Source organism: Meleagris gallopavo, chromosome 12, assembly GCF_905368555.1.
Source record: "Meleagris gallopavo chromosome 12, MGAL_WU_HG_1.1, whole genome shotgun sequence".
In the NCBI taxonomy this organism is placed as follows: Eukaryota; Metazoa; Chordata; class Aves; order Galliformes; family Phasianidae; genus Meleagris; species Meleagris gallopavo.
The window spans coordinates 15,493,102-16,532,627 of NC_139415.1; the positions used below are offsets into that span (position 1 = coordinate 15,493,102).

General features: G+C 40.8%; 9 protein-coding genes and 1 long non-coding RNA gene across 41 annotated transcripts; 6 read left to right on the top strand and 4 right to left on the bottom strand.

Moving 5' to 3' along the window:
* Positions 1–285,472: 285,472 nt before the first annotated feature.
* LOC116217103 (uncharacterized) lies at positions 285,473–370,565 on the top strand. The gene is made up of 4 exons (XR_014885832.1): positions 285,473–285,647; positions 359,428–359,562; positions 359,747–359,937; positions 368,481–370,565. It is a non-coding gene; the product is annotated as an uncharacterized LOC116217103 (long non-coding RNA).
* LOC109369662 (uncharacterized) lies at positions 341,798–401,872 on the bottom strand. 7 transcript variants are annotated; one of them, XR_014885827.1, is made up of 7 exons: positions 401,527–401,872; positions 400,236–400,287; positions 399,207–399,463; positions 377,835–377,929; positions 361,992–362,079; positions 359,205–359,339; positions 341,798–351,515 (listed from the first exon to the last, which is right to left on the bottom strand). XR_014885827.1 is itself a non-coding variant. In XM_085233867.1 (7 exons), the coding sequence occupies exons 3-7, from the start codon at positions 378,241–378,243 to the stop codon at positions 350,335–350,337; spliced, it is 528 nt and encodes a 175-aa protein (XP_085089993.1). In that variant the 5' UTR covers positions 378,244–378,246; positions 397,236–397,386; positions 397,980–398,113; the 3' UTR covers positions 341,800–350,334. The 7 variants fall into 7 exon arrangements, 1 of the variants encoding a protein (XP_085089993.1); XM_085233867.1 differs by lacking the exons at positions 359,205–359,339; positions 399,207–399,463; positions 400,236–400,287; positions 401,527–401,872 and adding exons at positions 378,143–378,246; positions 397,236–397,386; positions 397,980–398,113 and having other exon boundaries at positions 341,800–350,462; positions 351,400–351,515; XR_014885828.1 differs by lacking the exon at positions 361,992–362,079.
* On the top strand, positions 398,083–407,143 carry ARRDC4 (arrestin domain containing 4). The gene is made up of 8 exons (XM_085233856.1): positions 398,083–398,566; positions 399,751–399,817; positions 400,099–400,246; positions 401,937–402,039; positions 402,622–402,878; positions 403,430–403,592; positions 404,139–404,293; positions 404,459–407,143. The coding sequence occupies exons 1-8, from the start codon at positions 398,098–398,100 to the stop codon at positions 404,513–404,515; spliced, it is 1,419 nt and encodes a 472-aa protein (XP_085089982.1). The 5' UTR covers positions 398,083–398,097; the 3' UTR covers positions 404,516–407,143.
* Positions 407,144–409,084: 1,941 nt separating this feature from the next.
* On the bottom strand, positions 409,085–618,913 carry FAM169B (Protein). 11 transcript variants are annotated; one of them, XR_014885823.1, is made up of 13 exons: positions 618,346–618,913; positions 616,740–616,917; positions 615,474–615,538; positions 614,165–614,240; positions 591,628–591,761; positions 588,747–588,846; positions 584,307–584,392; positions 582,872–583,046; positions 576,698–576,880; positions 542,692–542,813; positions 541,420–541,624; positions 485,518–485,688; positions 409,085–409,181 (listed from the first exon to the last, which is right to left on the bottom strand). XR_014885823.1 is itself a non-coding variant. In XM_085233860.1 (12 exons), the coding sequence occupies exons 4-12, from the start codon at positions 614,184–614,186 to the stop codon at positions 570,275–570,277; spliced, it is 957 nt and encodes a 318-aa protein (XP_085089986.1). In that variant the 5' UTR covers positions 614,187–614,238; positions 615,473–615,538; positions 616,740–616,917; positions 618,346–618,913; the 3' UTR covers positions 570,236–570,274. The 11 variants fall into 11 exon arrangements, 9 of the variants coding, with proteins under 9 accessions (XP_085089986.1, XP_085089991.1, XP_085089988.1 ...); XR_014885824.1 differs by lacking the exons at positions 409,085–409,181; positions 485,518–485,688 and adding an exon at positions 505,933–505,949; XM_085233860.1 differs by lacking the exons at positions 409,085–409,181; positions 485,518–485,688; positions 541,420–541,624; positions 542,692–542,813 and adding exons at positions 570,236–570,331; positions 573,816–573,886; positions 574,296–574,424 and having other exon boundaries at positions 614,165–614,238; positions 615,473–615,538.
* PGPEP1L (pyroglutamyl-peptidase I like) lies at positions 604,564–620,585 on the top strand. The gene is made up of 6 exons (XM_085233866.1): positions 604,564–604,704; positions 608,120–608,274; positions 610,691–610,743; positions 617,108–617,224; positions 617,733–617,962; positions 618,909–620,585. The coding sequence occupies exons 2-6, from the start codon at positions 608,187–608,189 to the stop codon at positions 619,075–619,077; spliced, it is 657 nt and encodes a 218-aa protein (XP_085089992.1). The 5' UTR covers positions 604,564–604,704; positions 608,120–608,186; the 3' UTR covers positions 619,078–620,585.
* Positions 620,586–620,801: 216 nt separating this feature from the next.
* On the bottom strand, positions 620,802–771,088 carry IGF1R (insulin like growth factor 1 receptor). 3 transcript variants are annotated; one of them, XM_085233854.1, is made up of 21 exons: positions 769,804–771,088; positions 746,568–747,113; positions 667,011–667,323; positions 664,435–664,580; positions 662,655–662,799; positions 657,382–657,596; positions 655,297–655,423; positions 654,288–654,526; positions 653,983–654,150; positions 653,603–653,807; positions 648,812–649,098; positions 647,226–647,362; positions 646,052–646,211; positions 644,972–645,074; positions 643,555–643,625; positions 641,756–641,985; positions 641,359–641,469; positions 640,200–640,359; positions 638,126–638,255; positions 633,787–633,921; positions 620,802–628,427 (listed from the first exon to the last, which is right to left on the bottom strand). In XM_085233854.1, the coding sequence occupies exons 1-21, from the start codon at positions 769,895–769,897 to the stop codon at positions 628,061–628,063; spliced, it is 4,089 nt and encodes a 1,362-aa protein (XP_085089980.1). In that variant the 5' UTR covers positions 769,898–771,088; the 3' UTR covers positions 620,802–628,060. The 3 variants fall into 3 exon arrangements, with proteins under 3 accessions (XP_085089980.1, XP_085089979.1, XP_085089981.1); XM_085233853.1 differs by having other exon boundaries at positions 644,972–645,077; positions 769,804–771,087; XM_085233855.1 differs by lacking the exons at positions 746,568–747,113; positions 769,804–771,088 and adding an exon at positions 702,135–702,150 and having other exon boundaries at positions 644,972–645,077.
* Positions 771,089–808,543: 37,455 nt separating this feature from the next.
* On the top strand, positions 808,544–829,461 carry SYNM (synemin). Its single transcript, XM_010717648.3, has 4 exons — positions 808,544–809,902; positions 815,056–815,180; positions 820,430–820,503; positions 821,981–829,461. Exons 1-4 carry the CDS (start codon positions 809,117–809,119, stop codon positions 825,802–825,804), a joined length of 4,809 nt encoding a protein of 1,602 aa, XP_010715950.3. The 5' UTR covers positions 808,544–809,116; the 3' UTR covers positions 825,805–829,461.
* A 20,878-nt stretch (positions 829,462–850,339) lies between these two features.
* LRRC28 (leucine rich repeat containing 28) lies at positions 850,340–901,189 on the top strand. 4 transcript variants are annotated; one of them, XM_010717539.4, is made up of 11 exons: positions 850,340–850,440; positions 852,067–852,295; positions 856,191–856,231; positions 858,813–858,850; positions 859,593–859,730; positions 881,962–882,168; positions 888,651–888,753; positions 891,936–892,111; positions 893,611–893,770; positions 894,619–894,681; positions 896,889–901,189. In XM_010717539.4, the coding sequence occupies exons 2-10, from the start codon at positions 852,128–852,130 to the stop codon at positions 894,674–894,676; spliced, it is 1,089 nt and encodes a 362-aa protein (XP_010715841.1). In that variant the 5' UTR covers positions 850,340–850,440; positions 852,067–852,127; the 3' UTR covers positions 894,677–894,681; positions 896,889–901,189. The 4 variants fall into 4 exon arrangements, with proteins under 4 accessions (XP_010715841.1, XP_010715837.1, XP_010715839.1 ...); XM_010717535.4 differs by lacking the exon at positions 894,619–894,681 and having other exon boundaries at positions 850,344–850,440; XM_010717537.4 differs by lacking the exons at positions 850,340–850,440; positions 894,619–894,681 and adding an exon at positions 850,454–850,699.
* Positions 901,190–945,374: 44,185 nt separating this feature from the next.
* On the top strand, positions 945,375–1,022,354 carry MEF2A (myocyte enhancer factor 2A). 9 transcript variants are annotated; one of them, XM_085234383.1, is made up of 12 exons: positions 945,375–945,704; positions 972,859–973,057; positions 978,724–978,927; positions 994,057–994,188; positions 994,254–994,403; positions 997,497–997,716; positions 997,828–997,887; positions 1,008,784–1,008,974; positions 1,010,541–1,010,564; positions 1,013,751–1,013,877; positions 1,017,760–1,017,886; positions 1,018,378–1,022,354. In XM_085234383.1, the coding sequence occupies exons 2-12, from the start codon at positions 973,004–973,006 to the stop codon at positions 1,018,736–1,018,738; spliced, it is 1,650 nt and encodes a 549-aa protein (XP_085090509.1). In that variant the 5' UTR covers positions 945,375–945,704; positions 972,859–973,003; the 3' UTR covers positions 1,018,739–1,022,354. The 9 variants fall into 9 exon arrangements, with proteins under 9 accessions (XP_085090509.1, XP_085090510.1, XP_085090511.1 ...); XM_085234384.1 differs by lacking the exon at positions 945,375–945,704 and adding an exon at positions 945,983–946,033; XM_085234385.1 differs by lacking the exon at positions 945,375–945,704 and having other exon boundaries at positions 994,254–994,391.
* A 495-nt stretch (positions 1,022,355–1,022,849) lies between these two features.
* On the bottom strand, positions 1,022,850–1,032,280 carry LYSMD4 (LysM domain containing 4). 3 transcript variants are annotated; one of them, XM_010717542.4, is made up of 4 exons: positions 1,031,998–1,032,280; positions 1,031,526–1,031,682; positions 1,029,194–1,029,478; positions 1,022,850–1,025,564 (listed from the first exon to the last, which is right to left on the bottom strand). In XM_010717542.4, the coding sequence occupies exons 3-4, from the start codon at positions 1,029,461–1,029,463 to the stop codon at positions 1,024,920–1,024,922; spliced, it is 915 nt and encodes a 304-aa protein (XP_010715844.1). In that variant the 5' UTR covers positions 1,029,464–1,029,478; positions 1,031,526–1,031,682; positions 1,031,998–1,032,280; the 3' UTR covers positions 1,022,850–1,024,919. The 3 variants fall into 3 exon arrangements, with proteins under 3 accessions (XP_010715844.1, XP_085090525.1, XP_010715843.1); XM_085234399.1 differs by lacking the exons at positions 1,031,526–1,031,682; positions 1,031,998–1,032,280 and adding an exon at positions 1,030,172–1,030,309; XM_010717541.4 differs by lacking the exons at positions 1,031,526–1,031,682; positions 1,031,998–1,032,280 and adding an exon at positions 1,029,798–1,029,937.
* Between the last annotated feature and the right edge of the window lie 7,246 nt (positions 1,032,281–1,039,526).

The window sequence follows — 1,039,526 nt, forward strand, 5'->3', positions numbered from 1 at the left end:
CAACCAAATATCAACGTGTTGTCTAATGTTCCTTACCACTTGCGGAAGTTAGAGCTTGAAGATAGTTTAGTTGATTTAGACTCCACAAAGCTTTACTCGTATAAATGGTCAATCTAAACCCATGCGATTACCTTCACTGAGGTCAATGAATGTTTGTTGGTAAGAAGACTTGGAAATTAATGGAAGTGTTTACCCAAGCCAAATTCCTCATGTGAGAGAGTTTTCAGAAGAAATAGGATTCTATTTCCAAGTCCTCTGGCACTGAGAAACTCAAGGTTTGAATCCTGTACAGATAGAAATTGCAAAAGACAGGTTTTTTTGTTTGTTTTTAAATTGAATTGCATCTGTAACAACAAAGCATTTCTTGAAAGTCACTTGACCATTGCTGCGTGTTATATATCTATATAGAACACTTCCAGTATTTTTCTATCAAATTTCAGTGGATCTGAAATCTTCCTCTGCCATTGGACAATATTCCAGCTAACGGTTTTAATAGGCTTGTAGCTCAAAGAGCTACACCAAACATAGGTTGCTTTTTACAGTTTGCTAAACGCTTTTGATACGCTGTTCTGTTAAACTAACTTATTTGAGTACATTCAATGAGTGTGTGATCTGGCATCATCATGTTATATCAAAATCTGAAAAGTCACTACTATAGAAAGCACTATCTGCGTTCAAAACAGTGAAAACTGAGAAGGTTGCAGTGGTCTGAAAGAGGTAAAAAGGAGAGTGGCATCATGATAAAGGCGTTAGGCTGGGCCTCAGCAGAGCTATTTGTTCCTGACTTGGAAGAGATCTTCTGCATGGATCACCATGACTCAGCTCACCATCTTTAAAATAACAATAGCGTTTTTTGAAGTCTTTGTTTAAAGCATGTCATTTTCTACAAGGACAATTTCTCATGAAGGCATCTGGAATACTCAGTAAATCAATCTGGTGATATTAATGAGTGTTTAAAAAAAATCTCAGGAATTAGCTTAATTCTACCCAGGAAAAGGTCTCTGGCATTCTGCAAAACATTTAGGTGTGTGCTACTGTAATTTCCTTCACCATTCACTTCTCTTTTCATGGAGGAAATACAGGAGACAAATAGTACTGAAAAAGTAATTCAACGTAGAATTATAAACAACAGATAAGTCTGAGTAAAGTTTACATAGACCTGTGTTGGCAGCATGGCTTGTTTTCCACCTTTCCAAAAAGTCTGTTATGCTAGCAGTGTTCCAAGCCTTCCTCTTACTGAAGCAGTGCTTTGGGTAATGGTTAACATTATTCCACATTTGCTGGTTCCTTTTTTAAAAAAACAACCCACAATGTAAAGTTAGTTGTCAAAGCTTATTATGGACTTGCGCCAGAAGTGAGATCTTCCTTATTTTCCTAATCAGCTTCCTCCATATCTGCATGCTCATTTTCTGATATCTGATGAGGCGACAAGGTCATTGGACGTACAAGTACTTATTTAAAAACCGACATGAGAGTGAGATAGAGGTTAGTTGGGTCTATCAGAGCTGTCAATCAATTAATGAAAATTATTGAGCAAGGACACCGTGGGGGAAGTGAACAGAAGGAATGAAAATGACCATGGAGATGCAACATAGGGAAAACGACAGAACTGACTAAATGTGCTCACGTGAGTACTGAAACCAGACATGCTCACATAGCAAATTAAAGACAGCACTGGGAGACACAAGGGCCAGAATATATGCCATTATATGGACCAAAAGACTGACAGATTACTTCAGCCTTTTGTCCAAAAGAGCACTGAATGCTGCATTTGCTAAGTGAAGAATAAAGTTGAGCAGTCCCCAGTGCATTCTGAATGGCTTTTGTTAAGGTTCTGCAGACTTACAGCAGATTTGTAGAATGTAAAAATGAAATGTCTAGGGCTAGGCTAGAGTTTGCTGTTAAGGTCTGGAATTTGAAATTAGTCGAGGGGGTATAGAATAGATTCCTACCTGTAAATAAACTGTAGATATAAATAGCAAAATAGGGCAGCACTGACAGAGCCTCACAAAAGCTCACTTAAAAGCTGCACTATCACTACAGTACATGGTGTACTGGCACAAGACAAGAGTATACTGTTTATCGGTACAAAAAAGAAATAATTTATAACTTGATCCTTAGGGGGAAAATGGAGAAATAAAAAATAGACAAAAAAAAAAAAAAGAAACAAGAGAGGAGAAAAATTGCCAATATGTTTGTGTGAATGAAAGATAGTGAGGGGAAAAATGAAAAGAGTGAAGTCAGAAGCAGGGAGATACTGACACCAAATCTCTGCAAAGCGTTCAAAATTCTCCAGCTGCCACGCTTTTAATTTGCTACCATTCTAATTAAAATGCAAATTAAATTTATAATTAGCATCAGCGCTTTCTAAAGAAACCTCCTTGTGTGCAGCACAAACATATGGGATGATGGTATAGTGTAAAGTTTGTAAAAACAGAAGGAGAGGCATAAATGGAAGGACAGAAATGTTGCTACCAAAGAAGTTTCTGAGCAGGAAGGGGTGAGGAGAAAAGGGAGATAGGGTAGGTTTTAGAGGATGGAATTGGGTAAGTGTCCCAGTGTAACAAAGAGATTGCTGAATATGAAAGATCTGTCAGGGAGTTACTTTTTGTTGAATCAGGTGTCAGAGGTCATGCTGCATGTCATTGCTGTTGTATAGAGCATGCCAAAAAGGCATAAAGGGTCACAGCTTCTAATCAAGAAGTCCATGACCAAAAATGAACCGCTGCTTGCTTCCAGATAATTAATTTAAAAATTGATGGGAAACAAAGTACTAAAATCACATCATGATTTGAGCACATATACCATTTTAAAGCTTGCCACATCCCATGTGAGACTTGAAACAGAACAGCCAGAGTCAATGACATGGAACTTGAAAAACCTGTGTGCCTTAATTTATCTCTATACCTCTGGTAAAATTTTATTGTATGCAAAGGTCCGATTTTCTTAAAATTAAGAAATTTTATTTTATAACTGATTGTGGTTTAAAAGTTAGAGTCCATTTACAGTACAAATACCTTTGCAGCACCAAATAAAAGAAAGGAAATGCTGTCGTGTGATATACCAGGCATCATCACTGACATGCTATCCCAAATTAAAACGTTAATTAGAACAAGTCATGGCATACACGCTCTTTCTCTTAAGACTAGCATTACTATTCCATTTGTGGAAAGCCTGTGGTTATTTCGTGATGCAGCAAAAGCAGCTGCATTAATCTGATAAATGATTTTTTGCAATTTTTTCCTTCATCTCTCCTGAGAATGCAATTGGGTGCTAGTGCTTTTCTGTTTCTACGTTCACTGTATACTAAGCAGCTAATATGTTATTAAAGGTTTGATAGAACTACTAAGGACAAAATTGGTTTCATTATAATAGTGTTTGGTTGTAGGGTGCCTTTGAGTTCTCAGGGGAAGGGATGGAGATGAAACAAGTCTGATCTCAAAAGCAGAAAATTTTTTATTTATTTTTCTACTACGGATCCTTGCAAAAGCTTGAGTGCTTTTAATATTCTGGGAACTCTGCTTTATCTATTAGCCAGGCTCTCCGTCAGCTATTGTAAAATCTGAATGTAACAGGAATGAATATTTCATAACTGTGTGTTAAGCTGTTTCTAAACTGATGTAAAGCAGGATTGTAGGAATATTTTTATAAGTCATGAAGTCAATTAAAAATGATAAGCTTGTAATTTTGTCATTGTGATAGTACAGGAATTCATTTTGCATATGCTGTCTTGGGCATGAAGACAAATTGTGGCAAACAAGTTTTGCTGTTGAAACTCACTAGTATTTCTTTAGTTTACTTCAAATCTGGGGATGAAAGGAAAGGCTGGTGCATGCTGGCAGCAAGAGGTCTAACGGCATTAGCGAAATGTGTTGCACTAGTTGTGGTTTAGACTCTATCTTTTGATAAAGATTAGAAAACTACACCATTATCTCTCTTATTTTCATTAATATTGAAAAGTATATCTGAGTGAGCATGTAATATCTATTCAAGGATGCCTTTGTTTTACAACATACCTTGTAAGGAGAGATACAGCAGTTCCATTTTTTTTAATCCAGGAGTGGCTCAGTTTCTGGGAGTTCGAAATACTTGCAGCTCCTACTAATTTCATTGAAAATCTTATTACTTTAATCTGGCTGAAGATCCCATTGCCCATATGGATGATATCATTATCCTCTTCTGTATCAATATCTTTCTATCAAAAAAATAAGGAATTGTGATCAACTGAAATAAGGGGGAACACAGCACGTTAAATAGCAATGAGACAGAATACATGGTAACAGTATGTAGTTTCTGGGAGAGGTTATTTTGTTCTTCATGAGCTGTGGGCAAATCTGACTCTGTGCCTCTATACATAACTTGTTTTGTGCTACTGTATGCATCTGTCACCACTACTTGTATGTTTCTCTTGTGAGGAGCATGAACGACTGCACAACTGCTTGTGTTGAAAGGGTGAAGTTAAGGGTTTGGAAGGTATTGTAGAACTAGCTCAACTAAATTTGTCTCGGCATAGGACCTGACGCCAGGGTAGTGAGAACACTTAAGTAAATATTTAAGAGACTTAGCAACAAAACTTTGTTTTGCTCTATGATCATTAGAGATGGGTAAAAAGCTCTGTCTACCTAGGAAATGAATTTGGAAATAAATATTTTGATTGGGGTCCAACTTAAGATAAGAGAGATGCAAGACATAATGCTTCAGCACTTCTGAAAATTGTAAGTTAACAGAAACCCACAATTTGGAATGGACTTTGGTTGTGTACAAGTTTGCAAATATTTAAAATAACTCATTCATTTTCTAGAAACTGACAGCATGCAGTTAATTGAGGATTTTTCTAGCAGCAAAATACCAGTGCTATGATTTAGGAAGTATTGTCTTCTGCACAGAATTTAAGTTCTGGGTATTTGAGAAGGGAGGCAATGAGCCTAAATAAAGTCTTCTGTTCAACAGACAAAGGGTGAAAACCAAAAAGGCATAAAAGGATTGCTTTGTGTAATTTTTAATTGTTGTCCTTTTCTTATTCAGTAAATGAAGTCACCTTTGTCGTGGTTTCATGAACCGCTGGGTAATCAAAATTATTATGCTGCCACCTGTTGTCCGTTAATTATTCTGAGAAGATACTCATAAATCATAACACTGGACAATAAATCAAACTGTCAGGACCCGGGTCAAAGGTTATGCATGAAAAGTTATAGGTCACCAACAGGGTGTGAAAGATCAGGGTTGTGGAGCATCACTCATTGTCAAGTAATGTTGGGAGAAGTGCCACTGGAACAAAAGAAAAACTAAAGTACAGAAGAATTCAGGCCCAAAGATAGGCTCCAAGCTCAGGCACAAAAGGAATCAAATTGACATGTCATTACACTGCAGATCTGACAACCAGCAAGATTATCTAGCAATGCCCTGACTGAAATACTTTTGCCTCGAATGATCCTTGTCTTTTGAAATGTTTCATGTATCTGGCCAAATTCTGCTCCTACATAAGAAAATGAGTGTCTTACCTTCTTAAGTGTACCTGGTAACTGAAAGCAACGTTAACTTTTTTGCATGAAGAAGCTTGCGTTGCTTTGTACCCTCTAGAGCTAACATTCCTCAGTGTCTTAAGTCTGAGTGATTGGGAAAGCAGGGTTTATCTTATTTTGGAAGAATTGGGTGTTACAGAAGAGTTCTTGCTCAAGCCTCTGCAATCAGGCCCACGTATCGCTCTGAAAAGGCATCATCAAATGGGCGACATCTAACTTTCCTTAAGCCAAGATAGCAGGCTTTGATGCTGCTTCAACTGTCACATTCTTGACGGGAGAAGCAAAGTGCCAGGGTCACCTTTCCTACTGGATCTGTGCTGATGTCAAGAGATCAGCCTTCTGAGAAAAGATAAAGGAATGCATGTCAGCAGTTTCCCGGAAGTGATTCTTTTCCTGCTTTTTCCTCCTGTTCTTTCAGCCCTGTGTATGGGGAGGCTGTCCCATTCCCCACGTTATTGGCAGTGTAGGCGCACCTTAGAGCAAACTCGCAGACACTGAGCAGTGAGTGCGGTTCATCCGGTCTGCATCTTCCCTTGTTGTCTCGGCTTTATGCAGGCATTTGCAGAATCCAGATCCATCAGCCTAGATTGTGCTTATCCCAGCATAACCAGCAGTAGGGAAAAATGTATTTCCTTCTCTTGAAGGAGAGGCGGGATAGCATTCTTGAAGTTCAGGTCTGTGCTTTCCTAGTTGCAGAAGTGGAAATGGGGTCTTGCTGGAGGGGAGTTATGGTTGGAGGTCTGTGACTTGGATTCTGAAGCAATGGGTGAGTTCAGTCCTTTTTTATATTATAAATGAAAGTTTTTAGGCTTTCATCAAAGGTGCTTAGCATGCTGGCATGATCTTAAGACATGCATTATGGTGTGTGCTTACTCTTAAAACCTTGAGATTCTTATCTTCAACTTTTTTAAATTCAATCAAATGTATTTAAAATAAAATAATTACTTGAAATCAAATGCTTATTGATAGTAAATCACTGATTTGAAACTTGGCTAGAAGTAAATTCTTTCTGGTTTGCAAGACAAGACTTTAGGAAAAAATATTAAAATAAACAAATGAAAACACCAAACAAAAATTAACCAGAAAACTGCCCAATAGCAAGAAGGCTGCTGGAAACAGCTGTGATGTGTTAGCAGTGTGATGGACTTTCTATTGCCTTCCCTTTGAGTTAACTTTCTCTTAGCATCATCTGTAGAAATTCCAGCTCATGAGCAAGCAGCTTCAAAATAAAACCACGAGTTATTGCGAGGAAGTAGTATGACGTGGGTTTTCTTTAAGGGGGTGTTCTCTGTTCAGTTAATCAGTATTTTGCTTTCTTTAGCAAAACAAAAAAGTACAAGCCCACCAATAGCATAAAGCTTCAGCACTGACTGGGTCTTGATCTCTTTATGAGCTCAAAACTGGGTAAATATTTTCATTGTCGTTCTTGGGGTATCACTGAAGGAGTGAGACATAAATAGAGAAAAAATAGTAAATTTGAAGCAACTAAGGTTTTGATTAGACCTGTTCATTTCCCTTTAGTACTAGTTCCAGAACATTTACATAAGCAGAATTCTAAGAAATGAGCAGAGTTTTTTTTGAAGATTTTTTAGAAGGATGCAGAATTTATTGTTGATGCAAACTTTACAAGTATTAAAAACACCTGGGGCTTTGCCTTTGTGTTTCACTCTGAATTCTTATTTGTGGAAAAGAGTAAATTAATATATTTTTAAAGAGAGGAAGAAGCCAGAGCAGACTCTGGGCAACGTGTCAGGCGCACACATTCACTATTTCTCTGTGTTCAGTTTACAACCCAGTGGTGCCTCTTGGCCTGTGAACCTTTACATACTTAGATTTCCCAGGGTGCACAAGACCACAGAATAAACCTTGCAATTATTGTTCTGTATCTTTTGGGTTCGAGCAATTATCATATGAATGTGTGATCTCTGCATGCAAAATGAGAATGCTGAGTGAAGGTCCATGGTTATCAAAAAAGTTACGAGCTTTCCACTCCAAAAGTGAGATTTCACTTTCTTGCATGTTTAACTTTCTTTTCTTGTTATACATATAAGTAATTTGTTTATTTATTTTTCATTGGTACAAATGAACAATTTAGACACCTACTGTATTTTCAGTTCACGTTAAAGTGATTTCTAGCAATGCAGAAAAGTTCAGTGAATAATATCCAGTACTTTGTTATGAATCCCAGGCCTCAGAACTTTTTATAGAATTAGTTCGCAGTGTTCTTATGACACTTTGCCTCTATCAGGAAAAGACAACTGTAGTTTAGTATAGCTGTATCTTCTTTTCTGGTGAGATTTGTGATCAAAAGGGATTGAAATTAAAACTTTGCAAAAGTTGTTAGCAAAATGACATTTAATTTTGATAGAGAGGCAATGAGGCAGAACATTTTGCGTGTTTGCAAAATAAGTTTCATTTTGATGTGTTTGGCATTACTGATTATATTAATTAACTTAACAGCAAGTGTGAAGATTATTTATGATGCATTAAAAATGATTGGATCTTAATTGCTTCACTGTAAGAACAAGGAAGTTGAATTTCTGGTTGTAGACAACTTCACTGTTAGTCACTGCAATGACTTTTTTTCCTTCAGAAGCAAAGTAATTGACATAAAATCAGCCCATACTGTGGTAGTGAGTGGTTGGATCAGTACTATCACCATAAACTCCTCAAGCACAAAGTATTTTTTTTTCTGATAAGCCTGTTACTTCTCCCAGACCCCATTTTTAAAGATCTCCATCTGATACACAGAATTATTAGAGTAGGAAGGATCTTGCAGTCAAACTTGAGAAATGGTTTCCTTCGTGGAGGTGCTTCATAGAATCATAGAATTGTTTGAGTTGGAAGAGGCCTTTAAAGGTCATGTAGTCCAAGAGCCCTGCAATGAACAGGAACAGCTACAGCTCAGTCAGGTGCTCAGAGCCCCATCCAGCCTGACTTGGAATGGCACTGGGGACAGAGCATCCATCACCTCTCTGAGCAGCCTGTGCTGGTGCTGCACTCAGTTACTGACAATGAATTCCATTTTTGGAAATGTGATTCTAAACCAAAATGTTGATGACCTCAATTCCTTTAAGGGTATGTTTATACAATAAGCTTTTTGGTGTTCTGATATTGCATCTGTTGTATTAAGGTGAAAGTACTCCCTTTTAACACATTTTAAAAGGACTGAAATAAGTTAATTTAGTTTTCAGCTCTTTTAATCAAAACTTATTTCTGCGTCTAACACGAGGCAGATGCTGCCTTAGACCTAAAGTGGGAAAGATTCATAACCTAAGCAATGGCTTGACAAACAGAGGTGCTTCAGATCATAATTATTATAACCACAAAAAGCAGGTTTGTTGATACCTTTTTATCCTTAATATATTTTAAATTGTTTAGTTGATAGCATACTTGCTATGAGAGCATGTGTAATATCTGTTTGATAAGTGTCTTCTCACACCCTGAGGTCTTTTGTAGGCAATTTGCATTCTACAATGAAAGAAATCAGCTGGAGAGGGTTTATTGTTTTGAATAATAGAAAGGAGTGTGAAAATATTCCAGTCTTGCAGATGGTGTTGCTCGTTAGCCCTGAACACACACTAGAAATATTGTTTCCCCTTAAGAAATAGGGGCTCCCCATCTTTCCTTCACACAGTATATTTATAGAGGGGAAATCATAATTTGGTTGTAGTGTAATCAGTAGTTACTGTTGAAAGAAAAACTAATGGATAAAGTCCTCCTTTGAACTTCAGTATGCTGGCTAGTTTAGAGGTGGCATAAAGAAAATGCCTCCTTCTATGGCTCTTGTTTGAATACTGTCCTAGATGTCTCTATCAAAACCTGCTTTTCTACGAAGAGAAAAATATAAATCTCAACTTTTTCACATAACAGCAAATAAAATCTGTTCTGATAAAACTTTGAACATATAGAAAGAGGTAGACTGTTGCAAATGTTGGTCTAAAATTTGGCATACATAGGTTTCATGTGTGTCAAAAAATTGAAGATGCTGAATGGCGAGTGTGGTATGAGAATCAAAGTCCATTTGAAGTCTCTCTAGTGTATTCAAGGTTCCCTTTGACTTTCATGGCCTTTGGATTGCTTACATCAGAGACTGAAATATGACTTTAATTACTTCCCCAACAGCCATCAGTAAGAACACAGAAAGTACTTAGTTTTATTGATGGAGGACACCATGCACAAAATAGTTCAAAGAGAACAAAGAAGAGTGTTCAAGATCATACAAATTCAAAATTAAGATTTTGTGCTCTCGTGACCTTGAAAAACTCAAAAGGTAGGCCCATGTGAACCTAATGATATTCAACAAAGCAAAGTGCCAGGCTTTGCTTTACTTGGGTTGGGGTAATCCCAGATATGCATACAGACGGGAAGAAGAAATCCTTGAGAGTAGCCCAGCAGGAAAAGACTTGGGGGTCCTGGTAGATGAAAATCTTAACTTGAGCCAGCAGTGTGCACTTGTAGCCCAGTATCCTGGGCTGCATCAGAAGAGGGGTGGCCAGCAGGGAGAAAGAGGTGATGTGCCCTCTCTATTCTGCCGTTGTGAAGCCCCATCTGGAGTACTGCAACCAGGTCCAACAGTGGAAAAGTGGTCGAGCTTTTGGAGAGGATCCAGAGGAGGGCCACAAAGCTGATCAGAGAGTTGGAACACGTCTCCTGTGAAGACAGGCTGAAAGAGCTGGGCTTGTTCAGACTGGAGAAGAGAAGGCTGTGGGAAGACCTCGTTATGACTCTCCAGTGTTTAAAGAGAAATTATAAATGGGAGAGAAATCAACTTTTTACATGGGTAGATAGGACAAGGGCAAATGTAAAAAAAAAAAAAACAAAAAAAAAAGACAACCCAAAGATTTTAAGCTAAAGGAGAGAGGATTTAGATTAGATGTTGGAGTTTTTCACTGAGAGAGTGGTGAGGTGCTGCCCAGACAGGTTGTGGATGCCCCATCCTTGGAGTGTTCGAGGCCAGGTGGGATGGGGCTGGAGGCAGCCTGATCTAGAACTTGATCTAGTTGTTGGAAATTCTGCCTGTGGCAGGGATGTTGGAACTTGATGATCTTTGAGGTCCCTTCCAACCTAAGCCAGTCCACGATCCATGAGTCTGTGCCTGACCTGTAGGAAAAAAAAGAACCTCCTAACTGTTAATGCCTGTTGCTAGATGCAGCAGCTGATAACAGAGGTTTTTCACTTCGAACTTCTGATTGAACACTTTGTCTACAGCCTCCTACAGTATCAATGGTGACTTCCTGGTGCTTTCTATTTTGGACAACACTGTAAATATCATAACACCAGTTGCTTTCTTATACTATACCCATGCTTGTGGCTTTTGCCCAAGTTAGTCATTATTCCTAGAAGTTGAGGATGGCAAAACAATCAGTTGCATAAAATGATTGAAATTAGGGATGTTTGATTAAATTACTTCCAGTTAAGCAGTCGTTTTCATATTATTATGATAATTGATAGTATTCTGTACCTAATCTTGGTTCACAGCAGATCTAGTCCCAAGTTTGCACTCATAGAAAGTGTTCTGGGAAATCTCACTGGAATTGAGAATGGCCATAATGTCTTTACACTGCTCTATCTCTGACCCTTTCTCCTTATTCAGTGAAAAGGAGTCTTTGCAGATATGGATGCATGTATCTAAAAATTCCACACTGAGTAATTGGAGGTGGACAGATATGGTAGGAGTAAGCATAATAAAAGAACTGAGAGAAAGAATCTTTCTTTCTTCATGGCCTTCTAGGTCTTCTGTGTGCTCTGTTGAATATCACCTACTTGTCAAAACCTGTCACAACACAAGGAATTAAAAGAAATCAGTCTTGCAATACATGCAAATTGGAATGAGCTACAGATTTCTAGAAGAGATTAAAAAAAAAAACAACACACACAAAAAAACCAAACTTCAAATGACGGTGCTCTTATTAAATTTAGGCATTGAAAACCTGTTATGGAATTACAACCACTCAATACCAATTGCATTATAGCCTTGTATGATTTATAGACTTATTTTGAAAATAGTAAGAGGAAGTACCATACCTGACTTCCTGAAACTTCACAGAATTGTGCATAATGGAGTTATCTAATTTGTCTCTTTTATAAAACTGCATTTCATGGGTGGTGCTGAGAATTATTTATGTCAATTAAGTATTATTACTAAGGGACTGGAGTGTAGAGGGCATTAAGCATTTGAAGTGTAGGAAAAAAATAAAATACTGCTTGTGTGAGAGACTTTTGGCCTTTGATTGTATCTATCAAATTATATGTTTTTTATTTTCTATCCTTTATATGATGCTGATAGATTTATGGAGGACAGTTCCACCTTCCTTTCTAATGCCCAGCTTTTTGTATTTTGGAATAGCTTACTATAGTGGCAATGTCCAGTCCCTTTCCCCCAGCTTACCCATATTTTTAGTTTAATCTATGGGCAAATGTCTTTGGGATTGCTCCCACTGGCTATTGAAGTTACTTCTAGTCACTGAGTTTTTTACATATTAGGCATGTATCTAATGCTGGTTCAGAAATAAATCCCTAGTTGCCAAAGACTCTTTCAGTTCAATTTCTGCTTCATCACTTGGCATTCTGAATGAAAGCACTGTAAACAAGTCTGGCGAAGTGAATGCTTGTAGAATGTATAATTCTAAAGCCTCAAAGTCTTCATAATTTAGGGCTGAGATATGACAAGGACAATACGGTATGGAAGAAACTGTACTGTGTGTATGGCATTGTGTTTTTTCTACAAATATCTGGCTTAACTTCAATGGTGGAAGCAGGAGATAGAGCTGGATAGGCTCAAATCTGTTCTCAAATAGCCGCGCCAATTGCATATTCCTGTGGAACAGTCACTCTGCTTAATAACCTCCAATGGCTGGTGGTTCATCAAGATATTGATTTTAAAGCTTTATTGATTGTTTATAAAACACTGCACAGCCACTTTCCAAGCTATTTAAGTGATTTGTTTGTCCCATATATTTTACAATGACGAGACTATTGAAAATCCCTGTGCAGATTCACTCAGACCATTACACATTATTAGTTTGCTCTTGCAGAATTTCCCCTCCTCCAGGGATTCAGAATGTGAAGCACCTTGCTATTGCAAGGTCTTCTATGGGGTGTTTGCTTTATATATGCTCATAACAGGATAATTACATTGCTACCTGAAACACTTTGGCATGCATGCAGGGAGCGGGCTCTATGTAATAGTGATTGATAGTTTGGGTTTAAAAATAGTTACGGTGCATTAAAAATATACTGACATTTATTAATTTCTACAAGGTTACAAGCGTTGAGATTACAGTGGAGGCTTCAGGAGCTAGCACAAGTCTTCAGATCAAACCAGGCACAGTTGGTGCTCTTCCCATCATATTTCTCTTTGCACCTGTTTTTTTCTGGGTAGACTGCCACCTTTGAGCCAACTTATTCTTTATTTTTAGTAGCAACCATCTAATTAAAAACAAAAATCAAGAAAGAAAGTCTCTAAAGTTCCAGTTCTAAAAATATATGTATAAGGATTTTAAAACTTCCTAAATCTCAATGTACAAAACCATTCGGCAGCTTTGAAAGCTCATGAGTCAGGGTTGTCTTCCTTTCTATGACAGTGGCATGAAAACCAGAACAAACTTCAGTTTTCTGCACTTGGCTTTGGCATATTGTTTTTGGGATGTTCTTTAGCTTTTTGATACATTCAGATCATACTTCTTTATTTTATGGTACTGAATGAAACTGATAGGCGACTGTGTCCAGATAATGAAAAGTTTCAGAACTGGCCATGCTGAGTGAATGCATGCCTATGTGTCAGACTTGAAGACCTCCCTATGTATCCTGGAATAATGAGTTAAGTTGATGGAACCAGTTATGCCTGATTGTGTCAAAAATGGCATCTGATATTGAAATAAATGAGAGATGCTCCTTGCAGTAAATATTTGATTTCTCCTCCATTCTAAAATAATCCTCATCTTCCATTGTTATGTTTAGATGACAAACTATATTGTATTCATTATTATAGGGTCCATGGGAATGGATTAAAAAACAAACAAACAAAAAAAAAACCTGATTTTTTTGTGCTGTTTCAAAGTCCTTTTACAGTATAAACCAATGCTGCACCTACGATTCTGGTGGTAAATATATTGTCCAGTGAAAAAAGAATAATTTGCTCCCAAACTTTCAGTGACTAATGTGATGTGTGTAGCACTTCATAATACTTACACATTCCACAGTCCTAGCTATCTGCAGGTTAGACCTAAGGGATACACTTCAGAAAAGTTACATAAATAACTCTGAACCTTCGGCTGAGAAAATGTATACTTTGAACATGTTGAAACTATCCATATTAAGTCAGTTTAGCACTTTGATTAAAGAGTTTAATCAATCACCATCCTAAGCTGTTTATTAATCACTTTATCAAGCAGTTGATGCATTGCTGGTTTTAATAGAATCCATTTATTTTGATTTCTACCTACTTCATCTTTCCAAAGGGCTTTCTGAATCAGCTGTGATAAAAAAGAAAAAAAAAAAAAAAAAAAAAAAAGAAAAGCAAAAAAGAAAAAAAAAGCTTGGTTGCATCTAAACACGGAAAGGTAGGAGCTCAGACCCGCTCTGCACATACTTCATTATCAACATTCTACACTGACTTAGACAATTTATTAAGGGTAAAAAAAAAAAAAAAAACAGCAAAAAACCTGCTTAGAGTGAGTCTTCTGGTGAACCACACGGTTTAGCTCAGATAAACAGAGGCCATTCGTTTGCTTTCACACCTGACAACCTCATGATATACGATCCTAATAAGATTAATCTCCTACCTCCACCTCCCCCCATACCAACACTTTTGTTTTGTTTAGTGGCCTGACTTCGTGATCTTCTCTTATTCCCCTCATTGGGTACTTGTAATGCTTTTGGTTTCAGTTGATGGTTAGAAGTAAAACAAACAAACAATCAATCCCCCACCCCACTTACAAGGACTTTCTCATTCCAAGGGAACGAGATTAATATAATAAAGAATACAAAGTAAGCAAGGAAATATTTGTCACAAAGCAGAATGTACATTGAACAAATTCCTCCTTCATGCAATTACCTTGAAAAGCATTAAGTATGTGGATGATCCATATCATCAAATACATACTTGGTAAATTATGCAGAGAGGAAACAAACAATCCCTGAACAAACAAAAGCACCGAAGGAGAATCCACAACTTAGGCCAGAGTTTACTTCTATTTTGCTGCCTTTCAGGAGGTATCACTTACCTCTTGTTGTCTGATCTCTGAATTTCAGAAACCTAGGGAGAAGTAATCTTAACAGTTTTGCCTGACTTGCTTTCAGTAAAAAGCATTAATGCATGGCTTTGAAATATGACATGCCTTAGCACCTACACAAACTTTATTTTGAGCTTCATGCTATGTTAATAGTAATAGAAGCTTTTTTTTCTTATTTTTTTCCAGTAAACGTTTTGGAAGTCTTTAGAAATATGAATTCTTTGGTGGGAATATAAAAGTACACATGTAGTTTGAAGTTCCACTGTGTTATTTACATCCCTTGCTTAATAAGATGGTGCAGCAGGAAGACCCAAGAGTCAAAATTCCTATAATGCATTTTCCCATTTGAAACTCCCATGAAAATTGCCAGGCACGCATTATTAATATTGTCTTAACTGTGTCAGTTGAAGAATCTCTATTCTTTCTGTGGAAGACCAAGTCCCCCTTTTCTAAATGAGTTGATAATACATATTTTACACATGTACAGATATGTTTACACAGTGGGCTGGTAGTGTCTTAGGTTTTACTGACTTGTGTAGTTACAGGAACTTTTCAAACCTCTCGTACAAGCAGATTTGCTGAGGCACAGAGGGCAAGTTGGAGAGAAGATAGACCTGATCCATCAAGTTGATAGGAGTGTTGCAATCCCCAGACAGGGGGACTGGGAACTTGTTGCTGCCTTGCAGAGGAGTAGATGCTGGTGAGATTGTTACACAAATCTTTATTTCATGGGTAAGGCTTTGCTAATAACGTCTAATTTTACAGGCTTGCTGTCAACTATAAGGTAACAGTGATATGCTGGAAGTGACCTGGAGGGATATCAAAATAGTGACTTGTGGCAGCATTGAATCTCTGTGCTGGTGCAAGCACCAGGTTAGAGCTCAGTACAAGCACAGGATCCAGCTGGCTATCGAGTGAGACAGCACGGTCACTGAGCTGCGTAGCGGTAGTTCCAGAAATATTAATTATGGTTGTAAACAGCACTGCAAAATTAGGGATATGGTGGCCTCCCTGGGCAATGGATCGGCAGCCCAGCTGTGAAAACCACTTCCAGTCAGCTATCAATTGAGATGGAATGGCCATACAGCTGAATTGCAGCGTTTCCAAAAATGTTAATTAAGAATGGGCTGCTGCTGCGAAGCGGCAGCTTTGTAGCCCTTTTGAAGCCGTATTGCAGTTGTTAAATGCAGTAAGCATGGTGCTGGTGAAACTTGTAAGCCTCCTCCTTGCATCATCCACCAAAGTAAACTGCTAGTGGTTTGAAATCAGAAGATCCTTTTCAGAAATTCAGAGGTTAATCCTGGTGCTATCAGTTCCTTTTTATATTTTTATTTCTTTACAACACTGTCCAACTTCTTGCAGTTTGTCCTTTGAGAAAATGAGGTGTTGCTTAGGAGCTAAGTTGGAGCATCGAGACTTTATCCTGGATTTACTTTCCATTTCCATTTTGAATCCCCAATTCTTCAGACTCCTGATAAGAACTCCTTCCCTGGGCAGCCTGATGTAGTGCGTGGCAACCCTTCCTATAGCAGAGTGGTTGGAAATAGATGATCTTTAAGACCTCTTCAAACCCAAGCTGTTCTATGATTCTATAGGTAACTGTACAGCACCACATTGCTGACATTGGGGTGCAGAAGTGTATCACGCTGTAGTTCAAACCTTTTATTTGAGAGAAAATAGAGCTGTCTGTGTGTGCTGGTATTCAGTTCTCGAGCAAAGGAGAGCTTTTTATTAATTTTTGAAATAGAGTCAACCTAATAAGCTTGAACATGTTTTTACTATTCAAAATGGATAACATGGGAAACATGTATTTGTAAACAAATATGTTTAACATGGACTTAAATATCTTTGGATAATTTATTAATGAATTTGTTGAAGTATAGATAGGACATTACTATCTGAAATATGACCAGCCAAGCACAGTAACCACCCTCTGAAAACACTTCAGCAAGTCATGAATTAAACCTAATACATGTGAAGATGTGTTAAATGCTATTAATGGAAAGACAGCATGATTTAATAATAAAGAAATAAAAATCAGAACTAGGAGTTCAAGTTCTATTCATGGCTTTTACTACTCACTGCGCTGAGAGAAGTCATTTCACATCTTCTTGCCTTTTCTCCTGTCAGCTGTTACCACCTAGACATACATAGCTTGCTCCAGAAGTAATGCCTCCTATTTATTTCCAAGGAAACTACAAGAGCTACAAAGAATACAAACACAATTATTTATGTAGCAAATTCTCAGATACAAAAGAGTGATTTTGCAACATAGTCACCACCATTAGCTGTGTGTTTTCACCAGTGGTGAACAGGAATCTCCAAGCTGAACTCATCATTATCTACACAGCAGAGGTAATGCAGTGTCACTACTGCTGAAGTGCAGTGCCCACTGCCTCAGTGTGCCAGCATCCACTGTTTGGTCTCCCTAAACATTCAGTGAACACTGATGCATGTCAATGGGTGCAATTTTTTCTGTGTGGAGGGATTCAGAAGCACACCGTTCTTCATGTATGCTTCCATATTAGATGTCATTTTGTCAGACTGCCTCTCTGCTACCATCTGTAGCACAGAAACAAAATCTAATCGAATACTGGTGGGAAGATTCAACCTTTGCTGCTATACCACCAACATCCACCTTTGATATGAAGTGGCAACATAATAAAATAGAAGGCATTACTTTTGGAGCAGCATCCATGGTTATTTCAGAACAAGGAATTTCTCATTTATTCAGAAGCTTATTAACATGATGCTGTGGAAACTGTGGCTAAGGTAGGATTGTATTTTATAGGCTGAATGCTTATATTGTGCTGTGTATTGGCTCGTCACTTCTTAGTGTTTGAGTTTCGCGTAGTGATAAAATAGGTTGTTATTACTTCTAGCTTTATCAGTTTGGTTCCAAAAAAAAGTAGTTTAAACATTTGATTTTCAGTAAGAATCAAAAGAATCAAAACAAGAAAGAGGCTAAATAGTCACAGAAATCACTGCAAAAAACTACTTTTTTCCCCTCACCAGTTGTTCTGACTAGAAAAAAAAGAGTATGTCGATGAACCTTTGGGGAATGTCATGAGATGAGATTTTCCTGAAAAATTGCCAATAGTTCCAGTTGAATGCAGCCAGAACGAGCCAGTTGTAAGATCTCTGGGGTGGTATGAGAGCACGTTTTTTTCTTGTTTTGCTTTGTTTTGCCCTTTTCACTTTTGGACAGGCTGTATGTAATTCTTTGCACAAGTCTAACAGCTTATATGCAACAGATGGTAAGAACAGAAATAACTGCTCAATATTAGGTTTTAACTGGTACTTAGGTGGGTTTACAGAAGATGGTGGTGAAACAGTAGGATAATTTTACTTAATGAGATCATTGTTAGAAGGGATGAACGAGGTATTTGGAGGTTAATTGTAGAAAAAGCTACCATCATCAGCTGATCTGTGGTAACTAATCATGTGGCATACTGGTAGTTTTAGTGAAGTAAATTCTTAAATTAATATGGGCCAAACTTCTCGAGTCAAGCCAACTTTAATTTATGTGTATTTTCCTGAACCTTGAAGATTGTTGGGACAATTATCACAGGTCAGCATGCTGAGCCTTGCTGATGTGGGTTCTTTCTGGGGTGGGGTTTATGCACTTTCCCCTCAGTGAAAATTTGGAGATGTGCTTTGGAAGAAAACAAAGCTGTTAACAAAATAGCACTGCTCTCAGAAAATAAACAATCCCTGGAGAAAAACAAAAAACAAAAAACACCTAAAAGATCAGAGAAGGAAAAATACGCAAACAAGGAAATCCCTCATATCTTTCTTTTATTTTTTTTAAATGACGAAGAAAAAAGGCAGCTCCAGGAACTAATTTGGAAGTTGAGAGGCAGAACCAGGACCTGCTGATTTTGCATGTCCTGGAATTTAACTTCATAACTGTTTAGTAGTATCATATTTTCAGCGCTTCCAATGATTTTCACATTAATGCGTTAAAATTTATGGGCATGTGGTTATCTGGTGCTTTCTGGCGAGTATCAGGGAGGTAACAGCAAGGTCTAAACTTCGGTAGATAACTGGATCTCTACAAGAGGGGGGGAGGACAATACAAGTTTTCAGATGAAGTTTCAGTGAACACAGTGTTCACAAATATGTCATTAACAGGTACGTGTTTATTCTCCCTGTGTTCAAAATCTTTCAATATAGGGCAAAGCATTTAGCATCGATTGTCTGGTGACTGAGGCTGTTGTTTTAGTCGAGGAGAAGTAAATCCTAGAGCTGCAGGTGATGATGGTTCATTGACAATTTATTGAAAAAGTTATTCATTCTTTGGAAAAATTGTCTTAAAGGATAGTTGATGCTTTACATGGTAATATAGAACCTTAAATGTGATTTATTTATCTGTATGTGTGCCTTTGCACATTCCAATTCGATGTTGCATTTTGCTCCAAATGTTACACAAATCACAGCTGCGTACCTTCCCTTCCAAGGAGAAATGACAGCTTGTAGGTATAATGCTACAGAAAATGAATACCAGCATATTTTGAAAGGCACTCATCTTACGAAGAAGTTTCAGTATGGAAAATATTTTTCAGTACTAACTATTGTTCATAATTACTCAATTAATTGCTAATTATTGGCTGCATTTTTATGAGAGATTGCATGTAGTTACTGCGTTAGACAGCATCAGTGAAAAAATAATGTATATTGGAAAATGTACCATCCTTAAAAAGTAACTTGTTTGGCCTAAAATGTGCTGAGTTCTGCTGAGGTTCTTTGGATTAATAACTGTAAGAGTTGGTGGGAGCAAAATGTAGATGTATGGCCATGGTCTGAAAAGGTCTATAAGTCAAAAAAGACAAATTCAATGTAGAATTAGTGGAAAAATATTTTTTAGTAATATTATTATTATTTTTTCTTTTTAGAAAGTAAAATATTTGATATACATATTCATAAAACTGACACAACTAAAAAAGAAAATGATCATGAACATTTAAAACTTGAAGAAAAAGCACCAATTCCATAGAATCTCCACCCACATCCCTTTCTCAGCAGGGCACTACAACAGTCTTAACAAGTAAAGTGCAAGATGGAAACATGACATCATTAAAACACTCTAATTAGCTTCTAATTTGTTCCAGAAAGGTATCTGGTTACCAACTAATTGATGTAAACTGATTAATCCTTTCTCCAACATCCCATTCGCCACTTTTTTTTTTTTTTTTTTTTTACTTCCATAGAATGTACTAAGGGTCAAGACTTTGTTGTGCTACGCACTGTGCAAACACAAATCAAAAAGACAATTCTTACTTCAAAGAGCTTGCAACGTAATGTGTTACAGGGGAGGTTTTACCTGCACACAAAAAGGATTTGGAATGAATGGCTTAACACCAACTAGCATGTTTGGCAGTGGTCTTATCCTAGCAGCAGCTGGACAGTTCTGAGGTCTTTTAGAGACCTCAGAGGAAAAAATATATATATATATGTATATTTGAAGGCACATAATGAAGTATCTGTAGATTTTTCATACTAAGTGTGAAGAGAAGATGTGTGACAGGAGAAGGGTGATTGAAATATATAAGAAGTGTGCACTGGAAGTTGGTGCTACTGGTTCTGTGGAGATGGGGTTCATCATATTGACAAAGAAAAAGAGTTGGTTGGTGGCATGGACATGATCTCTGAAGGGCTTGGAAGTGTAGACAAGTAGCTTGTGTTTGATGCAATTTGACAGGGGAGAGAGCAGAGAGTTGTGAAGAAAAGAGGGGATGTGGTCAAAGCTATGAGCTAAGAAAAGTGATTTGTATGGAAATATTCTGAATAAATATGAGTGGAGCAAGGTTGTATTCCTCAAAGGTAAGGAGAAAGGTTTCTTTAATCACAATGCAAGGTGTTAACACTTTCAGTCAGACTAGACAAAGCTTTATTTATTTATTTGTTTTAAGAAGCAATTAGAACAAGGTTGTCTTCAGAGGTAAAGGCTAGGTTACGTGTCTGAGGAGTAGGCAAGCTATTAATTATTTCTGTGGTAAAACGGAACAGAGGGGACACTTGGTGCTCTGTTTGTTACGCTGCGCTTCAGGTGGCTCCTAGATCTGTGAGGACGTAATGAAAATAGATTTAATTTGAACAGTAGGGACATCTGGAGTAAAGACAGGAGTCATTGACATGAGGGTGACAGTTGAATTTCTCAGCTGAGTTGGCTCGGAAGTGAGAGTAGGAGAAAAATGGGTCCTGCTGAGATAGCTCAACAAAAAGTTGAGTGGTGTCAAGATCTGGAAGATGAGAGGAGAATATGAAAGCTCAATGTCATGAGAGTCAATGGCAAAATATCACTAAGGACACCATATAAAACTGTGTCAGAAGAACTTTGATATGTGGCATGGTTGGAGCTTTGGCAAAGGGGACACCAGAGACCGGTGAAAACTGTGCCAATTGACTGGGCCGAAATTAGTTTAGAAACACTTTAGGACAAAATGGAAGGAGAAATGATGGAGATATAAACAGCTTGTGCAATGAAAATGAGGGAAAGCAGTGATTGCAAAGACAGGAGTGGGCTAGAGTGTTTATGTTTTCATTTTTAGATGAAAGACACTACAGCATGCCCATATTGTGATGGGAAGAAATCAGGACAGTGAGAGCAGAGAAAGTCTGACAAGTTTGGAGTTTCTCTGAGTGAAGTCTGGTAGGGGAAACTCAGTGCAGTTCCAACATCTCTGGCCCTTACATCAAAATGTGCACATGGCAACACATGATTTTCTGTGTGATTTAGAATGTACTTAATGTTGTACAAAGCAGAAGTTGTAATATTCATGTGCCCTTCTATTTTCTCCTGGTTATGTTGTAAGCAAGTAAAGCCTATGCGTGCCACAGTTTGATAGTAAAGGAGCAAATTTAATCATAATTAACCCTGAATTTGTTACATGAATGTGGTCATTAGATACTGTATGTATATCAGTTTTGCATTTTCTTCAACAAGCACTTCAAAGAAAATTGCGTTTTGAGATTTTCCTGTCTTTTTCATGGAGAAATTGCTCTGATATGTCAAAATAAAATGTCGCATTTTATGGTAACTGAAGGTTTTTATTGAAAAATATCAGTTCAACTGCTTCTATGGTAGAAGTAGCTGAAACATTTTCTCTCATTTTTCTGCTTTTCATCATATTTTACTTGAAGTTAAAGGTTTTATTTGATTTCACCCTTATTATTTTTACTGAGCACAAGATTTTAAATTAAATCTGTTGATTCACATTGACTTTCTTTCCTTGTACATTTTTTTTTTCTTTTGACTATTTTCCATGTTACCTGTACAAATTTTAGCTTTATAAAAGTTGAATGGTGATGCAAGAGGATCTGGATTCATCTCCATGAGCCAGAGGTTGCGTGCTTAAATTCATCTCCATCACGCTGTGAATAAATCCTTTTGTTTATGCAACAGTCTGTGCAACCACAACACACTTACAGCTGAGCACCAGTTGGTTTACAGCTTTCTGTACCACTCTCACTTCTGGGTGGGAGGCTGAGTGCACTGAACCCCAAAGCTGGTAAAACCAGTCCAGCGCAAGGTTATTCGCATCTGGAAAACCCTGGTTCCAAGTGTGCTGTGGCTCTGCTTGCACTTGCAAGCAGTGTAGGTTACAAAGCACAGCCTAAGTGTGCGTGCTTTTTGAGCGCTAGTGCTTGGTCATGCAAATGACAAAATGTGAAGAAACTTACTGAGCTTCTGCTGAAACCCGAGCAAAGACTTCCATTGGTGTCTCTGAGTGATGGCATCATTCCTAAACATTAGAACATTTGTGTACACGTTTTCAGCGTGGGTATTCATAATGGTTTCTCCATTTTTCTTTTAGAATTGGCTGTTTTATTGCAAGCAATAAATGGCATTTCTCATATGATCAAGTAAAGGAAAGAATGGCAAGAAGCATGATCTCCCTTCTCTTTGTGCTGGTTTCACAAGGGCTCACTCAGAGAATGAATGAGTTTTGCTTTTGACCCACAGAAATACAAAGGCAGTGCTTTTTGAAGGGAGAATGTAGATAGAGTAAACACTGTTTTGGTAGAATTGTTTTCAATCCAGTACTTTGGCTGCTTTAAATAGATGGTGGGTCTACTTTTATGGTATCTTAACATGCAAAGGTTTGTGAGTTGAGAATGAATCCTTCAGCTCGATCAGATGCAGTTTGTGGGTGTTGAGAATGCAGACCTGTTTGGCTATCTATGAAGATCTGCAAATGGAGAAGCAAAAAGCGGTTTCTCGTTGGGGTCCGAGACATGTTTCTGGTTTTCTGTGGAATCTTGCCTTCCTTGCCAAGCAGCCACAACTGAGCAGATCTCTTGGTGCTGTGTTGACAAAATGTTTGTGAATCTGCACAATTTCACATCCCTCTCTTCGCTCCAAACTGATGCTTGAGGCTCACTGTGCTTAAAATGTAAAGTCCTCAGACAATCCTAATCATATTGTCAGTCAGATAGTCATCTTCTGAAAGGGGATCCTTCACCTTTAAGAATGCATGTACAATAGTGATATGTAAGCAGCTCAAAGACTCAATACCCCTTTTTTCTGCAAAGCAAGGCTGGGTTAGGAAAAAATCAATATGTTAGAAGTAAAGGTCATACAAGGAAAAGTGACATGAAACAGTCTTCATGAAGGATATTGTTCCCTTAGTTCTGTTTGAAGTTTTCTTTACCCTTGTGCTAGCCTTCGAACAAATATATTTTGTCCTAGAATAGAAACATACTTTTATTCACCTTTAAAAATCTGTATTTTAAATATTTGTCTATTAGGGCATGTTCACATTTTAGCTTGTTTTGTTTTTTCATCCTATAGGTGAAGTAATCCTTGGAGAAAAGAATATTGTATGTATGCCACCCCAGTGCATTTGCTGGTCAGGGTTCCTTTAGAAATGGAAGTATATAATGCACACAAATGTATTTGCCTATCTTTTTAACAGTTCTCAATTTACTTTTCAAGTGGGCCAGATGCACTACTATAGCTCTTAAAAGGGTCAGGAACATCTCCTTATTTCCCCACACTCTGTACTTATTGCTTGGGTATAGTTTTAAAGTAGTCCATGAACCCTTTTCACTCTTGCAACACATTTGCCCACAATTAACAATCAAACCATCCTTACTTCATTCAGGCTCCCATTCTCTCTCTGCCTCATTTTCTCTGCCTCTCTCTTGATCTGCCATTGTGCCGAAAGCTGTTTGTGCCATCGCAATCTGCCCTCCTTACCAGCCACGCAACGATGGGGAGGGGGGAGAGAAAAAGCACACAGCATTCAGGCACTGAATAGCAAATTGCTCTTGAGTGTCCTTGCTTCCCCCATCTCTCCCCCTTCGCTCAGAAGGACAAGGGGGCCCCTGAAAGCAACTATACATTTTGCTTAGTGCTCTTGAAAACAAGCGTTTCACACCTGAAGCCTTTCACGGCAGCCCAGAAGCACCCCTTCAAACCACTTAATTGCCAATTGCTTCTGAGCTTGTTGTAAAAGTCCATTATGTCAGCCAGCTCTATGGCAAGTGACAAAGTATGGGAAATGAAAGAGTCCTCCTCGCGGGGCCAATGCAGTCTTAAAAATCCCCAGTTCATTGGTTTGCTTGCTGTTAACAGACAGTTACTGGCCACAGCCAAAGGTATGCCAAAACCTCTATCTTGTGTTGTTATTATTTGTTAAATGAAAGATGCTGTATTCCTTATGTTCTTTCTGTATACAGACATATAAGTAAATTTTGAATATGGCTGAGGAAAATATGTTGATGCTGACCTCATCTGTATTCGTGCACCTCAGACTGTAGCCTTGCCACTATTGTTCTGTTCACATTTTTTTTTACTTTTTTTGCGTTAGGTGAAATAACCATGATAAAAGTGATGATATTTTCAAGGCTGAAGCTATGTTCCTTCAACATTAACAAACATGCAAGTAAGCGGTCAAAGGAAGAAGGGAGATGATCTAGAGAAATGAAATAGATCATTAGAAACAAAATCTTACCCAGACTGAATCTTAGCTATGAAGAATCATTTTGAAATTGTATAAGCTTTCCCTGTGACTGAGCAGCTGGGTTTGGGTAGTTTTGGAATGAGCCAAAGTTTGTATGTAGAATTGTATATGGCAAGGTACATGTTGCAAACATTTCTCGTTTCTATTTGAATATTTAACGTTTGTTTTTTTTTATGATCCAGTCTGACTTTTGTGGATCTCCCTCTCACTTTCAGGAGTTCATGATTTTGTATTCATAGCAGGGGGAAGTTCCAGTGGACCAGTTTACTTAATTGTGAAAGAATTTCAAGTGAATGCTCGAGAGTGTTTTCAGGGGGAAAAAAAAAGAGAGAGAGAGAGAAAGCTTGTGTACACAGTATAAAATCTGATTGTGAAAGCATTTCTCTGATCTATGATGAAATAGAAATAACGTCATATGACATGGTGTCAGATCATGAATATCCAATGCTACTCTCAATCAGACTATTAAGTATGGCTAACTGATTACTGAGGAGTTGTGAATCAGAAGAAATAATTTTAATATTTTTTCAATAACCAGTTTAAGAAGATTGCTCTTTGCATAAAGACAATTCATGGGTCAGAAAAGGGGTAGCATTAATTGCTTAAACTGTTCATTATGGACTAATCACCCAGTTTTAATTAACACCTTTTAGTGGATTTTAAAGAAAAACATTACATAAACAGATGCTAAGTTACTTGACAAAACAGAGTACTTTTAAAGACAAGCACAGTCTTAGAAATGTTTCATAGCACAGCTAAACATATTTATAAATTTGTATTCAGTTTAAGATCACATTAATGAAATGTGGGAAGACAGACATCTCCAGTTTGTTAAGCCATAAAGTAAGTTCTACACCACCGTAAATTCAGATTATTGCACGCGCTCCCCCCACCCCAGGTAGGATTTACTTCAGAAAAAGTGTAGGCAGTCTTGCTTTTTGACTGGATTTGGAGATCATTTTCACTTGTGGTGTTCTAACCGATGCTTTAGGTGGACTTATTAGATATGTTAACAAATGTTTAAAGACAGACTGATTTTCATACATGGAAGTAATTCCCCTCACTTAGTATTGCAGTCCAAAGGCAGTAAACTAGCTTAGCAAACTTCACTAATACAAATCTTTCACTAAAGCAAAGCTATCAGATATTCATTCAAAAAGTTTTATTGAAACTGTTAGCTATTGAATAATAATTATTTTTTTTTTATCCTAACAAACTCTGTAACTGCAAAGTTCACTTATCCATAAAACTTGGTAGCTGCTTTCATCTGGGCAGTGTAGGACTCCTGGAAGTTCTGTTGTCCAGCATTTGAGACAAGCTTTCAAAGGCCCCTCTACAACAGCGTAACAGAACAGCTTTTAACAATGTACGTTTAGTTTTCTCTTGAGTCTGTAAGAAAAACACTCAGTTTAGTAAAGAAATCATTGAGAAGCTCCTCCAGAATCCTTCTTGCAAACCTCCCCCCTCCCACTGTTTCTCAAGGTGCAAATCAGAGGACATATAATGTGATTTTTTTCTGAGCAGAGATGGCTTCTCAAACAGAATTATCTTCCCTTGCTGCAAGAACATATTCATCACTTCTTTTTATCGTGCTCTTTATAGCAATTAGACATTTTCCTATATATTTCACACTGCTATGTAATTTTTCCTGACAGCTCATCAGCCTCTTTGACTCATGACCTGTAATGCCATCCTTGTTTTTTGAGATGTTTGTTTGTTTTTTTCTCACCAGAAGATATGAGCACAGATTATCATAGATGCATAAGGCCTATCAGTCATTTTTTCAGAAGGTATCCAGTAATAGAGCAATACTGTTCCCTCTCCGCCCACTTGTGATTTTTTCTTACTGATTTCCCTCAACTCCCTGAAAATAGCAGGTGCTTCTCTTCATTCACCTCCGCTTCATCCAGCCCATCTGTCTGATTCTTCTATGAGAAAGATTAATGGGACATAACTCACTTCATCTCATGGTTTTTAACAGATCAGGGTGGAGGGGTAGGTGGACATTCTATCCAATTTTAGATAGATGTTTCATGATGAAGACCTGATGATGATATCGCAGCAGTAAATTTGGGATCTTTCGTACTGTTGGTCTGTTTCCAAAGTATTTCACAGGCTTATATTTTGAATGTCACCATAAGTAAGTTTCTTTCAACCTGTTTATCTCAAAAGCCACCACTACTGTATGAATTAGGTGTCTTAAGTGTAGTTTTGATAACGTTGCTTTAGCTTTGTAAGGCTGAGTACACATCGATCCCCTAGTTGGGCTACATCCTTATGCTGGATCCATCTTGGCCGAGGTGTTTGTGGCAGCTGCTGAGATTGTTTGCTTTGAAACATATTTTCAAGTAGCCTGATAAAGTCCTTTTCCCCCTTTCTAACATACTTCTATTTTCCTTCTTATTGTAAACTTCACAATGTAAGGCTTTTTTTGAAGTATTGTGCGTCTAGTTTTTTTTATTTCATAGTTAGAAATTGTGACTCTGAGTACTATTTTTTCTGATTGTGGTCGTTTTGAAATAGCTGAAGGCGCATCAGTAGGAAGATGCTTCATGCACAACACCATGAAATGCCCTGGCATCTGTTTCTTTCCAAATCTATACCGGGTTTCTCTTCGAGGACTTAGCATTTTTGAGTTATGCAATGCAGCTCTTTTCTGTCCCACTCTAGTGGATACTCAGTAATATTACAAGTAGTGCACCTTGTCCTGAGGATCTGACCAGTTGACTTCTACTTTTTGTTTGTGTTTGCTGCACGCCCATGTATCAAACCCAAGTCAAATGGTTTATTCTGAAGGTGAAACTTTGCCTTCTCTTGATGCATGTGTCAGCTACTGAAGCTGGCAGCTTTGCATATAAATGGCAATTCTGAAGAGCTTAGGTTTGCCTAGAAAATGAGTATGGTCATGTGTAAACACACTGCATTTGCAAGTGCAGAATGAGTACAAGCACCCACTTTGGAAGCTGTAATGATCATACCTGCATTTTTAAGACATTGCTATTTAGATGCTCCCTTGAGAATTTAGCCCTAAAATTCTCACTGCATGACAGTTTCACAATGACAAAGTCTAATTTTCTATTCTGTACTTCCATCAGTTTTATTTACAAGAAGGAAAATAGTCTGCATATATAGCATAAAATATATTGAAATCTTTACTCTTTCAGGGTGTTGCCCAGGAGCGTAAACCAATGCAAAATTTGGCTTTAATGTTTTGACTGTTTACATCCACTAGGATCATTGTTTTTGTGCCATGTCGTGAACAAAGCTGCTGTAAAAGATGGTTACAGAGTGTTCTAACCTAAGAGAATCCTTTAGGTAGTTCACTGTCTGCACAGAGTTCTTGAGGGGTTGGTTGTAGTCTACAATGCCAAACCAATGTCTCAAATAAATTTTGATTTAACATAGGGTGAGGTCTTAAGAAGAAGGGAATAAGCAGCTGTCTGAGGGCTGCTCTTCCTCTCACGTTATTCTAATAAGCCTAGGAGTTTTTTCCTTCATATTCCTGATTCCAAGCCCACAGCTCTTATGCTTCCTATGAGATCTTTTAGTGTTATTCTTAGTCTTGTATCTTTCTGTCTAAGGATATGTTTCACTTTAGGTTGATAATGAAGGCATAGCAATATGCTGATTTTTTTATTTTCTTTTTCCAAAATGATGCTGTGTGATAATAAAGGTTTGAGACCTTTACATTGTGGGGGAAGAGAAAATTTTTAGTGTACAGATATACCATTTGTGGCACCTCCTTGCTTTGAATCTTCATGCACAGTTTTCTCAAGCATTAAGATACTAAACATTTTTCAGTTCTCTGCTTCTAAAAAGTAAACAATGGGAAATAAAGCACTCTTTCAAATAAGTAGGTGTTAGAGAAAAACAAGATCTGCTTTATTAAGAAGCAATGCAAGTAGTGATGACAGTGCGCTTGTGTCTATCTTTGTATCTCAAATTCTCTTCTACTTTCAAGTTGGCTCTTGAAACAAAACATGTGCTGCATATGTTGTATAGAGCACTGCCTACTTTTTATGTTATTTTTCTGTTAAGAAAGTACAGGCACCAAATCTTTGCAGTAAAGAAACTTCGAAATTCCATCAATTCCCTCTTGTCATTCCAAGATGCAATGAATTTTGGTATTCACTGATCTTATCTAAGAGGCCGAACAGGCCAAAGCTCTAAAATAATGTACGCAGGAAAAGAAGAATTATGTCCTTCAGAATCTCAGTGGTCCCGTGTAACCGTGGGACATGCTGCAAATTGTCTGACCTTCCGAGACCTTAGTACCCACAATGTAAATAGAACATACCAATTTATTGACATAAATGTGCATTTGGCATGCTGGCAAGAACATGCAACTTTGATAAACAAGCCTTCTGATTTGTGCCAAGCTTAGAAAATGGCACGCTTTCTATCAGTGCATCGCGTTATTGGGGGACATCATGATAGGCTGCACTGCTACAGGACCGGGACCAAAGGTAGCTGGCTTACCGTACAGAATTAAGGTAGTGTCAATTCAGAAATCATTCTTCTGATTAAAAATGTGTGTTCTGGGGTAATTGCTTTGCCACTAAAGCTATAAAATATATATTTATATCTTTCTCTTTTATCTGGAATCAAATCATTTAATTATGTAGACAAATAAGAAGGAAATAGGATGTATATCTGCATCCTAGAGTTAAGTAGATTTTTACAGTGTGCTCCAAATGCAAATACCTGCTGTAACAGGCTTTGTTGGAGAAGTTTGTGGTTTTAAATTTAAAACTATAGAGGAAAAGCAAACATTTAAGATCCTGAATTTGTCCTGGTTGTTTTACTGCAGTGGATACCAGGTTATACCACTGCCATAACTTGTGTTACAAGTCAAGTTCTGAAACTATCTGTGCTCATTTCAATATATATATAATGTGGAACAAAAAGCAGTCCTCCTGTTTTTGTGTGGAGAAAAAATTCTTCTCAATGGAAATCTTTGCTCTGGATACTCTTTAACATCAGGTGATACTTAATTATGAATATAGGGCTTCAAAAACTATCATGTAGCAAAACTACTCTTCCAGAGATACAGTAATGCTGTAAAATAAATGCTGCAAATCCAGTATTTGTTCCTCTGGGAAATGAGTACAGAGATTAACAAGTAAAGAGCTGTGTAAAAGAACGAATTCAAGTCGTACAGAACTGACCTATTGCCATGAGATCTTCTCATTTTAAATAAAGGAGATATTCTTCACATCAGCAAGTCCTTAAAAGTGCTTTAAGCTCTGTTTTAAGCTCATAGCCCAGCACATCATGTTCCTTCATAGCAATGCTCAACTTCTACCTGAATGTAAATCAAGTCTTCAGCTGTTAGTTAACTCCTGCAACTGATAGAAACAACTGCAAGGGCTCTGCTCCAAGTCACAGCAGTAACTGTGTACATCAGTAAAGCTTGATTGGAGTGTTCCTAGAAGTTCCTATGAGTCTGTTGAAACATATGTTTGAAAAGTGTAATGATTGTCTTCAAAAAAAAAAAAAAAAAAAAAAAAAAAAAAAAAAAAAAAAAGGCTTATCAGGAGAGGGCTTTTACTTCATTGCTTTTTCCACCACCTCAAATCTACTTTGTAGAGAATTTCCAATACCAAAAATGTTGGTTGAAATGTTTGTTTATTTTCTGAGTTCCTTGCTGAAAACATTTCGTATCATATTTAAAAACCTGTTTACCTACTAAAATTTTACAAATATGAACATGAAAGAAAATCTTTGTGAGGAAGTATTATAGCTGTAGTTAGACTTAAGATTAAACTTTGTCTGGGATTTTGCTCTGTTTTGGCATCTAATAGATATTTTCTTTTAAAATCTTGGTCGTTTCTTCAACTCAGCAATATGACTTTGGTTTTCCAGTCAGTGAACTACAGGTCTGTAATTTTAACTTGCTGTTACATCATTTGTGTATGTGTTAAGAAATATGGATCTGTTGCCTGTAGAAGAATAGTGAAACTTGTCAGATATTGTAGATTGCTACTCTATTGGCAATTAAAATGTTTGGAGGAATAAGAGCTAGAATCATACAAATCAATTTAAGGCATGGAGAACAGTTGTCAAAGAATAGAGCATATTTTCTTTGAAATATTTGCTTTCAGCACAAAATATTTGGTCAAAGGTACACAATTTATTTTTTCCTTCATTCTCCACCCATCAATTTTTCTTCCTTTATTTCTTAATCTGAGCTTAACTGCTGCTATCTGTTTTGTACAGTCTTTCCGACCTGTGCAGCAGCTCAATAAGTATGGTACAAGTTCTTCATGCTTTATAGGGGAAAATATAGTTAGAAAACTAATCATCTTCCTTGTAATGGAGGGGGGGGAAAAAAAAAAAAAAAGGGTTGGGGGACTTAACATGCATGATAGAACATGCATGGACCACCAGAAAAGCGTGGTGAGGTAGGAAGGTGGTGAAGCTCTATTAGAACAATCTGATCAGAAGGCAAATGTCTAAAAGGAAAAGGAATCCAAAAGAGTGTTGAAGTGCCAGAATACACCAGCTAATAACTTTAAATAGTTCATTGAGTCTTCCGGAATTTTTTTTGTTCTTCTTCAGAAATAATCTGCTTACATCGTTAAGACCTCAGCTAAGCTCAGTAACACAAATTACCAGATGTTGTATCCCCCAGTTTTTTCCATCAAAAGACCAACCACCAAGCTTGTTGAAAGAGAGAGGTCATTGTCCTTCCATGGCAATAAAACTATTTTTGCAACTCCTAACAAATGAAATGAGAATACCTTTCAGCTGTAGAGGGGATCCTATCTCCTGCTTCTTCCAAGTTTCCCTGTTTGGCTTTGTTATTTTCTAATAATGCACTCATGTGTAAGCTAATAATGTGAACAGAGGGAAAATGAAGAGTTTAAAAAAAAAAAAGAAAGAAAGAAAAAAAAGCAGAATGAATTAGGGCAATTGAGGTCGCTCTCTTTCATTTTTGCTGGGAGGATTTTAGCCCTAGTTTTTACCTTATCGCTTATTACACAATTTATGATAAAATGAGATGTGATTCCATTCTTATTGTTGTGCTATAGCCTATTGAACATGCATATATAGAATTCATTTCAAATTTAAACACTATCTTAATTATAAATTGAATAAAATGGACAACCTATCAGATTCCCTAAATTGCATTCTAACAAATAATTTCATTTCCCATTACTTTTCCACCAATGATATCCTGGACATAACAATATTGAGCTTACACCCTGTTCCTTTACTTTAATTGTGCCAGAGATTTTGCTGAATGACAACTGTTCCTCTGTGGGCATGTGTATTGCTTGCCATTTGTTCCCTAAACTGTTTTTTAGTTTTTTAGCAAGGCTATATAAAACCCTGGAAAAGACTTGTATGGGTTTTATTCTGCTTTGTCTTTTAAGTCTTAATCTACCACGTGCACTGCAATTCATCGCTCGTACTTTTAAATGCACAACTTGGGTATGTTATTCAGTTTAACAATGTGTGTGCAGCTTGGATTTTCAATTTTTTGGGATCTGAGATCAGAATGGAGTCCGTAATCTTAACCAGAATTTGAAATAGCAGCAAAGCAGATCTAAGAAAATAGCTGATGTGTATTTATCACCATAATTTGGAATTTAGATAGTATTTTCTTTAGATTCAGCTGGCATAATTAAAAAAAAAAAAAAAGAAGAAAAAAGAAAAAAAGGAAAATAGGCTTTAAACATTTTAGTGAAGTTTGCTACTAACTTTCTAGAAATATTTAAGGAATTTGTTTGTGGAGGAAAGTATGATAAGGAGCAAACGCACACGCTGAAACCAACACAGCACCAGTGGTGGAAAGGGTAGGAATATGGGGAACAAGTGTAAGTCCTGACTGTTTGGTAAGACCTGTGAATCATTAATTCTGTATGGAAACCTCTGTTCAGATTTAAACTCAAGTTCACTGTTTGTTTGATTCATAAAATCTCTCAAATTACAGTAATGAAATTATGAAAGTTTTACCTAGTTTCATTATATAGCTTTTACTTTCTAAAAAAAAACCCAAAAACTTGTGTGCATTTTAAGGCTTCACAAGGAAGTCAGCCAAATTTAAATTATTTTTATATGTAGCAAATGACTGATTTTATTGAAAAATAGCCAAATGCATTTTTTAAAATATAGTTTAATGTTTATTTTTTTAAGTGCAGTTTATAATCCTGATTTTAGTGTTTCTTTTGGCTTCAGATTTGCTGCTGAATCCTTTTTCACAAAGAATTCTTAAATGCTGACATTCTTTTCATTTTATTTCTATATAATATTAAATGTGATTGAAATGATAAATTCAGAAGTAGCAATGCTAATTTGTTACTTTTCTTTTTGCATCCAGATAAAGGTGAGGCTCTTAGAAAGACTGAGACTTCTGTTGGGAGAAACAGAGCTGTACAAAATGAACCTTTGTTATTAATTTAACGTTTTTCTCATGTCATAAATACTGCATAAATAACATTATATCCAATTCCTCTTCCTTTCAACTTTCTTTTAAAAGTATCTTTTATTTTTATTTGAATTCCTTCAGCTTTCTTGTAGCATAAATTACTTACAGATCTGTGAAGTGTTACACTGGCAAAAATAAACAAATTAAATACTTGTTGCATCCCACAGGATAATCGCTGCCTTCTGAAGTTTTTGGATAGGGCACAAAATCCAAGGGTATCTAAAAAATTCTGGGAACAAGTTGAAGTATCCCAGCAATGTAGCGAGGAAGATACGCCTGAGCACACAACTATTTCCTTTCGTTCCATATTTTGTACTTTAAGAGTTTATTCAACACAAAACCTACATTTTTTTTTTAGCCATTTTCCCCAGTTGAAATGATTTGCTATCACAGGAACTCGATCTTTTATCTCCCAAATAGTTTCAACTGTGTTAATGTGTGCATGTACTTTTTTTTTTCCTTATCAGGCTCTCGGCAGCATTTGTGATTCATAGCAGTCATCAAAGTGATAATAAACTCATTCACAATACTAACAAACATGGGGCTCCCAGTTATTTACGAGGCAAATTCACTGCAATGCTGGGCAGTGGAACAGGGGAGAATCAAGATGGTGTTGATTGATAAATTGACAGGTTAATTTACAAGTGGATAATAGGAGTTAGACCCAGAGGGAGCGACTGCCGGCCCGTGCTCTAGCTTGGTTGCACTGCCATCTGTCTCGTGCCTGGGAATCTGCAGGAGCAGCGCCAGTTGGGATGAGATGCGCGCCTGCTCTTCCGAAATCGAAGACAAAGATCCCTATTTACAGCAATTTTAATTTGTTTGCTGTTTCGGCACAGCGCGGAGGACACCCCCCCATTGCTCCCTTTCACCTCCCTGCCACCCAAATGCTGCAGCCCTAAGAAATGCCAGCAATATTTCCTGACTTTAAAACATGGAGTGTTTCTAGGCTCCTGCAGTAGTTTTGCCTTGATTTTTATAGAGGAGAAGAAAAATATTTTTGTAGGATATAGTGGTGTGTAGGGGTCTGTGCTGTTTTTTCTTTGCTTCAACTTTGCTTAAAAAGGGATCGTGTTGTAACTTTTCTATTTAAAATCCACGTGAATTATATTTTAAAATAATTTTTAAAGAAATAAGACGTTTTTCTCACTTTTTAATGTATTTTCCTTCCTGAAAATATATACGTTTCACTGATCCCTGTCTGGCTGACGGTAACCTAGCTTTGCAGCCAAGTATTTCTTGTGTTTAATTGGCAACATTGAATAACTTCTGTGAGTCTTCTCATTTTTGTAATCCCTAAGAGCCATTTTAATAGCAATCAATCACTGTTTTTATGTCATTAAGCATTTAACTAAACTGGTTGTTGCCTTTCCCACAGTGACCTGAAATTTCATGGAATTTGAGATCAAGGAACAGTTGCCCTTTTGTATATTGAAGTTAATATGTTCCAGTCTTGCATTTTAACATTAAGAAAGTTTTATTGGGAAAATAAAAGAGGTGATCAGAAATACAGTTTTATTTTTATAGTAAGTGTTAAACACTGGAAGAAAGTGGTGTGTTTTAAATACCTAACATGTCTGAGCTCTGGTTGCCAAATACATATCAGCTGCCCCATGCCTCCAGCACGGGATGTGCAGAGCTCAGGCAGTGCGTGCTTACGTCTCCTATCATTAGCCTGCAGAAGCAAGTGTGGCATGCTGATTGAGTGCAAGCTTCTGAGAGTGCAAGTTCTGCAGTGCCTGGTGATACCACGAGCCCAGGCTTCCATTCTGGAGTTCCAGATCTAAGTAGGTTAAAGGCATCGGCACATGAATGGTTGTGTATTTTGTTTGCTCTTAAACAGTTGTTAAATTAGGGGATTTCTAGCACACCTCCCAGACTTGGGTTTGTCTCCCTTGTTGTTCTTGGAGACACAGCAGAGAGGAGTAGATGCTGCTGGGCTTGCACAGAATGTAAATCATTGCTGCTTGTATCTGCTGAACTGGCTGTTTGTAGTGCTCTAAATGAAGTTGTGAAGACGTTCAGGGGCAAATCCTTTCCTGCTCGCCTAGCCCAAATGTAGAGGCTTGATATGAGGAAAGTATAAAGAGCGGGGGAGGGAATAAAACCCTTCTTCACAGAGGTCATGGAGCAGCTTGGCAATGGAGTCTCTGAGTTACAGGGCCCCTCCTCTGGGTGCTGCCTGTCTGTCAGCGGGTGAGTCACTGGTGGGTCTGCAAAGGGACAGAGATCCAGGCTCTGCCACTGCTCACTCCAGCTCCCGTGTCAGCAAAGAGGACCCTGCACACACTGACAGAGAAAATTATGTCCTGATATTATGCTGAAACTGTGAGACAGTGTCATTTTTTGATGCTGCATCTATAGTCAACACTAATGTTTGCCTTTAAAACAAGCCCTGTATCAGTGAAAACCTGCAAGAATCTGAGTAATGGCAGAAATGATGTAGTCTGGGAAGGAGAACAAATTCTAAAGCAGCAGGTGATGTGAAGGTTCCCATCACAGAAGTTCATACAAGTTAGTGCCAATCATCCTGATCCTCTGCTTTACCTGATGGGATTTCCTGATCTTCCAGCATGGATTTAGTGCCCTCCTCACCTGCTTTGTACTGATTTTGGTCTGATTCTTCTGTGGTAGCTTGCTAACTTGTGGTACTTTTTTTTCTTTATTTATGATGATTTTATTTTATGGATTTTTTTTATTTTTCCATGTCTTTGATTTCTGTTGAGCCATATGGACATGGCCAGGTTTGTAGGGTCATAAATTACAATGGCAATTAACCTTATAAATTAAGTGTAAAGCATTATTATAAAATGCTTTTTGCAGAAATTGACAGTAGCAGGATCCTGTGTTTTATAACACCGTGTGAGAACTGGGGGCATTTTAGAAATTTCTGTGAGTGCACAAGGAACACTTGGGTGTTGCTAGTTTTCAAATGAGTTCAGTAGACTTTTTAGTGCTTCAGCACAGGCCTACAAACCAAATGAAATGAGAAAGGTGCAGATGCATTTAATTCCTTCTCTTGGACTCACACATAACCATAGGGAATGACAGGTGAGTTACAAGTAGAGAATATTTAGACTCATTGATTTTCATTATTACTTTCTTCTCATTCCATATGTCACATCAAAGCATGGTGGTATTCTACTTGGAAAAGAGATCAATGCGAGGGGATAGGACTGATCTTTGCTATTCAAGAGGAGTTTCCAAATTCAGTTGGTGACAGAGAATAAAAGTGACCCTGGATTTGCTGTGACTGTTTTCTTAAGTTTAGCCAGGCAGACTGCACAAAAAGGAAGAAATACATAGATTCTGGCTTTGTGCAAAATTATTCTCTTAATTGAAGCTTATTTAAAAACTTAGGTATTCTTTTCAACGACAGTGCCAGGAGATTGTCTTGAGTTCTCTTTATGATTCAGAACCATTTCAAGTAAAAGTGCACATCTCTTCTCAGTAAACATATTTTATGAATCAATCCATGCAAATAATGCTTTCTTCAATTGTGCACTTCCTAAAATAACATGTTGACATAAAATCATCCTTTTTTGAAGAGTTTGTAATAATAAATAATAATCAATGCTGCGGACTGAAGGATGCATCAATTGTATTTATTTTACTCACAGTTGAGACTCTCTCAGTTGTATATTTTTCCCCCAATAATTTTGCACATTTCATTGTAAAGTGTACTTCAGTCTAATTGGCAATGTGGCTACTGACTGCTGATTGAGACAAAATTACACTTTGCCTGAAACAAAAACCGAGTTCCATTATGTGAAATCTCAAATATTGCCATAGTCTTGCAGGATTACTCTAGAATGGTGTTTATCACAGACAAAAGAGGATCGAAGAACAGGTAGTGGCAGGAAATACAACTTGACGCAACAATTGGAAAACGTTGCTTGAAATAAAATTGAAATCACTGTATTTTGGATATCATCAACATTATGGAGTAAAATTCAGGTTTTGAAACTATTTTCAATTTAGCAGTTTTTGGAAACAGCCCACAGATTTAGTGACTAGAACATTATTTTAACCTTTAGCATGAATGTGTGAGAGAGACTGAAAATTTTAGGCTATTTAGGATCGGTGTATTCTCCATGAAAGATTGTTTTATAGAGTTTTTGGTTCTTTTCAAAGCTGCAGTACATAATTAGCGTGGTATTTCAGAAAAGGGGACTGCAGATTTAATAGGTGCATCCTCAGTTAAGAATATTTCTGGAGACCTTTTGAGGAAAGATCGGATGTCATCAGAAATGAACAAAAGAAATTCCTTTTCAGAGGGTATAATATTTCCCTCCCGTCTATGTCCTATATTGAGCCTTTTAGAAGCAGCGTTTGAGCCCATGGGGAGAGACTGCTAGCTAACTTGTAATTTCATATGATTTGAAATGTGGCACCTGCCGGCCTCCTGTGTGGGATCACTTAAGAGAAACAGTAACTATCTGTAGGACTGGGCTGTCTAGCCGGTTTTCTTCAGCTAAAATCCTTTTTCGCATTTGTCTTACATACGTGGTGTAGATAGGGGGTTATTTTAGTATTGGCTGCTGATATGTAGATGTTATTTTGGTATAGGGAAGTCAAAGTTCCTGTAGTAGCTTATTCAACTAAAGCAAATGTTAGAAATAAGTACCAGATCATAATATTATCTGCTTAGCCTCGTGGAGCAGTTGGCTAAGGTAAGAAAGATGCAAAAACAAGTTATCAAATCAGACAAAGGGACCTAATTAAAGCATGATTGCTGAGGTCTACGAAAAATACAATTAAGTTGTAAGCTAAAGAAAATGAGGTGGTAAAGTTAATGTATTTGCCATTTATCTCTTGAGATCTCAGTTCAAAGACTCGCTTTCAAATCCTACAGGATCAGCTCTTTCAGATCCTACAGCAGTCAAATAGATTTAAAATTAGATTGGACTCATCCAAAGAGATCACGTGTGAATCTAACAAAGCCACTCTGAAAATAAAAATAGTACGCTGGCAGTCTTTGCTTAACAAATTTCCTGCTGTCAGTGTTGCCTCAACTGAGTAAAACTGAAGCAAGTAAAGCTGAGTACAATTTGCAATTCTACTTGCAAAGATAAAGTCCTTTTTTTAGACATCCTGTCTTGTAAAGGAAGCCACTCTTGGTTTCTTCTCCACCCCCACCCCTTCCTATTATAGTTGACTTGATTATACTTGATACTTTGCTGCAGACCAGTTGTATTATTTTCAATGTACGTATTGAAGAGTATTTTGTGTCTGTCCTTTAGGGTTTTTGCTTTATTGTGTTTTGTTTTTTAACTGGTGAATTGAAGCCTTTCTGTTTCACATGTTCCCAATGGATTAAAATTGGGATGTGTTTGAGCCACTTTATCCTGAATGTTTTGAGCTGAGGAAAAAGGGTCTTACTCTGCTTTCATTCACCTAATCCTTAGAGCAGCAGTGTTACAAGAGCCGTCACCTGGCATGTTTCTCTAGTCATGCTGGTTTGTTTAGGCTTGTGACTTGTCCCATGAAGATATGGGGTAGCACTTGTTATCTGCTGAATCACTGGGTTCAGCAGCTCACTGCCCCGTGGTGCTGGGCACGCAGTGCAGCACCTCTCCCAGGGGCAGCTATTTCACAACTGATGTGTATTTCTTTTTCAGTGTTTTATGGTGCTGGTGTGAAATTGGGCAAAACATAAACCAAAGTAGAAAATGTTCCTTTCAAGCAAAGCTGACAGCCTCACAGAATCACGGAATCACAGAAACCTCCTTCCTCCCAAAAATCAAAGAACAGTCTGATTCCTGGCTTTATATTCTTCTTCCTATTAATGTATGGAAATGTTTCTCCTCAAGATGAAAGTTACCATTTTATCACTTGCAGTGCTCTGTCAGTTCCATTCTAAGGAATTAAATACACCGTGGATTGGTAGGAACAACTAACTTCACTCTTTCTATTAGCTGTCCACAAAAACTTTTTATTATTCTTGTTTTGTGGAAGCATACGAGGTGATTTTACCTTTACCTTTAATGACTTTTTTGTACCCTGGTTGTTACGATATTTGAAGCAGTAAGTCATGAATATGTGAAACTGAACAAATCTCTCTGTTTACATGAGCCTTCTTATTGTAGAAGCAGAATTGATTTTAGAGAAAAAAAAGCTAAACCTCATAGGGCAGAAGTGAGAGAACCGCAGAATGCGTTGTGTTCTTTTCCCAGTCTTCCAGTTTACTTTTCAGTGGAAAGTAAAATTTGCATTCTGCCTGGCACCATGCAGCCCTGCAGCTCTGACTGATTTATTTCCTATCACTACGCAGCCTCCATTCCTATGAATTCAAACCTAAAAGAGAAATTTTCCTCGTGAGTAACCTTGCACTTTTCCTCCTGTTGCCTAGAGGAGAGCAAGATCAGTGAGCAATGCTTGATGGCACTCATCGCACTCCTGTTCCTTGCTACCTCTCCACCCCAACCACTACAGATTGTAAAATCACATATCCGTAATCAGTGATTAAAAAATAAATTCTGTACTAGGAAGTAAGTGCTTTCCCTCTGTTGCATTTTGAAAGACCACTTTGAAATGTTGGACACGCAGATGAAAGTGTGGCATCTGTGGAGTATGCTGAAGTTGAGAGATTGATGTTTGGTTAGGCTCTTGACTTTGAACTCCAGTGGCTTTTTGTAGTTCTTGCAATTTTCTATGTATATATCGCATAAAATAGTTAAAAACAAGGCACAGTTTTATTACAGAGAGAAAAGCTGTGTGTTGAGCAAGAATGAACACTGCACTAGAGCAAGGGCAGGAGGCAGAAGCATAGGTATGTTCTGTTGTTTCCTTTGAGAAGAGGTGAAGGCAAAGGGGAGATTTAGCAGCTGTTTCTTGTGGCAGAAAATCATCCTTGATTGTTTGTAGAACAGAGGCATATGAGTGTCAAACAGATACCATAGATCCACAAAGATGCATGCTGACCTGCATGCCTGCTGGATGCGCATGTCATGACTGTAATTTTGTCATGGTAAAAATGTCAGAAGTCATGAAAACCTAGTAAAAATGAAAAAGCAAAGTCACTGACAAGTTTTGAAGTAATCAGGTGACCCCTGTAGACCTGGATCTCTCTAATCTAATTCTCTTAAGGTCTGAAGGGTGGCTCATACACTTTCTTTTAGGCAGTATCTAACCCTTTGAGTTCTCGTGTACATTGAGTCCATTGGGAATAGCTGTGCTTAGAATACTGTGCTGTACAACCTCTGCAAAAGTAACATTTGAGTATGAAATTCTCCTTCCGTGCTTGGGCCAACTGTCTTGTCACTGTTAAACTGGTATTGTCACAATGTGCTGATGTTCTGATCCATTAGTCTACATAGATAGACTCCAGTGTTTGTGTACTTGGTGTACTGCTGTATCATATGTGTCCTCTGTTTAAAGAAGGTCTTGTGGCTTCTGGATTTTTTTGGAGTTTTGGAGTCCTTTTTCACACTGATTCTCAGCGTTTAACTCCTGCTTTTTATCTTGAGGTTGTAAATCAGATCAAATGCACAATGTGCAGTAATGTAGCAAAAAGGAAGGAACACCCACTGTTGACTCTCTGTATTGAAAATAGTTCTTCTAACAAGAAAGCTGTCTTGTGTGGTGTATCCTGGATGTTCAAATACATCCCTAAAGCTATTAACTATCCTGCATTACTCTTAGCTTGTAGTATATGTTATCTAAATAGGCCATTTTCAGGCTAGTATGCATTAAAGCCTTCATTCACCCTTCTTGTCTGAACGAAACTGGCCGTTTTTCAGGTTCAGATCAGATCACATCAATCTCCCCTCCAAACATGCCCCCAGCTTCCTCTTTCTCATGCCCTACAGCTTCTCCCATATTAGGAGATCAGGTGGCAAGTTGTCAGCAAAGCCCAGCTGCTGCTCATCTTGAAATTCACGCTTGCTCTGAGCTCCCCCATTAGTTTTGCCCTAGAGAGCATTGCTGTTTGCTGCTAACAGGGAAGCCCAGAGCCCTTCACATTTTTTGCCAGCTCTCCAACTTCAGAGAGCTGGAGGCTCTAGTGTAACTAATAAGGAAGTCTGGAAGCAATGGGAGATTTGAATGTAATGACAGCCTGGGGCCCAAGCCAGTGGTCTGTCACTACCATTCCTTCTCATGCTGCTTTTAGAAATAGAAAGTGGACCCCGTAACCTCCAACAAACAAACTGCTTGTATAGAAGCTGTGGCTTCAGTAAAGACAGGCAAACAGATTGCTAATGATAAAATGTATCCTGAAAGTAAAGAGTAGACAAAGAAGAGCTGGAAAAAGTGTAAAGAGTCACCTCAAAAACTGTACATAGTGTGTTGTGGAGGGGGGTTACCGAATCGAGAGACTGCAAGCATGTTTCTCCTTCACAAAGCTACCCAGAAATGTGTGAGGTGCCCCTTTTGTGGGCATGGAAATCCGCAACAGAACTCAAGTGTTCCCACACAGTAATGTGGTGGAAAGGAGCAACATCTCTGTAATTTTCCCCAAGAAGGTTTGTCTTTCCACACGCTGAGAAAGGCAACACGGAGTGGATTATTTTTCCACAGGACTACTTTTGCACTACTGGGCAGAACAACATTTGCCTAGCTTTGGACAGCCTTTGTGATAAACATCTGTGTGAATGTGTATGGCTGTGAACAGTGCCAAACCAAGAAGCTACTCTATTTTGATGCCCTCTATTTTAATGTTTTTCCTTTAGCTGTTTGTAAAACTGATCGCATCATCTGTTCCAAATTACTGCTGTGAAACAATAACTTGTACAGAAATGATCAAAACCCAGATAAATGAAAACTTGGAGTTCAAAGACTGTTTTCACATGAATATTCTCTTATCATGCAAGTGTTCTCTGGAGCCTGTTTACCAACTGACTGTATTGGTGTTCTGCAGTTAACCAAAAGGTGACATCTTTTGGGTAGTGATATTTGTGTGCTGAATGTGAATATTAAATTTCTTCTTAATATGGCAGAATGGGAAAGAAGAGTGTAAGTAACCTTTCACCACAGTAATAAATTTTTCTGCAACGACATAAGTACGTAAGATAATTGTAGTTTAATTATCTACACATACAGTGCTGCAGTGTTCTTACATATAGGGTTTACTTTTATCCTCATGCCAGTTATGAACTGGTTTAAAACTACTGTGTAGTGGAGTTAGTGTTGATTAACACTGAAGTAACAGAATAGAATCACACTTTTGTAATTGATTCAGTTCAGAAAATTAACTTAGTTTTGAAAATTCTGTATTTTTCTGTAGAAGTCAACAAGATGATCATAAATGCATGCTGTTGTATATTTTTTTCCTCCTTGTGGCATTTAATAGAATATAATTCAGGGAAATAATTATATTTTGTGCATTTAGAGAAGATTTTAAAGTTTAAATATTGAATCAAGTGTTATTTAGATGACAAAGCAATGATTGAAAGAAAATGTCGTTATTTTCTGAGTTTTCTCGGTATCAGATTTTCTCCCTCCGCTCTTTCACTCTGTGCTGTCCTCCTCCTCCTCTTTTAAACCTGCAAAAATTGTACTTTGCAAGGTCTCTGCACTTATAGGTAGATGACAATCCGTGAGTGCTATATTCCTGAGAAAGTCCAATCGCTATAGAAGAGAGGGGGAAAGAATGAGGTCAGTGATTGATTAATATGAGTCTTGAGGCTGCTACATACAGCTATTTCCATCTGTGATGTGCCAGTCCTTCTGTCATAAGAAACTATACTACTCTTGCTGTATGGTGGTTCTCTGAAAGCCCAAGTGTCTGCTCCTCAAATTTCCTTGAGTAACTTCCTTCTCCTGCTGAAAGTTGAATTTCTTTGTTGTGGAGAAACCTTCTGTTCAAACAGAAGGATGTCAGCTCTGCATTTTTACACTTCTTCCTAATCATTAATCTGAGTTACAGATGTAAGTAAGTGGTTTGTGTGCCAAGGAAAATTGATTGGTTCAGTCCCTTTCACATTTGTATTTTATGTTCTCCCTCTTCTGCACCACTGTGTCTCTTATATTTCTGTGATAATCCCTACAAATTAGAAAATCTTACTAGATGTGTCTAGATAAATCCCAGTCGAGAGAAGGCAGTGAAGGACCTTTATAGAGGTGATGCTATTAGAGTGATAGAATGAGAAGTCAGACAGAGTGAAAGTACTCTACCCAGCATTGCAAGCATTATCTAGATATCGAAGTTAAAATGGACTTCCTATTCCTCTTTTCAAACTGGAAAAGGCTTTTATGATCATATTCTATGGCTAGTGTAAGTGAAAAATAGTAAATGTATATGGCTGCTTGGACAGATATATTCTAAAATATCAATTTCATGCTATAGATAGTTGTAATATAAATTCTTGACCCAGGAGATGATAATGCATTTCTCAAAGCATTTGGTGGCAAGACATTCTTTCTATTTAGATTAATGAGTAATGAGCAAAAGAAGAAAGTTTTGCACTAGTGAAGGCAAACACTTGTTTAGGTGATTTTTTGTGTCCGTCTGTATATTGAAGACAAATGCCACTTAATTTCTTGTGCTTGTAAATGAGCTGCTTGGAGACTGGTCTAATGGGTTACTACTTTCAACGGTGTATTTTATTTTCCTTTAATTTTCCTTTAGAGGATAGGTTTCAGCGCCCAAATAGAGGGCCTATGACATATCTTTAACAGTGAGGGTGGTGAGGCATTGGAACAGGTTACCTAGTGTTGTGGTTGATGCCCTGTTGATGCTGGGGGCTTTCAAGGCAAGGCTGGATCAGGCCCTGGGCAACCTGATCTAGCTGTTTTTCCTGTTCATTGCAGGGGAGTTGGACTGGATGGCCCTCAGAGGTCCCTTCCAGCTCTAAGGGTTCCATGATTATATGATTGTATTTTATGTTTTCACCTGTAGTGATGCTTCGTCTTGGTGGGAAGGTTATCAAAATAAGATTGGCAGATATTCACCACACTGATTGTCCAGGGTTCTGTTTGTCTCAAATTCAGATTTGAACCAGAGATGGTCAAAGTGTCTCAGCTGTCAATTATCAACTTACTAGTGATCTTTTGAGCTCAAGACTTTGTAGAATTAGCCGACACTCTGCAAAGAGCAAAGATCCTGTAGTCTGTGGCTTGCGGTCTCAGGCACCACTGAAATGCATGTTGTAACAACAGTAGTTTAGTGAAAGTGCTAGAAGGTTATTATAATTTTCTCTCTGTTTTTCTTTCTTTTTCTTTTTTCTTTTCTTTCTTTTTTTTCTTTTTTTTTTTTTTTTTTTTTGGTCTGACCAAAGCTCCTCAATTAGGAGGCAAACCATTTCTGCTGAAATAAATGCTAAATGACTTGAGTTCACATTTGTATGTGTTGAAGTCTGGAGGAGACCTATTTCTGTGCTGAATATAATGTCAGTTTCCCAATAATGATCCCCTGAATGTCTCCATTTATCCAGGAAAATTATTTTACTGCTTTTAAAGGAAGCTGTTGTATTTATGAATTCCAGCAACTTAAATCCACCGTTAATGGGAGTGAAGAAGCAATAGTCAGATTAATGTACTTTTTCCTTTATGCATTATGCTGTTTACCTAATCACAAGTTCATCAAGAAATATAATTCAGAAAAGAGTATATCACATGAATTTTGGATGACAGCCTGAATTCCCATAGCTGGCTAACTAACATTAACGCTGAAATTGTGTTTTTTGATGAGAAAAATCTAAAAAAAAACTATGCACAATAGAGGCATTGCTTGTTATGGTCTAACTGACACCTTTCTCAGGATCCTGGAGGGGTAATCACAGGCACTTGGCAGTAATGGTGTAAGCCTGACTGGGCAATGTGCTGTATCTCTGTGACTGCTAATGAGTCACACAGCCAGTTCTTATTTCTGCCTTTGTGCTAGAGATGTGAGCAGATCATTGTCAACCTATGTAATATAGTGATAGGGCCCGATCCTGCAAATCTCACTTGTGGGAAGAGCTCCAATGACTTGTCAAACTTGACTTCATCTGTGATCATATAAATAATAGCTTCAGAACTGGCGTGGTGTTTGTAAGAGACATTACTTCCCAGCTGTCTAGGTCTCTTCTAGCCATTTTACAATTTAAAGGAAAAGCACCCTTCCTCTTTTCCTTCCTAGAATAATACCTTCATATAACAGTCTTCTGATGACTTAAAATTGTTCCAGTTGAAACAACTGACTCATTCTGGACAACAGGGAATAATCTCAACATATTTTGATACGCCTCATCTTCATTTTCTATTTCCTCAGAAACTTGTAACACTGTGGCTAAAGGGAAAACTTCCAGAGGACTGAAAAAATAAGGGGCCTCTTAGACAAACTTAAGTGAGAATGTATAGCTCCTGACACAATAGTTCTCAAAATAAATGCTTGAACAGAAATAATTTCTGTGTACAGGTGAAATCTGCATGACATAAAGCAGCCTTGTCTACGGTTGTGTGCACATGTGTGTAGTGTTGTGTAATCATCATCTAAAATATGATAAACAGTGAATAAATTAAGAATCTGTTTGTTAAACTGTGTATATATTTAAGCACAAAATTAAGTTGTGTATATTTTATTGAGATAAAATATGGAAATGTTTTTATCAAATAAGCATGGCTCTTCCATTCCCCTCCAATCCCTTTCAAAACAATCTTTCTAATGTAGATTTTTTTTGCCCTTCACTGACATTTGTTTCAGAAGAAGCATGGTTACTTGTCCATGTCTATACCCCTTGTCATGCACCTTCATTTCTAGGATCTGTTCAGCTTCTTACCTATAGCCCCAGGCATTGCTGTCTGCTCAATAGTTTCCAAGCCCTGTAAAGAAGAAACAAGATGACGTACTACTTTTTAAACATAAACCACACATGACTAAGACCCAATAATTCACTCGCTCCCGCTAGGATGCTGAATGATTAAGTCTGACATCAGTCAGTGCCAGTAGTGTATTTTTGATAAACCACAGTTGTCTGCTGCATGCTCCAACATCTGTATTTTTCACACCAGAGGCATCTGTCTTGCTCAAGAAAATGAGAGACATGTAGCACACTGCTTGTGCAAGTAGTAAAACTGATAGAAACCGTACCAGTTATCATTCTACATAGAGCTCCTTTCTTCAGTGATAGCAAATGACATATTTGGACCAGTTTTTATAGAAATCATTTCAGGGAACGTACTTCTGTGACCTACTATGAAACTTGAGAAGATTCATCCTCAGATCCAATAGCATCTACAAGTGGCAGAAAAAAAGAACACAAGGCTTAATTAAGTTTGACATTAGTATTTATCGTACAATAAAAACTTAACTTTTCACACGCCATTGTATTTCTATGCCTTTCAAAATTTATTTTATTGAAGGAGATCTCAGGTGCAACTTTCTTTGGAGCCCACAGAACTGAATTTATTATATGACAGAAAATATCTATACTATAAATACCTGAAAAGATAGGTTGAACCTTGACTCTTTGCCAGTGGTGTAGGAGAAGTGACACTTTATCAAAAGTGAATTTGTACTGGTATTCTTTGAGAAAGTAATCATTCTAATCCTGTTCATCTTGTTTTTTTTTTTTTTTTTTTTTTTTTTTGTCTTTATGTCATAGGCCGTGGATCATAAATCATTGAAGTTTTGTAGATTTCATGCCTATGATTGCAAAGTTACCACAGACGGCTACCGGTCTCTCAATGTTCTTCTTGCGCACAGTAGCAATATTTTTTTTCACTAGACAACTTCATTGCAATTTCATATTTACTTTTCAACTATTGTCAGCATTTAGGATACTTAATTCAGGTTAATTTGAAATAAACTTCCAAAAATGACTTTCTGGATCTAAGGTGATAAAGAAGAGATGCTAATATCATGTTAACAAGAACAGAATAGGGGCAAGAGAAGAGATTTTTATATTAAAAATAATATATGTTAGAAAGCAAAATAAGTCAATGCTGTGACTTAGCACTGTTACCTCCAGCACTACATTTGCAGTATTTAGCAGTGTCAGCACACACACTATCTCGACAAGAGATTGTGTAAAGCAGTCTTTTTCAGGTTTTGCAGTAAAGGAATCTTTGACTTTGATCACAGTTAAAATGATGGCGTTCTCGGTAGACAAAATACTGCAGATGGTTCGAAAAGGCAACTGCTTCAGAGTACGTCCTTTAAACTCTAATGGATCAGTTAATTCTCCAGAATATTTACTGGGGGAAGTCCTAAAAGGGTTAAGAAGCTGCCATAAGAAAGGCTAAAAATGATGGACTGGAAGAAAAAGAGGTAGTAAAAATTGAGGGATATAAAAAAGCAGAGGAATGTGGCTGGGGAATAATAAAATAAGAGAGAGAAGTTAAACCAGTGACCCTTGTCGGCAGTGAAAAGCGGGAGATTAGAAAATGTTTCATGCTAATTTCCATGGAGATTTCTTTAATTTATCGAAAATTACTTTCTTCTGCTTTGATTTGTCCAACTGCCTGCCCCCTCGCAGCTTTTTCGGGGTGGTCCTACCCGTCACGCCATGCTGAATATGGGCCTCATTTGCCCGCACACTGGGCCAAAGCGTCGTGAGATTACTGAAGCGTCTCTGACGTCTCTATCAGCTTGTGCCACCACAATGCCTTATTCCATTTTTTTTCTTTTTCTCTCGCTCACTCGCTCGCTCTCCCCTTCGTAACAGAGTCTTAGGATTTCTGTCACATGATGGCTTCATCGGGGGCCCCTTGCTGAAGCATTTTCACTCTTCTCTTGATCCGTTCAGCTTGGTTCTCTCTCCTGCCTGGCATATCAAAGGAGATTTGTGGGTCATTGAGCCATGGACACAGAATATAAAGTCATCAGCCTGCTTGGCAGCATCAAAACAACAACAAAAAAAATCCAGCCATCATTTACCATCTTCGCTCTTCAAGTGGCAGGAGATTGTTAGTCTCTCTTACAAATGTATATTGAAAGCATTTAATTTCTAAAGGATAATCAGGATGTAGAGGTACTAGCTAAAAGACCTTAAATATTACAGCTCCTTATATGGTACATCGGATTATAGCATGATGTAGTTAGAAAGATGAAGAAGCTGCTTATATCTCTGAATTTGAAGACAGAGGCTAATATTAATGACAAGCTGGTATTTTGCAGAATAATAAAGTAATTTGTCTAACATCTCCAACCTTGTCACAGATAATAAATGGACGTATTTGACTACAAGCATTCTGGGCCAATGGAAATTGATATCACTTCCTCAGTGTAGCCTAGATGAGGATTTGTTCCGTTTCTTTATTTGGGGAAGCAAAGAAAGATTCATTACAGTAATGTTTCCAAACGTAGCTTGTTTGATCTTTGCCAAAGTTTCCTTCTGAGTGGTAAGGCTGTTTAGCCCTGAAGTGAGTGACTGTGGATGAGAATGCCAGGACTGAGTCTGTATCCTAGACAGTCTCCAAAGTGGGGGGACTCTTTGCAAAAAGTACTGTACAAAAGTGAGGAGTACAATACAGCACTAATGTTAAGAATATATGTCTTGAAATGTCTGTTGCACCTCAATTAGTAAGATGTTCATTTGAAGTGATTTGGAACTGTTGGGGGGTGGGGTTCTGAGCACCTTTCAAATGAGTTCTCATTAGTCTCTTCATAACCAGTCTTTAAACTATAGTCTCAAATGTCTCCCTCAGATCCCTCTGGACAGTGAACTTGCATATTAAAAACCTTCTTTATCTTGTAACTAAGCCTACTAAGTATTCTGCTAAGCTTAAGGCTCTTGCTGCAAGGTGACTCACCTACATCAGTTGATTTACTAGGAGGTATTTTGACTTGGGGCGATGGATATTTGGCTGTGACTACCCAAGGTACTCCCTGAAATAAGACCTCAGGTCAGGTTCTGGGAAAATAATCCTGAGGGAAGACAGCTAATGGATAATGCCACAAACACTGGAGGGGAAAGTAAGAGTGATATCAGAAATTCATTGTGGCTGGCCAACAAATTCTGACAAACTACGGACTACTGTGGTTACTCTGACCATTGCCTTGTATGTACTAGAGAGAAGGTGAAGAATACAAATATTTCTTCCCAAATTTCAGAGCAGGGAGGTGTACGTAGAGATGCAGTGCAAACCCTGTGCTGGATTCAGTACTATGCTCTGTCGCTTTTTATTTAATATACCTATCATGTCCTAAATTTGTTTACTTCTTGTGTCTGACACAACTGATGGACCAGCAAAGTCCCCTAATATACAACAATATCTCTACATATTTCCTGTATAAATAAAAATTTCCCAATTTTTTTATACAACTATACCTTTCCATGGACAAATTTTCTTGTGAAGCCTGTATTGGCTTTTTGATATTCATTCAGCTTGGTTTGTCACTTTACATATTCATGCTTCTCTTTCTAGTCATCACCATCTCTGCTTCCTCTTGTATTTAAACCTTGGCTACATAAATGATTTTAAATTCCCTCATGATCAAACATGATCATGCAGAGCTTGAAGTTAGAGAGAATGTTAAGTGTTCTCTAATTAATTGCATAAATGTGGAATGCAAAAGTTGAATGTTAACTGGTAATTTCTCTGTGCAGTAGGCTTCCTCAGTATGTGCTAGGTTATAACTCACATGTGCTGTACTAACAATTCACACGGCACTCATTTTCCAAGAGTGACCATCATGTTTCTTCAGTGATTATAAAGGTTGCCAATATATTGATAGAAGAATATCTAGATTTTCATTTTGTTGTGTCTATTGCCTGTATACTTGCCTTTTTCCTTTAGGCATATGTACAAGTGTGCACATAAATGTGTCATATGTGTACTAAATCATGTTAGTATATCACCGAGAGAGAAGTAGCATTTACACAGTCATGGTTCATTACTTAGTTCATTTGGAATATAAACAATGTACTTCTAAAAACAGTTTACAACTGTGTGCACGCTTCTCTTTCAAAACTGACGGACTACAGAGATTGCTGCGCTTGATTTTAAAAGACATACCTTTGTAGCATGTGCCATTTTGTTACTTGTGCCAGAGAGGAATGCTTTAATTCCCTTAGAAGTTAACCTTAAAGGGGAAACATCTACCTTATTGTGGTGTTGACCTTGTTCTGGTAAATTGCCATGTTTTCCTTTACCTACATTGCAATATCAGAGTGAGATGTTTACATCAGGGATAAGGTTAAATGTTTCTTTTCTGAGGTCACTTACTCTAGTTATTCCTATGTATATCTGAAAAAAAAAAGAGAGCAATCAGCCTGACTAACAAAGCAAACGAATGAGCTGTATCAAATGTATCAATTTGTTTGTGTAAATGTTACCCTAACTTTGACATTGGTGTCTGAACAACACTCAAATGAAAAGCAACTTGTGCTTAAATCTGGTGAGTTTTTCCACACAAGTTTATGAAAACTTACATTCTATATGGTCTGTGTATTTAAAGTTCCCTGTTTCACCTTAAATCTCTTTAAGATGTTAGATGTCCATTCAGGTTTGAATAAAAGCCTCCAAAAGATGAAGACTTGAAAACTGATTTACATTGGCTGTGGAAAACCAGAGAAATAAGAATTAGCAGGCAAACTGAGAAATTATTGGTGAAAATTTTAGGTGTCTGAAAGTAGTTAATGAAGTATGAAGTTGCTTCAAGTTCTCTAGAATAGCCCCATCTCTGCTCATCTTAGCTACGTCAGACTCATAGCAGGAAACAGGAAAGGTTTCAGAAAAGAATAAGTTTGTGGAACAGCTATATTATCACTTTGTTGTTCTTTAGATGGAATTTTATACTCCTTGGAGACGAAATCATGCTGAAGGTCTGTACTGGACTTCAGATTTCCATAACAGTGCTGAATACCCATAACTGAATTTCAATTTCCAAATAGCAAATGGATATAAATAGAGCAAATTCTATTTCTTTAGATGTCTTTAATTACAGAAATCTTATTGAGCTGTGTCTGAATAATTCAGGGTAAATCCTGTAGGAGCACAGAGTTGAAAAGACACAGAGAGGAATCAAAAAGCATATTTACTTCAGTAAATCTGGATTTCTCCCAGCAAAGATGTGTACCATGATATAGTGTTCTCTATAAAATAGTAGTCTCTATTTTATTCCCAGAGCATGAAAACAAACTGGAGGACGAAGTTTTCTGAATTTAATTTAACATAGTGAAATGTAGTACTGTATTACCCCTATAGCTAAGTTGAAATCTCATCGGACAATGTTTGTAACCGATTTCACTCTCTGAAATATGATATTAAAAACAATATGTTGAAGTTTGTAGATAAAGGGTCTTGCACCATACCTATGCCAGCCGCTTTCTGTGCATCTATTTTAATCTAACATAAACACAGTTAAATTGAGTCTTTACTTCCTCTGGGGTCTTAGCATAGCAGCACCTAATAATAGAGTCCTGTGTTTCGTCAAAATTTTGGATGTGAGGTTGCAGAATTTACAGGGAGCATCAAGTCAACAGCTAGGAGAAAGTCAGCAGAGCTTATTACCTACAGCAATGCTTCCGTGTATTTTATGAGTACGTACTTGACCAATTATTCCTAATTTAGTCAATGAGCTGAGTTAATTTTTAATTTTTTAATTCAAAAAATATCACTTTTTTTTTTTTGTGCTTCTGCTTTCATCAGCTCCATTTCACAATTGAGAGCTTTGATATGGAGAAGCATATTGTCTCTCCCTGTCCCTTATGCTCTAGGATTTGTGTGAGAAACATGGCAGAGAAGGTAGCTAGGACTCCCTGACCTGCAGTGCACTGCCTCATAAGGACTTGATTGATAGTAGTGGAGGAAGGTAAGATAGTTTCAGGAACGTGGCTACTGACACTCCAAATAACTTCTGTAGTGGAGTTTGAGGGGTTACTGCAGTACAAGAACTTCAGTAATAATGAAAGAATGTATTTGGTGAAGCAGAAAAAGGGTTGTCACCTCACAGTCCCTCTGCAGGAAGCCTGTTATTTACTAGGGTCTTACCTGAGGGAAGAGACATAAGACAGCACAGTAGAGAGCATGAATGTTTGCTGCAACTATCACACCAGGAGAGCGGGAATTGGATTCTCAAGTAGATGGCAATCTTTTGTGTCACAGCTATGGACTGAGAGTGGGCTCGTGGCAAGAAGTGTTGTATGTTCACATCTTGTCCCTGTTGCTGCAGCCTCATCTGGGGAGCCACAACTGGGGAATGTTCAGAATCAGGCTCAATAAATCCAATCAACAAAACATTTTCATTGATTTTCAATTCCACATAAGCTATTTCTACTGAAAGTCAAGAACCGAAGTGCCTTTTCTGGCACTAAAGTGCTTTTTATTTACCTATCTGTATAAAAAGCTTTGGAAAATAACTTTATCTGCGTTGTTTGCAGGAAAATAAGCTAGGCCAAATAAGACACTACATTTGGCAGAAGTGTTCTTAATTAGGTCGAAATGTATGTTGCAAGAATGATACGCCCATCAATCAGTGAAAACTGACAGATTTTTAGGACTGCATTGCTGAAAAGATGTATAATCCAGCTAACCTGATAGCTGTGAAAATTCTCATTGTTTAGTGTGCCCTACTATCTGTGTTATGTCCTGATGCTTCTCTCTTTTAAAATCTAGAACAATGAATGATTGAAAGGTGCAAGTCAGTAATTAGTTACTATGAGTGTGCAGAATATTTGGTGTTTTTTAATAGCAGTGAGGCAGGTGAATGAGGCAGGAAAATAAATGAATTTGAAAGTGTTTGAAAACTTTTTCCTATTTGTTTCATTGATTTTGAGATGACAGAGAAAACTGTGTACTCATGCTTGCAAAAGTCTGAAGTAATGGCAGTAAAAGAAGAACCTTCATGTGATTTAAATTAAATATAAAAAGAATTGCATTCTAATTCCACATTGTTTTAGGAAGATTTCAATTTGCGTGTTTCCTCTTTCAGTTTGAATCATCAAACAAAAACACTTTTTTTTTTCTCTCACGCTCAGGTTCTGTGCTTTCTGTTAGTTGCAGGCAGTAATATATTCTTCTCAGCATTTAAAATGTGAACAAAGGAAAAAAGCAGTGTTTGACTCTGGAGAACATTTTTTTAAAAACAGATTTTTTTGTGTGTAACCCAAAGGCAGTAAAGCAGTACAGCAAGCTACCTATCGGAAGCATTTCAGGAAAAAACAAAAAATCCAACAATAAGAACCTTGAAGTTGCTCCAGCTGCAAAATCTGGTCCCAGGAAAGTAGGGCAGTATATTCCTTAAGCTCTGCTCTTGGACTGACCAAGGAAACTTGAGATTTATTATTTTGAACTTTAGCTCTCTTGGGTTGATGCTCTGTGTCCCTGTCTAGGTGAATGGAGGCCATATCCATAAATCAGATCTTACGAAATGCACTGTGTCACAAATGTTCCTCTGAACAGTAGTGACTTCTATTCTAGTGCTGGCTTCCTCAGTGCTCTTGCATACTTGGCTCGCTGAGAAGCCTCGGCAGAGATCACTTGTATGTAAACAAGAAATTTGGCAGGAACTCAATCCCTTTCAGCGAAGTTTTCATGATATATTATTACCCATAAGGGAACTTTACTTCCTTTACTAGAGGAGTGTGGCATCTCATATTATTCAGTTCTTGTCTTCATTCTGCCCCTTCTCTCTCTTTTACCATTTTCATATGCTGTTGTCTCTCAGCTTTCATGGGAAGATTGCTGTTTCAGAAGATTAAGATGAATCTAATTTTATGTTTCAAATCCACATAAAACACGGATAGTTATGGAAGCTTGGACTCATTGTGACAGCAAATTCAGCCTCGAATGCCCTGCAGGGAATTATGTCTTAACATGTTGTATCTCTTTTTCAATGCCTGCAAGGCTATTTCTTCATCACCATGTAAACTGCATGGTGGGGAATGCCAACAAAAAATAAGATGCACTGGGAGATAAAAATTCAGTGTAAATAAGGTGTAAGATAGGCAGTAAGCTAGAAATGGCTTATTCTATTTAAAACTACTGGATGGAAAACACAAACGAGGGACACATTTCTGGTTTTCTTGCAGACTAAAAAAATTCTATTTAGTATTTGTTGACCATATCAGTAACTCAGTTTGTTTGGCATCTGATGCGGTTAAAAAACAGAAAATACACAGTGTAAGCCAGCACTGCATTTGTGTGTGATGGTAAATGTTTGTTTCTAGCATGAGTCCTTTTGGGAGAGACGGGGGATGGGAGATGGTATATCATTCTGCTTTTTCATTTGCAGCAATCACTGATTTCATATGAGTTGTTAGACCACACGCGAGTAATTTTCCTAAACAATGGCTTCAATTAGTGGTCAGATCCAGCTTGTTGGTGTTTGAGGCTGTTTTCTCACCCTGGTCTGTACAATAGACATTTTGCAGATGCCATGTAGTGTTCTTACAACAGCTGTGTGAGATTTCCTTCTGAAGAAAGTGTTCAAAAAAGGGAAGTTGGGGGGCCCATTTGCAGAAACGCGTGTCTGTGTTTGAATGTTTAATTACAGAGATTGCTAGGCAGGGCTCTTGCTGCCTGCCACTGCTTAGCACTTACACTGAGGGCTGAGTGAGTAGTGGGGCAATGTATTTCAGAACATGTTTGTTAAGACTAACTTACAATTCACTCTGTCATTATTTATAAAGCTGGATGGGATTCGTCCTCATGTGCACTAAAAAGGGAATTTTTATCCCAGAAAAAAGAAGAAAATACATCTTTGGATATTAACGAAAGCAATTCTTTTTAAAAATTACTTCAAATAATATGCTGCTATTAATTATTTTAACCAATTCTAATGGTTAAAATCCCCAAATATTTTATGATTGGCTTATGACTTTATTAGGTAAGAGTGGAGATCACTTCAGACAGAGCTTCAGAACAGTGCAAATCCAGAGAATAGAAACATGTCAGATGGGAGCCGTAGCTATATGAATGGGGGAGGTGTGGCTTATTGATATGGATCTATGCATGTATGCTTGAATTAGTGTATTTGAGGCAACAAGTGATTTTGTGCTGGACAGGATATATACACAAAATTATTTCTCTTGTGACAAGAGAAAATGGAACATAAAATCTAATAGACAATAAATCTGGTTTATATCTTCCTGTCTCTTTAATCAGGAAAGAATCTGGCTATTTTTAACTATAAGGTCCAATTATAAAGTGAAATGTAATGTTCTTTCTTTATCAAACATGTCAGGAAAAGATTTTAAGGGTCAAATCCTCAGCCAGTGTAAATGAGGGGACTGCGTTGATTTATACCAGCTGAAGATCTGACTTTGTGTCCTTAAGTTTTCAGATTTGTCTAGCACTTGAAGTGTGTGCACACACTTGCTTGGCTCCAAAGATTCATTCTTTCTGATTATCAGCTTATTGTTCAGAGGCAGAAGATCGTAAAAGGCATTGTCAACTTCTGATATGTTTCATGGATGCACTTTGTCAAAGTTATATATATGAGTAATATTGAAAATAAGTGTTAAAACTAATAGGTCCACAGACATTAATAAATACCGTTGTTAATTAAGCATGTGCTAATTGAAGATATGTTAGCAAGTTGGTTAACTGGATCGTGAAAGAGTTGAAAAATGGAACTAAAGAAGGGGGACAAGGTCTGAGAAGGCCGACTAAAATGGATACTTTCTGCTTGCCGAAGTTCTCCTGTTGTTGCTATGGGGTAGAAAGCCAAAGTTGTATGCGTACGGATTCTCTTAATTAACAAAGACTTAGGGCAAACAGTTATGTCTGCTAAGCGTTGTACACAGCCATCATGATTTAAAAAAACAAATAAACGTGGATATCAAACACCAAGTATCTTGTTACTCTGTAGCCGTATCGCAATGTGCCACAATCAGACATATCAGACCTCACAGTCTGAGCAGCACTGACAAGCTCAGTTCTTCAAGAGAATATTTTAAAAATGCAGAAGAGATAGTAGTAGCTTAGTTGAGTCACTTGGTAATACTTTTTGCTCAGCAGTAGCCCAGAACACAAGAAACCCGTTTTCTGCTGAAGGCATCGTCTTTTAGACGATGGGCATGAGTACTCGTGGTTATTAATGATTGCCTGGCACTTCCATAAGAGCCTTAGACCATTTCCATTCCACCGGGTAACCTATGCTCATCTGGAAAGCCACTGCTTGCTTCCTGAGGGTACAGCTTTTCAGATGCTGGAAGCAGGGCAATCTCATTAGCAAGACTACACCTTTGAAATTGACTCCCAGTGTATATACACTTAAATGTGAATCTAATCATCAGTTGAGCTCTAAGAGCTTGTTCTCCCTGCAGCCAGTATCAGGAAGGCTGGTTTATTTTCAATCTCGTTAGAACAATTCAGATTTCAGTATGGGCAGCTAGATGCTATGGTGATGAGTACCATATATTTATCCATCATAGTAATGGCAGCGATTGTTTTTATTATACCTTCTGAAGTTCCAATTGTAATGAGAACTGGGTAATTTCAAGAGTGAGCTCGTTCTTGTGGTTTCCCAACCCCATGTTTCTGGGATTTGTTCAGCTGAAGACATCTGCTAAGGTCCTGCCACCTCTGGAAATTTGCTTGAGTTGTTAGGAGGGCTTAAAATAGTTTGCTGGCATTTTGATGCTTTTCTTAAGGAAGGAAGAACTCAAAATGAAGAATGCTTGTTTGTACTGGTGCATTTTGATCAGATTACACTCAAAGTGTGTTCCATCTTCTTTAGCAATATAATTCAAGGGACCAACAGAAGTCCTTTGTCCCAGTTACTATTATACAATTCTGATACAGGTTTAAGAGATTACTGTTTTCTGTGAGGTTTGGTGCAGTGAACATGCCAAGGTATTCTCGAGGCTTGCTCAACAACAGCAAGCCTTCAGGAGAAGTGTGGTAAGGATTCCTGCTCCCCTTTTCCCTTCTGCATTCTATCAGCTTTTTGGGCAGCAGGGATCAGCAGCAAACTTTGCACAATTATACAGGTACATCTTAGCAAAGAGAAATCACTTGCAGACTGTTGATTTCTCTGAAATATTTTAAACGTAAAAAAACCCTGAAGTAATTTCATTTGCAGAGATGAGCTAAGTTGCAGGCAAGCTTTTACAACAAATTTTAAAATTCAGTCGGTTCATCTGTAAAATTGATCACTTTTCACACAAGTGTAAAAAATAGGCTCTTGACTGAAAAGCACTCCTGTTTGTCCTAGCCCTGCCTACAGATGCTCTTACAGAACATTAAAGTAATGTTTTCTATACACAAAGACAGGATATGTTTTTTTTTTTTTTTTTTTTTTTCCATACTTTTAGCAAGTGGCACTTAAAGTTCTGTAGATGGAACCGGAGCCATAGTGTCTAGGAGGCCAACCATTCTGATGGTCTTGCTTAAGTGCAGCAATTCAAGTTTCATAACTAGCTACCCAAGGGGACTGTGCACTAACAGCATCCTCCTATCTTGGCGCTGCATGTTGGGAAAGTCATAGGAAATCTAAGTGAAATGGCCAAATACCCTCAGGCCACAGACCTATATGGTGGCATCACTGCTGAAAAATAATAAAAATGATGCTAAAAAGCACTATCCTCAGTGAACCGAATAGTCAATAAGCAACAGGATCTGCACAGAATTGATTGTATTTATAGTGAGATTTTGTCTACTTACAGCATCAATTAGAGCTGTATTAATTGTACTGTTTCGACGTTACACTGGCATTAATTTTAATGGCGAAGGTTACCAGTTAAAAAATAAAACAAAGATAATTGCTGCAACGGTTTCATGATCTGGATCTTCCTTAAGGTAGAGCAATGCACTCACTTTCAAATGGATCGTCAGCTCAGAAATTACTTTTCTGTACTGTGCTCCTGGAGCATGGCTTGCTGGAACATGGCTCTGGGTACGTGCAGAACTGCCTCATGAGGCTTCGCACTGCAGCCCATGGGTCAGATGTTCTCAGCCTCTCCTGTGCCCTGTACGTGCTTCACTTCTGATGGTACATTTTGGCTGAATTTTTTATTTTTTTTATTTTTTATTTTTTTTATTTTTTTGGAGGAAGCTGTGATTGGGAGCTTTTAAAAATCGAATCATGGCAAATTCTCAGCTGAAAACACTTTTATTTTTATTTTTTATTTTTTTTAAAGTTCATTATACACTGTAGCTCCCCTCCCAAATGAAGAGCAATAAAGAAAGCTCTGTTTGAACCCCCTGCATGGGATTTTTCAAACCAGAATACACATGATTTATACAGTGCTATAACAGAAGAAAATAGGAGGTTATTTTAATGAAATGGGAATAGAAGAGAATGGAGTTTGGTTTCAGATGTTGTATGTATTGTGAGTCATCCCAATGCTTTTATGTTAGATTCCTGAGTTACACCAATCAATGAAATTGGTCTGTGCTTTTCTCTCCCTTTCTTCATTTAAACGTCAAAGTGAAATTCAAAGGCTTGTGCAGAACTACTTGAGTCATTCAGAAGATCACTGCCCCACTGGGGATTCTCTTTGTTTCAGCACTTGAACACTATTGGTTTTATTATCTCCATTCAGGTTTTGTGATTATTCTCATCCATGGTCTCCTAGCAGTCATTAGAGATGCAGACAGAGAAAGAGTTCTGCCTTTGCATTGCATGAATAAATATAAATACTATTTTGTGACTTGTCAACAATATCCACTAGTGACGCGATGTAGTAGCACACTCTGGATACTAACAGCCCCATTTGTGAGATATTAAGCCCCCTTCACTCCTCTTGGTTTCACTGGCATTAACAATGCTCAAGACCAGATGGTTTTTCACTACACTAGAAGATACAGAGGAACAATAATAATGATGATCAATGAAGTTACAAAGTGTTTTAGCTGAGCTCCACAACAGCTGCTAATTGCTTCAGCTCTAAATTTGTGTAAGGTGTGGTTCCACATTGCAAATCCTTTGATGGCAAAGCTGATATAAATCACTGTTCTTATCTGGGCAAATTTAGATCTTTTGGGATCAATGCACAGTACAGATTTGTGAAATGCTCTCTTCATTGTTTTTTTATTTTTTTTTCCAAATGACATCTTATGACAGATTCCTTTAGCATAAGTAAGGGACTTACTGGGGAGCGTGAAAAATGGCAGCAGAGAGAGAATGGGGCGAGGATCTCTTAAACCAGCTCTTACATTGAAGCATTCATAGCAAGGAAATGCAGAAGAAAGTGCTTAATTAGGAAGGCCTTCAGAATTGTTTAATGTGTAGTCCCCACATTGAGTTGCTTTTTTTTTTTTTTTTTTTTTTAAACAAGCACAATGTTGGAATTGCATTCAGATATCCTGGATTGTGGCAGCTTTTCGTTACAGTGTTATTCGTAGTCTGCGGGTGTTACTGAAAAGTTGTTTCTTACTTTATAGAGTCTAAAATTCTGCATAACCTGTTGATGAGGAATGAAAAGCTCATTCACAGAAATGAGCAAATGAATGAGAAGAATACTGATAGTGTTGCATAACTTCTGTAAGATTTTATAAAGTTAAGCCGGTGGTTTTTTTTACGGTGATATAAGTATGATGCATGTGCAAGTCTGAGCCACTTCAGCCACTGCTGGTAGTTGCTAGTACGTTTATGTGGAAGCAGGTGGGAATAAGGCTGTTCCATATTTAGCATGGAAAGCAGGCTGGCTTTTGGTTCTTTTCTGGCAGTAGTGTGACATTGTCTGGGTGGTCTCTCCATTGCTCATCAATATCATATCAGATCACCTGTAAAAAAAAAACCTTTTAATTTGTAGCTGTATTTGAGACAGATGACCTTGGCAGGAGAGCACTTAGGCAGTGCCAACGAATTTTGAATTGAATTCAGGAGGAGCGTAATGTTTTCACTGAAGTAAATTCGGGTTTTCAGGTCCTACTACTAACTGCTGGGAAAACCAAACCCTGTCTCCTTCACATCCAGCATCCGGCTAAACAGAACTTTCTGTGGAACATCACAGTTATGGGTAGGATGGAAATTATCAAGTCACTGGAGAAAGGATAGCACAAAAACAGAAAACAGACCACTGAGCTGATTAGGGTGTGACATATATGTCAACTAAACAGATAGAATTGATTTAGAAAACAGAGCTATTTCAGTCAGGATTTAATTTTGTCCAGACCAGGTGAGTAGTGGTGGTGTTCAGTGGAGTGGTAATTTGTTGCTTCATGTTTTAAATAAGGAGTAGACTCACACTTCTGATTTTGGTTGCACATCTCTCTTGTCCAAGGAGAAGGGATGTTGCAGGTCAGCTCCAGAGCTGGAGAGTACTTCCCCTTTTCTGCTGTCAGGGTGTGAAATAACACAGTTAAAGCTCCATTGCCCTTTTTTATTTGGCTTTCTCTTGGTAGGGTAAACTGCAGGCAGAAGAACAGTCTTTTGTCTCCCTCCTAGTATGTGTGAAGTGAATGAAAACATTACTGATGCTGAGTAATGAATGTAAGTTTGGAAGGAAATAACACTTAGCAACAGTGGCAATTCCAGATGCATACTGCAATATGCCTGCCATTTTTTAGGCAATGCAAGGTTATAGTCCATTCAGTGTTAATTTAAATGGGGACAAGTGCTACAGCAGACACAGCTATTACGTTTTTTTGCTATTTCCACTTGAAATTTGCTTGCTAGTGTCAATTCGAAATACAATAGCCATTAACCCTCATTAACCCTATAGCAATATTATAAAGACAGGTATTCCCAGTAGGACAAATAGGAGAGAGGTCTCATGCAGTAGGCCATGAAGTAAATTGAAAGTGATCTTAAAATAAATCTTAAAGATGAAATTAAATAAAAAAGGTACAATATAGGAATGAGAGCAAGGTAGTGCTGAGGCAAGCAGTAATTTATTAATGTTTGTCTGCAGAAAAGTAAAGAAACTGTGCATCTCTGTTTTTCTTAATTATCTGGTTGACCTCAGTGAAAAGAAAAGCTGAAGTTAAATGTGTAACGTTTCTCTTTACAATGTTTTTTTCAAAGTTCCTTTCTTGTGAGTACCCATGTGGTTTCTCTGCTTCTAAGCTGAGTGATAGCTCCAGTCATTTTAATAACCTCTCAGAAAGTGCTTCAGGACATATTTGCAGAGATGAGGTTGCCATGCCACAGCCTTGTCTCCTTACCATGCTGCAGATATTGAACCTTCCCGTAACTACAATTACAACATAGACCACAAAATGTAGATTTACAGATTGTTTTCAACAACACCCATTCAAATTTACTTATATTTACACTAGAAAAATTAGGGTAAGTGCTATTGTGACCAGAGACATAGACCGAGATCAATAACCAACCAATTCTTGGCTAATAAAGCACTTCTCTAAGGTCTATGGTTGCTTTATTCTGACTTTGAGGTTGGCCTCTAATGTCTTATCCATTGACTTTTCCCGTAAATATGTCTAATCGAGACTAAGCTGAACCCTGAGAAGAAAAGATACACTCTGTTTGGTAAGAATTGCTAATTAACTTGGTATGTAAAATCTGTAGCTACTCTTTGCTTTTAGCTTGTCTTTGGTGGCAAATATGCATATAACATAGATAACATAGGTATAAAAATCAAACATGAATTCCTGTGATACAGGTAGAGGTTTCCTAAAGAAAAAATCTTTTTTTTTCTTTTTTTTTTTTTGTATGAGAGCCTTGTGCAATTGGAAAATGACTGCTGCAGCACACATTTGAAGCAGTGTAACAGGATATCTTTGCACTGGCTTTGTCATATATATTTTAGATGCCTTGATTAAAAGATAAAAGGGGTTTACTTGCTTTGTTTTTTGAAAGAGAAATGTGTTAGTGTTTCGTAATTCATACGAGTTTTTAGATTAAAATGTAAGGCTTCTGTTGGTTGGAAACTGTCTTCTTTGTTTGACTCTGAAAACTGAAAATATCATTTACAATCATATTTTAGGTCCTTGGGGCCTGGCTGTGCGGCAGGTTGACAAATCTGGTCCAGTTAAGTCTTTTAACACGTACTTTGAAGATTGTGACTTGTGTCCTTTTTTTTTATACACACACTTCTCTAGTTTCTTAGAAAAAAACAGCAGAAACCTTACTTTGTAAGTAATATGTATATGTTGGTAAGGCAAACTACAGCTTATAACTTAATCTTTTTTAGGAGGATGAGAGTATCACCAAAGATAGCCTATGCTTCTTATCAAGTACAGGCTTTTGATAGGGTGAGTTAGAAGGGCTGTTTTCCTTTGGTAGTTCTTCATGGTGCAGATGATGTGACAACACTATCAGAGATGGGTATACCCCCTTCTTACATGTACCTGGTACTGAGTACCCGTGCATTTCTGTATCTGCCTCTGGAGCATCTAATATTTGGTCATTAGAAAATTCTGATACAATTTGGGAGCAGATAGAATCCAGATGATGTTGGAGATTACACCCCCCTAGACTTGTGAGTCTGATCCAGTTTTCTTGGTTCCCGCTACTTTGTCTGAGTGGATCCCTCAGTAGAGAAGCCGACTGTTGACCTCCAGATGAAAATACTCTGCCCCAAATCATCTGTATTTACTACCAAGAAGTGCCAGTTTGTTCAGCTACATTCATTTTGGGAGTTGCAGCCTTTAAGTGATGCGACTCTGACAGAATTAGTTGTGCTTACATGAGAAGATCTCTGTACTGTTACAGTGAACAAAGCAATTAATATGTCTTTAATTTGCACCTAACAGAACAGAAAGGATGAGTTTATTCTCTGTGACATGTAGACAAATTTTTCTTTAAAAACAAAGTTTCATGCTGTGACTACAATTAGTGTAATTGTCAGCTCTTCTCTAAAAAACAAATATGTATTAAGAGAAAAGCCAGTATTGTGCCCTCCTCTGGTGTGAAAATGAGACAATCAAAATCTATTGTAATTACCTCAGTGATATTATAATTAGCAACGATTAAGTTATTCCATGCTGTTTTTTTCCTCTTGGCTACAATTAAAAAAGTATATATCTTTCTGTTGCACATTACCACTGATCATTTTACCTCCATACATGCCTCGTAAGTGGATAAATGAGAAGTAATTTTAAAGCACAACTCTGTTAAAACATATATCTTTCTATTTAATTATGTTAACCCTTTGCATGTTTCCTACATCTTTTAACATCTGTACTGAATAGCCTTGTTTATTTCTTTTAAATACTCTCTAGGCCATTAAACCAAGGGCATAAAAATGTGGAGAGTACCCTACTTATTTGTAATAGATGATCTAGATTTTCAAAAGTCATTACTCTAAGTGACAAAACAGAAATTTTGGAGATATTTTGTAAGGAGGAGCTCTGCAACACACCAAAATCCCATTAGGATTCATGTGTCTCCATCTGTACCCTCAGCAGGGTTCTTTTTGGAAGATGTGCTCCAGACAGTCTTAAGTTACATTTTTTCAGAACAGTCTCAATTCAAAATGATTTCCACTTTTTTTTTGTTTCTTTGTTTCAATGGAGAAGGAGGAAACATTACAGAATGTCTTATTATCAGATAGCCTAGGTGTTAGTGGTTCCTATACATACTTACAGGGTGCAGAAAACTCAGGTTTATCTTCCTTTTCTGCCTGAATGCCTGTTCATCCATGAGTTGTCCTTATTTTAGGTCTGAAGTACTCTCAGTCCTTTTTTTGCTGTACGTTTCATCTTACAAGAAAGAACGTGGTTCAAGAAGAGAGGGAGAGACTGGTATTTCAGACCCTCTCATCTGAGGGAGGAGACCAATGTTCTCAAAACACAGTATATTTATGTTACCATAAATGATTGCAAGATAATCCACAAGCATCTGTGTCCCAGTCATCAAAACAAAGTCACTTCCAACTCACTAATGCAAACACATTCAAATTCAGTATCTTTACTTTGATTCTGTTTGATGTAGCTATAAAATATATGACCTCCACACTCAAGAATGAGGGGATAGTTAAAACAGGTAGGTATTAAGAAATATAGCCTATTTACAATGGAAATTAAAAAGGACAAATTAAAAACCAAAACAGAAATTCAGTCACATCATTTTCCCTAAATAAACATTCGTACTGTTGACCTGAAGGATGCAGTAAAGCAGGATAAGATTTGCATGAACTGTTCATCTGGTCCATCAGCTCTGGGAGTGAATTCTCATCTTTAGAAATTCTCTGTTCTGTTTACAGCCGCAGTATCTTGCAAAAGTTAGCTTTCAATCCTGATGTTATCACATTTCAAATCTCGCTCTCTCACTGATCATCTCGTTTAGCAGTGCTTATTTTGGCAGCACTCCAAGACTAAATATGGCAAGTCCTGGACCTTGGGCCAGTGTAATTTTCGTTCCCTGCTAAGTGCTTACATTTTTAACCACACAGAGGCAGAGCTCTGAGCCTCTGACTTCCTTTGTGTGTATGTCAGTGATGTTAATAATGTCTCTATTGGTATCTTGTCTCTGAAGTGAGCTCTGAAGTCTTTCATTCTGTGAGCAGAGATCTTTTCCAAAATTCCTTCTTAGGCCCTGTATGGGGTACTGCAATCTAGTCTCATTACAGACAGAAAAAGGTGTTAGGTCAGCTATGCAAAGACAGGAGGAAACTTTATTTCATCTAACTTTACTCCAAAATGAATCAAATTTACTTATTATTTAGTCATTAAATGGCTGTTTTCAGATCTCATACTGAACAGGCCCTATCCTGTGAGTTTCAGAATAAAATTTATTTGGCAAGAATTTATGATGTTCTTTACCTTGTAGGATGATAATGCTAGAAAGAAAATTCTGAACACAATGAGGAGCTACTGCTCAGTTCCTGAATACCAACACTTCCTACTTTTAACTTTGGTGTAGAGAAGAGAATGTCCAAAAACAGAGCTTCTGGCTGAGCCTTGGGATAGAAGTTATACAATGCATAGACTCAGCTGCAACACCTTTGTGATAGAAGATGCAGTTTTAACTCCTGTGACAGATGACTAATATTGTTTTTAACTTGCAACTTATTATTTTATCTCTATCCAGAACAGGCAGGGACATTTTTAGAAAACTGTTTGTACTTGGCATGGTAGAAGACACAATCACATAAAATAGAGAAGTAAGTTGGCCTTTGTTACATTGGAGCATGTCTGTAGTACATTCATGAACATCGAATTTTGGTTGAAAGTCTTTCTGTAAGTGATGTCTGAGATGTGACATGTGGGAGTTGGAAAGCATCTGAATGCTGCTGGGACACTTTGGTGCCTTTGTTTATGTAGCCTTTCTCTGTTAAACATACTTAATGCTCCGCTAGTTTCGGATGCCCTGGCTTCACTCCTGTGTTCACTCAGGTACCTTTTAGATTTTCCTTTTATTGGTAAATGATTTTTACATGCTACTCATTTAGTAATATGCTGACTGTTCATTCAAGATCGAGCACTTTGTAGGAGAGAAACAGCTCAGGTGTCCTGATGTTTCTGCCTTATAGAGATTTTAAAGGCACTTTCAGTGTCCAATATGACACATGTGCTAGCAGTTATTTGTATATACCATGTAGTTGCAAGGCTTCATTATTGGCTTTGAGATCACTTCATAAATGTCTTTAGCAACAGGTTAAAATCAAACCTCTATGCTACATCAAAAATAGTGATTCTTGCAAATTTGTTAGAAATAGAACATTTTGTAATACTGCAATGGATACAGAACAGTCCTTTGCATCTTTCTGGGGGAGTTAGTCTGACCTTAGGAGAACCACTACCATAGCTCACGGTTCTTTTGGTTCATTAGCACCAAGACTTTCCTCTGGCAGCATATAAGCAGGTCTAACAAGCAGCAGAGATGGCTAATTATTCAAGCTGGGAACATGCTGCGTGGCTGCAGAGGCACTTACTTAGGGATATCGTACTGATGTTGACATATAAGGCTCGCTGGATTCTAGGAGCACATGGGGAGTCTTCATCCTTAAGCCCTCTAAGGATTCTCTCCTCACTTTAATGTGGAGGACTGAGTCTGTGCCACTTCGCTGACAGTAATACAGAATTAGTAAACTAATCTCGTTCCTCACTGGTGATCAAAGGTAAGGCCTTCTAAAATGAGAAAGGAAAAATGCGCAGACTAGAATGACAAAAATAAACTGAGAGTAACTCAGCTATTGCTCTGATTTCTGCTAAAATGCTCAGTGTCTCTCTGACAATGCAGAGCAAAGCCAGAATGAACGCTTTCCCGTTAGCATGACTGTAGCCCACGTCCTTAGAATACAGAAATGATTTTAAGTAGACTGAGCTGTGCTGCCTTTTGTACACAAAAAAAGCTAATCCCATTAAAAGTAATGGTCTGATTGCTCACTCCAAGTACTGTTAATGAGTTAAGTTTTTTTCTATGTGTAATGAGTCCTCGGTGTTCTTTATGTCCTCTTTGCTGATGAACTGCATAACAGAAGCTGTCACAAGCTTAATTATGAACATTTTTATGAGAGAAAACTATCATTTTAAGAAGCAAGGATAAATAAATGGCAATTGTGTCTCAATATGTAGGGCACAGGCCTGATTTTCTAGTGGTTGCAGCAGTACAGCAGAACTCTTCAGTTTCTTGACTGAAATCTTAATGTCAGACCTAGAAAGCCATTTAAAAAATATCATTGTATTATAGATACTGCAACACAAAATCAGAGCAATCCTCTTTTAACACGTATTTTCCTTTAGTCTGTTAAAGGTTTTGAAACATATGAAACTGTTGGCATCCGTTGTTTTCTCTCTTATCAACTTGATTATAGGATTTTGTGAGATTTCAACAGTTCCACGTTATGTCTGTATTCATTTAAATCCACTTCATTTTGACTTAGGTGTAAGCATCACCTGTACACTCATTTCACTGTCACAGTAACAAGGACCAAACAGGGCCAGTTCTTCACATGAGGAATTTGACCAGCCCAGGAAAGATGTAGGGCAAGCTTGCCACAGCATTTTATATGTGCTGGCAACAAGGAAGTGTTTGGAGGATCAAGTCCGAACATAGACTGAATCATTATGCAATGTTTTTTCACAACATGAAAATACTGAAAATAATTATATTGATTAGGGCACCTTGGAAGAGACAGAAAAGCCTCTTATGCATATGCAGTAGTGTAACAGTTTAGAATTTCCTATCTTTTTAAATATTGAACAGGAATGTTTGATCAGCTATATAAATGCTCCTTGGCAAAGAACGTTGACTGTATCAGACAACATATGGTTCTAGAGTACACATTTGCAAATTAAGTGTTATCTGGTCACAAAATATGTTCACTTTTTATCTTAAAACACAACTCTCCTTCCCTCCTTTTGCAGTCTCAGCCCATTTTATTTGTGAATAAATTATTAAAAAACACTACGCTTGGATGTAAGTGGGATCAGATTCAATAGTAATAAAAAAAAATCCTAACAGTGACATTAGTAACCTCAGTTTCTAGCTCAGAACTTGTTAGCCAGATCAGCCTCCAGCACAGTATTAATGCGTCCATGAAAAAGAGGAAAGGAAATGTAGATACTTTTGTTTTATATGCATCACCAAGCTCCTTTGCTGGTGGCAGCCACTTTAAAGGAGTCAGTGCTGGGGACTGGGTTGTTTTTGTTTTTCTATAATGGGATTTTTCAAGGCATGGTGGCTGTTCTGTTAATTGCAATACCATTTGTAAGACCTTGAGACCTGACTCTAATAATGAAAAAAAATTATCAAATTTTATGATCAAGGATACAATATTGAAACCTGCATATTGAGGGAAATGTCTGACTGAGTTCAAGTTTAGCCTATTCCTAAAATATTACACTAAAATTTACTTGCAAAATTTTCCCAAGCCTCTGGCATATGAAAAAAGCATGCATGAATTTGGCCAAGCCTTGTAGACTGCATTTGCTTTCACTGGGTTGAACTTTCCCCTTCATGACATTTTACTCTGTAACTAAAGAATCTTCTCCCTTCATTGCTCTCTTGCAGCTCTTTCTTCTTTGTGTTGCCATCCATTTCCTACCAAGGTTGCAGGAGAGCAATATCAGAGCTTTGCTTTTTGCTTAGTTTGTAAGTGTTCTGGGCTCTCTTACAGTTTCTGTTAATTTCATTATTATTACACAGAGTTGATGGAGTGGCAAATGTCACACTAGCCCACTGTAGCCAAAGCAAACCTGATGCTTGAGTATTACAGTGACAGTCAAATAACTGAGGTTCTCGCAGTGTCAGAGGTGCTGTCATGGCCACCACTCCCAACAACACAGAACTTGGTGGTGACACTGCTGTCTTTTTCTAGTAAATTTTTATCCATTTCTTTTAAATTCAAAAGCCTGGTGACTATGAAGTAAGGATGAATGGGTGCTGAATGGTCTCTGAAAGCAATAGGTGTTGAACAAGTTGTTAAACAAGAAAATTGGATGTCTTTTTCCATTATTCTGTATGTAACATTGATTGATTGGAGTTTGAATAGGTATTGGTTTTAGATAAACAAGATAAAGTGAAAGATCATCAGGCTGAGAGGATGGATGTTAGAAAAGGCCTGTAATGAGAATATCTTGTGAGAATCTGACTAGACATAATTTTGCTCTTTTTTTCACTATTTTAAATCTAAAATTGCTTCATAGTGACCACAGATTTAATGCAGTAGTGCAGTAGCACCAGGGAGATCAAAACTGAGCTTAAGAAAGAGGAAGTGGAGATAGTTTAGGATGGTAGAATGGTTGGAAGCCAAGTTTCACTCACCAAGGTTTTGTACACCATTTTTGAAGTTCCATGTGTATTGGGCGTGCCTTACATTCCCTGTCACAAATTTCTGTTTAAAATGAGTTTAAAAACTTAAACAGAAGTTCAGCTAATGGATTAGCTTTTGCTTAGCTTCCTCTGTAAGAAGGAAGACCAAAAGGTCTTCCTAAATCTTGCGCAGAATAGACTGATGACCATTCTCCACCAATGTTGGAATCATTCCCTCAGTGCTGTTCTCAAAGAGCTTCTGAGGATCTCCATGTATTAAAAGTGCAAAATTGTTTTCCCAGTACCATTTGGCTTTGAGAGCTTTGCACTTCCAGCAGAGAGGTAACGTGGTCTTTCTTCAACCTGGTAACAGAGATCAGAGTAGACCTGGAGTTTCTCATGTCCCAGAGATGTTCTGACTAAATTACACTTCAGCCATCTCACAAAAAACTTGTTTTAAATGTGGTTGTAACTTGAGAATATACACCAAACTTGTCACGTAACATGTTTTACAACATCAGTATTCAGAAGGTTACGCAGTAAGCAGATACTGTATAAACAGGTAGAGGTGAGCATTTCTCATGGGAACAGTGGAGGAAAATAATCTATTTGTTACTGTGCATTCTGTAGGTTTCTGCGTAGCTCTTGGAGTATCTTTCAAGTATTTATCTATAGTCTCTCAGAAACATGAAGGTTCCTGTAGTGAGTGAAGCTTTGGGTGAGAGATGGCTATAATCCATTGGTGAGACCCTAAAATTGGCAATAGGAGATATTGATTTAGGTCTGTCTTGTTTACAAACCACGAAGGTTTGTTTCAGTTACACCAGCCTTTTCAAGCTGTTTTTTTTGTTTTGTTTTGTTTTGTCTTTCCTATTCTTTGTGGTTTCTTTTAGTCCCAAGCTGAAGGGAGCCTTGATTTTAAGTGGAGTAATTTGCATTTGTTCAGTAATTAAGAAATCAAATTAGCAGAAGTGCAGAAATCACCCATCCACTCCATATCTGTAGGACATGAAAGTAATTAATTGGTAGTCTCTGTGAACCAAATGAGATCCAAAGATGGATTCAGAAGACCTTGGAAGGGTAATTGCAAAAGTAAAACACTTAAAAAGAAGGAAGTTTGTAAGTGTAATGCTGCTCTATAAAAATGAAAGCAAATATCAAAGCTCTCTGAGGATCACAATGTGATCTGTGGTGTATGATGGGAGTCTTACCTTTTTGCAGATTAAAATCATATTAATGTTAAAATAACTCCTCAATAAGTATCAGAAATGGCCTCAACTGTCAGCACAAAATAAACACGTTGAGCCAGATACAGATCTTTTATCAACATAAATGTAGGAAATACAGCTTAGAAGATACTGAAGCTACTGCTGTACTTCACTTGCTGCTCTGTAAGCGATGTCAGTCCCATCCTCTCCAGCTCAATCAGCCTTTTGTTTTTCTTTATACTACAGTTAGAAAGTAGAGCATTAACTTTTGAATATTCAGTCCTTTGCTGTATTAAGTCACAACCTTTAATGTTACAAAAGGCACTCCTTTTACTTAAGCATTTAATTCAATCTTTACTGTGCAAATTATGCTTACCCACGCAGTACTGCTTAATTGATTAATAAATTACCATTGACTGTCTATGTTCTTGGATTTCCTCTCTGTGATATTGGAAGCACAGCTGACAGTAATTAAATAATCATTTTATCACCACTGATGATTGAGTTTATCTAATTCAGTAGCTCTCTTATGTAACTAGAGTTAAGTTTGAACTGTTATAGGATTATATTGATTGATGGAGAAATATCGGAAAAAATCCTATCGTGTGTTGTTCCTTGCTTTCAGAAGAGCAGGTACGAAGAATTGTCCTGATTACCTGATCTGACACACAAATAAACAGGCTTTTTATTAGACCCTTAAGCAAAAGGTATAGTGCCATAACAAGGCTCTTCTAAAGTTCAGCTCATAGTACTCAGTGTTTAAGAAAATTAATTTGTTTTCTAACTCATTTGGAAAAATGTGTTATAGAAATAATTATTCTTCTGGTAAAAAGCAACAACAAACCAAAACAGAGTGAAATCTAGCTTAAGCATGTTAGTTTAACTCTTAAGTAAACCTTTTAAAAAATCTGTGTGTGAATGTCTGTTCACATATGTAAGTATTCATTCAAACACTCAGTGTGTCTCATCAAGTAGATAGCCATGCACTCAAATTACCCTTCTTATTTCGTACACTTCCTAAGTAACATCTTGTAAATCTCAGGATACGTTCTGATTTCAGTAACTAATTGAAGTGTGTCCCATTCAAAATAGAAACAAGGTCATCCTATCTCCTCAGAGGTAGAATTTTGTAATGTGACAATTGGCTGGAAGAACTTAGGAAATTTTCTGTAGGAAAGTTGCAAGTGCGCAATTCAAAGCTGATCCATTAGGGATGGTTTTAGAAAAATGAAATTAATTCTGCCATCATAACAGGAGGCAGAGTAGATGGAAGGCTAGAAACTGAGCTACATGTTGCCCTGCCTTAGAGACCTTTCAGAGGAAAAAATGTACTTCACAGTCAAACGTCAGTCCTTTGTCATTTTAAGATGAACATATTGTTTCAGAAGAAACTACAGCCTATCATCTGAGGAGAATTGTGGCTGGTCACCAGTTTCAATTTTTTTTTTTTTTTTTTTTTTTTTAGTTAAGGCTGGGACTAAATTTTCGCTGTACAGTGTGCCATAAGTAAGTGTGATTGCTGGGAAAGTGGGAAAATCAGAGATTAAGCATGAAGTGCTGAATGGTCAGTCCTTCACAAAGGATGATCTCAGGGACATCAGTGTTTAAGGGTACACAGTAGTTTCTGTGTCTGTCCACAGAAGGAATGTCTGTGGAAGATGCTCTGTTTTAACAAAGGGAAGCCAGTTTCTTCACCACACGCATTATATGTGGCGTTTAAAACGAAGGCCTGAGTCATATATGGAAAGTTCCTTGTTCAAAAGAACCAGGTTCTGAGTCTTAATTTAATGAGAGTAACATACCTTGAAACTGAGCAGATGAAACACTCACTCAGGTTTTCTGACAATGATAAACCATCCAAGCTCTGCACTTTTTGCTTTATGATGCTTCTGTCACCTCCTCAATGAAAATGCCATCTTATTATGTACAGTGGGTCTACATTATTCTATATATATTCTAAATCATTTGACTATTTTGGCTCTCCATTAATAGCAAATTACAGTAAAACTCTAAAGGAAATGTCTGTGATAACTCTGCGAACATTGAAAGAATTAATTATGATTGATTTTGTTAATTAAGTTCAGTGGCTAATGTCTTTACATTAATGGGATACTTAAAAGACAGAGGCAACATTAAGTGTTGCACCTAGAGATGAGTTGAAGGGGTTCGGTGCGATGCAGGTATCCATCTTTGTGCCAGACAGGCTGTCAGGGAGTTGCTTTTATTCTAGGCTCATGTACTGTAGATGAAACTTGGCTGATAAACCATTATCAAGTAAATCTTCCTTGTTTACATGGCATAGGATACATTACTTTAAAATGATATTTTCCCAGTAAGTCTAAGGGTTTAGGCTAGATTCCTGATGTCTTAGCTCTCTGGTTTACTTTCTGCCACTCATGGCCAGCTGTTCTAGCACATCTGCCTGGAGATGCCTACATCCTTTCCAATCAAAACTGGCTTCCTAGAATCTTTTGCAATCAGGAGACACTCAATAGTTAATCCTCATGTAAGGTATCTTTGCCCTCTGCCGACTGTCTTCAGTCCTCATTCCCTGTTCTTTTTTTTTTCCTTCTCCCTCTTTTGATTTTAAGTTAGGAGAATAGGAAATGGCTAAACCCACACACTGAGCTCATTCTGTATGAGTGTAGATACACACATATGTGCGTTTGGCTTCCATCAGCTAAGAAGCAGTAGAAGAAAGGATTTGTAATTAAAACGTATTTTTGCTTCAAAATCCAAAACCAATTTAGCATCAAGAGACTCATGCATCTGGATGGTGTAAGCTGACTTTGTCCTCATGATAGACACACTTCAGATAAAATGCCTCAACACATAGATTATTCTGATGCATTATGTATCGTTTTGAACAGTCATTCTAATACCCCATATAGACTTGGCCTTGATTTATTTTTTTTCTTGTAGCTGGATATGTGTTGCTTTAAAAGAAAGCTGCCACTTGCTATCCTCGTATCCTTGCAGAATCTTGCCAAAAAAGGTTTCCTCCTTTTTCCTGCAGAATTATTTGTTTTTCCTGACACAAAGGAGAGTGCTTTGTCATTGTTTTCTGTATAACATTGATGGATTTCATGTTGAATGGGTATTGGGTTTTAGTTAAACATGACAGGGGAAGAGATTTATAGGCAGCGGCCACAGAGGTTGTTTGAAAGGCCCAATAATGCTTCACTGCACAGATGTGTTTTCAGTGTTCTCTGATGGTAAAGAACCAGCCAGCTCATATACACTCCACCCTCATTACGGAGCTATCCTTGAAAAGCCGAGTGTTAACAACTATATAGGTTTTCTTTCTTTGGAGTTTCAAAGTAAACAGGATTCAAGGAGCGGCCTTATGTCAGGAATGCTGTGCTAATGAGGACAAATTATATTCTAATCAGGTTTCTCCATTATTAATTCACTGTTATTCTGCTCTCTTTTTTCCCCTCTCCTCCTCTTTGTGTCCAATTTAAAGTTGCAGAAGAAACATGGGGTGGAGTGTTTTTCTTTTGGTGCTTGTTATTCATATTAAGTAGTCTATTCTGCCTTTGGTGTGATGGTGGGTGTTAAGAATTTAAATCCCCCCTAATGCATTGATAGGATAATGTGAATCACCACCTAGAAAAAAAATCTTATATGGACCTTAACAGCTCAGGGATGCTAAACTGGTTACCTATATTTCCACACACAAATAAAAGTCATTCTGATTCATGATGGTCTTACATGATTTCAGGGTTTTCCTAGGCAGATTTTTGTTTTTTCCTTTGGAAAATTTGAATAAGCAATTGAACATATATATGAATAATTATAATTGCATTGTTCTTTGTTCTACTATAGCTTTTATACATTTTCTTAAACCAAATCCTAAAATGATCTTTAAAGTATCATTAAAATGTAGGTGTGATAATGTAATAGCATGAATCTCACTTGCATGCATTGCATCTTTTTTATTTTGTCTACCTACTTTGATGTTGGATGGCTTACTATTAGATATTCCATCAGAAAATACATACCAGCTCAGCTATAATGGTGAATAAGTAGTGAAACAGGTGCTTATTCAATTTCTACTGCAGATTCTCATGAATCCCCACTATCTCTAGCCAGTTTGAGGCACTCAGGGCCCCATTGGCAGCTTGCCAGGAGCTGGAGGGCTGCAATTAATACAGAAACATCATACTAGAAGGAGCTGCCTGGTCACTGGGTCCAGTCCTCTAGCATTGCAGACTACCACGTTATGTAATTCCTTTCATTAAGTGATTAAGCTACATCTTAACAGAAATCTATTATATATAGCACTATCTTTATTATTAGGAACTTCCTTATTCCTAGCCTGAGTATGTTGCCCATTGATACAGCTTTCTTACACCAGCATTGCCCACAAGTTGAAATTATTGTTTCTTTACCCCCATCCCACTTACTATCAATGATCATCTCCTTTCATTTCACAAGTCTCAGTTGACCAACATTTTTCAGTCACCTCTTGAAGAGACCATTTTTCCTCCTGTTATAATCTGATTAGTAGGGTCTTCTCCCCAGTTTGTAAATTTATCTCATGAATATCAGTGATCAAGTTTGCATAATGTAATCTGGTTGAGGCCTCACTAGAAACAGTTATCATCACTATCCTAACCTTAACTAGAGAAATCTAACCTGATGAATAGGAAGAAATTGCTTTTTACCTAGCTATGCTTTATTGATGGCTTACAGCAAGAACACTGACTTCTGTCCTCATTCATTTCCAGCTGATGAGATCACATGTTCTAGCAGAGATTCTTATTAGTTCTCACAGTCTTGCAGTTGGAATTTTTGAACTGAACCCCTTTTCTTCCCTAAGGTCAACAAATTAGTAGGATCCTTTCCTCTCTTTAGGATGAAGAGGATATGCACGTATCTGCATCTGTTTAAAAACTATTCCCAAACCCAAACAGTTTGTTATGTGATGTTTCTTATTCTTATGTCAGAGTTAGAAACTAATTGCTTGTTAATTGCAGCTTCATCTAAATCAAAAACACATTGTAAAGAAAGCTGTTACAGTAACTGAGAAATCACAATGCATTTGGGTTTAAATTTTGGAAGAAGGTGAATGGATTTGATTGCCTTATTTGAGTGCATAATAATAGCTACAATTCCACATACAGATAATGAGGTGTGCTAGCTTCAATTCAGGCAATCTGTAGATGCCATTCCAGAAGTACACTGTCAAGGAGAGCATCAGGCTTATTCCTTCACATCTTCTGTTACATACCTGATTATAAAGTATCCCTGGGATAAATGGATGCCTCACTCACTTTGTCAACTCTGTCCTGAGCATTTGAGGTGATCACATAAGAATTGTTTGGTAAAACAGAACAATCCTGGAGCCTGGCTTATTCATGAGTGAATTAACCCTCAGGAATGTCTTCTCCATCCCCACTGGCTGTACAGGCTTCTGTAACTACTTGCAAGTTGTGCTTACCTTCCATTTCCTCACACTCAAACTTCTTCCCCAGTCTTACAGAAAAAGTGTCACAACTCAGTCCCTGCAGCTTGTCTAGGTAGAAAGGTTCACACCTGTTCTAGCATCTCTCACAGTAACCAGTGCAACTTGCACTTAATTCTTGCTTTAATCCCTTTCTTGGTGTTTCTTTGTCTTGTCATGTGCTTGGGCATCTTTAATTGAAAAGAGGTTGCAAAGCAGTTATGTAAGGCCCTCACATTTTTGAAGAAGGCCCCTCTTGCAGTGCAAGTCAACATGGGGCTCATTGCAAGACTGGAGCTGCTTTTGAGATACAACTAACCTGAATTGTATCTGCCTTTAGTTCTTAAATTTCTATCCTAAATCTGTGGTCTTCACTATTATAAATATTTAAATATTTTTATTCCTATTAATGTTTCATAATATTATTTATTAAATACTAGAGTTTAGAGTAATTTGTCATCTGAATAAAAATAGTGCATTTCATTTAAAGGCCAGCTTGTGCTGCGAAGTATCAATGTAATACAATGTGTTCAGGATGCTTATGCTTTAATGCTTATTTCGCCCCTTAAATTGGATGCTGGCTTTCAATTTGAATATTGAGCTACCTGAACTGAATTATTTATCAACTTTAATTGGATTTGCAGACAAGTCATATTTGCACATCTTTTCTAGGAAAAATGGAATTCTTTCTGGGAACTTTTTAAAAACACCAATTTGAGGACATAAAGTTAATTAACATCACATTTCCTGTCAGATTATTTCCTTTTCTATTTCTCTTTCTCCTCCTTTCTTTTTCTGTCCCCTCCTTTTCTTTTTGTCTAGAAAACTAAAGTGTGTGAAATGATATTGTAGCTCAATGACTACAAACTAAAACATTTCACAGCATCCATTTTCTATGTGAAGTTAAGTAAGTTTTGAAAATATTATTATTTGTGTTGCTGTATTGCTTGGATTCTCTAGCTAAGTTAGGAATCTTGAGTCACTACCTCAACTGTAGGATTATGTCTTGTCCCGTTTTTCCACTTTCTATCCATTCCAGTTGTTTACAAATAATGCTAAAAGCCTGGATTTTATTTTAGCTGTCCTGGTTGTACTTTCCATAAAATTAATCCAGCTGTATAATTTTTATGACCATTTTTTCTGGCTTCTCCAGTATGTACGGTGCCAAAGTTGAAAAAAAAACACGTGATGGAATTTCTAGTGTGTCAGCATAGAAACTGATGGAGAGTTTTAGAAAGGTGTCTTTGGCCAGTGGGCATCCTTTATTGCTGATAATGTGAGGATTGGGTTGTAAACATTACTTGGAGGTATAGGAGATTTCTTTCTGATTTCTAAATATAGTTTATGCTGTTTATGATTTATACTAACTTATGTTAATACATTAATTGAAAAGAACATAAATTTTATGCAGTTACTCATGCTCTGTACAGTGATTACATGTAACTACATTGATACTACAGTCTCAAAAGTACGGTATAATTACATTTAGTTAATTCCAAAAACAATTGCTGTGTGGACAGAATTCATTTGTACAAACCTAGACTCAGGTCTGAATTGACTGGGAAAGTGAGCTAAATCTAATTGAGATAGATTGCGCAAACCTAATCAACAGAGATATTTAATGGCAAAGAGAAGAAAAAATTAAATAAAGCAAAGCAAATGCTATTCAGTAGAGTGGATATATGAGAAAATAGACTTCTCCATCTCTGATGTCATCTATGTGATTCAGTGACTCATTCCCTGGTATTTTGTTGGTCCGCTGCTTGTTTGCATTCTATCTAAAGATGTATGCACTCATGTATATACAAGGGACATATTTTATGCTAAGTTTTACTCTAGTGTCACACATCCCATGTCCAAACACCTTATTTTGCTAAAATAAGGTGAATGATTAAAGGCTTGCTTATCATTCCCATCGTACCTGTAATTATTATGCTTCTATGAGAAAACCATGATGAACAAAGGCAAGTTCAAATTCTCTAAGGACTCAATTCAGTTGCCTGCAGAAGGGAACCTGGTGTCATTAGAGATATCTTTGGATATTTGAGACCTGCATGAGGCTGGAAAATACAACATGGGATCTGCAAGGCCTTCACATTCTTCTGAAGAGGTATGAGAAGGCCAGGTGTGAAATCCAGAGCATCTTAAAATACTGTTAGATGACAATAGGTAAATTAAACAGCTGAATCAAACTGTAGGATATGTTGACAGAAAGAAAGCTGAAGAGCATCTCTGCATTTCCTACTCTAAGTCTGATCTCCTAGGAGCTGATAGGGAGCCTGAGGGTTGTGCTTAGGATGAATGTTATTATATCAGCTGATAATTTCCAGTGTGCAGAACATAGGTTAGTTCTGACCTCATCCCTTGATTGCATGCTTTGATTACATCTCTTGAACCAGCTGTAGAGAAAATGAGGGTCCCATCAAAAAGAGACCCTGCATATCAGGATATTAAAATGGTTCTAATATAGGGCAGGATTTGAAGTAAATAGTATATAATGATTTTTTTAAGTAGGAAATTTGAAAAATCAGCTTGTTTAGGTAGGTGACTTCAACTTCTAGATACTCTGAGTTCATACTAATCCTAACGTTAGCACACACGCGATGTCTGTAGCCTAACAAATCCTCAGATTGGTGTGTTACTTTGTTTTCTTTGCTTTTATTTTGATTTGTTGTTCTGACACTTTACCTTATAAAATACCTAATTTCAGTGAGTCACCACACAGATTTTAGATGATCTTTCGGCTTTTAATTACATTGCTGAATGCTGGCTGATATTTCTAAAACACTAAAGCAAAACTTTTCTGGTTTTGTATAACACTGTAAAAATTATGAACTCAAACATCTTATATTTCAGGTAATATGATTGCACTGTTAAATAATACTTCCAAACACTTTGTTAGTGAGAATATGGTGGGCTGGAATTTAATCCAAAATTAATATGTGACGGAGCAGAAAACAGTGGAAGTCCTGTTTATAATTGCAGAAGCTGAAGCAGCGAAGTGGTGAGTCTAAGATAGAGGCAGATGGGTAGAGCAGATGATAGAACAAAGGAAGTCAGATACTCACATTTTCTAATAAATACAAAGAACATACAATTTCTCTGATGTTCGTTATCAGTTATGAGTTAGAATTGCTGACCATCAAGCCAGATGAAGGCTTACAACCCTGGTTAAAGATACAATGAAGTTCAAGCTGATTAGTTCAGAAGCTGTGAAGTTCTGATTCTGGAACTGCACCATAAGCAGAATGAGCATAACCCTGCCTTTGAAAGAAAAAATATTGATCAAAAAACAAATGTCTTATTACTTTGAATTATATACATATCCTGAAATTTGACCTCCCGTGGATGTGTGGAGAGAAAGCAGCAGCTTAAAAAAGTTGTATTGATGTTTAGGGGGATTATTTTGGCTATATGAACACCGATCAATGGGTCTACATGTTGTAGAAGACAAGGTTGCATTTGCAGTAAAATAAGAACTGAGATACAGTGTATATGGTAAAATTTCGCAAGCATTCAGAGATATCCAGCAAATTAACCTTTAACTGCTACTAACCTGTAGCAAAATACTTGGTGGATGATAGCACAGTGCTTTGCATGGTGATTTAGGATTTCTCTAGATTATTCATTCAAAAGGTTCATTTCTTTATTTCCCATCTACTGTTTATCCACCAGGCCCTGAGGAGGAGCTGAAAACAAGTGCTTTAGGAACTTTGAGTACATATTCCTCAAGGGTGGCAAAATGAATTGAAAAAGTCTTGAGAAACACATCTAAGCAGCACACCATGCTGTATCAATGCACGATATTTTCACGTTTCTAATATCTAGACCACTGACTTATTACAGTTATGGTCTATGTAGTCAAACAGTGGTGCAGAATAGTGATGGGAATGGTTAATAATTTCAGCAGAGTCATTACAACATACACTGTCAACATGTGCTGCTAGGAAACTTAATCCTTTGACCACTTTTGTTACACTGATGTTCATTACTAATGTAATGAAATTGAGTGTTTCTAGTCGAAATGTACCACTAGCCACGTTGTACTCATCACTGCAATCAAAAGTCAGAACTGTGAAACTTTCTGGATTACCATCCTAATATTTGGTAACACTCAGATAGTATTAAATAAAAGTTAGATACAGAGAAGTAGTGACAGCACAGGCACAGTTAGCTAAGGGCAGGGCTACATACTTCAGGCATGAAAAAAAGCCTTTATGCAAGTCACCCGCTGCTCTGAAATGATTTGTACAAACAACTCTTTGGTGCAAAGGAATATAGGTTGAATAATGGCTAGTAGTTTCAAATGTTATGCTGTGTTACCTGAAAAAAAAAAAAAAGAAAAGAAAAAAAAACCACAAAAATGAGCCCCAATTAACCATTCTATCTTACAAACTTATTGTATCTATGGATTACAAGGATGTCACTGAGAGTTGTCAAATCTGACACAATATAGGTCAAGAATGCCTAGATGACATTTTAAACAGTCCCAAAACCTCCTGTTTGTCTTCCATGTCAGAAATAAAAGACCTTTAAATCTTGGCCCAGCACCAATGGTAGTCAGTGACTGTATGCAATGGTAAATGCTGAAGTGCAGATTTATGGCCTCTGTCAGTAGCTCTCTCCCAGTGTTGGTGTTAGCCCCTTGGCAGACTTTAAGTGCCACAGGGCTGAAGGAACAAAGGTTCACAACAGTGGATTTAGTTCTAAGGATTTCCCCGCTGAAGCCTGAGCATCTGCGGCTACTGTTTCTTTGAAGTAGAGTTTTGGGGTGCTTAACATAGATATAAATCAAACACTTACTGTTCTTGTTTTCCATGACTTTCTCTCATGGTACCACAGGGGTAAACATGAAGTAATTCCAGCAGCTCCAGTGTAGTTGCTTTAGATTTATACCCACATAAACAAGAGCCCCATTTGCTCATTGTTTTTAAAATATGGTGCTTCTCTTTTGCTTCAAACTTCAGTGGCTTATTTTAGATTCCCTTACATCACATTTTGTCACAGACAATCCAGGAATATTGTTTTTCAGAGTAATAAAATTGTTCTTTACTGCATGACCAGAGTAAGGGATATTGTGTCTTTTAGACATCACGTATAGACAAGAAGATATAAATGAGAGTTAATAACCATCAAATGTGTCTATTTCCTTTTCCTATAAATTAGAGTATGCTTTCCTACTGAATTTTGCAAGAAGGAAAACAGACTCCCTCCTGCTGATGTGGGGAAGCATTGCTAAATCTCCCTGAAGATTCACTCTGGCTTCTTACAGCTGTATGTTAGTACCTTTTTATATGCAATTTTACTTCATTTAGACTTTAAGGTTGTGCCTGAGGTTAGTTTAAAAGGTTAGTTAAATGTTAATGGATGTTAATGCTGCAATTAAATTGTTAAATCAATTGAAAACTGTGGCTCCATCTCTATCTGTGTTAGTGCCGGCCTGAGTTGCATTGGCGTATAAATTAAAAGCTGTAAATCTAGTGAAGTCTAATTAGAGACCAAATTTCTCATTTATCTTATTTTCACAGGACTGTAAGCACTGATAGATAATCAACGAAGGGCTAAAACTTTTTAACATTAAAAACTATTTTATCTATTTCAGGACTCAGGTGACTGATTATAATTCAGATCCAATTACTGTAAAAGGTCATATGTGAAATGAAGTTCTTACAGACACTACAAGTTTTATTCTACAAGTTTGCATACACTGCTGCAACATCTACATCCTAAAAAGCAAAAGTAAATACACTGCACAGGATTATAGAAAAGCACTCTTCAGTTATCCTCGCTCTTGTAACTCTTTTTGTTTGTGATCTTAACACATTAATACATCTAGTCTCCAATACGGCAGCCAACACTTAAGCTTGCTGGGTTATGTATGTATATAAGTAAGTTGTTGGTCTTGCCTTTGATGACTAAAACCAATTAGCTGTGCAGTTAAATGCATTGGCCAGTGTTACAGATTCTTGAAATGATGAGAATGACTATTTCCATTCTTATATTAAATTAGTTACCGGCATTCTGCCATTTAGAGAAAAAGAAGGGAAAGACCAACAATAAACAAATCCAACAGCAACAAAAAAATCCAAGCTATATTGTCTAGAAGGGCCTTGAGGAAAAGGACCTGGTGATCTTAATCCATCTTGCAGTTCCACAGTTTTGGGGATGCTTTCATGCAATAAGAACACATGCTACTTGATCTCAGTTCCTCGGAAGTTAGAAGAGAAATTTGATCATGCTGCTTCTGTTGGATTATTTTTCCAGCACCCCCTGTGAATCTACAAAATGTAGATCTTAAAGCTGCAAAAAGGCCAACAACAGATTGCAGCACGAGCATAGGGAGCAGCATCAAGACTCATTAGTTTACAAATAAACCACAAGACAAATGTTTAAAATGTTTATAGGTTCCAAATCACAGTTCTAATATTGCATCCTTTTGGTCATGTAGGAGAGTTAGAAATGTTACAGTTTTACATGGTGATTTCTTTTTTAGTGACTGTTCTTAGAGCACTCAGGAAACATGTTTTGCTTTGGGAAAAAATAAATCCTCTGTCCTAAGCAATTAAGACTTCAGGAGAAGAAGTCATAAAGCAGTATTCTGCTAGAAGGCCTTCTTCCAAAGAAGTGTCAGCGCGTGTCCTTTCTAGTGACTTCAGCTAAACTTCAACATTTGTTAAAATACAGAGAGATCAAATCAGAAAATGAATAGATACACTTCCCTGTTTTCTAATTTTTCTAGAGACTCAGATCTTCTAAAAACATCTTGATCACAGATTGTGTAGGAAAAATGCCACACTAGGTTGTGTGTCTCCTGGAGCAACTGAAAGATGTTCTGGTTTTATTCTAAAAGGTGCGCAGATGTCTTAACAGCATTTTCTTTATTTGCATCAGTTTCAATACTCAAACGTGATGTATAAAATTGCACACACAAAAAATGTTGTAAGTGAATGATAAATGGATATCTGTGGTGATTTAAGTGGGAAGTTGTATTCAGATTTCAGTAGTGCATTTCCAAAGAGTTTGTTCCCTGCTTACTTTATCTTTTCGATAATTATGTATTTTTGTATCATGGAAACTCTGCATCTTCATAAGAAATTAACAGAACCATTGCTAACAGTGATCATAAATCACTGCTATTAAAAGTATTCCCTTAAAAAAAAATTAAGTTCTTTTCATTTCTTTGCCAAAAAAATAACCAGCAAAGAATATAATTGTTTTTATTAAGTGTTCAGGGTAGTAAATAGCTGCCTTAAAGTATGACATGATGTCATCAACATATAAAACTAATAATGGTTAAATAGCAAGTTAACTCAAGAATTAGAGAGATCCAAGTATTTCTCTGTAGTAGATCTAAGGCCTGTTGAATTAATAGGAAATACCTTTAATTGCAGGTTGGGCAGGCTTTTGTCCATCAGCGTAACCTGAGAGATTTTCACTGTTGACAAAATACATGAGTTGTGGGTTCCCTGAATGGACTGTAGGAAGGAATTCCACTTTCCTTGAGCGGTGTTGAGAGGTCGCATGCTGACATGAATCCCAGCATTTGCCACTTGAAGTGCTTGTGAAGTCAAGAATATAGGATTAAGGGACAAAGTATTGAGTTATAAACTTGCCCTACTTGCCGTCTATATTTTGAATGTTTTATGGCAGATCTACAACAGTGAGAAAGAAACGAAGCTTTTTGAGTGAAAGCATCTGAATTTCTGAATTAAAGTCCTGGCAAGAGAAAATATTTACAAGTCTAAGTTTGTTCCCCTGTGGGTGATGGGTAATATGCTTGGAGGCAGATAAAATCATCGCGCAGCCTTTCACGACTGGCAGTGTCTGGTAACACAGCAATGAGTGCTGGATGTGTAGATAAAAGAGGAGGCACTGGAATAGCAGGGTGTGCTGCAGATCAGCGCTGAAGTACGTTGATAGAATTACTGCCTGTAAAGGGAACTTATACCACATCTGCCTGGAGATATCTGACACTCGTCAGCATCGGCATTGTGTTGCTTTCATGGGAATCAGATATTAATTTTAAAAAGCCTAGATGCAAGCTGAAAACAAAAGAGATAAGCATGTTTTAAGCTGTTGCACTTAGCCTTATGAAACTAGCAGCAGTGCTTAGCTGGGACCTCTGCAGCTGTGTTGTTTGCTTCAGTAATTACGTGAGAATGACAAGGGACAAACTGAGTAAAGCAGAAAGCATAAGTAGAGGGAGTAGGATGCATCCATTAGGAGTTGGTGGTGGGGTGGCTCCTGGGAGAGATTCTAGTCTGTGGCTATCTGACCTGAAAGCTGTGACGGTCAACAACAGAACCTGAGAGCAAGGCAGGTGACATCGCGTGCCTGATTCTGGAGATAGCAGCTCCACGTGAAAGTCAGTCATTTTTCTCTCCTGCCTTCCAGGAAATACAGGGAAATGCAGTATCTCAGCAGCTCCCTTCAAGGGGAACTCCTTTTTCCTTTTTTTTTTTTCTCCTGAATTTTGGTGTTTTTCCGAATGAGAGCTACATGCAGTGTGATCATCACGAGTTCCCCTTTCCTGCATCCCTTCATCTTCCTGCTGCTGTGCAAGCAGGAGCTCTCCTCTCTGACAACAGGGGCTGAGGTGGCTGCTTGCAACAGGGAGGTTCAAACATTTCTGCAGTCTGCCTGTTTTCAAACAATTCAGGCTCCTGCAAGCCTTACCAGCTGTGACTAATAGTGAAGGGAAGGGGAAAGAAAGCTTCTTGGGCCTGCAGGCTTCAGACAGGCAGGCTCTAGGGGAAACAAGAGAAAGCCATTAACTAACCACAGTATTATCTTGATTCTCTCAGAGAAACGAGCTAGGGACGGCTAATGAACTAGCCTTAACGTTTCAAACTGAATGCACCTCTGGGAGCTCTGCTAGAACAAACAGTGTGACAGATCAATGCCTGATGCCTATATCAAGAGAAAAGGTTATTTGCTTCTCCAAGGAATTATAGGATTAGTATATCGCTATGATACACTTTGTATCCTTTTTAAAATATGGTTTTATGTGTTGTGCTTGTTTTTATTTTCTAAGTTGTAAACTCCATTAGCATGAGCAATGAAAATGAAAGGAAACTCTTACTCTAATGCCTCTTTCTCATACTGAGAGCTCCCAGGGTCTTTTATGGGAGTCTAAACACACATCGTTTGATTCCTGTGTATAGCCTTGCCCCAGGATCGAATCACCTTTACAGAGTTTTTTTGCATTCAGCTTAGAGCAGTGTCACCTGGCAGGAGCCCCCTGAAAATTCCTGACAGAGGACGGGTTCTCAATAAAAGGGACCTTGTTTTGGGAAGGACTGGTGCAATATTGTGTGCTGCCACTGGTGTCTTCTGTGTCTTTGGGTAGGTTGATCTGTATGAGCTTTGCCTGTCTCTAAAATGCATCAGTAAACCTTTCTTTCCACTGCTGTTTGTCTGACTTCAATTTCAATTTCGTTAATAAAACAGTCACCTTGAAGTGTAACACACTTCAATCTCCAACTCCCCTGCCACATGCAGGGCCACCAACCTTCCCATTTCCAACCTGGCCTTGAACACCTCCAGGGACGGGGCATCCACAGCCTCTCTGGGCAGCCGTTTCCAGCACCTCTCCACTCATTCTGTAAAGATCTTCCCCCTGACATACAACCTAAATCTTCCCTCCCTCAACTTAAAACCATTTCCCCTTGTCCTGCTGTGTGTCCTTGCCTATAGCAGAGGGGTTGGAACTAGATGATCTTGAAGCCCTTTCAACCCAAACTATTCAGTGATTCTATGACTGCAACAATTAGACATTGTACACAAGGAATGGTTTTCAGTGTGAGGAGACTCAGAAAGACAGAAAGTTTCATGCGTACATATGATTTACTTACACTCTTCACTGAGCATCTAATAATTAGTCTTTATGAAGATAAGAAAAGGGGCTAAGTAATCCAAATGTAGCAGTCTTACATTCTCAAAAGAAGGCAGAGTTGTTTTTAGCTGCTGTGTATGACTTCACTGAATCCTTTGATATTGATGTTTTTCTTTAAAGCTAAAGCTCTTAAAAACTATTTTGATCAATTACCTAATTCAGGAAGCTGCTGTACATATTTGACCATTGATACAAGCTTTGGTCAAGCTATCTAAGTCATTTTCACTTTTACAAATTATTACTTTAATGGGAATTAGATGATGAGTGAGTTATTGTTTCTTAAAAAAAGAAAAAATTTGCAGGTGATTTGTCAAGAGATAATTGTCTGAGTATCAGCATTTAGAGAGGTCTGCATTTCCTTGTAGGAAGGAAAAATGTTAAATGCTTAAATTAAAATAATGTTGTAACGTAGGAAATGGGACAAAATTAGCTTTATCTCCCCCCAGATGTACGTAGGAATTAAGTCATAAAATGATACATATATCCCAACTTAATTGCTTTATGTCAAATTCTGATATCTTTATTCTGGTTTGTAGCTTTTACTTCATCCATACTTGTACTGATGTCAGTGGAGCTGCACGAAACAGAGAATGATTCAGTGTGAGTAAAGCCGTCAGAATTTGGCCTTTTGAAGTTAATGTGAGCTTTGCTATTGACTTCATTGGAGATGAGAAATTGTTCTTTGATCATCTTCTGAAAACCACAGTTGAACTTTGTAGGTTTTAACCAAACATAACACGTTATTGTTTGGTTCAGGACAGACAGAACAGAATTTTTCATGTGAGATACAAAGTAATTTCTACTGAGTCTTGCACTGTCGTAGGAGCTAGTATTGGGTTTTATAAACTAATGTGTACTTTAAAAATTAATTTTCTAATTCAGAGTTTCTGCAGTAAGTTGAAAATAAAAAAGTAATCATTATTGCTGAAAAGGAAAGTTACCAGTTTCTTCAATAGCTCTGCTTTATTTATGTGTTTTTAATCATGATGATGACCTTTCTACAGCCATTATGAATTGCGAAAAGGAAAATATGATTAAGGAGGCCATAAGATCCGAATTTCCTCTTTGTGTAAGGGAGAAAGTTGACTATTTCAGGGGATAAGAAATATAATATTGTGTTTTCAGTCTACTTCTGTGTGCACTTAGGCAAAGCTCTCATTCAGAGCTGAGTAGAGAGTTGGGCCAGTCATAAAAAACATGTGGAATCTTCTAGTCACAGAAACTCAAGTAGTATGAACGTTAAAGGAGGAAAAAATGTTTAAAAACAATATAATGTTTTGTAAAATGTTGATATCCTGGAAAGAGATGTGGAGGAATTCATTTGTGTTTGCCAATTTCTTTCTTTGTTTAATCTTGTGTAAAGCATTGGTATTTCAGTGCAAGACACAAACTAAATTTATTTTAATATTTACATCGGAGACTGACTGAATGTTGCTTATTTCACTCAGATAAACTGCCCCGAAGAAATAATTTGTAGTACTCCCTCTCTTGTCTCATTGAAGGCAGCCCAACCGGTTGTGTGAGTTAATCAATGTAGAACTAGAAACAAATTTCATGTCGTTCTGCTTGTGTTTGTCACTGATAGACAGCCATGACTACTTCAGACTTGATGTCTCACTGTACTTTACTCACAAGGTTATCATAGCTGAACCTGTCTGAAGATAGGATCACGGCAAGTTTTGCAAGGAGGGAGTTTAAAGATATTGCTGCTCCCCACAAACTTTGTCATAGTGACTTAAGGAAACAGAAAATTCCTTTGTCGTTGTACGCATACTGCCTTGTTAAAGATGATACTTGTTTCCAAATCTTGGTAAAAGAAACTGTTGATAATAACAATAGTTTGGGAACAATGCTGGGTTATTGTTTCAGCTTAACTCTTGCATTATGTGCTTTCTAACTGTTCGCTCTTCCTGGAGCTTCCCAGTAAGGCACAAAGAAGCATGCAAAATCTTCCAGAATCAGTATGGTGTTCAGAATGAGGTTTCCATGTGGATTAACTGAATCAAAATTTGGTCCAGATTTCCACTGGACTTGGAGTGCACTTAGGTGCTTGTGTTGTCTCTTTAGTTGCATTTTAATTTTATTTTGTTTTTATAACCACTAGTGGCATTTAATGCAGATGAGAAGCTTGTTTTCCAACAAAAAGACTTTCTTTTTCTCTCCAGATGTTCAAATGCCTCTTTTAATGCAATTTAAACAAATCTACAGTTTTTACCAAGCAGAGCTTTGGCGATTTGTAAAATTAAAAAACAACTTAATTAAACTTCACCTTATACCAAATACATAAAATATACATTTTAACATAGGGCAAAGATTCGGTAACATTTCAAGGTATTACAACTTGTGTTTATACATTCTTTTCCTGTCTCTTAGCTTAGCTTGGACAAGGTCAGTTCAAAAGTCCTTGTTTATATATTTTTCAGTGGTCTCATCTTACTTTTAAGTGTGTGACGCATCAAGGGAAAGGTTACCCAGTGAGACCATTTGCTGTATGGTTGAACTTGTAGACGATGGCATATCAGGGAGCTTCTAAAGGAAATATTATATGGTCTATCAAGGCAATCTCAAATTTCCTGATTGCATATATTTAAATAGGATAAGCTCCAGTTACCTAAGCATTTGTTTTGGCTTTAATGGAAAATAGGAGACTAATGTGGCCTATAATGCCTATCTCATCCCAGCCCATCAGTGTATTTGAAAATAAATCTAGATGTCTATTATTGGAAGAGTAGGACAGGGACAGAAATCCAGTCTATTCAACTATGGACAGAAAAAAAAAAAATAACTTGTTTAGCTGCATTTGGTTTAAGATTATAGCTGTTCATTGAATACATTCATCAGTGTCTGGTTTTGTATTTCTTCTTCCTCATGATACCCCAGATAAGAAGTGGTAACTAAGTCTTAATGGTTTTAAAACTTTCTGTCTGTAACCATAAAGTGACCATTTACAAATTGGAATGCATTGTTGAGTGGGGATCCAGTTCCTTTCTCCTGCCAGACCTGTTTGTGCAGGTAGATCTTGCAGTTAAGACAACAGCAGGCTGTTGAAAAGGTAGATGTGTGTGTGTGTGTGTCTGTTTTTAAGCAGTATGCATGTTAGGATTTTTATCAGAAGACAGCTGCTTAGAACAGCTGTCTGCTTATGTGCCCATCTTAAGAGAGAATGATTAATGAATTCACTTGGGCAGTGAGAAACTCAGTTCACTGATCCATAGTTTCAGCACAGGTATTGATGTGAAACTAATGAGAAATTTGATGCTCAAATTTAAATGTTTATTCCAATTACCAAACAACAGATCTAAATTAAAAAATAGCTTGAAACCGTAACCTTTTATTAGCAATGTAGCAAGCTGAACTGTGGCTTTGCACCATGTGATGCAGCCTGAAGGCTCGATGCTTTACTACCTGTGTTGTTTTGGGGAAGGGAGAAAGAATGGCCTCTCCTGATTGACTCTGCTCAAACTACCTGATAATTGGAATCTTCTTCCTTCTGATGCACCCTCCCCAGTTTTTAACTTGCATGTTTTTTTTCCCCACAAATTAGACACAACAAGGAACTGAAGTGTAGGCATTCTCTGTAGATCACTTAAAATACTGCATTTATTAAATGCAGCTCAGAACTATGCTTGCTATCTGATTGGGGTGTAGAAAATGAGAGTCCTGGGCAAGGTCTGCTTTGAAATGCTTAGAGTTTCTATAAGCAAAGAGTAAAAAAAAAGGTAGATATTAGCTTTAGGTCATATGTGAAGAGTCAAAAAATGGGGAAGCTAACTTGTCAAAAGCTATATACAAAGTTCGTGGCAAAATTTTCAGTTGTCCTTTTATAAGCTGCATTTTCAGTCCTGTACGCTTTGCTTTAGGTGTCTGCTGCGTTAGCTTTTTCTTATTTCATGTAGGTATTCAGAAATGTGATGACAGTTCTAATAGAAAAAAGACAAGGCCCTAAAGATGGACAACAAACTTTGCAAAGCAGTGCTAGTGCAGATGTTGCTACTTAATCTAGATGACTGACTTTTGAACTGTAAATTCACTGGCATTATTATGCCACTTTCCTACATAGCTGTGATCAGGTTATGATGATGCCTTTCGTAGTACCCTGCTGTTATCTCCCTCCTCTGAAATGTCCCCAAAGCTGCTGTTGATATGTGTCTTCGTGGCATCTGTCCTGTGTGTTCAACCATGTTAAACTTACAGTGCAGAGCTTACAACTGAGATATATTATTTCTCATAGTAGACTTTAGGTCAAGATGTGTAAAAATAAGCTGATGTTTGTAAAGCAAACATTACAATAAAAGGTCCATACACTTCTGAAAAACCTTCATAGGTTTGGGTGAAGTTAAAATGGAATGTGCAAGCATTATTTTTGGGTTCAAATGATTATCAATTAACCGTAATACTTTTCAACTTTAGATGTAGTGGAGCAATGTGTTATAAGCTAGATTAATTTCTCTTTTCTATTTAATTTAAGGAAAATACTTTGTGAAATGGCTGACGTTAACAATTTATCTTGTCAGTGAGCCCACTTTTGTTGAAATTCATTCATAGTTTTGGGATCAGGGAAGGGCCTCGCCTCATTGCAAGACTCTTGGCCTTGGGAGACACTAACGGTGAACAGATGCATAGGGGCTCAAAGACAGCTGACTTGGAGGACAGGTGTGCTAACTGGTCAGCATTCATGCAGATTTGTAGTCCCTGCACTTCTAGAAATAACTGCTCACGGACTGCCCAGGCCGCTGGGACAGTTCAAGCCTGCACTTTTTTGTAATTGGCACGGGGTTGAACTTGCACAGGCAGTACCCTCCTTGCTGTATCTGCAGCTATGTGTGCAGACTGTATGATTCTGTTCCTTTTCTCTGAAGCCCCCATTCATTTTGTTGTACTGTAGCCACTGGGAGGATTAGAACACAATTTCCATCTTGTTCCCCTTAGTTATTTGTATTCCAACATCAGCTGGAGACCTTTGTCAGGAGCTAGACCTTGTTGTACTTGGTGCTATGTATATCTGTAGCAGAAGGCAATTCTTTCCTTACAGACATCACAGTTTATAAACCTCGAGGTGTAGAGATATTTGCCTTATGACATATGTAGTGACAAACTTCATTATTATTTTGAATCTAAATCTAACTGATGCCTAGAAAAGTGCTGCTGGATCAGTCAGAATAAGGTCTTGAATTCCCCTGCTGGGTGTCTCTCTGTTGTATGAAATATCTGTGAAGATGAAATATTCCTGATTTTTATTTTGTTTTGTTTTGTTTGTTTTTCCTTTTTAATCTACTCTTCTAAAACTGAAGGTTTGAAGCTTCTTGGAGTAATAAATAAATAAATAAATAAATGAAGCCTTTGTAAAGGAAAGAAAACTTAGAAAAGAATTGACCCAGTCCCTTCTTTGGTTCACACCTATCTGGTCAAAGAGTTCAGCTCTCCGTGGAGGCTCCCAGACCTAACAGCAGTCATGCGGAACCTGTTTGCTGGCTTTCAGGCTCAGCACTTTCCAGGGTGCCCCATCTCAACACGCCTGACATTCCCGGCCTGGCAGCCAAGAGGAATAAAACCTTTGGGGAGTACCTAAAATTAAATAACTCCTTTTGGTCAGATCAAGGTTGTTCACTTCAGTAACTCTGCTGCAACTATGTCCTTTCATTTAGTGGCTGTGGAAAAACCTATTTTCTCCGTTGCCTTTTTTTTTTTTTTTTACCTTTAAGGATTTTAAATACAGCACTTGAATTTTTCTTAGAATGCCTTCCTATAAAGAAAAAGAGGGAAAAAGAATCAGAACCTTTTTAGGTTTCTCTCCTTGTTATAAAATATAGTTTGTACTTGCTTTCTTGAGTGGGTATCAGAGGCAGCAGAGCATCCTCTTTGTTTATATAAAGCAGTCTCTTGATCCACCACTTCTTTAACACGAAATAAATTAAGAACAAACGGTGTTCTGGTCCTTGTCCTGTAGCTTTCACAAACCTCTCAGATTGTTTGTTTTTTGGGGGTGGGAACACCAGGCAGGCAGAGCATGCTTCTCCCCATGAGCTTCCACTTCAATAGCACTTACACCTCCTACTTTAACACCTAGCAATTTATATGTGTATTTTTATCAAGGGGATTTTCAAAATGATCTCTTAGCTGGAGGAAAGGCTTGGCTCTTCGACTTCGGTTCTGTAAAGTACTTGAGTGTGAGCCTAACTAATTGACTTTAGCAGGGCTGATACCTTAAAACTAGGCGTGTGCTTAAATAAGTTGCTTGTTTGGAATTCACATTTGAGTTGCAAGAAACAATTGATGTGTGAGTGGCTGTGCTGACTACTTCTGAGCAGTAGGATATTTTTTCTCTTCCTGAGCGTTTTTCTCTCTTCACTGCCACCATTTATTTTCCTTTGCCACCTGGCTTCATTTTTCACCATTTTTCCTCTCTCCTCTCACCCTTCTGATAAATTCTTTCTTCTTCTTTTTATCCTTTATGGATCTTTAGAGTGGAACTGAATCCAGTAATATTTACACATGAATTTAATTTTTGAAGCCTGTTTTTTTTTTTTTTTTTTTCAAATGAGAAAGAATAAGCTTTTCCAATCTTAGTTTTAAACATTCCACATAAAAATCTGCGTTTAATCAAAATTATCTGAAAAGTAATACAATAAAATGAAAATATTCATTAGCGTGTGTCGTTAGCTGGCTTTTTCTGCAGCTTTGTACCTTGATGCTAATCAAGCTTGTAAGGCAGAGCTATGCATTCTTGTAAAGATCAGGGGCCAAACTTTAAATTTATTTTCAAAACTAAAGATTAAGCTCACTGCTAGAAGGTCGTTGGATGTGGGCTGCATCCCTGTATGAGGCAGCATTGCTCTTTCTGCATTCTAAACTGGGAGAGACTGGGAACCTTTTGCAAATGTGTCCCTCGGTATGCTGCAGGTGCCAGCCAGAGCTACCTCTGCTTTATGCCATTTTGTGCTTCCACCAAGCTGCACACTGGTGGCTCTTGCTGAAAGAATCCCAGCTGATAGCAGATTGTGATGCTATTTTGGGATATTAGCTTACATTTCTGTCTGACTGAGTTCCTCCAGTTTGGATGAGAAGCTCTTGCTATGGCCTGTTAATCTTTAGCAGTCTTCAGAGTGCATTGCTTTCTGAGGATGAATAACATTTCCCTGATGGATCAAGGGATCCAGATTTTCTCTGCTTTACAGCTGACCCAACATTCCCAAATCTCATTTACTAATTACTTTGTGGGTGCTGTTACTTGGATTCAAGGAGCTAAAGAATCCCCCTGAATTAATAATGAGTGTGGGGTTTTTTTTAGAATGGGCAGAAGAGTTGTTCCATCATTGTCATAACAGAATCTACCTTGCCCTGGTGCTTGGTTGTCTTTCCCAGTCTTGTTCTTCAAGATGTGGAAATCTGGCATTCAGACCCTTCATTCTTTTATCCATGTGAGGTTATCTTGAGGATACCAGCCTCTGTAGGAAAACAAGGGTGCCAGGACATCTGCAGCTGCTCTTTTCATTGATCCCTTCTCTAAACAAACAATATTCAGCCTGTGCATAGGCTATGAAATTAGGAAGGTGTTATACTTTTGTTGCTGTGCTTTACAGATATTAGTAGCAGAAAGGAATCCCATTTTAGGAAGGAATTGTTTTCTTTCCTCCTATCTCTTGATTGAGAAATGGTCTAGAAATTAAAAAAGAAAAATTTTTCATGTTGTGTACAAAGAAAAACAAAATGAACCTGAGAGCAATTAGGCTAGACAGTTGAATAAGCTGTCTAGTGAGGTAGCTGAGTCACCATCATTAGAGGTGTTCAAAAAACAGGCTAGATAAAATCCTTGAGGGGGTCAGAGTGTATGGGAAAATCCTGCTCGATAGAGAAAGCTGACCTGGCTGACCCAGGAGGTCTGCTGCTGCTTCTGCATCTCTTTATTTAAAAACAGTGTTGAATTCAGAGAGTAAAAGAGGAAAACAAAACCCAAGCCAGGTGCCCATGTCTGGTAAACAGTTTTCTTTTGTTCTCAGTGATGAGAGTTGCAGAAAAAACAGAAAAAAGAAAAAAAAAAAAAAAAACAACAAAAAACTAAGCCCTAAAATAAAAAATGTATGCGCAGTTTGCAGAAGTGATGTGATAAAAGATTTGTGTCTGCTTAGTAAAAAAGCTGGAGCATCTTTCAGCAGACCTAACAGAGCCTGAAGGGGAAATTCTTTCAGTGTGAAGAGATGGGGCATGCAGGTGAGGTTATGTACCTGTGCAAGAGAGAGAAAACAGGCAATAGTTCTCTCGAGGGCCTTCTTGTGAGTGGGCTCATGCAGTCCAGCAGTAATCCTGTTGGAAATTCATTGCCTTCATGATTTGTGAAAAATTGACCCAGTAACTGTGGTTCTCAGCTGTGCATAAAAACAAGAAGATGGAAGCCAGGACTCCCAGGAGCAAGGTCCAGTGTTGGCACATGGGGAAATCCTGAGGCTGAGTTGTGTCCAGGGTCAAGCTGATGATTGGAATCGGTCAAGAAGAGTTTCATGCTTAAGGCAATAAAAGTTCAAGGAATCCCCAGATGTCTTCAGCAAGACCACAAAACAGAAACCAAACCAAAACTCACAAAAGACAACAAAATCTCGCAGAAGGTGCTTCGGTTCCTCTTTGCCAACTTAGATTTTGAGGTTGGACTGGGAGAGAGCAGGAGACAACTGCTGAAGACTCCATCTGGCACATTGCTTCTTGCACCACACTCGGCTTTGTAGCACTCCTTGGAGCATTTAACAATCCATTATATCTTCGTAGTTTGTCTGCCTGAAGTTTGTACTCTTATTTCTTTTCTCCCTACATGTCTGTAATCTTCTGGTGTAACTGGTGGTAAGCCATGCTGTGACTAGCAAGGGGAGATACTGAAGCTGAAGACTTTTGAAATGCTGATATATGCTGGCCTTTTTTTCCTCCCTTAGTTATTGACATGAATTTTACTTCTCCAGGACAATATTGCTCTTGGAACTCAGAGTACGAATGCTTTGTTTTGAATGGTTGGATGTTACAGATCCTAATGATTCAACTGATAGGCAAGAAAATAAATAGGGGATGTGTTTTCTAATCTTTAACAAAAATTTAGAAAGTCTTTTGTCTTCCCAAACCATTATGGTGAATGGTAAATGGGAATGACAACTGGTTTGTTAAATTCAGAGCTTTAGGTTATTCAGGTTTTACGTTGTGGACAATGCTATTTTTCTGCTACAAACAAAGACAGCATTGGTATTGCATATGTATTGTTATCTGCATGATGGGAGCTGTGTGTAGGATAGAGCTGTGCTATTTTGCAACAGTTTGCTTTCAGAGCTGGTGGACTGGTGTCAGTGTTTATCACTAAGTTACTTCTCAGGAACTGGGCCAGATCAATACTGTATTCTTTCAGACCTCTCTAAACCCAGCAGGGAAGGCAATCACAGTGGTGCAGAACTCTGCACCTTCTGGAACAGATCAATACCCTGACAGTGCTAAGCTTTGTTCTTTCACCAGCTTTAAGATGTTCTGCATGCTCTACATGATTGCTTAAAGGTTTGTTTTCTCTTCTTCCTATATGACAACACTGCTCCCTCCCTTATCTTTCCTAATAACGTGACTGTAATTGCCTTGACATGAAATAGCAGCACAGATATGCTTTGCTTTGAGGTGTTTTATCTCTTCGTGAACATCTCTATTGGTTGAGGGTGTTGATTTTTCTTTAATATGAAATCAGAGCATTTACGTACACCTTTTCTTATTTACAGTGTTTTACTAAACTTAACTAATTGATTTTGCCCCTGCAGATTACGTGTAGGGATTTCATTGCAGGGTGAGGTAGATAAAATAATCTATGAATCTTTGCAGAGTAAAGAACATTATATTAAACTCTGCATTACTGAAGTGAATTATAATTCATAGTCTAACCACACTCAGCCACACCATCTTGTTTGTCTCAGAAATATGCAGAGCGCAATTACCTTTCAAACAAGTCTACGTGGAATAAATCAGATTTTACTTTGTCTGAACTGGATCTAGAACTCCTGCTACTATTTCCTCTTTTCTGATGCCTGCTGTCATCTGAAGCTGCAGAAGTTGTGCTTTTCCCTCAAATTCCCCAGCTGTTTTCCATGCAAAAGGTTGCATGATACTGTTAGACAATTTGAAAGACAATGTTAGCCACTGCAAATTATCGAACTTTTCTTCTAGGTCTGGAAAATGTCTCTAGTAACAGAACTGGGCTAGGAAAAGTCTAATTTTTAGTGGCTTTTCATATGTATGTAGCTATTTACAATCTCCAACATGTATGCATTCATACAATACCAGTAAGATATTTGCTGATAAAACAAGGAAAGCAGAGGGCTGCTCAACGCATGAGATCAAGTGGTCTGAAGGATGCTCTGAACTGCAAGTGACTTGAAGGTTTCTTTGCTGCTGTGCTTGCAAGGACCGAGGCCAGGCTGTGTATGGAATGAAACAAGGAAAGTGTGGTTCAGAGAATCCTTATTGGTTTTAGGCAGTTTAAATCCCTTGGAAGTCCTTTGTCAAGGATCTGTGTCTTCAGAGTTGAAGTTGTTGAATTTTTGTCCTAGATGCCAGTAGAGATGGAAGATGGTTTTTAAAGTGGACACTCAGTTTGTCAAGCAAGAAGCTCAGCAGAGCCCTGTGCTCTTTAGAGAGGGTTGGATGAGATGATCACACTGATCCCTTCAGTCTTTATTATCTCTCAATTTGTAGCTCTTGTTGGGCAGACACATGAAGGGAATTCTCAATACAAATTGTCCTCATACTTTGAACTGAATTACCACTTCATCACATGAAAACCTCCAGCCCTTAAGACTGGACCGGAGACTGTTGCTATTTTTCTTTGATAGTTGACTTCCCCTCCATTTACCAGGTAAAGCATTAATCCTTCACAGCCCTCTTCCCATTTTAAGTCTTTAGCTGCAGTTCTCTGTTATGCTTTGAAAAGCGTGTTGTAAGGAGTACAAATTGGAGATATGCTGCCTTCAAAACAGCTGCTGCCCACTTCTGCATATGTGTAAAGTAGGATAAGATATGCAATTTGTAGGTACTATGATTACTGGCTTAAGGAGAAGATACAGTATTTCTCAACATTTTTGAGACGTTAATACAATTCAGCCAGGCCTTTTTCTGTAATATGTGGTTCACTGTATCTGATGTATACTTTTTTCATCTCAGACATAAAGGTAAATCCTTTTCATTTACATAAGCAGGCACTATAAACCAGATTACCCGAATTAATCATAGATATTTAAGCATATTACATCGCTCTGTACCACGAGCTAGCATTCCTAGAAGGTGGATCAGAGATAAGGGTCCCATAAATTACTGACCAAATCCTTTAGTCCATCAGGCTTTATTTCCACTAAAATCAGTTCCTCTAAGACCTCCAGCATTTGGACCAATTCACTTCTATATTCATAGACCTTTCAGATACAAAGAAGATTTCATGAAGTAATTGTAGCTTTTTCTTATTGTTATTAAATTCACTGTTTCAAATGAAAGTATAAAAATAGGCTATTTCTTACTAATGGTGCTTTTAATAATAAACATATATGTTATATCTCTATCATGCTTCGTTTTTATTAGCCTAGTAGATTTTATTTAACATCTCTATTATGTTATTTTCAGTAAATAGATTAAATCATGAAATGTGGAAAGCTGGCTATTGTACCCATGGTAGAAATATAGATTTCCATAAAGTAGTTTTCTGGTGTTTTGTCTCTCTGCTTCCTAGAAAGCTCTAAGATTCGTGTGTCATTTGGAAATAGGCAGCTAGCATACTGAATGTACAAAAATATAGGGACTGTTCCTACTCCCACTCCACTCTTCTTTTACCCTAATCAAACATTACAGATGCATCTTGTCAAGAGAATGCACCTCATCCTCAGAAATCAAAGGAAAGTGACTTCAAGGAGGACATAGTAGCACAGCAGCAGCTGACCCCACACCAGACCCCACAGGCAGGTCTGTCAGCAAAGCCAAGGAGGAGGCTAGGGAAGATGAGCTGACACCCCGTGACACCGCTGCAGAGATTCGTCCTGGAGCTGGGCATCTGGGTCCTTCAGCTGCCAAGGTCACTGGAGCAGCCAGCTCCTGTGCTGGAGCAGTGAATGCTGTGCACATCTCAGCACTCACAGAAGGACTGAGGAGTTAGGAAAGCTTGCAAAGGTCTGGATGTGCATGGCAGTGAGACAGATGGAGGATCTGATACCAAAGTATTTTTCTTACCAACTTTGTTCCTCCTGTAAATAAGATTCCTCCCTTTTCTCCTTCTTATTTACTTACTTTCTATCTCTATTTTTGTATCTCATCCAGCCAAAAAAGGTTTCCAGCAGAGAATGTGTCAACTTTTACTGCACAGATAGAGGTATATTTTTTTAAAGTTATTTTAATTTCAAGCTCCCCTTAAAAAAGAATTTGTCAGTACCTGATATAGCCCTTACTCAAGGAGTTTGTTAATGATTTCAGCAGGATTTTCTATGAGAGCAACTAGCTTTCATCATGTACTGGAATAGCAGCAGGGTACAGCAGCATCTTTATTTCAACAAATCAGCAGGCTGCAGTTCATAAGAGGTTAATAGAACAAGTACCATTAAGTGTGTTTAAAAGGTGGAAGGAAAAGACACGCACACACAAAAAATCATTTTCCATAATAGTTTGTACTCTCACTCTTCCCTTCCTGTTTCAGAAGAGCTCCAAGAGCCTGTAACAGTCCATTCTCCTCTGCTCTCTCTTGAGATCCTGCAATTCTGACTTTGCATTTGGACTAGAAGTAGGTTTTCTCAAACCGAGCTTGCTAAACCAAAATCCCATGTGAGGAATCGAACTCCTTTTTTGCATGTGGATGACTCACAGCTTATAGACACAATCTTCTCTCTCTTCTGGTTTTTCTTTTTATTGCCACACTCCACTGCTCACTTAAGAATGGCGTGTTACAACAGACAGAGATTTTGGGTTGTCCCAGATGGGCTTCTATTTGTTTTGTAATCTATTTTGTCCAGCACTTTCTTTAAGTTCATCCTGTAATAAATACTGTGATTCTTAGGTGGCCACATCCATTGCTGTGGGATACAGTGCAAGGATAAGACGCACAGTGTAGTGGTACATAAACCACATTGTATCAATTTAATCTCTTAATTATATGAATCCATTTTATCTCTTAATTATGCTCTACGAGGGATAGCATGTTGTGTATAGTTAGACAGCATGTCTCCTGAATTATTCTGAGTTGGGTCTATTTTTCTTCCTCATTTTGTTTTAGTTCCTTTCCTCTTCATTAGCTTTTCATTAGGAGGAAAAGACCTACTATAGAACCATGTTTGACCAAGGAATTGAGAGGAACAGTGAGCTCCTCCTACACAAGCACAGACAGCTTCTACACAGTCAGGTTTCCCTTTGGAAAAGGCTATGTTGCAAACCAGGGTGCTGGCTGCACAGTCACCCCAGCCTGCTTCCATAGTCACCTTTCCTGGACTAAAGGCACAACACCCTCGCTTTGGAATGGTGGCAACCATCATGTTTCCAGGACATTTCTGTCTCTTGTGATGTGGTCAGCAAAAACTGCAGGGTGAACCCTCTTAACTGTGGGATTTCTGTGCCTGTGGACAGCACGTGTTGCTTTCAAACTCTCCTAACAGAAAATGTCCTTGAAAACTGTTTTCTGTTCTAGTCTCACTTTTATCTGTGAACTAGTGGATGTTAAGTGGTCCTGAGAATGTTTGTGAGGAAACAAAGCAAGCATCCCATAAAGAGGAAAAAAATGTGTTCTCAGAATTAGCCTAGTGCTTGCAAATCCTTGGGACTACTGTTAAAAACGGAAGATGGACATGAAGTGAGTTCTCCAGTGCTAATCTAATACAGCAGCTTCTGTGATGATCTGGATTGTTTTGTACAGGAGGCATCCACAAATGATGAAACAAATGCTTCTGTCATTACTGTAGTTTGTAATTTCAGGCTTTTATTTTAATCCAGTTTTCCACTGTGGCTTAGAAATATGCCTGACCACTGTATTGTTGAACAGGCCTCCCCAGAAAGAGAAATCTGACAACTCACTGTATTCTAATAAGTTTTCTCTTAATTAGTGTCTCATTTCTCTTGGCTGTTTCAGCTCTTTAAAGGCAAAGAGAGTGCCCACTATGTTAAATTATTTTGTCTTTGTCTGATATTGTATTCTGGCATGCCCAAGATGCTGAAGAGAACTTATGACAGTTCTGACGGGCCAAGTTAACTTGGGATATTTAGCTAAGGAAAGGAAGAACTAGTAATGAGCAGAAATTTAGGGATGTTAAAACCGTCATAATAAAATAGTAGACAGGAAATCAGTAGATTGTGGCCTGACAGTTCGTGGTTCTCCTAACACCTGCTGGAAAGTGCAAGAGCGTGACCTATAGTGCATTTCTAAGGTATCCTGACACATCTTTTCCCACTGGAAAAGAGGCAGAATTAGCAAGGCCTTAAGTTGTGTGACTGTGCACAGTCTTGCCCTAACACGATAGTTCTGCATCTCACAGTGCACTAAGAGCTCTGGCCTTCTGTACTTGAACATTTTCTCGTATATAATCCTAATTTATTAGTAGCATCAAGAGATTTTTTTGGGGGGGCAGATTTAATTGCTATTTAATCAGCCCCAGGTTTTTAATTTAAGTGATCTAGACTGCTGATTTAAGGCAGCCTGGTTACCTGGTGAGTGATTTGCTGGGACTCTGAAGTCAGGTGGGAACATAAAGCTACCTGAACAGTATCAATGCTCACTACAAAATGAAATCTGTAGCACTAGCTAAACATCAGCCATTAGATGCCATCACTGGGATTTGAAATTAAATTAAGCAGCTGGAATATCTACTATCCTGGTAACATCATCAACCATATCAAAGATAATCACTGCTTTTATTACTGCAAGCACAGGATACTGCTGGAAGTAAAACTGCCGATTATCAGATCTCAGTTTAGCCAATTTCAACTTCCAGATCAGAGCTCTGAGTTGTCAAAAGGGACATTTAAAAAGAGATCAGTGCCTTTGAAGTGATAACATGCAGGAGCCTGGGGGGCAGAGTCACAGAACTTCTGTACACGGTGTGTACTAAACTCACAGAAAATGTTTCCTGTTTCATAGGGGAGCAGGGAGAAAATTAAAACTGCAAAAGCTGCTCTGACTATAGGACATGGACAGCTTGGTAGTGCCAAGCCTTATCATCATCTCCTCTGTCTTAATACTTTAATAATGTTTTTGTTGTTGGTGGTGGTGGGTTTTTTTTTGTTTTGTTTTGTTTTGTTTTTCCTGGGAATACAAGGGTACAGAGAAAGCAGAAGTTCCAATTACTAATTATCTTCATATTCACATTGCTGGACTTTACATTTTTAGCTCTGTTCTGATTTACTGTGTGTTGTTGTGAATCACCACGAGTTTCAAGAAAAACAACTGCTGTTATTGTGCTTGAGATATGCAACAAAATGTGGGCTGGAGCTGGAGCAGCAATGGGGGGAAGGTCACTGAGCCCATGGTTAGTCAGGTTCTGTAGCACAGCTTCTATGAGGTTCAGAATAGATCCAGGCATAAGAATTGCAGTGCATGTAGCAATCTGTAGTCTTGGTAGTAAAGACCTCAAGCAGAAACCGTAAAGAAGATGGCTGCACCTTAATTACAAGGTGAGGTTATGAAAGAAAACTGAGCAAAGCAGGGATAATATCCTTCACATCTACTTCAGTTGCTCAAACGGCTCTCAAATTCACAGAAGGCTCCCAAAACTTCGTAACAGCTTGTTCAGATCTGATGTCTACATCAGATTTAGGAGAAATATTTGCAAAGTGCACCAAACAGTGTTGTATTGACAATTAAGCATAGCATAAAAAATGTTAAATTTTTCTCTTTGTATTAGTTTATGTTTGTAAGTGTTTGCTTAGTTTCTGATGAGAATTTCTTTTTCAGAGGGAAAATTAATGCTCCTTTTTTGAGAGAATTTTATACCATGATCTGGTTAGGTGCAGGCCTTTAAGAGGCTGGTTGGTGGAGACTGCAAGGCTCTACTCCTTTGATCTGTAGCTGACTGTCACTTCATACTAAGAAAAGCCTCTTAGCTTTATCATTTCTTAATCCCCCAAAAGGAATTCTCCTTGTCTTTGACAAAAAGAAAAAAAAAAAAACAAAAAACAAAACCCTAAAAAAACCCAAACCTAAAAACCAACCCCAGCTGATTCATCGTCTTCACTGCACAGGCACAGTAAGGATGGCCAAGTGGAGGGTGTGCATTGAAACTCCTTGAGTACCTCTTAAACCCAAGGTTCCCTTGTTGTGTCCAGCTAGTCAGATAGATACCCACTGTGCAGGAAGGCACAGGCTCAAACAAAGTCAGGAGAGACCTTTAAAAAGCAAGTTTAGTTCATCAGTGGCCCTCTTACTAGCTTAGAAGGTCAGCTGTTTCTAGACTGCATAGCATCCTTGGAGAGCCAGTTAAAGAAAATAATATCATGTGTCTTTTACAGACAGAAAGGAGCAAATCCACTGCCCTCTGAAGCTTATTCAAAGTTGCCAGTTGATATGAGCTGGCATTGCACCACGTCATTCCTGTATTGAAGCTGTGCATATTTACTATGCTAGAATCCACATGGAAGAAATGATTTTGTCATCTTTCAGTGCAATCCCCTTAAATCCTAAGCCCAACTGAGAAGGCTTTGTGTTCTGTAACTTAATGGTCTCAGAATGAACAGAGTCCTTGCCCACTTACAGCTAATGGTTTTTCATTTTTAGTAATGACCTCAAGCCTTTCTGCTTTCATCACCCCAAATAGCTTTATATTGCTCAGCAGACAGTTTCACTGCCCACACCATGAATGCTAGGAGGAATCAATGCAAAAGAGCCGCGAACAAGAAAAAAAAAAATAAAATCCAGATGTCCCATAGTAGTTTTTCCCAGAGTTCGCCCAATTCTATGTGGGTATTTGGCTGCATAGAGGCACTGGGGTTGTATCCTAGGCAACACTGGGCCGATACGCAGCTCTCTTAAGAAAGAAGGCAAATTTCCAGTTTGATTGTCCAATTTGTTTTTTTAATAATTGAGACAGATTGCTTTTTGCCTTTGAGAATGGGCTCTTGTGTGCAGTCAGGTGAGCTGTTTGCCATCGGTGTCTGCACTGGTATCAGATAAGTAGAAAACCCCCTCAACCTGACAATTCACTTGAGAATAATCTGATCTGGTTTGCTTTGCTGTTTCCTCTTGAAGTGGACAATGGCTTTTCCCCTGTTAAAAAGTTGACACAATGAGACAAGTGTGTGATTATTGTATTCCTTTATGTCATTTGAGTAACTTGAGATAGCCTGGTGTAATGTGAGTAATCTGTGTTCATCACCCCATGAATCTATCTAGAGTTGATTGGCATATCTGTGCATTTTAACTTGTCTGGAAGGCTCTTATCTCCTCACTGCACAGCATCAGTTGCAAATTTTAAACCTTTCTGTTCAACTTTATGTTTAAATATGTTACTCTTCCCCTTTTCTCTTCAAGAACCATAGCAAGGAGCTGTTTCTGCTTTGTTTCAGTTGCTGCATTTGTTTGAAGTAAACCCACTGACTCCTTTAAAACAAAGGAATTGGGGGAAACCAGGTAATGAAGCTGACAGACAGGTGATCCTGATAATTCTGTCTGGTGCCTGATAGACTGCCCTTGAACATCTGAGCCATTCACACCATTTTAGACAGTTAACACTGGTTCTCCACTACTGAGCAAATCATTACTTTCCATCCTGACCCATTAGAGTTAAGACCTCTGTGTGCCCTTCAGGTACAGCCTGTGGCTAGGGGGTGATGCTGAGAAGCCACCCCCTGAGAAGTGCTGCAGGCACTGCACCTCACGCTCCAAGCATGCTTGGGAACAGGACTGCAGTGCCAGCCTCAGGCAGTTGCCAAAGCAACACATTTATATATACATACACACATATATGCATATATATATATATATTTAACCTGTGCTTCCCTTTGAAAAGACTCAGACTAAAAGTGAATCTTGAGAATAGCTTTTCATTTAGTGGTGTTGCACTGTGAATGTCACTTCCTTTATTTTGAGAGAAGGTGACAGAAAAACATGGTCTAAAGGAATGAACGTGATGCTCCAGGGGGGTGGAGGGAGGAAATGAGATGTTCTAGAGGAAGATGCGACTTTGATACTAAATTTGCTGCATTGTTGTAAACTTAGTTTAAAACCTTACCAGCTGCCTCCTTTGCTCCATTATGATGAATCCTGTCCTGTGCTTAGTGATTTTCAGGCTTTAAACTAGCAGAAATCCTCAGGTAGATGGGAAAGGTCTATTTTCCTACCTTGTCTTCGTGTAAACTTCAGCAGTCCTTCTCAGCCCTCAAAATGAATCAGATCAGTTTGGGGCTCCTAGCTTTTAGTAAAAGAGAATATAGTTCTGCAGTGCGAAACAGTGATCTCATATAACTTCACTAATCTGGTCAAAAGTTATACAACAGTGACATTGTAATGACAGGCTTTGTCTTAGCATAAAAGCATCAAGTCATAAATTCTGTATTATAGGCTCTGTACCGTTCAGTAGAAATGTGATCTTTTGGCCACACTTAACTTGGATCAAATTTGTACATATCTGGGAATGTTCAGAGTGACACAAGCACTTAGGAACCTCAGCAGTGGCCAGGAAATTCTTTTTGCTCTTCTCTCAGGATTCTGTCCTGCCTCCTCCCAGTGGCTGGGACAAGGCTGGAGGCAGGTGGGTATCTTTCCCCTTGTCCTCAGCCATAAGACCAGAAGCACTTACACTGTCTGCCCCATAGTGAGCTCCACACTAACTCTCCTTCTTGGGTACAAGAGTATCAGTTATCTGATCTAGGATTCCATCTCACCCGTTTTCTTGCTATTCTGTTGTTTAATGGAAGTTTTCTTCCTTTGTGGAGCAGTCCACTCAGCTGGATGAGCACCAGGCTGTCCTGGTAATGCTCTTCAGGGCTGCTTTCCCACCTACTGCTCCTCCACAATGTCATCCTGGAAGGATGTAGGCTACACCTGGGAGAGGGGAAGCATTTAGGGTCAGCTTCCCCAAAACTACTGCCTCCCAGACCTCTTCAGCAGCATCTCTTTTTTGGAAAGTTTCTTAAAATAGAAGAGACAATGCTGGATGAGGTACTGCAGCTCTTGCTAACTGTCAGAAAATGTGACTGCATAACGATTTCGTGTCATTCAGTTCAGGTTAGGATGAGACACTAATAAACCCAGCCCTCTGAAACCATTCTGTCTCTATCTATTTAAACTCCTGAGCCTTTCTTTGGCTCTTATTCTCTTTGCATTGTACACAATGGGATCATAAGATTCACAAATGAGAAATAAACTGAGAATACTGTGATTAAAAATGTACAATACATAGTATAACCTTGCACAACAAAATTAGCACTTTGCTAATTTAGTCCCAAAGCATATTGATTAAATGCGTTTTACCACTTCAGTGTATACTGGAAAATCCAATTAATATTAAAAAAAAAGAAAATGAAAACATCCAAGTCACTGAACTTTGGATCATAAATGTTAATCCATCCTACAATATCTTTTGAGCAGAACACACACTAATTTTCTCTCATTGTCACAGAACAGATTTCACTAAAATAATGCTGTAATTGTTTGAAAAAGAAAGTATTTGCCATTTGGTGTTTCTGTCAGCTTCTCTCAGTTGAATTCATTTAAAAAAGGATTTTTTTTCTATCAACAACAATTTTCAGGAAAGTCTCCTTAGTGATAAACTTTTAGTACCAAAAATGTCTAAATGTGTTTCAGTCAATTAGTGACTTACCCACAGGTATAGAATTTGACCAAGTTTAGGATTTTGTTCAAACTATGCACGCATTAGGAAAGATGGAAAAATAATGAATCTGTCTCTGTATGCTGGAGTCCAAGAGGTCAGCTTTTCTTTGGGAAGAACAAACTTCTGGCCAGTGGTACCTACAGATAGTGCATTTTAGTTGGTAGCTGCACTGGAGCAAAATCTCAAGCATCTCCAGGAGCCAGCAACATTGAAATTCCTGTGTCCTTGGACTTGATTTATTTTGCACTGGAATTTATAAAGCTTACACTCAGGTGTGCAGGTTACTTACTGAGGAGGAAGAAATTTTACAGCAAATTTCTGCACTTTCAGCAAGGTTTGGTGCAATGACTGGAACTGGGCATCAGGAATCTCTAGTGGGAAATGAAGCCAATGCACATGAACTGGGGAGTCTTTCTCAGCACAGTGTTACCACCAAGGGACCGAAATTGCAACACACACCAGATGAGTGGAGTGGTAGGAAGTAAAGATTTCCACTGCTCTTGAACTCCTGTAATTAGTGATGTTGTGATAGGTTTATGAATGTAATGATAGCTGTGCATTGAGTATGAGGAGTGGGGGGAGATCGTACTTAAAGAACTATTTCCACAGACAGCACTTTTACAATTTTAGCAGTATTGCATTCATAAGGTACCTATTAGAATGTTGCTGTCAGAGGGAATATTGGTGAGGAGGCATCCCTTTTGGAGCCGTGTCTGCAGGGAGACATGTGCAGATGTCTTTATTAGTTTCATGTCTAAGCTGCTTCCCTGGAGGGTGTGCTGGCTGTTGGGTATTAGCAATTTCAGAGACAATCCATGGAGAAGCCCATGTGCTCTTCACTCTGCTGGTTGTGGGTGGTCTCAAAAGGAAGGCATTCCTCCCCCCACCTCCCCTTTTTGTGTGTGTGTGCGTGTGTGAAGAATAACTAAATTACTATAAAAATGAAACATTGCTCTCAAATGGGCATTCATTCAGTCTTGCTTAACAAATATTTTTCATCCTCGAGCAGGACAGGATTTACAAGGTTAGCCTGGTAAAATTCTTATGAATTTAATCACAACTTATCTTACATTTATGTAAGTATGTTCAGCTAAATTCTAATGTATGAGATATTTGGATTTATCATAGGCTTTTTCATGAGATTGATATTTCTGTTTTACACGGCCAAGCTTTGCTACCAGTACTTTACTCACCAAAAAGTCCATTTGATTTCTTGTATCATAAAATATAGTAAAAGAGTGAGGAACAGGGCATTTCAGACTATTATCTGTTTGAATATATTTCAGAAGTATTTTATATGCAATTGAAAATAGGATATATACCTGTCAGTATACGTAGTTGTGTTTTGTGTGAAAAGAAACACTTAGTATTAGAAGAATTTATTTGGTGTAGCATAGTCACAAAATAATTTCTACATTTAAATAACTGGCATTAGGAAATACTCTCTCCCCCAGAATGATGCAGTGCCCAATTCAGATCAAGTGAGCTGAGCTGAATTTTCAGTGTCCTTCATTTCCTTCCTCTGCTGTCTAAAGAAAACCTAGTTTTGCTATCCTATACATGACAAGAAATAACCTGGAAATTGAATGTATCTGAGAAGATAGGAATTGGACTAACAGCACTGAAAGAAAAAAAGAAGAATCTGATTCAATTTCTGTATTCTGAGTAGGAGAGTTACGGTTATGCTATCAAACATTTTTATTTTTTGACTTTTATTTTTTATTTTTCAAACTAAAGCCATCTAATTTGCTGTTCAGCAATTGTTCATTTCATTTCTCTGCTCAGCACTGCAGAACACCTCACAGTAGTACCTTGCTGAGAGTCAGATATACTCCATTCCTGCAGCCCAACAAGGACTCTTATTTCAGATGTTTTGCAGTCCCATTCTGATGCAACGGACTGCATTTATCCATTTAGAAGGCCAGATCTTCAGCAGGTAAAAGCTGACATAATTCAACGGACGTTTATGTAGCTATGTTAATTGAAGATCAGGCTCACAGAATTTCTAATCCTGATAATAATAAGTATATAATTTTGCATTATTTTCCTTGCTTTTTTTTTTTAATTTAACTAAAACCCATACAAATTTTTCTTATTTTGAGATGAATGTGTGTGCAGAATATTTGATATTAATTTTTTAAAAAGTATTCATACATACAGTAGCACATAGGAAGTTAAACAGAAAATGATAAAAAAAAAAAAAAAAAAAAGAGAGAGAGAGAGAGAAAATAATTAATCCATTCTTTGCTTATAGCCGTGATTAGCTGTCATACAAAAAGCCACTGGTGAGGCCACATCAGGTTATTCCAGTTTGCTTTCTTCCATCAGCTTGTGCCCAAAGAGAGTTATTAGCTCATTTTGATTGTTCATTGGCAGTCCCGATGCAATATGGGAAGTGTCTGCCAGCAAATGTCCTTAATATACATGATTTGAAGGAAAAAAAAAAGACTACAAAAAGCACACATTTGCCTCATCCTGCTGAAATGCAAAACGTCTTCAAGTGCCACTGAGGATTTAATATATTTTGTAAAATTGGCTGTGGTGTTTGCATGTTTATTCCTTCTCCATCACTACAGGCATACACAGATATCACATAGATGTGCAGAAAATGTATGCATATGTACCTATAATGTTGTCTGTGATGTTTAGAGGTTTTAATACTTCAGACTGAAATTTTGTGTGTGTGTGCGTTTTAACATACTGAATTTGGTGTTTTGTGCATTGAAATATTTCTCTTTTGGAATACTGTGTATGTACATGCATTATGCACACCCTCTAGGAAGTTCCCTTCAGTATTACACTTGCAAAATTAATGCTTGCAAAACTAATTTATATCAGAAAAGTGCAAAGAGGAAACAAAGACTGCAAATTTCCTTTTCTAAGTGTAAATCATGACATTTTGCCAAATATTTTTCCTTGAAATCTACTGCATGAAAGAAATAATGGTGATAGATAATAACATCCAACCTTTAGTAATTCCATGCTGAGGTGAGTAACTTTGGAGAGTCACTGTACATTGTTATATACCTGCTGTTTTACAGTTCAGAGCTGTCGGTATTTTGCAGCAGGATAAAGGGATTATCAACTTGTATTATGAGCCTTAAGGAACAAATTTTGTAACGTCTGATTTGTTCTTACTAAGAACAGTGCTAGCCAATTTTGAGTTTTGGCTGAGAGGTCAGATGTCCAAATCTGGCACTGAGGTAATGGCATACTGTGTGTGAATGCAACAATTTTCAGCATGTTGCATGTATTTTTTCACCACCCCTGAGAAGCTAGATTAAGGCAGGGGCATCGGTCTGGACTTGGGCAATGCTCACCTCTTTGTGCTTAACCACATCTTGGGACAAGACATGAAAAAACAACATCCATTTGAAACCATATAAAAAATTAAGGCGGGTAGGGACCTAACTGTGTGATCTGAGTCGGTTCTCCTATGGTAAGAAAATGTGGCATTGAATTTTTTTTTTTTTTTTTTTGTTTTGTTTTTAATTAGTAGAAATACTTAATGCTTGTTTCTTAGCTTATCAACAACATGTTGTAGCTGTGTCACATAGAAACGTTAGCTTGTGAATTAGCCCTGAGGCAGTGTCCTATATACTGCTAGGAGAGCGCCGGGTGTAGGATCCACTGACTCAGAGGAAGAGTGCCTCCTACTGATTCAGTCTTCAATCCAAGTACTGACCTTGCTCCTCTGATGGGATTTGACAGGTTTACAGCCCACGGGTGTGGCTGTCATAGCATCATTTTTCCTCCCTTTAGCTTCTTCTCTAATAAACTTGTTAAACGTTTCACATTAATAGAGAAACTTATGCAATGCATGTCTTACTGTCTTTGACAACTCATTCAATGTCAACCATCAACAATTTTCATTTAATGGACACGTAACATCCCTGGTGTGACTTTTTTTTATAACTTCTGATGTCAAATTGATAAGTCTGTGAAATAGAATAGATACACATAATGCAGCCTTATCCTCACAATTGTCAGTGAGGCAGCGAAGCAGAACCTCAAGAAAAGCGACCCAGTTCTGCATGCTTAACCACAAGAGAACCCAGACTGGTCCCCAGTCCCACCTAACATTGCAGCTTCATGACATCCAAGCATATAATAGGCAGAGAGCGTGAGCTTGCTAAGGTAATTATATAAAGCTGATGGCAGGGGACAAAAAGAAGTGGGATAGGGGAGAAAACGAGCAGTTTCACCACTTTGACAATGTCCACAGCTGTGATGTCATAGGCACAAAGATGATAATAAAATTTGGCCAATGTGGTGTCAACTACACCTTGCTCCTTTTGTCTTTTTCCTCCTATAATTTTGTATCCATGTGTGAATCGGCTCATTAGTGGAGGAGAGTGAAAATTGAGGTCAGGGTATTTAAACCTGACCTGTTCAAAGGCCATGCAATGCCTAAGCCCACCGGGGGTTTCACTTCAGAGCTCCGGACCACCCTTGAAGGTGACACCAATTCAAGCCTCATTTTATAAAGGCCTTATTAATTATTGTCTTTATAAGAAGGAGAAGCCATATAAAGAAATGTGTCATTCTTAGAGTAGGAGTAGGCAGGGAAAAAAAAAAAAGAGAGAGAGAGAGAAAGAAACAGAAGATCAAAAGAGAGCTTTTTTTTTCCCTTTTGCTTTTCATGCCTCAGAACCTCAAAGGAGGTCGGGGAACAATCAGGCTTAGGGGTCTCGTGTGCTTTCTGGCAATTAGACTCAGCTGATGGGCTGAAAGGGATTGAATGGCAGGGTTCAAGGCCCTTCTCCAGAGCTTCAGACAACAGGCTTTTCCAAAGCAGCAGAGCAGCAGACACCACTGAAATCATTTCAAATGGAGACTTACAGCCAGGGATTCATTAATTCACCGGCCTAAACAATTACTGGAACATATAATGTCTCTATATACACTTTGATAAAGACTGTCATCCTAGACCTTCATTTTCCCCATTTTTATTAGAGATTTTTAATGTCAGGTTTAAAAAGAACCTTTTATTTCTTCAATTATCAAATTAAACCTTTTAGGTTTTTTTTTACAAGGCGGGGGGAAGGGTGTTGGGGGGGGGTAAAGGGAGGAATATAAATTCCAGAATTTTTGTTTTATGGCTACAATTGATTTGAATTACAAGAGGAGACTGAGAAAGTTTTGTAAAGCATCCTTAAACATTCAGTATAAATAGGATGGGAGCCTGAGTAGCAAGAGATCCCATCCTCCTCCTTCCATGTTTTAAAGAGGGTGGTCTGGCACAAATAGATTTAAATGAACTTGATGTGAGAGAATTAGCTAATAAGGGACATGCCTCTATAGATGCAGGCAGCATTTGCTGCTAGGATGGTTATAACTGAACAAACCAAATTAGAATTTGTAGTACAGCTGAAGTATTTTTAAAATAAGCAGAGAACAACGGAGGTTTTTTTTTTGTCTGTTTGTTTTCCTGGTATAACGTTAGATGTACGCTAGGGTGAAAAGTTTTGGTGCAGAACTTGGTTCATTTCAAAGCATACCCGAGTTTCCCAATGAAGATCAGGTAGGTGTGCTGATAGGTCCCTCTAGAGCACTTCTGGCAGAGACTAGGTGTGATTGTAGAGAAAGCACAGAAAAAAATAGTCCTTTTCTGAGGTAGATATAAAGCCTAATTAAAGACAATCAAAAGTAATTTTCAACAGAAAATTGGATTTTTGACTAAATTATGTTTTGTGTCTTTGTTCGTCAGACTTTTTTCTTTGGGAGAAAGCTGCAAAAAAATGTGCACGTTTTAACAGAAAATAATTTTCTGTGAAAATATTTTTTATTTGAAAGTATTCTCAGAGTGCCATAGAAGTAGTGGTTCCACAGCCTTATTCTGTCCTCTGGAGCAGCACCCCGTCAGACACCCATCCAACTCTCTGTTAGTAGAGCTGTGAGAGTTATGTCCAACTGGGTAATTCAGTTCCTAGAGAAATGTGAAGATTTTCCTTTGCTTTGCAAAAAGTCACTAACTTGTTCACCATGCCAGGTGCTGTGTTAGAGGAATCCTGCATCCTAAGGCACCCCACACATTTGCCTGTCATAGGTGCGCTCCTTGTGTCATTCCCGTGCTGGTGCTTGATAATCCCAACCACATGCAAATATATCCTGTGCAGAAAAACAGGGCTGGGAGGAAATCCTAACTATTATGTGATTCAGGTAGTCTCTGCGTCTCTGTTTTAACGGATTGTGCCTAACTCATCCCTTTGTTTTACTGCTTTGGAGGTGTAACTCAGCTTGGGTAAGAGGTAGGGCTCTACAGTTAGGACAAAGCACTCTCTTGGGAAGAGCAGCACTCTTAACTCTAGGAAGCTGTTTCATGCTTTCTGCCTAATCAGGAAGATGACACCAGAAAATTATACGGGCCTTGAATTATCATTCTTTCAAAAATCTTCATTTTATTTAATTGAAAAAATTAATTTGCATGCTGTCAAAAGATTCAAGGCACTGAGAACCGCAGCACAGGCCTGTAGTTACTTGACTTAATTCTACTTCCACCTTAATCCTTTTTGAGAACTTCAGAGAATAGCTAAACCAAAGCAGATAGATCTAAAAAGATGCATTTGGAATTAATATAATTCTTGAAGCTGTGGTACCTGTAGAGGTATCTAAGAAGATAATGGTGTGAATCTATTGGATATCTGCTACACACCTAATTCACCTGCGGATGCGGAGCTGTTTTGTATTCCTTTGTTTGCAGAAGGGGAAGGATAGAGAAAGGAAGGGTGGATTAAAGTGAGCCACTGAGAGTTTTGTGAATAAGTGCCCTTTCCATTACAACAAATGAGGGCTGTAATGAAATTCATTGAGAGATGTTGTAGCTCTATTGTACCACCAGTCTTACTTGATAGATGAAGCTAACAAGATGAGAGATTGGAATTGTCTGTCCTGTGTGTCTGTATCATATCCGGGCCACAGGATTTTCTTCCACTGCACTGTGTGTGATTTACAGTTTAAGTTGTCTTGTTATCAGAAGCAAATAATTTCTACTTATATTTTGTAACTGCAATCTTAGGTATTTATTGGCCATTGCTTTTGTGTTTGCCATGGGAATAGCAGTACTGTGCAGTATTAGCTTGCATTAGAAGTAATTTGGGACTATTCATTTATCTGTGACACACTTCCACCTTGACCAGACTATAATGATGATATTTCCTATGTCTCTGTGTCAGTCACCTGTTGAACTTGTTTTTGTGAACTCCTCTCAGCTTCTTTGTTCTAAGTACAGGCTTTCCCTCTACCAATGGCCCATTGTTGAAACTCCGCTGTGGTCATTGTGTCTCTGTTTCCTGAAATATTAATGCTCTTCATTTGCTGCAAGGCTAGAGGACAGCACTCTTCTATAATTGCATTTTTGTACATCTCTGCTCTCCCCCTGTGGATGCATTCTTGCATACTTCAGCCTTCTGGGCTTAAATTGCATTTTTAATACAAACTAATCAGCGTGCTACCTCAAAATGTGGGGAAGATCTCAAAGAGGGAGGATGCAAAATCCTATTTAGTCACCTCTGTGTTTAATGATGCGGCAGACCAGTGGCCCTAGGTAACGCAAATGTTATCAGTAGATACTTGTCATGACCATTCTGCTCCCTGTCTGCCTCACAGTATGAGACATGAGTGAAATCATCTTCCCTGAAATGTCTCTCCCTGTGTTTTTTTGAGACTATTGTTTCAGCTCAACACACCAGTCACCTTCAGCTGTAATCTGTCTCTTCCCCACCATTCTGCCTCATTCCCAAAACAAGCCTCTTTGTCCTTGCCCACTGCCCATTTATACTATTCTCAATCAATCTTCATTGAATGCAGTGGTACATCATTAACTTGTCTTCCGGCAAGCCACTTAACCCCCTAAACCCTGGAGCAGATTCATTACATTGCCATCTTCCAGTGAACAGTCACATCCACACTTGACTTAGGCTATTACTTAGTCACACGATTCATCATCCACATGGGTAGTTTTTTGCTCCTGATAAGATTGGTGTGACAGTATCTGGAGCGTATTACAAAGAGACATCCCAAGAAAAAGGCCCTGATCAGTAAGTTTGTCTACACATGTAACTCTTACTGCCGCTGCTCTTCTCCATTATTACCTATAAGGGCGGGAGCCATTATGCAGCCCTTCCTTCTTTGTGGTTGTGGGAGCTTTTGACATACTCTGAACCAGGGCTGAGCTTTGTGTAAGGGACATGATGCAGAATTCACAGAAGTTTTATATTAATTCTTGATTTTCCATGTTTTCTACTATTTTCTGAGTTACAGTATCTTATCCTGACATTTGTATGATAAAGCTATAATGCACAGGATTTTTATACCTGGATTCGAATCAGGCTTGAAATTCAGAAAAGCTATTTGTCAGTCTTGTGAGCAAATAAATATTATAACTATTCTTTTTTCCCCAGTGATTCTAGGAGCCTTATTTTACTCATCCTTTGCCTTTTGTGTCCTTCATGCAAGTTTGAAAGGGAATTAAGCTGCTGAGGTAGTTCCTTTATTGCTGAAACCCCCTCAATAATTTTGAGCTTATAATCCACTGTACAATCACCAGTCTGAGTTTGGTAATCGCACATCGCAGTATGATTACCCAGAAATAACTGAAGAATGATTATGCAAATCCTGGACTTCTAATTGGTTAATAATGTCTTTAAGATAGTGCAGTGATTCATATGTTGTGTGTTTTTGAGGGAAAAAAAAAATCTGAAGTAATTATGTAAGGCAGTTGCCTGTAAAAACTAGTCCGATGCAAAGCTTTGTGTGGTTAGGAATAGTGCTCAGTAATGTGTCGAAACTGTGGGGCATCTCTGCACTTCAATGTGCAGAGGTATTTCCACTTCCAGATACAATTTGCTGTATTGTGTATAGCTTCTGTGATTTTTTTCCTTCTAGCCAAGTATTCTTCACACTATCCTCTAGGAAGCTAAAACAACCCTCAAAGCTTACGTATATGTTTAAGGTGATTGTTTAGCCCAGGAGACAAATGGGCAAGAAAAATCCCATTTTCCAAGAAAAGATTAAAGAGAGATAATTTAGTCCTCTTTCCTTTTTAAGATTGTGTCACAGCCAAAATTATTCACTACTGAAGATAGTCTTCATTAGTAACCTTAGAATAAAAGCTTCTCATTACCTTTTCTCCTACCATGATGTTATGGGGTTTCTATGCTATCTTCATAAATTATATATGTTATTCTTATTAACTCAGTTTCTATTTTTTAATATTATTTCTCACATAAGAAAGTACATTTTCTGAAATTCATTAAATAAATCCTGACCCACCTTTCTTGCACTGAATACGATAATAGGATTTAATTGATCAACAAGATTTGATACAAAAATACAAAATTTTCCCATCACAGCTGCCCTGGGAAACATGTCTGGAGCACAGAGTTGATGAGAAACTCTTTGCATTCACCACAATGAGAAATATTTCAGTCCCAGTCCTATGAGCCAACCAAGGCCCTACTGCCCAGTCTTTGACATCCATCAAATGTATTTCAAAAATTTTCAATAGGAATATCCTTTATACAGGCCTTGAAATGAGTTTGTTTCTGCTGACTTCTGTGGTACACAATGAAGCTGACTCAGTGTAAAGTCAGCCTCATAATCCTATTGACCTCGTGGCTCACCAGAGCAGAGTGGTTCAGACCACAGACCTGTGATGTGTTGGGGTGCATGGGACAAGCAGGAGAAACAAAGTCACTGTGTGTTCAGTGTGTCTTCTGAGCAGGTGTTTGCCTTGCTTTTATGTTTCTCCTACAGCCCATTTTGGTTCTCTAAAGAATAAGAATGACTTTAGAACTTCTATCCACAGTTTCCAACATAGGAATTTTCCTATAATAAATCAGACACATAGATCTGAGCCCATAGAGGAGCAGATTAGTTTATACATATGAAGGCTGGTAGCATTTTAATTTTTCTGATGCATTGTTATAAAGGGTAATGAATGTGAGAAGGATACAAGGAAGGGAGAAGGGGAAATAGAAGGCACAGGGAACAGACTTTCAATGTCTGAAGAACTATTGAAGGAGAAGAAAAGGAACAATAAAGAGAGAGAGCTGAAGAGAGGGAGATCCTGACACTGTTGCAAAGCCACTTAAAATGGGTTGTTTCCAGTGAAGAATTTTGCTATGATTAATTGCAGTATCCTTAAAATGAGTCCTCTGTCATCACAACATGCAGACCTGATGATGCTAAAACATTTTCCAGATATATTTCTCCTTTGCTGAATTGATTGTATTGGAATGTCATTTGCTGGGGGTTGTTGGGTGTCAAATTTTAGTCTAAAATTTCCATTTTTTACATGAAAAGAAAATCCAACTAACCCTACATAGTGATTGTAAGGGGATTCAAAATTTATGTGCGTTTTCAGATTTACCCATACATTCTGCAGTTGGAAATCAAATGCCTGTGAAATTTTATAGAACTTCCATTTTTTAATTGAGTGATCCTTGTCTTTTCAGTGTTTAGTGATAGTGGATAAACAGAGGGATTTGAGAGCTTATTGTTGTGCAGACAGTGTATAATCAAGTGTTATGCCTGTTGTTGGATCATGAGAGCAGCAGCACAGGATACACATCCCATCATCTTCCTATAATGACTTCCATAATTGCAATGCCCATAGGTTCTCTAAGATCATACTCCACTCTTCCTCTCAGAAACACTGCTTCACTCCATTTTCTTTATGTTCCTGATGTTTATTTTCTCTTCCACTAAGTAAATTACTTTTAATGAAGAGAACTAAGTTCCTTATAACGATTTGAGCGCTGAGTCCTGATTTCTTCTAGCTTGTGCCGTGTTGGTGAAGGTTGGTGTGAATGTTCCAGTTGGGAGTGGCAGGGCTCTGTGCAAGTCTGCTTGGCATGGGTGTGAGCAGATGTGCAAATGGACTATGCTGATGTGCCTAGATGGTGTACTCCCCTCCCAAAATATCCAAATATACAAGACATCAATCTTCTAGATTTTCTAAAACAAGAACAGAATGAAATGCCAGGACCCTGAAGGGTTGCTAATGCATTTCTGTACTGTTCCTCCACATAAGCAAATCACAATTGTTTGATTAAGCCATGCAGCCATGCCCAAGTAACTGTCTGTTGAGTCCAATTCATTGCTCTGTGTGACTCTGTCCTCTGAAAATTGTGGCCTAAAAATGATAAATTAAAAAAAAAAATTAAAAGTACATCTTAAAAGCTGAGGGAAAAAAAGTAAAAAAAAAAAGCTTTTCAATAAAATTGTAGTTGATATTTTGTTTGTTATTTTTTTAGGGTAGACAGTTTAGTTTTGACAAAAGTCTACCTTTAGGATAAAAAATATTCGCTTTTCCAACCATCGAAGAGTTGTGGTGGCATTGGGAGTTCATTTCAAATATAAACAAAGCAAAAAATGGAGTTAAGAGATGAATCTGAGAGAAGCAGAAGAGCTGCCTATTTCATTATAGTAAGATGGGAGAAGATGACAGGGCTCAGGTGGAAATTCTCCTCACAAGTACTTTTCCCTTACATGTTCCCCAGATGTGCCCCATGTATTTCCCACACCCTCCTTCCCAAAGCTGGTCCTGCGACAGGCTGTGCTGCTGTGTGTCCCCTTATTGTGCTGAGCTTTGCTCCAGTAAGGCTTTATGTCTCTGGCTTGAAAATGTCTTTGGATGAAAGTCACAGTCTCAATTGCTGTTTTTTTCAGCTTGCCTCTTAAAATACGATCAAGCATATGGGTGAGCTGCACAAAATTTTTCAGCAACATTTGAAATCAGAGCGAAACCTGATTGTTCTGTCTTATTAGCCACGTCTTGTTTGATGTAGCGTGTTTTTCTAACCCGATATCACTTCCATCTGAAGCTGCACCACAGAGAACACAAAGGTTTCAGTATTGAAGCTGAAGGAGCACTGAAGGGCATCTTACAAATGCTACTTTGTCACCTAGCAGGAGTTCTTGGAAATTTTTCAATGTTTTTCTTTTCTTTTGTGAACGGACATAAAGTGCTTCTTTCAAACCCAGCTAGGGTTTCATTCCTGCTTCTGTGATTCTCTGAGGTGCATTAGTTGAGGCTGGCAAACTTTTAGACTCTGGGGAATACAAAGCGAGATAATCAGTGCAAACTCAGTCCCCACAGCAGCTCTGTTTGGGTGGCAGCTTCCCGGCAGGGACGGGGCTGGGGGAGGAGAGCAGTCGCTCTAAAAATCTACAGGAGCGACTAAACTGAAGCAAGAAGAAATCCTTTGGTTTTTGTGTTATTTTTTCTTATTAAGTCAGAATAAAAACAGAAAATGATTCCCAGCCATCCAGACTGGTAGGAGCTGAGAAAGACATTTATGCGGGTTTGCTTCCCAGATTTTTGCTTCGCTCTAAACTTTTATTTATGTGCCTTTTCCTGTGCCACTTTTACCAATGTTTCTCGACAACACATTAACTTCCCTCCCGGTACAATAATCGACTCCAATCTGCTATTATCACGGAAATAGAAGAGGTAAAGTGCCTGTAATAGGATCCAAATCAAATCACTTTCACTTCAGCCGGCTTTTGCTGTGAAGCCGAAGATTCCCCAGGGAGATTCAATACAGAGAAACACCTGCAGACACAGGCTGAGGCCCAGAGATTGTATAGAACACGACAGGCCGAGCTTTGCACTAGCATTTCCTTAGTTACAAGATGGTACATTGGCAGTAATAACCAGAGGCAGGACCTGATAAAGTTGTGACTCATTGGCAAAGCCAGGATCTGACTTTCAGCTGATTTGACCCATCCTGAAGCAACACATCAGCCGACAATTTACTGCAGAACAGCTATAGTTTTTCTTTTCCCACCCTGAAGCACTTACCTTAGTCTTGAATGGTTCTGCACGAGTCGCCAGTCGTGTTTAAGAGCAGTTCAGCCTGAAGAGAAAAAAATACATCGTTCTTCCCCAGTGGCTAGGAAAGGCCAGACTAAATTGAATTTAATAAGGCTCTGGCTTAGGGGAAAATAATCCTAGAATCTTTCCCGTGGCATAGGAGACAACTTCAACAAGGATTGAAGTTAGGATCAAAATACATGGTTGCAACCAGCTCATGGTTACAGTTCCGTTGCCTTGTGCTCTAATTCAAATGCTTTTTCCCCCATCTGTGCATTTTCATGTAATACCTTTTAGAAGTGCTAAGAGACTCTATGCCAATTGCATGTTAGTATTTAACTTCGTATTTATCTCAGGAAACTAATCCAGTCTTATTGGGATGAAAGCACATAAAATCCTTTCTATTTTTGTTGCCTAATATTTGACAGGGTTGGCCTTCATGGAAAAATAGCAATAGTGGTTTAAAAAAATAATTACAGAAAGAAAATCATTTGTTCCTCAAATTTAAAAATCTGCAGGGAATTTTTCACAGCCGAGTTCAGTGTGGAGTTCAGCTCCTGTTTTCACTTTCAAATATCTGCTCCAAAGTATCCCAGCAGCTCTATTGCTGCAGCAAACACAGTTCAGTGACCAGCAGGATGCTGAGCTCCTCGCACAGTACTTGTGTGGCTTTGGTAAGTACACACCAACCCACCAAAATGCAGCATGCACTATTGGTGCCCTGAGCTTGTACTCCAATGTAATTGTTACTGAATGACTTAGGAAAAGAAATTTGTTTAAAAATTAATTTCAACGGATTGGTATGAAAGGCAAAAGCAGCAGACCTAGGAAAAAGCGTGTGGAAGTCTGAGGAGCTTTGTGAGAGCTGTGTTTTTATGAAAGCTGAAATAATAGTACAAGTCATCATTTTCTGCAACTTGCTTTTTCTGATAAGCATTACAGTGTCATCTCCTGCACCCAGCTGTCTGGTTCCCATCGCCATCCAGTCTGAGCACCACAGTGCATTATGTAAAGGAGGAGAGAGATCTTGTGCAGAGCTTGCTCTTAGGTTTTCCTTTTTTTTCCTTATTAAGAGAAATGTATTTATACTAAATGTCTGTTAGGTAAAGTTTAGTCAAAGCATTTGCTATTTGATGGAGCGGCAAGTGAAAACAACAATTTCCCCTCTTCTTTAAGGTTTGCTCACAAGTTTTGGTACCAAGCCTTATCAGAATAAGGCAAACCTTCAGAAAGAAAGAAGATAAGTTTGGACAGGTTTTGACTGCACATTACGGTGCATTACAATCCCATTAATGTAATGTATAAAAAAAACATATGTTGAACACTAACATGGGATCAGAGCTCCTGCTGCGAGAGATATGGAAATCATATTATCTTGTCAACTCAATGCACATTCTTAATTGCTAAATATGAACCAGAATCCCAAGTCCAAACATTTGTTCATTGAAAACCAAACCCTAATTTTACAGTTCATTTGCAGCTGCAAGGCTAAAGGAGTTTGGACACATCTAACAGTAGGAAAGGAGCAAAGTATTTGAATTATGGGGCATCAGAATTTGAGATGCTCGTTTTTGTAAGTCCAAAACTGAAAATACAGCATCAACCCAGTGGTATGGTATAATGAGAATAAGTCAAACAGCGTTGTTCAGCTTCCCTATTTAGATATGGGACAGAGTAAGGCATTCTAAAGCAAAATAAGGGAAAGATTGAGGGATACCTAAGTATCTGAGGAAGGAGTATTAAATGGTGCAAGGTTTTTATGCTAAATAATTGCTTTTTCAGCTCTTAGGCAAAAGAAAGCTTTATCTGCATGAGAACAGAGGTGAGGAGAAGCTGGGGGCGAAGGGGGGAATTAGGGCACTGTCAAAGCATCTTTAGCTCTGCCTGATGAGGAAATTTTAAAGATTACAACAATAATCATTCTTTATATAAAACTATATCAATTCAATTGCCTGAAATTAAGTATCTCCTTTAATTTTCAGGGTTTCTTTCTATCTATAAATAAATAAATAAATAAATAAATAAATAAAAAAGAAAAGGGAAAAGATTTCAGGTAGAATGTAAATGCAGTCTCACTGAGAAATTACAACCCCGTTCTGTTTTCTTTTAGCGTTAAAGCATCTGACATATTCAGTGAGATTTTGTCAGAGTTTCAGTGAATGAAACATTCCTTCTGTGACATTAAAAAAATATAATAATAAATTTTCAACGTCATTTGTTTATTGTAGTCACCTTCTGAGGAGAGCAGCTTTGGTTTGCAACTATGCTGTATCAGTTACAATCTAGTATTTCGTTTTGGAAAAACAGGAAGCCTGGAGCAAGGCGTGCAAATGGGTGCTCCTAGCAGTGCTGTACGGAGGCTGCTGCTTGGGTGGGAGCCCCTGCAGAAGCCCTTCTGTTCAGCATTGCATTAAGATACACCTTGATCTGCTGACTGAAAAAAAGCAGAAGTACTGGCTGGAAAAACAAGAGATTTTTAGTGCTTACTATATGTTTTTTACCAAGGAGAGGAGCAGTGCTAGTCTTACTTTTAGTCTTTTTTGGGTGTTTAGAGGCTAAAGCCTGTAGGATTTGAAGCTGTGATCTTTGACATTGCTTTCAAGAAATGCAGGGGCCTCTCTCTCCTGTGTTTCCAGGTGTAGATGTGTCTCAGGTGTTGGTTCATCAGTTTCATTTATAGGAAGCTTCAGGGTTGAGTGTGCGGAGAATGAAAATGTCTCTTACTGCTGACAAAAAGTTACTCTGCCTTTTTCTAGGACCTTCAGCATAGCACTGAGCAGTTTGCTTAAACACAGAGGGGAGAAAATGATTTCTCTATACTTATCTGTCCAGGCAGTAGCTTCCAAAAAACCCTAATTCACCTGATGCAGTAATAGGAAAACTGCATCTCCTGACAGCATGCCTTTCATTCTACGGATATTTTTGAATTTCTTGAAACTTCTTTTTGAACAAACAGCTGACTCTCCTCACATTGCATTACTCAACACAGCATTTATATTATTGGAAAATTAAACCAGTGACTGAGAGATTTTGACTAATTAGGTTTCTTGGATAATAAGAGCTTTTTAATAAGGTACATATCACTTACAATATTGCTAATGAAATGTGAAAGCGATTCAGTTCTCTGTAAGATAATGGCTAACTTGTTTTAATTGTTAACATTTTTTCTTGCCTGCAATGACACAGTCATTATTTCGCAGTCACCACTTATCGTGAAATCCAAGAGGATTAATGGTTTCACTTATACTGGCGAAAATGTTTAAGCTGTCCCGATTATCAGTGCAGTTGGAAAGAATAATGGTTATTTGTCATTGCGTTTAGCTGTAGAATGAATTGTCCTCCAGCCAAGAGAATCATTAACCCTTTGAACAACAGTAATAGAGTTTTGCAATTAAAAACTAAGAAGCAAAGATTTATGACTGGATATATTTTTTTCTGTAGGTAGTTTATTAGCTTATGAGTTCCACTAAAACTAAGTATATTTCTCTGGAAAAATAAACCACGTAATATATCTTATTCTCTTGGAGAACACTTCTGCAGTTTGCAATTAGATTGCTCTGATACATTTTTTTGGTGAATGAGCAAATCTCCCAACAAAATTCCCCAAAAGGAAAAAAAGAAAAAGAAAGAAAGAAAAAGGTTGCACATGTATTCTGGAGGGAAAAAAAGAACAAACATTCATGTTGCTTTCTTTTTTCTTACTAGATTGCAAGATTTGTTTAGTACTGAATTAAAGAGAGATTTCTGTCTATAATTCAAACCATTTACTCTGTGCAAACAACTTAAAAAAAAACAACCAGAAAGTAACACTGCTTAACAAAGTAGTTAATACTGTTAGTTTGGTTTAGCTGGGAAGAGTTTAAAATTGCATTTAATGAATAAGAATTCTTAAAATTCTGTAATGACGCTGAACTAGCTGAGATTTCAATGCTGAAACAATAAAAGGCATCATAAAACAAACAGTTGAGTGTTTAAGTTTTGGATATAAAAGGGTAATATAAAAAAAAGAGAGAGAGAGAGAAACAAAAACATTACTTGGGAAGTCATTTTAAATCGGGAGGGAAAATCCGTTCTCAGTTTGGCTGTTAAAGCTTTCTGGTTTTTAGCACTGTTGTTTTGTATTTGTGACTTTATATTGGCTTAGTGTAACATCATATGGAGAGTGGTGGACAGCCCTTGGTTAGACTATGCAGCATTTTGGGTTTCATTTGTAATGAACTATCGCTGATTTACAGCTGCAGAGGATCTCACAGGATAAGGAATGGTTAGGAAGACAACAGTTAAGAGAAAAGATTTGTTGTAGGAGACACAGGTTGGCTGCTTTGCCTGGCTGCTGAGAAGGATAAAACACAAAGCATCCCATCTTTTCCTAGTGCTAATGTAGCTGGGCTGGGGCAGAAGAGGCTCACAGCCGTCCCCCTGCACCAGCACTCAGATGGGATCCACAAGCTTGGCTTGCTTTTCTGGGCAGAAATCCTCTCCAAGACTTCTATGAACTCTTTTCTTAAGAAAGAAAGGGTAGCTACTCCCTCCGGCTGTAATAGTAATTATAAACGGACTCAAACAAGAACAGACACCTTGTTTGCCACTGGAGAGGCCACAGTAATGAAGGCAGCAGTGGGCAGCACACCTCCACATAGGTAGCTGAGGCATGAATAGAAATGGTATTATTCCACAATTATTTTTTAAACAGATGTTTCCTCGGGTGCTCCTTGAGACTGTATCGTGAAGATCAGTGCGTATGAGCTTGGAGCATGATCATTATCATTACCATGTGTGATATATTGACAAAAATGGGGCTTCTATGAGACGGGCAAACAACAGTTTCTGCAGAAGCCCCCTGAGGTATGCTGGAACTGCACACCCCAGCAGTTTTAGATGGGAGAGGTCAGGAGAAACAGCTGCCATCAGACAAAAAGACATAGCAAATGCCAACCCCCAGCCCCTCCACCCCCAAAAATCGCATACGCACAAACCCAAATGCATATTAATGACTCCTGCTACATGAAACTATTGTAGCCTCTGGAGATGCAGGAGTGTCAAGCTATAGATGTGGATGCTGGAATTTAGCTCTACTTTGGAATTTATGATTGACAGCATTGAGAAACCACTATTAACCGTCCCTATGACTTTAATGAAAACGGGTGATGTGATCACAGGCTTTGTTCCTTTTGGTTTTCTTTTGCAGCAAGGCTTGTGCATATGTTATATGTAAGTCCCTCCCCCATCCCAAAAATGTTGATAATGGCAGCTATTTTGGGGAAGACAATTACTGATGAAAAGGACTGAATGGATTCTCTCTCCTCACTGGATAGAGGTTCATGCTCTTTTCAAAAAGCACGAAGCAAAAATGCTGCTGCACCTCTGCAGCTTGTTGGGCGCATTTGTTGTATTTTGGCTCCAGCTGAAATTTAGGGCTTGCAGAGGCCAGCTGGGAATGTCAGCTCCATTCCCCCTTTTTATATTTTAATTACAAATGAAGTAGCCTACAAAAAAGAAATAAAATGCAGTGTGCAAATGGTGAATGGCCCATTTATTAAATGTAAGCAGGAGTTCAGAGACTTAATGTGCAAGAGGTGGGCAGGAGCTAACATCGTGCAGCAAAACTGTTGGAGAAAAAAATCTTTTTTGTTCTGACCACGTGAATAAATAAATGCTCGATGTGAAAAATTCAGACATTTGCTGAGGTTAATGGTAAAAATCTCTTCCAGGTCCTTGGGCCTATTTCTTAAAGGCCTCTGATGAGGTCTGTGGTTGCAAAGGGACATTCAGACATTCCCCTCCAACAACAGTCCTGTGCTGTAGGCACGCACTGGGAGGGCTGTAATGATCAAATGTGAGTGTGTGGCTCTTAGATTTTATAATTTCTGGTGCATTTACAGTTTAAATATTGGTTGTAAAAGACGCACGAAGATCTGAACTGTTTGGGGATTTCACTCTGAGTAAGTCAAACACAGGAAAAGCAATGAGTGGAGCACTGATCAGCTTTCATTTTATTATAGTTGCAGTAATTTAGAATCATAGAATCATAGACAGGCTTAGATTGGAAGAGACTTCGGGGATCATCAAGTTCCAACCCCCCAGTTACATGCAGGGTTCTCAGCAACTAGATCAAGTTCTAGGTCAGGCTGCACGCAGCCCCATCCCACCTGGCCTTGAACACTCCAAGGATGGGGCATCCACAGCCTGTCTGGGCAGCACCTCACCACTCTCTCAGTGAAAAATCTTCTCTCTTTACCTTAAAGCTGTTTCCCCTTCTTCTATCACTATCTACCCATGTAAAAAGTTGATTTCTCTCCTGTTTATAATTTCTCTTTAAATATTGGAAGTCTCCCCACAGCTTTCTCTTTTCCAGGCTGTACAAGCTCAGCTTTCAGCCTGTCCTCAAGGAGAGGCGTACCAGCCCTTTGATCACCTTTGTGGCCCTCTTCTGGACCCTCTCCAAAAGTCAGAGCCCTAGCCCCAGATGCAGCACTCCATCTGGGGCCTCACAAGGGCCTCTCCCTGCTGGCCATCCCTCATCTAATGTGTTGAACTGTAGTTATGGAAAGACCTTATCTATATTATAGAAAAATAAGCTGCTATACAAGCTGCTATACATAAAATGTGCCATTTTCAAAAGTCTTTTTTTTTCTTTCTCATTTAAGTACTCCATATTGGAAAGGGGGACCAAAATCATAAATTATAGATAGCCTGAATGGATGCTGATGCTATTCTGTCTCCAGCTCCTATACTCTCCTTTTATTAAAAGAAATGAGAGTTGGACTATGTAAAAAATGAAAATCTCACAATTAACTTAGACAAGTTAGTTCCTAATTCTGTGAGTCTGGGAGAGTTTACTTTTTTCTCTCTTTCTCTTTTTTTCTTTTCCTTTTTTTTCTTTCTCTTTCTTTCTTTCTTTCTTTCTTTCTTTCTTTCTTTTTTTCTTTCTTTCTTTCTTTCTTTCTTTTCTTTTCTTTTCTTTTCTTTCTTTTCTTTTCTTTTCTTTTCTTTTCTTTTCTTTTCTTTTCTTTTCTTTTCTTTTCTTTTCTTTTCTTTTCTTTTCTTTTCTTTTCTTTTCTTTTCTTTTCTTTTCTTTTCTTTTCTTTTCTTTTCTTTTCTTTCCTTCTTTCTGTATTATTACTAATTATTATTATTATTTGTTGGCATCTTCATTTCTTTATAATTTTACTCTGTCTTAGTGTGCCAGCTGGAAACCAATATTCTGATTTTATTCCCAGTATTTAATAGCCTCGATTTCGTAGTTTTTCCCCTCCTCTTCCAAAAGGCTAAAATTTTAATTGACACATTCCTGGAAATGTCATTTATGCAGTGTGTGGAGTCTTAGTTTTTGTGTAAAATACTCTTCTTAATTGCTTATCATGTACATGAATTTTCTGCATCATTTACACTTACAAATGTGCATGGCACAATAAATCTCAGAGGTTTAAATATTAACATTTTCTCCCCTTTGTGTTATTAGCAGAGAAATCAGCCCTAGAGACTGGCAAACTGTTGCTCATGAGTACCCTTTCCAAACACAGGGATTTCTTTGTCACATAAATGGTTCAATTGGAGTAAATAACTATATATGACCAACATCAATAGCATAACTCGGGAGAAGGAAAGCTGCTCGTGTGTGAGCTGACTTGGAGCTCCACGTCACTGTTCTGCTCTTAGTGTGCTTCTGAGAAGAGATGGCAAAACACCTGTGTGTGCAGCAGGACAGAGGAATTGTCTGTACTATCAAAATATTCCCACCCTGGGTTAAGACTGGTAAGCACAAACAGAAGAGCAGGACACTGTCCAAACTGCGCACAGTGCAGCTCCAAAAAATGTTTCAGTGCTCTCCTCTACTTCAGCAGTGCTCTGGTGAAGGGCAGTAGTATCCCCACTTCTAAATGAGCACAAATCTGCATTGCTGGATGTTTGAGACGTGCAGATGCTCACAGCCATGGAGTTGTGCCCTCACCGCTCTGCAGCAGGAGTGAGAGACTTTGGGGCTTTCTGAGCCCCTTGTTGGTGTTCCAGGGAGCTAAAATGTGAGCTACTGAAACTACCCAGAGCTATTGAACCCCGCATAGCTATTTTCTGTTATCTGCCTTTGTGAATGTTTGTCTTGGGAAAGCAGGATTTTCACTTGTCTTCTTGCTGAATTGCGCAGATCTGAGCAGCACATCCCTACATCCTCAGACTTGCAGCTATTTCTAACTAAAAGGGGAGGATTTGGTTCAGATATCCATTTTTTTTTAAACTAAAAATGCAGTTCCACTTGGAATAAAACTATTTGTGAGTCTACTTCTACTTTGCCAAATCTTTTCCAATAGAAAAAAAAAAAAGTCCAGATTAAATATAGGTATAAAAACATGTAATGCATGTCCGTATATATATCATTTAAAAAGGTGAAATAGATAATTTATTTCCAGGTTCAAGATTTAAGTAGAGAGGTACATACCGATGTGTATTTATATTTTTAAAATAATTTATTTTCATTAATGTGGCAGAATTATTTTGTCTGATGCCAACTCTCAGCAATTGCTAGTCTTGCTCTTGTTTTAGTATGTTATATTCTTTGTATAATTTAGACAGGTCCCTGAAAATCAATTATCCATACCAGAGGTCCACTCAATTGACATTTCTGGTGTGAAATGATGGATACAACTTCAAAGAGCTAGCTGCTTAGAGAAGGGCTAGTTAGGAACATCTTTAGGCTTGCACCCTGATGATATAACATGACATTTCAACTTGTCCATTATCCCTAGAAAATCCTGCATTATATGCTAGAGTGAAACAACTTTGCATTCTTACAGCAATGCAGGGTAGCTCCCATTTCTCCTCTCTTTTTTTTCAGAATTGCACATTATCCTCCAACTTTTGCCTGTGTTACGTGAAGATCTCCAAAGTAAAAAGTAAAGTGAAAGAGGTGGGAGCAAAGGCACTTGCTGGAAAGGACGGAAAGAGGAGGGCAGTGGAAGCACAGGGGAATGGTGATACCACAAGGACTCTGTTTTGCTGTTTCTGGAAATAGAAAGGATATCCTTTAAGAGCAAGTCCTTGTTAGCCCTATTAGAGGTGCAGCTAGCTGCTCTGCAAGCCCTAGTCCGAATTTCATACAGTGTTTGATCGCACAATCTAGATAGGTGCCTGAAAGTGCTTGGCTTTGCCTTACTGATTGGCATTGCTGTATTCAGTGGTTGTGTTGCATCAAATCTGCTGCATTTTGCACCAGAGGTAGCTCTGCTTTATGAGTGGGAATACTGATTTCTTTTGCGTATACCTGCTTCCTGCTTTCTTGCCAAGTCCTCCTTCTTTCTTTCTTTTCCTTTTTTTTTTTTTAAATTCTCCCTAATTAAGCCATTAGTAAATAAAATGGGTATTTAAATATCTCATGTTCCTGATCCATATTAGATGTATAATTTATAGAAATTTTTTCACTGGACAGAATTGTTGAACCATCCTGGGCCTGAAAAATAGTTTTCTCTAACAGCATATAAAAGAAAGGGAAGAAAGCTTTATTTCTTAGTTTTTCACTCAAAGGCACACAGAGAAATGGAGATGTTGCTTTGCTTGTGTGTTTGACCATCAGTTAGAAAATTCTAACCCTAATGGAAACTGAGGATTAGACATGTTTATAGAGGAAGTAGAATTATGCCCCTTAAAATGGATGCTTGCTTAGGATCACTGCCGTATGAATCACTGGGACTGTGGCCAAAGGTGGGAAAGAACACGGCTGACATTCGCAACCCTCCCAGCTATCAGTAAGTACAGCCAAAATAATTACCCCAAGGCATCTGGATAACCCAGCCTAATTAGCAGTGCCTGAAAACGAGTGGGTTGCGTGTTTATACCTGAAGAAATCAAATTACCCTCATACATTTCACCAGGGGCTCTTCCAATTCATTGCTCTGTTGATGAAAGAGGTAGCTATTTACCATAAAGTCACAACCCTGCAGCCTGTGGCTATTCGCCACGTTGAAGAGTGTTACTACCCTGCAGGGAAATTATTCCTTTTACTGGAGTTGAAGGCAATATTCTGTGCACTGATGAGCTCTAATACTTTTATGGTAGGTGGCATGGACTGTAGAATATACACAAACATAGTAACATGCATTTAATTAGATTACTTGTTAATATTGTACATTCGTTTAATTTGGGCAAAACTGCTGCAGCCAAATGTTCACATTGAGCTGCAAATCTCAGTTACCAGATCTGAGACCAAGATTTAGGGAGAATTTTAACATCCTTACTGATAGTCAGAATATCCGTAATTAAAATATTTGATGCTATTATGCACTTCGAAAGGAGCACAAAACCTCATGTTTCATGCAATTCATGAAAAGAAAAATAAGATTGTGGAGTGATTAAGTTACTCCGAACCATCACAATTTCTTGCATCTTCTTTTTGAAACATCTCTAACTGTGCATTTAAAGAGCTCTTAGGCTAGTGTCTATCAAGTTCTAGACTTGATCAAGTCTGATTAATGCTTAGTTCATAAATTTAGCATAAATTCCCTCTGTTATGACCAAATGGGGAAACTTCAAGCAGTACTTCTGCACAATTCTGCGTTAGAAAGTTGCTATTTAGCAACAAAGGCCCAGATCTAATTTGTACATAAAACCTAAGAAAGGAAGATCTAGGCAGATCATTAATACACTTAAGAATGGTTTTATTTCTTTCTTACTGATTATTGTAAGTACTATAATATATTGTATGAATACCATTTCAAGCAACAACAATAGTAAAAATGTTGAGATTGGAATTTGGTTCATGTTAAAAATTCAGTGACTTACAAATTGACTTCTGTTACTATTATGCTCAGAGCAAATTTGGCAGGTCCTGCAGCCCCATTCTGGAATTTCATCCTGAGTAGTGATGCATGCACAATAAGCCCACTTGCACAAGAAGTTCTTCTTTGTACAGTCTGTACCAGTGCTTAAAACCCAAAATTCTCAGGATCACAGAAAGGTCTGAAAGGAAAAGTCACAAAGCCCAGTCATACTCTGTTCTGAATTGGATATTTAGAATTGGATGCAGATTTTTTGCATCTTTTTGATGAGTGAATGAAGTACAAAGGAGATGGGGCTTGTAAAATGGTGCCTGGGTTTATTAAACAAGCTCTTCACCTCCGGAAGGGTTCAGACTGGAGTTTAGTGGCCTCAGCCTAGTCACTAGTGGGCAGTTGCCCACATTGCTAAGCATAACACAATTTAGCTGAAATCAGAACAATTGACAGTTTCTTCTCAAGAGATGTTGTAGACTCATTACTGGAATTGAAGGGGTGTTGGAGGTCAGAACTGAAGTGTACTGGCAGATTCTGTGTGGAGGAAGTTTGCAGAGCTCTGTGTGGTAGGCCAGATGGTGCTATTAGAGTCTAACTTCTATGAGTACTAAAATTCACCAAATATCCCTCTTGCCCCAAACCAAAAAGCCATGCGCGCTCACAGACGTGCACAAATAGTCCCACACAGTTTAGGGCAGCCAGTGTCTCTGGCATCCTTACCAACTTTCCTACTCATTTAACACCACCACAGATTAGAGGACACAATAACGCAACACTCTGGGCTATTTGCTGAATGTTGCTCGTAATGATTGACACGCTTGCCTGTGTCCCGACTTTGAACTACATCTTGTATATTATTTTTTGTTATTGTCCTTTAAAATGCTCTGAGATATAACATATGGCAAGTGCCAGTGCACCACAGTGCAATGTAATTTAGTCAAATATCAGAAGCATAGACATTGCAAGTGGAAAGCAGGCAAAATATCTGATCCAAGTGCCTACTGGTGTAATTGACTCAGTCGAGCCAGCCTGTGTCATTAGTCCAATAAACAGTTGCATTTACAACAATAAAACTGAAAAGCATGGAAATTAAAAGCTGTTAGAATTTCCTCTTGTGTGCATTTATCTGCACGAATGCTGTGTACTCCCTGCACAGTTTTGTAATCTGTTTGGTAAAGTGGCATTACAGTAACCTGTGTCAGCCCTGTACTGTATATCAAACAATATCGCACTCCAAAGGAGGATTAATCAAAGTAACGGATGCGCTGCTTTAGCACACCATGTCTGTTGTCAATTACACATGCAGGAAGAACTCAAATTCAAGTCGCCAAACAGAATAAAATAAAGGTTTTTTTTTTTCGCTTCCTATCACTGAGGAGGTTAAAAAAAGGGAAAAGAAAATAAAGAGAAGAAAAAAAACGACAACAACAAAAAACAATTAACCTGTAAATTTTGCCATGGGTTTCCAGGCGGGTGAAACGTCTCCAGAACTAGGCAGTGAGACAGTGAATGTTTGTGTTTGGCCTCAGTGCTGAGTGCCAAAGGCAGTTGACGGACAAGTGTACCCCAACAATGTTTCACTTATTAAAGAAGCCTTGTCAAACAAGCTGAAAGCCCTGCATATAACTGACCTTTCTGTTCACCTCCCATTACAATGAAGATTTGAGCATTCCTTTCGAGCCTTCCAGTGTCGACATTAAAGAATCAGTGTCTTTCCATCTTTGCTGATGTGCCACTAGACCACTTAACAGAAAATTGAGAGAGTATATTACGGGGTGAAAGAGCAGGGTTCAGAGGTCACTATCATTCTCATTAAGAGATGTTTCTATGCAGTGCCCATAGGTGGGTAAATCAATACTTTCTGTCTGAAAATGATCACGCTTGGTAAAGAGCTCTTTAATTGGGCTGTTACTGTTTATGGGGAGTAAGTATTTATGGGGCTTCATGACAATAAACAGCAGAGTGGATGATGGCTTCCATGTTTCTTTGTGGGATGTGATATGACAAGTGGGATGACAGAAGATTTTGACATTTCCGACCTCCCCTGAGTGGGGAGAGTTTGAAGTCTTAGCAGTTGGCCAGGAACTCCCAAAGTCCCAAACTGGGATCCGTTGTTTGATGCATGCATTGTTTGAATGGAAAGGCCTTTATTACAGGTAGCTTTCTGAATGTTATCCACTAAACAAACTAAGCATTTGTGGTCTGATAGTTTAAGACAATCTTTTTTCCCCTTTTCTCTCCCTGTCCTTCATAGTGACACTGGGAGCGTGTGTTGCCTTTTTTACTGTCAGACTGGAGAGAGGATGCAAGAGTTACAGCAGAAAGGAGAGACATCTCTCATTCTCTAAACAAAAGAAGAAAACAAAAATAAGAGAAATGGAAAACAAAAGCAGTTCTGGCTGTGGTGGATGAGGACATTAAACCCAAAGAGAATGAGCCTTTAAATGAAAGGCATGAAATTCTGCTCGGTGTTTAAGACTGCTGGATAGTTACTTGGTGCAATCCAATGGAGATGTGAATCCGGGAGCACAAGGCAGACTTGGAGCTTCAGACAACCTCATTCTTTCTGAAAGAGAAGTGTTAAACTCATCTTCAATAAATCTTACCAATTCAGATGTAGTGTACACATCCTGACAAGTTATTTATTTTGAACATGTTTTAGTTGAGATTCCTGGGTAGGTTTGGCGGTCTCACAGTGTTGTATCTCTGCTTTTCCATTTTGAAATGTGTATATTTTACAACTCTTTCTAAGGAAGTCCAGGCATTTGAGGTAAGCTGTATGTGGAGAAAATCTGAGAAAGTTTTAGAGAATCTGCCGTGAATTAAACCAGCTGTCAGGATTTTAACTGAGGCATGGAAAAATCATTGTGCTGCATTAAAATTAGCGTGATGTTTTTCCAAAATCTCGTACTTTGGAAGTAGTCTGATGAAAATGTGTTGTCCCCATTATTGGCTCTGGTCTGGCAGTGTATGAATGGGAATTAGACCCTAAGGATGTGGCTGGGCTCGAGTCCTTGCAGTGTCTGTGCCTCCAGTAGACATACCCAAGGGAACTTCACATGTGCCTTTTTGAATACCTCTATCAGAGTATCCTCAATAATTGTATCTCAGGCTCATCATTCAAACTCTGCCCAAATATTCTTCTACATGAAGATTTCCAATGAGATTCAGATATTATATGTCCCTAAAGGACAATGATTGAAGACAGGATGCAAACTGATTAATATGAGGATTCAAATACGGTTGCGTTACTGTTGAGATCATCCTGAGCCATTGTGCCAGACAGCTTGCAGAGCTGAGGATCTGTAATTTCGGATAGAGAGATCCAGGCACATTGATTTAGGTTATTTATTGTCCTGCTTTTCATGTTGCATGGAGAACTTTTTATTGTGATGCTGTTTGTCCTTCAGGAGTATTGCTGACGTACCGAATTGTTGTTAGAGGAAAGTCCATTTAAGCTTAGGAAAATGCTGCTTCCTCTGAGGGTGAGCAAATAGTGGAACAGGTTGCATAGAGATTCTCTGCTCTTGGAAAACCAGCTGGGCACAGGCTTGAGCAGCCTGCTCTGCTGGCCACTGCTTTGAGCAGGGACTGTTGGATGAAAAGGCACTGGGATGCCTTCCCTCTGCCTCAGCAGTTCTGACACTCTTCGATTCCACTGTATTGCAATTTGAAGTTGATTGCGTAAGTTAGCACATAAAAGGAAGTTCAGAAGTTGATCCTCCCTAACTGAAGTTTTTCTATGGTCCTTGCTACTGTATCTGAAAGCCTGAATTTAATCAATTGTTCTTTATAACTACCCTTTCGCTTACAAGGCACACAGTTTTGTACCGGATTTGCTGGCGAAAACCTGAGGCATGGAGACCACCCCTCAGAGCCCCAGCAGCATTTAGCTGACCAGCTCTTCTTGCTTCTAATGGAGCTAAGCACTATGTCTTTGTAGGCTTGTGTACTAATGACTTGCTTAAGGTTATGTAGGCATTTTGACGTGAGCTCTGTGGGCTGCACCATCCCTCCTCAGGTCACCCATAAGCAAACTGAACTGAACTCCAACTGCTCGATCTTTTCTCAGTAAATCCCGCCTCCAGGTTGTGCCACACCTCTCTTCTGGCCATCGGTCACAGGCCAGATATTTAGACATCTGCATCGCTGTCTCTTGAAGAGCCAAGAGTGCTGCAGCTTAGAAGCTTCAGTAAAAGCTGATTAATAAACACATCTCAGATGGTTTTCTCTAGCAAACAGAAATGCTGTATTTTCCAGCTGCAAAGGCCAACAGTTCTGTGATTTCAGCATAAGAGAAGTACAGGCTTTAGCTTTATAAAGTCCATTACGGATTGAATTATCTTTTCAGGGGTTGTGCACGCAGGTTTGCAAATTATGTATGAATGAAGGCAAGGTATTTAGGAAAGCATGTGTTGTTAGGAAAAAAATAACAACAGCAAAAACCCTAGGCTCCAGTTTTGATGGGAAATAATATTTCTGGTTATTGTTTCATCAGTAATCCATAATAACTCCAAGGGAACTGCTGCAGTCTGTCATCTCTTGGACAGCTTGAAAAAATGGCATGCTATAGAACTGGTAGGCCCTAAGGGAACTTTTGAATAACTGATACCCTATTTGTGCAATAGATATTTTCCTTGATAACTGGAAATTAAGCTTGCCTGGAAGAAATGTAAATATCATCTCTAATTTGCACTCTGAATTACCATTAAAAATTATGTGTGCACATAATCATATCAAACATTTCAGAGCTTAGAAACCATGATAACACTTGGCACTCAGCATCTTCAAAGCGCTTTACAAATATTATGGCTGCATCCTTCCACCACCCCATATTGTTATCCCTACTTTGCAGATGAGGCAAGAGGGGTCAGTGAGGTTCCTTAGTGCCTTGGCATCATGCAGAGCACGAGTAACATTCTGGGGAGAGGAACTCAAGAATTTGCCCAGTCCAATGATTAAGCTCCTATAAATAGATTGCTTATAGGTGCTAATTTACCTACAAGTTGGCAAAAATAACATATGTACTGACAGAAGGGCATATGATATTACATAGCCATGGTGCCTTCCAACATAGTTAAGATATAGCTGCAGGACAAAGATTTTGTTTACATCAAAAGAATGGCTGGAAAAAGAATGGAGTTTTCCTATATAGGTGCCAGTAAATATCTTGAATTAGAACCAGACTGATGCATGACTTTAAATGTAAACAGGCCAAATGAAAGCAAACTCATTCAGATTAAATCCTGTTCCTAACATGTTCTTAATCATTGTTATTGCAATTGGAGGGGGAAAAAAAAAGTAAAAGCTGTACACTGTAGAGACTCAGCCTAAATTGACCTTGACCATAGTTAATGTCATGCAAAAGCAGTTCGTTCTGTTAAACCTCTTACTGTCTTGTTTTTTGATTTTTTTTTCTGTGTGAATTCCCAGGTGCTAGACAGTGCTGTGATAAATATTTGATCACACATTTGCAGTCTGGAGTTTTTTATAATAGGCTGTGTTCTTATATTTTGAGTCTGATTCTGGCCTATGGAAGCCAGGAAGAAATTTTGTGATTTTATGGTGGCAAATGACATTTGGAAGGCAGGTTTTCTGCAGAAATCCCTGCCTCATCTCTGTGCAAGTCAGTACTACACGCTTTTATAAGTCATCTGTAAAAATCCATCCTCAAGAGAAATTCCATCCTGGGGGGTTCTCTTTAAATGGGCCAAAGGAAATAAGCAATATTTGCTAAAAGTGGTGATAGTCAGTGAAGGAGCTCTCAGCTCTTGTAGCTGCATTTAGGAGCATTAATCATATGTCTCTTGCTCAAGCACTAGCCTTAGCCAGGTTGTAGGGTGAAGCTGCCTTCAAACTAATCTGAAGGATGTCAGGTAAATTCTGTGATGTGGTGAAGGAATTGCGGCCTTCTCTTTTGTGGGGTGGATCCAGATGGGGCCAGATCTCACCGCTCAGTGTGGGTTTCCCTAAGGGTCCTGCCTTCCTTCATGTCCCAGGCGATGTCTGAAGCTGACCTTTGACTCATGGACAAGTTTTTGCATTGCCATGGAAGGGCCTCAGTGGTTCTCAGTGACTGTCACTGCTGTTTTTACAACAGTGCTGATCCTTTGGTGAAAATTCATCTTCCTGCTACCTTTCAGCATTGCGTGATTGTTTGGGCTGCACTACAGGCGTGTGTTCTTAGCAAGCTTTACAGAGATTGTAGTTAAACATATGGTACAGATTCCATACAGATTCTATATCTTGGGATCATAAACTGATATAAGGGAGCCACAATTCCCTCCCCTTCCTAAATCATAAGATAAAAGGCAGCTTTGGTTTGATGAGCAAGTATGAATGTTTTATAAGAAAGATGTTCCTGATGAGGGAAATTTGACATCCTAACAGGAAGAATGAGCAGCCTTAAGAGTGTGAGAGGCCTTTACAGTGGCATACATTTAAAATGTGATCGGTAGTAAAGCCATCCTAAAAGACATTCGTTAGGAACTTAATGCAAGAGCCCAACACAACTGTAAGCTGTTCATCTGCAATTGGTGCAGACTGCTCTTTGATAGGCAGGATTTATCCCAGCATATGCTTCTTCCTGCATAGTCTTTAATGTCACTTCCGCAGTTCAAAATACATCATAACGCACTGCTGGAAATCCCAGATGTCCCCTCCAAATAACTAGACTTCCAGAGGTTTGGTAGAAAAGTTACAGCTGCTGAGAAGCAACACTTACAGCAACCTCCAAACTTTTAGTGATGTTATAAAAAAAAAGTAATAATTGTTCTTTGAGCCCCCCATATTCCACAATTTTTGTGGCCTCTTTCAGATAAATAGTTTTGAAAAATTGTCAGGAACAGAATAGCATAGTTTCAGAAATTGCATGTTTTCATGACAAAATTTTGAGTGATTTCGAAGGGGCTAGGATTGTGATTTTGTTAAATGGAAAAACAATGTTGATAATTAGTTAAAGTGTAGAAACATCCTATTTACAGTACACAAACAGTACAGCGATTGAATTTGAAAGGAAAAAAATACCAGCCAACATTGCAAGGATATGAGCTTGGATTCAGTAGCTGCAATTCACTAATCACAGGATAATTCAGTAGTGCTGAACAAAAAAAGGCATTTTTTTTATCACCATCTCCTCCCAGTTTGCAAGTGACATTGTCTGCCCCGCCGTTTTGTGTCAGAAAAGAAGGAATTTTAGCAAATGTTTGATTTATTAGAAAGTGAATGATTCTTTGCAGCCATGTGGGGCTAGCCCATGTTTCAATAAGACAAATTGCATTGTAGCATTCCACTGGCAGCCAATGATAACTCATGATCCAGACAGAGTCGGTTATACCAGAATGGATGAAAAGTGGGAGCAAAAGGACACACAGCAGAAGAAAAGAAAACACTCCAAGAGCTGTTCTTTTTTTTAGAAAATCCAGCCCAAAACATTGCTTAAGACACTGTTTTCAAATAATTCAATTAATATTCTGCAGCATTGCAAACAGAGCATGGCAGAATAAAGAGGATCGTGCTATCTTCTCTAGTAGTAAATTATCGTATTTATACTCAAAAACACACCACTGTCAACTTCAGTCATTTGCGTAATTGGAAAAAGGTAAATGATGTAGTAAATGAGACCTACTGTCAGGTTTTGTTTAAAAATACATATAGTGGCAAATGGTACTGGTTTAAAATGAATTAATGTCAATTGCGCAAAGCAAAACCCAAGACAAACAAAAGCTGACTGTTCCTGACCTTTAGTTAATATTGATAGTTTATCACCGGAGAACTCATTGATTTTTTTTCACTTCATATCTGATTATCACTTCAAAATAGCTCTGAATATTTTAAAATAGCACAGCCGCCCACGTCTCAGTTTCCACTCTTCCAGATTACACATAAATGTTTCTTTATTTCCGAACGACATAACACTGCTTTTCAAATGGGTGACCTGGCAGGAGCAGCCCCCAAGGTGATGGGTTGCTTCCTGATTGCAGATCTGCGTGTCACGAAGCGCCGCGCTCTGCCCGTCGGCTTTGTTCTGCGGGATGCGCGGAGCAGGAGGGCTATTGAAATATACAGGAATCGTGTTCCCAGGGAGCTGACAGGCAGACCTGAGGGACAGTGCGAAGTGCATACCTGGTAGGTCTAATTTTAGGCCTGCCAGCTCTGACAGTGTCCCCAGAAAAAAAAATCTATACTAATTTCTCTGTGACATATAGAGCTGTAAGCTGCAGCATTTTTCATTCCGCTACCAAAATGTTCTTGTGCATTTTTTCAGTATTATTTAAAGGAACTGTCAAGCCTTCAGCATTTAACAAGTATTTTTAAACCGTGTTTTTCAGTGTAAATCTGCCGTGCGTTCAAGGTATTGTTGCATGAAAAAGCATGAAATAAAGTCTCAGATTAGAAAAGAAGTCAACGTTAGATATAAAACCGACTTCTTTTTATTGCTTAGCACTGGTATTGCTCCCCACGGGAAAAGCGTTGCGGTGTGAAAGGTTCTGGGGGCCCTGCATGTGCTGGTGTAAATCAGGAATGCCCTCTGCATTTTGATGAGACTCTGCAATTTTACATCAGCTCGGGATTTTAGAATGCATGTTTCAGTGTGTACACTGTGTCGAAATAAAGGCGCAGTCATTTTTAATATAATTGAGTAGGCTCATAAGAGGTTCCACTTAGAAGGTAAATTATGGTAACAAGTCAAGAGTGTACTCTGTGTAGTTTTCATTTCAAGTGTATGGTCTTCTGTATTCACTTAACTAGACACACAAATCTAAGCAGACAGATGAGATAGAGGCAATCAAAGAGAAAAGCTTTATTTGGAGCTTATGGTAGTATTGAAGTTTTATTTTGTAACGTTTCCCCATGAGGCAATCTCAGAAAGAGATGAAGTGGTGGATCACAAAAAATTTAATATCTGAATCACTGGCTGTTGATCAACTGAATTTTGGACTCCTCCCCATGTAATTCTGAAAATCTTTTTCCAATTTGAATATTTAGCAAAAGGGCTGAGAAGGGAATTGCTCTGGAGATTTACTGAGTATTCTCTTCTCTTAATTGCCCCATCTCACGTCCGGAGGAGAGGAGTAGTGTTGTTGCCTTTCAGATACTGCCAGATAATGCTTTTGGCCTTGTTCTTTCCAAAAGACAGTTTCTGCTGCAGGGAATGATGAAGCCCTAAAAAAATATTCTCATAATATGAGAAAAAGTGGCAAAAGATGCATTACAGGACTTCACTGTAATGGCGTATGTTAACAGTGCAATACCATTTAATGTTTTTGTTGTAGTACATTTTTATAGCCTCCATGGGCTGCATGGTTTTGAGCTGAAAAACAGCTCTTTTAGTGAGTTCCCACCACTGGGTCACTTAGTGTTCACATGCCCACCTACGGGTACTCTGGGGTCACTTGTATCAATGTGCGTGCATAAATAAGTAACTATCACTTAACTACAAATTTCACGTGTAACTATTGGAAGGAATAGACTCCTAGCCAAAATGAGGAAGCCTCTGCTTCCTCCAGAAATGTAATCCCTAAACTTCTTCCTCCATACAGAAATTTTTAGTAACCTGGATAAGGTAGCTTTTTCTCACTGTGGATTGGCTTATTTCCTCACAGTATGTCTTTAACGAAACAAAAAATAATTCTGCTTAGACTGTGTTGTAGCTTCAGAAATGGGCACCGTGCAGTCATTGAATTTAGGGTACCTGACCAGCGCATCACTAAACTTCCAGAACTGATGTGTGTTTTGAAAATGAATTGGATCGATGGAGTTATCTGTGGCATAAGCACAGATCAGCTTGTGTGTGTGTGTGCATTGAGGAGGTGTGTGCTGCCCTGATGTGTAATAGTTCATTTCTGGCACTAGGTATGGAGGTTTCAGAGAGAGGATTTTTACTCAAAAAACAGACTTTTAAACCAACAGCGTGATCACTAGATCCCTGTATTCCCCCCAGAAGCCCAGGGAGAGTCATTCACTCTTACTTCATTTGTGAGATGATTGCCCTCTAAGGCAATGTACCATCTTATTTTTGTGCAAGAAACTAGAAAAAAAGAAAGGCAGCAGATAAATGTTGGATCAGGAAATATTTGACTTTCTTATATGTACCTCTGCTTCCCTTAGTCACCTGTCGATACCACCTTTCTTCTACCACTGAGAGAGAAATACCAGGCAAAGTACAGCAAGAAGCAGTGCTGCAGGCCTGCTGTGGTGTATGTGATGATGCTTTCCAGTTGGCCTCGGGTGTTTCTTTTTACTCTGGAACATCTGAGTTAATTTCTGTCTCCATGAGGCTGGAAGATGTTTTGCAAGGGGCATTGGAAAGGTTCTTATGCTCTGCCAATAAGGATGTCATTTGGTTTGCAGAGGTTTGTGGACAAAACCCAAACCAAATCACAACTGTTCGCTTAAATATGTAATTGCTCACATTTGTGGGGATTTTGCAGCATTCAAAATCTCCTGTCCAAAACACAAGTGGAAAGTTCCGGACAGCTTGAAGTAAGAGCTATTAAAAACCAGAAAATCAATGCAAAAACATGTATATTTGTTTACTACTGCACAAAACAGCCTTTACTTCAAATGCTCCATGAACTGCAATTTTATTTTAATTGTTTGAAGTTTGAGATTAGCTGAATGGGAATCTTCTAACAGAGCAGGTGAGCTGAGTGCAGATTCTTTGGAAATATTTCACATTGCTCCAAGCCTGGATCTACTTTTGCTTTACTTGAGTAAAGGGGAAGTACACTGCTCAGCATTTAGGGCTTCCTAAAGACATTAGTGTGTTAAAAGCTAAGGTGTGAAGTTTCACACAATAAAGAGTGTGTACTCTTGCATGCAGCGTTTATTAGAGATGCTAGCTGAAGGGCTTATCACTGAATTCACGTATAGCTCCAGAACACTGCCCCAAAGCAGAGCTGACCACATCTGAAAAAGGCTCAGGAATGACCACGCCAGCACTTCAGTGGGCAGTAAATCATTAGAGGAATTAATTCCGAGAAAAAACAGATCAAGATGAGCAGCTATTAACTGTATAAATAAACCTGTATGCCTTGCAGAAATAGAAAAGAACTCAAAGAAATCCATTCCCACTACCGCTTTTGCGCAGTAATATTTCTCAGCATACTCGAACCTCATTTTTCATAGAAATCCTTATGTGAGCTCTTTGCTTTACTAAAATCTACTTTCTCAGAAAATGAATGAATCCTCAGGCTGTGATCTCACTCCTACTAGTGCCGATGACAGCGGTCCCAGGGGCTTCACTGTAAATTAGATACCCTGGAAAGAGACGGAGCGTCAGAATGGACCCGACCTCCCTGCCATTTCTGGGAGCAAACTCACTCTCCTTGCCATCTCCGCTTTGCCTCTGACAACTTTCCCAGTAAGATCTCCCCTCCTCACGCTCGCGCTCTCCCCTTTTCATCCCGCTTCACAAAAGAAGTTCAGTACAGGTATCAAATGCTCTGATGAGCTTCTCCTAAAAGACAGCCTCTGGGAGCTCTCGGGGGGCTATTCCCATTCTGTGGGTGCCGGAGGTTATTTTCCAAAGTATGTTTTGTTTTAATTCTCTTTTTTTTCGGGCTCTGTTCTCATAATTCCATCCTGTCACTCTTTTGATCAGTTATACACCAAGTGTAACATAACTCTGTGATTTCATTTGGTACCGCTTACTTCATACAAAAAGGAACTCACTCTTCAAAGAAAACTTTTATTTCATTGTCTGCTGCATATGCAAGTATTCCCTAAGGAACGGGGTTATTTATTATTTCGCTCCCCCTCTTTGCTTTCCCCATTCCTCTCCAAAAGACTAACAGACACTAATCTCCTTTCATCAGGTTCCCTTCTTCCTAATTTTTTCTTTTTGCACAAAATGCTCACCACTACCTTTAACACCTTATTGTGTCTGGAGTGATAATTACTTTCAGTTGCCACAGCTGGTGCGTGGAGAGGCGTGCGGGGCCCTGTAAATTGGGAATGGGCAACCTGGGTGGGATTGCAGGAAAATACAGAGATCTGCCCTGCAAAATCAGAAACCACAATTAAAGGAGGGATAGTTTTGCTTTTCAAATCTTATTCTTTTTTTCTTTCTTCTTCTTCTTCTTTTTTTTTTTTTTATTTAATTCATATCTGGGACATACGTCTATGGAGTCACCCTGCAGCAATCTGTGATTCCTGTGTTAAAGAAAGGGATCAGCTGTAGGGCATTGATGCATGTGTCAGAAAGCAGGAAAAATATGAGGTACTAACCTGAGTCCTGTGAAGCTCAGATTTGGAAACAGCACACAGACGTAGCTGAGAGGAGCCTAGCAGAACAGGGGAAACATGGGTCTGTCAACAGGTTTTAGGGTCCTCTAGGGCCCTATTACAGCTTACATTGACATCAACAGTATTGGTCTGAAGTCCAGGAGTCTTAATTCAGTTTTTTGCATTTCTTCTGTTTAAAATGTTGAGTTGATAAGGGAATTTGGAGTCATCGTACCAGTGAATGTGAAGGCTGGGTTATAACCTTCCAAAAAATAACATTTGCTAACATATATTTCCCCTTTCATTCTTTAGTTCTTCTGTAAGCAGCATTCAGAAATCATTTATAGTGTTATCAGTGTGTTTTTGTATGTATTTTGACTGCTTCGGTTCCTCGTGGCATGTTATGATCTGGTTTATTCTCCAGCTAACAGTGACAAATTGGCATACACTGTTCACTCCATTAAAATTAGTGTTATCTGAGGCTAGTTTGAGCCTGCTTTCTTAGACTTCCTAAAGTGAGGACTACTAAATTATTTAATAGGCTTTCTGAAAGGCTTTTAATAAAATGTTTACCATAAGTATCACTGCTTTGGGCATGCTGGCTTGAAAACCCTGTATTTTGCCTGTTGCCTGCTCTCTCACCGTGTGTTTCAGGCTGTCAGAGGCTCCCATGCCTATGGAAGGTCGGGAAAAGTGGGGTCGGTAGTGCAAGAGTGACTCAGTCCCCTGCAACTTTCAGACAGGTGAACAAAAAGCATGAATAAGCTGTCCATCTTTATTCAGTTCCCATGCTTCCTTAGGTTAGAGTTAGGATTAGGGTCAGGAGAAGTGTTAAGTGTCACAAGCTGTGGTATGCTGGGTTTTCGGGTGGGAAACCTTATGCGGTTTTCCTTTTTAAGCTGCAGTTCTGCGAGTCAGAAAACAGGGAGAGATCAGTCAAGATGAGTGTGGTACTTCGCAATTGTGGAGCTAAAACAAGCAAAATATCACTAGCTTTGAGGTAAGTATTCTTTTTGATTTGCAGGCAGTGCTGAATTCCCAGGCATCTTTGGAGTCAGGGTCCAGGTCTGGGTGAAGGTTATGGCTAGGATTAGGAAGAGTTAGAGCTTTTAGCTTTGATGGACCGTGGTATTTTGCTATTTCCAGAAAAGTAAATTGAGGGACAGTATCACTATCTTCAAATTCATTATTCATTATTTGTGGGCGCTATGGGTACTCGCGCATGTTTTCACTAAGAGATACTGTTACAGTTAGGTTAAGTAAATAAGGGAAGGTAGGGCCAGAAGTGGGTACCCATATACCAGCAGATAAACTGAATTGGTATCTTGAAATGTATCATTCCTTACTTCCAGCCATTATTAGCATTAGAAGCAGAAAAAAACAGTTATTTTAATATCCTGGCATGCAAATCTTTCTGGGGGCATTGGGATGAGGCTGTAAGAGGCATCACTAATGGAAAGAATTGAGCTGTGAGCGGTCCAAGATCACTGATGGATGTGATTTCGATTTCATGTCAGAAATTTTGAAAAATAAATAGGGTTATTTCTATTGGACTTGGAAAGTCTAACTCTTCCCACACTTATCATAGAATCATAGAATCTATGCAGTACCTCCTTTCTCTACGTGATGACTGTTGGCTTTCTACCTTCTTTGAGAAAAAAATATTCTTTTTTCTATGGTAGGTTTACATAGTGTCATTTTTGCTGATTTAGCCCCATGTGAGTAGTTCTCTAGCTGATAAATGCTTACAGAGTTTCAAGATTTCATCACTGCATTTAGACAAATCCCAGGTTCAAATGTCACTTTCAGCGTAGCAATGACTTTTTTGTGAAAGAAATTGCAATGTTTTTCTCATAGCAAGTTGCTCCATTAGAATTTCCATATAAGCATGACAATACTGAGTTGCAGCCAATGTCTTTGCTAGAGTTGAACAAGAATCCCAGGCACTTGACCAAAGCAGTATTTCAAGAATATATCGTATTTATTTTAAAGAAGATAATGCAATGCGGTCATCTTCTGCTTCACTACAGGTATAAATCCTCTAAAACCATTGCAGATGTGGCAGGGATATTGCAACCCATTAACCTAACCAAACATAGCTGTTTTTCTCTTACAGGACTTGTCTTTTTTTTTTTTTTTTTTTTGCTGCAAGCTGTATGTGTTAGGTATGTGTATATAATCTGTGTGCATTGTGGCATCGAGTTCCTCTGTCTAGACCATCTCTCTGTGAATTAATACTGAAAGAGGGTGACTTACATCCTCCTCTCCCCACCTTTCATATGCTTCAAGTACTTGGATATAACTCAGCAGGAATGTGAATGGGAGATTCTGCCCCTAACAAAATTGCTGTTATTTAATATGGTATGTTAACATGTATTTAAGATTCCTCCCCGTTGCTGCGTTTGTGTCCAAAACAGAGCGGCTATGGTGCATTTTGCTGATTGTGAATATGTCCATGAGGCTGAATTTCAGATGTACGCATTTATGAATCTGGCTTATATGCTGAATGCAGCATTTTGTGCAGGTCACGTGTTGTATACAAAACATCTGAGAAAATGCTGCTCACAGTCTTACAGATCTTAGAAATCCTTTCCATATGTCTAATCTTAAATCCTTTCCATATGTCTCCATCTATACATGAGCACCAATTAGTCAATTAATCTGCCACCTTTATTTAATTAGGTAATAAAGAAGAACTTTTTGAAGTTAAATCTTATTTCATTTTTCCGGGAATCAAAAATGACAACTAGTAGCAGCAACAAATTACAAGATAAATTTCATAATCCACTTGGTGAATACATTAATATTACAGTATTTGCCAAGTTAAAACAAGTCCAACATTCAATATTCTCCTTTGCAAACAAACCACATTTACATGAATCCAAGCAAGATTTTTTTAAATACAGAAGTGGCTCTTTGTAGCAGTCCTGGAAGGATTGCAAGACATTTTGACTTTTCAGCGTCCTTAGAAATTAACCCTGTGTTAATGAAAGTTCATAAGCAAGAATCCCTATGCAATGGAAATCCTCCCATGCCCCCTTTAGAGTAGCTATCCAGCCGCTTTGCAGTGCCTGAGCAGCACAGGGTAACCAGACCAGGGGCTAAGGTGCTGGCCCAGTATGTCTATCTCCATTGAACCTAGCTCATTAGCATGCCTGTGTGTTCCCTGAAGACATTCCATTTCATGTGAAAGCAAAATATAACAGAAACTGGATGTTTCTGAGTTTGCTGCTGGCAGCTGTTACCTTTCTGGGAGGGTGGGGGGGGAAAATTACTTTGCTGGGTCCAGACCTAGAATAAATGAAAATAGTGATGTGGAAGCCCGCAGAGCAATATCACTTTGCACCTAGGGAGGATTTGTCCCATGTATTTCTTACTTCAACAGCAAATAAACTCAATATAGAAGGCATTAATATTTTTAAAGGGTAGAAGGGATGCTATTTGCCTTTTGCTTCTAGCAGTACAAGAAAATTATTTTTTTCACAAGAAAATAGTTTTCTAATAATAACCCAGTATTAAGTGTCAGGTAATTGCTTTATGATTTTCAGTGCGTTATTGCAGCCAGCTATTGGGAACGGGGTCAGATTTCCAACGCGCTGCTGAAGAGATGCTTTTATTGGGTTGAGCATTGTTATTTTCTGTCAATGAATTATCAATGACTTTGAAGACTGAGGATCACTTCCTTGCCCAACTTTCGGATGGCATTTGAAGCCTTATTAGCACACGGCTCATTGGATATAGGACAGTGATTTGGAAACTGGCTTTATTTTATGTTTGGATTTTTTCTCTGAATCCAAGGTGAGCAAAACATTAAAAATGTTAAAGGGTTGTGTTTTTCTTCTCCTCACAAGCAAAAAAAAAAAATAATATATATATATATATATATATGTATGTATATGTATATATATTTGAAGATTTCTTTACGAAATTATTATAAAATTATCAAATCACAAAATGATCAATTATGTGTATAAAAACTGGTATATAAATTAACTGTCCTCCAGCAGGTTTTCCATGTGAACTCCTATCTGGAAAAAAAGCCCTCTCAACTCTGGAACAACTAATGTGTAAAGAAAGCCATTTCTCCTGCATGTTTTCAAAAGTGAAAAAGAGATTTTAAATGATTCATTTCCCAACATGTAGATCGTAGTTTGATACAGCAGTGGAAGCAGTTTATCAGAATGTTTCTATTTAGACAGATGCAATAATAACATAATATTTATTTTATAAGTGATGGAAAAGAGTGAACAAGACGGGAAAAACACAGCTAATATTTCCAGTTACAAAATAGACTTTAGGTTTTATCAGAGTGAATATTGTCACGTATATTAGTGTTCCCAACTTGAGTGAAGAAGGACTGCTTGTGGTGGTAAAATAAAGCACGGAGGTTTTTTTTAGGATGTGGGCCTTAGAGATTTTAAAGTTGAGCAAAAGAGATTAGGATTCTATTTTTTTCTCCTGCTCCTAGTTTTTCATATTTATGTATTAAGCTGCTTGTATTAAGCTCTTCACTAAGTAGTATTTCTGATCTATGCTGCAATTTGTCATGACATTTCTCTAGGCAGCTATTATAAAGATGTCTGCTTCCCTTTTTTTCTTGAACAAGAAAGTAGACTGCAAATAAGTCACTTGATTTTTAAATTACTATCAATTAAGAAAATGAAGTGTCAAGGTCCAGAAAATTGATAGCTGAATTCTGATCTTGGATCTGGAAAATACTGAGCCATAAAATATTCATCTACCAAAAAAAAAAAAAAAAAAAAAAAAAAGAAAAGCTGCTGTTATGTTCATCTGACCAACACACATTGTTTGTGAATGTCACTGGAGTCCCATTTTTAACAATATTGGAAAACAGGTGTTTGAGGGAAACAGGCAAGCGTGCACATGATCTGGTGATCACCTAAGCAGGTTTTAGTTTAGAGGCTGTTGGTGCTGAAGCTGATTTTCAGATCTATTCAGTGCAAGTTACCGAAACTCTGACTCCATCAGATCTCGGATGTTTGCTGCCAGCCCTTCCCAGCAAGGCACAGCAGCAGCCGGCACCGCGTCCAGCCCCAGAGGAGCAGCACCTGCTTGTGTGGGTCCTTCTGTGGCCTCCTGGCAGAAAATCTGCTCTCCAGACAACAGTGCCCCTGAGTAAGACAGAACTGACATCAGCTTTGTGAAAGGAGCTGGGGGCCAGGGAAGCTCACCTTGCTCAGGAACACGGGTGGCACGGCCAGAGCCCGAGCCAGGCCATGGGCAGGCACAGTGCTGTAGCTCTGATGTCAGCCCTCAGCCGGCTTTTCTGTGGTTTTGTGAATTCAACATACTTGACATCTAGCTTTTAGGATGTCTGAGCACATTCTGACCCAGTGTTGGGCTGCTTCTGCAAATGAGCGTTTTCTGACCGGTCTCCTCCAGCTGGCATTGCAAGCCTGCTGCTTCCGCAGAGCCCACGGGGAGCAGGGACAGTTTGCTGGTCTGCATCCGAATGTGGGCAGAAAAAGGGGAGCACTTCATGGATGGTCAATTTGCTAAGGGGGTGTTCTATAAATGATCAGAATGAGATGAGAATCATTTTTGCAATCTAATTAAAAGTCTAATTGAGCCTTTCACATTCTTGCAAATGATACAAAAAGGAAAAATAAAACAGAAACTGAAATCCTGTCGTGCAAATGGTGGTGATGAGTTTGATCGAGTCTACTGAATTTCATAGGAACTTCACTGTGCAATTCAGCTGGCTTTGGGTCAGGACACAGCACCATTTTCTCTACCCGAGCTCTTTTCTCTTACTTTTCTTTTTCTTTTTTTGAGGTCAAGATATTGTATATGCTTTGTCTATGTGTACATCTTCACGACTTCTTTAATTAGTTGGGTTTTAGGTAGTTAGGCAAAAGGGTGATCATTTTTGTAATGCATGCATTTCATTTATTGTTAAATCAAAAGATTTGTCAGCTAGTTTATGTAGCTGATCGTTTTCTCCTATAGCAATATATTCGCTGAGATGGTGCCCTTTCTATTATTTGAATTTGATGTGATGGCCAGAGTAAAAATTTTCAAAAAAAGAAAAGAAAAGAAAAGAAAAGAAAAGAAAAGAAAAGAAAAGAAAAGAAAAGAAAAGAAAAGAAAAGAAAAGAAAAGAAAAGAAAAGAAAAGAAAAGAAAAGAAAAGAAAAATGAAAAAAAAACAGAAAAAAAAAGGAAGGAGGAGTGTAAGCTTTGTAAAATTTACTTTTTTATTCTTAGGTATCACAAAAATATCGTCAGAGCACTGAACTTATATTGTTTCATTAAGGAAAAAGCCAGTGGTTTGATTTATAATTAAGAGCTGCTGATTTACATTTTATTTAACTATAGTCTGAACAGACAATGAGCTTTTCCCAGCTCTCCTGAATCTGCAACTGAGCATTAGAAAGGAATCCAATCAGGGCTTGAAGGTTACAAAACTGTGTAGTCTGCAACATCCTATCATTAACAAACTTTACCTGTTTTATCTCCATTCTCAGTAGCTAATCCACAGTTCCCTTTCTTTGCAAATGAATTCCACTACAGCCCTGCACTAAATACCAGGTGGGGAATCTTTACTTACTGAAATATTAATGGAGCTGACTTTTTTTTTTTTTTTTTCCATGAGCCAGACTGGATTTTTCAGTGGTTCGTTCCCCCTCCATCTAACAAAGGTCCCTCCTCGTCAGCCGGCTTTGTGAGAGCCGAGGAAGCACTGAACACGTTAGAAACTGAGATATGAGAGAACCCAACAAAAAACCTTCTTCAAAAAAAATACTTTTGAACTTCAGAGAGGATGCAGCGCTTGCTTTGCAGAGAACACAGGGTTGGAGGGTTTTTTTTTTTCTTTTTAACAGACATATGTAGCGCATTTGTTTCAGTTTTATACCCGCTGTCATAACGTGATGGTTTTATTCAGGTTTTAAACATGCTTCGGCTGGAAACCCTACATCTTTAAATTAGGCAACCTCGGTGCCTTTGCGATTTCCCTCGCTGCACTCTCTCACCTTACCCAGGTGCATGTTAAATCAGTATTAATGACAATATCATTCTTCTGCAGTCATCTCCTGCCTGCAATTTGGTTTTAATTACCCACCACGTTGTCTTTCCCCCTCACTGACAGCCATTAAATAGGGAATGACACCAGAGCCGTGGTGGTGTCGAATAGACACTTCACCAGGGTGGCTGGGTCTTTTCTCCTCTCCTCTTCTCTTTCTTGTTTTCTTTTTTCTAAATAATTAAAAAAAAAAAAAAAAAAAAAAAAAATCCTTCCATAAAGCAGGCTGCAGTGCCTCCTCGTGGCAACCACGAGAAAAAAAAAAGAGCTTTCACTCACGCTTGCTCTGGGAGACCAGTGCTGCTTTCTTTGGCTAATTTAGAGCTCCTGAAGAGAGGGAGGGGGGAAGTGAGAGTAGGAAAAATAACACTTAAGGATTAAGGGATAGGGGTATTTTGAAGTGTCTTCTCATTAAAATCTGACAGTAACTTCAGTGTACTCTTGGCTATGTGATGTGCTGCCTCGTAGTGCAGCCCTGTCCGTCTGTCTGTCCAGGACCCTAATCCTGGGGGTGAGGTGCTTGCAGAGTGACCCTGAGGCAGGCATGAGGCTCAGGGAAGGTTAACAGCCTCTGCTCTTGCCCCTAGAATAGACAGGAGTGTGGCTGAGTACAGCTATGTGGGATCACACATAAACACATGCGCTCGGTAGTTTTTGTACCAGACGTAATCTTTTAGGAGGTCTCAAAAATCTTCTAAATTCCTTTCCCTTTTGCCAGTGGTTTGAGGTAGTCTCGCCCTGCACACCCCGCTCCATTATCTGTGACTTTCACTATGTGAACCCAATTCCTGTTGAAATGATTTAAATCTCAAATCATTGCACTAAACTTGGTGGCCTTAATCTTGATTTATAGTGCTGTAACTGATGGTGGAACCCAGTCCAGGATATTTCCCCAGTCTGCCTGGTCCCATCCTGATCTCTGTGCAACTTCACATCTCAGCAAGGTCCAGTGAAAGGGAAAAGGGGAGTGGGCAGAGATTAGCAGAGCAGAATTAGGGGAAATATCTGCCTGCTGGGATACAAGGGGGAGGAAAACAGGCATTTTAGAGGAGTAAACAAAACTTTTAAGTTGAGAAAATTCTTATTCATATTTTTCTGTCAGAGTATTAGGTAAAAAAAATACTGCTTATTAGAAGGGAAAAAAATCTGAACACACAGGCAATTAAGCTGGTGAAGAAGGTTTGCAAAGGATAAGGACGATCAGTGCCCATCCACATTCTGTTTCTAACGTGGATAGTATTTGATCTTCTTAAATGTCAGCTGCATTGATTTGATTTGAGGGGCCTAGATTGCGAATCATTAAATACTTGCTCTGTAAATTTGTTGTCTCCCTAACAAGAAAATTTGTGACTGAAATTCAAGGCTTGTAGCAGCGAGCCTACCAGGAAGGTTTAATCTCTGATAGCGCTTTTATGTATTGGTTTACAGCTATATAGAGCCCAGTTAGAATGATTTTTTTTTTCTTGCTTTGCTAATATGAAACTTGATGCTTGGAAAATCTGATAAGTGAGTTTCATTTCCCTGGAAATTTATTGCTTCTATTTCCAAGTGCACGGAAATAAAACAAGTAAAAACAATAAGCAGTCTGTAAGGAGGGTATTAATGAGGGGTCACTCTTTTCTCATGTAGGCTCAAACTCAGGAGAAAAGGAGAAAGGAGTTGCTTTGGGGGCAATCTAAATAGCTGGCGCTGTATATTTTGTGTTATTTATTTGGTAGGAACAGTTCTTTTCTATTCCCTCTTTAAAACCTGCTCTCCAAATCCTAACAGGATATTTATGACAAGAAATAAAGAATCTTTTCTTCAGGTGACGTGAATCCCTTTGACTTCAGCTCAGGGACTGGCCAGTCTTTAGTTGACAAAAGACTATTTATGCCACATCTCCGAAATTCAGAAGAGCCCATTTGTATATGGAAAAAAAGATCCTATAGAATTCCAGTGTCCCATCCTTAGTGGAAAATTGCATTATGTTTATCTAATTCCATGTTCTTTCATTTGGAAATGATGGTGTTCTTCACTTCTTTGTAGTTATTGCAACACAATGCTAAAAAGCTGCCAAGTTCCACTCCAGAACTCATTATATTCAGTAATGGTGGAAAAAATTGCTATCTATAGAGCATTATATATTGGAAACGAACTGGGCTTCACAGCAATGCAGATGTGCATCCTTGTGGATCCAGTTGCTGAATCAACTCCTAAATGACACAGGCTGTCCATTCCAAATGCAGGATGGAGCGCTAAGAGGATAAACATGAAGTGAGATCTAAGGCAGACGACAAAATATGCTGGAACATGACAGTAAGAGACTCTATTGGAGGAAAATGTCATTGCTAACAATGTCAGTTAAATGTTCAGATTTCTTTTGCAACAATTCCCTGTTGTTCCTCTTGTTTGCTAAGGGAAGCTGTATGCATTTTAACTCTCTTAATTTTTCATAATGTGCAGGAGTGACTTAGTTACATGTTCTAAATGTGATTCCTTTTTTAGATTCCATAAGAGGTTTATTTTTAATTTTATTTTCTCTAGGGAAAGGTGTAAAGTTTACTCACAATTTACCATATGCTTTACATCTCCAGTAAGATTACTGTGATAATATATATACTGTATTCTGCAGTTTAAATCTCGTGAGTCGTGAAGAATCAGAGAGAGGACTGCTGAAGAACACGAGTTAAAAAGATAGATACTTGGAAACTCTTTTCCTTCCTAAAGCAAGCTGCTTCCAAGAAGTAGCTGAAGAGGAACTGTGGAAAACGTTGTTTTTCATATTATAGGCCTTGAACCTACAAACATTTGTACATGTAGAAACCTAAGGTAGGTAAGTAAATGCTTTGAACTCACAAGAACTACTTGCATATGGGAAGTTTTTTTATGTGCTTAAGTGCCTGAAAGATTAAAACTGTAGCTAGTGTTTGATTAATGCTTTAATCCTCCATAGTGGTGCAGTCCTATGGAGCTTCAGATAACTTCACCTCAGGAGCTGAGTGTGCAAATGAAATTTTGGTTCATTAGGTAGGCTGCCTTTATATTTTTATTTTCAAAACGATTGAAATATTTAATTAAAAGTATTACAAGATTAAAATCAAACCCACTTCATTCTATACCGGACATTTTAGCTTATGATACGTGCAGTTTTTGTTTATTTTTCCTACATGTAAACAGGTCTGTCATTTAAGTCCTCAAATTTAAACTTTTCTGTTCTACTTATTCCAGCTCTAACATAGAAGTGCAAACAAATGAAACGTAGAAATACAATATTGTCTTTCTAAAAATAATACAGATTTTCCTTCTCTCATTCAGTGTTTTACTAAAATCACAATCAATTTGCAGAGCGCTTTGATGAACTTAACATCACTGCTTATTATAACAGGCTGTAGGACTCAACTCACATTCCACAGAAGGTACTGAAAGGATTTTTTTAGCTCTACTGAAAGCGGATTTAAATCTTATACAAATTATAGAATTCCTAACTACAGGCATTATAGGAATTTTTCTGTGTCTGTAGGACCACACAATCTACAATTGCTGTAGGCTTTTTCAGCAAGCTATTACTCATCCCTTGAACAGAGTAGGGAAGTATATGACAGTCCTGGCAAACATTGGATTTAATGAATGTTTTGGGGAAGTGTCTATGTTTATGTAGGAATTAGTGGATGGGCATGGAGAAGACATTATGAAAAACTAAGACAGGAAAGTACATCCTGCAGGACTGGTGAAGCAAAGGAAGAGCTGGGAGAGCTGAGCTTTTACACCCAGGGATCAGTCATGATTGTTTTTGTCCAGAGAAGTCAGGTTCTGTCGTAGCCGTTGGGAATGGGCTGGGAGAAGACTGCACTGAGCTTCTGGTTCATCCAGCTAATTGCACTGTGTGCAAGCAAGGACATTCCTGGTGATCTTCTTGGTTTATTTGATTCTGAACCACCTTTCCTCTTCTCTCTTTATGCACACACTGTTCTAATGAAATCCTTAAAGCACTCTTTGTCATCTAGTGCCTCTTTGACACTGTTTCTTTGTGCATAAAATAGAAATACCACTGTGCTAACCTGCTACTCTGAGAGACTTACCATGGAGCGTGGGTCTGTTTATTTTGCTTGATTCCATGTGTGCACTTGGAGGACAGGCAAGTAACCATGGGTGAAACTCACCTCTGTGCTGGGTAAACATTTAAACTTTATGATCCTTGTACTAGCCCTGTACATCAGAAGGAATTTCATCCTCCATAAATGTAAAGTCTTGCTGTGTTATTATGGTTGTCTCTCCCTATTTACCATTATCTTTGAACCCCCTCTCCATCATTAAGCTTTCTTTTAGGGTCCAGGCAAATGTCATTCTCTTTTCCTCTTTCTCTGACTGGCCTCTGGTTATATTAGGAAATAAAATTAATCTCAAGGGGAAAATAGCACTTAAAATTATTACTACTGTTTAGCTTACCAAAGTGATTTGCTCTCTGTGACCTGTCTCAGGCTGATCCTTGTACAAATCAAATCAGCACACAAAATAGCACTTAGAAACTGTTTCCAGACTCGGAATTTCACAGCTCCTGAACCTTTAGAATGTGACAGGCAAATCAAAAATGAAAATGTTGGTTTATCTGTCTCTTTAGATCCCAGACAGTGCCTCTGTGTTTTTTTTTAAAGGCATGTGATTCTCCCATGCTCTGTATTAAGTATATGAACAGGCTAGTTGACTGTAATGCTTCTAGGTGAGCACGTACTTAAATGTTTTGCTGTGTGGGGGCAGGAGGAAGTTTCCAGCCATTTCCAAGCCTATTCTTATGTTGGGGATTAATGTCACTCTGACCTCAAGCAGTTTCTCATTAAGCTGTCTAAAAATATTAACTCTTAGCAAGTCCTTCTTCTTCACTATTATTCAATGGATCTCATCAGTGGGCTGGAGACAGCTTGCAGATATACTCAAGTGCTGTCTTATTTCTCTGAGACCTAGCTGCATCCCATCTGGGGACATGTGCAGAGCTCAGCACCATGCTTTGTGCTACACCCTGAGGGCCAGGAGCTGTGTGCCCACATGGTGTGGTCAAAGACACCAGCAAGGCATGGCTGCAACATGGTCATCTTCATCAGTTCTGTGTCTTACCAGAAAATTAAGGTGGTTATTGTGCTTATATGCAAGTGATGTTGTAGGTCACACCTAGCCCACACCATATGACTTCAGGCATCTGCCTGGCGTACAGCTTCACACAGTGCAGTTGGATCTTCAGAGCAAAAACTCCACCTGTGACACAAGGCAGTTCCTGTGACACACAGGGAACATCACTCACCAGCACAATTCCTTGCACAAATAGGCTCTAACACCGCCGCTTTTCCAACCTAGCACAAGGATGACATATGCTGCATTTTCACTTGAACTCCTTCCTGTACTTATTGTGGATACATACTAACGTCTGTGAAATTTAAGCAGCATTACAGAATCGACGACAATTTGCTCGTCTTCTGGTGACCTCTTGTGGAGTCATTTAGAAATTAGGCTTGATTTGTTGTGTACAGTATTCTCCAGGGAGAGAAAGACCAGAGCTATGATCCAGAGCACTCCTGGACACGGGCAGCTGAAGGACACACAGCCTGCTGCTGGCTTGCCACAATGGGTTTGCTTGTGTTTTTGTACGCAACCATTTCAAACTTTGTGCTTCATAAAAACCAACCTGTCCTTGACTCTCAAGGCTTACCTTTAAAGAATTAGTGTTAAAATCCAGAGTATGTTATAGAAATATACCTGTACCTTATGAGAAAGATCCGAGTTTTGTGTCACCCCATTTTTTAAATTGTCATTCTGCACATGTGGTAGACATCAGTGTGATTTCTAAGCTTTCAAGGTGCGACTAGGTGTGAATTGTTTAAAACAGGACTGCCACCAAGTTAATATCAAAGTTTGTATTTGGAAAATCTAAAAGTGATTGTTCTTCACCCCCTGCCCAAATATAATGCATAAAATTGAAACTTTCCATGCCATTCACATTATCTTTTGTGCCGATTCTGCTCAAAGCCAACCTCTATTTTTCATTAATTCTCACAGGGCTTGAAGCTGTTCCCAATGAAACCAATTGCCAAACTGACTGTGGAAGCCAGATCAAATCTGTAGTGTAATTTCCCCCCTGCTTTTTTATTGTCCTTGCTCCAAGTCATTCCTGTCTCATGCAAACTACAATAACTATGGCAAGCATTTACTTATAGAAAAAATTATCTCAACTTCCTCTCTGTGCATATAATATCTAGCAACGCACGGTGCTGAATAGCATATTGAGAAATGTTATTGATTATTTGGAGTTTAACATGATAAGCCATTCCATTCTTCTCTTCATTGAGAGCAATTTATTCTTACACTCAGATAATGTTATAGTACTCAAGAAATAAAGAAATAAAACCAATGACCTATTATCAGAAGTATCTCCCTTGCAAAGATAGCTTAGAAAACACCCACTCAGGTCAAAGGTTGGGTTATTATTTTTTTTTCCCCTCATTTGTTTTGTTTTTCATTTTTTTTTAGCGTTATTATTTGGTCAGAAAGCAAAAGGTTTGCTGTTCTTTGTAGGCTTGAGGGAGAATATGAATGTCATAAGTATTTCATTTTCATAGCACATCTTGCATTGTTCCTCACTTTCAGACCTTGCCAGCAGTCAACACAGTAGTAAATTTCAGCACCTGTGGACCCTTTTCAGTAATTTATGATTTCCATTAGATTTCCATTAGAGATGGACTAAAATGGTTTAGAAAAGTGCTAGCACCTTCAGCCATACGGATTTTGCCTGTCTTTGAGGAGGGTGTGTGCTATGTGCTGCTGTCTATGCTTATGCCTGCTGCCAAAGGTTCAGGCTCTCAGTGTAAGCTGCCTGATATCAATGCCAGCCAAGATGTCTGTTGGAAGAGGAGGCACCATATTTGAGAGAAAAAATAAAAGGGCAGGTAGAAGATATAAAAGCAGACTATTTTATAAAAATGTGACTGTTTCTCTTGTTCTATTCCTGCAGGATTAAGAGTACAACTTATGCTCAGTAATTAGCAATTTGTGTTGCTACAAGCATCTGCATTTTCTACAGACCCAATAGCAATACTTTTTCTGTCTTTATCCTGAGCCTTGTGGTTGCCTTTCCCCACATCCCTTGCTATTGCTATTATACACTTGTGGTATGTTACAGGGTTTGTTACTGTTGGATGTTTTGGTTGTTGTTGTTTTAACATGACCAAGAAATTTTTCGGAGGGAGGCCTTAAGGAATCTAGGTAAGAAGTTTGGTTTTCCTGTGATTAAGAAATTGGCTTTATATTCCCCCCAGGTCTAATGTGAGCTAACTGGCAGCCCTTGTTGGTTCCAAAACCAGTTTTGAACCTGGAAAACCTGCCAGCTTTCAGCTCTCTATGCTTGCCACAAGCTGAGTTACGGTTGCAAATGAATCACAGCGAATAACTTAGTCATGAATTGTCCACTGGCATTGTATCATAGCTTGAATATATTTCTCATAACAGCTCACGATAGTCCCATTGACATCCACTTGACTTTATTAAGTTTTGCAGATTTCACTCTCATATGAACAGCTCTGACTGGCATGCGATTCTAGCAGCTGATTCAAGAATTGAATATTAGACAAGATATTGGATGAAATGTTGTAATCATGACATTTTCTGGAAGCCGTTGTTGGGGCAGGATTGGAATTTTGGTCATTCTCTCAGTTCTGTGTTTATTAATTATTTTAACCAGCTCTAGTATATCCATCCACCATCCCTATGTAAAGCTTTTCTTCTGTTGCCATCTTCCTACCACCTTTCAGCATCATCATTTAAGCAGTCAGGCACTCCAGGGTGCATGGATCATGCTGAAATAATGTCACACTCTGAGTGCACTTCACAATGGTTTTCAGCATGCTGAGGAGTGACATTACCTCAGCAGGACACCTGCCCTTCACATTCCATATAGGGACCCACCTCTGAAAGGTTAACACTTGCAATTTGAAACAAAATTTTAGCCATTCCTATTTGGAATTCAAAGTAGAGTAAATGTCAGATAGCCAATCATAGAACCCGCTCCTCCCCCAAAAAATGAATGGCCTGAGACACACTTTGAACATAGTTTCATTTATGCTTTAAATATACTTTTCTAGAAAGAACATTCTACAGGCTATTTCAATGTGTAGCCCAAATGTGAGAGGAGTATTAATTTTTATTATAAGTTATTTGTTTAAAAAAAGACATTGGTGAATTACCACTTTGAGAACTATATCTTACCTTTTTTACTTTTCTTACTGTTACCTTCCTTTCTGTCTGATGTCTGTTAGTGTAGAGTGTGTTTGAAAATAGCAATAGATCTTATTAAAATACGTGCAGGCACTGTCTTGGATGGAGCTAAGAAAACTTCTTGAACCAGCGGATGAATCTGATCAGAATAGTGAATCTTTCCGCCAGTGCTGCATTTATCATCCATTTTTGGTTAGCCTTATTTATGAAATTATTATTTTCTTAAATCTTACTTACTTTCTATTCCATAATGTAAAACTGAGAACTCATTTTGTGATGTTAGAAACGGTCAGGCAAGTCACAGAATTCCTTTTCTTTTCCTTTGTTTGAAGAACGTGACTCCTGCAGGCCAGTTCTTGAAACTAACACTGTGTGTGGAAAATTAAACAGCTTCCACATATGCTTGATGGTATTAAATTTGCTCTTTTTTACCATTTACACTTCTAAAGCTTAGTAGCAGAGATGGTGGCATAGGCAAAATAAATAAATAAATCAGATTTATCTCTGCTTCTCTTGACTTCACTGCTGATGCAATTCCAGCAAAATTAGTGGAGTCCCACCAGCATGAGTCATGCAGTGCAGAGCCATGCTGAGGCACTTAGCTTGGAGAAACAGGCTGAGTACTTCTGGGAAATGTTTCTCAATAGCAGCTCAGCATGAGTAGGGCTTCAACAGGCTTGTGGGTAGGAGTGTATCTTCAGTGGATAGACATACCTTTGATTTGCTGAATAGCCTTTCATATATTTGATGCAACAGCAAATGGAAGGCAGTCATTCTGGCAAACACATTTAAGAAGTGTCTGGGGGAGCAACTTAGCTGTACATATACAGATACCACCTTTAGCAGATTTTTTCCAATCAAAGTTTTGTTATTTTGTCCAGTATTGTATATCTTGAGATTTTGCAGATTCTGAAAGAAAATTGCAAGAATTTTTGCTTCACTGTTATCACAGGATTCCTCGATTTGGCCAAAGAAGTAAAGTTGATTTTACTAGACTTTTGGCTCAGTCATTAAGCCAAAGGGAGTTCCCTGTGCTCTGCTGAGTGCCTTCTCTTAACACTCCCAAAGAAACAGAAACAATTGTTGAAGAGACATTTAAAGATAGTTGTCAAAACAGCATTGTCTTAGATAAGGATTGAAAAAAGAAAAGACTTATATATATATGCATACTGAAACTAGAGCTATTTCCATTTACAGAGTCCCTGTGTTCTGGGTTATTTTTTAGCAGTTAACATTCATATTGTAAGTATTCATCATATACATCATGTATTTAATGTATATCATAGTTAAGTACTGCCTTTCCTACCATGGGTTGAAACCTTATGGAATATGTCAATTAAAACTCACAAAATATAAGCCAGTGGCTGAAAGCATGCAATTAGTCAAGCTATGAAGGTGCAAAGGGTTGGTTTTTTTTTTTTTTTTTTTTCAGGAATAAAATACCTTTAGGGTAGGGGCTGTATTGTATGTGCATGAAGTACAGCATGCTTTGGCCCTGCTGCAATGTGTCCAGGTCCAGGCATAAGGACTGATTTCTCTGCTGTACACTTTGTCCTGGACAGAAGGCAGGCCGTGTCACATCCCTGTACAGTCTTTCTTCAGGCAAGTTTTCTTCCTCTGTTTTCTATGAAACTGTTTAATTCACAGAGCTTTGATGTTTAAACTAGCCCTGACCTTCTGTGAGTACTTCAAAAGGGAAAATTAGCTGCTTGGAAAAATATAATGACTTAAATCTAGCAATTTGGGACACACATGTTAAAGTCCCACTGAACTTGTGTTGACTTCATTTCTTTTGGAGATTATTTCCTGATTGACTTATAGCTAGAGAAAGGTGTTAATCTTCAAGACTTTAGGATTTTGTTTATTGATCTGTCTTTGAAACATTGTTCCTTACACAAGAAGAATTCATCAAGACACAGGGAGCTGCTCTAAACACAGGCTATAAAAGACTTTGATTAACTTTATTTTGGCTTTTACTTATCTCTAATGAGTAAAATGATTAATTGAATAACACTCCCTGGCTTCCCTATAGTTGATGGTCCATAACAACTCCCCTGGTTCTCATAGTTTATAATTTAGCTGTCAAAATATTCTCTAGGTTAGATCTTGGCAAGAAAGGTCTTGACTTTGCTTTTTTTTTTTTTTAATGAAGCAAATCTACTTCAACTATTTGTAAGTTATTGAAGTCAGTTGAAAACATTCCACTTTGAAATATGTGACCAATCAATGAGATGTTGTTATTATTTTGGGAGGATTACAATGTAAGGAATCATTTCAGAATATTGCTATGATTTTATATGGATTGGAATATGCACACACTGATTTTCAGAATGTTTTCAGGGAACGTCTGTACTGTGTACCAATGATACATTTAGAAATAGTTGGATTTAGTAAACTTGTTTTGTGATCAACGTCTCCCTAATATTTTGAAACATTTTTAACACAGTAATGTTTTAAATCTTGTCCTTTTAAAATGGCTTTTACTTTAAGAAATCTAGTATATTAAAATACATTTTGGCCCTGCAAGCACAAAGACATACACTTCAAGGAGGGCTTCAGTTTTAATAATGCAGGACTCCTTTTTTGATCCTAGAAGTCGTGTTCCTCTCACATCCCTGAAGAACACTCTTTTCTTTTCCTGGGGACAGCACATCTTTCCCACGTGTCCTAACTCTGTTTCATCCCATCAGTTTTGAGGCCTTTTCAGTGATTAAATTCAGACAGCTGTTCCTGGCAATCCTATTTTCAAGTGGGTTTTTCCCATTCAGATCCCATTGAAGTTGTTTGTTTCAGTTCCTAATAGACAGATACAGTTCCTTGAGCACTACAACTATGGCTAATACTTCCTCCAAAATGGGAACCTTCCTTCACGTTTACAAGCTTGCAGGAGGTCCAGGGCACCTGATGCCTGTGGCAGAGGTGACAGGAAAAGTTCTTGCCCCAGCTGTGTGCTCTGAGCAGATGGTGGTATGGGATAAGAGGCATCCATCTCTTGAGGAGTCCTACCCAGCAAAGGGCACCTTGTGAGAGCAACGCTCGTTCTGCCATTTTTGATGTTCCTCATAAAATACTTTTAAAAGCAGACCTAAAGCTAAGTTAGTCCACATAATGATTGCTTGGCTAGATGTGATTTTTCTTTTTATTGTAATTAAAAAGATGTGATGAATTCTGTTAGGAATATTCCCTTCCAATACTATACCCTTTCATTATTGTTCCAAAACAAAAAACAAAAAAACAAAACAAAAAGCAAAAAACCCCACAATATTAAAAAATCACAAATTAAGTTCACTTCTTTAATCTGTTACACCTGCCTTTAAGCAAAACAATTTCCTACAATGTTAATTTTGGAAGTAAATATCTCAATTCCTATTTTCACATATTAAGCATGTGTATGTTCAACATTCCTTATTTTGTTATTATTTCCAGTGGAATTTTGGCATAGTTTCTAGGCTTCAAAGGGAATATGCAGTTAAATGTGAAGACTTCATTGTTTTTATTAAGATAAATTCTTTAAGATACTAACTCCTCTCAGACCATATAATTTTACTTATATCAGAAGGTACTTGTAGACCTCTGTGCCTTCCTGGGTCTTGTATTCATTGAGATTACTAAGATACTATTCCAAGAATATCCCAACAGTAAAATTAAATGGAAGAAAAGGTCCTTCAAAAATGCAAAACCTTGTTATTACTTTTCTACAAAAAATAATAGCAACAAAAAAAAATCCCTAAATTTCCAACTAAAAAATGGTTCTATAAAGTCATATACAAGTTTCTACATACGTCCCAAAACCCTAGCCAGCTAAAATTAATATTTATATGGCACTGGTATTATTAAAGTAATGGAAAGTGCTGCATAGACATTGCATGTTAAAGAAATCCTTCTTAGGACGATAATAAAACATGAAATAAAACTGTCTGTACTTCAGAAACACCCTTTCTGTTAAACACCACTCCTTAAAAAGGAGGTCTGACCGTTGTCTCTGTAAAACTGTTTTATGAGAAGATAATCCAAAAGTGTGCAGAGATTGTTGGTAGGAGAGGACTGCTGATAGCAAAACCGCATGGTGAGACACTCGGCCATTTTTTACCTCACAATGGCAGGTATGTTGTAGATGGACACTTGAATGTCCTGGAACAAAACTGAATGGAAATCTGCTTTCTTAAGTTACAGTGAGAATTTTAAAACAGTATCTGAATTACCAGGTTTTATCTTTAGGTTTAAGAAAAGTTTCCTTGAGGAATTCTTTTAATGGAGTTTAAGGTTTAAAGTGAGCCCGATGTGATCAAGCTATAATGCAAGTTTAGACTCAAGTTTCTTAGGGTAATTCATGGTGACGTTACATTTCTTTCCTCATCAGCAACATTTTCCAAAGCAGTTTATGGTTTCTCCCAAGGACTGGCACTTAGCCATGCCAAATCATGTAAGATACAGAAACTCTGGGATCTAGGATGATGCAAGCTGTGGGACATGGATTTTCCAAAGTTCATCAGTTCATTTCATGTATGGATATGAAAACTTGACTGTACCTTAAGCTGTACCTCTCCCAGTTCTCAATTTAAAATATTTAAATATTCAGGAGCTACAAACTGAGCTGTCTCATCTGGTTAGGTGAAGAAGTTCACATAGGGTTGGTTTGATTTGTACTGTTGTTGGGATGAAATAAAAGAAGTCTGTGAACTTTGCAGTTAATAACTTTGGGCAGTATAGGAGTTATTTAGCCAGTAATTAAGTGTAGGAGTCAGTATTTAAGTCCAAGAAGAAGTCTTGCGAATCCTAATGTTGTTAGCTCCAATCTCAATTACATGATCAAAGACACTGCAAGTATTTTTCTATAAGACTTTGTGAGTATCGTTTTCAAAGTCACTGATTTTTCTTTCACAGGGAGTTTGATTATTGACTTCAATTGAAGTCAGTTTAGATCAACACTGAGTTATTTTGAAAGATCCTCCCTGATACTTTATCTGAGTTGAGGCATGTGAGTCTTTTGTGGTCAACCCATCCTTGCCTTCGAACTATCACCAAGTTTTGCAGCTCCTCTTCTGACTGTTCTCAGCTGTGCATTTCAAACAGGAGAGGGAAAAAAAAGTAGTATCTTTTTAGCAATGGATTTTATAAAGATCACATTTGTACAGTAAGACGTACTGTCTGTGTGAGGGATACCAGGTTGGAAACAGCCTCAGAGACTGTTTTCTTATTTTGAATATTATTTTACTATATGCAAAAAGTTCAGAGTTCCAGTAGTGTAAGTGGTGTGCAGAAATGGAGAAACTTTAGCAAGTTTAGAAAATCCATATTATTGGTATTAATTTAATTTTATTGGTATTAATGGCTGCACTCACTGAGTTGCCTGGTTGGTGTTCATTCAGTTGGAAACAATTCTTGCTATTAGAACCATTGGGGGGCGGGGAATATTTTGTGGCTGGATTTTTGGCTTGATAAACTTGTATAACTCTTCTAGTTTCAAATATTGGAAATTGACAGTGCTAAGCATATTGTGAAAACAGAATCTGAAAAATGCCATCTAAACATACAAAATAGCTGCTCCATTTTCATATAGCATAGTACAAGCTTTATAAACCTGAAATGCTTACATCTAGCAAGAATTTTGATCAATAATGTGCCTTCAGTGTTCTTTCTCTGTTGTTTTTAAAATAAAAACCCACTTCAACTGAATACTGCTTACTGAACTACTCTTTTCACCAGAGCTCTCTTTTCCTAGAATTTCATTCAACCAAACTCCTACTCATGTTTTTCTTGTCATTTTTTATGTTTCTCTTTATGTTACTTAAATGATAAGATGTACCTGTCTCCTATCCTGTTAATCAAGCTCCTAGTAAAACAGTTGTACTAATACTAAAAATGCTACAATAGTGTTTACCTTGGAAAAAGTTCACTTTCATGTTTCTATCAGAGTTTACATCCTTATTTTTTTACGATTTGTTTTTAAATAATTTCTTATGTGCAAATGGATATTTGTGGTTAGCTTATGTTTTTAGGAATTATAAATAATTACATGAAAATGATGCTCTGCTTAGATAGGCCAAGAATTTTTTTTTAGTGTGCAATTCTAAGTTAAGAATTTGTTTTATGACAGCAGATATCCTTGAAAATTATATTTTTTGGCTTCCAGAAGATATTTGGGGGAGCTGTAATCTACTGTGCATTATGCAAATTATCAGCATCCTCTTATCTTCTTTTTTCTCTATTTGTAGCATGCTTCACTGGTGCTTCTTGGGTATGTGTAGGTGAAGGATAATTTGACTGCCCTCCAGCACTCCAGTGTCTGGTATTGCACAATCAGGGAATCTGGTGTCACATTAAGGCAATTCTTATAATATAATCAAAGTTCTGATGTTGTACCGTCCTTTAGATGAAACAAACTAATGAAATGTATTGACCCTTCTTGCGCACTTCTGAAGCAAAATGACTAAGCGGTATTGAAACTACATGAAATACATTGACATTGATTGTGAAGTCTGCATTCCCAGAGTCACTTTGGTAGCTGATTAAAGTGTCACATTGACAATATAGCCCCTTTTGAACAGGAAATTAATACCAGCCTGGTGGCAAGGAACGTTCTTCCAGACTGTAGCATGCACTATCGCCAGTGCTCAGAAATGAATCAGAGGCTCAGCTATTCCAGTGTGGCACACTGCTTTTGCTGATTACAACAAATATATTGAAAGTGCAACTACCATGAGGAAAAAAAAAAGCTCATGATTCAATATGCTTATTACTGATAGGAGTTTTAACAAAGACTTAGCAAGAACTGTCTGTTTTCAGTCAGTTAAAACTCCACTGAAAGTACAGGTCGCATGAACTATCTTTCTAATTCATCTATCATCAACTTGAATACGTGAAGGCCTTTCTTTTACTATGTGGGTGATATAGGTATAAGTTGGATTATATTCTATACACTGGGATACATCAGTATAGAAAGAATGTGTGTATTTGACAGGGTGAGAGAAAATTGCCTATTCAGTGCATTGTGTCGTACTGGAAGGAACGAAGCAGGTGGAGCAGCAGTAGGAGGTTAAAGATGGGATCGTCTCCAAGATCCCAAGGCCTGCTTTTGTGTCCCAGGAGCATCCTTTACAAACTACCTGATGTAGAAGAAGTCGAAGGAATGGAAGAAGAGCTGTGGCAGAAGAAACAAATATTTATTCATTACTAAGTGAGAATCTAAAAGAGAAAATTATGCTGATGTAGAAAAGAGACTGCAGTCTTATCCTGGAAAGATCACATTCTAGGCCGATCACCACCTTGTAGCGCAGTTCATCCCTTTTTATATAAAAGTAAGATTCATTTCTGACCAATGTATTATCCAGCCATTGTTTTATTTCTTGCAATGAATTTTGCTTCATGGTTTTAGAGAACAGAGCTAGACTGGTTTCTACCAGCTGAGACCCCAGGCATGCACGTCCCCTTACACCTATTCCCAGTTCTCAGCTGCCTTGAACAGCTGCCTTTCCTTCAGCCTCCACAGTCCACCAGAGCTCTTTACCTTATAAAACTCTCACTCTGAGCGCAGCAGGTCACAGTTTCCTTTTCTAGGTCTTAGACTGGCCACTCAATTCACGTGAGCCAGCTGTAGGCCAGATTTCCTTCAAGTCTGCACAGAGTTATGGAGGGAATATGAAATGGGAAGGAACAGCTCTCATCTCACACAAGAGATGTGTGAGTTTGATGCTGGTGAAAAGATTATCCAAAGAAAACCGGTCAGGGCTGGAGCAAATAGGCGAAAAAGAAGTAGAAAAAAATTCCTTTCTTTCACAACAGCAGGGAAGCTTATTTAGGTCATTAACTTGCAAAAAGGTTTGCAGGCTTTCTGGAAGGTATCACAGAAGAGCAAGGCAACAATATGACCATTAGAAGTAGTTTTATTACAAGTTAGCTGTACAGATAATTCCAGTATATTTCTTCCACGTCCAGATTGCAGCCGTCTCTCAGTGCATACAGCTGCTCCGAGCTAGGGCTGCTCGGTACCGCATGGCAAGATCATAAGCAGGATCACACAAGGGTTTCTTGCAGAGCAATCTGCAGCTTGCCTCACCTGCAAGCTGATTTCTGCAGGACCCGCAGCCCCCGAGCCATCCCCAGCTCCATCCCTGACCAGCATCCCACCACCTACCCTGCGTTCAGCCTGGGAGATTTGCTGGAGGGATCAGGAGGGTGGGAAGCCCCTTTCTAACTCACCCCTTCTGGAGTCTGTGCTCCTTGTTCAGGAACGTTGTTGTTACTTCCAGTGCTCCTCCTGCTGTTGATCTTGGCCTTTGCTTCTGTGATTTCTGTTCCCTGCTGCACTACTTAGGTGAACAATAAGTTCCATTTCCAGCAGTGGTCGGCCTCCTCTCTTACCCCTTGCCTGCAGGAATTTCTTTTGTTTGGTTTGATATTTTTAGTCACGCTGTGTTGTAATAATAAGAACAAGACCATGGGTATGCTAGATTCCAGCCTTCCTTCAGTTGCCATGGCTTGCCTTCATGCGTTGTTATTGCTTTGGATGAGCTACTGCTGCTGCAGCCCTGCTCCTTGATATCTGCTGCTTTAATACCGTTCCCTGCCTTACTACAAAGTGAGCAGCGGTGCTCGTTCTCTCTATCTGACATCTTGAATCCACCCACAGACCCATTATTTTCTGTTGCAGCCAAAACCAGGGTGCGTGTGGGGAGAAATGAAAAAAAAATTTACAGATAGAGATGAAATAATAAAACTGTGTGCATGTTGGAGCTATTCTCAGCAGTGCAGGAAGTGCTTGGGCCCCCATTTGGGCACACTGATCAGGATGTAATCATAAGATCCACATTTACATCACCCCCAGAACACTGTGCCAAGAATGCAAGCACTGAGGAGCTCTGAAGGCCAGAGTAAGTTGAAATCTTTGGGCTGTAAGAAATTACTTCCTGTGGTTGCCTTAAAGGCTGAATGAAGCTATATTGGTGGAACCAAGTCATGCTCTTGAGGGCAATGTACATGTGAAGACCAAGTCCTAGGGAAAATAAATGAACAACGTACCACTCTGCTGGACATTCTATAGCCACTGAAGCACTTAGTGGGACATAAACTTGAGAGAGGCAGCCAGGGGTTAAGAAAAACTTTGCTGGTGGCTTTGGTGAGGCTTTGCTATTTGACAGTATTTCAAACTGCTCTGTGGCAGCTGGGGTGCAGCGAACCCTCATCGTTTTTGTGACCACTCACTTCATGCTATTGGTAAAACTCATTTAGTATGTTTTTATAGTATTATTTCATTTGTATTTCTTTCTACTTTCTATCCAATTTTCCTCCCTGCGTCAATCTCATAGAAGGGAAAGTGTAATAAGAATTTGTCCACTCCACATATAAGAAAGTTCCCACAAAGCACTGCTTCTCAAAAATTTCCTCTGTGATTTTGCATTAAAAAAATGAAAAGAAAGCCTGGTACCTGCTCCAAAGTAAAGAAGCTGCAGTAACCTTTGTCTTCCTAAATTGCAGATTGATAATGGTTAATTTTATGACATGAGTAGTTTGTTTTTTCTTTTTCTACACTATGTTTTCTGTACTCATGAAGAACTTTGAATACTTCAGTAGAAGGGAACAGGTAAACAAAACCCACAGTTGTGATCGCGTTCATAGGACTCACTGTGTGCGATCTAGATCATGTCCTCCACCCTTCTCCACGAGCGGGTCTTTTGTGAGTTATTTTAAAAACAGAGAACTGACTCTTATTTTGTGAACAAGTAAACCAACCCATACGTATACAAAAGTAGAAAAATATCTATGTATTTCTTATATATGTATGTGTGTATATATGCATACCCACAAAAGAAGTAACTACCATCTGATTTTTCCAGCTGTGGTTTGTCATTCACTGTACAGCACAGAGGCTGTACAGAGGCTGTACAGATGTAGGTGCAGGCTCCTATAAGTCTTTGGCTCTGTTTTTATGATGGCTGGCACAAAAGGGTAGCTATTTTGTCTGTGTAATTCTTCACCTTTTGCACTCAGGGAGCTTTCTCAGAGAAGACTGTAACATTTTACTGATTGCTCCTGTAAGCAATCCAAAAATCAAGGAATCTTATGTAGTTTTCTTTAATGCAGTCTGGATGATGAATTTACATCTATATATCAGAAACACTGTCTTCTGCCCTACATTACTAATGTCAGAAAATTGCCACTAGATAATTCATCAAAGTATTTCTATAGACTCCCCCTTTATTATCTCTTCTCTTGCAAATGGTATAATTTGCCTTCACTCTGTGTCAATGAGAGGAACTTTAATCTTGGATACTGCTGTATAAGGTGCTGTACACATTAAAAGAATGACAAGGTAAGGAAAGGACAGGCCTGGATAAAAAATATAGATTAGGAGCAATTTATTAGCAACTGCAAACATGGCAACAAAATTCTGTTTTAAAACAGCTTGAAAGTTTTGCTTTAATGTGTCAAATATCGGAAGCCTTTTTGCACTGTTTTGATCAAAATTATTTCCTAAATTTTCTTTTACACTAAGGAGTTTTTGATGATTCCTAAGTTTCACTGCTCTAGAGAAGTACAGAGCCATAAAGAGAATTTAACTGTGAGAAAAGTCTCAGTATCTCATAGTCACATTGTACCTTTCACCCTAGAATATCCTAAAGTACTTTTCACTATTAAAAAACGGATATGTAATTGCACCTGCTTCAGATATGAAATGCAGCAGTTGTTTAATGGTGCATGGAAGCACTAGACCAGGGTACAGGGCCAGAAATTGAAGCATACTATATCCAACTAAAAATCCAAGTGGGACTTCGGATGGGAGGATGTAATTTCTTCAATTAGAATTTTGTGAGACTAATATATTTAATAGGAGCAATTCCTGGCCCTGTCAAAGTATTGAGAATGTTGCTGTGGATTACAAATGAGGTTGGAATTTCTCTCATATCTCTACCTTTATAAAAAAATTCAATGGAATACTGTAGTGAGGAAGGTTTGTAGGATCTTGAGGTTTTTTTCATTTTCTCCAGAAGAATCTGCTTGGTCCTCAGTTCAGCATTATAGCTATGAAATCTTGCTAAGCACCTGTTTTACACCCATTAAAGTGAGAGGAGAATTGGATCTAGCATCTCCTGTGGCTTTTCCCACCAGTGTGGAATATTGGTTCATTCCAGCTCAGATAGAAATGTCAGCTGCAGAATCAGCCTGACTCACACAGCTGTTCCATGGAGGTTTCTGGTAAAGAAGTAATTTCCCATACAAGTTTCTAGGCTGATAACTGCTATGCTGTGCTGATCCTGTCAATCTCACATGGTGAGGCTTTATGACTGTAGGCCTTGTTTTAAAATATCAAATGTTTCTATTTGGTTACTGCAAAGTGCTAATAGGCAATGGAGAGGAAAGAACTGTGACTGCATAGACATGGAGGAAATATCAGCAGTGAAACAACATACTTCTGTCATGAAAAAGGAAAATATTCATTCATTTCTCTTTCCCCTTCCCTCACTCCTTTTTCCTCTCAGCTCATTGTTTGGATGGGTTTAATGCTCATCTTTATGAAAATCTTCTATTGATTAGCTTTGAATACTGATCTACGTAATGCAGACAGCAAAGTGTGACCTGTTCACTTCATTTTAGAGATGCATGCAGCATAAAGTGTGGGGGACAAAAGGTACAAAATGTATATCTAGGTCTTCCACTTCACCAAGTACATATCTGTAGGCAGGTACTCTTGCTTTCTCCCATGTAGACTATGGTATAGTATTGCCTTATTCCAGTTACATGGTTTTTGAGACAAACTCTCCAAACCTGCACTGCACTCAGGCCAGGCAATGGACAGGGTGCCTGGGTATTTGTGCCTGTTGCTGAGTGCGCTTGGCACAGCTGAGGTGGTGTGATGGGAGTCTGAGCCTTCCTGAGTGAGTAGCTACTGAACCCCATGCTTTGGGGCCTTCCTTGCACAACAGCAACTGGGTATATTGGCTCAGAGTTCACCTTCAAGTGTCACCTTGTTGTGCATGAATCTGAGTGGAGCAGGTGTATGTAAAGTGCATTGTTCTTATATGACATCTCTGGGGGTAGGATTTCCATGCACAGAAAAAGGCAGAAAATTTCTCTGAGCAGGCTTCAGTTAGAGACAGCCAAATATGTTTGCATTGCTTTCTCCCCTTGCAACGTTGCAGGAAAGTGAGGTCATACCAGAGAAACTGCTTTAGCTTTCCAGGTGTGCTGGACTAAAGCTCCAACCAGTTCCTCAAAAGAGATCCAGCAATATCCCATCCAGACCCTCTAGCGAAGTCTTCCTGCTCTCATGATACATGAGCAGAGCCAGAGGCTTTCATCGCTTGTACTGCAGCGAGCAGAATCTGTTAGTCATTGGGAGATCAGCATCCCTCCCTATTTCCCACTGCTCAGCCCTGACCTCTGCCAGCCCCTGTTCCTGAGCACAGCCACAAAGCCCTGTTGTTGCTTGAGGGAAAAGACATATTCTTTCTTCCCCTCTAAGGTAAACAAAAAATTTTAAAAAGTGATTTACTTGAAAGCTGCTACTTATTTTTTTCACATTTCATGCCCCAGCTTGCTTCTAGGTTGTTGCTGTGATTTTATTTTATTTTGTTTTTGAAACTCGTAACACATGGGCTCTCTCAAAAACACAGGGTATTTGAGATAAAACTGCTCTCAGCCTACGGCATAAAATGTAGGGCTACATGAAAGTAAAGAAGGATGAGAGCTTTTCAATCAATTTGATGAAAAATTTAAGTTAATTAAAAGAATGCTCAATTTTTCCCTAGAAGGCGACACTGATCTTTATTATTAATGCATACCAGTGTTTCATAACTGTGCATAATAATGGCCTGTAACATCAGGCACAGCTTCATCTCCAGCTTAATTTGTTACAAAATCTTTTTTGGTATTCTTAAAGCATGCCCTTTGCCACTGTATCCCTCATGCTCTTGGGCTAATTCCCAACTCCTAAAGGACATCTTATGTTATGCTCATACCTGAGAATTAATTTATCAGATTGTTTCATCAGTTTAAAGCTTTAAAAAACAAAAAAAATTAAAAAAAATCAAAAGACATGTAGGGACCCTTTACTGCTTGGCTTTTGTGTTACTTTTTAGTATTCAGATTCAGTTAGTGGAAATAGCAGTACAGGGCCAAATCTTAAAGACTGGAGATGTGGTGTAGGAAAAAAACAAGAGAAACTGGTCTTTGGTCATTAAAGACATAATGTTTCCTTTCTACCAGGTAGTACATGGCTTTTTGAATCTATTTATCCCTAGAACACTTCCATGTATATAAGCGAAGGAAGTGTGATCATTCCAAGGAGTATCAAGGATTAAGAGCCCTCTTATCTTGCATAAATGTCTCCCTTTTTTCCCCACAGTCCTTAGACATTTCTTTAAAGGACCAAGCTAAAGAACCACAAGGGAGGTTAATGCTCTCCACATTAATTGTGGTAGATGCAAACTGTATTTTTTATTTTATATGAGTTGAGAAGCCATCTTGTTTGGGGATGATGAAACCTTCCAGCTGGAGGTCTACAGGAGGAGGAGGAGAGAAACTATGCCATGCTACAAATCTGAACTGATCTACGTGTGGCATGCAGATATCCACTTTGTACTAGGAGAAGAGAGGAGAGGTAGACTCAGCTGACAGGTAGAAACAGATCCACAGCCTATAGCTGTTACTCGGTATTCAGCTCATCATCCAACAGGGCAGAGCTCGCACCACCTTGAAAGCCCGTAATTATCATGGCTGCATCTGTCTTCATAGACAAACAGGATTATTTTGATCTGGGAAGCCATTACCTTGCCTGCTTCCTGAGCTACATTTCCAGCGTGCTGGCTGCAGGCATTGACAAGTGATAATGGCCAGGTAAATGATCAGTGGTGACTTGTGAACCCCTGTCTAATTTGCCTGTCTATACTTCTTAGAAGAGCAACCACCATCTCTGCACCTATTGAGATCTAGGTTGAAATATTAGCACATTGACATGCGCAGGAGGGACCAGTCTCCTGAAAAAGCAATGTACAAGTAGACACGAGGCACAAAAGGTGCTATCACTGAATGGGAACATAAAATGAAATCCTCTGAATGAAGGAAAGGAGGAATGTTTGAAACTTCATGTTCTAAAGAACTAAACTAAAGACTGTTCTCTTTCCTGAGTATTCCTTTTAGTGCATTTAAACTGTAAGAAATATAGAGGAGAAAAATACTAGGTATTTTTCCCACATTAATAAATATAAAACAGATGTGCAAGCCCTGAATGGGACAGACAACTTAAGGAAGGAGAGTGTAAGTTAAAATAAATTCTAGGTTGTATAGCATTTATCAAGCTGGTGGAAAAAGCCAAGTTGGGAGTTGAAACCGAGATTTAGCGACAAGAAATGGTGATAAAAATTTCATAGTAGAGTTTTATGGTAAGGCTTTTAATCAAGAGTCCTCTGGCCAACTGTCTAGTTGTTTCTGGCTATATGTCAAAACACTGAGGGCCTTGCTCTGACCCTTGCTTGCTATTGTAGAAAAGCCTAGGAGTCACAGCAGGGAGAAGGAATTCTCATCCATGAGGAAGAATTCTCACACTTCACAAGTTGCATCCATAGTGTAAGTTGTGCCTTGCTTCTCCCTAGAGAGCATAAAGGGCAAACAAGAAAGTGGGGAGTAGTAGAATGAGCTTGCAAAAAGGACTAGCTGAAGTGCCCACTCACTCCAGCTAGAACTTGAGTTGGAAACTTGCCACTTAACAAAAAAAAAAAAAAAAAAAAAAGCTGTCTCTTCCAGGGAAGAACTTCTGGTTAGGCCAAAGACTCAAATTTATCAACCTTCTCCATCCCTAATGACTGTTCTGACCCTAAATTGGTAGCTATTCTGGGATGAGCTTCCTCAATCTGTTCTGATGGGGCTTTCCACTTTGCATAAATAATTGAGCATTCATTAGAGCAAGGTCTTGGGCTTGGGTTTCCCACAGGCGAGGTGAGTGCCCTGGCCACCACACTATTGATTTTCCTATTCCAACTGATCGATACTTAATTGTTCTCATTGGCACTAATTGGCATGGGGGGTACACACAGAATGCCCAGACATAAGTAACCCCTACGAAGATGATACTGAATATTATCCAGTAGCAATGGGAATCCAGTGCTCAGTGAGAGATGTGTGCGTCTGCATAGCTTCATATATCCAATCTTGTATGTGATCAAACAACCTCACTTTAACTTTCCAATGGAAATGGCATTGTCATTCGACATGATAAGTAATAATTGTATGTCTTCAGTAAGGACAGCATTTCTGCCTAATCATGAAAAGCACAGTTGAGCGACAATCTGAACTGACTCAATTTATGTAACAAGATTCTGCTGTGTTTGCCCAAATTGACACAGTTCCTCTCCAAGGGACTGAAAAATGATGGCAAATCCAGCATGAAGCCCGTTGTTACTGGAAGTGTAGGGAGTAGCACAAGTTTATTGTCAGCCTTCAAGTGTGCCTTCAGGTGGTCACCACATCCTGAGATGTTGCTGATAGAACTAGATTACATATTTCTGAAGGGCTGCCAAAAGATTCAAACAGACAATATTGAAGACTCTTACTCTGCTTTTCTTAGCGGTTTACTATTTCCCTTCAGAACGAATGTGCAATTATACTGCTGTGAAGAAACCCACAGTGTAATGAGGGACACTGAAAAAGATTAGCCAAGGCAGATAATGTCTTGTAAAGGCTATCTCTTTGGCATCTTTGATACCAATTATACCATGACTTCTCAAAAGGAAGTCACCTGTCTTAGGCAAGTTATTCAAGGAAATCTAACAAGTTTGGGGTTTTTTTTTTTTTTTTTTTTGTTGTTGTTCATTGTGCATATGCAGTGACATAATAATCATTTCCCTGCTATAGCAAGAAAAAATTAAGTAAAATTAGCTTCTCAACATGAAATCATTATGAGCTGTAATTTATTTCACAAAGTGGAAAGTGTTAAGGAGAAAAGGGAAAAAAAAAAAAAAAAAGCTTTTGCTGATAATTTGTTATGTTCTGGACCTAGTAAATGACCTTATACATATGGACTTAAGTATACTCAGCGGGTACAATATATCTAAAATGACATAGAGGATTGAGCCTAATTGATATCATTAGAGCCCTGGTCCTTTTACACTTGGCCTTTGAGATGTTGGTGTTACCAAGAAAGCTGCTTTTGATTTATTTTGCTTTTCTTCTTCATCCTTTTGCTCTCTCTCTCTCTTCTTCTCTCTCTCATTCCACCCCCGCCTCTCTCAAGTTCTGCTCAAAGGCCAGACGTGGAGGTTAGGAGCTCATGAGCTGATCCAAGGACTTCAATGCTACAGCTTGCAAATTCATTTCTAAAGTGATAACTTCTAACAAGAGGCACTTGGTATATTTGACCTGTTTGCTCCTTAAGGAAAAACAACAACAACAAAAAAAACAACAATAAAAAACCACAACTGTATGTTTAAGAATCAGCAACATTTATTCTAGTTAGCTCTTCAAGAGGCTTAACATGATCTTCACCTGTGAACAGAATATTCTTTTCTAACCTGTAACAGAAGACCATATGAACTTGTTAAAAAGCCAATGCATCGGGTTCAGATAAAATACTCTCTTCTGCTTTAATAAATCACAGTATGCTTGTATATTGCAAACAAGTTGAACGAGGTAGTTGTACAGAATGAAAGAAAACCTGACAAGTTTATTTTGACACCCTTATGCACAGCTTAAAAGGTCTAGTTTGAAATTAAATGACAGATTTGATGTTAATTTAAAATTTGCTCATCTATCAAAAAAAAAAAAAAAAAAAAAAAAGCACAGAGACCAGGCAAGTACAGGACAATCTCAGTCCTGAGAAATGAAGTAATGTTTATTTGGAATAACAGAGATTGGTGTGAGTTACAAATTTTTGAATGCTCTTCATTTTTAACCAGCGAATTACATGAGAAACAAAATCATATGCTCTTCCCTTAAAAATACTATAGTAAATATGAAAAAAATATTCTTGTTATTTTACAGACACTCTTATTTATATGCACCCTGAAAGCTGTCACTAACTTTGGACATCTTCTTTATGCATACACAAAATACATATGTGTATCTACCAGTATCCAAGAATGTTTATGTACAAAAGAATAATGATGGAGCACAAGAGAGAAGTGACATATCATGCTGTACCTAGAAAGCTAGGAATTCTCAAAGTTGGAAGGTATTCTTCATTAATTGACTTCTGTGCATCTATGCTGAAATTCATGGAATATATTCTGGCCCTGAAGTATATTTTAATGCAACAACGACAATTCTGGAAACAGACTATAACTGTATAAGTAGTTATACAAAGGTTTTATTATGTGTAAAAAACAAACCAAACAAACACAAAAAACAACAACAACAACAACAAAAAACCTTGCTCCAGTTGCCTTTTACTCTATTCACAGGGCATATATGTATCAGGCAAAACTACCTGTTCAGCTTTAGCATATTTTTTTCCATACTGATATAATGTAGGTTTAGCTGGGACTCAATTAAAATGTATCATCAGATATTCATTGAAAAGAAATGCAACTTAACCATAGAGTCATAGAATGGCTTGGGCTGGAAGGGACCTCAAGGATCATCTAGTTCCAAACCCCTGCCGTGGTCAGGATTGCCAACTGCTAGATCAAGCTGCTAGGTCAGGCTGCCTATCATCTAAATGCACTTTTATTAATCAAGAGGAAAAAAAGAGAAAATATATTAAAATCTTTGAAATCTATTTAGTTACGTTGGGTGTGATCCAGTGATCTCTTCAGTTAGTGGATCCTAAGTTATGACTGTTACTTCAACTCAAAATAAAAAGATATAGGTTCTAGACTGCTCTAAGGCAGCAATTTCTTTTCTTTGATGACAGGACTGGAAAACACAATCACAGCAAGCATCTGTGTTTTGTGATCTTATAATGGCGAGTAACTGGCTCACCTTGGGAAGGAGTGCTACAGGGTATTGAGGAGTGGTGTTCAAGTGACCTTGCATCTTTGAGCCAGCATCCCCACTTGCTGATGATTATCAGAGCTGTAGATGCCTGTAATGCAGTTGTTCCACCAAATCCAGAGGGGATTAGTGCAAGCACTGGAGCTGGAAGGACTGTATAATAGTGTGAGTGTGGGTTCAGTATATCAGAACTTATCAGAAAGGGGGAAAAAAAAAAAAAGATAAGAGATTTTAATTAAAAAAGTGCAGTCAAAAATAAAACCATGTTATACATTTTTTATTCATCTACTAATTGAAAAGGGGAAACTTGTGAACCCAGAGTTCTTATAAACCCTTGCCTTCTCAGTGCTGTCCTCACACAGGCAGAATGCTGTGGCACACACTGCGAGTGGAGAGCAAAAGGGCAGAACAATTAGAAGGAAAAATGCAAAGTACAGTTCTTGAAATGTCATGCACGTTAGCAGCACAAAATGCCACTTGGGTTCCTCACCATATTCTCAAGGTGCTTCTTTTCTATTTCTTATTTTTGCCTCCTGATTTTGCTACTTGTGCATGTTGGAAGGTGACTGCAGAAGCAGGGCACACAGCTGTAAGCACGACTTCACCGCCTGCAGCCTTTTGTTGCATTTACCCCACTATCATCTCACTTCCCGAACGTCTGCCCTCGCCACCCCCCAGTGTCTAACTCAGTAAAATCACCCTGCACCATTAGGAGCCATTACCGGCGAGTGCGTTTTTACGGTCAGGGAGCATTCTTGCTTAGGCCTCCCTCTGGGCTCAGATCACATAACTATAAATTTACTCTTGAGCCTCTCTTTCCTTGCTGTTCTGTTGCATCCTCGGGCCTTCCCTTCTCCTGCTCTTTTCCCCTGCCTTTCTCACATTGGCATATGCACCTTGACCCAAACAACCTTGCGCATATGCAAGATACAAAAAGTTCACCAGCTGCGATCAACAGTAAATAAATCTTGATGCCAGTATTAAGTTACAGCAATTTTATCCTCTCTCTTCCTTTCCCTACCCCTTCATCGATGGGAAAAGAATATGAACTTGACATTTGCTCACTGAAAGCAGATGGATGAGGTAGGTCAGCATTAGGTGTAACCCTAGCACTGTTTCTCTGGGTTTCCTGAAGGATGGAGCTAAAAGAATTCTCCTGATGGGTCAAAGGCCACATTAGTCATTTGCTTAAAGAAGAACTGTGCAGAATTAATCAAAATGAAACACAGGTTTTCATGTCTCTCTCTTATTCAGAATCTCTCGGTCCTTTTTTCCATTCCTCTTAGAGGAAGCAATATATTTTATCCTTTTACACCTTGTCCTGCAGAGGTTTTGTTCGGAGTGGTGTCACAGGCCTTCCCCTTCTGTGTAGAAAACCATTTTAATCAGGATAAAGCCTCCATGTGATACTTGTAAAGGTCATCTGAAGCTGGTGTGTTAGTACCAGTGCAACCATAAAAAAAAAGACTCAACCCTTCATGAAGAAGTTTTGAGTTGAAAAGAATGATTCTATTCACTGCATTTTTCCAACTTAAAAGGAAAGTTAAAAGAGCAGCTCTAACACTCAGAAGCAAAAAACTTTACATATTTTGTTTCACTATAACCTGAGGAGAGCAAACTATTCAGGGAGAAAGTCTTTCATTCTCGTTTCAAGAGCTATACCCCAATAACTGATTAAGAGCCTGACCTTACCATAAAACAGGTCACAGTAATATTTTTAGGGGTTTCTTTTTTTTTTTTTTTTTTTTTTTGAGGTTGTTATCTTGGTCAGGGAGGTACCGGAGTATTTATGGTTTACAGTTTAAATCATCTCACAGAGGAAAAAGTTTCTTTGGACTGAAAGCTTTCGGCAGCAAACTTTCACCTGCTATGTGAACTGTTCCCTCTATTTGACACAGCTTGCCTATAAAAGCTTAAAATAGCACATCAAGATTCTGGTTTCTCTTTTTTTTCCTTCTTTTCTTCTCCTGTATTTCAAGTGCTAGAACTTCCTATGCGTGATTCGTGAAAACAAGCTAATATCTTAGTTGGGATTTGTGAGATTTGCATACAGAAAATGGCAAAAAGTCATTAGTCCACAAGAAGTTCCATGTACCTTAACTTCTTCCCCCAACATGCCCAGCAGTAATTAAATGTGCTTCTTTATCCAGCGCTGCAATAAAATCATCACAGCCATTCTAGAAACTGGCTTCTCCTTGTTAACTGAGCTGTTACCCAGTTGAATTTTTACCGTCCTGCAGAATAAACCAGTTTATTCAGAAGTATTTAGAAAGCAAACAGCAAAACCACCCACTGTCAGTTGCTCACACATCGGCATATGCATGCACAGACACCTTCAGCAGCCCATATAGCACTGACAGTATGCACAGCTGTTATATTTTACGCTATGTGATGCTCAATAATTAGCGCCTGTTAAAGAAAAAAAGAGAGATGCCACACTACCTTGCAACAAATAGCAGGAATCAGTATGTCCAATTTATCAAGACCTACTGCTGAAAGGAATATCTCTGCTATAATTTTATATGATGTTGCTGTCACTATTACACTTGTCAGCACTATGATATCAACAAAAGACTTCTCGTATATCTAAGAAGGAGTGACTCTTCTCCAAAGTGACTGAAAGGGGACAAGAAAACTAGGCAGGTTGCTTGCGATTATCTTATTAATTAATTCACTATTTTTATTTCTTTTTTTTGTTATTGGTTTCACTGTTGGCATTTTCATTGAATCTTTTGGTAAGAAAAACAAATGGACTGAGGATCGAACTCTCCATTTACTTTCAGCAAAAATGTTGTGAAAACAGCTCAAAACTCAGTCATGTCCTTGGGGATGTCCAAGGAGTAACCAGCCTGGCTGCAGAGAGATTCTGTAGGCTGTATAAACTGATTTGTTACTCTCTTATGGCTGCATTTCTACCAAGAAAAATAGGAGTGTTGCCAGAAGCTATCCATATTAACCTCCAGAGCTTCAAGACAACCCAAGAGTACATGTCAGAGGAATGTCCTATCTTCTTTAAGCTTTTTCATCTCTTCAAGGAAGGCAGCTCTTCAAGGAAGGCAGGGCAGACAAAGAGTGCTACACTAAATATGCCTATCAGAGATCCTCAAGAGAATGGTGGGAAGGCAAAGAGTCATTAGGATTAGGATGTCCCCAGCACCAACTAGTGCTTCCCAAACCTCAGGTAGTGCCCGCATGAGAGAAGGTGAATCATGGGTAAGGCAGCCTTTCACCAGTAGGTCCATATGAACCTTTTAGAACAGAGGAAAGGATCCAATCACTGGCATATCCAGAGACCAATAAATAAGTATGCACTCACTGGATTATGAAAACCAGAAGTGAGATCCTGACCATGTGTCTGTTAAGGACGTAATCTGCAGACAGGCTAGATTTTATTTGTGCACATTCCTTGCAGACAAATGACATTCTAGTATGCATGAATTCTATTGGATAATTCTGATGGAAAACAGACATGTATTTATTAACGTGCATTATCCGCATTTAAGCCCCAGTGGTTCGGTATCAATTAGATGTTCTTAAGTCTCTCTAGCAGCAAAATCTTTCTGATCAACCAGAGTAACACCTTCCTGTTCTTCTCTTTTGCTTTGATCCCCCTGTTATTATATTTCTCACTGTTGTATTTTAATGTGCAGTGATGTTATAGGTTACTGTACGCATAATTATTTCTTAGTGACAATCTAAAAGTTTAGTGCTCTGGTTCTACAGCTGTACTTGTATCAGAGCAATACTGTTCAGTGTGGTATTTGCAAATTGCTGTAAGAACATTGCCAATCCTAAACTTCCAAAAAATCATGAGGTTGGCTTTGAAATGACCGGTCTTTTTTTAAGGCAATTAGTCTTGTAATTTTTGGTACAAAATAACCACTTAGTTCCTTATGATTTGGTTTTTATAATTGATTGGCAGTTTCAACAGATTTTCCTGTAGCTGTTGTTTCTTTGGTGGATGCTCTAGTGCCTAGTACTGCTGTATGTGTGTGTCCCCATGATTGTGTTTTTCCTTTAGGCCACTGGTAGGAGGAACATAGACAGTCACTTCTATGCAGCCACCTGTTTTCATAATGTTTGTTTGAACTGATCACTTTTATCAAATATGTCCTCTTCTTTCTCCAACATAAACACCTTCGGATCACATTCTTTTTCTCTTCAGAAAGTAGGCTATAAAATTAACAGATGTCATAGTCATCTTTTTTTTTCCTTTTTTTTTGCCCTGTGGATTCTGAATCTTACATTTAAACTTGATTGATGTTTTCAGATCTGATGTTTTCAGTTACCTTTGTAGCTGTAAGGACTATTAAAGTAGGTTTTGATCTTTCAAAATCAACCTGAAAATTCTATGATTCTCTGACTTGAGTACTTTCTCTGTGCTTCTGTACTTTTAAAGGAAACACTAACAGTGATAAGATTTGTAAGCCTGCAGTTCTGAGCTCTATGTAGGTATATGGTTCACCATCCAAATTGATGTGATTCACTGGTATTACCGTGTAAATCAATGATATTTTGTTGTTGGGAGACAGCCTCTCTTTTGGTATACATAATCTATCAATATGCAGATCGTGACAGGTTATTTCTATGCTGTACACTAGTTCAATTTCTTCCTTGTGTATAGGAAAAATTCTATCCTTATGTTGTAGAGCAACAATAGGACACTGGTCACCACGTAGGTTTCTGAATGGCCTTTTTAGCAGACTTGCCAATGCCTCGTAGCTAACTGAAGCTCTGTATTTGTGGGCTATGTTTCATGTGCATTTTGTGGTGGCAGCAGCTAGCTCTTTCCTCAAGCAAATGTTACAGATGGCACTTTTTATGCTTGGAGTGGAGTAAGAGATGTAGTCACCCCCTTGGCTAGCACACAGTGTTCCCTTGAAGCCGCAGAGCACAAGGCAACATGAATGGAGAGAAGAGCATTATTCCCTTGTTTGTCTCACAACGAAGCAGTGCTTCCTTTAGTCTTGCACTGTATAGTCAAGGTTTGGTGATCTAGGGCAGGAGTTAGTCTGTGTCACTTGAAATATGTCTTGCATTTCGTATTTTACGTGAAAATATCCTACGTATTGACCAAGGATATATACATCAGTGAATCAGTAATTTTGGGAGTCATACTGGCAAACCTTGCATCTAGATTTACTGCAGACCTTTCATTTCCAGCATGCAGGCCCTCGTTCCCACTCCTGATGTATTACAGCATGAAGAGACTATGGTCCTCTTGAGATGTTGTGCGATTTTTTTGTCACAGAATATTCCTGAATGTTTTCTTCCTTTTGTTTGCAATCTCACTGCAAATTCATGCCACTTTTGGTTTCATTTCAAGATGAAATTTTGGCCTTGAACCTGCTAAATGTGCTAACACTTAGGTAGTCTGTAAATCCCTGGGGGGAGAGCTCACCCAAAAGGAACAGAAGGCCATGAAGTTTCCATTAAGTTTTTCATCCGCTCACCTCAGAAAGCAACCCGCCCTCTAAATTAGGGACCAAGTCATTCTGTCCACATTCATCATCTGTGTTTTTCCATCTCCACATCACAATTGAAGATATATATATATAAGTTACAAAATACAGCTGATAATTATAATTGAGTCAGAAGATGTTAGCAGACATTGGTTAAGAATTATATATCTAAGCAACCATCCGTCACTCCGGTGATTTCAGCATTAAAAAAAAAAATCAATGAATTCTAAACATCTAAGTACTGTTGCTGAGCATATGACTGTGCAATGACCTATTTGCAAAGTCACATTAAGAGAAATATATGAGCAGTGCACTCCTTAGGGAATGGCATTACAATAAAATGTGGATATTTGTATAAAAGCTAATCCTCCCACAGAGTTGTGTCAATTAAGTACAGTTCAGTGTAATAAAGAAAATATAGTGTTATCTGGGCCATATATTACTATCCCTTCATTTAAAAAAATTGCACCTAGGTCACTTATTTTAGTACTTGTTACTTAGTGCTAAAGTGCTCCTTGAGTCTTGCTGTCTGTGTGTATGCATGTCTGTGTCTCTTTTTCTTTTTCGGTGGCCTGTAGTGGCCTTTGAGCCACAAAAAGGGGGTGAAAAGAATCAATAATGCCACTTCTTTAAATACTGAAGTGAATTTAGTGTGTGTGAATAGTGCCGGATTGACAGCCTGGAGAGCTGAAGGCTGACTGTTACCTGCCATGTGCAGCCAGGAGCCCTACAAGGCACCCCAGATTGCCTTGTCACATTACTTCGACTCTGACCTATCTAGCAAATGTCTTCCCTGCTCATAACTGAACATTTTCCTTCTTTTCTGAGGCTACCAGCAAATTAGTTCCAGTTGCAGTGGCAGTATTTTACTGGAGAGGGGAGGCATGGTTTGGTTTTCATTTTAAGGCATCCATTTTCCAATAAGAAATGGATATTTTAATTTGCTTCTCTGTGTTGTAGTAGTGAGTTGCTTATTTTTATTAACAGAAAAAAGCCAAACAACAGGCAAATAAGAGGGACTGGCTTCTTATGCTTGCAACTATATATCTTTTTTACAGGAATAAACAAAGACTGAGTTCTTATTGCCCAGGTCATATGTAGTTTTTTTCATGAATGATTGGACCTATTAGTACCAATTTAAGTTTATTTTTTTCTTTTAATGGGAAGAACCTCCAAAGGAAAAGCTACAGGCAAAAGGAACTCTTACAGTTGTCAGAAGAGAGTCTCAGACCCCAGCATTTTACTGAGAAAAATAGAGGAGCTTCGTGTAACAGAGCAGTTCTTCATGCTGCTCCTAGCAAGGCCTTTCCTTCTTGTGTTTAATTCTCCAGTGCTCAGTGTTAGCACTGACTGTCAGGGAGGACCCTGTGGGTGCCAGGTCGCTCAGATGCTACTGCTTGAGTGGCATACCCAAGCTCTTTATTTGGAGTGGATTAAGCCATAAAACGGGGATGTTCAGAAATTGCATAAAGGCTTTTTTGTGATGAACAACTGGAAGTCTGTTTAATGCAAACCAGCTCCCAACAATAACTTTGAGATCTCGGGCCTATTCATAATCTGCCAGTGCATACCTACCTCCTTACCTCTAGTCTTACGTATTGAATAGTACGTGGAGGATGGGAAGTCTTGGATTTTGATCTTGGCTATGCTCCTACAGTAGGTATTATTTTACCTACATAGAGCTCTATGTCAGAAAAAGCATAGAGGTTAATTCTGAGCACATGCTTAAAACCTATTGAAGTAAAACAGATATTTTAAATACAGATGTCGGAAATATGTTTACGGGTGTTGTTGAATAAGGGCCTTAAATGTATTAACAGTTTGTCACTTTATGTTACTAGCCAATAATACTTTGCACTTTGGCTCTGTTAAAAATAACAGTGAAATAGTTCTGTGTTCTTCCTGCCATGACAGAACAATACTGCCTTGTGATTCTGCCCAACCTCATGAGCCAGATAACACCACATACATCTTGACAGCCTCCCATCAGTCTGCCATTGTACCTAAATTAGTGGGTATTAGAGCACTTACGATGAAAAAAGTATAAATATTGGAATTGCTGAATAAATCTTCTGGCAGCAACGGTCCGTAACCACTCATGCCTTGCTAAAGAGTCTTGGAGAGTCTGTGCTTCTGATTTGCACTGGGCTATACTCCCTTTTTACATCAGAAGTAGATGGCAAATTGTTCAGGGTGAGGGTGATTGGAATCTATTAGTGGGATATGCAAAAAATAATAATAATAATAAATCTTAAATAGTTTTAGAAAGACAACGTTAAAAAATCACTTTCTGGAGCACATTAGATACTTTGGCTTGCAAGATCCAATCTTACAGGGTGGAGCCTATGACTTACAAGACCATCCTGACCAGATAATAGCAATTTCTCTTCCAGACATTTCTGGAGGTCAGATGTGTTCACAGGGGAGAGTTATCCACAGTGCCCAGCTAAAATTGGCTTTCTTCTCTGATAACTAAACAGCTCAAAATAAAAAATAGAAAAGAGGTTGTCAAAGTACAGCCAGGTGCAAGCATTACAAAGTCACTATATTGATTTGATGGCATTATTGCAAAAGGAACTTCCAACGACCCCTAGCCCAGTGCCATCAATAGCAAGGGCCTATGTACCATGAAAGAGAGAACACTGAGTAAGCATTTCCTTAGGCAAAAGTGTAGTTCACACTCACTGAATTCCCAACGATTATAAGGGAATAAAACAATATGAGAAACATTAAAAAAAAAAAAAAAAAAAAAAAAAACGTGGGGATGGAAAATACTGAAATAAGAAAGTGAGGAAAAGTGGCTTCTTTCTGTTTTCTCCTGCAGACAGAAGTGGCAGGACAAACCAGCAGGTCTTCAGGTGAATCTTCTGGTTACAGTAGATGAAGTATTCCATGGGCCAATTTGACATATTGTTAACGTTAGTTGGGCTGAGTGTGATGAAGATGGCTGCTGCGTTGGTGACAAGGAGGAAAAGGTTCTGCTAGAGCCGAGCAGAGGTGACTCTCCCCGAGTTGGTGGGAGCAGCACAGCCGGGCACAGTGAGGGGCTCGGAGCAGGGGAAGTGCGAAACGGAGTCATGGCAGCTTCCCAGCTGTGGGCTCCTGGATCAAAGAAAGGGGTCGCTGATTTGAAATGAAAAATTGGGGGCTTCCTTAATGTGAGCTGGCACAGAGACCAATTGATATGGGGTTTTCCTTCCCCCACCCTTGATGCAGGGGAAAAAATGGATCCGGATGTGAGCAAATAGTACAAAGGGAAGAGAAAGCTGCTAAGCTACATATTTTTATGCAATTTTCAAATGTGTGAGCTGTCAGGTTTAAAAATAATAAAAATACAGGGTCATTCCTTGGCCTGCTAACAGATGTGTCCAACATTTGGATCCTAGCACAAGGACTTTGCCTTAACTGAAATGAATACATCTAATATATTGACAGTAAATCTCTCAGCACGGTTAAAATATAACTCGACTAATAAATGAGAAAGAGAAGACATCTGAGAAACTGCAAGTGTCTGTTTAAAATATATAGAGTTAATATCAGCAAATGGTGAGTGAAGTCAAAGCACTCTGAACATTCAGCTCGGCAGAAACCGGACCTGAAGGCAAATTCACATCTTGTGTTAGCACAGCACACAGCAGTAAAGCTCCATTGATTTCAGAGTAGTTATTAGTGATTTTCAGCCATTTAAGGGAGAAAAACAGAAGATCTGTCTGCTCTGTGCATCTGTGTGGCAAAGGCAGCAAAGCGCTCTCCTCCTGTGTCTGGTCACTCCAGAGCTAGAGCCAACATAACTTCTACTTCTTTGCCAATAAACAGCTGCTACTAACGCCACCTTAAAGGGTGGTCACTTCATATTTTTAGACAGCAGCAACCTGGGGAGATGCATGATTGCATGATTAGCTGTGAGGTGCTGGGATTAGATGTGCAGAATACGGAACTCTGGAGTAACTGTGGAAATAGACTTAATAGTACAAAGGATGCACAACTCAAAGAGCAGAAACAAAAATATGTTGTGGTTAGTTGTTAACAAGACTAATGTTTTCCTGCAAAACAATAGCTGCAGGTTTTATTTGCTATCCTTTCTGGCAAACAGACTTGTTTGAGAACTAATATAATGTACTCTAGTTTACTCTAAGTATATAGTTCTATAATATAACCATCTCTAACTTGCTAGAAATTTTTGATTCTGAAGATCACATAAGCATACAGAACAAAGACATTCTGCTTACTATTAAGAAAAACAGTCTTGAAAATCCTATAGTTTTTAGCTGTAGAAACTCACATTTCCAACTCTTCCATGACTCTTCCAATTCCCTTTGAAATCAGTCAGCTTCCTTCTGCGTCCTTGGTAAGAATTGGGCTGAGAGATAGAGCAAGGATTTTGGAAATAAAGGTTTTTCAGGACTTGAGAGGGCTTGATCATGTTTCCACTATTCCATCCTCAGGAGCAACCATCTTGGTTGCTGCAAGAACATTCTCATTCCTTGCTGAGTTGGGCTACAGTGGCTGAAGAGATGACTTCCAACAGAGTAACCCTGAAGATAAGAGGGAGCAGAGAGCGGGGCAGTACTCTTTTGCACCACCATAGTTAATTCAGTATGGTTATGAATCAAAGCTTCAAGTCATCAGAGACTTGTCAGTCAGCATGTCTGTAGTCCAGAATTCCTGCTGCCCTTTCATCCAGGCTTGCAGGAATGGCAGCGACAAGCAAAGGATTAGGTGGACAGTAAACCACTGCAGTTAAATCCATGGAGAATTTAAACTTTTCTAGCAATCATTGCTGAGTAAAAAAAAAAACATAATGGTTGTTGAAGCAGGGAGCTTTGGAATTTGCAAAACAGAATGAGATCATTATAGTGGTAATTGAGCAAAGCAAATAAAAACATACTTAGCTCTGAGCAGTTGAATAATCCCAATCTTTCTGCCCAGAATCTAACGAAGGACATAAGACTATACTTAATGTTCAACATGTGAGAAGTTGACTTCTCAGGGTCTTAAACATATGCTTATTTTTTTTCTCTTTACTGAGTTAGGGCCATATGAATGAAAATGATATTCGTAGTTGGTACTGAGGCTAAACCAAACTGCATGCCTCAGGGTGCAGAATAGCTATCAGATAGAGACAGTACTGTAGTGTTCTCACTGTAGAACACTCACCAGAGAATTACATTTCACAGGTAAGTTCATAGCAGTTAGCTTGGAAATCAAGTTATTAAGCTTATTTATTAAGGACTTTTTTTTTAATATGAGGTTTCAAAGCATCCTTCTTCACTTCAATAACCAAATGAACAGTAAATAATTTCTTCAATTACATTTTCATATTTTTTTTCTGTTTCCTGATTCTTTAACAACAGATCACAGCATTAATTAGTCTAATGGTTACTTGAAATCATTTGTAAATATTTGCAGCACATAGTTCTCGATTTGCAGATCTGTCCACAGACTCTCCACTATGCTGGTGATGTGGCTGTAGGCAAGCCACTCAATCTGGACAGGGATAGTTCTTTCTGCCTTTGGTCACATATGACTTAAATTCATTTTCTAATGGGCAATTTCCTGAGTTGCTCTAAACTTACAATATGCAAGGGAAAATAAGATTTTATTCCTTTCAATAATAATACAAATTTGGCAGAATTTTTTTTAATTACTTTGGCTCAATCTTTTATTAAAACGTGTCCTAACTTTAGCTAAATGCTTTTGTTACGCCTTATAACTTTTGTCTGTGTCCTGGTAGTTATATGGTGTCTAGTTCTAATTCAGATAAAAGTAAGTGCCTTCTTAATATGGTGTTTGCTTACCTGATTAATCCAGTTTATTGTCATTCACTTCCTAATGTCAGCTAATAAAACAACATTTTGAAGCACACTGAGGGAAGGGAAAAATATCTTGGTAAGACTGGTATCACCTCTTGCAAGTTGAATTAACTGGGAAAAAATAAACAGAACAAATTAAAATAGCTCCTTAAAGAAATGAGCTTACAGTTGGCCTAAATGGTGGTTTTGGTGGAAATTGCTATAGCTTCCAAATATCTATTTTAGATCTAAGGAGGCAATGGACTTGGATGCAATTGAGAAATATTTACTACATAGACATTATGCTAGTAAGATTTTGTTTTTAATATTGTGGATTGTTTTCAAATATATAGAAGTTTATTTCTATTTGTCCCACTCTTTTATCTTTGTATTTGGACCCAAATGGAAGGAGATAAGGCTCACAGTTGTTTAGTTACGGTGCCAAAACAAACAACACATCATTTCCTTTTTCTACCACTTGTTCTCCATTCCATGCATTATCATGCTTTGAGCTGGTGTGCCTCTATGTGTAGCCATGCAGTAAGCTGACTGAAGGAACTGGTTTGCTTGAAAAAGCCGTAAAAAAGAAGAGTTGAGGTTTGGTTTCCTTCTTGATGGATCAATTCCCTGATCCCATTCACCGTGCACTTTTAAACAACCATGGTGCAAAAAAAAGAAAGGAAGAAAGGAAAGAAAGGAAAGAAAGGAAGAAAGGAAGAAAGGAAGAAAGGAAGAAAGGAAGGAAGAAAGAAGGAAGGAAGGAAGGAAGGAAGGAAGGAAGGAAGGAAGGAAGAAAAGAAAGAAAGAAAGAAAGAAAGAAAAGAAGGAAAGGAAGAAAGAAGGAAAGAAAGAAAGAAAGAAAGAATGAAAGAAAGAAAGAAAGAAGAAGGAAGGAAGAAAAGGAAGGAAGGAAGAAAAGTGGTGAACAAGTTCTGTATAAGCCATTACTGTGAAACCACAGCCACAGAAAAAAATGACTATAAAAAGATAATAATTTTTGAAAATAGGCTGAAGTTTTACTAGCTAGGGAATTATCTTCATTCTTTACAGAGAGAGTGGTGAGGTACTGGAACAGGCTGCCCAGAGAGATTGTGGATGCCCTGTCCCTGGAGGTGTTCAAGGCCAGATTGGATGGAGCCCTGGGCAGCCTGGTCTAGCATTGAATGGGGAGGTTGGTGGCCCTGCATGTGGCAGGGGGTTGGAGATCCATGATCCTTGAGGTCCCTTCCAACCCTGGCCATTCTGTGATTCTGTGATTCACTAGCTTCTTCAGCTGGTATAAATTAATGTCAACTCACTTCTACTTGTATACTATATACCACTGAGGTGTTTTCTCAAATACTGAGACGTGTGTGGATCTTCCACGGTTAGATGTGAGTGCTGGGTCTTATCAAGATCATGAGAGTTTTTCTCCCTAGCAAAAGAAATACCCTACATCTGACCATTCAGAGCCATTCAAAGCACTTTTGAGAGCTACAGCAATTAGCTGCAGAGTAGCTTTCACTGTTTAGAGTGAATCTTGGTTTGCTCAGCCTTAGATACACTTTACTTTAGTGAGAGATTTTGCAGATAAAAAAGAAATGGAATATTAGGGCTAGTTGTAAGTCTGTAAATACAGATATTTCTAACCTGAACAAAACCCAGTGCAACTTCTGCAACACAAAAGCGTACGTAATGCAAATAAGTATTAATCACCTCAATTACCAGTTTACACTGAGGATAACCAGAGTGGCAGTATTGTAGCAATGGACTATTCTACACTGGAGCTACCTCTTTGAGGTTACCTATTTGTCCCTTGGGAGTTGAGGACTCAATTCATTAAAAGGCGCTGGCTTTGGAAAAAAAGCAATCAATGACCTCTTCTCCTGGTCAGGCAGCATTTCTAGTGTGTCAGAGGAGGAAGCCAAACGAAAAACAAGAGAACAGGGCTGGGGAGTGGAGGAGAGTTCTGCAGTTTTACAAATGTGTAAAATGAACTATCTCTGTTATTGTTGATGGGATAAGTAACAGATTAGCATATTGATACCTAAGACCTGACCATTGGCTATAATCCACATCCAGTGTCTGTTTCTCAAATGGATGTGTCTGATTTGCTAATAGAAGACACTGTTCTATTGAATCCAATTTACAAATATGGGGAACTGAATCAGTTAACAGTAGTTGAGAGTCTCATGCAGAATTTTTAGAGAGTTTTGGATGGACGTGCTTTTTCTAATTAGAAAAATAATGCAAACATTTCTTCAACATCAGCTATTTCTGAGACATGAAATGATAGTTGTTTACAATCCATTTTTTTTTCCATATCAGCAGAAGTCATTGTGATTGTACTTTGTGTTCATAACGTACTGACCAGTGTCATGTGCTTTAAATGTGCACTTTGGTTTGATAACAAAACATTTCATTAACATATCAGGATCGAATTGTTGTCAGTGTTGTGGAAGCATATCTAGCTCACCCCAGAGGTTTTGAGAATTTGGCCACTCCCCTTTAGTCATTATAGAAAGAGACCTGCCAAGATGAGAAATTACACCAGGAGGGTTGAATATTAGGATTAATTGTCTTGAACCAGTGCAGTGGAGCAGGTAGGCAAGTCAAATCGAGGTGGGGATAATGAGGGCCAATAGGCAGCCTTTATTGTCTTCTTTCATAAAGAAAAGTATTTAAAAGAAACTATTTTCCATCTTCTAGCACAACTAAAATTGGAATTTAAAGTTTCTGCATTTTTAACCATGTGAAAATAATAGTGTTCAGTAAAAAAAGAGGATTTCTTCTTAAACTGAACCTTGTTAGAACAAAATTCATGTGCGGGACATTAGCTATTTCTTTCTTTGATGGTAGCTCAGCACCAGGTTTTCTGTGAAGCTGATAGGATTGGTCTAACCTTTTAGACCTTCAATATTGATCTTCAGCCTTTTCAATTGGACGTTTTTACTGTGCTTAAACTGTACCTCCTGGCTGCTTCAAACACTTAATTGTGCTGAAAAGTAGTAATTTATTAACGCTAATAGTAAAGTGGGCTAAAGAGGGGAAGGTAATATAATTGGTAACATAACAAAGACAGTCGTTTAATAAACTGGAACACATTGCCTCCTTCTACAGACTGAAGATTATTGTTTAAAAGCATGAATTGGAATTATCAAGGCGTAATGCTCATCTACTTATTATCCTTACTGCCTTCTGTCATTGCAGAAGACTCACCAGATAGTGCTGCAGAGTCTCAGTATCTCTGAAATGGGTAAAGGTCCCAAACCTTTCCTTTTCTGTAACAGCTGTGCTGTGCCCCCATTTCAAAAGATTCCCATTGCTATCTAAAACTTAGAGAGACCTTCAAACAGGGCTTTGTTTTGGCTTTAATCCTTTAACCAGCTGTTTTTTTCAGTTGTCTCTCCAACATGGTTCCAGCAGACTGCTTTGTGTTTCCTTGTCGAGTTTATGTTTCATCACAGAAATATCACAGACCTTTGAAAACAGAAGCCATCCATTCCTGTGAGATAGTGGTTCAGCGCAGTGAACAATCCGTTCAGATTAACTTTTCAGCAGATTTCCGCCTTTCATTGCCAAATGCCTGTGAGCATTACTGATGTCAAAGTTACTTGGCCTTAACCCACTGTTTCTTCTCTGCTCAAGGAAGTTCAATTTGAGAGTAAGAGGATTTCAGCCTAAGGAACAACACAAAATCCAGATTTGGCCTCTAGTCCAAGTGAGTGTTCTTCCACTTCTCTGAGTCCCTAATACAAATTGAAGATTTTTATTTTGTATGCAAAATTTTCATCAGTCAATTCCAAACAAGATTCTTCACCAATACCTTAGATAGATTCCAGGATACATTGGAAGGCATTTTTGCCCATTTTCCATGCACACACATACTTACACATACTTTCAAAAGTCTCATGAACTTTAGCTGTGTCTCTATTTCCTGTCACTACCAACAAAAGTACACTGGGCTTTGCATATAACTTGCATGATCTAAATCTGCTTTCCGTGATGAGAGAAAGCACTATTTTTCCATTTTCCTTTTTCATGATTTAAAGATTGTATCTACAAAGCACCTTTGTATCACTGTACTCAAATTTTTCCATCCCAAATGAATTTTTTGTATACCATCTAAGAGCTGAGTGTAATGAATAGAAAAGGCAGCTCTCTATCTTACCAATTATGAAAGAGTACTTCACTTCCCAGAAGAAATATAGTGGGAGGCTGCATGTTTATTTCTCCTGGAAACTACTCCAGGATTTCACAAAGGAAGTGTATCAACATTGCATTCACTAGATACCCTTCAGCTCTGTATCTGGTAATTTCCCTGATCAAGCTTTTTTAATATTTTGATGTCCCAGTTCTTATGATGTTCAAGACAGATCTGTATGCACTTGAGTGAAGGAGGATTTGAAGCCACCTTGAAATTCTGGCCCACTGTTATTATTGCTTTTCATACACATTAACTTAAGGTGTTTTGCTTTATAAAAGATTGAAGTATTATGTTCTGAATGCAGAACATTAGTTAGCACAGTCCTGTAAATTTTATTTCCTATCCTAAATTGGCAGCACCTTGTCTTGTGCCTGTTTATATTCATAAATTTCCATTAGCTCTAATAAAAGTTAAAAAGTTCTATGAAATACAACAGTTGTCTTCACAAAAGTGAATTCAAGCTGACCATGACAAAATCCTGTAAAATGCTGTATTCTCAGCAGATAGTACAATTAACAGCAACTGTAATGCACTCTGTAATGGTGTAAGTCGGGAATAATGGTACCACCATTAAATACACATATGCTAACAAGATCACAAGAAATGAAAGAGCATTCTCATTTGCGATATCCATTAATGTCTCAGCTTTGCCATCTACAAAGGGCCTGTACTAGTGATCTTATGTTAATATGGTGTGTATCGCTTGGAAGGAATGTAAAATAGAGCACGAACTGTTGTAAGCAGGGAATCAAGTTTTTGCACTCCATTAATTAATTGCAAAGATCCTCATTACCTTAGAATATCTAAATCTTCAAAAATAAATGCATGTTATAGGTGAGGCGAATTTCCATCCAAAGAAGGGCAGCTTTGTTTCCCCAGGAATTACAGGAGAAAAAAAAAAAGAAACATAAGAGTGAAATTCACTCTTTTTGTAGAATACTGGATAATGCTATCTGTGCTTTCCAGTGCAGCTGAGTGTAGGACATACACAGCGTAATACACAGAACAAAATTCTTAATGTCAGTGGCAAGGCATGTAGGTGGTGGTTCTTCCTCCAGTGTCTCCCAGATAAGACTTTTGAAAGAATGCTCAGGTTAATCTCGGTGGGGTGCAGGTCAGTTACTACAGAGAATATCTCTGCTGCAGCTGCCCAGATTTGCAAGTGTTTGCATTGTTTGACTCTCTGCAGACACTGATGACATGGTAGTGCCATCTTTGTAGCTCAGTGTCAGCCCTGTGGTTCAGCTGTTCATTTCAAAACTGCAAGCCTACATAAAATAGGGAAAAATGGAGGTGTGCAAAGATGACAAGTATTCTTGGAACTATCTTTCGATCTTTCTAAGAAAAACTGAATTTCTGTGAAACCTATTGTATGGCTATTTACTTAAAGTACTTAAGTGCTTGTGTACTTTCAGTTCAGGGAGAGAAGGCATTTTATCATAATTTCATCTAAACCACAAAGAGCATTGAAATATATTGACATATTTCCAAAAGCATTTATAGATGTGAGGATTTCTTTAATTTCTCTGTTGTTCTTTAGTTAGTTTGTTTTTACTTACCCATAGAGTATAGGAGGGACATTCTGTGTGGATCACTGGTTATATACGAGAAGCAGCAGTTCCTCCACATATGGATTTACTATTTAAACACGATATAAGAATGTTGGATTATTATATTTGAACCTCCTTTCTCCTTAGCACTTACATGCTGTGACAGAAACACGCTTGCCTTTGATGGGGTATGATTCCCCATGGTTTATCTTCATTCAGCAGTTTATGCAAAGTAACTTTTTAGCTTTAGGAGTTCTCCAAAGACTCTTCTCAAGGCCTTTGGCTCTCTAAGCATCGAAATCTAGATAAGGAGATATTGCAGTTTGTAAGTAACTTTAAAAGAAAAAAAGAAAACTCTAAACTCGTCATACTAGTGGTCTAACTGGACAGGAGTCCCTCCAGTGGCCGGGTGTTTCATTAACCAGAAGAGACATATGCTGAGATAAATCCGACCTGACTTCTGCTCGTGTTTTCTAAGAGTGGAATAGCAGGCTGTGAGGGAATATTTTGCTGGATTTTTCTTGATAGAAAATGAGGGTTGATTTTTTTTTTTTTTTTTTTTTTTTTTGCTTCCCCCTCATCTCCATCTCTGAAATCTTTTGTGAATTAATTTTCTATTTCCTGTGATCAGAGTTTTTCTCATACCTCATTCATACCAAACATTGCATTGAAAAATGGCAAAGATTAGGACAAAGGACGAAAGAACTGTGCACCTCCCATCTGGGCAGCATAAGTAATGACAGGGTCAAGATTGAAGTCCATGAATCCCTCCATTACCTCACTCTCTCACTTTCTATTTCATTTTTAAGGATGCCCTGAAATATGAAGACTTCTTTTAATGCCTTATGAGAGTTACTGTGAGAAAGGTGATCAAAAGGACTCTGCTGGCTTGGGTGCCCTTTATCTCCGAGGAAGGTGATGCACAGCATCTGGAGATGATGGAACGCATGATTAACATTACCACAGAGAATGATTAATATCTTCTTAAAGCACCTACTTCCAGATTATCCATCATTTCATTAGAGTGAAAAAAGTTCTTTTTGAAAGGGGGCTGTGCCCCTGAACCATGAATAACTAACCCACCTCTTGACATGTTTACTAATTGAGTAGCAGAGTATGCTTAATATTATGTTGAACAAATAGTGATGCCCCCTCTTCATGCAGAAACAAAAGAGAAAAAAAAAAGAACAAAGTAAATTTGAAACTGTAAGTTAATAAAGCAGTCACATGATTTTCATTTCATGGAAACTATCTTTAAATATTGTAGCCAGCTTTATTTGACTTCCTTTTTTTGTTTCTTTGGTTTTGTTTTCTTCTTTTGTATAATGGGATATTACAGTTTTCTGGATTGTATAATTTTCAAAAATTATATATTTCTCAAAATTCTCTTAGATAGCAATGCTGTTTCTGTAGAAATAGAAGTGAGTCCTTGGGGACTTTGTAGGCTGTGTGACAGTCAGGGACTGATCCTTCAAATACAATGAGGGAAAAAGGCTTTGTGCATGCACTGAATGGTCTGGTGTGAGTTATAGTGAGTTGACCAGGGAAATGCAGCTGGTGATTCTTGAATCTGATTGAAGAGATGAGGAATTTGCAAGAGGATAAAATAATGACTTTATTTTCGTCAACCATTCTTTTTATAAGCTCCTGCATTCTTTTTGTTTTTGTTAATGGCACTGTACAGCTCTGAAGTTCAGATCAATACAGTGCTACCTTTGTGCCTTGCTCACATGTGTAATATCTTCTTATATTAATCCTGTTTCCAGGGAAGTGTGACAGGCAGTGGTGATGCAGAATACTAAACTGGTGATTATTAATCACTGTCTTTCAGATCAATAATTCACTGGAACTTTTCCTTTCCCCAGTCCTGTGGGTTTTTTGTTGTTGGGTTGTTGTGTTTTTTTGTTTGTTTGTGTGTGTGTGTGTGCGCGTCACTTGAAGTTAAACTGTAGTATATACTTGTGTGTACAGCAGCATTGTGTGTTTAACAACACGTGTATCCTTCTGTTCAGCACCAGTCTCCTGTCTGCAGCTTTTGCAGAACCTCCCTGATGACTGGAGACTGATTGCCTCAGGCATTCGTCCCCACCCAAGGCTTCCAGGGGAGACCCTGAGATATTCATTGTGGATGCAAGACAGTAGATAATACACATTACTGGTAATATATTGCTTACTTGGTGTTACTTGCAAACCAAGAAAGGCAGGGATCAGTGCCCTAAGAAATAAAGCCATCCGTAGCCCTCTGCCTTTGTTTGATTTCAGGAGCATTAGTTACATTATACTGTATTCAGATTCTGATGTCGAGAATTTGAGCTCTGGACAGTCTCCCCTGAGTGCTGTGACAACAGATGCATGAAAGGATGTTTTCTTAGAATTTTTGAGAATTCCTTGAAAATGATATAGTGTGAAAACCTCTCTTGACGCACTCCTGACTTTTTCAGGAAATCACAGTTAGCTGCAGAAAAAAAAATAAAAAAAAGGGATGCTTTTTTGGTTTATTTTTAATGTTCTTAGTCTTCCACCTGCTTCTTTGTGATGTACAGGCTTTTCAGGGGGGCAGGCTTGGAGAGAAGAATGGCTCCTTGAAAGCCACCTCTGGCACGGCTATTACGAGAGACAATGAACTCGAACATGCTTCTTTCCCTTTTTTCCTCCAAAGATCACGAACTCAAAACTCAGTTGTGCATGCATGAAAGTTCTATAAACATTACTTAAACAGCAGCCAAAAGACCTTTGCCAGCTCCGGCCTACTTCTCCCCTTGTTGGGGCTCAGCACTCCCACTCAGTTGACTACTTGTCCTACTCTTTGCCCTCTCTGCTCTGCTGCAATTGTCCTGGAATTTTCCTCTATGCAACTGCTGTCCAAACCAGCTGCACCCACTACATCTTCAGCAGTGGACCGAGGAGGGTATTAATCATATTTTTGAGGAGGACACTCTGCTATTTATCTCCCTGACACCTCCAGCGTTTGGGAGCCCACTGCTGCACACAGCCCATTGACTAGTAATATTACACATTACCGTGCTCCATTGCCTCTCCCTGCCCTCTTCATTGAGTGGCTGTTCAACAGTGGAGTTGTGTTTGTTCAATCAGACATAATTTATACCTTTTTTGTTCCTTCTGGAGAGCTCTTGCTAATTTTAAGTCTAAGCACCGTGTTTTCCATATAATTCTAGCTCCAGCATCACTGGAACTAAAGATAGTCAAATAGACCTAACTCCAGACTTGCTCAAACTCGTTGGTTTTAAATCAGCAAATAGATGATTTAAAAACAAAGTGTCAGGGGAGATCATCTCATACGTACTTTAAAGATCCGAGTTTTATTGCATGTCTAAGAATATATATGTCTTCCATCTCTAAGGGGAATACCTGCAACAGCACATTGTACTGTGATCCCTTGGCTATTGTCCAACACACAAAGTCTGCAAAGGACAAGAGATTAATAATTCAGCTAATTTATAGCAAGCGGGCTTTTTGTTTTCATTTTTTAAAAGAAATTTATAAGAAGAGGAGAGAGTAAAGGAAGAAAGCTGTTGTAAGACTAAATGACTAATCATTCATCCTGGAGTTTGTTACCCTTTTGGATTCATCAAACTGTGTAATGAGAGCAGCTAGTTTAAGAACTGCCTAATTTTATACTACTGAGACAACACAAAGAGAGTGCTCCACTCCTAGATCTTTGGGGGAAAAGATTACTCATTGCAGGACGTAGGTATTATTTCACATAGGAGGGCATAAAATAAATGCAGAATTCATTTAAAAAAAAGAAAAGACAAGCATCCTTTTCTCTAGATGAAATTTCTGAGGAGTATAAGCAGACAAAGTTTCTGGAAGAACTGAACAAATTTAGCCCTGTTAAGGATTTAGCTTATCAGGTCCCAGTAAATGGTTTGGTGGATGAATAGATCCCTCTGATGCCAATCACTGCAGTGTATAAGAATAATACTATAATACTCTGTATTTCATTCTAGCTTCTGTTCTCTCCACTCCACTGAAACTGCTTCTGCCAAGATCTCTAGTAACCTCTTCGGGGCCAAATCTCAAGGCCATTATTCCATTCATATGTTCCTTGACATTTTGGCTAGATCTGACAGATCTGATTATAATCTCTGTCTTCAAATCCTGGTTTAAAGGCTCTGTCTTGGAACCTGTTCCTACTCTGAACTTCCTGTTTGCTCCTTCAATGACCTCTTAGAATGCCTTTTTTTTTCTTTTTTTTTTTTTTTTTATTTTAATTCTTTGAGACAGTGTTCTCTGACCTTATCTTCATCTGAATCCAAATCATTTTCATTGTGATAATAATTTTGGCTTTTATCTCCTCAGCTACTTTCCTGATTGAGATACTGCTGCACTGACATGCCTCAGAGCAGCCAAGCCTAGACATCTGCTTGTCTCTTTGACATCTCATTCCAGATGCTTTATCACCAGGCAAAATTAATGTGGCAAAATAGTTTATTACCATCTTAATCTCTTATTCAAACATTTAACATGAACACCATGCTAACTGCACCTTCTTTATTTCCTTGTACTTTATCTCCTTGTTCTTGTTATGTCTAGAACTTGTCTCCTCTTGTTCCATTACAGGTCTCAAGTTCTGGAAATATCCTCTTTTTGAATTGTGTGTAAACCTAAGCAGAACCGCAGCCATTCCTGAGGTACAGTTCAGGGAAGAATCTAGGTCAGTGGCTGAGGTGGGCATGGAGCAGGCCCATGTGGTTGGCATGCAGCCCTGTGGGAGATATGGCATGTATGCAATTAAGACAGAATGCTCTGGGAATTGTGCTGCTAGCCTCTAACAAACCTCTACTGAGCATATGCAGATGGTGATTTGCAGAGGATTACAATTTGGCCACATTTTGTTGAATATTCATAAGGACAGTGAACGATACCTCTCTGTTCCTGCATTGGCCTCTACCACGTTTTAAGACAGTCCCCCAATGCACATTAGCGGACTTTCAGTAAAAACAGTCTAAGCTTTTCCAAACAACTGGTGCATTTGTTCTTCCTGAAGCTTATTCCTAGAAATGGCTGAAATGTTCTGTAGAAGCTTCTCAGTGCTTTTAATAAAAAGCCCAACAGCTCAAACTTTTAGGCATTAAAAAGTAGTAGCAGAAGTAATGTCCCCTTTCTCACCTGAAATCTAGCCTGTTTTTCAAAGCTGGGTGTGATTAGTCATAAATGTGTTTGTCATAGAAATGGCAAAGAAAAATATAAAAGCTTTGTTATGTAACGGAAGGTTTGCATTATATTTCCTGGTCAACTGCAGGCTTGGAGTGGGATTCCTTTCCTTTTCACTAAGCTTTTCTAATAATGTTAAGGGTACCCATCTTTTTTTTATGTACCTTTGTATTCTTGATGGTTCGCTATCAGCCTGCCTTGATTAGTGTTCACAAGTTCAGAGAGATGATTTCATTGAACCACGTACATTTTTAATACCTGACTTTGAAGTTGGCCTGGCTTAGAGCCAGGAGTTGGACCATATGACCTCCAATGTCCCTTGTAGACTAAATTACTCTATAGTTCTGTGATCAGTGTTCTAAGCATAAGCAGCTCTGACGAGATCCTAAAGGTTTAGAACAGGTATGGTCATAGGAAAATGAAAGAAGTTCGTCTAAACTGTTAGAAGTCACTCAGATTTCCCTTCTCAGTGAGGGGCTGTGATGCATTGTGTCTAAACTCAGACACTGATCCTGCCTCAGACTTTACAAGCAAACCAGACCAAACAAGGTATTGTTGTTTGTACCAGTTACCATAGTCTTCCTTAAATGAGAAGAAAATAAACAGTTGTCATTATTCACAAGTCTGCCACTTATGGGCTTTTTCTGCCTTTGTATGGAACTATTACAGCTGAAAGGAAAAGGAGATACTGGTTGCACTGCAGTTGTTCTGTAATAAGAGAGTTTTATAACATTTAATAATTTTATAATAAAGGACCAGTTCACAGTTTGAAACTGAAAAGTTTCCTCTATACTTAAGTCAGTGACATATAATTGAAAAAAAAAAAGAAAGAAAAAAAAAAAAGATAAGGAAAAATAAAACTGGAGGCAAAGAAAGCTTTAGCATAGCTAAACACATCACAGCTGGACAGCATGCAGGGTTTGCAGCTGGGGTGGGATGGGCTAACTGTGCAAGACAGGTGATCTTGTTTCAGAGGCAAAGGACAAGACAAGGAGTCTCTCTAGATTCAGATGAAGAACAAAACCCTTGACCTCAAGGTCTGTGCCAGCCTATGTGAAATTCAGATCTCAGGACTAAGTAAGAGCTGATTGAGCAGAAGATAGAGCTTGTCTATTACATCCTCACTTTTTAATTAGATCTTCTAGCTGCATGTCCTTTGATCCTGAGCTGTACGTGACAATAAACTTATTGACAATGGGAACTACGTCAGGAATAAGTTTGAGCTGCTGTCTCTTTCAGCTGAGTGAGGGTGTTTCTTTTGCGCAGGAACCTGTCTATGAAAAAAAAAAAAAAAAGGGATAACAGCATGATCTGAAGAGGTTTTAAACTGAGATAGTTAAGCTGAATAAGAGGCAGTATGGATACTCTTGCTTTGGTATAATGGCAACTTACTCAAAGTTCATTAAATCCATTCCTAATTAAGTAATTCAAATTAAGCCTCTATTACACTGCAATAAACACGTCCACATAGCTTTGTGAGCCAGTCTAACTCCACTTCAAATTCTCACCTTCAGCTATGTAGATATAGCTTTCTCGGGAGCTCAGCTGAGTACATGGGCAGAGAGTGTAACAGATGACAGCATCCAGGAACAATATCGCTGTGCTGCCATCTTTAATTTTCTCCTTTCTTTTTCTGTCTAAATAAGATAGAGCAAGGGAGCCTGTTTACATAGTTGTTTGCTGACAACTGCATGTTGCTTTGCCACGTTCAGTAGTTCTTAATTTTAAGTGTTTTTCACACTGACTTTCCCTTTGTGGAGCATTTTGATGTGTGTATCTTTCATAACTGGAAAGCTCTTACTGCCTTCACCAGGCAGAGTGAAGCTCACCAGCAGTGCTAATGTTTGGAATAACAAAGCTGGTGGGTTTACTGCAGTTCGGTGTTGCCTGGTGCTGTTGGAGCTCACAGCTGCCCTGTAACACCCTTGTTTGTGAAGTTGTGCACATGGAAAGATCCGGGTGTGGTTTGGGGGTGTGATGAGGTGGAGTTGAAATAATTGTTATTTTAATAAACATTTGGTCTGAAAGAATCCATCAGTAGTTTTTGAAAATAACAGCCTTGCTACCAGTGGGTAACCAGAAATGCAGTCTTAAATGTAGAGATGAGCTGGTTGGAGTTTTTTTTTCTGAAGACAAATCCCACAAGACTGCCAAACAATTACAGCTTAATTTACAAAAACATTTAAATGTATATTGTCTTGTAAGCCATTTAGTCCTATTGTCTTCAAATGGAATCTTATTCATGTGCTTAACTCTAAACTGCAGCTGAAAGGCTTCATTGAGCCAACCCCTGAGACACGAAGGAGACCTTTGCAAGAGTAACTATTGATAAACACAGGTAAAACTTGGAAAAAAGCTAAGAGCAATAAATCTGCCTGTATAGCTAGGGTGGTAGAAATTACATTGGAGCCTGAACTGTCTAGGACAGCCATTAGAGTGACCACTTGGGAAGATATCAGGATGAAAGATTTCTTAATAGTAATTAGGGTAGACATGTAGGAATTGATAAAGTAGATACTGGAATTCTTCATTTCTGAACACTTTGGTGATGATGATACTGACAAAAGAAAATCGAGCAAATAAGGAAATAAATAGATCAGGAAGATTGAGACAATGTCTTACAAAGAATGAACAAAACATGAAGTAATATGCACTGGCCAAATGATGTCTGCTATGGAATATGAGCACCTTGCTGATGCCGGAAGGGTGTAAACACCAAGATGAAAGGATTGTTCCAGGTGTGAAGACGCACAGTGACATGAAAATAAATTAGAAAATGAATACTGAGGTTTAAAGTCAGCAAGGTTGTGCTGAAAAAAATGTATAATAGCCAAACCTGGAGGATTTTGGAGCAAAGTGAGGCAGGGAAGTGGAGGGAAGCTCTCTGCCTTGATGAACAGCAGAAGGAAAGGTACCTCTCTGTGGTGTTTTTAATATCTAGCCCCACCAACCAGGATCCATCACAGCGCTAATGATAGCATGGAATCTCCTGGTACGATCTGTGACACCAGCATGCACATATTGGAGGGGAGTGGAGAAAATACTGCTGTGTAAGGCACAAACCAGTATTTACCTGAACTAAGAATGCAGTAGAAGAGATGAAGGTGATTGTTTCTTTCATCCCTAATCCTTCTGCATTGTAACAGCCTGCATCAGTAGTGATATTTTCAGTAGCTTTTTGTTTTAAATGCTGGTAGCACCTTGCAAGCAGTGACAGATCCCAAGGCCCACCCCTCCTGTAGCTGCAGGTAACATCCTGATGTTCCCTGCGTGGTGTTGGCAGATACTGTATATTTTAGCACATTTTGACAGGCTTTTACAGCATCTTTGAGTCAATCAAGTTCTGCTAAGTCAAATAAAAAATTACCATTAACTTTTAAATAATAGTTAGAAAACAGTAAAAGGAGAATGGTAACAGTCCTGCTGTCTCAGTTTTAGGAAGCTTTTCCTAATAGCTTATTCCTTTTACATGCTTCTCTGTCAATCTAAGATCTTTTAGATCACAAGTACCTGTCAGAAATTCAGTAACCCTCTCCCTTCCAGACACACACTTGTTACCTCAGCATCCCTGTAGCCACAGTATCAACGGTAGTACACAAGGTGGGCTGCTTGGACTCATCTGCTTCCAGCTCTATGCCCTCTGATTGTCAGAGCTGATGAGAATTATTACTTACTATTTTAATTTATTACTTTATAATACAGTCAGAGATTTAGCGTGGGAGTGGCAGGGAAACCCCTTTCTGCAAATAGCATCCACTGCTGCAGGTACGTGGTATAAGTTGGGTATAGGGCACGTGTGCAAATCAACCTGCCTCTGATTAAGCCATAGCAGGACAGTCTTTGTCCATTAGTATTCTGGTGTTTGATATCTGAAACCACGGTCAGTGTGAGAGTAAGATTTGAAATGCCCGTATGTAAAAGCTGGGAGAAGACAATTCTTGTTCTGATAGTAATGGAGGTATTTCTTCCATCTTACTGTCCACAGAGCAGTGCTGCTGCCTGATGGTAACCCAAAGAGGAATGGAGGTGCCATAGTGATGAATGAATGCAGTCACAGACGTTGTCGTTTCCTGATTTTTGTGCATGGCAATTCATAACCTTACATTTTATGGCTGGAGGGCAGCCTTGTTCCCCTCTCTTGTTTGCAGTAGAGGCCTGATGTGGTGTCTTCTAAGGGAAATCTGAAGATTTCCAGTGACTTAAATAAAATTTTGAATCAAGGCTGTAGTTTGCATAGGTATGCACATGCTTAGAAAATGCAATATGTTGTATATAGACACATTATAAGATCACACATACGCATTTGTATATACTGTTTACATGCATCAATGTTATGCTGTATGTGTTTTTATTATCATGGTTTGTAATCCCGCCATCATTCAAAGTCTTACCAAATAGCACTGTGGGCAGCATGCCAGCTTCTTTCACATTCCTGCTAAAGTCACTTGGAATATATCTGAATGTGGCAAAACACATTTGCCAAGTTATGTGCATAAAAACATCCTTTGATCTTTCAGACTCATAAATATGTAATAAAGTACATGATTGCCCTACTGATCTGTCCTACATCAATCTTACGTCTCCCTTTTATTGATTCATCAAAATAAGATACGATCAAGGTACAAAAGAGTTAAAGAAGCTATTTATTTTAATGTTTCCTTGGAGAGCTTGCATGTTATTTTGAGTACAAATTATATATATAATATTTCATGAATGATGTTTGAAGCATTAAAAATCACCTCTGCACTTCAAGTTAACACAAAATTCTGGCAGTCAGCCATCTTTTATTTTCCTTTCTTTTTTCTTTTCTTCCCTGTTTTAAAGGAACATTGCAAGACGTCGTGTCATTTTTCTGTGGCCACACTTCTGTTTTTTTTCCTTCTCTTTTAAAATCATGTAGTCAACTGATATTGTAATCCATCTTTGAAATGTTCAGGAAATCATACTTTGCAATAGATTTAGTATATGAGCTGTTTGGGTTGGGTAGTGAGTCTTGTCCAAAACCAGGGATTATCCTAATTTGTACTGAGGGTGAAATGACAGTTCTGAACGCCCAGGGAGGTATTCTACAAGTAATAACAGAGGCAAAAACTTGACCTAAAAATATCCATGACAACAAGCCTTACCTCTGCCTTGTGCTTTCTGAGACATCTCTAGATGACACAGTTCAGACTTTGGCTCTATCAGGTGTAAAGCCCCTGAAGCTGATAAAAGTGAATGTGTCTGGAAAGTGGAAAAATTATGCAAACTATAAATAAAGTGAGTTATATAGTAGGCAATAAAATCTACATTTTGTTTCACAAGGGAGAAATCAGGTGGAGTCTTTACATGTTTGATCTGTTATTCCTGCTTGCTGGGAAAAGAATGCACTTTTCCCCATGATGCCACATCTAGTGAGTTAAAGAACCATCTGAGTTTGCTTTGACATATTTAGTGCATCCAGCAGAGGCTGGTTTATATCAGCCAACGCATTTTTCACAATTTCATTTCATTTTATGGCGCTTACTCTTTGGCAGTGTAAAAGCAGCCAGTTCTGAAAATGTACTGATAATGAATGAAATAATTTCTGAGCAAGACCTGCCAACCAGGTAGCAGGCAGTGAAGTTCAGCACGCTTCTCGAAGCTGTAAAATATGGGGAAAAGTGACATGGGTGCAGAGGAGTTTGCCTCTTTGTCAGGCTCTGTCTTGGCCTGCCATCTGAGTTGTAGAGTCTGGGAAAGTGGAATCATTTTTTTTCCGTTCTTGTCATGAATCCACTAGCAATAACAGGCAGAAAGGCACAGATTATTGTGTGATTTTATGATAATCAAGATGCTTAGCTGACTTGGAGGCTGTGAGAGAAAAAGAGGTGCCAAGTGCTTTGTGGTGTTTGGCATCTCCCCGTTGAGGATCATCACACATAGCAAACATTAATTAAGTTTCTAGTCACCCTACAACCGAGAATGCTGTTACCCTTTTCTTTCACCAGTGAGAACTGAGTCCAAGCAGCGTGATCACAAGTGTGGAGCCAACCACTGGTGGAGTTGAGCTGGGAAAATTATTCATGCTCCCAAATCCCAGTTCTGTGGTTCAGCCAGCAGAAAGCATTGGCTCTTCCTCACTTCCAGTCAGCAGCAGATTATGGCTTCATATTACGCTAGAAAATGCTGTCAGTACAGTAACCTTTGGAGACAGCGAGCCATATGCTGATTTCAGTGATGTGGCTATAACAAGAGAAGTAGTTTTGCACCAAGGAAAGAGACCATGGCCTCTTCCACCAGCCACACACCAAGAAGCCCATGTGAGGATTCGATCCATCTGGGCAGGTTGTCTTGTCTCCCACCCTGCTTCCTGGAGACTGCTTGTCCTCCCCTGACCGCCTGCAGTTCACACTGAGGTCCCTGCTGCTTATCTTGCCAGTATTTGTCTTCTGTGTTGTGAGCCTCCAGCCTCATACCTCCCCTCTTAAAGAAGGAAACCCCTTTGTTCCTCCCCACTCACTCTTAATGTATTGTCCTTGCATAGACCTGAAGGTAAAGCAGGTCATAGTACCTGGTAAAGCCCAGGCACTAAAAAGAGAAAGGTGAAAATTTTCCTGAGCTTTTGTGCAAATTTCTAACTTCGTTCTAATCCCAGATTTGTTCTGCTGCTCCTGTCCAGGTGGCAGCTGCAGGCTTTGTATGCAGCTGGATTACTTTCATATGGGTAACCACTCCACTGGCACCCTTCAGCCGGGAACGTCCCAGTACAGCAGGAACCAAGCACAGCTGCAAGGAGAAGACATGGTGGCTCACTTGCACTGAAGGGAAATAACAGATTGAAATTGTCACAGGACCTGGTGAGCTTCAGGCCAGCCATCGGTTAGAGCTGGAATTAGAGATTAGATTTGGAATTGTTAGAATCAGAATCTGTGTGGTGAGACTTCTCACCAGAGACACCACATTAGGTTTTTGCCAAGGCTTACTTTGTCTGCTCTACGTTACTGAAACATCATCTTTTGGTGTCCAAAACAAACAAAGCAACAATAACAACAACAAAACAACAACAACAAGATTTGCTGATTGTTCTTTATTATCTAGTTCTCAAAATATTTCCAAAGAAAAGTTTGGATCAGAACATCTCTGTTTCCAGTAATACAGAGGTAAATCTGTTTGTCCTCTGCCTGACACCCTCTCTGTGGAAGAAGCTGGGCTTCTGGTTACTATTAATTAAACTATTGTAGGACTGTTTATGTTACTAGATAAAAGGGCTGGAGGATTAAAATCTGTCATTACATTTTCATTATCTGGTTAAGAAGGGAACCATTAAAGAAGAGTTTTCTAAAGCACTTCAAGAGTCCTTACAGCCAACAGCCCTAACCAGAGTATGTAAACAAATATATTTTAATATGTTTTATATTTCTCGTTCTATTATGTGTTACAATTTTAATTTCAGCGATGGCTCTATATTCCTTTCTATTTTTATTTATTATTTATCTTATTTATTTTCCTTTTGGAAAGCCTTTTTACTAAACATAAATCCAGCTTACTGAAACTTTCTTCCACTTTTCCCAGTGTAACCATTCAGCAAGAGTAATTAAATCTGGCAATTTCATTTCTTCTGGTGACCTTAAGAAACCAACAGGTGAGACGGCAGTGACACACGAGGAGTCTGGTTAAAATACCTCAGATATGAACCTCTGATCCTAATTTAATATTTGCCACATCTTAAAATGGAAGAGGAAATTGAAACAGGTTTTGTTTCCATAATTGTTTTTTAAAGCTGGTGTATTAAATCCTGGTGAATTATTTAGTAGGAACGATAACTCTGTACCTTTGATTTGTAGGTGGAATTTTTATTCTTAGCTGCTTTTCCCTGGAAGGATTAAATACCAAGTCCTCAGCTCTCTGTGGAATTAGTAAGACCTGTGATAGATACTATATTAAATGAAACTGCAATTGAGAGAAGACAGTGTTATAGGTTTGTTTTCTCAGGTTCCCTTGGTAAACTTTTCCATGGTACATTTTTCCACCATTTACAAAAATGTGCTCTTTCTTCACTCACCTCAGAAAAAAAAAAAAAAAGATTGAAACAGTCAAAAGACTTGGGCAGGACAGTGAAACTGCTGTGATTTATGTCTGCTGAAATTCTGCTGCAGGGTTTGGTGCCAGGTGTGCACTAAGGCAGGTTCCCAAGAAAAGGAAAATGACATTTCTGGTAAAGAATTTTCACCTTGTGGTTGGAGGAATTCAGAGGAGCTGGGCAGTGAGGATGTGTGGCATGCCTTCGCCAAAGCTGGAACAGTAATTCAGGGTAGCTTGGGTCTTACCCTATAGGAACTGGAGCTTACATAAGGTGATATTTCTAAGTTAGTTATAAAAAATGAGAGGGAATGAAAAAAATATTTGCCTTGTCTCCCTTTGCTGGCTATAGACAAACCTCGATAACTTACTAAGATTTCCAGATATATAAGCTTATGGAGATGGCTGAAATGTAATTGACTAATCTTATTCTTTGTATTGCTGTTTTTTCTCTAGGAAACAAAAGAAGGTGAACAATTTTTCCCTTCCTACTGTATAATTTCAGTGAGAGATGTTAAGAACCTCTATTGGCTAAGGCTTTTTAGGAATTCCTGAGCTTTTCATGTATTAGGACTTAAGAGAGGGTTTGAACTTACTGCATACTGGTGTACCGAATGTTGATAAATACTGGTGCACACACTTTACATGATGTCAAATATTGGATCGTTTCTGCAAATGGCCCTACCTCAATACCTACCATGTATTCCTACATGAAATGCACATTTTTCTTACATACAAAAATTTCTGACTTCCAGAGCATTTCTTGTAGCAGTTCTCTAATATTTTGGCCCATCTTTATGCCTCAAGTTTTGCTTTTCTTTTCATAGCAGAGAGAGGGAGAGGGGGTGTGATAGGCAGTACCTTCGAGGAGATCTTTTTCGCTTCTCCTTCCTCTTCTTCACGTTTTTGTCCTGAAAGAGTTATCACCATGTGGGTACCTTCCAGGGTTTACAAGTAAGTTTGTAAAGGAAAAAAAAGGGTACTTTGGACTTCAATAGTACAAATGTTGTGGGAGGGAAAGTAGTTTGCTTATTTTCCCAACACTGAATTCAGGATGGGGGGTGGAGAGGGGTGAGGGGAATGTTGCAGGGAGATGGATTAGGACAAAATTAACGGGCCAGCCCCCTTCAGTTATAGTTGAATTCATTTGTGCCCTTTCAGCTCTCAAATAGCTGAAGAGGAAATAATTATAATATTCTCCTTACTGCAATTGGGCATGAGTAAATGCAGACTTCTAAGCTGGCTTACTAATAGTATGCATTCCAAAGGGTCTGTGCGTGTTTCCAATTTAAAGCTGTAAATTAGATTTTATCCTCAACTTGGCATCCATAAAAGACCTTCATGGAATACACCTGCATAAAAGGTCCTTATTCATTTCTCTCATCCCTGTTTAGAGTTGGTTTCAGGCATTATAATATACAACAGAACCAGACTTTGCCTGTGACATCCACGTTGTGGATGAAAGAATGGCAGTACTACCTTCCAGGTTCACATTCCTTTGTGGTTTAATTGAAATTTAAACAGTGAGCACAAAATGACAACATTTTATTTATTTTATTTATCAAGTTCAAGTATGTTCATTTAATGTTTTTATGCCTTGAAAAGGGACGTAAGATGGTTTTGATACAGAAAAGACTGGATTCGTCCTTCTTGCTACATTATTTATGCCACTCTCATCACCATGGTATCAGAATGCCTTAAAAAAGTATGTCATTTCTCTGTAGCTTCCCTACATGTCTGTTTTCCACTAAACTGTTACAAAAATTCTCATGACAACGTCTTTCATGAGGCTAACATCAGCTTTCTCTACCTGCTGGAACAATTAGGAATCCACAGAGCAGTCTGCAGCCGTTGTTTTCACTGCTAGAGGAGAACTTCTGGCACAGGGGCTGAAAGCAGAGTGGACCTTTGTGTGAACACAGTGACAGAACTGAAGTCGTTCCTCTGGGAAACTGGTGGTCTGTCCCTCTTCTGAGCAGTTATCCCCTCTGTCAGTCAGTGGGGTTGGTATCACTCTGTGCCTATTCCTGCTGTAGCTACCTGCTCCCTGTCATTACAGGCTGATGTCCTGGTACTCAAAGAAACCTGCTTTAATCACAGTTCCTAAGCTCAGGAAAAGAAAAAAAACAAAACACAAAAGCAAGTCTTCCTGAGCACATTCAGGTGGGCTGCAGTGTTCTGCACCGTGCTGTCTGCTCCTAGAGCTGAGCGTCCCAGCAAAACCGAGCTGCATTACACTGCATCCCTGGGGCAGCGCGGCATCGTCGGCTCATTACTCTGAGCTGTGCCCATCAGATACAATCCATCTTGAGAGGAATGCTTTTGGCTCAGGGGGGGTGGATTTTCTGAGAGCCGTGTGTGGGTTTCAGCCACATGGCTCCTATTGACTTTAATGGAAGTCACGCAGCTAGAAACCCATGCACTCCCGTTGGGGTTATGCTCTCCCCTGATGTGTGTGGACTGCTCCACGCATTAGCTTCAAGGGGGAAAGTACACCTCTGCCCTCCTTGTCAGAAAGAAGCCAGGTTCCCTCTCCACCCTTACCCCCACCCCTTTGGCCTTGTGTGTTTATGGATGAGCAACAATGGAGACACTTTATGGCAAGTTAGCAAGCTTTATACTATAAATATTACATTACAAGGTTCAGACATGGTGCTATTTTCAAACATGCCCACACTTTGCTGCAGATCAGTGTGTCACTGAAATATTTCCTTTGAAGAGTAAGTTTTGAAACAGATCTAAAAAATTCTAGCATTGAGATTTCTGCACTAGCACCACTACAGTGCATGTCAAAATGTCTTTATTAAAATAAGATATTAAAAAGTTATAGGTTTGACTTTGGGCAGGAGGGAGGATTCGATGAGGGATTCAGAAAACAGGCAGCATAGCTTAAATTGAAGGAGACAGTGTTGTCAGTATACGTGTTCCTACAGTTATAAAGCCCAGCAGTATAGTATTCATCAAGTCTGATTCCACCTGACACTTGACTGAAAGCATTTTGCACTAATTTGCTTTGTGCTTGTCTAGTAAATCTAAAAAGAATGAGTGAAGGGGTGATAGGTGGCCATTAAACAGAATAAACAGCCTCTGGCAAGTGAATGAGTTTTACAGACTTGTTGCTTTTGGGAGGGGGAGGGTGGAAGGGGAGAAGATTATAGGTCTTTGAATCAGCATGTGGCTGCCTCTATCACTCTGTAATCACAACTGTTTTCTTTGGCCCGGAGACCCGTGTGCACCTCCAGAGAGGCTACTATGGTGAAGGAGGAAGCTCTGCCCCCAAACCTCTGCAGGAGACCCCTCCAGACATATGATTCATATTCCGAGTGTGATAGAGGCCTAAATAGCAATTATTTTATCATATAAACACCAGTGAGATAGATTTCAGTCTGGAGCTGATTGCTTTCCTCGGATAATCCTTTTCAAATTTTCCCCTACATAAAATATAACAGCTTTAGGGTGTTTTCAGGTCCCCACTTATGGTTCGACTTACGGTAAAAACCTTGGGCTTGTTGTCATCTTTGTCTAACTTTGCTGATAGCAGGCAGGAAATAGCTGTGTAAAGGCAGGAGGGGGTAAATAGCTGACTCTGTGGTCTGTAATTGGTTCATAGTTTTGGACTATGAAGAATAGAAAAGAAGGCAGAGGAGGGCTGGAAGACAGCCTAACAAGGAACACATGGGCATCTGAAAACTAAACACAGCTGGACCAAGAAGTACATTTGACCGCCTGTTCCCTGCTCTCAGGCTTCTTAGCGTTGTTGTTGTTAGTGATGAAGAATATATAGCACCGGATTTCAAGGAGGTGGATGGGAACTTTGCTGTGATAAAAGGCTCAATATCATGACTAACAAGAAATCAAAACAAAAACTTCCTTTCTCTATGTACTTATTTATTTAGTTGCTTGCTGGCTTGAGGTTCTCTTATCTTGGCAACCTCTTTGCTGTTGTTTTGCTGGAGGATGGTGTCAGCCACAGAGTTTTAGGATTTCACTCCCTGGAAAAGGGCGTTCAGCTTCAGGGGGCTTCTTTTTCCTTCCCCTTTTCCTTGTTCTCCCTCCCTGGCTCCATTCAAACATAAGTGTGGATAGAAACTCATGAACTGAGAGAGGACATAACAAGCCTGGAAAGGAAGATGCTGTGATGAAAACCTCTACCTGTCGATACAGCGTCAAACAGAGGAAGGTTTTACCCACCCCTTCTGACCTCTCCTGAAAGGAGGGAAGGGATCACACCAGCCCTCAGCTGTGTGTTGAAGCCAGGCAGAGATTCAGTGAGGTTTGCAGACTGCTCCTGTGTCTGGGATAAGTCAGATTTGTTTTGGCTGCTTCCAGGACAGGGGAGAACTTTTCCTCTTGCTGTCCCTGAATTAAGGGCTCTCATTACTTGGACCTCATTAAAATAATCTCTCATCTGTACTTGTGTCACAAGGAAATGACTGTTCCTCCTCCCCTCCTTCCTCTCTCCTGATATCTGCACAAATGTATTTTTCTTTTCTAAATTAAAAAAGATCCTGCTGCTGCGACGCTGGGCTATTTACATTCTTTCAGGGAAAAAAAAAATTATCTGAAAACCCTGACTGCAGAGCTGCCATTAGCGTTGATTGTGTCCAGCAATGCACAGTCCACTTCAAGCAAGGCAACATCCTCTATTTTTTAAGCCAAATGTTGTGCACTGCAGCAAGAACAAACAAGAGCGACTTTCATCCTTCAAACACTGAAGCAGCTTTGCAAAGCCTGACATGAAAGGGCCTCCCTTGCTCTCTTGTCCATGTAGGCCTGGAAATGGAGCTGAAATGGCTAACAACATTGGTAATAATAGGGGCCTGCCTGGCATCAAGAGGTGAGCCGAAAGACTTCAAAAGCTGGCTTGAGCATGGCTGCAGGAGCATTTGCTCTGGGATTCAGGCTCTAACTTTTATTCTCTCCCTTTGAAGAGCTTACAATTGGGTGGAGGGTGGAAACCAAGCATTTTTGACATGAACTCTGCCATGGAAAATTATGAGAAAGAAGGAGATGAAAAGGAATGTGTCCTGATTGTGCTGGGCATTTTTTTATTTTATTTTATTTTAAAAAGTCTACAAAACAAGGGGCTACTCTAATCATTGATCCTAAAAAGGTTCTTCAGAGATTAGTGCTATCAGTGCAATGTGAACCTCAAGGCTGAGAGGCAGAGTGGAGGAGAGAGACCCTTTTGCACTAAAATAACACACGGTTTTAAAGGAATAGGGTACTCTGCTGGAAAAAAAAGATAAATAAAGGAAAAAAAAAAAAAAGAGAGAGAAGAAATCACCTGTGCTTGAAAACAAACAGAATAAACCAACAATAAATGACGAGCTTGGCATACCTCCAAATTTTGTAGTCACTGGAGGGTCCCAGGTGTTTGAGTGTAGATCCCTCAGAGCACCCAGACTCCTGTTTATTTTGTAAACTAAGATTACTCTGCAGGACTCTCATGTTGTTTTTCCTGCCGTAAACACAGAATAATTTCGCTAAACCTGGAGAAGCTACTAGGGATTTACAGCAGTATGAGTAGCTACATGGATATCTAAAGGATTACTAAATATTTAAACAGATTTGCCTTATTGTTTCATCCTTTCTATTTTTTGGCAGAGCTTCATTAGTATCAAATAAGCAACAGGCAACGCTGTGAAAGGTCACCTGTCATTTCCTATTGCAGAGCTCTTATGCCAACTTAGCTAACCTTTAGTCACTGGGGCAGTGGGTTAGGAAGGGAGAAAGAGTGAAGCTGGAGGTTCGTAGGAAAACAGGAGGGAAAGAGGGCATGGTGACTGCAAGAAGAAACAGACCCAGAGACCAGACCTGGGGTGAGATTTTGTGAAGCACAGAGTGGAAACGCACTGCTATATAGATAGAGAATCACTGTACACAGAGAGAACCTTTGCAAGGCCTGAAATGAATGGCCAAAGTTTGTTGGGCATTAGAGCCCTTGTTAGCTGAATGAACACTTCCCCAACCTGAGATTATCACTGTAAGCCTGAATCAATTGGACATTTTAAGATGAATATGCTGTATTCATGGCCCTCAGCCTTTACTTTTGGCACTTTCCAGTGGTCCTGAGTGCTCCTTCTGAGTGCAACTTGTTTTGCTTCTCTTGTTTGCAATCATACTATAAGGGAGCTGTGCACATACAACACATTTACCCATTTTTCTCTAAGAGCAGAGCGGTGGAGTGGCTGCTGTACGTGATTGCCTGTCAGGCACCAATTAGCAATCCATTCAGAACCTCTGAAGCTGTGATCCACAGACAGGAGAGAGTCTGAGAACACTCGTTTTGAATTATCCTGCATAAATCTCATGCCATAAAATGAAATAATATCCCTGTGTCTTTTAAATATCAAGACATCCAGATATGCCTGCTTTTGAACAAACAAAATAAAACTCACAGTGAAGGTTTTTGTATAAAGCAGTTTCCATGACAGTATGTCTTAAAAATGAATACACCTTCATCTAAAATATGATTTGCTATTATCTCTCAAGTTACAATGACATGAGTATTTCAGTTGTAAATTTATAAAACTTACATTGTTGGTTGCTGACTTCTTAAATAAATTACTGACATAAGTCTTTCACTTGCCTTTTCCAAGCTCTTTTCTCAAAAGGTAGGAAAAGCCACTCAGCATTTCTGAAGCTCAAATTGCCAGTCTTTTGCTGTTGCTGAAGTTAATGTGTTAAATCTTTGAATCAATACTGACACTTCTTAACTCACCAGTTCTCCAAATTTAGGGAGGGAGCAAAAGAAGAAAGCAAAGTCCCTGAACTATGGGGACTGCAGGTGGGGAGTAAAGCTATGCTGATGTGCTGTGAAAGCTGAGTGCTTAAAGCAATCAAAGATAGGAGGAGTCTAAAATTATGCCTTCAGTACAAATCTGTTAATCTGCAAGGACGAAGGAAAGAGCAATCCTTAGTTGTATTGCTAAGTTTAAGAAATTTGCAAAACGCCAAAGCAAGAGGGATTCCAGCAGCAATTCCCCGGGCTCCCAGCTCACTCACTAGCTGACTTGATGAGTCTCTTTGATCTGGTATTGACATCATATCAGATCTCTTGCACTGTTTTGCCCACTTGCCAAAGCCAGCTTCCCAGAAGCAAAAATGTGCATTCCTTTCCTTGGGGTAATTTGAAACACTGACATGAAACAGACCTCTCACTCTTCCTTCACTGTGGTCTGCCTTTCTAGTCGTGCCTTCGCTGGTATCTCCTTAAGAACTTTTGGAGGTCAGTGCCAGGTTTGAATCACAGCATTCTCATATATTTAAGTGATGCGATGATTAGGTAATATGTGTATGAATACCAAGAAGAGAAAAGAGAATATGTAAGTTAATTTGAGAGCCTGGGATTCACAAACATCCAATTCTTTTAGGACATTTTCTGTAATAAACATGAGCTTCATTAACCATGTTTAGCTACCCACAGAAAGCTATAATACAAAATACTGGCTGGCAGTTTAGTGGCATATAGGATTTGCATGATGAGAAAGATATTGAAAGTCTCCAGTACAGTGTGACGCATGGAAAGATGCCAAGGCAAAACTTTCCTCTTCTCTCTACAAAGGAATTTTTTACTAAGAATAAAACTACAAGCTAAGTTAATGGCCAGCTTGAGCACCATGTCTACACAGGTGCAAAAACAGCATGAGAAATGTGCTCTCTGTTCCCAACTGGGCATTCTGGGTCTACTTATTACAGAGTACATCAGCCTCTCTTAAGCTCCTTAAACTGTAATTCTGACCCCGATTCTATTTGATCCATGAGTTCTAGTCATGTTTAGATCCCAAATTTTCCATACACATTGCTGGATGCCATAGTCCATTCATGGGAATACTAGACAGATGATTCACAGGAATTATTGGTGCCCCAAATTGAGCTCCCCCATACGAATGTGCATAAAGAGACTTCTGCTTTGAGCAGAACATGCATCAAATACAGGTATGTTGGGAATGTGGGGGCAGGGGCTGGGTTTCTTGAACTCTTCTGCCTTACTTTTGTACATCAGTTGTTCATGACTTCTCTTATTTGTTGGTGTATGCTTCTCTCTCATTGAGTTAGGGAGGAAATATGGCTGGAAAAATAGCATGCCACTGCTTTTAAAAGTTACAATGGCAAAACTGTCCTTAGCCCAGCAGCTAGCCATTAATCTTAAATACAAGTGGATTGAGTATCAGGAGGAGAAGAAAAAATCACTGTTGGAAGTCAGAAGGGAAGAAAAGCATCCAGGTTGTTTGTGAAATAGACAAAGGTGGAGTTCACTGGAAATCTGTCTTGTGTATTTTAATTATGTCTCTGTGAACCTGAACTCTGTGGGCCGCTCAGCAATCCCTGCTCAGTTGTGCTGGCTCACAAAGTTCAAAGCTAGGTTGTAAGTTGTTTTTATTTAGCGCCTAGTGACAGCAAGAACTGGAGGTGGAGGAACATTAAGTACCACTTAAATCTGTTCCTGAACATCTTGTTAGAAATACACGGGAATGATAGTCTGGCTCTGACTTCATTGAGATCCATTATAAAGTCCCCCTTGGCCTTTTCTAACGCACACCTGACTATGCCATTGGAGAATCCTCAGTTCTTTGAGTGAGTGAACTCTAATTCTCCCATCCAGCACTCAGCAGTTACTGCTCAAATCCAAAATCAACACACCACAAAGTAGGTGCTACCACACTATCAGTACAGAAAACCTCGGTATTCTTGACTGTGTCAACACAGAAATCAAGGGTGACGCTGACTTGGAATCAGAAAGTGAGTGTCTAAGAAGGGCTGCTGAAGTTGAATGCAGCTGTGCTTTCTGAGAGCATGTCTCAACTCAATCAGAGTGCAAAAGGTGCCAGGTTGGGATGCACGGAGAAGAGCCTGCTGCTCTCTGTCAGGACTCGCTCCCTTTGGAAGCAGTGTGAATCTTATCTCCAGCTTCCCTTGGAGATTTGTCCAAAACATTAGGAAACAAACAAATACCAGAGGTATGCTTTTCTTCGGTGACTTTGCTCATAGAAAGAGAATGTTAGCATTGATGAGAGCAATTGCCCACAGCTTGCTGCTGCTGCAGCGTAGCTCAACACAAGTATTTGCTATTGCAGTATCAAAGGAGGCAGTAATGCTTTGCCACTTATTATAAAATGTTTCCATGTAGTGGAAATTAATGCTCCTTTCTGAATGCACAGGGGATCACGGAGCTGAGGGGTTGTTTTCATTATACCATTAACAGGGCAAATTGCTTACTTTCTTTCCCCTATCTTGTCCCTCTTCAAAAAGCTGGGGCTTGAGGAATTTCAATCTGGGTTCCTTCTCCAGGTCGGCTGTACAAGAGCATGTGTTCCCTGCCCATCAGGGCAGTAAATCCCACTGTTGTTCTCAAATGCATCCCCTACCCCAGGCCCAGCAGAAATCCATCCTTTGTCATACCAGCTGCACTTTCTCTGCAGGGAGACGGCAGTCACCCATTTGGCGAGGAGGGGCAAGCTGTAATGTCTAGCCAGAAACTTCGACCATAAACCATCGCTTCCTGTTATGACACTCGTGTGTCTAAACTTATTGATTTATTTAGGTCGAACTGTCTAACCTGCTTGAGTAAGACTGGAATCAGCAGGTACTAAGTCATGTAACAATAAGAAGTCCCAAAATACTGCTTGCAGTATTGTATCTTAGAGTGAATTCCAGTTTTATTTTTTAGAACTACCCCACTTGTTATTCAGAAGCATCTTTCACTTTCTTTTCTGTTTTAATTTTTTCCTTCCATCTTAATAATTATTAGTAGTACTATCGTCATCTTTTTCTGACCCGGCCAGAACTATTTTCAATCTGTATTTACCTGCATAGAAATGCTAGAAATTGCAAAACTTGAACTTGGGCCACCAAGGATAAAAGAGAGTGTTTTCTGTTTTGATTTGTGCTTCTGTCTTGATTAGGGAATTGTTTCTTTGTCTGAAAGCAACATGATCTTGTTAGAAAAGGGACAACAGACCTTGGGGATACCTGAGATCTTTCCTGATTCGGTCACTCAGTAGCTTCTTTACACCTAAATCAACACTTTGTCTTTATTAGTGGGCATAAGAACATCTAACTAGCTTGCCAACGAGCTGTGAAAAAGAATTAATTTATATTTTTAAAGCTCTTAACATTTGTTGCATAGGAGACTGTGAATAAAGCTCGTAAGTGCTGATTTTGAAAGTCATAAATAAGTTTTCCCTCCTATTTACATTAATTGCAGTTGTGTGCATTTCGGGAACAGCACTCATAAGGTATTTCCTTCTACGAAATGTTGCATTTAGAACTTGAATTACATCTTTACACCTGTAAATAACAATATCTTTTATCTGTGAGCATTCATGCGTGTGGCCCTGTGCGTATGTATATATTTATATACGCGTGTTTATATACACGCGCAAACAAGAGAAGAGATAGTCTTTCCAAATAGTCTGGAAAATCTCTGGGACTCCACAGCTGGCAGTGCATTACTTTTATTTAAAGAAAAGTTACGCAAAAAGCTTATGTGCAGTCAAAAACTTCCCGGCTCTAATTAATATATATATATGAAGTGTAAACAGATCATGAAATATTTTTTAGTGCTTAATACATAGAAACGTCCTGTGTTGATGCTAATGAAAACGTAATGCCTGGTATATTTCACATTGCAGGGCCTGGGGACACAGATCCATGGAAAAGCAATTCATACCAAACTGCTTTACAAGTGCAAAAATTCTGTTAGCCTAAAGCTACAGCTCTGCGTAATTGTACAGGGAAAAACAACAACACCAAAAGCCAGGAGAAAAAAAACAACGCAAAACAAACCCCTAGAACAGCCCTCCTTTGCCCTGTGTTTGCAGCACATTTATTTCCACCGCTGGTAATGGGTCGTTGTTTCAGAAAAGATGATACCAGTATTTCAACAGTGAGGATTTTTAATCCACCATATACTCAGTCTGGTCCAGACAGCTCGTCATTACCTGCCTGAATAGTTTGTCATTCCAGCAGGCTCAGGATGTGATCGTTGTGAGGGAAGTTAAGGAAATGTGTAAAGACCACGAAAAGCCAACCCTCTACCCTGGAGAATAGATTCTTAATTGTAATAGCTCATTTTAATCATTGTGATTGTTTAAAATATTATAAACAGAGGGAAATAAGGAAGATGATTGTGCTTCAGCAGTCACAATCTTTTGTTATCACCTAATCTTGTTCGAGATTTAGCTGTGTATAGCCCCAGTACTTCCTTCACATATCAAGTGGCCTTAATTATGTGGACAGCTAGAATCCCTCTTGAGAGAAAGGCTTGGATAACAAAACAGCAGGTAAGAAATGCCTCTTCCTTACTTCTTTGTTTCTTCCCAATCCCCTGTAGCTAAGGCTGCATATGTGGCTGTCTCTGTCTTTGTGACACTTTAAATGTGAAACAAGTAATTTAGTTGAAAATTTTCTGTTATTTTTTTTACATGCTTCATATGCTGGGTTAAAATCCATTAGCATATAACAAAAATCAGAGCAGATGTAGTGCAACAGATTCCTTAAGGGAGTCCATATTTTTACATATTTTGTAATAAGGAAACTGTCACTCCCAGATGGTATCTAGCTAATACTGGTGGTTTGCTTGCTGATAACATACTAAAAAATAAAATTAATTGTATTCTATTTGATGACAATGAAGCCATTATCATATATAATTCACTCTTAAAGGAAACGTCCAAATGATGGTCTCTTGCATTAACTAGGCTTTCTCAGTCTCTGGGCCTTCTACCATCCCTTCTACCTCTAAAATTCTTTCAAAATTTGCTGCAGTAGAAACCTCCAGCTGCAAAGTATAACAGCCATTCATTAGCAAAGCTGGAAACCAGTGTTAATTTGTACAGGGAATTTGGGCTGGCAGTACCTCAATACTCTTACCATAAGCTTCATCCTTCACCAGTGATTCCCTGACTGCGCTGTTTAAGATGTCACTATTATTTACCAAAGCAAAAGGAAGCAATTAACCACATCCGTGATGATACTAATCGGTACCTGTTTGGTAACTCATTTGGTTATTGCAGGAAGTATCCAGAGCTGATTCTTTCTGCAGAAATGAAATTCAGGGCAACTCTTTGCTTCTTACACAGATGCACTACAGTGAACTCTAGACTTTTTTCAGAATAAAATAAAAATATTCAGAACCTTTCTGAAAAAAGTTCTTTTTTTATCTGGTATAAAACTAATCAATTCCTTCTGTCTTAGGACATTTGTGAAAATTCCAGATTTGTTACAGGTTGTTTGGCTGTGACCTAATGAGATGTGGATGGTTGAACTCACATGAGCGAAGGTTTTCAGCGAGGTTTATTGACCTGAAGAGCTTAGAAGGACATTCTTCTTCTCCATGTGTACTACCACAAAAAATATCCAGGTTTCTGGGAAACCCTTGAAGGAACTCCCATATAGTAGAGAGGAATAGGGAAATAAAGATTTTTCCATCTCAAAACTGACCATGGGTAGCAAGTGTTGGCCATTGTGACACCTCCTCAGGGCCACAGCATTGATTTCCCAGGCCAAAGGCAACGTGTAGCGGCTGGCAACAATTTGCAAGTGTAAAAACTGGAAAGGAGTGAGGTGACTTTTAACAATTTGTAATATAACATAGTGCTAACCCAGGAACAACCCACATTCCCAGTTCATTCTGTCTTTTGGGTCCTGCCTTTGCACTGAGAGCAGAGTGAAGAAGGGGAGAGATTTCTTCCATTGGCGCAGGGTGGGGAAATACAAAACTACCTTGTGAAAGAGAGGCTTTTGCAGGATTAACCAGTTTAAATAACTATTCAAGCAAACTTCTAACCTGATAACAATAATTTCCCCATCTTTGAATGACAATACAGAGAAATGATGAGGCATACTCTCTGAAGGGTCTAAAATGTGTCTAGCTCTGTTCATTCCAGGTTATTTATGCATTTTGTGTAATTTCCCTTGTGGCATAAGGAAAAAATGATATGAAGAGGAAAATATGACTGTTTTTTCATTTGGAGATTCAGTTGAGAAGGTCAGTGCTGTCGCCATCTCTGTCACATTGGTCAGAGTAGCTTGGGGACTATGGGAAGTCTGTGTATATGCTGAGGCTGTTGCCCTACCTTGCAACCTCACAGCCAGCGTATTCTTCTCTAAAACCACCTGAAGCTATCAGCAGATGTTGTAGAGGAAACACCTCTTAACTTGCACATAGCCTTGATTAAAATATTATTGTTTTAAAGAAATCATGGATCACGTCTTGGAAAGTACAGTGTATATATCTTAGCAACTTGTAGTCCTCAGGCATCTGTTACAAAGTTCTTAACTATCAGCTATCATTATTTTATTTCATTTTATCTTATATTATTTTGCTGTCTTTTATTCTACTCTAGAAATGAAACATCCTCGTGAATGTTATGAGAGGGCAGTGAATTTTCAGTCCCTGAGTGGAATTTGTCCCAAGCTTTCATCTTCTTTTTCAATTCAAAAAGAGAATAGTCTTTCCTTTCTATGCCTAGAACATCACAAAGCTTATTTTCATGAGGTTGCAGCCTCAAATGGCAGAACTCCCATGAAATAGCAGCTCCCATCACATCTCAGTTGTTTTGGTGACTAGAGCACTTTAGAGACAGTCATTGAATCTCAGAGAGTCATTGAGAATTCTGGGGTTTGGGTAACAGTTGTTTTACCAAAACTCTTTATCTAGCTTTGAATACTCTGAATTCACTTTGTAATCCTTGTGTTCACCAGTATCAGACATTACTTCTTTGCCCTGTTTCTAATGTGTTAAGTGCTAAACAACAGTAAGATTTTATTTAGCATGATTGGATTTAATCTTCAAATACCTATTGACTATTAGAATATACACATCTTCAAACTTTATTATTACATGTTAGCTAACATATAGCCAGCTGACATTATGAGGTGTATGTAAAGAAGAAGCATGCCCCAAAAAAACGAACATTATTTTATGATGATGTGCCTTTTTTCTCTCTCAGCCTTCCTCATTAAGATATCACAGCTGATATGTTTCCTCCTCTGTGTTTTAATGCCTAAGCAGAAGATGTATTTTATTCATTATTTGGTAGGGAATGTGTCTGGTGGGAAGGAATTTGGACACCATTAATGCAACGTGAAATTCCACTGTGGACGCTGGGAGGGAGCTCCTCCTCTTTGCTGTATAAAGCATCTGCTTAAATTCTCAAGTGTGGAAGATGCAGACTTGTTAGGCAATATTTTTAACAGACTGTTTGGCACTGACTGTAATTTTCCCAAAGACCTGGCAGTGGAAATAGTTTAAATAATAGTTTGTCAAATTCTTTTCAAGAGAAATGCTAATTGAAGTCTCATCTGAATCAAGCTCTGCGAAATACCAGAAAGGGAATGGGCATTTCCTGTTTCTTTCCTACTCCATAAAAAGAGAAGTTTTTTGAAAGACTGTTAGTGTTAAATTAGATATATCCACTTACTGGATTATAATGTGATGTAGATTAATTCATACAAGTACTTATGAAACGCATTTTATTTCTTAAGTAATTTACTGAGTTCCACAAACATCTTGTATATCCTTAGCTTTGGTGTTGCTAGATGTCTTTTTTCCAAATGATATCTTAAACCCCACACTGACTTTTGTATTCTGATGTCTAACTTTTCATTGCTCCTGAAGTTTCTGTGTTCAGGCTGCGGCTTCAAATTGTCAGTGGGAACATGAGGAGTAAACATGGATGTGACTGTGGGACTGGAATGCCAGCTGGGCTGGACATGGTGCTGCAGCAGCATTGCTGGGTAAAGCAAATCTGACCTCTTCAATAAATATTAGAGACTTTGAGTGCATTTGGAATCTGAAACCAGAAATCAGGTCAGAATGGGTCTCTATCTGCAGACTAAACTGAACTGAATGTTCAGCACCCAGCTTTGGCAAAAAAAGCAAACCTGTAAATCCAAATTGCTTTCCATATTTCAGACAGACTCATAATGCTAATAATATTTTGCCCTTTCACAGTCTTCAATAGTTTAGGAACTTTGAAATTTTTATCAAATTAATCATATTTCCCAGTTGGACTCACATGAACCCAGAAGCAAGGCAGAATCAGGCTGTGGCTGAATCTGTGTTCTCTTTGTAGCGGTGTACAGATACTGAGGCTGTAAGGTTTCATCTGCATCTCTCTAATTCTTCCACAGCAATATCAGTAGCCCCAGCTTCATGTATCTTGGATCCTATAACTTCTTAGGTGTGTTTTACACATCTTCGTGTTGACTCATTCCCAATTACTTCTTAAAAGCTTTGACAGAGAAAAGGAGAAAGTGGTGGATGTTCTTGGTGTAACCAACCAAGTCAAGCTTTGCTCTGTCTGACCAGCTGCCACATGGTTAGGAGTTTTAAATGATTTGTCCAAATCTTAAAGAGGAGCGAGTGACAGAGCTGAGACTGCAGCACAGAACTGCTGAATCTCCACGTGCCTCTGAGCAGCTGTGTGCTTTTACATTCAGAGAATAGGATCATTTAGCATCGAAGATGCCACTAGCTGATACAGGACAGCTTCCTTCATCATGAATAATGCCTTTAGTGAGAAATATTAGTATTCCTTAGTCTTGATGATAATATACAGAGCACTAGCAAAGCCTTCCGCTAAGAGAGTTATCTAGTGAAATGAAGTGAATTATGGAATTTTCTACCTGAGTACAAGGACTGATAGAAACGATTGGCTCCGTGGCAATGAGTTGATTTTAAAAGGTTTCATAAGAAATTGCCTAATGCTCATAAATTAATATTAAATATGAGATGGGTTATCTAATCACACACTTTCAAGCAAATTCCTTTTTAATATGTATGTACACTGCTACTGGAAATATAGAAGATATATCAGAGGAAATATTTCCTGCCATAAATGGCCACTCTTGATAATTCCATATTATTTTCATAGATTTTGTCAGTAACAAAATTTCTTACTTTATCATCAAAATTTCTGCATAGAATCCATGTTAAAAAAAGGAGGAAAAAAGAAAAGGATTTAGCAGCACCTTAACCCTACATATGCTTATGGCTTCAAACTAAGGCTGGGATTTCAATTTTTCAGTTCAGTTTTTAAAGTCTAAGTGAACTTGAGTCACTGAACTGCTGCAAACGGCTGAGGCTCAGGAATCCCATGGTGTTTCCATTGCAGCTCTTGGTGTATTTGATAAGCTATACCCCTGGTCACCACCCATCAAAAATACTGCTGACAGGATGTGTCAAATTCACCAGAAGCTCTTCTGAGCTATCTTTATGCTGGGGCAAATAGACCTTACTCAGATAACAGAGGGAGAGCAGAAGGCCAGAAAGGCAAATTTCTGCTTTTCTGTTCTCTTTACTTACAAGGTAAGAGAACACATACATGGAGCACCAGGCTAATTGTAATTTTTTTCGTGTAGCTCATAACTCTGCCTTATGGACACTGCCAGAATGGAAAGCATTCACTCTGTTCTTTATTCTAAACTCTAAACAGTGACAATTACTTTATGATGCCTGTGGCACAAACGATTCCTTCTCAACCTAACAGAGGACATACACAGTTCAAAACTGCTTCCACCTGTTGGAGCAGTTTGCATTTTAAGCAGGGTTAACTACAGAGCACCATTTGGAAACAGTTTGTGAAATGCTTGAATCCTCTGGGGGTGGCTCTGTTGTACACCTTGTAGTTGCTGAGCATTTCAGGACTTAAACTTTATCTGTAAGTCCATCAACTGGGGATCAAGGAAGAGAACTGGATAACAGTTTTGCTAATCGAAACAATTTTTTGAACATTGTTGAGTTGCAGGGAGTTTTCCCCGCCATCTGAAAGCACAATGAGAGGATGCTGAGAGCAAAATTATAAAACAGGCTCTTTAAATCATGTTGTACTTGGGTTTGATTTCCTAGACTTTACAGGGAGCAATAATAAACTAATTATGATTAAACTGATAAGGAAAACTCTTAAGAGCCAGCCAAGAAAGTCTTTAATAAATAACCAACAAGGAATGCTTGGACTCATAGTTGACAGGTATGGGGAAAGCTTGTTTTTGCCTTCTCAAACTCAGTCTTAAAAAAACAACAAAACAAGCAAACAAAGAAAACCAACCAAACCCGTGGAATAAGATATATACTGCTAGCAATAAAGAAGTCCCATTTCATCTTAAATCACATTGTCTTTCCGACCCCAAAGAACTGGCCCTGAGTCATACTGAAGCAGTGTTATTACTGTTGCTGTTTTGTAGCAAAGTTTGAATTTGGACTCTGAGATCCTAAAAGATCCAGAGTTGGGATGTGTAGGTTTCTGTGTTTGGCCTATTTCAAATAGTATTTGGGTTTCACAGTTATAACCAGGCAGAATTTCTTCTCCTTGATACATGAACATTTCTTCCCAATGGGTTAGGTCAGCTGTGAGGTTTAATCAGTGTTCAGATATCTGACATACTGCTCAAGGGCATGTAATCTGAGCAAACAAACAGGCAAGGAAATGCCTGCATACGACAGAGATGATGTAGGATTGCGGGCGATCGTTTCCACTCAGGTGTTTATGGTGGTAGTGTCTTTTCATGGCAGATAAGAGATGACATTCAGTATTACACTCTGTATGGCACCAATATGTTTAAAATAAATAGTTATTGTTATTTCCCCTTTGGAGCACTGTTGTCTAAAGGACTGAACTGAATATGTTTGCTCCTCTTTGAAGCATGCAGCTACTTCCCACTAACATTACAAAGAATCGATGTCTTTTACAAAGGGAACATATTTTCAACTCTTTCCTTCATTTTGCTTTAAAGAGAATGATCCTGCCTCAGGGTACGGGTTGTTCTAGTTCTCTTTTCCTAGGGTTATAGCTCCACATTAAGGCTTCTGATTTCCACTAGTACAATATGACAAGAGCAGTAGTGAGGACCAGAATCTTCTTTTTCCCATGCTGTCCTACTCACACTTGACAGTATTTTGGAGAAGAAGAGGCGTTCAGCCAAGGAACAAAACTTAAAGGCAACCGTATCAGCCTCAAAGATTTATTTATATAATTAAGTCATCAGCATGATGGAAAAATACTCTCAATTGCCAAAGAGCAATGTTCCAAGAACGATGGGGGGAGGGGGAAGGTTAAAGTGAATGCTTGAAAGTTATATGTTACCAGGACCTGATTGTGAAGCTTCACAAAATACTGCCCATTGGTCTAGAGTAAATCATTTCCTTTAGGGGGTGCACTGGCTATCCAAGAGGAGAGGGAGAAGGTCTGGGAAATTTATTAGTTTATCCTCCCACTAGAGTAATTCTACCTTAGAAGCAGGCTCACTTGGCAACTATTTTGATGTCAAGTGGCATAACTAGACATGTTTATACAGCAGGGATAGAAAACACAGGAGGGTAGGAGTGAACAGAACCTTTTCAGACAAAGGGAGCAGCCTCCTGCTATAGCAGACATCCACATGATCCACAGTGTCCTTCAGGAGCTCCTGTTATTTTTGCACAGCTTGCCAAGGGAGTGAGTAGGGAAACAGAATCATAACTCCAGGCGTTTCATCCAGCTGCAGAAATTTCTGCTGCTGAGCTACCAGAGGTACAAAAAGAATCTTTAATCTCTTTATCAGCAAAGCCCCAAGAGGGCTTGAGTGGGGGCTTTGCAGTCTGTGGGGCTGGAACCACAGCCCAGTACCACCAGGCTGCCCCTGCAAGTTGGCTTTTCATCTGGTATAAATTGGCCTCCTTCTTCTGATCTGGCCCTGTGCTAAACATTTCTGCTGTACACCATTTGCTGTCATTTTAGATAGGACTAAACGGTTTTAAGAAGGATTTGGGAAGTAAGGCTTGCTTTAGACTACTTCTGGAAAACAGCTCATATTTGCTGTTCTTTCCCAGTGGGACTGCTTATGAACTTGAGAGACAAGAAGTCCAATGGCGGGAGCAATTTAGCAGAGATGAGGATATATTTGTGAGGCCTCTTAACTTTCCAGTAGGTTTAGTTGATTTTTAAGTAAGTGCTGCAAGATTCACCATCATCCTTTTAATGCTCATCTGATTGGCTTCATTTTTCTCTTAGAGAGGTACTTTGCTGCAATATTTTGCTATTCCAAGATCTTACTGATTTCTCAGGCAAATTGCACCTCTAAATCACCCTTGGGACAGCCATATAGTCCTGTGCTCAGTTTTCTTTGCTCAAAGAAACACACAAAATTTCTCTCAAAACATACAAAAAATTTTCAGTTCTCAGTTCAGGCCAGACCTGTTGATCTCAGTTGGACAAGTTTATGATTTTCAAAGGGAAAAATGGCTGCTTCCTCAAAAGTGAACCCCCCCCATGCAATTCATCCTTACGGGTTCCTCTTATGACCTGTTGAACTCTCAGCCTGAAGAATGGCACCAAGTGGAGCAAGTGTGATTTTGCTCTTGGATGATATCGTATAAAAATGTCAGCCAGCACTTGAATGTGGCAGTCCAGCTGAAAAGACACTTTGGTTTTGTTCCAGAGTGCAGAAAATAAATAACTAAAATTTCCCGTGAATTATCAGTGAGGTAGATCGTTGTTTTGCTTGAAAACCATAAGAATTGGCTTCAAAATTTGCTATTCTCATCCAGTCTCAGTTCTGATGATCTTCCCAGACACTGGTCTTATTTTATTTTTTTTATTTGCTTTATATTCTCTCTGGCTCTAGCCAAAGTCATTACTTTCCCCTTTGTCATACTGAGACTCAATAGCATTGTAATTATTTCTGACATATGGTGTCATCTATCCACCTCTTCCTCCAATATGTGCAAATAAAAGAGGAATGCTGCTGCAGCCACTAGCCCACAGTTTCCATTAGTTAGTAGTGCGTGGGTCCATTCATGGAGTGGATGGACCTAAAGCTTGCATGTAGGCCAAGGTGCTATGCTTGGAGACCTGACGTTTTGAAGTCACATTTCAGCTCTCACAAAACTGGAAATTACAGCTCCAGTTAGTTCTCTGGTTTCTGTGGCAGGAGGCCAATGACTCTATCTGAGAGTTTTTCCTTTACCTTCGTTAACCCCCAAATGTTGCTATATTCAAAACATCCACAGAGAGTGTATTTATCATTCATTTTCTGTTCATGTTGATGTGGGAAAACACGTGCAATCAATACTGAATCTCATTCAAAACAACTTAAAATGGTAATACATATTGGTCTAATCTAAAACTAATCATGATGATAAACGATGAAAAATATGCCAAAAAGTGGAAATCCTGTTATTAGAAGTTCTTTAGTTACAGGTATTTGAAATTACATGCATGTATACATTGCTTAACAAGCAATTAGATCTCAAATCAGAATGGAAAAAATTGTTTATAATATTTCAATTTGTGCTCATATCTACGTGGGTCTGATTTTTTTTGCTTCCACTATCTATTTAAATGCAGTCTGGTCATATATTCTATTTATCTGTATAAAAAATGACCACAAATGTATGTTAAGAAAAAGGAAAAGTTAGATTCAACCTTCTTAGGTTCTCTTCAATGGTTCCAACTAGTCTGCTGTCCTCCTTTCCATCTAAAGGTACACACTATTGGCTTATTGGACAAGTGAGTACTGTTACAGGAGAATGTGATTTGGTGAACATCTTAAATCGATACAGACCAGCTCTGCTAGCAAAAGAAGTCGTGCCTGCACTGAACAGCCTGCTGTGCTTGTGGCTGCAGGAGCCATGCAGTGAGTGCAGGGCTGACCCAGCACAGCCTCATCTATCAGACACAGCCACGGCTTTTCCCAGCAGTTTTCTGCCTGAGCACAAGTGGGAAGCCAGAAGTTGGAAGAGAGGGCTGCACTGCTCCCCAAAACCAGAGTGACCGATGCTCAGGAATCAATGGCTCTGGTATCTCCGGGAATTCTTTAGGGAGAAAAAGGAGTTTCTGATGTATCTGCATACCCAGAATGTTTCCAGGATCTGTGGGAAATCAAATGCTTTTGGCCATGAATAATTCTCATTAAAAGGTGGCTTTTTATAGGAGGAATTACTTTTTCAGAATAACTGATTTTACTTGGATTCCCTCACAGAGAACAAAATGTTTACTTACTTCTTAAAATTTATCCAAAAAGATAATCCCTATAAACAGTAAATTTGCAAATTTCTGAAGTTCACAGTAATGCTTTTTGTCCCAAGATAAGAGGAAAAGGCATGAGAGCTGCTAAAACATTCAGTGGTTCAGTCCTGCACGTTTCGATAGAGAGGAATATCAGCATCTGACCCAAGTACAGCTACTCACAGTGCATAAAGTTAAACAGCCCTACATGGCTTTGCCTCATTAGGTCAGCAGCACCCGCCATCAACACCGCAGCTGGCTTCTGTGATATTAGCAAAGGAACTGTAAATACATGCACACACGCTTGTAGCATCAGGCCCCAAATGAAGACATAAGATCAGAGAATAGTTGGGAGGAGGTTGGAATCAGTAACGTGGATTGTAGTAACAACGTGGTGACTTAATTTGGGGCTGTAAATACCCTGTTTTTCTGTTATGGTTTCAATCTTTATTAAAACCAAATGATTCTTATTTAATTTAGTTCACATATGCATAGGCTTCACTACGCAGTTTATGTCTGACTACAACATATTTTGCAAAGCCTTCTAAGCCATAAGTAGTGGTAGTACAGATCTGTATGGAAGAAAACACAGACACACACTTACATTTTAATAAGTTTTTTTAATATATGTGTATATTTACAATGGCAAACCATCCACATTGTTTTTTTAAAAATGCATACTCCCCCCCCTTTTTTTTTTTCTTTTTTAAGAATTTAAAACTTCTTTTTGCCTTCTATACTTTCGCCTGCTACTTTTCATCCAGACTCAGTATTTGAACATACACTTAGCAAACGGCTGTTTTCTTTGTTGCTTGTAATTACTGAATAAGTCAGAATCACAGCCAAGGAATTCGGTGTGGTGTTACATCTGGAGTAGCGTGCTATAGCAACATCGTGCTTTGCAGCACTTCTGCTCTCAGATCTGATCCTAATGATGGGCTACACTTTCATCTTTTTCCTCAACCTACTGCTTTTTATACCTTGTCTTGAAAATGCTGTTTATTGTTCAGTTTCTCTTGCATACAGTTGTTTGTATCTATAATTGAAACTTAAAAGCTAAGAGCTTGAATAATTCAATCAGAAAACATATTGTTTTTACTGTTCTCAGTATGAATCCAAACGATCACATTATTGTGATGTTATAATATCACAATGTATTTATTTTTTACTTGCACAGTCATAGCGTTCTCGCTTCAAGAAGAAAAAAAAAAAAGCCAAGTAGAAAAAATAATAAAAAAAAAAGGAGAAAAAAAGCCGAGCTTTCTTCTCTGGTCTAACTTAAGCAAATGAGATATCGTGTCCCCTCCAGCAAAAGGCTGATCTGTCGCTCAGGCTCTTTCTATCAGCAGTGTGGCATGCACTGAGCTGCCCGAAGGCTGTGTGATCCCGTTGGGTAGAAGCTGCATACCCTCCTCTTCTGGAGGCACCTCAGCTACCCAGTGTGTCACTGATACCGCGCTCCTGGCTGCTCGGTGTCAGCTCGGGGAGGGAGAGAGAAAAAGCATCCCTGCTTTCTCTGCTACAAAAATGCCTGGTGGAATTACAAAGAGAGAACAGCCCCGTTGATGCCTCTGGACGCCCCTTTCACCCCAGAATTAGTGGTTTACTGTAGAACAAATTGAGGTTTGTGTGTCGTGTGTTTATGGCGTTTTGTTTATTTGTTTGTTTGTTTGTGGACGTAAAAGATAACAGAAAAAAACGCCAAAATGCTTTAGTTAAAGTATTGGCTTCCAAATAATCTCTGAATTATCTCTGTCAATGGAAGCACAAGCTAAAAGCAGTGAAAACAGAGTAGATAAAACTGCAGTACCCAGTAGAAGCATCGTGTGTTTTATCCCACCTGAACTACAGAGCAGTTTTTTTGAATAGTAAAACATTTTGTGAAGTATCACACGAGGCCTTTGGCTTAGTATGGCTGAAGCAAGTGGTAAGAATTACCAGTGATATGGAATGGATACATATTTTCCTTCTTCTTATGTTGGGATAAATCATTATTTATAATCATGTACTCTTAGATAGTGCTGTAACTGTAGAAATAGGCCCAGGGAGAAAAACTGTCCTTGCTCCCATAACTGCGAGTCTGAAATTTTCTGATTTATATAGATTTTCATTATGTCCTTAGCATAATTTCAGCACAAACGAAGGGCTTAGCCAGACTCCCATGGTGTGTCCTCCGGCTACTGAACAGCTTAACATCTTTTTCTCTGCTCACCAAGCTTAGCGCCTGTAAATCAACCACTCCATTATGCAATAATACCCCTTATTCTTAATTCAGAATAACAAAGTTAGCAGCAGAATTTGTATAATGAGAAACAATATAGTTTTGGCCCACAGATGATCCTCATTCATTGTCTTTTCTTATTTCCTTTTTTTTTTTTTTTTTTTTTTTTAAGGAAATAAAAACCCTTTTATTTTCAAATCCATCCATATCACTTTATAAGACACACTATTAAGAAATAGCATGATTTATTGAACTGGGGAATTTCAGTAAGGCCTCAATGATATAGACTGCTAAGAAATTTGTTTTTTCAGGATGAGAGCAGATCATCGGGGTAACACCAGGAGCTCCCTGCCCAGAAAACATGTGGTAATAAACTCACACAAAGCTCTCACTGCTGCCTATCACTGCTGATGGCTTCCCCTTCGCTAACCTCCAGCATTGCCCAAATGGGGATGTGTGAGCATCTCCCAACTGGCTGTCTTGTGAGGTAAAATGAAGAAAGCCTTAAACTTCACAATTGCCAATAATGAGCAATCATTACTCAAATTACACCAAGCACTGATTAGGTTTAAAGTAATGAAGAAAACAACACGATCAATCATCATCAACCCAAAAGAAGTCAATCTGTGCTAGAGATACAGCAAGATCTTAGTGGAGGGCTCCATCTACAGGGTTTGGAAGATGAGAGAGAAAATCCTCCGCATGACAACATCTTGAAAAGACACTCCATGCCCTCCACTCTGCTCATATATTTTTCTTCCCAATCTCCAAAAGCACATAAGGAATTTGTGGATTTTTTTTTCGTTTGGTTATAGTTGGGTTTTTATGCGTTAAGTTGTTTTTCTCTTTAGCTGCACAAAAATAGAACGTGCCTTAACAAAACATTAAGGTAGGAAAAGTTTTCAGAAGGGTATTTTATTGCTCTTGGACTTCAATGCCTGCTAAAAAAAATCCTTTGTTAAATACCTGACGTCTATCGAATAGTAACATTATCCTGAACGCTCTGACTGTGCTAATAGCATCAATGAAGCTGAGGTTTTTAAGGCAATTTATATAAACAGGCTTTAGCCACATAAATAATGCTGGAAAAGTACAAATTTCATGGGAAATTCCCATTTTCATCAGCTGCTAAATAGAAAGTTACAAATTAACACTAAGTTTATTTTGAAAATAAAGAGCAAATTCATGCAATACTACATTTCTTAGGCAAAGAATATGATTTTTTCTGCCAACTACAAGCTCTGATAAAAAATAAAAATATATACATTTAAAAAATAAGAAAATTAAAAATAGGGCATGTTACTATTCTATGCACATATATTATACATGTTTGTGTAAAATTTATCCTACTCATACGTATAACAATAATGTATGCATTTTATAGTGGACATATAAAGACAATATTATCCTTCAGAAATAATTTCAATTCAAATACATCCCCTGCCTGTGTGTTCAAATCATTAAATAACAGTTATTTTAAAAGAAAGTTCATTAAAATACAAAATTAACATCCCGATTCAATATCTGCTGAACATAACAGAAGTTTCTCTGTTGACATAAATCAATTTATGCATATTCTCCATAAATAGTCAGATAGAAATAACAGCCTAATATAAAAACCACGACTGGGGGAGATAAAATACAATACACAGGTATTATAGTATCTGTTTACATTTTAAGCTCCTTGTTGAGCAGTCCTAGAAATGTGAGGGAAAATGTCTGTTCTGCTTTGAACCAGTCAGTACAGCACGGATGGTCTGTCTCCTGCTGAGTCTGTGTCATGAAATCATCTGTAGGGAAGGGTATCATCACCACCAGAACTTCACATTTGCTTGGGGTAATTTCTGTAAAAATATTTTTGGCAGTAAATTTAACAGAGCTTACATGAAATTCTTAATGGTCAATTTATTGTTTGTCAGAAAATGATGAATCGGTTGAGGACTTTTGGTAGTATAGTCTACTTTTCTGGATGAGACAAGGACAAGCATGCGTGGCTATGTGGCTGGCTAAGTGTGAATCTGAGTGCTTCCTTAACAGAGCTTTTGTGACCTTCATGTCTATAGGTTTCTTACTTCTTTTTTTTAATTATTATTTGCCTTATTTTTCGGACTAAGACTTAGAGGAAAGTAAGTTGCTTTGGGCAGACCCTGGTATTTATTGTATCTTCAGTAGCAATCGGTGAAGTATTGGCCATTTTTGGGTAGTCTCCACAATGATGTTTGTTTTCTATCCCATACTGGGGAATTTTACTGGACAAACTTCTCAAGTAATTATATATAGAAATTTATAGAGATTATGATGTTGGCTTTTTTTTTTTTTTTTTAATTTTTTAATTACTGGATCCTGGATCACTGAGCTGGGAAACGCACCCATTATGCAGCCCTGCAGCTGAGTCCAGCCAGCATGTCCCAGCCAGATGTGCAGGACTCCCTCTAAAAAGCTTAGAGCATCAGGATATAGAGCCTTACTGTGGGGTCAGGCACTCTGTGGAGCTTTGCAAGGATAATAAGTAGATGGAAAGTTCAGGTATTTGTTAAAATGTTTTGGAAATGGGTGAATCTTTTGAGATTCTGATGTCTATGCTCCTGATAGCCCCAATTTTGGAAGTACATAGCCTTCATGCAAGTAATTGTACTGTGCACTTGCAGAACAGTGATGGATAATGTGACCCTATAAATATTAAATTGCAATAAATTCCTTATAAAGAAAAAATTATTACGTTGTTTATTAAAATTTTTATTTACTTAAATGAGTTTTGATTAATATTGATTAGCTTTTTCCCCTTCCATACTGCAAAAGGGAAAAAATGTCATATTGTCGTATATACCAAAGAGACCAAAATTTATTTTCTTCTGAAATTTAATCCTCTAAAGCAGTTTCCCCATTCGTAAGGATGTAGCGATAATACTTTCTTGTAACATCACTGCTAATTTAATGCCTACATTGAAGCTGCTTATTTAAAAAAAGAAAGAAAGAAAACCTTGTTGGGATAAGTTGACAGCTACAAGTACTTTTTGCAAAGATTTTACATTATATTTCTGTAAAATATATTTGGATTGTCTATCCTTGAGAATAATAAACTATTTCCATGGAAACTCAAGGGAGAACACAGTGAAAATCTCATCAGCAGAGCAGTGCAGGTAGCAATGTTGACTACCAAAGGGATGACTTGTCAGAGCAAGGTAAAGCAGGCCTTTTGTTAAGGTGTTAAAACAAAAATAGATCTTTTTGTTCTGACTGATCGCTTTCAGACCATTGAGAAAAAAATTTGTAGGGTGCAGAGAGAAAAAGTATGCCTGTAGTGAAAGCAGAAGGTAGAGCTAATTGTGGAAGGCTCCCAAGGACTCTGTGCAGCAGGGCATCCGTGGCTTTGTGGAGTGTGGTGACAGCAAGTAGTTCTGCTCAACAGGCAGAAACAGCATCCCTTTGGCACTTCCATTGAGAGAGTCTTGGACACTGCTCTCCTAATTAGAGAATAAATAGCCAGGCTCTTAATAAGATATTGTAATCACGGCTGAGAACTGTATTTAAGCTTTCATTATGTTCTCAGATAACAATTGGTTTGCTCTGCACTAGTAGAAAACAAGGGTCAGTAGCATCTTTAAAGTAATCTCTCATAAATTTCCTCTAATCCTTCCGTGACCTCAGTGCAGTGCAGAGCAACATCTTAAAGCATCACTTGGAGAGGGAGAGCAGCGTATTGATTGTGCAGTATATGGTTTCATCTGGCACAGAGACTTCAAAAGAGAGACCCTGCTCCAACACATTGTCCAGAGGCAATAAACCCCAGGTACACATGGATCTCTGTGTGAAGGAAAAGTGGCCTTCACAGCGCCTTTCATGCTTTGTGTCTCCTGCAGACCTGCTGGGCACCATCCTGCCCTTCTTGGATCTGACATTTTTGTTCACTGGGAAGTTGAAGGAAATTTTCTAAACTTTGTTAGGGGTGAAGCTTTGGTATAAGAGTTCCAGGAGCCATTTATTCCTCTATACAGATCACCTAAGAGGTCTGAGGGCCATCCTTGTCTTCCTTCCACAGGGATCAATGGAAGGATGCTCCCTCCATTTTCTGAACTGGGGGAAATCTATAGGAAGGATAGAAGGAAAATGAACCTGGGGAAGCTGGTATTGCTAGACTCCAGCCATTGTGTTCAGGCAAGAGCATATTAAGCAAGGGAATAAGGAATTAAAGCTGTGGGCAGTGGACTGGGAAATGCAAAAGAATCAGCTGGGAATTTCTGAGAAAACATCACAGTTCAGACTCTATTGAAGCCAACCTCAGGACTGGCAAAACCGTTTTAATGAAGAGTTCTGTGTTTCACAAAAAGCCTGTGGTCAAAGCCCCTCTCCAAAAGTAGGAGAGGAAGAAGGTGTGATCCACTTTCAGGAATAGCTATTTACAAAACATACAGTAGCAGAGGAGCTTGGTGCCTTTCTAGTCTGATGCCTAAGTCATTTATGTTAGGCATAGAATTCTTCCCCAGCCTTGCATCAGAGACAGCCCATACTGGTGCCTTCAGTGTTCAGAGGAGGAATTACTTTTGTACTGATATATTTGTTTTCAGACCAAGTGTTCAAGAAGATAGGTCATGAGATAGTGAAAGAGGTTTAAAGAGATCATCTTAAGAAAACTGTAATCACCCAAACACTCGTTATAAGGAAGACTAATAATGTTGTGAATTTCTTAAAATAATTACATTAGAAATGGGAAAACATGAGCACATGTGGATTGAGCCAAAGATGGAATTCTGCTGATGCTAAACCTGGTGGTCTTGTGGGTAGGCAACATACATAAGCAATTGCCCAAGGCAACAACATTCTTTATTAGATTGATTAAGCACCAGGTTTACTTATTGTCGTTAGTAATAGATGCCAGATTTCTGCTTTGCCTGTGGTAATAGGAACCAGCAGAGAGGAAGGATTGTTACTACGAGCACTGGTCCTGCTAGTTCTGGAGGATTTTCACACCTATGTTGTTTTAATGTGGAAACATAACCACAAATGGTCCTTATCCAGCGCTTGCTGCACATTTCATTGTTCTTTCAACCTAAAACTGAGATTTGTGTAAGCCAAAACAAGGTAAAATAAGAAGCACATGCTCTTTGTCTTACCATCCATGTTATTTCTAGGCTTCCTTTACACTACTGCCTGAGATTTCATCAAGGTGAATCATTCTTGGGTGGAGCTAACAAAGAAAAGGTGCAATTGTTTGCAAAGGAGATGTAGTGTTGAACACAATATTGCACACACAAAGCTACTTCTAATACTCAGATTAGCCAAAAAAAGATCCATGTGATGAATTCTCTCACTAGAGCCATTCCTACCCCAACGAGTCACAACACTTCATCACTGCAGCCTATAAGCTGTGGGAATCATCGAGTGTACCTTAACAAGATATAGATCTAAGGCAGCTGAAGGAAGTGCAAATCTTTCCATTGACTTCACGTTGTTATCTGTGCTCTGGAGCAGATCCCAGCTACAAAAACCGCTTAAAAGGTTTTCTTTGAAAATCAGTCAGACTTAAACTCCTAAGTCATTTAAGTGCTCTTGAAAATGCTACCAAGACACTCTGCATCTATGTCTCCAACTCTTCAACTATCAACAGTGCTGATGTGTTCTCACAAAATTCTGCTATTGCATTTCTTTTTAAAACATATGTTGCGATATAAAATTGATGAATTCTTAGTTGACTGATAACTGTCCTTTTTTCCTATTGGTTGTTAACATAAATGTTATCACACGGTTTAGATTTTTGTTTATTGCATATCATCTAATATAGAAGATGCAACATATTTTATCAATAAAATCAGTGCTTTAAATGTAATATATTCAATCAAGACCTCATGTTTCTGTTCTTGCTCAGCTGGTAAGCTTCTATTTCCAATAGTTTTCATACAAATGTGACCAGAATCTTTTTATTGTTATTACATGCTAAATCTCTCTGGTACGTACATTTTTCACTCCAGCAAATAGTACTCAATATGAATTATTTGCAGCTTGAAGCTTCACTGCGTTAACACTGAAATTTTAAAATGATCAGCAGAAGTTGCCATTATAAATACTCTTTCATTATCAGGATCTTTTTTCAGAGATTGTATATGTACATAAGAATATATATGTGCATAAACATGTATGTAACATTCTTTTCAGTTTTTTTTTTTTTGCTATATTGATATAATGTTTTTATATAGGCAGATAAACATAACTGAGTACTATGATTATTATGAAGTTTAATAAATTATGTCCGATCTCTAAATTGAAAGAAAAAGAACTATTTTCTTGAGAAAAATGCTAAAACAAAAAGTAAAAGGGATCTTAAGAAAAAAAAATCTCCTTTAGCGTTAGGTTATTTGTTTTGTATATTTACTATAGACGCAGTTCTGAGACTCAAGAAACATTTAAAAAAATATTCTAGTTTGTGGAATTGTTAGGTATTTCCTGTATTTATTTTTTTTTTTTCTTCTCAATTTTTAGTTACTTTATCTAAATTTAATAGATTTTTCAAAAAATGGTACAGAACAAAGGTCCCAATGCTGTGTTACTCTTATGAAATATAACATACAGGACAATGATGAAGAACAGGTTTTGCAGCCCAAGGAAGGCAGTAACTCACTGTGGAAAGCGATCTCACAGCAAATAAATAAATACTTAGCTACACGATCATCTCCCACAATCAACTTTCTTCTAGAATTAAATGCATCCAGCTATTCTTCTGTGCTAAACTCGAGTCATATTTAGGGACTGTGCTACCCAGAGGCCTGTGTCTATGTGAAGGTAAGCCCTAGTCTTTGGCTCCATCAAAACGAGCAGGACAAGGAATAGGTGCAGGGAAGATCTGTGCCAATTCATTATGCAGGATTCACACAATGTTTTGTTTTAATTGCCGACAAGAAGTTTGAATAGGGCTGCCACTGAAGAATAGCAATAACTGCTTAATTAAAGAAGGAAAAAAATAGCTATTTCACAAACAAAGCTAAACATAACATTGTAGAGAGGTGAATGGTAACTTGAGTCACAGCCTGAACCACTGATTGAGCACCTGGGAAAGGACCCAGTCGGTCCTGGGAGCACAAGAGAAGGCAATTCAGCTGTGTGACCAAAAGGGATGGAGCCTGGCTATTCTTCTGTTAGACCTCGCTGAAAGGCTGACTGCCACTAAGGAAGGATCTCTGGTTGGTGATCCCTCCCCTGTGGAGTTTTCCTTGTATGCCTGGATCTTTGGAGATGGGTGAGAGCCTTTCCTTTGTAACACTTTCCATTTGCAGTTGTTGCTTTGTTATTGCATCTCCTGTACTATTCTTCTATTGTGCTGATCTTTCTGATTGTAATAGGAGGAAAACAGACTTTATAACACTTAGGAACTCTTCATAATCTTTTGATACATGCCAGTAGGAAGTGATCATTGTATCTTAGTTTTCTAGTTTGATGAAGTTCTTGGTTTTCAAGGAATGACCTGTGATAATTTCAGTTGAAGAAATTCCTAGTTTTCTCCAATAAAATCAGGAGATGACTTTAATAGGCCCTTATGATACGCAGTAAATATTTAAAAAATTCCTTATCCACTGAAGTCTGTGACAACTTGGCCACTGATTTCTGTTGTGACAAGATTTTATGTGTACTTTTCATGTCAGTTAACACGGTTTTCATTCTATGTAGTGTTTTGAGGTACTTAGTGTGTTCTTTAAGATAAAATAGGTTGTTGGGCAGTAGTAGGATGTTCATTTGTTTTACATCTTTTAAAAGTGCAGAGAACTCTTAAAAAACTCAACTGAAAGAAGTGATCTTTCCAGTAGTTATATTTCATGGTGATACAGGAAGAGTTATTAGTTCTAGGAGACAAACAAGACATGTATAAAAAAAAGGTCAGTTCAGTGATATAGGTGCAAAAGAGATTCTATTTTCTTCTTTCTGAGGATGATGTCAATAGAGTCCTCATTTCCACAGAAATGTGTCTGACAATAACCTGTGAAGCTGTTTTTCTTTAATTATTGTAATTTATTGAGCTTTGTTGTAAGTGTTATGGTGCCAAATCCTAACAGCAGATGAAGTGTATGGACTGTTGAAAATCTTCAAGGTGCAAGCAATATTTTATGAAATAATCAAACAAAAATGCACATACTTGTGTGAGATTATATAATATAACAAGAGCTGTCAGTTTTGTATGTGTAATCAGGTGAAAATCACTGATGGCCACATGGCCACCAACAAAGAGCTATCTAGAAACTACAATTTGTTTGTTTGTTTGTTTTTTGGCATATTTAAAAAAAAAAAGAAAAGAATGAAGAAAGCTAGAGACATTGAGCAAAAGAGGAAGGACAGCGTTTTCTGATTCTCCACATACGAATGGGGGTTGAAAATCCTGGATTCTGGGTGGGATTTCTTTAACTTTTATTTGAAATTTGAACCTGTATTTTTGAACAGGTATAATTCATTTGAGCATTTGTGTGGATTATGGTACAGCAAATTCCCTGCCCGTTTTTGTAATAGCTTAAAATAGTTTGGGGTACATCTTGATAGCATAAAGGTGAATTGTGTTTTAAATGAATGTTTGATAACATGTAGAAATAGCTCTGCTGCTCCTGGTTCAAGTTGACTCACATAGGGATGAGAATGTGATGCTTTCAACAGCCCATGTAGCACCACTGGGAAAACGTGTAGGGCTAAGCAGGCTGCCTTTCAAACTATAGCTAGGACCTTTCTGTGCTCATCTGGGAGTGTTTAATTCTGATTCTTGGAAAAAATCAGAATGAGGTGGGCAGCCAAAAATCCAGACACTCAGATCCAATTTACTACTTGAACATTCGGTAAACATTTGGAAACAGAAGTCATTTTGTAGCTTTATGTTATCATAATCCAGATTGATGCATACTTTATAGACTACTAAACCATGCAGAAGATTTTATGAGAACACAAGATAGAGCATATGCCTTTGTATTTAAAAAAAAAAAAGTACAATATATATGTATTATATATTTACATACATGTGCACATATGAAATACACATACCACATATATGTAAGATGAGAACCCAAGTGCCATATATTCATACTTGTTTTTTCTATGTGGAGTTGTGAATTTTGTACTAATTTTAGCTGAGCAATAGAGAAGAGGACTTCTAAGTTCACTTACCTGTTGTCAATTACTGACGCCTCATTACACAAATTGCTCGGAAAGCTGATGAGGTTTTATCTAACATAGAGGCCAGGTCAATCAATCGTCATCAGACCTGTGGATCTTCAATGGACATTGAAAGGTTAACCCAGTTCTTATGGCCTCCATCATGTCAGCAGAAATTAGCAAGAAGGTGGCCAAGCTGTCAATAGAGCACAGAGACAATTAGTTAATGATTAGAATGCTAGCACTTGGGGAATTGATAACAAAATGAGCCATCTTGGGTACATTTGCATGCATTTAGAAAATCTATACAGCTTGGTGGAATGGGAGGGAAGCTTGTGCATATGTCACAGAAGGAGTGTTATGAAGCAGAATTATGTACATCTGAGGGTACGTATGGCTGTGCTAAATCACCATATCAAAAAACTTGTGCATTTCAGCTTATCAGTTCAGGTACTTGGCTGCACTGTTCTACTTAGTAGCCAGCAGTAGCAGTGACTCTGCTGCCCTGTCATCGTAACCCCATTTCAGCTAAATGATTATGGATTTGATATGTTTTACAGTAAGCACTAGCCCTATGAGGTGGGATTAAATTTGGTACTTGATAAATTAGGGACAAGGTAAAGTTAAGTCTGCCTTCTGTTTAGGATTTCATCACTTAATTTCATTCTTGACTTCTTTTATAAGAGTATTTTGTAAAACTTCCCCCTGCAATTAGCATTTTACTTTTATATCCTTTGTTATAACATGAAATCCTCTGTCCATATCACTAGGCCAGAGTTCTTCCTTGTGTTGGCTGAGGCTTCTTAACTAGTTTAGGTGTGAAAAGTAAATGTTAGAGATTGTCCACATAATTAGCTGACAAGTGGTTTTTGATAGTTTCAAGGTCTCCTTTACCTTTTTGCTCTCCATTAGGTTCAGATACATTTCTGATACTCATGACTATGTTCAAAAATTGCTCAAATGTTCTGTCACTGAAGTATAGCAGGGATTTATTTTAGGCTATTAGGCGTCTTTCCAGCTTTGATGGAAGACTAGTGCAGGCTCTATATCTGAATTGCATTGTCCGCCATTATAAACACCCCCTTAATAAGAGGCATCCACTCAGTTTCTAACAAAAGAATTCCTTGGATTCTGAGAACAGCCTTAAGAAGATATATCATATATACTGTAGGTTATCTTGTGACCCAATTGCCTTCCTATTGATGTGCTGATACTTGGATTTATGTCTCTGAGTGCTTTGACATACAAGTACCCAATTATATTCAATTTAGATTCAGGTAGCAAAGACCTTTGCTTTTATTTAGCAGGCACAGATTTCGTAAGTTTTAAAGAAAATGCCATGAAGGGAGAGGGAAGATTTTTAGATGGCTGATTCCTGCTTTGTTTTCTACCTTCCCACTCCCCCCCCCCCCCCCCTTCCAATGACCATTCACAAACAATAACAATTTAAGTAAAAATCATATTTATATGAGATTCAGTGAGAAAAGGGCATGAGATGACCAAGTGGTGGTTTCTGCAACAGTGAAACCAAGACATTATGGTCTCCAGCATCTGTTCAGACAGTTTTCAGCCCTACATTTTATAAAGGAAAAAGGCATCTCTTTTCCTCCTGTGAGCAATAAAGGGGATGAAAATGTGCTTTAAAGACATCCGCATTTGAATTGTCCCATTTGAAGCAGAAAGCCTAATTGTCTGGAATATTAGTCCTCCATGCCATTGTGATGAGCCTTTATGAGTATCTTCCTCCAAGTGTATTGAAAAACTCAAGTGTGCTTGACACTGAGCGCTAATGTTTCTCTCTACACGTTGATGTTGCCATCACAAAAATGTGTCGTGCCTTAGAGCTGTAACTTCCAAAGCAATTACGCTCAGGAAATCTTTGGGATTAAGTGAAAATAAAAATATCACGGCCAGTAAATGCTGTTTCATTACCAGGCTTGTGATCATTGTTGGTTTTTTAAGTCATAGTCATATTGTTCTTCCTCGATTCTTTCATTATTTCAATTCAAAGGATTTTCTTTCTATCCATTAAGTTCAGGTTGAAATATATAATGGGACAGATTCCACATTAGCACCTCCAGAGTTATTCAGCTATAAGCAATAGATCTGCACAAGGGTAACCAGGAGTAAGCTTTCACCCATAGTGTCATACTGATAGTCAAAAAGACTTTTTTTTCTGTGAAACACTGCACACCCACACTGCTGGATGGTACCCAGACTTCTGGAACCAGCTGCATCCCTCCTTTTCACCTGCTTTTCATGTCTTGCAGAGGAGGCCTTTTCCTCCTGGGATGCTTTGTCAGCTCGCCTCTTTGACCCCTAAAATGACAGAAATGGTTAAACTTCCTTGACGTAGGTTTTCTTCTTGGCATCTTGTTGAAATCTTGCTCACGCTCTAAAGCCACCATATAGATTCTTTAAGGATGGTTTCTGGTTCCCTAAAAATTTTCCCTGTAGCTGTTGAGCTGTTGAAATCGTTGCCTTTCTTGTTTCTCATTTCTTTCTTAGGCTTTGATCAGAAGCTTCGTTGAAATGCGTTGGTGTTAGTCCAAGGAAGTTTTCTTTTTTCTCTTATGCCAGCTATGCTGAAGTATATTTCTGAGACAAAGAATGGACTAAGCAGGGAGCTCTGCTTGGGGAATGTAAATGCTGTTGTGGGCAGTATATTAAGAAATATCCTGAAGTAAAAGGCAAAACTTGTATCTAGAAGTGGAGAGGTACCCTTAGTAAAATAAAAAACACTCTGAGGATTTCAGCTGAAATATTTATTGGTATCTGTGTAATCACCAATCTTGAGATTGTTTATATATGAAAACAGTGGAGAAATCTTTAGTAAGTAGTTTTTACTAGAAGTGAAACAAACAAACAAGTGAAAAACTGGCAAAGGCCTCTTTTATGTTACCTTCCCCACAGGTAAAAAAAAAACAAAACAACTTAGCATGAAAGATGTTCCCTTGAGATCTCTCTGTTAGGAAGACCCACGAGCTTAACGTACGTTTGGATAATAACAGCAACTCTGAGTTCTTTGAAATTATACCTTTCAGTACTAAGCTTATTTCATTCAAAAGAGAAGTTCAGGATGATATTTATAAGGGTTTGCAGTTTCACCGTTGTTTTGATCCGTAACAGATGGTGTCTCTGAAACAATTAAGAGAACTTTTGTTTAGAAGCAGCCCACACATAATTGACTGTTCGATGTAGACATCATAGCATTTGATAATGGGGAGGGAAACTTGGAAATTGAATAAAAGCTTGTTGTGCCAGGACATCAGCAGGGGTCAGGTGGCATGGCTTCTGGTAACCATGTCAGATCATAAGCTGAAGAGCCTGGCCTGCAGTCCCTCTCAAATGAGCAGTCATCTTTTTAGAAAATGACCATAATCTTTCCCTTTCCAAAGACTAATTTCACAGAACATGCACCAGTTCTTAGTTAGGATCTTGCTACTAAACATCTGTCTGTAAGAGTTCAGAAGCTATGAGTTAATGTAAAGGAGAAGGACAGACATAGGAGTAAACGCAGGAGTCTTCTCATCATGGCTGGAGACTTTCATGGGTGGCAGAAACTTAGATGTGCAGCTGTGTGGATGGTGAAAATAGGAGAACACCAGCCATGGAGACTCATGTCTGCTCTTGAAACTGTTGGTGATTATGTTCCTGTAAACTCTGGTGTTACACAGCATTTCCTCCTTGAGGGTGATATTTACAAGAGAGCCACATGAGGAACATAGAAGTTTCTTCAGTCACATCTTGTGGGTTTTCATTGCCAGGAGAAATTACCTTGCTCCTAAAACTCAGTATAAGGCAATAAAGTTCATGTGTGCTTGTGTGCATGTGTGTTCTCTGTAGCTTTCTATGGATATTGAGAAAAGGCCAAACAGAATCTTCTGGTCACTTAGTAAGTTCACCTTATGACACCACAGAATTATACGTAGAATTTAACATAGTGTTCTGGTAGAACCAGTCTTCCAAAGGCAATACGACATAATTTCAGCAGGAGCATAATTAGACACACGCTGAGCACTCTGGAGCATCTTCCTATATATACCCAAAGCTGATTGTCTTGAATTAAATACTGTTGAACAAACTGTCATTTTCATTAAGCTCTCTTTTTGCACTCCACTTGTAATGGGATGAAAATATATGTAATAGGCCAAGGTACGAACAGCAAACACTGAAGCCATGTAAGACTCTTGTAAATGTAGCGTACAGTGCCTTGAGACCAATAGGCAAAATGAGACAGGCCTGTACATAAAAAATATTTTCACACAACCCTCGGGTTTATGACACCTAACTTTAGACTCTTAAGTAAGGCACTTAAGAATATGCTCTCCTGTGGCTGTCCATGTAGTCAATGGAGTGCGAGAGGCAATTTAATCTGTCTGCGATCTGAATTGTCCTTATGAGATTCCTGTTTTCCTCCAACACCTATTTAGCTATTTGTAGGGTAACAAAGCTTTTACGGGAGTGAGCTTTCATTGAGCTGCCTCATACAGGGAGATAAATCTTGACCAAACAGATTGCATGTTGGAAGTAATTGCTTACATTGTACTGTTGCTGTGACTTCTTTTGAAGTTAAGAACATTCCCTCAGGAATCTGATTTAAAAAAAATAAAAAAAAAGATTTAAAGATAAACTGAAATCTTTCAAATTTCTTTAACTGTTTACAACAGACTTGGCTTCCTCATGCGGTATTCATAGCGCAAAATACACTGTAATGAACCAGATCCTCAGCATACTCTGCTTTTCTTCAGTACCTCAGTTCTCCAAGTAGGAAGATCTGATTGCTTGACTCAAAGGCAACAAAAAGTGATTTTAGAAAACATTTGGCTGTTTGGATTACTATTAATAGTTTTCATGACTTGCTGTAAGTGTGTAATGAGTGTAAAAGTCAACAAAAATTGTTTTTTTAACCAGAACTAAATTTGCTCCTTGCCAAAGTAAACACCATCACAATTCTGTTTATAAAGAAAATTCATCCTACCTTGAGCAATCATTGTTCCCTTCAATGTGAGAATAAAAAGAACATTTATCCTGGAATAATAGTACAGATGGTTAAGGAGGCATACATTTTTCTCACTGCTTAAAATGATTTTAAATGCATCTCGAACAAAACTGTCTAGAAGGTATTATTTTTCTTTTCTGAATGTGTGTATTAATTCTTCTAAGTCTAATTTGGATAGCTATATCTTTTCTGCCAGATTTTCCTATAATAACAGTGGACAGTATTTCATTTCTCCTTGTGTATAAACTTGTTGCCCATCACTGAGGTGTAGCTGCTTGTTACCCCAGAGGTGGTTCTGTTTGGTTATAAGTGAATGCACTGATAGAGGGTTAGAGCCATTTCATCCATACCCACAGGCTGAACCTGCAGAGGAAAGAACCTGATGCTTCACAGTAGGGTGCAAGAAACTCCCAAATAAACAATACAGCATAGTCTACTCATTATGGTATGTTATTTCCTTCTTGTATGGAGATTAAGGACCATTTAGGTACTTAATTTTCTGTAATTGAATCAAGAGTGTTAGAATATGTGTTTATTAGTTTTTATCTCTTCCTGAAGTTTTCTCATCAATAAATGTGTTGTGGCCTAGAGCGCCAACAGATTAATTTCTGAATTCTGCTGGAAGTATTTTCAGATGCATGTTGTCTTTCACAGAATATCCCTTCTCTTTTTGTGATAACTTCTCTGACTCGGGATCTATCTATCTTCTGTTATTTAATTATGGCATCTTCAGAAACTGAAAGGTAATAATTCATTTTTATATGGAATTCCTGAAGGGCTTCCAGTTCATTCTGAATAAAGACAAATAATTAAATAAGTCATTAACGTTGTTGCTAGTTCCCTTTGCTGCTAGCCTCCAAAATACCTTCAGCATTAAGAAAGGACTGGCGCTTTTTTTGAAGTGAAGTCTACTGCAATATCCCCACTCATTTCCAAAAATCTGTGCAGAAATCTGTTTCTCTGCTTTCAGATTGTCATATTCTTTGAAATACTTGTTTTGGGGGAAAAAAGCCTTCAGTATAAAATATCTTCATGAAAAATTAAAGCTTTCAGAACAGTCTATCTTATAAGGAATGGAAAAAATAAAGAGGATTTCTAACAGATTAAATAGGAGAAGTATGTCTTCTTAAATTCTTCTAGCCTAGAAAATGGTTTGATTTGTGTAATTGTATCCTGGCCTGTGAGACTGCCGGATTGCAAGAGGCAGGTGACAGACATTGAACTATTTCCTCATTTTCTTGTGAGTTAAGAAATGGGATAAGTGTAATAAGTGAAATTAGGAACTGGATTCACCTCTGTAGGGGTAGAAGTGTCTTTCTTTGGACTTAATGAGAACTCAGCTCAGAACTCTTGTCAAATATTGCAATAAAATAGATTTTAAGTTTTGATAAATGTCAATGAAATGTTGTAGTTCACTTTCTCATTGTTTATCAGTTTGCATTAAGGCTGGGACCAGAGAGCCAGTGAGTGATTGGGACCCAAAACCTAAATCTAATCCCATGGATTTAAGTAGTCCCCATTGGCTTGTTTGCATGACAAGTGACAACAATAAACCCCAGATTTAGGGGAGTAGCACACAGTAATACTTAAATGACTGTTGGTATTTGGTTCTATTTCTGCTTTACCATAGTAATTGAGGTTCTTTTTTCTTTCAGTTTCTATCCCATAGTAGTTGCCTAAAAAACTATCGTAGTTTCAACAGTGCCGAAGTAGGTGATTTTGATTAAAAAATAATAATAATAAAATTGAGCTGTAAATCTTGATTGGGAAACTTACTTTTGGGAAAGAATGGCCTGCAAGATAAATGAAAGAGTGAATGTAGACACTTATGAGGAAGGATGCAGAACTACGTTGTACTTCACATGTTTAGACTTGCCAATAGGTACTCACATTTATTCTAGCAAAAATGACCTCAGAGAGATAATATCAAATAAATGTTAGGGCAGGTCTGTACAATTTTGGAAATCTGTTAAGCTTTCCAAGATTGTCGATCTCTCCAGCCCAAAAGGGCTACAAATTTGGATGCTGTGTATTGGAGCAATACTTTTCCAAGAATTAATTTGAACATGTCATTACATGTGAGCATTTCAGAAATATCCAGGAGTAGATATTACACACCATTTTCACTTGTGGGTTGTATAAACCAGCAATAGCTTTATAGATATTTTGGCACTGGTACAGAGCCAAAATCAATCAGCAGTGTGGTATAAGAGGAGCTTCTTTAGACACTAAAAACAATGAGGTTCAAAGAAGTCAGCACACTTACATTTAAGGGAACACATCACAAGCGAATTGGGTCATCTCAGGGAAATATAAAAGCATTATTCCTCTGAGATTTGAAAAAAATACATAATTACTTCTTCCACCAAGCATGATTCTTTTAAATAACCTTCATTTTTGTCCCTTGGAAATGAAAAGAGGTTTACATTAAAAAGGCATTTCCTCTGACTCTCTGTCCTTGAGCAGCACAAAATGTAAACTATACCCTTCCCTTCTTCCTTTGAAGAAAAAGGAGTTTCAATCTTCTCTGAACACGGTCCATTTAAATAAGGAGATGGAGTCCCATCTTTTCGATCAGCTTTCTTTGTTTGACTTGTCAGTAATAACACTTGAGCTGAAATTGTACAGGCGTCCTGCTAATTTAGTAATTATTGACACGGTGCTGGGCAAGAAATGATAGCAAACACAGGGAACTGTTAAGAAGAAATGAAATAAAAGATCTTCATATTATTGTTGAATAATGGTTGAGATCATTTTGTGCACTAAGTAGGCCCAAGACACCTTTTTCCATTTTCTCGACACATTTATAATTTATGCTTTGTAATAGTTCCAAATATTTTTAGGACTCCACACTTTGTTTGAGAATCCAGAAGAACTGAATGAGAATCACGAAATGCACACACGGATGAGTGAGCAGTGTGACCTGCCATAGCTTTTGATTTAAGAATGATCCCTCATTTCTTCATATCCTCCTCTTTTGTTTCTCAATTTACATTTGTATTTAGAGCTGCCTTAGCTCTGGCTGAGATTGGTATTGCCTATGCAGTTGACCCCTTTGTATGTGGCTGGACTCAGAGATTGCTTTTGGATTTTGCCCTGTGGATAACATCATGGCATCTTTACTCAGTTTAAATAGCTTTTTAGTGGCCTGGTGTGCAGAACTTTCAGTGCCGTTACAAGGAATGCTGAGAGGTTTCCACCACATTGATTTGGCACTCTGTTCTTTGTGTTGAGGGTATGTAAGAGAAAGTACCTGGTAATTAGTTTACTTTGCACTTGCTGGATGATCAAGCTTGTTAATATTAAAACTCCCTGTGGAGGGGAAAAAAAGTCACAGTTAACTTGTACATTCTTTATTCTCCTTTTGATTCTTTTTTTTTTTTTCATCTCCTCTCACTAAACTTGGTTAGAGTAATCTTCTAGACCCACAAGACTTCAAACTTTTATAAACTGTATTAAAACTGCCTATGTTTCAAAGCAGTAAATAGGACACCCTGTGAGCTTGCTCTTTATTAAAGCCAACCAGTAGGTATCTCAGTTGCAGGCGAAAGGTATTTTCCTTCGTGGAAGTCACGTCCATAAAAGCAGAGTTATTTCTTTCCCTTAAAATTTAAACTCAGCCCAGTTATTAACAGAGCAATGTGAGGTGTGGGTTAGCAGTATTTAATCAGATGGAGGAGGCTAGGATATTTGTGAAACAGAGTAATGATAGAAGATTTACACGTTCTTTTGTATGAAAAGCCATTGCACAGATAGTCCTGGTTACTCCAATATACTGATTATTCCCTCCTGTATTGCACATCTTAAAATGGAAGCTAGTATTGAGCACTGGGGGATCTTTGGAGAAAAAGCCTTACTAGGAAATAGGGTTATGCCTTAACGAAAAGATTATAACAGTGCCTGTGCATTGTATTAAATTTCAATACAGTTGTATATACATGTATATGCAGTTGTTTTATACATGAACTAAAATAACAGCTGTTCTTTTACATATTGGTCCATATGCTCCTAATGCATGAGAAACACAGGATCCTGCAGCACTGAGGAAAGGTGTATTAATATCCAAGCCCGTAATTGCTTCTCTTCCATGATCAGTTCAGAGGCTTTTGAGGCCATCTGGGAAAGGGAAAAGAAAAACAAAACAAAACAACAAACTGTTTACATGAAGGAATTGGGGGTTGGACTCCCTGATCTCTTGAGGTCCCTTCCAAGCCCTGCAATTCTGTGGATTTCGTGGAGGAAAAGACTAGAGGAAAAAAAAAAACACATCTGTACTCAAGCAAAACATCCTAAAAGGATGCATTGGGTTTTAATGGTGTATGTGGCATTATGTGTGTATGAGGCTGTTAACAAGCTCCCATTTATTCCCACCCTCTTCTAAACTCTATTATTTTTTTAATCATTCCAATAGACTACAAACTTCACTTGAGTGTTTCAGAATGAATTTTGTTTGTTTCATTTATGTGCGTTAAGTCCAATACAATATTTAGCAGAGCTTGGTTACAAATTGGAAATGGCCTCATCACTGAATGGAAACAGTGGATGTAGCGAAGAATCATATTAAAGAAAAATTTGTATAATTTTCAGACAAAAACTGAAATGAAATCTGTTTACTAACCCACCAGCTGTCACTGCTACTTCTAGTTGCAATGTATTGCATACACTGAGCTATATACTTGCAGTCACAGGCATTACTGTAAGGTTTCTGCTGGGAAACTGAGCCTAATGCCTTTTCGACTTCTATTTTTCTTTCAGAATGGGAAACAATTTTAGTGGGTGTGTGCCTCCTGATTTGTAGCAGCATTGCTTTTTTTTTTGTTTGCTTGTTCTAAATTTTAAAGTAGATTTTATTTAAAGCAAATCCAAAACTGGGGTTCGACATATTAAAGAGTTGCAGCCAGTGAAAAAGTTCAGGCTTACAAAATAGAGGTAGATCTTAGCTTAGATTCCTTCTCACTGGAAGTGCAATGTGACTACTACTTATCCACGTATTCACTGCCCAGGACCAAATTCATCAACCTGCAATGGACACTACAGAGTTAGTGCCTCACAGTATTTGTATTCACAAAAGAAACACTAAAGAGATTTTTACTTGTATCAGTGAAAAAGTACCAAGTAAACAAAGTACTGGGGGTATTTTAGGCACACACTTAGAGCTGCACTGAGCTGAAGCACACGAGTCACTGCACAAAGCACTGTGGTGAGGATTTAGTGGCAAAATGAAGAGCTAAATGCAGACCTTCTGCCTGTCTGTGCTAATGCCTGCTGATGAGACAAAATCCAGAAAAGAAACGCTTCTGTTTGTGCTTGAAAATCCTTTTCTTGAGACTTTAGATATTTTTTTTCTAAGAAAAAAAAAAATGATTTGAAATGTAAAAGTTTTTAAGTTGCAAAATTAAAATAATTTTGTTTTGGCACTGTCAAAATGAAACACACTGACTTGATTTCAGTATCTTTTCAAATGTTTTTGGTGAACAAAACATTCAGCTAAACCAGGGAGAATGTGCAGGATCTCTATTTTTTTGTCAAACAGTTTTGCTTGCCTGCTCTTCTATTCTGCTACTTTTATTCCATACTCAAGTTTCTGATTCAGAGACAACCTAAGCCAAACCAGAGCTTAACATCGCCTCCAGCTCATTCAAATCAAACTCCTTGAGAAAAATGAAATTTTCTGGGCTGTTACAGTGGTCTCTTTTCCCAAGAATACTTTCATGCTACGGGAAAAACTTCATAAAGTCTTTCATTTATGTGCATGCAATTTTATGTGCTGAGACAAATGTGCTCTTTAAACAGGGTGCATGGTGTAATCAAACACACTTGCTGGAAGCTACGTTTGGGCCGTCTGTGCCTACATCTTTTTCCCACTGCGGAAAACCAACCGCATCCCCTGCCCACATGGGCAGCTAACAGTGTACCAGCAGTGCAGCATAATAGCGTTTGCACCCACACAGGCAGGCTGCTTTTAAAAAAACACAAATTTATTTATTTATTTTTTCTCCCCCCTCAACTCTAAAATAAAATTGCTTGGGTACCAGTGTGGATACTTGCCATGTTTAATGTGTGGCAGATCAGTTATGGACACAGCTGAACTTCCTGACCCCAGGGATGGAGCACAAACACACAGAAAGAAGCAGAGGAAATCAGCAGACTTAATTGTTTATATCCCCAATGTAAATATCCATATATAAAAACATCCCCTAAACCCGTAACTCACACGTACCGACTGGTCCTTTTTAATCTTAATTTTGAACAGTTGCTACTCCAATTAAATTCTACCACCTAGCATTTTCAAACAGCTCTTAGTTGTTTCAGCAAACTCTTTTAATGGACAGCTGTTTTTGACAGCTCCTCCTGATTTGCCAGCGCTGTGTCATCTGCCAGAGCAGGAGGACCCATTTTGTATTCTGCTGCTGGCACTGAGGGGATATGTAAATGTACACATGAATCAGTTGTCACCAGCACAGACACACTGTGGTGAGATGATCAGAATGTGTTGGGAGTTTAGTTGGCTTAAAGTGGGAGGAAAAAAAAAAAAAAAAACCCACAGAAAAAAACCCACCACGCTTAGATTTCTTGAAGTGATTTTTATTTCAAGTCTCTCCAGTTTATTTTCACTTTGTGGCGCTTGTTAGATTTAGTTCAGGGGAGTGCAATCTGGTGCTCGCAAATCACCAACCTGAAACTCAAAAGTTTAGGAATTATAGAAGCATTTCAGGTAAACAGCATCAGAACTTCAGCTGCACAAACAGAATTTTATATAGGGCTCCACTTTTCAAGCATTTTAACCTCTGAGAGAGAAAACTTCAAGTTCCCATGAGCGCAGCATGGAAAGAAAGTTTGTTTAGCTTCCCAAGGCATTCTGGTAAAAGGTCTGCACTGTTACAGCCAGCAAACTCTCCATTTAATGGCTGAATTTTTCACCTTGTATATGGTCAATTTATAAATTATTGAGGAAATTACTATTGGGATTAGCTTTATAAGATTTACTGCTATGTTCCCAAATGCCCTGATGCTATAGCATGTGGCAATCCTCCTCTGTGCCAATAAGAGATGGGACAACCTGCTGACAGTACTGCTGTTCACCTTTGTTCCTTTCACCAGTACAGCATGCTGACAGAATCGATGCTTTTCCAGTTAAGCAGAGCAGATGTGGGATGCATCTTTAGGAGATACTTTGAGGTTGGCTGTTGCTGAGGTTTAGGATCTTTTGGCCAATATCTGCAATTCTGAGTAACTAATGTGAGGCTGGGCTCACCTTAAACACCCAAAGGAATTGGCAGGATAATTTGAAGACCTGTAGACATCCAACTTGTACTGAAGTCTGAATAAAAGTAGCCTTTGGTGCTTAAGTATTCTGCTTATGCTGTTAGAACACCTGCACATTTAAAAATCTGCTACTGATGCAAGACTATGTTGCGCTATTGAGATTCCAATACCAAAGCCAAAACCAAATTCACAAATCCTTCTGAGAGATGCAAACCTAAGAGACATGATTGATGGTAAATCTTATTTCTAAATGTGGAGTCCAATGAACAAAAGACCTTACAGTGCAGAATTTTTTTATTATGAAAGAATTAGATGTAGACCATGTCATAGCTGGTAATTTCAGCTCTGTTTTGCAGTATTTTTTAGTCTTTACTTTTGTAGATTGCAATGTAAATATGACTTGGGTCACACATGAAGTGAGTTTTGAGTATCTCAGGCTGATGTTGCTCTATGTAGACTATCACTCTTGAATAGCTTTTCAATGTCAGTTCAGTGGCTGGAGGATCTTTGGGCAGAACAAGAACTGGGCTGGTGTCTGTTGGCAGAGCTAAATAATCATCATCCTGAGTTTTGCAGTTCACTGGGAATGGTGTACTGGCTCCTTTCAAAACTTCTGATTATCTCTTAAAAGCCTCAATGCTGTGCTCAGAAAGAAAGGCAAAACTTGTTGAACAGTCCAGTTTGAAAGGGAAATGAGTATATGCTATCACTATTATATAAGAAATGGAGAAAAGGTAAATTGATAACACAACATGGTGCAGATACTGTGGAAAATAAAATAACATTAAAAAAAAAAAAAAAAACAGAAAAAAATGATGAGAACTAAAGTACAGAAGGAGAATTTGTGGTCCAGGTGCATGCACTGCTGAGTAGGAGTTAAGTACCCGAGCAACATGCTAGTCCTAGGTAGATATGGTAGAATATTTAATAGCGAAGAAGAAAAAGCAGAAGAACTCACGTTCTGTAGATGAAGGAAAGCCCAGCTATGTAGTCATATTTTATTATTATGCTGCTGCAGTTGTTTCTTTTCCAAAATGCCAAAATTGATAATTTTGATAACACTGTAACTGAACAACCTGCTTCCAATAATTTTAACAGAGGTGGCCAAGGAACTGTCCAGGTATTTACTTGTTGATTTTTAATGCCTTGATCACTGGAGAGTTTCCAGAGGAATAGAAGAAATCTAATATTGTGCCAATATTTAGAGTGTGAATGGAGTGACCCAGGTATCAGGCTTAAGAAGGGCAACGTTGCAAATGCCAGTCAATGTAGGATCGTGGGAAATACACTGCTGAGCTAACAAGGAGAGTTTTGGTGAGATTAAAAGTTTGGTAGATAAAGCAACAATGTTGATATCATATTGGGACTGCATAATCACTCAGTGATTATTGTAAGGGTATCCCTCTGGCTTTGACTTAGAGGATCTGCAAGTACCTTTGAAAACATAGTTCAATATTTTTAATCTATAAATCTGCATGATAATATTCGAGCTCTTTAAAACATATCCAGTCCTCTAATGTCTGCCAGCTATACGTTACGTTATATGAATGGGGGCTGTCTGGCTGTAAATAAATAGTACTTAGTTTTCTTATAAAAATGCAGTAAGACTAAGGTTTTGTGTTTCATGTAAAATGGCATTTTTACTTTAAAGAATATAATTTAGCTTGACACAGCTCTGCTGAGCTTTACAGTGTCTTAATCAAATACAGCACTGCTTTAAAAGTACGGGTTGCTTCAAACAGGGGATTAAGTTATTGGTCTTTCACGTCTCGAGTGCTGAAGCTCATTAGGTCTTGGGGTGAGAGTGAAAAGCAATGTTGTTTTAGCTCAGATCACGTGTAGTAGGAGTTAACTTATGCCTCTGTCAAGTGCACAGTTGGGTGGGGTTTCTCATTTAAGGTTAAGGCCATGTTTGATGCAGAACTTCACAGTTCTGCAGTGGCTCATTCAGGTTTGCCTAAGTGTGAAGAACTTGCTCATAACAAATTTGGTGTTACTGAATAAACAGAAAGGTTTGTCATTCAGCACTTACAGGATCTTCAGCATCTCAGAAGATCAAATACTTTCTCAGCTGTCCAGCTCACTCTCTCAACTTGAACATTCTATTGTAGCGATGTAACAGTGTGGTTTTAGCTACTCCTGAAAAACACCTAATTAAGCAAAGGACAGAGGTGAGATCCCACGGAGAATCTTTGACATGAAGCTATTGATTGGCAAATGTAGCATCTGAAAAATATTTTCATATCCTCCTGTCTGCCAAAGGTTGGGCCTCCGTAATCTCCAAGACAAAGCTCCTCACATGATTCTTGGGTCTGTGCTAATGAAGTTTGTGCTTCCTGAACAAAGTGCCTCTTCACAGAAAATACACCTTTTGAACAAGATTAAACTGGGTTTCTTTGTACACAGTACTCATCCTGTACCTCTTTGCTTACTTATACACTGATCAATTGCTGATCGATGCTAATGGCTGCAATGTCTGTTTTTCATCAGTGTGCCTTCCTTCTTCTTTGGCACTTAAGCATGTCACCGTGTTCTTCACGAAAGGCTTGTTGAAAGCAAAATAATGTAAATCAATTGGTCTCCGTGTCATAAACAAAGGCTCTGTGATGATAAGAGACAGTCCTGGAGTGCTGGATGGCAGCGCATTTTAGTTTTATCTCCAGCTTGCTGTATTTCTGAAGGCTGTTAAAAACCCAAGCTTTCTTCTTCCAACCAAATACCTCTGCAGAGGTGTGATGGACCTATTCATCCCTCCAAGCTGAGCCACTGCAGAACTGTGAAGCTCTGCATCAAACATGGCCCCGTCCTGTTTAGATGTAAGGCACAGGCAATGCTCTATGAGATATGCTTGGCAAAACAAAAAAACGCCCCATACAACAGAACCTGTGTATAGCTGTGACCTGTCTAAGTCCAGTCTTCAGTACGTAAAGAACATACTGACTGCATGAGAGGTGTTAATATTGGGTCCTTACAGCTAATTATAGGCAAGGCACCCGGGGCTTAGGTGTTTGGTGTTTTCATTAGTAGGTAAATCCTGTGTAGTTATGCTTGGGTTTAAATGCATGTAGCTAAGGAAAAAATCAGTAGTGTGAATAGGAATAAAGAAATCTAATACCAAGTCATTATTAAGAAAAGCTGACAATCTTTGTTCTAATGTATAATATACAATTTGACTTTCTATAACAGTACTTCAATTAAATGCAGATTTATGCAGGTGTTGTTATGATTATTTATTACAGGAAAAGCATTGGTATGTTATAAGTAGATATGAAGTATTTTAGATGGTGAGTAAATACAGTTTCTGTTCAGTTGCTGTCAGGTAGGTCAACCATCATATGTTACTCATGCTATCTTGATTTGGAGAACAATGACTGGATTGCTTGTTGCTCTCCATATTCGTGTCAATAAACCCCCCTTGAAATGGTAGAACATTTCTAACTGGAGGACATTACAGTGCATCCGGGCACATACAGTGATTATTTTATGATGTTCTTCTAGCGAATACAGCAGAAAACCCTTACCACGGCTGTAGAAACCAACGACATAGAAAATAAAACAAATACAGAATGAAAAAGCCTCTACCATTCGCTCAGAAAAGCCAAGTGATGTTTTCTGTTGCCAGCACCAAGAATGCTTCATTTCATACTCCTACAGTCTGGGAGCTTCCTTCTCATTCTGGAATATCCTGAGATATTTTATCTTATTATCTTAAATAATTATATATTAAATGGCTAATTAAAGGAGGTGCTTTTTTTTTTTTTTTTTTAAGAATTCTAAAATGCATTCCCCTTACTTCGTGTCTGGAGAATTGAACTCTTGGCAAGTTAGGGTAGATTGATTTTGCAAGTTGAAAAAGAAAAGGCAGCATAAGCGATTATTTTCAAAATGTTGAACTACTTTTCAAATAGTTTGCTGTTAAACATGTGCCAGGCTTGGATTTGCCAGAAATCCTCTACAGAAAGCTCACATATTCATGACTTTTGTTTTTGCCGTATGTGTGTAGAAACGAGAAAGTTGCAGGTAGGTTTGTGTTACCAAAGTGATGTTGACTGGATAAAAAGAGTGTGGCTGAGGCAGTGGAGACGAGGATGGCTTTCAGCTAATGTGCAGTGCCAGGCCTCAGCTTGATCTAATGAGAGCAGGAGGAAGCAACAGCTGCTCACCAAGTCAAGGACAGTCTAGGGTAACATCTGAAAGCAGAACTTTTTAAAAAGTACAATTATTTCCAGTAACTGATTCATGAGCAGTGATTTTTATAGCGCCTCTACCAAACTGGATTACGTCATCTCCAGCACAGACATGAAGTTTATGGACAGAATGGTACAATACTTGGTATTGATACAAGCTGAGAACATCCTTACAATGCAGGTGGCACTGGAATAGAACATCAAAATTGTATGAGCATCTTGAGGGCTCTGGGGTTATGCTGAACACCAGCCTTCCACTAGCTTCACTGATGCAGAAGAAAACAAAGTCTGTTGCTGGCGTGCCTCAACTACACAGAGCCAATAGGCCATGGAGGCTAACGAAAAGCTGTGATTGACCCTGACACAATACATCCTCACAAACTCCAGCCAGCGTGTGAAAGTAGACACAAACAATGGAAGTTAGAGAGGCCTGTGGTTATTTTACATTAACTTACATTACAGAACAGTACGACAGCTTTTATCGTAGCATGCTGTTTCAACTTTCAGCTGAGGACTGAGGCCAGCATGGCTGCAGGCAGTATAAAAGTTTTCTCTGTAAAAATCCTATAATTGATAATCTCAAAGCATTTTAGAGGCATTAATAAATAAAGCCTCAAACACAGCTACCAGTATTTCAATCCCTAACGTTCAACAGTGCTTGTAAGTGCTATTATAATAATAGCAGTCACATCAGATGCTCTTGCAATTCCAGAAATATTAATGGCATCTTCTCTGTCAACAACCTCCCCTCTTTCAGGTCGTGCTCTTTCATAGACAAGAACCAAAATTTTGCAAGGCAGAGAGCCTGGTAGAGAGTTTTAGCTGTTTGGGATTTTGCTTTTGTGGGTTTTTGTGTGCCAAAAACAGGACATCAACAATGTGGAGTGTTTTCTAGTACTAATAAGTGTTTTTGCTGATATCAGAAACATTTGGATGGATGTTTTTTTCTTACCTTCCTTACTGGAATGCCTTTGTGGTCACAGACAGCTAATGAAGAGAACAAAGGAGAGACAATGTTGCAAAATCATTAGAAAAGAAAAGGAAGACACTGTTCAAGCAAATGCATTTTGCTATTACAATGCCATTTTCAGTCTTGTTTGCAGCTCCTACTGTTCCTTACACTGGCTCTTCACTGGGGACAAAAAATTCATTAAATGGCTCTTCATTTTACAATATCAATATGTTTTAAGTCAAATTGTGTATTCTTTGCCATTAATTTTCTTTAAACACAAAGCACCATCAGAAAGTTTAGCTGCAGGGGGGCTACAGGCAAGAAGGAAGATACAAACATCCTTCCTACAAATAATAATAATAATAATGAAGTCTTTTAAAGTTTAAAGGAATACAGTGGCTCTTTTACACCAAGACTGTAAGACCTGTTCATTGATCTTTTCAAAGAAGCAACAACAATAGAGAGAAACCAGAATGAAAGAAAATGAAAGCAAGAGAATAAAAGCTGTAAAGAGTTGGGGTACAAGGAGGAAGTAGTTCAGAATCAGTGGATATTGATGAAGCCTGGGATGCAACACCTGTGATATCAGGACAGGGCCCAGCTGTATTACCTGACTTGACTTTGGCTTTATATAACTAGGTATTTTTACTTTTCTTCTTTCTTAATTCAAAACTGCTGCTAGTATTGCTTATCGGACTACTCATAGCTCATCCAGTGTCTGGGCTAGACTTGTTCAGTAAGCAGGAGGTCTTAGATGAAATGGAACCTGAACGCATTCAGAAAGTCGACCTTTAGCAGGGGTCATGACTTTGGTGAGAGAGATGTGCTGGCCCTCCAGAAGAAAGGGAAAAGTTTTGTGATAGGTGTTTTGTGATTTGAATCAAATTGAGCAACTAGTGATTTGTGCTGTGAATGTCTCCACTGGAATGTTTGAATTCACAAGTGACATGTGGTTCCCTTGGCAATCAATGTAAGAGGCAGAATACCCAGAGCACATAGTGTATAATGAAGATGTCAAAAATATCCATGACAAGAAGGCCAGTGAGAACTTAGCAAAGACATTTTTTACACTGTGGGTAGCTATTGTTATTTGAGCAGAAAGAAAATAAGAAGGGTTTTTTTCGAGTTCTACTTGCTGTCTGTCCAGTGTAAACAGATCTGAGATCAAATGTTTAACCTAGATTTCTTCCTCTTCACAAATAAAAATCACACTTATTTTATACCCATTCCTGTACAAGGGTGCAGAAAAGGGCACCTCTTTACCCCACATACTGCACAGAACGTTTCCTGAGGTTCAGAAACCACAGCCATTATGTTTGTCTGGTGCACAGAAGAGACATCAGCAGTCAGCCATTATGAGGAAAGGAAGCGCTGTAGTTGTAGTACTGCCACCACTAAGATAAATCTGTATTTCAAATAATCTCATTGTAACACTCCAATATCTCATTCGGAGTGGAGATTTTAGTGACCCGATTCATCTGTCTGAGTAATTCATTACTGCTCTGAGTAACAAACAAAATTTTGCATGGGAAAAGACACAACAACATGAATTCACTGTCACAGGATCATCACCAGCAGAAAGAAAGAAAAAGCAAAGGCCAACACACTTTGGCTGTAGCTGCTCACGAGGGGAGAACGGCAGCACAGTCCATCACTGCTTCCAAGAATAGTGGAAGCCATTGAGATGTCCAACAAATGCACAGAAGAGACAGTCTTGTTATCATATGATTAGGAGTTTGGGCTCCTATTGGATACAGACCAAAGAAAGTCCTGGAACAAGATAGATAATGAACTTGGGTTGTAAAATACTGTCTACTATTATGCCATTTTGGCCAGTGATCCTGTACCATATGTCAAGTGGGCTGCAAATTCCCATAAAACAGCAGTTTGCTACGCTAGACCTATAACAAAGGAGGTTGTAAAAGGAATAAATGGCAAATGGAAGATAGAAAGCATGCCAAATGTACAGCACATGCTTATTAACAGCAATACAGTAGCCAAAGAAAGGCAAGGGTTGCATATGGGACTAGACTTGTGCATGGGGAAAATGGAGAGTAGCAATGCTGCCAAAGGTTTTTCTCTTTACGTTTTTTTCTTTTTTCTTGTCTTTTTGCCACTTTTGCAGTACTCCAGGCATTCTGGGACTTTCCTAGAGGAGCTTTGTCTTTGTTTCTTTGAATCATATTTTTGTATCGATCCATTAGAAGCAAATCTGTTTTATTCTGTTTCATTACGCATCTGTGCAGACTGCTAAATCATCTAGGTGCTGCGGAGATAAACAGACTCAGATATGAGTCTGGAAAGTCCAAAACTCTGAATTCTGCAAACGTGGCCTACTCCTACTGTACGAGAAACAGTCACAAGCATCTTCAGGTTGACACACAACTGCTGAATTTTATAATAGCAATTACTGTAACTTCCAATGATCCAATAGGATGAGTATTGTTTGCTGGAAGCTTTTTAGCATAGAGAATGCCATTTTGTCTAAGTCACAATGCCTTGTATGAGCATATCAATTTCAACAAAATGTTATCAGTAAGTTTGAAATGTTCAGAACAGTGCATTTCAAACGGTCGCTTCAAACTCACATTCTTTTTGTTAAAAATAAATAATCCAAATTGAATGTTCCCAACTTTTTATGGATAAAACACTCATGGTGATTTGTGACAATTTCATGTTCACAGCTTCATTTCCCAAGAAGTTTTTAAGCGTTGTTGGGGAAAGTGGAGTGGTTTAAAGATGCTGCCTTAGATCACAGTTTTCAATATTAGAGCTTCTGCTAGGATAAAAATTCCCTTAGCTGATAGAGCTGGAAGGTATTGGAGTTTTCTTGTATGTTTAGACTATGCTAGTTTTCATTTGTAAATATTTTGTTAAGAAGACTGGATTTGTGTCAAAATTATGATTAAGCACATTACTGAATTTCTCTACACAGTTTAGTATTTCAGTGCATATGAAAAGAAACAACTGATGTATGCAAGCTCTTTGTTGCTTTTTAAGTGGTGTGTGCTGCATGTGGGTAATCAAAGAGATGATCCAGGCAAGATGCATTTAAAGGCCAGTCATTTCTGCTCCAGAATGATACATCAGATTTTACTCAAATAGTGATGTTGCCTATGATGCTTTCCATCATACAGAGCAGCATTTCATTGCAGTCTCCAGAAAGTCTTGAAAAATAGCCCAGAGTTTTTCATGCTGTGTGTTAAAGCCAAAATGAATGTGCAATTAATGACAAGCCACCTGAATAATGCTTAGTGTCTCAGTTTCATTGGTGAGCATTACAGATCCTTTTTAGGCTTTTTGCAACAAAATGTTCTCATTTTCTATCATGTGCCAATATAAAAATGAAACTCGGTATGGATGAAAAGACTGGGAAAATAAGAAGAAACGTATGAAGTTCAAAGGAACAATGGGCATTTGGGCTGTGAGAATTCAAGCACGCAATCTTACTTCAATGAGTTGTTCCATTCATGTTATTAATTTTGTTCTGTATACAAAGTTCTGCAAGACCAGATACTAAATTATGACATTTTCAGAAGTCTTTAGCTGAATTATTTTAGAACTGCTACAATTTTGTAATTCTACCTGAGAAAAGAATGAAAATATAGGATTAAGTCTACTTAAGATCAATCGAAACTAGGGAAAAAAAAAACCAACCAACCAACCCTGCTTGTTGGTTAAAATTAATCCTCTGTGGACATAACTTGTTAGCCTTTCTCCTGTTGAGTAATACTTGATTGATTGATTTTACTGAGACTCTTTGCAAGTACAATTCACTGACATTGCTGGGTGAATTTCCTCAAACAATACACTCTCTTTTTGGTCTTATTTTAGTGATGCTTCATCCTCTTCACACCAGCATTAAAGTAGGAGCTGCGCTTAATCTTAAATGTTTGTACATTACTTGACCTAAAATATAACTTCCTACCTACCAGGTACCCTACAGAAAGGCAAACTTGATTTGTTTAGACAAAATCCATGAGAAAGAAAGAATAGGTAGGCAATACAGAAATCACCACAGGAGCTGAAAGAAAAAGGAGACAGAAAAATCCATTACAAATGAAAATAATAAAGTCTCTTAAACTTTAAGGGAAAAATAGAGGCTCATTTTGTACAAAGATAGTGAGACGTGTTCATTGATCTTTTTAAGAGTCGAGATGAAATTGGCCAGCAGCTGAATAAAAGAAAATGAAGTTCCATTAATACAATCCATCGAAAGACAACTCAGGTAAATTGATCAATGCAGCACAAATAATTTCTAACCTTTCCCCTCTTTGGAGAAGATGTTTGCCTTTTTTGTTGTTGTTGTTTTGAGTTTTTTTCCTCCCGAAGTGTGTAAACAGTGCACATCACCAATTTCTAGTGCTTTTTAGACGGCTCCTCTAGCAATAATTGAAGCATTTCTGGAACTAAGCATGGTAATGTTTTTTCTTCTGCCTCCTTCACTGCACTCTCATTGCCCTGAAGAATATCAATACACTGAGAAAGTTCGAGGGCTTTTCTTTTCCTCTTTTTTAAACTCTTAGTCTTCTCTGCCTGTTCCTTCAAAGAGCTTTTAAAACATTTGGCAATTTAAAAATGGGTGCAGCCATCACTATGGTATCTGTATGCAAAAGAAACTTGACTGAAATGCAGAAAGAGCCCAAAGGTCAGAAGAGATTTTGTCTTTGGTAAGTCTTTAGTAGGCCCTACAACAGAACCTTGCCCGTTACCCCAAACAGTATAGCTGTTCCTTGTAGTAGTGGCAGTCCTTTTATTTTAATTGTATTAGCCAGATGCTATAAACACAAGAGAGCAGTTGAAACCTGAAGCTGCAGCTACGCAGGTGCTATTTCTCCTTTGCTGAGAAAAATTATGCAGGCTGGAAATTTCAACTTCCCTCTTTTCGGAAAGGAGAATATCCTCAGCACTCGCAGATATGAACAAGGAACAAAATGGTAAAAATAAATGCATAAACTTAGTTTGTATGGAGACACGGCGGTGTTTCTTCTTAACTCAGAAAGGTCTAAAACTTAACAGCATGGGAAAAAAATACAAAGCTATTCCAATTTTATATCAAATATAAAGCTATTCTAATTGTACTTACTGAGACGTGATAATTGTCTGAGAAAGAATGCAGCACGTTTTCAGAAAAGGATGTAGCCCATGGTTCTATGCTCCTAGAAAGCTTTGTACAGTAAGGGTGGCTTATAGTGAATGAAATGGGCATTCATATATACTGCATAATTGTCAAAACCTGAGAGTTTGTGATCATATGCTCGAAACGCATTCAGTTTTGTAAAGCTTCATCACACAGCTGAGCAGCATTATCATTTTCTTCTCCTTGAGCAAGATGTGTCTCACCCCTGAGACAGTGCTTCATTCAGGTCAGGTATGAAGTTCTGTGAAGGTCAGCATGGGAAAGATCAAGCTGCATCTGTCTAGTTCACACCCACTCTGTTCATAAAAAGGTACATTCGCTGTCTGGCTTGCACACATAAATATTTAGTAAGGTCTTACACAATGGTAGAATGTTCCACAAAATGATTGGGTCTTATACTCTGCAGAAAAGTCCCTGCAAAAATCATCAGCAGAAAATTTCTAATACATACATCATTCTCATGCATCTTTTATTGCATGCAAATATTTAAACCCATGCTTAACCATGTTCTGATATCCCATTGCTGAACTTGCAGAGGGGCATTAGTGTTTCAAAACAGGATATTACCCACTGGCAGATAATCACTGCCCGTTGAGAAACTTCTCATTTTACAATACAGCTGGTGTCTGTCAGCTGTGTTAAATTGGTGTCGGGAGTTTCTACAGTTTAGAGACTTCTGTAGAGAAAGTGTGGAGTAAATATCAGCAATCAGCATTTAAATAAAATTAAAAGTAAGCCAAATTTGTTGTTGCTCCTTTGTAGGGATGGACGAAAGGCTTCATTTCCCTATCCTTTATTACTTATGTTACCTCTATACAGAAGTATTTGGGTGTCTTTCCATTTAAATCAGAAATAGTTATTTTCCTTTTTTATGTCACCAGACATGCAAGTATACACATGCTAGAAAAGCAAATAGTTTAATTAAAGGAATTGTTAAATGAAATGTTTATAAGTTTCATGCAGGGGAAATTGTCTTGACTCTTAGCCCAAGGATATCACATCACAGACTTCTTGATGCATCTGTAAGGAATACACAAAGAAAGGGCTATATTTTTTCACAAACCCAGCGAACTTCAAATTTTACAAGGCTGTGTCCAGCAGTGAAGTCAAAGTCACAAGGGGCTCTGGGAGCTAAGATCACACGGAAGATGTTTTATTACATGATGGGAAAACTGGGAAAGACTGAACTTTCAACCTTTTTTGTAAAAGGATATGAATACAAAACTCAAGCTGATATACAGTAACAACTAATCATCAAGATAGACAGTTGTTACTGACTTATGAAATAAAGCTCCAACAGATAAGAAACAATTGGAAAATATTACTGTTTTTCTGCACCTACATTAGTTAAGCTTAGAAGGCAGTTTTCCTCAATAAGAAAATCAAGGGTGTTAAACAATAAGGAGCTCAGGTCTTCACCTCTCTTTGATTTTAGAAAGAATGGGAGGAGTATGTTGTTAACACTTTAGGGCCTTTTCTGTGCAGCTCAAGAAACTTGGAGGTAAGTAATGATGCCATCACTGTAAGGCACCAGGAGAGGCCAGAGCCAGGGGATAGAAGTGAATGTGTGATCTCCTAGATCTCTCTCCCCCCAGAGATATCTCTGCCAAAATAGTTTCATTTCCATCCGAGCACCTTACCAAAGGCAGGGAAATATCGAGGCCTCTGTGAAAGAAAATTTGGTGTTTAGTGTGTGTGAATCCGCAGACAAAGAGAATGCTGAGGAATCTGCATTGGTAATGGAGGGGATCTTCTGAGCCCTGCCATAGTGGAAGATTCTTTTGTTTCCTGATCACTTGCTGGAGCAGTGCTGATGACACTTGACTCATCTATAATTCTGTCTTTTATATAATAATATTTATTGTGAAAAGTCTCAATACATAATTATGTGTAGGGATGACAGTAATTATGCGTAGGGATGACGATATCAGAAATCCAATAGGATTCCCACACACAGAATGTGCAAAATCCTTGGGAAGGAAAGGAGTAGGATTTTTCATGAATCTTACATGGAATCTTCTGGGTTTAATGAAGCTTTTAATTTACTGCATTAAAAGCCCCCAGTCCATAAGTTGGATACGTAGTTGTAATTAGATGAAACACCATCTGATGCGCCAACAGGTGGAGTTTCTAGGAGGGACTTCCAACCGTCTCTAATTTCTGTCAGTTCAGAATAGGCACACTTCATCTCAAGGTGTGGTACGTCTCATAAGCATGAAGTAAGACAAATCTATTCAAAAATGTACCCCACTTCCGTATGCAATCACAGCTATTGCAGGGCAGCTCACTGGGAGGCATTTAATGGTGGGGAAGTCTTGCTGGACTTACAGTCGTGCTGCAGGGAAAGTTCAAATTACAGTGGACTATATACCAAGTTCCTTTTAATTGTTTTTTTCCTTTTCTCAGATTATGTCACATATTTACCACTTTGTGACACAATGTTGGTTATTATTTTTCCCTTTTTTTCCCTTCTCTGTTAAATTTAATAGAAAAATCCAATTATTATGTAAATAAAGCCTTGCTGTAATTGTCACAAACAAGTTAGCATAAAAATGAAGAGAAACAACTCTCTGAAGTCAGAGAAAGAGCTAATTGATGACTGTGACTGAGGTGTGATTGATACAGAATGTTTTGGAGGAGTATTTTCAACATTTCTTCTCTCCTTCATTTTACAGCTTGCTTCTTCAGACCATCCTAGCTGAGGCGAGTTTGCAAAGGCAAGTTGCTTGGGAAGAAAGAACTTTCCACAAATTCATTTTCTTTTCTTTAAAGAAGAGAGAGAGAGAGGAAAAAAAAACACACACAGAAAGCCTACAAAAGCTATTATTTAAACATCCTCCTTTTTAAAATGTTTCCAGCAGATGTTTATGTGGAGAATGTGCTGGAGCTCCTTCACTAAGACACAGAAGTGACATTTCTTGAGGGTTTTAGTTGAAGAATTCGTCTTTCACATCATGTCTTTAAACATCTGCAAAAGGCAACAGAATCTTTATTATCCCGCTAACTTGAAAAAAGGCGCATTGCAAAGTCCTGAATCCTTAAAAAATGGTATTTAATGGGACTGACAGATGAGAAATATCTAGCTCTAATGTTTTCCTTCAGTAGAAATTCACCTCTTGACCTTATGACTCCAGAGTACGGCTGCTGCCTTCAAAAAAAAAGAGCATTTCCTCCCATTCAGATGTGCTTTCAGTGGTTGTGCTGTGCTGGTTTTTTGGGTTTTTTTTCCTGTTTGTTTGTTTTTCATATTGCTCAGTTATCTGCTTTAGGGAAGGTATTATCCTCAGGATTGGAACAAAAGTAAAATTATTTTTTGTTTGTTACTGCAAGCACGCTTACGCTAGGTCTGTTTATGGCTCTTGTGCTTCCAAACCCTTCTCTAAATTTCCTCGGTTGGATGTTTTCCTTCTTGCTCACAAAAAATCAAAGCTGCCTTCTTTTTCTGCCTTTTCTTTTCAGTGTGTTTTGAAAAAGTACTATAATTCAGCTTTCATATTTGCTTGAGTTTGGTGTTCACTGAGCAGAGAATATGGACAGGGGCCACTATTCAGGGCTGCTCAGGCTGGCCTTACAAACTAACCTTTTTAAGAAGAATTCCATCTTCCTTTTGGTTTTCTGATTTGTCTCATGTTGTTGGAGGAGGTGGGGGCAAGGTTTGGTTGTGGTTTTTTTCATTCTCCACTGTATTGTATTTCGGTTGTCAAACCTTTTTCCTCCTCCTTCTTATGTTTTCTCTTTCTTTTTTCTTTTTTTCCTCCCTCAAGGGTTTTCTCTGGGAAAAGTTTTCTGGGCTTCCGTCCAGCCAGTGTCACAATTCACAGCTGTACTGTTTGATTCAAGTGCTTCAAGCTGCCAGTGAGGTAGAGCCAAATGAGATTAAGGGCTTTTTTATTAAAGCAAGCACCCGCATGTGCTGGTATGGTTAAGGCTACGTCAGGCATTCCAATATGAACCCCGATTTCTGGAGACCTTTAGTTCCCAAACATAAAATATTTATGCCAGGCTGAAACCTGACCTAGATGTACTCATCTGGGAGAAGCTGTAACTCTTTGGGAAGAAATGGTTTGGTTTTTATTAAGTTACAGGTCCGAGAAAGGAAAATGTACTGATTTCATGATAAGCAGATTTAAAACAAAAAAAAAAAAACAAAACAAAAAAAAAAAAAAGGAGGGAGAGAGAGCACTGTGTATATTAAAAAACAGCAAGAAGCATCAACTAAATTACATATTTTAAATGAATTCACAGTGAATTGAAGCAAAGACATGCTGTAAGTAGGAAGAGAGCTATTTGTTAGCTCCCTCAAATCCACCCCTGGCACACAATGGATTTGAACCCTCCATGCTGGTCAAACGCTGCAGCTCCCAACACTGCCTGGGCCATTGCCAGCACCAGGCCATCCCCTGCAGCACTGCTGCTCTTAGTGCCTGACTGCCCATTTCTGCCTGCTGCATCCCAAAGGCCACCTCTGAGCTCTCAGCCACACTTGCCCAGCAGTTGTAATTCTTTGTGTTTGTTAGGATAAACAGTGCACCAATGCAGACTGTTGATGTAAAACAAAATACTACCACGTTTCTTTAGGTTTCTGAACTTATGTTTCCAGAGAAAAATGCATTTCTAACTCCCTCTTCCTTTCAAAATACACCCAAATGAAAACATATTTTGTGCTGATTCTTACAATTTTTGTCAACGTTTCTGAAGATAAATTCATTGATAGTTTCAACATAAAGTCTATTTAAAACATGATGTGCTATAGCAGAGCTGATCAAAAATGTTCAAAAAAGAGGAAAAAAATGAGAAGCTTTACAGAAAGAAACCAAATCAGCACCATAAACCCTTTTTTTGCCATCACTTCAGGCCAACTAAAATGGGAAGGCCAACTATAAAGAAGGTTTTGGAGGTTATTGACATACCAAATTATGAAATTCTCAGACAGAGGTAGTCTTTTTCAATATTAGGTCACCTTTTCTTTTTCCTTTTTGTCCAGCTGTGTTCCTAACCATCACATATGCCTTGATAAAGCCCCTGCGCACACACTGACAGAGACAACCCTTCATCCTTTCAAGAGAGAGGTGCTTTTATATAAACATATGTCTGGGATGGCACTGTGGTTGGCAGTGAGAGCTTTAATTTTCTGGCCAGGAGCTAAGAGACAGTTACAGCTCTGTGTTTGCACGCAAGGAGCCATCTCAGGAAAGGGGTGCACCAGGGTTATGGTGGAAGGAATAACTTCAGCGTAAGAAAATGAAAGCAAAGTCAATTCTTGAGGGTCACTTCTTGTGAGTTGGGACATTTTAAATATCAAAATTACCCTTTTGACATAAAATAAATCACTGTGTGGGGAAAGAAAGGCAAAAAAACCCCAAACCATTCAGATTGATTTTTATTTATGGTTGAGCTCTTAAATTTCATTTAGAGTCTTGGTTGTTTTAGTGCTAGATCATGTAACCCTGAAGTTGCTAATCCCACCTTAGCTTACCTGTCACAGTACGACAGTACTGTTTCAAATAGCAGCCTGTCGAGGAACTATATATTTTAATTGTCTATCATAATAGACATTGCAAGGACTATATGAAAATACAGCCTCAAGTATGCCGTTGTCCAACCATTTTTAAGAAAGAAATTTGAGAGAGGGAAGGAAAGGACAATAGAGCTGAAATTGTACAAGATTTGGCATTTTTGCATAATTGTAATGTGATGCAGTTGTTCTGCAAGTCCTCACAGTCAAAATTATTTTAGCCATTTCCTGGATTTTCCAATTGTAACCAAATGGTATCAAGATACAAATACCCACATTCTCATTTCTGCTGCTCGTATAATCTTAACAGTGATGTGAGACTTAAATGCTGAGAAACTGTGTAAGTGTCCAAGATTCTAAAATCAAAGCAACAGCATTAATATTCTGTGCAAATGTGAAGAAGCCATGAAAGCTTTGTTTGTTGCTAAAGAAACCAACTAAATCAAACAAGCTGAAGAAAACAAAGACTTGTATAATTGTTTTAATTAAAACTGCCACTTAATCCAGCAAAACTGCAACACAGTGGCACTCTCCAAATATTTCTTGCTTAAACTTGCATACGCATAAACTGTTCCTAAGAAGTGAAATAAAACATTGCCAGCCGTTTCCCACTGCCCTCTGACATAAAAGCTCCTAAACAAATTGCAAGAAACACTTGCAGAACTTTGTGATGTTTACTTCAGATTTTATCCAAGAAGAATTTATGGAACTCGCCATTTGACTCCGAAAGCATGTTATCTCAAATAAAATGTAATGCTTCTTAAACCTTCAAAGAACACAGTGGTGTTTAGCCACAAAACTCACTGTGGCTTTGGAAATTCAAAAACAGCATTGATGCCAGGATCAGACTGCCCTATATGGTTATCATAAGTTTTCAGGGTCATAAGTGTGCTCTGTGAATCTGAGCCCTCCATGCATTCAGCGTCCAGTAAATTAAAGCAGACTAGCAATGGCTTTGCCTTTCTGTAGCTGCTAAGTGCCTTTGCCTTTTCCTGCCTGCTGGGTCATCTTGGCATCTGAAAATTGACCACACATTGAAGGGACCTTGGTAGCAGTACCTCAGCTTCTGGAGGCAGCCCAAGCCTCTGCTTCGTAACACAAAGTATGAGTGGTAAAAATACATCTCAGTTTTGACTGAGTCAAAAGGTCTGGAGAAGGTCTGACCACTTTACTAAGTAGTGTCACATGAGATACCTCTCTCTCTCAGAACTTTTCCAATGCACATCATGTTCTTAAGCATGTAACTTTAGCTTAAATATGAAATTTCTTGTTTTCCTCAATTATAGATCAGCTTCCAGTGCAAAATTTGGACTAAAATTTCAGTTAGAATATGAACCCAGCATGTTGATGCTATGTGTCAAAATGGCAGTTGTATAATTAGAATCCACATTTACTTTCTTCTCAGAAATAATTCACTTAGATACTGCAGGTCAGCTTTAGTCTTTTCTCAGCACTGTGGGGACTGTCCTTGTCTTCACCATCACTTGGATTTGTGTAAGTGTATGCTGGGGCCCACTTTGTATATATTCATTTTTATGTCGTATCAAATGTCTTCCTTCTCCTAGATTCCTAAGCAGTACCATTTTTAAGCTTTTTAGATGAGTTGTTAGAAATATCCTGCAGGAAGCCATAATCTATCAATGGAAGACTGGAAATTTTCTTCCAAATATATTTGTTTTATTGAGCTCTTTGAAGATTGTAAAAGAACTTTTAGTAACTCCCTCTCTTTTTTTTTTCCCCCCTTCTTTTTCCAGTGATAAGTGAAAAAAAAAACTGAAGTCTATTATTTCTAGAACCTGATCGCCACCTGTTTGAATGAAGAAACACAGAACTGTGTTAAAGTAATGCCTTTGGCAACACACACACATTGCTAAGATCATCTCACATCTTCATCTTATCATATAAAGGTTTTTTTGAGCTTTGAGAAAAATGAAAACCTCATTACAAGCTGAAAACTGCTTGAGATTTCAATGTTGACAATGAAAATATTGTTTGTGGAATTGCTGAATACTCAGATAATCTCTATAAAGCAACAGCCTACTCGAGCAACTAGTAAACCAAGGGTAAAGGAGTAATACAATGACATCACTCTTCAGTTATTACAGCCTTTTCCCCCTCTATGTACATACTGAAAGAGAAGTAAAGAACTGTGAGATGTAGTTGTTTCTGTCATCTCCCAACCTGATTTCAGAACACACGTGGGTTTCCTTTTCCTCATTTATAATTTGGTGGTATTCAAAAGGTATAATATCTCAGGCAGTGCAGAAGATGTGATCGAAGGATTATTTCTACTCAGCCTTTATGTTCATGTAATGAAAGGTGTGAAGCACCACCAGAGAATGAAGGAAAAGGTATGTCAAGATGAATACATTCTCATGCTCATCAAAAAGACAGGCTAGGTCCTGTCATAAGTTGTTTAGGCTTTGTGCTACTAACAGATATTTATGGTAAATACAGGCGGCTTTCTTTGACCAAAACCACAAGATACATGCAAAAGCTAGAAACGTTTTAACAGGGTGATGTTCTATATATGTGGTATAGAAAGGCTATTACAGTTTCCCAACTCTCTACTCCATTACATATTTTTATTCCACTAAGACCAGGAATTATATCAGAATATAGCAATGAAAACATGATGTGAAATAAGGCCCTTTACATGATCCTCTCTGCTTGTCTGTCCTTTCATATGGCACCTCCCAACATAGTGTCTGAGTGCAAAGTTCTTCACCCTCATCTGATTTTAAACTTAAAATGGATGCTGTGAAGACCTGTCGTCCATAGTAAACTGCTCAAGATGAATCAGCTGTTCAGATTAGCCTCACAGAAATGATAATGGGGTTCTGTGTTCGCAGCTGAGTTATTTAAACTGTCTGATTTGGTCCACAGCTTCCTTGGACATTAATAGGTTGACTGCTATGTCGCTGAACTTGGTGCATGAAAGGTCAGCCTTTGAAACGCTAAATAAGGTAAGTGCAAGCTGAAGCATGTTCCAGGCGATACCGTGTACTCTAAATGCACTTGAAACCCCAAAGAATCACTGCTGCTCCTTAGCATTTTTCCATATCTGATTTCAAAGTGGTAGATCCTGGGATCAATACTTTGATTTTGATCCCTCATCCACCTGGAGATCAGGGGGTTGCTCACGTGTGATAAACATATTCTCATCCTGATGCAGCTTGAGTAAACAGTCTTGAAAACTACTTTTCATTAGTAAATGCTGACTTAGATGAACTTGAAGGATTTCTCTGGACAAGAGCAATTTTGCTGAAATGGTTGGGAAGTAGCATAATAAGGTGGGGACACTTCAGCAAAATGGAATGTTTCATTTGACTTCTGTTTGATCGTATTGTAAATTATAATGCACTTTCGTGTGTACTTTGAAGTAATTAAAACAGAATGAAGAATTCAGAAAGTATTAAAATGAAATGTTTTCAACTCTCCCAAGGTGAAAACATTCCAATTAAGGTAGTTTTGATTGTATCTACAGCACGGCAATTTCATTTTATTGTGATGCGTTTTATATTTTTCCATTGATTCAAGAGAAAGCAAATTTTGAAATGCTGGTATTTCAGAACCAGCAGCTCATGAGGGTGAATGGAAAAATGACAGCAGGAGCAGCCCTCTTTCCTTTCTCCAAACCCTCTCTTTGATGCAGGAGTGTGGGGTGAAGAGAAGGGAGAAGGATAAGAGCTAGGTTTATCATCTATAAATAGACAGTCCTTCACACTCACTTTCCTGAGTATTCTTAGAGCATTAGGCGAAGGAAGAACAAAATAATCCTACGAAATATTGGGAAAGTTCTGTATATTTCAGGAATTTTCCAAAGAAATAAATGGCTCTGGCAGTCAAAGTTTAGAGCCTTAGTCTTTCAAAAGGCATCAACAATTCATTTCTCAAGTTTGATTCTGTCCTGAGATGACCAGCTGGAAAGCTTGTTATGCAGTGAGCATAAATGCTTATAGATCATTGCACATAACTAGCTTGCTATCCGCAGAAAGCATTACTAATTGTTTTCTACTTAAATGACTGCAGAGTTCATGCACAATCCTTCTGTAAGAGTGGTAAATGATAGTTGAAGTCAACAGCGTGGTTGAAGTTTAGGATTTTAGAATTGGGAGTTACAAGCTGAAAAAACCTGGGATTTTTAGCAAAGGAGGGTTGTCATCACACTTTGACCAGAAATGCAATCAAACGCTGTCAACGTTACTCAAGAATATTTTTAGAAGAATTGTATCATAAGAAGTTTACTGTATTGGATTTCTTATTTCTTGACTTTTTTTCTCCTTAGTTGAAGATTATAGAGTATATATGGAAAAGTATGCATCCCACAGTAGCATTTGTATTAAAGGACCGACCACTTTGTGGGAGGTAAGAAAATAAACCCTTCCTGGTAATGTTTAAGACAATCTAATCGTATGTTTAAAAAAAAAAAAAAAGGAAAAAAAAAAAAGATAATGAAAATCTTGTCGTCTACACCAAAAAGCAAGTGATATCCAAGCCAGGAAGCTCAAAATCAACAAGCTAAACCTTATTCCAAAAGCTGAATTTGGTTATTAATTGACTGATTTCCTATCAATAAGAGCATACTTTCAGGCTGGTGGCCTTGATAAGAGGCACTTGAAAACCCAAACTGAACAAGCATGTGAAATATTTAAGGCCACATTTTTATATTTATTAGAAACAGCCTAAATAATTAAACTAGTTGATTCACTAGTGGCTTTCAGGCTCATGCCCAGAGTGAAAGGTCATGACCTGACATACCATGGCCCCACTTGGTACCGATGATTGACAGGAAAAGGAAATAAGTTGATATCTTTCACGTGGGAATCACAGCTTGTAGCAACTATGAGCAAGTGGGCTATTTGGACTTTGTGGGAAAAGTTAATTGTGTTATTATTCAAAATCTTCGTTCCCAAAGTTGGTTCAACGGTGATTTATTTACTTTTGTGATAAAACAGCTGTGTACTGTAATAAAATACAGGTCGCTTGCTGATGTTTAATGTGCAAAAGTGGAAATATATTTGGTTTCTTTCACTTTGAACTTACATTCATGCTCGGCAGAAGGGATGACTGAATTGTTAGGAATTTTCTGTCAGTATATTGGAATAATTAATGTTCTCATCATACTATATATTCTTCAGTGCTTAGTTATGGAGAATGAGGAAGGCACCAAACACTGAAATATGAGTGCCTCTCCACCATATGCTTTCATTATTTCTTTATAATGATAAAAAGGGGCTGCATTCAGTGCCAGACAATGTCATGGCCTCAGAGATTTAAGTGGCCTGCAGAAAAAAGGAGAAAAAAGCATTTATGATATGAATGAGGATTTGAAATGGCTTTTTAAAAAAGGCCTAAGATCCACTTTCACCCCTAAATTCTGAAATCACTTGAAAGATGTCTAGATGCAAGCGAGTTTGAAGAATAGCAACTTTCCAACTGGCTGTTTTATATGCAGTATCACTGCCATCTTGACCATGCTTTGTTATAAGGTCATATAATTGTACTGAGCAATAGGGCACAGCCTAACTTCACGTATTGTCTGACTTGTGCTAGCAATGAACCTTGTCATCTTTATCCTGAGGACATATTCTTTACCCCAGCCATTTACAAGTTAGCTATGTGATGCACTTTTTATTTATCACTCTGAGCCGTGGATTTAGTATCAACTGGCCATGTTCCCGACAGCCTGAAGTGTGGGGACAGCATGAACTGCAGTGGGGTGCAGCTCCATACCATACACCTATGAATGTTATGATTCTATTCCCACCTTCTTGTTGAAGTACCATTCAGTGACAGTTCCTGTAATGTTGTGTTCTTCACTAGTACATGCGTCAGCTGTTAGATAGCAAAAGTCTTAATAAAGGTCCCATTAAAAAAGTCTAAAGAAGTTCTGCCCCAGAACTTGTGGGGCAGGATTGTGGGGAAGGATTGCATACTTAGTTCTGTGGCACAGTTGTCTAATAGAGTAGTCACTTCTGGCATCTTCCTTAGACTACCTCCAGCGTAATTTCTTTCCCTAGTCTTTCCTCATGTCTTGTTTCCAACACAGAGCAAAGCATCTCTGCTCAGGAAGCTGTGGGAACTCTACCACTCTCCACTATCTAGATCAGATTTCTCTAATCTATGAGGAGATTTTCAAGCCTTACAATAATCTGTTTCTAAAACCAATAAACATTGGTTTAGCAGAAGACAGAGAGAAAAGCTTCACACAGAATAAGAGATGGTTGTACTTCTGTTGTGTTTTTCTGATGCTATTTATTCATATTGAGCTTGATATTTTACAAAGAATACAGGCTAAAGTACTGGTCTGTGCTGAGTAAATTACAGCTGCTGGCTGAGAAGGAGACATGAAATAAAAAAAAATGATCTAGGAGACATAAGATGCTTAAGACTGGAGCACACAAGAAATCTACTTCTTCCAAAAATTCAAAAGGGGGGGAGCTACTCAAAGTAGCTTTTTTCCAACAAATGAAGGTATGTACATCCTGTAGCTGTTTGTCCTGTAAGGAAAAGGCCCCCAGGTTTAGGTAATGCATAAAATTTATTCAACTACAAAACTGAAATACAAACTAGAGACTAAAACTGTCCCCAACACTATCAGTGAAATACTAGCTGCAGTTATAAGGAAACCTGGGAGTCCACTGGGAGTAGTAAGAGACTACAGCCTCAACTTGCGTAGCCCATGAAAGTGCTTAGCAGTAACGATGACTTTGCTTCTTGACTGACTTTGGTTAGATTCATCCTGAACATCAAGAGGCAAAAGGCTGTTTATCTTGTGCCAGTTCTCTGATCTTTCCATCTCTCCTCACCTCCAGGCTTTCTGTTTCAGCAGCTCCCTGAAGTGAGCACCATGACTGCGAATCTCAAAGTGAAGAAACACAACTCTTCAGAAGGGAGCAGTTATTCTTAGCTTTGTTTTAGTGATGTTTTTCTTCCTTTTTCTCCTTTTTAAAAAGAAAACAGAGAGCCTGCCAAAATTTGGACTCTTTGATGTGCTTTGGAAAGAAAAACAATGCTATCTATCCAAGTAATCTGAAAGGAACAAAAATATGTCATTATAAGGCACGAATTTCTTGAAAGGAACAATCAATATGTATCACAATTAAGGATGGTCACAAATTTTTGAATATTTTGCTGGAAAATTTTGACTGAGATATCTTCAGAGAAATTTGCCTGTTTAAATGAAACTTCATTTGAGAAAAGATTCTTTGATGAAAGACAGCAGAGGGAAAGAAACTGATATTTGCTGTAGAATACTCAATAAGATTCCTAGGGGATCTCCCTGGATTGCATTCAAGCTTTTCTCCTACTTGATTTAGACTGAGTATGTGAACTTATCTCATCCATTTTACTCATCTTACTTTGGGAGGAGTAAAAAATTAGACCATGAAAGCAGAATCTGTTCTGTTTTGTTAGTCTGCTGGTTCGGTGGGGACCCTTTCCTTTATAAAACTCTTCAGCTGTAAATGAGACAGTGACTTCATTGTCTTCCAGTTAAGAAATTTGTTTAAAATTGAATTGCCCCAGGTTGGAGTCTGTGTCACATAGATGTTGGGAAGCTTTTAAACAGCAGTCTTAGAAGTCATAACTGAGTGACCATACTTCTGTCCGTCCTTTTTCCTCCATCATGCCAACAAATCTTGAAAGTGCTGATTGATACACTGCGAGTTTTTGATGTTCTTATGAAATCCAGGCACTTAATAAACATAATCTCTCTATAATATAATTAAACTGCTGTTTAAAAAAAAAAAAAAGCATTATTTATTTTTTATTTATCTATTTATTTATCTTTTTTTAATTGAAGATTTTTACAGATTCTCTTTTTTAACCTTCCCGTGACACTTCCCATGGCATCACTTACAGTCCATACGTGTTCAATTTGCTAGTTTTATGTTTTCGTTGTCCCCTGTTTCCTATGTTTTAATAAAAAAATAATAATAAGAAGTTTTGTTACTTACCAAAATGAACTGTATTATTATATTTCGTTGGCAGCCCAAGACAATTCCTCCTCAGTCAGTGTTGCCCAGGCAGTAAAACAGGTTGGACACCCACTGCCGTCACATGGAAATACATGTGTTTGAACATCTTAGATTTAAAGAAATATTTTCATTCTAGCATGTTCAAAGAAAGAAGAGTAGAATTCAGGAACAGACTGAAACAGAAGCCATCCTTCCTTCAGGTTGATATAGCGATATTTGTACTGTCGTCTGTGCTACCTATACTGTATGGATTGAGATGGTTTACTTTGGAAGATCAGTCCCTATCCAAAATTCAGACTTCTTACTGTAAGAAAGATAAAGAAAACTGACTTTCAGAAGGAAGGTGTTCTGTGTTTCTTGAAAGTTCATTCATTTAAATATCCAAACATCTGAGACTTCTACAATTTCTAATCACCTTTTGAAAATCCAGACCATTATTTCAGACCTTGCGGATAGAAAGCAAATGCCTTAAATTGGAGGTTTCAATTAGAGAATATTAAATTCTCTTCTGTAAAAGGAGAAGTTTTAGGAGAAATGGGAATAGCCAGGTGGGAGTAATTGGTTTTGGAAGAGTTGTATGTGGGAGCTCTGCCTAGCACTTTCTTTTATTATGCCTGTTTTCCTTCCACAGCTCAGGAAAACTCATATTCATGCACACACTTACACTTCACTGGGATTCCCCAACTCGGAAACTGTCAGCATGGGCTTATTATACAAGCCCTTTGTTTTATCCTGTACAATACATCTCGCTGTACACAATTTGGCCTCTTAACCTGCCGTGAAATATTTCAAGGGCTTGTTGCTGGAAGACGCACCTCTCTTTGCTATGATTTGTGCAGCTATGGCTGCATTTTCATAACGGCTTATAACGATTCGTAGTGGGCTGCAACACAATGAACTCATGCCACTGAACAGCACACTGAAAAAGATCTTTCAAATTATTGTTCCAGTGCAAAAGGTGCCCAATCACCTTCCACCTGCGGATTAGTTGGTTGCTATAGGAACACACTGTAGCTTTTCAGTGCTGCGCTACTGTAGTGCCCAGATTACTGACTCTGACAAACACAATAGGGGAAAAGAATCATGGGTTATTAGTGCTGCTGCTGATGTGATGTTGTAAACCTGGGGTGGCATAGAGTGGATGAATAGAGCAAGAGCCTTGAAACACGAAGGACAGGAGGAGGAGAGGGAGCAGAGTGAAGTGGACCTAAAGTCATCACTACGGAAATGTTGTCTTTGATCTTATTTTCCACTCTGAATAGGTATTTTCATAATATAATGCCAAATACAAGCAATGCTATAACTGATGGCAGAGCACTGGTCACGTTGTTATGTTAGCAGGGGGCTATACCTCCTCCCTTCTCTTTTCCTCCTGTGAGTACTGAAATCCAAACCTTTTCATTCCTGCAGGATTAACTCTGATGGAGGACAGAGCAACTAGTCACTAATATTCTTCACGGCAGAGTCAGGCCTTCTGCATCCCTGGGAAATATCACCTGAACTATCCCCCTACACACCAGCGTTTAAAAGGGAATTTTGCAGTGTCACAGTAGCTGAGAGCAGATCTTTACCTACTTTGGTAGCCGTAACTGAGACTCAAGAGTTTATGCTCCTGGGCACTCTCCTGCAGAATGAGCTACGTGCTTCCTGGGTAAGAAGTAACTGCTTGCAGTTATGATTTGTAGATGGTCTAAGTTTCCCCAAAGTAGCTTTGTTACCACTTATATTTGGGCAGGGTGAAGCAGAGGAGTAAAATATATCCTCGTCACTTGTGTGCACTGAGCAAAACAAGCTATGTTTAGTCGCAAGTTCACCAGATGCTACTCTGGGGGTTATTGCTGCTATATTACATTACTGCAATATATTAGACAAGGTGCTATAATTCATTCTTCTTCCTCATTGCTTTAGGATGCTCCTTCTCTCTTTCAGTGGAAGCACAGCTGTCTATGCTGCTCATGACCCTTGAGACCAACATAGGCTCCTTGTTGGTGCATGTAGGTCCCCCTTCAGCAGTGAGGAAGGCCAGCCAAATAACAGCACTGAACACTACAGAAAGACCTGGCTTGCATTAATCTCTGTGGCCAGAGTGCATATGCTTAAGCCACTCTGCTTGTTGACCGGACAGCTGATTTGTAACTTAATTTTCTTCAACTCTGACTGCCTTCTCCCTTCCCCTGTACTTTCATCCCACTTTTTTCACCTTCTCACTGGGCCCTTCTCGGCCTCTCAGTTTGACTGGTGTGACCCTCTGAGCTGGGAAATGGCACTCCTTAAGTGAAGAACAAAGTTTGTGCTGTACTTTCAGAGCCTGAGAACTACAAGAATACCGCAGAGAGGGATTGTTTTTCTCCTCTTCTGCTACTCTGTAGATTGAAACACTTAGTTGAGTGAATTATGTGCAAACTGACATCTAACAACTCATACTGGATTGAAGCCACATATGCATACAGGGCATAGGTGCTGCTGTTGGTCAGCTGGACTGCCCCTGGGACCATCTGGCACCCCTCTTTGGCCTCCCTATCTCTGCCATTATGTTTACTGACCAGCTGCTTTTGCTTGTTGCCATTGACAAAACCTTCCTAAACCACAGTTTCCCCTTGCTTCCAGAGGAGACAAAGAAATACTACAGCCTTTACCCTCTTACAGTTGTCCTACGTTTCTAGTGCCCTGAGGCCCTTGCCCTGGTTCGCAGATTGCCTTCTCTCTCTTCAGTGCTATTCTCACAGCAACTAGGACATTTACTTTAGCTACCCCAGTGCATTATTGCTCACCTGGCCACAAGCCCAAGGTAATCTATTCCACTTCCACAAATTAATGAATTCGTAAGCAATACGAGAGTGACAAAGCTTAAATAAGTTTTGCCTGAGGCACGTAAGAGTGATGAAATAGGTTGGTCTGAACATGCTTGGATCAGAACCTTACCACAGGTATACTGTAATTTCAGGCAACTTGAAAAAATGCAAATTGGACACTCAGTCCCTTAGATCATGCTTTTCATTTCATAAACCTCTGGAGTAAAACTAATTTCCTGGTCTGAGCTCCTGTCTGCAAATTTAGAGAATTAGGGCAGACTCAGCCTCTGTAGTTTTAAATGTCTTTAAATGGGGATTTGAAATGGAAAAGGACAAACACCTAACCAGAGAAGTATGACAATGTAGCTCCAGTAAAATAAAGGGAAAATCTTCCATTACCATAGTCATATGTATGTATGACCTTAGTGATGCCCCAGACTGCCTTGGGAGCGTCAGTGCATCACTCCTGTTATGCCTTATTTCTTTATCAACAATGTTCTCCTTCACTTTGACGTCAGTTTCAAGATTGCTTGCTGTGATGTGCTGCACCTTTCATATTTTCTTTCTAGTCATAATATTGCTTCAGTCATAACCTCAGCACTTTGAGGAATAATTGTCCCTGACAAGGGGGTGAATCACTGGCAGAGAGTTGATAAGCATTACATACAGATGACAGAAGTCAGGACATATCGGATTACTGCTGTGAATACAATAAAAGAGAGCCTAAACACTTTGGCAGCTCAAAGACAAGCCATTTCATAACTCTCTAGTGGGGCTATTATCTTCCATTTACTGCCACTGATAACCAGGTTGCAACTGTCTCTCTAGGATCTAGTTACAATTCACTTAACACTTAGAGGACCAGACATATTGGAGGACACTCAGATGAGGATAATTTCTTAAAGATCATTTATTTTTAAATTTTTATCTTCCTCACTGCCCTCTTTATAGTGAGATAAGAACCTAAATCAGGAAGCTTTGAACTTCCTTTAGGAAAGGAGAGAGAGTTCATGGTCATCTTCCCCTTAATCTTTTACTTTTGAGTTTCTTTTGAAGCTAGTCATTCATATCCATCTGAATAAGTGACAGGCTGATTCCCACTTCTTTTACTCTTGTAATACACACACCTACACCTAAAAGCTTGTTCCAGTAGTAGCTCCATTAGATTTTCTTGTTATGTTTTTATTTTTGTAGCCAGGATAGGGCAACTGAGCTTACAAATTACGGGGTGCTGGTGTGTCCACAGCAGATAATTTACACCTGATAACAATCCACAATCCACGATGACGGGATCTGGGTTTAGATGGTATTTATATGGGTTTAGATTTTGTTTCTTAGAGCTTACAATGCGTTAAACATCGAAATATCAAAGTTCTCGCTTTCAGACCAAGGACAAAAACAATTATTTTGTTATGACAGAAATCTGGCTAATGACCATTGGATTTCCCTACCGTCTAGTATTGAGAAATGTATCAGGATGAGCTCCAGGATGAAACCCTGTCTGTGTGAAAGGAAACTATCTTCTGCATAGTTTTTTCTCCTGAAGCAATACCATGAACAGTAAATATGAGCTCTGTTCAGTTTTCAACGTATGAGGTGTTTTTAAATACAAGGGAAAAGCTCTTCACTGTTTCTCAGGCTGAAAATGTACATATGTACATCTGTAGATGGGATCCTCATTGTGTAACTTTGGCCACATAAATGCATACCTGGATTCATGTCTGCCAGAGCTCCCCCAGATGCATTCCTTGAAGAAGAATTTCTTTGACAAAAACAGATCGAGAGGGTGGGATGGGTTTTGAGACTAACTGTTATTGGCAACTCAGAGGCTGCATGTTTATAAACGTAGTCTTAGAGCCTGTGCACAAATGTTCCCCTTATGTTTCCATTACTGGAAGCTCTGTAAAGAAACCTCGTGATAAATTTTTGAATAGCCAGATTTGGTGAACTAGAAACTGAAATATATCCCCATTTAAATCTTTTTCTTCCACTGCAAACTTTGTCTTTGCTCACCAAATGTTGGACCTAACTTTCACATAAACCAATGCAGATCTATGTGGAGTGAAATCAAAGCAAGTTTTCTTAAAACACAAATAAGAACTGATGCTTATAATTCCCTTTTCAGTAGGATTTGCAACCCTCATTAATTATTCCTAGCACAAGCCTTCTGCTATAGGGAACCATTAAGGGACAGTAGCAACTAAGGAAGCAAAAAAGTTCAGTCATTGTTGAAACTGTAAGTTCAAGTGGTTTCTTTTCAGGACTTCTGGGTCTTCCCACTAACTTTTTAGCAGCCAGAGAATGCCAGCTGAATACCTTTCTGCCCGGCTTTATCCATCCATAAAATAAGGGTGATCAATCTTACATGCTTGACAATTTTGTCACATGGTGAAACCAAGTAATATCTGTAAATTGCTTTAAGACGTTGAGATCAAGAGAATGATGGAAGTGCCAAGTGTTGTTGTTATTGTATTAACAGTGTTGGCTGTTTTCACTGTTCATATGGTAGCCTGGCTGGAATCGGGCAGGAAGCCCAACAATACCAGCAACCAACAAGAAACTAAAATAAAATGTTTCACTTAATGAGCGCCTCTGTTTAACCAGAAGCCTGTGTAATTATGTCACAGAGGGCTAAGGATCTAATGTTTTCCTAATACATTTGCTTTCAAGGGGATGATTAACCCTGCATATTTCAAGATGATAAGCTGCTTCTTTGTTCAGTTCCAGTTATTTTTTTCTGGATTCCCTTGTGGATCCAGAGAGAACCTGAGAGTTAGAGAATTTTTCTTAATTGCACAATAAATATCTTGGATGTCTGATGCTGGACTGCTTTCTAAAGACACAGGTTATTAGTCCTGGGTTGGATGGGTTTGTAAGGGAATTCAAATGCTGAATTTATTCTATTTTCTCTCCTCTGAGCCATGGCATACATTACAATAAGACCTCAGGATGTCTGCTTTAAACAGTCAATATTCTCAGGAGGCAGTTTGGCCAGCAAGAGGAATACAACTATCCTTTGAATCAAAGAAAGCCCGATTTAAGTAATAAAGGTTGTTCTCCATTTAGATATTTTTACATGCATGTTCTTATTATCTGTGAACGTGTCTGTCCAGTTAGTATGCTTTTCAAATACTTTGATGAGAACAAACAGCAAAGAAGCTCTTTAACTCCTGGAGGCAGCTCTCTTAAGAGATGTTGGAAATCGCTCTATATTGAGATGCCAAGGAAGATATTTATGGTACAAAACAGGGAAAGACTGATTCTGTATTATATATATGGAGTTGTACTTGATGATCCTTGTGAGGGCCTTACAACAGGCATATCCTGTGATTCTGCATGAGATTCGTTGACATACTCCTCTGCCGAGAGGTCGAATAAGTAACACTGTGTTCACACCTCACAGACATTTGAGCATTTCTGCTCCTAAAAATGTGCAGTGTGGAACCCACTGACCGTGCAGGCAATTTACCCCAACACTTTGCCTTGAATAACATTTTCTAATATCTAATCAGGCTCTTCCATGGCATGGTTTTGTTTTGCCACCATAGGAATGAAATCTATTTTTGCTTTCCACTTCTTAGCAGATAGTCCCATATATGAACATTATGCATTTACAGTGAAATGACACTTACTGTGTGGTTGTTCAAACTCTTTCACAATGTATTTTGTGTTTGTATCTGGGTGTGAGAATGGTGAGAAAGAGATTCTCTTTACACTAGTAAGGCAGCCCTACATATTCCTTGATTTCTGTAAATGGCTTTTAAAGGGAAAAATGATCTCATATTAGAAGTAAAAAAGATTTACTTCTTTTTATATCAGCTTTCAGCCACATGGGAATTTGTTAGGAAGGAAAGAGTTAATAATATGATTATCAGGTCAGCAACTTTGAAAGGCGTTTCCACTTTGAAAACCATTTTCGTAATTATTTTAAGTTAACACTTAAATGCATAGAAAAAAAACACTTGTAATATGAAACCCCAGACATGGGGACAGGACTGGATTGAGATAACATTAAAGATTTTATTGCTGCTACATTATAAATTATTTCTATTATGATGGCCCTATGGGTATTACATTCTGTCAGTTCGCTTTCACTGTTACATCACTTAATGTTATTAACACACTTTAGGGTATAACATTACAGTTTTATTATGGGAACCTTAAACACTTACATCCAAAGTACTGAATCAAGTTATTATCCTAGCTGACCAGATCTGGTCTATTATCATTTTATCACTCATAAAAATCTGTGATTCAATTTGATTTAACACTTCAGGAAAAATCATCTCTTATATATGTTTAAAACTAGTTGCAATATTAATACAAAGCAACACATGGATGACTTCATTTTATTAAACCTGAGGTAGCCCTGGGAACTGCATTTATGATCTTTATGCCACATGAGAAATTTGATCTGAACTGTTGCCATTTGTGATTCACTAATAAAGTGATAAGGTTTTCTTATCGGTACCTTAGAGAATTGTGAACATAGTAACCTTCTTACTGCATTCATGGCACACTCAGTAACCATACCTTGAACATGATGTGCTAACCAAGGAAGAAGTTATGCTTCTTCGTGTCTTATCTACCTTGTAGACTGGAGAATGCTGCCCTTTGAAGATGATATGTGCTCAGTACGGCTTCACTGAGTTTTAATATTAAGGAAATAAAATAAAATAGAGCCTCTTTTCTATGTTTGGAGAACAATAGTGACTGTAAGGCACAATTTGTAAACACTTATTTGAGTGACTCCTGTGCCTTTTGTACAGGCCAAAGCTTTTGAACACTTGCACAACATTTAGAGGCAGCAGAAGTTCTATAGAAGACATTGATCAGCATTGTGCAGGCAATTGATTACTGGGCTTAGTTTGACAGATGAGCAAGAATAAGAATACATTGCTTGGCACTGACTGAAATTTCATGTCTTACTTAGGTTAGCTGTTTTTGTTTTCTTCAAGGAGAAGGCAGAAAAGTGTATATGAAATTTAAAGCTTGTTTTGGAAATGAAAAATCAGAACAATTTAAATTTTGAAAATGTCAAAATGAAACATTTCATCTTTTTCACTTCAGGGGAGGAAGAAGATGAGACTGTGCTGGTGTGGGAAAGCAGCACTAAGTGTCTTGCAGAACTTTTATGACCTTTCCAAGGAATTTTGCTCCCACAGCCTCTTCCCTGCTGAAGCTGCAGGAAGGAGTTTGCTTAGCCTCACATCCAGGAGTTCATCAATGCAATAACATTTCCAAGCAGTGGGGTGGATGCCCTGAATCCACCAGTCCCATTCTGGCATGCACACCTAATCTCCCTATCAACAAAGATGACAGCTTGGTAACAGCAGCTGCTGCTTAATGGAAAAAATAAGAAAAATAACTCATTCTAGATCTATGTTCCTTCAAATATTTTCTCTTCTTTTTTAAGAGTTATGAAGAGTCTAAAGAAGACATAAGATAACTACATTGCAGCTTCTTCAGGTAAGAAAAAGTCAGAGTACTGCTTCATCACCATGTGAAATATACAAGTTAGGGGGAGATACATTAACTAGTGTTATTCATCAGTCTAAAATGATACAATTTATTACTTGATAATAATGGCCATGGCTGTATAAGTAGTAAAGGTAGAATTACATCATAACTTGCATTAGCAGTATGAGATTATATCCTGATTAATGCACAATTAACTTGTCATGTGAACAGTGCATGTATTTGTGGGTGGACAGATGGATTATGCTATGTCTCATACTCACATGTATAGCAATTATTACTTTTTCTTAACCCCAAAATTGGATATTGGTCTACATCTACTAAAGTCCTTAGGCAGCCCATCAGCTTAGTGCAGAACCACCTACAGTCAGTGTATCACTAAGAAACTCCTCGGAGGTGACCACTGGGAAATCTTTAACACTTGCACTAATCCTTTTCCCCTCTACAAACTGGGAATGTCATCCACAGCTCCAGAATGGTATGTCAGCTGAAAGAAATAGCCCTAATTGCTCTTCTGATGGGAGGCACAGTCACCTGAGCTGATTTCAGGGTTATATTTCACAGCTCCTACTCCCAAGAGAAATCTTCCAGCAGCACTATGTGACTGTGGATGAGGAATTCTTCTATGTCTTTTTTATTTTGATTTTACGTAGAAACATAATTAAGCTGGAGGGATGGTTAAATGGCAGCTAGAAGGATTTTTACTTTTAATTGCAACTATGGATTGAGATGCTTCAGATTCACACAAACTCCTCTTTAGGTGCAGAACTGTTACTCATACTGATATTCAGCTTTGTCTATCTGTTTGCTCCCTTCCTGTTTTTCCTTCCGTTGAATGTACGCATGTGATTCTTTATATCTGGGTGTATGGAAAAAAAAATATAACGTAGAAATATAGTTAACATTGTTGAGGGGAAACAAAAGACCTCCAAGTTTTAGTCTCTGTTCTGTCACAAAATCAGTCCTTGAGACCATCCTTAAGAAGCTCACTTTAATTTCATTCTCTGGGTTTCTCAGTCTGTATTGGTGGAAAGAGATAATATGAGGGCTGCTTTGAAAGTAGTATGTCCTATTTTGTTATGTTGGTCCATGATGTTTCAGGTGGGTGTTGGTGGCTTGACAGTAGAGGCTGAACCTTCCAGCCAGTATTTCATCACATTTTGTTAGCATGCCACAGATAGCAGCAGATGGGTAGTTTGAGTAAATTGGCGCTGACGTGCAAGTGCTTATGAATCAAAGGTGTGTTACTGATTTCCTCCATGCAGAAAAAAATAGCACCCACTGACATTTACTGATGCTTGCTGAGTGTTTACAGAGATCAACAAGTGGATATCAGCACAATGAGGCAGTGAGCACTGAGTTTCAGCACTAGAGGCAGCTACAGTGGGTCATCTCCATTGGTGTAGATTTTTACCAGCACAGAGTGCAGGCTCTTGTTTATTGCTGGTGAAAATGCACAGCTAATGGTAGTGACTGTTCTGAAAAGTAGCGTTTTGTAGCTGAGAATTTGCTCTATCAAAGAGTGCTATTGTGCTCCTTGTAGCTGTTACATTTTCTGTGGAGGCATTACTTTTGGAGCAACCTATGTGTGTTATTATTTTAGTCTACCTCACTCTGTATGTGATATTCAATTAGCTGTTTGAAGTTGCAAATTGCTGACTGATGACAGAACATAACTTATCAAAATAGATGGCATCATATTTTTTGCACACTCTTCAGTACTGAAATCTACCAGAAAGAGTTGGCTGACTTTGATCCTTACTGTGCTTTATTTTCATGTTTGATGATTCTCTCCTGTTCCAACACCAAATGATGGTCATTTTCTAGCATTTCCAATTTATAAGCAAGAGCTGGAGCTGATGTAACAAGAAAAAAATCTAATCATTTTGTTGTCTTGGCATTTATTTTTCAGCTGACATAACTGAGTAGTTGCTGATTTGAATACCTTTTCAGATGCAGGAAACTCAACACTGAGAAACATGCAGAGTTTCTGTTTTGCAAATCTTTAGTGTTCTAAGTATATAGAGAACCATGCTATGTTTGATTTCTACTGTTAGAATGTTTTTAAGTATCTCATTTAATTCTGCTACATAGAACATTGTACAGTAGAAATCCTGTTAGCAAATTAATAGCTAGTGAATATCCTTATTTCAAGGAGTTCTAGAATAGACAGTGTAACTTGTCTTTTCTATGTCTGACATCTTTGATTCCGTGATGATCAGGTGAGCTCACATTAGATTATATTTTTCCCATCCAGAGTAGACAGTTGACTCCGTCCTGCACAGAGAAAGTCTATTTTTGTCATTAGGAATTCACTTCATTATGCCCTGATCTTCATTTTCATTATATCCTTGGAGATACAATCAGCAGATGATGCTACATAAAGGCTAGCCAAGGCTTCATTTATACAAGTAAAAATGAGAAGTGGCATCAGCATTTATTTGAGATTTAGTTTCTGATATGATAAAACTCACAGAAGTTATTACATCAGCATTAAGCCTGCATTAAGCGCACGTTATACCTTAGACTATTGTGGAGGAGACCAGAGTCTGCTCTGCTGCCTTTGAAATATAACTAAAAGCTCACATATTATTAAAAATAAAATCATTCTTTCTCATTCCTCAGGAGTGGTTTATGTCTCTATTGAAGTACTTCAGGATGACAGAAGAGACTTTCAATTGTACCAGCTGAAATAACTGACATCTTCACTTCTAAGAGTGAGTTTAAGATTCAGTGATATATTAAAGCTTACATTGGTTGTATGCAAAGCAAGGAGAAAAAGGGTGATTTCCTTTGTTGGTAATCTTCCTATTAAAAAGAATTGTCAAGTCTGAAAATGAAAGTAGTATAAAGTTGGGTTAAAGCAGTTAATTGGCAGGTCCGAAGCATTTGAGTGATTTAAGGAAACGTTAATTACTCTAAAGCTAGACATCTACTTCAAAGAAGAAATGGAAAAATTTCTTAAAACAAAAACCACCCGCCATGCTATTCTCTATACAGTGTTTTGTGGGGGGGCATGGAGGGAAAATTCAATGTATTTGGCATTGCCAAATCTGTACTCTTCCTGGAAAAAAAGCAAGTTTTATGCAGAATTTTGTCCAAGCACACAATTAATGCTAGCTGTTGTTCAGAAGACATCACAGCTTGCAGAGAACCAGCATAATCACTGCCTCACACCTGTGCTACTTTCCAAATTACCTGCTCTGGGGCTGGAGACTTCCCAATAGATAAACAGGTATCTTCTCAATCACAAATACCTCGTTTGCCCTCTGCACAATTTCCCACCAAACAAAGCAGGGAAAGGCATGCAATACGGTTAGCTCCAGCTCTGCAAGGGTGAGATGCTTACTACTTGATTTTGCTTTTTGAAATTCCCTCTCTTCCCCTTTTATTGATGGCTGGGCAGGAAGACTGAGAGCTTAAGGGATCTGACATCTATGACTAAGACAGTTAATACGCTGCGTCAGAAAGCTGCCAACGGGAGCCAGGTAGCAGTTTGCCTGTTAGCATTACAGAGCAAGAAACTGACGGGTTTTGGGGTGCGTCCTTCAAGCATCAGGAGCTGCTTTGCAATATCTTCAAGCTGCAAGCATACGAGGCAAATGCAAAGGATTATTCGCCCTCCCCTCCCAGTCCCCATCAGTTCCCAGCCCAGCCTGTAATTTGGCAAGATGAATGAAGTGTTTTCAGAGTGTCATCACTCCTGCCTCTGGCAGATTTGCTTCCCCAGTCTGCCTTTCGCCTTTTGGACCTGTCACTCAGCCCTTTGGCAGAGGGGAGGAGGGGGAGGGAGGAGGAAATCATCTCTTTGCTAATCACCTATCACAGGCAATGAAATCCCACAGGCTGCGTGCCAGCTAGGTACATTTCAAAGGGAAACGGAGGGGGGCAAAGTGTCACTCAAGGCAGATATTTATGAAAGATGACAGTTTGCAAATATCTCAATCTTGGACAAGGCTGCTCCAGTGACACAGAGGAGTGTTGCAAAATTGGAAGAGTCAGCAGCCAACATTTATTTCATCAGGACCTGTCCAATCTTCAGTGATCGCTTGACAGTCTGGGGATTGCTGGCACAAGCCGACCTCTTTCTATTGGTTGCTTTCATTTAGTTTGCATGGATCAGTCTAAAGAGTCGTAATAAATATGTAAAGAAGGATAAAAGGAGTAGTTTTGCAGAGCTGCATACTCAATGGGAGAACCAGCACAAAGCTGCGCTACCCTTTTTAGCTATGCCAAATAGGAAGAGTAGTAATTACACTTCTATTGATCGTTACTGAGTGGGAACAATGAGATGTAGCCCCATCTCACTCGTGAAGGCCCCTGTGACTCGTGAGCTCTCCCACTGCCACCAGCAGCTGCAAGGGCAGCGACAGCTTCTGCGAGGAACCCTTCTCCCACCTGCCTCCTATCCGTGTGGCACATGAGAGACACCTTTCAGGGCTGGAGTCTAAATTTTGCAACTTTCACAGTGGCCATTTAAATGTTTTGGACCTTTTCCGCAATTCTGTCCCAACAGAGATTCGACCTGCTTTCACTCTCGCTGCTCTCAGGGGGCGTCACGACCGAGTGAGGCACGCTGCATATGGTCAGCCAATCAGAGGGCTCCAGCGCCACCACGTGACCAGTCTCGAGGTTTTATTTTCCCACTCCTAGGGCTCGTGCTGGGGAGTGCGGCGGCCATTTTGTGCCACGTGGTTGATAGGGAGGAGGGGAAAGAAGGAGGGAGCAGTGTGAGGCCTGAGGCTTCCCGAGTAGTAACGCTGTAATGCTGCTGTGTGCGTACGGGAGCAAGGGAATACGCTCATCAGAGACAGAAGGAGTTGGGACACCCTGGGAAGCAGCAAACCAGAGCGTCAAGCAGGTAGGAGGCAAAACCATGATGAGTGTGGAGGTGGAGTTGAGTTCTTCGCCCAAGGAAATGGGGCTGGAGGTTTTCCCCTCCAAGGGGGAAGGCGTATCTGGTCAGGGCGTGCTGCTGCCGTCAGCCCTTTGGCAAGGAAATGCTTCTGTGGGGCTGCTTCCAGCCCATGTTTCTGCCTCGTTCTAAAGGATCTAGATAATGTTTTGAGGACTAGTGTTTCTGGTCATAAGGTGGATGCTTCTGCTTCTTATTGCTCTGTCGTTTGATTTGCCCCTGCTGTGAGCTGAGTGGGAGAATGGTGACACAAAAATGCTCTGTCCTACAGAAACAGTGGCCTGATGGGTTGGATTACTCTGCTGTGGGCTGAGTAACAGCAGAGTTTCTGAAATGTGCTGTTAGAAGGGTCTAAAGCAAATGCTGTTGTTGGCATGAACAGAGGGAAAAACGTCGTTTGTTAGTATGTAACTGTAATGTTCAGGTGCAGATGTTTTGTTTCTTGTCACTGATGATGAACTGTAGATAAGTACGAGTACTCATTTCTTAATATTCATTATTTTCACAGTCAGGTGTAAGGTCTAAAATAACATGCTGCTCCAGCTGTTTGCTGTGTGGTGCTTTCTGGCATCCTATGTACTGAGGTTGTGATGTTATGTTAGCAGAACGTGAAATTGTTCTTCTGCAATAGGATTTTTCAGTTCAGTTGAAATGGATTGTGAATTTAAGTAAAGGCCTTGTTATTCCTTTCGTTATGCCTTACATATCTCCGAGTTTTGCATAATTTAAACTACACTGTGAAATGAATCAGCAGTCTTATTTCAATCATCAAAAAACAAGTTTGTTTTTATTTTTTTTCTTGCAGTCTTGGGGTTCTTTTAAGTTGCACATGTGTAATGGGTGGTGATAGAATACAGAGCTCCTGAGGAGAGAAACTGCTATTGTTTTGAGTCCAGTTACTGGTGTCAGTGTATTTTAAGATAGCAGAGTAACTCACAACTCTATTAGGATGCCCATGTGGCTGTATCTTCCAAAATGAGCAGTGAAATGAAAATAAATGTACTGAGAGACCTACCTGTTCAAAGTCCAACCATGTCAGCTGTGACTGTTCCCCAAATGTCCATAAATGTGCATCTTGGTATTTGCCCAGTTCAGTCGTGGGTATGTTGAAGCCAGTATACTAGTGATGTAGAACCTAAGGTTTGTGTCATGCTAGCCAGAATGGTAGAAGTTGCTGTTGTCTTCATTGTCTGCTGTGCTAAATTGTTCAGAGCTGGTGGGAAGAATCTTCCTCTGCAATTTTCTCTTCGATTTTCTGTTGGCAGGGCACAGGAAAGCTGATTAGCTGAGTGGGTGGGTAAGCTGAGGAAGAGGCTTGCACCTTTCCTTCCCTCTAGTACAAATACCTTTGCTAAAACAAATGATTCATACTGAGTGATTCCTGGGGAAAAAAAAAATGAAATGCTGTAGAAGACGAGTTAATCATTGCACACCCTGCAAGGAGCAGAAGGCCATTCCAAAGTAATTGAAGTTATCTTCATTATTCTTACTTTCAATTACATTTCAAAATCAAATAAGAAGTTGCCTTTTAGACTCTTTCATGATCTAAATCCCAGTTCTGTAATTTTTACTTGATGCTTAGTTAGGCAAAACTTCTGCTTGATTTTAATGTTCCATATATTTTGGAAGAAACTTACTGAAAGAAAGAAACTAAAAAAAGTCTTGGTCTTTGAAATAGCAGAATCTTAATCAGTCCCCACAAACACATGAGTAGATCTTGCAAGTCACCTGTCTGTTATTTAAATCTATATTCAAGCAACTGCTTTTCAGGTGCCACCTTGACACCAATTAAGCACACAGCTGTGCATCTGCTCATGGGCGTGACTGGACTAGATTAGTGAAGTGTTGTAGCTTGGCCATCTCTGTTACTGCAGAGTAAGCAGAATGATTCTTAATAATTATTTAACAGTTAATGAAGGGAATTAGTGGATGTATCTGAACTATGTAAAGCAGGTGCGGAATCTAGTTGCTTACTAGCCCTTGAGGGGGTAGTTGGCTGAATGTTTTGAGAACTAGTAAGCTAATGTTAGCTTATGCTGAAGCATATAGAGATATTCTGCAAAGTTCTTGGATCTGGGATGCAGTAAGGGTTTCTATAAACTGGATTGCTTTTGACCACAAATGTACCTGCAGATGTCTCAGAACCTGTATGTCTGTGCCACGTATCAGTGCTTTAGTCCTTGGAAATGCCTCATTCCTTGAAGAAAGGAAAGGAACTTAAAAAATAATAATAATAATTCAATATTATTCAATGGAATTCATCCCACGGGACAGGAATTCCCATACAGGTCAGGAAAAAAATACTGTCTCCTTTTCTGAATATCACTTTTCATACGGTAAATCCCTCAGAGTCTTTATTGTGGAATGAATAATAGATTAATCATTCCTCTGTGTGCAATGCTGAGGTTCTCTAATGTCACTGATTATTCTATATTGAATAAATAGTGTTGCTAGGTTGATATGTTTAAGGCAAATGAGATGCTTATTGGTATCCAAGAAGCTAGTTAACAAGATCCATTTTCCTCCATTGACTTCTACTCATGTATTAATGAGGTTCAAAAATGTCTTTTCTGTGTGTATCAGATAAACGTGCCTTTGTTATTCCCAATAAGCACACAAATATTTGCTCCATTTATATTTGTATTAATGTGTCACTGAAGCTAAATTTTCAGAAAGGGTATAAATACCATATCCATTAAGCCACTTAAAGGGTGAGTTCTGCAAAACTCTGCTGCAGTTGTTGCCATGGCAAATATCCATATTTAGGGAATTGTGTGGTATCAAATCTAGCTTAAAGGACCAAAAGAAGGAAATGGTCTTCTCCCCTGACAACTGTCACCTACCTATATATGCTTAAAAAATTTTAATGGCTGAACGAGCAGTGTATTGAATGGTAATTTAGGAGTGTGACGTGTGAAAACGCATTACTTCTCAGGAAACACTCTAAGGGAGGAAGAGAGCAGTGAAAGACAAGAGTTGAACACAGCCCAGTAAGTGGTGGGCATTAGTGTCAAGATTTTTCTGGGCAGTGATGTGGTGACTTGCTTAAAACAGTTCTAAATGTAGCGATGAAAATGCCACCAGGTTTTCAAGCAGAAGTTGGGAGAAGTTAAAGTAAGGAAGAAACTGACTGAGAAAGCTTGGAGGCTTTCTTTGGTGTTGTATGAAGAGCCAGGCTGGAATGGCACAATTTGTGTTGCCTTGTAATGGGCAAGCATCTCTAAATCAAATTAATTCTTAATTTTTTTGTTTTCCTTCTACAAAGATACTGTCGAGCATGAGTGAGCTAACTAAGATGTGAACTGGGATTGTTTTTGCCCTGCAGTATTTTGAAAACAAATAAAAAGAAAATAGTGGATGTGATTTTGAAATTGATGCATCTGAATGTTGGCTTTGCTTGAACATTTTGTGTGGTTAGATGAACTGAATGAAAGAAAACCAATAAACGTGCCTTAAAAATAACCTAACCAGGTCTAGTATCAAATCCTGACCGACTTCATGCCTGTTTTGAACCATGGGCATCCTGGGGCTGAATGGAGAATGAGTTACATGTGGATGCTGGGACAAGGGAGTAGTGATTAATATATAGAAAGCCAAGAAGCTTACTCCTTTTCTTCACCTGCCCGGAGCAAATTTCCTGGAAACATCTGCAAATGCAGTATAACGAGAAAGCAGAGCCGGGCCCATACTGTGCAGGAAGTCCCAGCCTTGGTCTGCAGCGCTGGATACAATAATATCAGGATGGCGGCTGAACGAAGGGCATCTCTGTGTATAAATCCAGATCCCTTTTTCTTTTGCTGGTGAAGGGAAAAAGGGAGACCAGGGAGCAGGTTGAAGAACACCTGGGAGCCATATGGAATTTACTGATATTTAATTAAAATCTTGTAGCTCGGTTTCAAACATTGCAATAACTTAGTAAGGAGTAAAACTTTACTGGATTCGGTGTAGTAAAGCCTGTGAATATTTGCACGTTGCCTACAAATGGCAATTGTCTTCTAATGCGAGCTGGAAGAATTGTTGTTTCTTTGTGGCCCTGATCCAAATCCACAAAATCAGCAGGGGAGCCTCTGGCCTCCAGATCAGGTCTGCAGCTTGGTTGGTATCTCAGACCTTCTTGGGTGTTTTGAAAATGCATGGGACCAAAAATGTCTTTCTTTCTCCAGACATTGGAATGCTAGCAAGGAGTCGAGGTCAGACTCCTCCAACTGATACTTTTGTTTACACTTCGCATGTAAGAATGGGGTTGATTTCCAGGTATAACTGATACAGCCAGATTCCTATGTACCCTGATTGGGGGATTCCAGATGGTGGAAGTATCCTGAGAAGAAATTCACCATCAGCGTGAGCAGAAGTCTGGTAAAATGTCAGTACTCAGGGATTCAGATTCCTGATAGAGCAATCAGCTTCAGTTCATTGCTTTTCCAAGCAAAGGGTGACTTGTTTGGAACAGAGACTTTCCAGAAGTAGACCAGATACTCAAGCTTTTCTTGTGTTTGCCAGAAGGGATCCTGTGCCGTGCTGCATGGTCCTGATACAAAGACAGAACATGACTAAATGTACCTACTAAAATAAGGTTTTAAACTACATTCCAAACAGATGTTTATGTAGCACGAAAGTTCTAGAAATAGTAATTTTCACTTTTCTTCATCTAATGTTGTGTCAGAAATGTGTGGCAGAAAAAAGCAAGGGAGATGCATCCTCTCTTCTTTGATTTCTATATCAGGCAATTAAAATTAATTGTTGTCTTGTCATAAAGTTAGGTTTGGTGACATTATTTTGGCTTGTTTGTCATCAAAACTCTGAAAATAAATGATTGTGAACCACAGTGGCATCTGTGGTCTTTTTGGCTTTTCTTGTGGATAAAGTATTTCTTGTTCCGTGGTCTGGGATGTTCATATGCTGGAAGACTTCTGAGTTGACATGTATTTAAAAAAACAAAACAAAACAAAACCCAACAACTAAGCTGGAATACTGATACAGACTTGCTTCAAAATTTCTTGTCTTCTGAAGCTTATGAGCCAATGCTATGACCTGTTGAGCCAAATGCAGTCTGCATTTTGCCTATAAACTGCTTCTCAGTAAGTGACCAGATCTTAGACATGAACCTTCCATAACTTTCAGAAAGTTGGCAATGGTGTATTACATGAGCTTGTTCCAAGTTACAGTGCAGTATCAAGATTATAAATATGGCAGCGCGGTCCTAGAATATATATAGTATGTTCTGTGATGGCTGGCAGTCTTGCAGGTGCTTAAAAGAAATCAGTGCCTAATGAAAACCAAGTCTATAGAGTGCTTCACTTCATTCTCCTGTCCTAGAAGGTATGCGTTTCACAGAGGTATGTAAGCGTATAGAAGGATAATTAAAAAAAGCCAAAAGTGATGGTGTGTTCATTGCAGGCATGAAGGGGAGAAAACTCCTGGGTCTTTGATTTTATTTTATTTTTTAATCTTTATGCAGTTACATAAGTCTACTTCAAAGAAAAGCAGAGTATGTAGCAGTAGTTTGAGATTTAGTGATGGAGATCAGCAGCTCAGTAGTTTGAAGAATAGCTAGAAGGACGCTCATGGAAAGGTTATTCTGCAGATGAAGTGGTAGCTGCTTATTTTGTTATGATTTCTTGAACACCTAGAGCAGGAAAGCAAAGGTACCTTATATCCCTGATTTGATTCCTCAGAAGTACGTAAGATAAATTGCATCTAATGACTGGCTTTGGAAAAGAGTAAAGCAGGACTGCCACCAGTGTCTCTGAAATACACTTGGAGACTTTTTGTCTGAGACTTAACATCCGAGTAGTCCACCGAGTAGCTGGTCAGAATGGCACAAATGAATGTAAGGGGAGGGCAAGGATGACTAATTGAAAACTGGGAGCACTTTGCAAACTCTATTACATGAAATGTGAGAAGTGTAACACGGCAGAAACAAGGCAACGGCTGGTGTAAGCAGTTAATTGTGTTGTACAGCGGCGTGTTAGAGCAGCATACTTTGTTAGAATCTGATCTACTGCCATTTCCATCGTCCTCGTTCCTTGATGACTTGGGTTACAGAGATGACCATTTGGGTGAGAGTGTCCCCAGGGAGCCAGCTTGCATTAACCTGGACATCTCCTCTGTTTGATGTGCCTTTATCACACTGCAGTGGCTCTAGTTATTTTTTTTTACTAATGCACAGCAGTGATTTGTTAAAAGAGAATTTATTTAATTCAGGATGAATATAGGCTTTTACGTTAAAAGCCCCAGCTAGTTTTTACCTGTAAATGAGGAAGGCTTATTTGTCTGCTAACATCAGTGTCAGCTGTAGGCCAGAAGAGCTGTTTTCCGTAAATATCTTTTAGAGTTCACTTATTATTAAGGGGAAAAGGGGAATGGGAGAGCAGTCTTCTTAGCAAAGTTACTGAAACAGTCAGGTAATGGTTCTGCAGCACTGGGCTGCTTTAATGCTCTTGTTACTGTTCCAGCAGGAGCTGCAATCACGTACAAAACCCAATATTGATGCAGTTTGCTGTGTCTGTATTCCCCTCTTAGCTATTGTGTCAAATGTCTGCTTGCTGAAGTTCAGGAAATACCAGCTTTCATTCTAGTACAGCCCTAAACTTTTCTCCATTTCATGTCTGTGCTCACTTTGAAAGCAGTTGGTATTGTTTGGGGGTGAGAGGTCCTCCTGAATTTCTGAATTGCAAAAACTCAGCTTCAAGAACTAATTGTGAAGCTTTGCAGTTGTTGAAAACTACATGAGTTCCTACTTTCCTTCATTTCTCTTTCTAAGCACGGAGGGTCAGGAAAACCAGTATCTGTCTGCTTGCAGTGCAGGCATTAATAATTAAACATGCAGAATATTTTGGTACTCTGGGAGCATGTTCCAAAACAACCAGCTTTGTGTGTAAGAAATAGAAGTATGGTAGGACGTTTTGTCTTGGAGTTGGAATACAGGACCGTGTGTGAATGTTTGTATGGGTGAAATGGATGATTTGAGGCTCTTTGAATTTGAATGCAATAAATTAACAAGTAGTCTTGCTGGGGTAGGTTATGGAGCTTCCAAGACCAACAGTTCCTTCAAGACCCCTAGGAATAATTGTGAATCGGGGCCAGATGGTGTAACCCTTAGCCCAGAGTGAGAAGTGAGCTTTCTAGTTGTGGATTTGCAGATACTCTCACAACTGTGTTACCACAGATCTACACTTAAGTCAATTGAACAATTCTATGCTTTTTCTGCTCTTTTGCTGGATGCTGTCTGTAGTCATAGCTGTCTGCATGTGTAAGTGTAACAGTAAGCTTGGGTCAAGGCCACCATCCCTGTTCCAGGGGAAATAGAGATAACTGAATAACCCAGTAGTGATAGGTTCATTGTTCTGTATTGATGTACCTGTGCTCCTGATGGCATCCGTCAGATGGAGCAAGTGACCTGCCTGAGGTCTCAGTTGTGTGGATTTTGATATGCTTTACAAACACGTTCCTTCACAAATAAGTCCTGCATAAACTGTTTTGATGTACCTGTAGCACATATGAACTGAGCAGGAAAGACTGGTTGTGCGTTGGCTCGATGAGGGCAGCAAAAAGTTGAAGCCTACGTAATGTGCAGTGGCACACTTAGCTCCTGCCATGGAAGTGCTGCAGCTCATGGTGCTTGTGGGAGATTTGTGGGAGAGGGAGTAGGCTTTTCATTAATCTCTCAGTTCAGTTCCCAAGTGCATAATTAGAAAACAATTTCACATGATGAAATAATTGAGAAGAAATAATTGAGAATTGACTTTTCTGACAGGTGGAAAGTTCAGTATTGAATTATCAGTATTATTTTGTACACAGTACTGGATTGCTCAGATTTCAGGCACTTCTGCCTGCCTGTTGGCTTCTTCAAGTGGAGCAAGGAATCTTGTTGGCCTGTGAAGAGCTATGGCCTTGTCTCGCAGGAAGGTGCATGCATAAAACAGTGACTAACAACGAAACACCAGAAAAATGTTCAGGGAGGTACAAAACCAGTAGGTGGTTCTTCTACTTGCCTGTGGACCAAAGTCATGCTTAAGAGCAATGTGGCACTTCTTGCTGTGTGGCCATCTTGCCTGGACCTTGTAGAAGTTGTACACAATGCAGTAATGAGTGCTGAAACCAGCCATAGTGAGGTTCCAATGAGGAATAAAGTATATGCTTTCCCTACGTGGTTTTTCAAAAATGAATTATGCTATTAAGTGCCAAGAAGAAAATTAGCTATGAGCTTTTAAATTCAAAATGATCCCCTTTTTAATTGTAAAACAGTGGCACTTAACTGCTATTGATCCAACAGAGACACATTAGGGAACAGGGTCACCATAACTGTTAATATTCACTGCTTAGTGAAAGAGCATCAAAGGACATTTTAATGTCACAGACTTTCTTAGGGAGTTTTTAAAGAAAGCTTAAATCGGCCAGCCTATGAATGAAAAGGACATGAGGTAGACAAATGTAGAAACAAATGTGATAGCAATTTTCTGCTAATCAAATCATAACTCAGAATTGATTTTTAGGCAAAAGCTTATGTCATATAGATTTCCAAGGCGTACCGACATTTACAGATCTAGAGTATGTATTTTTTTGTAGACTGGGACTTGATCAAAGGTGGTTGTCAGAGAGGGAAGGTTTGGTTAGTGCTGGTGCACATGCTGTCAGCAAGTTCTTGGCTGCTGTCTTAGTCCTAACATGGGAAGTACCATTAAGCAGGGAAGTCCTTCTTCAAAGGCATACATGTTTTTCTGTGGATACTGTGGTCGAACAGTCTTGCTCTGAAAATCTCTTGATGTACCCACCCAAAAAGTGAAGCCTTGCTTCCCTATGTCAGCTTAGAAATGCTTATAGCTTTGACATTAGCTGTGGCAGTGGAAAGGCAGTCTGTTTCCAGATGCCAAGGGCACATTTTAGGTAGTCATCATTCTTGGAAACAAAATGTTTCATTGAAATGGTAAAATTTTCATTATTTTCTGAGTGGGAATCTATCCTTGAGCTTTTTCAAAGTATAAACTAATGTGATGCTAGCAGAACTAACTCAAGTATCTTCAGTTATCATCTGATGGTATACAAACCAGATTTTGAGTAGTATTCCAGAAATGTTTCTGCTAATTGCAAGTGCTCTGATGAAGAACTTGGAGGAATTTCCTATTAAGTCACGGAAGTTTTACTTCCGTGTTCAAGTTGTCATTTTATTTCTTCACCCAGTTTTTATAAGAATTACGAAATGAGTATTGTAACTTTTGACGAGAGTGTACTGAGCAAGATGCTACCCTTTGTGAATGGGAGAAATGGTGGCTGCTGCTTCAGGTGCGGGATATGCAATGTTTCCTTGGATTGCAAACTCCTCAGAGCACTGGGTGGGGTATCACCCTGTCTTTTTGTAGCCCCTTGCACAACGTACTGGCTTTCCTAATGTAGGCTTAAATTTATCTATGCAGTTCGTAGTTAAGGGGAGAGAAGAATCTTAAAAAGAATAATTTACCCTTATTTGAAAGTTGCTGCTTCAAAAATTAAACTTCCCTAAATGCAGCAACTGACTCGGAGCTGAAAAAGGATCGGATATGATTAGGGAGGTTTCTTCCATTTAAAATAAAATAAAGCGAGGGTAATTGCCATGCAAGAGAAGCAGCGTTCTGCCTTTCAGGGGCAGCTTGGAGAAATCTTTTATCCATGAAGATCTTATACAGGAATTTTAAATGAGAGGATGCCTTTATCCTATAGGGTGGAATTTGATAACTAGGCTCCGTACCTCTTTCACTTGGGGTGATTAGGTCTCTTTCACTCTTGGGATCTGTGCAGTGTATGGTTTGTGAAGGAACTGATAGTTCTTGTCTCTGTTGTGAAGACAGTGTGGTTGTAGGAGCCCTCTTGGGACTCTTATAATGATCAGTACAGAAAACTCAAGTCTATCCTGGAGCGAGAAAGTGCATCGTTTAATGAAAACGTTGTCTGTTATTAATAGAGTGATGGTAGAACTGAGGAAGAAGCGGGCCTGGGGGGCCTGTGGGTCTTCGGCTAAGTGTTTTTACTCTGCTTCTTTTTCTTTTTTTTTTTTTTTTTCCTTCCCAACCCCTGGAAAAGAGCAGTTACAGTAACCTCGAGGAAGAGATACAATCAAGAGACAGCCTAGAGCAAGAAAAGGTCTCTGTTGTTTTTCAGTGAGGTCATTTGTAGTTCACAAAGCAAGGTCAGAGGGTTGAGACTGCTGCAGGCTCTACACACAGTCACTATCACTAAAAGTTAAATTTTCATTTTTTTCATACGTGTCTTGCTGTATTTTGTTGGGGACTGTGTAGGTCTCTTATTGCAGAGCATCTTATCAACTATATGCTCCGTAACAAGCAAATGTGTTTGCCTGACTTCTGTTAATCATACTCTGTGAAATCAATTAGTAATCACACAGGAATGGGTGCGCATGGGACATTAACCTATAAACTAGCAGAAGGACAGAATGAGATTACAACTGCTTATTCAGTGAGCTTGCTGGATAATAACTAACCCAAGTGTCAGCCTCTTTCTTTTTTAGTCTGCGTTTATTTTTTCTTGCTAACATCCAGTGGAAAAGAGAGATTTTGTTGAACCAATGGATAGGAGAGCAGTTTCCTGTATGACTGGTTGTTATTATAAGAGATATTTAAATTATTCAGAAGGCATACCTGTCCTTGCATATGGGGCATGGTGGAGTAGATCTGCTTAGCTGAAATCAAGATAGGAGCAAGCAAGACTTGGATTTGTTTGCAGAGATACAGGGAGAAAATATGTCTCAGTCTATATGCATATATACACATCCACAGCATTTGTGAATGTAGTAGTTTTATTGAGAAAAAACTTCTCTGCACGTTTAGATGAATGTGATTCCCAATCTACAAGGTTTGTTAGTCCTATGCCAACCCTCTATATGTGATACAAAACAAGTAATCCACAGCTTAATTTGTAGCTGAACTTGTGGATGATAAATCTGCTTTGAAATAGTTTTTTTTCCTGAGTGGTGTCAATATGAAAGGTGTTGGTGACCAAGGCGGAATTAAAAAAAATTACTTAAGTTTCTGTGTAACTCTAATTAGATGCTGACAACTCTATAACAATCAGCACCCTGCAAGGTTAAGCACCAAGAAAGCATTTACTTGATTTTGTTGTTGTTGTTGTTGTTGTTGTTTGTTTTCTTTGCTGAAGAGAATGGCATTATGTATATGTGCTTAAAATCAGGCATGTGTTTAAATATTGTACTGGGCTGGTATTTGGTGGACCTCAGCTTTGTAGGGCTGGACTCTGATACGTTTCCAGTGTGTGTGACTCATTCTCATTTCAAAGGGACTCTTCAAGGAGTTAGGTACCACTCTGCAGGAGTCAAGATGTTAGAAACTGGCCCACAATTTGATAAATCATTTTGAACAGATGTTTACTATTAAACTGTATCTAGCACACTGCAAATACTGGAAATACATTGGACCACAAAATATGTGAATGATATTTATGTAATGCCAGATTGCACACACATGTTGGTGAGTACTTACCCACTGGGAAGTTTCCCTGAACTTACTCAGATGAGCAAGGGCTTGCAAGAGAGGGGTTGCACAATTAAGCCCTCAATAAATTGATTTATAAGCAAACCACCCTGAGAATGCTCCAGGGGGGTCTGCAACAATATCATATATTTTCTTCCACAAATTATAATTAAAAACACTCTTAGAGCTCTTCTAAATAATAAAATAAAATGGAAGCCTAACATAAAAAACAATGATTCTTAAGGATAGGAGAAAAACAGTTTGAAATAAATAGATAATTTGGAATAAAACAACTTGACAGGAATGATGGATTATTATTTACAATCCCTCTGTCTCTCTGTTGGGTGGAGTTATGGCTTTGTAGATGAAACGATTTGAGCTGCTGGGATTGTAGGTATTCTTGCGTGCCATCATGTCCTTAGCAGTCAGGGTCAGGGTGCTCTGCTCCAGACTGAAGAATGGCCATACAAGTTGTGAAGAGCTGGAGCAGAACCCTGCTGAGCAGGAGTCACTCTTGTGAATTATCATTTCCTCATAGAAGCTGTGGAGCTTACTTCAAAAGGAAAGGCTGAAATTGTCGTCTCTCTGGAGCAGGCCTCATCCTTTTCCTCATTGTTTTGAATAATACTTAGAACGCAGTAGTGCTTTAATGTGAAATGCAGATAAATATAATAATTTACCAAGAAACATACTTGAATGCTATGTGATTGTAACTTGTTTCAGTAAAAGATTGGAGGATAATTATCTTAATAAAGTACCTAAAAGAATAACCTCAAATTTTAAATATTCATTGCAAATGATTCTATAAGACTGACAGACAAATCCTATAGACTCTTAACATATATGCTCCTTCATGCATGCACACACAAGATGTAGATTAATAATTCATAATCTGTTTTACTCAGGCAAGAAGCTTCAGGCACAGGCAGGAAATGCCCTCAGGATGGGTTTCTCATGAAGAGTTGCAGATGCTCAAAGCTTTAAGAAGCATTTCTTAAATATCTGCCATCAAGTCTGTTTGAGAATTGAGCATTTTGAGCCACTGTCCACTAAAGCTCAGTGCAGAAATACTGGAGTTTGTGTAATGCATACTTCTCTCTCTATAGAAAGAAATATTGAAAGCTTTTGTGCTTTCTGTTGCAGAGGGTTGCATTTAGGTGAGAATATATGCGTGGCTAGGGTTAGGCTTAGAATAATGTAACACATGGCCTCTGATTGACTGCAGAGTTGTAATCCAGGTGTTGTGCTAACTGTTTTAATTGTGTGGTGTGGTGCATATGCCCGGGGCTCAAATTGGAGGGGGAATTGGAAGGAAAACAGTGATCTTCTAGCTGAAAAATGTAATTAGTTTCATAAATATAGTAGTAGACAAAGGAAGGGGAAGAAACAAGATCCCTTTGTTAAATGTTTACTAGGGCACCCTTGCAGGTGCTTGCATGTGCTGAGTATTTAATGTCAGTGCTATAAGACAACTGGTCAAATCCATATATCCCCAAATGCCCTCCTTTAAAAGGACAGATATACTTATTTCCCATGTTCTTCCCCAGGAAAAAAGTTGCACTGTTCCACCTTTCTGAAGTTACACAAAGGAAAGTAATGTGCAATTTCATGAGCAGGGTGTCCGGCTCCCATAGAAAATGCATGAGACATTCCTTCTTCTGAAGAAACACTTCTCAGTGACAAATTAGAGTAAAAAACCAGTCTGAATGATCCAGATTTTCCTCTATAATTTGTGTTGCTCCATTCTTAGAACCCTGTTTCTTGCCAGGATTGGTATACATTAGATATATATACATTATATATCACAGAATCACAGAAACACCGAGGTTGGAAAAGACCTACAAGATCATCCAGTCCAACCATACCTATATATATATATATTTAAATGTGTGATAGAACTTAATTTTCAGAGGTTATCCTACAGGCTAAGAAGGAAAGTTCTTCTGCTGAGTTTCGTCATGCTTCTTTCCAAAATATTCCTTGTACTTCACATGTCTCTTGGACAAGGCAGACACAGTGAATTCTCTGGGTAGTTTTACACAAGAGTATCTTTAGCTCTTACTGGCTTTACTTTGGCTGTTGCTTCACATTTGCATTTTCTACAGGCTTCAAGACTATAGCATTCAAATTCTAGTTCTGTTCTTGTGCTTACCTCTGATAATCTCTTTCTGATTCCTTTGTCAGGCTGGTTGAAGTGATTTTTGTTTTTTCCAGCATAGCTACCTCACCAGAGACTATAGAATCAGATTGACATTAACATATACTTTGTGTTATCAACTTGTTTGAACTGCAGAATGTACTCCAAAAAGATTTTGTATCTAAATACTAGACCCAATTTTTTAAACAACTTCAACTGTTGAGTTCAGTGTGTGCTGTTAATTTATTTCTAGTATTTTTTGTTCTGGCTGCTGCTTGTACTGATTCAGAAAATCACAGAAATCTTCAGTGCTAAGCGAAGGCTAAACACATGTCAGACTACGAGACCTGATGATCAGCAAGTCATTTCCTCATTTGAGATGAATCCCAGGTGAAGTGCTGTATCAGGATATTGATAGGGTCTGAGTGAAGTAGCCTCTGTTCTGGGTATTCAGTGGTGGATCAGCAGTTGTGTTGATGCTAATCAGATCATCAGTTACAGCTGTGAAAGAAAACATAGTTCACAATCTTTTTCACATACTCTTGAAAAAATAAAATTCTCCCTTTTGATTCTTGGAAAACACCTGCGCTTAGTGTTGAAACAAAATTACTGCAGAATATCTGTAAAGCCCAACCACTGAAAGAACGATGCATAGAATATAGGAAATAGTTGGACAGCGAATGACCAGCAGCCTTTGGAAGAATTTGCAAACTGTGACAACTCTTACAGCCTTCTTGATAATAAAATGAGTGGCTTAGCCTGCCAGCCAAGCAATCTGAAGGAGGGAAAAAAAAAAAAGCAAATTTGTATCCAAAGAAAAGACCACATTGCAGATGCCTTGACAGAAGACACAGCTTACATCTGCCTTTAGGATCCAGAAGCTGTGGAATGTCTGAAAGGGAGGGATATGTTTTGGCAACGTTACCTGATCCATGTGTCAGGGGAAGCATTAACACCATACTTCCATCCCTCACAGACATAGATTGATGGAAGCAACATTCTTGTAAACAAATCACAAGGGGCCACCTTGCTCTCCTCTTGCTGCTTCTCACCAGGCATATCCCACAGAGCTGCATGTCTTCAGCTGTGTTAGAAGCCAGGCAAGGCAGAGCCAGTGCACTGACACCATAGGCAGCCAAAACTGTCGTGTTGATAGTGCTGTTTTTCTTCAGTGTACTGGAGTATATGGGTCGTCTTTGTTATCACAAACATGTGCTGTGGAGAGAGCTCTTCAGACAGGAGAAGGGGGGAGGGAAGGGGAAGAACTGAGGGAACCAGAGAGTATTACTAGAAATTAACTCATGTTTGAGGAAAGAAAGGAAAACATCTATAGAAATAATGCATACACGAGCATGCATGCCTTTCATATGCTCTTTGTGATTTCTTTTACTCTTTTAATTACCAGCACAATTGCTGTCTTGCTTCTCTTTCTTTAGATGAGCCACCAGTGAAGCTGTAATTTGATATAATGTAATACAGACTTTTGCACTTATGTAACATCTTTCATCCCACCCATCATAAAGCAGCATATCAATAAAAATTGATTTCCGAACTGGGAAAGATATCGCATTATTATTTCATAGCGGCACCCAAACTTTCCAAGTCTGTATGAAGGAATGGTGCTGTCTTCATAAAGCAAAATGCAAGGAACAGAGAAGGGGCAGGATGCAAGCAGAGGACAGCCTTGCCACTGGTGCTTCATCTTGAGTATCCAGGCAGAATCTCTTCTTCCACTGGAAGGTGAAATTGGTTTTAAACTTTTCATTCCACACGAGCAGGCTGATGCACTGCTAAAATTGTGAGGAAGTACAGGTGGAGTCGGAGATCCTGCTTTGGGTTAACAAAGTGTGTAGATGTAACGCAATTCACAATTCTAATCTCCCACTTTGGGGGGTTTTCTTCCTACAGAATAACATCACTTACATGCCTGGATCTGAAAAGTGAGGAATTGGAGGCTGGGTTTGGGAGTAGGAACATGGTTACTTTAAAGCAAGCAGTAGTGCTATTTGTCTCAAGTGGAAGAGATTTCTTAAAACAGTTTGGAACGTACTGCTGCTTAGACGCTGCAGGACCAAGTGCAAGTGATCCTGCTTTCTACTGAGGAGCAGTGCAGAGAGCAGCTGAAAAAGAAACAGGATAGCATCAGTGCTAACACCGTGCTTGCAGCACATTACCTGTTAGTGAACGTTGCAGCTTCTTTCAGGATAAATATGGGTAACAGCAAAGTGATGTGCAGGAACAATTTGGTGTGCTCATGCTATACGCCAGTGGAGTCTTAAACTGTTGACAGTAATGTATGTTAGCAAGTAGCCTGGTAGGGCTGGGTCTGTCGAAACAGTGAAGGCCTTGCATCCACCCCCACATTTTGAGGGGCTGCTTTTGGCCTTGTTCTTTCTAGTCCCATTAGCAGCTGTAGTGCAGTGGGTGCATTATGGCGCACGTCTTCTGCTTAATATGCAGCCAAAAGAAAACCAGTTTGCACAGCACAAAACCCCACAACTTAAGCCAAAGCACAGTAAGTGGGATTAATCCGAAGCACGCTACTAAAACCAACTGAAATGTGAATGTATATGCACTTGGCATCAGTTAGAGGTCTTTCAGCACTGCATCCAAGGCGGTGTGGCATATGCAGTTTAGTGGGTTGCTTGCCTGCTCCCTCAGTAACTCTTGAATCTCCTGGTAAATTTCAACTATGTTTGATGTTAGAGCTGAGATCTCAGGTGCTTTGGGCCTGTGGGTTTGGAAAACACCAGTGGACATGTAGGAAAAAAAGCTCAAGTCAGTGAGTTTTCTGAAGGTGAAGGCTGTGTTGTGAGTTCAGCTATTTTGAAAGAGACCACGGGGAACTCATGGGGTTCATGTAAATATCCCAGCAACAGGAGGAAGTCTGATTAAGGCTCCACCTTATTAGACACAGTGTAACCCAAACATGAGACAAAATATCACAAGCTTCATAGGGTCCATTCCTCCCCGAACAAGTTGCTTTCTTATATTGCAGTCTGTTTCTGTGGTTATGAGGTGTAAGTTTTCCATGTCCTCCCACTTGCGTGCTGGCTTTTACAATGCTGAGAAGAGCTGTGCTGTTTTGCAAAACTTCACTGAGAGTAACAAAGTTTGGAGCCAGGAAATACAGGCCTGGCAGGGAGCAACCAGCACTTATCTATCTGCCCTGTGCTTAAGCCAGGAGGATGCACCTCAAGGGACCTACAGAAAGCAGTAGGTCCAGTTTTCATCTATAGCCTTAGCTTCAGCACTGCGTTCACTGCAGTGTAAAAATACCCCAGGATCTTAGCGTACGCTCTGCTATTTATAATCCTTGTGTGATGCCAGACTTGTGCGTATATCAGTATGACACTTCCAGAAAGCAGTGCTGCTATTTTAGCAGCCCTCTAATGAACAGCGTGGGCGAAGCCACCTAGACAAGCTGATTGAGAAAAGTGTTGCTGAGGGGGGGCTGTGGTGTTCTGCTGAGGAGGAAAAAAAAAAAAAAAAAGCAAAAACAACACACCACACAACTTTTTTTTTTTTTCTTACACTGTTGCCATTAAGAATAATCTTAAATGGCCCCTTTCTTCCTGGCAGTCCCCCTTCCCACTCTCACGTGCACCCCTCCCCCAGATGTCTTGATTAGTGGCTCTGTGTATGCTGGTCAGATTCTGGGATTAATGATGGCTAATTTGTCTGAGGTTGGTACAGCCTAGCCAGCAGGCTCTCTACCACCAGCTTTTGCTGCCATATGGGTAGAAGCAGCTGTTTCAATTACTTTCTGTGCCCAGATGTGTCAGACGAGACACCAGTGCTCTGCGGGGTACGTTCAGCCGCTCGGCAGCTAATTACTTCAATCGTGTGTCGAAGCATGGTGCTGTATACTGTAAAAGGGGGTTTTGAAAACAGCCGAGTGCCAGCTGTCATTATGCCTCACATTGATGTGAGCCTGGTAGTCTGTGACAAGATTTTAACTTCAACTTTCTGGGGATCTTAATACATACAGTGTATGTGGCTAATGATGGGACTTGTATCTGCTTTGCATGTGTCTATTTGTGTTCATACGTACTTTTGTTGTAATTAAATGTGTACTATCTAACAGAAGCTAAGGAATATATGCTGTGTACTGTCCACATATACAGAATGCTCTCAGCTGGTGTGAACCAGCTCTGTTAACATCAGCAATTCCAGACCCTCACACCAACTGAGCGATTCCTTAGGCTGTATATGTAAAACCTGATTTGTATTGTGTGTTTTTTGCTGTTGTTTCTTCTTCTCACAAGCTGAGTATGATTGACTTTGGAGTCATTATATATTACTTAATGCGGTTCCACTGACATAAGATAAGTGTGACAGAGGAATCAGGTCTATGAAATGTCTATCAGTGTGGCAGTATCATTTTAGAACTTAGTTGCCACACTCAACTGCTTTGCTTTCGTCCTCTGTTTTTTCTTCAGCATCCTTTCAGTGTCAGCACCTATGTGCTTTGGCATTCGTTGTTCTGGGTGGTGACTTTGGGCTAAGTTCTTTCATAGCAGGCATTTATTTGCACTTAGCAACCTACTGGGGCCATCCAGCGTGCCTGCCTGCAAGGCAAAACATTAACTGTTACACCTCAGTGGGATACTGGTATGCCAGTAGACCTGTGTCACTAGAATGACCTGGTACACACAGTTCCTAAGAATATTTTCCTGATACTGAATTTGGAGTCATTTTTATAGGATATCTTTAGTAGAGAGCTATCAGGGGACAGTTCCAAAATACTCTTCCTTCAGCAGGAATGATGGCTTTCAAAGTTCCTTCCTTCTTCTGTCAGTGGCTGCTGATTCCCAGCCTTGTACGTGTGCCTCCTCTTAGGTACATCAGCAAAATCACAGAGCTAGTTCTCAGCTGGACTGGAGAACCTGCTTTCCTTAGGAGAGTTACTTTCCTCACAGTGTTTAGGGGGCTGATGTGTTGTTTGTTTTTTTTTGTTTTTTTTTTTTTGAAGCAACAAAGGGATGTGGGAAGGAATTTGCTAACCGGGGAACTATCTTAGCCCAAGGTGTGATGCAGTTTTACAGATTGGTTCTTGATTCCGAGTGCTTGTTTGCATGGTTTTGTACTGGTATGGGAAAGAGAACCAGCCCAGCCAAAACCGTGACTAGGATTTGGTGCCATTTTAATTTCCCAGACCTGCTTAATAGGATCAGACCAACATGATCAAAGATGGCTCAATAAAATTCAGCAGTGAAATCAGATGGCGTACTAGAAGTATTTGCAGGATGAATGAGGCCAAGAAGTGGGATTAGACAAACAGGGACTCAAGAAGAGCAAATGGAAGCTTCTCCTGGTATGCTACCATTGTTATGTTGTTTAACATTGTACCATTTTCCCTTAACACCCTTAAACACAAACTACACATACTCTGTTGGTTTAAATTCATATTTTCATTTATTAAAGTAGAATTCCCTGAATAATGTAAATTAAAATGTAAATTCAAATCAAGCCTCTGTCCTCTCCCAGGTGAGAGCCTCATAAAAAGGTTAATGGTGCAGTGAGTAACGCCAGGAAGGTGTTGCGGTCATCTGTGACGTGATCAATGAATCCAACTGATATTCGAATTAGTGGAACTGGTTGATGGGATGAGAGTGGGGGAGGGAGAAAGAATGAGGAAAGAATCTGTTATAAATACACTTCTTACACAAATTACTACGAGCAAGTCTGAAAACAAGTGCAGAGCAAAGCATTTAATGCAATGCCTTTGGCATTTTGGGCAAATACTCTGTAATTTGGGGTAGTTACTAACATTATCATCATCATCATAATACATGTATTTAGGAAAAATAAACATTTGTTTTGTGCTAATTCTATGGTAATCAGGGTGATTGTACTGTACTTAGCTACTGTTTGTTACCATGGTTATTTCTAGTGGTTCTTGGTTATTAATGTCCTCGAAGATTCAACAATCTTCAGTAGTATTTCAGCTCACTTTCCTCCAACAGGCATAAGTAACTGGGGTTTCTCATTCTAATGATCTGTCGCAGGGTTTTATAAATAAAAATAGATTTGCTTCTTGTCAGACAAGCACTAGACACTGACTTCTTACTTACACAAAGGTTGCTTTGCTTCAGTCTAGCAGTGTAAAGGGCCTGGAGTTGAGTGTCATCTATCCTCACCAGTAGGCTTTATTTATATTGCCAGATGGGTGCAGAGAAGCCTTCCTGTAAAGAGAGTCAGTCGTGCCCATGTGTTTTCTCCAGTCTATAATCTTATAAAGACGGGCAGTGTTGCAACATGCTTGCGAGTGAAATAACGGTTGTCACAAAGAACAACATAGAGACACATTTGTTTAATGTATTCCAGAAGCTATTTTTAGTCTTTCAAATGAATTTTAAAAATCAGAACAGTGTAGTGGCATATACCTTCTCCCTCTTAGCATGATGGGCATATTCTGGGGGAAATTAAGAATCAGGTTTTGTACACAGGAATAAGTTACTGCTGCTGCTGGATGATAACGGTATGTGTGTGCAGTCTTAGTCCACAAGAGTAACCTGGGCTGATGCAGCACAGCACCATGACTGGCTGTCGTGTTTGGGCTCTGCCTTCTAATCCTATTTTCTTGCTCACTTCCGTGTAACTTCCTGCTTTGTTCCATAGCTCCTGTGCTGATGAAATGTAAGGAGCAATTAACAACTACTTTAATAGACACGGTAAGCAATGCTTGTGTACAAATAGCTTATTTGAACTGCTTACCATAACTTTTTATGCAAATTCAGATGAGAAAAAAACAGTCGCATGTTAAAATGCATTAATCCAAAGTGTTCTTTTTTTTTAAAGAATTTGTCTATACCAGAAAAAATTTGTAGTTTATATTCTTCTGGAACTTTCTGTACAGCATTACACATTGCAGTGTCCTGAGATTGTTATGTGCTGTAAGAAAGAGTGATAAAATCCCAGATACTTCCAGACACGATGAAAAACTCTTTCAGCAGAGCACCTTTGTACAGATTTATTCCTGATGTGATGTGTGTGGTATCTGGAAGATAAATGCACCCTTTTTTCATTGATTTCATTCTGTAAGATTGTCTAACATAAAAATCAGGTGAAAATATATTCAGTAGGTTCACTGCAGGTATCTGTGTGTATATGATAGGCAGGCTGAGACCTGAACCAGATCAAGTTTGGATCTGAAATAGGGGCTGTCCAAAGCTATCATTCTGGTTCCAGTGTCAGAGCAGAAAAATGATGGGAACAGGAGGGAGGGGGATGATGGTGAAACCTTTCTGCTCTTTTACCCACTACGTGCAACTACACAAAAGGTAAGAGGAGAGTAATTACACTTTTTTTTTTTTTTTTCTCCATCAAGAGGTCTGACTCCAGTGTCTATATATTCATGCCTACCTGATGCTGCATGTACTTTGTAGGTATTAAGTTGTGGTCAGGACTGTCAAGATTGTCTCTAGATTTAGGTATTCACATAGATCCTAATTCTCCTGTCGTCACCTGACTGTCAGTCTGTTGAAAATGGTAGGCTGCAGTAATGGCAATAAAATCAACTAGTAAGTCAGAAGGGAATCAAGCCTGTTATTGGAATGGCAGAGTTTTCGGATATGGAGAAGAACTGCCCATCTCTCTTCATGGATGGACTCTGGTTATTGTATACAGGATTGCTTTCTGATACAGCAGGTATTGTTTTACTGAATCAGAATTGAACAAATGGGTTGTCATCCACTGAAGTGGAAGTCAGAAGTACAAATGAATTGCATATATGTGACAGTTTTGAAGTCTAATAACCAGACAAAAGAGTGGAAAGCTTCCCAGAAGTATTACTTGGGGAGAAGTCAAGAATTATCTAATGTGGTTAAATAGGTTAAAAGGATATCCACATCTTGGGTTTTGATAAATGTGGGATTGACAAGTTGAATGAGGAAGATGTAGCCCTAAGCAGAAGCTTGTATTTAGGGTGAGTTGTCAACTGAGGGAAGAGCAGGCTCGAAGCTGAGCCGTATGATTTAATCAAGGAATCTGACAGGCTCACTGAAAATTTCTTAGAAAAGACACTGGAGATAAGAGACAGCATCAGTAGATTTGATTCTCTTACTTGCTCCAAGAAACACGATTTTTAACAAAATGGAAGTGGAGACCACATTCATACTTCATCTGTTCTTATGGGCAGGGGTAGAGGACGAAAATACTGAGATACATGAGGGAAAAATTATGCCCAGGAAGAATTTCACCAAGTTATTGAAAAACCTAAATAAAGAGATGGGTCTTCTCTCTGTGGACTTTGTAGCACGAATGAGATTATATGAGTTTGGATATGGATTGCTAATGTGAGTTGAGCTATAAAATGAAGCAGGTGATGTCAAACCATGACAGAAACCAGATAGGCCCAGTTGGATTTCAGCATAATTTGTTTTGTGTTCATTGAAGTCTCATAGCTAGATTTATGGAGACTAAATGGCATGGGAAAGCTTGCACAATGACTCGAGAGTTAATTCAGGATTAGAATGTTTCACGGCTTCATTCGCGTGCCTCTCTGGTGCATAACGTGCTTGTATTCTACTAAAGGAATTCTGATAAAGGCCTTCATGAAAATATATGTCATATTTGAGGTTTAAAGAGTTAATGTGAAGGTTTCTTTTGGTTTATAGTAATGTGTAAAAGAAAAAAAATACTATCCTATGCAATATTAAATTATGAATTAATGACCTTTAGAGTCCTGCCAGCTCCTCAGAAATCATCTGCATAATGCACAACAGTTGAGGAAAAACCCAGCCCTTGGAATCATCCTAAAGGAAAGGAAAGAATAGGGTAGGTGAGTGCGTTACTGCAGCCTTTCTGATCAGAGAGAGGGGAATATGCGCATTCTTAGGTTACACATAAAAATAACATTAGTTTTTCTTCTACGCTTTAATGATTGAGAAGGGAGGCTCACTGGTATCTAAAAACTTCAGAGCTGGCTGATAACTCACAGAGCTCTTTGAATACACCACTACTCCAAGAACAAGACAGGAACCGTCAAGATAATTGTCTGATACAAATTCTTTGTTAGAGTAATAGATTTTGTACTGTCACGATTCTGAATTATAGCCATATGAATGATGAAACATGTAAATGGTAATTCATCATTAACTGTGTATAAGAAACCAAATTATTCTTTTCAGTTCTGTTCTTGTATCTTAGACATGATGCATTACGTTATGCTGTAATTTATGGACACAGTGTGAATCAGCCAAAAAGTTTTATTCTCTTCCAGCGTGTATAGTTTAATATTTAAGCGTCTCTTCCCTCACTCATTCAGTTTTTCTTTAATTGTAATTTATTTCCTCAGGGAAAATTACACATAGTGGCTTTCATCCAGAAAAATGGGGAGCAGCTTAATACGGCAGTTTTGGATTTGTCTAGAAGTTTTGATGCCAATAGCCTGTGTAATTTTGAGGAAATCATTCACTCTTTCTGTGCATGCTGTAAGGGGGGACAGTGATGTGCAACTGTGCCTTAACAGCATCACTTAATACTTTAGAGGCCTAAGCATGGGGCTTTTTACCCTCTTCAGTCAATAATTTGCTTTATTGAGATAGGAAGATTTGAAGCACAGAAGAATGCTGCTGAATGAAATCCCCTTTTTGGGTGTTAAAACAATATTTTCTGTTTTAAAAATAACATCAGGTTTTCTAACTTTGCAAATCTCAGTTTCACTGCTCCGTGGCGTTTGTTTATTTCCTATTACAAAGGCCTTTCAGTCCACTCAGAGGTGATGCTGGTGGGACCCTGCAGCTGAGACAGTTCAGATCAGTAGCTGCTGTTTTGGGTATTCAAAATTCTGAGTTCATCAGAAGAAGAAAAGCCAGGGAAAGGTATTCAGAGTAATGGAATATTGCTGTAAAAGTCATTGTGTAATTTGACTTGGTTTATTGACAGTATTCGTTGCGGCATATCCTGTACCAGCTGTAGCACACACCCTGTTGGTCAAATAGATGGCAAAGATTCTGCTTATTTCAGTCAAAGTGGTAAGAGCAGACTAAATTAACATCAGAATAAAGACGCCATGTTATGGTATAATGCCAAATGAGGGGCAGATTTAGTAGTAATGCTCAAGAAACAAGCCGTTTTAATTGACTTTCCTGGAAAAAGATGTCTGGTTTCAGAAGAGCTCCCCCCAGCTTGATGTCCATTTCCAATGTGTTGTTCTTTTTTCTCTTACTACATCTGTAAAACATAGAAGTACTGTATTGTTTTATCTCCCAGGGAAGATATCCTTTCTTCTAGATGTAACCCTATCTGTAAATGACTTCAGAGTTCAGATTCCTGTAGGTGTAGTGGATATATGGCAATCTGGGCTGTAATTTACAATAACCCATTTTCTGATACCACTTCCATGACTTAACACTGAAAGCATGTTGCTGGAGAGCTGCTCTGTACTGCCATAGTGAGGGAGACTTACTGTGTCATGGTAAATTTTTTATTATTTATCCTGTTGTGGTAATTTCATCTGCTGCCACAGACGTTTGCTCAGTTTGTGTTGCTGCCTGGACACGTTTTCTGATATCCCTCCTGGAATAGGCAGATGTTCCTAATGGACAAAAAATTCAGTGCTTGCAGCCTACATTGGCTAGCTTTAATATCCTTACATACTGAATAATCTCAGCTCTCATAGCCGGGTTCAAATCCTGAGCACAAAATATTGATGAAATTGAGCAGAACTAGGGGGGATGAAAACACTTAAATGGTGAACTTCATACGATTGGTTAAGACTGTTGTCTGTATCTCTCTTGATTTCTTACTGATTTTGGAGTGGTGCTGTTGCTTCTTTTCACAGAAAATATATCATAGTAATTTGTAGAATTTGGTTGTCCTATCATGGAGTGCATCTATAATCTCCATTAGAGTTGCCTGCAAAACCAGTGAACGCTTTCCAAGGAGGAGGAGTAAAGCTGTGCAAAGCGACAGTTTTGGAAATGCTGACCCTGCAGCTTTCTCACTGAGGAGAATGTTTGAGGCATTTATGATCTCGAGTCTTGGAAATGCGAGAACAGTGTAATGGGAGGACCCTGTGAAGTTGCATTTTTTTCCTTTTCTCTGTTTATTCCACTTCTACGCATCTACCGTACAGCAGATATTTTTGTGAATACAAATATTAGAATACAATTTTAAAAGCGTATTTTACACATGGCATTTCAATATTGCTTATAAAGCATGTAACATGAAGAGGCCTCTGTTCTAGCAGTACAAGGTCCCCATAGGTAAATTGAAAAGATATGTCTTTTCAGGGTTTTGACAGACTACAAATGAATTACCATGAATGAAAGAAATGCTGGGGGTGGAAGCTGGAGGGTAGGGGACTATTTTCACTTCAGGGACATCTTCAGTTCAAGCCTGTGGCTGATACTTAGCTTCATTTCAGTGTTCATCATCACTAATCCTTAGTACAAATGAATATCTGCACTTTTAAACAATCAAAGGTTAAAGACGACCCCAGCCGTTCATGTGATCTCATTATACTATGCTGATTGCAGTACATCAGAGATATTTATAACCTTACTTCATAAAGTTGGTTCCCAGTAAATGAGTTCCCTTTTCAAAGGTTAAATATTTATGTCCTTATTTTCAGTCTGAAACAGTTTTGAATGTGCACTAACTAATGAAACCATCACAGCCATCTTCAAGAAGATGAAGTTCTGAGAGGGCAGACTGACTCCCAAAGTTACCTCTTGCACAGACTGCTTTGCACTGTGCGGGTTTTCAGAGCAGATCAATGTCACGACTTCAAACCATTAAATTAATGCAGTCTGACTTAGCATGTGCAAAACAGTAGTAGTAGTAATAATATCTTTTATCTGTTTTTCTTCTACTAATCTCAAAGACCCAGTACAGTTAACCTCCAAGGGCAGTAATTAATCCTTTCAGCCCCGTTTAGTTCTCATTCTAGGGACAGGTGCATGCACTACCAGAAAGGGTAGGGGGGTATCCCATGTAGTCATTCTTTTATCCCCCAATTAACACCAATTTTGATAAAGCAGTCTTTAGTTTATTGATTTCTGAACGTGCAGTTCTCCCATTTATCCAACACTCAGGTTACTGAGAGTGCTTTCTGTATAAAATAAATCAGTATATAATGAGCTAAGTTGCACTTTCATTATCTTGAACAATATAAAATACTGGAGGCCTTTGTACTCTGTTACATACTGTCCTGCTAGAAGGTACGGGGTGAAAAGAACGGTTCCTCTAGTGGAGATTCTGCTGATTTCTGATTCAAAATATATGAAATGATGCTTGCAAAATTCAACTCCCAAAAGTGTCTGTGATAAATCAGGAAAGCTTCACATTCCAAAGGCATTGGAAGTATTGAGGCATTCTGCTGTTGCACATCACAGATGTATTTATGCTAGAGTTTACTTTTTTTTTCTTTTTTTTTTTGGCCTTAGTGTATTTTCTTTAAGCAATAAATAGTTGATACCAGCATAGTTAAGATCTGACACATTGTTGGAAGTCAAGTCCTGGTACTCCATGCATGGAGATTTTGTCATTGAGAACATAGTAAGAGTTCCCTCATGCAGAATCTCACAAAACAGTCCGGATGTTTTCTGAAATTACTGATACCTTCCTCAAGTTGGTCTCCAAGATGAGATTTTTTTTGTTTCTATCACTTGAGAGCTTTTCCAACCCTTCTGTGACTTCTGCATCCTAAATTTAGGGAGGAAAAAGTATAGTCTGCTGAGGTGTAAAGCATCTGCAAGGCATCTTTTTCTTTTTTTTTTTTTTTTTTTTTTAAACCCCAATTCTCCTTGTTACAAGGACACAGCATGCAGAAATACAAATGCAGTAACTCTACTACGGCACTAGAAAAGCAGAGGAGAGATCAAAGATGTTGCCAGAACTGGAGTACCCCGTTAGAACAGGAAATCTGTTGAATTACGTACGCAGTTGATCCTAGAATGATGGTATATCCCACACTTCAGAAAAGGGAGAAAAAAAGCACTATTACTCTTTGGCAGTCCTGGAGGACTATTCACCCCTAGGCCTCTGCTGGAGTCTGGGTAGCTTTGCACTCATCCAAGCTTTGTTTCCTTTCCCCTGTACACAGTCAGATTGGTGGGCCAAGAGAGAAGATGACAGGTACACCACCAAGCATGAAGTGGTAATTTAATTAAAATGGGAAAATAATGTACCAAGGCCAGCGTGTTTCTGGGGAAAGATATTGAATCAGAGTGTCAGTTGCATGGGAAAAAAGTAATTCCTGGGTTTTGGTGAGGCTGCTACCATTAGTGGTGCAGCTGGTGTGGGATAACCCACAGTATTTCCTTCTTCCTCCTTAAAAACAGTAGTCCATGGCAAAACTTTTTTTTTTCTTCCGTTTGAAGGTGTGTTTTATGACATCTTTTCCTGAAAATTATGGATGAATAATGATCTCCCAATTGCCCTTCTCAATCATGAGACGGGCAAAGAAGTTAATAAGCCACCTCTGTAGCCCCCTCCCTTCTCCATACAGACATTTTTTACCACATGGGTGAGCACAAAGAAATAATCAGATAGGAGATTTTTCTTCTAAATTAGGCCTCTTGTTTGTAAACTGAAAGAGTGCTAATGCACTTCAAACTCAGCTGTGTACCACATACACACACTCGGCCCAGGAGTATTATAAAGAGTGGGAGAATAGGGGGTTTTGTTCTATTCTTCAGTCTCTTTCTATGTGAGAGGGCCATTCATTCAATCCCTATGCTTCTCTCTCTCTCTCTCTCTCTCTCTCTTTCTCCCCATAATGCCAGCATTAGCTGCAAGCTGCTAGCTGTAAAAGTGCTTTGATGTTGACCTCTCACTGCCATTGACAGACCCTCATTGGTGGGTGAGTAGCAGAGCAATAAGGGCATGTGTGGGAGAAAAGAGGATGAAAGCCTGGACAGCTAGGAAGGGATAATATGAACAGATTCCTGCCTGTTCACTTAGTTTTTTTTTTTTTTTTTTAACTGGGTCTTCTGATTACAGAGGTTACGAACTAGTAAAACTTCAGAAATGACCACTGAAAGCCTGCTGTACATGAAGAATCAGATAATTGTTCCAGCTCTTGCCTTGTAAAATTAAATCAAGCCATGAGCTAGGCAGGAACGCATAGGGGAGTTGAAAACATTTTCCTGTTCAAGGCAGTAAAATAGTGGTGTTTTGTCTGATACATACGGTAATATTACAAGGGCAAAAAGCGTGTAAATGACATGAGAGTAAGGAACACAGGACAGATGCCTTTTAGTGATGTTATTTTGTTTCTTGTCTTGTGCCAAAGCCTAAAACGTAGGTCTTGGACTTGAAAAGGACGGCAGTCTAAAGGTGCACTAGGACATCCAGAAAACATCAAGGGGTTTCTGCCCCAGGGAGTGTGTGTGTGCATGCATATGGATGTCTGTACATGAAAACCTGCCTTTTGCTCCCCACAGTGTTCTTGCATACAGGCCTGTATCCAGATCACACTGGTGTCTCTGGCCCCAAAGCAGCTTTGCACCCTCAGAAAATGCTGGGAGATCGTGGGTATGATGAGGACCATGCCCTCAGCTGTTCTGTGAACGTGCAGTCAGCCAAACTGGGAAATGCAGGAAAGCGTTACTCCTGCCTGTGCCCTACCAAGGCAGGATGTCTCCAGCCACTTCACCTCTGCAGTCCCTTTCACCTCTGTTAAAGCTTTGCTTGTCATATCAATAATTAAACCTTAAGGCTCTAACTTGAAGTGGCCAAAAGGCTTTGCAGGGCCGACAGAGGGGACAGGAGGGAGGGAAAGTTCACACAAATTTGTGTTTAGAAACCTTGGCTTTGGTTGAGATCTGAAAGCCCCACTATTGTATTAAAGCTGTGTGTCTCAATTTCCATTGGATGCTCTTCTGCAGGGCACAGGCAGTCTTCTGCTTGACTGGGGCATGGACAAACCTGTTCTGCCTTCACTGGACCCCATATCCAACTCCCTGCTGGGCCCTGCTGGCCCCTGCACTGGGCCGTCAGTCACTTATTTGTTGTTGATGAGCTTTAGATCAGACCTGGCCTGTGCCTTGTGTTGCACTTGTTGCCTTGTGATGGGTAACCATGGGCTGGAGCTAAATGAACCATTTATTTGAAAAGGAAGAATGAGTGAAACAGGTGCCCACATTGCAAATGACCATACGTTAATTGGCAAGCAGGCCATCAGTCTCAGCATTCAAATAACACTCCATTACAAGTACATGAATAAGAAAGAAGCCATCGCTGTTAGGATACGTATAGGATTTCTTCATTGAAAATATGGAATTCAGCACACACTTCTGGTGCTGAGACTCTTCACACACTAATACAGAAAGGAATCTTTCCCTGAATGATTAAAAATATTCACTTTTTGGAGGGAGAAACTGGAACAGCACTTTTTGCCTTACTATATGTATTCTCTATCAGGGAACTAATTCTCTAGTCAATTTCACAGATGATTTCTTGTCATTACTACACAATTCTATTTATTTGATAATAATTTTGTAGGACTATTCCAGAGGGATTTGAAATTACGCATTCAGCTTGTAGCTGTTTTTGAAAGGTATGTGAGTACTGCACTCAATCAAAACTTCCCTGCCTATACTTTGAAAATAGAAAATACATTTTCAATTCAAGCAAGAAATCTTGCCAGAAATGTGTTGGCTAAAGTTTGTCAATGCATTTATCTCAGCATAAAGGGAAGTGTATGTAAACCCCTTTCTCCTGTTACTTTCTCTTTTGCTCTTTCCAACTGATGAGGAAATAAAGACAATTTTCTTTTCCAGGAGGAAATGAAATAGGCCTTTGCTAGTTTTTGAAAAAGTAGCCATTCTTTAACTTGCAAGAATATAGAGTGCATTTCTTAATTTGCATTTTTCTTCTGCTTTTTTAAGATAGACACGATGAACTTCAGTCTGGGTTAAACACTGCAGCAAACTCTTGAGTGTGCAAGTTGGAATTCCACCCAAAAGGCGGTTTTTATGTCTGATTTCCCTTCCTTTTTTAGGAAAAATATCTCCTGTCATCAATTCTTTCTTGATGAATATTTTCCTTGAAACTGTTTTCTGAAGCAACCTGATCCTGTGTTGTTGTTAAGCTGCTTGAGGTTACAAACCTGTCCTGTTTGGTGGCAATGGCATTGAGCATGGCATCATTGGCACAAGCAGGGTTTTGTATGATCCACAAGTCCAAAGAGGAACCATCAGAATCTGGATGGAGTTCTTTTAGAGCTGCATTATAGAAGTCTGTGGAGCCCGTGAACTAGGCCCACAGTTGTATTTAAAAAAAAAAAAAAAAAAAAAAGGAAAAAGAAAAATAAAGTGGTCCTTTCTTGAGCATTTTCGATTAATTGAGCCTGAAAAATCTGGATAGGCAGTTGGATGCTCCATCCGAAACGATTAAAAATACAGCTTTGCCAGAGGTACAGCAGCTGTTTTGGCAGGTACTTTGTAATTCTGCCTGTCTGTGGGCTGCTGGAATACTTACAGTTCCCTGATGTATCATTTCATTCCAGTGAAAATCACAAGCGATAACTCAGGAGGCAGTAAAATCACAGAGGTCAGGGAGTACCGCCAGTGTGCTTGAAATCAGATCACCAACCTTACTCAGATGGCCCTGGAGTAAGGGAAAATGTGTCTGCTACTCTTGGGTCAGATCTGGCACAACTGGAACATAGCCTGTGTTCCTGTCCTGCTTTGCTGTCTTCTGGAAGTGTACAGAATGGCGTCCTGCTTGACAAGAAAGGCGGCAAACAGAGCTGTTTGTCAGTGGGAGTGACTGTGCTATTGACTTCTGAATGGTCTGATGCAACGTCATCACTGGTGCTTTGTCATTTCGTAGAATTTGTATAAAATATTCTATAAAATGTATAGAATAGAGTGTGAAGAATGAGGAGATGATGGAGAGAAGAGGAAATGGTTATGGAAGGAAAAGGCAGAAGGCGTTAAAGTCCCTTTCTACTCATGGTGTTCAGAGAAGCCAGGGGTAGTGGGTGAACTGGGTCACTTTCAAATGCAGCTTTTCTAGAAAGACCAACAGATTAAGGATCTAGAGTCATTTATTGGAACTGTGAATATTACAAGGGTATTTCTGTAATAATAATTGTTCCTTGAATTGTCTTCTGTCTGTGTAGGAAAGTAAGGACTCTGAACTGAATGTTACTGGGTGAATATTTAACATTTTCATTGCTAATTTCCAGCAATGTTACTATATTGATTCTTCACTGACTTCTTGTCTCTTTGTGCAATCTTCCTGATCAGTGGTTTTTGCTGATTTTTGTATAACCATTTTTGATCTCATAAAGGGTAGGTCCAGGTACTGTGTGGCTGCTGTACCCGGTGTTCCTGCTCTGGGGGCCTCTTCTTGCTCTCCCTTTAGAATTCAATACTCTGTATTCCTTACTGAAACAAGTGTTGTGGTTTTGCAGAAGTCCAGTTCCATTGTTTGTTCGTTTATCTGTTTGTGAATTGATTGTGTAGAATTCTGTGGTTCCGTGTGATCAGGAAAGAACACGGTGATGCCGCGTTTTGCTGAAGGACTCCAAAGTCATTTGGAGAGTTAGTGCCTTTCCATTCTTCCCCACTCCAAACATCCTTCTTTCTGCTAGTTCTTTGCAGGAGGAGCTCAGAGATCACTGCGCTCTACTTGTAAGCCAGATACAGTGCTCCTTCCTCGCAGTGGAGGGAAGAGCTGCTATAAATCAGTAAGGCGATAAGCGCATTTCAGTGGCTTGCTCAGTAGGATGGGGGCAAGGAACTGAGGAAACCACCTACAGATGAGGCAGTTGTGTGAATCGTGAGAAGAGAGAAATGTTCAGCGCTTCTCAGGAGGTTTTTCCCAGTTGTAGAGAGGGAGCTGGGCACTTAAGAACAGAGCGCTTTAGGGAGCTCGTCGGTAAACCTCCAAGAAAATATTAAGCTCAGGTAGAATACAGACAGCCATGAGGAGGCCAGGACCCAGTGTCTCTTTCTGAGGGGCACTCATCTTACCGGGGAGCAGGAGAGCATTCCTTGTGATGGATTTTACTGGCCAGAGCTCCTCAGGGCAGGCTTGTTCCCTTGACTTTTATAATATTCCAGTTTTTCTGTGTTTTCTTTGCCAGTAAGTATGACTTGGGTTACATTTTGTAAAAATAATAAAGCCAGAAAAGGTTAAACTCAAACTTGGCCTCTGTGCTTTCTAAAAGACAGCAACAGACATTTTCAAAGGACTAATTCCAAGCTTTATTGTGCTACTGTAGGGCCCACAGGAGGGAATAGTGTTAGGCCCAACTTGTAGTGTAGACAGAGAAAGATGGATTTTTAAATTATCTACCTTTGCTTTGCAATGTGAACGTTTCAGGGCAATTATCCTGAGATAATGCCTACAAATTGCTGAAGACTTTAGGTTTATAATTGCTCACGTTCATTTAAGGTTCCCAGCAGACTAGACCAGGAAAATCATTGCCAGTCAAGCCAAGGTTGACAATATACGGTAACTGAATTTTTCTTAGAAGACAGACAAGCAAATCAGTTTTCTTTAAGAGCAATAATTCTAACTAATTGTTTGGTTTCATTGTGTTTCCATAGCAGGAGCTGTAGTGCTTGGCAGGGTAGATAAGTGACACTTCCAAGACACATCCGTGTAAATGGGCAAATGGAATTCTTCGGCATGATGCTACTCTTGTGCAGCAGTTGGTAGGGAGCGGTGCTGTATGGCATACCTCTGCATTTCCTTATTTACACACCAGCAACCGTTCCAGTTACCTTAGAAAGCGAATCAGAAGTTTATAGTGAGATGACTTTATCATGTCAGTGCAGAGGGAAATAGCTACTGTTGCATGCCATGTTGGTAATTAAAGCATGTTTTTTAGAGTAATAGTTAGTTGAGGTTTGAAATCAGCAAGAATGTTCATAATAAAGAATGCTGTTTCAAGGCCTTAATGTGTGCATACATTCAAATTATTGGACTGCATTTATATATATATGTTTATCTGTTGATCTAACTATATTCCTATTTATGCCTGTGTATTTTATATAGCCTTCTCCCCCCCCAGATTTATTGTGAAGCTCTGCTAGCATTCCTATCGTAGATGTCCTTGGTTGGTCCTGGGCATCCACCAGGCAAGGGAAGATTCATCTGTGATTATGAAGTGCTTAGCAGAAGCAGTATTGGCCAGTTTAGGTGTCTAAACCCCAGCAGTGTAAAGTCTGGAAGAAAACATTCTGATGAGTGTTTTCTTGTTTGTTTCCTTCTGCAATTTCTCCTGGTGTTTTGCTTTTCTGCTTAGGTTTTTGTTTGTTCTAACCTGGCCTTTTGTAAATACTGTAGTTTTTCTGTTAGTTTCTTTTTTGGAGGAGGAGTTGGGGGGAATGTCCTGTTGTACGTGAAAAGGGCAGAGCTGAAAATAGTCAGGTCAGAGAGATGAGAGTTTTATGTCACCAAATCCTTTGGAAAATATAGAGCACAGAAATTTGACCCCCAGATACTGCCAGATTGTGCTACAATTTTATTATTTCCACTTTCTCAGGAAAATAAACCTGTATAAACCACAGAATCCCTCTTTGCAGTGGGCTGTATTGCTAGCAATAGCTGAAAGGTGGCACAGACCACCAAACCTAGGGCTTCTGATAAATTACAGATGTCAAGGCATATTTCTAGTGAAAACCAAAGAGAGTAGTGCTCTTGATAGCAAATGGGCTCTGAGAATAAGCAAAAATTAAATTTTTATCTATGGCTCTAATCTGATAGAAAATGAAGCATCTTTTCCTAAAAGGGATTCAGGACATCCCACACCCATGAACTGTATTTGCTGTCATCTTTTTGAGTTACTAACTTAGCTAATTCTTATCTTCAAATAAGAATCGTGTCCTTCTGTAGTCTCCTGTTAGTTGGTGTCTCTTCCCACCTTCCTGGTCCTTAAAGTAAAAAACAAAGGACTACTTGTAGATATAAGAACATACATCTGGAGTATCCAGTGCACTTTGCTACTTCTTTGCTGCTTATGTTGTGTTGTAGCATTTATAATCGGATCAGATTAAATTTTAAAACTTGGCCTTTTTGTCATTCTGTGATTATGCAAATTCAAAGCTGTTTTATAGCCATTTCTCCTTGAGTCATCATTAAACATACATACGTATAAAGCCTTATGTAGCTGGCATGGAATCTCTCTGTACCGTAATTGTAAGTGTCCCTTTAAGACATCATTTAGGTATACTGAACAAGCCAAGCTCTTTTAGTTTCCTCATAGAAATTCTCCGGTCCCTTGATCATTATAATAGTCCTCTTTGCACCCTCTGCTCCAATTTGCATGCATCCTTCTTGTGCATGGGTAACTAGAATTTATGCTGGATTTCAGATAATGTCTCACTAGTGCTTTGTGTAGTAGCATTAATATTTTCCTCCCGTTATTAGCACTATTACAGGTGATGAATCCTAGGATTGCATCTGCCTTTTCAGCTGCATTATATTAAGGCACATATTTATCCTGTAATCAACTAGCAAACCCAGGTCTTTCTCCTCCTTTGTCGTTCCCAACAGCTTCTAGCAGAAATTCTCATTATTAGTTCCTTAGTGCATGACCTTGCATTTTGTACTGTTCAATTTCATCCCATTTCTATTACTTCTGTCCTCAAGGTCATCCAATTCTTCTTGTGTGATATTGCGATTTTCGTTTGTGTTGATGGTGCCTCCCAACTTTGTACAATCTGCAAATTTCATTTGAACACTCTTACTTTTTGTGCCAAGTTTATTAATGAACCACTAAATGAGATCCATCCGAAGGCTGATCTTTGAGGAACTCCTAATATCTTCCCTTCGCTTCCTTCATCACCCACATACACCTCAGAGTCCTGTCTTGTTCTCTGTTTTCCCATGGTGAGCTAAGCAGTTCCCAAGTGGCACCTGCTGAAATACTTCAGTGAATCACTTTAAGATTTTTATTTGAAAAAGTGCTTTTTATGAAAAACCTCTCAGGATAGCCTGGCATAATCTAACTTCAGGAAACCTGTACAGTACATGTTTACTCTGTACTCCCTTTGTTTCTTTCTTCAAATTTGTTCTTAAAATTTAGTGTTATGGAGGACTGAGTGACAGGCCTTCCCTAAATCCCCTTTGCTGACTCTCAGAAGTAAACGATGTGGTAAGGTGCAAGTAGGTACAAAAGAGGTAGTAGTGCTATTTCCTTCACAGGGTACATTGCACCTCTTGGCTCTGCTCCTACTGACAGCTGCTGCTGGGTCTGCAGTTCCATTTTTCGTTCTCAACTAGAGGTTGTCCAGTCTCTTGGCCAAAATGCATTGACATTCAGTATTGTTTTCAGCTCTGCTCAGTTATAGGTCCTGTACCTAAATGACAATGTCTTGTCCTTTCTTGTCTCATGCTCCCAGTTTTTTTCCTAATCCTCTTTTCTCATTCTTAAGATAAAAGCAAAGTGTTCACTTAGGTTCCTCAATTTTTATGCACTCTCAACCCAGCCTTCCCCTCCCCCAAGTGGAAACCTCTTCTTGAATTTCAGAGTTTCATGGCACAACCAAAAATCTGACTCTTTTAAGAGCTCCCTTATCATGTCCATGTAGATTTCTCTCTCTCTGGAAGTTATAACATGGAATCCCCAAAACTGCTTTTTCCAAAAGTTGTGGCTACAAAAGGTACCCCCTAAATATAAAAGGAATAGCGTTGGTGTCAGTTGCTTGTTAACAAAAGCGGAGGTTGACAGCATTCTGAAAACACAGAGGTTTGGCTCTGACAGAGGGTATGGCAGGAAATTTTGAATTAAGCAACATTTATTCTTCCTTCCAGCCAATCGCCTGTAAAATGTACACAAGCTGTGCCACACCTCCTCCTATATTTTATCTGGAGCATTTCTAGTATGTGTAGAGTGTGTGGAGTTCAGCAAGAGATGGATAAGACAAAGCAGAGTAGTGAGCAATATTCACAGAACTTGTATTTGATAAGCAGAAAATGAGCACCCTGCTGGCCTGGCTGGGTAGTTTAACAAGATGGGTTCTATTAAAGCTTTATTTTACCTCTTGGAAGATTAATTTGGCTGACAGCAGCAAGCTATGGTCTTCTGTGGTGTTCTGCACCAGACATCAGAGGTGCATTGTGGATATGGGTTTCTCATCATTCTCCTCTCAGCATAGCATAGCAGGGTCTGGGATTTCTCTGTAAGCAGAGAAGAGAGCCCACTGTTTGCTTTTTATAAGCTGGACTCTCTTGCTCTGTATAGCGTATGCTGTTTGTTAATTATTCTCTTTCTCTTATGCCTTCTTTTTCCTGCTCTTGTTTATCCTCCCCTGTGTTTTATTTTTCTGATGGTTTGATCTCTGGTGCTGCATCTCCTCAGCTTCAGCATTCCTTTTGCATGTTGGTTTTGATGTTTCATGTGCTTATGGGATTGTGCATTTATAACAGACCTTTCCAGAGACTGAAAAGAAGGAATATGCACTGATGGTCAGCTCTCTCACTCATGCTGGCTTACCAGGAGGGGCAGGGAAAGGTGTCAAAGTCCAACCCTCGAATTCTTCCTGTGTTCTGAATTGAGTTGATGCATGGCAGTGTGATCCCACAAGGTTTAGCAATGCAGCAATCCAGGAACATGTTCCCATGGCTTTTTTCAGTTCCCTGTTAAGGTATGCCTTAAAAGAAGATCTTGGCCAGCAAAGTTCACGCGGAAGAGTAGTCTTACTGAAATCTCTGGTGCCGTTACGGGCATGGGGTTTGGAGAACCCTTTCCCAAAGAGGCTCTAGGTCCCATTTCAAGGCAGAAATCAGATCCGATCTGCTTTACTACGGTGCTATCTTGCAATGATCTCTAGGCTTCTCCTGTTTGAATTAGCAGGATGTCGAGGGGACAGACAGGGACACATTAATGAGAAGCAGAAGCTAGGAGGATGCCTAGGGTACCAGTCAGGGAGAAAAGAAGGGTTCTGCCATCAAAACGCTCCCCAGTGAAAAGACACAGCAGGATATAGTGACAAAACATATTCACACAGCACTCATAGCTAAAGGAAAGTTACTTTCATTCACCAGAAGTAGAAAAAGAAATTCTGAAAAAGCCTTTCTCCTTTTCATTCCCTTAGTTCTTGTCAACAAAGTGAAGTTCTGAATGTCAAGGGGGAAAATAATCTCGCTGCATTTCCAGCCAGTGCAGCCTGCGTGGCACGTTGCTATGTGCTCCTCCACCAGTGATTACAACCCGAGCAATAAAATGCTGACACTGTCAGTGCAAGGCTGTATTTTGATACTTTGTTTCCTGCAGTTCATTTCCTGTGTGACGCCCAGGGAGGAGTTTTTTTGTTTTTTTTTTAACTTTTTTTTTTTTTTTAATGCATGTTGAGGTTCAAAGGTGCTTGAGGAGAGGAGAGCGAACTCCAATTGCCGTCAGGAAGTTGTGCTTCCTTTCTTTTGCAGAATCCAGGTTGATTTGTGGGCCCAAGTCCTGTTCCTTCCCATGATAGGCAGTACGTATCATCCCACTAATCACTGCAGTGCTAGAGCAGGGGTTTCCTTGGTGCTCCAAGTTTTATAAACTCTGGAAAGATGTTACAGTCGCATAGCTAAATGGTTATTTGGGGTGTTGGAATAGCAAAATGTCTTAAGGACAGAATTGATCAGAGAACTGAAATGGTGCAGCATTGTCTCACCCTCTATATGTCAATAGCAGCAGACTCTTATAAATCGTTCCAGAGGCTCTCAGACCACGAGCATCTGAGTCCATGGCTTTGGTGATGCTGAAGATCTCTCTTTCTTGCATTACTGTGGAATATATGAAGTTTCTCACAGACTAGAGAATTGTGCAGTAATCCCCGTGGTGTTTTACCAGTGCCAAAAACATCAGATTGTTAGGGTGATTTGTGTTCTAAGCACTGTGCTCCCCGAAATACCTTTTTTTATGCTTTGCATTGTAATAGTGCATGTGACATGCTGCATTGCACTTATCTCTGTCTTCATACTAGAGAGCTTCTTCTCATCTTCTTTCATGGATGGGAGCAGAGTGGTTTAAATCAAAGCATTTGACTTTGAACCTCTCTTGAGCTGGCCTTCAGGCAAGTTCTTTCTGATCAAAGACAGAAGCGTACCAGGGTCCAGGTATTAAGGCTGAATAATTGGTTCAGACTAAAATAAGAACTGTCCCAAGCCTCTGCAGAAAAACTTTTTATAAAGTTTAAAAAAAAAGTGAAGGTAACTTTTTTCCCCTTGATATCCTTCTGCATTTTCTGAGGGTGTTCTGCTGCACAGACCGTTGCTGCTGTGTCTGACCATGTTCATATCAGTAAGGTGCTAGAAATACCAATCCAATTTGCCAGTCAAATCTTTTCAGATTACTTTAGAAACACTAAGAATTACAGCTCCTGAAATAGAGTGCTGTTCTTGTATCACAGAAGATGAGATGTTATCGGAGACGTTATCAATGTGACACAAATAATTGAGGTGGTTTTGGGAGATCCCGATTTCTCCTGCAGCGGAGGATTCCCCAGTTCTCTGTAGTGTGTATTTCCACAGCAGTTCGAGCTATGGTTTTTCTGGAGATATCACAGACAGTTCAGATTGGAGGGAGAAAAACAAAACCAACAACTAAGCAATCACAAGCAATTTACCAGACGGACCGGGATGCCTCCAGCATCCCAAGCAGCCTGAGCCTGTCTGCCTCTGTTTAGGATAAATACTGAAGCTGCACCTCTCTGAACTCTTCCGCCTTTGCCCATCAGTAATGTGTATATAAAAAGTCTGTGCCTGGGGATCAGCTAACAGGATTATTCACAGACACAAAATGAAGCCGGCCCGATCCTGGCATCCTTCGCAGCCCTCCCTGCAGCCTGCTGAGAGGGGCAGAAGCAGGATCAGGCTCCAGGTCCTCATAATTTTGGCAGCCTTTGAGGAATGCAGAGAGAATCTGGAAAGGGAGCAGCGGTAGGTAGAGGCTCGCGTTGTTTTTTTTGTTTTTTTTTTGTAGTTGTTTTCCATTTTTAATACAACAACTTTCAGTCCTAAAGGAAACCCTGGCAAAGTGGCGAGGCTTTTGTCTCTCGCTATAATGCCACTGGGCTTCGGATTGACCTGCGTGATACAGTGACACTGTGTGGTTTGAATTTTTACATACAGCTGCATAAAGCAATTCTCATGTAAATTTTGGAGGTAAATAAGCCTGCTGTTGGTCTGCTGCATGGACACATATGCTCAAATCATTAGGCTCGACAGGAGATTACCATTAGCCCACCCGTCTCTCACTGGCTCGCTGTTTCCCTCCCCACCACACAGCTCTTACAAGAGACCAAAGCTCCTCACTATTTTAACAAATGTCAGCAGAGTTACGGCAGAGGAAAGAAGAAAATTGTTGTATGCCCTTCCTGCAGCCCCCTGCCACACCCACAGAGCCTCGGCTGGAAGCAGTATGAAATTAGATGAGGACACGAGCTAATTACCATGGCGCAATCAGGCTGGAGGTGATTCCCTTCCCTCAGCCCTTTGAATTGCACAGGACTGAACCAAACCCCTTTGGTTCCCAGTGTTGGCAGCAAGCTCAGTGCCTCTCACATCCCTTCTTGCGTGCATGTTTTCTTTTGCCCAGGCTAGCCCCATTGCCTCTTATTGGGTGAAGAAAGCTTTCTGAGCCAAAGCAGAAAGTCCTTTCCAGGCTCTTGATGCTGGGACATACCCGCATGCTTCCACAGGTGCTTGCCAATCAGCCACCGTGCCTGGGCTTCACATCAGAATGGTTTTGCTTTCGAATGGAGAGGGGGTTTTATTGAATGCTCTCTGAAGGCAAGGCAGACAAAAGCGAGTGTGCGCACACGCGTGCGCAGAACGCAGAGGGGGTAAAGGGGCCAAGGGGAACCTGGCCTGGGGTTGTTTGTTTATGCGAACTTTAAATAATTCATTTTTGTCCCTATTGAGCTCATCACAGCGTGACAAAAATAAACGTGTCTTCTTGGCCTATTGTTTGGAGCGGAGGATTGTCAAGCGAGAGGAAAATATTACAGTGACTGAGGGAGATACACGCAAGAGTGTGACCTTTAACTGCAGTACCTACAACCAGTCTCATCAAATTAAAGCACTGTATATTTTCCTTAATAATCTCTGATTAGGCTCGGGGTATGAGCGGACACGAACGCCCGCCATTGCTATGCAGCGGGAGGCCTGCTAAGCAGCAGCCAAGCGCTTGGGAATAAGTGAGCAAAATGCTTTAATTTGATAGGGTTAGAATCCTGCAGGCTCCGGGGTGAGAAGTCACCAACAGCTCCGCTCGCACTGAATATGCAGAAATAAAAAAGTAAATTGCTTACATCTGCTACAGGCAGGAGGGAAAATGATCTGATTGGACAGGCCGAGGGCTTTCCATCTCTTTTGGGTTAGAAAGAGGGGTTTGGAGCATCAAAAGCTCGTAATTGGAGTAATTCTGAATTAATGGACATATATACACACACACACACACAGGCACTCACACCGTTTCGAAGCAGCTGGTTACAGGATGCACATGCGTAGGAATGTTTAGGGATTGCAAAAACGCAGTTAAAAATGCTGTCCCTTATTCCTGATATTATTGACATTTGGATTTCATGACCTGTAAGAAGTGCAGTAAGTGCAAAAAGCCCAACCCATCTGCCAGATAAAATTGTCTGCCTGAGCCTACATCTGTTTATTCACAATACAGTCATGCTGTATCTCTCTCCCTATCTGCCTGTCTCCCTATCTCTGTTGTATATCTGGTCTTTCATGTCTGAGGGTCTTTGCTGCATACAGAATCCAGGCTTTAGCCTTGCCATCTGATACTGTATTTAATCTATGTATTTGATCAATAAGAATCAAAGACAAGGCTCAAGGTCTTCTTGGCACAAGGCGTTCAGCTTTGTGTCAGGTGTCAGAGGTTGTCTACAGTGTCACCTTGATGGTGTCACACTAATTTGTAACCTACTTTACTTGTCTCTGCGATCACGGCCTGGGCTGCTTTTTTTTTTTTTTCTTTTTTTTCTTTCTCTGTCTCTTCTTTTTTTAATGGTTATTTTTATTAGTTTGGGGGGGATGAGGTGGGGGAGCTTAGAGGTGGGAAGCTGAAGACATTAGCTTAGAGGTTCAATGAGCACCCTTCCTGACCTGACCCTCTTCCCCCCACCTCTCCGTCTTCTCTCTGCAAGTTGCTTACGCCACAGGATAACGGTGTCACCTCTCCCTGACAAGCTCTGTATCCCAGCAGGGCAGGAATTACTAAATCCGCAACGACTGAGGGAAGAAATCCTGCAAGGCAAACGTTCAGGAGTGATTTCTCAGCTTGCCACTGAGGGGGAAAGGTGGCACATCAAACCCTGGACTGAAAGGCCAGAGTCCAGGGTTCTGGGTAAATCCACAGAGTAGGTACATCTCTGCATTTCACTGGTATTTCCCTCGGAGCCAGGCTTCTTTGGATCTCGCACTGATATACAAACTTGAACAATTTGTTCTTTTATGGCTGCCTAAGGCTGTACTGCATCATTTCAATGGCCTTTTGTCTTGTGACAAGTATTGCAATGCCTATAATGTACTAAACATTCTAAAAATCCATGTAATTAATTCCCCAACATATCTAATATAGAACTATTATCTTGAGGACAGATAAATGCAGTTTATTATCTCTTTTTTTTCCCTTCCTTACACCTTTTTTTTTTTTCTTTTCCCCGTGTTGTTATTTAACGCAGAAAATAATCACACAGTAAATGTATTATTTTACTCTCGTTTCAAATTGTGTGTGTGAAGGCACTGCACAAAAACTGAAGCTGCACTTAGTCCCAGATCCTTAGATGTAGAGTGCAACCTCCACCACACATTTCCTTGAAAGGTCGGGCAAAATGTTGGGCAACCAGTGACTTGCATTAAGCATCCACTTTTGTATCTTGCTTTTGGAAGCACCAACAGTCCACAGTGATTGCAGCCATTAATGGAGATTGGAACGCTGCAGAACCACACAGCCCCAGCCAGTGCATTCAGTTAATCTACTTGTACAATTAACGTTGCCGTATTATTTAATGAATTGATGGAAATATTAGGCCTTAAGAGCAGCTGAGGGTCCACCTGCCCTGGGATTCGGTCTGTAGTAACAGCTGGAGTGGATGCTGATAGAAAGCAAACAGTGATAGGAAAAAATCCAGTCGTGTTTTTTAAATCTTCGGGCCCTGGGGAAAGCGTGGTATTAAGTGCAGAGGTTTGCTGTTATGATTAAGCTCTATTTTGAAGTTGCATAGAAGAAGAGGAGCCCTGAATGGAGCCCACACGCTCTACAGACAGCGCAGCTTTTCATGTCTGCGCTGGCTGTCACTGCTGGAGGTACAAAGCAGGGCTGGCTTTACAGGTTTTGCTCTGAAAGCTTCTTGTGGGAAGCCGGCTGTCTCCTGGTTAAGGTGCCACATCCCCGAGTCGCTGCTCTCTGTCACAGAAAAGCCTCTTTTGTCTGCCCGGCCATGCCTGCCACAGTCTATTGGAAGGTATTTGTCAACAATTATATGTCTATTAAGGACAAGTCAATCAGGCCATGTGCAAATAGCCAGACCTCCGGGGTCTGCCTATTGATAGGGACCTGTCGATAGCCAATCCAGTCTTTTTTCAACCAAACAAGGAATCAAGCACTCACCAAACTCATTGCGAGTCTGAGTCCCTGCGGCCCATTTTTATTCTCGTAGCATTGACCTCTGTTTTTTTTTTTTTTTTTTTCTGCACTAATATTTATTTTTAACAAACAAGAGACCACAAGGTGCTTGTTAAAGAGCTCTTTTAACTATAAGGAGAACGCTTCCTCTGTATAATTAAGAGTATTAGCAAGTGGTTGTGCTCGTAGGTGGCTGCAGTTAATCCTGATGGCAGTAAAACTGTGAAGGAATTAATAACAGAAACTTTAAATTAGTCCAACTGTAATTAATACCTACAGTATATAAATATCCGCTCTTCCACCCACAAAAATTTTAGATGTATTTACCTCTGTTAGGCCGGAAAAAGTAATAATATTATGCAATATCTTCATGCATATTCGATTTGTAAACTCAACAGTTGATTCTGTAATTTATATTGCAAATGACTTCACACGAACAAACAGGAGGGAGAGTGGGGAAGCTGAGACTGAGACTGTGTGCTGGAAGCATGCTTTAATCAAAAGCCGTGACGTGAGAAGGATGCTCCATAGGGCGACCTCATTTGAATGGGCAGAACTCTGCTATCACAGAACGCATTGGTGTAACGTAGTGAAAGGCAGTGTTAAGTAACTTTGCACAAAGACCTGAAATGACCACAAATATTGAAAGCAGATGTAATATTTAAGGCAGAATTGATACCTGATCTGTCCTTTTTAGGTACCTCACAGCTGGCTTTGTTAGCTATTACCCAAACAAACATTCTGTCCATCAGGCTTTTATTTCTCCATTTCTAGCCTTCAATCAGAACAGAATCTGAGAGACAAGCACCAAATAATCACTAAACCAGCTAATGTTATAATTCATCATTTACCCAGTAAGATCCTTAAAACGTTTATTCTTTGAACTAAAGTGATGCGTTTTTGCTCTGAAAAATGAGCAAATGCAGGCATCTATTCCTAGCAGAACACTTCATGGTCAGTGCAGGACTGCTGGGTATAGAGACAGCTTTGGTTTGGTTACAAACTTCCTTCTATTTCAAATTAAGCCCTAGCCAAGGGGGAGCCTTTACTTGATTTTTTTATTGCTGGCTTTTATCTTGATCTAAATTTAGTTACTTTTTTTTCCATTAAAACAAAAATTAAATTCAGTTTCTCATTTTAAACCACAAAATACTTTTTAAAAAGTCTTCCTGATTGCAGTTCCTTTTTGAATTCCTCACCCTCCCCCAGACACGGACCCTTTAGAAAACAGCTTTGGTTTTGCTTTAATCTGATTTTAGCAGGTGCAGCACGTGGACGAAAGCTTTTCAGCAGATGCTTTGGGAAAATGAACATTAAAGGCAGGCAATTTATTTCACTGTAAATAGTAGCTGTTTTTGCTAAGGAGCATTAAAAAAATCCAGACGTCAGTACACAGGGTTAGCATGCATGCTCCTGGCTTGTATGAGCATTCAGTGCTGTGTCGGTTTCACACATGGAATTGGCTCTCGAGGTCATTTATATAATAGCATAACTTCACGGCAGATGAATCTGTGGTATTGAAAAGACCCAGTTAAAGCAATATTGCATACGTATGTTTGTGGACACACAAAAACTGTGATGCTTACCTTTCAGATGAGTACCAAATAAAAGGTATTTTCTAAAAGCTTTTAATTTAACTTCATTTTTGCCCCCTAGAACCCGAAGAGATGAGGATCTAGCAAATAACTTGAGCAGTTCCTGAATTCAGAAATATGGACAGGCTGTATCATCTGCCCTCCTGCTTAACAGAGGTCTCAGATCCCACCGCCCATTTCTGCCCAGCTCCCATGGAAAGAAAAGTGTGTTTGTTTAGAAATTACATCTTAAAAAATACGCGCATCTTATCGGTATTGAGGCTTATCTGATCGATAAGCTTCTTTCAAACATCCAGGGAGGGTTTTGTGGGGCTTTTCCTTTCGGTTTTTATTCAAGAGAGAAAGGACAAATTTTCTATTCAGAGGGCCTATAACGCTACTAAAGGTCTGTCTCTAAATTCCCTGAAGTTTAGGGAACTTAGTGAGAAGGACGACAGCTCTGCTGTTCTGCATTCGTATTTACACAGGAGAGCAGCATGCAAAGAGCATGACTCTCTGAACAGTGTGAAATGTGCTGCAGTGCCCTGCTGCACAGGGGTGAGCTAAGGACAGAACATCTGCCTCTGAGTTTTGGGGCGTTCATGTGTGCTGGTCAGCTTTATCCGAGTTCCTTGCTCTGAAGTCTCTTTTCTACTGCTCCTTTTAAAATTGCTTTTTTGTTTTGCTTGTTTGTTTTTCTTCATCAGCAAATTATTTTCTTAATCGGTATACATAAGTAAAACTGATGTGTGAGAAAGCCCTCTGACTTGCTAGGCAGGAAGCTGATGCAGGACCGTGGGGAAGGAAGGAGCCCGTTGCCCATACAGGATGCCTCTGGTTTCTCTCCCTCTTTCAGATTACCTGAGGGAAGAGTTAAAACTTTTGATGAGAAACAGCATGTAGCAACAAAGACTCGACCACTCTGTATATATTTTTCACTTTTTTTTTTTTTTTTACATGAAAAAGATTGTAATTTTAATAGGCAGGAAGAGGTTATTTGGGGATGGTTTTGTAGAAATGGCATAGGGAAATAAATAGTGTTGTGTGTGAGATATGCAGAGCAGAGGCACTTCAGATTTTGTTTGATAGTTTTACTGTGAGGCGGATATTTGTATCAGAGGGTTTCCATTTGAAATGCTTGCTTAAAACGGAGCGGGAGGCAAATCAACAAAGAAAGAGCCCTGCTCTGAAACACAGAATTCCATCCTTTCCTCAGGGATGGCGAGGCAGTTAAAAGGAAGGGGCTGAGATGCACCTCAAGCTATTCCATCCTCACCAAACGGAGAAAGACTCCGTCCGGAGGGGTTGCAAAGGGGTAGCAAGTTCTTGCTGTGATTTTGTACTCTGTATAGGCAAAGTCTGTCTGTCTTTTGATGAGTTAGAGATCCTTCATGAAAAGAGTTGCTCCCTCTGCCCTGTAGTTGCGGTGTGCTCGGCTCACGTCTCGCACAGCTCAATGTGGACACGCTGCAGACAGCACCGGCCACGCAGCTTTCTCCGCTCTGAGCACAGCGAGCACAGCTTTGCTACAGATGCAAAATCCTAATGCGTGTGTGGGAAAGTGGATGTAAAGTCACCATTTAAAAACAAAATCCTCCACCGGCTGACATCCTGTTAGCATAGTTATCGCGTTCTGTAAGACAGGGACGGTGCTGCGCGTTGCCCTCGCTCAAATGCGTGCAACAGAAATAGAGGATGCAGAATGTTTGCGTGTTTTGCCAGTGCAGAGATACAGCTCCGTGTACTGGAATGCAGCTCAGAGGCTGCTAAGGAATTTTTCTCATTTTACAAATTGTTAGGGCTCGGGGATTTGCTAAAAATATTCTTTCGAAGCTCGTGTAGTCCTTCCCAAGTGTTCCAATTTATCCTCCTTTTAATGGTGCAAAGCTGGGTTGTGTTAGGGCTGGGTGTGTGATCTCTTCTGCCCAAAGAAATGACGAAGAAGTGTGTGATGCACAAACATAAGCAGGGAAGAAATATCCATTTCTCATCAGCTTCTTTCCTGATCAGAATTCCTCAAAAGGAGCTCTGATGTTGTGGGTACTCCGAACAAATGCTGCTAACACAAATCCAGCGGGGGAAAAAAAAAATAGTCCTGGAAGCTGTTCTTTCTCCCTCAGTTTCCTTCTGCACCTCAGCCTCAGCTCTGGCTGATGCAGACAGGGAACTTCCCATGGTCAGAGCCGGCGGCTCGCAGTCCCTGCTGGGCAGGAGGGCCGCAATGCCACCGTGGCCAGCGCTGAGCACCTGCAGCCAACCACTGCTAATAGCAATAATAACAACTGCCCACTGAGCGCCTAAATGTTTTAAGTGTCTCGCATAAGTGGATAACTTGATTTGTAAATAAACTGCATTTGAGGAATATTTCATAAACATCCTGCGCTAAGTTGGTGCCTGGGGTAATATAGATTTTCATCCATATTCATCTCCGTGCGGGAATTCCCGAGAGTTTCTGGGGCTTTGCAGCGAGCTGATTCTTTCATGCTGAAAAAAAAAATAAATAAATAAATAGAAAAAAAATAAAAAATGTAATACAAACCCTGCGGGGGGATAAAAAAAAATAATACGGGAAGACAAAGAGACAGAAACAAATTTAATTGCAAGAAAGTGCCCGCTTCTAGGGCCGGGCGCGGAAGCCTCCCCCTGCTGCTGCCGGGCCCCTTCGGCGGCTGGAGCGCGCGGAGCGCAGCGCTGCGGAGCGGCGTCCGCCTGCGCGGTGCGACAGCGCCACCTACCGGCCGCGGCGCAGAGCGGGCGCCCGGCACAAAGCGGCATCTCGGACCCGGCGCGCCGCCCCGCTTCCCCCGCGGCCGGCGAAGGGGCCGGGGGTTGGGGAGCACCCTGAGCGTCCGCAGGTGCTGGCTGGGTCAGCCGCCCCGCCTCGGCCGTCTGGGGAGTGAATCGCGCGAGTGGGACCTGGGTTTCTCTGGCCGTGGAACTTGTTTGTTTTCACACGAAGGAGTGCGTTTTGTCGGTTCTTTTCCCTTATTTATATATGCATTCACAGCCCTAGAATGTGGGGATCGAACGCCTTCAGAACCCTTGTATTTATTCTACAACAAACACTAGGACTGGGAGGTGTGAGGATGTGTAGCTGTGCAGCACAGCTGTTGGGGGAAGCCAGATGCATGCAGAGGTACCCGGGGGTGAGCAGCTGAATTTGAGCATGAGAAGAAGCGTAGATCTGAGCGAAGGGTCAGGTATTGCCTTCATAGGAACGGCGACAAAGAAGCATTTATTTATGCCTGCTGATTTGGACCAATCCGTTGGCGGTTTGAGCTCAGTTCTGCAGGAGGCTGGGCTGATGGAGCAGCTACAAAGACAAGCCATTGTACGCGTTGTGTACGTTCTGGCTAGCGGGTCACTGGGTGCTGCTTTCACTTAGAGCCGTTCAGGGCATTCGATTGTCAGAGGGCCCAAGTCTGACAGCCAGCAGGCACTGCGGCTGAGGCTGCACCCTGCAGCTGCTCTGTTGCCCCAGCTATGCTCGGTGGCAACAGCCAGAGATCCCCAAGGAGTCCTTCTAAAACGGCCAGGTCCTCACACCCCTTCCTTACAGAGCAGCGTTGCTAAAACCCCTGGCAGTCCCTCACCCTGTGTGCAGGAATCACCACGCTCGCTTTCTTCATGCTCTGGCTTTGTAGCTGAAGCAACCAGCTCTAAACCGTATCTGTCTGGAAAGCAGTGGCTAAAGCAGCTATCCAGGGCCTTGCTGCTGATTCAATGTGACACTGAGGCTTGGAAACAATATTATTCCTGTGTTTTCCTCTGGCAGCGCAACCACAATCAGCTGTGATCGGTGTTTAAAATACCATTCCTGAAAGCGTGGTATGTCTTACTCAAAGCTGTACCTTGCAAGGAATGATGTTATTTTCTCCTGAGGATAATTGATCTGTATCTCTGCTTTCAGATGTAACAAATGCTGCACTGTGTTGCTGTAGCTTTGAATGTTGTGATTTGCTCTTTAGGTGCTCACATTTAGGCAAAATGTTTCAGTCGTTTGGTAACCACTGCGTTACTGTGCCTGACTGTTCTTTTGCTAATGAGAAATGTACACACAGCATTTCTTCTTGTATGGTTTTTCCTGTTTCTGCTGCCTGTCCTTAATGTAAGAGTTATTTAATTTTATTTTTTTTTTTCAGCTTTTAAAGGTAACGTTTAGTAGGAAGTATTTGTAAAATAAGAGCAAAGCATTTTTTGATAATGGAAAATAAGAGACAACGTATTTTGCTGAGTGGAAAATTACTTTTTCATATTTTAATTATATCTTAGGGCTAACAGATGAAGGTAGGCTTCAAGGGGGAAAGATTTGAGTCTTTGGGGTATGAAAATGAAGCAGTGAGAAACTGGGGGTCTTGAATTTCTACCACAGCTTTTCAATGCCCTGACCAAAAAGGAGAAACTTGAGAAAAATCTGTGCTTGGTTTCTGATCAGAACATAGCAGTGCTGAGGCTGGCAGCCCAGGTGCCGTGGGGTGTTGGGAGCAGGGAGTGCTGGGATGGAGATATCTGTATAAACCTGCTGATTCCGCACACAGAGGCCTGCAGGCTCAGGCCGTGGCTGCCTGGCATCACCTGGAGTTACTCCTGCTGGAGTAACCTGAGCTGGCCAAAGGTGAGTCTTTCTTAAGCCCTGGGGTTTCACTGGAGAGAGGATAAAAGACACACATTGCTTGAAATGGGCTGGTGCCTCTCAGGGGGCTTTGGCTGCACCTCCCACCTGCCCGCGTGTGAGCCTGTCTCACCCCACATATGCTGATTTTTTTGGATTAAGCATTTTGATTTCACGTTCATCCTAACGGTGAGATAAATGTAAGAGCTCCCCTTGTAGTGACCCTTTCAGCCTTGGATGAGGGATTGCATTTTGCCCACTGCTCTGCGTTGTTCGGTGCTCAGGTGAATGGCAGAGAGCCCTCCTGACTTGGGCTCGCAGGAGGAAGCAGAGAGCAGAGTGAGGATTGGAGCCCTTCCAGTTCCATCAGAGTTTTGCCTGACTGAGGACACTGGCATTTGGCTACAAATGAACTCAGCTTAGTTTTCACCCAGAGACTGCTGCAAACTCCCCAGAAATATACATATTTTTTTTCTTGCTAACACAATCACAAAATAATACAAACTTCTCCCCGCAAAGTGTTGATTGTTCTGTAATGAAATCGTAAGTAATTTTGTAGTTGCTTTGGGGAAAAAAGCAAAAACCGTTCCTAGCACCTGCTGTATGGTATCACAGAGCTACTGCTCATAACGATTCTAATGTGTGAAGGCGGTTGCATAATATCATCGTATTACTGTTTCTATAAGGAAAAATCACGGACAAGCGACTGCCAGTAAAAACTCTTCACATCAAATGCTATTTTTTTCCTCCTTGCTGCTCCTCTGTCTCAAAATATCTTTGCATTTTCCTTGTTAGAGTCTGTAGGTTTGATTGGTGGAAATAACAGCCAGCAAATAATGAAGAGGGGAGGAAAAAAAAATTGCCATGTGTAAGGGAAAAAAAAAAAAAAAGGCATATTTCTATAGAAGCTAATGTTCTATAAAGAGATGCAAAAGGAAGAGAAAAAGATAGTAGATAGCACAGCTGCATTGAATTGCAAGACAGCTGGAATTTTTCAATGTAACCAGATTTTAGATGAGTTTTCTTTTCATTTCTCTATAATAAGATCTTTGTAGACCACAGTCCTAAACAAAATCTTCTTGGTGATGATGAAAATAGGAAAGAACAGTCCTGCTTGTGATAGTCAAAATATGAGGCCAGATCCTTTGCTGCTATAAACCTGCGTCAGCAGAGCAGAGCTATTTCCACTGGCTGCAGAGCTGCTGTGCTGCAGGCAGTGGAGTAGCAGGGCTCTGCAGTACGAAGGGATGCTGTCTAGTGGTCAGGATGCCCTGAGTGCCCTCAGCTGAATGGATGAGAATGAAAGAAATTTCAGGCAGAGCCTCTGAATAGGCTTAGAGCTGAATCAGAACTTGCCCTGGAAAATCCCGGGCAGCACATACCGCAGCAGCTACTCCAGCCTTGGAAGAAATCCAAGATGCTTCTGCCTCACGTCCAGATTCTCTGTCTGACCTCTCAGAGTGATAAATAGTGAGTTCACATTTCACCCTGATCCTTCCTGAACCTGCCCCCTTGCAGAGGGCTCGGGGTAGGAGAGGTCAGGGCCCTCGCGGGCATGCAAAGGTGTGATAAAAGGAGAGAAGTTCTTGTGCACTCTCTGCCTCGCTCCCTTCCTCATTACATTCACACAGGTCAGCCTCATCTGACTCTTCAGCAGACAGAAGAGCAAGAGGCATTTCCAAGCTGTAGTTCTATTCTGCCACCTGCTTGCCATGTGGTCTTTAGCAAGTTACCTAATCTCCGTCAGTCTCCTGAACTATAAAATGCAGTGTAAATGAAGCCTTAAAGAAGAGCATGCTCCTTCCTGTTAAATATCTCACTGAGAAATCAGTGTGTTCAGCTGATTTGGACACCTTAATTTGCCAAAAAGAAACCCCCAGGAATACCCATTTGAGGAGGCTTTTTAATGCTAACCACAGTCAGCACCTCAGTGGGATAGAAAGAACTACTGGCTCTCTGCAATTGTAAAAGTAGTTTCTCAATATTTTATGCTGTATCTTGACAATGTATTCCTTTGAGCTAAAAATCAGGGGTTTGTTTTTCTGATGTGGTTACGTTAAGTCCTTAAACTGAATCAGAACCAATTCCTTACCTTGTGGCAGCAGGGGAATGCTGGGATCAGCCACAAGTTCCAACTTATTCCTATCAGTAGTCATCCATCACCAAACTTGGGGGAGTAAGGCAGAAATATAAGCACACTGACAATTTGCCAGAATGATTTAAGACCTGGCATTTAACAGTTCCTGTTGTAGTTGTTCTTTTGACATGTCTTCTAATTTGCTCCCATCTTGAAGACACTCCGTGCTTTATTTCTTGATCTTCATCTGGGAATGGAACTCAGCAGCAGCAACAGAGAGGCCTTATCCCAGAGTCAGGTTGCAGAAGGGCAGACAAATCTTACTTTTGGGTCAGCAGCAAGCGTAAATGTGCCTTTAGTCATGCTATGGGCACTGTTCTGGTGGCTTTGCCTCTGACGTAAGAAGAGAAGCCAAAAAGCAGCGTGCGTTATTGATCGGCGTGTGCAGGTAAATGAAAGTGGGCAAGCATATGTCACAACTTATTTAACTCCTTGCAGTCAGCAGCACAGATGCAGAGCTGGGTTATCCTGTCTGGGTCACAAAGAACAGTCATCCACAAGTCCTCCCCTTCTTTGACTCCTTCGTTCACCAAGGGTACCAGAAGGAGACTGTGCATACAGCAACTTCTGATCGTGTCACAGAAGGTTTTCTCTTTTTGCAAAGTATTTCTCTCTCCACTGAAATAACATTAGTGTATACTGTTCCTCAGGCTTTTATATGAAGACTGCTATCAGTAGCAACATCCTTGAATACTTACTGAGAGAATCCAACCACAGGTATGTAGTTAGAGCACAATGGTACTTAAAAGAGATAAGGTTACATCTTAAACCAAAACCTCAATGTGCTTACATGTAGTGGGCCTGTATGCATCTACGTGCTTGATCTTTTAGACTTGCAGTACATGAAGATTGGCTCTTATGCTTTCTCTTGCTACGTATTTTTTTCTTTCTTGATGAGGTGAGGGAGGCAATGTGACTTAAGTTTGTGAGTGTAACGTGTAAGTGTGCATGGGCAGCTCCTTCTCCATGAATACGCTCCCATACTTGCTTAGAATTGCATAGAGCTGGTTTTTCAAGTGTTCCCACTGTTACCCATGTTCAATAGAGTGAATGTATAAAGCAAACAGAAACGTAATGGGAATGTTTTTTGTGGAAACTGTTATGCTGTATGTGCTCAGCTTTTCTCTGTACTCCAGATTTGAAAAGTTTTGCTAAATGTTGTGTAAAAATTTTACATGGCATCACTGCTTGCAGATAAATTTGCAGTAGGGCATTCTGTTGTGCAAAGCAGTCAATAGAACTAAAACTGAGAGCTCGTGTTCACTCTTTCCAAATAACACAACACCTGTATCTGTATATAAAAAAAAAAAAAGCACTATTTGGGTATACGGTAAGGGAGAATATTATATAGAGACCAGAGCACAGCCAGTGCCTAATGGGGTCTGATATTCTGTTTCCAAACTGTGTTAATAGTGACCTATAAAAAATTGAAGACCGTTCAGTGGTGAAGCATTTTCTTCCTAAGCCAGCCAGCAGTAACCTTGGCCTATAAAATGTAAGGACGTGCTACTGTTGTAAAGATCCACTTCTCCTTTTTGATGCATTTTTGAGTAGGGGAAATGCTACTCAAACGCCCTTGAAAGTCTTCAAGAACCTCTCTTGGAACATTTTCTTTGTTGGGTTTGATCTTTATTTAGATCTTTCTTTCATTCAATATCTGTCTGTCTAATTCTGTCTGTTGGTCCAAAAGACATTAATGTGACAGTAACAGCTGCCCACGTTTCTTTACAACTTTCTCTTTTAATTTAAACTTTTTCTGCTAGGAAACTATCACAAACAAGGAAGCTGTGTAACAGGGAAGCTTATATTCCAAGCTTATTGAAAGAGTAAAGAAACTACTAGAGAATTTGTGAATAATTATTTCTAAAGCAACTTCTCGACCAGTGTATTGTCAGAGCTAAGTGAATAATGGAAGGGTCAAATTCGTGTCTGTACCCAGTCTTATGTCCGAGTAGGCGCCAAGGTTTTGGCCTGCCAGAGATCGTCACCTAGACTTAACGTTATGGACTTGACTGTTTCATTGACTTTAATGCAGAAGTGCTTGTGGGATCAGGGCTGCTATTTGTGAAGATACATGACTTTCTCTGCTGCTCTGCTCTGTACAATCAATGGTGCTTCTGTTGTAGGGATTCTTTTTAATGGAAGGGGAAGCAGAGGAACACTGTTCGTAAAGAATCTGATATAAAACGGGAGGAGGAGATAAGGGAAGAGCAAATAAGATGAAGGACACATTACATCTTGAGGTGGAGACCAAATCCATTTACCTTCAAGTCAGTGACAGGACAGTTGCACAGATACTCCCTTCTCTAAGCAAAGTTGACTGTCTTCTGACCATATGTCAGTGAATTCCTAGTAAAACGTCACCACTTGCCCTTTATCTATCTCCTGGCTTCTGATCTTCTGATATGGACGTTTTATGTCCCAGAAAAATACAAGTGGGGAAAAAAAAAAAATAAAAACAACAACACTATTTCCATGCAAGGGATTTCTTCCAGGGCATATCAGTGACAGCTTCAGAGCAGAAGTTAACAGCCAGTTGGAGGTGCAGCACTAAAAAGGGACCAAATGAGTCGTGGTGTGAGGGAGAAGATGTCAGCTGAGACACAGCACACAATATGACTGGGATAAAGAAACAATGCAAAAAGCAGCAGTGGCTAACAGATGAGGTATTAGGCCTAGCAGGGAGAAGACAAGAGCTTAAATCAAAAAGACATCCTGATGAGACTGGATGTAAGCTGAGCACACAAGCCTCCAACGAGGGATATGTGAGGTGGTTAGACGAAACACTGCAGGAATTCATCCGTGGAGAGCAGTGCAGGAGTCGAGGCAGCAGAACAGAGGTGGGTGCAAAGGGACTTTTCAGCACTGTCAGGGAAATTGCCCAAACACTCCCTCCCGGAGGTGGTGTCATCAGGGCAGCATATGGCAAAAGAGGAAAGAAACTAGGAGATAGTCCCAGAGCAAAGCAATCGCAACATAGACGTGCTCAAAAAAATCTGGGGTTTAGAATTACTTTTTAACCACTCCTTTTCCCCAGGCTTTGTAAGGAAGATCTTCCTGCAGCAAAAAGCACTTGGTGTTTTCATGAACGGCCACAGACTGGGTTAGTGGGAGACATGCTCCTGCTGGTGGGCAGCCAGCATCTAAAACAGACAAGACAAAAGCAAGGCTCTTAAATTCAGTATAGAGAGAGCTGGGCTGCAGGGTTGTTTTTTTGTTTTTTTTTTTGGCAAAGTGAGCGTGGTGAAGGGAAGGTCTTTCAAGAGCAAGTACACTGCATAATGACCCAAGTGACTTTCAGCATCCAGGTCTTTGCAGCCATCCTCTGAACCCACTGGGAAGCTTTTACTAAATTACAGGAGTCTGTGGGCAATCTGGGATTTTGTGCCCAATCTTTGGAGCTAGTGTAGGCCATAAGCTCATCTCCCACATACATATTTTTTTAATTCCTTCTGATGGTGTAATGCAAAAATATATGTACAATATTTAAAATATTTATCCTATTAACGTGATACAACATTGTCAATATTTTACATAATTTGCATCTAATGTTCATTTACAGGCAGACATAAATATAAATTTATCAGTATGTGTGCATATGGCTGTAACATATGATTAATGTACTGTCAGCATAATCTAACGGCTCAGAACCATCAGTTGTGCAAATAGTCCTTTCTAGCCATGTTTCCTACTGCTGTTTAGCCCTTTTCCTTCCTTTCCTCCCTCTCTTTCACAGTCTGTCTAACCCAGACTTGTTTCAGTAGCCAGCCTTAAAATAGCAGGCGAGCTTTGTGCAATGGCTACTTGGATTTTGCACATGCTGCACAATGCCTAAAAAATCAGGGCTGTGTTCTTGGTGGCTTCTGGATATGAGAGGAATAGAAGTTAACAGAAATCTTCTTTTCTCCCAGAAATCTCCACATGCAGCTAACAAGGAGTTGTCCACATAGCATTCTTAATTCCCCATCCAACTTCAGCCACTAGGGCTGTAAATGTACCATTTCCCTGCACACCAGGACTTCTGGCTGGCCTGGAGCTCTGTCACATCTTCCTCCTGTCTACCAGAGCAGTCTGAGTGCTTGCCCTCCCCACGCAGCATCTGCAGAGGCTGAGGTGTATCGCACCGACACACCGTGAGTCCACGTGGGAGCCCAGTCACAGAACAGCAGCTGCCCCGAATAACTTTGCAGATCTCTGAGGTGGAAAGGAGCTGAGCTGTCAGAGCCAAGCCCCAACTATCCTCTGCAGGAGTTCTGTTTTCAATAATCTTTCCCAAGAATAGAAGATAGGGTTTGTTCATGTAACAGAGATGTCTAACATACACATGAGTAATGTCTGTATCATTGCGGTGTTGACTCATATTTCATGATACAATATATTTTGCATGCTTTACAGCCTAACCCTGAAATTTTTATTTGATGCAAGTGATTCTTGGTCCTTAAAATAGTCCTATCGACTTCATGGGACTCTCCGGACTTCCCATGAAAGTGAAGTTTATAGACAGACTCACATTTCTCCTTTATGGCCCAGAGCACCAAGCTGACCTTCAGGGCAGTTCTGTGCCGTGGTGTCAGAAGCGCTCGCCTTTTCCAGGCGCAGTGCTGCTCCTCCCAGACCAGCTCTGCAAAGTGGGCTGAAAACACTTGTGGTATGTACTAACCACCTCCAGACTGCTCTGCTCAGGGACAGGCACCTGTCTTCTTTCACACGTTCTGCTTCCTGAAATCCCTGCTTGGATTTACACGCTTGGAAATGGCTAAATTTATGGAGGCTTAATTTCCACCCGTTTTTGGAGCTCTGTTCTTGTGCACTGTTCTCAGAACAAGCACTGACATATTTCTGTAGTGTGTTGCTGCCAGCCACGCTCTGGTTGGTGATCATGGAACAAACCCGCCAGCGCTGAATGCCCACATCGTGCTGCACTCACATGTTGCTGTGCTGAAAATCATGTACCTACCTGTACCTCATCCTTCTTTCTGGACATTGAAAACTTTGAACTGATAATTTGTAATGAACTTTCTGAACTTTCTTCTTCTCATTTGCCTTCCCTATCTCCCAGCAGCGTGTCAAATGATTTCACTTATTTCCTCCAAAAAAATCAGACAATGAAAATTGTTTCAAGATTTCAACAGAAAACTGATTCATAAAAATCCATTTTTGCCTGTGAAACATGCTTGTTGCAGAACTTCCCCTTATTTGAAAGATCAGTTTTTCATCAGAAGCATTCTCTTCAGAGTTTTTCTCCCAGACTTTTATTCAGCATCCAGATCTTCTAAGAGTTCCTGAGGTGCAACATCTGCTGACTTCAGTCAGAGTTGCACCCCAGTAATTGAAAGCAGAGTTCTGTCTGTTATTTGTAAGGTGTGTTGAATGGACAAAACCTTACAGTGACCGAAGTGTTAGGATTAGCAGCAAAGCGATCCTCTCATTTAATCCTCCTCTCTACTCACGTGTATCGGATATGAAATGTTTAATAAACTGCAGTTTAAGGGTAAGGGTGATGTACCCCTCAGCATATTCCTCAGTCTGAATTATTGACTAAACTTAAGCTTTTAATAGTAGGTTTGTGTATCCATTTACGTTACTACATAAAAGCAGATTGGGTAGGTAGTGCAGCTTCCTCCATTTTCGTGTTGGATGGTTCTTCCTTTGACATATTAGTGGTAAATTATGGAGGCCATTTTCTTCTTTTATATACTTCATGTACACCGTGCATACTTACAGGCACACGTTTTGCATCCAGTGTGTAGGCTCCTGTGAAATGAAAAAAGCATCTCCCCAAACCTACCAATGTGTACAGCTTCCTTTAGCTCGCAGATGTATTTGGCGTGTAATCATCGTGGACTCAGACTTGTTTTTCAGATGTCTCATAGCAAACGTATCACGTTCCGCCTTTACATTTCTGTGTGATTTCTTCCACACCAGCCTGTGTTAAGTGTCTGTATTTCATGTACTGCGAGTTTTTTGAAACATGAGTAATCTTACAACTAATATACATGCCCTGTTTCTAATAATTATACATTTAAATTTAAATTGCACTTTCTCTGTGCTAGTGGCGTGGTTCTTCTGTGGCTCTTCTAATCTCCAGTCTGTGCTTGTTTCAGCTCCCACTTTGAATTTCTTGCTACTGACAAACTTTGTATTTAAGATGTTAATCTTAAATGTTAACTCCTTGTTAGCTTAAAGGGCAAAGTCCTTGGATGCATTTCCTCTGAGAAAAGTGTGTCCCAGGCGCAAAGCTCCGAAGTTTGCAGCCAACTCCTGCTATAGTGAAAGTCTGCAGGGCAGAGAACCACTGAAATGGTTTTTCCAGAATGATTTGTGAGGGTACGGGTAGAGTGGGGAATCACAGGATCATAGGGTTCTGTAGCAGTGTCATGGAAGGACATGCTTTTGTCCCTGTTTTTAGAAAACCAGCATGAAAAGAAATGTTTGCCAGGAACTGCAAATCTGTTGAACGTTTAAATACCTTTAATGTAACCAACATGTTTTATTTTGAAGTGACAAAGATGTTAGGCCTGCTAGAAACAGTTCAATAAAAGCAGAGTTGTGGTCTAACTACACACTAAAAATATTTATGTACAATCTTCAGGCATACAAGTAGACCCAAATTAGTAGTGTTATTCAGGGAACTAAGTTTTATAAGCATCTGAAACATGAAGCTTTGGTGTGTTATACTTCAACTTTTGCCAACAGCAGTTTTGTAAAAGCCCAATGAGCGACATCACTGCTAATGACATTTCAGAAGAAGCAAACAAAGTATTTATTATCTAATTTATTGTAAATTTTAATCGCCAATTGGAGCAGCGCAGTTTTTTACAGGAATTTTAAAGTCTTGACCTGTTTCAAATCAGTGAGGAAAAATGCTGGTATCATTCCTATGAGCTGTGTTTTCAGTTCTTCCTTTAGGTAAGTCATTCCTCTGAGCAGCCGAATTCCAAAATCTCAGGGTGTTACCCCAACATTCATTTGCTCTGCTAAGTTTTTGCATTAGTAGGCAAATGCAGAAGTCCAAAAAGAATTCATGTTGTGATGTTAAGTGCTGGTAGAAGAACGTGTAGGTGGTTACAGTAGCATGGAACAATTCACAGAGCCACTTAAAACTGATTAAACAGCGTTGATCAGTCATTCTAAATAAATGAGAAGGAACAAAACTGAATATTGTGAGGAATAAGGATGGGATGTGATTTTTCAGCAAGAAAAGCTTTCCTGGCTTAACACACAAAATATAATGTGTTAACAGAGTCTTAAAATCAATGTACAGCGAATTAGCAGTCAGCAGAGAACAGCCAGATGACAAGGGGAATGATTCATTTCTCCGAATGACTAAGATCTCAGGCAGCTTGTTGTGTGGAGTGTTTGGAGCCTGTGAATACAGTTAAAAGAAATTCCTTTAATTTGATCTGGAAGTATGTTTATGACAGATGTAAAGCACTTGAATTCTACTGAGGATTTCCTCTTGTGCTGCAGCCTTCCTGGCTCTACTCTTTACAGCTGTTCTTTAAGTACTGACTACTAAGCTAGACAGCCTAGTCCTCTTACACCTTATTACATGAAAATGCAGTTTCCAGCTCTAGCTGAGTAATTAGATAACCCAGCGCTGCTAAGCTAATGATAATGAAGTGAAGAGGAAAGGATCCCTAAATAATCAGATCCTTTTTTTAGGGACTGAAAAGCAAATACATTTTGATGTTTTTCAGAAGACACTCAGGCATCGCCTTCTACCTCTTTCTTTCATTTCAGCTTAAAATTTACCACTGGTTCATCAGAAGCACAACATCCTTAGGTGTTCCAGATGTAAATGAATGTGGATTGCTTTCACTTGGGAAATGACAGCCTCTGACATTTGTCTGAATATTAATGTTGAATCGGATGGAGGAGTCATTGTGGCTGATGTTTTTTGGTTAAGTTGAAGATGTCAGAAGCCTGTGTTTAAGTTTTCCTGAAAAAAAAATGAACATTTTTGGTAGTTTTTTTTAATTACTTAAGTCTCAATTTGAATTCAGATTTCTGCTTTTTTCTTTCTTGCTTTTTTTTTTTTTTTTTTTACATTTCGGCTGTGAACTTCTCTTTCTGGTGAGTTGAGAGAAATCTCAAAGCTGCTGTGAACTGGGGATAGAATCTTGTCTTCAATTCAGCTAGCACCTTCTGGTTTTGTGCTGCCATCCTATCTGTTGCTCTTTCTCATTTGGCCATTTACTATATTTTCAGAAGAGCCCTTGGCCCATTTTTTGAGTACTCCCAGCCCAGATTTTCAGAATTGAGTCCTGCAGTTCCCGCTGATGTGTCTGCAGGCAACAAAGCCCTCAAGCTGCTCAGTTATTTTGAAAACTTGGCCACGTATTTGTGTCAGCTTTGGAGCTAAATGCTGCACTGGTGCTGTGTGGCTGAGCTCTTCTATTATTTCTTACCTGAGGGCACTGTCTGTAAGTTCAGGTTGTGCACACATCAGGGCTGCAAGCTGTCTGTAAGTCTGGGCAGCCTCGTCTTGCTTGGATTTGGAGGATGCTAGAAGACTTGTGACTGGCCCCAGTCAACAAAAAGGTGCTCTTGTGATCTATGAAATCACAGCACAGAGCCAGGCCAAAGGAAAATGCGGACCCACATTGTTGAATTCCAACTCTTAAATGCTTCTATTAATTTTCTGAGGTTTGTGTTTTCCTTCCCTAGTGCTATCTGCTAGCAGCATCCTGCTTCAGCAAGCGCAGTGGGTCTTTCTGTAGTACACCTTGCTGAGCCCTGCAATGAGAAAGAAGATCTGAAGGTCAGATTTAAGGAGAGGGATGAACCCAAACTCAGAGGGAAGCGCTCCTGATGGAGCAGAGAATGAATGGCCCTTGTGCAGGGACAAGAGCGGCTCGTGCCTGGAGGCAGAAGGGAGTACAAGGTGAAGCTGAGAACAGGGAGGGAAATTCTAGATGTCTGTAAGATGAATAGCAGTAAGTTCAGTAGGAAGCCTGATAGGCACAACCACCATAGCAGAAATCTCTCCAGCACACACACTGTGCTTCCATTTATTAATCTCTCATTTCTCAGCCTTCCCATTCAGAGCCTTGAGCCTTGTGAACTGCACCTGAATTTCTGGGCTTGGCTTGAGATGCAAAACAGGGCGCTGCCAATTACTGCTGTGGAGCCACAGACTCTCCCCCTTAAACACACGAGCACATCTTCAGCCCCACTGGTTCTGCAGCAGGGGGTAGCAGGTCCCTATGCTGTAAATCCCCTAAAGGCAAGGCCTGTGGGTGGTTGTACACATGACAAACGTCAGCTACGTTTTTGGGCTAATCTATCCAGAAGCACTTAAGTGATTCAGAAGCCTTAGTCCCCAGCAGTTTTGACTTCTATGCCATCTCTAAATTGCTTTGACTTTCAGAGAGAATAGGGTTATTCAAATGTTGATTCACTTCTAAAAACATTCCCTGTGGTGCTGAGCAAATAGCAGTATATTCCCTCTTCAGAGGACAGGGGTGAGTAGCAACCCACTTCTCTTGAGTAATGCAGAGAAGTGAAGACCTGTCCCTTCCTGGTATCGCTGCTTTGGGGAGAAAGTGTGCAGGTTTTTTTTTCCAGGACTTCTGAAGTTCCTTGTTTTTGTCAGGTGCCTGTTCCCCATTTTAATTTTGTTTTCTTTGGCCCCTTTCTAACACTTCTGTCTTTTAATTTGGGTGAGAGGCGGAAGGGGAGTGGCTTTTTCTTTCCCCTTTATTGTGGCAGAGAATGGGGGATGGAGGCAGGCTTTCCTGGACTTTTATATTCAAAATACCTATAAATAATTAGTTGCAGAGACCTAGCTTCCCCCTCCTTTTAAGGCCTAATTTAGGTTCTTTATCAAAATGATTTAAAATGCCTTTCTCAGTAGGAAACCATATTTCAGAGGTTTTATTTATTGGACTTTTCAAAAAGTGTGTTTTTAATGCACATCCTGACTTTCTGCCAAAACTGTCCACTGAAACATTGGGACTGGAGCAACCCTTTGTATAGGGAGTTATATTTATTGGATTTTTACATATTGATAAAAAACGATTCATCTAAATAAATCATACACAGAATTGGCACATAAATCTCCCAGTCTTCACTACACACTGTACTATATTACCATCCTGACAACCTTCTCTCAAATACAGGAAAACTTTTCTCATGATGTGCATTTCTTTAGCTCTGTTAAAGTATCCGTAGTTTTCCTGAGCTGCACTGGTTTGTTGTTTTGAGCTGTAGGAGTTTGGGGTGTGGATTTTGTTTCATTATGTAGGGACAGGAAAACCTTACTGTATTTTAAGGTAGAGTAAGGCAGCCCTAAACGCTGCAAAGTATGTGAGGACTTCTAAGTACTAAAGCAAAGTCAGATTTCATAGTAGATGCTTGAGTATCTGAATGTTATTGTGTTGTGAGCCCACTGTGGCACTGAGAGGAGATCACTTCCTTCTGTTTTTAGCAGCACAACATTGCCAGTACTGCATAGCTAGTCTGGGGAGTCCGCTTCGCTTAAGCAGTTTCAGGATGTTCAGAATAAGTGTGTGTCTATCTGTCTGTCTCATAGCCATGTAGACTGGACCCATCCATTCTGGGACACTCTCTGTCCCTCTTCCTACTTTCTGCTCTCTGAGCAGTAGCTACATAAAGACAATCTGAGCCTAATTATATTAAGCACATACAAATCCATAAACTGGACTATGCAAGATTATGATCCTCTGGAAATTTACAGCAGAGAAAGCTTCTCCTGGCTGTGTTTTGAGTACCTCTCACTGCAGATCCTGGGGATGTGAGAGCCTTCTCTAAAAATGAAAGTTCAGTCTTTCCCCTGGTTCAAGAGCCGTGGCTTTCCAAAGGCATTTTGTAGTACCGAGACCATCACTCCAGAAGGCTCTGGTGTTTCTGACAAAAGGGCTCCGACATCCAGGCAGTGCTTGTGAAAGTTCAGAGTTTGGAAACTGGGAGCTCTGTAATAAATCATTGCAATAAAAGGTAGAACAGATTCTAGCAAGTGTTCAATCACTCAGCATGGTGCCACTTAGAGGCAGAAGACCTTAAAACAACCAGCAAGATGTCTGCAGAAGAAACCTCTGCTGCCAGCTCTCAGCACTCTGTATCCTGTCATTTGACGCCTTTCATCTCGGGTTAGTTCAGCAGAGGGGCTGCAGTGCAGGCTGGGTCAGGATCTGAGCCTGGGCACTGCTGATGAGGTTCAGTTCAGACATCGCGTGGGAAAGGGCTTGTGCTGTGCCTTGCCGTGCCACAAATGAAGTCGGGCCTCAGGAAACACTTGGGGCTAATAGCTTGCGCCCTACCGCCCTACCATGCTGTGTAACCAACTGCCCCTCGTGGTTTGGGGCTTTAAGGTAGGTAGGGGTGGCTGGTGCAGATAAAACCGTTCAGCTCTTCCAGTCCCTTCCCAGGGCTCAGAATTCAGAAGGCAGGACGTACAGCTGCAGAGCCGCCGATCTCCGGGGGTTGCTGGTCACATCACAGCATTGGAGGAGCAGGGCACACCTCCTGAGCAGGCCAATGTGCACCACATAGCAAAGAAAGCAGGGATTAAATGACCAGCAGGGCATTTTCTTAAGAGTGTGCCCTGCTGGATCTGAAGCCCTGTATATCCAAGTTAAACATATTTTTCCTCCAGATGAACTATTTGAACTAGCAATGCCAACAGCCCCACAGATGGAGGATCAGCGTTAGGTGTTACAGGCCAGCATCTCTCACCTGCACTTTCTCTGATGTGGAATGGGTCTGATCACAACTCTTACTTCAGTAGAAGAAAACATATCAAATACTGAGATAGCTTTCCTAGTTGAAAAAACAGTTTCTGATATAAATGTGCTTTAATTTAGCAGTAGGGAAACTGAGGCAGTAAGGTGCAATGGCTGACAAGAGTGGAGGCTGTTCAGCTGTCGCCATTTCCCAAATCTGTCACTAGGAGCATACCTGGAGAAGAAAAACAAACATCTAGACCGAAAAATAAAAATAAAATGCTTTCCCAGCAGGAACTGTTACTGTGGGAGTTCTGCTCTTTGCCAGCATCTCGCATCACAGCAGCAGTTCATAGTTTTATGGGTAACTTTTTCAGGTCTCTCTCTCTCTCTCTCTCTCGTCAATTCTGTTTGTAAAAGGGTCATAGGATTAATTTTAAAGTTCAGAAATAAGTGCACTTGTATAAGGAGAATTTAAGTCTGTATTTATTACTTTTCATTGTAAGTAATTTTATTCGTAAACAGATTAAATATAGGCAGCTAAAAAGCAATATGTACCAGTAGTAATTTCAGTGAATGATGACTCTAACATTTTTCTTATTTAACATCCAAAGACAGTAGTTACACTTTACCTTAAAACGTATTTCATAAAAGGGCAGAAGTCTTTTAAAATACATGCAAACTTGCCTCAGGAGAACAAATTTGTTTGGATGATAAACAGAAGTTCTGCTTTCAGTTTGATTTAAAAAGAAAAAAAAAACTTTAAATATATGTGAATGTCATAAAATATTTCCATGTACTTTCAAGAATAATTGAAGCATATGTAACCAAAGTGTAATACTTTTTATAATGGTTTCAGAGTAAATTATCCATTATATGGGACTAACACATAAAAGCCTCTCTCTACATCAAGTGATAGATCAAAGGGAGGAACGATGGCTTGTCCACATGCATAAACCACACCTCTCAAATTCTGAGAACAAGGATATGCAGTCTGCATTTTAACTACATCTCCATGACATGAAACGGTATTCTCGCGTCTCCTACTGCGGGAGAGTCAGGTAGTCCTGGCTACAAAGATTTCCTTTTACATTTCTCCCCTTTTTTTTTTTTTTTTTTGTTCTATCTCATGGATGACATTTCAGTGACTAGTCCCAGGTGAGTTTAATTTGAAAACTAAACTTCACTCAGATCCTCCCAGTGAGGAAACCTGTTGAGAAGGAGTGTGATTCTCAGTTATTTCATGGTAGATCTGTGAACCCAGCCCTGCAGCCTGGGGAAAACTGCTGGGCATGCACATGGTCCTGCACAAAGCCTGAGCAGCTTCAGTGGCACACCATGAGGACTCCTGTCCCACATCTGCCTCCTTCTGCTCACCTGAGGACTGGATGGCCTTACTTACTGGTTAGGGTGCGTTCTGTGAGTCAGACCTGCTCCTCTCTACTGGCCGCTCTTTCGGGCTTGGAGGAATTTAATACTTCGTGTTCCACTTTCCTATCTGCAAAATTAATCTGGTAGTACTTCCACCCTCACAGGGATTCCTTAACTTCTTTATCTACCTAAAATGCTTTCCCTCATGTAGATGCTTTCAGGAATACAAATACTGAGCATTACGGCTGGTAAGCAGCAGGGGATCTCTTTAAGATACAGATCAAACTGCCCCAGCTTTTGGGGTACTTTTTGTGAGTTCTTCTACTTATTTCCATATTAGCAATAAAAAAAAAAAATGCAGGCTCATTGTTATAGTGGCATAATTAAAGATGTTTGTGTTTGAAATTTGACTGCAGTAGAAAACGGAAGATGTATAGCTTCATAGAAGTATATCCCCAGATCTTCCAGACAGCAGAGTGGATGTTAGCCTAGTTATTCCCAGTAACATCTGGTCCATGAGCACTGATGTACTACATGATCAGAGAATAAAGTTCCTTAAAATAATCTCTTCTCACCAAAATGTAAACGTACCTTTTATTATTGTCGTGGTTGCTAAACAATGTGAAGTGCACTGAGGACGTGCTGAGTTGAGGCACCAGAAGAAGAGGCTGCGATCATGGAAAGGTTGAAATTTCTCCTCTGATCATTTCTGACAGCTCGGAGTGGTTCTTCCACAATTGGAACCACTTGTGCTGCTTATTAATATAATGAAACTTATCCTCCAGCAAAAACAGAACCAAAGGTTGACACAGGAGTGGAGGGAGAGGCTGAAACCTGATCTGGTTAGGGGTCTCTTAAAGATGATGGAAGTCTAATAAAATCCAGTCTGCTTCCTACCTCCATTACAACTCCCACTCTCAGTCTGTCCTCACGAGCTAAAGTGGAATAATTCCTCCTTCCTCAGCCAAGCCAAACCCACCACTGGGCTCAAATATCAATATATCCTAACAGCATCTAACGGTCTTTGGCAGCTTGGCCTCTTTTGGTACCTTTCCCAATCTATGAAATTCTTTCTTTTGATTCCAGTAGGTGCTAAAACATCTCTTGTTTCAGAGTGAACTTTTTATTTTCATTATTTTTTGCTACCTTTTTTTCCTCCCGTTTCCAGAGTACTTCATAAAAGCTCAGCACTTGATATATCTTCATTGTGGAGACAAACACTAGTTGAGAAAAGAAAAATATGCACTTTTCCATTAGCAGATGGTTACAGAAAAGATGTTTTGCATCTTCACTGCCAAAATGGGAATCGTGAGTTGTAAAGTCAAAAAGTACCCTAACAATTGAAACAACAACAACCTGAGGCCTTTAGACATCTACAGAGCCAGGTAGGAAAGCAGCTAACTAGAACTAGAAGGCTAAGCAGAACAAAGTGTCAGAGTTGATATAACTCATTACACTTAAGTGGAAAATAAGGGATGAAAGTTTAGGTTTTTTTTTAAAAATAAAGGAAACACCCAAGAATGAGTTTACAGAAGTGCAATATTTTCTCTCAAAGCCATAAGGTTAGCAGGTTGGTATCCAACATCTGTGACTGATTAGGGGCATTTGAGATGGCAGGTGGCTTTAGGAAATGGAAACCTTGCAGGGCTTTACAAATACTTTCTGTAGTTAGGCAAAGTTATTTGATTTATTCTCAGTGGTTTTCATTCTATAGCCTAGTTTAATATCTATCAACTTGTCTTAATCCATGTTAATATTTTCTTATAGACACAGCGTTGTGTAAATTCTCCAATCAGATTCCTAGAAGTTGCCCTGGAGAATAATAGAGTTACTGGGTTTACACTACTGAGGGCTGTGTTAAGGTGAAGAACATAAATCATGGCATTTAAAAATGCCAGTCAAATCTTTCAGACAGTAATGAGATCAAGAACCAGATCTGATCATATTTGCTCCTGACAATTTTAAGAAGACCTATAATTCCGTGTACTTCCACTATGTGTGGTCACATTCAAATTGCATGTCTGCATTAAGCAGCCAAAGCCAGAAGAAAGCCCTCCAAAACTACTAGGTAGGCTTAAATCACGCAGCTTGGTTGATCTACACCAGAGTTTAATAGTGTCACACACTCAAAGAATGAGCAAGGAAAGCTAAACGTACCACGGGGCAGTTCCTTGTCCTGGACAGCAGGCCAGCAGCTCCACAGAGGCTCCGTGGGATGCAGGGCCACCAAATGGAGCTCTGCTTCTGGCTTGGAGAGGAACCAGGACTTATCTCTGGGAAGAGACAACCAAAATAGGGTAGTAAACCCCACAGGAAATGGCTGGAACTGCTTGACAAATCAACGTACAACAACTGGCTCCTCCAGAAATAATAATAAAACAATTTGCAGCTGACAGTAGTATGGCTAATAGATGATCCAGGGCAGGCAGGAGTTAAAAGTTTCAATTATCTTTCCTAGATAGCATTCCTGGGGAATAACTCAAGGAGCAAATACCATAGAAACCCCAACGTAGGTTTGTTATTACTACAGATGAAAAATCAGCATTCAGCCAAACCTCTCCATTCTCTGCTATTGTAAAACTAGTCCCACAGTGCTGTCTGAGAAGTTCTAACCTCAGCACTTGTCCGGATCCATTTCCAGCTATCTGTGTGTGTGCGTCTGTGTATGTTCTTCCACAGATTTATTTTAAATCTCCTTTCCTGAAGCTGTACAGCATTCTGATTTATAGGATTTTCCTAAGCTTCACATAGCCTTTTCTTTTCTACACAAAATATGTTTTACTACTTTGTATTTTTTCCCAAAGAAATGGATTTTATTGGACAGGGCTTCACACATTGCTGCATAACGTTTGTCTTATGGATTTTGTATTAAACCACTTTAACACTTTTGTAGACCTGAGGAACTCTGCAAATACTGTGAGTGAAATGCCCTGAGCTTCATCTTGCATGCTTTGAACTGAGCACAGTGAACTTTGCCTAGTTACTCAGCTGGCACACGAGCAGTCCATTTGCAATTCATAGAGAGGAACAGAGAGGGCCTGATCCTGCACTTACCAAAGCCAGAGGAAACCCTGCTGCCGAGAGCAGCAAGACCAGCAGCAAAATCATAATGAGTACTTAAGACGGTATTTCACAATAACTGTAACGTGACAATTGTGATGAAGTGGTGTTTTTTTTTCCAGAGGCAGTGTCAGAATTAATAGGATCTTTCCAACTCGCTCTCCCTGAAATGGTTTGCAAGAGCTAAAATAAATAAGTCTCTAGGATACTTCTCCATTGTTAGGATTTATACTCATTTCATAAATAGCTGTTAGATTTTGAAGTTTTTTTCCATCATTGTCATCTCCTCTTCTTTATTGTAGCATGAGTAATCTAATTTTTCTGCATAGCATGTTGCAGTTTGATAGACAGACCTCTGAGGGATGCCGTATGTGTCAGCATCGGTGAAAATGACTTCTGAGGCTGGCTCACACCCCCACACGCGTGTGGAATCCAAATCACCCCAGAGTTACACATCCGCCTGCCCCACGCCTCGCTGCTGGATAATGTATTCACTTGCCTCTGGCAAGAGGAAAAAAAGTGAGATTCTCCGTTGCATACTGATGTCATGGGGAAGAAGCCATAATTGGGCTGGTCACATGTTAACGGGACAGTAAGCTGCTTTTTGCTGTCTGTGTAGATAAACTTCAGCTCTCTTGATCTGCACCTATAGATATCACGTACTTGGAGTGCACACCAGGTTTGGAGACTTAGCAATTCAGACATTTCACAAAAAAAAAAAAATACTAATAGGCTGGAGGCTCCTGGGTTTTTCTTTTTCACAGAACCTGATCACAGTGGCAGGAGATTTTTATTTGACTTCATCACTCTTTTGGTTTATCAGTAATAATTAATGGCACATGCAATTGCATTCCCCAATTTAATCAAGGACACGGCTTTCAAATCTACAGTTCTAGCAGGAAAGCACTCACAAATCTGCTGCCCTTTCTTTTTCCTTTTAACAAGCAGATGCAGACCAGGAAAGAGGTATTTTTGCTTTGGCTGCATCTAAACCTTTATTGCTCAGCTTGAAAGTTGAGAGAATGAAGTTCCCATGTTTCATGCCTCATTTCCCTCCTCCCAGCAATACACTTAAATAATTTGGGCACCAATACTTCCAGTCTTCATGTGAAGGACAGGAATACTTCCAGCAACGCATCTGTTTCTAGTTAGGCCCTAAGCACACTCCTGCCCTTTCTTCCTGCTTGTAATAGCTGTAGAAGTTACTAGGTCTGCTGGGTCTAACTGGGGGCTCAGGATGGTCTGCCACTGGGTTGTGTGGACTTGGATCATTGCTCTATGACTTCTTTTCCCTATCTGGAAACAGGACCTCTAGTGAGATCTTGGAGGGAATGTGGAGCATGGAGTGATGAATGCTGTTACCTGATAACATAAGCATAGGTGGCAGTGATACGAGAGCTAAATCTGCAGATATAAGACTGCAATTTGTAATTTAATTGTCATCCCATTTCCAGGTAGGGAAACTGAGTTGGTTTTGGTCCAAAGCCACTACATTCAGTTGTCTTAACTTTCAGCCTGAATAACTGCAAGGAAGAACACAAGAATTTTTCGCCTGATACCATAAAATGGCATGATTGCTTCATTAGTGGCATGCAAGTAAACTGCCTTATTTGGAGCACTCTCTTCCTGCCATATAACTCATTTCTCATTTAACAAATTTAATTTTGCAGATTATGTGCATTTTTTACACAGCAGGAAAGATTTGAAAATACATATTATCAGACAAAAACCAACAACAGCAACTCCTAAGAGAAACCATCATTCTTCCTCTGATAGAGTCAGAGCCCAAGGCCCAGTCCCATCCTGGGGTTAGCCATATATGACACTAGGCATAGCTTCACTAGCAAGCTCTTAATAGGCACCGTGTTTCCTGGCAAATCTCAGGTAATAATGTCGGTGGATATCAATCAAATCTTAAGTACATAAGACTCAATTATGATGTTGCAGAATACAGAGGCTGCTCAAATCCAGTCCAGACTATGAACTCAATGTGCTGTTTACTTAAAGTATATAGAAAACGCTTGACCTCTTCTCAGTGGCATCCATGTGGAAACACTCGACGATAAAGACCTTCCTTGGTTTTCATAGGAATCATGTTTCAACATTTTTATCTTCCCTAATTAAGGTCAGCGGTCATGTACTCCCAGCTTTCTATTCACCCTTCTCCTTCACCAAAATAGCAGACACTTATCCAGTTGCAGTTACCCTGTGTGAAGTGCACGTGGACCAATTTGTGCCTCTGTAATTCCAGGGGCAGAATGAAGTCATGAAAATTTGGGTCTTTGCTGAATCAAATCCTGTTTGTGGGCTTTCATGCTCACACACCATGATGAGGACTAATATCTAATAGAAGAGAGGTGGGGGGTAGGATTGCTTGCAAATCTAATTCCACTACTAGGATCTCCTCTTACCCACAGCTCATATTCCCACCTGGTAGGAAAGGTGTGAGAAATTTCTGAAAGAGGATGGCAGAGAGTGAATCTCATCTCCCTTTGCAACAATGTAAGTGCTAATTGCAGGCAGGAAGCAAGGGGCTGACTAGTAGACATCTAGGAAAACACCTGGGGAATATGGCAAAAAGACTCATTTTTTCATTGTCAAAGAAACCCAGGAACATTTCACATCCCAGCTTCCCTGAAGCTTCAGCTTTGCTATGCTTTGACTCAAGCCCTGGCTGCATCTTCATGAAAACACACATCACACTCAATGGGGCACAAAACAAGTTGTTGCTGCAGGATGGCAGAGGACACCTGTAAAGCTGTGATGTGATGGAAAATACAGCAACAATAGCAGGGTTGCAAAACCTTTGGCTGTAGCAAAGGAGAACAAGCCCAAAAGCAGCAGCCATAGATGCAGAAATAAATGAAGACACTACTCACATTCAGAAGGCCTCAGGTAGGCAGGGGTCTTCAGTGAGCTATTTGTGTCTCCCCTGCCAACCTTTAAAGAGGTCTGGGAAGAGGTGGATCCTGGCTCCACCCCTCCTGATCACTCAGCTGCACTGCATTGCATTGCATTGCATTGCATTGCATGCACCTGAGCTCCCTGGGTTGGCCCTGCCTTCCCACCAGGTGCTCAATCACTGCTTCAGGCCATCACTTAGCATTTCTGCTACACCACCTCAGCTCACCACCAAGGTTTAACAAACACGTCCCCCTGAACACAGGGCATGTGGGGACTGTGCTTATACTTAGAAAGCCTTAGTAACTTTTAGGAGAATTATACTTCCTGATCACCAATTATATCGTTTCTACAAGAAAGACGAACTTTTATTATGAACAATGAATACATTTTTTTAATTATTATTATTATTCAGTTTATCGCAGCTGTGAATGGTTAACAATGAAAGGGAAAGATTCATGAAATAAAACTCTGTAAAACAAAATTGAGCCAGGCATCCTCAGTATTTATTTAGGCTTGTAGCCGATGCATTGCACTCTTTCCCTTTGGACTGGCCTGTTCTCATTTCTCACACATAGCAGAATATCATTTTCAGAAAAGAGCAAATGTTCTTAAGAAAGAAAGAAAGAAAGACCAGAACAAAACTAACAGAGTTGTGCCCTGTGTGAGATTGTCTTGACCCTTTGCAAAGGCAGCTGTGCAGGCCAGATCCTCATCACCTCCCTCAGCACATGCTTCCAGCCTAACTCCTGTGCTTGTGCTGAGTTCAGTCGTGACTGTATGTACAGGATTAGGCCACTTGTTTTCTTTAGAGAATAACAGGCCCAAAACATGATTTATTTTTCCCACTTTGCTGGGTTTATAAGTAGCTGGAAATGGCTCTTTGCTCCTGCAGCTGGAGTGGGGCACATGGAATAAGACTTCTAGAAATCTCCAAACCATCTCACAGCCAGCAGAAGGCAGAGGGACACTGAACAGTTTCTGGACTCAGGACTGGGTCTCATTTTTCTTGCACTGTACTTGTCTTCTCTTTTGTCTGTCATTCTCCATAATCCCACTGTAACCACAGCTGTCCCATGTTCCAAAGAGACATCTTGCTTTTCTGGCTGCTGTTGGACAGGGCCACCAAGATTTTCTGTGGAAATATGTCTCGCTCACTACTTTACATCAGTAGAAAGCTTGTGATGGAGACTGTGGGAATTTTGAGGCACTACAGTAGTTACATGTCAACATTTATTTGTCTTCTCTGATTTATATGGGAGATCTGGGGAGTTACCAGAATACACAAGCCATTGGCCTTCCAAGGACAAAGCAGAAGAATTTAGGAATGTCTTCCTCCACAGCTCAGAATAAAGGGTTTGAGCAGCTGAGCCTATTGCCAGAATCACTGCCAGTACCCAGCAAAAAACTTGTGAAAGTTTCCTCCCCTCTTAGATCTGCAGAAGGTTTTGTCTCATCACTTAAATGTAGAGTAGCGCAATAAAATTCAAGGATGTTGAGCATGAATGAGCTCAGTTACTCATGCCACAAAGAAGGTATGTTTTATTAAATATTGAGCCCCTTACATATTCACACCAGCCTCTGAATCACATTCCTTTTCCTTTCAACCAGAGGATATTCCCCCATCGACTAAGATTTTGCTAGTAAAGCTGTTCTACCACTTTGTTTGTCCTGAACTGAGATGCATCTACTTTGGATCTGCAAACAGCTCCTGAAAATCACTGCCTGCTGAGCACAATGAAAGAGGAAAAATGGTATCCTAGAGATGAACTACAGGGTGACTTTTTAGTAGCAGACAAACTAATCACTCAGTACCTGCTTTGTCTTTCCATACTGGGGCTGGGTTCAACACACCTTCCATTTAGTTCTGACTGACCATTCCTTATACTTCATTTATTCCTCATTTAATTTCTGCAGCATCTTCCTGCATCCTGCTTTGGAAACCTCCATATTCCTGGCAAAATATAGTCACCAGGGGCTGCTTAGATGTCCTCAGACCCCCTTGGAATTAATATTTTTTTGTGAGTGTGCTGTGCATTTTCTTCAGTGCTGGTATATGTGTTATCTTGTTTGATTGCATTTAATTTTGCATCAGTTTGCACGTTCTCATCCTGGGTTGTATCCAATAAGATTTTCCCATGACACATTTTGCCTTCTGCTGTTCCCACGACACATCTGCTGAAACAGGATTTACTTTGTGGATTCAAGTTTTCAAAGAGGTCTGGGGCCTTTTTCCTATGTTTAGGTGCTCGCTGTTAGGATTTTCTGTGCCATGACAACTTTATGTTGGTAGCAGGTTAGAGATGGTCTTTTTTTCAGTTCAGTATTGGTGTAACTTGAAATCCTTTCTAACTTGAGTCTCTGAGTTGCTAGAATGAAAGTCTGCAGTTTGTGCCCTGTCATCCACTTTGCTGTTGGTTTTTCCATGCTTTGAGTGTTTCTACAAGGCAAAATGGTAAATACTATCCAAAGATAGGTCATGTGTTTAGAGCACTGGGACCCCTTTTTGAAGAATATCATTGGACAAGTCACTGATCTCTCCATGCCTCAGTTCCTTGGATAAAATAATACAGACGGATAAAATAATACTAATGCTGGCCTGACTTCCTTTAGATATTGTGAGAATCGATGCACAAAGAGGTGGGTATCAAAGAGAGTTCTTGGGTATCAAAGTAATAAGGGTCACAGGAGTTAAATAAAAAATAAAGCAGAAATTACTTAAGACTTTGTCAGCTACTAAGGATTACTGTTCACTTTAAAATCTCTGCCTGTTTACAAACTAGGATTGTTCCTAACATGTAACTTCAGCCTCCCAGCTGAAGTGAGGATGTCAGCAAGTCTCGCAGTGCAGCACAGCATACCTTATCTCTATCACTGAAAAATCAAAGGCACATTTCCAGCTGTGCCCATGAGCGCTATTTGGTCATTGAACAAAGCAACTGACACCTCATATCCAACCTCCCAAACGATTCCAACCTGATTCAGGTGCACAAACAAGTGCAGAAATGAGCTCCATGCACAGAACTCGTTATTCAATCAAGCCTTTAATTGTAAATGTTTTAAGCAAGGAATTGCCCTGTTTTATGAAAGTGTGCTCAGCAATACTCCGCCACGGACATCTGTCATTCAGCAGGCGCCACCCAATAAAAGTACTTAAAATGTTCTGTTCCTCAATTAAAATATAAAACAGAGCTGTTTAGGAGCTTTTATGAGGTGATTTCTGTTTACCTGACAGATTTCCACACTGGAGAAGTATGGAGTGGGATTTCAGTTTCTGATCAGAAGCATCCACTCTACAGAATAGTAAAGCTCCAATTGTTCTGATTTATTCTTTTTAAACCTCACGAACGCTAAATCCATGGGGAACAAAGAAGTCTCCACTGCAAAGTTCAAAACTAGGAAGGGCTGTTGCTGGTTGCATGCCTTCCCCAAACAGACAGATGACATCAGCCCTGCGTTTGCACTTTGCTGCTGTGCCTGGGCTGAAGAAATGCTGGAACCAGAACTAATCTTTGCAGCCTGCATCAGACACTGCTAGCCTCTTCCAAATTTAATCTGGCAAATCCTAGGAAAAAAAGCCTATTTTGCTCTGATCTGAAGCAGCCTGCTATGAGGAGGAACAAGACTATGGCTAGGCAGATGACTCCATTTTCCACTGATGGAGCACTGCATAAATGTTGTCGTGGTTCTCCTGGTCTCCTAACCTGCCTATGGCTTTGAACAGAGACCTTTCTTTTTTCCTCCTGCTACTCAAACAGAATTGTGCCATATGCTTCTATTTCTCCTTGGTGAGAACCTCAGAAACCCATCTACCCTGGGATGACGGGTGCCTCTTGCCATTGCTAGTCTGGCCACTGCAACCAAGTCTATTTTTAATGACTCTCATTAGAGATGACACTTTCGCAGTACCAGTGCTGCTGCACCAGTAATGATAAGACTCTGTGCCATCTGGTAGAATATGTGCCCACATGCATCCTCACCAGGATTTCCCTGTTACTCACCAGCAGCTTTACTCAACTGTATCCTTCCCCTCTGGTACATTTCCTTGCTGAACTGCATTTGGAACACCTCTGCCAGCTCATGCCAGAATCTGATGAGCAAGGAAATGTTGTGCCAATCCATCTTCAGCCCGGAAACTACAAAAAAAGTTCTGCTTTGTATTATGCATGGTATCTGGAAAAGCGGTGGTTTGCTCCACAGTCTCCTATGTTTCATGCTATGCAGGGCCTGCTCACTTCATAATATCCAGTCAGCCTTGGGATGAAGGAGGATGATGGTGTCATGATGAGAACACTGTGTTTGCACAAGATGAAGCCTTCAACACTGAACCTTAAAACCAAGCCATCCAGCTCCTGCCAGGTAATAATTTTTGAAGTAATTCTCCCCTTCCACTGCTGTTACCTGTTGTGTTACTCTTCATCACACTGGGATCACAGAACTGGGCTCTAGCACCACAGGCAAGTGAAGAACAGAGCTCACGGGGCTGTGCTGAGGGGGGTGAAGGTAGGTTCATTACCCAGTGCCATTCTGCTTCTCCCTACAGCTCCTTGTGGTTGCCTGCGGCACCATGGAACTGCCACATCAAGTAATGAACCTCAAAGTGAACCAAAGTGGGATTCTACACGCATCACACCAGCCTTCCTTTGGGAGAAGCAAAACTGTCCCAGGAGTTTCAGGCATCCTCTGTTCATCCTATATTGCCTCGTTGAAGAAGTAAAACTACCTGCTGCTGAGGTAAAAATAATACTAAATACTAAATAACAATACTGAGGCTCAAGAGAGGTGATTCTCTGCTCAGATGTCATTGTAATCTTCCATGAGAAATAAAATTTCCTTTTAAAATAAAGGAGAGGAAAAGCAAACATGAACTGAACCCATGAACAACTACCTCCTGGGTTTTGCATAGCAGATACTGGGAGGAGGCTTTCTTCCTCAAACAGCACTGCTCAGAAAATGTTAGGAAATCTTGTTAGCTTCTAACTCAATCTGTTGCTTGTTTTTCCTCTCCAGCAGCAGCATGAGTTAAGGATGAGACATTAGCCCTTACTTTGATACCCCCACTGTCAGTTCAAGTCAGATTCGTCCTGTTACTTATGTGTACTCTTTTGTGAGCATATCGATTACACAAGTGAGTTTTCAAGTACTTGGGCACTCAATACAGCCACACAATGGGGAAAAGCATCCCAGTTAACACAGAATTACATGTTGTGCTAAAACAGGGGACAAGAATAAATTCTGACATATAATTCAAAGCCACAACTTAAGAGTTGTGTATTTTACTGCAAGGCAGCGCTTTATGCTATTAAAAATAAAACCTGCATTTTAATTTCCAAGCCATGGCAGAATTGCCATCTTTAGGCCACTTTCGAACACACCAAATTATTTCACAATAATTCAAAATTCAGTGCAAGCCACTCCCTCTCCTGTTCATTTTTACCCTTTACATTATGAATGCTGTGAGTAAGGACTGCCTGTTTCACAGGGGGTTGGTATCACAGAAAGCTGGTTGTTGATCTCTGGATGCCTGCAGGCCAGCAATCTGTGCTACAAGTTACCCCTCTTAAAAAAAAAAAAAAAAAAAGACAAGTGGATAAAACTGGTACAAGCATCTGTAACAAGCTAATTGGACCCTTGTGGGCAACATAGCAGATACAAAATTAAAACAAACAAAACATGTCATTGTACAACTGTACTTTCAGGACCGTTATCATGAAGGGATCCGTCTGGATTTTTATTTTTGGTTTGTTTTGTTTAAAAGGACCTAATTATGGCCAGAGCTGGAGTATCACAAGTCTGTTTTCATCTATAAAGAAAGGATATTTTGCCTCTGAACCTGAGAAATTGTTAGAAGTTGGTAATTAGTATGACTTGTTAATAGAGTTTGGCTATGATTAAGCTGTGATTGAGTGTGAGTTTGGTTCTTGTCAATGCGAATGCCTGTAAGGTTGAGAGATGTTTAATGAGACACCTGTTGTCAGCAGCACCCAGTGGGCTTTGTCACGCCTGATTGGAATTTGTACTACAGAGCAGGAGTGATGCTACTCTGAAACACAGCAGTACATGGGCACCTGGTGGAGCATGAGGGGGCTGAGGCCTGAAGGAGGGTCAGATCTGTGGGGTACAGTGCCTGGCTGCCAAGGGCAGCCCCTCAGTGAGAGCAGGCTCTGCAGTGCAGCTCTGCAGCCTGTGGAAAGTTGTTACTGCGTGCCTTGGGGACGGGCTGTGTCCAGCAGGCCAGGTGATGCTCTGCAAGCTGAACAGTTCTAGCTCCAACTATGGTATTTAATATGATAAAGCATCCTTGTCAAGAGCCATTATGTCTGACTTGGGGAGTGCAACAGGCAAAAACTGCTGACATCTTAATTTAGCCCCTGTGGGGCTTTAACATTTCTCTCTTTGGGAGAAGGCAAGAGAGGGGATGCAACCAGGTATATTTAATGCCCCTCAATTTAATGCCCAGGGCTCTTTAAAATGTTAGATTGATGGGGAGAGGCTCAGCTTAGCTGTGGTAGCTGTGGTACATCCCTATCTCTAGGCATCATCCTCAAGCAAAAATGTCCCAGTGAGCAAACTCAGTATCTCTTGGGATTAGGCCAGCAAGAAAGTTTCTTTCAAAGACTGCATTTTTCTGTTAGAAATCAGTATAATTTTCCACGTCTCCATGTTGTTAACTCCTACACCAAAATCCAGGCCTGATCATAACTTTGTATATTTGGACTGCATACATACAATATTATTTCCCCAAAACATCTTTCAACATTTTCAAGTGGCTCCTATTTAAAACATACCTCATTTTTACATGAAAAAGGACAAAGAAGCTGGAAACAGTCAAGCCGGTCGCTTTCACCGTCTTTCCGTATCTGAGGCCTGCCTTAGCTGGGAACAGAGCAGAAACATTTCAGCTCACAGAATGTCCCTGAGGAAGGAGCCAGTGGCTTTGTGATGAAGCTGAGCAACCACTGGATGGCATTGCTCTACACAAATGTACCTGTGAGCACATGCAGCTGAGTGTGAGCAGGCTGCTTCACCAAGGAGATTAATTCAGACCCGAGAGGCTCAGGCTGCTGTGACCCCACCAATCCTTTGAATAAAAGTCAGGCTTCTCTTAGCTGTCTGGCTCCGAGTTCTGGACACACAGTTTGGTCAGAGCGAACAAAGCAGACTTCCCAAAGCGCACTTAGTTCTATGCTGAATATATTCTTCTTTCATTTTAGGTTAGGTCAAATATTTAGCCAGTTTTTTACGCTCTTCCTTCTTATGAAAGGGGAAAAGAATCATTTGTAGCTTGTGATCATATCAAAGTGACTCAGGGCAAGCACATCCAGCCAGCAAGTTCTGCTTTCACACAAGTCCTGGTCCTGCAGCCATTCTGGCCAGGCAGCTCCAGCACCCAGGGCTCAGCACAGTGCGAGTCAGCGAGGTTTGTTATTTGTGTGTAACGTGAAAAGCAGAACTAAAGAAAAAAAAGAAGAAAACTGGGTGCCAGGCATGTGTGGCTTTGATGTGGGTTCCATAATTTTGAGACTAGGTTATTATCCCAAGTTTGGTGCCTGTGCTTGCGACAGTGGCCTCTCAGCACACATAATACAACTCTGCCTTCTGCTACAGCACTTATTGATAAGGAGTCAGCTGGTGGCTAAATAACCTGATGTTCATATTTTCCCCTGGGGTCTGTGTTTCTTTCATTAACAGCACACACTGCATTGGCCTAGTTTTTTTAACGACTACATCTGGCCAAGCCTATCTGAAAATGTCATTGGCCCAGTTCAGGCCCAGGAGAAATCCGCTGATGGCTTTGGAGAAGCAGCAGGATGTATGGAATTGCAGCCCCACAGAAGGTGGATCTGAAGGGGAATAATGCAGGATTTTTGAGAATCAAGTTGAAATTAACTGACACCCATAGTCTGCACATCTGTCTTCAAATTAGGACATAACTTACTTACAATTGAGTCTTGTATATTGACTGCTAGGTAAAGATTTCTGGGCACAGATTGCCTATTAGTATCGCCCCAGTTTTGACTGATCTAACAAATTTAATAATCATAGTCATTTGGGCAAATCCACTTAAACTGGAATTAAAATGTCATGGTCAGTTCAAGTCCTGCAACAGCTCCTACATGTTGGTTCTCTGGTCTGTACCTAGACCCTGTTGCACTCACCTGCCTTCTTAAGTACTGGAGAAGTAAGACCAGTAGATCACCTCATAAAATGTTACCTTTCTTTTATGACTCCATTAGTCTCCTTTTTCTGGACCTACTCCAAGTCCAAACAAACAAACAGAAAAACCTGTATCCGTCTTCATCTGCTCAGCAGTTTGTTAATAAACGCTTCCCACTTTCAGAAATGCTTAGGCTCTGTGGGAAATTTAGGCTCCATTAGCAGTGGGCAACTCAGAGCCAACTTCTGATGGCCATCACTCTGCTACAGGCACTCCAGGAGCAGGCCAAAACAACTGGTGTTGATCAACTGCTTACTGTCTCCTATTAGGAACCACTGATTGAGATTTCTTGCGTCACCTGCAGTCCCTACGAAGTAGCACAAATCTTCAGTGGGCTCAGTGGTTTTAATCTCTTTCCACTGACACTGGAGGAAAATCTGTTCTGAACTTCAGCACAGAGCTGTGTTTGAACACAGGATAAATCTGTACATCGTGTTTAGCAGTGGAGAATAAAAGAATAAGGAATAAAAGGAAGGGTGTTCCTATAGACCTTCCGTTGCACAACAGGTTGTGTCTGGGAAATACTGCCTTGCACCCAGCATTGGTGAGGGATGATAGAAATCCTGACCAGGGCACCCACTGCTGTGCTGGCTGTTTTAAGACAGATTGTACAGGCAGTCAGCTCAGCATGCAAATTTGCCCTGGATTTTTCTAGAGTCACAGCAACTTCCCAGGCCTCCAGAAAGTCAAGGTGACCTTCGAAGGGGAAGTCCGGAGCATTGGTAGGTAATGGGAATTTATAAAGAAAAAAAAAAAGAAATGTTAGACTAATTCCAACCCATTACAGAACTCTTAAGAAAAATGAACTGTATCTGCTGAAGTGGCTCATTCTGTTCAGTGGCACAATGTAATGGGGGATCTGTCACTGTCAGTGCTGTTCTTGTCTCACTGAAAGCCACGGTGCCTTTCACAACCACTAAATAAAAATTCAAGCCAGCTGTCCCACCTGCCGGAGCAGTTTCTATTCTGGGCTCTGTGTGCTGTAGGTATTGTACTCATTGATTAGCTGTGGCTTTTTGTCCCTTGACATTGTTAGGGAATATTCTCTAGGTTATAATCGCTATGACTGATGCAGGCAGAACATTTCAAACCTTGCTGCTGCAGTTCAGGCTGCTATTGTGCATGGTGCTAGGCTGTGGCTACATCTGCAGGTCAGACTATGGTGGGAAGCATTTTGATAGGAAATGAGAAGGAAACTTTAGAGAAGTTGCCTTAGTCAGAAAAGATGGGGGCCTCCCTGACTGTAGCTGTCAATCAGGTGTTAGGGCAAGATTAACACCCTTTAGCAGTGACACAGCTGTTCCACTGAAGATGCTAACATGCAAGCAGGGGAAGGAAGAGCCTCTCGTGAAATAATGAACAGAGCCAGTGACTATTAGTAAAAGGGAAGTTTTTACCCCAAGAAGCTGAAAGTGCCTCTTCAAGCTGGTTATTTTAGTGGGAATAAGTTCAAAAACAAGCAGAGCCTTACTTCAGGTCTGCAAGAGAAGCTAAAATATTTACCTCTCTTTTTAAGATCAGACTGGCTTCTGGGGAGGAGAATAACAGTGATAATGTAGATAATGAAGTCTCTTAAGAAGTCTCTTGGCAGAGAACGTGCAGATTAACACACAAATCCTTACCTAAAGAAGGCATGCAGCACTGAGTCTCTTCCCCTGATAGCACTGGAAGTTTGATAGGAGTTAGTTCGGGAAGATAATGGATTTAACACTAGAAAGAAACTGGTATTTTGCCCACGATTGTCCTTCTAGGAAAGGAGTCAGAACAGTGAATTTCTCCCTCTGCTGCTTATGGTAAAAGTAGAAAATAATAGTTTATCTTTAGCCTTTCTGCTGACCAAACTGAGTTTGTCCAATGCATCAGGATCCCCCAGGACAGCATAATATCAAAGACTTCTGCTGGAAGCCTTAGCATATCAGGATGTTTAACACAGAGTTACACTTGGGAATTAGATTATGCCAGCCAAGGGTGCAGTTTTACAGTCAGCTTAAGCTGACCTGAGGCCAGGTTGCCAACAGCATTACTTCCCCATTCAACCTATGTATCAACATTTATTCAGCCATGCAATCCATTCCATGACTGGATTTGGTTGGGGCTTAAACATGATGGGTGTCAGTCCGAGAGATGGGGGATAAAATGGGATCACCCCTTCAAATGGCATCGTAGGCTTAAGCTAATCAAGAACAGTAGTGTGAAGTTGTGCAGAAACAGGGACGCTAAATCGCACAGTGTCTCTGTGAGAGAGAGAGAACTTTTTACTCAATTTGCACCAAAACCTCCAGAGCCTTGAATTCATGCTTGAGGAACCAAGAACTGCCTGTCTGACCCCTATGGGAGTCAGGGAGCTGCTAGTCCTGTGCTGCTTCACTCCTCACTCCTCATTTCATCTATTACAATCACCCCATCAGAAAAAAAGATTGCTCTTAAATGCCACAGCCCCAAAGGTGTCAGGTCTGTACTTTCCTGCAGGATGTGGGCCAGATGCCCACCTCTGCCCAGACCTGCCCCACAGGAGCAGCCGTGCTCCCTTTCCCTTAAAGCACTCCACAGCCATCCCACAGGAGCCATCCCAGGAATGAAGTGAATCAGGCCCTGCCACCGGTGTGCAGGGAAGCGACAGCAGCTACATCTGTTCACTCTACTCCACGCTCAGGATCTTTGACATTGCTATCAGTACAGCCTGAAACAGAACGGGTGCGAGCTCTGGGAAAGAGTAGTGGGTTCGGATGGAAACAATAACAACCACAGGGATACCACCAGCCCTAGTGGGAGCAAAAATATTGCTTTACCACTTCTGAGTGCAGCAGAGCATATGGACAGTCTGGGACTGTTGTCAGCAACCCAGAATGGGGTAGCACTGTTCTGGCAAACACCATCTTTTGTCTTTATGACCAAAGAATAGTTGCGTGTTGGAAGCTCTGTAGTTGCTAGGGGATGAGCCATTAATATGTTGGCGACTCAGAAGTCAGCCAAAGAAAATGCTGAGATAAAATTACTTTTTACCGCCTCTGTTTCACCCCAAGTGTGTCATCCAGTCTACTTGCTCTGCTTAGGGTATCTCTTGCACACTGTGCTGTGCTAACTTCTTTGTCCTTTTTGATTTTATTTGTCACCTTTCCCAACCAGGCCTCCAAAGAATAATATAAATGTGACAGCCTAGGAAGACTTCTTACATGATAAATCCCTGCTTACTGGCAGAGTAAGACTTCAGGCTGTTTTTCTCCTATAAAAAACTTTCCTCTAGTTGCCTGAAAAGTAAGAATGGCATAAAATGAGTGATGGTAATGATGAGAGCTGTGTTGCTAAATCAAAGTGTGGGAATGGGAATGCACCCTACAGAATCACTAGTAATTCTGTGATAGGCCCTAAGGGTGTTACCCACTTCCTAGCCCACAGTCCTCCCTGCCCAACTGTTCGGGTAACTCTGCATTATCTTATTACAGAACAGTGATGCTTTTTCCCTTCCCTGTAGTTTCTTCCTACTGGGGTCAATGGTGGCTTCTCCCCTTTTATGCCTGCAGCCTGCTTCACCACACTGCTCAGTGCAGCCTGCAAGTCTTGCCTGCAGCAGTGGCGAGCGCAGCTCTGGAAAGGTTTAATCCAAAACAGAACAAAGTATTCCTATTCCAAAATAAATACATCCGTAGATCTCCTGATTTTACAATAGCATTCACTAAACAATGGAGAGAATACAAGATGAGCACTGCTTAAGCATCTTTCCTCCCTCCAGCCCAGTACCCATCCATAAATAACATAAAGATGTATATATATTTTTTTAAAGCCTGGAGTTTTAAAGCAACCGGTCCCAGTCCCCTCCAGTGATTCCCCAGACATGTCCCCCTTTGCCCTGCTACACAAGTGTATGGTTCCAAACCATTCTTCAGTGAAGTAGGTTCTGCTTTTCCTGTTTGTTTGCTTTAACCCACACCACTTACAGCTAACTGAGAAACAATACAAAGGCATGTTTTGTATGATCACCTAGTACCCTGCAAACAACAGTATTCATTAAAAAATAGTCCAGGCATACTACAGCTGCCAGCTTCTGTCTCTACTGCGACACAGACATATTTTTTTTCATTTTGAGACACTGAACAGAAGTCATAAACAGTTGCTCTGATCAAAAGAAATCCCTGCTAGAGTCTGTGGCTTGTTCACCCCTTTCCTTCATGCCAGCCACTGTTCATTTCATTGAATGTTCGTTCTGCTGTACAGCTGGCTCTTGAGTAAGTCAGAGCAAATTCTGCACTGTACAGTAATACATTTAGAATGAATGTGTTGTTTCTATCGATGGAAAACAATTTAGCTATTTTTGGAACATGGGAACTGTATATGCCAAGGTGAGCAACACTGGTATCTGTTAGTACCTTGCCTATAGTGTCAGTATGGTTGTACCTGGACTTGCTCTCATGTAATCAGTGTTGCAGATGCAAACAGTGTTCATTTTAAAAATACATATTTAGCAGATCAGAGCTCTGAAATCATAATAATCAATATATCATAATCACTTTGAAAGCTTTCTCAATTACAAGCCTATTTTCTCTTTAGATACTGAGTATTCCTTTAAACAGATGATGAGGGTAGGATTTCAGTTGTAGCGTTACATCCCTATGTCTGCTTCTCAGCTCCTCAGCTCGTGTGTTTCTCCAAGCACACATAGCAACTTCAGTCTGCTCCATATGCAGATACAGTACAGTATTAACCAGCTCCTTAATTATGAGTAAAGTATTAAATGTATTTGAAAAATGTAGGAGGTGACAAAACATCCAGTGAGTTCTCTGAGGACAAAAACATCATTTATTGAATATACTTCGGATAACTTTAGTCAGACCATGAACTAGATTGCTTTGGTTTGAGAGCTGTACAGAAAAATGCATCTCTACTTCGCATGAGCCTTGGCACTTATTTTTTTTTTTTTCCCTGTAATTTGTTTCCGCCCTTATTTGGAACACAGCCACAAGCATTTTGATATTTTCCATTAAAAAGAACAAGATTGTGTTTCTGAGGTAGTGGGCACCATGAAATCGGGAATTGGAATTACACTGTTATGTATTCTTAATAGAACTCTGAAAAGGAGCTGCAAACATCGAGATTCAGAGGAACCAGGAATCCTGGACTGCCATGCGTACAGCCTGCTGACCTCCAGCAGGTGGATGTGTGATGGAAGGAGCTGTGCCCTGATGAGTGTGAAGGTCATGTGCTGCAAGCTCCAGGTAACCATGCAGAGCTCACGAGCACAGGCTGTGAGCCCTGTGGCACTGAATGTCCATTCTTGCCAGTACAGGTAACAAACTGTTCTCTATCAGTGCTGAAATAACGCTTAAAATGCTTAACGTGTTCTGAACTGTTTTTTTAAAGGAAAGAGTGTTTTTCAAGCTAAGGAGGAATGAGACTCTTATGCTTTTTTTTTGTCTGGAAATATAGATATATAGAATTGTTTGAAAAAAAATAGCCCTGGTCATACACACAAAGGGAATAATTGAAACAGCATGAATAGCTCAGTGATGAGAAGGCCCTGTTCAGTGAGGCTAAAGGATGCAAGAGGTAACAACTGGAATTCCTCAAGACGAGCTCCTTCTCACAGCACACCCCATCCAAAATCTCCTCCTTAACGGCTGCCCGGCTGACTTTAAACTGCCAGCACCGACAAAAAGGGGATGTTGCATCTTTTACAAACAGCCTTTTGTTTGCCGTTCTGACACCTGCGAAAAGCAAAATTGTTATTTTCTTGCTGCTTGTTGCTAGTTTGATGCCCGCTCTGGGGCCCTACATCAGAGACACTGTTCAAAACAGGTTGCAGGGGTCCGTTTCCGTGCTGTCTGCCGATGGTGCTGCCTGAAGGAAAACCATGGAAACGGAGTTTGACAGGCTCACAGGGACCCACGGCTGCCAGAGCCGCTGCCTTTGAGCGCCTGATGAAGACATCACAGAGCAAACACAACATTAAAACGCTGCTGGCTGCTTTGCATCACTTAGAATGCAAATCTCTTTGTTCTGCTCGGCCCTTGCGTTTTGTAGCTGAGGAATCTGTGCTATCATCTAACACGGATTTGCTGACCTTTCTTCCTTCCCTGTCCACTCTCCTAAAAAAAATACATATTTAAAAAATATTTTAAAAGATCAGCTTTTGTGGGAAGGAGGGTGGCATGGCTCTGTGCATTTTGAAATGGCCCCAGTTTTTTTCAGTTCCTGGGATTTCTATGCACAAATTAAACACCCATATTGCAGAGCAGGCTGGGTTGGCTTGCTTTGTTGCTCCCTGTGTATTATTTGACTTGGATTCATTTACATGGCAACTCACAGGGGTAGATTTTATGTCATCTTCATGCCACAGATTAAAAAGTAAAAGTAATCCTTTATTTGCACAGCACATCCCCTCCAACCCTTTAAGCTGTACAGATGAAAATAGACTAAAAGAATGCAAACTCTCCCACCACCATAACACCTATTTTATAACTTTTTATGCTAAATTTAAGCTGTGTGGTTATTATTCCACCCTCCATTTGTAAGAGGCTTGCATTTTAACTGCAGTTTCTGATTTCAGTAACTGTCAGACCTTCAAAATGCCCCATACCTTTGTGCTCAGATATGGGATTTTGGTGGCTCCTGACAGGCTGCGCTATGCATGGGGCAATCAGGAAGGCTTTTTTGCTGATAGGAGAAACCACAGTGAGCACCTGCACTAGGAAGGATCTGGTAGGGAGACAGCAAACAAACTGGCTATTCTCTCAGAAGTGATAATTTATCATTTCATTCTCCCTGTGCTGCGTAACTCACACATTACTTATACTGAGAGAGGGCTATCATCACTAAACTGGAAACAATACACAAAACTTAGAGCTGCAGCTTGCAGTCAGGAAATTATTTAAGCCCATGTGTAAATCCGCCTCCACCACGGTTCAATAAGGCTTAAATGGGCATTTAGGTTAAGATCATTCTCAAAGACTTTCCTAAAAATACAGATATAGGTCTTAGCTAAGTAGCTCCTCAATGAGCTTTGGGAAGCTTGTCCTCAGGGGCCACGGAAAACAATGTGTGACTGGTCCCTGCCTGGACTAGAGGCTTGGCACCAGATGAGCACCTTCATGGGTATATCTTGGTTTTAGACCAAAAACACTGAGTACTCAGACACTGAGTAAGCCATAGAAAGGCCACAGTTTTGCTGCCCTCATCTCTAGGGAGAGCAGTTCTGCAGCTGGAAACACAGGACAGACCCAGAGCTAAAGAGCTTTTCAAGTGATGGTCAGATCCCATTGCTTTCCTTGCTGCTGCCAAGTGGATGTTGTTCACTGCCAGAGAAGAAGGGTCTGCCTAGACAAGGTTTCCAAGTGAGCAGTTTTCTGCTTCCTGTACTGAGCCCAAACTGCTTTGAGTCTGTTTTGCTGCTGCAACCTGGGAAAAGGCACACTTACCAGCAATGTTTAGCTGTCTCCGCAGAAACTATTATTTGTGGGTGAAATCACTGTGCAGTTATTGGAAACAACAGCTGTAAATCTCCACATAAGTGTTGAGGCCTTGTCACACAGTATTTTCTCAGTCTCCAAAATGATCCAGGTGCTCATTTCTCTCAGCTTCCTAAGTTTGTTATGTTTCTGCAGTTCATTCTCTTTTTACTCTCTCTTCCACTCTTTTTCTTTCTTTTTAGGCTGACTCCTGGAAAGACCTTCTCCTTTCTTGCAGACTCATTGACTGCTTTCCTAACTCAAATCCTCGTGCAAGACCTTGTAGAAGTGACATTTAAAAACACCATTTTGAGACCTCATTTTTTTCCTGCCCATTGATATCCTCTCAGTTTGAATTGCGGTGTTTAATTTTGACTGTGAGGCAAAGTTGGCAGTTTCCTGACTAACCCAGTGTTAGATCAGAAAAAAGAATGAAAACCAGAAAGGTGCCTTAGAATGTCTAAGTGGAAGACAATCAAATTTCTTTGTCAAAAAGAGGGCAAAACCGAGGATGGGGGACTTGCATGAAAAATCTTGCAGACAGTTATTTTTTCCTCTTCCTTTATTTCACAGTGGGACAAATTCCACTTTATTTCAGTTCATCTGTAAAACATGAGGAGCCAGCTGAGCGTAGCATTGGTTCAGAATGAGGGCAGCTGACAAGGGAAAGGTAAAAGAAACTAGTAACTTCTGCAGTTCTCTCCAAGAAATGTCTTCACTGCAAAAAAAAAAAGCAAAAAAACTCTCAAATTAACTTCTGAAGAATAGAGGAAGGTACTAGGACATCAACTAATGTGTAATACAACAGACTCCAAAGTGTAATTAATGCTTTAATTGTTCATATATAGGGCATCATGCATTTCATGCATGAGATGCTTTCGTCATTTTTCTTCATTGTCAAAGACTTTGGAAAATAATCTTCAAAGAAAGCTGAAAGGACTAGTTCATCAACTGTGTGTGATGCTTCCAATGGAGTGCTCATCTCCAGCTCCTTACACCTAAAATCTTAGCTCTGTTTTTCCATCTCCTTACACACAGAAGTTGGATGGCACAAAGCATTTCCCAGGGAACTGTCCTCACTAACAGTGACATTGCTTAAGTGGAGCCTGAATCCCATCAGCAGAAAAGACCCTCCCACCCAGACAGCAGCACTGATCAGAGAGTTTGGGACTCCCAGTACGTTACAGTTTGCAAGTCTACAGCTATGAGACAAAGAGGGATATTCAGAACAGCCTAATTAGTTGCATTTTCTTTTCTAACCCCAGTCAAAAACCAGTCAGACTGTGCTTTAGATTTTGACATCCTATTAAATGCAGAACACAGGCCAATAGCTTTCATTTTCCCTTGTGATGCTACAGACTCTTGTTTTTATAGTTTGACAGAGAGACATAATTAGGCCTCAGAAAGGACAAGTCCAGACTATTAGTTCCCCACAGAGGCGCCATGGAAAATCAGAACCCACAATTACTCTCCACTTTCCCACTGAGGTAAATGTATGGATATCTGCTCTCCAGCATCAGCTGTTCTGTTCACAACCTTTAAGCCTATGACTTTACAGTCCTTTCACTTGAAGGGCACAAGAAAAAAGAACGGAAGGATGATACCAGCATTTGACTTTCCAAAGGGACAAGTGCATGTAAAGGACAATAAATGACATTGCTAATGCTATAGGTACAGTGCTTCTCAGAGATACAGACAGAGAGAAAAAGAAATTTATCTCCATATTCCTGCCCTCTTCATTATGGCCCAACAGAATTGGAATGTCAAAATAATAATAATAATAATAATAATAATAAAATTAATTCAACTGCACCACATGTAAAATGAACCAGATACAGGTTAGCAGTCTAAGCACAATTCTAGTAAAGCAGAATGCATCATCAGGGCATGGCATTTAGTGACATTTGTTCATTGGGGTCCTTACCCAATCTCCTCATCTCTTTCTGAGTTAACAACAGCTTCACTTTTTAGTTCTCAAAGACCATAGAAAATTCCCTCTCTAGATGCCTCAGTCTCTCTCTCAAAGGCAGTTTCTTAGTCTGTGTTTGCCAAGTGGTACATACCAGCTCCCACTTGGTCTTAGTCTCCAAGTGCTTGGAGAATTTCTGTACATTTCCTGATGAGCTGAAACCTTGGACACATCTGATTCAAATGAGCTCTCATCCTCAATATAACCATGGAGCACTGGTCCTTTGTTTGTTTTTGCAATAGCATCATATTTTAGATGCATCTTCAGTTTATAATCCCCAGTAATCCTCAGATCCTGCTGTGCCTAGCCAGCAGTCCTTAATTCCATGTAAACCATTCTACAGCTGTCTTTATTATATCATGTGTTACTGTTTTCAAGTCATTACCCCAATCTATCAGCATTATATTGAATTTTAATCCTATCTTCCAAAGTGTTGCTCAACACATTGTCTGGGAATTCACCTCACAAGGAGCGTCAGCCCCTGGTCCCTCCTGCCACCTGCTTCCCATCGCTAACCTTGGTGCATGATCTGGTCCTGTGCCAGAGCTGTACAGCACATATTGCACTGCTGGCACTTCTTTTTTCTTCTGGTACCGTCCTTTTCATTGTAGGATGTCAAACCTATTCAGGACTATTTCATCCCACTGAAAACTCTTGACACCTGATACCACAGAGATGGGCAGTAATTAGGGGCAGGGCCTATCTGTCCATCTGCAAGTACAAGAAAATGCTTTGCATTTCAAATAAGCAAGGTTTATTCCTCACTTTAAAGCCTTGTCCGTGGGTTTTTATATCTCCACCATGCTGCAAAAGCACTCCATCACCCAGAGACATGCAATTGCTAAATGCACCCATTCCTGGCCCCTCTTCCTGGCCTAAAGGGCAGCAGTCATGGAGAGCCATGCAGATGCAGACTGCAGCACACTGCTCTGTAGCCACTCAATTAGACTGCCTGTTTGTGCTCAGCCTCTCAAGCACTTGGTGAAAGTAAAATGCTTACACAGTTCCTCTGCCTACAAGGCCTTGAAATCTTCAGGGGGCCTGGCTTTGCTGCCTGGTTTTCCACTGACAGGCTGATAGAGACATCACAAATCTCTCCAAAGGCCAGTCACCAGGCTTCTTTCAACATCAAAGGGTGTCAGTGTTCACTCTGCCTAGGAGCCTGGGGCAATATAAATCACACATGAATAGGTGAACTGAGTCTTTGAGGTTAAATTCTCTCTGTATATACAAATATCTCTCCTTGGGTATCTGATGTCATTGTGTTGTTTCCCCATCAATATCAAGTATTTTCTTTCGGTTGTAATATTCCAATGGAAAACTAGGCTTTACAGGGAAAAATAAAAAGGATGTGCTAGGTTGCTGCAGGAAGAGAATTAACTCATTTTAAAAATGTATTGTCATTGTCTTGGAAGAAAAGTTAGTAAACTGATATTGGGGTTTTTCTGTTGGGCTTCTTGAGTGTCCGTAGCTACAATCTCTTGTAGCTGAACCATCTTTCCTACAGTTACTCAGGTGTGTTTATTCCCAGACATGCAGGAACCCCTGCCAGGCTCCTGGCTCACCCACAGAGCTTCTGCTTCCATCACAGCTCCTGCTGCAGTCAGGCAGCATGGCCCAGCCCCAGAGCTGGGCAGCAAGAAGCAGAGTTGATGAACACAGATGCCATCCCCTGCAGAGGCTCCAGCCAGCCATGGCCAGCATCAAGAAGGCAGATCTGGGAGCCTGCATTTCTTCTTGGACTGACACCTCACTCAGATGCCGAGTGTCATCTGGCTGTAAAAGACCTGGATGATAGGAAATGTGTTTATTCCTGTTACAACCAGCTGACACCTTGGGTCGTTAGCTGGAGAAGGTAAAATGCCTCAGTGGTGGCTGCTTGGAGAGTTTGATTCACCCTGACTGGCACAGTTGTGGCACCTCTGTGTGGGGTATTTACCACCTAAAAACAGGAGTCAGGACAGCTGGGCCTGTCACTAAATTACACTGCACAAAGATAGTTCTGATTCCTGCCTACCCTTCTGCAGGCAGGGCCCTGGCAGCAGCTCCCGTGTCAGTGCTACATCAGCACATTTGTGAGACGCCTGCACTGCTGCCAACTGGCCCTGCCTGCTCCAAGCAGCAGTACCTGATGCCGCTGTGGAGAAAATCTGGTCCAGTATCTTGTAGAGTATTCAACAGATTATCACAGTGGAGAGAGAGCCAAATCCCCGGGGGGGGTGCTATTCCCAGGAAACAAATGGCTATCAGGTTCAGGCTGTTGGCTACTTGAGAGACTAGCTCAGTTCTTAAGCCTCTCCACATCAAACCTGCACTCTCAGCAGCTGGTTACATCCCCAGGCTTCTGCAAGACAGTGAGAGAAACGTGCAGCTAGTCAGCCTCCACGTCCTCCCATACAGTAGAATAGCTCACTCCTCCCACTGCCACTGCTTTTCCTCAACCAGAGAGAGATTTTTCCTGTGGGCAGCCACCCAGCCAGGTCCCACAGCTTTGTGCCAAGCCAAAACGTGAGCTGGGAAACTACCTGGTCTTAAATTATGTGGGTTTAATGAGATTTTTTATGACCTCTGCAGTAAATTGCCTGTGCTCAGTATTGTGTTTGAGTAACACCCAGCAGAAATTGTAGCAAGGCAGTAATTGCAGAGTATCTGTCTAAGATCTCTGTGCCGTGAGGCGTGGATTTTCATTTCATACATTAGTAGCAATTTGCTGCCATAGTTCCGTATAATCAGTACATTCCTTTAACGCATAGGAGGAAAAGGAGAAGGAGGAAAGTTCTCAGCACTGGGAAAATGCTTGGAGCTGCTGTTTGGAAGCAGAATTGTGTGGGTTGTGTGTGGCTCTCTCCCTTACTTCTCCAGCTGCCCAGAGCTGCATTGCTGCTCAAGTCACGTACCCCTAACACAAAATCAGAGATATGACAGGAAAAATGGGTTTGGTTGTCCATTTCTAGAAGAGTTTTGTGAGCGTTGGGTGGGTTATATGCCAGATTTTACATTATTGCCACTGCCCATGCTGCATCAGTGGATTCCAACCACCTCCAGTGTATCTTTTTTTTTCTGGAAAGCTGCTCCTTATGAGTATAGACTCTTAAATTGGATGGGGAGATTGTCCTGCTGCTTTGCTGAATGATGCCATTTAAATCACATGCACCTACAGCATTAGGTCAGTTAGGACAACAGAGGCCTGTGCTGGTCAGCCTTGTTCTTGGAGGTAACCAGGATGCCCTGGAAGAACAGTAAGCATTGTCAAGGAGAGGAACCTGAAAGAAGCACTCACTTATGGCTTTTAATGCTAAAACAGCCTGTGCTTTGGCTAGCAGGTGACACACTGGTGTCGTTAGACAGAAAGCAGTTGTAAATCTGAACTGATGGTCAGAAAAACACCCACGTCACTCTCATTGCTTCAAAACCCACATCCACAGCTAGAGCACTGTGTGCTGGCACACATCATCTACATACTTTCTGGCACAACAGTTTTAGAGTCAGCATGTCAGGCTGTAGCCAAACGAGAAGAACTGTGCTTCACCAACAGCCAGAGCTTTCACACCTTTCTGTGCTCATTCAGTATTCAAAGTGAGGCCATCATTCCCATACCTGCACATCTCAGTCCAGTCTCTGTCTTTCTACACTGCAAATGAGCACACCTTTCAATGAGATTTTAAAAACTAAAAGCTCTTAAGACGAATGCCATGGACTTTTTCCATTCATTTGTATCCACTGCTGTGAAATCATAATGTGAAAATCTTCATAGTTAAATAGCATTTGACTTCTCCCGTTTCTTTTGACATGCTGTCTGGAGGGCTGCAGTCAGGGAATCACTGCCTTGCAGTAGGCAGTGCTACTACTCCACTGACTCTCTGGGCACATCTCATGTCTAGCTTAAAATCTGCATAATGAAAAGAAAGCCATTTTCCTTACAATCCATTCTCCTGTTCAAAGCTTTTTATGTGCCAGGTTGTTGTTTTTTAATCACACAAAATGGTATATATTAATGAGCTCTGAAGTTACATAAAGATAGATCTAAAGCATAAAAACACTAATATGCCCTGTAGCATTCAGTGCTTTGAACACAGAATGGCATCTGTGTGAGAGTGTGATTGCATGCAGCTATGGAAACCAGTGCCAGAAAATGAGGAAATGCTGAACAAGTGGTGTAGGATTGGAAAAAACTGGGAACAAAGATATTCAATTTGCATTAAAAGGCCTGGTTCGCTAGCAGCCTGAATTGTGCGACTTTCCACTTCAAAATGATTATTTTCTAGTTCTGCTGGCAACACGGTGATTATCTTTTTCTTGAAAGAAAACACTCCCACCAGCTCCCAGCAGAAATGGAAGGGCAGGCAGGTTCCTAAGTCAATGTGGCTATTGCAAATGGGACAAGTTTTGCAAACATGAGAAACTGTAAGGACTTCCCTCGTCTTTGCGTTCATCCTAAGCAATTTCCTTCTCATTTCCAGATGGTGCCAATTAAGAGTCAGAACCCCTGCCCTAATGGTTGTTAACAAAACAAGCACAATCTGAGACTTTAATGAGTAAAACTAGAGTCATATAATACACCCAAGAGAAGCCAAAATGAACAGAAAGATTGCAGTTGGCAAACACTTAGGTTGTCGGGTACTAAAATTGTAAAATACTACAGCTGGAGATTTGGTTTTTAATACTGAAGGGTGCCTTCTACTGCTGAGTTCAGTGGGATTATTTTGGGGCTTAAAGATAAGCACTTGGATAAACCATCCCAATCAGTGACTGAGGCATGACTTCAGCAGTAAAGCTGGGCCACATGTAATTCATATTATAAGGTATTTTTATTATGTATTATTGAATTCCTTTTATTAAGCAGTAATTGGCAATTAAAATAGCATCCATACTTTCAAAAAAGAAAATAACATGTATTTCCAGTTAGAAGAGCATGCCACTGAGGGTTCTACTTGCAAGAGGAGCTGTTACCCTAGCGTGCAAACCACTGAGGTTCCCTCTCAATAATTCAGAAGTCTTCTCTTACCTGCTTTTTTTTCCCTTGTGCTGCTAATTGAGAATTGTGTTGAAAAACTGTGTTGAGACTCTGACTCAGAAATGGGATCACTAGGCTCTTCAGACCTAAGAAAGGAGAAACAGTCGTGATGATCATTTTAGCATGAGCCAATCAAGTTCCTCATTGGTTTAATTCTGCATCAAAATGCAAGGTGACCCTAACCTGCTCTGATTAGTTTGTAACTTGTCTCATAATCATATCCCTCCCACTCAGTACAAGAGAGGCAAAATGGATGTACATGAAGGAAGGCACACAGGCTCCACAGGCAGATATCTCACCTGCCAGCTTTATGCAGTGCTCTCTGCAGGTACAGCTTCAGGGCCTTTGAGATCACAACAGGACAAGGACAGAGAAAGAGGGTTTTGCCCCATGGTACCATGCCCTGTCAAAGCAGTGAAAACCACACAGCAGTTGCTGGAATTAATATAAAATGTAGGAGATAAGAGCAGAGAGGTGCAGTCAGACCAACTAGCAAAGAGATGGCCAATAATGAGTATGGGGAAAGAGCAGGTATTTTCTGGCACACTACCTGAACCAAAAAATGCAAACAGATTAAATGTAACACCCACCAGCTTCCAGCTGGAGCTTCTTTCTTAAGCCTCCTGTTCTACCCATCTTGAAGCAACCCACCAAGGTCATCATGTGGCTTGGAAAGGAAAGCAGACGTGCTCCCAGTCTGTCCTGCAGAGTTTATACCTCTAACACCACATGAGAAGATACAGGGTAAAACTTTAAACTCAAAATTCCCTTGAGGGTCATGTAGCTCCTCATGAAGTCCTCATTACCACAGAGAACATCATAAAGTTAATGTTAACTCAAACAACAAAGTGACTCCATCATGCTCTGAGTCAGCTGCTGCTTTCCAAACTCCAAGATAAATCTGCATACTTCTCACTATCCTCTATAGTTGGTGCCACTCTTCAGGCTCTTCATTGCTGTTGTATTTGTTCTGTCGTTTATTACTGAAATGAAACGAGGAATTCTAGAGTGATTCAGCAGATCACAAAGGAGCAAAAAGAAAGGAGGACCTGTTATCATTCTTGCTGAGATAGCCATAAGACTCTGATTGTGTATTGCCTGTGTGTGAGGACAGGACTGTGTGATGCAGGAAATAAGAGTCTCTTAGATGACCAGTTGTCATGGAAAGGTCTGCATTACTGTTGAAAAGACAGGGCGGTGGTTGTGCCACAGATGTGCTAAAGCTACTGTGAGCTTCTCCACAGATGTTACTAGGCAGCACCGTTGAAGTCAGCTGCTGTGGACAGCTGGACATGGGGATGAGTTTTCCTATGGAAATTTCAGGAGAGTAAATGGCAAAGATCCTCTGGTTTGGGTGTAAGCCCTCATGTTTTTTCCAGACAAAAGGAGTCAGTTTAGAAAGCAGATTAATACTATATGCAAGGCTTCCCCAGCAAGCAAGTTGGGCTGTACTTCATACTGCAGTCAAAGAAATTAGAGACAGAAAAGGTTACATCATCCAGCTCTTAATCTAAAGATACATGTGCTAAAATATGTGGCACATGGTTAAATGCTTTGCTAGGTCAGAGACCTAATTTGCTCCCTGTCAGTAGGGCTGTTCTCTATCATGGACATTTTTAGGGCTAATTAGACTGTGCTCCTGGCTATTGCAAGAGCAAAACCCAAGGCATGAATCGTCTGGCATTTCTAAGTGCTGTCAGCATTTTGCAGATAACAACAAATAATAATAACAACCTTTCTGTTTGAGGTCTGTGTTCGAGGTAGTTTCAGGGTGATCAGATCTGGCAGGAGAATTGCCAAGCCAATGAGGACTGCCCCAGCCTCGTGTGAAAGATGCCCCAGATACAGTCCTGAATGTGGGATTATTTTTGTGCCCTTTTTTACCTTTCCTCCACCTCCAATTTCTAACCATTCTTGTGGATCTTAGATTCCCAATTCTTAGACTTTAAATGATAAACTGTGTCTTTGCTGGGTCTGGTTTAAGACTATAAAGTATGTTTGCTATTGCATTTCTAATCTGCATACAGAAATAGCTTGCATGCACCTACCCACAGTGTATGATGATCATTAACCTGCTCTCCTGTTCCTGGATTCACTTACTCATTGCAGCTGATTTGCAAACTTGCAGGAAAGAGAGCTTCCTACACCACTCCATGTGTGCAGGGCCTAATGTGACTTCTCCAGTCAGCACACAGAAGCTCCACTGCAATACAAACAACATTCATGATACCATAATGCTCACTGCATGTGCAAATTTGATACATCATTGGGCACATATTTTGTGAATGAAATGGCGCGGTTGGTTTCAAGATAGCTGATAGCAAGATAGCTCTGTTTTGTTTTCTGAGAGCTAGATTACATTTTTAGCCCAGTTGAAACATTTCCCATTCCATCATATAATGAAGAAGCTGAGGACAATTGTATTAACAGCCAGTAATATCTAGTTATTAAAGTTTGTCTGCCTCCCTTACAGTCTTTTGAACTGTTTGCCTGAAACTGCAATTCCACAGCCAGCAGGACTGGCTGTGAACACTAGATGGCACTTTGCAGCAAGAAAGGTTAATAGTTTATGCAACTACATGAAGATCTCCCTTACTGCCCTCCTTCACAGGGCAGGGTTTTTGCTTCCTGTGTCCTCATCACATCACTGGTCCTAATTCAGCATTTAGTCCACAGAGAAATACCTGATCAGTTCCCAGACAAATTCCCACTTTCACCAAAGATGGCATGATTATTTCATGATGAGCTCTAGCTTATATTAATTTCAATCAAACTACTTCATATTTTGCCTAAAGCTGCAGCATACACAAGAAGCTGTATAGAAACAGGGAGACCTGCAGGTATCTCAGATGCTTTCTTCTGGGTTGGCTCAGGTCAGGGAGCTGCCCTTTTTCCTGTTATCACCTGTAGTGGTACAAGGGCCAGTATTCATGGGAACACGGCCTCTTTTATTTACCCCTGAGGCTACACTGGAATAGTAACCCACAGCCAGCCTCAGCCTGCCTTGCAGAGCAGGTATGTGAGCACGGTCTGGAGCATCCTCCTCTTTTCTGGGAAGCTGAGGTTTACCCCACCCTCTCCCAGGTCAGGCCTCCAGGCAGCACTGCACTCAGCAGGTGCCCTGCAAGTGTGGCACAAAAGCAGGCTGAGGCCACAGTAAACAACTTGCCAGTATCTATTTAGGTGCAAGGGTGAGCTGCCACAGATTATACGTTAAACACGACATGTAGAAGGCTTAGGTTCTGTAGGGCTCAAGTTATACACAAGGAGCTGCCATGTGCAGCAGCAGGCACAGCTGGAGCCCATCCTCTGCAGAGAGCTGTGTCCCCATGGCACCTTCCCGGGGACCTGTTTGGGCTGCAGTGCCACACTTGTAGTAGGGCATCGCTTACAGGGAAGCTGAGGCAGAGCTGGTGAGCGCCTACATCTGGAAAGGCAGGAAAGCTGAGTCCTGCTGAGCAGCTTGAGAACAGTCATGCCAGGTGCTTTCCTGAGCCAGTGCCCTTCAGCCCTTCCTCCACACATTTCCCAGAGAGCATCCAGGGGAAATCTCCCACTAGTGCTACTTCACTTGTTTTGGAAACCTTTTTCTTTCCTCGTATAGCCATTATTCCTTTTCCATCATCCTTTTGATAATGCTTACACCTCGACTGAACTGCTGCTCTTCACACAGAGCTGCAGTGCTTGGCCCTGTTTGATCTTTCCCAGGGTCTTTCTAAGCACATTCCACCCTCTGTAGCTTTTTTTCACTCTTTTCTTTCTTTTAAATAAAAGATTTCTACATTTTTAAGTCATCACCTGGATTATTTATTTACCCTCTCATCCTTACCAAGGTCAATGTTTCCAATTGCTTGCAAGTATTTCTTCACCCTTCTTACAGATTACTGTACAAGGTCCTCTTTTTTTCCTCAGCTACCTGACTGTCTCTGTCCCTAACTCCCCTCCAGCAACTTGTTTTCCCTCAATGTCTCAGCTCTGTAGTTTGTGAACTGGTCAGGCTACCAACAAGCTGACTGCACATTGCACAGCTTCGCCTTGTTCCAGGAAGAGCCAAACAATTGCAGTTTCGGAGGTTATCCCTAATATTGTCCTGTTTTAACGTAGTTTCACATAACTCTCTCTTGTTTTGTTCTGCTTCTGCTTAATATTGTTTCCCAGCTCTATAGACAAATTGCTGATAAATTCAAGAGTTTTGTCTCAGTACTGAATAGAGACCTTGAAATTGTACCTCACTCCCACAGCATGGCCAACTATCACGGTGCTGCTGCTGGCCTTCACTTCATTTGTTGGCCTCATCAGTGATGGCACAAACAGAGGGCAGTGATAACAGCAGGGCACTGGCCTAGAGCCCAGAAGGAGCCATACATTGGTGGCATCAGCCCAGCGTAGCCTCAGCTGGGCTCACCTGCTTGGAAGGATGAGGGGAAAGTTCCTGCTCTCAAGTCTTCCTGCAGAGCAAGACACAGCTGTCCAGAGGGTGCTGCTCATGGGGCTCCTCACTGCTAATGTGACACCTCGTACTGCTGTCCTGCCATGTAACACCACTGCTGGGCCTCATTCAGTATTGTCTGTGCTGCAAAAGTCTTCCAAGCCAATCAAATAGATTCTAGCATATTCTGCCATTCTTCTTTCATCACGGCGTATAGTACTATTAACCTAGGAAGGAAGCTTCAATCTCTTTCCAGTTCAGGAGAATTCTCTCCATTGTTTCCAAAGAAATCTTTCTGTATGTACTGCCAAGAGCATGCATTTTCTGTCATGTTCCAAGTTGCTTGAAATAACAAAGAATTATCCTCACAATTAAGATCAGGCTGTACAATTTAGATACGTGCCTTAAAAGATTTCCTATTCTCTGCCAGAGATGTATTGTTCTTCCCCATTTAATTTTATTTACTTTTTTTTAGTGGATGCAACAGTTACACTATCATTTATTGGAGAAGAAGGAAGCAGCAGCTGCAGAGCTGTGTATATAAAATAAACACAGTGTGGATGAAGCTATCAGAAGCTCAGATTTCAAGGAGGAGAGGGGGAGGATTGCTTTTAATAAGATCTTGTGTCAGTAAAGTTGTGAGACGGAACTGCAGGGTCTTACCCTATTAAGAATACGAGGGGGAACAAATTCTTTCATTTAATGGAACAACAGTGTTAGCTGCATGCATACAGACAGAGGACTTAATTTAAAAAGTAAAAAGCAATTTGGTCATTCATGTTCAGACTTTGGGAACTCCACAGAGCATGCCGAATGCACTCATTTCTTTTTAACTCTTTGGTTGCAAGGCCTGGACAGTATGGGAGAGGCACGGCCATGGCGTATTTACTTAGTTGAACAGAACTTTTTTCTCCCTTGAGGAGCTAAGCAGGAAGCAGCTGATACTCAGGGAAGGCAGGTGGGAAGGAGGCATCCTGTCCCCAGCTCTGACGCAATCTTATTCTGTTAGCTTGGGTGAATCGCTTCGCTCACCATCAGTGCAAACACAGATGCTGATGCTATCAATGGCTGCTACTTGTTTGTTTATTCATCTGTATTAAACCAGTGACTAGGAAGCCCCAGCAAGCATGAGAGCACTCAGACCAGAGGGTTGTACGGGAGCCAACTGCAATTGTATTCACTGAATTTGCAGCTGAGCACTCCAGCATCGCATGCCGTGACATGAATTTGCCCCATGCCTTGCACACTCGCACAGCGACAAGTGGTGCTGCCTTGGAATGGTACCTTGCTGCTCTGAGGCTGCATGCACAATGAAATGCCTGTCCTGAAACCAACAGAGGCATGGGCAGATTCAGGTCCAGCAGCCCAATCTGTGCTGCATAGCGTAAGGGGCTCCAAAGTGTCCCGTTTGAGGTCCGTGCACCTCACACAGTGCATCAAAACTGGGGCAGGGAGCTGAGTCAGTCTAGCACCAAATCAGATTGTATGAACATCCTTATCACAGGTGCTTTATAATAATGCCGAAACCATTTTGTAATAGGACTAGATTCAGCCACAGGTGATAACAATAACAACATACACACTCCTCCACTGAGCCGCCGTCTGCTCGAGCAGCACACCTCACTGCAGATGGAGGCAGACTAGCTCTGGACAACTCTGCCACAACCAACTGTGGCTGTAATTTCATAAACATGCATACATACACACATGCAGAACTCTACTGCAGACATTATTTCATTAACAGCATAACCGTGCAAAATATGCATGTATTTTCTATAATTGTATAATCAGCATATAATTATACAGAGTAGAAAATATAAACATAAATTAAATAGGTGAATGCATTTATTATTCCGATATAAATTTCAGTGGTAACTGAAATCACGCCAGGGTGTATGTGTGTGTATTAATAGAGCATTGGAATGGAAAATGTTGCATTTATAGAAGTACCTGATACAGCTAAGGCCACCTCTGCACTCAGACACGGTTTGCAGTGACACTGCATACAGAGGCTTCAGAAGGCTCTAGCAGTGAGTCTGCATTAGAGGCCTGCTGCTGGCATGCTCTGCTGGGAAATTAACAGCAACAACAAAAGGAAATGGATAGAGCTTCTGTTTTGCAGCTGCTTCATTGTGCAAGGACTCCAGTGATTCCATCTGCCCACATGGAAAAATGTTGGGGTGGGAATGCAGCTGGCAAATCACACTCTTCTGAGGTATAAAAACTATAAAGCCAAAGGAGAAGGGGCTCCTCTCCCTAGTTCAGACACTTACCTCAGCTGACTGCCTGCATCCTTTATATAAAATGTGGCCAAATAGGTAAAATGGAGAAATAGGATTATTTTTTAAAAAGATACTACACTTTTAGAAGTATGCAAGCACACATTCTTACACTAGAGAGTATGAAATCACCATCCAGACCTCTTACATCCCAGCAACCTAAACTGATAAAAAGCACTACTGAAACAATGATAAAAATGGGTTTGAGATTATTGACCTCCTTTCACTCTTGCTTCTGTTTATGAACTGTAGTTGGCCACTAGAGGCAGACTTAGACCTCTAGGGTTTCGTGTCTCACCTAGAAGAGCTGTGTTCCAGACAAACCAACCCATTAGCCCAAGCTTCTTCCAAGAGAAATATTTTATCATACGGAACGGCTCAGGAATTCAGCCCTCAGCAAGGACTGCTTCAATCACAGATGGGAACTTGGGAACTCTACTAAATCACAGATGGTGTATTTTTTCCTATAATTCACAAAATGAGCTATTTCTACTGCTTGCTTTTTTTTTTTTTTTCCCCTTCTCTGATTTTTATATTTTGCACATGGCAATTGCAAACAGAGATACACATTTTTTAAAAGGGCCCTTGAAAACAGTTTCTCTTAATGATGCATGTAATCTTTTCCTGTTCAGCACACCCTAACAACAACATGTCATCCTTTTCAGAAATTAAAACATAGCTAATTTTAATAGGATCGGGTTTATGTTTTATGCACTTTGCTTATTTATATTCTGTGTCATTTCTTTTTTCTTGGATAAGCTTGACATTCCCTTATTATCTCTTGAAATATTGTCAGCCGTGAGCTATTTCCTAGCCCAAGATGTGGCAGCTTCTGCTGTTGCCACTTGTGGGCCACAAGAAAATAATGGATCCCCACTCATACTCCTTATAGTTTGTGTTATCTTAATCCTGAATAATCACCAACACAAGAAGGGGCATAGTACAAATTCATCTCATCAAACGTTGGCCGCTAACTGAGGCAATGTATTTAGGCACCCTACAAAAGCCCTGTGTAGTCAGAGGAGGAGAGTAGAAGAAAGGAGAGGGAGAGAACAGCAGCACCATGGCACACCAGCAATTCACTCTGTGGAGAAGCTTCTCTCTCTGCTGTCTATGCAAAGAGCCTAAGGCAGGCAGGTACTGTATGCAAGTTGGGGAAGAGAGAGAAATCTGGACATCTTCCAAACAACTTAGTCTTAAAACATAAAACAACAGATGGAAACAGAGAGAGATGGGGGTCCACAAGCAGTCAATGAGATTGTGTTATGAGTTTGCATAGAACACGCCAGTCTCTGCACATCAGTGCAGTTCCTCTTTTGAGCTGCTAAGTGACAGCAAAAAAAGTCAAAGTTACATTTAATACTTTCCTGAAATTGCTTCATTGCTTTTCCATGTAAACTGCTGCTGTAGCTGGCACAGAGGTTTTATTTGTTTGCCAGTAGGAGAGGAGGACAGCTTATACAATATGAATAAGAGAAAAGGTAGCTGTGAGCAAATCTCTCTGTTCAGCCACGATTCAGAAAGATTTAGAGCTCCACATGTTGATACCAGTATGGAAACAAGTAGAGTTGCTAGCAGCACCGTGCTGCGATCCAACCTCTGGGGATCCTTTTCTATATCCATTTAACTTTTCCACCTCATTTGCTATCACAAGCTGCTAGATACTGCTGTCATTTTGTTTCTGTTTTGTATTTACTGATGTTATCAAAAATTACACTTCACCAGAGGGTAATCAGGGCAGCATTGCATGCCCTCTTTTGTGCAGAGCTGCTCAAACCTTCACCTGTTAGCCACGAAGCCAAACAGCAAACCAAATGAAAACACTATGCAAGTCAACGTTCATCTTTCCACTGGCCTTTGAATCAGACTTTTAAAGATTAATTCATGTGATATTGGGATTCCACAATCCTTTGGCAATGACAGGAGTTTGGTGTTGTGGTAACACTGAATCACATTCAGGCTGAGTTCCGGGCACTGTTTGGCGCTCACAGCCAGCCAGGCCTTCAGAGTCTTGTGCTGATTTTCCTGACCCTCAATAAAATTGCTCAGCAATCTCTTCAGGTCACAGACAGAGATTTTGGCCTAACAAAGAACAGCTCCAGTCCCACCATCAGTGCTTCTGCCTGACGCAATCACACTTGCTATAGCACACGCTTACTCATGACCTCATTCCAGGTCCTTGCCAGAATACATCCCACACACATCACCTTTTTTAGGGGAAAATGCATGCCTGCTACAATGTCTCAGAGGAAGAGTGGCCACGTTTGTCATATCACATCACATGGCACCCACCCACCCACAGTCACAGCGTGACAAAAAGCTCAGACTTGGTCACTCACACAGCGGATCACAGCCAAGGCCCCTGTCCTGACTTGGGCCCAGCACTGGTGGTCAGGAGAAGAGACAGATTGTTCCTTAGACAGTCTGCTCCTTTCTGTGAGCCAGAAATAAGGGACTTTTGGATTAGAGGTTGGCCCAGACCACCATGTTTCATGGGCAGGGAATAATCTATCCTCCATTCAGTTTGCTCCTCATTCTGCCTTGTTTTGTTATTGGCTTCCAGTTTTTCCACACCCTTCCATATCTTTCTCCACTACTTAAACATGCATTGTGCAAAATAATTATTTCTTTGTGCAATCATTTCAGACTCCTGCACCATCTTGCTAACGTGTTCCCTCTCCCAAGTCTCTCTTGTGTCAAAGTGGTGCCATACTACTAATGTGGTTGCCTTTTTGGCTGACAATATGAGAAAAGCAGGGAAAGGGGCCAGGTGTCTGTATTCTTCATAGATCCAAGGTGCTACGCAGCTAAAGGTATGTGAGAGGCAGTGTCCTGCCTGCATCTCTGAAATCTCCCCGTGAGGGAGCTCCACATCTGGAATGAATACTGCTCTTGGATTTTAATGCTCATATACCCGCTCATGTAAAGCCCAACTATCGAGTCTTTATGAGGGTGAAGTGGGTCCGAGCCTAAACATTTTAGATGTAGTGAGTTTGTAGACACACCACAAACAATTTAGTGAATAACTGATGCAAGGCAAAAAGATGGCAGAGCTCTGTGATCTAACAGCTGTGCAAACAAGCTAGAGAATTTAAAATTCAGGAAGCTGTATCTGCAGGAAAGCATTTTAAAAAAAAATCCCTAGTGTCACATCTGGTGGCATCAAATTGTCATTATGACATGGTATTTAAGATGATTTAATGGGTTTATTGCCGAGTAAGAACCTTGGAGTTTGCTTAAACTACTGAACATTAAAAAGATGTAACTTTTTAAATGACATTCTGACAAAGTACTGCCTAAACAGTTCATTATCCTTCAGGAATACATACATATGTGTATCAGCATGTGTGCACATGGAAATGAACAGATCAGTAATAAGATGAACTGAGCAGACTCGCATGGCATGAGAACTATCTTTGGAAAAATGAATTCCCCTTTCTCCCTCTCTCTTCTATATCTCATACATCCATACAGTGGGCAGGATCTCTGTCCACCTTAATTACTCCTCTTTTAGGGCACTGAATCAATGGGTGGTTTTGAAACAAAGGATTCTGCTACTAAAAACAGCCTGGTAAAGTGTCTGGAAAAGGTTACTGATTATAGATGACTTCTAAGAAAAGGTGTCGAGGAAAAGAAAAGGGGCCTCTTTTCTTGCTGAATATTTTTAATGTGTCATAGTATTTCTTTCACCTTTAGTTCCCGGAACAGTTCTCATTTCCCCTGAATGTTCCGACTTCTTATCTCAGGCCCTTTCAGCTTGTTGATTTTAAATTCAGTCTGGCTAATTCAAATTCAAGGCACACTGCTCCTGAAGTCTTTCACCATCTTCTGATTCCACAGAAGGGGGCTGTTAATAGTATGGGGTTTTGTCAGTGAGGAGCAGTGCAAACTTCCTCTTACACTTATTCCTTTCATACTAGATTGACACGACACATAGCAAGCTAGTCAGACAATCTTGCTGTACGTGTCTAACTTGGTGATTTTCTCCCTGCTGATTGCATACAGAATGCAGGTTTCCAGCCAGAGGTGCCCTGATGCACACCTTAGACAGATGCCCTCAGTAAACAGTGAAGATCTCTGCCTGTGAAACGATGCGACAGAGATTTGCCTAACCAGACACATTCCTGAATAATTCCATCAAGTCACCAGAAGCTTTTCTATCATCTATGGCAATTTTCCACCATCGATGCATTTGCCTTTTAACATTTGAATAAACTGTCAAAGCACAGCCTGCCTCTGCTAGCCAACCCTGCACGCATGTAAAATGAAAGAGGGAAAGGCAGGCTTTTACTGATTCAGACAGAATGTAGCTGTAGAAATACCACAAGTGAGCTGGGCAGCTTAGCATGGAGCTTCACACATCCCAGGTGATCCAGCACAGATCTCTGCAGTCAGGTGCCTGTGCTGGTGCCCAGCAGAGCAGCACGCACAGCTTTGTGCAGTGCACACAGTGCCATACAGGTGCTGCTGATCCTCCTCCTCCACGTGGTACCCCACACAGCCAGCTTGCAGCTGGTCTGTACTGACACTCTGCTTGCCCTGCAGCACTTCCCTACCTGTTTACGTCTCTGACTTTAATTTTCAATCTATCTCAAACAAATTATTTTTCATTTCTTTTTTTTTTTCCTTGTAAAATGCAGCTCTTAGAAAGCAGGAAGAAGAAGTTTGTGTCTTCTGAAAGTAAGTCAGCTTCAAGGGGTCTTCAACAGCCAGAGGGTTTCTTTTTTTTTTCCACTATGAGTTTGATAGTGAATAATTGTAAGAGGGGAAAAAATCACCTCAGGTTGTATATTGCCACTTCCTCTTGCATTCCACTTAATGAAAACCTTTGATTAGCCTGCTGAAGAGACCCCACATTCAATAATTTGAAGCAAAAGGTTAATGGTGTTATTACAACTATTATCCCTTTTAAAATCATTATCCTCTTGTTTTTTATGTCTATATTACCTTCACCTTTCCGTGAACCCACTTTACCAGCTGTTTCCCTCTGTCATAAAGTTTGCTGAACATCATCCTAGGAATAGGACAAATGCCATGTTTTATCAATCAAGCCTAAGGGAATTCTCAGCTTCTCATAACCCAAACTGTAAAAGGAGATTATTACAAAGTTTCTATTTTGATTTTTGAATTGGTCATGAGTACAGTTAATACCAGTTAATACCAAGGTGCAAAATGCTGCAATTAAGTCACTATTTTACTTGGGAAGTTTTACAGATTAACAAAGTATGAGAACTGAGACTAATCAATTGCAATTGCTTTCAAAATAGTCATTTGTTAGAAGGACGAACAGTCCTGAGCAAAAATGCATGGAATGCCCAAAATAAAAATAATGTGCTAAACTGAGGTGGCGAGACACCTTTTTCTAAGAACATCTTCCTAACTTAGACACTTAAATTGCACTGAGGTGGAATGAGTTGAGCTGTGAATGCATAGCAGTGCCTGAGATATATTTGAAAATGTGCCTTTCTCTCCAGAGATGCTGATTCTGTTTGCTAACCTCAGCCACCTAAATACAGTTGCCCCATCAACACTGGAGCTAAGTCTGCTCTTTATGAGAGAAAACTTCCTGGTGCACAATTGGCATCTTCTGTAATCCACATTATTTCGGATCCTGTGGACACCATTAGTCAGCATCTTCCTTGATAATATACTGACTCCGTGGTCTAACAGTGGGTCTAGAAGAACTTGCCTACACAGAATAAATTCCCAGTTAATAAAAAAAAAAAGCATAAAGGGAATTACAGGCCTTAAAATAATCAAATTTTCTAAGTGTTCAGTCTTCATTATGCAAAATAAAAATATCACACACTTCCTAGAGTTCAAAAAGAATCTGTTAAAGATAATACCTCTACATGAAAATACATTTGTTGCAGAATGGCAACAGTGCAGCATTTACTGAGCTCCTAGTAAAATAAATGCAGTGCTCTGTGATTGCTTCCTTTGAACATGGAAAAATACAGGTAGTGCATACTAATGTTTCCCGACAATAGTGTCTATCAGGAAAAAGCTTTGATCTGTGCAGACATCTAAGCAGAACAAGGTGTGGGCTTTGCCCATGCCGTTTTTATAACCACGGATGTAGAGGAGAAGTTAATGCCTGTATAACTTATGTACCATTGCTGGCAGCAGAAGTGAGAGAGAGGTTTCCTCTTTTTTAAATCCCAAACATTTTGCTACCAACTTCTGAATGGTAATTCAAGAAGAAAAAGCGAAAATTTTGCCAGGTGAAAGATGTAATAAGCAGCAAATTCCCACTATGAAATTCCTATGATTGACGTGCTCTTGTCATTACATTGAAAAAAATCTTGCAGTGTATTATAATGACAAGAAGATGTGTAATGTTATTCTGATACAAGAAAAGACAGTGTACATCCATTGATTCAAAGAATTCTAATTCACCCCATAAAGTGAGATAAGAATCACTACAGCAGGCAGTTAAAGGTCCATCTCACCCTGTATCCTGGCTCTGACAATGCCTAGTACTTCATATTTCAGAAGAAAATGTCAAAATAGGAGCCCCATTGTGTGCACTGCTAAAAATGAACAGTATTAATAGTAAGCATGTTCTTATCTCCCATGCTTTTCACAGCTAGCCAACCATTATTGGCTTCCACAATAGTTACCGCAGCAAGTGAATTTTACATGTTCTCTTTTATATTGATGCATATATGCATAGCTGCATATATATGTCTGTAGCACACAGACAGTAAATAGACGTGCAACAACTGAAATAATAAGCCCTAATACTTAAGAATTCATATGCTTTATTTTAAAAGCAAATGCATGCTTAACCAGTTCTTGTCAGCCAAGCTTTTCCATTTCTGTTCTAATCACAGCTTGCACTGGTTACTGAGAATTTCTCCAATAATTGTTTAAATATTTTTAAAATGCTGTAAGCCTACTAATGGTTTAAAAAATAAAGAAACAGCTGGTAAAATTATAACATTAAAGGTGAGGTTTGGGGAAATGGGCCGAGATTCAGATATTTCAACTTTACAATGGAAACGTTTGTGAGAGAAGCTAGAAAAAAATAACTAAAAAATAGCTAGAAGAATTCATAGTTGTACGAGTAGTTCCACCCCATACAAAGTAGCAACACAATGATTGAATATTTAGAAAATAGCAGTAGTACTTTCTACTTGGAATCAAGCCACTATTTCCTCGCAGCAAAATGAATGAAGTCAGAGGTCACAAGAAAGAATAATTGTGTTGCCATCTCCTGATACCTTTAAGACAGCATTCTTGGAACTTGATGATCCTTGGGGTCCCTTCCAACCCAAGCCATTCTGTGATTCTGTGATCCTTCTAGGATCCTTGTAGGCTACATCATCCAGTGTTGGTGACAGTGTTTTCCTGCATGCACAGGAATGGGGAGGGCATCATCGTGGTCTTCCCCAGGGCCTCTGAAATGAATTGAGAGATTCAGACTCCCTTCTGTAATGGGACACTCTCATAAAAGGTGCAGCTCTGCCCTAAGACAATAATTAGATTTAATGCCTTGCAGCATCAGCAGGTTACTGGTGAATGTAAGAGGATTTTTTCCCCTGGGTTTGTCAGTCAAATTCCACCAGTGGGGTGTTCTGCCTTCCCTGAAAGCACAGGGAGCAGAAACTCAATGTCCTTTCTTGTGACACCAAGAATATGCTTACAGGTTATACGGGTCAAAACGGTTTAGGGAAAGAAGGTAGGGTGTACTGGACTAAGCTTGTTTTTCCACCTTCTGCTAGCCAGGGTCAATTTCTAAATAGGGCCACGTGGGGAAATCCCATTTCTAGACACCTTGCCAGTGATGGTGCCATCTTTCTTCATTCTCCATCACTGTAATTACATAATGACTGAAACACTAATTTGGTTTTTAAGCTTGATCCAAAGCATCCGAGGAAAACTTAGTTTGTGATACTGGGTTAACTAGGTGGGCTTAACACCCAACCATCCCATGGTGCTATAGGGAAAGAGGTTCCACATCATGCAGCAACTTCAGCTACCCAAGGCTTAGAAGGAAGAGTATCTGAATGCATTTCCACAACTTCCCTAACATCATTCTTTCTTTTACAACATCCAACAACAAGCATACATTTCCACTAGCAGAGCTCAACCATGATCCCAAACTGCTTCCTGTCCTGCCAGTCACTGATGTTATCTCAGGCTGCTGACTCCTGTTCCCGTCCATTGTAGCTCTTACCCTATGTTCCCTTTTGGCATAAAGTGTCCCATTACCTTCAGATTCTGCTGGAGCAATCTCTTTAAGCCTGGGTAACAACAGCAGCAATCAGAAATGGCATTGCAAAAAAAAAAAAAAAACCACACAACAACAACAAAAAAAAAAAACCTAACTGCTTCACATGGAACGTCTACATCTGCTAATTGCTATACTGCCGGGCCATGCTGAGAGCCACACATAGCCCCGAGGGAGACTTCTTCAAGCAGAGTCTGTCCAGCAAATAGTGCACTAGGAACTGTCTTTAAAAGATGCTGGGTATGCCATCTGTGTTTTTGCAGTGCTACGAACCCATGACAGAGCTTGGTGTGAATGGGTACGGTTGAAGCGTCACCACAACACACAAATTCCTGTTTGCAAGAATGCTCTAACAAAAGATGAGTTCAGATCCAGACTTGCACTTCCTTTCAGCATGAGGTTTTCTGGTATGAGATTTGGGTTCATCTCAAGTTCAAACTTTTTCAGCCTAAGTGTAAAAACATGCACTTTACAATACCATCAAAACCCTCAAATTACAGCCAAGAACAGGAAACAACTACACCAGCATGTAAATAAGAACCCAAATGAGTTTAATTCCCCATCTACTTTCTGGTTATTCATTCCCTTGAGCCTGAACACCAAACCATGAGCCACACATGAATAATGCAATTGCTGTTTCAGTGTTGGATCGGGAGGAGAAATCTGTATCCTTCTTTGTCTGATATTACTAGGGACATTTGTGACCACCTTGCTTTGAAGTCAGAGTCACTAAAATGCAGAAGGGTACACTTTACAATTGTAAGAAGCTCTTCCTCAAGAGAAGCACTTCCAGAAGGCCATTTATATTGTGCTGATGCCAGTAAACCCTATAAAGCATTCTGTCCTCAGGGGACAGCAGGATGGAGGGACGTTATAACCACGTTCTAATCTACTTGGGCTCCTTGCAGGACCTGTAGCAGTTGTAAGCATTCAAAGCCACCCTCAAACAATTCTGTGCCATCCAAATAGTGCTGGATTTAGATCATTTTTATGTAAGAGAACTAGTTGTAACAGACTCAGCAATCTGATCCACTACACAGTATTTAAGCAAACAGCAGATTGCACAAGCGTATTCTTTACCAGTGCACGAAACAACACAATCCTCACATGTTGGACTGCAACCCTGGCACACTGGGCACAGAACTGGTATGGGGATCCTTGTCCTGTGGCAGCATTGCTGCAGCCACCTCCCAGATTGTTCATCTGGGAGTGAGGGGGGGAACACACTGTTACTGTACTGCTGCTGAAGGATGAAACAATCATCTGCACCTCACCTCTTTTCTCCAATCCATCCTCTCAACACTCCTCCCGAAAGATAGTGAGGAGCTACATCCAAGCACTCAGTGCAGGAGCCTTGACAGTTTGGTTCTCAGCCACCAACGGAGTTCAACATACTTTACCCTTGGCAGTCCTACTGTCACTTGTGATTTTCCATTTCCAGACATAGTCTTGTATTAAGATTGGTCTTTTGCCCTTCGCGAGGATCGTGCTTTGTTTAAAAGGCTGCATAAAGAAACACCTGTCAAGATAAAATCTGCACCTTGATAGAGTCCTGGGCCAGTACAGCAGTAGTTGCTTTTCTAAATGGACCACACACAGTATAGCTCTTAAAAATACGCTCAATGGTATTCATACCTTGGCAGTGGTGACATATCAGACTGTGTTTGCAGCAGCATTTGGAAACGAATCTCCAGCTCTTTGCAGTCTCCTATGTGTAAATGTCACTTAATTGTCTAAGAAAAATTTGGCTGACCTTTCAATTACTAGTAATAGAATAAAAGCAGTAGAAGACTGTATGTGACAGCAAGTGTCACTGATACCCAGTTGTCACCTTCCTGTGCTGACTAGAAGCGCTACAGAGAATTCACACTCCATTCCAGGACTGCATTTTTGGCACAACACTGGTAAAGGAACTCACTGGTAAAAGGATAGGAACTAGGAAAAGAAAGGAACTGTCCCTCATCCTTCCCTGTCCTGACTCCATGGACAAATCCAGAAAGCGGATTTCTGAATGTCTGCAAAAAAGGCCCTACATTCTTAGAGCTTTTGTGGAACTTAATACCTTCTTTCAGCAGGAAGCATTGCATAGTTGAGACTATTTGCAGATAAAGGTCTGAGTACATGGACGAACCCTCCCAGCCATGTAGAATTAATGTCAATATGAAATTTACATGCTATTTTTGAGTTCTTGTCTAGTATATGTAGTTTATACAACTGTTTACACAGCTGTTGTTGACTGCACTTGTGAGACATTCATTCAAGTAGTGCGTATCTCGTGGCTCTTCCACTGAAATGTACCGCTGTGTAGTCATTGTTTTGTCTACCATGTTTGGTACTGGATAAGAAAGACACTTGAGTGGATGTTACAGTACAGCAATCTCACATCCAGTTTGTAAATCAGCTGTTAGAGGCAGTGTTTATAAACACTTCTCAAACTCCTCCTTCAGGTTCACTCTCTTAAAACTGTTGGGCTGTTGGTTAAGATCAGGAAAGTTGAACTGATAACCTCCTAGTGCTGGTGCATGACTCAAGAACCTTGTTTCAGCTTCTATCTAGCAAGTTTTTCACTTCTTTCCCAGTCACTGCTTTGACCCCCCAAAATAGAGACCTTCTTGGCAGAGGTCACTTCTTGTTAAGACCACTTCTCATCTTGAATATTGTACAGAACATGGGTTTCTGTCTTCTATGTGGAGACTCAAAATCTACGTGATACTTTCAAACCTCTTCCGACAAGTTCGAGCCCTGAGAGCCTATTTTCAAATACATGCACTGAGATGAATTGGACATAATTGTTACACCTAGAAACTTAATCAGCCAGGCCCATCTAAATTCGGTGATCTGACCGCAAGAGGCAATTAACCATCAAAGCAGGATGTTGCCAGCAGCTGTAAATGTTCTTTTAGTCCCTTCACCCTCAGGGTAGGAGGTGATCACAGGTTCATTTTTAGGGCTTTTCTTTTTATATTCTTTACTCTTACAGTCAAACCTGACAATTAGCTTGCCCAAACAGCTATTTCTTACATAGCCCTAAATAAAGAAGCAAAATAAGTGATAAAGTATAATCAAGTACTTTGGTATATCTCTTGTTCTTTCACACATGTACACACACATTCTCTGAGCGTTCATCTTCTGTTCCTTCCTTCTGGCTTATCAGATACTGAAATAGTGATAGCACTTTCCATTATCTGTGCTGTAACTTCACTCTGTTAGTCAGCTGAAACACCTCATACACAAGAAAAAAATTCTCAGGGATAGATTCAGAGTCAGGCTAGATGTGGCTCTGGGCAGACTGGTCTGGCAGTTGGTGACCCTGCACATAGCAGGGGGTTGAAATTAGATGATCATGATGATCATTATGATCATTAGATGATCAATATTTTCTCACTATGAAAAGTAGTCATGCCATGATGATTTCAATGAGGAAGTTATGGTCTTTGAATTGTTCTGAAAAAAATGTATATTGAAGGAGAAACAAATATCTGTAACAGACAACATCTGACTGTGACTGAGCATTCTTATGTACTGTGTCCTCAATGACCTACTTGTTCAGATCATTCAAGTTTTCAAACTCTAATTCTGTATAATGCACTGTTTCCTATGCATGTCTATGTTTATTTCTATACCTGTCTAGCCCACTGGCACTTGCAAAAAAATAAAGGGAAGCAAAATTTTAACAGCCATACAATATCCATAAGACAGTGATTATTTTCATGCAGGATCTAATTCACCTAGGGAAAAAGAACAGGAATGTGAGATTTTGGTGTTTTTCTTTGCATTCATTGTACTTTCAAAATCAGTTGCAGGAAATCATTTATGTTGTATGCAAGCAAATTCAACAAATAAATAATCAGCATACAGACCTACCTGAACACATTCTGTTAGCTTGCTACAAAGCTAACCTGATGCTTGCTAATGTGTAAGGAAGAGGTTTAGGGCTGGACCCAGCTCAAGCAGCATTAGTTTAAATGAACTAAAAATAACAAAGATAGCAAGACTTTATAAACCACACATCCCAAATGTAATGCAATATTTGTAGTTTCTCTAAAAACTAATTCAGAAAGCATAAAGGTACACGAATATCTAAAATCTGTTTCAATGCAGTCGTTACAGTGTTAGTACCTCTAGTTACACCTTCAGCTGGGGAACTTGTGGCCATGCTTCCAGACACAATCAGTGAACTCACTCCATCTGCAAGCTCGTTCCTTTTCCTCAAGTGGTTAGTGATTAATGCCAACTCGTAGCAATGAAAGGTGCTCTAAAGGCCTACATTGTAGGCCTTCAGCAATGACACCACCACAGAAGTACCTAAACAGAAGCCTATGTTCCACGGGACAGGATATCACAGAGGTATGTCACGGATGGCGAGGAACGCTGATGCTGCCATGTCAGTTATTTAAAAGCCGAGGCTCTGACTACAGAGAACATTTTTTGATAATTCCAGTAATTACTTGAGTCAGCGGGGAAGCGCAGAGCTGGTGCTTTCCTGGGCTCACCAGGATGTAACGACGCAGGAAGCAGAAGATAATGGAAGCCCCAAGCACAGAGCTGACTCAGAAGCTCCACTTCTTTGTCACCAGCGTAGACGCGGGCAACTCATTCCTTCAAGAAGAGGCATTGGGCAACCACAAAACAGGAAACCTCATACAGAAACGTTACACTCAGTAAACCAGCTGGCCCAGGAGGGCACTTGGCTTTGTGAGGAGCAGGGCTGTGGCTGTAGCTTGGGATTGGGGCACAGGGCCACACCGCTGCATAGCTGACCTGCTTCCCTCCTAGAATACATGCATTCACCACTGAAGAGCTGTGGGTTTTCCCAAGCTTTTAGGTCAAATGGGAACACACTGCACTGCACCATCTCACCCTGTTCTTAGATTCTGAGTCCCACTACCCACAGAGAGAGGCCGAACCCACAGCTCTGTGTTCCCACCTCAGCCCGCAGGCAGGAACGGAGGCTCATGAGTGGCCCCGACCTCCGCACAGCCCCTCGGCTGCCGTGAGGCCGGAACCAGGACAGTTCCGCGGGCGGAGGCCAGTAGCAGGACCCGCCACGTGCCCCTCACGCCCCGGCGCTCCGCGCCCCGCCCCCTCTCGGCTTTGCCCCGCCCCGTCCCTGCCTGTTTATCCACGAGCTGTACACGTGGTGGCCGTACCCCGCCATTGGTCCCCCGTCCGGGCAGCTGTAGTTTTCTCACCAATCAGGGTGCTGTCCACGCGCGGCCGCCTGCAACTCATTGGCTCCGCCGCGGCGATCACGCAGCGTGACGCACTCCGACCGTGCGCTCGCCGGGAAACGAGCGTCACCCGCGACGAATGGCGCGGCGAGCGCCCGGGCAACGGCCAATGAGGCGCGGCCGGGGGGCGGGACTTTCCGCTGCGGGCGCCGGCGGAGACGGGCGGATTTTAAAGCTACTGTCGACGGCGGCCGCGGGCTTCCCGGGGAGCCGGGGAGCGATGGCGGCGGCCGGGCCGGGCCCGGGCCCCGGGGCCGGCGGGAAGGTGAAGGCGCTGGCCCTGATGCTGCAGGACGAGACCCGGCGAGGCGGCTACTGCAGCGGGGACACGGTGTCGGGCCGGGTGCTGCTGGAGCTGGCGGGACCGCTGCCGCTCCGCGGGCTGCGCCTGGAGGCGGCGGGCCGGGCCCGAGTCGCCTGGAGCGAGGCGGCGGGATCCGTCGGCGCGGCGGGGGCCTGCGGGGCCGAGGCGGCGGCGGGGCCGCGGCGGGAGGCTGAGGTGCGCTACCTGGACGTGCGGCAGAGCCTGCTGCCGAGCGCGGCCGAAGGTGAGCGGGGCGGCGGGGGGCGACGCTGCGGGACCGCAGCCCCGAGGGCCGGCAGCTTTTCTCGCCTGTTCCGCTCACAGCGGCGCCCCGATGCTCTGCGGGGCAGCGGTGTGCGGAGGCTGACGGAGCCGCGTTGTGCCACCCGCGGCAGCGCCGAGCACCTACAGCACACGGCGTTGTGTAAGCGCTTATCTGCGGGGAAGTCGTGTCGGGCCGTTGGGAGCGCTGTGACGGCGGGCCCTCGATGGTTGCATTAAGATTACATCGATTAGTAAGAATACGTTTCATTACACTGGCCTTAAATTGCAGCTTTTCAGTGCAGAAGGTAGCTGAATTGAAAAAAGTGGATTAGCTGCAGCCGGAGAATTGTGGAGTCACTGTGGGTGGAAAAGACCCTTAAGGTCACCACATCTGGCTGACACCAACGTGTGGAGGCCACCACTGGCCTTTGATGCCGCATCCACAGCTCACAAATACCTCCAGGGATGGCAACTCCAGCTGCCCTGTTCAGTGCCTGACCGCCTTTCTATGAAGGAGTTCTTTCCGACAGCCAACCTAAACCTGCCTAGGTGCAACTTAATCTGTTTCCTCGTGTCCTATCACTTTGTCACCTGGGAGACCGACAGAGACCGACACCCACCTTGCTGTGCCGTCCTTCCAGGCAGTTACAGAGTGTGATGGGGTTTCCCCTCGGCCTCCCGCAGACTGAACATCCTCTGCTTCTTCAGCCGTTCCTCACATGTCTTGTGTTCTAATCCCCTCACCCAGCTTTGATGCTCTTCTCTGGATGCAGTCCAGTATTCTTCCTGAAGTGAGAGGCCCAAAACTGAGCGCTGTACTTGAGGTGGTCTCACTGGCGCCGCTTACAGAGGGATAATCACTTCCTTAATCGCTGTCCTGTTAAAAAGAAGAAACTTACTGTATGCTTCCCAGAATCCGTTTTGGATTGGTTGGCCAACATCTTGAATTGAAACTCAAGGACTTTGTGTTTCCTTGATTTTTTTTATTTATTTATTTTTTTTTTTTCATTGAAGTCACACTACAGAATAAATAAAGTATGGGCTCCAATCCAAAACCCATTGGGATCAATAAAAACTTCTACCAGTCCCTTGCATCCGGGTGTTTATAATTTGTACTTCTATTTACAAAGTAACTAAAATACACTATTCATTTTTATCTTACAGGTGAGGAAGGCTTAGTTCTATTAGATGGAAGACATGAATTTCCCTTCAGCTTTCAACTCCCACAAGAGTAAGTTAAATAACACAACCTGAAGGGATTGTGCTGGACACTGCTTATTGTGGAAAATTAACTCAATGTAATTTGATTCATGTTTTTTTCAATATCATACTGATAGCTCAGCTTTACATGTTTGTCTTAATCAGCCACCAGGTTGTGGACATGCCCTTTGCTACAGATTCCCTAAGGCCCTAAAAATACAATATGTAAATTGGAAAATGTTTATATACACAGAAAGTGTTCATGTTTGGAACTGAATTATAAACCTGCGGTAATCCTTTTGACTGTTTCAGACCTCTGGTGACCTCTTTCACTGGGAAGTATGGCAGTATTCAGTACTATGTGAAAGCAATTCTGGAAAGACCTGCAGCACCTGATCAAAGTGTACAGACAGAGCTTCAGGTCATCAGCCATATCGATGTCAACTCACCAGCTTTATTGGTAAGAGGGTCCTCCACTGCCCCTTCCTTCCTTAAGACCAGCTGCAGAATTAAAAATTAAAAAAAAATCATGTTCCATCCAGCTATAAACATTTCCACGTTATTCTAGAGAGCCATTTTCTGACTTCTGAAAGCATGTAAGCTCCCTAAGCTTTTCTCTATAAATAGATGATCTTAGGTTGTGTGAATAGCAAACAGAGAGAGTTGTTGGTTTTTTGTGTTGGTTTTCTTTTTCTAATACCATTGATTACAACCCTGCTGGCAGAGGTGCTCTTGCCAAAAAGTTATGCAGGCTTCAAATGCATAAATAATGCTTAATAATAATAACGCACAAGCACAAAGTAGTTACTCTTACCAGAGCAACTACATTTACAAGGCTGCAGTGTCCTAAACTCTTCAATAATAGTAGGTTGAGGAGCAGTAATTATAGAAGAGTATTAATCATGCCCAGCCTGTCATTTATGATCTGGCCATTATGTTACGTCTCCTTCCATTTTGCATGTCGTTTTCTAACACTAAGTGTGTGCATGCAGCTGCTTCAGAGATCTTTTCAGTTATTTCCTTATGACAGATTTGGCGACATTAAAGCAGAGCTTCTAATAGTCACCAGAAATACTGTAGAGTAATAAGGAAGATCAGGCATTAAGTAATGAGAAAAGAGGCAAGATAGACACTAACGAGCTGGATTCTTTTATCTCAGCCCATATTATGAAAATAATGTAAAATTATACCTTGCATTTTCATGATAGCATGATAGCACGGGATCTAAATGGTTATTCATTTAAATGTGAATGAGTAATTTCTATTTTATTTAAAACGCTAGGATAATTTTAACATTTCATCATGATGAACATAGCTAAGAGATGTTTTTAGCACATTTTTTTCCTTCCTTTCATGTGCTTACATTTTAATCTCTCCAGAGCTAGAAGTTATAGAATTGCTTTGGCAGTGACATCTGTAAGCAGAATATAGTCCTTTTACATCAGTGTGTGTCAGGAGTGTGAAGACAGCGTGTCTGGTTACTGCAAGGATAGTATGGAGTTGACATAGGCTATGGCACAGGAGGGGGCAATGAGTCATACAGCAGCCATTGCTCATAGTATTACAAGGAATCCACCAAAAGAACTGGGAAGTTTTTGGAACAGTTGGAAAAATTGGATGTTGTATTTTTTGTCACAATGCTAAATATTAGGGGTTTGTGTGGATTACAAGTTACAAAGATGTATCACCTTAGCTCATTTGTCCTTGCTTAGTAGATACACAAAGATAAAAATAGTTTACCTGTTTAACTATTGCTTGCAGATGGAATTCATTCTGCATTTTTCTGCACTAGGGTTATGTAAGGGCATAAATACAGCAATTCTTCCTTAGACTTTTAAAAAGGAACACCTATAAAAATGCATTGAATCAATCTTTTTGGAAACATTAATTCAAATACACTCAGTCTCTGTCTTCTGCATTTGATACCTTCTAAATACAGATTCGTGCTTTAAAACACACCTGTCTTCAAATAGCCAAGACTTGCTGCCACTCCACGTGGTGGGCAAAACACCAGTTCCATTGAGCAGTACAAAGATTCAAATCCAAAGGGATTTTAGAATTAATTTAAATGATTCTTAGGCATGACACTAAACTTCAAGTGATTGATAACTTCATGCAATAAAATAGAAAAAAAACCCTTTGTTTTATAGACACCTGTTCTGAGAAGTCAGGAGAAGATGGTTGGCTGTTGGTTTTTCACCTCTGGGCCAGTGTCTCTGAGTGCCAAAATTGAGAGGAAGGGATACTGTAATGGTAAGAGAAACTGTCTTCACTCCTCAGGACATGAGTATTAAACATCTAAGATGATTTTATCATCCCTGTAAAGGCAACAATAGAAAGGAAGCCCTGTCAGGAAACTTAATGGAAAAGCCATGAACATCTGGTTATAAAGAACAAGATGCTTTTAGTGGGGATACAATACATCACTGGGGCTGTAGGGTTTTTCCATGTCCCATATGGGTATTTACTCTTCTGTAAGAAAGAGCTTTAGCAGCTTCTTTCACATCTTGATAATATTAGATACACTGAGGAAACGGAATGTTCTGGAATGCAATTAGTACTGCATAGAAGGAAGACTGGTGCGTAATTTGCAAATAAAGCTTATAGCACTTGTTCATATTTTGCTTAACGTTTTAAAATGAATCACTGTTTATGCATAAAATGTAATAAGTGGCTTTAATTCTGCTTGGATGCCAACTCTGTAAAGAAACTAGCTTGAGGAAACTAGCAAGTGTTGTTCTCAGTTTTAAGGTGGGTGATGTACATGCTGCAAAACAGCTTTGATATTTCTAAAAGAAAGCACAAGTTATTCACTGAACTCTTTCTGGTTTTAAGGGGAAGCCATACCAATCTATGCAGAAATCGAGAATTGTTCTTCTCGCCTGATTGTTCCAAAAGCTGCCATTTTCCAAACACAAACGTACCTGGCCAGTGGGAAGACAAAAACTTTCCGTCAGATGGTTGCCAATGTGCGAGGAAACCATATTGCCTCTGGGAGTACAGATACCTGGAATGGGAAAACTCTGAAAATCCCACCTGTATCACCCTCTATACTTGACTGCTGTATTATTCGTGTAGAATATTCATTAGCTGTAAGTATGGATTTTCTTTACAAATACAACTATTGTATAACAGTTGCTGAAAGCTACGTTAAGTTGGGGACAGAAGAATTTTCATTACTGAGCAGTTCTTAAATTTTGAATTGGGGAGCAACAGTAAATGCCAATAAATATCATATGCAGGTGACAGACTGAAAACCACAAGGAGATTCTGAAACTGAAAGATAAGAGTAATAAGGAAAATGTTTCTGAGGGAAGCAGCAGTTCAGTTCTAGACCTGCAGAGGTTATCAGGGGACAGTATTTCTAAGTGGATTCTTCTAGTTGTTCTCTTCAGAAATGGGAAGGCAGGACTGGAAGTCAACCTGTTTTGGATTTTTTTTAAATGTCATCTGGAGACAAGGTAGAGAAGGAAGGAAATGACTGAAAAATAACTAATGTGCTGGCAGCTTTCATTAAACATTTGGGATGAAGGAAACTAATTTTTAAATGATCTGCAACAGAGGCAGTATGGCAGCTTCTGCGAGCAGTAGTTCAATGGAATCTAATTATGTCTTTTTCTCTTCTTTGGGGGTTGTCACACAGGTGTATATCCATATTCCTGGTGCTAAGAAATTGATGATTGAAATGCCTCTAGTGATTGGCACCATTCCATGTATTGGCTTTTCAAGCAGAAACTCCAGCATTACCAGCCAGTTTAGTATGGATATGAGTTGGCTGGCCTTAACCCTGCCAGAACACCCTGAAGGTAATATATATTGAACTTTTTACAATACCACATAATATTGTTTACAGCAAAAAGGTAGTAGTGGCAGTTCAAAAACTAGATCAATAAAGGATGTAGACCACTGAAGTATGACTCATGAGAAGTAAGGCATGTGTATCTAACTAAAAATCCAGAAGGAGAGATGGGCATACCCTAGCTCCAACTCTCTTTAAGAGTCTCCTCACCTCTAGCTGACTTCAACTAAATCTTGAAATAACTAACCTCTGATAGCAGGAGTTCTACTTTTGCAGTAGAATTAGAACTAAGGCACCTAAAATTTCCTTCATAAAATACCAATATATTGCTGGAGTAGCTCTAAAAGCATCTGTAGCATGCCTGCTGAATCACTTAAGTATGCTAATGCCATGGTTCCAGATGCAGTATTTATGAATACAGTGCACTCCATAAAATCTGACAGCGTAAGATATTTGATATATACAGTCTTCGTGGTCTTAGGATATTGTAAGGCATATATTGTCTTGCCAGAGAATACTTCAGAATTTCACAGTGTTATCTCTTGTGTTTCAGCACCACCAAATTACGCTGATGTAGTGTCTGAGGAAGAGTTCTCCAGACATGTTACTGCTTATCCACCACCAATCGACTGTGAGGAACAATTGTGTTGTCCTGTGTTTGCTTACATACAAGAGTTCCGGTTTCAGCCTCCACCTCTTTATTCAGAGGTAAAAAAAATAATAATAAAAAAATAGGTTCCAAACAGGCTTCAAAAAAACCCAGCTTTTTTTTTTTAAAAGTCTCAGCTGAATCTTTAAGTGTCACATGGGGGAGGGAAAGTATTGGGATGCAAGAACTATAGGCAGTAATTATCGACTTCCTTCTCCCTGTAGGTTGATCCACATCCAACTGATGTAGAAGAATTTCAGCCTGTTTCATTAATGCTTTGAAGAAGGCTTTGTAATGAGGATCACTGCGTTGAATGTCTTATCTGCTTCAGCTGACAGTGCAGCTAAAAAGGAGACAGTTTTCTTTTTCACAACTTCAGTTTGCGTTCAAAAAAGGCAAAAGAAATGGAGAAGGAGGTATGAGAATGTCTGGTGGCAGAAGAGAATCTGCTGGATTAGCCTGTGCAGAAGATTCTGTGGGAGCAGCTCTGCTTGGGGTACATGAGAAGAACTGGAAAATACAGAATGCTTTTTAAAAAAAGTGGATGTATTGCATAAAGTACACAGTGGAGGTATGAGGATCTTCTGAAGAGAAATCAATGTATACTTTGTACGGAACACTCTGGAAGAATTTAAGTAAGGATGATGTTGGGAACTTGCTTAGTAGAACACGGGTAGCTTAACAGAATGTGGGGTAAGAAAATTGTTTCAAAAGATGTCGCAGTGCTCAAGGGGCTTCTGTGTGCATCCAAGAATGGAACACTACTACAGTGTGGAGCGAAATCTTCACTCTAGCTTAACTTTTCATTTCATGAGAGCCTGCCAAGTGGTACTGTTTAATAACTTATACTGATTCTAAAGATGTCATGGATGACAAAATAGCTATTATGCAATATTATGAAGACAACCATTTACTGAATGAAAGATAAGAGTATGTAAAAGAAAACTGAACTTTGATATCAGCTTATGCACTATGCTTTCTTTCAAGGGATTTCTTAAGGGAATTATTCTAGCCTTTTCTACTGTATTGTTCTTCTTCTGCATCTTAAGCCTATGGGTAGCATAATAAGGGGAAGCATGGCAAGGGAAGATCCTTTTGCCAACAGCAGGTATACTTCACAGTATGGACAATACTTATTTATTCAGAAGCCTTTATAAGCCTACCTCTGTTCTGCAAATGTACTTACGGTCAGATCTGAGACCAAAAAAAGAGTCTTGTTTAAGCTCCAGGATACTCCAGGGTTCTGAAAGGGACCCTGAACAGTTCCTGTGATTAGTGAATGAGATGGAAAGCATAGAGAGAAGCTTAAATATACCCCAAAAAGATATAGCATATAATTGAAGTGGAAGCAGACACCAGAGGAACAAAATCCTTTGGTAATGGCACAATGCTTCTCATTACTCCTGCATTTTTGTCTAGAGATCTATTGTCAGGGGCTGCACTAGTCATTTGCTATCCATCTTATTTTTTTGTTAATGTTTCCTTGTTTGTTTTTGCTGTCTAATTTTGTTTTTGTGCAATATTTTAATGTTTTCTTCCTCAGGTCATGTAGAACAGTAAGTTTTTGCTGCTAAGAATGAAGGCACATCTTATTACTTGGCCCTTTGCTGCCTTCATTTAAAGTAGAATGTTTGCTTCCTGCCAAGCATCAATTGGAATAAGTAATCCAGCATGAACAGATGACTTAACGGAGCCGAAACACAGCATTCTCAGTATGCATGTTTACAGTCAAGTCTTTAAACTATAGGGAATCTTGAACTGCTAGATCTACTCCATATGTCTTACAGAAGGGTTTTGGGATAAAACCTGGTGCTTCATGTGGTTAAAACATTGTACTCTCTGATCATTACAAGGATAGCAATTGAGTTTCTTTCATTTCATCAGTAACTGCAGTTTAATGAAGTTTGAATGCTTTTTATGAAATCTGTCTTCATTCAAGAAGCAGGGATTTTTCTACAACCATATACGGATGTATATTTTTAGTCTTCTTTTAGTATGACTTCCTTACATTGTCTGATTTCTAGCACTTCACCTCAAGTCACTCTTACATCACTGTAAAAGACAAACTGATGAAGATTCACATTTCTAAACTGCAGTTACATTTTTCATTTGCAAACTGAAGTATTGTCATCTATGGCAAATGCAGCTTTAACCAATGAGCGCATGTTTTAGGAAGGACACTCTCAAAATGAGTATGTCTTGTCTTAAGTCTCAACATGTAGCTCTCATGCCTTTTATTTCAGTGTTGGCATGCCCATACACTCAGTGCAGAATTTTCTTTTACATATCACCTGGAAAGGGAACAAGCATAATTTCCTTAAACAGATACCATTATGGTTACTTGAAAAATACTGTGGCTGTGTACTAATTTGCATGTTAACAATTCAAAATACTACCTTTAAGAAGATTGTGTTGTTTTGTTTTGTTTTGTTTTACTTTAATTCCTGATAGGTGATGTGTGCTAATCGGCTATTTGATTGGTATAAACATGGTCAGGCAAACAAAAGATGAAAGGTAAAGATACGCTTTGTTGTTGTTGTTTTTTCCTCTGTGAGTTGTTCTTCATTATTTGCAGATAAACTGTGGCCTTAGACTGTTTGCTGCAAAAAAACTACTAAAATGTGTTTCTTAGGAAGCACACCTGGTCCTTCAAAGGAGGGTTGAAAACAAGATCAAGTTCTGCTCTCGGACACTTGGCTTAGTGCAGAAATTGGTCCTTAAGTAATGTTTGCACAATAAGTTCAATAAGCAGGGGGGTTGTTTTGATAACTGTGAAACAGTTGAAGAGAGACAAAATTAAAAAAAAAAAAAAAAAAGCTGTTAAACTTTAACATCCAGGAACATGATTGTATTTTGTACTAATATGAGCCCTATGGGTTCTTTTTTTGTTAATAAAAGTATAAAACTCACATAGCGCTGTTCCTGTTGGTTTCAATATCTGTAAGATGGAAAAACTTGTCTTTTAATTGTCTTTGTTTAAACAGGTAATAAATGATGTTCTCTTCCATACAAGGATAGAGAAGGTACTGCAGGTTTGTGTTTGCAGCTCTGATGTTTGAACAGGAACACAATTCCCATACAGAGTAAGAGAGATCACTTAACTGGGCCATATTCCAAACTCTTAAAATAGTATGTTGTGTTATTTCACTGCCCCATTTGAACACCTAACTCCTTTTATTAAATCTGTACTATAGATCTCACTTAAGTGTGGGAGAACACAGTTCACAAAGTTGATTTGAAGATGATCAATTGCTCTACTTATCTTCCATGCCAAAACAGCCACGGCAGTAATGCCTGCTTTCCAATCAAATTCTGCTGCTTTCCAGTGCTCTCCTTGGGGTAGTGGATGAGCACAGGGACATAAAAAGAGGCTTTCAGACTGCTGCATTTTTCTAAAGCTGATTATATAATATCTTAACATCAATACGGATAGTGCAGGCTGGCATGTAAAGCAGATTCTGTAAAGAACTAATTAGGCATCTCATGGGCCTGGTCATTTGCTTCCAATACTCAAATTTTATATGGATGTAGCAGACAGGGTGCCAGTCCGTGCTCCAAATTACATTGTGATCATCATTATTAAACATAATTAATATGAAATGATATTACATAATCATACTACATTATCATTTCATTATTGGCATTTTAAGACAAGTTGTTTCAATATTAAGAAATGAAAAGTGGTTTTACATGGAATGCAAAATGGTAACTCAAGTGGGACTTGACTAGAGTAGCTGCTTACACCAGGGCTTGTTATAACGCAGGCAGATTCGATCTGATTAAGTACAACTGTATTACTGATAAATCTCTGAGCACCCATCCCTTCAAAAGAAAGGAGGAAATCCCTCTTAGTTTGGGCTTACATTCAGCCATCTGGCTGCCCGGAGGGTGAGAACGTGAAATGCAAGGTGAAAGCAGGAGCAGGTGCTTGTGCTTGATGGACACCTACAAATAGATTTCCCCAGATAAACTGAGGCATGCAGATCAAAATGATTTTATACTAACACACAATACTTGCTGTGTTGCTTGATGGCATTTGTTTTCTTATTAGTTGTGCTTTCAAGTAATAACTGTAGTCAGATTAAGAGTTGGATATGGAAGTGCCAGGTGAGGTAGATTGGTAGGTATTTACCACTCAGCAGCTATCACTATGACAGCCTAATAACAAGCATCACCCATTTGCTTCTACCATCTTCAGTGTGCCAGACTTCTAATGGACAACTTTCCCCTAGTCTCCCCTCTAGCAAAACTGCTCACTGGCACTTCACTTGTAGCACAAGATTCAGCTGGCAGTCTGTGCTCACACAGACAGAGCAGCATAAGGACGTTTGTAGTCTTAGTTGATAGAAAGAGTACAGAGTAAAAACCAACAGAGTTAAAAGCAATAAACAGTCATCCACTGTGGGGGCTGTGGGATGGAAATGGGAGAGCAGGGAAGTAGGGAAGGGATAGAAAGGAGATGTTGTCATTGTCAGAAAGAAGACGCAGCTGAAGCAGCAAACAGTGCCCTAAGAGGGGATTTGACCTGAACACCAAAAGCAGCCAGTTGCTCTCGATGCCTGGTATCAGACGTGGTCACACACAACATGCACAAGCAGTGCAGATATGTAGGCTAAACCCGCTGCCAAATATTTTTGGCTGTGAGAAGCTACTAGTTCCAAGAGCCTTAGAACAGTGCAATTCTCCCAAAAAGCTAGGTACTGGGCACAGAGATTCTTGACACTGACTTCCAAAGATAACTGGTGATTGTACCTGTATCTCAGTACCCAGCAGTGGGATATGCATATTTACACACAGAGGCTTTCTGATAAAATGCATATGTATAAACAGAATGTTCTTACAAACCAACTGACCTGTCATAGGCATCTCCCAGCCAGGACTCACAGTCAGTATGTTGTAAACAGTGAGACAGCTTCTGGGGAGCACGAGTACACGCTTTCTTCAACCCTGGTTTGGGGAAAACGAAAGAACAGACATAAGAGTTGTCAGCAGAAACAGAAGAATTGTCAAGAGGACAATATTAGACCACAAGTGTTAAATAGAATTGTTGCAAAGCCAGAAAGGTCCCAGAGCTGTAAATAGGATAGTCTTATTGATGTCACATCCAGAATCTGGCTATGTCAGTCACAACAGTCAGACCACTGTATGAGAAGAATGCAAGTCTTACTGTTGAACTAATTGGATTAATCGATGCACAAAAGAGATCACAAGTGACAAAATGTTAAATTTTCATTTAAATAATTTAAGCCCTGAAGTGCTTTTATCATCTCTCTTAATGTGATGTGACCAATGCATTAGCCTAAACAGATTAGAAAGATACTAAAATGGAAAAGTCTGTGGTCATAGGTGTTAAATGAGAGTAGGAAAGGAAAAGCATTTGCTGATCTGACACAGATTCTCCAACCACAGTGTCCTGGAGGAGGAGATAAGGAGATATGTTTCTGACAGACATTAATACCACCACAGAGAGACCAAGTTTTGCACGCTGTGTGCAGGGCTGGTCCTCCTTATCCCAGCAGCAGCATTTTGCTACCAGTGATCTCTCCCTCGCCAGGAGATCAGGGAGTAGGCTGCTATGATCCTTTATCTGTGATTCAGCCATCACATCTGCTCAGCACACAGGAGCAAAACGGGAAAGTGAGGCTGTACCTCAATAGAGCTGCGCCAGGCTGCAGCCAGCCCTGCTCCCACCAGCTGTGCCGTGCCCACAGGCAGCTCAGCCCCCTCCTGCAGCCCTGTGCAGTCACACGCATCAGGGGCAAGGAATTCAGGAGGTCTGTCAGCTCGAGGTGTTAAGCAGAGAAGTCCCCAGGAAGGGCAACCTCACAGGCTTTTTTCTCATGTGAACCCACCTGCCATCACCGGGACAGGACATTATGTTCATCCAAACAAATTAACAATTCATTTCCAACCCTGACACGAAGATTAACCCTGCCAATTAATTCCTTAATCTCTTGCTGCCGACAAGGCTCACAGTTGCCATGTGGACGCGTGTCCATGGGGGCCTGAAGCAGGACCATTCTGTTAATTGATGCTGCATCCAGGACACGGCGCAGCTGATATTCAAACATACTCCAACGATACAAACCAGTGCTGCATGTCACACTTCACCAATGTGCCAGACAGCACCTGATGGACACCTTGAAAAGACCATGGATCTCAATGGCTGCAGCAGCTTTTGCTACATAGAGGAGAAATGTTAGCTGGTACAGTCATTTAGCCACAGTGTGATTGTACTGTTGTATAGCACACACAGGAGCTGGGAATGTGTGAAATACAGCAGTGATGGAGAGTGATACTCAGTCACCTTGAGGGTTGTCTGCAAGCCAGCTATGACAAATTGGGTCAATTTTCCTTTGTTTCTCTAGGTTTTACCATATATAATTAAAAAGATACTGCTCATTAAGGTGCTTTATGAAGTAATAATAAAATCTATGAATAATATTAAATTAAAGGCTACATAATGTCTCTGGACATATAAAGCAGGAAATTGCAGGTGTATAAAGTACGCAAGCAACAAAAAAAGAATCACTTGGTGCCTGTTACAACCTGTCCAGAGGGTGGGACGAGTGGAGGCATTGCAGAACTGCGAGGAGTGTACGAGCTGTATAAACACACAACGTAAGTGGTGTTTACAGAGATGTACAGGGAAGGAGGACGTACGGTGTACAGGACTTTCTGTTCCATGCATGTGTTAGGTAATGTCTGCTTTGGGGCCTTAGGTTGGGGGTTTTTTGTTGTTGTTTTTGGTGTTTCACGTATTTGGGTTCAGTGCTCAGTTATATACTGAACTTCCTTAACTCAGGTAAGGTGAAGCCCACCCTGATACAGTAGCAATACAGTCTGAAAAATAAAGTCAGGTTTTCCCTGCAGGCCTTCCAGCAGCTTCTGACAAGGCTGGAGAAACAGCTGATCTGTCTTTTATTAATGAAAGGGGAAATACATTCAACGGAAAAAAATTGCAGCTACCGGATGGGAGCCACCAGCCCGGCAGCTCCATGGGTGCCTTGTCAGAGGGCATTACTGGAGAGGTATTTCATTCTTCAGCAGAACGTTTATTTAAGATGTGTAACAAAACCAGGCAATATTTGCAGACTCAGGAAGGCCGAAGGACAGATTCCTATTTACATAGTGGAGGTGCCTTCAGAGGCACTGTCAGTGACAGTGTTACTAGAGAATGCAGTCTGTGTCCTCAGGCCTTGTTTCTGCAGGATTTGTCAGGACAAAGGCTTGCATCAGCTTTTCCCAGGGCTGCTGACCATAACACAGCACTACCGTGCTGTAGTCGCAAGCAGTCCCTGCTGAATCATGGTGCTGTTTCCTTCACAGAGCCACGTGGTACCGATTCTCACATGGATTTGGTGTTGGAAGGGTTAAACTGCTGCTCCCTCCTGGACTATTTGGCATCTCCTTGTTTTCTGAAGTTATCACACTTTCTTCTAGGAACTTGCGCTATAAACAGCTCTTGGGCAGGTGCCAGTTATGTACTTTTCCAGACACTGCTATGAAACACATCACCTAACAGCGTGTTGGTACAGAGGGAAGGGGAGGTAATCTTTGCATGACACCCCATGGGAGCAGGTAGGAAAGCCCCAGCATCGACATGAACACCATCCTTCACTCTGCCACACAGTTTTGACTTCCAATTATTTACTAAATGCAACTTCCAAAGTGACAACAGGCATTGCTAGAGCTGAGTCCTGCTTAAGTCACCTGTATACATTTTGCTGCAACATCCCCTCCAGATGCCTTGGTGCACATCACAAGCTGTGCCCCAGCCCAGTGCAGAGCAGCTCCCTGCAAAGCAAGCCTCCCACTTCTGTGCAGGGCCTCTTTGATCAGCAACCGCAGCAATAATTTACATCTCCCATCATTAAGCCTTCTGTTTGATCACAGCCAAGCAGCCCTTCTGTGGAGCTGGCAGGCATTTACAATCCAAGTATGCTGGGAAAAAGACTTCAAGGCTATTTAGGGAGGATTCCCATGCCTGTTACAGTTCACAGTTCAAGGAGATCCCCATCCCTGCCGGCAACACACAGACATACACTGCAAAGAAACCTTGCTTTGGAAGGCAGAAGGTAGGAGTGAGAACAGCCTGAGAAGCTCAGCAGCGTCAGCCTTGGCCTTGAAGTGTTCACTGAACACAGGACAGTGATTCAGAACGACCAGGCTGGATCATCCCCCAGCCCCAGCCCCACTCCCCATTCATTTACAGTGCTGCCACTTTGCCCCAGCACAAACCACAGCCCCAGCAGACAGCAGTCACTCCCCTTCCCTCCATCACAGGATGAACAACTCCCTTCCCACACCAATCACTGCTATCTCAGCTGCAGCTACAGATCCCATATGAAGAGCAGCTATTCTCTTGCCAGCCCTCAACAGTTCAGTCTTTCCCTTCCTCCTTGCACCTAAATGGCACCGATCTCAGAATCCCCACAGATAGCAGGGCAGGAGGAAGGCAAGGAACAAGGCTTCCTGTGCTCACAACACAAGTGTTCCCTGTCACAGCTATCTGTGCCAGCTGAAGGCACTTGAGCCAACGGTTGAATGAAATTAATAAGGCTGTATCCCAGCTAAGTGAGAAGCAATCTTGCCATTGCTGGCGTGTGGCCCTGGCTTGCTGGCAGCCAGAGCTGGCAGGAGACAGCGTGGGGGGCTGGAGATGCCCCTTCTTGGGTTACCCCGACCCCCAGCAGCCCTTCTGCCCAGGGCCTGGCATCAGGATAAGTGGCTTGCACACCACAGTGACTGCTGCTTGTACCAACTCTTGTTTGAATAATGATATTTTCAAGCTGACACCCACAGAAACGTTTGCATTTTCCTGTGCACCTCAGGAGTGATGCAACTGATTTCACAGACGGGGATTTTCCCAAAATCCTTAATGGCTTTGTAGCCTCTCTTCCAGCAAGGCTTTAGCCATCCTTTTAATAGACTTCAGTGGAGTAATGCATTAACTTTTGTTAGAAGATTTCAAGCTTTCTGGGCTTTAGGAATCTGGATGCTGATTTTCCTCCTCTCATCCAATTTGTTGGCAGTGTAATAAATAAAACTAACTTACAATAAAATCTGCTGCAGACATTGTTGTCTTCAGCTGAGTGGCAACTCCCAGTTCCTGTCTCAGGAACATTTGTGGTTTCTGGCACATCCCTAACAGGTATGAAACTCGTACAGCTGCTGACTCACGAGCTTTGTGGACACTGATGCAACACAGTGCATAGTCAGCCTTCAGAGGTGGCCTTTGGCTTGGAACTTCACGTTGAGGAGGGAAAGAAACACACCAACCCAAAGCCCTCTGTAGGGATGTAGGGGCAGAGGGGTAAGTTGTGGGCCAGCAGTGCTGGGAAGAGGTGGCCCTAATGGGAAGGGGCTCTGTGGCTCAGCCCATCGAGGGTTGGGCAGAGCTCCTTTGTAATGCTGTTCCTGCCCCATGCAATGACTGACTGAGGGAATAAGAGTCACTCCCATCTGACAGCTGGGAAGATGCCACGCTTGCTTACCCAAATACACACGTGACATCCCATTTTATCAACCCACTCACCTGCGAGGTCATTCCTAGCAAATTCTTAAGGAATATAATTAGCAATATCATCTGATAATGAAAAGCTAGAGTGAACAATGTTTGGTCATGAGCAAAGACACACTGGAGTGAATTTGTTTTCTGCACAAATTCTGTAATAGCCAAAAGGAACCATTCAATAGAAAGCATCTGAAAGCAAGAGATGACAGCCTAAGCTACTTCCCTCTTTATGTCTTTTGAAGCAGAAAGGGAGACAATGCTGCCATTGTACAAAAAATGCTGGGCAGCTCCAGCTCTGAGCACATGCAGAGATAGTCTACAGACTGAACCGTGCTCTGAAAGCACAGAGGTGTGACACAAAGTGCTCAGCACCCTCACAACTTCCTCACCACAGAGAGCTGGTGGAAGCGGACCACAAGTACGCAGTGCAGCTCGCATCAGTGTCAACAGGCAGCCCAGTCAATTTATGCAGCGTTAGTCATGACAACAGCAGCCACAACCTATTGTAACACAACCAGAATTCATTAGGTACTTCCCTGTCACCCATATGAGTAGCAATAATAACACCAATTAATACTTTAAACATGAACAAGTTTGTCCTGCTCTTTTAAAAGGAAAAATATTGTTGCCCTTATTTTAAGGATGGGGATCTGAGATAAGCAAAGACGGTGACCTAATCGTTGTTATTCTTTGGAGGAGGTGATCACTTACGTTGTTTTGGTGCTTGGTTCATTCAGGTAATTACTTTTGCGATCCACCCATGAGTAGAACAACAGAGACAAAGATTTGGAAACAGAACAGACGTAAGACTGCACTGCTTTGTAGGATACTGAACACGCTTCTCGTTACTGTGACACTAGGGAACACCGATGAGTTTTTGGGAACATTGATGGGTGAAAGCCCCTCTGTTCAGATCTTGCCTGCAGACCTAGTAAGCACCACAAGATTCATGTACGTTTCCACCTATCCTAAAGATCTTGATGTCAGGGACAGACACAAAAAGGGAGCAGAGATTTTAGTATCTTGTCCACAGTTCAGTCTCCTGGGTCCAGAACCAGACCCTGCATCACTACCAAGGCTGGGTTCAGCAAGATCTGGAAAAGAAAGAAGGCCACCTATCTCTGTTCCCACAACCTGCATGAGAAAACACACCCACCAGGCAGAGTCCAGGCAGTAGTTACTGATCTTTCTGTCTTTCTTATAAGCCTGTCCTTGAAAACTCTCCAAATACAGACTGCTAATCAATCTTCATTAATTTATCTTGCTCTGTATGTCAAATTCACTGGGCACACACCTGCTATGGCTCCAACTTTTACCTTTCTCATAGTTATTTATAATCAGACAGGAAAAACACCCAAGTTCAGTCCCTTCATAAAAGCAAAGCTTTAAGCCTTTATATCAAAGATCTCCAAACACTTGAAAAGCACTAATCTTCATCAGGTATATCCATCAATCCTCCAGTCTGTCTACAACATCAGTGTATCAGCTGAGTAGTTCTGGCAGATGATGATGTCAGTGAATTCCTAAATCCCTGTCCTGCTCAATGGTCCCTGAGATGGCTAGGCACAGGACAAGAGCTACTCAGGTTCTAAGTAGTGAAGAAACCATTTCACCCCATGCCTACATCAGGCACATTTTAGTAACACTGGAAGCTGCCAACCTAGAGAAAAATGCTGTCTGTGAGATGCTCAGAAAGCTCTTGACTTAAGCCAGCCTATTCATGACTGCTGGAAGGAAATCCATTCTCCTTCCCATCTACTAAGTCAGAGCTGTAAGGTACAGTTCATAGGAATATTTTTCACACAGGTAGTTTTGTCTTCATGTTAAGTACAGCTGTCTCCAAAGGTCACAGCCGAGATCTTTGATGCTGGCGTATGACAAAGGGGAAGAGGCAGTTCATAGGAAGATCCACCCTTTCCCATTCTGCAACTTCTCCATACACACCTGCGCCCTTACTTCAGACTCAGGTTTGTGCAGTGAGGCTCACAGCTTCTGGCTTATCGAAACTGGTGACACAAACAGCAGAATGACTGTGACACATGTCACTCCACACTCTGTGCAATCATATCCAGGAGGCGTCAAGGCTCTTTGATTTTGCAAAAGGGTTTGCAAAGCTGCAGGAGGCCTTTGAGACAACAGGCCTTCAAACATTGCTCACAAACATCTCTGTTTCTTGTTTGCTGACAAAAATAAATATGAATTAATAATAATAAAAAAGAATATCTCCACTGTCAGCCACATACATGTCAAACATGGAGGAAGCATAATGAATGTTGTCTGTATTCTACTGCCCTGCTAATCAAGTTGCTTGCTGTTCAGAAGGATTATGTGACTGTTTGCAGGTTGAGGCTGGTGGACAGAGAGAGGGAGGATGGTGGAATTTCAGATCTCCGTTTGGACATGCAGTCTAGCAATACCAGGTAAACAAATCTCAGTGGGTTTGAGCAACAAATGTGTCTGACAGAGAGCCCTGAGAAAGAGAAAGTTCAAAGGGCCTTGGGAACATTCCCAAACTCCATCACATTTCAGCAGGATCCAGCAAGTCTAATCACTGGCCTCAAAGCTGTTCTTACTCTGACCCTTGCCTCATTATTTTGTCAGCATCATGATTTGCCCCACTGTACCTTTCCTAAGCCAGCTGCTCTGAAGCAAAGGTGGGTGGTAATGACTATGTTTGTCTGCAATATCCTTCCAGGCTTGAGAGCCCACAAGCCTGGCATATGTCCTGAGCATTACCAACCTCACCTAAATCCCAGGAAGGATCTTCTGATGGAATAGTAGACGTAGCTTCCACCAAACTCAGTTCCTTCAGTCTGGGAGACTACCTCTCTTTTATCTGTTTCCTCTCTTTCTAGACCACAGGACTTGGACAGCAGATAGAAATATATCACTTTATAAATGAAAGAACAATGATGCCTATAACCATACCAATCCCCACCTTGACACTCTTTATCTTGTTCTCAGATAATTCTGATAACTGATTTAACTGTAACTTCCATCACATGTTATAAGGATAACATTCTTCGGATTTCTATTTAAAAGTGCATTCATAAACTGGCCATTATTTGCAGAACTGGTGATAAAGGGATCAAGAGAATCCTGACAGCATCTAGAAAACCAAGTCTTAAATCAATGCATAAGCAGCAACCACTGTGTTGCATCACACGCTGCTCACAGCCTGCAGAAAGCCCTTTTCACCCCAGCAGCTCCTGGCCAGCAGCTCAAGCACTGGGTTTGGCACAGCAGGAGGTTGTTAATCATATCTGCTCTGCACACATGTGATCTGGCCATCCCAGCTTTGGAGACGAACTGAATCAAGCTGGTTTTTTGCCGTGTAAGTGATATAAAAGAGCAGCCCTGTGTAGCAGAGGACTGTGATGGATCAGATTGAAATAGCAAACTAATGCTGGTATCCAGGCCACTAAGAATCAGAAATCAGATTAGGGAGCAGTCACTTACTGTACTTCCTCCAAACAAGCATTACCCAGGGGATGTAATGGAAGTGGAAAGACTATTAGAAGTGAAATGACCAAACAACACTGAAACCCAGGGCAAACTCTCCAGTAAGGCACACTGTGTAAAGGGTAAGCTGTTGGGCAAGGACTGAGAGCAGCAATCTTCATTTATCTCCAAGCATGACCCCTCTATTACACACTGCTGGATCAGGCAAGGATGGCACACTGTGCTACATGAAGATGGAGCAGTGGAAAAGTGGAAAAGCATTCCTCTTCTGAATTTAAACAAAACTCACATTTTCTTCCAGTTCTGAAGAACATGGGCAATTTGCTCCTCGTTTGAAGGTGTAAGAAGAGCAAGAACTTAGTGCAGAGCATGCCATGCTGACATGGAAAATGTGTTGTTATATTTATATCAAATTTCCCATGAGACGGGAGCTATGTGTAATTCTTATTTTTGTGCAGTGCCTTGCACGTGGGGGTTCTGATTCCTAACAGGGAATAATTCTGAGGCCCAAGTGCAGTGTCAGAATCTGGCCCTACAAGGAAATGTTCTTTAGCTGAAACTGTTCTGGGATGTGACCATTCAGACAAAAACAACCCTATTTTCAGGCAGATGAAGGACTAAAGTTTTCTGTGATGGAAAGAGGGCTGAGAGAGAGAGAAAAGCATTTAAGACAGCTGTCTGGGTGCTAGAAGCAGTGACCAGAGCCATACCTTGGATGGGAACCTTCAAAACTAGGAGCTAATGTGTGAAGCAGCCTGTGAACAAGAGGAGAAGGGAGCACCATCACACCCTGGATTCCTGCAGCAAGACAGGGGACTTTTTTGGGTACAGATTCTCTTTAGCATGAAGCAATAGGCCAGATCTGGTTTTGTGTATATCACTATGGAGAGCAGATGCACCAGCCAGAGTAATTAATGTTCCTGTTATTCCGTGCCTGGTAAACATCTATGAAACTCTCTTCTAGAAAAAGGTATGAAGGGCATTTGGCACTATGTAAGATTACATGCACAATTACCACTGCTGCTCCTTAAGTCATTCGACCCTTACTCATGATGGAAATAGTTTCCTAAGTTCTCTGAGATGGTTTGGAAAAGTTTTTAGTTTATATAAGCATATACACGGGCTGCAACCTATAACTGGGCATCCCAAGGGGAACATGACAACCTATCTAAGCATGAGGCTTCTCATCTTATGCAAGCTCCAGCTATTTCCCAGTCTAAAGTAGGATATTCACCACAGAACCAAAAGGTCCTGTTTAAATGATCCATTAGAAAAACCATGTGAAACTATGTCAAAAAGGTTCCAAAAACATCGATTCTGAATAGTCCTGCTATCCAGGAGACTCCTCTCCATGGCTCAGAGGCGTGAGGACCATCTGTGGTTCTCGTTCAGAAACTGGCTCACTGCAGAAGGGCAGGTTGGTGTCCTTTTGTGTTAAAATCATATGAAAATCCACATTTTCACAGATCAGGTGTTGATCTGCCCCAGCTGACAGGGGCACACAGGGAGATGGGACAGCAGAGGGCCTGGAGCAATGTCAGCATTAAAGCTTTGTAAGCATCGGGACAAACAGACTGAGCATCCATCAAAGACAACAGTGCTTGCTGTACAGAAATAGTTCATTTCAAAACAAACAAACAAAGAATACCCACAAATGAACTATCAGAGATCTTCCTTTACTATCAACTACACGCCCTGGGGTACAGGAGACCAGAAAGCAAATGACTGGAGGGAATAAAGCAGCGCTCTTGATCAAAATCCAATCCTATTATTTTCCAGCTTGTGGAACAGAAACAAAACAGCATTTAAGGTCTATCATTTACCACTGACCTTTGAACAGAAATTTTCTGCCAGCCCTTGTTTGTGTTTCCACGGGCAATGGGCTGTTGCACAGATTGCTGACACTGTGCTGTGAACGCAGTGAAGCCTATGAGAGCCCACAGAGGTTTCGGGTTTTGGAGTCATCTGAACCCTAAGGTAGTTTAAATATCATTTAACTCTCTCCGGTGTTAATGCTTTGAGAATCACACAGTCCAGCAGAGAAGACAGATGTATTGCATGGGCTGAAGTGGTCATTGCTCTGTACACAGCAAAGCAGCCCAGTCCCTCCCAGTGCCACAGAGCTTAGAATACGAGCCCAGCAGGACTAATTCCCCCAGTAAAAGACTAAAGAGTCAACAGCGCTTCCTGCAAGTGACAAACACACTTCTGAAATGCAATAAATGTATCTCAAGTAATCGGTATCAAATATAATTAATGGCAGTCCACTGAAATCATGAGGACGTGACAGCAAGATAATGAACAGCAAGTCTTGCAGGAAAACTGGCAGGGCTCAAATGGCTGATATGACTGAGATTTAAAAATAGGGGAGGGGAGGGGAGGGAGGGAGGGGAGGGGAGGGGAGGAGGGAGGAGGGAGGAGAGGAGAGGAGAGGAGAGGAGAGGAGAGGAGAGGAGAGGAGAGGAGAGGAGAGGAGAGGAGAGGAGAGGAGAGGAGAGGAGAGGAGAGGAGAGGAGAGGAGAGGAGAGGAGAGGAGAGGAGAGGAGAGGAGAGGAGAGGAGAGGAGAGGAGAGGAGAGGAGAGGAGAGAGAGGAGAGGAGAGGAGAGGAGAGGAAAAAGATGTGAAATTTACAAATAATACTACTTAGTGAAAAAGTTGTTTGGAATTTAAACAGAATTTTGTCCTTATTCTTTGATAGTACTTTTTAAAATAGTGAGACTATAAGATTTCTCAAATATAATCCTAGAGAAGTCCTTAGTTATGTTTTGCATTCTATTTAACAGCTTTAATCATTCTGTTAAACCTCTCTCCTTTTATGTTAAATAAGGTCTTAAAATCAAAAGGAACCTCTGATTTTATGCAGCGTGATGGAATTCTGCTGGAAGACGACAATGACATTGCAACCTCCCATGTGCCATTTCATATCAGTTTCACAGGAATTTTCCCAAAGCTCTGCCTTGGGAGGCTGAGCAACAGGAAGCTTTGCAAAACAAAAAAAAACTTTGTAAAAAAAAAAAAAAAAAAAAAAAAAGAAGCCCTGTCCACTCTCTCAGCCCATGTGCATGGCCACATCCCAGCTCCGCTTTCGCCGTGGGCACCCAATGGTGACTCAGCCCTGGCCACCACCAGCCTGGCAGCAATGTGGGTTTCACGCTGCTCTGGTGGTGACTCCCGCAGTGACTCAGCACTGTGGGTGCCCAAAACAAAAGAGGAACTAGAGACAGCCTTCCAAGAAAAAGACTTCCTTTTTGTACATCACATTTGTGACGGTTAGGTTAGTGCACAGGGGAGTTCCTGACAGATGCCTTGGCAACCCTGGCCAGACTACCATCTTTCTGCGTAGTGACCAAAAGCTTTCCTTCTGGGAAACTGCCTTTTTATTTCCTCGGAAGAGCTAGGACAAGTGAGACACACAGCCTGAAGCAGCATGTGACCCTGCACATGGCAGGGGGTTGAAACTAGATGATCATTATGGTCCTTTTCAACCCAGGCCATTCTATGATTCTATAGTGTGAACCCCGCACTGTTCCTGCCCGTGGTCCCTTTGAGATACAGCCATCCAAGCTCAGAAACACCAACACCAGTAACCACCAGCTGGTTCTTCCCTCAGATAAAGTAGACCAAAGGCATGCTAAGATGCATGCCCAGGTTATTGCAGTTCCAAGGTCACAGCACCGTGGCTGTGAAAAGCTGTCCTTGGTCTCCTTGTTTCCACCTGAATGCCTGTCACGAGCAGTGCACTTTTACACTGGACATTTTATAGATTCATTCAGTTTCCGTGCCTTTGTCTTGAAGAAAACAACCCAAGGCTGTTAAAGAATGCATTGAGTTTCTGATGAACTATGAGCCATTTTTCATCATATTCAGTGTGGCAATGCTACTCAGTAATTGGAGTTACAGTTCAAACTAATCGGCCCTTTCTATGAAGAAATTCCTGCTCTTTCAAAACATTCATATGGTTTCCACCAGCAGATTACATTGCAACAGGAGTGTTTTTGGATTTCTTCATACTAGGACACTGCTTGAAAAAAACATCTTGCAACCTCAAGGTAAGGAGGAAGGGAAATGTTAAAAAAAATAAAATAAAATAAAATTGCAGCCCGAATGGCTACCCAGCTCCCAGCAGATGTGGAGACCACTGCTCAGAATGGCCACAGACCCTGGAATTGGGCTGTGTCATGTACACTGGAGAAAGAAGGGCCCAAATCTGTCACTGCAAGGTATCTACAAAGCCAGAAGCAAACAGCCTGCATTCCCTGGAGAAGAAATGTAATCTCACACAAGCAGCCCATGCTGAACAGATCACAATATTTGTTCTCTGATACAGCCTCAAGGACGTCACCAAGCATACAGCATGTCAGCTTCTCATGACTAATGTGCTCAGAAATATCATCCAGGAAGCTCTTTCCAGAGAATGGGAAAGTGCAAATACTAAAGTACTATGCTCTGATTTTCAGCTAAACGAGCATGTCACGCTGTGTTTTAATCTTATGTTAAATGTTCTAGCCAGAAATCTCATGTGGCAGCTGGTCCTGAGAATTCTGTAATATGATAACAAAATGTCTGCCTATAAACAAAAATGTCTGTATTACAAGTGCTTTCCCATGGCATTTAGCTATGCAGCATGAATCAGGCGCAGGGACAGAAGCAGTTTTCCTTGGGTCTCAGCAAGTCTCCTATTCTAGATCTCAAGAGAAACAGATTGGCAATGTGTGATCTTTTCCCAGCAGCGTTGGTCAGCACAAACCTAGCAATAAAAATAATTACATCTCTTACATTTATAATGTATATGTATCTTCTATTCCAAAGAATTCTCAAAGCAATTTACTAATTACATATCTGTCTCAGGATTTGATACTGCTGCTGTTGTGGTGGCAACAGCAAAGTCTCCTACAGACCTTGCAGAGACTCTGGTACTTCTTTTTGAAAGGAATGCAAAGATTGGCATCAAACCCTCCAGCACAAGGGAAAAAATCTCATGCTGTAAAATCCAGCAACTTCCAAAAGACAGCTGGGGACACAAGGTCTGGGGCAGATCGTGAGAAGGTGCCACAGCCAGCTGGGAGCATGTTTTGAGCACAGGTACCTGGGACATCACCTCCAAGGGGATGTCCATAAAGCACTTGCTCCAAGGCATGCTCCCTGCTCACCTAATAAATATCAGCCAAAGGCTTGCACAGGAGGCATCTGCAAGCAATTTTTCATTATCTAGGTATTGAAAGGTTTGGACAAGCCTGCCAGCAATAAGCAGTAACATGGGGATCCTGACTGCTGGCTCTGACAGTATGTTTGCTCTGTTCCTTCCACAGGCTTTTCTCCTTTGGGTGCAGCACGCAGCCCCACAGGCTGGATGGACACGAGGCCATTAAACCCTTCCCAAACCACCGAGCTGCACAGAGGATCCCAGCATCTCCTTGCAGTTCCCCATCCCAGCTGGTTGATCTGGTGCTGAGCCCGAGGTGACCCATATGAGCAATGTATTTGTGCTCACATAACCTCGTGTGTGAGCTAACAAACTCTGACAGAGTGTTGCCTGCACATAACGAGAATAACCAGAGGCCTGACTCTGATCTATCGACACCGAGTTTACTCCAGCGTAGTGCCACTGATTTCTGTTGAAATACTGCCAAGGTCACACTGATTCAGAGAGTTCAGATGTAATTTTGCCTACCGAAGGCAGGACTACATTTTAAGCAAGAACAGATTTAATTAGTGCTATTTGAATGTGATGAGCTGAAGCAAAGAGGAAAAATAAAGAAAGACAGAGCTCCAACAACTATAAATTTTAATCTTCCCACTGTGAGCTTAAAAAATGCAGGAGGGCTGAGAAAGGAAAGAGAAATTACCAAAGGGAAATAATGTCTCTCCTAACAAGATAATTCAGGGTTTGGGAAATAAAACCAAATAGAAAAAGCCTGGAGTTAAGAATCCTGCTGCTTAAAAGCAGCACTGAATTCCCATCACTGCAGGTTATAATGGAGCGGTTCTGCTTTGCTTTGTATTTAACATTCTGCGTTTCACTCCCGTTCACAGACCTCTGTGAAAAGCCAAGTTCTGATGTGGGATTATGGTGCGATGGCTGATGACCACATTAGCCATCTGGACTTTGCAGGTCCGAGCACAAGCCCAGCTCTTTCTCAGCCAACAGTTGTTGGCTAAACGGAATGACATTTCTGATTTGCATGTCAAATTGTTTCCACTACCTCATGCACGTGAGTGTAGCTGTGGTTTGCTGTGTAGCACGGTTGAACTGCATTCAAGATCTGCAGGAAGAGGAATTCCAGCTGATCCAGCCACTAATGGCTCACCTGGCAGAGCTGCTGCCCGTGGCCTAGGCAGTACTTGCCAAGTTCAGACATGGCTCATGATGAATGAAGAACACATGCAACAAGTCTAGCCACAGCTAAATGGCCTCGAACACCTGGCCACAAGCCAGCAGATGCAATGCTGCACGTTTTATAGCACACAGGAGAGAGTGATCGTATATCTCTAGCAACAGACCTGGGTCAGCATCTTAGCTCTCTTATTTATGGGAAGCCTGGTCTGCCCAAAGTTCATGCTCGAACAAACTAAATATTCAGCAACACAAAGTCCGAGCGATACCTGAAATTAGACCAAACCAGAAAAAAACACGTTCTACTAATTGGCAACAGGCAAGAACTCTTATCTGCTTTCAATCAGATCAGAAAGGAATGAAACAGTTCCAGGCTGATCTGCTCTGTAGCAGAAATGCCTTCAGTGCCCAGAGGAGCACAGTATAAATATGGAAACAGCCTGATAGAAAGCCTCTGACGTCAGAGGGACTGTTTCCTGCAGCCTCAGCCAGCTGTAATCGAAATCCACTGAGAAGCTTCAGAAGCAGCATTTACTTTGGAGACCAAAAGACTTATTCAGTGTCTACTATAAAGACAATTCTGAGAACGAACTTACTGGGCCAGTGGTGGCCCTAGTGCACTGCCTAGTGCCTCACTCAGTGGAGATGGACACGCAGCCACTGGATCAATGCCCAGCTAGCAATCAGCCACCAGCTCTGCACTCGCTCTGTCCCCTACTTGAGGGTACAAAGCAAGAACAAATTAATTAAATGCACTTCCTGGAGGCTGCAGCAATCATTCCTTTCTGTCACTGCTGCAGGAGGCAAATCCCACATACAAGGGCTACTTCTGTCGTATCACATCGCTCTGCAGAGCTTCATGGCCACCCACATGTCTTCCTCTGTGCATTCCCGCAGAGAGTCAGGCTTCCTGTTACCTCACAGCAGTTCCTAACTTTTAGTCACTCTCCCGGATATCTTCCTTATCTTTACATCCCCAGTCCTTCTCCAAAAGACTCAGCTTGCTTACACCGACTTGGGTCTGGACACTCATCACCTGTGGGAAGGATGCCCAAAGGATAATGATGAGATATGTAATGGCGCCCTGGCATTTTTGCAAGGTATCTGAAAGGTGAAAAAATAAAACCATTGTGCAAGGAGGGAAGCACCTGCAGTGTTATCCACCCCTGCTTTAAAAAAATGGTCTGACTCAGGGCTTACCGTGGACAAGCGAGGAGCTCCCCATAAAGCATACGTACGTACACACTGTGTCCACAGTCCTGAGCAAGAAATCAGGCCAGCTTCCAGACTATTTATAGGTCTTGACAAAAAGCCAGAACTCCCTGATAATGCACAATTTAACATTGTGCAAAGTCATTAAGCCTCACAAAACTGACTGCACAGCCCTGATCGGGTAACAGAGCACACGCGCAGTCCACCAGACTTTGTGTAGATTAGTTCACATACAGCTGCACTGAAATACCCCTGCAATCCTATTGCAATACAGAATACAAAACAAAATAGTTATTGACAATGGTACAGATTAAAAAATAGTTCAGAAATACTACTCTTCAAATTTAACACAGTCCTTTGTAAAGAAGTCTGATGGTAGGCACAAGTTTACATTTTGCATTAAACAACAGCTCTTCTCTGTCCCCCTTTATTCATAAGAAGGAAATATTCTATAGTTTCTCGTTTTTATTTTATATTTTGACTCCGTTTTGAAGGAAGTCCAGTTTTTAGCCCTACAGCAACAACACATGCAAGTCATACATGCAGATGGACTTTGCAAACAGCCCTAGCTGCTAATGTGGATGAGGTAGGTGGTATAAATGAAAATAATTCCTCGTACCCTTTGACTTTCTTTAGCCTGTCTGATGGAGGAGATTAAGGCAAGGCAAGGGGAAGTAAAAGTTCACAAACGGATGATTTGTGAACGGATTTCCACAGGTTAGCTTTTATTTAAAGCTTTCTCAATCATCTTATCTTGCTGGGCTTTAAAATTGGAACAGTCACCTTGGCACCTACATCTACTCCCTGCACTGTAGTTATAAAAATGTCTGGGGAGGCCACTTGAGTTAGCAGGGCACCAACAGCCATCTGCTGTGCTAACGAAGGCATTTAATCAGCGGGCAGTTGAGGCAGCCATTGCAACCGAGGCTGAAATAAGGTGTATGCACTACAGACCTTCTTCCATGAGTCCCTGGCACTGGAATTCAGCAGATCCCCAATTTTCAAGCTTATCAAAAGTGTTTTTATAGATCTCTAGATTGTATGATAACCTTGAAACATGAACAAAGCACAATAGAGACAGCAATATCTATTTCTGTTTGCCAAGAGCCTCAGTTACAATTTCTGAATTCTGAATTCCTCATGCCTTTCTCAGCAGAGCAGCATCCTGTCACACTGGACTCCATGTCCAGCAAGCCAGCGGTGACTCTTAATATCTGGACAAGGATGTCAGTGTCTGGACTCACATCTAGAATCACAGAATATCCCAAGTTGGAAGGAACCCAACAAGGATCACCGAGTCCAGCTCCTGGCTCCACACGGAACCACCCAGAAGTCCAACCCTCCATCTGACAGTGCTGTCCAGAAGCTCCTTGAACTTCTGCAGCTTTGGGCTGTGACCACTGCCCTGGGGAGCCTCTTCCATGCTCGGCAACCTCCTGGTGAACAGCCATAAAGAGCAACATCAAACTGCATGTCAGTGTAAAGAAGGTTCATGGGGAACAACTCCTGCATGGACCATGTTAACACTAAGATGTGTTATTCACTCATTTTCCCTTAAAATCCTTACTACAGACTGAGAAAATTGCATTTCATCACTGCCCACTACTTTAACAAAAACAAGTTCTTTTTAATTAAAAGTGGATATAAAGCCTGAAACCCCAAGCGATGGATAGACACGTTGACTGAAGGCTCCTCAGCTGTTTCAGTGGTTTGCCATTTTCTGTTTCTAACAAAAAAGCTGTCCCCCGAGTGGCAAGTAGAGAAATATATTTGATGTCTGTAGTTATCTGCCACTCTGACTCAAGTCATTCCAAATCATTCCCAGTACCACACCACAGAGATCTTTCTCTGCCACAAGGGGCTGTATGCATCTCATCTCCATACGTTTACAGTTTGTAACTGTAGCTGTCTAGTAATGCTCTACATATGGGCTTGAAAGAACATTATTGACAGCATATTGCTTAAAATGGGTAAGAAACCACTTCTCAACCTGTTTTCAACCTCATAATTCAGCAGTGTCCAAATTAATTTTATGATAATCTCATGCATCAATAAATTCAACTCACAGGTGGCTGACAGAACCCAAGATTTTGAAAATTATGTGCATTCCCCTTCAGGGAACAGACACGGGCAGAAGCAAAGGCTTGATTGCAGCTTGTGTATTTTTAGACACGTTAATTAAATCTGCCACATCATTTTAGATAGATGGCTCTGCAACTTTAATCCCAAGGTGCTGCCTTTCAGAGGGATTCCTGCGGGAGTCAATTATATTTTGTTTGGATAGTGTTAACAGGTGGTACCTGCAACTCTAAACTGCGGGCATGGAAATGAAAATCCAAAGACCAAATTCTGTTCACTTTGCTAAAACAAGTGTAATTGCAAGCAAATATCCAAAACCCCACTGGGATAAATTACCTTTCTTGAACTTCTCAGAAACATAGCATGCCAGTGCATTCAAGGCCAACTGCTGGTTATGCCTGGCTCCCTGCTGAAAGAAAACTGAGGATCGGTTCCCCTTTTTCTCTCCAGATATCATTCAGCATTGCTCTGCTAACACCTGAGTCTTCCCTCACAGGCATGGGAGACTGACAAATTATCTCCTTCAGCAAAACTTAGTGGGACTAAGGAAAAATTAAAATAGTGGGGGACACCTCGGGCAAGACGTTTTACACACACAGTTGAAGCTCTGAATGCCTTAAACAAGAATATAGGAATTGCAACAAAGACAGCAATTAAAAGAAGTCTCTGCATTGGTTGGGATTTTTGGAGCACCCCACTGAGTTAGAAGGTCATACTCATTAATCACTATTAAAAATCCTTAAATTTCAAAGGCTGTGTGACAGTGATGAAGTTACAATGCTACCAAGTAAAACAGGTGATCATTAGAAGCCATGTACACAATAACCACAATAAAAGGCTCTATTAGAATTGTCAGAATAATTTTGGGTTGAGTTCGGGTACTTTCAATATAACTTAATGAGATTTATCCTGCCAGCTGGACAGAATATGGGCAGACACAAACTGAAAATTAATATCTTAGTGTTCCTCTCCTTTGTTTTTGAAGAGGGAATTTCCTTTCTTAATTAATTTTCTGTTTAAACATGGTCAACCCCATAGCCCAGTGAGCTGGGGAAGATCCTCTATTCCACTGGTATATAGCAGTAACATATGAGCCCATGTTTTGGCTGCTACTGAACTAGAAAGCAGAAACATTCCTCTGTTGTTTTCATAGAATCACAGAATCATAGAATGGCCTGGGTTGAAAAGGACCACAATGATGATCTACTTCCAACCCCCTGCTGTGTGCAGGGTCACCAACCACCAGACCAGTCTGCCCAGAGCCACATCCAGCCTGGCCTTGAATGCCTCCAGAGATGGGGCATCCACAATTTCCCAGTGTGCAGTTTCTCTTCTCTATAAACACATTGTTTACTACAGACACTCGTGGAGTTTATTTTGCAATCGCATACTTGTGGTTTTTTCTCAGCCAGCAAGTGCCTGGTCTAAGCTTTTAAACATTAATATTTGTCTCAATTTATGAGATACGCATCTTCCATAACCACAGGCCTTCTCCACTATTGTTAATTTCTGTCAAAAGCAATCAGTTTTTATCCTAAATTCACTGCCAAAGAGGTTTGCTTGGCTGTAGAAGCTTGATGTTAGGCAGACTTTAGGGAGATTTCTTCCATATAGATGGTAGAAAGGTTTGATTTAAAACTAGGCAACAGTTAACAGTACAGAATACCTCTTACTGACTTGGATGACATGATGGGCAGGACAGGGCTGTTTTCTGATAAGGGGAATGGCAAAACATGCCAGACACTATCACAGAAATGAGCACCAAAAAGACCAGAGGTTCCACATTCTCCCCCTTGGAGGAAGAGCAGTATTACTCTTCACTGATGTTCACTTTTTGGAGAACAAAAGTAATTCAGCCCAGAATTATTGTAACAGCAAGGCAACCACCACATCCTTTGTAACAAAAGTTCAGTTTAAGTTCAACCTTCTCTCATTATACCCTTTTATTTTTGTTATCTTCTATCTTTGTTATAGTCTCTTTAAAAGACCATTAGAAAATTTGGTTACTTCTTGCTGAGACAGAATATACATTAAAGCCCTCATATTTTCTTCTCAATACTAAAACGTAGCCCCCTAAAACATTTAATTTTAATTTTCTTACTTACACACAGGTATTCTTTTCTGCTCACATGACCAAAGTCAGGGGAAATGAGCATAACATACTTCACAAAATGATACCCTTGTGGTATTTTCAGCACAGCTAAATATGGGATGGACCTCTGCCTTTGTAGAGCCTCAAATTTCAGTCAACAAAACAAAGAGACTTAACCACAGAGTGTGGTGACTCAGGAAAAAAAAAAATCAAACTACATGAAGTCAATTGGAGTATTGTTGCTGATTTCAATGGAAGCACGATTTTTCAAACAGGCGTTTCATTAAATGTACTTTCTCAGTTTGTCCAACATCTGGAGGTGAGCCATCAAAAACAAAAGCATGAGCACAATCTGCAACTTAAGGAGAAAAAAATAGTAACCCAGAGATGCCTCCTCCTTTCCAGAGCTCTCTGCCATCCATCCAAAGGTCTATCAAAGGGGTCTATCAGAAAGTTCCCTAGGGGTCATTCATATCAGCAACTCATCTGGATTGATTTGTAAATGGTGTCAAAGCAAACCCTTCAGACCCAGACACCAAATACCCTAAGAAGCTGCTTCAGGAAGGGGAGGGAGATTTGGAGCACAGAAACATCATCTCATCTGACAACCTTCCCTCTTTAGGCTTTCTTCTGGTAAAGGATCCTTCATAGGTGCCATTTTGCTTGCACATCAGAGGGTGAGTTTCATCAAGTGGAAAGGCAGATGCATGCATATCAACACAAACAGCAAGTCCTCTGTACTTCATTGACTTCTGGATCTGAGGGGTGTGAAAAAGCAGAACAAAATCGGGGCAAAAAATTACACAACCAGACTACTGCTGTTTCCACACGAATATCCTAACAGAGGCACCTGAAAACTCAGAAGAAATGCTATTCTAACACATTTCATTCTTAAAAAGAATGAGCACAGAGGCAGATACTCACTGAGGTTCATTCAATTGAATATAGTTTCTATTTCCATTCCCACTGTGCACAGAAGCTGAGGCTGGGAGTTGGGTTTGATTCATTAGAGACGGAGAGTTGGGATGTTCTGGCCCAGACTTCAAGTTTTGAGTCCATTCTCTATTCCATGCTTTAATTGAATTGAGAGTATCACATGAGAGATGCTCCCTTTTACTCACTTCCTCTGTCTCCAGTGTAAGGGCACACACATTGTTAACAGATGGAGCTTATTTAATTTAATAAAGGCTGGTTTTAATCAGACTTAGAGTCCACAGCAATTAACAGTGAAGCCCTTGGGTTCTGCAGAGGTCACCATCCATTTCATACCCAGGCAGCGGGGAGAGATGTGGCAGGGAGCAGAGCAGTGATGGCTAACCCTGGGCCCAGGTTGGGAACGAGCAAGAAGGTGTTGCTCAAGGAACAGCAGATCCAGTGAAAAGCACTGTACTTGCTCAAAAACACTCTGCACTGGGATGAGGCTTTTTCCTGAGCGTGTTAAAACACCCACTGGGCACTCAACATCCCACACAGAAATCTAGTGCAGACTAGCTGTGCTGCGAAAATGCGACTTTTCAAGTATTTATGACCTTTGGCTATTTATATATTTATACATGGCATCCTGCATGCATGCTTCAGGGCCAAGAGACACCTGAGGCCAAACTTGGAGATGTGCAGTGCAAGGAGGAGTAGATACGTCGCTTCACCAATGTGCCACCAACAGGAGTCAAATATCTCTGCATCAAAACCACATTTCTACACCAAAGAAAACCCACAGTCACCTTGTGGAACAGCAGAGAAAGCTATTTTCAGAATCTGAGCACCTCAAACTCTCAGGTCATTCTGAGATGTCTTAATAGGAGTTCCCAGGCTTCAAAATGACCTGCTTAAATCACACCAGCAGTTATTGTCTTGGTTGGTCAGCTGCAACTTACTCTTCTCTGCTTTGAATAACTTTCCTTTCCAATAGTTCTGCTGGTTACAGTTGATGACAGACAAAAGAAATATTGAAGAAGGCGGCTTTTGAAATAATAAATGGGAGACATTACTGTCCCAAAGAGAATATGAAAAACAAACAAACAAAAAAAAACAACAGTGAGAACTGTAAATACTATAAATTTGCTCCCTGTTTTCCCACTACATTAATAACGTTGGGATTAATGTCCACAAACCTGTGTATTTTAGTGCTTGAGAATAAGGAAAATTGTAGAGCTGACCTGTTCCTTTGCCAAGTCTTTGATTTCTGCATTATGCTTCCAACAGCTTATGAAAAATGTAAACTGAAGCTCTAGACAGTAAACTGAATTCTATTTTTTTCCAGGATTCAACACAATACAAAGCATAAAAACAAAGCACAAGGTAGCATTTTTCCCTTTTGTAAAGGTACGCATCTTTTCCTCTAAAACAACAGCAAAAGAAAGCCTTTTATTTCTGCTGAATTGCTCCCCATTTGGGAAGTAAAGGCGAGCTGCTGCCATCCCATTAAACAGCATGTCCACCTGCTCAGATAAGGCAGGCTCGCCTCTTGAATTTGCATGTGAAAATTACCCTGCTTCAGCTCTGGAAATCGTGTTTGTAGGCGCGAAGAGAGCAGCTTTTCTTCTTTGAAGTTTGCAGTGTGGCAACAAGAGAGGCAAGAATTAACTCCGCACTGATTGCCAGCTCTCTGGCTACTCTGCATCAGACTTCTGAGCACAGAACAGAAACACCCCAACCATTTCTTTTTGTGATCCAAAGTCCTCAAAGAGAGGAGACGAAAGCAGTATTTGTTCCCTCTGAACTGTCTGTTACTGACTCAGGCTTGTGTTAGAAAAATACATCTTCAGAAAAGTGCCAACATCATACAGGAAGGATTTTACAGATACACATATTGAGACCTTTCTGTGAAGTCTATTTCCCAACCTCTACCAGAAACTCCCTTCAACGCACTTTTTAACTCCGCCTTCACTTAAAAAAGCAAGCGAAAAAAAGCTCCCATTTCACGTGCTGTAAGGGTAAGCCACACTGAAAAGGGGATATGGTGTCAAGACCAGTCCTCAAATTCACTAGACCTGGAGGAAAAGGCATCAGTCAACAAATGTATAACAGCTCAAGGCAGAAAACTCATCCCATGATTGCTGTTTAGATCTTCCCTCATGGCACACAGATAGAGCTTCCAAGGTTATGCAGACCCTGCTGTCAACCTGGCCTAATCCAAACTCTTCTGCAAGTAAGACTTACTGCAAAGAGCCCTGGCCAAGTTGCTCCTCGTCCTCTGTAGTTGCTGCCCTAATTTCTTCAGGGCTTCCACACTGTGTTATAACGGATATCAGCCTTCCTAATCCTCTTCGTGCTTCATAAACACCACTTAAATGAGCACCATCTAGAACATAGCTGGAAAAGAGTTGGGTCACCTTGACATTTTTCTGGTCTTCAAATATTCAGAGCACCCTTCAGCTGTTACTTATATGCACACAGTTATGTCTCACAGTCAGAAGAAAAAATAAAACCACGTAGAGGGAAAATTAAATTATTCCTTGATATTTTAATAATGTTCACAGAAGACAAGTTATTGGATCAGTGCTTTTGTATCCATCACAGTTGATGAAATTAAAATCTTTGCAAGATTTAATAACTAGTGAAAGAAGAGTTTTGGGGGGAAAAGATATCTCTCCAGCCTACAATTTTTCTCCTTTCCTTTTTATAATTTCCTTAAGCTAACAAGAAAGAATATAATAATGTAGACGATTCTGTAGCCTGACAAGTATGCTCAGGAGTCCAGCCTTATCAATAAACCATGTATTCGCTAACACTACGTATCACATAAGTTTTGAAAATGTGGTAACTGGAGCCAGACGAAAAAATCAAACGAGAAATGTTCTGAAATGTTGCCCAGAATCTGGAAACAAGAAGCAGCCATATTTAGTTTTGCTCAGTTTCAAAGGAGTTGAATTATTTCCCAGTTCTGCTTTAAGCTCCCACCTACATAGGAGGTCCCCCATAGGAGCAGCTTAGGAATTCATGGCTCCTCTAGGTCACTGTGCCTATTCCCCTGGTGTCACCACCAGCCATGCCATATCTCTCCTGCCATAAACAGACTGTGTGCTGTCTTGCTCACTGTGTGCTCTCATCCATCACAATGTTCCATCAGAAGGCTGTTACTGATAATTATCAACCCTTGAAGATCAAACAGCCCAACCCTTCTTCTTGGCCATTATTTGCCTATTTGTTCTTGTGTTTACCTTTGGTGTACTATCAACAGCAATCAGTGAGGCCCAAATGTTGATGGTCTGAATGAGACAAGTTCTTTTGATCTCTTCAAGCCAGCTTGGTATTTCCTGCCAGATAAGGACACTGAAGGTTGCACCAGGATGGATGTGGAGTACCTCACCCTGTGCTTCAGCCAGATGTTTGGTTCTGTTACAGTCCTCAGAGACAGAAAGCAGGATATTTTGGTCATGGCTTTGTAGAGACTTTTGGCCATAGAAGCAAAAGATCCTTTTTTTGTCCTGGATCTGTTATCTAAGTTAGTGAGCATCTATCACCAGCAATCTTTCATTAGAGTGCAGAACTAAGGGCTGATAACTCAGTACAGAACTATGATAAGTTCACAGAGAATCACAGAATCACAAGGTTGGAAACGATCTATAAGATCATCTAGTCCAACCGTCTTCTCATTGCCACTGCTACCACAAGCCATTAAACCATATCTTGCAGCTCCTCATCCAGTCGCTTCTTGAACACTGCCAGGGACAGCAACTCCACCACCTCCCTGGGCAGCCATTCCAGTGCCTCACCACTCTCTGAGAGAAAAAGTTCTTCCTTATGTCTAACTTAGACCTCCTCTGGTACAACTTGCAGCCATTTCCCCAGGTCCTGTTCGTTGCCTGGGAGAAGAGGCCAAACCCCTCTTCACCACAACCTCCCTTCAGGAAGTTGTAGAGTGCAATGAGGTCTCCCCTGAGCCTCCTCTTCTCCAGACTAAACAATCCCAGCTCCCCCAGCCACTCCTCATAAGACTCGTGCTCCAGATCCCTCACCAGTTTCGTTGCCCTTCTCTGGACACGCTCCAGGGCCTCAATGTCTTTCCTGTAGTGAGGGGCTGAAAACTGAACACAATACTCGAGGTGCAACCTCACCAGAGCTGAGTAGAGGGGGATGATCACCTCCCTGCTCCTGCTGGCCACACTATTTCTAATGCAGGCCAGGATGCCTTTGGCCCTCTTGGCCACCTGGGCACACTGTCAGCTCATGTTCAGCTGACCATCAACCAACATCCCCAGGTCCTCTTCCTCTTCACAGTCATCCAGCCACTCGTCCCCAAGCCTATAGCGCTGCATAGGGTTGTTGCGGCCAAAGTGCAGGACCTGGCACTTGGCCTTGTTGAAGGCCTCAATCCATTCACCTCAGCCCAGCGATCCAGCTTATCTAAATCCCTCTGAAGGGCCTCTCTGCCCTCAGGCAGATCAATACCACCTCCCAACTTGGTGTTATCTGCAAACTTACTGAGGGTACAGTCAATCCCTCATCTATGTCTTCAATGAAGATATTAAACAAGATGGGTCCCAGTACTGACCCCTGGGGGACACCACTTGAAACGGGTCGCCAGCTGGACTTAACTCCATTAACCACTACCCGTTGGGCACGGCCCTCTAGCCAGTTTCTTACCCAAAGGAGGGTATACCTGTCCAGACCACAGGCAGCCAGTTTCCCCAGAAGAAGCCTTGAGAGACCGTGTGAAAGGGTTTGCTAAAGTCTAGGTAGACTATATCAACAGCCCTTCCCTCATCTACCAGCCTGGTCACCCAGTCATAGAAGGAGATGAGGTTGGTCAGGCACGACCTGCCTTTCATGAACCCGTGATGGCTGGGCCTGATCCCTTGGATACCACGCGCCATGCGATCTCACCCAAGAGCTTACAAAACTCAGGCTGAACATCCAGCTTAAAATCCACACTGACACCTACTGAAATCCTGACAGCAGGCAGTCTTTTCCCTTTGCTTGCAGAATAGCATGTGTTCAGATAGCTCTCAAGGCCAAAATTCACTTCTTCTTAGATTGGCTAATTTGAGTTGGCCCATTATGTATTCCTGAAACAGTCTTAGATAGTCAATTGTAATCTAGAAATGTTCAGTAGATAGGGCTCCAGCAGGAATCCTTGAAATAAACCACAGTAAAAAGAGAAAATGATAGTCCATAATAGAATCACTCCATTCAACATAATAGAAAATAAAGCATAATCAGGGATTTGAAGAGTGACACACTGTACTAAGCACTACACATTACTCATTCTCTTCAAATGATCAAAATTGCCAGGATTTTCTCATGTCTAGAGACCAAACAATCCCATAAAGAAACTGCTGAATATCAAGAGGAAGATTTTTCTGTACCACGAAAAACCCTTTGGTGGCATTAAAGTCTCACAGTCCGCATCTTAAAGGCTGCAGATAGTATTCAAAGGAACAGTTTTAAATTTGATGATAGCCATGAGTGAGTCCCATTACACCTTTAAGCCAGTTTCCCAGCCTCCGGACCTCACCAAACAATCATTTCTAGAACATAAGAGAATGAGGAACATTAAGCTCAAAGTGAAAGGAAATCTACCTGATGCACTGTTAAACTTGTCAAGCCTTTGTGATAAATTACCAGTATCTAACTTAAAGCGCGAGTCACCATTGTCAGACAAGAGCATTTGTTGCACAGTGTGGTTTCTCTGCCTCTAGCACAGCGCACACAAATCTTGTTTGTGAACTAAGCATAACTAATGCCTTGTGTAAGCAGTTGTGTGTATGATTTGAGTATTTAGGAACTCAACCTTCTGAAACAAACTTGCTTTCACATGTACTGATGGTAGCTACTTAGTCAAGTCAGTAGTCACTATATGGTCTTGTGATCCCAGATTTTAAACAGAATTTCCCCTGATGTCATGATGTAATCCCATGTAAGGAAATACAAAAAGAGCTCTCATTATTCCTAAATGCTTCATGCTCCAAGCTCTGGAGGTTTATGATTATTGTGCAGAACAGCCAGACCTTGATGTTTTCACCTGGGAGAAGGCTTACAAAGGTTCCCAAGAATGTATTTAAAGCTGGGTGTGAAAGAATAAGCAATGTCATCTTCCCTCCTGACAAATCTCCCCTCCCTCCTCCTGAGAGCAAATCAAACACACATCTAGTGAGAGAGCATCCCAGAGCAGTTGGCTCCTTTCAGAACTGAGCAAGAGTCTATTCCAGCATCAAAGTCACTGTGTACAGCCAGCCATCAGCATCTCTGTAATGTGCAGAATTGTAAGCAGCAAGCATTAGAGGATCTTAGAAGGCCTCTGGGATCTCTGATACGAGCCACGAGAACATGCAGAATTTACTGTTGGAGCTAACTTAGTGCCTGATCTTTCTCCTGCATGGATGCCTTCAGAAGATTAAGCCATAGGACAACTCCACGGTTTCTTCCTAGTTCAATGAAGATTTCTACAGCACATGTGAAAATTTATATTGTAGACATTTAAACATGTTATTAGAGAAAAACTTGAAGGATTTCTGGCTCCTGTGGGTCCTGCCAAAACTGAGCAGGACACACACATTTGCAAACCAAATATGTTCTTCTACCAGAGCTTTGATGTTTACATTACCAGCCACTAAATATCCACTTAACTGTTTTTTAATAAAAAAAAAACATCTGGCTCATTTTGTCTAAACCTCACTGCAAAGCAGTCTAACATTCTCTTTACCCCCATATCTGGGCATCCCATCATCCTGAAGAGATGAATTCTCACAACACAGGCAAGGAAATGCTGTTTTGCTAACAAGAAAAAGAGATCTTCAGTTCCCAACTTCTATCAAAATCAAAGTCTACCTATGCATATCTACCAGAAGGCAGAGAGAAAACCTGAAATGTGAATTTCTTTCACATCCCTCAGTTAGTCCCCAAGAAAGGACTGTTCTAGTTCCCATCTGTAAAACAGAATCAATCAAAGTTGCATTGATTTTCTGTGAGGTCAGAAGCTGACGACAAAATGAAGCTGCAAAAGCCTGAGGCTGTTCCTCTGCTGATCCTCCATCCCCCTCAGCACTGCAGAGTCCCATGCTATGTCTGCACTGTGATACTTGACAGACCCTGAACCCCCTTCTGCAATTGAGCTCAAGAATGGGATGTTCTTGTTTTACATCAGATTGCTGAAATTAATCCACGCTTTCTTGTCCTTCTAATGCATTACACAGCTTTTCAATCAATATGCACCTCCCTGGGAGGGAACAAGTACATGTTCCAAGTTCCGCTTCGCTGTGTACCATTGTGCAGGGAAACCAGTCTGTCACCCTCTTGTCATGTTAAAAGAATCATATAATTTTATCTTTCCAGGCAGTTTAAATGAAGCTGCTCTACCCTGAAATAGATACATGAATATACAGCACGCAAAAGGCAGATTCTCTGATAAACACATTACCTCTGTCCCCCTCACAGCTCGGGATGCTAAAGGTGTGTAGTGTCATGTGCGCCCAGCACAGACAGCTGTCACATGAGTTGTACCAAACTGCTATGTCTTTGTGCTGCTTTTGGAGGTCAGACAGTCTGGCCTGCAGATTGCTCTCTAAAATGCTTTCATTTTGATAGAGTGGATACAAGCTTCGCTGCTCTAGATCTACTCCAGGCCAGCCTGACACTCAGGAGCACCTTTGGCACCAAGCATTGCTCCCATTCCACTTCCTCCACTTCAGTTCTTCGTGCATGAATACCAGCTACTTCAAGCTCTTTCCATATAAATTTAATTTCTACTATTCTAAGAACGCACACCATTCAGAGAAGTCAGAGATGACACCCCAGGGGAGCCACAGGCACCAGTGAGAGCACTGGTCATTTTAACCTATAGCATCCATGTGGCTGAGCTGCCTCTGAGATGCTCTGAAATACTCCTGGTGTGGCATGTCCTCCACACCAGGCAGTGCTGGGTTCCCAGAGAGGAAGAAGGATGCTGCAGAGCCAGTGAGCCCTAATCATCATTTGCCATGACCTATTTGCTATCTGTCTGAGGGGTTTCTAAAGACTCAATTTTCATCAATCATTTGATGATACTGCTCAAATATCATCAAATAAATGGTACTACAATTTCCTTCTAGTTCAGCTTACAGCTATACGACACTTGTCCTCTCCAGAGAAAGAGAGCTGCAATCAGTTTGAAAAGTCTTACACATTTCTGAGTTGGAAAGTGTAATCCTTCTTTAAACAAATACTTATTTTCTATTGCTCTAACATACTCTTGGTAACAGCACTTTGACTTGGAAACAAACTCCCCCCGCCACCTGAGAGACATAGTTTGTGTATTTGGTTACAAAAGGCCAACAAATGGAGGGCTTTCAATGCCAGAGAGACCCTTGAAGCAATCAGTGGCTTGTAAAAGAGTGTTCCTGTCTGGTGCTCAGTGGTTTGGGGGCTTTTATACATTTGTAAGTGATTTTTGCATTTGTGGTCTTGTGGGACAAATAACATCGGCTGGAACCAAGAAGCATGACTAAGTATAACATAAACTTCCTTGCAAGCCTCTTCTGGCAGAGCTGAAAATTCACCTCCAACAAGGCAGCTGTTACAGCAAGCACTCAGGCAGCTCTGAAATGAAGGCCAGCACAATCTCAGCTGCAAGAGCTCAGGTATGAGGATAAATAATCTCCCTAGGGATTAAAACAGATTGCTAATGGCAGAAAGGCTCCAGAGGCAGTTGTAGGGACAAGCAACCAGTGCAACTACCCAGAGCTGTAGTCTACATGACAGTGCTGCTAAGCCATACTGTCAGTCACTCAGGAATGGTACCTGCCACAAACTACTGCTCAGCAGCATTTCAAGCCTGCAGACAACTCCACCTAATTAAGCACTACTACTTGTTTTCTTTTAATGGAGGTTTCCTGATCATGAGCAGGATGAATCAGTACAGACTGGGGAGACAAGTGAGCTGCCCTGTGGAAAGGGATCCGAGGGCTCTGGTGACAGCACCATGACCACATGGATGCTTTCCTCTGCAACCTACTCTAGGGAACTTGAAGGAGGAGTGACTAGATGACCTCCAAAGGCCCCTTCCTACAATTCCGTGGTCCTTACGGTTCCCTCTCAACTCAGTTCGACAAACTCTACAGTTCGACGAATCCTCCACTCTTGATAAGCTGTGGCTGCTGTTAGAGATCTGATGCCTGCACTAGTTCTCTCCTCTGGGGAGTTTATACAACTGAAGCCTATAGTGGACCACTACAGCATTTACTCTAATATCCTGTATCTCACCACCTGCTAAAAATCACCCATAATCTTGTGTAAAAGTCAAAGCCTGTGTGTGGGAAAGCTTCTCTGCAAAAGCAGCCCCACGTATTATAACTTTTATTTGCATTGCTGACATTTGGCAGGCTCAAAAGTAATTCAAAAAGTCAGTTGTAGAGAGAGAAGAGTTTGCTGAAATGGTTTCTGATCTCACTCTTTCAAAGAATGAAATGTAACAGCAACATTGAATAAACAGCTTAACAAGAGTTCTAGGGACTGCTCTGCAAAGCCCTAGACCTGCAGATGTGCAACACAGTGAGCCCTGGGACCCACATTTCCAAATGGATGTCTTCTGTCTGAGGGCTGAAGAAATCTGTATGCATGCTTCCACCTCATGCAGAAAATGACATGCAAGAGAAGAAAGAAAAGCAATCAATGAAAGAATGAGAGCTGTTCTGGAGCTGCCAGTCCTTTGGGGGTTGCAAGAAACTGGAGTAAATGTTTCCACGTGCAAACGGTACAAGGAAATATACACCACAAAGAGATGAGCTGGAACACTGCCCTGCAGAGTACTACTTTCCCTACTACATGATCTGTGTAATTCTCATGGCCATGTTCAAAGATGCTTTCTCTGTCCAACTATCACAGCCTTTAGAGGCAAGAAATCAGGTACACTACAAGCATACAGCTTACTGTACACTGAAAAGAACTGTGAGTCAGGATACGGCCATACATTAGAGCTTCCTCAGCTACACCACTGCAGGCTTTTAGCCTGCCCTGGCTGCACAGTGAACTCTGCTAGCTAAATCTCAGTGTAGGAAATTCTCAGGAAGGTTGTTCCAGTATGAAGACAATCAGCTCTCAACACAGAAGACTCTCCGTGACTTTCGGCTATTCATTTAATTGTTCCCTACATTCCAGAAATTCTTAAGCAACACATCATCTCAGTGGAAGATGCTGTTTTGCCGAATCCAAGATTTTGCCAAAAGCATCCTGTGAGGTTCTGCAGTGGTGGGTCTGTTGGCATGGATTTCAAGAGGGCAACTGGGTGGAAATTCAAACTTTTTGACATCTTCCAGAAACTGCATTTCCAAGCTTTGGAGTTGGAGTGCACACCAGTGCTGAACTTCTCAGTAGCGGGAATTCTGTAGTTCAGTCAGTCCCAGCCAGGGTACCTGGCCCCAAAAGCCTTTATGGGCACTAAAGAACAAGCAAAGATCACAATGGAAAGAACCATGAGATAATGATTTTCAGAGGGAAAGAATTCCCAATTTTGTAGCCTCAGCCTGCTGACATACTAGAAACTGTACTAATTTGCAATAAAATTAAGAAAAGTACGAGGTGCCTTTTGTATGGAAAAGCCTGTAACTACAATAGCTACTGACTATGAATGTAAATGGGAACTTATGACAACAATCAGGCCAGGCAAATTAGCCAGTGCTAAAAGCTGAGATACAGCCCGCAATGCCAAATGTTCCTCTGGAGAAATCTGATAATTGCTTTAAGGACAGGCTTAAGATACTGTAAGTAAAAGCCATTCAGGAAGGAAGCTCTCAGGAAAATGTTTCTTTCCATCTCCATCTAGTGGGTGAAACCAGCTATTGCTTCCTCCTGGCATCACATGCAGAGAACTACCCGTGTTACATAACGAGCCCATCAGTCCCCTAGCTCTTTCCCCACAGCTTTCCTCTGTTCCTCTGGCTGCAGCTCTGTCTCTTTCTCTTCATCCTCGCTAGTAGTTCTCTAAGTTTCTCCGTTTTGCTTAACAGTATTCATTGCACATTAAGGCAATTTTACAATGAGATTTACAGCAATGTCACGAATAGAGAAAACTGTTGTAAAATAACCATGGACAACATTATTAAATAGCAGTAAAATCAGAAATGATGCACAGCTGTGTATTTATATCTGCCACCTGTTCAATTTTTTTTTTTAAGCCACCTCTAATCAGATCAACGAGTTCAGCAGAAGAATGATCTGATAACGCTTCAGATGAAAGCACAGGTCCAAATTTCAGCCAGCTATCCCAGCCATTATATGCAGACACAAAGGCAGAGCATCCACTCCACACACTTTTACAGATGCATCAGGCACAGGAAGGTACAGAAGAGACATTGCTCACAGTGCTTAACAGCAGGGCAGTCATCAAACAACCATCTCCACGTGCAACATATGCACAAAAACATGCATCCATGCAGAGACAGGTACTATAAATATACATCTGATCACAATCTCTAGGCAGCTATATCCATCTGCTTCAGCATTCACAAGGTCCCAATCCCCTGTCCCTAGACTTCAATCTATTGGTCTCACGTGCAATAATAATTCTTTGGCCACAGCCTGCAGAAAGTTGGCTGGCCATTGGGTTGATTTCTTCATGTAAAAAGAAGATGCCAGCTAGAGATCTAAGCCAAGAATCATAAGGCGGTGATAGTGAAGTCTCAGGGAAAATAATTTTTAAAAAGACATATGCCAGAAAGGAGCAAGAAAGGCAGAAGAGAAGACAAAGAAAATCAGCAATGCCTTTCAGAAATCCTCAGTGAATTAAGTAACAGTTGAAATAGAAGAAATACACCCTATTCCTTACATTTCCTCATGAAACACTGCCCAAAACATAGAAACAGTCACTGATGCCCCCACCAAAGGCCACTTTTCCCTTCTTCTGCACCCTGCGTGAGACCTTTTTGGTCAGAAACAAAGGTTTCCACAGGCCTGGTTCTCCCCAGTCAGTGCACAGCACTCACAGTTCAGCTCCCTGGACACTCCTCCAGTGCACTCCTGTGCAAACAGAGCATGCATCGATACATGCAGGCACTTTCCTGTGTCCTTTTATCAGAAAAAAATTCCCCTTAATACATTTCCTTCTCTCCCTAAACTCCTCACTGACTTCAGCTCGAGGGCTAGGGAAGAAAGACTGGGGGAAATTTGATCAATTTTTTGTGAAGAAGAAAGAAGTAAATGAAAGATGTAAATCTGTCTTGAGAGTGAATGAAGGGTTCGGCATATCTCCACTGCTGGATGACAACATGTCGTGTCAGGTGACCAGGGCTGAATAAGTAAATGGTGAGACTGAAAAAAGATCTGCTTTGTCCTTCAATCTAATTTCCAGCCTGGACAACTATGATGGACTGTGTTTAAGGTTCTGGCTCTAACTATGCTGTCTGGTTAGCAGAGAGATGGTTTGCTTCAACCACCCTCCCCCCTGAGCAAGTGGGTGAGGACTGGGACCAGCCACTACTTGCACAGAGCAGATTTCATACAGGGTTTTTTGCAACTTGCTTTCCACCTCCAGCAAACATCTCTACGTCCAACACTGAAATAATTGCTGTGGGATCTGAGAACAGCCTGGTGCATTTTGATATCCCAGTTTGCTTTATGGATCGTTTTAAGCAAGGGCAGAACGGTTGCCTTGGGTAACATCCAACCAACATAAAAAGCAGCCTTGTGTGCTGTACCACCTAGGGAGTGACGCGTGAAAGGGTCTGTCAAAAGGTGTTTGGATAAACTATCAATTACTGTTCTTGTGCAAACCACATGGAAAACTACCAGAAAACTCTTAAATTGTCCAAGTTGAAAAAAACTCAAGCTCTTCTAACCAAGAGGTATGCCATACCTCTGTCTGAATTGAATGAACAGAAATGATGGAATAATAGAATCACAAGGCTGCAAACAATCAACAAGATCGTCCAGTCCAACCATCCTCCCATCACCACTGCTACCACAAAGCACTAAACCATATCTCACAGCTCCACATCCTGACGCCTCTTAAACACTGCCAGGGACGGCGACTCCACCACCTCCCTGGGCAGCCATTCCAGTGCCTCACCACTCTCTGGGAGAAAAAGTTCTTCCTTATGTCTAACCTAAACCTCCTCTGATACAACTTGTGGCCATTTCCTCGGGTCCTGTTTGTTGCCTAGGAGAAGAGGCCAAACCCCTCTTCATCACAACCTCCCTTCGGGAAGTTGTAAAGATAGTCTAACACAGCAAAACACCCTACAAAAGAACTGCTCAGAGCCATAAGTGCCATATTAGCCGATTTTGTTCATCACTGGGTCACACAGGGAGAGAGTGAGGTGTGAGTTAGGATCCCGGATCATTAGCAAACCCTTTCCTTCCTCTGCTCCTCAATTCACCCACTCCTGCCCTGGGTATAATGAAGTTTTCTCTAACTCTCAAACTTCAAGGCTAAATGTATTAATAACTGTAAAACACTCTTCCTCCAGTTGCTAGATGAAAAGGATATAGAAATCAAAACAATGTATACAAGATTATCATAATAGGGATGATATGAAAGCCCTTGTGGAAATGCTTGAAGGCAATTGGATAAAGTCATTCAGTGATGACCCTAAAGCTATAATGAGCTTCTCATCTTATACAGTTTCTCCAACTAATATAATACGGTGGTGGAAGAAAATGAATATCAGGCTTTTGTGGACCAAAGCCTGAAGGCAAATCTTTCCTTATCAGAAGTTCTGCAGGCCAAAAAAAGGATCAAGAATGTTCATCACTAGCAAGCAAATAATTACCCTGAAGGTGAAAAGCAAGTAACTGAGGACCCATTCAAATTACACACAGCTAGCACAGCTTAAAGCAAAAGATTTCTTACTGTAGTGATCTTTCTCATGGTTATTTGTCACAAGTATTCCTTTATCTGATGGCTTCTGAGGAAAAGAGAAGGATCAATTCTGGCAAAGAAGTCTCTAGCCTGCAGTTCAATTTTCAAAGCTATGATAGATCATATGGACACTGCATAGAAATGAAAAGAAGGTCAGGAAACACTTGCAGCCTAACAGTTAGTGTTGCATTTGAGACGCACAAAGGATCAAGCAATGATAAGCTTGATACTGAGCTGAAGTTAACAGGATAATAAGCAAAGCAGAAATTGAAAAGTATACTTCAAAAGCACAATGTCCAGAAAGGCATAAAAATCAAAACTGAAGTTTGCAGTAAAGCTTGTAAGGTGCGTGGGTGCGTGACAAGTGGGGTATGCAGAAATTCAGAAACACCATCTTCAAGCATTAAAATGTCACTATTCAAAAACTAGTAGAAGAATCAATCCACTTCATTGCTTATAACAAGAGCTTTCTTAGTGCAAAAACCTTTGAATTATTGTTTTGGTTTTCAAACTGAAAATTCTTATACCATCTTAAAAATTTCAGCCAGCTCTATTCTGCACAATATTAGCTTATTACAAAATCGGTGAAATTAATTTCACCGTAGCTCTTCGTGTTTAAATACCATCCCTTAAGAAGACAGCAAGCACCTAAACAATTTCAGGCCTCTTGCACTTAGGAGTTATTGCTTGTGCACGTCAGATCACAGATGCATAGCACTAGGATGGCATGAACTGGGCATCTGAAGATGGGTTAACTGTCCACAAAGTAAATGTTAATAAGGAGACTTAAAGCTGAGTTACGTAGCCTGCCAGCACTGATGAAAAGTATAGCTTGTGACAGCATGCTGCTCTGAGTTAGCAAATCACAGCTTTATTGCTATTTGTCTGCTGCAAAGGGAGGCATTTAAAAGCTTAGGTCAATACCAAGCATTTTTAGAAGTGACAGACATCTGCAGTTAAGAGGGGCCTCAGCTGCAGACTCAGCTCTTTGGAGCAGGCCATGAACACGCTTCTCCAGACAGGCACCCAAAAGCAGAGGCACTCCAACCCAACAGCTGCAGCTGCACTATTTGGCCCTGCTGTTTATTTCTCTCTGACTCTTTCAATTTTGTTTACTGAGACCAGAAGACAAACTGGCCACGAATGGCTTAGGGTGAGTAAATATAGCACTCTGAGGGTTTTGCCATTCTGATCATGCTTTGCAAAAGGGTGACATCATTCCTTTACCATGGCATGGGAGACCTTGAGGGAAGGAAAGAAGCAACGGCTTTGACACGCACCAGGGACCTGATTCACCCTTCCTTTACACCAGCTTTCTGTGTCACTGCAACTCAGTTTAAAACATTGTGATTCAGCCCCATGATTTTTATCAGGGATTTAGCTGGCTGGTTATTTCTAAAATAAAACAGAACACAGAGTTCATAGCTGTGATGCTGCCACTGTGGAATAAAACCAGGTCTGAAATGATCTGTCCCTGGTGCAAAGCCACCACTGAGCACAGCGGAGTCTGGATCTGCCCTAAGGACTGCAGAGCTGACTCAGCTCAGTCCACCTTCATCCCACTATTTAATTCCTTCTCCATTACACTTGTTCCCAACTTTCTCAACGTTTTTGTCTATCAAGAACAAGCAGGCTCTAGGGTCATAGCTCTCATTATGGGAATAGTTCTGCTACTGCAAAATAAAAGAAGTGGCTTTTTTCCTCTGGTAACTTCTCTCTCATCACACGTTGGATTTTCTCCGAGGTCCTGCTGGGCTGACTACCACTTCCACCCACATCAGAAACACAAGAAATGCCTCCAACCTTCCTGAGACAGCAAGGGGGTGAACCTGACTGGTTTCAATGATGCTGATGTACCTCCATCACCAAGGTCATGGTGTGAACAACGGATCTCAATACCACTACAATTCAAGGTAACACATATGAAAAATAAAAAAAATTAAAAAGGGAAGAATGTAGAAGACTACTCTACCACATGCACCAAAGGCGTCACTAGTAACATGTGCTTGCAGTTGTTTTTCTCCTAGAAGAAAATGCAGATCTGGCTCTTGGGAGCCCCTCTCATCTCCCCTTAATCAGGAACCTTATCCACATGGAGCAAGAAAGGATCTTGGCCTGATTTGCAATGCTTAGCTAAGATCTGTCTTTATGTAAGTGCTATGTCAGTGTGTTTGCTGTAGGTATTAAGACAGTTAGTCATATCTGCTGCTGAGCCTACAGCAATATTGCTACAACTTCAAAGGCCCTTACTGAGAATAATATCTTTTGGCTAATTAAATCAGGATATAATGTAACAAAGTTGTGTGTTTTTTTTTATATCTTCCTCGAGTTTCTGCTTTCATAACCTAATCAGGCATTTTACTGGGTAAAACATCTCTATTAAGTCTCTCATTTCTCAACCACACGATACAAAAACAGGATGATAATTGAGGCTGCATAATTGATGTGCACAATGACAGAATATAGAAAAGGGCTCCATTAGCCAGGTCACATCATTAGCATACATTACGTTCAACAAGATTGCTCTCTTCACCTCCTATTTATTAATGGGTTAATCCAGTCCCATCAGCCTGAATACATCATTGTTTAGGTCCTTTCCTGTAAGAGACAGTAGCTCTGTTTTAGGTTAAGAAAGAATTGCTGCCAAGGGTAATAAAATCCCTTAAGTGTCAGTGTTTCAGTGGTGCTGTTTGCAGGAGCTCTTGTTCTTCTAAAGCCAAGGCTGCAATAAGGTTTGCAGCACCAACATGACATTGGCAGTATAGAGCTGGACAGAGGAGCTCAGGAGGGAACTTCTGCAAGGATACATGTGAGTTGTTGCTAGATCAGACCACACGTGGACTCCTTAAATTATACAAGTGTCTAACCTGTCTGATTTCCTGACTTGGTTGCCATGTTTCTCAGCAAGAAGACAGTTCATTTCCTCTCCTATTAGCATAGATACGGCTTCTGAGCCAAAAGAAGCTAAAATGATTCTTTGGTCTTGCCAGTGCTCTGCCCTCCAACAGAGATACAGTTTCCCAGTTACTGCACTGACTGCTTTCCTGGGTGAATCCGCATCAAGAATTTGCTATGGGACCAAATGCCCGTCATCCCAGCAGCTCTAGAAGTTCACATCTGATAACACTTACTTGAAGTAAGAACTGGACAGGAAACCCATTCCTGAAGACAAAGCAGGAGAACCTGTAGGTGCTTTAAGGGAACTCTGCACTTTGATCACATCACAACCCTAGAAAAACTGGCCTTACAAACCGTGTGAGTAGGTGCCTCAAGGTGACCTGCATGAATGCACACAATTACTTTGCTGAGCACAGGGATCCAAAGAGTAGATGTGTTAGTGGGAAAGTTCTGCCATCACAAACAAAAAAATTAAAAGGGATCTCTAATCCAGGACCCCATCCCCTTGTGTGAAACCCAAAGCCTGGTAAGGAAATCCCTTGAAACTTCAAACCTTGCAATTCAGACACAAATCTTGGCCAAGTAGAAGGTTTATTCCTGGATTATCTTTTAGCAATAATCTGTGCGTGATCTCCCAAACTGCTCCTATGACTGTACTTCTCAGTTTATTGTTTTAACACATTGAGAGACCATCTGAGCTCAGTGTTACCTTGTGCTAGATCTAACATGGATAGCCAGATAAATGACAGAAGAAGCAAGCTCTATTATTGCCAATTTACATCTAGGTTAAAAAAAAACAAAACCCAAACAACCTACATGACTTGTCTAGTCCCACAGAAAATCTTTAAGTGAAAGGAAGTGAAGACAGATATTTCTGACCGTAGCCATGCTCCTTACCTGTGCTAATTAATCTTCCCCAAGGCAATAATTATCCAGATCCTTTCCTGGCCTATCATGCTCCCTTCAACCAGAAACAGAACAGAACCACTGAGGCCAATCTTGTACAATCAGAACTTGAAACAGTGAATGGTTTATGCACAATTCATTTATTGTTCCTCAAGGAAGAAAACAGTCTTCTTAAATTGACTTTTTCTTATTCTGGAATAAGCAGATGAAGCTATTGCATTGAGTGACATCTCTACAACACAGAGACTACCAAGACCATGCAGTTAATCATCGCTGCCAGGCGCACTCCTGCCTAACAGCACAGCCTCCTTGACTTAGCTACTTGAGCACAGTAGATGCACAAACCATTCTCATTTTCATATCTCATTCAGAAAATGTCACAGAAAGACTTCTGCGCTCAGAGCCTGTGATGCATTGATATATTTACTAGCATATCATCATCAGTGCTGTGGCTGAGACATGAACATAATCAATCTGCTGTGTTGGATCTCTCAGACATGTTAGAGTTATGTTAATAAGACAGCAGGTTGTCAGCTCTCCTAGTGAAGTACCAGAGCATTTTTTTTAACAGCTAATAGTAGCAATTCAGAGTTTAGAAGCTCTGGAGTAAAATAAGTGCTTGTATCACCTAAGTAGCCTTTTGATCCTTTTCCCAGAGTTCATATGGGACACAGCACAAAATAATTACTTGGAAGTTCTCCCTGAAGACCTTCCCTAGAGTAAAGCTCTCAAACAGCAAACAAAAATTTGTTTCTGCCTGTCCAAGATGCTGAATTAAACCCCATAGAGTCCACAATAGTCTTCAAGTGCTACAGTAAACTAAAAGGAATTGATAACAGTCATTTTAAATGATGTGGGCATTGCTATCCCAGTTCATATAAATCGCGAGAGGAGAATAAAACACACCCCTTATTGCAGGACCCTCTCCAACAATCCTCCACCAAAAAAACCCCAAACAACTCAGAGATGGCTATTCTGCCATAAAAATATTCTCCCATATTCAGTTAGCATGTGTATATTTTATATTTCTTTTTAATGTGCATCATTTAAATCATTTTCATTCTGGTTCTGATTAAAAATAGTCCATATCCAAAGCCAAATAAGCCCTCACTAAAACTGTATTTTCCCTGTGAAAACTTTGATTATGAGATCTGAAATTGCAATCAGCATGAAATAGCACGGCCTGATTTTACTCATCAATCTGTGGCTTGATTCACATCCCTGCCTAGGCCAGCTGATGGCAAAAGAATTGTCCTGTGGTCCCTAGCACCATTCCTGTATTAATCTCTCCAGCACTGCAATGACGGAGCACCTCAGTGACACTCCAACTATGGACCCCATTCTGGTTTTAGTCAGGATTTATTCAGCAATTCCTGGCTGATTTGTACTGCAGGTGTTCCAGGGAGTGATGGCGGGGAGGGAAAAAAAAATAAATCAGAATGTAGAGATTTGGCCTGTCCTCAAAAGGGTAGATTGGGTGCTAACTGCTAGTCTTGATTAAAGCTTTAAGAGAAAATAATCACGCCACTGATAGAACTGCTGTATATGGCAAAAAATAAGGGAGGCTGGATCCACAGCTCCATCTGCCTTCTCTGCTCTTTGGAAGGGAGCAAGCAACCAAGCCTATTTATTCCCCTATGTGCACAAGACCCCACGTACGCATATCCTGGAGATGGCTATAAGGAGCAGGAGTTTCTTACTCCCGTACTGAGTCAGATTTCAGTTCCAAGGAGAGGGGCTTTAATCTTTGTTAAGGTCAGCACAGCTTACCCAGAAAAAGAGACAGAAAGGAAAAGGCTCTTTTAATTGCATTAATTATGATACATTCTCTTTTGTTTCTGATGACTGTTGCATTTTAGGATCCAGGAATGGTATCACTGAATTTTAATCAGAGATCTGAACAAGCTACTGAAATATGATTAGTTTTTCTATCTGACACTGTGATTATTGCTTAGGAGACATCTGCTGTTGCATAAAATCAAATCTTCCTTTTCTGTCTTCCATCGTGTCAGTGTAGGAGCTTTCCTCTTTTTTTTAAAAACAGGCACAGACAATCTCAAGCAGCACCCCAGCAAGGGAGCATGGCTCAGTCTTTGGCATTATGTGCCCTCCAAGAACGCTGTGGCAAACCTCTCAGATGGTTTTTGCCCTTTGCAAGACCTCCAGACTGACAGATTGTCCAAAGTGCAGTGGGGAAGAAGGCTTTATTGCTGTGCATTCATTTGCATGCACAGGATGTGGCCCTTCTCCATACTGCGGTGGGGCTGCCAAGTCTTCCTGTTCTCATGGCTCGACTTTTCTCATTGTCCTTGTGACACCTGGTCACAGGAATCGCTTGAACAGCCTACAGCTGGCTCTCAGCTCCTGCTAGCATGTGCTGCTGAAATGCTCCTTCAGAACAAAATATGTCACTCTCATCTATGCAGGTGAAAAGGCCTTTTGCAAGATGACTTCATCAGAGGGCAAATGGTGGCCTTAGGCTCTGTGTTGAAAGCCTGATCTTGTGCCGTACTGCTCTCAACAGGAACCGAGGGCAGCACTCAGCACTTTGCAAAGACGGGATCCAGAAAATAAAGGGAGCAGCAGAGAGGGAGGAGAGCGAGAGAAAAGAAGAAAAAGGAGGAAAAAAACACAAAATAAAAAAGGGTGAAAAAAGGTAATATTTTTCATACCTGACCTCAAAGCTGCTGGGACTGCTGTGAGGCATTTTTCCCACCCAGGTTAGACTGTTCTAAAAGGCTGTGGGCATCAAAGAGAAAACATTATAAAATACCCATCTTCCACTTGCCTGAATTTTGCCTGTAATAGGTCTCCCACTTACACTGTTATTTTTTCCTCCCTCATCTCACCATAGAACAGAGGACGACCGCTCACAAGGCTCATTAATATGCATCAAGTGCAGTATAATTAGTTGCCACAGGTAACCCTTCTATAACTGTGTGAATTGAGCTAATGTGCAAATATATGAAGCTCTGCAAGTAGGATGGTGTAAGTAAAAGTCCCCCATTTCATAAAAGGAAATATTTGAATAATATGCAAATGTACTGGATGTTATTAACAGGATGTCAAGGTTTGACAGTCCATGTTATTGTGGAAATAAATGAGTTTTGACACAAATAACTTAGATATGCATTGATTTTTTGAGCAAACGTTGTAATGAGATGTTATGTATTGTAGTGCAGGTTTATACAGATTTTGATGACTATTAGGGGAAAACATAACAGTGGATCAATTATTAATGTATTCATTAATATGCTCCAATGTGTAACAATAATTATTTTCTTTCGTTTACCCCACCCCCGTTCAAAATGCAGTTCCTCTTGCATATTTTATATACCTGCTTGAGAGCATACAGAGCACAGTCAGTATAGCATTCAAATCAAAGATGTCAGGAAAGATGAAATTGTTCCAAAAATAAAAAAGACTGCACCTAATAACCACTGACAATTACTACATGATTGCGCCCTACACTCTGAATTTCTTCACTATAACTCTGGAGATGTTAGCTTCTGCTCTTTGAAGGAACCCAGTTTACGTGCTGGAACCTACAGTCAGGTCAACACTTCCTAACATTGGTCAGCGAGCTTATGTGAATTTCCATTGTGCTGGCATTTGCTCCTGAGAGGCAGAGAAGAGATGCATCCAGAAAGCATTCAATGCCTAAGGACAAACATCTGCTGAAATGGCTTGCTGGCCAAGTTCACCAACAGGGGAATCTGCAGTTGATCCGTTCCACTGAACCTGCCAGATGTCCCTGTTCTGTGCCATCCCATCCTGATTTCTAAAAGGACTGTCACAGAGTCCCAGTAGGTGTTTTGGAGTCCTGCATGGAAGGACTATCAGAACCTTCCTCGCTGTACCGACTGTCACACTTCAAAGAGTGCTTCAAAGGACATTATTTTGTGGAAGGGGACATGCAACCAGTCAGCGGGGCAGCCCAGCAGCAAGAAATCCAGAGCTGATGGAAAGCACTACAGATTTAGTTTGACTTTCTTTGGCATTCTCACAACACTATTTCCATTACCCTGGACTTGCATAGTCATTTGCACCAGTCCCAAGATGATAGAGTAGGTGTAAAATATTCCTTCACTAAAATGACCACAGGAAGGTGCCCCAAAAGGTCAGTAACATTTTAAGGATGAAGATAAATAGTAGAACCTTCATTTCATTAAGATATTAATTTTTTTGTCACTTGAACTTATCCATGCAGTAAGTCTTGCTGATCTGTAGAATCTTCTCTAACATTCTCAGTTTAGGATGTTCTGGTCCCAAAAGCTTACACCACAACAGAATGAGACACAGAAATTATAGAATATTTCAAGACAATCTTTTTTCCAGTCTTTTTGTGAAGAGTAGCAAAGAAGCAATTAATCTGGAAGGTTGCTAACTGAACAGTAGTAATCAAATTTGTGAGTATGGTTGTTGGCAATTGTCAAGGAAGGGCATTTGTAAAGTAGATGAGAGGTGCTCCCCTCAGCTTAGGCTGGCAAGTACTGTTGAAAGTTTATTGACTTATGAAAAATGAGCACTTCTTGAATCACCTGACAATGTACTTGACAAAATTCCCCAACTTTGCAGAAACACAAAACACACAAAATTCAGACCTTCCAGCGATCTTGCCACATAGGAGAGAAACTCTTTGCTGCTTGGTATTAAGTACTGGGAAGTATATTCTGACATGAAGAGCGTGGATACAAATGAAGATGTTCTGTTGACCTTTCTCTTGGGATTCATCTTTCTTACTTTAGATCAGTTTAATGGCCTCAGCCATGGATTCATCCTAAACAACTAAATGCTCCTCCAGATTGCGGTCACTCTCTCTCAGCAACATTACGAGGAGATCAAAGTTGATATCCAGACAAGTTTCTTGTATGGCTCTTGAACTCAGTGACACAACAGTTTTCCAAGTACCATGGGACTTGGTAAGGGTAGCAAGTAAATATTTGTTTTCCTCAACTCTTTTTAAATGATGAATTATGATTTAAAAATGCTGCCTTAGGACCTCAATTACAAAAACTGATTACTTCATCATGAGCTTTTTGTCTGTTACACTTTCTCAGGCTGTGTACTGAGACAGGAGTTAACACTGAAGTACTAGTTTTTCCACAATGCACAAGAGCAAACATACCACATATTTAGATGGGACATTCCTGCAACAGGGATCATCCTGACTAGGTTTAATTGCTTTTCAGCTAAGATGGGATTCAAGAGCATGCCAAAAGCACGGATGGAAAGAGCCACAGAGCAGTAACCTAAGCACGGATACCCCAAGCCCTGAAAGTGAAAAAGGAAATACAACATCAGATTTAAAATTGTGGCTAGAATCATGAGCCTAGATGAACTAAAGCTGCACATCTGCTAATTGCGTGCATGTCATAAATAGTGGGATAGCTAGAGATTCGCCGCCTAAACCACTCATTTTATACAGCCAATTAGCATGCTACCTAAACCATTATCTGGCATTACTGTGGGCATCACAGCGCACAGTGAAGAGTCTCATGTAATTATAACATGATCCAGATGACCTTTCTTACCACAGGTAATAAATACATTGTGCCTCTTACACTGTCTAATACTGGCCAGTGGGCTTGAGACAACTCCACGTTGTTCGGCTACAGACAAGATTTCAAAAGTGTTTCCAGCCTTCAAGCGTACAAAGTAATAAGTCATTTGAGGTCTTGTGTTTTCAAGAACAGGTACTGATTTTCAGGGGCAGATTAGATGCCTGAACATTTGAGGCTTTTGCTTCGGAGATAATAACTCTCTGATGGATTTTGCTCACAGACAGTCATCATCGCTGGGGAAGTGAATGTGAAAGCAGCATGAGCATATAATTGACTGCACACGGGGGTCTGTATCTCAGCATGGCGATGTAACCAAAGAACAGTGAAAAACTTCAGCTGCCAAGAGGAGGAAATATTTTCCTTAGCCCATACAAAACAGTCCCCCAGAACTGCAGGCTTTAAAATGCACAGCCAAGTTTTCACACGTGACTTCCAAAGCTAACCAACTCCCTACAGATTGTTCCCATTCTTTCTTAGATATTTTAGAAATTCCAATCACTCTCATATGCAGGTGAAAATAAAGCCGCCCGTTCCTACCAATGCTAATCCTTTTACAAGCATGTCCTTTACCACTGCAGAATGTGTCCTATGTTTATCATTTGTGTTTATTTATAAATCTCCTGTCTGCTATCACCAGGTAGCATCACATGTTGTGTATTTGTGTAGTGCAGCAGAAACGAATAACTAGGATTCCTGCTAGAAAGCCTAGAGAAATCATCTTGTGTTGATTATTTCTAAATAAATAATAATACTGCACAAAAATACAGCACTTTTCCCTGCAGCAATATCATGATGTCTGCAAAAGATCACTGCCCAGGCAAAAGGACCAACTGCTCAGATTTAAACCAGGTAATACCAATCAGAAGCAGAAAATACTTCTGAGTAATAATTCCTGCTTCTTACTTTGCACTTTTGGGAGGAAGATTTTTAGGGGTTTTTTGTTTGTTTGTTTAAAAAAAGAAAAAATCTTGTCTGCTCTTTAGAGGTGTGGAAATCAAATTAAGGAGACATGAAGTGAATTGCCAATGATTGACTACCTGCAAAAGAACAGATCAAAGTCCCTGGTTATCTCTAAACTGAGCTAAGCAGTGAGCAATGCTACAGAGCTGTACGGCTCTCATCTAGATAGGGCACCTGACCATTGTCTTACAGCTTCTAATTCACGCACTCACATTTCTTTTCTTCAGTAAAAAGCAAAGTGCAGGTAGAGACAGAAGACTGGAGCACCAAAGTATGGCTCAGTTTTACCTCACACAGAGCCCAAAAGCATCCCTAGGCCCAGCAGCATGCCCAGGTCCCCACAGCCTGGCTGATGTCTCTCAGCTGCTTCTCCTTCCATGGAGCTCGCACAATAGCTCTTGAGCTGCCTCGTGTGATTTGAAGAGGCCTCTGACTCACTGTTTGCTTTACCAGAGGCATCTCTCTCCTACTTGTCATAGCAAAATGAAAATGTAGGCTCTGTTTCCGGTCAGGGATATCTATCAGCTCTGATCACGTAAAGAAATACTGTTTCTTCATCCTAGCAAGGACACACAGCAAGCTACACGTATTTTTCTCAGCTGCATCACTGTTATTCACTGTGTCTGCAGCTGAATGAAGAGCAGTACAATCACTGCGTTTTCAATGAAATGGACATCATCACAGTCCATCCAGTGCCTCCTAGACCATTTCAGATGTCAGGTAAAATGGTTGGAGTTCAATGAGCTGATCCTCAGTTATCTCTCTGGCTTATGTCAAGATGCACCATGGCAATTGTATGCACTCACTGAAGAGTGAAAAAGCTGGCAATGGGATTCCTCTGAGAAGGAGTTTCCAGAAGATAACAGATCAATTCAGAGCACAAAGAAACACTACAACGTGGCACAGGCCTGTTCTGCAGAAATCAGCACAAAACTATGGACCTCCCCGGGGTCATTCCACTGCCCGGGTGGTTTCCAACAGAAGGGTCGTGGACAGAGGAACAGATGACTAAGAACAAAACTTTCAGCTATAAAAAGGCTTTTTAGATCATTACTAATAATGCAAAGATCTATTTTAGTCCAGCAACGAAGCCCGTAGGAGGACGCCTTTGTTTCACTTCATTTGAGCTGCAAGGCTTTTTCCTCTTTTTACTCTATGAATTCTTAGTTCAGAATAAAAATAATAGAAGGAAAAAAAAAAAAAAAAAAGAAATGGGCCAGTATACAAGAAGAAGAAACTGGAATGGAAAAATGGGTCAGGAAGATTTATACTATGTATGCTTTATATTCCAAATGATATTTCTAGTAAGCAACCAGTATCTTTTGAACTTGTTTTGAATTTTTTTTTTTTCCTCACAAAACAAATTTACCTTTCAGACCAGACAAGTAGACAGCTACAATCCTCTATCTGGAAAGCTCTGCTCAAGTTCTTGCCCTCTCTAATGTGATTGTCAACAAGGATTGACAGTTGGTACCATCTGCAGTACTGTTTTTTCCAATTTGAATAACTTCTCAGACTTTCAGTGAGACAAACAGGTCTTTTCAGATAGACATCAAACCTCATCAGCATGTGGTCACTTCTGCCCTGGGTCAAATTTGACTACAACCCATCACTTGCAAACCATTCATCAGAAGGTTGCTCCTATCTCCAGAACCAGCAAGTTCAAAAACAGATGTATTTAACCACAGACTGATCTCTCTATTTAAAATATGTATTTAGATAAAGGAGGATATTTAATTTTGTAGGTCCTCCCTCTTTTTATTAGTCTGCTGCTTCACAAGAAATAAGTTTATTTCTTTTGTCCACTGAAAACTAACTAGTATAACCAAAAGGAAGCTATGCATTAAAAAGGATGCTAAAACACAATAGCAGCACCTGGTAACGTAATGCTGAAGTGCAACTCAGTCAACCTTTTCCCCCTTGCTTATCAGATAGATGATATATGGCCCTTCAGCTAATTTAGTAAGTGCAAAAGCGTGGGAATTAAGAACACCAGAACCCAAAAGGTGAATATTTGCAAAGATGTAATAACTGCCCACGTAATGAGTGGTCAGCATTGTGCCCACTGAGCAGTCACAACTTTGGGAACGGTGTTATACAGTTACATAGCCAAGTATTACTCCTGTTCAGAATTGAAAACAGAAAAATCAGGATGCCTGCAATGTTTGCCCAGCATTCATTCATTCATTACCATGTTAAGAGGGCCCTAAAGAAGGGCCCCAGGATAATGCAGGAGCATACCTGCCTTGATTTTAAGACTGGTTGTTCCAGAGCTTATTTCTAGGTCTTGCTGAGACCATCAGAGCCCTCCACTTCCACACCTTTAGCATCATACCATGTCTCAGTTTGGTGCCTCACTCTGTGTTCTCCCATTGTTTTTTTCAGAATGTGAGCACTGGATGAATCAGGTTGGTTTCCTAAAGACAATGGTGAAGTTGCCTTCCCTCTCCTCTTCACTTGTATTCTGATTAAAAATCCACGAATCACATAGCCCTTGTAGAGTTAAGCACAGAAAGCGAAGGTTTCTGCAGACACACGTAGAGAAGCACAAGCTAAAGAAAGCTAGATGGTATCATAAATTTTCAAGGCTTCATTTGAAGTTAGTAAAAACTATACATTCTCATAGAAGAGATCCGTTGTGCCATAAGAACTAAACTGCAGCACCAAGAAGGAACTTGCTTCTCAACTTTCTTTAATGTTCTCAACAGCCCTTCTGGAACTAGAAGCTGACTTTTTGTATTGACCTTGCTACATTCCCTCTTTTAGCAGTGGACTGACAAACATGTATCTTAATCATGTTTTCATGGCTGCTTTTACAGTTTAATGGCGTGTTATAGTTTAAATGGTCACCAATTGAATGGGCCTTGTTGGTTTATGAAATAGCTGTTAATATTAGATTGCACAGTTGGGAATATTACAGCGTGCACTTGAGCATTAAATATTAATTTGTCTGGTGAGAGCTGAGACTATCTGAAGTGTAAGAATTGAAATTTGGGCAGGGCTTCAGTATGTTGTTGCCAGTGGCTTAATGATGTATGCAGTGTATGTGAGAGGATGAGTCTTTGGAGCTCTGCAGCCTTCAGTTAAGGCCCTTGGCCTGTATTCTCCATTTTGTCCTTGTTCCTGATGACTACTGAAATAAAGACATACAGAGTTTTAATACACTTTCTGTTCCCCAGTTCAGGGTTTTTTCTGATGATGAAAAGCATTGCTTTCCATCCCTGCTCAAAGAGGGTTGTGCAATACATAGGCAAACAGTTTCTGCTACAAGTATCTTCATAATAAACTATGGGTCCCTTAGGATAGCCTGTTGTCAGTATATGCTTATCTTTAGTTTAATTCTTATTAGAAGAATTCACACAAAGTTTGTGCTAGTCTCTCAAGCATTATCAAACAGTATGGAAGAAAAAAAAAAAAAAAGAAGAAAAAAATCAGCCAGAGGAAATATATTGAAAGGATTTGTTGTAAGTGTCAGACTGAACCAGGAATGCAATGAGTCATAAACTAGCAGTTTTTAACTTTGGTGCTTCCCAGTATTGCACAAAAGCACTTTTGAAATCCCATACATACAGAAAGTCTTTCTAGCACCCAAATACCTTCAGCTAAAAATTAACATGTTCAACTTCATAAATCCAGAATCTTTTTATTCAAATACAAACCAAATAATTAGATGAAATTGTTCAGAGTTCACCCAACTTAGCTAACAAGAATTAAGAATAGATTTGGTGCCTTGGCTAATCCATGAATCATTTCTTTATCTGTATTCCTTTTTCTGGTTTTTACCTATGCATGCATTCCTCTAGTACTGAATTATCTGAATGTTTATGGAAAATCCATAACCTACTCAAGTGTCAGTGTCTTAGTCTCAGCTGGGAGGGAATTGTTTGAAGTGTCTGGTATGATGCTATGCTTTGGATTCTCAGCAAAAAACAACATTGATAACGCACAAATGTTTATAGTTCTTGCTAAGCAGTATTATAGAGAGTCAAGGTCATTCTCAGCGAAGGACCCAGGGAGCTGGGAGAGAACAGAGAGCTGATTTAAACTGGCCAAAGGGATATTCCATATCATATGACATCGTGAGGAAGTAGATCTGATGGGAGCAGGATTAATTTGCAGCTCTTCCACTTGCAAGGTGGACTAGCTGGACGCTGGGGTGGTGAGCAACATCACTTCTTATATATATTCATATACGTACACACATGCTGTTATAATTACCATCCTTTTCCTTTTCTCTACCTTACTAAATAGTTTTATCTCAACCAATGAGTTGCTTTTTTTTCCCCCCCTCCAATTCTCTCATCCATCCCACTGGGAAGCAGGAGAGTGAATGAATGGCTATGTGGTGCTGAGCCACCTGCTGGGTTAAAAACAAGTCTGATAGACCGTAGAACACCTGAGACATCTCCCTTTTCCATATCAAACTTCTGCCTGGCTAGGAAAGTTATTTGTCATGAATCTATTATTTCTTATTTAGTTTCTTTATTTGTTAAGCAGCTGCAACAGCACAGTCAGTGCTGTGGCCACAATCCTTCCAGAAGTTAGACAGTCTCTCAACTAGCCAAGAAGTACCTTAGTGACTTCACACACAGTCCTACTGCCCTCCTGCAGACTATCAGCATAGCTTACATTACATGAGCATACCAATACTCACTTGGAGAGTCAGGCCATGTCATCCTGGAGATTTCAGAGAAGTGTAATATTTCTCTGATCCACACTACAATATATTTTAAAGCTTCATAATATTTTAGAACAAAAGTCATTCAACGCAGCTTGTTCAGGTGTGGCTAGCAAACTTTATAATGCATGTAGGTTGCTTTGCTGAAAAGCTGTTTGCAACACTGTGTGAAACAATACCATTAGTGAATTCCATTATTGGAATTTGCTGCCACAGGCAGCTGTGGAGGCAGATAGAGCGAGCAGATTTTAAAGGGATTAGAAAAACTCATGGTCAACAGGTCTACCAAAGGAATGTACCCTCTAACATTTTTAATCCAATGATTATAGATGCTGGAGGAGCATGAGTGGAAAGGGCTGCAGAAGGTGGCTAGAGTCACATACTCCTCCTAGACAACATCTTTTGGGGGCAGCCAAAGACATCCAGCCTGGATGAATGGGTGGTCTGACTCAAACCATATTTCTTATATAAGTCATTTATCTCTTTGCTTTTTTCATTCCTCCTCTCCACCTTACAGGTGAAGCAATTTTCAAGTAAGACATTCAGATCTGACTACCTGCTAGCATTACAGAGAGCCTTATGGTGAACGATCTCAGCATGGCTGCAGATGGCTTAAAAATCAAAAATGCGATAGCATTAGTAACAACAGCAGTGTCCACTCCATCCAGCTTCACGTCACTTCTGGGGATTCTGACAGAGTTCAGGGCACACACAGTATATGCAAAGAACTCATACAACTTCTCTGATTTCTCTCTCCGCCTGGTGAGTGAAAGTTCCTCTCAGAGGAGATTGCTCAAGGGCTGTTATTTCCCTATTTCCTGATTAGCATTTCCAGGAGCAATTTTGCTTTATAAAGAAGTCCAATGAATGGAGTTACTGATAAGCCTGAAACTTGCCTCCTATGTTTTCAAAAGTGACTGACAATTTTGAGTATCTCTGTTTGCAGCTGGCCACTTTGGGATGCTCTTAAAGTGCACAGTTTTGGAGGTCAGAATTCCTATGGAGGGGCAAACTTTTGTCCTCTTTCAGACAGCTCAAACTGTGCACCCTTCTCTCTGCAAAGAAAAGAACAAACAGCCTCTAAGAGGAATCTAAAACTCAGATTTTTTAGATGCAGCATAAGAAGAATTAGAATGGTAATTATAGTTGCCAAGAGGGGGAAAGACATCAACACTTGTCTCCAGGTGAGCAGATATTTCAGTTCTGATGAAACGCATGGCTTTATCTCAAACACACCTTTAACATTTCTAGTGTATGTGTTTGGGTGGGGATGGGTGTAAAACAGCACAGTTCCTGTAAAAATGGAAGCAGACTTCAGAGCTCGATGGGAAACACATGGTGACACCAGATAAAAGAGACATGCAGAAAATAAAAAGAGCAAAAATTCTGCCAAAGGGGAAAATCACAACTCAAATCTTCTGCTTTGGAGATGGCTCTGATTACAAGCGCACAGTGAATGTGGCTGTTCTGATAATAAAAAAAAAAAAGTCCACGCTATTCATATGAGGAAGTTCTTCCACTGGAGAGTAAAATCTCTTACTTTTTTTTTTCCTTCCACTTTTCCCTCCAGCTAAGCAGCTTTTGGGTACAACCAGCCTGTTGTACAACTCTGCATACAGGCTAATACCCAAACACACACCCTGATTCCTAAGCGCATATTCATTTGAACCACAGTGACAGCCTCATTTAGAAACAAATTAGGGGTTAACTAAGAAGTCCATGACAGAGGCAGAATCGAGTTTCCCTTTTCCCCTCACTGTCTGTTAGAATTAGAAAGTGTCTATGAGCAGTGTGTGTCAAGAATATGAACATGAGATGTCATTTCTCCTGCCTCTAATTGAAGCCAAGATAAATGAAGTGGAAAGGCGGCGTCCAATCCAATCAAAACATGAAAAAGGTATTTTGACATGTAAATTACAAACTTCCTGTGTATTTTGTCTCCCCAATTACACCCTCCCCTGTCATGTTTTTTTAAATTATATCTTAATCTCCCAGTCTCCTAATAATTATGTCATCATTCTTGGGCCTTGAACACTGTGTAATGGTATTTTATAGGATGTGCCATTCATTATTAACTAAACTCACTCTCTGTCCCCGGTGATGCTATTTCTCATGGTGTTCAAATATGCATTGTGTCAGTTCTTCCTTTGTAAATGTTAGGCCAGTTCCACTCACTGCTTCTTGATTAAATGGTATGGAGTAGGCGAGATACTTTCAGACAGTTTATTCTGCCCATCATTATTTTACAGGGATGCGTGCTCCCTAGTATTTTTTTTTTTTAATGGAATGGGTGAATGGTTTCAAATGTAACTTCCCAGTCTGTTTGGATCACTGAAAGAGCTACATAGCTTTCATGATGTAATTGAGTGTGTTTTCTCTCCACCTCTTGAAAGAAGAGACAGTATCGGCTCAAATTAAAATGCACGATAATAAATCATGAGTAAGATCAATGCAGTATGTAACCACACCTACTTGAGAGTACTTCCATCGACTGCAACAGTCTTTACATCAGATCCAAAAGAATTACGCCAAGGATCAAATCCATCACATCTATATTCAGGGATTGTGAACGTTACATCTAAGGTAGTCTCCACAACCAAAATAAGCACTTCTACACTGTTATTCACCTCATTCCTTTAAACCTGTATTTTAAGATTAATCACATTTTAGAAATGTGATTAATTTAAAGAAAAATTTTCTTTCTGAAGACCAGAATTGGGGTCCCCATTGCTTGTCCAAGCTGTAGAAGACCATAAGAAGCAGCAGCCTGCCCCAAAGGACAAGATACTGTCCCTGGTCTTACCGTATCACAGCAGACCGAGTTTCCACAGTAAGGTAAAAATTATGACTACAAGGAGAAGGAGAACTTAGGTAAGTCTTCTTGGTCTCATTAATGGAATCAGTTATAGGTTACTGACTAACAGAACTCAAATAATAATTATTTAGGTTTCTGAGCAGAGTCTATCTAGAATACCGCCTAAAACATTAAAGATTCAAGAACAGTAGATAACTAGACCCAATATCAGAGATTGTATAAGCATGCCATACTTTTCTGTTCTAATGATTATTAGTCAAAAAAAAAAAAAAAAAAGGTAGTATCTACGATGCAAAAGCAAACAGTTTAATTTCACTAGTTCAGCAATGCAACTTAACTCCTGATTTTTAGAGCATGGAATGTGTTCTCTACAGGTGATTTGCACATAAACAGCTAGGAAAATTACAAAGAAAATGACTCAACTGTATCTAAAAGTGGTCCTGAGTAACTTCTGTCCACATGTAGAGTTTAATGTCCTAAGTTGGGCCTTCAGTGAGGCAGAGAAGTCTGTGAAATGCTTTCATCCCAGCCTGTTATTGAACATAGCATACATACAAGTTAATCCTGTTTTTCAACATCCACCTGCATGATAGGAATTTTGCCCTGGGTTTGAACTGATCCTCATCTTTGTCTAAGCTCTGAATAAGTGAATAATGACCCTAGTATCAAAGATACAGAAGTTTGGCTTTGGATACACCTGGGCAATCTGTATTTATTACCGCAGACAGCAAGTACAACAGAGGAGCTGTGCAAAACCCTCAGTGGCACTAGCTCAGAAGTGAAGGTAATGGAATCTCCTATTGAGTTTCAACACTCTCTCTCCTTTCAAGAAGAGCCGTATTGCTGGAAGAGCTCTGGTGCACAGCTGGGCAAAACAAAAACCAGAAATCCTCCTTTCCTCAGCAAATAAGCTGCCAGAACTGGGTCCCACCTCATCAGGCTTCAGAACTGGGCCTCTCAAAACAGACGTCTCTCCCTTACACCGCTATGGACAAAAAGTATGCTCTACAAGGGCTATCAGTCACTTCTGGACTTCTTTCCTCCTAGAGTGTTTTCTTCTATCATTGAATAAAATTTGACCCAAGGTGAGACTGCCGTTAACAGGGCAATCTCCTCTCCTTTCACACATATTACAGAGTGTCTATATTTCTTCCTTTCCCTCCTCTACACTGTCCTTTTTCATTGGTTTTCTTCCCCCTCACCTTTCTGCTGTAAAAGCCTGCACTTCTGATCACCTGTCTCCAAAGCACTCACACGTTAACTTGCTAAATTAACCAGCAAGATGGATTTAAGAGTTACATACCTAACCTCACACCTGCTGAGGAGATCTCACTGCTCTCAACCTGCTCTGTGCAGACAAGCCTACAGATGCACTGAGTCTCGGAAGGCTCTTCCTAACCTCCCATCCCCTATTGGCAATAGGCTTTTTCTATAGTCATGGCAGAGCTACTGCCCTGCTCATGCTCTGGTTCCTCCTGCATAAAGCCTGGCTTTCCTGCAGGTCTGCAAGCCCTCCTGTATCATCACAAAGCACCTTCTCCTGCCTCTGCTCAAAGCTGAGCTCCTGTCCAGCACATCCAGAGCCCATATGCCTTCCATGCAGTTCTCTGAAGAACTGTACATTCACCTCAACTCCATAAAAACATGGGAGTTGAGTTGTTTTAGCCATTCCATCCTCTGATGGTTCCCCTACATGAATGGGAAGAAAGATTTATTGTATCTCCTTCCTCTGAGCTCCTGCAGGTAGGCCACCATGTTCTGTGCCACACTGTGATTTCACAGCCCAGCTGCATTCAGATTCACCAAGCCACATCAGTGGTCAGTCCCAGGTGTGCACATGTGCTTCTGTTCAGAAAAGAATGGCGAGGTTCCTGCCATGCTGCATTTAAAGTGTTAGCACAAGATGCTCTGTTTTCCTTTAGTTGGGCCTTCCATGGCTAGACATGAATGGGCACTCAGTCATGGTAGAGCCAGTTTCACCTGAATTACCACCACCTAAAATTAGAGAGGATTTTTCTTTAAATGTATCCTTCTTTCTGCACAGGCTTCATCTCTACCCATACAGCAAAGTTCACACAGACAGAAACCTCATCCCCCTCTTGGGGTTCTTAAAGCACGACACACATCTTGTTCCAGAGGGGGCTTTGGCTGGCCTAATATCTCTTTTTCTCCAAGCACACACAGTGATATCAATTTACACTCAGCCAGAACAAGCTGGGCAAGCTTTTCATGCTTTTCTTTTCCATTAGCATAGCTTTTACCAGAAAAATTTTTAATGTAAAATATAAGACGATTCAGAAAATGATTAACCTGACTGACACCAGAGCACTTGTGGCAGCCAAACTTCTTGCCTGTGTCTTTGCCTTTAGATGGAAACACAAAGTTTCCTGCAACAGGTTTTCTTTTGACACAGAACAAATTTACAGTATGAGCTGCATAATTACTATGTTAGCAATGCAGCCGGAGTGTCCCTGCAAAAGTACTGCAATGGCTCCATCATTCTGGAAAAATTTCATGCGTCCTTCTCTCTTTCCACGTGCTCCAAATGTATCTTCACTTTAAAACATTTTCTCATGGGCAGCCTAAATTACTAAGCTAACTCAGTCACAGAGTTGAGTAGACTTGTTTCTAAGTGGTATTTGTGTATGATATCAGGTACGCAAGCTGTATGCTGCTGAGGAAGGACCTCCCCTGCCTCCCTTCCTCCAGCTCTCCACAACTCCTGCAATTCCATCACGTGCCTGGCAGCAAACCTTCAGCACAGCTCCTGGAAAGGCAGAACGAGCGAGAGGGGAGCACAAGGCGCAACTTAACAGAATGAACGCAACAAGAACTTGCACAAAGCTTTCCTCATCGAGCTTCTTTCTGAGATATGTATATACATGAACTGGCTGTTCAAAGACCATATACATGAACAAAGAAACATCCCATCATAAAGCAGCCTGTAATGGCACCCCTGGCTGCTAGGTTCCTCACAAAGAGCCTTCCCTTCACTGGAGATTCACCAAGATCCCTCACATCCCTTTGACGACAGCATTCCCACTCCTGAGCACTATGGGAGGGGCTCTACCTAGTCTGGACTTACAGACTTTGCCATATATACTTTAAAAATTGCCATTTTAATGCAGTGACAAATTCTCAACTCTCTACAGATGTACCCATGTGGACAGATCACTCTATCCTTGGCAGCAGCTAAGGGCACCAGGATCTCAGACCCAAGGCAACAGCCCAAGACCCACAGAGTGCTGAGGAAATGGAATTTTTTGCTCTCCTTTTCTGTGACCTCTGAACGCAGATAACACTTCAGCCAAAAATATCGTAACCTAGTATTAGATTGCAAAGGTGCGTAATTGTGCAATAAAGCAACACAAAAACTCATTCCTCATGTTTCTGATGATGGACCCTTCCTTCTTGTGGATACACTGTCAGCAGTTCTTTTCTATTACTCATTCATACATTCACATTCTATCATTGATTTTAATTCATGGCTGCATTTATTAGGGTGGACTTTTAAATAGATAGCGTTTCTAATATATATTTTAGCAGTGAAGAATTTGAAAGACAGAGAAAGGAAGAAAACATGCTGGTAAAGAAAAATAGCATTGCTCCTCAATGAGCTATGGGCCTGGTCAGAAAATGCTTGAAATCTGAATTTTTCCATCAATTATTTTCCTCACACCCAAATTTCATAAAGGAAAGCTGTCACTTGTCAACCCTTACTAAATACATAAAGTGAGGTTTGGATAAGAATCTACTTGTAACCATTTCTCTTCATCAACATCACCCAACGAAAACATTGGCTGTCAGCATCTCCGCAAATGCTTCCCCTTTTCTTTTTTTCTTTGGCTATCAAATCCTTGATTTTAATTCAAAAGCACAGAATTCAACACATACAAATTCAGCACTACACCAAAAAGTGGCATTTGTTTCTGCTGGGCCAGATCCTTTACTGATATAAATCAATACAGATCTCTTTAGCCTGAGTGCATTTGCGTTGTGAATCCGGCCCCTGGGATCTTTGAGCTCACATACAGGAAAATTCTGCTTTTAATTAACAATAAAATAGAAGACTTTGCAAATATGGGCTTACTAAACTGGATAAGGCTTCTCCGCATCTTCATTCTGCTTTCTGTGTATTTTCATAGCTGGTGATTCATGCACAGCCCACAGAACACATCCATTCCACCAGAAAAACACAGCATGACCAAACCAAGAGCTGAGAGGGCCACAGCCTCATTTGAAACATTCTCACGATGATTTCAGTTTTGGCAGCATCCATATCTTGGGAAGCTTGTCCCAGTTTCGCCAAACTCATTGTTTTTGTGACAGGAAAGGAAATAATGTTTAAAACTCATTATTTGGATATGTACAAGCCAGAACTGAACTACAACTGTTTTGGCTGGCAATTTCCTTTAATTTTTATGTTAAACGATTCAAACCATCCTTAAAAGCAAAGCATATATGGAAGAAAACAGTTGTTTTGGAGAGAAATAAAACATTTATTTTGACACAAAAGAGTCTGCTCCTTCCTTTTTCACTGTTTGATTTCCTAACTTTTATTTTATTTTGCTTCCAAAAAAAACCATATTTATTTTAGTTTTTTGCACTGCCAGTGAACAAAAATAATCAATTATTCATGCTGCTGTAGATAAACCATGAATAAATCATGAATAAAAACATACATTAATTCACTACGCCATAAACCACCACTGTGAAAAGTAAAACATAACAGGAGTCTAAACTTATTCCTTCCTCTCTTTGTCTTGTTTTTCACTTAGGATTCAAGTATAACAGCTTGGATCTTGGGACAACTTTACAGCACACATTCCTTCCATGTTGTTATACTACCATCTACTGATAAAAGGATGCTACTTCTCTGGAATCTAATCTGCTGTCTTAGTCACCTTGGTGCAGTAAGCAATATTTCAACTCAATCAAAGCTCGGAAATGAGCATTAACTGCTACTTCAAGCGTTATCACCTGAATGCTCTTTTCTGCAATACGAACATATTCACAGAGTAATCAACTGCACTCCAGAACCCTTGTGGAAAATAAATTATTGGGGGATTTCTATTTGTTATTTCCTTTGTTTCTTCCAAGGGAAATAATGATAAGGGATGGGAAACAATCATCAAAAGCCTTTTGCCTACTAGAAGAAAGGAGGTAGGGATGGTCTCTGACTAAAGCAAGGAAACACTGAACTGCTACTTTAAGTAAGCTTAAGGATGCGTTACGTTTAAAAACAAAGCAGTAACAAATTTAGTCCCACAAGATGTTAATTGTTGCCCATCATTAGCAGCAGGAAAGGCAGTAGCTTAGCTTTTTGCAGTGTTCCCACACTCCTCTAGGGGGTTCTCAGCACTTCCAGAGCTGTCCGTGGTCAGCATTGAGGGAAAAGAAAAAAAGAAAAAAAAAAAAAAATTCATGTGGAATTACAATTCTGTCTGAATAAACAGCAGAGAATAAAGGGAGAAGCCAAGAACTCTCTGCAAGATCTCTGGATGAAACAATTTTAAGTGCCAGTTAATTTATATCCTCTGCCCTTCTCAGATACACCCAAAATAGAAAGAGTGGCAAGCATCTTTTATTTTAATCAGTGTGCTACAGTGATTTGGGGCTAATTAGATGTTAGTAATTAAGACAAGATTGCTCTGATGGATGTTTTTACAGGTTGCATTGTTGATTCAAGAAAGAAGACCATTCACCTTTAACTATTGTCAGTCACACTACTTTAGCTGGGAAGAATTAAATGTCAATTCTATCTTGCTTCATCACTGCTCTTTAATCAATGTCGATGCATCACTTCTCCCTATCATTCCTTCATCAAACACTGACCTGGAAATCTGACACTGAGCTTTCCAACACCAGCTCAGCTAATTAATAACTTTATTATTCCACCTTCCATCTTTTAAAGAAAAGTAAGAAGGGTGCCAAAGAGATTCCTTGCTTTCATATGGAAAAGCATCGGCAGGGGGTTAATAATAATTATTAAAATGACTGATAGCTCGAGTTATGCTGAGATTTGGCCCAGCCCTGTAGTCACAGAAACGTAAAAGCTAAGAGAAGCCAAGCCCTGAATTTTTGTAGCGAATAAATGGGATTTTAGGAAAAAAAAAAAAAAAAACAACACCTTCTCACCCTCAAACTACAGGAACAAGCTAAGATTGGCTTGTATCCAGGAAAGGTACTGAAATCTACCTTTGTATCTAACTCTTTCAGCATGGTGACCAGATCTTTGTTACAGCACAGGTGTTAACGGTCAGCAGAAGGAGCACTGAGAGCCTTTCCAAAGCACACAACAACAGTGTAGGCCACCACCAAGGAACTAAAAGCAGGGACAAGCTACATTGTAATGAGTTCACTGGGTTTTCCTGCAAATGAACAAAAGCAGAGGGGACTTTAATACTCCAAATTCTGGGAGTCTTATGCATACATTATGATCCCAGTATTCTAGGGACTGTAAAGCATGACAGCCCCAATCCCAAAGATGCTGGCCTGAGCATAGTAATGAGAAACATCACAGAGACAATCTGCACATGGCAGCACATAAACCAGAAAAAAAAAAAGTAAAAGCAATGAAAAGCTTGGACAGGACTGTGTCACTGCTCTCCTGTCTTCAGCAGGCTTTTAGTGGGGAAGCAGGAGAGGAAGCATGGTTTAAATATTACAAAAATTGATGTTTATGAAGAAACTCACTACCTTTCCCCAGGTCCATGGGGATCTCATGAGGCCAGAGACCACAAAAGTGATTGCTGGAAAACTTTGCTGGTATAGAATCAATTAGCTGTGGCCTGTCAGAAGTGGGCATAGATTTGTCAATACTGAGCAAGAGTGATAAGCAGGATGGATATGGACTGTGAAGGTTCTTCAATACAGGGACAGTCAGGCACTAGCAGAGAGGACTTGAGAGTAGAAGGGAGTCAATGGATGTGGAATCCAGCAGAACAGCAGAACTAGTGCAGCTGATTACTCTGTGAATATGTTCGTATTGCAGAAAAGAGCATTCAGGTGATAACGCTTGAAGTAGCAGTTAATGCTCATTTCCAAGCTTTGATTGAGTTGAAATATTGCTTACTGCACCAAGCAAAACATCCCAGTCTCAAAAAAAAAAAAAAAAAAACCAAAAAACTAGTAGGTGCCTTTCCTGAACATAAGCAGGAGGAAAACTGAGGCACGGATTTGGCTGATATCAGCCTTTCCTCACTCAACAGCAAATGGTATCCAGAGGCTCGATTTGGCTGGTGTTACAATCAGAAAGATTAATGTGATGGAAGGGAAATACAGGAGTATAACAGCAAAGGGACCAGCGCAGATGGAACAAAGAAAATGAAAGGTGCTCACCCATCTCTGAAGACCTCGGCTTGCAGGAAGACTCCACACAGGAGGGATTTGCAACCAGAGACCCTTCCCCAGTGGCAGTCAGCCCTTCAATGAGGTCTAAGAGAGGTGCAGCCAGGCTCCACCCCTTCTGGTCACATCAGTGAATTGCCTTCACCTGTGCTCCCAGGATTATGGGGTCCTTTCCCCAGGTGCTCAATCAGTGGCTCAGGCTGTGACTCAGCAGCTCCCACACAGTTGGTCTAACTGCTCAGAGGTGGCACAAAAGCACAAGCACTGAGCACAAACATTGCTTATAGAATTTCACCGATACAACCAGATCTAACAGCTTCAAGCAGACTCTGAAGGCTTTCACAGGATTACTACATGAGAAAGTTGTGTTTTCTTTTTTTTTCACGTGAGTAAAGAATCAGATCTCCAAGTGTATTTTTAAGGACCAGATTTCCAGGGGAAGAAGGGAAAAAAAAAAAAAAAAAAAAACAAGCAAGCTGCACTCTTTATATCCTTTCTCAAGGCCAGCATTTTCTTTGACTTTCTTTTTAAGGGGAAAAAAATTGTTATTGAGGAAACCATGCTACATGCAATGCCCATCACAAAAGCCTCCCAGAGCAGGTCTGTGCAGCAGCTCCATGCTGACCTAGCCCTCCAACTCTGCTTCAAGCAGGACTCCAGGCAATTCTAGCTCTGGAGGCCCTCAGTTCCCAAAACCAATTCCTAACCACAGCACAGCATAGCAGGCCACCTCTCAGCTCTATTAAAAATTCATCAAATTACAATACACCTGCAGGGCAGATCAAATTCCCCAAGTTTTGAATCTTTTAATATTTTTTCAGTGCATGAAGGGGATACTTCACAGATAAAATGCTGAATAAACTGAAAGTGTAACTTCAAGTCTTTGCACAGCCACAATCACCTTCTGAAACTGTTGGTAAACTGCTTAATCTCTCCATACTTCAGCCTCTCATCTGGAAAATGAGGGTTCCCTAACTTATAGATTTTGTGAAGATCAATTCCTTAGTATCTGTGAAAAGCTGCACTGGAGATCTACAAAGGGACTTTGGTAATACTATTTGTGTCTTCAGTGCCACCTTATGGATTGCATTTTTCCTGGAGCACAGTGACCTTGGTTCTGCAGACTGTGTAAACATATACTTAAAGTTTAGCTTATTTTTAAATGGCTCACAGAATCAGGGCCAATACATCCATCACAGATATATCCAAGCACACAGCTGACGAAATAAATATCTTCTTAGTGTTCATATTACCATCCTGCGTTTTGGGGCCATCTCATAAAGGCGCTTATGTGCAACAATGCCTAAGCAAAATGGGTTGATTTAAGAGGGCTGAGGGAACACTTAGCTGAGAATTTCCTGGCTTCAGTTAGTTGTAGTCAGAGCGTTAAGATTATATTTCAGTGTCAGTATATTGCTTTTATTTGCTTTATTAAATTTGCTTTAACTTGCATTGACATTTTCTTTCCCTTGTTACTCAATCTCTCAGCTGTAAAGATTCCATTTGCTGAATTGTTTTGCCATTTGGATTTAAAAAAAAAAAAATTAATGCATCAGGAATTCCTAGGGTCTTGAAGTAAAATCAAGCCCCACATGCTGCTTCTGGACTTTCAACCCCAGCCTGGACACACTAGTCAGCTTTTGATTATTTGATTAAAGGCAGCTGCAGCACCAGTACACATCTTGATCTTTTAGGAGACCAGGCAGTTACTGCAGCTGGGCATCACTGACTGCCACCACAGTTGTTTTTAAATCGGCCACTCCCATCTTGAAGGTAGAGCTGTTTTAGTGCTAGCAACTACGCTGCTGTTCCTGAATACACCGATGGACAAGGTCACATAGTACCAAGGTTTCAGCACATAAGCATTGTGCCTCACAGTACTTTTTGTTGGCAAAGTGGTAATGTGATGGGCTTCACTAACTGGAAGCTGACATGGATAAAAATCAGCGTGTATTTAGTCATGAACTCATGTGTAGTGCTATGTCTCTGCATGGTACAGCTATCAGAGAATTTGGTTCTGAGAAAACATTACTACAAAGACAAAAGCAGTTGAAGTTTCACATTTGATTGTAAATAAATGTCCAAAGAAAGAGAAAATATCCAGATCAAACAGAACTTTACATCAAAGATACAGTCATTCTGAAGTACCAGGTCTTCATATAAATAAGCTAGATTGGCACACTGATTTTAAACACACTTCTGAGACATCACACAGGACTTTGCAGTGTCCCAGAAAATTTGTCCTGCAATATAGGAGGGAGCATAACACACAGCTGTAGTGAGGAGTGCTGTGCTTTCTATCAGGGTCCGTGCAGGACACACCTGGGGTACATTTCTCAGCTTCAGACTGGGCATAGATGGGATCTGATAAAGAGCAGAGAGGAGCAAAAGCATAGGGCATGAAATGCTGCAGTGCCTCTGAGATATTCCCTCTCACTAGAGCAATGATCCCAAGTGGTCTTTTTATTTTGAAGCAGGACCTCACCGTATCTGTGAATAACGAAATGCTGATGCAAGCAAAAACGTTCTCAGCACAATGGTCAATCTCTGCCCACAGGGGCTGCTGGACTCACAGAGAACTGGTGACCCCCTGTGCTACCAATGCCAAAGTGTAACCCAGAGACAGGACTGGCACTGCTTTCAGATCTCTGCAGATGTTGAGTAAATTGGACCTGTAGCTTTGCTCCCAACATGTAGAGTTTACATAACTTTACTAGTTGCATAGTTCAGTTGCTCCTCAGCTCAACTCAGTCCCCAGGTGATAAACCCCATGGTAAGCTGAGAGTGGAAAGGGGTATAATTAAAACCCGGACAGGATTTCTAACGACTGCTACAGAATCAACATCACTAGTGCTGCAGCTCATCAGCTTCGCGAGTGCTCCATCAGCCTCTACCCCACAATGCAAACGTTTGATGGGCTCCAGGCACAGTGTTTCACTGTAGCATTGCCTGGGCTAGTGCCTAGATGAGCAAAATGCAGTACTAACCTCTGCTCTTTGCTCTCTGAATGCTTGTGCCACAAATAGGGGTGCTTTATGTCTCTCAGCTGTCTTTCTCAGCTCTAGAAACTGATGCTTTTTTAAAACAAAACCCACAATCTAGTTCCATCTCTTCCTTCCAGCAGTTACAGCTTTAATAGAATGATCAAATATTGCAGCAAACTTCCTAGGGCTGGCAGTGTTTTTCTCAGACCTGAGGCTACGAGCAGCTGCCTACATGGCATCTGCGCAGAACCTGCACAGACAGAACCAACAGCTCCTTCTGGCCTGCAGCAGAAGGCACTTAGGTCTGCACTGCCTTAAGGACAGTTTTGCATCCAACCTTTCTAAGAGTACACTTGGTTTATAAAATGCTTTTCACTAGCAGGGCCTGCCAAGAGGAATTGCTGGTCTCTTCATGTCACGGTCAAAAGTGCGGAAGACACCACTACCTCTGGAAAAGGATTCATGCTATGATATATAGCAATAAATACCCACAAATGCTGCAGGAGATCAAGTTTATTAGGAGGCCAAAACTGCCAACGTGCCTGTTAGGCTGTTGCAGCATTAGGCCATTCTCAGTAGCCTGTAGCTACCAGATAAAATGCAGTGTAGATCAGGGCACCCAGCGCTGTATTGCAGATATTCAATTCAGACTAAGGCTACAGCCTCCCATTTGGTCTACACAATGCAAGTGCAACGTGCCATTTTTTCTATACTAATAAACCTGTAAGGGCAGAAAAGGCTGCAGGAAAAATGAAAACTACCAGAGCAGAACAGCCCCTGAGTTTTTGTTTATTGCAAACTAATTAAAACGAAAAGTATACCATAGCTGAACCTGTAATAATAGGTAACCAGATGTGTTGTTCCTTGACATACCATATAGCAGCATGTATATAAAGGTTGTAACTTTATTTTTCAAAGCAATGTGCCAAAGCAAAGCATTTCCCTGCACTTTTATAGCAAACATAGTACCTGAAGGAACTTTAGCTACCAAAACTAGAGCAAGAAATTGGTAAACTTAATGCACATACACCATCCCTCAATCCAGGAATGAAAACTTCAGCATTCAGCAATGCTGCAGAGTATACTGTAAGACAATGACTATTAATAGAGATCCTCCTTTTAAAGACCATTTTTCTACTTGATTTGTATAAAATATTCTGAATAATGAAAATGGTGCCAAAACACCAGTGGAATATTCTGTTGTTGTTGTTCTCAGCCCTACCCACAAACAAAGTCTCAGTGTTTACAGCAATAATAAATTATTATGGTGCGAGCGATTTACCTGATTGTTGAAAGAACCAGAAACAAAAGGACAGCACTAAAAAAAAGTCCTGGACTCAAATCCAATAAAACCTACAGACTCCCAAGACCCCATGGAGATCACTGTTCATTACACACTCCCAGATGAGAGGATGTTGGCTATGTCTGAAACAACCCAAGATCACATTATTAACTTCATCCCACTGTCAATCACTTTCCAACCCATCTGACTGATATTTTCCACCCTGATCTTCAGTATCTCTTCGGAGGATTAAATTTTCAGGTGTCCAGCACTGACTAAACTCTCCCTCCATTAAAGCCATCCTGGACATCATCAGTGGGAGCCACACTGAAAGCTCTCAGGACTGTGGTGGGCTCGTCTCTGGGCTGCAGGGCTGCTGCTGGCCCCAGAAGGCAGCACAGCTGGCTGGAAGATACAATAGCAAAGCTGCAGGCTACTGAATGACTCCAGCACTTGAAATACAAGGTGTTGTGGGTCTGTCGTGTGTAGTACAGGCACATGCAAAGAGATCCTGCAGATAACTTTATTTTTGGCTTGGTGGTTTACTCAAGCAAAATAAACAAACCAAACATATACACAGGCTTGGCTTAGAAACAGATCAAAAACCCACAGTGGTGTCTTGCACACAAAAACTGTTCTGACCATTGTGTCCTGGCCAGAATCTCCTCTAGAATGAAATACAGGCTCTTCTTTCTGAACCATAATTAACACTTTTATAATATTACCTCAGAGTTTGCGCAGGCCATCAGATGAACCTGACTAGCAGGAGAAGATGCTTTTAACCTGTGGGCTGCCAGACGGCTGGGTACTTCCTTGGCCACATATATTTGGCTGTCAGGTTGAAAGAAAGGCAGCAGATTCAGGGTTAAGCACTATTCCTGTCATGATTGCCCTGAACTTGCCCAGTTAAATTGCAACAGCATGGGTCTCCATAATTATCTAATTGTTAGTGTTGTGCCTTTACGTAATTTATGATGTAGCATTAAAGCCTGACCCTGGTTTGAGATGAAGTGCAGTACTGCTGACATCCAAGCTCAAATTAGTAGGTAAGTAAGCACCCAATTAACGATTATGCCACTGAGCTTTCATTTCAATCTGACCACACTGCTACACTAATCAGTTTTCTAAGCCTTTCACCTTCCCCATAACTAATAAGCATTTCTCCTGCTTTTTCATGTCTGCAAAAGCCTTGTTATCCTCATAAAAAGCACTCCAAGATTGCTGCTTCCAGTAATTCCTGCATTAAGCCACTGGCCCAGTGGCACATTACCAGCTCTCTAGCCACCTGATCAGTAAAACCCAAGGCACATAGCACAGGCAAGCTGCCACTTTCCAGCAGGGAAGAGCAGGGACAGAGCCCTCACAGTGCAGTGGAGTTGCTTTAGATTCAAACTGGTGCAATTCAGATGAGAATTTGGTCCTGCCAGGAATCACAGTTTCACAGGAGTTTAAGGGCATAGGACACAGGGACTGAATGTCAAAATGTATTTTGTAGATGACTAAATTCTGTCATATTAACAAAACAGCGTCAAGTGCTGGAACATCAAGGATCTAGGGTTTTAATCTAAGATTCATTAATCATCCTTCATCTGCCACGAGCTAGAGGCATGCATGGAAGGGCTTTGCCATGCACAGACACTGTATCACAGCCTGCATCACCAATAGGAACATCAAGTCCCCTGAAAATCTGTGTTGCAGAGCTGAAGACCTGTTCATCTCCAAATGAGATTCCTGATGCTCCATAGATGTGATGGTGCAAGTCAGTGTTGGAATACAAGACTACATGGGGGAAAGAAAATCCCACTTCATTGCAATTCTACCCACTTCATCCTCTCAAACTGCAGTTTTCCAGAGTTTCTCTGAACTCGACAGCTTCTTCTATCTTCACAGGACTTGCAGCTTTTTCTAAGCAACCATCTAGTACAATCCAATCTCAACAACACAAGTTACAGCTTTGAGAAATAGATGGGTTTTCAAAGGAAGAAAGCTTCACAGTTGAGCACTACCACTGGGCCAGACAAGCACTGCAAAACTGTGATTAAAATGTGGAAGTGTGCACCAAAACACAACTCCAGAGGAAGAAACCAGCATGTTTTGGATGGAATCACGTGCAGTTAAAGGCACTATGCATAAACAGGTGCAGTAAGGAGTGTCAGGAGAAAGGGAAAAAAATAATGCGTAATTAGTGTCAGGCTTAAGATCTGAATATGAGGGAATGCAAAATAAAATCCGTACACACACACACAAAAAAAAAAAGGTAGGAAAAAGCTGTGAGAAATGTTTAGAAAAGCTGACAGAGTCATACAGCTATAGAGACTAATTTCCTGTTTCACTGTGGAGACAGTCCTGATCAGCTGGACTTAATATAGCCTCCATGGCAGCTGGGTCAAATAGTGGCCTAAGCACTAGAAAATTGCCTGCCGTGAGGAAGAGTTTAATGCACAATAAGCTGTGCAGTAAGTAAACATGTTTAGCATGCTCAAAAATAGATATCACTCTGAAGAGTTCTATGACACATCTAGATAGGCGCAGCCCCAGTTCTTGCAAATTGGCTGACTCAGGGTAACTCATTCATAGACCCACTTTTAGGGCCTTACAAGCAATTTTCTACACGGCAACAAAAATGTTCTAATCAAGGAACAAAATACCATCACTTCCTTGTAACTCCACGTATACATGGGAAGGCTTTCAAAAAAGCAGCACAATTTAGAAGGCATCACCGCAAATGCCCTTTTGTTGATAACATCCCAAAGCCACGTCACTGTTCCCAATAGCTTTTAAAAGCTGATACCTTTTTCTGGGTCTCACTCACATGTAGCATGGTCCTGACTCTCCAACCCTTTTCCTATTAGCAGTTGTATCCACCAACTTGCACTAACATCCATGTGTTTTTTCAGTGGCACTAATGAGTACCCCGGTGGATTGCCCACTGGACTGCCCACTCTTACAATTCTTACAAATTACCATAGATTTAAAGAAAAAAAGAAAAAAGGAAAAAAAAAACTATTAAGGAGTCTATAAGGACATAAGCCTGGGTTTTACAGACACCCTTGCCCTGGCTGAGTCAACAAGAAAGCGCTCTACCTGACTAATTGGGAGTCACTCTGCCTTCTGACATCCATGCCTTCAGCTCTTATTCTGAGCTACTTGGAGAGTTGGGAATGTATTAAATTATTGATGAAGATAGGAAACTTATCTCTGAAATGCCTTTGGCAAACTCTTAATATTCTGGGATTTGGCATCGCAAAAGACAATGCCTCTCTCACTCCTGCTGTTGATGTCTCTCACCCATTTACTCACACTATAAAATTACAGTTTCTTATTAAATCCATACAGTACAAAGAAACAAATGGAGTTGCACTGTATAGCTCTGAAAGCATCCAAGTAATCCATCTTTGGCACCAGAGCCTGTAAACCCCTCCATCTGCAGAATTGTCATTGATGACAGGAGTCCTCTGAGAAGCCAACTCAAAGCAGTCAGTTGTCATAAATATACTGGATAATTATCTTAATTATTTATAATAGTACCAGCAAGCAAGCCAGCACTGAACGCACGGGTCCTGCCCTGGACAACTCACATTTTAATCAGATGTGAACGCAGTGTGCAAGACAGAGAATGGGGATGATATACAGGCTGCCAGGTGAGTTTATTATTATTTTGGGAAAGGGTTCATCAGTAAAGGAGTATTAGCATTTTTAGACCCCTTGACATGAGAATGTTAAACCTAACCACCAAGCATCACGTGACAGATTTTCTTTTTCTGTATATTTAAAGACAAGATATTCAAACATGACAAAGCCCTACGGAAATTTTCTAATTATCTTCTCCCAACTCACAGAGTACTGCTTTGGCTCAAGCTGTGTTAACTGTATCTTAAAAGTTAGCAACACTGAATGAAATCTCTTTTGGTGCCTTGAGAGGGTTTGGGACAAAGTTCCCATATTCAGAACAGTTAGCAGACTACTCATTTTCACGTTACTTTGGTAGCTCAGGAGAGCATTCTTCATGAATGGCATTGAGGTTGATATATAAATATTAATTGCAGCACCCCTTCTGAAAAAGCACCAGCTACCCTTGTCATTATCAACAAGGTAACAAAGCAGCCTGTAAATATTAATGGACAATGCTTCACTCCCATCTTTGAGGAAGGGAAAACAAAAAGCTTAAAGGGAAGTGTTAGAACCTGTTTGCAGTCAGATGGCAACTTGTGGGTGCTCCAGGAATGGGACTGACCTTTCCCAAGTCCCAAGTCTCAGGCATTCCTCTTGCCTGACATGGTTTTTGTCATTCAAAGAAACTCCTTCAGGTATTACACGTAAATAGAGTCCTCCAGATCTGCATAAAGATGTCATTGACACTGTCTGTGTAAATACATCCACAGACATATACATGCACCAAAGTCTTCCCTTCTCTATAAAAAGCCTTCTAAGCAGATTAGGGCATCTGACCACATTGGGAGCAGTGAAAGAGGTTGAATGTCTTTAACCTATGGATTTTGCAAGTGCTGACTGCCAAAAATGTGTTTTTTAAGCCAGTTGGTGTACTAGTCATTCGTTAATCAACCATGTTTTATTATCCATTAGTGTACATTAAGTTTTAAAGAAAAAGATTTAGAGCAGAGATCCCATTCTTCTTGTTTTATCTAATTTTCTGTTCCCAGAGGAAGGGAACAGGGATAGAATTACTGCAAAAGGGTCTGTCTATATAGACAGATCTAGCTTTCTTTCTGTCCTCAACAGCTGGGTTATTATTAGAACTGGCAGAATAATTCATAATGAATAATTTGATGCCTCTTTTTCTACACTTATATTACAAGTTACCCACACTTATTTGTTACTCCAAATTATTAACTGCAGATTTCCTGCCAATAATCCCCAAAGGGGTATTACTATACAGTATCTTCCTCATCCCAACTCCCCCCATCAGGAAAACCTTCCATTAATTAAAGTCAGAGCGGGAAGCATTAATTACCCTTTGTCTAAAGGTAATAACTCATCATCTATAATCATTCCCCAGAGATAGATGCTAGTGTGGTGACCCAAACTACTGCAGAGTTTGAATTCAGCTTTGGATGCAGATGAAAACTCACCAAGAACATGAGAAAGAACTGTTCCAGTCTTTGGATCATGTCCTTACAAAAACAAGCTTCTGCTGGATTACAGACTTTTCAAGACTGCCTGCATCCATAAGAGATCACTTCTGATTTGTCTAAAAGATTCAGACAGGAGTCAGAGTCTTTAAGCCACTGAGTGTGATCATTGCACTGTGTAAGCTCTATTTTGAAAGGTTAAGTGGGACTTAAATAGTGAATAGATCCTGTTTTGGTGCACAGAATAGAGATGAATATAGACCTTTGTACATTTGGTAGCACATAGTGTACATTCCTTTCTATGGCCAGTTAGTTTGCATTTGAAATGATGTGGGTCAGACAGAGCTCCAGGGACACCTCTCTGTTAAGCCACCAGGTGAATCAATACGCAATGAGAAGAGAGCCCACGAACAGATCCATCGGGCCTCCCACCTTGCTTCTCCTCAGTAGAAATACAAACACACTACTCTTTTCTCTAAAGGACAGAGCACCACTCCAGTACCATACTGACTGTCCATGTGTCCACCAGCTGAGATAATTTCTACCTACAGGAGGTGCAATGCAATTGAAAGCTCAGGACAGCCTCAGGTGCCTACTGGCTTTAATATACACTGAAAGCGCTCACAAAACACCCCAACAAACTTGCAAACCAAAGACAAATACCAACATATGTAAAAGAACTGTAGGGTGTAAAAACAGTCAGCCATGCAGTACAGTACAAATGCAGTAACCAAATGCCCAGACTGGAGACTTGAAAACCACAGGACCTTACGTAAGCCTCTGAGAATTGCCCTTCCTGGCCATATGAAGGCTCTTAGTTATTTAAAGTTCAACAGGTGAGTTTAAGCAACCTGTTTAACATAAAACATAAGGCTAAAAAACACAAATAAGATAAACATATTGGCATTCTGGCACCTTATGCTAAATAATTCCTACATAAGGTGCTGCAGAAAAGAAGCATATGGTTAAGCAGAACATATAAGAACCAACCTCAAATGTATATGTCCAGCACTAGCCTTCTTGTGAAGAGCCACAAGACAGCATTACAACTGTATTTTATCCCCATCTTCACTGATTTCCCATGGTGATTTCAATTTAACTTAATTTTTCTGTGAAACAAATGAGGAACACTTCCAAAAACACATCTAAGAAAAAAGTTAGGTTGCTATCTCTGCTCTAACACAACTGTACCAATAAGACCACATGGTCTTATTGCATTTTGACACACTAATTGCAGATGAAAATTTGATGCAGTAGTAGACAAAAACCTTCAGGACTGAAGCCTCCCTTCCCAAGGTGGGCACCAGTTGTGGTCCAAACTGTCTGCGGAGGACTTGTCATACTCCAGCCATCAGTGCATCAATTTTCTCCTGCATTGTTTGGAGTACTGTCCCTTACTGAGCACCATATGCATGTCTGATAGCTGCCATTAAAAATCATCATTGCACACACCAGTACCTCAAATACAGTCAGTGGAAAATAAACTCAGAATCCCAGCATGGTAACTGCTGGCAAATGAAGGCTTTCAGCATTATACTCAGCCAAAGTACACAGCTACTTTACTCTTGGCTAATGCTGCATCCTTTCTGAGACACCTAAACCTACGTGCAAAGTGACAGCATTGCTGCAGTTACATCTTTAATCACAGCAGTGGCTAAAAGCCAAAAGTAAGCTAAACATATTGGCATTCTGGCACCTTATGCTGAATAATTCGTACGTAAAGTGCTGCAGAAAAGAAACATATGTTCTTGGTCCATAGTGACTTTACTATAAAATATTTAAGAATTAGTCCTGGATGTATATATTCAATAATAATCCACTGGTGCATTGTCAGGAAGTCTATCTGTACCTGCACAGATTCATCCAGTGTGCTGGTACAGCATGTACGTGTTTGCTCCTTTATAGCACCCAACCTAACTTGTTCTGTTTTACATTTCTATTTAAGGCCTTGAATCCAGTCTCATCACATAACAGAGTTCAGAATCAGGCCCAGCATATCTGGAAACCCACCCAGATACGTGCACAAACAGAAAAAGCCTTGTGGCATATCTATGAAGAATAGGCCTTCCAAAAAAACATCCAGTATACAGATGAGCCCTCAAATTAGTAGAGAAAGCATGACGACTTCAGCAGAGGTGGCTGATGAAGAGACACACACATATACACCTCTGCCACCAATCGTGCTGCTAGAGCATTCATCAAATTAAGTACCAAGAGGAACAACACCTCTGATATCTCTTCATTTGGGGCTCCAGTAAATGAGGCACTAGATTAGGCCTGACAGAGGCCTAATGCAGCTTGAGCTTTTCCTGGTGTAATTAATTGGAACTTCGCCAACTTGACAAATTGGAATGATGAATCTATCTTGTATGAATAGAAAAAAAAAATGCATAATCAGTCAAAGATTTAGTTAAGACAGCTTCTCTCTGACTCCCTGCCATAGCTAAATCCATTAAGGCGAGGAAACATCACTTTAAGAAAAGGCACTGCTCTCCGTATGTTCAATTTATAACTTTTTGTTCTTGAATTTAATGGAGCAGTCAACCTGGACAGATTTGACTTTGGAGGGGTGAGGAAGGGGGAGGTGGGAAAGGTTGTTTTATTTTTAGCATTCTAATCTTCCACGCGCCTGGATAGACTGGGAAAGAAAATAGTCACTTCAATCTGAATGTGCTTTCATGGGTTTATAATTTAAATCTTTGGTGTTGCATGAGGGAATGTAACAAGAGCACCCCGTGTGCTTTGCCACCAAGATGATTCAATGATAAAACTTGCTTGTCAAGTTTTTCCCCTACTAACTTGTTTAATTGCAGTAACATTTAGGCTTTGCAGGATGTGATAGATTGACTGTTCTGCCAGCACTGCTTTTTCCTCTCTAATTACCACCTAGCTGTAAAGGCCCTCTACTGACACACTTAATGGAGAGGCAGATAAAACAGGCTCGCTTACTTTTAAAATATATTTCTTTCATTAGCAGTTATTTTCCATATATTTAATTTAAACCATGTGGTTTCCTTCCCTCCCTCTCACTTGTTCAGCCATAAAGATCTGAATTTTGAAAAATCAGTTAAGCACTAATGTCCCTATTGGTACTGAATGTTTAGAGAAACTTTACATTTCCTCTTCAGGGCCACGGGTTTCAAAATAAGTTATTTACACACTACGGAAGAAATGCTTCTTGGTTAAGTGAGAGCTGACAGCGATAGTTTTCGTTTCAAACAATCCAGAATTCCTCATTGCCTCACACATGCTAGAGTGCTAGGCAAATGTTTAGCTGACATAATGCAAATGATTGGCCATAGATTTATTTGACAAACAGTTGAGCAGACAGCCCTACACTGCACTCAGTTGTACCCTGCACAACCCTGCTGGAGCCAGGAGGATTTTGCTGGCATAGATACGAGCAGAACTAGACCCAAACACTGCAGTCCACAAGCGGAGCCACTCACTTCTGGCCACTAGCCAGCACAACAGCCACATTTAAATAAGCCACCTGCTGAGTAGGGAGTTTAAAGAGCTAAGTGCTCGGGAGGGCTTTAGCTGGAAAGTGTATTGAACTTACTCAATAAGGCGTGAAGTGAAAGGATTTCAGAGACAAGGAGTACTGGAGGCCACACTACGGATCTGACCTCTGGTTCTAGGGCAGTACAGAGCAGTGCTCAGGGCCCTTCCCTGTCTTGCCTATGCTACCACATAGGGTGGAAGCTCTATCCAGAGTCCACCATTAAATACACATCCTAAGGAATGAACCATACCCAGCAGCTGCTTGAATTTCTTTTTGTTGATATATCTAACAGTGCTATAGAACAGCAATTCTTACGGAGAACACCTTATTTTCTTCTGTCTAAATATCACTATGATGTTATTATTCAGAAGAACTTGATTAACAGCATGAGGGGCAGAAATCCTTTCCCACTGTGCAATCCCTTTCTTCCCAAGCACCGTCTTGCCACTAAGCTTTGTCTGAAGCACCTCATGATCCTTTTCCCTCAGTTAATGATCCATTAACAAAGTTGTGTTCAAGCATCTAGATGTTGAAATGAGACTGCACACTTTCTGCTGCTGCTTGTGTGCAAGAAAACAACAACTGTGTTATTACCACTCTAGTGACCAAAAGTTCCCCAATGAGAGAGACTGAACAAAGTGACAGAAAGGTGACAAATTCTGCAACAACAGCAGATTGCAAGTGTGATATTTGGCTCCTTCTTAGCCCCAAATTATTCAAATAAATCTACCCAAGGAAAGCTGCAAAGAGCACTGGGAGAGGGGCTCACTCAGCAAGGGCCCAGCAGCCCCACCAGCAGCCAGGCTCTCAGCCAGAGTGCTCTTCCCCTGAGCTTCAGGTGAACACACCTGATGCATCACATCCACCTAGGAAACGCACAGCCCCTCTTTCCTCATTTACACTATTACTGCTTAACTTTTCACCTTCTCAGCCTTTGTTCTGAAGTCACAGATACACTCTTCTACCAGTGGAAACTGCCAGTTTATTTTTTATTTCTTTACCCTCAAACTGTCACACAAATGCCTCCTGACTCGGTGGTGACACAGAGGTTGCAATGTCAAGTTCAGCAGCTGACTCACACGCCATTACTCACACAACTGCCATTCTCCTTTTAACCTCCCCAGTCTGTGTTTAAAACTGAATATCCCCTTAGCTATCTTGCTTGGAAATACTTAAGTACTTAAAAATGCTATTTTTGGTATGGACAAGCTCTTATTTAGATACAGGAGAACACGACAAGTAAATAATCTTAGCGACAAATGCCTTAAACCTTCACTCACCACAGTATAATTTCATGGCACTGTTTCCATGCAAAGAGCATTTAAGGATTAATAATTAGTCAATGAAAAAAATGTAGTCAATCTATGTAATATTACAGAAATAGATTTGCCACAGTAGGTCCTCTTCCCCGGGTGGCCCTGCAAGCATTGTCCAGCAATGATTTGCACTCTGGTACCATTTTTTTGATCACATCTCAACCCCTGCCTCACCGGTGGGGGGGACGTGCCCAACACTCACTGCACCCTTGTTCACCAGATGTGATTTGCCCCTTGTGTTACAAGCAGAACAACTGAGATCAGCAGCAGACTGTTTTATAGCCACAGGGGTAGCACTGCCTCACACAGGACCTAGGGAGTCTCCAGGGGCTGGGAAAGGAGCCTGCGAGCTACTTGTGCACACACAAACCCTGTGCAGCACCTCCCTGTAAACCCACGTGCACACCCAGCATCTGCCCTCACCCTTAGCTCCTCCTTGATCAGACAAACTTGCTAAAAAGCACAACCTGCAAAACAAAGGTCTCAGTCTGAAGTGTCCCTGTATCCAGGTAATTAATTGTAAGAGGTATTTCAGCCTATTAGAATTGTAGAAATTTCAATGCGTGCTTGGAGTTCCCTTTTTCCTTTCTAACTTTGCATTCCCAACCCCTTGTGCACACATCTGCCCCTTGAACAGGTTTTTTTAGCTATCCTTTCTATTCAAGAGTTATCAATTGTCACTCTCTCTCTTGCTAGCCATGTCCCTGTTACAGAAGTTCTTGTTCCAATAAATGATTAGGACATGCAGAATGCATTAAAGTGAATTATAATAGCAATCTGACCCCCAGTGCCTCAGCAGAACTTCTCCATCATGGGTAACTGCTGGTTTCTTTGGGCTTAGCTCTGGAGAAAAAGCACCAGACCCCAAAACTCAACCCAGTAACTCTGTACGAACTTAACCAAGCATGTGGAGCATGCAGCTCTTCCACCGTCCCTGAACTAGGGAAGAAAGATCTCAAAGACTATTCAACAAGCTGGCATAGGCAACTTCACCTGAAATAAATGTAAATGCATTTTACCATATATTATGTGATTACAGCCTCTATCTGCCTATGGTGCTATGTTTTATTACAGGCCACAAAAAATAATTAGCTGGTGACCCAGAAAACTGATATATAAAATCCTTTTAATCACCAATATGGCTTTCAATTAGATAGTGTAAACTTATTAACCTTTTTACTGCTGAGACTTGATTTATGGAATTCCAGTTGCATTAACATTGCAGGAGGAGATAGAAAGTGTCTTGTACGATGCATTGGGATTAACAGCTGATAGCTGGCTTTGCCATCACACAGTCTCACAGAGCAAAGGTAGCATCCTGCAAGTCCCCAGGAGCTCATTTCCATCACAGCTATGTTAAAAGTTTCGTCTGTGAAGTGAAAGTGTGTAATTTCTGTCCCTTCATAGACAAACCTGAACACACAGGCCAGTTACTGCTCTCAGAACAAGCAGGAGCTGTGTGAGCAGTGCCTGCATTCATAAATAATAAAGGCAAGGGGATGGCTCCTTTGGTACCTGAACTTACTTGCATTGTCAGAAATACCCATATATTAAATTTGGTGAGTTCTGGTGCACGGGAAAACTTAACAATTGCTTTATTCAAACAAAGATTGAGTGTAGAGGGAAGGTATACTCTTTTGTTCTTAGAAGACTGCTTTCAAATGTGTTCTCCTTTCATTTTAACTAGTCAGGTACTTCCCTCTGTAGTATAGTTGTAGTTTTTCTTTCCTTATACTGAAAATCAGAGAATTCCCAAAATCTTATAGACTGATCTCAGAGGATTTGTTTGCTTCTTCCTAGTACCCAAACAACAGCTAGTAATTTCTGCAAGGTCTTAGGCATTCCTGGGTTTCTTCCCAAGGGGATGTGTTTCTAGAGATAACACAGGTGAGACAAACAGGCCACCGTAAAGCCTGGTCATTAAAAAGCCAAAGAGCTAATCTGAGTCAGATGATGCATCGAGATCCAATAGAAGATACAGGCACTCAAGAACTGAATACTATGTCATACCAAACCTGATTGAATCAGCAAAGGATAGGAAGTCCTGTATTTGTAGCCCACACATATCATTTCATATAAGCAACAAGACTATACTGAAAAGTAATTAGTCTTTCCATAACTTCTGTTACCAGTTAGCAGTTTAATGACAATAAAATGGAACAGCAGTATTCTATAAGACCATTTCTGTCATGAACACCTAACTCTTGGGAGCTGCCTTGAGAGGACAGAAATATAATGGAACAGAGAAAAAAAATATTCAGATCTTATTCTTTTTCAGAGATTATGTGGGAAGGTGCTTCAGTAGCCATTATCTGTAGAATGGAAATGTCAGTATTTACCATCACCTTCTTGAGAAAGAAGTGTTATGGAAAAAGATGCAGATTTTCACTTTTGCAGAAATTGATTTGTATGGTTACTCCAACCTGAACTGCACAAAGACCCCCAAACCCACACAGTGTGGCTCCTACCTGGACACCCAGCAGTTTCATTCCAAGGGCAGCTCTGACGTCTCCTTCTCACAAGACAGGATTTCTCAAACAGCAGAACAGCACCAGAACAGCTGCCATCCAGGTCACACCAGCTCCTCGAAGTTCTGTGAAGGCCCATCACAGGGTCAGCATGATTCTTAAGCATGTTCTCTGAAACAAGGAGAATAAAAATCAGTGGCATTACATAATCCAGTCAGTGCTTTCCTTCGCTCACAAATCTTCATTTGTTCAGCTGAGAAAATTATGAATGCTGTCTAGAAATAATACAGTAAAGGCAGTCAGTGACAAGTACAGCATAAAGACTAATAGAGATGGTGCTATGATTCTGGTATATTCTGTTCTGTTGAAGCACATTCATAATTTTTAATGAAAATGGTAATACTTTATGATAAGTCGACATCATTTAATGCTCAATTACTATGAAATTCCTTTGGAAATATATATTAAATGCAACAGCTCTGTAGCTATATAAGCAGGGTTCCCTGAGATGGATGTTATCTCAGTGAATTCTAGGGAAACATCAAGTCCAACACCAGCGCATTCAATATTTCTGCCCTCTGGGTCAGGTATCCTTTCCCTCCTCTCCCACCCTGACATTTGAGACGAGTCCTTATCTACAAAGAGAAGAGCTACATGAATTATATATGTGCTTTGTGTATTAAAAAAAAAAAAAAAAAAAAAAAAAAATTTGTGACACACACCAGCAAGGCCTTTAGCAGTGATTAACTGAGACATTTCTGAATTACACAAAAAGCTACAGCTCCTAAACAGACCATTTTCTCTTGAAGGTCAAAAGGTTTCAAAACCACATCATTTATAAAGGAAGCATTACTTCAGATAAAATGCAAAACCTTTTCAGCAGAACTAACTGCCCTTCAGCTTCGCAAAGATTCCCCTTAACGAGAAAAGTACCTTAAGCTCTTGTCCTCCTCTTGTAAAAGCTTTTACACCTTAACTTCCTTAGCTCTTTCTACCAGAACTCACCACAGTGATCTGAGCCCTCGAACTTGCTGAGCACAGGTGGGATCACTTACACTGGAAAGCAGGGCAGGACCTCCCTGATGGCCCACAGCTGCTGGCATCTATGCTTTCAGCCACAGCTGTCGGTGCTGTGAGCCCCCACTGCTTTCCTGGCAGGTTGAGGGAAAACTTGTTTGTCCCAGAGGTATTTGGGAGGGAAAGCAAGGGGATGCGATCAGTGAAGCAGCAAATTGAACCCTAATAATGAATGGCCAGGTCTTGCTGAAGAAGCCTTAACCCTGAGGCTCCTCTAGTTTAACTGCAATCTCTATTAGTAGCCGTTAGCAGTAGAAACAACAAAAATGACTGGGCTTGGTTTGCAAGGTGCTTTTGAGAAGCTGAATCTGAGATTGCCCTTTCTGCTTGGATATATCCACAGCCAGGGCTGTTATCTGAATGTAGTCCTTAACATGGCTGTATGTAAAACCCGCTGCCTAAGGGTGGTGGTGGACTGGCCTCTGCAGTGTGAGGGTGCTGCCCTGCATGCGTTGCAGTGAAGCCTAACGAGATTAGACAAGATATGAAAGATGCAGGGGTCAGGCACAGGTTATGGGAACCTTCAGTTTGGAACAGCACTAGGATCCAAAGACAAATGTAAAGGAGTGCTTCTCTTCCCAGATAATAAATACTATCAATAGCTTCTTAGCAACTTAGGAAAAGAAAGAACAATTTAAGGAAGGGGGGGCATGCTAAGTGCTCTGCAAGAACTAAGATCCTTCCATTTAATCCTAAATCATATTTTGCATCTTCTGCTAGAATGCTACTTATCCCAGACCTCCAGGCAGCTTAGACACCTGGCATTAATAGCCCATTAATTACTTCAGCATGGGAAATAAATTTTAATATCTTTCTCTTTGATACTCATTACTAAACATTTCACACACTCCCAAATACACCAATCGTCCAACTGCCTCTTCACAACCTCAGGCAAATACCCACACCGCTGGCTCATCCATCTTCCTTCTAGATGTAACATGCTTTATTTTACAGTTTGACTTTAATCAACATCTCCCTGAAACCTGGGTGGCTTGTAATAACGTTTACACCCTTATCCAGGGTCACCACTTTATTTGGGAACTCAGGACAAGGTATTTATATTATTTTGTACCCATGTTCTCCTCCAGTTAAAGGTGATTACAACATCAAGTTTTGCCCAGTGCTTCAGTCTCTGAAGATGAAAGGTGGCACGAGGTATAATGGTAGCAGGTCAGCACTTTCAGTAAGCATCCATCTGTAAACAAGTCCCTTAAAATACTGCAGCAGCGTGAAAGGAAGCTGCATCCTAATTGGGTATTGCAAAAAGCTATAGGGCTTATAAATATAACGTGTAGGTTATCTGTCTTGACAAAAAAAAGGTGGTTTGTTATATGAAGGACACATTATCCTTTTCTCTTCCTATGATTCAGCATGGTAAGTAGTCATTCCTAATTGGCTTACAGCTTAGTATGAAATATTAGGATGCCACACAATGTGATGACACAGCTGGATTCCTAAGGGAAGCCGAAGAGTGATCTGAGAACAGAAGAGGGACAAGAGCAGATAGTTGTAGCGTACAGAGTAGTATGTCATTCTTTATCCTCCTCCACCCGCATACAGCATGCTGCACACAGCACACCACTCTCCCAGTAGAAAGGCAGGAGACTTGTCAGTTCAGAGCTCCTAAATAAAATGTGGGGGAAAATGAGATTGCTGGGAGCATTGAAACAGGAAGAAGCAGGCAGGCTGAATAAATCTGGGCAATAGCTGCCTCATCATGAAAAATATACTGCACAGATTTCACCTCTCTTTGTGCATCAAATAATGATTTCCTCAAATTTATTCTTAACTGAAAAGTACTTGTCAAATTACCTGCTCAAACAATCCACGGGTCACCCACAGGAGCTCAGCTTTCAGGAGACAAGCACTTAGGCTAGGCACCCAGCTCGTCTGCTGGGGGCTTGTTTCCTGGTCCTGGCCTCGGTTCAGGAAGGTAATTAAACAGCTGCCCACCTGAAGTCAATAGGGCTATTCACATGAACTTAAGCGCTGCTGACGCTAGGCTGAGGGAAATAGACTTCTCAGGGGGAGATTTTTGCTGCAAATACTAGTGCTAATTCAAAATTCACTTTCTACAAAGTCCTCCTGCAGTCAGCTGAAATTAGCTAAATCCACTGTTGTGCCTGCCAGGAAACTTGATAGAATATTGCCCAAAGTGAACATAAAGGAGAAATAAACACAGCAGAAATTAATAACAGGAGTTTAGACCAGTAGGTTGCAGAAGACGTGTTATAAATTTCATCCAGCTGTAATGCAAATTCTGCCAAATGAGTGGGAACATCTCTCTTTTTATTTCACTGTTTCACTGCATATTAATAGCAACCAGTTACTGATGCGGTACTAAAATATTAATGATATGGTCATAAACCTGAATCAGCGCCTAACTTGGCAGAACAACATAGGGTGACTTTTCAATCACTTGCAAACAAAACCACTTTTCAGAAACCATTTTGTTACCATAAGACCGTGTGAGCAGAAAGTAATTGTGTGGCTAGTTTAGGAGCAGAAATTAATAGTCCTCCTTGGAAATTCAACAGCCTTGTTGAGGTGTACAGTATGGGTGCCCAGATATTTATGCAAGGCTGAGAGAATCTCAAACCAGGCAGAAGCAAAGTTCATGCAATTAATTAGTAAGATTTCATCTATGATTTCATCTGCAGCTGGTATGACTGATTTTTATACGTACATTAGAGGGAATAGCCTCAAGCCCCTGGGGACTGATCATTTCAGCAAGACTTAGCTCTTTGTTCTGGACTGAGCGGGATGGAATATGCTTCCCATGTCATGCAAGGAATCCAAAGCAAAATTCAGAATGTTTGCACCTGTCTGATATAAGAGCAGGTAAATGTATTGATGCTGCTTTGTGTTACCTGTAAACACAACAGAAATTTAAGGCTGATAAGAAAATACAAAAGACAGAAGCTTTTCTTGCTATGGCACCTTTTATATTTTTCAGTCCACCTCCCAAGCCATCCTACTCAGGATGGTGCAACAGCCAGCTAAATGAGGCCACTTTGGGGATGCTTGATTGGATTCATAAAAGAGAAACATGTCTTGATGTCCTGTTCCTCCTCACTTTATCTATGCACCAGCAGAACTGGGTTGGTCCAGATGATGCCATTTATCTACACCTTTCAATCACCTTTAATTGCAGTCATAAGTTAAGGCAAGGAAGGACAGGCACAGAGGGATTCTGCACACAAGTCCCATCAGTCATTAGCAGGAACAGTCAAACCTGATCAGAGGTGCTAGAACTCTATTTCCCTAGTGGAAATATTTTTTTTCTACATTTACACAGGGCACAGCTAGTGGCTCTCTCCCCTTCCCCTGTCAGGATTCAAAAAAGAGGCATTGGAGGATACTTACAGAGCCACATTTTACATAGGTGTGCCATACCAAGACAAGGTCTCTACTTCAAAGTCTTTCACTGTTTCTTCTCAGTCATCAGAGCACAAGTAAGCTGGCTTTGGTCATAACTAACTGAGTTTTCAGTTTATAAGTGCATAAAATGGCATGAAATTAATGTTATAAAAAAGAAGGGCACTAGTTTTCTATTGCCATTACATAAACGAGGGCCCAAAATACCACTGAGACACCACTTAGCACTGTTGGTCCCTGGGCGGCAGGTCTGATCACTGAGACAATGTCATTATTATTTGCTGACCAGAGCTGCAGCGGCCATTTACAGCAATGATAATCTCTCTTCATTATATCTGCAAGCAGATGCCATCGAGGTGTGACTGACAATCATCCCTTTCAGAATGAGTGATCATAGGTTTTTCATTGGTCTCAAATCCATTCGCTCCTTGTTTATTAATGACACAGCTGAAATTGTAGTGCTGCTTCTGCTCAGGTGGGAGATAGCAAACGTTTATATGATTGACACCTGTCGTTAGAAAGCTTTCTCATACATCTCAAGTGGTAAATAAGGTAATCTTAGTGCAAATCAAGTTGCCAAGCATAGAAATGGCTGTGGTTTACAGGTTACCAGAGCAGGAGAAAAATTCCACCTGTTTTGAAACTTCTAATGAAACACTGGAAGCACGTGGAGCAGTAAAAGGACCTCTCAGCAGTCATTCATTTCTGATCTCAGAGAGCCAGCTCTTCAGAGTGAGTGGCAGTTGTAGCATTTTGCAGCTCCTTCACACAACAAAATAATCAGCACTAGCAGAGCACTGGGAAGACAATTGTAGACAATTATACCTCCACACATAGCTACTTCTCAAAGTCCATGGCCTGTATTGGTACTGGTGCCATAATAAATCTGCATCTCAAAACTGCAAAGAACATTGCCTGCAACATCTCCCACATCTGAAATCTACTCCAAAAAAAAAAAACAAAGATCCTCTCTTGGAAGAAAACAAGTCAAACATAACTCATTCCTTTATTCTTTTTCTCTCACACCGTGCTTTACAGATGACTGTTTCATCTCATCCTTCTGTTTCCAAGAAAGACCTTTCTAAATCCTCAGGCAATATTCAGAGCAGGCAGATTTTTCTTTGAGTGTTCAAGACTGATCCGATCAATTAAAAACAAAAAAAGAAGGTTGCAGTACATTTTAAGCCAAATACCCCATAGTATACAATCGCAGAGGTCATTCTATAAGAAAAAGATTTCTTGTGGGTAAGTAAATGCAAAAAAATGATAGCAGGGATTCAGCAAAAACCCCTTTCTCATCTGTCCTGTGGAATTTTTTGCATTGTTCTCTCTGTCTAAGTGGTTTAAATTGCAGGGTAGGGCTGCTGAGCTCCTGGACATTTGTGTTTTGCTCTCCAGCTGTAGACTAGGTATTGTGGAGCACACAGAATTCTTCCCAGCTGTTTTGCCTTTCCACATTTGCTCCTCAAATCTATGAATCCTCTTCAGCCACAGACCTTCTCCCAGCATGTGACACACAACAGGAGCCCTCAATCTTATCTCAAGTTGTTTGGGACCAGCTATAATGTAAACTGCCCTCAACACTGCAGCTCCCTTACTGGGTTTAGAGTTTCTCTTTGCAACAGAAAATTTCCAGTGAAGTACAATTGCTTCCACAAGGTGAGTGTCCCCTAAGGCCTGAGGAATCAGAGCTGACATAATGTGAAATTTGCTTTCCCCTTTACCAACTCTGGCTAAATAAACTCATCTTCTGTACAGTAGGACACACTTCATTTTTCTGCCCTTCATTTTCTTCTCCCTCTTGTTGATTCCAAAAGGAGACCACATAGACCAACTATCACAGCCAATTTGATTTCCAATTTTCTGGGCAGCTTTGCAATCACACTCCATTTGTCACCTGAATGCAGTATCGAATTTGCAGCCTGGGTGTGAATGACTTCTGGAATTATCTCCCCTGGACAAGACACCAAAGCAATTCAAAAGCAAGTAAACAGAATGCCAAAATACACCTGAATAGGATTATCTCAGGTTTTCAAATCCTAATCCTGTTACTTTAGTGGCTATCCATTTCTCTTTTCCTCTTCCCTTCTGGCTAATATTTTCCTACCCAGAACTTAGTTCAGCCACTACAGCCAAATATATCCTGTAAAGTCACTCAGACTGCATGAACATTTAGAGTTTGGCAAGCTTCCCTGTAACACCAAAATACTTTCTTGACAACCACTGACCCCAAAAGCTGATGTGATCAAACACATCCCCCCACAAAAGAAAGAACAAGACTGTAATCAGTGTTACCATTTTAAGGAAAATAAATCCTAATCCTTTGCCTTTCTGTGGTATTCCTCTAATTGCTGTTTCCTTACACATTCAAACATCTACAATTTGGTTCCATTGTTTGAATGTCACTTGGAATCAAATCAGTGTTGCAGATACAACGCCTTTGAACCTTTTAGTCCAGCTGTGAACTTTGGGATTAATCCTTTAGGGTGCCCTTGTCTAGCAAGCTTTAATGTATATTAAATTTTCTAAAAGGAGAGCGAAAGTGGTCAAAGCAAGATAGTGCAAGATTCTGTGTTTCATAAATTAATAAGCATCACCAACTGCATTGCTTGACCCTTTAAACTCTGTGAAATTAATATAAGTAGACAACCAAAGTGCACTCGGCCCCTGAAGAGCCTTGGAAGTTCACTTAAGCAGTCCAAGTTTCCTTAAAGTTTTATAAGCCAGCTTTTAAAGCAAGCCCTTTGTACTTATTACTGGTGACAGTGAGCATTACAACAGCCAATGAACCTTTGCTGACTTCCAACCCCAATATGGTAGAGCACAGTTATCAAGGGAAATATCAGAATCAAAGCTTGTATATTACATTGAGGTCCTGACTCTTGAAAGAGCCCCCCATAGACTCTTCAGAGCATGTCAGCGAAATAAACAGCTAATATTCTCAGACATCTACTTACAATGTACTGATATTATTGTTTACTTAAGCACTTTTGGCATAGCTAAACCCCCACCCACAATAAAAGATGAAGCCTCTTAAGAGGAAAGCTGTGATACTCTCAGTTCCCTTGCTATAAGACAATATTTTAAGATCTTTTATTTAGGCTGGGAAAACTCTTGGCGGCGGTGAGACAAGCAACAGTAAGTTTGCATCTTAACCGATTAATGGATTTAAATTATTAAATGGCATTAGGTAGGCATGGTGAGGAATACATGGTCTTCTCTTAGCCTTCTGTGCAGAGTGAGTCTGCCTTGAACAATGAAGAAAATGTGTATCCATACCTACTGCGTTTTGGCATTAATCTTGCAGTCACTTGTAATACTTGAGTTAGCATCCTGTAGAAATAAGATATCTCACCCTCGCCAGCTGATTATATTTTTCATAATGTAAAAGGTTCTTGCTGAATTATTCAGGTGTTTTTCCCACTGCTTCAAAAAAAAAAAAAAAAAAAAAAAAAATAGAGACAGGCAGAAAAGCTACGGCAGGCTCTTCACAGGTACCTAGGAACAAACAGGCTGACAGGCAGTTGTGCCCAGTATTACTAATTATTATTAGGCTGAACAGCCCAAGTAATGATGATACTTAAACTATATTTTTTTTCTGAATGGCAAGTTAATTTCAAAAGCCAGATAGGTGATGAGAAATCACAGAGATTATCTACTAAAGGATATCAAATTCTTACTGCGTGTATTCCCCTCTATGGGCAGTGAAGTCAGGGAGGGCATGTGTTATCTGTTCTTTCTGGCTGTTTAGAAATTCTGCTGAAGCATTTGGGGATATTTCATGACACTCTTTTCTACTTGTTCTACTCATTTCTCTGCCTGGATCTGGACACTGACAGAGACAATAATATCACTGCATGGAGAAAATAAATACTTAAATATGACATAGATATTTCATACATATACCATAACTTCTCATACATGAGAAATTAAACCCAAATAGAAAGCAGAATCCAACAATCAGGAAATAACTGATGAGATTCCTTACCAGAAACAGAGGTAGCAAGAACAAGCTGGAAAAAATTAGGTACATCTCATGAACGTAGCCTGCAGATTTTATGCAAATTGAATGTTAACAGGGACAGTCTGGTGACAGGTTTGCAGTTCCTGCCAGGCAGATGCCTCCTCTAAGAACATTGAAGTTCATCTAGTAACTCCCTTATAATGAAATATAAATTGGATCATAACTGAATGTTGAAATGCCTTGAGTTTATTCTGAAGTGTGTTGTTTCAATTCTGATTTTTTTGTGAGCAAAGCCAGGTAATTATTTTTGAAGATAGAATCACGTGACTCGGTGTCATTATTGGTAATACAGCTAATTTGAATTGGTTTCCTTATATCTATGGCAATTCACAGTTGTATTAGTGGTTTAACTGGATGGCCTCATTCTGAAGGAAATGAGAGTATATTCAAATAAACCCCATGCACTGGCTGACCAAATAGTCTAAGAGACCACCCTAGAGCAGCATAGCAGAAAAATAACATTTTTGACATGAAAGAAAGCAGTTTCTGCATTTAGGACTGCCTCATTTGAAAACCAGTCCTTCATGGTTACTGCTTTTCCTTAGAACTAACACTCTTGTTGGTTGAAAACATATCATCCGTTGGTGCAAGGAGGAAATAGCCAGGCATAGAATAGGGTTTTCTTCACAGTAGGTGACAACAGAGGGCTGTGTTTCCTTCCAGGGAGTGAAAGCCAACTTTCAAAAAATTCCCAGTCTTCTATACGAATCTCGGAAGGTGGATCTGATAAAATCTAATTTAACACTAGTAGAATAGATCACATAGGAAAAAAAGAAACAAAGAAGAAGAAGGAAAAAAAGAAAAGTATAATTCCTCACTAGTCCTCTTTTCAGGAAAACCATCTGTGTAACTCTATGTGGAGTAGAAGTGAGACACATCTGTCTCAGCTAAGAAAGTTACTTTCCTTACTTGGAATAGTTCAGCAAAGGAGAACCTACAGGAGCTTGGAGATGGGATATTAATTTGTTTTCCACCTTTCCTCAGGAGATTTCCAGCCTTACAGAGCTGATGAATGAGTTCTGTCTACCCAGCTCCCACATTCATTCAGATATGTGACACATCTTTGTCTTTTGGTTCCCCGGATCAGAAAAGCTCACTGAGTCTCAGGGAATCTCAGAACTGCCATCCAAGTCACTAAGGTCTTCTGCAGGGCACGTTTCATTACCAGCTGGAAAAGAAAAGCCCCTTTTATCCACTCCCCTGGGGCTAACTCATATTGAAAATAATTTGTTCTTAGCACTTTCAGAGGCAGGCTTTCAAATGATGAATGAAGAAGAATATTCTCTGTCACAGGGTTTCCTTTGTTTTTCAAGTCCTTGGAGTGAGTTTGTGATCTTTGAAACCCTGGTACTAAGAGCACTGTCACTATCCACTGAACTTGCCACTGTTTTCTTATGCAGAAGGCTGAATGTGTCTTGAAAATGAAAAGTAGATACTCATTTTTTATCCTGGAAATATACATTTAGGGTATTTCCATAACTAAGGTAATTATCTTGGGGTGCAGATCCACATTTTCTTTCTTTGGACATCTATCTTGACTGTTTATGAACACTTTTGCCACTCAAAAGGCTTTTATAATAATGTGAAATGGCCAAATGCACAAAACTTTCAAGTGGTTGAAAAATCCTAGTGTGTTATTAGCAGCTTCAAAGTTTTTAGTGTTTTCAGCAGAAGCTGGTATAATTTTTATGAAACAGCAACCGCTTTCCTGACTATTTTATCAGCAAAGCTCATCTAACAGATAACAAGCAGAAAATATGCTATAGTGAAACTAACAATTAAAACCACAAATACTGTACTTGGATCAGAAAATTCTATTTGCACAGTAAGCAAATATTAATTTCAAGGATATAACAATAACTATGTTGGATGCTGTATGTTACCCTGTACTAACAACTTCTAATGAGAACAAACACCACTGATCCAGTCCCACAAAGACATCCAGATGCCTGACTCCTCTCGGTTTCCTTTAAAGTGCTTACTTGAAGGTGCAAGAACTTTTTTCTTATGTAGAGTTAAATCAGGAATCTTTGTGCAGCATTGCCTTCTGATAAAGAGATGTGCTTCGATCCTTCCAGCCCACTGGCTCTTCAGGACACCTCTGCTTTAGGGTTAATAACTCATCTGTGACATCCTTGTTTCTGGAGTCCCACCTTTCTGTCTCGTGCACAGAGGAAACCACGCTCCTTCTCCGCTACCAATGAAGATCATCTTCACTTCCAGCCTTCTGCCTCTGAGAAGGGATCAAAAGGGGAAATCCTGCCCAATTAGCTGTGACCATAATGGAAAGCAGTTGTTGTCTTCCATTCTTGGAGGGAAAGGATTTGAACATCAGTTTCCCTGTGTGTGAGATGAAAATGGCTTGGGGTAGCCCAGGTGATTCTTTTCCACCAGTTAGGGGAGTGCTTAGTGTGGGAAAATTCAGAACCTAACATGTGCCTAACCATGTAAATTAAAGCAAAAGAGAGGGGCTAAACTTTGAACTACCAGGAAAAGGTCTGGAATTACTTATAAGCTACACTAAATAACATTTAATTAATCCACTTCTGCCCAGGTAAGTCTTCATCCCAGCTATCCATTTAGGCTACTGACACTGCAGCAAAGTTTGCATTAGCCCCCAAAAGAAAACCCTCCAACACAGACAAAACACCCTCTGTATCCCCCACAAAGGAAGGAGACTTTTCCACAGCTCCAGAAATATTCATTTGACAGTTTCTCCTTCCTTGGCTACAGCTCTAGTAATTGATCTGCTCTATTATTTTTCCCTATTCTTTCTCTTTTACATTTAAATATGTCCTTCATATTTCCGGACCTTTTTTTTTCCCTAGCCTGTATCTCCACTTTTACATTATTTTTTATCTCTCTCCTCTATTCTTCAAGTGTGAAAAGGGTGCTCTGTTCTCTAATATTCATTTTTCTTTTTTTTATTCTCCAAGTACTTTCTTTCCCATCTGTAACAGCCCCTAATATGCACCTCCATTCGATTTTACTTACCCAGCTTGAAACCCTCTCATTCTAATTACCTTTTCAGTTTTCTTCTATTTCTCCCTTGAGATGTCTCAATTAGTGTACTTTTTCTTACTGGCTGTCACCTCTGAGCTACAAGGTGGGTCTAACTCCAACTTAAACCATGCAGAAAATAAATGAGGAGCCATTCTTGGCGGCCCTGCTGAAGGTGGTGTTACTTTACAAACTAGTGCACCTCTAATAGATGATAAATGGGCAGAAAAGTGGCCTTGTTAATGCAGCAGCCCTTGATTTGGTTGCCATGCCGTGTCCTTTCATTACTCAAAGATACAGGAAAGGCAACCTATGCTAAGTCCTGGCTGATGTACTTCCATACAAAGAGAGTGAGTAGAGGCTAATTAACATAGTTCTGGTCAGAGCCCAAAATTAACTCTTGTTTTTAAAGACTAGAGCTAAAAATGTCATTTGTCTTGCCCGTAATTATGTTTAGAGATAAGTATGGTAGTACAATAACAGCAAGCAAAATGAATCTAGGAATGAGTTTTTCTGCCCTTTCTATCTCTAGCACAGCACTAAATTCTATTTCTGTCAAAGAGAGCAGGATAAAAATGCAGGTGATATCCACAGAACATTTCTTTGATTAAAATTGGCACCATCGTATTGAAGTTCACACAGAGCTTTCAGAACCCGAGGAGTAAATTCTCTCTCTGCATGCTCTCATATAATGGGAAAAAGAGCACTCTCCCCACCAGAGCTTGAGCCATGCAGCCACCTGCAGGTGTGCACAGCTGATTAAAGTGCCAGCCTCAAACCAGAGCACTGTATCCACAGGAACATGTCCTGCTCCATGCACACATCCCACATCAATTCAAATGACCCAGGACATCTGCATTTCATATGGCTCTGTGCAGCATTCAGGAGAAAGCAGTCCTTGTCCTGCATTAGCAAATCATTACCTCTAAATTAAAAAGGGCCCTTAATGTCTTTTTTGGTGAAAGTACAAACTAAGACACCGTAATGATTTTCATTGAGAAGACAGTGCATAAAACACATCACAGCAACTTTTTTGAAGTAGCGGAGGAGAAAAGGTTGCCCATCTCTAATTCTAGTGAAATCACCATTTTTACCAGCATCCTTACGGGTGAGCAGGGAGTCAGGACAAAACTCCTCCTCAAGGGATCAGCACAGGGGTCCCGAAGCTTTTCACTCTCTGTGTCCCATAGTACTGATAAAAGGGTATAGAAGTTATACTTCACAAAACACAAACAAGCATGGTATCCTTCTGAAAGTCGCACTATGCTATCAAAGGTGAATTCTGAGGACATGTATATCCCTGAGCTGTGACTTTCAAGAACTCCAGAAAATTTCAAGAAAGTAGGGCTTATGTGACTGAAAGTTTGTATCTTTTTTCCCAATTGTATCAGTTATCAAATAAAAGTTATCCTCCCTCCTTATAGATGTTTCCTTGCATACCTGTTACAATCTCCATAGCTATTGTATTACTACTACTATCTTTACAAGCAGTAGAAGCATCTTTACGATGACATCTGCCAGTATCACCTGACAGATAAAACCACCAAAGCCCATCTGGAAATGTTGCTTCTTCCCATAATATCTTTGCATCCTCCATGAGATTTTCTTACAAAACTCGGTAATAATTTGTTTAAACACAAAAAGTTCAAGATTTATACGTTGTTCTGACATCTACTGCATTCATACTCTCTTTGGGCTCCTATTAGTTGAGTTTCATCATTAACTAGGTGGAACTCTAGACCTCCAAACCTTGCAATGTTGTCATTTATTGGAACTTCCCTGATGTTACAGGCTACCTCTCTCCATACACAGCGGCAAAGACACCTTCCTGCAGCACACACAGCTTATCTTATACTCCCAAAGGGAAATATGCAGTACAAAACAGAAAACCATATTGTGACTTAAGTGATCTACAGACAGCAAACAATAATCCTGAAATCAAACCACATTTTGTCTTTCCCTAGGAGAGCACGGAAGTGGCAGAACAAGAATTGAAAATAAAAAGTCTTTGAATTCATTGCTAGCTCTCAGCCATCAGGGACACGTGGTCCCCTCTCAGCCTGCAGCTGTCCAACTCTGCACCTCTGCTTCAGGGCCAGCACTGGGAAACGGCTCTTAGTAAACCCACATGGCAAAACAAAACAATGAGATTTTGCACTGTTCAGCCCAGGACAAAGAGCAGAATTTCTTCACATTGTCAATACTGCATCGGGCTCTGAGATGGCGTGCATCTAGTTCCTGAAGTATTTCTGCCTGTCTGCTCTGAGTTTTGGTGTGCCTACATCCAGCCAGTACAGACAAACCCATAGAGAAGCTCTGTCCCCACCACAGTTGAGAGATTGCCCTGGGAAAGATCTTAGAGGCCCTGACATCTTTAGCCACAGAATAAAAATGTTTCACTGCATATTGTAAGCTTTCACAGGAGTAATCTTTTTTATTTTATTTTAATCTTGTTTTTGTCGTCGAGAAACACTATGGTGTTTGAACAGGACGCACCTGTGAAGTTATGGCAGAGCACTTTCTCCTTTGAGATCTTCCCAAGTAAGGCTGTTTTACCTGTAGTGGCAACTAGATTCAGAATTGCCAAATTATGCTACACATATCGCTGCATGAAGCCATTTCAGAGTGACTTGCTGCCACAGAAGGACTCACTGCCTTTCATCTATATGTTTGGTTACAATTCATGCCACCTATTGACTCTGAACTCACGTGGTATTGCTCTCCTTAACATGTGAGATACCTACAATAACAAAATACTTCAACTGAAGCCCTCAGCTCCCGCTGGAGACAAAAATTCATACTGGAGGGCGAAGGAGGGGGCAGAAGCAGAGCTCCTTGTTTGTATTCAGTATCCAGCAGGATGAAACCCATCAATGCTGCTTGGCTTCCAGTGGTTAATGTAAGTGAAGGGACTCCTTTCCTTTGAGGAACCCTTCTTAAGCCAGCAGGAACTCGTATGTTACAACTGCTTCCCTATTTCTACTGCTTTTTGAGAGCACACTGGTCTTTGCAGAGCAGCACAAACCAACACAGACAACTCTTAATGTCATACATGGCAGCTCCAAATGCTTACAGTTTATGTAAAGCTATAGAACCAGTGTGATAAGATCTAATTACCAAGCAAATTAGTAAAAAAACAGCTGTAAGTTTTGCAGAAATGTCTGGAAGTGCAGAGTAAATGGCCACAATTGATAGAGTTATTGCACAGGCATCCTGAGGGCACAGTCTGCAGCACTTGAGTCCTAACCAAAATCACTGTCAACAGTTGTTGTTTTCTCCATTCTGTTAAATGAAAAGCGCATGAAAATGATCCTGCAAACAGCCGTTTAATATTCTCATGCACATGAACTGCAATTATCAGCAGAAGCAACAACAAACCCTGCTGTAATGTGTTCATGGTTAATCAATTCAATTGATCACTGTTTATTAAATAAAAACCTGCTCTCTAAACAGTTCTTCTCTAAATGGCATGTTTGGAGCTCTTTTATTTCACTAGCTTTCTTTAGGAAAAAAAAAAAGAAAAACAACAAAAAACCACAACAACATGATGCTAGGAAAATCAGATCGATTAAAGCTTTTAATTTAAATCCATGCTAAGCAAAACGCTCGCAATGTATAGTGCCTTTACAAAAGCATTAGCTTAAAAGGGGCTTGAATCAGACTAGCCACTCCCTGGAAGAGCTACACAGCATGTGATTCGTTCCTATTTTAAAGGCTTTCAAGCCATGTTAGCAACAGCCAGCGTATTTATCCGTGTGAGAGACAGTCATGACCAGGTCAGCTCAGGATATCAGGAAGTGGGCCGTTGATAATGCAGATTAGGGGCCATGCTTTATTCACATCAGCACTGTTGCATTGATCACTCCTATTCGGCACCTTTAGAGAGCAGATCAGAGATCAATGAATCCCAGGCTGAAGAGATGCTGTAGATAGCAGAAATCCTCTATAGTTAGTTATCTCCCTACAAGGAATAACAGTCTTGCACAGAATTGAACACTTTACATGTACATAGACTATACACTACATTACAAGCTCAATGTAAGATTGACACCAGGACAGAGCCTGGGCATAGCCCAGCCCTGAGCCAATCTACACGGCTGAACGCAGCACCAAGAACTTCCACCACCAAACCAGAGTCCTCCTTGCCCTTCGGCTGCTCCAAATGGTACAGAAGGGAGGAGAAGAGGAGTGTTGACACACAAAAACAACCTCGTGGGATTTAATTAAGACTACTGAACCTGTGTCACTTGTAATTTATGGCAGATTTGAACCCATGCTCCAGAGGGAGAAAATGAAGGCATTTCCAGTACATTAACTGACTTCAATAACAAAGTCAAATCTGACGTCCTGTGACCCTCGAGTGAACGAAGACTAAGGAGTCCCTGTTATCCCAATTATTTCTGACTAGATTTGTGAGATGTTTGCACTACCGTGGAATCCAGCCACAACCAGGTACCTGCCCTAATGGGGGAAGTGCAAAACCTCCCCATGCCACAAAACCCTTGCGAGAGCATTAGAAACCTCCAGCAAAATTGGGTCATTAATGGTATGTTCCATGGAGAAAAAGGGATGTTGGGCATTTTCCCTCCCCCGGCAGCAGGCACCTGGCCTCCACAGGAGCTAAGGAAAGGCTTACAAATAAAGCTGTGCAAATAACTGGCTTTGCCTTTTATGGCCAAAGTGAAAAAATAAACTTAGCAAAAATGCTTTGGGTCAACTAAAATGTTTTGTTCAGCCTCATATCAGGCATGTCACCTTTCATCCTTTGGGAGACGGAAGGAAGGGTGAGAATATGCTTTATAATTGGGCAAAATGAGGCACATTTTGCAATGGGGAAAAAAAAAAAAAGGCTAAAATGACTTCTTTAAATCTATTTTTCTCACTCTTTGATTTTCATCCAGAATTTATTGCTAACTATGCTAGCAACTTTCAAGTAGGTTCTGCTAACCCAAATCTATCAGGGCTCTCAGGGACATGGGGAAAAACCAGTGAAATCTTCCCCTCAGATTAACTTCTACAAAGGTACTTCAGGGAACTGAAAAGCAGAAATAACTTCCTATTTTATTTATTTATTTATTTATTTATGAGAAGCCAGATTAAATGAATTCAACAAAACGATACTACAAGGAAGACTTTTCGTGAGATGAGACAGATGTTTTGCATGGCTGCCCAGCTCTGAAGCCAACAACAATGCCAGCGAGGCTGAAAGCCGCAGCAGTAGCAGCAGCCTCTCTAGTCTGACCTGTTTGAGAGAAAAGGGATTATTAGGGAATAAAATTAAATCCTTTCGATATAGGTTCCACAGCCACTGAGTTTAGCACGCAGATGTCTAGTGACTGTGTTAAATCCATCTTTCCCCCTAGGCTTGCTAGGCAGCATCAAATGAATTCCTGACCATGCTGATAAGACAGCTGACAGTGTGCAGGGAGAGGAGGGAGGCAGGTAGATCCGAGCCAGGAGGACGCCGTGGGGAATGCTGCCCACACAGCAAAGATGTCCCAAGTCTGTGCCTAAACCACCAGCCTTGCTCTGGGAGCTCTGACAGACACACCACTTAAGGGTGTGTTTTTCTCCTTTCGGAAATTGGCACTCAAGTTGGGATAGAAGCAATGCCGCATCAAAGCTGCTCATAATTAGGTACAAATTTTGCTTGTAGTTCAGCAATTTATACGGATTAGCAGCTGCTGACCTTCTCAAGGCCCCCGAATGGCAGGCTCCCATCCCTGGTCACAGAGTGACCTCTAGTGTCGCCTGCAGCACGCACACGGAGCCGGCGCAGGGCAGGCGCATGGATACAGGCAGAGGACAGGCACAGGGCAGGCACGGGGACAGGCAGTACCCCCTGAGCTGATGCACGAAGCCCAACCAAGACCAGCTTCCCAAGTGGGCTGAAGTGGTGCCTTCCCCCTGATTTTACCAGCAGTCCATTTAAGCCAGCTGATGGCATAGTTCCTAGAGGCTTCTCCATCTGTGCTGCACTTTGCAGGAAAGAAGCACCAAAAAGCCTAATGCTTTTGACCTTGGTCCTTGCTGTGTCTTCTGCTTCCCTACTTGTGAAAGTGGTTTGTTGCTCTTGCTAACTGCTACATGGGAGTATTAGAATTTTTTTTTACACCCTGGCACACTGCCAAACTGGCTGTTACTGTCATCACATCATTTCACAACTTCATTTTACTCTGTAGTAAAACTTACTGCAAGTATTTCGAGATGGATCGAGTACTGAGAAAAACAGATTTTCACTACTGGATTGAAGTCGGTGTTGTACAGATGCTCTTCTAGTATTGCCTGTACTTTTAGCTACTTCCTTTTGTCTCTCTTCTACCCTCATCTACAAGCACAACACAGAGCACACCACGTTCTGACATGCTGCCTTATTTTATAAGCAGACTTCCACCATCCACAAAGCAAAGCAGCCTGTGATACCCATTTCTTACCCCATGGAACTGAGATAACCCTGCCTATGATTTAACAAATAAAATAATCCAATTTTAAAAGCATCAGAAAATATCACTTACGACACAAAAGAGTTGAAAAAACAAGTGCCTATTTTCAGCAGGAGAGTCTAGAAAGTACACTGGTACAGGCAAAGTAGCTTTTCCAGACAAAATGAAAATATGAACTGGAACAGTGTGAACAACAGGTTTGGCATTCCTTGCAGGCCATGATTATCACTTATCAAATTACCCACAAGCACAGCAAACCAAGTGAAGCAGCACATCACACTGACACACAGCAAACCGAGGCCTGCAGGAAGCTTCAGAACACTCTGTCCTCAGCTGGGGGAAAGAAATACTGTAGATCAGGCCTGAGAGAATAACCCTGTGCTCAGCATTACCTGTTCCCATTTCAGAAACACAAATGACAGAAGAAGAATCCACTGTTTAGAAGAGAAAAATAAAAACGTGTAACATACCAGGATAGAAAATGCAATAAAAGAGTATTGCATATAGCCTGGAATACATCTGGATTTTGTTTGATTCGGTGTTCTCAGAGACCAGCCCAATAGGCCTTGAAGTCAGTAGAGTAGTTTCCATCAATTTCAGTGAGCATTTAACTCACCACCAGTCTGACAGACCTATCTCCAAGAAACCTCAAGTGCCACTGCATTAGGAAGAAATCTCAGCTGAAGGAGAAAGCAGATCTGATGACAGCTGAAATTAAGGCTTGCTCTGCACAGGACACTGAGTTCAAATGGGAGGGAGAAAAATTAAAGGATGTCTGAAGACTCCCTGACAGCACATGGATTCTGGAATAACAGCACAAATAATCTGCATCCATTTTCAAAGGGCAATGGACCCCACATGTGAGCTTCCCACAGATAATCCCGGGTTATTCCTGACTGGTATCTCCTCCTGTAGACAAACACTCACGTGTTAAGAGTGAGGCACAGTGTACTGACAGGAATAAACTGTAGAATTCAGATATGTTTGTTAAGGCCAAGACAAGTGTAAACCTCAAAGATAAAATTAGGGAAAGTTTCTAGGTGTAACTTGTTGAGGAGACCAGGGAGAAAGCTAAAATCAAACATCACCAGACAGACAACTATCAGTAACCCAAACAACAAAGAGAGGTACAAAAGGCCAGAGGAATTGCAGCCCAGATGGTGGTCATGTGAAAAAAACACATTCCACAGATTGCAAAGCACTTAACTTATTTTTGATTATATAAGACAGAAGGATGGCAAAGTTAAAAAAGAAATGTGCTTGGGCCACAGTCATCACCGATACAAGCCAGTTGTGGACCTCTCTAATTTGATCCATTGTTTCTTGCTTTATTTTCCCATGAAATACTTTAGATGTTTTAGATGTGGCAACAAGGAAAAAAAAAAAAAATGTGAGACTTAGAGTAGTCTGTACCAAAGTCGATACTGCAGGAAGGAGTGGGATATTTTTTGAGAGACAGAAATTCTAGAAAATGTTAAGGTGGTCAACAGTTACCTGCTACATGTGTCCCTGAGGAAAAGATAAAAGTTACTGTGAAGAGTGAAGCGATAGCATTGCAGCTTTTTTCAGCACTGCTTGAGCATCAATGCCCTAACAGGAGAGAAAAATCACCATCTCAGGAACATCTCTCCTCTTTGTCTTCATTAACTTACATTTTGGCTGCACACTCCAGAGGTGTGCAGCAGAGAGGGATATACAGGCTGAAAAGGGCTCAGCTGGAATTGCAGCCCAGTTCTGCTATAAAATGACTCAAACTTCATTAAATAAAATAAACCTGCTGTAGCCCAAGGATTGAGAGACTTGCAGTTTCTCTTGCTCCTAGGTTAATACAGCAAAGCTGGCACATTGATAGAACACTTAGCAGGACAGTGGGATGTGTTGAATTTAAATGAGTCTTCATAGCTGGTGGGACTATACTAGGTACTTCATACATAATCTGCCACTTAGAGGACGAGAAGAGAATATAGCTACAGAAGGAAGAGAAAGTGTAAAAATCTACAATTGCACAGTGACATAGATTTGTCACAGAAAATTGAAGATTGCCCAGGCCTAGGAGTGAGAAATTAGAGAAAACAAGAAACTCCACATCATAGTCTAGATACAGAGGATCATCTAATTTAGGTATATCTGACTGTAAATCAGTCCATTATAAAAACTATCAGATATGCCAAGAGGATGTAATCAGAAATCCTAAAACAGATAGAGCTCATGTACTATATCCAGTCTACAGCACATTTGCTGGACAACTGAATCACACGGCAAATCATTGACTTCCAGAATGCTTGAGCTGTCATGGATATGTTCACATGCTCAAATCACAGCTCAATTGCAAGTCATGCTACACAGGTGTCAGGCCTCAACCACATAGAGCAGATGATGTCAAGTCATGATACCTGCCAAAAGCATGTGAGGTGGAGTCTGTCCATGAGTTCCTAATGCCCATTAGTTGAAGTTTTGTACTTGCAGAGCAATGTAGCAAGAGCTGCTGATCCAGGAGTGCCGTCAGACATCTAGAAAACAGAATATACAGTGATGCCTTCTGCCAAAAGAAAAGCAATATGACAAACTCAGTTCTGGTTCCAAATCAGTCAGGTCAGCACTCAAGAAGGGACCTTAGCCATTGAGATATCCAGCCTTGGACTAAAAAGCACAGTACTGAGCAAGGACCTGTGTTGTAATAGGTTCAGCTGGGAAGGACTTGATGGGGATCACATGAGCCAGTACCAGTACAATAGAGACACCAAGAAAAAGCACATGTCCAAAACCTGGCCTCTTTACAGACTTAGACAATAGTCTCCTGCCAACAGCTAGGCATCTCTGTAGAACTGTACCTTAGGCTTGAAGCTGATTCTTACCGTCCACAAATAGGCACGTGGGGCTGTGACCCCACAGAGCATTACATGGCAACTGGACTGCCACAACTAAAGTGGCAGACCTCACAGAAGCCTGGATTGACTTTTAGGAGGTACTAGCCTTTTAGAAGGTAATGAGCCTAGTCTGTTTTGGAACAAATTACACACATAAGGGCAGGAAAGCCATTCTGGAAGCCTTTTAAGCCCTTGAGAAAAAAATCTCAGAGCAAGGAACATTCTCTGAAAACTCTCCCAATAATCTTACGTTGGACTGGAAAGAGAGGCCAAGCTTAATACCTGGCTGAGAAGACACTTGAAAGATCAGATTCCTAAGACCTGGGGACACTTCTGGAAGGAAAGGGACCCATGCTAGAGAGACAGACATCTCTGACATATCAGAGAATAATATTTAAAATTAGGAAGGTTGAAAGCAGGCTTTTAAACTCGAAAGCAGTTCTGCAGAGAACATAGCAGAGGATAGAACAAGTCAGACAGAAGTACAGAAAATAAATTAGGTAGCATTTGAGTGAAGTGCCACAAGAACCAAACCAATGATAAAAAAATCCCAGAAGAGAACAAATAAGAGAACTGAAATGCCTCCCAGGTGAGAATATCAATTAAATAGATATTTCAAAAACTTGAAAACAACCTGTGAGTTCCCCCACATCACCCTAACTCTATTTATGCTGAGACCAATAAATAAATAAATAAATAAATAAAAATCAGGCAAATATTGTGTGGTTTCCACTATATATGAGAGAAGACATTCTGGGAGAAATGCCCAATGGCTAATATTTATTCTAAGCTAGATGCATCAGCAGTGTTCTGGCAGCAGTATTAAGGCACAAGAACAGAATTTGTGCCTGGGTGCACTCAGTTCCTCCCCTGGGAGACACTGCCACCTTTAACTACCATTTGGGCTACGCTCTGCATGCACAGTTCATCACTGCTGAATACAACAGACTTTTTATGCTATCTGGAGAACAAATACTACATGCAGTACGATTTTGAGAGACAAATTCTAAGAGTTTTGGGAATACATTAATTCCATAAGTGGAAATAATAGAGCAAGTGAAGAAGCTAAAATATCAGGGTGGAAGATTACTGTTATGTTCAGTCAATCAGCAGGTATTCTGCTTTAGGAGATGAGAAACTAACGCTTACTGTTAAAGGGGACTGACACAGAGAACTGAGAGCCTACAAGTTCACACTTCCATACAGGCATATGTTTCTATCTCACATCTCACTGGCAAGAAAAAAACAATCTTTTGGGAAGTTTTTCCATTTTGTTTCCTTGGTTTCTTCATTCCTTCCTGTCCAGTGGCCTGAATGGAGCTGAGCTGCCCCATTTGGTTCCTCTGGAATGAGAAGCTGCAACCCCTGTGTTACTCTCTCTGATAACCAGCCTCAGCACCTGTGATGTGAGCTGGGGCTGACCTGTGTCTTGGAGGTGTGGAAGTGAGGAGTGATAACCTGGCCTCTGTTTGGACAGCTCACATTTCCTTACACAGTCACCTATTTCTTCCTCCTGGCCCATGATGTGACCTACATCACTCCTGAAAAATGAATTATCGGAAGAAAATATTCTTATAGCAGAACAGCAGTTACTTAAACATCACTTTTTAAATGCCTATCTGCTTTCAATCTGTGTCTGTATCAGTGTGGGGGTGTTTAACACAAAACTGTACAATTCCTAGAGTAATTTCAAGTACAAATTGTACCAGATCCACAGAAAGAGAGAGAGATCCCTAGGAGGTATTTGGGTAACATAATCAATTCATACACAGTGTGGGGGTGTGTGAGTATGCAAGCGAGTACAAAAAAAGCACATGTACACACACACCCACACATCACGCCAGGATGCTGCAGAATCCCACAGACATCATGAGTATAAAAGCCTGCCTTTTGCATGCATTATTTCTGAAATTTCTCAAGCCCTCCTGTTTCACAACGCTGAATTATTTAAAACTAACATGGAGAAGCAGGATTGCACTTTAAAGAGGAGGAAAAACAAACATTACCTGTATATGAGCAAATCGGATTTTGTTTCATCCTCAATTGCTCACAAAGAAAGTTTATAACCCTGGTTTGACCTCACCCAGAGCTGCAATTTTCCAACTCTCACGGTGACAGAAGTAGTTGAAACCTATATCTGAATACAGTGACAGCAGTTTGACCCTGGCTTGAGTTAAACTGATTTTTATATCTCAAGACAACAATCACTTTTTGTGTTGTCAGAAGTAATGCGGGGGGACAACAGTACGAGAAATGTCACAACACGGGGTGCTACGGACTGGAAAAAGAGGCTCCTTGATGGGGTCCCCTGGTCTCTGGTGTGCCCCTGGTAAAATGATCTAAGTGATTCTGGCCCATTGCCACGAGCCCTCTTCTTCGCTGTATGTGCAGAGAAATGTGTTACAGCATTATGAACATGTCACTGGAACTGTTAGCAGTACAGAGATAAAACCTCGCTCATCTTTAGTGCAGTGTGTAGGAATGCCTTTCATTCCTTTAATTATTAAGCTAAGTGAGCTATCCTCAGTTTCCCAAAGCCAGTTTAAACTGGACTGTAGCCTGCAGATTCATCACTTATGGGTTGCTGATGAAGAAGAGCTTTAAAAATATTTTGGTCTTTTTCTCTAGCTCTTTCCCACTTGCTTGTTCATTTATTTTAATTCCTTGGACTCCTAAGCCTTTTGAATCTGAGGACAGCAAATACCTCGAGTGAGCTGTAAGCAGAACTGGCAGCTTCATCACTTATCTGCTGCCAGCACGGAGCCCCAGCTCCAGCCTGCTTCATCACCCCAGCCCCGCTTGGGTGCTCCCAGCAAACAGTTCGTGAAGCCTCCTGCACCTCCTATCTGAGCTCAGTGCTGGCACAGCTCTGAGGAAGGAATGGCCCTGCTGCAGCAAGCAGTGTGCCTGTCACCATTCCTGGAGCTGAGAAGCATTGGGTCGCTCAGAAAAACCCCGGCAAACACCTCTATCTCAGCTTCTGCAGCCCAGGCTGTAGGCCCAGAAGGAGGCATGGGAAATAAAGAAGAGAAGATATGAGTTTGGGCTGAAAGATTCTTTGAATTTATCAATGCAACATAATGAAGCTGTCCTATGCCCAGGGCTGCATCCTGCAAAAGTCTGTCCTCTTCTCCACCCAGCTCCTTTGGGCTGTCTACCTACCACAAATGACCCTATTCACTCATTTGGAGGTCAGAAGGAATAGCACTCTACTGAAGGAATACAGGTTCAAAATAAAGAGGAAATCAAAATAAGTCCTTGGTATATAGACCAGTTTAAATCCTGATATTTGGTTAATGAAACACACAATATCAACTAGACCAAAAGAATCATGAGCATTCAGGGCTCTGATTTTGCTTTTCAGACTGGGTGTAAAACCCTGTGTTCCTTCCAAATCACATGTTGCCATCTGTCTCTGCTTCTCACCATCTCCATTTGGCCACATGCTGCTCTTCAGGGCATACAAATTCATCAGCCAGCAAAGAGGAATATTATGTGAGGATTCCTTCTCCCTGTACTCTTTTTGTGCTTTCCAAAGTCTGTCCCCTTCACCACCCACACCCTACCAACAAATGTGACCCAGAGTTTGAACTAACTCCAGGATTATGGTAGGTCAGAATGTAGATCTGATTCAAATTTACTGATGTTCTGTGGATACCATGAGAAGTGGGGATAAAAAAAGACAGGCAGAGGAGAAAAACTACTGTTTTTGCAGGTAGTGTGAGACAAGAGAACCTTTGTTTTAGGAGAGAAAAAGCAGAAAAAGTAAAGTTACAAATTCAACATCTTCAATATGGGGTATATACAGCAGATGAAGAGGATATTGTTTCAAGTAAAAGCAGTGCAATGGGACTGTTAAGAACAATCACAACTGGAAGGCAGAGAAACACCCTTTACTTAGGTAGAAATTAGTGTTCTGGCTTCAAAATTGAGCTCAAGGTCATGGAAGTACAGAGTACAAACACAATTAACAACTATGCTACTTTGTGTAACTTCGAATGATATCTGAATCCCAGAAATTACAGGTACTCAGGTCAGTCCCAAAGTTCTCTACATGCTTCATAACTTCCCCATGGTAGGGCTTTCCTCCTGTTCACCTGCCTGCCATTAATCAGGATAAGGCTGAGCCCAAGACACAGGGAAAACTGCCTACAAACCCCATCCTTCCCAGGCAGCTCTCCAGCATCCCACACCTTCTTTCCTTCTCTGTGCCTTCTTGGCTCCTTCGCTGCCTAATTTTGCACTGAGAACACACTTCACATCTCACACATGGTCCATATCACCCAAGGCAGGTGCTGGGAGCACAGAAAAGCCATGGGATGGTTGGTAGCTGATCACTGTCACCTTGCATAGGTTTGGCTGCTGAGTTAGCTGCTACTGAAAGCAGCCCTCAGAGAGTCCTGCTCCGGTGCCAGCTGCCAGGAATGGCACTGATTCTATTTACTACTGCAACATAGAGGCAAATCTGGAACCCAGCACATTAAATCAGTGTTGGTCCAAGCTATTTTAGGGCTTATAGTAAACCAACTCATGCACATTCTTTTTATTATTCTCCCTAATTTCTCCTGTGCTTCTTTGCATATGTTAAATTGTGTTGGGAAAAAAAGATTAACACGGTGTCTGCACTGGATTTTTTTCCTCTCCATTTGTGCTGAGAAAAGGGGGAAGGCAGATGCTTAACCCCCAGCAGGAGCACACCACTGATGTTAGCTTTGCATCCTCCTCTTCCTTGCCAATGTTCCTGTGATGATCCTCCAGGCAATCTGCACAGAGAAGGCTCTGGCTCACCTGCAGTCCCTTGCATCTGTGAGATCAGCTGCTTGGTGGCACCTCATCACTGTGAAGGGATGAAGCTGCTTCATCTCGGCCCCTGCCGAGTTCTGAGGTCAGCAGAAGTTGTGAGTGTCTGCTACAAGGGGAAGCAAAACGCTGCTCTGTGACTGGCAGGGTTTCACAGCCCTGCTCAGATGAGAATGCAGCTTGAGATGTAAGCCTGGAGCCCCTGCCTATTACCACAGACAGAATTTTACTTGCATGAAAGGCACGTACTCCTCCTTCCCAACTCCTGCTTAGCTAGGAACCATATTCCCCACTTACATAGTCCTCATGCCTACAGCCTTTCAGTACTACTAATTATGCTTATAGCTAGATCTGCACAGCTCAGCTTTCTGTTCCATACTGTGCTGCCTCTACTGAACCTTACTGAACATTAACCGTGTTGTACAGGGTTGAGGAAAAAGTGTGGAAAGCATCTTACATATCACGGACGTAACTTGCAAGGGGAGAAACAAAGTGAGGACCAAAATCAGCCTGCAGAATTTCAATCAGTGCACAAGGAAAAAAGAATCTGAGTAAACTTTTGGATTCTCAAAAGATTTTCCTGGCTGCCAGAAAGCTTTTTAGAGCCTTTTTAATGGAGAGTTACTTCAGAAACAAGAGACACAATATTTTTTCAAGAGGAGAACTGTGCTTCAAGATATTTCTTTGTATTTCCGAGGCACAGCATACCTGCCTTCTATCGATCTACTGTACAACTGGAAGAGAGCCAGCATGCCCCCATAGAGCAAGCCCCCACCAGAGCAGCACAATGCTTCATCAAACACTGGCCACCTATCCATTGTCATGTATCCTGTATTTGTCACTAGCCAGATCAATCTCATGCTGTTCAGCACATTTTAGGAACCCGGGCTAATAAATCATTTAAGTGCCTCTCACTTCACAGATGGTAAGTGCAGTTCAATGAAGGTAATTATAAAAAAAAATTACTTCTGGAGCAAAAAAATCAAAACATGGGAATATCTGTCTAATAGAAAAGGCTTGCAAAGAGATTTGGGAGTTCTAATAATTCTGAGGAGCAGGTTAAAGGTCTGAGAGTCTGACAGTAGGTTTTCCGTCTGATTGACTGAATCGATCCTGTCCTCATGTAACAGCTCTGAGAACCCTCTATCTAGGAGATTTCTGGTCCTGAAAACACTGCAGAGGAATAAACTATACCAAGCCTCCTTCTCTCACTCTGATTTTTTTTTCTTTTTGCAAACATAGTATCTATCACTAAGAAGATGAGGTGATAGAAAGATGCAAGTCCTGTAGGGAGCAGGGAAAACACTAAAGCAAGACGCAAATTCTGCTAACAGTGGCACATTCAAAGTAGATTCCTACATTTCTGTTTGATTTTTCATCTTGGATTTCAAGATGACACGCTACCGCTCTGTCATTTCAACTTATCACTTACATTTATCTCTCTAACGTGCTAGAAGGAAACTCCTTCATTTTTAGATGATGCGTACTAAGGGAAAAGATCCTTCTCAGCCAACATTGCTGGAAGGCAGATTCACAAATGGTCAAAACACACTCTCCAGCTGGGAGGCCACACTAAGTGAAGTCACCCTTGTCCAGGCATTAAGGTCACAGCTACCACCGTCTCAGCCATGCATAACCAAGGTATGGGAGCATGATAGACTGGAGTGAGGCCCCAAAGTTGATTAATGAACTCAAGCATCCATCATTACGAGGAGAGGCTGAGACCTGTGTTTGTTCAGCCTGAAGAAGGGAAATCTCAGGGGGAATCTTACCCATGTGTATAAATATTTAACTGTGGGGAGTAAAGAAGATGAAGCCAAACACTTCTCAGGACAGGAGGCAACAAGCACAAACTGAAATACAGAAAATTCCATTTTAACATGTCTTTCCACATAGAAAATATGTGTTTTCTGGACAGCAGTTCCAAAACATCCATTTTTAGACTATCTTCATCATTCCTTTGAAAACATTTGATTAAAGGCATCTTTGTCAGAGTCATTGCACTTGGAGCTAAAGAGCTCAGGTGCAGCTTGTTAGCAATAGCTGAACAAGGTTTTTTTTTGCCTATAGCTGCCCAACTACGTGAAAATGGGGCAGGCTGCTTTAGCAAGATGGCACCTCCATTTATTCTGAAGGGCAGTCATATTTGATGTTCATCAAACTACTGGGCTAGCCTTCCACAGCTATTCTGGTTCATGTCTCCGACCGTCTCTATGTCCCCTCGTACCAGCTTCAGACCTAAGCATAGAAATACCCTATTTTTTACAACTTTCTTTATTAGCACTACTAACAGATTGAGTTCAGCCAAATTTGGGGTTTGTACAGAATTAATGCACCAAGTACTACTGAGATAGAGACTCAAATGTAAACTATTGGGTTTATTTAAATGGCAAAAATTGTTTCAGAAATGGACAAAATCTCTCTAAAGTTCAAAGCAAATTGCAATGATTTGAAGTCCTCTACTGTTTTCTTTCTCTCTTTCAGCTCAGTGATAAATTCATGTCCTTCAATGAATTTACAAAGTTTTCTTACTGCGCCAACGTTTGTATTAAGTTATACAACCTAATTTTAACAAATCCGTTCGTTTTTGAAAAAAATTAAAAATCACATAAGGCCTTCACATAAAGCCTTCAGAATCTATGATGTTTACCTCGTCCTTTCTATCTAGCAAGCTGTGATTTTCATCTTGATCCAAAGACATTATGTTAACTAACCCAAGGGTAAAGCATTGTTTATAAAGCTCTAGAAAAATATAAGTGGCTATGTCTCCTCCTTACAGCTTTCAGAACAAAGAACACTTTTGATTGCAATTACAGTTTGAGGACTTAACATTTAGTCATGCATTCAAAGTAACCTTAAATTGTTATGTAAAGACACAAGCCAAATGTAAAACATGATTCCAGGAACTGATAGGAATTTAGAGATATGAACAAAACCATTTGTGGAATGAATACCCTTCTTAGATCTTAGAATTTCAGCTGGATCTTAACAGCCAATCACAAAATCCTTTTTATTATGAAGAATCCTACCAGCAGTATAAGGTGCGCAATGCAGCCACAAAAGTTAAAATGAGGGCAGTTTTGATGAAAATTCTCACCATGCTGAACGCAAGAAGAACTAGCTATACCACCAAAACCTTGGAACTGCTATTTTTTTGATATACTCATATGAACTCAAGAGATTTTACCTCGGATTCATCCCAGGCATTTGAGTACACATCCAAACTCAATCAATAACATTTTGAGAGCTAGCTAATATGAGTTAGCATAAGTTTTCTGATTTCATAAGTGTCTGAAGTTTTTTTGTTCAGTTTCACTGAAGTCATCAACTAAACTAGAGTATAAACCAGGTAGCCCTGAACTCTTACTCCCTCTTCCACTTTGACAACAGCTTCAATTTAATTAGCACCTTATCATGCTGAGACATCTCAAGGCACTTTATGAAAGATGTACAGTCATATAGTCCACAGTGCCAAGGTAACAAATGAAATCAAGAAAAAAAAAACAAGAAAAGCCTCAATTTCGATTTATAGAGCAAAAGAGTAGCAAAGGACAAAACAGGCAGGATTCTCAGCAAACACACACCAGTTACTGAGTTCTGTTCTCATTTGCCCTAGTTCACTAACTTCAGCAAAAGTTTCTCCTCTGACTTAATTAATGTTTTTTTTTTCATACTCATATTTCTACACATTGGAAGTTTAAACAAATATCTAAGGAAGATAATCTGGAAACAAAGGTTTGATATTTTTGATTTGTAACCCCTTACCCTCCTTTAAAATCAGCTCCAGAACACTGTATGAGTGGAACTAACCAAAAACAGTACAAGTAATCTATTGCTCTCATTGCTTCTATTTGATACCCTGCCTGTTGGTCAAGAAGAAACGGGTGGCACATCTCACAGATACGCAGATCTGGTGAAGCATTATGATGAGTGAAAACGATACTGGAAACGACATCCTTTAGATGAGAAATTCAACACTCATCCCGTCTGAACTCCTCCTAATCATCCAGGTGGATACTAAAGATAGCACAACACTCTTCACAAAGCACGGGGGACAACTCCAGTGTCTTGACCAATATTCCCGACTCAAAACAGCAGGGCTTTATGTCACAGACAGTGAATAGTCATAAAAAGATGCTAGTTCTTGTAAAGCTTTATTAACATTATTAATCTGGATCATGGGACATATTCTGATGTTCCTACTCACATTCTGCCCAGGTGAAACTCCCAGAAAATGCTGAGGATTTTCTTTTCCCTTTACCTGACTCACTATCTTAATAAAAGCCCCATTTCTGGAGTGCGCCACAATCAGAATACATTCAAGTATCTTCCTTTCACAGGAAGGTACCTGAAATGGAAAGAAAATCACAAGATATTAGGACTAAGATTTAAGCTGGGGAACTCACTCAAGTTTGTCCACTGGACCAAAGTGTTATTAGAAACCCTGGTAAGGAAATAATAGATGCTTTTTAAAATCACATCATGAATTCCTTCTCTCTTAAAAATATTTGCTAGGTATTGACCTCACTGCATTTTATAATGCATAGCATCCAGTAACATTAATAAAAGTGATATCTAAGGTATTAAATTTTTGTCAAAAGTAAGTAGTAACATTCAAAAAATATTTTTTTAAGGAAAAAATACTATTTTAATGACATCAAACACAGAATTGTAAGAAGATGATGTGTGCTCTGGTTTGATTTTAAAAAAGAGAGAAAATCAAGAACTCAAGCATCTCCCTGATGTGTAACAATGGACCAAATACATTAGATGTGAAAAAACAAACCTCACAAAAAAAGAAACAAACAAAAAAAACTGAAATAACAACAACAAAAACTCACAACAATCAAAAAGGGGGAAGATGAAAAAATGAAACCCACAGCATGATCCTGTTGGAGCAGTCAGGGTGAGCACACATTAAACACACTGCTGGGAAAGGATTCCGAGGCAATAGGGAAATAACAGTTCAAAAGCAATGAGTGAGAATCCCCCTGCTTTAAATATACAAAATATTAATAAAGAGTAATAACAACGTCACTAAAAAGGAATGTATAGTAAGGCCACAACAAGTTACATTTTCACCAGAACCTACTGACAGGACTGGAAGAACCATGTTTTTAATCCCCATTTCCAAAGCTTTTGATAATATGTAAGGTACACCGTTTGTTGCCAAAGAAAAAACTATCCTTGAATAAAATTTCATGCTATTCTCTTCTCCCTTTTGGCTTCTGTGATGCCCTTAAACAGAGAATGTATTTTAGTTCAGAAAGATCTACTGGCCTGTCAACTTTCAAAATATCCATCAAGCCATTTTTGTAACACACTGGGGCAAGGAAAGGGGAAAACAAATTTGAAGGACTTGTCAGAGCTCAAAGTAATTTATGAAGTGAATGGAAAGTGCCTTTGACAGTAAGAAACTACTTGCCATGAAACTATTTTGCAGTGAAATAAATACTGTCAACTGAACTGGGATGCCAAACTTCTTCCCAGCATCCTAGCAGGGGGCTGCGCAATGCCTTCTCTCTTCTGCACCTCACTTATGCCACTTGTGAAAGTGGACTGCTAGGTTTCCAAGTGTAGAAAGCTCATCAACATTAATCAGTGGAACGGTTTCAAGGTAAGGTAAGAGCCATCCTCATTCTGGCTCTCTGCTAAAGACACACAAAGTCCTTATTTAAGGTATTGCTCAGGTTACAACAGCACACAGAAGTGCCAACAACAGAGCCCCTATTACATCTGGCACCACACAGACACGTAACAAAAGATAAGCAAGTAGTAAAACCTTGAGGAATTATGCTTCAACCACACAAAATGACACAGGCAGTGTTTCACCCATTTTGAAGGACAAGAACTGAAATTACTCAAAATTTCTGGTGAAAAGTGGGAGTTGAGCCCAGTTTCCAAAGTGTCTAAATTACAATTTGATCTAAGTAGTACTAAAACATCACAGATAGCAAAAAAAAATGAGCAGGGTTAATGAGAATTAAAGAAATAGATAAGGCAAAAGTAGGTCTGGCTAAAAGATACCATTTTGTCTGGAAGAGAAAGAGCTCTTTGTGGAGATGTGGTTTTTAATAAAAAGAAGTTTGGATAGAACTGTTGTTTTCCTGGAAAATAAGGTGGTGTTGATAATATTATAAATAAATAGTTTCTATTTACAATGAATAACCAGTCTCAACACCATTATTTGGCAAACACACTCTGCTAAGTACCCATTGCTTTATTACTACTACTACAGAAATAGATCTGCACCAGTATTGTCATGGAGCAGCCCAATCTTCCCCAGCCTTTTTGGACTTGAAATGCCCAGAGAAGTGGAAAAGGGGTTTCAAAGTGGTTGCTGTAACTCAATGCAGGTATTATCCAGCTAGCACTGAAAAGAATTGAGAAGAGTCAAGATGAGGTGGCTCACAGAGCAGCCTAAACCACGAATTTGTGGATGGTTCCCAAACACAGCTGTGACTGGAAAAATAAGTCAGCTTTGAAAAGAGAAGTCAGAATCCTTTTGTAAGACCAGTGGCACGTGGCTGATTAGAATTGCAGGCAGCATTTTCAGGCATTGTTTGTTCATGTTTTGTCTGTAAATCTGAAAACTGTAATATTTCATAATCCCAAGGAAGATTCAGAAGCAGAGAAAAGATAGTCTGAATGACCCATTTACAATAACTTCCATTTCTGAAGCCCTTTATCTTTTATCTCTTTCATTTAATCAGTGGAGGTTATTAATGGAAACAACCCTGTGTTTTATTGGTCCAGGGTTGTTTCTTAAAATTATCCAAGAAATGCCACTATGCAAGTCATCTTATTCAGCTCAGTAACAGTGAAACTAACTCTCAGTGCTAGCTGTAGAGCTAAAAAAAATTGTCTTTGCCATGAAAACTTTGTGTTTTCAAATCCATTTTAAATTGTGAACATTACCTTAGGCTATGTCTTTATTTTCAAGCTCCAGCTCTTTATCTTTTTAATTGTTCAAAAATTCAATGTTTAAAATGAGTTTGATCAGGTTTGGGTGACTTTTTGTATTTATCAGCCTGAGGTCAGAGCTTTGGATGAGTGCCTTATTAGCTTAAGGGTTTTAACAAGTAGCATACGGGCTGGGGCTGCCCCTTAGTAGCAGAAAACTCAGTGTCATTTAATATTTAGGATTTTGGGGGGGATCCAGTTGTGTTTTGTTTGCTATGGAATTAATTCTCCCATAGTAAAATGAAAAAAAAAAAACCAGAGCATTGAGTCCACATTCTAGGGATGTACTGGCAGCAAAGCTACATTGTACTAGTTGTAGGCTTTTGCAGTTTTACAATGTTCTGCATGCAAAGTGATGGAACCAAGATAAACAGTTGCAGATGTCTGAAACTAAACTTCAGAAAACAAATTGAGTTTACCTAGTGCTTTGAATATCTACGTTGCAGATGTTTGCTTGGTTAGCAGGTCCTCCTGAAACAATTCAGAAATTACTGCCTGTAAAAGCTGGTTTGGAGATGCAACCTGCTAAGATCATTAGTACCTCCTCTCTAAAACAACATCAGTTCATTTTCAAGGACTTTTGATCATGAAGTAATTGGAGCTTTTGCCTTCATCTTCTTCCCAGTTGCCTCTGTTTCTTAAAACACAGATGAAGAATAACATAGTAAGGGAGAGGGGCTGCTCAGCCCCACATCACTGAAATATTGCACTCCTGAGAATACAAACGCTGAAATGGAGATATTAGAGAGGACTTATAATTAAAACCCATATGATCCAGATTTGAATCTCATTTTTCCTCAGTGAGAACAATTCATGTCAGAAAGGATATATTAGAACTGGAAAAGATTCAAGGCATTATGAATAACTTCTGTATAGGGGAGGTTTGGAAAAGATATGATTTAGAAATTATTTTAGGGGTCTGTAAAATCAGGAGTGGTGTGGAGAGGTTGGACAGAAATGGACAATACAGCATCTCTTCCAATATAAGAATGAGAGGCCACTAGATAAAACCTGTGAAAGCAATGTTCAAACAAACAAAAGGAGGTAGTTGTTCACATAACAGGAAACAGATGCGGAACTCTGCCAAAGGCACTGTGAATGTAAAGAATTTACATGATTCAAAGGGAGTTTAGGCTAGGATTTGGAACAAAGATCCAAGTCCAGGCATTCTGATTTCATCCGCCTCTTTCTGTGACTCCAGCACTACAGCCAGCCTGTGCATTCTTCCCAGTTGGCAGCGTATCATCTGAATCAAAGTCACTTTCCTTGTTCTTACTTTTAAACGGTACCTCTGTCTCCTGACTATCCAAAATGCCAGAGAAGTGGGTTTCCTTTTTTCAACTTTGACTTGTATAGCAGCTCCAATATTTGCAACTTATGAAGAGGCCACATATTAAGTTATGGACTTCAAAATGAACTCCAGCAACCAGCAGTAGACTACTGGTATTCAAGCACGAGAAAGTGGCTTCAGCAAAACAAAACTGACCTAGGAGATGAGTTAATTCTTCTCTGAAACCATAAACTCATTGAAAGGTAGCTAGAAACAAGCCCTACTAAAATGTCACAAGAGAACTGCATTGGGGTGGCATGTTTATATTGCAACACATAGATACAAGGGAGAATAAATTCTAAAGTAATAAATTATTGCCCCTTCCTCATAAAAGTCCTTTACTATTATCTAGAAGTTAATTCAGTTAATACAAAAAATAGGCACAATTCTCTGCTAAACTTAAGTACTTCTTCCTGTAGCTCCAGAACGCAGAAACTATGGGTCTTGTTGTTCCATAGGGATGCACATTCGAAGAAGACACTCCCAGGTTATTTTCATGGACAAAAGTTCATGACCAAAACAGTGCATAACCTAGTACTGCTCATCATTGGGAAACTCAAGTCAGGTTATTCAAGACTTTCTATGATAAGTTTAATAACAAAGAGCATACTGAGCCCGAAGCAAAATAGGGTCTAGGTCATGGCAGGATAACTTCCAGTCTGCCACAATAGTTTCATGAACTTTGGAACTATATGCAGGGAGATACTGAATAACTCAAAGTTGTCAACTACTCCTGAACACGGTATTTTTCAAGTATTTAGGAACTCATAAAGCCATTTTTATTATGGGGCTCAAAATGATTTATTATTCACTCACACATAATAGTTGCAATATTGCACACTGATTATCAAAAGGTGCCTTTTGTCACACAAGTATCTCAGTAATGCAGGAAGAGGGATGGAATATTTTGTATAGATTTGAAGGGGGGGGAGGGTGAATAAGATCTATCACTAATAAAGCACAAATAAGTTTTGAACAAGCATGCCACATTTTCCCTGCTTCATGCTCTGGGGGATGTGAATCTTGTTCTGCTCCCTAGAGCATTCCGTGCCTAAGGTTCCAGAATAAAAATATTTATTCCTAACATACCTGCATGCTCTGCTACACAATACAGAAAATGTATCAAACAAAAGAGCCATGACCAAGAACAAAGGTAGAACACAAGACATATTTCTGTATGTGTCACCTTCTCCAAGCATCAGTACAGAATTACAGAAATGCAGAATCCAGGAGCCTAATGATCTTTGTGGCTCTCTCCTGGACTCCCTCTGGAAGTTCCCTGACCTTCTTGAACTGAGAAGCCCAGAACTACACCATACTCCAGATGTGGTCTCACCAGGGCAGAGATGAGGGGAAGGATCACCTCCTTTGACCTGCTGGTCACACTCTTTTTAATGCACCCTAGCAATCTCATTAAATGGTTCAGGAGTTGATATTCATCCACAGCATTTGCTTCTTTAACCTCCTTTGACAGAAAGTTCCTGCAGTGAGTGAGAAAGCATTTCATTTTTCTGGCCCTTTTCTTGCCATTGATTTCATTGATTGATCTCCTTTAAATCACTCAGTGTAAAAATAAAAAGGGTACCTGATGGGGTTCCAGAGGGACACAACTTGACATAATATAGTCTAATGTGACAAGTTGTTGAAGTCTAAAGGAGAAGATATTCCCAATTCCAGATGGATATCAAGGGTGAACTGTGACAATCAGAGGTCTTACGTTCACATTTCTGTGATAAAGGACTGCCCTGTCAACTCATCTCCCACTTTTGTCCTTCAGTATCAGTAGCTTTCAGTTAGAAGATGGAGAAGCAATTTACCACTTCAATATTTACTTTGAATGAGGTCTTTGGTGGTACACACTCCTGCTGAAAACCTGTGGTGAAGAAGTTACAACAGTCCAAAGTTTAGAGCCCAGTTTACACCTGTGTGGCATCCAGGTGTCTGCACAAAGGACCTGGAGAATATTAAGTAAGCATTTACATAGCTATCAGAATGGAGGTACAAGGACAGCTGCTTTGTAAGTACAAAAATACTCAATGAATTTTCACAACTCCTCCAGCAAACAGAGAACATGCTGCTCTCCCTGAGTTGCAGTTGCTGACAGGAGCTGATGTTTTCACGGGTTGACTGACCTGGAACAAGGTCAAGATGTGAAAGGCCTCCAGGAAATAAGAAAGATCCCATCTTGTACACGTAATGCTTAATGCTTTTCTTAAATATCATCACCCAGCAGCATGCCATACATTACAACTCAACAGAGCTTGTGATTGCATGTGCAGAGGTGGCTTCATTGTTTGCAGTGCAGATAGTGAGAAGCACATTGCTGTGTCACTGTGAGAACTGAACTTCCAACAATGCATGGTGCTCTTTCTTCACTGAAATCCCTCATTCTCTGCAGAGGATCATCTCCATAATTATATGACAGTTTCACTCTCTTCAGACAGATGTGGACGGGATTGCAACAACAGAAAACAATGGAAACATGAACTCCAATTCAATTCAGCTGTATATGCCACTTGGGAGCCATACTCATTACGCAGACAGTAGAAAGAGATGGGCTTTTCCAAAGACCTATATTCATAGAATCACAGAATATTGTGAAGGAGTTCAGCATTCTCCATTGATAATGTAGGAAGCAGTGAAGAACTGGCATTCTAACATAATCAATTACAGGTGTTGTAAATAGTCTCAATATTTCACAGTACTATAGTAAAAATTTGTTTACAGTAATGATTTCCTATAGAAAAAAGGAATCAAGAAGCTGTAGAGCAGCATCCATGATACAGGTTTAGATTATTATTTCTTACCTTCAGTCGCAAGTCACCGTACAAAAAAGTGAGGACAAAGAAAAACAGATTTTATCACCTTGCCACAAGTTTGCAAAAAAATTTGCAATTTTTCTGTGTCAGGGAAAAGTTTACAACTTAGACACAACTTACATTTTAACAACACTTAAGGTTAGAGTAAAGAAAGAAAGAAATAGGAAGCAAGCTCAAGAACACACTACATTAGATAGCTTCTTTTATGTCATCTGTATAGGTTTGCCAGGAAATTATGTTGTCAAGGCTCCTCATGTGAAAACTTTAAGAGAAGGAAAACATAGTTAGATAATCCTGCTAATGCAGAAGATAGAGTAGATCAATACTTCTGAAAGCAGAGGCTCCGTCTAGGAGGATGAAATCCATTACATTAAATCCCTTTCAATCTCCAGGTAAGCAGGAGAGTAGAGGGACCGTTTCACTTTACATCTTACCCTTCCTGCCTTACCACATACAAAGTAAACCCTGACAGTCTGCCCTCCTTATGGTTTCTGATCCTCAAATCAAACTAGACATTACTCCACAATTTTGGCACTCCAACAACAAAGCAGAACCTGAGCTCTTGCCTACTTGTATGTAACACACACTACAAGAATGAAACTAGGTACTCAAATCCAAACTCATCCTTCAACCTCATTCTTTTACATCCATATGAAAAACCTCACCACCACCCAAGCATTCATACTGCTGCTTCTCTACGTGTGTAAAGAGGAAATGAACACAAGGTGTTACATTTGCCCTGCAGGTGCCCAGCTGAGCTGGAATCTGTTGCTGTGCATCAGCCCCGTTTTTTTTTTTTTTGCTGTGTGTGACACATAAGGTTACAAGATTAAGGATTGTCTAATCTTTTTGTATGGTAGAAAATGCTGGTTGTAATCACTGTGAGTGAAAGGTATCAGGCAACTAGGCACCCACGTAGACAAGCACAGAAAATTCTATGAGCTTCAAAGCAAAACAAATTAGTATTTGGAAATTCAGAGTAGGATTCACTATATTCAACAGCATTTTTCTTTTCCCTTAGCTTAATAAAGGATTTCCAATTTACTCTTCCTTTCAGAGTTCTGGTGGCAGGTTCCTCAGAAAACTTGTGATTTTTCTTTCTACGTTACGAAATCTGTTTATGTGATGGATGTTCTTTGCATTTAGTGAAAACCCCTGCTTTAGAATAATTCACGTGCTTTGCAGTCTTCTGTGAAGGCACACAGATGAATGCACTTGGGCCTTCCAGTGGTATCATTGAGCCCGATGTATACAACTTTCTTTGAACCTTGAACTTCTCTCCCAGCTGCATCATCAGTGCCCCATATGCCAGCAAAAATGATTCAAAAATCCCTTCAGAGACTCTCTCTGACCTAGACACCTCTGCTGTGCAAGATCAGTCTCCTATACTGACCATAACTAGAAGATATTACTAAAATCTGGTTGGTTGTACAGACTTTCCTACCAAAGTGAAAAGATCAGGGAGTTTATATGTGTTATTTTAACTTTCACATGCTGTCCGTAACCTGTAGATCCATGCAACAAAAGAGGCAGACCCAAATACAGAACTGATTCTAAAGGTTCACCTGTACACACTTGAATCATTGAAAAAAGTACTTGAACTTTTAAAAATGCTCTAGTAAAGAAAATGCTACGTGAATACTTGTGATGATTAGTCATTCTTCCCTGCAGCAGCTTTTTCTTCAGATCTGTGTAGTTTATCATCACATAGAAGATGGCAGGATCATTACCAAACCCACTAAGTCACAACACCAGGTATGTGTATGTATCTCCTTAAACATTTCGGTACTCCAGGTGCTGCTTTAATGGTTTAAAGACACTTTTGAAGACCAAGGATTTTTCTTGTCTGGCCAAAGTATGCTTTATTTACATTTAAATAGTAAAATTATCATTCTTTTCCCATCTGCCTTGCATGCATATAACTTCTGAGTTTTTTAATTGCAACTTGAATAATACATACTGAGTTTATTTTAAATGGTTTTCTATTCAACCGCCCCAACCCACACTACCCAGAACTGAGGCTAAATTCTCCCCTTAAGAACAAACAAACCTTGAAGATTTCATTTCTCTCTGACTTATCTCTGATTGTTTTAAAAACCTGGCCAGATCCTTCTTTTTGTCTCCCAAAAATTCATGCCAAGAAGAGTAACATCATCACAACCTGTCAGCACTTAGAGGCTAAACAAAGTAAGAAACAGAGCAAGAAAACAGAGATAAAAAGCTTTTGTGCTCCCCTTCCCAAACTAATACTTCCAAAATGTATTTAGGGAGAGGAGGAAGGAACCACTGTTTGAGCTAACACATGAGCCAATGTGCTTATTTAACTAACTATCTCCATCCCCAGACATATCAAATGGAATGCAATGCCAGCTGAAAGTCTTATGTAGCCTTCAGTGATGTGAAACATATAAGCTCTAAGGCATACAGTTTGGCTGAAGGCTCCAGCTGGCACTGGTAGTTTTATTGTACTGTGAAAAACATTAAAGTCCTCAGATGCCCTGCTGATCATGGGATCGGAGAAACTTTCCTGTATCTGCCTGACATGTACTCACGCTGCAATTAACACGCTCCTCCCTCTCTTTCTCTCTCTGCAGATGTATACACACACACCTGCAAGCTTACTACCAACATTATTTAGTCCACCAACACTGGTGTTGGAACCTTTGTGCTGTTGCATTTGGGAAGGAGAGCCATTCTTTGTCCAGGTGCTAAAAATAGGGTACCTCAACTTTCACTTGGAGGTGGCTGCAGCATATGTAGAGACCATTAAGGGCTGTGTTTTGCTTCCTAACTTTTCACATTTTTCCTCCCTTTATGACACGTTTATTGGCCTTGAAGGGTGAGGAAGGATAACATAGGAAACTGAAATCCTCCATTCAGCTCTGGCTCACCTATTGTGTACCTCTGACTTGTTTAAGGGCAAGTTGCACTCGGCATGGTGGCTAGATAGCATGAGCAACTGCAGCCATTAATCCCTGTTCACATCTGACTTTCAGCAAAATCTAAGCCAGTGTGTCCAGGGTAGTTAAATGTGCAGCTTGAGCAATTAAAAAAAAAAAAAAAAATGGTTACAGATGAATATTATTTGGTCTGAAAACAAAACTGCAAGGGGTTTTGGAGACTAGTGCCTTGAGGATTATGGCTTATTTGCGGAGCTCCAACAGGAAACTGCTAATTATGACACCTGCACAACTTTCCTTGAATTAGACCCTGGGGATTCATTGCCTTGCCTATAGATGTTAGCCAAAGCCTCAGGCTGTTAATCCATAGCCATCACCTTAAGTGAGAACACAACAGCCAGCCATAGGTCATTTGCAATCTTAGTTAAAAAAGGGTATCACACAGTTTAAAATGGATGCTTCTTACAAGACAAACCATTCAATTTTGAATATTCTTCCCAAGAGTTCTACTCTTAAGGATGACGCTCTCGTGAAATCAGCAGTCTGATCCACTAAAAGGGCTTCCAGACAAAGCACGTACACAGCATTACAGAAATGTTGGGGGAAATACTCAAAGTGTATGAATCAATACAAATAGTCTGATTAGTATGATTGTAAAATAAGGGATCACTGACTCTCTATTTCAGGGTGAAGTGAAATCTCAAGCCTTACCTTGATCCTCTATTTAAGATGAATGTTAATTTCCAGATTTCAACAAATAAACTTTTAGAAACATCTTCTAGAGCTGCTATACTTGCACATTTCCTGCTTTTCGGTAGGCATGTTCAATTTCCAAACACAAAAGCCATGACTTTGGTCAAGAAAACTTCATTTGAGGATTTAGATCAGGCAGTGGTTTATCCAAGATGGACTTGTAAAATCAGACAAGCTTGCCTGCCTTGCAAAAATTAAAATTCTAGAAATTGCTTAATCAATCGTGACTTTGAAGTCAATCTGCCATGACAGGCTTTTCTACAATTCCCACTGGTTATGCAGCAAGCAGGCTGGTATGTCTATACAGCATGACCAGCACCTTCTAGAAGAAAAGCTATATTAATGTGTTAGCCTCCTTCTCAGCTACATCCCCCTTTAGTCTTCTATGAATCTTGGAGAGAATAACAGTCTAATACATCTGTATTAGCTCCTGTTCCAAAGTTATGGTGGATACTTCTGCCTGGTGCTTTTTATCCTGAAAAATATCAAGGATGTGATAAAGGAGATACCCAAGTGAGGAATCCAATTGTGACGTGTTCCCCATGGCATCAAGAAAGCCTTATTCATGGTTCTCCAGTTAAGTTTCCTCCTAAAGTGCAACTCATAGACAAAAGTTATCCTGATAGAAAATACTGACCAACTACTACGGTGTTTTTCTTCTCTTCTTTTTTTAATAAACTGTTCGGTGGCAAACACTGCTGACAGTGACTGCCCTGACAAACTCACATCCTGGTGAGTGCAACAGACGCTCTCTGAAGCCTATGAGGCAGGCTCTCATTTAATTGACAGAAGAGAAGCATGCCCAAAGTCCTCTCTGTGGCTCTTGCACATGAGCCATTTCAGAACTCGTTGGTACTAAGGTAATAACAGAAGCCTAGCTCTTACACAGTGCTTCTGTTCAGCAGACTGTGAAGTTTTTTTTCCAGAACAGCAAAGTCCAAACCAGAATCAAAACTCTCATTTCCTGAGGTCCTGATGCTCCCATGTAACATCACAGTGTGCCTTGCTCTCTGACTAGTGGATTTGCTGCACGTCTCCCCTGACCTTACTGAAAGAGCAGTATTCAAACAATGACGAAGCAGTGCAATATTTCTTTTCATATTGAGGCAGCAAAGGTCAACAAACAGGTGGTGGGGCAAGGTTAAGCAATGCATTCGTAGAAGAAAGTAGTTATGTATTTGTTTCCTTGTTTCCATTTATGAGTTTTTACAAATGTCTCAGCTTCTTTTTATCTCAAACTGCTTAAAACATGGGAAAGTTCCAAGTAATAATAAACTCCTTGTCTTTAATTTATAACTCCTAAAATTGACAGAAGTCCAAAACACATTTTTAAGCCTGAAAAGGTGGCAGAGACGCATATTGTGTTCTCAGCATAAGAACTTCTGTGGCTGCAAGGAGAGCTGCCAATGCGCTTGCAGAAATAGCAGCAGTATTTTATTCTTGCGAAGCTTGGCCAATATATTTTGCACTGAAGATTTACAACGAGGAGAAGGATCTGCTGCCTCTACCCCTCTTAGCATCGCTCAGAACAGAGCATGCCCAAGCCCTGGGCTGAGCCCTGCCCTCCCAGCACGTACCCACTTCATGGCCACATCTACTTCAGCAGCACCGATCCTCCTGCTTGAGTCTACAGCCCAGAGCTTGTGCATCCTCTCCATCTCACATATCCTTTCCTATTTCATACCCATGCAAGACAGGGGAAGCAAGCATCACTCAGTCCCATTGCACCCTCTTGTCCTTCAGAAGCATGCAGTAAATGGGCTCCTGCCCAAGTGTACTGTCACGGGGCACAGAAAGCAAGGGTTTGGAGTGGGGGAAATGCATACACTAAATCCTCCATCTGCAGCCCAAAGTAACAACAGGGAGGTGGGAGGTGAAGAGGGAGTGTGGTACACACAGCAATACAAAAAGTAGTTTTTGTGCCAGGCTCATCAGTGTGGCAGGGTAATAAGGTCAATGTGAAAACAACTGGAAGGCACATTCCCCAGTAAACATGTGCTGAGTGAAAACGGCCCGACCTTATGTTGTAGAATCCAAACCCATTGAGTCAATTGCCAGAAAACATGACATGACCTTTCAGATTCAGTGAGCATCAGTTCCAAGAGCAGGCTGCCGTGCTCTTTTCCATTTCACTGCTGCCCCCGGAGGGCCTCAAGTCACCGGAAATAATAGCTCGGGCTCAAAATCTGCACTCCTTTAATGAAAAAAAAATACACATGGCATCCAGTTTGACCCTGGTGGCAGATTTTTTATATGCTTAGCTCAATTTCTTTAAACTTAACAACTGTGCTTTTTTTTATTATTATTTTATTATTTTTAAAATCTTCCCAGAGCTCTGATTTTCCCACAGACAGTCCATTTTTGGCAACAGTGGAAATATCTTGTTTTTGTGAATGAGGAAAATAATTAATAGCTAATGAGGTGCTCATTCTAGCCCCAAACCTTCCCTCTCCAAGCAAGAAAAAGCTATTCCAGTAGGAACATATTCTCCTCGCTTTCTGGACTGAGAAACGCATAGAGATGTATTTTTGCCCACAAACCTACAAGAACTTATTTTAATCCACAGAACTCAAGCAGTCCATGACAGAAGTAAAGCTGTGTAACATTTTAAGCCCTAGCAAGATGAGAGCTTGTGATATTAAGTGCAATACAAAATATATTTTCCCTCCCACTGAATTACTTTCCCTGCTAAATCCTGATTTAAACATTTCTCCCCCTTTACTGTCCTTCCGACAGGTCTCATGGGTCTGAGATCTGAAATCAACTCCAGTTTTTAGGTGAAATATTTATCTAAGGGGCCAGAAAGAAGCTTTCTTGGATGCTATTCAGATTTTACCCTCCTCAGTCAAAAAGCAAAAAGGAGAGGCAAGGATTGCCGTCTGGAAATTGTATTTATTTTGACTTGAGCTGTGCCAACCTGCAGTATACAAATACTCAGTCAAAACTGCCTACCATCTGTGTTTATTGTAGAGGAATAGCAACATCCAATGGCCAGTTAAATGCAGGTTAATTGCAGGCGTGTATTGAATTCCCTGGAGAGCCAAGCACACATTTAGCTCCCCTTGTGTAATCTCTTTCTGCTACATGAAGGAAATCAAAAAGGGAAAAAACAACAATGCCAGCTCACAGAAGAGCTGGATGCCTCCCCGCACAGAGGGGGGGTATCTGCAAGGAACAATAGGGGTCTATTAAATTCTTTCATTGGCACCAGAGAAGTAAAATGAACATAAATTAATCAGCTACAAAAGACGGGACAAGTGTTGGTGCAACTCTATTGAAGTCAGAGGAGTTGTGGAAGGGATAAATTTAACTCAGAATCTTTCAACGTCTGCATATCTGAAAGTGGCTTGTTGAAAAAATTGGGCATTCTTAGAAAAGAAAAAGGGAGCGAGAGACTCCCTGTGAAATGCCATCCTTTTAATATCCCTAACAGCCACATTTTCACCATATTGACATTTATCATTTTATTTTCTTGCATTTATAAAGCCATCTGGCCAAGATTTTCAAAAGCACTGACAACTTGTGGGCATCCCACTTCTGAGTTTTAAGGAGCCTGGATGGTCAATGGCTGCAAGATCAGCCTGCACTGAAAAAGAGAGCTCTGCAGAGGTTGGGCAAGACAAAATGCAGGTGCTGCAGTGTTTTGTAAAAAGTAGAGGAACAATCTTAGGCCCACATACAGTAGAGAAACACACTGATACTGAGGAGGAATTAGGGTGGAGGAAGCCACAGCTGGTTCAGTCATAGCACACAGTTTCAGTTCACATCAGGTCAACCCTTGTCTCCTCCTCACAGCTGCTATCGTAAACTATGCATTGCGTGTGGCCTAAAAAGAGCACAGAACCCTTCAAAGCACAAAGAAAGGCATAGGGTTTGTGGTGAACCCAGAAGATACAAATTTCGGGTGGTGCCAGAGGGGAGAGGAGAGTTCTACGGCCTCTCTGGAGAACATTCTTCCTATGTGCACATTCATGGGGCCCACACAGCAACATGCGATACAGAACAGGGATGACAATTGCTCTCAGCAAACCAAATCACAGAGATTTAAAACTAGGACTAGATTTAACTGGGAGGGGAGAGAGAAAGAAAGGAGAGACTCAGGGGACTGCAGTCTTCAGAAGTACTATCACACAATAGAGAAAAGGCCATGACTTGACACAGCCTCCCCATGAAGCTGCCTCCAGCCCTGACAGGCAGCAGCCTGCCCTACAGGGACCAGGCACTAGTCAGGCCAGAAAGAGCTCCAGGGCAGAGCCTGGATGAGATAAGGGCAACAGAAGAGATACTATACTTCAGGTCTGCTGCGCAGTAAATTGATATCACAGAGACCACACTATTTCCCTGACATCTCCTTTTGCTCTGCAAGAAGTAATTCACTTCAGCCTTAAAATACCTACTTCCCACCTCTTTAGCAACCTCAATGGCTGCCATGACAGATGTGTGACCCCTTCTTAGCACTGAAGGAGGAGCTGTGTACCACCCGCACGTTGCACGAGATCCAGTGGGACATAATGGGGCAGTTGGTGCTTGTTCCCCCATCCATTTGTGTGTGCTCAGAATTTCAGCCTCTGAACTGTTCTCCTTTGGGGGATTAATGCATTTTCTGCTTCCTTTCTACATTGCCAGTGGCGATGTCCTTCACACAGACTCATATTCTTAGGGGCATTTTTAGCTCTTTCTCCCTCTTCTTCCAGACGTCAAAGTCGCCATTAAATCTGCCGGCCCAATTTATAATGCTGCAGCCTTTCAGCCAAGTCTTAGTCATCTCACGCCTCATCTCACTGAAGCTGTCTCCCCTCCAGGCTTCTGCCCTCATCCCCTCCAGTCCATTTATCCAGAGTCATCTACCTTCTCTGCCATCCTCAGATCCTCCTCCTTCTCAGCCAATGCTCATCACATCAAAGCTTATTGTTTTCACATTCAGCACCTTGCACAACTTCTTTTTTTTCTCTCCATTTCCCACTATTTTCTTTCATCCTGACTATCCTCAGCCCTCTCAGAAGGCAATTTGTTCATTATTTTCTTCCAATTTCATACCAGAGTTTGTAGCATATGCAAGAAACCTCTTCTCTAATCAGGCTACGGTACTTTTATCAGGTCAGATCCACATAACATAAGTGTATGAGTAAGTTTAGTTCTTCCTCACTTTGAAGCATTCCAATAACCGTTGCCACCACAAGAAATAAGACAAAAACTACACTTTTCTGCTTCCCTCAGTTATATCCCATTCTCATGTGTTCACACTGGTTTCAGATGTCAAGCTGTCCTTTTTGGGTCTTACATCTTTAGGGCTTAACGTGAGGGCTGTAGGCTGTACCGTGGCTGTGCACAATCTCCCTGAAAACTCCTTCTTCTCTTATTTCACCCAAATGCATCCTAATTTGCAACCAAATCTTAAAATATCTTTATATATTACAGCATTTATAAAGTAATATTTGTAAGTAGAGGACTGGATTCTTAAAAAGCATAAGCCAGTACAGTTTTGGGGACATTCATTAAATGTTAGTGGCTCTATCAAAATACTTTGAATAGCATCAGCTGGAATGTTGGTCCCACAACTTAAAATTCAAACAGATTCAAGCCAGTGGTTTCAAGTTTAATTCAAAAATCACCATCTAACTCCTGAGATTTCACAATGCCAAATCTCTTTTAGAAACTGAAGAGGAAAAATCACATTTTTTCTACATACTGATTCTAGCTCAGAGCAAGCAGTAGGCAGAGGCTCTGTGCTATATTGACACTTAAACTGCTGAGCCAATGAACTGAGCTTTTCGGCCTAACACCTATCACCATGACTCACGGTACCTTCATTTACCTCTTGAATTAAAATGGAGCATGTCAACATATTTCCTGTTGTACTCCTTAAATGGTCTCTCACAAAAGTCTTCAAACTCCAAAGTTCATCATTAAATGCAGATTATCACTCTCAGGAAGTTACACTAGCCCAGAGAAAGATACAAGCTTCATTTCAATTACACTGTGCAAGGGACATTTAAAACAAGTTTCCCCAGAATAAATGAGAGAAAAGAGCCAAAACACTCAGCAGGAGTAAAGTAAAAAGCAATCATCAGCTGGTGCTAGCCATACATACTTAGAAAACCATCTCCTCCAGCCATTATCAGCAAAAAGTCAGCAAAACCTTATTTTAGAATCTGAAAAGAGAGAAAGTTAAAGCATTTGGTGGCACAATCTGTTACTTAGGGACAAGATCATTAAAAATGCAGCATTATTTACTGAAGGCACAATGCAGAGATGCACTTTTGCATGCAAAGGAAACATGTACAGAATGACAGGAACACCCTTCTTCCTGATTAGAATGGGATGCAAGGTTGGTTTAATTGCACTGATGGGTGGATGACTCTCTGAAAGAAGATAAGAGCTGGAGAGGCCATTCCAAAATCTGTTAGTTGGCCTATGATATTGAATTCAACAAGAAAAGAGCTACAGGGAGTTAAAAAGAGCTTAGAAAGAACCATGTAATGTTCTGTGTGCACTCTGGAGGAGGGTAAGGGAGAGCACTGTTTATGTAGCAGTCCCAGCAGCATGACTGTGTGTCTTAGAATCATAGAATCATTAAGGATGGAAAACACCACTAAAAACTGTCCAACTGTCAACCCATCACCATCATGCCCACCAAACCAAGTCCCTAAGTGCCACATCTACCCTTTTCTTGAAAACTTCCACGGACGGTGAGATTTATCTCCAGAAGGAGATAAGTTTGTGGAGAGAAAAGAAAAAACAGGCAAACCGAGTTCCAAAGGTAAACAGCAGGAAATGCTGAAATAGGAGAAGAGATAATCAGAAATCAAGAGAAGTGACACAGTGGGAAAATGAGACTAAAGAAGAACGCTAACTGTCAACACAAATCAGAAGGAAAGGGCAAACAAAAGGAGAGAGGAAAGGATCCAAAGAAGATGTTCCTTATTCTCCTTTCTTCCACTAAAACTGTTTTGTTTGTCTGACTGCAGCTGAAGTTTGTTGGGGAAACTCAGCTATTTGAGAGAGCTACTGATCTCACCATAGATTTATACTGTCATAAATCTCTGACTTAAATCAACTAGTTACTCCTCATCTTGATAGATCAGGAGCAAGCCCTTGGAAGTGAAAGGTACTACAGGAGCATGAAACATTTTCTTAAAACACAAAGAAAAGACCCTGAACACAATCAAACACTTCAAACATATAGCTATGAATTTCCTTGCAACATAAATCTGTATATCAGCCATTCTTATGGTTATGGGAGCAAGTCACTTGTTTGTTTCTAAACAGTGTATTATATATCTTGTAAACGCTCTGTAAATCATATGAAATTAAACACAATAAGCATTTTTGGTGGTTTTATTCTCTGGTGTTCAGAGCCCTGGATTTCCATGGGACTCCCTTCAAAATAGGTCTATGAAATGTTCCTGGGGTTTTTTTTGTGTGTTTTCTTTTTGTTGTTGTTTTTTTGGTTGGTTTTTTTTTTTTTTTAATATTGCAGGGAAACTTTGCAAACAGAAAGCAATTGTCAGTTTGACATGCTTGCAAAAGTGAGTAGACCAGTGTGCAACAACTCCACGGCAACAGAGGCAATGGTGTGCAGTATACAACCACTGCATATATGAAATAGAAGAAAAGATGGAAGACAGCTTCCCAGTCAAATAACTTGCTTTTCTACTCAAAGAATGTATTATGGCATATCTGGCTTCACCACAGCATCTCCAGGAAAATGAGATTTGCAACCTCAAAACAGAACACCTGACTACTTAATGTTGCCTCCAAGCTTCCCATCTGGAAGCTAGAGAAGTATTCTCTCTATAGGATATCTGGAGACACATACTGAGGTTAATATATTCAAAATAAGCCTAATAACAAAGCAGAATTTTTCTCTTCCAGATTTTGCTTCTTTAAATTTTCCCAATCTGACAACTATAAGGGAACATTAGGGGAAAAATGTATACCAGGAAGAAAATTCTTTGTTTTCTTTTAATGCAAAAATAATTTAAATACAACGTCAAAAAAAAAAATAAAAAAATCTAAGAGGCTCTTATTTCTATTTCTTTCATTTGTGTCTTTACTTCTACTCCCTGTCCTACTCCTCTTATGCAGAAAATAAAATGTTGTGTTTAATACAGTATGGAGAGAGAATGGAAAGAAAAGAATCAGTATTCCTAGTGAGTAATTTGGCTAGCGGAAAAAGATAGATACAGATCAGATTCTTTTGATATGTTAAAAGCATCCCAAAATGCCTATGCTCTGGATGCTTTTACACAAATTATCTTTCATCATAAAAGTACAAAATACATATAATGGACAGCTCATCTCTCTCCAATGAATATGCAGCCACTAGCTGATAAGATAATAGACTAAACACTGACCTGTCACAGACTTGATGTTCATAAAAGTAGAGTTTAAAAAGTTGCTTCTCACATCTCAGGAATTTATTGAATAGGCACTAAGATATGCTTCCAATCTTCAAACTCTTTTCATGCTATTCCATCCTAGCAAGTGCAGGTATAGCCCTTAAACTGGTAGTATTTGGAGGAGTATATTGTTTGTATGTGTTACTCCTACAACCTCAGCTTCCAGGAACTCTCTCTCACCTAACCTTAATTGACTTTGATGTCATATAGTAGCTCTGAAAGAAACAGATTAAAAATCTTTTTACTGCATGCAGCAACCCAATTTGTTTTATATTCTAATCACAAGAGGCACCTGAGGCATTGGTTGATGAATAGGCTCTCAATAAATAATCATTACTGCAGTGTGCTAACATGCTGAACTACTGCAAAGAGATTGTCAGACCTGATATCTCTTTTGTAGGTAGCCTTCTGTGAATCACCCCTGCCTCGCACTGTGATCTGTGGCTCCTCCCTAGAGTGTGTCACTGTGCCTGTGAGAACCCAGCTCTTTTCTCGTCTCCTTACCCAAGCACCTTCTTCAAAGACTGGGAAGGCAATGTCTTTTTGGCCTTAATAATTAATCTAGCAGGCACTTTCACTTCTCTACATGCATTGCACATAATCTGCTACTTTCCAATCATACGCTGCAAAAGAGCCCGTAGCTGATAGCTTGTTCCTCCCTCTCTTTTCTCATTATCTCCCTTTGGAATCTGACAGGTTCACGTGAGGACAGGAAATATTTCTGTAAACAGTACAGCAGGTGAATTCACTTGAACTGGGCAGAAAGCATTACAGATTGCTTTCACGTAGTTCAGTGTCCTGTAAGACATAAAGATTGCCTGGTCATTGCTAAATATTATATTTCAAATCAACAAAAGAAACAGCCCACTCATTCCCAAAGCTGATGGGTCTGGGCTCTTTCTATAGTTCTGCTGTTAAACCATTGATTCTCACAATCACTATTTTATAACCTGAAAAATAGGAAGATTAGCTGAAAAACTGTAAGTTATTAATAAGATTGCTGCTGCAGCCTCATACAAGCACTAGCATTTCCTATTAAATTAATAGAAGCTCAGCTCTTTAAAGGAATGTAGGTTTTTATTTCCACTACAGAAGCTAAAGGTACGGGAAAAAGTGCAGCCAGAGCAACCTCCTGGGGGACCAGACCTGCATTTCTCAAGGTTTCTGTTTTTCTGCCCAGTTCACATCCTGCCCACCTGAGTATCACTCATCTTAACCAATATTTATTGACTGACTCAGGCACTTACACAGTTACATAAAAGATTTTCATTTTTCCTTAGCACTATGGAAATAACCATAGAGCTCAGATGAAAGAGGAACTGCATTTAGATGACAAAGAGGCAGATGCTGATAGAATTCAGAGGTAAAAACAGGCCAGTGCATACAGGCACAGATGTAGTGGGGTGGCCACTGCCTCCCTGAGGAACAGACTCATGTATATGGCATGTATTTCACTTTTATTTATCCTTTATTTATATAGTTGCTTTTTTTATTTAAAAAAAAAAAAAAAAAGAAAAGAAAAAGCCCTAATCCAAAAGAAAGAAAATGGCAGACGAAAGGATGGAGCTGTGGCCATACTGCAACCCCCAGCATACCCATCCTCAGAAATCAGTTTACTGAAAGGGCTGAGAATTTGCTCCGTGTTGCCCAAGAAGTCAGTGTCAGGGCAGTGAGCATTCAGCTGCACGGGGACATGTACAGATGATTTAATGCACTCCATGAGTTTCTACATCTGGAAATTATGAGGGGCAAAATCTAGCCTAGAAATACAGTGTTTTTGTGTATAAAGTGGCAAAGCAGGTTGGCTGTAGTCTCATCAGTCACGGCTAATCTGAAAGTGTTTTAAAAGTATGAAATTCTACTGGTAGATACTTTGGAATTCATTACCTCCCTTTTTTCTGCAGACCCTTGATTGTGTAACTTTCTGGAAGTGCTGAAATGCTAATCCTTCCCATTCAGCCATTTGGACAGGGATGGGATGGAAAGCCTGTGTGGTCTGCCACAGAGTTAATTATGGTGGTTTATGCATTGCTGTACTGACATGAGAGCAGTCCCATACTTTATTCTTTCTACTGTATAATTCAACTATTGTCAGACATCAAACCCACACAATATAATACAGCTCTGTAAAGAGAGGGAATTCAATGAAATAAGACATGTAATATGAGCAATGCCAAAGGATAAAGAAGCCTAAGAGACACCATCTTCCATCTAGGCTTAAAACCCGCATGACAAACCCAGAGTGGTCACTCAGAAAAAAAAAAAAGCACATCAGGCCCACCATGATGCTTCTTCCACTTCCAGCTTCTGGCAATCTGCCAGTTAGGGATTTCCTGAGCCAGAGGTTGCATCTGCATCAGCATGTTTAATAGCCCCTGCTGGACCCATTTTCCATGAATTTGTCTAATTGCTTCTCGAATCTATAACTGTCAGCAATAAGTTCCACAACTGAATTATGCACTCTGTGAAAAAGCACTTCTAGATGTTGTGCACTAAAGTAGCTGCCTGAAAATTCCCTTCATTGACCCCTTAGTCTTGTATTACAAGGGGATAGTCATTTCCAATTCACTTTTCCCATGTCATTGCTGACTTTACACACACTTGTATTACTTGTCTCTCTTCCAAGCTGAACTGATCTATTTCATTTAACCTCTCCTACAAAAGTCATTTAATAACTATACTCATCCTTGTTGTCATTCTCTGTACCTTTCGTATTTTTGTCTTCAGAAATATGCCTTTCAAAACAATTGTACTCCTGCTCATGACATAGGTGGATCATGTTTGTAAGCTGCATAACAACATTTTTCATTTTGTTGTCTACACCTTACCTAATCATTCCTAGCACTGTCTTTTGCCCTTTGTTCTCTGGCTGCAGGGAGGTCATTTCTGTCTTTTTATGCTGTAAGTTCTTCCAAGTAAAGTTGTTTAACCACGAAGTACAGGTCCTACTGCACACCAAGGGGCTACAAAACAGACTTTCTGAAGTTAGTCACTGGTAACAAACTCATACACAGGTTGCAAGACAAATATGCTAGCTAGCACTGCCTACTGGTGGTGACCTAGTGCCATTTGAGAATCCAATCCAGATACGGGAAATGGTCGTGCAAGCCATGCATAGGTGTGGGGTTAAGACCGTCACAGCATTCCATACACAAATCATCATAGAACCACAGAATTGCTTGGGTTGGAAAGGATCTTAAGAATCCAAACTCCCTGCCATGGGCTGGTGCCACCAACCTGATCAAGCCGTCCAGGGCCCATTCAATCTGGCTTTGAATACATCCAGAGATGAGTCATCCACAGTTTCTCTGGTCAGCCTGTGCCAGTGTCTCACCATCCTCTGAGTAAAGAATTTCCTCCCAATATCTAACCTAAATCTCTTCTTCTAGTTTAAAACTGTTCCCCCTTATCTTATCACTACATGCATGCCTAAAGAAGTAGACAGGCAATAGGTATGATACAAATCACAAAGAAAATTGTAAACAGTTCAGTTTTAGTAAAGTGCTCAGCAATAGATGGAACCACCTTAATCACAGCTGCAGATCACAGAGCTGACTGCTTTTCAAACCCAGACATGAGGCAGTTTCTATCTGAATAGACTTTGTTCTAAGAAATCGCAATAAGATCCAGAGTTTTGTGCACTGAGGCGAAATACATTTCTTGTTTGCTATGGAACTGCATTCATCCTAGCTTTCCTTCTCTTTCCCTTTCTGATCAGCACACCCTTACAAGCACAGTGTCTTAAGCTCAGATCAAGAATCTTTGTGTAGACTAAATCATTTATATCTAAACATTCTCAAACACTTCTTTCATACCACCCAGAACTGCCTATCCCCCAATTCCTTATATTCATCATTCATAGATATCTGTACTTTGGAGAGCACTTGCAAAGAGAATCTGAATTAATTTCTAGAACAGATGAACTAAAACACATTGAGTATCTGTGTGGACATCTATATTCAGAATTAAAGCAGCCCTAATTCAATTTAACTTTCTTCACTTTCAAAGTGAATTAAAGTAAACGTAATTGAGGCTATTTAAATTCTGATTAAGAGTCTTGACATCTGCCACAAGGGAAGTTGTATTATCCACAGGGAGTTAATTCACCACCATAAGTGGGAAAACAGAACCAACTGCATAGCAAGAAAGCCACAGAAGAAGGAAATCATTAGTCTCTGAATTGTAATAATCACTACAGTGTATTTATGATAAATGCATATTTAATTTGGGAAGCAATATTCTTGCATGTTGAAAAGGTAAGTAGTATTATCTTGCATTGAAGAACAATCCTAAAAACATTTCCAGTTTTTTTTTCATTATGTAACAGAATTATAATTGTGTCAGAACTCAAAATAAGTTGTTTAAACAAGAGAAATGAAGCCTCATAGCTGTAAGTGTAACAGCAACCAAATTTTCCTTGCTAACTCATAGCTCATGCCTGTCCATCTTTATGGAAGCCTCATAGAAAATCACCCCAGTTTAAAAAATGCATCACACGAAAAAATTCTGTTATGGCGTTCTTTTCTTTTCCCTATCAATTTGATGGTTAATTGATTTCTACCTGATTGCAGAATAAGAAAGTTCTTGCTGCCTTGGTGTTGTACACGTTGGAAGTCACATCTGTGAACAACTCTATGTTTATTGGTAGTAAGAGGCTTGTGGATGTCCTTGAAAAATGTCATTGTTTCAACCCAGTTTAAGAGTGCTGTCCCTAAATATACCAGAACTTCTTCCTGCAGTGTTGGTGAAGATGCACATGCTACATATAATTGTAAAATCTGTTTCTTCATGATCTGCTTTTATTATATAACAAGAGTGCCTGAATAAAGAATACTGTTTCAAAGCATCAAAAGGCTGCCTAAGAGCAAAAGAAGATAGCAGTAGCAAAGGGAATAGGTACCTTCTTTAGACTGTTACACAAGCTAACAGCTCTTTCCACTTTGCTGCAGATATGCAGAGTCCTTGTAGTCTTTGGGCAAGGTTTTCAATGCACAAGTCCTAAACTGTGCTATTAGATATTCAGACAGGAGGGGCATATATGTTTCTAGAAAGAAGTAACCAGGAAAGCTGTGACCTTCTCCCTGATGAAATCTTTGACATGTTCTGGACCACCAATGACTAAAGCTCTCTTCTATGTTCTATACTCACATTTCTTCTAACTTAATCTTCTAAAACTTTACAAGGGTTAATGCTTGTTCTTCCCTGTACACCTCATCCCAACAGCTGGATCTCCAGTGGAAATTTTTCTAGTTTATCATAGTAATGCTGTATGTGAAAATATGGGTTTTGGCCAAGAAATTTGCTCCTTCTTCCTTCCTTCTATGAGGTAAGTCCGTCAGAGCTGCACAGTAGAATTAGGGGTAATTTCATACATTTTACATGAGATTCAGTAGAAGCCTGAAGGCTTTATCTTGGCCCTTCTGCAGAATTGCTTGTCAGAAAGACAATAAAAACACATGGAAAAGTAGCTAACATTTATGGAAACTTTTAGGATAAGATACTGCAAGCTCTGCACCAGTTCTCCTTGTCTATCCCATTAAAACATGTAAACAATATGATCCTGCCTGCATACTATTCCCCTCTATGAATTCCCTAGCATAGTTCAGCATTATTTCCAGATAGCACTGGAATCTTCAAATTTGTTATCTTGTTTCACTTACATATTACTAACAATCAGGATTTTAAAAATTAAAAAAAAAAAAAAAAAAAGATTCATTTAAAATATTGCTTGAAATAACGGTACCAAAAAGTTGGCTAGAACAGTGGGAAAAAAAATTCATATCTGAAACCAAAACAGTTCATTCTGAAATCCCTTCAACAACCCCACTCACACTAAGTGAGAAGAGAGAAAAAGATGCTATCATCTATTTCAGAAATATTTATTCGTCTTAAAAAATGTTTGTTTACAAAGGGGGAGAAAATCCAAAATGCACAAACACACACACACACACACACAAAAAGAAAGACAGAAAAAAAAAAAAGGAAAGAAAAGAAAAACAAAGAAGTGGAAGAGAATAAAGGGACATAAATATGTAAAGGACACAAGACCTTCCTACCTCATCCTCAGAACTTTCCAGAGCAAGACTAATAATATGATTTTAATGATACCGTTGTAAGAATCAGTTTTCCTACATGGAGTTTCTTGCCTGACAAAGTGATCAGACTCTGGTAACACTCAGAAAAATAATATGTGAGGAAAATATAATTTTAATGTCTTCTACCAAAAATAATGCCCAGCTGTGCCCTCTATACCAGCATTTATTAGTTCATTGCTTCCAGATAATGGGGAAGTAGCTTTGCTGTGTGGTCGAAAGTGAAGTAGACTGGAGTAGCGAGTTCAAAAGTGACAGAAAAAAAGAATTCCAATAACTCAACTGAGAAGCTTACTGGAAAAGTGGGACTGAAGATCTAAATGCAGGAGGTGGATGATTCAGTAATGAATGGAAGGCTCATTTTGACAGCTTGGGCTGCCATCCAAGCTAATTTGTTTCCAGGCCTTCAGTTTGCCAACTGAAGTGGCTGAGAAATAATAGGCCCCCAAAAATATTTCTAAGGGAACACAATGCCCATTATCACTGAAGGAGAAAGAATCTGCACAATTCAAAGAGGGAAAAGAAATTTGAGATCTGCCAACTTTGGCCAGTTCCAAATGACACAGGAAGGAGCAGTTACAATGTAGTGAAAGGAAAGAAGTACAGTATTGTTAAATAAATTCAAAGTAAAAGTCATCATAAAAAAAATAGACACAATAAATAGAAGGATGTTTCTTTCACAGAGAGGTGATTTGATAGCTAAGCCCATGCGAGCAGCCTGCGATAAAGAAAAGAATTTGGGGTATAGGAAAAAATGAATAAGAAATTGGTAAAGAGAAATAGATCATAACAAAATGAAAAATAATGAGACAACCTCTTTATATTTGACTTGGTCATCATAGAAAACTTCTTATATAAAACTGCCTGGATAATTTATAAACATTAGAGATTTAATTATCTCCTCCACGCAAAGACGGTGTGGTTCCCACTCAAGTCAACAGCAGCACGAAATGTTTTCTGATTCTCACCAGAGGTTAAGCCTGGGCTTAATTTTCTTTCCAGTCACAATAAAGACACACCTACATAGGGCACAATTTAGAAATCCTCAACTTACCAGCAAGATCACGTGGCATAGCACCAAGTTTAACACCGCAGGACAAGAAATGCAACTGCCGCTTCTGCCAACAGGTCAGGTCAGACAGATGCAAAGAACAGTCCTGATGAATGGGAGCTGTGTGTCTCCATAGCCACACTGGAAACACCTCCACGGCCACTCTCTGCTTTCATACCCTCTCAGATTTGTTAAGATGGCAGCTTATCTAGAAGAGAGAAAAAATATGAAAGAGTTGATGAACATTTTCAAAAAGCAGAACAAGAAATTTTGAAGTACTGAGAAAACATTTGCTGTCAATAATAAATACTTATGAATGCTCTTTTTCACCACATTTTTAAGAGAAGTCTAGACATGGGTAGCATATACATCAAAATATTTTAATTTATGAAAACACATTAAAATAGTCATTGTTTATAAAAATATTTCCTTATTATAGTGTTTTTTCTATCTTAGAGCACAAAATTCCAAATTTTTTGAACAGTGGTAACACATCTGCTTCAAGATATGCTCAGGAAAACATTGAATTATGTGTTAGCCTTCACCTTAGGTTTACCTGACTTTTAGCAACTGGAAAACTTGCCCTTCTCACTTGATACACACTTGTTGCTACAAACACCTTCCCTTTTTGCCAACACAAAAGCAAACTAACATTTTGCTAAGACACTTGTCAGCCTTTTGGATGATGCCCCCTCAGTGAAGGGAATCACAGAATCACAGAATGGCCCAGGTTGGAAGGGACCTCTAGGATCATGAATCTCCAATCCCCCCAACCTGCCACAGGCAGGGCCACAATCTATCACTGAAGGTTATTTTTTCTACTACTACAATTGTACTACCAGGCTACTTAATTAAATGGGCATTCAAAGCTAACGTGTCCCTTCAGGGTATAGCTAAATTGCAGTGGGAAGGTATGACTGCAACATATTCAGGCATACCCTGCAGAGTTTTCATCTCATGAGAATCAGTAGCAACAATGCTACGACTGAGCTGGTTTCATTGCAGGCTGTTCCACTGCACACATACTCACACAACTGTTTCACTTCTTTATTTTTACAATAACAACCAGATTAAAATTAGCTACCGTAGAATCAAGGCCAGCACTGAACTCGTTAAATGTTTGAGAAGATAAGGAGTCCCTTCCCTTCCCAATTACCCAGTGATCTTTTACCTAACTTAATTTCTTTATAACTGCCCTGCTGCTTGCCCCTAAAGCCAATAGTGTTTCCATGTGCTCATTTGCAGCAAAGGTACACTATTAATTCACTGTCATACCTTGCGGTGCTTTCATGTCAGTTGGTTTCATGGGTGGTCACCTCTCCAAGGCAGAGCCCAAGGGTTTATTCAATACCTTGCAAATTGATTCTTCCTCATGAGAGGATACTGGCGGGATGCCACTGGAACAGAAATAACCATGTTTCCGGAGGTGAGATTGTTTTCCTTTACTCAATAAGCTGCATCTTTACAATATTCTGCTATTGGAAATCCAAGTATTTAATGAAATTAACATTTCAACAGAATTCTGACAAGGCAGAATGTTTTGCTGATAGATGAACAGTATCTTGACACACTTAAAAAGATTAATATTTGTGAATTTTGACATAATTACTGATTTCCTCAACAGATTTAAAGTCGAAGTTTATCTTCATGTTAATCCAATTTCATGCCTAGAACAGAGCAAGCATAACAGAATGTCTTTCGTAACCTTCTGATATCATTAATTATTGCTACATTGGGAGTTACAGCATGGAACAAACAGGTTTTTAAAAGGAAATCATTTGTCTCTCAGCAGGGAGACTCAACAGTTTTATTTCCTTCAACACCAAGCTGCATTCAAGTAATCTTGTTTCATGGTGATCTTCCCTGGACAACCTCTAAGTCAATGGTGAAATCCCATCTATTTTGTCCCTGGATTGGTCAAATGTGCTGCCCATAAGGGGAGGTGTCTATTTCCTCTCCTAATTATGTAGGAAGGGTTTTCTATATGTTAAGGCCATGCTTTCCCCAAGCTGTGGGCATTTGGTCAGGTTTCCTGGTGATTTTCCACAAAAGGAAATCCCCTAACTCATTAAAAAAAAAAATAGATTAATTGACCGGTTCAGTAACAAGCTGCCCCAGGACCCAATAAACTTTACAAAGGGTACATTCCAATTACGACTGGGCTCAGCATGAACCTGATAAGTAAGCCAGCATAATCTTTCTTCAGCATAAAGGATTTTTTTTTTCCTATTTTTTTTTTCTTTCCCTCCCCTCCCCTCCCCCCCTTAATTTAACTCCTTCTCAGCACTTGTGGACTTGTGAGTAACTTCATACTTCTTCTTTTCTTGTGAATGTGAATCCTACCAAATAATTCCCAGCAATGTGATCTATTAAGTTCAGTAAAAACAACCAACAGTCTACAGACACTTTCTTTGCACCACTGCAGCCTTGAAACGAACAGCTACAGCCTTCGTCCACACTTTGCCTGCTGTCATTAAGTGAATCCAGATCTCAGACCAGGAGTGAGAAGAAGGAAAGTGATCTCACAGTATACACATCTGGTGGAGCAATTGGAGCTGCTTGCTTGCAAAGTACAGCTGTAAGCCTGCTTTCACTATGTCAGAGGGTTGGGAAGGATGCAGGGTTTTTCAGTAACAAGCATGATTTTAACAACAGGAGAAGGAAATATGAGGCAGACATCAAGCTAGAGAGACAAAAACAAAAGGTATTAGCTACAAAACATTTGTTTTATATTCTCACATGTTAGACTTCCACAGCAGTAGAAAATCCAGACACTTTAGAATGAGAACCAGAGGCTGATGTATTCCTGAACCTTTTGTATCCGACCTGTACTATGGCACAGTCTAGAGAAGAGACTAGTATTTAGTAATATGTAAATGTCAGGTGTGAGAGGGCTGGTTAGCCACAAAGAAGAGTTTCCAGCTCTAGGTTTTTGCAGTGGTTCCCTACCTGAGGCTAAAAGCTGCTTGTGGATACATAGGACAATGCTCTTCAGCTCTATCCCCTCTGCCTACAAGGAATATTGCAGAAGTTCAGGCTCCAAACATAGGGTTATCCTCAGATAGAGGCCATGTGAGCACGTTGGAAGTGCCTGAAGATGGCTCAAGCATTCATTAGGCATCTCCTCCAGAGACAGAAGCAGAGGTCCCATGAACTGCATCTGCTCTGCAGAACCCCCAGGCTGAGCTTCTGCTACACAGCCTGGCTTGGGTGCTGAACCCCAGTTCTTTCACTGGATTGAACACTACTGATTCAAGTCTGTATTCAAAGAGGCTTATTTAGAAAACAAACACTGGTTAGCTGGCTAATCTCCGTAGAGCACATTTACACACCTGCCTGGTAGTTACTGCTACTTTTAAGACACAAGAATGCACAGACATTTGTACAGAAGACACAAACTGTTTGGACTTATATCTGCTTCTGCTCAGATTTAGAATATCATTTTCATACATTTATTATGCCTAGCCTGTGCTGTATTTCTTACAGGAACAAGAATAGCTATAATTATTGTTGTCAATCAAAGTTTCTCTGAAGTCCTTAGCTTTACTGTTTCAATAACTCATTTTTACCGGTGGCAAATGTCTTCAACAAACACTAGAGCCTAATTTGCAGTTTGGTTCCCTTGTCACTTTCTGAGTCATCTTGGTGGAATGCTGTGAGGCAAGAGATTCACTTTAGGACTTTTTTTTCATCTTCCCTTTCCTTACATCAGAGGGCTGTTAAGAAGTTTGTTTTCAATAGCTCAGACATATCCACGGTGTACCACAGGTACCGAAGGTGCAATGAAATACAAAGTTTATTCTATTTCAGTACAAGGAGAATTCCTGATATACTGTTCCAAAGTCAGCCCTAGCACCTGCAGGTGCAGTTATTATTGGTTTCACTGGAATTACAGTTGCTTAGAACTGGTGCTGGATTTAGCTGCTTAGAAGCAAACTCCTCCATGTTACATAGGGCTCAACAGTGACTGCATACCCTTTGGTGTAAATCAGAAGTAATTCCTCCAGCGATGTGCAAGCCTCAAGGTAAACATCACCCTCCCAAAATAGCTAAAGTGCAAAAAATAAATGTGATACAATGCTGATGGATTTATAGCTAACTGACAGTTTCCTCCTCAGATTCTTAATCAGGTGTCATTGAGAGGTGCTAATATAATTAGAGATGAGATATGGATTAATAGGAAGAAAATATCATAACCTCACTCTCATAATAGAACAGTCCATACACTACACTTACCTGCAAACTGCACCATTCTTCTGGTAGCATGACATTTGCTAAAGAAAAAGCCTGTTGATAATTCTCTATAGTCCTATATAGCACTCTGCCATGGCTGCTCTTCAAAAGGCCATATTTATCCCCTGGGAAATATAGCTGTATTAATATGACATTTTGTCACAAATTAATCTTAAACGGGGTAATATTTTTGACACCGAGTTGAAACTGGAACTAAAAGGCAGCTCAGGTGGTTAAAGTGGCAATATGCTGTAGCAGACTTATGTTCCCTGAGATAATACTGTTATGGTGTAAGTACCATTGTACTGGGATGTACCAACACAGAGAAGTGTGCAAGTCTTCCTTCATTTTAACAATAGACATACAGCATTGCCCATGATCCCAAATATCAGAGCCTATGACGACAGGTGCAGTATAGAATAACAAACCTTGTGTTCAGAAAAGCAGCCAAGACAAGTAATTAGCACCTCATCTACCTTTGTGATGAGATGTACTGTAGAAAAGTAGAGAGACGGTTCAACAAAGATTAAAAAAAAAAAACAAAAAAAACTAATTTCTCATTAAAGTGATTGAAAGTGGCCTGGTCTGGTTTTTTAATTGATGTCCCATGGCACAAGTCAGTCATGACGAAGGGGATTCTCTGTGATGTACTCTCTTTCCTGCTGTGGAAGTTCCCAGGCTTCGTAGAGTTCATCAATGCCAGGCTAATTAACACAATGCAATACTGCCACTTACACCCATTTCCCAATTCATTTGCACATAGCTTCCACTTTTACAGAAATCAGGGTAAATTCATCATACAGATTTCCACAGGACTTGACCCCATTATACCAAGGAATGCTTTAACCTTTTCTATTCCTTTCCTCCAAACTATGTGATGCTGATGGTCACCAAAGATGACTGGTGATTTAGTATACCGAAATATCACCTTATGGGTCCTTCAGTGCACATCTCATCTGTTATTCACCCATTGCATGTCAGCTGGTTTTAATGGCATCATTTTTATTAAGATTAATATCTCCTCCATAGCTGCTTAATTCCTTCCTGAACCTGAATGCTGCAGCTAGCGGCCATCCAAATATATTTGTGTTATGAAATAATTAAATATCTACACTTCTGATTAATAACTATCTCTGATATGTGATGTGAAGCCCACTGACCACTAGTGATCCTTAAAGATCCTATGGCATTTTTTTTGCAAGAGCAGAGGGTATTATAAACTCCTGGATCTTGGCTTTATTCCAGTTGGGATAATTAAATTTTACCGCACTAAAATTCCCCCTGCAGTTTCAGTTGGAGAACTCCTGTTCTTCACTTCCTGTTTTAACAACCAGACTGAAGTGTTGCTTGAGCTGAATTGCCAACACGTTCCATCCCTGAGCTGGGGAAGGGGACTCAGCCCATGGGTACACATTCTGCCAAATGCTCTGGGACTCATTAGGAAGGAGGTGTAGAACATGTGACCTAGAAAACCATAAAAACATAGCTCCAGCCTCAGCGTTACTGCAGGTTGATCGCTATGCTCGTGTGTTGCTGGATTTTTATTTTTGGCAGAGGCAATCAACATGAAATGTCTGAGTATCTATCAATGCTGCCCTCAAACTCCCTAGGATGGACAAAGAGGTTTTGCTGGTGAGCATTTTATCAACTGCTCAAGCAAGTGTAAGAATCAATCCAGCTGAGATTTAAACTTCAGGGCTTTCTATGCCCGAGTAATCACTTGGTTACACTGAGCTTTCGCAAGTTTTAGATAACAAATTGATTTTCTAGGAATACGCAGTAAATATAAGTACCCCTAATTTCTTTATTGGGGAACACCAGAAAATATTGATCTGAGGGCAGTGTTTCTTACTTTAACAGGGAATTCTGTTTATTGGTTCTGCTGAGCTGCTTCCTCTTTCTATATGCTAAGAATATAATGTCTGTAGGGAGGCAATGAGGGGTTGCAGGGCACCATTTTCATGTCGTAGGAAGAGAGTAGGAAGCAAGTCTGTAACTTTGTCAAGGGGGGAAGTCCATGTATTTGAAGGTTGATTTGTCTAATTTTCTTATGAAAAGCATTTCTGGGCAATCTAAGTCTGGAACTCAGAAATTGCAGTGACTAGACAGACCAATCCACTGAACTATTAAAGAAGCCTTGAAAATACTATTTCTCTGTTCATTTGAGAGCAAACAGACAAAATTCTTTCCTCTGAATTCCTCCAGCTTAGCATAAGTAAGAAAGATGATACACTGTAGATTCTGTTGCTCCAGGCAACTGATGAAGAACATCTTTGATGTGCTTTGATTAATGCAGACTTCTTTGATTCAGTGATATTTGGTTCCAGTTCTACTTAAAAAATAAAAAATCCTTACTACCACAGGGAAAAATGTTAAGGACACTTGCTTGGAAAACGCTTGGGCTTATGTTAAGAGTTCTAATTCAAGATCGGAAAGTTTTGTCACCTCTACTGTTCTCTCTCCTTTTAACTGGTCTCCTTAACTGCAAACACAACATGAGGTATATTATCATCACGTAGCACTTCACATCTTTTAGAATAATAGAAAAACAGGAATGAAAGGGACTTGTAGAGATTATCTATTCTCTCCCAAACCACCTGCACTGTTTCTATCAGACATCTCCCTGCCAGATCTCATACTGCCCTGGAATGATCTGGGTATTTGGGGATTTGACCATCTCAGCCACCTGCAGCTTCAGACAGAAAGATGTTGTCAGGAAACGTAAGGTCTCCTGAGAAACATAAATTCCATAGTTTACTACAGAATTGTCTGTATAGAAATGAGTACAAACCACTACATTAACATTTGCTTAAAAATGAGAATGAAAAAAATTAAAAATGAGTCTTATCCAGATAATATGGAAGAGATTTAGTGGAAGTCAGAACAGTCGGAATCTAGCAGGATCCCCTGGCTATTTCACAACTTTGGGAATTTATCATTAATTTCAAGTCTGGCAGTTTTTGATTAATCAGGCCCGGTCGCAATACCAAGCTGTTTTAATCTGATGTCCAGCTAACAGAAAAAGCCAGAAACAGTAGCACAGAAAGGACCATCTATCATGATTCATCAACAGGGCAGGATCCGCAGACTCTCAGTCCAAGAGAACTCCCACTTGTTTCTAAGCAAACTATTCAAAGGCTGCATTTTTTCCTGAATGGATCAGTACAGCTCATAGACTTAGGGCTATTTTGGAATGAGTCAATGGCATTTTTAAACCACTCTGAGTTAATATCAGTCTACACTGCAATATGTATATCGATAGTTGTTTAAGTGAATTTTTTTTTATTATTATTTTTTAAGAAATGTGAATTCCCTAACACCCTACTTTGGTAGCTTAAAGATTGTAGGAGGTCAAAAAAAATAGGTCATTGAAAATAACATTGCAACAAGAAATTAATTGCAAAGAACGTTTAATATGACAGGGGACTACATAAAATCCTATTATATTTCTCCACTATCCTACTCAGTAGTCTGTACTACTGCTATACTCAAAGGCCAGGGCAGTCTCCCAGGGTAAATTGCTACATTAGTTTGACATTTCTGGCTCCAATTAACCTTATATTTGAGCTATTTTCTGAGGGTTTTTTTTTTTTAAATCTGTGATAAGGTTATGTTTTTCTATTAGAGTTTCAATTGCTTAATGGCCTGTTCCTGATGCCAATCCCTCTTTATACACACTCTAGGTAAGAAAAATAGGCCGTACCTTGACAATACATTACCTGCAGCAGCAGGACCAGCTTAGGGTATTCCAAACTCTTCCTGCTTGTCCCTGAGCTCACAGGACAACACAGTCCTCCACTTTGCACCTATCTGGCTAAGTGCTACACTGCATTACAGGAACTAGTGAGGCTTCAGAAGCTTGCCAAAACCCCAATCTTACTAAGTTTGTGAAAGAACAAAAAGAACAGGGAAGGAAAACAAAACAATCCTGTTATTGACATTAAGGGCATTGCATCAAATCACACCTTGCATTCTGCAGTTAGCCCAGCTGTAAATGCTAAGGAGATCATGATGGCAAGTACTGAGGGGGTGCTTAGCCAGACAAAAGTCAATGAAGATACCAAAGCTAAATCACAGCTGTTGTGGATCTGGACTGATTACATTTCGTGAATAGCAGTACAGAGATTTGGAAACAAAACACAGCGCAAACCCACGGCTGTGGGCTGTGTGGTGCCAAGTCCTGCTCTTTTTTCTCGGGCTTTAAGGTGCAATTGCACTACATCCTGATACAGTGCCATGCTACTAGAAGGGAGGGAGACTGCCACATTCAATCTATTCCTAGGTATGCCTTTCATTTGCATGCTTGGAGATCATGCAAGAACAGCACAAGCAGGATCACTTAGGGCTTCCATGTGCAAATTAACCTTGATTAAGAAAAAAACAAGATTTATATCCTTCTGATCTATATATCAGATAAAAATAACAAGGAAACGAGCAATGCAAATGATTTTCCAAACAAGAAAAGAGCACCTTGCTTATACCTTGAGGTATGAGCATGAGATATAAGTCTTGGTTTGTAACTAGCTGGCAAACAGTTTGCTCCAAGTTTGAAATATTCAAAACACCAAATTCAAGCTACATGACCTATTCTTTAGCAGAACAGTCAATTCTAATGCTTTAACTGCAATTCAGACAAAACAATATTATGTTTACGAACGCAAATTCATTAGCCACAAACAATTGTGAAAAAAAAAAAGCTCTTTGAAACTTTCCCAATGTCAAGTCTGTTTACTAGAAGGATTCCAGAAGAGAATTACTTGGAAAATGCAACATCTTAAATGTTATTTTTGTTTTCATATTAATATATTTGAATCTGAAAGAATAACAGCTAGATTTTGCAGATCCACTCAGCTCCAGTATTAGGTGAGTGGTATTAATACTGCACAAAGCTTCACAGAGACAACTACAGAAGTGTGAGAGCTGAGATATGGTTGGCAAGGAAACCACAATTTACAATAGCTTGGATTTTCATATGCAGAACCTACCACACTGTAATGTTAATTATGTACAGCAAGGCAACGCTTCGCTTCTGAAGTCAAGTCACTCCACTGACAATCACATGAACCAAACTAAGCAAATACTGTGTACTTCCATCACGATGCAGAATTTATCTGATAGAGCCAATGGAAGTAAATGGCAAAATCTGCTTTTTATTCAGTGGACAAACATCGGCACCGTGGGATTTATTTTACTTATTTTAATCCATTCTTAATACCACTTATGATCCAAAACTAAACGCTATAGTGTAATCTGTATTATGTAATGCAGTCCTCTATTAAAAACAAACAATGGCTCTAATTTTGGAAACACAGAGAGAAAATAATCATTTTCAAAGGACTGATATTTTAGCTGGGTAATTTAAAAGGCAGTGCTATGGTCTTTGACAACATGGGAGCTCTTGAAATCACTTAACAAAAATAAGGACACTTGTTCAGGGGCCTAAAGAAAGTTATATGAAATGTTAGTATCCATCAAAACATCTTGACACAAAAGTGATACTCCTGAACTACGAAAAACATTCACCTCAAACCTGAGAGCTTGCTCAGGATCTTATTAAAATAAGGCACATCAGAGATAATGAACTCCGAAAAAACCCACTACTGAGACCTGACACACAAGTGTGACTAAGAGCCCAGCAGAGATGTCCAGACTCAGAGCAGACATGGGGCTAATTTCAGCTCAAGGTGGTGACAGCAATTGGCTGCTGCTCTCTCCCTTCTTCTCAGCACCTCAAAGAACTCAAATCCCCAAATGTGAAAGATCCTATTTGAAGAAACCCTCCTAGAACAGTCCTAATGCATTCTGAACCTAGCAGTGAGATACAGATCCTCATAGTGGAGCTAAGGTCAGGGCAGACCCAGCCCTGCTCAGCAGAGCCGGCCCTTATGCAATCGGCCAATTCCCATTGTAAACACTGGGCGAGCAGCACTTCATCCATCTGGAGGTTACCAGCATATCATTTATTTATTGTCTTGTCTAAAAATTACCTTTAGAAATATAAATGCTAATTTCACCATAAAAAAAGATTGCAGAGATTCAGGCTGGGGGATGTTTTCCACATTCATTAATGCAAAATCAACTGTTCTGTTTTTCAGGAGCTAAGGATCAAGGACTGTCTTTTACATAATTAAAACTCTGAAATGTTAATATTATCTTCCCAGCACAAGATTTGGAATTCAGGAAACACCTCTCTGAGTATTAATTGTGCAGAATAATATGGCTGTCCATCTGTATGATCTGTTCATCCTTTGATGTTTAAATTGATCCTAGTATTCTGGAGACAGCTTCTGCAGAACTGATTTCCTTGTCTTTATTTTAGCTAGGTTCATTCAAAGGGCAAAATATCTAAGCATTCAGCTTTTGACCCTACTAGCAAATATTTAATGTATGAATTAAACTGGACAGGGCTTTGCCAGAAGCTCTCTTCATGTTTTATTTCTGAAGCTATTTTTACCAACATTTAATCACTTAAATGTAAGGAGATAAAGACATCTCTGACAAACTGTGTTTATTGAGCTAAATGCAATCAAGGAAAGCCCTTTTATTTTTTTATAATGGGTTCAGCGCGCTTTGCATCTCTGGCTTTATTCTGAACACAATGTTACAGTCCAAGAGGATGATACAGTAGTTAATATTACCACTAAATAAATGCACAAGTGGATGGACACAGAAGGCAAATTGACAAAGAGATGGATAGATGAACTGAAAACTGCCTTTAATAGGCTCCCATGAAAAAAACAGTGGTGTACAATGCACAATCTCCAGTTACTCTCTTGCCCTTTCCATGTCTATTTACAAGGGACTGTTCTGTAAAAACCATCAGCAAACAAACAACAGCCAAGCACCTGAATAAAGGTCAAGCCAGCATCAACAAAGCACAAATTAAAAGGCACCCCCCCAATTTTCACTCCCTCTCCCCAGCCCCACCAACAAGTAAGCGATAGAGACCAGTAGCCTTAAATATTCTGGATATTAACGGTGATCTTTGAGATGAGTAGCAGGAAGAGGAAAGCAGCAAGGAGGAGAAGGTTTTAAGAACAAATAGCCCAAAGCTGGAAAGAGTAGCAGCAGAACGTGAGAATGACAGAACCAGGGCAGTGACAGGTGGAAAGGGCAGTAGGAGAGAACATGATCAAGTCATTAGCAGGTGGAAGTGGCAGTTAAGGGTCAAAATCAATCTGTCAAGGGACAGCAGGGAGGTATTACCATTGCCACCAGCTCCTGACTGACCAATGCAGAAGGAGGTCCACAGGCTGCTGGGAAGAAATTGCTGCCAAACATTTGTCCCAGCTCTATTCTAACTGCAACATACTTCAGAACAGCTCAAAATTGTACTGCATGTTCAAAATTGCTGTTTCTGCTACACTTGCTCCTTTCTGGGGGGAAAAGAGGACTTCCACTTTGTTACCAGTATGCAAAAGCTGAACACATCCAACAGAGAGACAGGCATTGCCCAAACTAATTCCAGTACAGAAACTATTTCAATGCAAGTGTTCAAACACAATGGCCTGTTCACATCATTAACGTCTTGGATCCTTAATTTTTTTCTTTAAACTTCTTTTTATGAGCACTTGTCATAGAAAGTGGAGCAAGCAACACAATACAAAGATCCTTAGACTCGTGGGAGATTTTTCCCCCCAGTGAGACGAGGGGAATTTGTACACTTTTCTGATTTCAACAACACAACTGAGTCTCTGTCCTTCTAAAAAATCCATCCTTTGATGTTCAGTTCCACTCTCAAGTACTGGAGAAAGCACTGTAGAACACATTTCTTGTCTTTATTTTAGTGAGGTTCATTCAGAGGTCAAATATCCAAGTATTCAGCTTCTGACCCTAGTTAATCTGACTAGCAGGAAAACTGTCTGTAGTGAAGTGACAGAATGGCAAGTGCTGAGACAAACTTCCCTACCACATGTCCTACAGGACAGACTGTTGTCAAATTTCCATTTACCATCAGGGAAAGCATAGTTGTAGCAAGTGAAGCCCTCCACCATGGTCCAGTCACCCCTTGCTGCCCCTGCAGAGGTCAATAATAGTGGTGATTTTTGTCATGGGATAGCGATCCGTAATTTAAGTGGGGGCATTCATCATTCAGAAGTCACAGTCGAACAAGCTGCTCAGTGATGACCCTAGGGCACTCTCAGTCACAAAACCAGACTCAAATAGTGAGCTGGGGATATAAATGCTCATGTTTAGAGACAAGTGTTTACATTCTCTCTCTCACTACTTCTGTTGTGTAATAGATGGGTTGAGACCTCATATGATGCCCTTCAAGAGTCTATAAAAACCTACATGAGCTTCATCAACCCAAAGAAAAAAAGGACTCTATTAATTAGTCAACACTGATGATCTGTTCAGTCATCATAAACAGACCAAAAAAAAAAAAAAAAAATGCATCTCAGGAAAGACTCTTCAAGAAAGCTAGGATTTTTAATGGAGGAGCACTGTAAGTCAGTAAAACACTCAGAATATTTCATGGCCAGCACAGCATACATTGGACATCTTATAATAGATCATCAGGCATCTTTATGACTGTCTAGTTACCATGCCCATCTAATTACCTACTGGAAAAATTCTATCCATCATCTACTGTCTACCTCCAGCACAAACAGTGTTACTGTCCGCTCCAGTTTCTCAGTCAGAGCAGACTGCCAGGAACAGTAGCAATAATGACATTCCCTTCTGTCCTCACAGGAACTGAACACAGAAATATAGCTGCTGGGATTCTTCTGCATGCTTTTGCCAGGTCCGTTGCCAGGCTCTAGCTGGAAGACAGACTGGAACCAGAGATGGCTTCATAAAGAAAAAGTAAAAAATGAAAAAGACCCACAACAACCAGATGTGCCCAATAATTGAGAAAGAAGACCCTTCCTCTCATGCTCTGTAAGAAACTTTCAGCGTTTTGTGACAACCAGCTTTAGTAAAAATATATAACTCTTAGGATTTTGTTCCTGCTCTGATTCTTAGCCTTCCACTCATCTATGCTTTGGTATCCATAGCCTAAAGAGAGATGACATTACTTTCCCATGCCTTGGTGGTTTTGTGAGGTTTAACCCTTATTAACATTTGCAAAGCAGATTGGGACCATTGAATGTTAGGCTGAAGAGAATTTTCAAAGCTTTCTTACTTGAGAAAAAAAATGGGAAAAAAATATCCCACCTAGGGGTAGAAGCCTCTGTTCCCCATCTTGATGTGGCAGCATTCAAATGTTTGCAACCAGTTTAACCCTGCTCTGTAAGGCTGTTCTCTGGCTCAGCTGGCTCTGAACAATCATGCTCTGCAATCACCTCTTTTCATACCCATTACAAAAGGTGAGCAATACTTATTGGTTCAAGCAGGGCCAAGGGCTGACATTAAGCAAATTTCAAGGGTTATTTGAAGTTAATTGAGTTTAATCATGTAATGATTTTATAATTAGTCATAGTTCCCACTCTAGCACTGAAAAAGTCACACTTAAGAATTATTTAAAAGAAAATTAAAACCGATTTAGAACAAGCAAAAGGAAGCCACATCCATGATTGGTGGGACTGGGTGAGGTGAGCACAGAGTGCTGGCTAAATGCACTAACTGCTTCAGTGCACTCAACCTCTGTCTTTAAGTGCAGCGAGCTGAAGTCCCAGCTGGGGATTTGCACTAAAGCTAAGGACAGCAGTAAGTTTCCAAATGTTAGTTATGCTGACTTAGTGGTATTTCTCACTGGCAATGAGTTGGGTGGATCCTGCCCCAAGGGAAAAGAAACTTCGGAATTTTTCCACCTCAATGAAGCCAGGTCCACCTAGCTGGTTCAAAGGCAGGCAAAGGCCAGGAGATCCGAACTTGTCAGTGGAAAATTATAACCCTCAATTATACATGGGAAGGTAAATCCTGCAAAGATAGTTATTCTCAAAATTCAAGCTGGTGAATTTGAAATGCTATTTAAAAAAAAAAAACAACAAATCATTTGAAATTGGCATGTACAACGATAAATGAGTTGTAAACAATATTAACATCAGTGAGTTCAGTGAAGCGCTGGCAACAAAGCACCACCTATTATATCCTCAATTCTGTAACGCATTCAGGACAAATGGAACACAACACCTCAAAAAGGAATGCTGGATATGTGCTTAGGGATAAGGGGCTTACAGAACATACAACCATCTACCTGCTTAGTAATTAGCACCTGTGCTCCTCGCTTTCTCTTAATCCAGGACACTCATTACAGCAACATTATGTGGTCTCAAGGAGCCACGTGATATTAAAATACAGCATATAATTATGTGGATCTGCTGTGGGTTAAAGCATGTGCAAGTTTCTCTTGAGAGTGGAGGCAACATGCAAACCAGCTCTGAATCTATGTATAATATGAAAATCCAGCCTCTGACACAAAGCTATTATACTCCTAGGAAGAGAAAACATGGTGCTTCCAGGGAATAAAATCCTTGGGTACGGCTCCCACCAAAGTTGAAATAAATAATAAATAAATGGCAGTACTGGACCACCTACAGTTGAGATTTTTGGGGTTAAGGAATGTGTGGGCCCATGTCTGTCCTCCAACCTGGCCCTTTCCCCTGGTACCATTTTCCACCAACCAAAAAGACACTCAGACTCAATTTATCTGTGCATTGAACAGCCTCATGAGGATGCTAATTGGATCAGTGTCTGTTCGATGGCACATGAAGCAATGTAAGGTTTCACACAGGTTCATACTCTTTGATATGGCATGAAGACATGCACCGTGTGTCACAAGCATGGTAGCACTGCCATGTTCAGGGCAGGCCCCACGATGTACATGATTTATCTGGATTTAAGAAGTTAAACAATTATAAGCACTTCAGTAAAGACACTTATCAGCCTGAATAGAGACATAATTATTGATAAAATCATACTTTTTCTCATCACCCACTGATAATTCTTTTATAATTGTCTTACTTATTTTCAACAAATTATAGAACTGATCTGTTCCCAACTACTTGGTGATAATGAACCACAGGAAGCAGGACTAGCTGGGACAATTTTTTTCTTTTGAATATTTAAATTGTGTGGAAAATTCAGCCAAGGAAAAATAATCAGACAAACAAAAATTCAGAGCAGAAGTGGAGTACAGTATTCTCCAACTCTAATATCTTCATAACTAAGTTGAGTTTTCATTTAAAAAAAAAAAAAAGATTTTAAAGTGATACCATCCTCTCCTTAATTGCAAATACATATTGCAAGTATTCCAATTTGAAATGACTGGTTCTGCTTTTACTGAGCAAGAAATTATTTCTGTGACAACACTAGGAGACGAGATATTCAGAGCAGCCCAGTAAATAGTAGGCCTTCATCCTTTTCCACAAAGAAATGCCTTGGAGGCAATGCTCTGCAGGACCTGAGCAGTTACAAAGCCTGACAATGCTAGTGCCTGCCCAGTACAGCACGACACATCACACTGCTGAGTGCTGCCTGATGCAAAACCTTTGGTCCTTTCTGAGAGCAAATCAAGAATGAGAGGAACAAGAGGTCTGTGAGACAGATCTGTATTCAGCAGGGGCCATGCAATGGGACACACAGTGCGCCCCATGGATAACCATATCAGAGGCACTCGGCTGGTGGCTAATTCTTTCAGAGGATGTCCACCTCCCAGGACAGTTCAACAGCTAATGCTTTAACTCCAAAAGGAGTGGTTTAAAATGATGAGCCTAACAAAGGCTCCCTTCCATTTGAAACACAATCATATCCACAGCATTCCTACCTTCTCCCTACAGCCACAAATAATATCAGTGTATTACTTAATGATATGACTTATTTATTATTTATTTAAATGATTTATGTAGAGCCTATAGCCTTAACAACTATAATGATAACGATTCAAAACCCAGAAGCAACATGAAAAGGAGATGCTTAAATAATTAAATGCCTCCCGCCTTTCCCGAAAGAGAGCTGAGGAGCAGTGTGTTTTTCTTTCTTTAGGTTTTTAGTTCTCCTACAAGTGAAAGGGCAGAGTGCCATTGGCTAAATGCTAGCTTAGCAAAGGAAAAACAATAAATCAGAATAACCAGTGTTACAGAAGCTCTTGTCTAGCATTTCCCATTCACGCATCTCAGAGGAGGGTAAGTACCACAGGATGTGTTTTACAGAAGGTGAAACTGAGGACATGGAGGTGATACAAACAATCCACAGTCACCCAGAAGTTCGCTTGCAAAGTTGGGCATAAATCTCCTTCTCCTCCATCTGTTAGACCAGACCTCATCCACTAAGCCATACTACTTTCCCATTTCCTCTTCTTGAGCTTTTTCTTTCAAGTCTTTCCTGAATCTACCATGTTTCTCCTTTACATCCATCTTTTTTCCACCCCCTACCTTTAAGCATTTCTCCTCCCCAGCAGTCTCTCCCTCTAACCTCACCTCTCCTGACATTCACTTTTTACCCAATTTTTCCAAATAGGTTTTATTCTCTGCAACTAGATAAATACTTGGCAACTCACAGTGCAAGTGGATAATTGAGCACAGTAGTAAGTGGATTATCACTGAAATGACTGATTTTACACAGAGCAAAAAGCTCAAGGCAGCAACAGGGTGCTTTGCAATTTAAACATTGTATAGAGAGTGAAAATATTTTCAGGTTTCATTTTAAAATTTTCTAAATGCACAGTGGAGACCAATTTCCAAAAGGCAAGGCATAAATACACACAGCAAACTCAAATTACCAAACGTTTGCCTACTTGTATTAAAGGGAACAGATGAATTATTAGAAACAGATTTTACAATACAGCTGGAATACTAAAAATAATGTGAAATTTTTAAAGATGTTCTAGACTACTCTTCAAACCAGCAAAAACACAGAGGTGCCTTGACATCAGTATTGTATGTCAATGTAATGGAAAAAAAAATGAACCAGACTGACAAGTTAAAAGTTAAAGTTAAAACCCTAAATACTTAAACTCAGGGATCTCAAAGTTTACACTTATATTGTGGAATATTCATTGGAATGGCTTTGAGAATTCATTTGTGGTTTTGATTGATAACTTACAAACCCAACAGCTTTTTAATCTAGAGATCCTCTCTATTAGTTTAGTACAGAACTGGCTCATTAGCTAAAGAATTTTGAGTTTTTCATTGATTTAACTGAAAGTACAGATAGCCTACAGACGTTGGAAAGATTTTGCTGGTTTTAACATACTCAAGACAATGGAGTCATTCGATAAAGCAGTTCGATATCCAACCCTACCAAAAACTTTTTGCACGACCTTGGAAAAGTCATTTACGTCTACTCATCTGCATTAGGAAGCAAATCCACCTACGTAATGCAGAGACAGAGACGGGCACCAAAAGAATGGGGATGCAGACCACCTAAATAATACATAAAGATACTACTTTCTCCCACTCTTCATCTCCTCTATTGAGTATTGCTTATTCGATGCTGCATTATCTTTATGGCATAGATTTTTCTCCCACCTCCAATAGGATCCCGATTTCTTATACAGTGCTGGAGTATTGCATTATTACAAATAAAAATACAAATTCCAAATTGTTATATTTATCTCATCACAGCTGCTTACATTTAAAAGATGTAACTGTCACAGCGAACAAATAACCTGAAAACTAAGAAGGAAAAATAAATAAAATGTTTTTGTTAAAAGTCGTTCAAGGAATGATTCAAATCCACAATCAACATAAGAAAACCAGAGTCTGCTCAGTGACCCACTGAGAACACAAAGATATAGGAAGTTTGAATGAAAAAATACAAACTTAATCTGCCAAACTACTTTCTTTATTCTCAGAAAGAGGAAATAAAGAAAAGCATTTGTGAATAAGACTATTCAATACTGGAAGCAGGTACGTTAGATATGGTGGACGGCATAAGCAGACTCAGTCTGCTGGAGACAGGCAGTCGCAACAATTTCCAGTGTCAAAGAAAAATCTGGCACCTTGTTAAATATTAATAAGCTGTCAGGGTCAAAATGTTTAGGTCCTCCCAACTCAATCACTTTCATTTCTACTTCTCAGAAGCCATTCAATCGGAAATACCCCTTCCTGTCTTGCCCCTCCTCATCCTGCCATCTCACCCAGAGCCATGTAAAATCAGATGAATATGGACAGTAAATGAGTTGATAGCCAAATGATGCTTTTGTCTCCTCTGCCTTTGTCAGTAAGCATTCTGTTAGTTTTAATAAGGCACAGAAAACTTAAATACAAGAACGAGAACAATGCAAAGAGTTAGTTTAACAAACCTCTGCCGCATTTTCTGCAGGTTAGTGCTATTGATTACTGACACCTAAGGATCTGACACATAATCGATAGACCTCATGACCCACATATGTGACATGGCCTGTGGGGGCTTTAGAAACAAGAATGAACATGGCAGTTCCATCTGAAGCTTTTCATATAATATTTATTTATTTATTTATTTGCAGGCAAAGCTGTTTCTGCTCAAATTACTGTCATGGTGAAAACTGGTGTCAGAGGAGGATGCTCGTTTCTTCTCCTGCTACCTGAACACAAGAACAACGATAACAGTCAGTGAAACAAAAATCAAACTCTAAATCAGTAGTCTAGGAGCTAAAGCTCCCTTCCCTCACAAAATTAGTTATTCAGAATGAGAAGTAGTCATCTGAAGAACTACTTGAATAAGAAAAAGAGGCAGGAGGTGTCTCACCAGCTTACCTTCATGTTTATGCAAGGCACCAGAGTAGTGCAAATCTGCATGGAAAACATCAGAAGATCAGAGGAGCTCTCTTCTGGTATACAGTCCTCTAAGACAGATGGTGAGAAGAGCTTTCTCTCTTTACCAGTTTGCAGTCTTCTCTAAACATAAATCTTTATCTCTTCACTATCTTCATTGAATACAAACTGGTCACTCTGGATAATGTCTGGGTCTCAGGAGCTACTTCAGATGTGCTCATTTCCTTGACTGCAGCACCGATTTTGCTGGGATTTTACACTCCCAGAACTTTCCTTCTCTCAGGTGACCATCTTTAATGTCTCAGTGTTGAACTGCCACTTGTGCAATCTTCAAATGAAGATATGAAATTCTCCATCAGATTTTCAGATATTACTAAAATTCTTCCTCCCATTTCTCCAGTTCATTCTATCAGTTGCCCGGATTGTTTCTAGTTTGTTGGGGGTTTTTTGCTTTGTTTTGATATCACTGTCTGAGGCACAATCGCTACAAATCACCAGTTATTACATTGTGAATGCAATACTTTAAGACCAGCTCATACAGATGAGCCACATGCAGGCTCCTTACGATAGCACCTAAGATAAATGCTGACTTTTAACTTCATGAGCACAAGAAACAAGTGAGAGCACTTATTACACAGTTACTGAATCCTGGCAAGAGGGAGCCGGGACACAAAGAAAAGTTCACTATTTCTTCACATGGTCTGAATATGGCTCTGGGCATCTTCACCCCCATAAACCAACACTGAGGCTGAAGGTGTAACTCAAGTCTTAGAATAGCCAAATGTTATTGGAGTGCTCTAGTGCACAAGGGACAGATACTTCACTGCTTTGGATAATTCACAGCATTAAGCAGATTATGTCCTACTACTACTATACACCCTTCACAATCATAGCAAGTTAATTATCTTCTGGATGAGCAAATTCATGCCAGAATAACGTAGATTTCTTCATAAGCAATGGCTTTCATGCAGTACCTGCCTTTTTACAGCTAGCAATATAGCCTGCTGTCAAATCAGGCCCCATGAACCACTTGGTGGGGCTGTCTGAGGCCACAAAAAGCATCCTGCTGTTTTCATCCCTGGGGACTTTTTGCCCCACTTCTGTCACATAGGCACTTTCCTGGCATATTTTGAAGGAAAATATGTTTCTGACCCAAAGCTACATGCACTTTCAATGTTCCTTCCAAATCACAAGGAAAAACACTGCTGGAACCAGAGACTTCCCACTGATTGCAAGCATTCAGGACAGAGGCTAAAATCTCAGAGAAATCCTTTTGTGTATTAACTGCCCTCCAAAGCACCTAATCTTGAGATATCAGTCAGCAAAAGTCAATTGAGATGCTGCTGACAGGTCATCCCACAATCCTGTTCACTGTGCCAGCTTCTGTGTCATGCTGGAAAGATTTCAGTTCTTATGAATTCTTTGTCAACATGAGCAAAGTTCTTATTAGGCCAGTGAAGTGTGCATTCCCTAATGCATGTACCATGATGCACTGTGTGTTGAAAAAGGGCAAAGGTAGCTTAAGACAGAGGAGAAAGTAAGGGGGGGGGGGATGACCCACACTCACCTAGTGATCTTAAAGCCCCTACAGTTCTACAGTGGTTCACTACAGCTCTCACTTCTCAAAACAGGAAAGCTTTCAGATGCTCAACAACACCAAGTAAACCTTGGCAACTCAACCCTTTCCACTCAGATTCCCTCCTGAACATCTAACTCCAGCGTTATTCTGCCTCCCCTCAGTAAAGCACACTGATTCCTGATGCTGAGCAGCTTCACATCAGTGCTGTGCTCCACCCCATAACTGATCACATTTAAGCAGAGGTGGAATGCAGCATTCAGCACTCTTGGTCTGTGAATTGGTCAGAATCCTTCAGGAAGAAGAATACCATGCATTTTACCCACACACATTTCACACCAGCCAACCACCTAATTCTTCTTCTCTAGTTTTCAATTTTTGCAAGACACTGTTATTTTATGGAGAGCTGAAAAATACCCATAAGTAAGTCAGAGGCAAATAATAATACCCATTCAGTGCACCACTAGAAACCCTATGAAGATTTTTTCTTTCCACAAGACCCAGCAATATCCTGCATGAGAGGTAGCCTGCTGCTATCATTTCAAACATACAATCTTTTTTTTTCATCCTTCCTGCTGCAGAAAATTCTTCATCACCTCCCTGTAAACACTATTTCTGTTTTACTCTGCTGTGCCGCTTGGGGAAACACACTGCTGGGTGCAGGATCTTCCTGGTATCTATTTTACGCCTCCGGGAGTTTTCCAGCAGCCAGCAATAATACAAAAGATCACCATGGACTGTGATGTGACCAATTACAACAGACAGCAGTTATTTATAGAAAAGTCAGCAGCAGTGAAGCTTTAACACCAGCCAGTGCACCCCTCTGCTTCCCATCACCTAGTATGTGTGCTAGCATCCTGCAACATCCTGAATAGCAGGGATTTTTAAAGCAATTACCTTGCTACCTGACAAAACTGTGTAGATGCATGGCATATGCCCACAGGACAATGAAGGCATAGCATTTTACATGCATAGTATCCTAGAGATGCCACTACGTATTTAATTTTCATAAACTGTTGACCCCAGATGTCACTTTCATTCTGAAATCCTTGTCCGCCTACTCAGCAGCATAGCACATTAGGGCTCAGCACTGTCAATGTGTATAAGATCCTGTAACACACACCATCCTGATTCCTAGTTGTTTGCAAAGTGTCTCTTATTCCCTCCACACCCTGCTATAAGGTCTGTCCAAATACTAAAGTACAAAGGAGGACATGCTAGCTAGGTTTCTTTCTGGATTTCCCTTATCATGATATAAACCAAACTAGTTGATACAGCTTTCATTCTGTTGATGCAGTCAGAGATGGAAAAATCACCAAAAAGGCCAGAAAAATCACAGCAACCAAGAGGGCAATGCTACTTACTGGGTACATACCCAGCCCCAACGAATCCCTGCTATAAGACAGACGATGGTGATGGTCCCTAACATGTAAATGCCTGTTCTCTGAGTTGACACAGGATAAGGGAAGTTTGGGTACTCAAGTACCTGACATGAGTAACTGTAGAAACACGGATTCGAGACGTAATTTTTAATTATTTTTCTTTGTGAATTTTCCATACAAGTTAAGTGCAAAACTGCTCATGGAAACTGAGGGAAAAAGTTCACGGCCTCTCCCTAAAGTGAGCATTTTACAGCAGAGCACAACGCAGAATGAAATGCAATACTGCCATCTACTGCCCAGACTCGATAACACTCCTCTCCATCTGTCACATTCAGCTGAAGATGATGAGATCAATGTTTCAGGACAGGAAATCTTTTAATCATAACAAAAATGTGATCTTGACTGATCCAAGGTCACATTACATTAATACAGTCTCCAAAGCTTTTTTAATAATACAATTAACAATTTCTGCCATACCATTAAGAGAATTAGAGACCAAAAAGCTTAAGGGGTACTGACCTATTCAGTTTCAGTTTTTAAAATAACCTCAAAGTAACACAGACTTTTTTTTCCACTACCACCACCTTTAAGCTCCCAGATACATAATTCTTAGATGTGTTTTCTATTTGTGTTCACAGATATTATACTTTTAGTAAAGATGTGGATCAGCCAGAGAGGGGATCTCCATTCTGGTTAGCTGTTTATATCTTGTGAACCAATAGGTCAGGTTAGAGGAGCTTATGCTACACTAAGAAGAAAAACACACCACCACTGACTAGCAAGCTTGATAGCACAGTTTAATGCAGAAAGAGACTTACCTCCACAGTGATGCTACAATTCACTACCAACCCATTCTCCAAGCCAACATTCTCATTCTCTTAACCTATCATCTCCCTAAAGTGCATCTGTGCCTCTGCAAATGCCTTGGAAAGCTTTTAGGGAATTAAATAAAGCCTACAGTATACGCAAGCTAATTTTTGCTTGCAGTAAGTTTGCTCTTCAGCACCCAAAGTCAGAAATTCAAATGGTATTCCTCAACAAGTGGTACTGTTAATTGGTTACTAAGTTTAGTGTGAGCTTCCTTGGGTTCAAACTACTCCTTAGTGGCAGTGCAGTGAGGGATGATGGCTCCCATGAATAATCCACCACCAGAATGCAGTGAGGTTCAAACTACTCAGAAGCTGCGGCTAGAAAGCTAGGTCTGATGCACACTGATATGCTTATACAAGGAAAGTTAGCATCAGAAAGCAGCAACATAAAGTCTCACCCTTAATGATCTCCATGAAGACTTTAGCCAAAATGGCATTATACCATGTGCCTCTATATCAGCTGAAATCTGTTCTCAGTTCAGGTTTTTTTTTTTTCTTCTAATGTATCATACACAAAAATTTACAGTCCATATCTATTTTTAAAGAAAGAGAATCCTGGGTAAGTTGTTTTGAGTCAATTGCAGTTACTGGCAGCGTTTTGTGATGGAAAATAGACCTGTCTGAAGCTCCACACACTCCTGGGCAGGATACAAAAGGAGAAAAGCAGAACTGCGCATGTGCATGAAAAATTGCAAGGGACCATGTAAAATCTATACCAACAATAAAGAACACAGCTCAGCTCATGTCATCACCATATGAGCTTATTGTCCTGGGCAAGGGTTCAACAATGGATTTGGCAAAGGTGATTCTTTCTGATCAGCATTACATCAATCCACAGCTACAAATATACCAAATAATCTAGCATCAAAGCTGTCACGGTTGTATTACTCTGCACTTCTGGGTTCTGAGCAGCAGAATACTGCCTGCCTTCTGGATTTTTAACAACAGTGACTTTTTCACTTGGCTAAGACAGGCAAGAATGTTTGTCCTGACCTTGCTAAGTTGAGAGGTGAATTATCACAGTATGTCTTACCTCCCCTTCAGATCCCATCGCTGAAATGGCAGGAGACAGGGAATCACCTCTGTCCTTGTAATTATGCTGCATCAAAGAGGCTGGTTGATCTGAGAGAATGTCACTGCAAGGCTGTGACCAGGCAAAAATAAAAACACAGAAGCAAAAATCAGGCACTTCTTACTGCTTGTAACTGATGTGAGCTCAGTCTTTGGTAGAAACTAGCCTTCCTGTTCCTCTTCGGACTTCACTCTAAGCTAAGGCCTGTAAGTGAGAAGCTAGGCAAAGACAGAACACAGCATGGTACATCCATCTGTTGGAAGCCAAAGGCTCTCTGAAGCTCTCAGTCTCAGATACCTCAGTGACTAGAAAGACATAAGGTTCCTTCCTCCCACCCCCAGCATGGCAGAGCAACATGCTTTGCAATCTATTTGACAACTCACAAGGACATTGCCTATCGAAGTTCTAATGTCTTTGATGCCTTAACTGTTCAGGCAGGACATGCTAAATATCATCTCACAGAAACTTCTGATGTCTACAGGGAGCAAGACCCCTTCTTGACCTTTTCTCTTGCTATTTTGCTGGTTTTGTTCTGTGCTTCTCAGAGGTGTTCCACTCCAGATGTACAAAAGAGGTCAAACTAGCAGAGGTGGCTTGTGCCAAAGGCTTTGGCTTCTGCCAAGAGACACTTGAAAAGAAAGAAATTTGTGCTAGTGACATAGAGCAAAGAGGGACAATACGTCTTTTACTGCAATTGATTTACCCACCAACCTTCTACGCAAACAAGGATAAAAGCAGCATTTCAGTCCGCATTACAGCAGATGGGCTCTGCATGCAGCACGAGAGAAATAGCTTTAAAAAAAATAGTGAGCCAGCCCCAAGATCTGGAGAGGATGAGAGAATCAGAAGGTGTTTCTATGTTGTGCAGCTTGAAGATGTCATTTACCTAAAACGTGTCTTGTTAAGATAGTTATCGAAAAGGGACATGTCCAGCAGCAAGCAGCTTAAAAATTAGTCAGTTGAACTAATCCTTTTAGGAATTGTTTTTCTCTCCTCCTTGCACAAATCTAGGAAAGGATTACTGGTTCTAGGTAGGAAGACAAAAGGTATGTTGCACATCTGTATCTCCTAAAACCAGCATGGAACTAAGGCCATTAAGCCAGGTTCACTCTACTAGAGAGCACAAATAGCTCCCAAAGTGTTTCTCCACTCACGGTCACTGACCTTTAACATACCACAGTGCAGAGGGGCTGAGCTATTAATTTACAAATCAAATACTGTTGAATGAATACCAACATCCCCAAATGTATTCATGATGGTGAATGCAACCTCTGATCTCCTCCATGAGAATTAAAAAAAAAAAAGTTCAGCTTCATCTAAGTGTCAAGAGGCTGGGAGAAAAGAATCCTTCCAGATGGGGGGTTACCGATCTTCCAAAAATGAAGTCACCATTTTAAATTGAAACCAAAAAGACCGCTTCAAAAAACCACCACCACCACCAAAGTAAATAAATAAATAAATAAATAAAATCCTTCAAGGCACAAAAATTCAATAAAGCAAGGATAAGGTCTAAGGCAAATGGAGAAGATTAAACAGAGACTTTACCATCAAAAAAATAGCAAGAAGAAACAAATTGAAAAGCAGGCTAATTACAAACTTCTAATTTTGTCTTCTGCATACCTAAAATTTTATTGCATACTTATCTGTGGCAAGAATACATAAAGAAAGGCCTAAGTTAGTACTAAACAAATAGCTATATCTGGGTATATATCTATATATCTCTATATACTCCTTGTTTATGCAGCTGACTGATAAGTTTGACAAAACAGAAATTCTGTTTGGACATGTTAATTTCATCTTTTTCTGAAACATCCTTGATATGCTAATGGTAAAAAGGATAGAGTTAGTGTTAATGAATAGAGTTAATGAAGTTTAGACTGTTCTGCTCGCCCTCTCCTTCTTCATCTATGGGACACAAAAATGTGATTTGAACAAATCAAAATAATTCCAATTCAAAAATTAACAAATAAGAAATAAAATTAAACAACATTTTCTTCTTCCTTAATATGTTCTTCTCTCCTTTGGAAGAGTCACAGAAAACAGTAGGAAAGGAAGAAACTTAGCCTTTAGGGCAAGGAGTGAACATCTTTGCTTTTCTAATGCTGAGAACATTCTCAGCATTTTACGTGGCAGGTGTTATTGCATGAAAAAAAAAAAAAATAGCAAAGAAAGTACTCAGTAGTACTCTGAAGCAAAATGTATATTAGAAACAGAAGAGTCAAAAACAGAAAATGAGATGCCTAAATTATCTATGAAACAACAGAAACAGAATTATCCAGTGCTGAGGATCAATGACATGGCACACCCCTACCCAGGCTTCCTGATGAGACATGAGCATGAATGAACACAAGCTGGGTGCAATTTGCATTTGGTGCTTCTCTGTGACTTCATCTTGGCTTCACAACTATTTGAAAATCATTACCTCTAGACTACTGGACAATCTCCATAGATACAATGAGACTGGCAAATACAAAACAAGCTTTACTGCGTCTTAATCCTCCTTTCTCTTAGCAAGCAATCTTTCTCTGGAGAAGTCAAGCCAACCAGCGACTTGTGTTTAAATCTTGGGCGCTGTCTCAAGGCATGACCACAACGTTAAGCTATCTAACAGTGCCATCTCGTGGCAACATTATGATGCTAGATCAACTCAACATTCCAGTAATACGGTGCAGCCATTGTGCCCATTAAAGAGAAAACATTGAAACAAATACCTCTTCATTTCATTGCATCATGTAAGTTTTACAGTGCATGTTCACCATTAAGAATGCCATAATGATTTACAGCCACGTCTCAGCAGTCGGGAAATGCTAGCCTGTAACAGAGAGACTGTAACTGGAAATGGGTCTCTGATGATGTTAAAGCTTCTAAAAGGAATTTAAAAGAAAAAAAAATCTCTCTGAAAGGATAAGAATGATTTAAGGTCTGGAAAATCTGCCTCAAAGAAACAGATTCAAACATCTCAGGGCTGATCACTGATGTCATCTCATACACAGACATTTGCCTTCTTGTCTCCTAAGCAAAAATGCCATCATGTCAAGACACAATTATGAGAGTGTACATTCAGAAAAATTTCAAATAATATAATAAAATAATAATTTAAATATAATATTTTGAAAATCTAAGTCCAATAATTGAAATGCTCATTTAAAACTCTGCCAACTTTCACAGTACTTTGAAATCATTCTACCCTTGAATAAACAGATTTCTTTTTGGTAAAAGACTTTTCACTGGGAGAAAAAGATATTTGTGCTTTCTCTACTATATTCTCTTAAGACAGTGAAAATATTACACCTATTTTTGCTTCAGATCCTCTTAGGTCTTTGGGACTATCATCCCTTCATGGAAGGAGTCCTAATAGTACCAGAGCCATAGCTCAGCATTAAACAGAAGAGAAAAATCCTCCATGGGTGACCTAAACCAAATGAATTCGGACTGGAACACCGAGTGCACATGTAAACAAACTTTAGAAAAACTCAATAAGGAACATGGTAGATTTCCTGTTTCCCAACAACTGAGAAACAAAACTGTCAAATCAAAATCATCTTTCTATAAAATGGGCTATATTTCAACCAAAACCAATCATTTTTGATACAGCAACAATGCATAAAACTGTCTGGCTTACAATATGTAAAACATCAAGATTGATGAACATAATGAAATTTCTAGCCTTAAAATCCATGTAGTGTCAAGATCCAAGCTTCTAAATGAATCAGATACATTAGAGCACAAATATCAACAAAAATTAATAAACAAATAAATACTCAGACTAATTGTTCCATAAGCCCACATTTCTGAAAGAATGAAGAGCAAGTCTGTACTCCTCTGTAGCCTGTAGACTATCAACCTGAAGATTCAGTTAGTCCTAACTGTATCCTCTTATTCTCTTTGAGACAAAAGAGCCCTAGGAACAGAGCCTCCCTGGCAATACTGGATTTGTTTCTGGAAAGAAATAGCTATCTCTTCTTCTTCCAAGACATCCATTTAAGAATTCAGGCTGCTAAATCTATTCAGGTTCCTCAAGACTCTGGTGCTGCTCACCACTGGGCTCATCTCTTTGCAGAGAATTCCTCACAAGACTAAAGACCTGATTCTTAAGAATTCACTTTCAATTATTAATACCATATTCAAGCATTAGAAATTTTTCACTAAAAAGAATTTAATACAGAATCAGTTTTCAGTGAACAAGATTTCTTCATCGAGCCGTGACCCAAGTAATCTGGTGAAACATGTTACACTTCTATGTTAATTAAATTAAAAAAAAGATCCTACCTGAAATGAAACATGCAATATATAATCTACACAAAGTGCTACACTCTAAAATTGCTCACAGAATGATCACAGTGTCTGAATTTAAAGGCAGCTTAAGGCCTATAGCTCGCCTTCTTCTGTGTACTGAACTTTTTCTGCATTAATGGAGTTTGCATAACCTCCTGTCCACCACAGGGTTTAAGGCAGATTTTTCTGCTAGAAAAGCTCAAATGAAAGCAATTGAAACATCAATTGTTCACTTTGAAAGGAAGGTTACAGCTGTCATTCTGATACCAATGTGTGTTGCGGTATCTCTCTTCCATAATGCAGGATGTGGTTTCCATAGAAATATCTTCTTACATCAGAATCTGCGAGCCCTCCAATTATTCCCTTTTGGTCATCTCATGCAATCCATTAAAATCTTTCCTGAGCAGGGAAATAACTAGGCTCAATCACTTGGTAAGAAAAAAAATGAAAAGACAATCACTAAAGAAAAGCTTTATTAAAACAAAACACAAGACAGAGAACATGCTCCTTGCAAAAAAAATTACATCTTCCTGAAAAAAAATTTATCTGGTGTTACAAATTATGCACACTCGATTACATTTTTTTTTTTTAAACTAGACTGAGATTTTGCTGCATTTTTAGAGTGCAGTTATGGTATAATTCTGAATCATTTGACAGCCTTGTCTCCAACAACATCCCAAGGATCTGCTCCTCTTCTGGATCCTTTGCATTGATGACTATTGCCTCCACCTTGTTCTATGTCCTGCCGCTCAGGACTCAGTGAGTTTAGAGTCCTTTTACTGCTTGCTATGTCATCTTCTTTGTTCATTTATTTATTTTCCTGTGGTACCTCCTGCTTCTTTCTCAACATCAAGAATGTATTCCATGCCCTGAAATCAGAACCAAGAACATCAGATGATGCAGAAATAACATAAGCGTTGACTTGCCTGTGTCACTGAAGGTCCCCATAAACATGCAAGGTCAAGAAACTTTGCTGCATTGTTTACAAAGAACAGCTCCTTTCCTGCTGCTCTGCCTGCGTTTCCAGAAGTGTCAGCATGAAGAAAATTGGAAGTTCATGAAGCCTTTATCTGACTGGGTGGGCTCTAGAGCCATGACCACAACACATAATGTGAGAGTGTACACCACAGGGGTCAGCACTGCTATGGTTCCCCCAGGAGATTCATGTCTGAAGAAAACAAACTCATTTAATTCTTATGCAGCAATCAAAACATGTTGGAGAAACAATCCCTACAGCTCTTTGTTTTCCTTCCAATTCCTCAATCCTTTTTCTTTATTAAGTGAAAAAGCCTCACTGAGATTTTTGTGTCAGATATATATTCCTGTAACTAAGCTGAGGCTCCACTGAAACCTGTTGGCCTGTCTGGAGCCTCTATCCTGCAAAAAGCTAAGAACAGTCAGTTCTGCAGCTCAGTAGTGGCATAAAGCGCTTCAGACTGTAAGGACTGGCCTCCTCACTTTAAAGGTGTCAGGCTCAAGCCACTGTTGAGGTGCAGGAAAACACACGAGTTGAGTTTGGAAAACCATTGCATGTGCAAACCTCAGAATGTGCTGTATACCAGCTTGGTTACACTTTGTTTGTCTCAGTAAGGATCAAAACAAAAACAGTAGTGAGAAACAGTCTTTATTATTTATATTATCACAAACTGCTACCGATTAGCTATATAAATCAATGGGCCACAAGTAAAATAACACCCACTACTATTTGTGATGGTTTTTCTCATACTTAATTCACTAAAAAGGGAAAAGGCCACCAATGACAAAGCAACTCAAAATGGCAAATTTATCACTGCATTTTATTCACCTAGTTTGCATCTGATTGTCTGGGTTTATTAGTTTGACACAGATCTGTTCACACAAGAGATCTGTTTACCCTCTGGAGAAATGAGAATAGTTCTCCCCAGAAACAGTTAAAAGTGAAAAAATCTCAGCAGGTTTTCACACAAATTTTCACTTCAAAAAATGCACGAGAAAAAGTTGTTTGGATGCTACCCCTCTTACCTTGCTTTTGTTAATTAAACAAACCAGGGCAAATGATGACAGTACCACAAAAGACAATTTAATCTGTTTGATCAAGAAACAGCAATCTCTGTTCTCTAACAGCTTCCTGACTAGCACTTAAATATTTAAAGCTCCACACTTGAAAGAGTTCCCAGCCAATCATCTAGCTCTACCACAGAGGTACCTTTTGTAGATGTTATCTGAATACTTCTTCAGTTTCTGCATAAGAATTTATATCTGATTAAGTTGGGTAAGTTGTTCAAAATATGTTTTTGTCTATATCTGTCTTTTGGTAGCTTCCATCATCCTCACAGATTAAAATATCACACTGAGCAATTTGAAGGGAGTCCGTAAGCCCGTTTTTTCAAGGTTTCAGAAGAATCTGAGTGATTAATGATGAGGCAAAACTTGCAAAGAACAGCCAAGTGGCACTAAGCAGATCTAATTTTGATTATTACTTGAAGAGAGAAAGACCAGACAATACTGAACTGTAGAAAGTGTACTACCAAGACCAGGTGAATGTAGCTCCTCTGTTAGAAGGGAGCATTTAAACCTTAAGAATCTTATTTTTAGCTCCTTACGGTGTTAGAAACCAAATGACCCTGGGTCTTTCTTAGCCTGAAAGTGCTGCTGAATTAATAATCCATTCATTCTAAGGCCCAGAAAATTCATAACCTTCTTCCTTGTCAGAAAATACTCTGAACAACTCAGAGAAAAGATTATAACCAACCATTTGAAATACGTTAAATTACTGCTTGAAGTGTTGATTTTTTGCATTGGCTTCACAGTTACAAGTTTTGTGCGTATTCATAAACTATTTTAAAACAGCTGAAGTCTCTATCTTGTAAATTCAGCAACTAGGACTCAAACAATCACGTTGAATGATTTCTGTTTCTCCAGTCGGCCACAGAAGAAAAATGTTACTGTGTTTCTATCACTGGGGGTATTCGCTGTAAGTAAATCTCTCCATTTTTCAAACAATTAAAATTAACTCAACACGAATGATTGCAGCTACGGGTGATGACATGCTAAGGAGATTGAATTTATAGATATATGTATACATCAATATTCTATGCATCTCTGCACAGTATCCTGGTGCTGCAGTTTATCTGTACTGCCACTAGATGCAGCCACATCACCTTGCAAAATTAAAAATTCTAACCTCAAGGTTGCAGAAACATTTTTGGAATACCTACGATTGTAAAATTCTCACAACAGCTTTAACAGTGTTCATTCCCAAGACTTGGAAAACACAATGTAATACAAACAATTTTTTTTCTTTTCTTTTTTTTTTAATAATTTTGTTCCAAGACATTAGAAAGCATCACCAACACTGACAGGAATCTAAGAAATCACAGTAGAATAAAATTGGTCTATTTTTGTGAATGTTGCCACAGATCCAGATTGGAGCTGACAATGTTGATTTACATTGTGTTTTTCTTTCTGCACAACAGAACAAATAGCAATGAAGCACCATGTTCCCAAGTGACTATATATTCGACTGAATGTGTCCATGTGCAACAAAGCTAAGAGCACAACTCCAGTGGTTTCCATACTATGCTACATCATGCTCCTCTTTTTAGACCCTATACCACAGTTCTAGAAACAAACACTTCCCTAACCTGCCATTTCTGGTTTATAGTTTCCCTTTTCCTTCTTCTTGCAGACAGAAACACACAGTTTCTATCCCCAAGGCAGATGCCAGGTCTCACATGTATTTCTAAATGACAGCCACTCTGGTGAAATTATATTTACCTGTGTTTCGAGTTGTTTATCTTTGTTTATTTTTGTTGAAGATGGCAAAAAGAAGAATGAAAAAAGAAATTACACTCTCCTCTAGCATCTGCTTTCTTTTTGATGATTTGATCTCAGTTCTCTTCAATTGCCATTAATAAACTGAACTGAGCAAGACATATTAAAGGAAAAAGGAACACCAGATCTGTTGTTTTAAAGCATGAGGAACATAAATATAATGGTTTCAGAGAAACTCAGCCTAGGGCAAAATTCTGGCTTGATTCTCCTTTGGGGTTCTGCAGGCAAGATGAAACACAATGTTTTAGCTAAAGGTCCCCAAGCCAGACAAAGAAGGACAGATGTGGGAAGGGGTGGGAGCAATTTGCTCTGCAGCACTCCTTGCTCTGCACTTTCAGAAAAAGACAATGTGTGCCCTTCTTTTGGAATCTAACACTGATCACAGCTTGTGTGCAGGCAGCAGAGGGGCCTGTCTGGATCCCCAGGCCAGTTGAACAGATTGCATCAACAAGATCCCCTTATGACTTGTCAAAAGGGTTTCTACTCTTTTGCTGTCTTTTATGGAATAGGCAGAAAATGCTCCCAGCAAGAGGGATTTACCTTGTAGGAGAGAACGTTCAATCTTCCAAAAGCCATAATGAAAATGTTTTTGCTTCCATCCAAGAATGGTACTGGCAACAAATTGAAGGTAATTAAATGCTGCCCACTGGCCATATAAATTTATCCTCTGTAATAATTTCAGAGATACAAACCCCTCTCCATAACCCAGACACTGTGCTGTGCAACAGTTTTTTGGGGCCAACTTCTAATCTGCTGTAAGTGCACTGCAGTGAGAGTTACAGACATTTTATACTTAGACTCTGATTTGTTCAGTCCCTCTCAGATTCTCTCTAGTTCAACTTCATTACCTTTCTAAGAAACGTCCTGCTTACTGGGAAAAGACCAGCGAACTGGAATGCATGCTCAGTGGTTTCTCTGTTTGAAAACTACATGACACTACCTTTTATCACTATCTAACCTTTGATTTTACTTCATATCTTTATACAGCTAACGTGGCCATGTTCATACTGTTTAACTTACTTCCTGAAAGGGATGACTCCATCTGAATTTTTAACCAGATATTCACTCGCTGGCTCCAATCTCCTGGTGCTTCCACCTCCCAGAGTCGCTTCTGCTCCTCGGGGTAAGTCTGCAAGTATTTCAGGCAAACTGAACGGGAAAAATCAAAAGATAAAAAGCCATGAATGAATGAAAAGTACAATGGAAGGGGGAGTGTACTCTATCCTGGAAATTCTCTGAGACCTACTTCCATTAGTTCCTTTTCTTCTCTCTTCTCATCTTCCTTTTTCTTTCAGGTGGTGCTTTTAGTGAAAAGCAATGTGGAACAGCCCAGACAAAAACTGCTGAATTCTGTCTATCTGCTTCAGTTTAGATTACTTCCTCATGAGCACAGACATTTTGCAAAGACTTCTGCAGGACCTGCATCACAGAACTACCTCCAGAAACACAGCAGGTTTTAAATTAAAACCTCAGTACCTTTTTGCCCTCAGTACTCTGAAAGGTGCTTCAGTAACTTCCAGCTTTAACATATATGAACACTCCTTTATTTTCTATTTATAGACAAAAATTTCATATCAGCTTGTTTCTGCATCAATACCACTTTCCATTCCACTACAACATTCCACTGCTGTGGTTTATTTCTTTCGACTTGGAAAACAGAAAATACGAAGACTAACAGAGGAATAACACGGTTACATGTGTCAGATGTATGATTGTCTTTAGAAACTGTGTTTCCATGATTCCTACCACTGTCTCTACACTGAGAGATTAATATAATTACGATATTCAATCAATTTTATGCAAGCTTATCTTATTAAACTGAAATCAGTCTTATATAGCATTTCCTTAGAAGTCTGCAAGTCTGCAGATCAAAGAGGAAGGTTATGTTGCAGGACACAGTTGAGAAAACAGTTGAATTAGTTGAGCAAACTTAAAGGGCATTTTTAAACTTTCTGTAACCAGCGTTCTATCAAATTATACCATCTGTACTAAGACAGCAATCTGCTAACAGGGTTATGATTTTTGTGCTCTCCTCTGACCACTGTACTCCATCACACTGCAGTATGAATTTAAATGGATCTTTTATCTTCGTTGAGTTTAATAATGGGATGTCAAAACCCAAACTAGTACACACACATTCTTTATACAGTAATCAACAGAACACTGTCACTAATTTTATCCAAAGGTATCCAAGCTAAATTAATCATATCAATAAAAGCTACTGAAAGTAACATATATATCAAAATAGAGATGCTTGCTAAGAGGCTTTTTACTTCCTTTCAGGCCTCTATAGCATTTTTTAAAAACTTTATTCTATTATTCTTTATCTTATTATACAATTGTACATAGCATGCTAGTGAAAACTGAACATTCAGAACAGCATTTTAGAGTAAAAGGTTGAAATCTTTAGTTTCAAGTAAGAGATTGTGACGCCAGTGAAAGAAAAAAAAAGGCAACTCCAGTATAAGCACTATATATTCAACATTTAACATCCATTACTAGTATTTTTATAAAGACCTCCCCCCAAAAAAAACAATTAGAACCACTGATGCCTGCCATAGGAAAAATTGATTTTACTGGGCAAAGAGAAAGAATGTTGTAAATATTATTCTTTCCTGAATTTAGAAATATCAGTGCGTTAGGAACTCCTGGTGTACATTTTCCATGCATTCGGAGACACATTCTGACTATAGATACAGTAAAAACTGTGTTGACGTACATTAGGAAATGGATGCAAAGTCATAAATCGATAGCAAAGCCCTCCTAAAAATGACAGCAAAGACTCTACACCATACAGAGAGTGACTCTTTTAGAAAAATGCTCCTGTAATGAAGAAAGTTTTACCAATAATGTTATCAGATATTTCCTGAAAATTTTACTAATAAAACCAGAAATCCAAACTGAACATGGAGACGAAATATAACTACTTATCAATCTTGTAAAAATGACAAATGTTTGAAGATCGCCAATAATGAAAAAAGTACCAGTAAGACTGGATACATGAGTAAAACCCAGGTGTGCAGTTTGTTTTGCATGTAATTTTTTTTTTTTTTTTTTTTTTAACAAATGCAGGGTCTATAAGAGCATTATATTCATAGTGTAGGCTTGACAACATCTCTCCCATGTAAACAGAGCTGATAAGTCACTGTCCAGAACACTGACAATTTGTTTCTCATAGACAGCAAGATAAGAATGCAAAATGTCAAAGAGGCAGTACACATTCTAATTGTTTTACATAAATACTGGCCTACCTTTCCACAGGATGTTCCAGATATCTCAAGAAAAGTAGCCATGATAAAAACAGTTCCGTTCAGACAAGTGCACTGAACACTTACGCAGCTAAGAAAATCCTACCATGACCATATTGAAATTTATACATTATACATGACCCTTACCTAATGGTTCCACATCAAACAATTTACCTTGATACATGGCAGCAGAAATAGGGCAGCTGATCCCCAAGGCATCCTCAGTCTTGAAAGACTGACAGAAATCATGCAGCATTTTCATCCCTAGGCCGCCTCTTCTATACTTTCTCTGGACAAATATAGTATCCAAAACTGGCAGCAAGTAACACTGACTGGTAGTACCATCACATAGACTCCCTGAAAGAAGATGGTAAAAAGATTTATGTATTAATTTGAAAACAAAATTGATATTGCTACAGTAACTAACAGCAGTGGGATTCTAACCACAAATACTGCCTTGATAGCTCTACTGAGGCTACAAGACTACTCCCAAATAAACTGCATTTGGACAGACAGTAGTGATAAAAGTAAAATGCCTTCCAAGTGAAAGATGTATGCCATTAAACTGAGAGTATCTGCTATGCATGTCACCACAGTGTTTTCCAGACCTGGACTCTTCATAATCAGACCATCTATGTACACAAGCCACATATGAGGACAAGAAAACTATTTGACAACACAAGGACTCAACCCTGAAATGACTGACTAGCACCAATTTACCATCCATGTACATTTCAGATAAGGTTAGCATTGAAAGATTACACTGATATCTCTTCATTTTTAAAAAATATTTACAAAGATTTTATCTTATGCTTCTATCTGGATATGTGATAACTTAAATAAAAATGGATATCCACACCTTTACACCAACATATGACATTTATAATATGTCATTCAATATTACATATGACAGGTTTTTTTCTTCTTTTTGCTGTTGTTTTTTTGCTAAATTGCGTGAAGACCTCCTTGGTTTTCTTTATTATCACCTCCTAGTCTACCATCCAGTCTAAATTTTAAGTGTCTCCAGTCATGAAACTTTCATCACTTCACTAAGACTTATTGCACAGGATGAAACATTAGAGTGGCTTTTCCCAAGTTCCAGACAAGACTTTTAATACAACCCACTTTTTCTTTATCAAACTCTATAGCAAAATTAAACCAAGGTCTACTTCTGTTTCTTAAGGCTGCATCGAGTAACTTTTGCTGGTATTTGTGAAGCCTGGCTTTGATTACTCTTTTTCCAGGATACTAATTCAGCAAAGCACACATGAATATATTTAATTCTAGACTCTGATTTGTTAAGGCTGTAGCTCTCCCTTTTAGCAATAGCCCATGTCACACTCATTCTCAGTCATACAGCAAGAACTACATAATCCATTCACATTCAGGGCTGGTCCACCCCTGTTTAATCAAAGTGCATGTTTAACTTCAAACACATGTTCAAGCACATTGTTGGTTTGTGGTGGTGTTTATAACCTTTCAATATTTGTAACAAAAGATGGGTAGTTGCTCTTTTTTCATGAGCCAAGAAATTGAGTATCTCCCCAGTCCCGTTGTTAGCTGAGAGCCCAACAAAGATGTTGTATTTCAGCAGTATTGCATCATGCAGTGTAAAAATGGGACAAACTTCTCATGAAGTCAGTAGCTTTAAGAATTCCTGCATGTGGCAAGTGACTTTACAGGCTTATTATTAACACCTATAGTCTGCCTCCTATAAGTCCTTATGAGACTGCTGTGGTAGCAAATCCAAGAGTTGAGTGATTTATGTCTATGCTCCTAATTTTGCTGAGAAGACGACAAAAACTTGTAATGTGTAAAGGCACTGTAAATAAAGAAACCACGAAACCATTCTTCACCTTCTCCCTGGAAAACAGAAGAATTATAGCCTACAGACATTTGAAATAAAATAAACAAAAACCTTTGGAATGAAGATCATATTAATTCTAGTTCCAATCCAATAGCAAAGAGGTTATCATAAGCTAATGGTGGCCCAAAGGAGATCACTGGGGTCTGATGCATTTTGTTTAAAGGTTTGTTTCGTTGCTGAAACACACATACTAAGTCCTGAGGTGAGGGAAGAGACAGGGAAAATTTGGGCACTGGCAATGGGGATGAAAGCATTCATGCAGTCTGCCCTTTGAAAGCCTTTGATCTGCTTGGTTAGGTCACAAATGCCAAATGACCAACTTATGAGACAGCAAAATCGTAAACAGATATTATAAGGGCAGGAAAGCAGACAGCCATTAGCATTCCCAAAGAGCCACAAACCAGAAAAAAAAAAACAAAACAAAACACCAATGTTGTGCATATACTGACTGTTTGCCTGCTGAACAAGTTGACTTGGCACACACGTTTGGACAGGCCCTCTGCAGCCTGAGTGGCTACAGAAAGGGTGGGGAGGATTTCTGCTGAACAGAACCTAAGGGTCAATCCGTTGTGTGAATTTGTATGTGAGAATGTGTATGTGTCTCCAATAAAATTACATGAATTCATGTCTTGACTGGTATGTAGTCATTTAATTTTTATTACAGCCAGAACCTTCAATCTACTTCAAAAATGCACGTTAAAAACATTATTGCTAGAAAACACAGGGAGAGAAAAACAACTGTCCAACAAGATTCCAGCTAATAGGAAGCAGGTTAGCTTCAGTTGTGATAACTTCTTTTCCTACAAGAAATGTATGCAACTTGTGAAAAACTATTTTTTTTTAATTTCTAGAGAAAACCAGTTTTGAGATTTTAGCTCATGCAGCCATTTCAAAAACAATCTGATAGAGAGTTTATTACCATTTTGAAGCATTCTGGTGTTATCTGTTTAAGTGTTTGATATTGCTTTTCAACAAACAGCCCACAGGTTTCATGGCAGTGTGCTTCGCTAACTGAAAAATAAGTCAAAAATAGAATCTGCCTCTTCATCCCAATGCAAGACCTGGCACAAGGCTTCTCACAGGGGACAAGGCTGTGTTTGTGTTCTTGCCCACAGAAAATTATAAACTACAAGTAAACCGAAGACGTTGCAAAGTTAGGTATGTAGGCTCTCATGGAATGGGGATGGAGGGATGGGAAGTGGGAATGGACAGTGAACGACCCCACACCAAGCAGCACCTACACTCACACAGCCATTTTCCAATGCAGCTGGCTTGATACCAAGAAAGGGTTTTGTTCCTCTCAATTCTTAAACGGACTAAGACACTCTGGCTGGCTCAGAGCACCCTCAGACTTCCTCACTGATTTATTTGCATCTTCTACATTCTCCTGACTGTTCTTCACTAATGTGAAGGTGGTAAAAATCCATTTTCAGTAATTAATAAGCTTCTGTACAGAAAAATAAAAGGTTTTCAGGGAATTATATAGTCACTTTGCACAAAAAGTAGTGTCAATAACCACAGTCATTAACCTACATCACTACTAAAAAAACCCACATTATTTTAGAGGTTTTCACACAGATTTAGAGGATGCCAAGAAAAAAATCTGAAAGGAACACCTGAAAGAAATATAAAACAATCTAAAAACTGAATTACCTATATGAGAATTTTCTGCAAAATATTTCAAGTGTTGCAGGCCACCATTTGCAAAGTAAGGGACAAGGACAGGAAACTAATTTCCTGTTGTACCTTTAAGTAGCTACATTCAGTGAGGTTTAACTCATCAGCTGTCTAATATGGAAGCCGCTGACATAGATAAAATTGAAGACATTTATCTTGGCACGTGACAAAGTGTCTTATCAGCCTCATTAGTGGCTTAGTACTTCTCATCAATCTTTAGTACACCCAGTGGTAAATGCTGCATGCCTGTCATTGGATAGGAATAGGCACATACCGGAGAGGTTAGGGTGATGATCTGTGTAGTCATGAATAAATTTTGTTTTAATAAAGGTGTCTAATGCTCACGAAAACTGATAGCCTTGAAGAATGAGTCTTCTGTTTATCTACACAACAGGTGCAGGACAACCAGTGTCAGCAGTTGCCAAACTGTCTCAAGACACTGACTTAAAGTCACTGCGTCTGTGAGCGACGTGAGTGCTCAAAAACATCCATCCATTTTTAGCTACACTACCAAAAGGATGTTCAAAAGATGGATGGATACGTTGAACGGAGCCGAAATCACAAAGTTCACTTTGTACAATATTGTCAAGCTGGTTAACCGGAATCAATGATGTCCATTGAAAATTTAGCTTGCATAATGGCACACTAGATCTGTAGCAAAGATAGAAGAGACTCTCTCCTCCTTGGTCACCACTTCTATGATTCACATAGAAAATCCGTGGTTGAGATAGCTGTGCTCCACAGATTTGTTCTGGCTTATTTGTCTCCACTGAAGCATGTTTTTTGTCATACTTTGGATATTGGAAAATCCACAGATGAAAAATACAGTTGAACACAACATCATCATGAGACTCTCAATTACTTACTGGAGAAAATAAAACCATAGAGAATGGGCAGGGAACTGCACAGCACAGGAATAAAGGCAATCAGAATCATTTAGTGCATACAGAAGAAAATAATTTCTTTCTAGGACCAGAAGCTGTAACAGAGGTTCAGCACAATGTACTGTCTTGTCCATAAAGCTGCTCCTGCTAAATGTTCAAAGCAGAATAGTAAGAGGGGAACAAAACAAAAAAAGTTGCTAAAAAAAAAATCTAGAACAACTTTGTGATATATGATTTCTAAGAGAAGATACTTTACTTAGCTTGTTTCCAGAGTAATAAATCCATGGCTCTTCCATAAAGCAGGAAGAATAGGATCAGCCAGAGCATGGCAGACGTGAAATTGAAATCACAGAACTTCAGAAAGCAGAAATATTCTCCAAATATGCACAGAAAATAGCAGAAAGGGGCAAAAACAATCAGTTTCAAGCTTCCCAAAAAGGCTTTGGCAAAACATTGCAGTATTTTGTGACACAGGCCAAAAACTTACAAACATAGCTGCCCAGAGAAAAAAAGCACTGGCAACAAAAGACAGACGCTGACAAAGCTGGACTCAAAGAGCTTGTATTTTATGTGGACGTGGTTTAAAACTCTTAATTTACTTGGAAACATTTTCAACTTGGCTAATACTCCACTCATAAAAGACTACTGTGCAAATTTACTTTACTGATGCATTAATCATTACAGAAAAGAAACATACAAGTGTTTCTTTCCAAAGGCTTTGCTCAGAAATATGGACTTAAAGGAAAATGCACTGTGGTCATTGAAGCACTTGCCAGTTACAAAGAAGCTCATCAGCATATTCACAGATATGTACACGAGACTCCTAAATCACAGGATGCAAAATGATTTTTCATTGATAGTACAGTAGCACTGTATCATAAAGGTTGATGTACAAGCTATATCTCTGTATGAATAAGGATTTTACACATCCCAAGGCAACTGAAAAGCAGAACAGCTCTTACTGCTGCTGCCTTTTGAGACTATCAGAGAAGGTGTCTTCAGACTGTCCTCTGGAGGCTAAAGCAGTTGACATCTGCACAGCTCTCAACCTGTTTCTTATTCTCCCCTTTTTGACAGATAGCTACTGATTGCTGACTTCAACAACACATCTACCTCCAACTTCTCTACATTTAAGCTGATCGTGTCAAGAGGACAAGATAAACACAGACAGGTAATCAGCTTTTGAAGGAGGGTACATATTACCCAGCTGCATACCTGGAGTTACTCTAATGAAGCCTTTTCCACACTAGATAGCAACACACCCACATTAATAAACACTCATTTTAATAAAAGCCCTTCCCTCAAACTCATACTGGTGTGGGAATGCATAAAGAATCAAATATGACCTCATGTTTTTCTGTGCAAGTTAATCAATTAATGACAATATCCATTAATCATCATCCTTTAAACCAGGAGCACCACAACTGGATAAACCATGCCAGGACTGACCTAGTGTATACATGCTCCTCTACAGAACCTAGCCACTGCTCTTTCCACATCCAGGGATACTACCACTTCTTGCCTGGTACACTGCCTTCCCACAACAAACTATACTCCCTTCTTTCAGATATCACTGTTTCTGAGATGCAGTTCTCCATTCTGTGAGCAAGCCTTGCATTCTTTGTTCATACATATGCAACCTTCGTGTTGTCTGTATTAAAGCATATTTCATTTGAATACACCAGTACCTTAGATCACTCACTGTAACTGAGAATAGAGTTTGGAACCATCATGTTAAAATGAAAGTAATATGGATGGCTTCCAAATTCTGGGAAGGCCTGTTCCCCAAATTCATTCTGAGAGAGATTTGATATAAAAATGTAAATGAGAGCCAGGATTATTTATACTGAAAGATAAACAAAAGTATTACATTTCTAGCTGTCAGAAGCTAATGGGAACATGCCTCTAACATGACCTTACCTTTCATCTTCACTGAGTAAAAGGCAACAGCCTCGCCATTTCTCCAGAGTATTTTGGCACACTCAGTGGCAGAGTGAGGTAGAAAGAATGCATCATTAGCTGAATTCCCTTCTGGCATTCCGAAAATAATGTAGTTTAGAACAAAGAGGACAATCCTTTCTCCAAACGTCTGGACCTTAGTGAAGAAACAAAAACAGACCAAGGAAAAATGAAGCAGAAAACTGTATTTTGCCTTTCATGAGCAGTTTCAAAATTAAAGAAGCTAGGAGGAAAGAGGTCAGGAAACATGTACCCTTAATTTGGGGAAAATACCTCACGAATTGGTTCAGATAGAATAATAAAAACAATTCTTCCCAGTGTTCCACCCTTCATCCGGAGGGCACTGAATAATTTAGAAAAAAGTTATAAAGCTTGAAATATCTCCTGAAGTCACAGAGAAGAATTACAAAGCACCAGCAAAAGCTTCTCGCATGGAGTCACAGAGAACTAGTCACAGATTTGGAAACGTGATCAAGGCAATCTAATCCTAGCCAAAAGAGAAATAAAGTCAGGATTCAATGAGCTATCCCAATCACCACTTCCCTATTACATGTCTTGCCATGCCATCAAAGAACTTCAGTGGGCCAGGACCTTACTGAGCAAGAAAAGAGAATAAATACAGAATAAATTCTGCCCCAAGTTCTATCTTACAAGGATTTGTATCTCAAAATCCCTTCAGTTCAGTTACCCACCAAAAAAAAAAACACAAAACCAAAAAAAACAACTAAATTAATTAATTCAGTGAATAATTAACTCCCCGTACAGTAGATATTAAGGAAAGATGACAAAGGACAAAATCTGGACATAGAAGTTTGGGTATTAAATAGAACTGAATTAATAATAGCCTCATGGCAACACAAGGCTCAGACTCTTAGTAGAAAGCAGATCACAGGCTATACAAACCTCTTAAATTATGAAAATATAGTTCTCAGATTATAAATAAGATCATCTGTTTGGAAAAAGAATTGCATATATAAAATCTATTAAATAAATCTGCTTTATAAAATGACCACAATACAAGTATTATCAGAGGCAAGACAATTTCACAAATAATCATATAAGACTTTGTTCCAAAGAGCAGTAATGCTCCCATCAGACAGTCAGTCCACAAACACTAATGTCAAGAGTACTGCTAACATAAAATGCCTGTTTATTTGATTATTCCTCTATCAGGCATTGAGGGCAAACTAAAACCAAGTGTGAATAAATCCCACAGAATCACAAAATGCATGCAGAAAATCGTTTACAGAGGATTAATGTGCATGCCTCTCTTCAGTGGGAGATATCCCCCAGATCTCACAGGTTATATGGAGAATGAGCTGTAGGAGAGCAAAGACATGATTGCTTCAACTGGGAGTGTCCAGGGCAAAGTCAGATGTTTAAAAAGCATCCTCACCGAAATCAACCCATCTCTAGAAGGGTCAGCAGTTTTTACAACATCTTCAACAGGCCACCATCGCTGGTTCATATAAAGTGCCAAAACTACAAAAGGAAAAGAGAGAAACACGTGAACTGCAGTAACATACAAGTCTGATTCTAAACCTTTTCACAAGCAGCCCCAGATCCAATTCTCCCTCCAGCTGACTCTAGTTTGATCTGCTATGACACAGTGGAACAATTACTATATTTCAATTTCACCTCCACGCCCCTTGGCATCCAATTTTCAGTTCTGCACATGAAACAGACATCAAGAAACACCAAGTGAAGATAATATTCCTCAGAAATTGAGGTGACTTTGGTATGACAACCTGTGTGCCATATGAATAAAGCATTTCCTGCACAGTATCTATTCAGCAACATATTAAGTGTGGGACAAAGAGAGCTATCTGGCTCAAGATTACGTTATTGAATTTTATTTCAGCTTCTGTCCCCTGTCCATATGCATACACACCAATATTGGCAGCCATGCAACTAAAGCACAAAAGTTTTCATATCCACCATATCAAACAGCTTTTCAGTTACCTGTGTGTCTCAATTTCAATGTATCTGTACCTTCAGAGTTGCCTCCCAAATCTCTGCATGGACAGATATTTACAAGAGTTCAGATGCATGCAGAGAGGACAAATGCATGCACTCCTAAATCACAATTTAAGGAGTGTTCAAGAACCCTGATATCTTTATTGTCTTTAAACAGAGTGGCACATATCCCTACAATTTTTATACAAAATGATACAATGCAGCAAGTACAATGCACAGATACATGCAGTTCATACTCCTCCAGTCCTAAGGGAGAGCACTCTCCTCTGGATCTCGAAGTTATCCAAATAAGGCCGAATATGAGAAAGTCTCTGCCAGCCAGAGACAAATTTGCACATAATGAAGTGAAATGACTTTAATAGGATTCATCATTCACCTGTTCTAGCCTCAGGTTATACAAATGTCTCTGATGTGCAAAGGTTAGTTTTCCCTTTTTGATTCAGAATTTACCAGCTCCCACTGGCTTTCAGGCAGGAGATTCTGCTGAGCTAACTTATATTTCAAATAAATTATTAAAGCATGTGCCAAAAAGCATTACACTTTGCATCCTGGTTTAACAATGAAGAAAGTATTGCACGCAAGGGCAGATGCTTGCTTACAGCACCAGATCAATTCATTAAATCTTATGCACTAACTTGCACGGGAGTTTCACACCTTTTCTGTGATGGATTCAATCTGTTCCTTCAGTCCCTTCACTCTGCTTTCAAATGCAAGCAGCCACTGCTCCATTACACATCTATGACATGAGTCAGACAAAGGGAACATAATGGATCAAAGGCTGACTTTAATTGGAGCAGCATAAAGTCCAGAATGTCCAACACATGTAGTAAAGGCCAGAAAACTTTGAAAAAGCTTTGATGAAAATAAGGAGATGTATAACCACGTCCTATGGAACTACTTTTATAGAGCATTTACTGTGCTATTCAATAATTTAAATGTGTGGAGGGGAACACTAGTTGACATAGCAACTGTCACACCACATTACTTGAGCAGCCTTATCTATATGGATGCCTTTCCTGAAGGAAAAACATTTCTCCACATTTCATGCAAACATATGTACTTAGCTTTTTGTTATCATTTTTTAAGTCAACATCTGGTCCACAGTTTAATCCATCTATGCTTGCCCATATTCTCATTTTCATTTTATAGTTAACTTGAGGAATACTATTTCAAACGCAAACGTGCTTTGTGAAAGCACATGTTCCTTCACTTTTATTTCCTCATCTTATTGTTCTTTCCAAGACATTAGGTTACATTCACCTCATCATAAGAGACCAAGTTAATTACCAATCAGCAAGTTGCACACATACCTGCACGCTGTGATTCATGATTAACATGCTCTTGCTTCTGCAGAACTAAGGGAAATGACTAAGTCCAGCACATTTCAGTTCACAACTAATGGGGTATCTACATGCTCAGTTGTGCAGCTTGCCCTGTAAGCACTAGTTTGCTAAGCCTCAGTACTTTGATCAGCTGTAGAGAGACAAAAATATTCACAGTGCTGCAAGAAGTCGAAACAAACAATTCCATAGCACTACGAGTATTTGGAAGAGGTAACTGAACAATAACAAACTGAACTAGGCACCAAACACACTGCAGTTCTGATTATGAAATGTATTCTTTTGCTATGCAAACACGGATTCTTGCCCAACCTGGGTCTGGATTATATTTTTACCTTCTAGGTGAAAATACACTGGCCAAATGTTCCCACACTGGCATGCAATTATCCAAATGAAAATTGCACATCAGGACTTCACAGAGTAAAGACAGAGAAAAGCAGAAGAAATAAAGTAACATCAGCTTGGTACTTCATGTTCCGCAGCCTTCAACCAAATTGCTGAAACCCATCCCTCTGTCACAGTCTAAATTAAAGGCAAACACTATATGTAATAGATGTAAATAGAGTTTGTTTAATAAATATTGAATCTAAAAGTTCTGCTGAAGTCATCTTTCCCTTAATTTTAGAAGTAATTCAGGCTGATGGCACACTACAGATTGCAGAGATTGCTGTTGTTACATTTACACCTGAGAAAGAGAATGGTGAATTACCCCAACAAGCATTTCCATGCAGCCAAGCTCAGGTCAGGTCTGATAACAGAACACGCTCAGACATACTGCATTCAACTGCATTCTGCAGTGCTGACATACACTGAATAGCTGTCTGTTCCAGTTCCCTATCTTTAAAATGGAATAAGAGTATCTCTCTCTCATTCTCTCTCCCTCTCCATCTCTCTCTCTCTCTCTAGGAGTCTTATCAAAATAAATACATTAAAGCTTGGGAGGCATGAAGGTGCTGCAGTAATGGCAGCTACTCAAGTATCTAAGATAGATATCTTTCCTGCAACCAATTACATTTTTTTCTACAATTCAAGTTTTACTCAATGATTTGTTGCAAATGTCTTGTGATAAATGTTCCATGGCATCTAGCAGTTATTGTAAATTATTATGTACAGCACACATGAAGTGCCACAATAGGATATGTTTATTTAGTGTTATAAAGATGTTAATCACCCATGTTATGCTCTGTAAGGCCTTACAACACAATTTACATTCTCATAAAAATATCTGTACAAATACACTAACAGAATACTCAGCCCACCGCACATAAATTAAAAATGCTCCCAACTAAGACCACGTCCTTTAGAAAAGCTGCCACTTGTTTTCCCTTTGAAATATGCAGGTCATTTCAGATACATTACATAGCAATTCTGGATAACCTATCTGATCATGATGATCGGATATAAATCTCAGGGTCGGATTCAATCCCTCTTTAACCTGTGCCCAAGAATCAAATGTCATCAAACTATAAATATCTTTACTGTCAAAGCTGTATTTGTTAAGAATCTAAGTTATTAGAATGTTAAAACAAATGATTGGATTGGCAGCGCTTACTCTGAGACCTGTGGAAATAATTGTTGGAAATAATTATATTATAGAGGATATTACTTCATAAACATCATGTCTGTCACTTTTATCTATGCAGTACAAATCCATTAGTCTCCAATATGGATTTCACTTGCTATTTGTAGAAATCTTTTCTTCTCTGCTTCTCTGTGTACACATCTAATTAATATGCATTGTTCCTATTACTATTATCCAACTGAAGATCTGTGCTAAATGCACTGCCTTCACCTGCATTTATTTAACAGTTCTTTATTTTCATGTAGTCATTACATATCCCCATTCCTCTTCTGCAGTCTAAACTAAATGCTACTTCCAACCACATTCCTTTGAACACGAGTCCATAGGTATGCACAGCTGCCTTCAGTGCCAGTTTGGCCTCTGCTGTAGGCACCTCTCTCCTTTATCACACCAGAGCCTCTCTCTCTTCGGAAAAATGTTAATGGAATATATAAATTAATGTCAGGAATGTACTTCTCTCTCAGTAGTTACAGGGGGACGATAAAGTCTTTTGACTATACTTTTATCTTAGAAAGGTCTCCCACGTTCAACTATGTGAATCACAGCCCGTTAGTGAACCCCCAGTTGAAAGCCTATGTAAAACAAGCTGGAAAACTTTGCAGAGTTCACCTCTAACCACAGATGATTTTGATCTGTTTTTTGTTCTTATGAAGAAATTTTCTGATTACTTGATTTGGACTGAACAGTAGTTACACTGCTGTTTTATCTAAGGTCATTTTCCAGCTACTGGCAGAGCAATGCACAGAATTTGAAAGCCCTCAGTGTCAATCCTCCCTTCCACTTAGTAGCCCATCAAAACAAACCTGACAGGTAAAGGGAATCCACCTTGTATTCAAAACAAAATCTCAAATATTTAAGTATGTAAACCAGTAATCCATCTTAAAAATAAAAGAAAGTACAACTGCTCAAATTTCAAAATATTTTTACCAATTCTAACCTGTCTCTTTATCCTGTGGATCAGTTAACAGCAACATTTTGCAAGAAGGACTATTTCGGTAGAGGGGTACAAAACACACACAGGAATCTTCAAGTTTAACCTAAAAAACAAACAAGCCTTGTAGCTGTTTGTACTGCAAAGCTGGCAAGAAGTACTTCATGTATTAGATGCACTTACAGTATGTTATACTAACATGCACAGTATATGCTTAGCACAACACCCTCTCAGTCCTCAACTTCAAAATGGAAAGTGATACATATGTAATAGGCCAATATTATCAGCAAGCAGTTTTAAAGGAATTAGTTATCAAAGATAGTGAAAAACTTCATGTTGACTTACTACAACTAGTACACAACAGGGCTTTGAACGCTGTTACACGTAGACAAATGGTGTTACAGAAGACCAGACACATTGTATTAACTGAAAACAAATACAACTTGCACTTCTTACAGCACAGTCCAGCTGAGTACTTGCGGTGTTTTGCAAACAATGAATTAAGCCTCAGGGTACAGGCAGTACCAAAGCGTTAGGGCAGCGCCTGGGCAGCTTATCTGTGAGGGACAGGGAGGGGAGATAAATTGGCACAAGGTGGTTACACTGCAGGGAAAGCTCAAACCAAAATCCAGCTCTCAATCTCTCAGACTAAACTTCTAAACGACGTGACACAAACATCAAATTACTGGGCTCAAACAGCTCTGTATGCATAGAGATGACGATTTCTATATGAATATTGTAAATGCTCTCTTGGAAGTTTAGGTATAGGCAAAAAGCATGCATAATTTAGCACAGTATGTACTGTACTTTCAAAAATCTGGTCCATTGTGTATGTGTGGGTGTGCCTCTCTCTCTAATTGCACCCATTTGTCAGTTTGCTATGAAACTCAAATCAGTCATGTGATACATTTAATATTACTTGGTGCATGGAAGCAGTAGTATGAATATGGATTGCTCAAGATAACAACTTTAGGATGAAACCAACGTTCACCAGTTTGTCAGCAGCAGAATCCTGGGATCATCTGTGCAAACACTGGACTCTGGGAAAAAAAACTGAGAACTCCCTGAAATCTGTATTCATGAGCTTCCTGCAATCTCACTCTGTTCTGGCAATTTAGCCTTTGCACGCTACAGATATAACAGCATGGGCAGCACCATGGCACCTGAGAGCATTTCTGTGATGGAAGGGCCAGTACTAAATCCAATACTGTGGTTGCTGTTTTGTTTTGTTTTGTAATGTGCACTTTTCATAGGTGCTAGTAACATTAGGGTGAGCCAAGTATAGCTTTCTCTTTCTGAAATCTGACACTGCTCCTCCATCCCAATTTCCTTGTTGTTTGTGCACTGATTGCCCACAGATCATGACGTACCAAAAGGAAGTTCTGTGACCTGAGCAAGTGGGCTGTCAGACACTAATTAATCATGGTTGCTGGTCCTGCCACTCAAAACCTGCTTTAATTCAGATGAATAGGAAAAAGAAAAAAAAAAAAAGGAAAAAAAAAAAAAAGCTGGTAACTACAGCCAATTATTTAAGCACCGAAATCCTTATCTTTAAGGCTGTAGGTACATAACAGATTGTTAGTTCTCTGGAAATTAGAGTTTAACATATTACATTTATTTTTAATTACAAAATATCAAAATTCATTGAAATATTTGTAATAGTGTATAAGGAAAAAAACAACATGGTGTGAACATTGCCATTACTTATGTCCTTGACTAGCTGTCTGACTGCAGATTAGATTAGACCTGAATTAAATGAATGCAAGGAGAAATGTGTTGCTATGAGACTCAAATCTGTCATGTGATACGTTTAAGGTCTGAAGACAATCCAGAGAATCAAGATAGCTCTGAATCAAAAGCCAGAAGTCCTCCTTTAACTGATTTCACTATGTTTAATTATTGCAAGAATATATATACAGCACTGCTTGGGCTTTTATCTCAGCCTCCTTTTCAGTGGAAAAGAAAATATGCTTCTGAAAGTATAACCACGCATGAAAGGCTGAGGGAAAGACAGAGAAGCCCTAACTGGAGGATCTGTGCGTGGTCAGGTTTATTTGTATTTAACCCCACACGGTCCACTAGAGGGCATTAAAAGAATACTTAAAGCTAGTTACAGTCAATGCTCAAAGATGGAAGCCAGCCACCTGAAATACTATGCTTCTGGAAACTACTACATGTTATTTTCCTAAACTGGGGAACAATCATCACATTCCAAACATTCATTTCAACTAACCCACTTACTGATTTGATAGTGCAATAACAGGTACTCCAGTATCACATGGAAAATGCCCAGAATTGAAGGCTTAAACATATATATATTGATTTTTACCAGTAAGGTTGAAGTCAGCATATTTAACAGGCCAGCTCTCTCATCCCCAATTCATTCCTCAGGTGGCTCAGGAATGGATCATAAATCATATCACTGACACCTACAGCATTTATCTATTAGACCCATCTGATCTGAACTGGGAGAATCCACATTCAACATCACTGATGCTACAATTAGAAAGGATGGAAACCAAAAAAATAGTCAAGGAAACAGTACCTGTGTAAACTGCCAATATAGGCAGAGTAGAGCAGAGCCATGGTATAAACTGCTATCAAGCTCACTGCTGATCCTGCCTCTAAGGAGGCAGGTCAATGTGTAAAGTTCAGCTAAGTACTTCAGACCTTCACCTACATTTGGAGGGTTTTAGACTTTTAGTTTAAACTTCTCTCTAATTTGCAGCATGTAAAAACTATTTGAAATAATGCAGAATTACTGATTTTAAGAGATTTAAAATCTGGTCACACCAGTTTGCTCCTATTCACAAATGGACTACGAACAGAACCAACAAACTAGTTTGCAAGTATCTAACCTGTAGAATGAAAAACAACAGCATATTACCTTTTCTCCTCCAGGGATGGAAAAAAAATCAGGAGCAGATGACGACTGCTTCAACAGTTTTTCATAGTATGTTTCAGCATCTGCTTGCAGAACCTCTGGATCTCCTGCTACTGTATCTACCAAATAACAGCAACCTGCAGTTAAAATAAAACACACAATATTTTTACTTTTAAAGCAAGATAATAAATATGAATTTAAAAACCACAGTTTTCTTAGCATCTGCTCAGTGTAAATGGGCTCTTAACATTTCCTCTAGAGCTCTCTGCACAATCCTTGTCTTAAACAAGGATACTAGTAAAATCCTATCTATTTGTTATCTAACCCTTGACATGGAATTTTACAAAGTAGTGCCATGACAGCATCAAATCACATTGGCCCTCTTTGAATTCAACAAGCAGAATCTTAAATTTCTGTAGGTGTTAAATAAATTGCTTTAAAACTGCGGGGGGGGAGGGAGGGAGAAACACCTTCAAAACACAACCTGATTTTTAGTACTGTCCAAAAACACAACAGAACAGAATTCCAATTGCTTCTTATTGCTTCTTGGAAGACCAACCCCTTCTGGGTTAGACCATGACCTGTTGTATAGTTAATTATCTTCTCTTTTTTGACTCATTTCAATTGGGCACTTTAAAAACAATTAAACAATGTCCAAAAAATTAAAGTATTTACACGCAGAAGTGTTACCAAATTAACAAATACAAGCCTTTATGCAACACAGTTTTCTTTCCACGTGACTTAATGCCATAGGATATTTATTCAATTTGTTAATTGCATGCAAACAAAAATTACATACATCTGATGCCTGCCATCTAAATGCAAATTCCAAGCATCTTCTTTCTAATACAAGAAATCAGACTGATTGGTGGTTCATCATCAGTTGAAGAAAAAGGACATTAGAATCAATGAGCTAGCAGACCAAATAGGATTCTGTAAGTCTTCTGTACTAGGAAGGAAATATTTTCAATTTAAGGTGCTTTCAATCAACAAGCCACACCTGCAGCTCTTGTATGCCCCAAACTGAGGACAAAAATCTTCCAACACACTGCTGTCGTTCGAGTATTAATTCTGAATCCCGCATTTTTAATCATGGTTTCCCTTCACACGGCAGTTTCAATGACCCAAGTTTAATGTGAAATAGCTACGCTAATAGTAAGTGCAAAGTAAATGTCTGAGACAATGAACAGTCTCATGAGAGCCATTGTATAGAACTGTCTACATCAAGACTCAGAAACTACGGATGATGAAAGTATGATGTTGAAAGCAAGACCTTTCCATAGAAAGAAGAGCATGGGATTTCCAGGACAAGGTCATCTATTCATCCACTGTCCCACCATCCTCCCTCTGGCAACGATTAAGATCTGATTCCTTTCCAGAAGGTAAAAAACTACACATTAGGCTTTATTTTCCTGCCCTTACAGGCAATCAGCTTACAGCCTGAGCCTTGACAGCAAAGCTCTGTAGTCAGAATGCTGAACAGAAGCCACCGTTCTGTGACAAAAATGAGAGAAAGAAGCATTGCAACACTAGAAATTGAGTCGCATTATAGAATCCCAGCCAGTACTTAGCAGTAGCAGTTTTCTTCTGCTGCAGGCATCCCTGAATAGTGTTTAACAGCACCAACCAAACAAGCCATATGAAGGAAGGAAGAAATCAAAGATTACTATTAAAGAGCAGCTAAAGGGCAGCACATAAGACTTCAGTTTAGAGCAAAGAAAAATGCTGATTATGCTGATGAATACTCCTCATGAGATGCTGCTTACAAGGCATTACTCTGCCATTGTTAAGCCAAAACAACTTACTGAGTGCATTAACGCTTTCTCCTCATTGAACAAAATAATTACCACCTTCGAGTTTACAGTAATTTTCTGGTACCTATTATGCTTGTATTCTATAGGAATGGCAACACATTAGAAGAATGAAAAAACATCACAGATTAAATAACGAGATATTTGAGAAAATTTTGAAATATTTCATTAATTCAGCCTTCCACAGAAGTAATTCTTTCTCCAAAAATTGCTTTTAGACTTCCTGTGTAAAACTCTGAAAATGCCAAAGTGAGTTAGGAGCACACGTTTCAACAAAGGGGAAATCAAAGGAGGAGGTGGGGGGGACCCTCCAGGACAACCCGTTGCAGGTGTCTGACTTCTGGTGCCCCAGTGTCCTGAAGAAGTCAGTTGTACTAAAGTTCTGTGAACATCCACCCAAAATTTGCACACGTGTGCACTTACCACTTACACTGTACAGCTGCCATAGGCAGTAGAAGGATCACAGAGTTTGCCTGACTTTGCTTACAACAACTGTTTCCCAGTTTTCCTCAGAACAAAGTCAAGAAATTATACTTCCTCTTCTGTGTACAAACTTTTCGTATGCTTTTTTTTGGTACAGAACCAAAAACAAAAACCCTGACGTAGTCTAACTGTTATTATTAGGCATTTGATTACAGCAATAATTATTGCTGGCTAACAGGACATTATAAAGTTTCCAAAATGAGCAGCAAAATAATTTAAATTTGCTTTGAAGGAAAGCAGCACCATTCTCCTGTGAGCGCTTCAGTCTGAGGCCCCTACCAGCATCCTGAGATACAAAAATTGCAGTGTCCCAAGGACAGCCTTTTTACAGATTTCCTTCAAATTGGATCTTACCCAGCGACAAGAAAGGAGCACATTGTTGCAGCCAATCAGCCAACACCTAGCGAGCACATTTTCCACCAAGCCATGTGCACAAAGGGTTACCATCAGAGCAGGGAGCGGAGGGGGTGGGAGGGTGAGTCATAAAGAAGGGGCCTCTTGCTGCAGCCACAGAGGAAGGGCCATAAACCAGAAGCAGAGTAAATTTAGAACGGAGGCCTGCTGCGTTACAGGGATTCCAGGTATTCACAGTGCAGTGGCTGCCAACGTTGGTCAACACATCGTATAGACTGCTCCTACAACAGCATGCTGAGGAGGGGTTTGCAGGCAACCAGTTTTGTCTTGTGGGGTAACAGAGGAACAAGTGGATGCAGGTCCATTGAAAAAACCTAGAGATAAGAATAATTAAAATAGAAAACTGAATGACTGCAATTTGATTTTGAGCGTGAAGAACGGATTTTAAAGCAAAAATTGAGATGGTAATTCTGCTCTCTTTTGTTCCCACAGAGTAGTCTGGGCCATATTCTCAGCCTGTGCATGTGAGTGCATTTCCTCTCACGCTGGTAATAATGTGCCACCAATTTGCACTAAGAATCTGATATATGACATGAAAAGCTGCAGCTACAAACAGCTACGCAGCAAGCAGGCACTGCCCATACTCAGTCATCCTTATGGGACACCAAACTCCAGCACCCATATGTATCTCAGCTTGAAACATCACAGTTTGACTAATCCACGTAATCCAAGGCCCTTTGCTTCGGTTCTGATCCCTAAAGTAAGGGTTTTTTATTTTCTCCAGACAAGAGAGCTGAATGTTATGGGTGTTCCATGAAGTGGACAAATATTTTTCTTGTAGGGGTAGAAGTCAGATGAAGTTATCTTCGATTAAGATTTAAAAAAATCAATATGTGGGAATCCAGATAGATTTGATTAACATTCTTACGTTCTGCTCTGGGTAGATAAATAAAGACTGGAATCACAAAACAGAAGGCAATATTGCATCTTGAACTAGAAAATTATTTTTGTAGACTAGAGACAGACCCTCATCATTGCAGATTCAACAAGACTGTCATCTGATCAGTTGAAGTAAGCAGGAAATATTTTTCCATGGGCAAAAGAATTTATTCTCAATACAACAGAAAACACATGGTGCACACACTTGGATGTGAAATTCCACAAGTGAAACTGCAGAGTGCAGGAATGCCCAAAGGTAAATAAATGCTTCAACTCTGATTCTGTCTGACAATTCTTCCACATCCCCTGCAACTAAACTCTATATTGTAAGAGAAATCATTTAACTAGAATACAGATAACTGTAGGCTTACATAAATGTGATGCTCCAGCAGCTGAAATCCCTATCACACTCCTCAGGCTCTCTTTGACTAGACTAGTCATTTTAGCACCCTACTTATCAGCCTTACCATTTTGTCACTGCCTAACAGATCAGTTCCAATTTGGGACAATCGATTCCATCTCTTTGTAAAGATGTTTTAAATACTCTTGTAAATTTCATATTAGTATGTACTGCCGATACACTTAGTTCTTTTTGATCATGAACCCAATGCATCATTTATTAATCAAGACAAATTTGTAGCTAAAAATGTCCCTGTGGCTGCATTCACATGCAGCTTATCAATACTGGGTCCATCAGCCATCACACTGGTGACACAGAGATTTCAGACTAGACCCATCACTGGGTTGACAAAGACAAATTAAGATGAGCTGTTATTTCCAAGGACGAGTTGAAAAGAGCATGTTAGAAGTTTGTAAGAGCATTTAAGACGCAGCCAGATTTGTAAAGCAAAATACATCAACCTCACTGTGGCCGAAGCACGAAACAAGCATTATGTCTGAAGTGAATTAATCATTTATCCTACAACTACTTTTTCATGTTCCACAAACACAGGGAACGATTAAGAAACGTGTGTTCACAGAACAGCCATCAGTCACCACACCATTTGTCTGTACTGTGCATCCGTTTGTACCCATCTCTGCTAATTGCACTGCATTTATGTGTAAAAGAATGAGAAGTGTGGTTCCTAATGATGTCAAAAAGATAGAAATGTTAAGTTGTTGTTTTTTTTTTCTAACTTTTTAGACTCATATTTTATTCAATTTTGCCGTAATGTTTGCAATAGCAGCACTGGTTTTATTTATTTATTGGCTTTATTTGCGTGCCAATATATTTCACAATTAAAAAAAAAAATCCCACACTTCAGCAGATTTTAAGTGCTTTTGACAGTTTCCAGAAGAGAATGGTTGTGTAATTAAATAAGGGAGCCAAAACCAGAGCCCCTACAATTTACTCCTAGCACAGGTGTGTTTTTGTGGCCCCCAACTTCATCTTCCCTCTCTGTTCTTAGCTGTTAAGTGCATCTTATCAGCCACTTCAAAAGGCTGTGACGTTTTTCTTATCAGTCTCTCTGAAGTCACAACATAAAAAGACAAAGAAATCAGGTAGCATAAATTGTTCTCTGTTCTCCTATGGACTGCCACCACCGCTACAGCAGCACAACCACGGTGCTTCTGGGACCTGGAGACAACAATTATTGCTCTTGTATTCTGTGTACATGTCACAGAAGCACTTTCCATTAGTCTCTCAGAGGAGCAGGAGCTCTGGTAAACAGCAGTGCTTAACACCAACTCCTCCACTCCTTCCAATGAGCTTGAACCATGCATGTGGTTATCATTAGAAGCCATATTTGTTTAACTTTGCAAAGGAAGGAAGAGGTCTTTGGCATGCTCCCAGGAGTACATGCAGAACCTGACTCTCATATCCTGACTTGAATCAAGCAAGTTCACGACAAAAACCCAAGTTCTAGTGTAAGTGAAACTGCAGTATCATAACAATGTGTGATGGCCATGGAGCTAATGGGCAAAAGCTGTGGTGTGATATTTGGCCAACCTGGCAAGGCAGCCCTTAACCACATGCTGTATATCATTAATGAAAACAGTGCTCTTCCCCACTGCATCACTTTTCATCACTACAAATAGAGCAACACACTCACAGAATCACAGAATGGCCAGGGTTGGAAGGGACCTCAAGGATCACGAATCTCCAACCCCCTGCCACACGCAGGGCCACCAACCTCCCCATTTAATACCAGCCCAGGCTGCCCAGGGCCCCATCCAGCCTGGCCTTGAACACCTCCAGGGATGGACGGGGCATCCACAGCCTCTCTGGGCAGCTGTTCCAGTACCTCACCACTCTCTGTAAAGAATTTCCCCCTGACATCCAACCTAAATCTCCCCTCTCTCAACTTAAAACCATTTCCCCTTGTCCTGCAGTTATCAACCCTTTCAAAGAGTTGATTCCCCTCCTCTTTCCTCTTTGTAGGCTCCCTTTAGGTATTGAAATGCTGCAATGAGGTGTCAGAACATAAAGGATGAAGAAACCTGCACTGACATTAGCATGTTTCTATGTCTGATTCCAAAATTCTGCTTAGGTATTAATCATTATTCTATCACAATTCAAATGATCTAAGGAGATAAAATAAATACAAGTTTCTGACTGCAGATAATTTTCTGCTGTGAAATGCAGAAATGAAGGCAGAAATGTAGGGAAATAATCCTAATTGCATTCTCAGTTAAGAAACCAAAGTTTAAATATGAGTTCAGCTGTAGTTATACATATCATTATTGCAAATCCTGTCACTCAAACGCGGAGCAGATCAAACATGAAGCATCCCAACTGCAGGATGCTGTCATATTAGCCATCCCATTCACGCCAATACATTTTTACTACTAATTTAGGAAAAGGGAAGAAAAAAGCTCAAAGTATCCACATAAATTTAGCAGAATGTACATGAGCACAGGCAGAGACCAGACAAGCCTAACTCTGAAAAATATCCAGGAAAGAGGAAAATTTCCACTTTCTTCAAGGGGCTCTGGAGGCCGTCAGAACCTCATGACGTGCCTGGGGTCTGTGTGCACATCTCACTTAGTTTCCAAAATCTGTCACAGTAAACTGCAATTTTTGAAATGGAGGGGGAAAAAAAATAGGCAAATGAATTAAATAATTGGTCTCCCATTCCTCAAACAGGTTTCATCCACGTGTATTTTCCTTCAGAAAGATTTTTAGCAGTGCTACATTAAAAGAAAACTAAAGTCACACCCAATTCATAGCACAGATAAATTAAAACACATCTATGTAAACAGGCTACTCCTGTCATTTAACACACAAAATGCACATCTGGCCTGGCACAAAGCTCTAACCTAATGTGATTGAAAAAAGCTGAGACATTACAGCCCAGAAACAGACTTCATAAATAAATACTGCAGTGTGCTGCAAAACCATGGGAGTGCTACCAGCTGTAACTCTGACATATCTGCATTCATACTGCTGCTCACCTAACTCTCTTTTTCACAGAGCATCAATGCTAAAAAGAGGTAGAGCTTACAGAATCACCCAGACAAAAGGCAGCCATGAAGTGACATTCAGGACTGTAACGAATAAAGCCTTTAAGGTTGCAGTTCACACAGGGATTCTGTCAGGGACATTTCATTAAATGGGTGGGGCTGCTGCTAACACCTCTGAATCTGTGGACATCGGAATTAGGTTCTTAATATGTACTGTTTTCCATAAACCAAGAAATGGGCAGACATGTTCCTGCACAAGTCTAACTGCAACTACTGAAGGCTGTGGAGATAAGTGGTAAGGATTTTCTTGGATATCTAAGAAAACCTCTGCATTTGGCAACTTATTTGTCCACCACTGGACAAAATAAAACATGCGAACGAAAAATGAAGTTTTTCTCAACAACTGTGTCCACATCATGGGCTTTTTCCAGTACAGCTCTGTCACTGATACATCTCACTTCATCATATCCATAGCCAAAATAGTTGTGCCAGCAGAAATTCATATTTCTAAGCCTGACCTCAAATTAGAGTTTGACTCTCAAAGAATGGGAGGCCCCAAATGACGCTGAAATATATCTCTGAAGTACATTCATTATTCAAAGAGGCTGAATTGAAGGAAAATGACAGAAAAGTTGCAGTGAAAGCAGAAGAGCTTTTAGGAATTACCAGTTCAAATGTGATAGCATTAATTCTTTACAAAGATGGAAGGCAGAGAGGAGGACACAAAATGCCTAGAAGTCATCCCATACTATAAGGGAAAAGAGGAAGATAACACCTCACATAGTGATAAACAAGGAATAGTGAAATGGCAAGAAATGACAAGTCAGTTTGGAAAACGAACTAGCATAAAGATGGTTTCATCCCATGAGGAGATGCCAAACAGATTGCCAGCTCCAACAGCTTCAGAAAATATCTGCAATTTAGGGCCAGAGAGCATTTAAAATTACTACTGAAACAGCCACCCTCACAAACTGGCACCAGGACTGAAGTTTAAGTGACATGTTAATGACATTTGCCTGTTACTACCACCACTCAAAGCACATGTGGGGAACATAACACCACACGTGCAGCCTTTACCTTCATCGCACACAAACCGTGCCAGTACTGGTGGTATATGTAGGATACCTGAAAGCCACGGTCTGCCATCAGGAAGCACAATGTTCCCCATACAAATGATGCAGTAATGAAAATGTGAGACAGATTTTCAGTTTCAGATCCTCCATAGATTGAGTTGCAAATGCTTCACATCTGAGAAATCTGCTGCTCCCACCAGAAGAGCACACAAGTTTACCTAAGATAGCTCAGCAGCCTTCCCCCAACTTACTTACAAGGACTGATTTGTACTGCCAGATTAATCTCAAAATAAAGCAATTAATTTAAGCAAAGTAAAAAGGAAACAAAAAAACACCCTTTTTACCATAGTAATTTACACATTAGTAAATTTATTATGCAGCTGCAAATTAATATGTCACCTACACTAGCTATCACAAGACTCTTAGTCTGTCTTGGAACTCCTTGCTTTAATAAACAGCTGCACATAGTGGAGAAAATATGCAAACATCTTTCTGTTTCTCTGTGCCATTGCGTCAGCTATTTTACATGTCTTTGAAAGTATTCCAAAATCAGCATGGTTCTGCTTTTTCCTTTATTTCTCTTTGGGAGGAGACAGAAGCAGAGAAGGAAGGACAGGCTGGCAATAGAGAGCAAACTCCACACTTGCTGTGCTCGTGATAGTAAAGCTGAGATTGTTTCAATTCAGTTTACACAGACTTTTCCGTAAGAACAAAAGAAACCAACGATGGTGGTTAAAAATGTGAAAGGTTTTGATTATAATGTCTTGACAATCAGCCAAAGATACGACTAGGGGGGAAAAAACACCAGACAGCAATGGCCAGAATGGAAGAAACAAGGAAAAACACATGGCTTGACTTCAGAGCAGAAAATTGACTTAGGCTTTGCATAAGCGACTGCATACCTCCAAGTTGCCTGATCCACAGCCTGCCTGGAATGAGAAAATGTAGTCTAAAAGCAGAGCCTATTAAAAGGCATAATGTTTCTAAATGGCATCTGTTGCGTACTAATAAGCATTACTTAAAGGACACAGGCCTTAAATTGCTACCAAACGTGCACTTATCTGAAACTGCTGCAAGGCAATCATTACAAAAATGTCACATGACACCATGGGAATTTGAATTTGATAAGATGTTTTTATTTAGTTTGGCTTGAAATCATTACACAGAAAAAATATGGAGGCATTTTCTGAGACTTTGAGACTGTGGAACTTCACAGGAATGAAACACTACCAAGAACTACATCAACAGAGCCATTTGCCATCTGTTGTTGGTAATACTATAAAGACCAGCCACCAGGCAGCAGTTTCAAAGGTTACAAAACAACATTTTTAAGCATCCACAGACCTCTCAGTAAATGAGCAGGACACAGTTTACTTTGGATACGTGTGACCTGAGGGTCTGCCAATCATTTTCCAAACGCAATATGTAAGGACTGTGACTAGTGCATGCCACTAGAAATGTTTGTGAGATTCTTGGTGTGCAACTCTTACACAATGCAGAAAATACACCGCAGTGTGTTCTACATGGGTCCATACACTCATAAGCGTAATGGCTGCACATCTTCCCCCTTGAAATTTAAACAGGCAAATTTTTCTCTTGTGGTTTGTTCTCTTACACTCCCTCCCCAAGGGAAGGTGTATGTTCACTGAAATGCTATTATGAAAAGAGACTCAGATTTGTTTGCTAGGATTTGGAGTGTATTTTTTTATTTTAGGAAAGTATTTTCAAGGGGAAAGGATTTTATTACCTGTTTCCTTTCCTTCCAGGCCATAACTACCTGTTTATGTTAAAGCAAGGTTACAGTAACTTGCCTCCCTGTGGCACAGAAAGTAAAAAGTTCTAGAAATTGTCACCTCCTAGAAAAGCATACTCCTCAGTCTGAGTAAAACGCTCTCTCTTCCATAGATGAGAGTTTAGTTATACTGAAGGAATACCGTTGCTGATCAAACTCTGACTCTAAGTCAGAGCTTTGAGTAGGTTTTCTAAATGTGCATCCACACTACCGTGGTTCTGAGTTTCCACCTTTCAGGGTGCTGCCCTCCCACCTGTAAACTTTAACTGATTAACATCGAGGCAGATGAAAAATTTAAAACTTCATTAGTGCAGTTATTAAGCTAGATGTATGGGTCTGTCATATAGCAACTACCTACTTCTCAGCTCTGGAATCATATGAATGTTGTTAGGCACTGATTGTCTTTTGCAGCCTTGCTTTTACATGGTTAACACATAAAACCTGACTCCCAAAATGCTCTAAAATTAAAAAAAAAACACTTGTGAGAAGGCTGAATTTTAAGGAAAAATACCCAGTTCTATACCAACGTGTCGTCTGCTCTTCAATAGCAAGGTTTGTCTAGGATCTACACAGGAACTTAGAAACCTTGCAAGTCTTGCTTTATGAAAAAGTTACAGGAACAGCTGACCTTGAGATCATGCAGAGTCATGCCACCTCACTATAGCAAGACATAACCTGGAAAGTACCTTTTGCACAAGAAAAACTGATAGTTGAATCCAATATTTTCTTGAAGTGTGCTATATGCCAACCTACGAACCTATACTCATTCAATTGTTACATATGGGTATGCAATTAATTGAACAACTACGTCAAAATTCAAATGATGGCTACAAACAATGACATCTGTCCCAAAAGAGGAGAGGAATAACTCTTCCAAACATTCCATTTGAGAATAAAGAAATAGGAAAATAAAATGTAGATGTACCTGAAGCACCCAATGGTACATTTGCTGGGACATGAAAAACCATTGAATGAAGTCCCATTCATCTAGATATATTGTATTTAAAAACACAAGTAAAGTTAAGAATATGAAAGAATATAGAAAGAAAGAAAGAAGAGGAAGGAAGGAAGGAAGGAAGGAAGGAAGGAAGGAAGGAAGGAAGGAAGGAAGGAAGGAAGGAAGGAAGGAAGGAAGGAAGGAAGGAAGGAAGGAAGAAGGAAGGAAGGAAGGAAGGAAGGAAGAAGGAAGGAAGGAAGGAAGGAAGGAAGGAAGGAAGGAAGGAAGGAAGGAAGGAAGGAAGGAAGGAAGGAAGGAAGGAAGGAAGGAAGGAAGGAAGGAAGGAAGGAAGGAAGGAAGGAAGGAAGGAAGGAAGGAAGGAAGGAAGGAAGGAAGGAAGGAAGGAAGGAAGGAAGGAAGGAAGGAAGGAGGAAGGAAGAGGAAGGAAGAAGGAAGGAAGGAAGGAAGGAAGGAAGGAAGGAAGGAAGGAAGGAAGGAAGGAAGGAAGGAAGGAAGGAAGGAAGGAAGGAAGGAAGGAAGGAAGGAAGGAAGGAAGGAAGGAAGGAAGGAAGGAAGGAAGGAAGGAAGGAAGGAAGGAAGGAAGGAAGGAAGGAAGGAAGGAAGGAAGAAGGAAGGAAGGAAGGAAGGAAGGAAGGAAGGAAGGAAGGAAGGAAGAAGGAAGGAAGAAGGAAGGAAGGAAGGAAGGAAGGAAGGAAGGAAGGAAGGAAGGAAGGAAGGAAGGAAGGAAGGAAGGAAGGAAGGAAGAAGGAAGGAAGAAGGAAGGAAGGAAGGAAGGAAGGAAGGAAGGAAGGAAGGAAGGAAGGAAGGAAGGAAGGAAGGAAGGAGGAAGGAAGGAAGGAAGGAAGGAAGGAAGGAAGGAAGGAAGGAAGGAAGGAAGGAAGGAGGAAGGAAGGAAGGAAGGAAGGAAGAAGGAAGGAAGGAAGGAAGGAAGGAAGGAAGGAAGGAAGGAAGGAAGGAAGGAAGGAAGGAAGGAAGGAAGGAAGGAAGGAAGGAAGGAAGGAAGGAAGGAAGAAGGAAGGAAGGAAGGAAGGAAACATCCAATTATTATCAATGTTTGACTTCCACAAGTGGCTGACAGGAGAGGAAAAAATAGAGCATTCTGACTACAAGTGCATTTAGCCATGAGCAGTTAGAGGAACTAATGAACAGCATCATTATTTTACTGAAGGGGATGAAGTAGGTGCTGTAGATAAATGGTAGCAACTTAAAATGCGTTTCAGAAGATAAATTCACTTTCTCTCCATTTACCTGCTGGTGTGACAAATTAAGAAAGAGCATAAAACAGGAGCAAGAGGAAAGCAGTGCAAAAGCTAGCTGAGGGGATGCAATGGGCCCTTATCCAAACGGCACATGCACAGAGATTGCTGGAAGAGCTCCTAGTCAAATACAGACCAGGACGCCTCACACACTGGGCTGCCTTGGAAATCCGTGACAGAGTTTGCATTGAGTTTGTCTTAAATGAGATCCCAGGCACCAGCAGTGGCGCCACCTGGGAACTAACCCTATCTATTTGCTTCAGTGTTGCACCTGGAAGGCAATCAGGAGCTCTCCCAGCTGGGCTGTGCTGGGCAGAGGCTCTTTGGCAGCTGCCACAAACACCACCAAATCGATGGTCGCTGCAAGCAAAGGGGCAAAGGTTTTCTTCCCCCAGAATTAATCATTAGAGACGGTGTGTTTTCTTATCCTGCAGCCATCTCACGATTAACAAAATATTCGCTAAAGGGGCAAGCACCCACGTACAATGGAAAAAGCCTCCTGCACTGCCTCTGTACACCGAAACAACCCAGCTTGTTTCTCCGCGGTCAAAAGCACAGCGTTCACCTCTCCTCGTGTCCCCGACGCCGTGTTCTGCTTCCCCCCGAGGAAGCACTTGACCGCAGCCCGCAATTTGGCCTTAAAGACGTATACGTGTGTTTAGACGGTGTTCTCCCTGCTCTTTATTACTTCTCACACATCGAGCCGTTGGGCCACGAGCTCCGCACGGCTGGACGGGGAGCCCAAGCGGTGCCGCCTGGGGCCCCTCCTCACCTCAGCGATCCTCAGGAAGCACGGCCGCGAAGGCCGGGGCTCGTCCTGCCATGACCTCAGGCGACGGAACAAAGCTTTCCTGGAAAGGCCCACGACTTCGGCCGCGTTTTGGCCGCTTCTTCACAGCGCCGCGGCGGGTGCTGAGGGCAGCGCGGGAGCCCGCCGTTCCGCAGCGGCGCGAGGCTGCGGGCGGGACGGGGCACCGCGGGACGGGAGCTGCCTGCCGGCACCGCGCGGGTGAGCGACTTGCAAAGAGCACGAGGGAGGAGAACCAGCGGCGCGAGGGGACGGGCGGGATGGGGGCCGTTGAAGGAAGGAGGGGAAGCCGCGAAGCGCGCGCGGCTCCAGCTGGCGGGCGGGCGTGCTCCCTCTCCTCTTACCAGCGGCTGCTCGGCCTCCTCCCTCGACCTCCATCACTTCCTCTGAGGCGGGCTCCCAGCACGCGGCCCACCCTCGCCCCGGCCGGGGGTGGCGGTGCGGCCCCGTCCCTCAGTGCGGGCGGGAATGGGAGGCGGGGCGGGGGGCGGCCGGGGAAACAAAGGGACAGAGAGGGGGGATGGCCTGAGGAGGAGCAGGCGGGGAGAGGCTCCGGCTGCAGCCCCAGGGCTGAGCGAGCAGCTCCTGAGCTCCCCTCGGCGAGCAGCGAAGCTCGCTTCTTCCCTTAACAGCAACAGAACAAATCAGCGTACCTCTGCACTTATTGGGAATATCGCTGTTTTAGTCCATTTGAGACGTTTCAAAGTTCTTCAGGCGGCTCACGCTGCTGTTGCACGCTCTACTCCTGCCAGAGCTGTAAGAGAAAACTCCACATGGTTGATCTTCCCTTCAAACGTTTTTAAAAACGTACCAAAGCAGATCTGTATTTCCTTTCCTCAATAAGACAAAGCGGTATTGCCCCCCTCTGCAGGACAAGAGCAATCTCAGCGCTGACGCTCTCGGTCACACAACCACTGTACAGCACATCAGTGCTTTTCAGTGCATTCTTGTGACCGCTCGGAGCCTTGCACCTTCCAGCATTCCCTCAGTACCACACGTTACTCTCAGCCCAAAGGTTTCACCATCATACTGAAAATGTCCTGGCCAGCTAAGACTTGTCAGCTGGGTTTTGTTTATAACCAGGAGTGGTAAACATATTACCATTAAGCCCAGGAATCTGTTGGTCCTACTTAAGTATTTTAAGTAATTACTTAAATTGTGTGATCCTGCATGTGTTTGGTGGATGATGCCTGAACAAAAGAGACCAACTGATGGAAAGTTACACGCTGCCCTGCTGAGGTCCTTTCTCCCCGCGTTAAAGTATTGTAGACAATTTAAAAAAAAAAAAAAAAAAGTTTATGCACAGGAGATAAATTTTGCTAATATTACAAGAACAGCACAACCGAAATGACAGCAGCCACCCAACAGGTTGGCTATATTAAAATTATATACAATTTCAGTGTTTCCATTGGTGCTAAGCTCTAGGCATGCACCGATAGTATAAATTGCAGAAGAACTTCCATAAACAAGGCAACACTGTCAGGAAAAAAAAAAAAAAAAAAAAAAAAAAAAAGTAAGTGAAATTGCTATAATGTTTTTCCATTTCCCATTTCTACTGAGTTTGTTTCTTCTTCGTGGGCACTGACCCATAGAGAACAACAAGCTTTAGACCAAAATGTTTGTCTCCTCTGTTTTTGTGACACTGTATTCCATCTAAGAGTGATAACCAGCATTTTCATAGTTGAGTTGCTTCCACTTCTTCTTTACTTCAAGATGAACACTGTGTCAATCATATCTGTATACAGTTGGAAAAGAAAAAAAACAACCAATATTGAGCTGAGTCAGCTGTATCTGTGATCTGCTCTAAAATATCCAGGGCTTGTTTTCGTAATTGTAGATGAGGAAACAAACATGCACACACCTCAAATACCCATATGCTACAAACACATAAATATATGCAAGTGCTAAGATTAAAGCTGCAATCATACTTTCTCAGAAGTTTCAGGAGTAGCTTTGACTTCAGTTGTTTCAGAGAATATAAATCTAGCAGACATAGCTATACTGTGCAAGAACAGATAATCATCTAGTATTTCATAGCACTGTCCTTCATATTGATCTGCAAAGCTGCTATAGTGTCTTAAACAAAAACGTTCATCATTTCTTATTCAGGAAGCTGATTTAAACAACAGTAAGCCTTAAATTTTGCTTTCTTCCTTGCATGTACATTGCTCATTAGGCCTTTCCAAAGAAGGCAGGCTTCACTTTTTGGTTGGTTGGTTTTTGTTTTGCTATTATTTTTTTTTCTAATTAACATCTTTTCTTTTTAAGCACAAATCTGAAATAACCATGAACTGACCCATATGTCATCATGCTGTTTGGTATGACAGGTTAAGTTTTACAAAGTAGGTGTTACACTGAAAAAATAATTGGTAAGATTCTTGATTGACCTAGGAAAAAGAAAGACAGTCGAATTGTAAATGCAATTCACTGATGGCAGTGGTAAATTTTACCTTATTTAAAGCTGCAGTTTCCCATTTGCTTTATTAGCTGCTCCTTCAGCCTCAGTGGCTAATAAAAGTCAGTTCTGCAAGCTTTATTAGCCAGGGAGAGACATGGGTGACAGAATCAGTGTCGTTTTATCAAAAAGAATCCACAAATTACTCTCTCTCAGTTTAGGAGGATTCAAAGGACAGAAACGGCTCGTAACTCCAAACACTGCTCGGCCACCAGCCAATCCAGGAGAGTTCTTCAGGGATTTTTTCTCTTACGATCTCATAATTACCATCTCTCTTGAGAATATACAGCAACTTTCTATTCTTAGTTTATTTCTCCTCTCTCTCACACACACATGCACATACTTCCTACTCAAAACAAGACTCAGCAAAACCCTCTGCCCACATAGTTCTAATTCCCAGGAGGACTTTCATATGCTTTTGTTTTGGGCAGTGACAATGTGCATATGTTTTGATTTCAGGCCCCCTATTGGTTCTTGCACTTCAGTTTAATGAAGACAGACCAGCTTTAAACTCACTGCCTCAAGATTTCCTTTGACATTTTAATTTGGACTGAAGTTTTGCAATGTGTTGTCCATTCAATCGTACCAAGTAAATATTTTGCTTTAGCAAATACATATTTTCCTGTTAATGTTTATTTTTAAAGTGTAAGGAGCTTGGGGAGTTTAATAAATAATGTACAATAAAGCTGAAGATGAGTAAATTAGGTAAGTGCTGTGAGGAAGAACAGGAAAGTTACCTCTACGTATTTATAGATAATATGAAACTAACCCTAACACTGAATAGAGTGGAAATGGACAGGTACGTGTTTTTAGCTCAGTAGCTCTTCACGATTAAAGAGAGTTACAACAGTGATAAGAATACAATATCCACAGACATACACTAAAAGTGACCCAACTAGTTTTGCTTGCCTGTATATAAACAGTTTTCTGATGCAAAATATTGCTGGATATTTTATTGCTGGACATTTTGCAAAAGGTTTCTTGAAGCATTTTCTGTTCTTCCCAAAATGCTGTTATTGCATGCCCCATTTGAGGTAGCCTTCTGCCTTTAATATGGAGGTGTAACAATTTGTTTTGAAAGTTCCGGGGGACAGAAATCATTCCTCTAGTGTGAATCCCAACCCATCTGAGCTTTATGAAAACATTTTCTTCATCCAATAGAAATCTGCATGCTTCAGAATGGTTTGAACCGAAAAATAGATGCCCCAGATGAGGAAGTTTGCCACAGATGCACGAACTACTGTTTGAAACTGCAAGTCGACAAGATTTCACCTTTTGGAGCATGGATTCAAATTCCAACATTGTGGTTGTAACTGGTAAGATTTTTATTTTTTATTTTCTTCTCCTTTTAGCTAGAGATGGTATGAATACATGCTTGATCTCTGTCATAAACAGTTCCCTGGAGGGAAAAGCAGTAGCAAACGGTCATACTTACAATTCCAAATGGAAAATAACTTACTGCTGTGCCTTCTTAAGATACATGTCAGCGGAAACAAACTGCAGCATGCCCTCTTTACTGCCATCCAGTTTGGTTTGTTGTTCATTCTCTCCATGTTTTAATCTTTGTTGACATTCTCTCTTATCCAAACCACGTAGCTCAAGGCAGTGCAGGCTAGTATTAGATAAAGCTTACCCAAAAGGAGCTCTGAAGCAGCAAAACCAGGTTGCATCACAATGTCACGTAGTCAGTGTCCAGAATTAGAACCACACATGGCAAGTTTCAGGGTCTCAGTGTCACGGCAAGGTAAGAGAAATTTAAACAGTAGATGCTGCCTCATCACTGCTGAACTAGACCATTAACTTTAAATAAATCAAAAGAACATGTGTAAATGTGCAGCATAAGGGACAGAATTTGTTCTTTTTCTTGCTGGCTGATTTACAGTGGCAGAGCCACCAGCTAGAGACTACTAGATTTAAAAGGTTAAAGTTCCTAAGGAACACTGCTACTCGCTATCCCTCTCATGGCCACTGGCTCATCTAAAGGCAATCATTACACATATCTTGACATGTGAGTTGCAGGATAATTTTCCACTGTAGGTCAACTGAGGACACAGGAATGAGGTTGAAGCTACATCAAAGAGATTTGCATCTTGCTGTTTTCAATTAAACGCTTTTTTTTTTTTTTTTTTTTTTAATAGCTCCAAGATGAGCAGAACTAGTTTGGCTTGCTCCAAAAACCTGCAGTTGAAATGAATGGGAGTGCAGGAGAGACCAGGAGGTATTTGCTAACCTCTTAAAAGGCTGACAACCTGGTTCTCCCTATGGTATTTATAGCACATACCCTTGATGGGCACACTTCTTAGCACCTTGTTAGGTTTTTTCTCCCCTTACATCACCATTTAGGTACAGAAATATACTTGTTCAAATGCTTTTAATCTAGTGTGTCCCATTAGAGACACAGGTGCATCTTCAAGCTATTACAGAGATTATCACAGCATGCCTCTGTCACATTCTCACCTGCTCATAATATAAACCTGCTGGCAGTGAGCCCAGTTTATTATATAGTGCCTAATAATATTCAACCCGTTAGCTCTTGAAGTTTTTGCAGGAATTTCAGTACTGTAAAACTCTCCTACATTTATTTTGTTACATAGAACAATTTATCCCAAGCAGTGGATTCTTACAGCCACAGCTGAAATGCATGAATTTAACTCCAAATTATTTAATAGCTTTATTATAACTGCACGCATGCAGGTACTCCAACATGCACAACAACTACAGCTTCAAAATGGGGCAAGTGTCTCCCCTAGTTTCACTCTGTAAGTCTAGTCAGAGAGATTTTTTTTCTTCACTATCAATGTGAAATGTGTGCTACTTCCCCTATCCCAAGGAAATCATTGCAACAATACAACTATCACCCGGCTTTTCATCATATTAAAGAGAAAAGATTGAGCAGTTATTAAATAAGTATCAACAAATTAAGAAATGCTTAAAATATTTAATTATTAATTATTAAAGCTGTTATAAACTTTAGTAATTTAAGTTCAACTATTCCCATATACAAGTAACTTTCAATTTGCAAAAAAGTAACCATACACTGTTGGTATTTATTTGTCCATTTGTGGATTTTTAAATATTTAAAGTGTAAAGCATTAAAACCATTTCACAGACCAGTTTTCTGCTGCCCAGTGTCTAACACTTTCCAACACACTGGACTGAGAGCAGTAATTGAGATTAGTAAAGGCAGTGGGAGCTTTCCATCAAACTTTTAAATGACAAAACACCCATCCAAATCAAAACAATTTTTGTCTTTTTGTTAAATAAAAAAGTATCTCACAAAAGAAATCGTAAAACTAAATGAAATCAAATTTTACTCTTTCAGACTTGTACTTTCATCTTCCTGAGCTCTCGACAGTAAGAAAGGTACAATGACAGTGACCTGGGATTGTTGACACCAGTCAATTTAATTTAATAGTAGTATTTCTGTGGCTAATAGTATTCTCCCAAAATCATCACTTACATGAACGGGCCTCTTTTGGCTCCAAAACATTTAGCAGCTTCAGTTAAGTTTATCTCATAAGAATTGTAGGATTAGCTACTATGTCAGCACATCTGAAAAAGTGCTGACCCTTCCCTTAAATGTTATAGAGGCTAAATAATATATTAAATTTAAAAAAAATCAACCTCTGTAACAAAAAATATTACAGTACAAACATGTGATTACATACTGTTGTCAGCTAATATAAACTTGCAGAGCAAGGATAAGTTAAAAGCACATTCTTTCCTTTTCAGGTTTTGGTCCCTTTAGACAATACCTGGTTAATTCTAGCTGGGAAGCAGTGAAGGTAAGCATGAAAAAAAAAGAGAGGGAGGTGTTTTATTTTGTGGAGATCCAAATACAATCTGTTTCTGGGCTTACCATTCCTTCCAAGACAGTTATTTTTCTTACTAAACAGAAATGCACATTTTGGAACAGACACAGAGGGAAGAAAATAATGAAGAAGTGAACATGATTTGCAAGATTTTTTTAAAAACACTTTTTTAAAAAGTCAAATGGACATTTTTTCCTTGTCTGTAGTTAGTGCATGTGCCATAAGTTCTCTCTGCCTTCTGTAAACACACTGTGATTCATTTTATCGTGTCTATGTGAGGTGATTTCCTTCGTATACAAATGTAGCCTATGAAGCTATTACTGCCTACTTCAGGAACACAAAATGAAGGCAGGTCTATTCTAAGTATGTTTTCACATCTTAGCTTTGCTTTCCACTTTCAAAAGACAGCGAAGTCTACAGTTAACATGAAAACAAGACCATTCAGATTTCTCCCCACTCCAGACACCTTGATTCTATCAGTAGCTGCAGTGTGTCTAAGATGGAGTCTTGAATATTCCTGATTATTTCCTAAATATGTGCACTAGAATAAATTTAGCTGGGTGGTGGTTATATAAAAACATTGTTTGGATACCTGGCTTTCAGCATAAACTTTTCAGTTAGAGTTATTTTCAAATAATAATGTGTGAGTCTACATTTAGTAGCCAATATCAAAAGTTTCCACAAATAATTTTCCAGAACACAATTATTCTTTTTTTAAAATTGTGTATATCTTAAGAGCTATGTATAACTTCTACATTTAAATATGTCTTACAAAACAAATACCCTACCCTAGTAGATAAGACATTGTATGCTACAATGTGATAATTTACTAGTTTGATACTCTAATACTGTAGCTCAATCTAAAGTGTGAAAGGTCATAATATACATACTTAATCAGTAGGAACAACTACAGAGATTTGCTGAGTCTATGTAAAAAATTACACGTAAGCTCTAAGCTTTGACCCTACATCTCCTAGCACAGACAATGGCCATTCCATGGGTTCCATTACTTTCATAAAGTGTTTATGAGCAGAGTTATTGTGAAAGAGTCTTTCACACAAGTTTTTATCAATCTTAAGTAGAAAGAAGGTTAGGAATAAAATCTGAAACTAGCTGGAGAACAATCAAGGTAGTAAAAACTAATTGGAAGTTGGTGCAGCATATGCAAGACAACAGATAATATTGGTAAAATGGAAAGTTAGACACATAAGACAAACTGAGGAGATTATGGTCTATTAGAGGAAGTGAAATAAGCCCATAATAATTAACTTTAATTGATCTGGACATTGGAATAAAAGACAGCTATAAGATAATGCTTGTAGTGATAGAAAGACTATGACCCTACAGGACTATAACTGTATTACAATTTTAGGTGGCAGCTAGTGAGGATCTGTCTTAAAAATGAAGTGCAGACAAGTCAAGAGATGATAAATAAACAAGGAACTAGTAAATATTTCCAAAGACCAAGGCTTCTAGCTTTGCTGGATGAGGAATGCCAAGTGCAAGCTGCTGTTTGGAAAAATAAATCTATTATCTACCCTAAGTCAGGAGGGATGTTATCCTTGCAGGCTAACAAGAAAAAAAAAAAACACAAACCACTTGTGTTCTACCTTTCCACTTTCCAGTCATCACAGAATACCCATAAATTATCTCAGCGCCAACTTGAGGTGATCTAAACCACAAAATTTGTCAGTTGACAATATTCTTGCTCATTATTTCCTGATTCCTATTGGCTCTAATTTTGGATGCAGTATCACCCACCTCTCAGTGTTATTGATGTTATTTATCTGCAAGCAAAACAGCCCAACACCAAAATACACTGATGAGTCTTCTGTAAGAATGCCATGCACTTGCTATGCCAGGAAGTTATATAACATGGACTGCAGCAGTCCATAATGAAACAGATGTCAGTTCTTGTGTATAGAGTACAAATGCATTTCCCTCTGTGTGAAATTAATTTTTATTCATACTGGTCATGCTGCTTTGGTTTCCTATTCCCTGGCAAAGGTGGGTAATCCAGACAATTCAGGGAAATTTGTTACAAATCTGGAAGTACTTGGAATTTCGATAGGCTTTTTGATACTGAACAGCAATCTCATGGTATTGTTCCATTAGCCTTGTTCATATGAACCCAATGGTCTTGAGGAAGCTTATGCACATATATTAAAGACAGCAAAATGTAGAATTTACACCTGAAAGTAATCCTAACTTGGCTTGGAGTTACTGCGTGGATCACTAAAGTGACATAAAGCCCTCCTGCTGAGTCTCTTTCCTGAGAATCATGCAAGAGTGCACTCAAAGTACTGAGCAGCCAGACCAGAGCTACATACCAAACATGATTCCTCAGGCTTAATTGTTGCATAGTATTACCCAGAGCTATCCTAATTACTACCTCAAACTGAACTGCACTCTGATCAAAAGCCACAGCAGTCTCAGAGATGCTGCAAAGCTGCAGCACTGACATTTATCATCTCAAGTAAGAGCACATCCCAGGAGAGTCCTCACATGCAAAACATATCAATTCCTGTAGAAGTGCATGTACTGGGAGTCTCAGGTTATAATTCTCAAAGCATAGCCTTCCCTCTGTGCTTTTTGGAATGGGACCTTGCCAAAGAGCAATGCCTTCACTTCTGTGTGCAGCACTGACTCTTATGTGCATTTGCTTCCTTAAGATCACTGTTGCCAGCTTCACTGTAAGATGCTCTTTCACTCTTCGGCTTGCTGATAGGATCAGCAATTTTCCTAAAGCTTATTTCTTGCTGCAAGAAGGATCAAAGATCAATCCAGTGCACACACATCTCATTCCAAGAGGAATATCCCTTTTGGTCCCTTACTGGTCACTCAAAAAATTAGCATGATGCTGTTTCTCCTGCAAACTAACTATGTAGTCCCTCATAGTTAGCAGAAAAGCTGATTTCTCTGACATCCTCAGGAATCAGATGATAAACATTAAGACTTTACAGATTACTGTTAGTTTAGAAAGAGCATTTGTTCTGAGTTCTTAGATTTCTTATTGATACTATGCAGCAGTGCACTGTCTTGCATTTCTTCTTTTATAATATGAAATTAAAATACTCAGGGCATGCAAGCATGGGTTTGCATGAACCCACGTTCTAATCGCAGTACAAGACAACTAAGACACAAAGCACCCATCAGCATCACTGCTATGGATCTGTCATTCCTCAGCAAGTGCCCCTTGAGTGTTTAGGGAAAGGGATAATCAAAAGAGTCAGAAAGTACCAGCAAGCCTGTCAATTCAGAGTTATTGAGAAAAACTTCAGGGCTTTTGCAGATATTTCACATGGCCCAACATAGTTGCCTAGCACTAGAAGACAGTTTCTCTTTCGGAAACCTATCTCACTAAGTTTTTCATGGTTCTCACAACTGCACTCACCTGAAATACCCTCCTGATACATGCATGAAAGCTCCACCAGCACCTCTGAACTCTTGAAATGCAGAACATTCTCTCTAGAGAAAAACAACACTAAGAGTTAACACCACATTTGCAGACAGATCACACAGAGTTATTATGATGTGTTCTTCAGAACCACATGGGACCCTCAGAATCTCAGATCTCCTGAATCATTTATTCTATATTACAGACCAATGGTTCCACCTAACACCCCTTGATCCAACTCCATTTCTGTATTTCCTCCAGAAACCTACGTCTGGCACTTGGCAGCTAAATAACCTATCAGAGCAACCTACCATCAAGGTCGAATTCCCCAGTTAACAGGGCACAAGTGTAAGTTGAGCGACAGCATTCATAGCAATTAAACTGTTAGTGCAAAGAACAGGTCACGTTTCCAATTGCTTCTGGGAACTACGTTTGATATCAGGAGACAAGGATCAGACCTCTGGTCGCAGTTTTTCTGCTGCTGACCATGTGGTCTTTGGAAATTTGTTGTTTAATCTCTCTGTCTCTCTCCCTCTCTGCTTTAGTTTCATCATCTGTGAAACTAAGACGTTGATATTTAGTTCTTTCATTTGTGTTCTGGAATTTTCTTACATCTTTAAAGAGATATCTACAAGATTAAAAGAAAAAAAAAAAAAAAGACTTGTTTTTGTTACTGCATCAACCTCTTTCTGAATGAGGTTCACAAAATTAACACATGCAACCTAATTCCACATCCCCTAACTTCCTGGCAACCCAAAACTGTGAAAACTCAAAGAAGATCTGTGAAATGTTCTGGAGTTTTCTAAAAGTTTAGGTTGTTTGTCACACTCAGTGTAACACACAACCATTGCTTCTGACCTCAACTGCTCTGTGCAGATGATTTCTCTTTGGAGAGGGCTATGTATGGGCATGAGCCAGAACTCCAGTGAACTGTGGTTATGATCACAACTCACCAACTCCAGGTTGTCAACTGATAATACTGGATTCTATTTTCCTTTTAGAAAGACTTTCCAACAACAACAATTTTGTTTTCTTTTGAACGATTTTTCCCACAAAACAAACAAACAAACAAAACAACAACAACAACAACAACAAACAACCAAAAGACCAGAAAAAAAAAAACAACCAAAGTTCTCCAAAGCTTTTATACTCTCTTAATGTTTCTTTTGCTGTTTCAACTAAAGCAGACAGGCTGTTTACTGAATTAATTCACCAATGCAACATTCAGCATTCCTTCTCATCTTCAGATTTTCACATTAAATGTAAAAATAATTTATTTTGGTTTTGGCTGAGACAAGGAACAACCTTTTTTTTTTTGTTCTGTTTGCTCAACATCTGGCGTAACGGAGTGCAAGTCCATGGTTAGGATTCCTAAACAACAAAATAATGCACATTATTGACAACGTGCTGTAATTTCTTAGGACAGAACCAACTATCATCCTTTGACACAAATTCCCAACCCTGGGCTACTGGCCATCTTCTGATTTTGTCCTGCACAAAAAGTATTTCTGCATTTCTCTATGACAGAGAGCAACAGAAGAACCTCAATCCAGACAGCACAAGAAAAGAATAGCTTGCAATAGCTTATAACAACTTTGCGTCTTCTGATTCTAAACTAAAGTTGTGGATAGCCAAGTACTGTAAGTCCTATAGTTAAAAAGGAAGAATCTCATTAAATGCTAAAATTAAAAATGTTTGAGAAAATAAAATGCTAATTGTGAACCAGCTGGGGTTTTCTTTTTTGGACGCTAAGACACAGTACAGCATTCTTAAGCAAGATGATGCAATGGCCTCTTAAAGACTGTCAGCGCCCAGAGGAAAAAAAGGCTGGCAGTGTTCTCTAAATGTGTTTACTTCCCTGCAGGCATTGTTTCCTTGCTTGTGTCAAATAGTTTATTGAGCACAGCTAATCAATGTTTCCGCTGACAAGAAAATTGGAACAGTTTATATAGGAAGCCAGTGTTGAAGGGCAAATTTCCCAGTAAATTCAGCCCCATGCACGCAAATATCCTTAGTAAGAAAGGAAAGCTTAAGGAAACAATGACATTGAAAAAGTTACAAGTTTCTCGGTCTATCAAATACTGTTGCTGGTGACTTCTTGTCCATGCCCTCCATAGAAACTCAGAAGAAAATTTGTACACTTTTTTGTAGTGGTCTACTACGATGTAACAGGGATTTTCAACCACCATTTTGCTTTACTGAGACAAAGCTTTCTGTCTCAGTTGCATTCTTTCTGCATCCTGCCACGGCAATATTTATGTTCTTCGTAAAGGCTTATGGCTTCTTCATTAGTCCTGTTCCACTGACAAAATAATTTCAAGGCATCACCACATGACGTTCATCCTTGACTCTTATCAAGACCATCTTCCAAACATCTAGCCAACCTGCTGTTTTAAGGATGCTTTTTTTTTTTTTTTTTTTTTTTTTTTTTTTTTTTTTGTTAATCTCTATCCTGGGCATAATTTTTGTTTCCTTTGTGAAAAGGCCCTATGCAGAACTTCAACTAAATAACAAAGAAGTAACATTCCAACAAATAACATTTCCTTCTTTCATCGCGGAAACATATTCTTACCTATATCAAAGCCTACTAGATGTGGATCTTTTCTGAGAAATTCTGTTTTTCATGGTTCCCCATGGGCCAGTAGATACCAGGATTGCATAAACCTGGAGGCTGAGTACCCCTTTGGAAAATATAACCACGGCTCAACATGGACGTGACATTAAGAAATTCTTTTGTACAGTTGGCTTTCCTTTAATAAAAATGGAGAGCTGTCATGAGAACTGGGTCTCGTTGTAGACCAAGGAACAATAGGGCTAAGCAGTGATACATTGCTTTTCCATATCTTCTCAGCTGAATCAGCCTGATTTCTAAATCACACTGAAAAATCCACTGCTCTTACACATCCATCATAGTTGTTGGGTTGTTTTTTGTACCTATAGGAGCTGTCTAAGAGAGGCCTTGGAAAAAACATAGATCTTCGTATCATGCAGCTACCAGTGGTTTACCAAAAAGCAAAGGAACAAATCTTCAGGATATGGACAACTCTTCATCCAATAGTAAGTAGTTATAACGTTGGGTAATTTTCCCCTTCATTTCTAAATAATATTTTCAGTAGATGTTTAAAAAGATCTCCAAAAGATTATTGCACAATGTGTATCAGGCAGCTCTGGATATTGACTGTTAAAATGGTGATGAAAGTTCCAAACAACTTTGGAGTACAAATTAATTAGCATGCCACTTTAATCCTGTGCCATGTAAACAGCATAACTGCATGCAGAACAAAGAAAAATACATCTACCTACATAAATTGTAGGAAAAAAATGGAGCAAAAAAATTCAGCTTTGAAGTCTGGAGTTGACTAGACACAACAACAACAACAACAAAAAACCACAATTTTGTTCTAATTTATAATCTCTTATCAAAGTTATCTTGAAGCATGAGCTACAAGACTTCCCACCTTGAAAACAGTATTTCACATAATGCTTGGCACTACTGCATTACATGTTTTCAAAAAACAGGTCTCATTTTTAATTTCCTGTTATTCATTCTGGTGGGAAAAAACAGCTTGCTGTTCACGTTGGGCTGGCTTCATCTGCCAAAGCAATCATCATCCTTGAGCAGTGTGGGAAGAACAAAGGCTATGAAGAGATGGATGCTTGTGGTTTTCACCCAGAAGGTGGCTGTTGCATGCTAGATGGTCCGGAAAAGATTGAATCTACAATTAACATGAAGACTATCTGGAAAAATATTTCAGTGGAAGGAATTGATATTATCTTTTCCAGAGATGCGGGAAGGTAAATATTGCATATCGAGGCCTCAAAGTAAAAGCAGAAGTAATTCAATCAGTTCATTTAACCTTGAAGAGTCTCTGCAATGACTTCTCCTCTAACCAAAATCACTTTGAAGTAAAGACTTCCAAGTGTCACAAGATGAGGATAAATTTAAATTTTTATGCAGAGAAGCCTTCATGGAAAACAACAGTCAGTAAATAGTTTTCCATGGATTGCAAAAGAAACAAGTTTCAACGTAGCACAGTGCGATGAGCAACCCCAGTAAACCTGTGCTTTTAGAGTCTAAAAGCAAAACTGACTAGTAGGAGATTTTAATCTATTTTTCCCAACTGGGAGAGATATAAAATGTAAATACACACACTGAAGAACAGAGCAATTATAGATACCTTAGAACAGCATCTGTGATCTCACTGTATGACTCAAATTTTCTTCAGTTAAAAGGAAAACAAAACAAAGTATAAGTTGTTTTTTTGTATATAGCTGATCTCGTCCTGTGCTTTTAGGATATGGATCTGCAAACTAAAAGGTTAAGGTGATAAACAACAACAACAAAAAAAAGAGGTTAGTGGTGAGCCTGTATGACCTACACAAACAAACTTTACTGATGTGCTGTAATGGTGTGGTAGTAGTTCTGGGGGGCTGCATTATCTTTCTCATCTGACTTAGCTTACAGAAGCCTAGAAAAGAATGCATGTGTTATGATTTATTTATTTTTATTATCGTTTTTTTAAGTTACTTCTGAGTGTCTGAGAAAGTAACAATCAGATATGGAATTTCTGTTTCTCGGACCAGTTTTATTTCAGCATTTCCTTTACTCAGTAAGCAAATACATTTTTAATATTTTTGTGAATCAGATTTGGTTTGGCTACTTAACGAATATTTAAATTTAATCAAAGTTTACTGTTCCTTAATTCAGGTTTCTGTTTATGTTTTGTTCATTATATTTCAGGTACATCTGTGATTACACCTATTACACTTCCCTGTATTACGGCAGTGGAAGAGCAGCTTTCATCCATGTGCCTCCATTATCAAAGTCGGTAACAGCAGACTCTCTAGGAAAAGCATTACAGACAATTATCTTAGAAATGTTAAAACAGGGTGGGGAACAGAGAGAGTAAGATGGAACAAAAGAAAAAAGGAGCTTTCTTAAAATGGAATTTCTTATCTCTTAGAAGTAGCAAATCTAATGATTATTTAAAGCCCTTAAAGATTTTATTCCAAGTTATTTTCAGGGAAATCTTACAAAAACCAAACAACTGTTTCCATCCCTGCTATAAAAATCTTGAGGGGGGAAAAAAAAAAACAACAAAAAAAGTGACAGTTTGTAACACTAAGATTGCTTCAGATTTAAGAAAGTGCAAAAAAACTTAAAAATGGACTTAAAAATGTACATTTTCCTAAAATCTTTCAAAAGCAGGTTTTTTAAAAATCTAATTAAAACAAAACAAAGCAAATGTCAAAAGATGTTACTATAGATTTGTTGAATCAAGATCCGTTCTTACATCCATAAGGACATTCAGCACCGATACCACAAAGTTCCCCAAGTCCAAGTGCAGTGACACAGGTTCATCTAATGCAAGGTGCTCATATATAAACTTTAAATAAGAGGGAAAAATAAAACACAGGTAGAGATCCTGTTATTTGAAGGTTTTTTCAGTTTCTGTATCTCTTTGAGACCTGCTGTACGTGCTGGCTTTCACATACAAAATAGACTATGGATCTGGGGTGATTAATACAAAAAAAGCTGGAACCTGGCAGACACTGTAATGCTGTTCAAGTTCCAACTGCCTGAAAACACCATTTCCCCAAATCCTCAGCATATGTCCCAGAGGAAAACACTGCTGTCCTTCCACAAAGCATAGCACAAAGACAACAGTCTTTCAGTACAATGGGTCATGCTATTCAGGGATTTATACATCAAAATCAACAAGCTAACTTGTCCCAAGAAAGGCGAGCAGTGAAGCACTGTGCAGTGGAATGTCATGGCACATTATCTTTCTTACAAAACAGGAACCAAATGAGATCCCATGTTATAAAGCTTGGGATCAGACAGTGACAGATCACTTCTGAGCTTCTCCCCTGCCAAGCCAGGCTCCTCAATGTCTCAGACATGGCTATATACAGAAGCACTGCTCTATTAAGGCTGGGCAAGACAGAGGTTTACAGTGTGTCCTCTTTAGCACAGAGGGAATGCCAATGCACACAGTTTTGCTTGTACCATGACAGACAATTATGACATAAAACCAGCAAGTATTTTTCAAAAACAATCACCAGAACAGCAGCATCTTCATGTGGACACCTGGGATTTTTCTAAGGGAAAAGAAAGCTCATTCCTCTAGTATTGTCTCTGTATAAAGGACAAGAGACAAGGATAACCTAATGGCACAGACACCTGAACAAGCTCTGGGCCACCACTGTGCCTTAGTCAAGACTTTTATGACAAGACTCAGAGAAATTGTAAATGCCAAGATAATGCTAGTTTTCTTGTCGCTGTTTTTCTAACAACATTTGCAGAAAACTGATAACTTTGTGCTGGGTGGTTGAATGTCTCATGTATGCATTGCTGTAACAGCAAATGAAAGGATTTCCTTCAAATAAATAAAGAAAAATGCTTTCCTTATTCAAATGAATCAAGTCCCGCTGACAAATGGTCCAAAGGTTAGTGTCACTGGATTACAATACTCCTGATTTCAACACAGCATAATGGCAGTACTGACCTCAATGAAGATCGTTTCCAGAGTTGCTCAACTAAATGCAGCCAAAAGTGCAGAAGAAAAAGTCTTGAGTCTTCTAAGCCGCACTTGCTTTGCAATGAAGAACAACAAATTCAAAAGCAGACAAATGCATACAGAATTCTTTTATTTAACTTAAATCAGGTAGTACTGAAACTACTAGAAAAAAGCAGAGTAAGAGAAACTAATGGAGCCTTAGCTTCAGCCATTCAAAATAGACAAAGTTTCTTCTTTTCATAATGTAAAGAATCCCGAGTATATCGCAATAACAGGAATAAATTCTTACAACAGAATATACAAAAACATTTTGAATTTTTTTTTTTTATCTACTGATTCATTTTAATATAAACACAGGAATTTCTTTAGGAATAATTTATACACAGCAAGTCTTTTTTATGTAATAAATTGGCCATGTTATTGTTGAATTTTCTCTTAAAAAAATCTAAACAAGAAAACTCGGAAAATGTCGTATTTGCAACTGCATCCATTCCTTAGCACTTTCTAGTTTTGTTTTTGTCCCAGAGGTAGACAAACTCTGGCCAATCCTTTCGTCTCAAACCTCACTGGTTTAGAAAACAGAAGAGCTGATCTTTAAATAGCATCTAAATCATCGCAACACTTCAGAAATGCAGTTAGTCAAACTTCAGGGGGAAACAGGGATCTTCAGTATTCTTAAATAAAAATAAATAGGGATCCTGCTTTGCTTATTTCAACAAAGCTTCAAATGGTACTCAGCATCTGTAGAGGCTGCATACAAACTTTTGAAGTGATAAGAAATACGCAAATAGTTCTTCAATTGTAATTACAAAAACTGCCTTCCCGCTTTCTCTTATGCAGTCATTTCCTTCAAACCACCTGGCACCCATAAAACAGGTACTGAACAGCACAAGTGAGACTGTGTAGCAGCAAAACCCATTCTGTTTTCCCAACCAGTGAGGTTCTTGTAATCCATTAAGTTAACTGCACTAGACAGTAAAGTGAAATGACCAGTTAAGATGATCCCACCCCAACTAGAGGGCTCTGGAAGACCAGGATACTGAAGATACAGAACATTTCCCCAACTTCTTTATTCGTTCGCTATATACTGGGACACAAAGCTTGGGCAGGTAGTGGGAGAGGGATGAGCCTTGAATTGGACAAGTTAGCGATCCTTTTTGGCATATTGTAAAGCTAGCTAGTAAACTGGTACCATCAAAGAAAACTGATCTCATACACACGCACACGCAGACAGAAAAAGTGCCCTTAAATTATACTTTAGGCATTAATAAACTACAAACATTTTATAAAATTATTCTATGTACTTACAAAATGCAATGAAACATTTAATTAGTTCTTGTAAACCAGATCTTCGTCAACTGACTACCCGTAATCTACTGGACTTAAAGCCCTATTGAAAATGCTAATGGATTGCTAATCAACAGAACGCGTACAAAAAAAGTGGACACGCACACATACGCACGCACACAACTAGTGATAATCTAGTACTTGCAAAGCAGACCAACAGTAGGTTGAGACTGACTCATACAGACCGATGCAACAACCATTAAACTCCTGTTATGAATTTACCACTTCAGCTGGAAAGTCAGGTTTATTTACAAGTACCAACGATCAGAATGGTGATACCTGAGCTCTGCTGCTGTCCCACACACATCAAGCTCAGGAAAACAACTTCAAACTTCTGCCAAGCCCTGTGTCTTCGTAAATATCCCTTTCCATATCTTTTGTTTTCAGATGTCTCCATATAAACACTTCTCAGTTCTGATTTACCTGGCTGCACTTCGTAACAGAGACTGTTTATTGCCTCTAAGCAACCAGTTTTCTGAACTGAGGCAACCTTTGATGCCCTCCTACCTATTTACAGTTCTGTATCTTCAGCACCTCTGGCCACTATTGTTTTTTTCTACACACCATTCTTAAATTCTTGTCTGCACAACTACCCATGGGTTAAGTTGCAATATCTGGCTTTTATCACTGGTTAGTAAGGAGTGGACCCCTTGCACCTTCCTCCGCTGTTGTTTAGCCCAGTGATTAAATACAAACAAAATAAGAACAACAGGAAACAAGTGTTACTTGCACTAGTGGAATGAATAGGATTTAAATATATATATATATCTATATTATAGATATACATATGCAGATATCTATGTCCATATAGATATATATCTATGGAGTTACACCAACAACAGGAGTGTTGTTCGCTTAGACTCAGATTGTATGGAACAACGCTCGGCAGTTCCCAGAGGACCCGACAGCGGTTCTGTCTGGTGACCAGTCGGTCCTGGGCAAACTGGGCTTCACTTGTTTTTAAAGACCAACAGGAGCATCAGTGCGAACATCTCTAGAATCATACATCACTTAGAACCAGCTTTAAAGAACAGAGGCATCACGCTGAGAAAGACCTGGTGAACACAGGCTGGCCTCGAACTTCCAATCACGTTTGGCTTCTGTGTCCAACTCATCTCTCGCTCAAAAGCGCTTCTTAGTACCAAGCAGCTGACACTTCTGTGTTTACACAGGAGCCACCTTCCTTTGCAACCAAACCACCTTCTGTGCCACTGAGAAGCTTTTAAATGTGAGTCAGGTGAGAACAATGGCCCGAGTGCTGAAATCAAAGCCTGCCCCTACGGTGATGCCAGTTTGTTATTCTACTGCATCAAAACAGCTTGGCAACGTTTGTCAAAACGCTGGGTTTGGGGGCTGGGTGGGCTTTTGTTTTTAATTTATAAGGAAACTGGATTACTTGAACTTTATTCAAACACAGTCAAAGTTCTGAATAAATTTACCATACCAGACAAGCCAGTGGTCTCAGGAAAGAACAACATTACAAACCATATTATGACTCTATCAAGCCAACATTAATTCTCAGTTGTTCACATGCATAAACAACTTGATTTACTGTCCAAGGGAAGTCTGCATGAAAAGCCCATGTGAATAAAGCTATTCAAAATGCACAAAACACAACAAAAAACGCTATGGAAACAAACAGAACAAAAAAGTAATTAAGCCTGAATTGCAAACACAGAACACAATGGTATCATGAAGGTGGTTTGGTCCAGGAGAGCTGACTGTCATCACACATGCGTACTTTTAGTCCCGTGACTGCTTTCTATTGAAGTGCTTTTTGAAATGTCTATCACAATGGGTGCTACGTCATTAGTGTTTCTTCCTAACACATTTTTAAGCCACCTACATCAAATTAGAAAAACCAATAACTTGGACAGTTTTAACAAAACCCTCCTAGCCAGCTGAAAGATCTGAGGATCTCCAGTTGTGGTAATCAATATGTGCAAGTGAGGGGAACAGCCACTACACCAAAAGGTCACTGGAAGCTTCAAAGAAATGGAAAGACAAAAAGGACACAGTAACAACTTTAAATTTGCTGCTTTTTCAGGGTCTGAGAGAAATGATCCCTCCAAAGACAAGCCCTGTAGTACTTAACCACAGCACTGTATATTCAAGAGGCCGCATGCAATTCGAAGTAGCCAAGCATCGCATTATTCAGATACCACAACCAACACCTGCACGAACAGCTGCCTGAGCTGGAAAAAGAGAAACATTATACATCATGTTGATGGCAAGTCTGTGTTAGTCCTGTGTGCTTGTAAACCAGTTACACGCTGTCAGAGGGCAGTTAAAATTTGATGGCTGGTCCATCAGAATCCACAGTTATGAAGCATATAAACGGGGGATGAAAAGGGAAACTGACTTTACTGGCACATCAAAAAATTCAATTCTATGTTAGTTTTGAAAACAAAAACAAGAAAATAAAATAAAATAAAATAAAATAAATCAGTGCTCTCATTAAACAGAAGCAGCAAAGATCCAAAGCTGTAAACGTGGTATTATCATCAGGCAGCCCGCAACAGGTTTGTCATTGTGTTGGTCAAAAAAAAAAAAAAAAAAAAAAAAAGCAACACTATGCTACGTGAGCCAAATGGGTGCTGATTCAGCCAAGTGTCTTTTTGGTGCTTGCGGCATCTGAGGAAAATTTGCCAGGAATGACTTAGGCCAAATAGACCACTCTTCTTATTCTAGCAATTCTTCTGGACCTTCAAACACTGTAAACAATTCATTTCTGTAGCAAATTTGATCGAAATTCATGACTGAAAAGTTTTTGTATCAGGTCAGATCTCCACCCATCTAAACGTGCAGCAGCACTGCTGCTGACCTGAGCACTGCCACGATGGCCCATTAAAAAGCCTTCGTGTTTCCTTAATGAACAATCACCTCAAGTCAGGCAACCCTTGGATTTTCCTCACAATATCAGATTGGAACTGAAAAGGCAAAACTCCTTGGAATTGAGGCAAATATTCTGAAGTGACCCTTTGTGATGAGCGGTGACTGTTCCCCTCCAGAACCTAGAGCATGTGGTTTATGGAGTGAGAGGTTACCAGTATCGACGGCATTTATTGGCTGCTGAGAAATGTGAGATGTATTTTTTTTTTATATACACACATATAAAAAAATAAGAGTGAGGTAGATAAATGTTTGAAAAAAATCAAAAACTGTCCCCCTGTCATACTCAAAAACCCTTATCTCAGTATTTAAATTTATTATGGGGCATCTCTACAGTGATTTAAACTGATATCACAAAAATAAATAAAAAATCCTACATAGAATACCTTCTTAATTAACTTTTTTTGTCTTTTTCATTTTTAAAAGGGAAAAATAACTACGGGACAGAGGCAAGAGAAGATAATGGGACCTAAACTACACAAGCAAAAAGCACTACAAACTTTTAAAAATCTCCAGTCAAAACTAGCAATCAGTATATTTTAATTCTTTGTTCTTACTCAAAGGTTTTAAACGTTTCCATCCCAGAACCACCTCTTCACTGCCATCAGTTGGTTGGATCAGTGCTAAACAAAGGCTTAGATGCTGTAACTAAGATGAGCAACTGCTATGACTCCTTGGTTGTAGGCTTTATGATGGCCCCCTCCTTCCCTTTTCACCAAGGCTTCTGCAACTGAACAAACAAGCTCACTCATTTTCTTTTGTTCTGAGGTTTGGTCTATGACTTAAGCAACACGCTTGGACTTGTACAGGTTTCCATAGCTGCCAACACTTAACTGTTTGCTAGCCGAGCCGCTGCCCCAGCTACATGCTTTCCACCCTACCCCATGGAAATGGCATGCTGTTGACTTGGGTGTTTTTAATTCTGTTTACCTTGAGATGCAAAATGCAGCCCACTGCGTCCTCCAGGAGGACTTCCTCATTGGGAAGGCAAAGAGCTGGGGCTGGAGCCAGGTGTTCAATGGCCACCCAAAAAGTGCCTGGCACCGCCAGCCACAATTCGTACAGCTCTTCTTCAAGGGGTGGAAGAGTTCAAATAGTCGTTTTCAAAGTCAGTGACTCAAAAGCCTGGTGTCTACTGTTGTACCAACAAACAAAAAGAGTGCGTGTGTATGTGTGTGTCTGTGTGGGAGTGTGTGTGGGGATGGGTGGGTGGGTGTGTGCCACAATCTAAACAAGCAGGGAGGGAAGGAGGAGCAGGACCCTTGTACAACAATGAATATAAACACTGAACAAGAATGTACTAAATATTTAACCTTTTTTTCTGACCTGAGTTTGTATCATGCCTTGCACTGTAACAGACTCGCATGCTGTCTGGGCAGAGGTTCGTGGGAAGGAAGGAAAACTGGGTCTGAAAAACACCACACCACTGCTGGAGCGTTCGGTGTGGGGCGTCCCTTCTTTCTCCATGTCCTCCTCAAAAGCCCTGTGACCCACACAGCCAAGATGTTGTAAAACAACTAATGGGAAAAAAAAAAAAGAAAAAAAAAAAAAGAGGAGGAAATGCATTTATAAAAAGGCATTAAACAGTTCATGGCAAATCATATGAAAGGTATCAGTTACTGGGAAGGAAGAAGTAAGAGTTACACACTATAGTACAAAGCATAAGAAAATTTGTTGAAGTGGGAGGGAAGGGAAGGAGGGCAGACCTGAAGGTTCTCATAGATTAAATCCACAAAGATAAAGAACAAAAAAAATAGCAGCTTTTTTCTGTACAGACATATAGATGAGTATCTGAACCGTAAAAAAGTTATAAAAGTGACACAAAAGACAATGTGTATGCAAATGATCCATGGTCTAACATAGAACTGCAAGACCCTTCGAGAAGTCTTAATAATAAAGAGAAAAGATCAACAAAGCATTATATACTTGAATCCGGTTACTGCTTTTTTTTGTCTTCTCCAATTTTTGTTTTATTGGTGCTTTTTCCCTGCAAGCCTGTGGAGGAAGGCAGGCTGCAACGATGGAGATCTCTGCCGCTTTTGTCATGGTTCTCACATCTCATTTTTGGCGTGCGGTTGACTTTTTTGTACCAAATGCGTGTGTCGGTTTAGCTCACCACTGCCAGTTTTGTCCAGAATTCATCGGGATGGGCACGGGGTGGAGGGAGGGCTGTCTCTTTACTCCATCCCTTTTATCTTCTCCATCACAAGAAAAAAAAAAAAATTATCACATTTTATCCAGTTTTGAAAAAAAGAACCTAAACAATTTACTTTTTTTCTTTTAATACCAGTGTATGATTGAATAGAATGTATTGGTCAGGATCTCTCTTAAACAGAGCAGTTGATTACTGTGCTCCTTCTATGCCTACAAAAAAAAAAAAAAAGTTCTTTTTTTTATTTTTTGGCAAAATTTGGCAGCGTTGAAAATGGTAACAACCTTGGACGAATGATGGCCCTTTTTTATTCTTTTACACGTTTCTAAAAAGTTTAAAGAGCAACATTAAAAATCCAGTCTTTTAATTTTTTTTGTTGGTTTTTTTTTTTGTGGGTTTTTTTTGTGTTTTTTTTTGTTTGTTTTGTGTTGTTTTTTTTTTTCAATTTTTTTTCTTTTTTTTTTTTCTTTTTTCTTTTTTCTTTTTTTAAATAAAGACCTACAGTGTTAGGCAGGTGCTTGCAGGGGAGCAGGGAGCCACCTGGCCTGCGATATCTTTGATCTGATAAAAGTGCCGTACGGTTGAACTTGCACGCAGATATGTTTCCCATTATGAAGCAAAGACAGACAGAAAGAAAGAGATAGGGAGGGGAGAGAGAGAGAGAAAGAGAGAGAGAGAGAGACATCAAACCTCAAGTTTTCTGTTGCTATTAAGTGTTAACATTAGAGTTTTAAAAGGCCAACTGTGTGCCCCATGAATGGAGTCCTTTACCGAAACAAACATCTGCTTGCATATTGAAAAAAGAAAAAAAACAATAACTTGTTTACTGAAAAAAAGGGTTCTCCCAAGTGCAGCTATGGCAGTTCTGAAGATCCACTGAGGTACAGTAGGGCTTTTGAATATATTGTAGTTTTCTTCCTTTCTTCCCCCAATACACGTGTTTTTCTGTGTTCTGTTTCTGTCAGATTCTGGGTCTAAGGATCAGCAGGCCGAAGACTGGGGCAGCGGCAAGGCCCGCTCGTTCTTGCGTCCCCCGTTCATGTGTGCGTACGGCTGTCTCTCCTCAAAGCTGGCCCGAAGTACCACCACGCCCGGGCCGTTCTCGGCTTTGTGTCCTGAGTGCTTGTCAGTGGGTTGGAGGGTAGAGGAGGGATCTAAAGGAATGCTCTCCATGTTCTCAGTCTCCAGGTCAAGCTCCTCTGTGTCTGGAGGCTTGTTCTCTTCGCTGTAGAAGAAGGAGACCTCTTTGAACGCCGGATCCAGCTCGTCCTTAATGCTGCTGATGATTTCCAGGAAGGAAGGCCTCATCTTCGGGTTGTACTGCCAGCACATGCGCATCAGTTCAAACCTGGATGGGAAACACACAGCAAATCCATTTACTGAGGTGTTTTACAAGCCCTGCCTGGAGTGCGACCGGCCGTGACCGAATCAGATCGAGCGTCTCAGAAAAGTCGCTTCACAAAGATGGGAGACGAAGTGACAGAATTTTTACAGGCTGACATCCCTGTGACACACGCTGACCTGCTTTCCAACCGCTGATTGAATTCTACAGCTCCGACCTAAACCTCCTCAACCCCCTTCCACACACGCCTGCTGATAAAGCAGTCCTGCAACACCTGACATCCAGCAGTATTCTGTCTTCTTATTCCCATGTGACACTTCCCTGGTTCTCCTCCAAAGCATCCTCTACTTACCCAGACACTTGATAGCACCTCTCAGAGCATCTTTTCAAATAAATCAGTTCTTACTCTACCAATAGTGTTTTGAAAAAAAAAAAAAAATAGAATAGGAAATACAAGGTAAAAAAAAGCACTTTTTTTCTTTGAAAGAAGAAAATTCTGTTAAAATTGCAATATCCAAAAGGCATTTGCAAACTCAAAAACATTCTCTAATCTTTTATTTTAAAATTACATTGTTTTCATTTATGTTCTGGGAAGCACAATGCTTTAAGGAGCCTGAGATCATCTGTGCAAGCACATACACAAACAGGCCTGTACAACGTCCCATGCTGGCAAAACAAAAGCACAAAACAAATCAGTAGTATGTATATCATTTTCTCAACTTGCACAGGTGTTTTTCCTTTACAGATGGTCAAAAGTAAGCAAGAAATTCCATGCTATGCCTCAGTTACTCTGTACTGCCTTTGGCCCTCACAGCAGGTCACCAGGTCTCTGCATCAGCATGTGGACTTTTTTGTTAAAAAAAAAAACAAAGCCAAATAAACAAAAACACACACTTTTTTAGGATAGCTCCCAAGTCTACCACAGACTAAGGCCCTGCTTTCTGAAGGGTCACCTGGAGTAAGCCTTGCAACATGACTGTCACTGTGCTGGAGCCCTGCTCCACTGCACCAATGCACAACCCTGGCCTGAAACAGAACCAAAACAAAGCAGTCCCTCCCACTCAGCTCTCTGCTGGGGAAATGCCGTTCCCAGCCGACCAGAACCAGAAAAACGGGGGGAAGGCTGCTGTGTTTGGGATGCAAACACTGCTGAGAGCACTTCAACCAAAACAAAGTGATCTTAATTGAAGTACATTTGAATTCACAAACATTGCTGTGAGAGCTTGGCTGGCACAACGTAGCGTGAACAGAAGCCAACCACCTGAGCACGGCCTTGTGACACCCAAAAGAAGCTGGCAAAACCGGCTGTGCTGTGCGAGTGCCCTGCTCCTCAGCGCCGTATGGTAACGGGCACGTAGACACACAAACACTGCTCAACTATTGCTTGTTTTCGAGTCTTTAAGAGACTTTCATAGCGAAAGTGAAGCCAAACTATAAAACTGTATTACACCCTCACCCACAACCGAGGAGGAAAGCTTGAGACATAAATATATAAAATCCATTTCTGTTACTTCATTGCTGTTTCCTTTCCAGCTGACTGCTGCGTCCCTGAATAGCAGCCTCGGCTGGAGCCAAGAACACTGGATATTCACTGGCACTTTGCCCTGAGGCCTAAGGGCAATGCTAAGGAGATACCACAAGCAGTGGAGTAATGCATGTGACATCAGCACAAACAAGGACATGTGATGTTTCTTTTAATCCATTCCAGATTTAAAAACCCTACAGAGTTCCCATAAAAGGATATTTCTTTTCTTTTTAACTCTGTGGGCTCTAAGACCTTGTTTACATTATCTTAAAAAAACTTTCCAGCAGACAATGGAAGACTTTACAGGCTGCTAATACAACCCAAGTACTTTTATCGAGTGTGTTTCTGGCTGGTGGCAAGTGAGCCTGAGGAAGCTGGAGGCATTAGACTGGGGAATAACCAGTGCCACCCTAACGCTTCTTTTGCTCAAAGAACACTGCAGAAATGTGGTTACTTCTTGCACTGAGACATCAAAAAAAAAAAAAAAAAAGGAAAATTACTATAGAAGTTGCATTCCATTTGAGTGTGCACTTGTGCTTTGCATGGCAGTGATTTGATGGAGAAAAGAGCAGCAAGCTCTCCTGCCCTGTTGCTGCTGCATGCTGGTGTTACCTCTGGGGAGCAGACCCTCAGACCAAGTGAGTGCCAGGAACAAAGAAAAAATCAGTACTACGTAAACAGTCTAGCCATCTACATGTGGGGGAAGCAAGTCTTACTTCAAAAGCAGAGTGGAATTCCAGCCTACACAACTTTTAAAAGCCCCATGGGAACACACTGTCTGAGAGCCTCAGCTGTAATCTTCTTGCCACGCAGCCATCACCTGACAAACGGCTGCTTAACAATGGTAGTACATAAAAACTTTACTTATTACACAGGAAGAGGAGAAAAACAGCAAAGCTTCTCCTGGCACCGTCTTATTGAACCATCTGTCTTACTGCATGGTTCTGTCTGTAAAATCATGCAAACTATGCCAAGAGGGTGTAGCATAAACAGAGCTGAGTCTTGTTTCACCCTGTGCAAGAGTGAAAAGCCTGCAGAAATATTGTCTTCTTTGTGCTCAGCCCCTTCCCAGTGATTTACCACTTCTCTGAGCCGCAAGACAATCGTGCCATAAAATCCACCTTTGCATAACCATTCGATACATCCACGCTGCAGAACAGAACCCCTCCAGTTCTTCAAGTGTCCTTGGTCTCTGATCCGCTGGGAAAGCTGATGGCTCTCCGCTAGCAGGGGTTAGCAAAGCACAGCCACTAACAAGCATTACAGGCATTGCAGTCTTAGGAGAGATGGAACGGCCAAGACTGCTTGCACCACGTAGCATTCACACAGGGGGCAACCAGAGGCCCTTACAAGAACTGCTGCGCTGTGGCTGGAGTGTGCACGGCTGTGTCAACACTCACATCATCTGCAAGGTTAAAAATAGTCGGTTCGGTGTCAGTTGCAGAGATTCTTCTCTCTATTCTCATCCACGCTTCCCCACAGCAGAACACCTACTCCACCTGTTCTGGACATTTCTGTGTGTCAGTATATTTCTCCCTCTCTTCAGAAAGGTAAATTTGTTTTCTACATTAGATACCATCCTCCAATTATTACATTTTAATTGTTCACCTGTCAAAGCAATTTAAATAAATATCTCAGCAGTCATCTCCTACCACGAATTATGCTCCTAGCTCCACTTCTGGTTTGCTGAGGATCAAGGCATTTAAGATACAGAAACTTGCTTACAGCAGGCAGGCTTTGCTTTCTGGGCATCTTGAGTTAATACCATGAGCTAATAGTAAGTACCAAGATCAGTCAGTATCTAGCTGATACCAGATGATGGAGAACACATGTTTGCAACTCTCCTACAAGCATCTTTCTGTAGGTTCAATGATAATGTCCTACACTGGGGAGTGGGTAATCAGACAGCTGGAGGGAGAGAAGCAACTCTCCCCCCAGGGCAGCTCCCTGCCTACCAGCAGTAACAGTGAGCTGTGATTGCACCAGCTGCTGAGTGCTGCACAGCACCTACACTCAACCTGGGGCCAGTAGGACAGACAATGGGAAAAGCAGTGAAAGTGCAAAAAACCCCAGGCACTACAGTCATGTAGAATAGGTTCTTTGGATGCCCAATATGTGGAGAAAAGGTAAAGATTGCTTTTGGAGCTCCCTAATGCTTTTCTCTTAGCAGCCTCGTTGAATTTCAGCAGGCTCAGGAGACTGTCCTAATACAAAGACAAAATAAGCCGAAAAGCTACAGCAAGTCACAATACACTTCTAAGGCCAATGCATTCAATTTCTTTCACCATCTGGACAAAGTTAGGATCTTTTTTTCACAATTCTACTGACAAAATAAGAGAGACATCACTAATCTGGATAACTGAATGTGCCTTAGTTCTGCTTCTTACTCTGATGGAAAGAAGTTAAAATAAAAGAGTTCTGCCCCTCTGCTATGTCCACCTAGTTTTGATGGCCATTAACAGCCATCAGTTGTGAACAGTTTCATTTAAAATCAGCACAAAAAAAGGTTTTTGCTGGTTTACAGCAATGCAAGGACACGTTGGTTACCCTGAAAGCAGACCTGGTGAAAGCAGTGCCCATGAGCACAGGATTAGTTTCAAGGAATAAGGAGAGTAGAGGATGGGCTGAAGCAGTGAGAGCTTCCCTTCGCCCTACCCATACCACACGTTCCCCAGGTTAACGTGGAATTTCTAATGCTGAAACTCTTGTCAAGTTTGCCCTTACTGCAGAGCTCATTTTTCCCCGCTGACTCGGGGGGCAGAGCAGCCTTACCCAGAGCCCCTCACAGCCCCGTTCCGCCCCATCCCTGCCTCCATTACACGGCGCTCACCATGTGAAACAATCTCCGGTCGATCCGCCTGCCAGAAATTCTCCACAGCATCGTGGAAAGGAAAGAATGTGAAACTGAGGAATCACATGGCACTACACCTCCCCTTGCACATACACCCACCCCCCTCAAACAACAAAAACAACACTGCCTGTCATCTGAAACCAGAGCCAGCCGGCCAGCCAAAAAAGCTCTTTTCCTAAGAATCTCAAGCAGCTGAGGCCCTTAAGTGATTGTATCCCTTCTGCGGGCCTCCAACAAATTTCAATAACTGCAAGACGCAGTATTTCCTTCCCAAAAGCCAGTTTGGGAAGTATATCAAAGTAATAAAGTCTGAACAACTGAAACTGCTGCACACCAAAGCCAGCAGAAGTATTTCAGCAATGTAAAGCTAAAAACCGAAGCCTGCTGTGCTTCATGCTGCTCGGCTGTAAGGCTTTGTGCGGGTTCGAGGGGTACACAAAGGTTTTTCTGCGTGCCTCTTTCTGTGCTCACAGGGCAGGAAACTGTTGGCTGGGCAGACTTGTTTACCTAAACGCAATGAGCGGTGACCGACATGGCAGATCCAAAGCTGTTCAGACATAGGAATGAAGGATTCGTTTATCTGTATACTGAACTGAAAACTTGCATTGCGTAGAGTTTAAGCACAATATAGCTAAGCTCTTTTTTTCTCCTAATCCCCAATAGACTTACTTGAAGCAGAAGAGACAAGATACAGGTACAACATTTTCCGCTGCAGCAGATGACACTTATGAGCTGTTATTAAATGTAAATTTAGTTAGGAAGACACAGATTGGGTGTTGCTTCCTTATTAAAGAGCCCAATGTGAGATTCTGCCCACAAGCAAAGGTGTTTGATGGTAACTCTAATTACTACAAAACAGAAGATTGATAGAGACTGTTCAAGCAGCATCTTGCATTGCAGTCACATCTTAATAGCCTCTCCTGTGGCAGACAGGGCAGAAGCAGGCACAAAGGGATCATGAAGAATAAACTGAGCATTGAGACACTTACAGCATATCTGGGCAATTGTCTGGTTTTTCCAGCAGACCTCCTTCCATCACAAAGCGGAGCACTTGCTCATTGGTCATGCCTTGGTACGGCTGCTCTGCTAATGTTGCAATCTCCCAAAGTACAACACCAAAAGACCTGGAAAACAAAAGAACTTTAGAAAGCCAAGCAATGTTTACAAGGATATTTTTCTTCGATGACGCTGAGCAGGTCGGTTTCTGGGGGAGTTTTCTTTTACAAAAAAAAATCTCTTAATTTTCACACCGTAACTTACAGGTGAGAGCTGATCACGATTATTCAGTAGTCCAACACTGCGTGTTTATAATGGTTCTGCAAAGGTCGATCAGTAAGAAAAGCCATCACAGGCTCCTTGCACTGACCAGAAGCCTCCTAATTCAGAGGACAGTTAAGCTGGGCGCTTGTCTGGACGATCTGCACAAACCTCATTTCCCTCTCCCACAGCTCTGAGTTCAGATTCAAGGCGCCCTGGGAGGTAGGAAGAACAGCAGAGAGGGAAAGATGCAGGTAAGGGAAGAAGGAAAAAGAATACTGTTCCTAGCAACCTTCTGTGCAGGTTGGAGAGCTGCTGTAGAGATGTTTTTTTTAAAGAATGACCAACCAGCCCCAAAGAGACAGAGACAGCAAGGAAAAAGCAACTCTGCGCATTAAAGAAACGAAACCCAAAGTATTCATGTGTCATCTTTCAGGCACTGCTGATAGCAGCTGAGATGACAGTGAAGCAGAACCCTAAGCTTTCTTTCCAGTGCAAGCTGTTTTCGTCAGAAATCCTCGAGTCACACAAGTTTCATTTCAAAGCTTCAATTTTTCCCTACCACTCCAGGCAGCAGAGAGCTGAACAGTAAATGCACTCACCACACCTGTGTATCTCAGCTGCCTCCCCATTAGAAGCAAACCAACCAACCTCCGTTCCCCAGGCAGAAACATTGAGCAATAGTTTCCATTTGTCTCTCTGCTCTGATTTCCTCCACATTCTAAGTAAAAAATGCAAAGTAAGGATCAAGGCATTTAAAATACAGAAACAACTAACGGAAGTGATCTGTGAAAAAGGCTGAGAAGCAGCAGAAATGTTCTCCAGCTCCTTGAACAAAGGCCCTACACTTTGCTGCTTCAGCAGAACAGCTAAGTCCCAGTAAGAACCCCAGCTACTCCTTTAGCAACATCCTGAAACAGAGCTCCTAGCTTTTCCCAGCTAACTACAAAGGGCAATAGAAGTGAAAAACAAGAAGTTGGTCTAATAAGATGAATTGATTACTGGTGATTAAAGATAAACACAACTGTGTAATTGGATAGTTTAGATGTAAATATCGACGCTTTCTAAAAATACCTCAATTTAAAATTAGTTTATTGAGCAGACAGATCAAATTGTCTGCCCTGCATTAAACAGCTATCTACTTTTAGAGCTGCTGTGCAATGAACAAATCTAGCTGCTGTCCTGTCTTCTGTGGCTAAAATGCTAAGTCAAGTTTAGAGATAGAAGCGTGGCTCTGACAGGACACTGCATTGTAACCAGGGGTCCAGCACTATTAGCTGGTTATGGAACAGAGGTTTTTACCTTTCTGTTATACACTGGATCTGAAGCGGCTTGTAACTGAAGCCAGAAGCCACAGACAGACCTGCAGCTGTTAGCCTTTCAGGGAAGGGAGGAACAGAGGGTCAGTTCAGCACCTTGGTGGCTTTGAAGCTGCTTTGATCGCTGCAGGAATAAGGAGAGCAAGTTCTGCACACCTCCTAGCCACATTACCATAACAAATACACTTACACTGTTCCTTCAAGGCAACCACTATCTCAGGAAGAATGCAAGATGCTGAAGACTTATTTACAGAAGCACACCCTCATCCTGAACAGTACTACACTCATTTTAAAACGTTCTCCTACACAACAAGTGTTCTTTCCAACTACAACAACAACACTCTTGTCTAATTACCTCATTCTTCAGCCTGGAAAGCAAAAAAAGAATGAATTGCCAAAATAAAGCTCCACCCTTAAAAACCTCCAGACACTCTTATGCAGTTTGCCATTTCACCTTACAGCTTATAAATCTTGTGCTCTGACCATTTGCAGTTTTGTCTTTTTGACGTTTTGGCTTCTAAAACTGATCTCTAAGAACACGGAACCAGATGTCACAATTTCCTACCAAAGAGGCAGAAAAGAACTATCTACTTTTTTTTTTTTTTAATATATTGTTTGAAAAAACCATGAATGGCCCCTCAAAAAGCCTTCATAAGCTCAGCAAGCTTTCATAAAGCAACTTCAATGCGTGGACTCAGGTGATTATTCCTGGGTATGAAGAGGCCTTCAAGGTACACAATTATAAGTTACTGAGAAGCAAACTAGAGGAAAACACTGAAAATTTTTGATCTGAATTAAAAATTAAGACAATCTCTATCCATGTACATGTGGCAAATGCAAGCATTACACATTCTAAACCTCGTATTTAGAACCAGCTGCTTTGTTCCTCAAGGTAGCATCCCCACATGAGCTGAATTTTAGGAAAAAAATCACTTCAACAGTCACAAACCATGCCAAGAGGAAACTGAAGCGCTGACGAGATCTGTGGATTGCAGTCCAGCAGTTGATGTTTTCCTCCTCCTATGCTTATAACTACGGATCTGTCAGATCTGACTTTTCTCCCCTACGTTTTCCAACATTCCTGTCAGTGAGCTGCTTTCCTTTATGGGACATCTGCAGTAGTTTGGCTACAATACGTTCCATGTCCCACTACTAAAATGCAATACAGTTTAATCAGTCTTGCTTTGGACAATGAACACTGTTTTGTTAACTCTAAGAGAACACATATACTTCCTGCAACAACTGAAGCACAAATTTAGTACTGACGCTTGACTTCGCATCTCATCTGTTATTTTTGTGTGTTTTGGAATCCAAGTTCACTTTAAACAAAAACTCCATTTAGGAGTTGCAGGTGAATAGGAAAATTTGCATGAACAACAGCAATAAAGTAACAAAGTTGAACAGCTGATCTGCTACAGACATGAAACAAAGGCTGAAGATGAGGGCTGGACTTCGAAGTTCCTGTTTGGTGGTTAGAAGAGGCAGATCTGCCAGCTCTTCACTCTAAGCTAAATTCACTTCTAAATCTGGGGATTTTTCTAGTGATGTATTTCAGATCTGTCTGCTTTGTGAAGCCATTACAAGTCCCAGAATTGTTTTACTACAGTGGGACTGCCAGAAGCGTGGTTCTGTTAGGTGAATGGCTGATGTGGGCTTTCCCTTCAACTCAAAGTGGATATTTTCATTGAATTCCAAGTTTGAGGTTACTGGATACATAAGTTATTAGCCATATGCAGGAAAAAAAAAAAGAAAAAAAAAACCAAAAACATTCTGATGCTTTGTTTTTCCACTTGTTTTTCGAAGTTGATGCTGTGGATTGCAGCCCACTGACTCCAAAATCCTCAAGCTGTTTAAAGAAAACACAGTTTACTACTAAAATACCATTTCAACTGACTTTTAGGCACTTGGAGGCAATCAGCTGCCAATTCTGTAACAAATCAGCAATAAAAACATCTTGTTAAGGAGGCAGAGAAACCATAAAAGTCTGAGTAGAGGCAGAGGTTTTGCCAGTACACATTCATCTTTTGCCAAGGTCTTTCTGTCTTTCTGCAAAAGCAGAAAGAAGCAGTGGGGGGGTGGGGGTGAGAGGGAGAGAGGAATGTTCCAGAGTATTATTTCTACTAAGAAGTTTATTTTGAAATTTCCTGAATGCCTCTATTAATAACTTCATAGATACAGCAACTAAGCAATGTGCTTTTAAAGAAAAACCTATTTCCGCATCTTGCGGTATATAAAACAAGCAAACAAAGCCCCAAATGGAGGAGAATATACACGAGGGAGAGCTCCAAAGAAAAAAATTGGTAGTGTACACAAACCGTCTGCAGGAAAGTAGAGCTATTTACACAGAAGGTTTTGATAGAAAAGCAGGTCAGCACCATGAACCTTTCCATATTCTTGGCAACTTATAATGCTTTTCTTGAAGGAGGGCAATTTGAAAAATGACAACTTGCTCTTCCAGGTGAAGGTAATGTTCTTCACTGCACAAGTGATTTTACAACTCACAGCAGGAAATAAGCTGCACCTCCAGCTTTGGAAATCCATTTAAGGCTCTGCCTGTGAGGGCAGAATAACCTCATGAGCCCTTGATTTTTGCAAGGGAAACAACAGAAAGTAAAAAGCTTTGCAGTGGATAACAAGAGCTACATTTGAGGAGCCAGAAGAAGCAGGATACTTAATTAAATCTAGAAAAACAAGAGCAGAGACCAGAAAGAAGAGGGCTAAAACTGCTTTTTCAAAACCCCTTTTTTGTTACCAGACATCGGAGTGCGTCGTGAAGACTCCATCCTTCAGTGATTCCGGGGACATCCAGCGGACGGGCAGCAAACCTTTCCCTCCTTTCCGGTAATAATCTGTCTCGTAGATATCTCTTGTCATACCAAAATCTAGAAGGCACAAGTTTTGTTAGTCTGCATGATGAAACAACAAACATTTCACCTTTTTACAAGCTTGTTCTGATTCTTTTCCTTTTTAAAGAATGTAAATAACTCTTTTATTACTTATCCTATTTAAAGAATGCAAATATTTATTACTTATCCTACTGCCTTTAATTAAAGAATCTCACATTTCGAGGGAAGTGCTTCTCTCACTTTTTTTCCTTTCTCCAAAGCAAGTTTTCAGTTCCTACGTAATATTCTACCTCAAATTCCAGAGAGGATTAAGCTATTCATCTATGACTAATGCCGACCACTATTAAAGCCACACTCCCAGTTACACGTGTTATGCCCTTAGCTGGAAATACGTAAGCATTTGCAAGGCTTGGCCTAACACCATCTGATTGGCACTCACTCCTTCCAGTTTTTTCCATACCATCAGCTTGATGCACACAGACTGGCTGGGCCTTGTACAAGCCTACTCACGTAAGCAAATTCACTTCCAGATATTAACAAAAATTTAGTAAATCACGTGTGATCGAACTGCTTAAATGCTATCTGCTGAAACAGAAGGGCTTGGACAAAATTCAGGTTATCATTTTTTGTCTTGGAAATGTGGAATGAAAAGACAAGTCCCCCAGCTTAATCAATTCTCACAGTCATTATTACAAGTCTATGGCTTGAATGAGAGACCATTGATCCTTTTCATTCCTTACCTGCTAGAGCTGCTGCTACCCCAGTGATCCTAACAGCCCCATCTGTGCAGCCATTCCATCACTCCCACACACCAGGCTGATCTTACCCCCAGTAGAAAGGAACATTCTTTTAAGACACAATGCAATGAGCATAGGACAGCACAACACAAAGCTCCTCCTTTGAGATCTAAGCAGTCTGATCTGGCATGTTCCAGCCAGGATGCTCCTAAACTGTGTCCATATGAAGGGATTTTTAATACAGGCACATGAACAAGAGCAGTGCAGCATTTTTCATGAAATGTTTTTTGGGTAACCATGCACCATGTTAAAGGGAGGAAAACACACCACTTTCAAATCACAGAACTGTAAAACATGCTGGGGTAGGAACACTGGAATGGAAAGGATTTAAGGCTGACTTCTTCAAACCTGCAGAAAATGTACATAATTCCCCAAAGATCTCATTTCCTAATTAACTGACTCAAAATGAAATCATATTTTCTTTCTCCCAAATGACAGGATTACTTACACAAATTATCAAAATAGCTGAGTTAAGCTCAAAGAAAAAGAATTAGTTTCCTAGAGCAGAAGGCTGTTACCATACATGCTATTTTAATATGCACAACTTAAAAACAGCCAAAAGCTCAAAAATCACTCTCTGGAGGGAAGTCTGAAAAAACTCATCTGACACTGTTTTAGAGGAATGGTGAAGGGGGAAAATAAGTGGTGTTCTAACAGCAGAGCAGAGGAAAAGCCATTCTGTTGTCTGGAAAGCAGCACTCCAGTTCACGCTGGAAAGCATCCAGCTGAAATCAAGCCTTACATTCCACGTCTAATTCAGATATGCTTTAAAATAATCCTCAAATTGTTTTTCTTGAATCAATAAACAGGAGATAGAATTATTTCTGTGCGTTAACAGAAGAGCAAATGACACACCAGTGGTAACAGTGCCATACACCCAGATGTCTGCAGCATCTGCACCTCAAATCGCTGCCTCACCCGCTCCTTTTAAGCCCACATGCGATACTACTTCCTCAATGGAACAACAGTAAGGAGAGGTATTCCAAGAGTTTCAAATCAACGCTGACTGCTCACACATCTTAAATCACAGCTAGCCTTCATACGAAACATAATTCATTCTGCAGAAACTAGAGCTGAACTCAAAAAGATTTTAAAAACAGATTTAAAAAAAACTCAAACACCCCCTAAGATGTTGATTTTTCAGGACGATGCTTTTCATTCCTGTAAACATCAAAAAACACACCTCCGATTTTCACTGTGAAATCTTCTGCCACCATGCAGTTCCTCGCTGCAAGATCTCTGTGAACAAATTTGTTGGCGTTGAGGTAAGCCATCCCATCAGCAATCTCTCCTGCCATTTGAATCATTTTCTTCAGAGTTGGAGGTGCTTGGCCAGGATTACTCTGAGCAGGATTAAGAAGATAAAACATGTAAGGGGAAAAGAAAAAGAAACTATTTCTATACCAAACTGCAACATACTTTTTTAAATGATGAGCACTGTAGCACTTGCTTAGAGGGAAAACTGGGCATAACAAGCTAGTTTACAGATAGAACTCCCAAACAGCTCTTTTGTAGTAGGCCATTGGCCATGCTATTATAGGGAATGCAAACAAGAAAGACTTTTTAATATAACGGTGTTGTTTCTTACACTTGAAGAGCTTAAATTATTCAGCCTGGACATTTTCTGCATCCAATTGCTTCAGGTATTTGATATGTTCAGTGTTCTCCATTTATACAATTATACACTCTCTGTTGCACATAACCATGTACTCATATTCTGTTCCTTTAAATTACTCGTGCCAGAAATTCTAGATTATTCCACCAATGAGAAAGAAGATATAAGGCAAAGGAAAATCGCTGGGCTCATTCTCTACAATGTCTACCATGTTTTCAACGTTCAGTATCATTTTTCAGACCCTACATCATAAGGGGCAATTTTAGCTGTTAAGACTGATGGCCTACATGTTGAAGTACGTCCATCTATTAGCAAGCACACTGATTTTTTTAAATAGGTCTTATTTGTAATTATTTTCCAACAGAGGCAACAGGCAGGATACAGAACATGAAACAATTATCCTAACGTGCATACTTCAACAAGCCAATCTTTTCAACGTCTTGACAAGAATTAGGTTAGACAAGAGATCTAATTCAAATGTGGAAAATCAGACTCAGTACCACAAGACAGGGCCTATTCCATATAGCACACACTGGGCTTTTTGCAGTAATTACCACATACAAAAAAAAAAGTGTTGCAGATCATACAGCAGCATGTTTTGTTCTTAGAGCTTAAGGACAAGGGCAAGAAAGGCTAATTGCCTGCTGCTTCTGACATGATGCCTTTTTGCTCAAGATGATTTTGAGTGAAGAAATAAATAAATAAAATCCAGCAAGTCGTGACTCACCTCTGTGTCTGGCCTCAATGATCTCAGGTAACTTTTGAGGTCCCCACGTGTCATCAGCTCCATGATAACTAGGGTAGGCTGGCCCTGAGAAACAACACCTAGCAGGCGAACCTGGAAGAGGAAAAACAAATGCTCAGCTCCAGATCCCACTAACTGAACTGCAGAAAGCATTTATTCATGTGATACATAGCCCCAGACACCCACGAACCAGTGGGAAATGTCTGGAAGCAGATTTGTTTTCTCTCTGACTCCTCCTGAACAGCAGTATCCTAATGCTGCCGAGTTGAAGCTAAAATCCAAGCACCATTTCATCCAGTGAGGACATGCCCCGAACGCCCTCCTGCCCTTAAAGCACCACGGCCATATCAGTCCACCTGGTTACACGTTCATGACTTACCACATGGTGACAGTTGAACTCCTTCATCACCGAGGCCTCATTTAAGAACTCTATCCTCTCACGCATGCTTGCAGACTCATTGACTGTTTTGATGGCCACCCGGGTCTCCGGCTCATCCTTCACCACTCCCTTGGCTATTCCCTCATACACCATCCCAAAAGAGCCCTGCCCAAGCTCCCGGCACATGGTGATCTTCTCGCGGGGCACCTCCCATTCGTCTGGAACGTACACTAAGCAGAGAGAGAACATGCCATCATGTACTGTTTTCCTAAATACTGGGGTCACTTTACAATATCAATTGTCTGAACAATTTTACTGTAAGCAATGCTGGGCATAATGCTGAAACCTTGAATGCATGCAAATACTCCACAGTTTTCCCCATAAGGAGACAGGCAGATACTTCGCATACAAATACATCTTAAAAGGAATGTGTAGACGGATGCAAAGGGACTGGAAGAATGGGATAAAAATAAGGAACACAATGCGCACAGTCAGGGTCATTCAGCTCCTGCTGCTGCCCAGGAGCAGCCAGCACAGGAACTGCCAAGGAGTTTATCTACAGCACAAGCAGCAAACAGGAGAATAAGACAGAATACAAAAAGCTATGTGTTTTTTCGTTGTTGCTTTCTGTTCATTTGTTTCTTATATGATTTTAAGGAATTTCATCCTGTTTTGCATCAGGTAAAATAAATTCAAGGTCCAGAATTATGCATACAAACAAGAAATTGAAACTAAACAATCCTAATGAACAATAAACCTTCATCATCCTGAGATCAGTTTTAATTCTTGCTTTTTATTTGGCACTGGACACCTTCACCATTGTCCTGATGGAAATCTTCTGCAGTCTTCCAAACCACTCGGTGCTATCACATTTTCTCAGGTGTGCTGCCAGTCATACAAGCCCAGCATCCAATCCTCTGGGTAACAAAGTTCTGAGCCTGCTCCCAGCAGCACCCCCACACCCTCAGAAGATGCTTCTGACAGTGTAAGAATCTCTTTTAATACCATTTCCCTCAAGCTTTCAATGGGCACATTAGATGCTTTTGTTTCTTCACTGGAATAAAGGAAGGAGTTATTTTTTGCTACCAGTGGCAAACAACCTCATTTGGAGGCAACCAGAACTACTTTAAGCAAAACTTTCCAATTTAGTAGCTAGGCAAGAGGAAAGCCCATTAGCTGCCATTTCCTGCACCTTCTTCCATTTTTATTCTTACCTTCAAAAAGCATTACCCACATTGCATATCCCACAGAATGTTGTCGTTTGCATCAAGTACAAACCTATTTGGTCAACGTGAAACTAGTCTGAAAAAGCTTTTCAGTCAAAGAATAACTGACTTCTATACTCTAAAGAGAAAAAAAATGGAGATTACATTAAAACAGCTGTGCTCATTTTAACACAGAACTGCCACATGTTATGACTGGTAAGCCAAGTAAGTGGTGAGCTTGTTCCAGTGGGTCAGAACAGGGCTCAAAAGGACAAATAGTGAAGGCAGAGAATTCATGAATTCTTCCTTGATTCTAGTAGCAAAATTACTGCCTAAGTAGGCAATGCTCTGAAAGGGAAACCCACCCAAGTTAATCTCAGCTTAATAAACTCCAGGAGAAACTACAGAAATTCCCCAGTTTCAGTGGGCAGACAACATTCACATACAACTGCCTATGAATTAACTATGGGTGTGCAGATACAATGAAGAGAAAGAAGTTTTACCACATCCCTTTGCAAGGGTTTCATAGCTTCTCAAGTTAGACACAAACAGAGCATACAGAAGTGAGCACACAGAGGCTCAGGCCACACTTACCATCCGAAGCACTGAAGTACTCAGGGTTCACAGATGCATAAAGTACTCCGTTGCCCAGTCTGTCACTGTTCCTGTTGAAATATTTTTTTTTCTTTTTTAATCTTTAAACTCAAGTAATTGCAGACTGCCTATTCTACAGCTCTTCCACTGTTTGCTCAACCACAAAGTATTTATTGTACGTGGAGAGCTTTTCAGAGAAAGAAGACAAATCACATTCTTATTCTACTTCACATAATCAATGGGAAAACAGCTCAGAATATTTTTCCCAGGAAACCTGCAGTCTTTTCTGGTGCTGATGTGGTACAGAGAAGTGTAAACACATGGTACTTTCAGCTGCTAGGCAAACTTCCTTTAAGAAAGGCAGCTGTGCACTGATACACCCAGGAGACTTGTGGCTTTAACATCACCTGCTTTTTATTGTGAGACAGAAGTGATCAAGCAAAGAACAAGGCTTTTTTTAGTTGGGTTTCTTCTATTCCACTACTTTATAAATTGCTTCTATTATTTTATTTTACTTGTGTGATTTTCAGAATAAGACATTTAATGAGAGTTGTATGAGTTCTTGCAGGGGGCAAGCTGTACAAATAAAATTATTAATCAGACTTCAGAAAACCAAAGAAAACATTTCTGTGTGCTAGAACAACAATTTAAAAAAGGGTGGGCTATCAGTTACTGCACTCCAGAGAGGACATGGGAAGGCCAGCAGGTACCTCACACCACTTGAGGCAAGTGTGTGTAGTGCAAAGCCTTTTCTGTGGTGCTTGGGAACTGAGATTACAGTGCACACAAAGGGATGAGAGCTCACCGTAATGAGATACTCAATGAGCATAATTTAAAAGCATTGTAACAAAAAAGCTCCACACTTAAAAAGTTGCAAGACAGAACATTTGCACTGACTTCTGCTAGTTCTCCTTATGTATTTCAATTTAAAACAAAAAACAAGAAAACCCTAAGTACAACACTAAGGAAAACAAATCAATTGAATATTCTGTCCAGCATATAAACATTTTTATGTGTATGGAAAGAATTAAAAAAAAAAAAAACAACTTCAGAATTTGCAAGAAATCAGATTAACCTGACTTCAACTAAGTTTATAGAGCAAACTGCTTTTCAAAGCATCTGATTATAAAGGTTCAACACATCTGCCATCACTTGGTATCTTCCTGACAACCCTTTTTCTTCCCCTTCAAACATGATACTGTAATAAAAAGCCCTTTTGCATCCCAAGCAGCAGGCAGGTACTGGCCGTAACTCTACACCACCTCCTTCTACACACCAACAAGGCAGAATCCACTTTAGCTTCTCAAGTAGTTTGAAAGCTATTTCACTTTTTATTTTCTAACTTGCTCCACAGACACAGATTTAAAAATAAGTATTCCCCTCCTGTAGTTTAGCTTTAACCACAAATATAACTCACCTCTTCTTGTTAAAGACATACAGCATTATCAGCAAACCCCCAATGATGAGCAGGAAAGCAATGGGGAGCACAATTATCAAATGGAGGAAATTGTCATAGTTTGCTGCTGCAACCAACAAGAAAACAATTGTATTAAGGTTTCTATAAAATCTCCATTAACAAAGAAACATTCAAAACCCACTCAAGTATATTTCCATACACAGGAGAAATCAAAGTACTCATTTTCTTGTCTGATGTGGAAAAATGTACTCAGAAACACTCCCTGACTGCAGATGAGTGGAACAAGAGAACAGAGAGTGAAAAGCATTAACTCTGTACAGAACAGCGTCTGTCTGGAGTTTGGTTTCACATGTTATGCTTGAAGACTTAGATTCCTCAGTGAACAATACACAGTTGTTCACTTGTATATTAACCTTTCTTTTCCACCACCTTTTGTTCATCTTGCAATTGCTCGTACTTCAGAAGATATTCACATTGGTTTGGAGTTCAATTTTCTGTGGATTCAACTGCTCTTCAGCTAAACACAGAGGTTCCTGAGGTCTCTGTGTACCCTGTACAGAGCTATTGTTCCAAAACCTAAATCGCTACCATTCTCAGGAGCAGTATCCCATTTCATTAGTACCATCTTTATCACAACATTCCTAAGATCAATTCTAAAGTATAAAAAAATCATACTGATATTTAAATGAAATCTGCCAGGCCAAATCTTAACAAATCACTGGTTCTTACATCACTTTGCAATTCAAAGTAGGTGTGCTGATTATCAGTTTCTGCACAATTCAACTCCAGCATTTAACTCCTAACATTACACTGGGCTGTGAGGTGGGCATCAGAAGGAGCCACAGTAGTAAACTCTATGCACCCTTCACCTGGCTGTACCTCACATATGTACAATGCATGCAACAAAAGGACCACACCTCCAATACACCTGTTGCTTGTAAACAACTGTCAGAAAGTAGCACAAAGAAGAATTTCCAAAATGCATCAACATGTAAGAGTATTCAGAGTAATGTCTAAACCTTGGGAATTTTCAAAAAGGCAAGTCCCCAGTTGGACACAGCCAAGCAACACTGGTCTTACATTTGGGTTGTACATAGAAAGAGACTGGCTCAGTCCAAGATCCATTTCCAGCCAATGATGTGGCCTGAACTCTAGCAGAATAGTTTCCGGGGTTCAGATGAGTCAGCTTTGCCCCTCCAAGCTTCTTGTATTCCTGTCTTGAAACACATTCTCGTTTTTCCTGGAAGGAAAAAGCAATTTGCAGTTCATGTTAAGATCTTCATACTCTTCATTCTTGAGAAGAGGGTATGGCTGCAACATAAGCTCATCTGCATAACTAAATACCCCGTCCGATTAGCTTTAATTCAAACAGCTTAAAGAGATGTGGAATCCAAAACCTGACAAAATAAGACAAAGGAATGAGACACTGCTCGTTGTTGGGTGATTGAAATCACCATCTCCATCATTGGTCTGTAGCAGCACTCAGAAAGAAGAAAGTTAAAAAAGATTCCATTTTGTATCTCAGTTGGGACTAAGTTGAACACTGTTCAATTAGTAAGGACTTGGTAATCTACGGATCTCTGAAAGAAAGCAGCTACCATAAACACTACATAGAAATTACTTTTCTTAAGAATACAGAAAACAGACCTATTCTGAATATTACATTTTTGGTGAAAGTCACAAAGATAACTTTTGCAGTGCTACCAGATCTCCAAGCTTTTTATTACAGCCTGCAAATGATTAAAACCAAACCATTAAACTATTAATTTTTACAGACTGAATGTACCTAAACATTGTAGCCCCCCCACTCTTACTCAGTTTTGAGTTATATTTGGTATTTTAAAGCTTAATAAAAGTCATAACTTGGAAGCCCTTTCAGATTCTCATTTACAAACTGCAGGTAACCTCCGTGGGCAACAAGACTAATAGGGAACTCCAAAGATTAATGTGGATGGCAGACTGGCTGCTAAGTCACTGTCTGTGGCATCAAGTGCTGTGTGAGCCTTAGCAAACTCAAGTGTGACAAAGTTAGCTTTTAGTTACACAGGCTTTTCATGTAGCACTATGTCTTTTGTACCATAAAAGTCAAAGCAGGGAAAATATTCTACAGTTGTACTTAAACCTAGATTTTCTGAGGCTGAAAAAAAACGGGCTGAAAAATACCACCTTGGTTAGACAGTCTGATGTGACAAGATAAAAACATGAACTAGAGTAACAAGCAGTAAATATTAACAGAGAAGTGTCGGATCCTCACCTCTCCATGCTGCCCGTACTTGATTTCATACATTAGTATCAGCCCATTTGGATTTGTAGGCTCTAACCACTTCAGGTAGACGGTATTTTCTTCTTTTGCTTCCCATGCTACTGTTCCTGGAATGTTATCTGCTCCCTCTGTAAAATATTTACAATTAATGTGAGAAGAATACCTATCACTAAAACAGGAACTTAGGCAACAGTTGATGGTGGGGGGAAAAAAATAAAAGTTCATACTATTCTTTAGGTCACAAAGCATTGAAGGAAGTACTATCTGAAGATCCAGAGAATAAAATGCTTTGGCCAGGGTCTGGCTGGATAGATTAGCATTGCATGAACTGCTGATTGTCAGAAATGAGGGTGTACATATAGCTTCATCAGATATCTGTGCTGTTTTACTAAGTGTGCTATATTTGCATGACACGGAACTGCTTATCAGCATTTGGTTCTTCATTCCGAGCCTTTCACTACATCAAAGCCATGCAGACACAGCTAATCCCACCAAATGGCTGCAAACAACAACTGCTAGAAAGACAGCAGAATCTGCCCCACTGCCATCCCTTCTCTGTAGGTAATCTTAGGAAACTACTCAGTCTGAAATAGGGTCTCATCAGCAATTCAGCAGTTGTGTTTATCCCCAGTCATTTTCATTCTTGGTCATTTTATGATGTTTATTCAAATCCCAACAGGAGTATGAAGACAGTTTCATCTTATAAGGTTCAGAATAAATTAAAATAATTTAGCTTTTAATTTTCAAAACCATACACTAAGTATCTGGGAATACTTATGTCCCTTTCCCGGATCTTACATATTTCCTTATTTCCTTGAAATAAGTAATACCTTTACTGACACAGCGGAACCCAAATTATGAGGGAAACAAAGCAAAATTACTACCACTGCATCAAATATTGCCAGACATCTGCTGGAGTCAGAAGCTCTTTGCTGGATGCTTATGAGCTTACACTAAAATCATCTCTATTCTTCTCAGAAGAAATACAATCTGTGTAATTCCCAAACATGAGTAGAGCATTCAGTGTTTCTTATTTGAAGTATTCTAGATGCCCATGACTGGGCACAAAGCATCTCAGTACTCCTCCTGTTTCCAGGCTGGACAAATGCTTGGTCATTCTGTGACAGAAGAAACATTTGGCAAGCATTTCCACCAGCAGAACTAACATCTGTAAACAGTTCAGCATGAACACAGCAAAACTGAACACCAGCAGAGAAACATTCCCTTGTCTCTATTCAGCATGCAGGGAACTGAAGAATAAAACCTTTTAATCCTTCGTGTCTGTGGCTCTCATCTACAAAGCTGGGAAACCATTTCTCTCATAATCATCTAGGTACTGGAGGCAGGGCTGCCCTGCTCCAGATCAGAGACAGGCTCAATACAGATGACTCAGTACACAGACGAGACAATTAAACTACCGCAAGAAACTTTCGTATAGTTCCAATTTATCTCCTTGTGTTCAATTTTTATTTCATGCTCCCAACATTTCTCTGTTTTCAAAGATTTGTCCCCCCTGAGACTCAGCTCTTCCCAGAAAAAAAGAACACAACAAAGCCTTGATGCTTATGAGAGCATACCTGAAGGCATGGTTCTTGCAAAGACAAAGTTGGAAGCGCTGCAACCGAGCGTGTCAGCTTCGTGGTTGCAGCTGTGAATATCAATGCGGTAAAGAGTAAAAGGCTGGAGATGGGAGATCACAGTTCTCTCCTTGCCATCCACTTTGGTCTCAAAGAACGGGTATTCCACCTCACTCTCCTCTGCGTCAGAAACATTGGTGAAGTGATCTGCCCCAGTTGTGTTCCTGTTTCGAGTGGCCAAAGTGGCATTGGCAATTCGGAACACATCTCTCCGCTTCCGATCAGGTCTGTGGAGCAGACAAATACAGGAAAAAGGCCTCTTTAGAGAAAATTCACTTTTCCCCTAGGTTCAGGAAAACAGGTGAAAAAACACAGTAAAATAGGTAAGTGCTATTAAGCAGAAAAGTTAAATAAAGAATATTGCAAGGCAAGAAAACAGCTCTCTCTTTAGCTAAACCTTCAGCACATCAGTACATCCTATTGCTCGCTTTCAGTTGGAAATCCATCTCTGAAGCTGAAAGTGAGCCTCATGATACATGTGTAAACTTATGACCACCCTGATGCTGGCATGATAAACTGAATAGCAAAGACAGTTTCTCTGTTATTTAAAATGCAAACTGGATTTGTATTTAATGACAGTAATGTTGAAGCTCAAAATAAAAATCAGATGGTAAAGGCTTAAAAGGTTAGGGAAAAAACCATTCTGAAGTTTGCTCAAGTAGCAAAGCTAACTCCCAGTGGGCTTAACTTGTTGGTCTTTTCAGTTGCAATGGAATTGCAGAACTTTGAATGCACTGGACTGAAAAAAGAAACCTTGGATAGCAGCTGAAAGCCATGAAAGTCAACCACCATCATTGTGTGGTCGATTTTGCATCTCTGATTCTCTTACCCGCTGTAAAGGAACAATCTTCCTAGATGAGAAAATGCATCACTAATTTTGTATATAGCAAAGAGTTCAACTTCACTTTGCATCTGTATGAGATTTGTGCACTGAATTAAAAACATGAGGATTTACAGCAATGCCACTACTTTCTCAAGTCTAAGGAACAACTATAATGGCCAGGCTTGAGTGGCATGACAAACATCAGCATAAAAATACCCTACAAATATTTTGCTGGTATGAGCTAACCAACACACAACTGCTAAATAAAAGACATGACACTTGATCATGTGTCAAATTCATGCCTGTTCTGCCCATAAGCACTAACTACGTAGGCAGGAGAGTTTCTCCACCTCCCACTTTCCTCCTTGCTGAAGTCACCTGCGCTGCCCACACATGGATAGCAGTGCACCAGGGCAACTGATTGGCCTGCATCCTGCCCCACCTGCCACCATTTAGCACCTGGTCAGTGCAATGGTTCTCATTGACAAAGGTGAAGTCTACCACATTCCTACCAGAGTAAGCTGCAGATCAGGTGTGTAATGTCTTCCCCAAGCACACGGTGGGAACAAGCTGATGCAACAGGAGAAATTAATTCACTACCTGATGAAATGTCAGAACAGTCAGTCACAAAGCAGTATGTTGCACAGTAAGCCAAAAAGAGCCTGACTTGATTTTGAAATCTGGCTGAGAGTAGATGCTTTTTTTTTTGTTTTTTTTTTAGGAGTTGCCTACAAAATTTTCCAAAATCCTTTTACTATGTCTTGAGGAATCATTTTGACACTCTCAGATGCCATGTAAACCACAGCACAGAAATAAACAAAGACAAGAAAGAAGCTTAAGCTACCAATAAATTGTTTTAAAAAACATACAAGCCAATTTAATTTCTTGTCAGTGGGATGTGTGAGTATTTCACAGGAGATGTAAGCATTTGCTTCTCCTCTACAGTGATATTTATGGAAGTTACTAAATCCTATTTAGCTTGCTTTGGAAGAGTACCCACTGACTGTTATAATTCAGTGGAAAGAAAAAACTTTTCAAGTCCTAAAAGCACATGGAATGACCTCCACCAACCATCTGCACAAATTCTGTGATAAAAGCAGTAAAAATACAAAGCTTGTTTCCAATCAACAAAAGCACAAATTAAAGTATGAACCCAGAAAGCATGCCTTAATCCACCACCTTTATGGGATGCAAGATGTTTCACTCTTCAGTGGTACTGTCCTAACTGGTCTTTGGGAAGAAACAAAGAGGAAGCAACACTAAATTTGGTGGTAAAAACTACAATCATATCACAGAGAGAAAAAAAAACCTACAGGAAAACAAAGGAAAATGCAATTAAAATTTCAAGAGATTGGACACTGCTGCTTTGCTGTCAAGCAGTTTCCTGCTCCGGTGAAAGTCACAGATAAAGGCAAAAAAGCAAAAACCCAAGTAAACAAGGAAAAGGCAGGAGATAAGAACATGAAAATTCATCTATTCTGTTAAAGGAAGGAAGAAAAATAGGAATTCGTAAGAATGAAATCAAATTAACAGTGGTAAAAAAACAAAAGCCATCTAAAATGAAAGCTAACCGTTCATAAATCATAGAATGGCCTGGGTTGAAAAGGACCACAATGCTCATCTAGTTCCAACCCCCTGCTACGTGCAAGGTCGCCCACCACCAGACCAGGCTGCCCAGAGCCACATCCAGCCTGGCCTTGAATGCCCCCAGGGATGGGGCATCCACAACCTCCTTGGGCAACCTGTTCCAGTGCCTCACCACCCTCTGGGTGAAAAACTTCCTCCTAACATCTAACCTAAGTTTCAGTTTAAAACCATTTCCCCTTGTCCTATCGCTATCCACCCTAATAAACAGCCATTCCCCCCCTCCTGTTTATATGCTCCCTTCAAGTACTGGAAGGCCACAAGGTCTCCCTAGACTTCCTACACTCTATGACAATTTTGTAATTACTTCTGAGATACCTTCTATTACAAACAGCGTGCATCTCATCCTGCTCATTACAGAACTAAGGAACCTCATGAATAACTTTTCGTCCTGTGGTCATGAGCATCTGTTCAAGACTAACCAGAGTCCCAATGTTTGAAGTCTACTTCATGACTACAATAACCACACTCATCCAAGAACTGCACACAATATTAAATCAACAGACTTCAAGTATGTTAAAACCACACAGCTGAATATTTTAATGCAGTATTACATGCTGCATTTCTTTCACAATCTCCTGGAGACAGGTAGAACACTGGAAACAAATACCACTACTGAGGCTTACATTAACACGTTGAATAACTTCTCCCTTTGGAAAAAAAAAAAACAAAACATGGACATCAGCAGGTAACAAGCTGCTTAGATTTGTCCCATAGAGATATTTTACTAGCTCATAATCTCTAAATTCCCTAACATAACATCTAAAGTTGCTTAGCTATGCAGCTATTTCTGAACATTATACTTTATCTACCCTTGCTGTTACAAAACACACCCTTATGGCAATAAGTTAAGCAAAAGGGGAAAGAGTCAAGCTTTCAGGAAATTCTTTGTGAACTGACTGTCTGGGTTCAAAGTTCTGAGATTTTCCTTTTGTTTTGGGAAATGCAAGCAAATTGGCAAGAAAAACAACACATTTTAGCTGACCAGACTTTACTGAAATAAAAATAATCTTTTGTAAATGCTGCTTTGATAGATTTTCAGGTAGTTTATAACTTAAAAATGCCTTTCAAAACTCCTTCATGTTTGATAAAATCCAAAATAAGCTCACATTTGTACCATCTCACATTGCACAAGGGAACCTGGGCAGTCATGGTGGCTGCTACCTTACCTTTGCACCTGGTTCTTATCATCAGTAGCAAAACACTGCATAAATTCACCCACAAACACTAAACATGAAGCAGCCAAAGCTCAGGTATAATATTTAGCACCTCCAAAGAGAGACAGTACTTATTTCCTCATCTTTTTGGACAAAGCTGAGAAGCGCTGCAAATATTGTCCCAAAACCAAACAGGTCAATCCAAAACTGCCAGGAATAAAGGTTCCAAAAAAAAAAAAAAAAAAAAAAAAGCCATACTGGAGAGTAATATAACCCAGTTTCAATGATCAACAGATCCACACTTCAGAGTACTCAAACACAGGGCTTGAACATAAACTTAACCTGTCAACAGTGACAATGGATAGCATGCATGATTGAAAACTGATTCCTTACAGAAACTGTAACATGTTAAACAGCTGCATACCGTGTGCTAGGCTCCAGGGTCCAATTACCTATAGACCAGCTTACATAAAAGATAAATAAGAAACTCAAGGATCAAAATCATCAATTCATTCAGTAGTATCTATTCTAGGATGTAGCATAAATTACCATTCCATGTGGTGTGTAAGCAGTAATGTTTATAACAGAAATAGAAGAGTGGGTATATTAAGTATTTCTCTGCAGGATAGACCCAGGAAACCAGTATGGCCACTATAGTAAGAGCAGTGAGAAAGCAAAACCAGTTTCATTTCTGCAAGGTGAATATGTCTGCAAATTTCAAAGCCAAATAAATCTTCAGATTGGGAACATAAGCACTTAAATGGCTATTTAAAGATTACATTTGAAATCCTTCATCTGCCATGTGTTGCTCATCTTTGAAACTCTCAGAGACAAAGAGCTGCTCAAGTGACTCTTGTCTCAGAAAATAAACCATCACTGAAGTCTTCAAATAATATAGGTAAGAACTCTCACTACTAACTAAAACTGAGAGAGTGGGATGAAAATCTGCAACTAAGAGAAACTGCAAAGTAAAAAGACTGCAGACTCTCACATACTGAGAGACATTAACATGTTTTAGGTATTACCTACATATTCTTTCTCATTCAGGAAGCCTGAGCTCTAGGAAATATTAAAAAAAAAAAAATGCAATTAGCTGAAGACCATTACCTGGGGACAAAGATGGAATTGTGAAGGAAGTTCTCAAAGACTTTCCGGTACTCTGCTTCCTCCTTCTCAGCCTGTTTTTCTGCCTCTGTCTTGGGACAAGCACAACAAGGTCCTTTTTCTCCCCCACAGCCCTCTGGCTTGGTGGGTTCAGTAGCTTCTTCTGTATCAATGGTCCCATCAGCATATCTTCGAATTGGGACTTTATCTTAAAAGAAAAAAAGGAAGCTTATTGCTTTTCTCTCTGTGTTATAAACATGTTAACATCCACATGTTATTCACAAAAGTACTGTGAAGCACAGCACAAGCTTTAGCTCTTGTAAGTAATCTACCCTGACAGGTAAGAGTTATAGGCATTTCAAAACTATGTTCGGTTAGCCTACCTTTGGAGCAGTAATTGTGTCTATAAAGGTAACTGTCCTGAGGTTGCTGCTGCCATCGTACAATATAGTATGAGAGGTTGCCATTGGGAAGAGAGGGAGGATTCCATTTGACAATCAGTTGTGAAGAGGAGTTGGATGCTGAAATAACATCCAAGGGAATGGATGGCACTGGCAGGGAAAAAGAAAATGAAGGCATTTTAAACTCAGCACATACTACAATGTATTTGGATGCTTTTAAAGTAAATCCCGGATAAAAAGAATACCTGAAGTCTTACCAACTCTTCACCAAGAGATGAGGATCTTACCTGCAGCATTGGTTCGTATATACACAATTTCACTTTTTGCTCCATGAATGTGATGGTTTTCCATCATCGTGAGGGTAACAGCCTTGACATAAATCGCATACTGAGTCCAAGGTTTTAATCCCTGCAGTAAAATTCCAGGGTCATTCTCCTTGTTTGGTGGCAGGTCAACATCGACCATATTCCAGCTATTGGAGCCGCACGCATCCTGTCCATCATACTCTGTCACATTTTTGAATGGCCTGAAACATTGGGGAGAAAAAAAACCACGCAAGATGTTTATTTTCTCCTAAAAACTGTCACACACTTATGCAAGTACCTCACTTCAATGTTGTCTCACCTCAGCCCTTCACTTAACACCATTCTGAACCTCCCCTTCACCCTTTCCCCCTCACTGCTTGCAGTTATTCATGTACTTATTTGTATTTTGACTCTACTTCAAATCTGAGCTCTTACAAAGATATGCAAAGGTAGATAGATCTCTGAAGAAATTATGCTCTCTCCAGTAACTGCTTCCTACTTCAAGAGATACTAACGCAGAAAATTAATGAGGTTGAGAAAACCTAAATAACTTCAAATACTGAGTAAGACAAGTCATCGAGGTGGTAGGTAAAACTCCTGATACGGGACGTCTTCTTAGAGCTATGATTAGAGAATATCTCAGCAGAAACAATATGACCTGGCTCCAAATTAGTGCCCTGAGAATACTGAAGCCATCCAACTCATTTTCCCAAATTTGAAACTACCCAATGGATTTGGAATCCATTTATAGTCTTCAGGCAAAATAATCCTCATTTTAAAGGGTTTTTTTTTTTTACTCAACCAAGAATAGCAATCAAATGAAGGCAGGATGTGAGGATGAATTATGTAAACTGAATGAAATATGTAAACTGTGAAGTAGGAACTACCTGAAAGAGTTTTGCTGACTATCTTGTCTCAGTAAAATGAGTCAGAAGAAAACTGCCTACTATCCCTTGACTGTCTCCATTAGTCTCTGAAGATATCTACTCACGCTTCTTTGTAGTAAACAGTGAAGCTAATGAGATCTCTGTAATCTGGAGGGCGATACCGTTCCCACGTCAGCTTAATCCGATTCTTCAATGTTGTGTTGGAAACAAAACGCAGAATGTGGCTTTCACCTGCAACACAGAAAGACATCACAGGGCTGAGTCATCACTGTACTGCCTGATTGTTTTGCTTAACAGTTACTGCTAGTTAGTCTTTCCTGCAATGCCTATGATACCACAATATGCAGGCAGCCTTTGTTTCCTTATACCTTAGAATTTCATCCTACCATATCTGAGTGCTTAGGGGTAAGCACTGGCCTGGCCTTGGCAGTCACTGCAGTGTACACTGAAGCTACTTGTTCTTTTTTTATTTTTTGAAGCACATTTCCTTTTAGTGCACCATCAGAAAGCTCTTGAAAACTACTTCAGCCTCTCCCTGAATGAGAAATCGAAGTCCTGTTTATTCACAGAACTGGTTTAGTAGCACTAAATTCATCATCCAATTGCAATGCAAAGGCAGAGATGTAAGCAGCCTCCATATTCTCACTTTCTGAGACAATTTTAGGCAATTACAATTTGTCTTTCTGGAGAATAAACAAGATAGAAAGGAGAAAGAAGTTTATATTCCTACTCATTACAGGCTGGACCAAAACCTCCAAAACTCAGATCATATACTGCACAACCATTTGATGGCAGCAGCTTCCAGCTCCTCTTCTGAACAGAGCTGGATGGAAGCTGGCAGCTTTGAAATGAGTGGCTTCCCACTACCAAGTCGCTGAGTTTTCCAATCCAAAACAAAGTAGCATTTTAAAAACTTAATGCTTGGACGAAGAAACTGTGTTCTAAGCCATCAACTGTGTGGCAGTTTCTAATATTTCATACAAGTCTCCGAAAATAAAGGGGGTTTCACCCTCATGTACACTGGCACTGTTGGTGCTATCTTATCAAAGGCAGTTTAGCTTTTGTTGATTCTTTTCCCCTTCTCAGAGTCAGAAAGCTTTCTGTAATGTTTTTTTTTTTTAAACAGGCAGAGGCTGGCACTTGCCTCAGTGGTAGTAAGGACTGACTGTGTGTCTGTAATTCCTCCAGGACTGCAAGCCTTTGCTTTATTGAATGTGCAAAGAATGGAGTGTACTTACAACAAGGATCTATGCCATCTGCATTTATGCATCGTGCCTAAAGAGACATTCAGCAGAGTACGTGCCCTAGTTTTGTGAATACCATCCTGAACAAGAGGACTTGACTTATGCACAGGATACATTTTAATTTACTCAGCTCCAAGAGCACCACAAACAGACCAAAGAAAAATGCACCATCAGTTCTAAGAGTCTGAGTGTGAGGTCAAAACTGTAAGCATTCTGTCTTCTTAATTCCTACAAGAGAGACTGCTTGTAAATGTGTTGGTTACACCTGGAGCCCTTATGTAAACTCCACAAAACCTACACACAGGACTTTCCAATAACTCTGACATCAAGAACATCGCAGAATCCAAAATTGAATACAGACACTGAAGTTTAAGCATGCTGTAGGACACTAAAAATAGTTTGCAAATCAAAAGCAATCTGAAAAATAAAGCACAAAAAATTGAGTGTGCAACAAGCACTTCTAGTAACAAAATGCAGTATTTGGCAGGAGCTGAAAAGAAGCTCAGAAGTAACACAAACGGTATTTTAGTGTCTGTGAAATTGTTATGTAGGCAGCTTCCTTTATAACAAAAAGAGTACATGCATCTGAGAGAGAAAAATAGCAATAATTATGTAAATCTGCAAAGGAAACAGAGCAACTACTCTTCATTGGCCATACCAAAACCCAAGATTTTACTGACTCTGTTCCTATTGATATAGGATGCTGTTGTTACAAAAAAGTAGTATACTGAAGGCAGATTTCTTCATCAGTTTTTATAGATGATGCAGTGACTAGCTAACCACAGTTTTCCACCAATACAAACATACTTTCAGCTACATTTGCACAAAACAATCAAGCAGAATGACTGAAAGCCTAGCGTAGTTTCTAACCTCTACATGTTGTAACAGTCAATAACATGGCCATGTGGTGAAGGGCTTTTTGTTTTGTTTTGTTTTTAAACTTACAAGAGGCTCTCTCCCCATTGTTCCTTGGATTTATATCTCCTTTGCTCTGTCGCCCTTTGGTTCCTGAAACTTCCTCCATACGGTAGATCTCAGAAACGCACAATTTAGGATTAAATGCAAAGTACATTTTCCCCTCCTTGATCGTCAAATTATGATGGTTCCAGTCCCACAGCTGCTGTAGATTGTGGTTATCAAGCACATAAAAAGAATAATTCCTAGAAGAAAGTTTTTGAAGGAAAATATCAGTTTTAATTCATCACCAATTCCCACCAAGAATATCTTAATATAAGCAAACTTTAAAATTCTGTACTTCCTCTCATTAATTTAAATCAGTATTCAGCAGAGTAAATGATTTTCTTCTCTCCCATGGAGCACGTTCTTCTAACTGCTCACTTTGGTCAGAGGGCAGGCAAATGACTAACAGAGGACCCCAAGGCTGACACCACATTGTGTAAAGCCCGTTCCAACATATGTTTTAATCATGGATAAATATGCAAGCTGCTGGAAGGAATACAAATTCACGTCCTCTGGACAGCAGATCTCTACAATAGATTTTCCTTTTTGTGCCAAATGGGAAGTAATGACCTTGTATACCTTATGGGAAGGAAAGCAAGCTGCAGTTCTGACGATAAATAAAGTGGTGAACACAGCTGTCTTGCTTATGTTTACAAAAGCAACTGTAAGAGTTTGCATAGTGAAGCTTCCTTGCCTCTGTGTCTTAGTTTACCTTTTGGCCCAGTAGAGGCTTCCTGCGCTGTGCCAAGTACAGTTGTGCCTATACATCAAAACTGACAGAGAAGAGTTGCACGGACTGCACAGCACAGGACCCACACTTCAAAGAGCAGAGCTAATAACACAGGCTGTGGCAGCACGTGCTGAGCCCATTCCGAAAGCACAGCAGGGGAAAAACATGAGCATCCTTTATTTCCATAGACATTAGATGCAAAGTTGTTTGTGTAAATCCTATCACACAGTAAGAAGAAATTCCTGGTGCCACTCAATTGTGCTGAACTGAAAAAAACAGGTGCAGCAAAAGCAAGATAATGGGCTGCACACCAGCAGTAAGACAACACCTGCAAAAACACATTTTGGGATGACAGAGACAGGAATGCACAATTAGGAAATGAGTTAAAGGTTTGCTGATGGATTTAAATCAAAAGAACCTATTCTGTCAGTATTTATTATATTATTCTCGGGAAGTCCTACCAACAGAAGTACATCAACATAAAACTGATTATTAGCACGATAAATCCCTGCAACCTGTGCATGTCATTTTACCTCGGTAAGCTCCCATCAGCACAGTTAAAGCTACAAATCCTACGCATCCTTTCAACTGCAGTCAGAGTTAGCCAGAATAACACGGCAGACAAACCATTCTGCTCATAAGAAGCTGGCACACTAGAGACTCATTTATGGTTTTCTTTCCACTGTTTCAACTAAAATTTAGCATTCATTCCTCCCTCACCCAACCTGAAGTGAGAACTGCATTCTGGTTGCAACCTGCACAGAACGCAGCTGCAGTTTCTCATGACACACCAAAATGCTCAGAGTACTTTGAGAACGATGTGAAAGAGAAGGGCTTTGTCCTATTTCCAAGTGCACCCTAAACATCCAGGGCTTGGTCACTAAGAAAAGTGATACACCTGGAACCACTGCAGTAAGATGCTGAGAAGAATGTGCTCTGGTGACTAACAGTTGAAAAAGGAGTACATACATGCATGTTAAATGCTCCTTGCCAGGAGAGAATTGTGACGCTACCCTGCATGTGAGATTCAACAGATACCACTAAAAAGTGTGTTTATTTGTTACAGGTGACTAAAATCCCTGCAGCTCCTTGTGCACTGCTCAGAAGATGACACTTCACTATAATTAGCTGTGTGATTAAGCAACAGCAACTAAGTTCTTCAGCAAAGACCCAAAAAGCTGGACTCAGATTTAATGCAATAAACAGGTGTGGCTCTATGGCTACAGAAACCATCTTAAATATTTAATAACAGCCCAGCCTGTCTTCTGCTCACAACTGTGGCAATTATGCTTCAGACACAAGAGATAATTCTTGTGCTGAAGCATGACAAATAACTTGTATTTCAAGAAAGTCGAATAAATGGGGCAAATCAAGTACACAACTTCACACTGACTGGGACAGCCTGGGATTTCTATGGATTGTACTGCTAAAGGCATCCACACAAGTTTGAGCAGCAGTCTGAGGCAAGGCAAACAAGTCCAAAGGGATCCTATATACACTGTGAGTATAAATTAGTGGAAGTTATTCTGGCACTACACAAAGTGCCAAGGAAACCAAACCTGGAATACTAAATCCAGTCCCAGGCACAGGAGAGGTGCAATGCTGCATGGCTCAGAAGGTGGAGCAGCGGGCAATGGGAGGGCACTTATGGCTTAGGTTGTAAATAATGATTATATCAGACACTGCCTCCAACAGCTATGGAAAAAATAGAGATGTCAAGGAAGATAGCATGGAGAGAATAGAAGATTCAGTTTAGGAAAACAAAGCACTGCCACTCAAACTCTTGAGAGAGCATCAGTGTAAATGACTAGAGACCACGACTTGAAGGACAGGCTGAACTTCTCAACAGGAGCAGGAGGCACATCTGGTCCCAGGCTATGCCATAAAGAGCCTCAAGTCAACCTGCATAACCCACACACACCCACAGGAGAACATTCCCACAAGGTGATGCATATCCCAACTGCAGACACCCAGAGCTACTTAATTATTGACTGCATGCATCAGAAACCTCAGTTTCATACTGTATCTGCACACAGTGCTGCATCTATCCACATAAAGCAATGATGCAGAACACGACACCCACAGCAAAGGAGATACTGGTAAAGAAAGTGCTCTACATAACAAGCCTACATAACAAGCTTTCAATCACCTTTCATCCCCATTCACAGCATATATGACACCAAAAGCTCTGAGAAGAAAGTAATGACCAGGTAAGGTTGCTGCTGAAGGGGTTAATACAATGTGTAAAGAAGTGACTTGCACCAAAATGGGAACAAGAACTGGCAAAGGACTGTGAATGGCTGCAATGGATATCTTGGCTACAGAAGACCAGGCTTGTGGCAGACAGAGTCTGACAAGCCTGGAATGAGACAAGTGACCTGTAAGACACACAGAGAAGCTGTTCATCTCTCAGTGCTACAATGAAGAGGAAAAGAAATCCTGCTAGGCCAGCTGGAACATCAACCAATATGAGAGCAAAACGGAAAGTGCTTACTGCTTTACACACACAAAACATCAGCTAAGGAGCTGCCTATTAACTTGGCACGCATTCCACACCTATGTGGCCCTGATCACTGATGAGAACCTGAGGGTAACAAAGCCAAATATGTACACAATAACGTGACAGGGAGCAGTTGTGCCTTGGCCATCATCTTCTCACTTCTCCTTAAGGCCACAAACTACTCGTGTTCCAGGTACCCAACACCTGGAGAAGTGCTGCCCATGTGCCACTCACGCACAGGGCAGAGACGAGCACACAGCACTCAGCAGAGGAGAGGACAGTCAGGCAGAGCCGGCACCAGACTACGAATGAAAATGCTGCAGGGAACACAGAGACCCTTCCAGCACATCTCTATTTCATTGTCCCTATACATAGAGGGGAATTTTTTTTTGTGGTGGGAATGCATTCCCTCATTCCCTACTGATGTGGTGTTCAAGAGAAGTAATGAATATCCTGAAAACAACAGCAGAAATTAAATTCCCGATAATCTTCCCACGTTCTGTAACAAACAAGGCAGCCAACAGCGACTGAGTAAGGAAGAAATACTGAAGTACTGTTTTGCTACTCCTGTTCAATAAAAAAAACAACAGCGCACTGGGGTCAGTCATGTAATGAACAACTCCCATAATGGTTCTTAATTTAACCTCCTTCTCACCCCTGAAGGCAGCACTCCCATAAACTACTGTCTGAGTACAACGGAACTTTCCCCCAGGACTGCCCCACTCCCTGATGTTCACAGCTCTGCCAAAGTCCTAGTTCAAGCTCACCTCTTCCTTGCCAGGTATCTACTTTCAACTAAATATTTTTGGAAATGTTATTTAGATTGTGGCAATGCCTAAATTACGCTAGGCATTTTCCAGGCAAAGTGCCCCTGACATCAGTATGCAAATGGGGGCACTTCCTAACTTCCCTCAGCCCTATTTTCCTCTTCAAAGCTGCACCATTTCCTTTTTTAATAGGGAATCAGATTTTAAAGCCTGTCATTCCTCTTCATATCAGCTCTGCTTACCGACATCCAAGGTAACAGCAATATATATACTACTTAAACCTCAAAGCTGAACTCAAATTTAAGGAGTGCAAGAGAGGGAGAAGAGAGGTAGGAGAAAAAACAAACAGATAACTGGACTATCTGTTAGAGCACAGAGCATCGTGAGTGGCTGAATGAGCCTTGTGCTCCAAGTGACAAGCCTCTAGGATTTGCAATTAGAAACAAGCTTTTCCATAGAACAATCTTACTGAAAAAAAACCTGTGTTTTTCAAGTGCAAGATGAAGAGCTGCCCTTTAATTTGCTCTGTCAGATGATGGAATTTGAAGAATTTAAGGCTGACCAAAGACTAGTCTGACAGAAGCAGGGAGGTTGTGAAGAATCCCTCATGCTGTAACTTTATCCTGTCGGGGCAGATAAACCAGGCATAAGCAACCTTTCCCATGACCTTCCCACTACCTTTTCCTATACAATTACCCAAAATTCTTTGTTTAATAATTCTCTTATTAGTGACAGAGACTTAACTTTTCCCACAGAATATTGGTTTAAACTTGAATTGAAACTTGATTCAGGGAGAGAAGGAGAAACACAACTTGCTGAAGGAACATCAACACACCTGAGTACTGCAAGTTCTGTGGAGATTGAAAGCTTTTGTTTCTGCTACCTATGCCATCATAGAGAAACAGGAGCTGTATACAACTGTATACAGCGGAGCAGCTGAAGTATCACACATTGTATCTGCATTACAGAAACAGAATAACCCACAGCAACCATTTACTCTTCCTGACCAAGCTGCTTTCTGCTTGATAGACAATTAATTTAATGTTAACACTTTAAGGAACTGCAAACAATCACAACTTACAAAGTAATTCATACTAGTGGAGTCTCTTCCAGTTGCAATCCCCCATTAGTGAAATGTATTAGCAGATATTAGCAGAAGAGATAATTGTATAAACAGTACACAAATGCTCATTAGGAGACTCAGCCTCTTGTGGCTTTGTATTAAAAGTTAAATTGCACCTACAAATGTATAAACACTTACCCATCCACTTGCTCCTCTCCCAAAATATACCGCAGGTTCTTCAAGAAAGACAGAGAAACCAGTGCATGGGAATGGCGAATCTTCACATACCCTGTCACTGTCTCAATCAGACCCATGAAATTCTCCAGTTCTGAAGCTATGTTATCTATATTAAGAAAAAACACAGTTTTATTATTCTAAAATCCATAACTTTATTCCATATTCTACTTTATTTAGCACCGTTTTAGTAAAAGGAAATGTCTGCAATTGTTGCTTTTGAAAATGACAGACAATGGTATTCCTCCTAAAGTGGCAGTTAACTGTGCAGACAGATGGCTGAAGGACAAAAACCAAGGCAGTGCAACACTGGAAAGATACTCTTGCTTTTCTGTATTGTTATATATGTTTCTTCCCCAGACATTACACTCTGAAGACAGCACCAAATACTGAGCCAGTGTTCTGGCCAAGCTGAAGACCCTTGTGTAAATGCATACATCCATGGGAATGGAATTGCTCTTCAGGTCCAGAGCAAGTCTCAGGCAGAAGCCACCACTGAAGAATGGAGAATGAGACTGAAGACAAATGTGAAGAGGCAGAGAAGTGTTCTAATGGTCTCCAATGGGGCATAAAACTGATTTCAGTGGCTTAGAAAACTTTACCCATCAAACTTGGAACTCCATGAAACAAGGAAGACAAAACTCTAAGGATGTCCTCAAGCCACAGACCATGCTCTGTGCAGCATCACACTAGTGATTTTCCACACTAAGTTATTTAAACTTCTTCAGAGTTAGCTCCAACCTTCAGGACTACCATCTCCCTAGGATGTGAACTGTGCTTGCCAAGCTCTGCAAAATCTCACACTTCACCAGGCTCAAGGATTGCAGTCCTTGTGTGGTGTCACGATCTTCAACACACTTTGATAATAATTAAGCCACAACATCCCCCCTCTGCATACACTCAGGCATACTGAAAATCTCTCCTGATGTAGACTCTACTAGCAACAGTGGAACCATGAATGAAGTAATGCATATACTGCTGTTTCTAAACCCCATCATTTTTATTAAGCAGAAGGAAGGAAATCAAATATATCTGAAGGTTTCAACCATATTCATGAAAAAGCAAAAAGCACCTTCCATACAGAGACAGACTTCCAACAAAAACTAACAGCAATTTTTACTGTGTATTTCTTTAAAAGCTCACCAACTGTCAGCACTTTCCTGATCGATGAATGACGTCCCTAACAAATTTAATCCAAAGCTTGTTCAAGACATGCAACAAAGACTGGCCAGCTCACTAACGATGACCATCCAGAGGCACAGTACTGGGCTTTGTATGAGCTTCTGGAGCTACTGATTGCAAATTTTAGCAAGACAACACCTCCTACCTTAGAAACTGAGGCTATTCCATCTTCCAGTGCCACTCCCTACTTGTGGAGAACTCTTATTTATCTACCCAGATGCAGGGATTTTCCACTTTTTCATTTTGTTGAGGCCTTATTACTCCTTTGGGACTATTTCTCATCTCCCTGCCTAGTCCTGGTGCCTCCTGGTTTCTTGCCCTGATGAAAAAAAGCTAAAGAAAACACCAGCTTTCCCTGCTTCATGGTTGATAGCTGACTACCTGTTCCATCTGCATGCTGGAGAATGGTGCTACAAGTAGGCCAACCCAAACACGGGCACTGCTATGGGACAGGAAAACAAACAAGTCACTGAGTTTTTTATGTTCCTGTTATTATGCTGACAAAAGAAAAATATTAAAAGCAGTCTCATCAGAGGTTTGTAAAGGCAGGGAAGTCACTTACTTCCACGACGGATGTTGATCAGCAAATTCCCCTTGAGAATCGTGCATCCCTGCAACATTTGTGCTGATGTGACAGAGTCAATGGTCTTCGTTTTCCCATCCTCACAAATTTTCGGGCAAGGCCCCTCACAAGGGCTGCAGAACATACTGTTTGGAAAGAAAAAGAAACAGAGAATAAGCAGTGATACACAGCTCAGATTCCACAGATCGCTTTGAATTTGATTTTGAAAGACATTTCCATATGAAGCTCAGGAAAATGCATCAACCCACAATGAGAGTTGCCACACTAGTGCAGAGACTTATAGGTAAACATAACACACTTGTGGGACACAAGAGAGGCTGGCACATCACACCTGCTGTCCACAGCAACATGGAAGCAATCGAATGGACTCCTACCTGCTGTTCGCCAGTTTCTTAAAGGCTCTGTTACCCTGAGCAGAAGGCACTTCAGGTAAAAAACACCACCATTTCATTTACTCCAACTTCATTATAACCACAAAGATGACCCTTCTAACCTACACAAGCATCAAGTGCTATTGAAGTTTTGAGCTAATTTAGACTCAACCTCCAAAAATAGGCCAGCTAGGAACTGGAGATGGGCAAGTATTGTTACAAATTCTATTAAGTTTTCTTTCTCTGTGTCCTCAAACCAGCACTTCAAAACCAACACTAGTGTTTTAACCTGGGAAACACAGCTGTGGGTGTATACAGTCCTGGGTGACACAGAGAAAGTGAGCAGTGAATTAGTCACTGCTTCTTATAGCGTCAGAGGTATTAAAGTAGCAAGTTCAAACAAACAAAAAGATGCACCTTTATGCAAGACAAAACTAATTTGTGTAACTCACTGCTACAAGGACTGGGAGAGGCAGACAAGAAGTCTAAACAGATCCAAAATGGATTACACAAATTAAGAAAGAATAGGTACACCTGTGACCATAAAACATCAAGACAAGCATAGCCTAACTCAGAGAAACCTACCTGACTGTCAGGCTGATGTGTCCTGCTTCTCATACTCACAGACATCTATAAACATTTTAACAGACCAAACTCAAGGAGCAAGATCGCAGGCTAGCCTAGCCCTTGGCTACTGCAGCTTCATAAAGACTATATCATTAAACACATGTGGAAAAAACATGCCTTCTGATCACTCCTAGTGCACGTCTTTCCTGATGCAAATTTGTTTTTTATCTCACTAATGAAAATATTGGAATAAATTGAAGTTCATCATCACTTACCCTACATTATTGCTTTAGAGGGGAAAAATAGGGAAGAGAAAGAGCTCCAAAGACAAAAGCTTTTGATGCCAACAGTGATGAGCACAGACTTATTATTTATTGCCTTAAAAAGAAACTGAATCCACTTTCTTCTAGGGCTTAAAGAAACATGTAAATTGATAGCAGCCATTTTTCGTGTGCAAACAGTATAAAGAAGGAAGCTTCCTTTTCTTACTGGTGAGGTCCTATTTCAAAATCCTGCACTATAACATGCCACAAACCACTAAAAGCTACAGACACAAGCAAGAGGCATTCAACTAAATGTACAAAGAATGCGGGAAATGCTTTCCATTTGCAACTATTTGTTAACATCACCTCTGGGGAAGAAAACATTCTCTGGCCTTGGGTTACAGCTCCTTTCAATCTTCGCAGCTGAGCGCTACACTGAGATAAGATAGAACTGTCATGCACTTCAGTGTAAGCAGCTCAAACAGCTGGGCTACAACCTCAGGTAGATAAGTGAAAGATTTCTCTGGTGAATATTGGGCTTTGAGCAAACACAGTGTTAAGTTGCTTACAACCCAATGTGAACCAGGGACTGCCTTGCTGCTTGAGTGAGCAGATGAATGCCATGCACAGACACACAGCCAGTGCAGGTATCATCACAACCATCTTTCTGAAAACCCCTATCTTACGGCAACTTAAAAGGGCATCTGTTTAGCATTGTACTGAAGCACCTTCCCTTATTTATAGAGGGTTTGGGTCAACAGGCAACTGAGGCTGTTAGCTTAACCCTACGAAAAATAAGAAAGTGTTAAGCACACATCAATCCAACTGTCAGAATGAAATAAGTGGAGGTGAATTACATCCTTGCAGAAATTTATTCTGTATAATGTTATCTGCATCATTTTTGTAACCAACTTTACGATTGCTCTCCTCTAAAACATCATTGCTATTTTCTGGAAAGAGTGAAAAAAAGGAAATAAAGTTACTAAAGAACACGTCTAAAATGTAAGTATATATAAAGCAAACAACATGTGAAACAAGACAGCTCCTAGCTTGCTGTGAGTGTGACAACGGTAATCTGCCAAACTCCAGCCCTGCCTTCCTTGGCTCTCACTTCCTTTTGTTCAAAACCTGGTTTTGCACAGTTCTGACCTTCTGAAGTCTTTCAGAACAAGCAGGATGAACTGATGTGCATAATTAGACTTCTAAAATGATGTCTGAACAAGCCTTTACTGGGAAGTGATGAAATTCCAAAACACGTCTTCACCAAATGCAACTTGCATCACAAGGCTGCCACAGAGTAGGGAGGGGGAAATAAACATGCTAACTGTGACGGACTTTAAGAAAGTTTCATTACCTTTGGCTCCCATTGCGTATGAATCCAGAGGGGCACTCTGCCATGCACTCGTCGTTGTGAATCACAAACCTCTCGTATTCACTTGTTTCAGTGGCAGGGACTTTGGAGCAGAACTCCTTGGTCACGCAGCGCCAGCCCTCAAACTTGTAGGTGTTGGGAGGGCAGGTGGGCATGCAGACCCCTTCGTAGTAGTAGTTGCGACAGGCCACGCAAGCAGTGTTGTTGTCGGGTGCTGTGCAGCTCCCCAGGCACTCAGGATGGCAGCACTCGTTCTGGTCTGTGCAGGCTCTCTTGCCACATGAGCTGGGGCACACTGCAAGAAAGAAGGCAAGGGATGTGAGTTGCTGTGAAGTAAAGGGAATGGTATTATGGAAAAACCCCAATCTGCACAAATCTACGTCTTCGTTGCCTGGGCTCTAGGGAAGCTCTGCAAAAGAACCAATTCCTTTCAAACTGACTGAAGTGACTATTTTTTTCCTGTTTCAGTTGCCTGAAAATATCTTTTTTGCAGATGAAATTCATAACATGAGCCAATGAAATAATGCAGCTTTGAAAAGAAGAACAACATAAGGATAATGGAAACAATTCAATACTCCCCCATCCAAAGCCCTAGAATTATGGGATTTCTTGGTGGGTTTTTTTTGAGCGCTGACTTATTGTCTTTCTAAGCATTCCTTGTCTTTCCCATTTGTACTTCAAATTGGTCTTTACTGGCAAGAAAATAACCTCCTTTAAACAACTTAATTACACTTGTACAATAAAGCATTGCTACACTATAGCACACATGGTTAGGTCAACCCCAATGTAGCATCCCAATGTTGCTTATGTATGCAGAATGAGGTTTAATAAAGTACAGATGGTAAACATCAAATACTGTGCAATCAGAGGCGCTGCTATTTCTCCCTGAAGAGCGTAACAGAATTCTGCCTTATCCCCAAAATTCCAGGTTTGGAGAACAAAATACATAAAGTACCAAAAAAAAAAAAAAAAAAAAAAAAAAAAAGAAAAAAAAGTTTATATTGAGACATTCGTTTTCTGTGAAAGCATTTTGGCTTGGACGAACAAAGAGCAGAATCGTCACCAGACAATCTCACTATTGTTACATCAAAAGAAGTGGCAGCATTATATTTATGTAACAACAACATTTTGATTGCAGCTTTGTATGGCCCTTTAGCCATGCGAGCTGTGTGCCAGAGGCTCTGTAAACAAACACAGATAGGAAATCTGGTTTGCATTAAGTGACTGTTTTCCACTTTCTAACTTAGCTAAAAAACAGTACCAATAATAACAACGTAAAGCAGCGTTTCAGTAGTACAACTCCAGTATGATCCAAGCAAAGCACCACAAGACATTTAAACTGAGCTATTTGAGCAAAAAGCACACGACCAGCAAAGAAACTAATGTCCCAGAATGAACACGGAAGCAACAGAGCCCAGCCTGCAGGGAAACACTTTTTAAGATACTGTTAACAATTCCACAAAAGAAATTTTACCCTGCAACTTCCTCTTCCTGACTGCCAAAAATCTGCCATGTGGCAACGCACGAGTATCTGAGAGGAAATTTCATTCAACTGGTGCAACAAACCAGAAAACTTTTAAATTCCTCTGCTCATTAAAAATCAAAATGGTTCACAGCTCTGCATCAAGATCTATGTGTCATTTACAAAAAGCCAGGGCCCACCCCCAAATGGACTCGTAAGACACACACAGACAATTCTGCATTTGTAATCCAAATGCTTTCGTACCGATCTTGCTTCAATATTTTCCACTTCCCCCCGGCCCCTTTTTAAAAGAAGTCCCAGCTGCCAACACTGCAAGTCGAGGCTGGCATCCGAGTACCAACCCGGCTTCTACGATCACCACTGGAAACATTCTGCGGAGGAGATTCAACCTGCAGGAGGTGGTGCTGCATGTCCTGTTAGCCAAACTGGCAGACCAGGGGAAGCAGCACAAATAACCTCACCAGGTCAAAGTGAGGACGTTTCTGTAGGGCCAACTACTTCCAAAACCCATAGCAGGAGTGAGGACTGCTACAGAATGCACAGCACGGGTATACCTGACTTCCTCTGAAGAAGGAAAAAACACCTACATCACACATCAACAAAAATAAAAAAGCATATTGGTGTAAAGTCTCTTATTGATGGTTACTTGCATCAGTGTAAAAGGAGAGAAACATGCCCACATACCACCCAGTAAGGCACATTCAGGTATACAGCACTACCACACTGACAACAACTAAGGAGTTAAACAAACAAACAAACAAGAAATTTGCCTTGCTAGCAGATGGACTGCTGTTCTGAGTGAACCCCCAGTTAGTGCAGTAGCAAAGTTCCCAGTTCAGAGCCCTACGAAGCAGCAGACGTCCCCGTGCCTCCACGAAGTTGTAGATGTACTGAAGCAGCACTGCATGTTTCCATCAGGGCAGACACTTGCAAAAAACAAAGGCTGCCACACTGTGCGTCCACGTGAACATAGGAGAAAAAGAGCGAGATGATTTCATTCCTGGGAAAGACTTCCATACTGCCTTAGTGCCTCTGCAATTCAGCAACAGACTGGTGTATAAATAGGATTCCCTGCATCTCTCTGTAAATCTGCTGACTGCTGTCTGAAGGAGTACAAAGCAAGCAAAGGAGGATATCCGAGTTCACGTGAACAAGGTAATCACTGAGCTAGATTTCTAAAACATAGGAATAGTTTTAATGGCAGTCATTTGAACGAGAACTACTGAAAACACTGTACTGATAATTTTTTAAAAGCTCAGCAACCTCATTTTTCTCTCAGCCCTATTTCTCACTTGTTGCTAATGTTGGCAAAGTTCTCAGCCTGGAGACAATACGGGCATCCTGTTTCTTAGAGGAGGCAGGACAAGAACTTTTGTGTGTGCAGGATACGGAACAAACAACACAAAGTCCTATCTGCCTAAAATGCCAGGTCCCTGAGACAGCCCTGCTCAGAAGCCTCACTACATAACATCAGCCTTACTCCTCCTCTCCCACCTCACAAATTGTGCTGCTTGGGCTGCTACATCTTAGCAAAACACTGAAAATGAAAGTTTGCCAAAAAAAAAAAAAATTGAATTACATTTGAATACTTGTTGACTTGAGTCTGCAAGAACATCAGACAAATATAAGCAAATGGTGGGCTGACATTTTGGGACAGAATTTAACAGCTAGGTACAAAAGTGCCTTGAATCAGAAAGGCTGATGACTGTACACAAGAAAAAAAGAACAAATCCTTGCTGACAACAACAACGGCAAGAAATACTTAACTGTCATCATGTGGGGCTACCAAGATAATGGAAAATTTCAGAGACCTTGGAGTGCAGCCATGGAAGGAAGAAGCCAAAACAAGACCTAGGGAATAGCAGACCCTTACGCAGCTTCATGATCTTACAGAAGAGATGGCAGTGGCTCGACTAGACCAGAGAGCCTCATTATTTACTTTCAGGGAGTGAAAGTACCAAATAATCAGCAGCTCTTCAAAGAATGACATGACAAGAATACCACAAGCCACAAATCAAATTTACCAGAGCAAAAATAACAGCAGTAGTTTCTCTGACCTTCTGTGCTTCACCTTCCCTCTGATTTCTTCAAATGAAAAGTTTTCCTTGTCAACACAATTCAAGAGATTTTCCAAATGCTATTAAGATAGGATTGGTCAAAAATGCAAAATATATCACTTCCAAATAGCTGCTCACTGAGCAACCTGGGCAGACCTGTCACCCAGAAAGGGATACTGGAAAACTAAATGTAAATCTTTAAAAGAAGCAAGAAGAATTCCAAGAGAACCCAACTCAGACTCATCACTCAATGAAAATCTCCGAGATGCTGAATTGAAATTGCAAACTAAAAGCCAGGTTGGGAAATCCTCAAACAACAACAAAAAAAAGGCAAGAAACAAATCATCTCTGTATTTACAGCAGCTTCTTTTGGGACAGCTTCACACTAAGGAGGTGGCAATAAGGCTTTCTGCCACGAGTTATCTCAGTGTTATACGGAGCTCCCTGAAACGGCCCCACGTTGACATCACGGCTATCGCAACGTTTGGACAAAGTGCTCTTATCAGCTCCAAGATGCTGGGACTTCAGCAGCTCTAGAACAGAAGCATCAGGTGAACGAGCCATCCGTCTCATGGAGGGGAGCGTGGCCAGGAGAGGAAGACTTCTGGCAAGCCGTGGCGGCCGGCCCTGCCAAGGCTGGCACCCGGCCAGTCGCACGCGGGCAAGCACCAGGCTGCCAAGTGTGGGATACTATTTTTTTATTATTATTATTATTATTTTAAGATTCTTTCTCTCCTTCTGAAACAATATTCAATCCTTCCTTTTTTTTTTTTTTTTCTTCCCCTTTCTCCTTTCTTAATGCATCCTTCACATAAAGCATTTCTGAAAGACAAGGGAAAAACCCAGCTCTGAGCAGAAACCAGAGGAGGGAGGGAGGATATCCGCCCAGCCAACTACTGAAAAAATTAGCTGTCTAAATTTATCCACAAAGACAGAAAAAAAAAAACGGTCATTTTTGGAATGCTAATCCTTCTACATGACAGATTTTTTTAAATATTGCATTTTAATGGTCTAAACTTTGGTCTGGTCTTTCAAACAGCTGACTTCAAATGCACAAACAGCCTACACAAAACCTGATTTCTTTTGCCCAGTATATGGTAAGAATGGAGAGACTGGAGATATTACTCAGAAAATCCAGGTCCACTGATTCACGGTCAGGGCTGGAATTCAACAGCTACAGAATAAAGGCTGCAAGAAGGAAATATGCATGTTAAATACACGCAGCAACATGTCCTGATCACAGAAATATGGGTAAAGTCATCTCCAAAGAATTGAAGAAGCCACTTGGTTACGTGACTTGTAGAAAAGCTTCATGTTGCTATAGAAACAAGTACTATTAACACATTGAAAGTGGTGCATTATTCCATTCTCTCCTCCACTCTAAAACTGGTATCTCATTTTTGGCAAATATCCTATAAAAAAAAAAAGCTACCATATCAAAGAACTTCCGTACCTTCCAGCAGCTAAGACATAAAAACGTGGCACATTATGAAATTACCAACCTGATCTCATTAAAGGTTCATTTTAACACAACACTGATACTATGAATTTAAAGTGATCAGCACCTTCTCTGTAGAATTCCATACAGTCATACTCTCACACATACAGTCATTTCCACCACTGGACTATTTGGCTGGTCCCATACAAACTTCTACTAAGAATCAAGACCGGGGCATTAAGCCTGGCCTGCAAGCTACATCTGATTGGAGAGATTTCACTAAAGCCATGTGTTTCCATGCTTACATCCTACTCGTTACCAGCCTCTTTTTATCTGGCAGACCTTTCCAAGGATCTTGAAAGTATTCCGAAGTTGTTCTGTGAATTATTTTCTTCCCACTGTACAAATCCAGCTGATGTTCAGCTACATCTGCATGGTTTACACACAAAGCTTTTTGATCCCCTGCACCCCAACTTTATCACAGATGCCACATGAGATAATCTCTCACTGAAAGGCATGGTGTCACAAAGCACCCAGAACTGTGGCTCAGAGGTTATCTCCAACACGCAATCAGCCCACCAGAAGCTCAGTCTTCAAGCACATGAAACACTGACCAAGCAATCTACCTGGACATCCCCCTTCCCCAGGATTTGGTGGCTAAAATTCAAAACCGTGCTAAAAGCCTGTATGATGCAGGACAGCAGCTGGGTACAAATGCCACAGAGGATCAGCTGAAAGCAACTGCCAAGGATACGGAAGAGAAGAGCAGGGACTGGCCAAAGGAAGGAAGCCCAGCACCACACAGCACCTGGAGATGCTCAGAGACCTCCAAGGTAAGGCATGAGGCAGAGGACGTTCATTGTTCAGTAAAATGAATATTCTTCTAGAACATACTATACTGGTGAGCTACTCAGTGCCCTCTAGTCCTGGGATATGTTTTCATCAAAATTAATACTCCCCCTCCCTTGGAACAGGGCAAGCCACACTAGCACAGGGAGTAAGAAAGCACAATCCTGGGGAGCCAGAGGCCCATGGCATGGCGTGCAGCCCCCCCACCACACAGCATATCTGTTACTCTCCTTCCCAGCTGAAAAGAATACAACAGCCCCCATCAGAAAATGGAGCCAACAACAACAGGCACATTTCAGTTGGATACAGTGGACTTCGAGTGGCCCCTCTCCACTTCTTTCCACCATCTATCACTCACTCCTCACCCCAGAAGTCCCCTCAAAACAGCCCTGAGGCTCCCCAAGCTGTGATAAATAATGATGTGTGTTCAGTTTGTTTTATTTAGAGTGCCTACAGAACGCAGGGACACTGTTTGGCACTGCAAAACCAACCAACCTTTCAAGTTTTCTACAGATGAAGCAATCAGCCCCATTAAAAGCTCCCACAGCTACTCACATCTCACAGAAATGAGAGCAAACAGAAAGCTGAGTGAAGAAAACAACTGCCTTAAACCACAGTCAACAGGAACCAATAGATTGTACATTCCTCCATTTGCTCCAATGTGCGTAATAGCAGTGACCAGGAAGGTGCAAATAAACACGACTTATTGATGAGAACGGGCAGCACGAACTGCATTCTCTTTCAAAACAGCTTATGTTGCCCAGCACAACTCAGATTGGCATCGCTGCAGCTGGCACTTGAGAGAAAGAGGAAAAAAACAAGTCCATTTTGTCCTTTCCACGCCAGTATGAATTCAGTACACAAACAAACACAGCTCAGGCGTACACACAGCACCCAGCAGGCGTCAAGGCCACTTTTACTTTATCTTAGACACCAGGTGAGCAAATTGGTTGGGAAAAGTTTATGATCAGCACCATACTGTTCTAAGAAGTGAAATTTCCCTGGCAAAGAGTGAATTTCCCATTGAGAGAATGCAGATGGGGAACAATAACGGTAACTCCAGTGAGGATGTAAGTATGGTGTGGAGGAAAGCAGCGGCACTGCACCCTGAGCTCTTCCCCAGACCAGAGGGAAAAAGAGAGGCTGCCCTAGAGTATCTCTCAACCAAGTTCTTTTTCCTTTCCTTGCTTTCACAGCCAAGATATTGGAGTGTTGTTTTTTCCCCTGCACTGTTGCTTAAAGCAAGATCTAATCTGCAAGTGCAAGGCAATAAACTTTACGCGATTTAATTAATAGACTGCAAGCAAGGAGTCTCAGTCAGTCTTCTGGCAAAATCCCAGCTGGAGGAAGAATACTTTCACATTCCAAATCTATTCTAAAGGAAGAAGATGGTTTGATAACATTATCACAAAGGCCTAAATTTTGTAGTTCTCTTAATGGTGATGGTTAACAGCAAAAAAGTCACCAGTCCTGAGAAACAGGAAGGACTACAAGTGCAAAACAAGATACAAGAACACCAACATTCAGGAAGTTGTCAGAAACCTGTGTGTAGCTGTTTTAAATTAGGGACTATTAAGGCTTTGAGTACAGCATCACTTAAGACATCTTCACTGGAAGTGAAGTCATCCTACCAAGATCATACCACTTTAAACAATACTAAAGGCAATTAGCTTCAAAATGATGGGCAAAATATTGCCTACACAACTTCTTGAAATACAAGAGTGTGTAAGCAAGTCTGACAGTAAATGAGGGTTGTGTTCTTGAGATCCTCAGCAAACAAAAAGTAAGCACTTCTCTGGGTTCCTAAGAATCATGAATAATCTTCATTCCAAATCTCTAATATAAATGCAGACAGAACACGCAGTGTGCCAGAGTTCACAGCACCCAAAGGCAGACGGAGTCTCGCAATGCACTTCAACTTACATGCAACGCGGACAGCAGAGAGGGCAAAGTGACCTGAAATCTGCACTAAAATCACTGTCTTCTCATACAACGTGCAACTGTGAGCTAGAAGGCATTCGAAAAAGAAAAAAAAGCAATTCTAATGGGTTTTCTCAGTGTTTTCATGTAACTTAAGGGAACGATGGCACTGCCTCATCCAGGCTGCACTCACTTTGCTGTCTCTAAAAAACCTCCTCTGCTATCAGAACTATTTCAGTTCTTCCAACACACTGATAAAACAACCTGAGTGAGGAGAACTGGCATCCCCTGGAAACTGCAAGCACACGATACACTCACAACACGGGGCACATACACCAATGCTGCCCACAAAGGCAAGTACAGCTAATTCTTGGATGCACAACTGCCTATGCTTGCTTACCAGCACATGCTTTTGAGGAATTCCTACTAGTATGACTAGAAAAAAAAAAAAATGACATTGCCTCTGATTTTCTAAATCCCTTCCTGTAGTATGGATTTGTGATCAGATTAGGGAGTAGCAGACAGTTTTGTTTACTTATTTATACAAAGGACAGTCAAGGTGAGCTGTATCGCCGTATCCGACAGGGACTCTGGGCTACAGCAAAGCCAGCTCTGAGATGCTGCCTCTGCTGTTCTGAAGCTGGAGAAGGTACGGATGGCACTAATTTAAAAGGAGGGGGGGAAGGGAAAGAAGGAGGAAAAAAAAAAAAAAAAAGCAGGATTCATGTTTCAATACTGACAAAAAGTGGGAAGCACTTCCCACTATGTTTCAGCTTGAGTTTGGCACATCTGAGCTACAGTTTTCCACTCTCGTACCTTTTTTTGTACTCTCGAGTCACATTCACATGAACATATAAATACACAGATCCCTACACACTGTGTATAGCAGATACTTACATGGATGGTCTCAAAAAAGAATATGCTTTTCACACACTAAAAAAATTATACAGAGTTATTTTAATGCAGAACTGTTTGTATATTCCTTATAAGTTTATAAAACTCTCACTGTCCTCCCATGACTAACGAAACTGGAATTGAGAGAGTAGTCTATATTTATAACTCGTCTGGTTGCTCATGCCTATGGCCCTATTTCTACTCTCTGTTACTGTACACAGAGCTATGTGAGGTATTGTGGGTTCCCAAACTTCACCGATTTCCTAACAAGGCAGGCCTGTGTCCCGGAGGAACAAACTGGGGGCTGTTTCATTCCAGTATTGGCCGAACTCAGAGGGAGAGGCCTTCAGCTCTGTGGTTTTGGCAGCTCCTCTTGAAACTGGTATTAGAGGCCATTTCTGTGCAATTACATGCCTAACTGGCACTGGATCGTGCATCAGTGCTACCGATACCTCATCTGCAGCAGCACAGACCCAGGCCTGGCCCAGCCCACACAATGCGCACAACGCACCGCTCTGCTCTGACTGCTGTGGTGCTCGGCCGAGCGGTTCCCTCAGTGAGCACTATGGACACCTCAAGCATTAAACCCCACTCCAACAGACTGCTCACAGCTGGAGCAAACAAAAGCCAGAACCTGATCCAAAACCCTCCAGAGATCACAGCATGTTCAGCAACATTCACACACTGCAAAACCTACAGAAGCAGCGGAGAAAGAACTGCATCAGGTACCTAAACGCAGTACAATAAGACAAAAAATCTCCCTACAATGAGGAGTGGCTTATGCCTGCAATCCATATAAACGTAATTCATACAGACGTCATGAGACCTGCCCAGGCATCATCTTTTAATCAAAATCACTTCATTGGTTCAGAAATCCTGGAGAAGGGTGAGCCTTCACCATGCTGAGTGCCTCGGAATGCACCAATCTGTAACACATGCCAGGCATCTGTGGGGCACAGAAATAGTTCCTAATTTGCAGATCTGACACACGTCTAATAAAAATAACAGATCATACAAATTGCAGAATCACAGAATGCTCTGAGTCGGAAGGGAGCCACGAGGACCACCAAATACATCTGTCCTTCAAAACTCTACTATATGAGAGAGAGAAAAGCACCTACGTTCCTGTACAAAGCAAAACTGGATTTCAAAAACAAAAAAGGGCATAGGTCAACAAAGGCATATTTTGGTTAAGTTCAAACAAGTGCTGTTTTAATAGCTGAGGACAGCAACGTAACACGCCACACTGCCAGACACAGGCACCTGTGAAGAAACATCACCATAAACACACACAGGGCTCGGTGTCTGGTTTGTTTGCATTTTCTGTGTGCTCAAAACAAGTACCAGCACGAGGAGAACACTTACACGTGTTTTGCAAACAATTAAAACAACTCTAAACCAAGTGCCGGGCTGAAGTCATCCTTAGGAGGGCCAGGGCTTGGCACAGGCAGGCAGTGCTGCTCTCCCCTCCTGCCCTTACATCCTAGCACTCATTTGACAGAGGGTATGGGAAAAGCAGCAGCATTTTACCATTCCCAAAACACAAACGATGCCGTTCAGTCACACAACTGTTTGTAATTTCATGCAGAGCGTGCAGACTTGAGATAGGCTGTGAAGACTTCAGGCAACTTTGTTTGCCCTGGCAAGTATCAGGTTTGTAGGACACCTACAACACCTACAGAGGAATGGCAAATTTAAGGAATTTTAAGTTGAACTCTCAGACATGCTGCAATAAAAATTACATTTTCTTCCAGTCATGGACCGTTTTAAGCCAGGAACTGTAGATACATTTGGCTACAGAGTTTAAATGGGTGAAAGCACTGCTGTTCTTTCTACTTTCCAATCCCACATGCTATGCTTTTTTTCTACTCAAAAGTACAACTTTCTCCTTCCCAATGTTCTGAACCTGCCTACAATGCAGGCAAGGAAACTTGCCACTTACGTATTTACAATTTACAAAGCAGACCAAAACCAAAATATTTCTGGCTATTGCGGAGTTATCAATCTGTTAACATCCCCAACAACATTCCGTGCTGACACCAAGAAATGTTGTGACAAAGAGTTATCAGTCACCTCTGTTCCAGATACTTGTGACTATAAAAGGAGCTCAGTGACCGGCCTTGGCCAGCCATGCTGGGACCCGGCAACGCTGCCATCAGAAAACATTCAGTTGGAGAAATGCTTTCCAAATCCATCATTAGAAATTACATTTCTCTTCCAACGTGTTCAACTGCAAAACAAAGCAACAAATGGATCTGTCCGATTCCGATCATAGGAGGCCATGCTTCCTCTGCAGTTACGGGTTAGGAAGCTTGCATCTGCATTTGTAATAAAGCTTGCTGTTGTTATGTAGGCGATGCCTGAACGCGTTGTTGGAAAATCACACTGGTTAAAAAACACACAAATCCTAATGGGCAGACAGAACAGGTCTGAGCCTTCGATGAAAAAAACAACAAAAGGAAACTACCAAATGATGACAGGTCCTGCTTGTGGAGGGTTAAGAACGAAAATCGTTCTTCCTGGACATTCCCCCCACTGAACTAAAAGCACCAAGTTGGATGGGAACAAAATAGTTCATTACGCCTGCAGTCAAGTACAGAGAAACATCATTTAAATTGCAAATTACAAAGCAACAGATTTTTGCAGGAAGCTCAAGGGATGTTTATAGTTCAGTTTTATGAATTAGAAATGACATGAGGAAGAAGCAAGGGGGTTGGGCTAGCTACTAACCTTAACGCTTGTTCCAGCTTAACTATTTCTCAGATTTGTTTGATGCATTTGACGTACGCACCAAGGCTTGTTAAACTGATGACAGCAAAGCAGTCTCTCAGAGATCAGCCCTGGGGAAGCACTGTCCGCTGGAGGCCACGCTGGGCTGAAGATTAGCTGCTACAGGAGGAACTCCGAACAGACTAACTGCACTCCATCCCCACATCACATGGCTCTCTGCAAGGGGAACTTTTAATCCAATTCCTTTCCTGGGAGTTTCTTTTCATCCAGCAGCTCATTTGACAAACCTTCTGCTTCCCTTTTCCAGGTTTCCTAGTCCCATCAGCTCCTTGGTCTTGGTTTCTACTAATGAAATTTCATGAAAACTTAATAGCAGAAATATGCATACTTAACATTTATACATATATTTGAGCAGTTGTCAAAATGTTTTACAAAGGATGAAAACTAATCAAGTGGTCATTTTCACGTCCATTTTAAAGTGAAGAAAATAGATGCAGTACGAGATAATGAGTTATTCAAGGTTGCAGCAGAAGATGCAGAAATAGAAGAAACTGATTGTCTTGATAGATAAAGGCCTCTCTCCCTACATGACCACCACAACCTTATTGAAGATATACGAAGCCCTGAATTACAGACTTCAGTGCACAATTGAACAAGGCAATCCAGATGCCCTAGGGTTCAAGCATTTACCTGTCCAGCTGCCAGTGCATAACAGAAAAGAGAGAAGCCAGATTTGTTTCTAAAACTAAATAAAGAAATCAGCCCTTGTAGGGGTTATGGACAAAAAAAAGAAGAATGAAAAAAAAAAAAAAGAAAGGAGTAGATATGTCAGTAACCACAAAGAAATATTCTATTTCACTTAACAATAAAGCTTGGCCTGAAAGAAGGCACTCACGACTCCCATACTCTCAGAGGCTGTTTATCTCTGATCCTCACCTAACAGCAGATCGCTGCACAGTGTATACAACCTCTACTGCACCCATCCCAGCAGGATTGCCATGACCAGTGACGGCTGTGCCATGCAGAGCCCTGTGGCCATTGGTGCAGCCATCTGCCTCCTGGCCCCACACATGGGGTAAAGCAACAGCATTGCACCCACAGTGCAACCAAGGAACCTGGAGGCTGCGTGATCTACCAGGGCTGCACAGCATGGGACGTGACCCACAGGGGCTCAATCCTAACTAAGGAGATTTCTCCAAACTGCCTTTTTTTTTTTTTTTTTTTTTTTTTTATCTTTGAAAGTTATGATTTAGAGAATGACATGACCAAGTCAACATGTTCCTCAGCATCAAGTACCTCTGAGAAAAGATCATTCCAAGATCATTTTGTGGTTCTCAGTGCAATGGATAAGAAAAGAATAGGCTCAGTACAAATAACTTAATAGTAATGTTTCTGGAAACCAAAATCTTTTAAAATGCCACTTGAAACCTGCCAAACTAAACTTGAAAGAAACTCTACAAGTCCACAAACCCCTTGGCCAGCTTCTCCTTCCCTTGGATTTCCTGTTGCAGAACAGCTCTGCTCATATCCCTCAGCTTTGCACAGGTGAGGACAGCCCCCTGTTGTCCTACCAGCTCCCACCACCAGCTCTTACCCTGCTCCACTGCTGGCCTGAATTACCCTTCCTAAGCCTGTGCCCTCGGCAGTTTCTTTGTCTAGCTCTCAACTCACTCCTTAAGTCTCCTCCCTACCTCAGCCTCCAAAAAATGCAATCTCATCAGTTATTCCCTGCAAACCACTAATGAAGTATTACCACGTGCCTGGTACCTCCCAAATGTCAATACAGCCTACTGGCAACCCTATCAATAACCAGAAGCTACAAAGTTCACACAGCTCATCAAGTTTCTGCTGGTTTAGATCAGGGTTAGCATGATAAATTAGCAATGTTGACACACATCCAACAAACTAAAGGATTGCTGAGCCCTGCTATCTGAAGACGAAGAGTGTAACTAAGAAGTACACAGCAGAATGACTGATATCGTGGTCTAAGTTATGATCTTAGCAAGGTATTGCAGCATATATGGTTTTATGGGAATCATCCTAACCATTCATAATGTACGCATTGTAAATCAAAAGACCCAACACGTGAGAAATTGAGCTGTGAATACATTGAGAACTAAGTGTTTTTGAAGTCTAATCATTCTCAATGAAGGGCTGGCAGGCTGTTCCAAGAAACCATCTCTCATCCAGAGTGCTGTGGCTTCTGTAGTGTACGCCATGGGTCAGGAACAATGCACCAGTAAGCCCAAGAATCCATTTTTAATAAAAACCTCTGCTGGTTACGTGGAAAAAAAGTGTACTGAGCAAAATATTGAAAATCTCTCACATGTTCACTGTTCTGTCTGCACCTTTATATTCCCTTACTCAGTATTAAGTGTACAATGCTTGCTTGCATTGATGTATTTTTGTCAAGAAAGAAAAGCAGCTTGCAAGCGCCTGCATTTACAGAAGCTTCTGCATAGGTTCAGTGACCTAAATCCAGGTTTGGTGCATCCTAAATCCAGTAGCTGAGAAGGAAAAGGCAAAAAGGAAAAAGAAAAAAAGAAAAAAAGAAAAAAAAAAAAAGAAAAAGAAACGCCTGGTGTTGTTTCATTCACCACACATTCCAAAACATTCAAATCAGCAGCAGCTCAGAAGGGAAATCCAATAAGGATAATGCTCTGGCTCTCCCCGTGCCGGCGCGGCTCTGCGGCCACGTGATGTTTGTTTATGAGGCTGGAGCAGCATCACGCGGTGCTCCCACTGCGCCTGCCGCTCCCGGGGACCTGCAGAAGCATCTTCAGAGAAATCATCAGTTCAGAACTCTGCGCACGCACCCAAGCACATTAAACAAGCAGGACTGTGTGGTTTTATGCTGCCAACATCTCAGCACGTGTTTCTCGGCTTCAGGCCTCAGTAAAATGAAAGGGAAGCAGAGGCAGCCGTTCAAAGCACAGAAGAAACGTGGGCTTTTAAAAGCACACATGCTCAAAACAAAGCGAAATGGAAAGGCAGCTCTTCCCATAGCCTCCGTTTGATTCTGCAGGTATAGATTTCTCTCCATAAAAATCAATAGGAGATTATTTTAAGCCATTCGATTTCATTACCCAGTATCAAATCTCTGTTCTGAATGGAACGCCTGAATCAATTTGTGAAGCTACTACAGGCTGCGCCGTCGTAGGCTTTCAAGTACCTTTTCTCTGCCTCTCTTACCACAAAGAGATAAAAATCCCACACCGGAGGTTATTTGATAGCTCTGAACAAGTACCAGTGGATTTCTTTTCCCTTTAGCCCTGCGATTCTTTACTGTGTTTCAGGAGGGAGGAAGGAACCACCACGAACAGCACAGAGCAGTGTGCCAGCTCCTTGGGTAGGGTTCCTTCGAGAGAACATGCTGAATTCAACAAGGACACACGCACACAGTGCACTCCTGAGGCAGTGGGGTTTTACCACAAAAGAAACATTTTGCATCATTTAATACATGGCAGAGTGGATTTCTGTGTAGTGTTTTGAATCATAATAAGAAGATTATTAGAGACAGAGCAGACCAAAACAAAGTCAGTATTTTCTCTGTTTTGGGCAATATATTACAATAGAAGAAGCCTGATGTTTACAGTTACGAGTTTCTCAGATTCCCCCTCAACAAAGAATTCCCTTGGGTTAAATTGCTGCCTTTACAACCCCATCAGTCCATCCCACACGCCTCGGTCAGGAAGGCTGCAATCCCATTTGCTTCCCACATGCACAGCTCCCAGTGGCAGGACACAGCTCCCCAAAGCAGCACAGAGCGGAGCACAGCGGGTTCTGCACCATTGGGACTGCAGCTGTAGGATCACTGAGCAATCCCCAAATCCACCTTTTCTTGCACCACCACCATCTGAAATACTTAAAGTGCGAAAAATGCTAATAATGATCAGAGCAACATGAACAAATGTGGCAAGAAATAAATGCATTCAGTAAGAATAAAAGTAAAGCATCAGGTGTATAATCAGTTAAATAACTGCTATACAGCCTAACGCTTCTGGGTGTTTTTTTAATTTCTTTTTTAATTTGGCTATTCTGGATTTCTGTAAGATGCTTTGTGCTGCAGAATGCAGACACTTGTGCTACCTGCCAGGCACACTGCTGTACGCACCTCTCCAGCAGTAAGAAGCCAAGCCATGCAGCAGCACGCGCATTGACACCGCAGGGCCACGGGACTCAGAGGGACCATGGGGAGGTTATTTGTTTTTCTGTGTTCAGAATAAGAAAGCGAAAATGAATTCAAACACCTCCCTTCTTGGCAGTAGGCAGCGCATTGTTAGCATCTCGACCCACCAGTCTGAGCACTGCAGCTGCCGAGAGGAAGGAATAAATAAATATGAGCCCAACCCCTAACAGCAAGGCATTTCAAAGGACAAAAGGATATAAAAAGAAGAGCTGCAGTAGATTTCAGTACAGCCACAAGTGAGATACGCTGAATTCCTGCAATTTACAGCCACTCTCAGATTATTCCTTTTTTTTCTTTTCTTTTTTTTTTTTTAAAAAAAAAGCTCCTTACAGTAAGTGTTACTTATCAGTCCTGCGCTACCACCCTCTCCTCCCAGCCAGGTTCCATTTGCTGCAAAGGCCGCCTCCAACCAACAGCTCCCAGCCCTCACTCCTCCTCTGCTGATAAGGCATCCTATGATGCTGGAGAACCAGTCAGCAAATCCAGGGGGTTTCAGATGCAATCTTATTTTAAACACTGAAAAATAATTCATGTCAATGGTTTCAAAGCCAATGCTGTGACTGATGGACCGCAGGTTCTGTTCAGCTCTTTAAACATCTGAGCAGAGGATCAAACAGCCCCGGTCTGCCTGAGCCACTGGGGAGTTTCAGCATGTGGCCCCTGCTTGGGGCTACACCAGAAGGACCAAGGAATAAGACACTCCAGAACTTGCACTTGGGTTGTCTCATCGAGGAGAATCACAAACATGGAGGACAGATGTGACCTGATCCCTTTCTGATGCAGCTTGGAAGTGACAGCCCTGGAGATACAGGTTGCAGCCCGGATCCTTCACAGAACAATGTGAACAGACCTGGAAGCCCAGCAGCCACCGCTGCATAAGACACACCAGTGCTGTGCTCGGTTTTGCATCGTGCAGCCTTCTGTTGTGCAGTTTGAGGGGAGAATTATTATAGAAAAGAGAGCAGCTCATACATTGTTATATTTAAAAGCTCTTTAGCAATCCACATCTTCCCTTTTGGAATGCCACGAGAACTGTGCTGCACACAAGGCAGGAGACAGATGAATTACAACGAAAAGGTTGTCACTCTGTGTTTCATTTATCTCAATTTCATATATTCTGGACAAGACTAAATGAAAATCTTATTGAACTGGTAAAAATGCATTAACACAAGGCAGAAAACTTGGGTTTTTTAAGTAGTAATTGCTTTTGAAAACACGACCATTAGGATGATCATTCAAGATAGAAATGCTCTGTCTGCCCCTGCAAAGCGTGGGGGAGTGAGAGTGGAGAAGAGGCGATTTCCTCAGGAACATTTATTGGTTGCTTGGGAAGCCAGAAACAGGATCAAAGACAAGCACAAATGGGCTGCTTCCATCATCAGCACAAAGACCTGCTCCTTCACACACAGGCACCGCGCGGTACCTGTAAGCCATTTTTTCCTTCTATAAGTAGAAATGACATATCTATAATTTTCACTCAATAGAGTTTTGAGAAACACATAAAGCCACTAGATTAACACACATAAAGTCACTAGATTAACCTCACGGATTTAATAGAGCCTGCAAAATTCACTAAATATTACTATTAACTGCAACCCTAGCCATACCGATCCTAACTTCCCACAAAAGTACCCTAATTCTTTGCAAGTGATTTCCCACCCCCACCCACAGATCAGAAGACCAACAAGAAATATCACAGCTAAAGGAATGAACACTAACGCCATTGTTCAGCTTCTGTCTGAGACCTGTCTGCTCTGCTCATTGATAAATGGAAGAAGCAACTGCACATGGTGAGCGCTGCTCAAAGCGGCACATGTCGCTCCTCCCAGCAAAGCACAAAAGCTGCTGGTAAGCTGCCCCCCCTGCACCACTCGTGAGTACCAATTTGCATTGAATTGAGAGAAATTAGTCAAGTACATCTGTCCTAGAAAGCAGTACTATCACAACAAAGCAAGGTTCCCCCATACACACTGCCTCCAGAACGTTCTGCTTCCCCTGGAGCATGTGCATCATTTACACAATGCAACCACGTTTGTATAGAACAAATAATTCCAGCAGAAATTGCCAAGAAGTCTCAGAACAAAGAACAATTTTCTGACAGGCAAATCCTCGTTATGAAGGAGTGTAAAGCAGGAGGAAAAAAGCAAACTTTCAGCACAGAAAGGAGAAAGGTAACTAGCCATAGACTTGTGTGACTTGAATGGTCTAAGGATACAAGCAAGGGAGCTTACAGAAGAACACCTTTTATCAGACCAGCAGATGCTGGCTGAGAAAGGAAAAACAAGGAAATCTGGAGGTAAACAAGTTTTTTTTTTCAGGTCAGACACACCTGTTGTGCTGAAGGACTCAGCTAGTACTTGTTTTCAGCACTGCTTTGCTTTAGTCAGAAGAGAATGCTTATCCCATTTGAACCTGAAACGGAGTAGATGGTATTTAGGAAGATGTGACAAAGCTAGCAATAAGAGGAATGTGTTCAAAATGAGTGCAGAATTAAAACACTACTAAACTAGGTCAAATTACTGGAGGGGAGAGTACCCTGAAATGCACACATCAAAAAAAGTAACTATTATAATTTCCACCTCAGATAATTTTAATGATTAATAGCAGGAGTTAGCAAAAATGAATTAATTCCTGCAACTAATTCAATTCTGCAGTGTTTCCTTAGGGTGTCTGGATTTTTAAGCTTAGTGCCCAAAGTCCTTTATGCTTTTACTTTAATACCCCCATGAACTTGTACTTTTATTTTTTCATTTACTTCTCCCTAATTCTCTCCTAGCTGCTCCTGTTTCTCAGCACCTTTTCCGAAGCTCTGTCTCCCCACCAGGACGTGTGAAGAGGCAGCTGGGGGATGCAGCTCAGCTCCAGCAGTGCCCTGCAATGTTCAGTGCACTCCCAGGTGCCAGGAGGAAGCAAGAGGAAAACCAAGCCCGGCCTTGCCCAGGGAAGAAGAGGGAGGAACAAGAAGCTGCTCCCTCCCAGCCCCAAACTGTGTGGCTGTGGTACTACAATCATTCTGGAGCCCACTGAGGGGCTGTGGGAGCTCATGCAGCTCTCCATGGATAAATGGGGAGCGGAGGGCTGCCCAGTGCTCACAGCCACACAAAGGAGCTCAGAAGGGCACAGCCTCCCCTCCCACTCTACCCTTTACCCTCTCTCTCCTCCCTTGGTCAAAACAGACCTTGGTCTTTTCTAAAAGGTGGGTGGGGGGGAAAAAAACACACCAAAATAACCCACCCTACAGCAATCCTGTGTTTTTTCCCCAGAGGGCAATTAAAACAGCTCCTTTATTAATGAGGAGAAAGCCAAATTTAGAAGAGGTGCAGCATCCAAATATAGGCTTAAACACACCTCACTCCTGAGAAGGGGCTCACTGTCTGCTTCCCTCTGACAGCAGACATGGGCTGAACTCACACTCCCAGGGGTTCTGCAGCATCCCCACGGCTCCTGGGCAGCACCCCAACTCCTGGGGCAGCACCCACCAGCCCAGCCCAGCCCCAACAGAGCTATTTCAGCAGAAGCCAATCCTGCTCCACAGGGAGGATCCCAATGACTGGCCCTGCTATTCCAAGTGGAAAGTAGTAAACAAGCTCCAGGCTGCAGACAGAGGTAAACCCCAAAGATGCCCTGTTCCTGCCCAGGCGAACTTACTGCAGGCCATAACAACAACATGGAGCTTTTGAGGCTGCGCTAAAAACCATAAGGGAATAGGAAGGGGAAAAATAAAAATCAGTGTTTTTCCTGAAGGACTTAATAAAGTTGTTTAAAACAATTTTCACAAGTATTCGAGTTACAGGACATAATTCCACTTATTTTCTATGCAGGTGGATGTGTACATATTATTCTCCCCCTTTCTTTTACAGTGTTTCCTCTTTTTCCCAAGGGAAAAAAAAGGAGGGGAGGATGGATAATCAGTGCACCGAAATTAGCAGTGTTTTCCACTCATACTGAAACATCACCAAAACCAATACTTGATATTTACCCTGACAACATATAGATGAGGGGTGAACATTCCCAGTGTTGTTGCCCCTCAGGAGAGGATTGTTACGATGGTTTCAAATGCTATGTGAGCACGTTCTGCTGCTACTCACGTGATGTCACGCCTGTTGAAGACACAAAATGCTAGCCTAACCTCTAAGGCAGCTCCAACCAAGATGGGAGGATTAGTTTGGCCTCTTGCAAGAAAGTAAGTTATTGCTGAACATGTTTACACAATGCAACTTCATGGGCCTGAAAGGTGGCTTTCAGGAGAGGAATGCAGCCTGTGTGGGGAGACAGCGTGGCAGCGTGAGGCCCAGCTCCGTGCCGGCCCCGCACTTCCCTCCAGGTGCCTATTTTGGGAGGCACAGAGTTGGGCATGTTTGTGCCGCAGCTTTGAAAACATTTGGAGTATTCTAGACACAATGGACCCCAGGTCATATTTTAAAAGCTATTCATGTTGTAGGAAACATTAAGAAAAAGTTCCCCAGCAGCAGGAGCCCAGAGCATAAGGAATATTCTGCAAATCAGATCACCAGGGAAAATGTTGCCTTCCTTTTTGCTGCACAGCCACAGGGCAGCTCGTCTTTTTTCCTTTGTCAAGTCAATGACGACACACACAGCATTCCAGGGAACAAAAAGTTGGTCTCCATTTCTTCCTCAAGTGCTGCAGAGGAACTCAGGAACTTCATCCTTACACAGCTGCATACAGACATCGCTACCAGCACTGCATCCCACACAGCAGGAAAAACCAAATTAAACCAAGAAAGTCCATTTAAATGAAATATCTTAGACATTTTGTTTCCATCTTCTCCAAAGTAAGAATCAGCATTTCCCTAAAACTTAAAATCTGTTGTTGTTTTTTTTTTTAAAAAAGGAAGTTGCACGGGGAGAACAAGGAAGAGAGAAAGGTAAGCCCTCCGCTTCCCCAATCCCTCGCTACCACTTCTTGTCTTGAAGCACAAGAGGTGCAGGGACAGCAAACGAGATGAGAACCGAGACTGCAAACACTGCAGACCTTACTAGAGAGGAAAAAAAACCTATGAAGCAATCTCAAAGTTGCATTAATGGGAACTGAAATCAACCAAACGCTTATTTTGGAGCAACTCCAGTGATAGTGAAGAAGAGAGAACGAAAAACTGACTTCATATCTATGGAGAGTCTACAAGACTGTCCTGGCACTGCTCGTGCTTGAACTGGGAGTAGCCTTGGCCTGGCTGAGCAGGAGCCCAGGCCACCAGGGGAAGCAAACGCTGTACCACTGGACGAAACACCTGCAGAGCAGCACATCACCAAAATACCTGCTGAGCAGTTCTTCACATATCCACACAGCTTCAAGAAAAGCAGCAAGAGACCACACTTAATTTGGTGTGAGCTGCCACTGCTTAGTGCATACTAAACACTGCTGTACTCTCCCTTATGCATATGCTTCCTTCTCTTCCTAAAAACCTTTCAAAGCAGAATAACCTTTTTGTAGACAAGAAAGCATTCTGAATTGATTGAAAATGGCTTCCATTTGGAAGCCTGCAGGCAAATCAGCAGCAAGACATCTCTGATCAGCCAGGCAGTTCTCTCCAAAACCAAGAAACACCTCCATCGCTCATATGGATCAGCAACACGCCTCTTGGAGGGGACAAGAGATCAGGTAGCGCCTGTTACACAAGCTGCACTTCACAGATCCAGCATCAATTAGAAGATGCTGTGTATTCTGAAACTCCCACGCTGCTCCTGCCTACACATCAGCTGTGGGCTTTCTTGGCAGCAAAAGTAGCGGCACTGAGCCCGATAACAGAGGATTGAATTAAGCTTCAGCATCCTCTTCCCTGCACTCTGGATGCAAACAAAAGTAACAAACAGAACAAGTCAGAGCCGGCCAAGAAGTTTCTCCCAGTCACGCTGTATCACACGTGCACAGATAACATGGTGAATACAGCCTCTGATGCCTTCACACCAAACGAAGGAAATAAATCTGGACATGGCACAGAGAGGATGATAGGGATCTACTGAGACGACAGCAGCTCCCTCACCATAAGCTCTATCTTCAAGTGATACAGATTCCCATCACTATACCAGTGTCAACTACAGCTCCCAAGGGGCCATGAAAAAGCTGCAGGGCAATATGTTAGCATGTCCTTAAAGCTGTTGCATGGCTCATTTAAAATAAAACTAATATATTTATGTTGATCAATATACTTATAAACCAGCTGCCTTTATTACCATTTAAACATAAACGATGCTTGATTAATTTGGGGAACAGCACTTAATTTCAGCATTTCACACAACCAGCAGGTGTGCTTACAGTGGGGTCACAGAACACACTGCTTTCCACAGCAGCTAATTTTTAACCATGCACATAACTAATGGCACATCAGCTTTCCCCCTGGTAAAATTACAACAGACATTTGTTACAAATTAGGTAGGCTGGGTGGATTCTGGTCTTATCCTTCTATCCTGTGGCAAGGATTCCACCAAGACTCATTTACCTGAAGTGAAGCAAATAACATATTACTGGTTTTCACGTGGAGAACCACATGTTTTTTTTTGCATTGAGGGAAAAAAGGTACAGATGCAGGAAACAAGAAATTCTAGCTGCTGTCCTAGAGAAGCCTTCCTGGCACACTAATCCCCAGAACATATACTTTCAGAATATTTAAAATGGCCTCTGCCCAGCTTTCATGCACCTGTGCAGCAAGCTCCGAGTGCTTCTGAAATCCGTGAGTGCACCAATTTATCAGCAGCACACCAACAACAAAATCTCCTCATCTACCACCAAGCCAGCATCTGTACTTGAAATGAATTTGTTTATGTGCTGGAGCTCTCAGGGTGGATGTTCAGTTCACCCTTCAAGTGAATCGGAGCATTCAGACCCCAAAATCCTGTGGGCTGTCCAAATTTTCCATCATCTTCTAAGGCTGCTCTTTACCTTCTCAGGAATCTCCTCCTCCCCCCCTACTCAATAAACAAGATGATTTAATCTACTGATAGATCTCTGTTAGTCTTACTTTCTTGCTTTTTACAAAACATCTAGATGTTTACTTCCTTTTTTTTTAATCCTGCTATGCTCTAACTATTCCCATGAAATAACACATTCTCTAATGAAATCTGCAATTTTAATTAAGATCTGTTCTCCCAATCTACTTTTAAACTTGAACCAAGTCACGAATGCTGTTTGTTCACATTTGAACAATGTTTTCATTTACCGTGGATAAAAGAAGAATTATCTAACGCCACTTATGTGGAGTCATAAATTGATTTTTGATTAATGTTTAATCAAAAACAAACAGATCCATCTGTGCAAGGAAGAAGTGGTGAACAGAAAGCCCTGTTCATAGGAATCTGCAGCACCAGCTCCAGGTAATGACAACGGATCTGTCCTCTTCTGCTGCTACAAGAGCACATGCTGTTGACAGAGCACTTCACTACACTAGATAGTTTCCTTTGGGAAACACTCATTTAAAACAAGATCGTTTAGTTGAAACACAAAGAATCCACAGCACAAAACGAGTTGTGGAACATCTGAAATCACCTGAAACTGGGAGCTCTTGGAGAAAGAAAGCAATCAAAATGAAAACTGAGTAGTGAAGTCTGCAGTGGGGCATGCGTGACTTCTCACAGGATTTGGGGAGCTTCAGCATTTAAAAGTAATCAGAAGTCAAGATCGACAGCATCATAAAGAAACAAACCCATAAAAAATGAACATTTCAAATTATAACCAAAGGAATGAGACTATTCAAGCTCACAGGAGGCTCTCTCTTGCAAAGCAGAAGCATATCTACCAGGCCAGCAGCCTGCTGTGCTACCAGGAGGGCTGTGAGGTCCCAAAGCCACTTGGGGTTTTTCAAGCAGCTCATAGGGACAAGCTTGGTTTGTGCTTCTAGTAGTTTTCAACCATTAAGATCTCCCAAAGGAAGGTGGTATACAAAAAAGGTGACAAGAACAATCTTAATTATAGCTCTGTTAACACACTATAAGTACATTTCTTTCTCAGACATTGAAGAAAATTATTATTGTTATGAATTAAATGAAGAGCAGTCCAAAGAAGGGGATCTTTGTCTCCCTTACTGAGGCCTGTTTCTGCCTTCAGCTGACACTTCTGATTTTGGCTTGAGAAAAATAACTAACAGCACGTTCTCAACTGGAGGAAAAGAAGTTCCCTTCACTCCCTTCACTGAGATGCTCACAAAGGAGCAGCAGCACCACTTGTACTAACGCTGCATTTCATCAGCCCTAAGGAAAAAAGGGGAAAAAAAAGATGAAAGCTCCAGCTCTTCAGGTAAACAACAGGAGCAGATCACAGAGTTAATACTTGTTTAATACTTGTTTTTCTTCATATTCCTCTTCTTCCTCTCCACCTCCCCGGAGCCCAGCCTAGAATTACAGCCCAACAATAGCCCAATTGTGCCCCCGGCAGCGACTTCCAGCCGAACAATAGATCTTTCCCTTTCCCTCCACCCAAAGTAAAATTAATAAGGAAAAAATTCACTGATTACAGGGCAAAGAAAAACATTTTCAAGGGGAAAGACAGAGAGACCTATGTCTATGCCATGGGACTCTGAGCTTCCTTTGTACCGAAGAATTTGCGTTCCCTTTCCCAGGCTCCTTTGTATCCCGCAGCCCCTCCTATGCTGGGGAAGGGGCCGGAGGAAGGTTATGCGCTCCGGCACGAACGGCATTTCCTAAGAAGGTGGCTGAAGTGCTGCATGGGGTTCTTGCCTTAACAAACCCCACGAGCACTGAGGAAGAGCTCAGATCCCCCTCTATTTGCTACTACGATAATCTGCAAGTGTGAGCGCCTTCCTCAGCTGCAGTTCACAGACATTCACTCTGAGGAGTAAAGCAGATTGGATTTACAAAGCAAACTTTTTTCTTTTTTTTTTTTTTGTGGGAAAAGAGCATTTACATATAGGAACAAATATGCTTTTATTTCCCACTTTCAAGATGAAAGAATACATGTGATTGCACTGCAAATATTTTGGTAACACGTGCCAAAAGCCCAAAACAGAGCAAGAAGCCCCTGCTTACATTTAGAAAAATAAAAACCCCAATTTACCATAGCTATAAGTACAGAAGTCCAGCTCATCATCTGGTTCTGTATGCCACAAAGCCCGACTTTTAATTCCCAAACCAAGTGATAACAAACACACCAAGCTTCTTTCCAAAGAAGCTGTGAAATATGTCAGGAATTTTCCTGTGCTCTGCCCAAGAGCCTCGCGCCCCTCCGTGGGGCTCTACCTCTGCAAGCAGGGCAGCATCTGTTGGCTGCAGGGTAACCGATCAGGAGGTACGTGATGCTTTATGATCCTGCCCTAACTGCCAGTCATTTACTCACACAACAACCAGTTAAGAGCTTCAAGTGCCTCTAAATATTTTAAATTCGTCTGCATTAATCAAGGTTTATTCTCCTGTAGGGTTAAGTACTTATTAAATCACTGCTCTCGCTAACACTGCCATCTGATTCCTCCCTGCTGAAGCTATTAAGAAAGATTCTGTCATTTGGCTACTGCAACTGAAACATGAACAAAACCAGGTCCAATTTCACTAAGAAAAAGCCTACATCCACCTACCAGACAGAGGAATCCGACACTGCAAATGCCTTCACAACATACATATAGAGCCCGCCTTGTCAGCAGTGCTCCCACACCAGCTGAAGTCGCAGGAAGAGGGGCAAACTCTTTTTAATGAAGAAGTTCAGCATTGAAATTTTAACAGAAACTCGCAGCTGAACAGGAACGTGCCCACCTCCACACAAGGGCGGCTGCCAAAGGTCCATTTTGGTTTAGCTCAGTGCACAATCACAGCCAAACACTGGCAACCCCCAGTCCCTGATTCTCAGCGAATGGTGCCCAAAGCAACAACTCACCCACATCATCGGCAAGGGGAACCTATGGGGAAACATGGCTGCTTGTTTACAGTGGTTAAAGGGTGTAAAAATAAGGAAGGAAAAAGCGTCGCTTTGTTGATGCAGTCCCTTATATTGCACTAAATGTCAAGAATCAGGGAAGGATATCTGGGGAAGAGACCTCCTTACTCTGGCTGTCCCAGCTTGACATTCCATGCTGAACCAACCACCAACAAATAAAGCCAGTCCCCATTTTGCACAGAAACAAGTCATAGATCTAAAACAGGCACAGTCCATTACAAGAACCACACTTATTTTCTGACGTAAAGAGACCAAAGCAGCCCATACAGCAAGATGCCTTCCTGCCTGACAAAGCTGTGAAGTTGCCCCACTTGCACGTGTACAAATGCAGTAAAAACATCACAGGATAGAAAGATGCTGAAGGCACAAAAGTTCACTGCACATTTGATGCAAGCATCTGCAGGATCAGAAAGTCTGGGGCTGCAGTACAACCCTGTACCCAGAGCTCAGTACATTTGCTGCTGATAAATCCTTCTCAGAGTGGTTCCTCAGTTTGTTTTCCACAGAGCTTTGCACTGAATTTATGATTTAGATCCTAAGTGTTGAGGAAAAGGCCTATTTCTAACATGCCAAAGCAGTGCTGTACCAAAAACCAGCAGGTACACCCACTGTAAAGGAATTCATTCGTGTGGGTGAAAACTGCATCTGCTAAGAAAACACCGTAGTATTTCAACAGGCAGAGATGATGCTGTGTTGTACTGGGGTTTGGGGTTGGTGTTTTTTTTGTTTTGTTTTGTTTTGTTTTTAAAGAATCAATTGTTACTGACATTCCTTAAGGAGTATCACTAACATTTCTTTGCTTCATTTCCTTTTTGGTTAATATGTAAGGACAAATATTTTGTTTATAGTGAGCTGAGCACACATCCAGCTCATCTGTGTTACAGAACTCTCGCCCAGTTCATCCAGAGAGAACCTCCAGGTTGCCCACGGCAAAGTCAGATAAGCAAGGTCCAGCTGTGGGAGCTGGAGAACTGGAAAATAGCAGTGCCAGCTATTCCTCTTCTTCCAACAAGGCATTTACGAGGTGAAGATGTCATGCAGAAGTCCAGTATCTGCAACAGCTCATAAATAACAGTTTGACACTTCCCTCGAAGACACAGTGGGAAAAAACGGAGGGAAAAAAAAAAAACCTACCATCCTTCCTTTGTTCATAGAGGTAAATTTAAAGCTAACTTGAAACTCTGGGGCTGTAAGTAATCCTCACCTGCCTCTCCATGCTGATGACTAAGGGAACACGCAAGAAAACAGTACTCTCATGGCTTTCTCTAGACTGTGACCTTCACTGCTTGCCTCCCTACACTGTCAAAGAAGGAGCACATAGGTTAAGTCCAACAACACGACCACAGTGTCCCTCAGAAATTCACAGTCATTGTCTGTGAGAGAGGGATTCTGCTTGTAATTGAAAGCCCTCTGCTTTCTGGAACAGATCGAAGCATGACAGAACAACTTGCCCAAGACCCCAAGAGATCCCTGAGAGCCTCCCAGTTCCAAAAATCCATCCCACAAATTTAACTGCTCCCTACAAATTCTCATCACAGGAGCCTGTACCAAGTGCCTAGGTTAGAGCGTGCATCACCCTGAGATCTCACTGCAAAGCGTCTTCCTTATGCAGCTCCAGGAACTGCAGTGCTGAGGAAGCAGTGGCTGCAAAGCCCTGCACTCTCAGCCCCACTGCTGAGCCATGCTCACAGCATTTGTGCGAGGGCAGCTATGATTCCTCACTTCGGTTCACTTAAGGACCTTAATTGTTTGTTTTGGCTCCAAACTGCAACCATGTTTATGAAAAACAGGTTAAGCTTTTGGCACCAAATTGTTTTTTAAAAAAACCTCAGCCTTTGAAGTAGTGTTTCCTTAAAAAATTGTTTTGCTACCTTTAGACCCTGCATTTTCTCCTCAGTGACATTTCATCCCTGCTTCTCACTCACTGGCATTACCACTTGGCATTCCCATTAGTAACTCATATTTCTCAACACCTTATTGCTTGATCTAAAGATTCTAAGCTAAGAAATACACATGAAGTTTCAGGGAACTCTGACAGCTATTATTTGTAAAGAGAAAAACAAGGCTCCACTACATGGACATCAGAAACAGGAACCAGATGAGAGCAGTCATCTTCCCTCCACGTGCCAGCAGTTCAGAGAGCACTACCAGCACGAGATGCAGCTACAAAAAAGCACGCAGCTCCAAAACAACCTGCCTGCTGGCCATCTGCTTTGAAGGAGACTCTCTAATTATCTATTTGCACAGCACTCAAAGAAGTAAAATGGAAGAAAGAAAAAAAATGCAGGAGTAGGAGAAGGTATGGTGGTGGGGTAGGGAGACAAGGAACCAACCACCAGCAGCTCACAAAAAGATGGAGTAAATACATAAATAAACATAAAGTTAAAAAGGATCCCTGAGCAGTGACAGGCAGCACCAACACCATAAAGCACTCTCAGGGACCTGTAAACCAACATCAACTCCAGATATGAGCCCTGGACCATATAACCAGCATGTCCTGTCCTGTCCTGCTCTCTGCATGACCCAAGGCAACCAGAATGGTGCACAGCACAGCAGGGAGCCATCCCACCATGGGCTGGGAATGGGTCAGCTGTGCCATTCGTGGAGACATCCGAAGAACTATCCTCACAGCTGCCAGGAACAGATGTAGGAAAGAGGAAGGAAACAGCAAAAAGCACAAACATCCAAGCCATTTTGGTAACTCTGTCTATCAATTTAAACTTAATATCAGCTTACTCAAAAGTGAAGTCCGACCTCAGAATACAGCTTTGGTCAAATTACTGGCCTGTAAAATTAAAGCTCATGCAATAACCTAGAAGACTGATGAGAAGAGAGGCTGTGTGATATAACCTCCGGCACCAACCTCAGCCACTGTTTTCTGCTGCCTCCGGCCAGCTGCCCAGTTCTTACATCTGGCCACTGCAACAACAGCAGCCCACGTTCTAAAAGGAGAAATCTCACCAGCCGTTCTTCTACCAGAGCACGGAAGGGAACGCTCAACACACAGTGTACCAGCTGAAGAGCAAGGATGCCCAAGCCATCAGCAGGAAGTCCTCCTGCAGACCAGCTGAGTAACCACAGCATCCTGAAACCTCAGTGCTGCAGTGAGAGATCTTCACAAGTCGCTGCACTGAACTGAAGGGAACATCAGGAGACCCAGCAAGCCAGCACAAGTCAGAAACTCTTGATGAATCCAGCCTAGCATCCTTACACGGCCTGGCAGCTCTTCTCTCAATGCCAACTTCCACTACTTGCAAATCTAACATGATAACACAAAACTAATACAGGACCCCGCTTCAAGCTCAGTGTGCACAGTTCTACTTTGCAGATAACCTATTTCCTATTCAAGATGATTATTTCCATATTATTTCCACATACCACAAGAAGCCAGAACAACTGCTGAACTCAAGTGTCTACACCCAAAAACAAGAAAGGAGCACAGATCCACAAGCACTAGCTGCACTTGGGGCACGCTCACCAGTGAGTTCCGTATCCTACTTTATCAAATAGCCCTATCTGTAGTCTTTGCATTGGTAAAAACAGCCCCACAAAGATCTCCAACTTCCATTACAATGCAAAATTTGCCACTGTAGCTCATCAGGAATAACTTGAAGTAGCACTCAAGTGGGAAAAAAAAGATGGTTATGTCTAGTCTTCAGTTTTCAATTCAGCTATATCAGACTTTCCCAGAATTAGATACGCTATAAATGGAAACACTTGAGCTGCACTGGTTTTGCTTTCAAGTAAAAAGTACTCCTCTAGGAAACTACGTATAAGAGATGCTCTATAAATTAAGATTAAAAAAAAAAAAAAAAAACAAATCCAAAAACTAGCTGCTATTTTTCAACAACATCCTACAAAAAGCAGCAGTCCAGTACAGAAAAGTGCAGTTCCTCTGCTCAAATGGGAATCAAACCAGCTTGGGCTTCACCTTCATCACTGAAGCCCTCAAGCACCCAAGCTGCCAAGAGCTCAAAGAACACAGCAAACACCACCATGGTGATGGCTGCTCTCAGAGCACCCTGCCCACCCAAGCTCCCATGGAACTTAACATGCCTTTGGCTCATTTCACCTCCATAAGAAGGGGAAACGCAGGCTCTGTGGCTGCACACTCGCACACGCAGCAGCTGCAGCCATCTGCCAGTTGCAGCCTGGGATGTTTATGGTCTCTTCAGGTGTTTTAAAGCCATTCCAAAACATGTTTTTGGTTGTAAAATACAGCACTCTTTTTACCCTCAGCATCAGTGCTGCTAAGCCACCAAGATGACTTTCAATGAGAACAGTTACTTTCATCATTTTCCTACTACATTCTGATGTAAATAATTGCCATTACAGTAGGATTCTTTACAAGATAAGAACGACATTATAGAAATGACCCCCTGGTCCAAAGATGCACAAGTTTCCCATACACCTGGCAGTGAAGAAAAGAACAAACTCCAAAATAACATTTAATTTATAGTACCAGTGTGGTTTCTTAATAGTCCAGCTTTATGAAGCTGCTGCATACTTTTCAAAAATACTCTGACTGTTCAGAGATGAATTACATCTTTCAGTGGCTCACATAAATGCATAAACTTATTTTTTTGTTCCTCCCAGAAAGCAATTACAAAACATTAAATCACTTCTATATTATACTACGAAAACAAACACCTTCAATTTGGGTCGTGATGTGAGCGGCTTCCACAAGCACCAGAGAACACACGGGCTGCTCTGCTGCTCAGCTTCCTGCCTGCAGCAAATCCAATTTATGATCCGGCTGCCAGAGGTCAGGGGAAGCAGCCGCTCGCAGCCTTTCATTCTGCAGTTTCCTCACTTTGGAAGACAACTCGCCTCCTCCTACCTCTCACCCCTCACGGAAGCAATCTAGTGCAAGCTCTTAATGAAACCTTTTGTCCTAGCTGCTTCCTGAGCCTTGCTTGACTCTCATTCTAACAAACATCTTAGGAATCCCAGCCTTTAAAGCTGATCAAACATCTCCTGTGTGTGTCACATGAAAGCCAACATAGCTCAAATATGAGAAAAGTTTCAGTAGTTGGACCGGAGCAAATGACCTACTGCTAAAAACATGGAACCAGCAATCTGACATAACTTCTCCTTGTCCCAGACACAAACACAGCCCTCCTCCATCCCCTCTCCTCACAACTTCTAGTCTCACTGAAAATTCCTAATCCAAAAGCATGAAACCAGTACACAGTCTGAAGCAGTCACTGACTCTGGACAGCTGCTCTTCGTAAGCATCTCCCCAGAGCTGCTTCTCCAAGATTCACAACCCTAACAGTACAGCACGACTACCTGCCCCGGCCAGGGAAACAATGTGGAAACAGCTTCTTTAGAGGGTGGGCTTGTATTACTAGAAAGAATAATAAGAGGATGCTACAGCAGGACCCTGCTTGTTCTCTAAGATAGAATTTTTGTTCAAGATGTGTTTGCTCTTATCTTTCTTGTCTAACTGGTGCCAATAATGTCCTAAAACAACATAATATTTCTACCCTTTCTTTTTAATCTGCCTCCAACTGTACATACAGTCATTGTTTTGAGTGTCAGAAAGTTGCTTTTCAAGCTGAGGCACCCTAAGTTTCAATTAAAAATAACAATCAGCTCTTCCAGCCTCCAACAGCTTGAGCCACCAAGGCGTTCCACTCATCTTCTCCTAACTGGGTAGGAGGAAACAGAATAGTGGATGTAAATGCAAAGCTCATCTATAGAATTTAGTAACCACAGAAATAATGACAAATGAGTTTTATGCTATGTACTAGAATCTAAGCAAACAAGAATGGTTTATCATACACATTAGAAGTAGAAGCACTACCAACACAGACCTTACTCAGCACACAGGGCTGAACAACAAGTACTGTAAGAACAGTACGAACAGATCCGTTTGCCTGCTCTTCGCGTGCTTCATTAACGAGCTGTAAAAGCTCCCACACAGTTCTGCAGCCTTGGGAAACTTCTCAATCCCAGGAACTGCAGGATTGATGAATCGTGTTCCACGCACATTTAACTCTCAAATAATACACTTCAAAAGGCTCTGTCCCGAGCAGTTCCTGGTGGTGACAAAGGGACAACAGGAGAGCAGGGGCTGCTCCTCTTGTTCTGCGGACATGGGGGCTGCCAGGCATGTGACATCACCCCTCCTGATTGGCCAGCAGTGACATCATTTTATTATTCAGCTGGGTGCTTGCAGTTCAGCTTCCCCTTTCGGGACCTCCAGACCTCCCACAGATCCCCATGAGGGCCAGGAGCAGCTCAGCACAGCAGCACTGCGCAGGCTGGGACCACCTTGCTCCTCAGGGCTTCTGGACACAAGGCACGGGGAGAATGGAGAGGCCCACTGCTTTCAGACTGTCCTCTGAGGTGGGAGATGATGATAGCGCTAGGAGGCCAGGCAGGAGTCAGAGCTGTGCAACAATGCAGCAAGAGTTAAAGCAAAACTCCAAAAGATTTGTTGCAGGAAGGATCTGAAGACTGGAAAATGGAAACCATATGCAACATAACAACAGAGACTGTGCTAACAACACCTGTTCACACACATAATTATGCATGTATACACAACACGCACACAAAGAGCGCGCTGGCACCACAAAGTGATGAGAGCAGTGAGCAGCAGGCTGCTGCCCCAGCCCTAAGGAGCACAGAGCTGCACTGCACGGCCCCGCAGTGCCGGACCCCGCTCTGCATGCAGCATCCCACTGCCCACCACACCACCCTTCTGCTCCGACGTCTGAAAGCCAACACCAAGGAGCTTTCATTTCTTGAGTAATTTTCAGAAAGCACAGAATGACAGTCACTCAATATCTCCACCATTTTGAAAAATACTATCTTATGGCACATACAGCTGTAGGAAAATCTATCTGGTCCACAACAAGGCCTTGGAAAAATAATCAGAGAAGTGGACTGCTCTGCCTCTTCTATGCCCACTGAAGGGTAGGTTTTCCACTTAGCATACAGGCAGGCACTAGGATGTGTTTGCACACATAAATACAAACATGCATGGATGAATTATTCATGTGCACAGAAACACACACCAACCAGACAGATCAGTTTCAAGTACAAGAATATGAACTCGAGCTCAGCGTGAACTAACATTACAGACACAGCATGGACAGTAACTTGTCTCTCACACAGCACTCACCTATTCATCTCTCAAAACATACCCACAATATCTACAATTCAAAAATATCTTTATGAACGATTTACACAAAATCAATTAAGCAAATACAGTGTTGCCTGGAAAGCTAGTTCCCATATTTACATAATGGATTTTCTGCACACTTCTTCCAGCACCACATTTTTAGAACATCTTGCACAGACTATGTCTAATGGAAAAAGCACAACCCCAAAGGATGGCTATTCTACAAAACCCAGTAGCTTGGCCACCTGTGAACACCGCAGCCAGCAGTGAGTGCAACTTCCAGGCGGGCTGCACTGTTATCTGCACAAATACTGGGAAGGAAAGCTTGCAGAGTGCCCCTTCTGCACAGAACATCGTACTGCCTTGAGCTAGGACCAACTCAAGCCAATGTAACACGAGCTATATCTGAACTCACATACTGCATCACCAGTCTAATCATCCTCTTACACATTGCGATGCCACTACTTCTGGATTTAAAAAGTGCAGGTATTTCAAGACATTAATTGTGTATGCTTTTACTTTTATAACTATCCTCAAAACCACAGAACTACATTTAAAACTGTGCCTTAATAGTTCCATTTTAATACATATTGCTTACTACTCCAGCACATTTTACCAAGACAGTAATTCAGACTGTGCTCCCTTAGACATAGAGAAACTGAAAGCTTTTATGTGCAAATGAAGTAGAAATGCTGTAGAACTGCTCTAGCTTCAACTTCCAGACAATAACAAGGAAGACAAAAAGGCCTAGTGAAATTAAGCAAATAGCAAAGTGAGATTTTGTTTTGCTTACCTTGTGTGGTTTAGAATACAGTATTTCATAGTGGGTGTTTTCTGGCAACCATGATCTCAGCAATCAAAGTTCCCATGCTACCATGTGAAAAATCACTCAAAAAAGCATAATCTGTTCTCACGAGCATGTCAGTTGGGTTAACAGGGTAAGCCCCACATGCACAGAGGATGACACAGGTACAGCTGAGTCCACCTGATCTGCAGTAGACCAAACACACTGCTATTATCACACAGGAATAGGTCATGCTCAGAGCACACATGAGTCCCTGGCTCAGGAAGCTTTTCCTAACTTCAGTTCAGCAGGCTGCTGTCACTAAGCAGGACCTAAGACAAACTCTTCTGTTATCACGTACTTTCCGGAATGCTTTACAAATCCTTCTGTACAAAACAGTGTTTTCACCAGCCACAGGAGAACTCATTCAATCACGTCTCACCAAAAACAACCGCAGTAAGATTCACTGTGGCAGCTGAGCATTCCTTGCAGTACGAATGGTGTCAGAAAAATCACGTAATCACCCCATTTTCCACTAAGATGGCACTTCTCAACTCTTTTGGCAAAGGGCAAAGATTTATTCCCTGATTTCATGCAAACTTTCAAAGAATTACCAATTCAGGTACCCTGATGAGGTTTGCCTTCACACTCACTTCAGCTATAAGACTGCAGAAGTCTCCGAAGTGTTCCAGCTGAGCACCACAGCTCATGATGAGCTTGCCTAACTTTTCACTTGATGAACCACCACCTACAGGCATCTACCAAAACATGACTCCAGGAGAAGGACCAGAGGAGCAATGGTGCAGTGGGACTCCTCCTGCACACTGAAGGCAAGAACACACAAGGCAAAGAATCACTGGACAGTCCTACAGACAGATCGAAGGCAACAAATAGGGATCCTCCAAAGCTCCTTCTCTCACTACATCCACGGCTGCAGGGAAAACAGAGTGGGACCCAACATTTCTAAACGCTACTACAAAATGCACAAGGTAAAAAGCACGAAGGGCCAGAACCAAGCCCCTAAAGCAGAGCTGGGTGTATTTGTGACTCCAAATGAAGATTTGCAGAAGCAGCGTGCGTGTTTCAGTAGCAGGACATTCACCACAACATGGATTAAGGTATGTCCACTCCGCTGCTCAAACTGCGGGACTGCCAGACGGGAAGAACAAAAGGAAGAAAGAGGACTTCAAAACAACGAGAGGTAAATCCAGCTTCCCCGCCCACCTTCCACAAAAAAACATCAAATATTTTCTTTCCTAAATAATTGCAATAGGATGCCGTAGCCTTTCCCAGGCACACAATAGCGAGATTGTGTAACGCTTGGGCCCGAGGGGGGGTGCACACAAAGGCCGCTTTCAGGGCGCGGGGCGCTGGGCGGGCGCCGCTCCCCTCGGCTTCCCTCACACCTCCGCCCCAGGCGGCCGCCGCCGGGGTTCCTGCTGCACAGCGACGCAAACAAACAAACAAGCCCTCGTTAGCGAGCCCCTCCGGCTCCCCGCCGACCTCACACGGAGCTGCGTCCCACGGGGCCCGGCCAGAGGCCAGCGGGGCTGCGGGGCCAACGGGGCCCGCGCACCCCCCAGCCGGGCCCAGCACTCCGCCACCGAGCTGCAGGGCGGGAAGGGCTCCGTGCGGGGCCGGAGAGAAAACAACAGTGAGATCTCCTCTGCCCGGGAGGTGTTTTGAAATAATCGTTCGTTTGAGTTGAGAAAGCCGAGAGCTGTAATTCACTTACTGATTCACCTTCCTCCTCCGTGTCAGGAATTAAAAAACAACCCGCCCCGCCAACATCAAAGTGATGATGGTGCTCCCCGGCAGCCCGCAGCCGGTCCTGCCCGCCCCTCACACTGCGGGCGGCTCCGGCGGGCACCGAGCGCAGCTCTGAGTGCAGACCCAGCTCCACTCCCGGCCACGGACCCCCAGCTGTGACCCACCTTCACAGCAGCACACACTGAAATCTGTCCCACACTCGCTACCACTCGCACTGGGAAGCGCTCACACCAGGACAAGGCTGAGCAGTGAGCTCTGCTGCAGGGTAACACCAGCTCCTAGAGCCAACGGTTTAGCACGGTACTGATGTATAACGCTGTATTACTCTGTGTGAAACAAATACAGCAGCACAAGCCGGGCAGATAAGACCTCACACTCTGTTCTTTACAACAGAAGATTGAAGAAAGCGCCAGTGTAAGCATGGCCGTGCACAAGGGCACAGCTACACAGCAGTCTGCCATTGCTTCGGTTATTTGGTTTGGTTTCTGAAAGGCATCAGAAAGACTGCAACAAATGCAGCAGTGCAGGTGAACTGGTCTGAACCACACTTCAAAACACATACCACCAGGGACTAAGGAACCAGCAGACAGGTGATGGCCACAGCAATTAACCTCCAGTTTTTAACAAATTTACGCAAAATCCTTGCATTGAAACTCAGGGGGAAAACAGAACAGAATGCAGAATAAAAATGTAAGGTCAAAAAACTCCTTAAGACGTTTCTGCAGATGGAGACATTGCCTCGCTTTTCTATAGGTTAAAGTATAAAACAAGAAAAGTAATGGAGCAAAACCACTAATTGCTGACCCTTCCCAGTCTCACTTGTAAAAACACGTGTGGAGACATTACAGAGCATTCTCTCAGCAGCCCAGGCACCCCAGCACCCCTCTGGGCTCCACAGATCCTGACAGTACAGCTCATGGCCACATCACCCAACAGAGACCCAACCAAACCTGACTGCATCATGAGAAAAGAATAATGAACTACTCCATGAAAGCACTCTTTTTTTTTTTGGTCAGAAGTAGTTCCCCCTGGCTCTCTACACATAAATGTCTATTTTTAACTTCAGACTCATTACTGATAATTTGTAGAGAGATTTAAAACACCACCCATCTACTGAGTACTAACATGTTTCCACAATCTATGTTTGTAAGAGCTTGTTTTGGGGTTACGATGATTCCATGCATTTTTCAGGTAACTCTGGTTAAAGTTAGTGCACATGTAGACATACTGACAGACACACTGACAGACACAACATCATCATGTACACATTACTGTGTGTGAAAAAGTTAAGATATAAGCAAGGTTTCTCAATGGGCTGTGCAGATAAGTGGTTTAGTTCAAAACTGCTCCACAAATTCATCCCAGAACTCCTTCCAGCAGCCTCTGCCATAACAAGTCCCAGTCGGGCTCTGTGAGTCGCTTAGCCCAGGGGAGCACGGTTGGTGCTGGGAGCAGGGTGAGTGCAGGAGACCCTCAGAATACGATACCAGGATCTACGGGGGGCTTTCTTCTTTTATTACAAATGACCCCAAATTAAACAAGGTTATTTCACAAGTGATGTCACCATTTACCAGCCATGCAATCTCCAAATATCACTTGAAGACTAAGGCTTCAGTTGCCAGCACTGCTTGGCAAACTGGGAAAACACGCAGAGTATAAACGCTTTATACCTTAGGGGCTATAGCTATCAAATGAATAAAGGTATAGGTATGCATGGAGAGAAATATTTTGATCTATTCCTGATATATTTTGTGAAAGTGCTTCGGAATAAGACTAACTGCACTTGAAACGGTTGACAAAGAAAACCTCAAAAAATCAGTTCTAATAACTAAGCAGATCACTGCATTTTTAACTGATCCTACAGCTTTTTCTTCTTGCCTTTTTTTTAACATCTTACAGTATAAAATACATGCATGAAAATCATGAGCACAGTAAGAGAAATATTTATTTAACAAAACATTCAATTTTCAAAACCAAATCTCAAAATCCCTAACAATTCTCAGATGCAAGGCACATCTTAGAACACCTCAGGACAGGGCTTCGATCCTTTAAATGAAAGGCTGAATTCTTCCACAGATCTGGGCTTTACCAGGCCTCATATCGTGAGAACAGGCTCCCTCAAGATTCCCAAACCCAATTTCTAAATCAAAAAGATTCAGATAAGTATCTGTAAATTTGCAATGCTTATCTGCTAGCTGCTTTTCAATTCATTTCTGCCTTGATGTTTTGAAGGCCTCCACAATGAATGTTTGCCTAAAGAGAACTTCATGGCCATGCAATTTAAAATTCCTCTGCACATGAAGGTAATTTAGAAGGAAGGCTCTGTTGTTTTTATGGAGAGCACAAGTATATTTTTGCTCTGTAAGCACAGTGCAGCCGTTCAGCAGCAATGACAAGCACGTACCTGCATGACCAGCAGTATGGTCACCATGAAGCGTCTTTAGCTCACATGCACAAGTGGATTGCCAGAAAATTAGAGCATTTTCCTTTTTTTTTTTTTAATTTGCTTTTAGTTTAACTACTTCAGAGCTAATTTGTTACCCTGCAATGTTGCTGTGATCTTGTAGGATGAGCAATTAACACACCATGTCAGAGTTTCTCTCTGTTCTCCATCAAGCACAGCGCTACCTGATGGAGCAGCTTTATCTTCCCTTCATGGTTTTGCCGTTCTCTAAGAACGCTGCATTTTTCTTCACAACTGCAGTCTAGCTTTATTGAAGATTTCCAATAGCAATACAAAATGTTTACCCTAAAAGGGTTGATGAGCACGTGCTTTGGTTTATCCAAATGTGGAAACACTGTTTTGCAATGCAACGTAGTGTTTCATAATTAGATAATGAGATGCTCTTCTTGAGAGGCAGGTACCTCACTAATAAAACACTTGGGGTACAAAACCAGAAAGGCAGCACAGCAGCTCCTAGCCTGCTGCAGAACCAGCCTGGCAGCCTCAGGGGTTCAAAATCATTTCAACCCAACAAACACAGCGCCAGTCAGGGAGAAGAGACCGCCTGCTGAAGCTTTATAACAGAGTGAGAAGGTAAGATACAGCAACTTCTACAAAACACCTCCTAATGACAGCCCACACAGCCGGCACACAGAGGCCAAACATATCAGCTTCCCACTCAGCAAAGCTGCCAGAACTCAGCTCAAAGCAAAATTCATATAAACCAAACAACAGTATCATATTCAGCTATCATTTGACTGCCTTCATTTTGAGAGCTGCAAGTACAACAAAGGATACTGATTTACAAAAGCAAGGGGGAATGCACTTTCCCATCCTCACATCCTTCTGATACCCTGTTCTGAAACTTCTTAGCATCAGTGAGCAGCTCTGCAGTTCTAAGAACTTGTAGCATTTCAAGATGATTGCTTCTCATCCTAAAAACAAATCGAAGCACATAACTGAAGGACCTGAATGCTCTTAACACAAACTCCGTGTGCTCTCATCCTAAACACCACAAACTCTGTTAGCACCTTGCACGCATTCCTCTTATTCCCCCTTATTCACTGGATCACAAGACTTTACTGCAGAAATATTTCAACATGAATTGAGCATTAGTATAATACATGGAGACAATTCTGGAAACTCACAGGACCCTTCCAAGTTCAAATTAAATCCCTACAATAGCAGCAAGCACACGGCATTATCTTAACTACAGGCACACTGAACAGAACCAGGTTCTGGTTAGCAGCCACACTTGTGTTCTCTAGTATTAGGGGTAGCAGGTGCTTCACTCTGAGAGTTTCTAATAAACTTTAAGATCGGGAATTAAAACTTTCTATGACTATGGAAACAAATTGCTTTTATATTAGACATTAATCAGATGGAAAAGGCTGGCACATTCAGTATCACCTATTTTTGATTCTGAGGAAGAGACAAGCTCATGGAACCTATTATTTCCAGTATTTTGATCTTAGGTACGCAATATTAATGCAGCCAGAAAGTTAGATCACACTGCTCTTGCACCCAAAATACACAGAAAGATAAGAGTATAAAATAAAGAGGGTGGTGCACTTAAAAACAAGCACTGCATGAATAAAAACATTACCTAAGAGCCACCTTCTCCCCTCTGGTATTTTCAAGTAAATTCTAAAAGGATTTGCAGAGTTGAAGATAAGGACCAGAAGAGCGATAACAGATGGCAATGGAAGGAAAACAGCATGTAATAATTTGATACAGTACATTCAGTACTCTCGTATGCTAGGAGAAAGCCAGAGAACTTCCACACGCGTGTTGCTTGGTTCCCAATTTATGAACAGCAGCATCATCAAGGGCTCAGCATATAACATTTAGTTTTCTATCTACTGGCCTCTGTTTCTGCACCAAGAAGCAAATATCTAGGATCCTGTCACCCAGCCTGTATCTGGAGAGTTGAAACATGAAGATACCTTGCCATCCAAACAACCAGGCCACCGACAAACATACAGACAGGTAAAGCTGTTAGTCGTCATCTGTGTGTCTGGACTGGGGAGGAAGGAGACAAAGGAGACAAGAGTGCCAAAGACTTTTGGTGAAAACAAAATTCGCTTATTTTTAAACAGAACTGCCTCAAGATCATTCTACAGGAGCAAATACCTAAACAGTACTGAAGAGCTATGTGAACAGTACCATCCAAGGTTGCTGGAGCACTCTGCATTGCCTTTTCCAGGAGTCTACTCTATGTAGTTTAGTCTTCCTGTGGAGTCAGGCTGCTCAAATCATGATAAGCACCCCACCTCTGACCATGAGACGTCAAATCCCCAGCACACAACTATAACAGTTTGAGAAGGACAAACTGCAAGGTTATCGTGGACAGGGTCAGTTTTACCCAAACAGATCACTCTCAGTGGTAAGCAATTACAATTCTGAGCCATTTCTAAGCTTAACTTTTTTTTTTTCTCCATAGAGAACACGGGGGAACAAAGACAAGTCACAAAAGTCTAACAAGCAAAATAAGAAAAATGGACAACAGAACCATAAGAGCAATTGCAACCTGGTCTGCATTGTAGATTTGACCCCTCACAAAAACATCTAAATATATCCAGAGTCATTTCCAAAAGCCCTCTAGATTAGCTTGTATAATACAAGCTACATATATTTATAGATGGAGACATAGTTACCTGTCTACAAGGAACCCTTGGGCACAATGACAGCCAGTTCTCACTTGTATTTTGGTTCTGTTTGACCAGTTGCACCCACACAGGCATTGCTGACTAAAAAATACAGCTGTGTAGAAAGCCCATAAAGGAGAACAGTAAGTTTGTAGTTACCTCCAAGGCACAGATTCCAGCATGAAGAAAGACCAAAGGGACACGTTTTGCTTTGGTACTCTAATTTACTTTCAAAAATGCGTTCAAGTCACTGGCAATTAAAAAACGTCTGCAGTAGCTTAGAAACAACTAGAACCCTGAACAATCAATAGTGATACCATCCAGCAACACCTTATTTATCGGCCCAGCTGCTGGAACACAGATGCAAAATCTCTGCTCCAAACATACATGAGCGAGGGCAAATGGGTGCCATGCAGAAGGTCCTGTGCTACAGCAAGTTGGTGAGATGAGCAGAGATGCAAATAAAATGTTCTTTATGGTCAAAAAACCAAGCTGGGCTGGACGCGTGTATGCTGCAGGGGGAAAAAATACACAAAGATCACAGCAGTGTTTTAAAATAAAATGCAGACAAGATGTCCTAAAGAGTATCTTTTTCCTAAATGAATGAACTGACAACTGCATGCACGCCATTAGTTTACACACAATTTTAATGAGGTCAGAGTTCCACAGATGGACACAGGGCTCAGCTCACAGCCAGCCCCGGCCCCCGCTGTGTGCTCTGTCTCTGACAGGGACCAGCCCATGAGCCCATCCCACAAGCTCACTTTCAATCTTTTTCTTATGCTTAAGTTCCTCAAATGGAAGTCACCTAGCAAGCACAGAATAGAGGATTAGCTCATACTAGATTATAAAGAAAGATTAGAAAATCCGGGATTTCCCCCATCTCCTTTGAGCATTCTTTTAGACTACCGTGGCCAACAAATGAAATTAATTTCAAGGAAAGATAACCACAAAATGAACTATACATTTTCCAAATAACTAAAATGCACGACAATTGTTTGTCTAATAAAATATTAATATGAAAAATATGAAAAAACTAAGAGGTATTTTCCTTTTTTGTTTCAGCTCAGTTTCTCTAAATAGCTTACAAAACCCCCAAAAAACGTGTCTGAAACTGCAAAGCAACCAACACAACCTTCCACACTTCCCTTCCCAAATTGTAGTCCCTAATGTGCAATGAGGTAGAGTTCAGAGAAGCATAAAGGAGTTCTATCAGCAGAGGGCTCTGAACTGGAGGGCAACCACAGAGCCCTGCCTGGAGCTAATTCTCTCCAGCTCTGCACTGCTAAGTGCATCCACCTGCGATCGGCACAGTTCTGCGTCCGCTTACTTAACCTCGGCAGGAAAAGCTCACTTATGTGGCACAAGATGAGCTCTTTCCTACACTTTCTTCAAGAGTTTTATAAAACTGGCACCGTGACAGGCCTTGCATATTTCCAAATATTAAAAATAGCAAGGCAAGAATTTACAAGTAGTGGTATTAGTGAGGACAACTCAGAGAACATCTACCTCCCAAATTGCATTTTTGTTGTTTTTTTCCAAGCCAGGTCCACAAGAGATCTCAAGTTCAAGCATCAAGAATATCTGTCTCCTCAACTTACCCAGGATAAGCCAGCAACCCTATAAAATACCTTTATTATCTTTAAAATATATGGCTGCTCACTTCTGGAAGAAGTATCTGCCCAGAATTTGCTCCAAAGAGCAGCCTACCTGCCTAGCTTCACAACAGCAGCCATCAACATTTGGGGCTCCACAGCATTCATTTCCATGTGGTAAAATGCCCACCACGTTCACAATTCTGAAATACCTTTTAACCAGAAAAAAAGCAAGATGAAGCCGCTCTCCTCGCACCAACAATTCATTCCCCTTAGATACAGCTCTCAAAGGACCACATAAAAAACAGGAAATTAGCTTCCCTCACCATACTTCCCAACCTTTTCATCAGTTTCCCATATCCGGCCAAAGAAGCCTTTCAAAGAGTTCTTCTGAAGTCACAAGCCAGCTTTGAGATCCCACTGCTAGTGACATCTTCCCTGTTGAAAAACCCGTCCACTCCACACACATTACACACACCCAGGAAGTTATCGTGCACTCAGCACAAGGTAAAGTGAATGAAATCTTAGCAAGTCCTCAGATGATCAAAATAGCAACTTTTTTTGGAAATAACAATACAGAGGGTTTTTTGTTGTTGTTTTTACAGCAGTGTGCACTATCCTTCACCTTAATGATCATTCGAACAGAGCATGGGACTGCTCAGGATACACATCAGCACCACCACCTTACCAATATCTGGCATCAACACTCCTATGGCCAACAAACCAACACCGCAGGGGACGTGACTTATAAAGACTGCCATCTAGACTAGGCAAATAAACTCACAGGTGAGCTGTTTTGGTCTGTTTCCATATCACAGCAGTTCTCATGAGAGCGGTTGCTTAAAAACAAGCAAACAAGAAGTGCTTTTTGTAGTAAAAATGTAAAAGTGACTGTTTTAAGACTTAGACAGGAAGAACAATTACTAATACTATAGCTTTGCAAGCAAAGAGAAGAGCACAGTACTGCAACAAGGCAGCACATATCTGACCAGATTCACACTCTTGAGAATTTTATGAGATCATTGGCTTAGTGAGCCTAATTGAGGAGACATCTTTGATTTCAGAACTTGTGATCTCTTGTGCACCCAGACTGGTTTTTTGTTTTTTAAACCGAATTTGGGAGGTAGGTGGTTTGTGAGTCACCATCAGCAGCATCACTACTTGTAGCATGTCACACACAAAAAAAGTTTAACTTACATGTCAAATTAAAAGGGGATACAGCAGCAGCTTTAGAAAACTTACCATTGGTAATTAGGTTTCAAGTCCTAAACAGCCTCCACTGTTAAAGCTCAAACAAGAAGCTTTAACTGAGTTGTCCATCTCTTTCTGTTCCTGTTTTGATAGAGGCTCAATTATGCTCAAGACAATGGCCTGTCTCTTCATTTTGCTGTGAATAGGAAGCAAGGCTGCCATTATCACCCGCTTCAATGCAGTTACAACAAAGGGGCCTGAAGTGCCCAAAATAATGGGCTACCTAGAGTAGCTGGTAGGAGGATGGAGGGGATTAAGTGCTGCAGTCCCCTTGTCTAGCCCATCCTGTGCCCCAGACTACTGCACCATTTGTTGCTGTGTTTTAAGTAAGCACAACTGGGATGGGTGTCTGGGGGGCCAGGGGAAAGGATGCAGGAAGGCGGAAGGGAAGTAAATCACATAGCAGACTACGGAGAAAGAAACGAATGCATTTTGTTCTTAAAAAAATAGGACAGGATGTTATTAAAATACAGCATCAGTCACTCTGGGATGGTGAGGTGTGAATGAAACCCGGCCCCAGCAGGTTTGGAGCAGAAATCCCCTCCTCCCCTTCTGGTGCCTCATTCATAAATGGCTGCTGAGGAGCTCCAGCTGCAGCCGTCCCTGCGCATCTGCTGACAGCCAGAGGCAGCAGCCCGGCCTGCCCTTGGGCTCAGGACCTGCTGGCCACCACCGCTTCTCTCCTCTCCGACGCCTGCTGCTCACTGTGGAGCTGGGGACGGTGGCAGCCTTGTTTACCGCGAGCGCCGGAGGATTCCGCAGGCCGGGCTGCACGCTGCTGCTGCCAGCCCCTCTCAAAGGCCGCCTTTGTGCTCTTCGTGGGCAGCGTGCTGCGGAGACCCTATGGATGGAGCGTGCACAGAAACGCGCACGGGGCAGGAGAACCAAACAGGATGGGACTGAGGGAAGAAACTGGCACCTTGGATTCTGCCTGCTTAAATGAGAAGTTTTTCCCAGCTAATGTGCACGTATAGCTCAATCTATTGGTTCCCACTGTTGTTTTCATGCTACGTGCAGCTCGGATTTCCTTCACTACATTTTAATTAGACAGAATAAGACTCAAGCATGCCATAACAATATCAGTGTGAATAAATCCCTGGCAGTAGCGTTTGCACTTATAAAGGCAGCTTCCAAAATATTAAAAAAAGAGAAATTGAACTGGACAGTGTGCTTAGGAGCAAGAAAGATACAGGGAAGAGGGTGAAGAGCCCACCTGTGATGCTCTGCGTTTGCACAGATGTACCGCTGCAAGTACGAGGAACGATAAACTCCCTCCCCCCACAAATATGTCTTTTTTTTTTTTTTTTAAATAAGCTTTGTCAAAAACTTGGGTATTTATCCAAAACCTGAGTAACTAATAATATCTGGTAAAGGGGCCAAGGCCTGACCGAAGACTTGTCTCATTATCAGACAATAAACTGACTGATTGTAACTGTCACCATCAGCGCGAGTTCCCCATTTCTGACTCTCCTGCTAAACAAACCTCAATTCCTGCTGAACAATGACCAATTCTCCAGCTGAACAATAAATCAGGAAGTTCAAATCCACTTCTTACAAAGTGATTTAATAAAGGACTTATTTTACAGCCAACTTCCCAAGATAAGTAACACACATAAGAAAGCGGTTCCTTATTCCCAAGTTAGAATAACTGGACAATGCAAAAGATGACAAATAATTCTCTTCCATTCTCCTCAACATCCGAAGGGGCCCACAGCCAACAGCGTGCAATTGAGAGCAGCTCGCAGGCAGGAAAAGAAAGCCTGCCCTGCTCTCATTTGTTCATTTTACACTAAGAAGAAAGGAAGGATCATATTCACACTAGAGGAAAAATAACCCATGTGCATTGCAGAACTGACCCCAAATGCCAGCTATGTCTTATCACTGAAGCTATTTTCTCTCCAAACCAGAGAGAGGAAAAAAAAAAAAAAAAAAAAAAAAGGCCCTGAATAAACACAAGTTGAAACTTACAGACAGATTAAAGGAGCAGATAATTCAGTGGTATTTCACACAATCCTGCTCGCCCATCAAAATGCCCACAGAAGGCTATGAGATGATGCAAGATCCTCAGCAGCGAGCCATCAGCTCTCATGCATTTCGGGAGAAAACCAAGTTTCCAAACTCCCAAGCAATTGTTACCACATCTGACCCACCCAGTTGTGCCCATCCACCAAAACAAAGCAGTAAGACATTAATGCTCGGTCCAAGACTGTATCTTAATCAGCAATGTCTCATTAAAAAGTTACTCAGAAAATAAAGGAACTGTGCCCCTACCCCACCCACACCACTTCTCAGGTTCCAGTCCTGCCATTCCACAGCCCTGAAGACAGCATTTCCCTGCAGGCATGCCCTCTGAAAAGCAGGCATAGTGTTATCAAACAAACCACAGCTGGCATCTCTTCCTAGAATAACTCTTTGTAAAATATTTCAACAATTGCTTGTGTAAGTCTGGAGTGTATTTGCTGGAAGAAGTCCCACAGCCATGTGCTGAAAGCCACTTGGAGCTGCTGTCCCCCACAGGTGTGATCACCACTGCAGATCCCAGGCTCCAGAAATGGTGGGAGCCAGGAGCTTTGTAGGAGAAGGTTTCTTGATGAATGCTGCATCATCAGTTGTCTGTGAACATGGTTTCCATTCACATTTCTGAAACAGTTTCCATTACAGAATAGACAGAAGATTCTTGGACCAGAACTGTAACTGAACTCCCGTGTACATCATTTCACCAAGGAGGAAGAAAACATGCATGATCTGCTAGGCAGAACACATTCTCTCTTCAGTGCACCTAAACTATACCATTACACAGAACAGGAGACCGACGAGGGGTGGTGCCTGTTTAGCACCTTGTTAATTTTCTCTAAACTGTGTATCTGATCCAAAATTAGTATTCTGGTATCAGACGCTGAAAGTCTCCAGATAGCCTCCGAGGTGCATGAAATCGCCTGTGCAGGCTGCAAAAAGTTCTGCAGTGTGGGATCTCTCTTTGCAGCTCCTCAGCACCAAGTCCTCTTCAATATCAGAAGCAGATCAAGCCTTTTTGATACACCACAAAAACAACTGAACACGTTTTTTGGTTTTTTTTTAATAAATCACAGCTCTTCCTCTATTTATGATATTTTCTATACAGAAAACATGACAATGAATTAAAATCTGAAAGTGTCCTTTGCAGTCATCATCTCAGTCCTCCACAGTGCCCACCAGCACAAAGATCCACTTTTTGTCCTGCAGGTCCAAGAACACCCACCCCACAGGTACCCAAAGAGCACAAACCAGCACTGCACAGCTGCCTTATGACCTTCAGTGCAAGACACAGAAGCCAGAAAATGCAGGCACTACATCTGCTAAGAGGAAGCACAGTCTCAAATCTCAACAATTCACCAAGACCAAAGACAACCCTTAATAACTTGTTCACCACGAACCAGAAACTGGGGAAGAGACAGCTTCCATTTAGTATTCATTAAAAATATTAGTTTTGCACCCAGTTAGGAAGCCCACATACTTTTTCTTTTTTTCAGTATTTTTTTTTTTTGCTGCGGGTATCAGCTCAAAGATTACTATCCAGGCAGAGCACAAGCTCATGACAAGTGAAACAGCTTTTATACTTTCCTCTTCCACTTAAACATCATTATGTTACTTTCTTGCAACTTCACTATGATCAAAGTCCGCACAAAAGAGCAAAACAAAATGACATGAAGAAACTTGGAACTCCAGATGTTGGCAAAACAGAGTCATTTAGCTTTCATCGCAGATCGTTTTGTCCAAAAAATAACCACTACAAATCACATTATGCTCATTTTGGCAGGAAAAAGGATAAGACACAAAAAGAATAGCACAGTAAAGCAGTTTCCATCTCCCTCAAAAATAAGAACAGACTATTTCCGCTAGCAGAGATATGGCAACGAAGGACAGAAACAAGGCATTAACTATTCCAGCCGTACTGATAGCACACAGTAGCATCAGAAGGCATGTGATTAGGAGCCAGGCTCCTCTCCAAAACACTGGACCAAGTTTATGCATAACTCAAGCCAGCGCCCACTGGTGACTGAGTGCCCCCACTCAGCCCAGCAGCCACGTGGGCACTGCTGCTCTGGTACCTCCCATCTTCTCACTCCCCTGTCAGTGCACTCAGCACCAATCACCAGCATTTTGACCTTCTATTGATGAATGAGACTGCAGGCATCATCACCTGATGTGGAAACACCTGTGTGTGGCTCAATTAAAGTTTAGTGAAATGTCCCCGTACTTTCCACAGCTGAAACTGGAACAGAGAAGCAGGATGACTTACAGAGCCCACGCTTGTTTGCCTATGGAAAGAACCGGTGCCAACTGAGGTCAGTTCTCACTCTCCCGTAGCACCCAACAGCGATCAACAGACCATTCACTACTTCCAAGCGTCATGCACTCTTAAAGCATTTGCTCAAGACAAACATTTGTTTATCAGGTTCTTTCTTTTGATGGACGTTCTCAAGCAAATGATTTTCCTGTGTGTGTGACAACGAGGCCAAACAATGGCAGTGAAATTGGCTTTCTCTCTATCACTCCCTACTAAAGAGCTACTTCGTGCATTCACCTGCCAACTCTCAGAGCTGTTTTCCATGCTTCTGGATTCCTACAGGAACTTCGCAGCATCCCTTCTAATTTGTTCTTCTCTTTCACCACAGGGCAGCTCCCTTCCTGACTCCTTTGCCTGCCGACCACGAGCTGCCCCACACTGCAGCACAGTGAGCACACAGTGCTGGTGCTGTCAGCAGGACCCCCGTGTCCCCTCAGCCAGGAGCTGACACCACAGCTGTGTGTACCACCTGCTCCCTCCAGCCTGGAGCATCAGCTTGCTGTGCTAACAGCCATCAATGTGGAAAAGCTCACCAGGGCTCAAAACCTGTTTTCCCATTTGGCTGGAAAATTACCCAATGCGTACAATAGTTTTTATGATCATCATAAACCAGTTTTCCCCCATCCTGTCAGCTCTAACAAGAGTGTGTGTGAGGGAGGGAGGGGAAGCTTCCCCAAACTCATTTGGGCGCAGTGTTGAGCTGCTTTAATTGGAAGCCGCTTTTCCCTTCAAAACACTCACGCCTACTCAGCAAACCGTAACCGCAGCTGACTCAGAGGAGGAGGACAGGCTCCTCAGCTTTTCTTCCTGCTCGAGACAAAAACAAGAGGGCACAGCACCGCTGCCTCCCGCCCTCGTTCCAGGCACAGCCAGCTCCAGCGGCGCTCCTCATTAATCGAAGCCAGGAGAAACCTCACTCAGGGACGTGAGTGGTGACAAAATCTCTGCTCTCACAGTAAACAAGCATCCTCAGTGCAAGTGTGGGGAGGTACGGTTTTATAAAGCCGGACGGAAAGCCAAGCGGCATGTCATTGCTCTTCCCACACACATATAAAGGGCAGAAACAGGCCACCCTCCCCTTCCCCCTCGAGGTGCCTCATGCCGACATGCTGCTGGGCCGTGGCAGCAGTGCCTGGAGCAGCTTGCAGCAGACACAGGGCCCCACTGCTGCTTGTAAAGCACTCGCTCCATCTCCTCAGCGTCTTGTTTGCTTCCCCACTTCTGCTGCTGCTGTTTGTTTTCAGGACTGGGAGTACAGGAACAGGCAGTCTGCTCTAACCACACCCTAGATTAAAAAAAATATATGTATGCATAAACACAGACTGATCTGCATACATGCGCTGTGCTGAAAAACACTGCCTTGGCATAGAAACGCCCTCCACCTCTGTAAGGGGAAGCAGCACCTCGGCGCCAGGCTGCAGTAGCACAGATCCTGCCCTGCGGCTGGGAGGTGGCACCAAGCAGACACTGCACGGCGTCTGCAGACAGCGCCCACAGATCTCCATGTGCAAGAAGCTCCGACGTCTCAACAGCGTGCAACAAAGGTAAAAAAAAAATTAAACACAGCTCAGGAACATCTTCTCCCAGGCACCACACTCTCAGCCAGGAGCGTATTATTTACTAAGGAATTCAGACTGCAGTTCCTTGATTCCTGAAGATTGGAGGTGTTCCCTCATACTAGATTCCAGAATTCTCCTCAGATGAGCACTCTGCATTTAAGAAAGGAGAAAGTGGAAGTGCAGTGTAACACAGCACCATACACCTCGTGCTGCTGAAGCAAGCAAAGAGAAGGGCAGTTCCTGCAGACTTTGTCTCATCCCTGCCTCCCACCCACGTCCCACGCTACTCCAGACCAAAGTACAAAAAAACAGATCTCCAGGTGTTTCTTTAATTATTGATCGGACTCAGGAAAACCGACTCACCAAGCTCTGCTGCTCCTTCACACTGCGCTTGTTCCTCAGTACAGGAATGCTGGATATGGACATTCACTGCTACGCAGGATGCGGGGCACACACATTTTTCAGTGAACAATCACTTCTGACATACATCCACCTGCAGTCAGTATTTGATAGCTCTGGAAAGTCACTAGAATTTGTTTTCTAGCACTTTTAAGCATTAAAAGCCACCTAACAAATGCAAATGCAGCAGAAGCACACTACTCCCATGTGCATGGGGTGCAATCCCATTCCAACTCCACTCCTAAAAAGATTCTAAGACCCACTGACAAATGTGTTGCCACTACTAACACCTACACTCAGCTCACAGTACAGAGCAGGGCAAGCAGCACAGCCTCTTCCTCAGCTGTTATAGAAGGAGGACACGCACACAAATTGTAATTTTGCCCTCAGAAGACAACATGGCAATATCAGGTGGTGGTAAGATGCACTCTGGGTCAGGTTTTTGGCTCCTAAGTCACATTTCAGCAATACGAGATTGCCTGTTATCAGAAATGCAGAAGCTTAAGGATTTTTTTTCCAAATTCATAAACCTAGAACAATTCTGAATTAAAAATGAAACAAGTGGGCACCCTCACACTAAGTCTATCTCACCATATGTAGCTTTATTTCCAGTACTTATTTCTGCATTCCTCAAACATCTCTCCAATTTTGAACAGAGCAGTACTTCCCTTCAAATGACAGTCGACGCTCTCAGCATTTACTGACACTATTTCTTTCTCCCTCAATATGTTTCCCAAATCTCACCTTGCAAATTCAGGGATTTACACCAGGGCTGCAGGGAACCCCCCTGCATCTCTAAGCCTTCCTCATCCCTCTTCCTACCAGTGCACGGAGCAAATCTCAGCTTGTACACTGCTTTCCCCAGCTTCAAAAGGAGCAAAATCTTTACGGTTACACTGGGAAACCCCTGGCACATCACAGAGCTGTGTGTGCTGTGAAAGAGTTGCTTTACTGGAGATACTTCAGCAATGTGGAAGGTAATGGGATGTCCTGAAACTTCAGGATTTGTACTGAACAGCCCTTTAGAAACAAAATGACTGAGAAGTCTCTACCCAGGAAGAGGCAGCCCTGGTTTCCCTGCATCTCAATGCTTAAGGCAGGAGGAGCTGCTGGAGTTACTCTGACCTCAGTGACGCCGCTGAGCTCCATCAGGACAAGCTCTGTGTCTCAGTGAGCAGCCACCTGCAACTGCAGGGTGATGCCAGGATGATAAAGCACAGTTTCAGTTCCCCCAAAATTAATGCAATACTACCAGGAAAAATGAACTCATGTAACTGACAGATCCACACCCACTGCCCTCCTCCTCTCACTGCACCTTTACTACAGGTGCCTACCAGTGAAGACCTGGATGGAGTATCAAAGCAAGAGAGAACAGTGTCATCATCAGGTAATAGAAAAGCACAAGCTGCATGGGATATTTCACCTACAGAAAGAGATTTTTCATAGAAAAGGAAACTAATTCAGTGCCACACAAGCTCTGTGCAGCTGCTGGCTGCGCAATGCACAGCCATGCATTCCAGCTCAGCTTTCCAGAAGTCACCGCAGAGAGGTCGGCTCTCCAAAGGGCTTCTGTGCCCAAAACAGGCACCTGGGAGCAGTGCAACAGGCAGGGAAAGCGCATCTAACCCTCACCCAAAACGCAGACATGGCACACGGGTGGCTTTAGATGAAGGACAACATAGGTCAGTTATGTTCCTCTCAGTAAGATGGGCATGGCTCCATGTGCCACATCACTGCCTGCTGCCACCGAAACTCAGCCTGGGAAGTTCAGGTGTCTGAGGTGGTGAGAAACACTTCAATTTTAAAAATGGCAATACTTGCAATTTTTTTGTATTTTGCAATTTCTAATGGAGTAGTGAAAACAAAACACTCCATAGAACAATTCCTTTGAACACAGGAACAATCAAGACTTGGCAATACAAAGAGACTGCTAATATGAAAGAGCTTATTATACAACTCTTATTCAAAGGGAAAAGAGTTATAATTTTTAATTATTTCCTGCAGTCGGTTATGTCAAGGATGTAGCTAAGTGTCTGCCTTTCCTCCGTTTTCACACATGATCACAGTATACTCCAACTGTAAACGAAACCAATGCCTGTGAGCACCTGGTATTCTGAGCAGGACAGCAGCATGCAAACAGCAGCAATCCCACTGCCAGAGACGGGGTTATTTTCACCCCACTGAGGGAACAGCTCTGATCACAGATGATCAGAGAACCTTCCAAATGTAAACCCCAAGAGCTAGAAAAGTACTGGGTGAATGGTTATTTCCATATCCCCCAGTAACACGAGACACTGGATATTCCAACAAGCCAAGAGAGCACACTTCAACATGAGTATTTTTCACTGTATATTTCAGAAGTCTGTTCCTGCCTTAAGGCAAATGGGAACACCTCAGTTCAGTATTGCACAGCAGGAGCCACACGGAACCGCCTCCAGCACAGTGCAGAACACAACGTTGAGGTGACAAAAGCCACCAGGTACACCTGCACGTGTCACCAACAGCTGCTCTGCAATGAGCTCAGATGGCATCCAGCAAGGTTAGAGGTGTTTACGGACCTCTAAGATCATAGCTACACTTCCTGGACTCCATTCATCCCAGTTCAACCTTTTGGCAGAATGAGGTGCAGATCTTCTGCATGCCCAAGCAGCAACAACAACAACAGAAAAAAAGGCAAGAAGATAAATGCAAAAGGTTTATATTCATCTCATGCATTAACTTCTCACAAGCCCTGTTACAGGCTGTTCATATAGCAACTACAATTTACCCTTTGACCTTAACTCCTAGCAACACATTAGAATTCCAGTAGTGGCATCTCGGATGTTTTAAAGACTATGCAGACTTCAAAAATGAATGGAAAATGTACTGCTGCAATGCAATTTAGTACTACTACTTTTCTTTTACGCAAGCTCTATAAATGAATCTTTAACTCAGTATACAGAACCTGAAATCGAGTGGGGAAGGCTTCACCAGGCTGCATTCTCAACACAGCCTTTTCCTATTCCGAGGTCAGCTGCAGTCAGCAGGGCTGCAGAACACACCTGGCTGCAGGCTGGTGGCTGTGCCATGTCCTCCTATGGCACCAGACTGGTACTTTAAATCCTGCCTAGAAGCACACCCGAGTCACTTCACCATTCAGGTACACAGGTGCCTGCACGCAGCGCAAACTCACGATGCCTGCAGGTTTTGGGTTTTCTTTCCAAAAAGCAAGGTGCTATTCCAAAGAGAGGAGAGCTCTCAAGCACTGAGTTAATCACACTCTAGGTTCAGTGTTGTTTTTTTCCCTCTTACCTCACCTTCTTACGTTATCATTAGAGAACAAAGACATGCAATGTTTCTTACTATAAGACATTATAGTACCAAATGGCAGTGTTGTGATATGTACTGTTGCTTGTAATTATTCTCCTACTTTTCATCAACTTCCACAATCAAAATGAAATTAAAAGGCATTCTGCGTGTGTTCTCTTCCCGTTCTTTTTTTTGCCCAAATCCCTTTCTTTTCCCATGCTTTTCAGTAGTATTAGGCATGCACATCCCCATGCACATCTCAAGAAGTTAAATTTCTGTTTCACTCTTCAGTTGCAAAAGCATCGCAAGTGCTGCTGGGCTGGGGCTGATCCCTCCAAGGATGAGGGCAGAAACTGACCATTCCTGATTCAAATAGAAAACATTCTTGTTCAGACCAAGGTATGCAATTCCACCGCCTTGTTTCTTTTCTTACTTTCTAAGTAAACAGGACTAAAAGCAAACGGTCAGTGACCCTCTTACAATAGCAGTGCTTACGAGGTTTGCAGCCCAGCACCAACTCAAAGCTCAAGTTCTGGCCAATTGACTAAAAGAGAGCTAAATAAATTTATTTTTACAGTGAAATATCAAGATAAAATGTTCTGGTTTGAACTCACGCATTTATCAGAAACATGAGAAAAAGCAAACAGTGCTTCTGCAGAATAAAGCCATCCGTAAGCACCACCAACAATGACCGTTTCTTTTTTGATATACAAGCACAGAGGATGTGGATGCAGCCCTGCACTCAGAGCCCTGTACCCACGACAGTGGGCACGAGCAGCACCAGTCCCACATGGAAGGGAGCAGCTGCCCCATCCTCACACACACATGGGTGCCTTTCCAACAGAAAGCACAGAACGCAGCTTCATTCCAGGATTATTTTCTATTTCCAGGTAGCAAAGCTGTCCCCGAACAAACTGCACTATTTCACAGCTATCTATAGCACATAGCAGGCAGCGAGTCATTTTAATCCCAAATCCTCTTCCCCCTTCATTATCCCCCAAACTGACACCAACAGCTTTCAGAAAAATCATCTTGCTGAGAATCCTCAATGTCACACAGCTTGGCCTCACACAGATAACGCTCAGCCAGGAGTGCTGCACCCAGCCACACGCCTGGCTCCCAGCAGCAACCCTGAAAGACAAATAAGGTGTGGGCAGATCTGCCTGCCAAGCACAGTATCCATCACTTGCTCCACGTTCCTAAACCCTGCTCACAAAACAACCTCACAGAAATCAACGCGTACATAAGAACCTAAATCAATTCACACAACCACCTGCTAATTTAAGATATTCTGTTTCTATTAAAAAATTCAAGCCTATTAATCTATAAAAATGACTGCAGCCATTTCAGCTCGAAGCATCTTTTTGCAGCAAGTCCTGGTAACATCAACACTTTTCCCTCATACAGTCAATGCTTAACGGCACTGAGTTTTTATTTTTAATGACTCTTTTATTTAATAAGATTTTTACAAGTGAAGGGTGCTCCAAGGCCGAGACCCCCAGAAGGACAGAGCTGATGTTGCTTATATGCTTGATCCTCACCTTGCAGCACACACCCTGCGTGCACGTTTTGCTGACCAGTCAGTGCCATTCTCACGCAGCTCAGCAATGCTATTTCCCTGTATCAATTACGGAGAGATCTGAAAGCAAGAACTGAACTTTACATCACAGGTTGTCTCAGTCCCGCTGAGCAGCTAGTATAAAAGTGCACAAACTCAGGGCTGCCATACAAGCAGGAGGAGAGAGACCAGAATGTCAGAGCACAGCACACACACACACACCATGCTGCACTGTCTGCTGGGGCACGACTGCACAACAATCCGTGCCACCCAACGTGCACTGATAAATGCATGGCTGATAAGGGGGACGAGGAGTCTGCTGTGGAGAAAGAAAGATTACTGCAAGTTTCAACTCTTTTCTTGTTTTTGTATTCCTTCAAATCTCAGAAACAAAACAATATTTTGAGAGAATTATGACTCAGATGAATACCTCCACCTCTGTTCCCTTCTCAGCAGTTGCTGGCAAACAGATGGCAGATGGAGCGATGTTGTGTGTACACTGACTGCATTTAGGTAACAACAGCACAAGGTTGGATCACTTTCTCCATTTAAAATCATTTCCAGGCTCTTAGGTTACAATCAGAACAACTCCAGAAGAAGTGGTTTGGTTGGTTTCGCTCAGCTAGAACAACACAAGTACACTCAGACAGGCATTATCTGTATGCCAGTCACTAAGGATCTAACACGTGGTATGCTCATACAAGTTTGAGAAATCCATTGATGAGAAGTGAAGATTTGTACTGAAAACTGTGTTTTAGCTCTTCAAAACAATGTGTAGGAAATGGAGATCTTCTTTTTCCTCATTTTTCAGAAGTCTAAATACATTCTGTGGCACACCTGCCCTGCAAGTGCTGATTAGCAAACCAGTCCCCATTCAGATTGCAGCCTGAGCTCTGCAAGTCCTTCTCATAGACAAAGCACCAACAGATGAGGCAGAGAACCTTTGCTTGTTCTGCAAAGATGACAAGGAACCTTAGCTGATGTTTCTAGTTTTCTGGAAGTTCCCACCCTCTGGGACAAGCAGCTGTTTCATCTCCCATTCTTTTAATAAGGACACACTTCCTCAGGCTGCACGCAGAGGCCCTATTTCACATCAGTTTAAACATGACCATGACATTCCTGTCCCTCACTGCCTCCACAGGAAATCGGAGCAATCTGCTGAATGCATTCCTCCCGCTTCCCTCCTCCTCCAGACGAGCCCTGCTGTATTTACGTGTATTCACAGGAGATGCAGGATCCCAAGGACATGGAAGGTGCAGGTGATGGCACAGCACTGCAGAGCTGTACCTGGACAAAGCCCACACTCCAACTATTCCACTGGCTCTTGAGAGAAAGCAGCTGGCACAAGAGCAGCAGAAAACAGCTGGGAAGCAGCAAAGCTACAACAGGCACAGGATGCAGACGGACAGCAGCTACTTGCATTTAGAGAAGTGACTTTGGCTCCCTGCACGCTCCAGTGCTGGCCTCGACTGTGCCATACCATAGCCTGGTTGGCTTCCCAACACCAGGCAGCCAAGGCACAGGAGGAACAAAGCTCCCTGCCATGCTGCACCTCCTCCTGCTTGCCCCAAAACTCTCTTCCAGAGTCAGATAGTGGAGTACCCATCTTAGAGAGCTGAAAATTCCATTTATTGGTGGTTAACCTTCATTTCTACGGTGTGGAGAAACAGTATCTGTGTCTGGCTGCAGGAGCTGCATACAGGTACCCAAGGCAGTGTGCAGCCCCAAGGAGGACCTCCGCAGAGCAGACACCCTGAGCTCCCCCCAACTCAGCAGTAGCTGTCACCCTCCTGCCAACCCACCTATGTGACCCTTGCAATGTAATCTCTGGGTTCAGATGTTGCAGGAGGCCTCCAGCTTCACTTGATAAATGACTGACTGATTTGTTAACAAGTAGCAAGAGAAAACACAGCAATAAGAACCATACTTCGCACAATTTAGTGACTTGCTATGTAAGAGTTTTGCCTCGAACACTGCAAATTTAGAAACGTCCTGTCTACAACAGGCTGTGCTTGGCAAGCATTATCAAGGAGATTACTTCTCAACTGCATTTCAGTAACAGCAGCATTTTTATTACACTTATCTCCTACTTGTGCCTGACATGTCTTAGCTAAATTTAACCTGCTAATCCTTACACACCTGAGACACGCAGCAGTGGCTAACGCTATCACCCCCCCAACTTAAACAGGAAAGCAAGCTACCAAGTGAGATTACTCAGATTAAGTGATTGACTTGAGGTCACAGGAAGCACATTGTCTAGCCTCAATTGGAGCCTGGGTCATCTGATGAATTTTTGAAGCAACTCCCTCTTTCTTATTTGCCCAGTTCATATATTCATATGCCACCTATTATTCTGCAACAAACTACAGATAGATTTAGCCCTTCATCTGCTTTCATGCGAGTGTCCTCCAGCCCTGTGGGCATCCCTGTTCCTCGAACGTTGCTCCAGGTTGGTGACAGCGACCTGCAGTGATTTAATAAATCCAGGTGTAGGCTTCTCCCACGGTCTGATGCGATTTGATGGCTGGACTCAATGACCTTGAAGGTCTTTCCCAACCTAAACCATTCTATGATCCTAAGCACCAGCTTCCAGTCCTGAGCTGGAACCAACAGACTACATAGGCTTCCTGTGAGCTACTGCAGGTTTAGGGTCTAGGGCCAGCTCTGGCCCTATTGCTGTATGTTAATAGCATTATAATATCTGATGAAGCAGTCTCAAAGACGCAGTAAGTAGCTGCAGACCCAATGTCTGTGATCTGTCTCTCGTATTTGGTTTCTAAAGAAAATAGCTATACTTACTCATGAGCCACCTTTTCCTGTTATCTCATGTTTTTGTTCCCTTCCCTGACAAAACAACAACACTACAGGAAAAAATCAGTCCCCAACTTGCACCAAATAGTCACCAGCACAACAACATTCCAAGTGCTTTTGAAATACCGTGATCTTTGCTGGATTAAAAAATTAGATTGGGCAAAGTAATGAAGTAATAACAGCTCCAGAAATCACCAAAGATCTTTATACATTCTCATCCTATTACTCTTTCCTCTTTCACTTTTCACAGAAATCTACACGCACATCGTAAGATTTGATTAAAAACCACCACCCTGGTTTTAGTGTTTGTGGTTGCTATGGATGCAGTGTTCTGCTCTAGTCAGATGCTAACAGTGCAGCTGTGAGCGACCGGCACATCATAACATGGAGAGCTACTGGAAATCTGCATCCTTGAGTATAAGGGAAGGAGGAACCACACAGACATCCAGCCCTCCAGCCTGTGAAGAGCTCATGGCTCATCTGCAGCACGTTATTCCTGTGCAGATACTCTCGGTATAGAATTTAAAGCATGAGAAAGGAAGGAGTATGTTTTAATACCAGAAGTTCAAGAGTATAATACTCCTCCAGACAGTTTTAATTCAAATCTGCCGGAACAAGCAAAGAAAAAACACAAACAGCTTTTCTCTTGCCTGATGCATCTTGGTCCAACGGCTTCCTGCTGATTTCTGTAGTTAAATGTTTGACCCTTGCCAGCAATGGAACCCAAAGTGAAAAGAACCACAGTTTGCCAAGTGAAGCAGAACCCACAAACAAGCGTCTCACACTGGCTCCAGACTGTTTCCTTTGAGAGATTTAAGAGGGAGAAAGGAAGGAAGCCATCCCGTGGCAAGTCTGTGTGTATTCTTGTGAAATCCATTATTTACAAAACAGAAAATAACGCACAGAAATCTATTAGTAGAGAGGAATACATGCAACATACCCCGCAAAGCCCAGCATGTGTTTATCACCTTATCTTCCTCTTCCACACACACAGATTCACTCCCCAGCAAGCCCAGTGCAATGAGAGCCTGCTTTAGCCTGCCTTGTAGGGCATTCCCACTGCCCAACGCTGCCTAACCAGAGAAAGCTGTCACAAGAAATATTTACCTTCTCAAAGCAAGGAAGATACAGGGTTTTTTTTCCATGTGTGTACACTGCTGAGTTGTACAAGTCCGCTGGAGAACAACGTGCACTATTTATTATACCTAACACTGGGAAATCTGTAGCACTTACAAAAGACCATTACGATGCCATTAGAAAGATTTCATGTTCAGCTTTCTAGGCATCTTGGGCACACAGCCATAGCTACAATAATTACTATATTTATCACTATGTAAACTAACTTTAATGCTTCATTAAGATAGAGAAAAATGATACCAGTGAGGTCCCTGCAAGAACCAGCATCGTTTTGCTCAGTTACGTGTAGGTTTACTACATACAGCAATGCACTGCAATGCCCAGATTGGCTCGAGGAGGTTTTACTGCAACAAGACAGTCCAGAGATGCACACTAATGAGGGCCCTGAGCTGCAGCATGCAGCCTGCAAAGGCACTGGTAGCAAACTGTGCACACAATCAAGCCTTCTGGTCACAGCAGGTTGAACACGGGGCTGCCAGGCACAGTCCATGACTCCCCACTATCTGCTTGTCCCACAGCCTCCAGACACAGGCAGCTCTTGTTGTCAGTATGAGGCTGGATCCTTCCGACATGGAAAACTACTGAAGAGGGCTTCTACGTAAGCATGAACCTTGGAGAGATTCCAAGCATGCTGCTGTGACGTGGGGCTGATTGTTCGAAACTCCTCAGATTCGTGGAGAACAACAGTTGCAGGCAGAGCTCTGCTCTCCATGGAGCTGGTCGTAACCAGAGCCTGCAGCAATGGCACTTTCTGACAAAAAAGCACTGCTGCATTCTCTCCCTTCCTTCTCCCCCCGCCCAAGGTTCTGATGTTCTTTTTTTGCTGGTGGGTTTCCACAGCCCCTGAACTCCAGGCCCTTCCCATCCCCAGGTAAGCAACAGGGACAGACACGGACCCCAGGCAGGAAGCTGAACTCCTAGCACATGTTCTACTTCTTTTATTACACTGATCAAGGAGAAAGAAAAGAAAGAAAGAAACAAGGATATAGTGTCCAAAACAAAGTAATTGTGCCTTTGGAATTCCACATGATGAAAGGGAAGGTGATGAACCCAGCGATCAGAAGCAAGGGTCTGAGCCACGCCAGCACCATCTCACTGTGCTCTCAGCACTGACTCATACAATTTTTGTCAGCACTATGACCACAGGATACTGAATCTGCTTGGATTTACATTAATGGTTATGGCAGAGATGCTTATTGCTCCTGTTTTCAACCACCAAAAAAGCACATGCCCCAAAGGCCCAGCTCCTTTTTCTTCTCTTTTCTGTTTTCCCAACAGGATTCTTACCTAGAAGTCATTATCGAGCCTCTGAAGCAGAATGCAAGAAGCCAGAAAAGCAACAAGAATTGAGGTAATTTGCATTGGTGACCAGCAGCATGTACTCTCAAAATAAAGACAGTGTGGCAAAATACAAAGAGAGACCACCCAGGCCCCCTTCATTGGCCACTGAAGTCACACCCCTACAGATAAGGGTCATTTAGGAAATGCCAGCACATGAGAAAAGGGAATTTGTGGCACACAGAACTCCTGCAGGCAGACAGTTTTAAAGGACAGGAAAACAGAGGGGTGACAGTGCTGGGCTGCACCTTCCAGCAGCCTCTCCCCCTGCACAGAGGCCTGGAGCAGCAGCAGCTAGCTGATGCATTTGGGCCTCTCCTGCATTCCCTTACCCAAACCCCAAATGGTACTTTATAGTCAAATACTGTTATTTACGAAGGAATGCAAGGCCTAAAAAATAGGACCAAGATTCCATGAACATTCTTGCTTTCGATGCAGAATTAGAGCAGCAGCATTATGGGTATTTGTACAGCCCCTCGGTAACAGAATCCAGCAGCACTTTGTCAGTCGCACAGTAACAGAAACAGCCACAGCCATGTGCTATGCAGCAGGATGGAGCTTGGTGCAAACAGCATCCCCAGAAGCAGAACTGCTGCACTGCCGGCTGCAGGCATGGAAGACGTGCAAGAAAGCAAAACACTCACTTCTAGTAAACAAGAAAAAAGGTAAACACACTTAGGTTAGAGACAAATGGTTCTGTTCCAGGCTGACAGCAGGAACTCAAGCTTGTCATCTACCCAAGGATCAGAAATTCCACATCTCTGCTCTAAATCCTGCTCTTTAGGTAAACTGCAACATTCCTAACTCCATGATACCAATGCCATGACACTTCTTTTTCTGTTCCTTCGTTATCAGTAAGGCACACAAGAAACACTGGAAGCTTCAGGAAACTTCTCACTGTGATCCATATCTCCCCCAACCCAGCACCCCAGAGACAAGGACACATGCATTAGCACTGCTTTCAAGGTAAGGATGTCACCGTGACCCAAGTTACTGCTGCTAGCCACAGAGGCATTTACACAACACGGTGTTATCAGTGCTGAGCTATCTGCACGTCCTGCAGGGCTCCTGCCAACTGCACTGCAGCTTCAGCCTCATGCTGACTGACGGGGCCCTTCCCCTCCCCACATCGATCCCAGCGATGCTGCATGGTGGGGACATCTCCAGTTGGCATTCGATGAGAGCAGCAGGGTCTGAGATGGAAAAGAAGCTCACAGTGATCAATAATTCATGGCATTAAGTGAAAAACTACTCTTGTATCTGTAAATGGAGGACCGGGATAGCAATTCAGTTCAATCCTTCATACAAACACATCAGCAGATGAATTTAACTGGCACATGGGTCACCCCATCAACCCAGGCACGGGAAGGCATGCAGCATGTCAGCACCAGCCTGCTCCCCAGCACAGCGAAGACAGAGGCTCACCCATGGTACAGAGAGCTTGGGAGCAATGTTCCATGTAAAAGGAGTATTTATTGTGGTACTGGACCTGCATCTGCAATGCTGATGATGCTCAAGTCCTGGGTTTCTCATAAAGTAGTCCCATTTCACACACAGAGCAAGCTGGTGCTGACCCAAGAGAGACAGGACAAGGCCAAAAAGAGAACTGGAGGTGGTATTTATTGCCTGTTCTCTTTTTAACACAAACACGAATAAAAGAAGGCAGCTGAACAATGCAGTGTCTTTATGACAACCAAGTAAATACAATCCTATAAATGGCAGCACATAACTCCGATCCAGCCCACAGATCTAAATGTTGCACCCGGCAGGAGCCATCTCACTGCCCCCACATCCCTACAATTACAGGAAAAAGTGGCATTTATTTCTAAGACAAATTGACACCACATTCCCAAACAAATGGGGCACAACAGCTTCCAGAACTTCTATTTTTCTAGTTACTATAATCATTTCTCAGAGCCAATAATTAGTGTGAGAGAAATCTCATATGAACTGAAATACATAAACTCAGTCCAGCAAGAGGAACATGAAATTAAACCACATCTGCCTCTTAGGAGTAGAGATGGCCCTGCAGCAGACTACTCACTGCTAACCCAGCAAACTCCAACAAGAAGACCCATAAACTTCATCTAAGCAAAAGAAAAACAAAAAAACAACAACCTACACCACCACAAACCCCAGTCTAAGCAATAACAAGAGCAAGGCCAAAGGGACTGCCAGCTTCTCAAGTGTGGTGCAGCACTGGGCAGAGCTGTACTGCTGGTTTCTCCTAAAAACAAGGACCAGCTCTGCAATGGCCATGCATGCCTGACAGCAGCTCCTCCAGCAGAGCAGTGACCTTTGGGAGCCAAGTGGGAGGCACGCTCCTCATTCCAAAGTTGCTCACAGCTGCTCACAGTGTGTGCCTGTCCCATGAGCAAAGTGCCAAAGCCGTGAAGCGAACCCCAAACTTGGGGTGGCATCTCACCCAGCCACCATGAACAACATCACTTAATTGGGTCAGCAAACGGCTTATGGGCTGAGATCTGATCAACGGATCAGAGACTGAGCACGACTCATCTAGCATACAAATGTTCATAGAAGGACACTCAAACTTGGCAAGGCAGTCCAATACCTGTAGTATTTACACATTTTGGAGAATAGCGTTGCAAAATAACATAGATGGCCCTAATGCTACAACTTAGCAGCTCCCATATCACAACAACCCAAAGTTCTGAGACAGGTTTGCAAGCCCAGCCATGAAACCAACAAGTGTATTTCAGAAAGGATCTTCCACTGTGGGCTCGCAGAGTCTGCTACAGATAAATGAGGAACATGGGCAAACAGCTCAGCAGAGACACTCAGAATTTGCTTAAGAAAACATGGAATTTAAGCAGTTTGCAAGCAGAACATTAAATCCAGGACATCTCCCCCACAGAAGGATCAGAATGATTAAGAAGGAATTTTGTTTGTTATTGGTAACCAAAGAGCCACATATCAATTGTAGCTTACTCTGATGAAAAAAATACAAAAATATATATTCTTGTGCACCCTTATTATAAACCCGTATGGGTCAAACTCAAGCAGAAATTGGCCACTCAAAGAAAAATACAAATTAGAAAAGTAAAGCTAACTCAGGAAGGACATTATTTATCCTAATGCTAACATAATAAATTTCTTCTCCAGGGTGCACTGACCATCAAACAAACAGTTCTTCCCTCCCTTACCCTGTTGCCACTCTGAAGTTTCTGTCCAACATTTGAACACGTCCAGCATTTGGCACACATACATTCAGGAGCACAAACAGCAGCCATAATCTTTATACATCAGAACTTTCAAGAATTGTAATTTATTTACTCTTACCTAAGAAACAAAAAGAAATGTCAAAACAGGGTATCTTGAAAAAATGAGAGACATCTACCTCTCAGTATAGAAGGTAACCAGCACTTCCTGCAAGTGATTACTTCAACACATGCTCCTAACACCACGCTGAAGCCAAGGGTTTATGACTGTAACAAGAGAACCGAGGTATTTCTTCACTTATGAAAAAATTAGACATACCAAAGCAAAGTAATTATGTAGAAAGCCCCAAGGAATCAGATGATATCCAGGTGTTGGCACCAAGAAGCTGCCTTTCACAAGTCACTGGGAGCACCCTGTACTGGCCAGTGCTGCAGATAAGCCTTTTGTAATATCCAACCTTCTCTTGTTTCACCCTAAAACCAGTCCAACCCATGCGTGGGCTCCTCTCATACACAGCATAAATCCAGGCTAAGCCCTACCAGGCAAGCTTCCCACTGCCCCTATGGCATCACCCCCAGCCCCAGCAGCCCCTGCTCACAACACTGTCCCAGACCCAAAAGTGACAGCCTCAAAAACAACTGTTGGTTCAATGAAGGCTGTACAGACACAGCCCGGATCTGAACAGGAAGCCATATTAGGGACCAAGGCATGCCACTCCTAGGACCTTCAATACACTAAAATAATTTTGTGAAGTGCAAGAAAAACAAAATTAGCCCTCTCCCTACTGTGGAAAAGAGAGCACTGATGGAAGCTGTGCTGAAGAGAGGCCTAAATTGAAGATACAACTAATGAGAAGGCTGAGCCCTACGACTAATTAGCTACTGCACACTCATTTCTTCCTTCAGGTGTTAGGTGCATGGGGTTCTTCCTTCTTTTAGAGTTGAAGATGAGATTTCGGCTTCAGGAATATGCCAACTTTTACCTGCAAAAAGCAAGTCTGGCTGAGCTGAGCTGTTGTAACACCACTGGGGCTCGAGGATGACTCCATGCACTTTTCCTAGGGAGTGGAAGAGATGCAAAGCCCCCAGATATCCACAATGCACATCCCTCCGCTGCAGACTGAGGAAGCAGCAGAACTAGTTTCCGTGCTCACTTCCCAGCCTCCTTCCCCTGGTGGATGAGGCCCCCGCTGCCTCGAGGACACTGCAGCACCTCCACACTGCGTCACTGTGAGCACTCACAGGGCTGCACCGTGTTCTGGAGCAAGAAACATGACCCAGGTTAAAAATACAGTTTAGTTTTTAAGACCAAGTTATTTTTAAACCAGATGGAGTTCTCTGCTCCCACTTACTGCTCGAGTCCATAAACAATTGTACCAGCATAGGGGTTGGTGCGGGGCAAGGAGGCCATTTAAACCAGCCATACTATTGAGAGGGGGAAAGAATAGAAAAAGTAAAGCCATTCTTGTATAGCTGAGCTGCAGATTGATGGGCATCTTCCTTCAACACCAATGAAATACAAATATAATTCAGTACTGCACTGCAAAACTTCTGGAGCTTCTAAAAACACCAACCACAGCTGGTGCTGTGCCAAGTATTTCATCTTACACCAAGGCAAACCAACCACCAAGCAATAATCTCAGTTTGTATATTTTAAGAAATAAAAATATATAACACATATAAATATATAAGAATATAAAATGTTAGGCCTGCTATTACTAGAGAATTTGAGAGAATGAGGGTACTCACCAGAAACCAACGTGTTCCCTTCAGAGCTCTCCCAGTCTGGGAGTTGCAAGTTACATACAATGTGCATCATGTTTGCTGAGGAAGGATCCCACAGAAAGATCTTCCATAGCCTCCCCTCTCTGAAATAGAGCTCTCCCACAACCACACTCAAATTTCTGTACTTGCTACGCATTAACAAGTGATTTCCAGAGGAAAAGGCCAGGTTGGATGGGGCCCTGTGCAGCCTGGTCTAATTAAATGTGGAGGTTGGTGGTCCTGCCTGCGGCGGGTTAGAACTCCGTGATCCTTGAGGTCCCTTCCAACCTGGGCAATTCTGTGATTCTGCAATCTAAGACAAACAAAAATCCTCCTCACAGCCTTGCTTCCTTACAGGAAAACCTCTTCTAACTCTTCTGTTCTCTTCTGTGTCTCAGAGAACTCCAGAAGAGGAAGCTACCAGGAGGCTGGGGCTCCACAGATCAGCACTGTTTTCCTTCTTTAAAATGAAAAATAAATATGCTTATTTGTACTATGCTCCTAAATGATACCTAGATGCAATTATTCAAGCCACATTTGTCATTTGGTGTTCCATGTCTTGCTGCCTGGGGCACCGTGACTGCTGGCAGGTCAGGAGCAGCAGCAGAGCAGGGAAGCTCAGGGGAAACAAACCCCAGCACTTCTCCTTCCTGCACACTGCCCACTTAAGAAGTGTTTTAACATACAAAACTGACCTCTCTTCCTTGGCCAAATATACGTTGTTCCTTTGTAAATGAATTTGGTTGAATAAAGATGCTGAAGTGGGAGACAAGCAGCTTTCATACAATTGCCAGTGTAACTTAAAAACACAGGCATCTCAAGACAGTTCATTTGTTTGGGGTTTGTTTTTTTTTTTTCAGTGGAAGCAGAGGATGTTATTTTTCAATGCCTGTTCCACCTCACAATAGGAAGCCCTGGTGTCAGGACATACACACACACGGAAGGCTGCTCAGCAAATACTACAGCAGCAGTTTATGCCCCTGCAGACGTACCTGCACCAATGTGTCAGCACATAATTGATTTCACCCTCCCATTCACCTCAACCCTTCCATTCTCCATTCCCACCGCTTCATATTTGGTGTAACTGCAATAAACGGGGGGAAATCAAAGGGTCTGCAATTTGTGTGATTTTAATACAGACACCATTAAGTGAAACAAATCACTTGCTACTATAACTGGACCATGCATTATACAGTAAGTTGTCTCCATCACTTCCAACTTCTTAGGAGAGCTAGAGTTTGATTCATACAGCATTTCACCCTGCACACTGCACTACACCATTAACCTCTTGCTGAGATGCATCTGAAACAATGATCAGGCTTTCCACAGCACACAATTAGCTCATGTTCTTTACTTCCTCACAAAACGACCAAGCAATATAGACTTAGCAATCAAATTATTATCTAAGAGTAAGTACTTTCCTCCCCTGACTTACAAGTCCATGCATTGTGCTGTTGCCTAGGTAACATGAGTAGATATGTGGAAGAAAACGGGAAATTAAAGCAACAAACACCAGCAAGAACAGGAGAAGCAGGTATTTCATCTTGTGTACGCTTCCTTCTTCCTCTACAATGCTTTCAAATCCCTAAATAGCACACTGGAAGAAAAATACCTAACTTGTCCTGATGGACCTTTGTACTGAAGCGATGAATCGCAGTCTCTTTCATTTAATAGGCCTTACACATGCTTCCAAAAACCTCTAGCACGCTCACCCAAGCAGACTGATCTTCCCTAAGCAAGAAGCTACAGAACTTTAATATAGTCCTGCACATCACTACTGCAGTGCAATGGAAAAAAACAGGGTTGTAGAATAACAGAAATGCATCTGACATCAAAGCATCCAAGCAAGACGCTCATCAGTTCTTCATGCTGATAGCTAAAAAGCACCAGCAACCAGTCACAAACATGAACTCCTGCACGATACTCATGCTACATAACAACATGCTCCTTACAGGACAGCTGGGACACTGCAACTTACCAAGCTACTTTCCTGTAAAGCAAGCATGGGACAGAAAGAGAAAGCGAGCCCACCTGAAGGTGTGAGACCATTCAAAATAGCTGCCCGTGCACAGAACAGTACGCAGAACAGACAATATAGGTAAGAGACTTGCAAAATTCAGATACATGAAGCTAAATTCTGGTTAGACTGATCTAAAAGATGTGATAGAATTAAAAATTTAAAGGTACTGAGAGCATAAAAAAAAGCATCCTGGGGATTTTATGAAATAGGGAACAATAGCAATAAATTCCCTTATTTCTATTACCAGTGACATTCACCACAATTCTAAACTTGAAGCAAAGTAGATTTCTGAATACAGGAAACATGAAATAGCAAAGAAGCTGACACATTTCCAACCATTACCAGCAGCATTTAGCATGTAAATGAACAAACAAAATGTCTACAAGCATTTGGTTTTTAGCTGCTGGGAACAAAAAGTTATTTAGTATTTCTGCTCTTTACTCAGAGGGAAGATGCAGGAATATTTAGCTTAAGGACCACTACTTAGCATCATTCAGAAACATTTGATACGAGCTTAATGCATTAGAAGAAAGGGCCCTGTCCTGCAGAAAGCCATCTATCAGAGCAGCAAAAACCACGGCAAGGCAAGGCGTTCATCATTTACATCTGTTGACATTTTTATGACACCAACCATCTAAAAATTGAATTTTTGATAGATATAGAAAGATAAAACCCCTATGAAGAAAAACAGAAGTGGCTTCTTTTAGAAGCTTCAAAATTAGCCACTCAGGCTTATGCACTCTTGCTTTAGATTTTATTAAGATTTATTAAGATTTTGCTTTAGATTGGTATTCATTTCCCCCTTCCCAGATCCCAGCTTTCCCAATGAGGCACAACAGAACAGGTTTCGAGTTCTCCCCCATGGCACAGTGCAGCTGTAAGGGCAGCCAGCAGTGAGCACAGACACCCAGCTGTTAGCTCCCATCCCCACAAAGCCCACAGTCCTCATCTCCAAAATGCCTTCGCAGCACTGACTGATCTATACTTTAACAAGACATGTTAGAGAGTCATTAAATTTATTTATTGGTTGATTTTTGGAATCAAGTAAAGCATGCCCCTAGGCTGTAACCAGCAAGAGATTTTTCACTCGGAATTAAATTACTGGTTACTTTTCCACACTCCTTGTTGGGGTTAAAAAAGAAAAAAAGCCTGGGGTTCCACATAGCCTTTCTCCTGCCATAGAACAATCAAAGCTCCATGGCCGTTTTCCCACTCAAACAATAAAAGCAATAAACACTCTTCAGGCATTCCCAAAACTCACAGATTAACAAAAGAGGCTGATGGGCGTGGGGGGTAAAATGAGGACTGACAACAACGAGCCCTGGGGAACACAGGGCTGAGGAGATTCCACAACCCCATGTGGAACCACAACCCCATGACCCATGCGGGGTGAAATTGCCCCCAAACCCACCAGATGAGAGGGCACTGACAGCAGAACAGGGTCTGCACCAACCTGAAGCTCTCTCTGAACACAGACCCATCCCCAGCTCCAACCTCTGAATGGGACTCAGTTCCACAATCCACTTTTTCCCCCTGCAGCTGCTGTAAGCGAAGGCTCCGTGCTTCCAGACTTCAACAAGGCAGCGGGCCCAGCAGAACTCCAGCTGAGACAACTGGGAGACAGGTTAGTTTCTAAGGTGCCTGAGTTTACTCAAGATGACACCAGTAAAATCAACTCTAATTGGACGAGCTGGGAATTACTATTATAGATTAAAAAGGTCCCTTTTGGTTGGCCTACCTAAACCAATCAATTTAGAAACCGTGAGGTGTATAAACTGTGTAAAAGCCTGGGCATAAAAAGCCATGTCAAGTGCATTGTCTTGCCTTCAAGTAAATTATGTTAATGAACCAAAAAAGTTCGGTTGTTTTTCACATCATGAGTCAATATTTACAGTTGGAAAAATCCTCTGGCCTAGATTTTCCAATACAACTGCCTGTTTCAGACACCTTACATCGGAGTTGTCAGCTCTGAAAGCTGTAGACCACAGCATTTCCTAAAAAATACCAGCAAAAAGATAAATAGGTCAGGATATCATACTGAAAAACAGTGAAAAACTCCAGTTTCACTTCATCCACCCAAAGCACAGCCCAAACAAGCAGCAGTCCAGAGGTAACCTTTCCCCAGACCACTTGCACTCTTCTGTTCACTTGCACTGCTCTATTAGCATCTCCAAAGGCCTTTGACATCAGTGCTGAGAGGTTAGCATTCCCCCTGGTCCGACCAGAAGCAACAAGTTTGCCAGAGAAACTTCCTGAAAGCTCATCCAATGCTACAGGACTCAAGGGTTTTGAACCATCACTTGGCTTTGGAGAGTTTCTACGCCTCCAATTCACAAAACCCAGTGCTAAAGACAAATTAAACAGCCTTCTATAACACGTTATAAAACAGACCATCTGGCCGAGTGACTCACGAGTATTTTCCTATATTACTACCATTTTCTCACCTCTTTCTACACAATAAGTAGTGAGAAAGCAGACTAAAAGGTCCTCCAAAGGACATGCATACAGACCCAACCCTCAGGAATACTCTGGTCACCTGGAGACAGAAATGCTACAGACAAAAGATTCATTTTGAACCCAGATAATGATTTAACTGGAAGTCACTTGAAGAAACAATTCCCTTACAGAGTTTAGGCAGCTTGGTCCAAGAGCCACAGAGTAGGAGAAACAAGTTTGTAACCACCAACTTCCATCCACGCCTTGCTTTCAGACTGGCTTGCTAAACCAGTGCTTGGTCCCTGCTTAACTGGTTCATCGCTCGCCTCTGGGTGTCCCATCAGCTCCCAAAGCAGCACAGACCAAACGCTGTGTTTTTGTTATTTCTGACAAGCTCATCTTCCACAACTACACACAGAAGTTTAAGCATTCATTACTGCAGTAAATTAAAAAGGTAAAACCACACCTGCCTCACAAGAATGGAAAAAACAAGCAGTACAAAAAGCACTTGAGACAAGAAGAAAATTAAAAACAAGTTCAATTCCCACATTTAATTTTATTTAAGAAGTATGTTACCATAATCACATCTGTGACTCTTCCTCTGTTGGATACTTGCTAGACTTGCAATTCCTACATCCTAGAAAGCTACTGTTTGCAGCCTGTCTTTCTACTAGGAGGACGATGAGATCCACCTCCTGTATTTGCTCTTCCAGGGGGTACACACCAAGATCCCATCCCAGACCCCCAAGTGCCATGGCCACAGATGACCTCACGCTGCCGGGACATTGGCCTCCCTCTGCAACCACATTACACCCGTCACTGGGAACCAAAACAAACACATTCAATCTTAGCGGTTAGAACAGCGGAACCCAGCAAACTGACCCAGAAAGCAGAACGATCAAAGACCTTGTGGCTTCTAAACTAATGCATGAACATAATCCTTTGACTCTAACTTCCCTGCAATTGCTTTTATCATGCAGAAGACACACCCATTTACCCACACAAAACAAAACAAGCCCAACACAAATTCTACAAATTTAATCAAGGAAGGAAGAAAGAGCATGAGATGTTTATTTCTATTTTTAAATACTCAGGAGATGCCCCAGTGCACCCTCCCCAGACAGATACCGAGGGAGGTGCTGCAGAGCAGTGAGATCTGGTGCACGATCTGGCACTAGCTGGCACCTCTGACAGCAAAACATCAGAGCAGCCACTCAGAAAGGCTTTTGAAATAATTGCTGCCTCTAAGCCAGGACAGAGGGCTGCTCGGAGTGTTGCTCCAGAAAAGAGGCACATTATGTATACATATATATTCAAGCACACCAAGCCGCTCACATCTGAGCAGCACTACAGTTTGTTGAGAACAAGACTGTCTCCTTCTTCTTCCCACAGTTCTCTTCTGCCTCAAGCAAAGTTGGTTGCCGCTCTGGTTGCTCTCTCCCTCATCCAAATGGTTTGCATAGCAGATCTGCTGAAACATCAAGTTTTAACCAAGCCCTAATCCTGCTGACTTTTCTCACAAAACTGCTGGAAAGGAATTCCTGCTGGCAGCTGCAGTGCCTCTGCTCATTAGTTTACCAAGCAGCAGCAGAATGCAACAGACAGGCAGATCGCGTCAGTGCTGCTCCGGAAAGAGGCGACAAGCAGCAGCAGGAAGGCTCCCAGCTCCTCACAGCATACTGCAAGGAGGACAGGGCAGGCAGAGGCCTTCCAAAGAACATGGGAGCATGGCCTGCAAGAACCCCAGCAATTTACTGCCATGGTCACTGCCGTCATCTGGAACACAAACAGGAAGGCTCGTTTTATTCCAATCTCTTCTAGTAAGATTTGGGGGGATGAGGATGATTCGTTAAGAAAAAATCCTAAAATGAAAAACCCTACTGCTTTAAGACATTGTGTTTAATGAGGCAAGACAGAGAGCTGCACACACCGTTAGTCTCCCCTGGATACTGGAATAATGATTGGGACAACAGGGCAAAACAGAAGCCCACCACCTGCTGACAACCCTCATCCCAATAGCACTCCGGTGTCCCAGTCAGATGATGCAGATCTCATAGACATACAGAAAAGTAAAGAGCTTCACTTCTTGCCACACGATTTCACTGAATAAACATAGTACAGATTTGTCTTGTTAGACATGCTTAAAGTGTTCTGGTGCAGTTGCTGCCGGGGTGCTGGATACAGAACCCACATGTTTCCCAGAAAGACGACTGCACCACTGTGTGTGTAGTACTGAGAACTTCAAACTCTGAAGCTTCCTTGTATTTCTCTTTAATAAAAGGTGGCTGGTCTGGGAGGAGAAAGTACTGAATGCTGGGATCACTGTCACCGCTCCACTCCAGGCTCTCCAATGGCAGAAGTAGGTGCAGACAGTGCATCACCACAACCTCAGGTGTGCACACCGTGCTCTGCATGACCAGGCAGTTCCGATGGCCAGACGGCCTCCCCCAAGCACTGCAGGTGAAGCACTTTGCCTACAAGTGCTCCTTCAGAGAACTCCCCAGCAAACAGAAAAACATTTACAACTCTGAACTGGTTCAGCCAGAAGTCGCAGCTCTTCCTCTCCACACTTCAGGGCCAGAGGTGGGCCCTGCTCCTGGGAGGTTACTGCTGATCTCTTTGAGGAAAAGATAAAACCAAACGATGGGAAATGCCACCCCAAGAGACAGAGCCGCATCTCTCACTGGCCAACCCATGGTGTGCTGGAGAGGAGGGGCTGTGGAACAGACGGTGAGCACAGGGCAGGGCCAGGCAGGAGGTGCTGAGCAGTGGTACCATGACCACAACCAGCAGGGCTGGGCTCCACTTTGGTGCTGGGCTGTTGCTGTTGTTGGTTGGCATGTTTTCCCCCCTCCCATCAAGGGCAGTTTCTCTGGATGAACTCGTGCAGCACGAGGCTTCCCGGTACTGCGCATCTGAGGACCACAAAGGCCTCAGAATTAACACCATACTTGTCTCTTGTCCAGGGAGAATTCTTTACAGTCGTGTGCCAGCACTGTAATTATCAGCACGAAGCATCCTCCTACCTTCCACAGAAGCCATTTTCACCTAACAACAAGGACGTTTCTTCTCTTTTCTTGTTTTTTTCCTCTCTTTACCTTTCTACCCCTTCACCACACCCACATCATGACCTCTCTGAACCGTGCTTACAAGCTCGGTCCGGTGCTCAGTGATACATAACTTCCATTTTAGCGAAACAATCCATCTGCTCCATGTGACTCAGAGCCCACTCTAAGAATGCAATACTGTTTAGGCCAACCGTTGCACCGCACAAAGTGTTTTGTTCACATGCATTCCTTTGGGATGACAGAGCCTATCCACGGCTGTAACGGTTGGGGCCTGTGGTTTTTTTCCCTCATCCGCTGAATGCTGCAGTGACTAAGCTGACAAAAATTCCTGGCCAATTATAAACCCACTTAAAGAGACAGGCAACCCCCTTGCAGCCTTCCCTCGCCATCCCATATGGGAAGTTTCTATACATAGTAAAACATCTCCTCCTCCCAAGGCTGCATTGATATAAAAGACTTTCACTGCGCGCTCAACACTTCCAGCATACTTCCCAAGTGGCATCATGTCACAGAACCAGGACCGTTATCACCAGCAGCCCATATACTGCTCACATCAAGCAAAAAGATGAAAAGAGGAAAAGCAGAGCCTTCAACTGCGTAATACTAATAACAAGTTGGAGAAACCATTGATGGAAGGACACCGAGTACACAGGAAGCGGTGAGCATCAATAGTCACAGAGTGCTGTTTATTAAGAGGGGAACAGCTAAGAGCCTATAAAGCAGATATGTCACAACAAGTACCAAACACATGGCAAGGTCAAGCTGATGGACAGGCTGCACCCACCTAAGTGCAGCTAACTGCACTTCAGCTAGCTAAGCTGAACTTCAGCTAACAGCCAGGAGAACTTGCAGTTGCATCCCAAGCCCCTCTGACCACACACATCAGCGACCAAACTCCCCGGCAGCAGCAGGTCGACCAGGGATCCTCACCTCACCCACCCAGTTTGTTCTCACTCATGGTGTCAAGGGTCACATAAACACATTTAATGATTAGCCAGGGCACACAGAGCAGTGCTGTGGGCAGGTAGCTGCAGGTTCATCTCGCCTACGGAGATACAGTTCACAAGAAAAAATGAGAATACCCTGAGCTCACAGGATTTTAGCTTCACCTGTGCAGACTGCGGGCACCTCAGGACCTGACCACCTCGTTACGGTGGACAAGTCATTGGCTATAGCATTTTCAGTGCTGAGCTGACAGCACATACACATTCCACTGCCAACGCTGAGAATTTCACCGTGGATGGAAAGGAAAAGACTCAACAACTGAACAAGGCCCAGCTCACCCCAAAAGTGGAGGGCGTAGAGGAGCAGATAAAAAAATAACCAAAGTGATCCTACAGTCTGAATTAACGCACTATTATTCAAGCATCCTATTACAAGTTCGTTCTCAGAGCCATGAACTGACTTGAGAGGAAAATCACACCATTAGTGGGAAGGAAGCCTAAACAAAGACTGCTTCATCACTGTTACACACTGAGAAACTTGTTTGCCACATGAAAACAATTCATGAAAACACTTCAGGACAATTAGTTCCCATATTCATGCTATTTGGAGGAGGAAAAAGAAAAACGGCACATATCATTCAAAATGTTTGGGGGCACAACTGGCGCAGGGTTGAACTCAGATTTACCTTTATTTCATACAAAAATCAGGTTGGTGAGTTCAGTGACTTTGCTCACATGGCCACTTCCAAATCTCCTTCAGTCCACTCCAGCCAAATTTCATTGTAGACCAGCCATCAGTGCAGACACAGCTCTGTGCAGTCCGTGCAGATGGACAGCTGGGTGGGGGACAGACCTCTTCAGGGTCCCCTCCCACACAGAATGACAAGGCTCAGCTCATCTTCACTCACATCCACACAATCACTGTCACAACAGGAATCCCCAGCAACTACTTAGCCAACAGCCGACTTGCTCAAGTAACAGGCACAGACACTGAACTGCAGAAAATGCTGAGCCAGAGCAAGTCTGCCTTGTCTCTGCAACATTAGCAAAAACACAGCTTTCTTCTGGTTTTACAATTGACATTTCCCTGACATTTTGCTAGCTATTCCCAGTTGTTTCGAAAATTTATCATAAAACTTCAGTCTTACATTGCATGTAATTAACTACACAACTGCCTATTCTGTTACCAAACATTTGCCTAACATCTATCAACCGTGCCAGGAAACCTATGCTGTGCATGGTAACCAAAGCTGAGGTTCAAGTTTAGACACATGTCACTTCACAGATCTAGAATGGCACCACAGCAAAAGAAGGCAAAATAATTAAAGAAAAAAAGTAATTCTTCAAACCTTACATTGTCCTCAGTCTGTGCAGTGAGAGAAGTTAGCTTCTATTTGCAGAAGCACTGCATGCAAAACCAAAAGCAGAAAAATTGTGTGCACAAATGTACGCAAGTGCAAGGAGAAAACACAAGGTTCAAGATCCTAAGAAAAGTTCATTTTACCTTACAAATTCAAGGTATTTCTCTTGACTTTATAACTTACAATTTTTGCATCGATTTTGAAGTGTTTTTAAATAAAAAAAAGCCACTGGCAAAGTCTCATTGCTGCACACAATTCATTGTATCAAGCCTTTAATAATGAAAAACAAAACTCAAAAAAATTGAAGGCCTCCCAGAAATGCTGTATAGTTGTGCCAACGCAAATCACAAATAGTAAACATCAGCACTTGGTTTTCAGTGCCTGGCGCTGGCTGCAGGACTTGAGATGCTCCTCCCAGGTTACGGTAACCTGCAACAGAACCTTGCTACAGGACAAAGGAAAAGAGCAAACACACACTTACATTTTAGCCCTTTTCTCAGAATATGAACTGCTGCTCCCGTAATTAACTGCAGATTGGCCTGCACTACTCTGCGGCTGCTCCAGCTTCCTAATTAAATATGCTCTCACAGCCATAATACAAGTTCCAGGAACCCTTTGGCTGAAGAGCAGGCTGCTCAGGAGGGAACTGAAAGTCAGGGAAAGCTTCATTCAGCACCAAAACACTAACAAAAAAATTTTTAACATGCTCCAGATTTTTCTAACTTGGTGACACCAACTGTGTCTTTTCCAATATTTTTGTCCACCCTTCTGTTTATTCCTCACATCAGATGTTTATTTGCTGCAGTTTGCATACCAACCAAATGGACAAACAACCTGTCAACGTCTAAATACATCCAGGTTTGTATCAAGCCTTTTCTGCTTTTCTTAAACCCAGCAGAAGAAGCTGGATCAGTGCTATGCACACAAGTTCCACTTAATGTTGTATCACATCACATCTGCTTGCTAGAAGAGAAAAACTTGCAACGCATGTCGTCTTCTGCTGACACAGGAAATTTCTACTACATTTCAGGATTCAAACAAGCAAACAAAACACAAAAATATAACTCTGAATAAAGAAGCAAACAGCAGCATGTAATTGCAAACAAAAATACAGGCAGTGTGATCCAGCACCTCCAGCTCCCAGCTTGTCTCCTTGCTGTCTTTTGCCCCCTTCCCTCCCATGTGCATAGTTCACATACATCCAACACTTCCAGAGGACAGGGAAGCGAGAAAGAGAGGAAAAACCAAGGAGGAGGAAGGGAAAACAAATCCCAGCACATGGTTTTCACCACTACTCTGCTGAATCAACAGGGAGCAGAGCCCCAGATGGCGCGCGCTGGTAAGCACTGCACGAGTCAATGGAGCTGTGTCAAACGATACCACTCAGCTGCATTATCTGCTGAGCTCCGTGTAAACAAACAGGAGCAGATTCCGAATATTTGTGAGAACACATCATGTTACTGTCTCCATATGTTTAAACATTTCAGTGGAAGATGCATATGGACCACGCTTCCCACTCACTGTCATTCTTTCCCTCCTGCTCACCATTCCCCACATAGACCGCATCTTTTCAGGCCACTGTCAAAGCAATTCAGAGAGGAATAAGGATACATTTTCATTGAAAACATTTTGTGCTCAGTTGCCATCTGCTTCTTTATCAGCCTCTAAATCCTCACATGCCTTTTCTGTGGTCTTTGGTTTCACACACTTGGAAGGCTGAACTTTTCTTGTGTTGTATTTTGGAGTAGTCTACACAAGCTATTGTTTTTCACATCAAATTCACCTCTTAAAACAGACACTTACAGTCCCAACTCTCTAGAAAAAGAATTCAAACCCATATAATTTTTTTAATCTAATTCTAAAGGTCTCTCATGCACTTCAGATAATCGCTTTCATGGTTTTTACAGCTGATACCTGATGGCGGATGCAGAGCTGATAAATGATTAAGATGCAGAGATCAAAAACCCTAAAAACCTTACAGATCCTACATAGTTGCATCACTGCTGGCTTTGCTATTGCTCCACAAACACCTTGCCTGCTTTGCTTCTCATGGCCTCTACAAGCACAAGTTCTGTAGGAGGCATTAGCTGGATTCATTCAAAAAACTGAACGCAGATTATGGTAGACAAGGGATCTTGTCTTGAAAGGCAAGCTTTCAAGGCTGCAATTCACAATTGGTTTATGCAAAGGCCCAGTGACTAAGGCAGCAAACCTCAAAATTTAGCCATCAGCAAAAGAATACAGAATACAATGGGAGTTTTCTTTACAGTAGGTCAATGGATAGGCCAAGCGAACGTGCCACCAGTGACTGCTCTTTCAAGGGGCACAGCAGGAACATCTTTCTGGTTCTCACATCAATCGCTGAGTAAGATGCAAGCAGCTTCCACAAGTGTTCCCAGCAGTCACAACTGCTAGGAAAAAAAGCCAAAGAGATTCTTATTTATGTGCCTGAGCACTACATTTTTACCTCTTCCATCTCTGCTGTGCCTCAAAGCCCAACCATTCACGTAAACAACTTCAGTACTTTTCTAACTCGGAAGAAGTTTCTATGTGGATCTGCAACAGAAATGAATGAAGTACGGCAGGCGTTTGGTCCACCAAAAGCAAACTAGGTGCAGGTCACAGAGATCACAGCACGTCAAACACAGCACAGCCAGCAAAGCAAGGCTGCTGCCCTGGGGCACTCCCAGGTAAAGGGATGCACACAGCACAGACACCAGGGAACACAGCTGGCAGAGACGCTGCTGACACTTCATGATGAACCTTAAAAAAAACTGAAAAGAGTTACAGCTTTGTAGCTTGTTCTATTACAGAGACGACAGTGGATTATTATGAGTCAAACACAGCATATCCTTCCCTCTCTCCTCCCTCCACCCTCAACATTGTTCCTGCACAAGTTACACTGAAGGAAGCACAGCATTTTTCCTTTGTTTGTGAGCAAGAAAGAGAAGGAAGAAAACAATTTCTACTCAGTGGCAACGCTAAACAAGAAGGCAGGCTACTTTAAAGTACTCAGTGTTCCCACACAACGTTTTACCCACCAACCTGATATCTTTCAGCGTAAAACCTACACAAGGACAAAAGAGATTTCATGTACACTCCTCCACAGATCCAGAACAAAGAAAAATAAAAAGGCATAAATGAACCCTGAGTGATAGACAGCATTTTCAGTTCGACGTTACTGTGACGCACAGGGAGAATGTCAGGGTTAAATTAAATACTACATGAGAAAATATCCCTGGAAAATAGCATAGGTCTCATGTCTGCACTGGAAGGAAAACACAGATAACAACACACAGTCACTTCAAGTCCTTGCCTCTATTCTTTTTCATGCCCTTGCAGTTTTGTACACCAGAATCCTCTCCAGACCAGGAGTTCACTGCCAACACATTCACGCAATGCAGCACAACAGACTAAAAGCTTCCTTTTGAACAACTGGGCACATACACCTCCCTCAGTTATCTTCATAAGGGGACTGACTTTTGGATTGTGGTTTGGCTTTTTAAATTTTATTTTTAAGACCAACAGCTGGCAAATGGAAAAGCCTTCCCTTCCCAAAGTAGCTTATCAGGACTAGGAGATTAAATAGGTCCAATTTCTTCACTGTTTATTTAATAGAACTTGGTAGCTTTTGTTATGCTCTGCACGTTAAGATACCCTGAAGTTTAGAGCCTAAAACTACGCTGTTTTTTGCAGCATAATGCTCTTCGTGAGCCTTTTAAGGCTGTATTTCAATACTTGCTTTCTTCTTCATGATCTCCCACAAAAGGAAGATGAAAGCATACAGGGAAAGAACTACATTACTTACATTCCTTCCTTAAAAGTGCTGTCATCACAGTTTAACTATGACCTCATCTTATTTAAACAGATTTCTTCTCGTGTGCATTTGGGATCCGAATTATGTTAACATTCCCCTAGAAGTCAACAAGCTTTCCTTGTACATTGTTTTTGTCTACTCCAAACAGCTACAGCACACAGCAGGAAAAATATTCCATTAAACATACTCTAGTTACATCCATTCAAACCACTAAGGGCAAAGGATGTTGCAAAGGAATCACCTATGACACTGCAGAGAACGGAGTTGCACTCTTGTGATGAGGACATAAATTTGGCTCTGAAGCCAAACGACTTATAGCAGCACATGGGAACAAAGCAGAGCAGCTCACTTCCCTCACCTCAGACAAGCCACGTGCCTACCAGTTAAGTGTGAGGGGTTTTCTCGTTTCAACACAAACTTCATTTCCTGTACAAGTTATTAATAAAAATCACAATCCTATCTGTGACTTCTGAGATATTTTTGCCATATGCTCACTGAAAGGCCCGGCAAGTTGCTCCATTTCAGTTCTAACTGAACATGAGGGCTTTACCCACCTACAAACAAGAAACAACCACCTTCCCCAGACAAAGGTAGGCTGAACAGCCGAGGTCACGTTTCCCAGCATTAGAGCAGCTTTACTCAGGACAGTGCATGGAATTTAGGAATCGTTCCTCCCAGCGACGACCGCTTGTAATTAAGACCTGCTGATACTCCAGGGCTCAGCTTTCCTGAAGTTACAGGATGAACTCAAAGAGCCTGTCATGCAATCATGTTATCTGAGTAAACTATGTATTTGTTTACTCTATTTTTAAAAAGTGAGAAGAGATCAGCTTGTGCTTTTGCTACTGATTGCTATCGGAAAAACAAAAACCCCATCGTGCTAGATAACAAGAAAACAGGCAAGGACCATTTCACTGAGAGCCACGATAGCCATCGACTCTTTAACACTACAGATTGTACCATAAAAAATGATTTTAGTAAACATGTTTACATACAGAATTTATTATAACAGAAATTCCTCAAGGTGCGTGCCAGGGGAAACAGCTCAGCAATGAGAGGCACACACAGATACACGTGAAACATCACTTCAGCAAGAAGAAGATGGTACCTGAAAGCCATCTCCTGCCTAAATCATTCACAGACACAGAAGTGGTTCCAGCTTTGCTACAATGGCTCTAATTCTACGCTGAAACACTTGGCACTTCTTAATGAGGAAGTAGCCCAGAAAGTTTGTGAGTTTTCGTGGCTGGTTTTGTTTTGTTGTCGTTTTAATTGAGTGTGATGATCCTTTACTTGCTGATAGGAATTCATCTGTCTAGTAACTGGATAACATGTCATGTGGGCCTACATACCAGAATAAAAGCTTATGTCGTTAAAGAGCTTAAAATACAACCACAAAATTAAACCTTTACTTCAGAAAGTGACAAGAAAAAGCACAAGCTGCTCAGCTCTTACTTTTCTGGCAGTGGTTGGTGGTCCAGCAGCGGTAGTTGTACTCATTGTTAATAGAGGTCTTCTCGCACAGCGGCTTCTCCTCCATCGTTCCTGGACACAAGTCCCCACACTCCTTCGGCGGTTTATTTCCAACAATGTAGTTATTAGAGACCGCATCTAGGATGAGAGACCAGTCCACTGTGGAGAGGTAACACAGGTCAGAGTTCTTCTCAATCCGTATGGCCCCGCGGGTTATGTTCCTCAAATTGTGAAGCCCGATCTCCTTCAGATTTGTCATTTCAAAGATAACCAAGGCATAGTTGTAGAAGAGGTTCCTCCCACGAATGACTGTGAGGTTGGGGAAGAGATCACTGAGGCTTTCCAAGCCTGCCACACGGAACAGCAGCAAGTAGTCAGTTATGACAGTCAGCTTCGGGAAGCGGAAGTTGCGGTAATCCTCTGCTTTAGAGATGAGCAGAATCTGAAGGAAACCCTCCACTACCGTACAGTTCTCCAGACGTTTCAGCTCATGGATATCGTTGCGAATGTCAACGTTCGGCCCACAAACTGAAAATGTGGAAGAAAAAGGAAAGTTAGCAATAAAGCACTTTTAAGACTTTTAAAGTTGTAATGCACGTAGGCTACTCCCATGGCCATACACTCGCTGAGTGGTTTTTTTGTTTTGTTTTAACTTAATAATCAGGCTGCAATGTTAAAATAGGAAATGAGTGCCTGGTTTACATCTATCCTGAATATTTGCATAATTTAACTCATCACTACGATCTCTACTAGCAGCAGCACAGCGCTATGAGCCACATCCTTCAGCAGACAAGGAAGCCTTGTTTTATTACTGCTGTGTTAAAGAGAGCTGCAACAGATTGAGGAACACAAACTGAGTGCATCCGCATGTCCTGCTGCAAGTTAAAATCATTATATACATGGGATCTGACCAGGGGTTCGGCTGCACAACTCCCAAGAAGTAACACAGACAGTAACCCACTGGTCAGTGCATACTGAATTTACTTCCTCCCTCCTCCCCAGCCTTCATGATACACGGGCATAAAGGCAAAAATTTTCTAAAAAAAAAAAAAATAATTACAACTGCTCAAATCGTTCTTTCTTCCAGGGTCACAGGGTAAACGAGCCTGGATTCTCAATGCTAGCCCTGCCATAGACCAGCAGCACCACCAGGACCACAGAAACTGCTCAGCACAGCCTGCACTGCAACTGGGAGGAAAGAAAGCACTTGGGCCTGTAACTAAAGCGTGGCATTCCCATGTTCCTGTGAACCCAGTTTCACTGATTCTTGGCATCGAGACAAAAAAGTTCCTCTAAGAAACAGGATAAGTTTGTTTACAAGAACACACAGCATCACAGTGAGGAATTTCCCTTGAAAACATGAGATTGAACTCAATGCACTCTAGAAAACAATGGCCAAAAGGATTTTTCCCTAATAAGTCTATGTATTAGATCCTTCCATCTAATACATGCACCACAATAAGAATGTTAAAGGCACTGGAAGAAAAGCAATAATAATGCAATAATTAGACAAAATACACTTTGAAGTAAGACAAAGAACGATGGCGTGCAGAGCTGTTGTTCTTGGACTCCCTCTGACTTTGTCTTCCATGGAAAACATGGAAATAAAGATTCCCCAGAACAGATAATGACTTGCTTTTAAGCAAACAAAGTCAAATGCCAATTTATTTGGGAAACCCAAAACTTAAATAAACCCCAAGCAATTTAATTTTGTGGAAAGGTTCTCTCCTTACACATGTGAGGCTTAATTGTTTTAACAACATCTTTTCCTCAGACGAGGAATAAGCCTCAACATAAACACTGAAGCCAAAAATTTTAATTCTAACCCTGACAAACAGTCCAGAGATTCAGAAACCACTCTGACAATCCAAAGCAGCCCTTCTGTAGTACAAGACTTATCTAAAGCTAATACCTTCAGCTAACAAAAGGATCCAGAACGCAAACACACTAAAACCACAGCATCTCTAATGTCCGACAACGAATTCCTAACATCCAACAAGGAATTAAAAGACAGGTAACACGCCAAATGATTACAGCACATAACATACGTTACAAGCAAAATAAGAGTGCCACTTTCTTGTTAGAGGGATGTTAAAAAAAAAAAAACACAACAGGACAGGATCTCTGCTGACAAGCAGCTGTCTTCTGTGCAAACTGCTACCAAATCTTTCTGTAAAAGATCTTAACTGAAAGCAAAGGCTATTTTAATGGGGACTGCTGTACTGTAAGCAGCCACCACCAAGAAAACCTTAAAAACAAATCAACAAACAAAACCTTGTGTACCTAGCAGAACATCTGGCCTTCAGGAGCAGCAAGGTGAGGAATTCCCATTTTAGTATATGCTGATCACAGAAGAACTGCATACTGCTGCATGGGTAAGTGTCAGGGTTTTGACTTCAAGGAAAGGAAAACAGCAAGGTGAATGGGATGGCACTGCTCAGCTTTCAAAGCCAGATGGGAGAGAGGGAACATACAAGATATCCGAGATCACAGCCCTGCTTACAGATGGAGCAGTCACACGAGGCAAACACAGGCCTCTCCTCCTGAACCCGCACAGACAGCCCCAGCCCAGGTAAAGTTGCATATACAAGTCAGTACCAGTTTGCAGTATCGATTTCCATAATTCTCTTCTGAAGAAGTCATCTTTTCAAACAAAGACTTGGACCAGATGATCTCCAGAGGCCCCTTCCAACCCCTACCGTTCTGTGATCCCTCCAACCCAACCTCAAGAGGCAGTGCCCTCTGCCCAAAGCACAGCCCACCAATACCAGCATATTTACAGCTGGGCAGCAGGCTTCCCTTGTGGAAAAGAGCCAAATTACAGCACAGTTTCTCCAATTTAACTGTTTTGGTTTCTGCCTCAACCTCCTGGCAGGACAAGGTGAACAGTATGGTTCTTGTTATGGCAAAGCCGAAGCAGCAAAATCTATTCTACTGCCATAAAATTTTAGAAAGCTTAGCTGCTCCAAGCCCTTTATTTTGTTAAAGGAGTAAAATTTGCACTTGCGCTGACATTTTGTAGGCAAGGTTCCAGAGTGATGGGTTTAAAAACAGCTGAGTTACAATACCCTAAAGAACAATTTGTAAGAGAAATGGCAGCAACCATTAACTCAAGCATTATACGTCTGCTCCTGCGCCGGGTCTGCAGCTTGGCTTTGCAAGTCATATTGGTTTTAGCTTTATGTTTGTCTCAGCTTGAAAGTTACTTAATTTCAGATATTTAATGCTTTTATAAATCAATGAGATTCCTAGAACTTTTTCCATAAAGTATGCACTCTCTTTCCTCAGTTATGAAACCTCATCCCCTTAATACAGGAGAGGAAGAAGTCCAGCGGGCTCCAGCCTAGGAACTGCCTACAGATGAGCGTGCTGCTGATTTAAGAACTTCTGATTCAAGAACTTATTAGTTTATCAACAAAGTCACATCTTGCAGACCTCAACATATGTAATGAGAACTGCAGAACCCTAGAAGGGAGGTAGGACAAGCACCTCGGTCTGTGCTAACATTTGGAATAAATAGTTCCAATCAAAGCAGACTTTTTTTTCCTCAGTTCGTTTAAAGTTCACGTTGTTCTCAAAAGTTAATTATAACACAATGCATCATCTTCTCTCACGTTTTTCTCATTGCTCTGAAAGGGATTTTATAAAAAACAAATTAATCAGAGCTCAAAGTGTACCACAATTTCCATTTGGCAGTGCTGTGTTTTCTTTGGATCCCATTTTACAAGAAGCGTACGTGAACTTACAATACATTCTGGCCTGTCAGGCTGAACAGCACCTCAAATGTTCCTCAAAATATTTATTTTCCATTTAAGTGATTTTGATATCCTAGCAAATATCATTTTTAAATATGACTGCTACAGCTTGCTTCTGCTTTGTGCTCTGTTCTTAACTGGAAATTCACTATCATGCATTTGCTTTTCTCACTAAAAGAAAAATAAAAAGGCAGCATGTGTTTTCATCCTGCCCCAGCAGCTCTCGGGCAGATTACCAACACCCAGGATAACTGCCACATCAGATGCAAACAGTTTTCATTCAGCTGCACATAGACCTTCTACCCTTTCCTTAAGCTACATACCTTATCTCAGATTTATTCTAAACTGAATCTGATTTTAGGTGGAAAACCACTTCTTGAAAGAAATGCTTATTTAAATAACAAGCAGCAATAGATTCTAAACTCCACAGAGGTATCCGTGTCTGGGTAAACACCTCAGCACAGAAGTCCTGTGCTGCAGCTCCTGCCCACAGGAGCTCACCACCATCTCCCAACCTCCTATAAGGAGAGGCTCAGATGCACCATCCTTCAGCAACCCAGCCCAGAGCTGGGGCCTGCTGGGAGAGCAGCACATCTTTGAACAGCGTTGATGTTTATTCCCTACAGAGCCGTTTCCTGCCCATCACGTGTTTTTTAATCTATGGCAGGTCTTTATTTAATTAAAAGTCCAAAGCAGCTACTGAACGTGGCTGCAGTCCAGCGGTGCTCATCCCAGCTCCGCACCATACAGCGTCCTTTTCAAGGCAAACATCTCCAGTGTCACAATCTCTTTCACAACAACAAAGAAGGCACTTATTGTACCGGATGGATTGAGATCTGCATAATGCATAACGGTCTGCATATTGAGATGTTTACTATATATTGGATTAACTCAAGAGAGGGGCTGTCTGGCACCTTAAGAAAAAAAAGGCTCAAAAAAGACCTTGCGGACACTTGAGGGTTAAAGTACAGCTGATGACAGCTTCTGAGCCTCCAGGTTACTCAAAACCGACCCGAGTCAGGTTACCAAAAAGGTACCAAGGCACAATAAGGCCCTTCAGCAGACTGAAAGGGAGCCTCTCTTCTACACAACTGTAATTGTTCAGAAGGGAAGCAAAGGATCAGTGGAAATGGAAAGGCAACGGTCTGAAAACATTATGCCTGTACAGATTACAAACAAGGAACAGTAATACTTGATCTTCATCTTTGTTCTTCCTGATACGTACCATGCTCGTTTTAATAAAGCCATCAGCATTCCCGTACAGCCCTGACAAAGAGAACTGATTTTATTTGGCCATCTCTGAAGAGCCCAGTACTGCAGCCGGGGCCCGACCGTCTGCACAGCCCATCCTGTAATGTCACTCCAAAAGGCACCAAGCATGTTGAGCTCAAGGAGGAACCCATCAGCAGCCACAATCCCCCTCTGAGCCCACGCAGGAAGGTTTCAGCATAGCTGCACCATCTGCAGACGCAGGGAGAAATGTTACTGCAGAAATCTAAGGATTCTTTAATTGCATACTGTGTAAAGATGAAATTAAATGTGGAGTTCACAGAAATCAGTGGTTGGAGAGATTTCTTACGACACTTTACATTAAAACAGTCTTCCACCACCCACCACGCTCTCGGTTTTTGCCTTCGTAGTGACATTGTGAATGAAATATATATTTTAGTGCCTTTAATGTACTTACACAACCTCCCACAAAGTTTCTGTACTCTCTAAGCTCACCTATCCTGTATGTGTCACATCAATCACTTGCGCTCTTCCCAGGGAAGCCAGCTCCTCTATTACCTCTTGGGATGTCAGAAGCAGTAACAAGGAACTAATCCTCTATCCAGAGCTGCCTTCCAAGCCGTTCAACAAGGGTGCTTCCTCACTCAATTCACCACTTGAACCACCCGAAGCCTACCAAGTTCTCCCTGCTTTGGGAGGGAGACAAAAGACACCCCCCAACCCAGGAAACATCAACCATTTCAGGCCACAGTGTAACTAAAACTCTCTATTTCTAATACTCATACAACACTGCCATCTCTAGCTTGCATACTCAACCCAAACAAAAACTAACTGTTCCCATCTGAATGCAAGTCTTGAGAGCATTCTTGTTTACACATCTAAGCCCAGCTTTTTGTTCATTTAATTAGAAGTCAAGCTTTGAGGGCAAAGCTAGACCACAACCAAGGGACTCTCAACTGACTGAACACTCAAGGGACTGGTGATTATACTGCAATATAACCATTGGTTATCATCAATTAACCTTGTGCCTCTCATCATCCTATAGACTTCCTCCTAGAATTGGAAGGAAAAAAATGGTATCCAAAGGCACAAATGAGATTTAGCCCAATAACCCAAAAAACAGACTGGATCCCACACACGTTCTCATTGTCTCCCACAGTCCAAAGAAAAATACATTCTATTTCAATTTTCTCCCTTACCACTCTACCAACTATATATTTCCAACCCAGGGACCACTGTGTTACCAAGTTGACCAGACCAAACCATTCACAGAAATAATACACAGAAGGACTACGACCCACATCACAAAGAGCTGCCTTTCTGTGCCTGCCATTTCCGTTGTCGCAGCCTGAAGGTACCTCTGGCATTGCTGCTTTCCATGAACTTCCTCCGACTTCCCCCTTAGAGCATGCAAATAAATTTTCAGAATAAATTTCATTTCTGTCCCTCATCTTGCTTGCTTTCTCCATGCCAACACTTTACTTTGAATGTCAACAGGAACAGCAGCTTAGCAAAAATGGAGCCAACAGAACGAACTGAATCCCTATAATAATATTGATTGATGCCTTCTCCACACGGCTCACCAGAGCAAGCAGCTCTGCATTTAGCCGAGCTCACATGAAAGCATCCTCATGACAAAGTCATCCCCAAATTAATCCTCTCTCACTCCGGCTGCACTGACCCAGCACATCCCTCAGGGGCTCCTCTGAAGCCACATCTGTGAGCTCCTGCTACTGAAATAGCACAACGTGAGCAGCTCAGTTGGCACGGACTGCTGTTTGTCCTCGTGGGTACACAGGGCAAAAATGGAAGACAGCACTGCAGTAGCATCCAAGTGGCTGGGCTTGCATGGTAACGCTTCACGCCTGACTATCAAACAACTCAGAGCAGCACAAACCTTGGACTCCACAACATGTAGTTCCCGGGTCAGAAAACACCTACAAGAATCTCTGCCTCTCGGTAGAAGATGACAGCTAACTAACATGAAATCCACAGCAAAGTCCTCACCCATTATTGCCCTACGTGTGCCAACACCAAGAGCTGCTGTTGGAGCATCACGGCTGACTGCTCCAAACTCCGGGAAGGTGACTGGGTAACTATGGAGCAACAGCTTAATGCAATTTCAGAATAACTCCAAAAACTACACAGCAACACTTGAGTCACAATACATTGAGCTTGCCAGCTTGTGAAAACATTGCCCAAGCCAAACAAACTAAATAAAACCTCCGTAAGAGTAAGCAGGTAAAGCACAGATTACAAGACAAGCTTCATCCTCATGAGAAGACAGAATTCAAACCTCTGCATTCCTTCCTGCCCTGCAGAACTGCCTCTCTGACACCAGCACAAAATAAAAAGCATCCCACTCGATACTTAATACACAATAGAGAAGGAAGCTGGTGGCACATTATGATCGATAACTACAACTTTTTTTTCTTTTTTTACTGTGGTAATAATGTTTAAACTCTATGCCAGTAGCTTCTGTCTAATTCCTGCTAACGCAGAAATGGAAGACTAAAATTACAAGCTGTTTATAACACTGAATTTATGTTGCACAATCTGCCATGACAATAGGGCTTAGCAGAAACCATCTCTCCTAGGGACGGTTCTTCCCCACCTTTAAAAAAAATAATTGTGTGCATGATTTTCTTTATTTACTTTCAGAACAGCTGTCTACACATCCAAGTGAGTCAGCAGCTGACTGATGGGAGCCTATGAGACGTACACACTTGGGATGCAGGGATAAGCAGCCAATTCTTACAGAACAAGAAGTCACCACATGGCTGGGCTCTGCAGTTCACACTTAAGGAGACCCTACTGTGCTGCTGTGTTGCGCTTACGTGGGGAACTGGCTTCTCCTTCACGTATTTTAGCACTTTTATTTTCCCTTTTCCAAAAACCAACCGGTCAATGAGGTCAGATCATTCTGACTTCGTTAGAAGCAAACTGCCAAAACATGACTGTGTCGTAGTGTATAACTGCACCCATCTTCTAATCATCTTCAGCAAAAGAATTTAACAAAGAGTCAGAAGTTGTATTTAGCTACACAGGAATCCACAGCAGATGACAAATCTGACACCATTATTCACGACAGTACGTAATACACGACCCTACTAACAAATAGTAATAATCTCTCTTAGTTTCTCTGATGAAACAGAAGTCCTACATGCTCTGACCTTCCGCAGTACCGTTTCTGTTTAACAAACCTGATCAAAATTTCCACTAGAACAGAGAAGCAAGATATTTTTTAAAAGCATCTAATTCTCATGAGAAAAAGACAGCGCTATCAAATTTGATTTAAGAGAGCAGGGAGCCTTCCCAGCCCTCTCTTCACATGGCAGCAACACAGCTGAAATCACACAGGTCGTGCTGGAACCTGTTTTTTCAAGGCAGTTAAAACATGACCAACTTGCACCCCCAAAAAAGGGCCTTAAAGGTATTAAGTTACATACATGCAGGCACTGTGGGGCTTTCCAGTCATGAGCTAACTAGACTGAAAAAAGAACCTTCCTCTCCAAATACATGGTAAAACATGTGGGTTGGCACCAGAGACAAAGTGACGAGTCTGGGGCTTATCAACTGCAAACTGTTGCACCAGAACCAAATTTAACAGTAATACAAACCCACATAGCTGTAGCAGTAGGAGTTCCCATGCAAACTCGCTTTTCTGGATGCTTTTGACTTCGTATTTATATACTGCCCAAGCCAGTGAATTTCCAACCCTATAAGCAGTTTCTAAACACTGTCTATAAGCACTGTGAACAACGTACAATTTGCAATTCCAGTTAACAACATGATTTAGGTATTTATTCAATATGCCTGTACCGAGTTCTTTTGCTTGGCAACTGCACTTACTGTCACAAAGATGCTAAAACAACAGCGTCAGGTATCCTGGGTGCTTGCAAAACTTTAGGACTCCCTTCACTGCCACCTGCAGCTGCACTTTCTCATTCCAGAAACTAAATCAAGGCCAGTCTTGGTTGAGATCCTGAGGTTCAGACCATCTCCATGGTTATGTTTACTTCATACCTCGTATGCACAACCCACTCCTAGTCACAGATACTGCTGGAGAACATGTCCTTAAGCACAGTTTTGCTAGCTCCTTACTATTATTTCTATATTCGATCTATTCACACATAAGGTGAAGAAAGAATGAGAAGAAACGTGAGCTAGAACAAAGGTGAATAGTCACAAAGTGAAGGAGATAAAACCAGTCTATTGTTCTGTTCTTTCAGCTGAGTAGCTCTAACCAACACAATTCAAAACACTGACACTCTTACACAAAACCAAGTTGACAACTTCAACAGATTTCTTGTTTTTAAGCTTACTGGCATTAGTCAGCTACTGAATGCTCATTTGTTGGTAACCATGTTTGCCATGTTCACTGTGTACTTCTGCTAAACCAAAAGATGAGTAATACGTTTACTCAGGACTAAACTTCTTTAACCAAAACTACAGAAGCAATGCAACAGCATAACCAGCTACCAGTCCTATAAGGTAAAGGAAGAACTTCATCTCCACTGCATAAGATGTGCCATGACAGCAGTCCCAAGAGTTTTCCTGCCTGTCTGAACAGCATCAAGCCATGCCAATCCAACTGCTCCTGCCAACTGCGGGCAGGGGATGATGGAACCATGATGGTGAGTAATGAGAGCACCACAGCCATGCTGAGCACACCTCCATGGCAAAGCACCAACTCTGGTCTGACAAAAGAAAACAACAGGAAAAAAAAAAACGTAGGTAAAAGCATTTCAAAGAGGAAGAATTTGAAAAGCTCCTTTCCAGCTGCACTGGGGATGGCTCACTCAAGGCAGACCCACAGGACAGCAGAGCTGACAGCCCTTGGCCTCGCCACGCTCACAGCTTCATCAGCTCCTGTGTTGTGAAAGAAAGCCACGGCATTTGTGCAGGGCTACTCAGTTCCATGGTAAGAAAACATATCTGAGCAGACTGCACTTTGCTTTATCTCGTGCCAGCTCCATTCGGCTTCGCAAGGTAGTCCCCTTGTTTTCTCTACAGCTAACCAGCAATTCTGGGAACCAACAGATAGGTGTAAACCCACACACCGCCCCGCTCCTGTGGAGGTCACACGCAGTCACTACTGGCAGTTTTTATGGACTGCTCTGGACAAGGCAGCCCCCCAAAAGGGGGTCCTCTCAGTGACAGGGATGGCAGCGTTGGGCAGCACTGCAGCCACCACCTCCCACAGGTACAAAAGCAGTCCCAGCTCCATCCCATCCTCACCTCCTTCCCAGTTCTGAGTGAGGTAAAAAAAACAAAAACAAACAAACAAAAAAAACACACAGCTCCTTTTCCTTCTCTCTGTCTCTTTCCCAAGGCACCGAAAGGCCACAAGGCTCTGTGCAGCCCTGCCTTAGGGCTGGTACAAAGCCAGGAGTGCTCATGCCCCAGCTCAGCAGTGTCTCTGCAAAACCCCCAGCAATTGGCCTCCAAGGAGGCACAGCCAGGAGCTAGGAAGTCAATGCAGACATCTACATTTGGTGCATAGGAGGAGAGTGGCAGGTGACCACCACTGAAGAGTCACACTTTAACCTCAATTCGGATACCCAAAGTTAAACCAAAGAGGAAACTAGAAGGCAGCAGAGATGAATCAGAACGGAACTTCTCTGTGCTGAAGCAGAGTCTCCTGGCAGTCACGCTGCCAAAGGCTGAACAGTCTCACAAAATCAGATTTTTACATTCTTAGCCAAAATAATCAAAAAAATCCCAAATAAGACAACCCATGCAGGAAAAGAAAAAAAGCAGCTGAAGTAACACCTAGGCAGGGCATGGAACAGACTCTGCATCAACAAGTTGAAAACAGAACAGATAAAAGCCAAGCATAAGAAGAACAGGCTCAGAAGTGACCTTGGTTTTGGTATGAACATGTGCCCACTCGTACTGGGGAAGTGAGACAGGAGTGAGTCCTATCAGAACACTGCATCAAAGAGCATAAAGGCAGTGAGCCTGCAGGTCAAGCAGGCTGCAGTCACACTGATCAGCACGAAGGATGATGTTTGATCTGAATGGAAAAGCCCCTCGAGAAGGAGAAGTGAGGAAGGTACCTACAACAAGCAGGTCTGGAGTCCCGTACCTGGCTGCGCGCTCATCAAAAAACTTTATTAATGAGGTAGAAAACATCAGACTTGGTAACCCCCCTGCCAAGGAGTTGTCCCCCAAGGACAATTGATATTACCACACACACAGCTAAGTGGTTTTATCTCAACCTCTATGTGACCCAGACACTTTCTCAAAGTAATTCACAGTCTTCAAACAGAGGCAAGGTGGGAAAAAACAAGTGGGAAGGATTTCATTTCTGTGCCCTTTCAGCCCATTTCCACTGACTGATACTGAAACCACCCAAGAGAAACAGCAGAGAACACATCTGAGCTACCTGAGCACAAAAACAGCTAAACTTTTGGTCACTAAAGGAACAAAACGTAGGGATCACAGCAAGAGGTGCTGTCTGTGCACATGCCAATTCCCAGCCACGCTATCAGCCCTTGCAAGTCATTGCCCCTCCTTCACTGCATTGAAAGCAAAGCATTTTTAGAGAATTCTCCTGAAAGGCCTGAACAAATGCCATGACTTGCAAGATCTACTCTCTGCAGCACTAGAAAAGGCAGATCATAAAATGGGAAATGAGAGGAAGGCTGGCAAGAAAGGAAGAGGTCTGATCTTCAGACAGTATTTTGGCGACCAGTAAATAAGTCCAGATGTTGTAGACATCTTGCTCTACCTCCTGAAAATTAACCAAGCTAAATGGAAAAGTGTTAACTACATCCCTTATTCTCTGGGCTATTTCATCAGGTGATGCATTATGATCTTCTGAAGGGCAAGGCGTTCTTTTTGTCTAAAACAAACACAATGAGTCCAATGCTGAGGTGGCCTCTAACAGGACTTTCTCTAAGTCAAGGAAACACAGGGCAGCGGGTTTAAACACTCCGTAGTACTGAAACCGGTCTGCTCCTGGCATTCTCTCCCTCACTCTGCTCCAGTACAGATCAGACTTGCAGGGAATATCCTGCTCACTAAGAAAAAACAGAAGCACGTTACTCTTGAGTGGATAGCAAGCACCCCTCCTAATGCATCCTACTTTGTCAGCACAACAGTCTCATTGCCATTTCAAAGGAAAATGGCCATAATTGATTTTCCAAAACACAGCATTACAAAAATATCATGCATTTAATTGTTCTAACAAAGTGCTTTTATTATAGCAAATCACAACACGGATCCTAAAGGACAAGGTATAAGGTAACAAGGCACAGCCTTTTAAGTTTATTAATACTCTCCACAAAAAAAAAAAACAGGTTTGGGAGCTGCAGTCCCTGCTACCACAGCCCTCCTGCAGCTCCCAGGGCTCTCATTACAACCCAGACAGCTCTGCTACGTGTGCTGTTCCTTCTCAGCTCACTGTGCATGGAAGCAGCAGCCCAACATCTTTAACAACCACCGCCCTGCCGTGCTTCACCAAACTGCAACCACGCAGCTCAGTGTTGGGAGTTTGCAAAGTTCTGTCTGAAGGAAAGTTCTTTACATGCTTTGCAAGTAACTTATTTCTCTGGTTGTTTACTTGCAAAAACCAGACCAACTGCATCAGCTTCTCTGACTGTGAAAACCACACACCTAGCTCGTCAGAAACCCAGGAGAACTTTTTTCCCTGTTTTGTTTATCTATTTGAACAGCCAGCTGCTCTCAGACAGCAAGAACAACCATTCCTTTTCCCTCCTTCTCAGTTTTCTGCAGCCCTAGGTATGGCAACGTTGGAAAAAGCTCGCATGGGCTTTCCAAGAAAAAGTGTGTTTTTCCTCCTCGGTCAGTTTTAGCACGGTGTATCCGAGCATACATCAATGGCAAGCTTCAATGGTTTCAAAGTCACCCAATGGCCACAACACGGAACACAGATTGCTAGCTTTCCTTCCAAATGACCACTTCAGAAAAAGTCTATAAAAATGCAATTCTGTGAGGGAAGCAATAAACAGAAAAGAGACAACCCTACCTCACATCTCCTGCTCCTCCAGGTAACCAAGCTAAGTTTCCTCCTTGTGAATCACTTCAAGGCTTCTTCACAGCTTGGTCCCAAACCCAACTGAGAACAGGATAAATCCTCCCTTCAGTTTCTTTCAGAAATCCCCCTTCAGCACAATTTGCTCTCACATATGCAATGCAGGTAGTCCAGGAACTACTAAGTTACGTTAGTAACAAAAAATATTTTGCTAACAGAAAATGAAAATAAATGAAAATTCTTACCTGCATGTGCTACCACAACATGTTAATTACTACCTCAAAACAGCACAAATCCCAATTCACTACAAGAGGACAACGCTGCATAGTGACAGGGGTCAAGGATTTGTCAGAAGGTAACCACAAAAAATGACCATGATGTGCCAGATGTTCTCCATCACAGCACTGCATCCCACCCTCCGTCACTGTGCAGTCTGACATTCATTTTGCAGTTGTGTTGCACAGTAAGTGGCACCTGGGTCCAAAGGAATTTTGGGACAAAACCTGAGCTAAGCCACAGAAAACACAGAGGACTTCTGCAGTATGGTGAAGGCTAACGGGAAGGTTCACCTCAAGCCCCCATCAGCTGCTCTTGGCCGATCCCCTCTCCCCCCAGCCCTGCATGGGCCCAGAGTCCTGTCCCTGAGCCCTGTCCCACCAGGTGATGCTCACCCCAAGCTGCTGCCCCACACCTGTTCTCACAGGGACATCTCCATGCAGCCCCCCAGGCAGCATCGAATTACTGCACAGAGCCACTTCCACATTCCACCCTCCAACTCCCCCCAGGAGCCATCGGTCGCTCTCAGCTTTCACACTTCAGTAATTTTGGAATCAACAGGAAATGGAGATCAATTGTGATGGTACCAACCCTATAATGACTCACCACTCAGCTCCCCCAGCCCGCCATCCACCTCTGAGAGATGCACACAGCAGCAGACCCGGCAGGCACACAAGGTCCTTCCCAGCCTCGTGATTCCATTCTATGATTCTATTCTACGATTCTACACAATACACACAGCCTGGCTGCCCACAGCCCCGTGGTCAGGCTGCTGCAGAAAGCACCACACCATGCTGTCCCCCCACCAGCTCCTAAATGCAGCAGCTATTGGGTTTTCCGAGTATTACCAGGGAAAAAATAAGCAGTAAAGTTACATAAAACTCATTCTGCTCCATTCCACACCTGCCAAAGCCTCAATCTGCATTACCTCCACCCCCCACGAGGGACAACCACCCTCCTGCTCTTCCCCTTCAGAGAATACTTCCAAATCACAGCGTTTTGTTCTGCTTACACAGCCACCAAGTCAAAAAAAAAAAAAAAACATTTCCATGAAATTAAAAGTCAATAAGAGCTGATTATTTCATTTACCAAAATAGAAAACCGTTTCATACGAACCACTTAAACGCATTCTTCTAAAAATAAACTTCACTACAAATCGAACGTGAAATTATAACAGCATATATTAGGGTAAATGCCTACTGTAATTTGAATAAAATAAAAATAGTAAGCATATAATTTGCACAGAAAAAGCTACGCTCCCTCCCAGACATGACAGCTCCTTGTGCCCCTGCCTCATCCCTTCCAGCCCAATGGATGCCATCCGCTCGTCACTGAAGTGACCCAGTCCCAACATCACAGGGACCTGGCTGATGGGCAATGAGCTCTTGGCTTCCCAGGGACAAAGAAATTATTTTTCCTGCTGATGATTTTTTTTTTTTTTTTAAATCACGCCTGTCCACCTCGACAAGTTTTTAATTAAAGCTCAAAACTTATCTTCCACATTTTAATTACAATTCTATTTTCCGTCCAAATAGAAAAGGAATGCAAATGAGAAGCAATCCACCAGAAAATTCATAATCTCCTATTCTGCCTCTTAAAAATGTGAAAACTGAGGATGTGAACAAACATCTTTGTCACTTATTTACACAGACGTATCAAAGTGACAAACGCTCTTTATTGGCAGGAAGAAAACGAAGAGATGCACTGCCCGTAAGGGCCATGTTAATTAATCAAGGTGTGTAACAGCTGGCAGTCAAAAAATCCAGCTAGAGAATACAGGCTGAGAGCTCCTTGCTCAAGACAGGAAAACCAACGAGCAGCACTGCCATGCTGAGTCCCACGTTCCAATTCTCTCACCCTTCATACAACACAATGCACCGCAGACAAAGTTAAATATGAAGCCACTGATATCAGCCACGCAAACATCACAAACATCTCTGACCATACCAGCTCAGCCAGTGCAGCATGTGATTTTCATCCTCGTATCATCACTTGAATCTTATGAAAAACACTTGAGATACTGCTGCCAGGTTAACACACCCAGGCTCCGATCCCACTGACGTTTCCCCAGCAGTGCTGTGCCCACTGCCAGCACCACGTGCACAGCGGTGAGCACAAACCTGCCCTGCTCTGATGCACAGTGACTGAAGCAGGGCAAGACCCACGAGGTACAGCCCCAGCAACTCACAGAACGCCTATCTCCAGCCCCGTAGTTTTTTAACTTTGTGGGTTATTTTTAAATATTAGAGATGAAAGAATCGAGAGCAGAGATCGCATCTGTTGCCATCACAATTTAACCACAGCCCGTGTATTTATACAGTGGAATCTCCAAAATAACACTGCATCTGCTGAGATGACCGTGTTTTTCCATGGGCGCTGGGCTGCGTTACAGGGGAGTCGCTCCAAAGCAACAGCTTTTGAAGTGCTGATTGCAATCCACCCCAAATTCCTTTTGTAATCTTCTCCGAATGCATTGAATTGTGAAGCTGTTGTTTCTCAGACCAGCTGGAGAACAACAAAACCCAACGCAGCTTTGCAGCAGGCACTGCAGCCTTACAGTGAATGCAGTGTGTTTGCTTCAACGGTGAGCTACCAAGAGATGCACAGAGCAGAAACCGTGCGAAAACAGACGTCCATCTCACACGTGATTCTGCTCGATCCAGAACCGCTGCCTGAACACACGCTGCACCGAGGGGCATTTCTCTCCTCCTCATTCCTGCTGCTAACAGTTGAACCAACCTGCAGGGACTCCCAGCTCACCGCTGGTGAATTCTCTGCCACTTTTTGGAATCACAGCCCATCTCAGCACGGAGAAGCTCAAATTTACAAAGGGGGTCTCCCAACCTAATTTGTGTATTAAATACACAGAACGTAGCTTTTGTTAAGGTGTAACATCAATGAAAGAGTCTGAGTGCAGAACCAGCCTACTCCAATCAGACAGAAATCCCAGTATTTTATTAATGCACACCAGAACCAAAACAAAAAGCAAAACCTTCTGTCACTCCCAGGCTTCAGAGCCACAGTGCCAAACAAGCCAAGTCTCAAGCTCAGAACAGCAGCAGCGCTTTCCTTACAGCCCATCCCTGCCTCTGTGCAGTGACATTTGCACACACACCCCGCACTGTGGCTGCAACCACTGGCAGAGCTTCAAAGGAACACCAACACAACCTGCACAAACATACCTCTGTATCCCAGGTAGGTGAGGAGCAGGGCCCGCACACCTGTGGACTTTGGGCATCCTCCTCCAAGCTTTGGTTTGCAATGTATTTTCCCTTAGTGTCCAAGGAAGCACAAGCACATGCATGAACAGCAACTGATGTGCATCCCACAGCTCAGCTGGGTGGGAATTCTGCCTGCACTTCCCATTAAGTGCCACACATGCATCCCCAGACACCGCTCCTCAGATACAATGCAGGCAAAGCTACCTGAGGCAGCCTGGCAATAACAGCCCATCCCTCTGTATGTATTTTGAGGAGCACACCAAATCCCCAGTGCTGCACATGAAGTTTGGATACAGCAGTAATAATCAAACTGCACATCACAACCCACACACATAAATTACCAACAACAATTCCTGCAGTGGCAAGAAACAGAGGGGACGGGCAGCACAAGAAAGCTATTTTCAACACGATCCTAACTCTAATGCTACAGCCCAAGCATTCCCCTGTGACCAGCAAATAATGAGGAAACCACTCCAGTGAGATCCAGGAATAAAGCCCTACTGCAGCCCAAGCCAATTCCCTGAGAAGTTTGCTTCCAGGAGCAGCTGTCACCAGGCACCAGTCCAAACACCATACCTGGGTAAGGCTGGAGATGTCCATTAGTTCCTGTTAGACCGTCCCCTTCCAGAAAAGCCTGACTGTTTTTTGATGGCCACTCCATCACACAGACAGCAGCAAGCTCCTCAGGTAGATTACAGCAGTAAAATTTAAACACCAAGCTGCCTGTCCACAAAATAAGCACACCAGCAACACGTCCGTTTGTTTGGAGAAGACATTTTCACATCCAAGACATCTGAGACCCTCCCTCTTCTCCCACCAAAAACCTTCCCAAACACAGCAATGCAGCTCTCGCCAAGCTTCCCTGTGTGTCCATACCTGGAAGCCTTCTCAGGCTGACTGCCATGCTCCAAAGCAAACCCGCCACAGCATCCCACTGATCACAGGGCGAGCCTCCTGCTGCACCAGCAACCAACAACAGCTGCAATAACACAATGCCAGCCCACCTTACCTCAGCACAGCAGCCTCTCAGAACTGCAGTACTTACAGAGGCTTTGTCCCATCAATACTCCCCACGTTTCAGAAGAAACACCTGTCACAAAGCACACCATGAGCACTCTCTGCCCCTTCACCTCACAGAGCTGTTGCCCTAACACTATCCAAGGCAATGATGTACTCCTTACTTCAGGATCCCCACCCAGCTGTTCCAGCAGTTGCACACATAAGAGACTTCAGAAAGCATATTCTCCTAGCTCTAATTTATCCATGCTCCCTCTCCCCAACAAGACATTTATTTTCAACCTGTCAGGTACGCTTGTAACATCATGGATAATTTGAAAAATAATCTGCACAAACCACGCTTATAAAGCGAGCATCAGGTACAGTACCACCATCCAGGCAGCCTGCACTCCAACAGCACACAAGGATTGATCACTGCTCCAACGTGGATTCATTTTACATATTCTGAATTAGAAAAAATTGGTCTTTACTTCCTCCAATCCAACCCTCTGCTATTGGAACATGACTGCCTAAGCAACCAATTAAATGAGGAATGTGCTAATTAGTGATCTGTTCCTACTGAACGAAAAACTATAAAGCTTCTGGAAGCACTCACTAAAAATGTATGACACCTGATCAGTCACATAAAAAAAAAAAAAACAACCCAACTTCTAAACACCACTGCATAAAGGTTCCCTCCAACGAGAGCTGCAGGGCTCTTGCTGTTTGTCCATCACGCTCACACACTGCTCTGGCCATGGGGGAAAGGGCGGCAGCAGGCAGTGCAGGAGGAGCCCACCTGCAAGGAGAAAGTGCTTCCATCAGAGCTCAGCTCACACGCCAAGTCAACAGCTCTATCTTTACAGCGTAATGGCCCCAATAACAGCCTGCAGATAACGCTCTCCTAACCGGTCACACATGCTGTGCTGGCAGCACAGTCAGCTCCTCACACCACTGGACTCAGCCAGGCAGCAGAAGCTCAGCACATCCCTATTTTATGTACCATCGCAGCAAAGCACATACGTGTACAATTCACCCATTTCCTGCTTAGGAAGCCTCTTGTCTTCAGCAATAATTTTAACGTGAATCCTTCAAATTATTATTAAAATTATTTTGTGCAGCTTTAAGAGCCAGCAGTTGATCTTCCAAAGCACGTTTCAGTGCATGCAGAAAACAACCCTACAACTTCACTGGGGTCAGATCTCATCTCACTGGCAAAGTCCAAGCACTCAGTTACCTCGAAGACTGCCGTGGCATCACTGGAACACACACAGGCTTCTTTCTGCTCCTGCCCACTAAGCAAGGAGCCAAGCATCAGGACTTGCACAAGCCTGGGTGCATCCACGTCAGTACAGAAAGTGGTACTGCATTAAAGCTTACAGGTCAGCTGCAAATTGAGCTGTAAATTACAGTAATAACATTGCATCTCACGTTTGCTTTTCAACAAATTTTAAACAATTTCATTTTAAAAATCAACAGCAACACCCCCTTACACTGACAATGAGGAAGTAATTGTTGTCTTGAAAGAAATCCTGAAGGAATTGCTCATATTTGGCACTTGCAGAGGTTGGAGAGGAAAGCTTTCCCTGATAAACGCCAGTTAAACCTTCACAACACACTGTCATGCCAACAGCAGCTCTGCAGGAATGCATATCCTTCATTAATGAATAAGCCAAACTGTTTGCAAGTTCCTGCAGCAAAACTAGCCCTGCGTAAAGCACAGCACCTGCTTTGGGCTTTGGGGAACCGGTGCTGCTGAGTGTGAGCACAGGGAGGTGTGAGCATGGTACGCAGCTCATCGCTCGGCTGTCCTCAAACGTGGTCTCAGACAGTTCTGGACACAACAAAGACAAATATAGTACTACAGAAACCAGTCCAGATTGTACCTGTCATGACTTGGCTACGAGGAAAAACCAGGCTGGCCAACAACCACAGCGTGTCTCCAGTGACTGCTGTTTGCTGAGTCCTGTTTTAGTGCAATATGAACATTCCGAAGCCATTCTTTTTAAAGCAGCTTTCATAAATCATAAAAACTAATCCAACTATCCTACACAAAGAAGCTGTCTATACAATTTACAGTGATAGAAAAATTACACACGTCAAATATACCCAAATACTAAAACAGTATTTCTGCCTTTCAAACACATCATTGCACTCCCAAAGTCTCTCCGAAACTCAGAGAAAGTGGCAGATTCCTCTTCCATCTAAGCCCAAAAACCTTAAAGTCCTGCATTTGTTAGAAGGAACTGAAATAAACTAAAAGTACCAATCTGCAGCAACTGGAGTTACGAGATTACAGAGCCTCGTGCCTCAGCATTCTGACATTTACTAACATGTATGGCAGTCATCGAGAATAAACTGCAGCTGATCCGTTCCATGTGCACAAACATGCATGCACACAGCACAGCTGCTGGTCCCTAACACCACACATCTCCAACGAGACAGCTTTGTGCCAGAGCTCAAGTAAGAACTGATGCAAGTCCATAACGTGAAGATTAAAGAACACTTGATGAAAGATATCATTGCTTCCCAGTTATCACCTTTTAAAACAAGGAAAAACCATTCAATTCACTGTAGTCAATTTTAAAAAATAATAACGCAGCACGCTTTGTGAGTTATGAGCTTTACGGCCAGCACAGAAGGCGGTGAAGTAGGCGAGCTGTGTGCTGTGCAGGACCACAAAGCCAGCAGCAAGAGAGAAGCAAACAGCCCCTGTACACTCACATCATCTCCCTCAGAGGGTGGTGAGGCACTGGAACAGGCTGCCCCAAGGAGGCTGTGGATGCCCCATCCCTGGAGGCATTCAAGGCCAGGCTGGATGTGGCTCTGGGCAGCCTGGTCTGGTGGTTGGTGACCTGCACACAGCAGGGGGTTGAAGCTGGATGATCACTGTGATCCTTTTCAACCCAGGCCATTCTACGATTCCCTCCAGACCCGAGTGCTTTCCCTACCAAAGCCAACACACTCTGCCTTCTGCCATACTGAGCCGTCCTGCTGCCTGCAGCTCCCCACTGCTCCCACCACCAAAAACCAAGCACAGCTTCTCTCCCTTCAAACACAGAGGGTTATTTCCCTCCAACACCAGCTCAGCTTTGAAACTTCTCACAGCCACCTTCCTTCCACGCCCGTTCCTCTGCTTTCTCACATTCCCAATGCATTTTGCCCAACATTGGCCAAGTCATTTCCTAACCCTCTGGTTTCTGACTCACGCAGGCCTTTGCTCCAGTCCAGAGCACACAACCTGAGCCCAGAGCTCCCTCCTACAGCCGTGGCGACCGCTGCAGCCCAGCAGCTTTCCACCACCCACTGCTCCACACCCTGCTCCTCCACCACTAGCATTCCCTGTTTGCAGCCTCAGCTCCAGGAGCCTCCCAGCTCCATCCAACAACATCCACTGACCACGAGGTGCACACGGAGGCGCTGATGTGAAGCCAGGTGTGTGTAATGCCGGCAGTGGAAGGGCAAGAAGGTTTTAGTAGGCAGCTTGGGATAGAGATTAAGCACAGAGCGTGAGCTGCTGCTTATTAGCACCAGAAACACAAAGCACAGACTGGTTAGATGAATGAGAGCTCAAAGAAAAGTGAGTAGATCCATCAGGGTACCTCAGTCTGAACTATGATTAATAACTAAAACCATCTAAACACTCATCCCATTCCCACCCAGACACCCCTTCATGAGCACAGACCACACGAGAGCAAAGCACAAACCCCTCTGTGCTCAAGGCACGAAAGGAAGAAAACACCAAGGTTAAGCTGTGTCCCAAACCCATCCCTGGATGGAAGAGCTCCCAGCAATGCAGCTCTGCACACCAAAGGCACTGACGCAGCACAAGCTTCATCCTCACCAAGGGCCTTGTTATTTTTACGCTGTTCTAACCAAGTCTCAGCAAACTCGTACCATCTTGTAGCATCCTCTCCAACCAGATGTGCACAATGAGGCTACCTGCACTTTTCAGAGTTTTCTGTCACCTAACCACGAGCAGATTTTACGTAATTCAGCATTAAAAAGATGGGCTTCCCTCTCCTGTTGCAACTCCTTTGTATTCCTATTTAGGAATGCTGTGCTTGTTTGACCGAAAATGGAAGTGCCTTTTAGCTATGACACAGTATATATGAAAAACAAATAAAAATTACGATTAATCTTCCTTCCACTATTGCAGGCAGAGAAGAATACGAAGAGATGCAAAACATCTGCTCTGGACATCATTTTTCCCCGACAGCAAAATTCTTTGGGCAATAAGTGGTGAAAACAAAAGCCATTAAAGTGCAAATACAAAGGCGATCGATCAGAGGCAGCGCCCGGCCAGGACGAGCTCCTCAGCATATCTCCCCACCCGTAAACACCGAGATCAGGAAGAGATATTTCATTTGGGAGGTTCTTAATTGGGTCATTTCAGTTAAATGGCAACGGCAAGCATTTGGGAGCACTGGAAGCCAATATCCCAAGCCTTCGTGCCTGACTTTACCGCAGGAGTTGGGCGAACGCTTTGATTTGAGGCAGCACATCAGGAGAAGCTCGGCGCGCACACCTCAGGGCGCAGCGCATCTCCTCATCCCTGCTTTCCCCACGCGGGCTGATCCTGCTTAAGCCCTGAAGAAGGCCACGGGGGTTTTGTTTTCAAGCCTGCGGATTAACGTTGCCTCTCGGAACGGCTCTGGGCAGCAGGGCTGCAGCTCCCAGCCCGGCCGCCCGCACCGGCCCAACTCGGGCCTCTTTTGTAATTGGCACTCGCCGCCTAACGAAACGCGGCATTACTCAACACGCGTTACACACTCCGTCTACACGCATCTTGCTCAAACACCGGGTTGTTTTAGCCTCGTCGTCAGCGCATCCGAGGAACTTCCTCTTCAATCCGAAACCACCGCTACCGCAGGAGCTCCACAGCTCCCCGAAGCTCGCTCTTCCATCCGCACGACAACGCGCGGCTTCCCCAAGGCGAGGCACGCAAGGACCGCGCTGAACAACTCGCAGCCGATTAAGCCGAAGCACCAAAACACAGGAAACGAGCACGGCTCTGCGGGCGGAGAGAAGAGACGGAGCAGCCCGTAAAACGGTCGGGCTCCCCGCACGGCTCCTCGGGTAAACGAGGGGCGGCCAACCTGACGCACGAGGGGCTCTCAGTGAGGGCACCCGAACGCGGCCCGGGCTGCTGTGACTGCCGGCGGGCGTGCCCCACGTTTACACACACGGAGGAAGCTCCTCGCTACCAAAAAAAAAAAAAAAAAAAAAAAAATCACTCGTTACTACGCGGCCCTTCCGGCCATCAGATGTCTCCACACAAGCGCTGCGCACCGAGCCAAGCGCTCACGAAGGAAACGAAGCCCACCGCCTTCATTCCGAGCCCCTTCCCCGGCGCCGTGCCGGGCAGCAAAGCAGCGCGCTGCCTGCAGGACCGCTCCGCTCCCCGCGGCAGGTCACTGCGCACAGCGCTCGTAAACATCGACCTCCTTCCCGGCCCGGCAGCGCCTGCCACGCGGCCCCACGCCCCGCCAGGTGCGGGACACAAAGGCAGGCGGCAGCCGGGGGCCGAGGAGCGCCGCGCGGGGCAGGGGAGACCCGCACAGCCGCACGTCTCCGCAGCGGCGGCGGAGCCGCCCCCCGCGCGTCGCCGTCGCCTCGTGGTCCCTCACGGTGTCCTCACGCACCTCCAAGTCCCCCAACGCGACGCCGTCACCTCACGGCCCCGCACGCAACGCCGACGCCACCGCCCCCCGCGGCCCCGTTCCCGCAATACTCACTTTCCCCATTTGTCGGCCACAGGCAGAGCGCGGCGAAGACGAGCAGCAACCCCCAGAAGACGGCGAGGGACCCTCCTCCGGCGCCAGACTTCATTCCTCTTCTTTTAGTTGGAAAAAATCCACTTTTCCGGGAAAAAAAGAAAAAAAGAAAAAAAAGGAAAAAAAAAAAAAAAAAAAACGAGTCCCGAACGGTTCGCTGTCCTCTTCTGCCCTACAGATAATAACGACGGAGGGCCGAGAAGCGAACGCCCCACGCCGCCTCACGGAGCGACGAACCGCAGCGGGAGCTCCGATCTCCCGGAGGCGGCGGCGCAGCAACGGCGGCAGCGCGGCTCGCAGCCCCGCGTCGGAGCGGCCGCGTCCCCTCAGCGCCGCTGCCCGGAGCCCGCGGGCCGTGAGCGGGGCCGGCGCTCGGCATCCTCAGCCTCCATTTTCCAGCACCGCACACACACAGAACTGGGAGGGCTGCGGGGGAGGCGGGGGGGCGGCCCAGACAATCTGATTACAAAACAACAACAGCGGCGCGCCCGGCCCTGCGCGCGGGGACGGGGCTGCCCCGCCGGGTCCCCCTCCGCCCTCCGAGAGGCGCGGCCGCACCGCACCGCCGCGGGGATGGGGCTCGGCACGACTCGGCTCCCCTCGCTCCGCCGCCTCTTCTCGTCGCCGCCGCCTTCTCTCAAAATAAAAATTAATAATAATAATAAAAATATGAAAATATAGATTAAAAAATGAAGGGGACGCGAGGCAGCTCAGCACCCCGCCGGCTCCCCCCGCGGTCCGGCCCCGCGCATCCCTCCGAGCCGCCGAGCCATGGCGGGGGCGGGGGGGGGCCGGACGGCAGCGCGGAGCCTCCCGGAGCCGCTCTGTAAATCCTTCGCCTCCTCTCGCTCTTTTTTTTCCCCCTCCTCTCGGGGTGCGCACGGCGCCGGGCGGGGGAGGGGAGCGCCGGGAGGGGCTCGGGGGGCGCGGGGCGCTGAAGGTCACAGCCCCGCAGCGCGAGGAGGTCCGCGTTCCTCGGAGGGGATTGGGGGGGTGCTCCGCTCCTCGCGCTTAACGCTCCGCTCGCAGCCGCGATCCCCTCCGGTATCCTCCCGCTCCGCCGCCGCGCGCGACGCCCTCTCCGCTCCGCGCCGGTAAACAACCGCCCGACGCTCCGTTTCTCCCTCTGCGGCCGCGCGGGGACGGGGCTCGCGCCCGCCCTGCTGCTGCCGGCTGCCTCCGCGCGCACGCGCCCTCGCTGCTCGCCGAGCGCGCGCCCGCAGCACAGCCCCCCCCTCCCTTCTCCCTCCTTCCCGCTCCCCTCGCCCAGGCGGCGGCGGCGGCGGCGGGGCGCGAGCGGGCGCGAGGCAAAAGGCGGAGCGCGGCGCGCGGAGCGGAGCGGCGCCGGGAGGGGCGGGGCGGGGCGGGGCGGGGCGGGGCGGGGCGGGAGGGGAGAGCGCCAGGTCGGCTGGCTGGGGAAATGAATGAATGAAATGGATGGAATGGAATAAATAAAATAAAATTCCACGAATCGAAACAAATGAAGTGGATTAAATAATAAATAATAAATAAAATAAAATAAAATAAAATAAAATAAAATAAAATAAAATAAAATAAAATGGAAGAGCCTGAGTTAGGAGGAAAGAGAAGCTCCCAGTTTCCATTTTCACACCACAGCCGCTTATCGGCTGCTTTCAGTCCCTCCAGGCACACGGCGTAGTGCAGGCACAGGGCAGCAGGCAGCAGCACGGTGTTCCATTCCCCATTGCTATCCCTGCTTGCACCCTGCGCTGCCTGCACCCCACTGCAACCCGCAGTGCTGCCGGGCGGGCGGATGGATGCACCCAAGCAGATAGGACTGGGGGTTTCATTAAGGAAGGGTCAAATCTGACATCATTAATGCAAGTGCTCCTGCAGTTTCTCCATCTGCCTTTACACCCTCCCTGACGACTGCATCCAGGCTTGGGCCCCGGCACAAGAGAGACATGGAGCTATTGGAGCGAGCGCAGAAGGGGCCGTGAGGATGCTTGGAGACTGGAACACCTTTCCTATTGCAATGAGCTGAGAGCTGGAGGTGTTCAGCACAGGGAGAGAAGGGCTCTGGGGAGACCTCACTGCGGCCTTCCAGCGCCTAGCGGGGCTTACAAAGAGGAGGGAGACCGACTCTGTATGCAGTCTGATAGTGACATGACATGGGGAATGGTGAATTTTGCTGTTGCTGCATACAGCTGTGCCCAGTGCTGGCACTGGACGTGGGCAGAACAAGTGTCCTTTCTGTGCGCGTTGTGGCATCGATGCACACACATCGCAATGCGTAACTTACAGATTAATGTGCTGTTGTGTTAAGGCAGAGCTGAAGTGGGAACGGAGTGTCCATCATTCATCACTCTCTGTCATAAAGAACTTCTATTCCTGTCGAAGAGCCGTTCTTTCATTGCTCTGACAAATAGGGCAAGCCATGGACAAGCACCCAGTACTGGATACTGTGCAGAGAACAGAAAGTTGTGCTTACAGTCTCTCAGAAACACCATCCTATAGGTGTTGGAACAGAGCTTCTTTCTGGAACCTGACCAGCTATTTTAAAAGGAAAAAGAAAAAAAAAAAAAGCCAAACAAAGTGATGATATCTGCTCAGGGTTGGATGGGTGGTTCTGGCGGTGCTCTGCAGCCACCCAGTGCAGTGCCAATGTGATGGTAGTTCCTCAAGTAGGAACGGTGTGGCTGGATGCTGCCAGGACACCTGCACCTATCCCACTGCAGCTGCATGGTGCCTTCTGCAGCACAGCGCCTTCTGCTGCAACCTGAGCAAAATACAGATCATTTTATAGTGCTGTGCAGTGGTGCATCACAAGGAAATCCATTTCCTTGTTGACACTGCATGCACCTGTTTTATCTACAGACCTGCTCAAAAGAGGTTGGTATGAATCGTGAAGAGTGTTTGGTTACTGGGGATCCTCACCTGGCATCCTATCACAGGCTGAACAACACTGATTTTAAGTACACTAATTGAACAATTGCCCTTTGGATGGAGAGGTGATTAAAATGTTTTATTGGAATTTCATCAAAAGGGAGTAAATCTGTCCGGATGCAAACATCCCCAGCTCAAAAAAGGAAATGTTTCAGCCATCAGATTACATGAGGTGGTCAATGTGCAAATGCCTGTAGGTCCAATATCTGTGAGTCCATCTACGTACATCAAGAGCATGTTAGGAGAGCGCTTCCCATTGCAGTCATTGCCATTTGCAGTCTCTGCTGGGATGACATCCTTCTGTGTGCTTTGCCAGCTGCTGTCCTTCTCTGAGCACTGGGCACTCCTTCCCACCTCCAGCACTGCACACTGCTGGGGCCATCGCCGGCCTCTTGCTGTTCTACAAACTGTTTTGAAATAACATAAGTTTGGCTTGATGCATTGTGCATCTAGACTTGTGCAAAATCTTCCCCTGCTTCCTTTTTGCTCATGAAGCCTACGCTATAATTTCCAGCAGCAGAAGTGCCCTTCTCCCAGCTCGCCCTGCCCGCGTCCTACTGCTTCTGCACTCATTCCCCTCTGCTTGTGCCGGGCTTCATGCTTCCTTTTCCCACTGCTGGTTTACGGTCCTTGAGACAGGCAGATGGACAGAAAGGAACGCTGACTGCACACACATTTCACCCTCTGGGGCACGGTGCAGAATGCCACCAGCATACCTGTGTCCTGTTAAAACTCCGCTTAAGTGGAAAGTTCAGGAAGTGCGGTGGTGGGGATGAAACGGTGCGGTTAAATCAGCCGCTGACCCCGGTCTCTCAAAACATGTATCTGCCCAAGGCAAATATCCTCAGCCATATTTTAACTTTAACAGCAGCCTCACCGCTGCCTTCTGGGGCCACCACTGGGGAGAAAGAGGCCTCGCTATTTTCCCTGCCCCAGTGCTCGCTCTCGGCACAGGCCTGGCTAGACTTTATTTTGGCTTCCACACCGCTCCCAGAGCAGGCTGACCTCCCTGCCAGATGCCGGCTTGTCACAACCTGTAACACCCGAGCACTTCGCTAATGCTGCCCTTCACCTTCTGCTCGGAGCATGCACCACCTTCCTTCTCCACCTCTCCATTTGGCCAACCTTTTCCAGGCTCTGTTTCAGGTTGAACATCTCCTTGTTCTCCGCCCAGCCTGTGCCATGCACCTGCACCTGGTGCACTGATGCATTGTTCCTTTTCCTCGCCAAACATCCATTTATAAACCACGTGAGTCTGACAAGAAACCCTTCCATGCCATGCAAAATGCACGTTGCCTATTTATTTCCTTATTCACTACTTTTTGTGCTGCTGTGTATTGCATCAAGCACCAGCAATCTCCACAGGTTCCCATCTGCAAGAAAATGTGGCTTCCCATTTGCACAGGGACAGGGTGTCTGTAGAGCCCCTCCATCACCGTTTGCTACTCCAGATCTGCAGCATAGGGCAGGATATGGGTAGATCACAAAGCAGAGGTTTCTAATTCTCCTGGCCCTGATACAACTGCAAACAGCGGCCCAAAATTGGTCCCTTCTGGGCAAATAAAAAGTGAAGGGAAGAAAGGACATTGTTTATCGCTTCTTTCCCACACACCCCTCCTTCAAACAAGGAGGTATGCCATTACGTGGACGATTTAGGGGCAGCAGCCCTGCAGGCATAACTCTAAAATTCATGTTTTAATAACAACAACAATAATAAGCACACAACAGCATTTATAACCCTAGTTACAGGCCTGGGATATCATATCCATAGCAACTGCAGCGAGTGCTGGATGCCATATATTTAGAGTTCCCATGCACCTGCCTAAAATAGCCACCAATAAATTATGCTGATGTTTGTGCCTTTCTGACAGCATTCTAACAGGCTGCCGGTGTGCTGCGAAAGCGCTTTGTGAGGGGAGTCTCGCTTTGGTACCAAGTGCCTCACAGTGGCCTCCTCCTCTGTGTTTCCTGCCACACCAAGTCAGTCCCATTATCAGCACGGAGGGGAACAGGATCAGACTTCCACTGTAGGACTTGCACGTCCCACCTGGTGCCCCATTCATTCACTGGAGGGTGGATTCTGCAGCCTCTGTGATGGGAAGGAAGGAAACTGGGAGCAGGTTGCCCCAGGGAGTTTAAGCTCATCCCTTCTACCTGCAGGAGAATTGCGAGGACCACGGGTGCTGCTGGGCTTCAGTTTGTTTTTAACCTCGGTTGTTTCTTTAAACTTGATTTCAGAATGAACTTGTTTCTCTTGTGTTTGACCCCAGAAGGGACGGGAGCTTTCATTCTAGTTCAACAGAAAGTAGAATGGAACCCAAAACAGTCAATAGTGGCTTATGTGGGCTGTAATTCTTCACTGGTACCAAATCTTTGATAGAGTCCTTTGCAGAATAAAAAGACCTAAATATTACATGTGCACGATGCATACAATGTATATTTTTAAGTTTTAATTTCTTCACGTTTCCATTCATTTGATGACGTGCAAGCATCAATACTCTCCTTCAAGTCCAGTGAAATCTAAACTCTCTTGCATTTGCAAGAAAGAAAAATGTTTTTGTTGTCTTGTGTCTTTTCTTTAAGAAGCTTATGGAAAAAAACACAGCCTTACAATGAATAAACTGGATCCTCAGCACTAAGAGAACACCCAGAAGTTGCTGAAGAAAAAGAAAGTCCTGACATCCTGTTGGAACAGGAATTTGGTTTTCTGCTAAAAGACAGGGCTGTGCCTACTTGTTTTGTTGTTGTTGTTGTTGTTGTTTTTCCTGTGGTGATTAAACTATCGTTAGATTTTAGGGTAAAATAATATTCATCTCTGAAAGGCTGAACTACATTTAATAATACTAAAAGTGCTTTAAAGCAGTTGGAATATATTTCCAGATGGTTTGGGAATGTGTAAATATTAGCACATTCTGAGGGCAGGTTTTAAAAGGCCCTTCAAACTTGGTAGGCTGTGACATCAGCTTTCCCCTAACTCGCCCTCTGCGTGCTGGTAAGTGCGTGAGCACGGCATGCGGGGAAATGGATGCCCTGCAGAGGTTCAATGGCAGCAGAAGGAGTATGGCTCTGAAGATGGAGGAGACAGAGAGAAGGACGTTAATCGCCAGGGGCTTGGGAAAGAAATTTCCAAGCAGTCACTTCCAGGCTGTGCCAAACACCAGAGACTTCAGCTTTCCTTTCGGAGCCGCCTCTCCCCGGCGCCGTGCTGCCCTGTCCCTTTGTCCCACTCCTGCCCTCCTTCTTCACACCACATATCAGTGCCCAGAGCGGGCGCGCTGCCCACGCTGCAAGGCAGGGATGTCCTTCCCTTCCCAGCACGTTGTTTGGAGACCTGCAGTCCTTACGGAGCCGTGGGTACGCCGGGCTGCTGTGGTGTGTGGCCCTGAGATGGATTCGCACCGCAAATACCAACATCAAACATTATAACATGCCAGGTCAGATCGGCGTGCAGCACGTGGGTCTAGTACTGGTTTTTGTTATTGTTGAGAAATTAAAATGAATTAGATGTTTCTTTTCTTTCTTTTTTAATGTGAGAGCTCCAAGATTACATCTTTTGTTGCAGTCTTAGTTTTCTCTTTTTGTGCCTACAAACAACCTGCAAAGAATACATGTGCTGTGTGACCAGAATGGCTCTGGAGCAGAAATTACTCAAGAGAAGGACTTTGAATCGCAGTTGTTTAATTCCCAGTTAACAGCAGCTCACAGCCCCAACAGAGACAAACTGTCTCCTTCACATAATGCTTTTGTTAACTTCTCTGTATTCAACGCCACGTGGACACTTTCAAGCTACTGCCTTTTTCTGGACGGACTCCCCAAGCCCTGTCTGTGGTCCCATTCCCCTGCAGTCCGCCACAGCCAAATTTCAGCCCAAATCAGGAAGAAGGAGCACAGCAGCTGCTGAGACCAGCCACCAAATAGCCAGGAGATGTGCAACATACCTCCCCCAGCCACCTCAGACTGCTTTTCCTACAGGCTAACCAGTGTCCTGGGTAATTCAAACATTTGCTCGCTTACCTTGGACAAGCCAATCAAAGCATTTTCCTTAATAACTCCCTCCATTTTCTTCTCTCAGAGTGTTTCTAAACCAAAAGTTGTATTCGTGCCAATGAACTGGGGGAACACTGAGATTTTGTCCCTCAGCGTCGTGTGAGCTTCTGCATTTGTGCTGTGAGAGAGTTGTCATTTGCCTGGAAGTTCCCATAGTGAATTTATTGGTCCTCTGATGTTCCTGGCGCCAGGTCTGCATTCCCATAAAACAAGCCAGAAGAAACTTTGGAAACAAAACCTTTATAGTATCCACAGATTGGGCCATATTCAACTCTAAAGTCAGCAGGTGCAACTCCCATTGATTTCAGTGGGAATTCTGTCTGCTTACGCTGGAGCTGAACTTGGTCCATGGTATCTGGGCATCTTTCCCAAAAACTCTCTTCGCTGAATACTGGGAGTGACAAAGCTTAACACGCTTCTCTGCTGTCCCTCAGAAAGGAATCTGTCCGTCTTTTCAAGAGGCTGCAGGGAAAAAATACCTGCTAGGCTTACAGAGCTGCCTTTGCCATTACACCCCAGTGTGAGTGTCTGATACATTCTCATGGACTCACACTTTCCCTTGTTTAAAGATTGGCTGTCCAAAATCACCCTCTTTTCTTTTTTTCTTTTTTTTTTTTTTTTTTTTTTTGAGGCTTTAGGGGAAGGATTCATTTAGTCTCCTTTTCTTCATATATTTTTTTTCCCCAGCATAATTATTTGTTCTGCAACAATTTTTAAACATAATTGAGCAAAACCTATAATGTAAATAATGTAAGAAAGAATCTTCTTGAAAAGGGAAGTGATTTTGTCTGCAGAACTGCTCTTTCTGCTAAGTCATCTTGCATAGAAAAAAAGCACAGTTGCATTAGACAGTGTTCTTCCAAATTCCTTCAGAGGTGAAGGAAAGCTCTAGGGTGCATTTTTGAGACCCTCATTCTTTAGGATGTGTCAGGGAAGCCCAGGATGTGCTTAAGTGTGTTCTTAAATAAGACACTTTTGAATGAGGTCTTACATAAGTGTATCTTCATACAAGAGAACTGCATTTTGTAGTATTTGTTACAGTAATGGCGGATGAATTTAAATCCTGTTGTAATCTCCAGGCAGTGTGGGCTAAGGCATGGGATTCCAGTGCGTTACCAGAATGCAGTGAGACCAGATTCTGAGGGAATGTCCATCACTGTAAGCCAGGATCTTATCAGGGAAGGCTGTTCTCACAAGAGTTTGGCATAGATTCCTTTATGTAAATTTGAGAGAAACTGCTGAGTGAGGTACAAGGGTGCCTGGCTACCTCCCCCACCTTCCAGATCCTGGCAGAAATAACTGAGACAGGGCTGCGTCATTACCTGCTCGAGTTGAGTTGTCAAAGTGAGCAGATCATTCAGCCACGCTGTACTAGCTGCCAGACCTGCCTTTGAAAATCCTCTCCCAGGCTTCTAGCTGCTGTGAGCCTGCCTGTGTGTGTTTCTGAATGCTGTTCCCTCTTTCTTGCACCCAAAACTGCAGGGTTTTCCTGGGGAGGTGGCGTGCATCGCTCCATCCCAGAGATCCATCCTGGGCAGGAAGCCAGCTGCCATGAAGAACATGGGGCATCCAAGTTATTGCCTCCTTTCCCTTCCTTTTAGGAGGTGGCTTTCCCTTTGCTCTACTCACAGCGGCAGCTCTTACTCACAGATCAGCCAACACAATGCCATAACTATGGCATCTTTTAAATGGCTCTTAATCCAGATGATTGTCTTCTGTAGGTGGACACCTCAGAGCAGGTTTCTGGTGCAATATTAGCTTTGCAAATCAAGGATCAACAAGAAGGGAGAAGTACATCGGCTGTCAGAAAGGTGCCGTCGCTCCTGAAGAACCTGCACTGTCACCTTTTGTGCTGGGCCCCACAGGTTGTTTAATGCAGCACCCAACTGCAAAGCCCCCAGCACCTTCGCCCATATCCCTGCAGGGCACAGCCCCAGCAGCTCCAGCTGCAGCTGCAACACAGTCATTTTATCACATGTACTGTAATATTGTCCCTAGTAAAACCTAACGCTCCTGAGTAGGCATAGTAAACTGAAGACAATCAAGATCTTAAAGGGTAATATGTTTTTATGTGTTTAGTAGCTTATGGTGCTGTATAACTTCCGAGCTCAAATGCAGCAGTGGCCTCTCCAAATCAAGCTATTAATATTGTATAATGAGCAGTGCTGCTACTCCTGGATTCTGGCACACCAGAGGGTAATTTCTAGCACCTCAAGTCCCCAGTAAAAGTGCTTTCCTCTCTGACGGCTGTGTGCTTGCCTTATGCTGGGCAGCGTTGTGTGGCAGCCTCCTGCTCTACACCACCCTTTGTGGCTGAGCACAGCGTTCTGCATCTTGCCATCTCTTCTGGGACTCCACGTGCAGATGTCTGTAAAAGAGCTCACTGAAACCAAACCAACAACCAAACAAAAGAACTGCAGGAGAAGGTTTCCGAGCTCACTAATGGAGGACAGGGCCAAATTCTGCCTCAATTACTCACTTTTGCAGGGTATGACTGTACTTCTGAAAAGTTTTTATTATATATTATTATAAAAGGTTTTTATATGATTCTTTCTTCCCCCTAAGGACAACTGAGCAACCGTGTCTGCAGTTCAGCCCCCATTTGCTGTCAGTGAAAGGTGTGTGAATGGCAGTGGAGAACAACAGTAGCAGTGTTTGTGCAGCGCGTTGCCACCTCAGAAAAGTGGGGTTCCTAGCAATAAGCTGTCACATACGCAAGGCTAACACAAATTAAGTCTGTTATGCACCAAATGTCATCACATTTTCAAATTGACAACATCTTGCTCAGGAAGTTTCTTTAATTTTGGGTTTCTGATGCCCTAAAACAAGTCTCCTGCAGCAAACACGTTCTGGCACCTGGGCGGTGGGCACAGGACAAAATGGAACAGAAAAGAACAGCTTTTTCCCCATCACTTGTATTTTGCTTCTTCCCACCGTAATTAGAATTCAGATAATGTTAATGTTCCCATTCTTATGTTAAAATTAATAGTAGAGTGCTGGTATTTCAGCTAGACATTAATTGTATAATATTCATCCGACAAATGCTATTAGTTTTAGAAATCTTCCAGATAAACTTATATAAATTTGTCACCACAAACCCATGAAAAAAACTTTCATGCATACTGATGAGGGCTTTTCTATAGTAGTGCCAGGATCCTGAACAGTCCGAGGGTAGCTAGCCTACTTCTGAACAAAAAGGAGAATATCCAGCTGTATCACCCCATTCTTTCAGTCTTTTTCCTGTTTAATTTAAAACCTATTGTTTCTCACCAGTATGTAACACTGAAGAAATTACCTTCATTCCAGGACGTACCTTATAGAACATGTTGCACGACAGGTTAATATTTTACGGCTATTATCTGAATATTATTTGGATTTGAGTGGTTAGAAAAGGAAAGGAAGTACACACAGCTCTTCTGTAGATGTATGACCAGTGGCTGGGGTTTGTTTTCCAAAGACTTGGGTCTGTAACAAGGATTTGTGAGACGTTCTCAGCCAGAGGAAATAGAGAGAGCCCCCCTCATCCCCGAGGGCATCTCGCTGGTAGCAGCCACAGTGCACTGCAGGTGTGTGGGGCTGGCCCTGAGCCCTGCTTATCCCCCTCACTGGGCTTCCTCTACGTTACCCATGCCTCCACATTGCCTCCATGATCCCCTGTGCATTGCAAAGAAGCAGAGAGAGCCAGCTGGCATAGAAATCACAGATCCACCAAGGTAACCTGTCTGATCACCTTCCTGGCCATTCTTCTGTAAAAACTTAGCAGCACTATTTGTGCTATAGTTAAATGCCAGATGTTGGGATCGTTATTCTCTTGTTCTTTGAAGACTGCAACAATGGTTTTTTGCTTCCAGCCCTCTGCTCTCTCCTCAGCATTGCCGTGACTTCTACAAATAATTGTTTGAAGGGCCAACCTCTTCTCGAGGTGAGAATGCAAGTCCAGCCAACCCTCTTCTCCCTTCAACGGAGGCAACAGCCTAACTAGTACAAATTGTGATTTAGTAATGCTTTTATGTATATATCCATATTTAAAGAAAGTGAAGGTGTTTGTTCCAGTGGCTGAAATGCTGAATATAATGTCAAATACATACTTATCAGAGCACAAAATTCCAGAAACACGCAGCCCTGAATCCTTAACTCATGACTGCTAGAAAATTACTTTCACAAATGCTCTGCAGTGCTTTGTGTAACCGGACTTTTCCCACTTCCCTTCATCGCACTCCTTTGTGTAATTTAGATTTGTAAATCATTCCAGGAAACTTTTGATTAACTTTACAAGAGCACTTTAAGACAATATCCTGTAGTGCATTTTCCAGCGGCTGACTCAGGCTGAGCGTATCAGCTGAGAAATATCAGTGACCTTTTCGTGCCGCTTGTTTTCCGGTGACCACGGGAAACCAAAGTAATTTCTGAACAAAGTTCTGCCCACTGTTTTGATGGGGAAGGTTTTCCCGTGCTGGTAAAGCACCTGAATTCACGATGAATAATTTCACCATGCCTATAAAAATTCCCCTTTCAGCTGAAACGCTGGTTACAGCTAGGTATCTAACGAGCTGCCTTCCAGTGGAAGTGAGGCACTGCCTTTGTATGATCACAATTCCACCAAAACTCTCTCCCACTGAAAGTGCTTCTCCCCAAGAAAAGCAGAAGCTCATTCCCTGTTGTTGTCATTGCTTTTCACGGTGTACTTCTGTTGGGCTGACTGACATTTAAATAAGCCACCGGAGAATTGTACCTAAGACACTTCTACTAAATATTGCTGTGCAGTAGGAGGGTGCAAACGCAAAGGAGGCATTTGGAAGAGACTTGTAAACAGTTGCCTAGGTACTACCTAATTAGTGTTACCTTGTCTGGTGGTATCCACTCCGAGGAATGTGCACAGCCTGGGCTAATTTTTGCCAAGCCAGTGTGGTAGACGCTATGCAGTCAAGATAGGAAATCATTTGAGAAAGGAGCTGGGTGGCTCTTGAGTCTCATTTCCTGGCTTTTTTCCTGGTGAGCAGACATGTTGTTAAGCCTGATGCCAGGGCAGCTGTGTCTGTGTGAGAAAGGGTTTGGGCTCTTCTAAAAAATTATGTTGTTGCGTGTCCTCTCTCTGTGGGGCTGCTCCTGTGAGACCATGGAAGGCATGGTCCAAAGAGGCACCTCCAGGGAGGATCCCAGATAGCTGGGCTTAAACTTGCTCTTGATCTGTTTGGCAGCTTTGACCAAGACACTTCTTCTGCTCTGTTCACACTAACAGGTTTAATTCTCCTGGTCCTGGGGCTCTACACTTGTATGGGGCGCAGTGAGGCTCTGCTGCAGCTCGAGGTGACCACAACGTGCTCAGGGAGCTTTTGGGACCTATTACCTGCACGCTGCCTCAAGCATCCTTCTACCAGTGCTGCTGTGAATTCTTCCATGGAACTTGTTTCTGATCAGAGTACACTTCTGCTTTTCCACTTTTTTTTTTTTTTTTTTAATTCTTTTATTCACCTGATTTATCACCTTTGCTTACATCAATGCCCTGCTCTCCCAGGTTCTATCCAGAGCTGTGGAAGAGCCATCAGCGAGGAGGCTGTGAGCTGTCAGTGCTGCCTGCTTCACTACTAGTCAATAGTTTGAAGGCAGAAAACATTGCCCCCATCTGAACTACCAGGGACTGGGGTAGTGCTTCACCCCTGAGTGCTGCAGAAAAAGGGTCCAGATTTCCTCCTTAGCCAGCATTCCTAGGACCTCCTGGAAGCACTTCCTAGGTGAGGGATTGTTGAGAGCATGATGCTGGTACTGAGTCTGGATGGGGGATGCTGTGCATGCAGGGCACGTCCTCAGCGAGGGAAGGAAGCTTGCTCATTTCTCAGCAGAGAACCAAGAGCACTGGGAGATTTTTCCTGTGCGGCAGTGAAGGATTGGACCCTACTTAGGGTATATGAGAGATCTCATTAACACAGTCTAGCCATTTATTGCACATACTAATTACTTACTTAATGGCATTGCTATTTGATTATTTAATGGCTGTAGCATCCCTTTTGATAATTCTGCTGTACATGCTTAAGTGTTACAATTTCTAATTAATTAAATGGCTTTGAATTTCATATTACATTTTAAATAAAAAGTACAGGGGTTAAAGAGAGCTGTTTGAATACATTCGCAGATTCCTTCATCGTTGTTGTGTTTTTTTGTTTTTTTTAAGTCTGTTTGCTCAGTTATGGAGGAGAAGCATTTCCAGCCTTTGAATTTGGAATGTACAGAGAGAATAGTGCTGGAAGCCCAGCTCTAAAATGAGAGAGCAGTGCTTGTATGGGGCTGCAGGTGATCAATTCTAGATGATGCACTTTGCACGGTGCGGAGGATTTTTCCTCTATAAGGAGAGCTGAACTATTGCTGCTCATATTTCAAACGTTTTAATCATTTTAAAGCTGAAAAAATGAAAATGCAAACTAAATGTGAGGCAAACTTGACACCACGGACCTGACTGAGAGCTCGTCTAACAGAATGCCCACTGGCAATTTAACCAATTCCAAACTAAATTCTGCTTTCATTATTGAGTAGCTGGCCAGCTTTGGTTTCCACGACTTGACGTGAGTGAGTCCAACTGCCAATACTTGTGGCTTCAGCCATCACATTTTAAAAGGTTTATCTCTTTCTCTCTTTGCATCATTATGAAAAGAAAACCATGTGAGGAACAAAAGGGAACTGTTCAAGTGACCGCAGAGTGGAAACACTGAAATCAAACACCCCATCCACAACGCGATATCGAATGAACCAAGCAAACAACCTGGGAAAAGAGAAGTATTCCTCTTATCTCTTTCACTTTTAGTCATCTTAGACACTAATTTTTTGACCACGGCAAAGATCAGACCAAAGGGCAATTTCAGGATGCCCAAAAGCAAAAGACTCGCGTGGGATGGCAGCGGACCCACGCCGCGGGATCGGGTCGGGTGCGCAGCTTTCCCTCGTCCCGGGGAGGCGGCAATGGCAAAATTCGCTCGCTCGGGCTGTAACGATTTCTTTGCTCTGTGCCGAGCGAGTGAGTCAGGAGCAGGAGCTGCAGAGCGTGCGGACCATATGCGGGAGCCGCAGAGCTGTGACTCAGAGCTGTGAGTGTGCGGCTGTGTGCGCAGCCGGCGCTCGGCCGCACGCCGCGCGGTCCGCAGGGTTTGCTGGTGCGGGGGCGGCGAAACGAGAAAACCTTTTGTCGTTTCAGGGATGTTTCCATCGGAGGAAATCGATTTCTTCCTCCAGGTCGAGAGCGGAGATGCGCGGCGAGCGCGCGTGGGCTGGGAACGGCGGGGCCCTGGCAAATGTCAAATCCGCAGGAATTTCTCGCGGAGGGCCCGCGCCCGGTGCCCGCATCCCCGCGGCCGAGGGTCCCGGCCAGCCCCGAGCCTCCGGGCTCCCTCGGGGGTCCCGCTCCCACCAGCTCCCGCTCCACGCCGGCTTTTAGGGCTTTTAGGGCCGCATACTTTGCCCATGACATATGGGGCCTCCTCGGCGTTCGCGGCAAGAGCCGGGCTGGATCTCACCCCCCGAAACCCGGAGCCTCGCTGAAAACCTCGCTTCGTCCAGAACAAAGGAAGGACAAATCCCAAACGGCGATGCCCGCAGCCGGGCTCTGCCCCGCCGCTCCGCCGTTCCGCCCCGCGCCGCCCCGCGCCGTGCCGCAGAGCTGCTTCGTAGGGCTGCGGGCTCGCTCCTCTCTCCCTGCCCACACAGCTGCCGGCGTGCTGCGCCTGGGCTGCTTTGTTTTGCTTTGGTACACGGAGCTATTGTCTGATAACCTCTTCCAGGCTGGGATGCTGAGGGAAGAGGAAAGGCGAGGCGCGCTGGCAGTGAGGGCGTGTTTGCGGGGAGCTCCTCCGCCGTGCTGGGAACGCCGGGGCGAGGGCACCGCTGGGCACCGCTGGGCACTCGTGGGCATCCCTGGCAAATTCCTCTTTGCGTGAGCAGCGTTTCGTTCCACGTACGAATTTGCCCTTGCCTTCGGGTGGGGAACCTGCCGCAGGCTTCAGGTGGACCTGAGCAATTTAATGGGCCTTTCCTATTTAAACAAGTGAAATTGGACCGAGGAAGCAGAGAAATTACAGGGGAAGAGGACATTGCCTTTTGTCTTGTTCCTGGGAGGTGGCAGGGCAGCTTGAGGCCCCTTACATTGCTTGAGGTTGGGTCCTCAGTACTGCAGCCTCTCCACAGCCTGTGCAAGAGCTGTTTGGGGTTGGACCGTTGCATCATGCCCATAAACTGCAGATGGATTTTGCATAACTATACAGCTTTATTTCTGCTGTTGGGGCATGCTCTGGGTGTCTGCAATGGCTCTTGTGAGGAGTGCGTGCTCAGAAGCTTTCTGGAGGCTGGAGCAAATGGAAGATCTTAATCTTGGTGGTGCTGTTCCCATCTGACCAGAAGTGGTTGTGCTCCAGGGCTGTGCAGAAACACCCCCCCAGTGCCCTGCTGTGCACTGGGGCAATTTTCTGACCTTCCTGGTGACTTTCCTGCTTGTCCCCAGCCCTCATAAGTCAGGCAGCAGAGAAATTTGGTTTCCATTTTGCCACTCTAGAGAAAAGGAACAGGAGGATGGAGTCTCCCTGGCAGCCAGGGCAGAGCAGGGCAGAGCTCTGTGCAGTGGCAGAAAGAAAATCAGGCGAAGAGCAGGAGCTGCAGGTCTGGGCACAGTTGTGCCTTCCCTAGGAATTTTGCAAGTCCCTGTCTGCAAGGTGTTGTTGATTTTGCCATCTTTGATCAGGGTAAACAAGAGTCATGCTCACAATGAAAACAAGACAGGCTGGAAAATATCATGAGTCAAGAAGGCTCTCCCAGTGCCTCCACCTTCCTTAACCCCAAGTCAGCAAGTGCTTCAGTGCTTTGCAAAGCAAGGGACAAGCCCAGAACTTGAAGCTCAGGCAGCCCAGCCTCCTTGTGGGCTCTTTCCTTCATGCTGGGTGACCAGCACGGTGTTACAAACAATTGTACAGCCACAACTCACAAACAGGTTCACTCTGCACCAGAGAACAACGCTTAGTCTTCAAAATTTCTGGGGATCAGCAGTAAGACTGTTTTCATTTGCTGTGCAGCAGTAGCTGACTCTACTCCTCTTCACCTCCTTCGTCCAGATACCATCAGGTGGAGACTGCATGCTCTTGCACACACGTCTTTTCTTTCATCTGAAGCCAGTTCTCAGGATGATACAAAGTTTGGTTGTTTCTTACTGTTTTCTGCATTAGGCAGATGGAAAAGAAATAGAAATTTGAAAATCATTCTTTTTCAGTATTTCACTTTGGCTGAATCACTTCCCACGCTATTTTTATGACGAAGCACTCACACTTTTTGACATCAAGACAAATGCTGGCAACGTCCCAGCAGGCTGGGAAGCGCAGTGCCTGCTAAGAGCAGCTCTGTCTGTCTTTCAGTCTGAATGAAATTTATTTGGGGTGCAAAGAGATTTTCCTGAGCACCAGTGCTACTCCCTCTGTTCTAGCTCTGCCTCTCAACCCTGCAGCTCGGGATGCTCGGAAATGTGAAGGGGTGACACAAACACCCCTGGGAGATTTTTGCTCCAGCTCCACTTTGCAGGAGCACCCGAAGCTGAGGTGATGCTGCTAGACAGAGGCGATAGCAATGAAGATTCACAAAGCCAGAAGGAGAACTGTGCTGTACCACAGAGCTGAGGAGAGTGCTTTTCAAAGAGCTTAGAACACTGTGTGGGACAGGAGAGGCTGGGACTGGGTCACTGGCACCAGAACCACGTTGGAGGTTCCGTTGCACGTCTTTGTGGCAGTTATCAAAGGTGCACATTGAAAAAATCCGGTTGGGTTGTTCTTAGGAGTACAACAGGGGCAGCCCAGACAGGCAGCAGGGCTCCCATCCCACAGGCATCCACAGCTGCGTCACTCACAGGAGATGCTGGCATCTCAGTACCTTGATTGCCAATTTCTTTTTTTATGACCTGAAAGAAATCATGAGCCCTGGGTGTTTGGGAGCCCACAAAGAGAACGCAGCCCCTGCGTAGCTTTTGAAATAATATGCTTTGGTAAATAAATGAGCACAAGGCACCAAACCATTTCTCATTTCTAGCTGTTTCAGAATTGAAAATAAAGAATCCAAGATATTAGATAGTGTTTATGGCAAAATACAAATTAATCTCTGCTTAGCTGAGCCACTCAAAACTTAAATGTCAGAGTCCTGAAAGTAATAAAATTATTAAATAATGTAACTAATAATGAGGATGTCTTGCAGACAGTTATCTCCGTTTTCATCATATGTAGCTTGTTTGATTATTCACATATTTTATTTTATTGTTTGGGGAAAAAAAGGCTGTTATTTAGTTATTTCCGTATTAAGAATCCTGCCCACATCCTAAATTAAAATATTTTTATTGCATCACTGAAATGAAGAAAGACTTATTCCTGCCCCCAAAGTAACATGTGTAAAAGTATGAAAACTCTAATGTGAAGAGAACAGTAAAACTGTCCGTCTATCTACAGTATTCAATTTATTATTTGGAATAGTTCTAACAGCTTCAATAGAAATATTTGTCTGCGCACTTCACGCGGAATCAGTCAGGAGTTTGTAACTGGTTCCTTAGCAACTATTTTTCCCTTCTAAAATTAAAGTATTTTTAAGCACAGATGTAATGTAAAAATTATCTAGACTGCACATCAATTGTTACAGTTACACCACTTCACAAACGATACACCCATCAATTGTCCGGAGAGCAGTGCAGATAATTCTTTGTTTGTGGCTGACAGAACATTTTAGTGTTTTCTTTCTTTCCTCTTTAGAATGAGCATGTTTTTCCAATTTAGGACTTTTAAGGGAAAAGCCAGTCAGTGGAACTAAACACATTAAATTTTCCAATAGATTTCTGCATAGTCTTTGTAACAAATGGTCCTGCACCTGGACTTTCCACAAGGTGAGTTTTCCATTGAGCGTAGCAGGAATTAACTGAAGATGGGCGTTATTAAGCTTTGCTAAACCAGGAGTAGCTCTGCTGCACGCAGTGGGGTTATGTCTGCATGCAGGCACCGAGGGGTGAGGTAGAAGGTGAGCACTGGGGAACTGCATTTATTTCCTTCACAGAAATGCAACCTGTAAAACTGATAATCTTGAACTGCTTTGAACTCACACTTTATTACTATTATTATTATTAGAATTATTGTTATTTGGCTTTAAATTGGAAGAAATAATGTGAAGATGACTTGCTTTTAAAGATGCCAGCCATCTCAGTGATGGAAAACAGGTTTTAAAAAGAACAAATTCTGGACCTTTGTGCCCATCACATGAGTCACTGGTAACCAGGGCTATGAAAAAAACACCAACAGAGCCAATTTGAATGGGTGTGTGACAAGATCTAACGAGGGTTCCTGTTGGCAAAGCCCAGTTGCAGGGTTAGTGGCAGTGGGGTTCTGCTGCTGCCCCCAGAGGACTCAACCCCATGGGATTTGCCGACCTAAATAACACACTCCTTTTTGTAGGATTTGTACGACTGGCTTAAACTATTATTTTGTGACAGCAAAGCTACCAGCTCAAATGAAATTAAGTTGAAATTACACCTTTCTTCAGAATCGGGCAAAAACTTCTATCGCGGTTTTATGTAAATAATTGTATATATTATTTAAACACACCAAAATATGAGCTATGAATACTAACATGTGGCATTACAGGCACCTTAAGATTATGACAAAATAAAAATAAAAGTGCAAAGCCAAAGTTTCTTCGTTCACTTTTTTGCACATAAAGTTAGTGGCAGTTCAGCCTGCAGTGCATTTTTGCCATCAGCTCTTGTGTTTCCTGCAGGCAGCCACGACCAGGGCAAACCCAAAGCAGCTCAACAAGGAAGGACATTCCCAGCACTTCCTGCCCCGGAGGTCAGGACCGTCCAGTAAAGATCAGCACAATATTAGAACTTCTGTTTCTTTACTCAAACAGCTGAATCTTTTCCAGCTGGCCCATAGCAGCTCAATAATCATATAGAGTTATATCAGTGGCACTCATTCATTTTTCACAGGCTATAATAAACACAGCAAAAATTAGATGAGGTTCCATTTGAGGTTAAATGTTTCCATGAGATAATAACTTGTGTTTACAACAAGGAAAAAAAAATGGTCTATTTTTAAACCTAATTTAGACGCTGTATCCATATTGTACAACAGACTACGAGTGGATACAGGATCTTGCTCTCTCTGTCATAGTTCTAACTGCAAACGAGGGTGCTGGGGATCCTGCTGGGCAGAGGATGGAGGAGGGAAATGCCAGGCTTTATACTGCCCAGTGGTTCTCAAGGTAGCGAATTTTCCTTCTCTGTCCAAGGCTGAGCCTTTCTGTCCTTGCTATATATTCTGTTTCTGAAAACTGGCTATGGCCCTATGTAAAAGGCACTGCTTCTCACCACTCCCTGCAGCCATTCAGGATTTGCAGGACAGCCTTGATGAGTTCCTGCCAGGGCTGAAAAGGCAGTGGGTGGTGGGTTGGGATGTCACCGGCACGCATAGCATGGTCAGGGGAGTGATAACAGCTCAGGATGGGAGGACGCAGCTGAGGCTGCAGTTGAGGATGATGCCAGGGAACTCCTCACACTGTAGGCAGCATCTGCTGCAGAAAGAGTTCTCATAAACCAGCTGCCAGCACCAAATTTTGTAGTTTGTCAGTGGGAACTTCCAAACAAGCTCTTAAAAATATACTCCTTTGATTACAGAAGAGCATGGGGCCACGGGGAAGTAGAAAACAACTAGCATGTGCAATGCTGCTATCAAGCTAAAGAAAAGCAACACCAGAGAGTTACCAGTGGTTGTGTCTTGTCAGGGTGTGTGAGTCTCAAAGGGGGTTTGAACTGCAACATGCTGGGTGCTGCACAAATGTACCAGCAAAACACAATGTCTTGCTGTGCTGAACTGCCCGGCCAGATCAAAGGGTGAGAGGTAAATGCATTAGTCTTGTTTTGCAGCTTGGAAACTACAGCAGAAGAACACTCGCAGGTGATTTTCCCCAAGGCCCTACTAAAAGTTCAGGGTAAGTGTTGAGCAGATCTCTGGGGCTGTGCGCTGTAACCGCACAGTCGCTCTTCTGACTGGGCGCTTGTGGCTGCATTTCTTGGCCTCTTGTTGACTTCAAGAGATTTTTGGGGTGCATAAAGAGGAAAACTTCCATAATTACAGGCAGTGATGTGTCAAAGAGCATTCAAAATGCTTTTCTCCGGTTTCGTATTTAAACAAGAAGGCATGGTTCTTTTTTTCCCAAATCGTGCAGCAATATGGAGTTTGGATATTTCTTCTTATGGTGCTGCACGTTCTGGTTCAGCCCCATGTTTTTTGTGAGCTGCAGCTGCAGTTTCTTTTCAATGGAAAAACAACAAAGAGACTTACTTTTGTTTCTTGTGAGATGTAGATAATTATACGGGCTAAAAAGTGCCTTTTGGAAGCTCAGCTTTGCTTGTAGACCAGGCCTTGCTACCCTATCCTGCAGCAGCTGTAATTCATTGTGCCATTAGCATGGTGTCACCAGCTGACAGCAAAACAACTAGCTCTATGAAAATGTTCTGTAAACTATTTTGCAATTTACCAGAAGTCAATCCTACTTTAGCCAAATACAGATGAGGCATCCCTGGGATGGACAGAAGCAGTCTCACTAGAATGAGGGAGGTCTGCAACTGCCAGACCGGCGGGATGGAGCCACAGCAGTCTTGTTTCTCATTCTTGTTGTAGCATGAGATAAGCTTGAAAATGTAAAGCCCAGGCCTGAGGATGAGGCAGGTGAATGATGATGAGTTTTGAGTTTTGGCTGGGAAGCCCTAGCTCCAGAGGCCCATGGCATGTTTCTATCACAGTTGGTACAACAGAAACCTCACATTGTCAGACCCCAAACATGGTCTGACATGGCTTGGCCACGTAGGAAGCAGCAAAATCCTTGGTGGGTTCCTCAGCTTAATGGCTTTTAGGTTGGTTGAATGGCACTGGTAACTTCAGTGATTAAATACGTTTGGAATTTGGAGACAAAACAAAATCATGAATGAAGATGATGTTCAATAATTTTTTTCAAGCCTAAACATTTTTTAAAAGAGTTACGAGAGTTCTTGAAAATATTTTTAATAGTTTGGAACAACTAAATTTAGCTAAACTGCAGATAGGCCTCTCTTTATTACAGCTAGAGTTACTATGGCAACATGCTACAATTATTTATTGCCATGACAATCCACTGTAGATTTTTTAAATGCATTATCTATTTTTGTTTGCATTGTCATTCCCTCCAGGGGAGGGAAGACACCAATTTGGTGCACTGTGAAATGGCCAGCATTGCACTCAGGCAGTCACAGGGGAGAGGCCAGGGGAGATTTTAAAATGGGTGGCAGTGAAAGCCAAGGAACAACCACCCGCAGGACTTTTTTTCTTATTTCACCTAAAATAGGTTATTGTTTCTAGCTGACAAGTGAATAGGAACTTGTTCTTTGATAGTCTTCCTCCTGTCTGCTCTTTGATAATCTGCAATACCAGAAGCAAGCTGGATGAATGAAGCCGTGTGGCACATGTGCTGCTGTTAGCTGTGCCGTGGAGAAGCACTCTGCCAGGCAGCTGAGCTGTAGGAAGGCTGTGGGTGGGACCTGCATCTTTGGCCACGTTCTTCAGAGTGGTGGCACCGCTGCAGTTACAGAATTGCTGGCACTCATGTCTGGTGTCTTTGCTACATATAGAGGGCTGGGGAGAGCAGAAAAGTCTGCACATCCCTGACGTGATGGAGAGAGAGAAGGATATCTGCTGCTTGCTGCAGCTGCAGTTGTTTTGCTGTGTGCAGTACAGCTTGAAGGGCACTCTCTTTTCCGTGCTCTAACCCCCAGTGTCTGTGCATAAGTTTGTGGCCCCAGCAGAGCAAGATGGACCTGCCCCATTTGAGACTCAGCTCTGGGCAGCCCCTGCTAGTGCAGAAACTGCAGCAGCCATCCCAAAGAGAGGCTGAAGGGCACGGACGTGCTCGAGGAAGAGATGGTAGACATTGTTCCAACCCATCCAAGTGATGCTCTGCTGGTCTTGTCCGGAGTGATGGTTAAGTAATCCCAAGGAAGACTTGGAAAAAGCTCCCTTTGTGGCTCTCTGACTAATGAAAAGCCCTTTATATAATCCTGCAATCAATTGCATGGTGCTTCTGGGACGGGTAATTGGGCTACGAATGGGCTCCGTTTACGGGAGATTATGTAATTTACCATTCTGTCATTATCTGCTTCCAAAACTGTGATTATTTCTCCAAGGCTCATGCTCCCAGAGATACCAGTAACGACCAAGACCTACCTCTTTCATCTTGCACCATGAGCAAGATCTTTGTAGTTATGGCAAGTTTGGGCTAAACTTGAGGGCTATTGAGGCAGCTTTTGGTGGAAGATCCCAGATTCCTGTTCTTATACAGCAGGTGTAGATGTGAAAGTGATGAGTGCTAAAGAATCAAAAAGGTGTTTGCTGCAGGTGAGGGTGCTGGAGCAATACTCATGTACAAAAGTCAAGAACAGTGCTTCCTACTCCTCCACTGCCAAACAACACTCAGCAATGTCCAGACAGGGGAGAGTTTTGCAGCAGCCCAGCAGTGGTTCACCCATGGCTTCTTGGTCCTTATCAGATGCTGCCCTTCATCAGAACTTTGGTATCTTCGTCCTGCCACTTGCTCTCATCTCCATGTGCCAACCAGCAGCCACAGAAAGGTCAGAGCTTCCCTGAGCCATGGTTTGAAACCTTGAGGATATTGATAGCTTACAGAGAATGGGATTTCCCCAGTTTTGCAGGCTTGGTGCCAGGATAGGGACACACAGACTTGCCCCTGGTGCCAGTGCATGCAGGAACATGCAGACCTTTCTGAGGAACTCTGCAAGTCACTGGGTGCCTTAGGTTACCTCATGCCTGTACAAAAAACTGTGCCCTATGGATTTTGTGGGACACAAGGAAAATCTATGAGAACTTAGGCTTTTGCACCAAGTTCCACAGTTGTGCAAAGACAATATCTGTCTCCATCTGTTTGTGAGCTATACAAAGTGTGGGATTCCGACAAGGCACTGGAAGCACAGGTATATTCAGTGACTTTTCACAGGTGACGCATACGGCATAGTTTTTTCTTTGGCCAGACTATTTACTGTTGCAAGAAACAAAATTCTGCTGGTAAAATCAGACACGCTCTGTTTGGGAAGGTGCTTTCTGAGAATTAAATCTAGTAAAAGTCCTGAGCCAGCCTCTGCAGAGCCTAATGCAGCAGCTGCAGGAGGACAAAACCACTTCGAAGACAGTTCTGTGGGATTAAAGGGAACCCGCTGGTATTTCTCAAGTATTGAATTATTTCAAGAAACAGCTGGGGTTCTAGCAGCCCCTGCCTGATGGTGGCAGGGTGAGAGAGGAATACTTTGAGATGTTAATTAGTAGGGAAGATTTGTCTTTCAAACTAACCCCCGAAGATCTCCAGTGAGGTGATTGCAGGAGGCAAAGGAGAGCACTAGAGCATTTCATTTGTAATGCATGTTTTTATTTCACCTTGGAGATCAGCTCATTGACGGATTTGGAATGCAGATAACGAAACTGCACTGCTGCAGGATTCCTGACTGCAGGGTGATTAAGCACAAAGGGAAGCCCCCAGGAAAGCTCCTGGCAGGGGGGCAGGAAGCTCTGTTTGGCAGAGGCTGTGGGAAGAGGTGGCAGGGGAGAGCCTCACCTGCAGCAGGCTGTGAGCAGCCCAGGGTGAGCAAGAGGAGGCCAAAATGGCAGAGGGAGGATGAAGCAGTTATGGGTAAGACGAAATGCATGAGCTGGGGGGTGGGAAACATTTGAGCTCTCATGCTCCTTTCTGTTATATTCTGTGTTGAGGTCTCCCTGGCAAGGCCCATTTGTCCAGAATCACCATCCAGCCAGGAGCAGTTTCTAGTCCTCCACCTCTGTTTCCCAACTATTTCCTCTAGCTGGCAGCTGTGCCAGGGCTGACTTCACTGGTGTCAGCAGAGGGGCCACAGACAGCATCAAAAATAAAGCTCAATGCTTCTACCTTAACACTGCCTGCTAATTTCACTTAAACACAAAATGTGGCTAGTTATATAGGCCATAGATGTGACTGACTTCAGTGGCTGCTTTTTGGCTTGGTGGCATGGAGCCTTTAAAGGCACTTTTTGATACCAGAATGCAAAGTGCTGTGAAAATGTTGCATTCCCTCGTGCAGCTGTCTGTCTGTCAATCCCACTGCAGCTTGCTTATTTTCTGTGGTTAGGGAGAACTGCAGTTACAGCACTCCTGCACGTTTAACACTGTTACCCCCTTGATTTTACTTTCCATTCTTATTAAGGGCTGCATTTCAGCTCTGATTTCCCTTGGACTGAGGATGCTGCAGAAGCATAGCGCTGGAGCTGCTCAGCACACTTGAGCCACACCAAACTGCCATGGGTAAGTGCAGCAATGGGGAATAGGAGGCACTTCTGTGCAACCGTGTAGTGCTTATGCTTTAAAGAGACAGATTTTCTTCATTTACACAGATCTGAAAGCTATTCACGTCTACTATAACCAGATATGGCAACAGAGAAAGAGGGGGAGAAAGGAGGGATAAGAGTGCAATCTACAGAACCAAATGTAAGGGCTGTAATTAATCAGGTAATTGCAGTATTTGCATGGAGTGTCTGTAAATATTACTCCTATTCCTAAGTGTAGTACTTTGGACCATGTATCTTATCATGGAACCAACTGTCAAATAGAAAACACATGCACTTGACTGGAATATAATGAATATTGGGTCAGCCAAAATGCAAACTGAATTAATTTGTAGTTGTGTACCAAGTGACGCTGGTGAGATAATTTAATGAAACCCTTCAAATAAATACCCACTGGGAGAACAATGCAGGGGAGCAAATGGCATGTGCACTGCAGGATCATGAGGGTTTCATGCGACTGCAGGAGTCACCCAAGAGCAAGCAGGAGAAGGGAGGATTTTGCAGAGCACAGGGAAGTGCAAGGGCTGAGCAGGAATTGGCGGGGCTTTAGGTAGGGCCAGGGCTGCTCTGGGGACCTGCAGCTGCTCCAAGGGCCTTGACTGGGTCACCTGAACCTCAGTTTCAATTTGGGTGCCATAAAGACAGAAGCAAGTGATTTAAAGCAAGAGAGAGCATACAAGATGACAAAGGAACAAATTGTGCCCTTATGGTAGTGGCGAGAGGAAAGCTCTCTCTATGAGTTGTGCACGCATCTTATCTTATGCTCAGCATCAGCAGCCCTATGGTTTGGGTGGCAAAAGGGGAATTGCCTGACTGCCAGAGCTCCCATACCATGTTCTGGGGAGCCCTGCAGCCTCCACAGGGAGCTGACGTAATGGGTGCCCTTGGAGCAGGATTATGGGACACACACCAAACTTACTGGGGGTATATCCACTTGCCCACATGACAGGTCATACAGCTGCCTGCTAAGCCTACAGCAGCTATTCACACACAGCAATGTCAGATGCTCTTTATTGGGTTCGGCATTAGTCATTTCAGAGCGTAACACAGGAGGACCAACTGTTGAGGGCTAATAAAGTAACAGCTACAGCGATAACGAGTAACAGTAGCTGCAAGTCATGTTTGGGGTGTTTGACGTCAGGCCAAATCCAGGCAGAGCACACTAAGACAAACAAGACTCGGAAAGCTTAGACAGGGTCACAGTGGGACAGATGGACCTGGGCTGCTGTCAGGAACCAGTGTGTGTCCCACCAGTTACCTCTGCTCCTCCAGGATGTGGAGCGTGCTTGTGCAAACCAATGCTGGGGGATACAAAAGATGGAGCACAAATAGATAAGACATAAGGAACTGAGGGTCTTCCTTGGCATGAATCCACTCACCAAAGTTGTCACTGCCAATACACCATCACCTCCTGGTGCTGCTGCATTTCAGCTGGTGGCTGTGGTCCTCCCTGACAGTCACAGCCTCCACATCTACCCCACTTGGCACAGTGCATTTGTTGGGTAAGTGCTGAGGCTTTGTTCCCAGGGTGGCCCTGGTTGTGGGCTGTGAGTTCTCCCTTCCCCACAATGAGCCAGGTGCTGCCCAGCAAGGTGCCGGGGAGCTTCTCTCCTGCCAGCTGTCTCCTCTGGATCTGTCATTAGTACAGCCATGACTTGAAGACTGCGAGGAGGAAGGAAGAACAAATGGCTGTGGGGGCTGGGAGGGGAGAATGCTTTGGAAGGGCTCTCCTAAAAGTGCCCGGGAGGCAGCGAGAAGCACCTCAGTGGAGGAGCCTGCCCGTGCCAGTCCAGGCAGAGCCTCCCATGACATCAGCTTGCAACCGGCTTCACAACAAGGTGTTGGGGAAGACCCTGCAGCATACAGCAATAGCATTCTGCAAACCTGCCTGGCCCCAGTGAAGCCCTCAAAACTTCTGTGCCTGGAGCCCCTGGCACTTGCGTTCAAGGCAGTCATCACAATGACTACAAAGTGGCTTCGAATTAACCTGCCTCTGAGCACCTGTTTGCAAACCTGACTGCACTGACAGTGTTCTGGGGCGGAATTGATGTTCCACACCGAATCCCATCCAGGAGGGCTGCAGGAAAGGGCAGCTGGCTCCTGCAGCAGCTGAGCCTGGCACGAGTAGGGACCTGCAAACCCATGGGAGCCTGGGACAGGTGTTTGGCTGCTTCCGCCTGTGGAAGCATTGCACAGTGTGGGAGGGTGCTGGAGACTCTGTAATTATAGCCTGCAAATGTAAATCCCGCAGTTTTCAGGAGTTCTGGGATATTTCATGCGCTGTAATCTCAGCAACACCTTTGTGACAGCATGAAGACTCAGAGGTTTTTGCCTCACTGCAACAAGGTGCAAGCTTTTGTTCATTAACCCTCACACCACTGACAATTCCTCATTGCCTTCTTTAATTGATGTGGAAAATGGCAGAAAAGAAAGAGATAAAAGCGAAGGGTAACTCCCAGAGCCACCCTGCCTTCAATAACTGCTTGGCTTATGGATGACCTCAGCTGTTTCCAAGTCTCCAGTTCGGTTTGTTTCTGCCTCTGAGGAGAGGAGTCAGCAAGGTGAGAAGTTCAGGACTCGCTTAGAATTTTCTTCACCTGAATCTCTCCCTCCTTTATACTCCAAGACAGTTTCCATCATTTAAAAACAAACAGACAAACAAACAAACTCATTTTCCTCACTTTTTTTTTCTGAAGTATTCCCTCTAGTTTAGCTCCCAGGCTGGGGGACATCAGCTGGCAGCAGGAGCCTTGGCTCTCTGGGTCCTGGTTTGCCTACCAAGGAGGCCAGCAGGGCTCCCTGTTTGGCTGCTGATGTATGTAAAGCACTCAGCAAGGTTAACAACTTTTAAGCAGCAAGTATTAGTTATACACATGGTTAGCACTGCCTATTATCTTAGCATATTTATTTAATAGCTCTATCTGTATTCTCTTCTTCAGAGGCAACACTGTCTCATTTGCGCCTGCAGCCTCAGCAGCAGTTTGGCTTACCCCAGTGACACTTCACCTGCTCTCTCTACTGATGCCACCATTCCCCCTGATGCTCATGTTTTCATGCCTCAGCTTTATACAAGAAAACTGAGGATGAGGTACCCTGGGCATGTTGCCCTCATCTGTTGAGCGCTGTGCATTTGAGTAGGAGTAGATGCGAGCTCAGGGCCAAAGGCTTGCAGCCCTGCCAAAGCCTTTGGTGCAGCTAATTGCTTGGCTGAATTACGCCTTTAGATACCTGGGTTTCCTAGCTCAGCCCGCCATACATGGAGGCGCCAATGTACCAGAAGTCCATCATTCACCCTCTTATCATAACTCGTGCAGCCAGCAGACTGTTTCCTCTGGAATAATAAATATGCTTTCAAGCAGAGGTTAAAGTAGGGCCAGGGAGTGCTGGGAGCACTGGGCAGGCGGGGACTTGCTCATGTCAACACTAATGATGCTCCTGATGCTCTCCCTTAGCATCGGGCTCCTCCTGCTCTGCTGTCCCAGGCCTCAGTCAGGGATGTGGGAGCAGTTCTCAGCCCTCCTGGGCTCAGGGAGTATGGAATGAGAGTAAGGTGGGAGCTGTGCTCAATAGCTCTCCTCTGACCCTTGTGGAAACCAAAGAGAGGAATCGCACCTAAGGCAGATCATCGCACAAAGCTTTGCCTTAACATTTCGCTCTCCCTGTCCCTCCCAGGATAGGGAGAAGGGAGTAGGGAACCTTTCTCTTTCCAAAACTGCTTGTAATTTGGGTTTTTATATCTTAAATGCTACTGGAAAATGCTTGTGACTAAGATCCATAAGTGACAGGCAATAATTCACACATTGCACTGGAGCATCAGCTTTCCATCCAGCTGTGGGTTTTCCAAAGCTTGAAGAAATACATTGTCACATCTCTGCTTCTCTGTCAAAAGCGATGGTGAAGCCAAAGAATTACTGTGGGGAGAGAGGAAAGCTGGCAGGTGGACAGACTTCTATGCATGACCACAGAAACAAGTAACAGCCTGCAACAGGCTGATTAACATACGGTGTGAGCAATGGTGAGTTCTGCCTTTGTGTGTGGGCACACACATGTACGTATCCTCCTGTGCAACTGTGTAATATGCTGAATGATGCAAAAATGGCATCTCAGCTTGAAATTCCCCAGGATCCAGGCACGAGCACTCCAGACCAGTCAGTCGTAAGAAGTCACAGGGGCGTTTGGAAGTGGTGGGAGGCTGTTCAGTGTAGCATGATACGCTCAGGAATCCAGCAAGGTCATGTCAAAGATAAATAGATTCTTTTTCCCCATCATAGCTGGCTTCAGCTTTCTTTGCATCTGTAGATAAGAACAGCAGGGCTGAGCCTCCTGCCCGGGGATAACTCCATTGACACAAGCTTCGGGACTCACGCAAGTGAGGGCAGGGTTAATCTTCTGGCTTTGAAGTATCCTTGTCCCAACAGATTTATCACTGGGGCCAAAGCAAGGCCTTGAAAGAAAGGAAGCTGTTCTGTTTTGCAGCCTTTTCCTCCACAAGAGTATGTGCAGTTGTCCTTTTATTATTATTTTAGCTCCAGTGATTACACATGTGGGGCCCTCTCTGCTTTGAGGTCTTTTTGCTTTTGGTATATCAGGGCTGTTAACAAAAGGATTATTTAGAAACAGAAATGACTTGTTAAGGGGGTTTAGCTGGTTGTGGACTTGGTGTCAGGTTTTACCATGCGGGCCTTAATTAGTCATTGCGTAACGACTGGCAAGTGGGAGGCAAAGAGTTAAGAATGAACGCCAGAGAAAGGGAAGATACGTATCATTAAATAAAAATGTGACCACCCATGATTACAAGTGTTGTAGTCCTCCTTTTAACAAGCACACACCGTACTTTCATTAACCCAGGCCTGCCTGAATAGCAGCCTGTCCTGCCGAGCGGGCAGTGATTTTGTAAAAGCCGTCCCTAATGACAAAGACAGGCCACCTACCATGAACTTTCCTCTATGACTTTATTCTTCAGTAGTGCTCAAGTGTAAATAAACTTGTTTACTCCCATCAGGATGGTAATGATAATGAAGCCTTATTTGTTTCACCACAATGACAAAGTAATTTGTGCGTAGCCAAACTGGAGAAGCCGAGGGAGAAATGGTAGTTCTGCTGTGCAGTCCCATAGGCAGAGCTGCTGCAGTCAGGGCTCTCAGCCACCCCTCGTCCTGTGTGGCAGGGTCAGTGAGGGAGAGTTCTGCATTGGGCTGCTGCAGCATCCCAAGGTTTGTCATGCAGGAAACAGCAAAGAAACAGCAGTGACCATCGAGAGTGACATGGGGAGCCAGGCAAGTCTATCTGGCAGGGAGCGAGTGACTGAGTGAGCTGGTCGGCCTTGTGAGTCACTAGGAAATGTACAGAATGTTTGATGAGTTTTTTTCCATTCGGGCTGGTATCTCTGAACCATGAATGAATCACACAGTGGGAGGACATGAAGAAGGGGCAAGGGGAGCCTGAAGCAGGGTGGCAGAGAGCATGGCTCATGCTGCAGAGAGGACACGGGGAGTGAGCAGGGGCTGGGTGTCACCAGGTGGTGGAGAATGCCTCGGGGGCCCCCACTAGGCTCAGGCTCACCTCAGGCTGCTGTTACAGGGAGCAGTGACTCGCACCCACCAGCTTTGCCCTGCCTGAGGCTTGGGCAGACTTTCAGGCAAGGATCTGACTGGGATAGAAATCAATCCTCTCGTTTCTTGTTATGGTGGTTTTCAGCTGATCACACCAAATTGGTGAAAGCATGCCTGGGACACAACTTCTTTTAAATGCTAAAATAAACAGTTTAAAACCGGCTCTTGTAATTGTTGGGAATAAGAGCAGAGATGGGGAGATGTGCTCCTCACTCACTGTATCCCTAATGAGGCAGGCAGTGAAAGTTTAGTTATTTCTTATTGTTTGTAACTTCCTAGATAGCCACGATTAATTAAAAAGAAAAGAAAAGCATTATTAAAACAACAACACCATACACACACATACACACACAAAGCAGAATTGAAGAAGGGAAGGAAAAATGCAGCCCAGATACAATGCCTGTTGGCAGGCTCTTCAGGAAACCTCGCCAGCAGCTGCAGTCTCCTCTTTACAACGCGGGAGGCCACTGCAGCAGAAAGCTGGGGAGGATTTTGCAGGGGAACCACTCGACAGGGTTCCCACACATTGAAGCAGTGGAACAGTGAGAGGTGGGGACACCAAAGCCCAGTGCACAGCTGCATATTTACCCAGAGCTCTGCAGTGATCCCCAAGAACAAGTGGTTTAGCAAGCATCTGCGTGAGATTGAGGACCACCAGCTATCTGAAAGGTGATGAGATACTGGGCAGGGAATAGAAATGTCAGACCTTTTGGGCTGTAGCATCTTATTTTCTGAATTACAAACATGTATGGGATACACTTGGCCACAGCAATGGGGTGCAGCCTGCTCCAAGCTACACCAGAGCTCTGTGTGCACACCACTGATATCAGGAGCAGAAAGCAACCTGAAAGCCCCTGGCTCAGAGGTAGATCCCTGAGGTGGCTGAATATTTTAGTAGCATCAGGATTTTCAAACAGGCCTTGCTTAAGGGGAAGCAGCCAAGCACATGCAGCCTTGCTGACACCTATCAACTCCATGGGTTGGCTTCAGTGGTGCAAGGGTGGCTGCCCTCACAGGGAAATCAGTACAGGTGGAAGAGAGTGTAACTGTGCAGAGCATGGCAGACAGTGTGTGTTCCTCAAGGATGTGCCATGTGCTGGGGACTTCGGGGCTGGAGGACCCTCACTCCGTGATGGCAGCAATTACTCTTGCTGTGACAGGTGCCACAAGCTCTCATCTGCTCCATCCCACAGTCTGTGGTGTTCAGTGATGGTATGCATCAGAGCACCATAGAGCTGTGGTGCTATTTTCTTTTGCAATCTCCCTCCATTTTACTCCTGAAGATCAGAGTATTGAGCTTTCCAGAATGTAGTCCCCATCTGCCTGCCCTCACAGAAGTTTTGATTAGCCTGCCAGCCGGTGTCGAGGTGACTTTCTGCAGCACAGAAGAGCTCTCTGGGAGGCCGTCACTGACAAGACGCCCTCGCTCCTCATTCTGGCTTTCACCAAGCACAGCAAGCAAGCATAGCAGTGACTCCAGGCCAAAACAGAAACAGTTAATCTGAGGTAATAACACTTTGCTTCTCTATAGCACCTTCTTCAAGGACCTCAAAGTGCTTTTCAAACATTAATGAATTAGAGCTTTGCAGAACTCCTAATGGAAGTCAAAAGAGAGGCAAAATACAGTACAGCAGTGCTACACAAGCTCAAAAACTCTCCAAATTGTTTCCATGGGGACTGAAGCACAGCCCTTTTAGTTAACAGCTGCGTGGAACAGCCCACCCCTCCAAAATGCTGCAGGAACGCAGTGCTTGCTTGATGGGAAATGAGAACAGGGGAGAGAGTGAAGAAGTCCAGTTAAGAAAAGACCTTTATGCTAAGGAGTACATTTGCACAGCTCTATCTTTCTGTTCAGAAAAGCCTAAAAAACAAATTACTGGATCCTCCTGAGCAAGCACCTGACTCCTTTGAAAAATGATGGTTTGCATGAAGCTTCCAGATTTTTAAGAAGAAAGTCTGGGCGAGGCTGTAGAGCTGTGCATGCAGCTTTGCTTTAAAACCTTCCTTATGCTGCCAAACACACAGCTCTGCTTGAACACAAAGCAGCCCAGCATCCCTAATGACCTGGTTTTCTTAGCTCATCTGAGCCAGCACAGCATCACGCCCTTCCCCACACTACCTCCTCTCTTGCTCACAAACAACACCATCACCTGTAAAACATCTGGCACTATCTCACATGCTTCGGCGAGGACTTTCACCCCAAGCCTGCCTCAGTTTGACAATGTTTAGCAAGGAAATCCTGTTGGAAGCCTGGACACAGGGAAATACAGGAATAAAATTCCCTGCACAAGTCATCTTTGTTGCATGACTGAAGATGTAGATGTACTCAGGCTGTGGGAGCAATGACATCTACACCCCAAAGTCATATCTTTGTGACTCTTCCATTACCAGAGCTCTATCCAGAGCCAACTGCTCTGTGTGCACTCTCCTCAGCTGTGAGCAGGGCTGAGTTCTGGGTCTCCAGTTCTGTACTCCCTATCCTCAGTGCTACAGGCTTCATCTACAAAGCCCAAACTGGTCTCCAGGGTGGAAGTACCTTAGGAACTCTGATCCCAGATCAGAAGATCCCAGAGCAGAAATACAGTAGTTGTAATTTTGTTTCTTCATGTAGATGAGTCCTAACATCATTTAAAAGGTGCTGATAAATGTGAGGTGGGGAACAGGAGATTCTGCTTTCTGTGGCAGGGTCAATATTGGAGAAGACAAGTGGCGAAAAAAGAGAGTTGGAGTGAGACTCTGACACTTGCAAAGACAAAATCATTGCTTGTGTTAATTCCTCTGACCAGTGAGAAATCATCATCCTAATGTGGCTAAACATTAGTTCCTAGTTCATGTTTGCTTCACGCACTGAATCATAATAATATCCAAAATGGCAGATCCAGCCTGCTTCCTGGGCAGGCCTGGCATTCCAGTACCACACTGGAGCTAAACCTGATGAACACCAGTGAGTGAAAAGGCCAGATATGTTGTTAGAAATGGGTGTAACAAGCATCATAAGCACGGAGATCAATAAAAACTGCACAGTGGAATTTAATTTTGGGGCTCTATTATAGATCATTGAATTATTTGTGTTTTGGAATTGATTGACACAACGTCCATCTCAAAGATGTTTCTGGTGTTAACTCTCAAAGCTTAGGGCAGCATGAATGGCTCAGATGCTGAGTTTACAAAAATGACACTTTTTAAGGCTTTTTAAGCTTGTGCTTACATACTATCAGAGGTAATATATCTACATGAGCAGATTTATTCTTTCTGCCCACATCAGCCTGTGCAGATGCCTAGTTGACAGACAAGGAGAAGAGAGTAACACTGCTGAGGTTTCTCTGAATTCTTCAAGCCTGACCAAACTTCAAGTGCAAACACTCTCACCAGTTTCCTTTAGGAGTTCTTACAAACAACCAATTTCACTGCTGTTAAAAACCATGATCAACATCTGCTCAGGTGTGTTTTCCAGAATCTAAAATATCACAGAGACATTGCTGCCTTTCAGGGGCCCAAAGAGGGTCAGCTTTCAAGGCCCAGAGGGTACTACCAGTGATTGCTGTGGTCCCAGTGACTCCAGGAGTGAATGTCCAGCCCAGGTGTTAACAAGAGGGGAAGGCCAAGGCAGTGGGAGACCATGAATGTGAGGCCGAGAGAACTGGAGGCCAGAAGAACCGATAGCCTTTATGGGCCACTCAGCATTGCTCTCCTTGAGCAGGAGGAGCAATCTCCTGGTAAAAAGCTAAATGAAAACGTCCGGCAACACCCTGTGATAACCACATGAAAGCCTAGCTCCTGTGAGGGGCCTTTGTCAGGGAACTGCAAGCAGAGCATGAAATGTCGCGTGTTGCAGCGAAGCCATCCAGGGCATGCCCTCACTCTGCTCTGGGCTGCTCTGGGGGAAAGCAGGATATTTAAGTAGGTGTTTATTCACTAAAGCGTTCTTTCATGCTTGGGAACTGTGACTGTAGCCTCCGCATCAAAGATAACTTCATAATAGCCTTTTAGTGGAAATAGCTGTTATTTACAAGCTAAGCTGAGGTGTAAAATAAAAGCAGTGGATGTTATTCATAATGCACTAGAAAAATTGCTTCCATATAAGACTTCTTTTTTTTTTTTTTTTTTTTTAACTTCTGAAAGCAGCAATTTCAGGTTAGAAATCATGGAGAAAATCTTGGATCCATTGAAGTCAGCCAAGTAATTTCCTTACCAGTGTTATGAAGAACATTTTAGCTTATGAAAGACCAGCATATTTTTTGATCTAATTTCTTTTTCATCATTCTTTTTATTTCATTACTTTCTGTACATTTCAGCTGGGCAGTGCAAGCAGATAGGGGTTTTTTCTATTCCCAATTACTCTGACTGTACCATTCCTGTGTCTGAGAACAGTGAAGACAAGCACAGTTTTTACAATTTCTTAAAAAATAACCAACAAACAAAAGAACAACCAGATCCAAGCTGCTCTTATCCCTGACCCAAAACTAGTGATATTTCTTCTCCAAATCCTCCCCTCTTCTTTTCTAAATTGACCAAAACTCGGGCATTAAATTATCTCACGTCACTTCTTCAGTGCACTGAAATGCTGACATTTAGAAGGAAACCACTTTGTATTTTGAGTGAGTCACAAACTATATACTGGATATTTGGTTAACCAGGGTCTATCTTTTATTTGCATTCCTGAGTATTGAAAAGCGTCAGAGAACTAAAACAGAAGGATAACAGAAGCTGTGATGCTCATTCTTCTCACACATACTTCCTTACATTTTTTTCTACAGACTATCAAAATGGAAGAACAAAAATAGACTCACAGTTCCAATGATAGACTGGATTCTTATTCTTCTGAGACATTTCCATAGAGGAATTCTACAAAGTCTATAGTACAGCTCAGCTAAATTCTATACAAGTGTAACATGAACTCCCTGGTTAATGCACGTGTCACTGCTCAGCTCTTTTCTGCCTGCCACCCTCTCACCATCATTGTAAGATTTGTGCCTGCTAAGATCCATATTCAGACTGCAGAGAGCTATGATCATTCCCCATAACATAGATCTGACATTCATCTTGCTTATTTTCTGCACTGAAGTATTGCACTACATTTTTAGAGTACCTGTGATGACTTGAAAAGGGCCTGGGACACTAAGAGTCTGTTGGTATCACTTGATCTGCCTCATAAGAAAGTTCTAGGTCTTAATTAGTTAATTAATATCTAGAGAGTTCTTTAGGTTTTTGGGCAGCATGCCCAATGGAAGTCATCCTACAGCAATGGAAATCCTCTGTCCACACAGCTTGGAGCTCTCAGTGAGCTTCAGAAGTTTGGGGAACATTACATACTTGCTAAAATTTGTGTTTTTACTCCAGAGCTTCATGGCTCCACTCCACCCTATGCTGTCCACAGAGAAGTACAAATACAGTGTACACAGTTAGTTACTGCAACAGCTTCAGCTTTGTGATATGAACATCTTAAGCTGTTTCCCTCTCTCCTTGCATTCAAGTACAAAAGCAGAGACATTGTATTAGAAAAAAAAAAAGATTTTGTTTTAAGTTAGCATAGGAATGAAAACAGAAGATATGTAATGTTTATCCATTACCAAGTCGATACCTCATATGTCCAACCATATGCCATGTAACAAGCTTTTTTTCTGAAGCATCTAAGCACTACATTTTTATCATTTTTGCATTACATTGCAGCCAGATCCTCGAGATAAGGAAACAAGGAAATACTAAAGCGTGTTTTGTTTGGCTGGGGAGAGCAACCTGTCTGACAAGTGAGCAAAAGTTACATAAGGGCCCAGGAGTAAAGTTCTGCTGAGTAAAACACACCATCTAGAGGTGAACACCACTTCTGCAAGTACTGCAGAAGAAAACTGCTCTGACTTGAAGCAATTAAATTGCTCGCAGAAAAAGAAGAAAATTCATTTCCGTGGAGGCAACAAAATCAGAACTTCGTGCTTTCGGTCCTTGAAGAAATATCTGTGAGGCTTTTTCTAAGAAACGTATCAAGTCAAATAAGGCTCCTGTTCTCACAGACCTTTTGAAAATAAAACCAGGTTACTGCACATGCTTGCTCCAGAGGTCGCAAAAGGAAGGTGCTTGCTCTCAGGGGCTGCGGTATGTATGAAGAGTAAAAACGCCTCTGCAGATAGGCTCCTACTTTCAGCTTATGGAAGAAATCCATACACTGTGAAACTCCTGTTGAAGCCAGTGGAGGTCAGTGGTGCTGCTGCAATGGAGTGCCAAAAAAAGTTCCTGGTCTGGAAGCAGAGAGGATCTTCAAGCCCATGGAGAAACATCACCTCCCCTGGTGACATTTTAGCCAGTTTTTCAGGGTTTCCAAGCTTGGTGGGGCCCAGCAAAAAGGATGCAGAGAACGCAAGTGTTTCTCTATTAGTGTGGAATTACCTGATGTTCATTAAAGCGGTAAATTGTCAGTGGTTTCTTTATTATCACTATCATAAAAGCTGGGTAGGCAGGAAAGCCAGAAGATGGGAAACACTGTACTTCACATTCTTTCCCCACCTTGTTCAGAGGAATATTCCTCCATTGATCTAGTTGCAGGAATCATATGTAAACAAACATGTGTTGAAGCTTCCATACAAATAGGAATCACAACATCTTGTGCACCTTTTTAATTAACCATATGTTTTCTTTGTATCTATCTCAAGAATGTCAAAATCAGAACGTTTCCCCAGTGACAGCTTCATCCTTTAAACTTCACAGATGAGAAAGAAAACATAACAATCTGTGCTAAAACAGGAGTAGAGTTACTAGGGTGACACTTTGTAATTTGTAGGATGCTGATAATGAACCTTTGAAAAGCACAAGAACTTAAAGCTCAAGAGACCACAGAGACCCAGTTTGTCTCTACTGTCACCGAAATAGCAGTGAAGATGGTGAATTCCTTCTGCCCTTTCCCTCCCCAGATCTTTGCTACTATTAACTGCTCTACTTCCTAGAGGCAGGGTGCTGCCCATAGCACCAGGGAGATCTGGGAGATCTAGGGAGGAGTGAGGCTCTGGTCCATAGCTTGCCTCAGATGTGTCAAAGATCTGCTGCTGAGAAAGTGATCTCTTCTGTCAGGCTCTTCTGCAGCCATCTTCAGTCACTGCAAAGTTGTGGCACCACCTCACCTCTTCCTACAAGGACAGATAAACTATTGTGGCAGCAGAAGCCTCTGGGTTTTATTCATTTGACACTGGTAGAGGACATCAGGTTTCTTTCCCTTTCCCTTCTGCATTCTGCAAATGCAAATGTCTTCATTAAAGTCTTCAGGGAGAATGATGCCAAGGATAGGTTTGCATTTTAGGTGTCTGCATACCTGGAGATATCAGGAGGTTCTCAAGGAGCTTCAGAGTGTTTGAATCCAGCTCAGAAAACTTTGAGTTCTGCTTTCGAAAGAGCCTAAACTTTGCCCATGTCAGTCATTCCCTGTGCCAAACTGCCCATTTGCTCACAGCCTTGTAGTCTGGGCCCAGGAACAAGCTGTAGGCAGCTCAGCAGACATCAACGTACACAACAAGGCTATTCAGCATCTAGAAAGAGATTACGGTGAGGTTTTTTTTTTCAAGACAGATAAAAGTAGAGGTGCAGCAACTGCTGGGTTTTCTACAATGCCATGAAAAAATTATGCATACAGTTGAAGCAAAAAAAAAAAACAAAAAAAAAAACAAAAAACCAGCCAACCAACCAACTGACCAGACAGATTGTTAGCAAGGAAGAACAATAAACTGCTGGTAAGTTATTTCGCAGGACATCTACAGTAAGCTTTGGAAAGCTTGCTTAAACCAGCTGCCCTGCTCCTGTCAGAGCAGCACATTGCTGTGGGCAGAGCACTGGTTGCCAGCGTTCTTTATTCAGGGGTTTTAGGATAACAGTGACATCAGAGGTAGAAACAGCCTGTAAACCACAGGAACTTACCTCCTCTTGGAAGCATAGTGGTTTCCCTCATAAAAGAACAGCAAGTGTTAAAATGTCACTGAGGGACTTGATTTTGACCACAAGGCCAAGGAAAAGCAAGTGTCTTTAGTAAATCAGCTTCTCAGTGACCTCTGACAGAGCAAATCTGCCAAGGCTAAATTGGCTCACTTTTAGGCCAAAGCCAATGATTTATCTGTGTTGGTTGGTCTTAAATCCTGTAGGCTTTATTGAGATTAAAAGGAAAGGTTCTCCGTGGAGAGCAAAGCAGCAGCCAAAATCTGGCCTTTTGACAGAAGGGAGATGTGGTGCCGGGCTGAGAAGGTTCAGGAGGGGTGCGACAGAGCAGAGATGAGTGTGTAGCACTGTCAACAAAGTATGGCTGTGGCTTGATCCCCAGCTCTGCAGGGCTTGCGCCAAACTCCAGCTGCTTCCCAGCGTGAGCTTAGGTTGGGCACTGTCCTGAGGAGTAAATACAGAGGTGGAGGCTGTGCTGGCTGCCTGATGCAAAGCTGCAAATCTCTGCAAAACTCCCAGTGCTGCACTGGCTGAAGCTTAAGTGTGTGTAAGAGGGAGAGAGAGAAGATAAAGAGAGGATGCCTGGGGAGATGAAAAAGCTTGGAATGAGTCACTCCTCATTTTTTTCTCTAATTTGGTGGGTAGCACAGAGGGTGATGCTTTTCTGTCTCCTTGCTGAATAGCTCGCGCAAAGTCAGACTTGGTGCAGTCAATGAAAGGACTTCTCTGCATCCAGCCCATATATGGTGCAAAACAAGGAAGAGAATTGGGCACAGGAACATGCTGGCTGCAAGCGCTTCTGCCCGGCATTAAGCCTGGGAAACTGAGCACCTTTCTGTTGCTCAAAGATTTTATGAGTCGTGGTACAAGTTCAAAACTGGAGGCACTTTTCAGTAGCTTCCTCGGCTTACAAGTGCCGTTCTGAAATGGCTTTTGGCTCCTGACACTGACTTAGGCCCAGCCACAGGATAGTCACCGGTGGATTATAAACTGTATAAAACCCTCACAGTAAACAGATTTACGGCGGCGCAGAGACGGTAAAGCAGGCTGAGCCTCAGCCAGCGCGGCCCCACATCGAGGGAAGGACGAGCTTGTCCCGGAGGGGCTGCCTCCCCTCCCGGGAGGCCGGCGCGGGGCAGCGGCGCTTCTGGCGGCTCCCGCGGAGCGCCCCGGCTCGCAGTCTGGCGGGCAGCGGCCGGCAGGGGACGCCGCAGGGCAGCGGCGCGGAGGAGGGCGGCGGCGAGCGGGCGGCGCTTGGCCGCGGAGCGGGGCCGGGAGGCGGCGGCGGAGCTCAGAGCCCGCGGCGAGGCGGCGGCGGAGGCAGGAGCTGCGCAGCGAAGGCAGCAGCGGCACAGGGGCCAGAGCGGCTCCGATCCGCAGTCCGGACAAGATGTGGCGGCGCTGGGAAGCAGGATGGGACGAGAAGAGGGAGCTGCAGGAGCTCAATTCCCGGCTGCGGGTCTTCGTCTCCCGAGTGAGGGAACTGGAGGAGGAGAACCGCTTTCTGGCGCGGGAGCTGGCGGAGCTGCGGGAGCAGGAGCTGATCGGGCTGCGGGTGCCCGAGCAGGAGCTGGCCTGGCTGCGCATGCAACTGGAGGAGCTGAGCCAGGCGAAGCTGGAAGCGGAGCTGGAGCGGGACGGGCTGCGGCGGGAACTGGAGCAGCTACAGCTGCTGGGCGCCGAGGTGCTGGCGACGCGCCGCCGCCTGGAGCCGGAGCTGGCCGGGCAGCGGCAACTGCTGCAGCGGCTGCAGGGCGAGTGCGTGGCGCTGGAGGAGCTGCTGCTGCAGATGCAGGACGAGCACGGGCACCTGGCAGAGCGGCAGCGGCGGGAGGCGGTGGAGATACGAGAGCTGAGGATGGACCTGGCCGCCTTGCCGCCCCCCTTGTCCGCCCTGAGCCTGGAGGAGCTGGAGGAGACCTACGAGATGCTGCTTAGCCAGAGCTGCCAGGAGACTCTGCTGCGCTATCAGGAGCAGATCCAGAGGCTGCAAGAGCAGGAGGCGCAGCGGAGCCGAGAGAACCTGGAGCTCCTGCGGGAGGAGAGCCGGCAGTGCCGCCAGCACCTGGAGGACCTCCACCGCCAGGGCCAGGAGCTGTGCGGGCTCCGGGAGCGGCTGGAGCAGGAGCTGCTCGCCATGCAGGACCGCCACGGCGCCGAGGTGGAGGAGTACCAGGTGCGTGGCACTGTTGCCTTGCCGGGTCCGGGGACGCCTCGTCCCTCAATCGCGGCCCTTCGCCGGGGCTGTCCAGCCGTGCAGCTTCACGCTCCCTCTTTGGCGCTTGTTTTGGTGCCTTTCTGCATCTCCTTCCATCCTCCCATTCACTTCTTTTTTTTTTTTTTAAAGTTGTGTCCGGTAGTGAGATGTGATCCTGATCGCCCAGCACCCCACTCCGCAAGGCCCCGTTTTGCTGGCAGCCTGCTCCCATGGTTCTGAGTCCTGCTCCTGCCTCCCTCCAGCAGGATTTCCCCGGGCTGAAAAAGCCCTTCTCTTGGGGCTGCAGGGGGCCTTGCTGCACCACTTTAGGGAGAGTTCTCTGTGAAGGGTGGGGTTTCTGAGTGTGGTGGTGACCCTGGGAGCGTCTTCCTGGTGGCAGGTGCTCCCTTCCCAGTGCCCTTGCCAAGTTCCCAAGAGCTGGCTCGCAGACTTGCCAGGGCCACCACTCAGGTTGGCTCAAGCACACAGTGACACAGAGCAGCCCCTGGGAGGGATGAAGCGAGTCCCTGAGCACTGGGACACAAAGCTTTCCTTCTGGCCTGAGACTTAAGGTTGACTTGTTGAGATCAAAGAAGTGATCTGAATTTTCTTCTGTGTTATGCACACTTCTGAGCCTAGAGAAATGCTTGTGGTCCACACTATAGGTGAGGAAACTTAGTCTTTTGAAGGCAGGAAGATGTGTTACTGTGCTACAAACAACAAGATTAATGGGAATTGTTTGATAATAAAATCTTACCAGTGTAGGTGACTGGCAACCGTTTCAGATGGATGTTTGATGTTTTTAAACAGAGGGTTATCATAGCATCTGTAGCTGAGAATTTGCTTGCAGCCAGAATAATGTTTGGTGGCACGTATAAGCATGCTGAACTGATCAGCAAATGCCAGGACAGAAAAATATCAGTTCATCAAATTTAGAGTGGAGAGCACATATTAGATCATCCAGACCATCGATCCATTTCCTGAGGGCAACATTTCTTTTGTTCATTGCTAGATCCTTTTATTAACACTCTGTTGGAGCTCCTTGTTTGTCTGAAGCCCTGGTGGTAATGTGACATTGTATCCAGCAGCGGTAGATTATGGAGATGCTGGCAGTTGGGATAGCATTGGGACCTGTTGCTGTGTGTCTGGTTTTTGTAGGCTACTGGATTGTTTGCAAGTTGCATAGTTTGCAGATTGCTGTGAAGTGAGTCAGAGTAGGTATGTAAGAAGTAATCTGAAAAGCTTTTAACTTCTGAGTCTTTTCTTTCTTTCTCTCTTTTTCTCTTTCCTTCCTTCCTTTTCATTTTTTTCTGTTTTTCATTTCCTTTTCATTTTTTTCATTTTTTCTTTATTCTGACTTTATTCTTCCAATCACGTACGTAAACACTTCCAAAGTTTTAGAAGTATTGCATAAATCTCTCACTAATTAAATCTATCAATTGATCAAAGCCAGGGGAAAATGTAAAGAGGAAAAAAAACCCCAAAAGCTGTCATTCTTTTAACTTTTCTTTTAGAATCATAAGTTTACACAAATGTACATAAGCCAACTAGTGGTTTAGTTATTTTGATTTCCAAAATCTGTCCTCACTGCACTGTTTAAACTGTTTGCTTTCCAGTGAAAAAGGTCCTTTGCAGCAGCTTGTGCATAAGAAAGAAAGAAAAAAACATTAATTCACATTCTTGTGATCAAAGCTTTTTTTTTTTTTTCCTCTCAATGTTTCTTTTATTGGTAAAAGTACGTTTAGCATAGATTTTCTATGACTCTTTAAAGAGTTTCTATTCCATGCTTATTTATTGCAAAGTGTCACATAGAAATGATAAGTATGTACAGATTTAAGTCAAGTGATTATTGTCCATTGCAGCTGTAATAGCAATTAGATTTATTCATACTTTCCATACATCATCCAGTCGCCTTATATGTCCATCTTTGTCTCCTACCCCATCCCTGTCCTCACTGAAGCTTTCAGCAGCGTTAAATAGAAATATGTGCTTGGAGTCATAATTCAGCTGAACCAGACATCCTGTAAATCATGCACTTTGTTTGGAACATTTTCACTGGTCCTGTGGGTGCTGTGGGATGAACTCAGCAGATTTCTTATATCTAACTTCCATAATTTCAGCTGTGTGCTCTGAAAATACTTACAAAAACACTCTCAGTGATTTGAGTACCAGGTTCAATATGGAGTGACAGCAGAAGGAAGTTCTATAGTTTTCAGATGTAAGAAAGGACATAGCCGTTGCTCAGAAAGGAGGCAGAAATTTTTCACTAATTCTTTAGGACTGGTTCCTGTGTCAGTCTTGTGAGCTCCAGAGAAAAAGAAAATGTTTTGTCAAATGAACATGTAATATCAATATGTCACATACATTTTTTTTGTGTACCGGTTTCCAGCCAGCTAAGCACAGTTCCTCCCCCTACTGATCCACTGAATGGGATTGGTAAACAGTACCAGCTAGAAAGGGGCTGGAGCCTGATGTTGTGTCTTTATTCCCTCAGTAGGTACAGTTTGGACAAACCAAGTACATTCTTTTTTCCCCTACTGCCCTTCTGAAATTTCCCACTGCTGACTGGAAAGAGACCTCTGAAGGATGAGAAAAATCACTTCTATTCAGTCATACAGTTCTAGTGGGACTTCACCAGGACTTTGAGAGAGGTTGATATGGGTGAGGAACCATCTTTCCAAGTTAATCCCTTAGATGAAGTTTGAAGCAAACATGGCTGCAACAACATAGGTTACTTTTTACAAAACTGATGTTTGTCAGTTTCCTACCTCCTGGGTTCTAGACACCTTTTTAGCATGCTTGGAAATGTTGTCCTCTGCACCACAGTTAAATATCAGTAACTGGAAGACAGGGCATGAGGCTGTCTGCCATCCAGTCTACAGAATTTCTCCTCCTGTTGGAATGAATTCCTTCAGAGCAATTACACAGCTGGCCCAGCTATATAGCCCCTTATGGTAATCATTAGGGCACTGTAACTAATTTTATTTATTTAGTCTCTGTATTTAATGAAGAGGCAACAAATTCCTGAATCTTCTTGTTTTGTATCTTACCACCTTTGGGGATCAGTCTCGTAGATATCCAGTCTTTCTTGTCTTTTGTTTCTTTTGCAGACTCTTCTGGCCACACCCTGTCCTTTTCTCACAGCCTTTTCCTTTTAAAACCAAGGCCTGGCACTTTTCTTCCCTTCTCATCTTGGGATTTTCCATTGTGTCAGTTCTTGAATAGCACTGTTGCCTCAGAGCCTCTAAAGGTCAGTGGTTCTGCTTACCACCACGCAGAACCATACCAGTGCAGTTACCTCCGTGACGGTCTGGATGAGGCTAGTGGATGGCTGATAGTGCTGTTTCAGATACGCAAATGTTGTTTTCTGTCATAAAAAAGGAGCTTTAATATATGCTGAAGACTGAGGACAAGATTTGTTACATGCCCAAATGTCAGTCTAATCATAGAACAAGAGCTGCAGATGTACCTGTGCGCATATGAAGATACAGGCAGCTTCCTTCATGAAGCTTTCTTTTTTGCTTATGCATTAAAAAAAACGTATTAATGTTTGAAAGGCTAGCACTTTATATTCTTTGTTCTTAAACCTTATCATATCATACTAGCTCTAACCAGTCTGGGGAGTCTCCTGCTGCATGTATGCTTTTATGCTGTTCTTCATACTGTGATAATTGAACACTTGGGGCATAAAAATAAAATATTTTGAATTTTTGAAAACTAGACTACCACCGTCTTGATTTTGTTGTCTGTATTGCAAAGCATTTGTTGAGATGCAATCTAAAATATGCTGTCATAAATTCCTGTTCAGTACCATATATGTGTATGAGACTTTGCTTTGTAAATGACAGTTTGGTTCCTGCGTAGTGCAGAGTGATATAAACAAAATAGGACTGGGCCTTTGCTGTGGTTTCATTTCTGTCTCCCTACCCCTCAGAACAAAGTGTAATCTATAGCATTTTAGCTAGCTTTAGCATGCTGGCTGAGGAGGATTGATTTTGGATTAGTAGATGATATCCATAGCAGGGAAACCATTAAGCTACCACCAATACTTTCAGTTCGGAGTCTGTACTGAACAAACTCCTTTCAATTATCAGGGAGAGGATTGTTTTCTGGAGATGGAGATTTGCCCTTCATGTGAGAAGTAACACCAGTGATTAAAGCCCTTGTGTTCTGCCGTGTTCTTTTCAAGAGCAGAATTCATTTAGTATAGTCTAAATCAAATCTTAAATGTTCTGTTTAAGAAGTCTTTGTTGCTTTTCGTATTGTGTATGCTTAGTCAGCTTTTAAATTTCAATGTAGTATTTTATGAGTATGTTCAATTTTAGATCATTTTGTACTTCAGTATTTTGCAGTATTATCTGCCTCTAGCTTCATTTTCAGGACTTTTCAAAAAGATCTGGACTTTATTATGTCATTGCTCAGCTCAAGTAATTTATAGGCACCATATAAAAGTGAAAGTTATATTCAGCAATCAAAATGAAGATGAGCACTCCTTTGTATATCTTCTGAGTAGCAATTAGAAGAGTAGTGGGTGGATTTAGAAGCAAGTATCTAAAGATTGTAGAAAACTTGGTGGGAAGGAACTTCTGGAGGTTCTTCCTTCACCTTTTAGGCACTATGAGTATCTCCAGATATACTAGAATCCAAAAACTGGTTTGGGCCCACATGTCTGTAGACCTCAAAATACTAACAAAGAGAAATCAGCCAGGTTCTCTTAGCAAAGAAGTTGCAAAAAAAAAAAAAAAAAAAATCAGAGCTCAAGAATGATTTAGATATTCACATATCTAAACCCTTAAAATGACAGAAGGAATCCCACACATGTCACATTTATAAAGCAGTGTATTTTCTTTGCTAATTGCACTTGATTACTTTTGTACGCAGCATTTGAATGGGTTTTGCTTAAATATTGAACTAGCTTGATAAAGTGAAATCTCAGCACAAAACTGTTTCAGTAGTTATGTATACAGGGAGGTCCCAGAGCTGATTTGTTCTGTCTTTTGAAGTGATGGAATATGTTGATTTACTGCTCTGAGATTTTTTTTTTTTGTAATTAAAACTTTTAAGTCATTAAGCATTCAAGTATGACGGATTTTAAAGTTTTGAATAAACTAAAAATCAGTATTTCTTTTTAGCGGATAATCGATGCTCTAGAAGAAGAAAAGCAGTTCCTGACCATGTCAATCACAGATTACCTGAAGGACTATCAAGAACTGCTGCAGGTGAAAGCAGGTCTCATCCTTGAAATTGAAACTTACAGGTAAGTATTTCAGTCTTGTCTAATCCGAGGATAGTGATAATAAATATGAGGCAGTATAGCTGCCATCTGTCAAGTTATATAGCAAAACTCATCATTTAAATATTCTGCTTAGCAGGCTCTTGCAATGTTGATGTAAATAGTGAGTTTTCAATTGCTTTGTTCCAGCTGGAGAAGAGCGAGAAAATCACAGAAAAGTCTGTTTGATTGTATAATCAATGGATATACAGATGGTATGGTATATCCAGGAGCTTGGCTAATGTAATTGTTATATTGGAGTAAGGAAAAGAAGTCACTCACCCTATCCTGGGCTCACAAGACAGACTCCAGTGGAGCAGATCTCCAGAGAGATCCTTTCCCACTGGCAGTCAGCTCTTAAATGGGTCTAGAAGAGATGGAGCCAGGCTCCACCCCTTCCTGCAGCACAGGTGAATTGCCTTCACCTGTGCTCCCAGGGCTGACTCATTGCTTGCCTCAGATGATCAATCAGAGGTTCAGGCCGTGATTCAGCAGCCCCATATATTGATAAATCCCAGTTTTTTATATTCTTTATTTGCTAGGGAAATATGTTTGGATCAAATGTGAGATGTCAACAAACAATCTTTGTGCTCATAAATCTTCAGTACTGTATGTATATAACTAGAAACATGGCAATGTGTGGCTGGAAAACCAGAGAATTTCTGCTGTCTGGAGAATCATGATGTATCAGTTTGTACATAGTATAGAAGTGATTCAGAAGGAAATAAAAAAAGATGAACTTATGGGCTGGAGATAGATGCTACTTCTATTGTAAAGGAAGCTGCTTAATAAGAGACTGGACTGCTGATCAGTATTTTGAAATCCAGTTCTCCTGCCAGATCTTTTGATCTGTGATAACCATGGCACATGAATCCAGCTCCTCTTCATTTCCACAAAGGATGCTGGCATATACCCTTATTTATGCGTATTGGAGACAAAAGGCACCTCACTTCAATATCCTGAACTTTCCACTGAGAAGTTTCCATTAAGTCTCTGGCGCCTCCACTCCTCTTGGCCTGAAAGGCTGTCTGGTCAGCCTCTTGGAGCTGTCTTTTTTTACCTCCCACCTATGTTTTCCTTTTGTTTTACGACTCCTACAGGTCCCATTCTAAAGCTAGTTCTTTCCATTAGTCAGTTGCATTGGCACTGGCAAGAAGGTTCGTTGCTGCAAAGAACACCCTTCCCCCAGGACCAAGTGTACTTTCTCTCCAGTTCTGCTCATTCTTCCTGCTGTGGGGTCCAAGGCTCACTCTGGTCAAGCATTGGCACAGGCTGATTGGTGAAGTGGTAGAGTCCTCATCCCTGGCAGAATTTGAGAAACTTGCACATAACACTAAAAGTACATTGTTTAGTGATGGGACTTGGTAGGTCAGATTGATGGTTAGATTTAATATTTTTCCAACTTAATTGTTTGTATCAATCTATGACTCCTCAGCTATCAGAAGCTTCATTTCAAATAGCAGAGGCTGCCCTGAGCCTCTACATAAGTTAAGTCATTTTTCTGCCCTTCCTAAACTGTATTGTTGTCGAAGGGTAAAATATTTTATTTTGAAATCTTACTGTCATGCAAATGTTCTGTTCTAGGTTATCATGCTGTGTTTTGAAGCAGTGAAGCCTACAAAGCAGTTTTTGGTCATGGTTGTTGTCAGAACCTCCTAATGCACTTATCAGACCTACTTTCCAATCCTTCTTAGGTTGGTTTGCTCCATCAACATTTCTTCTGAATCTTTCCAATTCTACCCCTCAAGAAATCATCACCAGCATTAAGGCCTCCCCAGATGTTCACCATAGCCTCTCCAGTCAGTTTTGTTACTGACTGTATACAACTTACATACTCATATATCTCATATACTTTGTTTTATTTCCTGGAGAACATTCTTAGTCATTGATGTTCAGGCTGTTTTATGTACAGTTAGTCATCTGCTATTCTTCACACGGTCCTTGTCCTGTCATCTTGGAAAAGAACTGTGCTGGATTGGCCTTTACCCCCTAAAAATGCTTCCTCCATTCCATTCCCCAAAGACGTGTTTTTTACTACTCTTTCCAAATACTCAGGATGGAGAGGATGAATTTTTATGGGCTGTTGGCGGACTGCCCCTGAGATTTTCAGTTTCTGTCATTGAGACAGATCAAGTTACTGCTGTTGTGAATGACCACGATAACATTTACATGACTTCCTTTACTTTTGGCATCTTCTCCCTCTCCGCCCAACCAGTTTAGCTCATCTATCTGCTCTTCTGGACTATTTTTTCTTTTATCATCCAGTACACACTAAGGCTTCAGGTTGGCTACCATGTAACTGCTTACCTTAGATAAATGGCATTAATAATGAGGTGTGTTAAAGGTGCAGATGTACTATTTTCTGGAAATATTTAAGTCTTAGGTCAGTGTCTATGTATGTCACAGGGAGTCAGATTTCCAGGAATTCGCTGACAGTTATTTTTTAGAGTGCAATTTGAAGGAATGCTTTTTGTCATTTCTATAAATACTAAAAAGTTTATACACTTGAGATTAACTCTCCACTATTCAAGTGGATTAGTTTCAGATTTAAAGCAGACTTTACCACAAACAGTTTATGGCTTAAATAATTGTTATTAAGAAGGGATGCAAAGAAATAGAGAAGCAAAATGACTTACATGAACTGAACTGAAGGTGAAGCCAATGAAACTGGCTTTGCTGACTTCCAGACTAGTGCTCAGTACTTTATACTACAGTTTCTTATGCTAATTTAATTAAACCAGTATCGGTTTAATATCTTCTTGTTTACCTGATAAGCTTGAGGAAATAGGTTATGAACTGTATACAGTAAAACACTGATCCATTGCCCAGTTTTTTAGAGGTTTCATGAAGCTTTGCCTTTCATTTTCAAGTGCAACATATTTTCAGTAGTAATATTTCAGCTCCAGCTTTTCTGTGTGCTGTTGCCCTTTGCTGTATACAGTTACCTCTTGGATCTTATTTTTAGTGACTTCATACGTTGCTGCAGCAACTGAACAACTGTTGTTTTAATAGCAGCCAGAAATCCTTAGTCAAACTACCCACATTCTTAGTTTCCTTCATCATGGTTAACATTTTCATTGCCAGCTCCTTGATATGTACCTGGAATGTCAGCAGTTTTCCTAGCATTTATTTCAGAGCAAATTCTTTGGCACTCACCATGTTAATCAGATATGATGTTTCCTCTTGGGAACACTCTCTGGAAGTGTTGAATTGATTTCATTGCTACTAAATGTGGACAAAGACAAGTTGCTTGTATTTTCATTTTCACTAGTAAAGGTTGTTCTAAGGTTGAATTTGACTAACAAACTGCAAGTATTTATCTGAACCTGTTTAAAGAAGCAAGTAACCTATAAATAATGTTAGGTAATTCTAATCTGGCTTTTCTTCTGAATCGAGGTAAATCCATGGTTGCAAAGAAAAACTTACAGGTGATCTTTGCTGATATAGCATTGTCCCACTGAATCTAGAGGCAGTCAGAAACCAAAAGAAGCATACAATGTCCAAACTGGTTAGTCATCATCTACAGGTGATATTTAAAATGTCTGCATTGTTCATTTTGCTAGAAAGGCATAGCAAATGTGTTTATCCCACAGTCTTCTATTGCTGTCAGCTCCCTGCTAGAGAGTCAGAAGCCTTGGCTATCATAATCCTGCAGCCTCCCCCCTTGACAACTTTGATGTTGCAGCTGCTGTTATCAGTGCAAAACATCCGGCATTTCCAAAACTGGAAATGATGAAACAGTTATCTCACCAGTAGGAGTGAACATAAAAACACCAAAGAACTGTACTGATTATAGCATTCGGTTGCATATTTAAAGAACCTGCTAGAATTTCTAGGCTGATAAACCACAATGCTGCAGTTTAGCATTTTTTTGGAGAATAGCATAGATTGTGACCCAGCTAAAGTGGAGAAGATGCAAACTACTTTTTTTTTCCTTTTTCTTCCTCTTCTTTCTTTTTTTTTTTTTTTTAAGAACCGCTGGATGTACTTCATGTCAGACAGTACAAGCATATGAGTAGCTTGAAGTAGCTGAAGAGAAGAAAGCAAACAAGTATTTCAAGAGAATTTATTAGAAATTTTGGGATCCAATCTTATTGAATCACCATAGCTAAAAATGCTAGGACTGAATAAGATGTCACTCTAGTATCTAGTTCTTGTACTCTGCAAACAGAAGAAGCCAACAATTTTATTTTTATAGAGCAATTTGGTTCTTTTTCCCCTGAGGGGGCAGGAGTATGCTATTTGCCTATATTATTTTTCTTAATGTAGAACAATTAATGTTGAAAATATTTTGCCCCTCAGCTGTATCTGACTATGTACTTCTGGAGTATTTTCTACAATTAGAAAAAAATAAAGTAGGCTATGAAGTTATTTAGGAACTGAACAAACCTGTGGCTGCTGTCTGGTTGTTCTTGAGAGGTGTCCATGCTCAGGCATGCCATATAGGGAACAAACTTTGGCATAAAGTTAGGATAGCAAGTGTTCTCAAGCAATCAGCTGGGTGTGATCTCCAAGAACAGTTGATGTGTGCCACCAGCGCAAAAGTTTCTATCACAAAGGTTTCCCCTAGTTCTTTGGTGTATAGTATGTTGTGTTCATTTCAAATAGAATAAGAACTAAGAATAATTACTTCCAGCACTAGCCATCTTTGACAATAGAAGTAATATTTTCATCTGAAAAGGATAGAAATTACATTCTATAGAAATTAGAATAACTGTTACATTATATATTATACTGCAACACTTCTAGTACTGTGTAACCTAGCTGGTTATTTGCTTGCCAGTATTATTTCATTTTTGCCATTTCTTTATAAAATATTTCTGTGTGTTTCTTTGTAAAAGCTTTACTGAATATCTGCTAAGTTTTACTTAGCTCATTTTTTCCTAGTTCTATTATAAGACTATTGTTCTGGAAAAACATGCTAGTTTTTATGATTACATAATGGAAATCAGTGTATCTTTTCCATGTCAGGGAGCAATAAATTGACTGATTATAATTTGTATGCCGTAACCTACTGCAAGATCCTTGTATTATTCTAAAGAAGTGAACTCTCTGAACTAAGAGTAAGTCAAGGATTTCTAATTGCCACTGATAAAATTATGGGGTGAGAATAACATTCAGGATCAGACCCAATTACAGGATAATTTTTTCAATTTCTAAGATTTATATATTTTAAATATTATGATTATTTTTCCCAGTATTCTGATGGAATGCTTTTTTTATGTGTTTTGCAGGGCTTTGTTGGAAGGGGAAAGCAACCAGTGGATTATTACATGGAGAGATCAGCTTATAGGGAAATTGCCTCAAGGTAAAAAATGAACATTAAAAAATGAAAATTGAATTAAATTAAATATACTTGGAAAATAGTGTGTTACGCTGTTTCTTTTTTATCAGTGTACTGTGAAATTGGTTTTGAGTTTTAATATTTTAAATCAACATAGTGCTCTAGTGTATAAGAAAATTATAAAATTGTGACTCAGGTGGAGGAGTTAAGCAGGGAGTGATGTTTCATAGCTCAACAGTGCAAAAACTTTTGGATGCCCATAGTTCTTAAGAGAGTTTTGAAGTATGAAGCAAGAAGTATTTAACAAAACATAGTTAAAACCATGGTACTGTGAGTTGAAACCATGAGACATTGTGAGCGTTAATAAATGTACATGGGTTTAGAGAGAAATTTAAGCAGAGTAAGAAAAGACAAATCAAAGACATACTAAACATAAAGATACCATTTCTATCTTAGGAGCTGCAAATCTCTGGAGGCTGTGAGAGTATACCAGGGAAGTATCACTATTTACTTGCCCTGTTCTTATACTCTTCCTTATTCTACTGTTGGTCACTGTAAACAGGATACTAGATGAGATGAATTTATGATCTGACTGCTATGGCAACTCTCATTAATATTGGAATTAGTCTTGATAATGCTCCTGAGTTTTGTCTTAAGTGTTATCTTAAACTCACCAGACTATCACAGACATGAGTCTCAGAAGAGGTTGGAAGTCTGTATGTGTAGTAGTAAATTAAAATAGACTACAGCATAGGTGAAGTTACTGCAAAAACTTGCCTATAATGTTAAATTGTTATCAGTGCCTCTGGCACAGTTTTGATTTGGATTACTCAGTCCTTTTGCAGACAATGCTCTGGTGTGTTCAGTGGTTACTGCAGACCAGGAAGCACTACCAAAAGTCAGAGTAGATGTAGCTAGCTTTTTAGGAATAGGAGATTTGAATTAGTCTTAGAGCTGGACTTTTCCTGGTCCATTTTATTAACGTGTACAGATATAGCCTAAGAGATTCTTTATTACTCTCCTTTGTTGTACCTTGTTGTATCTTGTGGCTATAAATGATAGTATTCAGCATGCAGTAGCAGGTATGCCATTAACTGTCTGTAGAAACAGAGAAACTTCAGACCACTTGGACTAAAGAAGCAAAAAAACAAGCCTAAGATATTAGCATATGTTTTTTAATAAGAACTTGTAAATGGGCATCAATGTAAATATAGGAGTAATTCTTAAGTAAATGCCATAATATCCAATAGCTCATAAAATGTTAAATTAGGAAGAACTCGGTAAAAAGCTTTGCTTTCAGCCTTAATGTAATTTATGCATAGACTTAATTATCATGCCAAACCTATGGAAATTCATTTCCAAAGCTTTACTGAAAATGAAGATTCGTTGTTTCCTTTCAAACTTTAGTGTTACATTTCTTAGTTCATGACCTCTTTATTCTGTACTCTTTCTAGATACAAGCCATTATTCTAATATTTGATTACTTATACTCTCTTTGCAGATATTATAAACACTTCATATAACTACACTGATATGTACTCTACTTATCAAGAAAGAAGTCAAAATAAAACTTCACCAGCTATCAGGATCACTGATACAAGGCACAGATTACCTGCGACAAATATAAGCGGTTCTGCACGCTATTCAGCTCAATCAACACAGATTGGATCACAGAGAGCAGTGAGTGGAAAAGATTTTGGAAAAGATGTACTAGGTTCAATATATCGCCCTTCAACAACCATTAGAAAGGATGAAAGGGTTGTGACAGACCACAAAGAATTAAGAACATATACTCCAGGCTACAGTAGCTGGAAAAACACTGAAACTCAGCAAAAGACAATTCCAGAAAGAAAGAAAACAGAAGTTACATCTTCATCTACAATATCTTTTTCAAAACAATCAACACATGCTGAAAGATCAGACAAGGACAACAAAGCTGACACAAAACCTAGGATTTCTGAAAATCTAAGAACAAAACCAAACTTCTCTAAATTTCCAACTTACGAGCTGAATACCAATTCAAAACCATCTGTATATGAAGAAACTATAACTGAAACCCAGACCACAGTAAAAGAAAAAGGAGGAGGCAGCAAACCAACTGAAGAAAGCAAATCACTGACAAAAGAAAAAGATAAGCTAGAGAAACAAACAAAGGAGGAGAAAAGAAAGGTAGATGAGAAGACTTTTGTAGATGAAAGAAGTGTTAATTTTGGAAGGCAGACTGATGCAAAAATGGGGATAGAGCAGAAAAAATATGTTCAGGAGGAAGTCATTAACCAGAAGGTAGCAGAGAGTGATATTTCTAATGCAAGAACTTTGAAAAATGAATCAAACAAAAAAGATACAGATGTATCCTTCAAATCCAGAAGCAAAGAAGTCATTGAGATACCTATCAGTCTTGAAAGACCTGCTCCTGATAAAGTACCTCAGAAGAATAACAAAGATATAAGTTCCCAAGATTTTAAAACTTCCATCGGAAGAGAGACAGGAGACAGAGAGACAACTAAGCCTGCTGAAATTCACAAAGTCAGTGTTTCAGAATCTAATCTGAGAGATGAAAAGAGAACTAGTGACAGAAGTCATAAAATGGAGGCTCTGTCAACTGAAAATATAGCAGAGAACATTGTTGCCGACATTCTTAAAAGTTTTACACAGTCTTCTAGTTCAGAAGTATCAACAGACACAAAAGTAACCTCTTTTAGTAAGCAAAAACAAGCTGATGATGGGAAAATAAAGACAGAGATGACAGTGCAGTCTCGAGTACAAGAAAACATAGATGTTTCTGCTGAAGCTGACCGAGGAAGTCTTTCAAATCAGGATGTTAGAAAAGTGTTAGAGAGTGCTGAGGGAACTCCTTCCAAACAGGAGATAGAAGACATAGTACATCATGGCCTGAAAGGAAGTGGGGATGCAAAGAACATGTCCGTTAATGTTGAGATTGTGGAGGAAACAGTAGATTATGCCACTGATGAAAGGACTGATTTTTCAACACCTTTTGAAGTAGAGGAAGTGGAAGATACATTCCCTGAAAAAGAGAAGCGTTATGGTGATGAGGAGCAAGACATTACGCTTACATATGAAGATCTTAAAAAGAAGAAACAACGCCATGAAAGCTTCACTCATGTGGAGGAAGTGACTGAGGAAGATGACTCACCTATCGAGCAAAAATATTTTGTGTCTGTTCCCGATGATCATCCTATTATTAATGAGAAAGACGATGACTCAGTGTATGGGCAAATTCACATAGAAGAAGAATCAACTATTAAGTATTCTTGGCAAGACGAATTTTTGCAAGGCACGCAAAGTAAGAGAGATGAAGGTGTAAGCTCTCCAGAGGAAACATACAGAGTGGTAGGGGAGGAAGCAACCGCCCACATATTAAAAGAAGAGCATCCCAAAGCTGGAACATCCCATGTTGAATCTGTTGTCATTGAAAAAGAAATTAAAATACCCCAAGAATTTCAGGCTTCAATAAAGGGGCTTTTATCAAAGGAAACCAAGGACCCCAAGCAACAACTGAAGGAAGCTTTAGAACAGCTGGAAGGCAGTCTCCCAGAAAGTGTAAAAGAGGAACTGTCTGCGTTAACAAAAGAAAGTCAAGCTGACTCTAGTAACTTGGAATTTGATATCAAAAAAATTCATCAAACAGAGGAGGGAGGCTTGCTGACAATTGTTGCTGAAGTCAATCTATCTCAGACCCTTAATGCTGATGAGTTCAATGTAGCTGAGCTCAGTGAAGTAATTGCAGGTGAGAAGGAGAAGACAACATCACACTCCTTGAAGAGAGATAAGTTGGAGAGAGTTGATGGTAAAATCAGTACAGAAACAGATGTTTCTGCACACAGTGATATATACACTCCTGCGGCTAATCAAGAAGTCTACAGGTCATCCACAGTCAGGAAGAGTGGTAGCACAGGATATCGTACCACTGAAAAAGTCATTTATGATGGTTCAGTTCTGGAAACTGCACATTTTGGAGAGGACTCTCACTTACCTGAATCAAGTGATGAGAGCAAATCTGTAAGACATATTAGGGTTGGTCCAACAGAAGTCCAGAGGTTTGAGCAGATTGTATATGAAGGGCCTGGTTCTGAAATGCTCAGTGCCACAGAAGATGTTGTTCAGACAGGGGGCTCATCAGAGATGAGCCATTCTGTGAAGCATTTTAAACTGGGTCCTAAAGAAATCCAAACAACAGAAGAAGTAATTTATAGAGGCCCCATTACGACAACTGTAGAAGAGATGGATTCTGGAAATCTTTCCCAGCAGACCTTTTCATCAGATATCAGCAGGTCCACGAGGCATGTTACAGTAGGATCAAGGCAAGTAATCGAAGAAGTGTCTTTTGAAGGGTCAGGCTCAGATTCTCTGGAGTTCAATAGCTCAGGGAATCTCTCTCAGACAGAAGGGTCTGTGGATGTCAGCAGATCAGTAAGGCAGTTTAGATTACATCCAAAAGAGATTCACTCTGAGCAAGTTATCTTTGAAGGACCCATCTCTGGTAAAGTAGAGGTCAGTGACTCTAGAGACTTTTCACAGACAGAAAGTTCTGTAAGACACATTCAATTAGGTCCTAAGGAGTTTATGACAGCTGAAAAAGTCATCTACCAGGGCCCCATCACTGAGCATATTGAAATCAGTGAAGTGGGAGACCAGACCCATTCAGAAAGCTCAGTAAGGCATTTTAGGCTAGGCCAAACAGGAGTTAAAACAACTGAGAGAATCGTATATCAAGGCTCCCTTTCTGAAACTCCAGAGCTCGTTAACAAAGGACATCTTTCAGAGAGTGAAGGAAGCTCAGATATCAGTACATCTTTCAGGCATGTTACAATAACTCCTGTAGAAACTCAAACTGAACAAATAGTCTTTACAAGACCCATTTCTGGAACACGAGAAGATCATTCACAAACACAAGAGTCGTCTGAGAGCAGTAGCTCCATGAAGCAAGTTAAAGTAGGATCCAGTGAGACGTCATTTACTTTTCAAATGGATGTTTCCAATGTGGGTGGAGTATCCATGGCAGACAGTGAAGAACAAGCAACAGTGCTCATACCTAGTAAACAAGACTCTTCTGTTAATCAGTCACAGTTTAGAGTTGAAAGTGACCACAGTGGAGACAGTGAAAATAAAAGAAGTTACATTCACTCCAGTTTTTCCCAAGATCATATTGAAAACATAGTGGAGAAGTCAAGTTTTGATAAAACTGTACAATTGCAAAGGATGGTAGACCAAAGGTCAGTTATTTCTGATGAAAAGAAAGTTGCACTTCTCTACCTGGACCATGAGGAGGAAGATGATGAAGAGAATGATGGACAGTGGTTCTAAAAGGACACTTTAATGAGGTCTACTTGGTAATTTGTTTATGCAGGTTCTTGGTTATCCTGTGTTGTTGTTGTTGTTGTTGTTTTTTTTTTTTTTTGAGAGAGAGAGAAACTGAGAAGTACTGAAACCTTCTACCTATTCGGTACACTTTTTACTTGATTTGAAATTGTATTTTTGGGAGAAATCATGCTATTAATATTTTTTTTTCCTCAGAGTCCTGTTTCCAGTAACTTCACTTTTTTCCACCTATAGAGACAGAAATTTGGTACTAGCTAATTCAGAGGATTGTATTTTTTGTCTGTTTTATAGCAGTTTATTAGCAAGTGTGTATTTGAATAGGATTTTTCCATTTTTTAAAAATACTGTATTGTACTTGGTTACTAAAATATTCATCAATTCTCTTTAAACCTACTAACCAGAAATGTTAAAGGTCATAAGACTAGTGAGAGTGGTAGGTAGCTGATTTCCCGTTCCATTTCTGTGTATTTATATGCAATACCTAATGAAAATATTTTAAGGAAAGATACAGTTATTACAGGTATAAAAACTGCAATACAATTCCTTAGGATTTAAAAACGCATGGCAACAGTAGACAAAAATACTATTATCTGTATAGTTAGAATGCAGTGCAAAGATAAAAAAAAAAAAAGTGGTAGCACTGAAGCAAAAATTTCTTGCAGTATTCATAGTGAGAAATTGCAGAGTAGTACATTTAATATCTTTTAAAAAGAGTAAAATTTAAAAAATAGATAGTACTTCCACCAGAGTAAAGAGGAGAACTCTACAGCTTCAGTGTGTATGCACAGTAACAGCAGTAAGTTATTTTGCAGTATATTGCTTACCTTGACACTAGGTATTGCTAACGGTAAGTGTGAAGTGTCGAACATTACATAATAACTTCTTAACACAGTGGAATTAGCTAATACTAGCTATATTCTGAAGAAAATATGTAAAAATGATATAGATTATGTCTGTGATCATTTTTTGTCAGATAATTTCCAGATAATTCTTGTCTTGTTTACAAATGAGAGATGCTCTTTCTGATCACTAGACCTGCAAACCCAACCAGAGATTTTAATTTTCTCTTGTATTTCTTTTCTCTGGTTATAAAACCTTTCTCTGGCCAAAGTTGGTTTCTGCCTAGACCATTCTGAAACGTATTTATTTCACTTGATAGCACTTTGAAGGATATAAATCAGCTTTACAATAAAAATTCAGTTACTTCAAAGTCCAGGTCAGAAATCAGAACCAGTTACTGTACTAAACCGTGCAGTGCTAGCAGAAACAAAAATAGCAGCTGAAATGTTTTTTTCACTGGGGTAAGAAGATACGAAACTAAACACATACAAGATGAGGAGCTGCTATATTCACATGCATGCACACACACACGCATACTCACTCACTCACTCTCCTATACTTTCTCTGCAGAGTAGAAACACACCTGTATCTGGATGGCTATCGTGTGCCAGGCGGGTAGTCTCTGATACAGAATTATTTTTCTGTGGTTCTATATGCATAGTTCTGTGTGTGCTAACCCAGATTAGAATCCAGTTTAACTGTTTTAGTCTGGCATGGATATTCAGTTTTCTGACTCTTCTAATATTAACAGAAGCTAGATTTTTCAAAACTGACTACTACTTTATAATATGAATGTAAATGCAAAGCTAAAGAGAAGTAACCTGCTGACTGACATTTCATTCTGTTTCAGATATGGAACAGATTAATCATTTTGTGCCTTAGTAACTAAGTTGGAAAATATACAAAGTATATTAAAACTATTATCAATGTTCCAAAGATTAACTCAGGAGGTTTGTCTGCATTGCAAATCTTTCTGTATATTTTTCTGATTTTATGTAAGTACAACAGTGTGAGTATCAGTGTTGATCAGAATTGAATATTTTTTTAATTACGTACTAGGAAATCATTTATTGAAATTGGAAGTGTAACCAACAGCTGGAAGATGAAGGAGACTGAGGCTTGTGGGAGCACCAAAGGCATGTATGCTGCGCTCATCTGGACTGTTCACCATGAAACATAACAACATTTTTCAAAATTATTCATATGCGCTTATAAAAGACCTTGTGCTTCCATTTATAAGTAGGGTGTTATTAGTCATCATACTTCAAATATCATCCTGTTTTTGTTTCCTTAGCTGACCATCTACTTTTTAAAAATGGTAATGTCTTTGTTTATTTTAATAATTATGTATGAGACAGAATTTTCCAGCTAGTTACTTAACTGCAAGCAATCAAATTCTGTACTTCAAGTATTATATAATTGAGTAAAGAAAGGAGTCAGATCTGTAAAAAGCAGCAGTATTAAAAAAAAGTAATCAGTGTTAATCTTCTTGAAGTTTGATTATAACCTGAAACTTAAACATTTTCTTTAAATTAGATCTAAGAACATCTGCAGAGAATGTGTTTTGTAATCAATAAAAAGCTACTCCCAAAGTTAAACCTTTTTTATTGATAACCTGTGTAATCTTAAAAAGATGTTGTCCTTAGGAACAACTATTCCAGCACTGTTATATTTATCTTCACCTGCTCAGAGGTGAAGAAACTGAAGAAAAAAAAACAGTAGAAATTCACATAAGTGAATCACATAACACCAATGTCCTTAGTAATGCAGGAGAGAAGAAAATATTATTTCCACTGAGGCAACAGCACCTCTGTAAAAATTGCTGTAGGCATCACAATCAGATCTACATGAAGATATAGCACTATTCTGATTGTCTGGAAGGAAACATTTCTTTGGAGTACTTTCATTAGTTCCATTAAAGATCAGGATTTTACTCAGCTGTTGGAAAGTTAGTTTATTTTAGGGAATTGGCAATGTGCATTAGCATAATGCTTAAAGATATGCACAGTTCCTTTGCAAGAATACTTTGAGGCTGTGAAAACAAATATTTTGTATGGATGGCATAAGTTTTAGAAATGTTTATGTAAGCACCGATTTCCACTTAGCTCTCATTAACCCAAGGCATTTTGCATAATGACAGCTTTTGGATGATACTACCTCCAAGCAACAAAATGTAGTTAGATGGACAGTCACATCCTGCAGGCCTTACAGTTGCATTTGCAGAATCAGGGCCATAGGTACTTGCATTATTACTAAGAACAAATGTTGTCTAATGTACTAACCCTGTGTAATCACTTTCTGCATGAGTATTATATTATAATGTGGCTGAAAGGATTGGTGATATAACCTTGGACAGCATGCACTTCTGAAGCTTATTCATATAAGTTGTGCTTTTCATTTAAAAACAAACAAACAAAAAATAAATGGTGAGTTTAGATTAAAAAAAAAGCTTTTAAAATATAATTACTAATCTTGGAGGGTAAAAACTATTTATATGCTGAGATAGATAAGAAGTGGGCACTTTTCTAAATGTGTAAACCACTGGTCTATATATCAAATATAATATAGAATATAAGGAAAGTTGTGTGAGAGACCTGGAACTCTGTATTGACTGATGTTTGTGAATAGCAGGTGTTTAAAAAGATGGTAAGAATGTTGAAACTGGGTTTGTTGATGTCAGCTGTATGAAGACTGCAGGCAGCTTGTATTTTGGTTATTTGACATGAAACTGCATTTTGGTGGTGGTATAAGCTTTGTGATTTTACACTTTTTCACTCTTGAGTATTAAACAATCAAAATCAATGCAAAGTTTCTCTTTCTTCCTGTCTGATATTTTTAAGGCTGCATTGTCAAAGGAAAAGAAATTTGCATTTATAAATGTCCCGTTCTAAGATCTCTCAGACTGATGAGTTTCAGTCCAAAGAAGGAACATAATTTTTCATTCCAGGAAAGGCATTCCTCTTTCACATTCCTGATGGAAATGATGGCAAATCAGAATATTCTTTATTGCAACTATATTCAATGTGCACAGATAAACAATGCCTCAAGTTCAACATCTGGTAACATCAGAGGCAGAGTATAAAACAACACAGAAGGTATAACTCCTGGAGATGCCAGCATTATCATTTGACCAAAGCAAGTCCTATCTTTTACTCCTTTTTAGCAAAGAAAATCTTTTTATGTGTGCTTAGGCTTTACGGTAAAAAAAAAAAATTCCTTTTCCATTAACCTCTCTATATGCTTTAAAGCTCGTTTTTCTCTTTAACGACATATTTTATTTGTAATGAAGTAAATTATCAGGCCTTTAACACATTTTTATGTTGGTACTATGAAGTTTTTTTATGTGCGTGTGACAGTAAGATTTTTCTAAAAATATCAGCCAGTTTTAACTTATCAAGAAAAAAACACATGGTTCTCAATTTCTTGCAAAACGTGAAGAAAGGTATTTGAAGCTACTGACAAAACACAGCATATTCTGAAGCTGCTTAAATGATCAGCAGAATAATCTCTACTGAAATTGGCTTCTGTCAGAAATATGCTTTCAGCCTTCATCCACTAAGTTAAGAATTATTGCTGCTTAAACTGTCAGTTTTGAAGATCTCATTTCCCTGAAACTTGAAGCATGTCTCTGAATAGTAAGGAATGGTCTCACAGTGGGTTGGTGTTTATATACTATTTAATATTACTTTTCAGTTTCCTATTCTTGACACACTTGTGAGTTCACTGCGAAGATGAGGACTCTGTTAAAATCTGGATAGAAGTACTTGATTTTAAATGGAAAAAAAACCCTCAGTTATTTATAGTTTTCTGTTTTATCCCTGCAATGAAATGTAAGCATAGTAGACAGTGACAGCCCTGACAAAAAAAGGTTTTTTTTCAGCTAGGATAAACTTTTTTGGATGATGCTATCCTCAGAATCAATATTATCTTGGTTTATCACAAACAATGGTATTGTTTTTATTTTTTATTTCCAAACTGTGATGTAAATTTGTTGTAGTAAGAATTTAAGGCTGGAAGTGAGCCTACAAACCCTTTTTCAAGTGAGAAAGTTATGAGATCTTGAACCCTAATATGAGGCAAAATTTGTTTCAGGTTCTGCAGACCTGATAGGAAAAGGAGTGCACTTCAACCAAAATGCCTCTGACAGGTTAAAATTTAGTTTTGTAATTCATTCTACAGTTAAAAAAAAAAAAAAAAAAAGACTAGAAAACGAAATAAATCAGTTGCTAAGCTGATTTGAAATCCAGAGGCAGCCATGAGATTTTACATGTTCTGTACTGAATTTCAGTGTATTTTCCTCTTTTTACAAAAGGAGATAAAAAGACAGTGGCTAATACTCTGAAGACAATCAGTGTAAAACATACACTTATCTCCATAAAGCTTTTCTTGTGCTTATCTATCTAAACAATCTCTCATAGAAATTTATTTTTATTCAGTATTTCATGCAAAGAAAGGACACCGGTTCTTCAGGATGGGTAAGAGAAATGGAACAAATACAGTCATATTTGTTAAGAATAAAAACCCTGCTTTATGTTGGCCTGGTTTCCTGATATTAATGTTGTGCCTTAGGACAATAGTAGGAAGGAGACTCATAGTGGGTTGGAGTTTCCAGTGTGTTGATCTTTCTGACCTGAACTCTGTTTTGTCAATGTTTCTGTGGCCCTGAAAAACAGGGGGAGATATGAACTGTAGTTTATTACCTTATCCACACCATTTGCCACTTTAATTTTGGAGCGTTTACAGATGCTGCAGAGAAGGTATACCTGTAAGATATTTAATGGCATTGCATCATCTCATCAAAACAATTAGATGATGTATGACCAACTCTGTAACTTTTTGCTATTATTACTTAAGCACAGCATTTGACCAAGAGAATTACTGATTTTCTTTGTGTGGATTAGGAACAAAACTAAAGGCGAACATATTCTGTTCTGATTTTTCTCTTGCTGCTTTGATGAATCATGGAGGCGGTGACACTGGCACAAAATCAAATCTCAGGCAGCGGCTGTTAGACCAGTGACACATTTGACATTTAGCGGAGGAAAAAGTCTGAAGAGTTAGCTATCTGAACTGCTGCCCTGGGAACTTTCCAACAGTTTGACTCATCTGTCTTTTCCATCAGGCATTTGTGTGACTCTTGTTCCTACATTCCTCAGAGAAGTGCAAAGGAACATAGATCCTAACAAGATGCAAAAAGATGCTCAGCCAAGAAGAGATTCTAATTAAAAACTCACTGTGAATATGTCAGCAGTTTCTTGAATTGGTCTCAATCTTTCTTGTTGTGGATGCAAAATGAGATTTATAAATGAAGATAATGCAACATACTGTTCAACATTATACATTTCTTGGAGCCTCAGTGGAGTAAACATAAAAATAAAATAATAATAAAAATAATATCCAATGCCTGCTTCATCTACATTTTAATAAAATAGTACAAGATATTGATTTTTAATAGTTGGATATATAGTTGGTTTTAAATGCAATACTATAAAGTACTAGTAGCCTTTAGTATCACTGTTATCAGTCAGATACTGACTTTTGAGTTTTCAGACATTTATCTTTCAAGTACAAGTGATAGTTCATGCAAAGGTGGATCTTGCTCTTCTAGTGGGAGGAAATCTTAATGCCTTCAGTTCACTAGTTCTAAATGTCAGGATTTAATTTCAATACTCAGTATATTTAAAATAAATTCTTGACAAGTACCTCAACAAACTTCGTGTGCCAATAACTAAGATATTAAAGAGTGATGATTGCCACTATATCTGAAAAACTTGTTTTTTTTCATCATCTGACTGACTGTTCATGGTATAACATACATCTAAGGATCCTGCAATGCTTTGGAGAAAGAAAATGGATGAGAGAAGTAGGAGGAGGAAAAGGAGGTCCTGGAAGGTGGAACTATAAAAATATGCTACAGAACATTGGAGAATACACATATTCCTCTCTGTGAATCTTCCTGTGACAAAATAGTCTGAATACTGGATGAGGTGAGCAAATGAAAAGCTGTAACTTTTTCATTGAGTGCTGATTAAAGCTGCTTACTGCTAAAGCACCACAGACTCAGCTTCCAATTTGATTTTTATACTGAAGAGCCAGCCCATCTGGCACACTCAAAGCTACATCTGGAGAAACTTCTATTCAAAGAAATGCCATACAGCTATGCTAGAAACCACCCTGGCAGCTGCTGTTATAATGCAGAATAAACAGTTAAAATAGACTACCAAAAAAGCCCATGCTGAGTGACTATTGGTTTCATTTTTTTGAATTCTGAATCAGGCAACATTTGTGGCTTGCAATCAGCTCTAAAAGTTTTGTCCTATTGTTAGATGTTGCTCTGACAAGCATCAGATCAGTTACTTCAAAGGAATAGTTTGAACAATCCTTGCCAAAAAATCTTTCTCTAAAAAATGCTCAAACTCAACAAATTTGTTCCAATTAGACCAGTAGCAGCACACTACTATGGAGAATAGTAGAATTTTCCTACAGAAAGAAAAGATCAACTGCTGAGCAATGTGTGAAAATAAATTATGGTAATCTGTGTTCTATTTTTTTTTTTTTTTTTAACTGAAGCAAGCCATGATATCTCTTAGGCTGCTACAGACATTCTTGAAATAAAACCAATAACTGTACTTTCATAAAATGAAGAAAGCTACTTTCATTTTTGTTATCAAGGAAATGCTTGTAACAAGTGATTGTTACTTCAGATGCTGAATTTGCCGAAGTATGTGTGGTGGGGTGACTAGCAAGCTAATTTCTTGATTTCTTTTAAAGAAAAATAAATAAATAAAAAAAATACAAATTATTACAGTAATTCCTTGAAGGGATATGTGACAGTCTGATTCTACTTTTACTTTGATAACCAACTCTACATCTTACTTTGCACCACAGTTCAGTTAAGAGTGAACAGCATAAAAATGGGTTGAATTGCTGTTTTGAAGTATTATTTGGAGAAGTGCTGTTTGTTTTACGTGACACCAAACACAGTCTTGCTGACTTTGAGTTGAAAATAGATTAAACCTCATTTAAAGCATGGGAATACATTTTTACTGTACATTTTACTAGGAGGAAAAAGAGAAACAACTAAAACTTGTTTTGCTAGCATTCCTAGGTGACTATAATTCTGTCATAACAAAAGTTAAAAATAGTGTTCTGTACCAAATGCATTAGTTTTCCTTTTTTTCTGGAAACTTTAAAAGAACATGCTCTTTATTCAAATCACCCCACTGAGTTACTAAATTGAAGTAGAATTATTTCACCAGTTGCTGGCAGGCCATCCAGTATAATGATGGTTTACTGATCTCTCTCTTATTCTGACACAAATACTTTCCAGCTTTAGTGAGGAAAAAACAAAGCCAAACAAGCCAAGCAAAAAAAAAAATGAACAGGCAATTTTCTTAGCAATTATTTGAATATGACATGATTTTCAAAGACTGCCTAATAGTTGGGCCCTGATTCTACATCATTAAAGAGAAAGCTGAATATTAATTTAGTACAAGATACAAAACTCTTAACAGTGGAAAGTGGTGACCCCCCTTTTAGGATTTGTTTTCAAAAGAAAAATGCTTATTATTTTCTGAAAGCAAGCAGCAAAAATTCTCTTCTTGTGCCTTGAAGCAGAGCAAATATTTTGTGATGTCATAACTAAAACACTTCCTGCCAGCAAAAGCAGAGGAGAGAAATCTCCCATTATCAGTGCCCATGAAACACCTGCCAAATTCCTAAGAGTGTAGGAGGGCTCAGGCAATTGGACAAAACTGCTCTATCCAAACCCTTGTGAATACAGTGCAGGTCCTGCCACTCCTTCCATGAGCTTTAGTTTGGTACTGTAATGATTATCTTGAGATGTAATCCAAACACGTTTGCAAGAATTTTTGTCTGTAAAGATTTTTTGTTCATTGTGTTAATATTTGCAACCTCCAGCATGTAAATTGTAACTAAGATCTCTGTCAATAGTGATAAAAGAAGGAACTCATGGCTAACAAAGCAAATATAATTTTATGAAAATTTTCCACTATGGAAATGCCTTCCGAGCACACCAAAAATCTGCACAACATATTCAAGACCCTTCTCTTGTTCATGGCAATAACTCAGTGTATCTGAGGTAACTCACTGCCTTCAACTTGCATCAGCACAGGATTGCTCATAGCATCAATACATGAGCAAACCAGTAATGAAGCAACACAAATATAATGTTTCACATTGGAAAGAATAATAATCATAGAATCATAATTGTATCTTGATTTCAGTATCAATTATGCAACTTAGCTAATTTGATCAAAGGAAGAAGTCCAAATTATTGCATATGTTCCTCTTTATCTTCTCTGTATCACCATTCATGGTAAAGTGGGTGCAAAATTACAGTATTTTTATGGAAAGTCTATACGAAAAAAATTGTATGGATACTCACTGACACTGGTCAACTGCGCTGATGAGCAAAGGTGGTCAAGCTGTTGTAATGATCTTTGCTTTTTTTTTTTTTTTTTTGAGTCTGTAAGAAACAATCAGGAATGATTCTCAGTTTTAAAGAATTATTCTCCTTATTATATACCATGAAAGAATTCTGAAAGTTTTTTCCAGACACCCAAATAAAAACTAAACACAGTCTATTGAATTGTATAAAAATGCTTCCATTAACAATTATCTAAAATATCACAGAATTTAGTTTTAATACTGAGATTTTTATTTAATGCAGCTTTTCAACAAATTTTGGTAAAAAAATTCAATTCCAATCATTTGTTTTTAAATCTTATTTTGAATTCTTTGAATATGAACTGGAATTGAATTTTAAATTTATACCTGAACTGTCAATTCAAAGGCTGCTTTAAGCCAGCTTTACTAGGAGTTTGACTGAGACACACTGTATCTCTCTACAATAGTGAAAGATTAAGCAATTTATTATTCTTCAGTATAAATAGTTTAAATTACTTATTTCATTAAGGGAAAGGAAAGTTTACAGGTTTAGCTTTTAACAATAAATCTATAGATGGATAACACTAGGAACAACTTTAGAATTACTTATTTAAGAATTTCTGAACTTTGAACATTTTCATTACCCAAGATCGTAATACAGATTTAGGGTAGGAGGTCTATAATGAATGATCTTGTACACTTTGAAGGACGTTTAAGTAACTTCTGCATTTCATTTGCTGAACTACAAACAACAGTGAATTGTTAATGTGTGTACCTCTGACTTCACGTTTTCCTAACTGAAAATAGAGGAAGGAAACATTCAGCTTGGTCCTGTTCAGAAGTAAATAATCAAAGTGTTTCTACCTTCTGTGTACATATTACTAAGAAGCATTAAATTTTCTTCTTGACTCATGAGAGTTACCTAATATATATATTCTTGTTTAGAGCATTAGCTCACTTTCTAAACCCTTGGCATTTGGGCCAGTCTATAACTGGTACCTCAGAGATAGCTATTTTAATCTTTCTGATGATCACTTGTTCACTACCTGGTTAATTTAAGGAGCTCTGTCTCTCATTTTACTCACGTGCTATGCAAGTGGAAGAAGTATTACACCAGGAACTCCTTACCATTATCCTAATTCTGTGACTCTTCTCAGTGAAGAAAAGTGTACTTGTGCTCCAACGCACTCTGTGATATCAGTTTTTACACACAAATATATATACAAAAAGTTCCTTCCTAGTTTGTTGTACTCAAACACATGCTATTTTAGGCTGACATTTTCAAACCAGGCCTGAGGGAGTTAGATGTCTAAAATAAATTCAGTTTGACCGATTTGGACATTGAACATCTCTGAAATAAAATCTTAGTGATGGACGTTGCTATCAGCAGTGCAAACATGTACATCTACTGCTGTCTTGTTTTTAACAAGGTGACCATATAATTGAACTGTTAATGGAAATACAGAACTTGAAGACTCAGTAATAATTTAGGAAATGAACATGGAATATAAGTGAAGCAGCTGTAGTGTTACTTTAAGCTGCTTTGATCTGAAGATGATATACTCACTTCCAATGAAATATTATAGTCTTGTTGATCTCAATATATACAAATTTTATTGAGTGACAAACAAGTTTTTCATTAAAGATGGTTCTCTCATGAAAGAGAATTTATATTTTTAATGCTTGAATTTTTATGGTAGAGATTAAATGTTGAAAACCAATAGCACTGAACATGATCCATGTTAAACTTCTTTATATAATAAATTATAGGGAAAATACGAATGTGTTTTACGTAGCATAAAGGATGACACATATAAACATGAACTATAAAATCAGAAAATTTACAGCAAATAGAACTGATTCCAAAATAACTGAACGGTTGAAAATCAGTGCTATTATTGTTACTGATCTGACAATTTCAACCTGGGGAAGACAGGAGAGTTAAAGAAATGTCTGTCTGCCTGGTGCCTGCTATGTTATGCAGAGTCTGTTTTCAAATGCTCTTTAAAGAACACAGTCTGGAAGGGGCTCAAGCAGTGAAAAGCAAAGAGGGAAACAATTCCAAACAAGGCTGCCTGTGTGCAGCTCTGTTTCTGGTATCTCCCTTTGAAGGTTTACACTGAAGTACTCTTTGTCTCACAAGCTACTTCAGATGAATATCATTTATGGAAAGAGCTATAAACAAAAGGCAAATGTCTTGAATGCTTTTCAGTGCTGAGGAAAAGTGTTATTATAAAAGTCTGACACTGTCCACCCTGGCAAGGGCAGCCCAGCTTGGGTTATCATTATCTTTTAGACCAGAATATTAGAAAATAACTACAAGATTGCCATTATACAAATTCATTGTGCATCCAAAAAATCAATACTGGAAAAAAGTCAGAATCTCTCTAATATAGCTCTTCCAACAGTCTAAATCCATCCAGAACAGTTACACAAAACAGCATGTAAAACTTGGAATTGAGAGAAAATGTACATTTGAAAGGCTTAGGGAAGATAATCAGTTGTGATCTGTGTGTCCTTGATGTATTGGAATGTGTACTACAAATAAAGTGATAACATGAGAACCTTGAAAAGTGACCTCAGAATTGGCATCTATGCCCTTCATGCATGCAGGCCAAAGACTCACACGTGTGTAAGCACTAAACATCCTTTGAAATGAATTGAAGTATAGGTGGGTGAAATTGCCAGCATATATACTACCAATTTTCTCTTACTTCAAATGAACTAAAACTGCATAAGCCCTGGAAGTTCTGGGAGCTGGTTTACCTGTGTGATCCTTTCTCATCAGCAGTGTTAATTGTACAAATCAGGACATTCCTTTTAATGTCATCTGCAGCTGTTTTTTGGAAAAGGCAATAAAAGTCTTTGAAGAAAGTTCCCACCTCTGGAATATTTGTTCACAGGACTTCTGTGCTCTAGGACAGAGTCCCATGTATTTTTTAATTTTTTCATCCTCTTTCTTCAATCTAACAATAGAAGGGTAGTATGACTGAAGAATCTTTTCTGGCTGCAGTAAGAGCAGTAGCTTTTCTTATCCTTTTAAGGAAGTACTTTCTGTATTCCTTAAGATTTGTAAATAGCTCCAGGAAATTAAAGCACTTAAAATTCTCAAGTGGATAATTCAAATGATCAGTTGCAGTTAGTTGGGAAAACAGCTGCCTGTAAATCTGTAGCTGGAATTTGTATGACATTGCAGTCATTGAGTATTGCTAACCTTATCAGTTGCACTGCTGAATTTGACTTCAAACTATGTGCCATTTTGAAATGTTTATCATTGTCCTTTCACTGGAGATTCAGTGTAGCTGTAGAGTCCCAGCAGTGTTACCATTCTAATCCAGGCTTTATCCGTATTGATTTATTAGCTTGAAGCCCAGATTCTGATGAGGCTATATAAGGATTCCTGCTGCCCTTCTGGGGAAGGCTAGACACAGAGGAGGAGTTGGACCCAGGTCCTGTACCTAAGAGTTGTTTTCATGCCAACAGCTAGGACAATACAGAGCAGTCAGTATGAGCCCTCTTCCAAATACAGTGCAGACAGAGCCAATGGTTGATTCCCTCAGAGCTGCAGCTTTGCTCAAATAGCACAGAAACCAGAGGAGCAAGGTGCTAAGTGATGAAGTGGCAACCTCAGTTGTAAAAACAAGAAAACAAACAGCAAATCCTGCAGGTCTGCTAATGCCTATCACATGATGGGTTGGGAAAGTCAAATACTGCTGGAAAGGATTTTTATTTTCCTTCTATTTGTTTTCCTTTCATACACTTGCCATCCACGATACTTAGATGGCCTTCCTGTCTCAGGTCATTTGAAATAGCCATTTAAAATATGCATGAAACTCCTAGCAGCACTTTTATATCCAATGAAATACTGAGCAGAAATCATTCTGTAGAAGTGTTCTCTTCTCCCCACACACTGTGTTTAATTGACCTGCTTGAACTGGATCACCAATGCGTGTAGGAAAATTAAAGGATATGGGCCTGTCTTTACTTCTGTGTGACCCTGTCTGCAACAAAAGCTTTTTAGAAAGATTTTAAAATTATTTGTTCAGCTTTGCAAAATCTGTATTTTATCTTAGCTCCTTCTTAATGCCAACTCCTACTAAATAAGCGTAGCTTATTCCTAGTGCTAACATTCACTAGAATTTATTGTCACAACTTTGAGAGATGAGATTCTGTAACAATCCCCCAGACATTTCTTGTTATTGCACTTGGAGCTTTAATTTGGAGCACAATGGATCTCTGCATTGAGCTGAATTTCAGTTTTTCTGAGGTTTTTTTTTTTTTTTTTGGTAAAAAGATCCTGCCCTTTTCTAGTTTTGTATTAGTAAAAGCATAGAGAAATGCTGCTACCTTTGAAATATTGGAAATTTTGCATTTTACTGAGTTTTCTGCTACAGTCAGAAATTAGTGTGGAAAGATTAAACAGAAAAAAATCTCAAGAAAATAAAAAAGCAAATAAGGATAGCTTGGTTATCATGGAAGAAACCTAAGCAGACTGTTAAGACGGTAAAACTTGATGGTTGTTGCTACTTAAATCAGTATGCTTCAGTTACAATAAACCATCCAGCAATTTACTCAAACTTATTGTTGGCTTGGTATTTCACAAAGCAAAACCTTATCATTACTTTGTGACTTGCCACAATGCATCTGTTCGTCTTATCTGAGGTGTCTGCATAGCTGCATGTGATAGTTTGGATACTGCTCATAAAAGTGATGAATTAGGCAGAGGAACGGAGGAACGGCACAAAGTAATACACAGCACTGAAAACTGCCAAGATACCATAAAAAAAAAAACAAAACAATATTCCATCAAAAGTGCCATGCAATATGGAACAAGACAATCAAAAAGTCCAAATACTAGACTTAGTAACAAAAGTAGAATTGCCTTCTGTGGAACAAGGAAATAAGGCAGTAGTGAGAATATCTTCTTTATATATAGAATCAAACTTTAAACCTTCTAAATCTGCCAGATTCAAAATTACTTTTAAACTAATACAGAAATTGTGCAGAAGTATTCTTCTCTCAGTTCAAGAGTGATCTTCGCAACAAGGGCTGGAAATTAAAAATTTCTCCTTGAGGATAGGGAAGGAATGTAACTAGGTATCTTAGCATAGAGCTGCAATAGAAAGTTTAACAGAAAGCCTTACAACTGATGTTTATTGTAGTGCTCTGAAAGATAGTGCTTCAGGCTGAAATGTTCTGTCTCTCAGGGCATAACTTCCTTCTGGAAAAGGAAAATTCCCCCTACGTCCTGTACCTTTTGTGTTTTTTGAGCTCTGCCATCAGGTGTAGAACAGATTCAAACACTTTAGAACAGCAACTGAGGTCAAAACACTGAGTCTTGTCTAAGCACTTATGCTGTTATGCTTTTATGTACTAAACTTTTCTCCTTCCTCTTTTTTCTCTTATATTTCAATTTGTTGTTGTGCATTGATCCTTGACTTTGTCTTTCTGAGAGAAAAAATATTTTCAGTAATTATTTCATGTCCTTTCAGTACAGTCCTTCTCCTGAGAAGTGGGAGGAAAATGTTTGGAAATATTTCAAAGACAAAGGATTCGCCATGCACCCAGTATTGCTTTGAAAAATCACAAATGTGTGGTAAAGAAGTCAGGGAGGGAACATCTGCAGGTGGAAGAAAAAAATATTTGTGTCACTAACACAGCTTTCTCTGCAACTGGGATGGCCAAATCTTTGAGAGCTGACCCCCTCTTTGGGAAAACAAAACTTATCTTGTCATCAACCCATACAAATGTGATGTATGCTGTTAAATGCTGGCATACTAAACTACATAAATCTTTCATGGAAGCATCCCTCTCCAATTCCTAATATCACAGCAGCCTATCAATTTCCTATCTTTCCATACTTGTTGAAGGGTACATTATGACTATGCAGACTGATTTTTAAAAACTTAAGGTAGAAGCCAAACAGTGCTGCATTTATCCACTTGTCTTCCAAATCTAGACTGAACTGTTTCTCACAGTGCTGGTGATCTCAAAGATCAGAATAAGAATAGAATAAGGAAATTATTTCAAATTAAAAAAAAAAAAATCATAGTAGTTTGGATAGAATAGACATGGGAGCAAACAACATCAAAATCCAAATCAAAGCAGGTTTCATGTAAGCTACACAAATTTTTTGCACTCCATTAGCATATGTGACCCATTAATATTACCAGTGTTATCTGAGTTGCTATCTTCGGTGAGTGAAATAGCTACAATTACTGCCTTAGTCATTGTAGCACCCCAACAGACACACCTTTCACAAGAACAATGGCAATAGTAGTCATTCAGGGCAAAATTATAGCACCAAGGAAAACTTCAGCTTCACTCTATCTAATTTCCAATCTCCATTTCATTCATTCTGAGACAATTTTCTTCTTCATTTTTCTGACTTTTCCATCCTTGATTGTATTTCCCTGTAAGCTGCTAAATATCAGTCATACTTAATTTCAGAGCAAAATCAGGGAAGTTCACGAGTGGCATTAATCATAAGGATATCCTAAGGATAGGATACAGACACAGAATGCAGACTTCTGAAGAATATTAAACAACATTAAATACACATAAGAATTCTTCTCTACAATTTCTCTGCTGATATTGGATGCACAGTGTTGTTCAAAATTTAAATAAATGTTAATGAATTACTTTTTTTTTCCTCCCCAACACTGCTGAAGTAATGACTGAAGTTATATCAGTTCCAAACTTCAGTGGTATCTGATCTGTCTAAGAAATGATATGAAAATGACCAATACAGATTCTGAGAGGCATATGTCTTCTGTTGCATTTTCCATGAAGAGATCAACAGAAGTATTCCTATGCTTTGTGCCAAGTTTTAGATTGAAATAGTCTGTGCAGTGGTGCATATGCACTACTTTAAGCTGTCTTTCTTTGGTCTACCAAAACCAAATTCCTAAAGTTTGAATTTAGTCTGAACTGTAGCCTTATTTACATCTTGATTCTGAAAAACACTTACTAGTGTGATTAGTCTTTAGTTTGGGGCATAGTCCTGTTCATTCACAAAAAGACAATTTAAGACGTGTTTGTGGTACTGGGTAGAAAAAAGTTATTTGATTAATACAAGGCCTTAAAATCTTTCAGAGATTTTCAGCACACATTTGGCGAAGATGATAGAAACACACAGAACTTGTATATGCTCTGAAATGTTTACATTCATAAATGTTTTGATTAATTCAGATGTTTTTTTAGTTTCTACTTTTTCTTCAATGACATAATAGTTGTCTTTCATGCTGAAGTATAGACTGTAGCCTTGATTAAATTAGAACTATTATATTCTTGCAGTAAAGCAACAAACTGGGAGGTCAAAGCATATTTCTAATTAGTTTTCTTTCCTACTGTTTTTAGAAATCCCCAGCATTTCACTGAGGATACACTGAGCCACCAGTTCAAGGCAGAGTAAAATGCAACAGAAACAAAAGCCCATCTATGAAAATTCATTTTCAGTTTCACAACAGGACTGTAGCACTGGTACATTGACAGGCATGTATTCTCCAGCAGCCAAATGCTGTGAATGCTTTGTATGGGTTATCTGGCTGGCTTCCATTCTATAAAGCAACAAATATATGCTGTGCTTCTTCTGTAAACTGTATTGGTTTTGCTGGCTGTAATTTGTAGCTCAATGTATCTGTGGATTATTGTTAGACAAGTGCAATCACTCACTAAAGGATAACTGTTCTAACCATACCAATGTGTATTTAAGAAACTTGAACTCACTGAGTATGACTTCAGTTCTAAAAGCACTAGGTCACAAAAAGGGTTTAATAGATCTAATTACTTCACTGTCACAGAATTATGGGCTATTACTTCCTAGAAGAGAGTTAAGGGCACATGACTCTTTTTCCTATGCCACAGGTAAAACTGAAAAATAGTTTCAGCGTGAAGGTTTAGTCACAGTCCGTTGAAGTTACTCTGTATCTTCATTTTGATTTTAAGTGGAGACAAAGTACCTCTTTCTGTCAGACAGAACATTTTAAGCTGTTACGGACATGCTTCAGAACAGTTCCCTAGGAGCAGAGCCAGATACAATGCCATATTCTCCAAAACACTTATGCCAAGGAAAATTGAAGTTAGTAGCTAGTACTGCGCCACAGTTGTATAGTCTGAAGAGATCTTTATCAAAGTTACATTGCAAATATTACAAAATCAGGGAAGAGATGAAAAGAACACATACGTTTTTTCAACACCACTGCAAAATTGTTATTAATCACCATCTTAGTGCCTCCCCAAGCCCACTTACACGTTATCTCGATTTTCTGCTACCTGCTTTAGCTCATTTTTTAACTGTTGGACTTTTCACTAACAAAGTGCTCAGGGATTCGCATCAAATATTTCTGACAAGATGCAAAGGCCATAACAATAACAAATATGCATTCTGTTTGACTTTTCTGGTTTGCTTTTGAACACTAAAAAATCTGCATTTAACAGAATGCAATCTACTGAGTGCCTCCCCAACATGCAGGACACCCAGACATACATTTAGCTACTCCTGGTGTGTTCAGTATAAGGATTGGTCAGACCTCAGCTGTAACCAAAGGGATAGCTCACACAGAAAGGAGAAAGCCTGTAAGCTCTCTGCAAGCAGATCTCCCACTGGGCTCAGGAACAGATTTCTATATCTGACTTCAATATAACAGGTTCCACAATATGCCTGCATAAATCAAAGAGCAGTGTATACACCACACTTCCCCCTTCACTATTTATACTCACTAGGAATGAAAAATAGCTCACCACCTGCCTCATTTCTATCATAATGTAACAGGTCACAGAGTTAACACCCTTCTGATACAAATGGCAGAATAAAATTACAAAAACGATCACTCTTACACAGACAAGATATTTGGCACCTCACTTGGAACTTTTCCATATGGAATACAAACATCTCATAAACAAAACAAAAATGTTGTTATGTGCATTATATGTAATTAAAAACAAAAAACAAAAACAACCCAAACCAACAAATGCAGCACACTTACATTTGAATCTTGGGTATACTAAAATTATGGAACTGTGAACAGGAACATAAGGATTCAGTATTTTAGCCAAATTGAAGTGAATTCTTAGGAACAATGGATCTTTACTGAACATATGGAGTCTCTCTTCAAAGTATATCTTTGTTATAACACATTGAAAAGCATGGGACCAAAAAAAAAAAAAAAAAAAGTAAGGAGAAAGAAAACAATGTTGGGTAGCAATAGTTATATCAGATTGAAGAATTGCAGTGAGTCTGACAACTGGAAATAGTACAGATCCAGAATAACCCTAAAGCCACTTATTTCAGGTGAATAAACAACAGCGTTTGCTAGGATTAGATCCAGTGTATCGTTAAAAGTACTCCAGAAACCAAGTGCAAACTCAGCAAATGTGTGGGCTGTACGCAGGGGAAGTGAAATGAAAGCAAAGGGAGAGCAGATCTTGGGCCTGGCAGAACATTGAGATAACCACCATACCGCCTCAATGACAGCAGAGGGCAGCAGTAAAAAACAATTATTACTGAGGTTATATAAAAATAGACCAAAGAACATTTCATACCATTTGCAGCCTGAAACTAATGAACAACCACAGATTGCCTAAATTTGTTGCTACTTTTCTGGTTTAACATCAAGCAAGCCTCTGTAGACAATATTCTAAGTGTGACTGGGTTTAATTGAATTAAACCTGTCTGGCTTAAGAAGTTTCATAAAGTGAAATCCAAAATTTAAATGAAATTTTATTCATTAATACACTTGTGATACACAGTGACATCGGCGAAAAATAATACTTGCTTAGTTAAAATTAATTTGAAAGTCTTGATTGTCTTGTCAACAAATGTAGCATAAAATATTGCTGTACCATTTACTTGCAGCTTTAGTAGTCTTTAAGGAGAGTTTAACAGTGTAATACAGAGCAGAGAGCTGGCTCACTTGTTATCTTGTGGTGATCCCATATTAAGATTCCCCAGTGGAGCAGAGGCAGAAACGTTCATTCTGCCTATTGTTTTACCTGCCAGGTGCATTAAGAGAGGAACCTGGTTCCTAGGTCTGTCGGTGCAGCATTATTCTTTTTCCAGTTGAGATGAATTATATCAGTGGGAATTCAGAAATGAGCAGAGACTGCACTATCAGAGCCAAAATTTACTGCTCATGTATTCTGTGTTAAGGTTGTTTCAAACTGTGAATACTTTCCACTACTTCTTAGGGAATCTATTCTGCAACACAGAATGTACTTATCAGGAATTTTTCTTCAACTAATGAGTGTACCCCAAATTGGAATTATGCACTTTTAATATTCAGTTATCAGAAAAGCTGATTTGAACCATAGCAGAAAATACACGTGAATTTCTTACAGATTTCTTTCAAATTTAGGCACTTAAGTTGTTTTCGTTAGCATTACTGCCACACTGAGGCAAGTCAAAGTGAGAAATGAGCCACATAAACTTTAACAAATACAAGAACGAATGAACAGCGAAGAAAAAAACAGACTTCAGCTGAAGGTACGCAGTAAATACTGCCGTGCTGGCGCTCGGCACGCAGGAGCTCCCTCTGCCGTCCAGCTTTTGCTACTGTTGCAGCAGGAAGAGTTTAAGGTAATGGTTCAGGGAACTGAAGTTAGCTGTACTGTAATGAGTTACAGCAATTGTTCTCCATCCGAATCAAACAATTTTGGCACTACATAAAAATTAACTTGAAATTGGGAAATATGTGCTAAAAAGAGCCAGGGCTTTCTGGAGAGCAGCTTACTTCTGTGTCAGTAAATACAGAACATTTTGGTGAATTTCCCTCTTCATGGTATGACTAATAAATCAATGAATGTATATGTGATGCTCCCCAAAATAACAAACCCATGAAACAAAACAAAAGAAAAAAAAATTGAAAATAGCCTAACTTCTGAATAATTTTTCCATTGTTTGTGTGAGAGCTGCGTTTATTGAAAAAGCATTATGGAAAACATTGGAAAGCAAAAACGAGATTAAGTAGAATTATCAGATACGAAACACTGAAATAAAAAAACATAAACTGAAGCATTAATAGTAGTGACAGTAGCACATATTGTCTCTCCAGTAAAGTAGTAAACTAAGTTTGTTAATGACTCAGTTTGTGTATCTGGTGATGACGTGAGGCTGTCAAGTTCCTGTTAGAAAAAAAATCTAAGTCATTGGTTTTTGCAGGTGAGGGAAAAAGCCACCTGCAATGCCGGCCATTTTACTAACAATTTCAAATATCCTGAGCTAGGAGAATATGTGTTAAACAGCTTCTTCTTCCATTTGACCATGAAAAGGGAGTTATCTAGCTGTGAGATCTTGCAAATGTACCAAGTAGTCCACTGGTTTACTTCTTTTTACACTTGTGAATGTCGTATGCTAACACTTTACTACACACCAATCCTTCTTCAAGCAGAAGCTGAAGAAGAGTGAACTTGCATCTGTTGAGCACTGGGTTGATCTGTTGATTACTTGGTCTAGTAGATTCTTCCAACCACAAAACCTCCCTGTACCAAGTGTAGCTGAACAAGCCTGATGTTTCATGATGGGCAACGGGTAAAACATTTGCTGGTTGTACATGACTGGAAACACACGCTTTTCTTGTTGTGAATCAGTCACAGTAAAGTTTATTGCTGATAAAACTGACCTTTGTTAGATTGCTTAGTGAATATTTTGATCTTTTTTTCCAAATATACAATGTCTAATTTAATGTAAACAATTCATTATAAGTCACAACATTAGGTGGAATCATCATTAGAAAGGCTGAACCTCAGAATGTTCAGAACTCAAGTTCAAAGGCTTAATAAGAAATTTTAGACCTTGTAATTTTGCAGAATAGAGAACTACAGATCTTATTACAAAAAACTCAATTAAGAATAATTTCTTCATGTACTACCTGTCTTATGGCTAAATAAAGGAAAATGGTTGCATAAAACTTCACTGCATAAAAATATATCCCATTGCATCTTTCCAAAGCTGTTTGTCTCAAGTTTTGATCTTGTGTAAAACATCTGATATTAAAGAATCATCCATTTTTATGCACATTACATACACTTCTATAGGTTTGGTGCAAAGGGGGCCACCAGTGGAGCTGTACCCATTTGCTCCAGTTAAGCAACTGATGACATTGGCAACAGCAAACTGTTTACACAGATCTACAGAGCTGTTGCATTTCAACACAAGCTTTAGTATTTTCTCTATGTAGACACTGATGATCAGTCATCCTGAGCAAGATGTGAATTTTAAGACCCTTTGTTACCTGCTCCCATAAGCACAAAATTAAGAACTACACCATGGTTAAGAAAGAGTAACTATGTACCTAGCAAAGGGTTTCCCACTAGTCTCACTGGTTGGGTGGGAATGACTTGGCAACAATGAGGCAAGCCTTTGCCTTAGTGGAAGATCAGATTCCAACACTCCCTGTTCTGCTCATCGTTTTTAGCCTTGTGACTACACAGAAAAGACTTTACACCTGTGCTGTTCAGGATCAGAACTTCAGAGATCAGCTTGCAGATCTGAGACAGCAGTGCTTTTAATAACCAGCACAGAATTTGATGACACAACCTTGGGAAACCGTGATCACATTGGTCAGGAAAAAAAGAATCAGATTGAGAATGAATGAGTGTAACAATTGCAGGCTATGCAAAACAACAGATAATTTAAAGTGACTGCTTCAGGAGGAAGGACAAAGAGATAGTGACATGTGAAAACTCACTGCAGATTAGGAGGAAAATGTAATATAGTTGAGATGGGTGAGGATGTTTGTTTGACTTGGCAAAGAATACTTTATACTTTATACAAAGACTCTTCTGCTAACTGAGCAGTCTGGAAAGAATCATACACTTTCTCTTTATTGTCAAATGGGAGAAGGCATTTTAATGTACTGCTAGTAGGAACCCTCTCGCTCAGAAAACAAAAGAGACCATAGAATCATAGAATGGCTTGGGTTGGAAAAGATCTTGAAGATCAAGTTCCAATCTCCCTGCTGTGGGCAGGGTTGACATCTAATAAACCAGGCTCCAGCTCAGGCTGCTCAGGATCCCATCCCACCTGGCCTTGAACACCTTCAGGGATGAGGCATCCACAGCTTTTCTGGGCAGTCTGTGCCAGCACCTCACCACTTCCTAAGTGAAAAGTTTCCCCCTGGTATCTAATCTACATCTTCCTTCTTTTGGTTGAAAACCATTCCCCATTGTCCTATCACTATCTACCCATATAAATATTGATTCTCCTCTGCAAATATTAAAAGATATTTAAAAAAAAAATCTTTCAAATCCTCTGCTTTGAAAGTCCATTTTGGAATATTGAAAAACACAATCCTGTGTAAATATTATCAACAGCTTTAATAGTTTCAGTGATCCTAAACTCTTTACTTTGAATCCCTGTGGAAAGTTCTTTATAATCACTGAAAACACACTGTGAAAGCTGAATTTGTTTTGGTGAGAGAGCAGAACCAGAAACATTTTAGCATTGCTCTCATCTCTGTAGTTCTTTGTATATGTGAGTAGAAAAAAAGACTCAGACAAAAAAATTGATGTAAAAAAATCCGAATGTGGTAATCTTATCTCTCCCTATTATTGACTCAAAGCACACACACACACACACAAAAAAAAAAACACACCAAGAAAACAAAACAAAACAAAACCGTTAAACAAACAACTATTCTAACACTACAACTTATGTGTAAAGAAACACATTAAGTATCCTGGCTCTGGTGAGAGCTGCTTTCCAAAAGAAGAGTCATCTTTCTCACTTGCATTTTACTGAAATAAAGAAGAAACAAGTTTCTGTTCTGATCATTAACTTAATATCCTGGATAAGAACATTAGGCTTGTGCTGACCCACCACTGAATTTCCTCAGAGGAATGTGTAGCAAACTGAGCTCACATTAAGCTTCTCCTTTGGTCTGAATTATGCTCAGCTTTTACCTTCTCAGACACTTAGAATGTGGGACCAAGGTGGCATTAACAAGTGTGATTAACAAGTAATTGTTGTCTTTACACTCCTACAGTGCTGGAGGTATAAATTCAGGTCATTCCCTGAAGTTTAATGTCCAGCTGAGAAAAACAACCAAGTGCTATTGAACACAGTGGAAAAAAAAAGTGTATGCAGTATAATATGATAAAAATGGAGAATGTTCAATTTTGTAGGACAATATTTTTTTTTAATTTCAAATTATGTCGACAAAATTCAATATATTTACCTGGAAAAAAACAAACCAAATCAAACCAAAACACCTGACAGCAACTCCAGAGAGATTGCAAGTGGCAAGATGAGAAAGTACACTTGTCAAAATCGGTTATTGCTTTTGCAAGGGCAGGAAAGTGAAGAACGAACAAGTAAGGATATTTAGAACTGAAGAGACAAATGAGAATGCAGAAAGAAAAGCTCTTTCAGCACATTGCTTTGCTTCATCTGAAATTTCTGAGTATACAGCACAGAAGAAATGTTTTCCCCAATGCATTCAGCTTCCTGGCACCCCTGCAGACCTTTGACATGCACCTTACAGCAAGCTTATTTTAATTAATCTGTGGGAATTGAAGGTTTCACCACCTGAGATCCTCTGTTAGGCAGCTCATGGGGCTGATCTGCAGCTAAGAAGAAGCTTTAATATCCAGTGATGTTAAATATACTGAATATGAAAAAAATTGCTGTCATTAACCTCCACAACCTCTCTGGGCAAACTGTACCAGTGCTCCAACACCTGCATATGTAAAAAACACCTGAACAACTATCATAGGACAAGATGGGCTGGGGATGCAGGCAGCTGCCTGAAAAGCTCCAGTCTGCTGTCAACAGAGAAAAAGTACCATTTTCTGCAACAAAATTCAGCAGGGAAAATGTTCTTTGGTTACCACAAGTTATCACTTTTACCTGCAAGTGATTTTCTCCTTCCAAAGCTGTCGAGCAGCGATAACTGCGTTGTGAGCAACAGCTCGGACAGGCAGCAGCAGCAAACTTGGGCTCATCCTGCCAGCAGCATAAGAGTTAGTTCTTAGCCTACTGGGAGGGGTTAACTGAAGGGCATCTCCTGATTCGTGGTCACACACGGGACGCTGTGTAAACGCCCAACACAACAAGCTGAGCTCCACCACTGTTCCGAAGTACAGCACTAGAATACAAACAATCTTCCCGGGCCCGCCCCTCACAGGCTCCTTGGCAGGAGGCGGGTACAGCTCTGAGGTAAGACGGCTCCTGATTGGCTGCTGAAGGAGCAGACGGCCGTGAGAGGCACAACCCGTGATTGAGCGTTCGGCGGCGAAGAGCTTAACGATTGGTTGGTAGGCTCGCGCGCGGGGGCAGTGTTGTGTTTGGGCGGGAAGGCGGGTCTGCGACCGCGTGGCGTCTCGCGAGATCTGCCCGCTCCGCCTACGGTGTTCGGAGCCGGAGGTGGCGGTCCGGTAAGTGTTCTCGTTGTGAGGCGGAGTGCGTTGGGCTGTGGGAGGAGAGCGCCTCTGCCGCCTGCCTGCCGGAGCGCACGGTGCCTTTTCCGCGGTGGGAGTGCGAGGCTTTTCTGCTCCGAGGTCCCTTTCTCTCTGCCCCTCAGCCCCCACAGGCCTTGGTGGCGCTCCCATCACGCACTCACGGCGGGCCGCTTCCCACGGGCAGCCGCAGCCGCGAGAGGGGCGGCTCGGAGCGGAGCCTCATCTCGTAAGCGAGGCACGTTTCTGTCTTCTCTGTGCTGTGTGAAGCGGCAGGGATTCGGCCCTCGCAGGATCCCCACCGGCGGCTCCTCAGCGGCTGCGAGGTGCCCGTTGTCGTTGGCGGCGCTCGGTGCTGTGCTGAGAGCAGGAAGGTTTGGGTGGTGGGAGGGCCTGCCTGTGAGGGAAGGGCTGAACTTTGTGTCTGTGGACTGCACGGTGCGCTCTGTGGTTCCCGGTGCCCCGTGTTGTTCATGGAGAGCGGCTGTGAGGAGCGGTCTGTAAGTGCAGAGCTTCAGAATGTCATCTCTGGAAAAGTCAGAAAGCTGTCGGATGTTTCTGTATTGTTTTGTGGTCTCATGTTTTTTTCACTTAAAAAACTTAAAGCTGAAAGCCATGCTTTCAAAGGGGGAAGAAAAACACTCTGGTCTGGAATTGCTTCACTTGCTTCACCTGAGCTTTCCTTTCCCATTTCTTGCGTAGTAGCAGTTAGTACCCAAATATTCCTGGAATATGTGCATTACAAATCCTGATATATTTTTTTTGCCTTGAATTATTTTAATACTGATCATCGATGTGGAATTCATAGTGGCTTAACTTCTTCTAACTGCTGAACTGAAAGAGCTTTTGTGTACTGGTGCCACAGACCTGCAGCATCTGTACTCTGCTTCATGCTTCAGTTTTCTGCTTTTGAAGTCACTGGTAAAGCTGGATACTTTGTTTCTGTTTATTTGAGATTGCTGGAAGTCTGCTGTCAAAGCTGTGTCTGATACTGCAAAATTTCAGGTTTCTCTTGCATTAATTATCCTATTTTCATATGGTCTTACTTGCTGTCCATCCCAATACGTCATACAACTGATAGCATTTCCTTGTTATTTTATGTGGGAAGACTTAAACTTATATAGCCTGTTGTCATGTTGGCTTTAAATCTACATGAAGATGTTTTTAAGTTGTCCAAACATGCATCCTCTGATAAATTTTGCATTTTACTGAAGATTGTGCACTCTTAGTATGGATCACAGAGTAAATGTACAACACCAGTAGTGGATAGGAGAGAGATGTCTTTTTTTTTTCCTCTTTGCTGATGTTAGCTTTGACAAAACTATAGATGGAAAATGATTTAAAAAAAAAAAAAAAGCATTATTTCATTGTGTATGCCTTAATATCTTGATAATGCTGATCTGAATACACTTGAACACTATGCAGAAAGCAGTCAAAAATTGCTTCGAACAGAACTGCTGGTATGAATGTTCTGAGTACTTTATGTATTGAATGGAATGTTTGTTTTTTTTTTTTATAGTTATAATATCGAGTAGTCTTAAGTCTTTCAGCAAAAGATTGCATGGCATAAACCTTGATACTGTCTTGTTCTCTCTTGTCTCCTAGAAATGGGCCTGTTTTTAGAAGATGCAGTGCACTAGATGTGGTGCTTGGAACAGAATTAGTCATGGCATCAGAACTGTGTAAAACAATCTCTGAGGCAAAGCTGGAAAAGCACAAGAATTTGTTCCTAAATTACAGAAATCTCCATCATTTTCCTTTGGAGTTACTGAAAGATGAGGGGCTGCAGTACTTGGAGAGACTTTACATGAAAAGAAATTCTCTGACCACATTGGTACGACAACTTCTTTACTGTGATGCTTACTGTCTGATTTTGAATAGAAAAGATTAAAAAACATTTTAGCAAATTTGAATGACGTGATCCCTTGTGAAATACAAGTACACGGTTGTGTTATGTTCTAACTTGGATGGATAACATAGAGTATAATAAATGAAGGCATATGCCATTTTTATGTATACTCTCAGAGCTCTAAAGATCCATTGTGTTTTTTTTTTTTTTGTCTGTGTTCCGTGATATTTTTTTTTTAACTTGTAAATCTTGCTCAAAGTGTCAGTGGTCAGATCTTTCTACTGTTAGGAGATACTGTGCTGTTTAGTCTAGCTGCATTAGCTTCAGCAGCGCTGGCCTTCATGTATACTTTACTGTAAAGGCAATGCCAATCCCAAGATCTAATACTAAGCTTTCTGTTAAGGTGCCAGTTGAAACTTGTTTTCTGTAAACTCCAACGGAAGGAAGAATAAACTGTTAACTCAAGAGTTGAGGGGTGGTGGGGTTGTTTTTGACATCTCTTGCCTTAAGTAGTAGTTTCTGAAGCTTTAATAATGATGCATTAGATTTCCTTAATAAAGGCTTTGTTTCACAGGACAAGAGCTGAAAGGATTCTGAAGGTTTTATACCTTCCTTCATCTTTGAAGTCAATTAAGTTTGCATGCACTGTAGAAAGTTATTTTGGTACTTCTTGGGGAAGTCTTTTTGCTTAATGATTTAATGGAATTGTAGCATTCATGGTACAGAAGCATTCAAGTAAAATTGCTTTAAAAATTAACCTGAAAGTCAATGATTACTTAGTGGCGTGAGGCTCATGAAATTTCTGCTACTCAAAAGATGGAACTAACACAGAGAGTTTTGTGTACAACTTTTCTTTGTGTCTATTTTAAATCTCGGTTTTGTTTTTCTTGAGGTAATAATAATTGTAATTGAATTGTGAGTTAATGGAACTGAAACAACATTTAAAATTTAGATCTTGCTTGGGCAAATTTACTTTCAAACAGCATGAAATAGAGAATTAGTATTCAAAGTGACTGGGATAACTTTCTCTTAATATGACTTGTGGGATCTCAATCAAGTGCATAGTGCTACAGCTACAACTTGGGCAACCAAAAATGAGATCTAACAACATTTATTCAGCAGAATACAGTTGGAAGTTGTAGTAGATCAAAACAGGTGAAGTCAGCAGCGTGTTCCACAAAAAGACACTTTTTTTGTGCATAGTAAGTATCACAGTTTCCATTAAAAACATAAACAGTTCATTCCTAGATACTGTTAAAGTATAAACTGAGCAAGGGTTGCAGTTTAAGGCTATATACCTAAGGAAAATCCAGGTGAATTGAGGATAGAAAATAAGGTAAAAGTAAGTAAAGAAAGCAGGTAAAGAGAAGAAAAAACTGCATCAAGGGAATTCTTGGGAAAGTGCTCTGTGAGAGAAGGCTTAGAGATATATGGGTTAGTTTAGCTTTTGGAAAGAGAAGACAGTTAAAAATGGAAGTGGAGGAAGAGTGAGAACAGCAGTCATCTGTGTTCTTATGAAACAATGCTTTCATAAACTTATTATTTTATGTCCATTACTGGTAAGGGGAGTAATACTCAATTTAGTAAAGTAGTAGTAAGTTGCAAAGGGAAACAAGTCTCATTTGAGAAGAGTTGTTCTTTCACTGGATACGTTAAAAAAAAAAAAAAGTGTACCACTATATTTAAAAGGTGATCCTGTTTCAGAAGTGTAATTTTAATGAGTCTTTCAGCCTTGTGCTTCTTGAATCCTATGCAAGATGATGAGCACTGCATTATCAATAACTACTTTACATATAGATTTAGTTTTGATGGTAGTTAATCTGCACCGTATTTCTTTAAGGTGGTGCTTCCTTCTGCTTTAACAGCTGATTATATCTGAGTTGAAAAACATTGACCAGCTCCTATGGAAACATCTGGAATAGTTATGCTGTCAGAACTTACCTATTCCTTTCTCACGAAAAAACTCTTCTGTCTTCAGTGCCAAGATGAAAGTGGTAGAAGACTTGCATAGTGATTGGGTCAGGAAGCTCTATAGCATGCCTACATCCCAACTTCAAGTTCTTATACCTTCCAATGTACTATTTGACTGATAACGTTAGCATTTTAGTGATCCTGTTTCCTCACCTACAGAAAGAAATGAGTTTGCTTTCATGACACTGTCAGAAGCATAATCTAGCCATACCAAAAGGCAGATCTCAATTTGCTAACTCAGAATGTGCAGTGTTGTCCTGTTGAGACAGATCAGCAGGTTCACTTTTTGAAAAATGCCCTCTGAGGATGAGGCAAGCTTCCCTAAACTGGTGGTAGAAGTGATTGATTATTCATCTGTCATTATTATTAGTTGTTGTGTCTACAACAAAGGCCGCAGTCTGTGTCACTGACTTTGCTCCTTGATGGACCATGAATAGTCCCTTTTAACCTTAATGTTGTTGTGAGATGTTGTGTTGAAAGGATTTGACTCAGACCAGTTGTTTTTGTGGCATTCAAAAAAATAAATAGAATTTGTGGTAGATATTCTAAACTGTAAAATTGTGATCTGTGGGGTTGTTTCTCTCCTTTAACTTCTTCATAGTTTAAGATAAAGCAGTTACGGACTTGATGTGATGTGAAAATGTTTGTATTTCAGATTAGCGTCCTTAATAGGACAAAGGTTTAGGATGGAAGAGCTATTGTTCTTAATTTTCCTTATTAATTTTCAAGTTGAATGTCGACGTATTTAATTTGGATCTGAGCACGTTGCAGCCTTTGTGTATTTTTCCCATATTAAGTTTCTACTCACTGACCAAATGTCTCCTGTGCTGATAAATGCACTGACACAAACCTTCCAGTAGGTGGCAACAACTGATCAGTGTGGCCTGTTTCTTGAGTCTTGAGGTCAGCTGATTCGTTTATTACAGAACCTTATCTGCTGCTCCTTACTTAAAAACAAATATGTTTTTCTGTGTGTGCTCAAATCTAGCATGTGGTGTGCTTGTTGCATAAGCACATCACGATAACTTTTTCTGGTTTACATATTTCTTCATAATAAGTTTATGAAGCCATGCAAAGTATTTTAGTTAATAATACAGCTTACATTTACATGGCAGTGCAAATTGCTAGGCCTCTTTTACAGGAAATTGAGGAAATTGACAGTGTGATAAGTCTGCTTTTCAAATTTGATTTGGATATATGGATAATGTAAAAAATCTGCGTTCGAAGTAGATTTCTTAAGCAGTGAAACTATCTTAACCTTAATTATGATTACCAACATTTCAGACTTAGCAAGCCCGTTTTGTGGTATACATTCTTGGTTATAAATGCCATCATGGAACAGAATTGCAGCTATGGATTAGTAATTGTAGAAATGATAGCATGTTAACATGCAAATATGGAAATTTAGTTTGTTGGATTCGGAGTGTCTGACTTTGCGGTTACTGGTTAAGGTACACAAAACTTTTAGGTCTTTGCTTGGTTTACCAGTATTACAACATAAAGTGTTAAAATGAGATACCTTGCATAGATCTTATTCCCCTTCAAGTCTGTAGTGGTTACAGCTTCTCAGCAGCTCTCAGCCTCAACTAATTCACTTTAGAACTTTGCTTTTGAAAATGTATTTCATCTTTTCAGCCCCAGAAGTCCACCTACCATTTGTTTGAGGATACATTAATGTCTCTTCTAGGCTGTAGTTCAATTTCAGTAATGAATTGCTCTTGAAATATCCCAGATTGCACTGGTGGAGAATATGTGGGGGTGTGGAAATAGGGTAGGGTATTGTATGCAAACTTTCTGCTGCAGTTTTTCTGTGAGTAGCTGCTAGCATGTTTTAGTGTGGTTAGTAAAATTAGTTGAGTACACAATGTGTGTTTGTTTTGAAACCTAAAAATCTCTAACTCTTTTTCAGCCAGAAAACCTTGCACAGAAGCTTCCAAACCTCGTGGAATTGTGAGTTTGTGTAGGAATTCTAATATATACTTATTGTGCTGGTCTGTCTCATCTTAAAATAGTTTTATAATGTATTGCTGTATATTATCTGTCTTTTAAAAAGGAAGGGTATTATTGCAGAACAAAAAAAAGTGCTTTTTCTATTTTTTCAAATGGTGGTATATCCAGATGTATTCAGTGATTTTTATTTTATTTTATTTTTTTAGGATTTCTTGTGTTGAATAACAAGAACAGTTATGCAAATGCCTGCACTGTCAAGGGGGGGGGAAAGCACTTATGTAAACTGTTGTAATTCTAATATAAAGTACTTGAAGTTCCAAATGCAATGGTTGTGACAGAGCTAGAGCCCATCCCTGTTGCACATCGCCACTCCAGCTATGAGATTTATAATGTCTTCAGTCTTACTGATTTTAGAAGGTGGTTTGTGCAGCATGGTGTTTTGTTGTTTTTTTTTTTAATCAAGACAAATAAGAGCAGGAATGGGCAAGTATGAGTAGTTAACAACTGGAGACAGAATAGATTATCCAGTTTTGCCCAAAGAAAGGGCATCACGTGAACTGTTTTGTTTTGGCAATTAAATTGATGTTGTGAAGCCTGAGCCAACAATTTCCCTCACTCCCTATTTTTTGTTGTTAGGGCTGTATTGTCCTTGCTTAGTAGAATTGGAGGATGGAGGATAAAAGGGGCATCCCCACATCCTGCTGTAACTCATTTTTCTCACTTTTAGTTTGGTAATTGATAGACCACTGCTTCTGTTTAATGAAAAGCTCCAAACAGGAGGAGGTGTGAGTAGTCTAATGCGTTCAGCTGTCTGATCTTGTCATCTTAATTTGGTCCTTGAGACCACACCTTTCTGGTACACATGACCAGCGTATAATTGAACTGTTTTGTATGTCACTGCAGTCTCCAAATTGCTTAAGTAACAGTCTTGTCTCATCATGCTGGATTCTTAAGACTTTGTTTATGCTGTTGAGCAGTAAAATAAATACTACTTCATATATTTAGTGTTTAATGATTTGCCGTGGGGCATCAGGAGATCTCTGCTATTTGATGATGCCTTTAGGGAAGAGCATTGCAAATTATAACTTAAAATAATATCTTAGAAGCACTGATTGTAAGATTGATACCTAATTATTTGAGGTTCAGCAAGCATAGCTGTACCACCATTATTCTGTACATTCTAGTGGTTTGCAGTGAGCCTGTGATTTGTGTAGCCTTAATAGCACAAGCCATGTTCGATCAGACAGTAAAAGCTGTTCATTGTCAGAGAAGAGTCCGCAATATTTTCTAAAAAAAAAAAAAAAAAAAAAAATTATTTTAGACAAATTTCACTTTAATAAAAATGAAAATCAGTAGCAATTTCACTGTACATTTTTAAGAACTTTACTACTGTCTACTTATTTATATTGTGTTTGTCATACTGGGAGGCCTGATGTAAATCCTTATCGTGTACCTTTTTTAATTTACTGATTGGAATAGTCAAGAGTATTTCTGGGAGCTGCAGCTGAAATGAGTAGGAGAATTCTCGTGTCAAGGCTACAAATGAAGGTTTTCACAAAAACATTGGCTATCTTTTTGTCTCCTACATTTTTAGGAAACTACCTGCAGTTTTTAAAGAAAAAAAAAAAAAAAACTACCTACAATTGAAGTGTTCTCTGCTTCTATCCTCCTGAAAAAGACAAAGTTTCTACTTCTGGAAATGCTGTTTGAGAAGAATGGAAAAACAAACCTGTTGTAATGTTTTTGTGTGTGCCTTAGGCAGTTCAGCACCGAGTACTCAAATATTCTTCACGAATATTTATCAGTATTTGAAAATTTCATTAGTGCTATTTTCTACAAGAGCCATTTGTTCATTTGCAGCCATATTGATTTTAGGCATCAAAATTAAAACATGAGAAATCCGTGTTGCGATAGTTCAGAAGTGACTAGCAGTGCTGGAAGAGTTCCTGCAGGGGGTGCTGAATATTTTTAGTGAGAGAGCTGGTCTCCCTCAGTAAGCGAGTGATAATGGGCAACATGTTTGTTTGTTTGTTTGTTTTTTGTTTTGTTTTGGAAAAATATATTCTAGATCTGAAAAACTCAATTAGGGTGACTACATCATTTTTCTTTAGTCATATAAGGTGCAAGATTTTTTTTTTTTTAAGTATGGAGGGAAATGTTTCTAATTGGTATAGCTTGTGCCAGGTGTTTTTTCTTTCTTTTCTTGCATTGTGTGGGATAACCTGATGATCAAGTATGGTTGGCTTTACTTATGCTGTCTGCTTCATTTTTTTTCTTCTTGTTTTCTTCTTGTGTCTCTCAGAACTGAAGCCCATTATTTTAACTGTGAATGTTCCATTTTAAATAATTGTATGTCATTCTGTTTTATTTTTAAGTTTATCATTAATTAGTCCTAAGTGAAACTTAAGTATCTGTCCATTGCCAATATATGTGGTGTCCACAGCTCTTATGGTCATAAAGAGGAATGGCTTTGAGGGTGCTCTTTCAGTCTGAAATTGGATATTTTGCAAACTGATTATGTAGCAGAAGTCCTTGAGGGTAACAGGTGGTGTCCTTAGCTTTTTTTTTCTCCTCCCCCCAGGTACCTTCATTCAAATAACATAGTTGTTGTACCTGAAGGTAAGTAATCTACCAGCTCACATAAGTGGCAGGAGTCATAAAATATTCATTTTTCTTCTTTGAAGAGGCCTATCTTTTTCTTTATTTTCCCATAAAACATTAAAGACTTTGATACAAAACATACCAGTATAGCTCTTAGTTGATAATATCCTCATTTATGTTATATTAAATTCTTCTAATGAACTCTCAAATGCATCTGAATGCTGTTTGCTTCAATTCTAATTGAAGAAACTGGAATGGCTGAATGGCACTCATTTACAGAAACAAAAATCTGGAATGTCTTCTGCTCTGAGCTGGTTACCACACAGAATACTCTGCTGGTTTATTTCATGACACTTTTGAAACTTAAAATATCAAGAACTTGTATTAGTCTCTGTGCATTAAATTTAGAGTTCTATGTCTAACTTCAGTGCAGTACTTTAAGCTTTGTTGGTACATATAGATTGGATAAACACGAAGGAATGAAAAAAAATTCAGAGCAGAATCGTCTGAGGAAAGTCTAGAAATGGGAGCATTGTGTACATCACTTTTGTTTTCCTCCCAATCTCACTGTCAGCAATACAGTTTTTTAGATGAACATTTTCATCGACTATGTCATTCAGTTCTCAGACCGACTTTAATGCATCAAAATCTGCTGATACTTAGGTGTAAGGTACTGTGGCTTTTTATCCCCTCGTAGTCCTATTAAGATTTTAACATTACTGTTGGGTCACATTCATGTTTTAATCTGTTCTCTCGCAAGCCATTGGCTCCCTCGTTAAACTGCAGTTTCTGGACCTAAGTGATAATGCCCTTGAAATTGTGTGTCCAGAGATCGGTCGCCTGAGATCCTTACGTCATCTTCGTTTGGCTAACAACCAGCTGAAATATTTACCTGCAGGTAAGTACAAACGAAGTAGTAAAACAATGGCAAAATCCATGTGATCTTCTTTGGTGCAGTGATTTGTTCGAGGTTTGCTCAGATCTTAGAAATGAAGCATGGCACAACTTGAATGCAAAGATGAGGTACGGATTGCCATTGCACGGTACTGTACCAATGCACTTAAAAAATAATAAGCTGTGCAGTATTGATGTGAGGTGGAGGAAAATAATGAAAAATATTTCTGAAGAGGAAAATAAAGTATTTATGTAACAGCTGTTGCCATTGTAACAAGAAAGTCTGGAAGTTACTCAAGAAGACACAAAATGCTAATGACAAATGTCATTATGATAAAGTGTTTATTTGGATTTAACTGAGTATAAAGTATTCCAGTCCTCCTCCTATCTTTTAGCCAAACAGCCTCATACTTCTTCAGAAAAGACACGTGTCCAGTAGCTTTGCCTATGGCAGTTCTACCTCAGCATGACAGTAGATAACAAATGTTGGTCTTACTGGCTTATAACAAAAAAGCAAAATTTATTCCAAATAAATGTGACACAGAGTCAGAAAAAGTTGGCCATAGGCAAATTTTGAATGATTTTTTTTTTTTGCTTTCTACGTACTTTGATAAGCAAAAGTAACTGATTTCTCTTCTTTCATCTTCAATCTATCTGTCCAGATCAGATGACAGTAATTTTTGAATTTTTTTTCACTGTTTTACTTTTTCATCTTGCTCTGGGGTGTTTGCATTTTCTGATCTGCAGAGAAGATAAAATGTAAGGCCAGCATTTAAAAAAAAAAAAAAACAAAAAACAAAAAAACCAAAAAACTGGTGTAACTTAATCTAACAGGATTAGCTTTTGGCTCTAATTTGAACTAAATTTTCACTGTGACTTTCATGTGTTTTTAAGTTCATGTGGCTTATTTGCAAGGGATATACTGCAATTGTTCTTTGAAGTCTTGGTTGCAGAAATCTAGATAGTCCTCTCCTTGTACTTTTCTAGGCATAATAAGCTTTGCAGAACCAGTCAAAGAATGATTATGATTAGAAAGGAAAAATAAATTGGCTTTGTAAATGCTCTGGAATGAAATTAGATAAACCTGTTAAACATTATGACCTAAGGCCGGTAAAATTTCCATCAATTTTAAGATGTCCTACATTCAAGAGAAAGGAGTGTTTTGAATGTGCTTTATGTTCCTCAAAGATAATTTACCTTATGGTGCTGTACCATGAAAGAAAGACTTGTTCAAAGAAAAAGTGGCACATTTGCTTCAAAACTTCACACATTAACTTAAAAAGGTTCCAAGAAAAGACTACTTTCAAAAGCATAATTTACATTACTGAGGAGCTGATTTTGAGTCTACCACATTTGGAGGTGGTATCAGCGGCGTGTAAAAGCTTCATTTAATTTGTTCTGAAGTTTACAAAATTTTGTACTGAACATCATCAGAAAAAAGTGATTTTTCACTTTAAACGTATGAAAATTTTGCATGTTTAGAAACAATACTACTGTTGCTAATTTTGTATTGGAGAACCCATTGACGTCTGTTCTTTGTTTCTGTGGTAGAGTACCATCAGTGTAAGCATATGTCATTATTGCTATTTCTAATCCTGTCCGTTCAGATGGTGTCAGTGTCATCATGGCTGGATGTCACACAGCAGGAGTGTTACCAGTCCAAGCAAGATTTATCTTTCACTTACATTGGAGAATGTGCGCAGCTAGTCTACTGCATTGAGTTTTTTTAAATGTAACATTTCCTGAAGAGTGCTTGTTTCCTTAGGTTTACATTGTCAAACAGTGAAAATTTTAAAGATTACTTCTACTTGAATTTGAAAATACCATTAATATCGAACAATTGACAAAATAGAGCAAAGTAGTAGGTTTTCTTAAGTTGTTTTATTCTCACTTACATTGGTAGTATGAATTTTCATACAAGAATATTAAATAGCATTCTCTCAGGAAAGCAAGCAAAATTAGTAAAACAAAGCTAGGTGAGGTATGATTCACTGCAGTATGTTATTATACTGGGTTGTTGTCAACTGCAGATACTGCATTGTAACATCTTGTTAGGGAAAGACAAACCTTAATTTCTCTTACTTTGTAAAAGAAGTTACCATTTAAGACAGAGTTTAGCTTCTACAAATGCAGCTTGTGCTGAATGTAGAAAGCTGCTTTTAAGAAAAAAATCTCGGATAAGAGTGGTGTCATTTGCAGAAGCAACTTCTCAAAACTGGTGATTATCATTTTACCTCAGACTTTGTCCTACACAGACATCACACAAATGGCAGTGAACTGTTTATCACAGCAGGGACCCAGTTAAGAAAGGTTGATTACTATTCACCTTGTGTAACCAACTTGCAGTATAATGATGTCATCACATAAAAAGCTTACTTCAGAGTTGTTAGTCTGTCATTCCTCTTCTCTTTCCCTTCCTGGGGTCTGGTGCTCTAAGCACTCTCAGTTTTTGTTGAAACTACATGGGTATTTGTAGCAACTTATTGAGTATACTAATAAATCTTTTTATTATGACTGCAAACGTTTGAATGGCAAATAGTTTCTCATATTCATATAGTTAATGATGCTTTTCTCAGACTTTATATTTCTAAGAATGACTCGGTTTTATCTTCCTTAGTTGTGATTAAGAATTGAAAGAAAAAATGAATAGCATGTGGGGTTTAATTATCTGTTTTTGATGAGATTGTTCCACAGTTGTGCTATTAGCACTCGTTAGTATTTTGTTGTTGCCTTACAGAAATTCAGCATAGCTTTTATTTTTAAACATTTGAATCAGTATGTGAAATGAAGCCTTATAAAGGTGTTTGTTTTCAGTATAACTATAGATGTTTTTCAGACTCTAATAAAGACTGAGCATGTGCTGCTGTTTACCTTCAGTGTGATGGACAGAAAGGTTTTAGTGTTTATGTATTTGTTCACAAAGTTTGTGAGAATTGAGTAACTGGATGACCTCTTCTATTTCAGGTTTAGTCATGTATAAGTAGGTTTGAGAAGTTTTCTTGAGAAGATGTGAGGGAGAAAAAATGTGCAGGCTGTATGAAAGGTGTAGTTTCCTAAAGAAATCAGTCCGCACTGATGAGGGGAAAAAGGCCAGTTGAAGCATGGATATTATGTTTCTTGGAGATTAGAGAACGCTTTGCGTGCTGTAGCATTCTTGTAGTGTAAATAATAATCCTACCTTTGTGCTTAGCAAACACTGTGAAGTCAGCGTCACCTGTTGATAACTTCATGCACTTTGGCCTCTGAGCACATTGTTTTTGGTGGTTGGATGCAATTAAACAGTCTGACTTGCATCATGTATCTTGACAGCTTTGAAAGGTGACTAAGCTGAATTTGGTGAGAAGCAAATGGAAAGATTGTCCAGAATAAGCACATTGAAATAGAACATGAAATAGCGAGTAGAAAATGCTTTGTGAAATTCTGTTGCAGTCATGTTTTGTATATTCTTTGGTAAGGTTAATAAATAGACCTGCTTTTGTCTAGTGTAGAGTCAGAGTATCTAAATTGTGGTAATAAAAAAAATATTAACTGAAAGACCATCTTTGAGACAAGAGCTGCTTAAAAGAGCTGCAACTAAGTCTAAAGAAATGAACATGGTGAGAATTTTAATATTTACAAGAGTTCTCCTGAGTGCTTTTTTCTTTGAAGTGTACAGCATTCATTTTGTTTTGCAAATGGCAGACCTTGTGTCTTTTGTCCTCAACAACATATTCGTTCTTTTAGTTGACACTGGAAAACAATTCTTGAACGTCACACTTTCTGCTATTTAACTGTAACACTTAAATCCTTCAAATTCTTGAGGACCATTTAGATATACTACTGGGAATATTTTTTGAAAAATCTTAGTTGTAGCATAAGTGAAAGATGGATTGTATTACTATAGTAACTCTATTTTAAGAAATTTCTTTTTACTCCGGGAGTTGATGCATCATTTTAATTTAGGATTTTAGTTAGGTCTATTTGAATGTGCTGAAGTAAATTTTCTGACCCTTCTTAAAAATGATAGCTTAGAAACTTTCTGAAATTTCATTTTCTCTGATGTTCCTAATGTATATGGTGCGTCCACTCTTTTCATACTTGAGCAATTACATTTTTCTTTCTCTATGAGAATTACTATATATTCTGTACTTGCAAAAAAAAAAAAAAAGGCTGTACTGGAGAAATGATTCTTCAGGAGGGAAAACTGAGACATCTTTAGCTTCGGGACTGTTATGTTATATAGACTTGATTTTACTTTTCCTTAAAGTCTTGATGTGATGATTTTTCATCTTCTTGGTTTTGTAGTTAGTGAATGCATGTTTGGACAACAGATGACTGGAATGAAGGTGGGTTATACACGGACGAATGTTTTGTTTGACGAAGATTGGACTTGTATTGCACACTGCTTGACAAATACTTCTCTTTAGAAATGGCAAGTTGTAGCATCTTGCTCAAAGATTTAATTAAAAATGAGGTTATGTTTACTCAGCACATGTTGGAGTTAATTATAGATATACTCAAATGAAAAGCTTCATGTTTTGCCAAGTCAAGAGCAAAAGCTTAAGTAATTATACAAAGAATAGGGTATGGTTTATGATCCCAGCACATCTTTAGGCAAAATTCCCATGAAAATGGAAGTGTGTGTATGTAGATATATAGCAGCACTTGTCTTTATATGGGTAGACCAAGTTTCCCTTTGTGTTTGTTGTCAGAAAAGTTCTTAAATGCTCTGAGTGCGTTGATCTGGCAAAATAAATAAAATGCAGTTGAATAATAGCAAATTGTATGCAATCTGTGTGATGCTGTTTCTTTGATCTGTGAAGCAAAAGTGCAGGTGAGTGGGGTATGTGAGCAGTGGTGGCAGCAGGGAGACACTGATCTCTGCAGCACTCAAATTCAAGTTTGCCAAATACTACCCTTTCTTTCCTAACAAAAGGTGGGGCTTCCATTTCCAATTAACGTTTCTGTGTTCTCTTGATACCTCTGCATGCTGCATTCAGTTGCGTTTGCTTCGTTTAGGTTGAATCCAAAGGACAGCTTCTTCATATGCCTTTAGCATTTTAGAAGTGCAAATTGCAACCATATTTACAAGAGCTTAATGACATGCATACTCTTCATCTCACTTCTGTTCAAATCCTTGTTTTTTTTAAGGCAAATTGTTTTAGAAATAGTCAGTTTAAGCCCCATTATAATACATTTGTAGACTTGGAAAAAAAAAAAAAAGACTTCAAAGCATTTGAGAGAGATTCTCTGAAGCTGATAAGGCAGCGTTATCATCTTTTACAGACAGGAAAGTGTTTTAACAGAAGTGATTTGCTCCAGGCCACAGCAGGAGTCAGTGTTAACCAGAAATAGAACTTGGGTGTTCCCATTCCATTTGGTGAGACTGAGACCACACCTTTATGAGGTTAGTTGTGTTTAATATTGGGGAGGACTGAGTTTTCCTACCTGTTATTAGGAAATGAATAATTATCTCTCCATAATTAATAATCCTCTGAGTTAATAAGAAATTAATAGCTGTAAAATCAGTGAGGTTTTTATAACTGAAACACCTCATGTTTCTGGAAGGCTGGAAGAATTCATGAAGAAGAACTTAAAAAAAAATATATATATATATATCTTGTACAGTATCATTTTCTCTTGCATAGGTAACTCCAGTTTTAATGATGAGGAGGGTTAAATCAAACTACAATTAATTACTGCTCTGCCTGTTTATAAAATAACCCTAGGAATGTTAATTGATAAATGCAAAGCAGAACAGACTTAGCAATATGGTTTGCTAATTGGAGGCAAGGGAAGTTTTGAGATGTAAAAACTGTATTCATTTTTCTTTTTTTTTTTTTTATTTAAAGTCACTATAAAATACAATATCTGTATTTACTATTCATACCAATATTTCACTGGTAAAGACTTCCTGAATACTCAACTTAGCAATTCTGAATAGAGCTCAATATTGAGGTATTTCAGTAAATCTTAATTAAGAAGTTATGTTTACATGCCTTTCCCTACTTCTGTTTTCACAGTAGATTTCCAGTGATCAGGGCCGTAGCATGCCAGCAATTCTATTATTCTTATGGATCTTGGCATTAAAATATGCAGTCAAACTTAATTTTAAAATGGGTTTTTCATATTTTTATTTGGAAACCTCAAGATGGGGGCTGGTAGGGGTACTGGGGAGTGAAGGTGGAGGAGAAAATGTATTTATATTTTGTGGGTCTTTTCCTGCTATCTATCCCTTCTGCTTTTATTACAGTCTGATTAAGCTAGGTTATGTTGATACTTACTAATGTTCAATTTTTTTTTTATGATTGTGTCTTTAAAAGCTGAGGCACAAACTGATGCAGGCTCTGTTCTTTTTTCAGAGTTGGCGTAATGTTAGTCCACTCTGCTTTCCTAATTTAGTAACATGTATGCAGGATGGGACAGGTTTGGTACGCCAGGCAGCAATCCAGGAGTGTGGTGTTTTTAAGTAAATGGACTTGTGGGGATTTGAGGAAAACATAGATTAGGTTACATGAGCTTTGCACTCAGTAAGTCTGTGACTATTTAAAGGAGCATGAACTCTTAAATACAAATCTCTCAATTCTTGTTGTAAGAAAATTGTTTCTCCTGGAGTACATAGATGTCTTTTAAACTTTAAACGCAACAAAAACTTGTTTTCTTAGCACATGCAGTTTTACTTAGTAAACTGAGTCCTGCAATAAATTATTAAAAAGAGCATATATTTTACCAGTCACATTACTAACTGAAATTAATATTAGCTCTTATGGTGAACAACAAAAAAAATTGGTCTTTACCCAAATCAGTGTGATACTTGCCAACACTTGCCTGTTACTGTATTTTTTTTTTTAACATCAGGGTTAGTAAGGCTCTAGTAGTGATGCTGTATCACTGAAGCCCAGTGAAAATACAGTAACTTTAAGACATTCTTTGGCTTTCTAGCAGGAGAACGTTTTGATTTTATGTAAGCTACTATACAGCTCTGTTCTGACAGTCAGTAAGAATGACATTTTTTTTCTGTAAGAAAAAATTTCCCTAGAAAATTATAGGAAAGGATTATCTCAGAAGAATTAAACAAAATGGCCTTGTGGATGGTTACTGTTGTTTGACTTCATGACCTAAACTGAGGTGACCAAAGCACAGGGTGGTGTATTGTACAAGTGCTGTTCCTTAACAGATTAGCTTTCATGCATGTCCAAACATAGTGGTGCCTATTTAATTAAAGGATGTTGGTGGTGTGAGATTTTATAACAGTGTCTGCATTGCTCAAATATTTGGTTTGGTTTAAATTCTCAGGAGGATTGTGAGTACCTCTGAGTGCTTTAAATTTATGGGGAGGGAAGTGAAGACAAGAAAAAAAATGTTTTATTAAATTCCTGGAAATTTTTACCAACTGAAGTTTTTCTATATACCCTAACTCGGATAATGTGTCAGGATGAGTCATCTGTGTATACCAACCTGTTCACTATTCTCTGTTTGTGTGCTTGCCCCCTTCTTACAGTTACTTTTTCCCATAATTCTGTGTCACTTCCCCTCATGGAGAGTCTTTGGAAAGCCTTTTTGTTAGTATCATACAACGTTTTTTAGTTCACCATGGAAGGTTTATAACATCAGTGGATGCTAGTAGCAAAAGCAGAAGTAAAAACATGGTCAGAAAACCTATGTTTTCAGTTTTACATATTCCAGTGTAGGTTTTTTTGTTCGACCTCTTCTTCTAGATAGGCTTCTATTGGGTGTACTGGAACTGAAGTATTTCCTCTAACTGCAGGAGAAATGATGTTAAGAGCCAAAAAATTGGAAAAAGAAAAAAAAAAAAGCTTCAACAAAGGCCTGTGGTATTTGTCGTCATAGTGTTGCACAGGAGGTTGTCAAAAATGCATGTGTTCGGTGTATATGTGTTGAAATTCATTAATTAGAAAACTAATAGAAAACAAGTGGAAGAAGCCATAACTTTAACATTTATATTGTGTATTCAAATATTATTTAGCGTGTTAGGCTTCTTGGGCTAGCAAATGTAACTTAAAATTTGCTATTGTAATTTAGCTCAATGACTGGAAAAAGCATTTGGAAACTAAGGTATTTTAATTAGTGTGTTTTTAGTTGTTTGGAAAAAAAAAAAAGTAATATTACTCAGTGCATCTGACTTCCAAATGCCTTCAGTTTTATGAAACGTGGATCTTAAAACAGCTGTGGTCATTATGTATCTGGAAAAGTGATCAGGGACAAACTGAAGCTGCTGTCATGGCTTCGTGTCAGTAGCTTGGAGTCTCAAGTCCTTGTAAGGTAAAAGTCTAGAGACCAGGAACCTAGCAAGTGTTTGGGCTTTCTAACACTAGTTCAACAATATTTAGACGTTGCTCAGCTTGTTACTGATTTCAGCTTCTTTTTATTGCACATCTTAGCAAGATGATGATGAGTTGGGTTCCAACACAGTTGTTTTTTTCTTAGGTCCCTACATTGTTTTTGATTATCCTTTAACTTGGAAACTACCTGCTTGACTTTTGATTATATTTAAGGTGTGAACGGTGTTCGTATGTAATTACTGAGTTGATAGAGAGATCCAGGAGTGTCTGAGTGTAGGGTTCAGTACCTCAGCATTTCAGATCATGTCCATTTCATTTTAATTCTTCATATGATCTGGGCAGAGGATGGTTTGACCTGTGAAGGTTCCCATCTTTGTCTGATTGTTCTTATTGGTCACAGAGCCTTAGTGAAAGTTGTGGTCTCATCATACATCTGGAAAGTGACATCTCTCAAGATGACACCCTTGAGTTTAAATTTTTAAAATTTTTTAATTATATCCATGGTAGAAAAATGTGTTTTTTAGAAGGCAAGAATATCTCAGTGGAAGGTTGTCTGTGACCTGATGTTGCCCGGTCTTCAGTTTTGATTTCCAGTGAGACCCTTTGCGTCTGCGTAGGTGTGTGTATACAAGGTGTGTGCATGTATACACGATTCAAAATGATTCAAAGTGTTTCAAAATGAACTAGTTCAGACTAAGAAAGGTCCATCTCTTGCCACTTGCTCTTTTCTATTCTGTGAGATCATTGTGAAAAATACCATGTGTCAGACTTGCAGAATCTAGCCTTGCCGGTTCCATGCCTCTTACCATCAAACTGTGCCTTTTCTTCACTGAAAAGAAGTTTGTAGGAAACCTGGGGAGGTGTGGGTGAAATCAGGATGGAGGAGGGAAAAACCAATCTAATTATTACCAGTGATATTCTTGAGCCTGTTGTGTTTCTAGCTTTGTAGTACTCCACTTGTGAAAATCAAAATCCTTGCAGGAACATGTATGTATGTTTTCTAAGCTCTGGGCCATGGGCTTTCCCCCTGGTAGCTGTTACCCTTAAGGGCTTTTATGTAGGAGATGAAGGAATTGTGCCAAGATGAATGAGTTTGAACGCTGCTTCTAATGTTGGTGTACTTGGACGATATGTGCATTCCAGAGAGGCTGTGAGCAGATAGTGCTGGATTCTATTGTTATGAGATTTGATTCTGCCTCTTGAATCCTGGCTCATGCTTATATTGAGCAGCTGTTGATTTCTTGAGTCACTGTAAGCATTGTTTTGCCAGGGGTTTTCCTCCTGTCTGTGGGAGGTGGACTGGGGATTTGAAGATACTTAGAGTGCTTCAAGTAGTTGCAAGCATTGATTTTTAGGCTTACACCTTTACAGAGATATCAGAGATCTTATAACTGTAGAAGTCCTGTAGTTATGGTACACAGTCTTAAACCTTTTTATTTACCAAAAAAAAAAAAAAAGACTGAAGTGGAAATTATTTAAGCATTTCATTAAGCAAAATCAGATTTTTTCTACTAAACTCATATTTCTTAGTAAATTGTTAAAGTACAGATTAAAAAATGTCACTCTGTCACATGTGTACGAAACCTCCAAACTTTGCTTGAAGTCCAGCACGCACACATCAGATGTAAAATATTAAATGACAAGGAATTAAAAATATTGATTTTAATACAGGGGTGACATGTCTTTAGCTGATACTGAAATCAGAAATGGACAATAAGAAAATGCTCCTACCACATGCAAATAGTTCATAGGGTGATGTACTAAATGATCTTTGCAGAAGAAATGATAGCCCTGAATTTTCTAGGGTAAATGAGATCAGAGCCACGGTGGAATTAATCCAGCCAACTCTGCTCTCCACTTGTACCATCACTGAGCTGTTGCTTCAGAATGGAGGGCTTCTGAAAGTCTCTTGTCCTTTGAGAATGCTCCCAATGACATGCTGAGCCAGGGGCTACAAGACAAAAGTGGGAAGTTCATACAGCAATATATAACTTTAAAGAACATTAAGTTGTCATTGCTGCTTTGATCAGTGATAGAGTATTCTTTGATAAAACTCAGATCTAAGGGCTTCAGGCTGTACAATCAAAACAATGCATTCTGTTCCTTTTAGTTTTGAAAATGTGTTTCTACAGGCTTTTTAAAAAGTAGAATGTGTTTGTGAGAGCTGATTAAACCTGGCACACAGACCTAAATAATGAAGGTCAAACAGAATTATTTGTTGTGGGTTTTGTGTGTGTGTTTTGATTGTTTGAAAGCTTAGATTCGAAGTTTATGGAGAGAACTCCTTATGAAAGTTGCATGTAGAAGGAAAAAATAAGTTTGAAAATAGTCAACGTTGTATTTTAATTCAGTCAATATTTGATTTGCAGTATTGTGTTGTGTTATTGGCTATATGGCAGTGGAGGTGGAGAAGTGGAGGTTCTTCGGTTGTTGCTGGTCAGTTCAATTCCAGTGGAGCCAAACCTCAGATGCGGGAAAGCAGGTTGTCAGGAGTTTAATTTGCAGTTACATCAGCCGGTGTTGCAGTGTTGCATTGGCTGTTTGAAGGTATTGTTTATATAAATGTTTGAAAGCCTATCAAAGATGATAGTAACTAATAGTTCCTTTTACTTCATGTATTACCAGTGCGGACCCTAAAGCTCTACAGATCACTGACAGCTCTGGCAAATTTTCTCCTATCCTCAAATTCTTGGCGGCAGCTCAGAGAGTTGTCATAACTGAGGTGACGTGGTGCTTTGTTGCTTAGCTGGCTGCTTTCCTGTGCAACTGTCTTCAGGACTGCTGAAAATGAATGTAGACTTCATTTGGTTTATTATGATAGGATGCTTTGATCTATGTTGAGATAATGTGTTTTTTTTGAGTTTTTCATGCTTTAAAAAAAATAAAAAAGAAATTGCTAGGATTTTTCAAATTCTTTCTCACTGTAATAAAATATTTCAAGTTGTCACTACCTTCTCTTTGAAAGTTTTTTCAACCTGCTGAATCTACTGTAAGAGCACAGCAAATCCGTTTCTGTGGAATTTGATACAAGGGCTTTTCCATGTAGGCCTGGCAGCAGTCATGTTCAGAACAACATGCCTTGGGGCTATCGTGAGGTGGATCCTCCTTCTTGTGCAGTGCACACATTGGTTTTTCCTTGTGAGAGGAAAAATACGGGACTTGCAGTAGCTCAAAAGTAGTTACTTTTGAGTGTCTATTGTTGCAAAAATAGCTCATTAGAGTCAGCGTATTCTGAGAAATCAATCTGAAGTTGAATGGTCATATAGTGCCGAATACCAGACTTAATTTGTAAGTAAAGGAGTTTCAGAGGAAGTGAGTTCACAACTCATCTGTCAGCACTGAATTCTGCTGATGATTCTGATATAAAGGTCTGACTTCATTGATTGCCTGCTTAAAGACATATGTGATGTATGTGAAGTTCATATCTGAAACTTCATAACAGATGCTCTTAAAAATACTTCTAAAAGACTTCCTTTTACATATGTTACCCAAAGGCAAAACTGAACCTAGAGAGGATTTTAAGGTGCTCAGGGCCTGTCTCATAAACATTTCCAATGGCTTTTCATGTGGCTGAAAACAGATGTGTATGGACAAGGCTGAGACTAAAACTCCCAAGATTTTGAGAGCTGGGTATGTGCTAAGTAGGATGTGTTTCATATATGAATGGTGTATTTCTGTAATAAGAAAACTTATATGGCCAACATATTCAATAGCATTAGTGAGATTTTTAGAAAACTTCAGCTTTGAACAGATACTAAACTGTGGGTCTTTTTCTGTGAGATTTTTCATCACTTTGTAAATGTGTGGAAAAAGGGCATGTAACACTGCTTTGCAAATTCCAGGTTTGCATTAGAAATGGCAGGGTACTGTGCTGCCAAAGAGCTCTGTGTTCTGCTGCGCTGACTTTAGTGCAGGAGGGTCTTAAGCAAAGACCAAGTAATCCAAGCAAGCTAAAACAGCTTTTCTGTACAGTTATGCCAGTGCTTATTGTCTTTATTAACGTGATTTGTAAATAAATTCATGGTGGGAAAAACTGCACTTAATTGAATCATTTACCACCATAAGATGACTGGTAGAAGTTAAGCAGCATGCATCTGCTGTGACAGACGTATGGCTGCAGACTTGCTTATGGAATGCAGGAGTTGTTAGTTCACAGATCCTATTCAGCTATTTAGTTAAGAGGTGATTTTCAGTAAACTGAACTTTTAAAATAATTTGCTACTGATATTTTGTGTAAAACCTCTTGGCTATCTGAAAAAAAATGATTTGTTGCTGTTGTAGGGAATCAACATTTGTGACCGAAGAATATAGCTCTTGACTCTAAATTTTGTGACTTTTTAAGGTTGGATGCTGAAAGCTGACTTTTTTTTTTTTTTCCCCTTAAATTCTTATGTCTCTACAAAGTAAAGCTGTCTGTGAATGTACTTTTGTCACTTTGGTTCCCCTCCTCCCTCCCCCTCCCTTTCTTTTTTAACTTGCCCTAAGCTCTTATAAGTTGCATACAATGATTAGCTATATTAACGGGTAGTTGACTTTATGTGTGCATTAAGCAAATGTAATTCACTAGTAGGGCATGAGTGCTCAAGAAGACTTGGTGGATAAAATCATTCAGTCTTTGAAAGTGAACTAAAAGAAATTGTTAGGGCTGTGCAATAGAATTTTAGAGTGTATAGATTTCCATTTTGATCTTGCTGGCCACATGCATTATTATTTTACATCTACCATCATGAGAAATTCAAATCAAAACTACTTACTACTGATATCTTTGTTTTTACTCAGCTGGTCTATTAAATAAATGAAGGCAAAATAAAATGCATCGTTTACTGACAGTAAATGTAAATGGTAAAAGCCTATAAGGAGAGTGTGTGGAACCAGAGGTATTACACGAGATTAACTTTCCTGTGGTTCATGTCACACATGCAGAGTTTGATACCTATGTTTCAGTTACCTTGATTTTATTGCTGTGGTATTTGAAATAAAGGGCCACGTTTAACTTAGCATTGTGCAAATCTGCATTAAATTGTCATTCATTATTGAAAGCTTTGATGCAGAACAACAGCAAGTATACTCAGGTTGGTAATCATTTAATGTTTGAGAGCTTTATGGACTAGGACTACTTATTTGTTTATCTAAGAGAATGAAATTCAGCATGGCCAAGTGCGGGCTTATTTGGAGTATAATTGTAAGCTTTGTCTATTTTGTGCCGGTCTAAAATACTAAGCAGTGATATTGTCCTCTGATTGAAATAAGGCTTGCAGTTTCTCACATATTTTGAAAACTAGGACATGGCTGTAGTTGTTTTGTTTGAAGTTTGATGTAGTCTTCTTTGGTAACCATCTCAGTTAGAAACTATTAGTTGGTACTCGGTGCCATTTTTCAGTAGTTGCGTCATCATTAGAGCAGCCTACTAAGTGGCCTTGTAGATGTGGGCACAAACCAGCTGGGGAAGTAAGGAGGATCTGGAGAACCTCCTGTTACTGTTACCAGGAAAGGGCATCAGAATCCATAGCTTTCATTTAATGAAGTTTCACCTATATTGTAGTTGGAGTATTTCCTGTGAATATTCAGCAGTCACTCCCCTGCAATTACTGTTGCAATTTGTAGAAATTACTGGCCTGCTGAAGTTCCTGCCCTGAAGTGGACTGGAAGAACTTCTGTTTTCATAGGACTTCAGTGAAGGCAATCCCATTCATTAGCATTCCTTTGAAAAACTCATCTGGTGACTCCACTATTGTAAATGTGGTTCCAAGCTAAAGAATTTCCTTCTGTTCTTCTCCTTTCCATTCTACCAATCAGATTTGTAGTTTTTTTTTTCTGTTACTGAGACAGTTGACCTTCAGGAAAGATGCTCCTTAGATATCTGCCATGAATGGGCATTATTTGGCTTTGCACAGTGTAGTAGTTTTCCACTGAAAAATAAAAATCTAACCTGTGCCCTTTTCCAGGCGGTTGAGAACCAGCTGATAGCAACAGTCAAAGCAGACAGGTCTTTGCTTGGATTAAGTACAAACTAAAGTAGTAATGGCTTAGGAGCATGTAAGTACTGAGCTACATTTGCCAGGGAGACCAGTCTGTTGTCTTGAATTTTTTCCTCTGAAGAAGAAAGGAAAAAGCTGTCCTGGAACTTAGAGCTAGGATTGGTCCTGGCTGTGTGGCTTCCTGAGCCAGGAAACTTCCTCATGAAGCTCGTTTGTTTACCTTGTTTGTAAGGGATGATTGGTTTGTTGCACATAATCTAAACTATCTGTTGTTAATCAGCATCTCAGTTCAAAGCACTGGCTCTTTATTTTGTTCACAAAGGCTTTCCAAAAGGTGTTTTTTTGCATTTCATATATTGACAGGAGTGCAGAGTGAGTTATGGGTGATGTGCAGCAGTAAAGATAGTAAGACAGAAATAAAACAAGAGGAACATAAAAGATCTCATGCTTTATTCATTCTGTATTTGTTTACATTCATATCACCCAGGAATACTCAGGAAAAAAAAAACGTAAACAGCTGTTGCTCAGAGGAAAGACAGCAGCAAAAATACGTCACTTCCTTAATGAGACTTTTTTTTTTTTTTTTTTTTGGTAAGGAATGAGCAGAATTTTCCATGTAGCCTACTTGCTGAAGTACCATTCTATCTCCTCACGGTTTGTATTGGCTCCTCTATCCAAAATTTGGGACATCATTTAATAAAACTGTAGCAAACTGTTAGCATAGTAATTCTGCATCTATTTTTTTGTTTGTTTAACAACAGGATCTCACTCTGGAGTAGTAAAGTGCTAGGTAGAGCAATGGAATAAAATAAGTTGTTTTCTGAGGAAGGAAAGCTGGCTGATGGTTTCATGGCCCGCGGTTACCTTTGTGCATAAACAGCTGCTTCCCCCACACCCTCACTCTTTATTTTGGATGAGTCCTTACTCATTTCTTTAACCTGTTTCCTTATTTATTCCTCTTGCCGTCCTTTTTGGCTGTTCTCACATGTGTTAATTTCTGGCGTATTTATGATCAGAGTTGTTCTAACTATCCTCATTTAAACTGCCAAATTATGGAATAAAGTGGAATTCCACATGTGTTTGTGCAAGCATAAGCACAAGCACTTATGCAAGTTGAAGAATAACAGTTTAAAAAAGTAGTATCTTATATAAGGAGATTTGGCAAGGCATCTGTCTTGAATAATGTGAGCAAACCCATAGCCTTAACTCTGGTAGCTGCTTCTGTTGGTGTTGCATGGATTCCTGACAGTGTGGCTCCTCCTATCATTTACTGCTGGGGAAGATGTCTTTGCTGGAGAATCGATCTGCCTGTGTGAGTGACTGCCAGCAGAGGATTGCAAGCACCTGTGTGGGCTTAGGTGTGGTGCCCTGTGCATTGAGGTAAGCATGGAACACAACCTAATAACTGTTGTAGAGCTGTGCTCTCAGCCTGCTGCTTCAGTGCTGATGTTGAGGAAAGAGAGGACATATGAAACCAGCAACTTTGGTATTCTCAGTTTAAATTTAATTGTGGTAAGAGGTGGGAAACCACTGACCTTTCAGAGAGTTTGCCCTAATGAGACCCTCACACCTGATGTGTTTTCAGCCACTTTGCTGAACTGAAGTTGCTGTTTTGCAAGATTGGACTTTAGAACACCACTCTTCCCACTTTTGTGAACGATGGTACAAAGTAAATAAGGTTTGGTACTAAATTGGTGCATGACATTTAGCAGTGACAATTTGGATAAAAGATTGTATGTGGGTATGTGCAGTAGAAGCGTATATTTTGCACTTATTTTGAGTTTTGTCTGCTACCGAAATGATTTTGGGAAGTCTCAATATAATTAATGGCTGAGGCAGGTGAAGCACAACTGGGAACATCTTCGAGGCATTACTTACATGAGTAGGTTCATTCAGAAAAGCACTTGTGCCACAAAAGAACTTTGACTCTGTTCTTTCCAGTCAGGAAATCTATGTGAAGTGGAACCCAGGTTTTCTTAAAAATGACAGATTAAATTTCAATCAGCTGGGATAGAGGCTTTTTTTCACATAATTTTTATGGGTTTGAACATATTCAGGGCCTTGTTTAAAAACAGGTTATTAATGCAGTAGTTTCTGCAGTATCCCAACACATCTTCCGGTCCCATTGTCTCTTTTCCATAAATCATAGAGCAAATGTTAGCCTGTGTAAGAAAAATAGAGGAATAAGTCACCTTCAGGTTTGTTAGCCATGAGGAACAGGACATTTTTCAAACTTTCACTAACAATATGATGAAAGCTTTGCATACAGCTGTGTCAAAATGTAAATGTAATTCTTTTCACCTCCCCCTTTCTATGTCCTTAAATCTAATTATTCCAATTTTGAGTTATGGTCGGACTTCCTTGTTTGATGATGGCACAGGTCTGTCATAAGTGCCAATTAGTGCAAGAGGATTTTTATCATTTTTTATAGGCCGTGAAATGTGAGCTGCTTGGTAGGACAGTAAATGTAACGTAATATGTAATAGGCTATTTAATTTGCTTTAACTATTTTAAAAACTATTTAAGTTCTCCTGAGACATCCTAGAATGGATGTAAAAGATCTTTTCCCTCAAGCTCTTGGTTATTTAAACTTGTGTTTCCTGCCCATAGAAACACATTTAAATTTTACAGGCATGCACATATATAGAAATATTTTTCTGAAATGGAACAGGTAATAAGCTTTGTGAGTATGAGAAACTTCAGACATCTCTCACTTGTATCATCTGATAAGAAAATGCATCTTGTATTGACGTTCATTTCATACATCAACTGTGGTAGCCACCAGCACTTTGTTCCCTTCCTGAGGCAAACCACTGCTTTCTGTTTGGACCTGAGGATATAAAGGGACCACTGGGTGCATGAAGTCCAGTGCTTCACATGACAGCCTGACAGCCAGTCCTCACAGCACTTGATTCTGCAAAGATTAGTAAGAATCTATCCCCTTGGGTACCACAGGCTGGAAAGAAATTAACTAAATGGTGGATAGCAAAGACCTTGGCTGCAGCTGTGGGACAGCAACATGCTGCTGGGTTTGCAGTAGGTGTCAGACAACACTGTGCCAGATAGAAATGTTTGTATGATAAAAGCAGGATCATCACTGCTAACAGTATGAAGGTGTGTTAATGTACTTCTTTGTTCCTGATGATTTGGTTAGATTGAGAAATTGCATTAGTGATTTTCAGTGCTGACTTGTAACCCGTGAACCAGCACAACCAGTCCCTCCCTTCTGCCATTGTGTCAAGCAGATATTCTTCATTCCATTTCAGTCACTGAAGTCTAAATGTTCTTGCTTTTCTTTCTATATAGTAATTGGATTCTCTGTCATGTTAGCAATATTTGAAATGCTTATGTCGTCACCAAAGCAAAATCTAACAATTATTTTTACCATCGCAGAAAATAGAAATTCTAAACAAAGTAAGCCCTCAAGGAATATCGCCACCGGTAATGTTTTTCCATGCCAATGGTTTGCTGTGAGATATGACACCCATGTGTTAACTAAGGAATTTCATTGGGGAAGATAAGCCAGTATAACTTGATTTACATTTGGAATGTTCATGGTTGCGTTTTCATTCTTCTTGTCTTGCAGTCACTGGTTATTCCTGGTTGCTCTTTCCCCTTAACGTAAGATAATAAAGAACACGAAGTCACGTTAACTTAACACAGGCGCTGTTTGGTGTCCAGACTTAGGCTACTATCCAAGGAAATGTCTTATGGAGAATCCCTGATCCTGAGTTTGCAGTTCTGATATATAACTCTTTTTTTTTTTTTTTTTTCTTCAGTGTTCTGTGATGGAAATTTTCTAGGTAGTTTCATTTCATTTTAGCAATGGATGTGGTAATTTTCAGTGCTTTGTCCTCTTTCCCATGAGGTATTCTCTCTTTGTCCTCATATGCAGCATTATTCTTAAAAGAAAAAAGTGATGCAAAAAGCTAATTTAATATTTGGATTGTCTTCCTGGTTTCTACCCCTTATTGACACCAGTTCTCAGTTTCTTACTCTTTCCTATCGAGAAACCTCTTGTTTGTTTTTAATTTTCTCTGTGAGATCCCATTTTCCTGACCTCCTGGCAGTTTTAATTTCATTTCTACAGTCTGACCTCTAAGTGACAGCTCCTTGCTGATAAGTCCCTTTTTCCATTCCTTGTAGGTTCTCTGCTTTCTCTTAGCATCCTGCTTTGAGGTGCATACTCATGCAGGTAGGTCTGTAGCCCTTTCCTGTCCTCTTTTTATCTTTACTTGGATTGAAAGACTCAGAAAGCATTTGATTTCAAGTAAATCTCTGCCTTCTGTTCACTCAAACTCAACTGTGTTTGTGTTTCGTTTATCTCTGAATGAAATTTTGTGGTATGGCCCATCAGACAAGAGGTGGGATTGCTCTTCAGATTTCAAGACAGAAGGCTCAGGAGGTTTGAATTGCCTTTGGCAGCACTTGTGCTGCATAGGCTGTTACAGATGGGCTCTTCTTTGGATTAAACCATGGGAATTGCTTTTAAAGACTGGCATTTAGACCACCTGAGCCAGTTTTTTTTCCCCTTTTGTTGGATATGTTAATACAAATGCTTTTTGATTGAAGTTCAGTGATTTTTTTTTTTGGAAATTTTCTGAAAATCTTTGAAAGATTTACTTCTTTTTTGGAGAAAGTATACTGATATTTCTTTTCTCTCCCTATGTTGAGAGACAAACTTATTAGGTAGCTTTTCTTTTGAAAATGCATGTGTTAGAGGCCAGTATACTTGTCCCTTTCTCCGAATGGCTGGGAAAGCTATTGCAATGACTGCAGAGCTTGCTTTTTGGGACCTGCAGTTATCACTTCTGAGTCTCCACATTATAAGGCTGAATTAATTAGTGGAGTGCTGGCAGTTTTAGGATAGTCTGAAATCTTCATATGTACATCGGTGTCATTGAAATCATGTTCAGAAGGCTGTAGGCAGGACTTTGGCTATGAGCCTATGTATAAGTTCCTGTGAGGTAAGGCAGTATGTGAATTTACAGGCTGTCAGCTACTTGGTGCACAGCACCCCATGAGCATGTTTGTACCATATGGCTAAGCCAAAGAATTGCCCAACAATATGTGAAGGCATTTATCTGTGCAGATGGACACAGCTGAAGTACTCGGGTCCAAGAATCAGCGCAGGAGCTTGGTGCTGGGCCTTGGTGTGCCTTCACCAGTCTGAGAAGTCCTCAGTTAGGAGTTCAAAAGAGCTGCTGGGAATTTCTTTGAGCTCCTGATGTCAGAACAGGGCTCAAAGTGCTGCATTGTTGATTTTAATAGCCTTAAACTTCATGCTAGAGTTAATATAAATTCAAATTTACACATTTGAGTTCCATTTAAATGTAATCAGAACTCCTGAATGTGGCGTAATGGTGATGTATATTTGTCCATTTCTCAACCAGTAAAAAATCTCATCTCTCAGTTAAGTCCCTTCCCTGTTGGCTCTTTTTATTTAGGAATAGCTGTTTTCTGAATCTGCCTAAAATTTCCAAAGCTCCCTATCATAAATGTTGTAGTGCTTGATAAGGTGATGGCAAGAGAGGTTTGTAAGCCTTTCAGTATTCTTGTCAGATAAAATACCTTTCGGTGTTTGTGGTGTTTTTTTTTTTTTTTAAAGTGTGGGTAATAGTAACTAAAAGCTTGAAAAACTTATTAATGGACCGTTTATATTTTGTGTTATTATTCTTCATTGTTTTATTATTCTTCATTGTTTTCCTTTGCTTTGGATTGAAACCAGCTTATTGTCATTAGTAAATGTCTGAGCGTGTTCTTCAACATGAGCGTTCAGCGCTACGGTGGGGAGTCTGGGAGTTTCATCTGGTGGTACTTTAAAATGATTTGGTTTGTTTTTTAACTTCATCATGGGTTGGTGAGTGTTTCTGTAACATATGGCACTATAGGTTGAAAGTGGATGTTTACATCTGGTATGCATTGGAAGATTAAGGTAGAGAGGATGAAGTTTTGGACAAGTATGTGTTTTTTGGATGAAGGATAAAGTGAGAATACTTTTATTTCCTCTTAGATTTGAAACATATCATTCCAGCAATGCCTTTGAAATTCTGCCAGTTTTGCCATCCGTAACATTTATGGGATTTTGGACTGAAACTGAATTAGAAAACTGTTTTTAGTGGTGGAGAAAAAGGTTAGTGTATGAAAATAGCTAGGCCTATTATTGACTGCATGTGGTCAGTGGTTTGGCTGAATGTAGGTGGCTCTCTTCCTGTCACTATTTTAAAGCGTCTTTTTTTTTTTTTGAGATGAATATAAAACTCTTTAAATTAGACTGCCCTACTGTAGTTCTCTAGCGTAGAAGTCTTTTGCTATTCAGTCCTATAGTAAAACAAACACACAAAAAACTTTAAGAAAGCTTACGGTTGCTGCTAAAATTGGAACTGTGAAAGGTTTGAAAAGTGGTAGCTGTGTATAGCTGCAGTTTGTCAGTTTTCTTATGAGAGGATTCATGCACTTTGTTGTTGATTCTTTATTGTAGTTAATGCTAGGTTTTTTTGCAACAGACAGCAGCTCTTCATAAGTGCACACACAAACATTAATTACTGTTTTTCTGAGAATTGCTAATAATTGCATTGTATTCACCTTTTTTTTTTTTTTTTCTAATCATGTTTCTAGTCTTAAAAGTAAAATTTTAGCAGTTTTTCCTAAGGTCAACTTCAGACTTGCTGTTTCTCCCATTGCATAGCAGACAGCTTGAAATTAACCCAGTGTTTTGTTTATTTCTTAGTATGTAGCATACAAGATGCTCAGGGAATAGTGGATTTTCTAGCTCCTGCTGCAGAGGAAGCTGAAGGGCACAGCAGATTCTCCTGAACTTTAACAGTATTGTCCTATTTATTTTCTCTAAAACAAATAAACAAAAAAAACAACAAATAATTAGTGGTAGGTCTGTAAATCATGCAGGTTGTTTTGACTGTGGGTTGTGTAGGTTGCTTGCTGTTTCCACTCTAGAAAATTCTGGTGAACCTTGTTTATAAGTTACCAGATGTGTGAACTGATTTCATTCAGCTGAAGATAAAGAAAATTTGGTTCTGCTGTGAATTATCCTGAGAACTGTTGAGAGCTAGTTCCATTGCTGTGTCTACAAAGAAAGCAAAAGTTTCCCCATGTTTGGGGACAAGCAGTTCCCCATATTTGGGGACAACAGTGGATAGAATTACCTAATTTATAGAGTAACTGAAAAGGAGTCAGTACCTGATCAATTAGCATACCAACAGAGCTGCTTAACGTGTTGCTCAGTCTGTCCTTAAAGAAGGGCTCCCTGGTACCAAGGGCTAGAGGCAAGGAAATGACTGTGGTGCACGAGTGAGGCCGCTTGGTTGGTTGTGTCTTGCTGACTTGGAAAATCTTCATTTGTTATCTGCAGTAGAAATCCCACAGCATTATACAAAATGCAAAGTAGACTACTTCTCCTAAAGATATTAACCAGATTGTTAAAATGCTAAGAGAAAAACTTGTAGAAACTGTAGTTACTGCAATTATCATTTGTAGTTTACTGTAATACCTTCTTGCAATATAACAACTTAAGTAAGGTTGATACCAAAGTTGCATCCTCAGATGTTAAAATTATGTAATATTAATTTGAGCTTGCATGAATCTGGGGTCGTGCGAAATTCCTTTGATAACTACAAGTTATGTAACAGAACTTATACTTTTTTATTTTTTTTGTTTGTTCTGATTTTGACCCAGGTACTGCTTGATGTTGTTAATAGTAATCAACAGTTTAGGAATGCACTGTATTGAGAGAGCTCATATGAGCATGCTGTTGCTTGTCAGAAAGATCTTGAAGTACTATGGTGATAGGGATAATTAGTATTGTTTCTGAACGCAGATTCTTAGAACTGTATTTTCTGGGGAAAAACAGGACAGCAAACAGCTGACCTTTGTTTTTGATTTAAGTGAGCATTTTTCTGGTCTTGCTTATGAAAACAATTATATTAACATATCTCAACATTTCCTCTTTGGATTGTAGAGGTTGGAGATCTGAGGGAGCTGCAAACACTGGATATTTCAACCAATCGCTTGATAACCTTACCTGAAAGGCTGCATATGTGCCTCTCACTGCAGTACTTGACTGCAGACCGGAACCACCTGTGGTATGTTCCCCGCCATCTGTGCCAGCTTCCAAGCCTCAATGAGCTCTCCATGGCTGGGAACCGCCTTGCATTTCTGCCTCTTGGTGAGTCACTGCTTTCACTGGGCTGGGGGTGGGTCAGAGAATAGATGGGGAAACAAATTTGCTTCCTCCTCCTCCTCTTTAAAAAAAAAAAAAAAAAAAAAAAAGGCAACAGGTGATTTTTCATCCATTCTGATCCCTTCAAACTCTGTTTATGGAGTACTTACAGTGATCAAATTGTTGGAAAATATATTAATGAAAAAAATACAGGTTGAGGTTTCATATTTGCTTTAGAGCCATTGGTCATCTATCAAATCTGCTTTATTTTTAGCTAATGGGGGAAAAAGTTTAAACGATGTCTTGTTTAAATATAGTACTGAGTAATCTAAGTTCCATCACTTTAGGTAATGACCTGCTTCTGTTTGCTGGATCTGGTGTTTAAGTAAGATTCTTCAGCTAGAGTTGGAAACGTGCTGAGGAGTACCAGTAAATCCATATAAGTGACTTCTTTCATTGCTGGGAATGTCAGTACTGAATAGTCCAGCTAAGATTTAGTTTGTGTGGTATATAGGCATCCATCAAAACTTTCACAGCAGATGTACAAGAAAAACTTAATCTGCTTGTTCCTCAGCCCTTTCTAAGTTTGGAAGTGTAGAGGGAGGCCTTCATGAGCAGGAGGTGTGGTGACTGAGTGGTTTGTGTTGTGGGAAGTCATTGTGACTGCAGGAAGGGTGGATTGCATATTTTGTCCATGAAAAGCGAGACATCTTCCATGTGTCAGTAGGCTAATCTCTGCTGAAATGCAGATGTGCGTGCAGATTTACTGTGCCAGCTGAATAGCCATGAGTAGTTTTTCCTCTAGAATGCTCTTAGAGGTTGGTTAATTAGGTGCAGATGAAGTGACAATAATATTGAAAAGAAGATGAAAATGAAGGTGACTAAAAATGGGATGTTTTTATTTCTAAATTAATGAAACTGTGTGGGTTTAACTTAATTTTTTCAATACTAGCAGTTCAGTCTTTAAAGCAGCTGATAGTCTTATTTTTTTTAACACCTTAGTTCATATTACTGACAAGTGCAAATAATGTCTCCAGACATGGTGTTTCAGTTATGTCCCAACATATGTCATTATATAAATGAGAAAATGAGTTCCAGGATGCATCATCCAGACTTCACAGTACCATCTGAAACAAGCAAAGTAGTGAGCCTCAGTTTGGCAAATATTCCTAACTCCATTTCATGAGAGAGAAGTGGAATATTTTTAATTTTTCAAAAATAAGATGATGCTCAGTAAGAGAAGATGTGAAATATTTAAGGGTGGAAGTTTTCTCTGCTTCTGCTCTGGTAGCTTATCTGTGAGTGAGCTATGACCCGTATGAGCCACAGATCTACTCACGTGTTTTAAGTTCAAAAGGAGGAAATAAATCTGTAATATAATGATACACCTTTTTTTTTCTTCTTTATTTTTAGCCTCAAATTCAAAACATTCTGAGGGAACTTCTAAAATAATGGGAAACATCAAAGACTGTCAATTGACCTTGTTCAGTAGTTCTTAATAGTGACTCACTGGAGAACATTTGGAGATAATTTGCTATCTGTGAATATGAAACTGAATCATAAATCCTAGAGTTCAGAGGAAAAGCAGCCCAGCATAAACGTAAATGTTTAATCCTTGGTGAAGAATCAGAAGGCTTCAGAGTGGTCGAGATGTGATGGCATCAAATAGAGTGCACTGAAAAGCAAAATGAGATCTATTTTCTGCTGTATGAGAAAGTGTTCTCCTTGATGTGCTGAACTACGTGGAATGTTAGAGTATTACTGAAGTTAAGCCATAATTGTAGCATATTTCTGCTAGCTGCACATGCTGGCTAGTTTTATGTATATTTATATGTAACTTCTCTATTAATGGTGCCCGTGGCCAGTGAAAGATCCTGCAGAAAAAAAGAAAAGTGATATTTGAGCAGTAATCGTCTTACAGTTGTTTTTCTGTGAGGGAGTTGAGTAGGAAGGCAGCCATCTTACACACCTCCAAAGAATGTTTTTCTTTTGCTTTTTTAAGAGGCACGTCTGTGGCAGAAGAAATGTTCATGCTTGGAACGTGTTGCTTAAAACTTTTTCAAGTGTGATTTACTTTATTTCATATGGTGGTTGACATCCAATGTGGCAAGGTACCCATTTTTCTCCAGCTAAATGTGTCCCTTGTTGCTGCCTGTACGGCTCCTGTTAGGTGTAGTGCAAGCTGGCATTTTCCTGTTCCTAGACTGATGGTCTCAGATTCTGGCAGTAGCACTGTGACTGTACTGCTGGATAGATACAGGGCAAAATCCTGCACAGTGCATTCTTTGAGGTGGTAACAGTCGTATGTGAGCTTGAGGGCATGTGTATCTTAAGAAAAAATTCTGATATTTTTCAGTTTTGCTGGATTCAGTAATAGCTTACACCACTCTGACTTTTCTAACTGATAGGGAAACAAGCAGATAGGTAAGTAATACTGAGTTAGTCATTTGTTGTGCAGGATACATCTAATGTTTGGATATGCTGGTATTTTTATTTTTCCACATTGTGTTGGTTTACGCTCAAAGAAACAAGAGTGTAGATCTGAATGTTTGGGCCTTCCTAATGAATTTCTAAAAATGCCCAAATCAGAGGTGTGTAAGCTAAGCTGGAAACTGCATTCTAGCCAGCTCTATGTAATTGCTTTTTATTTTCTTGTCATTGGTTTTCGTGCTGTTCCAATAAGTGGTCTTAAGAATTCTGTTCTTGAATGGCAGATAGCACCTCCGATCCCTTTATATCAATCTTATAATCAAAATTACACTTTGATAGAAAGCTAACTTGAAAATTTTACTGCTAGCAAATGCTTCAATGCCTGAAAACAAATTCTGCTGCAAGCAGAAATTTGAATCTGATGACACTGCAGAAGTAAAATTGATTTATGTAATAGAGTACAAATATAATTAAAATAGGCTATAAATTCTGAAGTATACTGGCAGCTCAGGGGGTGTTATGGCAGCAAATACTCAGTGTTATATCACTTTATTAGGGGTTTATGTGCACTTTTTGTTTAGAAAATGGGTCTAGTAATTATCAGTGCACAGTAAACAAAGGTCTTATTCTACCTCAGTATATACTGCTTTTGTGTCCTTGCCCTCGCAGTATGGTTAAAAGAGCATCAGTGCAGACACACAAGAGCTTTTGTTCCATCTTCAGCCATGTGGAATGCATATGCCAGGGCCCTGAGGTTAAGACAAGAAAAAAAAAAAAGGAAAAAAGAAATAGAATTGGGGTTTGTTCAGGACTCATGGCACTGGGTCATTTCTGGGAGAGATGTCTTTGATCTGGGAGCCTGGAAGGAGGAAAGTGGAAGTGTTTTAGACAGTACAGTGCTGGCAAAAGCCACATGAAAACCTTCTTTGTAGCTTTAGCCTTTTCATAGATGGACAGCTTCCTTATTTTACCAAGTTCTTGCAGACTGTTTTCTAAAGAATTTTTAACAATATTTATTGATTGATAAAAGGCATAAAAATTAGTGGAGATGAGATGAGATACAAAGAGCTTTTTAAAGTGATGTTTTATTTAAATTTAAGCTTTATGGATAGTGTTTGAGACTTGAAAAAACATCTTTTGGGGACTGGAAAATGCTTGGTTATTTAATGCAAAGAAACTATATCAAAGGAACACTTATAGTTAAAGGCTATTTGGCTTTGGGAATAGAATTTTTCCTACTGAGATATTCTGTCTAACGTCCAAAAATTTGCTTTAATTACCTAGGAAATGCAGTCAGCTTAGAACTTAGAATCTAAACATAGCATAAGATAAAGACGGAGGAAAGAGATGAGATGCAGCCTAAGTCCCCACCCCTAAATGTGTATGAAAAGAACAGCTTTAGGGCTTTTTTTGACTTGCTTGATTTCCAGCCCATTTGCATACATCTGTGTGGAAATGAGCAAGATGAGCCCTCTTTTAAAATTTTCTTCCATTCTCTAAATTAATGAGTTAAACAGTATCACGTTCAAGCTGCCCCAGCAACCTATAGTTTTCTGCTCTTCTTCACCAGATTGATCTCTGCAGCATGAGGCTCCCTCAGCTCTCAGTGGCCTGTGCTATTTGTGTTTAATTTTATTGAGTAATTCTTTTCCACCGTTATAGTACTTTGCGGTGTTACTTCTTTGGTACTGCAATATTTTTCTTCGTTGTAGGATAGTGATGTTTTTGTTTCATCTAAAAATATCCCAGAACTTTGTTAAACTATTTTCAGCCCTGCCATACTGAGGCAAAATACCCCATCTTTTTTGAGGTGTTAACTCTTAACAGTGCGCAGCAGCATCGCACAGTGGTGCTAATCAGTCAGCAGAGGTATTTGTACTTCTTTCGTGGGGCAGAACAGTTGACAGATGCCGGAGATAGTTCTTGGAACTAGAGTATCTTTGGGCCGGGGTCAAAAAGGCACGTGATGGGTAAAAACATCGCCTGATGTCCAGTTATTCTGATTTGAGCAAAGCCCCAGTTATGGTTCCTGAAACCTGTTGCAAAACCTCTATAGAGTGCAGTGTAAGAGCCTATATTAAAAGAAACAGAAGTCAAGTTTTCTATGTTAACGTTTTCAGAAACAGAACATATTAGTTTTCTGTGGGTATCAGTTCTTCTTCCTTAGACTGAAGATTTGATGACGTGGCACTCTTTGAAGCTCCTCAGCTCGAGCCTTTAAGGTTTCCGATACTTACAGCTGCTAGTCAAGTGGGTGACAACTGAAGACATTTGGTGTATTTTAAGATGGCCAAATGTTTGGGGAAATCATTTCAGATGTCATTTGCTTTATCTCTGTAAAGTGGTACCCAAAGCTCTAAGTGAAAGTGAAACTGTCCTGTGATAAAAATGGGCTTGTATTACTTATTATAGTAAGGAACGGTGATGAAAGATCACTACTGCAAACAGAATAGCTGCATAGAGATATTGTATATGAAAATGGTTTAAATTTTTCTTCTGTTCTTGGCTGCTGTTTCAAAAGGGGCAGAAGCTATATTCACTTTTATTTGTTGCTAATCAAGGTAATTGCCAGTTGACAAAGATGGGAAGTCAAGCTAGTTGATGTTACTAGAGCTTTCAGTGTAGCTGATTCAGCTACAAGGCTTGTTTATCTTGCTTAGTTTCTATGACTTGCTCGTGAAAGTTTAAGAAGTTGAGAAATATACGAATGGCTTTTCATAATGCAGTTTGTTTGGGTTGCAGTTACCTCCTCCATAGCACAGATGCTTTCAGATGTTTGACAGCTTCTTGCTTGGTCTGTGTTAAATGCGTGTCTCTTCCCAACCTGGTGCGCTGAATGGCATAGGAGCTACAGATGAAATGGACTGCCAAGTTGATCCTACATGTCAGCTTTGAAAGTTCAAAACTCTCTTAGGAAAAAAAAAAAAGCTATTCCCTTTATTTTGGTTTTTCACTTCTTTTGATAGCAGACTGACTGGATCCTGCTGATAAGCAAACCTATTCCTTCTGAGAATTATTCCTAGAAACCTAAATTTTCTCCTTTTGCTCTGTTTTTCCACTTCAGCTTGCTAAACAAAAATAAAATCATCCCATACCTATGTGGTTATATCTGGAAATATTAACATACTTATAGTTCATGAAAGTATTGCTTAAATATGCCCTGCTTGCTTCTTTTGACTGCCAGCCTTGAATATTTTAACAGAAATAATAAGCAGCTCATATTTGGATGTATTGATTGTTTATTTATAACCACAACTTCTGCTGTATAATATTCTGCAATTTAATGCTTATGTATTTCCCTGTGTTCTGTAATTTGACATATCTCATGGACTTCTGAATGATCACTGTTATGTACCTAGTTATGGCTAATGTAGTTAATCATGTTTCTCGGAGAGAAGAAAGTGTGGGACATACCACCATAAAGGTTTTTTCTTCACCATTTCACAGATAATAAGGCTGTGATTTTGGTGGTGCAATGTTAATGAAATGGAGACTTGACCTTATGCAGTATAGAATCACAGAACAGCTTAGACTGCAGGGGATATTAGAGATGATCCAGTTCCAACCCCCTGGTATGGGCACGGTCGCCAACCTCTTCTAGATCAGCCTGCCCAGGATCCCATCCAATCTGGCTTTGAGCCTCTCCAGAGGGGCATCTGCGACCTCTCTGTGCAACCTGTTCCAATGCCTCACCACCCTCTGAGTTGAAACAACAACAAAAAAGCAAAAGTATACACTGTAGGATTCGAAATGGATTGTCACTTTTCTTCTTCTACCTCACTTGGAGTTTGTCAGAATAAAGTTTTAAATGGGATTTTCTGATCTATGGAAAAGAGCTTTATTATGGATCATTTGAAAAAAAAAATAATTGGAAATAGCACTTAGAATTATTAAAATAACTTGCTCAAATATTTACAATTGGGAAGTACTAATTTGTTTGCTGCCATCGAATTTGATTTCTTATTTATAATTAAAAGGAATTAACACTTAATCACTTAGCTCACAATTGTCAGTCATCCCTTCTCCCCCTTACTTTTTCTCTTGTTTTCTAAACCCAGATTTAGGTCGTTCGCGGGAGCTACAATATGTTTATGTGGATAACAACATTCATCTCAAAGGCCTTCCATCTTTTCTGTATAATAAAGTCATTGGTTGCAGCGGGTAGGTGTGAATTAAATCAAATGTTTTGCAAATGTGTTCCGTTGAAAATTTCTCATAAATATGTGCCTATGTGATACAGCTGAATTTTTTTGTGATAGATTCAGAATTAATGTCAGTTTAAGGATTACTGCAGCTGCCAGCTCTTCTACTTTTGCAACAAATGTTCTATTAATTGCTGACTTTCAGTATTCTCATGTTAAGCCATAAGTCGTTGCAGTTATTCTGAAGGAGTTTATAATGATAATGTAAGTCCCGAAGCTGAATGCTAGCAGCATTTAAAGATGGCCAGAACTGTAAGCTTTGCAAAATCTGCATAACTGAAGAATGCACAAACTGTTTCTTCATGTGTTGCACCATCTATCCAGTTCAAAAGTTTCCCCATTTCTCTAAATTTTGGGCCGTATCTTGGAATGCCACATGCAGCTTTGCTCATTTTTTGTGTCCCAGTATCAGCTTCTCCTAAGTCTTGGTACATACTAACTAAAATAGTTTTTTTCTAAGGAATTGTGGATTGACAGATATATTTTTAAGTGTGCATTTTAAAAATATCCTAGGTTGTCTCATGTTTGTGGTTAGGATGTGAGGAAAAAAGTGGTCTGACTAGGACAGTGGCTTAATTCTTTCTGCACTGACACTAGCATAAATTAGGATCAGCACCACTGAAATGAATGGAGCCTTACTGGTATAACACTGATCAGAGGAGGATTGTCCTCATTACCATCTAATTATAAATTTCTGGTATGCTTGCTCTCAGCAGATCTTATATTAAATATAAATTCCCCCTTTACAGCCTGTGCTCTATTGCAATATGTGAAATGCTGAGTCTTGGCATTTTAAGGTTTTTCTAATATTCATGTCAGCTGGTTGTGTGATATTTAAATACTTGCAATTGCATGAAACTTGTGCAGTCTCAAACTGACTTTGTTCTTCAGGGAAAATTATTTCTAGCCTTCGCTTTTTCAGAACTAATAATAAATTGTAAGAAAGACATTAAATGCCCAACAGGTAATAGAATTGTATTGATTGTGACCAAAACACTAATGATAATGCAGAAAATGTTCAAGCAAGTGTGGTCCAACTATCCTGTCCTTGTTCCTTATTTAACACTTAAAAAAATTGTTTTAATCTTTATGCTGATCTTTTGTAACTATTCAGTTTCCGTAAGACATGATAATTAAAAAAAAATCTGCTGTTCTTAATAAAGCATCCAACACAGAAGACTGATTTCCAATACCCAAATAAGTATGTGCATTTGTGTACCTGTCAGATAGCTGTCTTTACGTTGTAAAGCCATTCTGTGTTCCTTCTAAGAAAGCATGAGTAACCAATTCAAATTTTTCAGAGGTCAGGCAAAATGTTTGACGTTCCAGACTTTAGTACTTCGGTCATCCACAGGACAGCTAAATCTGCCATGCTGCTGTTACTAATATAAAGCTAGATTTCTGAAAACAGGATATATATTGCATTGTCTAAGTAGTGAATCTCTGTCTGGGAATCCTGCAGTCAGACTAATGGAGAAAGTCTTTTATGTAAGAGGTGATGATCTCAGTACTCAGTCAGATCATAGTTTTTGCAGGTAGGATTTCATAGTTTCCAGCTAGGTGTCTGTCACCCTTCTTCAAAGAAGCCAATGAGTGATCATAGTTTTTTTCCTCACTGTGGTTATTCTACCAGGCTCTCCTGCAGCTCCAGTTTTTTTTCTAGCTGGATAGACCATCTTTCCCCTTTCTCCCCTGCTTTTTAAACTACTTTTGTTGGTTTTTAAATTTTTCTTCTTGCACCAGTATTACTCACAGGTTCTGATTCTTTCCCTAATATGTCTAAATGTAAGGATGCATCCCTTAAATTATTCCTTTTGATACTCTGTTTTGCATGCCTCCTTTGTGTGCTGCAGTGGGCATTCGTATCTTCACCCTTTATGCAGAGTGAACCAAATAACCCAATTCTTAGTTACAGAAGCTGCAGTGAGGTTATGGGGTTTGTCTTCTATCTAGGTTGGTATGGGATTGAAAAGCTTGAAAATGTGGCATTATAGATTGATTGGTGTTGATGGCTTTGGATATTGATTGTTGGAGAATGAATTGTTGGAATACTGAACCTCTAAATTCTAGATTGTATTTTACCTCCGTTAAAGGTCTGTGGGGAAGTATTAAATATTTTAAAAGAGGTTTATTGACTTGCTTCTTGATGCTACTCTTCTTTGCTTATTTCTCAGAGGTATTTTTTCTTCAATCGGAGGGGATGAGATTCTTCCTTATCAGAGAAGTTCTACCACATTTCTTTCACATCTGATAAGGATGAAAGCAGTTACCTCAGGTTTTGGTCCGATATCTGGGAAGGCTGACAGATTTGCATTCATGTTCTATTTGTTAGGACTGGCCCTAACGAGTTGCTCTTGGCTTCAAATTTAAGTTGTCATAAACAATTTAAGTTCCCTTGTTGATTTCCCCAACTTAGTAGAATTTTCTTATGCCTGTCTCTTTGGCATGATAACTTGCAACAGGGATCACATAAAGAACTGTTATTCTAATACAGGCTGAATTTCTCTCCTTGAATCCTAGCAACCTTCCTTTTTCTTACTATAGTTTGAAAAGGACAAAGTTAGTACTTGAAAAAGGATCTTACAGTCTGAGCTGAGGTTTTATTTGGTTTTTGTTTTTCAGAGGGACTCTGGGTAGGGAAGGGTATGGGAAATAATCACTGAGTAGTAATTATGTTTCTTTGTGGCTGTAGCTCACAAGCATGCCTCATAGACAGTAGTTGAGTCCTACTGTCATTCTTAAGTGGTTGATCCAAGAAAAGGGAAATAAATTATTGAGTGTTAGATTGCTCCCTTATTTTCAGTTTTTAGTAATATTTAGCATTTGGAGGCTAAATGGGAATAACGTCTGTTACTTTGATAGTGCACTTGGCTCACATCCTTGGGACTGTGTACTCATTTCTCTAGCATTTGGAAGTTATTTGATAAATGCAGACCTCCAGATGTCTTGTGACATGTCATCAGAGGTTGGGTATCTTAAGAAAATCTGTGTCCATACATACTGCATTCTGCAGTGAGTCCGTGAATGGTGCTGCACTAAAGAACAGTATCAAGTGTGCTTGGGGGTTGGTAACTCAGGTTTCCCCATGCAGTTAACTTAATTTTTTCCTAACCACTTCTTAAATGCTTTGTGTCTTTCTAGCTGTGGTTCTCCAATTCAAGTTTCAGAGGTGAAACTGCTCTCTTTTTCATCGGGACAGTTAACTGTGTTCCTGCCAGCAGAGGTGAAATCTATAGGGACCGAAACAGATCATGTGCTGCCTTTGCAAGAATTGGCTATGAGGACCCTCTATAACACTTACTACGTGTATTTAAAGGGTAAGAATCTTTGTGTTCTTCAGATTTTGGATGCCCTATCACTGAAGTGTTCAAGGAGTGGTTTGGCCTTTCAGCAGCCTGGTGGTGTCCCTACCCAGGGCAGTGGGGTTGGAACTAAATGATCTTTATGGTCTCTTCCATCCCAAGCCATTCTAGGATTACAGAAAGAGTGGAAGTGCATTTCTGGCAATGATAGTAACACTTGACATGGCTTCTCAAAGAGCAGGACAAAGATGAATATTTTAAAAGATTTATTTAATCCAATTCTCTTTGAAATGCTGTATTACAAGAAAAAAAGTATTAAAAAAAAAAAAAAAAAGAGATCCAAAGACTTTCTAAAGTTGAGTGACACTTAGAAATGGTTCCTTGAGGACTGTGTTAAGAAGGATGCTTTTTGGAGGAGAAACTCTTTAATGGAAATACGGAATGAGAAATACAGTTCCTGAGGCAAGATTAGATGCATCAGCCAACTATGCAGCTTCTTGCCAGGCAGCACTCTCCTAAACTGGCAGGCTTGTGATACATAAGGCAAAAGAAACACTAGCAGCCGTTGGCCATTTCAGTACAGTGTGACAGCTGAGCTGTTTTAGTTCTGCCCCAGTTCAGACTCTGCTGTAAACTGGCCCTTGGCTGATCTGGTTATGCATCATGCAGTCACGTGAGTTAGCAATATCAGAATATCTGCAGATTCAGATTTTGAGATTTGGATGTACTATCTCCCTGTTAATCTTGGGAGAAGGCAGAAGGGTGAAGAGTTAATATGTGGGAATACTAACGGGAAGCAGGAAATGTCTGTGCTTTGTGGAGAAAGCATTAGCTGATCCAGAGAACAATTTAATTGATCAGCGTAGGATTGTGTCTGTTCTAAATTTCTACATATGGAAGGGAGATTAGAGGTTTTTAGTTGTTTAGTGATTTCAGGGATGCAGCTACATATGTGACTGCTGCTAGGTAAATGTGACAGAAATGAGTGGACTACTTTTCTGTAGTCTTTCCTTGACGAGGCTGTTACTTTTTGTTTCTGATGCAAATGTACTATTCATCATGCTGTCATCTTGTAGCCTGCTACTGTGTTCACTGCTGACATTTTAGTTAAGTAATACTGATGTTCTTCTCAGAATTTGGTATTGTTGTTGATTTCTAAACACCTGTCTAGACCATCTTCATGTCCACAAATGCTTTATTGCATATTACTTGATTTTGTTACTTGCTTGAGCTATGGTATTTTTCAACTGTATTTTTGGGACCCAATTCATGTTATGCCTATGGATGTTTAACTTGCACATGCAGCTTTGCAGCTTCTTAACTTGCACATGGAAAGCACCATATGCATTGCCTCAGTTGGTGTCACTTCCTTTATGTTGCTGTTCTTTCAACAAAGTCTTAAGAAAACAACAGAGCTGGTTTTCTGAACTGTCCATGGATTGTACTTCTTATGTTGGACTTTATAATACAGTATTTTCTTACAAGTCTTTTTTATTTCTCTTTTTCTTTTTTAGATTTGAATTTTCTTACTCCAATCTCACTACCAAAAAGCCTCTTGGAATTGTTGCACTGTCCCTTGGGACACTGTCACCGCTGTAGCCAGCCCATGTTTACCATTGTCTACCCAAAGCTCTTTCCCTTAAGGGAAACTCCAATGGCAGGATTGCATCAAGGGTAATTATACAGGAAATTACACTGGGGTTTCATTTAGAAAGAAAAATCTTATGGAAAAATGTATCTCTTGTTTGTTTGTTTAGCAGCCTTTCAGAATGAAGCCCCTGTCCAGCAATTACATGGTTGGCAAATCTCTTAGAAGGAAACCAACATACTACTGTTGGATTCTTTAATAAAGATTGCCTGTTTGATTCCCTCTAGATAGTGAAGATAAGATGGGATTGATTTATTTGTGGTGATGCAACAACATGCATGTTACCTCTGTGCCCTTGGAAGGAAATATGACCTAACACCAATATTTAACTCTTCCCTGACTCAAGAATGTCACTACCACGTAAAAGTGTCCCAGGATTAAAAACAGGGAAAAGCTCTAAAGACAGAACTTAAGTAAATATTCTATAGTAAAATAATCTTTTTTTAAAAAAATTCTGTGCTAATTACTTTAAGATACGCGTTGGAAACATGCTGCATTGTAAAAGGATGGCTTGCTCTAAAATGTTTGTTAAAAGTCTTAGTTCATCATCAGAGCAGTTGTGAATGTATCTGCAGGATTTGCGAGTCAGGTAGACAAGCCCATGCACACTTATTGCCTTGCTGGGTGGCAGTCATAGGAGAGACGGACCCCTGTGATTCAGAGTACTGCCCTCATGTAGATAAAGGTTTGAAGTGCCTTTAAGATGACAATACCTTAAAACTGATTGTTTTGCTGTGATTTTTAAGGCAAGTTTTCTAATCTGTGTCCCACTACTCTGAGTTTAGTCTTAAATTTATCAATACCGAGCTCAAACGTAGCGTTTCTCATGCCTTTTGCTCATGTGCATTATTTTCCCTCTGTCCTATTCAAATAGCTGTGCCCTCTGCTCTTTTGGGAAGGATGTGGCAGAGAAGAATTGTCATACTCTATAGAAGTGGTATGTGCTTGAAATTTCACACAGTGTGCACCCAGCATTGTTAGATGTAAGCTTATGGTAAAGATACCTTTACCACACCTCCTTGATCCTGACTGCAAAGATGCCAAGCAGCAACATCTCCTTGTCTCCCAAGACACCAGGATAGGGCTACAAATATTGGGTCCATGGGAGGAAATGCAAAGTTCTGTCAGGATCTTAAAGCTCTATTTCAGGAACACTGCTTGTATTCATAGCTTGTGCAGCTCAGACTAAACTACAGTACTGTTTGAAAACTAACTTGGTATAAAGAAATATTACTCAGTGGTAAACAAGAAAACAAGATGTTCAGATTCTTTTAGAAAATTCATGTCAAATCATTACTTAGACAACAACTACTTGTCCTGCTGAAATCCACTGATTTGCTGCTCGTGTTCCATAAAAATAAGAAACTGCTTTTCATAGAAATTTATTATATTAAAAAAAAAAAAGTTGTTTCAGGTCAATGGTGCCTATTTCTCACAGCTTTATCACAGGTTATTTTCTTGTGAGTTCGTGGCATAATAAATATCTGATTTGTCACTGATTCAAGTATATGAAAAAAAAAAACCAAAAACAACTTAGGTATGCCAAATCTGAGCAGCAGCCAGAAGGCAGCATAGATGTTATTTTGGAAAAGCCATCTTTCTTAGAAAGATCCTCAGATTACAGAGATTGCATCCTGCAACTCGTCATTCTGTTACAGAATGTTGAAATTCAATGGATTTTATATGCATTTAACTAAATTTCTTGCATGTGACCATCTTTATATTCAAGGTGACATAAGATATTATGATAATGCTGTAATTTCTTTCTGTCATTCAACTCCATTAGAACAGTATCACTTTCTACAAAAGTGATAGTAATCTACTCGCTGGTCACTGCTTCCTTTTATTACCTGCAATAACCCAATAATGGGAGAGTAGAAACCTCTGCTTTGTAATGAATTGTCTAGAGTTGCTCACTGTAGAACTTATTTATGAAGCAGTAGGCATATTAGTAGGCACTGAGAGTTTTGGAATTATGAGTACTAAATTTGTGACTCAGCAAAAACATACTTTGTTTATTTTGGAAAAACAGTATTGACATTCTAAAATATGACAAGAAAATATTTCTGCATGGCTTTCACTTTTTTTAAAAAAAGTTATGTTAATTACCTTGTGACAGTTCTCATTTTCTCCCTTAAACATGAACATACTGTGTTCTACGAAAGGCATTAATAAGTAGGGTTTTGAGTAGCTGACATTTGAAGCAAAGCCACAGAAAATGAGATCTAAGCAGGGCAGGCTGTCATCTCTGTAGCTTGTACATGACATGGAAAGATTATGTGGAAGTGTAGAGGTGTGATAGCTGGTTTAGTAAGATGTGAAGGACAGGGTTTTTGTTCTAAAGAGCTTACAGTGACCATGAAAACACACAGGATAAGGATCCTGAACGTTTGAACAGCACTGATTAGCACATGCCACGTCCATGCCAGTATCTTCTGTCTGGATTTGTGTCGCGTTCTGTATCCTCTTACAGGAAGGGATAGCTAAGTGTTGAACTGTATTTCTATCTCTAAAAAAGTACAGATGATGTTTAGCACTGGCTGAAGTGCGATTTCTGGATTAGTAAAAATCAGATCTTAGCATTATTCAAGTGGACATCTAGGCCCCTGCCAGGAGAGGGGCAGGAGGAGGATCACAGCGAGGCTGGTGTCACCCTTTCATGTCAACCCCTGCTGTCACACTGTGACAGCACTGCCTGTCCATCATCCTTGCTGAAGGTCTGGGCCCACTTTGTTCTCTCAGCTGAATCCAAGGACACTGGACTTCAGTCATTTCATGCCTGCAAGCAGTAATTTAAGAAACACATGAGCAAAGCTGAACCAAAGAATTACCCAGCTATTTTCCTTTCAGCTGTTAAACCTGCTGGCTATAACATGCAGCCACACCCTCTGCAGAAGGAAAAACCACACACAGTTTCTTTAAACTGAGCACGTAAGAAACCAGGAAGGTTTTTGAGAACCCCTGCAGTGCTTCCTTGCCTTTGTATCAGGCACTCAGATGTATCAAGTGATTCTTTTTCTAAAGTGTTGAGATCAACTAATCCTGTGCTTTACAAACCAACATATTGTCTGCTGTGGAATGGGGCCAGAAGCTTAATCTTTACTGACAACTGTTCCCCCCCTTCTTTTTTTTTTTTTCCCCTAGGAGGACAACTGTTAGTTTTGTGGCATACTGCTGCTCCACCCAGTGTCTGCAGACTTTTGACCTACTGAGTTGATAAACATTTTAAACTACTCAGGAGTGCTGCCAGTTTAAAGCTGCATTAGACGTCGTATCCCGTTGGTACTGGAATACAGTGTGTGTGCCAAAGCAGCAGAAGTGCCCAGTCGGGAACATTAAGAGGCACTTAAATCCTGCCCTATCAAATTTGGATGAAGTGCAGAAACTTTTTCGGAAGTGTAAATACCAAGTTTTTAAGAGCATTAACTTCTCTCAGCAAAGATAGCATACAAACCAAACAAATTTTTGAGTTCTAAGTCCCTAGATTTGCAGTGTTTTTCAAATGTGACTGCCTTCAGGTGGATCCACTGTGTCTTCTGGGTCAGTTTTCATTCCTCTAACAGAGTCCAGCTGACCTATAATTTAAAAACTATATGCCTAAACAGTTTTTGTTTATTGTTCCCATCTTTTACATTCTACAGTTGGATTCAGATGTGTAAATCTAAGACTGTACATGCCTTTGAAGGAGCCCTATGACTTTCACATAGAACTTGGTTTTACTTTTTCTCTCTCATCTCAATATTTTACCCCACAGAGTTATCCTAGTTTTATACTAAGTCTTTAACAGGCAACCGTACTATTTAAATCCATGTATTTAAAGCAGATCTTTGCTTCTAGTATTACTGTGAGCCACACTTATTCCACTGGAGTACCTAGGATATGTCTGGAGACTGAAGGTACTGTTTGAGTAACAAAGGCCTATACTGATATCTACAACAAGTGGTGTTGCTCTGGTGTGTTTGGTGATGTTTTCTTCATTTTCATCACTTCTATGCTTTATTTTTAATAAAAACAGTTTCCCTTTTGCTGCGTTCCGAATTCTTCAGGAAGAAGATATCAAGTACAAATTTCACGTGGAAAAAATAGTAATGTAAATATTTATCCCTATTTACTCTATTTTGACACTTGCAGCCAGTAAACCTGCACAGAGTAGGTCTTCATTTCTCAAGGTTCTGTGTTTGATTTGTGAGAGCTTCTCTGTGAAGTGTGAAGTTAACCTTAGGGGAGGCTGGAGAAGGGGAGGGAGGGAAGTACATTTATGTCCATGGGTAGGGATACATGCATACCTACATACACAGCAAAAGAGCTGTGATAACATTTTTAGTGTATTATCTTCGTATTAATTTCAAAGGACAAAGAATGGGGAAAAAAAGGCCCTAAATGTCTGTGTAAACTAAGATTTTCTTTATAAACAAAGCAGTTTAAATAGTTATCCCTTTTGGACTTGCTTTCACATATGTAAATTGTTAATGTATTTATTAAAAAAAAAAAAGCTATAAACTTTGTCGATCTAGCAGTGCTCCTCTGTGCAGTAGATATATGCTGAAATAAATACGAATGAAAAAGTTATAAAAATGGCAAGATAAAGAAACTTACTTGGTAGTGTATTAGCACACATTGTGATGAGTTGTGCATACTTTGGAGGGAGGAGGCACTGCAATGTTTTCTTTGGGCCAGAGAAGCATTTGTTCCTATTGCAGGTTTCCTGGCATCTCTTCTATAAACTGAGTATCTTGAGAGCACCAGAAAGACAGTCTTTGAGGGTGGAATTTTTAGATTGTGCTTGTTACTTGTAAAAAGTGTTGCTGGTTTTATTGGGTTGATTTTTTTTTTTTTTTTTTTTAGAGAGTTGAATTAGCATTAAGAAATGTAGAACTTAATCCTTCAGGAATGCAAGTATCATCTACTCTTTAAGAATTGTGAAACCACCTAAAATAAATCTCGTTTAATAAATTTTCTTTGCAGTAGGGGAAAGAGCAATGTCCAAACAGACTTTTTTTACTACTGGATTTCTTACTATGTCATTGGTCTAATTTTGTTTCAATGCTGGTATCCCCAGAAGGCCTTCCTACCCAGTGGGGTTTACCACTGAGGCAACAAAATTAATCTTCAGCTGTTTTTTTTCCTTCAGAACTACACATTTGAAATGTAAAGTACCCATGAAAAGTATCTACCTATATCAGAAGGGTGCAGATGTAGTACAGAAGCCAGTATGTTTAATGGACAACAGTGGTACAAAGACAAGTTTTTGGTACAGTTGTATAATTGGGAATTGTTGTTATTATTTTTACTGTGTCATCATTTGAAATACTTGAAGGAGGTATTTTGTTCTCTTTTTGTAGAAACTCGTGGGCTTTAAAACCAAATATTTCCGAACTCAATCATAAATTAGTTTTTATTTTAGAATTAAATCTTTTGATCAACTGAATGACACCAATGTTTGTTTGATTAGGAGTCAGATGGTAAGAGTAGAGCTTGATTTTCATTTTTTTCTTCCCATTATCATTTTTAAATTTGTATCAGTCTATTATTGTCTGCAAGTGCATTTCAGCAGAAGAAATTCCAGTCTGTTCTATAAGCAGGATGAATCTTAACTAACATTTTAATAGATGATATTTCAAGAATGGAATGTTCAATGAATAAATGACTTAAACATGCAATTGAAGCTGAAATGTCATATTCTATTTTTATGAAAAAAAGGAAGAGGAAGGCCAATATATAGACTGAAGATGCAGCTTAATTTCAAGTTTCTTTGATGGTTTTGATACAAACAGTGTTTGTATTCATCTGTATCTTTGGGTGATATTGTTCTAGATTAAAATAACTCCATTCTCACTAGTCCAAATTTTTCTAAAGTAGTTCTGTTGTAAGAGTACTTCATAACCAGTTAACAAGAGAGCCAGCTATGCTCTGGGAGCTTGCTGCTGATTGAACTGCACCGCTACATTTACAGGATGAGGTCAAATACTTTTGTGGCTTCTCTTTAAGGCGTTTATTTCTTAATTTTTGATTGCTCTTGTTGGTCAGGTCAGCTCACGTTGAGATCGGTTTCTCCTTGCACTGCAAAAAATCTGGTTCCAGCAGTTAAAAGAAGACCCTTTTATAGAAGTCTTTTTTGTCATAAAAATAGATCTTAAGTCTTGTCTTATGCTGGGAGCAGGAGAAACTTCTGATTTTTCTAGACATAATAAAAAGTGAGGTGCAAGAGAGGAAAGAAGGATAACACTGAGTTACAAATCTATTGCTATAAAATTTTTCTGAGGGACATTTAACTCCTGTCGTGACAAAAAGAGCACGTTTAAGTTTTGTTCATTATATCAAGCCGTGTTAATGAAATCGAGACCCTGCAGGACTGTGCTTAAAGATGTAACTTCTTGTTCTACCACAAAGAGAGAGGAGTCTCTGGCTTTGTTGAAAAATACTTCTTGAGCATTTTTGGGAACCTTCATGCTGCTGCTTCCTTGAAGGGATCAGCAATCTGTGTCCTTTTCTGAGTGAAGAGCAAGCTCTTAAATCAGCAAGTGAGCATTTTCCTGTTTCGGCCTGATGCTTCTCATGAGTTCTTACTGAAATCCGTCACAAACTTTCTGTTTATTTCATTGTGGTGATCTTGGGTTGAGCAGACTGGAGCTGCTTTTTTGCCAAATTGTCTTCAATTGTTACAAATCAAATTCTACTGAATTCCTTTTTCTGTTACAAAGGAGGATGAGCCTTGTAATACCTGTGTGGTAACAGCATGTCAGGTTTTACTGACAGCGCAGCCAAGCTGAAGACTGGAGGGTACCAAACCTTTCACTAGAGAGAGTGACTTTTAAGGCCATTGTGGCCTCATTGGAGTACTACTGATAACAGAAGAACTTTTGCCTTGATGTCAGTGGAGGTTGGATCAAGCTCTAATTCATGAGAGAGAAGAATCTTTTACCATCTTTGTATTTCTTGCAAAAACTGGGACAGTATCGTTGAGGGCTGTGCCTACTGCTAGGCAACCTGTCTGCAGCTGAAATTCTGTAATTCCAAGGTGTGATTCTTTGCCTTTTACCTTCCTCCTAATCTTGTATTGTTGCAAAATGTAACAATTAACTTGTGATGGAAGAGACTGAGTAAATTGAATCCAGAGCTTTTATTACTTTTTGTATTACCAACCAATTTTGTAAGAGACTGAAGGTCTGGTGGAATGAGATGGCAGGGTTCAGGTGAAGACTTCACTGTTTGTACTGTATGTCCATTCCTTGGTTTACAACTTGAACTTGGATTGCAACTGAGTTTATTCTGTGTTTGTTGAATGTGTATTGCCTTTTTGCTCTGTATTCACCAAGTGTCAGTCAGTGTGAAGGTGAGCTTGGTAGATGTTTTATTTAAAGTTAGTGGTGCAGTTTATTGTACGTGCTTGTTAATAAATTATATTTTTTATAGAATTACAGTTCATTAAAGTTAACTAAACTTTTGCTCCTGGGGCTATTAAGTTGTTAGCATTTAATTTACATCGCAGCTAATTTGCATAGTAATTAGCTAATAACTCTTCCCTTCCTAAGGCTGGAGGAGTGTGGACACTTCAAAAGACTACCAAGCCTAAAGCACCCCTTCAATTCACAAATCTCTTTGTCTCAGACAGCGTACTTCGCTAGATATGTGCAAAACCTGTTGGAGAACAATACTTTAGACCTTCTGTGGGTTGATCAAAAGACTGCAGCACAATTGAAAGTTATCTTTGTGTCACCCTAATGGTCCGTAGATGTGGACATGGTTCATGTATTATTCACTAAGCAGTGTTCAGCAGGTTTTTTCCCCTCATTAGAACAAGGTTGGTTGCCAGGAATAAGCAGAAATTAAGCTTTTTTTTTTTTTTTTTTTTTTCCCAGTTAGATCACTCCTTGCTCTGTGTTATTTGGTTTCAGTCATGGCTGCAGCTCGGTATCTGTTCAGATGAGTCTTTTCTCTTGGGTATCCTCTGAATTGTTCTGTGTATCAGGTGTGTGCTAAGATATCCATTCTTAAATGAGACACAAATGTGGTTCAGGGTGATGCTGAACATCTCTTAAAATTGATGTTTTGTAGGTTTGAGATGTAACCATGCTTGAAAGTTTACAATGATTTGCCTTCTTCATACTTTACAAATGACAAAATGAATTTTCCTACCCTTGTGATAGAGGTAACCTCTATTTACCTGGCAGCAGGGGGATGATGCAAGTCTCCCTTAAGAGACACGGGGGAGAACAGCCTTAACCTATAACTTTTACCAACCACTACTGTGTCCCTTGTGAATTAGAAAGAAACAAATGGGAGAGCTTAACATCCTTTTCCTTTGCAATTAAAAGTACTTGGCATAAATGCAAGCTAAGTGGAAACTTCAGTGGCTGAATAATGCTATTGTGTGCAGGAAATGAGAGGAGCTGTGGATCTTGCTTGGAAAGGCACTGGCTGTTTTGTCACGATTTTGGGCTGTTCTGTGTGGTGGCATTTTGGTAATTTGTGAACCACAATGTCCGTGTCCCACAGCTTCGGTGCTTGCTTAACGTTAAGGTACAGTCCTCTCTATTCTGCAGTGAAGAATCCAGCTAGTATTCTCTAGAGCTGGTTCAGCGGCCTGGAAGTGACCATTTATAACTATCAGATTTCTGCCTGCTACATCAGCAAGAGAGAGTGAGAGCTGACCAAGTATGTTCTTGATCGTTTGAGGTTTTAAATATTAAAACTCTCATAGCGTGCTTTTTGTGTAGCAGTTATGCTCTTCCTGCTCCCAGGCAAAAGACCTTTTCACTTCTGTGAGAGATCTCAAATCTCAACAATGAAAGCAGTTCTGTTGGAAGCGGTAAAGTGATTTAACTTTCTGATGGTGCCTTCCAAATGGCAACCGAGGGCTAATTTCTCAGGTACCCCGATCTTTTGTATGTTCATGAGGATTGCCAACATTGACTGGCTCTTTCTGTCAAGGAAAGTTGTCAGTCGTTGATGGCTGTGTTTGTGTTAATAAATGTAACTACACCCATGGTATGAGGACCAGTCCCTTCAAGGTGTTCTGCTGTCATTTTCTTTGTCTCTCAGGAAGTTATATATATAATGTTTTTCTTCAAATCAATTGAGAATGCTTCCTTGTAATGCGAAATGCCATACTGAGTTTGGTTATTGATCAGTAGTCTGAATGTTCAGTAAGTGCACTTTTAAGAGAGCAAGTCAGGCTGCTCTACTAAGAAAGCAGAAAAATGCATTGTTAAATTCCATTTTGGTTCAGTTAAGGTCCACTGGAAGGATGTTATTTGTTAAAGAAGCAGGGTACATAATTGTTGGTAAATTGAAGATATGATCTGCAGTTGTTGCTAATCTTGCATATATCCCATGGAAAATGTTTAAAAGATAATGAGTGTTCTTTCTAGAGTTGAGTATTTTAACACTCCACTCGTAGCTATTCTGTTAATCTTCCTTCATGCTTTATAATTCTGATCATTTTGTTTTATTGTTAAAGCAATTAGAAGAATCAAGCTGAATGTACTTGGGTCAGTTTCTGGTAACTGTGATTGCTTCTCTGGCACAGAAGGTTTGGAATGTTCTGAGTATAGGCCTAAATCTGGCTGCATTTGCCTCTGCGCTGACTCTGGCTCTCTAATTTCATTTTGCAAAAAGCCAGATCAATGTAGATGATGCATGAAGAGAAGAAAAACACTTTCTGAAGAAAGCCTAGCCTGGAAGATGAGCGGCAACATCTCTTGTCTGAATTCTAGGTAAGTGCTCCTTTTAAAGTAGGATGAAAAGCAGTAGTTGTCCAGGAAAATTTATCGGGACTAAGTGTCATTTTCTATATTCACGCCTTACTGCTTTGTTTCTTTACAAAGATAGTAACTGCCACAAGGAGATGGCTTGTATCTGAAATCTCCAGTAGAATTATGGTCTGTAACTTAATTTCATATTTCTACTGATGTGCTCATTACACAGATTAATATTTGCTTTTGTTTTTCTTCCTGTAGAGTTGTGAATGTGCCCTTTTCTCGGTGCTGTGTTCTGTGGGCAGTATGCAAACCCTGGCTGTGATTCCAGGTATACTGATACCATATGCCACACTGATATCTGTGCGTTCCCTGCAGAGTGACACAAGTTTGGAAAGTGTGTAATCGCATATCTGTAAAAACTATCTGGATCACAAATGTGTAATCTCTTCTGACTGCAGATGAATAGAAGATATCTAACTTTACATAAGTTAACGGATTCGTTTTTATTAAATCAATGCTGCATATCAGATTTGTAGATCTAGCAGTATCTAATCCTGGCTCTGAAGCCTCTGCTGTGAAACCTGGGGGCTCACATTTCTCCTGTAGCTCTATCTTAACTGCAGCCAGACTTTGCTCTGATTCCTAGAAGCATACTTGGCTGAAGGTTTGAACTGAAAAGCTTTTTTAATTTTTTTTCTAATTTTTTTTTGTTTTTTATTTTTCCCCTGAGGAGGATCAAATAGAGTAGGAGCTGATAACTGCTAGCTAGAAATTTCTTTCCAGGCCTGAGCCATTGTGCCTCCCTCCCTGCCACGGCAAGTGGCATGCTGTCTGACATCCCTGCCTGACTTGCTGCTCTGTGGCCCTGAGCTGCAAAGAAGAAAAATATTGATTCTGGTCCATCTCATTGAAGTATTATCATGAGGTGTTCACAGACATGCTGGGACTGGTCCTTTATTCACAGGAACATTTATCCAGGGGGATCAGGTGTGTTATGTGGCAAGAAGCAGCAAGAGGGAGAATGAATTTACTGTTTTCATTTACAGCCAGTAGCCTGAGACCTTACTGTGGATTTAGGTATTCCTGATTATTTTCATATGTGAATGCTCTTTTTTTCAGAATAAAAGTGCCTTGTTATAAAATAACTGAATTCCTTTAATTTCATTTGGGAATAAGTACATCCACACACCTGGAGTTTAAATCTGAGCAATTTATTAATGAACACTCTGCTTTCTTCTGGGTCAGGTCTCACACAGCTAAATCCTTGCATTCATTTAACACAACTGGTTTCATTGTTTAAAATTATTTCTTTTGGAAAGCACTTGATTGGAAAAAAAAAAATCTACTTGTAAGAGATTTCTTTTTTCAGGTTTTTTTAGATACTTAAGCAGTTGGGAAACACTGCATTGGAAAATGTTATATTTCAGACTTCATGGTTTTGCTGTGACACATTTGTCTTCTGGCACTTTGAAAAATTGTGTTGAACTAATAAATTAGGAAATGCAGCTTTTAAACATGACTTGGAATATTAAATATGTCTTAACTCTCAGCCTTCGCATTTTCCAATGAAAAGATGGCGGTCAGGAATGCTTTGGACTGATTTTTGTCCAAGTGTCAAGCTGCACCCAGAAGACATTCTTGTTTGCAGCCCTCCTGCCTGGGTGTGGGTTGAGTTCCCTAGACACAAGGGAAGGCCACTGCAGGGTCTCAGCAACTGCTGTTAAGTGTCCCTTGTGAGGCTGGCAAGGGAGGGAGGGACTGAATAGGGAATAATTTTCTTTGACCTGTCTTCCTTCATCTCTGAAGGGCACAATGCCCTTGTGCCTGTTGAGCAGTGTGGTGGTGGGAGCAGCGTGTTCCCCCTTGGAACACACAGACATGCTGTATGTTTCTCTGTGTGGCTTGCTGCTGTGGTGCAATGCTATGATTTAAAGCTTACTGTTTTTTAGCTGTGTGGATGTGTTCTTGCATTTGGGTGTGCCAGCTTTCTAAGGAAGGATGTGCACTTCCATAGTGCAGCGTGTGCACTGTGTGTAAGCACAGGGGAGAGCTTCCCTGAAGATGTATTGCTAAGCTCTTTAAGATTTAATACTCTCCTGAAGTTCGAATCAGTGTAGGAGAAGGCTTAAGCAGCTTAATGGGTTAAAATGATCCATGACTGTGTCCTTCAGACAGTTTAAAGTCCCTCCAGCAACCCAAGCAGGCCACCTGTTCCTCTCCCAGACAAACAGGTTAGCCTCCTGACCTTTATTCTGCCACCCTTCAATTTTGTCTGGCCTGGCTCCATGTGTGGAGTGATTGTTCTAAAGTTTGTCATTGTTTAAAATGCCACTTGCTTGAGTTTAATGTGCACAGCTGCAACCTGAGCCATTGCTGTGTGTTAATAAGACTAAAACTGTTGGACTGACACCAAAAGATCTGCTTGCACTTGGCATGTCATAAATTAACATCATTCTTACCTGCCAGGGATGATTCACTGCTGGCTCAAAGCGTATTTAAACTTTAGAGGATGCCAACAAACTGGGCGGTGGTTTGACCCGCCACGTGGCCCAGGACTGCTGCTTTTCTCTCCCCCTCCGCCTTTTCTTCTGTTGCAGTGTGTCGGGAAACAGAAGCTCTTTATGGCCTTATGAGAGCATGTGTTTGTGTGCCTCTTGCCCTCGTCTGCCAAAAAGTTGGCCTGTTTGTGGGAAGATCCTCACTCACTTCCAAATTCTAAAGTGGATTGTTATCCCCTCTTTGAGGAGACAGGGAGAGTTCAGTGCTTGACCAGGTGATAGCATCTCACTGTAGCAGCTTGAGAAGGCTTTATTCATACTCGCCTGTGCTGGTCAGGTTGGGATGTGATGTCCTCTCAGCATCCCAGAAACTGCGTATAAATTTCACATTAGAGATGTACACATCACCAACTAACAGCCCACAGCAGGTGGGTTAAGCTTATGCCCATGGTAGGCAGCACAGGAGACAGAAGGAGATCTCCTACATGGAAACAAGGGAGATCATATTGCAGGGTTGTATGCCAGAGGTTGAATGTGCTCCTAGGAGCCCAGACTCCCGGGCTCCAGCCTTGCAGTGGGGTGCTGACTGTCCTGAGGGGCACTCTGAGCATTGGCTGTTGCTACTTGTCCTGGGCTGCTGCTGCAGCCACCACAGCACCTCTGGGTGTGGGCCTTCCACTGCATTCAGAAAGATCTGTGGGGCTGTTGCAGGGTAGAGAGACGTAGGAATTAAGAAGGGATGGGAATCAGTTACTGAGAGAAGGCATAAATGTTTTGAAATTCAGTGGGTGGGGGAAGAAGGTGGGTGAGTGGCTCTGGTGGATGGGATGATGATCATCTATTTTTGTACAGAGATCAGGCCTAACAATTAGAGACTTTGCAGCCTTGTGCTTCTCTTTCAGGGCTGATGTGCTCCCCATAAAATAATGTGAAGGTATAATGTGTTCCCTCAGTCAGAACAGCTCCTTTGCTTCCCATGGTGCCTATTTACCTTGGCTCGTCCAAATCATTTGTTAAATACCAAGTTCACATAAGCAGTCTTGTTTGGACTTTGAGCACTGTGTCTTGCTGTAGAGAGCAGCAGAGATAGAAACAGGCCCCGTATCTGTCTGAGATGTGTTTAGATCTGATGGAAATACAAGATGTAGTACAGAACAGGGTGTAACCACGGTTTGGTTACGGATAATTATGGTAGGCAATGCCAGCAGCAGGGTGCAGTTCTCCCTGTGTTCCCCACCACATCGGCATACAGGCTGGCAAATCAACTCTTATGTAACTTGCTTTATAATCCTCACAATATCCACTATATTTGGTTTTCCTTTCCAGCAGGAGAAAAAAATTAGTCAACTCTGAACAAATGAGTACCAAGTAGACCAGGAAAGGGATCATCGTATTCAGCAGAACTGGCAGGAGACCTGGCTTTGCAACCCCAGCTTACCTATTGATGTATTCAGACTGCAGCAGCACACCTCCTGCATCAGCATCGCTGAAGAACATTTAGGCAGAACAGAATCAGAAGACAGAATGTGTCTGTAGGACAAGGACTGCAGCTCTGTTCAGCTTGCAGACACATGGTGATTGCTGCCTGCCCAAGCTGCATAAATGGTCATGCTGTGTCTCTATTTTATTTTGTGGGTAGTGCGGGTTGTTGGATTTTATTATTTTCTCTCTACGCAAGGTTAACGTGGAGTACAGAGCTGGTTGCTGGGAAGTGGGGACTGCAGTTGGTAATAGAGGTCTGTTTTCTCACTTTCTCTATTTTTGTCTCTGGGCAGGATGAGGTACATCAGGGGAAAATCTGACTTGCAGCAGAAGCTCAATTTTAAGTTGGAGTTAGGCAGTCCTGCAGAGAGGTTTACTTACACCACAGCTGTCTGTCATCTCAGGGCAGACTTCTTTGACTTGTCACGTGCTGGCAACTCCTGAAGTTCAGTGTCACTTCTCTTGTGGGTGACAGCTCTAAGGCAGACCATTTCATTAGTGTCTAGTGTGTGTTCTAATGCCTGGGACAGGTGTCTCCCTGTTCCCAAAGGTCGTAGGAACATGCTGAAAAGGTGATGTATATCCTCATGTTGTGAGGGAGTGGTCTTCATCAGACTCAAGTCAGGATTCCTGGTTCTTATACCTTTCCATTCTGTTTGGGGTTCCTTTTCTGTGTGTTACCCTGCTCGTGGTCTGTTATTTACAGAAGGATTCTTTGCTTGCAAGGAGAACTCTGCAATCACCAGTGAAGTGAAAACTGCTCTTTGGAAGAACTCTGGTTTTGTTACAGAGCTCTGAATCTCTCCAGGTGAGTCTGTTATCAACAAGGTTACCAGATATCCTTGCATCAGCTCAGATGAGATGAGTGAATTCAGCTGAACTGCATTTTCCAAATGCCCCCTCTAAAATGAACTGCAGAGCTGATAAATTCTTTACCCCTTGCCCCTGCCAGCTCTGCTGATTTCAGCTTCTTGTGAAGCTCAAGGGAAAAGCAAAATCTGAATAGCCATAGTGCTATAGCAAGTAGCCATAGTGCTATAGCAAGTATCAGTTGAGAGATGGGTTGCAGCAAACCTAGATATGTGCTGGAGCCACTGCCTGGCCTCGGAGGGAGATGCCAGCCAGACTGTTTTGTGGACGGTGCTGGAATGTTTTGGTTCTTGCCACTTAAGTTTGAGGAAAGGGATAGGCAGTTCTAAGCACTGCTGGAGGTGCCAAGAGGCATGTCCCCTTGGAATTGCTTGTCAGTAGATGTTAGAGCAGGAGTCTGCAGCTGATATTGTTGGTATAAAGATCAGGATCGGAATCTGGCCTACGGTAAGCATGATTGTGCTTTGGCAGTGGGTGTGAAAGGAGAAACTCCAGAGTGTTGGGCGGCAAATTCTAGTTTTATTTTCTTCTGTAGATGGCCTTCTGGATACACAGGGAGAATGGAAAATGTAATGAAATTCCCAGAGCCTCTTTGTGCACTACCAACGTATTCTTGCCCGCTTAGATACCCTGAGATGTTGGTGCAGATGGAGGGACCAGCTCCACAGATAGAGCTGATTGCAGATTAACCTGTACCATGGTACTAAGGTAACGGTGAGAGGTGCTTTCTTCACCTGTGAAGTAGCACACCATATAGGTACTGTCGCCTTTGGGGTAAAGGTAGCTGAATAAAGGGCTTGCTGAATCAAGCTCCTTCCAAAACTGTCTTTCCCTTTTGAAAGTTTACTTGCGTGTTCTGTATTACAAACTGAGCAGTATAAACAGCAGTAAAATTGTGATGCATCCCAAATTCTAGATGTGAGAGTAGGTTTCATGACTGTTGCAGATTGCAAAAGGTCTTCTAGATCCAAACCATCTGTGGGGTTCTGAGACTGCAAACTATTTGTCTTGTCTTACCATGATTTACCATGGAGAGGTACCGTGATGTGCCAGAATCCGTAAGAAAAGAGGGACCTGCACGGCTGGCAGTCCTGAGGGCCTTGTATAGGCTTCTATTGAATAGATTGATCACTGTCCTGCAGCACTTAGTGGTGAAGAAAAAAGGAGGGAGGAGGTTTAACAAATGTGTCATATGGTTTATGTTGCCTCTGCTATTCTGAACCGCTTTGTGCTCGCACAGCAGGGTTTTTCTTTGCCTCTGTTTCCTCTGTGCAGATGGTAGCAATAGGTTTCATTTCCCCCCACCCCAGCCGTCAAATTAACAGCCTTGGCAATCTCTCATCTGCTGGCTAGTTTTGGGTGGTGCTGGAGGATTGCTCCACTCAGTACATTTCCAAGACTGGCTCTTCAACCCAAGCTCTATAAAAACAAACTTCTTTTTGTTTATTTGTTTGAGAGAAGGGACCTTGGGAAAGCAGATGCAGAATTCACTCTGACAACATAACTGTGTGTTGTCTGCAGAAGGAGTTGGCTTTGAGTTGCGTTAGAATAGCAGACTGGCTTCTTGCACAAAACTCCCATAAACTATGGGCTGAATTGGGAAAAACCGATGGGCAGAGGTACTGGAAGCAATCCTTTGCTCTGTTAAAGCATCTGCAGGAGTGACTAATGAAAGCTCTGGACTCGTATCTCTAAATCTTAAAGCAGAGCTTTTTAATCTACACAGTTACAGTGATCAGCAATATCCTGAGCTTGTGAATTTGCAATGTGTTTTTCTCTTCTTTCCCCCAGTCATGTTAATCCAGCATGGTATGAAAAAGCAGTGCTCCAGATGACAGCCCCTCATCATTCTCCAGTAGCATTAGTGGCAATATTTAGTGTAAGGAGAAATTAGTGGTCTGAACTGTTCAGTTGATAGATGATGATGCAAGTGGATCCTAACCAGAAAAAGGTGAAGAAGTACCATTTTTGTTCTATAAATGTAACAACCCAGCCCAAAAGAGATGTAGATTTAGATTTACTGAAACTTTACAGAAAGTCTTTTAAGAGGGGCATAAACCAATGTCAAGTGCTTCTGAGACCAGGTCCTTGTGCCTTTAGTCTTCTGTATTTTGTTTGTATACATGAACATAAACGTTTATAAATATCAAATTATGTCTATAAAACTATATATGTATATAGTTTATATACTGAAGGAATTTAACACAAATCTGAATTTCTTTCATTGCCTCTCTGTCTAGCTCAAACAGCTGTGCTCTTGACATCTTTCTGTAGGACAGAAGTATGTGTGGGCACATCTAGATTGGGCAGCTTTGTACGTGTGCAGTACCTCTTTACCTTTTGGGGCTGACTTAATGGTAGAGAACTGCTATGACTTTTGGCTGCCTCCACTACCTTGAGGATATAGTTGGAAATATTGACTTATCAGGTGTTTCATTTAAACTTGGTTCTACTTGAAAAAGAACCTGTATATCCAACATAGTACCATGCCAGGAACTACAGAAGATAGAGCCACTGCTCAGCTTTGCATTTGTTTCTCATATGTGTTCCAGGACTGCTTTCCTCATACTTCCTCAGTAGTTGTTTTCATCTGTTCCTGGAGCTGTGTGTCTAAGGAATGACTGGTTCTGCTGTTTGAACAACGCCTACTCAGTTTGCTGTTACTGCTGCTATTGCTTGTGTGTTTCCAAGAATCCATGCTAGGTGAGGTTATCACAAGCTTATATTTTAGCGCTGGACACCCATGATTTAAGGTTCTTAGGAGTAAGATCACTGCCATCAGCAATTAGGCTTGCTAGGATAAATATTCACTGGATGTTCAGACCCACTATTCTTGAGGAACCACCAAACTGCATTTGCTCTCAAGTATGTTCTTTGCAAGCCTACCCTCAGCATGACAGGCAAGGCCATGAGCAAAAACTAGTCAGATTTAGTCCATGGTTTCAGTTCTCTGTCACCTAAACCTACATTCTGTTTAATTCCCACCTCCAAGTTTTATTTCCCACCTTCCACTGTTTTATTTCAGTGGAAGTAGTAATCTTCACAGCTGGCCACAGACTGCTTGGGGGATAAGGAGAAAGGAGTCAGAGATGCTTCTGCAGTTTTCTATCCATATCAGTGTACAATACTAAAAGTAAAATGAAGCGTCTTGTAGAGCATCAGAGGCCAGAACCCCACTTTGCTTGGGGTTTTATGGAGTTGCATGGGTACTGCACAGCCTCGAACACGAGCTGTTTTAATTTACTAATTAAAAATAAAACCATGTTTATTTGCATCAGTTGAAGGGTCTTTTTCTCACAGCTGATTGAGAAGTGAGCTCTAGCTGCCAAGTAAAATAAGGTTTAATGTTACAGTATGCTCTGGGAAGGGCAAAGCAATTACTCTGCAAGCAGCAAGACACCAGTAGGTAGAACACACAAATATATAAATCCATGCCAAAGAACTCATCTGTGGATTGTGACATACACAGGACTAAGCTGCAGGAAGGTGTTGCAAAATAGGAGCTGCTTGCAGCAAGTAACCCTTGTGACTGTAGGTGAGGAAACTGTCCTTTGGGATGCTCTGAAGAGCAATTCTCTCCTGCCACGCACTAGCTGTCAGCCTGTGTCTGGCACTCCTGTTATGCAGAGCTAGTCAGGAGGTGGCTAGAATCGTAGGTTTCCTTTTAGTCCTGTCTTGTCAAGCTTTGTGCTCTGGCAAGCACTGGTGTTTTTTGTTTGGCAGCTACTAAAAGCTGGCAAAGAGTAAGCTCATCTTTCCAGGTCTGCTTTCTGCTGTGCTGTGTGGATGCGTGCGGCCTCTGTGAGGTCTGCGTGGGCTTGGTATTGGGGAATGGCTATTTCCCTGCACAACAGCCACAACTCTGCAGTGCTGGAGGGCAGTTGTCAGAGGGCATCTGTTTTGTCCTCTCTGTTCGATGCCAATAAAGTGGGTTTGCAGGGCTGTCATGGTTGCTGTGGCCCCAGCTGGGTTTCATCTGACTCATCTGCTACATTGGAATAAATGACCAGGGTCTAAATACTGTTTTACTGTGGCTGAATCTGAAAGCTCAAATATCAGTACAAACGGTGTGCTGCTATGCAGTGTATATATTTATAGACAGAGTTTCCCTGCCTTTAGGGTATAAATGCAGGAATAAGAGTAGGCAAGAAAAAAGGAGGCTTAGAGAGGCTGAACTGTTTGATTGCTACATGCAGAGGGCATAAGTTCAAATCCGATCTCACAGAAAAATGTTCTTTCCTCTTGTTAATGACAAGGGAACATGGAGGGGTCTCTGGTAACCCAGATCACATGAAGATGACGTCCTCTGAAACTGCTGGTGGGTCTCAGGCTGGTATTATTGATTGGTCTGAATGAGAGGTTCATGTGGAGCAGCATACAGTTATTATCTGCATCCTTTATCATGACAAAGCATACGCCTGTTCTGTGTTGATGCAGCCAGGAGCCTTCTGTTGCTGTCCCTCCTCGACTCAGTATTGCTTTGTGACCAGCATTTAACAAGGCAGTTTACAATGCCTTTGACACCATTTGGATAGATGAAGCTGGCTCACAAAGCATCCACCCACTTGCTAAACAATGCCTTAGGCACTGAACACATTAAACTGTTGCTCTGCTGTACTGCCTACATGCAGCTTTCCAGGTGGAGTTTGTTTTTGATGTTATCCATCCCCCCTACTAGTTTGTCAGCCAGCTAGCTCTGACTCCACCTCCTGTCTCTCCTGTCTATAGTCTTTATTACAATTGTAAGTAGTCCACTTGTGGCAAGTTCATTCATAGACCACAAACAAGCAGCTGATTTTTGCTTTGGAAAGTCTCTGCCCTTTCAGTCAGAGAGCTTAAAAACCAAGAGCAAGAATTAAGTGAAAACTAAAGGATACTGTATGAATTTGTTGGTAAGCTCTGTCTTAGTCCATTTAAGTGCTCATCTCACTTACTAGAGTGCTAAGGTAGCAATTTTGAGTCAAGCTTTGGGAAAAAAAAAAAAAAAGCAACAAATGCAACACAATAACAATGCCACCAACAACTCTTTCTTTTTTAACCGGAGGCATATATAATCTTCCTTGGAACTCTTGCGAAGCATTAGAAGGATGGAGAGGTGGATACTGTGAGCTAGCACAGTTAGTTGTACGGGCTGGGTTTTTTGAGACTTCTCTAAGGCAAATCATAGCGCGTGTATGTTGAAACTTGGAGTGAGTAAAGAACCAACAGCTTTCTGCCGTAGTGGCACAGTTGGCTGGGAAATAGCTCAAACACAGAAGTTTTTTTTTGGGGGGGGAAGAAGAGAGAGAGAAAAAGGTAGCTGTCTTCAAGTGTTTGAAATAATGAAAAGAACTGATGTGTAAAACGATTAAGAGATCTTTGAGGATCAAAAGCCTTGATTCAGTTTTGCCAATAGAACAAAACTTTTCATCTGTTCTTGTGTGGACCTTAAAGTAGGGCAGACAGGTGTAGTTTTTAAATGATTTCATTTCAAAATTTACTTTGGGCAGTGGGAAAGGATTCTTTCTGTTTGTTCTTGCTCTTGTTATTCGGTGTCCTTAACACAAAAGGCCAGCCTGGCTCTGAAATGATGAGCAGGGTCATTCTATGAACTGGTGGCTCATTAGTCTGCTTTTGATATGTCAGAACAGTAAGAGACCCTTTTATTTTTTTCCTTTCTAGTAATGCCTGTGTTCTTAAATCAAGACATCTTCCCTCATCATAGAGCAGTGGCTGAATCTTTTTTAGAGATTTCCTAAGCAGGTTGTACTAATAATGCTGATCGTGTTCAGACAGAGCTTGCAGTCAAAAGTTGCATACATAAGAAGCCAAAAACAAAGGTTTTCAGTGCTCTATGCAGTAATTCCAGCTTGATAGTGATTTGGAGCTGGATGCTCCCAGCAGGATAAATCTGTTTGTTTTCTCTGGTGGCTTCTTGCCAGCAGGACCATAGAGCAAGTGCAGCCTTGGGAAGGTGAGATACAGAAGTGCAGTTTGATGGATTCCTGTACTTTGTCATGACCAGTGTCCTTTTTCTCAGGAATACCTGGGAGTGGAAGTAACAACAAAAGAAACTGAAGCTATCTGGGTCTGAGAGCTAAAATGAGATTAGGAAGAAGAGAAGACAAATGTCAGAATTGTCCTTTTCTTTGAGTTTCTACAGGGACAGTGGAAGAGCTCCCTCTTCCTGTTTCAGCCTGCTGTAACCATTGCTTTCCTCTCAGGGTGGAGTATCTCAGTGATCCCAGTATCCATAAAGCAGCATATTTCAGCATGGATTTGCATGCTGGAGGATCCACAGGACAGCATAGATTTGCTTTAGAGGCTTCCTAGGCCATCTCTGCTGCACTCTATGCTGTCTCTGAAGGTTTTGTTTTCGGGACATTTATGATTGAGTTGCAGTATCTTGGAGTTTAATGAACAAAATTGCCTCAGTGGTGGAAGTTGTGTGTTGGTTGTCTTGCTGTAAAATAATTGTTGGCAGCAGGGAGAAGGTATATGTGTTTCTGTTGCCATTGCAAATACTCTACTGAGTAGGTATCTGGTGTCACAACAGCACAGGTGCTTCCTGTGACCTGGAGCTAAATTTCTGCTGGCATATGGTTTCCTGATCTGTCCTAACTCAAGTCAGATGGTAGATGGGCTCTAACCTTTTCAGTAGGATGTTTCTGATGTGTGGTTTAGAAACCTGGTCTTGCCTCTAGAACTTATTCACTACAAATCACGTTTTATCACCACATGCGTATCAGTGATGGCAGCTCCCATTGGTGCTGTGATGGGAACCACATCCATAAGCCACATAAACTGTCATGTAATGATGTACCAATAATAAGAGGGGAAATCCAGAACCAACATCAGCAAAAGCTGAATGCTCTGTATTCCCATTAAAAATGGAGAAGTTTTGCTGGTTAAAAAAAATATATATATATGCCAAGGTGTGAACTGCAAAATGAATTTCTTCTTTCTTTTCTGACTTGTTTTCAGATTAGCTGTCCTTGCCTGTTCTTAGCATTCTCCTATGTCCGTTTGAGTGGCGGCAGTGAAATGTCACCATTTAAGTGAGCCTGGTGTAAAAGTTTATAATCACAAGCCATTTTGTGAGCAGTTTTTATACTGCTCTAACATCAATGTAAGCATTTCTCATTTCAGCATGTTATTAATTTGAATACAACTATGAGCAGGAAGAGTAAAGAGGAGACTTCAGTGCCTGCCTTAAGGGACGGTGGAGTGCAGATGAGGCGGTGCATTATATCTGGACAGTAGCTTCTCCCTTGGTGTTCACAGAAAGAGTTATTTTTAGGAAGATCATATATTTCCCAGTAATTGTTTTGAATGCATCAAAGAACTTGCTGATATAAATCCTGTGATTTATGGTTTTCCACTACTTTTTAATAACCGAACTTAAGTCCTGGATTCAGTGAAGCCATTTGGAAAGTTGGGATTATTCCAAACTGGAGCAAAGGGAGGGAGACTGGTATTTTGCCAAGATCAGCAGTGATTCATTCCCACATTCATGCTCAGCATACAGTGAAGGGCAGAAGCCGGGAATGCTGTAAGGAGAGCTAGCAAGAGATTATCATGTTGAAGGTGAATCTGCCCTACTCGCTCCCTCTGCTGCTAGATAAGGTCTTTTGAATGAGAAGGACCAAATTCTGTTACGTTTTTCTTTCATCCGCTCTTACGAAGCCTTGAACCTACTAACTCACCTCTTGCCTGTAAAGTGATAATGAGAGAACTGAAGATTGGCTGTCATGAAGAATGTCCCTGTAGGGTGAAGGTCTGGAGAACACCTCAGGATAAATATGCTTTGGAAATCCCCTACAAAGAGATGCTTTAGTGACTGCCTGGAATGAAGTAATGTCTGTATCAGCTTAGCCCAGCAGTCTCTGGCAATGTGAATAGGAGCCCTGAGGGACCTGTGAAGGGACCGAGTGGGCCCATTGCTGGTTCTGTCAGGCTCCAGTGAGATTTGGCCCTGGACACTCTGAGTTGAGAGGTGGTCATTTAGGTGGGTGATAGGATAATTAAATTACACCAAAAATATTGAACTAATATAAAGAGCGGAAGTTTGCCCTGCCCTAGATTTTGCTTATAACACAGTGATCTCTTAAGCATAAACATCCTCAGGCTATTGGTGCCTACAGCAGGACTGAAGCTTCATCTCCTAGGGTATCCAGCTAGACAAACAGTCACTAATACATGGGCGTGAGGAATGAAGTGGAATGACTGCCTGTGCCTATCCTTGTTCTGTCCCTCCCTTCTCTGCAGCACCCGGGGGCTGTGCTCCAGCTGCACGTCCAGTAGCTAAGGCCGTACTTATGGAGAGAATGAGGCTCTTACAGTTGGGCAGCTGAAATGCTTCTCAGTTGTGAGTCCCCTGGGAGCTGACTTTCTTCAGAGACCTCTCCTCCGTGTCCTCGGGCCAGATGACAGAGGAGTAAGATTTCTCATCGTATTCCAGCTTTCCCAGTCCTGGGAGAGAAGCACAGAGAGATGGTAAAATACATGGAGCCAAGTATCCCAGCATGGTTTAGTCCCAGCAGAAAGGGAAGTCTGTTGTTGTTTTTCTCATTTTTGCTTTTTTTTTCTTCTTCAGACTGGAGACAAAACAGTGTTTTCATTTTTTTTCTCTTTGTGATCGTCCCCTTTGCTTATGTCTGAAATACAATTCTGAGAGCACCGCTGTTGTGTCAAGGGGGCAAAAATAAGCAAATCTGTATTTGCGGATAAGAGGCAGCAATAAGTCCCTGAATTTCCAAATGCATAGAGGAGCATTGACTTCTAAATACCAGAAATTCTAAGCCCTTACCTTGCTAATTCATGTGGCATCTGGAGGGGCTGTGGATTTTTATTTCATCGTGGTATTTGTGGTATTTCCTGCCATTACTGTAGGAAAAAACCTTGTGTGGTAAATGCTGGCTTTTTCCTCCGTTGGTGGCAAACATTGGAACTTGGGTTCATGAAAGGCAAACCAGCATTTTCAGTTCTGAAAGATCTCAGAGGTACCTGAGAAGGAAAATGTCATTGGGGTTGAATGAGGATTTTGGTTCTGTGGTTGGATGCCAACAGAGCAGCTCTGAACAGAATCAAATCTTGTCTTCAGATCCGAGAGTTCAGCGTAAAATACGTTGTGTGGTTTCAAAAGCTGTAGCTTGGAAATAGAGTTGAGATAAAATTAATATCCATATTTAAAAGTAATCTGGTTGTAAAGGCTTCAGGTACGAGTACTGGCCCCGAGTCAGTGCCCCAGCCTTCAGAAATTGCTGGGTTTATTACAGATTGAACTGTAGATTGGGCTGCTTAGATTTGTAATGGAAAAATATCAGCCAACATACTTTCCTCCCCTCCACCCTCCATCATCGGGGCATATATCAAATTGCACTATCTGGCAGGGAGTTCCAAATGTTATTTGAGAAGAGAGAGGAATGCAAGCGATGTCAGCAGAAAACAGCTGAGTAGCAGTTAAATTTTTTTTGGCCTGAACGTGCTCCATAGGGAAAGAGAAACGCAACAAAAGGACTTGTTTTGTTTCACCCCAGTACAAACCATCCTATGCGAACAGGCAATTTTTGTGAGAAGCTCTTCTATAGAAGTTGGGGGTATGGGGATGCTGCTAGAGGGACAAGCTCTGCTCTGCTGTGGATGTATCAGGTCTTACCTGGTTGAGGTCAACAGGGCCAGCAGTGCCTGTGATCCCTCAGTGACAGCCCAGAGCTTGCAGGGTGCTGGCTGTTCCCATTCCTTTGTGTGGCTGGAAGCAGTTATGTTATGCTTCAGGTTGCATCTCCATGGCTTATTGAACTTTCCATCTATGCTTCCTTTAAAGATAAAAGCCTCAAGAGCTGGCTCAAGTGAGTTTGCCCAGTGCTGCAAAAGAGCAGTGGAGGTGCATGCAAGGATACTGTTAACTGAGAAGTTGGGCTGAGTTAAATGGTACCCTTAATCCCCTTGATGTCTGGCAGAGTCAAGTTAAAAGGTCTTCCCCACTTGGGGTGAAGGCTTTGCATGTGTAGATGCTGGTTCACTTAAGGGCAATGCTGCCTCTGTGGTGAAAGAACCTTCTTCTCTGCTGGCTTAATTGCTGAAGGAAGGAGAAACTTCAGCAGTGTCTTGTGTCAAGTCGGTGCCTGGGCTGATGTTTTGTTCCATGAAGGCTTTCAATAAACAACAGGAGAGATGGCAGAAGGCTAGAAACAGGCCAAAAAGAAGAAAACTAAAGTAAATATAGCCCTTGTTTTTCTTCTACAATTACTTTTGTGTCTTCCCATTCCAACTGGATTTGCCATGTTATTTCCATAGCAGAGACCAGTGTTTTTCTTCTTACTCTCGCAGCTGTTGCAGGCAACAGGAGGTTGTGGTTCCCATTTGGTATTTGGGGTCTTCATGGATGCCTTTGTTTTCTAACTGTGACTTAGGGTTCTTTCCCTTGCTGAGTTCTTTAGTTAGTGCTGTTTGTTGCCTCTGTACCATCCTGGTGGGACAGCTTGGTCTCCTCCAGGAAGAAAACTCAGCTGTGGAAGGGAACAGAAATTGGCTTCTGTGTTTCCCTCTCCTGTTTTGTTGGAGGTCTGGAGAGAGATTTTCGACAGCTACACAACTGTCCTCAGGTCCCTGAGCCAGAATTTTTTGTAGTTGCTGATCTTTAGGCATGTCTGTAACCTAAACCTGCATCCATGCTTCATGAATGATTCCTAGTGCAGTATTTTCCAGGTTTACTGCCTAAAAACACAGTAGGTAAATTAGGCCTGATTCCTTTAGTAGATAAATGAGTAAGTAAGACAAGGCCACTGACACAATCCCAATAAATGTTCATAAAATCTTACGAGGAAAATCAGAGAATTTGCCCATGTTTATTGTTCTGGGGGGTATGGAATAATTATGTGAACTGAGGAGATTTCTGGCAGTTGAGTTCTTTATTCTACAGCACAAATAATATGATCGCATTATGTGTGTATGTAAAACTACATACTTCAAAAAAAATTGAGGTGTTTTTTAAAAAAGATATGAGTAGTTTCTCATGCATGACATTGATGTATTGGAACAGGATATTCAAGATCCTAAACAAAATCCCACTTGGTGCTCTGAATCTTTTGTCTCTGCATTTTTTCTCTTCAACTTAATTGTTGATGCAGGAATTACATTTCCTGGTACGACCTTCTAAAACACATGTATTTTTTATTTGCATGTAAATTGGCAGAGGAAGGCATCTTCCCTGTAAATACTGTGCTAATCATTACAGGTTCCATGGTTCATCAGGACTTGGGTTCCTAATTGGCTGCAGGATTACCTATAAGTGTCAATAGTCTGATTCAGAGCAATAGGAATTGTTGAATCTACATAATAAAGTGTGATGAAAGGTGAGTGCACACCTACTTTGTGTGTTGTCATTTTCATCAAGGTCAAATAATTTTTTTTTCCTTCCATATATACATATTCATAGAGCCTGTGCACAATTAATGAGTCGGAAGATTAAATGGTTGTGTATTAAGAACAAACCCTACCGTTCTTCTAATTAGACTGAAAGTTACTTAGTTCACCTGATTAGAATTCGGAATTCAAACCAGCTAATGCGCAGGCACAACGTGCCTCCACCACTCACCACGTCTGAGCGTAGAGGCCGTATGGAACAGGCCAGCAGCTCTTTTTGCACAGTCCCCCCCCGATCTCAGTGCTGTATCAAAGGATCACTGAGGACCCCCCACCCAGGGCTTCCACCATAGGAAACTGACCCAGAGCAGAGGGGCTGTGCTGCCAGGGTTACTTAGCATGTGAGATCGCAGTCCAGAGTGAATTTGGTGCCTGATTTGGAATATAATAGCAGGGACATTATTTCTAGTCCCTGGTAATAGACGTGTTACCTAAGATACTGAGAAAAGTCTTTGCTCTTGCAGCTGTCATGCATTAAAATGCCTGCCTTTTTGAAACATACTAATGTATATAATTAGCAGTCATGACTCAAAGAATTTGTTGCCCTAAGTCCCAAGTGTCACCCCTCTTCCCCCGAGCCTGGACAGCTTGTTCTGGTCCTGGGGCTTGGAGAGGGCTGCAGCATCATCAGGCTTAGAAAACCTTGGGACACAAATGGCTGTGATGAACAATAGGCATGAGTCAGTTTCTTTGCACTTAGGTGATTTTGTTTCCTGTTGCTCTGCTGTCTGGGCTGCTTGTTTGAGGGACCAAATCCTTAATAATGCTTCACCTATAACATACTTCCACCAAAAGGAATCCTCTGTTCTTTATTTTCCTGACTTGTGCTGTGTATCACTTCCTCCTGCTCCCCAGCCGCACAGCTGCTTGTGCTACAGCTGCCTGTGTGAGGAGTTTTGGCAGTTCTGCAATGAATGCTGCTCTGAGGTGCTTGGCTTAGCTGCATGGCACCCACGAACATTTGTCCTTCTAATCCCCTGAATTGCACGAGTGTTCAGTATTTTGGCTTTAGATCCTTCCTGTTTGTATCCAGGTGTAGAAAAGGGGAGAAGGGAGGGTAATAGGGTTTCTTTAATTAGAAGAACAAAGGTAATGATTTGGGGCAACATTGTCCTGGTTGTGGTTTTTTGTTTTGGGTTGTGATTTTTTTTTTTTAATTTTTGTGCAGACATCTATTTTACCTTTTGTGTTTGAAGAATGGGAAGGGGCCAAAGCACTGACCCATGTTTTTAACAAAGAGAGGGCACTGAATGTGACAATTCAAGAAGTTTTCATGGGTGTATTAAAATAGCGTAAGATTCCTGTTTCCTTAATGAAAATAGAGCAATGTATATCTTCCCACAACAGATATGAAACAAAGAGAACTAAGAAATGTGTTTGCATTCAGAAGAGCAGGGAAGTAACACTGTTCCTGTCACTGTTAGAAGATTAAAATCCTGCCTGGCAGCCTATAAACTATTTAAACGATCCTACAGAAATTCCACTTACTGAATCATTTTAGGGATTTATAGCTAAATCCTTCACCCCAATTGAAGACCCAAATATACTCACAGTGCTGCCGGAAAATGCACCTTAATGAGGGGAAATTGTAAAACTGGACTGAAAAAAAAAAAAAACCACCCCTCTTCAGCAAAGAGAGGTCCTTGCTGCAGTCCTTGTTTCACATGGCCATTGAGAGTATGGCAGCTGTGCTGCTGTGATCATATGTGACCTAGATTTTCCTCACAGCAGTCCTGTGCTCTCCCTGATCTTGTGTAGGCCTGAATGAGTTGAATAGAAACATTTCTGGATGCTTTCAGAGAGCGATGATATCTTTTTCTTTCTCTCTTTCTTCAGACCACAGCATCTGTTCCCCTTGTGGATTTCTCCCTTTGCTCTCGCACAGCGGTTGTAAAAGAGGACAGGGCTGGCACAGCTTTAATTTGGCTAATGGTGGTTGGGGAAATCAGGGCAGGTGCAATTCCTCCTTGGTGTGCTGCGACACAGCGGAGCGTGAAGCTCTGGTGCGTGTGTTTTATCACTGAATGTGTGCAAAGGGAGATGAGAGGGCTGTTGGGAAGATGGAGAGTGAGCATACGGCATCAGGAAGCCCTGTTGGTGTGGGGTTTTTTGTTTGCTTTTTGACAGTGTGGGTCTATGCCTGGCATCAAGACACCAGGATGCTGAGCTACCATTCACACTCAGCTCATCTGCCTGAGCTTGGAGATGACCTTAGAGCAAGCTCTTAATGCTTTGGGAGAGAAGAGTTGAGGGAGCTCATCTCCTTGGTTCATGCTCAAACTCTTCTTAATGTGTTTGAGTGCTTTAGGTATGGACAGGAATACATCACAGACACCCCTTGTTACAATATTGCCAGCATGGAGGCAGCCCGACCAGCAGTTGGTAAGGCGTGCAGCAAAGTGCAGGACCCACAGCTCTGTGTGCTTGAGTTTGTCCTTGTACCTGCTCTCCTGAACGTAGCTTCTGATATCTAACTTCCCAGCTCTGACATTGATGCCATCTATACCTGAGCAGAACTCACAAGCTAAGGCATTTGGAGGAAACTAGAGAGAGCTGGTTTGATTTCCCTAGAGGGGATAGCAAGGCCCTGCAGGAAGAAGGAGGAGGAAAAAAAAAAAAAAAGTTGGAGCAATCTGCAGGGCAGACTGCTAATGTTTCCTTCCTTCCATGCAGATCCTGCTGTGAGTCTGTTGAGAATTCAAATTTCTAGGATCAGATGGAAAGATTTTAAACTTATAGCAAGCAGCTAGCACTTAGGTCCAGTGGGGACTTTCAGATAGTGTTCTGATAGGAACAAAAATAGACACTCGTCCTCTGCCTCAGTTCATATGTAAAATGAAATTATAATGATCCTCTCATCTACTTTGCAGAAAGCTGTGAGGACAACTTCTCTTCAGTGCTGTCTTCAGTTATAGAGCTGTTCTGACAGTGGCGAGTGAGTGTTGCAGGTGGTGGGTGGGGGTTCCTTCCGAAATTTTATATAACTCCAATATTATCTGTTCCTGCGATTGACTTGACACATGAATTCAAAACAGTTGGAGCTTCTCTCCCACTCTCATGTAGCAGACTTGATGTGAAAATGACACTTCCCCCTGGGAGCTGATAGTTTGCTGTTCAGTGCATGGTGTTGTGTTCCTTTGTTCGCTGAAGGTGGCACTTGGCAAGTGGTTTTTGCCACTTAGGATTGTCGATTCTGTCCGCTGATGGCCAAGATAAAGCTTCACAAAAAGGCTTTTGCTCCAAACAGATCTTCTCTATGGTGCACTGATTTGATGACAGAAGAACCAGGAGCTTAGAAATGGCTTTGATTTTTTTCTATCCTAAGTCCGTTGTCATGCTTTTATTTTAATATGGTATTTCCTACCCTGCTGTAAACACTAGGGTGGTTTTTGTCTTGTGACTAGGCAGTACTTTGCCATGACATTCCTTTCATAACGTGTTGCTGATAGCGGTAGATGTGCTGCTGGCTGTTTCCAAGGCTTATCAGAGGGTCTGTACCAAGAGCACTTAGATAATCCCTTGAGGGTATGCATTAGCAATAAGAAACCTGTATGAACACTGTTTTATAGATTTGCTACAAAGCCATTTAAAATACGTGGGAACAAATTCATGGCCCTCTGGTGAGTTGTGGTTTTCAATAGGACACAGTGAAGCAACGTACATAGGGTCCATAATGTCACTGTTTGAAGTGACCTCAGTTATTGACAGTGCCAAGCTGGGCAGCAGCAGTTCTCCTTCTGAAGCCTGAGTGAAATGCACGTTAGTCATTAGAAATGTAAATAACAGCGATGTGAGAAGTATTAATATCAATGAAGCTTGCTTGGCTCTTGTCTTTACATCAGACCACGTTTGTCATAGCACTCACGAAGTATCTGAATACTTCAGAGATCCTCAGCAGCTGTGACTTGAGCCATCTTGGTGGAATTTGTGGCTTTGAGACGGTGAAGCCTCACCTCTATTCACTGAGTTTCATTCTGTTATATATTTCTTCATGACACAGCAGCAGGAATCCAGCAGAATTTAGAATTACTGTGCTTTCAAATTATATGAAAATGGTCTGACCTGAATCGTAAATCGATGGGTTGGCTTATTTTTATGGGCTTCTGTAGCACAGGATACAAATCATAAGCCACCCAAAGACAGTGGATCCTATCTCTGTGCACAGTGTTTTTCCCTTGCAATTTGGCAGTTGTCTGAATGCTCAGATGGTGAAAGAGGATGATGTACATATAGGGATGAGGCTGAAGCCACGATTCATATACACAGAAACACAGGGAAACTTTTGACTGAGGAAACCTCCTGTGTATTGTCAGGACTGCTACACCTCCAGCTGTTGGAACGAACTCTAGGGCAGTGGAATAAATACCTCAATATAGGAAGACAGCAGTAACGTGCAACAAATATGTGAAGCTACAGCTAAAATACATGCGGTCCGGCAGTGGATCCTATTATAATTAGTAGTGGTTGTTCTAGGGACTTTGCAGGGATTGACTTCACAAAATGATATAAGAAACTTAACAGGGATGAAAAGAGGCATTACCACACTATTCATAACACTCCTTGTTAGAAGTTGCTAGCTTCTTCCTACATAAAATGAAGGAAGCTACAGGTGATGGAAAAATAAATTGGTCCCTGTGGGCACAGTGTCTTGACTATATATAGAGAGAGATAAGGCAGATGTGTGCTGAAGTGCAGGTGAAATGGCCACAGTGATATGTGGAGCCTTGGTTTATGGTACGTGGAAAGCAGTGATGCTGGAGTGCTGCTCAGAAGTGGTCAGGAATGCCACATTTTGTGCAGGCTGAGGCTAAAATAAACCCTTCCAAGAACACAGAAGTTGCTTGTTGGAAGAGTAAATGGCAGATTGTGTGTGTGTTCCTGAATTTTCTACCCCCTTCTCACAGCATTACCTCACAGTGTGGGACTTGCTGAAGCTATAGAACACTGCGGTACAGTAAGGAACGGGATGTAACTTTTTGCATGCTAAGCCAATACCTCACTGCTGGTTCATCTTCTTGTGTGCATTTTTGCAGCACTGAGCTTGCATGTGGTACTGCAAAACGTCTGCAGCTTTTCTAACCCCCAGTACTGCTTTTGCTTCAGTCTGATTCGCAGTTATGTGGGCAGGGAGAAAATGTTCTCTGAATAAATCCATCATAAACAGTGCCTGTCCTGTAATAGCTGGGATCAGAGAATAACAAACTAATAAGCCCAACTCTTTTATTCCTTCCCCTCTTGTAGATAGCAAGGTAGTAGGAGAGACTCTATTACAGCTTGCGTTAGCCAGATGTGCTAAAGAAGAAATATTTGCTGGGTTTGCTTTGGAGTTCAGAGCTAGGGTGTGCTTTATATCTCCTTGCGCATGGCTGAGTGTTTGGTAGCTTTCTCTTTTCTAGACAAAGACTGTTTAGACCAGAATATGTCTGAGGCTCCATAGCCTTGTGAAAGCTTTGTCTGTAGTCATCCATGGGTATTGAGCACCACGTAACTTCACAGTGCTACTGCTGTGCCCATGTGGCCAGAGAACAGCTGTGACTGGGCTGTGAGTACTGCGCTTCTGTAGGTTTTCTAGTTGTGTGTGAGGTGACAGAATGGTGACCAAGTGAGCAGACTTTGGAGAATCTGTGATGTTCAAGTCCAAGCAAAATCTTGAGATCTGAAAGCACTTGAGCTGTTTTCAACACTGGCTCTGCTGCTTGGAAAGAACAGAAGTTTTTCTATGGTCTGTGGGGAGTTTTGTGAAGCTTCTCTCATCTGTCTTACAAACATGAAGGTTCTCTCTTAAGATTCAGATGTTAAGGAAAAAATGGCAGAGGGGAATCAGCCTTAGGGAGTTAATTTAGTGCCTTCTGTTGAACTACAGCATGTGATGCTCTTCTTTAGTTGTGGGACTCCAAGTTCAGCCAGTGCAGTCTGTGCTGTTTCTGATGATAGTGTGTAGGTTCAAATAAGTCTGAGAAGCAAAATGTCCCCTTCCAAAGGAATCTGATGTATATTCATGATGCTGAAAATCTATTGGATGCCAAAGCACTGCTGGAAAGTATCGACAACATGTTCAGGTTCATATCTAAATGAAACAGTCTGCCCTCCAGTTGTGAAAAAGAAGGCTTCCCATGGTAGTCTGAAGGCCAATGGAACTGCAAGAACTACTGTATTTTTATCCAGGCTGTTTGTTGTTTTTTTTGTGTGTGTTAACCAACTCATATAGCTCTATAGCCTGAAATGAATGTCATGATAACACAATGAATTGCTGTTCTGTTCATGAGATCCATGGTTGTGTTGCATTTTGGCAGAACCAGTCTATTCTCCTATGGCTTAGCTTCTCCCCAGTTATCCATTTGTCCTGCTTGCTGCATCCAACTGAGTCCCTGAGGGAGCTGATAAATTCCCTGCAAGTTACGCAGCTCTCACAAATGTTCTCTTTTCTTCCTCACCATTTTTGCTCTGTGCAAATTACACTCAGTGTTGAGCAGTAGGTTTTGCATGGAGATCACACAGGGCATATTTACCAAGCTCTGATTTGTCCCTCAAGTTATTTCTTTCACTGTAGCTTCTCTCCCCAGGCTAGTAGGCCAAATCTCTCTGGCCTCCACAGCCTGAGGACAGAGTTATCAGGAAAATACTGCCTCAGACTGGTTTGTCTTTCCAGCCCTTTTCTCCTGTCTCCATGCATTCTCTGTCTGGTGCACTGCATTTGGAGACAAAGATTTCCAATACTGTGCAGGGAACACAATGGTGGAATATGGCACTTAGTAAGTAGACCACCTGTAATCTTATTTCACAGCTCTCTTATGCTTACATCTTGAATTTGAGATGTGGATTTGCACATTTTCCTTCTGCAGCACAGCCATCCTGGTACAAAGCCTTGGCTTGATTGTATGTAACAGATCCTAGAAAGTTACTTAGATCTTTAGTTCTGAGCTTGTCACTAATAACGTGGCACGAGCATTTTTCAATGCTGTTCTCATTATGAAGGTAGAACTTCTCCCTGGAATGCTACAATCATTTTTAGAAAGGAATTGGAAGCAATAAGAGTGAGTGACAGCTCTTGCCTTAAACCCTTTCTATTAAGTGACAAGAAAAGCTGCCATTTGCTTCCTTTGCAAAAATAATGTATAAAATAGTGTTAGTGATACCTCAGAATGCCACATTAGCAGTGCTACCCAAGGCAGCCTAGGCAGCTGTGAGAATGGACATTGTTCTTATTCAATTTCAGATGTGGTAAGAAACTTACCTTCTAGGCCTGAAGAGAAGACAGGCTATTCTGGGATGGAGCCTCTTCCCATTGCTTGACTGTATGAGGCTGTTAAAGGAAAAGGTAAATTCAAAGTAGGTAAAAGAATTGCATTACAAAAAATTGCAATGGAAATGAAAGCTCCCCCAATCTTTGAAAAATCATTTTTAGTATTACATAATAAGAAATACATAACTGTGCCTATTTTTACCGTAATTTGCTTTCATTTGATGACATTCAGTAATAAGATTTATTATTACCAGTATGGAAAATATCTTGCCTGGGGGTGGCTGAAATAGATCCTGCAGACAAGTCATCCATCAGCTCATGTTTATCTCTTCAGAGATCAGCGATATCAGTGGCAGGAACAATTTCAAACAATCCAAGACTATTTACTGATAATAAAAGGAAATGCTCATGTAGATTTATAACATGTCTCTCACCAGAGGTCACAAAATATTTTTGCAGGAGAGATGATTTATTAAGCTTTGGTTAAAGATGAGGGATGGATGGCAGGCTCAGAAGTGCTTGCTGCCCAGGCAGGTGCAGCAGCCCTGACCCTCTCGCTGCTCTGGCCAACAGGCTCTTTCAGGGAGAAGCACAGGGTGACATGCACAGGGCTTCATGCTAACACTGCTTTCCCTTTCCCCGTTGCTAATGAGTTCAGCTGAAAGGACTGAAGACCAGTGCAAGCAAACAGGTCTTCTACATCACGTGGATAGCAGCAAAATGATAGTCTTGTTGTTTCTAAAAAGCAACTTATGTCTTCTCGCTTAATTCTGCTGTCGTTTTAAAGCAGAAGCTCTTGTTTGTGTCCCCGGTAGAGAGGTTTTTTAAAAAATGGTGGCAACGTTCAGCATATTTATTGGTATTGACTGTGGGATTCAGAACAAATAGCTGTTGTCCTTCAGGCAAACCAACAACCCTGACTTGACTTTACCTACTGTTTCCCTCTCTTTGCAATCAGACTGGAATTAAAGCTCCGTTGTTATCTAACCGGTGTATCGCAGAAATTTTTGTAAAATTCAGGATTTATACTTACTGAAACAAAGAGCACTTTGAATCACAACATGAAGTGTGCATTTTTTAAAAGTTATAAAGGGATCTTTTTTGTTGTTGTTTAATTTTTGTTTTTGTCTAAGGAAACTTACTGGAACATTCATTTGTTTGAGAGGAAGCTTGCTCTATATGGACAATAAAGATGTTAAGATCAGGATGAATGTCTGTGGGAGATAATAGCAAATAAAAAAAATGCACCAGTCCACTACTCATGTTTTCCAGGAACTGCAAGAACTCAGTCTTGGTTGTGTCGTAAATCTGAGCCCCATTGTTCCTGACTGGGGTTGAGCCTGTCAGAGAGACTTCTTTGTTCCTTTGAGCAGCTTCCATCTGAAGCATGTGGAGTTTTTTCAAATTTTAAGCAGAATTTTTGAGATGCATGTGTACTGACATGCTTTGCTTTCCGCTCTTCCAGATTTAGCATCTTTTCTGCTATTTCCTGTTGAACATCAGCAGAGCGCGGTGACACCGGCAGAAGTAATCTGACCTGCAATGAGCTGTGTGTGGGACAGCCTACAGTTACCAGTAGTACGTGATGTGTGCCATTAGTACATAGCTGCTCTTATGCCAGGGAACATGCCTTGTGAGGCAGCGCCAGTGTGAGTTTGACCTCAGGCATCCCAATAGCGTGGTGTGTGTGCTGTGGTTGTGCTGGCTGACACCGTTTGTCCCCTGAGAGATGCAAGGTGGGTGGAAGCACTTTTCCCCCCCCCCCCCCTCCTGTTGACTCTGTTGTACTTTGTAGCAGTAATTATAGGCTTGCAGTGTCAGGGCCAGAATTTAGTTACGCCCTTTTCCAGGTGAATACCCAAAACCCTGAGACAGACTCACTTTTCTTTCTTTCCTCTGTTTTTCAATCACTGCATGTTGTCTTTTCACAAAGCAAATGGTACTTCAGCCATAAACCCTCTGATCTTTTGGCTTTCATCTTGTCTTCCTGTAGGAGCCTGGTAAACTGCTTGCCAGTTGTAGGCAAGATTTGTTAACAGGTAAAATTACTTGGCTTTTAGGCAAGGTTATTTGGAAATGCCATTGCTCATCCTTTCAATACCCACCAGGTAAACTGCTTCCCTTTCAAAATTCCCACAGAATGTTTCCTGGCCCACCAGCATCCAGCTTTAAGCTCTAGAACTGGAGAACAAGCACAGCTATATTGTATGTGAATAGTCTCTTATAACAAGAACTACAAAAGTCCCAGGTTCCTGTGTCACAATTCCTGTGTCACAATGTGTTTGCAAGCCTGACTGCCATTGACAGATTACTTGTCTGTGAGACCGCTGTGACAAAACAACCTGGCAAAAATTAACTTGAAAAATACTTGGGAGCTTGTTGCCATCAGCAAACCTGGGGTCTTTAAGAGGCCGTTGTCAGCAGCATGCAGGGTGAAGCCATCCAATGCAATCATGTTAGTGCTAGCACAGAGCATGAACTCCTGAGAGGGGACTTGGCATTGGCTTATGCTCAAGGGCAATTGTTGGAGCAGCTTGTGAACAGGCAGCCTGCCAGCTAGACGGGCATAGCTCTGGACAGCTAATAGACCGTGTGTGAGTGCAGGGAAGGCAAGATGCACAGCTGGGAAATTGGAAGGAGATTTCTATAAACTTCTGCTCTGAGGGGTAAGAGTATATGCAGGCGATGCCAATCCATGGAAGAGTAACAAAATGATTTCTGGCAGCTAAGACAGGTTCTTGGTCCCGCTGAATCTGACAGAATGCTGTGGGGGAGAACTGGAGATGTCATGGTTAACAAGTATGGAAATTATATCAGTAGCTTGGCCATCTAGGTTTTAAATGTTGTCAATCTACAACATGCAATACTTGTCTAATGTTTTCTGGCTGCTTAGTTTAAGGCACAAGAGCAGACAGCCTCTCTGTAATGAGCTGGGATGTATAGGCAGCAAGCTGTTGATAGCAGAGCAGAAATCTTGGTTCCTCAACAAGCTGAGCTTAAATTAATCAAAAAAGATGGCAGGCAGGAGAGGAAGCAGTGTTGTTTTCTTTTGTCTGTGCTTTTTTTTTTTCACCTGACAAACTGAATTCCCCATGATTTTCTGTCTCTCTGCTAGGTCCCCAAGATCACTCCTTGTCTTAATTCTTCTCAGCTCTACCTGTGCTCTAGCTCACAAGCTATGCTCATCTTTGTATTTAAAATCTGCACCACAAATGCTGGGCTGAAGCAAAACTGATTTACTGTAAACATGTTGTCACTCAGCAGTTCAGCAAGGGATAATTACCAAAACTCCAAGACAAAGGTGTTCTGTATCTTTTAACTGGTGTATGGAAAGAATACTTGAGTCTAATGAGTCTGTGGCTCTTCCAGACATCCAAGTGAGCCTTGCTGTCTCCAGAAGAGCCAGAAAGTCATTCTGGGAAGACAGAGTGTGGAATCTGACACTACAGTGTAATTGAGGAAAAAGAGGCCATATGAATTATTTATGAGCAGAAGGCTGGGCTTACTGTTAACAAGGGAGAAGAAAGTGGCTTCAAAATTCTGGCTTTCTGCTCTTCCCTGTAAGAAAGGCTGCTGTTTTAAATTGCTTGCATTTTAGAGCAGCAGGGAGACAGGGCTGTTATTTATACCGTGCCTTATTTTGTGTCCGTGGTGTAGTACAGGATTGAGGGAGAGGCAGGGATTGCCCCAAGGAGCACACTCTCCATTCACTCAAACTGTGGTAAAGATGTGTCATGTGTTCTGCTCTGTAACTAGCTCACCCCATCTCCTCCAGGCAAAAAATTTCAGTGCAGGAGAGAAGCAAGCAGAACTGCTACAAGCTTGGCATTTCCTTTGGGTAGGGACAGTTTTAAAAGCTGAAGAGTTTTTTCTGGATCACTGATCCAGCAGATGACTTTGTCATGACCTCTCCTTGCAACCTCTGTCCAGGTTTGGGGTTGCGTGAGCTGACCTTGTGGCTTTTGCCCTCTGAGAGATCCCCCACCAGCAGGGTCTGCCCTATCTGCTGCTGGCTTGTCTTGAAACTGGCATGAAGGATCCAGCTCAGGTAGTTACAAAGTCTCACGTCCCAGTCATACAGATGTGCTTTGGTTTTGTTTTTTAGCTAACTAGGCCTCTGTAAAAGTCAGGAAGCAAGAAGTGAACAGCTCTGGAATTGATGAAAAGTACTCTGTTCCTTGATTTCTAACACTGGCTCATTGATTCTTTGTTTGGTTCAATCAGCAGTAACTGCTTTTCATTAATCCAGGCTGCCGTACTTAGCAGAGTAGGTTCTTGGTAGACATACCCCTGAGAAATCTTAACGGGCCAGAGGGGTGAAGAACACTTGGATCTTACCTGTGGCTCAGAATTAAAATGTTAAAGTGAGGAGTTGCTATTTCTAAGAGTCCTCTCTTGAAAGTCACTCTGCAGACAGGTTTGTGACTGTCCAGAGGGGCAGGCAGATGTATACATGAGTGGAGAAAGTGGAAAACATTTTTATTTCTTTTGTAAAAAAAACAGGAATGCCATCAAGTTCTCTCAGTCCCCAAGCTTGTTATAGCAAAGACAGTAAAAGCAGGAAGGACTATGGGAAAATATTGTTTTCTTAAAGGAGAGATGGGAATAGGAGAGGCTGGAGGTGAGGTACAGTGCTGGGGGAGGGAGGCAGCCCTTGTGGGGACTGGTGAGTCACACATCCTCCAGCAAAGAAGCACTGACTCACTGGAAAGAACATCACTCTGCTGCTCCCTTTCTGCTAAGACTGAGGAACAGTGAATTGATAATCAACTTTACCGTGCAGGCTCCCCAGTTAGAGAGTGAGATCTAAGAGGGTAGAACTGGAGACCATGGAAAGAAGCATGAGACAAAGGTGAGCCTGAATGCTTGGTGTTAGTGCAGAGGGTCCTCGCAGAGCTGGAGAGGAGGATCCCCTGGAGCACAGCCTGGATGAGGAGTAGCAGGTCAGCTCCAGCAGCTGGGCTGTGCACCAAGGTCTTGATGAATGCCTGTTAGCATTCACTTGGCAGCAGGGTTGAGGCTGTGGTGCTCTCAGCACTGCTGCCCCCAGTGAGGCACACACGATCCTTTGGAGCATGCCACCTGGGAGAGCTGCCAGTCAGATCTCCACTGCGGATTAAAGTTGAGTACAGCCAATGGGGGTGTTGTTCCATGCTGATATTTATCTCCTGCCCAGCTCATAGTGTGTAACAGGATAAGGAGAGCCATCATTTGTTCTGCAGTATCTGCAGATTTCTAAAAGAAAATGTATCTTATTACTGTGTATACAGGAGGGCTGGATGGAGAAAGGGATCGGAGTGCCATGTAGTTCTTCTTTCTTCTGACAGAGAAAGAAGAAGTCTCAAAAGAATCCAAAATGGCCCTAAAAGCTAATTTGTGCTCATATTACTACAGCTCGAAAGGTATTTCTTATGGGCTAAGTGTAAAGAGCTCTAATACACAATGCAGTGTTCTAATTGTTTTCAAAGCAGCAGATGACTCTTAGCATGTTTATGCAGTGAGCACTGAGGGCAGGGGCCATAAAGGCAGAGCACAGTCAGTCCCTGACTCTGGGATCAGAACGTGTGATTGCACTTGCAAGTCTGCATTGCAATTTTCTCTCACTTTACAAGTTTTATGTTGGTAATGTGAAATAATTAATGAATCACAGCAGTGCCGCAGAAGAGGAATAATTTTAATGTTCTTTTTAAAGATGCTACTAAATCAGTGGGGCAGTTTAAAGAAGAATGATGGGCTGAAGATTAGCAAACTACTATGAGAATGAGGCCAGGGTTTTGAGAAGGACTGAATCTCAAACAGGCAGATTCTCTGTGATCCACAGTGGACATTTGTATGTCTGGCATACGGTGGCAAAGGCAGAACTCGCTGACTTTTAGGCGTTGACGAGTTAGACTCTGCAATCTTGGTCAGAATTAAAGATCCCGAGGACTTGGAAGAGGCACTGAGAGATTACAAAGCACAGGCGACACTGTGCAGGAGCAGTATTTTTCCATTCCTGTCATGGGTCTTCTGACTACCAGCTACATAAGCGATGTCTACATGGACTTTTGAAAGCAGATAGGAGCTTACTCTGGCTGTTGTCCAAAAGAACCAGGAGCCATGTAGCTGCAGCTTGAGTGCTGCATGCCCAAATTACTGTGGCCTGCTGAGAGGCAGGATATTAGCTTGGGCTCGGGCTGTGGCCAGCTCGGGCCGTGGGTAAAGCAAGTTTTCATCTGTGTGCAGAAAAACACGTAGACAAGGATAGCCAACGTGCGTAGGATTTGGAAATCCATTTTTGCGATGAGAGTATCAGGATCTAGAGTGAGTTTGCTGCCCACATGAAGTTCAGGGAAATACAACTTACTGTGCTCCCTGTCCAAGCACAAAGAGCAGCACCATGTGGTTTAGCCTGAGAGCCAGCCTGCTTCTCAGTGGCCAAAGAAAACTGCTTCGTGGCCTTGATCCAAATTCTGTGGGCCTCCAGTTGGCTATCTCTGTTGCAGGCATACCCAGGGTTTCTTTTCTGTTTTGGATGGCAGTGACTATGAACAGGGAGGGTTTCAATTCAATCTTCACTGGCTCTGTGAGTTTCTGCAGGAGCTGACTGTGACACCTGACTACCCAGATGGAATTCGGAGCCTGAGAGGTCTATAAGAATGTATGTGTTTGTGCCATCCAACTTGTGAGTAGAAAGGAAGGCTGCCTCCATTTTGGATAGATATCTTTGCTGTCTTTTTCCTTCTAAAATATCTCATTCTCTTCATTTTGAAGAACGCTTCATTTAAGAAGTTTCACTATGTGTTAAACATTAAGGAAGAAAGTGCTTTGCATATATATTTAAGTGCATATGTGCACATGCTGTGTGTAATACAAGAATGCAGATATTTTTGTACGGTTAGTACATGCACATCGATCAGTCCTGATTACCTTAGAACGACAGATAATGATATTAAAGATCTGTAACAAAAGCTGAGAATGCAGCATGTGGTGTCTTAGGTGGTGTCCAGGTGCAATGAATTGGTGACTTACTTTCCCTTTCACTCAAAGCAAGTATTCCCCCCTCACCTGCACTTATGCTCCCCCACCTGCAGTGTTTATGCAACATTAAAACATTGTAAAAACAGGAATTTCAGTAACTATCTCAGTTCCTGGGGGCAGAATGGCACCTGGAACAGGAAGAAGCTGTAACTGAAATAGACCCATCAGCTGAAATCCTGTGCTAGCCAAAGGCACAACTGTCCCTGATCCTCCATGGAGTCAGGATTTTGCTCGTATCTTCTGACACTTGCCTTTTCTGAATTTGAGACATTAGTCTTACCATGGAATAGTTAAGCTAAAAATAGAAAACAGTCTGACCTAAAATAGTTTGACATCCATATCATAGTGCTTATTGTCTGAGAATACATCTGAATGACATGTTGATTAATCCTGAACTGAGGTAAATGTGATTCATTGGAAAGAACTGGGACTGTACCAATAATTCAGTACCAAAAGCTATATGGGCACCAACTCAGTGTGCAATGCTTCCAGCAAAACTTTATTTGCAAGCTGTCAGAGTCATCTGCCGTTTTCCCAGTTATGTTGGTTCCCTTCTGAGTGGCCTGGACAAAATATTCCAGCCTGGCTCATGTGGACTACTTTACTGAAGCATCTTTTCCCCTTTTTCTGAAAACAAAACAACCACATCAAGTCAGGTTGTTGTGAGCAGCTTTTAAGATAGATGTCAGTAGCACTTACTGCACAGCTGGGGCCAAAGCAAAGCTGTGTAAGTGCCGGAGCTATTCATCTGGAAATTACATCTTGTGCAGGAACCTAAATGTCAAGTTCCACAGTGCCCCTCACAGCCAGGCTTCTTACAGCTCCCCTTTTCCCATGACTCTTCTTCTCTTTCCTACAGATGTAACCGTACTTCCCTTCAGATACAATAAATCATATATGGGAATGCCACAATCTAAAGCAAAGCAAGCTGTCACCCAGGACTTCAGCTGACACTTAGCCACATTAACGAGTAAACAGAGCCCACAGGAAAGATGCCTTTTGAAATGCACTGTTTGTGTCAGCAGTGCTAAAACTAACGAACCAAAACAATGAAAGAGAAAAGGGAGTCATTGGATGCGCCTAAAGCTGTGGTCTATAAAGTCAGATCAGTGGAAACAAGCTCAAATTGGTGCACATCTTTGGGACAGCATATAAATTGTTTTCCATGAGCACAGGACAGCATATACTCCTGCCTTGTGATGAGAGGAAGGCATTAAAAGAAAGAGTAGGCATAGCAACGTGAAAAGAAGGCACCAGGACTAAATGTGTTTCTTACCTTGGAACCTTCTGACAGCAGATAAGCAAGGCTTGAGCCAAAGTCTTCAGGACACCGAAGGAAACTGGAACTATAACACCATCACATGGCTCACAACAAGCTGGCATGGAGGAGGGAATCAGGTACACATTGTTGAGGAGGAGTTGCACAGAGTATGCAGTGTAACATGCATCCCCAGGGCGTTTGGAGGCAATGAGTATCAGCAGTCAGTGGAACCAGGCCAAATTTACAGCAATGCAACTGAACGATAATTTCACTCTTGATGATGGGGGAGCAAAAATACGTACCAGAAAAAAAGAAATGTCTCACTGAGGCTATAGAAATAGCGGTGGGGAAATGGCTTGGCTTTGCTTGCTGTTGCTGATTGGTGTTCCTGATATATCCCTCAGTTCTGCCTCTTGTGGTATACACGTTAAAATTAGTTCCTCTTCCACCTTTTAGGTAATAATCCTTTAAGGGAACCTTTCAGATCACCACCACCCATGATGACAGGAAAACAGTGTTAGCTACAGCTCCTGTGCTCTTGGTTACTGCATGTTGATACAAACAGAAGACTTGATCTTGGATTAACAATAGCTATGGTTTAGGTTTTCTTCCTTCAGCGATCCCTGAAAAAGATGCTTGCAAGCATAATTTGGTGCTAGAGGCTGAAAAAACATCAATTCTAATAGCCACATTTCTAAGGTTAACATGAGGGCTAAGTACATAGCGTTTCCTTTGAAGAAAGCATATATGCTCTGGCAGAGGGATAGCTGAAAACCATGTCTGTGAGAGCAGTGGCTGATGGTTTAGTTCTGCATGATAAAATAAATAACGTTGATTAAGTTCAAGCTCCAGTACCTCAGATGTTTGTTGTTGCAGAGCAGCAGCTTGGCTGATTGGCAGCTCTGGTTTAGTCGACATGTGTTAACAGAAATTGCTCAATTTACATGGAGTACTTCAATCTGCTGTTTTAGAAGTTTGTCCCACATAGACTAGCATTTCAGCTTTTGAATAAGCGGAGGACTTGTAAGGGTCATTAAAGGGATTGCTAAAGCTTCTGTAAACGCTATAGGCCAGATTGCTGACTGAGATGCATAGCATGCACGTGTCACTGCAGATACTTCCCAGATAATGGTACTGGTGAGATTTTAATCTGGATGAAGTGCTGGAGGCAACTCTCTTTCCAACACTCAATTATCCTGATAATAACACACTTATTTTTCCTGTGTTCAGAATGTGTGGCCTGCTGTGACTGTGCAGTGTGTGTACAGAGCTGTCTGGAGTGAGGAAAAAAAGCAACAAACCAAATTTATGGCATAGCAAAGGGCACTTACATTGTCCTCTATGCTGTGGGACTTCTGCTGTGTCCGTACCTTGGGTGGAGGAGCCAAGTAACCACCATGGGAAAGGACCATTTTTTCCCACAGGCTGCAGAAGAATGAGTCCTTACTGGTTCTCAACAGCCTTACAGGAATATATTTGAAGCACAGCTTGCTGCTAGGACTGTGTGGTATGTTGTAAGGGCAAGACTATCATTTTATTGTGCGTATACATCTTGTAACCTCCCTAGTGGGATGCTGATCTTCCGAAGTCTCGCACAACACCAAGAATTCAGAATAGTTTCCCACGGATATTTTCTCTAGAAGAACTTCTTCGAAGAATTAACTCAGCCAGGAAACGGAAACTGGGGGACCAAATTGCTTCACACATGTCAGTCTCCCATTGGTAAAGGATCTTAGAAATAGTCACTTGGTGATTAATCTCAACTATGCATCCCTAATTTCATTAACACTTCCTAGAGATGAAGGGTGGAGCCATTTGAGAAAATCAAGCTTTATTTACTTTTTATTCATTAGGGGTTATTCTGCAAAATTGAATTACTAATAACACTTCAGATCATTAAGATGTATGAAACTTAGATTTACTTTTCAGTACGTGAATCATTCTCTGTTCCTTAATACTTCTCATCAATCTCAAAGAATGCAAACAAACTCAGCTGTTTTATATTTGTTTACAGTCAACCTTTACCAGGCCCATGTCAGCATCGTTCCATATTTGTTGCTAAATGATGGTGGAGTGCAAATTTCTGAGATAAAGCAGAATTTCGTACTCATTCTTTGTACTGCTTACAATAAAGTATGGTAGAGAAAACTAAATTTGCTAGCAGAGCCAGAGAAGGTATTGCTGCATTCACAGCCTCTGGTGCTCTCTCTGCATTGTCTGCTGAGATAGCTGTGAATTTGGCTCACTTTCTTTGTTTGTATGTCAAACTGTATTTGTTGCTTGAAGTGAATGCACATGCCCTAGGTAATGCTCAGCGTTGGGTATAACATTTTTGGCTCTTTATGGCTGGTTGAAAGTCTTTCCATTTTTGTTAGATTAAGCTGTCCTGGATTTAGTTAAGCTAGTGTGGGGTAGCCACTTTTATTTTGGACTAAGAGTGATTTGTGTCAATTTAGCTTAAATCCATTCCTAATTGACTTACACTGAACTGAGCTAACACCTGATTTATGCCCTCAATTATCCTATTTTAACCAGCAGCTCAGGCATGCTGTCCAGCTCCAGCAACTTAACGAGTTACTGTACCTCAGCCGAGGCATGGTAACTGCAGTGTGCCTTTCTCTAGCCTGCAGCAGACGTGAGGCTCAGTGTGTCAGCTTAACCTCAGGGGCAAGAAAAAGAGAAGTTGAAACTGGTTTCTTCCATCTGAGATGGCCACAGGCGAAGAGCAAACACACATGGACAATTACCGTGGCTCAGATGATGCATGGTAAGTTGTCAAGCATGTCAGTACGTGAATGAGATCACTCATTCATGTATTCAGACCCTGAAAGTATCATTTAAAATTTGCTTGACACAAACAAGTCTGTGTCTACGTACACATGGACAAAAATTAGTGAGGGGATAACAAGTCTTTGCATCAGCTTTTCGCATGTGCTTATTTGCATGAAATACTAGGTGATTTGAGGTAGACTGTCCTCAGGGTAAGGGATAGCTAAGGCATGGTAAATTCAGAACCTGTCATCCATTGGAGTAATAGTTTTAACCTAGCTTGGAATGGGTCAGCTGAGGTAAATTGTGTTAAATCATACTTTAACTACTTGTAACTAGTACACCAGCTAAACTATAGCCATTGTACTTTTTATCTTTTGTTTTAGATATTGCCATTTTCAGGTCAAAGTTTAGAATTAGTAGGAACTTTTCCATGGGCTTTATACAACATTATTCCACAGTGAGAAGTTTGAACACCCTTCATTTCAGAGTCTATTTTTGAGATGCTTGCATCTTTCGTAAAAAAACAATGAAAACAAACAAAACAAGACCACCAATAGTAAAGGAAAACCACCAGCCCCAGACTTTCACCTTTCCTCTCAGGTAAGACCTGTTTTCTTACTCTACTCTGTGGGAAAGCTAAGAATACATTTGCTTATTTTCCACTATGATTTGCTAAACTGAAGCTAAAGATAGAAGAGCTCCAAACCTAGGAGGAGTCTGGACCCTCTCAAACTATGATTGGGACCAAGGAAACAACATACCAGACATCAAAACTTTGGATGCTTTTTTTATTTTCTTTTTATTTAGTAACTGAAACTCAAGTTCATCTTTCTGTGCTTCTACATAATACAAGGAAAGATATTTGATTAAATTATGTGAGATGCTTTTTAAGGCAGATGGATTCAACACATGGCTGCAGGACCAGGCTTTATTATCTCAGCTAACGTGGACACATTTTGAACACTGCTTCTCACTCTGCCATCAGCCGCCACCACCTCTGCAGTACTGTGACAGCAAGAGAAAAAGGACAGGAAAGTGATGAAGTTTGTACACGTAAGCAGAAAAGAACTTTCTGTCCAAAGCCAGCTGGCTTGGCTTGGCACTGAAGTGGCACTTCAGCACAAGATGACACGTTTATGCGTGTACTGGAGCTGTGTTTTTCAAACACTTGCCCTAGATGCTACAGGATGGGTCTGTGAAATAGTTTATCACCAAGTAACCAGAGAGAGCAGGTGAGCTGTTTTCTAGACTGGCAAACAAATGAAACCATACTAAGAAATCACAGCAAATATGCTGCTGCTTTTAGAATTAGAATTGAGCATATTTTCAGTGAAGTTGTTCAGGGAGATGTAATAATTCTATATCACAACCAAGAAGACAGTATGTCCATTAATTAATGCCTGATGCTGTTTGCTCTGATACAAAACTCAGAAATGCACACCAGCTGATCCATGTTAATACAGGTTATTTTTATTTTTATTTTTTAAGTCTTGTTTTCCAAATTAGACCAAACCTCCCAGGATAAAACGAATGGCATCTTTGCCTTTACCTGATAAAGAGCCTGAGCAAGGAGGGAGGTTGATGGCTTCTATAAATCCTGTGGGACACAGATTAATCATCCCAAGTGTAATCCCAAAGAAATCAACTGAAAATAAACCACAGCAATGTTTGTACTTTGGAGTCTGGATGCCATCATAAAATGCCAAAAACGTACCTTGTATACTGCCCAAGTTTAAAGATTAAACTTTATTTCAGAAGTTAACTGCTATAAAAGTTTCTTTGCTATATGTTGCGCATTATAACAGATCATGCAGACCTTTTGTGGACTCTGTATGTGAAGTTTACAAGACCAGGACAGTAGCATATGTCTCGTGTGCAATTTGATCTATCGAGTTTACAGAAAAACAGATCAAGTCTAGGAAAAATAATGCTTAAATTTACATGTTAGGAGCAGCACTAGCTGCCTGCAGTGGGAGCCAAGGATGCTCTGCATGAGGCAGAACTTATCTGGCTTTCAAGAGTTCCACAAGTCATTTGTCACTTGAAGAGGTCCCACCAACTTCAAATCTACTTTAAAAAGCAGTTGAAAGACTTTTTAGGTATTATGGTCTCCTATATCTATTTCTGTCTCTTTTGTTTCCTAACAGCATGAGACACTGACCACACATACTGCAGTCGAATATAGAAATTAAACTTACAGGAAAAAGGATGTCTTCTCTTTAATCTCTTGGAGAATTTTCCAGACTAAAGCATAGTTCTTAAATTGATAATATCCCTTTAAGAATTTATTTGCCAGGTAATGTTAGAAGAAAAAAGAGATTAGGGCCAGTTTGAACATTAGAAAGACTCTTTTTAAAATCAATTTCAAGTCTGTATTAGAGATGAGCGTTGTCTGAACATGCTTCCAACAGATAAAATATATTCTGCACCTTAAGAATTTAGATAACTTGAAAATCCTTGAGACTTCCAGCTCTTTGCAAAAAGGTCAAATTCTATCCTAAGAAATATTTTATTGCATAGAAATAATAGTTTAGTGTTGCCTTATATGAAAGTCAGAATCCGTAAGGCTACGAAATTAATAACAGATCAAGGGCTGAAGTTTTTGAATAATGTAGTAAAATATTTCTTAAATAAGTGAAATGATACAATACCATGGGAAGAGAGAAATGCATTTTAATAAAGAAAGTATTGAATGTAAGAATATTTCTTTAGATCTACTACGCAATCTGTGTCTTCTCTATAAGATGTCAAACTACACGGTGCATATGTACACTGTGCTCCCTCTATAAATATACATGTGCATGACATATTTCTAAAAGCAGTAAATGAATGCTGGGGAAATACGGCAACAATGAAGTTCCTAAGAGAAGGTTATTTTTTCAGGTCATTAAAAGAAGGTGGCAAGCATTCATGAGGATATGAAAATTTAAAGCTGTCTGCAGGAAACTCTGAAAACCTCTGGTTAAGGCTGCTGCCAAAAAATCTCAGCTATGTTATGTCAGAATGTTTAATTGCAAGCTGCAATTTTAATGAATGGAAAGATATGGCAAAAGGAGGAAGTTTCTGCAGCAACATAGAGCAGCCATGAAAATCAAATGCCAAAGGTTGTAATCTTGGACGCTGCTGGAATCAGGAATTTCCATCCACGTTCTGACTCCTTTTCCTACTGTGAGAGTTTGCCAGCTGTCTGGCCGAAGGGAGGTAAGCTGTTCTGGATATCATCTCCTGGGCTCAAGGCAGCACTTGTTATGTCTATGTGAAGAAGTCAACTTCTGTGCATTTGTTGTTACGGATGTTTACAGAAATGCAGCTCAGGAATAGGGGAGGAAAAGCAAATGTCAGAGTGCATTAAATAACGTATTTTCTTTACTTTCCAAGAAGCTTGCTAGCAGCACGATGTTACTATTTATAACAGATCTCTTAAACCCAGCTGTTCGTTCATGTTAACATGGAGAATGGTGAGAAAACCCCAGCACAAGAGTGTGAATCCCACAGAGACTTGTCTTCTGTCATTGTGAAGACCTAGAAAATATCCCAAGTTTTGCTGAGGTATGGATCAGTCCTGCAGCAAGCGAGACATGCCGTACAAATATTTCCTGTGGTGATCTCTGGCATTAGAAGGCCAGCAGCAACACAAAACGAGAAGAAGCAAATGCTGCAAGAAGCTTCAGATAGCATAGCCTGAGCCTGTGGCTGGAAAAGTCTGAAAGAGAGAGAGAGAGCTTCTACCTGTAACTCAAAACTAGCAGATATATTGTACACCCACATTACAGCATTCTTAGACAAGCTGCATCTGATCTAATCTTATGTACCTTGGCCACAAGTTCTGGAAAAACAAATATTCCCAAGGCAATCGGATTACTGAATGTACCATACAACAATGTGGAAATATTAGCGGTTTACAGAAGGCAGTTATGATGTGGATTGAGTGAATTTAATTCATGCACTGTCAGGCAATTTGGACTTAGATATAATCAGGTTAAGATTTCCTTATTTTAGCTGTCTTTGGTGGAACACCAGAGCCAAACAGTAGTGTATGAGCAATACTCCGAAATACAGACAGAGAGGTCACAAGCCAGCTTTGGGCAAGTGCAAATCTGCGTCTGCATTGAGGTGGCTGTTAGGGGGTTAATAGGGTTACCTCAAGTATTAATGAAAAGGAACCATTATCTCCTCCTCTCTGGCTTCCTGCTCTAAAGGTAGGAGCCTCCCCTTCTCATATCCTTTGTTTCTCATGAAAGTTCCCATCCTGAAATGCTATGAGTACAATTTGGTTTTGTTGCAACAAGTAGTCCTTTAAAAAAAATCTTCATTCATAGAGTACTTCCACCATTGTAAGTGAAACAATGTTAGGAATTAATCTAGCCTGTGATTTTAAGAAACCTTGTTCTTAACAGCTTGTTCTTAGAGCCTTCTTCCCTGTGAAGGATAACTTGTTTAACAAATAAGCTGAAGCTACATAACATTCCCTACTCCTCTTATCCACAATTAAAAAAACCCCCTGTGTTATTTTTTAATGCAAAGTTCACCTTTAGAAGCATGAGATCTAATATTTTCTTTTCTCTGGAATAAAGATGAAAAAGCTGTTTTCTGGAATATAAGAAATATTTGAAAGGAAGGGTGGGGAGCAGCCATGGTACTTCTCTCTGGAGTGCTTTGTCAGAAGGTCTGAGAATGTAAGTTAAAAGAGCAGATATGATTTTGGTGCTGCTGTTTCTAAAACGCTTTGGGCGGGTGGGTGGAAATGCACTGGAATAGAAATGCACAGAAAAGCCTTATTGCTGGATGATAACTAAAGAGCCTCGCAGTTGAACAGTCAAAGTTACGACTCTCTTTAAAATCATTTTTCTCCTTATTGTTTTCTTTATTTTCTGTTTTCTGGGTTTACTTCTCCGTGTAGGATATCAAGGAAATTACACTGGCCTGTTGTCTGTCCAGGGAAAGAGATTTCAGATGGGGTTCTTCAGCAGTTGCTTTTTTATTTCTCAAGAATGATCCTAGCAGATCCTTGTGATAATTTCTCTATTGTCATATTGGCACACAAGCGTGATATTCTCTGGGGCTTTTTTATGTTGCTGCTTCTTTGGCCAGAAATTAATTGGTCTTATAAAGATGATCTTTTTTTTTTTTTCTTTTTTCTTTTTTTTTTTTTCTCTTTCCCCTGTAGTGTGGATTTGCTTCAGTCACTGACTGTTTTGCATCTTTTGGATTATCCAGGTGCATTTTGCCTTTGCAGTTGTCTTGGAAATGAAACCTAACCCAGAGGAGGGCCATCACGCCACGGAGTAATTTCAGTCATTTTAATATAGAAATCCTTCTGTGGTTTTATTTGTGTCCACCCTGAAGAGTGATGTTTTTCATTTGTGCTGTTCTGACATGTGAGAACATCTGTGACCTACCTCCCACCCATTCTTTTTCACTCGCTGTCCCAAGAGGGGGTTGTCGAAGCAGAAGTAGCAGCAAATCATTGTGTACGGAAAACAACATCAGTAATTTCAATTGGATGCCACATTTTGCACTTCCTTTTCTCAATTGTTACATAGGCAGCATTTCAATTGAGAGAGGAATGCATTTCAGTATGAAAGACATTGCTCTACTCTCCTTAACTATTGTTTGCAAGGCATATATACAAATCCCTTGAGCAACACATGCTACGCTTATTTTTCTAATGCCACTGAAATGGAGCAATTATTTATCTCTTTGGCTTCCTGCTTCATTTTTGCCAGCTTAGAATAATATGATTACATAGTGAAAATAATTAATGAGCATAACCAGAAGTCCTTGCTTCAGGGCTTGGTTATTCAGACTCCTACTGACTTTAAAACTTAAAGAATTCAGGATTCTATCCAATGTATTCTCAGCCTGTTGTGCTGAAGAGCTGATTTCACAGTATTAATTTTTGTAGGTATTATGGATGATAGAGTGAGGAACAAGAGCATAAGCTACGTTCATATAAAAATCCTAAGTCCTAAATGCCTTTAGGACTGTTGATGTTCAGAAATGTAAGAAAGTAGTATGTATTTTCGTCTCTTATTTATTGTAGGTCAGTAGTAATCAGCTTGGAAATATGACTGGGTGGTGAAGATCTGTATTTTGTGATTTCTTTCTCTCCCACCTCCTGCTCGTTATTTCCTGGATCCATGGAAGAACCTGCATGCTGCTCTGAAGGAAAGGTGGATGCCCTCACTTTAGGGGATAGATAGATAAATTCCAATTGAACTGCACAGTACAAACTTTGATCTCTTCACAGTTGCTGGGAGCTGTGCATTACCGCTTCCAGTTGAGCTCAGTAACTGCAAAAAATAATTGCAAACAATTGCAAATTTTGGGGAATGCTCTTGGAGGGTCTACGTGTTCCCATCCAGCGGTGTGGTAAGCACTGGAGGTGCTGCTGTGTCACTTTCTAACCATCTCGGGACCTAATTTTCTGTTGCCCATCAGCGAGTCTGTTTTCCAGTGGCTGCCGGGTCACAGAGCAGAGCTGGGCGCTGCTGTCCCACACACGGCTGCGGTGCCAGCTCTGCATTCTGCACTCTGTGCCACACGGTGCTGGGGAATTGGAAGAGCCCCAGTAGCTTTTTTGGCAAGGAACTTCTTAATGGGAGAATTTTATTTTGGGGCGGTCAGCTGCTGCCTTCTGTTGTGGGGGGAAGACGCCAGTTTTGTCGTGTCTTCTATTTGCAGCTGCTCTTTACTCTTTAGAGCAGAATTAAGGGCAGGTATGGCTGAGCAGGGCGAGGGCGAGAACGATAGCTGAGGAACGCACGAGGGCCCAAAGCCGTCCTTGGGGCAGCTCTGTGGGGCCGCGGCCCCCGTTTCTGGGGCTGGCCGGGGGGCTGCAGGCCGTGACGAGGCGGCCCGCCCTGCGTCTGGGCGCGGGGCGGAGCTCAGGGCCCCAGGCCCCGCCGCAGCCGTTACCTCGGCAACCCCGGGCACGTCGCTGTGGGGCCGCGGCCCTGCCCTAGCGGGAGGCGCCTCTGCGCATGCGCCTTCCGATTGTAGGGGGCGGGCCGGGCTACGTGCGTCACTCGCGGCCCGACACAGTGAGCCTTTGGACGCATGCGCCGCTGTCGGGACGGAGGGGCGTGGCTCAGGGTTTCCTTTCCGCTAGGCCCGCCTCAGCTGCGCTTTGGTTGGCTGTCTGTTACCCCTCCCTGTCTCCGATTGATCGCCCTCCTGTCACTCAAGGCCTCCACGTTTCGTTACGCCCCGCCTCTCCACTACGTGCTGATGGGCGGGCACTGCCGCTCACTCTGTGCGCTGCGATTGGTTGCTGCTCGCCCTTCACTCCGGCGTTCTGCCCTATCGGCGGGCGGCGCCGCGCCATTGGGTCTCCGGTGAAGAATGTAGACCCGGCCGCTCCCCGTGGTAAAACAAAATAATCCGGCGATGCCGGGCGCTAAAACTGGGGCATTCCCCGCCCCGCCACTGGGAGCGAGCTCACTTCGCCATCTCCTACGCTGCCCTCCTCCTCTCGCCACGGCCTGGCTGGGCTGAACGCGTCAGCCCGCCCTGAGGAGACGGCGGAAGGATACTTCACTGCTCCGCCTCAGCAGCGAGTGACAGAGGAAGTAGTTCCGGCCGCGCTCGGGCCTTGTTTCCCAAAAATAGCGCCCAGCGGGTATCCGTGCGCCGGTGTCAGTGTCTCCTGAGGAGCCTCAGCGGGGAGGAGGCAGCGGCGGGCGGCGAGGGGCTGCGGGCGGGCGGGTGAGTGAGCGAGGGGGGTCCCCGCTGCCGGGGGCGGGCGGGCGGCCGCTCCCCGAGCCGAGGGGCGCCGGGACGGCGGGTGTCGGGCGGGGGCAGCGGCTGAGGCTGAGGCGGGCGGCGGGAGGGCACGGCGCGGGGAGCGTCTTTGTGCGCCCTGCGGGCCGCTCCGCTCCCCTCCGCTCGGGAGGTGCCGGGGGGCGGCGGGGGGAGAGGGAAGTGGAGGGGAGGGGGACCGAGAGGGGGCGGGGGCGGCGGCGGGCCGGGAGGGGCGGTCAGGGCGGGGTGCGAGGCCAAGGCGCCGGGGGAGCTGAGGGCAGAGGGAGAGATCGGTGAGAAGTTTTGCTCTCGGGGAGGGAATGAAGCGCAGAAACGGAGTGTTGTGCGAACGGCGGCGAGAAAAGTCCTCGCGAATGGGAGAGTGGGGGGATGCGGCGTCCGGAGGGAGGAGAGAGGTCGGAGCGGAGCGGCGGAGCGCGGCCGGGTCCTGCGGCACAACGCGCGGGGCGGGCGGCCGGGCGGCGCTGGGAACGGGGCCTTCGGGCTTTCGGTGTAAACGTGGTGCGAGCCGCCCGGAACGGCGGGGGAAAGGGGCTGCGGGAGCACGAGAGGAAATGATGCTCGGTTTGCCGCGGTGTTGGTAACGGAGCCTTTTTGTAATGTAATTTTGTTGCAATGTAGCGCGAGGTGGGCTGGCAGCTCTCAAACTTCGCTGCGGCTCTCGGCGCTGGCGTTGGGTGCCCGTATCCGTACGGTTATTCCTGCTCTTTATTTGTCGTACGCTGTGCTTAACCATCCCGAGCAGGGGCTGCAGCAGCACCCCCGCCCCGTCCGTCTTCAGAAAGCATTTAAAATGTTTGTTGGTACCTCACACGTACGAGAACGGAATCTTTGTGTTTCCTCCTCTGCACTGAGGTTTGCATTTGGGGGAGAGCTGTGAGGTCACTTGTTAAGCTGCTTTCTTCATTTAGGTGCTAGAATGTGTGCAAACCCATACGCCTTTTTGAAAGGCTGTTGAGGAAGGGTACAATTTTAACACTTCTGGCCTCTGAAGAGCGTCATTATAAAGCAGCCTTCTACACTTCCACCAGTGAGACAGAAGCTAGAAAAGGAAAAAAACTGAACCTCAATATGAAGGCATTATAATAGTTCTGACCAGCTGGAAACAAGTGTGGTGTTTGAGGGCGTTCAGTTTGGAATTTAGGAAGCCGAGTACCCCAGTGCCCTCGCTAGTTGTTTTTTCCTCCCTAATTCTGCTCTAAATATGCAGTTGGCATCATCCACCAGTTGTAGTAGAAGAGTTCCATCAGTAAGAGGGAGGGATCCTTGGGTGGGAGGGATGGGATGGGATGGGATGGATCGCAGCGTTGCAGTGCACAGCAGCCTCCTGCCGTCCGTGCAGCTCCTCTGGGCCCTTCTCTGCGTTCTGTTTCCCGTGTTTTGTTTGTGAGGAGGCATTTGCAGGTTGGAAGTTATGGTAGAAATATGTTCATCTTTGGTTTGTACTTGTGTTTGTTTTGCTCTGTTGTCAGGTGTGTATTTAGATTGCTGTAAATGGACCCCTTAAATGAGGGGGGTCCATAGAGCACTCTGTGCATGCTGAGATACCTGGGCTTAGATTGCTGTAATGTCACGGAGTGTTTTTTTTTCCTCTGAGGACATGGGATGGAGAAACAAGTGAGCACTGAATTGCAGAAGCTGGGGAAATGGCTCTGTAGCATTGAGTCATGTTGGCCGAATGGGAAGCTGAAGCAGTTGTGGGGAGTAGAATGGCTCATTGTGGTAGAAGACCTGTCTTGTTCAGAACCCCTGCTTGAGTTGGAAGTGAATGCAGTTTTCCTTAAACAAGTTGATGCGTGCAGCAGAGCTTTTAGGGGCTCTGTTCAGAGGGGTGGCTGATTTCTCAGATGGCCCCTTGAGGTCACGCTGTGTGTTTGGGGCTGAGAGCGGCTTCAGAGGCCAGCAGCAGCACACACCTGGTTGGCTCTGTGGCAGCTGGGCTGTAAGGCTGTGATGAGCGCTGCTATGAGCAGTGCTCTGTCAGCTGCCTGTTCTGCCTCAGTAGGAGGTAGTTGGGTTTGTGGTGACTGTGGATAGCTGCGCCTTGCATGTCTGGTGTCTGTAGTTTAGCTTAAATGCATTCTTTTCAAAAGCCATTTTTCTGAAAACGCAGATTTTCGTACTTCACCTCATTAAATTATTGATTTTTATTTTTGAAGGCCATACCATTAAACAGTCTCTGTAGAAGTTGGGCTTAGGGCCTGTTCTGCCATGGCAGCAGCCTGATGGCCCGGGCACAGCACTGTGACTGACTGTTCCTCAGTGGAACGGCGCTGTGCCTTAATTTGAGCAGCGCGTGCTGACATCAGTACTGTGTATTAATGCACAAAGTGGCTTTCAATTCTCACTTTCTTATATTTGAAAACTTTTGTTTCGCCTACTTAATGATGTGTTCTTTAATTGCTAACGTGGAACAAAAGTCACAATCTCAGCCCATGATAACATGGAGTTCTGGTGTCTTCTATTCAGACTCTATTCCTTCAGCTCCAGAAAAGTAACTGAAGAAAATAAATGCAGCGTTCCTATTTTATCTTTTCTTTTCTTACATGCCTTACTGCTGGCGTTGAAGGCAGATTCAATAGTTATTTGAGTGGACAAGCCATTGTGTTCCTGAAGTGGAATCAAAAGGTTTAACTCCTCTGCCATCGCATGGGACTGCTGTGCCTTCAGAGGAGCTGTTCAGATCCTGCAGTGAGGGCTTCCTCCATGGGGGTTACAGGATGGCTTTGGTGTGCTATGAAGTTTGTGAGCTTACAGCAGAATGTTCCCTTTTTTTTCCCCATCAAAGTTGGTTCTGTTGATCTTCCTATAAAAATGAGTTCAGCCAAGCAAAATACATTGTAGATTATTGACACCAGATCATTGATAGAGAGTCTAACGAATGGACAAAATAGTGTTACTCAGAGTTTAAGACAGGCTTCTGCTATGCAACACAGCAGTGATCCCACCCCTCCACACACACACTGTGCTAATAATTAATCCTGTGGAGGCTTTATAGTCTGCAGTAGTGTTGTCTGCTTAATTCTCAGGTGAAATTCTGATGTAGGATTCTGCCTTTCACCGCTCCCCTCATCTCGTGCCTTCTGACTCCAACATTTGTTCTTTCGAGTGACTGCTCATGGAGTTGAAGGGAAGGGTGTGGGTTTTCTTCTTCCACATTAAGGCACTCCTTATTTCTGTTTATCAACCTCATTGTTTAAACTGATGTTTAATGGTTCTGAGGGGAATGTTCCTAAAAAGAAATATATTGAAGAAATCTGGAGAAGTAAACCCCTGTGCTGCATACGCTCATTTCCATTTGACACTGAAGGGGAATGAACATCTTCCAAGGCAGCTTCATTTCATCCCTCTGCTTCTTGTCGACCGGGGCTCTCGCTGAATGGGAATGTGTTAAATGGCGTATGGTAATCTTCCTTCTGCCTCACCCCTTCATCTGAGGCTGCAGGAAGAATAAGGCAGGAATGCCTGTCAGGTAAAAGCAGCTCAAATCTGTGGCCACTCTTTTCTCAAAACTTTTATGTGAGGAAAGTGGAGCCTTTTGTACGGACAGCAGCATGGTGTTTGTTACCTGTGTGTTAGTATGGGTGTGCCCCTATGAGGAGAAAAAAAGACATTTTTCTTAGTAAGAGTGTGATTAATTGAATTATTTTTCATGGCATTAACTAGTGTATTGTTAGATAAGCTTATTGAGGTAGGTCTCCAGTAGTACTCATCTCTGTGTCTGAAGAGATTTGCAATTGTGCTGAAGTCTGTATGGGCCAACTGAGATGCTTAAGGTGCACTGTTAATGTTTGAGGTGCATTGTATGTTGCTTGTGCCTGGCAGGGCCATCACTAGTGGTTATTAAGTGTTGTGACATGCCTATCTTACGTGTGTTAGCTTAAAAAGTGGTGTTAGGAGTTAGGAATTAACAGCCAGGCATAGTTGTGTAAAGGTGCTGCCTTTGAGTTAAGCATCTGTGTCTCAGTCATGGATGACAAAGCATCTTTTATTGTGATTTTTTTTTTTTTTTTAAATAAAGAGCCAGTAAATGTGAGAAAAACGTTTCCCTTCATGGTTGTGGCTGGAGGTGTCCTAAAAATGGGAGTGGAATGGTTATGGCTTTGCTTATGATACTTTCACAATGGTGACTGGAGGGGGCTGAAGGGGAAAGATTTTTTCCATTTCCTTTAAATCCCTGCAAGTGTTTTTGAAACAGCCTCATTTGAAAACCATTTGCTTGCAGTATTGCAAGTCAAGATTGCACGGATTGGGCTGATGTTACTTGTGTTGTGTGAGGGCCAACCGTAGAGCTGTAGGAGCACCGTGTTGTCATCAGCTGTGCAGTGAGAGCTGCGGTCAGGGTCGGTGTTGAGTGCTATACCAGTGTGCCTGGGCCTGGTCTTGTCATTTTCTGTGATGATTTATAGAAGGTCAAGAGGGATAAATCAGGAAACTTTTAGCTATGTGATTATGTAAGCACATCCGTAACTGAGCGGTGCTGCTCTTAAACATTTCTGCCATGAGGATATTGGCATTGGGAGTCAAGAGAAAAGACTGAGAGGAGGTGATTTTGGTGTCCCTGCTGATGCAGAGGAAGCATAGAAAGATGGGGTATGGAAGAATTACAGTTTTGAGGCCAGAGAGTGAGGAAGTATTGAACCTCGAGTGAGGGATGTGTGTGCAGTGAGGGGCCTGCGGGGCAGAACAGACTTCCCTCGGTGAAAGGTCCATTAAATAAACCATTGGAAGGTAAAGTGATTCTTGGCTTGTTTTCCCCTTGATTGTGCAAAATCTGCAGTGCTTGGCTTGAGGAGGCCGAGAAAGCGGTGGTAATATTAGTGATGAGGATTTCTTTTTCCCCTCAGATATGGAAGTAAAGTGACAGTGTGCATCTTTCTCCGATGTTCTGAATGTTATTTAATTGATGGTCTCACTGTGGAGGATAGCTCAGAAATAATGAGGTCATCAACATTAAGGATGTCTCGGGTTTGGTATCACTCTTTCACAGCAGCTGCCCTCTTCCTGACAGGACTGCACGCATCCTGTTTTAGAAGCTGTAAGCTGACAGGAGTGGCTGCAGTAAGATGGTGCCTACAGCAATTCCAAATGCTGCTTTTTCCACTGTGAGCCTTCAGAGCACCGAGTCTTCTGAGAAGAGACTGAGATGTTCCCTCATTGCCATGCTTTGTGTTACGCTGTCAGACAGTGAGGGTAATAAAGTGAGTTTTTTACTAACTGACTATTCTTATTTTTTTCCTAGAAGGTGTTAAAATTAATGTATAATAACACGAGGTTTTAATTGCAGATCTGTCTGTACTCAGAAGCTGGTTTGTCAGTGGGGTAAAAGAAGGGAAAGTAGAAGGTATGGCGAGAGATGCACCATTTCACTTCGTGTGCCAGGAAGGGAAATGGCTTTTTCCTAAACTTTCTGAGCCTGTAAGCTGTAAAATTATCTTGGTTAGTCTGGATTGGTGATACATTTTAACTTGGACTGCTGGCTTTTGAGAGTTGAAGTTTTGGAGTGCGGAAGAAGGATTTCCTTTAGGACTCCTTGATGTCTTCTGTTCTTTCAGAACACGAGGGCTTCCCCTCCCCCCCCATTTATTTTGTTCTCTTGTTGTTTTCCTTATTTTGTTCTTAGCATTCCCAATGGTGGTGTCTTCCCTTTTGTTATTGAATCACACATAAGGATCTTTATTTTGAGAGCTGTTGGATTCAGTTATGGAAAAAAGTGCCAGCAGGAAAAGTATTCATGGTTACCATGAGGAAGCACTCAGTTGGAAGAACACCTTCAAGGGCAGCGGTGTGGCTGCAGAGAAGGGCTTGGTGCTCACTGCCTCCTGGGGGTGGAATATGGGCTTATTTGCACAAGTTCTGGTTGTTAACACAGATACTCTAAAAATTCCCGAGCAGCGTGTAGAACATGTAATAATGTTCTAGCTTATCGGAGGATAACTTCCAGTTTTAAACAGGCTGTTGTTGTCTCTGTCTCATAAAAATGAAAACTGCGAACCTGAATAGCCATCAGAAAGTAATGGGGAACTGTCAGTTGGATTAACTGAAATTTAAAAATGTTTTACCAAACTGTATTACAAAATCAGAGAGAAATGCAGAGCGCTTGTTCTTGGTGGAGGCCACAGAGAAACTGGAAAAGTTATCCAGGCTTTGTCGTGGGTTTACAATAAATTGAAATTCGAGGGGAGAGGGGAGGCAATGGGAGTTAGCACAGAGCACTCCTGCCAAATGGGTTTTCCTTGTTAACAAAACAAAACCCAAAGCTGTTGGTCACTGTTTATCACTACATGCTGTTCATTCAGTAGCTTCAAGGAACTCGAGATATTTCTTGTTGAAATTACTGAAAATTTTGGATATAAGACATGAATGATTCATGTTGAAGTACTTTAGAAGGCAAATCATTTCTTCTTCAGGGAAGGAAACAGAGCTGTAGAAGAGTGAAAATTTCAAATGTTATTTTTTGCCTGCTGGAAGATGCTCACAGTGATTTCTGATTGAGTTCTACAGGGGTACATCTAGTTAGGGCCTGGGATCCACGGCGAGGTGAGATCAGAGCTGACAGCCCACGGTTGTCCCACCCGCTGCTCTTAGGAAACCTGTGCGCAGATACTTGGGGCATGCCTGATCTGGGAGGCTTCCAGATCAGCGCCTTGCCCTCTTTTTCCTCCATGTGTGGGCTCCCCGTGCGTGTCTGCTGAGGAGGTGGCACCCTGTCAGGCTAAGCCTGATGGCGACACGCTTGCTTTTAGAGCTATCTTTTGAGGATGCCCTAGATTAGTCTGTGAAACCTCTTGCCAAGCGCTGAGTATTTACAGTGAACACTGTTGTGTGTTAGCTCGAGATGCTTACATAAAAACTCAGACCAGATTCTTTCAGAAAATCACTGCACGTGGAGTCAGAAGAGGTCATTCGACAGGAGATTGAAATTCTGCGTACTGAGAGGCCCACGTAAAAAAAAAAAAAAAAAACACAACTGTTTATAAACTGGAGCAAAGGACTTGCCCCCTGTTCGTGATCCAAACCCAGGCGCTGCCTCGGCACGTTAGGAGCCCCTGCAGCACCCTCTGGTGATCCTGGCACGCTTGTGCAGCGCTCGGGGTCCTGGCTGAGCTCCTGACCCACCGTGTGTTGGCACGGGGCTGAAGGACACGCGTCACAGTGAGCCATGCTGGTGTAGTGCTGGTGCTCTTGGGTTCTGCTGCTTTTTTTTTTTTTTTTTTTTTTCTTTTTACCTTCTCATTTTTTGTGTAGAGAGAGACAGAAATCGTTAAAGGATCTCTGGGCTGTCCTTACAGCACTGGCTCTAGGCTGGCACAACCTGCGTGGTTTCATGAGATGAAAGGACTTCAGTATGAGGGCTGTGTTGTTCTGCAGCAGATGAAGTGTGGTGTGAGCACAGGCAATCTTTATATTTAAATTGTTATTCTGTGTATCGTAGCCCGTTTTATTCATGATTCTAAAATATGCATGGAGAAAGTGGAGCTCTTACATTACTTCATCAGTGTGAAAAACACTGAATTTCAATGTATTCTGAACAGTAGGAGCTAAGTAGTGGTTTTGCAAGTAACGTACAGAACTTCCTTTATTTTTTCCTTTATTTCCTTTTTTTTTTTTTTTTTTTTTTGCCTCTTCCATTATTCCCTGATTTTCCAGAGCTTCCCTTCCATACAGCTCATTTCTCTTTACATTACATCAGCACAGGTGCCTGCCTGCCCAGGGAAGTGCTGGGGGCTGCAGGTGGGGGTGCAGCTGGGGTGTGTGCAGCCACCAAGCTCTGAGCTCTGCAGCACCCCTGAAACACTCCAGTAATTGGTGCTTGCACTGTTGTACTTGTCTGACACTGGCTAAATCCAAAGCTATTAATGAGGATGAATGGGCTGTGATTATATCTGTGTTCTACTGAGGACTTCCTGAATGTTTTTTTTTTTTTTTTAAACGTGGGATTTTTATGGCTGAATTGTTGAGTAACAAAACCTACCTCGATATTCCTGAAGGTGCTGGCTGACTTGTTCTCAAAAGAGGCTTCAGCCTGCTTTTCCATCGTACATTCCTCTGGTGAAATGTTAATGAGGAGATGATGAGATAAACTTCTTGAAAACTTTCTGTGCGACAAACTCATAAGCTAAGGATTTTTCTTCAGATCTGTTTGTTTTTAAGGCATCTGTATTTGTTTCTGTAGCTGTCTGATTGCGTGCATGTAGGCAGTGCCTACAAGCAAGCCCTAGAGATCTTGTGCTGGTCCTCTGAGGCAGGAATTAAGAATTTTCTGAAGCCGTAAGGATTGACAGCCCTTCCTGTGCAGTTTCTTTGGTACCTGCTAGAACTGTTAGGCGCAGGAGAATGTAAGTATTTGGATATCCTGAGTCACTCACCAGACTCAAATTCCTCTGGACTTCTTATCTCAAATAGCTGAGATCACAATTCTTCATTCTGTCTTATCCGTACTTCATTGCTTTTAATTCTTCATGGACTCTTCTGCTTAGTCTTATTGGCTTATAAGATACTGCACTGGCATAATTAGCTTATCTTAAAATAGTCTGATCAGTTAGCAGCATTGGACCAGTGAAGGGCCAGCCTGGGCTCTCCCCAGAGAATGGAGGAGCAGGTGAGACCCTAAGCAGCTGTGCATCTTGAGCAGGAATGCTTCAGCCCACCTGCGTGAGTATTTACAGGTGCTTTTCTTTAGGAGTTTGTGACAACAGACAATTAAATTAACTAGAAAGTAGCATTTTTTAAAATTATTTCAACCAAGATACAAGTGATACAGAATGAAGATAAGAAACTGGTTCCACAGGTATTCCTTTGCTTAAGTTCTCTTTTGCATTTGCAGCTTGAGTATGTCTGGATTGGTTCATCAACTTTTACCCTTGAGAGGCATTAAGCCTCTGTAATCTTGCCTCATCCTCCTTGTTTTGAAGTTAAATGTATTTCTGGTCTCAGACCTTTAGACTTCTAAGTATCTTACCATTAATATATCAGCATACTTGGAACTATGTGTCTGGGTTTGGCTGCCTTCTATAATTGTCTTAGCTTTCCTTTTCTGTTACAGTCTCCTTAGACACAAATTTGAGCAAGGAAACAATTGCTTATATTGATGAAAATGATTGTACTTACATTGATTCTGAGGGGTAAAGCATGCATTTAAATGATAGACAGTGAATTATTGCTACGTTGTTTGAGGGATTAGGGCACTTCTTATTTCTTGTTCTGTGGAAGGAGGAGTTTGGTGTGAAATACAGTTAAGATTCACAGCTCGATTCTGTAATGTCTGGAATGTATGTTTTGGTTTTTTTCTGCTTCAGAAAAAGAGGTATCCTACAGATAATAACAAATTATGTGCCAAGTTTCCTTGCTTTTTCTTGATTAAAATCCAGTTTCAGTTCTTACTGTGATCTCAGTGGTTGTTTTTGCTCAGATGTATAGTCCTAGTAGCTGGTGCTGGAAATATGAAGAGCTGTCTGCTCTTGACTGTAAGCAGAAAATATACTTCCAGCGTTTCAACAAGTGAAATGATTTTTAGGGAAAGCTTTTCCTATTTTTTAGACTGAGAAATAATTTTCTGGAAAATCTGCTCATTCTCAAGTCTCAAAAACCTTCTGCATTGACGTTTTTAGGTCCTGGCTTTTGATCTCTCAAACCCTGCAACAAGACGTGTGGAAGTGCTTGTATTACATAGTTGCTGAATTTGGGCTGACAGCCTTGTATCCTAAAAGGTGGTTACAAACCAATTCTAACACTGAGTTTCTCTTCCAGGTGGATTTGATGTAGTACCTCTGCCACGAGACAGGTGGATTTGGTACAGTACTCAAGGAGAAAAGTAGTTTTCAACACTATTGTGTGTGTGAAAGTCTTGTGTGTGCTGCAGCGTTGCTTGAGGTTTTCTTGTAAATGGCACCAACTAGGGAAGTCTATAGGCAGTTTATTTTTAAACTAGCTTGGTCTGCTGGCATTGCTGGCACTCTCATGTGTACAGATGGAGTTACAGTAGCAGTGAAGATGAAGAGATTGAGTTTGCTTCTCTTCCTGTTAGAGCTCTACTTCCCAGTAAGCTTGGTAACCTCTGTAAGGCTTCATTTTTCACTTTTCCTTGTTTCTCTGCTATTCATGAACAGTGATTACAATGAATTTTCAGTGAATTTGCTTCACTGTTGCAGCCAAATCCTTGGCTGTAGTATCCTTTCTGTGGTGTTCCTTGTGCCCCTTACATCTGTGAAGATGAAATTGCCTGTGTGTTTGTTCCTTGTTAAGGTATTAATGTTTGTGTCTCAGAAGGAGTAGTACAGAGATTATTTGAAGGGGAAGGCTAACACAGAAAAGCTTCCTTTAGTCTACTTGACTTAGGGGTGAGTCTTACCAGCGTTCCCATGGTAGTGCAAGCATTTTCTTTAATACACATTAGTCAGATCTTGATATTGTCATCTCTGTAATGCAGCATGCTGCCTGTATTATACACTATACCTGACTTACCTCATGTGTATCCAAAAAAAAAAAAAAAAAAAAGCTAAGGCATTCTAGTGATTTTCTGTGTGTATGTACAGAACTGTCTTTCTGCTGTATGGATTGAGAAAGCTATGTGAACCCCAGTCATTCTTTCTCCTGTGCTGTAGCCCCATATTAAATTGTTTTAATTTTTAATTTAGGAGTAGGAGGTGGTTTGAGCCCAGCTAAAGTAACATACGGTAAATGAGCGATACCTGGTTGGGTTACTGTTGTTTAGAGAACATCTCTACAATCCTACATTGCAGGACTGAGCAGAGCTGTGAGGGGGCCTCAGTAAAGTCAGTCAAACGAATGTAGCTCTGGGTCTGTATTGGCATTGCCAGTCTTGGTATCCAGAATGCACCAAAGAGCTGAGGTGCTGTCCTGGAATTCCCTGAGCTCAGCTGCAGGCTGATGGGGGCACACGCTGTGCTCAGACATGGAACGAGCTTCCAGGCACCTCTACTTTGTGTACAGCAGCTTCCTTGGCTTATCTTAATCACGTTGGAAAGACTTGCTGAGCTACTATACTGAACAGCTCACGATGGGGAAAAATACTAATTAGATCTGTCTTTCAGATTAGAGACCAAATTCAGGAAAATAGTCTTTTAGTCTCTTTAGCCAGAATTCCTCAGATCCCCTCCTAGATCAAAGGTAAAGCTGTACTGGGATGAGAGGTGTGACTGCAATTTGTGTAGACAAAATGTATGCAGGCTACCTTTAAACCAGTTAGCTGAGTATAGCTGTGTAAGCCGGTGGCACAGTAGGATACCCACACACAAAGTATTTATTTCCTTTTATTCTCACTGCTTGGTGTCACACAGTGCTCTCTAATTGTAGTTCCTAAAGGGGACGAAGTTGCTGCTTTATGGAGAGCGTTTCTTAGGGGTCCAGTTCCTCTCTGTGACGCCTTAGAGAGGCGGAATACACCAGTTCAGACCTGGGTGTTTGCTGGGAGCTGAGGATGGCAGTGCCCCACACCTGCGTTTCCAGCAGTGCTGTCACATGGTCCCCTGTGGTTTGGAGCTGTGAGTTCCTGTTTCGGTTTGTATCTGTAGCAGAAGAAGGCTGAAACTCTTTGATACATTCCAGTTAAACAAATGACAGGCAGCACTAACCAACTTTTCTCTTTTTCAGTTTGTTTCTGTATTTAATGTGGTTTGGTCATTTTCATGTATTATGGGAACAGGTGAAGGTTCTTTGATTCATCAGGCCCTGTTTTGTAAAATGCCTATACAAATAGGCTGAAAGTGCCTTCAAACGGAGGCCCCAACTTCTGGTATTTGTTGCAGTAAATTTAAATCAGTCATCCTTCATAAAATAATCAAACGTTTTTCCTTACATATGTAATTTACACTGTTAGACTAAAATGAAATTTGTGGCTTTTAGTAAAACTTGTAGATCCAGAATTTGCCTGTGCTCCAGGTTGGTGCTTCTCTCCTAAGAAAGCAGCGTTGGCTCGGATGGCCTTCACTAATCACAAGGAGCAGCAAGACAGAGATTTGGGTTTGTTTTGCTGTGTGTGGCAGAGGCTGCTGAGCTGCTCGGATCTGCAGGTGCTGCGGTGCTGGCAGCGGCTGCTGATGGCGGTGGTGGCTCCTAGCAGCGGTATTTGACGTGGCCATGTGGCTGCCTGGCTTTGAGAAGGCTCAGCTCTGAAGGAAGCTGAGGCTTCCTTCTGCCACGCACAGCTTCCATCAGCTCTTGTCATGGAAAAATACAAAAGATTAAAAATAATAATTTTCTTATTTGTGAGACTGTTTTCCATTTGTTTCCACTTCTCCAGCTGGTACCTGAAGTTTAAACTAAGAGTTCTGCTGTGGCCTGGAGGACTTTGCTAGTCAGTTGCTTTAGCAGCAACTAACTTTTATTGGCAAACCTCGCCTTGCTGGAGTGTTTTACTGCTGAGGAAATTTAAGCTTGGTGCCTGGCCTTTGGGGTGGGTTGATTGCTTTCTGACCCCAGTGCAAATACCTTCATCCTCATCTCCCTGCCTGGGCACGGCTTAACAATCTCTGGCCCTGTTCTGCCCTCTCACTCTGACAAGGAACAGCGTTTTGGAGAGCATTTATAGCATGTAGAGTGATTTGGCTGCAGTGAAGGAATATTGACAGCTGAAGCTGTGTTGTGTATGGTCCTAGGTGTGGTAATCTGGAAGAGTGAATGTGTCAGGCTTCAACTTTTGTTCCTTCTAATCTTTTTTTGGGAGAAAGTTGCAAGTAGAGCTGAAGTATTTTATCCTCAGCTTCCCTAACTTCCTCTTTTCTGCTTTGTCCATCGCTCTTACTCATTGCACTTCCCAGTAGGTTGATGATGAGTTTTCTATCGGATGTATGCAGTGAAGTGCTGGTGTATTTTTCTCCTAAGAGTCTTGTGAATTTTACTCCCAACAAGGAGCTTTTCTTTTTTTGTTTCTTATCTTAATATCTTCTCTTTCTCTGGTCACGTAATGCTCTCACGAGTAAAGTTCCAGCTCAGTCAGCTGGGTACACTGCATGAACAGTTTTATTCCCAGCTTCTACTTTGTGTTTTGAATATGCTCCAAAGCTGACCAGTTACGTGTTATTGCTTTGAGAAAATAAAGCACTTCTTTACTATGTGGTTTGGATGACCTGAGACCCCTGTGACCCTGATATTGTTTGCTTGCAGTAGAAACACTTGAATTTTTGTTTTACTGTGTTGGTCAAATCTGGAAGTCATAGTTTTCTTGGTGCAATCAGAAACTTGTGTTAATTACAAGAATGAAAAAATGTGACTATTTCTAGACAGATTTTGTGTTGATATCTCTCAAGATACGATCTCTATCATATCTTGATACAATTGTCTTCATATTGAAGATTATGGGCTCTGCTGTGTTTTATCAACGTAACTTGCTTGGTAGTTACGTGCCTTTATTGTTTTCTTTCTTTACCAAGGGAATCTGATCTCAAATTTCTATAAACCTGTGTACAGTTCTAATGTGCTTTGCTTTGTTTTTATTTCTCAGTGCTGTGACTTTTCTAATAGAGAGTCAGAATGGTATGTAATTCTTGAGTCATCAGGATGGAAATAAGTTTTTAAATATGATGTAATGCAAAAATGGACTTGAGCCTGATGCAAATAAGGAAGTGTTGGGTTAAGTATTTGGGCAGCAGCATGTCAAATGCAAAGTCTAGCAGGAAGCAGAAGATTGGAACGCAGTAATTCGGCTGGGCTCACGTGGTTCACAGTTGCAGAGAGGTGAACCATGGCTCTCAAAAAAAGAGGAAATTTATTTCTTTGTAGCAGCAGTGGCTGTGCTCCCATGAGGCGGGGAGTGGGGGGCTTTCACTGATGGCTGCACAGAGCTGGAGGTGAAGGTGGCCCAAAGATGACATGATGCCTTCACTGTGATTCTGTAGGCAGTAGGGTATTTCTGAGGCATGAGTAGTGTGAGACATCTTATAATGACACTGTAGGCTTAAACTTCATGAAGGATGAAAGAGATAACATTAACTTTTGTGTTTGTTAATTGTACTGAAATTCTCATGTCTGCATAAAACTGGTCAGTGTGTCAGGACCATCCTGTGGGCTTCTGATAGTTTGGTATTTAGCCTTTGAGCAATTGGAATTGCAAATATTGTAACATTCCTGTAAAAATGGGATATTCTTTATCGTTTTGTCACTGATAAACTGCTTGTTTATTAGTCTCTACAGACTAATTGAAGGAATTAATTAGCTCGCTATGCAGTCTGAGTGAAGTCTACTTGAAACCCAGTCTTTTACCACAGGGCAGTGTACTTTGCCTCATGTTCCCTTGCAATGTCCACAACGTGCTTGCAGGCCTCTTTCTTCCAGTGAGGAGGACTGGTGATGTCTGAGCAATCTCGAGAAGCTGCTGCCTAAGCAGAGCAGTGTCCAGATGTGCTTCTAGCATGTGGCAAGCGTGGAGTTGCACCTCAAGTAGGTATGTGAGATAACTCAGAGCTAGCCAGCATGGATACGATTTCAGCAGAGCCGCAGCAGGCTGAGCTGTGTGTGAGCCAGCTGCCTGGGCACTTAGCAGAGCTCTGCGTGTTCTGCTGCCTCTGGCTTCAGTACTGGAGCTGACGGCCATTCCACTTTCAGTGCTGGGTATTTCAGATTAAGGAGCTGGGCTTTCTTCCCTGATCTGTAAAGAAAAGGATGTGAATTTGATGAAATACAGGTACTTTCTTTACCTCTTTATCTCTCTTGAGCTCTGTGATCAAATCTATTCTTTTTATTTTTCACCCCTGAGGCAGCAATCTGAGACCATGAACTGTATTATCCCAAATGTCCCATGTTAGTCCACTGGCAGCCCTTAGGAGAGATTGCCTTCCATTCCCCACCAGCCTGCCTTTCTCTGGTGTATCATTTATTGCAGTACGACATAGGAAAGTGTAGCAACAGAGGTTGATAAAATATTTGAAGTGCGTGCTTCATTAATTTTGACAACTCAGATTTATTTGTACTTTTTATATGCCAGCGTGTCTATAATTGTATGTCAATAGATGTGGTGATAATGTGCCTTTATATGTCAATATCTTTTATGGAGAACATCTGCTATGAAATTGTTGGGACATTATGCCATGAAACTTGCCTTATTATTGTTCCAGTTATATGTTCCAGTAGCTCTTGTGTACCCAGTTGATGTAGTAAACCAGTAAAACGTTCCAAATATAACTGAATATCCTATCCAGCTAAAAATGCTTCCTGTTTTAAATTTCATCAGTTGTATACATCACGTTATGGTCTGTAACATTGTAACTTATTCCTTAAATTTGCATAACAAGAGAAGGATGAACCAATTAGCTTCAGAGACCTGAATCATAAAAATTCGTAACATAAATCGCATAAATCCAAGGATTATGTGTGTGCTTTCAAGTAGTAAATGGGTTAAAGCAGTGCTGGCACATGTAGTGCTCTGCTGGCATAGTTGTTCCCTTCAGATGGTTGATTGGAATGTGGGCCTCCTCGTGCATTTGCTGTAGCAGAGCTAAACTCTAATGTCACTTATGGGAAAAATTTAATACAAGCAGTTTGTACAGAACTGAGTTCACCTTAACTGATTTTGTGTCCAGAGAGTCAAAGAATACCATCTTCTTCCTTGAAGTCCCTTTTTAGTGTTTGTTTGAATCTGCTGAGTTAAGACAAACACGTGCTCGTCTTTGTGGCATCGTATTGGATGAAGCACCACAGATGCACTCGTTGTTAACTCTTTCTGCTGCCATCCTCAGTCGTGCTTGTCTTCTACTTTTTGGGACCTTCTGGTCCATTTGGTGCCTTGCTTCCTTCCAGCTGTTTGGAGTGAGCATTGTCCTTGAGGCTGACTTGGATTTGTTTCAAAAAAGGATGAGGGTGAGGTGTGGCAGCTGTCTCACCTGCATGTGTGAAGCCTATTGGGAGCATTGCCATCCTCTTTAGGAATATTCTGGCATCAGTTCCATCTACTGAAAGAATTAGGCAAGGGCAGCCATTTGATCAAAATGTAATTTTGAGTCTGAAGATGCACTGGAGAGAAGTATTTCTTTTTTTGTGTGTGTGTGTGTCCAAATTGACAGCTTGCAGATATTGCAGTTGGACAGACTTAGTAGCATTAAAATCTAAAAGGAGAAATTATAGTTTACTCTGGTTAAATGAAACCTCAATGCATCACTGCTTTCTAGATGTGGTACCTATGTGTACCTATGCCATAAACCAACTCAGCAATTAATGAACTGTGCATTTATGTCTTCAGAATCTGTATGCTGTCGTTCTTTCTCTGCTGCAGAGTTTGTTTGTTGAAAGAGTGATGCATACAGAGGGAGGTACCTGTCATCTGTCATCTAAGGTAGGCTTGTTAAAATTGCTGATCAGATATTACCACCCAAATAGATTATATTAAGTGTTAGAGAAAGAGGAAAGAAAATTTGAAAGTCGTAATGAGAAATCTTCACAGGTACTGGTATAAGTAACGTGTTAAGGTCAGTGTGTGCCTGAAGTTATGAGGTAAGCTCGTTTTCTTTCATATCTGGCTTTGGAAAGCAGGCAAAGGGTGATAGCACAGAGGAAGTGCCCACTGCTGCACCCATCAGAGCTGCGTACTGCAGAACGTGTCGGCACTGCCTGCTGGTGAATTCGTACAGATACAGACACGGACTGTAAACTTAGGTGTGTCTGTGCCAGGGTGAAGATCTCCTCGCTTCAGATGAAACCATGAGCAAAAGCTTTGAGAACAAAGTCAGTCTCCGTGGTGGGTTTTTTTTGTGTGTGTGTGTGTGTTTTTTTTTTTGTTATTGTTTTGTTTTTTGTTTTTTTCTGTTGTAAAGGATTTATGAAGTAACTGGGAAGAAAGCAGAACTCCATCACCAACACAATTTCTTAATTAAAATCCATTTAACTTTTTTTTTCAATTTCTTTTGTGCTGTCAGAGTATCTCTTAATTCGGCATATGGCTTCCCACATGTTTGCTGTAAATTGACTGTTTAGTTTTTGTTGAGCAAAATGTGGCCTCATGCAAAGTGTGTGAAGAATCAGAGGAGAATGAGCTGAGCAATATAAGGACGTGGAAGAATGGAAGTGGATAATCACAAGTTTTTTTGCAGTGTGCTTTGTGGGCAGAGTCAGCTTTGTTGTTATGTATCTGTATGTTGCAATGAGATTTAATAGCTAAGTGAAGGGTTTCGGAGTGCTCTGGGCGTGCTCAGCAATGCTCTGGTCTCAGAGGGTAAAATGTGTTTTTAATACAAAGGCAGCAGTAATAGCAGTGTGCATTTTAGACACAAGATGCACTGCCCCTTCTAGGGTCTGTCTTTGCTGATGCAAGTGAAATTGGAGACTGAGTGCTGGTATCTCTGCTGTTTGCCAGCGAGCTGTCAATATTTATTGCTTCAGCTGCTGCAAGACTTCAAGTCAGCATGTACAAGTAAGAAGGTTTTAACGTACCAAAAGCCACGAGAACTCAACAATAACCTTTTTTTTTTTTAAGCGTTAAGATGCCTTAGAGAAGAAAGGAGGTTAAGTGTGACACTTCTAAGCGGGTTCTTGAAATTTCTCTCAGCTGTGAAGTGCATGTCAGTTGGCTGTGGTTCACCTTTTATATTAATATAACTCCGTGTAGTCATGTGTTAGTAGAAGATTTACTTAAAATGAATAAAATAAGATGCTATAGAATAATGAACCAGAATAAGCATCTGATTCAGCTATATACAGTTAACTTTCATTGATACATTTGGGATTCTTCATGAAGATTAAATGCTCTGTTGTCATACCACAGAGAGCAAGTTCTTCATGCACTCCAGTGATACTGTTAGAATAAATCACTGATGTATTCTGACTAAGTTTGTCACTTCATGTGCAGGAGCTGAACCCTGATTTTAACCACTCATTGCTCCAGGCCTGTCACAGCTCTCTGAACTTGCCCACTGCAGACTGCACTTAGCCATCTAGCAGGACTACAGGCAGTATTCGTGTCTTATAATGGAACGTAACTGCTCTTACCAAAATAAGGTACAGCAGTCAATGTGAACCGCAGCAGTTCCAGCTAATGCCATGTGGCTGAAGTCATTCATGTCTTAACTTCTACGTGCTTGTTTTACAACTCAAATATGCTCTGTAGCTCTTAGGTAGTCTTTGTCAGAGATGAACAAGAAAGCAGCATGGATGGAAGGGATCCAACCATGGATGTTGTTTTTTGTCATTTTCCTAGCAGGTATAAATCACTGATACAATAATTTTATGCTGAGATGTCCACTTTGACTGTCTAATAGTGCAGGAGACTGAAGCTGCTGATGTAACCTGCCCTTCAGAAGAGTCTGTAGGACTGCTTGTTGGCATTTCTGCCAGTCACTTTGATAGTGAGGATATGTATTTTTTTCCTTTCTCAAAATAAGGATAGTAAGCTGCACTTTTCCCCCCATTTTTAATACCTAATGGTGGGTGTGGGTGTCCAGCTGCATTTTGAACTGTGATCTCTGACTGATCCTGATTATCATCAGCTCTGGGCAGCCCTAGCACCAAGCAGAACGTGGCCAGTGGAGCAGGAAAGTCAGAGACATCTCCTGAGCAGTTCCAGAAAGCTTGCATTTGCATCAAGTGCTTTTGTCTTAGTTAAATGAATATACTTGTTTCAATGGGAGAGATTTTTAGCAAGGAAAGTCTATGGCAATCTGAGCATGTTTAGGCTCAGATTCCTGGTTGCTTAATGCAATAGCAAACAGGCTGCTCACCATACAGTAAGGTCCAGCTTTTGTGATATCTTGCCTTTCTTAATACTCCTTGCTTTGTTCAAGGTTTCAGTGATGTAGTTCATGTGTGGATATTGATCTGATCCTTGGCTGGGGCCTCGATGGAATCTTTCTGGGCATTCTTTTGAGCTCCCACCAGATGGATCTCCTTCTTCAGAACTCTGTAGTGGCTCCTTTAGTTTGGCTGTTAGGTGAGCAGGTCCTGTGCGTACAATGACTGCTGCACTACTTAGATACCATCCTGTTGTTGTGCTTAAAATGTGCTTTTAAGGTTTGCTTGCTTTTGAAAACGTTTGTGGGTATTTGTTAGTATTTGTTGACAGGAAGAAACACTAAAATATGTGGGAAGTTTTGAAGATTTCCAGCGCACTGCATAATGCTTTTATTGCAATTATTGGAACAAACTGGTCAGACTGTTCTTTTTTTTTTTTTTTTTTTTTTTTAATTTATAGTCACTGGGTTTTTAAAGGATAAGCCAACTGACTTCAGAAACATTGCATCCTGCTGCATGCTACTTGCAGGTAGTAGTTTTGCTATGGAACAGTAATATTGCTTAGATCAAATGTCTGAAGTTTGTTATTCACTGTTATATGCAAGAAAGCTGGATTAAAATTATTTTATTGTATGCTCTGCTTTGCCCATACACTCAGTGATAGAGTTACTGTAACACCACAATTTCCCCATGCCAGGTAAACCAGTGCTCTCTGTGTGTTGCTTTGTTGGTGCTGCTCAGGAAAAGTTGTTTCTGAGTTAGCTAATTTTAGAATTAGGTTTCTTTTCAGGAAACTGTTTCTATTTAGAGAACAGTTCTTATCTGAAGATTCCCTGTGCTATATTTGGTGTAGTTTAGGTAATGTTTGTGTAAGTGAGTCAAGGTGGCTGGGTTGTGTTGTATTATGATGCATGAATAATCAGATTGCTAGGTGCTGGCTGCCAGTAAAGGGGAAGATTGGATTCAGCAGCAGGAAATATTTGGAATAATACTCTTTTATCAGTAGAAACTGGATTTACTGCGATATGTTCAGGCATGGGGGCATGTATCTAAATGTGATTAACTGTCTTTAATGGTCTGACCACTGCTTGGTTTGGATAGTAGCTTGGTGCTGTTTTAGGAACGGTGGAGGGCAGCGAGAAAAAGAAATAAGCTGTGAAGTACCTGAATCAATAAGATGCTTTTAGGTCTTGAGGAATTTCATTCTAGGCTGCTTTCAAAAGTAGCTGCTGAAATTAGAGAGTTCTTAGGAATCAGGTGGCTTTTTGGCTGGGGGTGCCTAGCACCATCTTCCCAAATTCATTAAGGCTGTCTGTAATGCTGCTTTGATTTCATCTTCTGCAATAGATCGCTCCTGAGACGTACTTGAGTGGATTAGTCTCACCTGTGTGTTATTTTATTATTTGCTAACTGACTCTCAATTAGATCTAAAACATTTAGATTACAAGGGCACTTTTCACACGTGTTTGAAAAAGTCCTGTGCTGTGCTGTGCGCTTTCAAACACTTCCCTGTTGTTCCCCCACCCCCTGCCAAAATGGTGTTTTATTATAAAACATAACATGGCTATTTGCTTAAAAAAGGTGCAAGGAATGCTTCACTGGGATTTGCTTTTAATTTCTGATATATACTAACTGTTTTTCTTAGGTAGAAGTTTAAGCTGGTGGTGTAGCTGAATTTTAGAAGAGACTGAGCTTTGAACAAATGCAGCTGAATGTTACCACTAGAGCCTCACCACGAACCTTTGTGAGAAACATGTAGGCGTCTTTAGGGTTGCTGAATGTCTCAGTGAGGCATGCAGGCTGTTTTCAGCATTATGTTGTCTTTCTTGTCTCTGGTTTATAATTGTTGCACTTCAACAATATGACTGCATGCTGTTATTTAATCAGACATTGAATCAAGAAAGCTTTCTGTGTAATTGTTCAGTGGCTTAAAGCTTCTTACAGATAGTTTGTTATGTGATATCTTTTCTACTTTTCCCCATTTTTTTCCTGTCTTGTTCCCTTAAAAAGAGATCCTAGATCGTGTGGAACCCTGGGAGACTGGAAATGTGCATTCAGTAAGAAACTGAGTATGCTCAGGAAAGTGGTTGTGGTACCACCCATCACTGCTGGGGCAATGAGAGCCAGGCAAGAAGGTGGGAGCCTGACGCTCCTCCAGGGTCTGAGGAAAAACTAAGAAAGAGTTGGAAAGAGGCAGGTAGTTGAGAATGAGCTGAACCATGGGAAGAAGTTTCCTAAATATGAGCATTGCTCTGCCTTACAAAGCCTCTGCTGATTGAAGTGTGATTTGGAAGCCGCAACTTGCTGTCCAAGGCACAGAGCTCAGGGAAGAATCTTGTTTATAATCCTCCTACACTTCCATTTTCTCGTATACTTGCTTTTGTATCTTGCTAAAATCTTCACACTCCACCAATGTCAGATTTTATGAAGTCTGCTGTGAGGAAACTATATAAGGAGAAGGTGTAAGCAGAGCCCTGTGAAAGCTATGGCTGCCTTTGTATCCTGTTACATTCCAGCAGTCAGCTGTAGATGTTTCTGATTGCAGTGATGCTTGGTGGATAACAAGTGTTGAAGTGGCTGTTATGTGGCTGTTTGCCGCCTGAGCTCAGCAGTTTGTGCTCTATAGGCAGAGTGGGCACTCTTCTTCTTGTGAAAAGTGAATTATTGGAAGTTTAGTCACTGATGAGCAATCAGAACTTGCTGAGCTGAGCCTTACAGGTCTTGCTGCGAATCACAACATCACATTGGTTTCTGAGTGATTTAATAAGTGTTAAATAAGTTTAGCTTGCAGCTTACCATCTAGGTTGGTTTCCAATAGAAAAAAAACTAAAACACATGGGCAGTCAAATGCCTTGTAAATACATGCAAACTAAGGAAAAATCTACTGTGGTTTCTGTCTTACCTTTGGGAGCAATGCTAGTTGTACACTGACCAGTTTTAGTATACCTAGTGTGGACACTTTTTCTTAAATGGAGTTGTTTTATTTGGCATTTGCAGAAGAAAACTGAAATAAATACAGCTTTTACAGTTTAATGTCATTTGAAAGAGCATTTCAAGTTCAACATCTGTGGAATGATGGAAATAGTGAGTGACCATACATGAAAAAATGGCAATGCAGCTTGTCTGGAATTTCACAAAATCTGACTCATTCAAGGTAAGAGTTCAGGATGGTTCAGTGGTTGTAACTGTGAAACCATCTTCTGTCCACCTGCTTCAGTCACTGCCCAGAGTCCTGTTTGTTCTGATTTCCATTGTGACTAGTGTAGGTGTGACATGTGGGACTGCTGAGAACTTAGAGATAATGAGATGTGATATCTTTACCAAATGCAAGTGGTGCTTGGTTTTTGGTGTTTACTTATTTCTTTATTTTTTGTTTTTCGAATAAGATTATTTGTACTCATCTCATCTATGAACTTAAGTTGAAATGGAGAAAGTAACGAGCCAAGATACAGTAATTAAAGTCTGAGTGTCACTGAGATAACTGGTGGAAAAAGGAGACTTTTGGAAATAGAATTTCCAGCGGGAACTTTGTTTCTTTCCCCAAAGCGTGATCTGACTTAGTGGGATGTTACATTGTTAGTGTTTTCTAAGAATGTACCAGTGAGCCTGAGGAAAATTCCTTGAGAAAGGATTTTACTAACCAGAATAAAGCTGTGTGCTAATTGGCAAATACGGCCTTTGGAAACTGTGTATTTTGTTCTTTTATTGTAGGGTGAGGAAAAACCCTTTGATAGTCCATGGTGTGGAGCTCGTGAAAGTGCTTTTTAAGGTGATGATGCCCAAATCATTAGGATAGTTTTAAAGAAATGGGAATGAGAAGGTAGAATTTAATGTCACGTGAAGAAAATAGTCGAGATGTGTGTTTCTACAGGTAGCTTGGTATGGCTGATCTGCTTCCAGAGAGTAAATGTTCAGAATAGAATGCTGCATGTTTTCTGCACTTCAGTAGGCCAAGCAAGCTTCTAACAGTGTACCAGTGTGAACAACGTTTGGGCACTGAGTTTAGTGGCAATGTGAACCCATCTAATTGTGATTAATTGGTAGCAGCAGAACTCTTAGCTGTCCCTGATCCAGGACACTGCTGCTCTTCCTTGGAGCTGGTGCTGATGGTTCCTGAAATCTGTTTAGTCACCCAGCTCAGGAAAATCCTCCTTAAAAAAAAATGTGTGCTCTTGGGGTAATAAAACTTGTTTGGAAAGCAGTCGTCCGAATCCCAGCTCATTTGTCATGCAGTTCAGAACTTTGTAGCTCTGTTCACAGGAAGATGTGGTTATTCAGCTTTGTTTTAGGCAGGACGTACTGCTGTTTGAAAAGAAGTGGCAGAAAAGTCCACGTTGAGAGACAGACAGTGTTTGATATTCAAGAGTTGCAGTTCTACAGTGAAATTGCTTTTTTATAGAGTGCTCTGAGATCTTTTCTAATAAGTCTTGCAAAGTTGATTCAAAAAGCTGTGTAACTTACAAATAAGAAGGTCATAACAGAGTTAATGTTTTAGTTACTGAATTTAAGGACCATATCCACTCTTAGGAGATGATTTAAATGCTCTAATAAGAAACACATTGATATTTCCGTGTGTGGTGTTTCTTTCAGCTGCACAGAACAAGTGCTTTATCACACATAAAGAGTATCAATAAAGAATTGTGCATGGCTTCCTGTTTTTTGTGTTGTCCCACTTGAAAAAAACATTCCTTTGGCTGAGGCTTGGTTTATTGTTCTGTAACAATACTTGTGTATCACTTGCTGGCTGAGGACCTTGGAGCTGTTAGGCTGGTCTGACTGACTATAAGGCTGTGCTGGATCTAGAATGACTAAAACAGAGGATGGAAAACACATGTATTTCCTAATATTGCTGCACAGCAAGAAGTGAGAGATCAGTGGCAACTTGCAGTCTTGTTTTCAAGGGTTAGACCGTGCTGTTGTTCTCCATGCAGCCCTTCAGACTTGTAATTAATGATCTTGGTGAAGCTGTTCTTTGGCTCCTGGTTTTCTCTGGCCATTTCCCCTTGGAGCTGTGGGTGGGGGAGGAGGATATTTCGATGTCTGCAGGCAGTACAGAAGAATGCGATGCTCTGTGTTATCCGCTCTGCTAAGCTGTAACAGTCAGAAGCTGGTGATGGGCCTCATCTTCGTAGTCATACGTGTGTGAATGTGTTCTGGTTGTGTCCTTGTTGAGCATGCAGAGTATTAGAATTATGAATGGATGGGCTGCTCAGCCTTGAGTTGGTTGTGCAGTCTGTGCCTATCAGATCGTGCTTTGAGGTAGAACAACCAGATCTACAAAAATACCCAGCACTGGCTTCTCTAGGACTACAAAAGGATGTTGATTTTGCCAGCATTGCTCTCCTATTTAGTAACTCCCAGGCAAGGCTCAGCAATGTAAAACGGATGTGTACAGATGAAGGTCTTTGGGATGTGGTGAAGGTCTTCGGGAGGTACCATGAAGGCTGTCTGACCTCATGGCTTCCATTACTTCACATGCACTGCAGTACATGAGCTGATGCGGCTGTCAGATGTAACCTGTAACCATGATGGGGAAAATGGAAATTCCAAGAAAACAAAGAGAAGCAGAGGGAAATAAAAGGAAAATAAATGGAAGGATTATAATTCTGACACAGTTTTTCCTAACCTGTTCTGCCAGAAAGCTTCAAGACCTTGTAGAGTTCTGCACAGATGTAATTTGTTTCCACTGAACCCTTGAAAGAAGCTTTGTAAGTAGGTCAGATACAATTTCCTTGCTTTAAAGTTGTATCTCTTCCGCTATTTATGAAACTGTAAGCAATCTTGAGAATAAATGAACTGATCTGAGTTGCTGAAAATATGCAGCCATGAAGGTAGATTTCTGCATGTGGTTCTGATGTCTTTCATTATTTAATGGGGTGTTTCCACATGTGTGGAAAAAGAATCAATCCAGAGGATGGATTGAGGAAAGAGTCAATCCAGAAAATGTGAATAAATGTTACTTTTATGTAATAACAGAGGCTTGTACTTAGACAGCTACCAGCCTCATTTTTTCTTGCTGTTACTGTGAGCTGAAGTTGTTTTCTGCTTGAAGCTTATCTTGAGGCACGTGGGCTTTTTTTCCTTCTTTTTTTCCCCCTTACTCTTACCGTTTGGTTTAGTAGATATGTGACATTCTCTCCAAAAAAAAGTATGAAATGCCCATGAAAGTAGATGGAAAGCAGTTTTTTGTTGTTTGTAATTTGGTTCAGTCACCAAGGAAGTATAACTTTACCTTTCACACAGTGTTTTAACATTAATTTCATGTTTACATTTGGAAATAAATGTGCATTGATCCTTCTAACTTTCCTTTACTTGGGCAAAAATGTGTTGATGATCTGAATGAAGAGGCTTTGTGACTTCAGGTGTGTTTGCAATAGAGGCACGACTTGGCAAAGTAAGAACTGCTAGGTATAGTTTTGATGCAGTTGCGTAGCAAGGACAGACCGGTGTCAGTTCTGCTGCTAACCAGGAGCGAAAATAAAACCGCAACAGTATGCGTTTATGGGAAATGATTGCAAATGTTTATAGATCTCTTACCCTGTATAAGGTGCACACTGCTGGTCCTTGTGTTTCAGGAAGAGCAGAGAGAAATGGGAGAGGGTGGGAAGGAGTACAGCATTGCTGGCCAGAAACAGCTTTGTGTAAGGAGAGATTGATGGGGGTGGTATTGTTTAGTTTTGAGCCAAGGTACCTGAAGGAAGATACAAGGCATGGAAATCAGGACTGACATGATGGATGAAGACAACAGTTGGCTGCCTTGTATCATTCAGAGTCTGTGGGTATCAACTCTCAGGTACTGGCTGTGTTGATGGCTGCTTTTACAGAGCAGACACAGGAGTCTGCTAATTCTGTATGTACTCAGACAGCAATTTCAGTCATGTATGGTGTCTTAAAAAATAAAGCCTTGCAAAATTTTAAATAGCTGCTCAGAGAGACCCTTTTATTAGCTTTGTTCGGGGAATGCAACAGGACTTTTGCAGAACTAAATTTAATGTCATCAGACATGGGGTGAATCTTTTTTAAGAGAAAGAGGCAGCTGACGCTAGTCTGCGTGTTTTATGAATTCAAGCTTAATAGTCTGGTGGATATTCTTGGTGTGTTTTCAATGAGAAAGTAGAAATTTGTGTGCCAGCTGTTGTTTTTCATGTCAGATACTTGCTCTGCACTCGGCTGTGTGGACATTTCCTGCTCTGGCCTTGACTCACTTTCCATACTCGTTTAGAAACTCCTTGGAAGAATTTTTTCTTTCTGTGAAAAAATACAAGGGGATGCAACACTGCGTGCATGTCAAGTGTTGTGAAGTGTAAGTAACATGGAGCTCGTTTCCTTTTGACCAATGGACATCACCTAGTATTCATTTGGTCTTCAATTCCATTGAACAGCATTTCTAAGAACTGCTGGACGTTTTATGTTTTACCAAAACAATCCCTTGTTGCTATCAGGTAAATGTGAGATGACATCCCTTCCTTTCATGATGTTCCTCCGCCTCTTATTTTATTTTTTTCCTTTTCTGTTTTTTAACCCCGAGCTGCATCAGAGTGGCATGGCTGTTTCCTCGGTGTAGATGGAATGTGTTGTGAAGTGCAGCCTGTGACTAATCGCCTCTTGCTGTCTCTGCCTATTAGCTGTCTGATGGTGATGTGGTTGCACCACTTTCTATACATGGCCTCGAGGATCTGGCATTGTGACACCCGTATTAAAATATGCAACACTTGATTTCTGGAGATGTTTTGGGTTGGAAAATTGGAGAGGTTATGAACTGATGTTGTGGCTGTTTTTACCCTTTTGTTTTAATGATTGCTAGGTGGTAATTGAGTGAGGTGTGCCTAATTAATCTCAGAGTGTGCGTTTTAGTGTACAGTCGATGTTCTAGGGACTATTCATTTTCAGTTTTTCTCCCATTTTGTTGAGTTGATGTTAATTTGAGCGCTGTGGGTATACGGCTTAGAAGGTTGATTTTTTTTTTTTTGTGTTTTTTTTTTTTTGCTTTGTTGCTGTGATAATTTTTAAAGTGAAAATACACTTGAAGTTTGTTAAAAGTAAGTGCTGAGCACGTTGATTTGATGAATTATTACCACGTGAAAATACCATGAGGGCACTTCATGCACCAGTCCTGGACTGGTGATTGATTTAGTAGCAAATGTGAAACTTGCAGGCTGTAGTGGAGAGTGTAACTGTGTGAGCTTCACAATTATCTGTGGCATCTTGGTAGCTGTAGAGTAGTTCTGTTGAGAGAACATTTTCTGTCTGGGATTTCTGTCATATTTAAGTACAGGCATTCCCAGTTCTGTTGTATCTCACACCCCCAACCTCAACCCCAAATGCTGTGCTATGAAACAGAATGTCATTTAGTTTAGGAAAATAGGAAGTATAAAACTGATGAGGAAGCATCATTAATTTTTTTCACCTTTTTTTTTTTTTTTAGGGGTTTATAAGAAGATATAGGAACTGTTTCTCAAGCTGAAGACAAAGTAAAAGAAAACTGTATCATGTGTTAAAATACCGAAGGGTGAAATTTCTTGGATTAGCATATTTCTGGATTGCAAAGGAAAGGAAAGAAGAGACTGAAAATGGGGAGAAAGAAAATACAGATCACAAGAATAATGGACGAACGGAACAGACAGGTGAGAGACGAGAAATCTGTGTGAACTGTGAACGTGGCCATCAGTAATCCTAAAAATGAATGGAGACTGAAGTTCGTTTGTTGTCTTCATTCACCCTTTAGAGCTGCTCAGTGTCTTCCTGTGTCTACAGATACGTTACCAGAAAACAGAGAAGAAATATCTCTTAAGTTTTTTAATCACATTTTTAGGGGATATTATTGTTATAAGTTCCAGCAGTGGCTCCTTTAAATGAAATTCACTGTGTAGCTGCTATTCCCATACAGAAGAAGTATTTATGATGCAGCTTTGCATCAGAATGACTTCTGATCTTTAGGAATAGTTGTCGTGAGTCTGACTAAAGATCCAGCTAATCCAATATCTTTTATCCAGCGATTGGTCTGAAACAAATAACCAGTGTTGTGTAGGATAGAGATGCACATGTTACACTGCTCTGTAATCCTCTTCCAGGTTCTAACTATTCTTAGCTCAGTGATTTCCTGAGCTGGATGTGGTTTCCGTATATTTAGTAACCATTAATGGATTTCCACCCCCCTGTCCCAGTGGAGTTGTTCAGTCATCCTTTGAGCCCTTATAAAGTTGCAGCATTTACAACATTTTTTGGCTCAGACTCTCTGTAGGTTTGTTGTATGCTGTTTCAAGAAAGCCCTTTTCATTTATATTTAGTTATGCTTCTGCTTGTTCTTTAGCTCTTCTATGAAAGAGGCACAAGTCAGTCCCTGTCTGGTCTGTCTCTACCTTGCTTGTTATTCTGTGGAACTCTGTCATACTTTCTTATTTTCTCTTTAAATATCTGTTTTCAGGCTTAAGCATCTTAGCTTACTTAGTTGCCTTTACAGAGAATTTACTCCACACCTGTGGTTGTACTCACTGCTTGTCTCTAAACATTCTTGAGTGCTGTGTTCTTTTTTGATCACAAAGGGGCCCAGAATTGCACTCAGTGTTCAAGATGCATGGAAAATATGGATATATAGCAATGTTTTTTTTTTTTCTATTCCCTTCCTACTTTGGGCTTTTCTTTTTAACTTCTGTTGAGCACCAGCTTGATGTTATTTGTCTTTTCAGAAAGATAATGATTGATGTTGGGGTTGTGATAGAATTCCATAAGACTGTCTTGCTGCTGATGTGCCTGCTCAAAGCCCATTGTTTTGTATGCAAAATCAGGATTGTTTTTCTCCCTGTATCACTTTAAAGCAGTGTAAACTCCGAGAAGGCTATATATAGCAGAAAAGTATTATTGGAGTTTGGGAGAAAGCCAAGTATTGTGTTTGAACAGCTTTAATCACACAGTGACTGTGTGTTTGATGTAGATAAATGTCTTAAATACACATAGTAAAAGCAGAGGAATTGTAATTTCTTTCAGATCTTGCTCTGGAACTTCAGACAAGTTGAGGAGGTAGAAATTGGTTATTCTCACCTTCCTACCCTCCTTAAACTTGCTTGGAGTTATAAACTTGCTGTTTTTTGTCATCTTTGAAGTTAGAAATACCCTTTTATATATATCCATATCATTGTTCAGATCGTTACTTTTTTTTTTTTTTTTTTTTTTTTTTTTTTGCACGAAGAGGAAGGGAAATAGTGCTTTTGTTTGAAATTTTAGTTGCTCTGCATGGACTGAAGCAAAATATGGGGATTCAACTTTAACTTCCCTTATGGATATTTTTTGGCAAGCACATTTTTTGGCTTCGCAGTGATTAGGAAGAGCTTTTAGGCCCTAACTTAACATTGGAGTTAGGTTTGCCCGTTTCCTTTTCCTGTGGAAAAAGATTTTAAAGATATAAAATAGCTTTTGTCAGTGGAGCCACGTTTTGTAGAGATGTTGATGGTGTTGTCCAATCCCACGGGTGATCAGTGTTTTTTGGCAGCAATTATATGCTGCTTTGACATACTAGGATGCCCTGATGCACAGGATATCTATTAGATATGAATTTACTTTGAAGAATTTTTTTCATTGAGCTAGATAAGGAGTGCAGTTAGGGCTTATTTTGCTAACCACATAGCATAGTTCATTTGTATTCTGTGAATTTTTTGGTGGTATGAGTAGCTGATTAGTAGGTCACTGAGGAATATGTGAGTGATGTCCTGTCTTTCTGCTTAGTGTTTGTTTTGTTTGGAAATACAAATAGAAATGTGATAGAACTGTGCTTGTAGTGGGTCTGTATAACTTGTGGGAATAAGAACTTTTGTTTTATCAGAAGCATCTTATTTCTAATGAGATTGTATGTGAGCTCAAAACATTTTTATATAGACCATTACTCTGGGGAATTACAATTGTCTTGAGACTGTCATTGTGTTATTAATTAAGCAGTCTTATCTGCTTGAATGAGCTGTCAGGCATTTATGTTCATTAAGACGAAGAGAATAAAGTACAGTAAATTAGATATCAAAGGAGCTCAATCTTGCTGCCTTTACTCTCTTCCTCCTCTGCCCTTCTTTGCATGGTGGTATTAGAGTAGTATTGAGGAGGCTGTTGGCCTGCATTGAAGATGCATTCATTTTTGTTTTTTGTGTGGTCTTAAAAAGCTGCTGTTTTGTAATATATGCGGATAGCAAGATCTCCACCAACATTTGGGAGAAATACAACCCATTAAAACTTACTTCTGTACTTGGTCAGCTTGAAATGATGGATGAAAACAGAGTATGAGCAGCAGACACACTAAGATGAACCCTATTGGACTTCTGGCTTCTTGTCTCACTAATGCATTGTAATTGTCAGCAATAAGTAGATCAGGAAGATCTGCTTGCTGTAGTTGGACCTTGGGTGGGTTGAGCACTAACATAACATTGTTTCAGAGGGGGTGTTGTGTCTGGGGCTTCTATCCAAACACCTTTAAAAATGTTACAAGTATTTGAATACAGATTGTTCAGGCCTTGCATGGGGCTCAGTGTGTGGTTAGAGGTCTTTAAAATGTTTCTTAGAGGCATGGAATAGGAGTGTAGGTGAAACTGCGGTTGTAATTTATCTGACTGCATCTATGGAAAAAAAAATGGTCTGCTGTTCTTCCTTCCGTACAGCCATGGAGGTGTTTAAAAGAACTTATTTGCTCTTACTGTCTTGAGCTGTTCAGATGTTGGGTGAATTTGACTAGTAGTGGATGAGCTGAAGTAACAGAGGTTGCTTTGCCATAATTTGCATTGGTTTTAAGAAGTAGAAAGAACTGGATCATTGTCTGACGTTAACTTTGAGATTCTGAACTAGCTTCTTCAGAATGAGGTCAAGACTAGATCAACAGAATCCCTGGGAGGTTTTTTTCCCCCTGATTTTAATGCTTCAGCAATGCAGCTCTTAAGGTAATGACTCGCCCTTCCCCCAAACCAAGAAGTCCTAAGTTTTGTTACACTCTTCACTCTTTGTACTGTACATGCCAGGTACGTGTTCTGGGCTTAGTTAATTGGCATCCATTTTCTTTCATACAATAAGAACATTTCATGTGGGATTTTTTTTTTTTTTTTGGTAAATACGCGCCATGGAAGTAAAAGCAGAAACAACCAACCCTTCTGTGTTGAAGAGCAATATTTTCGTAGAACGGTACTTGTGTTAGAAGGAAACTGAAAATAAGGCATATTTTAAAGTAATAATTTAATACCTATTTAATTTCAGTCAGATGCAAGGCACAGGAAACTTTAACTGAGAATTGGTTTTGCTGTACATTGAAATAACAGAGAAGACTTCTTAATATAAAAAATAAAATCTATGGTCTTAAACGTGTATAAACAAATGATTCTTTTGTCTTTGTTGCTGTGCACCCGTAGTAGTTCACAGTACTGCCTTGGCAACAATCGTAGCAATTTCTCATGTTAACATGGCTTATTTTTAGCTCAGCCTCATCCTTGCACTGGGAATGTCTTTGTCCTGGAAACAGTATGCTCTGCGTGCATTTTCTCTGTGCATGTAATGTGTCTGCCTTTTAGATGGTTAAAAGAATACACAAAATCCAAATCACACACTTTCAAACGTGAAAATTCCCTATCTCCCTGGAGAATTGTGCTTATTTTAGAAACAGGGAAATTTAAAGCTGATAGGCAGTTTGGTCAGTATTATGCAATAGTGCTGGATGAGAACAGCAAGTGGATACCATGGAGCACTGACAGCACAGTTACTGGAGAATGAGCAGCAGATGGAAGGAAAGCAGTACGAAGTTCTGCTTGCATGCAGACATCAGTTGTGGCTATTGAACACAATGCACTCACGCTCCATATCCACTAATACAAATAGAATTAATCTGTGTTTCTGTTAGTGCTTACATTACGTACATAGTGTATTCCTACGGTGCTCATGTTAACAATTTGCATTTAAAGCTGTGGGCATTGTGTGCTGACAGACATTTGGGTGTGCCTGGATGGTGTTTAAGAGCTGGAAAAGAATCACAAATCCGCAGTGCCTTTGCCTGCATGGCAAGTGGACAATTCTGAATACTGTTTTAATAATAGTTACTGTTAGCAAGGTGTATGTCTATGTTGTTAATGATGTCTGCATCTGTTTATCAGAGTTCTTATGTGGTGAGAATGATGCTATGCATTTTCTGTTACAGGTGGTAATGAAGTAATGTGTGTAAGATATTCATCTCTAGAAAAAAATGCCTTCAGGTGTGAGCACAGAATTTTCCCATCTCCCAAATATGTCCTATAAGCTACAGAAACCCATAGTACTGGTTTCTTTGTTTCTTTAATTCCTGTCTTGCGAATAGGTCACTCATGCCACAGAGACATATGCTTTGAGGGGGCGTGAGTAGATGGAGGTGTTCCATCAAACTGAAACACTTGAAAGCTCTGAAAGTGCTATCTTTATTAAAAAGATCTCAGAACATTAACTTGGTAGTATATTAAGTGCCTTTTGGAGGTACTTAAATGGGCAGCACTGTCCTTTAAAGAAAATTGTTCTTAGCATTAGACCTGTACTTGATTTGACTTCATGTCAAATACACTGATAATCCTACATCCTTAACCAACTGAAATCCTGTGAAAGGGCATGCTTTTAAGTCCTTTTTTCCATAGCCGGTGGCGATTTTTGTAAGGATTTGTCTCTGCCTTTTTCCATTTGGCCAATACTCTTTTGTGATGGTCTATAATAGATTTACTTTCCCACAAGCAACAGTTTTAAGAGGACAGAATGGTTGTTTCATGATGTTCCCAGTTGGCAGAAAACAGCTTAGAAATGTAAGTGAAGCTGATAACATGGTATGATAGTAGCCAAGTAAGAATATTTCTTAGCTCCCTTTCTTACCATACTCTACAGTAACTGTGTTACTTCCATTGATGCTGCAGTTTTGCTCATTTGTTAGAACTAAGGTTGTGAGTAGCTGTAAAGCAGGATAACTCTAAACATCATAGAAGAAAGGACTTTAATACCTGGAAAGCTGGTGTTGGTTGTGCAGAAGGAAACATGGTTAGGAGATTACTACAGACTTTAACTCTTCTTGGTGTACACTGGAAGAAGGGCTGGGTGGGAAACACTCTTTAGCTTAGTTAAATGTAGAGTACTGACCCTGAAAGTGACACCCAAATATGATAGGCAGTTCTTAAGCTTCTACACATGTTCAGTTACGCTGCTTGTTACCAGAAATGAATAGCTTAGGCTCAGCTGGTATATTTCTTGAATGCTTGATTGTAGTCCTTCATAGCATTGCTATTTGGAAAAAAATAATAGATATCTATTTTTTTTTCTCTAGGTCACCTTTACGAAGAGGAAGTTTGGATTAATGAAGAAGGCGTATGAGTTGAGTGTACTCTGTGACTGTGAAATAGCACTCATCATTTTTAACAGCTCTAACAAACTCTTTCAGTATGCCAGCACTGATATGGACAAAGTTCTACTTAAATACACAGAATACAACGAGCCCCATGAAAGCAGAACCAACTCAGATATCGTTGAGGTAACAATCTGAATAGTTGAGCTGTGTTCTTATCTCATTAACACTTTGAATATGGAGCAATATATGGTATTTTAAGATATTTTAACTAAATGTATTTTATTAACTTTATCATAAAACATCAACTGCTGTTTTCAGTCTGTTTTTTTTTTGTGAGGGGAAAAGTCATTTTTACATTCGTGTTGTCAACCCATCTGCCCTCCACCCCCTACCTGTTATTTTGGTAGCTTGTTTGATTTAAATCACATTTGATAATGGAAATAGAAGCATGAAAGATTTTTTTTGGTGTGTTTTTCGGGAAAAAGAGCAGAGAGCTGGGGGGAAGGGGTGGCTGATTCTAAGGCTTCATGGGGGGGAAAAAAAAACAAAGAATCGAGTGGAGAGTATATCTAGAGAGTGGAGCTCAGCTTAAACACAATTACAACTTGCCCCTCCTCTTTTCATTTACCGGTCCAGCGTTGCACACAAATCAGCCAAGGACTTTGCTGCTTCTTGTCGAGCCAAAAGAAAGAAGTTAAACTGTGGAGGAAATTGACTTCATTAATTTTGTTGTCCAGTTTCTTTGTATGTCACTTAAAATGTAGTAAAATGCACACAGTTTTTGCCATCATAAAATAGCATAAGTATACCATAGTTTCTATTTTTATTGTGCTTATACTTTCAATATAGACTCAGGTTTTTTTCAGTATGTAGTTTCTAAACTAGGTACTGTTGAAATCAGGGATTCTTTTTGTATTTTGAGCCTGAGGTTCAGAGGAGTCATGTCTGCAATAGTCCTATAAATGAACCAAAACAGGTGTCTGACATTTGAATTCCAGAGCTGTCTTCCAAACAAATGCCTTGCCTGTAAGGAATGGTTTGGGAATAATGGGTTAGCCCTGTATAGCTGAAGAACTGTATAGTCAGGGGATTACAAGTACAGGGAGGATACCATCTGATCTTTTAAAAAAAAGTTTTCAAACAAAAATCAGTTTGAGAAAAATTAGAAATGAACAAATGCCTTATTTCTTTTTGAGAAGATTATTTGCTAATTCGTTATCTGCCTTTTGTGATCAGGAAGATACCTGCCCAACATCTGTCCTCAGCTTTGAGTACAATTGAGAGGGATAACAAGCTGTGAAGAGTTGCAGGAATGTTACTTCATTGTTGGATTGATATAAGTAAGGGTTAACCAACCAGAGAAGAGGAAGATAAAAACTTGATTCTTTCAAGATGAGCCTGTGACAGACATAGATTTGCCACAGAGGTGCAGGCAGACTGATGTTTGTTCTGCAGGCCTCGCTGTGTTGTGGCTCATGGGAACAATTCTTCACATCTTCAGTGAGAACCTCTTTGAAAATCATTTCTGTGCCAGGCTACTTGTGTACATGTGTATTTTTTTCCAAACTGATGTCAAATGTTTGACCCCTGGCAGCTGCATAGAGAAGTGCAATCAGTACTCAAGTGCGTATATATTGTTTCTATTCTGGGGGAATATGCAAGGACTCATCTGCAGATTCCTTATAACATTGCTTCTGTAGGTTTATTGTATTATTCTATGATATTTGAGATATTACTGTGGTTGAAGAACAAGAGTATGAATTAGAAATGCCTTTCTCCAAAATGCATCTGTTCACTCTCTGATCTTGTCCTAGAAAAGAAAGAATAGAAATAAAATCGAAGTTCTTCAGTCTGAGAGAGGATTCAAGTCATAGCTCCACATTCTTAGAAATGTTCTGGAAGATAACACAAAGGGGCTTCTTTTTATTGTGCCTGCTCAGAAATATATTTATAGCCCATATATATCACAGAAGAACTTAATAAATCAATTTAGAATAAATAGTTATAGCTGATGTATGTCTGGTTAACATTTAGTAGTTCCTTTATGTCCTTGAATATGACAGGTAGTGTTTGTTGTGTTCTAGCCTCACTGCAAAACTAGTCTCGACCCACTGGGCATGACAGGAGTTTGGTTGCTGTGGTAGAGAAGGAAGTTAATTTGATGCAGGCCAGTTACTTATTTTCAGCACTGTGTAGATGGCAGTATTGTGAGTGATTAAATGAAATCGATGAGACATCTTCCCCTTGTAGTTGCCTCCTGTTCAGTGTTGGCATAGGAATTGCTTTGATATGCCCAGAGCTTGGTATCTTCTTGCTGCTGGAACGTTTGTGTGAAAACATAGTAGGAGGGAGAGCACTGATGTCTTAAATGAACACTAGATATTTTTTTTTTAATGTGTTCCCTGCACCCTTATGTCTTTCATTATGCGTGGTACTGTAGATACAAATGCTCTGTTGTTGTCGTATACCAGTTCTGTTGGTCCTTCCATGGTTTTTGCCATGACTTTTTTTCTTTGATAGCTTGATGTGGGTGTGAGGAATATATATATATATTTTTTTTTTTCAGCCACCATGGCAGAATCATAGACATTTGAATAACTGGAATTGGAAGTCTGTGTTTGATTATAAGTTGGGTTTTCTAACTATCAGCAGTTTACCTGAGGATGGTGCTTTCATTGCCATTTGATGATTCTAAAATAAGGGAAATAATGTTGTAACAGATACCCTTCAAAGTTGATTAATGTCTAGTTTGTAGGACATATTTGATTTAAAGGAAACAAGGCAATGAACAAGCAGTTAAACTCCATCCTAATTAGTAGGAGATGTTAATGATTATTGGTCTTGATGCTTGTGGGTCTCTTCCTACTCAAGATACTCTGTGATTACTGATTGCTTAGAGCACGTGTGTCCAACTTTTTGAAATATGCAATGATTTGATTTAAAAAAAAAAACAACATAAGTATTAAAAGCAATCTGTCCTAAGCTACATCAGATAATTACTGTAAATATACACTTTCTTGTGAAAAGACTGCAGTATTGGAACAGTCGTGGGCTTGGTGTAACTTAGAGCAAGCTCTGAATGTTTAATTAAATATCTTAGCATGGGAAATGTTCACTCAAATAGAAAGTAATATCTGTCATGACGTGGTGTGATAGTGGTCATGTCATATTTTCAATAGAAGCAAAGCAGAATGCAGGTTCAGTGTACCTGCTGCTACTTAGAGTAGTGTAAATATGCCACTTCAATCTTGCAGAAGCTGTATTCAGTGCATTGTCTTGCATTATAATACCAAACTGGAATTCCTGTTTCTCTTCCTCTTCACAAACTGCTAATGATGAGCTATTGTAGGAGCAATCCATGTTCTCTAGTCATAGACATGCTTAGTGTCAGGGATTTGATTGTCAGATCATAGTCTGAGTATGTGCGTAGAGCTCATCTGCACTTGTAGAGCCTGCAGCATAAAGAAGCAGATGTATCTCCACAGCCAGATGGAGCATATGCCAAGAGACACGTGTGGAGAGCATAAACAGAAAAGCTGGTGTTGAAATGCTGTGTTTATAAACCTAAAGCATTTTTTTTTATTTTTAATCCAGTTTTCTCCACCTACCCAGCATTGCTTCTTTTCCAGGCTTTCAATGAGCAATGTGTTTTTTGAACTGTTCTTGTTGCCTCATGTAGAGTAGCAGTTTAACCTTGAACACTTGTATTTTGGTAGCACCTTTTATTTAGTTTATAGTTTCTTTTAAAATTTGGGTGAACTTGGTGTTAAACTGAAGATTTGAGAATTATGTGTAAATATACATGGATGCACATATGCAGATGCAAAATTAGGTGAAAAAGACCTTCAATTAATTGATCTTATTTCCTTTCTTGGTGGTTTTCACACTTTGCTGTATACCTGATGTGTAGATATCTAGACATGTATTTGGCACGTAATTTGTGCTTCTGTGTTTTGCAATTAAAAGCTAAAAATGAAGATGGTGGAAATTGAATGAGTTCTTTCAGAATTGTTTTCCTTTGAAGTGTTTCATAAGAGAAGTTACATGGTAAATTTTAAAAAGGAAGAGAAGGAAATGCTCTCTAGCTAGCTTCTATGGCAAATGGAAACTGATGGCTAACGTAGGTTAAATTTCAAAATTTACAGCCTTATAAAAGGAAGATAGTGCTGAGAAGTGATACCTTGAATGTTGAATTACACACGTTGTTGATTGTAGGAAGACTGACAGTGCTTGACTAGTTTATATCACTTCCCATTCCTTCATATCTGATAGATGGAGAGCTACCAGAAGTGGGCTAAAGTAAGTTTACCTGAAGTAAACAAAACAAAACAAAAATCCAAGGTATAGGGTGAGGAGGATGAGAAGCTGTGAATAAACACCAGTACTCTGAATATTACTGTCATGTGTTGCTGTTGTTTGGACCACTTGTTTTGGTCTCCACATAACTTTGACCACACTGTAGCAGCAACTGGTACACGTTTAAAAGAATTAAGAAGCTTCAAAATGGTTTCGGTTGAGTGAGGAAATGGCTCGATAATCTGTTCAGGATGCTGAGGAAATGTAGGCATTATTGGACCTGATTTGCTAAACAATTATGTAAATGTAATTATACTGCATAAATAACATTTTGAATTCTTTGAGGCGGCACACAAATGCCTCTGAGACATCTTAAATCTCAAGGAGGATTTCTGTATAGTGAAGGACTGAATTACTTTTAGCTTTCCTTAAAAAGAGAAAAAATGCATAAAAGCTGAAGTGCTTTGGAAGACAAATGACTGTGAAACTTGTGTATATAAAAGTCTTTGTATGGTGACTTGGGTCTATTTCTTGCTAGTGGAAGCATCCACTGTGAACCTGACTTGTAAGCAGGGTACACTTTGGGGTTTCATTTTCCAGGGGTTCAGGAAGAAGCACATCCTTTGAAACATTTTCAATACTGTCAGCGTACCAAATGCTGTGAGTGCAGGGACAGAAGATAGCTGTGTTTTTTGTGCTGAGCAGGACAGTTGCTGCCTACCAGCGGGTGTTATTCTCTTGCTTTCATTGCAACCTCCCATATTTGGGAAATGAAGTTCAGCACTTAATCCCAAAAGTCTTTTTTTATTTTACTTGCTTGTTCTCAGGATTTGTCTATCTTGCATCTGTTAGACTTGTTCTGCTTTAAAAGTAAAATATTCTGTTCATTCTTTGTTAGCTCTGCACAAATTGCTTTGGGCATCCTGGTGAACACTGACATAACTTAAAAAAAAAAAAAAAAAAGACAGACTGTTAGTGACTTTAGGAAAGCTGACAGTGCTACAAAAAAGTTTTTGTTCCCAGTTAATGTCATTTTGTTTCTGGCAATTCTTTATGTATTAGACATGAAGGAAGTGGGTTAGGCTTAACTTCTTACAAAAGTTTTGGCTCGCCATCAAATAACCTAAAACTCTGCTTTCCTTGTGTCTAAACCAATGATTAAGCTTAGTTCTACAGGGTTAAAAGAAGTGCACTTTGTTTCAGTCTTAATACAAAGCTAGTGTGTTTTAGCATAAATAATATGTAACTAACGTGCACTGCTTACTGGATTTCCCTTTTTAAGGTCAGTGATTGAAATCATAGGAGGTATTTTAATATCAACTATGAATTGTATTCTTCCTGATTTTATTTGGTTAGTATTTACAGCGTAGCTTGATTGAAAATCTGAAGAGCAGCTGTGTTGAAGTGGCATCTGGAAAAATTCTAAGGTGTTTTGGATGTTTGCAGATAACTTGAGAATATTCAGGGAAGTTCCAATCACGAGAGCTCTTTTTTGGTGTTGCTATTGATGGTGTTGTTTCCCAGCTGCTTTTGTAGTGTGTTAGAAGAACATTTTTGTTTCTGTAACACACACAGGGCAGGCACACAATGCCCAGTTCACACAACGCTGCACTAGAAATGCATATCAAAGATCAGCTGTTGGTTTTGGTCTTCTGGTGACACTGTGTTAAGTGGGATTGGAATTCACCTCCAATAAAGTCAGCAACTTCTTACTCCTCATTAATACTGGAGTTCAAGCAGGCAATCGTACAAAGATATAATTATCTTCCTCGTATTAACAAGTTCTTCAAGCTTTGCTGGTCTGATTTATTCTGCAGCCTGTGTGCTGATGCAGATTTGGAATTTTACACTGACAGTTAGAAGAGCATATTTTTACTTCACGATTTTCCAACTGGGGACCATGGCATCTGTTAATCGAGAGTGAATTTGGGCAAGCTGTACTTGCAAAGTACAGATCCCAGAACATTGCATTTTCTGGAACTACAATAAGGTTAAAAACTAATCTTTCTGAAGATACTCTTGATTTCAGTGGAGAGTTAAAGTATGCCCGGGTTTTGACTTTCAAGCTCATGAGTGTAGTGGTTTGATAATGTCTTCTGCCTCTGAATTAACCACCTTGCAGAAGGGGCAGCAGAAATGCCAATGTCTTGATCACTGGTGTTCAACAAGCAGTCTTGTAGCACTCAGAAGGAGGAGCGTGTCCGCTATAGGACACTTCGCTACCAGTTTCCTTTTGGAGTTCAGTTTCTAATAAGTTGTGTTTTAGTAACTATCATGTTTGGACCTTAGACTGATGTTGCTTCTGCAGTAGAGGGCTGAGAGAGATGCTGACATCCAAGAAAAATTGGTCTAGGTCTTCCGTCTTTCATGTAACCTCCCTGTTGCATACCCCAGCATATAGGTGTGGTGAAGAAATTGTAGTCATATGATGGAGATTGTGGCTTGCTATGTCACAAAGCCATGTGTTTTGCTAATAGCAGTGTGACCCATCTGAGCTGTAATGTTCTCAGCTCATCTGAACAGGAGACTTGCTATTGAGTCTTTCAGCTGGTGTGTTCTGCTCATAACTTTCCTGTATCAGCTGTGCAGATACTTCATTCGTGGTGGTACAGACCTATGTCCTTTTTGCATCCCTACCCCCCTTTTCAGGTTTCTGGTTTGATAATACTAAATTATCTGAAGTTTGAAATACTTTGTTATCCTTTCTACTTTTGAAGCTATAAGGAGAAATAGGACATGAAATGCTTGAAGTAGCAATCTGGCATTATTGCATAGGCCAGTTGACTGTAAGAATCCCACTTCCATTCTTTTTATATCAATGAATTGTAATGAGAGTTAGATTTTTCTTAGCAAACCACTAAGCAAGTTTAGCAAGCAGAATAGCAAATAATATTTTTACGAAAGAATTTCTGAGAGATCATGAAGTGTATTATGCAGCTGAGTTGTTAGATTGGACAACTTCTCATGCTCCATATGGCTTATCTGCAATGTACTGTTGCTGGAAGGAGGCATTCAGTCCAATGCTGCTATTGCTGATTTTCTGTTTTAACCATTTTATATTTATGGAAAGGTATGCATGGGAGGATGTGTGTGTATATATACGTGCTGTCAGTAAGGATTGAAAACAACATTTATGTACAATAAAATACAGGTGGGCACTCTTTTGAACTGTCTTATGGGTAGAACTGTACTCTTATTATTACCTTTATTTGTTGAAAAGATTGTAGAATATGTTTAATTTGTGAGTTACTGAATTGTTTCTGCTTCTTGAATATGTACATAGGTTTGCTTTGTCCTTTGTTTTTAGTAATAAAATTGACTTAGATGGTCAGTTAATTACTCTTTAATTGAAAATTCTAGTTGAAGATGCTTTCTGTACTTCAAGTAAAAGGAAAACCTGCTCAGTTATATATGATTTAATGATCAATTAAGTTGTATAGAAAGTGAAACAAAGACAAATGTGTCAAGTGTCAGACAGAGGCTGGCTTAATTTTCTCTGAGGAAACAGCATTGTCAGTACTGCTGGATTACTGACCATTTTAAGCCCCAAGAAATTCACTTGGGAGTGAACAGTGCAGCTGCTTCTGTGGGTCACTGACTGCATTGGGAAGCCCACAGCTTACTGAAAGTTTCTCAAAAATTGTAAGTAGGAGAACAGCACTTCCTTCATCACTACTCCCATGCATTGTATAATATTCTGAAGTGGATTTTACAGAAGATAAAACTGTTCTGCAGTAATTGCTGGTGGTTTATCTATTTAAAATAACATTTCACAGCAAAGATGGTTCAAGCTAGAAGTCTGAAAACCTTTTGTATGTGTTATTTTATATAAACGAGAGTTTGAATCCTGAGTGCCATCTTTATCATATCTTGGAGGAATTTGACAGCTAGCTTTCATGTTTGGCAAGCTAAGGATGCGTGTTAAAATTTGCCAGATACTGGAAGTGCTCCAGCATTTGAAACAAGACCCTGTCTTTTCTGAGAGTGGAATATAACAAGGACACTGATAAAACTTCAAGTCATGAACATTCAGCATCTGTAAATGATGAATACCTTTGCCTAAAACTGAACTTAGCAGAGCATTACCTAAAGGGCTCTCCCTCCTGTTTTATGGCCCATCATTCTGCACGCTTCTTATTTCTTCTGGTTTTTTTAACCACGAAGTAAGTAATCCTAAAAATAACGTTTTCCTAACATAACATTTGGCTAAGGACTATAGTAATTGTGGCAGAATTTATCAAGATGTGCTGTACTCAGAGTTTTTGTTATCTAGATATCCTTTAGATATCTTTGCAAAACGTCAATTATTTACTTATGTTTTTTTTTAATCTTGTAATACTCATTGAGCACAAGCATGGGAAGCAGTATGTAACTTAACTCAAAGCTCTGACTTAATATACCTCATTTAGGTTGAGGAGTCCATCAGGAAGCTTGGTGGGGCCTTGTTCATTAGGAAGTTAAGCTCTCCAAGTTGCTTAGCTGTGCAAATGTCCATCACAATCTGATTTAACCTTTTATGCATTGCAGTGAAATTTTGAGAACTGGGCACTGCATGCTCTATAGCTTTACTCTGCTGTTTTGGTTCATATGTGTACTTGTGGCTATGACTAGAATGCAGAATTCTGACTGCTAGCATAGGAAAATGCAAAGTGTCTGGCGGGCATAGTGAAAAGAAAAGCATTAGGCTAAACCTAAGCAGCCTTTTAACTCGTGGGGAAGGAAAACAGCTTAATGATGACATCTGCAGATGCTTAAGTAGTTAAAGTTGAGAATATTAATAGAACCTGTGGAAAATCTACAAAATCCGTAAACAGTGCACGAAATCCTGTCCGTGTTACTTAAAAAAACAGAAATTAAAGTCTACAGAAATAGCGTTGATGAGCTTCCTACACAAAACACTGTTACTAAGATGAGTTATGTGTTTTTCTCTGGCTGCTCGCTTGCACTACTTGTAAACTTTGGTCCTGCTGTATTTTAGACAGCGGCAGAATTTATGCATCTGATATTGCAGGGTCAAGCTTGGCATTTATGGAGCCGTGTCGTTACTTGGGAGAAAAGAAACAGAAACGATGCTGCTTCTGAGACCGAAGTGACCTGCAGGAAGTTTAGAAACTATAAATAGCTTCCTGTTACTAAAAATACTCCTCATAATAAGGGAGAAACGATGTATGTAAAGGATGAAGCACAGTGGTATTATTCGGGGTGATAGGAGTGAAATGTTCTGTGTTATAATGGAAGAAATTCAGCCTAGTTTTTAGCATGTAACAGGGAGCAAATAACGAAGGGATCGTCGTGCTTTCAATGTGACATTTTGCTGTGTGTCAGCTCTGCAGCCATACATGTAGTTCTCTGCTCCGTGGGAAGGGAGGTGAACTGCCTGAAAGGAATTTGCCCTTTTTTTCCTCTCGCTGATGTTTCACATAATAAGAATGAAAACTGGGTGGGAGTCTGGGGCTGTGAGTGCCGCGCTTTTCTTTTTCCTTTGTGTAGGAATATCTCAGAAAAAAGGTGGGGCTTTTTGAGGAGGATGTTGTTATCAGTGGTGGATTCAGACAGTGGTCTACAGCTGCCAGAAAGGCCAGGCCAGTACTGCTGCCTACTCAGTATATCTGGTGCTCAGCCCCTGCATTGGTACACCAGTTCATTCCTGCTATGACCACTGACAACAAGCAAAATTAACTTGTAGCATGGCTGAGGAGAACTTTCTATCATTTTAGTGCAGAAGAAAATGGCTTCCTGCAGGCTCCAGCAGAAATCTGCGTTGGCTTATTACTTTTGTCCAGGACTGTGCACTTTCTGTGGCGGTCACTTGTTGATGTCACTGTACCCATGGACATTTCAGTGATTCCCTTAATCTTGGACAAATGACTGTAAAGCATGATCTCTGTAATTTTCTGCAGAGGTGAGACAGGAGGCTGATCCTAAAGGATATGCTCTCACTGAGTAGTTCAGTAATCCTTGGATCTCTCTTTTATGATTTTGTTTGTTTCTGAACCTCAGTAGGAAAGACTTTAATGCAACTTGGGCAAACACTGCTGGTATCTGTGTTTTATTGGTGTGAAGCTGCAGCTGTACAGTGTTGTGCCTCTGGATCTTGTGGTTATTCCCATCGCAGGTGGCAGAGTTCTGCTCAGTCCCCTCTGCCCTGCAAAGGCACTGTGTGAGTGCCTGACGGTCACATTGTGAATAAGGAACCTTTGGAATTTGATGCAGCAGCATCTTCTTTCTCTCTGCTATTGCACAGCAGCTCTCCGGAGCATCAGGACACTGTTCAGTTGGTTATCCTTTGATAACCATGGTGTACATGCTTACTAAGGCATCAGTAATATTTAGAAGTGCTAGTGGTGCCTCTTCCATTACTTCATGCCTAAGGAATACTTACACTTGGATTTTTTTTTTTATTTTTATTTTTTAAGTGTTTACTCCAACTTTGTACTGCCTCACATCTTTTCCAAGCTCAGTCTGGAACAGCAGAAACGGAGCTAGCCACTGTTTTTATCTGGAAGGCTTGCCTTTTCTAAAGGAAATCATCTTTTTCATTTCAGTCTTAGTAAAATTTTGGAAATGGTGTTTCATCTGAAATCATGAGGAAAAAACAACAACAACAAAAAACCCAGCACCAATAGGAATTGCAGAAATTGAGCTGTTATCTTGATTCATAGCGGTGCGGATAGCAACAACCTTTTCCCAACTTGTGTAACATCAGCAGGCTATGAGAACTCAACAGTGAGGACTTTGAATGAGCTAACATTCCTGCTTCATAATGCACTTTACATTTCATGTCCTCCTACTTTTGCCTTTTAAGGCAAAAAAATATTATTTCCTGAGGTTACAGTGAACACAAGCAAGTCCTCTACAGTTGTGCCAAGGGAGCTGGTGAGGAGCCCAGATGACTGCTATCAACATTCTTGCCCTTTTAACCATGTGAGCACAAAACAAGCTGCTTGTGCTTTTTAACCATTAGCAACACATCCTTCCAGAGTTGGACACAAACCCTGGATAACAAACTGTTATCTTTCCTGCAGAGGAGGACGGTTGGATGTTGTCATTTAACTGTCTTGGGTAGCAGTAATCTGTACCTGGCAGTTCTGTTTCTGCTTTCCAGAACTGCTGATGACTGGTATTTTGAGCCAGTGTAAGTTTGTGTGACAGAAGATAGTTACACTGTGCTGGTTGAATATCATCTTTGCTTCCTCGTGGGTCACACCATAAATAGCTATCGTATTTCTGTTCTCTTTGTACTAGCAATTAAAGTAGAATGTGTTGAATTGCAGAGAGAAACTCATTTTGTCACTTGTTTTGTGAGAAGGTCTCCTGTTCCTTAAATGCTTCTTGCACAGGCAAAATGCAGTGCAATTAAAATGATTTTGTGCAATGTGTAGGGAAGGTCAGGAGAACAGTGTGCTGTGTGCTTGAATAGTACTTCAGTCCTCCATAACTAGCCCAGCCTTTCTCATACAGCATTTACCAAGCTCTGCTGTTCAATAAAAAAACAAAACATATATCAATATAAAATAATAATTCTGTTTATCTCAGTCTTACACAGTGCCACAAAAACAGTCTAAAGCTTCTGGGCCATTCTGCAGTATGTGTGTTACCACAGCTGCCAGGAGCATTTGTGTAGTGACTTCACACGTAGCAACGACATCTCTTTGTTTGCTTGGTTCTTTTTAAAAGGATTTCATACCTGCTATGGTTCCTCTCAGCACTTGCTTTGCATGATTTTCTGAGAAAAATCAATTCTTTCCTCAGTTAGCTCATCGGGTCTAACATCAAAGCTGCAAAGTGTCAGTCACTGAGGACACAGTGCAGCACATTGGCAAACATGCTGGAACAATTGCCAGTAGTTTTGGATAAGTCTTAGAGGAAGTGGAAAGTAATACAGATTAACTCCAAAAGCTACACGTTCCCTTAAATCATCTGGAAAATAAGACTTAACACAAGAAGGCAAATGGAGTGAGCACTGAATAGCAAAACTTGGAAGTTAGTGTTCTTTTTCCCTCTTGTGGTAAGAAAATTTGTTCTGTATTAGCCCCAACTGCAAGAACTCTCACTTTTTTTGTCTACAAAAATGTTTGTGTATCGCACCAGAGAAATTAAACTGTTAGAGGAATTTCTTTCATCTTCAGAGTTTGTGAAATTTGGCTCTTTATTTATCTCAGAAATAACACAGAATCATAGAATGGTTGGGTTGGAAGACGCTGTAAGGATCACCCAGCCCTCCCCACCATGGGCTGGCTGCCCCCACAGCTCAGGCTGCTCAGGGCCCCATCCAGCCCAGCCTTGGGCACCTCCGGGGATGGAGCACACACAGCTATCTGGGCAGCAGTGCCAGGGCCTCACCGCCCTCTGAGTAATGAATTTCCACTTGACCTCTAACCTAAATCTCCCTTCTTTTAGTTTAAAGCCATTCCCCCTTGCGTCCCGTCGCTTGTAAGCTCCTTCAAGTGCCATAAGGACAAAGGTATGCCGAGTTATTTACAGTCTTTGGAGAAACGACAAAATGTGGCTGTAGGGTCCACGAAGGGTGAGGTTAGCCCTCGGTGTGGAATTCAGCTCTGTCCCCATGGCCCCGTTCCCAGCAGCCGTCCCTGTGCTCCGTGGGCAGGGCCCGTTATCGCGCCACGCTGTGCTGCGTAGGCTTCGCCTGACTCTGTGAACAGCTGACAGCATTCCTCTTGTTAGTACAGCCGCGAAGCAGGAAGGTTTCACCGTTCTGTTATGGCGCAGTGATAAAGTAGCAGTCTTTTTATGGTTAGGTCCTCGAAGTGACAGTGCGTGTTTCAGCGATAAAGAGACAGAGCTCAGGATATCAGACCCAGACGTATTATCTGTAACAGCACACCGTGCCTTAAATCCTTCCACAATGACAGGAACCCCATCTGGAGTGAAGGTTTCCAGAATCTTAACCGGGAGATACTGAGCATTTTCCTTCCTCATGAGTCAAACGGAGTTAACCCCATTGTTATCGAAAGTAAAAATAGCTGCTGGCCGAGAGGAAGGATGCCTTTCTGTATTTTCTGAGCCCGTTCCTTTGTATTGGAGCTGTGAGCATATCATCCCTGAGGATGAGTCCCAGTGTTTCACTCAGTTGTTTTATCAAAAGGGGCGTTAATGAAACTCCCATGTTGCAATACTTAAAGTTGCACTGACCTCTTAGGAACTAGACAGAAGTTCAGCACTGTCTGCTGTGTATTTATTGCAAATTCTTTCTATATAATACCTGAACACAACTTCTAAATGTCTTGCACACTGTGCTGAGCACCCTGTTAAGTACCTATTTGGGTTCTATTTCAAGCATTCCGTGGGCTGCAGGGGTTAAGTACAATGAAGATTACACAGTGTCAACATTTTCCCTGCTGATATCAAAGTGTAGAGAACTGGCAGCCTGACTTGTCAGGAAGAACTGGGAGGGATAGCGGGCTCCGACCTTGAGCAGCCGGCCCTTGTATGGCCACGTCCATATCCGTGCCCAGCCGATTGGCTGGCGGTGTGGGATTGGGGCGCTGGAAGGAGCTCCACCTGTTCCCCATGTGCTGCTTCAGTGGTGGCATTTTTGTGGGAGTTCCAGGGACGGCGTGGGATACCGGGAGCCGGCCGAGAAACCCGAGAGGGGAATTATAGCTTGTGGTGACCTGTGATATTAAAGAATTTCAGAGAACACAGTTGGATTTTAGTGCTGCTTAGAAGCTGAAGTAGAAGTAGGGAGTGTTTTGCACATGTATAAATAGTAAGAGAGTTTTGTGTATTTTTTTATTGTGCTAGATAGTGCTTGAATAAAAAATGAATGCTTTAAAGTAACCTTCTTTAAAAAAGTAATGTTCAGTACATTATGGAAGCATAGCTTCAACCAGAAAGTGAATTTCTTTCTGTTGCTGAGGACGTGGACATGTGGATTTCAATTTTTTAGGATCTTTCAGTGTAATGTTAATAAAACTTGCATGCCTTGTTAGCAAAAGAAAGCACCACCTCCCTTCCCCTATGGTCCCACTGCTGCCTTATACGTGGCTCGTGTAGACCTGTTGAAAAATATGTATTGCTTTCCTCTCATAACCTGTCTTAAAACATTTATGATTTTTCTGTGGGGAGCATTTTAAATCTTAGTTTGTTAGAAATGAGAACTTATAATGAGAATTTTGATTGTGTAGTAGATGAAAAAGAAAAAAAAAAGGACTGAAAACATATCAAATGGATCTTTTAATTGTTTGCTCAAAAGAGCTGCAGGTTCACATCCTTCCTCAGTAGCTTATTCGTAATGCCTGCATTGTAGACATGCTCTGTTTCTGGGGGATGTTGATGCAAGAGTTCCACCAGCAAACAGGAAGTACCCCACAGAGCGGTCACATCAAGTTAGAGTAAAGAAGTCTGAAAAAGCTTATATTTAGCAAACTAAGTCATGTTACAGAGGGATTATGTCATTTCTTTTTATATTTTTTGCACTTCTTGTTACCATGCAGGATGACTGCAGTGCAGGAAAATCCTGCCTTTGTAAGCCAGTGAGACCAAGTGTTACATATATTCATGTAATGCAGTAGCTACATTCAGATGAAAACTGTTAGTTGTCGTATCGCTCGACTTCAAGCCATATGCTTTTAAAAATATGAGGGATGCTAATAGGGATGCTAAAATCAATTTATTAAAGATCCAATAAAGACTAAGATGTTTTTTTGATTACTGGTGAAGACATTAATTCCTTTGACATAGGCTGACTGTTGAAGGTCTGTCAGGCAACTGTCCTCTATCAGCCGGTGTCTGAAAACAGTTTGGTGTAGAACACTGGAGGTGGAATGATTTTAGGTTGAAACTGCCCATGAGATGGCACCTTGGGAGTCTATGCCTCTGAATGAACTTTTCTGTTGGTGTACTATGCCACTATTTTGAAAGACTTAGCTTGTCTATTGATTTTTGTCTGTGAAAATTTCTTGTAGTTTCAGTGGCTCTGAATGATTCGGTAGTATACAAAAGATCTTGGCAAGTTAGTATGATCTGTATGTGAATTTTCCAATTGTATTTCAGACCTTAAGAAAGAAAGGCCTTAATGGTTGTGAGAGCCCTGATGCTGACGATTACTTTGAGCACAGTCCACTATCGGAGGACAGATTCAGCAAACTAAATGAAGATAGTGATTTTATTTTCAAGCGAGGCCCTGTAAGTACTTTTATTTTATCTCTACTTTTTATTTGTTGATCCTTTTTATTAACTTCATTATTTAGGCTCTGAACAAGAAGGAACACAGAGGGTGCGACAGCCCGGACCCTGACACTTCATATGTGCTCACGCCACATACAGAAGAAAAATATAAAAAAATAAATGAAGAGTTTGATAATATGATGCGGAATCATAAAATCGCAGTGAGTACTAAAGTATGGTTTGTGCTTCTATTCCATGCATGAGAGTTTTCACAGGTGTTGCTTACCACTGTAAAGACAAGAGGCTGTATTGGTTTGAAAAGGGAAATGTGTATTTTCATGAGGTAAAATGAGGTATCGATACTCGCTCTTGATAATTACATTTTTTCATAAGGAGTAGGAGAGAAAGAAATCGTGTCTCCAGCTTCTCAATTATGCACACAGATTTTTTCATGCTGTGTGGATGTGAAGTAATGTTTCCAAATTTCAGGACCTTAGCTTCCTTGCCTAAAATATTCTAAAAAGACAGATTCCATTATGGGATATAAAAATCTTATAGTCCTTCTTATATCTGATAAAGATTTTACAGTATGTTACAATTAGAGTTGGCTCATTCTACTGCCAAATCAATTGACTTTATTTTCCTGAAGGCAAGATTTAGAAAGGTGTTTAGATGTTTCAAAATGACAGTGGGATCTTCAGAAACATTGATATCTTGTTGAAAGCATGTTCAGCCAGAGAACATGGACACCAGAAGATCTTCTGAAAATTTTGTAATGAGTGTCTAACTCAAATATTTATCACTTGCTGGAAGTCACTTAATTGCTTTAGGAAGATATTGTCACTAATTCCACAGTGCAATCAGAGCATCGTTTCCATTTTAATATTGTATAATTAAAAAATGAGCCCCATGTGTTTACAGGGCAGGTTGTCCATGTTCTCATGAGTTTCGTATCTGCTCTTTAATTTATGGGTCCAAGGTAAAAAGATTCAGTGGAGTACTCATAGATGAGAATTATTGTGCTCTAGAACTCAAGAACTTTAGGGTTAACAGTAATGGAAATTTTGCATGATCTTCTCAGAGGTGTGATGTTTAATTTCCACCTACGAAAGCAGTTAGCATTGAATGTTACAGGTGGAGTATCTTCTGAGAAAACTAATATGGGGCTCTGCCATGACCTTTAGATTTTTTTAACATTGTCTAGTTGTAGCAATTAAAATAAATGGACTGGCTAGGTTAATCAGCATAGATCCTGGCGTAAATGAAGAGTGTGTCCCCACAGGACTGCTAATAGTGAAAATGATTTAATTGATCACAGCAATAGAACCATCTCTGGGAAAAGAACAGCAAACTGGCAGTCTGACACCCAGAATCCGTTCTTCTTGCAAATTCTTTATGCTTGAATGTAGCTGTCTTTTATTCCTTCTTTGTTTTGATGTTTTCACTACCTAGTGTTTCTGTATTGAAACATCTTTAGGCCTTATCTATTAGTATGATATGGTTAAATTGCTCTCCATTGATGTTTTGTGGTCTTCCCGAGCGGCTTAAGTTTTCTGTGTGGGCATTAATGTAAATAAAAAAGGGAACATTAATTTTTAGCTCTGTAGTTCTGTATTTATAGTTTAAATTATACCTGTTGTGGTTCTGTTTCCAGTACTTGTGGATCTTGGATAAGAATGTAGCTTCTTTTATTCTAGTGCCCTTATTATTGTTGAAAGATAGAAATGAGGCAGAGTGAAGAATTCAGTCAAAACCAAATGCATACCATAGATGGACAGATGCTGCTGTCCATCTGTATTGTAAGGAGTGGGGGAAGCTGTCATTTATAGATTCTATATTGAGAAACCTATGAAAAAAATGTTCAAAAATGTTCTTACTGTTAACTTCTAAGTATTGTTTTAAGTATACTTCAGCTATTTCAAGTTTAGTTTGAGTTAATGGAAAGCATACTATTTTAAAGCATCCTTTTTTAATAGGTTATAAACAGTTTCTTTAAGTAGTTTCCCATGAAGACAAGTATCAGTGCAGCTTGTCATTACTTAGATGCTGTGAATGATTTGCTAGCATTACATTGCTGTGCTTCGTTACTTCTTGCTTCCATCTGTGCCAAAAAATGATAATTATTCTGAGGAATGCTTCAGCATGGAAGCTGTCATTAGTTCTCACTAGTAAGAGGTTTCGCTTTTTGTATAAAATGTATTATGGTCTGTACATCAGTGTAGAATTACTGTTGTATTTCAGATGATATCAAATTATCGTTTAGAAGTGTCATTCTGTGTAAATTTTAAGCTGCATATGACAAAGTACATCTCTTAAGTATACTTGCTAGGTCATGAGTGTGTGTCATCTTCAGCTGACCTCTAAACTACCATCTCTGTCAACAAATTCTACTAAATTTTTATTCTTAAGCTGTACCTGTCATAGTTTGTTGCAGATACTCTGAGAGTTGTGAAAGAAAATAGTCCCTTTTGTTTCAGAAACACAACACTGTCAAAGGATAGGAATGAGACAAAGGCCAAACAAGTTAGTCATAACCAAATGAGCACCATAGATGGGCAGGCATTTAAACTTTTGAGTCGAATAGTTGTGGAATAACAAACATATATATACTGTGGAAAAACAGTTGCCTTTTGAATAGCGCCGTGAGAATTAGAATAAAAGAAAAAATAAAAAGGGAAAAACGTTTACACAAGAAGAAAATGAGTGGTTATTCAAGCAGAGTTTTGCAGAACACGTCTCAGAAAACGACGGTCAAAGTTGATTAAAATCAAATTACTGAAGTTTGTAAATTTCTGAAGGTTTTACTTTTTTGGCATGTTGAAAAAAGGTTTTAGAGATCAGTAGCAATATTTTGGCAAGATTATTAGTAGAAAATGTTATTACTAATTGATCCTTTTTTGTCTTATAACTTTATATTATGTGCATGTTTATGCTTACATTTTGAAGATGTAACAATTTGTTGATTTGTCAACATATTTATCTTGTTGTGGCTTTGTAATAATCCAAATTAACTGGTGAATTTCTTGTATTTCTGAGCTATATGAATATCTTCAGGTTTTTGTATGTTAATTTCCTCTCAGTGTTTTGATAAGTTTATGAGTAATTCTTCTGGAACTGTATTTTTGACGTATTATAATTCAACACCAGACTGCAACAAATGGATGTTTTCAGATTGTATGATTAATGAATTAGAGTTTCAAAACTAACATAATTAACTCTTATAATTGTTGGCAAACTTGTAACGTGTATTTTTTATAATGTGCTGTGTTTGTGAATATAGTTAATGCTAATCTTGTCCTCTGTGTTCCTTGCTTTCTTTCCTCCAGCCCGGCTTGCCTGCTCAGAACTTCTCCATGTCGGTTACGGTTCCAGTGTCCAACCCCAACACTTTAACCTACAGTAACCCAGGGAGTTCCCTCGTATCCCCATCACTGGCAGCCAGCTCATCATTAACAGACACGACCATGCTCTCCCCACCTCAGACCACCCTGCATCGGAACGTATCACCTGGGGCCCCGCAGAGACCACCGAGTACTGGCAATGCTGGTAGGATTTCAGTACTGTTGTGCTTTTCCTTTTTCACCCTCCTTTATATTTTTATTAAAAAACAAACAAACAAAACAACCCACAATTTTTTTTTCCAATGACTTTTTTTAGGTGGAATGCTGGGGACAACTGACCTCACAGTGCCAAATGGAGCTGGTACCAGTCCAGTTGGTAAGTGTGGTATCGTATTTGTGCTGAAAAATAGTATTGTGGTTTCAGTTTGCACAATTATTCAGAACCTGTATTTTTATTTTGATTCCTTTTGGTTAAGGAAGAGCAAAGGACATAGTTATTACATTGCCTTGTAATTTGTAATTCTTATCAGACCTTTAACCCTCATACTTCTTCTACTTCGGTGATAATTTGCATTTTTTTACTGCAGTTGTTTTTAGTTGTTTGCTGCTCTTGCTTCTTTTTTTTTTTTCTATGAGTGAGATTACAGCATGCTTGAGAGTTATGTTCCCCCTTTTTTTCCCCTTCATATAGAATTCTCTATGCTTACTAAACTAGCTGTGTTCTGAAGATCTGGGTGCTTGGTGCTGGTTCTGGTGCCTATCAAAGTGATGAAAATACAGAATGTGTTGTTTGTATTGCTATGCATATCTTGCTAATTATTTTCTAGCTGTTGGATGAAAACAGCTTGGAAAACAATAGCAAGGTTCAGTTTTAATTTTGGAAGATGTTCAGCATTTCTTTCAAATATGAATTAGAGACCTTGCCAAAGAATCAAATTCACAGTATTTTTTGGTCTTCAGTAAATTGATATAATAGCGCTTTTTCAGGTAAATAAATCGTTGTCTTGCCTAGACAAAATTTAATACTCTGATAGTGATCAGGCAGCCACTGAATTTTACAGATAGACAAAATGAATGAGAGCTCACCCACCTTCTTCATATTGCTTCCATTCCTTGAGATGTCTTGGTAACTGAGAGCCAATTTTGGAAGCACTTACAGCTGTCTTCGATAAATGTTCATGGCAAGAAATGAGAGGAGCATCTCTTGACCTTCCAGTATTTGCCCACTGGTTAGTTAATGTGGCACTTGAGAAGAAGTTCTTTGAAGATATCCTCAGTTGATAGGATTTATAAATAAAAAAAACTGCATGCTGAAAGCTTGGGATTGACTTTCCACTCTTTCTCCATTCTTTGGCTATATGCAGCAAATAAATATTTTAGAATGGCTTCCATTGAGTAAGCAACACTTTAACAGTAGGAAAAAACAATTTTTAGAAACTGTGGAGGTCTCATGTTGATTTCTGTAGTGTTTCTGGGAGCGTAGGAAGTTCTGCACCAATATGTGAAGGAACTTCTTTACAGTGAGGGTGACAGAGCACTGGCACAGGCTGCCCAGGGCAGTTGTGGTGTCTCCTCTGGAGATATTCAAGACCTGCCTGGACACTTACCTGTGCAGCCTGCTGGAGGGGACCTGCTTTGCAGGAAGGCTGGACTCGATGATCTCTGGAGGTCCTTTCCAGCCCCTACAATTCTGTGATTCTCTAGTTGGAGGAAGTTTATTATCAAGACACTTCAGTCATTTTTTCCAAAATCAAGCTTTAGTAACAGTGGCTGCAGGTTTAAGACTCCTGTCAATAAGAAAATAAGACAGTTCTCTACAGCACTTGCTATGGAGTATTAAACGAGGGAAATACCAATTTTCAGTAGCTTGGTGAACATATTTAATGCAGTAGAAATGCTTTCCTTCTTGCATTTATTAATAGTTTATGTGAAAAGTCAAAATGCATCACTTATCTCTTGCTTTCCAGAACATCACACCCAAAATGTTACACACATACCCACTCATTTCTAGAAAGATTTTCATTTAAATAGGAGTTGTGGCTATATAAGAACAGTGGAAAATCTGTAAGAAGTACTTCTAGCAAAAAGCAGATACCTTGTTAGTACCACAGTACTAAATTACAGGGTCTGTAAAGTTGTTGGAGCTCCACAGTCCACTAGAATGTGGCATGACTTCCTTCAGATACTGTCAGGGGCACAGTAACCTTCTCAGTTGCAAACAAAATTGAGAAAGCATGCATAAATAGACTGAGCCTTGGCTGCTGCTTATTAAGAGTATACTTCAATTAATATCTGCAAAAAACAGTTGTTCTAGTTTGTTGTTATATTTACAGTAGAATTCACTTTAAACAAAATGCATTGCCTTTTTTTAGCCCTTTTTTTTTTTCCAATTTCATTTATACTTGCCAAGAGTGGAGAATTCTGGTATAGATATAGTTGTGGAAGGTCATGTTAATTTTTCAGCTCTCTGTAGAGATGCCAAAGATCAAGGTGGTACTCACAGTACCCATATTTCCTGATATTCTCTGCACCAGATGCTCTTGGAGGTCTTTCCAACCTCAGCGATTCAGTGACTGAAACAAAGGGAAAAGCAGCTCTGAGTCTCCGTTAGGAAGTTTTGAGCATTTGATTTTGCTCTCTTTTAATTGAAAGATGCTTACACATTTATGCCTCTGAGTGAAAAACAAGTAGAGGTTATCTTGGGAAGTAGTTCATGGTAAAATCTTGCATAAAATGGCTCATTTAATTCACATGAGGAACTTTTTTTCCCTCATATCCTATGCATCTTGATTAGAATAGATGATTTACTTTAACAGTCAATCTGCCAACAACAGTTCTTCTGTGGAAAGTAACTTTTTCTGATGAATAAAAATATCTGTGTGTTGTAGCGAAGATTGGTAGGTGGCTTTTTATGTTTAGAACAGAAAATTTTGTGATCGTTTTGCATGCAGCTGTCATAACTCTGAGAAATCTATTTTACATTTTTTGAGGTTTTTTTTTGAAGTTAACCCATCATATGAAAACTTCAGCAGATCCTTTTCACTTAGCAAGTGTATCAGTTTTGAGAGAAGGAAAAAGATCCTACATTTTGAGTCTTTGCTTTTGAGCAAAGATTTTTGTTGTTAATTAAATATTTTGCAGCTAGAATTTTTATGATGGTATTGCCAGTAGTCAGCACTAACCCTGTTCAGTTTATGATGGACATCTAATATGCTTCAGGGGTCCTGTATCCCCAGGATGTGTACAGTTTGCTGTTTGTTACCAACTTTATCATGGTTTGAATGCATGCTGCATGTTCGTATCATTCTTTTCAAAAGTCTGTGGTTTCTGTTAGCCAAAATATATTGTCACTTGCTCTGAATATCCAAATATGGGGGAGAAATTCTTTGATCTAAAACTGAAAGGACACTTCATGGACAGATCACCTTCATGTTTATCATAAGGATGCCTACCTTACTATGTTCCAGAAGATTTGGTGGTATTTGCCAGCAAAGTTCAGTGCTATTGAATTTGTCCTATTCTAGATGACTGTAAGAATTGGAAAACCTTAAAAGAAATACCAGTGTTGGCCCATTTCTACTTTCTGCTCCCATACTTCTCTTGTGAGGCATTGAACTATAACCATGCAAAATACCAGAGTGGCCCGTTAGGATTGTGGCCTTCATTGCCTGGGCTGCATGCCAAAGAAACCCTGATACCTTTGAACTATGGTGAGCTCCTGAAGAACTTCCCAGTAATGGATGTTTTTGAAGGAGCTTTTGGAACTGGAGAGTCTTTATAATGCGGGGACATGATATCTTTTTACAGGTATCTTTGTCAGTGAAGTAGCCCTTCCAGTCAGTAGTGTGGTTTGTGAGCCCAGTTCATCTGGGAAATTGTCTTTCCTTTTACAATTTTGTCATCAGAAAGAATGGGTAAGATAGAGTCATCTGAGTACTGACTTTCTCACTTCATTCCGGATCTATCTTATGTCATGTCCTCACTGATCTTCAGATTCTGAGGACATGAAGTAACTTCAGGTGTATTGAATTTCTTTGGACTAGAGCTGAAGAATATAATTGCCTGAACAGCTGTGTCTTGTGAGCTACTGGATCCCTACTGAGAGCCAGCCTAGATCATGTGTCATCTTTGATCATGGTGTCATGACAGCAGGAAGGATTATGCAGAGGTGCATTGACAGTTTGCTTACACCTGTGAACTGCCTTGCAGTTCAGGAGGGGATCAAGACAGGGAAGTGTGAAAGGCCACGCCAGCAAAATGGTTCACTTTAACTCGAGGGCTTGTCTGACTGGGCGACCATTTCTATGTGTTTGAGGATAAAACAGAGTGACCTTTCACAAGTCTGTTAAGTCAAATGACTGTTATGCTGCAGTTCTTAAGCATGCACCAAAAGGCTTCAGTAATAAAATAGCTTCCTGTGCATACATTTCTCTTCATGTTTTGCTTACTAAATGAAAAAGCACTCGATGAGAAGTATACAACTAACTCTGAAAAAAACCCTTGCAGTGGTTTTGCTTTAAATTGAATTGGTGCTATCAACCTTTTCCTTAAGGAATCATGTTCTTCTTCCTCTACCTAACACTCAAATTCGCCATTTTATGTGAAGACTGCTCCAAAATTAATGCTTCCTGTTTTATTACATTGGTCCACAATGTCAGAGAAAGATGTTGGTGGGATGGCAGAGGAGCTGTGTGACAAAATGGCATCTGACATGGAATAGGAATGAAGCAAAAGGATGGAACTGCATTTTTCCATGAGGAAAAATGTCACCCATTGACATTCATCAGCACTTGCTGAGAGTTTGTGGAGACCAAACAGTGAATGTAGCACAAAGAAGTGGTAGGTGATGCCTTTCAGCAGTGGCAACAGCAACACTGGGTCACCTCCACTGGTGCAGATTTTTATGAGCATGGTGTGCAGGCTCTAGTTCATTGCTGGTGATAATACACAGCTGTGATGGTGACTGTGTTGGAAAAATAGCATTTTGTAGCTGAGAATTAGCTCTATTGTGTAGTGTTATTGCATTCTTTGTGTCTGTTGTTGTTTCCATGGAAGTAACTAGGAGGCATTACTTTTGGAGCAACCTACGTATCATATGTGCCAGATAAACAGCATAGCATTGCTTTGCCCAAGGTAAATAGCTGTAAACCTTGAGCACGTTACTACTTTATCTGCTCTACTTGCTCTTCATGTGACAGGTAGTATCTGTCAGAGCTGGTCTTTCACTGGGCAGAGTTCCTCACTTCTTAGCTTGTATGGGAAGTGTTGCCAAGTAATGCAAAATGCAGTGGACAGAGGTTCTTGCTCTGTAATCTCAATAGTGTTGGCATAATATTTTGCATTGCTCTGATCTTCAGGGTTACCTGGGTAAATACAAGTCAGTGTTTCACCCTTCTCTAAGGAAGAAGTTGAAGGATGCCTGGAGAGCACTGAGAGCAGCCTGTTTACCCTTCCAGCTTGCAGCTTCCAAGCTCTGCTCGAGGAGGACTACTGAGAGTGGACTGCAGACCTGCTGGTTCGCTGCACCCGTCTCCTTTGCTAGGCACAGATCTGCTTATCAGCACAGAACCAAGTTTGATGCATCCATCATCATCTCGTTAGATCAGTTCACAAGAAATGATGGGCTGAAATTGGCTTGGAAAAACATGTTGGTAGAAGAAAGCATTTAGGTTTTTTCAGTTGTAGCAAAATGCCCCATCAGCATGGGTCAGCTCAGCCCCTGAATTACCTGTGGACTTTTAAAATTGAAATGTCAGAGTATCTTACCATAATTTCTGATTTACTAAGACATATAATACAGTTCTGGGTACAATTTGCCACGTGTATAACGAACTGTTAATCTCCCATCTGAATTTAAGTGTAAAGGTGGATCTGTATGAAGTCTCAGCATTGCTATAATGTCAGCTTGTCAGGATACTGCAGCACGTGGCCTCAGCAGTTCTGAACAGAGCATTTCTGGCTTCTGTTCTGATGGTTTTGTGTAGATGTATAGAAATCAACAGATTCAGAAAGCAGAACTCTGATTTCATTAACATAAATTGTGTAGTTTGGAAATGACCTAGAAGGCATCTATCCCATTCCCACTGCTGTATTTTCTCAGGCAGTTGGATAACATTTAGATACAAAAGCAATGTGCTCGTTTTAGTTTTGTTGCTGCGTTCTGAATAAACAACCATTATCTTGAAGATGGCTATTTAAACTCTTAAATATTCTGGAAAGTTCTCTCTCATCCTTGCATTTAACTTCAGGAAAAAGGAAAATCCAGCAACCTTTCTTTTTAAACTTTTTGCCCTCCAGTTTTGCTAAAGTGCATTTCCTTGGCAATATGGTGTGTCTTTTTTGCTGCATTTTAATATCTAAAGTACTGCCATTAGAAGTATGAATTGTACATGTTTCAAAGACTGACTGCTGTCAAAGTTATACTTTAATTCTATCCATAGTATTATCTGAAGGATTGATTTTTAAAGATCTGTGGAAATAGATTAATTTCAGCTCCCTTGAAATGTTACAATACAGCCTTCCCAAAGGCAGCAGAGAACTAAGGTGGAGTTATAAAATTAGGGTGGCATCAGCAGAGATTTCTGTGCAAATCTGAAAGTGGGGTGAGCTGCAGCTGTGGGTTGTTTGTTGTAGTTTTATTTTAATTCCTGCTTAAAACTGTCATACTCAGGAACACAGACTGAGTAGCTACTGCAAGTAGAAATGCAATTGTTAGATTTGGTTTCAAAACTTTATCCTCAACCCAAGTCTCATGTAGGAGCACTTCTCTGGTGTTCTGTAGGTACAGTGGTTCAGTGTTTGCAAATGTACTTTTCAGTTTACTTCTATTTATGTGACTTTTGACAGCTTCCATGATGTCACTTGTATATCTATTTATTTGCTATCATTTTTATTTTTGCTTCATCTGATGTTATTTCACTCCTTGTCCATGATTATTTTTCAGAACTATATGCAGCCATTTAGTTTCTCCAGAGGTGAACCACAAAAAAAGATTAATAGCATCAACGACTGTAATTTATTCCTTGAGTATTAATAAGAACATGGAGTGCTTTCCAGCCACGTGTGTTCATTGTTTCAGCTGATGTGATTTGTACAGTGATATATGAGTCTGGCTCATGTAATTGAATGCTTCATCTTGGGCTGGAGGACTATAAATGAGATTAAGCTGCATTACATTTCTGAAGGCAGGGGGTTCAGTTGTTGTTGAAATAGCTGCATTTTAAAACTTAGGCTTAGGAAAGAAGGCTGAAGAAGTGGGCTCATGGACAGCGGCCACGTTTATTATCACAGCAATTCACTGAAGTGTGAATTTTAAAATTTGTTTAAAATGATTTCTAGGATTGAGAGCTTATCTTTGCACGGGTCTGTTTTCCAAAAACGTGTCTTGAAAATGCGCTTATAGTTGTGCTTAAAAAATCAGTTAAATAAAACTCTTACAATGGAAATAAAAGCAGTAGCCTGAATTTACGCTTGCTTAAGGAATTATGTTCTGCTTCCATTTTTCAGTTTGGTGTTTTTAAATTTAAAATGACTGTATTTGGGGAAGGTGTATACTGGATGTGATAGATAAAATTTCTGCATGATACAAAATAGTGAGTAGAATTTATGGGGGTATTACAGCCTCAGTTTGGCGGGGTGCCGAGGAGTTGCATCACGCTGTAATGGTTATCGTTTTCTGGCTCCTGACCTTATTCCAAGAAATGCTGTGCTTTTCGTTATCCTCTCACTCTTAGCTTTTAATTTAATTTTCTTGTTAGATCTTCAACAGCAACAAAAAATGCTTAAAGTTTCATAGTAGAAATGAATATTCTACAGTCTTCCTGCAGCCACAGCATCTGGTTCTTCAAGTTATAGGTATGAATACTTAAGTGTTTGCTAAAGAGAAGAAACAGAACTTTTAGCAAAATGCTTCTCTTAGGTCAATGCCCGTACTGTTGTACACTTCTGCCATTTTTTCCCATTCTTAATACATATTTTTTCTAAACACTTGTTTTCTGTTTTTAAAAAGTGTTCAGCCATTTGACAGAACAAATGCTCGACTCTGCCCTGCTGCTCGAGTCAGACTGCCTGGAGGAGGCAATGGCACAGAGTTTGTTGTTTTTGACAGCACTGTTAAAAGCATGAAATGTTTCTGAAGGATTGGCAGAGCCTTGTAATAAGGGTTGCAGGAAATGACTGTATTGGGTGTGGAAGAGAGACACTGTCCAGATTTAACACATGAGCTACCAAAGTACTTGAAAACAGAGGACAGGAAATGGAGTTGCAGGCTAGACCGAAATGTGGTACAGAGCTCCATTGTTCCAAAGAGATACATTGTTCTGAGGCTTCAAGTGCAATGTAGAGCACCACAGCATTGCATGTAACAGTACTGACAGCATACTGAGTGATAACATTCTATTTGTTATTAGATTAAAACACCAACTCTTTTAGTACAGTAAGGTCTTTAAACGCACTGTCATTTTTTATAAAATGGAGGATGCTGTAACAATGTGTTAGATACAGTTAGATAAAAGTGTAGCTGTTTTCAAATAATCTCTCTTCCCTTGCATCTTTTTCCTGACCTGCTTAGCTTCTGCTCAGTCCTTTGGGGAGGTTTGCTTTGTGACCCGATGCGGTGTGGGCTTTTCATAGCTAATGTGTACTCTCATTTATAATGGATAGGTATCGATGCATCTACTTAATAAAGATGTCCCACAGTTGCAGATACCTCAGAGGTAGCACAGAACTTCTATTTTTATGGTTTCTTTGTCTGTGTGACCTACCTTTTAAAACATAACATTGGAATTGCCCTGTACTTGTTCTGTATGCTCTTGTGCTTTGTTCCTATGTCCTAACACATGAAGCAACCCATACACCTGCCACAGCAATTAGGAAATAAACCAATTCTGTGTGGATTTGGTTTCTCTGTGTCTGTGGTTGGGTTGTTTTTTGCTTTTTTTTTTCCTGGAGCTCCTGCAAGTCTCTTCTAACCCATGATGAAAAGTTGCCAATTTTCTCCTACTATTGAGCTGTACACTTAGCTCTATTTTGTATTGACCAGTCTAAGCAAACTTCCCAGTTTAGCTTAATTTTATTTCTAACCTTGAAGCATCCCAAGAAATTCTGTTATTTTCTGTTGAAGAACATAGAAACTTTAACTGTGAAATAGATTTTTGATGTGGTTATGGAGGAAGAATGCTGGCACAAAAAGCTTTTTCTTGCTGCTATCATTGTATCCCTTCTTTCCTACCTGGCTTCTGAGTAAAATGGTACAATTCTCAGAAAACTCATTCGCCTACCTCCCCTAAAAGTGCTTCAGGAAAGCACTAAATTAGAAAAGCTCGTCCTTTCCCTATGAGCCTTGGAAATAAAGGAACATGTCAGATCATCCATGTATGGTCAGGCATTTGGCACAGTAGGAAATCCACAGAGCAACGAAGTCTAATTTGAAATCCTCACTTGAAAGTTGTGAATGTACTGCTTAGTGACGTGTGAACAAGAATTGTGCTTGCAAACTTTAGATCAGTACATCCCAACCATTTTGTATTTTTCTTGAAAAATATTTAGCAGTACTGGTTTCCAAAAGACCTCTATAAAACTCAATAGGACATCTTTAGTTCAGTGGGAAATATTGACCATGGGTGGATGGTTGGATTGGATGATCTTGGACGTCTTTTCCAACCTTGCTGATTCTGTGATTCTGTCTTCGCATCAGCATAAGGACTTTGTTATTCTTACATTAATCTTTGCTGTTTCCACTGCTAAACTGATGAAAGTAATATATGAAGTTCACTGATAGCAGGCAGGGAAAAGATGAGGACTGCATTTGACAGATCCCCCCATGTGTTAAGGATTGGGGTAACAGGAGAGGCTCCCTCATTAGCAGCCTGGTGAATTCACCCCTGGGTTCTTGACACAGATGAGCTCAGTATCACCTTCATTAAATGTTGTGCTGTCCTACTGATAGTTACTGTTCTTCATCCTTGCTATAAAATGCATTAGGCATTTTACTAAAGAAGGTACAATGTGACACTGATATCTTTCTTATTTTAATTGCTTTTAGATTAACATGTATTTAATGTAATAAAATTGGATTGGGCATAGGGGCCTATTCAAATTAGAATAATAATACAAAATTCATGCCAGCATGGCACTACAGGCTATTAGAAGAGAATTTCCCACACAGAGAACTTTGTGTAATAGACTCCCCTGAACAGTGACTATAAAGGCTGCTTTCAGAACTGGAATGTTAGTATAAACATAATGTTATTATGAATTGTGTTTATTTATACATGCACACACAACTTCTGTAGTGTGAGCTATAGAGCTCCCTGTTGTAAAATCCTGTCGCTTAACGCTTTTCCTTTGCAGCTGAATAAGGTGTGGGTATCTGGGGAGTTGTTGCTATAGTCTGGTAAAATCATTATATGATGGCCTAAAAAAAATTCTGATAAATATGCTGCAGTGAACGTGACATGTTCTCCCATTGCTACAGGAAAATGCAGTACTGTGCACTAAATTGTTTCAGTATTGTGTTACTTTCTTCTCATCAGAGTATAGACTCAAGGCTGTGTGCTGAGCACAGTCAGTTGCTGGAGACTGCAGTGCTGAAGTCAGACTTGTATGTAGGATGGGGCTTGTCTAATTGTCCTTCATATGCACACCAGGAGTAAGGGGTAGGGACCTGTGTAAAATCAATCACTGGACATGAACAACACTTATATCTGTGCCCAGAGAATGAATTTAAATGGAAAGAATTTGTTCTCCTTATCATTACCACATATACTAACCAGGCAAAATATATTATTGTAACTTGAAATTAATTTTATTGTTGAGTAGGAACTGAAATCATCGTGCAGATCCTAAATGTATTTGTAGAATCCATTGTAGAAATGGAGACTTATTCTCAGAGGCAGCAGTCTTGTATAGTTGGTGCTCTGTGTGGAGTTGGGGGTAAGGATGCAGTGAGGCTGTGCAGAAGCTCACTTTCTTGAGAGTTCAGCTTGGAGAAAGGGAAGACCAAAGCCAATATATGTTATTAGAAACAGTTGTTTGACAGTAGTTGTTCTCAGCATTTAAGCTGCCATGCAGAGCCCTTAAGGCAATACCAGCTTTATGTATTGATCTTCTGGGTGCAGCGCCTTTTGTTTGGTTACTCTGTGCCATTCCTCTTGTCAGAAGTTTGCATTGGAAGTTTTATGAAAGAAAGATTGTATAATTTGTGCACACACCAAGATTTTCTGTGGCTCCTTCTCTTGAGGTATGTGTGTCCTAAGGTATGTTTGTTTTTCAGGAAATGGGTTTGTGAATTCTCGAGCTTCACCAAGCCTGCTCGGCACTGCTGGCGGTGGGAATGGCTTAGGCAAAGTCATGCCTACAAAGTCTCCACCTCCACCTGGAGGAGGTAATCTTGGAATGAACAATCGCAAACCGGACCTCCGTGTTGTCATCCCACCCTCCAGCAAGGGTATGATGCCACCACTGGTAAGTTAAAACATTTGTTCTGTAGCTAGTTTTATTTGGGGTCAAAATGACTTGTTTTGCCCACACGCACAGGAAGACACTATCTCATCTGCTGACTGTAGGTTACAGTAATAGAAAAGCCTTTTTTTTAAAGTGTAAGCTAGCAATTTGACCTAAACATGGTTAAGAGAGCAATCCTAGAGATTTAGATTTGGATTTTGTTTTGATGCCTCACCGACTTGGCACTGAGAACTTAGCTGGTTTGGAGGATGTGGGTTTTAAGAAGGGTTATGCATTATTCTGTGCAGGAATAGCTTATTTTATTGCTAATACGAACTCTATTAACATGCTCCAAAGCAAATTTGTACCTGTTTTTCCTGGACTGTAATGTCTGTGGGATATAAAACATAGCTTCAGTGGTAATGATGGTCTGAGAAAAACTCCTGTTCAGTGTGACGTACTGGAGTGTAACCTGCGTGGCACAGTGTGCTATGCTGCGTGTCCCATCTTCAATGGAGACATGAAAGGGTGATGAGGATCAGTCTCTGGCCCCATTTGTGTACCTTTCAATACTACTATGCAGCTTGGCATGTTGGTAATAATGTTTGCTCAGCCTGGGTTTAGCGTAGCACCAAGTACTGAGTCAGGCATGAAGCAACCACAGCACTGAGGGCAGAACAGGTCTGTCAGGAAGAGTTGCTCTATTCCTCCTTTCATTTGGCTGACCAAATCCTTTTGGTCTTTCACTGTCACGTAGAATTCTTGAACATTGATATGGATGTTCTTTCTTTTCTGTGTATGGAAGGATGAACCATAACCAAGAGGAGCAGGATATAAGCAACAGAAGTACTCTCCAAATAATTTGTGTTTGTTTTTGAGATACCACAGGTGCTTACATTTGCACTGGTATTCACAATGAATAATACAAAATTAATCCAAATAACAAAAGTTACAGTTATGTTTGGAGTAATGATTCGTAAAGCTGAGGGTTTTTTTTAGGAATACTGAAGTGTGGAGGACAGGAAATGCACTAGACAGATTTTAAAGTGAAAATTATTTTTAAAATAATTAGAAATAGGTACAAAAAGAGTGTTGTGTCGGTGCAGTTCTAACGTTGCAAGTGCACAGTACCCACTTACTGTGCTGTTGTCAGGAATGACAAAATTCCACATACTTTCTGGCTTTCTGAGGAATTTGGAAGGAGAATTCTTAGAGGTGCTGGGATGGCACAGTGATTGTATGTGAGAAATATTTGGTTACTTTGCTCACTGTGTATTGCATCAACGCAGCCAGAAACAGCTGTGTTGCATACTTGCATATGATGTCAATGTGTAGTTGTGTTCTTGCTCTTATTAGTTTTCCTGCTTTAGTTTTGCCAAAATATGTCTTTGGTACAGTATTTCGTATCAAGCGACCTGCATTACGTGACGTCCTTCCTAGCAGTACTATTCACAGAGTCAGGAGGCAAATTTGCATTATTAATTGAAATGAATAAAAATGTAAAGCACAAACGTGATTTTTTCTTTCATCTTTGAAAGCAATGCTATTGTTAGTAACTGTGTTATCCCTCTTGTTTGCTGAGTACAGACGGAGGAGGATGAATTGGAGTTGGTGAGTCTGGGCTCCTGTTTGATGAGACACAGCAAGACAGCAACTTTTTACTACAGTTCTGTTTAACTGTAGTTTTATTATGTGTTTTCAATGATTCCAGTGTTCCCTTGGTAGCAGATTGAAATGCAATTGTTTATCAGACTTAAAAATGGACCAATTCAAGTTGAATTCACATCCAAAGTTGAGCACTTTCCATTCGTAAATTTTTTTTTTTCTGAAACGATTTCTGTTTTTCTTGGAGGGAACATTGGAAAAGAGCCTTACAGAGTAACTGTCCATGTGTATAGCATGCTTGATGTGCTTTGTTTTATGAAACATAAACAACCACTTATCCCCTAAATTGTTGCAATATTTTTAGAAGGTGGCTTCAGTCCTGACGCTTTCAGATAGTAACACAAGTGTGCCGTGTATTACTTACTGCATGGAGATGATATCATTGCTGATGAGGTCACCTTTTTGAGTTTAGCATTATTTCATCCTGCGTGAGATTATCAAGCCACAGGGGTGTTCCCTGTTTACCAAAAGGAATGGAGAATTGCAAAACGTATTATTCTACCTTTTTTCCAGTGGAACGATACTTTGTTTTTGAAAGGAAACTCCTGGGATTTGTGTTTTGCTATTTTTTTTTCCAAAAGGTTTTAACATTTGGCATTGTGTCTGGAAAATAACGTAAGGCTACAATAATTTGTAACTTATTTTTAGAGCAATTTCCAAATTGTTCAGCTGCCGTAGCACAAAGCGTGCAGGAGGTGCTGCATCACAGTGCAGCCCTAAAGACACACCAGGAACTCTGCGTAGTGTACGACTTGATCTGGTTTCCAACATGGACCTGTTGCTAACAGGAGGCTCTAATTGCATGAAAGCATGGAAAATGTAGTGACGTAGATATGTTTCTTAATACATGCATGCTTTTGGTTGTTTTTTACCTTACATATAAGCAATAGATATACAAAAGTAAGGGGAAATGTGTTTTTGAAATCCGGTGTGATAGCTGGTAAGTTCCATTGGGCTGCCTTGTTAGCAGAGCAGTTCCCCACCATCTTCTCACCTTCGTAAGGAGTGTCTGTTTCCAGTGCAAGAGGGAGAGCTTTAATTCAACATAGGAACTCTTCATCAAAATAGCATTGCATAAATGTCAGAAATCGGATTTGTGCAAAAGCAATTGAATTAAGGCATTCTCCTGCTAGAACTGCTGCACCCCTTGCGATGCAAATGATGCACTGAGGAGGGCTGGTGTACGGATGCTGCATGGAGAGCGGGCCCTCTAGCGGCTGTGCCACGGGCTGCTGGGGCACTGAGAAACAGCAGGGCCTTCCTTGCAAGCTCTTGGCAGTATGTAGGGCACCTGTAAGGGAATCGCTGCTCCTGTGCTCCTTTCTGATGCTGATGTAGTGCCAGACAGCAGCTGTGAGCGTATATTCGGTCTGCTTGGAACCGAACACGGAACGTGGAGAGCAGAAATGGTAGTGTGAAGGAGTAGCATCCAGCTCTGCCTGTCCCCTGTCCTGTGCACAGCTTAAGGAAGGGGCTGACTCTGCAAGAGCAGCGAGTGCTGGATACATCCAGATACATCTCGGTACCTTTGTGTGGCAGAGTAGTTCAGAAATAAACCGCCTCCGAAAACCACCTTTATTATCCACTCAAAAAAGCAAAAAAATCCCATGGGGAAATCCTTTGGCCTGGATTGTTTCCCAGTGTACTCCTCTAACTTTTCCATTATGCAGTAATCCCAACTTTATAGGCTGCCATCCAAGAAAGCTTTGTAAAAAGGTCAATTCCTGACAGACAAAAATCTGCTCTAATAACATATCTTAGAGCCAGATAAACTCGATCTAGTGGAGATTTTCAGAAGTCCCTAAGTGATTTAGAAGGATAAATTGTACAGAAAATCAGTGAGACTCACTTTGTGGTTTTAGGGCTTTGGAACCTGGGAAGTGGAGCAGATCCCAGAGGCTGTGGGGTTCGGGGCCCTCCTGCAGAGCTGGGGCCAGGCATGGCATGGCAGCTGCTGGAAGGCTGTGCTACACTGATTTTAATATGGGAGCTGCAGTGTACTTGTCTAAAGCTAGGAAGTGAAACTCTACCAAAGAGACAAAAATCCCACCATTTCTGTAGCAGATACATTTTTTTCAGGAATACAGGAGATACAGGGATACAGGCAATAGCCTTAAAAATGTATGAACTCCAGCTCCCTTAATGGGGAATGTTCTTTGAGAATGTAGGAATACGACATGCGAGGAAAGGGAGGTTAGGAGCTCTGGCAGTAAAATGAAGCATCTCTTGCTTAAAAAGAAACCCCACAGCATTGCATCCATGGAGAGCTGTGTGTCTGTGACAGAGCACTTTGCTGTCTGCTGGCATTCAGCGCAATATTTAATGTAAGGTTTTCTAAACAGCAAATTTTGTTGAAGAGCTTAATGTGAGTGATATGTTTGCTACAGATGTTCACTCCAGTATATGGCAAAGAAAGACTGCTCACGCCTACAGTGAGAACAGATAATGTGAGACTATGGAATTCGGCTGTTTTTCCTGTCAGAAGGCACAGTTGTTCTGCATTAACTCAAATGTCATTTGCTTTGAAACGTATCTGCACTATAACAAGTGCTTCACCGGTTTCTCAGCAACCATGGGAACAGCAGGATTGTTTCCTGGCCGAGGTCTTACCAACAGAATCGTACACCATCGCTGCGTTGCTGTCAGGGCAGGTGTAGTTAGCACAGGGCCAGAGCTGGCAGCTGAGATGTGGCAGTCAGATTAACAGCTGGAAAGTGGGGTCTGTTCCCTAATGGAACTGCACCTCACCATCTGCATTAGATTCTCTTCAAAAATAAGGCTTGAAGCCCCTTCAGTCACCTAAGAACTTCTGAGAATTGTTGTATGTATCCCTAAGAAAGTGCATTGGTTCTTGTGCTTCAGCTGAAACGAACATTGTTGATGTGTGCATGCTCAGGAGGGGACCAGTGAGTCTTACCTTTTTCATTTCTGTTTCCTGAGATCGTTTTTGGTTGAGTCTTGAAATGTTGAGGTTCATTTATAAAATGCATCCTGACGAGAGCTATGTATTGCTAATTAAAATACAAAGCAAAGTGGCACATTTTATTTGAGCGCTGTTTCTCTATTAGCACGTAAGTTTCTGTTGCTCTGACGGATATCACAAGGCATGCTGTTATTTTTCATCGTTTATAGAATACCCAAAGGATAAGTAGTTCTCAGTCCACGCAGCCCCTCGCCACCCCCGTGGTATCAGTGACAACTCCCAGCTTGCCGCCGCAGGGACTCGTGTACTCGGCCATGCCCACTGCCTACAACACTGGTAAGCATTGTGCGTGCCTTGATTCCTCAGGTGCACCAGGTTTTGTGATTCATAAGCCCAGAAAATTTGCATTTCTGTGACACTTGGCTTTATTTTGCTGCTCAGTTGAAATGAAGGCTTTTATTCATCCAAAAATGAGCCATCTGAATGTAAAATGTGTCAGCGTTGGGACTTACAGACGGAAGAAGCTTTCAGTCAAGTTGTGCACAGCTGAATGCAGGCAGAGACACAATGAATGCATTTCCTTATTGCTGTGGTGTTCTCGCTGTCCATCTGTGAGATGACAACCTCACGCTGACACAGTGTTGGTACTTCAGGGCGTGCTGAGCCATGCACTCTGCTGAATTCCCGTGGCACGAGGGAGCTGGATTCAGAGAGGACTTCCAGTTCTCAAAAAGCAGCCCCTACCTCTTTGGCTGTGTACTCCAGAGCGAGGCGGGGAGTTGGTGGTGGGCACAGTCAGCATTTCATCACTGGAAGTGTCTGAAGGACTTTAAAACTCCTTTTTTATCCAAAGTGTGATTCAGATAATTTGATAACGTGACAGTTGGTTTGTCCATTTGGAACATAGCTCAGACTGTGGTGCCTCCTGCTTTGTCTCCACATCAGCAGAGTTAACTCAGAGCCTGCTCTCGAGGTTCTGCATTTGTCACAGAGCCTGTATGCAACAGGAAAGGGAGTTTTTGATAATCATTTCCTTGATAGGCCACACCTGATGGACTTGGGCTGGTCTGTGATGCATAGTTCCATTTCCAAATGCACTTACAGAGACACTGCATCGCAGATAAGTGTAAGATTTTAGGTCTGAGTTAAGTTAGCTGTTGCTTAAAAGCAAGTGGGAAAGCAAAGGAAATAGCTACCCAGTGTGCTGTTCTTTTTAGGTGTAATCTAGTTAGGACATTCAAATGTAAATGCTATAATATCTGTTATAACAGGAATTTCTGACCTGGGGAGCGTTGTGTCGGCAATTGTAACGTTGAAGTCTTACTTAGTAGGCTTTCAGTTAGTTATTATATATATGTGTATGGTGTGTTAGAAATTAAGCAATTTTTTTAAACATGGCAGTGTTCTTTTTGAGAAGGCACACGTGCAGTTGTTTCAGGGCTGTCTCATGTCCTGTAGGCAGTGAAAGCTCAGGCTGAGCAGCTGGTACCTGAGCTCTTCCCTTTTGTCTTTTCTTCTCTTTTCCTCCCGTCAGTAGGCTCTGCTGGGCAAAAAAGCCCAAGAGGGAAGAGCAGGAAACAAAGCATGGCCTTTGGCAAAGGTCAGGGCAAATCCAAAGAAACTTTATTTTGTGTATGTGGAAAGTAGCTAGAACTCGAGTTAAACAAAGGCTTTTTGTGTTTGTGTTCTGCAAGGATGGACACTGTCAGGAGTCTGTTCTGAAAGAGGGAGCAGAACGAGTGCCATCCCTTCAAAATCATTTTCCTGACAAAAAGGCTGGATTTTATACATTGGCTGTTTTTTGATATATTTTTTTTAAGCTTTAAAGGACTTCAAGATGTTTTGTTAGTTCTTACTTGTAGCCATCTGTCAGCTCCACAACTGGAATCTGTTTTGGTCTAATTTCCCCTTCCCTACAACATTATCATTGTGCCATTAGCTGCTATTAGTACTCCTGCATTGGTTTGCCTTCGAGGCACTGCCCTGCACCCACTGCATGCAGTTTGGTTTGAACAGGAGCTGTTCAGTCAGCAGTGGTTTCTGCTGCAGAAAGGGTCAAAGGTTTCTGCTGCAGGAGCACCTGAGTGCAGGAGAAACGTGTGCAGGTGGTTGCTGCCCTGAGGGGTAAGGGCTGGAGTGGCCAGTGAACAGGATGGGGCTGCAGTAACAGTGCTCTTAGTGAAGAATTGTTGTTAGTTTCTTGTTTAAGATTAGAAACTGCAGCATGAATGTACTGGACATGTAGACCTGGTTGTGATTCCTGCTGCAATGAGTGTCCATACATTTTGTTTAATCGCTGCTTACAGTAAGCCAGCAGTTCCTGTGCCTGCTCAGAGGACTGCTGTTGTTTTCCTGCCCCTGAGCAGTCGTGCTGTTCCCTCTGTGCCGTGTGTCGGTCGGAGGCAGCGCCGTGTGGCAGCAGTGCTGGGAAGTGGAGCAGTGCTGTGCACTGAGTGCTTGGGAGCAGCACGCATAGTGAACGTGGTGTCCCACACTGCAGCCAGGTGCTGTTACTGCTAGGAAACTATTCTAAAAACCAGCCCACGGCCTTTGGGTAATGCTGTGTTTTGTGAAAGGCTCTTTAGCCTTTAGTGTTTCCCAGGTACTTCGAAATTGTATCTATTAGACAGAGCCTTTCAGGGGTCTTAAAAAAAGAAATTTGACTTTGGACCAAAATAGTTGCCTGGCTTACATCCACGTGTTGCTGATGGTTACGGCTCCGGTAGCGCTGTAGGTTGAGTCCATGTCTTCATCATTGGAGGGCTGGATTTTTTTTTTGTCTAGTAAATCTCAGATAACTGCTGGGTACAAATGCCAGCTGAGAAGAAACAAAAAGGCAGCGTAGTGTGCTGGGCTGCAGCCAGGATTGCCAGCGTCCTCATGGAGATTCATGCAGTGCTGCCCATGCATCTCTGAGCAGCGTGGCTGCTGGCACTGCATTTGCCTCCCTCTATAGGGCAATGAGAGGAAAACCCTGACATGTTGCACACAGAGCAAGTTGGTGTATGGGCAGGGGGAGACTGAGAGATAAACTGTAATGGTTTTGGCATTTTAGGACAACGCTAGGACAGCAATCAGACAATAATACTTGAGTGAGTGGAATTTCTAGTTACCCTGCGGGTGATGTAAGTTTGACTCCCAGCATTTTGTCTTACCCTCTAAATGCCAGAAATTATTTTAAGGAAGCGATGTTACAAGATAATTAAAGGCAGACAAGCAGCTTTCTTTTCGAACCTGAAAGAAAAGCAGAGGGTAATGATGATAAAATGAAAATAACTCCTCATGTGCAAATGAGAAGTGAGAACTGTCTGAGCATTACAGCCTGGGCAGAACTGACAGCATGACTTTGACTGGTGATCAGGAACATGTTGATTTTCCTATTACTCATTTAAGTAAGTTATATTCTAAGTAATGCTTTTCTTTTGTAAATTAGTTCATTTGGTACAGAGATGCCCATTTATTCAGACGTAAAATAATGAATCACTGTTGTGGGAAGAGGGAGAATGCAGTGTGTTAAGGTAGGGCTGCATCCACATGCAGAGGGGCTGTTAGGGCTCCCAGCTGCAGTGCCTTTGCTCGCAGCACCCTGTGGGTGCACGGCCCTGTGCTCACACACACAGGTGTGAGTCCCTGTGCCAGTCCCTGCCCTCACTGTTCAGCAGCTGGGCCAGCAGCAGTGAGCATTGTTCCCTGCTTGGTGTGGGGATGGGCTGTAGGGCTGTACTATGCTTTGTAGCAGAGGCAGCAGCCAAAAGATGCACACTCTGTCTGGGGAACTGCTGCCTCCCATCTGAAGTATGGGTTTGATCCGGAGCTGAACTAGAGTCAGGTTTTGTTCAGTAAGTTCAGAGCAGGAACACCATTCCTTTCTATGACTTGTTTTACTGCTTCCTTTTTTGTTTCATTTTGAGATTTCCTTGCAGACTAAAATCTTCAGAAACAAATACTTGTTGTAAGATGTGTGTGTGTGAAGGCTGCACCTGTGAGGTTAGAAGCAGCTGTGTAAGGCAGTGGCATGTAAGTAGGAGTTGCAGAATGCAGCTGGGAGGACTTTTTCCAGGTACCAAAGTGGTCACCTGTGGGCTCCTTTGGGCCACCTGCCTTTTGTTGTTCTGGGCAGAAAGCCTTTGTTTGTCTATATTTATATATGTGTATGTAGATGTTAAGTACATGTAAGTAAATCTGTTCATACACTTTTTTTATCTGTTCTGCCCTCAGATTACTCCTTGACTAGCGCAGACCTGTCTGCCTTGCAGGGATTTAACTCCCCAGGAATGCTGTCTTTAGGGCAGGTATCTGCCTGGCAGCAGCACCATCTCGGTCCAGCAACCCTCAGCTCTCTCGTGTAAGTAGATCTGTAATAGTGCAGTACTGCATGGTGGGGAACTTCGAGGTGAATAATCTGCACTGGGAAATATATAACAGAAAACACTTTGCTTTTTTTTCTGCCCCCAATGTGTACGTTGCTTTTCCAGTTGGCCTGCTGGCTGCAGTTCTGTGCCCATGTTGTACTGTATGTATCCTCTGTGGCCCTTCGCTCAGTCCTGAAGCTGATGTGCTGTATCCCTGCAGGCCCGCCTCCTCGCTGAAGTCACCAACACGATTAACTTCAGTGTTTGGAATGGCTAACTATTGCTGTTTGTGTTTTAACTCCATAGAAGTACCTGAGATCTTTAATTGATGCTTTCTTTCACGTTAGGAAGTGGCATTTATTTACGTGCTTATCTCAAGGATGTCGAACCACACGGCAGCACCGTCCAGCGGATGCATGAACTGTCACTTTCTTTTCCATTCTCACGTTTTCTTATTTCTTCCTTTCGGTTTTCTTTTTCCCAGTACTGGCAGCCAGATATCTCAGGGTTCAAATTTATCCATTAACACCAACCAAAACATCAACATCAAATCGGAACCGATTTCACCTCCCCGGGACCGCGTGACTCCCTCTGGGTTCCCGCAGCAGCAGCCCCCGCAGCAGCCGCAGCCCCCGCAGCCCCCGCAGCAGCCACCGCAGCGCCAGGAGTTGGGCCGCTCTCCTGTCGACAGCCTCAGCAGCTCCAGCAGCTCCTACGATGGCAGCGACCGGGAGGACCCTCGGAGTGACTTCCACTCTCCTGTGGTGCTGGGAAGGCCGCCAAATTCAGAAGATAGAGAGAGTCCGTCAGTAAAACGAATGAGGATGGACACGTGGGTGACATAAACTCGCAGTGTTGCCTCTTCAGTTTTGTGTTCTGAAAATGAACTGTCCTGACATATCTAAATTTATAAATAAGGACATGAAATAAGTATATTTATATGTATATACATACGTGCATATATATATCTTCACATGCATATATATGTGCTAGTGTGTGTAGCATACACAGAATCATCAGGCACTTATTACAAACTTCTTGTATAGCTGCAGATGTCCCATGGTAAAACGTAACAGAACAATCCTGTAGGTATTGATCTAGTCTGGCACTTACCTGGACTTGTTGTTTTAATAATATAACCTGTTTTGCAAAGAAACATTGTACCCGTATTATAATCCTACCACACTAGATTGCAGAAACCAAGAGGGCTCGCCTGTAGTAACGTCCCTGTGTGTTTTATTAAAGCTGTATGGTTACTTGTAGTTAAGAAATAATGCTTTGTAGCAGCAGAGCAGTAGAAAAGCAGGAAGAAGAAAGCAATACTGTACATAAAATGACCTTTATATTACCCCACCTGGCATGGGTCTCTATTGCAGAGGGTGCATGGAGAAGGGCTGATGCTAGAGAAAATAAAAAAACAAAAACCTGTTTTGCACGTGCAAAAAAAAAAAAGTGTATTGGGTCAAAGAAGTGATTTTTTTAACAAGTGAGAGAGAGACATAGAGAACTCGCATGAAATATTCCGAAAATATTAGCCTAGAAAATAGAACATTAACAAAATAAAATTAATATATTAAGTTATAATTGGAATATGTTTGACAAATTTGTTTTTACGTTCATACCTTTGAAAAATATAGAAACGGATTTTAGCTCATGTATATTTTATATTAAAGAAAACAATACCCTAATGAATTGAAGACTATATATAAAGTTATATACAGTACTTTTGAACACATTCTGCTATGAATTATTTATATAAGCCAAAGCTGTATGTTGTAGCTTTTTTGTAGAGTATAGTTTTATCTTATTTTGACTTTCTAGTTTTTGCTTTCAAAGATGAAAAGGAAAAACTTGCAGGCGGAACCTTGGGGGAAAAATAAGCCATGAACACTTATATGTAAATTTAAATTTGAGCCAAACTCTTTGTGTATATAGCATCTTAAATATATTATCACCTTTGGTGTAAGTACCTATGTATTGTACGTTCACCAGATTAAAAAGTATATTTTTGTGGATTGACGCCGACTTGAGAAAGGCGAGGTCCTTATTAAGTAGAGTATTCACTGTTTAATATTTACTATTTTGTTAAATATACTGTACTTTCTTTGGATTTTAATTATTATTAATATTATTATCCAGATTTTTCAGAGGGTGTATAAAGGGGTTTGTCCCCCTCACTGGTGGTGAATGTGTGCCGTTAAATTGTAATCTCTGTGCTGTATGGTTAAGCTTCATTATACATTTTATATATATGTATATAAATAGCAAAGTGGCAAAAAAAAAAATCCGGCGTTAAGTTCATCCTGCATAAATATAAAAAAATCTGCTACAACACATCTTAAGGCATCGTTTTAAAACTGCCTCTTCTGAGGAGGAAGAAAAACAAAAAACAGTGGAAAAAGCTTGACCTGATTTCTCCTGATAGGGAAATAACACATATCAGATGAGCACAAAGGGTTTCTGAAGTGGTAAGTGGTTTGGGATAAAGCTGCAGCTTCAGAAGGAAACATACAGAGCCTCTTTGCTGCTTCCCTGAGGCTGAGCAGGGCCAAGGCTTGTCTGCATGGAGCTGTGGGAAGGGGAAGGGCAGCAGCAGCTCCTGGGAAGGGCTGTACCTGAGCAGCAGTGAACTGCAGGAGCTGGGAGCACCCACCTGCAGGGGAACCAGCACTGCTCCATGGAGCATTCCTGCTTTGTAGGCATCTCATTCCCACTCCTGGCTCCATGCAGATCGCCTCCCTGCATGTTCTTTTATGCTGGGAACCAAATTAAGTAGACCTTAATGAATTCTTAATGAATTACTGCTGGTAGTTCTGGGGGAAAAAAAAAAAGACAACAGTGCTATTTTGTTACTGAAAGCCCTATAAGTAATCCCTGATATTTCTAAAATAATTTTGCCAGATTTAAAAAAAGTAATTGATATTTTTACTAAGGAGTGTGAGAAACAAAAATCCAATGTGATCCAATGGGGGTAGCTCCAGTACCTTCATGACAGGTGACTGGAGAACCAGGCTGGTGCCTGTGGCTCTGCTGCTGTCATGGTGACTCCTGACCACTTGCAGTCTTGGTCGCTCCATGGCTGAGCTGTGATGTTCTGCAGTTCCCAGGTGCAGGAGCCTGCAGGAGCCTGGAGGAAAGGGAAACTTTTCTCACAGCAGCTCATTTATTTCCCAGGTGACTGAATTCACTTACCACTGCCGAGACCCTTTAATGCTTGGAAAAGTTATGTGGTTTTTTTTCATTATTTATGCACATATATGAACTTTGCTGTACATCTGAGTGGGAGTTCTGCATTCACATTTACTGTCTATTTTCTTGTGTGCCTTACGAGATGGCTTTGCTGACTGTATCTCAATAGTCTTTATTTCTATGCAGGTTTGTAAACAGTACTATTACTGTTTTCTTAAAGAAAAAGCTACATAAGGGTTAGAGTTTGTATTGAATTTGCACCTATGAATTAAAAAACCAACACGTAAGTTCTTAGGAACTGCTCACGGGACTGTTCTGGTGTTGCCCTGTGCCCCATCCCCTCCCACAGACTCAGCAGGAGACTTTGGCCGCGTTCTCTCCTAGCGGGAGAACCTCACACCACTGAAGAAATGGGAAGCCTGATTTTTAATAACAGGTAACTAACTTTGGAACATACTTTTTTAGGAACTGTAAAAATGTTTTATAATGAGAAAAAGACATAGCACAGATATTTCAACAGGTGAAAAATACTTTTTTTAACTGAGTAAATATATTGAAGTTTCAAGTGAATCCAATCCTAGTTTGAACCCATTGAAGCCTGAGTGACTTCAGATTTCTATCTTATCTTCTATTGTGACAAATCACCTCTCCATCTCTGAGCTCTCACTTTAGTATTTAAAAATTCACATGTATTTGAGAATCCCCGGTCAGGGATTTGTCAGAACAATGCTTCAGCCTTTCCTTTCACTCCAAGGACACTAAAGCATCCGAACCTTGCGAATTGCTGTGCGCACAAGAAATACATAGTAAATAAGGAACATAACAACTCCTAACAATCCATCATGGGAAGAAGTTAAATTAGAATGTGAAAGAAAGACTTCAATGTAAACGTTTAAATCTTAGTAGGAACTTTCTTCACTTTGCTGTGCAAGAGAACACTGCTTTGCTATATTTAAAATGGCTTTTTTAAAAGAGATTTATGTATTTGGTAAATGTTTGTAGTCAACAGTTCACAAAGAAGCTGTTCACGGTTTAATGATGATAAGCCGTTTGGCGGCACAAGCTGGACTTTGTTGCCATCCTTGAGACGAATCTTTTAAGAAAAAAATAAGTTAATCTCAATTTTTTCCCTGAATGTGTTGTTTTTTCTTCAATATACAATAAATATTCTAGTGAACTTTTTATCAAATGGTTAAGAAAAATGCTAGAGGTTGTTGTAAAATATTTGTATCCTGCATTCACTAAAGTAAAGATACTGGCTTTTACTGTGTACTCCAGCCTCTGTCGTATTTGCAGAGCACATCTGTCCACTCTGTGCCCTCCTGCCCCCCTGCAGTACCCAAAACCCTCATCAGGTTTGGTCCTGAAGTACCATTTTCAAGCTGTACCCACAGTTCATTTAACAGAAGCGCTCTAAGATTATAAAACACAGAGAAGAACAGCAGAAGGCAAGGACGTACTTACGGCCTCCTGCCCCTCTCCGTTGGCGCTCCCTGCTGCTGCTGCAGCGCTGCTGTGCTCCATGTCCCACGGCCCCTCAGCAGCATCACCCCAGGCGCTGCTCTGTGTGCTGTGAGCAGCAGGAGTTGCAGCGCTGCTGCCTGACCTCTGCAAAACAAATGCTTTGGCACAAAACGAACGTGACAGCACAACATGTTGGGAATGCTTACATTTTGTAGCGCTCCGCATTACTCCTGCAAAACACATCTTCCTAAGCAAAGCTTATCCACCACACAGACAACAAACTGAAAAACACCCAACACGCAGTCTGGGGTGGGTAAGTGCCCCTTGTGCTTTTATTTCACTTCACTTGATTTAAAAAAATGTAGTGATTCCCCTCTTCCCAACCACAAAGGATACTTTTCCTTCACAGAAGAAAATACGAGCCTTTTTTTCCCATTACAAGATACTTTAGGTTCCTCATTCACAACTTCGGTTTGCCCAGGCTTCCCTGAGCCCTTTTTAAGGCTGCAGGAGCCCCAGGGTACAGGTGTAACACCACAGGGCTCTGCTTAGTGTAATGCTTTTTTCCCCCCCCACACCTTTTGTGCTATGCAGAAGACGCCATAAGGCCGCTCCCCTCACCCACATTCTTCACTTCTGCTTAGTTCTAGGCAGCAAAAGAAAGGCTTTGAAAACAAACAAAAAAACAAGCACGAAAAACCACCAACAAAACCCAAACCAACTTGCATGTGGTTCATGCACAGATGTTAGGTTCGGCATCACAGCCCAAAATGCAGCCAGAGTCCCTAAAAATGCTGCCCTTGCTGTGACCAACCCTCCACAGCTCCCAGGCAGCAGTGCCCTCTGCTGCAAGGCCTGCAGCAGGCAAGCACTGCTTCAGCAGCTCAGGTCTACCTCCACAGCTTGCCACAAATGGATTCTGTGCTTTTTTTTCCTGCAGGCATCTTCTTGAGCTTGCTGGGAACACAGCAAATGGTGGGAAGGCTGCAGTGCGGGGCAAAGACAAACTGCCACTCTGTGTGCCTGTTCACCAGCTCTGCCTCCCCTGCAGGAGCTCAGCTCTGTGCAAACAGCCCCAAGGCTCCCCATGAGCTGACAACCAGCTGGCTGCTGCTGGGTTACAGCCCAGATCCCCTCCCTGGGGATTTCATGCAACTGTGCTACAGAATACCTCAGCATTTAGCTCTAGGAGAGCTTCCCTCTGTCTGCAGTCCCTGAATTTGTTGAATAAAAAGTTCTGAGGACAATTCTCTGCAGCAAAACTCTCTCCCAAAGCCTCGCTGCTCCTCACTTTCAGCATGTAGTGTTCACTGACACAGCACACATATCAGGCTTACATACAGCTCAGCCACACAAACCTCCATCCATCCCCCCTATCTACTCAGAGTGGACAGGACTGTTCAGCATACAGCAGCTTCCTAGTCCCCATCTATAAAGCATTTGATAAGTCTTTCTGTGACTACCTGACACAATGTTGGGCTTCTTTGCTGGTCTTTGTAGGTGAACTCAGCAGCACTCTCATTTGAAGAGTACAAACAAGGAAACTCAAGTCCACGACTGCGATGTGACATCTGAGAAGCACCACTATGGATTTAAACCAAAAGCAGGTAACAGCTAGACTTCCCCACACCAAATAAACCCTTGAGAAGAGCACACCATCCCACAAGCCTAACTCTTTTCTCACAATCTCCTGCCAATACTGTGGACATCTGCTGCCAGCCCGCTGTGGCACTGACAAAACCCTAACAAGAACAAGGACTCTCAATGAGTCTCTCTGGACTCTCTGCCTGCACGGACATTGGCAGGAAGTCTCTGAAGGACTTCCACCAGGAGAAAAGCTCTGGCCTCACCCACCCCACTGCAGGTCTCAAACCACCCACAGCTTAACCATCGTGCACAAGATGTAGTGGTGAGGTGCTGCTGGTGTCCCTGTGCTGTGCCACACCTCAGCCAACCAACTAAAAGCCACTGCTTTTTGGGTTAGGCCTGCCAAGGGCTGCCACGCTCTGCAAGACAGAAAAATGACAATTCATTGAAAAAGATGAGTCCTCACCTCTACTCTAAGCAAAACGTGATTTCTTAAAAAACCAAACAGCCCGCAGCTTTCCAATCACACCAGTACTGCACTCTATCACAGAAGTAAAGGGTTCAGCTTCTTAGACAAAACCACTCTTAAGAAATACCTGAAGCAAGCAAGAAGAGCAAACTGCTTCAAAATACTTTCCCTCATCAGAGTTCACAAACGTTAAGCCAGTTGCCTGCTGGTCTTCACAAGCAACAGAGCATCCTTATTCTTCCATAAAATCACATCTCCAGTTCGGTCAAGCTCAGAACTACATTGACTAGTTTAAAAAAATAAAAATATCTGTAGCATTATCCCCCCGAGTGCACTCGAGTCAGAGTCACCATCTTATGGGCGTCAGTGCTGGGAGGTGAGGCTGTATTTGGCTGTATCTCCCCCCTAGCATTTTTTTCTACAACTGAGCCTTGCAGTAATTTCCCTTCCCATCCATCTGTCGAAATATTTGAGGTTGCTGTTGTGTTGGAGGTGTGGGCCGCCGGGCCATTCTCTTGCGTTTTAAAATAGATGATATAAAATACTGGCAAGACAATTCCTACCAAGAGCATAATAAAAACTGCATTCCACCACTGGATTCCACAGTCTGCTCCATTACTGCTCTCCCGCTTCCCCGGCTCTGCCAGCGGCCTCTCCGGTGCCTCCACGCAGTACTCAGCATTCAGCCGCGCCTCCGCCTGCACGGCGTCCTGGATGCTCTTGTCGATGCCTTTGAAGTAGTCCACGAGCTGCCCGCTCTCAGCAGAGCCGCTGCCACCAGCGCCAGGCTCCGGCACCTCCACCAGCACCGCGCCGCCCTGGGAGCGCGCAGCTGGGAGCGGCCTCAGCTCCTTGCTGCTCTCTGTCAGCAGCCCGTGGGTCTTCACAGGGATCTTGATGGACTTCAAAGCGTACAGGTCCTGCTCCCTGATAAAGTTGTTGACGCGTTTGATGTCTGCAACCTACGAGATCCAAAAAAGACATCACGTATTAGTTCAAAACGACCCAACCTTTTACTAGTGTTGAAGCAAGAAGTGGCTACCAAACAAGCCTGAAAATAAAAACAAGCTCTGCAAGCAGTTCACTGTTCTTCAGAGATTTGCAGTAGTTGTAGACATGCTCCTGTTACTCCCATCACATAGACCCCCATCACATGGACCCCCACAGTGCTTTCACACCTCTTATAAGCTGTGCTTTTCTTACCAAGTTTTTCCCCTCTCTTTGCTTTCATTACCTTTCTCTCACTTATTTTTTAAATCCAAATTATAGCAAGAGGACTCTTTAGAGCAAACCTTTTAAAAACAGTTATGCCTTGAACAGCAAACAAGCGCTGAAGGTGATGGGAAAATTGCAGTATGAGCAAGAGGTAAGCAGTAACAGCATCTTTGGAGCTCACTGCAGCTCTACAGGCTGGGAGAGAGCAGCAGGCACCTCTCACACTGTTGAGCCTCTCCCCTGCATAACTGCTCCATGCAGCTCACTTCTCCACAGCTGGTACAAGTCTCTGGTGATAAACATTTAAGGCAATAATGTCCACCTGTGAGCAGCTCTGGATGTTGGTGTGTGCCAACAGATCATCAGCCAGGGGTCCACACCTGTGCCTGGTGTTTGCACCCAGCTCAGTCATGCAAACAGCAATAAGAAGAGCAAGAAAGTACACACCATACATACAGCATAAGTCAACAAGGACTGCTGGTATCAAAAAGCAAAGTCAGCAGTAAGGCAGCATTTCCTTATTTAATGTTAAGTAAAGAGAAGGCAGCTTAATACAGTGTACACAGATAACCCCCTAAAACCTCTGTCAGATAACAAACAGGCCCCACTGCAAGCAGCACACCAAGGCAGCCAAGTAGACATGAAAGAATCTTGAAAGAAAGGCTGAAGGAAGCAAAGCAGAGGGAACAGCAGGACCCTGACTCAAAGAGACCCAACACCTCCGACGTACCACGCACAGAAAGTCTGATTTGCTCTTTTAGAAGTTTAGTAAATTACTGCATGATGGCCATTCACTTCACACTCAAATGTCAGGCTACCAGTGAAACTAGTAAAACCATGAGGAGGATTAAAACCAAGAAAGTAAGTGCTTTTCTTCCTGCAATGAGTGTCATCAGCTCCAACATCACTTGACAGCTCACAGCAAAGATCTGCCCTTATAGAAGACAACACACAGGTAAGCAGAAGGCAGCCCTATGGCAGCTCCCAAACAGCTGCTACAGGAACACGACCCTCTCCTTGGTGGCTGCAGAATGGCTGCCTGCAGGGCAGCCCCAGGGACCACCTCAGCCAGGGGGAAAGGGCTCCCTGCCCTGCAGGGCTCTGCCTGCACAGCTGCACAGTTCTTCTCCCTTCAGCCCACGCTGTCAGGGAGCTTTGGTTCCACAGGCAGATCTGCTATGTCACAGCTGAGGTGCAGGACTGCACTGAAACGGAGAGGGGAGATGGATGCCTGAACGTCGTGTGTACTCTGCACAGCCTGAGACATCTGAAAATGGGGTGTTTAATGCAGATCCTAATCTGCTGCCCCTGAAGCTAAGGGAATCCTCAGCTGCTGGATCAGACTCCTCAGCAAAACATCAGGAATTAAACTCTCTAAAATTACTTTGTTATGAAATAACAATCTGACACTAAGCCCTTCTAACTGAAGCTGTGCCTCAATTTTCTGTTTTCTTCCAATGAAAACAGATTACTGGGACAGTAAACATCCCCTGCAGTGTCTGCAATCAAACTGCAATGCTGTGCTAAAGCTCTAGAAACAGAAAGTAGAGCAACGCTCACACAAAAACAACAAAGTTGATGGGAAAAATGCACAGCACTAGGCTGAGCAAGCCATTTAGGCTTATTATTTGTACTCATTTTTGGCTGCAGTGAGTTCCTCTTGTCCCAGCTGAAAACTATGCCAAAAGCAGGCCCAGACTATACATGGTCAAGAGTAAAAATGAGAAGTTTGTCGTGCTCTGCATCTCTGCCAAGTTACCTGTTGCACAAACAAAAATTTCTTGCACTGTCTCAATTCCCCCACCCCAAGCAGGCCTTGATGACTCTCAAAACAATGAAAAACTCTTTGGAATTGCAAGGAAATTTCAAGGAAAGCTCATCCTGGAATTTTTAAACCCAGTCACATTTTATACAGCTAAAAACCTTTGCTGACATCCCAGTAGTCTTTCAAGAGCTGCTTAACTGTGCAAACCCTACAAACGACATCAATATTGACAGTGGCAGCCTGTAAACAAATACACAGCTCCCCAGTCATAAGGATTTCCATCTCTCTTCAATTTAATGGGAACAATTCAGAAGTGTACTTTCTGAAGGGAGGGAGGCAGGGCGTTTGGCTGCCAGAGGAGCGTGCTGACTGCCAGAGTCCTCCTCACTTACACCACAGGAGCCTCACTCAAGTTTTCTCTTAATGAGAACCAACTGTTGTTGGTAATCTTCCTTTGAGTTCAGTGAACTGCTAAGATTTGGCACAAGTGGCAACAGTTGTGACTGTTATCTGCTGAAGAAGAGTACAGGGCTGCTACAACATCATCAGCCGTGGCTCTACTGCTTGCAATCAAAGCCTCTTTAAGCCCTACCAGGATCTTTCCTTCACAAGCACCATCTTCAGCAGAACCTAGAAGGGCCTTTGTTTTTGTTTCTAAGGGAATGGGAGGGGAGGGATTGCCTCAGTTTCTCTAAGCCCTGTTGCTTCAGCTGTACCTTAAAGCTGTGTTATTAAGCAAGACAGTGCAATAATGTTGCAACAGTTCACCAACCAGGCCACTGTCCAAATGCTTGCATTATGCAACTTCTTAATCACAGCCTAGCTTGTAGATAAAGGAGCTTGTAGGTAAAGGAGGCTTGAAAAATAAAGCTGTAACTACTAAGCAATGGGATATTCCTAACGTTCTCATCAAGTCATTAAAACTGTCACCGTTTTTTCTCCACATCAAACCCAGAACGTGTGTTTTTCAGTATGTTCCAACTCCAGAGACAGTCTTTGTGTGTGTGCTGTTCTCTGCCTGCAGCTGGCTGAGCCACATGCACCTCTGTGTACTGCAGGAGCCATCGAAGACCCCGCACAGCAGCTCTATGACCCACACGTGGTACCTCCCCTATTCTAGGTCCATCTCAGAACCAGCATTCTCCAGCAATATGGAAATTTCAAAAAAAAAAAAAAAAAAAAAAAAAAAAAAAAAAAGGAAACAAAAAGGGAAATCTGGCTCAGGCCCCACCAAAGTAGCATTTCTTAACGCTGTTCAATTCATTTCAAACCTGTAACCCCGGAGAGGGCAGTGCTCTCACCCTCACTTCTGTGCCCAGCTTCAACTTTATGCCTTCAAATAAATAAGTACAAATCATGACTTTGCTGATGTCATAGAAACTAACCAGTAAGCCAGGCCACACGGGATGACATCTTCCATGGCTGTTAGCTCAACAGCTCTTTTTTACCTTCCTCCAGCTCACTTTCTCCCAGCTGTTGACCATTCACGAAATACACGGGGCAAACGCTGTCAGACAGCAAGGAGCCTACACACAACTCTGGGAAGTACGCTGCGTGCACAACAGATCTCTAAAAGTAACGAACACAAAAGCAAACAGAGATAGCTCTTACTTTGCAACCATACTGCAGGGCAAGCTTGTTCAGACTGTCGTCCTCCGTGATCTCTCTCTCCAGCAGCACCACGTCCCCAGCTCTGCCCCGGGCAGTGCTGCACGGCCGCTCCCTGCCCCTGGGCCGCAGCTCCATGACGTTGAGCTCCTCCTCTGACGACTCCTCTGAGTCAGAGCGGCCATTTGGGAACACGTACACCTGCCCTCCCGGGTAGCTGTGGATGGAGACGGGAGCCTGGAAGGGTCTGGTCCGGCTCTCGTTCAGCCTCATCTTGTATAGCAGCACCTGGAACAAAACAGACGTCAAACAATTTTTCATAACGCCATCTCTTTTTAAGGTCTGCCACGGGACAAGGCTTTGCTCCACGTCACAAATGCTAACACTTCCTAACAGTAAATACGAGAAAGCCACCCACTTGATGCAGGAATCTTTACTACGGCAACGACCCCACAGAACAACGGGGCCGAGAGCACCGCGTCCAGCCCCAGCCGAGCACGCTAAGGACTGAGCGGCGTTACCAGAGGAGCCCTCAGGTCCCCGCTGAACCGCTCGGCGTTACGGAGACGCGCAAACCGCACGCATTCCGAGCCCCGGCCACGCGTACCTGCGACCCGCGGGACGCCGATAAGAAACGGCCCAAGCGCTTCGCTCCACGAGGCCGCAGCCGCCCGCCGCCCCTCCGTCAGCGCTCAGCCCCGCGCTGTGGCCGCGCTCGCGGTCGGAGCGGCGCCGCCCGCATCCTCGCGCGGCTCCGCCCGGCCCCTCGGTCCACCCGGCGCGGCCTGCCGCCTCCTCCCGGGGAACGGGCCCGGCCGGGGCGGGCGGAGCGGTTCGGAGGGGCCTCGACCCGACCTGAGCCCCGCCGTCACGGCCCGCCGCTCTCGGCGCCGGATCCGCGGCCCCGATCCCGACGGCCCGCACCGCCGCCCCGTCTCCCGGCCCCGCGCTCCCCGCCGGCCATCGGCCGCGAGCACCAACCTAACTCCGTCTCTCCCCCAACTCCGTCTTCCATTGGCTGGCGGCGCGGGGAGGCGGGATCTCAGCGCCACTCGACCAATGGGAAGCGGGAAAGGGCGGCGCACAGAGGTTGGTTGAGAGGTCGGCGCTGGAACGCGCCGGGTGAGGCGCCTCTTAAAGGGCCCGCGCCGCGGGAGCGCCATGGTTGGGCCGCGCGGGGTGGGCGGCCGGAGCCGGCAGCTCCCACGTGGCGCCTGCACACCGACACGAGCTCCTGCCCAGGAAAAGCCGGACTTCATCACATTCCGATAAAGAAAAAACAACCTCAACGAAGATGTCGGTTCAGGCTTTCCAAAAAGATCATAAACGGGAACAGGGCTCCCTCCTCCCCTCTCCTGTGATTGCTTTAAGCTCTTGCCAGATCCAGAACTGCCGTTCTCTTCACCCCTTCTGCTTTGTCCCCATCTATGCAGGCTGACTTCAGGAGCGTTCTCATTTCGCTCACATTCCTTGTATCTCGTTTCCCTTTAAGCAGCCTACTAAAAACTTATTTAATCGCAATAAAATCTATTATTTGCATTTCAGACCGCTCAGTGACAGTCCGCTACCTTCAGCTGGGAAGCCGGGGGCTGAGCGCACAGCTTGAAAGCAGCTCCGATCGCTGCCTTAACGCACCCATCCGAGGGCCGTTTCGCCCATCCCAGCACATGGGCTCACCAGCACTGGCTGGCTGCTGGGCTGCAGCTGCTCAGGTTGGCACCCGGTGGTTTCCAACTGCCCTGAACTCGCAATGGTGAAAGCTGCAATTCATAAATCACCGTAACTGTGAGCTGAGCCGTGATTGGGGATTAATAAAAGCAAGTCAGAGGGAAATCATTCACCCATTTCCTCTGCCGTATGGGTTATTAACAAGAAAAATGTAGAATAAAGAGTAATCAATAAAAGAGGAGGTGGGAACAAATACTGAACTACAGCCCTGATACAACATACAACACAAGTTAAAGAAATACGTCTTTAGCATCTGCTTCTTAATTTCAACCAGTTACTCCTGTTCAGTTGAGCATAAAATGGAAAAGACTCCAGAAGTGCACTGTGGGGCAACAGAAATCCAGTGATACTTCTGGTATCACTGAATTGCATTTCAGTAAAGTTACCATCTATTTTAAATTCAGAAGTATGAGCCAAATAGAACAAAATAATACTCTCCCATGTCTGGAGTGACTAAGCTTACGTGAGCACTGTGTAAACATTCGATTGAATTACATTCAGCAACATGTTAATATATTAAATTAATATCAGGCATATACTTAATATAGTTAACTGAGCTATGGAGTTACTCTAAGTGCATGTTTGGTAGCACTGGGTTCCACCTCACCTCTTAGAATGATCTCTCCAGTTTGCAGGGCATGTCCAGCTCAGCAGGTTCCAAACTCAGCCCCAGGCAGTTCCACACACGAGCACTCCTGCCACCACAGCCCTCGAGGGGTCTTGTGTTGAAAACAAGGAACAAAGTGATGGTTTAGGGGTCACATCTGGAAAGAAGCACAAAACCTGCGTTCATGCTGTTGTGTAGTAGCAGCCACAAGACCTGGCTTACAAAAAGCTTCACACCTTGTCTGTAGGGGAATTCCCAACTGAGGGGCAACCGAACCCAGACAAGACCTACATCTTCCTTACATAAGGGTACACCCACTTGCAAAGTGACACCCAGCCCTGCAGCATGGGGCACACACAGTGGACACAGTGGCTTGTAGTCCTCCCCAGAGAGAAGGTTGCTATTACCTGCAAGGAGAAGCAAATTTTGTCAACCCTCTGAGTCAGCATGTGAAGCTGTGGGCACACCGTACCTCTGACTTCTTCCAGGCAAGAATCACAGCTCTCATGTCCATCCTTGCAAGTTTTTTTTCCTCTTTGTAACACAGCAGGCATTACAATAAGCATTCATCACTCATCTCCAGCTCAGACATCAGATTAGTCCCACCTACGACGACTAAGTTTGCAACTATGCTGTGACTCAGGATTGAGACTTTCATCTTGTGAACCACAACGCAGATCTAAACAGCACTGCCGTCTCCTGGAGGAGATAATGTGTCCTTGTTCAGAGTTCTGTGCTTGGCTTCCAGCGAGCAGCACCATTTGGCTCTGGCTGCCTGGTTTATGTGATAGCAGAGACTGAATTACTTAAGAAAAAACAGATACTTACTCTTTATATAAAAACAAATGACAAATTAAAAGTGGTTTTAATTTTGAAGTTTGTATTTTCTTGAGATTATGCCAAATCCTGGAACCTATACTCCACACTCTGTCCTTCTAGAGGAATTTGGCTAGGGAACACACCATAAGATTTGTTCCCTTTCCTCTCCTTTACTCTTAAAGTCCTGAGTACTAGTAAAATCCTGCTCCTCCACCCCCTTTCCTGCAACTGGTAAATTGTGAAGAACAGGAATGTTCCTGGGAAGAAACCCAGGCTGAATCGCATTCAGAACAAGTCAGAGATTTCTTGCATAGCTGAAGCATGTGTTTGCAATCCCCAACTGCTGGAGCATGTAAGCCCTGCCAGCATATATTGTTCCTTCATATATTCTCAGAGAACTCTTGGCAGTGTCTAGGGTACTCTGTGGACAACATTCCACTGAGGCACTGCTCCTTGGCCCATCTGCTAATGGTGCCAGGGACAAAAAGGCTCTTGTGTAGGTATAGCAAATAGGCAGCACCACTTTTCCATGAAACTATGTTAGTGATGGTCGGAGCCATCGGTCTGCACGATGTCCTGAGCCACAGACTGGCTCCATTTGAGTTGGCTTACCTACAAGGCAAGGTTTCAGGCAGCTTCTAGGACTGGTTAACTCTGGTGTAATAAGCTTGTGCAGCCCCAGCAAAGTACTGCCCTGCAAAGAAGGACAAAACTGTGAGAACTCTAATGAATGTCCAGAAGTTATCTGGTAACTGCTGGGAAGCAGCAGACAGCCAGTACCTACACACAGCCTGCTCTCCCTTCTCCTGAGAGCTGCCACTAGCCCAGAGAGAATTTAAATTAAATCTAAATGTAATGGTTCAAAACAGGAACACGACATGGCCAAGAAGGGTGGGAAGCTGGGGACTGAGACACTGGTTGGAAGAACACCGCTTCAGTGCATCGGGGAGGAGGCTTTTGTCCTTGGCATCATGCAGTGTGCAGTCACAGAGTGAGTCTTCGCTCAAGCTGGTGCTGGTACTGCGGAAAGGCAGGTTGATGAAAGCATCACTTGCCTTTCCAATGACCTTATCATGTGAGCAGAGCTTGCCAAGAGCTATCTCTCATTCTGCACTCCTCACAGCCTGAGCCAACAAGCCTGAACACGCTGTGCTGCTATCTGATATCGCTCAGCATTGCATGGCAGTCTCGAGCACTGCACATGCATCCTTTCGGAATGGACGATGACTTCTCTGTGCTTTTCTGCACATCACATGCTTCCTCTTTCTCCAGCTCGTCTAACTTCCAAACATGTCCAATCCAACTTTGTAATTTCTTAAATGTGAAGAACAGAGAAAACAGAAACGTCTCCCAGTTCAAGATCTTTGACCTCAGTACCTGAAATGGCTGTGCTGTGCTTAGCTTGGCGAGTTTCATTCTCGTGTAGGGTTCCCACATCTTTACTAGTGCATGGCAACAGTAATGAGCAACTAACACATGGGGGCAGCAGCAGGCTTTGCTTTCTTGTCAAATCAAACATGCAGGAACTTGTGGTTGTGGCATCCTTACAAGGTCTGATGAAACTGAGGTGTCCCAAGATTTGAGGGTCATTGTATTGGACACAAGACCAGAGTGACAGTCACGGCTGATCACACTGTGGGAAAAGCATATCCTTGGTGAGAGGATCTTTGTGGCCTCACAGCCCAGAAACCTGTGCCTCTGTCACTGCATCTGGTCTTCGTCCTGTCCCTGCAGTTCCAGTCCAAGCACTTTGTGCTCATGTTACAAAGAGCATTCAACTGGCAGACAGTGGCACCATTGTCCACAATGGCAAATATGGAGGCAGTGAAAATCCCAGGGCTCCGTTCAGACCCTGCTGCCCACCACTGCAGCAGACTGCTGAGCTTGTTGCACTGCAGGCAGGATGGAGTCCAGCATATGCCATTCAGTGGGGTGAAATGAAAAGGATGCTCTAATTTGATTGCATCAGAAGAAGGATGCAGGGTTCACATGACATCATTTATTATCTTAGAGATTCTGAATGTTCAGGTAATGGAGAAAAGCCTTAATCTTGGCAGTGAATGCGTTAAAGGCTACGTTTTCAGAGTAGGAGCATTTAGGTCAGGGAAGTTGTCCTAATTTACACTGCAAGGCTCTGCAATTGATTGCCTGTTAACAGTATTTCCACAGCAGGATGTCTTTCTTGCTGCTGGAGGTGAGCAGAACTTCAGGAGTTGCTTGTGCACCTGATATTCACCTGGTCTCTCACATCAGCACCCCACACTGTGTGAGTACACATGGTGTCTGAGTGCTTACCCAAGCTGATGCTCAAAGTGGCAGGAAATAAAAAACAGCAAAAGGAATCCCAGAGAAATGGTGATGGGTTGATTATAATGAGGAATAGGAAACAAACCAGCTCTATGCCTCATGAGTAATTAGAAAATAATCATCAGACAAATGGCCAAATAGGAAAAGCATTTTCTGTAACTAAGGCTACTACTTTAATTGGAAAGTGCTGTTAATACAACTGCCTGATGGAGGCGAGAGCAATAGCACAACAGGGCTGTTGCAGATCTGCAAGTAAACAGCTGAAATGCATCCCTCAACTTCAATCTGTGACTTTCTGAAGCCAATAGAACAGCTTTAAATTTAAAACTTCTGTTGGAGCTCATGCTTCAGTTGGGCTTTGTGCCAGGACATTCAAAGACTTAGGGCATTAAGAGTCTTATGTAAAAGAAAAGACAGTGAGGAGTCGTTTGAGCTGGCTAGTAATGCACTGAGATGTAGCAAGATCTGCCTTCATTCCCTCTAAACTAACTTGTGGGGAGGGAAATTGGAAAAAATGAGATTGTATCACTTGTAACTCTTACAGCAAATCTAGGGCTGAGCACAGCCTTGGCGGATACAACTGTGTCCTGCACACAGAGCAACAGAAGGGTCCCAGCCCCAAGCTGCCTCTGCCCTTTCAATAGCTGGGCAGTGAGGTGGTCCCTGAAGGTGCCCAAAGTGCTAATCAAGCATCATTAAGGACATCCAAGGAACTGTTCTGACAGCTGTTGTCTTCTATTCACTTGGAACCATAATCTCAGGGAACTCTTGTTCTTTCAGAGAGTTCAAAGTATTCATAAATCCACAGCCATGCAACGCTTTAATGGTACCTCTGCTATTCCCTGAGTTGCAGGGAATTAACTGATTCACCCATGGCTGATGCGCACAGTCAGCCTGATCCCAGCACTGGGAAACTGGGGCGAGCAAGCATTAAGCAATGAAAGATGTGTCTGACTGTCAGTAAAGATCTAGTAATGCTGCATTTACAAACAATGAACAGTATCTCACACTTGAGCACTACCAGTGTGATCACCAGGTACCAAATAAAGGACAACCAGCCAAATCTTGTACAGAAAATGAGAAAGAGCTGACCAATACCTTTTTCTACAGGCTGTGTCCCTCCTGGTTAATGCTGCAGTTCCCTGCATCTTCGCATAGGCAGAGTTTCAACAGACAGCCTGAGAATGATTACCAGGAGTCTATGCGATCCTTCCCTGGGACTCTTCACTGCCAGAAGCTGCTTTACAATATTCCCAACCATTTCCCTAAGTATCTGACATGTTGGACAAAATTAAAGAAACATGGGCCTTGGGCTTCAAGATGACTGGGAAATAGCTAATCAGGCTCTCAGCTGAGCCAATTCAAGGAAAAACATCGTCAGCAATACATTTTCTCTAACTGGAGCCAAGGAATGGGTATGTTCTCATGGGAAAATCTTCCCCTTTCCTCTAGGCCGCATGGACCTTTGAAGAGAGGGGCCCCAGTGGGCAGCAGAGGACTTTTACCATAGTGCTAGGGACTTACTCAGATGATAAAGGAAAAGAAATGCCACAAAAATGTTTCCTTTTTTTTTAGACAAGTGCTAGGAAAGCCCCTACAGCTGCAGGAGCTCTTCACATGCTCATGCAAGTGGTGGGTAAGCAGTCTAGGGAGCAGGCTACGTTTACAGCTGCTCATGGGCCCACAGTGGGGCTCACCATGTAGACACTAACCTTGTAAGGTACACTTTGTAGGTCCGGGATCCAGAATCAGGAAGGGAGTTTCACCACTTTGTGGTCTCCTCCACAAAGGACAAAGAGAAGCTGGTTCTTGGGTTGTGCTCATGAGGAGATCACAACATGGTACACGGGAGAGTGGGTGCACGTTAGCAGTGATGCCTGGCCTTTAAAACTACCAGGATCCCGTGCCCTTCTCACTTTCAATTTTGTCCCTCTTTGTGCTGAAATCAGAACACATACAAGTGAAAAAAACAAGAGGAAAAAAAAAAAAAAAAAAAGGAGGATGGAGAGGAACTACTATGAGAATCAAAGTGATAGTAGCAACAAGATGAACACAACCCAGAGCCACCCCCCTTGCCTCACTCCTTAAAATTGATAACATCTCTCTATTCTTCCCCATTTATTACTATAGGGAAGTGCATTTTTGAGTCTTAAGGACTTCTGTGTCTAAAGAGGTGGCACTGGGGCGTGCTGCTGCACCAGTGCTGAACTTTGGGGTAGCTTTGCTTCAAGTTGCTGAGGGAAAACCACAGTAAAAGTGCTAGCTATGGATCTCAACATGATCCACATTGGACTTTAAGAACCTGCACTTATAAACTCCTTGCCTGGGAGGGAAAGAAATCTATCAAAACACTTTCAACTTACCAGAAAGCTCACACCAGCTACTCTTTGTGGAAATGTCAAGGGAACAGGACCATATCCCAGATGGCCAGGGAACACAAGGTGCTGCTGAACAGGAGGGGAAGATGCTGTACAAACATGTGGCACCTGAAGAATTGAGAAAAGCCAGGGCAGCTTCTTGGTCCAGGAGATAAATCTTCATGCCTTTTTATAGATAGGATGCATTTACAGATATTTCCAGAAAGGGGCAGTAGAGACCAAACCCACAGGATGAATAGGAAAAGACACCCTCTTCAGGGAGAAATACAAATAAAGAGTGAGAATTGCTTGCAGTGGCTTTTCCTTGGCATAGAGAGGCTCCACCATGCGTCCATTCAAATAAAACCAGCAGGACTTACATAGGCCAAAACGGGGCTGCTTGGTGTAACAATTGCAGTTTGCTCCGAGATGACTTCCTTTACCTGCTCTTCAGAGGAGAGCAGTAACCCTGCCTATGTTTCAAATACAGATACTGCATGAGCTGGCACAAGGTTTTCCAGTGCACCAGAGGAGCACTATATTATGTACTACATAACACAGCCAACCCTACAGCACCAAGGTTTTCTGTCAAGCTCATGGATACTTATACCACTGCTCATCAGAAACACAATTTCACTTCCATCTGACCTTGAAAGAGTGGAGACATGACAAAAAGAGGTGCTTTTAAAATCAAGACTCTCATCAACTCATGTTGTTGAAGTCTGAAACAGGAAGGCCTGTCTCTGCACCTTTTTTTACAATCTCTTCAGACTCTCTTGAACCACAGAGCAAAATTCTAAAGCTGATTCAAGTTCTTTACATGGAGAAAACCCCATATGTTTTACTTAATTCAAACCACCTATTTTCAGCTCTTCATTGCTGCATTATGCCATCCTCTTGCATCATATGTCATCCATGGTGGAGGGGATGTCTTTGGCAGTGGAATGTCCAGAAGCCCCAGCTGTGGGACAATGCAAGCAGGCACAAACCATGCAGCCAGTCTCTTCCTTAAAGAGTTTCTAGCCTAAGAATAAGGTTTCAAAACAGGGATACAAGCGGGGAGCAACATCAGGTGAGAGACAGCTATCTGCAGCAGAGGAGGTGAGGCAGTAACAGCTTCATCAGGAAACCAAGAACCTTTTCTGATCCTGCACACAGCACAGCACAACACACCAGCAATCTGGCTGCAGACCGAAATCTTGGCTTCTCCTGAAGCCAATGGCAAACATCCCACTGGCTTCAGTGGGAGCAGGACTTCATGCCAGATCTCGTGCTTCCCATTCCTTTGCCGTAGCAATGAGAGCAAGCTTCACTTCCAAGGCAGTGTCTGCAGCTAGGGCCTTCTGGGACAGGAGAATGGTTCTCCTTGCCACCTGACAAGTATCAATGGGAAATAAAAGACTTCTTTTTAACAGAAAACTTTATTGCCCCGGGTAACAAGCTGCTTAGTGATATGAGACTCTCCAGGCTGAATTTTTTCTTTTAGGCTTCAATGTCTGTCTACAAGGTACACAAGAGCTCAATCATACAGCTTTTGGCCCTGGTGGTCACTAGTGGGAGAGATGGCATGAACAGGGTTATGCAGCTGGAAACTCTCATCTCTCCTGTCTTAATATCTCTCAATCCATACCTACCACATGGCGGTACAAATGCATACTGTGACTTACAGCAACATGGCAGACAGGAAAATTAAGATGGCCCATTTTACAGAAAGCGTATCCCAGCTGCTTTTAGCACAACAGAGTCAATGACTATTTGAGGAGTTGAAGAAAGGGATGCTGGCAGAACTGTATGCTAACTGCACAGGGCTCTATGTTTGCTCTGGCATAAAAGGTTACTTAGATCACTGTGCAGGCTGGAGATGGAAGGTTCTGGTTCCTATCAACCTGGCAGACTTGGTATAGCACAGAGGGGATGTATGTTCGGCTGTTGAAATGAGCATCTTGAGATCTCCAAGCTATTTTTGAGGTGGCAAGGTCAGGACTTACATTCCTTACAAACCTTTGCTTTCCTTGGCAAAAATCAAGAGTGCTGTTAGGGAAATCCTGGTGGGTGTTTTGTGATCAGTCAAGCACAGCAGATTACATTACTGGGTGGTGTATACAGGACCTCCCATCTTCTAGACATAGTAAAACAAGTCTGTTTTCTCCAGAAATTCTGGAGTCACCAGCATGGTGCTGGCCACCTGTATTATTTCTTGGGTCACACAGAATGTCTGCTGGTCAGACTGATGTCTATACAGCTGACTGTTTGCATATCAATTCTAAAGGCAAAGGAAATTCTTAAAATCCCACAGCACAAATGTGCACTGCTACAGAAAAGCAGGTGGAGATGTGCCAAGATACAGCTCCTCAGTTGCTACCCCTCTAACAAATGCCCTGCGAGGAAAACTGGAAAGTATTTCATGAAAGAGCAAAGATAACATAAGACTATCTGGCAAAGGCTGCAATTTAATATTAATGGCTTTCCTCTAGTCACTGTATTTCCTGTTCCTAACTTAACCCATTAAAATCACCAA

Bases quoted from the DNA above. Each gene is read 5' to 3' on its own strand.
- PGPEP1L (XM_085233866.1), top strand. From the start codon at position 608,187: ATGCACGAACTACTGTTTGAAACTGCAAGTCGACAAGATTTCACCTTT. The intron at 610,744-617,107 runs GTAAGCATGAAA...TTGTACCTATAG, and splicing joins CTAGCTGGGAAGCAGTGAAG to GAGCTGTCTAAGAGAGGCCT. The intron at 617,225-617,732 runs GTAAGTAGTTAT...GGGAAAAAACAG, and splicing joins GGACAACTCTTCATCCAATA to CTTGCTGTTCACGTTGGGCT.
- LOC109369662 (XM_085233867.1), bottom strand. From the start codon at position 378,243: ATGGTACCATGGGGCAAAACCCTCTTTCTCTGTCCTTGTCCTGTTGTG. The intron at 377,930-378,142 runs GTGAGATATCTG...CTCCTTTCTTAG, and splicing joins GCACTGCATAAAGCTGGCAG to GTCTGAAGAGCCTAGTGATC. The intron at 351,516-361,991 runs GTATGTTTTAAA...GTCTCTTCCCAG, and splicing joins CTTTTTCATGTAAAAATGAG to AGATAAGTCCTGGTTCCTCT.
- IGF1R (XM_085233853.1), bottom strand. From the start codon at position 769,897: ATGAAGTCTGGCGCCGGAGGAGGGTCCCTCGCCGTCTTCTGGGGGTTG. The intron at 655,424-657,381 runs GTAAGTTTAAAA...TCTGTGTTGCAG, and splicing joins CAATGGGGAGAGAGCCTCTT to GTGAAAGCCACATTCTGCGT. The intron at 640,360-641,358 runs GTGAGTCACGAC...AATCCTGCTCAG, and splicing joins CATTGAGGCCAGACACAGAG to AGTAATCCTGGCCAAGCACC.
- ARRDC4 (XM_085233856.1), top strand. From the start codon at position 398,098: ATGGCGCGGCGAGCGCCCGGGCAACGGCCAATGAGGCGCGGCCGGGGG. The intron at 399,818-400,098 runs GTAAGTTAAATA...TGACTGTTTCAG, and splicing joins AGCTTTCAACTCCCACAAGA to ACCTCTGGTGACCTCTTTCA. The intron at 402,040-402,621 runs GTAAGAGAAACT...TCTGGTTTTAAG, and splicing joins GAGGAAGGGATACTGTAATG to GGGAAGCCATACCAATCTAT.
- FAM169B (XM_085233857.1), bottom strand. From the start codon at position 604,881: ATGGAGGTCGAGGGAGGAGGCCGAGCAGCCGCTG. The intron at 583,047-584,306 runs GTGAGGATGCTT...TTCTTCACTAAG, and splicing joins CTAGAGATGGGTTGATTTCG to GTCCAGACGTTTGGAGAAAG. The intron at 573,887-574,295 runs GTAAGTTAAACA...ATTTGTTGCCAG, and splicing joins GGAGTCATCCCTTTCAGGAA to TACCATTCTTGGATGGAAGC.
- SYNM (XM_010717648.3), top strand. From the start codon at position 809,117: ATGTGGCGGCGCTGGGAAGCAGGATGGGACGAGAAGAGGGAGCTGCAG. The intron at 815,181-820,429 runs GTAAGTATTTCA...TGTGTTTTGCAG, and splicing joins CTTGAAATTGAAACTTACAG to GGCTTTGTTGGAAGGGGAAA. The intron at 820,504-821,980 runs GTAAAAAATGAA...CTCTCTTTGCAG, and splicing joins TATAGGGAAATTGCCTCAAG to ATATTATAAACACTTCATAT.
- MEF2A (XM_085234383.1), top strand. From the start codon at position 973,004: ATGGGGAGAAAGAAAATACAGATCACAAGAATAATGGACGAACGGAAC. The intron at 1,008,975-1,010,540 runs GTAAGTTAAAAC...TGCTGAGTACAG, and splicing joins AGGGTATGATGCCACCACTG to ACGGAGGAGGATGAATTGGA. The intron at 1,010,565-1,013,750 runs GTGAGTCTGGGC...CATCGTTTATAG, and splicing joins AGGAGGATGAATTGGAGTTG to AATACCCAAAGGATAAGTAG.
- LYSMD4 (XM_010717542.4), bottom strand. From the start codon at position 1,029,463: ATGAGGCTGAACGAGAGCCGGACCAGACCCTTCCAGGCTCCCGTCTCC. The intron at 1,025,565-1,029,193 runs GTAAGAGCTATC...TGGATCTCGTAG, and splicing joins CCCTGCAGTATGGTTGCAAA to GTTGCAGACATCAAACGCGT.
- LRRC28 (XM_010717535.4), top strand. From the start codon at position 852,128: ATGGCATCAGAACTGTGTAAAACAATCTCTGAGGCAAAGCTGGAAAAG. The intron at 856,232-858,812 runs GTGAGTTTGTGT...TCCTCCCCCCAG, and splicing joins CTTCCAAACCTCGTGGAATT to GTACCTTCATTCAAATAACA. The intron at 858,851-859,592 runs GTAAGTAATCTA...TTCTCTCGCAAG, and splicing joins CATAGTTGTTGTACCTGAAG to CCATTGGCTCCCTCGTTAAA.